General features: G+C 39.8%; 11 protein-coding genes and 5 long non-coding RNA genes across 20 annotated transcripts in view; 6 read left to right on the plus strand and 10 right to left on the minus strand.

Moving 5' to 3' along the window:
* LOC106092072 (uncharacterized) overlaps positions 1-114,735 on the plus strand; it is a 147,629-nt gene extending 32,894 nt beyond the window's left edge. The window contains exons 2-4 of the mRNA XM_059364166.1: positions 23,529-23,731; positions 114,169-114,430; positions 114,482-114,735. Coding sequence (XP_059220149.1) covers positions 23,529-23,731; positions 114,169-114,430; positions 114,482-114,666 — 650 coding nt within the window. The 3' untranslated portion in view covers positions 114,667-114,735. The remainder of the gene's footprint in view (positions 1-23,528; positions 23,732-114,168; positions 114,431-114,481) is intronic.
* Positions 114,736-121,553: 6,818 nt separating this feature from the next.
* LOC131996978 (uncharacterized) lies at positions 121,554-126,887 on the minus strand. The gene has a single exon (XM_059367190.1). It carries the CDS (start codon positions 126,885-126,887, stop codon positions 121,554-121,556), a length of 5,334 nt encoding a protein of 1,777 aa, XP_059223173.1.
* Positions 126,888-148,521: 21,634 nt separating this feature from the next.
* Positions 148,522-152,389, plus strand: LOC106095285 (uncharacterized). The gene is made up of 8 exons (XR_009397468.1): positions 148,522-148,665; positions 148,757-148,870; positions 148,928-149,020; positions 149,085-149,209; positions 149,282-149,367; positions 149,505-149,763; positions 151,241-151,339; positions 151,394-152,389. It is a non-coding gene; the product is annotated as an uncharacterized LOC106095285 (long non-coding RNA).
* A 32,898-nt stretch (positions 152,390-185,287) lies between these two features.
* LOC106092073 (uncharacterized) lies at positions 185,288-186,330 on the plus strand. Of its 2 annotated transcripts, none has more exons than XR_001222090.2 (2): positions 185,288-185,541; positions 185,616-186,330. It is a non-coding gene; the product is annotated as an uncharacterized LOC106092073 (long non-coding RNA). The 2 variants fall into 2 exon arrangements; XR_001222091.2 differs by having other exon boundaries at positions 185,890-186,330.
* A 19,674-nt stretch (positions 186,331-206,004) lies between these two features.
* LOC106094757 (intermembrane lipid transfer protein Vps13D) lies at positions 206,005-708,287 on the minus strand. Its single transcript, XM_059360895.1, has 19 exons — positions 708,114-708,287; positions 707,283-708,061; positions 677,818-678,924; positions 676,831-677,753; positions 676,522-676,658; positions 625,856-625,981; positions 625,177-625,798; positions 587,919-588,023; positions 537,343-537,730; positions 514,929-515,727; positions 470,832-471,084; positions 429,767-429,923; positions 426,238-429,702; positions 425,669-425,881; positions 359,553-360,425; positions 302,885-303,199; positions 296,378-296,875; positions 260,530-261,639; positions 206,005-206,261 (listed from the first exon to the last, which is right to left on the minus strand). Exons 1-19 carry the CDS (start codon positions 708,208-708,210, stop codon positions 206,205-206,207), a joined length of 12,024 nt encoding a protein of 4,007 aa, XP_059216878.1. The 5' UTR covers positions 708,211-708,287; the 3' UTR covers positions 206,005-206,204.
* LOC131994252 (uncharacterized) lies at positions 329,524-330,592 on the minus strand. Its single transcript, XM_059360896.1, has 2 exons — positions 329,921-330,592; positions 329,524-329,840 (listed from the first exon to the last, which is right to left on the minus strand). Exons 1-2 carry the CDS (start codon positions 330,521-330,523, stop codon positions 329,832-329,834), a joined length of 612 nt encoding a protein of 203 aa, XP_059216879.1. The 5' UTR covers positions 330,524-330,592; the 3' UTR covers positions 329,524-329,831.
* On the plus strand, positions 671,705-672,040 carry LOC106094755 (uncharacterized). The gene is made up of 2 exons (XR_001222629.2): positions 671,705-671,748; positions 671,808-672,040. It is a non-coding gene; the product is annotated as an uncharacterized LOC106094755 (long non-coding RNA).
* Positions 708,288-727,656: 19,369 nt separating the features above from the next.
* Positions 727,657-731,273, minus strand: LOC131998577 (uncharacterized). Its single transcript, XR_009398811.1, has 3 exons — positions 731,124-731,273; positions 728,662-728,796; positions 727,657-728,582 (listed from the first exon to the last, which is right to left on the minus strand). It is a non-coding gene; the product is annotated as an uncharacterized LOC131998577 (long non-coding RNA).
* Positions 731,274-733,807: 2,534 nt separating this feature from the next.
* On the minus strand, positions 733,808-734,500 carry LOC131996980 (uncharacterized). Its single transcript, XM_059367195.1, has one exon. It carries the CDS (start codon positions 734,498-734,500, stop codon positions 733,808-733,810), a length of 693 nt encoding a protein of 230 aa, XP_059223178.1.
* A 210-nt stretch (positions 734,501-734,710) lies between these two features.
* Positions 734,711-739,819, minus strand: LOC131995356 (uncharacterized). Of its 2 annotated transcripts, none has more exons than XM_059364007.1 (2): positions 734,951-739,819; positions 734,711-734,894 (listed from the first exon to the last, which is right to left on the minus strand). In XM_059364007.1, exons 1-2 carry the CDS (start codon positions 739,058-739,060, stop codon positions 734,838-734,840), a joined length of 4,167 nt encoding a protein of 1,388 aa, XP_059219990.1. In that variant the 5' UTR covers positions 739,061-739,819; the 3' UTR covers positions 734,711-734,837. The 2 variants fall into 2 exon arrangements, with proteins under 2 accessions (XP_059219990.1, XP_059219994.1); XM_059364011.1 differs by lacking the exon at positions 734,711-734,894 and having other exon boundaries at positions 735,152-735,255; positions 735,431-739,819.
* Positions 739,820-748,264: 8,445 nt separating this feature from the next.
* Positions 748,265-753,856, minus strand: LOC131998525 (uncharacterized). 2 transcript variants are annotated; one of them, XM_059370859.1, is made up of 3 exons: positions 753,767-753,856; positions 752,945-753,570; positions 748,265-750,538 (listed from the first exon to the last, which is right to left on the minus strand). In XM_059370859.1, exons 2-3 carry the CDS (start codon positions 753,555-753,557, stop codon positions 748,461-748,463), a joined length of 2,691 nt encoding a protein of 896 aa, XP_059226842.1. In that variant the 5' UTR covers positions 753,558-753,570; positions 753,767-753,856; the 3' UTR covers positions 748,265-748,460. The 2 variants fall into 2 exon arrangements, with proteins under 2 accessions (XP_059226842.1, XP_059226843.1); XM_059370860.1 differs by lacking the exon at positions 753,767-753,856 and having other exon boundaries at positions 752,945-753,572.
* A 54,276-nt stretch (positions 753,857-808,132) lies between these two features.
* On the minus strand, positions 808,133-855,454 carry LOC106085979 (flightin). Its single transcript, XM_013250468.2, has 4 exons — positions 855,365-855,454; positions 839,839-840,067; positions 839,615-839,770; positions 808,133-808,401 (listed from the first exon to the last, which is right to left on the minus strand). Exons 2-4 carry the CDS (start codon positions 840,063-840,065, stop codon positions 808,269-808,271), a joined length of 516 nt encoding a protein of 171 aa, XP_013105922.1. The 5' UTR covers positions 840,066-840,067; positions 855,365-855,454; the 3' UTR covers positions 808,133-808,268.
* Positions 855,455-865,926: 10,472 nt separating this feature from the next.
* Positions 865,927-872,051, minus strand: LOC131994162 (uncharacterized). Of its 2 annotated transcripts, none has more exons than XM_059360579.1 (2): positions 871,815-872,051; positions 865,927-868,260 (listed from the first exon to the last, which is right to left on the minus strand). In XM_059360579.1, exon 2 carries the CDS (start codon positions 868,024-868,026, stop codon positions 867,520-867,522), a length of 507 nt encoding a protein of 168 aa, XP_059216562.1. In that variant the 5' UTR covers positions 868,027-868,260; positions 871,815-872,051; the 3' UTR covers positions 865,927-867,519. The 2 variants fall into 2 exon arrangements, with proteins under 2 accessions (XP_059216562.1, XP_059216561.1); XM_059360578.1 differs by having other exon boundaries at positions 871,787-872,051.
* An 85,151-nt stretch (positions 872,052-957,202) lies between these two features.
* On the plus strand, positions 957,203-958,308 carry LOC131994131 (uncharacterized). The gene is made up of 3 exons (XM_059360468.1): positions 957,203-957,406; positions 957,897-958,031; positions 958,115-958,308. The coding sequence occupies exons 1-3, from the start codon at positions 957,261-957,263 to the stop codon at positions 958,164-958,166; spliced, it is 333 nt and encodes a 110-aa protein (XP_059216451.1). The 5' UTR covers positions 957,203-957,260; the 3' UTR covers positions 958,167-958,308.
* A 20,411-nt stretch (positions 958,309-978,719) lies between these two features.
* LOC131996984 (uncharacterized) lies at positions 978,720-984,771 on the plus strand. Its single transcript, XM_059367204.1, has 2 exons — positions 978,720-982,006; positions 984,306-984,771. The coding sequence occupies exons 1-2, from the start codon at positions 978,720-978,722 to the stop codon at positions 984,769-984,771; spliced, it is 3,753 nt and encodes a 1,250-aa protein (XP_059223187.1).
* A 6,972-nt stretch (positions 984,772-991,743) lies between these two features.
* On the minus strand, positions 991,744-993,699 carry LOC131994156 (uncharacterized). The gene is made up of 3 exons (XR_009396493.1): positions 992,931-993,699; positions 992,689-992,838; positions 991,744-992,624 (listed from the first exon to the last, which is right to left on the minus strand). It is a non-coding gene; the product is annotated as an uncharacterized LOC131994156 (long non-coding RNA).
* Positions 993,700-1,027,500: the final 33,801 nt, after the last annotated feature.

Genomic DNA, 1,027,500 nt, shown 5'->3' on the forward strand with positions numbered 1-1,027,500 from the left:
ACTATTTTGCACTTTTTGGTACCAAAATGTACGAATTTTGAATGGATCATTTAGTCACCCATTACATATATTTTTCTTGTATCTACATGCCAAATTTCATCTGTAAAAAAATGTACCAAAATGTACGAGTTGCGAATAGATTATTTAGTCACCCATTATATTTTTCCTAGTTGAACCTTCATGCCAAATTTCAGACTCCTAGCTCCATCTGTAAAGAAAGTACCAAATAGTATCATTTTCAGTACCAAAATATATGAATTTTTAATAGATCATTTAGTCACCAATTATTTATTTCTTATTTGTACAATACCTATGTATATGCTAGCTTTCCGACGTCTAGCTCTATCTATGAAGAAAGATCCAAATGGTACCATTTTGGGATCAAAATGTGCGAATGGTGAAGACGAGTTGTGAATAGATTATTTAGTCACCCATCTTTTTTTCCTAGTTGAACCTGCATGCCAAATTTTAGACCCCTAGCTCCATCTGAACAGAAAGTAAGAAATGGTACCAATTTTGGTACTAAAATGTACGAATTTTGAATAGATCATTTAGTCACCCATCATATTTTTCCTAGTTGTACCTGCCAGTGTTATTTCGTACCAAAATTTAAGAAAACCCCACTAAACCCTACCAAATGTTCTACAAACCAAAAATGCAGTACATGTTTCTATACCGAAGAGTTGTCTATTTTGCTTTTCCATTTTCAAATACCAAATACGGAATACATATTTTTTTAAGCCGAAGTTTCTAAAGTACTTATTACTTTAGAAAATTCTTTTATAGAAAAAATAACAAAAATATGTTTGACCGACCAGGGGATTCGAAGCTGGGCTTACAATGGCTTACATAATGGCATGGGAGTCTTGGGTGCTACATGGTAGTAGGCGTATTTTAGTTGTTAAAATGCTCAACAAAAGAATTGGTTGAAAATGCACAAAATTTCAATTATTTTGTCTGTCAAGTCTTTACAAACCTACTTCAACAAATATAGTCTTAAATTCAATGCTAAAATTTGTTGAGAATTTAAAGTTTCACATACAAATTCTTTAGTTGGTTTTTTCTCTGAGTTATTTTTTCTGTGCAAAATCGACAAGAAGTGCAATAATTTTGAGTTATCCGCGGCAATTTTTTCAGTAATTAACTTGGTATTTATATGTTAGAAAACCCTACCAAAAATTGAGTCCAGCCTGCCAACCTACCAAGAGAATAAAAAACTAAAAATTTTGGTAGAAACCTAGCAAAACCGGCAACATTGGTACCTGCGGGCCAAATTTCAGACCCCTAGCTCTATCTGTAAAGAAAGTACCAAAGGGTCCTATTTTTATACCCTCCACCATAGGATGAGTGGGAGTATACTAATTTCGTCATTCCGTTTGTAAAACCTCGAAATATACTTCTAAGACTCCTTAAAGTATATATATTCTTGATCGTCATGACATTTTAAGTCGATCCAGCCATGTCCGTCCTACCGTGTGTCGAAAGCACGCTAACTTTCGAAAGAGTTAAGCTAGACGCTTGAATTTTTGCAAAAATATATCTTATTAGCGTAGGTCGATTGGGATTGTAAATGGGCCAAATCGGTCCATGTTTTGATATAGCTGCCATATAAACCGATCTTGGGTATTGACTTCTTGAGCATCTAGAGGGCGCAATTCTTATCCGGCTGAAAATTGGCACATGGTGTTTTGGTATCACTTCCAACAACTATGCTAAAAATGGTTCAAATCGGTTCATACCCTGATATTTCTTCAAGAGGGTGCAATTCTTATTCGATTTGGCTGAAATTTAGCATGAAGTTGTCTGTTATGACTTCCAACAAATGTGGTTAGTATGGTTCAAATCGGTACATATCCTGATATTGCTGTAATATAAACGGATCTTGGACCTTGATTTCTTGAGCCACTAGAGGGCGCAATTCTCATCCGATTTGACTGAAATTGTGCATGAAGTATTTTGTTATGACTTCCAACAACTGTGCTAAATATGGTTCAAATCGGCCAAATTTCAGACCTCTAGCTCTATCTGTGAAGAAAGTACCAAAGGGTCCTATTTTTATACCCTCCACCATAGGATGAGTGGGAGTATACTAATTTCGTCATTCCGTTTGTAAAACCTCGAAATATACTTCTAAGACTCCTTAAAGTATATATATTCTTGATCGTCATGACATTTTAAGTCGATTTTTGCAAAAATACATCTTATTAGCGTAGGTCGATTGGGATTGTAAATGGGCCAAATCGGTCCATGTTTTGATATAGCTGCCATATAAACCGATCCGGGATCTTGATTTCATAAGCTTCTGAGGGCCCAATTCTTATCCGATTTTGATGAAATTTTGTACAACGGCTTCTCCCATGACCTTCAACATGCATGACCAATATGGTCTTAATCGATCTATATCATGATACAGCTCCCATATAAACCGATCTCTTGATTATGCTTTTTGAGCCCCTACAAGGCGCAATTCTTATCCGAATGGACTGAAATATTACCCAATGACTTCTACTAGGCCTTCAACATTCAATTTACTTATGGTCCGAATCGGACTATAACTTTATATAGCTCCAATAGCATAGCCATTCTTATCCATTATTCTTTTTTGCCTAAAAAGAGATACCGCGCAAAGAACTCGACAAATGCGACCCATGGTGGAGGGTATATAAGATTTGGCGCGGCCGAACTTAGCACGCTCCTACTTATTTGTATTAAAATGAACGAATTTTAAATAGGTCATTTAGTTACCCATCATACAATATATTTCCCAGTTTTACCTACATGCAAAATTTCATACCTCTAGCTCCATCTGCTCAGAAAGTACGTTACTAAACTTATGTTTTTCCCGTTAGCAGCACTATTTTCCCATTTTTTTCTTTTCACCCTCATCCTTTTGCATCAGATTTCTTTTAAGGAAAAATTTCAAAACTCTGCCGCTATCCATCGGCCTGTACAAAGTTCATCAATTTCGTACCTTTTTAATACCTAAATGTAAAAATTACCAAAAACTTTTATAGTCGGCCAATTAGAGTTGACATAGTGTACCTAAGTTCCAAAATTCAGAACTCTAGTTCAATTTGAAAACATAGTACCAAATAGTAGAAATTGCGATACTAAACGTACTATTTCTTCCACTTCCTGTACGATTTTCCAAATATTTTTTACCAAACCCTATATTTTCGAGATCTCTTTAATTTGAGCCCAAAAACATATATATACGTACTATTTCTCCCACCTCCTGTACGATTTTCCACAATTTTTTTTTACCAAAACTTATATTTTCGAGATCTCTTTAATTTGAGCCCAAATACACAATTCTTATAAAAATTTGTTTGTATATATATATATATATATATATATATATATATATATATATATATATATATATATATATATATATATATATATATATATATATATATATATATATATATATATATATATACATATATATATATATATATATATATATATATATATATATATATATATACATATATATATATATATATATATATATATATATATATATATATATATACATATATATATATATATACATGTTCTCTTTAAGGGAGGCACTTAACTTCTAAATACCTACGAAGAGTACCAGTGTATTAAAACAAAAAACAACACAAACAAACAAAACAAGTAAAAGCACGCTAAGTTCGGCCGGGCCGAATCTTATATACCCTCCACCATGGATCGCATTTGTCGAGTTCTTTTCCGGGCATCTCTTCTTTGGGAAAAAGGATAAGAAAAGATTTGCTCTGCTATTAGAGCGATATCAAGATATGGTCCGGTTTGGACCACAATTAAATTATATGTTGGAGACCTGTGTAAAATGTCAGCCAATTCCAATAAGAATTGCGCCCTTTGTGGGCTCAAGAAGTAAAATAGAGAGATCGATTTATATCGGAGCTGTATCGGCCTATAGACCGATTCAGACCTTAATAAACACGTATGTTAATGGTCATGAGAGAATCCGTCGTACAACTCGGATAATACTTGCGACCTCTAGAGGCTCAAGAAGTCAAGATCCCAAATCGGTTTATATGTCAGCTTTATCAGGTTATGAACCGACTAGTACTTTATTTGACATAGTTGTTGAAAGTAACAATAAAAAACCGTCTTGCGAAATTTCAGCCAAATCGGATAGAAATTGAGCCCTCTAGAAGCTCAAGAAGTCAAGTCCCCAGATCTGTTTATATGACAGCTATATCAGGTTATGAACCGATCATAACAAAATACTACGTGCCAAAATTCATTCAAATCGGAAAATTAATAAATCCCATAAAATCGTCAATCATAGAAGAAAATTTTTTTTATTATTAAATTCTTAATCGAAAATGTCTGCTCCAAAAAGAACAAGACTCCAAGCCCAAAACTCATTGACTGAAAATCTGGCTAATTCCCCCCAGAATTTCGGATTCCTCTTTTCGCCTCTTGCAAATCCTGGACAATCGACTCGAAAAACAATCCGAAAGTATATCTAGTGAAATAAAAGCAATGATTAATGAAAGTGAGGACAGAATAATAACAGAAATTAATAAGAAAATAACCGAAATGAGAGTGGACTTAAACAATGTAATTGAAAGAGTATCATATTTAGAGACAGCTATGTGCGAAATTTCCAACCTCAAAACCGAGATAAAAGACTTAAAAATAAAAGCACTAAAACAAGCTAATTCTCTGGTTGCATGTGATATTAGACTTAACGGAATTCCGTACACTGAAGGCGAAAATCTTCCACTCTATTTTGAAAAAAAAATGTCAAACTATAAACATTGCTACACCAGTTTTTAAATCCATATACCGACTGCAAAACAAAAACAATAAGAACCAGAATTATTCCCCAGATGCTGTATTTATTGTCAAACTACACTCTCCATACGACAAAAACTTTTTCTTGAAAACCTTAAGCGAATTCAGAAGGAATACCAAATCAAACCTATCCTTATCAATATTAGGGTTTCAAACGGGAACCAATTTTTATATTAAAGAAAACCTAACACATTCCAATTATCAGATCCTTCTAGCTGCAGTTCGATTGAGGAAACAAAATCAAGTACATTCGGCGTACACTTATCGCGGATAGGTCTATATCAAACACTTTGTTAATGATAACCCTATTTGCATTGAACACATCAATATGCTGGATACTCTTTTTCGCTCTGCTGAAACTAGCAGAGAACAACATAACGCAGATACTTGCTATAACAATAATGATGAGAATCTTTTTAATTTAATTTTTCATGAAATTAAACCCTTTTAAACCATATTTTATTTATTTGTACTTATCCTTCAAACAAAATAACTTTGCCTTTCCATATATAAATTTAAAATCAAAGATTTGTACTGTCTACAATTACTTCAATGTTTCTCAATATGTTGTTTCCTCGTAATGAAAGAGAAAATTCTACAGACAACCGGTGTTGACGTTATTGCGGTCTCTGAGACATGAAACCATATTATGGGAATAAACTGGTATCCGTAAATAGTTACAAGTTTTTAAGATCCAATCGGGATGGCAGAGCCGACCACCTCTGCTGTCTATATAAGACATGACGTAGATTTCAGACCCATTGCTACGTCTGGTTCAACAGACAAAGTTGAATATATATTTGCCGAATTGCACTGTTTGCGTAGAAAAGTTCTGGTTGGGGTTGTATACCGTCCTAATAAAAGAGTGCAATATAATGACTTTGTGAAGAGACTTGAGGATATAAACTGTCATTATAATGATATTATAGTCACTGGTGACTTGAATAGTAATGTGCTTGAAGGGACACATTTGACGGGGAGCATGCAATCAATAGGGTTGCATGTTGTTAATTCCAATACTGCCACACACTATACAACGACAACAGAAACTCTTATTGACTTGTTCTTCGTAAGTTCCAAGACTGATGTGAAGTTATATGATCAATTATCGGCACCCCTTTTTTCAAAACATGATTTATGTTTTTTGACTTACGGCGTTCCAATGGAATATACAAGTAAAATATATACGTACAGAGACTAGAAACATTGATTACAACTAACTACTTTGTGAAATTGGCACCGTTGAGTGGCAGAAGCTTTACGGTATGTCTTGTGTGGATGAACAGACTGCATTTCTTCAACGTAATGTGAGTCAGATTTTCGACAAATGTATTCCGATGAAGACCCGAACTGTTTTTTCGAATGGGAATCAGTGGTTTGATAATGATATTAAAGTATTGATACGTAAAAGAGATTGTGCGTACTCTCGATGGAAGCGTTTTAGAACACCTGAACTCTTTAATGATAACAAGCGTGAGAGGAATCAGACCACTTCTTGTATAAAGACGAAGAAAATAGCTTATTTTACTCGTAAATTTCAAGAGGCATTGAACACGAAAAATACTTGGAGACATATAAAGTCAATTGGAATACGAAGTGATAATGCATCAATTGATAGACATGTTGATTTAGATGAGATTAATAGAAGTTTCTTGAACATATCTTTTCCTGAGCCAAACGTACATTTCTACGACAGTGAATTTAGTAACGTAAACCTCACCAGACCTACGTTTTGATCTTGAGCGTTTTGAACAAAGCGATATCGTTAGCGCTGTAGAATCGATTAAGTCTAATGCCATTGGTTCTGATGGTATTGACCCAAGATTTTTTAGGATAATTCTACCCTTTATTCTTCCGTATATGTGCCATCTTTTTAACAATATTATTTTAAGGAGTTGCTATCCACAGTCTTGGAAACGGGCAAGGATAGTCCCAATACCAAAGAATAACCAGGAATTTAGGCCAATAGCAATACTTCCATACGTCTCTAAGATATTTGAGACTCTAGTCAACCGGAAAATATCTGAATATATTGCGAATAATTCGCTGCTAACGGATTTTCAATCTGGTTTCCGGCCAAAGCACAGTTGCGCTACTGCACTTTTGAAAGTAGTTGAAGATGTAATGAGTGATATTGACAGCGATAAAGTTACCTTTCTTGTTCTTTTAGATCATTCGAAAGCATTTGATTCCGTTGATCCCAATATACTTTGCCTTAAACTGAAACATTTATTGAAATTTATTGAAAGAACAACGGATCTTATATATTCCTATCTTACGAATAGAAGCCAATCGGTATGTGTTGATAGCCGCTGTTCTAGTTATCTTCCAGTCTCAAGAGGTGTTCCACAGGGGTCTGTATTGGGCCCACTCCTTTTTTCCTTATATAGCAATGACCTTCCTGGACAGTTGCGCAACTGTGGTATTCATATGTATGCCGACGACGTACAGCTGTATATGAGCTCTTCGCCGGAGAGGCTGATCGATGGCGTACTTCGACTAAATAATGACTTGGATAGGATAAACACATGGGCAAACGCCAACGGACTACTTTTAAATCCAACAAAGTCAAAGTGCCTTGTAATTGGTAGGAATCGGGTGACAATGCAGCATAATCTTGATGTGGCAATTGCTGGAACCCCAATTGAGATTGTTTCATCTGCAAGAAACCTTGGTTTGGAGTTTGATGATAGACTTTCATGGAAGAATCATGTCAGTATGACAGTGGGCAGGACCTACGGCGTTTTACGAAACTTATATATGAGTCGACAGTATACCCCTTTGTCAATAAGAATGCTTTTGGCTAGGACATTTATTCTGCCGAAACTATTATATTCTTTCGAGGTTTTTTACGGTTGTGATGTAACTCATAGGAATAAATTGCATGTGGCCTTTAACGATGTCGTTAGATACATTTTTGGTTTGCGTAGAAGAGACCGGGTATCTGACTTTGCCAGACAAGTATATGGTGTCTCTTTTAACTCGTTCCTTAAGATACGGTCGTTGCAAATGATCCTCAAGATTATATATACCAATGAACCGTCATATCTGGCTTCTGTATTGCGTTTTGCCAACTCTACAAGAGGTAAACAAGTAATACAAATACGTCATCAATATCGTGTATCTGAACAACAGTTCTTTGTTAATGCTATACGTCTCTGGAATAATCTTCCCAATAGTATTCAAATTATAAGTAATGAACGACAGTTCAAATCTTTGATTTATAATTATTTAATTAATTATTTGTTTTGTTTTTTTATTAGTAACTTTGATTAAATTGTTAAATTTTCTTTAAAGTTTCTTTTTCTTCTTTTTTTATTTTGTTTTAACCTTTTTTTTACTTAAATATTGTATCAGTAATTTGCTTAAATTGTTAAATATTTTGTACCAATTATTGTTCTATTTAATTGAAAACTTGTTGAACTCATTGTATTTATCAATTTACTAACCCATGCTTTATATAAGACACTGTCTTTTGTATGGGTTTTATCATAATAAAATACAAATACAATACAAATACAATACAAATACAATACAAATACAATACAAATACAATACAAATACAATACAAATACAATACAAATACAATACAATACAAATACAATACAAATACAATACAAATACAATACAAATACAATACAAATACAATACAAATACAATACAAATACAATACAAATACAATACAAATACAATACAAATACAATACAAATACAATACAAATACAATACAAATACAATACAAATACAATACAAATACAATACAAATACAATACAAATACAATACAAATACAATACAAATACAATACAAATACAATACAAATACAATACAAATACAATACAAATACAATACAAATACAATACAAATACAATACAAATACAATACAAATACAATACAAATACAATACAAATACAATACAAATACAATACAAATACAATACAAATACAATACAAATACAATACAAATACAATACAAATACAATACAAATACAATACAAATACAATACAAATACAATACAAATACAATACAAATACAATACAAATACAATACAAATACAATACAAATACAATACAAATACAATACAAATACAATACAATACAATAGAAATAATGGATTCAAATAAAAGATATTTGTGGAGGAGATCACGTATCTGATATCAACATTTGTGACCAACTGTCTAAAAGTCGTCCCACCCCCATAACAACCCCCAAATATGACGTATTTCCTTACCATGACAATTTGGGGCTCAAGGAGAGTGAAGAACGATGTTAAGGACCCAACCCCAAACCACACATATTCGGTGACTATTGCAAAAAGGGGCTCAAATGAAAGGTATTTTTTATTAGAAAACGAATTTGATATCCAATTTTGGAGCCAAGTGTTTGGTCCCATTTAACCAATGGCAATATGGGGTTAAAATAAATGATATTTGAAACTGGAGCACGATGCAGATATTTTTTCATGGTTAAGTGGGAGACCACCCCATTCCCTAAATCGGTATCGGTAAGGTATTGGGGAGTAGAGCACGAAATTGATACCCATTTTGTGGACCAAGTTTCTGGGGGTCAACCCCTTCCGAAAAACACCCCCCATGGACCCTTTCCGCTTCCAAAATCCCCATGGTAATATCGGGCTCAAATACCACTTTCGTAGCATGTTTTTCACTAAAAGCTCTTTAATTGTGCCTTCTTTTACAATGTATGCAATAAAATTATCCTTTGAACGACGAAAAGTTTAAGGAATAAAATTGACGAATTCAGGGTAGGCCAAATCCAAACCTCTGATTGGCTCTGCGTATTGACCTTATCGATCATCCCTTATGGCTTCTTTATTGACTCGATTATGAACACATAAGTCCATTACGATGACCAAACAAACTTTCGTTCTATTGGGTTGCCCAAAAAGTAATTGCGGATTTTTTAAAAGAAAGTAAATGCATTTTTAATAAAACTTAGAATGAACTTTAATCAAATATACTTTTTTTACACTTTTTTTCTAAAGCAAGCTAAAAGTAACAGCTGATAACTGACAGAAGAAAGAATGCAATTACAGAGTCACAAGCTGTGAAAAAATTTGTCAACCGACTGTATGAAAAATCCGCAATTACTTTTTGGGCAACCGTAATATTCATTCCCATGGTCAACAGCCCTATCTTTCCCCTTTGGGAGATTAATAAAAACGTATACGAAATCAATGAATTAGCCATAAAAGGCACCCATAACAAAACTATTACATATTTTAAATTGTACTGTGCCTCTTGTGTTACATAAACTCAAAAATTGTTTGTTTAACAAGACAATTCGAGATTATATAAACCAAAGACATATGACATTCTGTCGTTGGAAGAGATGAATGAATTTCGAGCTTTGTGGAAGGTAGTACACAAAAGTATACAAAGCGCTTAATACAATTATTTTGCTGTCATATTCCGAAAGGCAACTAAATCGAAAACCAAATGGAAAACTTTACGTAAAATTTGTGTTGTAAGGGACTGCTGATGGGGTAAACTAATTTTGTTAAATATTTCATTTAAAGCACAAACTGAAAATACTCATGCATACCGCCTTATCGTCACATCTGCTGCTCCAAACTTTCGTCAGTATACTAATTTTGAATTGTCTTGCGTCCAGCCGGTAGATGCATACCAAAGCTGCATGAATATAAAATTTACACTACATTCTACAAAACATCACACATCTCTTAAACTCAATAATAACGACCTGTAAATTTCCGTCTGCATGGAAACAATCCAAAGTGATACCAGTTCCCAAATCTAAAACTGGAAACGGTTACCGTCCAATATCGATCCCACCTTTTCTGTCAAAAGGCCTTTGAGAAAATAATGAATCACCAAATCTGCAAAATGATTTCCACCTCCTATTGAGTAAACAATCTGGGTTTAGATCAAAACATAGCTGCATTACAGCCTTAATTGGTGTTGCGGAAGACATACGGTCAAGTATGAATGCTGGATTGATTACAGGTTTAGTTTTTTGGATCACTCTAAGGCTTTCGACTGTGCTGTGCATGAAATTAAATCAACTTTTCAATTTTTCCACTTTTGCAGTTACACTAATTCAGCTATCTCCGTAAGCGCATACAAACGATTGTTTAAGAAAACATAATGTCAAACCCATTACAACTAAAACGAGGTATACCACAAGGTTCAATACTGGGCCCTCTGTCATTTAACAATTAATTAACGACTTGCTTAAACATTGCAACACTTAAACATTCCAACATTGATGTGTATGCAGATAATGTGCATCTTTATTATAGCTGTCCTAAATCTCAAGCGTCTCGAGGATTCTCTGAGATTAATGAAGATTTAGAAGCCATTCATATTTGGGCACTGAAAAATAGGCTTCACATGCATCCACAAAAATCTAAATTTTTACTGATTTCCCATTGTACCCAAATTTTGAGGAAAGACTATTAATTGGTAACCAACAAATCCAGCTTGTAAAGAAATCAAAAAACCTTGGCGTATTAATGAATAAATCTCTTGCTTGGAATGATCATACAGTCGGTGCAACAGGAAAACATTTTGGCATACTCCGTTTACTTCATCAAACGCAATCATATAGTCCATAGCATATACGTCTCATCTTGGGAAAATCATACTTGCTGCCAGTGCTACATAATTTACTTCTTTAGTCACTTCAATTCCAGGATTAAATGAAGGCTGGAGACTGCGCACAATGCAATTTCTTGAGAATCCTCTTTGATGTGAAGTTTGAAGACTTTCTTAATATAAAAGAACTTACTACTTCATAATATAATATATGAAAGATGCCCTGAAAATCTATATCAAAAACTTCAACTCGGACGAACAAACCGTAGAATGTTAATAATAAAATCAAGTCATGAGAAAAAGCGGACATGTACTTTTTGGGGTTGCTAGAGCAAAATCGACCCCCACTTATCCCGGGTTTTAATCGCAAAATCTTTCTTCACTGCGAACATTTCAAGTAAATCGGCGCGCACAGTATACTGAGTTCAAAGTAAAGTTGGCATCATCGTAGATGGATGAAACTTGGCACATTTATTTTTTGTTTTTATAGAAGACTTAGAACCAAAAATGGATCAAATAGGTTCATGTGTTGGAATAGGAGCTATAAAGACCGTTCTTGTGATTTTACCTCCCGAGCCCACAAAATGCTCACTTCCTATCCGATTTCCCTGAAATTTGAAACAAAGACTTGTTTTGGGCCTCTTCCCTACCATGCTAAGAATGGGCCAAATCGTATAGTTTTCCTATATAGTTGCGATATAGACCGATCTCCCGATTAATGGTTTTGGTTTATAAAACCTATTTTTCATACGATTGTGCTGAAATTCCGATCACTGAGTTTTTTTACACCTCTCAAAGCCCGTACCGAATATAATCCAAATCGGTCCATATTTGGATATAGCTGCCACAAGACCAATCTTTAAAATTTGGGTATCGGGACCATATTTGTCATCCGATTTCGCTGTAATTTGGGACACAATTTATTACGGACCTTTATCCAAGCAATCTATGAATCCAATCGGGCCATTCTACACTGAACTAGTAGAAAATGCTTATTTCGGGTGGGTCGAATCTTGGAGACCCACCACCATGGATTTCCACACATAATTTAGTTGAAGGACATATGTGTACTTTACATACCAACTTTCTGCCAAATCAGGCAAAAATTTAAGTTTCCATGGACGATAGAAGACTATTCGGGCGATAGGTTTATATGAGAACTGCGTCAGGTTACAGACCAATTTCGACAGTACATGCCATGTGTATGGAAAGTCAAAATAACCTACTGCGTGGAAAATTTCAGCCCAATCGTGGGAGATTGGTTTATATGAGAGGTTATATAAGATTGGTTTATATAAGATTATAGCCGGATTTGAACCGTTCTTGGAACGGTTATTGTAAGTCATGCCAAAACATCCGTGTAAAATTTCTGCTTTGTTTCTTTTTAGAAACAAATTTTTGTTCATTTAAATGCTTAATTTGCCAGCAAATACTGTTTCGTTCAAGTTAGAAGTAAAATCGAAATACCACTTTATATGGGAGTTATCCAATCCCATCCAATGGTTGACGGGTTTAAAAAGATTAATAACTTTTGTTGTTGCAGGCAGATGCAGCTGATAATTTTACGGGTTGAAGAACATACTTTTTAAGACTTAAAAAACAATAAACTATGGCTAACGTTTTTGAACAAATTTTTTCCTGATCTTCTTATGTTTGAATTCACTTCCACGAGTTTGACTTACTTAGTACTTTAGTTTTGGGTAACTGTAAACTCCATGTGATCAATATTTATATTCAAAAAAGATACTGTCATATTATTTACATCCCAAACTAACTGATTCACTTTTATACCGACCGTTACTCGAAATAATTTAATTTATGAGAACAGATGCAGTTTTAAGTTTTCGTCATTGAACAAAGCAAAAAACCATAACCAAAGCAAAAAACCATAACCCTATATATACAAAAATACTTGACATATTTAAACCAAATAGCAGATTTACAGTAATTGGAATGATCTTTATCATATTGCATCGAAAAATTTGCATTCCGAGTATCTTAACTTTTGCCATTTTTAGCCACGGCCGTGACACAGCACGTCGTTGGTGAGTCTATATGGGTAAACAAATGTAAAGAATTTTTTTTTTTTTAAATAAATTTATGATCCCACCACGTAATGCAAAATACTTACTTTTAAAACTATCCACCAATTATTGCGTTTAATGAGTGCCACGCAATGGTTAATGACTCGGCAGAATAGTTCATTATTGGCTATTTTTTAATTTTCACTTCTATGTTTTAACACAATCAGTGACACTCACCCACCCCCTAAATTTTGCATATGACCTGTACTGTAGTTATAAGATTTTATGTCTTGTTGTGCAGACTCGCAATATGTATACAAACAACACCAAAAATGTAAATGCCACACACGCGAAAGTAGAGCTTTAAGCAATTGGATGGCGCCCTACATGGCAAGTAGGGCAGGGGTGCACAAAACTAAAATTTCTTTGCGCTAACGTATATGCTCCCCGGCCGATACAGGATAACTATGAGCACCACACAGGCTGGAGCTTTGAGCCCCGACTTGTGTGGTTTCCATCGTTATCACGGAAATCTTAGCTTAAAGCTACCGGGCGCGTCCAATGGTTGCGGGTGGTGGAAAGCTCCGTTTTTATGCGGAGTAGCTGCAAATGCGGCCGCGGGCAGTCAGCGATCTTCGAGAGGAGAGTCTCAGTGAGGAGTCAGGTGGCATTGGCTCTTAATTAAATACTGAGTGTCAATGATACTCGAGACGACAAAGCGAGTTATTGGCGCCTTCAAATAACCAATGGCCAACATCAGCGCCTGTTCCCAGATTAGGGGCGGCTGGAGGCGAGCGTCATATCTTGGAACAAGCGGCTCGCCACAACGAGGGATACGTGTGCACTTCCACAAAACCCACCCGGTTGGGGGGCTGGGCCAGTAACCCGCCCCCGGAAAACTATGAGGACTATTATGAGAAACAAGGGAATAGTGAAAATAGACCCCCCCAACGTTGAGGACCCACGCAAACGAAAAAAGGACCATGATTTGCGGATCTGCACCTGGAATGTCCGCACTCTTTATAGAGAAGTTGCAGTATACGCGTTGGCGGATGTATTGGGTTGCCCAAAAAGTAATTGCGGATTTTCATATAGTCGGCGTTGACAAATTTTTTCACAGCTTGTGACTCAAAACCCACTCGGTTGGGGGGCTGGGCCAGTAACCCGCCCCCGGAAAACTATGAGGACTATTATGAGAAACAAAGGAATAGTGAAAATAGACCCCCCTAACGTTGACGACCCACGCAAACGAAAAAAGGACCATGATTTGCGGATCTGCACCTGGAATGTCCGCACTCTTTATAGAGAAGTTGCAGTATACGCGTTGGCGGATGTATTGGGTTGCCCAAAAAGTAATTGCGGATTTTCATATAGTCTGCGTTGACAAATTTTTTCACAGCTTGTGACTCTGTAATTGCATTCTTTCTTCTGTCAGTTATCAGCTGTTACTTTTAGCTTGCGTTAGAAAAAAAGTGTAAAAAAGTATATTTGATTAAAGTTCATTCAAGTTTTATTAAAAATGCATTTACTTTCTTTTAAAAAATCCGCAATTACTTTTTGGGCAACCCAATATTTGAGACGTACAAGGCAGATATTACCGCCTTACGGGAAGTGCGATGGACTGGGAATGGCGTCACTACAACATCAAACGGTGACGAACTATACTTTAGCTGCCATAACACGAAGCATGAATTTGGCTGTGGATTTGTGGTTAGTCGGAGACTGAAACACCTTATCTCCAGCTTTACTCTGGTGGATGAGAGGCTAGCCACAATCCGCATAAAAGCCAAATTCTTCAACATCAGCCTTATTTGTGCCCATGCACCGACGGAAGACAAAGACGAGTAGACCAAGTATATTTTCTACGAGCGCCTAGAGCGAGAATATGATCGCTGATATTAAAATCGATCTGGGAGATTTTAAGCAAAATTAGGGAAGTAAGACATTTTTGGTCCAACAGTCGGAAAGTTTATCCTCCACGAGATAACGTCCAGTAATGGGTTGAGGCTGATAGATTTCGCCGCTGCCAAAAACATGGTAGTTAGTACTAACAACATAAAAATATTCACAAAGCCGTTGTGATAGATGGAAGGCATTCATCCAGCATGTTAGATGTACGATCGATCCGTGGAGTGAATATAGATTCGGATCATTTCCTTGTTGCAGCAAAGGTTCGCACCCGTTTGAACTTGGCGAGGGAAATAGGATCTGACACTGCACGGAAGCTGGTGGACATTGAAAAGCTGCAAACACAACAAATGGCAGCGGCATACTCCACTCGACTGACGCAACTGCTTGATGAAAGCACTCCTTGTTTCGATGATATTGCGCAGTGGCAAACTATTGCCCACTCCATCGAAAATGCCGCGAAATCCCTATCATTGCAGCTTTAGACCTGGAAAATCCACTCTGGACCAGATATTCACACTGCGCCAAATCCTGAAAAAGACCCGAGAAGGACAAATCAACACCTACCATCTCTTTGTTGACTACAAAGTCGCCTTCGATACTTCTTTGCGTTCAAAGGTATTTCAAGCCATGTCTGAGTTTGGTATCCCTGCAAAATTAATAAGACTCTGCACGATGACACTTGCTGATACGCGTTACTCAGTGAGAATAGGAAAGAATCTCTCCGAACCATTTAAAACCAAACGAGGTTTCAGACAAGGAGACAGCCTATCTTATGATCTCTTTAATATCCTGTTGGAGAATATTATACGAGATGCAGATGTGAATAGATATGGCACACTAATCACAAGAGAACACATGCTACTCGCCTATGCCGACGACATCGATATCATAGGTCGGTCACCGGAAGTAGTAACTGCAGCCTTTGGAAGAATCGAAAGAGAGTCAGTGAAAATGGGTCTGACAGTAAATGGAGACAAGACGAAATGGATGGTTTCAACTCCCAAAAAGCCTTGCACAACCGAGCAGATAAAGAAAATGGAGTAAGTTGGGAACCACAACTTTGAAACAGTCAGTAACTTTATCTACCTCGGCACCGCCGTAACCGAAACGATTGACACCATTTTTGAGATTAAGCGAAGAATAATACTGGCAAACAGATGCTACTTTGGACTAAGTAAGCAGTTTAGAAACAAGGCCACCTCTCGACAGACAAAGATTACACTATATGCGTTGGCTAGGTCATGTTGTCAGAATGGATGAAGAAGCTCCAGCAAAGAAGTCTTTTGAAGGCAAACACGGTGGTACCGCAAACCGAAAAGACCAAAAGCCCGATGGAAAGATCAAGCGATGAGAGTCACCTCGAAATTTGTGTGTTTAGAAATTTTAGAATGAGTGTAGAAGATCGAGACGCTTGGAACGCTATTCTATGTTCGGCTAGTGGAACAAATATTCTGTCATATCCAATTAAAGTAAGTAACATATATGCTCAATTCAAATAATAGTGAACTATTGAAAAATCAATTTGTTTCTTTTTAGAAACCAATGTTTGTTTATTTAAATGCTTAATTTGACAGCAAATACTGCTTCGTTCAAGTTAGAATGATTTTAAATGAAACGTTTGCTTACCAAAACTTAGTCAAACAAATGTTATATACAAAAGTTTTAAATCAGTTAAACCATAAGTAAAAGCCCAAACTTGAAATAAGATTCCATAGAATAGTTTTTTTTTTCGAGCCATTTTGGCATCGGCCCTATTGCTATTTTATAAATAATGTTACTCACATTCACGAATGAACATACACATACACAATCCCATGGCAGCCGGTTGTACGTAACGGATTGACCCGATGGAATCCTTCATTGGCAAGGCCTGCCGCCTCGGTGTACCCGACACTGCTTCAACAACAGCATACACATGAGTGTACGGATCATTTTTCCATTTTTATTCCAAAAACAATGTTTTTTCTAGCCAAGAAAGCAAAAGTTATTGAATTTTCTTATTACTATGTTTACTTCTGAAAAACTTCATTCGTTCTGTCGAATAATTTAATTTTTAATCACGGATTACAACATTTTAAAGAGAGTTAAACGCACATACAGTAGGTCTGTTCGCGTACTTTTCCAGTAAAAATTTGCCAGTAAGAATTTGCAGAAAAGAGGTAATAGCCTTTACTCTCTTTAGCTTTTTATTTGAATTAAACAGCTGGTTTTCATAAAACAGCTGTTGAAAAAAAGAATTCCAGTAGCAATTTGCAGCTCTCAATTAGCAAACTCTCAAAATGAAGCTTGCCCTCTCACACTGCCGCTCTCTTTTGCTGGCAAATACAGCACGCGAATGACTTCCAGTAACAGTTTCTGGAAATTTGCACAAGTTTTTGATTACACGAACACATTTTTAATTTCTTTTTTATTTTGTGCACCCCCGAAGTAGAGCCACTCAAATCACACCTACAACACCCTCATTTAAATAGTGATACTCTTTGTGTCGCACAATTACAAGTTGCTTCTCATACTCTCACTATATCATGCTCTAACATTATGGCATTGCATTCACTCAAATAACGGATGCTTTTTCTTCTTTTATTGACAATTAATTTCACATTTTTAGATGGTTTTCCGGACGTATTGTTATTTCACTCCACAAGAATTTTCCTGTAACTCGTTATAGGTCATTATTTTAGGAAGAAAAATTTAAGTCATTCAAGGATAGCTGCGATAGAGGTATCCATTAGGCGGTTGATGATCTGCGTCTGTTTCCAGTGAAGCGGCAGATCTAGAGCCCGGTAGTAGGCTTGGAATGGACTCCAAAGACCCAACAGCTGAGGAGGTGGTCAGGCCGGAGCATTTTGTCTGCTACTGAAACCTCGACTGTTCGAGCGGCTGCTTCAGCTTTTAACGAAGTCACCTGGTTCGAGTCTTAAGGACACGGCCGAACCTATTCTTTCTTCGCATGCCTATAATTTGCCTAGGCCATCGGCCTTCCCCGGCAAACCAACACGCTCTTTAAGAGGTTGGAATAATAGAAGACGCATCGCTCTCAGGTTTGAGAGAATGATCCTAAGACTCTCACTAATAGGGAGAAAGACTCCCTTAATTAGGCTCAGGAATTCGTTGCCCAGGCTACTTAAAAGACTAAACGTCTAGATTCGGAAACTGCACCGCAGTCAGCCAAAAGGCTGCGTTCACCTGAGAGCATCCCATGCCTAAAAGAACTAGGGCGAACAATAGTAAGATGGGTCCAAGAACCTTTGCTAATGGCACTAGGGACAGTTTGGTGATGAAGTTGTCGACAAGCGAGAAGAACAGGGCTGCATACCTAGGAATAATTAGAGTCGGATAGTCAATGCACAGTCATCTGTATACTCCGATGTCATTGAGGAATTTCATAGGTCTCCTCCAGTTTGTGACGATGCAGGCTGGTATCGGGTCCGATACAGACTAATTGCCTTCGGGGATCAACGCTCAATTGAAATGTATCGTTGTGCGATAAAAAAGATTGGTGAGGTCTGGCTAGGCGCAGCACTAGATTTAGTCAAGACGGAAGATATTCCTTCTCGACCAATGGCACATGCTTTGTCACCAAGGATTTTCTCAGATCCTAAATCGATACTTGGAAGACTAAGGGAAAGTAATCCCAATCTTTCAACCACCGACCCGAAGATTGGTAGATTGGATGAGGTTGATGGTGATCGGAGGCAGACCTCAACAAGTCTGAAGGGGTTGTATCCTACGGATTCTACAAGTTGAAACTGAAGTTCTTTAGAAGCGGTGGGGTTGGGGAATCAGGAGACGACTCAGCAGTTGTTACCGAACACTTGCTTGAGGAACTATCGACCACATCGCTAAAGTCTGGCGGATTGCAGGAGACTGCGAATCCCACTGCCACAATCGAGACAGGAGGGGATGGCATCAAAACGGGATCGGACAAGCCCTGTGCGGGTGGGTCTTCCGGTTGGACTGGGCTCAAGGTGTGCGCCAGCGGGGAAGTACGGAACTCGAAAGTACTTCGAAAGCAGTAGCTAGTGAAGCATCTAAGGAAGAATCGTCCAAACCACAAGTGCCCAGTGTCCTGAGGCTACGAAGTCTGACCGGAGACTTTAATCTGGTACCACGGGTGTCAGGAGCCCCTGGAACTTTGGTTCCAGCCTGACAATGGTGAGGCCCCAGTGGGGAGCAACGTGGTGGCTGTGGTTTGTACCGAAATCGCGGGTGGAGCACAAGCTCGGCGTGGAGTTGCGTTTTCAACCGGGTGCCGTGACCCATAGATCGGAAGGAGTTTTAGGTAGTGCTCCGCTCCTAACCAAGGAGGTGAACACGTCTAAATACGTGGGATCAAATTGGTACTCATGTGTGGGTTACCACATGTGGGGGCGTTGGTAGACGCATTGTATTCACCCTTGGGCCTCGCAGGTTTGGGCCGAGATGGCAGGTATCTGCGTAAAACTCGACATTCGTGTCCTGAGGAAGAGTGGTTGCTCAGCTTTTTCATCTGCCCTTGGATGCGTACGGAAGCTCGTCATGACGAATCTTGTGAGGATGAACTCCTGGTGGAATCAGAAGACGAGGCTAACTCAACAGTGGTGGAAGTTATGAATCCTGACTATGGTCCGTTTCTGCAAATCTCTACCATTGTAAGACCGCTTCGGCGACACTAAAGGTCCTCATGATAGCTGGGGGATTTGACGTGGTTCTTATCCAGGAGCCATGGGTGTGTGGAGGAATAGTTCGTGGACTAAGAATTTTGGGATTTAATATATTCAAGGGTACAGGGAATGGAAGACACAGAGCCTGTATTCTTGCAGAGAGTAGTCCAAATGTTTTTCTTCTCCCGTCGCTATACACTGAAGATTTAGTTGTAGCCAGCCTTGAAATAAACATGTCTCATTACTGGCTGGCGTCCCTATATATGTCACACGATTCAGAGATGCCGCCTTCAAACCTTAAGTCGCTGGTTGAAGCTGCTTCTGTATGGAAGAAGAGCCTCATTGTAGCAAGTGATGCTTATGCACATCACCAGATATGAGGAAGTTTGGATGTCAACGTAAAGGGTGAGCTGCTTATTGAATATATTATGAGTAGCAATCTGGCGATTTGTAATAAAGGGGATAAACCGAGCTCTGTTACCAGGAACAGGCAGGAGGAATTAGATATTACCTTTGTATCGGAATATATAAGCGCAAGAATACGCGACTGGGAAGTGTTGAATGACCACAACTCCTCTAATCATCGTTATATTACTTTCGGGTTTGGAGGAAATACTTCAGAGGTGGTCCCTCGGCTAAACAGAAGAAAGGCGGACTGGGATAAATTTCGGCACAAATTCTGCAATTCTATCCGTTCTAGGCCAGAAAAGAAATTGGAAACTACGGAGGATATAGACATAGTTGTCAAGCGGATCACGAAGGCCCTGGATGACTTGCTTGTGTCAGCATGTCCTGGTGCCAAGACAAGGAGCAAACAGCGACCGCCATGGAGGACCCCACAGCTGGTTGGTCTAATGAAAGACTGCAGAAAACTCTTCAACAGAGCAAAATCCGCAAGAGCACCACACGATTGGGACATCTATAAGTCTGAGCTAAGAAAATATAAGGGCGAGCTGAAAAGGACTCAGAACAAATCCTGGGTAGATTACTGCAGCTCCGTGGAGGATACATCTGAGGCCTCTAGGCTAAGGAAGATTCTGTCCTCGAGACCTATTACGGTGGGTGATATTGAGAATTCAGAGAATGTATGGACAAAGTCTAGTGAAGAAACAATAGAACTGCTTGTTGATACACATTTCTCGGGAAATTCTCCAACGGACAACATGGCGCCAGAAGAGGTTGTCACTGGTATGCATTCGTCAGAGGCTATTAGGGACATTGTGTCTGAGCCGAAAATGCTTTGGGCGATAAGAAGTTTCGACCCCGTTAACTCGCCAGGCTGTGATTGTGTATCACCGGTTGAATTACAAGTTGTGTCTGATATACAGGCTCCCTGGCTTAGGGAGATATACTCTGCTTGTATCAGAATGTCATATATACCTGTGGGAGGGAGGGACACGAAGGTAATTTTCATTCCGAAGGCAGATAAACCCTACCTCTCGAAGGCGAAAGTCTATCATCCTTTAGGGCGAAGACTCTTGAAAGGTTGATAGAAACATATCTTAGGGCAAAGATCCCTGAAGATTGCCAATCGCGGCACCAGCATGCATACAGTTAAGGCAAATCCACTGAAACAGCCTTCACGACTAAGTCGGCTACTTAGAGAGTTCTCTCGCTGTCAATGAATATAAAATGGTAGCATTTCTTGACATTGAAGGTGCTTTCAATAATGTAGAACCGACGTCAATCATGAAGGAGTTGGAATAGCTTACTTACTAAAAGATGCATTACGGCAGGCTTGGGATCTAAAAAGATGCGTCAGCAGAGGAACACCTACAGGAGATGTACTGTCTCCTCTACTTTGAAATATAGCCATTAACAATGTATTATTTTCTCTGGAAGAGAAAATATGCTGATGACGTGGCAATTGCGGTTAGGGGAAAGTTTCCCAGGACTCTAAGATATATATTTCAGGAAGCTCTACGTGCAACAGCAAAGTGGGCTATCGAAAATGGTCTAGGTACAAATCTGTGCAAGACAGAAGTAGTTTTTTTCAGCAGGAGATACAAGTTTTCTACAGAGGAAGCAGTCTCTTTGGAGAGAAGGAGGAGAGAATGTTCCATTTACAGAAAGCGCAAAATACCTGGGTGTTTTGCTGGACAGAAAATTAAACTGTAAATCCAACATTTTAGAAACGGCAAGAAAGACAACTCTTGCCTTATACACATGCTAGAGAGCCATTGCCAAAAGACGGGGATTTAGACGGCATGTCATGCATTGGGTATATACTGCATACGTCAGACCTATAATGCTATATGGCGTTGTGATCTGGTGAACAGCGCTTCAAAAGTCCACCTTCTGCCCAAAACTTATCCGGATCCAAAGGATGGCTTGTTTGTTTATCACATCCGCGCTGAGGACGACACCATCTGTTGCACTGAATTTAATGCTACATCTTATGCCTGTGGAAATTGTGGCTAGACAAATTGCAGCGACCACTGCCGTGAGGTTAAGGGAGCTTTCTCATTGGTCATGTGCCGGCTACGGACACTGTGTTATCTTTGATACAAAATCCGATCCAGACAGTGTGGATTACACCCTACCTGAGTCGCTTTTTAATAAAAGTACTGTACCACTATTCCAGATAGAACCGATTGGAACTACTATATCCCGACAATAGAAGTTACATAAACTTTTATACGGATGGTTCCAAACTAAAAGACCGGGTGGGCTTTGGGGTGTACTCTAAAGTTCTAGAACTGGTCATATCGAAAAATTTACCCTACCACTGCAGTGTGTATCAAGCGGAGATCCTTGCGATTAAGGAAGTGGTGGAATGGCTAAGATCTCTCTCAACGAGATGGGTGAACAGTTTATAATTCACCTGTTCTGGATGCCGTGTCAAAGAGGTATCCCAGGGAATTGTAAGGCGGACGAGCTTCCAAGACTTGGAATTACCCTACATTTTTTAGGACCAGGCCGAAGGACAAAGAGGGGGCTGTGAGCATTCCAAAACTATGTGGCTTAATCTAGACTTGAAAAGGTCTACTGCTTTGCTGTCATTGGCTAGAACAGACGTCTCAGTCATTGTGTTCGTCATGACAGGTCACTGTCTAATCGGAAAACATGCTGACAGACTGAAGGTTGCCAGCAACGACTTTTGCAGAAGCTGTGAGGACATTGAAGATGAAGAGACCATAGAACAGCTTCTGTGTATGTGTCCCGCACTAGCAGTTAGAAGTAGTTCCACTTTAGGTTCTCATTTCTTTGAGAACATGTCTGTTTTTGCGAATGTGAACATTTGCAAGTTATTAGGCTTTTTAAAGCTATCCGGATAGTTCAACGGTAGGAACTAGACATCTTCCTTCTTCTGTTCCTGTGGTATCACAATGGACGAAAACGTCTAAGTGAGTGTGACTGCCACTTCAACCTAACCTAAACTTCGTAATGAACACTGTTTTAAATAATACATTCTGCACATATCTAGAAAAATATCTTTCGGTTGACGCCAATTTCATTAAAATAAATCCAGCCGTATGGTTCTACCACAAACTCGTCTTTAAAAAAACCTTGGCCGCTTAACAATATATATAATATTTATCCCCTTTATTCTTTCAGAAATTTTGAAATCTAATGGAGACGAGTTTGATGTGACAGTACAGAAGTTTAAAGAACAGGAAATCGAAACGTACAAATTAAACATCATAACGAAATACTTCAAAACACAGATTTCACTTTTTGTATGTGAAGACTTCAACAAAATTCGTCCTGATTTGCTACCTCTTGTTGAAGGATGCATATTTTATTTTGATCCGGATAATGTAAGTGTTTAACGTATATAAATTCTTTTTTTTTTGTTATGATAATAAGAAAGTTGTTGTTCGTTGAACGTTACAAAAGGAAATAAAAAAGGTTTTATTAAATTCTCTTACGCACTAATACTGATACTAACATATAAAACATTAATTCACAATATGGGTAGTCATAAATGGTGTATGCAGTTCAAAGTTTGTAAAACAAAAATGGCTTTATAATATTGGCTTTTATAATATACATATATTTTGGTAGATTGTCGTTAAGTTAGGTTGGGTTAAAAAGATGGTGCGGACATTAATCCGCCTCATGTCACTATGGACATACACCAAAGCAAGTAGTCGGCTTGTTGTGCTCTCTAAATACTAAAAAAGTGACCTCGAAAAAGAAAATATAAGTTTGGAATTCCGTGCTACTTACAAAATCCTTAATTGTTTTCCATGCCAACCCCCTATTTTGATTCATGTCTGGTATTTTGTCGCCACCTAAGTGCCGGGGTATGTTAGAAGCGAAAGCCGGGCAATGGCGTAAGAAATGCTCCAACGTTTCATCATCTTCCCTGCCCTATACATGCTATCACTTGCCGCACCGATTTTACATAAGTGAGTTCGTAGTCCTACATGTTTCGCTATGATTTCTCTTTCTTAATGACCTCCTTCTTACTTCTTTTCAATAATATTCCCACTTACTCCACTATGGCTCGACACCCAAACCATGCGGATCGTGCCATCCTCAGAGAAGGCGTTAATCTCCTTCTTACACAGCAAGACTGTTCGTGACCTTACCGTCCTGATTGTCCTGTTTACTGTCCGTAAATATGTTCATACACGACGTGCTCGCGTTAACACCACACCACTTCACGCACTCCGTGATCGCCCGGATCTCCGCCCGCAGGACCGTATTATGGTCAGGAATCTAAAACAGATCTCAGTCCTTGGGTTCTCATTGTAGACAGCAGACCCACTCTGTCCTCTAGCTTTGATCCATCTGTTTAACATGATCTTCCAGATGGCAGTACTAGGGTTCCATCAATCGAAGACTGTGCCGCCGGCAGCAGTGCTTCGCACTCGACCTTAAGTGCCGTCTCAGGTATCCGATCGAAAATCTCTTCCATTCCTCCCAGGTTTCCTATCGTCGCCTCGATTATACCGCAATGGTATGACTTGATCCTATCCTCTATCCATTCTCCCATCGCCTTAAGACTCATAGCCGCAATGGCGGCCTCACATTTAATCTGTATGTCTATGGGTCGGATATCTAGAATGATCTCCATTGCCCTAGTAGGAGTAGTCTCATCGCTCCGTCTTTTCCAAGACATCATGCTGTGGTTTTAGCAGTTTTACCCTGAGGCGGCAGCCCTTGCCGAAAAAAGGCTCCATCGGATAAAACCGGCTGCCATACAAGGATCTTTATCTATCTTAGTATTTCAAATCATAATTAAATGGGATTCTTAGGATTAGGTGATGGTACCATCGTCGGCTCCCTATTCGTTAGGCTGCATTGAGACTCCTGTCGCTGCTCTGCCTAATGTTTCAATATTAGGATCTTTACTTATTCTAGTTTTCCGAGTCTTGAAGTCGGTGATAGGTCCGTCGTTGGGTTCCTGTTTGATAGGCTGTGTTGGGTCTCTCGCCACTGCACTGCCTGATATTTAAGTATTAAGATCTTTGCTTATCCTAGTCTCTCTAATATTGAGAGTTCGTTGGGTGGTATTAAGTCACTTGTCACTGCACTGCTTGATTTCTCAATATGAGGATTTCTACCTATCCCAGTCTTCCTAATCTTGAAAAAGACATCTTTGGTTCCGTAGTGCGCTATTCCTTTAGTCTTAGCCAAACTCGTCACGGAGATTTGATCAATGCCCACCACACGGAGAGTTCCTTCCTCCTCCTCCTCTCTCCCACTTCTCTGCGACCAAACCTTGGTTTTGCTTGCCCAAGAATCCCAACATTCGTTATGTCGTAAATTTACTGCCCCATCCCTTGATGAAGACCGTACCCTTTGTGAGCTGGGGGATGTCCATCTTTCTCACCAGGTCGAGCATTGCGCCCTCCCAGGGAGCGTGGATAACTCTGGCGAGCTGTTGGACGGTATCAATACATTCCGCCGACGCAAAACGCAGCGTAAAGATGTCCGCTCTATACTTGCAGCTCATCATTGGTATGGGTGGACCCTCTACAGAGTTTCACACATGTTCGAAAATTCGATCGTAAACCAGATCCTCTACTTGGTACCGATGATCTGGTGGAATCCTACCGGATGCACTGCCGATATTGTTCGAAAATTCGATCGTAAACCAGATCCTCTACTTGGTACCGATGATTTGGTGGAATCCTACCGGATGCACTGCCGATATTGATGGCTGCATAAGTCAGCTCATCTCTGTTGTGCTTCCTTGCCACTCTGTCGTAAGAGGGCGGGTCCTTACCATTCTCAGCGACCATATTCCCTTCCGTGATGGCTGTGGCCTCCTTTTGGAAGTCACAGTCCTTCATGAAGACTCAGGGGCCGTGCGCGCTTCCTTCGTTTCTGTTCCAACTTTGTCTACCTCCGCGGGACACTGTCTGGAGTCTCCATTGCGGGCTGGCTGGCTTGGCTTTCCCAGAGTACTTGGGCAAATTTTCTTCAGTATTTTAGCAGTGTTGTGCTCTTCGGGAGATCAGATTATTTTTCCAGTTTCCGTAGAAGTTCTTGGAATGTCAGTTCTATACCTTTCATCATCCTTCACTTTCGTCCGATTACGATGCCGGTACCTACTCCTCTATCTCCTTCGTCGTGCACCGGATCGCTTTCTCGGTCTGCTTGGGAGCTTAGGAAAACCATCGCTTACTTCCCGATGCATTCAACTCTCGATTCGGCTGCGATGACTGTTTCATCGACACAGTCGCTGTCTGAATCCGATTCAGAAACACCACCTTTACTTAAAGGCTGGGGATGAACTGTGCATCCCTCTGGTTTATCCGTCAGATGTTGAGTCCATTTCTAGCCTACTCCAAAAGGGTTAACATTTTTTTCTTAATATGTAATACCAAGTCCGAGACACGAATATATATTCATTTTTCTTTGAGGAGCGAAATAAAAACACGTCCGCTTCACTCAACGGCTAAAATTTTTTACATAAGTGAGCTCGTAGTCCTATCTGTACCGTTATGATACCAATAGCTATACTGACCTGCTTCTTACTTCCTTTCAATAATAACCTCGTCTTCTCACGATCTGGATCCTTCCACATGGATTTTAGGCATCAACTCTACCGTAAAAAAAGTTTATTAATAAGTTACTTACTAAAATATGCATTAGGGCAGGCTTGGGATCTGTGGATCTAAAAATATGGGTCAGCAAAGAAACTCAACAAGGAGGTGTACTTTCTCCTCTACTTTGGAATATAGCCAATAATAATTTATTATTGTCTCTGGAAGAAAAAGGCGTAAAAGTGATCGCGTATGCTGGTGACGTGGCAATTGCGCTTAGGGGAAGTTTCCCAGTACTCTAAGAGATATCTCTCTGCGTGCAACAGCAATGTGGGCTACCGAAAGTGGTCTGGGTATAAATCCGTTCAAGACAGAAGTAGTTCTTTTCAGCAGGAGATACAAGTTTTCTACAGAGGAACCTGTCTCTTTGGAGAGAAGGAGGAGATAATGTTCCATTTACAGAAAGCGCAAAATACCTGGGTGTTTTGCTGTACAGGAAATTGAACTTCAAATCCAATATTTTGAATATTTTTGGTTTATACCGCAGACGTCAGACCTATAATGCTCTATGGTGTTGTGATCTGGTGAACGGCGCTTCAAAAGGAAGTGGTCGAATGGCTGAGATATAATGTCATCACGACGATTGGCGAAATATCTTCTCAAACAGCCACGCAGCCATTCCCTGGAGAACGTATTTCTGAACACAAAAACCGCCCTCGGCTTTCGCAGATCTCTCAAAGAGATGGCTGAACAGTTCAAAATTTGCCTGTTCTGGTTTTCGGGCCACAGAGTTATCCCAGGGAATTGGAAAGCGGATGAGCTTGCGAGACTAGGAACTACCCTAGACATTCCAGGGATACTAGAATCTGTGGGTATGCCTCTAGCGACACGTAAGCTTAGTTTTCAGGACCGGGCCCGAAGAACAACGAATTATAGATGGTCACAAAGAGGCGGCTGTAAGCATTCCGACATTATGTGGTCTTATATAGGCTTGAAGATGTCTACCGCTTTGCTGTCACTGGCTAGAACAGACGTTTCAGTCATTGTGTACTCCATGACAGGGCACTGTCTGAACGGAGAACATGCTGACAGACTGAAAATTGCCAGTAACGACTTTTGCCGAAGCTATGAGGACGTCGAGTAAGAAGAAACTATAGAACACATTCTGTGTATGTTTGCGCACTAGCAGTCAAAAGTAGTTCCACTTTAGGTTCTTATTTCTTTGAGAACCTGTCTGTTTTAGCGAATGTGAACATTCGCATGTTATTGGACTTTTTAAAGCGATCTGGATAGTTCAACGATAGGAACTAGAAGGCATCTTCCTTCTTCTGTTCCTGTGGTATCACAATGGACGAAAATGTCTAAGAAAGTCTGATGGCAGACTGCCACTTAAACTTAACCTATTCCGTTATGGCCCGGCACCCAAACGATGCGGAGTTGACCATTTTCAGAGAAGGCGTTAATCTCCTTCTTACACTGCAAGACTGTTCGTGCGCTTACCCTCCTGGTTGTTGTTGCCCATATGGCCTGTTTACTGTCCGTAAAGTTGTTCACACTCGACGTCCTCGCGTTAACACCACACCACCTCACGCATTGCGTGATCGCGCGGATCTCCGCCTGTAGGGCCGTATTATGGTCAGACAGTCTAAAACAGATCTAGGAGGGCGCAAAGCTCGACCTGGTGAAAAAGATGGATATCGCCCACCTCACAAAGGCTACGGTCTTCATCAAGGGATGGCGCAGAAAATTTGCGACGAAACGCATGTTGGGATTCTTAGGCAAGCAAAACCAAGTTTGGTCGCAGAGAAGTGGGAGATCTTTCACAGGGAGGAGAAGGAGGAAGGAACTCTCTTTGTGGTTGGCATTGATCAAGTCTCCGTGACGAGTTTGGCTAAGACTAAAGGCATGGCGGTGTCGGAGAGGTCCGCACTACGGAACCAAAGCTGTCTTTTTCAAGATTGGGAAGTCTAGGATAGGCAGAAATTTTCATTCTGCGACACCAGGCCGTGCAGTGGCAAGTGACTCAACACCGCCCAACAAACAGGGGGCCGACAACGGGACAATTGCGGCATCTCTCAATATTGGAAAGACTAGGGTAAGTAAAGATCCTAATACTAAAATATCGGGCAGTGCAGTGGCGAGAGACCCAACACAGCCTAACAAACAGGAACCCGACGACGGACCCATCACCGACTTTAAGATTCGGAATACTGGGATAGGCAACGATCCTAATATTGAAACATTAGGCAGCGCAGCGACAGGAGTCTTAATGCAACCCAACGAACAGGCAGCCGATGATGGTACCATCACCTACTCCCAAGAAACCCATTTAATTAAGATTTGGAAGACTAAGATAGGCAAAGATCCTAGTATTGAAACACCAGGCAGAACAGGGAATGGAAACCCAGTAAAGCTTAACGAACAGGGACCAGACGATGGAACCATTACCGATTTTATAAAAAGTCGGATGACAGGAAAGTCAATGCAGTCTAAAGAACAGGGAGCAGACCAGACCATCATCACCTACTCCCAAGATACCCATTTACTGGAGGACCAATGATTGAAGTAATCCAGATAAACCTCCACCGGAGCGAGACTGCTTCACACGCTCTGATGGAGAAAAACAGCAAGGGCAAGATTCATATAGCCTTAATTCAGGAGCCATGGACGATCCGGAACAAACATACGTGATAGTGTCTTGTGAGAGACAGTTCTGTTTTCATTTTGCTCCAATAATTTTCTGGTTATTTACAATAAAATATAACAAAAGTTCATCACTGTTTGTCTATTTCCACGTGAAATTGTATCTGACACAATATCTGTTTGTTTTGAGAAAAACTGTCCTGTATATTATCAAATAAAAGCAAACATTTTATTTTGGTTTTGAATCAATTGAAATAAACAAAATCAGTGCAGTGCGGTACACACATACATACATAAAAAAGAAAAATACTTTCTGTGCTCAAAAGTTTTTTTTTTTCTTGCTTTTTTCTCAAACGCCAACGCCAACAACAAAAATATTATGTCTCAGCTAAGTGAATCGTTTCAAGAGAAACTGATGGCTGACATTACACACGCCAACAATCAGCTTGAAGAAGAGCTGGTGGCTAAGTTAACGGGATCGTCAAAGAGGGAGAGAGATGATTCGTCAAATCCAGAGAGCAAAGCGAAAACACCTAAGCTGGCTCGATATGAAAGAGATATAATGCATGAAATGGAAGTGTGTTTTGAGAGGCAGTGGACGATGTTCAAAGAAGCTCTTAAAGAAACTGAAGAGAGATTGAACACGTCCATGAATAAGAGATTTGAAGAAGTGGAACTGAAGCTGTTAAATTATGTAGATACACACATATAACGAATTGAGGCAAAGTCAAACGAAATAAATGAACGACTACTGAAAGCTGAAACTGAATGTGCAGAAATAGTTAGCATGAGAGAAGATATTAAAAACCTTCGAGCCCATCTGGCAAAACAAGAAAACTTGGCGGTATCATGCGATCTTCGTGTTAATGGCATTCCTTGTTACCCGTCGGAGAACTTAGATCATATTTTTGACTGTATATGTAAGGCACTGAATGTAGCAACACCTCCATATAAGTCAATATATCGATTGAAAGGTAAAAGAGGAAACAATAGCCCTGATACTACTATAATTGTTCAACTTTTAACGCCATTCGTGAAAAACTATATCTTAAAGATGCTGGCACAGTTCAGGAAAAAATTTAATGGTCAATTATGTTTACATCACATTGGTTTTGATTCCAATCAATGTGTATACATCAATGAAAATCTTACTTCGACGAATTTTAAAATCTTGCAAACGGGTATTAAATTGAAAAGACAGAAAAAAATCTCCTCGATCTACTCTTTTCGCGGCTTAATATATGCCAAGACTGCCCCCAACACTGAGCCAATTCATATTGCAAACGAGGTAGATTTTGACCAGTTTTTTCGTCATGCTATTGATACTGTTTAATGTCTTTCCAAACTATATTTTTTTTTCAAACCAATCTTTTGCATATTTTTTAATTTTTTTATTAGCGAAAATAGTAATACATATTTTAATGAATTCATTACAAAATTCTCCTTCATTTCAAATTCTCAAATTGAAAGCGTTGCCACTTCTAATAAATGTCTTTAACCAATAGTACTTTGGGTTCCAATAACGGATCATATTACATGATTAAAGTACTCTGTAGACAGAAAACTGGCCTGAATATCTGTCATATTAATGCACAAAGCCTGAAAAGGAAAATAGATGAATTTCGGCACAATTTCGAAATGTCTGGAGTTGACGTAATATGTGTGAGTGAAACCTGGTTTAATTCTTCTATTACTGACAGCATAATAAGTGTTGAGGATATAATGTATATAGAAATGATCGAAGCTCCCTTGGAGGTGGTGTGGCGTTATATGTAAAGAATAACTTACCCTGCAAAGTAATTTTTAAATCTGAACAAAATGAGAAAATTGAATCAATCTTTGTCGAGCTTGTTATTAATACCCGTAAAATTCTATTGGGTTGTGCATATAGACCAAATTGTCATATACCGTATGAATGTATTTTCGACACTATCCTTGATATTTCTGTGCACTACGATGATGTTATAATAGCCGGCGATCTCAATTCTAACCTTTTAAAGGAAAAAACACTTATTGAGTCGTTTAACTCCATGGGATTGTATGGGGTAAATACTACAATACCAACTCACTATACAACAACTTCGAACAGCCTGATTGACATATTTCTTGTTTCAAAATCTGATAATGTTCTACTATACGATCAGCTTAGTATGCCCTGTTTTTCTAAGCATGATCTCATATTTCTGACATATGATGCTGTGCACACACCAGAACAAAAACAGACAAGTTATTTTAACTTTAATAAAATAAATTATGATACACTTGCTTCTGAAATACACAACATTGATTGGAGTAAGATATATGACATTTATTCTACTGATGATCAGTTAACGTTTCTTAGTGAAAATCTATTATATCTTCTTGACTGCACCGTACCTATTTGCACACCACGTCCTCGAAAAGCTCAGAACTGTTGGTTTAGTGAGTCAATTAAAAAATTAATTGACAAGAGAGATTTGGCTTACAGACGATGGAAACGTTTTAAATGCCCAATGCTCCATGAAGAATACCGAACACTCAGAACTGATGTAAATAAAACAATTAATCGCGCAAAAGCTGGCTATTACGCCAACAAATTCCGCCTGGCTACCGATTCCAAAAAAAAGTGGAAAACAATACGAGAAATTGGTGTCGGGTCCACTCCTATAGTTGAAATTGATGCAAATCCTGATGAACTGAACGCATCTTTCCTAAACAGCACAACATATCTTGAAGATAATAATATAGAAACAAACCCAATAAATGTCATATCAAACACACCAGCATTTCCTGACTTTACAACTTTTGAATTTGCATGTATTCGGCCTATTGATGTTTATGAGGGTTGCATGAGTATAAAATCAAATGCAGTTGGTTTGGATAACCTAGACCCAAAATTCATAAAATCCACCTTACCATACACACTGTCGTATATCACATACTTCTTCAACACAATTCTAACAACTGGCAAATATCCGACCACATGGAAACATTCAAAAGTTATACCTGTGCCAAAATCGAAAAATGGAAATGAATATCGTCCCATATCAATTCTGCCTTTCTTCTCAAAAGCTTTTGAAAAGATAATTCACAAGCAAATAAGCGCATACTTAAACGAGCATCGCCTCTTATCCAGCAAACAGTCTGGCTTTAGGCCAAGACACAGCTGTGTTACTGCTTTAATCGATGTTACCGAAGATATTAGGTCAAATATTGATGATGGACTGGCTACTTGCCTAGTACTGTTGGATCACTCAAAAGCTTTTGACTGTGTTAACCATGAGCTGTTGTGCTTGAAACTGAAGCACTATTTTAATTTTTCTGCATCTGCTGTGTTGTTAGTTAAAAACTATCTCTGCCAAAGAACTCAGTCGGTTGTAATCAAGGATATAATGTCCAAATCTCTTCAATTTTGAATTGAATAAGGGTGTACCGCAGGTTTCGATTTTGGGACCACTGCTTTTCTCGATGTACATAAATGACCTACCACCACGGCTCAGATACTCCTCTATACATATATACGCTGATGATGTCCAGCTCTATCTGAGTTTTGCTAAACCTGAAATACGTCAAGGTTTTTTAAAAATAAATGAAGATTTGGGCATTATTTCCAACTGGGCTCATGCCAACTATCTGAACATAAACCCTAAAAAATCAAACTGCATCTTAATTTCAAATCGCAACCATAATATTATTACTGAAGAACATATATTAATTGGTGAGCAACACATACAGCTAGTCGAAAAGGCTAAAAATCTTGGTATAACTTTCAATAACTCACTGACATGGACCGATCACATAGTTGCGACTACTGGAAAAATATTTGGTATGCTAAGAACACTGTACCAAACACAATCGTTTACGCCAAAACACATTCGCCTCCTTTTGGCTAAAACGTACTTACTGCCTGTGCTCTGCAATGGATGTGAACTGTTTAGTAAATGTGACTCTAGGAGCACTATACGACTGGAGACAGCTCACAATGCAATAATAAGATATGTTCATGGCCTAAATCGATACGAGAGCTGTTCACCCTATGAAAAAAGCATATGCAATATGAAATTTGGCGATTTTCTAGATATAAAAAATCTGTTACTATTGCATAAAATCATTTATGAAAAATGTCCAGAATACCTGTACCAAAAGCTGCAGTTTGGGAGAACAAACAGAAGGATACTATTGGTGATGCCTCGATATCGCCTTTTGATATCACAATGGCAATATCTAACAAATGCGATCCGCCTATGGAACTCACTACCCTTGTCAATACAATCTATTTGCAACGCAAATTCATTTAAAAAAGCTTTACAGAAAAATCTTTAAATAATCTTAATATTGATAATGTCTTAATTAAATAATGTTTATATTGTCAAAATTATTTGTTAATTAATTATATATTACAAATGTTACTTTATATACTACTAATCTCTGTTGAACTGTGTTAAATGTCATTGATATCTCACATACAGTAATTATAAGATCATTGTTATCTTGTTGTATGTGAAAACGAACAAATAAATCTAAATCTAAATCTAAGTTTCTGGACTGAACCATACCAACTACCAATTTTTCTATGCTAACACTGGTACCCGGTCGAGGACCTGTGTTATTTGTCATAAAAATTTGAATTATATATTTTCCCCAGAGTTGTCAACGCCGGATACAACAGTGGGGAGACAGGAAGACGGTGGAGCATACCTGGGATCACTTTATCTGCCTTTCGACTCTCCGACACCGCCACCCACGTCGGAGCTGTAATGGCTGGTGAGGAAAGCAAAACAGACAGGAAATGAGGTACTAATAGGTGCGATGCGAACTCTCACCACATTTCGTGGGGTAGTACCAACACTAATAAGCGGGGCCAAGCTCTGGCAGAGTTCTTGAATGGTAACGACCTAATAACACTTAATATTGGTAACACCGCTACCTTTGTTAATAGGATTAGGGAGGAGGTATTAGATGTGACGATATGTTCAGAAAATCTGATCGATGAGGTTCACGATTGGAGGGTCTCCATGGAACACTCTTTCTCTGACCATCGTTACATTAGGTTTAGAATAGCAGATAGACCTGGCAGAGTTCTTGAATACTAACAACCTAATAACACTTAATATTGGTAACACCGCTACCTTTGTTAATAGGATTAGGGAGGAGGTATTAGATGTGAGATATGTTCAGAAAATCTGATCGATGAGGTTCAGGGTCTCCATAGAACACTCTTTTTCTGACCATCGCTTCATTAGGATTAGAATTGCACGGTCAGCACCGAATCTGATAAGCTTCCGGAATAAGTTGAAAACCAACTGGACAAAATTCGGAAGGCTACTCAGAAGAAGACTTGGGCAAGATAATTTATATTGTCCAAGCATAGAAGAGTTTGACGAAAATGTCAACAGGATAACGACTGCACTGGTGGGATCCCTGTGTCTCTCTCTTAAAAATCCCATGTCCAAACTTAAACTTTAGTAGACGACATGGGAGTGAGAGCAGAGACAACGGAGGACATGTTAAGGCTTTTGATAAAAACCCATTTTCCACAGGATACGACGGGACTCACGGAGACACCGGAATCTTGGAATAATGACGTTGATCGAAAGTTTATAATAACGGAATTCATGGTGAAGGAATCCTTGAAGAGCTTCAAACCATTTAAGTCACCCGGACCTGATGAAAATTTCCGGCGTTACTGCAGAAAGAGGCAGATTATCTGGCGCCTCGTCTGGCCAAAATTTTCACAGCGTGCCTATGTCTTTCATATACTGAACACCTGGCAGGAGGCAAGGGTGGTGTTTATACCCAAGCCCGGCAAGACAAGTTATGCGACACCAAAGGCCTACAGACCCATAAGCCTTACGTCCTTTCTACTCAAAAACATGGAACGTATTGTGGACATCATGATAAGGAGTATGACATCCAGCGAACTGCTCAAGTACAAACAGCATGCCTATGTCAAGGGTTGTGCAAGGTTGTGCATAAAATAGAAGAATCCGTCGATGCCAAAACGTACACACAATGTGCGGAGCGACACACTGAACCAATCCTTAGACCAGTACCAGGTGATCCCGGTCCTTAGAGACTGGATACACCTTATGCTATGGAACAGGTGGATAAATTGTGTGTCCCATGACATAAATATAAGGGAGAAAGTCTCACAGGGCACGCCACAGGGGGCAATTTATCGTCACTACTATGGGTGACCACCATAAATGATCTATTACGGATGCTGACTGAGGAGGGATTTGAACCCGACGATGTTATAATACTTCTAAGGGGTAAGGATCCGAACGAGCTATGCAGAAGGGCCGAAAGGATTTTGCATATGGCATATGACTGGGCTAGACCCAGAGGTTTCAATGTTAACACAGAGAAGACTGAAATATGACTGTTCACGAGGAAGACGAAGGTGGGCCAATTTAACGCACCACGTTTCCTCAATAAGACGATTTCGATATCCGACAAGGTCAAATACTTAGGTGTGATCTTGGACAGGAAACTGAATTGGAAGTGTCACATTCAGGAGCGTACTGAGAAGAGATGTTGGGTACTATGCAGACGGGCCGTAGGCTCGAAATGGAGCCTGAATCCTAGGATAGTCCACTAGCTCTACAGGAGTGTGATTAGACCAATACTTACTTACACCTTAGTAGTTTGGTGGACTGCTATGGAGAAAAATGCAACAAAAGGACCATATAACAGGTTCAGAGAACATGTTGTCTTGACATAGGCGGAGCGACGAGAACCACGCCCGGGCACTGGAGACTATTCTAGATATCCGAGCCAATGACATACAGATTAAGTGTGAGGCAGCCACTGCGGCTATAAGACTTTAGGCGATGGGAGAATGGATTGAGGATGGGAGCAGCTCATACCATCGCGGTGATTGTCGCGGTCGGTAGGACGGCGAAATTCCTATGGGGGGATCCAGATCGTGAGAAGACGAGGCTACTGCTAAAAGGAAGCAAGAAGGAGGTCAGTATAGCTTTTGGTGTCATAACGGGACACATAGGACTACGAGCTGACTTATGTAAAATCGGTGCGGCAAGTGATAGCATGTGTAGGGCATAAGTGGAAGATGATTAGACGTTGGAGCATTTACTTTGTCATTGCCCGGCTTTCGCGTACAACAGATACCGGTACTTAGGTGGAGACACAATATCAGACTTGAACCAACTTAGGGGAGTGGTATTGAAAACAATTAAAGACTTTGTAAGTAGCACGGAATTCCTTACTTAAAATTTTCTTTTTAGAGGTTACTTTATAGTTTTCAGAGCGCACAACAAGCCGATTGCTGGCTTAGGTGTATGTCCATAGTGGCATTGGGCGGATTAATATCTGCATTCCCTTTTCAACATAACCTAACCTAACCTATATAAAATCGGTGCGGCAAGTAATAGCATGTGTAGGGCATCCGTGGAAGATAATGAGACGTTGGAGAATTTCATTTGTCATTGCATGGTTTTGGCGTCTAACAGATACCGGCACTTAGGTGGAGACACAATATCAGACATGAACCAACTTAGGGATGTGGTATTGAAAACAATTAAAGACTTTGTAAGTAGCACGGAATTCTTAACTTAAAATTTTCTTTTTAGAAGTAACTTTATAGTTTTTAGAGCGCACAACAAGCCGATTACTGGCTTAGGTGTATGTCCATAGTGTCATGGGGCAGATAAATATCTACACACTCTTTTCAACCTAACCTAAGTGCGTTTAATTGACCCACCTTCGTCTTCCTCGTGAACAGGCAGATTTCTGGGTCTAGCCCAGTCATATGCCATACGCAAGACCCTATCGGCCCTTCTGCATAACTGGTTCGGGTCCTTAACCTTAGAAATATTAAAACATCGTCTGCGTAGCAGACGGGTTCAAATCTCTCCTCAGTCAGCATCTGTAATAGATCTGTTTCGTGCTTTGTTTCACTTTCTCCCTTATATTTATCCCATGCGACACACAATTTATCCACCTGTTGCTTAGCATATGATTTATTCAGTCTTTAAGGACCGGGTCCACCCGGTGCTGATCTAAAGATTGAATCAGTGTGACGGTTTGCAGGATTCTTCTATTTTATGCACAACCTCGTGTAGGGCAGTCTCCACCGACCATCCCTTGACATGTTTTTGTTTTAGCAGTTAACTGGATGTTCTACTCTTTTTCATGGTGTCCAAAATACGTTCCATGGTTTTAAGTAAAAAGGTCGTTAGGCTTATAGGTCTGTAGGCCTTTCGGGTCACATAACTTGCCTTGCCGGGCTTTGGCATAAATAACCCCCTTGCCTCCTGCAAAGCTTTCGGAGTATATGCAAGTCCTAGGTACCCTGTTTTAGTCTCCTCAACAGCCGTTGCAGCTCCGACGTGGGTGGTGGTGTCGGAGAGTCGAAAGGCAGATACAGTGATGCCAGGTATACTGCATCGTCTCCCTGTCTCACCACTGTTGCATTCGACTTTGACAGCTCTGTGGAGCTGTACCAGTGTTTGCAAAGAATAATTTGTTGTTGATATGGTTCAGTCCAGAGACATTGTTTCGGGTCGTCCATGACTCCTGAATTAAGGCAATATGAATCTTCCTGATTTTCTCCATCAGAGCGTGTGTAGCAGTCTCGCTCCGGTAGAGGTTTATCTGAATTACCTCAATCATTGGTTCTCCAGTAAATGGGCTTCTTGGGAGTAGGTGATGGTCTCATTGTCCGCTCCCGGTTCTTTAGACAGTATTGACTTTCCTGTCACTGCACCAACTTTATTTAAAGTCCGGCGACGAACCGTGCATCCCTCTGGTTTATCCGTCTCTTCCTCATGCGTTTGAAGCATTACTCTCGACTACAGGTGCCAAGACAACCATACCTATAGAAGGGGTCTTACGCCACCACCGCAGCTCTTGGGTCTCTGGAGTCCATTCCTAGCCTACTTTAAAATTTCTTCATAATCGGAAGTACCTATTACGAGATACGGATCAATCCCATGGCAGCCGGTTGTACGTACCGGATTGACCCGATGAAGTCCTTTATCGGCAAGGGCTGCCGCCTCAGTGTACAACACACTGCTACAACAACAACAACGAGATACGGATATTTTTTTTTTTGATGAGCGAAATAAAACACGTCCGCTCCATTCAACGGCTACAAGAAGTTGTGTAAGTCTTGCAAAACTTTGATCGCACGTCAGTATCCCAATTTTGAGAGCTTTTGCCGAAACCGTAAAGAATGTACCATTTTGCACGTTTTAGTACCTAAAGGTACTAATATCAAGAAATTTCCTAGTCGCCCCATATGTACTGCCCAGGTGTGCCTGCTTCCCAAATTTCAGAGCTCCATCTCAATCCGTTTAGAAAGTACCATTTTATACCTTAATGTTCGAATTGCAAAAACAACTACTTGTTCAACAACATATACTGTCAAGGTGTAACTGTGTCCTAATGTCCTAAAATGCTACCTTTATTAACCGTGCATCACTCACCACTGGGATTCCCCTTTTTATTTTGAGTTAAAGTAGAGTATCGAATTACATTTAGCCTGTAATCGAAAGTTAATCGGTCAAGGTGTTTGTTCGAAAAAGGCTCCAACCACAAAAGAAAGAGAACGCAATGTTCTTCAATACAGGAAAAATTAGAACTGAATAAAGATCACAGTAAATACACATCTCAGAAAAAATATGGTTTAGGCAAACAAACGCTACGGGATTGAATACAAAAGAAAAGAAAGAAAACAATTTTCAAATATCTAGAAATTCTATAAAACGTTTGCTTTGATAAGGAGTGTAAAGTGCTTTTGCTTCTAGATATGTAAGCAGGGATATCTGGAAAAGTTATAGTAACATTTCTTCCACATGCTTAATTCAGCCTATTGTTCAAGGGGTAATCCGAAACTTCAACCACCGCAAATGAATCATTAAAAAATTTTTGGTTTCAGACAGCAAACATAATTTTGCCAAATCTTTTAATATCAAGACAGCTCCTTTATCTTGGAGCAATGTAAGACCTCAATTAATGACCTCTCAAAGTAGATGGAGGTTGATGGTGATGGCTCATCAAGTGCTATTGTATCTGATGGCATAATACATATGGAGATTCCGAAGAATCAGAAGAAGGAAACTCAAAAAAAACAGAAATCCCCCATTAGCCTTAGCAAAAAAGGCATATTGTGTTCTATTGGAATTTATTGAAAACAATAGTAGTCCATTAATTTCTTAGAAAGGTGCAATGCAGGTACATCGCATACAAACTAACCAAAAAAATTAGTAATACACACGCAAAAAGAGAAGTTTTTACATGGCATAGTACCTCAGAAATGTTGCCAGCATTAGGAGGGGAAATCCACCGCTGAAAATTTTTCTGATGGTTTCGCCAGAATTCGAAACAAACGTTCAGCGTCATAGGCGAACATGGTAACCTCTGCGCTACGGTGGTTAGTAAATATTATTACTTTGTTAGCAAATATTATATACCTTTTTTCTATTTTGTGTGCATTAGTGTTTTATTTATATATTTACTGTACATTTTTGTTTTCTTTAGATATTTGTTTAATATTTTATAGCCATTAAGCGAATAATGGAGGCCACCGTAGCGCCGAACCCCTGAGTGCAAATCCCGGCGCGAACACCAGAAAAATGTTCAGCGATGGTTATCCCCTTACTAAAGCTGGCTACATTTGTGAGTTATCGTGCCATTTTAAAAATTCTCTACCAAGTTGTATAGCTATGCGGGATGCCGTTGGGGATCGGTATAGAAAGGAGGCCCCTTATCATTGCGCTTAAACATTTATCGGACTGCACTAATTGATATGGGAGAAGTATCCCCTGTTCCATAGTGGAATGTTCATGGGAAAATTGAGTAAGCGAAGAAAGGTGGATTTAATTACATTGACAAAAAAGCACCTGTTGGCTAATCGTCATAATTTTTTATTATATAAACCATCAAATGCAACAAGACACTAAAATGGTTTCCGGAAATCTCACTCCTAAGAATTTTGAGAAAAATGTTAGTTGGATATTTTTGGATGTAAAAAATTGCCGAGTTTCGTCAAGCCAATTTCCCCCAAAACATGACCTTATATCACGGGAAATTTTTTTTTTACTAGTTGTAATCGTCCACTTTACGCCAATCCAAATTTCATTTGGATACCCCTATCCTAGCTCGAGCTGGAATTTTTCTAAGGTAGCTCCATTCTTGGGTATTTTCTACCCATTCGTATTTAATGGGTTAATGACATTTTCTTTTAAGACCGAATCACCCAGATTAATTTACATTTTAAAATAATTAGTTCAAATGAAATCATTTAGTTTTTTCCTTGGAATTCCATAATTCTCAATACTGTATTTAAGTCAATTGATACTGAGCTCATAGTAGAAATTTATTAGTTCTGCATGCTTTTCGTTTTTATCTCCAATAAATTAGGAAAACATAAGGATATATAAAGACATGATGTAAGTTATAGTCATATACAGCAATAGTTGGATGCAATTTTTACCGGTCATCTTTTCCACCAAAACGTATTTTCGATCGATGTTATTAAAGTTCGGATGAGAAATTAGCAGTAAAAATTGGTACAAATTAATTTTTTTGAAATATTTGTGTATAGTTGTTTAATTTTTTCAATTTGTTTGTGTACAATTTTATGGAAATAAAAGTCATGCAAAACCAATTGACCGACACGAACGATAACCTATTGAATTCATAAAACTAGTTTGAGAGCAAATGTACATGAGCGCAAAAGAAAAAAAATTACCAAAATTCTGAAGCTAATTCGCCAAAACTATCACTATAAAACTTAGTTAATCGCAAAGACAACAACATTTTGAAGGTTTTGATAGATTAGGATTGGTCTATGAATAGTGTGTTGGCAAGCAGTAAAAAATTCAGCTCTGACTTTAAATGTCACCGCCAATGGGCCAGTTCCTGCACCCAGTAACGACCCAAATTTTCAAAAAAAAGTTTGAAGTACGCAAGGTTAGGTTAGGTTGAAAAGAGGGTGCAGATATTTATCCGCCACATGCCACTATGGACATACACCTAAGCCAGTAATCGGCTTGTTGTGTGCTCTAAAAACTATGAAGTTACTTCTAAAAAGAAAATTTTAAGTTAGGAATTCCGTGCTACTTACAAAGTCTTTAATTGTTTTCAATACCACATCCTAAGTTGGTTCATGTCTGATATTGTGTCTCCACCTAAGTGCCGGTATCTGTTAGACGCGTAGGCCGTCTGCCCTTTCATTCCCCTTACTCCGGACGCAGATTTTGCCATCCCCAGAGAAGGCGTTATTCTCCTTCTTACACCATACCGTCATGGTTGTTTTTGCCCTTATGGCAATTTTATTGTCGGTATTGTCACACTCGACGTCCTCGCGTTAGCACCACACCACTTCACGAATTCCGTGATCGCCCGGATCTCTACCTGCAGGACTGTATTATGGTCAGGAAGTCTAAAACTGATCTCAGTCCCTGGATTCTCAATGTAGACCGCCAGGCCCACTCTGTACTCTAGATTTGATCCATCCGTGTAAGATGATCTTCCAGATGGCAATACTAGGGTTCCGTCAATACAAGACTGTGCCGATGACAGCAGTGCCTCGCACTCGACTTCAAGGTTCATCTCAGGTATGCGATCGGAAACCTCTTCCCTTCATTCCTGATATCGTCGCCTCGATTATACCGAGATGGTATGAGTTGCTCCCATCCTCAATCAATTCTCTCATAGCCGCAGTGGCTGCCTCACATTTAATCTGTATGACAATGGGTCCTTATGTTGCTCTTTTTTCCATAGCAGTCCACCTAACTACCACCTGTAGAGCCAGTGGACTATCCTCGGATTCAGGCCCCATTTCGAGCCTACAGCCCGTCTACATAGTGCCAACATCTCTTCTCAGTACGCTACTGAATGTGACACTTATGTGACCTATTTAGTTTTCTGTCCAAGATCACACCTAAGTATTTGACCTTGTCAGATATCGAAATCGTCTTATTGAGGAAACGTGGTGCGTTAAATTGGCCCACCTTCGTCTTCCTCGTGAACAGTCATATTTCAGTCTTCTCTGTGTTAACATTGAAACCTCTGGGTCTAGCCCAGTGATATGCTATATGCGAGACCCTTTTGACCCTTCTTCGCTTATCCTAGTCTTTCCAATATTGAGAGAGGCGGTGACTGTCACGACTTCAGCCGCCTGTTTGTTGGTCGGTATTGAGTCACCTGCCACTGCTCCCGTAGTGCGCCATGCCTTTAGTCTTACCCAAACTTGGCACGGAGACTTGATCAATGCCAAATACAAGGAGAGCTCCTTCCTCCTCCCGGTGGAAGACCCTCAACTTCTTTGCGACCAAACCTTGATTTTGCTTGCCCAAGAACCCCAACATTCGTTCTGTCGTAAATTTACTGCCCCACCCCTTGATGAAGCCCTTCACCTTTTTGAGCTGGAGGATGTCCATCTTTCTCACAAGGTCGAGCTATGCGCCCTCCCAGGGAGCGTGGATACCTCTGGCGAGCTGTTGGACGGTATCAATACATTCCGCCGACGCAAAACGCAGCGTAAAGATGTCCCCATTCTCGCAGCTCATCATTTGTATGGGTGGACCCTCTACAGAGTTCCACACATGTTCGAAAATCCGATCCGATCCACGCTCCCAGGAGGCGTGGATACCTCGGACGAGCTGTTTGACGATATCAATACATTCCGCTGACGCAAAACGCAGCTTAAAGATGTCTCCTCTATACTCGCAGCTCATCATTTGTATGTGTTGACCCTCTATAGAGTTCCACACATATTCGAAAATTCGCTCGTAAACCAGATCCTCCACTTGGGACCGATGATCTGGTGGAATCCTAGCAGATGCACTGCCGATATTGATGACATAAGTCAGCTCATCTCTGTTGTGTTTCTTGCCACTATGGCGTGAGACAGCGGCTCCTTACCTTTCTCAGCGACCATCTTCCCCTTCCGTGATGGCTGTGGCCTCCTTTCAGTCGCAGTCTTCCATGTAGACTCAGGAGCCGTGCGCGCTTCTTTCAATCCAGTTCCGACTTTGTCTACCTCCGCAGGACACTGTCTGGAGTTTCCATTGTGGGATGGCTGGCTTGGTTTTCCCAGAGTAATAGAAAGCGGGAGCCCTTTTTCTTCTTCAACATTTTAGCAGTTTTATGCTCTCTGGGAGATCTGATATCACTTTCAGCATTCTGTACTTTCGGCCGATTGCGCTGCCGGTACATGAGTATGTACTCTGTCTCCTTCATTGTGCCCCGGATCGCTTTTTCGTTCTGCTAGTGAGCTAAGCAAAGCCATCGCTCACTTCTGTCGTCATCCCGCTGCCCTCATCTCTCGAGGTCGCTATCTGATTCCGAGTCAAAAACGCCACCATTACTTAAAGACTGGGGACGAACTGTGCATCCCTCTGATTTAATTAGTCTGCGGTCTGACGCTACCACCGCAGCTGTTGGGTCTTTAGTGTTCATTTCTAGTACTCCAAAACGGCTTTAAAATTTTTTGTAATAGGTGTACCTATTCCTAGATACGGATATTTTTTCTTTGAGGAGTGAAATAAAAACACGTCCGCTCCACTCAACGGCTACTATAATCAGTAGATTGTCGTAAACAATTACCTTTTTGATGTTTGTAAAACAGTAGGGATGTTAGATGGACTAAATCCTATAACAAAGTCTTGTCGATTGAACCAAAGTAACGAGTAAGCGAAGTAAAGTCTGGATGCATAAGAGCGGCATTAAGCAAGAATGGAGCTCGGCAAAAGTTGTAACTACCTTTTGTCCGAAGCCACGAGGTCGTATAGAGAAAGTAGTTGCAACTGCATAAGAAGGCGTAACACTAAGGCATTTAAAATTGGTTGTTGATTAAGACACCGTAAAAATGAAACATTAAACATTGTTCGTAATTGAACATTGCAGCTATGTTGTTTTGTCCGGTCGTAAGACGACGCGACCAATAACTGATTTAAGGTCTTCTGGTCCATTATCGCATGTCTCAGCTTCAAGCTTTAAGCTAGGGTCCGACAGACCATGATGTGACCTGCGCAAGGTCACCATGTAACAGTTGGATTACCATGGTCGCAGCAATTGTCATCATGGATTGAAGAGCGAGTTGGGGCCAGAAATAGGGGGCTGGAAGATATCATTTAGCTGACTGGCCGCGGGCACATCGTGCTTAGCAGACGTTCTAACCCGTTGGGCTGTCTTGTAAGGACCTGGGGCAATTTCAGATGGAAAAGGGTACAGCATAGAGTGATGATCACCCTCATTGCTGTTGCAATTACTCAACTTGTGTGCCGGACTCAAATAGTTTGAGCAACACCGATGATGAGGATGCAACACAACTGTGTGCAACCTCTTCTCCAACGTCATTCTCATGAATTTGATGTCAATTTATCCGGATTATATACCGGATGGTGAGGCAAATAACATATCGGAGAGTTCGATGACGTATTCGATGTAACAGGCCTCATATGGACTAAATCTAAATATTCATTTACCACCCTGTCGTATATGGTTTTAATTTCAGGCCTCCGAAGAAGTGACGCTTCTTTATGAAGGAGTTGTCTTAAACAATTCATCCGTGATAGTCCGAGACCCAAATACCCCACAAATTCGGGCTTATTAGGTGGAGTGAAAACATATCTACCATCTGGGTCTCTACGTACAGCTCGTTTATAATTCCTTTCACAATATTTGTCTGAAGGTGACAGATAGACGGACTTGGAGATTCCTCATGTTCCTGTTAGAAGTATTCTCGGATAAAAGATCCACACCATAGACCGGACTACAACCGGCAAATTGCCAAAGATCTTCGATACAGTCAAAGCAGTCGTATATAGTAACAAAGACCTTTCGAGAAAAGAACCTATGCACAAGGAACACACTTTCTTCTCCGCTAACTGCTGATACAGCACCGACTCTGTAACGCGCCGTAACAAATGAAGCTTCCGACGCTGGGCCTATCAGAGCCCGAGCTGGGTATGAAACACCCTGATGAACGATATTCACCGTTGCGGTTCCTAACCATACATTGCGATTTTGCGAGGTATGAAATATCTATTCGTTGATCCTGATACATACCAGTTGAAGTGGATGACTAGGAACATGTGGCGTAGCCAAAGAATTTTTTCCTCCCTTATGAGTATCACGATGCAACAGCGTGTGATGCCTATTGTTACAAGTCCCACAATTCCTAACATCATATCGGCGTGACAAACAACTGATGGAACAATCGTATTTTTTAACTGTCGAAAATCTATCAGAAGCAGACACTCCAAGATGATGTGCATGTTTAGAACAGATCACAAACAATTTATCACAAGAATCACGAGTAGACCGAGAAGTGTTCTTAGCCGCGCGAGGAGAGGTCGAATTCGTAAAATGAACTTTTACCCTTAAGTCCCAGAGACATTTCAATGTCTGAAACCTTTCCGAAAGAAAAAGATCTAAATCCTTCCAAGTGGACAACGCAGATTTATCTTTTACACCTTGCTTCCATAACGTAACGGTCACTTTCGGAAGTCGCTAAATACACAAAAAGACTAATATATGATCCCAATTCCGAGTAGAGACATCATAAGCAGCCAAAGCAGATATGTAAGTATTACTGCCACGTTGCAAATTCTTCAACCCAGAACTTGTCTCACCATCGATTGCAGGAAGATTGAAAAGTTGCTTGAGTTGTTCGTTCACCAGAATTCGAGAATTATTGTATGTGTCTCCCAAGGCTTTCCAAGCGACGTCGAAACTTCGATCCTTAAGAGGAAATTTCAACACAATTCCGCGGGCGTCACCGCTCGTCTCTCGATTCAGGTGGCATAAGCGCTCAATATCGCTCAAACGGAAATTCCTAATATAAATCGCCGTGAACAGATCCCTAAATATCGGCTACGACTGAAAGTCCCCATAAAAAACATCTATATCACAAGGAGGCTATGCAATCGGATGATCCGCTTCATGGCCTAGATCCGTTATCAGAAAATAATCCAAATTAGACTTATGCGAAGCACTGAATACAGACTGTCTATCTTAAGTACGTGGAGTACTCGTCATCGCATTTCCCATGGAATTGGGTATTGATGTTTTCGAATTACCCTTAAACTCATCTAACTTCCTATAATTGCACAAAAGAATACGAGCAAACGCATTATATGCCACTTCGCACTTGTTGTCAGCAGAGGTCGATATCCTCTCTATTGGCATCCTCCTTCGTCTGAAGATAAATAAGGCAAACCACATACCATAAGCCTTTGCTCCGAACCCTGTATTTCAAGACAATAGATGTCGAAGCCCTCTTTCCGTAAGGTATTGAAATTGTAAACAAATTGAATTAACCAAAGGGTGTTTACATTGAAAAACCATGGACGGACATCTTTTTTTAGACTGCCTGACCATAATACGGACCTGCAGGCGGAGATCCGGGCGATCACGGAATGCGTGAAGTGGTGTGGTGCTAACGTGAGGACGTCGAGTGTGAACATCTTTCCCGAAAGTAAAATTGCCTTAGGGCAATAACAACCAGGACGGTAAGGTCACGAACAGTCTTGCAGTGTAAGAAGAAGATTACCGCCTTCTCTGAGAATGGAAAAATCCGCATCGTTTGGGTGCCGGGCGATAACGGAGTAAGGGGAAATGAAAGGGCAGACGATATGGCGGTGAAGACCAGAGGACTGCCGTCAATAAACTTGGTTAACCTGAAGCCTTGCGGGTCGACGCAGTCCGAGTCAAGGGAGTGGGCGATGAGTTCGCATGCAACAGCGAAACGGTCGGTAGGACGGCGAAAATCCTATGGGGGGATCCAGATTGTGAGAAGACGAGGCTGTTACTGAAAGATAGCAAGAAGGAGGTCAGCATAGCTTTTGGTATCATAACGGTACACATAAGACTACGAGCTCATTTATGTAAAATCGGTGCGGAAAGTGATAGCATGTGTAGGGCATGTGGGAAGACGATGAGACGTTGGAGCATTTCCTTTGTCATTGCCCGGCTTTCGCGTCCAACAGTTACACATAAACAGAGACACAATATCAGACATGAACCAAGGAGTGGCATTGAAAACAATTAAGGATTTTATAAGTAGCACGGAATTCCTAACGTAAAATTTTCTTTTTAGGTTACTTTATAGTTTTTAGAGCGCACAACAAGCCGATTACTGGCTTAGGTGAATGTTCATAGTGGCATGGGGCGGATTAATATCTGCACCCTCTTTTCAACCTAACCCAACCTAACCAAAGCGTAGTTGCTCTGATGAAGAAATCTTGGGGTGTAAGCGGCATTATGATAGATAAATCAACGAAAATTTGTAGAAAATATGAAAACAATAGCACATAAATGCACAAAAGTTAAAGAAAATTAACGAATCGCCAGAAATAGCGAAGAAAACAGAGCAGAATCAATTCCTTTTCCCAACAAATCACAATTTTCTTTCAGTGTATGTAAATATACCGATATTTTCTGTCTGTGTATAAATGGCACAAATATTTTCCACGATGTATCGCAAATACAAACTTTCCGCAGAGTGTTTATTAAAATCTCTATGAGTGTTTGTTAAAACCTTAAACAATTTTCTCTAAGTGTATCCCCAATTGGACGAAGTAGTAGAAGAATAGCCTAAGTACGTCACTAACGACGGCCAAATATAATTTTTTCAGTGTAACAAAGAAAATCCAATCTTATTTTTCACAGTGTATCGGAAATCCAAAATCTTTCTCACTGTGTATAATAAAATGTTCGAAAGGCGTTGATAAATTTTTTCAGTGTATACATGTATACATAAATTCGTTAATGTGTCCAATGATGTCCACAATTTCTTCCAGTTTACACGAAATCTGTTACTCAAATTGTGTGCCTTTAGCAAAAACAACCAAAACCCATGCCAAAAATCCAAAGATATAAAATAAGATCGTATACAGGTAACCTGACCGAGTGTAGGGTGCACGGACTGTAAAATGCACACGCATCTAAGCAGACGAGTATGAACCCAAGAACAATTTCAACAACAACAATATAAAATGTATCGACAATAATAATATACGTAATATTTTATAATTTCAAAATAATCGTACATGACTTAATATGGGGTGCACAATTCCAAATTACAAACAAATTACTTAATACGCGTAGCGCCAAACAATAGTAATAGTAATAAAAACCATCGAAAAATACCGATCAATGATATATGTACATTTCCAAGTCGTTATTCAGACCTCACCACCACGCGAGGGTTAATAAATAAAAGGCAAAGTGTACAAAACGTATAGCAACATTTGTATGTGCGTACAGTTTTATACGTACGTACGTAGGTACGCACCATATAAATTCAAACGTTGACCGCAGTGGACGCTCAGAGACGTTGTTATTGTTATTGTAAAGACGTCCACAGAATGTTGGCAGCCTGTGTGTTGTTATTGTTCTCAGTTGAAGAAATAGAATATTTCTTTTAGAACACCTTTTCACTGTTTTTTTTCACTACTTTCCAAGCAAATAAACCAGTGGTTACCGTTTAGATCTCAGCACTGTGTGTACAAATATATCACAGTATTTTTAATGATAATTACGTGGTAATTACAATATAAAGTTTTGATTCCTTTGTTTTCGCGCGTATGTATATTTTTGCAAATTGCCGTCGGCAAACAAGCAAGACTACGGCGGTTATTTTTGAAATAAAAACTCGCGAGTAGCTCAATTTTATTAGAAAACAACCGACATACACACCTTTTGTAAAAAAAAATATAAAAATTTTATTGGCAATATTTCCAAGATGTCTGCTTTAAGTTTTGTTGTTGCCTTGACGTAGTCAGCAGGAACCTTTTGGGGAGAAGAAGGTCGAAGTTAATATTTGATGCTGGAAACAGTATTATTTGGCTCGAATGGGCAGAAATAAAATCACAAATGGCTTTAAATCAAATATAATATTTATTTTGGTAGATTTCCTTTTTGATGTTTGTTAGTCTATAAAAAATCTTATCCGCCCCATGGCGGATATCGACATACAGTAATCGCCTTGTAAAAGTAACCTCGAAAAAGAAAATCTAAGTTAGGAGTTTCGTGCTACTTACAAAATTCCTAATTACAGGGGAAGAATGTCAAATTACAATATATTACAATATCGGAGCAAAAAATATGATTTTGAAAAAAAAACCTTTTTTTACCACTAAAAAAAAATTAATATAAAAAACAAAATTTTGCAAAAATTCTAGATTAATTAGAGAACAAAAGAATATCAAAATTTAAATTATTTAACTTAGTGTATAAGGACGTAAAATTCTAATGTTTTGTAAAGTTTTATTGAACAAATTTGGGAAATTTTCAAGTTGAACTTTGGACAGACAAAAACCAAACTTACCGTCAATATATATCGTTCATATTTTAGAATAAAGGAAATCAATATGTGCTTAATGAAATTTCATGAGCTAAATTTTGATATATGAAACATCCGCCGATAATGCGTCGCCTCGATTATACCGCGATGGTATGAGCTGCTCCCATTCTCCCACCGCCTTAAGTCTAATAGCCGCAGTGGCTGCCTCACATTTAATATATTTGTCAATGAGTCGGATATCTAGAATAGTTTGCACTTTTCTCAATAGCAGTCCACCAAACTACTGAGGCGTAAGTAAGTATTGGTCTAATAACGCTTCTGTAGAGGCCCCATTCAGGCCTCCTGCCAAGCTTTCGGAGTATATGCAGCACCGAGGCACGCTGATAAAATATTGCCCAGGTGGGGCGCCAAATAGTCTGCCTCTTTCTGTAGTGACGCCGAAAATATTACATCGGGTCCGGGTGACTTAAATGGTTTTAAGCTCCTCAAGGATTCCTTCACCATAAATTCCGTAATTATAAGATTCCGGTGTCTCCGTCGGTCCCGGCGTATCCTGTGGAAAATGGCCTCATCAAAAGCCTGAAGATGTCCTCCGTTGTCTCTACTCTCACTCCCATGTCGTCTACTAAAGTTTCAGTTTAGATACGGGTTTTTGAGAGAAACTTTTTTATCTTGGCGGCGTCATGAAGGCTACCGACCTGTTCGCAGAAAAGCTTCTAGGAGGCACGTTTTGCCGCTCTGGTTATTTTATTGTATTCTTCAGCCGTGTGCAATACACATCCCAATATACTTCTGCTTTTTACGGCGTGCTCTGTCTGCGGACCTCTTTCCCAATGTTGTGAATCTCCCAGGTCGACCAGGGCTTTTCTTGGGCTGATTTCCTTTCCCGAAGAGGACAACTATCTTCGAAGAACCCCACCAGTGCAGTCGTAATCCTGTTGACATTTTCGTCAATATCTTCTATGCTTGGACAATCTAAATTATCTTGCCCAAGTCTTCTTTTGAGTAGTCGTCCGAATTTAGTCCAGTTGGTTTTCAACTTATTCCGGAAGATTATCGGATTCGGCGTTGGCCGTGTTATTCTAAACCTAATGTAGCGATGGTCGGAGAAAGAGTGTTCCATGGAGACCCTCCAATCCTGAACCTCATCGATTAGATTTTCCAACATATCGTCACATCTAATACCTACTCCCTAATCCTATTAACAAATGTTTCGGTGTTATTAATAATAAGTGTAATTAGGTTCTTAGTATTCAAGAACTCTGCCAGGGCTTGGCCCCGCTTGTTAGTGTTGGTACAACCCCACGAAATGTGAGAGTTCGCATCGCACCCTATTAGTACCTCGTTTCCTGTCTGTTTTGCTTTCCTCACCAGCCGTTGCAGCTCCGACGTGTGTGGCGGTGTCGGAGAGTCGAAAGGAAGATAAAGTGATGCCAGGTATGCTCCACCGTCTCCCTGTCTCACCACTGTTGCATCCGACGTTGACAAGTCTGGGGAAAATATATAATTAAAATTTTTATGGCAAATAACGCAGGTCCTCGACCGAGTACCAGTGTTAGCATAGAATAATTGGTAGTTGGTATGGTTCAGTCCAGAAACTTTGTTCCGGGTCGTCCATGGCTCCTGAATTAAGGCAATATGAATCTTGCCCTTGTTATTTTCTTCATCAGAGCGTGTGCAGCAGTCTCATTCCGGTGGAGGTTTATCTGGATTACCTCAATCATTGGTTCTCCAGTAAATGGGCATCTTGGGAGTTGGTAATGGTCTCATCGTCTGCACCCTTTTCGTTAGACTGCATTAAATTTCCTGTTACTGCACTACCTGGTGTTATTAGTTTCTATGCCTATCTTAGTCTTCCGAATCTTGAGTAAATCGGAAATGGTTCCATCGTTGGGTCCCTATTGGTTAGGCTGTTTCAATACTGGGATCTTTGCCTATCTTAGTCTTTCCAATCTAAGGTAAATGGGCTTCTTGGAGAGGAGAGTTCCTTCGTCCTTTTCCTTTTGAAGGACCACCCACTTTTCTGCGACCAAACCTTGTTTTTGCTTGCCCTAGAATCCCAACATTCGCTCCGTCACAAATTTACTGCCTCGTCCCTAAATGAAGACCGTCGCCTTTGTGAGCTGGGGGATGTCCATCTTTCTCACCAGGTCGAGCTTTGCGGCCTCTCGGGAAGCGTGGATACCTCTGACGAGATGTTTGACGGTATCAATACATTCCGCCGAAGCAACACGCAGCTTTAAGATGTTCCCTCTATACTCGCAGCTCATAATTTGGACCCTCTACAGTGTTCCACATAAGTTAGAAAACCCCATCGTTAACCAGATCATCCACTTGGGAACCATGATCTGGTGGAATCCTAGCGGATGCTCTGCCGATATTGATGACATAAGTCAGCTCATCTCTGTTGTGCTTCCTTTTCATTCTGACGTGAGAGGGCGGCTCCTTACCATTCTCAGCAACCATCTTCCCCTTCCGTGATGGCTCTGGTCTCAGTCTGGAAGTCGCAGAGCTCCATGAAAACTCAGAGGCCGTGCAAGCTTCCTTTGTCCGACTTTATCTATCGTCTGGAGTACTTGAAAGCGGGAGCTCTATATTTTCTACAGTATTTTAGCAGTGTTATGCTCTTCGGGAGATCTGATTCTTTTTCCAGCTTCCTTAAAAGTGCTTGGAATGTCAGTTCTATCCCTTTCAGCATCCTGCACTTTCGCCCGATTGTGTTGCTTAGCAAAGCCATCGCTCACTTCTGCTGTCGTCCCGCTGTCCTCATCTCTCGATTCGGCTGCGATGACTGTTTCATTGACACCGTCGTTGTCTGAATCCGAGGAAACACCACCTTAACTTAAATGCTGAAGACGAACTGGTTTGTCCGTCTCTCCCTCTTTAATTAGTTTGACAAATAGTTGTGCGCTTGAAGCATTACTCCCGACTACAGGTGTGAAGCCACCCACACCCATAGGAGGGGAGAACAACACGTTACGATCTGACGCTACGATCTATATCAGGTTGTGGACCGATTTGAACCATACTTGGCTCAGTTGTTGGATATCATAACAAAACACGTCGTGCAAAATTTCATTCCAATCCGATAAGATTTGCGCACTCCAGAGGCTCAAGAAGTCAAAACCCAAAATCGGTTTATAAGGCAGCTATATCAAAACATGGACCGATATGGCCCATTTACAATACCAACCGACCTACACTAATAAGAAGTATTTGTACAAAATTTCAAGCGGCTAGCTTTACTCCTTCGGAAGTTAGCGTGCTTTCGACAGACAGACGGACGGAAGGACGGACGGAAGGATGGACGGAAGGACGGACGGACATGGCTAGATCGACATAAAATGTCACGAGGATCAAGAATATATATACTTTATGGGGTCTCAGACGAATATTTCGAGTAGTTACAAACAGAATGACGAAATTAGTATACCCCCCGTTCTATGGTGGAGGGTATAAAAATGGAATATTAAACATTGTTCTTAATTGAACAAATGGTTATTCGATATTCATTCACAACATTTTCCCTGAATAAACATTATGGTAAAAGCTTAACAAAATTTAATTTTATAGTTGCTTGAATATAAATATTCGCATATACATATTTCTTTCTTAAAATAGACCAAAATTTTCAATAAAGTATTTGTATTTCTCAGTAGAGACGGCGTTAGTAAGGATGTCTGCCAGCATCTTATACATTTCCAAGTACATCAGTTGAACTTCGTGTTCAGTTCTTGAATACGAGTGTTTCGAGCGATTTGGGTAAGATTCTTGTTGTCGCAGTATGTTATTATCGATCTATTTGGCTGCTCCATCAACTCCTGTTCTAGTCGCTATAGCCACATTGATTCCTGTAGAGTTGAAACCATGGCCATGAATTCCGCCTCAGTAGACAAAAGGGCCACTGTTCGTTGTCTTGTTGTTCCCCAAGATACTGCACCACCTTACATTGTAAATACAAAGCCGGTTGTTAAACGTCTGTCGTCTGAACTACCTGTCCAATCCGCATCACATTACATCTTGAGTTCTCCTTCTGTACACTAGACCTTTGTGTACCGTTCCCCTAAGGTATCGCATTACAAGTTAAACTGCAGTCCAGTGAGCTTTGCCAAGATTGTTGTTGAAGCGCCTTAAAACATTAACAATATACGAAATTTCAGGTCTTGTATTCCGAACCGCGTATAGCAGACTTCCAACAGCTTCCACATATGGGATTTTCTTCATATCATCTCTGCTTTATCAGGTGATGGGCACATTTCCAACAATAGCTTTTGATTTATGTGAACTGGTGAGGATACTGGATTGCCATCGTCCATTGAAGAACGCTTTGGAACAATTTGAATGTAATAAGATTGATCAATCCTTATTGAATCGTCTAAGTTTTGATTTCCCATTCCCAAAACCGAATATGCTTCTCCCATATCGTTCATCTGAAACATCTCAAAGAGCAATTTCTTTAATTTGCCAGTGGTGCTCGTGTTTTTTTTTTAAACACCAACACGTCATCAACATATATTGCCACAAACAATTTTTCCATTTTCTATGTTGTATTCTATACACTGATCCACCTCGCTTCTTTTCAGGCCAAATTTGAAGAGAACGTTTTTTTCACACACGACTTGACTGCTTTAAGCCGTAAAGAGCATTATGCAATACGCAAACACGACCACTTCTATTATTGTAACCGTCAGGTTGTTCCATTACAATCTCTTTTTCTAGTTCACCATTAAGGAATGCGGTGACGTCATCAAGCTGATGAATATGCAATCCATACCTTGTAGACAAAGCAATAAGAAAACGTATAAGCGTATATCGGTGCAGTCAATGCCCTGCTGTTGGCTGCACCCCTTAGCAAGACGAACTTTATGATAAACTTTGCCACCATTTGCGTCATATTTGTTTTAAATACCCACTTCCATTTTATCGCACGCTTTCTACTGCTGTTCTTTTCCAAAATCCACATATTGTTCAGAGCTAAAGATCTCATCTCACTGTCCATTGCGGAGTGCCACATCAATGCATCCGGAGATCGCAATGGTTCTTCGACAGTTAGCGGGTCATTCACAACATAACTAGTAGCCCAAAGTTGTAATCGACTGGAGGTTTCAATGCCAGTCGTTCTGACCGACGGACGTCATTAGTATCTTCTTTGTCATAATGGACTTCGATCTTTTCTTCTTCTTGAATGGCATCCTCAAAACTTAAATTTTCCTCTGAATTTACGTCATATTCAAACCAATCATATTGGCTGCCGGTTGCTATACAACTTCGCTTGGTGATTTTAGAGAATCACCAGAATTGCAACGTTGTCTTGAATATTCACTAGAATATTGCGAGATCTGTTAGTAACAGTTTTATACTCTGTACATACCACGTTTCCATAAAAAAGGCATCTCTGCTCGTATTGATCTTTCTACTCACTAGCTTGAATAAACGACACGCCTTGCTCTCATTGCTGTATCCAACAAAAATAACAACATGTGGATTTCGCATCTAGCTTATAACGCCTAAACTTTGGGTATATGTACAAACGCCTTGCACCCAATGACCCGAATGTGATTTAGACCAAAGTCTCTTTCCTGACCAAAATTCCTCTGGACCAATGAAATTTTTTTCTGCACGGAGTCCTGTTCATGAAATAAGCGGCTGTTACTGCTGTCTCAGCCCAAAATTTTTCGTCCAGACCAGAATCAACCATGATGCAACAAATGCGATCCATTATAGTAGGATTAAGTCCTTCCGAAACGCCATTTTGTTCCTACGTGTATGGAGCAGTTTCGACACAATTCCAAATGTTTCTTGAACGGGCCGTTCAAATACTCAGTGCCGTTGTCGGGACTGATTTTCCACCACATTGTGAAATTTTTTAAATTCGTCAAAAACTTATTTTTAAAGGGGAGAGAAAAATAATCGATCAATGTAACTATTAATCGACATCAAGGGAATGATTTTGTTCTGAATGGACCCATTACATTAGAGTGAACAATTTCAAAAATTTCAGATGCTTGACTTCCATGTTCTTTGAAAGAATTTCTCACTTATTTCCCCATAACACAGGTTTTACATTTGTCCATCTTCTTGGCAAGGTTACGGTCGTTCATTTCGCTGATTTTAATCAAAATTTAATCAAATGTGACCAAAGTACCGATGCCACAAATCTGGGTCATTATTAACTGCAATTGCCTTCTATATGTGATTTTTTTCACAGTTCAGTCTGTACAAGTTGGACTCTATACTTGGCCAAAACATTGAATTATATTCAAACATTGAATTAATTGAAGCTACATTTATATTGACGTAGCGACATGTCGCTGCTATTTTACTCATAAAACTTAGTACCACTTCTACGAAATGTGTTCGCATTTTCTTCGTCACCGTTTTTTTATAATGCGTTTTGGCAGTTGCTCGGGCGAAAAGTTGAAGTCAGTACTAGGCTTTAGCGTGAATCAAAGGCCCATAACCTGTTGTCATGATAATAAGAAACGAGTTATTATCTTAACGTTGCACTTTTTCTCCATCTTATTATTGGTCTAATCCCGTTTCTGAAGAGCCAATATACTTTCCTCGGATTCAGGCCCCATTTCGAGCCTACGGCCCACGTGAGCCTCAGTACGCTCCTCTGATACTTCAAGTTCAGTTTCCTGTCCAAGGCTAACCCTAAGCATTTGACGTTGTGAGATATCAAAATCTTATTGAGGAAACGTGGCGCGTTAAATTGGTCCACCTTCAACTTTTTCGTAAACAGGTATATTTCTGTCTTCTCTGGGTTAACATTGAGACCTTTTCGTCTAGCCCAGTCGTATGTCATCTGCAAGACCCTTTTGGTCTTTCTGCATAGCTGATTCGGATCATAACCTGTTAGATGTATTTTAGCATCGTCGGGGGTTCAAATCCCTCCTCAGTCAGCATCTGTAATTGGTTTTTTTATGGTGGTCACCCGTGGCTATAAAATACACCCCTTTAACGTGTCATGTGCCACTTTCTTCCTTATATTTATGTCATGGAACTCACAATTTATCTACCTCTTCCTTGGTATATGATTTATTCAGTCTCTAAGGACACGGTGCACCGGGTACTGGTCTAAAAAATGGATCCGTGTGTCGGTCCGCACATTGTTTAAAGCCTCTGGATGTCAATGCATACCGCCAATGTGTACGCCTTGGCATAGAAGGATTCTTCTACTTTATGCAAACCTCGTGCAGGGCAGTCTCCACCGACCTTCCTTTGACAAAGGCATGCTATTTGTATTTAAGCAGTTCGCTGGATGTCCTACTCTTTATCATGGTTGTTGTTGTTGTTGTTGTAGCAGTTTATTGTGTACTATCTTTCGTCTGCTTGATTCTGTTGAGTGTCAAGACCCAGGAACTCCGCGACTAAGATGGGGTGCGTCCACAGGGATCTGGGTCTGAGTCGAGTGGGTCTGGCCGGGCAGTTAAACAGGTGACGTGTATCGTGCGGTCCCTGGTTACAGTCGGGACATACATCTTGCACGTCGGCATCAATCCTAGCTCTGTGGGAATTGAGGCGGCTGCATCTGCCGGAACGTAATTGAGCCAGAATCACTCTGGTTTGCCGGGGGAGGTCAATTTCTTCGGGTGCAATGGGTGGCGGTCGTACTCCAAGGACTACATTCACCCGGTAGCCAGTTAACGCGTCTGCTACCGTGTCTGCATGAATGTTGTTCAGACCCGCTTGATATGCCGCTTGATCTAGAGGTTCTCTCTTGTAGCGCTGGACCTCACGCTCTAGATCATGTAGATCTACCTTAAGGCTTCTGGGCGGTGGGTATCTATCCACAAGATGATGATTTGGATGATTTCTGCGATAACAGCCCAAAAGGTATTGCTTAGACAGCATGTAGTTATGTCTTCGCACTGGTAGGATCTTTGTCTCCTGGTGGAGGTGGTCCACATGAGAACTAAGGAGGCAGCCCGTCGCAGTTCGGAGGGCGGCATTCTGACAGATCTGAATATTATTCCACTGCGTGTCACAAAGCTGACGTGACCACACTGGCGCTGCATAACTTACCACAGACCGGCCAATTGCTTTGTACGTGGTCAACAAGGTTTCTTTGTCTGCACCCCAAGTGCTGCCAGCGAGTGACTTGAGGACCTTGTTTCTACTTTTGACTTTATTGCAGATTGCTGTGGCATGTGGGGAGAAAGTGTAGGAGCTGTCAAGTGTGACGCCAAGTATTTTGGGACACTTGATGGTCGGAATCAATTCTCCATCGACCATCACAGTCAGCTCAGAATTCACCTCACGCGTATTTGTAGTGAACAGTGTGGCTGAAGATTTGGTGGCGGATATCTTCAGATTTCTTGCAGCGAAATATGAGGCAAGCTCGTTGAGGTAGACGTTCAACCTATCGCAGATGTCATCAATGGGTGGGGGGCCTGATGCCAAGATCGTACAGTCGTCCGCATATGATACGATCTCTATGCCGTCTGGAGGAGGTGGGATGGAGGACAGGTAGAGGTTAAACAGAGCCGGAGATATCACCCCTCCTTGGGGAACTCCCTGTTTCACTCTACGGTGTTTTGACTTCTTATCCCTAAATTCCACAAATGACTGGCGGCCACACAGATAATTCGCGACCCAACGTTTAAGGCCTGGCTGGAGGGACGTGTTGGCGATGTCCTCAAATAATTTGGCATGGCTGACCATGTCGAATGCCTTCGATAGGTCCAATGCCACGAGGACCGTCCTATCACATGGCCTGGGTTGATTGAAGCCACGGCAAATGTGTGTGGTGATGGCATGCAAAGCTGTTGTTGTGCTGTGCAGTCTCCGAAATCCGTGTTGATGCTCGGCGAATGGAAATTTTCCTACGAGGCTCGGGAGGAGTAATGCCTCAAGCGTCTTAGCCACTGGTGAGAGAAGGGAGATCGGTCTGTACGACTCCCCCAAACTCGGGTCTTTACCAGGCTTCAGTAGCGGGATCACTCTGCCCATTTTCCAGACATCGGGAACTATAAGAGTGTTCAATGACAGGTTAAGGACAGTGGTAAGGTACTCAACTCCAGGTAAATCCAGATTCTTCAGCATCAATGTAGAGATTCCGTCGGGGCCCAACGCCTTGGAAGATTTGGTGCCACGGATGACATTCGTAACTTCGCCCACGGTAAATTGTGATGGCTGTTCATCGGCTCGGAGACCACGAATACGGCGAATGGCTCTCCTCCTTGCCCTGTCTCTCTCGGGATGCACGATAAATTGACGGTTGAACAACCTGGCGCATCTCTTCGGATCAGTCACGGTTAACTCGCCAAAAGTGACTGAGGTCCTGTCGTCCCGTCTACCGGGGTTCGAGAGAGACTTAACAGTGGCCCACAATTTGCCTGCACCGGTGCCTAAGTTACATTGCTCCAAGTGTTCCAGCCACAAATTCCGCTTATGTTCGTTGACTACCCTGTTTATTTCCAGATTCAGCTCGCTGATTCTGGGGTTTGCGGGGTCCATAGCACGAATCTCATCACGCTCGTCTGCGAGTACCACTGCTTGCGCCGGGAAATTGGGTCGCACTTGCGGTATTCGACCGGCTGGTATAAAGCGAGCGGCTGCTGCGTTGATGATGTCTCGGAATTTCCTCTCGGCCACAAGCACATCAGAGGGGGGTGGCAGTTCATTGAAGCGGCGATTGGTATACTCTCTGAAGCCAGTCCAATTGGCCTTCTTATAGTTGATGAACGTTCGGCGCTCAGAGGTTATGAAGTCGGGTGGTCGGTCGATGGTGAGGATTATGGGGAGGTGGTCTGACCCCAAAGAGATGACGGCTTGCCAGGATACGTCACTCAGGAGATCAGGGGATGCGATTGAGATGTCTGGCGAGCTGCTGCACCTCCTCGTAATCCTAGTGGGGGCATCCTCATTCACCGTGCAAAACGTGGAGCTATCTATCTGCTCAGCCAAAGCTATGCCACGCTGGTCGTTGCCTAGGGGAGAATGCCATGACGAGTGATGTGCATTGAAATCCCCCAGAACCAGACGACTATGGCCAGATAGCAACCCACTTATGTCGGGGCTGTAGGCCTGGCCATTAATCGGGACACAGCTGCCAACCGGCGGTATATACACGTTGTATATCTCTATCTCGGCAGTACCAGACTTGACTGCTACCCCCATACATTCCATGTATGGGTCACTAGCGTCAAGCGCAGGCGAGATAGGTCTATACTGCACGGAATGGTGTATAACGAAGGCCAATCCCCCACCTCCATTCCTTGAGCGATCCTTACGTAGCACATTGTAGCCGTGACAACTGTGCAAGCTGCAGGTGTTAGTCAGCTTTGTCTCCTGGATCGCTGCGACCGATATGCTCTTCCGACTCATAAAATCCACAATCTCATCAATCTTGCCTCGCAGTCCATTGCAGTTTAACTGCAGGAACGATACATTTCCCGACACTGGCCTGGCAATAGTAGGGCTAGGGTGCTGTCTTTGCATAAATTGCCGTACGGGAGAGGTCGGGGGGGTCACATAGTCCGACGACGAGGACGCCGAAGGCGACGACGGCGACGCTTGTGACCCACTGCTGGCTGTGTTCGCACAGCACCTAGCGACATAGCCAGTATGACTATACTCCCGTAGCGAAGTTAGGCCAGAGCAAGAACGGAAATGTACCCACTCCAAGCACCTGTTACACCTCACCGACACTGACCGATGATGAAGGCGGTTCTGGCAAACGGAACAGAACCAGGGTCCGGGGTTCTTTTCAATCCCGGCACGGACCAAAAGCATACGGAGAAGGCACTCCGGGATGTGCCTCTCCCATGACGAAAAAAGACGAACACGTACACTGAGGCGGCAGCCCTTGCCGATGAAGATTCCATCGGGTCAATCCGGTACGTACAACCGGCTGCCATGGGATTGTCTTTATCATGGTATCCACATTACGTTCCATGATTTTGAGTAGAAAGGACGTAAGTTGGGTCTGTAGGCCTTTGGTGTTGCCTAGCCGGGCTTCTGTATAAATACTTCCTTTGCCTCCTGTCAGGGTTTCGGTGTATATGCAAATCTTAAGGCAGACTTTGAAAATACAGGCCAGATGAGGCACCAGATAGTCGGCCTCCTTCTGTAGTAACGATGGAAATATTCTATCTGGTCCGGATACAATAGTTGGCAGCTCCTCAATGCTTCCTTCACTGTAAATTTCGTAATGATAAGCCTTCGATCAACCTTATTATTCCAAGATTCCGGCGCCTCCTTGATTCCCGTCCTATCCTGTAGAAACAGCGTTTTCATCAAAAGCCTCAGCTGTCTCTCCCATGTCGTCTACTAACGTTTCAGTTTGGACATCGGTTTTTAGAGAAACTTTTCCATCTTGCCGGCGTAATAAGCGCTACCTGCGACCTGCTCGCAGAAGAGCTTCCGAGAGGACGTTTTCTCGCTCTGATAATATTGTATTCTGTACGACTGTATTTCTTCCTAGCGGTGGAAAGTTGTGTGCAGCTTTCCAAAGACTTTATTGGAGCTATATCAGATTATAGACCGATTCAGACCATTTTTGGCACGCATATTGAAGGTAATAGGAAAAGTCGTTGTACAAAATTTCAGACAAATCGGATGAGAAGTGCCCCATTTATAGGCCCAAGAAGAAAAAGAATACTCCACTTCATATATTTCAAATGAAGAATCCAACTTTACTTTAATTGGCTATGACAGCCGAACACAGAATAGCCTTCTATGCGCCTCGTTCTCGCGCTCCTTCTATAATCTCTGACACCAAGTTTCGAAGTGTTTACCACCACCTGATCTTTCCATCGGTTTTTTGGTCGTCCCGGTTTGCGTGTACCACCGTGTTTACCTTCAAAAGACTTATTTGCTAGAGCTTCTTCATCCATTTTGACAACATGACCTAGCCAACGCAGCCATTGTATTTTGATACGTGTAACTATATTATCGTCGTCATACTGCTCGTGGTTCATACGACGCCTTTATTCTCCATTAACGCAAACTGGTCCGTATATTTTACGAAGAATCTTTCTCTCAAACACTCTAGAACTTCCGTGACTGCTTTCACAAATACCCATGCCTCAGAACCATATAACAACACGGGTAATATAAGTGTTGCATAGTGTAATTTTTAGAATCGGATGGTTTAAAATGCATGGGAATACATTCAATAGTTAACAGTAGTTAATACTAACAACAATTCTGGGGGTGCTACAATTTCGCTGGGTGTGCTTAGCAATTCCAACACCCCTCTAGCTACGCCAATGACATTCGTACACCAATACATATAAAGCAGGACACAAAAGTTACAAATGTATATGAATCTTAACGCTAGGGATGGTTAATTGCTATTTACTGCACAGAAAAAATTAAAATTTATTTAATTTATTTATTGTATATTCAATTAAAAATATTGCTGGAATCGGTTTTTATAAACAAATGTGTATTATTAATAAACGATTTTGCAATTTACATTTTTGACAAGCTGAATGAAGCGGAAACCGGATAAGTGAAATGCTAAAAAATTATTAATTTGATTCCACTTATGCGCTATTTTCAGTTAAGCGAAGTTCTGATAGGAGGCCACCGTGGCGCAAAGGTTAGCATGTCCGCCCATGACGCCGAACGCCTGGTTTCAAATCGCGGCGAGAACACCAACAAAATTTTCAGCGGTGGTTATACCTGCTACATTTGTTAGGTATCCTGCCTTGTTAAAACTCCCTTGCCAAGTGGTGTCGCTATGCGGCACACCGTTCGGACTCGGCATAAAAAAGCATGCCTCTTATCATTGAGCTTAAACCTTAATCGGACTGCACTCATTGATATGAGAAGAATCCCCTGTTCCTTTATGAAACGTTGTAGTTAGTAGTTCTGAAGTGAATTTCATTTCCAGTTAAGCGATTAAATCATAAGTGAGATCGAATTTTCCAGCAAAGTGCTAATTATTATAATTTTGAGAGCTTGGTTGAAAAAGAGCCATTCTCAGTTGAACTATTTAAAAGTCATAAACAATCATTAGCAATGTGTTAAAAAATGTTTATGCGAATTGTATTGATGATGCGATTTTTTCAAATTTCACATAGACTTGCTTTTCACTTATGCGATTTCAGTTTCATACAAAAAACTGAATTTTGGGCTTTAAAACTTTTTCAACTTAGCGATGTTTTCAGTTAAGTAATTTGTCACAAAGCGAATTCAATTGCATTAAATAACACCAAAAATGAATAGTTCTTTTCATCATGTTTTACTGAAGCGCGATTTTTCACTAAAGCGTATAGCAGTTATGCGGTTTCGATTGTAATTCAATTGAGCGGTTATCAACTCAATAAGCCATTTTATTGGAAAATTTTTTATTCTTTCAAAAACACGTTTAACTGACCTAATTAAAATAAATAATTGGTATATTACCCATAAATAAAACATGTTTTACTACAGTCGATTGATTGCGGAAACAAAATTAAATTGGAAATAAAAACTAATTAGTATTACAAGCGGAGAGGGCCTTAATGGTACAAATATATAGTTTTAAAAAATCTGCTGTCAATGAGGCTTCAACCCAAAGACATTAAAAAAGCAATATACGCAGGTAGATGGAATATTAGCAACGGGATTGTACTGTACGTCGTTCACTAGGGCTTTTACTATACATCTCATAGAATTTTCATCGCCATTGCCATCTCTGTAAAGAGTCTAAAGATGATATTATTTCTATATTCAAACAATTCGTAATGTATACCAACCTTAGCATTTCGTGTATAATATCTCGAAGTATTGATCCACATGTTTGTCAATATTAAGATGTCCAATTTATATATGTCAATATATTGTTTGTCGATATTAAGATGTCTAATTTATTTTTAGATAATTAAATATTCCAATACAACAGGGCGACAATAATGTACAAAAAAATTTTATTGCATTAAATTGCTGATCGAACATGTAATATATTGCTTAAAATATTTATTTATTTTTTTAAAATTACATTTTCTAAAAGAAAGAAGAAAAAATTGCCTTTCCTTTATGAGCCTCTCTTCATTGTGGTGGATACCGTCTGTTAATCGTATAATGAACAATATAATTTATGTACATATTAATGTGAATCGTAAAAAACAGCAATCTTGGCATTTGCGTACAATACCACGAAAGTCGATATAATCTCCATATAGTACCAAGTCGATATAATCTCCATATAGATAATAAACTATTTAAAGAAAATAATATTTGTAAATACCACGTTTACTTTCTACAATGTCCCCCAATTTGTTGCGTTTGGAATTTGTCCATTCTATTTGTTCGCATGCTTTTTTTTTTTTCTTTTCACTATTTCAGCGTAACATTTTTCACACTTCTTTTGTTTTTACTTTGAAGTTATAATTAAATAAATTATATTTTATGGAGAGATAAAAAACACACGTCACCTTGTGCTTGTTGTTGTAGCAGTGTGTTGTACACTGAGGCGGCAGCCCTTGCCGATGAAGGACTACATCGGGTCAATCCGGTACATACAACCGGCTGCCTTAGTGTGTATATGATAGAAGCGAGACATATACTTGACTCATTCTCACTTCTTTTCGCATTACAAATGTGTGAAAGGGAACACAATTTAATCTTGATCAATATAACGATTTAATTCGTACAATTAAAAATTTGTTCAACGTATGCCCTGTTTACCAATCCCTTGCAATGATACAAAAAAAAACGGATGTCAATGCCAAAAATAATTAAAGCAATTAACACCTTGTTTGAAAAGTTGTTTATAAGTCAATACCATGTTTAATCGGTCAAATTTTGGTTATATTTTTTCTGCGTAAGTTTTATGATGGGTAAAAATATTTTTCACATTCTAGATGTTTTGTTTTTTGCCAAATTTATTTTCGTCAAACCACGCTAATAATCTTCTCTTGAATTACATCAGAAATGCACAAAATGAAAATATGATTATGTGGGAGAGAAGCAAGAAATATATATTTGGCCAATTTGTACTTCTATTCGCGTTACCTGTGTGTGAAAGAGAGAGAAAGTTCGACGCACTTTGCGAGATAAGTCGTATAACATAACCAGCAAGATACCATAGGTTCTTATTACAGTTTGGTGATGGCAGTTGTCGACAAGGGAGAACAGAACAGGACTGCATACCTAGGAATAATTGGAGTGGGATAGTCAATGGACTGCCATTATGCCTTCGGGGATCAACGCTAAATTGAAATGCATCGTTGTGCTCTAAAAAAGATTGGTGAGATCTGGCCAGGTACAGCACTAGATTTAGTCAAGAAGGAAGATATTCTTTCTCGGCCAATGGCGCATGCTTGGGTACCAAGGATTTCTTCAGATCCTGAAGCGATACTTGAAAGATTAAGGGAATGTGATCCCAATCTTTCAACCACCGATTGGAAGATTGGATGAGGCTGATGGTGACCGGAGACATGCAGTATTCGTACTTAACTTCGGCTGTCTCGCAGACCTCAACAAGTCTGAAGGAGTTAAATCCTACGGATTCAACAAGTTGAAACTGAAGGTCTATAGAAGCGGTGGGGTTGGGGAATCAGGAGAAAACTCAGCAGTTGTTGCAGAACACTCGCCTGAGGAACTATCGACCACATCGCTAAAGTCTGGCGGATTGCACGAAACTGAAAATCCCCTTGCCACAATCGAGACAGGAGGGGATCGCATCGAAACGGGACCCGACAAACCCTGTGTAAGTGGGTCACAAAGTTGGACTGGGCGCCAGCGGGGAATCACGGACCTCAGAAAGTACTTCGATAGCAGCAGCATCTAAGGAGAAATCGTCCAGATCTCCCGAAGAGAGTGTTATGCTAAAATGATGAAGAAGAAAAAGAGCTTCCCGCTTTCAAGTAAGCCAGCGACCCCGCAATGGAGACTCTCTTTCTTGGCATGCAAAACCAAGGGAGAAGGAAGGAACTCTCCTTGTGGTTGGCATTGTTCAAGTCTTCGTGACTAAGACTAAAGGCATTGCGCACTATGGGAGCAAAGCTTTCCGCTCAACAAACAGGGGCTGACGAGACAATCACCGTCTCTCTCAAAATTGGAAAGACTAGAATAAGCATAGATCCTAATACTAAAAGAACAGGAAGTGCAGATCCTAGTATGGCAGCCCGTTGTACGTACCGGATTAGCCCGATGGAGTCTTTCATCGGCAAGGGACGCCGCCTCAGTGTAGAACACACTGCTACAACAACAACAACATGTTGTCTTGGCATAGGCGGAGCGACTAGGACTACTCCTACTAGGGCAATAGAGATCATTTTAGTTATCCGACCCATAGATATACAGATTAAGTGTGAGGCAGCCATTGCGGCTATGAGACTTAATGGGATGGGAAAGTGAATAGATGATAGGAGCAGGTCACAGCATCGCGGTATAATCGAGGCGTCAATAGGAAACCTGGGGAAATAGAGGTTTCCGATCGTATACCTGAGACGACACTTGAGGTTGAGTGCGAGGCACTGCTGCCGGCGGCACAGTCTTGGGTTGAAGGAACCCTAGTATTGCCATCTGGAAGATCATTTTACACATATGGATCATAGATAGAGAACAGAGTGGACCTGGGGGTCTACAAAGAGAAGCCAGGGACTGAGATCTGTTTTAGACTCCCTGAGCAGGCGGAGATCCTGGCGATCACGGAATGCGTGAGGTGGTGTTGTGTTAACGCGAGGACGTCGAGTAAGAACATCTTTACGGACAGGAAATAGGTCATAAGGGCAATAACAACCAGGATGGTAAGATCCCGAAAAGTCTTCGAATATAAGAAGAAGATTAACGCCTTCTCTGAGGATGGCACGATCCGCATTGTTTGGATGCCGGGCTATAGTGGAGTAACTGGGAATGAGAAAGCAGTCGATTTGGCATTGCAGGCCAGAGAACTGCCGTCAATAAACTTGGTTAACCCGTAGCCTTTCTAGTCGACGGAGTCCGAGTTAAGGGCGTGTGGAACAGCGAAACGGTCGGTAGGACGGCGAAAGTCGTTTGGGTTGATCCAGATCGTGAGAAAACGAGGCTATTACTGAAAGGAAGTAATCATAACGGGACACGTAGGACTACGAGCTCACTTATATAAATCGGTGTGGTAAGTGATAGCATATGTAGGACATGCGGGGAAGATGATGAGACGTTGGAGCTTTTCTTTCAAAAACACGTTTAACTGACCTAATTAAAATAAATAAATAATTGGTATATTACTCATAAATAAAACATGTTTTACTACAGTCGATTAATTGCGAAAACAAAATTAAATTGGAAATAAAAACTAATTAGTATTACAAGCGGAGAGGGCCAAATATATAGTTTTAAAAAATCTGCTGTCAATGAGGCTTCAACCGAAAGACATTAAAAAAGCAATATACGCAGGTAGATGGAATATTAGCAACGGGATTGTACTGTACGTCGTTCACTAGGGCTTTTACTATACATCTCATAGAATTTTCATCGCCATTGCCATCTCTGTAAAGAGTCTAAAGATGATATTATTTCTATATTAAAACAATTCGTAATGTATACCGACCTTAGCATTTCGTGTATAATATCTCGAAGTATTGATCCACATGTTTGTCAATATTAAGATGTCCAATTTATATACGTCAATATATTGTTTGTCGATATTAAGATGTCTAATTTATTTTTGGATAATTAAATATTCCAATGCAATAGGGCGACAATAATGTACAAAAAAAATTTATTGCATTAAATTGCTGATCGAACATGTAATATATTGCTTAAAATATTTATTTATTTTTGTAAAATTACATTTTCTAAAAGAAAGAAGAAAAATGGCCTTTCCTTTATGAGCCTCTCTTCATTGTGGTGGATACCGTCTGTTAATCGTATAATGAACAATATAATTTATGTACATATTAATGTGAATCGTAAAAAACAGCAATCTTGGCATTTGCGTACAATACCACGAAAGTCGACATAATCTCCATATAGTACCAAGTCGATATAATCTCCATATAGATAATAAACTATTTAAAGAAAATAATTTTGGTAAATATCACGTTTACTTTCTACAATATCCCCCAATTTGTTGCGTTTGGAATTTGTCCATTCTATTTGTTCACATGCTTTTTTTTTTTCTTTTCACTATTTCATTTTTCACACTTCTTTTGTTTTTACTTTGAAGTTATAATTAAATAAATTATATTTTATGGAGAGATAAAAAACACACGTCACCTTGTGCTTGTTGTTGTAGCAGTGTGTTGTACACTGAGGCGGCAGCCCTTGCCGATGATGGACTACATCGGGTCACTCCGGTACATACAACCGGCTGCCTTAGTGTGTATATGATAGAAGCGAGACATATACTTGACTCATTCTCACTTCTTTTCGCATTACAAATGTGTGAAAAGGAACACATCAATATAATCAATATAACGATTTAATTCGTACAATTAAAAATTAATTAATTAAACGTATGCCCTGTTTACCAATCCCTTGCAATGATACAAAAAAAACGGATGTCAATGCCAAAAATAATTAAAGCAATTAACACCTTGTTTGAAAAGTTGTTTATAAGTCAATACCATGTTTAATCGGTCAAATTTTGGTTATATTTTTTCTGCGTAAGTTTTATGATGGGTAAAAATATTTTTCACATTCTAGATGTTTTGTTTTTTGCCAAATTTATTTTCGTCAAACCACGCTAATAATCTTCTCTTGAATTACATCAGAAATGCACAAAATGAAAATATGATTATGTGGGAGAGAAGCAAGAAATATATATTTGGCCAATTTGTACTTCTATTCGCGTTACCTGTGTGTGAAAGAGAGAGAAAGTTCGACGCACTTTGCGAGATAAGTCGTATAACATAACCAGCAAGATACCATAGGTTCTTATTACAGTTTGGTGATGGCAGTTGTCGACAAGGGAGAACAGAACAGGACTGCATACCTAGGAATAATTGGAGTGGGATAGTCAATGGACTGCCATTATGCCTTCGGGGATCAACGCTAAATTGAAATGCATCGTTGTGCTCTAAAAAAGATTGGTGAGATCTGGCCAGGTACAGCACTAGATTTAGTCAAGAAGGAAGATATTCTTTCTCGGCCAATGGCGCATGCTTGGGTACCAAGGATTTCTTCAGATCCTGAAGCGATACTTGAAAGATTAAGGGAATGTGATCCCAATCTTTCAACCACCGATTGGAAGATTGGATGAGGCTGATGGTGACCGGAGACATGCAGTATTCGTACTTAACTTCGGCTGTCTCGCAGACCTCAACAAGTCTGAAGGAGTTAAATCCTACGGATTCAACAAGTTGAAACTGAAGGTCTATAGAAGCGGTGGGGTTGGGGAATCAGGAGAAAACTCAGCAGTTGTTGCAGAACACTCGCCTGAGGAACTATCGACCACATCGCTAAAGTCTGGCGGATTGCACGAAACTGAAAATCCCCTTGCCACAATCGAGACAGGAGGGGATCGCATCGAAACGGGACCCGACAAACCCTGTGTAAGTGGGTCACAAAGTTGGACTGGGCGCCAGCGGGGAATCACGGACCTCAGAAAGTACTTCGATAGTAGCAGCATCTAAGGAGAAATCGTCCAGATCTCCCGAAGAGAGTGTTATGCTAAAATGATGAAGAAGAAAAAGAGCTTCCCGCTTTCAAGTAAGCCAGCGACCCCGCAATGGAGACTCTCTTTCTTGGCATGCAAAACCAAGGGAGAAGGAAGGAACTCTCCTTGTGGTTGGCATTGTTCAAGTCTTCGTGACTAAGACTAAAGGCATTGCGCACTATGGGAGCAAAGCTTTCCGCTCAACAAACAGGGGCTGACGAGACAATCACCGTCTCTCTCAAAATTGGAAAGACTAGAATAAGCATAGATCCTAATACTAAAAGAACAGGAAGTGCAGATCCTAGTATGGCAGCCCGTTGTACGTACCGGATTAGCCCGATGGAGTCTTTCATCGGCAAGGGACGCCGCCTCAGTGTAGAACACACTGCTACAACAACAACAACATGTTGTCTTGGCATAGGCGGAGCGACTAGGACTACTCCTACTAGGGCAATAGAGATCATTTTAGTTATCCGACCCATAGATATACAGATTAAGTGTGAGGCAGCCATTGCGGCTATGAGACTTAATGGGATGGGAAAGTGAATAGATGATAGGAGCAGGTCACAGCATCGCGGTATAATCGAGGCGTCAATAGGAAACCTGGGGAAATAGAGGTTTCCGATCGTATACCTGAGACGACACTTGAGGTTGAGTGCGAGGCACTGCTGCCGGCGGCACAGTCTTGGGTTGAAGGAACCCTAGTATTGCCATCTGGAAGATCATTTTACACATATGGATCATAGATAGAGAACAGAGTGGACCTGGGGGTCTACAAAGAGAAGCCAGGGACTGAGATCTGTTTTAGACTCCCTGAGCAGGCGGAGATCCTGGCGATCACGGAATGCGTGAGGTGGTGTTGTGTTAACGCGAGGACGTCGAGTAAGAACATCTTTACGGACAGGAAATAGGTCATAAGGGCAATAACAACCAGGATGGTAAGATCCCGAAAAGTCTTCGAATGTAAGAAGAAGATTAACGCCTTCTCTGAGGATGGCACGATCCGCATTGTTTGGATGCCGGGCTATAGTGGAGTAACTGGGAATGAGAAAGCAGTCGATTTGGCATTGCAGGCCAGAGAACTGCCGTCAATAAACTTGGTTAACCCGTAGCCTTTCTAGTCGACGCAGTCCGAGTTAAGGGCGTGTGGAACAGCGAAACGGTCGGTAGGACGGCGAAAGTCGTTTGGGTTGATCCAGATCGTGAGAAAACGAGGCTATTACTGAAAGGAAGTAATCATAACGGGACACGTAGGACTACGAGCTCACTTATATAAATCGGTGTGGTAAGTGATAGCATATGTAGGACATGCGGGGAAGATGATGAGACGTTGGAGCTTTTCTTTCAAAAACACGTTTAACTGACCTAATTAAAATAAATAAATAATTGGTATATTACTCATAAATAAAACATGTTTTACTACAGTCGATTAATTGCGGAAACAAAATTAAATTGGAAATAAAAACTAATTAGTATTACAAGCGGAGAGGGCCAAATATATAGTTTTAAAAAATCTGCTGTCAATGAGGCTTCAACCCAAAGACATTAAAAAAGCAATATACGCAGGTAGATGGAATATTAGCAACGGGATTGTACTGTACGTCGTTCACTAGGGCTTTTACTATACATCTCATAGAATTTTCATCGCCATTGCCATCTCTGTAAAGAGTCTAAAGATGATATTATTTCTATATTAAAACAATTCGTAATGTATACCGACCTTAGCATTTCGTGTATAATATCTCGAAGTATTGATCCACATGTTTGTCAATATTAAGATGTCCAATTTATATACGTCAATATATTGTTTGTCGATATTAAGATGTCTAATTTATTTTTGGATAATTAAATATTCCAATGCAATAGGGCGACAATAATGTACAAAAAAAATTTATTGCATTAAATTGCTGATCGAACATGTAATATATTGCTTAAAATATTTATTTATTTTTTTAAAATTACATTTTCTAAAAGAAAGAAGAAAAATGGCCTTTCCTTTATGAGCCTCTCTTCATTGTGGTGGATACCGTCTGTTAATCGTATAATGAACAATATAATTTATGTACATATTAATGTGAATCGTAAAAAACAGCAATCTTGGCATTTGCGTACAATACCACGAAAGTCGACATAATCTCCATATAGTACCAAGTCGATATAATCTCCATATAGATAATAAACTATTTAAAGAAAATAATTTTGGTAAATATCACGTTTACTTTCTACAATATCCCCCAATTTGTTGCGTTTGGAATTTGTCCATTCTATTTGTTCACATGCTTTTTTTTTTTCTTTTCACTATTTCATTTTTCACACTTCTTTTGTTTTTACTTTGAAGTTATAATTAAATAAATTATATTTTATGGAGAGATAAAAAACACACGTCACCTTGTGCTTGTTGTTGTAGCAGTGTGTTGTACACTGAGGCGGCAGCCCTTGCCGATGATGGACTACATCGGGTCACTCCGGTACATACAACCGGCTGCCTTAGTGTGTATATGATAGAAGCGAGACATATACTTGACTCATTCTCACTTCTTTTCGCATTACAAATGTGTGAAAAGGAACACATCAATATAATCAATATAACGATTTAATTCGTACAATTAAAAATTAATTAATTAAACGTATGCCCTGTTTACCAATCCCTTGCAATGATACAAAAAAAACGGATGTCAATGCCAAAAATAATTAAAGCAATTAACACCTTGTTTGAAAAGTTGTTTATAAGTCAATACCATGTTTAATCGGTCAAATTTTGGTTATATTTTTTCTGCGTAAGTTTTATGATGGGTAAAAATATTTTTCACATTCTAGATGTTTTGTTTTTTGCCAAATTTATTTTCGTCAAACCACGCTAATAATCTTCTCTTGAATTACATCAGAAATGCACAAAATGAAAATATGATTATGTGGGAGAGAAGCAAGAAATATATATTTGGCCAATTTGTACTTCTATTCGCGTTACCTGTGTGTGAAAGAGTACACAATACCATCTTGCTTTTGGGAGAAACAGATACAAACCGTTTATGTTATTTCATAACATTTACCAATCACATGTCATGATTCAATGGCAAATGGAATTTCAATGTCAACAATTATCAAAGAAATTAATAGCTTTGTAAAATATATTTTTGTACATCAATACAATAATTGGTCAAAATAAGGTCAATATTTTTTCTGTGTGCCAAACTATCGATATTCGCTCCATTTGATGTTTGCGATTTGGATATTTTTCTTCTTGACTATCGATAGTATCGACAAAATTGTTAAATATATTATCATAAAATGTGCATATTTTCTATAAAAACAGGTTTTTTTTTTGTATTTAAGTCTATAGATAATAAATACCCTTACAGACTAATAACATTATATTAACAACTGTATAAACCTAAGAATTTAAAAATTATATAATTTTCCGTCTTAAACTTTCTCGATTCTCAGATAGATCTATAATATCTTTCAGTTGATTAAATTGATAACATAGGTGCCGAGAAGGATCATTATTGGCATAGTTGGTTTTATAATAAGATAGCATGGTTCTACGACGTTTTAATGTAGGAAGATTTTTAAGATTAAATCGGTACTCACACGAAGGTAATTAACTTCTGTCCCACCCATTTCGACGGAGACAAAATAGTAGAAATTGTTTTTGAACTGATTCTATCAAATCAGAATGAATATTGTAGTACGAATCCCATATTAATGAACCGTACTCTAGATTACTTCTAACTAGCGACGTATATAAGTTTTTCGTCACAGAGAAATAGTTAAGTTCTTTACTCCAGCGTTTTATGAAGCCAGGAGCACTACGTGCTTTGTTTACAACCATTGAGATGTGTTGACGGAAGTTAAAGCGTTGATCTAGAAGAAATCCAAGGTCTTTAAAGCTATAGAGTACTTCAAGTTGATTGGAACCCAAAAAGTAGCTAGTTTTAAGAGAGGTTATTCTTGAAAATGATATGTGTTTGCATTTGGAAATATTAAGTTCCATAAAGTTCTGGTTGCACCATTCGTAAAGAGTATCAAGGTCATACTGAAGATAACACTGTTCATCAGAGTCTCTCGATGATCTGAAGATCTTTACATCATCTGCATACATCAAAATATTCGAGTGCTTTAAAGCAAAAGGGAGATCGTTTATGTACAAACAAAACAGCACAGGGCCAAGGTGACTACCCTGTGGAACACCTGAAGAGACAACAATTGGTTTGGAAACTGCAGTACCAAATTTAACTCTTTGAGTACGTCCAGTCAGATATGATCTGATCCACTTTAGTAAAGATGGACTGAAACCAATAAGGTCTATTTTTCTTAACAGAAGGTTGTGGTTGACTTTATCAAATGCTTTACTAAAATCGGTATATATTGTATCCGTCTGGTAGCGTTCCCTAAAGCCATCGTTGACTAAACAAGTAAATTCTAAAATATTTATTATCGTTGATTTCGATTTCCGGAACCCATGTTGGTAGGGAGACAATATAGAAGAGACTTGATGTGAAATAGTGTCAGTCAGAATTTTCTCTAATATCTTCGGAATAGCATTCAAAATTTAAATTAGATACCTCATTGCGATTTCCGGCTTTAAATAACGGTCTTATATAAGATTGCTTCCACAATTCCGGCAGATATCCATGCTTTAATGAAATGTTGAAAAGTGTACAAAGGGGATACGAAAGTTCGAGAGTGCAATGCTTTAAAATGTTCGACGGAATTCCATCTGGACCGGGATTAAAAGTTATCTTCAGTGATCTGAAATTTTCAAGTACTACGTTTTCGCCAATCTCAGACACGTCTATAAAAGCTGAATTGTTGATCGTGTATGGATATGTTCCACATAAATCATAATAATTATCTGAGTAAGTAGTGCTAAAGAAGTCAGCAAAGATGTCGGAAATGCCTGAATCGTTATCAGCTACTTTAGCTTTATATCTAAGAAAATACGGTAAACTATTACAACGGCGCTTTGAATTCACAAATGTGTAGAAGGATTTAGGATTTAATTTCAATTGATTTCTAATTTTATTCAAATAACTACCATGCGCCAGTTTGTTTTCTTTATTATATTCGCATCTTGTTAATGAATACATCGAAAAGTCAGACGTTGACCCTGAGCGTTTAAACCTTTTATATAATTTATTCTTCTTCAGCCTAGAAAGATTGGTTGTATTCCATGGAGGACCAGATGCGTAGCAAAAAGTAGTTTTAGAAACAGATTGAAAAATAAAGTCAAGTAGCACAGTATAAAAAGTTGAAATCATTTCATTGATATCTTTAGATCTGAAAACTTCATTCCAATGAACAGATGAGAGTAAGGAGTTCAATTGCTACATCTCTTTTAACTTTAGAAGTGGGATAGGGTATAAGTAATTTGAGTGTCGCATGATATCTATCCTCAGGACTTACAACCGGATCATTAGAACTTAAACATAGCTCAGATGGTTGATTAACGAAAACAAGATCGAGTAATTTAGAAAATGATTTGTTTATGTAATTAATTTGAAAAAGACCAAAATTTAACAATATGCCGATGCATTCATTAGAAATGCCATTTGGTATCACGGGTGTTAACTCATTTGACTCGGACGAATGAATCCAGTTAATTTGAGGAAGATTAAAATCACCCAGGGCAACCATGAGACACTCATGGTTGAGACGACTGAAATGCTAATTGCATTGCAGATACGTGTTTTCAATAAATATCCTCACATGAAGAGGGTGGGACGTAAGAACATGAAATAAATATTGAAACATTTTTCAAAAATATTTTTCGGCTACAAATTCAATATTCAAGGAAAATTCCACTATTATTTCTTCATAAGGAAATGCTGTGGAGACCGCTATTAGCACACCACCGCCAGATTTTTTCATTTTATCGTTCCGATCACGCCTATATATTTGATATTTGGAATGTAATATTTCAGAATCGTATACCTTATTCTGAAGCCAAGTTTCAGTAAAAGCGATGATATGATAATCGAAAATAAAGCTATCTGAGTAAAGAGACAACAGTTTTGTATTTAACCCTCTAACATTTTGATATACTAGAGAAATGTAATCAGCAGCAAATGATAAATTCAGTTTTTTGCAATAACTTCAGAGTCAGAATTAGTTGGGAGGTAAACAACATCAGATCGAGGCGTATCCTTAAAGATATATTCTCGGATAAATGCCTAAGGGGGCCAAAATTCAGATTTTATAACGACTTCAAAAATGTCTTCTGGAACAATGATTCGGAAAGAAGCTTTGCTACGCCTTTCATGGTACTTAAATTTGTAAACACTCAACTCGACATTAATGTCAATCTTTGATTTTATATAAATTAACATGTCATCAGTGGAAATTTCTGCAGCGAGTTTCGCTGCAAAAATCGCTTTCTTCTTCGGGGCAACTCTTAGTGGGTTAGGAGTCGTAGTTGGTAGAAGCCTGTGGAGTGTAAAATGTTGTTGTTCCAGACGGTAAGGCAGAGGCACTAGGAGTACTTGATGAAGCAGCTGTGCTGTCAATAGGCCAGAAGGCGGCAGAGTATTAAGTCTCGTGTAGTCGGCGACTAAACTGGTTGATGATTGTTGATCTGTTGGAATTTCAATATTAGATGGAACTGCGTTTATATTAGGATTCTATGGTTTTTTTCTTTTACGCATTGAATCGATGGGTGATTGCAGAAAATTCTCCAAGCATGATGCATTTTCCAAAACTGTTTTTATCTTGCAAATTTTTCCATTAAGGCGACGAGTTTATTATGTATTGTTTCGAATTCACTGAGAGTATTCTTAAAAAATGCATAAAACTCAACATCGAATACTTTACACTTTGCACAACACCAACGAAGTCCTTTGTCTTCTCTTATGTTATCGGCAGTTCTTGCAGAAAGTTCGACGCACTTTGCGTGATAAGTCGTATAACATAACCAGCAAGATACCATAGGTTCTTATTACAGTTTGGTGATGGCAGTTGTCGACAAGGGAGAACAGAACAGGACTGCATACCTACATAGGAATAATTGGAGTGGGATAGTCAATGGACTGCCATCATGCCTTCGGGGATCAACGCTAAATTGAAATGCATCGTTGTGCTCTAAAAAAGATTGGTGAGATCTGGCCAGGTACAGCACTAGATTTAGTCAAGAAGGAAGATATTCTTTCTCGACCAATGGCGCATGCTTGGGTACAAGGATTCCTTTAGATCCTGAAGCGATACTTGAAAGATTAAGGGAATGTGATCCCAATCTTTCAACCACCGACTGGAAGATTGGATGAGGCTGATGGTGACCGGAGACATGCAGTATTCGTACTTAATTTCGGCTGTCTCGCAGACCTCAACAAGTCTGAAGGAGTTGAATCCTACGGATTCAACAAGTTGAAACTGAAGGTCTATGGAAGCGGTGGGGTTGGGGAATCAGGAGAAAACTCAGCAGTTGTTGCTGAACACCCTGCCACAATCGAGACAGGAGGGGATCGCATCGAAACGGGACCCGACAAACCCTGTGTAAGTGGGTCACAAAGTTGGACTGGGCGCCAGCGGGGAATCACGGACCTCAGAAAGTACTTCGATAGCAGCAGCATCTAAGGAGAAATCGTCCAGATCTCCCGAAGAGAGTGTTATGCTAAAATGATGAAGAAGAAAAAGAGCTTTCCGCTTTCAAGTAAGCCAGCCACCCCGCAATGGAGACTCTCTTTATTGGCATGCAAAACCAAGGGAGAAGGAAGGAACTCTCCTTGTGGTTGGCATTGTTCAAGTCTTCGTGACTAAGACTAAAGGCATTGCGCACTATAGGAGCAAAACTGTCCGCTCAACAAATAGGGGGCTGACGAGACAATCACCGTCTCTCTCAAAATTGGAAAGACTAGAATAAGCATAGATCCTAATACTAAAAGAACAGGAAGTGCAGATCCTAGTATGGCAGCCCATTGTACGTACCGGATTAGCCCGATGGAGTCTTTCATCGGCAAGGGACGCCGCCTCAGTGTAGAACACACTGCTACAACAACAACAACATGTTGTCTTGGCATAGGCGGAGCGACTAGGACTACTCCTACTAGGGCAATAGAGATCATTTTAGTTATCCGACCCATAGATATACAGATTAAGTGTGAGGCAGCCATTGCGGCTATGAGACTTAAGGGAATGGTAAAGTGAATAGATGATAGGAGCAGGTCACAGCATCGCGGTATAATCGAGGCGTCAATAGGAAACCTGGGGAAATGGAGTTTTCCGATCGTATACCTGAGACGACACTTGAGGTTGAGTGCGAGGCACTGCTGCCGGCGGCACAGTCTTGGGTTGACGGAACCCTAGTATTGCCATCTGGAAGATCATTTTACACAGATGGATCATAGATAGAGAACAGAGTGGACCTGGGGGTCTACAAAGAGAAGCCAGGGACTGAGATCTGTTTTAGACTACCTGAGCAGGCGGAGATCCTGGCGATCACGGAATGCGTGAGGTGGTGTTGTGTTAACGCGAGGACGTCGAGTAAGAACATCTTTACGGACAGGAAATAGGTCATAAGGGCAATAACAACCAGGATGGTAAGATCCCGAAAAGTCTTCGAATGTAAGAAGAAGATTAACGCCTTCTCTGAGGATGGCACGATCCTCATTGTTTGGATGCCGGGCCATAGTGGAGTAACTGGGAATGAGAAAGCAGTCGATTTGGCATTGCAGGCCAAAGAACTGCCGTCAATAAACTTGGTTAACCCGTAGCCTTTCTAGTCGGCGCAGTCCGAGTTAAGGGCGTGTGGAACAGCGAAACGGTCGGTAGGACGGCGAAAGTCGTTTGGGTTGATCCAGATCGTGAGAAAACGAGGCTATTACTGAAAGGAAGTAATCATTACGGGACACGTAGGACTACGAGCTCACTTATATAAATCGGTGTGGTAAGTGATAGCATATGTAGGACATGCGGGGAAGATGATGAGACGTTGGAGCTTTTCCTACGCCATTGCCCGGCTTTCGCTGTGGGGATACGATGCCAGCGAATCCCGGAGTCCAGTTTAGGGAGTAAGATTCTTAAGATCATTCGCACCAAGTCTCTAAATAAACCTGAGAGCGATGCGGCTTCTATTATTCCAACCTCTTAAAGAGCGTGTTAATTTGCCGGCGAAGGCAGATAGCCTAGGCAAATTATAGGCATGCGAAGATAGAATAGGTTCGGCCTTGCCCTTTAGACTCGAACCAGGTGTCTTCGTCAAAAGCCCCTGCTGACCAGTTGTCTGTCGGCTTGACAGACAACATGCTACTTCCTGATACCACCACTGCAGCTGGTCTTTGGAGTCCATTCTAAGCCTACTCCCGGGCTTTGGATCTGTCGCTACAGGCGCAGATAATCAACCGCCTAATGAACTATCGAATCTATCCTTGAATGACTTAAATGTTTCTTCCAAAAATAATGACCTATTACGAGTAATACGAAATTCTTGCGAAAACGAAATAACAAAACGTTCGCTCCACTCAACGGCTCAAACAAGAAGCGCCAAAGTTCAAAAACTCAGAAATCAGAAACTACAAATTTCAGCACTAAAGACTACTATTTCTCCCACTTCCGGTACGATTTTCCATTTTCTTTTTCAAACCTTATTTTTTTCGAGACAATCTTTAATTTGAGCCAAAGAATATAATTCTAACCCTTTCCGTTAGAGCTGGGCAAATATGTGCCATTTCGTACTTTTTAGTACCTAATCGTACGAATATCACCAAATCCAGCGTAGTACCAACATTCGTGCAAAATTTCATGTTTCTAGCTTTAGCCGTTTGGGCTGGGCGATGATCAGTCAGTCAGTCACTCAACTCTTTTATATATATACTAGCATCCCGGTGGTCCGCTTCACTTGCCCCATTTACGATACCCCCTTTTTAGTGTAGGACTTCCCAAGACCTAGGTATTCTGCCCAAAGAGAGGTGTTTATGAAAAAAGGCCCTTATCATTGATAAACTCAACTTGAATCGGAAAGCACTCATTGATGTGTGAGAAGTTTGCCCTGCTCAGTTCCTGTGCAAATGTTTACTCTTCTCTCAAATGCCTTTCTTTTGAGTTCTATATTACTATATTGGTTAATATTCCGGTTTAGGGGCAATTTGGGGGTTGTCACTTGGCCATTAAAGTAAATTTGAAAAACATTTCGTACGAGCCCCATAATGATATGATCGGTAAATAAGTTGTGTTTGAGAGTGGATGGACGCCAGGGTCTTTGTTTCGAAAATTAATATCAATTTCCCGAAAATCAATCAATTTCCACCCATGGCTCTATATTGTCGTCATTGGTTTATATATACATTTGTTGAGTTTTGGACGGCCCCCGCTGCACTCGATCTCAACAATAGAAACCATGTTTTGTTTTTGGTGACTGTGAAAGTGAAAAAAAAATTTCCAACGAATCACATTACCAATCTCCGAGATCTGGTATTTTTTAAAATTAGGGTAATGATAAGTAATTTTTAGGAGAGACATTTCGACTCAAATATGGATATCAAATTCGTGCTTAACTCCCAAATCCCTTTTATTTGAGCCCCATATTGCCATAGTCGGTAAGTGTGAACCGTTTGGGGCTGGGGCGGCCACCGGCACTTTAGTGGGTTAGGAGTCGTAGTTGGTAGAAGCCTGTGGAGTGTAAAATGTTGTTGTTCCAGACGGTAAGGCAGAGGCACTAGGAGTACTTGATGAAGCAGCTGTGCTGTCAATAGGCCAGAAGGCGGCAGAGTATTAAGTCTCGTGTAGTCGGCGACTAAACTGGTTGATGATTGTTGATCTGTTGGAATTTCAATATTAGATGGAACTGCGTTTATATTAGGATTCTATGGTTTTTTTCTTTTACGCATTGAATCGATGGGTGATTGCAGAAAATTCTCCAAGCATGATGCATTTTCCAAAACTGTTTTTATCTTGCAAATTTTTCCATTAAGGCGACGAGTTTATTATGTATTGTTTCGAATTCACTGAGAGTATTCTTAAAAAATGCATAAAACTCAACATCGAATACTTTACACTTTGCACAACACCAACGAAGTCCTTTGTCTTCTCTTATGTTATCGGCAGTTCTTGCAGAAAGTTCGACGCACTTTGCGTGATAAGTCGTATAACATAACCAGCAAGATACCATAGGTTCTTATTACAGTTTGGTGATGGCAGTTGTCGACAAGGGAGAACAGAACAGGACTGCATACCTACATAGGAATAATTGGAGTGGGATAGTCAATGGACTGCCATCATGCCTTCGGGGATCAACGCTAAATTGAAATGCATCGTTGTGCTCTAAAAAAGATTGGTGAGATCTGGCCAGGTACAGCACTAGATTTAGTCAAGAAGGAAGATATTCTTTCTCGACCAATGGCGCATGCTTGGGTACAAGGATTCCTTTAGATCCTGAAGCGATACTTGAAAGATTAAGGGAATGTGATCCCAATCTTTCAACCACCGACTGGAAGATTGGATGAGGCTGATGGTGACCGGAGACATGCAGTATTCGTACTTAATTTCGGCTGTCTCGCAGACCTCAACAAGTCTGAAGGAGTTGAATCCTACGGATTCAACAAGTTGAAACTGAAGGTCTATGGAAGCGGTGGGGTTGGGGAATCAGGAGAAAACTCAGCAGTTGTTGCTGAACACCCTGCCACAATCGAGACAGGAGGGGATCGCATCGAAACGGGACCCGACAAACCCTGTGTAAGTGGGTCACAAAGTTGGACTGGGCGCCAGCGGGGAATCACGGACCTCAGAAAGTACTTCGATAGCAGCAGCATCTAAGGAGAAATCGTCCAGATCTCCCGAAGAGAGTGTTATGCTAAAATGATGAAGAAGAAAAAAAGCTTTCCGCTTTCAAGTAAGCCAGCCACCCCGCAATGGAGACTCTCTTTATTGGCATGCAAAACCAAGGGAGAAGGAAGGAACTCTCCTTGTGGTTGGCATTGTTCAAGTCTTCGTGACTAAGACTAAAGGCATTGCGCACTATAGGAGCAAAACTGTCCGCTCAACAAATAGGGGGCTGACGAGACAATCACCGTCTCTCTCAAAATTGGAAAGACTAGAATAAGCATAGATCCTAATACTAAAAGAACAGGAAGTGCAGATCCTAGTATGGCAGCCCATTGTACGTACCGGATTAGCCCGATGGAGTCTTTCATCGGCAAGGGACGCCGCCTCAGTGTAGAACACACTGCTACAACAACAACAACATGTTGTCTTGGCATAGGCGGAGCGACTAGGACTACTCCTACTAGGGCAATAGAGATCATTTTAGTTATCCGACCCATAGATATACAGATTAAGTGTGAGGCAGCCATTGCGGCTATGAGACTTAAGGGAATGGTAAAGTGAATAGATGATAGGAGCAGGTCACAGCATCGCGGTATAATCGAGGCGTCAATAGGAAACCTGGGGAAATGGAGTTTTCCGATCGTATACCTGAGACGACACTTGAGGTTGAGTGCGAGGCACTGCTGCCGGCGGCACAGTCTTGGGTTGACGGAACCCTAGTATTGCCATCTGGAAGATCATTTTACACAGATGGATCATAGATAGAGAACAGAGTGGACCTGGGGGTCTACAAAGAGAAGCCAGGGACTGAGATCTGTTTTAGACTACCTGAGCAGGCGGAGATCCTGGCGATCACGGAATGCGTGAGGTGGTGTTGTGTTAACGCGAGGACGTCGAGTAAGAACATCTTTACGGACAGGAAATAGGTCATAAGGGCAATAACAACCAGGATGGTAAGATCCCGAAAAGTCTTCGAATGTAAGAAGAAGATTAACGCCTTCTCTGAGGATGGCACGATCCTCATTGTTTGGATGCCGGGCCATAGTGGAGTAACTGGGAATGAGAAAGCAGTCGATTTGGCATTGCAGGCCAAAGAACTGCCGTCAATAAACTTGGTTAACCCGTAGCCTTTCTAGTCGGCGCAGTCCGAGTTAAGGGCGTGTGGAACAGCGAAACGGTCGGTAGGACGGCGAAAGTCGTTTGGGTTGATCCAGATCGTGAGAAAACGAGGCTATTACTGAAAGGAAGTAATCATTACGGGACACGTAGGACTACGAGCTCACTTATATAAATCGGTGTGGTAAGTGATAGCATATGTAGGACATGCGGGGAAGATGATGAGACGTTGGAGCTTTTCCTACGCCATTGCCCGGCTTTCGCTGTGGGGATACGATGCCAGCGAATCCCGGAGTCCAGTTTAGGGAGTAAGATTCTTAAGATCATTCGCACCAAGTCTCTAAATAAACCTGAGAGCGATGCGGCTTCTATTATTCCAACCTCTTAAAGAGCGTGTTAATTTGCCGGCGAAGGCAGATAGCCTAGGCAAATTATAGGCATGCGAAGATAGAATAGGTTCGGCCTTGCCCTTTAGACTCGAACCAGGTGTCTTCGTCAAAAGCCCCTGCTGACCAGTTGTCTGTCGGCTTGACAGACAACATGCTACTTCCTGATACCACCACTGCAGCTGGTCTTTGGAGTCCATTCTAAGCCTACTCCCGGGCTTTGGATCTGTCGCTACAGGCGCAGATAATCAACCGCCTAATGAACTATCGAATCTATCCTTGAATGACTTAAATGTTTCTTCCAAAAATAATGACCTATTACGAGTAATACGAAATTCTTGCGAAAACGAAATAACAAAACGTTCGCTCCACTCAACGGCTCAAACAAGAAGCGCCAAAGTTCAAAAACTCAGAAATCAGAAACTACAAATTTCAGCACTAAAGACTACTATTTCTCCCACTTCCGGTACGATTTTCCATTTTCTTTTTCAAACCTTATTTTTTTCGAGACAATCTTTAATTTGAGCCAAAGAATATAATTCTAACCCTTTCCGTTAGAGCTGGGCAAATATGTGCCATTTCGTACTTTTTAGTACCTAATCGTACGAATATCACCAAATCCAGCGTAGTACCAACATTCGTGCAAAATTTCATGTTTCTAGCTTTAGCCGTTTGGGCTGGGCGATGATCAGTCAGTCAGTCACTCAACTCTTTTATATATATACTAGCATCCCGGTGGTCCGCTTCACTTGCCCCATTTACGATACCCCCTTTTTAGTGTAGGACTTCCCAAGACCTAGGTATTCTGCCCAAAGAGAGGTGTTTATGAAAAAAGGCCCTTATCATTGATAAACTCAACTTGAATCGGAAAGCACTCATTGATGTGTGAGAAGTTTGCCCTGCTCAGTTCCTGTGCAAATGTTTACTCTTCTCTCAAATGCCTTTCTTTTGAGTTCTATATTACTATATTGGTTAATATTCCGGTTTAGGGGCAATTTGGGGGTTGTCACTTGGCCATTAAAGTAAATTTGAAAAACATTTCGTACGAGCCCCATAATGATATGATCGGTAAATAAGTTGTGTTTGAGAGTGGATGGACGCCAGGGTCTTTGTTTCGAAAATTAATATCAATTTCCCGAAAATCAATCAATTTCCACCCATGGCTCTATATTGTCGTCATTGGTTTATATATACATTTGTTGAGTTTTGGACGGCCCCCGCTGCACTCGATCTCAACAATAGAAACCATGTTTTGTTTTTGGTGACTGTGAAAGTGAAAAAAAAATTTCCAACGAATCACATTACCAATCTCCGAGATCTGGTATTTTTTAAAATTAGGGTAATGATAAGTAATTTTTAGGAGAGACATTTCGACTCAAATATGGATATCAAATTCGTGCTTAACTCCCAAATCCCTTTTATTTGAGCCCCATATTGCCATAGTCGGTAAGTGTGAACCGTTTGGGGCTGGGGCGGCCACCGGCACTTTAGTGGGTTAGGAGTCGTAGTTGGTAGAAGCCTGTGGAGTGTAAAATGTTGTTGTTCCAGACGGTAAGGCAGAGGCACTAGGAGTACTTGATGAAGCAGCTGTGCTGTCAATAGGCCAGAAGGCGGCAGAGTATTAAGTCTCGTGTAGTCGGCGACTAAACTGGTTGATGATTGTTGATCTGTTGGAATTTCAATATTAGATGGAACTGCGTTTATATTAGGATTCTATGGTTTTTTTCTTTTACGCATTGAATCGATGGGTGATTGCAGAAAATTCTCCAAGCATGATGCATTTTCCAAAACTGTTTTTATCTTGCAAATTTTTCCATTAAGGCGACGAGTTTATTATGTATTGTTTCGAATTCACTGAGAGTATTCTTAAAAAATGCATAAAACTCAACATCGAATACTTTACACTTTGCACAACACCAACGAAGTCCTTTGTCTTCTCTTATGTTATCGGCAGTTCTTGCAGAAAGTTCGACGCACTTTGCGTGATAAGTCGTATAACATAACCAGCAAGATACCATAGGTTCTTATTACAGTTTGGTGATGGCAGTTGTCGACAAGGGAGAACAGAACAGGACTGCATACCTACATAGGAATAATTGGAGTGGGATAGTCAATGGACTGCCATCATGCCTTCGGGGATCAACGCTAAATTGAAATGCATCGTTGTGCTCTAAAAAAGATTGGTGAGATCTGGCCAGGTACAGCACTAGATTTAGTCAAGAAGGAAGATATTCTTTCTCGACCAATGGCGCATGCTTGGGTACAAGGATTCCTTTAGATCCTGAAGCGATACTTGAAAGATTAAGGGAATGTGATCCCAATCTTTCAACCACCGACTGGAAGATTGGATGAGGCTGATGGTGACCGGAGACATGCAGTATTCGTACTTAATTTCGGCTGTCTCGCAGACCTCAACAAGTCTGAAGGAGTTGAATCCTACGGATTCAACAAGTTGAAACTGAAGGTCTATGGAAGCGGTGGGGTTGGGGAATCAGGAGAAAACTCAGCAGTTGTTGCTGAACACCCTGCCACAATCGAGACAGGAGGGGATCGCATCGAAACGGGACCCGACAAACCCTGTGTAAGTGGGTCACAAAGTTGGACTGGGCGCCAGCGGGGAATCACGGACCTCAGAAAGTACTTCGATAGCAGCAGCATCTAAGGAGAAATCGTCCAGATCTCCCGAAGAGAGTGTTATGCTAAAATGATGAAGAAGAAAAAGAGCTTTCCGCTTTCAAGTAAGCCAGCCACCCCGCAATGGAGACTCTCTTTATTGGCATGCAAAACCAAGGGAGAAGGAAGGAACTCTCCTTGTTGTTGGCATTGTTCAAGTCTTCGTGACTAAGACTAAAGGCATTGCGCACTATAGGAGCAAAACTGTCCGCTCAACAAACAGGGGGCTGACGAGACAATCACCGTCTCTCTCAAAATTGGAAAGACTAGAATAAGCATAGATCCTAATACTAAAAGAACAGGAAGTGCAGATCCTAGTATGGCAGCCCATTGTACGTACCGGATTAGCCCGATGGAGTCTTTCATCGGCAAGGGACGCCGCCTCAGTGTAGAACACACTGCTACAACAACAACAACATGTTGTCTTGGCATAGGCGGAGCGACTAGGACTACTCCTACTAGGGCAATAGAGATCATTTTAGTTATCCGACCCATAGATATACAGATTAAGTGTGAGGCAGCCATTGCGGCTATGAGACTTAAGGGAATGGTAAAGTGAATAGATGATAGGAGCAGGTCACAGCATCGCGGTATAATCGAGGCGTCAATAGGAAACCTGGGGAAATGGAGTTTTCCGATCGTATACCTGAGACGACACTTGAGGTTGAGTGCGAGGCACTGCTGCCGGCGGCACAGTCTTGGGTTGACGGAACCCTAGTATTGCCATCTGGAAGATCATTTTACACAGATGGATCATAGATAGAGAACAGAGTGGACCTGGGGGTCTACAAAGAGAAGCCAGGGACTGAGATCTGTTTTAGACTACCTGAGCAGGCGGAGATCCTGGCGATCACGGAATGCGTGAGGTGGTGTTGTGTTAACGCGAGGACGTCGAGTAAGAACATCTTTACGGACAGGAAATAGGTCATAAGGGCAATAACAACCAGGATGGTAAGATCCCGAAAAGTCTTCGAATGTAAGAAGAAGATTAACGCCTTCTCTGAGGATGGCACGATCCTCATTGTTTGGATGCCGGGCCATAGTGGAGTAACTGGGAATGAGAAAGCAGTCGATTTGGCATTGCAGGCCAAAGAACTGCCGTCAATAAACTTGGTTAACCCGTAGCCTTTCTAGTCGGCGCAGTCCGAGTTAAGGGCGTGTGGAACAGCGAAACGGTCGGTAGGACGGCGAAAGTCGTTTGGGTTGATCCAGATCGTGAGAAAACGAGGCTATTACTGAAAGGAAGTAATCATTACGGGACACGTAGGACTACGAGCTCACTTATTTAAATCGGTGTGGTAAGTGATAGCATATGTAGGACATGCGGGGAAGATGATGAGACGTTGGAGCTTTTCCTACGCCATTGCCCGGCTTTCGCTGTGGGGATACGATGCCAGCGAATCCCGGAGTCCAGTTTAGGGAGTAAGATTCTTAAGATCATTCGCACCAAGTCTCTAAATAAACCTGAGAGCGATGCGGCTTCTATTATTCCAACCTCTTAAAGAGCGTGTTAATTTGCCGGCGAAGGCAGATAGCGTAGGCAAATTATAGGCATGCGAAGATAGAATAGGTTCGGCCTTGCCCTTTAGACTCGAACCAGGTGTCTTCGTCAAAAGCCCCTGCTGACCAGTTGTCTGTCGGCTTGACAGACAACATGCTACTTCCTGATACCACCACTGCAGCTGGTCTTTGGAGTCCATTCTAAGCCTACTCCCGGGCTTTGGATCTGTCGCTACAGGCGCAGATAATCAACCGCCTAATGAACTATCGAATCTATCCTTGAATGACTTAAATGTTTCTTCCAAAAATAATGACCTATTACGAGTAATACGAAATTCTTGCGAAAACGAAATAACAAAACGTTCGCTCCACTCAACGGCTCAAACAAGAAGCGCCAAAGTTCAAAAACTCAGAAATCAGAAACTACAAATTTCAGCACTAAAGACTACTATTTCTCCCACTTCCGGTACGATTTTCCATTTTCTTTTTCAAACCTTATATTTTTCGAGACAAACTTTAATTTGAGCCAAAGAATATAATTCTAACCCTTTCCGTTAGAGCTGGGCAAATATGTGCCATTTCGTACTTTTTAGTACCTAATCGTACGAATATCACCAAATCCAGCGTAGTACCAACATTCGTGCAAAATTTCATGTTTCTAGCTTTAGCCGTTTGGGCTGGGCGATGATCAGTCAGTCAGTCACTCAACTCTTTTATATATATACTAGCATCCCGGTGGTCCGCTTCACTTGCCCCATTTACGATACCCCCTTTTTAGTGTAGGACTTCCCAAGACCTAGGTATTCTGCCCAAAGAGAGGTGTTTATGAAAAAAGGCCCTTATCATTGATAAACTCAACTTGAATCGGAAAGCACTCATTGATGTGTGAGAAGTTTGCCCTGCTCAGTTCCTGTGCAAATGTTTACTCTTCTCTCAAATGCCTTTCTTTTGAGTTCTATATTACTATATTGGTTAATATTCCGGTTTAGGGGCAATTTGGGGGTTGTCACTTGGCCATTAAAGTAAATTTGAAAAACATTTCGTACGAGCCCCATAATGATATGATCGGTAAATAAGTTGTGTTTGAGAGTGGATGGACGCCAGGGTCTTTGTTTCGAAAATTAATATCAATTTCCCGAAAATCAATCAATTTCCACCCATGGCTCTATATTGTCGTCATTGGTTTATATATACATTTGTTGAGTTTTGGACGGCCCCCGCTGCACTCGATCTCAACAATAGAAACCATGTTTTGTTTTTGGTGACTGTGAAAGTGCAAAAAAATTTCCAACGAATCACATTACCAATCTCCGAGATCTGGTATTTTTTAAAATTAGGGTAATGATAAGTAATTTTTAGGAGAGACATTTCGACTCAAATATGGATATCAAATTCGTGCTTAACTCCCAAATCCCTTTTATTTGAGCCCCATATTGCCATAGTCGGTAAGTGTGAACCGTTTGGGGCTGGGGCGGCCACCGGCACTTTAGTGGGTTAGGAGTCGTAGTTGGTAGAAGCCTGTGGAGTGTAAAATGTTGTTGTTCCAGACGGTAAGGCAGAGGCACTAGGAGTACTTGATGAAGCAGCTGTGCTGTCAATAGGCCAGAAGGCGGCAGAGTATTAAGTCTCGTGTAGTCGGCGACTAAACTGGTTGATGATTGTTGATCTGTTGGAATTTCAATATTAGATGGAACTGCGTTTATATTAGGATTCTATGGTTTTTTTCTTTTACGCATTGAATCGATGGGTGATTGCAGAAAATTCTCCAAGCATGATGCATTTTCCAAAACTGTTTTTATCTTGCAAATTTTTCCATTAAGGCGACGAGTTTATTATGTATTGTTTCGAATTCACTGAGAGTATTCTTAAAAAATGCATAAAACTCAACATCGAATACTTTACACTTAACACCAACGAAGTCCTTTGTCTTCTCTTATGTTATCGGCAGTTCTTGCAGAAAGTTCGACGCACTTTGCGTGATAAGTCGTATAACATAACCAGCAAGATACCATAGGTTCTTATTACAGTTTGGTGATGGCAGTTGTCGACAAGGGAGAACAGAACAGGACTGCATACCTACATAGGAATAATTGGAGTGGGATAGTCAATGGACTGCCATCATGCCTTCGGGGATCAACGCTAAATTGAAATGCATCGTTGTGCTCTAAAAAAGATTGGTGAGATCTGGCCAGGTACAGCACTAGATTTAGTCAAGAAGGAAGATATTCTTTCTCGACCAATGGCGCATGCTTGGGTACAAGGATTCCTTTAGATCCTGAAGCGATACTTGAAAGATTAAGGGAATGTGATCCCAATCTTTCAACCACCGACTGGAAGATTGGATGAGGCTGATGGTGACCGGAGACATGCAGTATTCGTACTTAATTTCGGCTGTCTCGCAGACCTCAACAAGTCTGAAGGAGTTGAATCCTACGGATTCAACAAGTTGAAACTGAAGGTCTATGGAAGCGGTGGGGTTGGGGAATCAGGAGAAAACTCAGCAGTTGTTGCTGAACACCCTGCCACAATCGAGACAGGAGGGGATCGCATCGAAACGGGACCCGACAAACCCTGTGTAAGTGGGTCACAAAGTTGGACTGGGCGCCAGCGGGGAATCACGGACCTCAGAAAGTACTTCGATAGCAGCAGCATCTAAGGAGAAATCGTCCAGATCTCCCGAAGAGAGTGTTATGCTAAAATGATGAAGAAGAAAAAGAGCTTCCCGCTTTCAAGTAAGCCAGCCACCCCGCAATGGAGACTCTCTTTATTGGCATGCAAAACCAAGGGAGAAGGAAGGAACTCTCCTTGTGGTTGGCATTGTTCAAGTCTTCGTGACTAAGACTAAAGGCATTGCGCACTATAGGAGCAAAACTGTCCGCTCAACAAACAGGGGGCTGACGAGACAATCACCGTCTCTCTCAAAATTGGAAAGACTAGAATAAGCATAGATCCTAATACTAAAAGAACAGGAAGTGCAGATCCTAGTATGGCAGCCCATTGTACGTACCGGATTAGCCCGATGGAGTCTTTCATCGGCAAGGGACGCCGCCTCAGTGTAGAACACACTGCTACAACAACAACAACATGTTGTCTTGGCATAGGCGGAGCGACTAGGACTACTCCTACTAGGGCAATAGAGATCATTTTAGTTATCCGACCCATAGATATACAGATTAAGTGTGAGGCAGCCATTGCGGCTATGAGACTTAAGGGAATGGTAAAGTGAATAGATGATAGGAGCAGGTCACAGCATCGCGGTATAATCGAGGTGTCAATAGGATACCTGGGGAAATGGAGTTTTCCGATCGTATACCTGGGACGACACTTGAGGTTGAGTGCGAGGCACTGCTGCCGGCGGCACAGTCTTGGGTTGACGGAACCCTAGTATTGCCATCTGGAAGATCATTTTACACAGATGGATCATAGATAGAGAACAGAGTGGACCTGGGGGTCTACAAAGAGAAGCCAGGGACTGAGATCTGTTTTAGACTACCTGAGCAGGCGGAGATCCTGGCGATCACGGAATGCGTGAGGTGGTGTTGTGTTAACGCGAGGACGTCGAGTAAGAACATCTTTACGGACAGGAAATAGGTCATAAGGGCAATAACAACCAGTATGGTAAGATCCCGAAAAGTCTTCGAATGTAAGAAGAAGATTAACGCCTTCTCTGAGGATGGCACGATCCTCATTGTTTGGATGCCGGGCCATAGTGGAGTAACTGGGAATGAGAAAGCAGTCGATTTGGCATTGCAGGCCAAAGAACTGCCGTCAATAAACTTGGTTAACCCGTAGCCTTTCTAGTCGGCGCAGTCCGAGTTAAGGGCGTGTGGAACAGCGAAACGGTCGGTAGGACGGCGAAAGTCGTTTGGGTTGATCCAGATCGTGAGAAAACGAGGCTATTACTGAAAGGAAGTAATCATTACGGGACACGTAGGACTACGAGCTCACTTATATAAATCGGTGTGGTAAGTGATAGCATATGTAGGACATGCGGGGAAGATGATGAGACGTTGGAGCTTTTCCTACGCCATTGCCCGGCTTTCGCTGTGGGGATACGATGCCAGCGAATCCCGGAGTCCAGTTTAGGGAGTAAGATTCTTAAAATCATTCGCACCAAGTCTCTAAATAAACCTGAGAGCGATGCGGCTTCTATTATTCCAACCTCTTAAAGAGCGTGTTAATTTGCCGGCGAAGGCAGATGGCCTAGGCAAATTATAGGCATGCGAAGATAGAATAGGTTCGGCCTTGCCCTTTAGACTCGAACCAGGTGTCTTCGTCAAAAGCCCCTGCTGACCAGTTGTCTGTCGGCTTGACAGACAACATGCTACTTCCTGATACCACCACTGCAGCTGGTCTTTGGAGTCCATTCTAAGCCTACTCCCGGGCTTTGGATCTGTCGCTACAGGCGCAGATAATCAACCGCCTAATGAACTATCGAGTCTATCCTTGAATGACTTAAATGTTTCTTCCAAAAATAATGACCTATTACGAGTAATACGAAATTCTTGCGAAAACGAAATAACAAAACGTTCGCTCCACTCAACGGCTCAAACAAGAAGCGCCAAAGTTCGGCCTTGCCCTTTAGACTCGAACCAGGTGTCTTCGTCAAAAGCCCCTGCTGACCAGTTGTCTGTCGGCTAGTGGAGCCTGGAGCAACCGCTCCACCAGTCGAGGTTTTAGTAGCAGACAACATGCTACTTCCTGATACCACCACTGCAGCAGGTCTTTGGAGTCCATTCTAAGCCTACTCCCGGGCTTTGGATCTGTCGCTACAGGCGCAGATAATCAACCGCCTAATGAACTATCGAATCTATCCTTGAATGACTTAAATGTTTCTTCCAAAAATAATGACCTATTACGAGTAATACGAAATTCTTGCGAAGCGAAATAACAAAACGTTCGCTCCACTCAACGGCTCAAACAAGAAGCGCCAAAGTTCGGCCTTGCCCTTTAGACTCGAACCAGGTGTCTTCGTCAAAAGCCCCTGCTGACCAGTTGTCTGTCGGCTAGTGGAGCCTGGGGCAACCGCTCCACCAGTCGAGGTTTTAGTAGCAGACAACATGCTACTGCCTGATACCACCACTGCAGCAGGTCTTTGGAGTCCATTCTAAGCCTACTCCCGGGCTTTGGATCTGTCGCTACAGGCGCAGATAATCAACCGCCTAATGAACTATCGAAGCTATCCTTGAATGACTTAAATGTTTCTTCCAAAAATAATGACCTATTACGGGTAATACGAAATTCTTGCGAAGCGAAATAACAAAACGTTCGCTCCACTCAACGGCTCAAACAAGAAGCGCCAAAGTTCAAAAACTCAGAAATCAGAAACTACAAATTTCAGCACTAAAGACTACTATTTCTCCCACTTCAGGTACGATTTTCCATTTTCTTTTTCAAACCTTATTTTTTTCGAGACAATCTTTAATTTGAGCCAAAGAATATAATTCTAACCCTTTCCGTTAGAGCTGGGCAAATATGTGCCATTTCGTACTTTTTAGTACCTAATCGTACGAATATCACCAAATCCAGCGTAGTACCAACATTCGTGCAAAATTTCATGTTTCTAGCTTTAGCCGTTTGGGCTGGGCGATGATCAGTCAGTCAGTCACTCAACTCTTTTATATATATACTAGCATCCCGGTGGTCCGCTTCACTTGCCCCATTTACGATACCCCCTTTTTAGTGTAGGACTTCCCAAGACCTAGGTATTCTGCCCAAAGAGAGGTGTTTATGAAAAAAGGCCCTTATCATTGATAAACTCAACTTGAATCGGAAAGCACTCATTGATGTGTGAGAAGTTTGCCCTGCTCAGTTCCTGTGCAAATGTTTACTCTTCTCTCAAATGCCTTTCTTTTGAGTTCTATATTACTATATTGGTTAATATTCCGGTTTAGGGGCAATTTGGGGGTTGTCACTTGGCCATTAAAGTAAATTTGAAAAACATTTCGTACGAGCCCCATAATGATATGATCGGTAAATAAGTTGTGTTTGAGAGTGGATGGACGCCAGGGTCTTTGTTTCGAAAATTAATATCAATTTCCCGAAAATCAATCAATTTCCACCCATGGCTCTATATTGTCGTCATTGGTTTATATATACATTTGTTGAGTTTTGGACGGCCCCCGCTGCACTCGATCTCAACAATAGAAACCATGTTTTGTTTTTGGTGACTGTGAAAGTGCAAAAAAATTTCCAACGAATCACATTACCAATCTCCGAGATCTGGTATTTTTTAAAATTAGGGTAATGATAAGTAATTTTTAGGAGAGACATTTCGACTCAAATATGGATATCAAATTCGTGCTTAACTCCCAAATCCCTTTTATTTGAGCCCCATATTGCCATAGTCGGTAAGTGTGAACCGTTTGGGGCTGGGGCGGCCACCGGCACTTTACCCTGAAAATAGATATCAAATTCGCTCGTTACTCACAAATACCGTTGATTTGCGCTCCATAATGCGTGGGATCAAATTGGTACTCATGTGTGGGTTACCACATGTGGGAGCGTTGGAAGACGCATTGTATTCACCATTGGGCTTTGGGCCGCGCAGGTTTGGGCTGTAATGGCAGGCATCTGCGTTAAACATGCCATTCGTGAGTCAGAAATGAGGTGCAATTAAGGGGGTGATTTAGGGCGTACCCCAAACACTTGGCTCCAAAATTTGATATCAAATTCGTTTTCTACTCTCAAATACCTTTCATTTGAGTCCCATATTGCCGTAATCTCCTCCAACATAACTTTCATTTGAATCCCCTTGAGTCATGGTCGGCTATGCTCATTTGGAGCGGCCCTCAGTTACTTGGACCCAATTTTAATATGAAATTCGTACTCTACTCCTGAATAACTTTCATTTGAGTCCCATATTGTCCTGATCGGTACACTTTTATTTTTGGGTAGTAATTTTGAGGTAAGGGTCCGCCACCTTTCGATATAAAAAAAATTTATAGTCTTTGTTTCCTTCTAGACCAACCTATATAATCTGTAATATTTTCATGGTAATCGGTTCAGCCGTTTTGAGTCTATATGGAAAAAACAATGAAACCGACAAACAAACACAAATTAATTTTTATATATAAGAAGATATATAAGATTTAGTTAATGTCTTGAGCTTGTGTATGTGGTTGAATTAAAGAAAATCTTGACATAGTTGTACCATTGTACATACAAAAAGCATCATATAGCAATTCCAAATTCATAACCACTTGAAAGTGAAAAATTGGCTTACGTATGTGCAGGGGAAAATTGAATTCCACATACATACAAATTTTATTTCGTTCGAATGTCCTTTGTTCGTCTCGACGTCGTAGTCCGCAAACAGGCTATTAAAGATTTCAACGACTATTCTTAAAGCAGAGCAGAATACTAATTCTTATGTCGAAATTATATTGTGACTAAGCCAAGACTTCCGATTTGTGTTAAAGTTCCCGTAGCAGGTGGCCAAGAAAATTCGGAATTTTGACAAATGTGGTAATAAAGTCAAAAATACTCTTGCAAGTTGGATTGGAATACGCCAATTCCAGAAAATATTTTTGAAAAATGGTACTTCAGCCTACATTATGTACAACATTAAATTACCCGGATGTAACAATTTTGGATCGAATTATATATTTTATTGACGCAAGCGAGATGGCGTACGCAGCTGTGGCTTTTTGAAGAATGTCGAACAGCACTAGAGGTAAATAGCATTTTGTTGCGGCTGATGGACATGTTTGCTTGGCGTGAAAATTTTAAATTTCATTATTGCAACCAATGAATTTGGATATTTTGTATACTTGTTTATGTGGCCCTTTGTGTACATGCCATTCTATTGACGTTTTTGAATATAACTCTGTGGTTCACACGAACATTCCGTTTGGTCATTGTCGTTCGAGCCGAAGTCGTGAATGCACATAGCACAGAGTAGAATAAGCATAATTCTAATTATATAGAATTATTATTTATAAGTTACTAGCTGACCCGGTGTACTTTGCTACACCCTATATAAAATTGAATCTTTTCTTAAATGTTATGAATCTGGTGCCCAGAGCCATAGTTCCTTCTCGGATCTACATTACTTTATTTGATTATCGTATGTGTTGTTTAAATACGTACTATATCCGATGCAAAAGTTTACTGCATCAATTATTCTAAATTTGAGAGTGCAATTCGTACGCCACTATCAAAGAAAAAGATGTTACACTTTTACGGAACAACATTTTGCAAATGTCGCCCCAATCCTTTCAAAGTATTGCACTTTTAATATGTTCAATCGAACATCATGCGGAACTTAAAAAGCCAAAAAAAAATTAATTTTTATTGAATGTGTTTTAAAATTCGAAATAACTTTTTATTTCATTTATAGAATTGTCAAATAAACCTATTTTTTTGCATATAAAACAGAACCCAGACAAAATACACACTTCCAAACATTAAAAAAAATTGCATTTGATTTATAACTGAATCAGCTGTTTTATGAGTGAAGTTACGCACAGTTTAGTTGGCGTTCACGTATATGCTTAAAATTCGCTGTACGCCGCTATTTTGGTGTAGATACCCATGAAATGATGACAGCTGCTTTAAATTGATTTATTAAATACCGTATACTTGGCACGATGTAGGAAATGAACTATCTGCACACTTTTCAGGCAACGTCAGTAAAAACTATTACATAACTACCAGGTTAGGTTGAAAAAAAGGTGCAGATATTAATCCGCCCCCTGCCACTATGGACATACACCTAAGCCAGTAATCGGCTTGTAGTGCGCTCTAAAAACTATAAAGGAACCTATAAAAAGAAAATTTTAAGTTAGGAATTCCGTGCTACTTACAAAATCCTTTGTTGTTTTCAATACCACTCCCCTAAGTTGGTTCATGTCTGGTAGTGTGTCTCCACCTAAGTACCGGTATCTGTTGGACGCGAAAACCGGGCAACGACAAAGGAAATGCTCCAACGTCTCATCATCTTCCCCGCATGCCCTACACATGCTATCACTTGCCGCACCGATTTTGCATAAGTCAGCTCGTAGTCCTGTGTCCCGTTATGATACCAATAGGTATACTGACCTCCTTCTCACTTCCTTTCAGTAATAGCCTCGTGTTCTCACGATCTGGATCCCCCCCATAGGACTTTCGCCGTCCTACCGGCCGTTTCGCTGTTCCACAATGTTGCATGCGCATTCGTCGCCCACTTATACTACTTATAATGTGAATACTATTGGGAAGATTATTCCAGAGACGAATAGCATTAACAAAGAACTGTTGGTCAGATACACGATATTGATGACGTATTTGTATTACTTGTTTACCTCTTGTAGAGTTGGGAAAACGCAATACAGAATATCTGGCTTCTGACGGTTCATTGGTATAAATAATCTTGTGGATCATTTGCAACGAGCGTATCTTAAGGAACGAGTTAAATGAGACACCATATACTTGTCTGGGAAAGTCAGATGCCCGACATCGTTAAAGGCCACGTACAATTCCAGACTTCCCATTTCAGGTGGCTGTGGAACTGCTCGTCGATTTTTAAATTTTTGACACCGTTTAGCAATTTGGCGTACCAAAGCCCGTAGTCCAGGTATAAAAAACATCTGTCTCATCTCATTCACAACAATTTCATTATGGTGGTGATGAAATTTCCTATGATAAAAATTCGTTATAAGTTGAGTGAAGTTATGAATTCGAGGTATTACAATGGGTCTCTTCATATCTGATTCGTATGACACCAAATTCATCTACATGTGGGGAAAGCTTATAAATTTGACTTTTCCGACTCACCACCATATTCCCCGATTGAAGTTGGCACATCTCTCCAAAATGTACATCAAGTTGGCAATTTTTTATAAGCAACAATTCAGCACCTTTCATAGGAGACGCTATGAAAATTTTGTCTAACTCTGTGTCTTTAAACGGACGTTTAATTAGAAGTTTCACAAAACGCAACACCTGCGGTTGGGCCCATCGTATTTTTTCCCACTTACTAAACCTTTCAGGTGCTGGCGAAGAAACCCGATTTATTTCTTGTTTTGGTAATGCCAGCTCAACTGAAGATTCGCTCAGGTGATGCACAAAGGCGTCAATATTGCTGGTTGGCCACTCCTCTTCGGGGAGGGTAAGATATTTTGGACCGTAAAACCATCTTAAATCGCTATGAAGGTCGTTATTGGCGTTTATCTTAGTCCTATCATCTGCCACGTTTAAGGATGACGACACCCAATGCCATTCACTTACATTTGAGTCTTGCAAAATCTGTCCAATTCTGACCGCCACAAACTGATGGAACTCTCTGGCATCAGAGTTAATCCAAAAAAGTACGTCTTTGGAATCTGTCCAAAATACTCTTCGCTGTAGTTTTATAGAAACTTCGCTTTGTATAAATTTGGCAATTCGTTATCCCAAAACAGCAGCCACTAACTCCATCCGGGGCACTGAAATTGGTTTTAGTGGCGCCACCCTTGTTTTTGACAAAACTATTCTGCTGGTAATTCTATTTCCAATAGTAGACTTGAAGTACGCCACTGTCGCATAAGCTTTTATACTGGCGTCGACGAACACATGTAATTCAGCGCCATTGTCTTGCTCAAAAACAAGAGCTCGTCTGGGAATTTTTATGCAGCCAATGTTTTTCAATTTTCTCATCCAGCGAAACCACTCACCCTTTTAATTTTCGCAGATTGGTTCATTCCACGTAATATGAGACCTCCACACGTCTTGCATTATTATTTTAGCCTCTACAACAAACTATCCGATTAGCCCTAACGGGTCAAAAATCATCATTATAGTACGAAGAAGTTGCCGTTTCGTGGGGGTCGATCTTTCATCGAAGTCCATTTCAGTGAATTTGTGGAGAAATGTAAACTCATCAGTGTCTGGGAGCCACCAAACGCCTAATATCTTTTCGTGCTGAGATTCTCGGTCGCTTATAAATTTCTTATCATTGGATGGACTCTCGTTGAGTAAATTTAAAACAGGTTTTGAGTTACAGATCCAATTCCTCATCTCAAATCCCCCTTCACTGTGTATCATTTTTACAGTCTTAGCGAGCGCTCTCATTTCCGTTTCGCTGTCAACACTTTGGAGCCAGTCATCAACAAAGGTGTTTCGCGACCGCGAATCGAATCAAAATGCTCACAAGCGACTGCATCATATCAGGGCCTTTCAATAAAACTGAGTTTAAAGAAATGTCTTTTACCTTCGATGCCGCATCCAATACAATTCGCATTTTGTTTTTGTTTATGTTGGTGACAACAAAAATGGGTAGATACCAAGACTTACCGAGAGCACTCGTGTGGTTCTTCTTTGCCTTTTCAATGTATCCTTTCTCTAGGTATTCCTTAATTTTGTTGGTAAAAAAGGCTTTCAGGTCGGAGTCTTTTGCCATTTTCCTTTCTAGGCATTCCAGTCTCTTGCGTGCCATAGAAAGAGAATCGGGCCGTGTGATATTGTCGTAGCGCCATAAGAGACCAATTTCCCAACGTTTTTCAGCTTCCAAGTATTGCGAGGTTTATTCCATTATTTGCAGCGCCTTTTCGTCATCTTTGGAAATCAGGGGTTTAATGTTTAGATGAATACCAACCGATTGACCGTAAACAAACCATCCAGTTCGACATCGCATTGCTATAAGACCGTCACCGGCACTCTCCCTGACTTCTAGGGGCGCTATAAGTTTTATGTTGTCGAGACCTATTGGTACCCTCGGTTTCATTGCGTCGTAGTGCTGTATAGGCAATGATATTAAATGTGGGTGAGAATTTATTATTGACGTGTCCAATGATTGTTCAGGTAGATCCATGTTTGTTATGGTACAAACATTAACCATTTTGTATATTTTAGTGTTATTTAACTGGGATGATATACCAACACATACGGACTTAGAATTCTCTTCGGTTTTGGTTATATCACCAGTCCATTACATACACAATTCTTTACGAGGTCCATCTAAACGAAGTTTATCAGCCAATTTAGAATCCATTAGAGAAATAGAAGAACCTTCGTCGACCAGGGCTAATGTATTTATCACGACATCATTGTAATGTAATGTATTTGGAACACATTTGAAAATTATATTGCGTTTGGAGGAGTGCAATAATATAAATAGTATTGTTTTTGTTATTGCTGTCAATAGAGCCATAACTATTATTAGTTTTAACATTGCTGTCTCTGTTAATAACATTGTCATTATTGCTGCTTAGGCTAACGCCAGCACTGCCTTCATTTCCATTGTTGGTTGTTGTGTATGAAGAAGAATGAAGAAGGGGGTTATGTGCCATGGTGCAGCCGTCTACCCCGCACTGCCTCTTTGAGTGACAACGTTTAACCAAATGATTTTTAAAGCAACGAATACAAAGACATCACTCTTTTATATATTTCCAACGGTTCTGTCGACTCATTGAAATGAATGACGGGCAGTCTTGTAGTTGGTGTCGATCACTGCAAATTATACAAGTATCGTTTTTTGTTGTATTTGCTGAGGAGTCATGTACAAAAACTCTTTCCCTTTGGTTTTTGCGAATTCCCTTTTCTTCGGATTGCATTAAGGTACTTACGTCAGTGGGGGTGACCAAACTCGCACATGTCGCTATGTTGAAGAGCCAATCGTCAAAAACACCAATGTCTACACGCACTGATTCCATTCTACGACGACCAAAATCCAATTTCATATCTCCTGGTAGTTTGTTCAGGAAGCGTTGAGTAACATGGGATCGTTGAGGTAGTCTGCTAGTCTAATAGCAACCATTGTGGCTCTGTAATTTTGAACGGCCAAAGAGAAGGTTATCAACGTTTGAAGTTTTTCGTTGCCAGGTGGCGTTTGCCGAAGTTTTCTTTGCAATGCGTCGTGAATAACATCTGAGCGGCCGAATAGTATTCGAAGTGTTTCGATGGCTAAATGAACTGTTGATGGCATCATTAACTTACCACGTACAGCTTCTAAAGCAGCGCCCTTGAGAAGTCTTATAAGGTTTTCTTGATTGGAAACCCCGCAACGTTCCGTGGATTGTTCAAGTTCAAAGTTTGTAATAAATAACGGCCAATCCTCTGGACTGCCAGAAAATGTTGGCAAGTCTTTGGTTATAACTTGTCTCGATGATATTTGCGACTGGGAAAGTGTAGTATCGGCTGGATGTCTGCCTGATGACTTGGTGGTGAGAATCGACACGTGCCGTGGATGGTCGAAGAAGGAGCTGTTGAAAATGGATTGTAAAAAATTTGATAAGAGTAATCGTGTCGGCTAGCAGCGACTGGGAAAGTGTAGTATCGGCTGGATGTTCTGCCTGATGACTTGGTGGTGAGAATCGACACGTGCCGTGGATGGTCGAAGAAGGAGCTGTTGAAAATGGATTGTAAAAAATTTGATAAGAGTAATCGTGTCGGCTAGCAGTTGGTTGGTAGTTCGGACACCATCTGCTAAAACTAGATGGAAAGCTGGGTGAGTTGTACTGGAAGCCTATATGTGTACTAGCCATGTTGGGTCTCATTGTGACTGGAATTTGGTCTCCATAACCAAAGTCAGTCATCGCTGAAGTGTAGTAAGGCTGACCAAAGATCGACTGCGTAAAGGAGGGAGTGGTCGGTATGCTTTGAGTGGGCCGGGTTTGTGCCGGCCTTACAGTTGCAAATAAATTTGTTGAGTTTTGGAGTGTGTGCCATTCAGCTCCAGGAAGCCGGCTTGCTGTTACATCTGCTGATGCTGTGTTAACGTTATGTGGTGTTGCATCGTCATTGGCTTGTGATATAATTTCATGGGCTAGAGTCATAGATGCTGGTTCACAAGTCGTTGTTGTACCGGTTGGGTGCACTGAATTCTCCACGATTAGAATGTTCTTTTGTGTTATGCTGATTGGCGCATAACATACACGATGAGCGTCTATGCAGTTTTTACCTCCGTGGCCGTAAATGAGGTAATTCCAGCAGTTCGTTGGTCTTTTGTTGCTTTGTGGTTTTTGATTCCACAATGTAATGATTACGTTTAGAATGGTCTGTTTTTGCGTACAAACTGTGCTTCATAGATTGTATCGTTGGCGTTGCTAAATTTGGTATTTATTTCTTCCACTGAATGTGGGGTGAGATTGTGGCTGTTAAGTTCAGCAATAATGTCTGTCTTATTTATCTTTGGTAAAACATGTAGAAAAACAGTAAATATTCGGTTTGCTTTCGAATTGTAAGAATGAAACTCGATGGTGTTGTCTGATAGAGTTTTTTGCAAAACTCATTTCATCTATCATGTTTGGGAATACCTTTGTCCCGACTGATGTTTTCATCTAAATGCAATCGTTTCCGAATAAACGTTTACCTTTTCATAAGGGAATGCTGATTCAACGACTATTGGAAGTGATCCACGTTTTTTTGGACCCACAGCCCATGCTGGGATGTTATAATACATTTCCTATTAAGGCCATTTAGTCATCCATCATTTATTTCTTAGTTGTACCTGCATGCCAAATTTCAGACCTCAAGATCCATCTGAACAGAAAGTACAAAATAGTACCATTTTGGTACCAAAATGTTAGAATAGTGAAAAAATCTTTTAGTCTGACATCAATATTTCTAAGTTTTACCTAAATCTCATATTTCAGTCCTCTAGCTCCATTTGCACAGATAGTACCAAATGGAAAAAATATTGGTACCATTATTATTATGATATTATGTACAAATTGTTAGAAGATCATAGTCACCCGTCATATTTTTCTTCCAGCTCCATCCGTAAAGAAAGTACCAAATGGTATCAATTTTGGTACCAAAATGTACGAATTTTTAGCAGATCATTTAGTCACCCATCATATATTTGCATCTTGTACCTTCATGCCAAATTTAAGACCTTAAGCTCCATCTGTTAAGAAAGTACCAAATGGTACCAATTGTGGTGCAAAATGTACGTTTTTTCCCATTACCAGAACTATTTTTTCTTTTCACCCTCATCTTTTTTAAGTCAAATTTCAAAATTCTATCTCTATCCGCACTGTACAAAGTTCATCCAATTTGTACCTTTTTGGTACTTTTTTTACTACCTAAATGTACTAATTTCAAAAAACTCTTCTAGTCACCCACTTAAGGTTGTCATAGTGTACCCAAGATCCAAAATTCAGAGCTTGAGGTCGATTTACATAGAAAGTACCAAATAGTACCAAAAGCGGTACTAAACGTGCTATTTCTCCCACTCTAATCGAAGTCACTCGTTTTTTATAGGATTATGAAGTTTTGAAATAATTGCGCATAAAATTTCTGATATCTGTAAAAGTACCAAAGTACCAAATAGTACCAAGAATAACAATACATCGGAAATATCATTAAATCGCCCAACATATATTGTCAAAGTATAAATGATTCCGACTTTTGGGCGCTTGTTTTTGTACCTAAATAAACGATTTTGAAAAAAAAAAAATCTTCTGGTCGTCCAAAATTTATAGTCAAGGTGTAGCTATATCCCAATTTTGAGAGCTTAAGATCACTCAGTAAAGAATATATCATTTTGTATGTTTTAATACCTAATCCCACGAAGTAGGTAATGTTAGGTTGAAAAGAGGATTAAGATATTAATCTGCTTCATGCCACTATAGACATACAATCCCATGCCAGCCGGTTGTACGTTACGGACTGACTTGATGGAGTTCAGTGTATAACACACTGCTAAAACACCAAAAACATAAGATTGTCGCTGTAGCCCACGCCCATAAATCGGACTGCGTCGACCCGAAAAGCTTCGGGTTAACCAAGTTTATTAACGGCAGGTCTCTGGACTTCACTGCCTCCGTTATGGCCGGGACCCAAACGATGCGGATTGTGCCATCCTCAGAGAAGGCGTTCTCCTTACACTCCAAGACTGTCGTACCGTCCTGGTTGTTATTGCTCTTACGGCCATTTAACTGTCGGTAAATATGTTCACACTCGACGTCCTCGCGTTAGTACCACACTACCTCACGCATTCCGTGATCGCCCGGATCTCGGCCTGCAGAACCGTAATATGGTCAGGCAGTTTAAAACAGATTTCAGTCCCTGGGTTCTCAATGTAGACCGCCAGGCCCACTCTGTCCCCTAGCATTAATCCATCCGTATAACATGATTTTCCAGACGGCAATACTAGGGTTCAAATACTGTGCCGCTGGCAGCAGTGCCTCGCACTCGACCTCAAGTGTCGTCTCAGGTATCCGGTCGGAAACCTCATTCCTTCTTTCCAGGTTTCCTATCGTCGCCTCGATTATACCGCGATGGTATGAGTTGCTCCCATTCTCAATCCATTCTCACATCGCCTTAAGTCTCATAGCCAATGGGTTGGATATCTAGAATAGTCTCCAGTGCCCTAGTCCTCATCGCTCTATGCGACACCATGCCAAGACAACATGTTCTATGAAGTTCACCTAACTACTGAGGCGTAAGTAAGTATTAGTCTAATCACGCTTCTGTAGAGCCAGTGGACTATCCTTAGATGTGAGCCTTCTCAGTACGCTCCTGAATCTGACACTTCCAATTAAGTTTCCTTTTCAAGATCATCCCTAAATATTTTACCTTGTCAGATATAGAAATTGTTTTATTGAGGAAACGTGGCGCGTCAAATTGACCCACCTTCAACTTCTTCGTGAACAGGCATATTTCTGTCTTCTCTGGGTTAGCTATATGCAAGACAATTTCGGCCCTTCTGCATAGCTGGTTCAGATCTTTACTCCTAAGAAGTATTATAACAACGTCTGCATAGCAGACGGGTTCAAATCCCTCCTCCGTCAGTATCCGTAATAGATTATTTATGGTGGTCACCCAAAGGAGTGGCGATAAAATGCCCCTCCTGTGGCGTGCCCTGTGCCACTTTCTCCCTTGTATTTATGTCATACGACACACAATTTATCCACCTGTTCCTTAGCTTAAGGTTTATCCAGTCTCTAAGTACCCGGCCCACCCGGTACTGATCTAAGGATTGGATCAATGTGTCAGTCTGCACAATATTAAACGCCACCTCGATGTAAATGCAAACCGCTAATGTGTACGTCTTGGCATCGAAGGATTCTTCTATTTTATACACAACCTCGTGCAGGGCAGTCTCCACCGATCTTCCCTTGAAATAGGCATGCTGTTTGTATTTGAGCAGTTCGCCGGATGTCCTCTCTTTATCATGGTATCCACAATGCGTTCCATGGTTTTGAGTAGAAAGGACGTAAGGCTTATTGGCCTTTGCTGTCGCATAACTTGCTTTGCCGGGATTGGGTATAAACACCACCTCCTGCCAGGCTTTCGGAGTATATGCAAGTCCTAGGCACGCTGTTACAAAATTTGCCAGTTGAGACACCAGATAGTCGGCCTCCTTTTGTAGTAACGCCGGAAATATTCCATCGGGTCCGGGTGACTTAAATGGTTTGAAGCTCTTCAAGGCTTCCTTGATCACCATAAATTCCGTTATGATAAACTTTCGAGCAACGTCATTATTCCAAAATTCTGGTGTCTCCGTGAGTCCCGTCGTATCCTGTGAAAAATTGGTTTTCATCAAAAGCCTCAACATGTCCTCTGTTGGTTCTGCTCTCACTCCCACGAAGTCTACTAACGTTTCAGTTTGGACATGAGTTTTTGAGAGAAACTTTTTCATCTTGGCGACGCCATTAACGCTATCGACCTGGTCACAGAAAAGCTGCCATGATGCACGTTTTGCCGCTCTGGTAATGTTAGTATATTCCTTGAGTCGTGTGTAATACACATATCAATATACTTTCGATTTTTTGCGACGTGCTCTGTTAAAAAGTCTGCGGGTCTCTTTCCCAAAGTTGCGAATCTCCTCGGTCATCCAGGGCTTTTCTTGAGCTGATTTCCTTCCTCGAAGAGGGCAACTATCTTCGATAGGCTCCACTAGTTTTGTCGTAATCCTGTTGACATTGTCGTCAATGGCTTGTATGCTTAGACAATCTAAATTATCTTGCATAAGTCTTCTTCTGAGTAGACTTCCACGAATGCACGTATTAAAAACGATTCTTCTGGTCGTCCAATATTTTTTGTAAAGGTGTAGCCGTAACCAAATTTTTAGGGATTTAGCTCAAATCTTGCAGAATGTACCATTTTATATGTTTTAGTACCTAAATATACGAATAAAAAATATCTTCTAATTGCCCAATATATTCTTTCAAGGTACCAATTATACCTTATTTGGTACGTTTTCTTCCACATGTCATATTTTTGTCAAGACTGCAATAATCTTTGTCAAATTGCTTGATTTTAGCTGTCCCCGTTGGCTGTAGACGAAGATATGCTATTTCGTACAATTTCGCACTTTTTGGTACCAAAATGTACGTATTTTGAATGGTTTATTTAGTCACCCGTCATATGTTGCCTTCTTGTACCTTCTTGTACAAATTTCAGACCTCTAGCTCCGTCTGTAAAGAAAGTACCAAATGGCAGCAATTGCGGTACTAAACGTACGTTTCCTTCCTTTACCAGTACTATTTTTCCATTTTTTTATTTTCACCCTCATCTTTTTGTACTAAATGTCTTTTAAGTCAATTTTCAAAATTCTGCCGCTATCCGCCCTGTACAAAGTTCTCCCATTTAGTACCTTTTCGGTACTTTTTTTTTAGTACCTAAACTTACAAAAATCTTAAAGTCACCTTATTATGGTTGCCAAAGTGTACCAAAATTTCAAAATTCAGATCTCTATGTCAGTTTACAAAGAAAGTACCAAATAGTACCATTAGCTGTACTAAACGTACTATTGCTCCCACTTCCAGTACGATTTTCCAAAATTCATTTCACCATACCTTTTTTCGAGATGCTCTTTAATTTGAGCCCAAGAACATAATTCTAGCCCTTTCCGTTCGCGCTGATCTAATATGTACAATTTTGTATTTTTTGGTACTTTTTAGTACCTAACCGTACGAATGTCACCAAATCCAGCTTTATTCCGTGCCAATGACCCAAGACCAACATTCGTGCAAAATTTCATAATTCTAGCTTTAGCCTTTTGGGCTGGGCGATGATCTGTCAGTCACGCTACTCTTCTATCATCCCGGTGGTCCGTTTCGCTAGCCCGTTTTTGTTGCCCCCTTTTTAGTGTGGGACTTCCAGAAACCTAGGAAGTCCCCCGTTTTTTATAAGGTTATGAAGTTTTGTAATAATTGCGTATAAAACTTCTTCAAAAAAGTACCAAATAGTATCAACAATAACAATACATCGGAAATATCATTACGTCGCCCAAAATAGATTGTCAAGGTACAAATGAATCCCACTTTTATACGCTTTGCTCAATTTGTAAAGAAAGTGCAATTTTGTATGTTTTAGCACTTAAATGTACAAGTTGAAAAAAAAATCTTGTGGTCGCCCAAATTTATAGCCATGGTGTAGTTGTATCCCAATTTAGATAGCTTTAGATCAAAATGTAGCATTTTGTTTGTTTTAGTACCTAAATGCATGAATTAAAAACAAATGTAAAGTGTTCGATGTTAAGTTTTACGCATTTTTTAAGAACACTCGCAGTGAATTCGAAACAATTAATAATGGAACAATTGCCTTAATGGAAAATTTTGCAAGATATAAAACGGGTTTTGAAAATGCATCATGCCTGGAGAGTTTTCTACAATCACCCATCAGTACAAAGCGTAAAAGAAGAAAACATTGAATCCTAATATAAACGCAGTTCCGTCCTATATTGAAATTCCAATGGATCAGCAACCATCAACCAGTTTAGTCGCCGATTGCACGAGACTTAATACTCTGCTCCTAGTGCCTCCGCCTTACCGTCTGGCACAAAAACATTATACACTCCATAATCCCGTGGCTGTCGGTTGTACGTACCGGATTGAACCGATAGAGTTCTTCATCGACAAGGGTTCCGCCTCAGTGTATAACACACTGCTACAACAACAACGCTCCACAAACTACACCCAAACTATGAGCTACGACTACTAAACCACTTAAAGTTTTCCCGAATAAGAAACCGATTTTTGCATCCAAATTCGGTGCTGAAATTACCATCGATGGCATGTTATCTTATGTGTTTTTTTGTTTGTGTGTTCCTTATAGACCCAGAAACGGCTGAACCGATTTTCTTGAAATTTTCACAGATGGTGCACAATGATCCCGTGATGAAAATATTGTTCTAAATTTTTTGATGTCTGAAGGGGGGCGGACCCTCCCCCTTACCCTAATTTTCAGAAACGCCAGATCTCGGAGATGGGTGGTGCGATTTAAGCGAAATTTTGTATGCTCTCATATAGTACCCTAAAAATAAAAATTTGGTATCCAAATTTCGGATGGGGTACCTAGGGGGGCCGCCCCACCTAAAACCTACCAAACATATATTAAGACCAATAACGATAATATGGGACTCAAATGAAAGGTATTAAGGATAAAAAACCGTATCTGATATCCAATTGTAGGACCAAGTGTTTGGGGGAACAACCCAATCCCCAAAACACAAACAAAATCGGACATATTTGCCGATCATGGCAATATGAAACTCAAACGAAAGGTATTGGGGTGTAAAGCTAGAATTGATACAAACTTTCTGGACCAACTTTCGGAGGTCTACCCCCTTCCCAAAATACCCCACAAAGAGGAATTTTTTACTGACCATCACAATACGGGACTGAAATAAAGGTATTTGGGAGTAGAATGCGAATTTTAATACGACATGTAGGACCATGTATTTAGGGCAACACCCCTTTCCCAAAACACCGCCCAAAGGGTAAAAATTGTTCGATCATGCCAATATGTGGCTCAAATGAAAGGTATTTGAGACTAGAAAACGAATTTGATAATCAATTTTGGGGACATGTGTTTGGCGGGTAAACCCCCCTTAACCCAATGGCTATTTGGGGTTTAAATAAATGGTATTTGAGAGAAGAGCACGATGCTGATATTTTTCAGGGCCAAGTGTCTGGGGACTCTCATGAGAATATCGGGCTGAAATAAAGTATTTAAAGAATAGAGTACATCTTACATCAAAACATAAATTCGTAGACCAATATGATCATATGTGATTCAGATAATGGCACATGTATTGTTAAACTGTTAGTCAAGCGATATACTATTTTCGTTGCATGGTATTTCACCAAAAGCTCTTAAATTGTCGAAAATAAATATTCAAAGGAAAATTTTGCTCCATCTAAAGTAAAAGAAGGCGCAGCGGAGCGGGCCCGGTTCAGCTAGTTTTATATAAAATGAAAGATTGACTTTGATGTCGAATTGAGTATTTATAAATTTAAGTACCATGCATGGCGTAGCAAAGCTTCTTTCCGAATCATTGTTCCTGAAGACATTTTTGAAGTCGTTATAATGCCTGATTTTTGGCCCCCTTAGGCATTTATTCGAGAGTATATCTTCAAGGAGACGTCTGATGTTGTTTACCTCCCAACTAATTCTAACTCTGAAATTATTCCAAAAACTGAATTTTTCATTTTCTGCTTATAACATATCTCTAGTATATCAAAATGTTAGAGGGTTAAATACAAAACTTTCGTCTCTTTACTCAGATAGCTTTAATTTCGATTGTCATTTTATCGGTTCTACTGAAACTTGGCTTCTAAATAAGGTATACGTTTCTGAAATATTTCATTCCAAATATCAAATGTATAGGCGTGATCGGAACGATAAAATAAAAAAAAATCTGGCAGTGGTGTGCTAATAGCGGTCTCCACAGCATTTCCTTCTGAAGAAATAGTAGTGGAATCTTTCTTGGATATTGAATTTGTAGCCGTGAAGATATTTTTGTAAAATGTTTCAATATTTATTTCATGTTCTAGCATGATCCGGTTGTAGGTCCTGAGGACAGACATCATCCGACACTCAGATTACTTATATCCTATCCCACTCTTAAAGTTAAAAGAGGTGTAGCAATTGAAAAAGTTTACTGCTTTGCTAAAACACCAAACTGAACTCACTACTCTCATCTGTTCATTGGAATGAAGTTTTCAGATCTAAAGATATCGATGAAATGATTTTCAACTTTTTACTGTGCTACTTGACTTTATTTTTCGATCTGTCTCCACAATTCCTTTTTGCAACGCATCTGGTCCTCCATGGAATACAACCAATCTTTCTAGGCTGAAGAAGAATAAATTATATAAAAGGTTTAAACGCTCAGGTTCAACGTCTGACTTTTCGAAGTATTCTTTAGCAAGATGTTTATATAAGGAAGAAAACAAATTGGCAAATAGTAGCTATTTGAATAAAATTGGAAATCAATTAAAATCAAATCCTAAGTCCTTCTACAAATTTGTGATATCAAAGCGCCGTTGTAATGGTTAGGTAGGTTAGGTTTAAGTGGCAGTCTGCCATCGGACTCACTTAGACATTTTCGTACATTGTGATACCACAGGAACAAAAGAAGGAAGATGCCTTCTAGTTCCTACCGTTGAACCATCCATATCGCTTTAAAACGCCCAGTAACTTGTGAATGCTCACATCCGCTAAATCATGCATGTTCTCAAAGATATGAGTACGTAAAGTGGAACTCCTTCTAACAAACACAGAAGGTATTCAATAGTATCTTCTTCTTCGATGCCCTCACAGCTTCTGCAAAAGTCGTTGCTAGCAACATTCAGTCTGTCAGCATGTTTACCGATTAGACAGTGGCCTGTCAAGAAGGACACAATGACTGAGACGTCTGTTCTAGCCAATGACAGCAAAGCTGTAGACTGCTTCAAGTCTAGATTAGGCCACATAGTTTTGGATTGCTCACAGCCGCCTCTTTGTGACCATCCATCATTCGTTGTCCTTCAGGCCTGGTCCTGAAAACTTAGCTAACATGTTGCTTGAGACATACCCACTGATTACAGAAGCCCTGGAAGTGTGGTTCCTAGTCTCGCAAGCTCATTCGCTTTACAATTCCCTGGGATATCTCTGTGGCCCGGCACCCAGAACAGGCAAATTTTGAACTGTTCAGCCATCTTGTTGAGAGATCTGCGAAAGTCGACGTCGGTTTTTGTATTTTGAAATGCGTTCTCCAGGGATTTAATGGCTGTCTGAGAAGATATTTATGCCAATCGTCGTAATGACATTATATCTAAGCCATTCCACCACTTCCTTAATTGCAAGGATCTCTGCTTGATACACACTGCAGTGGTCGGGTAACCTTTTCGATATGACCAGCTCTAGATCTTTAGATTACACCCCAAAGCCCACCTGGTCGTTTAACTTGGAACCATCCGCATAGAAGTCTGTGTAACTTCTGTTACCAGGGATATCGTAATTCCAATCGGTTCTATCAGGAGTGGGTGTAATCCACACTGCCTGGAACATCGGATATTGTATCAGGGATAGCACAGAGTTGGTAGCCGCCACATGATCTATGAGAAAGCTCCCTTAACCTCACGGCAGTGGTCGCTGCAATTTGTCTAGCCACAATGTGTAGAGGCATTAGATGTAGCATTAAATTCAGTATGTCGTCCTCAGTGCGGCTGTGATGATGAAAACAAGCCATCCTTTGCATCCAGTTAAGTATTGAGCAGTAGGTGGATTTTTGAAGCGCCGTCTACCAGACCACAACACTTTATAGGCCTGACAACTGCAGTATATACCCAATGCATGACACGCGCTCTAAACCCACAACTTTTGCCAAGGACTTTCTTGCATGTGTATAGGGCAAGACTGGCCTCTCACACACAGGCATTTTGCGCTTTCTGTACATGGAACATTCTCTCCACCCAAGAAGACAGGTTCCACTGTAGGCAACTTGTATCTCCTGCTGAAAAGAACAACTTCTGTCTTGCACGGATTTATACCAAGACCACTTTGCTGTTGCACGCAGAGCTTCCTGAAGTATGTCTCCTAGAGTGCTGGGAAACTTCCCCTAACCGCAATTGCCACGTCATCAGCATACGCGAGCTCTTTTACGCCTTTTCTTCCAGAGACAATAATAAATTGTTATTGGCTATATTCCAAAGTAGAGGAGACAGTACACCTCCTTGAGGAGTTTTTCTGCTAACCCATCTTTTTGGATCCACAGATCCCAAGGCTGCCGTCATGCATCTTTTAGTAAGTAAGTTATTAATAAACTTCCTTACGGTATATAATTATCCATTATTCATCGTCTGCTGCCGCGACATGCGATCTCCAGGGATTTTTGTCCTAAGATATGTTTCTATCAACTTCTCAAGAGCCTTCAGCATAAAGGATGACAGACTTATATTACGAAAATCCTTCGCCTTCGTGTGGTAGGGTTTTCCTGTTTTCGGAATGAAAATTACCTTCGTGTCTCTTCATCCCACGGGTATATATGACATTCTGATACAAGCAGGTTGCCTAAGCCAGGGAACCAGTCTATCAAACACAGCTTGTAATTCAACCGGTGATACATCATCACGGCCTGGCGACTTAAAGGAGTCGAAACTTCGTATCGCCCATAGGATTTTCGGCTCAGACACAATTTCCCTAATAGCCTCTGACGAATGCATATCAGTGACAACCTCTTCTGGCGCCACGTTGTCCATTGAAGAGTTTCCCGGGAAATATGTACCAACGAGTAGTTCCAGTATTTCCTCACTAGACATTGTCCAAACATTCTCTGACTTCTGAATATACACCACCGTAATAGGACTCGAGGACAAAATCTTCCTTAGCCTAGAGGCCTCAGATGTATCCTCCACGGAGCTGCAGATTTCTACCCAGGATTTGTGCTGAGCTCGCCCTTATATTTTCTTAGCTCAGCTTTATTGATGTCCCAATCGTGTGTTGCTTTTGTGGTTTTTGCTCTATTGAAGAGTTTTCTGCAGTCCTTCCTTACACCAACCATCTCTGGGGTCCACCATGGCGGTCGCTATTTACCCCTTAGCTTGGCACTAGGGAATGGTGACACAAGCACGTCATTCTGGACCATCGTGTTCCGCTTGAGCACTATGTCTATACCTCCGTAGTTTCCACTTCCTTTTCTCGTCTAGAAGGGACAGTGGTGCAAAATTTGTGCCAAAATTTATCCCAATCCGCCTTTCTTCTTTTAAGCCGAGGGACCATTACTTCAGTATTTTCTCCAAGGCTTATACTAATATAACGATGATCAGAGAAGCTGTGGTTATCCAACACTTCCCAGTCGCATATTTTTCCACTTATATCTTCCGATACAATAGTAATATCTAGTACCTCCTGGCTGTTCCTGGTAATAAAGGTCGGTTTATCCCCTTTATTACAAATCGCCAGATTGCAACATACAATATTCGATAAGCAGCTCATCCCTTACGTTGATATCCGATCTTCCCCATATCTTGTGATGTGGATTAGCATCACTTCCTACAATGAGGCTCTTCTTTCCTACAGAAGCGGATTCAATCAGCGAGGTTTGAAGGCGGCATCTCTGTATCGTGTGTCATATATAGGGACACCAGCCAGTAATGAGACTTGTTTATTTCAAGGCTGTCTACAACTAAATCTTCAGTGTTTAGCGGGAGAAAAAAAAATTTAGACTACTCTTTGCAAGAATACAGGCTCTGTCTTCCATTCCCTGTACCCTTGAGTAGATTAAATCCCGAAATTCTTAGTTCACGAACCATTCCTATACACACCCATGGTTCTGGATAAGAACCACGTCAAATCTCCCTGATTTCCGACCACGCCGCTTCTATAGACCTTCAGTTTCAGACTCTCACTAATAGGGAGGGAGACTTCCTAAATTCGGGAATTCGCTTCACAGACTACCCCAAGGACTACACGTCTAGATTCGGAAACTGGACCGCAGTCAGCCAAAAAGCTGCGGCCACCTGGAGGGCATCCCATGCCTAAAAGAACTACGGCGAACAACAGTAAGATTGGTCCAAGAACCTTTGCTAATGTCGCTAGGGACAGTTTGTTGATGGCAGTTGTCGACAAGGGAGAAAAACAGGCCTGCATGCCTCGGAATAATTGGAGTGGGATAGTCAATAGAATGTCATCAGTACACTCCGATGTCTTTGCGGAATTTCCTGGATCTCCTCCAGTTTGTGACGATGCACGCTGGTATCGGGGCCGATACAGATTAATTGCCTTCGGGGATCAACGCTCAATTGAAATGTATCTTGGTGCGCTAAAAAAGATTGGTAAGATCTGGCCAGGTGCAGCACTAGATTTAGTCAAGAAGGAAGATATTCCTTCTCGACCAACGGCGCATGCTTGGATACCAAGGATTCCCTTAGATCCTGAGTCGATACTTGGAAGACCAAGGGGATGTAATCCCAATCTTTCAACCACCGACTGGAAGATTAGTAGATTGGATGAGGCTGGTAGTGACCGGAGACTTGTAGTATTCGTATTAAACTCCGGCTGTCTCGCAGATCAACAAGTCTGAAGGGGTTGTATCCTACAGATTCAAGTAAGAAGGCCTTGAAATAAACAAGTCTCGTTACTGGCTGGCTTCCTTATTTATGGCACAAGATTCAGAGATGTCGCTGGTTGAAGCTGCTTCTGTAGGGAAGGAAATCCTCATTGTAGGAAGTGATGCTAATGCACATCACCAGATATGGGGAAGTTCGGATATCAACGTAAGGGATGAGCTGCTTATCGAATATTATATATGTTGCAATCTGGCGATTTGTAATAAAGGCGATAAACCGACCTTTATTACCAGGAGCAGGCAGGAGGTACTAGATATTAGCTTTGTATCGTTCTTCCACTTATAGCTTATAAGTGGAAGAACATGCGACTAGGAAGTGTTGGACGTCCACAGCTTCTCTGATCATCTTCATATTAATTTCAGCCTTGGAGAAAATACTGAAGTAGTGGTCCCTCGGCTAAAAAGAAGAAAGGCGGATTGGGATAAATTTTGACACAAATTTTGCACCACTATCCCTTTTAGACTAGAAAAGGAAGTCGAAACTACGGAGGATATAGACATAGTGGTCAAGTGGACATGAAGGCCCTGAATAACTCGTTTGTGTCAGCATTCCCTAGTGTCAAGCCAAGGGGCAAACAGCGACCGCCATGGTGGACCCCAGAGATGGTTGGTTTAAGGGAGGACTGCAGAAAACTTTTCAACAGAACAAAAGCCACAAGAGCACCACAAGATTGGGACATCAATAAAGCTGAGCTAAGAAAATATAAGGGCGAGCTCAGAACAAATCCTGGATAGAATTCTGCAGCTCCGTGGAGGATATATTTGAGGCCTCTAGGCTAAGGAAGATTCTGTTCTCGAGTCCTGTTACGGTGGTGTATATTCAGAAGTAGAGAATGTATGGACAAGGTCTAGTGAGAAAACACCAGAACTACTCGTTGATACACCTTTTTCGGGAAATTCTCCAACGGACAACGTGGCGCCAGAAGCGGTTGTCACTGATATATATATGTATATATATATATATATATATATATATATATATATATATATATATATATAGATATATATATATATATATATATAGATATATATATATATAGATAAATTTTTTTTTTTGTTTTTTATTTATTTATTTATATATGTATAAATCTATTTTTTCCCTCACAAAATATATGTAACTAAAACTTACAAGATATTAAAACCAATTAATTTTTGTTTTAGGAATCGTTTTGTGCTGATGTAGCTCCCTTAAACAAGTTCATGGCGGACAATAACATCGACACATCATGTTTCATTACAAACAATGTGTCCGAGAACTTGCTTATCTATAATTTAACAAAACAATTTAAATTATCTATAATTGACCTAAACGAACAATGGGATGATGAACATTGTGGATATCAAGAAGTGCTTCAAATTTTAAGAAACAAAGTTTGGTCTAGTGTCGATCTTTCTGACATACGTTGTGAAAAAGAAACTAACAGTAAGTTAAAAAGGCTTATTTGAAATTTTATCTTATATTTTTTTATTACAGACGCTCTAGATAACGACTTGAAGGAAGAATATTGTAATGTTGAGCAACAATTAAATGAATTTGAAGATTTAGTTAATAGCATTCAAACTTTTAAAACGTTGTCACAAAATCTAAGTCGGGATGATGTCTTAAATAATGCTGAAATATTAGCTGAACAGTTTGTAAAAATGTTGAGTGAAGATTAAGCTAATGTATTTTTATTTCTACAAAAGAAATAAAAACGAGCATATTGCTTTATGCATTTTATAAATCTATATTATTTGTAGTGCTCTTACTGTTTAAACCAATTTACTTTAGAGTAACCTCTAAAAAAAAATTTTTAAGATAGGAAATCCCTGCTACTTACAAAATCCTTAATTGTTTGCAATACCACTCCCCTAAGTTGGTTTATGTGTGGTATTGTGTCTTCACCTAGGTGCCGGTATCTGTTAGACGCAAAAGCCAGACAATGTGAAAGGAAATGCTTCACCGTCCCATCACCTTCCCCGCATGCCCTACACATACTATCACTTGCCGCACCGATTTTACGTAAGTGAGCTCGTAGTCCTATGTGTCCCGTTATGATACCAACAGCTATACTGACCTCCTTCTTACTTCTTTTCAGTAATAGCCTCGTCTTCTCACAATATGGATTCACCCATAGGGTTTATTCCGTTTTGGCCCTGCACCCAAACGATGCGGATTTTGTCATCCTCAGAGAAGGCGTTAATCTCCTTCTTACACAGCCAGATTGTTTGTGACCTTAACTTCCTGGTTGTTATTGCCCTTATGGCAATTTTAATGTCAGTAAAGATGTTCACACTCGACATCCTCGCGTTAGCACCACACCACTTCACGCAATCCGTGATCCTACAGGCGGAGATCCGGGCCTCCACCTACTGGTCAGGCAGCCTAAAACAGAAGTCAATCCCTGGGTTCTCAATGTAGTCCCCCAGGCCCACTCTGTGCTCTAGCTTTGATCCATCCGTGTAACATGTTCTTCCAGATGGTAGTACTAGGGATCCGTCAATCCAATACTGTGCCGATGGCAGCAGTGCTTCGGACTCGACTTCAAGGTTCATCTCAGGTATCCGATCGGAAACCTCTTCCCTTCCTTCCAGGTTTCCTATCGTCGCCTCGATTATACCGCGATGGTATGAGCTGCTCCCATCCTCAATCCATTCTCCCATCGCCTTAAGTCTCATAGCCGCAATGGCTCACACTTAATCTGCATGTCAATGGGTCGGATATCTAGAATAGTCTCTAGTGCTCTAGTGGGCGTGGTCCTCATCGCTCCGCCTATGCCAAGACAACATGTTCCCTAAACCTGTTGTATGGTCCTTATGTTGCACTTTTTCTCCATAGCAGTCCACCAAATTACTGAGGCGTAAGTAAGTATTGGTCTAACCACGCTCCTGTAGAGCCAGTGGACTCCCCGGATTCAGGCCCCATTTCGAGCATACGGCCCGTCTACATAGTGCCCAACATGTGTGATTTTTCTCAGTACGCTCCTGAATGTGACACTTCCAATTCAGTTTCCTGTCCAAGATCACATCTAAGTATTTGATCTTGTCAGATATCGAAATCGTCTTATAGAGGAAACAGGCGTATTTCAGTCTTCTCTGTGTTAACATAGAGACCTCTGGGTCTAGCCCAGCATATGCAATATGCAACTGCATAGCTCGTTCGCATCCTTACCCCTTAGTTGTAATATAACATCACCTGCGTATCAGACGGGTTCAAATCCCTCCTCAGTCAGCATCCGTAATAGGTTATTTATGGTGGTCACCCATAGGACTGGCGATAAAATGCCCCCCTGTGGCGTGCCCTGTGCCACTTTCTCCCTTGTATTTATGTCATGCGACACACAATTTATCCACCTGTTCCTTATCATATGGTTTATCCAGTCTCTAAGGACCGGGTCCACCTGGTCTAAGGATTGGATCAATGTGTCGGTGCCTTGATGTCAATGCATACCGCCAGTGTGTACGTTTTGGCATCGAAGGATTCTTCTATTTTATGCACAACCTCGTGCAGGGCAGTCTCCACCGATCTTCCCTTGACATCCTGTTTGTATCTGAGGCAAGCTGTTTGTATCTGAGCACATCGTTGGATGTCCTATCATGGTGTCCACAATACGTTCCATGTGAGTAGAAAGGACGTTAGGCTTATGGGTCTGTTTGGCTTTGGTGCCGCGTAACTTGCCTTGCCGGGCTTGGATATAAACACCGCCCTTGCCAGGCTCTAGAAGTACAATATATGCAAGTCCTAGGCACGCTGTGAAAATATTGGCCAGACGAGGCGCCAAATAGTCTGCCTCTTTCTGTAGTAACGCCGGAGATATTCCATCAGGTCTGGGGGACTTAAATGGTTTGAAGCTCTTCAAGGATTCCTTCACCATAAATTCCGTAATTATAAACCTTCGATCAACGTCATTATTCCATGATTCCGGTGTCTCCGTGAGTCCCGTCGTATCCTGTGAAAATGGGTTTTCATCAAAAGCCTCAACATGTCCTCCATTGTCTCTGCTCTCATTCCCATGTCGTCTACTACAGTTTCAGTTGGGAAATAGGTTTTTGAGAGAAACGTTTTCATCTTGGCGGCATTATTAACGCTATTGCCGCTCTGGTAATCTTATTGTAATCCTTGAGCAGTGTGTATTAAACATCCCAATAAACTTCCTCTTTTTTACGACGTGACCTGTTAAAAAGTCTGCGTACCTCTTTCCCAATATTGCGAATCTCCCCGGTCATCCACCCACGAAATCTGGTGAGAGTTCCCATCGCACCCTATTAGTAACTCGTTTCTCGTACTCCACCAGCAGTTGCAGATCCGACGTGGGTGGCGGTGTCGGCGAGTCGAAAGGCAGATAAAGTGGTACCAGGTATGCCCTACCGTCTCCCTATCTCACCACTGTTGCAACCGACGTTGACAACTCTGGGAAAATATATAATTAAAATGTTTATGACAAATAACGCAGGTCCTCGGCCTAGTACCAGTGTTAGCATAGAATAATTGGTAGTTGATATGGTTCAGTCCAGAAACTTTGTACCGGGTCGTCCATGTTAAGGCAATATGAATCTTGCCCTTGCTGATTTTCTCCATCAGAGCGGGAGTAACAGTCTCTCTCCGGTAGAGGTTTATCTGGATTACCACAATCATTGGTTCTCCAGTAAATGGGCATCTTGGGAGTAGGTGATGATCTGTTATTTAGACTGCATTGACTTTATTGTCACTGCACTGCCTGATGTCATCGTATTAGGTTCTTTGTCTAGTCTAGTCATTCGACTCTTTATAAAGTCGGTAATGGTTCCATCGTCGCTGTATTGGGTTTCCATTCCCTGTACTGCCTGATGTTTCAATACAAGGATCTATGCCTATCTTAAGTAAAAGGACTTCTTGGGAGTAGGTGGTGGTACCATCATCGGCTTCCTGTTCGTTGGGTTGCATTGAGACTCCTGTCGCTGCGCTGCCTAATGTTTCAATATTAGATTCTTTACCTATCCCAGTATTCCGAATCTTTAAATCGGTGATGGGTCCGCCGTCGGGTCCCTTTTTGTAAGGCTGTGTTTGAGTCTGTAATACAGCAAACTTTTCAAAAAAAATTAAAGTTCCAAATTGAACAACTTTATTGACTTGCTTGTTGCTAACGAAAAAACGAATGTTCTCATTAAAGCGAAAAATGTAACTTCAACCAAAAATACAACTGCACTTATGTATAAAAAAGACTTCATGTACAAAAAAGGTTTATGTACATACACTCACACATACATAAAAGTGCATCCCCAATCGATTAGCACAGACAGCGACCAGACAGAAATGCGCTGGCGTATGTGTGAAAGTGCATGCATGCACTTAGATTGGTAGGCAGGTAATAGATTTGAGATGTTGCACAAAAGCAGTAACAATAACTTGAATAAAATTTTTGGGTAACAGCAGCAGCCAAACCAAACAGGGCCGGGCTTGCGGTTAACATTCTACCCCCATTATAGGACTTGGGGCTTCAACCGATTCATCAATTGCTAGTTTAGTTACAGCTCTCCTAAATATTCCGCTGCTTGTTCGGACGTTCACCACTCGCACTATTCCCTCTACGCCCTTTATAGTTTCAACTACTCGTCCCATTTGCCATTTTAGTGGTGGTAAATTTTCATCTTTTATTATCACTATGGTGCCAACACTTTGAAACTGCGATTTTGACTGCTCTTGTAGAAGAGTTAAATAGGAATTGCTCCACTTTCTCCAAAAAAATCTGTTGCAATTCCGAAACCTTTTGCCAATTGTTAAGACGACCGAAATTTATCCATGACATATATGGTTCGGATATTGAAATAAGTGGGCCACCCACTAAAAAATGTCCGGACGTTAATATATCCAGGTCCTCGGGGTCTTCGGAGAGCGAGCACAATGGGCTAGAATTCAAAATCGCAGAAGTTTGGAAGACTAGTGTGCATAGTTCGTCGAATGTAAGTGTATTGAGGTCAGTTGCTCGATGGAAATGGAATTTAGCAGGCTTTACAGCCGCTTCCCGGAGACCACCAAAATTTGGCGATCTGGGTGGAATAAATTTCCAATCAATGCCATCATCAACGCATTGATCATGAATGGCATTTAGATGTGATCGCCTTGAAAATATTTGCTTCAATTCATCCAACTCATTTTTTGCTGCCACAAAATTTGTCGCATTGTCGGATCAAATCGTTTTGGGTTTGCCTCTAGTGGCAGCGAAGCGTCGTAGTGTGCACAAAAATGACGGCGTTGACAAGTCTTGGACAACCTCGAGATGAGTTGCCTTTGTTGAAAAACAAACGAATAGACAAATATAGCATTTCACAGGAGGGCGACTTCACCTCAGACTTGTAAAAGAATGGCCTACAAAAATCGATAGCAGTTGTATGAAAAGCTCTATTTGGTCTTACTCGGTCTGATGGCAAATTTCCCATCACGTGTTGCAGAAATTTCGGCTTCATTCGAAAGCAAACACTGCGCTTCAGCATGCAGCAGCTTATGATGAAAATGCATCCCCATTGACGCGGTAAAGGGATGTTTTTTGGGCAGAATAATGGAGTGACGAGCATCAAAGTCTAGCGTTGAGTTGTGGAGACGACCACCAAGTCGATTTAGACCAAAATCATCAATAATTGGCGCCAACGAATACAATTTGCTCTAGGATGCGATTCCCTTTTTTGATTTCAACGCCTTATATTCTTCAGGAAAATGGACAAGCTGGGTATTTTCACTATCAGGGGTTAATACTTCAGTTTGGCCGCTCAATTTGGAATTTAAAAATTTAGAAACACACAAAAAATCGTTGCATTTTCGAAAAAGAATTGCGATACTTACACTATATCGTCAAATCAGTGAGGGTAAGTCATCCACTGATATGAAGTATCAGGTCAGTTTGAAGTTTTATTTAGCAGGAAGCTTGGACCATCTTTCCATAGTGATGAATGGATTAGCTCCCCAGGAAATTTCGACATATACTCAATCCACGATGAATATAACGATTGAGGCAATCCCATTGAAGATTGAGTTTCCACAAATGCTGCATAAACATTTTTGCCTTTGTAATGAAACCCAATGGATCGTAAAGACGGGCAATCGAAGACAATATGGACCGCTTTGCCACCATCTTGCAGTTATCAATGGGGATAAACGAAAAAATTAAATTGTCACTCTGAGGATCCCAAGTGAGGCCAAGAGTTTTGGTGACATCGCTTCCGTCGGGAAATTTCAACAATGTTTCGTAGTCTTCTGTAGGAACATCTCGTAGAGCATTTGGATCGTTGGAGCACCATTTGCGAATCGAGAATTAGCCCTTTTTAAGTAAAGCAGTCACTTGATGACTTATGTCTTCGACATCTGCTATGGAATTGCCACCGGAAAGCATGTCATCTACGTAGAAGTCACGCAGAACCACTTTGGAACCCACTAGAAAATTCTCCTGTTCATTCCCTTGAGGAGTTAACGCTGCTGAATGGATGGGGCTCGGTTAGGCGGGAAGAAATGTCACCAATATCCAAGGAGGGAAGTGGACTGTATGTTGGTTTTAAAATTGAAATGGACTGGAGCTTCGAACAACAGATGAGGGCGAACAGATATGTGGTTTTTGGTAACCACAGATTCTCCAAGTAGTGGCAGATACGAATAATGAGAGTTGGTTAAATAAAACAAAATCGTGGGGTTAGATTTGTAGGTGTATTTATTCAAGAAGGGTTGAGATGCTCACCAGTTGATCGATTATGCAAAAGTGAACGAGTTCTTAAGCCTAACTTGCCAAGATAGTTACTTTTTGTGGAATTTCTTTGTTTTTTAAATACTCGTTTAAACTAAAGTAGTCATTCACAATAATTCATTCAGTTTAATTCATAACAATGACTTTAAGACTAAGGCAAGTATACATAACTAGAGTAAAGGAAATTCAGTGGCGCTAAAAAACTAAGTCCAAGCTCGAAGTTTGGACATGCCGCCGGGCCAGAAGAAGATCAATTTGTGTTAGAACATAGCACTGAGGCTAAAGCTCGAATAGCTTCAGATAAAATCTGTTGATTAGCCTTTGCTGGGCTATTGGTGTTAGCTGTGTCGTCGGTTTGGATTTTGTTGTTGCTGTTGTTGTTGTTAGGCTTGATATTAATATTACGGCGATGGCAGCGTTGTCGATGAATGTTTTCTCTCACGTCGGATTTATTGCGGTGATTGTTGCTATTGGAACCTTTTGGACTTACTGGTTGTCGCTTGTGATCCATATTGGGTGCTTTCACATAATTAGGATGCAGCAGTGTATGGTGGGGTCTTCCACATTTCCGGCACATATTTCCCGATCGACAATCCCGAAATCGATGACTTCTTGCTAGACAGTTGACGCAATATATTTTCTTTAGAACGAGGATGTTACGTTCTTTCGGGGTCATCGCTATGAATTTAGGGCAAATTTTTAAAGCATGGAATCGGTTGCACAACGTGCATTTATACACATTAGGCTTAGAAATTTGCGCTCTTATGGGTGATCTGGAATGTAAATTTTGTTGATAAGTTATGAGAGTGATGAAATTAGATGAGAGGAAATTAGTTTCGGTTAGTATGAATGAGTTTATTAATTTGAGTTTGATTCCGTCGTATTCTCGAATGGAAGAAAACATAATTTGACAATTGGCCGATTTAGAATTCCAGTTGCAGTACGTACGTCTGCAATTCTAACATTATTGTCCGAACCTAGATAAGTCTTCTCTATTCTTCCTAATCGCCATTCACTAGGGGGTAACAAATCATCCATTATTGCTACCAAATCCCCTACTCTCAAATTGGGTTTTTTTGTCTTCCATTTATAACGCTTGTGCAGAGTCTTGAGATATTCCTCCTTCCATCTCAAGGCGAATTGATGGTGAATAGCCTTTAATTTCAACCAACGGTTTATCAGAGAAATATTGGGAGAAAGTGGTTCAGGAAAGGCTAATATGGGTGAACCCTTAAGAAAATGGCCTGGGGTCAATGCGGTTAAGTCGGCTGGATCGTCCGACATTGCAGAAATGGGGCGGGAGTTTAAAACGCCTTCAATCCTTGCCAGGATTGTTTGAAACTGTTCAAAAGTAAATTTATGAGCTCCTGCAATCTTCTTGAAATGTATTTTAAAACTTTTAACTGCGGCCTCCCAGAGGCCGCCCATGTGAGGTGCGTGTGGGGGAATGAATCCCCATTCAAACCCATGAGCTGCGTATTTCTTAGAAATGTCGCTAGAAGCAGATTTAATGAACTGGGAAAACTCACGAATTAGTGCTCTGCTAGCTCCTAAAAAGTTTCTGCCATTATCCGATACGATCCTACGAGGGAGCCCTCGCCTCCCAACGAAGCGGTAAAACGCAGCCTCAAATGCGGCAGATGATAAATCAGAGCATGTCTCCAGGTGTATTGCCCTTGTAGCAAAACATGCAAATACGCAGACATATCCCTTTATAGTAGGTGCCCTGCGAAGGGATGAGCTTTTTAGCTCAAATGGCCCTGCGAAGTCTATACCTGTCGTATGGAAAGGTGGCGATAGAGTACAACGCTCCAGAGGTAAAGGTGCCATAATTTGAGTGTTTTGCTTCTGTTTGTACAAAACGCATACTTTGCAGTTATATATAATGCTCTTTACCCTTGGTTTCAACCTGGAGACATAAAATTCGGTCTGCACAAATCTACACATCTGGTTGCATTCCGCATGAACTAAAAATGAGTGCAAGTGAAGCAAATAGAGATGGCAAAGTCTAGAATTACCGGGTAGAATGATTGGATGGCGTTCCCTGTATGGAAGAAATGAATCAGACAGGCGTCCATTCACCCTAAGGACCTGATTGGAATCCAGAAAAGGGTTCAAAGTTGATAAAACGCTTTTATTTGGTAGTGGCTTTGAGTTCAAAAGCAGCTCATATTCTAATGAAAAATATTGTCGTTGAGCAAGTGATATAAGACGAAATTTCACGAATTGCATTTCTTGCATGCTCAAATCATACGATTCGTACTTGCGGGTATTTCCAGGCATTGAGTTATGGAAGAAGCGAAATATATATGAGATTACTCTCAATGCCCTTGTATAGGATGAGAATCTTAGAAGAATATCGTTATTTTCTGCTGCCACATGATGCATTTGAACCACATCATGTTCCTTTAGAGGGACTAGCGGATTCTTTTTTGGCCAAGTACCCTCTGGATTCGTAAGCCAAGGCGGACCATTCCACCACAATGTACTGATCTTCAAGTCCTGAGGTCTACAACCGCGAGTGCCTATATCAGCCGGGTTATCATGAGTGGAAACATAATTCCACTTGGCGTCGGGAACTAGTTCATGAATTTGGGATGCCCTATTTGCGACGTAGGTTTCCCATAACATTGGGGGTTTTGAAAGCCACCCCAAAACAATAGACGAATCCGTCCACAATGATACAGAACCAAAATTCATCTCAAAAGTGTTCAAAATGTAGCGAACTAGTTTGGCTAGAAGCACAGCGCCGTTTAATTCTAACTTTGGCAATGACACTGTCTTAATGGGAGCAACTTTGCTTTTGGCCATAAGAAGGTTGGAAATAACTACAGATGTCGTTGTCTGGCATCGTACGTACACGGTAGCGCAGTATGCCATTTTTGAGGCATCACAAAAACCGTGTATTTGTATGAGATCTGTAGGCAAATATTTAATCCATCTAGGTATAATGACATCCTCTACGTGTGCTAAATCATCGATTAAGTTGTTCCAAGTATCAAGAGAATCAGGACTTATCGTTTCGTCCCAATTGGAACCTTCCAACCAGAGCTGCTGCATTAAAATTTTTGACCTTATAATAACAGGAGTAATCCAACCGGCGGGGTCGAAAAGTTTCGCGACTGTGGAAAGAACTTGACGTTTAGTCGCCTGGGATTTTTTCTCTATGGGTATGGATGCATAAGAAAAGCAGTCTGTTAATGCATTCCATTTTATACCAAGAGTTTTAGTGGAGCTTGATTCATACAATTTTAATAAGTCCATATCGTATAAATCCTCAGGAGGCAAATGTGATAATAACTCCGGTGCATTGGCAGTAATTTTCTTTAATGGAAAACCCGCAGATTTGAGGACAGCGATCAAATCATTTCGTGCTTCGATGGTTTCTTCGATGGTGAATCCACCAGATAAAATATCATCCACATATGTTTCTTTTCTCAAAATGGATGCGACTTTGGGGAATTCTGTTTCTGAATCAGATGCAAGTTGAAGTAGAGTGCGTATTGCCAAAAAGGGAGCGCAATTTATGCCAAAAGTGACCGTGTTCAAATGGTAATCTCTTATAGGCTCTGCGCTTTGATTTTGAAACAGAATTCTTTGATACGCTCTATCTTGGGGATGTACCAGGATTTGGCGGTACATTTTTTGGATATCTCCACAAAATACGTACTTATATTTTCTCCAGTTGAGAATTATGGAAATTAAGTCGTTTTGTAGTGTGGGACCGGTATGAAGTACATCATTGAGGGAGTAATCGGATTTTGTCTTGCGTGAAGCGTTAAAAACAACCCTGACCTTGGTTGATTTGTGATCCGGTCGCACTACGGCATGATGAGGGAGGTAAAAGGAGTTAAATTTACCTTCGGAGCCTAGTTCGAGAGAAGAAGTCTCTTCCATATGACCTAATGAAATATACTCCTTAAGGACAGACCTGTATTCCCCTCGAAGCTCGGCATCCTTGATCAGTGTCTTCTCCATTCTTGTATACTGTCCAAGAGCGAGAAATCTTGAAGAGCCAAGAAAAATGGAGTTTGGAAATTCCTCTTTAAAGGGGAGTCTAACGACATATCGACCATTGGGAAGACGCGTAGTCGTCTTTAGGTAGAACTCTTCACAAATTATTTCGGATTCTGTACGAGGAGAAATGGATGGGATTTCTTCGATTTCCCAAAATTTTCGAAGAATTTCGCTAAGATTCTCATCTTCGGTGGGAATTACGTTCGTTGTGAACGCTTGAATCTTCTCACCCTGCATTGGGCCACTTAGTACCCAACCGAATATTGTGTTGTACGCCGAAGCCAGACCACAAATATTCTTCTTAACACCCTCGAGATTAATGAATCGCTCAGCGTCATTTCCGAGAACTAAATCGATATTCGACGATTTATTGAAGTTGGGATCTGCTAAATCAAGGTCTCGCAGTTCTGGTGAATTTGGAATTTCAAAAGAAACAGCAGGAAGCTTCTGTGTAACCTTTGGCAAGACAATGGCATTAACTCTACATCGTGTGTTATATCTTCGAGAAAAAAGTACAAGTTCACATTCTTTGTGAGCCTTTTGTGTCTTGCAGCCTATACCAAATATCTCGAACGAAGATTTTCGATATGAAACTTGGAGCATATTTCGTACTCTCTCAGAGAGAAATGTTCTTTGGGATCCTGGGTCTATTAAAGCCCTAATTGTGAAAAGTTCACCATTGTGTTCGACTTGAACAAGCGCTGTTCTAAGCAAGATTGTTTCACTGTTAGAAGAAAAATTGGCCTGTACCTGGGAGTATGACTCTGCCGATGACGATTGTGAGATATCCTCGTGTCGTTCTGAAGAGATACTATTTGCCGAGATTTGTTGCTTCGGTGAAAAAGTCTGAGAACCAGATTCAGACTTTCGAATCGGTGGTTGGTCTAAGTGCAAGAGTGTATGGTGATGTTTCCTGCACGAGAGACAAGTGTTCTTACTCCTGCACTTTTGTTTCATGTGAGCCTCTGATAAGCAATTATTACAGATTTTATTTTTAAAAACGAAATCTATTCTCTCCTGGGGCTTAAATTTACGAAAATCTGGGCGTGTTCGTATGCTATGATTCTCTTTGCATAAAGTACAGGAGGTTGTAAGTTTTTCCTGGGATGTGTACATCTGTATTTTTTCGTTGGATTTGGAGTACGAAACCGATGGGAGACTATGTCTATCCTTCGTTGATTTAATGCTGGATATTCTTTCCACGACCTCAAATCTATTAAGAAGGAACTCGTCCATTTGAGACCAACTTGGCAGTTCACGATGGGACTTGAGGGATTGTTCCCATAACGAAATAGTCTCATTTGGAAGCTTTGTAGACACCAAATAAATTAATATTGGGTCCCAGCATTCTACCTGTACCTGTAAGGACTTCAGTGTACATAGGCAGTCACTAACTGTAGAGTGAATCCTTTGAAGAGATTCGCTATTTTCATCTGTGGCAACGGGAATTTCAAATAATATCCTGAGCTGGTGGTCTACCAGCACGCGCTTATTCTCATATCGGGTTCTCAAAGCTCCCCATGCGAGATCAAAATTATCATCGCAGAGAGTATATCTTTTCACGATAGCGCCAGCACTACCTTTAGTCTTATTTCTAAGATGGTAAAGTTTCTGAGCACGGGTGAGTTTAGGGTGGTTCACGTAAACGGCCGTGAACATATCACGAAAGGAGGGCCATTCCTCGTAACTGCCCTTAAATACCTCCGTGTCACATGGCGGGACTTTTATGCACGAGCTGTAAGTATCAGAAACATGCGCACTGGAACTGGTCTGGAAAAGGTGCTGAGGGGCTAGACTATTCCTAGTTGACATAGTTCTGGAATCAGCCCCTCCTGATATCTTCAGAATGTCGACAATCTGGGAACGAGTCTCATAATATGCCTCTGAGGTCACATTAAAATTCACTTTAGCATTCTCCTTGAAGTCTTTTGTATTGGTTGTTTCGGGAGACAACATTAGACTTTCATAGTCTATTTGCAATTTTTTCCACCTTACTTCCAAATCGTCCAACTTGACTTCAAGAAGTGAATCAGTCTGGTCCGTAACGTCAACTTTTTCAAAAGCTGTGCAAAAGCTGATCAGATGATCACAGTCAAACAAAAATTTCTCGTGGATAGGGGAAGGTTTCACAGCAGAGCTGCCAGTAGCCGAATTCGCCTGGTTAGAGGGTTCCATTATTGTCGTCGAAGTTACTTATACGAAGAAAAAAAAATAATATATCTAACAAATTTCTCAAGAAAGATTCGTTCGAGAGATATATCGAATATCCCTTTTAAGTTCTAAAAAATCGAACCTAAATATCCGGCTGTCAAACTTCAAGTCTGGAGCAATCTGCGCTGAAGAAGCAGTACCAGCTGAAATCAAAAAGGCAAGATAGTCCAAGCTGTGGAGTTGACAAAGGTTAATTGTAAACCTTTAAAAAAACGGAATTGATCATAGATAGAGAGGGCAAAGTTTTGATAGGGATAAGTTCATCCACAATATCAGAGATATGGAAACAATGCTGTCCGACACGAATAACTTTAGTATTATTCTGTTATCTCGGGGGTGTACAATCAGTACATTAAGTATCTTCCAAAAAAAAGCGAAAAATTCATCTTCACTGGGGAAATAATCATTATATGTAGGATATGCCTTCTTTTACGTGTGGAAAATATGTTTGTTTTATTCAGAATTTGTAGATGTCTATAATTGTTTGTTAGTTGGCAACAAATTTAATAGAATCATGGAGTGCAATGTTGTTACTACATATGAGTATAGTTTTTTAATTTTTTATTTATTTCAAAAGGTAAATTTTTTCTTTTTTATTTATTTTTTTTTTTTTTTTTTTTTTTTTTCGTTGGTGTAATTTTGCAATATGTACAAATACAAGAACTAGAATTATTTGGGAAAAAAATAATATTACGGGCCACCCTAATATTTCAATGTGGATTTCAATTTCTTGGAACGATCACATATGGGAGTGTTTACATATGAATTTCGTTTTGTTTTGTTCGTTTTTATTCTTTATAGGAATTTTATTCATAAAATAAGGTATCTTTATGTAGATAATTTGAAATTGAAAATCAATTGTTACCTTAATGTGATGTTGCGTAAATTCTGTGGCATATGTTGCAAATTATTCACTATCACAAATCATTAATACCGTTCGCGAAATGTCTTCTATTTTAATGCGTATAAATTTCAGCTTATCTTCTTATTATTTCTAAACACTAATTGTATGTTTCTCACATTGTCATTTCTTCTTCATTCTTACTTATCACTCTGGAAATATCATCCACAGAACTGGAAACATATTGGAAACAAGTTATGTTAAATGAGCTTTCATGTATGTTGAGTATCAGTACGTCAATGTTAAAGAGAGGGGTTATGTTAGCTTTGAGTGATAGAGGCAATGGCAATTAAATTAAAAACAATGGCAATGGGAGAAATTGAAAAAGAATCAAATGGAACTTGAAATAACCAAACTTTTGAAACAGGTGAGGGGAATTGTAAGGGGAACTATGAAAAGAACGGCGAAAGAGAAATAACAAAATTTGACATTGAAATGTATGCCCTTGAATTTTACAATTCCACTGTTTCTTCAATTCGTAACGGATTTTTCTTATGCGGTTAAACCAAAGATTTTGCATTCATGACGTAACACATTTCTTGTTAGATGACGAAGTATAGAATTTCCAATATTTTACACGTGGATTTCTAATAAACATGTATATATGTATTCATCTTTCCGATTAGAATTTTTACCTCGTTTTTATTTTTTTTTTTTTTTTTTTTTTTAGAACCAATTTTACTTTCGAAATTTATTTAAATTTACGTTTCGCACGCTTTTTGTTTTTTTTTTTTTTTTTTTTTTTTTAATAATTTTCGTCCGCACTACTTTTGGAGTTGTTTGTTCTTAGACATCCCGATTCAACTAGTTTTCTTATTTTCTAATTTATTAAGCTTTACCTTCTGCTCTCTCTTTTGTCACGAGGCTGCGATCTTCTTTGACTGGAACTCTCTCTTCTCGAATGGACCATGTTCATTCCCTTGAGGAGTTAACGCTGCTGAATGGATGGGGCTCGGTTAGGCGGGAAGAAATGTCACCAATATCCAAGGAGGGAAGTGGACTGTATGTTGGTTTTAAAATTGAAATGGACTGGAGCTTCGAACAACAGATGAGGGCGAACAGATATGTGGTTTTTGGTAACCACAGATTCTCCAAGTAGTGGCAGATACGAATAATGAGAGTTGGTTAAATAAAACAAAATCGTGGGGTTAGATTTGTAGGTGTATTTATTCAAGAAGGGTTGAGATGCTCACCAGTTGATCGATTATGCAAAAGTGAACGAGTTCTTAAGCCTAACTTGCCAAGATAGTTACTTTTTGTGGAATTTCTTTGTTTTTTAAATACTCGTTTAAACTAAAGTAGTCATTCACAATAATTCATTCAGTTTAATTCATAACAATGACTTTAAGACTAAGGCAAGTATACATAACTAGAGTAAAGGAAATTCAGTGGCGCTAAAAAACTAAGTCCAAGCTCGAAGTTTGGACATCTCCTCTTCATCGATTACAAGTTGATGCATTGCACGGATAGCCAGGAACGCAGCGGGCTTTGTGTCATAGATGACTGTGTTCAATTTCTACGTTTTTACTTCATCCGTCTCGTTCTCTCGCCACAGAATGAGTTGGAGGTAATAGTCAGTGTGAGACACTCGTATACGTCTGTACATTTTACAAACTTTGAAAAATCTATACCTAAGTGCCACTTTGAAAAATCTATATCTGAGGAATGCAAAAGATCGTTTAACGACAGTCCGGTTGTAGTTTTTGACGAACCATCAAAAACCACTCTAAGTTTGGTCGATGTGCTGTTCAGCTTTTGAACACAGTGGTGTGGCAAATAGTACTTCAAATCTGGTACCTTTGGCGAAATTAACGACATTTGGCTTTTCAAGGACTTCAGCTTTTGCAATGCACGCTTGTATAAACCACTAAGTGATGAAACTCCTCTGCTTTCGATTTGCTGCAGTCGAACTGAATATGCCCCAGAAGGCAAACCAACGAAGTGGCTAAGAAAATGATTTTCGCAGTATAGTTCATTTTAAGATCTGGATTCATCATGCAAAAAGTTGGTTTCGATTTCCCAAAAAGAGTTGACGATTGGTAAAAGCTTCTCTTCTTCCTTAACCTCGGCAAACGCTACAGCAAGTGACCAGGATTGACATGGATGAAAACTACCACCTGCTACGACCCAGCCGAATAACATTTTTTTCTAGTACAGGAAGGTTGACACCAATCTTTATTTGCCCGACTGACATCTAATTGAAAAACAATTCGGCACCAATTAACTTGTCGATACGATCCGGCTTGTTGAATACTGGGTCTGCCAATTGTATGTTTTTTTGGTATATTCCAGTTGGAAGTATCAAGATTTATGTTTGGCTTGTAATCTGTGATGTTTGGTACCACCTTTGCAGCGAACGAAGTGGTGGCAAGATTTCTCAACAAAATCAACAGATTTCTCAACTATCATACTTCCGTCACCTATCCCGTAAACTGTGGCTGAAACCCGATTGCAATTTAAGCTAAGAATCTTTGCAAAACGATTTGCAATCAAGTTCAACTGGGATGCAAAAAATTGCACGACATGGCACGAAATTCCCAAATTTATTTTTGGCGAGGACAATGACTGGCCACCAGGACGGTTCCATCTGTGGTTGCTGATTTCCCAGATGAATCAGCTGATGAAATAAGCACTGATTGGGATGTTGATGGTTCCACTGCATCACATGGCTGGGTTGCTGGCGTTTGGTCCATATGCATTGTATGGTGTTTTGAAGAGCACTGTCTGCAAGCACTCGAATTCCATTTTTTCAACACATGGCCCTTCCGAAGACAATTAAGGCAAAATTTCAAACGCTTTGCCTTCTTGAAACGAAGAGATGGACAGAGGTTGCTGAAAGACGAACAATTGACAATGTAATGGTCCATCGAATCACAAAAGCCACACGGAGATGAACTTCCAGAGGCTACATGCACATGACGATTTTTAATTATTTGCCTTTTGTTGTTTTGTCGAAAAGAGCTGGCACAAACGAAGAGTTGTCCAAAATTTCCAACATTCGACATTTTTGCTTCAAAAAACTTGACATGTACGACCAGGATGGCAGCTCATTTACAGCCAGACTCTCCTCCCATTTTATTTGGGAAACTGTCCATTTTAGAGGCAGCTAAATAAATTAAGAGGCCATCCGCAATTTGATCCCTAGTGGCACTGATTGGGATGTTGATGGTTCCACTGCATCACATGACTGGGTTTCTGGCGTTTGGTCCATATGCAACATTGTATGGTGTTTTGAAAAGCATTGTCTGCAAGCACTCGAATTGCATTTTTTCAACACATGGCCCTTCCGAAGACATTTAGAGCACAATTTCAAACGCTTTGCCTTCTTGAAACGGAGAAATGGACAGAGGTTGCTGAAAGATGAACAATTGACAATGTAATGGTCCATCGAATTACAAAAGCCGCACGGAGATAAACTTCCAGAGGCTACATGCACATGACGATTTTTAATTATTTGCCTTTTGTTGTTTTGTCGAAAAGAGCTGGCACAAACAAGGAGTTGTCCAAAATGTCCAACATTCGACATTTTTGATTCAAAAAACTTGACATGGACGACCAGGATGGCAGCTCATTTACAGCCAGACTCTCCTCCCACTTTATTTGGGAATCTCTGTCCATTTTAGTGGCAGCTAAATAAATTACGAGGCCATCTGCAATTTGATCCCTACTGGCTATCGTCTGCATAGCCCGCAGGTAAGAATTAAATTTATCACTAAGGTGACGTAATCCAATGCATGGGGAACCTTCAATAGCTTTCAGCAAAAAATGGCTTTTATGTGGGTCTGAAAATTGAACAATTTATTATCGAAACGATTTTTCAAAAATGTTGCCGCTTCCATGTAGTTTGTCTCGTTTAGCTCCAACGATGAAATTGTGCCCAAAGCGGCACCAGCTAAACTTGAGCGCAGATGATGGAATTTCTTCAGCTCACTTAAATCCGTGCTGCTGTCGACAATTGTTTAGAACCAATCGGCATAAGCTCCACTAAGTTTCGGCAACTGTATCTCTGGTTTTGCGTGTCGAAGATGAAGTTTCGGAAAATGGACTGCCATAAACAGAAAAATGGCGCACCGTCGATGAACGTGGATTTTTCTCCAAGCTCCGGATGGAATTCATCTGTCGAGTTAATTTGGCCTTGACCTCCAGATACAAGGCGGTAAACTTTAACTGTTCTTCACTTTCCATTTCGGCCGTTACCATCTCCTCCAACGCTGACTGAACCTCTTCGAATGAGGCGCTTATCTGCTCCACATAGTCGAGACGGACGGGCAGCGTCATCATATGCATCAAGCTGCGTCGGCGTAAGTGATTTTTTCAACATCTCTAACTACATCAGCATTGATGCAATCTTTGTCATGAAGGGCAATACATTTTTTGAATTTCCGTCATCACTTGCGTAAGTAAGTATGCGCTGCGTCTGACATATTTCCTTTTTTTTATTTTACAAATTCGCGTTTATATCACAAAAAACTTAAAAAAATTAAAGAAATGTTATCTGACGTGACAATATTTTTCTAGTGATCTAGTGATTTTTCTAGTGAATAGATAACGTCGGGGTTACCAATGTTCGAGTCTGTAATATTTTCTACAGGCTGATCGAACCGAAAATGAAACACGAAAAACTTTTCGAAAAAAATTAAAGTTCTGAATTGAACAACTATATTGACTTGCTTGTTGCTAACGAAAAAACTAATGTTATAATCAAAGCAAAAATGTAACTTCAACCAAAAATGCAACTGCATTCATGTGTAAAAAATTTTATTCATACAATTTTTGGGTAACAGCAGCAGCCAAACCAAACAGGACCGGACTTGCGGTTAACAGGCTGTGTGGGTCTCTCGCCACTGCCCTGCCTGATATTTTAGTATTAAGATCTTTGCTTATCCTAGTCTTTGAAATATTGAGAGAGGCCGTGATTGTATCGTTGTCAACCCCCTGTTCGTTGGGCGGTGTTGAGTCACCCACCTGAAAAACCCAGCTTTGCTTGCGCCATGCCCTTAGTCTTAGCCAAACTCGTCACGGAGACTTGGTCAATGCCAACTACAAGGAGAGTTCCTTCCTCCTTCTCCTTCCTGTCGAAGACCTCCCACTTTTCTGTAACCGAACCTTGGTTTTTCTGGCCCAAGAGTCCCAACATGCGTTCCGTCGCAAATTTACTGCCCCTTCCCTTGATGAAGATCGTCGCCCTTGTGAGCTGGGGGATATCCATATTTCTCACCAGGTCGAGCTTTGCGCCCTCCCAGGGAGCATGGATAACTCTGACGAGCTGTTTGACGGTATCAATACATTTCGCCGACGCAAAACGCAGCTTAAAGATGTCCCCTCTATACTCGCAGCTCATCATTTGTATGGGTGGACCCTCTACAGATTCAACACATGTTCGAAAATCCGATCGTTAACCAGATCCTCCACTTGGGACCGATGATCTGGTGGAATCCTTTCGGATGCACAGCCGATATTGATGACACAAGTCAGCTCACCTCTATTGTGCTTCCTTGCCACTCTGGCGTAAGAGGGCGGCTACTTCCCATTCTCAGCGACCATCTTCCCCTTCCATGATGGCTGTGTACTCACAGTCCTCCATGAAGACTTAGGGGCCGTGCTTCCTTCGTTGCTTTGCTTCCTTCGTTCCTGTTCCGACTTTGTCTACCTCCTCAGGACACCGCCTGAAGTCTCCATTGCGGGATGACTGGCTTGTTTTTCCCAGAGTACTTGAAAGCGGGGAGCTCTTTTTCTTCTTTTCTTTTTCTTCGCTGTCTGAATCCGAGCCAGAAACACCACCTTTAAAGGCTGGGTTTATCCCTCTCGTCCTCATTAATTAGTCTGACGACTAGTTGTGCGCTGAAGCATTACTCTCGGCTACATGTGCCAAGGCACCCACACCTATAGGAGGAGAGGACAATACGCTACGGTCTGACGCCACCAACGCAGATGTTGAGTCTTTGGAATCCATTTCTAGCCTACTCTAAAAGTCTTTAAAATTTTTTCGTAATAGATGTACCTTTTCCGAGATACGGATATATATTTTATTTTCTTTGAGGAGCGAAATGAAAACACGTCCGCTCCACTCAACGGCTACAATTATAATTCCGAATTGTTTTAGTATTTCATAAAATACATTGTTATCATACCCATCGCCATATGATATAGGGGTATTCTAATCTACTCATTCCGTTTGTAACACCTCACTAAATCCTCAGAGACTGGACAAACTACATGCTAAAGAATAGGTGGATGAATTATTGGTTCCATGATATAAGTACAAGGGACAAAATGACAGCCGGTTGTACGTACCGGATCGACCAGATGAAGTCCTTTGAGGCTGCCGCCTCAGTGTACAAGACTATGTTACAACAACAAAGTGAAACAGGAAGGCATATTATAGCCACTTCTTAAACACGTCTGTTAAAGGATCTGTCTGTTTACGACGAAGCCCAGGTCGACCAATTTAAGGCGCTATGCTTTCTCAACAGAACTATTTTCATATCCAAAAGGGTCAAATACTTGGTCTGATCATGGATAGGAAATTGAACAGAAAGTGTCACATTAAGGAGCGTACTGAGAAGGCTCACAAATGTTGGGCACTATAAAACGGGCTAAAAACTCGAAATGGGGATTAGATATATGGCTAAGTAAGTTACGAAGTAAGTCCATGCTTAAACGACTTCCGTCTATTATCCACGAATCAATCTGGCTTCTGACCAAGACATAGCTGCATCGGTGCTTTAATTGATGTCAGCGAAGTCTAGCGCTGTTGGATCACTCAAAAACTATGATGTTCCGAACTTAAACTGATGCACTACTTTATATTTCCGAATCTACTGTGTTATTATTGATTATGTTATGTTCTTACGAGACGGTCGATTAATTTAAAGTCGACGTTTAAAACAATACAATCAATTCATTTATTTAAATGATGCTTTTATTAATATTAATGAAAAATTAAAAAGTAATTCAGTAAGAATGATTAAATTGTTATTGTTGTAGCCAAATTTCTGTAGATGAGCAAGCTCGTTCGGGTTCAAAGGTCTGATCGCCGCTGGAACAAGGTGGCCATTGGTTATGTAAAGTCGCCAAAAACTCGCTTGTCATATTGATGTCATGGTGAATTTGTCTTTAAGAGATGTGTATTAGTGACAGTTATATCTTGACTCAGCGCGTGTGCAGAAAAGCAAAAACTGTTGAGCCTAGCTGCGCTGCTATGAAGTTGCCAGATTATTATAATAAAAAAAGACTGTTATGGTAACGGTCACATCTCCCCTTTTAAGTTTGAACCGGGCTTCTGCAGATTGGTTCTGCAAGTTGTCTTCTTTGAGTGATTCTTTTTGGTTGGTTCTTGATTGATGAAGTTGGCGGAGTAATAAAGTCATCCGTTGGCTACGGTGATGATGTTGAAATATTAGAAGGTAATGCAAGAGGTAAGTTGTCTTCTGATGTTGGTCGAACTTCGAAATCTTGAAGTTGCATGTCCAGAGATAATGTGTTGTCTGGTGATGGCGGCACATCTGTTATCCTCATTCGAATCCGATCTGTGCTCTAATTGTACTCTTGCAACTTCCTATCCATATTAATGTTTTGTAGGTGACGTTCCCCATTCTGCTTAGAATTTCCCCAGATACCCAACATTTGACAGAACATTTGGTCCACTAGCCGAACGTAGAAAAGCTTTCTAAGCGTCTCGATCTTCTGCACTCATTCTAAAATCTCTGACACCAAGTTTCGAGGTGTCTCCCACCACTTGATCTTTCCATCGGGCTTTCGGTCTTCCCGGTTTGCGTGTACCACCGTGTTTGCCTTCAAAAGACTTCTTTGCTGGAGCTTCTTCATCCATTCTAACAATATAACCAGGCCAACGCAGCCTTTGTATTTTAATACGTGTAACTATGCTATCGTCGTCATACAGCTTATACAGCTCGTGGTTCATGCGTCGCCATATTCTCCATTAACGCAAACTAGTCCATATATTTTACGAAGAATCTTTCTCTCAAATACTCCAAGCACGGCCTCATCTGCTTTCACAAGTACCCACGCTTCAGAACCATAAAACAGCACGGGTAGTATCAGTGTCTTGTATAGTGTAATCTTCGTCTGTCGAGAGGTGGCCTTGTTCTAAACTGCTTACTAAGTCCAAAGTAGCATCTGTTTGCCAGTATTATTCTTTGCTTAATCTCAAAACTGGTGTCATTTGTTTCGGTTACGGAGGTGCCGAGTTAGATAAAGTTACTGACTGTCTCAAAGTTGTGGTTCCCAACTTTCTCCATTTTCTTTATCTGCTCGGTTGTACAGGGTGTTTTGGGAGTTGAAACCATCCATTTCGTCTTATCTTTATTTACTGCCAGACCCATTTTCACTGACTCTCTTTCGATTCTTTCAAAGGAAGCAGTTACTACCTCCGGTGACCGACCTATGATGTCCATAGGCGAGTAGCATGTGTTCTCTTGTGATTAGTGTGCCATATCTATTCACATCTGCATCTCGTATAATCTTCTCCAACAGAATATTAAAGAGATCACATGATAGGTTGCGCCCTTGTCTGAAACCTCGTTTGGTATTAAATGGTTCGGAGAGATTCTTTCCTATTCTTACTGAGGAACGCGTATCAGCAAGTGTCATCCTGCAGAGTCTTATTAATTTTTTAGGAATACCAAACTCAGAACGTCTTATCTTTATTTACTGCAAAGCGGCTTTGTAGTCAACAAAGAGATGGTAGGTGTTGATTTGTCCTTCACGGGTCTTTTCCAGGATTTGGCGCAGTGTGAATATCTGGTCCAGGGTGGATTTATCAAGTCTAAAACCGCATTGATGGGGCCCAATTATCTCATTGACTTTAGGTTTTAATCTTTCACACAGTACGCTCGAGAGAATCTTGTATGTGATGGGGAGGAGACTTATTCCACTGTAGCTGGCACATTCAGTCTTGTCTGCTTTTTGTGTACGGGACATGGTATGCTGAGGTTCCAATCATCGGGTATGCGTTCTTCCAGCCAGATAGTCAGATAAGCTGATGCATAGGCTTATCAGCGTGTCGCCTCCGGTCTTAAATAGTTCAGCGGTAACCCATCGGCTCTTGCTGCATTGTTGTTCTTCAGTCGGGTCACTGCTACTTGGACATCATTTGATTGGTTCTGCGGTATCCTCTTCCCCGCCAACATCGGACACTAGCATTTGGGTAAAATGTTCTTTCCATATTCTCAGCATGCTATCTGTGTCAGTTACCAGATTCCTTTGCAGGAGGATGTGCCTGAACCAAAGCCATCGGTTTGATGTTTAAATCTTTGGTAGAATTTCATCTGTACATCTCAATTCGCTCGCACTCACGTCTTTCCATTTCCTTTTTCTTTCTGCGGAATAGACGTTTCTCCTCTCTCCGTTGCTACTGATTGCAGGGTTGCTCTATATGCCGCATTCTTGGCTGCAGTAGCATCTCGACACTCTTGGTCATACCAATGGTTTCTTGGAGGAAGCTTCCGGAACCCAAGTACGGACTTCGCGGCATTTCCATGAGGTGGGCAATAGTTTGCCACTGCGCTAATATATCATCGGAACAAGGAGTGCTTTCATCAAGCAGTTGGGTCAGTCGAGTGGAGTATGTCGCTGCCATCTGTTGTGTTTGCAGCTTTTCAATGTCCAGCTTCAATGCAGTGTCGGGTGCAAACCTTTGCTGCAACAAGGTAATGATCCGAATCTATATTCGCTCCACGGATCGATCGTATATCTAACACGCTGAATGAATACCTTCCTTCTATCACAACGTGATCAATTTGGTTCCTCGTGCTTTGATCGGGTGACAGCCGTGTGACTTTGTGAATATTTTTATGTTGAAATCTGGTGCTACTAACTACCATGTTTTTTGCCGCAGCGAAATCTATCCGCCTCAACCCATTGCTGGACGTTATCTCGTGGAGGTTAAACTTTCCAACTGTTGGACCAAAAATGTCTTCCTTCTCTATCTTCGCTTAAAATCTCCCAGATCGATTTTAATATCATGGGCCGGGCAGCGGTCATAATCTCTCTAGGCGCTCGTAGAAAATATCTTTGGTCTGCTCGTCCATGTCTTCCGTCTTTCATGCGGATTTTTTTTTATTTGGCTTTTATGCGGATTGTGGCTAGCCTCTTATCTACCGGAGTAAAGCTGGAGACCATGTGTTTCAGTCTCCGACTAACCACAAATCCACAGCCAAATGCATGTCTCGTATTATGGCGGCTATAGTATAATTCGTCACCTTTTGGTGTTGTAGTGCCGCCATTTCCAGTCCATCGCATTTCCTGTAAGGCGGTAATATCTGCCTTGTACTTCTCTAATCGCTGACATCGCGCTGGCGGATGTCAGGGCGTATACTGCACCTTCTCTCCGCAAATCATGGTCCTTTTTTCGTTTGCGTGGGTCGTCAACATTGAGGGGTCCGGTTTTTGTATACCTTTGTTTCTCATAGTTTTCCGGGGGCGGGTTACTGGCCCAGCGCCCCAACCGCACGGGTTTTGTGGGATTGCACATGTATCCCTCGTTGTGGCGAGCCGCTTGCTCCAAGATCCGACGCCTGCCCCCAGCCGCCCCTAACCTGGGAACAGAAGCTGATGTTGGCCATTGGTTATTTGAAGGCGCCATTAACTCGCCTTGTCATCTCGAGTATTATTGGCACTCAGTATTTAATAAAGAGCCAGTGCCACCTAACTTTTCACTGAGACTCTCCTCTCGAAAATCGCTGACTGCCCGCGGCCGCATTTGCAGCTACTCCACATAATTACGGAGCTTTCCACCATCGGCAACCTGTGGCCCGATAATTTTTAGCTTAGCTTCCCGTGGCATCGATGGACACCACACAAGTCGTAGGTCAAAGTTCCAGCCTGTGTGGTGCTCATAGTTGCGCATTGTCGGCCGGGACGCAAAATGACTTATTTCCTTTAAAATCCTTTACACTAAGAAGATCTCCATGCTTGAATGATTTTGACTTATTTCCATGTTTGGGGTTGTACTGATTCTCCATTTTCAGGTTCTTTTCTTGAAGTGATGGTGAAGGTTTCGTCTTTCCTAGATTTTGAATAACTAGCTGACAATTTTGACATCTTTTAATAGTTCTCAATATCTTTATCTATGTTAGCCCCAGACTTAACTCCTTGCGAGTGTTTTGCATTTTTCAATTGCGAAATGTCTACGATGGAGTTGTTTCAAAAAATGTTTTCTGTAGATTCGTGGAAAAACTACTCTAGCGTTGAAAAGCAATCATTCGTCCACGTATGATAGTGAATCCTTCCTTTTAAAGTATGGTAGAACCTGAAGTTCAACCTCTTCTTGCTTTTCTGGCCATCCATTTGCTATATATGATGAAATTAGCTTAAAAGGGATATCTGATTTTGTCGCCTATGAAATCATGTTGTGCGTAACAGGAAGTGATGAAAATCATTCATTTAAATCATTCTGAATATCTTTCTGAAAACTTTTGGATACAATTATGAAATCATCTGCGGGCTTCTCATGCAAACTTATTAATCTTTAAAGCGCGTCGGAATGACCGAAATACTTGATATGAAAATAATATCCAAGTAGAACTCTTCTCTGCGAGAGCCCATGACCTCGAAATATGAGATATCGCTATCATACTTATGTTCGGAAGTGTATGATATATAATTGAGCCAATGCCACGACTTGAGGCATCAGCCGATATATGAATGGGTAAACTCGGATCATAATGTGTAAGAAGTAGTTCTGATGAAAGAATGCTTTGAATTTGTCTAAAACTGGTTTATATTCGGTTGTCCACTTGAAATCAGCTTTCTTCTTTAAAAGGTCATCTAAAGGTTTTCTTAAGTACAACGGATGTCCCCTATATATGCAGTGCATTGCGTTAGCAGTTAGGAAAGTTAAGGGTTGGGGGGGTGGGGGGGGGGGGGGGGGCGAAAGAGGGAGTAGTGTTTATTGATATTAGTCTTAAATTTCTGAACTCATTGTCGGTGGGAAAGACATTAGCTGGAAGTTGATTCCACATACGAATGTTTCGGGCGAAAAAATAAATTTCTCGGTAATGCATGGTCTGGTCGACTGGCCAATCGATTACAAACGGGTGTGAGTTCCTGGCAAGTCTTGTATTCCTGGTGAACACCCTAACGTCAGGGATAAGAAGACGAATATCCCTGGAACACACGCCATGAAAATAACGATAGAGCAATACATCGCTACCCACATTCCGACGATATTCAAGGGAAGCAATAGGGTTGGATGCCCTTCTGTCCCCAATCAACAAAATCGCTCTCCGTTGAACCCGGTCAAGTAGCTCCAAGGATGATTTTGGAGCTGCTGCCCATATATGACAGTTATATTCCTTTCTCGGCCTGATGTAGGTAGTATAGATATTGAGAAGATCAGAAGAGGTGAAATATTTTTTGCACCGCTTAAGAAATCCCAAACACTTGAATGCTTCTTTCGACACTTCGAATACGTGTTTTCACCAACGGACATCACATTGTATCTTCATGCCCAGAACATCAAGAGCACCTGAGTGCTCAATATCTATACCGTCGATAGATATCGACGATTGAAGTGGGTCAGTGAATCGCTTGTAAGACAAGAAACAGCACTGCGTCTTCTGTTCGTTAAAGTCTACTCTGTTCATTCTACCCCACTCGGAAATGGCCAACAAATCCTGGAAGAGCGTCTCATCCTTAATGCGCCTCCTGTCCACAATTTCTTGAGGACTGGGCCTATGGTCGAATTAATATGAATGACACAAACTATTGTCATCGGCAAATGAGTAGACTGGATTCGAAGTCTGACCCAAAAAGAACAAGTAAAAGCTTGCTAAGTTCGGCCGGGCTGAATCTTATATGCCCTCCACCATTGATCGCATTTGTCGAGTTCTTTCCCGGTATCTCTTTTTAGACAAACAAAGGGTAAAAGAAATCAAGAAGTAAAATAGAGAGATCGATTTATATGGGAGCTGTACCGGGCTATAGACCGATTCAGACCATAATAAACACGTATGTTGGTGGTCATGAGAGAATCCGTCCTACAAAATTTCAGGCAAATCGGATAATAATTGCGACTTCTAGAGGCTCAAGTAGTCAAGATCCCAGATCGGTTTATATGGCAGCTATATCAGATTATGAACCGATTTGAACACTCATGGCCCAGTTGTTGGATATCATAACAAAATACCACGTGCAAAATTTCATTTCAATCGGATAAGAATTGCGCCTCCAATGCATTCCAATCGGATAAGAATTGCGCACTCTAGAGGCTCAAGAAGTCAAGACCCAAGATCGGTTTATATAACAGCAATATCAGGTTATGGACCGATTTAAACCATACTTGGCACAGTTGTTGGATATCATAACAAAACGCGTCGTGCAAAATTCCAAGAAGTCAAGACCAAGATCGGTTTATATGGCAGCTATATCACAACATGGACCGATATGGCCCATTTACAATACCAACCGACCTACACTAATAAGAAGTATTTGTGCAAAATTTCAAGCGACTAGCTTTACTTCTTCGGAAGTTAGCGTGCTTTCGACAGACAGACGGACGGACGGACATGGTTAGATCGACATAAAATGTCGCGACGATCGAGAATATATATACTTTATGGGGTCTCAGACGAATATTTCGAGTAGTTACAAACATAATGACGAAATTAATATACCCCCCGTCCTATAGTGGAGGGTATAAAAAGGGAAGGGGAAAGGACAGAGCCTTGTGGCACACCTGCGGTCAATGTATACTCATCTGATGAGAACCCATCCACAACAACTTCTATAGTGCGATATCTGAGAAAGCTCGATATAAATCGAACGAAGTTATTACCGACACCAAAAGCGACAAGCTTTGATTTGACTGGTGGATAGAGCGAGACTCCATCGTTCCGACAAAAATTCCATTAGGTTTCCCGTAGAGCGATTTCTGCGGAACCCTTATTGTCTGTCGCTAAAAAGGCCATTTGACTCTAAGTATCTGACAAGATGATGGTTAACCATACTCTCCATAACCTTGGAGAGCGCGGAGCATATCGCAATTGGCCGGTAATTCGCAGGGTTGTTTGCCCCACCTTTCTTGGAGATGAGCTTAACATTCGCAACCTTCCAACGCGCTGGGAAAACACCCGCACAATAAGCAAGGTTGAAAAGGTTGCGTAGTGGACGAGCAAGTATCGAAGAACACTTAGAAAGGACAAGTGTTGATATACCGTCCGGGCCCGGAGATTTATTAAGGTCGAGATCCGCAAGGACCCTTTTAACTTCACGTGTTCGAAAGAATATCTGAGGTATCGAACTAGGTACACTATCAATCACGGGGAGTAGTTGATTGCTAAACAGCAAAGAAGAATTTCCTGCAAACATTTAAGCCAATAGATTAGCCTTATCAACCGGGTCAGTGAATAGCTGATCATACTTAACAAGAGTTGGGATTGCCGATGCGTTGCCCTTTAGTCGTTTTACGAATGACCAAAAGCTTTTGCTTCCTCTCGAAGAAGCAATAACTTTGGCACGAAGACGCTGGCTCTGGCACACGAAGTTCTTGCCTTTTTAAGCAGCTTTTCGGTATTGGCATTTTTGTTCAGACGCCAAGTCCTAAATGCATCCTCTTTTGATCTGACAGCATCTCTGCATTCCCGGTTAAACCAAATTTTATCTCTTGATTTAACCGATAGATTCTAAGTCGGAATGAACGATATCATTCCTATTAATATTACCTCCTGCACCATTTCGGCTGCAGCATTTACGTCACCGTTTAGAAAAAAAGTTTCCAATTAAAATGCTGGAAAAATTCGTTGAGCTCAGCCGAACGTGTTCTTTCATATACAAAAATTGGCCGGTTCGGAGCTAGGGTAGAGGCGGCCCGAAGAGCAGAATATGAAAAGAACACTGAAATGGTACAGTTCTCGGAATTACCAAGAGGTGCAGGGACATTAACTTTATAATTCTCAGGGTGCGAAGTTAAGAATAGGTCCTGCATAGCACTATGCTGGAGTCCTTCGACACATGTAATTAATGTCGGTTCTTTCACTAGTTGCTCTAAATCCGAAGTAAAGTACGTGTGTTCCAATCCCAAATTTACCCCAAATGGAATTAAATTCCGGATCTTGTGAGCCCAAGTGTTGCTGCCTATGGAACACTATATCATACGTACATATAGCACAAGGCCTATGTGAGGGATAAAAAGAGATAGAGTGTGATACCCGGAATGTGGAAATCCTGTGGATCAGAATCTTCACCCACCTCGGTTTCACATTTAGCGAGGACTTCAGGTCGATGATAATGAACATGGGAATATACCACGAAAAAGTTCGAACGTATCCCTCCCTCGAATATCCTCTAAACTTACCAAACAATATGCCAATCAGAAATATTTAACGTTATCAGTGTGTACAGTGTATTCAAAACTGATCTTTTATCGCTGTGAATATCCCTACTGTTTTGTGTTATGCCTTAAACAGCGGGGTGACAGGACAGCGACAAGAGAACAAGCGCGTCAGCCACTGCACACGAAGCGGGAAAGGAAAGACATGGAAGCCCTTTGTGTGGTGAAAAAAAAAACAAGCGATTCACGAGTGCTGCCGGTCTGCCCCGGCGCAGGTAGCGATGGATGGTTTATTGTTGTTATTGTCGTAGTTTCGGCTGCATTTTAAAGGCCTCTGGGGACGATCAACTAATTTCATCAACGCTTTGATTGTGTGAGTGCGTTGTTTTCGTGTCTTGCCCGTAAACGTCAAACTGAAGAACGTCAATTGTCTTTTGTTTTTTGCTTTTGTCAAGCTCGGTTACACTATGTCGTGTACCCGAAGATGATTTACTTGAAATCATCGGAAGATGATTTACTTTTGTAAGCGTGTGCGGCAATCATACGTTTCGATGAAACGTAATAAAAATTTTTGCTCATCCGCAGACTTTTCCATCCTTTCTCTTTGAATTCACAACGCAAATGACATCAACGTTGACAAACATTGCGGGGACGATAAACTAAAAAACGTCAACTTAAAATATCAAAAATGTATGTATGTATGTATGTATTTTTATTTGAATCTTCTTCTATTTCGATTACATGGCAGTGTGATTATCGATTACTTAATATAATATTTGAAACTATTATTGTCGCGTTCCAATATACGGTACTTATAGATACTGTTAGCATTAGAGTATAGAGTCTACGTTTGCGAATAACAAACCAAAATGAAAACAAGAAAAGGCTTGCTCTCGGCCTTTACTGTAACTTACAGAGCAAAGAGAGTCTGTTAATAATAAATAAGTTATAACTAGACAACAACGATACAACGATATAACGATAAATAGTGAACAGAGCCTATACTGTGTGGACGTGTTTTTTATTCGCTCCTTAAAAACAATAAATTGTTCGTATTAAACGATAAATTTACACTACAAAAACAGATTAAGTTAATCCTGCAAGTGTTTCTACATTAAAGTGACTATAAACATATCTGTTATTTGGTGCTTTTAAGTTGTTTTCGACAAAACAAATAAACTAAAGAACATTGTGTTTCATTGGCCATTTACCTTTTGTGCTTTGTTCGTAACAAATCACGAAAAGCTTTGATCCACACTTGTCAACCAACATTACCTTAAACATCTCTTCGCATATTTTGCTGATATTGTTAACATAGCAGCTGTTCCTTCCTAAATAAAAGCTATATTTTCTACAGTGTGTTAAAGTTTGGTTGTTGAACGTGATAAAGCTTTTTATAACACATTTCACTAAGTGGTTTCCGAACGTGTTAAAGCTTTTATAACAATTACATTCAAGTTCCCTGCAGGCAAGGTAACTAACTTGTTAAAATGGGCTGTTCAAAAGTTAACTGCAAAAGTTCGACGTCTGGGGATTCGATGGTATCATGTTGGCTCTGTCTGGACTCTTATCACGACAAATGTGTAGAATTATCCGTCCGAACTGCTGATAATCTAAGAGAAAATAAAGGTCTACGTTGGTGCTGTATTAAATGTCGTGCGTACGATGCTGAATTTTATTCCTTTTTCAAAACTACACGTATAGAGTTTAATAAAATATCCCTGGAACTCAACTCTGTCTTGGAAAAGTTCAATAAATACAAACAAGTATTTGATAACTCATCCCGTTTGGATCAGTTCCTTCAATCTCCTTCTGATTCTTTACGCAAAAGAAAGAAGCCATCCGATATTACTGTCCGTACTGCAGCAAACGATGAAACAAATGTCATATCTGTTCCGAAAATCAATCTTCCGGATACTTTCTCTACAAGTGTATCCTCGTCAAAACCTACCGATGCAAACAAATTAACAGCGGAAGTTATTCCATCCGGAACTAATCAATTTTATTCCCCTCTAACTTCGCCGAAATCTCCAAATGCTCCGAATACTCCGGCTAGTCCCAATTTACGTGTTGTCGTACCGAAGAAAACTATATTTGCTGCCCGTTTTGCGGCTGAAACTTCTGAGAACGATATAATTTCATATATTAATAGTAAAATTGGCTCTAATCATGAGATAAAGGTCTTTAAATTTAAATATGCAGAAAAAAGAAGTAAAATTTCATTTAAAATAATTGTTCCTGATGATATTTTTGAAACAATTGTAAACCCATCTTTTTGGCCTCCTAAAGCTGTAATTCACGAATATGTTTATAGGGATATTCCAAGAACTGATGTAGTTTATTTGCCAAACAGTGATTCAAAAAACTAATTGCAACACCCTCCGTTAAAGACATTAGTCTTGTATATCAAAATGTTAGAGGCTTAAATTCTAAGTTATCTTCCTTATTTATTAATAGTTTTGAATTTAATTACGATATAATTGCTTTCACCGAAACATGGCTTCAAGATAATGTATATGATAGGGAAATTTTATGTCAACAGTATCAAATTTTTAGACGTGATCGCAATGAGACTTCCAAAACTAGAGGTGGCGGGGTTCTTATAGCTGTAGCTTCTCGATTTACGGCAGAAGAAATTCCTCTTTCATTGTCTACTGGTACTGAAATAGTCGCTGTTAAAGTGTTTCTTAAGAACTTAACACTTTTTGTAACATGTTCGTATGTACCACCTAGTTCGAGCGTTGATATTTATACCAACCACACGTCGTCTATTTTAAGTGCATTTGAGTCAGCAAAACCAAACGATATTTTAATTGTTCTCGGAGACTTTAATTTACCAAGTATTAATTGGACTTTTAGTCAAGATAGTAATGATCTTTTGCCTACTGCAATCAGTGAGAGTACTAACCAATGTATTGGTCCATTATTTGGTTCCGGCTTGTCACAAATTAATAATATTCACAACGTTTTTGGTAAACTTCTTGACCTTGTATTCGTAAGTCAACCTCACGACATTTTTGTTTGTCCATGGGATCCTTTAGTCCACCCTGAGGATAGATATCATCCCACCATAAAAATTCAAGTTCCCTTATTGTTATGCTCTAGTGACTCTGCTAATTCTTATTTAGAGGAGACAAGATATTGTTTCTCCAAAACAAACTATAATCAGATGAATTCATTTTTAAGATCGATTGATTGGTCTGTACTTAAATCACTAAACTCACTGGATGAGATGATTGAAATGTTTTATTCTATTTTGAAAGATGGATTGTCTATAGCTGTTCCGAAGATGATTAAATGTGGGAATACTGGTCCTCCGTGGAATTCGGCTGCTTTATCAGGATTAAAGAATAGAAAGAATAAGCATTATAAAAAGTTTAAAAAAAGTGGTTCTTCTTTGGACTTTGTAAATTATTCAGCCACAAGATCGGAATACACCATCTTAAATAGAAGACTGTATCAGGGCTATATATCGAGAATGAAGAATGAATTGGTATCCAACCCGAAATCTTTTTATGGATTCATAAAGTCTAAGCGTCGATCTAATGATTGTCCAAAGAGCTTACATTTTGGATCTGATGTTGCAGATGATGATACTGGAATTTCCAATATATTTGCATCATTTTTTAAAACTACCTACTCTGATAATGTATATGATTCCACTTTCCAATATCCCTACTATATTGAGGAATTCTCAACCGTTACTATTCCATTATTGGATATTACAACGGTGTTGGCCAATTTAAAGAGTCTAAAGGACACAACGGTCCCAGGTCCCGATGGAATCCCTTCATGCATTCTTAAATACTGTGCAGAGAATTTTGCTCTTCCTCTCTCTATAATGTTCAATAAGTCCCTGGATACTGGCTATTTACCACCAATATGGAAAGAATCGTTTATTGTACCTTTATTTAAATCGGGTAGTAGAATTGATGCATCGAACTATAGAGGAATCGCTAAACTGAATACAATTCCTAAATTATTTGAAAAAATTGTGACTGAGATATTATCCTTTCAGGTCTCATCTGTTTTTTGTAAATTTCAACATGGCTTCCGGAAGCATCGGTCTACAGTGACGAATCTTTTAGAGTTAACTACGATTGTAAATGAAGGATTTAGAAGACGATATCAAACTGACTGTATTTATACAGACTTTAGTAAGGCTTTTGATAAGGTCAATCACGAATTACTGTTGTTGAAGTTGCATCTTATGGGTTTCTCCAATGCGTTATTGAAGTGGATAAGATCATATCTAATGGGCAGAGCTCAGATGGTGAAAGTAGGAAATGCTATTTCTGACAAGATAATTGTGACATCCGGTGTTCCTCAAGGAAGTCATCTTGGACCGGTCTTATTTACATTGTTTATAAATGACCTGCCCAGCGTGATACATCGATCAAAGGTTCTAATGTATGCAGATGATGTTAAAATTTTCTACTCTTTTAATGAGGAAGCAAACCAGTGTATACTGCAATCCGATCTTAATGAGTTTTATAAATGGTGCAATGCTAACTTGCTAGAACTAAACACTTTAAAATGTAAACATATGTCTTTCTTTCGGCTGAGAAGAATTGATACGAGTTACTATTTGAATGATTGTATGGTGGAGTATGTGGACTCTATTCATGATTTGGGGATTCTGTTGGACCACAGGTTGGATTTTAGAAAACATATTTCCTTAATTACGAACAAAGCTTATAGAAGTTTGGGATTTATCAAGCGTTGGAGTAAAGAATTTTCAGATCCCTTAGTAACGAAACAATTATATATTTCTTTTGTACGTTCTACTTTGGAATATGGGTCCATTATATGGGATCCAGCCTATTCCATTCATTCGAATGCGATTGAGTCAGTTCAGAAACAATTTCTTTTATTTTGCCTTAAGGGGCGTGGCTGGGACCCTCGGGCTCTACCATCGTACGAATACAGATTAAACTTAATAAAATTACCAACATTAAAAAGCCGACGAATAATGCTGAATGTTACTTTCCTTATCAATATAATGCAAGGCAAAATAATCTCCGATTTTATTTTGAATAGAATTTACATAAATGTTCCCTTAAGGCCATCCCGAAACTATCAGCTATTTCAAATAAATTATTTCACATCAAACTATGCAAACAACGACCCTTTACGCCGCCTCTTTGTTGAATTTAATAAATTTTATAGCCTCATCGATCTCTCTGAAAAACGTGATTCTGTTAAAAGAAAATTAATACTTCACTTAAACACATAGTTTTATTTATTTTGAATCTAAAATATGTATATATTCGTAAATATTTAGCATATAATTTAGTCTGTAAGGATTATAATCTATAGACTTAAGAATAATAAAAAAAAAAAAAAAAAAAAAAAAAAAAAAAAAATAACAAATTAGTCTGTTAATAAGAGTAGCTAACAGATCGAATTGGAATAACCACTTATGAATGAGAATGTAAATATCACAGTTTACGGGATTGTATATGTAGTTAAAAGCTTATATACATATAACATATGTTTTGTTTCTATCAGTTAGAAGAATATGTAAAACGAATTGAGCAATGCTCGTGGTAAGTATTTTAAGATAAATTACATAAAATAATCGTGTTTATGTTTTTTTTTAAGGTAATATATTAAAATTAAAAGGTAATATATCAACAGTTTCTTCTATCATCCAAGATGAGATCCAGGCGATGTCTTGTTAAAAAATGCTGGCAAAGTGGACGGGGCTGATTCGTTGTCGATGGTTTTATTGATAACGGCAACTGGAGAAAGGTAAGCTGAATCAGCCCATGATGAATTTTCCTCTAACTCATAAATTTCTCTTGTCAGATCGTTTTCATGTGTGGCCATTTTTTGTACAAATATATTCAGGTGCTTGAACCCATATGCACATAATGGTTCAATGCTTAAAATATTGTAGATGTAAGTGTTTGAGTATTTTTTTTTTTGTGCGAGTTTGGTAATGTTTGTTTGTGCATTTTCTCAGGAATTTTCCCTCCAGGATTTCCAACTCTTTGGCCACTATCGGAGATACAGTGAACCAGATAGGAAAGCCGTATATCAACATGGGTCTAATGGCCACTTTATAAGGCAACATTTTAGTGGACTGTGGTAAGTATTTACTATTGAGTAAATGTGAAAATTAACCTAAAATTCTGTTAGCCCTTTTTATTGAACATCTAGCATGCGGATTGAATTTCAGCATCTTATCAAATGTGATGCCCAGATATTTAACTTTGGATTCCACCGGAATATTGACACCATTAAGGGTTAGTTTCAATTTTTTGTTCTGCGGTACGACATGTTTGGGGCATTTACCAGATACATTCCTTATGCAAATTGCTTTTGATTTGGCGGCATTTATATTAATACCCCAAGTATTATAATAGTCATCAATTTGTTTCAGGTTTGCTGTTACTTTCGCCATTGCTATTTCCGGGGACTTATCATGGGCATAAATAAGGCAGTCATCTGCGTAAAGGATAGCCTGCGAATCTTGAGACATATGTATGAGGGAAATCGTGTAAAAATATATTGAAGAGATGAGGCGCCAAAACACTGCCTTGGGGTACTCCGCTACAAACAGATCCAAAGTCTGACACTGTGTTTTGGACATCTACGCAAAATTTTCTATTTGTGAAATAACTGTGAAGAATTTTTACCAGGTACGGATCCGATTCTAACCCAATTAATTTGTACAATATGCCTGTATGACTGACGGAGTCGAACGCCTTCTCTATATCAAGTGATATTGCTACCGTACAGGATTGTCTTCGAAGATTGATAGTTATTTGGTTGCCCAAAAAGTAATTGCGGATTTTTCATATAGTCGGCGTTGACAAATTTTTTCACGGCTTGTGACTCTGTAATTGCATTCTTTCTTCTGTCAGTTATCAGCTGTTGGTTTGCTTTAGAAAAAAAGTGTAAAAAGGTATATTTGATTAAAGTTCATTCTAAGTTTTATTAAAAATGCATTTACTTTCTTTTAAAAATCCGCAATTACCTTTTTGGGCAACCCAATATGTCATTATGAAATTTCAATAATGCATGTTGAGTGGAGTGCGCCTTTCTAAAGCCAAACTGGAAGTTTGATACAGGTTCAATAATATAACCATTTTCAATTTTCTCCTTCAGGATGTTTTTTGTTATTCATACGATGAATAATATCCTTGACTTTTTCAGTGTTTGTAAAATGAAAATTATCTGGATTCTGTGATGCATTGAAATGATCGTCAAAAGTATAAATATGGTGGGGAATGGTATTTACACAATTTACTACTCTTTGTTGCAAGTCTTCAACTGGACAACGAGGCAGTTTCTGACGGAATGTTTCTGTACAAAATTCATGGAACTCGTTTGCAATATCTGTGCTATTGGTAATTATGTTACTGTTGCGGACTATATGCTGACAAAATGGGAACTTAGACTTCCCCGTAATTTGATAAATTCTTTTAAACGCGGATGGACCAGGTTTAATTTTTTGTGGTCTTTTATTAAAGTAATCAGCTTGTTCTATGTTAACCGATTCTTTAATTATAGTCTTTAGCAATTGTATTTGTTTAGATAGGACCACATATTCACTGTTAATGCGGTTCCCGGTGCGATGAATGATTTTCTTCAGCTCCTTCTGCCACGCATATTTGATTTTATATAACTTTTTGGTTCTTTCCGATAATGGAGATTTATTGCCTTGTATTAAAATTTGCCATGTATGTGTGTTGTGAATGATATTGAAAGACGCTTTAAATTCGTCTATTAGGTCATCAATTTCATCATTCTCAAGATTTACAGTGGAAAGAGGCATCATTCGACATGCAGCGATATCCATATCCAATCTGTTTCTTTATAAGAGGTATATGTCCTCGGAGTTCTCATTATGAATTCTGGATGTTTTATTTGGAGAGATAACTTTATTGCGAAGTGATCCTGAGAAAGAGGGCAGTGTCATGAGTTCAAAGTTTGGTGAAATCCTGTTTAAAAGGTGAGGGCTAATTAAAAAATGATCCAAAAAAGAAGGGCCTGTTAAATTAAGAAAATCCTGTTAAATTGTATTTTATTTCTTATAACAATAGCAACACCAATAGAAGAATTGTCATAAATAAAGTTATATCCATCTAATTTCACTTTCTTATTCCTTTTCAGATGGCATTCCTGTATGAAGCCGATGTCTATTTATTACTGTGCAGTGTGTCCTTTAGACCAATTTGGCGACTAACATCATTAAGGGATCTTACGTTGTATGTGAGTAATTTTAAGATCTTATGGACCATAATTAATTCTAACTTTATTTAACAGGCGCAAAAACTCAGCTTTGGCCTCGGATTTTGACATTCTCGCATACTCAGAGAGAAAGATGTTGACTTCCTGTTCCAAAGTCAAATCCTCAGGTTCCAGAAAAAGGGATGCTAATTTTAAAAATTGATCTATGATGGCAGGTTTTTGTTGCACTGTATTTTGCTCAGAGGGACGAGTATGAAACAAATTGGAAAACGTATGTCCTGGAGTAACCATCGACATGTTTACAGCTTTGTGAACATTTGCCTTGGCAAGCGCCCTTTCTTCTTTGGCCTTCACTATCTTTTGCTGACGCGCAGCAACATATTTCTTATAAGTAGGACATCCCCGCAAATTCGCTGGATGACCCTCCTCACCGCAATTATTACAAAAGGGATTTGATGAATCCTCCTTTGTACGTTGGCATTCAACCGGGCCATGTTTTTGGTTGCATTTGACACAATTGTATGACGAACTACAATTTTTTGCAATGTGGCCCCAACGCTGACACCTCCTACATTGAATTTCATTGTCCTTCCTTATTGGTTTTTCCCAGGATACGATTTGACTTTGCAAAGCTCTTATGTTCGAAATGTCTGAGAGTTTTTTTCCTGGCAACTATGACACAAAAAGAGGCTAGTCTCATTGTTTTTTGGTGTTTTATATTTTGCAACATTTGCAACTGTATTTGGAATGACCTCCTCTAATTCAGATTTAATATCCTCTATTTCAGTGTTCGCCGTAAGCCCTCGTAAAACAAAGGACGGCTGCTTTAATTCTTTCGGTGTAAAATAATATGAATGTACACCCTTCTCACGCAAAAGGGCCATCATTGACGAGTGGACAGACGGATCGGAAAAAACAATTTACTTTTGTTTTTGTTCACATTCTTTACCTTGAAAGAAAACTTTGGTATTGTCTCCCTTAAGGAGTCAAAAAGCGCCTTAATGTTGACATTGTAAATAAAACTTGGTGGACACCATTTTTGCCTTGTCGCACCATTGTTGTTGTTGATGATGTTATTATTGTTTTTATTTTTATTATCAGTACCTGGCTGGGTGGCTTGCGTGGCCCCGGAAGCAAAATCCACTTGAGTGAGTACATTGAGGATACCAAATGGTTTGTCATCTGTCTGCTTGTGCCTCTTCAGTCTTTCCCTGAGCTGTTGTAGTTATTGTTTTTTTTTAGTTTTTCTTTTCACAAATTCTCGAAAAAAACGTAATGAAATAATACGTAAACGCGGACCACAGACAAACAAACACGTATGCATCGGACGACGGACAATATTGACAATATATTTATCGTATTGGGAACATATTTTCTTAGTGAATTATTTAACCTAATAAGGACCTTACCTCAGAAATATTTTCCGGAGCTTTGATTTGCTGGACTGCTCTGATCATATCTGGATCTGGACGTATACCTGTTTTATCGATTATTTGTTCCAAGTTCTTGATCTGGTTCTTGAAAAACTGTCATATCTGAAATTTTAGACAAAAACAACTCTTTGAATTGTCCCATTAATGTGTGTGGAATTTGTTGGGCAATATTTGAACTGGTAATCATTATATAATCGATATATGCCTTAACTCCATCTATGCCTCAACAGGGGCCTAATTCCGCATATGAATACGAATGAGTATTTGTTCGAAAATTAATTCCGTGACGTAAATATCAGTTGGATGGTGGCATAGGAACGTAATTATTCATGGGTTACCGATTTTTTTGAGAAACAATCGATTATTCGCACCATATACTTTCCATCCCACAGAAAACAAAACTAATTTTCATTGGCTTAAAAATACTGCTTTACACTATAAACAATGAAAACAACAAACAAATACAAGAAATAAACTTAGAAATCCATACATAACAATATGGACACGTCGTTTTTGTTGTTTACATCTTCCTCGGAGGACGAGGATGATAAAAAAATTACCAAAATATGAAAGCAAATCCGTGGATTTAGATCATTGCCTGAATCTGCGTAAGTAATCTTAGTTCCATAAATCTCTGACTTCAATTTCAATATTTATTACAGATTTAGACAGCGCTTTCCAATATGTTCTTTTTGAGTTGGAGTTGGCTATCAGGAGGACCTTTAGTGCTACCGAAGCGGCCCTACAATGGCAGAGATTTATCTGTGGAACAACTGCTCAGTCGTCTCCTGATTCCATAACCCCACCGCTTTTATGACCTTCAGTTTCAGCTACGGATTCAAAAAGGTCTGAGTTCTGCGAGACGGCCGGAGTTAAGAACGAATACTCCATGTCTCCGGTTACCATCAGCTTCATCCAATCTACCAGTCTTCCAGTCAGTGGTTGAAAAATTGGGATTCAGGATCTGAGGGAATCCGTGGTATCCAAGCATGCGCCATTAGTCGAGAAGGAATATTTTCCTTCTTGATAAAGTCTAGTACTGCAATTGGCCAGAGCTCACCAATCTTTTTTAGTGCACAACGTTACATTTCAATTGAGCGTTGATCGCCGAAAGCAATTAGTTTGTATCAGCCCCGATTCCATCCTGCATCGTCACAAACTGGAGGATAATCAGAAAATTCCGAAAGGATATCGAAGTATACTTACGACAGTCCATTGACTATCCAACAGCAATTATTCATGGGTATGCAGCCCTGTTCATTCCCCTTGTCGATAACTGCCTTCACCAAACTGTCCCTAGCGACATTAGCAAAGGTTCTTGGACCCATCTTACTGTTGTTCGCCTTAGTTCTTTTAGGCATAGGATGCCCTCAAGATGACCGCAGCCTTTGGGCTGACTGTGGTGCAGTTTCCGAATCAAGTCTTTGGGGTAGTTGTGAAGCGAATTCCCGAGCCAAGTTTAGGGAGTCTCTCTCCCTATTAATGGGAGCCTTAGGATCATTCGCACCAAGCCTCTCAATAAAACTGAGAGCGATGCATCTTCTATTATTCCAATCCATAAAGAGCGTGTTGGTTTACCGGGAAAGGCCGGTGGCTTAGGCAAATTGTAGGCATGCGAAGAAAGAATCGGTTCGGCCTTGTCATTAAGACTCAAACCATGTGTCTTTGCAGCAGCTTTTGGGTTTTTGGAGTCCATTCTAAGCCTACTCCCGTTCTCTAGATTTGCCGCTCCGCTTGAAACAGACGCAGATCATCGACCGCCTAACGGATACCTGTATCGCAGCTATCCTTGATTGACTTTTCTTCCAAAAATAATGACCTATCACGAGTTACAGGAAAATTCTTGCAGAGTGAAATAACAAAACTTCCGCTCCACTCAACGGTTTAAGCAAGTTCTGTAATAAGACTAGAACCAAACAGTGATAATCATTCTATGTTTAATTTATACCATCCGGTATTGTTTTTGTACCATGCGGTGTTGCTTTACTATCAATACCGTGTGGTACTGGTATTGGTATACCTTTTTTTTTGGGTATAGGTCGATACTACCTCACTGTTGCAGTTTTTGGAAGAGTTTTGGGGTTGTGGATCAAAAAGACATATTTCTTGTTGAAGCTCTTCTTCATGTGTTTCAAATGATTCAGTTTGTTTGTTCAGTTTGGACTTTAAAGATTCGACTTTTTGTTTGGAGTCTCATATCTTTCAGTTAGTTCGTCATTTTCTTTTCGAACTCTTGTAATTTGTATGGCAAGGACAAACACCATTTATACTACATAATCCATCCGATATATATCTCGACAAATACTTTCAGATGCAACCCTGTCAAATAAGGTGTTGGGCAAATGCAACTCGTAGAAAAGAACAGCTGATACCGTCAAATTTGTTGACAAAGTATTCAGCCGGCGGACTTTGATATTTGTCTCTGTTGTTCCTTTTAGTGATTTAATATTATTTATAATATTGAAAGCGATGCGGCTTCTATTATTCCAACCTCTTCAAGAACGTATTGTTTTGCCAGAGATGGCCAATGACGTAGACAAATTATATGCATGCGAAGATAAAACAGGTTCGGCCTTGTTCTTAAGACTCGACTCAGGTGTCTTCGAAACCCCCTGCTGACCAAACATCTGTCGGCTAGTGGAGTCTGGCGCCACCGCTCCACCAGTCGAGGTTTCAGTAGCAGACAACAGCTACGGCCTGATACCACCACCGCAGCTGTTGGGTCTTTGGAGTCCATTCCAAGCCTACTCCGGGGCTCTAGATTTGCCGCCCCACTAGAAACAGACGCAGATCATCAACCGCCTACCTCTATCTAGCTATCCTTGAGTGACTTAAATTTTTCATCCAAAAATAATGACCTATTACGAGTTACAGGAAAATTCTTGCGAAGCGAAATAACAAAACGTCCGCTCCACTCAAAGGTTCATTGGAGTAATTATACCAGCATTTTCCGGATGTTGTAGTTCCGTTTCAATTCCACATCGTGCCGTATATGAAACTGGACGTTTGGGTATAAAAACTTCTTCTGCATTTATAAGTAACTTCATGTGTACTTTTGTATTGGTGCAAGGCCTAAAGAGCTGATGTCAAACACTTCCTTGATTGTTGTCTTCAAATTTGAAATTTCATCACCGAAATTTATGTGATGACATGCTGAAATGATGACATGCACAAATGAAATCTGATCTACGCCAAGGATATACCGGTTTTCTATATTTGAAATATAGCAATCCACAATCTTGGGTGTTTCACCTATTGTTACTTCTGTTAAAAAATTTGCTAACAGTTTGATTTTATTAGCATTTGAATCAGTTGCTGTGTCTGTCATAGTAAATGCTTCTGGCTCTCTAGTACGTTTACACGGTGAGAAATAGTCGTTATGGCAAAGGCCGTGTACACTTTTAAATTCCATTGTTATGTATTTATATCACTGTGACATATTTTCGTAATTCCATGAAATGAACTTGATTTACAGCAAACACTGATCTCGCACTGTGTTTTGCTCTGTTTATGTTGGAATTTTGATGCTTTGTTTATGTTTGTTTGTTTTGATTTGCTCTGCTGACTTTGTTAGCGCTGTTGCTTTGTGTCCAGCCAGTTGATATGTTGGACATTTCTTATTGGAGTGTGGACAATGTTTAGCGTTTTTCCACAATACCAACAAGAAGTTTTTGGTACTTTCTGTTTCTGTTTGTGCTATAATCCTGTTACACTGTTTCGGCTTCTCTTCAATTAATCTTAAATTTTCAAATCGAATATAGTTTTTGGCTTATCGGCCTGTTTTTCCAATTTGACTACATCACTGCTCTTATTGAGGCGTCTCAACAAAAGGATTCTGATTGCTTCTCTTTCAAAGGTGTGTCTGTAATGATTGTACCAAGAGTCGAATAATAAACAACTATTAGGCTCATAGTAAAAATCCAGCATGGAGTTTACTGAAGACCCCATAAGGTGAGCTTTTTCCACTGGTGATTATCCAATTGGAATAAATGACGTGACTGGGTTAACATCTCTACTTTGGTTTGCAATGAGTTGTGTGAGTTTGATTAATAAATCTTGTTGACTTGAAAGTATTTGCACAATTTTTGCTTCTTCCGACATTTCTAGACTGTTCTTGTTCATTGCTCACTAGTTATATGTGAATCCCATAGTGAACCCCATATACCAAATCCAACTCACCAATGAACTGTTAGCATGCATTGCATCATAATTATGAAATAAACGATTCATGGGTCGATTACGCACACTGTGATACAAAACTTGAGAAAAAATATGCAGGGGTTCTAGTGCACCAAATTTGTTTTGTTGGAGTCCATAAAAAACGAAAATATCTTTAATTTTTCTGTATCACTTCGCTAAAAGTAGAGAAAAGCACGTTTTCGTAGATTTTAAGTTAAAAACAGGCATAACATTTGTTTCACAACGGATTTCTATGAATCTTACCTTCTACTGAAGGCTACATAGTATCTTTCATATAAGGTTTATTTATTTTTAATTGGCCAATAAATCGCAATCTTACAGTGAAAAAACGCACTAAAAACACAGAACAACATTTTTCTCGGTCTCTATTCTGCTTAAAAGGTACCAAACAATGAATATATTTACTATTGTGAAAAAGGAAATAAGAAATAAATAAGCTTTCCAAAATCGTTAATAACAATAAAATCGGTTGCAAAATAAATGACTTATGCAATTTTTTATGTTTTAACTTCTATTCTTTACTTCGAAATTTCTTGAAATGAATGACTTATGCATGAATGAAAACATGCATGGTAAAACATTTTTTAACACCCACCAACAACAAACAAGATCAACCCTAAAAAATCGACATAACCCAATAATGACCATTGTACCTGCTTGAGTACAGTAGAGGGAACGGTTCAAAAAAGTGTTTCATTCAGAAAAAAAACAGGATGATCCTTATGTAAGAATTAAACAGTTTTTTGTGGCTTGGTTTACTTATGGGTCAAATAGGTAAATGTTAATGGGTTAAATATGTAGAGGCTAAAAAGGTGTAAAAGGACTGTCATTTTAAGCCCTTCACCTGTTTGTTTTTAATAATCCATACAAATGAAGTTAAAAATTTCTCATTTTTTATGGCCTTGGTTGTTGTGGGTTAAACAGGTAAACGCTAATGGGTTAAATAGATAACTTGTGCTTGCGAAACTGATACATTATAATTTCTGTAAGTGAACAATAAACATCGGAGTGATTTTGGTGCAAAAAGTGAAGTAATAGAGTGTCGTATTATTAAATTTTAAAAAAGATCGAAGATATTATCAAATTACCTTAAAAATGTATAGTAAAAGAAACACCTTTTGTTGTATTGGGTTGCTCAAAACGTAATTGCGGATTTTTTAAAAGAAAGTAAATGCATTTTTAGTAAAACATAGAATGAACTTTAATCAAATATACTTTTTTACACTTTTTTCTAAAGCAAGCTAAAAGTAACAGCTGATAACTGACAGAAGAAAGAATGCAATTACAGAGTCACAAGCTGTGAAAAAAATTGTCAACGCCGACTAAATGAAAAATCCGCAATTACGTTTTGAGCAACCCAATATATGTGGATTGAATGCAGATAAACGACATAAAATAGATGTGTCGGTAATGAAGCATATCATTTCTTTTTCTAAAGAATATTTTAAACGACCCTTAGTCTATGCAAAATATTATATACCATCGGCTTGTTGTCCCTCTTGGTATTGAACGCTTAGATCCTGGAAAAAATGTTCACGTTGTTCTTTTGAATTGCCGTTTCATGAACCGGTTAATGGCCTTCCACTACGTGGGCATAGAAAAAATAGTTGCTATTTCTGTTTAACTGAAGCAAGACGATATCATTTCAAAATTAGGCAACATTTTAAATATGCAAATGTTGATAGTGCATTGAAGACTGTATCGCGTAAGGAAAATGAGGCTGTTCCGAAAGTCATTAACGGAGTATCACCAGATTTAACTGACATTGAACCATCTCCAAGCAATATTATAACCTCCGAATCAAAATATACCCTTTTGAAGGAGAATTTATAATACAACATTTTGTATCCCAAGGGGAATTTCATGATTTATTTTCGACAATTAAAGAGCTTTTAGTGAAATACCATGCTACGAAGATAGTATATCGCTTGACAAACAGTTTAACAATATAAATGCCTTTATCTGAATCCCAAATGATCTTTATTGGTCTGCGAATTTAAGTTTGGATGTAAGAGGTACTCCATTCTTAAAATACTTTATTTCAGCCCGATATTCTCATGCTGTTTGATTTAGGGATGTTTTCGGGGGTGAGGTGGTCCCCCAGACACTTGACCCTGATCAAATATCAGCATCGTGCTATTCTCTCAAATACCATTTATTTAAAACCCATATTGCCATTGGTTTAAGGGGAGTTTACACGATGAGGCGTCCCCCAAATACATGGCCCCAAAATTGGTTAGCAAATTCGTTTTCTAATCTCAAATACCTTTCATTAAAGCCACATATTGACATGGTCGAAAAATTTTACCCTTTGGGCGGTGTTTTGGGAATGGTCCTAAATAAATGGTCCTACATTTGGATATCAAATTCGTATTCTACTCCCAAATACCTTTACATATTTCAGTCCCATATTGCGGTGGTCAGTAAAAAATTGCTGTTAGTGGGGTATTTTGGGAAAGGGGTAGACCCCCGGAAAATTGGCCTCAAAATTCGATATCAAATTTGTTTTCTAATCTCATTTAAACTCCTTATTGCAAAAGTCAGCAATAAGGAGTCCGGTTTGGGTATTGACCCTAAAAACTATAAATGTTTAGTTCCACTCTCCTTAAGACCCAAATTGCAAAATTATGTATAATTATGCCAGAGTACTTATTGTTAGAATGTAATACTTAATTATGTCTATGGAAAAATACCTCTAGTAAATAATGAAGCTTCTCAATTCGTCACACTGTCATTGCTTTACATATAAGGTACGCGAACGACTTTCGTAAACAAATAAAGTTTTCCTCAACGAATTATTTTTAGAATCGGAAGGTTTAAAAGACAATTGAATACAAATAAAAGAATTACAGAAAATTTTTTAGCGGTGGTTATCCCCTTAAAAATGCTGGCTACATTTGTGAGGTATTCCGCTATGTTAAATCTTCTCTACCAAGTGGTTTCGCTACACAGAAAAAAATAAAAAAACATGGTTCAATTAAGAAAATTGTATATTCAATTAATAAATTCGCTGAAATCGGACCTATAAATGAATTTGTTAATTGATAAACAATTTTGTATTTTAGATTTGTGATAAGCTCAAAAATCCAATTAATGCGGTTATTAACTCAATAAACCAATTTATTTGAAAGTTGCCCTTCCCTCAAATAACATTTTTAACACTTTAAAAAAGGAAATAGTTGATATGTTTTGCATTAATAAAAAATAAATTATTCCATTGGATAAAATTGAGGATAAAACATGTAATACATTGCTTCAAAATTTTTATTTTTTAATTCATATTTTTTTTTTAAAGAAAACAAGCGTGTAAAAATTATAATGACCAAAATAATTTATATACATATTAAAGTGAATCGTAATAAAAACCAATCTCAGCATTTTGTGCACAATACCACGAAATCTTGAACCAAAAATTGCAAATTTTGCCCACGAACATTCCTCTAAGGAACAGGGGCAAACTCACATATCAATGAGTGCAGTCCGATTCAAGTTTTAAGCTCAATAATAAGGGCCTCCTTTTTATAGCCGGGTCCGAACGGCGTGCCGCAGTGTGACACCACTTTGGAGAAAAGTTTTACATGGCATAGTACCTCACAAAAGTTGCCAGCATTAGAAGGGGAAAACCACCGTTGACATTTTTTTCTGATGGTCTCGCCAGGATTCGAACCCTTTCGTTCAGCGTCATATGCGGACATGCTAACCTCTGCGCTACGGTGGCCTCTTGATCCACATGAAGGAATACTCTATTTGTTATTAGCCGTCACCATCGTCGTTTACAAGCTAATATAGTCTCTATAGGGATAACAACACATTAAAATAAAATAATAGTTATTAATACCAAGTATATCTTCTTCCATGTCCTCAAATAAGTTTTGAATTTTCTATTTCATTTGTTCACATCTAATTTTTTCTTCTTTACATTATTTCAGCAAAACACTTTTTAAAATATGTTGCTTTTACTTAACAATTATTTTTTAACAAATTATTTTATTTTGTTAAGAGATACATAAAACCACAATTTAAATTTTTCTTGAAATTGAAATTACAATTGCCCACGCCACTATGTGTCTGTATATGATAGAAACATATGTGTGAAAGAGAACTCAAAAAAAGATACTCGCAATATGTATTATTAAATAACAATTCAATTCGTACAATTAAAAATATGTTCAACTTATACCTGCTTTACCAATCACTTGCTATCATCCAAAATAAATCGGATTTCAATGTCAAAAATAATTAAAGTAATTAACATCTTGTTTGAAAAGTTAGTCATAAATCAATTCCAATATAGATCTATATTTTTTCTGTGTATGCGGCACGCCATTCGGACTCGTTATAAAAGGGGAGGCCCATTAAGTTTTAAACTTTAATCGGACTGCACTAATTGATATGAGAGAAGTATTTAGTTACTAGTTAATAGTCAACGGTGGTAAATACTAACGAAAGTTCTTCAGATTCGGATGCTAAACACCCACAGCACCCATCCAATAATCTATATGTTTACTAGTCCTTATTTCGCCCATATAAAATAAATTCGAAATAGAGCTATATGAAATTGACCTGGTGTGGGGTTCCCAAGGCCTGCCTCACCAAAGGAAATTTTTGGTTTTTTCTAGAGCCTAAATGCTTTCGACAAATGCATATTTGATCTCTTCACTAAACCTTATTAGCCCATAAAAAAACTTATTCGAAATAAAGGTCTTATATCAAGCGAATTTGCCTGTTGTCGGCTCCCGAAGGCCTACCTCACCAAGGGCCTAAATGCTTCCAACCAATACATGTTTGGTCCCCTCACTAGATCTTATTTCACCCATATTGTATAAATTCAAATTTCAGAGCTCATATGTGTTTTAATTAGTTGTTGCACATTACCCCGTTTCGGATGTAGAAAAATAAATGTTTGTTATTATTGTATATTTTTACTATTGTATTTTAATTTAATTTAACTTTTTTATACCCTCCACCATAAGATGGGGGTATACTAATTTCGTCATTCTGATTGTAACTACTCGAAATATTTGTCTGAGACCCCATAAAGTATATATATTCTTGATTGTCGTGAAATTTTATGTCGATCTAGCCATGTCCGTTCGTCTGTCCGTCCGTCTGTCTGTCGAAAGCACGCTATCTTCCGAAGGAGTAAAGCTAGCCGCTTGAAATTTTGTACAAACACTTTTTATTAGTGTAGGTCGGTTGGTATTGTAAATGGGCCATATCGGTCCATGTTTTGATATAGCTGCCATATAAACCGATCTTGGGCCTTGACTTCTTGAGCCTCTAGAGTGCGCAATTCTTATCCGATTGGAATGAAATTTTGCACGACGGGTTTTGTTATGACATACAACAACTGTCCCAAGTATGGTTCAAATCGGTCCATAACCTGATATAGCTGCCATATAAACCGATCATGGGTCTTGACTTCTTGAGCCTCTAGAGTGCGCAATTCTTATCCGATTGGAATGAAATTTTGCACCACGTGTTTTGTTATAATATCCAACAACTGTGCCAAGTATGGTTCAAATCGGTCCATAACCTGATATAGCTGCCATATACACCGATCTGGGGTTTTGACTTCGTGAGCCTCTAGAGTGCGCAATTCTTATCCGATTGGAATGAAATTTTGCACGACGTGTTTTGTTACGATATCCAATAACTGTGCCAAGTACGGTACGTAGTATTTTGTTATGATATCCAACAACTGTGTCAAATATGGCTCAAATCGGTTCATAACCTGATATAGCTGCCATATAAACCAATCTGGGATCTTGACTTCTTGAGCCTCTAGAGGTCGTAATTATTATCCTATTTGCCTGAAATTTTGTACGACGGATTCTCTCATGACCATTAACATACGTGTTTATTATGGTCTGAATCGGTATATAGCCCGATACAGCTCCCATATAAATGGATCTCTCTATTGGACTTCTTGAGCCCATAAAGGGCGCAATTCTTATTCGAATTGACTGACATTTTACACAGGTCTCCAACATATAATTTAATTGTGGTCCAAACCGGACCATATCTTGATATCGCTCTAATAGCAGAGCAAATCTTTTCTTATATCCTTTTTTTGCCTAAGAAGAGATGCCGGGAAAAGAACTCGACAAATGCGATCCATGGTGGAGGGTATATAAGATTCGGCCCGGCCGAACTTAGCGCGCTTTTACTTGTTATTTATTGGCTTTTTCCGAACAATCATCGTAAACATTAATTTTGATGACAGTTTCAAACCGCCCATTGCCAAAAAGCCCGTGTACAAATTTCTTTTTATAACAGTTTTCAACAAGACTTAATGAGAGGACTCTATCTACACAGTTAGCCTTTTTTGTATAACAGTTATACGAGACTTTAAATTTCTGTACAAGTCGTTTAGCCAAGACAACCCTGCTCCACCAAATAATAATGTTTTTTTATTCGTCGGTCTACAGTATGTGCTCCATTTTTCAATCGGCCAATCAAGATGTCCTTTAGCGAAATTAGCTGTATACTTCTTGGTCAGCAATGATACTATTCATAGACTTTTTGCTAATAAGTTCATTTCCAACAAAAGTTTGGGAATGATGGGACCAATTACAGTCAGATTTAATCCCTTTGGATTCTTTTTTAAAGACGCTATATCACAAAGTCGACGGTCATCAATAGCTGATCTTCTATGTTTGAGTCTGCATTTTTCGGGTTTATGCACTATGCACTATTTCTTTAATATATATTCCTGTGGTATCACAATGGACGAAAACGTATAAGTGAGTCTTAAACCTAACCATCTATATATTGGGTTGCACAAAAAGTAATTGCGGATTTTTCATATAGTCGGCGTTGACAAATTTTTTCACAGCTTGTGACTCTGTAATTGCATTCTTTCTTCTGTCAGTTATCAGCTGTAACTTTTAGCTTGCTTTAGAAAAAAAGTGTAAAAAAAGTATATTTGATTAAAGTTCATTCTAAGTTTTATTAAAAATGCATTTATTTTCTTTTAAAAAATCCGCAATTACTTTTTGGGGAACCCAATATTTGTTGTTGAGGATAGCTCGTTTGCATTCTAAGTTTTATTAAAAATGCATTTACTTTATTTTAAAAAATCCGCAATTACTTTTTGGGCAACCCAATATTTGTTGTTTTTAATTAAATACAGTTAGAGTTGATTGTTTGTACTACGATTCTTTATTAAAAATCTGTCCCTATTTGTACTAAAATATACAAAAAAGAAATTGCAATGCAAAGACATTTTAACGAATACAAAAAGAACCAAAAGAAAAAAGGGGAAATTGCAGACTAAGATATTGTGCCGAAGTTGCTTATGCAGACATTCTCACCGGCAACCAACAAAAGCATCGAATTCCTTGCTGTGCCTTTAATTTGTGTGTGCCATCCATAGAAAAGCTGACATATCGATTCTTATGATTGGCTGAATTTTGAGGAAAAACAATATTCAATTCTATTTACGATTTGTTTTATTTTGCTGCCAAATGAAAAAATCATAAAGAATTAACATATTGCGGCCCCCAGGGGGAACTGTGAGGATTAGTGAGACATCACATTAGCAACTACGGCAACTCAATCCAAATGTGCTATCAAGCTGGAGATTCTACTGGGATGTCCCATGTTGATCTTGTAGCAGGCTGCGGGACTGAACAGGGAGCGTTAACCATTTTGCTTAGTATGTAGTGTCTGAGTATTATCATAACTAAAATTAGAAAGAGAGCCAATGCAAAATAACTGCTAAACTTTGTACTTCATGACGAGTGGTGGGATATCGCGTAGCTGTCACCTCACTTCTTCCTGCAGGCGATCAATTGCCTCAATACTCGACCTGTATATCGAGGATTCTGTCAGATTCGCCACATCGTGCAGAGAATTGAAAAATGACATCCAATTGGTTGAGCTGGATTGATGGAGGGTTGATGCCATAGTTTTATGGCTGCTTATCGTGATCATCTCGTTTTTCATAGTACACCCTGCAGTCAGTGTGAGTAATCCAGTATCCTGTAGAAGCTGATAACTGCTCTTTCCGTTGCAAACAGTACTTAATTTGAATTGTTTATAGGTTGCGACCAGCCACTGATTCTTTTTAATTAGTCGATACCAAACGTTGTTGTTGGCTATTACCTCGATGTTGCAGTTTGAATCAGATTCATTATTATATAAATGTATCTCGCAGCTGCATATTGGTGCACCCTTGTGGTAAGTGGTCTAAACATTTGGGCTTAAGAAGGTATTGTGCTCAAGTGTGTTGCAATCGAGAAGAATAGGAACTGGAGTAAGGTAAAACAGGTCGTATTCATTTTGATTTGACAGCGGAATGAACAATTTGCAAATGATGTGCTCATTTGAGATAAAAGCGTGAGCTGTCGCGAGGCCATAGACTTGAATTATATCGACCACCAGTAGAGTCAAATCTGTTGGAAGATTAGCCCTTATGTTGTCTACTTCAATAGAAAATTGTTGTGGATTTAGTAGAATAGGGCCGATCCGACCATGATAAGTGTCAGCCAACAAGTTAATCATGGAGGTGTGCATTTTTTGTAAGTTGTCTGCAATTACAATTAACTGGATCCTAATAGATAAAATTAGCTGGTTATCTTCATTATTTGTGAGGCTAAGTCTGTTAAGTTTAAAGTTGATTTCTTCGAAACTGTTCCGAGTTCGAGCTTGAGTTTGCTTCATAAGGTTAAGGGTGGAGTCTAGGAACGATGTTTGATTTCGCAGTAGTCCTTGCAGTCGGGCTTCATCGTTTTTGATGGTGTTGATGGTGTCAGTCATTTGTTCAGCATATTTTGAATCCAGAACGTCGAAAAGGAATTTGCTAAGTTGCCAACTATATCTATTGCACCTCGTTTTTTTCGTTTAACAAGATTCTTACACCAGCCTGCATTTCATCCTGAATATTGCGGAAATGGGACATCTGACCGGTACATTGAGTGTTGAAAAGGGAATGATTGCAGGCTTTTTCCAAAGCATAAGCTCCGTTGCATAGAAGCTGCAGTTCATTATGGAATGGTGCCAGCTCAAAATATATCAGTAAGTTGTCTGCAATTACAATTAACTGGATCCTAATAGATAAAATTAGCTGGTTATCTTCATTATTTGTGAGGCTAAGTCTGTTAAGTTTAAAGTTGATTTCTTCGAAACTGTTCCGAGTTCGAGCTTGAGTTTGCTTCATAAGGTTAAGGGTGGAGTCTAGGAACGATGTTTGATTTCGCAGTAGTCCTTGCAGTCGGGCTTCATCGTTTTTGATGGTGTTGATGGTGTCAGTCATTTGCTCAGCATATTTTGAATCCAGAACGTCGAAAAGGAATTTGCTAAGTTGCCAACTATATCTATTGCACCTCGTTTTTTTCGTTTAACAAGATTCTTACACCAGCCTGCATTTCATCCTGAATATTGCGGAAATGGGACATCAGACCGGTACATTGAGTGTTGAAAAGGGAATGATTCCAGGCTTTTTCCAAAGCATAAGCTCCGTTGCATAGAAGCTGCAGTTCATTATGGAATGGTGCCAGCTCAAAATATATCAGAAGTTTCCACTTTGATAGAATTGGTTTGATTTTACCGTATACCAGAGTTTCCTTTAATTTGAGTATAAGTGACATGTTGGCACGTCAATAGGGGAAGCAGCAATGCTAAGATCAGTAGTATGCTGGTTTTGCTCAAATTGACGCGTTTTGGTGGTGAAGAACCTTCGTTCTTGTCGCTGGACGCTCCGCTTCGTTTGAGGTGTACTGGATCATCTTCTTTTTCATTGTCAGGAGGTTCCAAAGGGAGAGGAGCGAGTAAGTGAATGGCTCGCTTGATGACACCAGTTGATGTTTTTACCTCAGCTGCCCTGACAAAACCATCGGGCCCAGGAAACGTTTCGATGACCCTTCCAAGACGCCAGCTCATGACAGGTAAATTGTCCCTAATTACAACCATAGTGCCGGGTTGTAGGTTTTGGGACTTAGTTTGCCACTTGTTGCGTTGCTGAAGTTCATTGAGATACTCCTGCGACCATCTTCTCCAAAATGTATGTTTTATTCGCGATACTAATTCCCAACGTTTTGCCAAGGAGGATGATGTCGATTGTGCAGTCGCGTCAACCTGAGCCATGAGAGGCTCTCCAATCAAAAAAAAAATGACAAGAAGTTAATGCGGCGTTATCACTCGGGTTGTTACGAATTGGTGCAATTGGTCTTGAGTTCAGAATAGCTTCAACTTCTATGACAATAGTTTCCATTTCTTCATAGGTCAAGGATGCGCTTGATATTTCTTTGATCAAAAGACCTTTAGCGGATTTAACTGCAGCTTCACATAGTCCACCGTAATGCGGGGATCGCGGAGGTATGAAATGGAAATTAATGTTTTTAATTGCACATTCTCGTTGGATAGCTTCTTGAGTTGTTGTAGAAAATAAGGCACTTGATAGTTCTGCAAGTTGACTCCGAGCTCTCACGAAGTTGGTAGCGTTATCACAATAAAGATTTTGACAATGTCCTCTTCGACTTGTAAACCTCTTAAGTGTTCCAATAAATGCATCGATTGAGAGATCCGTTACTAGCTCTAAATGGACTGCCTTTGTAGCGAAACAACAAAAAACAGCTATATACGCTTTCTGGGGTCAGTTTCCTCTGGTTATAAAATGTACCCAAATTGGACCACAATAGTCAACTCCTGCATTGATAAAGGGCCTTGCAGGTGTCACCTTCGTTTCTGGCAAATTTCCCATAATTTGTTGAAGTAGTCTTGGCTTGGCCCTTGCGCATTGTATACACTTTTGGACAGTGTTTCGGGCCAAGTGCCTTCCCTTAATGGGCCAAAAGCGTTGTCTTACTGTTGCAAGAAGTGCAGTAGGGCCATAGTGTTTATTTTCTTTGTGTATGGACTCAAAGATTAGTCGACTTATTATGTCATTGAAGGGTAATAGCATAGGGTGTTTTGCATTGAAACTTAAGGCAGATTTTTCTAGTCTTCCTCCGACTCTTATGACATTATGTTCATCTAGAAATTATGATATGTATTTGATCTGACTTGATGTTCTAAGCTCTTGTTGCATTTCCAATTGTTGGAGGTCTTTTTTGAAAGATGAATGTTGTGTCGTTCGGACGATGATGACCACGGCATCGTGAAGCTCAATAGGAGTGAGAGTTGACCTTGTTTGCCGATCTTTCTTTCCAGTTTTAGCGTTTTTGATAAATCCTAAAACATATCCGACAATTCTTTGAAGCGTCTTCAATGAGTTTCTGTGGTTTACTCGGTGCAACAGATTTTCATACTCACCTGATACCAGCAAGCTGTGAGAGTTTTGTTTTCTTTCAATAATAGCTGCGTCAGGAGTTGAACGAAAAGAAGAAGGCCAATGTTTCTCGTCCCCGTGCAAGAAAAATGGGCCGTATATCCAGTGAGGTGTGTTTTGTAAGTGTTGTGGATTCAATCCTCTAGATACTATGTCTGCTGGGTTGTCTTTTGAACTTACGTGTCTCCATTGCTCAGGTTTCGTGTTCTCTTGAATTGAAGCTATTCGATTTGCAACGAATGTGTGAAAGGAGGATAGCCTTGAGTTTATCTAGTTTAACATTATTGTTGAGTCAGTCCAGTAGAAAGTTGGTACTGTGGTCATATCCAGTTCGTGTTTAACCTTTACCAACAGGTTAGCTCCTAACTGGGCAGCACATAATTCTAATCTTGGAAGTGTTTGTTGCTTCAGAGGCGCTAAACGGGATTTTGCGCATAATAGGTACACAATTATCGTTTTATTTGGTAAAAGCATTCTTATATAGATTGCAGCCCCATATGCTCTTTCTGATGCATCCGTAAAGACGAGAAGGTGTGTGTTGTGAGAAATATAACCCTTATATTGTAGATATGTCGATTTACTTGAAAGGTTTCGAGTTCTTTGAGATTGTCTCGAAAGTTTCGTCATAGTGATTCAAATTCCAAAGGCACAGCTTCATCCCATGCAAGATTCAAACTCCATAACACTTGGACGAACATTTTTGCCCTGACGACTACCTCTGTAGAGGTGGTCCTGTATGGAGAATATCGTTCAATGATATCCCTGATGATGTTTTTAATGAAGCGTCGAATACAACTCTCAGCTTGGTGGTGCTACTTTCGGGTCGTAGCACGCAGTGGTGAGGAATAAAGTATTTTGGTCCTTTCACCTTGTCCATATCTACTTTGGTCATGTGGCCCAACGCTTCATATTCCTCCTTCAAAGCGGTGTTTTTTGCTAATCTCTGTTCCAAAGACAGAAAGCGATTGAAGGCGATAATATAAGATTCTCCCAGTGAGTTCAGTTCAGCACAGAATGGAAGTCTCACTACGAATCTTCCTTCTTTGTTATGTGCACAGTGTTGATTAAAGTGCGTTTCACACTGTGTATCTTCGGTCGAAAATTGTTGTTGAGTGCCTTCGACTTCTTCGAGTTGCCAGAATCGCTCTATCGACCGGCTCATGCGGTCTTCTTCAGTCACGACTCCACATATTGCTGTTGGTAGTTGCCGTTCAGATATCCTGCCGGATACCCAGCCAAGTATTGTATTCTGCAAGACAGGAAGGTTATCAGAGAGTTTAATTTGTCCAATAGCGAGTAACTGGTGATAATATTCTGCTCCTAACAGAATATCTTTTTTATCACAAGTCAACCTTTCTGTGATAAGGTTGACTTGTGACTCGCCTTGCATTCGGTTTCCAAACCATTGGCCTTAACCTTCACCAATGCTGTTCCAAGTAAAACGTACGACCTGTGAGCAGTGGTATTTGCAGCCACGCTTTGTACTACAGTTGCTGGTGTAGTGACGAGGGAAGCTGCTTGTTCTGGTGACTGATGCTTGGTATTTGTTTTGGTTGCGGTTGGTCCTGTGGAAGGTTCCCCTTGATTTGTGTATGTGCCACTACCTTGTAGAGAATGTTCGAGATGAACAAGCGTTTGGTGCTTTTCCCCACTTTTTTGGCAGCGGCCTAAAATCGTGAACTACTTAGAGGAGTGACTATTGTTGAAGCAGTTTACACATAACCATTGTTTTTGTACAAAGTTCAGCCGGTTTTTCGGGTTAAGCAAATGCAACTCCTTGCATTTAGATAACGGGTGATGGTCTTTCTTGCAATTAATGCATTGTCGGCCTTCGAGTTGGGGTTGAGTGGTAAGTGTGCAAGTTTTGTTGAAAGCTTCTCTTTATGAGCCATTGCTTCGAGAGCATTGAAATAAGTTTCCAGGTAGGTTAGAAAATCGCTAAGGGTTTGTAGCTCCTTAGGATTAGGACGTAGTCTGGATGCCCATGTTTGAGAGGGTTGCTAAGCATTGCCTTTTGTATCATGCAACCTCTTGAGCGCGTTCAACGAGCCGACACCAGATGGCTGTTCGAGTAGTTTGTTAATTACGGTGGCTACCATAATTCTCCTATTATTATAGCGATTTTCCAGTAATTGCCATGCCGCTTGGTAGTTTTCTCCAGTAACATTTGCTGCTTCACCAAACACGTTATTCTTCAGATACTCCATCCTGTGATGCTCATGGATGATTCTATTTAATAAATCTGCAAATGAAGTCCACTTCATGTAATCGCCATTGAATTTCGTAATGGCGATTGCAGGTAAGGGAATTGATGTTGGCCTCGTTATTACTTCGTCAGTGGTGGTTTGGACAGGTTTGTTAACAGTGGTGAGTTTGATGATTGCTGTTTGAACATTTTCTTCGAGGTGGAGATACTTTGATGAGTCGTAGCCGGATAGGTCTGGTTAGGGATATTTGTCCAGTACCTCATCGTTAAGGGTTTCCAACTGTTGCCACAGGTGGCCCTTTTCACCTCGTAGTTGGATTCCTCCTGGTCCTTCAGCTTCAGGCCTTCTAGCTGACGGGTTAAAGCTGCCATTTTACCTAGTGACCGGTTGATGAGGCCATCATGGCCTCCCGTGGCGCCATCCTGGGATGGGTTTGGTGACTGATGCTCGCCTTAGCCTTTCAAGGTCATCTTCCATCAATGTGACGTACTTTGTTGTCAAGGACTGAACCTTGTTGTAATAGTCTGACACAAAGTACTCGTCCGAGGTGTCCACCTCATCCGAACTTCTCAGGTTGGTGTCCGCCATCTCGAACTCATTCCGAGCTGCCTGGAGCATGTTGAGTCGCTCCTCGTAGTAGGGAATAGTCTTCCGGCTACTGAAGTCCTAACCTATATTTCTGGTTATGGTGGCGATACCATCGCCGATTTCCTTGAGTTTCTGGAGTAATTGAGCTGGGGTTTCCATGATGATTGCATTCTGGAAATCAAGGATGTGGTGAGCTGTTGGTGCCAACGGATATGATGAGGTAATACAAAGTGTCCTGTCACGGTCGCCAAATGTTGAGGATAGTTCGTTTGCTATGGCCCTTTTTAATTAAATACAGTTAAAGTTGATTGTTTGTACTACGATTCTTTATTAAAAATCTGTCCCTATTTATACTAAAACATACAAAAAAAGAAATTGCAATGCAAAGACATTTAAACGAATGCAAAAAGAACCAAAAGAAAAGTTGCTAATGCAAACATTCTCACCGGCAACCAACATAAGCATCGAATTTTATGCTGTGTCTTTAATTTGGGTAGCACATGAAAAACAAGGTGTTGAGTTTCATACTGAAAAACATTACTTAATGTCTTGCATGTGCCATCCAAACAAAGGCTGACATATCGATTCTTATGAATGGCTGAATTTTGAGGAAAAACAATATTCAATTCTATATACGATTTGTTTTATTTTGTTGCCAAATAAAAAAATCGTAAAGAATTAACAGTTGTCATGATAATTTTAGCAGTTTTCGTAGGTTTGAGTTAATTCTCGCCTTTCTTTGGAAAATTGTTGTTACAAATTTATTAATTACAATTGAAAAAGGGTTATTGCCACTTTTCTATACTTAGTTTTCACTTAACAAATTAACTTTTATAACATTCATTCATACTCCTACTTTTTGAACAAGGCGATTCAAAGACCAAAAAAATATCAATTACATCAAAAATATAATAGCACGTTTACATTGAATTTCTATGATCTGGATTTAACTAAATCCAAAAGCAAATCCTGTCTGTTTACACGGTTTTTTGTGACATTTAAGTGACATACACAAGCGAGCGTACATGCGTATAGATGAATGTGCATATCACACACAAACGTACACAATTCTTAAAAACAGTGGTATATTTTGGTACTTTTATCGATTATTAAGCCATGAAATCGACTTCAAAAACACAACAGCTGCGGTAGTGGCATAAGACCGTAGCATGTTGTCATTACCTGATATAGCTCCCATATATGCGCCAAGTAGTTTGTTTTAATTTCCAACAGCTGTGCCTAGTATGGTCTTAACCGGTTAATAACTTGATATAGCTCCCATATAGACCGATCTCGGATCTTGACTACGTTAGCCGATAGAGGGCGCAATTATTACCCGATTTGGCAGAAATTTTGCGTGAAGTGATTTGTATTAATTGTTAACAACTCTGCTAGGTAAGGCTCAAATCGGTTCATAACCTGATACAGGTTACATATAAACCGATCTCCGGTTATACTTCTTGAGTCTAAAGAGGGCGAATGGAATGGACTCCATAGCTACGGTGGTGGTATCAGGCCGTAGCGTATTGTCTGCTACTGAGACCTCAACAGGTGGAGCGGCTGCGGTATGTTGCACTAGCCGAAAAACGACTAGTCTACACGGGGTTTTAGCGAAGACACACGGCTGGAGTCTTGAGGACGAGGCTGAACCTTTTTAACCTTCGCACGCCTATAATTTACCTAGGCCATCGGTATTCTCTTGCAAAATTTTGTTATATAAAATAAGTTATGGCAAATTCTTTTTAATGATTAATTTGAAAGATTCCTACCTTCAAATGGAATTGGATGAAGAATCCAAGAGCATTATGGTAATCATGCAACCCAGCGAACAGGGAGCCGATGATGGCACCATCACCTACTCTCAAGAAGCCCATTTACTTTAGATTTGGAAGGCTAAGATAGGCAAAGATTCTAGTATTGAAACACCAGGCAGAGCAGGGGATGGAAATCCAATAAAGCTTAACGAACAGGGACACGACGATGGAACCATTACCGACTTTATAAAAAGCCGGAAGACTAGACTAGGCAATGAGCCTAAAACGATGGCATGAGGCAATGCAGTGACAGGAAAGTCAATACAGTCTAAAGAACAGGGAGCAGACGATGAGATCATCTCCTACTCCCAAGATGCCCATTTACTGGAGGACCAATGATTGAGGTAATCCAGATAAACCTCCACCGGAGCGAGACTGCAACACCCGCTCTGATGGAGAAAATCAGCAAGGGCAAGATATTGCCTTAATTCAGGAGCCATAGACGACCCGGAACAAAGTCTCTGGAATAAACCATATTAACTACCAATTATTCTATGCTATCACCGATACTCGGCCGAGGACCTGCGTTACTTGTCACAGAAATTTGAATTATATATTTTCCCCAGGGTTGTTAACGTCGGATGCAACAATGGTGAGACAGGGAGTCGGTGGAGCATACCTGGCATCACTTTATCTGCCTTTCGACTCTCCGACACCACCACCCACGTCGGAGCTGCAACGGCTGTTGAGGAGACTATAACAAACAGGAAACGAGGTACTAATAGGGTGCGATGCGAACTCTCACCACATTTCGTTAGTAAGCCCTGGCAGAGTTCTTGAATACTAACGACCCATTAACACTTAATTTTGGTAACACCGCTACCTTTGTTAATAGGATTAGGGAGGAGGTATTAGATGTGAGATATGTTCAGAAAATGTGATCGATGAGGTTCAGGATTGCAGGGTCTCCATGGAACACTCTTTCTCTTACCATCGCTACATTAGGTTTAAAATCGCACGGCCAGAGCCGAATTCGATAAGCTTCCGGAATAAGTTGAAAACCAACTGGACAAAATTTGGAAGGTTACTCAGAAGAAGACTTGGGCAAGATAATTTAGATTGTCCAAGGATAGAAGACATTGACGAAAATGTCAACAGGATTACGACTGAACTGATTAGATCCTTCGAAGATAGTTGTCCTCTTCGGGAAAGGAAATCAGCCAAAGAAAAACCCTGGATGACCGGGGAGATTCGCAATATTGGGAAAGAGGTCCGCAGACTTTTTAACAGAGCAAGTCGTAAAAAAGCGGAAGTTTATTGGGATGTGTATTACACACGGCTCAAGGAATACAATAACATTACCAGAGCGGCAAAACGTGCCTCCTGGAAGTTTTTCTGCGAACAGGTCGATATCGTTAATGGCGCCGCCAAGATAAAAAAGATTCTCTCAAAAACCCATGTCCAAACTGAAACTTTAGAAGACGATATGGGAGTGAGAGCAGAGACAACGGAGGCTTTTGATGGAAACCCATTTTCCACAGGATACGAAGGGACTCACGGACACACCGGAATCTTGGAATAATGATCGAAGGTTTATAATAACGGAATTTTTGGTGAAGGAATCTTTGAAGAGCTCCAAACTATTTAAGTCACCCCGACCTGATTGAATATTACCGGCGTTACTACTGAAAGAGACTTTGTCTAGGACTTTCATATACTCCGAAAGCCTGGCAGGAGGCAAGGGTGGCGTTTATACATAAGCCCGGCAAGGCAAGTTATGCGACACCAAAGGCCTACAGACCCATAAGCCTTACGTCCTTTCTACTCAAAGCCATGGAACGTATTGTGGACACCATGATAAAGAGTATGACATCCATCGAACTGCTCATAAAATAGAAGAATCCTTCGATGCCAAAACGTACACACTGGCGGTATGCATTGACATGGGGGGAGCTTTTAACAATGTGCGGAGTGACATTCTGATCCAATCCTTAGACCAGTACCGGGTGGACCCGGTCCTTAGAGACAGGGTAAACCATATGCTAAGGAACAGGTGGAAAAATTGTGTGTCCCATGGCATAAATATAAGGGCGAAAGTGGCACAGGGCACGCCACTGGGGGGTATTTTATCACCACTCCTTTGGGTGACCACCATAAATGACCTATTACGGATCAAAAACGGGGTAAGGATCCGAACGAGCTGTGCAAAAGGGCCGAAAGGGTCTTGCATAGGGCATATGACTGGGCTGGACTCAGAGGTATCAATGCTAACCCAGAGAAGACTGAAATATGCCTGTTCACGAAGAAGACGAAGGTGGGCCAATTTAACGCACCACGTTTCCTCAATAAGACGATTTCGATATCTGACAAGGTCAAATACTTAGGTGTGATCTTGGACAGGAAACTGAATTGGAAGCGTCACATTCAGGAGCGTACTGAAAAGGATCACACATGTTTGGCACTATGTAGACGGGCCGTAGGCTCGAAATGGGACCTGAATCCGGGGATGGTCCACTGGCCCTACAGGAGCGTGATTAGACCAATACTTAGACTGCTATGGAGAAATATTGCATTATAAGGACCTATAACAGGTTCAGAGAACATGTTGTCTTGGCATAGGCGGAGCGATGAGGACCACGCCCACTAGGGCACTGGAAACTATTCTAGATATCCGACCCATTGGCATACAGATTAAGTGTGAGGCAGCCACTGCGGATATTAGACTTAAGGCGATTGGAGAATGGATTGAGGATGGGAGCAGCTTATACCATCGCGGCATAATCGAGGCGACGATTGGAAACCTGGAAGGGAAGAGGTTTCCGATCGGATACCTGAGATGAACCTTGAAGTCGAGTGCGAAGCACTGCTGCCATCGACACTGTCTTGGATTGACGGAGCCCTAGTATTGCCATCTGGAAGATCATGTTACACGGATGGATCAAAGCTGGAGGACAGAGTGGGCCTGGGGTTTACATTGAAAACCGAGGGACTGACATCTGTTTTAGACTGCCTGACCATAATACGGTCCTGCAGGCGGAGATCTGGGCGATCGCGGAATTCGTGAAGTGGTGTGGTGTGAACATCTTTACCGGCAGTAAAATTGCCATAAGGGCAAAAACAAGCAGAACGGTGAAGTCACGAACAGTGCAGTGTAAGAAGGAGATTAACGCCTTCCCTGAGGACGGGAGAATCAGCATCGTTTGGGTGCCGGGCCATAACGGAGTAAGGGGAAATAAAAGGGCAGACGATTTGGCGGTGAAGGCCAGAGGACTGCCGTCAATAAACTTGGTTAACCCGGGTCCACGCAGTCCGAGTTAAGAAAGTGGCTTTCGCGTCCAACAGATACCGGTACATAGGTGAGAGACACAATATAAGACATGAACCAACTTAGGGGAGTGGCATTGAAAACAATTAAGGATTTTGTAAGTAGCATGGAATTCCTAACTTAAATTTTTTTTTTTAGAGGTTACTTTATAGTTTTTAGAGCGCACAAAAAGCCGATTACTGGCTTAGGTGTATGTCCATAGTGGCATGGGGCAGATTAATATCTGCACCCTCTTTTCAACCTAATCTAACCTATGGCAATCAACACACCGCTTATACCTTTCGAATATCAGAGATACATATATTGAACAACTTCTCATAATATCGATCGAAGTGCTAATTATATTGACGATATAATTATATAAGCTCCAATTTTAGTTGAACATTTTGAAACACATGCTGCAAAGGGTAGGACTGACATTGAACTCCACATTTTCATGTGGAGGTGGCGGTCTCCGTTATGCTCCTGATGTGAGCAAGTTCGTTCCGGTCCGATCGCCGCGGGTATATTGGTTATTTAAAGGCGCCAATAACTCGCCTTGTCATAGGCACTCAGTATTAGTGCAAGGGCCCCGGCCTCTCACTAAGACTCACCACTCGATACCGCTGATTGTCCGCCAAATACACCCACTCCGTATGGAGCTTTTCACTATCCGCAACCTGTGGACGCGCCCGGTAGCTCGATGCTAAGCTTCTCGTGACAGCAATGAACACCACAGAGATCGGACCTCAATGTTCCAGCGTATGTGGTGCTCGCAGCTATCCCACGCCGGGCGACAGTCTTCTTCAAGGATGAGAGTGGCAAACTTGCGACGGAACGCATGATGGAAGTCTTAAACAAGCAAAATCAAGAGTTGGCCGTGGAGAAATGGGAGGTCTTCCACATTGAGGAGAAGGAGGAAGCAACTCTCCCTGTGGTGTGCATTGATCAAGTCTCTGTGACAAGTTTGTCTTTTTCAAGATTGGGAAGACCAGGATAGCCAAATATCTTTATATTGAGCCATCCGGACGTGGAGACAATCACCGTCTCTCTCAATATTGGGAAGACTAGGACAAGTAAAGATCCTAATACTAAAACATCAGGCAGTACAGGGACGGGAAACTCAATACAGCCTAACGAACAGGGACCCGACAATGAAACCATTGCCGACTTTATAAAGAGTCGAAAGACTAGGATAGGCAAAGAACCTTATATGATGAGATCAGGCAGTGCAGTGAGAGGAAAGCCAATGCAGCCTAATGAGCAGAGAGCAGACGATGAGATTATCACCTACTCCCAAGAAGCCCTTTTACTGGAGGACCAATGATTGAGGTAGTCCAGATAAACCTTCACCGGAGCGAGAATGCTACACATGCTTTGATGAAGAAAATCAGCAAAGGGCAAGATTCATATAACCATAATTCAGGAGCCATGGACGACTCGGAACAAAGTCTCTGGACTGAATCATATTAACAACCAATTATTCTATGCTAACACTGGTTTTTCCAAGCATTGAAGACACTGACGACAATGTCAACAGGATTACCACTGCACTAGTGGAGTCTTTCGAAGATAGTTGTCCTCTTCGAGAAAGAAGATCAGCCAAAGAAAACCTCTGGATGATCGGGGAGATTCGCATCATTGGGGAAGTGGTCCACAGACTTTTTAACAGAGCACGTCGTAAATAATCGGAAGTATACTGGGATGTGTATTACACACGGCTGAAGAATGCAATAAAATTACAAGAGCGGCAAAACGTGCCTTCTGGAAGAGTTTCTGCGAACAGTTCGACTGCGTTAACGACGTCGCCAAGATGAAAAAGTTCTCTCTCATGTCCAAACGAAAACGTTAGTAGACGACATGGGAATGAGAGCAGAGACAATAGAGGACATGTTTCACATGATACGACGAGGCTCACGGAGACATCGAAATCTTGGAATAATGATATTGATCAAAGGCTTGTCATTACAGAATTTATGGCAAAAGAACCCTTGAGGAGTTTCAAACCATTTAAGTCACCCGGACCTGATGGAATATTTCAGGTGTTACTTCAGAAAGACGCCGACTATCTGGCCACTATTATCACAGCGTGCCTAGGACTTGCATATACTTCGAAAGCCTAGCAGGAGGCAAGTGTCGCATGTATACCCAAGCCCGGCAATTCAAGTTATGCGACAACAAAGGCTTACAGGCCTACAGGCCTATTACTGCCTTTTTTCTCAATATAAGGGATAAAGTGCCACAAGGTACGCCACAGGAGCATTTTATCGCCTCTCCTTTGAGTGACCACCATTAATAACCTATTACGGTTGCTGACTGAGAAGGGATATGAACCCGTCTGTTACGCAGGCTATTTTATAATACTTTTAAGGGGTAAACCGAACCGAACCAGCTATGCAGAAGTGCCGAAAAGGTCCTGCAGATGGCATACGACTGGGCTAAACCCAGGGGTCTAAATGTTAACCCAGAAAAGACCAAAATCTGCTTGTTCACGAGGAAGACGAAAGTAGGCAAATTTAACTCACCACGTTTCCTCAACAAAACTATTTCGATATCTGTCAAAAACTTAGGAGCGATCTTAGACAAGATGAATTAGAAGTGTCATATTCAGAAGCGTACTGAGAAGGCTCACAGATATCGGTCATTATGTAGACGGGCCGTAGGCCCGAAATGGGGCAGGAATCCGAGGATAGTACACTGGTTCTACATGAGCATGATCACACCAATACTTACTTATGTTAGATTAGGTTAGGTTAAGTGGCAGTCTGCCATCAGATTCACTAAGGCGTTTTCGTCCATCTTGATTTCAACCTAATCTAACCTATGGCAATCAACACACCGCTTATACCTTTCGAATATCAGAGATACATATATTGAACAACTTCTCATAATATCGATCGAAGTGCTAATTATATTGACGATATAATTATATAAGCTCCAATTTTAGTTGAACATTTTGAAACACATGCTGCAAAGGGTAGGACTGACATTGAACTCCACATTTTCATGTGGAGGTGGCGGTCTCCGTTATGCTCCTGATGTGAGCAAGTTCGTTCCGGTCCGATCGCCGCGGGTATATTGGTTATTTAAAGGTGCCAATAACTCGCCTTGTCATAGGCACTCAGTATTAGTGCAAGGGCCCCGGCCTCTCACTAAGACTCACCACTCGATACCGCTGATTGTCCGCCAAATACACCCACTCCGTATGGAGCTTTTCACTATCCGCAACCTGTGGACGCGCCCGGTAGCTCGATGCTAAGCTTCTCGTTAGGTTAGGTTAAGTGGCAGTCTGCCATCAGATTCACTAAGGCGTTTTCGTCCATCTTGATACCACAGGAACAGAAGAAGGAAAAAAATAGGACTGCTAGTGCGGGACACACACATAGAAGGTGTTTTATAGTCTCTTCTTCTTCGCTGTCCTCACAGCTTCTGCAAAAGTCGTTGCTGGCAACTTTCAGTCTGTCAGACTGTTTCCGATTAGACAGTGACCTGTCATGACTGACACAATGACTGAGACGTCTGTTCTAGCCAATGACAGCAAAGCTGTAGACCTCTTCAAGTCTGGATTAGACCACATAGTTTTGAAATTATCACAGCCCTTTCTTTGTGACTATCTATCATTCGTTGTTCTTCGGGCCTGGTCCTGAAAACTTAGCTTACATGTCGCTAGAGGCATACCCACAGATTCCAGTAACCCTGGTGTAGGGTAGTTCCTAGTATCGCAAGCTCATCCGCTTTACAATTCCTTGGGACATCTCTGTGGCCCGGCACCCAGAATAGGGAAATTTTGAACTATTCAGAGATCTGAACTGTCGAGAGATCTGCGACGGTCGAGGGCGGTTTTTATATTCAGAAATACGTTCTCCAGGGCTGCCTGGCTGTCTGAGAAGATATTTATGCTAACCGCCGTAATGACATTATATCTTAGAGTACACCCCAAAGTCCACCTGGTTGCTTAGTTTGGAACCATCCGCATAGAATACTATGTAACTTCTGTTACCAGGGATATCGTAATTCCAATCGCTTCTATCAGGAATAGTGGTACAGTCATTTTTATCAAAAAGCGGCTCAGGCAGGGGACAGGACATTGTATCAAGGATAACACAGTGTCCGTAGCCGCAATATGACCAAAGAGAAAGCTCCCTTAGCCTCACGGCAGTGGTCGCAACAATTTGTCTAGCCACAATGTCCAGAGGCACTAGATGTAGCATTAAATTCAGTGCATCAGATGGTGTCGTCCTCAGTGCGGCTGTGATGCACAAACAAGCCATCTTTTACATCCGGTTAACTATTGAACAGTAGGTGGATTTTTGAAGCGCCGTCCACCATCAATATAGCATTATAGGTCTCACAACTGCAGTATGTACCCATTATAGGTCTCACAACTGCAGTATGTCTCACAACTGCAGTATGTACGCGGTCTAAACCCCAACTTTTGCCAATGGCTCTCTTGCAGGTGTATAGGACAAGAGATGCCTTTCTTGTCTTTACCAAAATGTTGGATTTGATGTTCATTTGCCTGGTATTTTGCGCTTTCTGTAAATGTAAATGGCAACTTGTATCTCCTGCTGAAAAGAACTACTCCTGTGTTGCACGGATTTATACCCAGACCACTTTCGGTGCCCCACTTTTCTGTTGTAGTATATCTCTTAGAGCGATGGGAAACTTTCCCCTAACCGCAATTGCCACGTCATCAGCGACCACTTTTACATCGTTTTTTTTTCCAGAGACAATAATATATTATTAATTGCTATATTCCAAAGTAGTGGAGACAGTACCCCTCCTTGAGGTGTTCATCTGCTGTCCCATCTTTTTAGATCCACCGATCCCAAGCCTGCCATAATGCATCTTTTTGTAAGTAAGTTGTAAATAAACTTTCTTACGGTAGAGTTGATGCCTAGAAACTCCAACTCCTTCATGATTGAAGTCGGTTTAACATTATTGCTACCATTGTATATTTCTTAACAGCGAGAGAACCCTCTATGTAGCAGACTAGCTCGTGAAGGGCGGTTGCAGTGGATTTGCTGTTACTATGTGCATGCTGCTGCCGCGACAGGCGATCTCAACGAATCTTTGCGTAAGATATGTTTCTATCAACCTCCTAAGAGTCTTCAGCATAAAGGATGACCGACTAATAGGACGAAAATCTTTCGCCTTTGTGTGGGTTTTCCTGCTTTCGGAATGAAAATTACCTTCGTGTCCCTCCATCTCACAGGTATATATGACATTCTAATGCAAGCAGAGCATATCTCCCTAAACTTGGAAACCAGTCTATCAGACACAGCTTGTAATTCCACAAGTGATACATCATCAGGGCCTGGCGACTTAAAGGAGTCGAAACTTCTTATCGCCCAAAAAATTTTCGGCTCAGACACAATTTCCCTAATAGTCTCCGATGAATGTATACCAGTGACAACCTCTTCTGGTTCCACGTTGTCAGTTGGATAATTTCCCGGGAAATGTGTATCAACGAGTAGTTCTAGTGTTTCCTCACTAGACATTGTCCATACATTCTCTGACTTCTGAATATACCCCACCGGAATAGGTCCTCCGCGGAGCTGCAGAATTCTGCAGTCCTTTTTTGGACCAAGCAGCTTGGGGTCCACCATGGCGGTCGCTGTTTGTCCCTTGGCTTGGCACTAGGACATGCTGACACAACCGAGTCATTCAGGGCCTTCGTGATTCGCTTAACCATTATGTCTATATCCTCCGTAGTTGCCACTTCGTTTTCTGGTATACAAGGTATAGAAGTGCAGAATTTGTGCTGAAATTTATCCCAATCCGCCATTCTTCTGTTTAGCCGTGGTACCATTTCTGCAGTATTTTTTCCAAGGCTGACACTAATATAACGATGATCAGAGAAACTGTGGCTATCCAACACATCCCAGTCGCATATTCTTCTTCTTATATCTTCCGATACAAAGGTAATATCTTGTACCTCCTGCCTGTTCCTGGCGGGCAGGAGATTTCTGTTCTATAGAAGTGGCTTCAACCAGCGACTTCAGGTTTGAAGGCTGCACCTCTAAATCGTGTGCCATATATTGGGAATCCTAAGCTAACCTAACCTGGCAAGAATACAGGCTCTGTGTCTCCCATTCCTCGTGCCCTTGAGTAATTTATATACCGGAATTCTTAGTCCACGAACCCTGGATAAGAACCATATCAAATCCCCCTGCCATCAGGAGGACCTTTAGTGCCGCCGGAATGGCCTTACAATGGTGGAGATTTATCTGCAGAAAGCGGACCATATTCAGAACTCAGAACTTCCACCACTCAGAACTTACTAATTCCACCAGGAGTTCATCCTCACAAGATTCGTTAGATCTTGTCATGATGAGTTTCCGTACGCATCCATCGGCAGGTGAGAAAGCTGTGGAACCACTCTTCCTCAGGACACTGGTCATAGAGCGAGTTAAGAGCGTGGGCTACGAACGCGCATGTTACACTGTGGAACAGCGAAACAGTCGGTAGGACGGCGAAAATCCAATGGGATGATCCAAAGCGTGAGAGGGCGAGGCTATTTCTGAAAGAGCGAGGCCAGTATAGGTTTTGGTTTCATAACGGGACACATAGGAATACGACCTCACTTATGCAAAATCGGTGCGGCAAGTTATAACATGTGTAGGGGGAAGATGACGAGACGTTGGAGCATTTCCTTTGTCATAGACACCGGTACTTAGGTGGGGACACGATACCAGACATGAACCAACTTAGGGGAGTGGTATGGAAAACCATTAAGGATTTTGAAAGTAGCACTGAATTCCTTACTAAAAATTTTCTTTTTCGAGGTTAGTTTTTAGAGCGCACAAGATGCCAAGTACTAGTTTGGGTGTATGTCCATAGAGGTATCCTTTGTACAGCCGAGTCCGAACGGCGTGCCGCAGTGCGACACCTCTTTGGAAAGAAGTTTTACATGACATAGTACCTCACAAATGTTGCCAGCATTAGGAGGGGAAAATCACCTCTGAAAATTTTTATACCCTCCACCATAGGATGGGGGGTATACTAATTTCGTCATTCTGTTTGTAACTACTCGAAATATTCGTCTGAGACTCCATAAAGTATATATATTCTTGATTGTCGTGAAATTTTATGTCGATCTAGCCATGTCCGTCCGTCTGTCCGTCCGTCCGTCCGTCCGTCCGTCCGTCCGTCTGTCTGTCGAAAGCACGCTTACTTCCGAAGGAGTAAAGCTAGCCGCTTGAAATTTTGCACAAATACTTCTTATTAGTGTAGGTCGGTTGGTATTGTAAATGGGCCATATCGGTCCATTTTTTGATATAGCTGCCATATAAACCGATCTTGGGTCTTGACTTCTTGAGCCTCAAGAGGACGAAATTCTTATCCGATTGGAATGAAATTTTGCACGACGTGTTTTGTTATGATATCCAACAACTGTGTCAAGTATGGTTCAAATCGATTCATAACCTAATATAGCTGCCATATAAACCGATCTTGGGTCTTGACTTCTTGAGCTTCTAGAGTGCGTAATTCTTATCCGATTGGAATGAAATTTTGCACGACGTGTTTTGTTATGATATCCAACAACTGCGCCTAGTATGGTTCAAATCGGTTCATGACCTGATATAGCTGCCATATAAACCGATCTTGGGTCTTGACTTCTTGAGCATCTAGATGACCCAATTCTTATCGGATTTGAATGAATTTTTGCACGAAGTATTTTGTTATGATATCCAACAACTGTGCAAGTATGGTTCAAATCGGTTCATAACCTGATATAGCTGTTATATAAACAGATCTGGGGACTTGACTTCTTGAGCTTCTAGAGGGCGCAATTCCTCTTCGATTTGGCTGAAATTTTGCATGACGTATTTAATTTTTACTTTCAACAACTGTGTCAAATAAGGTTCAAATCGGGTTATAACCTGATATAGCTGCCATATAAACCGATCTTGGGTCTTGACTTCTTGAGCCTCTAGAGGACGAAATTCTTATCCGATTAGAATGAAATTTTGCACGACGTGTTTTGTTATGATATCCAACAACTGTGTCAAGTATGGTTCAAATCGGTTCATAACCTAATATAGCTGCCATATAAACCGATCTTGGGTCTTGACTTCTTGAGCCTCTAGAGTGCGTAATTCTTATCCGATTGGAATGAAATTTTGCACGACGTGTTTTGTTATGATATCCAACAACTGCGCCTAGTATGGTTCAAATTGGTTCATAACCTGATATAGCTGCCATATAAACCGATCTTGGGTCTTGACTTCTTGAGCCTCTAGATGACCCAATTCTTATCGGATTTGAATGAATTTTTGCACGAAGTATTTTGTTATGATATACAACAACTGTGCCAAGTATGGTTCAAATCGGTTCATAACCTGATATAGCTGCCATATAAACCGATCTTGGGTCTTGACTTCTTGAGCCTCTAGATGACCCAATTCTTATCGGATTTGAATGAATTTTTGCACGAAGTATTTTGTTATGATATCCAACAACTGTGCCAAGTATGGTTCAAATCGGTTCAACTGTCCTACAACTGTGCCAAGTATGGTTCAAATCGGTTCATAACCTGATATAGCTGTTATATAAACAGATCTGGGGACTTGACTTCTTGAGCCTCTAGAGTGCGCAATTCTTATCCGATTGAAATGAAATTTTGCACGTGGTATTTTGTTATGATATCCAACAACTGGGCCATGAGTGTTCAAATCGGTTCATAATCTGATATAGCTGCCATATAAACCGATCTGGGATCTTGACTTCTTGAGCCTCTAGAGGTCGCAATTATTATCCGATTTGCCTGAAATTTTGTACGACGGATCCTCTCATGACCTTCAACATACGTGTTTATTATGGTCTAAATCGGTCTATAGCCTGATACAGCTCCCATATAAATCGATCTCTCTATTTTATTTCTTGAGCCCCCAAAGGGCGCAATTCTTATTCGAATTGGCTGAAATTTTACAAAGGTTTACAACATATAATTTAATTGTGGTCCAAACCGGACCATATCTTCATATCGTTATAATAGCAGAGCAAATCTTTTCTTATATCCTTTTTGCCTAAGGAGAGATGCCGGGAAAAGAACTCGAAAAATGCGATCCATGGTGGACGGTATATAAGATTCGGCCCGGCCGAACTTTGCACGCTTTTACTTGTTTCTTGGTAAATTCGTTTAGTCATATCATAGTGCGCAAGTTGTGATAAGCATAGACACATCCATGTCTTTTGTTGTAAAAAAATTAATTTAGAATTTGTAAAGTCACGGAAAATTAAATATACACAAGGAATTGTTTTGGAGCAGATCCTAAGAAATATGAAAAAAGAAGTCGCTTAAAAAAATCAAGTCGCCAACCACAGAAGAAGGCGTAAATAAAAATTCAGTCCAAGATTGCCGAAGACAAGACCTAAGGAAAAGTATTGCAGAGATTGGAAAACAAATGTGGAAATTTTTTAAAGACATGGTTGATAGTCGCAAATATATATGAATTTGAGGTGAGTTTTTCAACTATTCATGGAAGATAATCTCGTGGTGGTAAACACGAACAACACGTTCGTTGCCTTTGCAGAGCTGTTGATGTCAGCGGCGACGCACTCAAGTTGGAGCGTAATCTACGCTACTCTCCTAGTCTATCGGCAATTCTCTCGATTGAGTGACATTGGATTTTAATTCGTACCACGCTCATCACTCATTACATTCTTTCACTCAATCGACTTTGGTTGGAACTGCTGCACTTACGCTTGGAGACATTTGCTTTACGAGATCTCTTTCGCATTCGAGGCTCCCTTTCTTGTTGTTGTCAGCAGCAGAAGACTTATTTAGCTCTTGCCTTTTCTTTTTAGGTGGGGAGTTTGTCAATCCACTGCTCACACACTTCTTTCAAGCTCCACCTCTTGATACAGCTATACTCGTGGGAATCTGTTTTGCTTTGTTTTACAATTCCATTCTGTTCTGTTGCGCGGACTCCAAGTGAAGGAAAAAGGTGATAACAGACACAAGTTCAACGAACTCTAGGCCTGCTGTCTTGCTCAGAATTCCATATTGTTCCTCAGTGAAGGGGTAATAGACAAAAAAAAGCTGTTGTACGATATCTACATTATTTAAAATACTATCCCAACATATTGCTTTTTGATCCTGATCGCAGTATCTATTGTGTTTGCTTTGAAACCCAGCGAACATACTCAGTGGCGTAGAGAGTTTTTTATTGATTGATACGAAATTTGTATTTATGTACTGTAAATTCTTTTTCCTTAAATAGTTTTCTACCATTTTACAAACTTTTATTTGACTTTATATATATCTTTATTTTGAACTACGGTCATTTAGGGACTCGGATACTTGTTTTTTTTTTGTATAATTTTCTAAAGATTCGCCAACACTTTTATTTCTGAAGTGAAAATTTTCTCAACCTTTCTTGTTTCATAGATTTTGGCAACACTCTATTCTACAGAATTTTTTTATTTCTATAGAATACTTTTTTCCCTACATTTAATTTCTATCTAATTATTTGTCCTACATTATTTTTTATTTCTGTAGAACATTTCTTGTGCAATGCTATTTCTATTGGACAATTCTCAATATATTTGGAAACTTTGCTTCTATGAAAAGTTTCCTGAGGCTCGACTATTTTTAACAGAAATTTAGTGAGAAGTCTGATTCTGAAGACTACGAAGACTTCACTTTACAAGACACTGATACTACCCGTGCTGTTATATGGTTCTGAAGCATGGGTACTTGTGAAAGCAGATGAGGCAGTGCTTGGAGTATTTGAGAGAAAGATTCTTCGTAAAATATATGGACCAGTTTGCATTAACGGAGAATATAGGCGACGTATGAACCACGAGCTGTATGACGACGATAGCATAGTTACACGCATCAAAATACAAAGGCTGCGTTGGCTAGGTCATGTTGTCAGAATGGATGAAGAAGCTCCAAGAAAGAAGTCTTTTGAAGGCAAACACGGTGGTACACGCAAGCCGGGAAGACCAAAAGCCCGATGGAAAGATCAAGTTGTGGGAGACACCTCGAAATTTGGTGTCAGAGATTTTAGAATGAGCGCAGAAGATCGAGACGCTTGGAACGTTATTCTACGCTCGGCTAGTGGAAGAAATATTCTGTCATAGCCAATTAAAGTAAAGTAAGTCTAATTCTGAACGAAGCTTCAATTATATTTAATGCGGAAAGATATTAAATCTCTTTGGTTGACTTAATTTCACTTACTTGGGAAATAAAATAGCGTTGGACCCATTTATTAAAGAAGAGGGATCCATTTTTTCGACTATTTCCTTAAGGAAAAAGATCCATTTCTTTCCCCCTTTTCGAAATACTCCAACGGGGACCCTAGTCCTGTCATTACTGATACAGATTTTTTTTGAGTTCTAGGTTCGTGGCGCTATCGGATATTGGACTCAATTCTTTTGACTTCACCTTGGGATAACCATCCTTATTTACTTTCAATATTCACTTTCTACTGATTATTATAATCACTCTTGACCCTTCTTTATTTCCTTTTGTTCGCTGTGTCTCTGGAGAAGTTTATCCGTCATGCCGACAATTTGGTCGTGTTTGAAGCTGGTTTTTCCGGTATTCAGAATCCGATTTGTGGTTCGCTGATGGCTCAGGAAACAGTATTTGGTTGGATCCTTAAGGGCCCTGTTCCCATTCAGCTCTCGAAATCGTATTCTACAGTTGTTTCTTATTTCTGTGAAGTTGCGTTGGACAAACAGATGTCACATTTTTGGGAGGTGGAAGAGCCTCCCCGAAGACATTTTTTGTCGCCCGTTCTACGAGACGGGTTACTTATGGGAGATATGTGGTATCCCTCCCATTCAGACAAGAGTTTCCCGAAGAATCTTGTCTGGGCGATTCAAGGAAAGGCGCAATGGCCCAGTTTCTTAGAAACGAAACGAGGTACGTCTTTTACGAACTCCTATATTCAAGCGCGAATATGACAGTGTTCTTGAGGAGTACATTGGTCTGGGGCACATGAGTATGGCCTCTCCTTCCGATTCTGAGAAATCGTATGATGTCTACTATCTGCCACACCAAGCTGTTATAAAACCGGACAGCACGACTACGAGAGTAAGGGTCGTGTTTACCGTTTGATCACTCACGTCCAATGGGACTAGCCTTAACAATATCTTGCACGTCGGGCCGATTTTACAGAATGATCTGACGATTCTGATATTGAGATGGCGGTTGTTCAAATATGTTTTCAACGGCGACATTACGAAGATGTATCGCCAAATTCTCGTAGATCCGAAAAATACTCCATTCCAACGTATCCTTTTTCGAAGTAGTCCTAGTTGTCCGATCCGGGATTATGAACTCAAAACTGTCACTTTCGGGGTGAACTGCGCAATTAGAACTGTTTTGCAGCTGGCACAGAGTGTGGAGGATGAATATCCCTTGGCAAGTGACATTCTGCGCAACTCCATGTATGTGGATGATGCTCTAGTTGGGGCCCATACTGTTTCTGCTGCCAAAGAGGCTAGGAGTCAATTAGTCAGTGCTTTGGAGTCTGCGGGGTTCACCATGAAATGGACTGCAAATTATGACGAAATTCTATCCGATATTTCCAAAGACGATCTTCTTTGTGACGATTTTCTTAAACTGGAGGACAACAGCACGGCGAAGATATTGGGCATTCGCTGGAAGTCAATGGCTGATTCTTTTTACTTCTCCATTCAATCATTTTCCGAATCCACTTCCTATTCGAAAAGGAAGGTACTTTCGAAGCTATTTGATCCTGCGGGATGGCTCTCACCTTGCATAATTGTTGCGAAAATAATAATGCAAGATATCTGGACGGAAAAGATTGATTGGGACGAAAGTTTTTCTCCTCGGATTCTGTCTCGATAGAAATCCTTTTAAACTAATTATCCAATTATAAATTCCATTCCATTAAAACTCAACGTTGGGTCTACTATGCTCCTGATGGTGGGGTTCAATTCCATGGGTTCTGTGATGCATCCGAGAAAGCATATGCAGCAATCCTATATATTCGAGTAAGGGCATCTGATTACATTCATGCGGCGCCGCTTTATAAGCGGAGATGATAGACAATATTATTCCGCAATTGAATATTCCTAATTATACTGTGCATTGTTGGACGGATTCCACTATTGTGTTGTCCTGGTTATCGAAACCTCCGTGCTATTGGACTACATTTGTAGCAAATAGAGTCTCAAAGATTACTGAGATTACTTGCCCGTCCAATTGGACCCATGTGGCATCTAAATCCAATCCTGCCGATATGGCGAGCCGGGGGATATTTCCACAAGAGATTGTGGATAATGAGTTGTGGTGGCACGGACCACCTTGGCTTAAATGTGAGTCATTTGAGTGGCCTAAATTCAAAGCTATCACCATTGAAAACATGGAAATCGAAAGAAAAACTATAAATGTCAATTTCAGCTATTTCGAGAACTTCGGTTTTACTTCAGGACAAATTCCAAATTTGGTTCGAATTTACATTCACCGTTGAAGGTGGTGTCGACTTCCGAATTTATTCGGACTCAAAATCGATTGATAGTATTAAGTCAGAAGGTGTATTATCAGAATGAATACTCATCCTTATCCTCGAAGAGAATCATTTCTAAATCCAATACGATCGGGATCCTGGCATTTGTGGAAGGCTTGCGTCCTCTCCATCCTTGACGTACAATGAGAAAATCCCATCATACTACCATAAACTGCTAGTTTTCCCGGCTACTAATTCCATTTATCGACGTGATATCCCTGCATGGAGGAAACCAGTTAGTCCTTAATTTACTCTGGATGAAGTTTTGTATTCCAAAGGTTAAAACGTTGATAAAATACACTATCAATAAATGCAAGCCATGTATTTTATGGCTTATGGCAGCGTTACCCCCAGAGTGAGCGGAAATCTCTCGCCCATTCGTCCATACAGGTATAGGTTTCGCTGGACGTTTCGATGTGAAGAATTGTACGGGTAGAGTTTGCTTGATTACAAAAGGCTACGTATGTGTATTTGTGTGCTTTTCCACCAAAGCAATACACCTCGAAGCTACATCTGACATTCTACTTCCACTTTTTTGGCGGCGTTCAGTAGGTTTATCTCTCGCCGAGGCTGTCCCTTGCATATCCATTCGGACAACGGAACCATATTTGTGAATGCTTCCAAAACTATTGCCAAGGAATTCATCCAAACTTCGCATCAGGCCATTCTATCAAATTATTTCCATCAAAGCATATCCTGGCATTTCATCCCACCTGGTGCAACGCACATGGGAGGTCTCTGGAAAGCGGGTGTAAAAAGCTTTAAAGTAAAGTAGCTGGTAGCTCTAAATATACTTTTAAGGAGTTGCAAACATTGTTGTCCCGAATTGAATCCTGTCTAAATATGCGTCCAATTTCTTCAATGTCCCAAAATCCATCTGATCTCGATGCCCTTGCTCCTGGGGACTTCCTGATCGGTTCTCCAATCCTAGCCCCAATTGATCCAGATATCCGAAAAGCTCCTATATCTATTGTTAATCGTTGGCAAAGGCTTAAGGCAATCCACCAACACTGTACTCGCTGGAAAGATGAGTACCTGAAGGAGTTACACAAACGCCACAAGTGGCGAAGACCTACAGAAAATTTAAGGCAAGATATGTTGGTAGTGATCCGTGAAGAAAACATTCCACCCAATTCTTGGCGCCTTGGTCGCATTTCAAAGGTCTATTCCGGAAGTGATGGCAGAGTTAGAGTTGCTGATAACATTATTGAAAAAGGAAAAAATACTACAAATTATAACAAAGTTGGTCATTCTACCGACAAAAAACTAATAAACCACTCCATCAACGAAAACCTCCAACAAAACCATGATTTGAAAGTTATTTCGTTTTGGATTTTATAGTATTCACCATGTATTCACATTGTATTCACCATGCGCCACAACAGAAAAAGTACTAAAAATTGCAAAAGGAGACCAACAATTCGTTTGCAGAATATGCCGATACCCCCATGCACTAAGGAAGTGTAGCCGTTTTTTGGAAATGAATATAACGCAGCGGGAAAACATTGTGAAAACCTATGGGAACTGTGTAAACTGTCTGACTCACAATCACTCAGACGGCACATGCTTCACAAAAACCGGGTATAAGTTTGTAACCAGAAGCATCACACCCTGCTTCATTTACACCCGAGGTGCCGATCCAGGAAATCCCCTCCACGGCAAAAATCTGGTGATTGATCTACAAAACTGGTGGAAAGCACTACAAACGAAAAACCATCTACAACCAGATCACATTCCGGTGTTGGCCAAACCTCGCTCTCTGGACTCCTAAAGCAGAATTCAATAATGCTGCTTCCTACCATCTCCAGTAGTCAAGATTTGCTGCAAATCCGAGGATAGTGTGGTGAGATGCTTTCTTGACTCAGGTTGCCGTACGAGCTGCATAACCTCGAACATTGCAGACAAATTAGATCTATCCACCTTAGCGCTAAAAGACGAAACAACATGTCCACTTACCATGATCTCTATACATGATCACAACGTTCAGTTAAAAACTATCCTAAAAGTTAAAAATCGAATATCCATGCTAACTCCTGACTAATCTATCCCAGAAACATTCCGAAAAAATTTCCAAAATATTCCGTTAGCGGACACAGAATTTTTCAAATCCCGTCCCGTTGATATCATCTTAGGAGTCGATATTTACGCTAAGGTGATCCGAGAAGGGATCCTAAACAAATATCGGCTTCCTACTGCCTAGAATACGATCTTTGGGTGGCCACTTTACGGGCTTTGTTCAAAGTAGCTCGCCATAAGACATCAAATCTAGAGTTTCAAACTGGTAACACACCAAAACCGCACTAGCACTATGAACTGAATTTCAAAGAATTACATATAAACTAGCTACCATTTTTTATTACATATTGAAAAGATTTTTTATATGTTCGTATATATATATAGAATAATAATACAAAAAATTTGAATAAATATAACATGAATTGTAATCCTTTTAATTTTAACCATAAAAAATAATTCAAATATGTATTTTCCTACTTCTTTCTATTCGAATTTTGCAACACCGAAATGATTCTTACTTTTATTGCAGCCGTACTGCAAGGCGGGCGGCGATGTTTACGTCGAAACACGTTATTTTCTTTTAAAAATAGAAATCCAAGGTGATTTTAAGCTAACACCGCGAACCCTACACTTTTTAAAGAAAATTCCCAATTACTTTCGCTTTCTAACGTCATCCTATCAATGAGGATAGCATGTATTTGTGACGAATCATTTTTTAAGTTGCAACTTCCGATACAATTGGCGTGGCGGGTTCATTTTCAAACATTCAACTGCAAAGATCGCCTTTCCGTCCATCTAATAAAATTCAAAATTGTTGCACCAAACCTAACTCAGTGTTGTATTCTTTTTATACCCACCACCGTAGTTATTCCTTTTGCAACACATCGAAATATCAATTTCCGATCTTAAAAAGTATATATATTTCGGATCGCCGTAAAATTTTAAGACGTTTTAACGATGTCCGTGTGTCTGTCCGTCCGTCTGTTGTAATCACTCTAGAGCCTTCAAAAATTGAGATATTGAGCTGAAACTTGGTATAGATACGTCTTTTTGATGCACGCTGGTTAAGGGTTTGAACGGGCCAAATCGGACCATATTTGGATATAGCTGCTATATAGACCGATTTTCCGATAAAGGGTCTAATGCTAATAAAAACTTAATTTTTCATCCGATTTCGCTGAAATTTGAAACAGTGAGTAGTTTAAGGCTTCCCGACAACTGGCCCAAATATGGTTCAGATCGCTGAAATTTACAACAGTGGGTTATTTTAAGTCTTCCGATATCTGGCCGTAAAAGCTTTATTTTTTGTCCGATTTCGGTGAAATTTTAAACAGTGGGTTATTTTAACCTTTAAACTTAATTTTTCATCCGATTTCGCTGAAATCTGAAACAGTGAGTAGTTCAGATCGGACTTTATTTAGATATAGCTGCCATATAGACGAATCTCCCGATAAAAGGTCTGAAGCCCATAAAAGCTTTATTTATTTCCCGATTTCCCTGAAATTTGAAACAGTAAGTAGGTTAAGACCTCCCAACATCTGACCTAAATATGGTTCAGATCGGACTATATATTTATATAGACCGATCTGCCGATAAGAGTTCGCCCCGGCCGAACTTAATACCTTTTTACTTGTTTTTCAATCCCTTTACTTCTTCGAGGTTTTGCAAATATAAACCCAACTGGAGGAACAAAACAAACAAATTCTCCATAGTTTGTGTCTTTGTTCCTGGCTCATCGGTGTTTTTTTTTATAGATTTTGCTCCCATCCCACATATTCACTAACTTAACGACACACAGATGATACAATTTATGTTTTGTGCATAAAATCTAGTTTTTCCTCACGGGAATTGTTGCTGGTTTATTTGGTACAAGTCCACTCATGCACGCTACTCTGTGCCCTCTTTAACAATACTCAGAATAAATATTTCCTTATATTTGTACTCTTATCTTTTAGGTTTTGTGGTTGTAACTTGGCTTTAAAGGTTTGAGAACAATATTGCAAAAAATTCCACTCAGAGAAATTTGTTAGTAAAATTAATGAAACTATTTTGGTGTTACAATATAAAGTCTGCAGCAAATGAGAAAACAGTAATGTTTTGCAAAAACCGTAACCATTTTCTTGTGTTTTCAGATGGTTAACAATTGGCTGTACTCCAAAAATGTCAATAATATTTCCAGATCTTATCTTTTCTTTAAATTTTATTTATTTATTAGCATCCCAGTAGTTCGCTTCGCCACACCCGTTTGATAAGATTATGCATTTTTGTGCTGAGTTGTGATGGTTGACCTTTTTATTTAATACTTTTCTGGCTCGTTCGACTCGAGGTCATGAAAACAATTATTAAAAAACTGATGCTATTGTTTTTGAAAACCACCGGTTTTCTTCCTTAGGGAATTTCACTGAAATGTTTGTACATTTAAACATAATTATACTAACCAAAGAAACAACAATTTTTTTCTTTTTTTCAATAATTACATTATTCTTCAATTTCAAACGACTTTCTTCTAACAATGTAAATCTTATACTAAAGCTCTCTCTCTCTCGTTTGTCAGAAGGAGTGTTAATTATATGTAACATTTCTAACATGTATCTACGTTTATAATTGTTTTCCTGTTTCAAAATTTCTACGTCCTTAAGGTTTGGGATGTATCCTGTCAAGCTGCAATGGGTGGTAAGTGCCGTCTTTTGTTGTATGGGTTTTGGTCCGATTTGTGGGCCGAAATTCGAGTTTTAATGTTTGTACTTGTGGTGCCTGCATATTCCATTGGGCATGAGTTACCTTCATTTCCACTGCATTGTATCTTATAAACTACATTAGACTTATCTTCTTTATCTAGTTTAGTCTTTGTCCTGAATTAAATATTGCCTACGGTGTTGTTGCTTCTAAATGCTAGTTTATAGTTATTTTCGTCATACATATCCGAGTTTTTTAGGCGTACCGAACAACCGGGGATGTAAGTTGTAGATTTGAATAGCTTTGGTGTTTTCTTTTCTTTTGGTGTTGGAAGACTTTTCCCTTACGTGTTTGATAAGGCTGCTTATAGTGTTGTTTGGAAAACCATTTAATCCGAGGATTTGTCGTAATTTCTTCTCGTTCTCGCTGTAAAAAATGGTTTCACTGATTTTAAAAGCCCTCTCTATCCGTCGAGGATGTTTCGAGTGGAATTTAATTAATCTGCCTGACGCCGTACCGTTTTTGTACCAGTTTAGTTTTAACTTGTTTTCCTGTCTTTAAACCATGGTGTCCAGGTATGGTAATTTGTTCTCGCTCTCGTGTTCCATTGTAAACTGGATTTGTTTGTCAAATGAATTCAATTCTTGGAGTGTATTTTCCATTACCATTTTCTTATTCACTCAGAAAATGCCGTCTACATATTTCGTCAATAGTTTGGTTTTTTTTCGTTAAGTTCTTCATTGCCACATTTAGCAATTCCTCCATTATGATGTCAGCAATAATCAGTGACACTGGGGATCCCATTGGCATGCCTTTTCTTTGCTCATATATCTTTGCAATGTATGTAAAATACCTGAAGTCGTTTATGAACAATGTAAGCATACATCTTGGTATACTTTTCCATGGTAGTCCACTTCTCTTTTATCACCCTAATAGCCAAATTTACTGGTAAGCTTGGAAATAGGGAGATAACATCAAATGAAATGAGTACCACCGTATTGTCGATAGTGTGATCGTTGACCCTGTTTCTAAACTGGATTCCATCCTTAATGTTATACTGGAAAGCTAAGTTATTTAATATGTTAGTTAAATATTTAGAATTTACGGACAACCAGAACGGTAAAGTCACGAACAGTCTTAGAGTGTAAGGAGATTAACGCCTTCTCCGAGAATGGTACGATTCTCAACGTTTGGGTGCCGGGCTATAGCGGAGTAAGAGGGAATGAACGGACGACGAAAATCCTATGGAGAGATCCGGGCTGTGATAAGACGACGAAGGGATATGGAGAAGATGATGAGACGTTGGAGGATGGTGGACGTCATTAAATAACGTCATTAAATAATCGGACCATATTTGGATATAGCTGCTATATAGACCGATTTTCCGATAAAGGGTCTAATGCTAATAAAAACTTAATTTTTCATCCGATTTCGCTGAAATTTGAAACAGTGAGTAGTTTAAGGCTTCCCGACAACTGGCCCAAATATGGTTCAGATCGCTGAAATTTACAACAGTGGGTTATTTTAAGTCTTCCGATATCTGGCCGTAAAAGCTTTATTTTTTGTCCGATTTCGGTGAAATTTTAAACAGTGGGTTATTTTAACCTTTAAACTTAATTTTTCATCCGATTTCGCTGAAATCTGAAACAGTGAGTAGTTCAGATCGGACTTTATTTAGATATAGCTGCCATATAGACGAATCTCCCGATAAAAGGTCTGAAGCCCATAAAAGCTTTATTTATTTCCCGATTTCCCTGAAATTTGAAACAGTAAGTAGGTTAAGACCTCCCAACATCTGACCTAAATATGGTTCAGATCGGACTATATATTTATATAGACCGATCTGCCGATAAGAGTTCGCCCCGGCCGAACTTAATACCTTTTTACTTGTTTTTCAATCCCTTTACTTCTTCGAGGTTTTGCAAATATAAACCCAACTGGAGGAACAAAACAAACAAACTCTCCATAGTTTGTGTCTTTGTTCCTGGCTCATCGGTGTTTTTTTTATAGATTTTGCTCCCATCCCACATATTCACTAACTTAACGACACACAGATGATACAATTTATGTTTTGTGCATAAAATCTAGTTTTTCCTCACGGGAATTGTTGCTGGTTTATTTGGTACAAGTCCACTCATGCACGCTACTCTGTGCCCTCTTTAACAATACTCAGAATAAATATTTCCTTATATTTGTACTCTTATCTTTTAGGTTTTGTGGTTGTAACTTGGCTTTAAAGGTTTGAGAACAATATTGCAAAAAATTCCACTCAGAGAAATTTGTTAGTAAAATTAATGAAACTATTTTGGTGTTACAATATAAAGTCTGCAGCAAATGAGAAAACAGTAATGTTTTGCAAAAACCGTAACCATTTTCTTGTGTTTTCAGATGGTTAACAATTGGCTGTACTCCAAAAATGTCAATAATATTTCCAGATCTTATCTTTTCTTTAAATTTTATTTATTTATTAGCATCCCAGTAGTTCGCTTCGCCACACCCGTTTGATAAGATTATGCATTTTTGTGCTGAGTTGTGATGGTTGACCTTTTTATTTAATACTTTTCTGGCTCGTTCGACTCGAGGTCATGAAAACAATTATTAAAAAACTGATGCTATTGTTTTTGAAAACCACCGGTTTTCTTCCTTAGGGAATTTCACTGAAATGTTTGTACATTTAAACATAATTATACTAACCAAAGAAACAACAATTTTTTTCTTTTTTTCAATAATTACATTATTCTTCAATTTCAAACGACTTTCTTCTAACAATGTAAATCTTATACTAAAGCTCTCTCTCTCTCGTTTGTCAGAAGGAGTGTTAATTATATGTAACATTTCTAACATGTATCTACGTTTATAATTGTTTTCCTGTTTCAAAATTTCTACGTCCTTAAGGTTTGGGATGTATCCTGTCAAGCTGCAATGGGTGGTAAGTGCCGTCTTTTGTTGTATGGGTTTTGGTCCGATTTGTGGGCCGAAATTCGAGTTTTAATGTTTGTACTTGTGGTGCCTGCATATTCCATTGGGCATGAGTTACCTTCATTTCCACTGCATTGTATCTTATAAACTACATTAGACTTATCTTCTTTATCTAGTTTAGTCTTTGTCCTGAATTAAATATTGCCTACGGTGTTGTTGCTTCTAAATGCTAGTTTATAGTTATTTTCGTCATACATATCCGAGTTTTTTAGGCGTACCGAACAACCGGGGATGTAAGTTGTAGATTTGAATAGCTTTGGTGTTTTCTTTTCTTTTGGTGTTGGAAGACTTTTCCCTTACGTGTTTGATAAGGCTGCTTATAGTGTTGTTTGGAAAACCATTTAATCCGAGGATTTGTCGTAATTTCTTCTCGTTCTCGCTGTAAAAAATGGTTTCACTGATTTTAAAAGCCCTCTCTATCCGTCGAGGATGTTTCGAGTGGAATTTAATTAATCTGCCTGACGCCGTACCGTTTTTGTACCAGTTTAGTTTTAACTTGTTTTCCTGTCTTTAAACCATGGTGTCCAGGTATGGTAATTTGTTCTCGCTCTCGTGTTCCATTGTAAACTGGATTTGTTTGTCAAATGAATTCAATTCTTGGAGTGTATTTTCCATTACCATTTTCTTATTCACTCAGAAAATGCCGTCTACATATTTCGTCAATAGTTTGGTTTTTTTTCGTTAAGTTCTTCATTGCCACATTTAGCAATTCCTCCATTATGATGTCAGCAATAATCTGTGACACTGGGGATCCCATTGGCATGCCTTTTCTTTGCTCATATATCTTTGCAATGTATGTAAAATACCTGAAGTCGTTTATGAACAATGTAAGCATACATCTTGGTATACTTTTCCATGGTAGTCCACTTCTCTTTTATCACCCTAATAGCCAAATTTACTGGTAAGCTTGGAAATAGGGAGATAACATCAAATGAAATGAGTACCACCGTATTGTCGATAGTGTGATCGTTGACCCTGTTTCTAAACTGGATTCCATCCTTAATGTTATACTGGAAAGCTAAGTTATTTAATATGTTAGTTAAATATTTAGAATTTACGGACAACCAGAACGGTAAAGTCACGAACAGTCTTAGAGTGTAAGGAGATTAACGCCTTCTCCGAGAATGGTACGATTCTCAACGTTTGGGTGCCGGGCTATAGCGGAGTAAGAGGGAATGAACGGACGACGAAAATCCTATGGAGAGATCCGGGCTGTGATAAGACGACGAAGGGATATGGAGAAGATGATGAGACGTTGGAGGATGGTGGACGTCATTGCCTGGCTTTCGTGGCTAACATACATCGGCACTTAGGTGGGGACACAATACCAGACATAAACCAACTAAGGGGCGTGGCATAGAAAACAAATTTCATTTTCGAGGTAACTTTTTTGTATTTAGAGCGCACAACAAACCTATTACTTGCTTAGGTGTATTTTAATAGTGATATGGGGCGAATTAATATCCGCATCCTCATTTCAATCTAACCTAACCTACCGTCAATGCAGCACAGCTGACACATTTTCAAGATGATTTGCAGTTACATCTTGCAACAGACGCTCACCCTATGGTGTTGGTGCTGTGATTTCTCCCTTATATCAAAATTTACCGAAAGACCTATTGCTTTTTCTTCCAAATAGAAAAGAAAGGACTTGCGGCTTGGAGTGAAACATTTTCATTAATATCTCTATGGGAAAAAAGTTTGTTTTGATAACTGACCACAAGCTTTTGGTGACACACAGATTGCAACACCGATGCGCTATCGTGCCTACCATCAGGAGTTGATTATAAATTTGTCCAAGAAGAGTCATGTTACAATATTATTTTTGATAATTTTCCAATTAGTCCAAATCAAATTCGTAAGTTTGCTAAACAAGACAAACTATTAAGCCTAGTACGCAGCTATGTAGAGAAGGGTTGCCCAAAATCTCAACTTATTAACAATTCAAAAGCAGTTTCGACTCCTTTAAGTCGCCAGGTCTTGATGATGTATCACCGGTAGAATTACAAGCTGTGTCTGATGGACTGGTTCCCTGGCTTAGAAAGATATACTCTGCTTGTATCAGAATGTCATATATACCTGTAGAATGGAGGGACACGAAGGTCATTTTCATTCCGAAAGCAGGAAAATCCTACAACACGAAGGCGAACGATTTTCGTCCTAATAGTCTATCATCGTTTATGCTGAAGACTCTTGAAAGGTTGATTGAAACATATCTTAGGGCAAAGATCCCTGGAGATCGCCTGTCGCGGCAGCAGCATGCATATATTAAAGGCACATCCACTGAAACAACCCTCTCTCGCTGTCAAGAAATATACAATGGTAGCATTTCTTGACATTGAAGGTGCTTTCAATAATTTTTAACCGACTTCAATCATGAAGGATTTGGAGTTTCTAGGCATCAACTCTACCGTAAGTACGTCTATTAATAACTTACTTACTAAAAGATGCATTACGACAGGCTTACAATTAAAGAAGTGGTGGAATGGCTAAGATATAATTTCATTACGACGATTGGCTGAACAGTTCAAAATTTGCCTGTTCTGGGTGCCGGGCACAGAGATATCCCAGGGAATTCTCAAGCGGACGAGCTTGCGAGACTAGGAACTACTATACACATTCCAGGGATACTGGAATTTGTGGGTATGCCTCTAGCAACATGTTAGCTAAGTTTTCAGGAATGAATGTCCTTCGGGTCTGGTCCGCGAAAGATGGTCACAAAGAGGCGGCTGTGAGCATTCCAAAACTATGTGGCCTAATCTAGACTTGAAGAGGTCTACAGCTTTGCTGCCATTGGCTAGAACAGACTCTCAGTCATTGTGTCCGTCATGACAGGTCACTGTCTAATCGGAAAACATGCTGACAGAATGAAGGTTGCCAGCAACGACTTTTGCAGAAGCTGTAGGGACATCGAGGAAGAAGAGACTATAGAACACCTTCTGTTTGTGTGTCCTGCACTAGCAGTTAGAAGGCGTTCCACTTTAGGTTCTTATTTCTTTGAGAACCTGTCTGATTTAGCGGATGTGAACATTCGAAAGTTGTTGGGCTTTTTAAAGCGATCTGGATGGTTCAACGGTAGGAACTAGAAGGCATCTTCCTTCTTCTGTTCCTCTGGTATCACAATGGACGAAAACGTCTAAGTGAGTCTTATGGCAGGCTGCCACTTAAACCTATGTCATCATGCTGATTTGTTCTCTAAAAAAGCAAGCGCTACTGCTATTACACCATGGACATTGGGGTGTAGACAAAATGAAGCAGTTTACTAGATAAAACATCTGGAGGGAAAACATAGACAAAGACATCGAAACAAACGCTTTAAAATGTGATACATGTAAGATGAAAAACTAATCCCGGCATTAGATTTATCAAAGTTGGCCAGATGCATATAAACCTTGGCAAAGGTTACACATCGTCTTCACTGGGCCGATATTCAACTCCATGTGGCTCTAATGTGAATGCATTTTCACAATTCCCCTACGTTTTGTCGATGTCAGGTGCATCAACAAAGGATACTATATGAGCCTATCTATTTTTGCAATTGAGTGGTATACCCTCGTCGTGTCGTCAGCGACTACGGTCATCAATTCTTATCTGATGAAAACAAAAAGTTTAGTGAAATTATTGGAACTCAACATATTACAATAGCGCCATTTCATTCGGCTTCCAATGGGTTGGCAAAAAGGTTCGTGAGAAGTTTCTATACATCTGTTCGGAAAAACATGGAAGACAACATGGCAGCAAAACACGCAGTATTTAAATACTTTTCAACCCATCGTTTTTTGCCTAACGATCAGGAAAAGTCTCCTGCAGAATTAATGCATGGTAGAGCTGTTAAGACAAATTGGTAACAATTACTAGAATCGATGAAGTTTTCGCGAAAGGAATCATCGAATCCAAAATACGAGAGAAATCCACCAGTATTTATTCATTATTACGGAAGGGGAAAATAGTGTATTCGAGGAATTCTTAAGCAAAAACTTTGTAAAATGTTGGTCGTTACGGGCACTGGATTTTGCTAATGTAGATGTCACGTAAATCAAATGAAGCCAAGAAATTTTGATAATCATCAGTCGACATAGACTAGCAACAATCCTGATTATTTGTCGCCGTTGGCTATCTCCTGTTCAACATCCTATTGCAATTCAACCGGATATATGTAAATCTGTACCGATTCTTATGAAATTGACAAGCAGTATAAAGAGTCATAAGAAAATCTTTCCTGCAAAATTTTGAGGGAACCGGTTAACAAATGAGCACTTTATTGCAATATTTCTCAAAATCGGACGAACATATATATGGGAGCTATATCTAAATCTTAACTGATTTCGAGCAAACTTCTTAAACCACGTTTATACTAAAAATCCACTAGATTATCAGATAATCTCCAAACCCCGTTTACACTACGTTTTAAGTGATTTACATTTGTCAACAGGGATGTTATTGAAAGCGTTTTTATTGTGATCTACACTTTTATTGTGTTAAGCATATATATTGTGGTCAGCAATTGTTGCTGTCGTTGTTGTAGCAGCGTGTAATACACTGAGGTGGCAGCCCTTGCCGATGAAGAACTCCATCGGGTCAATCCGGTACGTACAACCGGCTGCCATGGGATTGGATCAGGAATTAAATTGTTAAAGCGATCTTATTAAATTACAAAATTTTATTATTTCAATAGGAAATTGTCAGCTGTTGAGAAAAAGTGCTGCCCAAAACTGCCGATAGTAGCCGGTATTCAATACAAACGCAGTGTTATAAAGGGTGATTTTTTTGAGGTTAGGATTTTCATGCATTAGTATTTGACAGATCACGTGGGATTTCAGACATGGTGTCAAAGAGAAAGATGCTCAGTTTGCTTTGACATTTCATCATGAATAGACTTACTAACGAGCAACGCTTGCAAATCATTGAATTTTATTACCAAAATCGTTACAAAACACAAGACTTCCAAATCTCGTCGCAAATTTAGATTTGCTCCAATTGTAAACATGGTTTTAGATATGGTTGTAGTCGTCGTTGTACAAAATTTCGGGAAGCTTGGTCAATAAATGCGCTTGCAGTGGCTCTAGGAGCGAAAATCGGGCGATATATATATACGAGCTATATCTATTATCTGAACCGATAATTTGAACCGATTTCTATTAAATTCACCAGTAATGTCGGGTCAAGAGGAAATTCTTTCTGCCAATTTTCGAAACAATGCCAATATTAGTCCAAATCGGACGAAAAATCTGAACTGATTTTTTCTATAGTTTGTACACAAATGAACATAGACAGACAGGCGGACATAGCTAAATCGAATCAGAAAGTTATTCTGAGTCGATCGGCATTCTTATCAATGGGTCTGTCTTTCTTCCTTCTGGGTGTTACAAACAAATGCACAAAGTTATAATACCCTATTATAGAGTGGTGGTGTAATGTATAAAAACTAAAGACAGTATTTAAATAGTTTGGTCCATCCATGTTAATTTTACGTAATGTACGACCACGTAAAAAATGTCACGTAACTATTGTGGGACCTAAGATAGGGTAGAATTTGGATCTGATTTCTATACTAAATATCTACTTTTATATTGTTTTAATCAAAAAATCATTTGGAGTTATTAGATTTTTTTTAACAGGGGCCTAATTTTCGCATCCGTTGTCGAATGAGTTTTTATTCTAAGTTTAATTCCGTTCCGTAAGTACAAATTTGAACATGGCTTACGATCGTAATTCATCAAAAAGTTACAGATTTTGAGGAAGAAAAAGTCAATCCGCTGGAAATATTTTTGCCATTTCAAAGGTAAATAAAGCAAGTGAAGGCTGTTTAAAAAGTTAATACTGTTCAAAAAAAACACAATTGAAAAAATATTCCATCGTTTCTTTTTAAAGATATGTTACTGTTTTTTTAAGGTGCTTTAAAACATTTGACTTACGTTGCCTCTAGCAAAGCCAACGGTGCTTCTTTAATGTTTTTTTTTTCGGGCAGGCGCAGGGAGAACAACAGCCAAAGTCCAATGTACAATCAATCCTATGGCAGCCGGTTGTACGTACTAGATTGACCCGATGGACATACAGTGAGCGTCATAATAAAGTATTCGAAAACCATACTTTTACAGGTTTTTTTCTACAAAAACTTCAAACTTACTTCCATCCAGTGTTGCCACTCAATAAACTTATATCCTATCAAAATCTCAGAAAAATCCTACCAAACCGGACCAAAACCTACCAAATGTTCTGCAAGCCAAAAATGCGGTATATGTTTCTACACACGCCACAGTATATTCATTTCGCATTCATTTTGCAACATCAAAATATCCATTTCCGACCCTATAAAGTATATATATTTTTCATCGTCGTAAAAATTTAAGACGATCTAGCCATGTCCGTCCGTCTGTCTGTGGAAATCCCGCTATAGTCTTTAAAAATAGAGATATTGAGCTAAAACTTTGCACAAATTCTTTTTCTTATCCATAAGGAGGTTAAGTTCGAAGATGGGCTATATCGGACTATAGCTTGATATAGCCCCCATATAGACCGATCCGCCGATTTAAGGTCTTAGGCCCATAAAACCCACATTTATTATCCGATTTTAATGAAATTTGGGACAGTGAGTTGTCTTAGGCCAGTCAAAATCCTTCTTCAATTTGGCCCCGATCGGTCCAGATTTGGATATATTTGCCATATAGACCGATCTCTCGATGCAAGGTTTTGGGACCATAAAAGGCTCATTTATTTCCCGATTTCGCCGAAATTTGAGACAGTGAGTTGTGTTAAGACCTTCGAAATCTTTCAATTTGGCACAAATCCGTTCAGATTTGGATATAGCTGCCATATAGACCGATCTCTCAATTTAAAGTCTTGCCCCATAAAAGCGCTTTAATAATCCGATTTCGATGAAATATGATACAGTGAGTTATGTTACGTTTTTCGACATCCATGTCGACAATGGTTCAGGTCGGCCTATATTTGGATATAGCTACAAAAAAGACCATTATTTTGGTCTACAAAATTCAGCAATGACTTGCCCTTATAAGACCATTAAATGTCCGTGCCGAATTTGGTCAAAGTCGGACCATACTTCGATAATGCATAATCAAAGTTATGCATTTTTCACCGGACTATGACGAAAGTTGGTTTTCATATATACCCGAGATGGTGAGTATCCAAGGTTCAGCCCGGCCGAACTTAACGCCTTTTTACTTATTCTATTCCATTTGCAACACATCAAATTATACATTTTCAAACATATAAAGAATAAACACTAGCTCGTCGTTTCATGAAATCACTCTATTGCCTAAAGTTCAAAGATGTCCCATAGCTTCATATAGCACCGTTTATAACGAGTTTTATATTCTTTTGTCGCGATTTCAATGAACAATTGTGCTGAGTTTAGATAAACCGATCTCCCTATTTAAGGGTTTGTTCCCCTTAATATCTGAGTATGTGTCGGACCTGAACATATTTATACGCAGCTGCCATATAGCCCTATATTTCGATTTTGCGATTGAAGGCATCAAACAGTTGAATCTTGGAAGAGATCCCTTAACACTTATTCCAGTTACTGTCAATATCAGAACTTACGCCCTATTTTCTAAAATTTAAAGCAGTGAGACACCATGTATCAGTATTTAGCCCTTCAAAATCCATGGTTTTATTCTGCACTCTTAACGAATACACACACAGATAAAAATGATTTGAAAACAACAACTGTCGAAAAAATAACAACGAAATTTGTTAATTTTCCTGCAACGACCCAAAGTACAATATGTCTATAAGCAAGAAAAAACCTGCTTTGCTCACAGGTTTTTTCTCTGTCACACCTCTCTCTCTCTCTCTAATATTACCATAAAATCCAATTTTATTAATTTTGCCGCCGCGTGATTCGAACTCATCATTTTATGCTCAGTAGTCTTGCACGCATCCTCTAGCCTACCGACATCACATTATTCATTTTGAAATAACTCAATAAGCATTATTCGATTTAAAAAAAAAAAAAGTTAAAAACTACTTTAAACAATTTTTTTGATTAATGCGGGTAGTATGCGTATTTTATATACACAAACTCAACAAAAAAATATGTTGAAAATGCACAAAATTTCAACTCTTTTGTTGTCAAGTCTCTACAAAACTACTTTAACATATAGAAGACTATTCAATGCTAAAATTCGTTGAGAATTTAAAGTTTCACATACAAATTCGGTCATTGGTTTTTTAGAGCCATTTTTTCTGTGCAGAATCGACAAAAAGTGAAATAATTTTGAGTTATACCCGGCAATTTTTTCAATTATTGGCAATCTTAACAGAGCCAGAGATATGATTTATTTTGAATTCTGAGCAATTTTCGAAGACACTATTCAACCGAAATATTAACCTTTGAGGACGAATGAGACATATGTGTCCCATGATTATTTTTGTAGAAGCAGCAACATTTCTAACATTTCGGCGACACCTTACTTGTGCTATATACTAATAGCACAAGTCTACAATAAAATCAAAACTTTATCTAGCGGTTAATTATTCGTACTCAAAGGGTTAGACTTAGTTAGTGAATCACACCTGGGCTCACAAAACTTTCATCACACTCAAATGTCACATTTTCACCAATCCTTTCAACTTTATAACCATTTGTCTCACGCCTAAAATGTGTAAAAATTTAAATTGTTGTTCGGCAAAAATTCTTAACAACAATACGATTGTGAATAAAAAAATATACTTACTGCGTACCATTGGTGGAAAAGATTTCATATGTAGGGGGCGCCTTAAGTCTACAAAAGTCTCACAATATTACAGAGTTGTTTTCAACCAATTTTTATTAATTTTATTTTTTTTCTTCTATAAAATAGTAGTTATAAACAAAACAATATCATTACGTTTGTCCATAATACAAATATTTGTATATATTATTTCATTTCCATTTGTATATTATTCTATTCCATATTACATATACATTTCATCCATATGGACATAATTAATATCGAAGATTCAGATATTGGCCAAACAATGTTCACGCTCATCGAATATTGATTTCGCGTAATTTATCTGAAATTAGTTAAAAGATTATCTATTAGCGCTATAAATAAGATGTTAAACATTTAAATGCACGATACGCTAAAATTCAACATTAAATATAACGAAAATGCGTGTTTTCAAGTTTGTGCAAGCGAACTGGCTTTTGTTGTGTGTCGATGTATGATTATTTTGTGTGTTTTCGTCCAACGCTGCAAATTTCGCAATCAATTAATAGAACGAACTTAGTACTAGACTTAGGTCGGTACGAAGCTCTAGGAAATTCGGTAGCAAATACATGGAACCAATCAAAGACACATTACTTTGGATATTCTGCCAAACTTTTAAACTGATGAAACGCTGCAGACCAATTAACTAAAATTCCTTAAAGGCCCAAATAGTTTCCGATTTTGTAAAATTTGCCGAAGAAGCTGCGGAGTATATTAAGATTTTGCTGCTACACTCATAGAAAAAAGCCTGAACTGTTTGTTGACTGTTGGTAGTTAATTTTACTGCTGTAGCAGCAGTAGTTCTGCTGTCATATCTAAATATTTGCAATTTCAGAACAGCAGTCAGACAGCTTGTTGTTTGCTGAAAATTACTGCTGCTTTATGGTAGGGTTGTGGAAAGATATTTAACTAAAATAAAATGAAAAAACCGGTTTAAATTTTTTGAAAGAAATGAAATTGCCTAATCGCAGCCAGAAACCAGTAAGAAAAGGCAAAAGTCGGGCGGTGCCGATTTTATAATACCCTACACCTACCCTATAAATACAAAAGTGGGGCTATAGCTGATTCTGAACCAATTTTGATGGGCCTCGGTGGATGTATTCAGATAGGTTATTAAAATTACTGTATCAAATTTCGAACAAAGCAAATATGTTCAAAATGTAATAACTACGGTCGACGAACATTTAGGTGGGAGCTATATCTAAATCTGAATCGATTTCCATCAAAGTTTATGGATATTGTGGAAGTCGTCGAGGAAAGCGTTGTACGAAATTTTGGGAAGATTGGTCAATAAATGCGCTTGCAGTGGGTCTAGGAGTGAAAATCGGGCGATATATATATATAAGAGCTATATCTTAATCTGAACCGATTTCTATGAAATTCAACAGTAATATCGAGAATTATAAGAAAATCCTTCCTGCGAAAGTTCGAGAGAATCGGTAAACAAATCACTATTTTATTGCTTTATTATTGCAAATCGGACGAACGTATATATGGGAGCTATATCCAAATTTGAACCGATTTCTATAAAATTCTCCAGTAATATCGAGAGTCATAAAAAAAATCCTTCCTGTCAAATTTCGAGACAAACGGTTAACCAATTTCAATAGGCTTCGTCTCTAGGCCGAAAAACATTCCCATACCAAATTTGAAGACGATCGGATGAAAACTGCGACCTGTACTTTGTACACAAAATAACATGGACAGGCGGACAGACAGACGGGCATAGCTAAATCGAATCAGAACGTGATTCAAAGTCGATCGGTATACTTATCAATGGGTCTATCTCTCTTCCTTTTGGGAAGTTATAATACCCTGTACCACAGTAGTGGTGTAGGGTAAAAAACATCTGAAACAATCAAAACACATGATCGGTCGTAACAAGCAAACATAAATAAAAGCATATTCGAAAGATCGCGTGTCGTCTGCGAAACAAACCAAAGTTCAAGGGTTAATATTCTGTTCCTCTTTTCATGCGGAAATCTGTCAAACTCCATATAAAAATGTATAAGCCAATAACATGTGAAATAAATAATAGACTTTTTTATACTAATGGCTTAAAAGGAACACATAAAAGCAATTAATCCTAGATAAGGTAAAGTGGCGTTGCTAAACAAAATTTCATGTAATTATGTTAAAAGGAATTATGATATTTTGTAACAATTTTTCGCAACTATTCCGAAAGCTGAGCAGAATACTTTGTTGAAGTGATGAAAAATAGCAAGCAAAAAGGAGGAGAAATATCAAATCGACAACAAGCGAAATAATAAGCTCTTAGAAAAAAAAAACGAACAAAAATACTAATTAATTCACTCAACGGTGTCAAACGAACAATTAAAAACTGAAGTTCTTGGAAAATCACTAATATTGGGTTGCCTAAAAAGTAATTGCGAATTTTTTAAAAGAAAGTAAATGCATTTTTAATAGAACTTAGAATGAACTTTAATCAAATATATAATTGCCATTTTGTTCGATAACCTTTTGCCATCTTCCTGGCAAATTGAGTATTCCACGCTCATAGAACTTCGGCCTTTATCTGCAAAAAACTGAGCCAAGTGCGATTTTATAGCCTCATCATTGCCGAAAGTTTTACCATTTAAGGAGTTCTGCAAAGATCGAAATAAACACAGGGCTATATGGTGGATGCACCAAAAGTTCCCAGCCAAGCTCACTCAGTTTTTGGCGAGTGGCCAAAGATGTGTGCGGTCTAGCATTGTCCTGGTGGAATATGACACCTTTACGATTGACCAATTCTGGTCGCTTCTCCTTGATGGCTGTATTCAATTTGTCCAATTGTTGACAGTAAACATCTGAGTTAATCGTTTGGTTCCTTGGAAGCAGCTCAAAATATACCACACCCTTCCAATCCCACCAAACAGATAGCATAACCTTCTTTTGGTGGATATCAGCCTTTGAAGTGGTTTGAACTGGTTCACCATGCTTGGACCATGATCGTTTTCGACTAACGTTGTTGTAAACAATCCATTTTTCATCTCCAGTTATGATTCGTTTTAAAAACGGATCGAATTCATTGCGTTTAAGGTGCATATCACAAACGTTGATTCGGTTTGTTAAATGAATTTCTTTCAATACATGTGGTACCCATATTAAAATTGACGCCAAACAAACAAATGTAAACAAAATTTCGCGCCCTTTTTTCTAAAGCAAGCTAAAAGTAACAGCTGATAACTGACAGAAGAAAGAATGCAATTACAGAGTCACAAGCCGTTGAAAAAATTTGTCAACGCCGACTATATTACTACTATATTACCGACAATTACTTTTTGGGCAACCCAATAGCTTTCATTAAAAATGATAATAAAGACACCGGTCAACTATGGCTGAGTGCTATAAGTGCAAAGGCGTGATTCGCGGCGAAACGGGAATTCACGCGATAATTATTATTTCGCAGCTATGTTGGAGGCGGGCAACTTTGTGCATGTGTAATAATTGTGTACAATACATACACAATGTAGATTCCGTGTTGCGGGATATTTAAGATGGAGTAAACAAAAACAAACAATAGCTGAGCGAATATAAAAATGAATTCGAACTGTGCTTGAAACAAAATGAACATGAAATCAAACAACTACTGGAAGCTATTGAACATCGATGTGAGGAGAGACTGCAAATAATTGTCAACACACAACAAACATGGCAGAAAAACGTAGATGAAATAAGAAAGCTTTACGGTGCAAAACAAAAAAATAAGATCGAATAATACAATTATGAAGGCAATAGAAGAGAGTAACAAGAATGTGTGTGTGAAGTAATGGAGGAAAGAAATTGCAAACAAAGCAAAGAGTCATTTGTAGAGGCCTTATAGGCAAAGACGGCATTGCCAGAAGTAAAAAAACAAGTTCTATTGATTGCAAACCTAAGAAGAAGCAAGGTATAGTAAAAACTAACGAAGACTTGAACGGGAGCATCCCGCCAATTTTAAAATAATTATGTGGAGAATAGAACAAATGGAGCTTTGATAATTCAAAATGATAATACTGAGGAACGTGAAAAATAAAAAAGCTATTGAAAATGAAATGGGTGAGAATTATGAAATAAAAGTTCCGATTTAAATTGTTATGAGAATAAATACAATGGATATGAGTTTTAAATATTCAGCAGAGGAATTAATAAAAAGAATAAAAGGACAGAATTTTTTATTGAATGAAGCCAATATAAAAGTGGAGAGTTTATATCAATATAAGAGAAATAATGAAGTGATTAATAATGCAAGAATAAGAGTTGAGTGTGAAACATAAAATAAAATTACGAAAAAGAAAAAAATTAATGTGGGATGCGAAAGATGTAGAATTTATGATGGAACTGGTATACTAAAATGTTTTAAATGCAAGAGATACAACCATAAGTCGGCTGAATGCAAAAATGACGAAACGTGTTACAAATGTCACGGAACTCTAAGGAGTACAACATGAAACCCATTAAAAAGTTTATAAATTGCGTGAAAATTAATCAAAGGTTAAACTGGACGAGAACCACATAACTTCGGACAAGGCGTGTCCGGTACATAAAACTAAACTGAATGCGAGGAAGAGAAGAACCAGTTTGAGGCCGTAAAAGCTAACGAGTATAAAGGGAATAATAAACAATATAAATCCAGCGAAGTATTGTTGACGGAACACAATCCAGATTTCATGATACTATCTGAAACACAATAACAGAGGACATTGACAGTCACGAAATTAATTTCAAAGACTATCAAAGTTAGATAATATATTCCAGTTCAAATAGAACAGTGGCAGTAATGTTATACGTTAACAAAATATGGAGTATAGAAAATTTATTTGAAAATGTATTGGATAGCGGAATTTGCGGAACAAACAGAAACAATCAACAATTGCGCTCAAATGTAGTATACAGGTCAAAAAGGTGCCGAAGCAGAACTCATTCAAACTTTTGAAAATTTGATAGAGAATTTATATGAGCTGCAGAATGAAATAGTCATATCAGGCGATTTTATTGATTGGAAAAAGGAATCATATTACAAACAAAAGATTCAACGGACTATAAATGATAACAGGGGCAACAGGGCAATTATACGAGGGCAACACAAAATTTAGAATAATCTTAATGTAGAGTAATAAAATATCTTAAGCATACTTTTCTTATCAAAATAGTTCACTTCAATAGGATCATTTATCTCTATTTTTTCAATAGAAATCAGTTATCTATTTACAGTTTATGGTTTCCTAAATGCATATCTAATGTAGCCATAAAGTAATTGTGTTTACAAACGATAATTGTTTTAGGTCTTCCTGCCGCACATATGGAAGATGCACAGGTAGTTTATGTCCCACTTATCACTTGAAGGGGTCTCTGTATTTAGGTACTGTTTACTATTCGACAGATAGACACATTCCTTATAAAATTCAAAATAAAATCTTCAAGGAAATCATTGACGTTTTATGAAAAACTAAAGAAGGAGAAGTTCAGAAAGGCTACATTGGAAAGTACGTCCAAGTCGCTAGAGAATAAAATGGAGGAAGCAAAGCTAAATAATTATAAATTATTGCAACTTGGGCCAAATAACGATGCCTACCTCAAGGAAAACATCTGGGAAAGAATTGAGAGTTCCTATGAAAAATGTAAGGAACACATGCAAAAAATAAGAGAGGAGCCCGAAAATGATGAATCCGGAAGCGAAAAAGTGGAACTTGCGCTACTGACAAATCCTACAACGACAACTGAGCACGAAAAGGGTACAAAGAAGAAAGAGAACCAAAGAGCAGTAATGGAGCAATTTCGGGCATTACAGCAGAACATGCTATTGCAATTTCAAACACACTAGAAGCAACTGAAGAGACAGAAGGAGGTATTTCAAAAAACGAACAAAATGGAGCAGATACTATAAGAGCAATTTTATGAAAAGAAGAGAGAAATCACTCAGCAGGTAGAAGAGCGAGCAGCGTTGAAGGAATTGACAATAGCCACCCCACATGCCAATAGTGACAGGAAAAATGCAGTACTGTCTCGATTCCGCAGAAAGATCTTGAAGCTTTCCGATGCCATTGAAGCAGATATTTCTGGGGTCTCTATATATGCTCCAGAAAATATGAAGTCTATGTGGGAAAAACAATTCGACGACATCAAACAGCTTCATTTGGAATTAACCACGGAACATGGTATGGAAGAAGTGGATGAAGAACTAGAAGACATAGAAGAAGAAATGAACACAAAAAATACTAAATATAATTGGGAGGATGAGTGCCTCGAAAGAAGAAACACGGGCTGTCGAATTAAAAAGAATAGAGATTCCATGCTTCCATGGAAATGTGGAGAAATGGAATTCCTTCCATGACCTGTTTAAGAAAATGGTAGATGGAAACTCACAATTATCGAAGTTCAATAACTGTACTACCTAAAAACGAATTTGAAAAGGAGAGGCCTTCAGTTTAATTCAGCATCTGCAAGTCACAGACGCAAACTATAAAGCAGCATGGGAATTGCTGGAGTAGAGATATAATAATAAAAGAATTTTGTTCACGAAACTAGTGGACAAGATTCTGGACCACCCAAATATAAACAGCCAAGTGGCGGTGTGTCTAAGAAAATTGCTAGACAGCGTGAATAAAAGTATTCATGCATTGAAGGCAATAGATGTTCCTTTAGAACATGCGGATCCGGAATTTTGGCCCGAATTATCATACGTTAACTAGATAAGGAAGGGCTCGTCAAGTATGAGCAAAATGTAAGAAAAAAAAAATCTAAAAAAATAAAAAGACTGGCAGATGTGTTGGACTTTCTGGAACAGCAGTATCAAGCACTGGAGGCTTCAACAAGCAGAAAACAATTCGTGCCAGGACTATTTAAGACACAGTATAGACCTGGAATGACCGACATTGTTGCTTGTAGGAGATTTGCGTCACAGTCATCGAACGATCGATATAGTTGGGTAAAGACAGCCCAGTTGTGCCTCAAATGTCTGAAGTACGGGAAAGATGAGCGGTGTTTTGAGCGATGGCAAATATCAGAAGTGCGGATTGAGCCATAACACACTAATCCATTTGGAGAGAATCAACAAAACGAAGGCAATGACAACCAACTCCTCAGGAAATGTTCTTCTGGCTACCGCCCAAGTTCGTGTAAAGTCCTTACATGGAGAATACGTAACATTATGAGCTTTAATCGACCAAGGATCGCAAATAACATCGGTATCGGAAGACGCAGCGCAGCTACTACAACTACCAAAGATGACGACTGAGGTGAAACTACGAGGTCTCGGAGAAACCATGTGGGAATGGCAAAATCTAAAGTACTATTGGAAATAAGACCTAGATTTGTCAGCAACAATAAAATCAAAATGGAAGCACTAGTCCTGCCGAAACTAGCATCAGCTCATCCAAATAATAGCTTCCAATACAATGTTGGAAGATGGAGGAACATAAACCTGGCCGATTGAAACTTCAACAAATCTGAAAGGTTGGGGCCGACCTTTTCCCACAAATATTGGAGGAAGGAGTTCGTCATGATGAAGCGATAGTGGCACAGAACACGAAGTTTGGCTGAATCCTGTCTGGAACAATACTAATGAAGTCTGGAAAAGACAGCGGGAGGTATGTTGCTACAACAACTATTGAACGATTTTGGGAAATTGAGTAGATTGAAGACGAAGAAACGATTATGGAAGATGATTATTGCTTACAACTTTATGAAGAAACAAAACGAGTAGACCAATCAGGAAGATTTGTTGTCAGGTTACCGTTTGCTGAAGACAAGGAATTGGGAGAATCACATAAAAGAGCAATGGAAAGATTTTTAAATTTGGAGAAAAGACTGAAAGAATGTGCGGAGTTGAGAGGAGAATATGTAAGAACGATAGATGAGCTAATATAAGTGGGGCACATGGTGAAAGTAGAGACGAAGAAACCAGCGAAGTATTATATGCCACATCAAGCGGTTGTACGAGAAACAAGTCGTACCACAAAAGTAAGGGTTGTGTTCGATGCATTATCAAAAACATCGAATGGAAAGTCACTGAACAATATCCTTCATACGGGTCCACAACTACAAAAGGAAATATTCGACATCATTACTAAGTGGAGATCTTTATATCAGCCGATGTGGAATAAATGTTCCGTGCCGTAAGCAGAGGAGAGGAAAATGAATTGTTACAAATACGAGAAGATAAGTGTCTGAAAACATTAGGGTTACAGTGAAACCTAACCATGGATTGCTTCACATTCAACATGCAAATAGGCGATGAAGATAGAGTAACTAAGAGATTGGCGTTGTCCAGTCTGGCAAAAAATTTCGGTCCATTGGGTTGGCTGACCCCAGTCACGGTAACAGCCAAGCTATTCATTCAATATTTATGGAAGCAACAAATAGAATGGGACGTACTATTGGAGGAAAAATTGAGCGCTGAGTGGAAGAGATTTGCGCAAAGTCTTCACTCACTGAAAAGTTTGCAGATACCAAGATGGTTTCAAATAACACCACCTAGTGGAGTATAGCTGCATGGATTTGCTGATGCGCCTGAAAAGGCATACGCAGCAGTAGTGTATCTGAAGGTTGAGTCTAAAATAACAATAGTGGCCGCAAAAAGTAAAGTAAATCCCATTAAAAATGCGAAGACTCTCTCAAAATTGGAATTATGTGCAGCACACCTCTTGGCGAAGCTACTTCAAAAGATAAAAAATGTCTTGACATCAACGGCAAAAATGTGTGCATGGAGTGATTCCATGATCACGTTATCATGGATAAACAACTCAAAAAATAAAGACAAATTTATAAGAAATAGAGTTGGGGATATTTTGAAACGAATCCCTGAAGCGAAATGGGGATATGTTAAATCAAAAGAAAACCCAGCAGATTTAGGATCAAGAGGCGTTTCCTCTGAGACATTAATAACCAACAGGATATGGTGGAATGGGCCTGAATGGCTAGTAAAAGGTGATGGCCCAAAATAAACGCGAAATCAGCAGTGTCAGCAGCCACAAAAATTTCAGCGAAAGAGAATGGCGTGTATGAAAAAATTATGCAATTTTCGTCATTCAAGAAACAACAAAGGGTCATAGCATACATACTGCTGTTCATTAAAGAATTGAGAGAAACGAAAGCAGAAATAGAGCATTTAACAGCGATCGAGCTAGAAGAGGCTGAAATGAGAATAATTAAACTGCACCAGGAACTAGAATGGCCAGCGGAAATGAAACAATTAAAAGTATCAGGAGCCGTTGATTACACGAAGCAAATTAGCCTTATTACACCCTCAGTTAGACAGTCTTGGAGTGATGAGAGTCGGAGGAAGACTTCATTATTCAACATTACCGTATAATCAAAAACATCCGATTATTATTCAAAAGTCGAGTTTGGCAGGAAACATCATCCGCCATATCCATTTCGAAACACTGCATGGAGGAAATAGGGTAATGGAAAATATGATACGAAGGAAGTACTGGATAGGGGCAAAGAGGAGAATAAAGCTATGTGTAAGATGCTGCCCAAAATGTATACGTTATAGAGGAAAAGAAAGAAATCAAGTGATGGGTGACCTTCCAGCATACAGAGTCAATATAAGCCAGCCATTTCAACATTGTGGAATTGATTATGCGGGTCCGATTCAACTAAGATGCTCCAAAATTAGGGGAACGAAATCCATGAAAGTTTACGTAGCTGTTTTTGTCTGTATGGTAATTAAAGCTATTCATTTTGAAGCAGTGAGCGAGCTTACTACGGATGCATTTCTAGTAGCTCTTAGACGATTCTTTGCAAGGAGGGGTAAATCAAGCGATCTTGGAAAATGAACAAATAAAATGGCATTTTAATGTCAATTAAACACGACTACGCTCTTACCAAGAATACTGGGGAATCCCACAATGATGATGATTATGTTGGTAAACATTTGTATGTTGATGCCAACTAAAGCTTCGTTTGTACACGAGCTGAACAGTTCACAGATACATATGTCCTCATCTTCATGGAACATGGTCATATATTTTGAAATGCAACCTTATTTGGATACGTTGGAGCTTGCAGCAAGATTACTGGACAAAGCAAAAGAAATATGTCCAAGACTCCAAACATTTGAAGATCAGTGCTGGTCAGTTATAAGGAACATGGAGTACAAAATAAGTAAAATAAAGGCGAATAATCGTTTATTTATGAAAGGAGATAGATGCCAGAAAAGAGGGGCTCCATTGAAGTTCGTAGTCTCTTTTCAGCATTGGGCTTTCGGAGTGATGGACGACGAAAATCGCGTGGCAATGGAAAACAACATGAGAAATCTATTAGCCAACCAACATGATCTTAAAGAACTAGTAAGGAAGCAGACATCTGTAGTTGATGCTGTGGCCAATCTGCTAAAGAAAACGACGGATGAAGTCAATTCGCACTTTAAGGTAATGAAGTGCAAAATTGAGAACATAAGCGCCACAATGAACGAGAACTATTACGTGTATAGAGAATCAATTCGGTTCTTTATGATCACCAAAGAAATACACGAAAGTATCGCATAATGTGATGAGGCGCAGAAAGAGGTCATCGGCGTATTGTTCGAAGTGAACAATGGTCACTTTCACCCCGTGATCATGAGCCCCAGTCAACTGCAGCCTGAGATAATAAGAATACGTAATGCTCTGCAAGAGAAGTATGTTTTACCCGGTAAAAGCACTGGTACAGAACTGAAGGAGGTGTTGCATTTAATGAGAGGTCATGGAATGTTTGTAGGCACTCAGTTTGTAATCGACTTGAAAATACCTCTTCAACAGGCAGTCATCGCAACTATACATGGTTATTCCGATCCCTTTTGAACGAAATAATGCCGTCATGATAGCGAGGATAAAGGCGCCGTATATAGTGTACAGAGATGCGTCTACAAATGATTGCGAGTTAGCTCCACTGAGGCCACACATAAACTTAAAGTGCACTTACGATGAAGTACAAAACAGTCCATACTTTATACAGCTCAAACGCAAGGCAGACTGGTTATTCAAAATATTTGCCAACACAAAAGCCCACGTGAAATGTTCGGATAAACAGCAAACTCTAATGGAGCTTCCACAACAAGGTATTTTAGTCCTAGCGCCAGACTGTACGGCAACGATAGACAAATTCACATTGGTGGCGGTCCATCAGCAAAGGGATGAGATAGCTTCCCAATTTCCCTCAATTCTTTTAAAGGATGTGAGTCCGGCTGAAAGAGAAATAATAAAACCGCTTGGAAATGTACTGGTCAATCATCATGAAGAGATCAACCAACTGAAGAAGGTCGTGGACTATTTAAAGAAGGAAAAAAATAAAATTAAGAAGTTTAGAGTTCCATTATTGGTCCGGTCACTTAGCACTTATTTTAGTTATAATAATATCTATAATGCTCATAATTCTATGCATAAGAGGAAAGATAAGAAAGAGACGCATATTCTGCAATTCAGTTCCCAGGGGTGCCGACGGTCTAGGCAGTTCATTTGCCGGCCGGGAGAATGTTCATAAAAATATGAACATAATCTATACATTAGAATAATCTTAATGTAGAGTAATAAAATATCTTAAGCATATTTTTTATCAAAGTAGTTCAGTTCAATAGGATCATTTATCTCTATTTTTTCAATAGAAATCAGTTATCTATTTACAGTTTATGGTTTCCTTAATGCATATCTAATATAGCCATAAAGTAATTGTGTTTGCAAACGACAATTGTTTTAGGTCTTCGTGACGCACATATTGAAGATGCTCAGGTAGTTTATGACCCACTTATCACTTGAAGGGTACTGTTTACTATTCGTCTAATGAGGAAGATAAGAATTGTCGCTTAGGGTAGTTTAAGAATTAGTTGGTAAGATTGTATATAAGCAGGATAAAGTGGAATAATAAAAAATATTTGAAAATATCACCAAACCGTACGGATGTTTTCATTTGTCCTACTTCAACATTCATTAAATTAATATATAAAATTGAGAAATTTAGTTATGAAAAAATGCCTTCAAAACAAATACACGTAACATAAGTTATCGCATACTTGAAAACGGATGTGAACGCCGAGGTACAAAATAGAATAGAAGAATGCTTAGAAAATACAATTTACAAATTCACAGTCGCATATTATAATTATAGTCATAGGATTCGATAGCCCAAAAATAAATAAACGATTTAACAATGCAAGCAAGAAAAAAGACAAAATCATTAATTGCAAAAAGGCAATATTAGAAAAGACAACTTCAGCTTGGGATAGCTATATATCGATAAGAAATGAATTGCAAATTGCAAATTGCAAATTTTGCCCATGAACATTCCATTAAGGAACACGGGCAAATTTCTCAATGATAAGAGGCCTCCTTTTTATAGCCGATTCCGAACGGCGTGCCGCAGTGCGACACCTCTTTGGAGAGAAGTTTCACAAATGTTGCCAGCATTAGGAGGGGAAAACCACCACTGAAAATTTTTTCTGATGGTCTCGCCAGGAACCCAGGCGTTCAGCGTCATAGGCGGACATGCTAACCTCTGCACTACGGTGGCTTCCATAAGAAATAAATATAAAGTGAGAATCCAAAATGAAAAGAATATATTTATAACATATATAATAAATAATGCACAAATCAAAAACAGGTGTGGAAGGAAATTAAAAACCTTGTCTAAAAAACCCCCAAACTGAGATAAAAACTGTGATATTCAAAAATCAAGAGTGCCAAGGTAACTGCAGTAAAGCGAATAAATTTCATACTTTTTTGTAAATAGCATCAAGTCAATTCAAAAATTTATAGACAGTGTGCTATATAGCAACAACATTATAGTATTAAATTCAAGATTAAGATTTCGGTTAATAACCATTGAGAACTTAAAAACAATTTTCCAACATATAAAGAAATCGCCTGATTATCCGAAAATGTCTAAATAATAATGAATAATTGGGAAACAATAGGAAAACTTTTGTTGCACATAATTTATAAATCGATAGAAACAGGTATATTCCTAGAAAATTGGACAGAATCTATGATAACTCCAATAGCAAAAAAAAATCAAAAACAAAAAATTTAAAAAATTCAGGCCGATAAACTCGATGCAAATATGCGAAAAGATTATCGAGACGTGATCAAAGATATCTGGAGAATAATAATAATATTTTTAAACATCAATCTGGATTCCGAAAACGTACTCTTGCGAGACATCAGCGAATTACGCAGTTGACAGATGGAAAAGTGTAGAAAAAAGAACAAAAACATTTGACAGAGGCACTTAATACAAAAGCTACACAAATATGGAAGGAAACGAAAATCATTAATGTGGTTCGAGTTGTATTTGAAACATAGGAGACAAATGACAAGAGTAAACAACGAAATATCAGATAACATGTATAACGACTTCGGTGTTCCTCAAGGATCTATCTTAGGTCCGTTACTTTTTATTTTGTACATCAATGATCTCCCGGATAATAAACAAAAATGTGTAGTAGTCCTACACGCAGATGATAAGTAAATATATACGGAAACAGAATCCGATTATCAATGCTATTCAAAGTTAAATCAAAATAAATAAAAAATATGGTTAAACATGAACAAACTAAAACTTAATGAGAAAAACACTAAAGAAAAAGATAAAAACGGCACAAATATAGCGATCGCTTTTTTTTATAGAGGATTACAGTTATATAACTTGTTACCATATAAAATGAAATTACAAAAAATTTGAATATATTCAATAGAGAGATTGTGCCTTTTGTTAGAAACATAAGAAATTAATCATAAGGAAACTGTATTTTCCAAAGAATTAAATAAGTATTTATATTCTAATAAAAAAATAACAAGTAAGAGCGTGCTAAGTTCGGCCGGGCCGAATCTTATGTACCCTCCACCATGAATCGCATTTGTCGATTTCTTTGCGCGGTTTCTCTTTTTAGGCAAATTGGAGATATCAAGTTATGGTCCGGGCCATAAGTGAAGTGAATTGAATATTGAAGACCCTAGTAGAAGTCATTGGGAAATATTTCAGCCCATTCGCATAAGAATTGCGCCTTGTAGGGGCTCAAGAAGCATAATCCGCAGATCGGTTTATATGGGAGCTGTATCATGCTAAAGATAGGAGAAGCCGTTGTACAAAATTTCAGCATAATCGGATAAGAGTTGCACTCTCTAGATGATTAAGAAGTCAAGATCCCAGAACGGTTTATATGGCAGCCATATCAGGTTATTCACCGCAGTTGTAGGGGCTCAAGAAGCATAATCCGCAGATCGGTTTATATGGGAGCTGTATCATGCTAAAGATAGGAGAAGCCGTTGTACAAAATTTCAGCATAATCGGATAAGAGTTGCACTCTCTAGATGATTAAGAAGTTTATATGGCGGTTTATATGGCAGCCATATCAGGTTATTCACCGCAGTTGTACGAAATCATAACAAACAACTTCATGCTAAATCTCAGCCAAATCGAATAAGAATTGCGCCCTGTATTGGCTCTTGAAGTCAAGATCCAACATCGGTATATATGGCAGCTATATCAGGTTATGGATCGATTTAAACCATACTTAGCACAGTTGTTGGAAGCATAACAAAACACTTCATGCTAAATTTCAGCCAATCGGATGAGAAGTGCGCCCTCTAAATGCTCAAGAAGTCAGGACCCAAAATCAGTTTATATGGCAGCTATATACAATACAATACAATACAATATACAATCCCAACTTATAACACTAATAAGATATATTTGTGCCAAACTTCAAGCGTCTAGCTTTACTCCTTCGAAAGTTAGCGTTAAGTCGACGAATAGATCGACTCAGAATATAATGACGATCAAGAATAAATATACTTTAAGGGGTCTTAGAAGCAAATTTCAAGGTGTTACAAACGGAATGGCGCAATTAATATACCCCCATCCTATGGTGGAGGGTATAAAATTAAAAAAAAAGTAGCATCGAGTAGCAGAGCAATAAAATTGGCTAGCGAGTTTAGCTACGTTTCGAAATATTTCAACAGAATTTTGTGTTTAAAACGGAAGATTTTGGTAGTTGACAAAAACTGTTGTTTTAGCAAACATTTCTGCTGTATTTAATAACAAATTTCATTGAGTGTATATGGGCTGGCCTTCAAAAGAACTTCTTGCAATTTTTAAATAAAAACAATAGCTGTTTAAAATTTAAAATACCAATTTTCCATAATCTAGTCTACACTCAACGAAATTTGTTTTCAAAATAGGAAATTTTTTTCGCTAAAACAAAAATTTTTTTCTGTTGAAAATGGCAAAGCAAACATTACCCAGCAAAAAATTTTTCCTGGAAGCAATACGAAAATATTCTAGCATACTAATGCGCATTTTGAATGCTCAATAAGGATGCATGAAACTATAATATTGGATTGCCCAAAAAGAAATTGCGGATTTTTCATATAGTCGGCGTTGACAAATTTTTTCATAGCTTGTGACTCTGTAATTGCATTCTTTCTTCTGTCAGTTATCAGCTGTTACTTTTAGCTTGCTTTAGAAAAAAAGTGTAAAAAAGTATATTTGATTAAAGTTCATTCTAAGTTTTATTAAAAATGCATTTACTTTTTTTTAAAAAATCCGCAATTACTTTTTGGCGAACTCGGACAAAAAGGTTATCGCGCGTGTTGTATTTTTTCTTTTGTTGTTGTTTTATTCTTTTTAGCGCAGTATTCTTAAAAGATTTTGGACTGAATTCAAATTTAAATACTTTTATTTTATTTCATTTATTTTTTTAATTAATTACTATAAAACGCCATCTGAGTCTGAGCTTTGTACGTTAATGACAATTTTTTTAAATTACACACAGCAAATAAAAACAAAATAATAAAAAATAATAATTTTTCGGGAATTAGTCGCAGAAGACTGTGTTTTCATTGAAAACATTCTTTGCATGAAAACGGCAAATTAAATTTGTGCTGCTAATGTTCCATTTTTGATGTTAAACAAGAAGCGCATTTTGGATCTTTAAACAATCGCATTTAAGTGGGACATCGCCCACAAAAATCATACATGCCGGAGGCAACTGTGTATGCTAATGTCACGATAGTTTTAACTCACACTATTGCATTCAGGTTGATTAAATTGATAACATAGGTGCCGAAAAGGATGATTATTGGCATAGTTGGTTTTATAATAAGAAATTTTCAAAAGATCAAAATATCTGGTAGGTCTGATAGGAACGTTAAAGAAAATTCGACTCTAAACAAAGCTGGAATCTATTTGACCATGAATTAATTTAGTCAAAAACTTAATGTTTAGCATGGTTCTACGACTTTTTAATATAGGAAGCTTCATAAGATTTAATCGGTACTCATGCGAAGATAATGAACTTCTGTCCCACCCATTTCGACGAAGACAAAATAACAGAAATTGTTTTTGAACCGATTCTATTAAATCAGAATCAATATTGTAATACGGATCCCATTCCACTGAACCGTACTCAAGATTACTTGTGGCTAGCGAAGTATATACGTTTTTCGTCACAGAGAAATCATTAAGTTCTTAACTCAAGCGTTTTATGAAGCCAAGAGCACTACATGCTGTGTTTACAACCATTAAGATGTGTTGACGGACGTTTAAGCGTTGGTCTAGAAGCAATCCAAGGTCTTTAAAGCTATAGAACCCAAAAAAGTAGCTAGTTTTAAGAGAGGTTATTCTTGAAAATTATATGTGTTTGCATTTGGAAATATTAAGTTCCAAAAAGTTTTGGTTGCACCATTCGTAAAAAGAATCAAGGTCATACTGAAGATAACACTGTTCATCAGAATCTCTCGTTGATCTAAAAATATTAACATCATCTGCATACATCAAAATATTCGAGTGCTTTAATGTAAAAGGGAGATCGTTTTTGAACAAACAAAACAGCACAGGGAATTAGAAACCTCATTGCGATTTCCGGCTTAAAATAACGGTGTTATATACGATTACTTCCACAATATCCATAGATATCCGGCAGATATCCATGCTTTAATGAGCTGTTGAAAAGTGTACAAAGGGGATATGAAAGTTCGAGAGCGCAGTGCTTTAAAATGTTCGATGGAATTCCATCTGCACCAGGATTTAAAGTTATCTTCAGTGACCTTAAATTGTCAAGTACTACGTTTTCGCCAATCCCAGACACGTCTACAATGTAATAAAGGCACACTTACCAGTGGCGCGCGTTCTACCGATGGGAGAAGAAAACTGATTTCAGCTATACAAATGAAGGAGTTACTGACACTAAGATAATATTCGGGATAACAATACAGCTCGTGGTTCTGAAGGTGTATGGCATACCCGTCAGAGGAAACAATTCCCTCTACGCGATAAGCCCTGAAGCTCCCTATGTAGCGGTCAATTCTCTAAAGAGAAGACTACATCCCAGTGACAAACAACGAATTGTTTCCGGCTTAAGGAAGTTTACATTTGCAGCGGTCAATTCTCTTAGAGATGAATACATCCCAGTGACAAACAACGAATTGTTTCCGGCTTAAGGAAGTATACATTTCCAGTAAAACGCGTTAAACGTGTATTAATCATGTCCTGCGTCAAATGACCAGGAACTTAAGAAGGCGACATCTCTGAATCGTGTGCCATATATAGGAAAGCCCGCCAGTTATGAGACATATTTATTTCAAGGCTACTACTGAATCTTCAGTGCTTAGCGACGGAAGAAGAAAAGCATTTAGACTACTCGTTGGAAAAATACAGGCTCTGTGTCTCCCATTTACACACAGGGCTTGTCGGGTCCCGTTTCGATGCCATCCCCTACTGTTTCGATTGTGGCAGGGGATTTTCAGACTCCTACAATCCGCCAGACTTTAGCGATGTGATCGACAGTTCATCAGGCAAGTGTTCAGCAACAACTGCTGAGTCGTCTCCTGATTCCCCAACCCCACCACTTCTATAGATTTTCAGTTTCAACTTGTTGAATCCGTAGGATACAACCCCTTCAGATTTGTTGAGATCTACGAGACAGCCGGCTTTTAGTACGAATACTGCAAGTATCCGGTCACCATCAGCCTCATCCAATCTACCAACCTTTCAGTCGGTGGTTGAAAGATTGGAACTACATTCCCTTAGTCTTCCAAGTATGGATTAAAGATCTGAGGGAATTCTTGGTATCCTAGCGTGCGCTATCGGTCGAGAAGGAAAATTTTCCTTCTTGACTAGATCCAGTGCTGCGTCTGGACATTTCTCACCATTTGTTTAGAGCGCAATGACACATTTCAATAGAGCGTTGATTTCCGAAGACAATTAGTATGTATAGCCCCCGATACCAGCCTGATCGTCTCAAACTGAAGGAAACCAGGAAATTCCGCAAGAACATCGGGGTATACTGATGACATTCCATTGACTATCCCACAGCAATTATTCCTAGGTATGCAGCCCTGTTCTTTCCCTTGTCTACAACTGTCATCACCAAACTGTCCCTATCGATATTAGCAAAGGTTCTTGGACCCATCTTACTGTTGTTCACCCTAGTTTTTTAGGCATGGGGTGCCCTCCAGGTGAACGCAGCCTTTTGGCAGACTGCGGTGCAGATTCCGAATCTAGTCGTGTAATTTTTGGGGTAGCTTGTGCAGCGAATCTCCGAGCCCAATTTTGGGGGTCTCTCTCTCGCTATTAGTCAAAGTCTTAGGATCATTCGCACCAAACCCCTCAATAAACCTGAGAGCGATGTGCCTTCTATTATTCCAACCACTTAAAGAGCGTGTTGGTTTGTCGGGAAAGGCCGATGTCATTGGCAAATTATAGGCATGCGAAGATAAAAAGTTCGGCCTCGTCCTTAAGACTCGGACCAGGTGTCAAAAGCCCCTGCTGACCAGTCGTCCGTCGGCTAGTAGAGCCTGGAGCTGCCGCTTCACCAGTCGCGGTTTTAGTAGCAGACAACATGCTACGGCCTTATACCACCACCGAAGCTGTTGGGTCTTCGGAGTCCATTCTAAACCTACTCCCGGACTCCAGATCTGCCGCTCTACTGCAAACAGACGTAGATCATCAACCGCCTAATGGATACTACGATTGCAGCTATGCTTGATTGACTAAAATTTTTTCTTCAAAAATAATGACCTATTACGAGTTGAAGAAAGATTCTTGCGGATCGAATAACAAAAAATTGGCTCCACTCAACGGTTCAAACAAGAAACCTAAAGGCTCTATTACACGGCATATAATTGTCTTATGACATGTTAAATTTACCACATGTTGAGTTGTGCATGTCGTGTGATACAATAGAAACTAACATATGAAAATACTTTTAAAAATAGCACATGTAATTTTTTTTTTTTTTTTGATTAGAGCGTGCTCTATTCCTTCTGACAAAAACTTAAAGAAGTCAGTTGTTTTTGTTGTCAGACGAATGAAACCAACCCCAAATGCACAAATTTATTTTTTATCCAGCTTCCTCACAACTTTAAATCATATTTTGCTCAAATTTTTAGGTTATGTCATACGAAAATAACATACAGGTGTGATAGCAAAAATGATGAATCAAATGTAAATTGACAGTTTTGACAAACATTTTCAATTATATGTGAAAAATGGAGAAGGAAATAAATACAAGACATACATGAGAGCCTGTTTTAAGTTCCAGGGAAAATAGAAATCTTTGAATTTGTATTGGGAACAGGGAACAATATTTACTTCCTTGATGTTGGATTAAGCATCGACTTCCGGCCATCACATTTGTTTTGCAAGACAGAAAAATAACCCGCTCTACACAGAAAAAAAAAAATAACTCGTAGAAAAAACTAACTACCAAATTTGTATCTGAAATTTTAAATTCTCAACGAATTTTAGCATTGAATCGAAGACATTCTTTGTTGAAGTACGTAAGTAAGTCTCTACAAGAGACTTGGCAGACAAAATTGTTGAAATTTTGTTGGCTTTCAACAAATTCTTTAGTTGAGGTAGTTGCAAACAAAGGTCCGAGTCCCCCGGTCGGCCAAAAACATTTTGATTTTTTTTGCGTTAAACTTATTTTAGAAAACTTGGCAGAAAAAAATAAGAAGTTCGTATTCATAATTTTTTTTTTTGTGGATTTTACCTTTTTTAATAAATTTAATTTAGATACTTATTACTGTGCAGCAGTATTTATTGATTCATTTTATCATAAAGAAGATGATGTTGGTAGGCTAGAGGATACGTGCAAGGCTACCGAAAATGAGATCATGAGTTCAATACCAAATTTATTAAAATTTGTTTTTAAGGGTAATAGTATAGAGTGACAGAGGAAAACCCGAGAGCAGCAGTAAAACGAACAAAGCAGCACGAGCCGAACATAGCAAAGCACATGCGTTGGCTGGTTATATGGTTTTTTTGCCTTGCTTATGGATATATTATTGTTGTTGTTATATGTTGGCTTACAAAGAGTGCCTTTCAACAACAAGTTTGTACTTTGGGTCGTTAAGATTCAAAATAAATTGTTGCAGGAAAATTAACAACTTTCGTAGTTGTTTTTTTGAGCAAAGTTGTTCTTTTTCAAAATTATTTTTATCTTAAAGGTAGGTGCTTGTTTGCTATTCTTTCATCCACTTGACATGACATTTGAATTCTAAGATTCTGGCTCACTATCCGCACCTTATATACAGACCAAAGAGAATTGAAAAAACAAAGAAATTTTCGAGCTCTCAAAAATTGGCAGCAAATGTCAAGCTTATAGGTGTCGGTAATTATTTTATTTTTCTTCAAAGCAAACAGCTCTCTCGAAAAAAATAAAAAAAAAATTATTTACAGCAAAAATAAGACAAATAGACATACACATATTGGAAGCTAAGACTACCGAAACCCTATATGCGTGCATTACGCCACAGTTTCCTTCACGAGAAAGGAAATACTGCATATTTAGGAAATGCAAACGACGCAAAGTGAATGCCACTGGCAACGAAATTCTGCTTGCAGCATGTTCTTAGATAATTCTCATTTATTCATTTTCACAAGCGCCACCAACCAGTCTATGTGCGGAGTTCAAATTCTTTATCCATGATACAGGCCAATGCATATATATGATAGTTTGGCTAAATTGTCTGTTTTGTTCTGGGAAGACTTTTTGTCACGGACAGGAGTTAATTCGAAATGGATGACAGAATTTGATACCAAATCGTTTTTATTTTTTGAAATTGTGTGCATTAATGCATTTTGCCTACCATATGTGTAGAATACCAATTGATTTTTTTTTAAACGATTTGTTTTTCGTTGTATTAAATTATTTTAAAAAATATCGATTTGGATTTAGCAGGTAAGACAATACGTCAATGTTTGGGGCTTATAGAGTCTGTAATCGTGAGGCTTGATCACAATAACTAGGAAATGTTAAATGTTATTGGTTCTATCAAGCTAATCTGAACGAATAAATCTTCCAACGCTAAAGGTGATACCTTCAACGGAGATCATATCGGCCTGTTGATACCATAACTTTACATATACATGGCATAAATACGGAATTGGTTTATCTTGGAACACGAATTAAAATTGGGACATCAGTAAAATGAATGGAAGATTGGTATTGCATTGAGAGTGTTAAAAATCTATATAGTGAGTAAGTGGAGGCCAACGAGTGTTTTTTTAAATATATAAATATATATATATATATATATATATATATATATATATATATATATATATATTCATGTCTGGTATTCTGTCCCCACCTACTAACCACACAACTAACGTCTGCTGTTTTATATTGAGGACAGTCACACAAACTGGATGGAGCAAGTCTACGCCCTAAAAATGTATAACTAGCAAAATGGGTCGCGCTGATGTTTGTTTTTCACAAATACCATTTACACTGAATTATCTATAAGACTAGCTGAACCGGGCCCGCTCCGCTGCGCCTTCTTTTACTTTATATGGAACACTATTTTTCTTGGCATATTTATTTTCGACAATTTAAGAGCTTTTAGTGAAATACCATTCTACGAAAATAGTATATAGCTTATGATCTTTATTGGTCTACAAATTTAAGTTTGGATGTAAGATGTACTTCATTCTTTAAATACTTTATTTCAGCCCGATTAAGGGGTGTTTTCGGGTGTGAAACACTTGGCCCTGAAAAAATATCAGCATCGTGCTCTTCTCTCAAATAACATTTATTTAAACCCCATATTGCCATTGGGTTAAGGGGAGTTTACACGATGTGGCATCCCCCAAACACATGGCCCCAAATTTGGGTAGCAAATTCGTTTTCTAATCTCAAATATCTTTCATTTGAGCCACATATTGGCATGGTCGAAAAATTTTTACCCTTTGGGGGGTGTTTTGGGAAAGAGGTGATGCCCTAATTAAATGGTCCTACATTTGGATATCAAATTCGTACTCTTCTCCCAAATATCTCTATTTCAGTCCCATACTGCGATGGTCAGTAAAAAATTGCTGTTTGTGGGGTATTTTGGGAAAAGGGTAGACCGCCAGAAAATTAGTCCCGAAAGTGGGTATCAATACTTGCTCTACCCCCCAATACCTTTCATTTAAGCTCCATATCGACATGGTCGGTAAATATGCCTTATTTAGGGGTATTTCGGGGATTGGGGTGGTCCATCAAACACTAAACCCGGAAAATATATCAGCAACGTGCTCTATTCTCATATATCTATATATCATTTATTTTAACCCCATTTGTGTTCTAATCTCATTTAAACTCCTCCTAAAGTCAGTAAATATGTCCAGTTTGGGGTATTGGCCCTAAAAACTATAAATGTTTAGTTCCACTCTCTTTAAGACCCAAATTGTCTTGGTGAGCAAATACGTCCTATTTGGGGGTTGTTATGGTGGTGGGACGTCCCCTAGACATTTGGTCCCTAATGTTGATATCAGATACGTGGTCTACTCCCAAATACCATATGAGCCCCATATTTCCATAGTCGGCAAACCTAACCGGCGTGGGAGGTGTTTTGGGGGATGGGCGGCCACTCAGTGAGTTGGCCTTGAATATATATATCGGATTCGTGTTCTACTCTAAAAACCCTCTTATTAGAGCCACATATTGCAAAAGTCAGCAAATACTTCCTATTTGGGTGGAATTGATGGGGTGGGGTGGCCTCATAGACACTTTCCCCGTATATTGATATCAGATTCGTGCTTTACTCCCAAAGACCTTTCATTTGAGCCCCATATTGATATGGTCGTAAACTTGTCCCCTTTGGGGGATGTTTTAGGGGAGAGGCGGCCCCTAAACACTTGGTCCCATATTTTGATATCAAATTCGTATTCTACACTCAAATACCTTTTATTTATGTCCCATATTCCCATGGTCAGTAAATAAGTCCTATTTAGAGGGTGTTTTGAGGAAGGGGTTGACTCCCAGAAACGTGGTCCCACATTTGGATATTAGAAACGTATTCTACTCGCAAATACCTTTCATTTGAGTCCCATATTGCCATGGTCGGTAAATATGTCCGATTTAGGGGTGTTTTGGAGGTTAGGGTGGTCCCCCTAACACTTGGTCCGACAATTGGATATCAGATAAGTTTTCTTATGCTAAATGTCTTTCATTTGAGCCCCATATTGTCGTGATTTGTCTGAAAATATGTTTGGTAAGTTTTAGGGTGGGGAGGTCTTCTAGGTACCCATCCGAAATTTGGATACCAAATTTTTATTTTTAGGGTACTATAAGAGAGCACATAAAAATTTCGCTTAAATCGCACCACCCATCTCCTAGATCTGGCGTTTCTGAAAATTAGGGTAAGGGGGAGGCTCCGCCCCATTTAGATAAAGTAGTACCCTATTTTCACCATGGGATCATTATGCACCATCTGTGAAAATTTCAAGAAAATCAGTTCAGCCGTTTCTGAGTCTCTAAGGAACACGCAAACAAACAAACAAACCTACAAACAGACACAAGTTGATTTTTATATATAAGATAAGATTATCTGGAGAACAATTAATTAACTCATGTTATTAGTTCAATACCTTTATTTGTTTATGGTGTCATTTTTTAAGAATACTCACAGTGAATTCGAGACAATTAATAATGAACTCGTCGCCATAAAGGAAAAATTTACAAGATACAAAACAGTTTTTGAAAATGCATCATGCCTGGAGAATTTTCTGCAATCAACCATCGATTCAATGCGTAAAAGAAAAAAACCATTGAATCCTAATATAAACGAAGCTCCATCTAATATTGAAATTCCAATGGATCAGCAACCATCAACCAGTTTAGTCGCCGATTACACGAGACTTAATAATCTGCAGCATTCTGGCCTATTGACTCCATCGAACACAGCTGCTTCATCAAGTGCTCTTAGTGCCTCTTGCCTAGTGACGGTAACAACTATCAGCTACGACTCCTAAACCACTAAAAGTTGCCCCGAATAAGGAAGCGATTTTTGCAACCAAATTCGCTGCTCAAACTACCACTGATGACATGTTATTTTATATAAAATCAAAGATTGACATTGATGTCGAATTGAGTGTTTACAAATTTAAGTACCATGAAAGGCGTTCCGAATCATTGTTCTAGAAGGCATTTATCCGAGAGTATATCTTCAAGGATACGCCTCGATCTGATGTTGTTTACCTCCCAACCACTGAATTTATCATTTTCTGCTTATCACATATCTCTAGTATATCGAAATGTTAGAGGGTTAAATACAAAACTTTCGTCTCTTTACTCAGATAGCTTTATTTTCGATTATCACATTATCGCTTTTACTGAAACTTGGCTTCAGAATTAGGTATACGATTCTGAAATATTACATTCCAAATATCAAATATATAGGCGAGATCGGAACGATAAAATGAAGAAACTGGCGGTGGTGTGCTAATAGCGGTCTCCACTGAATTTCCTTCTGAAGAAATAATAGTGGAATCTTCCTTGGATATTGAATTTGTAGCCGTAAAGATATTTTTGAAAAATGTTTTCAATATTTATTACAATATCTGTTCTTGCGTCATACCCTCTTCATGTGAGGATATTTATTTAAAACACGTATCTTCAATCCAATCAGCATTTCAGTCATCCCAACCAAGAGACACATTGATCGCTCTTGGTGATTCGAATCTTCCTCAAATTAACTGGATTCATTCGTCCGAGTTAAATGATTTAACACCCGTGAATGGGTGTTAAGTGAACACATTAGCATTTTGTTATATGTTGGTATTTTTCAAATTAATAACATAAACAATTCATTTCATTCATTTCATTAGTCCGAGTCAAATAATTTAACACCCGTGATACCAAATGGCATTTCTAATGGATGCATTAGCATTTTGTTAAATGTTGGTCTTTTTCAAATTAATAACATAAACAGGTAATTTTCAAAGTTACTCGATCATGTTTTCGTTAATCAACCATCTGAGTTATGTTTAAGTTCTAATGATCCGGTTGTAGGTCCTGAGGACAGACATCATCCGACACTCAGATTACTTATACCCTATCCCACTCTTCAAGTTAAAAGTGCTAAAACTTATTACACCAAACTCACTACTCTCATCTGATCATTGGAATAAAATTTTCAGATCTAAAGATATCGATGAAATGATTTCAACTTTTTATACTGTGCTACTTGACTTTATTTCTCAATCTGTCCCTAAAACTACCTTTTGCAATGCATCTGGTCCTTCATGGAATACAACCAATCTTTCTAGGCTGAAGAATAAACGTCGTACTTTTCGATGTATTCTTTAGCTAGATGCGAATATAATAAAGAAAACAAATTGGCATATAGTTGTTATTTGAATAAAATTAGAAATTAATTGAAATCAAATCCTAAATCCTTTTACAAATTTGTGAATTCAAAGTGCCGTTGTAATAGTTTACCGAATTTTGTTAAATATTGTATAAAGCTAAAGTAGCTGATAACGATTCAGGTATTGCCGACATCTTTGCTGACTTTTTTAGCACTACTTACTCAGATAATTATTATGATTTATGTGGAACATATCCATTCGCAGTCAACAATTCAGCTTTTATAGACGTGTCTGGGATTGGCGAAAACGTAGTACTTGACAATTTAAGGTCACTGAAGATAACTTTTAATCCTGGTGCAGATGGAATTCCATCCACTTTTCAACAGCTCATTAAATTTACATTTATTTCAAATCAAGTCTCTTCTATATTGTCCAAATCAATTGTTGTCTCTTCAGCATCGACTTCCGGCCATCACATTTGTTTTGCAAGACAGAAAAATAACCCGCTCTACACAGAAAAAAAAAATAACTCGTAGAAAAAACTAACTACCAAATTTGTATCTGAAATTTTAAATTCTCAACGAATTTTAGCATTGAATCGAAGACATTCTTTGTTGAAGTACGTAAGTAAGTCTCTACAAGAGACTTGGCAGACAAAATTGTTGAAATTTTGTTGGCTTTCAACAAATTCTTTAGTTGAGGTAGTTGCAAACAAAGGTCCGAGTCCCCCGGTCGGCCAAAAACATTTTGATTTTTTTTGCGTTAAACTTATTTTAGAAAACTTGGCAGAAAAAAATAAGAAGTTCGTATTCATAATTTTTTTTTTTGTGGATTTTACCTTTTTTAATAAATTTAATTTAGATACTTATTACTGTGCAGCAGTATTTATTGATTCATTTTATCATAAAGAAGATGATGTTGGTAGGCTAGAGGATACGTGCAAGGCTACCGAAAATGAGATCATGATTTCAATACCAAATTTATTAAAATTTGTTTTTAAGGGTAATAGTATAGAGTGACAGAGGAAAACCCGAGAGCAGCAGTAAAACGAACAAAGCAGCACGAGCCGAACATAGCAAAGCACATGCGTTGGCTGGTTATATGGTTTTTTTGCCTTGCTTATGGATATATTATTGTTGTTGTTATATGTTGGCTTACAAAGAGTGCCTTTCAACAACAAGTTTGTACTTTGGGTCGTTAAGATTCAAAATAAATTGTTGCAGGAAAATTAACAACTTTCGTAGTTGTTTTTTTGAGCAAAGTTGTTCTTTTTCAAAATTATTTTTATCTTAAAGGTAGGTGCTTGTTTGCTATTCTTTCATCCACTTGACATGACATTTGAATTCTAAGATTCTGGCTCACTATCCGCACCTTATATACAGACCAAAGAGAATTGAAAAAACAAAGAAATTTTCGAGCTCTCAAAAATTGGCAGCAAATGTCAAGCTTATAGGTGTCGGTAATTATTTTATTTTTCTTCAAAGCAAACAGCTCTCTCGAAAAAAATAAAAAAAAAATTATTTACAGCAAAAATAAGACAAATAGACATACACATATTGGAAGCTAAGACTACCGAAACCCTATATGCGTGCATTACGCCACAGTTTCCTTCACGAGAAAGGAAATACTGCATATTTAGGAAATGCAAACGACGCAAAGTGAATGCCACTGGCAACGAAATTCTGCTTGCAGCATGTTCTTAGATAATTCTCATTTATTCATTTTCACAAGCGCCACCAACCAGTCTATGTGCGGAGTTCAAATTCTTTATCCATGATACAGGCCAATGCATATATATGATAGTTTGGCTAAATTGTCTGTTTTGTTCTGGGAAGACTTTTTGTCACGGACAGGAGTTAATTCGAAATGGATGACAGAATTTGATACCAAATCGTTTTTATTTTTTGAAATTGTGTGCATTAATGCATTTTGCCTACCATATGTGTAGAATACCAATTGATTTTTTTTTAAACGATTTGTTTTTCGTTGTATTAAATTATTTTAAAAAATATCGATTTGGATTTAGCAGGTAAGACAATACGTCAATGTTTGGGGCTTATAGAGTCTGTAATCGTGAGGCTTGATCACAATAACTAGGAAATGTTAAATGTTATTGGTTCTATCAAGCTAATCTGAACGAATAAATCTTCCAACGCTAAAGGTGATACCTTCAACGGAGATCATATCGGCCTGTTGATACCATAACTTTACATATACATGGCATAAATACGGAATTGGTTTATCTTGGAACACGAATTAAAATTGGGACATCAGTAAAATGAATGGAAGATTGGTATTGCATTGAGAGTGTTAAAAATCTATATAGTGAGTAAGTGGAGGCCAACGAGTGTTTTTTTAAATATATAAATATATATATATATATATATATATATATATATATATATATATATATATATATATATTCATGTCTGGTATTCTGTCCCCACCTACTAACCACACAACTAACGTCTGCTGTTTTATATTGAGGACAGTCACACAAACTGGATGGAGCAAGTCTACGCCCTAAAAATGTATAACTAGCAAAATGGGTCGCGCTGATGTTTGTTTTTCACAAATACCATTTACACTGAATTATCTATAAGACTAGCTGAACCGGGCCCGCTCCGCTGCGCCTTCTTTTACTTTATATGGAACACTATTTTTCTTGGCATATTTATTTTCGACAATTTAAGAGCTTTTAGTGAAATACCATTCTACGAAAATAGTATATAGCTTATGATCTTTATTGGTCTACAAATTTAAGTTTGGATGTAAGATGTACTTCATTCTTTAAATACTTTATTTCAGCCCGATTAAGGGGTGTTTTCGGGTGTGAAACACTTGGCCCTGAAAAAATATCAGCATCGTGCTCTTCTCTCAAATAACATTTATTTAAACCCCATATTGCCATTGGGTTAAGGGGAGTTTACACGATGTGGCATCCCCCAAACACATGGCCCCAAATTTGGGTAGCAAATTCGTTTTCTAATCTCAAATATCTTTCATTTGAGCCACATATTGGCATGGTCGAAAAATTTTTACCCTTTGGGGGGTGTTTTGGGAAAGAGGTGATGCCCTAATTAAATGGTCCTACATTTGGATATCAAATTCGTACTCTTCTCCCAAATATCTCTATTTCAGTCCCATACTGCGATGGTCAGTAAAAAATTGCTGTTTGTGGGGTATTTTGGGAAAAGGGTAGACCGCCAGAAAATTAGTCCCGAAAGTGGGTATCAATACTTGCTCTACCCCCCAATACCTTTCATTTAAGCTCCATATCGACATGGTCGGTAAATATGCCTTATTTAGGGGTATTTCGGGGATTGGGGTGGTCCATCAAACACTAAACCCGGAAAATATATCAGCAACGTGCTCTATTCTCATATATCTATATATCATTTATTTTAACCCCATTTGTGTTCTAATCTCATTTAAACTCCTCCTAAAGTCAGTAAATATGTCCAGTTTGGGGTATTGGCCCTAAAAACTATAAATGTTTAGTTCCACTCTCTTTAAGACCCAAATTGTCTTGGTGAGCAAATACGTCCTATTTGGGGGTTGTTATGGTGGTGGGACGTCCCCTAGACATTTGGTCCCTAATGTTGATATCAGATACGTGGTCTACTCCCAAATACCATATGAGCCCCATATTTCCATAGTCGGCAAACCTAACCGGCGTGGGAGGTGTTTTGGGGGATGGGCGGCCACTCAGTGAGTTGGCCTTGAATATATATATCGGATTCGTGTTCTACTCTAAAAACCCTCTTATTAGAGCCACATATTGCAAAAGTCAGCAAATACTTCCTATTTGGGTGGAATTGATGGGGTGGGGTGGCCTCATAGACACTTTCCCCGTATATTGATATCAGATTCGTGCTTTACTCCCAAAGACCTTTCATTTGAGCCCCATATTGATATGGTCGTAAACTTGTCCCCTTTGGGGGATGTTTTAGGGGAGAGGCGGCCCCTAAACACTTGGTCCCATATTTTGATATCAAATTCGTATTCTACACTCAAATACCTTTTATTTATGTCCCATATTCCCATGGTCAGTAAATAAGTCCTATTTAGAGGGTGTTTTGAGGAAGGGGTTGACTCCCAGAAACGTGGTCCCACATTTGGATATTAGAAACGTATTCTACTCGCAAATACCTTTCATTTGAGTCCCATATTGCCATGGTCGGTAAATATGTCCGATTTAGGGGTGTTTTGGAGGTTAGGGTGGTCCCCCTAACACTTGGTCCGACAATTGGATATCAGATAAGTTTTCTTATGCTAAATGTCTTTCATTTGAGCCCCATATTGTCGTGATTTGTCTGAAAATATGTTTGGTAAGTTTTAGGGTGGGGAGGTCTTCTAGGTACCCATCCGAAATTTGGATACCAAATTTTTATTTTTAGGGTACTATAAGAGAGCACATAAAAATTTCGCTTAAATCGCACCACCCATCTCCTAGATCTGGCGTTTCTGAAAATTAGGGTAAGGGGGAGGCTCCGCCCCATTTAGATAAAGTAGTACCCTATTTTCACCATGGGATCATTATGCACCATCTGTGAAAATTTCAAGAAAATCAGTTCAGCCGTTTCTGAGTCTCTAAGGAACACGCAAACAAACAAACAAACCTACAAACAGACACAAGTTGATTTTTATATATAAGATAAGATTATCTGGAGAACAATTAATTAACTCATGTTATTAGTTCAATACCTTTATTTGTTTATGGTGTCATTTTTTAAGAATACTCACAGTGAATTCGAGACAATTAATAATGAACTCGTCGCCATAAAGGAAAAATTTACAAGATACAAAACAGTTTTTGAAAATGCATCATGCCTGGAGAATTTTCTGCAATCAACCATCGATTCAATGCGTAAAAGAAAAAAACCATTGAATCCTAATATAAACGAAGCTCCATCTAATATTGAAATTCCAATGGATCAGCAACCATCAACCAGTTTAGTCGCCGATTACACGAGACTTAATAATCTGCAGCATTCTGGCCTATTGACTCCATCGAACACAGCTGCTTCATCAAGTGCTCTTAGTGCCTCTTGCCTAGTGACGGTAACAACTATCAGCTACGACTCCTAAACCACTAAAAGTTGCCCCGAATAAGGAAGCGATTTTTGCAACCAAATTCGCTGCTCAAACTACCACTGATGACATGTTATTTTATATAAAATCAAAGATTGACATTGATGTCGAATTGAGTGTTTACAAATTTAAGTACCATGAAAGGCGTTCCGAATCATTGTTCTAGAAGGCATTTATCCGAGAGTATATCTTCAAGGATACGCCTCGATCTGATGTTGTTTACCTCCCAACCACTGAATTTATCATTTTCTGCTTATCACATATCTCTAGTATATCGAAATGTTAGAGGGTTAAATACAAAACTTTCGTCTCTTTACTCAGATAGCTTTATTTTCGATTATCACATTATCGCTTTTACTGAAACTTGGCTTCAGAATTAGGTATACGATTCTGAAATATTACATTCCAAATATCAAATATATAGGCGAGATCGGAACGATAAAATGAAGAAACTGGCGGTGGTGTGCTAATAGCGGTCTCCACTGAATTTCCTTCTGAAGAAATAATAGTGGAATCTTCCTTGGATATTGAATTTGTAGCCGTAAAGATATTTTTGAAAAATGTTTTCAATATTTATTACAATATCTGTTCTTGCGTCATACCCTCTTCATGTGAGGATATTTATTTAAAACACGTATCTTCAATCCAATCAGCATTTCAGTCATCCCAACCAAGAGACACATTGATCGCTCTTGGTGATTCGAATCTTCCTCAAATTAACTGGATTCATTCGTCCGAGTTAAATGATTTAACACCCGTGAATGGGTGTTAAGTGAACACATTAGCATTTTGTTATATGTTGGTATTTTTCAAATTAATAACATAAACAATTCATTTCATTCATTTCATTAGTCCGAGTCAAATAATTTAACACCCGTGATACCAAATGGCATTTCTAATGGATGCATTAGCATTTTGTTAAATGTTGGTCTTTTTCAAATTAATAACATAAACAGGTAATTTTCAAAGTTACTCGATCATGTTTTCGTTAATCAACCATCTGAGTTATGTTTAAGTTCTAATGATCCGGTTGTAGGTCCTGAGGACAGACATCATCCGACACTCAGATTACTTATACCCTATCCCACTCTTCAAGTTAAAAGTGCTAAAACTTATTACACCAAACTCACTACTCTCATCTGATCATTGGAATAAAATTTTCAGATCTAAAGATATCGATGAAATGATTTCAACTTTTTATACTGTGCTACTTGACTTTATTTCTCAATCTGTCCCTAAAACTACCTTTTGCAATGCATCTGGTCCTTCATGGAATACAACCAATCTTTCTAGGCTGAAGAATAAACGTCGTACTTTTCGATGTATTCTTTAGCTAGATGCGAATATAATAAAGAAAACAAATTGGCATATAGTTGTTATTTGAATAAAATTAGAAATTAATTGAAATCAAATCCTAAATCCTTTTACAAATTTGTGAATTCAAAGTGCCGTTGTAATAGTTTACCGAATTTTGTTAAATATTGTATAAAGCTAAAGTAGCTGATAACGATTCAGGTATTGCCGACATCTTTGCTGACTTTTTTAGCACTACTTACTCAGATAATTATTATGATTTATGTGGAACATATCCATTCGCAGTCAACAATTCAGCTTTTATAGACGTGTCTGGGATTGGCGAAAACGTAGTACTTGACAATTTAAGGTCACTGAAGATAACTTTTAATCCTGGTGCAGATGGAATTCCATCCACTTTTCAACAGCTCATTAAATTTACATTTATTTCAAATCAAGTCTCTTCTATATTGTCCAAATCAATTGTTGTCTCTTCAGGTGTTCCAAAGGGTAGTCATCTTGGCCCTGTGTTGTTTTGTTCGTTCATAAACGATCTCCCTTTTACTTTAGAGCACTCGAGTATTTTGATGTGTGCAGATGATGTAAAGATCTTCAGATCTACGAGAGACTCTGATGAACAGTGTTATCTTCAGTATGACCTTGATACTCTTTACGAATGATGCAACCACAACTTTATGTTTCCAAATGCAAACACATATTATTTTCATGAATAACCTCTCTTAAAACCAGCTACTTTTTGGGTTCCAATCAACTTGAAGTAGTATATAGCTTTAAAGACCATGGACTTCTTCTAGACCATCTGGTTGTAAACAACGTACGTGGTGCTCTAGGCTTTATGAAGCGCTGGAGTAAAGAACTTAATGGTTTCTCTATGGCGAAAAACTTATATACGTCGCTAGTCAGAAGTAATCTCGAGTATGGTTCAGTTGTATGGGATCCGTACTACAAAATTCATTCTGATTTGATAGAATCGGTTCGAAAACAATTTCTATTATTTTGTCTCCGTCGAAAAGGGTGGGACAGAAGTTAATTACCTTCGTATGAGTAGCGATTAAATATTATAAAGCTTCCTTCATTAAAAAGCCGTAGAACCATGCTCAACGTTACGTTTCATGGTCAAATAGATTCCTGCTTTCTTTTGAGTCGAATTTTCTGTAACGCTCCTATCAGACCTACCGGATGTTTTGATCTTTCGAAAATTTCTTATTATAAAACAAACTATGCCAATAATGATCCTTTTTGACACCTATGTTATCAATTTAATCAACTAAAAGATATAATAGATCTATCTGAGAATCGAGAAAGTTTAAAAAGGAAAATTATATTGATGTGCTTGAAGAGACACATTTAACGGGGAGCATGCAATCAATAGGGTTGCATGTTGTTAATTATAATATTGGAAATACTGCCACACACTATACAACGACAACAGAGACTCTTATTGACTTGTTCTTCGTAAGTTCCAAGACTGATGTGAAGTAATATGATCAATTATCGGCACCCCTATTTTCAAAACATGATTTATGTTTTTTGACTTACGGCGTTCCAATGGAATATACAAGTAAAATATATACGTACAGAGACTATAGAAGCATTGATTACAACTAACTACTTTGTGAAATTGGCACCGTTGAGTGGCAGGAGCTTTACGGTATGTCTTGTGTGGATGAACAGACTGCATTTCTTCAACGTAATGTGAGTCACATTTTCGACAAATGTATTCCGATGAATACCCGAACTGTTTTTTCGAATGGGAATCAGTGGTTTGATAATGATATTAAAGCATTGATACATAAAACAGATTGTGCGTACTCTCGATGGAAGTGTATTAGAACACCTAAACTCTTTAATGATTACAAGCGTGCGAGGAATCAGACCACTTCTTGTATAAAGACGAAGAAATTTTTAAGGAGTTGCTATCCACAGTCTGTATATGAGCTATTCGCCGGAGAGACTGATCGATTGCGAACTTCGCCTTAATAATTACTTGGATAGGATAAACACATGGGCAAACGCCAACGGACTACTTTTAAATCCAACAAAGTCAAAGTGCCTTGTAATTGGTAGGAATCAGGTGACAATGGCGCCCAATCTTGATGTGGCAATTGCTGGAGCCCCAATTGAGATTGTTTCATCTGCAAGAAACCTTGGGTTGGAGATTGATGATAGAATTTCATGGTAGAATCATGTCAGTATGACATGATGTAACTCATAGGAATAAATTGCGCGTGGCCTTTAACGATGTCGTTCGATACATTTTTGGTTTGCGTAGAAGAGACCGGGAATCTGATTTTGCCAGACAATTATATGGTGTCTCATTTAACTCGTTCCTAAAGATACGCTCGTTGCAAATGATCCAGAAGATAATTTATAGCAATGAACCATCATATCTGGCTTCTGTATTGCGTTTTGCCAACTCTAAGTATCGTGTATCTGAACAACAGTTCTTTGTTAATGCTATACGTCTCTGGAATAATCTTCCCAATAGTATTCAAATTATAAGTAATGAACGACAGTTAAAATCTTTCATTTATAATCATTTTAATTAATTATTGATTTTGTTTTTTAACTATTTATTAATTTATCTTATCATCTTTATTATTATTTGATTAATTTTTCTTCTTTAAAAAAAATATACTTTTTTTACTTAAATATTGTATCAGTAACTTTGCTTAAATTGTTAAATATTTTGTACCAATTATTGTTCTATTTAAATGAAAACTTGTTGAACTCATTGTATTTATCAATCTACCAACCCATGCTTTATATAAGACACTCTCTTTCGTATGAGGTTTATCATAATAAAATACAAAAACAAATATTATTTTTAAATTCTTAGGGTAATACATTCGTAAATATATTTTTATTAGTCTGTAAGGGTATTTATAGACTTATATAAAAAAAAAAAGAAGAAGGCGAAGGTGGATCATAAAATCGATGAATAAGGAATTTGTGACAGGATACTTGATTGATGCAAATCGCCTGATTTAAAGGAAGATTTATACCACAACATTTTTGCAAAATTGTGCTTGACAGAACCAGGTTTTTGATCGGATTCCATATTTACGTCTATACTCAATTGATAATTGTCCCGAAGGCGGTATTACTTACGAGACATATTTGGATCACTTTATAGCTCATGCGCTCACGATTTTCTATCGACTTCCAGGAATATTAGATTGATGAGAGTTATTGTCATACTTTATCCATATTCTACACGACCTAAAGAGGATTTGACATACTTGAACTATTTCATCTGAGGAGTGTTTTCTTTATATACCAGTACAGCGTATATTATTTTAAATTGGGATCGATCGGATTATGTTGAATTTTCTTACAATATCATATCAGCGACACGACATTGGAAGGATTAAATAGATTTGGTTTATCTCGGGATATAAGTATGAACTCTCAAAGGTTCATATTTTTTTTCTTACTAGGTGGTCACCTTTTGCGCTAACTTTTTGGACATTCCTATTGAGGATCACACAGGCCCTAGTTTACAAGTTGAGCTGGAGGATTTGGAGCGAAGATGGCGACAGCTCGTGCAGGCGCATGAGGACGTGATGACCGTAGAAAACGAGAAATGTACTCAGGCCTCCGTTCATGCGAAATTTTCTGAATCGTGCAGGATAACAGTTGCAAAGCTGCACTTTCAGACTTGACACAAATTGAGAGGCAAAAGCTCGAATTGTCGCAGGCTAGTAGATCAGGCGTAGAGACATCGGAGGACACTGGTTCTTCATTGAAAGTTCCCCCTTGCGATACGGAACTTTTTAGTGGTGGCTATGATAAGTGGTCAAGTTTCTGGGATATGTTCTTGGCGATATATGCCAAACACCAAAGATTATCACCGTAAGATACGGGTGAAGCAAATCAAGTCGTCAAGCAATTCGCGTTGACTGATGATAACTTCCATCTACGTGGGAGGCGTTGAAACAACAATATGAGAACAAAAGGATTCTTAAAAACTATCAGTTACGAAAAATTTTCGAAATTGACAGCGTTACCACGGAAAAGGGAAATACATTGAGAAACCTCTAGTATACAATCAATAGTTATTTGTCGGTCCTAAGAACCTACAATATTTCTGACTTCCTGGGATCCATTTCTGGTATACTGGTTTTCATCCTCATCAATCCCATAACTACCATGCTAAGACTGTGCTCATCTATCGTAAAGTAAAGTATGTCAACAAAATAATGCTTTACCCAACTGTTTGAAGTTTAAATCCTGGCCACTAAAAAAAAGAAAGTTCTTGAAAGACAAAAAAATATGCGAAAATTATCTTTCGTATTCCCATGTCATTCGATTTGCCCAAGTGAAAGGTTATGTTAGAAGTGCAGAAACCACAACACATACTTCTGCATCCTGGATCGGGTCACCCTGAAGAACGGGACACCGATCATGGAGACTTGAACCTTAATGCAAAATCATTTCATCTTGAAACACAAGAGGTAGAACAACCATCTACATCGACTGCCACCACATCAATAGTGCAGACTCATTTCTCACAGTCAGGGGAGACAATTATTCTTTCAACTGCTTTGGTAGATATATAGGATAATGACAAAACTCTCAGGAATCATTAATTTCCACAAGAGTAGTAAAGAGCTTTTCACTTTCTACAAAGAGATCATTTACAACAGAAGTGATTTTAGAAAATTCACCAAAAATATGCCACCTCACTCTAAAATCACGCATGTCTAACTGAATGGAAAATAATATATCCGGAAATCTTCTGGCGCAAGAAACGGAGTTCAGCTGGATCAAAAGTGGCAAACCCAATAGAAGGTCAGTGCAAACATTTGCTTCCTGAATAAGGTCTTCTGATACATTGGAAGAAGAACTAAAACGATTTTGGGAACTTGAAGATATATTTTCTCAGTCAGAGGAGGATCAATGGTGCGAAGAATTTTTAAAAAACAACTTCAGTCTTCGTGCTTATGGCAAATATATTGTCAGAATACAATTTAAACTAGAATTGCCCTCGAACATATATCTGGGCTCATCTAAACGCGATGCATTAGGCCAATTTCTCATGATGGAGAAAACAATTAGGAAGTCACCTGATTTGAAGCGTGAATACAATTAAGTGTTTTCAGAATATGTTAAATTCTGCCATATGAGATCTATTGATAATACAGAAATAAACCTAAAAGAACATCTTCTAAAGTAGGTGTGGTGTTCCACCCATCAAAGAAAACTTCAAGTGGATACTCTTTAAATAATGTTCTACACACGGGACCAGCACAACAAAACGACATTTTGTTGAAGTGGAGAATTTTTAAGTACGTTTTTAATGGGGATATCCGAAAAATGTATGGTTCACGGCGAAGATCAACGGTTTCAGAGAATTATTTTCAGCTTCTTCCCATCTGATGCAGTTCAAGATTTTTGCTTAAAACTGTCACGTTTGGAGTTAATTGTGCTCCATATCTGGCAACGGAAAATCTCCCCATCCAACAGCATCTGCAATCTTGCAACATCAGACATGTACAGATGATATCTTATCTGGCGGTCATACTATTACAGAAACCAAATCGTATTTTTCAGAGCTGATTGATTTAAGAACCTCAGCTGGATTTCCACTCAAGACGATAACTGCAAACCATTTTCAAATTCTTCAAAATTCAGCCCCGGAAGATCTTCTAGACGAAGATTTTTTGAAATTTTAAGATGCTAGTGAGACCAAAACTTTGGGCATTGGATGGAATGCCATGTTCCATTATTTCTTTTATAAGGTCACTAGTATTGCTCCCATTACAAAACGCTAGATTTTATCTATTGTGGCAAAACTGCTCGATTCCGCAGGGTGGCGCCCATTATTATAATAGCAAAAGTCTTGATGCAACAACTTTGGATTGATGGCACTGATTGGGACTAGGAGATAACACAAGATTCCCATGAGAAATGGTTTTGTTTGTTTCGAAGCTGCATTGCTGTCCCGTTCACTTAAGTCGATTTTGTAAAATCTGAAGTTATCTGTTGCTGAGATATATCTCTGGTCCGACTCTACAATTGCATTTGCTTGGCTTAGTAAACCACCAATTCATTGGAACACCTTTGTAGACCTTTGTAGGAGACATGTCCCGACAGCTGAAACTCTGTTGATATTCGAACCCGAGGAAACACCAAATCTTAATTGGAGAACAACGCGCTCTGGTTGCATGCACTAAAATAGTTAACAAAATCAGCCGAACTATGGCCTGTTTTCAGTTAGAGCCAAAAGATTCTATACTTGAAAAAAAGACCACCACTCATCAGATTTTTATGTTTCAGATTTATAAGATTGTCCCGATATCAGTAAGGACTATATAACTGCTTCGGAGATGGAACACGTTATACTCCTGTTAATAATAACTGCTCAGATAACGCATTATTAAACCGAATACTAATTAGTTTGGAAAGTCGTCTCTTGACCTTGAATCCTTTCATGGACAGAAATAAAGTGATGCGAGTGAACGGATGACTCGCTAACTCGGATCTCTGCAATAATTAAAAACATCCTTTCATTTTACCAGCCCAATCTCGTTTTGTAAACTCTTAGTTGCCTTCATACATAAAATCTTATTGCATGATAAATATCAGAGCATGTTACGAGCTATTCGGCAGGAATTTTATGTGATCCGTCTCAAAAATGCAATCATTTACATACACCGTGTAAAGGACCAAATAATGTCTGCCCTTCCTGCTGAGAGGTGCATATTTTCTCTGCCTTTCATTAACACAAGACTTGATATCACCGGACCCTTGAGTTGAAAACATCACGACTCGGAAATGAGAAGATTAAAAAGAGATATGCTGCAATATTTGAATGTCTGTCCACTAGAGCAATTCACTTGGAAATCTGCGATACAAATTTTGTTGGGCCAGTAGATCTATTAATCATGAGTACAAGAATTTTCCTTAAACTGCCGAGGAGTCTTTAGTCAATAAGTACAATATCCATGGCTTCACTTGGCATTTCATCCCGCCTCATGATCCGCATATGGGGGGCGTGTGGGAAGCTTAAGTGAAAAGTATGAAAACTCATCTCAGAAGCTGGGAATTATAAAAATATCTTTGAAGGGTTTTCAAAGTTACAGGTCAGAATAGAAAGTATTCTAAATTTTCGACCACTTTCACCGATGAGTGAAGATCCATCTGAATTGGTTCCATTGACCTTGGACCACTTAATAATAGGAGCTTTGCCAGCTATACCGGAAGAGCTATCTGACAATCTTTCTTTTATAAATCGTTGGAAGAGACTTAATCTTATTCAAGTACAACTTACCATGCGAAGGAAGAATGAGTATATTTGTGAGCTTCAACATAGGTATAAATGGAAGTCATCCCAGGCAAATCTTAGAGAAGATGACTTTGTCATTATTAAAGTGGATAACATACCGTCTACTGAATGGCGTCTTGGACGTGTAATACGAGTTTTTAAAGGCAATGATTCACAAGTTCGAGTAGCAGAAATACGAACGCAGAATGATATTCTCGTTCGTCCGATCGTTCAACTTTGTATAGAGCCTTTTCACTATCAGTTTATCCTATGGTATGCCAACCGTTTACACCTTAAATAAAATAAACGTTTCAGCACTTCTAGTATTCCAAAATGCAGGGTATTTCTAGAGAGACACTTTCTGAAAGATTGTATTCAGTTGAGGTTTTTGTTTTAATTGCTTCCCACACACGAGAGTGGTGCCCATCTCGTGGAACTTGTATTGTTTGTAACCGAAACCATCACACTATGCTTCACACGGATCACGATAAATCACAGTCTAAGAAATAAAGCACTGTCTACCTTCAACACGAAAAATTTGCCGAAGCCAATCACCATTTACTAGCCATCTAGAACAAAGCGCGTCATCAAATCCACTTCAATTACAAACGAAATCATGAAGAGGAATCGGGGAAATTGCAAGGAACAGAAAAAAACATCTAAATCGAATTCAAAGCCATATTTCACGTGACAGATTTCATTAATTTTTGCCTACGGCAATGGCCAAGGTTTTAACTACCAACGGAACAATGAAAACTCGAGTAATTATGAATTCGGGAGCAACCCAAATGGTTATACTTGCGAAACTGGTTGAAAGATATAAATTACCCACCACCACAAAGGAAATAAATATTTTTGTACATTGAACTTATTATCATACCATGGGAAATCCGTACACATTTAAATCATGGGAGAGGTGAGAAGCTAGCTCGATACCACATTTGCAAAAACAACGAACGACAAAAAACTCCTGGCCATATACAACCATTTGACAGCTCTTGCCGACCCAACTTTTCTAACCCGGTTGGCAATGAGATGATGATCGCAAACGACTACACGCCTCGAGTTCTGCGCACAGGTCTCATTTAAACTTCGTCTTCCATGCCGATTGCACAAGTTAAAGTTGCAATGGTGCAAGAGAGCCGGCATGTTGAAGCGTCTTCAACAAAAATAAAATCTACAGTTTAAGAAAATGAATTCCACAAATAATTGAATTAAAAATTAAAACTTGAAGCCCAAGGGTATTTACTTGTGCAGCCAATTTCATAGCGGTAAGACCAACGACCTCTACACATACTCGTACCACTCCCAATAACCATACCAACTAAAATAAACTGAAACAATTAAAACTGATTAATTTGCCTTTTCACTTCTATTGGTTTGTGGGAAACTTCTTACTATACAAAAACGAATACAGTCCGCTTTTCAGATTTGTCCCACACATGAACAAGATCCGAAACACAATCCTCTTCTAATTCTCAAGGAAGGCGTGGTAAAGGTCCTTCTTGAAGAAGTGAAACGCAATGACCCAATTTCATTTATAGCCTATGTGATTATGACTTCTCTTTGACAACAACAGCTAACTGAGTGATGTAGGCCAGAGGTTAGGTTTTTTTCACCTGTTTTGCGCTCCTATTTATTTTGGTTGTTTCATTTTGTTGTTGGATGTCTTTACCCAGCTGAAAACAAAAGGTTTTTTTAGTTTTTATTTAGAATAGAAAGCAAACTAAAAACCTTTTTTAAAAAGTTGTAGGGAAAATGTGGTTGCTACTAATGCATTGGGCAGGCTACGGAGATCGCGATTTCGAAGCAAACCAATGCTTTATCTTCAGTCCACTTTGCACTGCGTTTGCACGGCGTTGATAAGGTGACCACTTTGTCAACGCCATGCTTGGTTTTTATGGGTGTACTGTACATTAATCGTCTATTTGAAAACTCAAGTCCAATGATTAACCGAACGAGACGGAAAGAGGTTGACGATAAACGATTAATCGTTTAATATGTCTAATAAAACAAAACTGGATAATTTTTAAGACCTAATCCTTCAAATATTTTTCATATATATGCTCAAATATTTCTCATATATATGCTAGGGTAATGACTTTTTACAACTTCATACCCCTATATCATATTTTGATGAGTTTCTATTCAAGATTAGATAAAATCTTACATTTAAGGTGATTCGATAAAAAAAAACCTCACGCACAAAATGGGCAATTTCTTGAAGTCAGCAGTTGTATAATTAAACACAAGCATTAGACCAACATATATGTGACATCATCAAACACTTAAGGAAGTTCAATATTCACGTTCTCATTAAAGAAGACAAATCTTAGTGCGATGTTGTCCTTGTTACGGCAGGAGTTATATAGGTTAGGCAAGGTAAGGTTAAAAAGAGTGTTCAGATATTAATATACCTAAGCCAGTAATCGGTTTGTTGTGCGCCCAAAAAAAACTAAAAAGTAATCTCGGAAAAGAAAATTTTCAGTTAGGAATGCTACTACAAAATGCTTGATTGTTTTCCATACCACTCCCCTTAGTTGGTTCATGACTGGTATCGTGTCCCCACTTAAGCCGGGCAATGACATAGGGAATGATCCAACGTCTACACATGCTATCACTTTCCGCACCGATTTTACATAAGTGGGCTCGTAGTCCTGTGTCCCGTAATGATACCAATAGCTATACTGACCTCCTTTTTACTTCCTTTCAGTAATAGCCTCGTCCTCTCACGATTCGGATCACCCCACACGATTTTCGCTGTTCCACAGTGTTACATGTCACACATTGTTTGTCGCCTACGCCCTTAAATCGGACTGCGTCGACCTGAAAAGCTTCGGGTTAACCAAGTTTATCGACGGCAGTTCTCTGGCCTTCACCACCAAATCGTCTGCGCTTTCATTCCCCCTTACTCCGTTATGGACCGCCATCCAAACGATGCCATCCTCAGAGAAGGCACTCGATGTCCTCGCGTTAGTACCATTCCGTGATCGCTCGGATCTCTACTTGCAGGACCGTATTTATGTCAGGCAGTCTAAAACAGAGCAGTCCCTGGGTAGCCAATGTAGACCCCTAGGCCCACTCTGTCCTCTAGCTTTGATCCATCCAGACGGCAATATTAGGGTTCCGTCAGTCCAAGACTGGGCAGCTGGCAGCAATGCCTCGCACTCGACCTCAAGTGTTGCCTTACGTGTCGCCTCGATTATACCGTCGTTGTTTCGATTTTGTCTCTCTTCACGGGATACTGTCTGGTATTTCCATTACGGAGGGGAGGCTGGCTTGGTCTTCCCAGAGTACTTGAAAGAGGGGAGCTCTTTTTCTTTTCAGCATTTTAGCAATGTTATGCTTTTCGGGAGATCTGAGTCGCTTTTCAGCTTCCGTAGAAGTGCCTAGAATGTAAGTTCTATCCCTTCCAGTATCCTGTGCTTTCGCTCAATTGCGCTGCCGGTACATACTCCTCTGTCTCCTTCGTCGTGCCCCGGATGGCTTTTCCGTTCTGCTTGTAAGCTTAGCAAAGCCATCTCTTACCTCTGCCGTCATCCCACTATCCTCATATCCCGATTAGGCTGCGATGACTGTTTCATTGACACTGTCGCTTTCTGAATCCGATTCGGAAACGCCACCTTTACTTAAAGGCTTGGGACGAACTGTGCATCCCTCTGGTTTATCCGTCTCTTCCTCATTAATTAGTCTGACGATAAGATGTGCGCTTGAAGCATTACTATCGACTACAGGTACCAAGGTACCTATAAGAGGGGAGGACAACATGCTTCGGACACCGCAGCTGTTGGGTCTTTGGAGTTCATTTTGAGCCTCGTCCAAAAAGGCTTTAAATTTTTTTTTTTGTAATAGGTGGTACTTATTCTGAGATACGAATAATTTTCTTTGAAAAACGAAATGAAAACACGACCGCTCCACTCAACGGCTACTTTGACAGGAGTTATATAAGTCTTGCATAACTTTGATCGCATACGCACAGCACTGGTTGATTGGAGGTCAATCCTTTTTCCAGTTTGCATTTGAGAAAATTTTGGTAGTCATTCAGAGTTCTTCAAAATCTTCAGCGCGAAACAATTGACTACTGAACCAATGATCAGCCAATGAGTAAGAAATTAATGAACAGATTTTACGCAAGCTAAAGCAAGAATGGCACGAGAGTTCCAGCGTGCGTTGTAGATGTTTGGGATGTGGTTAAACCTTTCACTCATCTCAGTGAAGTGACGGAAGACACGAGTGAGGTGAAAAGGAAATCTCTCCAGCCGCCTGTTTCCTTAATCTGAGTTTTACCATTTCTGTGGGCTGCTTTCAAGTCATCATAATTGCTCATCAATTTCTGCACAAAGAAGTGCTCGATGTTTGGTGATCTAGTCGATAGATAGAGCTCATCGTCCATACAACGGGAAGAACGCATCCAGCACATGGTGCTGGCAACTGATGAACTTTGGTGTGGTGTGACCTTTCTCTTCAAACATTTGCTGCAGTTGAACTAAAACACCTGTCTTTTTGTCGCTTGTTGAACTCATCTAATATATTCTGGAGTCCTTCTGCGACTGCTTGAGCTTTCCCATCTTTTAATTTCAGTGCAGTCAACTTAATTTCTTTGAATACAGTCTTGTTGACCACGGCCTGACATTCAACTATCTTCTCCGTGTGAGCAACCAAGTACTCCTTCGCACGAAGAACTTCCTTGTACGTAATCTTTTGAAAAATCGAAAAGCTGCTAGCAAACCGTTGCTGCTTTTTGGGACAACAGCTTTGAGCTCGTAACAAGGCGTTTTGCAATGCCTGTTGGGTTATGCTTCCTTTTTCACGTTGATGCTGCATTGTAATCCTTCCAAGGACTACCTATACTGTTGTCGAATGACTGTGTGCTACTTTTGGAACATTCAAGTATCGCTGAGTTGGTAAATGTGGAAACAGTTACTTCCATTGCTCTCTTTTGCTCGGATAGGTGGATGGAGGCTGGAATAGCCAACACGGCCTTTGCTCTCAGCTTGTATATGTACAAATTCTCATCTTCTTTGCACATTCATTCACCCTTTACCCTGGTTATTATTTTAAGCTTTTTTAGCATCTAAACGATTGATCGATTAATAATCCTAAATTATTGGATTAATTACTTATTTCAAAATGTATAATTTTCAATTATTTAAAAGGTCATGAATAATCGATTGATCGAGTATACACCCTAATGTTTTTCAAGAAGATTGTTTATATTAAGCCTAAATTTATTCGATTTCTTATGTAAAGTGGAAATATACTAAAATACTCCAGTTTTAAGAAAACTCTAAAAAAAACCTCGTTGAAGCAAAATTCATATCCAATTTTGTACCTTGAGATTGTTCTTTTCATCTTTCTGTCATAAGTCTCCTTTAATTGATATTACTGTGACTCCTAACCCTTACATGTTTTTAAGGACGGGAAGTTTAAGCTTAAGACGGAAGTTTATTGAGATGTGTATAACACACGGCTCAAGAAATACAAAAAGATTACCAGAACGGCATAACGTGCCTTCTGGAAGCTTTTTTGGGAACAGGTCGATAGCGTTAATGACGCCGCCAAGATAAAAAAGTTTCTCTCGTAAAACCATGTCCAAACTGAAACTTTAGTAGACGACAAGGGAGTGAGAGCAGAGACAACGGAGAACATGTTGAGGCTATTGATGAAAACCCATTTTCCACAGGATACGACGGGACTCACGGAGACACCGGAATCTTGGAATAATGACGTTGAACACCATGATAAAAAGTAGGACATCCAGCGAACTGCTCAAATACAAACAGCATGTCTATGTCATGGGAAGATCGGTGGAAACTGCCCTGCACGAGGTTGTGCATAAATAAGAAGATTCCATCGATGCAAAACGTACACCCTGACGGTATGCATTGACATCGAGGGGGCTTCTAACAATGTGCGGACCGACACACTGATCCAATCCTTAGACCAGTGCCGGGTGGACCCGGTCCTTAAAGACTGAATAAACCATATGCTAAGGAACAGGGGGATAAATTGTGTGTCCCATGGCATAAAGATAAGGGGGCACAGGGCGTGCCACAGGGGGTCATTTCATCGCCAATCCTATGGGTGACCACCATAAGTGACCTGACAAAGGAGAGGTTTGAACCCGCCTGCTATACAGACGATGTTATAATACATCTAAGGGGTAAAGATCCCAACGAGCAATGCAGAAGTGCTGAGAGGGTATTGCATATGGCACATGACTGGCCTAGATACAGAGGTCAATGTTAACCCAGAAAAGACTGAAATATGCCTGTTCACGAGGAAGACGAAGGTGGGCCAATTTAACGCCCCACGATTCCTCAGTAAGACGATTTTGATATCTGAGAAGGTCGATGAGGACCACGCCCACCAGGGCAGCCACTGCGGCTATGAGACTTTAGACGATGGGAGAATGGATTGAGGATGGGAGCAGCTCATACGATTGCGGTATAATCGAGGCGACGATAGGAAACCTGGAAGGAAGGGAAGAAGTTTCCGATCGGATACCTAAGATGAACCTTGAATTCGAGTGCGAGGCACTGCTGCCATCGGCACAGTCTTGGATTGACGGAACCCTAGTATTGCCATCTGGAAGATCATGTTACACGGATGGATCAAAGCTAGAGGACAGAGTGGGCCTGGGGGTCTACATTGAGAACCCATGGACTGAGATCTGTTTTAGACTGCCTGACCATAATACGGTCCTGCAGGCGGAGATCCGGGCGATCACGGATTGCGTGAAGTGGTGTGGTGCTAACGCGACTACGTCGAGTGTGAACATCTTTACCGACAGTAAAATTGCCATAAGGCAATAAAAATCAGAACAGAAAGGTCACGGACAGTCTTGCAGTGTAAGAAGGAGGTTAACGCCTTCTCTGAGGATGGCAAAATCCGCATCGTTTGGGTGCCGGGCCATAATAGAATAAGGGGAAATGGAAGGGCAAACGATTTGGTAGGTAAAGGCCCGGAGCCTCTCGGGTCGACGCAGACCGAGTTAAGGGAGTGGGCGACGAATGCACATGTAACATTGTGGAACAGCGAAACGGTCGGTAGGACGGGGAAATGCTATGGGGGGATCCAGACCGTGAGAAGGCGAGGCTGTTACTGAAAGGAAGCAAGAAGGAGGTCAGTATAGCTATTGGCATGATACCACGGGACACATAGGACTACGAGCACACTTATGTAAAATCGATGCGGCGAGTGATAGCATGTGTAGGGCATGCGAGGAAGACGATGAGACGTTCGAGCATTTTCTTTGGCATTGCACGGCTTTCGCATCTTACAGATACCGGCACTTAGGTGGAGACACAACACCATAGATCAAAAAACTTAGGGGAGTGGTATTGAAAACAATTAAGGATTTTGTAAGTAGCACGGAATTGTTATCTTAACATTTTCTTTTTAGAGGTTACTTTATAGTTTTTAGAGCGCACAACAAGCCGATTGCTGGCTTAGGTGTATGTCCATAGTGGTATGGGGCGTATTAATATCTGCACCCTCTTTTCAACCTAACTTGACCCTTACGTGTTTTAAGGACATTTAAACGGCATTCTCCTTGGCAAACTCTACAATGACAGTTTGACTGTTGGCTTGCCAGTAAATAGTCCAAAATGATATATTGTAATACCTGGGTTGGTAGTTAGTTTTTCAGTGCATATTTTTGGAGAATTTTTAATGCAGATTTTTCGTTCGGTTTATTTGTGAATATTATTTTGGCACTTTGGATTTGACGTTCCACCCAAACTATATTTCTATTACTGTCTTCAAATTTATGTCTAAGCAGTTCTACTTCCTACTTTATCTGGACATTTTCTGTTTTAAGGTTAGATATTTATATTATTGCCAAAGATATGCCAGCAAATTTTGTATTTGTATTTTCTTCAATGAAGTTGTCGTTACCTACTCATTTCTTTTCATCATATTGGTATTTTCAGGTTAGTTAGTTCACGGTTTCCTTTTATTGGTTGGGTTGTTTATTTGTTTCGTGTTCTATTCATCATATTTGCTCTTTCTTCTCAAATAGCTTCGCAAAAGCGATCATTAAAGCCTAATTTCGGAGTTCTAGCTCTATCCTTGTATTCTATTGGAGACGCTCTTCTTTTCGTCCCCGATATCATAACTTAAGTCCCTAGTCTTATCACTTGCCTATGACCCAAGACCAACAATCGTACTAAATTGCATAACTATAGCTTTTGCCATTTGAGCTGGGCGCAAAACTTGTATATATATGGTTAAGTTAGGATAGGGAGTAACCTCTTAAAAGAAAATTGTAAGTTAGGAATTCCGTGCTATTTACAAAATCCTTAATTGTTTTCAATACCACTCCCCTAAGTTGGTTCATGTCTGATATTGTGTCTCCACCTAAGTACTTGTATTTGCTGGACGCGAAAGCCGGGCAATGACAAAGGCAATGCTCCAACGCCTCATCATCTTCCCCGCATACCCTACACATGCTATCACTAGCCTCACCGATTTCACATAAGTGAGCTCGTAGTCCTATGTGTCCCGTTATGATACCAATAGCTTTACTGACCTCCTTCTTACTTCCTTTCAGTAAAAGCCTTGTCTTTTTACGATCTGGATCCCCCCATAGGATTTTCGCCGTCCTACCGACCGTTTCGCTGTTCCACAATATTGCATGTGCATTCGTCGCCCACTCCCTTAACTCGGTCTGCGTCGACCCGAAAGGCTTCGGGATAACTAAGTTTATTGACGGCAGTCCTCTGTCCTTCACCGCCAAATCGTCAGCCCTTTCAATACCCCTTACTCCGTTATGGCCCGGCACCCAAACGACGAGGATTTTCCCATCCTCAGAGAAGGCGTTAACTTCCTTCTTACACTGCAAGACTGTTCGTGACCTTACCGTCCTGGTTGTTATTGCCCTTATGGCAATTTTACTGTCGGTAAAGATGTTCACACTCGACGTCCTCGTGTTAGCACCACACCACTTCACGCATTCCGTTATCGCCCGCAGTCTAAAACAGATCTCAGTCCATGGGTTCTCAATGTAGACCCCAAAGCCCACTCTGTCCTCTAGCTTTGATCCATCCGTGTAACATGATACACCAGATGGCAATACCAGGGTTCAATCAAAGACTGTGCTGATGGCAGCAGTGCCTCGCACTCGACTTCAAGGTTCATCTCAGGTATCCGATCGGAAACTTCTTCCCTTCCTTCCAGGTTTCCTATTGTCGCCTCGATTATGCCGCGATGGTATGAGCTGCTCCCCTCCTTAATCCGTTCACTCATCGCCTAAGTCTCATAGCCGCAGTGGCTGCCTCACACTTAATCTGAATGTCAATGTGTCGGATATCTAGAATAGTCTCCAGTGCCCTAGTGGGCGTGGTCCTCGCCGCTCCGCCAATGCAAGGCAACATGTTCTCTGAACTTGTTGTATGGTCCTTCTGTTGCACTTTTTCTCCATAGCAGTCCACCAAACTACTAAGGAGTAAGTAAGTATTGGTCTTATCATGCACCTGTAGAGTTAGTGGACTATCCCCGGATTCAGGCCCCATTTAGAGCCTACGGCCCGTCTACATAGTGCCCAACATGTGTGATCCTTTTCAGTACGCTCCTGAATGTGACACTTCCAATTCAGTTTCCTGTCCAAGATCACACCTAAGTATTTGACCTTGTCAGATACCGAAATCGTCTTATTGAGGAAACGTGGTGCGTTAAATTGGCCCACCTTCGTCTTCCTCGTGAACAGGCACATTTCAGTCTTCTCTGGGTTAACATTGAGACCTCTGGGTCTAGCCTAGTCATATGCCATATGCAAGACCCTTTCGGCCCTTCTGCACAGCTCGTTCGGATCCTCACTCCTTAGAAGTAATATAACATCGTCGGGGTCAAATCCCTCCTCAGTCAGCATCCGTAATAGGTCATTTATGGTGGTCACCCATAGGATTGGCGATAAAATGCCCCCCTGAGGGGTGCCCTGTGCCACTTTCTCCCTTAATGCCAATGTTTATCCAGTCTCTAAGGACCGGGTCCACCCGGTACTGTTCTAAGGATTGGATCAGTGTGTCGGTCCGCACATTGTTAAAAGCCCCCTCGATGTCGATGAATACCGCCAGTGTGTACGCTTTGGCAATGAAAGATTCTTCTATTTTATGCACAACCTCGTGCAGGGCAGTCTCCACCGACCTTCCCTTGACATAGGCATGCTGTTTGTATTTAAGCAGTTCGCATGATGCCATACTCTTTACCATGGTGTCCACAATACGTTCCATGGTTTTGAGTTGAAAGAATGTAAGGCTTATGGGTCTGTAGGCCTTTGGTGTCGCATAACTTGCCTTGCCGGGCTTAGGTATAAACACCAATCTTGCCTCCTGCCAGGCTTTCGGAGTATATGCAAGTCCTAGGCGCGCTGTGAAAATATTGGCCAGACGAGGCGCCAGATTGTCTGCCTCTTTCTGTAGTAACGCCGGAAATTTTCATCAGGTCCGGGTGACTTAAATGGTTTGAAGCTCCTCAAGGATTCCTTCACCATATATTCCGTTATTATAAACCTTCGATCAACGTCATGTGTGTCGGCTGAGTCGATTTAAAAATTGAAAATGGCGGCTGTATAAATTTGCATTTTTGATGATTTGTCGCTCAACTTCGCTCGAAGAAAAACATTCATAGAGAAGAAAAATGGGAGAAACATTTCATGATTTTAGTATTATTATATCGGCTATCGCACGATCTAATGACAATGGCGGCGGCGCGGTTGCAGCAAAATAAGTTAACGGCGGCCAAACTCGGCTCGGCTTCATTCTCTGTTTTAAATTCTTGAAAACTTGGTTCATGTAACAAGATATATTCATTTACAGGTAGTGGCAGTTGCCCAACAACAAAATATTGAGTGCACTATCTGTCAAAATCATTTATTAGTGCAACTCTGATTTTGTGTATGTTATAAGTTCGCGCCATTTTTCATTGTTTGTGTGTTATATGGTTCGTAACTATAATACACATACACTACGAAAACTCGATGACAGATAGTGCACTTCGCGAGAAAAAATTGTACTCAGCTGTTAATTATGTCATGTCATGTAGAATGCTTTAACGACAATAGGCCTTAACATATCATCAATCAGAACTTCCACTTTAAGTTTTTATTTCCTTTGAAAACTTGCTTGAATTAGTGGATGGCACCAATTGCAATTTCATAGGTGTTTCAAAGCCATCTGATAGTTTTAATATTTAAATTTGGGGCATCTACCTTCTCTTGTTTCTGAGGTTGCACAAAGGACTGACATATTAACCTATGTACAGCAAACATCTGGGTAAATTTTTTTTCTTGGGAAATCCACTATCTGTCAATTAGTTTTGGTTGTGTGTGCGCATTATTGTTAAGAACAATAACACACATGCAACGAAAATGGCGCGAACTAGTAACATAGCCAAAATCAGAGTTGCACTAATCACTGATTTTGACAGATAGTGAACTCTATATTTTGTTTTTGGGCACCTGCTCCTACCTATAAATGAATATACCTTGCTGATATGTCTAAGTAAGTCTGATTGCACACCTTCACTTAAACCTTACCAAATTAAACCTTAAGTAATCAAAACGAGTAATGATTGATGTTTCTAGAAGTAATATGACTAGGGGCTCAGCAGTAATATTGGAGTTTCGATTAAATCTCAACAAGCTGTCATAGAGAGTGGACGTGTTCTTTTAAAGCTCGCATTAAAAATGCTATTTTTCATAGTTTCAGTTGTGATTACTACGAATAACAATAAAAACACGATTTTGAGTCGATCTGGTGACACATTTCTTGCGTTGAATATATTGAAAAGTGCATTAAAAGACATAACAAATCAAAAACAAAAGTGCATATAAAGTATTTGCAAAGTTAGAAAAAGAAGACTACAAACAAAACAATAACACCAATAAAAGAGTGTCTAGTGAAACTGCAGTAATTCTCTCACAAATAAAGAGTTTCCTTGTTGTAATTTTAATGAGTAGAGCTTTTCAGTAATCATTTATTGCGACCCGAAACAATTGCGACTAAATTTACCATCTATCCCTAAAACTATACTTCACTTTTTAAAATTAATTGAAATAAAAGTGTATTCCAATAGGATTATTTGTCTACTATTTATCTCAACATGATCTGTGCGAAATCGTAATGTCCAATTAAAAAAATCGAGGAACCTATGGAATCTTGCTGGTTATGTTATACGACATATAACACAAAGCACGTCGAACTTTCTGCAAGAACTGCCAATAATATAAGAGAAGATAAAGGACTTCGTTGGTATTGTGCAAAGTGTAAAGTATTCGATGTTGAGTTTTATGCATTTTTTAAGAATACTCGCCGTGAATTCGAAACAATTAATAAAGAATTTTTCGCCTTAATGGAAAAATTTGCAAGATACAAAACAGTTTTTGAAAATGCATCATGCCTGAAGAATTTTCTGCAATCAGAGAAAGTAAGAGTAAGAGAAAAAAACCATTGAATCCTAATGAAAACGCAGCTCCATCTAATATTGAAATTCCAATGGATCAGCAACCATCAACCTGTTTAGTAGCGGATTACACGAGACTTAATAGCCTGCCGCCTTCTGGCCTATTGACTCCATCGAACACAGCTGCTTCATCAAGTGCTCTTAGTGCCTCTTCCTTACTGTCTGGCACAATAGCGGTCTCCACATCATTTCATTCTGAGGAAATAATAGTGAAATCTTCCTTGGATATGGAATTTATAGCGGTAAAGATATTTTTGAAAAATGTTTTCAATATTTATTTCATGTTCTTGCGTCCCACCTTCTTCATGTGAGGATATTTATTTAAAACACGTATCTGCAATCCAATCAGCATTTTAGTCATCTCAACCAAGAGACACATTAATCGCTCTTGGTGATTTGAATCTACCTCAAATTAACTGGATTAATTCGTCCGAGTCAAATAATTTAACACCCGTGATACCAAATTGCATTTCTGGTATGCATTCATTCATCGGCATATTGTTCAATTTTGGTCTTTTTCAAATTAATTACATATATAATTCATTTTCAAAATTACTCGATCTTGTTTTCGTTAATCAACCATCTGATTTATGTTTAAGTTCTAATGATCCGGTTGTAAGTCCTGAGGATAGACATGATCCGACGCTCAAATTACTTATACCCTATCCCACTCTTAAAGCTAAAAGAGATGTATCAACTGAAAAGTGTACTGTTTTGTTAAAACTGATTACACCAAACTGAACTCACTACTCTCATCTGTTCATTGGAATGACATTTTTAAAACTACTTTTTGCAATGCATCTGGTCCTCCATGGAATACAACTAATCTTTCTAGGCTGAAGAATAAACGTCTGACTTTTCGATGTATTCTTTAGCAAGATGCGAATATAAAAAAGAAAACAAATTGGCATATAGTAGTTATTTGAATAAAATTAGAAATTCATTGAAATCAAATCCTAAATTCATTTACAGATTTGTGAATTCAAAGCGCCGTTGTAATAGTTTACCGAATTTTGTTAAATATTGTATAAAGCTAAAGTAGCTGATAACGATTCAGGCATTGCCGACATCTTTGCTGACTTTTTTAGCACTACTTACTCAGATAATTATTATGATTTATGTGGAACATATCCATAAGCAGTCAACAATTCAGCTTTTATAGACGTGTCTGGAATTGGCGAAAACGTAGTATTTGAAAATTTAAGGTCACTGAAGATAACTTTTAATCCTGGTGCAGATGGAATCCCATCGAATATTTTAAAGCATTGCGCTCCTTTCCCCTTTGTACACTTTTCAACAGTTTATTAAAGGATGGATATCTGCCGGATATCTATGGATATTGTAGAAACCATCGTATATAAGACCCTTATTTTAAGTCGGAAGTCGCAATCAGGTTTTTAATTACAGGAGCATTTCAATTTTGAATGCTATTCCGAAGCTATTATGGAAAATTCTGACTGACACTATTTCACATCAAGTCTCTTCTATATTGTCTCTCTACCAACATGGGTTCCGGAAATTAAAATCGACGATAATAAATATTTTAGAATTTACTTGTTTGGTCAGCGATGGCTTTAGGGAACCTTCTGTTAAGAAAAATATACCTTATTGGTTTCAGTCCATCTTTACTAAAGTGGATACGATCATATCTGACTGGACGTACTCAAAGAGTTAAATTTGGTAGTGCAGTCTCCAAATCCATTGTTGTCTCTTTAGGTGTTCCACAGGGAAGTCATCTTGGCCCTGTGCTGTTTTGTTCGTTCATAAACGATCTCCCTTTTACTTTTAAGCACTCGACGAGAGACTCTGATGAACAGTGTTATCTTCAGTGTGACCTTGATACTCTTTACGAATGGTGCAACCAGAACTTTATGGAACTTAATATTTCCAAATGCAAACACATATTATTTTCAAGAATAACCTCTCTAAAACTAGCTACTTTTTGGGTTCCAATCAACTTGAAGTAGTATATAGCTTCAAAGACATTCGATTTCTTCTAGACCAACGCTTAAACTTCCGTCAACACATCTCAATGGTTATAAACAACGCACGTGGTGCTCTTGGCTTCATGAAACGCTGTAGTAAAGAACTTAATGGTTTCTCTGTGACGAAAAACTTATACATATACGTCGCTAGTCAGAAGTAATCTCGAGTATGGTTCAGTGGTGTAAGATCCGTACTACAATATTCATTCTGATTTAATAGAATCGGTTCAAAAACAATTTCTATTATTTTGTCTCCGTCGAAATGGGTGGGACAGAAGTTCATTACCTTCGTATGAGTAGCGATTAAATATTATAAAGCTTCCTACATTAAAAAGTCGTAGAACCATGCTAAACATTACGTTTTTGACTAAATTAATTCATGGTCAAATAGATTCCAGCTTTCAATATCTAGTAGATTCCAGCTTTCTATATCTATCAGACCTACCAGATGTTTTGATCTTTTGAAAATTTCTTATTATAAAACCAACTATGCCAATAATGATCCTTTTCGGCACCTATGTTATCAAATTAATCAACTGAAAGATATAATAGATCTATCTGAGAATCGAGAGAGTTTAAAAAGGGAAATTATATTATTCTTAAATTCTAAATTCTTAGGTTAATACATTTGTAAATATATTGTTATTAGTCTGTAAGGTAAAAAATATGGGAGCTTTACTTAAATTTGAACCTATAACATAAAGGATTGTGTGTTGTTATATAAAGCTTCTATTTTTAGTCCTGCATGGTGTGCAAACAAACGCCATATTAGGGAGCTCTGATAAAAACTTAAAACGACTTTAAACGTTTACCAATGGTATAATTTATTTTTTTTTTTTTTGCTATGAGCTGTCAATGTGTAGCGAAAACAAGCACACATTTAAAATTAAATTGCAAAAGATACTTACACATCTCGACGCCCTTTCTGCGACTTCTTCATTTTGACATCGAACTCTTGGTCTGGTTACTTTCGGCAAATTGGTTGATATTTCAATGTAGTAGCTTGAAGTACTCTTTGAAGAATGGCTTGTATTTATGTTTGTTGTAAGGGGGTGACATGAGAGAACTTCACTTAAGTGGCATTCAATTATAATTGCTGGATCTTCTTCACATCGTGAAAAAATTCGTACAAAATCAGTAGAGACTAAAAGCCGTAATTTTGCTTCCCTGTCATTACATAAATTTGGTTCATAATATATTAGTTTTTCGGAAAAATTTCTTCTGTTGATTATATATAAATATTGTTGACCTTTACTGTGTCTGTATGAGTAGCTGGGTAATAGCCCACCAAGAGCTCCAGTTACGCATCGTGGCAACCGCTTTCGATTTGGCAAGCAATGGTGAGATCCCCTGCTTGTTTCCCTTACAGCACTAGCAGTTTCAGAAGCTAAATCGAGAACACCGATTAATGGTTTAGTCACAGTTCCCACAAGCCCTTTGCCCAAGCCGCTCAAAAATCCGGGAAAGCCGTCGGATTGCGCACCTACATAAGTATGTCGCACTATACTAGTTACACCACCAAGAAGTCCAAAACCAAGTCCCTTCAATCCAGCTGCTAAGTGTCCCCCAGTTGTAGGGTAACTGACTTCAAGAATTCGGTGTCGGGTTTCATTATCGTGTTCATCCAAAACAACTCTTCCGAGACTATCTGATATAGTTTCTGTTAACTTTGCGGTTGAGTTTGAAATACCATGTGTTACATTTCGCACCAAACTTTTTACAGACCCCTCAAATATTAAACCAGACACACCTTCGGACAAGTCATTTGCAAAACCAAGAGGATTACCCAAAAAATCAACACTTCCTAGTATAGAAGCGGCATGCCATTTAAGTTGATTAACATAATGTACTTTTAAAGCCTTAATATAAATGTCTAGTGTTTCAAAGTGATGTCTATCGGAGAACTTGTCGAATTCTATCAATGCATCCTCAAATTTTATCAGTGTAAGACCCAATGACTTTTTTAATTCGAAAAGTTCTGGACTCAGTTTCGGAGCAGTCAGCACTGTCAAACGAACCTGAAATGAGAAAAAAGAAAATTTTGGTGATTAAATTCTATAACATATTGTTGCATTTTTTTTATAAAAAGCACACACAAAAGATTGTTTAGTAATAACGGTATTTTGTACTGAAACCAAAAAACTGCCAATTTCGTTAATCACCACAGATACAATTTTACACTATTAACGCAGTTTATATTTCATATGATTTGTAGAAATCAAATCTGGTAATGATTGAAGCTTCTTGAGGCCCAAGACAATACCTCAACCACACACATGCTTAAAAAGCTCAAAAATCATTTCGGGTGTTCTGACCCGCCCCAAACGGCCTAAAGATTTCGTCAAATTGCCTTACAATTGGAATTTTTTATTTTATCTATAGTCTATAGATTAAAAAATCCTTGCAGACTCATTTATTTATGTCTTTCTGATATGTGGCTTAGTTTGTAAAATTTTTTGAATTCAAAGAAGAGGTAATTCGCATTGCTGGCAGCATACTAATTTACTTTTACAAAAAAAAAACCCGAGCAGCAGTAAAATGAACAAGACAAAGCAGCGCGAGCAGAACAAAGATGATAAAACCACCACCACCCGAAGCAAAAATGGTTTTTGTCTTGCTTATGGATATATTGTTGCTGTTGTTGTATGTTGGCTTGCAAACAAATTTGTACTTTGGATCCTTGAGATTCAAAATAATTTGTTGCAGGAAAATTTGCAACTTGCGTAGTTGTTTTTTCAGTCAAAGCTGTTGTTTTTCAGAATTATTTTTATCCGTGTAATTACAGAATTATGTTCCCGGAAATCGAGTCGGAGATCGAAAAGGGTCCTAGAGGATTCATAGAAGTGACGACTTCAATTATTCATCCATTAAAATAGTATTATTTCTGCACCAGTCAAACAAATTGCTTAGATGATTTTGCAGTTATTTCTGATACGCATCTAGATTAAAGAGAGGGATGTTTTTATAGCCTTCGTCCACTATAAATTTTAGAATAGTGTCCTACATTCGGCAAATAATTTATGAATAAGTAAAAAGTACAGAACCAAGGTGGATACCTTTAATTTTATTAGAAACTGCAGTTGACTGATTTGAAGTCTCCGCTGTCTGGACACAAATTCTTGTCGCAGTGCATTATCAATGCTCGGACAATGGAAGGTCATATGATCTATCGTCTGCATCTCGCCGCAAGCACAGTGTCCCAGGAAAGATTTCGCCGTGTTTTGTGATGCCAAAATCTCTGCCTGCTGATCATTGTTACTATCCCTCGGGGGATATGTCGATTCTTGAACCATGGTTCCGTGTTTACAGTAGGAGACCACTATCGCTTGTATCCCATCTTTCTTGACAGGTTACTGCTGCCTTTCTTTTATCACTGATTCCGATATTAGTGTATGGTACTGCCGAGTAGTGGGAGGAATCTGGATGGTCTACCGCCACCCTGTCGACACTCTCGTTGCCGTTCAGAATTGCTTGGTGCCCATAGAAGCCAGATGTATTTGCCATTACACTTCAAGTCCAATAACTCTTCTTTTATGTTAAATATGTACGGATGTGCAATTATAGGTCGCAGTACTCCAGTATGTTCTCGTACTGAAAGCCTTTTGTCTTGATATTTTACATATGCTGGGAATATTTAATATTCGACTCGAATATAAATCTGAGGAAACTAAAATTGTTAACATTTTTTCTTGTTGGAACCGTTGAGTGGAGCGGACGTTTTGTTAATTTGCTCCGCAAGAATTTTTCTCGTAATAGGTCATTATTTGTGGAGGATAAATTTGAGTCACTCAAGGATAGCTACGATAGTGGTATCTATTAGGCGGTTGATGATCTGCATCTGTTTCCAGTGGAGCGGCAGATCTAGAGACCGGGAGTAGGCTCAGAATGGACTCTAAAGACCCAATAGCTGCGGTGGTGGTATCAGGCCGTAGCATGATGTCTGCTACTGAATCCTTGACTGGTGAAGCAGCAGCTCCAGGCTCCACTAGCCGACAGACGACTGGGGGGCTTTTGACGAGGACACCTGGTTCGAGTATTAAGGATAAGGCTGAACTTATTCTATCTTCGCATGCCTATAATTTGGCTAGGTCGTCGGCCTTCCACGGCAAACCAACACAATCTTTAAGAGGTTGGAATAATAGAAGGCACATCGCTCTGAGGTTTGTTGAGAGGCTTAGTACGAATGATCCTAAGACTCTCACTAATTGAGAGAGAGACTCCCTAAATTGGGCTCGGGGATTCGCTGCACAGGCTACCCCAAAGACTACACTTCTAGATTCGGAAACCGCACCGCAGTCAGCAAAAAGACCCCGGTCACATGGAGGGCATCCCAAGCCTAAAAGAACTAGGGCGAACAATTGTAAGATGGGTCCAAGAACCATTGCTAATGTCGCTAGGGACAGTTTGGTGATGACAGTTGTCGACAAGGTAGTAGGACAGGGCTGCATACCTAGGAATAATTGAAGTGGGATAGTCAATGGACTGTCATCAGTATACTCCGATGTCCTTACGGAATTTCCTGGTCTCCTCCAGTTTGTGAAGATGCAGGCTAGTATCGGGGCCGATACAGACTAATTGCCTTCGGGTATCAACGCTAAATTGAAATGTATCGTTGTGCTCTAAAAAGGATTGGTGAGATCTGCCCAGGTGCAGCACTAGATTGAGACAAGAAGGAAGATATTCCTTCCCGACCAATGGCGCATGCTTGAATATCAAGGATTCCCTCAGATCCTCAATCCATACTTGGAAGACTAAGGAAATGTAATACCAATCTTTCAACCACCGAATAAAGGATTGGCAGATTGGATGAGGCTGATGGTGACCGGAGACAAGCGGTATTCGTACTAAACTCCAGCTGCCGATCTCAACAACTCTGAGGGACTTCTATCCTACGGATTCAACAAGTTGAAACTGAAGGTCTATAGAAGTGGTAGGCTTGGGGAATCAGAAGACGACTCAGCAGTTGTTGCTGAACGCTTGCCTGATGAACTATCGACCACATCGGTATAGTCTGGCAGATGGCAGAATACTCAAAATCCCCTGCCATGATCGAAACAGGAGGGGAAGGCATCGAAACGGGACCCGTCAGGCCCTGTGTGGGTGGGTCATCCGGTTGTACTGGGCTCAATGTGTGCTCCAGCGGGTAAGTACGGAACTCAAAAGGTATTTCGACAGCAGCAGCAAGTGAAGCATCTAAGGATGAATAGTCCACCCCCCCAAGTGTCCGGTGTCCTGAAGAAAAGTGGTTCCACAGCTTTGTCAAGTGGATACGTAAGGCAACTCATCATCATCGAACGAATATTGTGAGGATAAACTAGTAACAGTGAGGGAAATTATGAATCCTGTTTATGGTCCGGTTTCTGCAGATAAATCTCCACCATTGTAAGGTCCTTCTAATGGCAGGAGGATTTGACGTGGTTCTTATTCAGGAACCATGGGGGTGTGGAGGAATGGTGCGTAGAGTAAGAATTTCTGGAATTGAACTACTCAAGGGAACAGGGAATCGGAGACACAGAGCCTGTATTCTTGCAAAGAGTAGTCTAAATGTATTTCTTTTTTCCGTTGCTAAGCACTGAAGATTCAGTAGTAGTTGAAATAAATAAGTCTCTAACTGGCTTCCCTTTATATGGTACACGATTACAGATGCCGCCTTCAAACCTTAAGTTGCTGGTTGAAGCTGCTCTACGGAGAAGGGTCTTATTGTAGGAAGTGATGCTGATGAACATCACCAGATATGGGGAAGTTCGGATGTCAACGAAATTAGGTGAGCTGCACATCGAACATATCAAAAGCTGCAACCTGGCGATTTGTTACAATGGGGATAAACCGACCTTTATTACCAGGAACATGGAGGAGGTACTAGATATTATTACCTTTGTATCGGAGGATATAAGTGAAAGAATATGCGACTGGGAAGTGTTGGCTGAACAGCTCGGCTAAACAGAAGAAAGGCGGATTGGGATAAACTTCGGCACAAATGTCCTAGTGCCAAGCCAAGGGGCAAACAGCGACGGCCATGATGGACCCCAGAGCTGGTTGGTCTAAGGAAGGACTGCAAAAAACGCTTAAAAAAGCAAGGGCAAGCTGAGAAAGGCTAAGAACAAATCATATGTAGAATTCTGCAGATTCGTGGAGGATACATCTGAGGCCTTTTGGCTAAAGAAGATTCTGTCCTCGAGACCTATTATGGTGGTGTATATTTAGAAGTCAAAAAATGCATGGACAATGTTTAGTGAGGAAGAACTCGAACTACTCGTTGGGAAATTCTCCAACGGACAACGTGGCGCCAGAAGAGGTTGTCACTGATATGCATTCGTCGGAGATTTTTAGGGAAATTGTGTCTGAGCCGAAAATCCTTTAAGTCGCCAGGCCCTGATGATGTATCACCGGTTGAATTACAAGCTGTGTCTGACAGACTGGTTCTTTGGCTTAGGGAAATGTACTCTGCTTGTATCACCATGTCATATATACCTGTGGGATGGAGGGACACGAAGGTCGTCCTATTAGACTGTCATCCTTTGTGCTGAAGACTCTTGAGAGGATGATAGAAATATATCTTAGGGAAAAGATTCCTGGAGATCGCCTGTCGCGGCAGCAGCATGCATATAGTAAAGGCAAATCCACTGAAACAGCCCTTCAGGACCTAAAGAGTTCTCTCGCTGTCAAGAAATACATAGAGAGTTCTCTCGCTGTCAAGGAATATACAATGGTAGCATTTCTTGACATTGAAGGTGCTTTCAATAATGTTAAACCGGCGTCAATCATGAACGAGTTGGAGTTTGTAGGCATCAACTCTACCGTAAGAAAGTTTATTAATAACTAACTTACTAAAATATGCATTATAGCAGGCTTGGGATCTGTGGATCTAGAAAGATGGGTCAGTAGAGGAGACAGTACACCTCCTTGAGATGGACTGTAGCCATTAACAATATATTATTGTCTTAGGAAGAAAAAGGTGTAAAAGTGGTCGCGTATGCTAATGACGTGGCAATTGCGGTTAGGGGAAAGTTTCCCAGCACTCTAAGAGATAAACTTCAGGAAACTCTACCTGCAACAGCGAAGTAGGCTACCGAAAGTGATTTAGATGAAAATCCGTGCAAGGCAGAAGTAGTTCTCTTCAGCAGGAGATACAAGTTGCCTTCAGTGGCACCTGTCTGCTTGGGTGGAGGAAATGTTCCATTTACAGGAAGCGCAAAATACCTGGTTGTTTTGCTGGAAAGGAAATTGAACTTCAAATCTAACATTTTGGAACGGGAAAGAATGGTAACTCTTGCCTTATACACTTGCAAGAGAACCATTGGCAAAAGTTGGAGATTTAGACCGCGTGTTATGCATTGGATAAACTGCAGTTGTCAAACCTATAATGCTATATTGTGTTGTGATCTGGTGGATGGCGCCTTAAAAGTCCACCTAATGTTCAATACTCAACCGGATCCAAAGGATGGCTTGTATGTGCACCACAGCCGCACTGAGGACGACACCATCTGATGCACTGAATTTAATGCTGCATCTAATGCCTCTAAACATTGTGGCTATACAAATTGCTGCGACCATTGCGGTGAGACTAAGGGAGCTTTTTCTTTGGTCATGTGATGGCTATGGACACTATTTTATCCTTGATACAATATCCGATGTTTCAGGCAGGTTGGATTACACCCTACCTGAGTAGACTTCTATACAAATTGTTTCAAACTATACGACCAGAGGGGCTTTGGGGTGTACTCTAAGAGATGGATGAACAGTTCAAAATTCACCTGTTCTGGGTGCTGGGCCACAGAGATGTCCCAGGGAATTGTACGCATTCCAGGGAAACTGGAATCTGTGGGTGTCTCTAGCAATATGTAAGTTTAGTTTTCAGGACCAGGCCTGAAGGACAATGAACGATAGATGGTCGCAAAGAGGGGGCTGTGAGCATTCCAAAATTATGTGGCCCAATCTAGACTTGAAGAGGTTTACCGCCTTGTTGTAACTAGCTAGAACAGACATCTCAGTCTTTGTTTCCGTCATGGTCAGGTCACTGTCTAACCGGAAAACATGCTGACAGTCGGAAGTTTGCCAGTAACGACTTCTGCAGAAGCTGTGAGGACATCGAAGAAGAGAGACTATAGAACACCTTCTGTGTGTGTTTCGCACTGGGAGTCAGAAGGAATTCCACTTTACGTTCTAATTTCTTTGAGAAGTTGTTGGGCTTTTTAAAGCGATCTGGATGGTTCAACGGTAGGAACTAGATGGTATCTTCCTTCTTCTGTTCCTTTGGTATCACAATGGACGAAAACATCTACGTAAATCTGATGGCAGACCTAAGCCTAACCTGAAATGGTTAACATATTCTAAGCCTCCAATCGTATTTCATATCTTTATTGATTTCAAATCTTTCTGTGACTGTATTACTAATTTTGTCTTCATTTCATGAATAGAGTTGGCCCTGCACTAAAGTTTCTTTGTGTGAATTCGTTTGAAAACATACGGTTTTTACAATAAATTTATGCGATAAGAAAGATATGCTCTGAGTTATAGACATAGCCTTATAGTTATAGTTATCATTTCCGCTTCAGGGCAATCCAACAAGAACGGTGACATTTTTTCAATTATTGGTTGTAGTACGCCATTATGTAATCCCGCAAAGGGATAGCAGTATGTTCTCGCACTGAAAGCATTTTGTCTTGATATTTTACATATGCTGGGTATATTTCATATTCAACTCGAATGCCAATCCGAGGAAATTAGAATGGTCAACATACTCTATGGCATTACCGTCATTGTTTATGGTAGATGTTGATATTTTCCGATAGGGTAAAAATATTATGGTCATTGATTGCGTGCAGACAATGGGAGTTGTATATCCTTGAGTTTGCCGTTCAATCTATTGACAGCCATCTGTATACGATCGATTGCACAATACACCGACATGTCGGAGCAAAAGACGACGATGTCTTTAGCATTGTCTAGAACAACGATGCACAAATGTAAACTATGACTCTGTGTGTGAAATACTCTCTTCGATTATTTTTAATTCTCTGAATATGAAAAAAAAAAATTTTATGGACTAAGTGATTGGTGGTGATCCTGACGAGAGAATAAATTATAAGAAAGACGTTCAGAGTTGTGCAAGAGCATATCGACACGTAGTCAGTAAACATAGAAAGAGAAAATAGTTAACAACTGACAGTGAGACGAAGAGCAGCACTTCGAATGTAACTCATCAATCAAAATGTAAAATTTTTTTTTTTAATTTCATTGTGATATATTTTACTTAATTGTTTATTGTTTTGTATCTTGTTAAAAAACAGCCTGGGAAAACGGTTAGACGAAGTCAACCGAAATATCGGAAATAAATTGAAACAACACCCTAATTTTGTTTTAAATGACCTGCAGCCGAAACCATTAAGTAAGTCATAAAAATACCAAAAGGTCAACTATACGCCAAGAAATCTAAATTTAAATACTTTGATATACCTTCCAGTAAAACCATGTTGTTTAAGTTCAGTTCAACAACTGGCTTTTTTTTCAAATCCATTTTCTAAAACTACAATAATTGCTTACTAATGTATGCCTACCCAGCGTGTTCCCATGCTGTTGGGTTTCTCTCCTGCGTGAATATGCCACGCATGCATATTTACACGGTTTCGCGGATGTGCGAATTAGATTACTTAAGCCAGGCAGTTGTCAAGTATAAGGCCAAGCAATTGTCTCAGACATACGCATAATGCACCTCCCTTTTCTAAAATCTAAATCAAAAGGTATTGTTTTTATTAGTTATATTGTTAAAGACAAAGTTTACTTTTTATAACATTGTTAATCTTTTTAATAGCAGCCTTTATTCTTCTAGTTTTATTAATATTTAATGGGAAATAATAGAAAAAATTAAGTGTCAATAAATTTAGTATTATGGTTTGTCCATTTTTTAAATATTCTATTCTATTTGCAACACATCAAATTATATATTTTGAACTTTCAAAGCAGTATACATACTAGATCGCCGTTATATTCATAGCCAATCTACACATGCCCGTATGTCTGTTTGTTGGAATCACTCGACAGCCTTAAGTTCAAAGATGGCCTATATATTGATATAGCAGTGATCTTCCGATAAGAAATCTTCACTTTATAAACGTCGTGATTTTGCCCCGATTTCAACGAACAACCGTTCCGAGTTTGGATAAGGCGATGTCGCGATTTTAGGGGTTGAGCCCGAAAATACGCTTTACTACTCACTTTCGACGTTTTAGTGAATTACATGGACCGTGCGTACCAAATTGACCCGATGAAGTCCTTCATCGCAAGGGTTGCCGCTTCAGTGTACAACACACTGCTACTACAACAACAAACAATTTCAGAGAAACTGTGAGCCCCCTTGCAACAGTAATTGGCCCTTCGCATCCATGGTTTTATTCTGCACTTTTAATTAAAACAAAAAAACCTACCAGAAATTGAGGTTAGCCTACCAACTTACAAAGAGAATAAAAACCCACCAATTTTGGTAGGAACGATTGAAATGGTGTAAATAATGCAGTGACTACTTACTAATGTCTTATTCAGAGTTATCCAGAAGGATATGAGAGCGATGGTGATACTACATATCGTCGAAAAAGTCATGGGGCGCACCAAAGCCACAACACAAAACAAACTGAGAACTTGATGGAACTTCCGAAATGATCTATGTCTCCTATGTCGGCATTAATCTTGTCAGTTGTAAATTAAAATTAAAATACGTGTTGTAGAATTTTACTTCAAAACGTTTATTTTAAATCTAAGCGGCTATATACAAAGGAGTAACAAAATCGACCGACGTGAAAGTTATGTCGAACAAACCAAAATATTGAAAATAGCTTTCTTAGCTCTAAAAATGATAAGTTTTATATCAATATGGAAAAATATGCTAAGTAGCTGTTGAGTGGAGCGGACCCGTTTTCATTTCGCCTCTCAAAGAAAAATATCCGTATCCAGGAATAGGTACTACTAATAAATGAGGAAGAGACGGATAAACCACCTTAACTTAAAGGCTGAGTATGAACTGTGCATCCCGTTTGTACCCAGCCTTTAAGTTAAAGTGGTGTTTCCGACTCGGATTCACACAGCGACAGTGTCAATGAAACAGTCATCGCAGCCGAATCGAGAGATGAGGGCAGCGGGATGACGGCAGAAGGGAGCGATAATTTTGCTAAGCTTACAAGCAGGCCGAGACACGACGTCGGAGACAGAGAAGTATGTGCCGGCAGTGCAATCGGGTATAACACTGCTAATGAAGAAAAAGAGCTCTCCTCTGTCAAGTACTCTTGGGAAACCAAGCCAGCTCTCTCGCAATGGAGACTCCAGACAGTGTCCTACGGAGCGAGACAAAGTCGGAACAGCGACGAAGTAGAGCGCATGGCCCCTGAGTCTTCATGGAGGACTTTGACTTCCAAATGCATGCCACAGCCATCACGGAAGGGGAAGATGGTCGATGAGAATGGTAAAGAGCCGCCCTCTTACGCCAGAGTGGCAAGGAAGCACAACAGAGATGAGCTGACTTATGCAGTCATCAATATTGACAGTGCATCCGGCAGGATTCCACCAGATCATCGGTCCCAAGTGGAGGATCTGGTTAAGGAGCGAATTTTCAAACATGTGTGGAACTTTATAGAGGGTCCAACCATGCAAATAATGAGCTGCGACTATAGAGGGAACATCTTTAGGCTGCGTTTTGCGTCGGCTGAATGTATTGATACCCTCAAACAGCTCGTCGGAGATATCCACGCAAATTTACTGCCCCTTTAGGGGATGGGGCAGTACATTTGCGACGGAATGCATGTTGGGATTCTTGGGCAAGCAAAACCAAGGTTTGGTCGCAAAGAAGTAGAAGGTCTTCCGCAGGGTGAAGAAGGAGGAATGAATTCTCCCATTGGTTGGCATTGATCAAGTTTCCATAACAAGTTTGGTTAAGACTTAAGGCATGTCGCACTACGGAAGTAAGGCTGTTTATTTTAAGATTGGGATATGCAAAAATTCTCATATTGAAACATCAGGCCGTGCAGTGGCAGGGGACTCAATTCCGTCCAACGAACAGGGGGCTGTCGACGAGACAGTCATTATCTCTCTCAATATTTGGAAGACTAGGATTAGCAAAGATCCTAATACTAAAACAACAGGCAGTGCCGGGGCGACGGACGACGGACCCATCAACGACTTTTAGATTCGGATTCGAAATTTAAGAACAGAGTTTCATCATTTCGTCGCTCATTGTGTTTTCTTATTTCCTGTTTGTTCTTTGTTATCAATAGTGAGAGCTTATTTGTTCCTTAATTTGTTATTGTACTCTCTTGAACAAACTATCGAAGCATTGTCTTACTCCGGTGTTGTTGTAATTGCCGTCATCATCGTTGCGGTGTCTATCCTACATTTGTTAACTCCACTCTACTCACCACACCAAAGGTTGTTGAACACGCAAAACTTTTTTGTTATTTGTTTGCTGTCTCGAAAAGCCACTTGTCGAATCTAATAATAATGAGTTGCTCTAAGTCGAACTGCAAAATTGATAAAGAAACCGAATCCATGGTCTCATGTTGGCTTTGTTTATCTTTATATCATTCGAAGTGCGTGGGGTTACCCGCCCGCACTGTAGACAACTTACTTGAGGATAAAGGACTTCGTTGGTGCTGTTCCCCCAATGTAAAATTTATGATGCTGAATTTTTCACATTTTTTAAGAATACAAAGCAAGAATTTGAAGTCATAAGTAATGAACTTTACCCTTAGTGGAATGTTCATGGGCAAAATTTGCAAGTAATTAACTTAATCTGGTTGTTGAAAAGTTTGCGAAATATAAAGAAATGTTCACTAATGCCGCTTGTCTAGAGAAATATCTACATTCACCTTCAGACTCTTTAAGGAAAAGAAAAAAAAACCCATTGATGTCATGGACAGGAAACTTAATTGGAAGTGTCACATTCAAGAGCGTACTGAGAAGGCTCACAGATGTTGGGCACCATGTAGACGGGTCGTAGGCTCGAAATGTGGGCGGAATCCGAGGATAGTTCACTGGCTCTACGGGAGCGTGATTAGATCAACACTTACTTACGCCTCAGTAGTTTGGTGGACTGCGATGGAGAAAAAAAGCAACATAAGGTCCATACAACATGTTCAGAGAACATGTTGTCTTGGCTTAGGCGGAGCAATGAAGACCACGCCCACTAGGGCACTGGAGACTGTTATAGAAAACCGACCCATTGACATACAGATTAAGTGTGAGGCAGCCACTGGGGCTATGAGACTTAAGGCAATGGGAGAATGGATTGAGGATGGAAGCAGCTCATACCATCGTGGTATAATCGAGGCGACGATAGGAAACCAGGAAGGAAGGGAAGAGGTTTCCGATCGTATACCTGAGATCGGCCTGAGGTCGTGTGCGAGGCACTGCTGCCAGCGGCATAGTCTTGGATTCACGGAACCCTAGTATTGCCATCTGGAAGACTATGTTACACGGATGAATCAAAGCTAGAGGAAAGAGTGGGCCTGGTGGTCTACGTTGAGATATGCCTGACCATAATATGCTCCTGCAGGCGGAGATCCGGTCGATTACGGAATGCGTGTGGTGGTGTGGTTCTAACGCGAGGACGTCGAGTGTGAACATCTTTACGGACAGTAAAATTGCCATAAGGGCAATAACAACCAAGACGGTAAGGTCACGAACAGTCTTGCAGAGTAAGAAGGACATTAAAGCCTTCTCTGAGGATGGGAAAATCCGCATCGATTGGGTGCCGGGACAAAACGGAGTAAGGAGGAATAGAAGGGCAGACGGTTTGGCGGCGAAGGCCAAAGGACTGCCGTCAATAAACTTGGTTATCCCGAAGACTTTCGGGTAGACACAGTTCGAGTTAAGGGCGTTGGCGACACTGTTGAACAGCGAAAATCCTATGGGATGATCTGGATCGTAAGAGAACGACGCTATTACTGAAAGGAAGCAAGAAGAAGGTCAGTATAGCTTTTGGTATCATAATGGGGCACATAGGACTAAGAGCTCACTTATGCAAAATCGGTGCGGCAAGGGATAGGTTGTAAGGGCATGTGGGGAAGATGATAACACGTTAAAGCATATCCTATGTCATTGCCCGGCTTTCGCGGCTAAGAGACACCGGTTCTTAGGTGGGGACACAATAGCAGAAATGAACTAAGTTAGAGACGTGGCATGGAAACCAATTAGAGTTTTTAAGTAGCACGGAATTCCTAACTTAAATTTTCTTTTTCCAGGTTACTTTTTTTTTGTTGTATGTATGTAGAGCGCACAACAAGCCGATTACTGGCTTAGGTGTTTATCCATAGCGGCATGGGGCGGATTAATATCTGCACCCTCTTTTCAACCTAACATAGCCTAAACTATCGTGAGATGACATCCAACTTTTTTTGGCCAAAATGCATGTGGTTTCAACAAGACGGTGTCACATGCCACATAGTACGGGTAACAATGAACTTATTGAGAGGCGAATTCAGTGAACATTTTATTTCATTTTGGGGTACATATTACGGTCAAACGGCTGAATGAATTTTTATGAAATTGGCATCAATCGAAAGATATTTTTCCGGAGAAGCGACGAATATATATGATGATTAATTTTTCTTAAAGCAAAGCCATGAAAATTAGGAATTGATTTTCAATAAAAGAAGAAGAAGCATAAACACAGCAATTTGTTGTTGGTTTTCATCTAAAGCATTTGTTGTGGTGTGAATGCAAAACCTTAGTTGGGAGTATTAGTGGAGAGAATAAGAGAAACAATTGGTACGAGAGAAGGAGTATCACTATTTAGGTGAGTGTCTTGTGGGGGTGGGATGTGTGTGGCTCCACTTGACATGTAGGTCAGTCAATTCCTTAAGGTTCGGCTTTTGGCGTGCGAGGTATTTGCATTTTTGTTGTCGTTGTTTGTATATGTTTTGCGAGCCAACGCAACAAGACAAACAATTTTGTAACTACAGGACATATGCACTGGTTGGGTTTTCTAAAAGCAGGTTTGTGGTACATATTACAGTCAAGTCGTTAAATGAATTTTAATGAAATTGGTATGAATCGAAAGAGTTTCTTCCGGAGATGTGCAGAATATAAATGAACATTAATTTTCCGAATAGAAAATCCATGAAAATGAGGAATTAATTTTCAGTAAAAGAACAAGAAGCAGAAACACGGCAAACTGTTGTTGCATTTTACTTAAGCATCCGTTATTAGTGTGAATGGAAAGCCACAGGTGGGAGTATTATTAGTAAGAGTGGGAGTGGTGACAGGTATAGAAAGAGTATACTAAAAGAGGTCACTATTGGAGTGTGGGTATATGGTGGTGTGAAACGTGGCTCTACTTGGTGTTCATTGGCATGAACTTGGATTTAGCTGCAATATTCAGATAGTTAAAAATGTCCATGTGATAAAAATGGTGCACTTTATAATTTTCTTCGACATGTAGTATGATCTGGTAATATGGGGTCTCGAATGGGAGGCAGAACAAATTTGACATAAAATGACGTCAAGTGTTTAGGGATCATCCTTTTTCTTAAACCACCTATCATGACAAAGAGGGTTTTACAGAGTAGAGTACTACTCTGACCTTACTTTAAAATATGGATTCAACTTTCAGAGAGTTTTACACCATAAGGGAACAACGGACAGGTATCCCTACTATGACAATATGGGGCTCAAATTCATGTTATTTGGGAATAGAGTAGGCCTCCAAACCTGCTCGAAAGGACATGTTGCCGGAGTAACAAAGGCGATTTTGTGGTACATATTACGGCCAAACGGCTGAATGAATTTTAATGAATTTGGCATCAATCGAAAGATATTTTCCAGAGAAGCGACGCATATGTATGCAAATTAATTTTAATTAATTTTTCTTAAAGAAGAGCCATGAAAATGAGGAATTAATTTTCAATAAAGAGGAAAAAGTATAAACACAGCAAATTGTTGTTGTTTTTTCTAAAGCATTCGTTATGGGTCTGAATGCAAAGCCATGGTTCGCAGTATTACTGTTGAGAGTAAAAGAAGCAACTGTTAGATGTGCGAGAGAGTGAGTATCACTTTTTATAATAGGTGAGGGTGTGATTGCCGGGGCCCTACTCGGCATGTCGGTAAGCCAATTTTTAAAGGCTCGGCTTTGTGTGGGATTTGCAATTTTGTTGCTGGGGAGCCTACACAACAAGACTAAACAGTTTTTAACTACAGTACATGTTTTATGCAGTAGGTGGATGGGTGTCATTTATTGTTTTCAAACATAAAAGTGAAAACTGTGAATGATCCTGGTCAGTCAAAGTAACTAATTGTGTGCCTATACTATGCACTCAATGAACGAAATAGTTGGTGGGCTCAATACTCTATATCGAGAGATCGGTTTATATGGCAGCTTTATCCAAATATGGTTCGATGTGCACCACATTTGAAAGATATGGGTAGGGGTCTTTCAGAACTCACTGTGCCAAAATTCATCGAAATTGGGTATTAAATAGATATTTTATGCCCTTAAAACATTATATCGGGAAATCGGTCTATGTGGAACCTATCCAAATATGGTCCGATATGGACCACATTCAACAAAAAGGTGTAGGGGTCTAACAAAACTCATTATGCCAAATTCTATCGAAATTGGATGAAAAATGCTTCTTTTATAGGCTCAACACTCTATATCGGGAATCGGTCTATATGGTAGCTATATCCAAATATGGTTCGATGTGCACCACATTTGAAAGATATGGGAAGGGATCTTTCAGAACTCCTGTGCCAAATTTCATTAAAATCGGGTAATAAATAGATCTTTTATGGCCTCAATACACTATATCGGTCGGTATATATGGCAGCTATATTTAAATATGGTCCAATCTGGGCGTCATCTCACGGGAATGGGTAGGAGTATTTCAGAACTCACTGCGCCCAATTTAATCAAAATAGGATGAAAAACTAACTGTTTATTGCCTTAAGACAATTAGTCGGGAGATCTGTCCATATAGCGGCTATATATAACTATAGTCCGATTTTATGAGATCAGAAGGTCAGGTTTATATACAAGGAATACGAAATCATCAAAAATTGTGTGCAAAATGGTTTTATACCCAAGATATCTGCAAAACTATAAATACCCAGCTTTTGGGTATATATGGGTAAATACCCGGATATTTACCCAATTTACCGGGTAAATCCATTTAGTATTTATCAAATCGACATAATTGCGACTTAGGCGAAGAAGTCAACATGCTACAACCGTTTTTTGATAATAACGCAGTTCAGGTGTGTAAATTAAAGAAATCATTATATAGCTTAAGACTAGCAGATCATGAATGGAACAAAAAGGTCAATGACATTTTGTTGAAAATTTACTTCAATAGCTGCAAGTCCAATATCTGTGGCTATGTCAAAAGGGAAGGAAAGAAGCTTAGCTAAATCAGCGTATGTGTCGATAATATGTTAATTACATGCGTAACAGAAATGGAAATAAAACTAAATGTGCGAAATTTGATTATTTGCGTTGATCGTTAGACCATGATCCTGTAAAATTCTACTTAGGCATGGAAATTGAGTGCGACATAACATAACGGTGACATAACAATTCAATGTTTTTTTAAGAGCTAGTTTATAAAAAAAGCACATAAAATTCAGAAATATGCATGAAATCTTTATTTGAATCGATAGTACGGTCCATATAATTTAATGTTTGAAAATTATTTCATGAAAATGTTGACCGTGGCTGCGCCTCAAATGGTCCATCAGTTTAGTCCAATTTTGGCATACTCTTTTCAACATTTTGGGCGGTATCTCACGAATAAATGCTTCAATATTGTCTTCCAATGCGCCAATTTAAGCGAGCTTGTCTATATAGACATGAGCTTTTACATAGCCCCACAAACAAAGTCTAAAGTCGTTAAATCGCACGATCTAGGCGGCCAATTGACCGGTCCGGAAAGGGAAATAAAATGTTCACTGAACTCGCTCCTCAATAAGTCCATTGTTACGCGTGTTGTGTGGCATGTGGCATCATCCTGTTAAAACCACATGTCATGCAAGTTAAGCTTTTGCATTTTCGGCAAAAAATTGGATGTCGCATCATCTTTGAAGAAGTACGGTCCAATGATGCCACCAGCCCATAAAACGCGCCAAACTGTGACTTTTTCTGAATGCATTGGTAGCTCTTGCAATGCTTCTGGCTGATCTTCACTCCAAAATCGGCATTTCTGTTTATTTATATTAATCCAAAAACAAGCTTTGTCGCTGAACACAATTTTTCAATATAAAAGTGGATCTTCGGCCAACTTTCCAAGAGCCCATTCACCAAAAATTCTGCATTGCGGTAGGTCGTTCGGCTTTAGTTCTTGCACCAGCTGAATTTTGAAAGGCTTTACATCTTAATCCTTCCGCAAAATTTTCCATTTGTTGAGTGACAGAGGCCCAAATGCTGCGAACGGCGACGAAACGATAATTGATGGTCATCAATAACATTAGCGAATACAGCTGCGATATTTTAATCAATTCGCACTCTACGTTGGTTTAATGTCCAACAATGTAAATTTGATGCGAAATTTAATCACAATAGCCCGAATAACCACTTCAGTGGGTCGATTTAACTGACTATAAGATGGGAGAAGTACGCGATGAACGTTCTTAACAGAGCACGCATTTTGATAATAAAATTCAATAATTTGTAAGACTTGTTCGTTTGTGAGATGTTTCATGGTTAAATTATAGACCAAACTGAAGATATTTGACTGTGAAACAAAACACGAAACGTGATTCCAAACAGATAATAGCTAAAAAATCACCCATTATTTTGAAGAAGTGTTGAAGCCATGAGAAATGGAAAACTGTAAGCCTGCAAGTACACCTTGGCCCAGCTGTGCAGTTTTGATTAAATGTGACAACCAATTTGAAGATTTGGACACTCATTCGTATCAAAGTTAGACTGGTGTCATGATTAGAACTGGCAAACTGTCGATAATCGCTACGTTCGATATTTGCGTTATTTCTAACAATGTATATCGACACTATCGTTAATTACCTATAACCTATGTTTCAAACGAAAATGAAAATTGCGCCCCCTAAACACGCAATGTATCTTATAGGATACATTCAGTGTCAGATCGCTTGATTTTGTTCGATTTTGCATAAAAATTAACTTTAGCGATAGTATCGGTAAGAAAAATATCATTCGATATTCAGTCAAAAACCAAATTATCGATAGTTTCGATAATGCTTTCTATATTTTGCCAGCTCTAGTCATGATGTATTTGGCTGTAATTTGAAGACTAGTTTTGGTAAATGTTGTTTCAAGCCAGTATAATTAAACTCTAACCCGCACAACATAAATGTTCAAGTAGCAAAATATGTATTGAAACACCTAAAGAATATACCAGACTTTTAAGCAAATACTGGGAATTATATTTTTTTTTGCAAATGTTGACTGGGGATGCGGTTTGAATGATCGCAGGTCCTATTTAGGGTTGACAAGGCATCGGGAAAGCAATGTCTTTATCAAAATTGTAAACTTGTAAATATTGATAGGTTAGGTTCAGTTGAAGAGAGGTTGTGGATATTAATCCGCGCAATGCCACTGTGGACATACACCTAAGCCAGTAATCGGCTTGTTGCGCGCTCTAAAAATTAAAAAAGTAGCCTCGAAAAAATCTAAGTTGGGAATTTCGTGCTATTCACAAAATCCTTAATTGTTTTCCATGCCAAAAAAAAATCCAAATTGTTTTCCATGCCAAAAAAATCCAAAAAGTCTAAGTTAGAAATTCTGTGCTATTCACAAAATCCTTAATTGTTTTCCATGCCACGCCCCTAAATTGGTTTATGTCTGGTATTGTGTCCCCACCTAAGTGCCGGTATCAGTTATTACATAGGAAATGCTCCAACATCTCATCATCTTCCCCGCATGCCCTGCACATGATATCACTTGCCGCACAGATTTTACATAAGTGAGCTCGTAGTCCTATGTGTCCCGTTATGATACCGAAAGCTATACTAACCACCTTCTTACTTCCTTCCATCAATAGCCTCGTCCTCTCTCGATCCGGATCACCCCATAGGATTTTCGCCGTCCTACTGATTGATTCACTGTTCCATAGTGTTACATGCGCTTTTGTCGCCCTCGCACTTAAATCGGACTGCATCGACCCGAAAGGCTTCGGGTTAACCAAGTTTATCGACGGCAGTTCTCTGGCCTTCACTGCCTAATCGTCTGCCCTTTCATTCCCCCTTACTCCGCTATCGACCGGCACCCAAACGATGCGGATCGTGCCATCCTCAGGAAGGCGTTAATTTCCTTGTTACATTCGAAGAGTGTTCGTGATCTCAATGTCCTGGTTGGTATTGCCCTTATGGTCTGTTTACTATCCATAAAGATATTCTTACTCGACGTCCTCGCGTTAACAACACACCACCTTACGCATTCCATGATCGCCCGGATTTCCCCCTGTAGGACTGTATTATGGTCAGACAAACTTAAACATATCCCAATCCCTGGGTTCTAAATGTAGACCACCAGGCCCACTCTGTCCTCTAGCTTTGATCCATCCGTGAAACATGATCTTCCAGATGGCAATACTAGCGTTCCGTGAATCCAAAACTGTGCCGATGTCGGCAGTGCCTCGCAGTCGACCTCAAGTTTCCTCTCAGGTATCCGATCGGGAACCTCTTTCGTTCCTACCAGGTTTCCTATCGTTACCTCGATTATACCGCGATGGTATGAGCTTGTGAACTTGTTGTATTATCCATACGTTGCACTTTTTCTTCATAGCAATCCATTAAAACTACTAAAACTACTACGTAAGTAAGTATTGGTCTTATCACTCTCCTGTAGACCCAGTGGACTATCCTCGGATTCAGGTCCTATTTCTAGACTACGGCCCTTTTACATAGTGCCCAATATCTGTGACCCTTTTCAGTATGCTCCTGAATGTGACAATTCCAATTCAGTTTCCTGTCCAAGATCTCTCCTAAGTATTTGACCATGTCAGATATCGAAATTGTTCTATTGAGGAAACGTGGTGCGTCAACTGAGTGGATTTCATTCTTTTCTGGGTTAACATTGAGACCCCTAGGTCTAGCCCAGTCGTGTGCTATCTGCAAGACCATTCGGTCCCTCTGCATAGTTAGTTTGAATCCTTACCCCTTAGAAGTATTATAACAACGTCTGCATAGCAGACGGGTTCAAATCCCTCCTCAGTTAGCATCAAAATAGGTCATTTATGGTGGTCACTTAAGGGATTGTCGATAAAATGCCCCCCTGTGGCGTGCCTTGTGCCACTTTCTCCCTTATATTTATGTCATGGGACGCACAATTTACCCACCAGTTCCTTAGCATATGGTTAACCTAGTCTCTAAGGACCGGTTTCGACCGACACAGGTCTTAAGATTGGATTAGTGTGTCGGTCCGCACATTGCTGAAAGCTCCCTCGATGTTAATGCATACCGCCAGTGTGTACGTTTTGGCATCGAAGGATTGTTCTAATTTATGCACAACCTCGTGCAGAGCAGTCTCCACCGACCTTCCCTTGACATAGCACTGCTGTTTGTGCTCAAATAAAAACAGCGTCGCTGGATGTAGATCCGCAGACCTTTGGTGTCGCATAACTTGTCTTGCCGGCTCGGGTATAAATACCACCCTGCCTCCTGCCAGGCTTTTGGAGTATACGAAGTCCCAGGCATGCTGTGAAAATATTGGCCAAGTGGGGCGCCGGATAGTCCACCTCCTTCTGTAGTAAGGACGGAAATATTCTACAGGTCCGGGTGACTAAAATAGTTTGAAGCTCCTCAAGGATTCCTTCACCATAAATTCCGTAATTATAAACCTTCGATCAACGTCATTATTCCAAGATTCCAGTGTCAGATACTAGACGCACGTATAAGCATGCTAGAGGAGAACTTCTTTATGTGGCTAAATGAACAATAGCTTAAAAATTATGCAATGGAGTGCAAATGGTTTGCTCCGATGAACTCTGCAAACTAAGATGAACTCTGATTTGTTTAGGAAGAAGAAAGGATCGATATATGTCTTTTTAGCGAAACACTTTTTGTTAAACAGTCATATATGCAATTAAAAAATTATGATTTATACCACACTATCGACTCCAGTAGTAACGCTCGTGGGGGTAGTACCGTGATCGTAAGAAAAACGATTGAACATTAGAAGGAAAATGAAATCAGTTTGGAAGAGTTTCAAGCAACCACACTTACCATTATTGAAATTCCATTCCGTTACATCAGGGTACAGTCCACCGCGTCATAAAATAACATGTAAACAATACAATGACCTTATCAGCTCCCACAGCATTAGATTTATCATGGCAGATGACTATAATGCAAAACATATTCAGTGTGGCTCTGGATTGACCACGACTAAAGGAAGGGAATCATATAAAGCAATAAATATTACGGGATGCTGAGTACCTTAACGGGAACGTCAAAGTATTGGCCTTCAGACACAGCGAAAACACCGGATCTTATAGATTTTTTGCAAAGTCGATATGAATAAGATCACAATACAGGACGGATATGGGCTTAGTTCTGATCACTCTCCTATTTACTTTATATAAGAACCAAGCGCCATGTAATTATCCCCAAACTAAACTAACCAATGAAAAACTGATTGGGATAACTTTCAATACTTAATGAATGGATCAACAACATACACATCTATAAAGACCACAGATGATATTGACAAAGAAGTTCTAGAACTTACGAACAATTTTCAGCAAGCTGCATGGAAAAGCACGCCTCTATTAAAACTTTCACCAACAACGCCAAAATATCCGAGTCACATTAGGGAGTTGGTAAAATATAAACAGAAAATACGAGAAAAATGGCAACATTCCCGTTCTCCAGAAGACAGAAGTCTTCTAAACAACACCATACAAAAATTGAGCAGAAAAATCAGCCTCTCAAATCTCACATATGATAATAAAACCAACTACTCTTTTAGAAAGCAATCGAATATAAGAACAAACAAATTCTTGAAAAAAAACCACCCATCTTGAAAGAAAGCCACCAATGGGCAAATAGTAATGCAGAGAAGGCTAATGCATTCGCTGAACACTTAGCTAACATATTTTCTAACACGAATATTAATTCAATGGATGGTACAGGAAACTGGCTACGTATACAACGTTCGATTTTGAGATGATTACGTTCAAGAAAATGTGGAAGGCAGTAAAGGACCTCGATTGTAATAAATCCCTTGGATTCGATTTAATGTGCTTAACCAACACTCTGTTTTAATTGCTTAAATAAAGAGAAAAAAACCAAAGAGATGCCAAGTATGCTCACCGTCTCCCTGTCTCACCACTGTTGAGTCCGACGTTGACAACTCTGGGTAAAATATATAATTCAAATTTTTATGACAAATAACGCAGGTCCTCGGCCGTATACCAGTGTTAGCATAGAATAATAGGTTGTTGATAGGGATCAGTCCAAAATCTTCGTTCATTAGACTGCATTGAGAATCGTGCCGCTACGCTGCCTAATGTTTCAACATTAGGATCTTTACCTTACATAGTCTTCGGAATCTAAAAGTCGGTGATGGGTCCGTCGTCGGGTCCCTGTTTGTGAAGCTGTGTTGGGTCTCTCGCCACTGCACTGCCTGATACTTTAGTATTAAGATCTTTGCTTATTCTAGTCTTACCAATAATGAGAGAGGCGGCGATTGTCTCGTCGTCAGTCCCCTGTTCGTTGGGCGGGGTTGAGTCACCTGCCACTGCAAGGCTTAATGTCTCAATATGAGGATTTCTGCCTATCGTAGTTTTCCCAATCTTGAAAAAGACAGCCTTACTTCCGTAGTGCGCCATGGCTTTAGCCTTAGCCAAACTCGTCACGGAGACTTGATCAATTCCAACCACAAGGAGGGTTCCTTCCTATTTCTCCTCCCAGTGGAAGACCTCCCAATTCTCTGCAACTCGCAAATGTATTGCCCCGTCCCTTAATGAAGACCATCGCCTTTGTGAGCTGGGGGATATCCATCTTTCTCACCAGGTCGAGCTTTGCGCCCTCCAAGGGAGCGTGGATACCCCTGACGAGCTGTTTGACGATATCAATACATTCCGCCGACGCAACGTAAAAATGTCCCCTTTATACTCGCAGCTCATCATTTGTATGGGTGGACCCTCTACAGAATTCCACACATGTTTGCAAATCCGATCGATAATCAGATCCTCCACTTGGGACCAATGATCTGGTGGAATCCTACCGACTCATCCCTGTTGTGCTTCCTTGCTACTCTGCCGTAAGAGGGCGGTGCTTACCATTCTCAGCGATCATCTTCCCCTTCTGTGATGGCTGTGGCCTTCTTTTGGAAGTCACAGTCCTCCATGAAAACTCAGGGGTCGTGCGCGCTTCCTTAGTTCTTGTTCCGACTTTGTCTCGCTCCGTAGGACACTGTCTGGAGTCTCCATTGCGGGAGAGCTGGCTTGGTTTCCCAAGAGTAATTGAAAGCGGGGAGCTCTTTTACTTCTTCAGCGTTTTAGCAGTGTTATGCTAAAATGCTGAAGAAATGCAGATCGAGAGATCTGATTCTTTAACCAGCTTCCGTAGAAGTGACATTTCTATCCCTTCCTTCCAATGATGCCACCAGCCCATTAACCGAATTTTTTCTCGATGTAGCATTGGTAGCTCTTGCAATGTTTCGGGCTGATTAGCACCAAAATCGACAATTCTGCTCATTTACGTTCCCATTGAGCCAAAAATGAGCTTCGTCGCTCAGTGGAAGACGCGCGCGATGATTTTTTTTTAACAGAGCACGCATTTTGATAATTAAATCAATAATTTGCAAGCGGTAATCGATTGTAAGGCGATTCATGGTAAAATTATAGACCAAACTGAAGATGTTTGACAGTGAAACATAACACGTAATGGGCGTGAGATGTTTAAACCAGTGTTTCCCAAGAGATAATAGCTAAAAAATCACCATTTATATATTAGTTGTAAGGTTAGGTTTAAGTGGCAATCTACCATCAGACTCACTTAGACGTTAAGACAGGAATAGAAGAAGGAAAATGCCTTCTAGTTCCAACCGTTGAACCATCCAGATCGCTTTAAACAGCCCAATAACTTGCGAAGGTTCACATCCGCCAAATCAGGCAAGTTTTCGGAGAAATGTAAACCTAAAGTGGAACTTCTTTTCACTGCTAGAGCGGAACACATACACAGAAAATGTTCTATAGTTTCTTCTTACTCGACGTTCTCATAGCTTCAGCAAAAGTCGTTACTGGCAAATTTCAGTCTGTCAGCTTGTTTTCCGGTCAGACAGTGACCTGTCATAAAGGACACAATGATTGTGACGTCTGTTTTAGCCAGTGACAGCAAAGCAGTAGACATCTTCAAGTCAAGATAAGGCCATATAATGTCGGAATGCTCACAGCCCCCTCTTTGTGACCATCTATCATTCGTTGCCCTTCGGGCCTGATCCTGAAGACATAGCTTACATGTCGCTAGAGGCCACCCACAGATTTCAGTTCCCCTGGAATGTGTAAGGTAGTTCCTATTCTTGCAAGCTTGTTGACTTTACAATTCCTTGGGATATCTCTGTAGCCCGGCACCCAGGACAGGTGAATATTGAACTATTCAGCCATCTCTTTGAGAGATCTGCGATAGTCGAGGGCGGGTTTTGAATTCAGAAATACCTTTTTTAGGTATTTAATGGCTGTCTGAGGTGATATTTATGACAATCGTCGTTACGCCATTATAAGCCATCCTCCAAAGCTCTAATTGCAAGGATCTCCGCTTGATACACACTGTAATGGTCGGGTAACCTTTTCGATATGACCACTTCAAGTTCCTCAGAGTACACCCCAAAGTACAGCACTGTTAATCAAAAAACGGCTCTGGCAATGAGTACTCCACATTGCCTCGAACATAATATCAAGGATAACATTGCATCTGTGGGTGCCGCATGACCAAAGAGAAAGCTGCGTTAGCCTCACAGCATTTGTCGCAGAAATTTTGCTAGCCACAATGTCTAAACGCATTAGGTGTAGCAATAAATTTAGTGAATCAGATTGTGTCATCCTCAGTGAGGCTATAATGCACAAACAGGATATCTCTTGGATCCCGCTGACTGTTGATCATTAGATGACCTTTTGAAACGGCGTCCACAAGACCACAACACCCTATATCATTATAGGGCTGACAACTGCAGTATATATATCCAATGCATCACACGTTGTTTAACCCCCATCTTTTCCCAATAGCTGTCATGCAGGTATACGGGGCCAAATTTGCATTTCTAAAACGGTGGAAATGAAGTTCAATTTCCTGCCCATATATACACACAGATATTTTGCGCTTTCAGTAAATATAATATTCTCTCCTCTAAAAGAGACTGGTGCTTGTAGGCAACTCGCATCTCCTGCTGAAGAGAATTACTTCTGTCATGCAGGGATTTACGCCTCCCATGCTGTCGCACTTAGAGCTACCAGAGGTATGGTAGAGTTTGGAAATTTTCCCCCTATCGCAATATCCATGTCATCAGAATATGCGACCATTTACAGCTATTGGGTTGCCTAAAAAGTAATTGCGGATTTTTTAAAAGAAAGTAAATACATTTTTAATAAAACTTAGAATGAACTTTAATCACATATACTTTTTTACAGTTTTTTCTAAAGCAAGCTAAAAGTAGCAGCTGATAACTGGCAGAAGAAAGAATGCAGTGAAAAATTTTGTCAACGCCGACTATATGAAAAATCCGCAATTACTTTTTGGGCAACCCAATATTTTTTCCAGGGACAATAATATATTGTTAATGGTTATGTTCCAAAGTAAAGGAGACAGTTCACCTTCTTGAGTTGTTCCTCTGCTGACCCACCTTTTTCTATGTACAGATCCCAAGCCTGCCGCAATGCATCTTTTAAGATTGTAAGTTATTTATAATCTTTCTTATACTATGTACACTCTAAAGCTGTTTTGAGCAAACGACTCGATTTATCTTTATACCGCTTTGAAAACGACTCGCTTTCCTTTACAATAAATGAGGGCAAAACGACTCGTTTGGCCAAAAACGAGTCACTCAAAGCAATTGAGCCCAAATTAGTGCCTAAATTGTGTAAAATAAGCAAAGCCCTGAATAATGTCAAAACAATATTTTGCAGTTAGGTTAGGTTTGGTTTAAGTGGCAGTCTGCCATCAGACTCACTTGGACGTATTCGTCCATTGTGATACCACAGCAACAGAAGAGGGAAGATCCCTTCTAGTTCCTACCATTAAACCATCCAGAACACTTTAAAAAGCCTGGTCCTGAAAACTTAGGATATCTGCTTGATACACACTGCAGTGGTCAGGTAACCTTTTCGATATGACTAGTTCTAGATCATTAGAGTACACCACAAAGCCCACCTGGTCATTTAGTTTGGAACTATCCATATAGAAGTCTATGTAACTTCTGTTACTAGGGATATCGTAGTTGAAATCGGTTCTATCAGGAATAGTGGTACAGTAATTTTTATCAAAAAGCGGCTAAGGAAGGGTGTAATCCACATTGCCTGGAACATCGGATATTGTATCAAGTATAACACAGTGTCCGTGGCCGCCACATGACCAATGAGAAAGTTCCCTTAACCTCACGGCAGTGGTCGCTGCAATTTGGGTATCCACAATGTCCAGAGGCATAAAATGTAGCAGTATTGTATTGAGCAGTAGGTGGATTTTTGAAGCGCCGTCCACCAGACCGCAACACCATATAGCATAATAGGTCTGACAACTGCTGTATATACCTAATGCATGACACGCGGTCTAAAACCCCAACTTCTGCCAATGGCTCTCTTGCAGGTGTATAGGACAAGAGTGGCCTTTCTTGCCCTGTACAAAATATTGGATTTGAAGCTCAGTTTCCTGTCCAGCAAAACACACTGGTATTTTGCGCTTTCTGTAAATGGAACATTCTCTCCACCCAAGAATACAGGTTCCACTGTAGGCAACTTGTATCTCCTACTGAAAAGAACTCTGGGGTCCACCATGGCGGACGCTGTTTGCCCCTTGGCTTGGCACTAGGACATGCTGATACAAGCCAATCATTCAGGGCCTTCGTGATTCGCTTAGCCATTATGTCTATATCCTCCGCAGTTACCACTTCCTTTTCTAGTCTAGAAGGGATAGTGGTGCAGAATTTGTGCCGAAATTTATCCCAATCCGCCTTTCTTCTGTTTAGCCAAGCGACCAATTCTGCAGTATTTTCTCCAAGGTTGAAACTAATATAACGATGATCAGAGAAGCTGTGGTCATCCAACACTTCCCAGTCGCAAATCTTCCACTTATATCTTCCGATACAAAGGTAATATTTAGTACCTCCTGCCTGTTCCTGGTAATAAAGGTCGGTTTATCCCCTATATTACAAATCGCAAGATTGAAACTTATAATATATTCAATAAGCAGCTCACCCCTTTCGTTCACATCCGAACTTCCCCATATCAGGTGATGTGCATTAACATCACTACCTACAATGAGTCTTTTCTTCCCTACGAAAGCAGCTTCAACCATAGTCAGGAGTCAGAAATTCCACCTTACAAGATTCGTTAGAACTTGTCATGATGAGCTTCCGTACGTATCCAGGGACAGATGAGAGAGCTTTGGAACCACTCTTCCTCAGGACACTGGGCACTTGCGGTGTGGACGATTTCTCCTTAGATTCTTCACTAATGCTGCTGTCGAAGTACTATCTGATTTCCGTGCTTCCCCGCTGACGCGCACTTTGAGCCCAGTCCAACCTTGTGACCCACCCTCACAGGGCTTGTCGGGTCCCGTTTCGATGCGATCCCCTCCAGTCTCGATCGTGGACTTTAGCCATGTGGTCGATAGTTCCTCAGCCAAGTGTTCAGCAACAACTGCTGAGTCGTCTCCTGATTCCCCAACCCCATAGCTTCTATATACCTTCGGTTTCAACTTGTTGAATCTGTAGGATACAACCCCTTCAGACTTGTTGATCTGCGAGACAGCCGGAGTTTAATACGAATACTGCCGGTCATTGGGATTACATTCCCTTAGTCTTCCAAGTATCGATTCAGGATCTGAGGGAATCCTTCGTATCCAAGCATGCGCCATTGGTCGAGAAGGAATATCTTTCTTCTTGACAAAATCTAGTGCTGCACCTGGCCAGCGCTCACCAATCTTTTTTATCGCATAATGATACATTTGATTACGGCCTGATACCACCACCGCAGCTGTTGGGTCTCTGGAGTCCATTCTAAGCCTACTCCCGGACTCTAGATCTGCCGCTCCACTGGAAACAGACGCAGATCATCAACCGCCTAATGGATACCTCTATTGCAGCTATCCTTGGGTGACTTAAATTTTTCTTCCAAAAATAATGACCTATTACGAGTTACAGGAAAATTCCTGCGGAGTGAAACAACAATAAATGACATAAGCAAAACGAGTCAATGTAGACATGGCATTATGGAAGTTTGTATACCTAGAAGATCCAATTCTTTCATGATTGACGTCGATTTTACATTGTGGAAAGCATCTTCAATATCAAGAGATGCTCCCATTGTATATTTCTTGACAGCGAGGAAGAGCCGTGAACACTCCCTTTTATATGCATGCTGTTGCTGAGACAAGCGATCTGCTGATACAAGCAGAGTATATCTCCTTAAGTCAAGGAGCCAGTCTATCAGACACAGTTGGTACAGTGATACACCATCAAGGCCTGACGACTTTAAGGAGTCGAAACTTCTAATCGCCCAAAGGATTTTCGGCTCAGACAGTAACCTCCGACGAATGCATGCATACCAGTGACAGCCTCTTCTGGCGCCACGTTGTCCGTTGGAGAATTTCCCGGGAAATGTGTAACAACGTATAGTACTAGTGTTTTCTCATTTTCTCTTGTGGCTTTCGCTCTGTTGAAGAGTTTTCTGCAGTCATTCCTTAGACCAACCATGGCGGTCACTGTTTGCCCCTTGGCATGGCACTAGAACATGCTGACACAAGCGAGTCCTTCAGGGCCTTCGTGATCCGCTTTGCCACTATGTGTATATTATCCGCAGTTTTGACTTCCTTTTCTGGTCTAGAATGGATAGACGTGCAGAATTTGTGCCGAAATTTATCCCAATCCGCCTTTCTTCTGTTGTCAGCAGTATTTTCTCTAAGGTTGAAAATAATATAACGACGATAATAGAGGCTGTGGTCAGCCAACACATCCCAGTCGCATAATCTTCCACTTATGTCTTCCGCTACAAAGGTAATATATGGTACCTCCTGCCGGCTCCTGGTAATAAAGATCGGTATACACAATTTATTACAAATCGCCAAATTGCAACTTATAATATATTCGATAAGCAGCTCACCCCATGCGTTTACGTCGGAACTTCCCCATATCTGGTGATGTGCATAAGCATCACTTCCTACAATAAAGCTTTTCTTCTCTAGAGAAGCGGCTTTAACCAGTGACATAAGGAGGAAGGAGGCATCGTCACTTCCTACAATAAGGCTCTTTTCTTCTTCTTCTATAGATTTTTAGGTTTCAACTTGTTGAATACAACCCCTTCAGACTTGTTGAATTTGCGAGACAGCCGAAGTTTAGTACGAATACTGCATGTCTCCGATCACCTCATCTAAGCTACCAATCTTCCAGTCGGTGGTTGAAAGGTTGGGATTACATTCCCTTAGTCTTCCAAGTATGGACTCAGATCTGAGGGAATCCTTGGTGCCCAAGCATGCGCCATTGGTCGAGAAGGAATATCTTCCTTCTTGACTAAATCTAGTGCTGCACCTGGCCAGATCTCACCAATCTTTTTTTAGCGCACAACTATACATTTCAATTGAGCATTGATCGCCAAAGGCAATTAGTTTGTATCGGCCACGACACCCGCCTACATCGTCACAAACTGGAGGAGACCTCGGAAATTCTGCAAGGACATCGGAGTATACTGATGACAGTCCATTGACTATCCCACTTCAATTATTCCTAGGTATGCAGCCCTGTCCTACTACCTTGTCGACAACTGTCATCACCAAACTGTCCCTAGCGACATTAACAAAGGTTCTTGGACCCATCTTACAATTGTTCGCCCTAGTTTTTTTTTAAGGCATGAGATGCCCTCCAGGTGACCGCAGCCTTTTGGCTGACTGTGATACAGTTTCCGGATCTAGACGTGTAGTCTTTGGGGTAGCCTGTGCAGCGAATTCCCGACCTCAATTTAGGGAGTCTCTCTCCCAAACAGTGAAAGTCTTAGGATAGCACCAAGCCTCTCATTAAACCTGAGACCGATGCGTTTTCTGTTGTTCCAATCTCTTAAAGAGCGTGTTTGTTTGCCGGGGAAGGCCGATGGCCTAGGCAATTTATAGGCACGCGAAGAAAGAATGGGTTCGGCCTTGTCCTTTAGACTCGCACCAGGTGTCTTCGTCAAAAGCCCCTGCTGACCAGTTGTCTGTCGGCTAGTGGTGCCTGCAACAGCCGCTCCACCAGTCGAGGTGTCAGTAGCAGACAACATGCTTCGGCCTGTTACCACCACCGCAGCTGCTGGGTCTTTGGAGGTCATTCTAAGCCTACTCCCGGGCTCTAGATCTGCCGCTCCACTGGAAACAGACGCAGATCATCATTACGTACAACATCATGCAATATTCAACTCCGATTATATGTATCTGGATCGCCGTCTTTATCATGTTATATCCTTATAAAAACCCCCGTATAAATCGACCTCCTGAATTGATTTCTGGACCCTAGTGTGAACAATTCCTATCCAAATTGGCTGAAACTTTGCAAACCGGTTTCTTTAATAACCTCCAACATTTTGTAAAGTTTAGTGTCAATCGGTCCATAACCGTTTATAGCCCTATATAAACCAATCTCGCCCCTAGAGGGCATAATTCTTATCCGATTTGGGCGTTGTGAGCATCCCAAAACTATTTGGCATAATCCAGACTTGATTAGCCCACAATAACATGTCACTGTTTAATCGAAAAACACACTGACAAGCTGAAGGTTGCCAGCAACGACTTTTGCAGAAACTGTGAGGACATCGAAGAAAAAGAGAACACCTTCTATGTGTATGTCCCGCACTAGCAGTCAGAGGGAGTTCCACTTTAGGTTCTCATTTCTTTGAGACCCTGTCTGATTAAGCCGATGTGAACATTCCAAATTATTGGGCTTTTTAAAGCGATCTGGATGGTTCAACGGTAGGATCTAGAAGGTATCTTCCTTCTTCTGTTCCTGTGGTATCACTGGCAAACTGCCAGTTAAACCTAACCTATGTCGCATCTGGACCATAGGTTAGGTTAGGACAACAGGAAATCTAGTTCAACCTCACTGCTCTCTTTCAGCGAAATATGCAAATACGGGTTTTTATGGGCTTCAGACTCTAAACCGGTAGATCGGTCTATATCGCAACTATATCTAAAATTGGTCCGATGGGGACTATGTTCAGTTCGGACAATGAGTGGCCCAGTCCAACTCACTGTTTCCAATTTCAGCGCAATCGGGTTGATTGGCAGATCGGTCTACATGGCAGCTACATATTAATATAGTTTAACAAGATCTCACTGTTCTAAGTTTCAATAAAATCGGACGATAAATGCTTCTTTAAATAGGTGGGTAGGTCCATATGGTAGCTATATCTAATTATGGCTCGATTTGGACCATTCTCGGTTCGGATATCGGATGCCTTAGTACAACTCATGGTTTATAATTTCAACAAAATCGCATAATAAATGTGGCTTTTATGGGCTTAAGATTCTAAACCAGGAGATCGGTCTATATGGCGCCTATATCTAAATATGATCCGATTTTACTCGTTCAAAAACTTAATCTGCGTATAGAAAAAGCTCAATATCTAAATTTTTGACGGCTGTAGTGTGATTACAACAGAGGGACACACAGACATCGTTAAATCATCTTAGAATTTTACAACGATCCAAAAATATATATAATTTGTAGGGTCGGAAACGGGTGTCTCGATGTGTTGCAAACAGAATGACTAAATAAATATATCTCCTTTCCCATGATGATGGATAAAGAAAATCCATTGATAATTTGATCCTTTTTAGTGCCTATAAAAAGAACTTGACAAACCCGATCTATGGTGGGTTATATAATAGATTCGGCCCTTCCGCACTTAGCTCGTTTTCACTTGTTTTGATTTTAAGACAAATCTGTTCGTCGATATGTTTTCGATTTAACGAAAGTAAACTGAAAAGTTATCTCATTTTAATCTAATAATGTAAATTTTGTTTAATTCGCCAAAATAGCAAGTTGGCAAACAAATTTTTGGTGTATTTTAAAGAAATCCGGAGCGGATTTTGGGATAGGAAACCGCTCCACTTCGGGATAAAAAAAAATTTCGCTCCCTCTCCGGCAAAATAGGCCTGCTCTGTTTCACTATGCTTTGCTCCGAAACCTGTTTTCAGCACTCCAACTTAAAAACATCGCAACATATGTTTAAACAATGAAATGCATAGTTTTATTATAAAAAAATAGAAGCGCCTTAATCACAACTTAATTCTTATGACCACATACGGCGGGGAGGTTTAATACAACTCAACCATTCAAATTTTGTCTAAGTCCAGTGAAATCAAATGACAGCTGTCAAAAGGCAAACTCCAAAAGATTTACTATATTGGAAACTACACGACTAAAAACCACTTTACTTTCGATTTGATCTGTAATTTGCACGATTGCCTAATACATCCAAATGTTACAACTTTCAGCGAAATCGGGTCAGAAGTAAACCTTAAATGGGCTGAGGATGGCTGTACCTGTACATCAGAATATATAACAGTTACATTCTTCTATCAGCCTGCCAAATATTAGCGAATTCCGGTAAAAAAAGTGCTCCTTTTATGAGGTTACAAAGCTACATGGGGAGACCGGTTATTATGGGAACAATATAAAAACAATTATCTGTGTCAAATTTCAGCTCAATGGCTTTGTTTAAGAGACTGTGGCGCAATTATCACTGCCAAAGAATTTCACGACGATCAATGTACTTTGAGGGATCGATATGGATACTTCGATGTGATGCAAACTGAATGCAAATGGAAGTTTGCCCATGAGCATTCCATTGAGAAACAGGGGCAAACTTCTCACATATCAATCAATGAGTGCTGAATGGCAAAATAAAAAATTACTCACACTTCTTTAGTTGGTAAAAAATTACCAAAGAAACATGCACTTTTCAAAATTTTGAAAAACCTGCACTTTTGTAGTAAAAATCGGGAATAGGCTCTTCGCAACTTTTGAAGCAAAATCGGAATATGCCAAAACTGGGCAAATATGGCAACTCTGAGCTCATCTACCAGTTGCTTCTCTTAATCTCACTTATCTCATTCTCTCACAATATGGCATTCTAAACACACAAATAACGAATGCTTAGGAGTTGGTATTCTATTTTGCTTTCGGAATAGTCGCTGAAATGTTTAATTGTATTCCGAGCGAAATTTTACAGTAATCATTTGTTGTTATTTTCATACCAAAAGACGTTTCTTATCTGCACTTATGGTTTTATATTTTTTTCGCAAATAAATAAAAAACAAAGCGAACCATTGAAACCAATAAAACAAACAAACATTAAGCCGACATTGTTTTCAAGCGGTGCCACTAAAATTTGTTTTTGGTTTTGACGAAAACACCTGTTTCGAGTCTAAAGGACAAGCCGAACCTATTCTTTCTTCGCATGACTATAACTTGCCTAGGTCATCGGCCTTCTCTAGCAAACCAATACGCTCTTTAAGAAGTTGGAATAATAAAAAGCGCTTCGTTCTCGGGTTTATTGAGAGGCTTGGTGCTAATGATCCTAAAACTTTCACCGATAAGGAGAGAGACTCCCTTAGTTGGGTTCGGAGATTCGCTGCACAGGCTACCCCAAAGGCGACACGTCTAGATTCGGCAACGCTACAACAGTAAGCCAAAAGGCTGCGGTCTCCTGGAAGTCATCCCATGCCCAATAGAACTAAGGCGAACAATAGTAAGATGGGTTCAAAAATCTTTACTAATGTCGATAGGGACAGTTTCGTGATGGTAGTTGTCGACAGGGCTGCATACATGAAATAAGAAAAATCTTAGAGATAGCCAGGCGCGGCACTGGATTCAGTCAAGAAGGAAGATATTCCTTCTCGACCAGTGGCACACGCTTGGATACCTAGGATTTTCTAAGATCCAAAATCCACTCTAGGGAAACTATTTCAACCACCGAATGAAAGATTGGTAAATTAGATGAAGCTGATGGCGACCGGAGGCATGCCGTAATCGTTCTAAACTACGAATGTCTCGCAAACCACAACAAGTCAGAGGAGTTGTATCCTACGGATTAAAAAATTTTAAACTTCTATAGAAGTGGTGGGGTTGGGGAATCAGGAGACGATCAGCGGTTGTTGCTGAACACTTGTCTGTGGAACTACCGACCACATCGCTAAAGTCCGGTGGATTGTATGAGACTGAAAATCACCCTGCCACGATCGAAACAGAAGAGGAAGGCGTCGAGATTGAACCCGACAAGCCCTTTGTGGGTGGGTCATCCGGCTGGTTGAGCTCAAAGTGTGCGCCAGCTGAGAAGGACGGTTATGCAGGGAAAAAAGCCTCATTATACGAAGTGATCTTAATGCACAACACCAGATATGTAGGAGTTTGGATATCAACGAAAGGGGTAAGCTTCTTATCGAATAGATTGTCAGTAGCGATCTATCGATTTGTAATAAAGGGAATATACCTTTATTGCCAGCAACAAGCAGGAGAAACTAGACCATTCCTTTCTATGGGAGGATCTCAGAGGAAGGATATGCCTACAACTTTTCTGATCATCGTTATATTAATTTCACCCTTGGCGAAAATACTGCAGAATAGAAAAAGACGGATTGGGACAAATTTCGGCACACACGACGACTATCCTATCTAGACAAGAAAATTAAGTGGAAACTGCGGAGAAGATAGACATAATGGTCAAGCGGATCACGAAGGCCTTGATTGATTCGCTTGTGTCAGCATGCCCTAGTGTCAATCCAAGGGGAAAACGGAGACCGCCATGGTGGACCCCAGAACTGGTTGGTCTAAGGAAAGCCTGCAGAAAACTTTTCAACTGGACGAAAGTCGCAAGGGCAGTACACGATTGGGACATCTATAAGGCTGAGCTAAGAAAAAAGAAGGGTGAGCTGAGAAAGGCTTAGAACAAATCCTGGGTAGAATTTTTCTTATAATGATTTTTACTAACGCAATTTTATTTATTTACCAAAATATGATATATTTATTCATTAAAACAACTTTTTAACAATTTATTTTTACCAATAAAATAACACATGCTATAATTTGTTTGTTTAATTTGTTTGTGAAACTAAAAACAAATAAACAAACAATAATCATATTCTGAGGCAGATATAATCGGCATTCTTTGAAAGTTTAACTGATATTTTATGACGAAATGTCACCGCGAATAGACAACAATTTTGCATAAAAAATTTTAAGTATCCTTATCCATTTCACAGTTGCAGAAGGATTTTGAGATCTTTCCGATTTGGAAAAAAGTGGGCGATTTTAATTTAGATTTAACCCGGCCGAATTTGTTTGTATTTATTCATACTATGGTTTTTTTGTTAATGGGCGGAAGGTTGCTCAAACAAAATTTCCGTTGCCTTAAGAAATGCATTGACATATCCTACTACGTTTTTCGGCTTCATGGAAAGAAAACTAGTGCTTTAATAATTTTTTGCACCTCGTAATGGATTTATTTGTACATAATGATGCTTAATTTGGATAAATGCGTACTTTGTCAGCTGAAAAATGAGGCAGTTTGGCGAAAACTTTGCTTGATATGCATACCGGGCCTTGAGATAAAAAAATGGAATACATACCTGGGTAGCTCCTATTGTAAGATTTTCGAAGTAATACCGCTTCGCATTCTTTGAAAATGGATAATCATCTATGCGATATGTGTGGGATTCCGTACGCTGGTCCAATTTATTTGAAACATGTCCGTATCCCAGAAACAGAGCAGTTTTCAGCACAACTCGTTCTTCCAAAAGAACAGCACATGGGTTTAAATTAATTGATAGATGCTCCAATATTACCGCGTTTTCATTTGGACTTTGCAAAATTTTAGCTTTAACCATTATAGCATCTTTGGCAACGCCTTCTGTATTCGTTTTAGTCATGTAAAATATAATTGGGCATGCAGTTTCTAATAGTTGGTTGTCAACTTGAAAATTGCCGATTTTTAAATCCAGGGATTTTGTAAACGGCAAAAGAATAATGTCGAGTGCGATGTCTTCAAAAGTGAGGTATGCAATCTCCTCACACGGTGATCGTGACACCATCGATAAGCCAACACCTTTAGCAAGAGCCAATTTTATCTAGAAAATAAAATTGAAAATTATTTAAAAAATACATTTAAACGAGTTTACGAACAATTCATCAGTGACTGATATTTCTTTAGACATCAAAAAATCAACCAGGTCAGGTATGGACAAAAATGGCGCAACGTATTGTGGACTGATAAAACATAAAGGTAAATTTGATTGGAATTGATCGAAAACTGTGAGTTGGACGTCTAAAACGTGGAGATTTTTATTTTTAAGTCTTTAGATCCACATATCTTTACAGACTTAAATAAATATACATATATACAAACAACATTGATATTTAACTAGAATTTAAGTATAGAATAATTTTACTTTTTAATGAGTATCTATCTCATCAAAAAGATGATAATGTTTATTAAAATCTAAACAAATACGACAAAGATGATCACTACTTGCAAAATCGCTTTGATGATATTGAATATTAAGCAGTAAAAAATGTCTCGTTGGTCATGAAGGAGCGTTAATATTAAGCCGGCCTAACCAAAATTCGGGCTTCAAATTCCCGTGTAAAACATTTGAGATGAAAGTGATAATCAACATTTTCCTGCGGCTACTGAGAGTAGGGAGCTTTATTAAAGTTAATCTAAAGGAAGTGTTTGATAATTCCAACCACGACTATGAAGGTAAAATAGTAGAAATTGTTTCTGTACTGACTCAATTTTTTTTCTGTGAATAGTGTAAACCGGATCCCAAATAACGCATCCATATTCAAATTTACTTCGGACAAGAGAAATATATAGTACTTAGTAACTGAGGGATCATCAAATTATTTACTCCATCTTTTCATAAATCCAAGAGAACTAAAAGATTTATTCACCATCATAGAAATATGTTGTCGAAAATTAAATATACGAACTTAGAGGATGCCAAGATCTAGAAACGTTTATTCCATGTCAATTTCACGAGCGTTAAGAAGATAACTTTTTGACAAGTGTTGCATTCTATAGAAAGACATTAATTTACATTTCGAGATATTTAGTTCCATTAAATTTACATTACACCACAAACAAAAATGATTAACATCGAGTTGTAACAAATCCCGATCAGAAGGAACACATAGCAAATGGAAAATTTTGACGGCAACAATATACATTAAGATTGAAGAATTTTTAATAAGACAAGGTAAATCATAAACAGATTAAGTGAATACTGCCCTGTGGAACACCGGATTTCACAATAATTGACTTAGAAAGAGAAATTTTCGTCAAACTACACCAGAAAAACCTTCAAGCACGGTGGCGAAAATATAATGCTATGGGATGTTTGTCTCGTGTACGGCGTTGGATCTATTTTTTGGACAAAAGAAAATATGCACAAAAATCTTTATGTACACATCCTAAATGATGATGTAAGTTTTGAGACCTATATTTTCGTCTGTAAAGAAAGCACCATTTTGTACCTAAATATGCTCATATATCTTTTAGTTGCCGATATACACTGTCAAGGTTTCCTCTTTTTAGTATCTAAATGTACGACTCTCAAAAATTTCCTAATCGCCCAATAGACACTGTCAAGGTGAAAATCTATTTAAATTTTGAGAGCTTTAGCTCAATCTGTTTGAACCGTTGGGTGGAGCGTACGTTTTGTTATATCGCTCCGCAAGAATTTTCCTGTAACTCGTAATAGGTTATTATTTTTTGAAGAAAAATTTAAGTTATTCAAGGATAGTTACGATGGGAGCGGCAGATCTAGAGCCCCAGAGTAGGCTTAGAATGGACTCCAAAGACCCAACAGTTGCGGTGGTAGTATCAGGCCGTAGCATGTTGTCTGCTACTGAAACCTTGACTAGGCTCCACTAGCTGACAGACGATTGGTCAGCAGGGGCTTTTGACGAAAACACCTGGTTCGAGTTTTAAGGACAAGGCCGAACCTATTCTTTTTTCGCACGCCTATAATTTGCCATCGCCTTCCCCGGCAAACCAACACGCTCTTTATAATAGAAGACGCATCGCTTTCAGGTTTATTGAGAGGGTAGGTGCGAATTATCCGAAGACTCTCACTATTTGGGAGAGAGACTCCCTGAACTGGACTCGGGGATTCGCTACACAAACCCCAAAGACTACACATCTAGATTCGGAAACTGCACCGCAGTCAGTCAAAAGTCTGCGGTCACCTGGAAGACATCCTATTACGGATTCAACAAATTGAAACTAAAGGTCTATAGAGGCGGTGGGGTTGGGGAATGAGGAGACGACTTAGCAGTTGTTGCTGAACACTTGTCTGAGGAACTATCGACTACATCGCTAAAGTCTGGCGGATTGCAGGAGATACAATCGAGTAAGGAGGGGATGGCATCGAAACGGGACCTGACAAGCCCTGAATGGGTGGGTCATCCAGTTGGACTGGGTTCAAGGTTTGCGCCAGTGGGGAAACAAGGAACTCAAAAAGTACTTCGGAAGCAGCAGCTAGTAAAGCATCTAAGGAGGAATCGTCCACACCGCAATTGTCCAGTGTCCCGAGGAAGGGTGGTTCCACAGCTTTCTCACCTGCCCCTGTTTGCGTACGGATGCTCATAATGAAAAAATCTAACGAAACTTGTGAGGTTGAACTCCTGGTGGAATCAGAGGACGAGACTAACACAACAGTGGTGGAAGTTCTGAATCCTGACTATGGTCCAAGGGATTTGAAGTGTTTCTTATCCAGGAACCATGGGTGTGTGGAGGAATGGTTCGTGGAATAAAAATTCCGGGATTTAAACTTCTCAAGGGTACGGGGAATGGGAGACACAGAGCCTGTATTCTTGCAAAGAGTAGTCTTAATGTTATTCTTCTTCCGTCTAAGTACTGAAGATTTAGTAGTAGCCAGCCTTGAAATAAACAAGTCTCATTACTGGCTGGCTTTCCTATATATGGCACACGATTCTGAGATGCCGCCTTCAAACCTTAAGTCGTTGGTTGAAACTGCTTCTGTAGGGAAGAAAAGCCACATTGTAGGAAGTGATGCTAATGCACATCACCAGATATTTGGCAATCCCATGGCAGCCGGTTGTACGTACCGGATTGACCCGATGGAGTTATCCATCGGCAAGGGCTGCCGCCTCAGTGTACAACACACTGCTACAACAACAACAACAACAACCAGATATTTGGGAAGTTCGGATGTCAACGAAAGGGGTGAGCTGCTTATGGAATATATTTTAAGTTGCAATCTGGCGATTTGAAATAAAGTGGATAAACCGACCTTTATTACCAGGAACGGGCAGGAGGTACTAGATATTACTATTGTATCGGAAGATATAAGTGGGAGATTATGCGACTGGGAAGTGTTGGATGACCACAGCTTCTCTGATCATCGTTATATTAGTTTCAGCCTTGGAGAAAATACTGAAGTAGTGGTTCCTCGGCAAAACAGAAGAAGGGCGGATTGGAATAAATTTCGGCACAAATTCTGCACAACTATCCATTCTAGACCAGAAAAGGAAGTGGAAACTACGGAGGATATAGACATAGTGGTCAAGCGGATCACGAATGCCTTGAATGACTCGCTTGTGTCAGCATGCCCTAGTGCCAAGCCAAGGAGCAAACAGCGACCGCCATGGTGGACCCCCGAGATGGTTGGTCTAAGAAAAGACTGCAGAAAACTCTTCAACAGAGCAAAAGAGCATCATACGATTAGGACACCTATAAGGCAGAGCTAAGAAGATATAAGGGCGAATTGAGAAAGGCTCAGAACGAATCCTGGGTAGAATTCTGCAGCTCCGTGGAGGATACACCTAAGGCCTCTAGACTAATGAAGATTCTGCCCTCAAGACCCATTTCGGTGGGGTATATTCAGAAGTTAGAGAATGTATGGACAATGTCAAGTGAGACAACACTAGAACTACTCGTTGTTACACATTTCCCGTGAAATTCTCCAATGGGCAACGTGGCGCTAGAAGAGGTTGTCACTGATATGCATTCGTCGGAGGCTGTGAGGGAAATTGTGTCTGAGCCGAAAATCTTTTGGAAGATGATGTATCACCGGTTGAATCATAAGCTGTGTCTGTGCTCTGCTTGTATCAGAGTGCCATATATACATTTCCTTACGAAAGCAGGAAAACCCTACCACACGAAAGCGAAAGATTTTCGTCCTATTACTCTGTCAACCCATATTCTGAAGATTCTTGAGAGGTTGATAGAAATATATCTTAGGGCAAAGATCCCTGGAGATCGCCTGTCGCGGCAGCAGCATGTATATAGTAAAGGCAAATCTACTGAAACAGCCCTTCACGACCTATTTGGCTACATAGAGAGTTCTGTCGCTGTGAAGGAATATACAATGGTAGCATTTCTTGACATTGAAGGAGCTTTCAATAATGCAAAGCCGACGTCAATCATGAAGGAGTTGGAGTTTGTAGGCATCAACGCCACCATAAGAAAGTTTTTTAATAACTTACTTAGGTGTAAAAGTGGTCGCATATGCTGATGAAGTGGCAAGGTTAGGGGAAAGTTTCCCAGCATTCTAAGAGAAATACCTCAGGAAGCTCTACGTGCAACAGCGAAGTAGGCTACCGAAAGTGATCTAGGTATAAATCCGTGCAAGACAGAAGTAGTTCTTTTCAGCAGGAGATACAAGTTGCCTACAGTGGCACCTGGCTCCTTGGGTGGAGAGAATGTTCCATTTACAAAGCGCAAAATACATGTGTGTTTTGTTGGACAGGAAATTGAACTTCAAATCCAACATTTTGGAAAGGGCAAGAAAGACAACTCTTGCCCTATACACCTGTAAGGGAGCCATTGTCAAAAGTTGGGGATTTAGACCGCGTGTCGTGCATTGGGTATATACTGCAGTTGTCAGACCTTTAATGCTGTATGGTGTTGTGGTCGGGTGGACGGCGCTTCAAAAGTTCACCTACTGCTCAATACTTAACCGGATCCATAGGATGGCTTGATTGTGCATCACAGCCGCACTTAGGATGACACCATCTGATGAACTGAATTTGGCTAGACAAATTGCTGCGACCACTGCCGTGAGGTTAAGGGAGCTTTCTCATTGGTCGTGTGGCGGCTACGGACACTGTGTTAACCTTGATACAATATCCGGTGGTCCAGGCAGTGTGGATTACACCCTACTTGAGCCGCTTTTTGATAAAACTTGCTATACCACTAATCCTGATAAACCCGATATGAACTACGATATCCCTGGTAACAGAAGGGTTACGAAAAGGTTACCCGACCACTGCAGTGTGTATCAAGCGGAGATCCTTGCAATTAAGGAAGTGGTGGAATGGCTAAGATATAATGTCATTACGACGATTGGCATAAATACCTGGTGAACGTATTTCTGAACACAAAAACCGCCTTCGACTGTTGCAGATCTCTCAACAAGTTAGCTGAACAGTTCAAAATTCACCTGTTCTGGATGCCTCTAGCGACAACGAATGTTAGATGACCATAAATCACTCCAAAGCTATGTGGCCGGCCTAATCTAGACGTAGAGAAGTCTGCCACTTTGTTGCCATTGCCTAGAACAAGGTTTTATTACTCAAACATATTGAGAACAAACTAATGGTAGGCTCTCGAAATATGAAGCAATCTGAGGATACTATGATATTAACTGTAGACAATGAACCCAGTTTCCACAATCATCGAGGAAAGTCGGTCTATAAGAGAGTAATACAATCTGCTAAACAGTTTAGCAGTTATGATCAGAATTCGACTGCACATTCCGTTATTAAAAAGCGATTGAGGGATGTCTATGAAATATAAAGGACGAGGATGTTCCGAAGAACTAAACACACGACAAAGAAAGAAGAAGTTAGTCAGAATTCGACTGCACATTCCGTTATTAAAAAACGATTGAGGGATGTCTATGAAATATAAAAGAACGAGGATGTTTCGAAGAACTAAACACACGACAAAGAAAGAAGAAGTTATGAGTTTCCACAAGAGAAATAGATATTCTCTTTTTTGGCATTTCAACCGGATGAACAAAGTAAAAACAAAATATCACTGTAGTATAAGAGCAGAGAAATATTACTTTGTATTGTGCATTAAAACTTTAAAATTTATAAATACTCACCAATACTTCGCTTAATGCAGGATTCGCTTGTTTCTTTATTTGTACTTTATTAAAAACTGATGCATGGTTCCAAAGTGGATCCGCCATTAAAACTATTTCGTCTGGATTAGATTTGACATCACGAATTTGTATAGATTTTATAGGTCCATCCATTTTACTGAGAACCTCTAAATGTCCAGACCCTGGGCGAAATTTTTGAATTTCAATACTTTGTTCAAAAGGCACGCTGTCATCTTTAATAGCTCTGTCTTCGGACTCAATTTTCCCCAAAACAGCATGACGTCCGGGCTTCAACCCATATATTCCATTAGCGGCCTAAAAGAAAGAACGAACGCACAAAAGGAAACGTACTAATATGTAAAGAAGGTTTAAAATTTGGTTGCTGATGATATATATGTATATAGCCTAGGTAGGCACTCAGTATATATATATATATATATATATATATATATATATATATATATATATATATATATATATATATATATATATATATATATATATATATACATAGTCCATAAAGTCTGCGTTCATGTGACAATTTTTTTAATGATTAAAAAACAACATAAAAAAAAAATAAAGTTAAGTTTTGTTGTATATGTTGTTTCTTTATATTTCTTAAGTTAGAAAACAAAAACAAAAATATAAGTTTGCTTTTGCTTTTTTGTTCTAACGGTACTGTACTTTTGTCTCATAAGAAGAAATTATGACAACCAAAAAGTCTGCGTTCACTTTGTTTACTTCGAAAGTACCGTTACTTTTTATGATGCTTGTTCTTATTTTTGATCAGTTTCAGTTAATTATCATAACAAGTGATAGTTACACGTGTTTTTTTTTTAAATTAATAAATTTGGAAACATAAAAACCTAAGGAAAGGAAATGTGCATATCTGAAAGAAAAATAATTATTAAATTGTGAAAAGAAGGGCAAAGCCTTAGAAATATTGGTGGAACAGTTGGAAGAACGTATCTTCTGTCCAGCGCGTAATTAATAATTACAAAGAAACCGGCATTATAACTTCAAAGCCTCGGCCTGGGCGTCCAAAAAAAGTATCCGTTAGAGAAAAGCGCAAAGTGATTAATATGGCGAGCAACAACCCTCGTATAACATCAACCAAAATTGTTGAAAATATTAAAACAATGTTTAAAAAAAGCATCTGTGCCGAAGCTGGATTTCATAGAAGAGTTGCTCGACGAAAGCCGTATATTTCAGTCATAAACAGACAAAAGCAGATTGCATTCGCTAATACTTTCATCAATAAGCCTCCTGAATTCTGGAAACAAATTATTTTCTCCGACGAGAGCAAATTCTGTATTGGTACCGAGTTTCGGGACCAATTTTCTGGGAGTCTATCTCTCTCCCAAAATACCCCACAAACTGCAAAATTTTAGTGATCATCGCAATATGGGGCTCAAATAAAGGTATTGTAGGTAAGGAGTAGAATACGAATTTGATATCCAAATGTAGGACCACGTATTTAGGGCATCACCCCTTCTCCAAAGGATTAACATTTTTCGATCATGCCAATATGTGGCTCAAACGAAAGGTATTTGAGATTAGAAAACGAATTTGATAATCTATTTTGGGGCCATGTGTTTGGGGGACGCCTCATGCTGTAAACTCCTCTTAATCCAATGGCAATATGGGGTTTCAATAAATAGTGTTTGAAAGAAGAGCACGATGCTGATGTTTTTTCAGAGCCAAGTGTCTGGGGGACCACCTCACCGCCGAAAGCACCCCTAAATCAGATATCATGAGAATATCGGGCCGAAATAAAGTATAGTTAGCATGGTATTTCACTAAGGAAACTTTTGTTCCATATAAAGTAAAAGAAGGCGCAGCGGTATAAATAAGCGCTTTAGCTCGATTTGTAAAGAATGTACCATTTTGTATGTTTTAGTACATATTTTGCACTTTTTGGTTCCAAAATGTACGAATTTTGAATGGATAATTTAGTCACCCATTTTATATGTACCTACATGCTACATGTAAGACCTCTAGCTCCACCTCAGAAAAAAAGGTACCAGTTTTTGTACGCAAATTTAAGAATTTTTAAAAGACCATTTAGTCAGAATTTTTAATGATCATTTAGTCACTTAGTTGTACTATATGCTAAATTTCAGAATTCTAGCTTCATGTACAAAGAAGAACCGAATCGTGACTTCAAGATCCATCTGAACAGAAAGTACAAAATGATACCTATTTTTGTACTAAAATGTACGAAATTTGAAAAGATTCTGGCCACCCATCATTTATTTCTAACTTGTACCTACATCCCAAATTTCGAACCTCTAGCTTAAATCATTTAGTCGGACATAATATATTTCCCGTAAGATTTTCCAAAAATTTTTCACAGTACCTTATTTTTTCCAGACGCTCTTTAATTTGGGCCCAAGAACATAAATCTAGCCTTTTCCGTTCGCACTAGGCAAATATGTACCATATTGTACTTTATGGTACTGTTTAGTACCCAGGACCAACATTGTCTAAAATTTAGCCGTTTGGGCTGGGCAATGATCAATCAGCAATCACTTTGTCACGCAACTCTTATTGTGATTTTTTAAGAGCTATAGGAAAGTTTACAAAAAAAAACACAGAAAAATGCATGAAAACTTAATTTGAAGCGATAGTACGGTCCATAAAATAGTTCATCCGTTTAGTCCAATTTTGGCATACTCTTTTGGCCGGTATCTCACGAATAAATACTTCAGTGTTGTATTTCAATGCGTCAATTGAAGCGGGCTTGTCTGTATAAACATGAACTTTAACATAGCCTCACAAAAAATAGTCTAAAGGCATTAAATCGCACGATCTAGGCGGCCAATTAACCGGTCCCGAAAGTGAAATGAAATGTTCACCGAACTAGCATCTCAATAAGTCCATTGTTACGCGTGCTGTGTGGTATGTGGCACCGTCTTGTTGAAACCACATGTCATGCAAGTCAAGCTCTTGCATTTTGGCCAAAAAAAAATGGATATCATATCACTGTTGCGCTCACCATTCACAGTTCCGTTACAATTCGCATCATCTTTGAAGAAGTACGGTCGAGTGATGCCAACAGCCCATAAACTGCATTGGTAGCTCTTGCAATGCTTTTGGCTGAACTTCACTTCAAAATCGACAATTCTTCTTATTTACGTACCAAATTGAGCTAAAAAAGAGCTTCGCCGCTAAATGGAGGAAACGCGCGATGAACTTAACAGAGCAGGCATATTGATAATTAAATTCAATAATTTTCAAGCTTTGTTCGATTGTAAGACGATTCATGGTTAAATTATTGACCAAACTGAAGATGTTTAATAATGAAAATAAAGCACGAAACGTGCGTTAGCTGTTTAAACCAGCGTTGGCCAAAAGATAATAGCTAACACAAGTAAAAGCGTGCTAAGTTCGGCCGGGCCGAATCTTATATACCCTCCACCATGGATCGCATTTGTCGAGTTCTTTTCCCGGCATCTCTTCTTAGGCAAAAAAGGATATGAGAAAAGAGTTGCTCTGCTATTAAAACGATATCAAGGTATGGTCCGGTTCGGACCACAATTAAATTATATGTTGGAGACCTGTGTAAAATTTCAGCCAATTCGTATAAGAATTGCGCCCATTGGGGCTCACGAAGTAAAATAGAGAGAATGATTTATATGGGATCTGTATCGGGCTATAGACCGATTCAGACCATAATAAACACGTTTGTTGATGGTCATGAGAGGATCCGTCGTACAAAATTTCAGGCAAATCGGATAATAATTGCGACCTCTAGAGGCTCAAGAAGTCAAGATCCCAGATCGGTTTATATGGCAGCTATATCAGATTATGAACCGATTTGAACACTCATGGCCCAGTTGTTGGATATCATAACAAAATACCACGTGCAAAATTTCATTTCAATCGGATAAGAATTGCGCACTCTAGAGGCTCAAGAAGTCAAGTCCCCAGATCTGTTTATATAACAGCTATATCAGGTTATGAACCGATTTGAACCATACTTGGCACAGTTGTAGGACAGTTGAACCGATTTGAACCATACTTGGCACAGTTGTTGGATATCATAACAAAATACTTCGTGCAAAAATTCATTCAAATCCGATAAGAATTGGGTCATCTAGAGGCTCAAGAAGTCAAGACCCAAGATCGGTTTATATGGCAGCTATATCAGGTTATGAACCGATTTGAACCATACTTGGCACAGTTGTTGTATATCATAACAAAATACTTCGTGCAAAAATTCATTCAAATCCGATAAGAATTGGGTCATCTAGAGGCTCAAGAAGTCAAGACCCAAGATCGGTTTATATGGCAGCTATATCAGGTTATGAACCAATTTGAACCATACTAGGCGCAGTTGTTGGATATCATAACAAAACACGTCGTGCAAAATTTCATTCCAATCGGATAAGAATTACGCACTCTAGAGGCTCAAGAAGTCAAGACCCAAGATCGGTTTATATGGCAGCTATATTAGGTTATGAACCGATTTGAACCATACTTGACACAGTTGTTGGATATCATAACAAAACACGTCGTGCAAAATTTCATTCTAATCGGATAAGAATTTCGTCCTCTAGAGGCTCAAGAAGTCAAGACCCAAGATCGGTTTATATGGCAGCTATATCAGGTTATAAACCGATTTGAACCATACTTGGCACAGTTGTTGTATATCATAACAAAATACTTCGTGCAAAAATTCATTCAAATCCGATAAGAATTGGGTCATCTAGAGGCTCAAGAAGTCAAGACCCAAGATCGGTTTATATGGCAGCTATATCAGGTTATGAACCAATTTGAACCATACTAGGCGCAGTTGTTGGATATCATAACAAAACACGTCGTGCAAAATTTCATTCCAATCGGATAAGAATTACGCACTCTAGAGGCTCAAGAAGTCAAGACCCAAGATCGGTTTATATGGCAGCTATATTAGGTTATGAACCGATTTGAACCATACTTGACACAGTTGTTGGATATCATAACAAAACACGTCGTGCAAAATTTCATTCTAATCGGATAAGAATTTCGTCCTCTAGAGGCTCAAGAAGTCAAGACCCAAGATCGGTTTATATGGCAGCTATATCAGGTTATAACCCGATTTGAACCTTATTTGACACAGTTGTTGAAAGTAAAAATTAAATACGTCATGCAAAATTTCAGCCAAATCGAAGAGGAATTGCGCCCTCTAGAAGCTCAAGAAGTCAAGTCCCCAGATCTGTTTATATAACAGCTATATCAGGTTATGAACCGATTTGAACCATACTTGCACAGTTGTTGGATATCATAACAAAATACTTCGTGCAAAAATTCATTCAAATCCGATAAGAATTGGGTCATCTAGAGGCTCAAGAAGTCAAGACCCAAGATCGGTTTATATGGCAGCTATATCAGGTCATGAACCGATTTGAACCATACTAGGCGCAGTTGTTGGATATCATAACAAAACACGTCGTGCAAAATTTCATTCCAATCGGATAAGAATTACGCACTCTAGAAGCTCAAGAAGTCAAGACCCAAGATCGGTTTATATGGCAGCTATATTAGGTTATGAATCGATTTGAACCATACTTGACACAGTTGTTGGATATCATAACAAAACACGTCGTGCAAAATTTCATTCCAATCGGATAAGAATTTCGTCCTCTTGAGGCTCAAGAAGTCAAGACCCGAGATCGGTTTATATGGCAGCTATATCAGGTTATAAACCGATTTGAACCTTATTTGACACAGTTGTTGAAAGTAAAAATTAAATACGTCATGCAAAATTTTAGCCAAATCGGATAGGAATTGCGCTCTCTAGAAGCTCAAGAAGTCAAATCCCCAGATCTGTTTATATGACAGCTATATTAGTTTATGGACCGATTTCAACCATACTTGGCACAGTTGTTGGATATCATAACGAAATACTTCGTGCAAAAATTCATTCAAATCGGATAAGAATTGTGCCCTCAAGAGGATCAAGAAGTCAAGACCCAAGATCGGTTTATATGGCAGCTATATCAGGTTATGAACCAATTTGAACCATACTAGGCGCAGTTGTTGGATATCATAACAAAACACGTCGTGCAAAATTTCATTCCAATCGGATAAGAATTACGCACTCTAGAGGCTCAAGAAGTCAAGACCCAAGATCGGTTTATATGGCAGCTATATTAGGTTATGAACCGATTTGAACCATACTTGACACAGTTGTTGGATATCATAACAAAACACGTCGTGCAAAATTTCATTCTAATCGGATAAGAATTTCGTCCTCTAGAGGCTCAAGAAGTCAAGACCCAAGATCGGTTTATATGGCAGCTATATCAGGTTATAACCCGATTTGAACCTTATTTGACACAGTTGTTGAAAGTAAAAATTAAATACGTCATGCAAAATTTCAGCCAAATCGAAGAGGAATTGCGCCCTCTAGAAGCTCAAGAAGTCAAGTCCCCAGATCTGTTTATATAACAGCTATATCAGGTTATGAACCGATTTGAACCATACTTGCACAGTTGTTGGATATCATAACAAAATACTTCGTGCAAAAATTCATTCAAATCCGATAAGAATTGGGTCATCTAGAGGCTCAAGAAGTCAAGACCCAAGATCGGTTTATATGGCAGCTATATCAGGTCATGAACCGATTTGAACCATACTAGGCGCAGTTGTTGGATATCATAACAAAACACGTCGTGCAAAATTTCATTCCAATCGGATAAGAATTACGCACTCTAGAAGCTCAAGAAGTCAAGACCCAAGATCGGTTTATATGGCAGCTATATTAGGTTATGAATCGATTTGAACCATACTTGACACAGTTGTTGGATATCATAACAAAACACGTCGTGCAAAATTTCATTCCAATCGGATAAGAATTTCGTCCTCTTGAGGCTCAAGAAGTCAAGACCCGAGATCGGTTTATATGGCAGCTATATCAGGTTATAAACCGATTTGAACCTTATTTGACACAGTTGTTGAAAGTAAAAATTAAATACGTCATGCAAAATTTTAGCCAAATCGGATAGGAATTGCGCTCTCTAGAAGCTCAAGAAGTCAAATCCCCAGATCTGTTTATATGACAGCTATATTAGTTTATGGACCGATTTCAACCATACTTGGCACAGTTGTTGGATATCATAACGAAATACTTCGTGCAAAAATTCATTCAAATCGGATAAGAATTGTGCCCTCAAGAGGATCAAGAAGTCAAGACCCAAGATCGGTTTATATGGCAGCTATATCAGGTTATGGACCGATTTGAACCATACTTGGCACAGTTGTTGGATATCATAACAAAATACGTCGTGCCAAAATTCATTCTAATCGGGTAAGAATTGCGCCCTCTAGAGGCTCAAGAAGTCAAAACCCAAGATCGGTTTATATGACAGTTATATCAAAACATGGACCGATATGGCCCATTTACAATACCAACCGACCTACACTAATAAGAAGTATTTGTGCAAAATTTCAAGCGGCTAGCTTTACTCCTTCGGAAGTTAGCGTGCTTTCGACAGACAGACGGACGGACGGACATGGCTAGATCGACATAAAATGTCACGACGATCAAGAATATATATACTTTATGGGGTTTCAGACGAATATTTCTAGTAGTTACAAATAGAATGACGAAATTAGTATACCCCCCATCTTATGGTGGAGGGTATAAAAATATATAGATGGGATGGAAGGACACAAAGGTCACTTTCATTCCGAAACCCTTACCACACGAAGGCGAAGGACTTTCGTCCTATTAGTCTGTCATTCTTCACGCTGAAGACTCTTGAGAGGTTGATGGAAATATATCTGGCTGTCTCGGCAGTAGCATGCATAAAGGCAAGTCCACTGAAACAGCCCTTCGCAACCTTGTTGGCTGCATAGAGGTAGCATTTCTTGACATTGAAAGTGCTTCCAATAATGTAAAACCAACGTCAATCATGAAGGAGTTGGAGTTTTTAGGCATCAACTCTACCGTAAGAAAGTTTATTAATAACTTACTTACTAAAAGATGCATTACGGCAAGCTTGGGATCTGTGGATCTAAAGAGGTGGGTTAGCAGAGGAACAGCTCAAGGAGGTGAACTTTCTCCTCTATTTTCGAATATAGCCATTAACAATATATTATTGTCTCTAAAAGAAAAAGATGTAAAAGTGTTTGCGTATGCTGATGACGTGTCAATTGCGGTTAGGGGAAAGTTTCCCAGCACCCTCAGAGGTATACTTCAGGAAGCTCTACGTGCAACAGCAAAGTAGACTACCGAAAGTGGTCTAGGTATAAATCCATGCAAGACAGAAATACTTCTTTTCAGCAGGAGATTCAAGGTGCCTACAGTGGCACCTGTCTGATTGGGAGGAGAGAGTGTTCCATTTACAGAAAGCGCAAAATACCTGGATGTTTTGCTGGACAGGAAACTGAACTTCAAATCCAACATTTTGGAAATGACAAGAAAGGCCACTCTTGCCCTATACACCTGCAAGAGAGCCATTGGCAAACGTTGGGGATTAAGACCACGTCATGCATTGGGTATATACTGCAGTTGTCAAATCTATAATGCTATATGGTGTTAACATTCCAAAACTATGTGGCCTAATCTAGACTTGAAGAGGTCTACCGCTTTGCTGTCGCTGGCTTGAATAGACGTCTATGTCATTGTGTCCGTTGTGAAAGGTCACTGTCTAATCGGAAAACATGCTGACAGACCGAAGGTTGCCAGTAACGACTATAGAACACCTTCTGTGTATGTGTCGCGCACTGGCAGGCAGAAGTAGTTCCACTTTGGGTTCACATTTCTTTGAGAACCTGTCTGATTTAGCGGATGTGACCACTCGCAAGATGTTGGGCTTGTTAAAGCGATCTTGATTATTTAACGGTAGGAACTAGAAGGCATCTTCCTTTTTATGTTCCCTGTTGTATCACAACGGACGAAAACGTCTTAGTGAGTCTGATGGCAGACTGCCACTTAAACCTAAAAAGAAAATATTTGTCTAACAATTGTCAATTTTGGGACGGCCTTAAAATTTAAAATTTGCAAAACGCTTGTAGAATTTGGTAACCTTTATAGCGATGTCAAAAAATTCCTAATCGGTTTTCAAACGGCCTTACAATTGTAGATATACCGAAGATACCTTGACAAAAATTTTCGAACAACCGTTGTAGGTACAATAACTTATAAACCATTGCTGGACATTTCCGCATGTTTTTTGTAGAGTTTTACGAGCTATTGTAAAAAAAGAAACTAGCCGATCGTTCCGTGTATGACTGTTTGACAAGCAATACAAATACATCGATCAGCCTCGGGACTCACTGGGGTCCCCAAATTTTTTATACTTATTGGAAATCACCTCATAACCACGCCAATGTAATTGTAGGAACTAAATACAAATAAATATGGCACTCTTTAAATTTAAAATTCTAGCAAGTAGACTTTATTAGCCTTGCTAACAAAACAGCAAAGCAAAAACCGTGTAGAACCCATCTAGTAATTTTGATATCGGCGATATCACAAGAATTCTGAACGAATGATGCCCATTTCTTCAAAGAATGTGTCCCTACTTTTCGTCCCAGCTGGTGCCATCAATTGCTGACAACCATCCAGCTGGATCAAATAATTCGACCACCAAAGATAAAATTGCTATTTTTGTAATATTCCGCGAAGGCGGATCAATCGCACAAGCACTAAAGAAAAAGTCGTCAGTCATATCCTTCCATCGAATTCCCAACATCTTCGTCTCATTACAATCCTCAAACATCAAAAAATCTTCGTCAAAAATACTGTCCGTCGGATTTTTTTGTTATCTTCTTGAACGGAAATCCCGCTGACTCCAGTAGATAGTTCAGCTAATTGAGAGCCCTTCTTGCTTCTACTAAACTATGCCCAACCGACAGTATGTCATCGACATATGTCTGATCTTTTAGGATAGCTGCGGCTAAAGGAAAACTTTGGATGTTGTCCTCACTTAGCTGCAGCAGTGTCCGAATCGCCAAATATGGAGCGCAATTAACTCCAAATGTGACCATACTTTTTGACTGTATCGCAAACTGAGTCCCGGAATAAAATTTTCCGATATTGATGGTCCCTTTCATCGATAAGTATCTGCCGATACATCATTTGAATATCTCCTCCAAACGTTCATTAGATCATTCCGTAGTGCCGTGGGCGAAGTGACGAATGTCATCAGTGGCGCCTAATCATCTAAGGCATTGGGCGCCGACGGATATTCTACATTGATGTTGATGAATCTGGATTTACCTGGAGTTGAGTACCCTACTACTGTCCTCAACCTATCTTTGAACACACTTATAGTTCCCGATGTCTGCAAATGGGCAGAGTGATCCCGCTACTGAAGCCTAGAAAGGACCCGAGTTTCGAGGAGTCGTACAGACCGATCTCCTTTCTCTCACTAGTAGCAAAGACGCTTGAGGCATTACTCCTCTCGAGCCTCGTAGGAGAATTTCCATTCGCCGAGCATCAACATGGATTTCGATGACCGCATAGCACAACAACTGCTTTGCATGCCATCACCGCACACATTTGCTGTGGCTTCAATCAGCCCAAGCCATGTGATAGGACGGTACTCGTGGCACTGGACCTATCGAAGGCATTCGACACGGTCAGCCATGCCAAACTATTTGAGGACATCGTAAACACGTCACTCCAGGCTGCCTGAAACGCTGTGTCGCGAGTCATCTGTGTGGTCGCCAGTCATTTGTGGATTTAGGGATAAGAAGTCGAAGCACCGTAGAGTGAAACAGGGAGTTCCCCAACGTGGGGTGATATCTCCGGCGCTGTTTAACCTCTACCTATACTCCATTCCAACCCCTCCAGACGGCATAGAGATCGTATGATATGCGGACGATTGTACGATCATGGCATCAGGCCCCCACCCAGTGCTGACATCTGCGACAGGTTGAACGACTACCTCAACGAACTTGCCTCATATTTTTTTTTTACAATGTACGATTTATTTTATTTGTGATACCAACACAACAAAATATGCTTTTATATATGACAGTGCTGATTTCATAGAAGTGTAGACAATAATTAAGTCTAGTTTACAAAAAAAATTATAAAAATTAAAGCATTATATATTGTCATTAAAAATATAAAAATTAAAAAAAATAGATTTAAATATTAAATAAAACAATTTAATTTTTAAAAATAAAAAAAAATTAATTATTAATGTTATTGGAAAAATGAGAAAAGCTCTTTTCTGAAAGTTGTAAAATTGCTTATGCGTTGACTGCTCGAAGTAAGGTTGTTCCATAGACGTATTGTATTGCAAATTTTAGATGAACGAAGAGATACCCAGGTTATTTTGTTTGTAAAATTTTATGAAGCAGAATTAGACTTCTAATATTTCGATAATTTTTAAAGGATACATTAAAAACTTGTAGCGCAAATTGTGAAATACTTTCATGACGATGTATCTGGTAATGCCATTGAAGGCAACAGTAAGTCTGCGATTATCTTCAAAATCAGAGTTGTAGGAAACTTCGCAGCCATATAGGAGATATGCCCACAGATTACGCAGCATTCCATACACTTTGCCAAGAGTTTTACTGATGTGATTAGTCTAGGTTAAATTGCAGCTAAAAGTTAAACCCAAGTTACAAGCAGTTTCAACTCGTAGTAGTGAAGCGTTATTTAGGTATACAATTAAATTATTAAATTATAGTTAGTTTACGCGTATGAATTACGAGTAGTTTCGACTTTGGTAGGTTTATGCAAAGTTTATTATTTTTTGCTCAGTTATAAAGTTGATTCAAATCATAGTTTATATCAGATATTCATTATTGAACAACGCTTATTTTTGTACCAATGTATAGCTGCAGCACACATTTGTGTTCTACAGTTAGCTAGAATATCCGGAAGATCATTTATATAAATGGAGAACAGTACAGGACCAAGAATGGATCCTTGGGGAACGCCTTTGGATAGTTCAAGTAGACTGGAGCAACGACTTTTAGTTACTAACGCTTGTGCTCTTTGTGACATATATGATAGCATAAGTTAACATGCGGTATGAGAAAAATTAAACAGTTTTGCAGTTTTAATATCAGAATATGATCATCAACGGTATCAAAAGCTTTACTGTGGTCCAAAAGAAGTAAGAACGACACCATTATGTCATCCATGTTTTGGCGAAGGTTTTCACTGACATCTAACAGAGCGGTGCAGCAGCTTCTTTTCTTCCGGTATCCAGATTGTTTGTCATATAGTAAATCATTCACAGTTAGACAATTACTAATTTGATCCGACATAATGCGTTCTAAAGCTTTAGGCAAGAAAGGTAGCTTTGGGCGGTACTCTCAAATTTCTTTAGGAATAGGTAAAATCTTTGCGATTACACATTCAGCTCTTACACATTCTCCCCTCATGCAACAGCAATTTGCGATAAAGTCAAAAGTAGAAACAAGGTCCTCAAGTCACTTACTGGCAGCATTTGCGGTGCAGACAAATTAAACCTTCTTGACCACGTACAAAGCAATTGGCTGGTCTGTGGTAAGTTATGCAGCACCACTGCGGTCTCGTCAGCTTTGTGATACGCAGTGGAATAATATTCAGATCTGTCAGAATGTCGCTTTCCGAACTGCGATGGGCTGTCTCCTCAGTTCTCATTTGAACCACCTTTATCAGAAGACAAAGATCCTACCAGTGCGAAGACATAACTACATGCTGTCTAAGCAATACCTTTTGGGCTGTTATCGCAAAGACCATCCAAGTCATCATCTTGTGGATAGATATCCACCGCCCAGAAGCCTTAAGGTAGACCTACATAATCTAGAGCGTCAGATTCAGAACTTTTAGATCAAGCGGCATATCAAGCAGGTCTAGACAACATTCATGCTGGCACGGTAGCAGATGCGGTAAATGGCTACCGGGTGAATGTTGTCCTTGGAGACAGAGCGGTTCTGGCTCAACTACGTTTCGGCAAATGCAGCCACCTTAACTCTAACAGAGCAAGGATTGATGCCGAAGTGCAAGATGTATGTCCCGATGGAAACCAGGGAACGACCACACGATACACGTCACCTGTTTAACTGATCAGCCAGACCCACTCGACACAGACCCAGATCCCTGTAAACGCACCCATTCTTAGTCGCAAAGTTCCTGGGTCTTGACACTCAACACCATCAAGCAGACGAACGATACACACAATAAACTGCTACACAATAAACGGTTGTAGCAGTTCAACAATGAAGTTCGGATGTCAACAAAATGGGTGAGCTGCTTCTCGAATATAAGTTGCAATCTAGCGATTTGTAATAAAGGATCGGGCAGAAGGTACAGGAACAAGCGCAATAATATGCGACTGGGAAGTGTTGGGTGACCACAGCTTCTCTAATCATCGTTATAATAGTTTCAGACTTGGAGAAAATTATGCGGAAGTGGTCCCTTGGCTAAACAAAGGAAAGGCGGATTGGAAGACATTTCGGCACAAATTCTGCACATCTATTCCTTCTAGACCAGAAAAGTAAGTGGCAACAGTGCAGGATATAGGCATAATGGTCAAACGGATCACGAAGGCCCTAAATGACTTGCTTGTGGCAGCATTTCCTAGTGCAAAGCCAAGGGGCAAACAGCGCCGCCATAGTGGACCCCCGATGGTTGGTCTAAGGAAGGACTGCAGAAAACTCTTCAACAGAGCAAAAGCCACAAGAGCACCACACGATTGGGACATCTATAAGACTGAGCTAAAAAAATATAAGGGAGAGCTTAGAAAGGCTCGGAATAAATCCTGGGTAGAGTTCTGCAGCTCCGTGGATGATACATCTGAGGCCTCTAGGTCAAGGAAGATTCTGTCCTCAAGACCTATTACGGTGGGGTATATTTAGAAGACAGATTGTATGGACAATGTCTAGTGAGGAAACACCAAAACTACTCGTTAATACACATTTCCCGGGAAATTCTCCAGTGGACAATGTCGCGCCAGAAGGGCTTGTCACTGGTATGCATTCGACGGAGGTTATTGGGGAAATTGTGTCTCAACCGAAAATCTTTTGGACGATATGAAGTTTCGACTCCTTTAAGTCGCCAGGCCCTGATGATGCATCACCGGTTGAGTTACAAGCTGTGTCTAATAGACTGGTTCCTTGGCTTAGGGAGATATATTCTGCTTGTATCAGAATGTCATATATACCTGTGGGATCGAGGGACACGAAGGTAATTTTCATTCCGAAGGCAGGAAAACCCCTCCACACGAAGGCGAACGATTTTCGTCCTATAAGTCTGTCATCCTTTATGCTGAAGACTCTTGAGAGTGTGATAGAAACATATCTAAGGGCAAAGATCCCTGGATATCTCCTGTCGTCAAGGGATATACAATGGTAGCATTTCTTCACATTGAAGGTGCTTTCAATAATGTGAAACCGACGTCAATCATGAAGGAGTTGGAGTTTCGAGGCATCAACTCTACCATAAAAAAGTTTATTAATAACTTACTTACTAAAAGTTGCATTTCGATAGGCTTGGGATCTGTGGATCTAAAAAGATGGGTCAGCAGAGGAACTCCTCAAGGAGGTGTTCTGTATCCTCTACTTTGGAATATAACCATTAACAATATATTATTGTCTCTGGAAGAAAAAGGTGTAAAAGTGGTTGCGTATGCTGATGAAGTGGCAATTATGGTTAGGGGAAAGTTTCCCAGCACTCTAAGAAATATACTTCAGGAAGCTCTACGTGCAACAGCAAAGTGGGCTACCGAATGATGTCTAGGTATAAATCCGTGCAAGAGAGAAGTAGTTCTTTTCAGCAGGAGACACAAGTTGCCTACAGTGGCACCTGTCTCCTTGGGAGGAGAGAATGTTCCATTTACAGAAAGCTCCAAGTACCTGGTTGTTTTGCTGGACAGGAAATTGGACTTCAAATCCAACATTTTGGAAAGGGGAAGAAGGGCCACTTCCCTATACACCTGCAAGAGAGCCATTGGCAAACGTTGGGTGTTTAGACCACGTCATGCATTGGGAATATACTGCAATTGTCAGACCTATAATGCTATATGGTGTTGTGATCTGATGGACGGCGCTTCAAAGGTCCACCTACTGTTCAACACTTAACCGGACGCACTGCAGGACTGAGGACGACACCTTCTAATGTACTGAATTTAATGCTAGATCTAATGCCTCTGGACATTACGGCTACACAAAATACTGTGATCACTGCCGTGAGGCAAAGGGAGCTTTTTCATTGGCCATGTGGCGGCTACGGACACTGTGTTATCCTTAATGCAATGTCCGATGTTCCAGGCAGTGTGAACTAACCCTACCTGAGCCACTTTTTGATAAAAAGTACTGTACCACTATTCCTAATGAACCGACTGGGACTACGATATCCCGATAATAGAAGTTACATAGACTTCTATACGGATGGTTCCAAACTAAACGAACAGGTCTTTGGTGTGTATTCTAAAGATCTAGAACTGGTCATATCGAAAAGAATACCCGAACACTGCAGTGTGTATCAAGTGGAGATCCTTGCAATTCAGAAAGTGGTTGAATGGCTAAGAAATAATCTCATAACGATGATTGGCATAAATATCTTCTCAGATAGCCAGGGAACCATTAAAACCCTAGAGAAAGTATTTCTGAACACAAGAACCGCCATCGAATGCCTCAGATCTGTCAAAGAGCTGAATCAACAGTTCAAAATTCACCTGTTCTGGGTGCCTGGCCACAGAGATATCACAGGGAATTGTAAAGCTGATGAACTTACGACACTATGAAATACCCTACACATTCCAGGGAAACTGGAATCTGTGGGTATGCCTCTAGCGACATGTAAGCTTAGTTTTCAGGACCAGGCCCAAAGGACACCGAATGATAGATGATCACTAAGAGGGGCTGTAAGCATTCCAAAACTATGTGGCCCAATCTAGACTTGAAGAGCTCTACAGCTTTGCTGTCATTGGCTAGAACAGACGTCTCAGTCATTGTGTCCGTCATGATAGGTCACTGTCTAATCGGAAAACATGCTGACAGACTAAAGGTTGCCAGCAACGACTTTAGCAGAATCTGTGAGTATATTGGAAAAGAAGAGACTATAAAACACCTTATGTGTGCGTGCCCTGCACTAGCAGTCAGAAGGAGTTCCACTTTAGGTTCTCATTTTTTTTCAGAACCTGTCTGATTTAGCTGAAGGGAACATTCGCATGTTGTTGGGCTTTTTAAAGCGATCTGGATGGTCCAACGGTAGGAACTAGAAGGCATATTCCTTCTTCTGTTCCTGTGGTATCACAATGGACGAAAACGTCTAAGTGAGTCTGATGGCTGCCACTTTTATCTAACTTAACCTCACCTAACGCCAGCGACGCTTCAATTCATCCAACTCCACCTCCAAACTAGAGATCGTATGATCTTGGATTTGTATGTCAGCGAATGCTGCGCAAAATGTAGCAACTTGGTGCGAAAAGGAATATCAACCGTATAATTGATTAAATCAAAATAAGGGAATCTATTTAACAATAATGCGTAGACAGTATTTGCTTAAGGCCAGTATCTCATTTATTAGTCAATATGATATCCACCTTAAATTAGCTATACCCGTTTTAAAATTATGTCGCCTACTAAAATTAACGTCGAATGGCTAAAAAAACATCCAAGCGTAGAGCTGTTTCATCAAAATTCCACTCGAGTTAGGAGAGGGGTATCCAATGCGTAATGTGGAGGAATGCCAATAGTCAAAAAACCTTTCTCCTATCATATAAGGTCACAAAAATCAAACAAAATTTCTACAAAAGTAATTAGTTTACAGCGACAGGCCTACTACTTCGACATCAAGACCGATCTTATGTCAATGTATCTACTTTCCAAACATGTCAGTTTTCTCCCTCAATTTACTTGACATTCTCAGGGAATAACTCTAATAAAATAGACACGTTTTGACAAGTTTCGATTTTACACAGCAGGTGTAAACTTCGCAGGTCTACGTTCCTGAAAGCAGTTTCTTCTCGTTGGACTAATAGCCGCCAACTTCTTATAGAAATGAATTAAGCAAAAGTATCCTCATCAGTTGAGTAAAAAAATTCTAATAAAGATATTAACTTCTAAATAGTTTTATTGGTTTATTAAAACAAAAAAAAAAAAACAATCTAATCAAGCATTCTGCTAATTATATATTGTAGCTCATTCAACATTGCAAGAACATAGCTGTCACTGTTTCTTTTCTCCGGTAGTATGCACCGAATGTATTTGCAAATCCAATAATCCGATGGCAATACCAAATAGGAAAACCATTCCGATTATTAAATTCGTATAAAAGAGGGAATACCAATATATATTTTTGAGAAAAGTCACGTATAAAATAACTTTCATACATAAATTAAAAAATCCAAATAACAAAAACTAGGACTTTTCTCTCCCTAATTTTTGGAAAAAGTTTAATATTTCAAAGTTCTGACCCACCTTATGTTACGGAACTAAATCTTATTCGCTGGCTTGGTATGCCCACTTTTCGTGAACAGAAAATTGCTCACGCCCCTTATGAATCCGATGGGCAAAGCAAACTCTCGATCTTCCATTTACATGCACCACTTCATTCAATCAACCGCTAGTTGCACTCATTAGTTCAGTCTTTACTATGCTCTTACTTTCAATTAATTTTAACATTTGCTTCGCCCCAAAGGTCTTTGGTCAACTACGAAAGAATAGAGGTGGAATTAACAGATAAAAAGCAGACACTAACTTGAATTCAAGCACAGATGGATTAACAACCCAAACCACCAACCAAAGTCGAGAAAATAAGAGACGGCAATAAAATTAATCAAATCAAATTTGATTAAGAATTTTTCTTAAACAGTAAAAGAGATAGATATGCACTTATTGTCAAGAAAAAACGTGAGAGCTTTCGCAGTGGGTATTAAAACATGTTGCTAAACATTCGAATGTGATATCGTTAATTCTATATTACGCTGATAATGCTCTTTAAGTTCGTATCTCTTTCCTTAGCAAGGCTATGGTGTAACATTCGTAGAAATTCACATTAATATTCAATCCAGAATTTCTTACTTTCGTTTCGTAAAAAGCAATTAAATAAGCTTACATGGGTTTACCATAACACTTCAATTTTGCGGAGATTGCAAAACCGTACTTGTCTTTCACCTTCAATCTTAACGCACGTGTTTCTTGGCTCATCTTCGCATATCAGCAACTTCTATTAATTAGCTGTCGATCCAAGCTGGTTTCTTTTTAAGTGAGTCGATAAGGCGAAAGGGGGCAATTCAGCGCAAGGTGAATTTGAATGTTATTGGTTGCCCAAAAAGTAATTGCGCAATGAATTCGATCCGTTTTTAAAACGAAGCATAACTGGAGATGAAAAATGGATTGTTTACAACGTTAGCCGAAAACGATCATGGTCCAAGCATGGTGAACCAGCTCAAACCACTTCAAAGGCTGATATCCACCAAAAGAAGGTTATGCTGTCTGTTTGATGGGATTGGAAGGGTGTGGTATATTTTGAGCTGCTTCCAAGGAACCAAACGATTAATTCGGATGTTTACTGTCAGCCATCAAGGAGAAGCGACCAGAATTGGTCAATCGTAAAGGTGTCATATTCCACCAGGACAACGCTAGACCGCACACATCTTTGGTCACTCGCCAAAAACTGAGTGAGCTTGGCTGGGAACTTTTGATGCATCCACCATATAGCCCTGACCTTGCACCAACAGACTACCATTTATTTACTCCCATGGCAGCCGGTTGTACGTACCGGATTGACCCGATGGAATCTTCATCGGCAAGGGCTGCCGCCTCAGTGTACGTGTTCGTCTTTTTTCGTCATGGGAGAGGCACATCCCGGAGTGCCTTCTCCGTATGCTTTTGGTCCGTGCCGGGATTGAAAAGAACCCCGGACCCTGGTTCTGTTCCGTTTGCCAGAACCGCCTTCATCATCGGTCAGTGTCGGTGAGGTGTAACAGGTGCTTGGAGTGGGTACATTTCCGTTCTTGCTCTGGCCTAACTTCGCTACGGGAGTATAGTCATACTGGCTATGTCGCTAGGTGCTGTGCGAACACAGCCAGCAGTGGGTCACAAGCGTCGCCGTCGTCGCCTTCGGCGTCCTCGTCGTCGGACTATGTGACCCCCCCGACCTCTCCCGTACGGCAATTTATGCAAAGACAGCACCCTAGCCCTACTATTGCCAGGCCAGTGTCGGGAAATGTATAGTTCCTGCAGTTAAACTGCAATGGACTGCGAGGCAAGATTGATGAGATTGTGGATTTTATGAGTCGGAAGAGCATATCGGTCGCAGCGATCCAGGAGACAAAGCTGACTAACACCTGCAGCTTGCACAGTTGTCACGGCTACAATGTGCTACGTAAGGATCGCTCAAGGAATGGAGGTGGGGGATTGGCCTTCGTTATACACCATTCCGTGCAGTATAGACCTATCTCGCCTGCGCTTGACGCTAGTGACCCATACATGGAATGTATGGGGGTAGCAGTCAAGTCTGGTACTGCCGAGATAGAGATATACAACGTGTATATACCGCCGGTTGGCAGCTGTGTCCCGATTAATGGCCAGGCCTACAGCCCCGACATAAGTGGGTTGCTATCTGGCCATAGTCGTCTGGTTCTGGGGGATTTCAATACACATCACTCGTCATGGCATTCTCCCCTAGGCAACGACCAGCGTGGCATAGCTTTGGCAGAGCAGATAGATAGCTCCACGTTTTGCACGGTGAATGAGGATGCCCCCACTAGGATTACGAGGAGGTGCAGCAGCTCGCCAGACATCTCAATCGCATCCCCTGATCTCCTGAGTGACGTATCCTGGCAAGCCGTCATCTCTTTGGGGTCAGACCACCTCCCCATAATCCTCACCATCGACCGACCACCCGACTTCATAACCTCTGAGCGCCGAACGTTCATCAACTATAAGAAGGCCAATTGGACTGGCTTCAGAGAGTATACCAATCGCCGCTTCAACGAACTGCCACCCCCCTCTGATGTGCTTGTGGCCGAGAGGAAATTCCGAGACATCATCAACGCAGCAGCCGCTCGCTTTATACCAGCCGGTCGAATACCGCAAGTGCGACCCAATTTCCCGGCGCAAGCAGTGGTACTCGCAGACGAGCGTGATGGGATTCGTGCTATGGACCCCGCTAACCCCAGAATCAGCGAGCTGAATCTGGAAATAAACAGGGTAGTCAACGAACATAAGCGGAATTTGTGGCTGGAACACTTGGAGCAATGTAACTTAGGCACCGGTGCAGGCAAATTGTGGGCCACTGTTAAGTCTCTCTCGAACCCCGGTAGACGGGACGACAGGACCTCAGTCACTTTTGGCGAGTTAACCGTGACTGATCCGAAGAGATGCGCCAGGTTGTTCAACCGTCAATTTATCGTGCATCCCGAGAGAGACAGGGCAAGGAGGAGAGCCATTCGCCGTATTCGTGGTCTCCGAGCCGATGAACAGCCATCACAATTTACCGTGGGCGAAGTTACGAATGTCATCCGTGGCGCCAAATCTTCCAAGGCGTTGGGCCCCGACGGAATCTCTACATTGATGCTGAAGAATCTGGATTTACCTGGAGTTGAGTACCTTACCACAGTCCTTAACCTGTCATTGAACACTCTTATAGTTCCCGATGTCTGGAAAATGGGCAGAGTGATCCCGCTACTGAAGCCTGGTAAAGACCCGAGTTTGGGGGAGTCGTACAGACCGATCTCCCTTCTCTCACCAGTGGCTAAGACGCTTGAGGCATTACTCCTCCCGAGCCTCGTAGGAGAATTTCCATTCGCCGAGCATCAACACGGATTTCGGAGACTGCACAGCACAACAACAGCTTTGCATGCCATCACCACACACATTTGCCGTGGCTTCAATCAACCCAGGCCATGTGATAGGACGGTCCTCGTGGCATTGGACCTATCGAAGGCATTCGACACGGTCAGCCATGCCAAATTATTTGAGGACATCGCCAACACGTCCCTCCAGCCAGGCCTTAAACGTTGGGTCGCGAATTATCTGTGTGGCCGCCAGTCATTTGTGGAATTTAGGGATAAGAAGTCAAAACACCGTAGAGTGAAACAGGGAGTTCCCCAAGGCGGGGTGATATCTCCGGCTCTGTTTAACCTCTACCTTTCCTCCATCCCACCTCCTCCAGACGGCATAGAGATCGTATCATATGCGGACGACTGTACGATCCTGGCATCAGGCCCCCCACCCATTGATGACATCTGCGACAGGTTGAACGTCTACCTCAACGAGCTTGCCTCATATTTCGCTGCAAGAAATCTGAAGATATCCGCCACCAAATCTTCAGCCACACTGTTCACTACAAATACGCGTGAGGTGAATTCTGAGCTGACTGTGATGGTCGATGGAGAATTGATTCCGACCATCAAGTGTCCCAAAATACTTGGCGTCACATTTGACAGCTCCTACACTTTCTCCCCACATGCCACAGCAATCTGCAATAAAGTCAAAAGTAGAAACAAGGTCCTCAAGTCACTCGCTGGCAGCACTTGGGGTGCAGACAAAGAAACCTTGTTGACCACGTACAAAGCAATTGGCCGGTCTGTGGTAAGTTATGCAGCGCCAGTGTGGTCACGTCAGCTTTGTGACACGCAGTGGAATAATATTCAGATCTGTCAGAATGCCGCCCTCCGAACTGCGACGGGCTGCCTCCTTAGTTCTCATGTGGACCACCTCCACCAGGAGACAAAGATCCTACCAGTGCGAAGACATAACTACATGCAATACCTTTTGGGCTGTTATCGCAGAAATCATCCAAATCATCATCTTGTGGATAGATACCCACCGCCCAGAAGCCTTAAGGTAGATCTACATGATCTAGAGCGTGAGGTCCAGCGCTATAAGAGAGAACCTCTAGATCAAGCGGGTCTGAACAACATTCATGCAGACACGGTAGCAGACGCGTTAACTGGCTACCGGGTGTATGTAGTCCTTGGAGTACGACCGCCACCCATTGCACCCGAAGAAATCGACCTCCCCCGGCAAACCAGAGTGATTCTGGCTCAATTACGTTCCGGCAGATGCAGCCGCCTCAATTCCCACAGAGCTAGGATTGATGCCGACGTGCAAGATGTATGTCCCGACTGTAACCAGGGACCGCACGATACACGTCACCTGTTTAACTGCCCGGCCAGACCCACTCGACTCAGACCCAGATCCCTGTGGACGCACCCCATCTTAGTCGCGGAGTTCCTGGGTCTTGACACTCAACAGAATCAAGCAGACGAAAGATAGTACACAATAAACTGCTACAACAACAACAACAACAACCATTTATTTCGATCTTTGCAGAACTCCTTAAATAGTAAAACTTTCGGCAATGATGAGGCTATAAAATCGCACTTGGTTCAGTTTTTTGCAGATAAAGGCCAGAAGTTCTATGAGCGTGGAATACTAAATTTGCCAGGAAGATGGCAAAAGGTTATCGAACAAAATGGCAATTATATATTTGATTAAAGTTCATTCTAAGTTTTATTATACCCTCCACCATAGGATGGGGGTGTACTAATTTCGTCATTCTGTTTGTAACTACTCGACATATTCGTCTGAGACCCCATAAAGTATATATATTCTTGATCGTCGCGAGATTTTATGTCGATCTAGCCATGTCCGTCCGTCTGTCCGTCCGTCTGTCTGTCGAAAGCACGCTAACTTCCGAAGGAGAAAAGCTAGCCACCTGAAATTTTGCACAAATACTTCTTATTAGTGTAGGTCGATTGGTATTGTAAATGGGCCATATCGGTCCGTGTTTTGATATAGCTGCAATATAAACCGATCTTGGGTCTTGACTTCTTGAGCCTCTAGAGTGCGCAATTCTTATCCGATTGGAATGAAATTTTGCACGACGTGTTTTGTTTTGATATGCAATAACTGTGGTAAGTATGGTTCAAATCGGTTCATAACCTGATATAGCTGCCATATAAACCGATCTTGGGTCTTGACTTCTTGAGCTTCTAGAGGGCGCAATTCTTATCCGATTGGAATCAAATTTTGCACGACGTGTTTTGGTATCACTTCCAACAACTACACTGAGTATGGTTTAAATCGGTCCATGTTTTGAAATAGCTGTCATATAAACCGATCTGGGGTCTTGACTTCTTTAGCCTCTAGAGGGCGCAATTCTCATCCGATTCTTATTCAATGTTCTATTTTTGTTTAAAAAGAGATACCGCGCATAGAACTCGACAAATGCCATCTGTGGTGGAGGGTATATAAGGATCGGCCCGGCCGAACTTAGCACCCTCTTACTTGTTAAAAATGCATTTACTTTCTTTTAAAAAATCCGCAATTACTTTTTGGGCAACCCGAAACCGAATCCATGGTCTCATGTTGGCTTTGTTTATCGTCATATCATTCGAAATGCGTGGGGTTAGCCGCAATGTAGACAACTTACTTGAGGATAAAGGACTTCGTTGGTCCCGTCCATGTAAATGTAAAATGATGCTGAATTTATCACATTTTTTAAGAATACAAAGCAAGAATTTAAAGTCATATGTAATGAACTTAATCCGGTTGTTGAAAAGTTTGCGAAATATAAAGAAATGTTCACTAATGCCGCTTGTCTTGAGAAATATCTACATTCACCTTCCGACTCTTTAAGGAAAAGAAAAAAAAACATTGATGTCAATAATATCGTCTCAACTAAATCTACAACTTCAGTTCCTTCTATCAAAGTGGTTGAAGCAACTGGAGCCGCCGTAAATAGCGCTTCTACACATTTTCAGTTTCCAACTGCAAACCTCATCCCAAATAGTAAGGATGCAGTGAACACAGTACCTACTGCATGCAATATATTCTATTCTCCTGCTACGTCACCTGGTACCATCTACAACTCCCGGAACATTTAACTTTAATGGACAGCTAATAATTCTTGTACCAAAAAATACTATTTTTGCTGAGCGATTCGCTGGTGAAACACCATCTGATGAAATCATATCGTATGTCAAATGGAAACTGAACAAAAATGTTGATGGTGAAGTTATAAAATTTTAATTTACTGAGAAGCGTAGAATGGCTTCATTTAAAATATTGGTACCTGTAAAGCTTCTGTCAACAAACTGACTCTTTTTATTATATTTTTCAAACAAACAACATTAAAGGAACAAGCTAGTCTACTTAGTTTCATCAAAAGTTTCTTATAAATACGAGTATAACAAGTTATCATATTACAGTTCGGCCAACCTGACAATATGATTGCCCACAATCATGATATAAAAATTGTGTATATTATATAAGTGTGACCAATAACATAAATCTATAACCTAGGTGTCAACCATTTCCGAAGTCGCTTTGCTTCAATTATACCCTTATATGGGATCTGTATCAGTTGACAATTGTCAACATCTCTCACAACGTAGCGATCATTATCTAATACTTTTTCAATAATGTAGGGACCACGATATTTTTCACAAAATTTCTTATTCTTCCCAAATGTATTGTCAATATTCATAATAACAACATAATCACCCTCATCGTAACGTTTTGCCGGTTCATGATGTTTGGAAAAGTATAATTCGTTGTAGTTCTGAGATCGCTGTATAGAATTCAATGCCTTAACCCTCATATCCCTCAAATTTAGTTTCTCCTCATTACTCATTTTCTTATCTATATATTCCGACAGCTTATCTACCACCACCCCTCGTTGATTCGTACCAAAGAGTAACTTCGCTGGGGTTTCCTTTGTAGAACTGTGAACACAGTTATTGATAGCATATTCCACCTGGGACAATTTCAATGACCAATCGGAATGATCTATTGGGTCACTCAATTTGCTCAACATGGACTTAATAATACGATTTACACGCTCAACCTGCCCATTTGCTTGTGGAGAGGCAACCTGTTGGTTTATTCTAGCTGGAGCAGCATAAATGATACATTTTATACAATTCTTAATGAAGCTATCTATCTTATTGCGCATGTCACCAACCAAAAATTCTCTCGAATCTTATAATAACATTTATCTGTCCCCAGGTGTCCAAGCTTCTCATGTATCATTCTTATCACATTATCTTCCATTTCCTTTGGGACATATAAACAAACGGTTGCACCCACTTTCTTAAATAAGAGACCGTCTATTAGGTCAAAATCACATATCTCTTCCTTTTCCAAACGTTTACATAAGTCCTTAATAACAGGATCTCTAGCTTGGGTCAGTTGAATTTGGACATCGAGTTGATTCGAATCTACAGAGCAAATCATGTTACATCCCACATGAGGGGATATTTCCTTTTCTATACATCTGCTTAACATATCCACATGACCCATAGAAGAACCCTTCCTGTGTTTGATAGAATAGTCATAGTTCTCTAGTTCCAACGCCCAGCGGGATATCCTAGGATTAACTTGTCTCTTGTTCAAGGTCATTGTAAGTGAATTGCAATCTGTGACTATGGTAAAATGTAATCCTTCTAAATACACACGAAACCGGCGCAACGCGTAAATAATTGCGAGTGTTTCCAGTTCGAAGCTATGATATCTCGATTCTGCATTGGTTGTAGCCTTTGAAAAAAATGCTACGGGGTGGAACTTTTTATCATCCTGACGCTGCATCAATATTGCTCCGAATCCATGAGAACTTGCATCACAATGTAACTCCGTATCGCTTTTAGGTTTATAGATAGCTAATACTGGGGCCCGAAGTAAACGAGACTTTAATTCACTAAAGGCCTTTACACATTCTTCAGAGAAAACGAATTTTTTCTCTTTACGAAGCAAATCTAACAATGGCCTTGCAATATTTGAGAATGACGGAACGAATTTCCTAAAGTAGGAAAACAACCCAAGACAAGTTTGTAATTCCCTATGATTCCTTGGCATTGGTATTTGTTTCACAGCTCGCAAGTGATTTTCTGTCGGCCGTAAACCTTTTGGGCTGATTAAGTATCCTAAATACTCTAAACTCTGATAACCAAATTTACATTTAGTTAACTTGATACGTAATCCGTACTCAAAAGCACGTCCAAGTACAACCGCCAATGTCTGAACATGAGAATCGAAATCAGAGGATGCAATCAATATGTCATCCATATATATAACCACTCTATGGTCCTCTATTAAGTCGCGAAATATACCATTTATAAAGCGTTGAAAGTTTGCTGGAGCATTCTTTAAACCAAATGGCATCTTCAAATACTCGTACTGTCCAAATGGGGTTACAAATGAAGTGTATGGAATTGAATCATTATGCATTTCTATGTTGAAAAATCCATCCTTCAAATCCATGAGGCTAAACCATTTTTTGCCTGATATGCTCTCAATACAGTCCTCGATGAGGGGTAAAGGAAAGTTATCCCTAATAGTCTTTTTGTTTAACGCTCGATAATCGACACACATCCGCGTTTCCCCTGTCTTTTTCTTTACCAACACAATTGCTGACGTGTATGGAGAATTGCTGTAACGTATTATTTTCCTTTCTAACAAATCACTAACAATCTTCTGCGTTTCCTCACGATCACGAACCGACAATCTACGGGGAGAGCAGTGTATTGGAATATCATCAGATAATTTAATCTGCATCCTATAATCAGATGACTTTTTATCAATTCCCTTTGGAGTTATATAACGATTATGAATAAGATCTTCTAAAGTCTTCTTCTGGAATGAATTTAACAAAGGATTTAGATCAATATCGTCCGTACGTATCACTTGGGAATTCACAGGACTATCATAAGAATTGCTTATCGTAGATGGTGTAGACACCGAGGTTATATTATTATTGTCATTTATTTTTCTTGTGGATTCAAATACTTCTATATCATTCGTAGTTTCCTTGACTTGAAGTAATTTTACATTAAATGCATGCATAAAGTTCCGTCCAAGAATCATTGGAACATGAATGCTCTCGTTCGGAACAACAAGTAATTCTATTTGTTTAGACGATTTTTTAAATTTTATTAAACAAGAAATATTTCCATATATTTTCAAAGGGGAATTGCCAACTCCAACATACGAAGTTGGTATTAAATTCTTCGAACGTATCACACCAGTCGGTAATAAAGACATCTTAACCAAACTAATTGGGCTACCGGAATCGATCAAGCACAAAATATTCGCAGAATTAGTATATTTGGATCCACAAGAATATTTAAAGGCCACACTTACCATTTGTGTTGTGTCTACAATATCATTACTACAAAATATGGGAGCAGTAACATTCATCCTTTTAGGACAATCCTTGTAAAAATGTCCCATTTGGAAACAATGGAAACAAGATCCCGGTGGACGTCGAGGCTTATTGCAGGTGTTCTTCATATGTCCAAATTGAGAGCAATTGAAACATCGTATGCCTTTAGTATTGTCGCGGCCTTCTTTATGAGTACTGACTGTTTTTGACCTGCGTTTCTCGTATCTATCTATTCCATGCATCAATTCTTGTAATGAGTTTGATCCGTATAGAATGGATATGTTGTTGGTTTTATCTTCCATTCCGTCTATTATAATGTCAACCAGTTCTTGCTCGTTGATTTCGCCTTCTGCTGCAATAGTTTGCATTGCTACTATATAGGCAATACACGGCTCTGTTGGCTTCAACTTGCGCAAACGCAATTTTTGATAAACTTCTTCTTGCGTTACCGTTCTCTTGAAAATGTCTAAGAGCGATCTCTTCAACTCCTTATATTCTTTGTAATTTGAATTTTCCATGAACTCTCGCGCAGTTCCAACCAGCAAATATCTTAAGCACATATATTTTTCTTGGTCAGTCATATTTATAGTGTAGCTTTCAAAAGAGTTTATCCATTTTTCAATATTTCGTCCATCATTCCCAGAAAATTTCGGAACCTTCATAGAGAGCTCGTCATAATTGATATTTGTAGAAACCTTTTTTCCATCGTTTTCAAAAGATTCAATTTGGTTTCGAAGAGCCAACATTTCTTTCTTCAATCTCAAAACTCTAATTTCACTCTCTAGTTCATCAGCTTCACGGGATAAAACGCTTGAACGAATGAAAGGGTCTGTTACCTGTGATGGAACAGAAGGTCTAGAAAATTGTCCTCGAAGTAAGTTTGCAGGAACGGAAACTGAGGAATAATTGACGGAGGGTACGGAAGAAACAACACAAGAAGATACGGAAGGAGGTACGGAAGTTTGTGTTTGCGGAAGAACATCACAGGACACGCCAATTGCTCTATTGTTAAAAGCGACACCCAATGTATTTGTATTCATTAAATCGGAAATAACTGATGAAGTCCGGGCGGCAGAAACAGAAGCAGCAGTCCCTGAAGTACCAGGAAATTGTCTTTGAACTGTATTTACAGGAACGGAAGCAGAAGAATTATAGACGGAAGGTACGGAAGAAATTACGGAAGGAGGCACTGAAGTCTGTGTTTGCCGAAGATTTGCACAGGATACGCCAATTTCGCTGTTATTAAAAGCGACACTCAATGTATTTCTAGATATTAAATCGGTTGAAGTCCGTGCGGCAGAAAAACAAGCGGCAGTTCCAAGAACCAATTCAGTTTGATTTGTGGACTCACCATTACATTGAAATGACTGAAGCAAATTTTCAGGATCGGCAGTTGCGGAATTAATAACGGGAGTTTCATTCAAAGTATTGGATGACATTGTAGTGACAGATGAATTCCCAGCAGAATCAGAAGAAACCACATTTCCAGAAGGCAATTCAGTCTGCTTTGATGGACCACCGTTAACTTGCAAAGAATCATATAATGTTCTCAATTGTGCAATTGACGCTGTTTCTGGAAATTCCACATTTGAAGCTTTCAAAGCTGAAAGAATTCTTTCTCGAGTAGGGCGTGAATCCATATTTAAAAAAAAAATTTTTTTTTTTTTTTTTTAGTCTTCTTTTTTTTTATTTATTTTTTTTTTTTTGGGGAACCCCACACCTGAATTGTAAAGCTTCTGTCAACAAACTGACTCTTTTTATTATATTTTTCAAACAAACAACATTAAAGGAACAAGCTAGAACAAGCTAGCTACTTAGTTTCATCAAAAGTTTCTTATAAATACGAGTATAACAAGTTATCATATTACAGTACCGGAAGACGTTTTTGAGTACGTGGTGAATCCAAATTTTTGGCCACCTAGAACCGTTGTTCACGAATTTATTTATAAAGTCATCCCAAGATCTGACTTCGTAGTTTTACCTTCATCTTTAATTGAAGCTCCAAAAAACTAATTACTCCACCTAAAGATTTTTTATCTGTACTTTACCAGAAAGTTAGGGCTTAACACCAAATTATCTTTCTTGTACACTAATAGTTTTTGTTTTTGTTATGATATTATAATTTTTACTGATTTATATATTATAATTTTTAATTAAATGTAATATTAACAACTCTGAAATTTTATGTTCAAAATACCAAATTTTTCGATGAGACCGTAATAGCAAGCCAAAAAGCTGAAGGAGGAGTTTTGATTGCAATTTCTTTAAAATTTACTTCTGAAATAATTCACTTACCTAATACTGAATTTTAGCAGTGAAAATACGTATAAAGAATTCCTTTTTATTTGTTAAATGCTCCTACATCCCACCAAATTCTTATTAACGTATTTATGATAGTCATTTATCTGCTATGATATCTGTTTTTAAGTTATCAAAACCTTCTGATTTCATACATGCATTTGGCGACTTCAATTTACCATCAATTTCGTAAAATCAACTAATTGACAGCAATGTTCTCATACCTGTTTTTGCTAATGTTGTTAGTAGTGATAAAATTGAACATTTGCTTAATTATGGTACGTTTTAAGTGAATCGGATATTCAATACTCAGAACAAATTATTAGATTTCATATTCGTTAATCAGTCTCATGATGTTTGCATAAATTCTTGTAATCCTCTAGTCTTCCCAGACGACAAGTTTCACCCAACTATTTATACAAAAATATTTATTTCATCTCTTCATAAACCTAGGCAAGTGGTCAAGACCGATAGAGCCTACATTTTTCCTAAAACAGATTATGAAAAATTTTATAGGCTTTTATCCCATATCGTTTGGGATGATGTATTAAAATCTAATAATCTTTATTAGGGTATGGCGTAATTTTTATGATACACTATTTACATGTTTTTCTAATTCTGTTTCCAAAATCTCAAAACGGACATTGACTGGACGTCCTTGGAATACTCCAAAACTTGCGAAACTTAAGAATAGAAAAAACAAGTTATTTAAGAAATATAAAATGACGGGTTCTTCTACGGATTTTTCCATGTATTCAATTTCTAGGTCGGAATATAATATTGCCTACCGTAATTACTTATGCTCCATAAAGCAACGAGTAAAATCAGATCCAAAAAGTTTATAAATTTGTTAATTCGAAGCGAAGATGTTGCACTCTTCCTAACACCCTTAGATATGGTTCACCAATCGCCTAAAGAAATAAAGAAATTTGTAACATGTTTGCAAACTGTTTTGCCTCGAAATATTCTGATAAAATGAATAATATCAACCCCGAATGTCCCTACGAGGTTCTTCAATCCTCTTTAATAAGTATGCATCAATTGATACCGTTTCTAAGAACTTGAAATCTCTAAAGTGCTCTCTTAAACCAGGCCCTGATGGGGTACCCGCTGGTGTACTTAAATTTTGCTCTGATCACCTTTAATTTCCTTTAACCGTCTATAAAATTAGGCCTTGTACCTGAACTATGGAAGAAAAGCTATTAGGTAAGGTTGAAAAGAGGGTGCAGATATTGATCCGCCCCATACCACTATGGACATACACCTAAGCCAGTTATCGGCTTGTTGTGCGCTGAAGTAACCTCTAAAAAGAAAATTTAAATCTAGGAATTCCGTTCTACTTACAAAATCCTTAATTGTTTTCAATACCACTCCCCTAAGTTGGTTCATGTCTGCTATTGTGTTTCCACCTAAGTGCTGGTATCTGTTAGGCCCATGCCACTATGGACATACACCTAAGCCAGTTATCGGCTTGTTGTGCGCTGAAGTAACCTCTAAAAAGAAAATTTGAAGCTAGGAATTCCGTTCTACTTACAAAATCCTTAATTGTTTTCAATACCACTCCCCTAAGTTGGTTCATGTCTGCTATTGTGTTTCCACCTAAGTGCCGGTATCTGTTAGGCGCGAAAGCCGGGCAATGACAAAGGAAATGCTCCAACATCCCGTCATCTTCCCGCATGCCCTACACATGCTATCACTTGCCGCACCGATTTTATATAAGTGAACTCGTAGTAATATGTGCCCCGTTATGATACCAATAGCTGTACCAATCTCCTCCTCGCTTCCTTTCAGTAATAGCCTCGTTTTCTCACGATCTGGATCCCCCATAGGGCTCAACCTAATTACACCCCGAGGCAGACAACTCTACAGCACTATAAAGTCTTCCAAGCTGGACACTATTTCAAGTTGGCAACCAATCTGGCCCACGGACCTTAACAAAACTCCAGACCTAATTGACTTCGCGGTCGTAGGAAATATAAAACGCGAAAACATGATAGTTTGTCCATCGTTAGAGCTTTCATCTGATCACTCCCCAACGATCTTCACTCTGCTGGACTTTAGAAGTGAAAATAAACACTATAATTCGATCACATTTGCACTAATTTAGCTGGAGAAATTCCACTGCAATCACAAGAGGATATAGAGAAATCAGTCAAATTATACACCGACGTTTTAATTAACGCGACTACGGTAGTTTCCATTAAAGCCCTTTTACATCAAAGCTCCTCACCAATGCAATCGATTAGTTTCGACAGCCTTATCAGAGAGAAAATGAATCTCAGAAAAGAATGGCAATCTCCGAAAAAGTTAGAAGAAACTAAACGTCACATTTAAAGAAGCTGAAGAACTCGCCCTCTAGAACTACTTACGTAGCTTCTAATGCTACTAATGCGAAAATGATAAAAGAACTCCCGCAATCAGCTATCAGAGTATTATTATTCACCTTCAACGGCATATTATGTCTTGGATCTTTCCCAATCTTGGAATCGATCAGAAATAGTTATGATGCAGAAACCCGGCAAGAACCCTACACAAATAAAGTCGTATAGACCCATAAGTCTCCTATCAATTAATTTGTAATTTATTTATTTATACCCGCACAACAAGGATATAAAATTCTTAGAATTAGAGTACGGGTAATTTCTCTAACAATTGTACATAGTAAAGACTTAAAACTAGGAATCTATAGCTATACAATACATCACAGATTTTGAATGAAAAATTCATTAGATAGAAATAAATTGATACAAATGTTCAACCTCTACCTATCCTCCATTTCACCCCCTCCAGACTGCATACAGATCGTATCATACGCGGACGATTGTACGATCATGGCATTAGGCCCCCACCCATTGTTGACATCTGCGATAGGTTGAACATCTTCCCCAACGAACTTGCCTCATATTTCGCTGCAAAAAATTTGAAGATATCTGCTATCAAATCATCAGCCACATTGTTCACTACAAATACGCGTGAGGTGAATACTGAGCTGACTGTGATGGTCGATGGAGAAATGATTCCGACCATCAAGTGTCCCAAAATAATTGGTGTCAAATTTGACAGCTCTTACACATTCTCCCCACATGCAACAGCAATTTGCGATAAAGTCAAAAATAGAAACAAGGTCCTCAAGTCACTTACTGGCAGCATTTGCGGTGCAGACAAAGAAACCTTGTTGACCACGTACAAAGCAATTTGCTAGTCTGTGGTAAGTTATGCAGCGCCAGTGTGGCCTCGTCAACTTTGTGACACGCAGTGGAATAATATTCAGATATGTCAGAATGTCGCCCCCCCAAACTGCGACGCCCAACGAACACCTCAGTTCTCATGTGGACCACGTCCATCAGGAGACAAAGATCCTACCAGTGCGATGACATAACTACATGCTGTCTCAGCAATACCCTTTGGGCTGTTATCGCAGAGACCATCCAAATCATCATCTTGTGGATAGATATCCACCGCCCAGAAGCCTTAAGGTAGATCTACATGATCTAGAGCGCGAGGTTCCCACCTTCTAGATCAAACGGCATATTAAGCAGGTCTAGACAACATTCATGCTGGCACGGTAGCAGATGCGGTAAATGGCTACCGGGTGAATGTTGTCCTTGGAGCCAGAGTGGTTCTGGCTCAACTACGTTCCACCTCAACTCTAACAGAACAAGGATTGATGCCGATGTGCAAGATGTATGTCCCGATTGAAACCAGAGAGCGACCACACGATACACGCCACCTGTTTAACTGACCAGCCAGACCCAGATCCCCGTGAACGCACCCATTCTTAGTCGCAAAGTTCCTGGGTCTTGACACTCAACAGCATCAAGCAGACGAACGATACACACAATAAACTGCTAGAACAACAATGAAGTTCGGATGTCAACGAAATAGGTGAGCTGCTTATCGAATATATTATAAGTTGCAATCTGGCGATTTGTAATAAAGGGGATAAACCGACCTTTCCTACCAGGAACAGGCAGGAGGTACAGCAACAAGCGCAAGAATATGCGACTGGGAAGTGTTGGATGACCACAGCTTCTCTGATCGTCGTTATAATAGTTTCAGACTTGGAGAAAATTATGCAGAAGTGGTCCTTCGGATAAACAAAGGAAAGGCCACTCGACTCAGACCCAGATCTCTGTGGACCCACCCCATCTTAGTCGCAGAGTTTCTGAGTCTTCAAACTCAACATAATCAAGCAGACGAAAGATAGAATACAATTAGCTGCTAAAACAACAACAACTGATTCAGCGACGTCTCCGACACACACACTATGTTAATGTCAGAGTTCTCAAAAATCATCTTGAATTCGTCAAGCTTGTTATTCAGGCTTTGGGCATTAATATAGCAGATATTTAGTCCATTATGTTTCTTAGACAATATCCTGATCATATTCGCTGTTGCATCTCTAGTATTAGTTTTAGTGAGAGGGCATCTTGAAAGATTCTATAGTTTGAATTCGAAATGTTATCATTTATATAGAACTGACAAGTTGAGTCAAATACAATCATGTTGAGAGATAAGGTGGTATTGTTTCTCTTCCGAAATTCAGATAGTGCTTTCAAAAGGAAATTTTTGTCATACGGAGACATCAATGTAGCGATAATTACTGCATCCGGTGAATTTCTTTCTTTAGTGTTGTTTCTGTTTCTTAACCGTTGTATAGATTTTAGTTTTGGAGGCGGAATATTACAGCTTCAGCAGATTTTTGTGAAAATATTGTTTAGGTTTTCATTTTCATTGAAAGGGATTCCAATTGTACGAAGATCTGCAGCAACTGGAGAATTTTCTTGACGTAAGACTAAGAGTTTGATCTCTTTTAATTCCAGTTTGAGAACATCGATTTCACATACTGCAGTTTCTAGTTTCGTGACTCTATAAATGATCAACGTAACATGCACGTAACTCGCATAATCTTTTGTCCAGTTCATTAAAGATTCGGTTTTCAGATTCTTTTAACTATAATTTCATACGATCTTAGCTTCACAAAGCGGTTTTCCAAAATCTGCATCAAGCGAAGTGGAGAGTCAAAGAGACTTGGTGTCTTTGTGATGTTACCAACCAATGTGTGGTGTAAAACGCTATCACGGTTCCTCTTGACTGCCTTGGAATCCATGCTGATGCTTTTATTAAGGTCGTGCAAAATCGGCTGGATTCGAAGATTGGGATGGCATTGTTGGAGTATTCATCTTTTTTTTTTTTTTGTGTATGTAATGAATACAATGAAGAAAATTGTCCTCATTGGTGTTGAGCAATTCCGTGATAGATGCTACCAGGTCTGAGTTTTAATTATAAAGACCCGACAACGATACAAGGTAAACAATACTTTCGCTTTGAGCCACTGTAGAATTCAAATTTACCGGTCAAATTAACTATTGTGAATTGTGTTTATTTTGTGGATCAAAACGGCAAATGTGGACACAATCAGCTGTTTATGTTGTTTTGTTTTATTTACATTTATTATACTGACGAAGCAGACAGCTATAATGATGGTTGTTGTTGTTATAGTTGTAACAGCGTATTGACGATGGTTTATCGTCAATACCGGTTAACATTTAGTGGTTTTCTTTTATTTGCTTTACTTTTTCCTTCCAGCAAAATTTATTGGAAAATTAAAAATTTAGCTTTTAAATAATTGCTGTTTTTTCGGAAAATAGCCAAGTGCGTGACACCACAACAGTTAGACGTATAACCAGCTTTGTTTTAATTAAATTCCGTTGTATAAGCAGACCGCTGTATAAGCAAACCGGCAAGACAAGGTAATGGAGCACTTAAAAAACACGTCTACTTGTGTGTAACATCAAACCCGTATTTGAAAAAAATATACTGACAAAAATAAAATCTTATATATTGAACAACAGCGTAATACACGACTACCGCAGAACAAGTATACCGCATAACAACTTCAATACGAAAAGTATATGAGAACAAACAGTACTGCTCAGCGTTGTTCATAGACATGAAGTACTAATCTACAAAGTACGTACCAGCCAATACCCATAAGTTGTTAGCGAGTTATCTTTCAAATAGGTCATTTAAAGTGAAATCCAGAGGCAATGTTTCATGCATCAAAAATATCAACGCCGGCGTTCCATAAGGAAGCATATTGGATCCTATTTTATATACTGCAGACATGCCTACTTCCGACACATGCCTCATGTCGACTTTTGGAGATGATACTGACTTATGAGCATTCATCGTAATCCGATAAATGCGTTTAAAGAGTTTCAAATACACTTTCGAGAGCTAGAACAATGGCTCCAAAAATAGAGAATCGCAGTGAATGCTAGTAAGTGCACCCATGTAACTTTTACTCTTAATAGAGAATCTTCCCCCCTTATGGTAATATTTTTGGACTGATCATATAAATGCAAAGTCAATCCAAATAAAGCTTAAAACAAGCAAACTGCATTGGCTCATCGCCATGGTCACCATTAAAATCAAAACTTGAATAAAAATGTTTACTATATAGAAGCATAATTAAAACAATATGGACTTATGGCAGATCTGGGGTACAGCATGTGCCACAAATATTAACAAACTACAAGGGAGACAGCCTGCCATTTTACGAAGCATCGTCGGAGCCCCTTGTTACGTCAGGAACGCTAATTTTCATAAAGATTTAAACATCAAACGGGTAAAGGATAAAATCACCATTTACACTCAATGCTAGATAAATAAATTGAGATCTCACCCCAACGCCTGTGCTCGAGATCTTATGAACTTTGATGGACACGTGCACCTCAGAAGGACCAACACGTTGAATCTCGTATAAAATTTGCTGCAGAAAATGTTAAAAATATAATAATATTTTCAATAATTGTAAATCCAAAACTTTTATAAGTAAATGTAAACACAAAGAGGTTATTTACATTGGTAAAACTCTACAATTAAATTAGATTATGATTTGTAAACTTATTGTTATTTTTATTTATGATAGATTCAATAAAAGAAATATAAAAAAAGGAAATTATATATACATTATATTAATCATCGAAGATCGCCTCATTATTTTTCAAAATATTCTCCATTAAGATCTATACACTTTTGCATGCGTTTGAACCAATTGTCGAAGCACTTTTGCTATTCGGATTGAGGTATCTCCAAAACATGTATTCTGAACGCATCAACTGCTTCTTCAGGTGTCGAAATGGGTCGACCTCGATCCATCTTAACAATATTAAAATTTAAGATAGAAAAGGAAAACAACAAATAGTCCAAAAGAGGAAGAAGGGTTAATATTATTCAATAAATAAATATAAACCTGACGTCAGACTATGTAAATAACTTATTAATTATTAATGTAATGAGTCAAATTTACTTAGTTTTAAATCTATTAAATCTAAATCTAATTTATAAATGTAATAAGTCAAATTTATCAAATCTGTGTAATAAATTATAAATATATCAAAAAAAAAAAAGAACAAATATTAAGCAATAATTTAAAATCTTAGTGAATTAGAACACAATATGTAAAAGAATGATAATACAATTTCATTTTGTATCATCATTCATTTCCAAAAGGGAAAGGGGTAGTGTACGTATGATATGAATCACCCAAAATGCACTGAATGAACAACACAACACATTTATGGTAAACAAAGCGTCTTCCATTCATGTTGACTGTAGTTAGTAACTTCAAAACACTTGTATAGTGGTATCAAATTGCTTTTAAAGTTTCCATACCGTACCAAATCATCAATATAAAACACTGGAAGTACTCCTTAACGTTACGGCATGAGAAACAGGCTACGAAAAATTAGACATATTCGTCGATAGACTTAATGAAAAAATATTCCAACAAACTTCAATATTCGACTTATAAACTGATAATGATGTTCCAATATAATAATCTTTGTATATACTAGGATATAGCTTTCAAAATCGAGAGAGTCGGTGATATGTATTCCGTTCCTCCTTTGCCAATATTAGGAAAAACCTATCCTCGTGATGGGAAAAACCGTCGGTGATGGTCCCGTCGTTAGTCACGGTCTAATGTCTCACTATGAGGATCCTCGCCTATTCTTGTCTTCCCAATCTTGAAAAAGGTCCCGTAGTTCGCCGTGTTTTTAGTTTTAGCCAAACCATGGTTTTGTTTGCCCAAGAACCCCAACATGCATTCCGTCGCGTATTTGCTGCTCCATTCCTTGATGAAGACCGTTGCCCTTGTATGCTGGGGGACGCCCATCATTCTCACAAGGTCGAGCTTTGTGGTCCCATGGGAAGTGTGTATACTTCCAAAGACCTTTTTGACGGTGCCAATACATTCTGCTAACTCAAAACGCAGCATCAAGATGTCCCCTCTATACACGCAGCTCTAATCCCTATGAGTGGACCCCCTTCAGAGTTCGACAGGTGATCAAAAACCCATTCGTTTACCTGATGCTTCACTTGGGATCGCTTCCTTGCCACTCTGGCGTAAAGGGGCGGTTCCAAACCTTTTTCAACGACCCTTCCGTGATGGCTGTGGCCTCCTTTTGCAAGTCACAGTCCTGGATGAAGACTCAGGGGCCATGTGCGCTTCCTTCGTTGTTGTTCCGACTTCATCTCCCTCCGCGGGACACTGTCTGGAGTCTCCATTGCGGGCTGGCTTGGCATTCCTTTTTCTTCTTCAAAGTTAAAGCAGTGTTATGCTTTTCGAGAGATCTGAATCTTTTCCCAGTTACCGTACATGTGCCTGGAATATCAGTTCTATCCCTTTTAGCATCTTGCAATTTCGCCTGGTTGCGCTGGCGATGTCTACCCTCTAGTCTCCTTCGTCGTGCCCGGATTTGTTTCTCGGTCTTCTTCTTCCGTCATCCCTGTCCTAATCTCTCGATTCGGCTGCGATGACACCGTCTTTACTTAAAGGCTGGGGACTAACCGCGTATCCTTCTGGTTTATTCGTCTCTTCCTCATTTGTAAGTCTGAGGCACCCACACCTATAGGAGGGGCGAACAGCATGCTTTGGAGTCCATTTTGAGCCTACTGCCTAAAGGCTTTACAATTTTTGCGTAATAGGTAGTACCTATTCCGAGACGCTGATATTTTTCTTTGAGGAGCGGAATGACAACACGCCTGCTCTGTTTAACGGTCAGTATTTTATCCATTATAAGCCTACTCCAAGGATTTAGATCTGGCGCTCCACTGGAAACTGATGCAGACCACCGACCTCTTAATGCATAATACAACAACAACAATGCTGCTGTAAAATGCAAATTTGCCCATGAACATTGCATTAAGATGCAGCGGGGATATTTCTCTCATATCATTGAGTGTTGTCCATAACAATTTTTAGCTCAATGATACGTTCCTTATTATTGGGGGCAACCTTCAGTCTGTCAGCATGCAAAACAGGTGTATTTGGATCTGTTCAGCCATCTCGTTGAGAGATGTGCGACAGTCGAGGGCGGTTTTTGTGTTCAAAAAAACGTTCTCCGGGGCTTTAATGGCTGAGGGGCTGTGTGAGAAGATATTTATGCAAATCATCGTTATGACGTTATATCGTAGCCTCCACTTGATACACACTGCAGTGGTCGGGTAAACTTTTTGAAATGACAAATTCTAAATCTATAGAGTACACCCCAAAGCCCACAAGTTTGGAATCATCCTTATAGAATTCTATGTAACTTATTACCAGGGATACCAGGGAGAGTTCCAATCAGTTCTATCAGGAATAGTGGCAGGTACTTTTTTTTTTATCAAAAAACGGCTCAGGTAGGGTGTAATTCACACTGCCTGGAACATCGGATTTTGTATCAATAGCAGTGTCCTTGGCCGCCACATGACCAAACACAAAGCTCCCTTAACATTACGGCAGTGGTCGCTACAATTTGTCTAGCCAAAATGTTTAGAGGCGTAAGATATAGCATTAAATTCAGTGCATCAGATGCTCAATGCTCAGTGCGTCTGACATGCTTTGGATCCGGTTGAGTATTGAACAGTGGGTGGACTTTTGAAGCGCCCTCCACCAGACCACAATACCATATAGCATTATAGGTCTGACAACTGCAGTATGAAACCAATAGCTCTCTTGCAGGTATATAGGGCAAGAGTTGCCTTTCTTGTCCCTTCCAAAATGTTGGATTTGAAGATCAATTTTCTGTCCAGCAATACACCCAGATATTTTGCGCTTTCTGTAATGAAATATACAATGCTAGGTATATTCCTTGACAGCGAGAGGAATGTAGCTGACTAGGTCGTGAAGGGTTGTTTCAGTGGATTTGCCTTTACCATATGCATGCTGCTGCCGCGACGGGCAATCTCCAGGGATCTTTGCCCTAAGATATGTTTCTATCAAACTCTCAAGAGTCTTCAGCATAAAGGATGACAGACTAATAAAACTAAAATCTTTCGAATTTGTGTGGTAGGGTTTTCCTGCTTTCGGAATGAAAATGACCTTCGTGTGCCTCCATCCCACAGGTATATATGACATGCTGATATAAGCAAAGCATATCTCTCTAAGCCAAGGGACCAGTCTATCAGACACACCTTGTAATTCAACAGTTGATACATCATCAGGGCCTCGCGACTTAAAGGAGTCGAAACTTCTAATCGGCCATAGGATTTTCGGCTCAGATACATTTTCCCTAGTAACCTCCGACGAATGCAAACCAGTGACAGCCTCTTCTGGCGCCACGTTGTCCGTCGGAGAATTTCCCGGGAAATGTGTAACAACGGCTAGTTATAGTGTTTTCTCATTTTCTCTTGTGGCTTTCGCTCTGTTGAAGAGTTTTCTGCAGTCATTCCTTAGACCAACCATGGCGGTCACTGTTTGCCCTTTGGCTTGGCATTAGAACATGCTGACACAAGCGAGTCATTCAGGGCCTTCGTGATCCGCTTTGCCACTATGTATATATCCTCTGCAGTTTTCACTTCCTTTTCTGGTCTAGAATGGATAGACGTGCAGAATTTGTGCCGAAATTTATCCCAATCCGCCTTTCTTCTGTTGTCTGCAGTATTTTCTGTAAGGCTGAAACTAATATGACGGTGATCATAGAAGCTGTGGTCATCCAACACATCCCAGTCGCATGTTCTTCCACTTATGTCATTCGCTATAAAGGTAATATATAGTACCTCCTGCCGGCTCCTGTTAATAGAGATCGGTATATACCATTTATTACAAATCGCCAAATTGCAACTTATAATATATTCGATAAGCAGCTCACCCCTTGCACTAACGTGCGAACTTCCCCACATCTGGTGATGTGCATAGACATCACTTCCTACAATAAAGCTTTTCTTCCCTAGAGAAGCGGCTTTAACCAGTGACTTGAGTAGAAAGGAGGCATCGTCACTTCCTACAATGAGGCTCTTTTCCCCTGCAGCAGTGGCTTCAATCAGCAACTTAAGGCTTGAAGACGGCATCTCAGAATGGTGTGACACATATAAGGAAGCCAGCTAGTAACGAGACTTGTTTATTTCAAGGCTGGGTACTATTAAATCTTCAGTGCTTAGCGCCGGAAGAAGAAAAACATTTACACTACTCTTTGCAAGAATACAGGCTCTGTGTCTTCCATTCCCGTACTCTCGAGTGGTTAAAATCGCGGAATTCTAAGCCCACGAACCACACACCCACGGTACCTGGATAAGAACCACGTCAAATCCTCCCGCCATCAGGAGGACCTATAGTGCCACCGTAGGGGCGTTACAATGGTGGAGATTTATCGGTAGAAACAGGACCATAGTCAGGATTCTGAAATTCCACCACTGTAGTGTAGGCCTCGTCTTCTGACTCCACCAGGGGTTCATCCACAAAAGATTCGTTAGATCTTGTCATGATGAGCTTCCGTACGCATTAAGGGCAGATGAGAAAGCTGTGGAACCACTCTTCCTCAGGACACTGGACACATGCGGTGTGGACGATTTCTCCTTAGATTTTTCACTAACTGCTGCTGTCCAAGTACTTCTTGAGTTCCGGGCTTTCCCGCTGACGCACACTTTGAGCCCAGTCAAACTTTGTGACCCACCTAAACAGGGCTTGTCGGGTCTCGTTTCTATGCCTTACCCTCCTGCTCCGATTGTGGCAGGGGGATTTTCAGTCTCCTGCAATCCGCCAGCGATGTGGACGAAGTTCCTCAGGCAAGTGTTCAGCAACAACTGCAGAGTCGTCTCCTGATTCCCCAACCCCACCGCTTTTATAGATTTTTAGGTTTCAACTTGTTGGATACAACCCCTTCAGACTTGTTGAATTTTGCGAGACAGCCGAAGTTTAGTACGAATACTGCTTGTCTCCGATCACTATCAGGCTCATCCAATCTTCCAGTCGGTGGTTGAAAGATTCGGAATGCATTCCCATAGTCTTCCAAGTATTGATTCAGATTCTAAAGGAATCCTTGGTTACCAATCATTCGCCATTGGTCGAGAAGAAATATCTTCCTTCTTGACTAAATTTAGTGCTGCAGATGTCCAAATCTCACCAATCTTTTTTAGCGCACAACGATACATTTCAATTGAGCGTTGATCCACAAAGGCAATTAGTCTGTATAGCCCCCAATACCAGCCTGCATCGTTTTTAGCGCACAACGATACATTTCACTTGAGCGTTGATCCTCGAAGGCAATTGGTCTGTATAGCCGCCGATACCAGCCTGCATCGTCACAAAGTGGAGGAGACCAAGAAAATTCTGCAAGGACATCGAAGTATACTGATGACAGTCCATTGACTATTCCACTTCAATTATTCCTAGGTATGCAGCCCTGTTCTTCCCCCTTGTCGACAACTGTCATCACCAAACTGTCCCTAGCGACATTAGCAATGGTTCTTGGACCCATCTTACAATTGTTCGCCTTAGTTCTTTTAGGCATGGGTTCTTTTAGCATGCCCTCCATGTGACCGCGGTCTTTTTGCTGACTGCGGTGCGGTTTCCGAATCTAGAAATGTAGTCTTTGGGGTAGCCTGTGCAGCGAATCCCTGAGCCCAATTTAGGGAGTCTCTCTCCCTATTAGTGAGAGATTTAGGATCATTCGCACCAAGCCTCTCAATAAACCTCAGAGCGATGTGCCTCCTATTATTCCAACCACTTAAAAGTTGTGTTGGTTTGCCGTGGAAGGCCGATGACCTAGGCAAATTATAGGCATGCGAAGATAGAATAAGTTCGGCCTTATCCTTAAGACTCGAACCAGGTGTCCTCGTCAAAAGCCCCTGCTGACCAGTCGTCTGTCGACTAGTGGAGCCTGAAGCTGCCACTTCACCAGTCAAGGATTCAGTAGCAGACATCATGCTACGGCCTGATACCACCACCGCAGCTGTTGAGTCTTTGGAGTCCATTCTAAGCCTACATCCGGGCTCTAGATCAACCGCCCGACTGGAAATGGTAACAGACGCAGATCATCAACCTCCTAATGGATACCACTATCCTTGAGTGACTTAAATTGTTCTTCCAAAAATAATAATCTATTACGAGTTACAAAAAAAATCTTGCGGAGCGAAATAACAAAACGTCCGTTTCGCCAGCATCAGGAAGGCTAACCACCGCTGAAAACTTTTTGCTCTTAGGTATAACAAGTAAAAGCGTGGTAAGCCGGGCCGAATCTTATATACCGTCCACCATAGATCGCATTTGTCGAGCTCTTCCCACAGTATATCTTTTTAGGCAAACAAAAGATAAACGAAAAGATTTGCTATGTTATTGGAACAATATTAAGCTATGGTTCATTTCGGACCATAATTGAATTGAATATTGGAGACCATAGTAGAAGTCATTGAGTAAAATTTCAGCCAAATCTAGTAGAATTGCGTACTTAAGGGGCTGAAGAAGCAAAATAGGGAGATCGGTTTATAGGGGAGCTGTATTAGGCTATAAACCGATTCATACCATATTCGACACGTATGTTAAAGGTCATGAGAGAAGCCATTGTGCAAAATTTCAGGCTCAAGAAGTCAAGACAGCAGAGCGGTTTATATGGCAGCTATACCCGGATATGGAACGATTTGAACCATACTTAGCACATCAGCTGAAAGTCATAACAAAACAACTCATGCAAAATTTCAGCTAAATGGGATAATAATTGTGCCCTCTAGTGGCTTAAGAAGTCATAACCCCAGATCGGTTTATATTGCAGCAATCAGGTTATGGACCGATTTGAACCATCCTCAGCACAGTTGTTGGAAGTCATAAAAAAATACCTCATAAAAACTTTCAGCCAAATCGGATAAGAATTGTGCCCTTTAGCGACTCAAGAAGTCAAGATTCTAGATTGGTTTATATGGCAGCTATATCAAAACGTGGACCGATATAACCCAGTGCACGACAAAAATATAAGGGAGAAAGTGGCACAGGGCAGGCCACAGGGGGCATTTTATCGCTACTCCTGTGGGTGACCACCATAAATAAACTATTACGGAAGCTAACTGAGGAGGGATTTGAACCCATCTGCTATGCAGACGATAGTATTATACTTCAACTACTAAGGAGTGATCTTGGATACGAAACTTAATTGGAAGTGTTACATTCAGGAGCGTACCGAGAAGGCTCATAGATGTTGGGCATTATGTAGACGGGCCGTATGTTCGAAATGGGGCCTAAATCAGATTATAGTTGTCTTAGCATAGGCGGAGCAATGAGGACCACGCCCACTAGCGCACTGGAGACTATTCTAGATATCCGACCCATTGACATACAGATTAAATGTGAGAAAGCCACTGCGGCTATGAGATTGAAGGCGATGGGAGAGTGGATTGAGGATGGAAGCAGCTCATACCATTGCAGTATAATCGAGGAGACGATAGGAAACCTGGAAGAAAAGGAAGAGGTTTCCGATCGGATACCTAAGACGACATTTGAGGCCGAGTGCAATGCACTAGTGCCAGCATTACAATATTGGACTGACGGAACCCTAGTATTGCTGTCTGGAAGATTATGTTACACGGATTGTTAAAAGCTAGAGGACAGAGTGGGCTTGGGGGTCTACATTGAGAACCTGACTGAGATCTGTTTTACTCTGCCTGATCATAACACAGTCCTGCAGGCAGAGATCCGAGGGATCACGGAATGAACATCTTCACAATCCGCATCGTTTGGATGCCGGGCCATAATGGAGTCAATAGGACGGCGAAAATCCTATGGGATGATCCGGACCGTGAGAGGACGAGGCTATTACTGAAAAGAAGTAAGAAAGAGGAAAGTATAGCTTTTGGTGTCATAACGGGAAACATAAGACTACGGGGAATGGTATGGAAAGCCATTAAGGATTTCTCAAGTAGCACGGAATTCATAACTTGAAATTTTCTTTTTCGAGGTTACTTTTCAGTTTTTAGAGCCCACAACAAGCCGATTACTGGCTTAGGTGTATGTCCATAGTGACATGGGGCGGATAAATATCTGCACCCTCTTTTCAACCTAACCTTTAAAAAAGAGGTACCATATCATTGACCTTAAACTTGAATCGTGAGAAGTTTTCCCCCTGTCCCCTAATTGGGAAAATTTGCATTTCACTAAGCGGTTCAAATGGATGGTAATAATTGATGCAACAGTATAACTGTTAAGAGCATAGAAACAAAATTTATGCCATCAATTGAAACAAACATTTTAATAAATGCGCCAATATAGGTCAATGAACAAATCGAGTCATTGACTATTTACGGCAACTCAGCAGTTATGCAAATGCATTTGCATACCATATGCGTAGAGTCAATCAACTTAATTTAAATCTGTATGCGTCTGCATAACTGCATTTAGTTCTTGAATTCGCTTTTACTTGGTTTGATATAACTTTCGTATTAATAAGCATTTATCGTTAAGCCGATTGTTAACTGTAAGAGTATATAAGCTCAAACAAAAAAAGCGATTTGGCAATCTATTAAAACAACCCCATGTGTTATTGCTTGCCCATTTTTTCTACTAGTTGCAAGTGCTAGGAGAAAAGATTCAGAAACTCAAGAATGGAAATTGTGATAGTTTTGACGCATCGGTTAAACTAACAACCACTACTCCTTCTTGAATTGACATTTTGGTGGTGATTGTTAGTTTAAACGATGCGTTAAAACATTTCATCACAATTTCCATTCTTGAGTTTCTGAATCTTTTCTCCTAGCACTTGTAGCTAGTAGAAAAATGGGCAAGCAATAACACATGGGGTTGTTTTAATAGATTGCCAAATCGCCTTTATTTTGTTTGAGCTCATATACTCTTACAGTTAACAATCGGCTTAAAGATAAATGCTTATTAATACGAAAGCTATATCAAACCAAGTAAAAGCGAATTCAAGAACTAAATGCAGTTATGCAGACGCATGCAGATTTAAATTGAGTTGATTGACTCTACGCATGTGGTATGCAAATGCATTTGCATAACTGCTGGGTTGTCGAAAATGGTCAATGACTCGATTTGTTCATTGACCTATATTGGCGCATTTATTATAATGTTTGTTTCAATTGATGGCATAAATTTTGTTTCTATGTTGTTAACATTCTCCCCCGCGTTGAACAGCGTTCAACAAATGTATGTCAATCACAGGAGATATATATGGTGTATATAATGATAAATTACATTTATTAGAATTTATAGTTCTTAGTTAACAGTTTAGTTGAAGCAATTTTAATTTCTTTCTAATGTAAAAAATTAAAGCTTTTACTTGAAATGATATGGTGATAAGATAATTATGTAATGCTAAATATTAATAATGTGGGTTCATTTCCATATAAATTTTATTGAATGTTTCAAAAAATTAGAGTAAGTTTACAAACTCTAGTCTAATTGAATTCTGGAGAGTTTTACCAATGTGTACCTTTAAGTTTTCATTTACAAGAATTTAGTATCTATAACTATTCATTCAATTATTTTTCTCTTTATGAATAAGAAATGGGTGCAATTTTAAAGTACAAGGAAATCAGGATAGTAAAGATTTAGTTGATAGAATAATGAACTAGCTTAAACGACAAAGTTGTGCCTTGGTGTTGGTGTTGGTCCATCGTTGCTTGGTTGAATCTGGCGTTTTCCAGGTAATCTGATTCTTTTCCGTTGAGGTTCGTTGTTATCAATTTCATCGTAGGCAGATGTAGAGATCTGTTTCTGCTCAGCGTTAGCGGCACAATCATTTTCAGATTCAGTGATATTCTCTATCGGCAACAGTGCAAGTCGATGAATTGGTCGTTTGAACACTCCAGTAGCAGTTTTTACTTCAGCAACTCTAACTGTTCCATCATCACTAGAGTGGACATGACAAATTCTCCCCAATAGCCATTTCATTACAGGTAGATTATCGTCTTTAATGATGACCATATCTCCAACTTTCACATTGGGAGCCCTTGTTCTCCATTTGTGGCGTTGTTGAAGTTCATTTAAATATTCTGAGGACCATCTTTTCCAAAATTGTTGTTTTAAGTGGGACACCAGCTTCCAATGGGTTAATGCTGATGTTTTCATTGTTTCCGCACGGCTGTCGACTTGAGATGTCAGTGCTTCGCCAATGAGGAAATGACCAGGGTTAATGCTTCGAGGTCATTTGGATCATTCGAAATGGGTGTCAACGGGCGTGAATTCAGTATAGCTTCTATTTCCGCAATTACTGTCTGAATTCTTCGTGGGTTAAAGATTCAGTGGAAACGCTGCGTACCAACAAATATTTGGCGGACTTTACGGCGGCTTCCCATAATCCCCCAAAGTGAGGGGCTCTGGGTGGAATAAAATGAAAATATATTCCTTTTGAACTGGACGCGGAACTAATGGTTTCTCTTGCCTTGTCTGAATATATGCTCTCGGCTAGTTCCGCCAATTGGTTCTTGGCTCCCACGAAGTTAGTTGCATTATCTGAATATATATTTTGGCAGTGACCTCGGCGAGCAATGAATCTTTTAAGTGCCCCAATGAATGACTCTGTGGACAGATCAGATACCAACTCTAGATACACAGCCTTTGTTGTAAAACAGCAAAACACTGCGATGTAAGCTCTTGTGGGTTTTTTACCTCTGACCTTGTGATGAATTCAAAAGGGTACGCAATAGTCTACTCCTGAATTGATGAATGGTCGAGCAGGAACTATTCGGGACTGTGGAAGGTTGCCCACGACACAGTTTTGGTTGCGCTCTTGTGCATTGGACGCATTTTTGCACAACTGATCGTGCTGTTATCTTTCCTCTGATAAGCCAAAATCGTTGCCTAATTGCATTCAGCAACGCTTGAGGTCCACAGTGCTTGTTCCCTTCAAGAATTTTAATAAAAAGTAATTTGACAATTGGGTCATTATAAGGCAGTATCATTGGATGCTTGGCATCTGTCTGCAAATATGACTTTTCCACGGAACCTCCAACTCGCATGATTCCATTATTATCTAAATATGGCGTGAGCCCGATCACTGTGCTGCTTTTATCGACTTCACCATTTTCTTGAAGTTGTTTGACATCGGTGGGGAAGTCTGATCCTTGTAGTTTGCGAACTATAACAGTCAAGGCATCATCCAATTCCTCCGGGGTAAGTGAGGTTTGTGTGGGTCTTAAATGTTTTCCAATCCTTGAGTTTTTCCCAAATCTGATGGCATATCCAAGAATTCTTTGTAGGGTCATGAATGACTCTTTATGCTGAATTCTGTAAATCAGGTTATCATCTTCAACTGCAGCTGCCGTAACTGTCGGCACCTTCTTCCTCTCAATGTCACTTGTAATGGCCAACCTTCTGTGGCCATAATGATGCATCCCCATGAAGGCCACGAAAGTCTTGTAGGACGAAGACTGTGCATTGATCCAGTGTAGGAAAATCTCGGAGTCGGTCCAAATGTATATTGGGTTCTTCAGCATATTGTTTGCGAGTTGAGCTGCTTTCAAAGCGGCACATAGCTCAAGTCGAGGTAGTGTTTCTTGCTTTAAAGGAGCCACCCTTGATTTTGCACACAGCAATCGTATAATGTCTCGTCCATCCTTCAGAATGGCACGAATATATGCAGCTGCACCGTAGGCCTTTTCAGATGCTTCAGCAAATACGTGTAGCTGGGATTTTGTTGGGATATCGCCTTGAAAGATGTGTCGCGGTACCTTTAACTCGTTTAAACTCTCCGAATCTTGTCTGAAAGTTAGCCAGACAGCATGAAGATTTGCAGGTAGTGGCTCATCCCAAGAAAGTTCATGCATCCATAATTCCTCAATAAATATCTTTGCCTTAACAATGACAGGAACGATGAGTCCAAGTGGATCAAATAGTTTTGCCAACTCAGATGTAACTGTTCGTTTTGAGACTGTTCGAACTTCGTTCAGTTTCACCGTGATGCGGAAGTGGTCACTTTGAGGTAATCAAAACAGTCCTAATGTTTTGACAGTATCGGAGTTATTCAAATCATCTACATTAAGGCTCATTTGTTGGTCACCCTTTGGTATGTCTTTCAATAGGCTGGGATGGTTTGCGCACCACTTTTTCAAATTGAACCCATGTTTTTTCAAGATCTGCACCAGCTGTTTCTGAATCTCGATTGCGGTGTTCATGTTGTCTGATCCGCCGAGACCATCATCAACATAAAAACTATTCTTTAGCATCGTTGAACCAAGCGGATAATTAATGATGTTCTCATCTACAATTTTCTGCAAACATTTTGTAGCGAGGTATGGAGCTGCCCTTGTGCCATATGTCACTGTAATGAGCACGTAGTAATTAATCGGCATGGCTGGATCTTCCCTCCAAATTATCAGTTGATATTGGTGATTGGTGGAATCTAGTAGTATCTGCCTATACATTTTTTCAATGTCAGTCGTGAAGACGAATCTCGGCAATCGGAACCTGAGTAAGATTGAGAATAGATCGCTTTGCACGACTGGTCCAGTGTACATAATGTCGTTCAAGGATAATCCAGTTGATATTTTAGCTGATGCGTCGAACACTACTCTAAGTTTTGTTGTAGTTGAATCGGGTTTCAGCACGCAATGATGTGGAATGAAATACTTTGGGTCCATCACGTTGTCTAGTTCAACTTTCCGCATATGGCCCAATTCTTCATATTCGCGCATAAAACGTACGTATTGTGTGCGTATCTCCGGATTCTTTTGCAATCGTCTCTCAAGGCTGATGAATCGATTGTAGGCTTAATTTTGCGACTGACCCAATGCCTGAGGGTTTTCGCGAAATGGAAGGCTGACGATGAATCGGTTGTCTACGCTAGTCTGCACATGATGCACGAAATGAGATTCACATTGATCTTTTGCTGGAGATAATACCTTTTCATTAGATCCGACCTCATCCATTTTCCAAAGTTGTTCAATCGCAGTTTCTAGTGATGTTTCACTATCAAATATTGCATACGTTGGTGCTGTTGACTGACAGGCAATGTTGTGTTGTCGGATTTGTCCACCGACGATCCAGCCAAGTGAAGTGTTTTGAAGTGTTGGAAGATCGTCAGCAAGTCTTGTAGTTCCAGGTTGCGTGAGACTAAAGTAAAATTCAGCACCAAGTAGAATATCTATTTTTTCTTGTTTATAGAAATTGGGGTCTGCTAGATGAATGTTCCTTGGAATGTTCCATGTGGAACCGTCAACGTTCTGGTTTGGTTGTGATGGAATGATAGTTGGTAAGACGAAGGCTTCCAAGTTTGTAGAGAAACAATGATCTCTTGATGTCATTTCAACATTTATACGATGAGTTGCTCTTTTCTGGACCTTTCCAACCCCATCAATGCATAGCGATGCTTCCGCTGGTGAGAGAGATAACTTTCGAATGAGCCTTTCCGTTACAATATTCACTTGAGAACCTGAGTCCAGCACTGCCCGGAATTCATATGAAGCACCATTTGGAGATTTGATGACTACCTTTGCTGTGGCTAATATTACATAATTATTGTTACCGATTAAAGATAAGGCGGATGCAGATGAGACTGACACTGCGTTGTTTGGGGCTGCGCTGTTTTGTGTGTTTGAATGTTGTTTTTGAGTTGAGTTTTGATTTTTAGGTGAATTTTGGTTCCCCTTTTGCAGATGCAGCAACGTGTTGTGTTTGTTGCTGCACTTTCTACAACTGCTTGCAGACCAGGCCTTTGCTGAATGGTCAATCTTGAAGCAATTGACACAAAGTTTGTGTTGTTGTACCCACTTGAGTTTTTCAGGTTCTGCCATGGTCAAAAATTTTTTGCAGTGATAGAGCGGATGGGGTCCATTACTGCATAATTTGCAAATTTTGTTTCCAGATGCTGTCACAGAAGAGACTACCCGGCTTGTGTTTTGTTGAAACTTTGAAACTGGAATTCTAGGAAACTGGAATTGATTGAAACTGGAATTCTAGGAAAGATAGTAATTCATCAATTGTTGGTACCTCCTTTGGTTTACCGAGTGCTTGCATAAACCTAATGTGAAGGCTACGATTCATCTTTTTAACCATTAATGGCAGAAGTATGGCGTCCCAAGAGGAAGTATCAATCCCCAGATTATTCAGTGCCAACAGACATTCTCTTGTGGTGTCATGCAAATCTTTGATTTTAGCTTCAGAGGATGTCCCCGTTGGTTGATTTAGGATCTTCTCAATTAATGTTGCCACTAAAACCCTTTTGTTGTTGTAACGCTCCTGCAGGAGCAACCAAGCGGTTTTGTAATTTTCATCTGTTAATGTCAGGTGGCTTATAAGGTTGCTTGCTTCTCCAGAAATGTTTGTTTTCAGGTACCATATTTTCTGTACGTTGGGCAGAATAGTTCATAAAATTCACTCCACTTCAAATAGTCGCCGTTGAACTGCGGGATTGTTACCTTTGGAAGTGGTAATGCATGTAGTGGCACTGAATTGATTGCCCGTGACTGTCTATATGTAACTGGTTCTTTATATTTGTCTACCATTACAGAAAGCCTTATAATTTGATGTTGAACGGAATCTTCCAACGCATTATATTCCTCTTGGTAAAGACCTGATTCCGATGGGTCCTCCAGATGCTGCCATACTTCATCGTAAAGGTTCTGTATTTGAAGCCACAGACCTTTGACTGTCTCGATCTTGATGGAGTAGCATTGCATTAGTTCGCCGTCCTCCACCGATGTCAAACCCTGCAGGAATAGGTTTAAGGCCGTCATCCGAACTAGAGTCCGGATTTTTATGCAAATTGCATTTTGAATCCGATTGAACTCAAATTTCGTATCTAGGATCATTTTGACGCAACAAATTTTTTTTAAGGAATATTAAAGATATTCAAAATTTTAAGTTCTCTATACATTATATAGTAGAGCGTTGTAGTGAATGAACAATTAGCGCCCAGCACAAAAGGGCTTAAACGAAAATCATTACTTAGATACTACTGTAGCGCAGGGGTTTGCATGTCCGAATATGACGCTGAACGCTTGGGTTCGAATCCTGGCGAGAACATCAAAAACATTGTTCTGTGGTTCCCTCCTTATACTGGCGGCATTTGTGAGGTACTAGCTATTTAAAAAAAATGCAGCTTTATCTAAAGCGAACGGAGAGTGCTAACATATTATTACGAAATTTGGTATAAATGATAGAAGTCCAAAGTAATTAACAAATAGTGCTACGTTTGCACGAAAACGTATATTTTGCAATGGATGTGGTACAAACTGGTACTTGCTTTATGAAATGAGTTGGTGAAAATAAATTCACTTTGCCGAAAGTTAAAAATGGTGATGGGAACATAAAATTTTTCACAAATGCCCTGCTTTGTTAAGCGTTAATTTTATCTGTTTGCAACACATCGAAATATCAATTTCCGACCCTGAAAAGAGTTTTTATTCTTAATCCTCGTAAAATTCGTAGATGATTTAAAGATGTCCCTATGTCCGCCTCAGTTGTAATCACTGTTTTGTATAGATTCGTATTTTGTCCATACGCAGGATAAATTCTTGAACGAGCCAAATCGGAGGATATTTGTGTACAGCTGCCATATAGATCGGACCATATTCAGATGTACCTGTCATATGCACTGATCTACCGATTTGTAAGGCGCATTTATTTGTTTATTTTGGTGAGTTTTGATACAGTTGATATATTAGTTTTGTATACAGCTGCTGTTGATATATTAGTTTTGTATACTGCTGAGGTCTAAATCCGTAAATAAAGTACGATTTCATACTATTTTGTACGTTTTTGTACCTAAATGAACAAATTTCAAAAACAAATCCTCTTCTCACTGAAAAGGTGTACCTGTTTCCCAAATGTAAGCGCTGTGGCTTAAATCGTTAAGAAATTACAAATTTTTTTAAGCTGTACTATAGCAAGTTATTTTTACTACTGGCATGATTTATTTCCGCATATATTACGATAGTTGTGACATGCTATTCATGCTGTGCATTGCTTATTCTGCTGCTTATGTTGAAATGTAGAAGTCTTTAATGTTGAGTACCTATTGCAATATATCGGACCAAAATGTTGGCTACTACAGCCATATAGAATGAAATATATAAAGGGCGACTTTTTAGCTATTATCTGTTTGGCGGTACTGGTTTAAACAGCTCACGCACGTTTCCTGTATTGTTTTACTGCCAAACATCTTCAATGTGGTCTATTATTTAACCAAGAATCGTCTTACAAACGAACAACGCTTGCAAATTATTAAATTTTATTGTCAAAATGTGTGCTCTGTTAACAAAGTTAAGAAAGAAAGAAAAAAGACGAAGCTCATTTTTGGCTCAATAGGTACGTACTAAAGCAAAATTGTCGATTTTGTAGTAAAGGTCAGCCAAAAGCATGAGATGATATCCAATATTTTTTGCCCAAAATGGAAAAGCTTGACTTGCATAACATGTGGTTTTAACAAGACGGTGCCACATACCACAAAGCACGCACGTCAATGGACGTATTGAAAGGCGAGTTCGGTGAACATTTGATTTCACGTTCGAGACCGGTCAATTTGCCGCCTAGATCGTGCGATTTAACGCCTTTAGACTAATTTTTGTGGTGCTATGTTAAAGTTCATGTTTATACAGACAAGCCCGCTTCAATTGACGCATTGAAATACAACATTGAAGTATTTATTCGTGAGATACAGGGCGAAATGTTGGAAAGAGTATGCCAAATTTGGACTAAGCGGATGGACCATTTGAGGCGCAGTCACTGCCAACATTTGTGTGAAATAATCTTCAAACATTAAATTATGTGGACCGTACTGTCGATTAAAATAAAGATTTCATGCATTTTCCTGAATTTTATGTTTTTTTTTAAGCTGTACTATAGCAAGTTATAAAAAAACCCTTTATATGGATATATATCGGAGCTATGTCTTAACCTGGCCCGACTTTGATTACATTTTGCACACGTAAATAAATAAAATAAAACATATCGTACTAAATTTTGTAAAGATCGAGCCAAAATTAAGGCTACCACAACCTTGTTGTTGTTGTTGTTGTAGCAGTTTATTGTGTTCTATCTTTCGTCTGCTTGATTCTGTTGAGTTTCAAGACCCAGGAACTCTGCGACTAAGTTGGGGTGCGTCCACGGGGGTATGGGTCTGAGTAGAGTGGGTCTGGTTGGGCAGTTAAACAGGTGACGTGTATCGTGAAGTCCCTGGTTACAATCGGGACATACATCTTGCACGTCGGCATCAATCCTTGCTCAGCAGGAGTTGAGGCGGCTACATCTGCCGGAACTTAATTGAGCCAGAACTTCTCTGGTTTGCGGTCGTTCTCCAAGCACCACATTCACCCGGTAGCTATTCACCGCATTTGTTACCGTGTCTGCATGAATATTGTTCAGAACTGCTTGATATGCAGCTTGATCTAGAGGTTCTCTCTTGTAGCGCTGAACCTCAACCCGTCGCAGTTCGGAGGTCGGCATTCTAAATCTGAATATTATTCCACTGCGTGTCATAAAGCTGACGAGACCACACTGGCGCTGCATTACTTATCACAGACCAGCCAATTGCTTTGTACGTGGTCAACAAGGTTTCTTTGTCTGCACCCCAAGTGCTGCCAGCTAGTGACTTGAGGGCCATGTTTCTACTTTTGGTGGTGCTTCGACTTCTTATCCCTAAGTTCCACAAATGACTGGCGACCATACAAATAATTCGCGACCCAGCGTTTCAGGCCTGGCTGGAGGAACGTGTTGGCGATGTCCTCAAATAGTATGGCATGGCTGACTGTGTTGAATGCCTTCGATAGGTCCAGTGCCACGAGTACCGTCCTATCACATGGCCTGGGCTAATTGAAGCCACGGCAAATGTGTGCGGTGATGGCATGCAAAGCAGTTGTTTTGCTATACAGTCTTTGAAAACGATGTTGATGCTCGGCGAATGGAAATTCTCCTACGAGGCTCAGGAGGAGTAACGCCTCAAGTCTCTTTGCTTGTCTTTGGTGAGAGGAGGGAAATTGGTATGTACGATTCTCCCAAACTCGGGTCCTTTCCAGGCTTCAGTAGCGGGATCACTCTGCCCATTTTCCAGACATCGGGAGCTATATGAGTGTTCAAAGACAGATTGAGGACAGAAGTAAGGTACTCAACTCCAGGTACATCGTCAACATCAATGTAGAGATTAAGTCGGGGCCGAACGTCTTGGATTATCGGTAAATTGTGATTGTGGTCCATCGGCTCGGAGACCACGGATACGGCGAATGGTTCTCCTCCTTGCCCTGCCACTCCCGGAATTCACAATAAATTGATGGTTGAACAACCTGGCGCATCTCTTCGGATCAGTCACGGTTACTTCGCCAAAAGTGACTAAGGTCCTGTCATCCCGTCTACCGGGGTTCTAGAGTGACTTTACAGTAGACCACAGCTTGCCTAAACCGGTGCCTAAATTACATTGTTCCAAGTGTTTCAGCCACAATTCCGTTTATGTTCGTTGACTGCCCTGTTTATTTCCAGATTCAGCTCGCTGATTCTGGGGTCCATACAACGAAGCGCCGGGAAATTGGGCCGCACTTGGGGTATTCGGCCGGTTGTTATAAAGCGAGCGGCTGCTGCGTTAATGATGTCTCGGAATTTCCTCTCGGCCACTAGCACATCCGAGAGGGGTGGCAGTTCACTAAAGCGGCGATTGGTATACTTTCTGAAGCCAGCCCAATCGGCCTTCTTATAATTGATAAACGTCCGGCGCTCAGAGGTTATGAAGTCGGGTGGTCGGTCGATGGTCAGAATTATGGGGAGGTGGTCTGACCCCAAAGAGATGACGGCTTGCCAGAATACGTCATTCAATAGATCAGGGGATGCAAAGGAAATGTCTGGCGAGCTACTGCACCTTCTCGTAGTCCTAGTGGGGGCATCCTTATTCACTGTGCAAAACGTGAAGCCTTCAATCTGCTCTGCCAGCTCTGTCTGCTCTGCTCAGCTATGCCACGCTGGTCGTTACCTAGGGGAAATGCCATGAAGTGTGATGAGCATTAAAGTTTTCTAGTACTAGACGATTGGTCATTAATTGGGACACAGCCACCAACCGGCGGTATGTACACGTTGTATAGCTCTATCTCGGCAGTACCGGGCCTGACTGATATAACCATGTAGGGGTCATTAGCGCCAGGCGCAGGCGAGATGGGTCTATATAGCACGGAATAGTGTATCACGTAGGCCAATCCCCCACCCCCATTCCTTGAGCGATCCTTACGTAGCACATTGTATCCGTGACAACTGTGCAAGCTGCAGGTGTTGGTCAGCTTTGTCCGACTCACAAAATAAACAATCTCATCGATTTTGCCACAGAGACTGTTGCGTTTATTTGTAAGAATGATACACTTCCCAGCACTTGCCACGATCTCTCCCGCACGGGAGAGGTCGGGGGGTCACATATTCCGACGACGAGGACGCAGAAGGCGACGACGAAGACACTTGTGAACCACTGCTGGCTATGTTCGCACAGCATCTTGCAACATCCCGTAGTGAAGTGAGGCCAGAGCAAGATCGGAAATGTACCCACCCACCCATGCACCGGTTACACCTCATCGACACCGACCGGTGATGTAGGCGGTTCTGGAAAATCAAACAGAACCAGGCTACAGGGTTCTTTTCAATCCCGGCACGGACCAGAAGTGTGTGGTGATGGCAAAATAGCTTAAAACGCCTTATTCTAGGTTAAAAATTATTTGTGTGAAATCGGGACTTCAATACGTTCATTCGTTCAAAATATGCTTTTGCCAAAATCCGGTCTCTAGTGATAACTAAGCAACAGATACATAGACTGGCGAACATTCGATCGGGGAAGATAAAATAACAATATGTGATTACTGAGTTGAAATGAACTGTTTCAACGAGAAGGACCGATTAATTGCCTTTAGCTGGTTTAACTAATAGACCCGTTGAATGGATCTAGTTCGTTGACAAGCTACACAAGTCTACTAATATGGTGTTTCCAAAGAAATACATGTTACGCTTTTAACACGCTTTGGAAAACATAGATACATTAAACTATTTTTAAGTTGGTTAATTAATTATAACAAATGGGTCAATTAAATATGTAAATATATACGCTTCGTGGATGTAAAAGACATAAATGGAATTTACATTACCTGAACGCACATATTTGCATGGCACATCAGCCTTCCCTTCTCAAAACGCCAAGTTTGAGTAGTAGCTCGTTGGTTGTTTTGTGGTCGAACCACAAGTTTCGTGTATTCACTAGGATTAGGAGGTTTCTCTAGATCCAAAACCAGTCGAGGAGATGATTGCGCTGATTTAAGGTATTCACTGGGTGGAGAAGATCCTTCGTGTTCTAGCTGGCCATAGGAATTCATCAGCCAAAGTTGAGAGCGATCTCCAGTGCACTTCCTTGTAATAATTACTCTTTTGTCTTTTACACCAAGAACCAGCTGCTGCGTTTCTATGCTTACATTGTCATCACATTGAGATATGGCAGAACGAAACGTTTCCTTGAAAGCAATATATATAAAGTTTGCATATGTTATATTTTTTGCTATTCCTGATTTTTGAAGTGGATATTCTATGGAATTTCCGCCAGGTGCTTCGATGCGCAGAACATGCAACCCCAAAGAATCGTCCAAAACATAAGCAAGCGACGAAAAAGGTTTCACGTTCGTCCGCCAATAGGGTTCAACACCCATCTGCGAAAAATGTATGGATACTTCCGAAAAATTGTCAAAACGAATGGGAGGGGGCAGGGTGTGTGCATCTGTGAAATGTAAAATATAGGTACCGCCATGAAGAATGACTTCCAGTCGTAGGAATATCATTTCTCCCACTTCAGTTCTCAGATTTATATACAAGCTTTTGGATTCATTAACGGGTAGGCCATGAGACCAACGACAGTATTCTTCCTCAGCTACACGAACACACAGTAGAGGTTCCTGATCGCAGTTAGACCAATGAAAAGGGAAATTGCTACCGGGTAGAGCAGATATAAGATTTTCTGGAGCAGTTTCCATCTGAAAGAAAGAATCAAAGTATACGAGCTTAATTTGTGAACGTTCGGTGTACTAGGTAACATTTAACCAATTTATAAAAAACGAGTAAATAGTTCGGCAAGTAAGCCCGACCTTGCAAAATTTGATAACTCTCCACCATGAACGCATTTGTGAAGTTTAGTGCACGGTTTCTCTCCGAGTGGATAACAAATTCGCGCTCTACTCCAAAATATCTTTATTTGAACCCCATATTGGTGTGGTCGATAAATATGTGCTGTTTGGGGTGGGGCCTTCTTTACACTTGACCCCCAAGTTTGGATACATAATATTTGTTTTCGGTTACTACAAGAATCTAAAAAAAGAACAATTTTGCTTAAATCGCACCATCATATCCGAGATCTGACATTTTAAAATTAAGGGTAAAGGAGAGATCCTCTACCCTCTACCCTGTATGAAAACTACTTATTCGTAAAGTATGTGAAACTCAAGGAACAATGTCAATCAAATAATTCAATAAAACACACTTCAAATGGTATTATTGATGAAAAGCTAAAAAAATACTATGTGCGCCAGGTCCGAATATTGGGAATCCACCACCATGGATTCTACTAAAAATGTACACAAATGTCCTTAGTGGAAGGGCACAGGTGTACTTTCGTTTTTGTACTTTACGTACAAAATTTCTGCCAAATCAGCCAAATATTTAATTTTATTTTGGACGCAGAAGAATACTCGGGAAAACGGTTTATATGGGAGCTATATCATACCAGTTTGGACCATACCTACCACGGATGTTGAACTTTCTAATAGAACACTACATACAATATTTCGGCTAAATCGGATAATAATTGGGGTTTCTAGGGGCTCAAGCTGTCATATCGGGAGATCGGTTTCTATGGGACCTATACCAGGTTATAAATCGATTTAGATCGTTCTTGGATCAGTTGTTGGAAGTCGTAACCAGACGTACAATATTTCAACCAAATCGAATAAAATTGCGACATATAGGGGCCACGAAGTCAAGTCAAAGGATTCTTTAAAGACATTAATTTTAATGCAATTTTTTCTAAAGAAAATATTGTTACTTTAGCATTTTATTTGTAATTGTAAAGCCTTTATAACTTTGAAACTAGAAGGTTTCTAGTGGCGGATATAAGCTTTCAGAAAATGTTTAAATTGGCCACCATGTTAATATATGGGGTGTGCTATGCTGGGTTATAGTTGACTTCTAGCGATTTCTTTAATACTTAAATGCTAATAACATTCGATTTACCGCACTGATTTTTTTTAACGAAAAAGCTTTTACATGTGGACAAAACGTTCAACCGCCAAAATATAGGAACGATTACAATCTTATATATAAAAATCAATTTGTGTTTGTTTGTCTGTTCCGTATAGACTCAAAAACGGCTTACCCTAATTTTCAGAAACACCAGATCTCGGAGATGGGTGATTCGATTTAAGCGAAATTTTGTGTGATCTCTTATAGTAAACTAAAAACAAAAATTTGATATCCAAATTCCGGATGGGGTACCTAGGGGGGACACCCCACCCCAAAATCTACCAAATATATATATATACAGACCAATCACAACAATATGGGACTTAAATGAAAGGTATTTAAGATTAGAAAACATATCTGATATCCAATTTTCGGACCAATTGTTTGGGTGAACACCCCAACCCCCAAATAATCCCCAAATCGGACATATTTACCAACCATGGCAGTATGGAACTGAAATAAAAGGTATTTGCGATTACAACACGAATTTGACATCTAAATGTGGGACCAAGTTTCTGGGGTCCGCCCTTTCCCCTCAATATTGCAATGGACCATGGCAATATTGGGCTCAAATAAAAGGTATTTGAGTGTAGAATACGAATGTGATATTTAAATGTGGGGGGACGCCCGTCTCCATATACACCACCAAAGAGGACAAATTTACGACTATAGCAATATGGGGCTCAAATGAAAAGTCTTTGAGAATAAAGCACGAATCTGATATCAATATTCGGGAAAAATGACTATGGCGCCACCCCACCCCCATAACACCAATCAAAGAGGGCGTATTTGCTGACCTTTGCAATATGGTGAGGAAGAGATATTTTAGAGTGGAACACGAAGCTGATATATATTTTCAGGGCCAAGTGACTGAGTGGAGGCCCCAATTTGGGCCTCCACTTATTTGATTTTGATAGTTTTTAGGACCCATACCCCGAACAAGCGATATATATATCATTTTTCGTAGCATGGTAATTTACTAAAAGCTCTTAAATTGTCGAAAATAAATTTTCAAAAATAGTTTAAAACCCGAATTTCATCAAAATCACTATTTTATGGAACAAAAACTAAAATGTTGCCATTTTTAAGGTATTAGAAATCTTTTAAAACATTTGTAAAAAAGTGAAAGCACACATGCTGGAATAAAAGCCGTATATAAAATCTATTTGTTCTGTTTTCTGTATTTTTTAGTTTTACTCCATTTTTATTCGCATTTTCCAAAAATTTAAATAAAAATAGTTATTTAAATAAACCGAACATTTCTCTCAAACGGCGTCAAGGTGGCAACTTCAGTTATGTTTCTGAAAGCTCTTGTGAGTACCATTAATTTCGGGTATCACTTTGTTATGTAACTAATTTTGAAGTATGTAATTTATCAAACCGAACTGTAACAAATAATTCGGCATGTGAAAGGCAAAGCATTAGTAAACAACTCTTCAAATTCGATACACCCCTAACCGATAATTTGTTTTCCTTTTCAATAAAACCTGTTGTTTGTCTCCATTTGAAAGTGTTTTCTATCAGAACAAATCAAAAGTATGTCAAAACTTCATTTTGCTTGTGGCAAAAAAAAGTGGGTCATTGGAAGATTCGACATTGTCTGGTAAAGTACGTAAATGGTAAAAAATCATGTTCTACACTTAATTTGGTCCACAATTCCTGTCCAATTCGCCATATGCCAATCCGATGGACTTTTCTATTTGGGCCACTTTTGAGAGCAAGGTGAGGACTAAAATATATGGCCGTATGAATGCGCTGAAGAAATCTATTTTACAGGAATGGGCCAAAATACCGGCAGATTACGTTCGTGCAGCTTGCAATTCATTTCTTTAAAGACTCAGAACAAAACTTAGGGCAAGATGTGGTCATATCGAGCAAAATTTAATGGATTCAAATATTGAAATCATACAAGGAATTTTGTCGTTTGAATCGGAAACACTTCCTGTAGGCTACCCGGTAAATTTTATGGAAGATATAAATGTGTTTATTTGGGTTATTTATGAACGCATATTCCCCCAATGACATTGGATTACTTTAATCTATCATTTTTCTGCGAATACGAACAAAGTTATTGTCCTCTTCAGATTCAGAGGACGACAAGAACAACGAGTCGATTTTTTTTTCTTTTTTTAACGCATAGGTTAGGTTTCTGTGGCAGTCAGCCAACAGATTCAAAAGTTTTCTTCCATTGGAAGAAGATGCCTTCTAGTTCCTACCGTTGAACCATCCAGATCGCTTTAAAAAGCCCTAGACATGTTCTCAAAGAAATGATAAGTGATAAGTGAAACTCCTTCTAACTGCTAGTGCGGGACACACACACAGAAGGTGTTCTATCGTTTCTTCTTCTTCGATGTGCTCACAGCTTCTGCAAAAGTCGTTGTTGTCAGCATGTATTCCGATTACACAGTGACCTGTTATGACGGATACACTAACTGAGACGTCTGTTCTAGCCAATGACAGCAAAGCGGTAGACATCTACAGGTATAGATTAGACCATGTAGATTTGGAATTCTCACAGCCCCCTCTTTGTGACCATCTATCATTCGTCGTCTTTCGGGCCTGGTCCTGAAGACTTAGCTTATATGTCGCTAGAGGCATACCCACAGATACCAGTATCCCTGGAATGTGTAGGGCAGTTCCTAGTCTCGCAAGCTCATCCGCTTTACAATTCCCTGGGATATCTCTGTGGCCCGGCACCCAGAACAGTTGAATTTTGAACTGTTCCGCTATCTTGTTGAGAGATCTACGAAAGTCCAGGGCGGTGTTTGTGTTCAGAAATACATTCTCCAGGAATTTAATGACTGCCTAGCCCTCTGAGCAGATATTTATGCCAATCGTCGTATTGACATTTAGCCATTTCATCACTTCCTTAATTCTAAGGATCTCCGTTTGATACACACTGTACTGGTCGGGCAACCTTTTCGATATAACCAGATCTTGATATTTAGAGTACACCCCAAAGCCCACCTGGTCGTTTAGTTTGGAACCATCCGCATAAAAGTCTATGGAACTTCTTTTTATCAAAAAGCTGCTCAGATAGGGTGTATTCCACACTGCCTGGAACATAGGATATTGTAACACAGTGTCCATAGCCGCCACGCGACCAATGAGAAAGATACCAATAGTTGGCTTCCTTGCCCTTTCCAAAATGTTGGATTTGAAGTTCGATTTCCTGTCTAGCAAAATTTCCAGGTATTTTGCGCTTTCTGTAAATGGAACATTCTCTCTCTCCAAAGAGACAGGCTCCACTGTAGCCAACTTGTATCTCCTGCTAAAAATAACTACTTCTGTTTTGCACGGATGTATACCTAGACCACATTCCGTAGCCCACTTCGCTGTTGCACGTAGAACTTCCTGAAGTATATCTCTTAGGGTGCTGGGAAACTTTCCCCTAACCACAATTGCCACGTCATCAGGGTACGCGTCCACTTTTACCCCTTTTTCTTCCAGAGACAATAATATATTGTTAATGGCTATATTCATCGTAGAGGAGACAGTACACCTCCTTGAGTTGTTCCTCTGCTGACACATCTTTTTAGATCCACAGATCCCAAACCCGCCGTAATGCATCTTTTAGTAAGTAAGTTATTAATAAACTTTCTTACGGTAGAGTTGATGCCTAGAAACTCCAACTCCTTCACGATTGACGTTGGTTTTACATTATTGAAAGCATCTTCAATGTCAAGAAACGCTACCATTGTATATTTCTTGACAGCGAGAGGAACCCTCTACGTAGCCGTTTAGGTCGTGAAGGGCTGTTGCAGTGAATTTGCTTTTACTATATGCATCCTGCTGCCGCGACAGGCAATCGCCAGGGATCTTTGCCCTAAGATATGTTTCTATCAACCTTTCAAGAGTCTTCAGCATACAGGATGACAGACAAATAGAACGAAAATCGGAATGAAAATGACATTCGTGTCCCTTCATTCCACAGGTGTATGTGACATTTTGATTCAAGCAGAGTATACCTGCCTAAGCCAGGGAACCAGTCTATCGGACACAGCTTGTAATTCAACCGGTGATACATCATCAGGGCCTGACGACTTAAAGGAGTTGAAACCTCTTGTCGCACAAAAGATTTTTTGCTCAGACACAACTTCCCTAATAGTCTCTACCGAATCCATACCAGTGACAATCTCTTCCGGGCAAAGTTGTCCGTTGGAGAATTTCCCGGGAAATGAGTATCAACGAGTTGTGCTAGTGTTTGCTCACTAGACATTGTCCATACACTCTTTTACTTCTGAATATACCCCGTATCCTCCACGGAGCTGCAGAATTCTACCCAAGTTTCGTTCTGAGCCTTTCTCAGCTCGCCCTTTTATTTTTTTAGCTCAGCCTTATAGATGTCCCAATCGTGTGATGCTCTTGTGGCTTTAGCTTTTTGAAGGGTTTTCTGCAGCCCTTCCTTAGAACAACCAGCTCTGGGGTCCACCATGGCGGTCGCTGTTTGCCCCTTGGCCACTAGGACATGCTGAAACAAGCGAGTCATTCAGGGCCTTCGTGATCCTTTTGACCACTATGCCTATATCCTTCGTAGTTTCCACTTCCTTTTCTGGTGCAGAAATTTATCCCAATCCGCCTTTCTTCTGTTTAGCCGAGGGACCACTTCTGCAGTATTTTCTCCAAGGTTGAAACCAATATAACGATGATCCGTTTATCGCATAAGAAAAACGCTAAACTTGTCAAAAGGAGCCATATATCTACAATAAAATCCTAATCCGCGCCTCTCGACTTGAAAAGGTATATGCCCGCCTTTGACAAACAAATTAATGCTAGAAATAAAAGCTATTTCCAAGTCGAGAGGTGCAGATTAGGTTTTAGATCCATGGTTTTTTGGAGCAATTTATGTAGATTATGATTATGCGTGCTCTGTTAAGAAAGTTCATGGCGCCATTTTCCATTTTACGACGAAGCTCATTTTTGGCTCAATGAGTACGTAAATAAAAAAATTGTCGATTTTGGAGTGGAGATCAGGCAGAAGCATTGCGAGAGCTACTAATGCATCCAGAAAATGTCACAGTTTGGTGCGGTTTATGGGTTGGTGGCACCATTGGACAGTACTTTTTAAAAGATGATGCGAATCGTAACATTACTGTGAATGGTGAGCGCTACCGTGAGATGATATCCTACTTTTTTTTGCTCAAAATGCATGAGCTTGACTTGCATGACATGTGATGCCACACAGCACGGGAGTTAATTATGCAATCAACTACCAACTTGATAAATTCCAAGAATTCTTAAATTAAATTAATAAAGCCAGACAGAAAATAACCCAAATACCATTTCCGTACGTAAATAAAAAAATTGTCGATTTTGGAGTGGAGATCAGGCAGAAGCATTGCGAGAGCTACTAATGCATCCAGAAAATGTCACAGTTTGGTGCGGTTTATGGGTTGGTGGCACCATTGGACAGTACTTTTTAAAAGATGATGCGAATCGTAACATTACTGTGAATGGTGAGCGCTACCGTGAGATGATATCCTACTTTTTTTTGCTCAAAATGCATGAGCTTGACTTGCATGACATGTGATGCCACACAGCACGGGAGTTAATTATGCAATCAACTACCAACTTGATAAATTCCAAGAATTCTTAAATTAAATTAATAAAGCCAGACAGAAAATAACCCAAATACCATTTCCGGTTCAAAACATTTCCAAATAATTTCAATCAGCCCATAAACAATTCCTACTAATTTAAATTAGCTCATAATATTTTCCAACTGACTTTAGCTACATAATCAAAATTGTAAGTTAATTCAATTTAGCTTAGGAAGCATTATTATAAGAACGTAAAGCTATTTTTTAAAACTAAATAAAAAGAAAGAGCAGTCTTGATTTGGCACTGATTTCGAGCAATACATTTGTCAAGTTCTTTTTTAAAGCTGCTTTGGCGACGGGGGCATATTTTAGTGGCGCAGTCGGTAGGATCCTCAAGAAAGGATTCAGTAATACGTACCTCGTAGTTGTAAACATTTTGTACAATGAAAGCTTAAAACAAAATTAAAGTGGAAACTACAAACAGTGAAATTAAAGCTAAAGAAATAAAATACAATTCTTTGAGCCGACACCACTAAAGTGCAGTGAACACTTATAACTAAATGCGGATATTGCAAAAATAAAGAAAGGAAAGTGAACACTTTACCGAAACCACAGATAAATATAATAACATTTTGTGTGCAGTGTGAAAAAAGTGAAAATAACAAAAGTGAATCGCTACTTAAAGCTTTACAATTGCCAGACAAAGAAGGCAACAAGTGTTTGATCAACGAAGGATGACAGAAGGACAGGCTCAACTACCACCAGTGGAATTGGTAGAAGAACTCGCTTGACGATAACAACAATTGGAAGCGATGAGACAGGCATACTTTGAATTAAGGAGTAGTATAGATGGCTACGGTCTTTATCAAGGGATGGGGCAGTAAATTTGCGACGGAACGCATGTTGGGATTCTTGGGCAAGCAAAACCAAGGTTTGGTCGTAGAGAAGTGGGAGGTCTTCCACAGGGAGGAGAAGGAGGAGGGAACTCTCTTTGTGGTTGGCATTGATCAAGTCTCCATGACAAGTTTGGCTAAGACTAAAGGCATGGCGCACTACGGGAGCAAAGCTGTCTTTTTCAAGATTGGGAAGACTAGGATAGGCAGAAATTTTCATTCTGCGACACCAGGCCGTGCAGTGGCAGGTGACTCAACACCGCCCAACAAACAGGGGGTCGACAACGAGACAATCACGGCATCTCTCAATATTGGAAAGACTAGGAGAAGCGACGATCCTAATACTAAAATATCAGGCAGTGCAGTGGCGAGAGACCCAACATAGTCTAACAAACAGGAACCCGACGACGGACCCATCACCGACTTAAAGATTCGAAATATTGGGATAGGTAAAGATCCTAATATTGAAACATTAGGCAGCGCAACTACAGGAGACTCAAGGCAACCCAACGAACAGGGATCCAATGATGGTATCATCACCTACTCCCAAAAAGCCCATTTACTTAAGATTTGGAAGGCTAAGATAGGCAAAGATCCTAGTATTGAAACACCAGGCAGAACAGAGAATGGAAACCCAATAAAGCTTAGCGAACAGGGACCCGACGATGGAACCATTACCGATTTTATAAAAAGTCGGAAAACAGGAAAGTCAATGCAGTCTAAAGAACTGGGAGCAGACCATGAGATCATCACCTACTCCCAAGATGCCCATTTACTGGAAGATCAATGATTGAAGTAATCCAGATAAACCTCCACCGGAGCGAGACTGCTACACACGCTCTGATGGAGAAAAACAGCAAGGGCAAGATTCATATTGCCCGGAACCAAGTTTCTGGACTAAACCATATCAACTACCGATTATTCTATGCTATCACTGGTACCCGGCCGAAGACCTGTGTTATTAGTCATACAAATTTTAATTATATATTTTGTCCAGAGTTGACAATGTCGGATGCAACAGTGGTGACACAGGGAGACGGTGGAGCATACCTGGCATCACTTTATCTGTCATTCAACTCTCCGACACCGCCACTCATGTCGGAGCTGCAACGGCTGGTGAGGAAAGCAAAAAAGACAGGAAACGAGGTACTAATAGGGTGCGATGCCAACTCTAACCACATTTCGTGGGGTAGTACCAACACTAATAAGCGGGGCTAAGCCCTGGCAAAGTTCTTGAACACTAACGACCGAATAACACTTAACTTAACATTTGGTAACACAATACCAATACCAAAACACAATACAATACCTTTGTTAATAGGATTAGGGAGGAGGTATTGATGTGACGATATGTTCAGAAAATCTAATCGATGAGGTTCAGGATTGGAGGGTCTCCATGGAACACTCTTTCTCCGACCATCGCTACATTAGGTTTAGAATATCACGGCCAGCGCCGAATCCAATAAGATTCCGGAATAAGTTGAAAACCAACTGAAAGGACAAAATTCGGAAGGCTACTCAAAAGAAGACTTGAGCAAGATAATTTAGATTGTCCAAGCATAGAAGTTATTGACGAAAATGTCAACAGGATTAGGACTGCACTGGTGGGATCCTTTGAAAATAGTTGTCCTCTTCGGGAAAGGAAATCAACCCAAGTAAAACCCTGGGTGACCGGAGAGATTCGCAATATTGGTAAAGAGGTCCGCAGACTCTTTAACAGAGCAAGTCGTAAAAAAGCAGAGTTTATTGGGATGTGTATTACACACGGCTCAAGGAACACAATAAAATTACCAGAGTGGCAAAACGTGCCTCCTGAAAGGAAGCCTTACTGCGAACAGGTCGATAGCGTTAATGACGCCGCCAAGATAAAAAAGTTTCTCTCAAAACCCCATGTCCAAACTAGACGACATGGGATTGAGAGCAGAGACAACCGAGGACATGTTGAGGCTTTTGATGAAAACCCAATTTCCACAGGATACGAAGGAACTCACAGAGACCCCGGAATCTTGGAATAATGGCGATGATCGAAGGTTTATAATTACGAAATTTATGGTGAAGGTATCCTTGAGGAGCTTTAAACCATTTAAGTCACCCGGACCTGATGGAATATTTCCGGCGTTACTGCAGAAAGAGGCAGACTTCCTGGCGCCTTGTCTGGCCAATATTTTCACAGCGCGCTAAGGACTTTCATATACTCCCAAAGCCTGGCAGGAAGCAAGGCAAGTTATGCGACACCAAAGGCCCACAGACTCATAAGCCTTACGTCCTTTCTACTCAAAACCATGGAGCGTATTGTGGACACCATGATAAAGAGTATGACATCCAGCAAACTGCTCAAATACAAACAGCATGTCTATGTCAAGGAAAGGTCGGTGGAGACTACCTTGCACGAGGTTGTGCATAAAATAGAAGAATCCTTCGTTGTCAAAATGTACACACTGGCGGTATGCATCGACATCGAGGGGGCCTTTGCAATGTGCGGACCGACACACTGATCCAATCCTTAGACCAGCACCAGTACAAGGCCTAAATATAAGGGAGAAAGTGGCACAGGGCACGCCACAGGGGGGCATTTTATCGCCACTCCCATGGGTGACCACCATAAATGACCTATTGCGGATGCTGACTGAGGAGGGATTTGAACCTGTCTGCTACGCAGACGATGTTATAATACCGCTAAAGGATAAGGATCCGAAAGAGATATGCAGAAGGGCCGAAAGGGTCTTGCATATGGCATATGACTGGGCTAGGGCCAGAGGTCTCAATGTTGTGGAGAAAAAGTGCAACATAAGAACCATACAACAGGTTCAGAAAACATGTTGTTTTGGCATGGGTGGAGCGATGAGGACAACGCCTACTAGGGCACTGGAGACTATTCTAGATATCCGACACATTGACATACATATTAAGTGTAAGGCAGCCATTGCGGCTATGAGACTTTAGGCGATGGGAGAATGGATTGAGGATGGGAGCAGCTCATACCATCGCGATATAATCGAGGCGACGATAGAAAACCTGGTAGGAAGGGAAGAGGTTTCCGATCCGATACCTGAGATGAACCTTGAAGTCGAGTGCGAGGCACTGCTGCCATCGGCACAGTCTTGGATTGACGGAACCCTAGTATTGCCATCTGGAAGATCATGTTACACGGATGGATCAAAGCTGGAGGACACAGTGGGCCTGAGGGTTTACATTGAGAACCCAGAGACTGAGATCTGTTTAAACTGCCTGACCATAATACGGTCCTGCAGGCGGAGATCCGGGCGAAAACAGAATGCGTGTAGTGGTGTGGTGCTAACGACAGGACGTCGAGTCTGAACATCTTTACGGACAGTAAAATTCCCATAAGGGCAATAACAGCCAGAACAGTAAGGTTACGAACAGTCTTACAGTGTAAGAAGGAGATGAACGCCTTCTCTGAGGATGGCATAATCCGCATCGTTTGGATACCATAACGGAGTAAGGAGTAAGGGGAAATGAAAGGGGAAGGACTGCCGTCAATTAGCTTGGTTAAACCGAAGCCTTTCGGATCGACGCAGTCCGAGTTAAGGGAGTGGGCGACGAATGCGCATGCAACATTGTGGAACAGCGAAACGGTCGGTAGGACGGCGAAAATCCTATGGGGGATCCAGATCGTGAGAAAACGAGGCTATTACTGAAAGGAAGCAAGAAGGAGGTCAGTGTAGCTAATGGTATCATAACGGGACACATAGGACTACGAGTTCAGTTATGTAAAATCGGTGCGTTGGAGCATTTCCTTTGTCATTGCCCGACTTTCGCGTACAACAGATACCGGCACTTAGGTGGAGAAACAATATCAGACGTCAACCAACTTAGGGGAGTGGTATTGAAAACAATTAAGGATTTTGTAAGTAACACGGAATTCCTAACTTAAAATTTTCTTTCAAGAGGTTACTTTATATTTTTTAGAGCACATAACAAGCCGATTACTGGGTTAGGTGTATATCCGTAGTGGCATGGGGCGTATTTATATCAGCACCCTCTTTTCAACCTAACCTTACCATAGATGGCTATAAAATTAACAAAAACGAAGAAAGAATATGTAGCCTTGATAGATACAGGAGCATGTATGAGCACAATTGATGAAGACATAAATGATTTAAAAAAATTTGCAGCACGTAATTCAATTTAGCACCATTCATGGAATAGGAAAAATAACATATGAGGTATTTACAGACATACCAGAGCAATTTCCTATTAAAGGGACAAATTAGATGGAAGGCGACACCACTTACAGGATGGAGATACGGATTTAATCAATTCCTTTAACACAATAATTGATGTGATCGACAGTTAAATTTCGTTCAACACTGGAACAACAAATTTTATTATAAGTCCATATAAGAATCTTCAGATTTGTACATTAGAGTGTCAGAGTTTGACTGGAATGGAATAGTATTAGGCAATTTAAATACAGAAGAATTGGAATTTAAAAAAATTACTCTTTAAAGAAGGAGATAAATAAACAGCACCATGGACATAAAACATGAAATTAGAACAAGAACACAAGGACAAATTAAAGCTAAATTGTAGAGATATTCATTACAACACGAAGAGGAAGTTAGAGGACAAATTAAGGAAATAAAAGATAGAAGAACGCATACCCGATGATGGGAACCTCAGCATACTATGTCCCGTGCACAAGAAAGGAGACAAGACGAAATGTGCCAACTACAGAGGAATAAGTCTTCTCCCCATCACATACAAGATACTCTCGAGCGTACTGTGTGAATGATGAAAACTTAAAGTCAATGAGATAATTGGGCCCAATCAATGCGGCTTTAGACCAGGTAAATCCACCCTGGACCAGATATTCACACTGCGCCAAGTCCTGGAAAAGACCCGAGAAGGGAAAATCAACACCTACCATCTCTTTCTTGACTACAAAGTCGCCTTCGATACTACTTTACGTTCAAATGTATTTCAAGTCATGTCTGAGTTTGTATCCCTGCAAAATTAATAAGACTCTGCAGGCTGGCACTTGTTGATACGCGTTCCTCAGCAAGAATAGGAACGAATCTTTCCGAACCATTTAATACCAAGCGAGGTTTCAGACAAGGACAGCCTATCGTGTAATCTCTTTAATACCCTGATGGAGAAGATTATACGAGATGGAGATGTGAAAAAATACGGCACACTAATCACAAGAGAACACATTGTAATGGATGGTTTCAACCCCCAAAAAACACAACCGAGCAGATAATGAAAATGGAGAAAGTTGGGAATAAAAACTTTGAGACAGTCAGTAACTTTATCTACCTCGGCACCGCCGTAACCGAAATGAATGACACAAGTTTTGAGATTAAGCGAAGAATAATACTGGCAAACAGATGCTACTTTGGACTAAGTAAGCAGTTTAGAAACAAGGCCACCTCTCGACAGACGAAGATTACACTATACAAGACACTGATACTACCCGTGCTGTTATATGGATCTGAAGCATGGGTACTTGTGAAAGCAGATGAGGCCGTGCTTGGAGTATTTGCGAGAAAGATTCTTCGTAAAATATATGGACCAGTTTGCGTTAATGGAGAATATAGGCGACGTATGAACCACGAGTATGACGACGATAGCGTCATACTCGTGGCTAGGTCATGTTGTCAGAATGGATGAAGAAGCTCCAGCAAAGAAGTCTTTTGAAGGCAAACACGGTGGTACACGCAAACCGGGAAGACCGAAAGCCCGATGGAAAGGTCAAGTGGTGGGAGACACCTCGAAACTTGGTGTCAGAGATTTTAGAATGAGCTCAGAAGATCGAGGTGATTGGAACGCTTTTCTACGTTCGGCTAGTGGAACAAATATTCTGTCATAGCCAATTAAAGTAAAACGATTTTCTTGGTAGAAAATCAAAAATTCAAAAAGTATATTTTTTCTAAATTACGGAATTACAAGACAAAAACGAAATGGTTTTATTTGATATAATTATTTTATTTGAAATGTAAATTAATCTGGTTGATCATTTCGGGGTTTTAAAATTGTGCTTAATTTCATTGCTGATGAATTTCAAATAATTTGTAATTAAATATTATTATTTTTTGCCTGTTAAGCCTAGTACTGACTTCGGCTTTTCGGCCAAACAACTGTCAAAATGCATTATAAAAAAATGGTGACGAAGAAAATGCGAACACATTCCGTAGAAGTGGTACTGAGTTCTATGAGCAAAATAGTAGCTACATGTCGCTGCGCCAATACAAATTTCGCTTCAATTAATTGCCAATGTAAATATACTCACGAAATGGGCACCAATCAACTCTGTTTCAATGATGTTGTCTTTTTTGTGTGTTGTTGTCTGACTTTTGTTTGTGTTCTGACAAAGAGTCCATCGGACTCTAGGCATTTTCGCTGCGAATGAAGTCAGTACAAGGCTTTAAGGGAAAGATCGTTTCACAATTTTTCGTTTTGTTTCTCTTTCGAAACTAGCTCAATGATCGGAGATTCGAATGTACGGGATTCAAACCTGGGCAAAAGGAGAAGCAGCGGGAGCCGTTGCAGTTGTCTAGCGTTCGGAGTCATAAAAACAGCTTCCAAAAGATGCTCACAAATGGCATGTGTATACCATGGAAGCTAAGTAGGCGTAAAGAGAAAACGTCTATGAATATAAAGAAAATACATGCGATAGAAAAAAAACAGCTAGTATGAAAGGTGTCAGACTTGTGTTAGTGTCTTGCTTACATAGTAGACACGTTTTCGCGGTAAATTCGATTTAAGTACGGCCAATGTTTGGCCCTTGAAGCCTCCACACCTGATATGACCAATGAGTTATTCTAACAAAATGACGAAACGCTTCCCATAGTGGATGGTGTGTGTAGTGATCTCTGGTTTTCCTTTTTCATTGCAAAAATCTTCGTTCATTGAGCTCGTCTCGAAGGAGAAACAAAACGAAAAATTACTAATTATTTTTTGGAAAAGTTTTTCATTTAAATACATTTTTAAATAATATTTTTTCTACAGATAAAACTTTAATTAATATAATAAAACGAGAATTAAGAGAAAATGTATATAGAACTATGTCTTAGAAAAGTGTTTGTTAAATGTTTGCCTTTCGGAACAATTTTTTTACAAAAATTTAGCAAGAAAATTCCTGAAGATTTTGGGCTTAAAGAAACTATTAATAACTTTTCATATAAAACAATCACAAAAACTATATCTTTTAAAAATACTATATTGCGATTCTGCTTTAAAAAAATTCTGTCTTTAAAAAATAACGCCGAAAAATATCCAAGAACAGAGCTTAGAGCCTTAGAAAAATTCTAGCTCGAGTTAGGAAAGAGGTATCGTAATGAAATTTGGATTGGCGTCAAATGGACGACTGTACCAGTTACAACAATTTTTCCCATCATGTTTTGAGGGAAAATTGGCTTGTCGAAAGTCAGCCATTTTTATACATCACAAAAATCGAATGTAAGAAATACTCAAAATTCTTAGAAGTGAGATTTCTGGAATCCGTTTTAATGTCTTGTTACATTTGATGGTTTCTATATAAATTTATGACAATAATCCTACTTCTTGTGGCAGCAGGTACTATATTAAAAACATAAAATATTTGTTGTAGTGGCTTAGGAAGTAAAACAAAAATTAAAATTAAAATTCAAAATATTTACAAAAATTGCTACGTCTATATAAATTCTCTAAGTTATGAATATATAAAATTTCATCAAAATCAGTTAATGGAATCAAGGCTCAGGCGTACTGGGTTAAAATGTTGTCTTCAAATATATTTATTGAAATTTGTCTATAGAAAAAATTTAGAAAAACATTCTTTGGGACAGATAAGCATTATAAAAAGACTTTGAAAATGTTTATGCAAAACGTATTGGGTTGCCCATAAAGTAATTGCGGATTTTTTAAAAGAAAGTAAATGCATTTTTAATAAAACTTAGAATGAACTTTAATCAAATATACTTTTTTTACACTTTTTTTCTAAAGCAAGCTAAAAGTAACAGCTGATAACTGATAGAAGAAAGAATGCAATTACAGAGTCACAAGCTGTGAAAAAATTTCTCAACGCCGACTATATAAAAAATCCGCAATTACTTTTTGGGCAACCCAATAGTATCGCAAAATGCAAAATTTATTGCAATTTTGGCTTTGAGAAATAATCTCTAGGCTAGGTTGTCTTTAGAGTGTTTTCGCTGAAATGTAATTCTTATTGATTTTTTTTGATTTTTTTATAAATATTGTCTTTTGAAAAAAATTAATTAAAATGTTATCTTTAAAATTTTTTTTAAAGAATTTTTCCGTTTAAAAATTAATTTCAAAGAGAACGCTACGCTGAAATTTTTCTTTAGAAAAATTTCACTAAATTTGTTTAGAAAATTTTTTATTAAAATTTAGCTTTTACTAAGAATCTCATTGCAATTTTGCCCTCAAGGAAAATAATTTTCAGACGGACCAGGCCTCAGAAAAATGTTGTCTTTGTAGATATGAAGTTTGTATAAATATGAAATTTTATCATTTTAAAAAATGTTGCTGAAATTTTTAAATTTAATTTAAATTTGTATGCCCTCCACAATAGGGGGTAGGAATGACTAATTTCGTCATTCTGTTTGTAACTCCTCGAAATATTCGACTAAGACCCCATAAAGTATATATATTCTTGATCGTCATGACATTTTAAGTCGAACTAGCCATGTCCGTCCGTCTGTCTGTCGAAAGCACGATAACTTTCGAAGGAGTAAGGCTAGCCGCTTGAAATTTTGCACAAATAATTCTTATTAGTGTAGGTCGGTTGGGATTGTAAATGGGCTTTATCAGTCCAAGTTTTTATATAGCTGCCATATAAACCGACCTGGGGTCTTGACTTCTTGAGCCGCTAGAGGGCACAAATCTTATCCGAGTTGGCTTAAATTTTGCATTAGGTGTTTTTTTATGACTTCCAACAACTGTGCTAGGAATAGTTTAAATCGGTCCATAATCTGATTTAGTTACCATATAAACCGATCTGGGGTCTTGACTTCTTGAGCCTCTACAGGGAGCGATTCCTATCCGATTTGGCTGAAATGTTGTATGACGTGTTTTGTTATGACTTCCAAAAACTGTATTAAGAATGGTTCAAATCGGTCCATAACCTGATATAGCTGCCATATAAACCGATATGGGGTCTTGACTTCTTGATCCACTAGAGGGCGGAATTATTATCCGATTTTGTACAACGGCTTCCCTCATGACCTTTAACATACGTGTTGAATATGGCATGAATCGGTTTTTAGCTTAATACAGCTCCCCTTTAAACCGATCTCCCTGTTTTAATTCTTCAGCCCCTAAAGTGCGCAATTCTTACTAGATTTGGCTGACATTTTACACAATGACTTCTACTATGGTCTCCAATATTCAGTTCAATTATGGTCCGAAAGGAACCATAACTTGATATTGTTCCAATACCATAGCAATTATTTTTTTTATCCTTTGTTTGCCTAGAAAGAGATACCGTGGCAAGAGCTTGACAAATGCGATCCATGGTGGAGGGTATATAAGATTCGGCCCGGCCGAACTTAGCACGCTTTTGCTTGTTTCTTTGAACAAAATCATTTTGTGGGGAGTTCCGGCCGCCCCCCTGGCTATGTCCCTGATATACATATATATATATATATACCAAACTCATAACACAGATGTAACCAATCAATTTCAGTGTCCGGCTCATTAAATCCAAGTATATCCGAAACCAGAACATATGTCTCTTTTAGTTTTTTTAGTGGTGCGCATGTTGGTATAGAGTAACTTTAGTAGAAATCAGCAATTTGTTTCCTCAATATATTATTCCAGCAAATAAATGATGTTACAAATATCCCATTTCGATTTATAGTCCTCCAGGCTTCACTATCAATTTTAATTTTGTTTTTGCCTTGAATTAAAACGAGATATGATCTACCATTTTTGCTGACAAAGTCCTTCAATGAAATCCAATGACCGCAAGTCAAACGTTTGCAAGCGTTCATCTTCACGATGAAATCACTTACGTAGGTTTAAAGGTGTAATTTCGGGAAAAAGCAAGTCTAGACGCAGATCTACTTTTATTATTATTATTCGAAAATTTTGCTTATAACTAAAGTAATTATAAGCTAGTTATTAAAGCTAAATGGCTTTGACAGCGAAGGTCCTAAGCCAAATGGAACATTACTAGGTTTTAAGTAATTCAAAGCAGATTAATTATATTTGTATCTTTAAGATATTTGATCATACCAGTGATATATCTATCTTGAAGAAAGTTAAGAGTAGATGTAGGTGTATTATTTCCACAAAAAGATTTTCTCATAGTATTCAAATTGGGACAATGTATCGAAACACAAGCAAAACAATAAAATGTACATGTTTGAGGAATAGTCTTGTCAATATTATTTCCATAAGTAATACTCGTATGGCCCAGTAAAATTCGAATCAATTTAGTAACGTCATGTCTCTCAACTGTATGAAAAATATTATTCCTTACGTAATTGAAAATTGTCGTTTTCCTATCATTCATCTTCCTATACCATGATGACGTGCTCGTAAATCCGTTGCATATATTAGTATTTCATTCGGCCATAAAAATCTTTTTGACATATCTAAAATTAAAATTATTCACCATATATAATGGGGCCCTTAGAGCCTCTTTGGCCGTGAAATTGTCAAAATCATTTCCCCTAATACCCGTAAGACCAGGAATCCACATTATTCTAATTATAGGAAAGCAATTAATAAGGGTAGTCCTGATATATCTCGGATAGTAATCATTATTGTTGGAGGCCTTCGTAGCGCTGAGGTTAGCATGTCCGCCTATGACGCTGATCGCCTGGATTCGAATCCTGGCGAGACAATCAGAAAAAAATTTCATCGGTGGTTTTCCCCTCCTAATGCTGGCAACATTTGTGAGATACTATGCCATGTAAAACTTCTCTCCAGAGAGGTGTCGCACTGCGACACGCCGTTCGGACTCGGCTATAAAAAGAAGGCCCGTTATCATTGAGCTCAAAACTTGAAACGGACTGCACTCATTGATATGTGAGAAGTTGAAGCTGATTTTAATCTATCAACTCTTTTCGCTTTAATTCTCTTCTTGTATAAACACATATAAGTTATATTATCCCTTATTACCTCTATCGTAGGTGATCTATGGCTATGGCTTCAATATCTCCCCCTCTCTCGATGACGATTCTGGTTTTGGCTTCAGCTGTATTGGTCCCGCCGATGTCCTTGAGTGTGTCGCGACTGTAAAGTCTAACGCTGTCGGATCTGATGGAATTGATCCTAGATTTGTAAGACTCTTGCTCCCCTTATTATTCCTCATGTAACCTATGTTTTCAATAGGATTTTGACCACGAGTTACTTTCCGTTAGCGTGGAAACATGCCAAAAAATTCCAGGGAATATAAACCAATTGCGATTATTTGTTACTTGTCAAAGGTCTTTGAGAAATTGTTGTATTTGCAAATGTCGTCTTTTGTCAACGAGAACTCTTTGTTATATGTGAGACAGTCCGGGTTTCGACTTAACCACAGCTGCATAACTGCCTTGGCAGAGATCACTGAGAGGATCAGGGTCAAGTTGGAGAATGAAAAGATAAATTTACTTGTTCTTCTTGACCATTCTAAGGCATTTGACACTGTGGATCATTCCTTGTTATGTGATAAGATGATACATCTTTACAATTTTTCTTCTACGTCCGTTCGTCTTATTTTGTCGTACCTGTCACACCGTACTCAGTCCGTCAGTTATAAGTCTTCTGTATCGTCGCCTCTGCTTGTTTTAAAAGGTAACAATTCTGGGTCCTCTTCTCTTTCCATTTGTACAGTAACGACTTGGCGAGTCAATTGTCTTATTGTGGGGTACATACATATGTACGCTGACGATGTACAAACGTCTGCTTAATCATGATCTGTCAAGAGTCAGCACGTGGGCGAAAGTCAATGGCCTGTGTCTCAACCCTGTAAAGTCCAAGTGTGTTGTTATCAGAAACAGGCTGTCTCGTTTTCCATGTGATGTCGGTATATTCATTAACGACTCTAGATTGAAAATCGCTCCTCATGCAAAGAACTTGGTCGTGGTTATTAACAGCACTCTGACTTGGAGTAATCATATCGACTCTATCGTTAGTAAGGGATATTCAAAATTGCGTGATCTCTGGGCCATTCAGTCGGTTACTCCGCTGTGCGTTAGGTCTCTCATGGCAAAGACTTATCTTGTTCCTGGCATTCTCTACGGCTGTGAGTTGATTGCTAATTGCGACTCGGTAAGTAGACGTAAGCTAAACACTTTTAAATAGCGTTACTCGTTATGTATTTGGCTTGAGGCGGCGTGATTCCATCTCTGAATACTCTTTATCCCTGTATGACGTCTCCTTACAGCACTTATTGTTCCTGAGATCGCTTACTTTCCTGCATAAACTGATCTACACGCAGGCACCACAATATCTGTATGGATTTATTGATTTCGCCAGATCTATTAGAGGTAAAAAAATCATTCCCAAAATTTATCGGAGGCTTGTTTCTGAATGGCATATGTTCATATTCGCTGTACGTCTCTGGAAGTCACTTCCTAACGATCTGCCATTATTCAGTAACTCGGCAACATTTAAAACCAGACTTTGGAAACGCTTTACTGCATTAAGTTTGTGAATGTTAAGACTCATTTATTTACTTATTTTTATTCTTATATACTTACCTTAATTTCTCTTTTTCGGATCAACTAAGTCTATTAATTCCTCTTTAATTAATAAATTAATTTTCGTTTCTTTTTTCTTTTAAATTCAAATCTACAAAGCCACAAATGTTAGTTTTTTTCAGTTAGTAAGTTATTCATTCAAAACCTGTGATGTATCGTATAGCTATAGATTCTTAGTTTTAAGTGTTTACTATGTACAATTGTTGGAGATATTACCCGCACTTTAATTATAAGAATTTTATATTCTTGTTGTGCGGGTGTAAATAAATAAATTACAAATTACAAATCTGATCTCAAAAAGCATGTTATTTCTCGGGGTAGTACGAAAAGCATTCAATGCCATTCGTATAGCGCTTTTATATATCGTTTTTGTTCTATTCAAAAACTGTTTGGAAGAAAATCCGTAAAGAAATATCCCATACTCAATTTTACTGGTTATTAATGTTCTAATTAAAGAAAGGATTGTGACAACATTTGCCTTAAACTTGGCACAGCTGAGACATTTAATGACATCAAGTCTCTTCGATAATGAGGTGAAAAGATAGTCTGAGTGAGAGGTCCAACTGCTATAGTTGGACCTCTCACATAGACTCTCAAATGGTGTTTATTTAAATTCAAGATATTGAGTTTAAATAGGCGACCGGTATTTTCATCGATTTCTCTGTTGAAATTGAAAACTGATAAATATTAATGGATAGCGTGTAATTCTTTAAACGGCATTTAGTTACAGATAAAACTGGCACCAAGCCCTTTTGTTAGAGATAACCGGGCTAAGATCAAAATTATGAACATTGTTATCAAATAGCCTTACAATAATAAAATCATCTGCATTGGCACAGAACTGCATCTCCTTACATTTTTCCAAAGCATTACAAAGTTTGTTATATGCCATCAGGAATGGAATAACTGATATCGGGGTTGCCTGTGTAATTCCTTTAGAAAGAGGATATAATCCAGACACACTACTATTAGCCCTCACTTGTATCTGCCTGTTTCTCATAAAGTTATAAACATATGAAATTATATACTTTCCAAGCTTCCACGACTCCATTTGATCTATAATAGCGTGTAGTCCTATCTTATCGCATGCCTTTGTAAAGTCTAGGGATATCAAATAACCATGTTTACCTTTTACTAATGAATCTGACAGTAGATTATCTACAACAGATCTTCCCTGCATAAAACCAATTTGTCGACTGCTAAGTAATTTATTTCAATCAACAAACCACCAAAGTCTGTGCGCAATAATTTTATCTAAAATCTTAGAAAAACACCACTTCCACTTTCCATTTCGTTCCTCTTTCAATGTCTCCATTGTTCCACCAAGTAACACTCTTTGGAATTTCATTATGGGAATAGACTCATTCGCAGCTTGATAGACTATCTTTCCAACATTTGCTGATTCTTTATCAACATTTAAACTAATAGGCCGAATTGAACTATAAAAATCGAACGTTCTTGGAATTTCTTTCAATCAGCCCTCTTCGTATCAAATTTTGTCGGAATTTTACCGGCTTCCGACGTATTTTTGGGAAGTATAGAACTAAAGATTGGAAAGTGATCACTTCCATGGAGGTCTGTTGAAACCTTCCAACTAGAACCAGTGGTGAGCTCCGGAGACGCAAATGAGAGACCAATATGTGGGAAGGAATTGTGGGTCGAAAAGTGGGTGGGTCATCCATAGTGCAAAAGGATAAATCTGAACTGATTAATAAATTTAAATAGATAAAGTCACCTGAAAATAACGTTGGTGTCGTCAAATTTCCAAATGTGCCTACCAATTGGCCTAAACTAAAAAAAAAAACTAAATAAACGTTTGCGGGGAAATATATATTGATGCTATGGAAATGTTCGATTTTGATGATAGTGTCAAATGTCATGTTACAACTCTCAACATTATGTTGAATTTTCGCTGTGAATCAGTAGGACAGCACCTTCATAAGCATTGCCAGAACTTTTGACATTGTACATATTGCAATTAACTTGAATTGGTATGTTTTGAATTGAACATGCATAGGTGAGTCTCTTACAGCGCTATTAAATGCGGACTATGGTCTTTAATTAATAAGAGCGATTCATTGTTATTATTGAAGTGCCCCCTAATGTTCTATTGAATTACTTTAAGAGACATGGATAACATTTCAAGAGAAAAAATGATTATAGGGTGTAGTTACAAAATATTGGAAAAATTAAGAGATAAATGTGTTTAAAATGTTTGGGATTCGTCATCTGTTTCATATTTTTCTTTTAAAGAGGCTTTCTTTATGGAATTGTTTACATTTGTGAGTTGACTGGTTTTAAACGATTAGAAACTTTTCGTGGTAAGATTTTAAAATTTTTCTTGGATTTAGCACTAAGAGAATTGACTGATTTATTTGGGACGTCTTCTATTAAAGATGAGCAGACTGTATCTCCAACTCTTTCTGGCAGCATGGAAACAGAGTTTGATAACAAATAAGAGTTACTCTCATCTCCAGAACGCTCTTTGCTTTTGTTTTGATTGTACTGCTCAAAACCGGTTTCCAGTGGAGACATTCGTTGTGTTATGGTTGGAGGCAAGTTATGTTCTATTTCTGTTCTTAACTGCGGTGTTTGTTGCACATCAGGTTCGCTATGGGAGGATGGCGGCTGTTGTTAAGGGATAGCTTGTTTGGTTGGTTGTTGTTAAGGGATAGCAAACTTAATGTTGGTGTTTAATAAATTATAGTTTGTTGTTGTTCTTGGCGTTGAGAACAATGACGCATGATTAAATCTTTTGTTCAAAATTTAACGGGCTGTTTTAAGATTCTCCTTCTGAATGGTTTTAATTGCCTGAATTTCTTTCTCTTTCAGGAAAATGGGATACTTTTTATCAAGTGAATTATATAGGTTATCGTCCAATTTATTTTTATCACAATTAATGCAAATACAATAGTTGCTAAAGTAAATTTTTCGTTTTTATCAATGTCAATATGATGGGAATATGTACAATTTACACCTTTTCTGGTGTCTTTACAATATTTTGTTGGATGACCAAATTTGAAACAATTGAAGCATGGGAAAGCATTAGGAATAATGGACCGAACTTGAAGGTGTTTATAGCCAACAAAAATGTCTTCAGGCGTAGCACTCGTTGAGAATGTCATAATTACCAATCCAGTTTGTACCATTTCTTCCTTCGACTTTATATGTATTTTCTCAACCTCTATGACATTAAACATTTAAGTTCTCTTAATATTCTTTTTCTGGAACATCAAACAACTCTTTAGAATCAATTACTCCTCTACAGTTATTTAAAAAATTGGGCTCAGTAACATCCACGAACATAGTCGGCGATATTTCAATCAATTAAACAAGTTTATTTGCTTGGGTTGATTAGAAAAATTTCACTTCTTCTCTGCAAGTCTCCACCAAATTTTCTTTGCATGACTTCGAACCTGGCGTCTTGTTTTTCAGATCTCTTTTCTTGTCATACATTATTGAAAAGTCTGCTTCACATGCTTCACACTCCATCTAACGTAACTGTTTTTAACTTATTCGAGAAATATTACATTTTTAATTAAAATTAAATCGTTTTAGTTTTCCAGAATACATGTTGAATGAAGTTTTAAAGCACAAAAACTACTACACTCTTATATGTATTGACCTATGTTCTTAAGAAATTGGAAGGGAACAATTTAGATCATTCTTGCCGTTACAGCTTTGAACTCTTCCGAAATACGATCGAACACTTCAAGCTCTCGAACAACACTGAGCAAATCTATATCATGAATGACTAAAGAAAAGTTCGAAAAGAACAAATCGCAAAGTTTTAGTAATGCAAAATGTTATTCAGTTTTGAAATATGATTTTTTTTAGTATGTAGAATGAATTGCATTGTAGCCGTTGAGTGAAGCGGACGTTTTTATTTTGCTCCTCAAAGAAAACATAAATATATGTTCGTATCTCGGAATAGGTACTACATATTACGAAAACAATTTAAAGCCTTTGGAGTATGCTAGAAATGAACACCAAAGACTCAACATCTGCGGTGGTGGCGTCAGACCGCAGCATGTTGTCCTCCCCTCCTATAGGTGTGGGTGCCTTGGCACCTGTAGTCGAGAATTATGCTTTAAGCACACAACTAGTCGTCAGACCAATAAATGAGGAAGAGACGGATAAACCAGAGGGATGCACAGTTCGTCCCCAGCCTTTAAGTAAAGGTGTAGTTTCTGACTCGGATTCAGACAGGACTGTGCCAATGAAACAGTCATCGCAGCCGAAGCGAGAGATGAGGGCATCGGGATGACAGCAGAAGTAAGCAATGGCTTTGTTAAGCTCACAAGCAGACCGAGAAAGCGATCCGATGCAGGACGAAGGAGACAGAGGAGTATGTATCGGCACCGCAATCGGGCAAAAGTGCCGGATGCTAGAAGGGAAAGAACTGACATTCCAGGCACTTCTACGGAAGCTGGAAAAAGAATCAGATCTCCCGAAGAGTATAATACTGTTAAATACTGAAGATGAAAAAGAGCTCCCCGCTTTCAAGTACTCTGGGAAAACCAAGCCAGCCATCCCGCAATGGAGACTCCAGACTGTATCCTGCGAAGGTGGACACAGTTGGAACAGGAACGAAGGAAGCACTCACGGCCCCTGAGTCTTCGTGGAGGACTGTGATTTCCACAAGGAGGCCACAGCTATCACGGGAGGGAAAGATGGTCGCTGAGAATGGTAAGAAGCCGCCCTCTTACGCTAGAGTGGCAAGAAAGGACAACAGAGATGAGCTGACTTATGCAGTCATCAATATTGGCTGTGCATCCGGTAGGATTCCACCAGATCATCGGTCCCAAGTGCAGGATTTGGTTAACGATCGGATTTTTTAACGTGTGTGGAACTCTGTAGAGGGTCCACCCATACAAATGATGAGCTGCGACTTTAGAGGGGACATCTTTACGCTGTGTTTTCCGTCGGCAGAATGTATTGATACCATCAAACAGCTCGTCAGAGGTATTCACGCTCCCTGGGAGGGCGCAAAGCTCGACCCTGTGAGAAAGGTGGATATCCCCCAGCTCACAAACGCTACGGTCTTCATCAAGGGATGGGGCAGTAAATTTGCGACGGAACGCATGTTGGGATTCTTGGGCAAGCAAAACCAAGGTTTGGTCGTAGAGAAGTGGGAGGTCTTCCACAGGGAGGAGAAGGAGGAGGGAACTCTCTTTGTGGTTGGCATTGATCAAGTCTCCGTGACAAGTTTGGCTAAGACTAAAGGCATGGCGCACTACGGGGGCAAAGCTGTCTTTTTCAAGATTGGGAAGACTAGGATAGTCAGAAATTTTCATTCTGCGACACCAGGCCGTGCAGTGGCAGGTGACTCAACACCGCCCAACAAACAGGGGGCCGACAACGAGACAATCACGGCATCTCTCAATATTGGAAAGACTAGGAGAAGCAATGATCCTAATACTAAAATATCAGGCAGTGCAGTGGCGAGAGACCCAACATAGTCTAACAAACAGGAACCCGACGACGGACCCATCAACGACTTAAAGATTCGGAATACTGGGATAGGTAAAGATCCTAATATTGAAACATTAGGCAGCGCAGCTACAGGAGACTCAAGGCAACCCAACGAACAGGGAGCCGATGATAATATCATCACCTACTCCCAAGAAGCCCATTTACTTAAGATTTGGAAGGCTAAGATAGGCAAAGATCCTAGTATTGAAACACCAGGCAGAACAGGGAATGGAAACCCAATAAAGCTTAACGAACAGGGACCCGACGATGGAACCATTACCGACTTTATAAAAAATCGGAAGATAGGAAAGTCTATGCAGTCTAAAGAACAGGGACCAGACGATGAGATCATCACCTATTCCCAAGATGCCCATTTGCTGGAGGACCAATGATTGAGGTGATCCAGATAAACATCCACCGGACCGAGACTGCTACACACGCTCTGATGGAGAAATCAGCAAGGGCATGATTCATATAGCCATGGACGACCCGGAAAAAAATTTTGGGGACTAAACCATATCAACTACCAATTATTCCATGCTATCACTGGTACTCGGACGAGGACCTGTGTTATTTGTCATAGAAATTTGAATTATATATTTTCCCCAGAGTTGTCAAGGTCGGATGCAACATTGTTGAAACAGGGAGACGGTGGAGCATACCTGGTATCACTTTATCTGCCTTTCGACTCTCCGACACCGCCACCAACGTTGAAGCTGCAACGGCTGGCGAGGAAAGCAAAACAGACAGGAAACGAGGTGCTTATAGGGTGCGATGCGAACTCTCACCACATTTCGTGGGGTAGCACCAACACTAATAAGCGGGGCCAAGCCCTGGTAGAGTTCTTGAACACTAACGACCGAATAACACTTAATATTGGTAACACCATTTCCTTTGTAAATAGGATTAGGGAGGAGGTATTAGATGTGACGATATGTTCAGAAAATCTCATCGATGAGTTTCTGGATTGGAGGGTCTCCATGGAACACTCTTTCTCTGACCATCGCTACAATAGGTTTAGAATAGCATGGCCAGCCCCGAATCCGATAAGCTTCCTACGTAAATTGAAGACCAACTGAACAAAATTTGGAAGGCTACTCAAAAGAAGACATGGGCAAGATAATTTAGATTGTCCACGAGAATTTCAACAGGATTACGACTGCACTGGTGGAATCCTTCAAAGATAGTTGTCATCTTCGGGAAAGGAAATCAGCCCAAGAAAAACCCTAGATGACCGGGGAAATTCGCAACATTGGGAAAAGCGGAAGTTTATTGGGATGTGTATTACACACGGCTCAAGGAATACAATAACATTACCAGAGCGGCAAAACGTGCCTCCTGGAAGCTTCTCTGCGAACAGGTCGATATCGTTAATGACGCCGCCAAGATAAAAAAGTTTCTCTCAAAAATCCACGCCCAAACTGAAACTTTAGTAGACGCTTTGGGAGTGAGAGCAGAGACAACGGAGGACATGTTGAGGCTTTTGATGAAAAACCTTTTTCCACAAGATACGACGGGACTGACGGATACACCGGAATCCTGGAATAATGACGTTGATCGAAGGTTTATAATAACGGAATTTATGGTGAAGGAATCCTTGAGGAGCTTCAAACTATTTAAGTCACCCGGACCTGATGGAATATTTCCGGCGTTACTACAGAAAGAGGTAGACTATCTGGCGCCTCGTCGTCCCAGCGTGCCTAGGACTTTCATATACTCCGAAAGCCTGACAGTAGGCAAGGGTGGTGTTTATACCTAAGCCCGGCAAGGCAAGTTATGCGACACCAAAGGCCTACAGACCCATAAGCATTACGTCCTTTCTACTCAAAACCATGGAGCGTATTGTGGACACCATGATAAAGAGTATGACATCCAGCAAACTGCTCAAGTACAAACAGCATGTCTATGTCAAGGGAAGGTCGGTGGAGACTGCCCTGCAAGAGGTTGTGCATAAAATAGAACAATCCTTCGATGCCAAAACGTACACACTAGCGGTATGCATTGACATCGAGGAGGCTTTTAACAATGTGCGGACCGACACACTGATCCAATCCTTAGACCAGTACCGGGTGGACCCGGTCCTTAGAGACCGCATAAACCATATTCTAAGGAACAGGTGGATAAATTGTGTGTCCCAAGGCCTAAATATAAGGGAGAACGTGGCACAGGGCACGCCACAGGGGGGCATTTTATCGCCACTCCTATGCGTGACCACCATAAATGACCTAGTACGGATGCTGACTGAGGAGGGATTTAAACCTGTCTGCTACGCAGACGATATTATAATTCCGCTAAGGGATAAGGATGCGAACGAGATATGCAGAAGGGCCGAAAGGGTCTTGCATATGGCATATGACTGGGCTAGACCCAGAGGTCTCAAGGTTAACCCAGAGAAGACTGAAATATGCCTGTTCACGAGGAAGACGAAGGTGGGCGAATTTAACGCACCACGTTACCTCAATAAGACTATTTCGATATCTGACATGGTCAAATACTTAGGTGTGATCTTGGACAGGAAACTGAATTGGAAGTTTCACATTCAGGAGCGTACTGAGAAGGACGGCTCACAGGTTTTGGGTACTATGTAGACGGGCCGTAGGCTCGAAATGGGGCCTGAATCCTAGGATGGTCCACTGGCTCTACAGGTGCGTGATTAGACCAATAATTACTTTCTCCTCTGTAGTTTGGTGGACTGCTATGGAGAAAAAGTGCAACATAAGGACCATACAACAAGTTCAGAGAACATGTTGCCTTGGCATAGGCGGAGCAATGAGGCCCACGCCCACTAGGGCACTGGAGACTATTCTAGATATCCGACCCATTGAAATACAGATTAAGTGTAAGGCAGGCACTACGGCTATGAGACTTAAGGCGATGGGAGAATGGATAGAGGATGGGAGCAGCTCATACCATCGCGGTATAATCTAGGCGACGATAGGAAACCTGGAAGGAAGTGGAGAGGTTTCCGATCGGATACCTGAGATGAACTTTGAAATCGAGTGCGAGGCACTGCTGCCGTCGGCACGGTCTTGGATTGACGGAACCCTAGTATTGCCATCTGGAAGATCATGTTACACGGATGGATCAAAACTAGAGGACAGAGTGGGCCTGGGGGTTTACATTGAAAACCGAGGAACTGAGATCTGTTTTAGATCAGTCGGAGATCCGGGCGATCACGGAATGCGTGAAGTGGTGTGGTGGTAACGCGAGGACGTCGAGTGTGAACATCTTTAGCAGTAGCAACAAGGACGGTAAGGTCACGAACAGTCTTGCAGCGTATGAAGGAGATTAACGCCTTTCGGAGGATGGGAAAATCCACATCATTTGGGTGCTGGGTCATAACGGAGTAAGGGGAAACGAAAGGGCAGACGATTTGGCGGTGAAGGCCAGAGGACTGCCATCAATAAACTTGGTTAAACCGAAGCCACTCGGGTCGACGCAGTCCGAGTTAAGGGAGTGGGCGACAAAAGCGCATGCAACATTTTGGAACAGCGAAACGGTCAGTAGAACGGCGAAAATCCCATGGGGGATCCAGATCGTGAGAAGACGAGGCTATTACTGAAAGGAAGCAAGAAGGAGGTCAGTATAGCTATTGGTATCATAACGGGACACATAGGATTACGAGCTCACTTATGTAAAATCGGTGCGGCAAGTGATAGCATGTGTTGGGCATGTGGGGAAGATGATGAGACGTTGGAGCATTTCCTATGTCATTGCCCGGCTTTCGCGTCCAACAGATACCGGTATTTAGTTGGAGACACAATATCAGACATGAACCAACTTAGGGGAGTAGCATTGAAAACAATTAAGGATTTTGTAAGTAGCACGGAATTCCTAACTCAAAATTTTCTTTTTAGAGGTTACTTTATATTGGTTGCCAAAAAGTAATTGCGGACTTTTCATATAGTCGGCGTTGACAAATTTTTTCAACGGCTTGTGACTCTGTAATTGCATTCTTTCTTCTGTCAGTTATCAGCTGTTACTTTTAGCTTGCTTTAGAAAAAAAGTGCGCGAAATTTTGTTTACATTTGTTTGTTTGGCGTCAATTTTAATATGGAGCCCACAAAGGAGTATTTTCGTCATATTTTATTTTATTATTTCCGTAAAGGAAAAAACGCGGAGCAGGTTGCTAAAAAGATACGAGATGTGTATGGTGATAAAGCCTTAAAAGGAAGACAGTGTCAAAATTAGTTTCGCAAATTCCGTTCTGGAGATTTTTCACTTAAAGTTGAGCCACGTTCAGGTCGGCCAAATGAAGTTGATGATGACCAAATCAAAGCATTAATCGAATTGGATCGTCATGTAACTGAGCGTGAGATAGAAGAGAAGTCTTGGACTGGTGAAAAAGCTTGATATTTGGGTACCACATGTATTGAAAGAAATTCATTTAACAAACCGAATCAACGCTTGTGATATGCACCTTAAACGCAATGAATTCGATCCGTTTTTAAAACGAATCATAACTGGAGATGAAAAATGGATTGTTTACAACAACGTTAGTCGAAAACGATCATGGTCCAAGCATGGTGAACCAGCTCAAACCACTTCAAAGGCTGATATCCACCAAAAGAAGGTTATGCTGTCTGTTTGGTGGGATTGGAAGGGTGTGGTATATTTTGAGCTGCTTCCAAGGAACCATAATTGTTTGGTTCCTTGGAAGCAGCGGATGTTTACTGTCAACAATTGGACAAATTGAATACAGCTATCAAGGAGAAGCGACCAGAATTGGTCAATCGTAAAGGTGTCATATTCCACCAGGACAACGCTAGACCGCACACATCTTTGGTCACTCGCCAAAAACTGAGTGAGCTTGGCTGGGAACTTTTGATGGATCCACCATATAGCCCTGACCTTGCATCATCAGACTACCATTTATTTCGATCTTTGCAGAACTCCTTAAATGGTAAAACTTTCGGCAATGACGAGGCTATAAAATCGCACTTGGTTCAGTTTTTTGCAAATAAATGAGCGTGGAATACTAAATTTGCCAGGAAGATGGCAAAAGGTTATCGAACAAAATGGCAATTATATATTTGATTAAAGTTCATTCTAAGTTTTATTAAAAATGCATTTACTTTCTTTTAAAAAATCCGCAGTTACTTATTGGGCAACCAACAGTTTGTAGAGCGCACAGCAAGCCGATTACTGGCTTAGGTGTATGTCCATAGTGGCATAGGGCGGATTAATGGCTGCACCCTTTTTTCAACCTAACCTAACCTAGTATGTAGAATAAAATACATAAATTTTTGAATATCCATTTATTCTAATTTAGACATATTCAGTTTAGTGAAGACATAAACATTTTCAAGAAATTTTACAATTTGAGAAATTAATAAAGTAAAAAAAATACTTCTGGGCACGCAAACGCGCTTGAACGATCGATCGGAATGAGCGTTCTGCGCTCATGGCATAGGATGTACTCTTAAGGCATCAACCAAGCCTTTCCCTATACCCCGCATCAAACCATTCATTGTTGGTTCGCCTGATTGATGCACAAATCAGGATCACCAAATTGTAGCTCTTAAAAGTGTAAACAAGTTCCTTAAGGCCATTGTAACACACGAACATACATACGTTAGTTGCAGACTTGAAAATGCAAATCCATCCACACTAAACCATGGTATCAATGACACCCACCAAAAAGCCTGGAACCCACTTAAACTGGCAGCGGACCACTTACCACGGCGCAAATTTCCCAGACATAATATTGAAAACTGAATCCCTCGTAGCGTACCGAACGCCAGGATTGGCGAAAGTGTCATATCAATGAGGATCAACGCTACATATCAGTTAAACACAAATTCCTAATCTTAACACAAATTCTTAATCTTAACGCCATTTTACACAAGTTAGGAATGTACGACACCAATGAGGACCAATGAGACTAACATCTTATGATTAAGTAAGAAGATCTTCAAGTGGAAAAAAAACCAAAAAGCAACCCCCAACCAAATAACCATGAAAACGCAAAATTTCGGTTTCACATACACTCATTTCAACCTAAATTACGTTTCTGTTGTTGTTCATTTGAATGAAGTGCAAACCCAAATTGGCTTTCTTTGAACCCAACGCAAACCCAATTGGAATTCAAGTAAACAGCCAATCAAACTTATTTGCGTACACTTCATAAATTCAACAAAAAACCAGCTAAAAATGCTCATGATGTAAATTTTTTAATATGACTCTTTCTACTTTGACGAATCAAACGTTTTTCCAGCCAATACGTATGACTAAAGTTTAGACATCACTCCTATTTGCGCCCTTATATCTATGAAGAAGTTAAAAGCTAGGAAAATAGACCAAAATAGTTTACGTAAACAACACACATCCCTATGCGTTTTTGCTACTTGGCGGGACTTTAAGAAATTATATGGCACTTAACATTCTCCGTAAAAAGTATAGTAGATGTTTGGACCCTTCCCAAACGCTTTCTTCACAAATACAATTTATGATACCAAGGTATGGCTCAAAATATGTGAAGGTGCAGAAATGTCTTTTTAAATGCGAAAATTAATTATTATACTATATTCGTAAAATATACCCTCACGTGAAATTGAAAAAAATTGTCGGAAAACGACATCCATGAGGACAGAGAGTCAAAGATTATTATATAAACAGTAACACTTTGGTCATAAAGCTGAGATCTGGAAGACCTGTTCTCGTCCGAAGAAGAACGCTCCATTTTGGTTCCTAGGTCCCGAATTCCACAAATTTCGGTAGTTAAGTTGACGATACATGTGCACGAAAGTAGCAATAGACAAATGCAATCCGTATAAAGTTCAAAATATTCTGTATAGGGTTCCAAACTAAACGACCAGGTGGGCTTTGGGGTGTACTCTAAAGATCTAGAACTGGTCACATCGAAGAGGTTTGCAATTAAGGAAGTAGTGGAATTGGCATAAATATCTTCTCAGACAGCCAGGCAGTCATTAAATCCCTGGAGAACATATTTTTGAACACTAAAACCGCCCTCGACTGTCTCTCAACGAGGTGGCTGAACAGTTCAAAATTCACCTGTTCTGGGTGCCGGGCCACAGAGATATCCCAGGGAATTATAAAGTGGACGAGCTTGCGAGACTAGGAACTACCCTACACATTCCGGGGATACTGGAATTTGTGGGTATGCGTCTTGCTCCATGTTATGTAAGTTTTCAGGACCAGACCCGAAGAACAACGAATGAGAGATGGTCACAAAGAGGGTGCTGTGAGCATTCCACAATTATGTGGCCTAATCTAGACTTGAAGAGGTCCGGCATGACAGGTCACTGTCTAATCGGAAAACATGCTGACTGACTGAACTGAGACTGAAGGTTGCAAGCAACGACTTTAGCAGAATCTGTGAGGACATCGAAAAAGAAGAGACTATAGAACACCTTCTGTGTGTGTGTTCCGCACTGGCAGTCAGAAGGAGTTCCACTTTAAGTTCTCATTTCTTTGAGAACCTGTCTGCTTTAGCGGATGTGAACATTCGCAAGCTTTTGGGCTTTTTTAAGCGATCTGGATGGTTCAAAGGTACGAACTAGAAGGCATTTTGCTTCTTCTGTTCCTGTGGTATCACAATGGACGAAAACGTCTGAGTCTGATTGCAGACTGCCACTTAAACCTAACCTAACCTAACTAAACCCAGGGTACCCCCAAATCATGTGATTTGGGGGTATAGAAGTTTATGTAACTTCTGTTACCAGGGATATCGTAACCTAACCTAACCTAACTAAACCCAGGGTACCCCCAAATCATGTGATTTGGGGGTATAGAAGTTTATGTAACTTCTGTTACCAGGGATATCGTAGTTCCAATCGGTTCCATCAGAAATAGTGGTACAGTACTTTTTATCAAAAAGTGGCTCAGGTAGGATGTAATCCACACTGCCTGGAATATCGGATATAATATCAAGGATAACACAGTGTCCGTAGCCGCCACATGACCAATGAGAAAGCTCCCTTAACCTAACGGCAGTGGTCGCTTGTAGGCAACTTGTATCTCCTGCAGAAAAGAACTACTTCTGTCTTGACGGATTTATACCTAGACCACTTTTGGTAGCCCACATTGTTATTGCACGTAGAGCTTCCTGATGTATATATGGGAAGCTTTCTCCAACCTCAATTGCCACGTCATCACCATACGCGACCACTTTTACGCTGTTTTCCTCCAAAGGCAATAATATATTGTTGATGGCTATATTCCAAAGTAGAGGAGACAGTACACCTCCTTGTTCCTCTGATGACCCACCTTTTACTATGTACAGATCCCAAGCCAACCGTAATGCATCTTCTGGTAAGTAAACTTTCTTACGGTAGAGTTGTTGCCTAGAAACTCCAACTCTTTCATGGTTGATGGCGGTTTTACATTATTGAAAGCACCTTCAATGTCAAGAAATGCTACCATTGTATATTCCTTGATAGCGAGAGAACCCCCTATGCAGCCGACTAGGTCGCAAAGGGCTGTTTCAGTGGACTTGTCTGTACGATATATGCTGCTGCAGCGACAGGCGATCTCCAGGGATATTTGCCCTCTCAAGAGTCTTCAGCATAAAGACTAATAAAACTAAAATCTTTCGCATTCGTGTGGTAGGGTTTTCCTTCTTTCGGAATGAAAATGACCTTCGTGTTCCTCCATTCCACAGGTATATATGACATTCTGCTACCAGCAGAGTATATCTCACTAAGCCAGGGAACCAGTCTATTAGACAAAGCTTGTTATTAAACCGGTGATACATCATCAGGGCCTGGCGACTTAAAGGCGTCGAAACTTCTTATCGCCCAAAGGATTTTCGGCTTAGACACAATTTCCCTAATAAATTTCCCCCATACTGACACAAGCGAGTCATTCAGGGCCTTCGTGATCCGCTTGACCACTATGTCTATATCCTCAGTAGTTTCCACTTCTTTTTCTGGTCTAGAAGGGATAGAAGTGCAGAAATTTATCTCAATCTGCCTTTTTTCTGTTTAGCCAAGAGATCACTTCTGCAGTATTTTCTCCAAGGCTGAAATTAATGTAACACTAAAACCGCCCTCGACTGTCTCTCAACGAGATGGCTGAACAGTTCAAAATTCACCTGCTCTGGGTGCCGGGCCACAGAGATATCCCAGGGAATTATAAAGCGGTCGAGCTTGCGAGACTAGGAACTACCCTGCACATTCCAGGGATACTGGAATTTGTGGGTATGCGTCTTGCTACATGCTATTTAAGTTTTCAGGACCAGGCCCGAAGAACAACGAATGAGAGATGGTCACCAAGAGGGTGCTGTGAGCATTCCACAATTATGTGGCCTAATCTAGACTTGAAGAGGTCCGGCATGACTGGTCACTGTCTAATTGAAAAACGTGCTGACAGACTGAAGGTTGTTCTGAACGATGTTCTAAGAAGCTGTGATCGTCAAACTCTTCCCAGTCGCATATTCTTCCACTTATATCTTCCGATATAAAGGTAATATCTAGTACCTCCTGCCTGTTCCTGGTAGTAAAGGTCGATTTATAATCTTTTTTACAAATCGTCAGATTGTAACTTATAATATATTAAATAAGCAATTCAACCCTTTCGTTGACATCCGAACTTCCCCATATCTGGCAATGAGGCTTTTCTTTCCGCAATGAGACTTCCTGCAATGAGGCTTTTCTTCCCTACAGAAGCGGCAACTCTGAATCGTGTGCCATATATAGGGAAGCCAGCCAGTAATGAGACTTGTTTGTTTCAAGCCTGGCTACCACTATATCTTCAGTGTTTAGCGACGGAAGAAGAAAAACATTTAGACTATTTTTTGCAAGAATACAGGCTCCGTGTCTCCCATTCCACGTACCCTTGAGAAGTTTAAATTAATTCTTAGTCGTAAACACGCACGTAAACTTTTTTGGTATGAATTTCCGATAATTTTTAGGTTTTTGGCTATATTTGTACAATATCATGAATTTAAGGTCGTGGAAACCGTTTACACATGTAATGATCTATATTCCATTGAAGTTTCGTCCAAAACTTGGGGTTTGCATTACGTTTAAATGAACCCAACGCAAACCCAATTTGGGAAGATGTAGTCTTAAAGTATCAATCTAAGTATTTCTCCCTTCCCGCAGCATAAAGCTTATCAAACCACATGAACAGGCTGCGGATCATCATACAAGTTACAAATCTTAGTCATAAAACTACATTTGAAAGTTGATTGGATTTTATATGTTGCGAGAAAACCGTGGATGGACAAAATAAAAACTTGCAGAATATAAACCTATTCCCTTCCCCCTGTTCAATTGTTCACTTGATCGATGCCAAACAACCACCAATACACGAATATATAGTTTTTCCCCCTTTCCTCCAATGGGCAATTGCTAGTTCACCAGTATCATCTTAATGCCTATTCAAAGTTTCAGTTCTGTTAAGACATAAGCATTTATAAAGTCTTTCCCACTCTCAGTGGCTAGTTTGCTGGATGCCAAACAACATTCTAAGGGGGACAACCTGTCGTATTCTTATGGTTTGGTTAAAAGGAAAGCACATCCAAAATCCAAAATTCAAAATTAAATGTAAACAAACTGTGACAAGAAAGATTCTTCGGCTATAGACTTAAAAATCAGCATTGCCCTCGTGTTGAACTTGTTGTTGTTGAAGTTGAACTTTTTGTTGTTGATGATGATGATGATGTTTTTGTTGATAATAATCGTGTTGATCATGTTGTTGATTTTGATGCTGATTCTGATCAGCAACAAGCTCTTGGGTTTGCGAATGGCACATATAATGCCAAACAACATTAAATGTTAACCATACAAATGCCAAACTTCTGATCTCCCTACCCCCAACATAAACACATAATAACTCATAAGCAAGTATGACATCTTAAAGCCAATCGATGCATGATGGCATGTTGACCAAGTTTCGTTGCGAAATCACAAAACCCAAGCATTGATCCTTCTACGCCTCCAAACACCTATCTTCTCCAAAAATCTCCCTCAAAATCAAAGACGTGGGCATACATTAAAAAATAGGGATAGGGATACATTAAAGATAGGGATAGCACACAAGTTAGTCTTAGCATCTTCTCCATCAACTCAAAAATGAAAGCTTTTCTTCCTTCCTTTCCACCACGGAAATAACTAAGGATAACTCGAATGCCAGTTATTAGTTTAACACAAATTCCTATGTAAACACAAATTCCTAATCTTAACGCCAGTTTACGCAAATGTCGAAAGAAATGCGCAAGTGTCACAGCCTTCATAACACACTCTACATCAACATCTGCCCCTAGTAAAGGGACCAATGAGAGGGTCGCACTCTAAGTGAAAAATGTTATGTAATAAGGAATATCAAGTCCAATGCTGGCATGGTGACCCAGTTTCGTTGCCAAATCTCATGAGGAATGGTGCCCAAGCAATGAGAAAAGTCATTTTAAATGTATAAAAATTTCGAAGAGTAATTAACGTCATTGATTTATCACTATTTCTACTTAAGAATGATTAATGTGAATTTCAACATACCGAATATTACTACTGGTTTCTTTAGACTATATATTCCAAAATTCCACCCACGATTTGTTCTGAGCCTTTCTCAGCTCATCTTGTGTTTCCTTAGCTCAGACTCATAGACGTACCAATCATGCGGCGCCCTTGTAGCTTTTATCCTGTTGAAGAATTTTCTGCAGCCTCTTCTTAGACCAACCAGTTCTGTGGTCCACCTCTTGGCTTGGGACTGGGACAAACGAGTTAATTAGGGCCTGCTTGACCATAACGTCTATATCCTTCGCAGTTTGCAAGCCCTTTTGGGGTCTTGAAGGGATAGTCATGCAGAATGTGTGACAAAATTTATCCCAATCCGCTTTTCTTCTGTTTAGTCAAGGGGCCACTTCTGCAATATTTTCGCCAAGGATGAAACTAATAAAACGATGATCTGAGATGATGAAGTCATCCTACACTTCCTAGCGGCACATCCTATATCTGCCGGTACAAAGTTAATATCTAGCATCTCCTGTCTGTTTTCTGGTAACAACGGTCGGTTTATTCCCTTTATTACAAATCTCCGAAGCGACTACAACCAGCAACTTAAGGCTTGAATACGGCATCTATGAATCGTGTGGCGTCCCTTGATATGCCAGTAATAAGACTTATAAAATTCAAGGCTGGCTACTAAAGAATCTTCAGTGCTTAGCGACAGAAGAAAAAAAATGTTGACTACTCTTTGTAAGAATACAGACTCTGTGTCGTCTATTCCCCTGTACCCTAGAGAAGTTTAAATCCAGGAATTCTTAGTCCACGAACCATCCCTCCACACACCCATAGTTCATGGATAAGAACCACGTCAAATCCTCTTTCCATCAGAAGGACCTTTAGTACCACCGACGCGGCCTTACAATTGTGGAGATTGATCTGCAGAAACCGGACTATAGTCAGGATTCAGAATTTCCACTATTGTTGCTTCAGCCTCGTCTTCTGAGTCCGCCAGGAGTTCTCACAAGATTCGTTCGATCTTTTTATGATGCGTTTCTTTATGCATTCAGGAGCGGTTGAGAAAGCTGTGGAAACCCATTTCCTCAGGACACTGAACACTTGCGGTGTGGAGGATACCTGTTGCTGTCGAAGTAGCTTTTGAGTTCGGCACTTTCCCGCTGGCGTACGTCTTGAGCCCAATCGACTCACCCGCACAGGTCTTGTCGGTCCCCGTTTCGACGCCTTACCCTTCCGTTTTAACAGTCTCCTGCAATCCACCAGACTTTAGAGATGTGATGTTTAGGTCTGCCTGACCGTCGAAGTTTAGTACTATTACTTCATGTCTCTGATCGCCATCAGTCGATTAATCTTGCAGTCGGTGGTTGAAAGATTATGATTGCATTCCTCTAGTCTGCTAAGTATGGATTCAGGATCTGAGGGAATCTTTGGTATCCAAACATGTGCCATAGGTCTGGAAGGAATATCTTTTTCTGGACTAGATCCAGATCCGATACCAGACTGCATCGTCACAAACTGGAGGAGGCCCTGACAATTCTACAAGGACATCGGAGTATACCGATGGCAGTCCCACTCCAACTGTTACTAGATAGGCAGCCCTGTTCTTTTCCCATCTACAACTACCATCTCCAAACTGTCCCCAACGACATAAGCAAAGGTTCTTGGACCCATCTTACTATTGTTCGCTTTAGTGCTTTTGGCCATGGGATGCCCTCCAGGTGACCGCAGCCTTTTGGCTGACTACGATGCCGTTTCCGAATCTAGACGTGTAGTCTTTGGGGAGCCTCTCTTCATATCGGAGAGTCTTAGGATCATTTGCAACAAGCCTCTCAACAAATCTGAAAGCGGTGCACCTTTTACTATTCCAACTTTTTGAAGAGCGTATTGGTATGCCAGAAAGGCCGATGGCCTAGGCAAATTATAGGCATGCGAAGATAAAATAGGTTTGGGCTTGTAGTTAAAATTCGAACCAAGTGCCTTCGTTAAAAGCACCAGTTGATCAGTCGTCTGTCGGCTAAAGGAACCAGTACCAAACAACATGCTACGGCCTGATACAACCACCGCAGCTGTTGGGTCTTTGGAGTATATTCTAAGCCTACACCCGGACTCTAGTTCTTCCGTTCCACTGAAATCAGACGCAGATCATCAGTCGCCTAATGGATAACACTATCGTAGCTATTCTTGAGTGACTTAAATCTTTTTCAAACAAATGACAAATGGTAATTTTATATTTAAAACTCAAATTTAAAATGCCATTTGAACAAAGGTTTTGTCTATTAACACAACACAAAGGTGTTGTGTTAATAGACAAACAATTTTAAACACAAAGGTTTTGTGTTTAAAATTTTTTTTTTATCTAAAAAAAGGGCGAATTTCCCAAAAATAAGAAATTAAAATGCAGACTAGCAGTTCTAGCTCAATGAAAGGCACCGCCTTTGATATAGCCAGGCCAACCCAATCGTATAATGTCTTATAAAACCATGCTCACTTTTGCGCCACCTTCTAATTTGATTTAACTTCAAAGAGCCCAGGTGGCTGCAATTGGTATTCCTCTCTTGCAAAGAATTTGACAAATGTAAACCATTGTGCAAGGTCTTAACAGGCCACCAAGACCCCAAATATATGCGTTGGGTGAGATTTAGATCGAATTATACCTTAAGGAAGGGGTGCGAAGAATGGAAGGGGTGATTATCGGATTCCTTAATCGACACTTTAGGTCGAGTTCGAGGCACTGCTGCCAGTGACACATGATATTGAGGTTACATCGAGTTATAGATCGAATCGGACCATACTTGGTTTAGATGTTGGCGGCCATAGTAGAAGTCAATATGCAAAATTTCGTCCTATAGGGGCTCAAGATATAAAATCTTGAGGTCGGTTTATATGGGAGCTATACTAGAATCAACAAAATCGGAAAGGAATTACGCCTTTTAGAGGCTCAAAAAGTATAATCTGGAGATCGGTTTATATGGGAGCTATATCAGGTTGCTCACCGATTCGGACCATACTTCGCACAGGTGTTGAGAGCCACAGCAAAAAACCTTGTACAAGATTTTAACCAAATCGGATAAGAAATGCGCCCGATAGAGGCTCAATGATAAGGGGCCTCCTTTCTAAAGCTGAGCCTGAACGGCGTGCACATCTTTGGAGAGAAGTTTTACATGGTATAGTACCTCACAAATGTTGCCAGCATTAGGAGGGGAAAACGAACGCTGACAATTTTTTCTGATGGTCTCGCCAGGATTCGAACCCAGACGTTCAGCGTCATAGGCGGACATGCTAACCTCTGCGCTACGGTGTCCTCCTAGGGTTTATATGACAGTTATATAAAAACATGGACCGATATGGCCCATTTACAATTCCAACTGGCCTACACTAATAAGACTACACTAACGGACAGACCGACAGACTGATGGACATGGCTAAATCGATCAGAATGTTAAAACTATCGAGAATATATAAACTTTACGGGGTCTCATATCAATATTTCGATGTGTTACAAACTGAATGACGAAATTAGTACACCCCATCCTATGGTGAAGGAAAGAAAGAATCTGAATTGAACAGCAAAATTAAAAAAAAAACATTCCAAATTAAAGTGAAATTTTTCTTATCGAAATATTGTTTTTAAAGGAAACTTTATTGATTGTTTTCTTAAAACCTACTAGTAATTTTGTTTTCACAAAAATGTCATTGAAATTTAAGAAAAAAAGTTTTAAAATATGTTGTCTTAAGAAAAAATTTTATTAAAATTTTGTCTTAAGGAAATATTGCATAGAAAAAAACCCGTTCGAATTTTGTCTTTAGGAAAAATTGCATTGAAACTTTTTCTTTAGAAAAATTTCAGAATAATGCCGACAAAATTTTGTAGTTAAGAACTTTTTTAAAAGTATTGTCTTAAAAATGCCCTCAAATTTTGTGTTTCGACATTTTTTTTTAAAAATTATGTCCCTGTTCCTTAGTGGAATGTTCATGGGCAAAATTTGCATTTGCATGTCTTTAAAAAAGATTTCATTACAAAATTCTTTAGAGAAAACTGCATTAAAATTTTGTTTAAAAATACCTTCATTGGATTTTTGTTTGGAAAAAATTTCATTTAAATTTAGTGTTTAGAAAACATTTTATTAAAATTGTATATAAAAAAAAATTGCATTGATTTTGCTTTGGAAAAATTTTATTAAAATCATGTCCCAATGTAGAATTTTCACAATACAAAAAAAATTTTGAGTAGTATTTAATTCCTGAATTATTTTTAAGAAAACTTTAATGAATTGTTAATTTTGTAGTGTTTTAGTCATATATGGTCTAACGACTTGACTAATAAATGAGCAAATTAAATTAAAAAAAAAACTCCGTACATATTTTAGGATTCATAGCGGAAATAGTTGAGCAAAAATTTGCGAATATCGATTGATAAATGCTTTAGAAGTGAAAATTGGAATCTGAATCGATTTCCACAAAATTCTTTGAAAAAGCAGTATTAGTTTGAATCGGACGAAAATGTACATATATGGGAGCTATATCCAAATCTGAACCGATTTCTTCCAATTTCAAAACAAAAAGACAGACAGATGGACATAGCTAATTCGAATCAGTAGTGATGAAGGTAATGAATATATAAAAAGCTTGAAACCTTTTTTTGAATAAGCTCAATTTCCGAACAGTTTGGAAGTCCATACTCCGAAACGAACACAGAAAAAATATAGACCAAAATTTGACAGATTAAACATGGTATCGACTTATAAAAATCTTTTCCAATAAGGTGTTAATTGCTTTAATTAATTTTGAAGAGAAATTCGATATTTTTTTGTATCACGGCAAGTGATTGGTAAATAAGGCATACGTTGAACATATTTTGAATTGTACGAATTATATTGTTATTTAATAGTATAAATTGTGTATTGATCAAGATTATATTGTGTTCCCTTTCACACATACGTAATGCAAGAAAAAAGTGCGAATGAGTTAATTATATGTCTAGACACAAAGTGACGTGGCTAGACAAAAACATATATATATACCTTTGAATTTTTTCTTTTTGTTTTTTAAAGAGGACATTTTGTAAATGCGTTTTAAGTGAAATTTTAAAAATATACATATATGCCAATTTAAACGGTAACAATATATATATGTAAACAGACAGTTGTTTATCAAAAAAAAAAAAAAAAATGGAAAAACCTTTGAGTTCTCCAATCGCAAAGCATTTAGAGGACCTATCCATGTCCGCTGAAATTTGGGACAGCGAGTTGTGTTAGGCCACTCGACTCGATTTAATGTCTTGGGCCCGTAAAAGGCGCAATTATTTTTCGATTTCGCTGAAATTTTACAGTGATTTATGTTAGGCTTTTCGACATCTGCCAAAAGCTGCCAAAAAGACCAATACTTTGATCTGCAAACTTAAACAGTGACTTGTATTAATTAGACCATTCAATTTCCGTGCTGAATTTGGTCCAAATCGGACCATATTTGGATATAGCTGCTATAGGTGCATAGATTATGCACTTTCCACCGGATTGTGACGAAAGGTTGTTTACATATATACCCGAGGTGGTGGGTATCTTAAGTTCGGCCCGGGCGAACCTAATGCCTGTTTACTTGTTTTAACATTCAGCCAATTTACTAAAATATGCCCATTGGGAAACAACTTTGGCCCAAAATGTGTATATTTGTAAAAAAAATTGCAGTTTTTATTTTTTATGGACACTTTTTTCTACAAAATTCAGAAACAATTTTTACTTATAATTTTCAATTTCAAAATATTTACTTTGGCACAGGAACTAAATAGAACTAAGGAACGATAAACTGGAACTAGTTCCTCTATCGGAACGGACCGAAAAGGATCGATCCGTTCAATGAACGATTTTGCCCAAGACTACTTTCGATCATTGTTTAATGCTTCCTATCCAAAGAATAGCATAGCAAAAAACATTCGAAAGTCAGCAAAAGTGTGGTGTTAGTAGAAGCATTTGACTGGCTATCCGTATCACGATTTTAATTTCGACCAATAAATATAATCGGCGGACGATATCAAATGGATCATGATGCTTTACATACCATCCCATCCAGAGTAGGTTGTAAAGCAGGGCTCTTAAAGACGACTTGATTCACAAGCGTAATAGAAATCAAATCCAACTTACCCAACAATGCCAATAGCAACAAACACAAAAATCGTTGGCAAAACTCTTTTGCTCTTCGCACGGCGATTACCCAACGGTTGCTGCTGACAGCGCTATTTTGTGTATAGGAAGTGTTACCTACACCACATGCGACGTGCCTTTCGTTTGGTTTGTCTGTTTGTGCTTTCTTTTTTCGATCTTAAAATCCTATTGAGAAGATTCAATTGCAGAATATTATTCGGCTTTAGACCATTGTTTAAGACCATTAAACAATGGTCTAAAGCCGAACAATATCCTGCAATGGAATCTCAAAATATTATTAATATATATTATCAAACATATTACGGCCAAACGGCAGAATGGACTTTAATGAAATTGACAACAATCGAACGATATTTTTCCAGAGAAGCGACGGCTCGCTCGGGACCGATCTTAGCGCGGAAAATCGAAAAACACGGTTAATACTTACTTTACTTTAATTGGCTATAACAGAATATTTGTTCCACTAGTCGGTTAATAGAGGTTTTTTTATGTCATTAATTGTGTATTTATATTGATTTCTTTCAATACCATACAGAGTTCTATGATGTTATAACATACATCGGTATATAGATAGCGTTTTAAAATAAATATACTATATGTTATATATTGGGTTGCCCAAAAAGTAATTGCGGATTTTTTAAAAGAAAGTAAATGCATTTTTAATAAAACTTAGAATGAACTTTAATGAAATATACTTTTTTTACACTTTTTTTCTAAAGCAAGCTAAAAGTAGCAGCTGATAACTGACAGAAGAAAGAATGCAATTACAGAGTCAAAAGCTGTGAAAAAATTTGTCAACGCCGACTATATGAAAAATCCGCAATTAATTTTTGGGCAACCCAATATAATAATTTAAAGTACTTATGACCCCTTGATCCATTGGCTGAAGTAATTCGGTGGAAGAAATTTTACTGCAACGTTTACAGATTTCAGAGCATTTACATCTGGGTGTGCTGGACAATTATCTAGAAGCAAATGCACTTTGCAGTTCCTATCGAAGCCAATGTTTTTTTTAGATGTTTTCTTACATCTACCACAAAATAGTTGTTGAACTACTCAAGGAAAAATTCTTGGATAACCCAGTCTCTCTTTTTTTGACACTTTTTCCTATTACCATCAGTTTGCATCTGTGTGTCCCAGCTGCATTACAACAAAGCGAAGCTGTTATTCTCTCCTTGGATGCTTGGTACCCATCGATGGGTAATTCTTTACCAGTGACCAGCGAAGTCTGAGGCAAACACTTCCAAAAAGAATTGTTTTGTCGGCGTTATAAATTTTGTTCAGTTGACAGATTTTTACTTTCAATATATTCGCGTAAGTCTTCTACAAACAGAGTGCCTGGTTCATAATCAGTGCATTCTTTTTCCCTGTCACTTTGAGCCTGCGAATTCCACGCCGTTTTTTTAATTTTTCTAGCCAATCAGCTAAGTACTTGCATTCCAAATTTATGTTTAGTTTTTCATTAAAATATTTCGCTTTTTAATTATTTTTTCACAACCAAATTTTATGTCAGGCAATACAATTGTTAAATTTTGGTCAACTCATCTGAAATTGGGGTTCCCTTGACGAAATCATTCTGATGTTGCGAAATCAACTTTTTGATTTTCAGATTGTTTTGGTCTATGTCTTTTTTTCAAACCATCTATAGATTCACTTCTAGAGGCAAATTTTAAAATTTTTGCCAACACCGTATATTTCTGATAACAAACCAATAGACATATTTTTACTGTGATCTAAAGATCAACAACAAAGAAGAAAAAAGTTCTTTCAATTCAGGAAACATTAGAATTAATTTTAATCATTTTCGAACAAACACCTGGGCCGGTCAATTTTCAATTAGCGACTGAATGTGATGTGCGTGGCCCTACTCGACATGTTGGTCAGCAAATTTCTAAAAACTAGGTTTGTGCGGTATTTGCAATTTTGTTGTTGTTTCTATGTAAATCAATTGGAGTCTTCACAACAAGACAAAACACTTTGCAACTGCAGTACAGGTCGAATGCAGTAGATGGGTGGGTGTCACTTATTGTATTTAAACAGGTGGTGAATATTAAAAAGATAGCCGGTTATGAATGATTCTGCTCAGTCAAAGTAACTAATTGTGCGGCTATACTACGCATTCAATGAACGAAATAGTTGGTGGGCAGTTTAAGGAAGTCGGGGAGAGAATGAAGTATTTTGCAATATGTAATGGGTTCATATCTTTATTATGTAGAAGAACAAAAATAATTTATTTCTGTTTGTGTGTCCATATAGACGACGCAATCTATTTTCTTGAAGTGTTCGCAGTGAATAACGATTCCCGTAGCCTTTCCACGACCATACCCAAAAAGTACATTTCGGGTTTGGGGTTTTTACAGGTAGTGCGACAAAAGGCGTGTTCGAAGCAATATGGAGTCTCAAATGGAAGATAAAACGAATGTGACATAGAAATATGGCGTCATTGATCATGGTAAGGTAGCACTTGATTGCGAACGTTTTAGAAGTATGATACCAACCAAACATTAAAATATGGATTCAACTTCAACAGAGAGCCTTAACACAAAATGGCTCAATGGACATGTAACCTTATTATGACAATATGGGGTTCAAATTTGAGAGCAGTGTACGAATTTGATATCAAATAAATAAAAGGGTAGAGTACGAACTAACATGGCCATATAAAGTCAAGTATCTGAGCCCACTCCTTAAACCCATTGGGATGTGTTTTTTTTCTTTTTGAGCCGTACTGATTCTTGAATCAAAATATTTATGTCCTGAATTCTCAATGACATTTATTTAAGACCAATATTGTTATGATCGGGTTATGGGTCCAATTAGTGATACTCAAGCAGAAATTCTTGACATTATATGGCCATTTCAGGTGTGAAGTAAGAATCTGTTTGTGGTTTTTACTGCTGGACGGAACCGCCACTCATGATCTTGTTTCATGTTCAAGGCCAGATCGTACTCCACTCCTAAAACCCTCTTATTTAAGCATAAGATTGGCATAAACATGCTACATATCCCATTGAGAAGGTTTGGAAACTATTGGCGTAAAGTTTGAATATTAACTTTCTACTCAACTCTCACATATCTTGAATTTGATACCCATATTGTCATAATTTGGTAACATATCCGTTAAGGCGTTTTTTTCGTTAAGGCCTTCTGAAATTGGAGTCCATTTTTTAATGTTAGGTTCGTACTCTTGTAAAACCCTCGTAACTGAGAGCCACCATGTCATGATAGGGGGTTTTGATGTTGCGTTAACCCCAGGTACTTGACAACTTATTTCTGTGTCAGATTCGCTATACCTTCCTTTTGAAAAGGGGCCTTTAGTCGCATTATCTCTCACAATCCCAAAACAGACATGTACTGTTTGCGGTTGTTTGGAATGGCGACCTCCCCAATTTCCAGTTTTTAAACATAAAATCATTCTTTACTACGAATATTTCAAGAAAATCGGGTCCGTCGTTGTTTAGTCTGTATGAACATAATTTAGGTAAGGCTTAAGAGGCAGTCTGCCATCAGACTCACATAGACGTTTTCATCCATTGTGATACCACAGGAACAGAAGAAAAAGATGCCTTATAGTTCCTACCGTTGAACCATTCAGATCGCTTTAATAAGCCAAATAAGCCGAAATGTTCACATCCGCTAAATCAGACAGGTTCGTAAAGAAATGAGAACCTAGTTTGAAACTCCTTCTGACTGCTAGTGCGGGAACACACACAGAAGGTGTTCTATAGTCTCTTCTTCCCCGATGTCCTGTGGTGTACATATTTTACTTTGATATTTCCAGCCTATTAGTGAACTATCATATACTTAGTATCAGAACTTTACGCGTATTGTTTGCTGGGTAAGAACTGTTCCCAGTTTGTTTTGCCTTTGGTTGCCATTCTCATTGGAGATGTTGATTATCATTGATCTGCTGTTACAGTGTAACAACCAGCGTATATAATTAACAATTTAGACGACCTATGTTATCGACGTGGCATGGCCTAGACCGAGGGCGCTAGCTTTGGATGCCAGCGACCCGAGTTCGATTCACGACTCGGGCAGTGTGTTTTTTTTATTTTTTTTTTTTTTTGAATTTTTGTATATTCTGGGTACTGTTAGTCTTTTTTTCTTTTGCATGAGAAGATGACAATGACCTTGAATCGTTTGGATCCATTCCAAGAGAGGAAGTACCGTTTGATTAGTTAGCCATGTAAATTAATAGCTGAATTGCTATCAACCAATTCGGTTCGAATCCTTTCCAATCAATTATGCTCTCGCAAATATATTTTTCTTGTTTGATTTTTTACTCAATCCAATGATTTGGCTTATGCTTGAGAGTTTGCCTGGGAACCAACATGATTTGATCTTTCTTTCTTGAACTCATAAGGAACGCATCCAAGTGAATGCTAAGTGAAAGTGTTTAGTGTGCTTTATTTTTATTGGAGTCTGATTTTAATCAGACATCTGGTTTCATTTTGATAAATTACAAATTTATCACAACATAAAAAGGCACGTTTTCTTGACAAGACAGGTTCTTGGAATTCTTGTGCTAATGAAGGCTTTAATTTAGCACCAGAATACCGTCCGTACAGTATTGGCCAGATCTCGCAAATTTGAGAATTTTGCCTTGTGCACTTATTTTGGTAAGAATTCCCTTGAGATTTGGATCACTTAGGTTTTTATTGTGGCATTCTTTTTTTTAGAAATATCCAAAAGGCGAACATAGGGTTTGAAAGCGGGAATTCCTCATTTGCGGGGACCTAAAGTTACCTGTAAATGAGGAATTTTTTTTTCTTTTTGCTGAACCCTTTTTTTGGATATATATTACATGGTCGTACAGCAACCCTGCTTTTAACCCCCATTTCCCGGATATAGAAACACCAGCCTAAAAAAAACATCATTACCGACATTCGATATACACCCATGTCCACCTAATGGATTGCTGGGTGTTCCCCTTTATGTTGGCTGTCCACCAATCAGAGCCAAGCATCGAATGTTAATCCAGACTACAGTGCTTTGTTAAATTGTCTATATATATAAGTCTGCTGTACGGCACTCATATCGACTCTAGTGCCAATTAAGCTGAAGCAGTTTCAATAACCACAGTGGCTCAGTGGGCAGAGCGGCAGTGGTAACAACGAGCGTTTATAACTAAGGAAGGCCGGTGCGATTCCTACCATCGGCATATGTGGAAACTTTTTAATTATGATTTTAGATAGGATTTCAGCATGAGCAACTAACGAGAAATACTGAACTTGTATCAGATAATAAAAAGCGTTTAGTATAAAATCTTTGAAATTTGTATCCATAGTTAAATATGCAAAATTTTAACAAAAAACATTTCAGTCCTAGCAAAACAAAGAAAGCTCCAACACATCAATACAGACCACATCATCACACATAAGAATTTACTTCCCAAATATTGAATTTAATGATGTTCGTCAACACCAGAGGATATGCTCCTGAGGCCTTGGCGAACATCATCATCGGTGGACAAAAAGGATAAAATCGTTGTGTAAGGATTTGCAAATTGTAAGTCAAAAATTATTTAGATTTTAGTTCAAATGCAGCCACTAAAACCATGGTTGGGTTAAGGGTTAAGAGGCAATGGATTCCGAAACATCCTGGAATCCTCCAATTGAGATGATGCTATAATTCTTCTCCATAGTTTTCTTTCCTAGACTATTCATAGGGGTCATGTTGTCGTTATTAGTTGCAGTCCATTCGAGCTCAGTTAATTTTCAATTATTTGTGTTTAAAACTTAGGGAGTCTGGAATAATTTTTTGTTTATATCCGGATGTAAGGACTGAGCGATCAAAGTAGAACCGAACCCCCCTCCCGACTGAAGCTAGTGGTTAAACGGCTCCCTCTCTACTTTGTTCTCCACAATTTCAACACCAGTACTACCATCTTGTCCTTCCATCTGTGTTCAAAAGTGTTAGGGGTAATGAAGAACCCGAATACAGGGAAATCCGTCAGGGAACCCTGAATGCATGAAACCTTTGAAAGATAGTAAACATTTGAACATTACATAAATAAAATGGCGCCCAACGTGGGGCCAAACTAAGACCCATTTTCAGATTAATAATTTGTTGATCTAGTATAATCTGTGACAATATCATCTAGTCCAGTCCAATGTTTGCTCCAAAATTCTTTTTATTAGCCTTAAGTAGATTTCAATTACCAAAAGAAGTTACGACATGGCTTCTGGAAGAAAGACAGTTGCGTTAAATACTTAGCGACCTTCTCTGGATTTTCATTTATCTGATATTTCGGATATTATGACCGAGAACAAGTCGCTAATACTTTTAATGTGATCTGATTTCTTTTAGAAACCATTTGTTAATTTCGGGAAATGTTGAAGATTTTTTTCCGGATATAGTGTGCTAGTCACAAGCGTCCCGTGGTTTATAGGATTAACTTTAACATTGCTCTCTGGCATCTTAAAGTCCATAAGTCATGGTACAGGGGATTGTAGAAGAACACTGGTTTGCTAACTTGTCTTTGAAGAGTATCGGATGCATTTCTCCATAGCCCTGTTTGTTTTTATAGGAATATAGCTCATCATTTCTCACCACTTATTTCTTTAGTCACCAGAAACGTAAAAAGATATTATTATATTTGAGACTTGAATATTTTCATCTAATTTCACATTTAGCTACACAGAAATTTGGAATAGAAATTGAAAGATATTTATGGCTGTCGCATGTAGCCCTATTGATTCAACCCTTATGGGGGCGGCATCCTTAGATTTACATAATACGTGTCACATTTGTGACGAACAGATGGTTTTCGAGTCCCAGAACTGTTATAGAATTGTAACGTGTTTGCACATTTTTCATGGTAAATGCATTGAGAAGCATCTGTCTTCGGCTTCTAGTTGTCCCTTTTGTAGGCGGTCGTGTGAACTTGCAGATCTCAAGGAGTATCCTTCGGATCAGCAAATAGCTCAGGAAGGATCCTATCCCTCAGGATCTGATAGGCCTACCGGGTATACTGGTCGTGGAAAAGGAAGAGGAGCTCTGGCTCATCGTCCTCAAACTCGTAGTATAAGAAAGAATCTTTTTCAGGACATGAACGCGAGTTTGGATTTGGATTATCGACGAAATGCTGACCGTGTTGATTTATTGAAGTCACCTCCTCCAAATCCTGATAGGGGAACAGGGAAGGAGGATGGACAGGTACGGCAAGACAGACAAGGGAATTCGAATAAAAAAGATCCACGAGATATGCGAAGAACTTTGGACAACCAAATATATCGAAATAGGCAAGAGTTTCATTTACTTGATCTATCCAGGAATAGTATTCAGGCTGAGTTTGATTATGGTCGTTTAGAGCGAATTATTGAAGAAAGTATATCGAAAAGATTGCAGAATGTGAACTTTCCTCGAAATCGGGGTGATCGACCCCAATTGCCAGATTTGGACAGACCATCACCCAATCCAAATTATTTTTCGGGAAATATTGGTCGAGTACCTTTTTATGATAATAGACAAGACCCTTGACAGTTTCCTAGATCTCTAGAGGCACCGAACCTAGAGAAAGTAACCTCCGTAATCCAAAGTTGGAATGTGAAATTCGATGGATCTAGCAATGGTTTGACTGTAGATAAATTTTTGTATAGAATCAAATCACTTACTGCTGAGCATTTTAATAGTAATTTTGATCTTGTTTGCAAGAATTTGAATATTCTCCTTACCAATAAGGCGCATGAAAGGTATTGGAGATATCATAAACAGGTTCAATTTGTTGAATGGGATTCATTTTGTGCTGCTCTCAAGTCGCAGTATGGGGACATGAGATCTGTTTTTGATAGAAAAGAGGAAATTCGCAACAGAAAGATGAAGGCAGGGGAGTCTTTTCAATCTTTTTATGATTCTATATGTACTTTGATGGATCGGATTGATCAGCCCATTGAGGAATCAGAGCTAGTTGAGATGCTAGTTAGGAATTTGCACCCAGATATACGCCACGAACTTGTGTATGTGCCAATTTACTCCGTAGCTCATTTGCGAAGATTAGTCCGGATGCGGGAAAACTTACTTTCCGAGGATTCACGAAGAAACAGTTATTTTGGTAAGCAATATGCTTCCACTCAGTTACTGCTCCGTCGTAATATTTCTGAGGTAGAATGTGAGGAGGAGGATCTTCAGAATACTTCCATTTCTGAGCGAATAGATGCAACCATATGTTTGCTGGAACTGTGATAGCACCGGTCATTTCTGGGAAGACTGCCTACAGGAACGTAAAATTTTCTGTTATGGGTGTGGGGCTAAAGGTATTTATAAGCCTAACTGTCCGAAATGTGCTGCAAGGAGACTTTCAAAAAACTCCACGCGCCAGAACCCGCCACCAAATCATTCATAGGTAACGATACCATTTCAATTGATACCACATTAGACGAACCAATTAGCCTTGACTTACCATACCATACTATACTATCCCGCCAAGCTGCTGTTGAAGGGCATTACAAAAGAACTCTTTTTCCCATTCGTCCATATCACGAGAGATATCTCGCATATATGCGAAAACGGAATCAGTTTTTTATACCCTCTGCCATAGGATAGGGGGTATACTAATTTCGTCATTCTGTTTGTAACTACTCGAAATATTCGTCTGAGACCCCATAAAGTATATATATTCTTGATCGTCGCGACATTTTATGTCGATCTAGCCATGTCCGTCCGTCCGTCTGTCTGTCGAAAGCACGCTAACTTCCGAAGGAGTAAAGCTAGCCGCTTGAAATTTTACACAAATACTTCTTATTAGTGTAGGTCGGTTGGTATTGTAAATGGGCCATATCGGTCCATGTTTTGATATAGCTGCCATAGAGGGCGCAATTCCTATCTGATTTGGCTGAAATTTTGCATGACGTATTTTTTTCCTACTTTCAACAACTGTGTCAAATAAGGTTCGAATCGGTTCATAACCTGATATAGCTGCCATATAAACCGATCTGGGATCTTGACTTCTTGAGCCTCTAGAGGTCGTAATTATTATCCGCTTTGCCTGAATTTCGTACGACGGATCCTCTCATGACGATCAACATACGTGTTTATTATGGTCTGAATCGGTCTATAGCCCGATACAGCTCCCATATAAATCGATCTCTCTATTTTACTTCTTGAGCCCCCAAAGGGCGCAATTCTTATTCGAATTGGCAGACATTTTACACAGGTGTCCAACATATAATTTAATTGTGGTCCAAACCGGACCATATCTTGATATCGCTCTATTAGCAGAGCAAATCTTTTCTTATTTCCTTTTTTGCCTAAGAAGAGATGCCGGGAAAAGAACTCGACAAATGCGATCCATGGTGGAGGGTATATAAGATGCGGCCCGGCCGAACTTAGCACGCTTTTACTTGTTATTGATGAAATTTCCTCTGCGATTAAACGTCCAAGACGTTCCACTATTCGAATGAGAGCATATTATAAGAGACGTAGGGCAATGGCTAGATATGTCGTTTCCTCTGTTATTAGTAACCCAGTGGATCGTAGATATTACGCCCAGGTGAATTTTTTAATTTTTCCGTATGCTATCTTTGGGTGTGATAGAGCAGTCCACATTTCCCTGGAGTTCGCCTATGTGATTGGTAGTCAAACCAAACAAGGTTAGATTATGCTTAGACGCTCGCAAGTTAAATAATGTCACCAAAAAAAGATGCATACCCCTTGCCAAGCATCGAAGGGATATTCGCCAGATTGCCCAAGGCGAATATAATTTCTAAGCTTGATTTAAAGGATGCGTACTTGTCTTTGAAGAGTATCGGATGCATTTCTCCATAGCCCTGTTTGTTTTTATAGGAATATAGCTCATCATTTCTCACCACTTGTTTCTTTAGTCACCAGAAACGTAAAAAGATATTATTATATTTGAGACTTGAATATTTTCATCTAATTTCACATTTAGCTACACAGAAATTTGGAATAGAAATTGAAAGATATTTATGGCTGTCGCATGTAGCCCTATTGATTCAACCCTTATGGGGGCGGCATCCTTAGATTTACATAATACGTGTCACATTTGTGACGAACAGATGGTTTTCGAGTCCCAGAACTGTTATAGAATTGTAACGTGTTTGCACATTTTTCATGGTAAATGCATTGAGAAGCATCTGTCTTCGGCTTCTAGTTGTCCCTTTTGTAGGCGGTCGTGTGAACTTGCAGATCTCAAGAAGTATCCTTCGGATCAGCAAATAGCTCAGGAAGGATCCTATCCCTCAGGATCTGATAGGCCTACCGGGTATACTGGTCGTGGAAAAGGAAGAGGAGCTCTGGCTCATCGTCCTCAAACTCGTAGTATAAGAAAGAATCTTTTTCAGGACATGAACGCGAGTTTGGATTTGGATTATCGACGAAATGCTGACCGTGTTGATTTATTGAAGTCACCTCCTCCAAATCCTGATAGGGGAACAGGGAAGGAGGATGGACAGGTACGGCAAGACAGACAAGGGAATTCGAATAAAAAAGATCCACGAGATATGCGAAGAACTTTGGACAACCAAATATATCGAAATAGGCAAGAGTTTCATTTACTTGATCTATCCAGGAATAGTATTCAGGCTGAGTTTGATTATGGTCGTTTAGAGCGAATTATTGAAGAAAGTATATCGAAAAGATTGCAGAATGTGAACTTTCCTCGAAATCGGGGTGATCGACCCCAATGGTTTGACTGTAGATAAATTTTTGTATAGAATCAAATCACTTACTGCTGAGCATTTTAATAGTAATTTTGATCTTGTTTGCAAGAATTTGAATATTCTCCTTACCAATAAGGCGCATGAAAGGTATTGGAGATATCATAAACAGGTTCGATTTGTTGAATGGGATTCATTTTGTGCTGCTCTCAAGTCGCAGTATGGGGACATGAGATCTGTTTTTGATAGAAAAGAGGAAATTCGCAACAGAAAGATGAAGGCAGGGGAGTCTTTTCAATCTTTTTATGATTCTATATGTACTTTGATGGATCGGATTGATCAGCCCATTGAGGAATCAGAGCTAGTTGAGATGCTAGTTAGGAATTTGCACCCAGATATACGCCACGAACTTGTGTATGTGCCAATTTACTCCGTAGCTCATTTGCGAAGATTAGTCCGGATGCGGGAAAACTTACTTTCCGAGGATTCACGAAGAAACAGTTATTTTGGTAAGCAATATGCTTCCAATCAGTTACTGCTCCGTCGTAATATTTCTGAGGTAGAATGTGAGGAGGAGGATCTTCAGAATACTTCCATTTCTGAGCGAATAGATGCAACCATATGTTTGCTGGAACTGTGATAGCACCGGTCATTTCTGGGAAGACTGCCTACAGGAACGTAAAATTTTCTGTTATGGGTGTGGGGCTAAAGGTATTTATAAGCCTAACTGTCCGAAATGTGCTGCAAGGAGACTTTCAAAAAACTCCACGCGCCAGAACCCGCCACCAAATCATTCATAGGTAACGATACCATTTCAATTGATACCACATTAGACGAACCAATTAGCCTTGACTTACCATGCCATACTATACTATCCCGCCAAGCTGCTGTTGAAGGGCATTACAAAAGAACTCTTTTTCCCATTCGTCCATATCACGAGAGATATCTCGCATATATGCGAAAACGGAATCAGTTTTTTATACCCTCTGCCATAGGATAGGGGGTATACTAATTTCGTCATTCTATTTGTAACTACTCGAAATATTCGTCTGAGACCCCATAAAGTATATATATTCTTGATCGTCGCGACATTTTATGTCGATCTAGCCATGTCCGTCCGTCCGTCTGTCTGTCGAAAGCACGCTAACTTCCGAAGGAGTAAAGCTAGCCGCTTGAAATTTTACACAAATACTTCTTATTAGTGTAGGTCGGTTGGTATTGTAAATGGGCCATATCGGTCCATGTTTTGATATAGCTGCCATAGAGGGCGCAATTCCTATCTGATTTGGCTGAAATTTTGCATGACGTATTTTTTTCCTACTTTTAACAACTGTGTCAAATAAGGTTCGAATCGGTTCATAACCTGATATAGCTGCCATATAAACCGATCTGGGATCTTGACTTCTTGAGCCTCTAGAGGTCGTAATTATTATCCGCTTTGCCTGAATTTCGTACGACGGATCCTCTCATGACGATCAACATACGTGTTTATTATGGTCTGAATCGGTCTATAGCCCGATACAGCTCCCATATAAATCGATCTCTCTATTTTACTTCTTGAGCCCCCAAAGGGCGCAATTCTTATTCGAATTGGCAGACATTTTACACAGGTGTCCAACATATAATTTAATTGTGGTCCAAACCGGACCATATCTTGATATCGCTCTATTAGCAGAGCAAATCTTTTCTTATTTCCTTTTTTGCCTAAGAAGAGATGCCGGGAAAAGAACTCGACAAATGCGATCCATGGTGGAGGGTATATAAGATGCGGCCCGGCCGAACTTAGCACGCTTTTACTTGTTATTGATGAAATTTCCTCTGCGATTAAACGTCCAAGACGTTCCACTATTCGAATGAGAGCATATTATAAGAGACGTAGGGCAATGGCTAGATATGTCGTTTCCTCTGTTATTAGTAACCCAGTGGATCGTAGATATTACGCCCAGGTGAATTTTTTAATTTTTCCGTATGCTATCTTTGGGTGTAATAGAGCAGTCCACATTTCCCTGGAGTTCGCCTATGTGATTGGTAGTCAAACAAAACAAGGTTAGATTATGCTTAGACGCTCGCAAGTTAAATAATGTCACCAAAAAAAGATGCATACCCCTTGCCAAGCATCGAAGGGATATTCGCCAGATTGCCCAAGGCGAATATAATTTCTAAGCTTGATTTAAAGGATGCGTACTGGCAAGTAGCTTTAAGCGAGGAGGAAAAACCTTTAACCGCTTTTACTGTGCCAGGTCGTCCGTTATATCAATTTGTTGTCATGCCATTTGGTCTGTGCAACGCGCCCCAGACCATGTGCAGACTAATGGACAGCTTAATCCCACCTGACCTTCGACATTCGGTATTCGGATATTTGGATGACTTGATCATTGTATCTGAGAACTTCCCAGACCACCTGACTGTGTTAGTCCGCATAGCGGAAGAGTTCAAGAAGGCTAACTTAACGCTCAATATCGAAAAAAGTCACTTCTGTGTTACCCAAGTGAAATATCTTGGATACATCATTGACAATGGTGGCATAAGGACGGACTCAGAAAAGATAGAAGCAATTTCGGCTTGACCTGTTCCAAAGCCGGTTAAGCAAGTTCATGGTTTTCTAGGACTGGCAGACTGGTATAGGCGTTTCATTGATAATTTTTCATCCCTTACATTTCCTATAACGGAAACGTTGTCCTCCAAACGGAGGTTCAAATGGACTTCGGAAGCCAATGAAGCTTTCGAACTTGTGAAGAATCGTCTTACCACTTCCCCAGTATTGGCCAACCCGGACTTTGCGAAGAAGTTCTACCTTCACTGCAATGCCTCCGACTAAAGTGTTGGTGCAGTGTTAGTTCAGCTTGATGAAGACGGAAATGAGCGACCTATAGCCTATATGTCCCGTAAGCTGAACACTGCCCAACGCAATTATAGTGTTACGGAGAGGGAGTGTTTGGCTGCAGTGAAGCGTTTCAGGTGTTACCTGGAGATGCAGGATTTTGAGATTGCTACGAACCATGCCTCATTACTTTGGTTAATGAAACAACCAGATCTGTCCGGTCTTCTGGCCAGATGGGTCTTGAAATTACAGGCGTTTAAGTTCGATATCAGTCATCGCAAAAGAAAGGACCACGTAGTCCCTGATGCCCTATCGAGGATCAGTTCTGATGAAGTTTCGGGCATTGAACTTACTGAGCCGAAAATTGATTTGGACTCTACCTGTTTTGACGACAATGACTATCTCGAATTAAGGATTAGAATAAGACAGAATCAGGACAAGTATCCTGATCTTAGAATTGTTGACAGGTATGTGTATATCCGCACAGAATGTTACCGCGGTGATGAGGAACAGTAGAATAGGACTTGGAAGTTGTGGATTCCACAGTCCTCACAGATTCTGCAAACGTCGTTACTGACAACCTTCTATCTGTCAGCATGTTTTCCGATTAGACAGTGACCTGTCATGACTGCCTGGCTATCTGAGAAGATCTTTATGCCAATCGTCGTAATGACATTATATCTTTGCCATTCCACCACTTCCTTAATTGCAAGGATCTCCGCTTGATACACACTGCAGTGGTCGGGTAACCTTTTCGATATGACCAGAGCACACCCCAAAGCCCACCTGGTCGTTTAGTTTGGAACCATCCGTATAGAAGTTTATGTAACTTTTGTTACCAGGGATACCAATCGGTTCCATCAGAAATAGTGGTACAGTACTTTTAATCAAAAAGGTTGTAATCCACACTGCATGGAACATCGGATATTGTATCAAGGATAAAACAGTGTCCGTAGCAGCCACATGACCAATGAGAAAGCTCCCTTAACCTTACGGCAGTGGTCGCAGCAATTTATTTAACCACAATGTAGAGAGGCATAAGATGTAGCATTAAATTCAGGGCATCAGATGGTGTTGTTCTCAGTGCGGCTTTGATGCACAAACAAGCTATCCTTTGGATCTGGTTAAGTATTGAACAGTAGGTGGACTTGAAGCGCCGTCCACCAGACCACAACACCATAAAGCATTATAGGTCTGACAACGGCAGTATATACCCAATGCATGACATGCGGTTTAAACCACAAACTTTTGCCCATGGCTCTCTTGCAGGTGCATAGGGCATGAGTTGCCTTTTTTGCCCTTCCCAAAATGTTGGATTTGAACTGGTATGTACCGAATGCATACCAGTGACAATATCTTCCGGCACAACATTGTCCGTTGGAGAATTTCCCACCTAAGTGCTGGTATCTGTTAGACGCGAAAGCCGGGCAATGACAAAGGAAATGCTCCAACGTCTTATCATCTTCCCCACATGCCCTACACATGCTATCACTTGTCTCACCGATTTTACATAAGTGAGCTCGCAGTCCTATGTGTCCCGTTATGATACCAATAGCTATACTTACCTTCTTCTTACTTCCTTTCAGTAACAGTCTCGTCTTCTTACGATCTGGACCCCCCATAGGATTTTTGTCGTTTTCGCTGTTCCACAGGGTTGCATGCGCATTCATCGCCCACGCCCTTAACTCGGAATGCGTCGACCCGAAAGGCAGTCCTCTGGCCTTCACCGCCAAATCGTCTACCTATTCATTCCCCCATAATTTGTATATTTGGGCTTACATGCTTAAGTTGTAAAGGAAAAAGGAGCCGTTTTCAGAGCATTACAAAGAGAAAACGAGTCGTTTGCTCAAAACAGCTTTGGTCTGAACATAGAGCTTAATTTGTAGGGTCGGTTAAGGAAGGTAGGTTAATTAATATGGGTCTACCAACCAAGATGCGATGTCTTTGGATGCGTATTGGTAAACTGGAAGGGAGGGCATACTGTGCAGCTTACACCTTAGGACAGCTAATCAAATGGTGTCGGGAAAAGATCCTCTTGTGTTGTAGTTTCCTTCTACTTTGTGTTTTAGTCCATTCTATCTGATTTTCTGTTGTTGTTATCATTTATGCACACATTAACATTAAAGCTGGTAGTGGTTAGAGTTTAAAGATGAGTTTGACGTTTTATTCTGTGTGCTCGTAAATATCAGTATAAAATATTAATTTTACTATTGCTTCAACGGGTTTCATTGAATTTGTTGTGCTTCATTGGAAAGAGTGGGTTAATTAGTGCTGCACTTGTTTCGTTGCTTGATCGTTGGTGTGTTTTCTTTAATTTGTTTTGACTTGGAAATAACCTGGCCCGGTTCTTTTGATCGCTTTGTTTTTTTATCGTTTCCAATATTGTTGTTGTTATTATATTTGCGGTAGAGAGAACTCAACTCATGTATTACCTATTGAATTCGGGCATGCCCACCTCCAATGTGCGGGGCTGAATGGTAGGTATTTTGATAATATTAGGGGTCGTTCGAATGGTTTGCGCTTGTCTTGTTTGAAATGCAGGTCCCTGGATGTTGATTTTGATTATAAATTGCATTCTGAGGCGAAGATAGGGGTTTCAATATGAATTAGCATTTTATGTCGATCATTTAAATTGCCTGAGAACATGTCTTCTAGGAGGAAGACGTCTGCGCCACTAGTTTTGATTATGCATCGGTTAATACAGCGACCACTCCGGATGTTCGGGATATTCTTGCCAACACCGGCGATTCGACGTCGGACCGGCCTGTTTTGGGTAACGCGTCTACGACAGCTACGTCGGTTCCGGATAAGTTGGTAAATCCTGTTATTTGTGTGGTAGCCGTCGACGTTGATACACAATCGGGTTCTCTAGATGACGTCCTTTCTCAGGACGTTCCTGCTCCTCAATGCATCTCCCCCGTTGACCACGCACATAGGGTCTACCAGTCATCACGACCTGATGTCTCTCCTTATGATCCCGCACGTACGGAACAACGGTTACCTAAGACGAATGTGCCCATACCTGCGGTGACGAGCACTGACCGGTCTTTGCGGCCCAGTGTCGACCAGTCTTCACTGCTTGATGTAAGCAGACCCTCGCTGCCGGTTTTGTTTCACGACACAAGATTATATTTGTTTCCCATTTATCTGGCTGTACGTCTATTGATAAGTTGGTGTCTTATATCAGATGAAGATGTGAGGTCGATTGTGATGGGCATAGATTTAATTTTAGACAGCCTCGTAATATAGCTTCTTTCAAGATACTCATCCCGTTTGTTTGATTCTGTTGTTATTTGTTTTGGCCTTTAGACCTGCTTGTACGGGAGTTTGTCCTTCGCGTGAGGCAGGAACGATTTAGGGCTGCTGATTTAGCTACAAAATGTACGTAGCCTAAATACTAAATAGTTACGGGAAGTATATATGAATAGTTAAGATTGCGAATATGACGTGATAGCTTTTCTAAGACTTGGCTTCAACCTGACATCTTCGATACTGAGATTTTCATACCCTCCACCATAGGATGGGCCTATACTATTTTCGTCATTCTGTTTGTAACACCAGGAAATATGCGTCTAAGACCCCATAAAGCATATATATTCTTGATCGTCATGTCATTCTAAGTCGATCTAGCCATGTCCATCCGTCCGTCTGTCCGTCGAAAGCACGCTATTTTTCGAAGGAGTAAAGCTAGGCGCTTGAAATTTTGCACAAATACTTTTCATTAGTGTAGGTCGGTTGGGATTGTGAATGGGCCAAATCGGTCCATGTTTTGATAAAGCTGCCATATAAACCAATTTTGGGTCTTGACTTCTTGGGCCGATGGAGGGTGCAATTCTCATCCTATTTGCATGAGGTGTTTTGTTGTGACTTCCAAAAACTGCACTAAGTATGGCACAAATCGGTACATAACCTGGTATAGCTGCCATATAAACCGATCTGTCATCTCGATTTCGTGAGACTCTAGAGGGCGCAATTCTCATCCGATTTGGCAGAAATTTTGTACAACGGCTTCCCTCATGACCTTCAACATACGTGTTTAATATGGTCTGAATTGATCTATAGCTCGATACAGCTCCCATATAAACCGATCTCCCGATTTTGCTTCTTGAGCCCCTAAAGGCGCAATTCTCATCCCAATGGACTGAAATATTACACAATTACATCTACAATGTTCAGCATTCAATCAATTTATGGTCCGAATTAATTAATCTATGTCATTTACATCTTATTAGATCCATATGCAATTTGGCGTCAGTAAATTATATTATCTTGGTTCTTGGTGATTTCAATATGCCTGGTAGTTTTTGAAATATAAGTACTGAGTCTGGTAGACTATTTCCAACTTCTGTGGGTATTTTCGGCAGTTTTGGAACTAAGTTTTGTATCAATAAAACCAGGTTCGTAACACTACATGTAATTTATTTGATCTGTTATTGTGTAATTCTTCTAAACTCAATGCTATCTGCTATCATCTAACTGTAAATGTCTCCCATAGGCTATTTGTGTTTAATTCTAATGATCACGCTTCCGGTCGTAGCTTTTGCTCCAAAGAAACAAATTTTAATTCACTTTGTAGAAACTTATCACGTATTATTTGGCAAAGTTTTTGCGGAGATATTTTGGACCATTTGTCAGTTTTCTGTGGCCTTCTTAAATCACAATTTTTTTTCTTTTTACAATCCCATTGCAACCGGTTGTACGCACCGGATTGAGCCGATGGAATCCTCATTGGCAAGGGCTGCCGCCTCAGTGTATGTGTTAGTCTTTTTTCAAACGGCAGCATCCTAGCCCTTATATTGCCAGGCCAGTGTCGGGAAGTGTATCGTTCCTGCAGTTAAACTGCAACGGACTGCGTGGCAAAATCGATGAGATCGTGGATTTCAAGAGTCGGAAGAGCATATTGGTCGCTGATCCAGGAAACAAAGCTGACCAACACCTTCAGCTTGCACAGTTGTCACGATTACAATGTGCTACGTAAGGATCGCTCAAGGAATGGAGGTGGGGGATTGGCCTTCGTTATACACCATTCCGTGCAGTATAGACCTATCTCGCCTGCGCTTGACGCTAGTGACCCCTGCATGGAATGTATGGGGATAGCAGTCAGGTCTGGCACTGCCGAGATAGAGATATACAACGTGTATATACCGCCGGTTGGTAGCTGTGTCCCGATTAATGGCCAGGCTTACAACCCCGACATAAGTGCGTTACTATCTGGCCATAATCGTCTGGTTCTAGGGGACTTTAATGCGCATCACACTTCATGGCATTCTCTCCTAGGTAACGACCAGCGTGGCATAGCTTTGGCAGAGCAGATAGATAGCTCCACGTTTTGCACGGTGAATGAGGATGCCCCCACTAGGATTACGAGGAGGTGCAGCAGCTCGCCCGACATCTCAATTGCATCCCCTGATCTCCTGAGTGACGTATCCTGGCAAGCCGTCATCTCTTTGGGGTCAGACCACCTCCCCATAATTCTGACCATCGACCGACCACCCGACTTCATAACCTCTGAGCGCCGGACGTTTATCAATTATAAGAAGGCCGATTGGACTGGCTTCAGAGACCAATCGCCGCTTCAGTGAACTGCCACCCCCTCTGATGTGCTTGTGGCCGAGAGGAAATTCCGAGACATCATTAACGCAGCAGCCGCTCGCTTTATACCAGCCGGTCGAATACCCCAAGTGCGACCCAATTGCCCGGCGCAGGCAGTGGTACACGCAGACGAGCGTGATGGGATTCGTGCTATGGACCCCGCTAACCCCAGAATCAGCGAGCTAAATCTGAAAATAAGCAGGGCAGTCAACGAACATAAGCGGAATTTGTGGCTGGAACACTTGGAGCAATGTAACTTAGGCACCGGTGTAGGCAAACTGTGGGCCACTGTTAAGTCACTCTCGAACCCCGGTAGACGGGATGACAGGACCTCAGTCACTTTTGGCGAGATAACCGTGAGTGATCCGAAGAGATGCGCCAGTTTGTTCAACCGTCAATTTATTGTGCGTCCCGCGAGAGACTGGGCAAGGAGGAGAGCCATTCGCCGTATTCGTGGTCTCCGAACCGATGAACAGCCATCACAATTTACCGTGGGCGAAGTTACGAATGTCATCCCTGGCGCCAAATCTTCTAAGGCGTTGGACCCCGACGGAATCTCTACATTGATGTTGAAGAATCAGGATTCACCTGCAGTTGAGTACCTTACCACTGTCCTCAACCTGTCATTGAACACTCTTATAGTTCCCGATGTCTGGAAAATGGGCAGAGTGATCCCGCTACTGAAGCCTGGAAAAGACCCGAGTTTGGGGGAGTCGTACAGACCGATCTCTCTTCTCTCATCAGTGGCAAAGACGCTTGAGGCATTACTCCTCCCGAGCCTCGTAGGAGAATTTCCATTCGCCAAGCATCAACATGGATTTCGGAGACTGCACAGCACAACAACAGCTTTGCATGCCATCACCACACTCATTTGCCGTGGCTTCAATCAGCCCAGGCCATGTGATAGGACGGTCCTCGTGGCGCTAGACCTGTCGAAGGCATTCGACACGGTCAGCCATGCCAAATTATTTGAGGACATCGCCAAAACGTCCCTCCAGCCAGGCCTGAAACGATGGGTCGCGAATTATATGTGTGGTCGCAGTCATTTGTGAAATTTAGGGATAAGAAGTCGAAATACCGTAGAGTGAAACAAGGAGTTCCCCAAGGTGGGGTGATATCTCCGGCACTGTTTAACCTCTACCTATCCCCCATTCCACCCCCTCCAGACGTCATAGAGATGGTATCATATGCGGACGATTGTACGATCATGGCATTAGGCCCCCACCCATTGATGACATCTGCGATAGGTTGAACGTCTACCTCAACGAGCTTGCCCCATATTTCGCTGCAAGAAATCTGAAGATATCCGCCACCAAATCTTCAGCCACACTGTTCACTACAAATACGCGTGAGGTGAATACTGAGCTGACTGTGATGGTCGATGGAGAAATGATTCCGACCATCAGATGTCCCAAAATACTTGGCGTCACATTTGACAGCTCTTACACATTCTCCTCACATGCCACAGCAATGTGCAATAAAGTCAAAATTAGAAACAAGGTCCTCAAGTCACTTGCTGGCAGCACTTGGGGTGCAGACAAAGAAACCTTCTTGACAACGTACAAAGCAATTGGCGGGTCTGTGGTAAGTTATGCAGCGCCAGTGTGATCTCGTCAACTCTGTGACACGCAGTGGAATAATATTCAGATCTGTCAGAATGCCTCCCTCCGAACTTCGATAGGCTGTCTCCTCATTTCTCATGTGGACCACCTCCATCAGGAGACAAAGATCCTACCAGTGCGAAGACATAACTACATGCTGTCTAAGCAATACCTTTTGTGCTGTTATCACAGAAACCATCCAAATCATCATCTTGTGGATAGATACCCACCGCCCAGAAGCCTTAAGAGAGAACCTCTAGATCAAGCGGCATATCAAGCGGGTCTAAACAATATTTATGCAGATACGGTAGCAGATGCGGTAATTGGCTACCGGGTGAATGTAGTCCTTGGAGAACGACCGCCACCCATTGCACACGAAGAAATCGACCTCCCCCGGCAAACCAGAGTGGTTCTGGCTCAATTACGTTCCGGCAGATCCAGCCGCCTCAATTCCGACAGAGCTAGGATTGATGCCGACGTGCAAGATGTATGTCCAGATTGTAACCAGGGACCGCACGATACACGTCACCTGTTTAACTGCCCGGCCAGACCCACTAGACTCAGACCCAGATCCCTGTGGACGCACCCCATCTTAGTCGCAGAGTTCCTGGGTCTTGACACTCAACAGAAACAATGGAAACATGGAAAACAATTAAGGATTTTGTAAGTAGCACGGAATTCCTAACTTAGATTCTCCTTTTCGAGGATACTTTGTTCGTATTTGGGGCGCACAACAAGCCGATTACTGGCTTAGGTGTATGTCCATAGTGGCATGGGACGCACCCTATTTTCAACCTAGAGCCTAGTACTGACTTCGACTTTTCGGCCGAACAACTGCCAAAACGCATTATAAAAAAATTGTGACGAAGAAAATACGAACACATTCCGTAGCAGTGGTGATTTATTCTATGAGCAAAATAATAGCGACATGTCGCTACGCCAATACAAATTTCGCTCCAATTATTTGCCAATGTAATTAAATGCTCACGAAATGGACACCAATCAACACTGCTTCAATGTTGTCTTTGTCGTTGTTTGACTTTTTTTGTGTTTTGGCCAAGAAAAGAGTCCGTCGGATTTCGCAATAATTTAACAGGCATTTTCGGTGCGCATGAAGTTAGAAACAACAACCTCCCAATTTTCCCTTCTAGCCAATGTATCAAAATTATCAAAAGTTATTAAAAAGGGGTTTTTGTTTACTTACAGAATTTTTAACATCGCACTTCTGCATGAAATGCAGCTTCTTAGTAGTTCTGTTGTACAACTGGAAACGTGGAGTGAGAGTTACAAAAGTTGTACTGAAATAAAGACCTTTTCCTCGATGTATGTTGACGCCTATTACATAATTAATTTTCGAGTTTTCAGCTTTTAGTTCCCGAAATGTGGTTTCCCTGTTTATGCCGAAACTTTTACACCACTGAAATAAAAATGGTTACATCACTTAATTTCATGACACTTATTCGAAAATATAATTATACAATTTATCACTTCTTCAAAAAATATCACTGTGTAAGTCACAAACATTTTATTCAAATTTATAAATCGAAAATAGAATTAAAATGTCTTCTCTTTTTGCCTCCCCCATTTTAATTCGTTTTTTTCCTGTTAATTTTGAAAAAGTTTAATTTTGTTCCACATTTTTAATGGAACTAATCACCTTGTTTGAAAGTCATGTTTAGTCGTTCAAATTTAAGTCTATATTTTTTCTGTGCATGTGGTTTTTAGTGTACTTCAACATCTAAATAAAAAAGATATAATTGCAGATTTACTCACCGGGTTATTGTTTCCATAACTTTTACCGAGTCTAAATTCGAGTAACGGAGCTCCTTCTTGGTCAGAAAAGGAAAATATTAGAGGAGATACTTCGCGTGCATATTCATGATCGTCGAACTGACCAGATGAGGGTTGATTCGTCCCCTCCTGCCGAAATATTAAAGGCAATCCTGTTTTATTTATAATCCAAATGGGTGCTCCAATAAAAATGTCCATGCCTTTTCCTTGAAACGATTGAATAGAGACTCTCAGGAACAGTTCCCTGTTCAAGATGTCAATTAACTTAAATTTCGTCTCTACTATTCCTGTATGGCCCAAAGGAATTTTGATTTGACCCGAAAGTCTGTAATTGTCTAAAGACAAACTCAATGAAAAGGAATCTGTTATGTCGATGGAATAAATTTCAATTTGTTTAGTGGCATCAATTCTTCCTTCAATATGGCCAGATATTTTATACAGTACGTCACAACATAATAAATTTTTTAATTTTAGTGGTGGTAGTATGTTTATTGTGTGACCTGGCAGAGCCCCCACATCTCTCATTGGGTATTTGTCCTTTCTTATATCTGATATAACGTGAAATGGTACTTTATTTGGCAAAAAACAAGAGTGCACGTCTTGGATTGATTCCTGCAAGACACAATTTAACCACGATATCGAGTGTGTACAAAACGCAGTTTCATCAACTTGTTCCGACAGATATTTTCTGAATGATCCGTTGTCATCGTTTCTAACCAACTCGTAGACTTTATTTTGAAGGTCACTCTCTAAATAGGGCTTTATGAATAAAGTTGAGTCCAAATAACGCAAGGGAATTGTTATCTTCTGCAGTGGATCTAGGGCCATAACAGCGTTTTCGTAATCGCCTTTTAGTTTCATATGTAATAAAAATGGCTTTTCAGTATTGTTGACAACATTTAGAGCTGAGCGTACAGTTATTAACTTTTGCGCGGAGCCACAGAGAGATATTTCAAACACTATCCTTGTTTTTTTGTTGTATTGCATATCCAGATTAGCATATCGAAAAAATGTTCCAACTTTATCGATGGATATAGGCCCAATCAGTGTCCAGCCGTGAATTTGAACTAAAATCTGATGCATATTCAATTTATGTGAATCCAAATGTCTCCATTTGCTTTGTGGCCCGAAATCAAACGGAACGATCTCGTTGTGTTGTGCAGATATCCAATTACATAATAAATCCTGTTTATTATTAATCTCAGTGCGTGTTATTCCGCCAACATGCGAATAAAATATTTTAAATAAAAGAGGTTCTCCCGTCAAGTTTTTCAGAGCAAACGGTACAAATGGATGTCTTTGCTTAGAATTAACATTTAGACTATCGGACGTACTCGATCGAACAAAGTCTTCTGTCCAATTCTTTCGAACAATTTCACACAATTCTATAAGTGTTGATGTTACATTAAATTTAAGTGTTTGTTTGCTAAAAACATTGACATGTAGAGTTTTTAAATTTTCGAACTTTGACCTTAAAAATTTCCAGTTTCCACAGCACTCCCAGGCCTCAATTATTGGTTCCCAACCGCTGAGCCGCCTATTATAGTAGTTACTCGATATTATACTTTCAACTTTCCCATCATAGCAAACAGCCTGATTTGCTTCTGTGGATAAATTAAAATTTTGATCAATATTCAGTTGGCAAAGGGAAAATTCTAGGAGGGGAACATCTGCATCCAGACAGTCGTCGATAATGCAAATTGAAACACTGCTTGCATTGAAGGAAATATTAGATATATTCACTCTAGAAGTTGTAGATTTTTGTTTATGTTGCGACATCCATATAGCTGCTTCGTTCAAGTTGTTATTATTAATATGCATAGCTGACCAGCACTCATCAGGCTTGAAGCCCATGGCAACGAGCGGAGCAATTTTTTCAAAATCATCAATAACTGATGATTGCGGTGGTGCCGAATGCTGCGTTTGCTTTGGTATGGATTGCATCATGCGCGAGAAAAGCATCACATCGTTGTATGATACTCTCAAAAATACTTGGTTTGGAATAAAAATGTGAAAACAATTATTGCGAAGTTCCATATTAAGCGTAAATGGATCAATAATTGAGAGCGAACTTTCGTTTTCAGATCCCAATATACATGAAAAAATTTCTAAATGATTTATATCCACCGATACGGGAACAACACTGCTATTGGGCTTGTACGAAAATACAGTTGTACTTTTCAGTATGATTGCGTTCGAGTCGGACTGTGCGCTGTTCTCTACAAAAACTATTTCCGAGTTTGTAATATTTAGCACAAATTCATTTTTTACATCTGTATCTTCAGTGAATGTTGTGGCAAACGGTTGTTGTGATTGTGTTGCTCCATGTCGTGATGCAGACTTTTTTTCAATTACTAATGACGACATTAGTGGTTCTTCATTCAAGAAATTCTTCAGACTCTCCAAGTAGTCCAAAAGCGCCATTATTCTCATGTTGTTTAACAGAATTGTATATTTAGACACATCTCCCCTACTCCGGCTGTGAATTTCAGCTTGCACCGTACTCTTTGTACTGCCTCCACCCGTTGAAGGCTTCAAAATATGTTTGAAACAGTTATTTGGAGTCGACTTCCTTGAGCTTTCTCTAGCATCCATCAATAATATTTCAGATGATATTAAATCAATATCTTGTGAACCATCACTGTACAAGTCAATTTTAAGATTAGATTTTATAAATTTTATGCAGGCGAGATTTGCACCTGAACTTCCATAGCCTCCATAGCCTTGCAGCTCACATGGCTCAGCTAAGTAAATTGTAACATTGTCAAGAATGAAATTAATAGACAATGTATTCCAAACATCTACCGCTTGTGGCACATTGACTTTTGTTATCGACGACAATATCTCTAGCGACTCGTTTAAATTCATTTGGTAATTAAAGTACACATCGTCAATGGTTTCGCCCAAGTTATATTTTAGAAAACCTCGAATTAGTTTGTATTGTTGGACGTTGATAAGGCCATTTAGTTCGGAAAGAGTGCCTTTAATTTTTATATCAGGGATATTATGGCTGACGTCTGGCTCGGTATTTCGTATTACATGAATTTTCAAATGACATTTTTCCTTGAAAATTGTTTTACCCAAATTGACAATGCAAAAATTTCCCACGTGTAGAATGCCAGAATCCTCGCCAGGCGTACAAGCCAAATTATTTATCTCCCTTTTACCAGTTAGAAGGTTAATGTTTAAAAGGTCTATATTCATCACATCAATGATTTCATGGAATGATGTATCCGTCGATTGCCGTTCTTCACTTAAGGTATGATTGTAATATGCAAAAATATTTTTTAACGAAAACTTTCCGAGGTCGGCAATTAGCAAATGATTGCTGTTGTGTGATACTGGAAAAAGAATAATCGGTGAGTCGGCGTGAACTTCCAGCCCAATTTTTTGAAAGTTACTATTTCGATTTTTTTCATCTGCACTCTTTATATGATTCATCACTGGCTACATTCAAAAACGGAAATATGGTTTTAATTTCAAGAATTTATAAGATACTCTTAGATCTTACCGATTGTAACTGTAATAGCTCCTTCACGAAAAGTTGTAGTTCAATAACAAATCTTTTCGTGTGTACATATTTTACGGATGACATATCAATTGCCAAAAGCGCATCTTTCTCTAATGATCTGCTTTGTTTCTTAGATTGCATAGAATTGTCATTTTTCCTGAAATTAAAAAAAAAAAAAACAAAAAATCACAAATCAAAATGTTTTCGCTATATTGCAATTGCAAATCATTTGTACAAATCTTTGTTATAGCATTTTTTCGTGGAAGGGTGTTGCACAATGTTAAAAATTTGTTTAAAGATCCTTCGAAGTAGCTTGCTTAAATAAATTCCCGCTGCCATATATTGAATAGATGAGGGCAAAGCTTTCCATAAAAGGATTGCGTTTGTAAAATATTGCCATTTTGATATCAGCAGGCGTTTTAGAGGCGTCAGCACTAGTATGCTGCGGGTTGTTCTCAAAAATTGCGGCATTTGGTACGGATATTTCATGGGTGTTTCAGGCACAAGTAAACGATTTTTTATAACAAGAAAACACCAAATTCCACATTCCATATGCTTTCCTCACAGGCGAATAGCTCTCGTATCGATATATGTTTCAGCCGTTGAGTGGAGCGCACGTTTTGTTGGTTCGCTCCTCAAAAATTTCCCACTGGGCGGTTGATGATCTGCGTCTGTTTCCAGTGGAGCGGCAGATCTAGAGGACGGGACAAAAACCCAACAGCAGCGGTGGTGGTATCAGGCCGTAGCATGCTGTCTGCTACTGGCACCTTGACTGGTGGAGCGGCTGCTCCAGGCTCCACTAGCCGACAGACGACTGGTCAAAGACAAAGACACCTGATTCGAGACTTAAGGACAAGGCCGAACCTATTCTATCTTCGCTTTCCTTACGGAATTTCTTGGGTTTCCTCTAGTTTGTGACGATGTAGGCTGGTATCGGACCCGATACAGACTAATTGTCTTCGGGGATCAACGATCAATTGAAATGTATCGTTGTGCCCTAAAAAACGATTGGTGAGATGTGGCCAGGTGCAGCACTAGATTTAGTCAAGAAGAAAGATATTCCTTCTCGACCGATGGCGCATGCTTGGATACCAAGGATTCCCTCAGATCCTTAATCCATACATGAAAGATTAAGGGAATGTAATCCCAATCTTTCAACCACCGACTAGAAGATTGGATGAGGCTGATGGTGACCGGAGACATGCAGTATTCGTACTTAACTTCGGCTGTCTCGCAGACCTCAACAAGTCTGAAGGAGTTGAATCCTACGAATTCAACAAGTTGAAACTAACGGTCTATGGGAGCGGTGGGGTTGGGGTATCAGGAGACGACTCATCAGTCGTTGCTGAACACTTGCCTGAGGAACTATCGACCACATCGCTAAAGTCTGGCGAATTGCAGGAGACTGAAAATCACGCTGCCACAATCGAGACAGGAGGGGAAGGCATCGAAATGGGACCCGACAAGCCCTGTGTGGATGGGTAATCCGGTTGGACTGGGCTCAAGGTGTGCGCCAGCGGGGAAGCACGGAACTCGAATAGTACTTCGACAACAGCAGCTAGTAAAGCATCTAAGGAGGAATCATCCACACCGCAAGTGTCCAGTATCCTGAGGAAGAGTGGTTCCACAGCTGTCTCACTTGCCCCTTGCCCTTACGTACGAAAGCTCATCATGACGAGATCTAACGAATCTTGTGAGAATGAACTCCTGGTGGAATCAGAAGTTTTGAGTGGTGGAAGTTCTGAGTTCTGAATATAGTCCGGTTTCTACGGATAAATCTTAACCATTGTAAAGCCGTTCCGGCGGCACTAAAGGTCCTCCTGATGGCAGGGGATTTGCTTGGTTCGCATCCATGAACCATGGGTGTGTGGAAGAATGGATCGTGGACTACGGATTCCGGGATTTAAACTACTCAAGGGTACGGGGAATGGGAGACACAGAGCCTGTATTCTTGCAAAGAGTAGCCTAAATGCTTTTCTTCTTCCGCCGCTAAGCCTCTATTACCGGAAACCGACAGGAGTTACTTTATATTACCTTTGTATCGGAAGATATAAGTGGAAGAATATGCAACTGGAATGTGTTGGGTGACCACAGCTTCTCTGATCATCGTTATATTTGCTTCGGCCTTGGAGAAAATACTGCAAAAGTGGTCCCTCGGCTAAACAGAAGAAAGGCGGATTGGAATACATTTTCAACGTTTGCCTAAATAACCCAGACTTTCTGGGAACAGAGCGTGAGGGATAAGGCTGCCCTGTCGTCGTAGGCAGAATTGGACGCCTTTCTATCGGAACGGATTCGAATTTTGTTGTGTCTTCACGACCTTAGAGCGAACGGTACTTCGAAACGCGTTAATGACAAGAAGGTTAAGACTCATCTTACGAATGCGTTTTCTTCTAAATCGCCTCGATCTTCATGTGCGCTTTGTAAAGGGTGATTTTTTTGAGGTTAGGATTTTCATGCATTAGTATTTGACAGATCACGTGGGATTTCAGACATGGTGTCAAAGAGAAAGATGCTCAGTATGCTTTGACATTTCATCATGAATAGACTTACTAACGAGCAACGCTTGCAAATCATTGAATTTTATTACCAAAATCAGTGTTCGGTTCGAAATGTGTTCATTCACCGTTCAGCGATTAGGCTCATTTCTGGTTGAATGGCTACGTAAATAAGCAAAATTGCCGCATTTGGAGTGAAGAGCAACCAGAAGCCGTTCAAGAACTGCCCATGCATCCCGAAAAATGCACTGTTTGGTGTGGTTTGTACGCTGGTGGAATCATTGGACCGTATTTTTTCAAAGATGCTGTTGGACGCAACGTTACGGTATTTAGGTTGCGGACAGTGGATTGCTGCGTAGAAATATGGGGTAACTGTAATTGCAGTCAAGGGTAATATGCGGTATCGATTGGAGAGACTCAGTGAGAAGCCGGGTGGCACCGGCGTAAATACCGAGTACCTATAATAATCGATATAACAAGGTGAGTTATTGGTATTTTCAAATAACCAACGGTCATAACGTTCCTCCCATGGACCGGAACAAGCTGCTTACCTATGAAGCTTGACGAGGATTGTTACCAGAAAAAATGTGTCATAACTTTAAAGATTCAAGCTTAAGGTCCGAACATAATTTAAAGATGCTTCATTTTTAACATTTTTAAAGAAACAGAGAAATTTATTCCACAATGTGGTATCTTAATATTAAAGGCAAAAATCTTCACGTCAAAATATCGTCGAAAGTAAGGAAATTGACTTTGGAACAACGACAACAGTGTAAGTTTGATAAAGATACAGATAGGAAATTGAGCGTCATGTGTAAGGAAAACTAGAAACAATTAGCGATCGAAACCCGAAATGAAAAGTTGTGTCTTTAGTATAAAGCTATTTATATATAAAGATAGCATGGCGTACGACGATGTTGGCTTCGCATATGCCACAACAACAAACCTTTTGCAGTCTCTCCACAAATAGTGGAACTGTATGAGAATCAAAAATATTTTCAAAGTTCTTACTGACAGCTTTCTTGGAATTTATGAGCAACAGTGTTTTTGTCATTTAGACTATTTTTGTCTAAGCTCATAACATTGATGATTGACTGGGTAATTCGTCGAAGAATGCCGCTAAAGAAGGGATGATATCCCAGAAACTGCAGTCCTGTTAACTTTTCGACCAAAGTTTTGAAAATATTTTTGATTTATTGGGTTGCCCAAAAAGTATAGACGGCGTTGACAAATTTTTTCACAGCTTGTGACTCTGTAATTGCATTCTTTCTTCTGTCAGTTATCATCTGTCTTTTAGCTTGCTTTATAAAAAAAGTGTAAAAAAAATATATTTGATTAAAGTTCATTCTAAGTTTTATGAAAAATGCATTTACTTTCTTTTAAAAAATCCGCAACCAATAAAACCAAATGGGGATTTTATTAATAAATAAATCACCCAAGTTTGTCAAGTAATGAATAAGTTGGATAACCACTGATTTGTTAGTTACCCCTGTGGTAAATGATCTTGAACGCATAGACTAAAAAAGAATTATAAAGATATTGATTTTTAAAGATCGCTTCTTTGGCTCGCATTTATTACCCAAATCGCTAGATCAAGGACAAAATCTTTAATTTTGGGACAATTATTTTTCAGTGTAGGTGGCTGAGTGCCCTTCGCTACACCTGTAAAAGGCATTTTAGGCAAAACAAATATTTCTTTAAGTATTTAAAACATATGGCGGTGCACGGACGGGAAAGTCAATGTAGCCTAACGAATAAGACCCGACAATGGAACCATCACCGACTTTCTCAAGATTCAGAAGACGGATAGGCAAAGATCCTAATATTAAAACATTATGCAGTGCAGTGATAGGAATTTCAATGGAGGCTTTCGACGATAAGACCATCACACACTCCCAAGAAGCCCATTTAAAGGTCCTAATATTGAGACATCAGGCATTGTAGTAATAGGAAACTCAACTCATTAGGGAGCAGACGATGAGTGACTGAAATGCCAAAAAGCCCATTTTCCGCAGAACCAGTGATTGAGGTCGTCCCGGTAAAAAGGCAGTGAAGATAAAGTCCCCGAGTTAAAGTCTCGTATAACTGTTATAAAAAAAGACTTTAATGTGAAGAGAAAGCCCTCGCCTAAAGTCTTGTCGAAAAGTGTTATAAAAAATAATTTTTTAAGCGGTCATAAAACTGAAAAAAAGCTGATTTATTGGAAAAGGGCAATAAATAAAAAAGGTAATTAAAAAAAAAGAAACATATGAAATAAAAAGTAATAAAATAAAATAATGATAAAAAATACCAATACATTTTTTCAGCTTTATTTTCTATATCCGAAATGAGGTAATGTGAAACAAGTAATTAAATATTTTAAGAACGTAGGAGCCAAATGGCTGCTACAAAAAAACAAAACATATCAATTTGGTCAGTTGGGTCTTAGAGAACATGGCCAATTTCGTGGATATAAGACTTCTATTTCGAATTTATTTTAAATGGGTAAAATAAGGTCTTGTGAAAAGACCTTATATTCATTTTTAGTAAGTATATGGAGGCAGGAAAATACCAAAAATATTAATTCTTTCTTTATAAAAAAATAAATTCGACATAAAGCTCTTGCACTGAGCTCTTATATGCCGGAAATTGGCCTGTTGTGGGGCCCCTACGGCCTAGCGGAAAGAATTAGTGTTTTTGGGTTTTTTAGGACTCAAATGATGTTTAATTATTTATTTCACATTACCTCATTTCGGATACAGAAAATAAATCCGAAAAAATTGATTGAAATTCTTTTTATTATTATTTAACTTTTTATTGCTTTTGATTTCAAGTTTTCTTTTTAATAATATTTTTTATTTATTGCCTTTTTCCAATTAATCAGCTTTAACAATATAATAATAAATCAGCTTCATGACAATTTCTGACCAAACAGCCCGCGTACAAAATTATTTTTATAACACTTTTCAACAAGACTTTAGGCGAGGACGTAATCTTCACAGTTAAAGTCTTTGTTTTTTTTTTATAAAGTTATACGAGACTTTAACTTTCTGTATAAGTCGTTTAGCCAAGACAAGAACGAGACTTTAACTCGGGGACTTAATCTTCACTCCCTTTTGGCTTGGATGTTTAAGACAATAGTAGATCCCATTGTGCAAAATTTCAACCAAATCGGATAAGAATTGCGCTCTAGAGGGACTTAAGAAGTAAAATGGGGAGATCGGTATGTAGGTTATGGACCGATTCAGACCATATTTGGCACGTATATTAGAGGGTATTGAAGAAATCACTGTGCAAAATTTCAGCTAAATCGTCCTCTAGAGGCTCAAGAAGTAATATCGGGAGATCGGTTTATATGGGAGGTACATATATCAGGTTTAAGACCGATTCGAACCATACTTTATACATCTATTGAATGCCATAGTGCAAAATTTCCGCCAAATCCGATAAGAATTGCAGCCTCTAGTGGCTCAAGAAATCAAGATCTGAGATCGGTTTATATGGGATCTATATCAGGTTTTAGGGCGATTTGAACCATATTTGACACGTAACTTACGTGGCCATTGGAGAAGTCATTGTTCAAAATTTTCAAATCGAATAAGAATGGCGCCCTCTAGATGCTCAAGAAATCGAGATCCGATATCGGTTTATATGGCAACTATACCAATACATGGACCGATTTGGCTCATTTACAAACTCAACCGACTTGCACTGATAAAAAGTTCGTATTTATGCAAAATTTCGAGTACCTAGCCTTACTCCTTCGAAAGTTTCGACACAGAGACGGACGGACCGACGGACAGATAAACAGATTGCCGGACATGGCTAGATCGACTTAAAATGTAATTACGATCAAGAATATATATACTTTATGGGGTCTTAGGCGAATATTTCGAGGTGTTACAAACGGAATGACGAAATTAGTGTACCTCCATCCTATGGTGGAGGGTATAAAAAGATTACTCAGCTGTTTGCATGACCTCACTTTAGTATGACATCCTGGGAGGTAGGTATAAAAATGGTAAAAATATACAATATTTATTAAATATTGCAATAGATAAATCACAACTAGAATGCATTATAAAATATTGTTGGTGGTTTGAAGAATAACGTTTGCAAACAACAAAACATAACTACATTGACTCGTTTTTCTTATGTTGTTTTGAAGAACATCTCAAGCATTCACACTAGTTGAGATGTTTTGAAAATACAATATCTCTTTTTCACACTGCAACAGAAATGTTTTGATGCACTATTGTTCAGATTTATTTCTTGATTTTATAATTTTTTTTGGAAAAAAAATTGATTTTTATTTTTAGACATTATCTAGGCAATATTTTGCACAATTTAGGCATTTATTTGATCTCACGTGCGTCGAATCACTGGTTCTTATGGCAAACGTGTCGTTTTGCCATTATAAATGGTAAAAGAAAAACGAGTCGTAATTAGAGCATTATAAAGCGAAAACGAGTCGTTTGCCCAAAACAGCTTTGGTCTGAACATAGCATAATATTTGGTGATTTTTTTGAGGTTAGGATTTTCATGCATTAGTATTTGACAGATCACGTGGGATTTCAGACATGGTGTCAAAGAGAAAGATGCTCAGTATGCTTTGACATTTCATCATGAATAGACTTACTAACGAGCAACGCTTGCAAATCATTGAATTTTATTACCAAAATCAGTGTTCGGTTCGAAATGTGTTCATTCACCGTAACGTTGCGTCCAACAGCATCTTTGAAAAAATACGGTCCAATGATTCCACCAGCGTACAAACCACACCAAACAGTGCATTTTTCGGGATGCATGGGCAGTTCTTGAACGGCTTCTGGTTGCTCTTCACTCCAAATGCGGCAATTTTGCTTATTTACGTAGCCATTCAACCAGAAATGAGCCTCATCGCTGAACAAAATTTGTCAAAATTTGAACACATTTCGAACCGAACACTGATTTTGGTAATAAAATTCAATGATTTGCAAGCGTTGCTTGTTAGTAAGTCTATTCATGATCAAATGTCAAAGCATACTGAGCATCTTCCTCTTTGACACCATGTCTGAAATCCCACGTGATCTGTCAAATACTAATGCATGAAAATCCTAACCTCAAAAAATCACCCTTTACAATACATTAACTAATACCGGTTTTCCCGACTTTATCGATTAAAAATAATTTTGCGACGAAAACGAAGCACGAAATCAAATAAACAAATAATTGAGGGCGGTGCGGTACGGCTTTTTTGGACGGACGACCACGACACATTTGTTGTTTGTAAGCGCGAACTCACTTTTTCTATAAAAAAAAACTGCACTACTCCTACCTTAGTAAATATATTAAACTTATGCTTCCGAATGAGGGTTGATGTAGGGATAATGGTGTAATGTTGTCGATGTACGGTGGGCTGAAGAAACCACAAAAAAAATGATTGGTAGATAACTTTTTTCTTCGATATCCGGTACGAAGTGACCAAAACGATCGCCGTAAGCGTAAATAAAGAGAAAACATTAGAAATAAAAAAAAAAACAGTTGGGTCAATTTTAATTGGCAATAAAATGATGGCACTTTGCCAATCCGCCTGGTATTATTTTGTTCGCGTCATTGTAAAGATTTTTAATACCATTTGGTATCAATTCAATGCCAGACAAAGAAGACTATTAAGATTTGATGGCATCACATTTGTATTTTTGTCATCACGCCAGAAGTGTTGTTGAGCTTTGTACTTAAAATTATATAATAATTTTAAGTACATTATAAAATATTTTTTAAACAATTAAATAAAATGTTTGAATACAATTGTAGTGCGTAAAAGCATGTTCAAATACCCGAAAGCGGTGACAATGGAAACAGTACAAATGCTAAGGACATTGAAAATCAAAAACATGGTCTCTTGTGTGGAAAACGATGCTGTGTTGGTGCATTCGTAGGAAAACCAATTGTGGGAATCAATGGATATGGAATCAATTGCTGAACACACAGAATTGAGGTTGGTCACCGTGTAACATTACTTATTGTAATTATTAACATAAATAATCAAATAAATTCGGAAGACTAGGATAGGTAAAGATCCTAATATTGAAACATCAGGCAGCGCAGCGACAGGAGTCTCAATGCAGTCTAACAAACAGGGAACAGATGATGGTACGATCACCTACTCCCAAGAAGCCCATTTACTTTAGATTTCGAAGGCTTAGATAGGTAACGATCCTAGTATTGAAACACCAGGCAGAACAGGGAATGGAAACCCAATAAAACTTAACGAACAGGGACCCGACGATGGAACCATTACCGACTTTATAAAAAGTCGGAAGACAAGAAAGTCAATGCAGTCTATAGAACATGGAGCACACGGTGAGATCATCACGTACTCAAGATGCCCATTTACTGGAGGACCAATGATTGAGGTAATCCAGATAAACCTCCACCCGAGCGAGACTGCTACACACGCTCTGATGGAGAAAATCATCAAGGCCAAGATTCAGGGACCCGACGATGGAACCATTACCGACTTTATAAAAAGTCGGAAGACAAGAAAGTCAATGCAGTCTATAGAACAGGGAGCACACGATAAGATCATCATAATAATTGAGGTAATCCAGATAAACCTCCACCCGAGCGAGACTGCTACACACGCTCTGATGGAGAAAATCAGCAAGGGCAAGATTCATATTGCCTTAATTCAGGAGCCATGGACGACCCGGAACAAAGTTTCTTGACTAAACCATATCAACTACCAATTATTCCATGCTATCACTGGTAATCGGCCGAGGACCTGTGTTATTTGTCATAGAAATTTGAATTATATATTTTCCCCAGAGTTGTCAAGGTCGGATGCAACATTGGTGAAACCGGGAGACGGTGGAGCATACCTAAAATTGCAAATTTTGCCCATGAACATTCCACTAAGAAACAGGGGCAAACTTCTCACATATCAATGAGTGCAGTCCGATTTTAAGCTCAATGATAAGGGGCCTCCTTTTTATAGCCGAGTCCGAACGGCGTGCCGCAGTGCGACACCTCTATGGAGAGAAGTTTTACATGACATAGTACCTCACAAATGTTGCCAGCATTAGGAGGGGAAAACCACCTCTGAAAATTTTTATACCCTCCACCATAGGATGGGGGGTATACTAATTTCGTCATTCTGTTTGTAACTACTCGAAATATTCGTCGGAGACCCCATAAAGTATATATATTCTTGATCGTCGCGACATTTTATGTCGATCTAGCTATGTCCGTCCGTCTGTCTGTCGAAAGCACGCTAACTTCCGAAGGAGTAAAGCTAGCCGCTTGAAATTTTGCACAAATACTTCTTATTAGTGTAGGTCGGTTGGTATTGTAAATGGGCCATATCGGTCCATGTTTTGATATAGCTGCCATATAAACCGATCTTGGGTCTTGACTTCTTGAGCCTCTAGAGTGCGCAATTCTTATCCGATTGGAATGAAATTTTGTACGACGTGTTTTGTTATGATATCGAACAACTGTGCCAAGTATGGTTCAAATCGGTCCTTAACCTGATATAGCTGTCATATAAACCGATCTTGGGTCTTGACTTCTTGAGCCTCTAGAGGGCGCAATTCTTATCCGATTTGAAAGAATTTTTGCACGAAGTATTTTGTTATGATATCCAACAACTGTGCCAAGTATGGTTCAAATCGGTCCTTAACCTGATATAGCTATCATATAAACCGATCTTGGGTCTTGACTTCTTGAGCCTCTAGAGGGCGCAATTCCTATCTGATTTGGCTGAAATTTTGCATGACGTATTTTATTCCTACTTTAAACAACTATGCCAAGTATGGTTTAAATCGGTTCATAACCTGATATAGCTGCCAAATAAACCGATCTGGGATCTTGACTTCTTGAGCCTCTAGAGGTCGTAATAATTATCCGATTTGCCAGAATTTTGTACGACGGATCCTCTCATGACCATCAACATACGTGTTTATTATGGTCTGAATCGGTCTATAGCCCGATACAGCTCCCATATAAATCGATCTCTCTATTTTACTTCTTGAGCCCCCAAAGGGCGCAATTCTTATTCGAATTGGCTGACATTTTACACAGGCCTCCAACATATAATTTAATTGTGGTCCAAACCGGACCATATCTTGATATCGCTCTATTAGCAGAGCAAATCTTTTCTTATTTCCTTTTGCCTAAGAAGAGATGCCGGGAAAAGAACTCGACAAATGCGATCCATGGTGGAGGGTATATAAGATGCGGCCCGGCCGAACTTAGCACACTTTTACTTGTTTTTTTCTGATGGTTTCGCCAGGATTTGAACCCAGGCGTTCAGCGTCATAAGCGGACATGCTAACCTCTGCGCTACGGTGGCCTGGAGCATCACTTTATCTGCCTTTCGACTCTCCGACACCGCCACCAACGTTGGAGCTGCAACGGCTGGTGAGAAAAGCAAAACACGAGGTGCTAATAGGGCGCGATGCGAACTCTCACCACATTTCGTGGGGTAGCACCAACACTAATAAGCGGGGCCAAGCCCTGGCAGAGTTCTTGAATACTAACGACCGAATAACACTTAAGATTGGTAACACCGCTACCTGTGTTAACAGGATTAGGAAGGAGGTATTAGATGTGACGATATGTTCCGAAAATTTTCTACAGAATACGACGGGACTCACGGTGACACCGGAATCTTGGAATAATGATGTCGATCAAAGGTTTTTAATTACGGAATTTATGGTGAAGGAATCCGTGAGGAGCTTCAAACTGATGGAATATTTCCGGCGTTACTACAGAAAGGGGCAGACTATCTGGTAACTATTTTCACAGCGAACCTGGAACTTGCATATACTCCGAAAGCCTGGCAGGAGTCAAGGGTGGTATTTATACCCAAGCCCGGCAAGTTATGCGACACCAAAGGCCTACAGACCTATAAGCCTTACGTCCTTTCTATTCAAAACCATGAAACGTATTGTGTACACCATGATAAAGAGTAGGACATCCAGCGAAGTGCTCAAATATATACAGCATGCCTATGTCGAGGGAAGATCGGTGGAGACTACCCTGCACGAGGTTGTGCATAAAATAGAAGAATCCTTCGATGACAAATCGTACACTCTGGCGGTGCGCATTGGCATTAAAGGACGGACCGACACATTGATCCAATCTTTAGACCAGTACCGGGTGGACCCGGTCCTTAGAGACTGCACAAACCATAAGCTAAGGAACAGGGGGCATTTTATGGCCACTCCTGTGGGTAACCACCATATATTACCTATTACGGATGCTGACTGAGAGGGGATTTGAACACGTCTGCTACGCAGACGATGTTATGATACTTCTAAGGGGTAAGGATCCCAACGAGCTATGCAGAGGGGACGAAAGAAGTGTCACACTCAGAAGAGTACTGAGAAGGCTCACAGTTGTTGGACACTATGCAGACGGGCCGTAGGCTCGAAATGGGGCCTTAATTCGAGGATAGTCCACTGGCTCTACAGGAGCGTGATTAGACCAATACTTACTTACGTCTCGGTAATTTGGTGGACTACTATGAAGAAAAAGTGCAATATAAGGACCATGTAACAGGTTCTGAGAAAATGTCTTGGTAAAGGCGGAGCGATGAGGACCACGCCCACTAGATCACTGGAGACTATTCTAGATATCTCAAAGCAGCCACTGCGGTTTTGAGACTTAAGACGATGGGAGAATGGATTGAGGATGGGAGCATACCATCGCGGTATAATCGAGGCGATGATAGGAAACCTGGAAGGAAAGGAAGATGTTTCCGATTGGATACCTGAGATGAACCTTGAGTCAAGTGCGAGGCACTGCTGCCATCGGCACAGTCTGGGATTGACGGTACCCTAGTATTGACATTTGGAAGATCATTTTACACGGATGGATCAAAGCTAGAGGGCAGAGTGGGCCTGAGGTTCTACATTGAGAACCCTAGGACTGAGATCTGTTTTAGACTGTCTGATCATAATACGGTCCTGCAGGCGGAGATCCGGGATGCTGCATGCCGCTATGTTGGTAAGGTATCCTGACTTCTTTCTACTCCATTTCAGTAATGGCCTCGTCTTTTCACAACCCGAAACACTTTATAGGATTTTCGCCGTCCTACCGCCGGTTCGTTGTTTCACTGTATTACATACGAGTTCGTCGCCCACTCAACTCGGACTGCGTTCACCCGATTTCGGGTTAACCAAGTTTATTGACGAAAGTCCTCTGGCCTTCACTGCCAAATCATCTGCTCTTTCATTACCTCTTACTGCGTTATGGCCCGGCATCTCAACAATGCGAATCGTGGCATCTCAGAGAAGGTGTTAATCTCCTCCTTGCACTCCAAGACTGTTCGTGATCTTACTGTCATGGGCCTGACGTAAAGATTTTCATACTCGACATCCCCGCGTTAATACCATACCACCTCTCCCATTCCGTGATCACCCGGATTCCCGCAGGCGGTCGAAAACGGGCCAACTCTGGCCTCTAGGTTTGATCCATCTGTGTAGCATAAACCTCTATATAACAATATCAGACTTCCATCAATCAAAGGCTGTAGCGCTGTGTCTTGCACTCGACTGCAAGCATCGTTTCAGGTTTCCCATCGGCAACCCCTTCCTTTTCTTCTAGTTTTCCTATCGTTGCACTATGGCGCAGATTGCGGAAACAGGTGGCAAAAATCAACATTTTCATGTGCGCCTACGAAATTTTGGGTGGCATTCAAAAATGCCACCCACAAAAATGTCAGATTTTTTTTAGGAGATACGGCCGTTCAAATATGACCTTTTCTTACATTTCAAAAAAAAACACGCAATTTTTAGGTATTTTAGTTCGATTTCAAGTGTTATATCTCGAAAACTAGTAAAGGGATTGGCATTTTTATTAACTGTATGGAAATACTTGATAAGTGTGAAGTTATAAAAAAAAATAATATTGATTGAGCTTCTCCAGGTAGGTTAGGTTAGGTTGAAAAGAGGGTGCAGATATTAATCCGCCCCATGCCACTATGGACATACACCTAAGCCAGTAATCGGCTTGTTGTGCGCTCTAAATACAAAGAAGTAACCTCAAAAAAGAATATATATCTTGGGAATTCCGTGCTACTTACAAAATCCCTTATTGTTTTCCATGCCACCCCCTCAAGTTGGTCCATGTCTGGTATAGTGTTTCCATCTAAGTGCTGGTATCTGTTAGACGCGAAAACCGTGCAAAGGAAATGTTCAAACATCTCATCATCTTCCCCGTATGCCCTACACATGCTATCACTTGCCGTACCGATTTTACAACACACTAAATAGTATATTCAGCAGGACTAAATCAAGGATGAAAATGGAGGACAAATCGAATGTAGTTTATAAGATTAAATGTAACGGGATGAAGGTAATTTATGTCATAAATTAAAACAAGATTATCATCTCACAAATCTGACCAGAAAATGAAAGACAAACCTTTAGAACAAAAAACTGCACTTGCAGCACATTGCACTTTAACAGGACACACACCACAATTTAAAGACGTGGACATACAATACTAGCACAAGAATCCAATCAGAAAAGGCGATTTACATTAGAAATGTTACATATTATTGACACCCCTACATACAAACGTATGAACTTTAAGAAAGACACAGACAATTGTGCTCAAATTTACAGGAATTTGGTACAAAAATACAGACAAAAATAAGAGAGCTTTAGTCGAACTTGTGCGCTGTTAAGGAAAAGTCGATTGTTTTGTTTCAAAATGTAATTATTTTCAAATGTATAAATGTTTTTAATTTTTGTAAAATTACTTGTTTGTTAAATTTATAGTTAAATATAGTCGAAATATTTGTAAAAAATTACAATAAAACAATTGTTCGATGACTTCGAGCCAAACCAAGAAGACAAAGTTATAAAATTCCAAAGGTTAACAATAAAATCACAGAATTATCCATTCCTTCTTAAATTATGAATCATTATGGTCCCCCGGTACATTGGAGAAGGAGTTTGTTCAACGCGAAAGAGCTCAGTTTTTTTCTTCATCCCAACATGTCTTCATAAGGGGAAGATCGTCTTCGTCCAACCTCCTGGAATGTCGATGCAATATATGCGGATTGCAGTCAGATTAGCCATGACCTTCTCCTTAAACTTAACAAAATCAACTTTCCACCCTCTCTTCTGCACTGGATATCGCCCTACTTATTATGTAGAACTCGTCTTGTTTATAGGCTGTTTTTCACGTCCCATGAATTGGACTTATCTGTTGGCCCGCAGGGTACGCACCTAGAACCAATTATTTTCGACCCATATCTTAACGATATCTTAGTGTATGCTGACAATGTAAAGCTTTTTCCCCTGTTTTTCGAATGCAGATTGCGCTAAGGGGATTTTAATGAATTGGCTAAGTGTTGTGAAGTAAAGTACATGTTTCTTAACCTCGATAAATGCAAGAAAATTACCTTTTGCGGAAACACCTAACTTAACCACTTCGTATTTCATTAATGGGTATTAGCTGGATGAGATACCTCAATTTAACGATTTAGGGGTTATATTTGATAGTAAGATGAGGTTGATGCTCATATTGATTCTTGTGTGGGTAGATCCATGCCTGCTCTAGGTTTTAGCAAGAGATGGTCGAAGGCGTTTAATGACCCTTACTTGTGTAAACGTCTCTATATATCTCTTGGCAGGACGACAATATGATTACGCATAGACGCGATCGAATCTGTTCAGAAACAATTCCAGATTTTTCCTCTTAGGGGACCGGGATGGAATGATCCGTTGAATCATCCCCCGCCCTCCGCCCCCATCCCAACCTTTGAAGCTCATAGATTTGCCATCACTTGAACATAGTCGTATCATGCTAGATGTCGTCTTCAAGCAAAAGCTCATCAATGGGGAAATCACTCTCATTACTTGACAGACAGAATTATCTTTAATAGCGGTTGAGTGTAGCGGACGCGTTTTTATTTCGTTCCTCAAAGAAAAAAATATATACGTATCCCGGAATAGGTACTACCTAGTATGAAAACATTTTCAAGCCTTTTTATAGTAATCGAAAGACCCAACAGCTGCTGTGAACTGCACCACCGCGGTGGTGGCGTCAAACCGTTGCATGTTGTTTTCCCCTCCTACTGGTGTGGTGCCTTGGCACCTGTAGTCGAGAGTAATGCTTCAAGTGCTCAACTAGTCGTCATATTAATTAATGAGAAAGAAACGGATAAACCAGATGGATGCACAGTTCGTCCCCAGCCTTTAAGTATAGGTGTTGTTTCCGACTCGGATTCAGGCAGCGACAGTGTCAATGAAACAGTCATCGTAGCCGAATCGAGAGATGAGGGCAGCGGGATCACGGCAGATTGCCTTGCTTAGCTCACAAGCAGGCTGAGAAAGCGATTTGGGGCACGACGAAGGAGACAGAGGACTATGTACTGGCAGCGCAATCGGGCGAAAATGCAGGATGCTGGAAGGGATAGAACTGACTTTCCTGGCACTTCTACGGAAGCCGAAAAAAGTATCAGATCTCCCGAAGAGCATAAAACTGCTAAATTGCTGAGGAAGTAAAAGAGCTCCCCGCTTTCAAGCCAGCCATACCGCAATGGAGACTCCAGACAGTGTACTGCGGAGGTAGACAAAGTCGGAACAGGAACGAAAGAAGCGCGCACGGCCCCTGAGTCTTCATGGAAGACCGTGACTTCCAAAGGGAGGGCACAGACATAACGGAAGGGAAAGATGGTCGCTGAGAATTCCTTGCCACTACTCTTACGCCAGAGTGGCAAGGAAGCACAACAGAGTTGAGCTGACTTATGCAGTCATCAATATCATATAGTTCTTATTAAAGTTTAGGAGATAAATTGTTTAATGATATGCCCAGCAGCATTTAGTCTAAAATAGCCTAGTCTTATGAATTCCCACAAGTGGCGTTGATGATGTTTGGCCGCATGGTGTGTATACAATAAGTATATTTACATTATAAGTTAAGACAGTATTTTTAAGTGCATTTTGGAACGCAGCTGCACTAAATTAGGGTGGTCTTAAGTGTGAGACTGTATATGTTATGCTATTTGTACATATTGATTTAGGTTTAGAGTTAAGAAATTGATTTTAATAAAGTTAGTTCCCTATAAGATCTAAAATGGAAAAGACCGTGTTTTTTTCTCGTCAGTGCCACTAATAATCATCTTGGTGACCCCAAGTTTTGAGAACGCGCGTAAAAAAAGTGAAATTATAAAAAAAGTGCTTAAAAGAAAAAAAGTGAAGGAAATTTAAGAAAGTGATTAAATGTAAATTTAAGAAATTAAATAAAAAATATATGTGACATTCACATATATTTTGTATTTAATTTCTTAAATAATTAATTATTTAATTTCTAAAATAAAAAGAACATAAATAAAAACGAAAAGAAATAAATCAATAAAATTTTAACAAAACTTGGAAATCCCCGCTGCGAAAAGTAAATAACCTACATAATACAAAACAAAAGGCGCAGTGTTTCTTTTTTTTAATTAATAAGATTTCTTTTTTTTTGTGTTTACCAGAAAGTCGGTAAGTGAGTTTTTAACTTTTTCTAATTTTTTATTAAAAAAATCCTAAGTAATAACGGTTCTACGGTCAGTGAACTGATTTCTCGTCAGAAAGAAATGGGAGACATTATTACTAAGTCGTATAATAAGTTAGTGGAAATTACCATGTGTAGTGTATTAGCGGAAAATATCATGGGGGAATTAATTAAATATGTATCTCTTTCACTGCCCATGGAGATGAATTTGAGGCAAATGATAGGGAGCTCCAATTATCATCACATACGCTTAATAAGAACCCCTAATACAAGGGTTCTTTCGTAAGCGAGGTGAGGGATGTCATGAATAATTTCCAGAAGCGCTATTCCGATATTGTGTATAGGGTAAGTGTAGCCAAGAAGACTTCTACCCTTACACTAAACGAATTTCTCCTTCCTGGGAATTTTGGGATTTCGGAGATGAATTCGGCGTCATCAGAGAGGCAGAGAAGTCGTAATTCACCACATTGGTTGGAAGCACATTTCAAGTACTTTCTGAGCGATTTGGAAGTTATTATAAATGAGGCCATGGAGAAAGATATTGCTCTCGAAGAGGTGCGAGAAGTATTTAACACGGCACAAAGGAATTATTTTGAATATTCGAAAGAATTTGGTGAAGGCGAGCCAACTGAACTTTTCTTCACATTGAAAGACAGATAGCAAATAATTCCTAGGAAGGAGATCAGCCCATGACTCTTCCATTTTCTCCTCTATTAGTGGAAATTCCAGTATTCAATGGAAAGATGGAGGTATGAGAGACATTTAGGGAGCTTTTTTAGCAATTAGTGATCGAATAGCTTAAAACAAAGACACAAGATGTGTATTTTGAAGGCAAAGGTAAGTGGTGAGCCACGTAGAAAAATTTCCAAGCTGCCGGCAACTGAAGAATATTTTGAGACTGCGTGGAACATTTTGATGGACCATTACTTGAATAAAAGAGCTACGACATCAATATATTTTAGATCGATTTTAGATGTCCCCTATGTGTCATACAATTTACAAAGCGTAAAGAGGTTTATGGATGTCAAACGAGAAAGCTTGCAGGCATTGGAGACAACACGAATTAATGCACAAGAATTTTATCAATCATTCGTGTGTTATGTACTGCAAAGGAAACTAGATAAAAATTTGAGAATCCAGTTTGAGCAGTCTATGGGAGCACAAAGACAGCTTCCAAAAGTTGACAATCTAATGAATTTTTTGCGAAAGATTCAATTTTCATTAGAGACAAGTCAACAATTTTCAGGCTACTCTGGTAAGCAAAAGTCCGACGACACGAGTTCAAAATGGTGGGATTCGCCTAGAACGCAGTCACAAAATGTGAAAGAAGAGCGTTCTAATGGAAATGCGAAGGGGCAATATGAGCCAAGGGAAAAATGTCCTCTTGGTTCCTCTATTGGACATTTCTTGAATAGATGTTCAAAGTATCGCGTTTTACCCATTGAAAAAAAATTGAATATTGTTTTAGAAAAAGATAGATGTTCCAGATGCTTAGCTTGTGGGCATTTTAGAAGCAAATTCACTAGCAATATTGATTGTAAAACTTGGCAAGGTAATCACAACTCCTTGTTAAACAAGCAGAAAGTAAAAGACAAAGAAGATAAATGGTTTGAATGCCGAGCATTGTTGTACAGTGGCTTTCAAAGAACAAGTCTTTGTGCCAAGGGAAGGTGGATGTAATGATGAAGTCCAAAGCGCAAAAATATAAGACGAACTTGGATGAAATGGTCATAACAACAATATTGTCGAATGTTCCGATAATGGTGGTAGCAGATCGGATTCCACAGGAATTGTCACTGGCAGACCCAAAGTATAATATTCCAAATGGTATAGATTTGCTCGTGGGGGCTGAAATATTTTACGACATATTGGTAAATGGGAAGATTAAATCGGGGGCCAGTATCCTACAGAAGGCAAAGCTGGGTTAGATAGTAAGTGGTCCTGCGATAATTGATAAATCTCTCAAAGGTCGTGGCAACAATACTGACACAATACGATGAGTTGTTGAAAAAGTTCTGGGAGATAAAAGAGACCCCGCAAGCGGTAAAACTCACATCGGAAGAGAAGAGGTGTGAGAAGTTGTTCGAGGAGAATGTAAGTAGAGCAGAAGATGATAAGTTCGAGGTGCGATTTCTATTCGAGGGGGGTCATCCAAACTAGAATGGGTTCGGATGATAGACGTAAGGAGTAAATAATGAAGGGTCGGATTAATCGACCTAATAAGAAGCGAAAAGAAAATGAACAAGGCGGAGAAATCGGCTGTAATAATGAAAAAGAAATCAAAAAAAAAAAAACGTTAAGGATAAGAATACATTTGTAATGCTATTATTTATGTTAGCTATTTTTAAGAAAATTAGAGGTAAAGTAGAAGTAGTTAATTTTGCAGATAGAGCCGGGGTCTTTCTGTTGGGCTGACAAAAACGTCGTGGAATATTGTAGCACATGTGAATATCGCGGAATATATGGTGAGCATAAAGGTGTGAGATAAAGCAGTCGAAAGTCTTAATGTCGAATGCAGAATCTACCGAATATGAAACAAGTGAGGGTAGTTCAGCAGTTGTTGGAGGCCCACGATCACATAATAAATCAGCACGAGCTCATAATGTCATCAGCGCCGGTTCGATGAAACAAAAGACCGACGATGCCATTTGTTGGGCCTAAAGGATGAGGAGCATGCTGATGAGCTGGTGAAGAGGATTACTTTGGGTGAAGCAACCCAAAATGTAATGCGGAAGCTGATAAATAACCAGACGTCTCTTCAAGACAACACCACGAGAATTAGAAAGGAGCAGAACCAGGCCGTTGTTAAAAATATTAAGAAGCTAAGTTGATTCTCCGAGTTGCTGCAAAAGGAGATCAAAATTCTCGAGAATAGACAAGTTATAATTCTGTGGGTAACCTAGCAATTCGGTTACCCACAGAATTATACAACACTACAAGAGGTGGAGTCTATTCAGAGAGATTTGATCGATGTCATGGTTAACGTTCGGGTAGTTTCCTACGTCAAATTCTTCCGCTAAAGACTTTCAAGCAGCAGATACGTATAATCAATTCATCGGTTGGTAAGAAGCTCCATTTACCAACAGAATCACCAATAAAGTTAGCAGAGATAGCTTATGTAACGACCAGGACTACACAAGAGTATATGTTGTTTAATATTCGGGTCCCTCTGATCAATATCGATCAATTTTTGGCGTATGCAGTTCAAACTTACCCTATCATCCCTGATAGAATGTCAGTCCAGTTGAATACGCACAGCAGCTACTTAATGATCGACGAAGAAAAGGCGTTATTTTACATCTACAATGCTAGAGAGCCATCCAAATGGGAAGTAAAGCTATTTATTCATCCAAAAATACTTCCAACTCAAGAACGACATCGATATCTACTAGTTGTCAGATATACCGAAGGTGAATACATTTCTGGGTTTCCCTGTACACCTGGATACACATCATTAACGCACTTCAGTCTAAATTTTGCAACGTGCATTTTCATCACTGGTATCCTTGTTACATAATTCTTCGTCGTCAAAAAGCTATGCCATTTGCCCAGCCGGTACCTGCCTGTATCTATCGCCCTTCCTCAACTTAGATAGAGTATTATTGTATTACATCATGAATAGTATGAAAATTAATGGAGTAAATAATGTGTTATGTCAATTAAAAATTATAATTTAGGTAATTCGCAAAATAATTAACATTCAAATTTAAGAATTTGGGATTTTATTGTTACAAGATTGGAATCTTTTGAGGCTGGTGGAGTGAACAGTTTTGTAAGAACTGTATTCTTAGGTCACACATATGCAGTTTAGTTCTTATTAATGCTTAGGAGGTAAGGAGCAGCATTTGGCCATATCATTAAGTAATAGCCTAGTCTTAAGAGTTCCCACACGTGGCGTTTGATGATGTTTGGCCGTATGGTGTGTATGCATTATAAATATTTACTTCTGAAGATAAGACTGTATCTTTAAGTTTATTTTGGAATGCAGCTGCACCAACACTTAAGTGCATCTTTAAATGGTCTTAAGTGCATCTTTAAATGGGCATATTGTGTTACCGTACATGTTATGCTATTTGTATTTATAGATTTAGGTTTGGAGTTAAAAAATTGATTTTAATAAAATTAGTTCCCAGCTCACAAAGGCGACGGAATTCACCAAGGGATGGGGCAGTAAATTTGCGACGAAGCGCATGTTGGGATTCTTGGGCAAGCAAAACCAAGGTTTGGTCGCAGAGAAGTGGGAGGTCTTCCACAGGGAGGAGCAGAAGGAGGGAACTGTCCTTGTGGTTGGCATTAATCAAGTCTCCGTGACGAAATTTGGCTAAGAATAAATGTATAGCGCACTATGGGAGCAGTGCTGTCTTTTTTAAGATTGGGAAGACTAGGATAGCCAAATATCCTCATATGGAGCCACCAGGCCGTGCAGTGGCAGGTAACTCAAACCGCCCAATTAACAGGCGGCCCAAGAGAGGAGACAATCACTATCTCTCTTAATATTAAACAAAACTAGGACAAGCAAAAATCTTAATACTAAAATATCAGGCAGTGCAGTGGCGAGAAACCCAACACAGCCTAACAAACAGGGACCCGACGCCGAACCCATCACCGACTTCAAAATTTGGAAGACTAGGATAAGTAAAGATCCTAATTTTGAAACATTAGGCAGCGCAGCACCAGGAGTCTCAATGCAGGCTAACGACGATGGAACCATCTCCCACCTCATGAAGCCCATTTACTTAAGATGTGGAAGACTAAGATAGGCAAAGATCCTAGTATTAAAACATCAGGCAGTACAGGAAATGGAAACTCAATACAGCCAAAGAACCGGGACCCGACGATGGAACCATTACCGACTATATAAAAAGTCGGATGACTAGACTAGGCAGTGGACCTAATACGATAACATCAGACAGTGCAGTGTTAGGAAAGTCAATGCAGTTTAAAGAACAGGAAGCAGGGAGCATACTGGAGAACTAATTATTGAGGCAATCCAGCTGATACCATCGCGGTATAATCGAGGCGACGACAGGAAACTTGGAAGGAAGGGAAGAGGTTTCCGATCGGATACCTGAAATGAACCTTGAGGTCGAGTACGAGGCACTGCTGCCAGCAGCACATTCTTGGATTGACTTAAATCTAGTACTGCCATCTGGAAGATCGTGTTACACGTATGGACCAAAGTTAGAGGACAGAGGGGGCCTGTGGTCAACATTGAGAACCCAGGGACTGAAATCTGTTTTAGATTGCCTGACCATAATACGGTCCTGCAAGCGGGAGATCACGGAGTGCGCGAGATGGTGTGGTGCTAGCGCGAGGATGTCAAGTGTAAATATCTTTACGGAGAGTAAAATGGCCATAAGGGCAATAACAACAAGGACGGTAAGGTCACGAACAGTTTTGCAGTGTAAGAAGGAGATTAACGCCGTCTCTGACGATGCCAAAATCCTCATCGTTTGGGTGCCGGGCCATAACGGAGTAAGGGGAAATGAAAGGGCAGAAAATTTGGTGGTGAGGGCCAGAGGACTGCCATCCATAAACTTGGTTAACCCGAAATCTTTCGGGTCGACGGAGTCCGAGTTAAGGGCGTGGGAGACGAAAGCGCAGCGGCATGCGGGGAAGATGATGAGACGTTGGAGCACTTACTTTGTCATTGTCCGGCTTTCGCATGTAGCAGATACCGGCACTTAGGTGGGGATATAATACTAGACATGAACCAACTTAGGTGAGTAGCATGGAAAACAATTAAGGATTTTGTAAGTAGTACGGAATTTCTAACTTAGATTTTCTTTTTCAAGTTTACTTTTTGTTAGTATTTAGAGCGCACAACAAGCCGATAACTGGCTTACGTGTATGTCAATAGTGGCCATTTCAACCTAACCACCTAACCTACCGCTTTTATAAATATATCAACTAAATAATCCAGTTAGTAGCCTTTACAAAAAAGAATCCATCTATTCTTCGCATGTAATTAAAATAACTATCGTACTAAACTTGGAAATCGATCCCAATATAAGGATTGCCAATTAACTAAACACCTAATCTCCGGAATTCCAACTTTACTTTACCATAATCTTCAATAAGTCTCAATCGTTACCTGCCGTTTAAATTTTTATTGAGTCGATGTGCTGCTGCATTTGCTACACTTCTTCACGTTATTCCTCTTGATCCTTTCGCTTATATTGCCGAAAGCACCCAATCTCCGGATTTCCAACTTTACAATCATCTTTAATAATTGTTAATCGTTACCTGCCAGTTCAATTTTACTGAGTCGACGTGCTGCTGCATCCTGCTACACTAATTTTGTTTTTTCATACGTGTTGCACCTGCTCCTTAACTATACAAATGCCTACTCGTTCCTGCCGGCTACAGCTATTTGTGACTTAAGCAGGTCAATGATAGAATTCGTTACTGCGAATTCGATGGCGTTGCTAACTTATGTGCGACGATTGAGGCCTCCATGTGTATGTAGAACCCGTAACTGCGGCTTTACCGATACCTTATGTGGCTTCGGATTACAGAAATAGTCCATCCGAATCCACTAGCCGAACGTAGAATCGCGTTCCAAGCGCCTCGATCTTCTGCGCTCATTCTAAAATCTCTGACACCAAGTTTCGAGGTGTCTCCCACCACTTGATCTTTCCATCGGGCTTTCGGTCTTCCCGGTTTGCGTGTACCACCGTGTTTGCCTTCAAAAGACTTCTTTGCTGGAGCTTCTTCATCCATTCTAACAATATAACCAGGCCAACGCAGCCGTTGTATTTTGATACGTGTAACTATGCTATCGTCGTCATACAGCTTATACAGCTCGTGGTTCATGCGTCGCCATATTCTCCATTAACGCAAACTAGTCCATATATTTTACGAAGAATCTTTCTCTCAAATACTCCAAGCACGGCCTCATCTGCTTTCACAAGTACCCACGCTTCAGAACCATAAAACAGCACGGGTAGTATCAGTGTCTTGTATAGTGTAATCTTCGTCTGTCGAGAGGTGGCCTTGTTTCTAAACTGCTTATATAGTCCAAAGTAGCATCTGTTTGCCAGTATTATTCTTTGCTTAATCTCAAAACTGGTGTCATTTGTTTCGGTTACGGAGGTGCCGAGGTAGATAAAGTTACTGACTGTCTCAACGTTGTGGTTCCCAACTTTCTCCATATTCTTTATCTGCTCGGTTGTGCAAGGCTTTTTGGGAGTTGAAACCATCCATTTCGTCTTATCTCCATTTACTGCCAAACCCATTTTCACTGACTCTCTTTCGATTCTTTCAAAAGCTGCGGTTACTACTTCCGGCGACCGACCTATGATATCGATGTCGTCGGCATAGGCGAATAGCATGTGTTCTCTTGTGATTAGTGTGTCATATCTATTCGCATCTGCATCTCGTATAATCTTCTCCAGCAGGATATTAAAGAGATCACACGATAGGCATACGCCTTATCAGCGTGTCCGCCTTATTGTTCTTTAGTCGGGTCACTGCTACTTGGACCTCATTCTGACTAGGAGGTAAACATTCTATACCATCACATGGATTGGTTCTGCGAGGATACTGCCAACATCGGACACTAGCAGTTTGGTAAAATGTTCTTTCCATATCCTCAGCATGTTGTGTCAGTTACCAGATTTCCTTCTTTGTCTCTGCAGGAGGATGTGCCTGCACCAAAGCCATCGGTTTGAAGTTTAATTCTTTGGTAGAATTTCCGGATTTCATTCTGACTCCTGTACATCTCAATTCGCTCGCACTCACGTCTTTCCACTTCCTTTTTCTTTCTGCGGAATAGACGTTTCTCCTCTCTCCTTTTCTCCCGACACCTCTCCTTCATCTGAGAGACTACTGTTTGCAGGATTGCTCTTTATGCCGCATTCTTGGCTTCAGTAGCATCTCGACACACTTGGTCGTGCGTGGTTGCATGGGTTTCTTGGAGGAGGCTTTCGGTACCCAGGTACGGATTTCGCGGCATTTTCCATGGAGTGGGTAATCGTGTGCCACTGCGGCATTATATCATCGGAACCAGGAGTGCTTTCATCAAGCAGTTGGGTCAGTCGAGTGGAGTATGCCGCTGCCATTTGTTGTGTTTGCAGCTTTTTAGCTTCCAGCTTCCGTGCAGTGTCAGATCGCACTTTCCTCGCTCTGTTCAAACGGGTACGAACCTTTTTTTATGTTGAAATCTGGTGCATATTATCAAAGTTCCAGCCTGTGTGGTGCTCATAGTAATCCCGTGTCGGCCGTTTATTGACATTTGTCTTGAATCTCTGGATGCCAAAGTTATAGTTAGTTATATACAAATAGTTATCCATAGTTATATCCAAACATGAGATGATCTGGATCACATTTGATGCAGGTCCCGAGAACTCCTATACAAAGCACAAATTCAGTGAAATCGGCCAATTACTCCTCTTTTTATTAAAGTTTAACCCCAAATTGAAAGATCGGTGTATGCCGCAGCTAATATAAATATGTTCCGATCTGGACAGTTTTGGGACGGATGTCAGGAATCTTAAAACAACTCGTTGTTTCACATTCCAGCAAAACTCTTCTTTTGCGGGCATAAGACCCTATGCTGGAAAGTCGATCTATATATCTTGTTTGAGCCGTTGAGTAGAGCGGACGTATTGTTATTTCAATCCGCGAGAATTTTCCTGTAACTCGTAATAGGTCATTTTTTTTGGAGGACAACTTAAGTCACTCAAGAATAGCTGCGATAGAGGTATCCATTAAGCGGTTGATGATCTGCGTCTGTTTCCAGTGTAACGGCAGATCTAGAGCCCGGGAGTAGGCTTAGAATGGACTCCTAAGACCAAACAGCTGCGGTGGTGGTATCAGGCCGCAGCATGTTGTCTGCTACTGAAACCTCGACTGGTGGAACGGCTGCTGCAGAATCCACTAGCCGAGAGACGACTGGTCAGCAGGGGCTTTTGACGAAGACACCTGGTTCGAGTGTAAAGGACGAACCTATTCTTTCTTCGCATGCCTATAATTTGTCTAGGCCTTCGGCCTTCCACGGAAAACCAACACGCTCTTTAAGAGGTTGGAATAATAGAAGACGCATTGCTCTCAGGTTTATTGAGAGGCTTGGTGCGAATGATCCTAAGACTCTCACTGATAGGAAGAGAAATTCCCTAAATTGGAATACACGCCTATATTCGGAAACTGCACCGCAGTCAGCCAAAAGGCTGCGGTCACGTGGGCATTTCATGCCTAAAAGTACTAGGGCGAACACCAGTAAGATGGGCCCAAGAACATTTGCTAATGTCGCTAGCGACAGTTTGGTGATGACAGTTATCGACAAGGGAAAAGAACAGGGCTGCATACCTAGGAATAACTGGAGTGGGATAGTCAATAGATTGTCATCAGTATACTCCGATGTCATTGCGGAATTTCCTGGGTCTCCTCCAGTTTGTGAGGCTGGTATCGGAGCCGATACAGACTAATTGACTTCGGGGATCAACGCTCAATTGAAATGTATCGTTGTGCGATAAAAAAGATTCATAAGATCTGGCCAGGCGCAGCACTAGATTTAGTCAAGAAGGAAGATATTCTTTCTCGACCAATGGCGCATGCTTGGACACCAAGGATTCCCTCAGATCCCAATCTTTCAACCACAGACTGGAAGATTGGATGAGGCTGATGGTGACCGGAGACATGCAGTATTCCTACTAAAACTCGGCTGCCTCGCAGACTTCAACAAGTCTGAAGGAGTTGTATCCTACGGATTCTACAAGTTGAAACTGAAGTTCTTTAGAAGCGGAATGGTTGGGGAATCAGGTGGCGACTCAGCATGGAGAATCAGGAGGCGACTCGACCACATCGCTTTAGTCTGGCGGATTGCAGGAGACTGGATATCCCCCTGCCACAATCAAGACAGGAGGGGAAGGCATCGATACGGACCCGACAAGCCCTGTGTGGGTGGGTCACGAAGTTGGACTGGGCTCAAAGTCCGCGCCAGCGGGGAAGCACGGAACTCGGACATGGACAGCAGCAGTTACTAAAGAATCTAAGGAGAAATCGTCCACATCGCAAGCGCCCAGTGTCCTGAGAACGAGTGGTTCTACAGCCATCTCACCTGTCCCTGGATGCGTACGGAAGCTCATCATGGCAAGATCTAACGAATTATGTGAGGATAAACTCCTGGTGGAATCAGAAGTTCTGATTGGTGGAAGTTCTGAGTTTTGAATATGGTCCGGTTTCTACAGATAAACCTTCACCATTGTAAGGCCGCTTCGGCGGCACTAAAGGTCCTCCTGATGGCTGGGGGATTCGACACGGTTCTTATCCAGGAACCATGGGTGTGTGGAGGAATGGAACGTGGACTAAGAATTCCGGAATTTAAATTTCTCATGGGTACGGGGAATGGGAGACACAGAGCCTGTATTCCTGCAAAGGGAAGTCTAAATGTTTTTCTTCTTTCGTCGCTAAGCACTGAAGATTTAGTAGTACCCAGCCTTGAAATAAACAAGTCTCATTACTGGCTGGCTTCCCTATATATGGCATACGATTCAGAGATGCCGCCTTCAAAGCTTAAGTCGTTGGTTGAAGCTGCTTCTGTAGGGAAGAAAAGCCCCATTGTAGGAAGTGAAGCTAATGCACATCACCAGATCTGGGGAAGATCGGATGTCAACGAAAGGGGTGAGCTGCTTATTAAATATATTATAAGTTGCAATCTGGCAATTTGTAATAAAGGGGATAAACCGGACTTCATTACCAGGAACAGGCAGGAGGTACTAGATATTAACTTTGTATCGGAAGATATAAGTGGAAGAATATGCGACTGGGAAGTATTGGATAACCACAGCTTTTTTGATCATCGTTATATAAGTTTTAGCCTTGGAGAAAATACTGGAGTAGTGGTTCCTCGGCCAAACAGAAGAAAGGCGGATTGGAATAAATTTCGGAACAAATTCTGCACTACTATCCCTTCCAGACTAGAAAAGGAAGTGGAAACTACGGAGGATATAGACATAGTGGTCAAGCGGATCACGAAGGCCCTGAATGTCTCGCATGTGTCAGCATGCCCTAGTGCCAAGCCAAGGGGCAAACAGCGACTGCCATGGGGGACGCCAGAGCTGGTTGGTCTAAGGAAGGACTGCAGAAAACTCTTCAACAGAGCAAAAGCCACAAGAGCACCACACGATTGGGACATCTATAGGGCTGAGCTAAGAAAATATAAGGGGGAGCTCAGAAAGGCTCAGAACAAATCCTGGGTAGAATTCTGCTGATCCGTAGAGGATACATCTGAGGCCTCTAGGCTAAGGCAGATTCTGTTCCCGAGACCTATTATGGTGGTGTATATTCAGAAGTCAGAGAATGTATGGACAATGTGTAGTGAGGAAACACTAGAACTACTCGGTGATACACATTTCCCGGGAAATTATCCAACGGACAACGTGGCACCAGAAGAGGTTGTCACTGATATGCATTCTTCGGAGGCCATTAGGGAAATTGTGTCTGAGCCTAAAATCCTTTGGGTGATAAGAAGTTTTGACTCCTTTAAGTCGCCAGGCCCTGATGATGTATCACCGGTTTCATTGCGAGCTGTGTCTGATAGACTGGTTCCTTGGCTCAGGGAGATATACTCTGCTTGTATCAGAATGTCATATATACTTGTGGGATGAAGGGACACGAAGGTCATTTTCATTCCGAAAGCAGAAAAACCCTAACACACGAAGGCGAAAGATTTTGGTCCTATTAGTCTGTCATCCTTTATGCTGAAGGTTGATAGAAACATACCTTAGGGAAAAGATACCTGGGGATCGCCTGTCAAGGCAGCAGCATGTATATAGTAAAGGCAAATTCACTGAAACAGGCCTTCACGACCTAGTCGGCTACATAGAAGGTTCTCTCGCTGTCAAGGAATATGCAATGGTAGCATTTCTTGACATTGAAGGTGCTTTCAATAATGTAAAATCGACGTCAGTCATGAAGGAGTTGGAGTTTGTAGGCATCAACTCTACCGTAAGAAAGTTTATTAATAACTTACTTACTAAAAGATGCATAACGGCAGGCATGGGATCCGTGAATCTAAGAAGATGGGTCAGCAGAGGAACACCTCAAGCAGGTGTACTGTATCCTCTATTTTACAATATAGCCATTAACAATATTTTATTGTCTCTGAAAGAAAAAGGCGTAAAAGTGTTCGCGTATGCTGATGACGTGGAACTTGTGGTTAGTGGAAAGTTTCCCAGCACTCTAAGAGATATACTTCAGGAAGCTCTACGTGCAACAGCAAAATGGGCTATCGAAAGTGGTACAGGTATAAATCTGTGCAAGACTATTGAGACAGAATATGTACGCAATGGAATTTAAATGTGTATGCTTTATTTAAATTCAGTATACAGAGTGATATGGAAAATGAAAATTATTTTTTCAATACACAACAATTAATACTAAGGTAACTTAATCAAATTAATTATGTTGAACTAAAGTAGAATAACATAAAGTATTTTCAACATGCCTCCTCAACATTATTAATTTAACAATTAAGTTTAATGCCCATATTATTAGAACAATAAATATGTTTTGGTTTCGGTACTGGTTTTGTTAGAACATCCGCCAACATATCTTGTGTAGGCAAGTACCGCAGCTCAACAACTCCATTTTGTATTGTGTCCTTAATATAATGATACTTGTAGTGGATATGTTTTGTTCGAGAATGATGAGAACCGAACTCTGCCATTTTTTGCGCACTTTGAGAATCAGTATGTATTTTTATTGGTTTGCCATTGAATAATCCAAGTTCTTCAAGTATGTAACTTAAATATGAGGCTTCTTTAGCTGATTCAGTCAAAGCTATATATTCCGCTTCAGCACTAGAATGTGCAACCACCTTTTGTTTTTTGGATTCCCAGGTGACCGCTCCACCTGCTAGGAGAAAACAGAACCCAGTTTGAGATTTCCTATCATTGATATCTTGAGCCCAATTGGCGTCACAGAATCCCATGAGAGGTGCCGAATTCTTTTTATATATTATTGCTGCATTCCTTGTTGTACTCAAGTACCTTATTACTTGCAAAGCAGCATTATAATGTTGTTTCCGGGGGTCTTTTGAAAATTGCGATAACATGTTAACTGCACATGCAATATCTGGTCTACTATGCAATGCTACGTACAATAAATAACCAATTAATTCTTGATAGACTTTTTCATCCACTTTTTCCCTTTCTTCTTCATTGTTTGGGTCCTTTTCTAGTTTCACATTTGCAGACATAGGAATTTTCACAGGTTTGCAGTTTTCTAGCCCGTATTTCTTTACTAACAGCTTTATATATCCTGACTGCGAAATCGATACTTCATTTGGCTTTACATTTACTTCAAGACCAATACAATGTTGTGGTACGCCTAAGTCTTGAATATCAAATTTAGATTGCAGTGCCTTCACAAATTTTTTGGTCATCATTTGGTTATTACTTGCGATTACTATATCGTCTACATATAGTGCAACAATCATAAGTGTATCTTCACTTTGGACATAATAAATGCACTGGTCATAGTTTGATCGATGTAATCCAAACTCTAAAATTATAGCATCAATGCATTTAAACCATTGTCGTCCTGATTGTTTGAGTCCATAGATGGCTTTTTGCAATTTACACACTTTATGTTTTGTTGCCTCCTGAACAAACATCTCTGGTTGTTCCATGTATATTTCTTCGTCCAGTGTGCCATTTAGAAAAGCAGTTGATACATCCAATTGTCTTAATTGAAGATTATGCTCCACTGACAAAGCATAAATCAATCGCAATGAAGTTTGCCTTACAACTGGGGCAAATGTATCAACGTAGTCTAAGCCCATGACTTGAGTATAGCCTTTTGCTACAAGTCTCGCTTTTCGTTTTTCAACTGTCCCGTCAGGTTTTATTTTCGACTTGAAAACCCATTTGCAACCGACAGCTTTTCTTCCTTCAGGCAAGTTTGTCAAAGTCCAGGTATTATTCTTCATCAATGACGCGTATTCTGATTCAATTGCTTTACGCCATTCATCTGCATGATTTGATGATAAAGCCTCATTTATTGATCTTGGGTCCATACATTTTTCATCAACCATATTAGACGACTCATCTTTTTTTTTAAACGTCCACGATCTAAGCCTCTGCTTTATGGATTCAAACTGGTCTTGGTTATTACTTCCAGCATCTCTGACATTCTCGTTTGGAATTTCATTGGAACTCTCACCACTTTGACAGTCTTCATTTGAAAATTCCGAGTTGTCACACTCAGAAAACTCGTCATCCGTCTCATGGTCAACATCATCGGATGACCGATCATCATCGAATCGTTGATTCACTTTATCAATTTTTGGAGATTTGATTTCAAATTCATAAAATAATTCTTTGTTTGTTTTGTTCACATTCTTGTACAATTCATTCTCAATGAATCTTACGTCACGACTTTTTACAACTTGTTTAGTGCCTGGTCTCCATAATCGATATGCCTTTGATTCAACGGAATAGCCCACTAATATATGTTCATCACTCCTGGCTTCCCATTTGAATTTGGACTTCTTGTTTAAAACGAAAGCCTTACATCCTATTTGGCGTAAATGTTTCACGCAAGGTTTCTTACCAGTCCATATTTCTTCAGGAGTTTTTTCATTGTTTAGATTTGTCGGACATCTGTTTCTTATATACACTGACGTGTTAATCAATTCCGCCCACAAGGAAGTTGGTAAATCAGCATCTAACATACAGGAACGACCCATTTCCACCAAAGTACGATTCATACGTTCGGAAACGCCGTTCTGTTGAGGGGTGTACTCCACTGTTAGCTGACGTTTAATTCCATTTTTCTTCAAAAAATTCGAAAAATCTGCCCCAACCAACTCTTTTGCATTGTCACTTCGAAGTATTTTTATCCTTTTTCCAGTTTCATTTTCAACAGCCTGTTTAAATTCTTTAAATTTCTCTAAATATTCGTTCTTTTGTCTCAGAAAATAGACATACACTTTACGAGAGAAATCGTCAATGAAAGTTGCAAAATAAATACTTCGTCCAATAGACTCACACTTCATAGGACCACATAAGTCTGTGTGAATAAGTTGCAATATTTCCGTGGAAGATTTTTCATTTTTATGTGGGAAGGATAATCTAGTCTGCTTTCCACAAATACAAGCATCGCAATCAATTTGCATCGCATTCAAATTTGGCAATCCATTTACCATAGAAAAAGACGAAAGTCGGCTTAAGTCCTTACAATTTAAGTGCCCATATCGCCGATGCCACAAATTAAAATTCTTTTCGTTGCTTTGATGCACTGTATTTGCAGCCTTTTTATCTTCAAACAAATTGACGAAATATACATTGTTTCTCTTGTGGCCTTCAATCAAAATTTCATTTTTTCTCAAAATTAAAGCCTTTTTGCCCTCCATGATTACTTTACAACCGGAGTCTGTAGCTTTACTGGTCGACACAAGATTACATTTCAAATGTGGTACATATAGTGCGTTATCAAAGTGTATGGTCTTCTTTTTTCCTTGTACATTTACAAAAATCGAAACTTTACCAATACCTTTGATACATACCTCTTTGTCGTCTGCCAGTTTTACTTTACCATTATAGCCTTTGTTGAGTTGGATAAATAGAGATTCCTCATTACACATATGGGAAGTCGCTCCACTATCTATTATCCATTCGCGATTAGATTTCACGATCATAGCAGTTTCTGTTGCACCCATGCAATTTGCTTTTTCCTCAACACCGCGAGAGTTTTCCTCAAATGACAATTTTGCTCTACATTCGCTGGCTTTATGTCCTTTCTTTTTACAACGAAAACATTTAAATTTCTTTTTGAACATACCTTCAGCTTGAGTTTTGTTGTAATTTGAACCATATTGATGTTGCTTTCTTGCGTAATGTTTAGCTTTCATTGCAGAATCTTGATCTAACGCATTTTTATCACCAATTTCCAACAAACGCGCCTTCAACACCTCAACTTTCGGAAATTCGTTTGCAGTATCCACGGCAGCCTTAATAGCTGAAAATTTCTCTGGCAATGCATCTACAATTATAACCGCAAGAAGGTCTTCATCCAATTCAACACCCATTTCACGAATCGAAGCAGCACAAACGTCGAATTCAATTAAAAATTCCGACACGCTCTGGTTTTCAGACATTTTGAAGTTTAGCAGCTTCCTGTAGCACTCTATCTTCTTTCTGATAGTCTTTCGATCAAAAGTATCTTCCAGATGTTTCCACATTTCACTTGATGACTTGATATGTCTCACCATACTCACTATGTTTGCTTCCAAGGATATCAAAATTTCGGCTCTTGCATCCATATCCTTTTCCTTGATTTTTTTCAGGGTCTCCATCTTGGTTTCAAATTGAGTTCTCTGCTCACTCGTTGCATTTTGAGGTAAAATTGGAACTTCCGGACATTTTTCTTCACCCTTCACAATATTCAGCAATCTATTTTTATGCAAAATAGCCTCCATTTGCGTTTTCCACGTCAAAAAATTGTTGCCGTTGAACAACGGAATGCGTCCATTAAACGTAGACATTTTTCAACAGATCAGGATACACAGCTTACCAATTCCAAAAAATTTTTCTGACCTACAGAAAATTTCAGCCTTTGAATCGCTCTTCCAGGTATACACAGCTTCCCAATTTAACAATTTTTCTGTCCAACAGAAAATTTCACCTTTTGAATTTCTGTTCCCGGTACACAAAGCTCACCAATTCAATATTTTTCTGACCAACAGAAACAACGGCCTTTGAATTGCTAGTCCAGATTATGTAGTTTGAATTATTCTTATTTGCTCAAAATTCGCGTTATGAGTTCTGGGCCCATAACCTATTGAGACAGAATATGTACGCAATGGAATTTAAATGTGTATGCTTTATTTAAATTCAGTATACAGAGTGATATGGAAAATGAAAATTATTTTTTCAATACACAACAATTAATACTAAGGTAACTTAATCAAATTAATTATGTTGAACTAAAGTAGAATAACATAAAGTATTTTCAACAAAGACAGAAGTGGTTTTTCAGCAGGAGATACAAGTTGCCTACAGTGGAAACTGTCTGTTTGGGTGGAAAGAATGTTCCATTTACAGAAAGCGCAAAATACCTGGGTGTTTTGTTGAACAGGAAACTGAACTTTAAATCCAACATTTTGGAAAGGGCAAGAAAGGCTACTCTTGCCCTATACATCTGCAAGAGAGCCATTGGCAAAAGTTGGGGATTTAGACCGCGTGTATCAAATGCAGTTGTCAGACCTATTATGCTATATAGTGTTGTGGTCTGGTGGACGACGCTTCAAAAATCCACCTTCTGCTCAATACTTAACCGGATCCAAAGGATGGCGTGTTTGTGCATCACAGCCGCACTGAGGACAACACCATCTAATGCGCTGAATTTAATGATACATCTTATGCCTCTGGACATTGTGGCTACCCAAATTGCAGCGATCACTGCCGTGAGGTTAGGGAGCTTTTTAATTGGTCATGTGGCGGCCACGGATATTGTGTAATACTTGATACAATATCCGATGTTCCAGGCAGTGTGGATTACACCCTACCTGAGCCGGTTTTTGATAAAAATTACTGTACCATTATTCCTCATAGAACCGATTGGAACTACGATATCCCTGGTAACAGAAGTTACATAGACTTCCAAACTAAACGACCAGGTGGACTTTGGGGTGTAATCCAAAGATCTAGAAATGGTCATATCGAAGAGGTTACCCGACCACTGCAGTGTGTATCAATCAGAGATCCTTGCAATTAAGGAAGTGGTGGAATGGCTAAGACATAATGTCATTACGACGATTGGCAATAATATCTTTTTAGACAGTCCGGCAGCCATTAAATCCCTGGAGAACGTATTTCTGAACACAAAAACCGCCCTCGACTGTCGGAGATCTCTCAACAAGATGGCTGAACAGTTCAAAATTCACCTGTTCTGGTTGCCGAGCCACAGAGAAATCCCAGTGAATTCTAAAGCAGACGAGCTCATAAGACTAGGAACTACCTAACACACTCCAGGGACACTGGAATCTGTGGGTTTGTCTCTAGCGACATGAAAGCTAAGTTTTCAGGACCAGGCCAACGAATGATAGATGGTCTCAAAGAGGGGGCTGCGACCATTCCAAAACTAGATGGTCTCATCTAGACATAAAGAGGTCTACTGCTTTGCTGTCATTGGCTAGAACAGACGTCTCAATCCGTCTGTCCGCCATGGCAGGTCAACGAATTTTGCAGAAGCTGTAGAGACATCGAGGAAGAAGAGACTATAGAACAACTTCTGTGTGTGTGTCCCGCACTAGCATTTAAAAGGAGTTCCACTTTAGGTTCTCATTTCTTTGAGAACCTGTCTGATATAGCGGATGTGTACGTTCGCAAGATACTGGGCTCTTTAAAGCGATCTGGATGGTTCAACGGTAGGAACTAGAAGGCATCTTCCTTCTTCTGTTCCTGTGGTATCACAATGGACGAAAACGTCTAAGTGAGTCTGATGGCAGACTGCCACTTAAACCTAACCTTACACTTCAAAACATATTTTTCTAAAGAAAACATTTTAATAATGTTCTAAGACTAAATTTCAATGAAATTTTCAAAATTTTAATAAGTTTTCTCTAAAGACAATTTTTAATGAAATATATCCTGAAGACAAAATGTTGCTTAAACATAGGCCCTCACGAAATCATTTTTTTTCTAAACGAAATATTTCAATAACGTCTTTTCAAACGGTAATCATTTTTTTTTTAAATATATTTATTTTTAAAGACAATGTTTAACCTCATATTGTACATTGTTTCGTTTAATTTCCTACTGAAGCAATTTATTTTTATATTTATCTATTTTTTGTTATTCTCTTTTGCCTTCTTGTTAATTTATTATTTTTAACGCTGTTGTTTTTGAACTTAAATGCAACACTGTATTTGAATTTGAATTTAACGGTCGAGACAATGAAATATTTTTGTACTACTTTTAACATCAACCATTAATACTACTTTTCATACACTACCATATTTAGCAAATACGCTCACGAATAGTATATAAGTCGAGCTACACAGAGGCAATCATCTCACTTTGATGACAACCTCCGTAGGCTTAATTAGTCCGACTAGTCTTACTTTAAAGTTCTGGCAGCGAATTAAGCAACAAGAGACAGTTAACAAAATATTCAATAAACAATTATTTTAAAACAAATTCAGTGTTTCGGTTATTTGTTTGTATGAATAAATACAATCTAAGGAATAGGAACGCAATACTACTATTTTGTATTCCCAAGTGGCAATCCCGTCTTCGTTAGAATTTGTCACTACTTTATTCTTACTACTTGGTGTTATTCCTATGAAAGTAGTAAAAAATTCTAACAAGTAGATATTCCACTCTCCGCCGCCTTCATGTGTCCAAGCTTTTTTAATCAAATTTACAAATTGAAATCGTTTAAAAGAACATTCAATTGTTGAATTGTTAAAAACAAAAGAAAATCAATCATGATTTGTTCAAAACCTAATTGTTCAGTACAAAAACTGGAGGAACCAATGGTTGCTTGCTGATTGAATTAGCCACTTTCACTGCAGACAACTTACGCATTACACAAAAAATGCAGAACGTTTGATATGGTATTTTGCGCATTTTTTTAAATACCCACACGGAATTCGAGTTCATCAACAAAAATCTCATACCCACACGGAATTCGAGTTCATCAACAAAGATCTCATTGCCTTGACGGAAAAATCCGGTAGATACAAATAAAGCTTTTGAAAATGCCTCCTGTTTGGAAAAATTTGGAGTAGCCAGTTAAATCATTGCGGAAACGTAAAAAAACCTTCGGATATTGTAGTTACTAACGATTCTTCTTCTACTAATATAAATACAAATTTTAGCAATGCACCAAACAACACGTCGAACTTTTCTTCATTAAGTTCATCAAATGCAACGTTAGCAATTCCATCAAGCAATGTTAATGTATCACATTCATCCGATCCATCTAATTCAACTACTTGATACCCGCTTACAACTATTCCTTCTCTTGCTCCAGCTACGACCAATACAACACCTTCCGGTAGCAACAGATACCATACTCCGTTAACCTGACCTGTAACGACTGTACACCGGAAGTTTATTGGGATGTGTATTACACACGGCCCACAATAAGATTATCAAAACGTGCCTCCTAGAAGCTTTCCTGCGAACAGGTCAATAGCGTTAATGATGCTGCTAAAATAAAAAAGTTTCTCTCAAAACCCCATGTCCAAACTCAAACTTTAGTAGACGAAATGGGAGTGAGAGCAGAAACAACGGAGTACATGTTGAGGTTATCGATATTCCACAGGATAGGACGGGACTCACGGAGACACCGGAATCTTGGAATAATGACGATGACCGAAGGTTCATACTTACGGAATTTATGGTTATGGAATCCTTGAAGACTTTCAAACCATTTAGGTCAACCGGACCTGATGAAATATTTCCGACGTTACTACAGAAAGAGGCAGACTATCTGGCGCCTCATCTAGCCAAGTCTATCGTCCCTAGGACTTGCATATACTCCGAAAGCCTAGCAGGAGTCAAAGTTTGTATTTATACCCAAGCCCGGCAAGCCAAGTATGCGACACCAAAGGCCTACAGACCTATAAGCCTTATGTCCTTTCTACTCAAAACCATGGAACGTATTGTGGAAACCATGATAAAGAGTAGGACATCCAGCGAACTGCTCAAATACAAACAGCATGCCTATCCAATCCTTAGACCTGTACCAGTGGACCTGGTCCTTAGAGACTGGATAAACCATATGCCAAGGAACAGGTGGATAAATTGTAATTGCATTTTATCGCCACTCCTATGGGTGACCACCATAAATGACCTTTTACGGATGCTGACCGTACAGGTGTGATCTTGGACGTAAGCTCGAAATGGGGCCCGAATCCGAGGACAGTCCACTGGCTCTACAGGAGTGTGATCAGCCCAATACTTGCTAACACCTCAATAGTTTGGTGGACTGCTATGGCGAAAAAGTGCAACGTAAGGACCATTCAACAGGTTCAGAGAACATGTGGTGTTGGCATAAGCGGAACGTGAGGACAAGGGCCACTAAGGCCGTGGAGACTATTCTAGATATCCAACCCATTGACATGCAGATTGAGTGTGATGATGGGAGCAGCTCATACCATCGCGGTATAACGGAGGTAACGGTAGGAAACGTGGAAGGAAGGGAAGAGATTTTCGATGGGATACTTGAGATGAACCTTGAAGTCGAGTGCGAGGCACTACTGCCATCGGCACAGTCTTGGATTGACGGAACCCTAGTATTGCCATGTGGAAGATCATGTTACACGGATGGATCAAAGCTAGAGGACAGAGTGGGCCTGGGGGTTTACATTGAGAACCCAGGGATTGAGATCTGTTTTAGACTGCCTGACCATAATACTGTCCTGCAGGCGGCTATCCGGGCCATCAAGGAATTCGTGAAGTGGTATGGTGCTAACGCGCGGACATCGAGTGTGAACATCTTTACCGAAAGTAAAATTGCCATGAGGGCAATAATAACCAGGACCACGAACAGTCTTGCAGTGTAAGAAGGAAATTATCGCCTTCTCTGAAGATGGCAAAATCCGGATCGTTTGGGTGCCGGGCCATAACGGAGTTAGGGGAAATGAAAATGCAGATGATTTGGCGGTGAAGGCCAGAGGACTGCCGTCAATAAACTTGGTTAACCCGAAGCCTTTCGGGTACTTTATAGTTTTTAGACGGACAACAAGCCGATTACTGGCTTAGGTGTATGTCAACCTAACCTAACGACTATACCTCCTGTAGCTGGGTTATTTGAATCAAAAGGACTGTGTTTGCAGCAAGGTTCGGTGCTGAAACAACCGTCGAAGATGTCTCTTTCTGTATAAAATCGAAAATAAATGCGGAAGTCGATTTAAATGTCTTCAAATTTAAATACCGGGACAGACAAAGCAAAACATCATATCAAAGAAATTTTTGTTACTGTAGTAAATCTTAATTTTGACCGCTTAAAGCACTTATTAAAGAAAACATCTATAATGATATTCCCCGTAATGGTATTGCCTTTTTTTTTGCCTTGAATAATGTTCCAAAAAACAAGAAAGTTCTTTCGAAAATACTTTTTGAGTTTCGTTCCGTTCCCCGCTGGGGCACACTGTGAGCCCAATCCAACCCGATGATCCGCCCTGTTCTACTCCCTTGTCGACAACTGCCATCACCAAACTGTCCCTAGCGACATTAGCAAAGGTTCTTGGACCCATCTTACTATTGTTCGCCCTAGTTCTTCAAGGCATTGGATGCCCTCCAGGAGACCGCAGCATTTTGGCTGACTGCGGTGCAATTTCCGAATCTACACGTGTATTCTTTGGGGTCCTGTGCAGCGAATTCAAGAGCCCAATTTAGGGAGTCTCTCTCCCCAACAGTGAGAGTCTTAGAATCATTCGCACCAAGCCTCTCAATTAGCCTGAAAGCGATGCGGCCTTCTATTTGCCGGAGAAGGTCGATAGTCTAAGCAAATTAAAGGCATGCGAAGATAGAATAGCCTCGTCCTTAAGGCTGTATATATAATTTGAATAACAAAATAAAATCTAAGAAAAAACTTGTGGGCCCCATGACATAAATATAAGGGAGAAAGTGGCACAAGGCACGAGGCTGGTGGGCATTTTATCTTCACTCCTATGGGTGAACACCATGAATAACCAACTACGGATTATGACTGAGGAAGGATTTTAACCCGTATGGTACGCAGACGGAGTTATAATACTTCTTAGAGGTAAGGATCCTATTCAGCTATGCATAAGGGCCCAAAAGGGTCTGGCAGATGGCAAACGTCTGTCTTGGAGTGAAAGACAGAGATTAGCGCCTTCTCTGACAATGGCACAATTCGCATCGTTGGGTGCCAGGTCGTAGCGGAATAAGAATAGTGAAAGAGCAGACTATTTGGCGGTGAAGACCAGAACACTGCCGTCAATAAAATTGGTTAACCCAAACCCTTTCGTGTCGACGATCGCGTATGTAAAACTGTGGAAAAGTGAAACGATCGGTAGAACGGCGAAAATCCTATGGGAAGATCCGAATCGAAAGAAGACGAGGCTATTACTGTAGGAAAGTGAGAAGGAGGTCAGTATAGCTTTCGGTATCTAACGGGACGCATAAGACAACGAGCTCACTTGTGCAAAATCTATGCAGTAACTGATAGCATGTGTAGAGCATATGGGGAAGATGATGAGATGTTGGAGTATTTCATATGTCGTTGCCTAGCTTTCACGGCAAACAGGCACCGGTAATTATGTGGGGACACAATACCAGACACGAACAAACTTAGGAGTGTGGTATGGAAAACAATTAAGGATTTTGTAAGTAGCACGGAATTTCTAGCTTAGATTTTCCTAGATGATTTTTAAAGGTAACTTTTTAGTATTAAGAGCCCGCAACAAGCCGATTACTGGCTTAGGTTTACGTATGTCCAAAGTGGCATGGGGCGGATTAATATTCTCTTTTCAATCTATACTAAGCCAAGTAAAAAGTCCATCCATATTCTAATCGAAGGGTCAATCTCTTCTCCTCTTGAGCGATACAGGTACTTAGCTTACCTCAAGAACAAAATTTGCGACGCCATTGGCAACATACCGATTGATATGCTTCAGAGTGGATACGAATTTCAAAAATCGACTTAATCAGAGTGTGTACAGTAGGGGTCGCCAAAAAACAAAAATGTTGTTTTCATTGACCTTTCAAAAAGTAAGTTTCTCTGGCGCACCAAGTACAAACATATTCACTAAGCTATAACACTCTGTATCACAATAGTGGATAGATTGGATACGGTGAAAATACAGCTTTGGGACTTCGTAGCTTCATAGCTAGGTGACCCTATCGACAAAAAGGGTTAAATCGATAAAAAAAAAAACATTATATATGCATCATGTGTACTTTCATGAAGTAAACTTCCCATGTAACCATTTTGGTTAAGAAGAACCTTCAGGGACAATTTTTATCCGAATACTCGTATTAAAAAATGTTTTTGAACTTAAAATGCCGATACGGACAAAAATTCGCGTTTACTTATGTACGAAAACGTCAAAGATTCTGCAGGCAATTATGTCTTTGGTACATTATTAAAAGAAATTAAACACTTACCGTGAATATTTAAAACTTAGAGCTTCCATTCCTGATGTTGAGAATTTTTCTTGATATAGGTGTCCGTACGAAGTCAAATCATATATTGAAATAGATCCCAAACTCCCACGTACGGTCTGAAGGAAATCATCTCTGCTAATATGTACTTGCACGTTCGAAACATTTGCTTTGGCAAGCTCAAAATCGTTCCTCACCAATATTAAATCCAGGGATCTAATTGTTACATGTAATTCATGAGACAATTCACATATCTCTGCAAATAAAACAATAAAATTCTTAAAACTGTGAATTCAATAATATTTATTGCTGAAAGCATTAGTTACAAACATGTTTTAAAACAAGTTTTATACTAAACTCTTTGAACCAGGTCCGCTCCGCTGCGCCTTTTTTTTGTAAAAGGAACAAAATTAAGCTTTGAATATTTACATTCGACTATTTAAAAAATAGTGACATACCTCACTGCAAAAATGTTTACACTGAAAAAAATCTTTATTTGTATGATTTTAGCAATGAAAACGTGCCAAAGCACCAAAGCTTTAATAGCAGTGAAGTGGTGTAGCAGTGCGTTTTGTTCTCTCTTTGGTCTGCTTGATTCTGTTGAGTGTCCAGATCCAGGAACTTTGCGACTAAGATGGGGTGGGTCCAGAGCGATCTGGGTCTGAGACGAGTGGGTCTGACTGGGAAGTTAAACAAATGACTGTGTCGTGTGGTCGCTGGTCATAATTGGGACAAACATCCTGCACGTCGGCATCAATCTTTTCTCTGTAGGAATTGAGGCGGCTGCATCTCCCGGATCACAATTGAGCCAGAACTACTTTGGTTTGCCGAGGAGATCAATTTCAGCAGGTGAAATGGGAGGCGGTCATTCTCCAAGCATCACATTCACCCGGTAGCTATTCACCGCATTTGCTACCGTGTCTGCATGAATGTTGTCTGGTCCCGCTTGATCTAGAGGTTCTCTCTTGTAGCGCTGGACATCACGCTCTAGATCATGTAGATCTAATTTAAGGCTTCTGTACGATGAATGCCTATCTACAAGATGATGATTTGGATGATCTTTGCGATAAGAACCTAGAAGGTATTGCTTAGTCAGCATGTAGTTATGTCTTCGCACGGCTAGGATAGAAAACAGTTGTTATGTTTTGCAGTCTTCCATATCCATGCTGATGCTCGGCAAATGGAAATTCTCCAACGAGGCTCGGGAGTAGTCACTCAAGCGTCTTGGCTACTAGTGACAGTAGGTCGATCGGTCTGTACGACACCCCCTTACTCGGGTCCTTTGCAGGCTTTAGTAGCAGGATCACTTTGCACATTTCCCAGACATCGGGTTCTATAAGAGTGTTCAAAGACAGGTTGAGGACAGTAGTAAGCTACTCGACTTCAGATTGATCCAGATTCTTCAGCATCAGTGTAGAGATTCCGTCGGGGCCCAACGATGACTTGGCGCCACGGATGACATTCGTAACTTCGTCCACGGTAAATTGTGCTAGCTGTCCATCGGCTCGGTGACCACGGATACGACGAATGGATTTCCTCCTTGCCAAGCTCGGGATGCACAATAAATTGACAGCGCACCTCTTTGGATCAGTCATGGCAACGTCGCCAAAAGTGGCTGAGGTTCTGTCGTCGTCTACCGGGGTTCGAGAGTGAGTTAACAGTAGACCACAGATTCCCTAAATCGGTACCTAAGTTACATGGATCAAAGTGCTAGAGCCACAAATGCCGCATATGTTCGACTACCCTGTTAACTTCTAAATTCAGCTCGATGATTCTGAGGTTAGTTGGGTCTATGCAACAAATCCCATCATGCTCGTCTGCGAGTACCACCGTCTGCGCCGGGAAATTGGGCCGAACTTGGGGTATTCGATCAACTGGTATAAAACGAGCGGATGCTGCCTTAATGATGTCTCGAAATTTCCTCTCGGCAAATAGCATATTTGAGGGGGGTGTCAGTTCACTGAAGCGGCTATTGGTGTACACTCTGAAGCCGACCCAATCGGTATTTTTTTGATTGATAAACATCCGGCGCTCAGAGATTATGGCCAGATAGTAGCCCAATTACGTCGGGCTTGTAAGCTTGGCCATTAACTGGATCACAACTACCAACCGACGGTATGTACACGTTGTACAGCTCTATCTCAGCAGTACCGGACCTGACTGCTATCCCCATATACTCCATGTTGGGATCACTAGCGCCAGGCGCAGGTGAGATGGGTCTATACTGCACGGAATGGAGTATCACAAAGGCCCAACCCCCAACTCCATTCCTTAAGCGATTCTTACGTAGCACATTGTATACGTGACAACTGTGCAGGCTGGAGGTGTTCGTGAGCTTTGTCTCCAGGATTGCTGCAACCAATATTTTCCTCCGATTCATAAAATCCGCTTTCTCGTCGATCTTGCCTCTCAGGCCATTACAATTCAATTGCAAGAAAGGTACACTTCCCGGCACTGGTCCAGCGATATTGGGGCTGGGATGCTGTTGTTGCGAATATTGTCGCACGGTCGTGATTGTCACATAGTCGACGAGGACACAGAAGGCAACAACGACGACGTTTGCTGTCTATGTTCGAACAGCACTTTCCAACATACTCAGTGTGACTATACTCCCGGAGTGACGTAAGGCCAGAGCAAGATAGGAAATGTACCCACTCCAGTTACACCTCACCGATACCGACCAATGATGAAAGCGGTACGGGCAAACTGAACAGAACCAGGGCCTTTTCAATCTCAACACGAACGTGCGGAGAAGACACGCCGGGATGTGCCTCTCCCATGTCGAAAAAGAACGAACACGTGCACTGAGGCAGCAGCCCTTGCCGATGAGGATTCCATCGGGTAAATCCAGTGCGTACAACCGGCTGCCATGGATTGTAAAAAATTTCTTTTTAGTTTTGTCTTTAGAAAAAATTGCATTGAAATTTTGTCTTACGAAAAAAATGCATTGAAAGTTTGCCTTCAGAATAAATTTATTACAATTTTGTTTTTAGAAAAAATTCAATAAAATATTTTCTAACGGCAAAATTCAAATGACAATTTTTCTTAAGGCAAAATTTCGATATATTCTTTTTTAAAATTCTAAAATTCTTTTTTAAATACAAAATTTCAATGAAAGTTTTTATAAAGACAAAAGACAGTTTTATAAAGACAAAATTTCAAATTTTCAATTGCAGTGAAATATTTCCTTAGGACAAATTTATTTTTATGACAAAATTTCAATAAAAAAATTTTTAAGACAAAATATCAATTAAATATTTAAAGAAAAAATATTTTTTCTTAAGGAAAAATTTCAATAAACTTTCTAGTATACCAAAATTAAGTGAGTTTCTTTAAAGACCAACGTGGAATGAAATTTCTTCTAATGATAAAATTTTTGAAAATTAATAAAAATTGCATATGTCAAAAAAAATTTATATAAAAGTTGAAATAGAATGTTTTACTTGCAAATCCGGAAAATTTTTATATATATAAATATCGTTGATGAAGCATTATCATTATTAGCAATAAAAAAATTATTGACATAACGCAAAATTAAAGATTTAAGGTTAGGTTAAAGTGGCATTTTGCCATCAGACTCACTTAGACCTTTTTCGCCCATGTGATACCACAAGAACAGGAGAAGGAAAATGCCTTCTAGTTCCTACCTTTGAACCATCCAGATCGCTTTACAAAGCCCAACAATTTTCGAATGTCCACATCCGCTAAATCAGACAAGTTCTCAAAGAAATGAGAACCTAAAGTGGAACTCCTTCTGAGTCCCAGTGCGGGATACACACACAGAAGGTGTTCTATTGTCTTTTCTTCTTCGATGTCCTCACAGTTTCGGCAAAAGCCGCAACCTTCAGTCTCTCAGCATTTTCTCCGATCGGACAGTGACCTGTCATGACCGACGCAATGCATGAGACGTCTATTCTAACCGGTTACAGCATAGCGGTAGACTTCTTCAAGTCTAGACTAGGCCATATAGTTTTGGAATGCTTACAGCCAGACTATCTATCATTCTTTGCCCTTCGGGCCTTTTCCTGAAAACTTAACTTAAGTGTCTTTAGAGGCATACCTACAGATTCCAGTTTCCCGGCAATGTGTAAGGTAGTTCCTAGTCTCGCAAGCTCGCCCGCTTTACAATTCCCAGGGATATCTATGTGGCCCGGCACCCAGAACAGCTGAATTTTTAACTGTTCAGCTATCTTGTTGAGAGATCTGCGACAGTCGAGGGCGGTTTTTGAATTCAGAAATACGATCTCCTGGGATTTAATGGATGCCTGGTTGTCTGAGACGATATAAATGTCAGTTGTCATTATGACATTAAATCTAAGCCGTTCCATTACTTCTTTAATTGCAAGGAACTCCTCTTGGTACATACTGCAGTGGAATAGGTAACCCTTTTCGATATGACCAGTTCTAGCTCTTTAAAGTACACCCCAAAGCTCACCTGGTCGTTTAGTTTGGAACCTCTATGTAACTGCAATAGCCAGGGATATCGTTGTTTCAGTCGGTTCTATCAGGCATAGTGGTACAGTACTTTTTATCAAAATTCGGCGCAGGCGGGGTGTTATCTACGCTGCCTGAAACTTTGGACATTGTGTCAAGGTTAAGAAAGTGTCGCTGTCGCTCATTGTCGTTGTCTCGCCGCAATGCCCAGAGGTATTTGGTGTACCACAAAATTCAGTGCATCAAATGGTGTCGTCCTCATTGCGGCTGTGATGCAAGCCATCAACAAACAAGCCATCCTCTGGATCCGGTTGAGTATTGAACAGTAGGTGGTCTTTTGAAGCGCCGTCAACCAGAGCACAACACCATATAGCGTTATAGATCTGACAAAAGTTTAAACCCACAATTTGTGCCAATGACTCTCTTGCAGATGTACAGGGCAAGAGTTAGCTTTCTTGCCCTTTCCAAAATGTTGGATTTGAAGTTCAATTTCCTATTCAGCAAAACACATAGGTAATTTGCGATTTCAGTAAATAGAACATTCTCTGTTTTCAAGGAGATCGATGTGCAGATCGATTTTGTTTTAAGAGTGATGTAAATGAGTGTGCAGTTATTACCAAGGGGAAGGTCAACCGACTTGGTTGAAATTCACACGTTTGTAGATGCTTTAGATAAAGCGTATGGTGCAGGGATTTATCTTAGAGCTACCTTGCAAGACGGGAGGCAGATATTTAGGTTCCTATATTCAAAATCAAGAATCGGACCCATTAAGTAGATCACGTTGCCAAGGCTAGAACTGTGTGCAGCTGAATTGGGAGCAAAACTGACGACAAAGGTCAGAGCAGAATTAGGCTACGAAGAAGCAAGGACTGTTTTCTGGTCAGATTCGGAGATTACACTGTACTGGATAAACTTGAAACCATCAACATTGAAAATGTTCGTTGCCAACAAGGTGAAGCAAATCCAAGACAAATCGCTTGGCACTCATTTGCGACATGTTGGAACAAAGGCAATCCGGCAAACTTCATATCCAGAGGGGTGTCTCCAGATCGACTATCAGGATGTATGATGTATGATGAATTGTGCAAATGTTCCATCGAAGAACACTATTCAAGTCCAAAAACAGCTAGAAGCTGGGACAACGAAAATATTTCCCACGCGCAGTAGACGAGGGGCTTTTAATGTAGTGGAAATCTCGCGCGCTCGTTATTTGGTGTCTTGGACTCTGAATATACTGGCCAAATGGCTACAAATATAGAAAGAGCAAATGAAGACAAACACGTGTTGGAGCTACTAAAAGAACAGACAACCATCAAAGAATCTACAGTCAACATAATCAGAAAAGATGAAAGTATGAATCAGTTAAGTTTTAACAATATGCGAGCTGATATGCAACATTTAGGAAACAAGGTGAAAAAGGAGGAAGATACTGCAAAAACAACTCAGTCAATCGTTTTTCAACTTCTCAACTTATAATGTTATAGTCAAGCTTACAACGGATAGAAGACAGCACCATCGACGTCTTAACAGATGCACATCCCGACCACAAAAGCTACAAACGATCAAAACACACACTCCGCCATCTCGTGCTCCACCCATTTCTGAAGAGAAGTTAGCGGACACTTCAAATTGACGAAAAGTAAGGGGAGTGCTATAGCATCATATTCGAGATTTGCCTTCCATTCTTCCACAGAAGACAGCATTTTTGGCAGCTGAAATCCATTGACATTGGACATATGCCACAATTATTGAAATCGACAGTGATTCATCATCACACTGTTAGTTATTGGCTCTTTGCATTGGAATAGCATTATTCGTCTACGTCTATATTAAATTTGTAAGCAATTATGACTGTCCCAATTGTCACCTATATTCAGTCGTTATATATGCAAGTCAGTAACCCCAATAAAGAAATACCACAATTGATTGGCCTTGGCTCACTGACTGATGTAAATTTGTAAACTAAAGTTTAAAATTTTTAGCCGTAATTACACTATATAAGACGTTAAATTTTAATAAGCAAATGACATTTTATGAGAATTCGCAAATCTCATTCTTAATTACTTTATTTATGTATTGAGTCTATCAGTTATAAAATTATAATAAATCAAATGTAGTATATAATATTAATCGGTCAAGGGTTTAATAAAAGCAATTTTGTGATATATGTTACGGCTAAACGGCTAGATAGATTTTAATGAAATTTACATCAATCGAATGATAATTTTCCAGAGAAACGACGAATATATATGAAAAGTAATTTTTCGATAAGAAAAACCACGAAAATTAGGAATTAAATTTCAATAAAAGAAAAAGAAGAATATTCACAGCAAATTGTTGCTGGGTTTCTCTAAAGCATTCGTTATGGGTGTGTGAATGCAAAGCCATAGGTGGGAGTATTAGTGATGAGAATAAGAAAAACGAATGATGGGAGAGGAAGAGTATCACTATTTAGCTAAGGGTATTGTGGGGGTATGATGTGCAAGGCCCTATTTGGCATGTAGGTCAGCCAATTCCTTAAAGCTCGGCTTTGGCGTGCGAGGCATTCGCATTTTTGTTGTTTGTATAAGTTTTGCGAGGCTGCACAACAATACAAAACATTTTATCAATACATGTCATATGCGAATAAACACTGAATAAATTGTATTAAAATTGGCATGAATCGAAAGATATTTTTCCAGAGATATATTTATAATAAAGGGTGATTTTTTTGAGGTTAAGATTTTCATGCATTAGTATTTGACAGATCACGTGGGATTTCAGACATGGTGTCAAAGAGAGAGATGCTCAGTATGCTTTGACATTTCATCATGAATAGACTTACTAACGAGCAACGCTTGCAAATCATTGAATTTTATTACCAAAATCAGTGTTCGGTTCGAAATGTGTTCATTCACCGTAACGTTGCGTCCAACAGCATCTTTGAAAAAATACGGTCCAATGATTCCACCAGCGTACAAACTACACCAAACAGTGCATTTTTCGGGATGCATGGGCAGTTCTTGAACGGCTTCTGGTTGCTCTTCACTCCAAATGCGGCAATTTTGCTTATTTACGTAGCCATTCAACCAGAAATGAGCCTCATCGCTGAACAAAATTTGTCAAAATTTGAACACATTTCGAACCGAACACTGATTTTGGTAATAAAATTCAATGATTTGCAAGCATTGCTCGTTAGTAAGTCTATTCATGATGAAATGTCAAAGCATACTGAGCATCTTTCTCTTTGACACCATGTCTGAAATCCCACGTGATCTGTCAAATACTAATGCATGAAAATCCTAACCTCAAAAAAATCACCCTTTATTAAAAGGCCAAGGTGTTGCGAAGGCGAGTTTGTGGTACATATTACGGTCAAACGGGTGAATGGATTTTAATGAAATTGGCATCAATCAAACGATATTTGCTCTGATTTGTGTAGAATACATATGAAAATTAATTTTCCGAAAAGAAAATCCATGAAAAAAATGTAACGGAGACAAATCCAACTTATGCCAGAAGGTTTAAGTTTGTATTACCAAACAAAATTAAAAACAAGAAATTCGGGATATAAATCCGATCCGAAATCCAGCAATAACCCGATCGAGCAAGAGTAAATCTCACAAACCGTTTCTATTTAAATTTAGATCCGTGCACCGTATATATTCAATGACGAAGAAGGCAAAGTAACACATTCGGTGGTTAAGCAGCAATTTCACAATAATTTAATTCAACAATTAACAAAATATATTAGAAAACCATTGGAAATACTTCATCACAACTAAAAGTACAATAAACATTCTACAAACATCAGCTGCGCTCTTTCCTCAAACCTGCTGTTCGTATGACTATTATATCGTCATCGGTTACTTTGTAATTGAGGAAATATGCCAACAGTTTGCGCAAGTAATTTCAGCTGTAACTGGCCCATTGCGATCATTCGAATTTATCGTATAAACTGTCATCGAAACGGATGGATAACCATAGTCATACACCCAAGAGGCAATTATCTGAAACTACGCCGAAAAAAAACAAACTAATAAAAAAAATTATTATTGAAACAACACACCTTATTTCCATTATCAAAAGCAATATTAACTCCAACCTTGATGAAAAACTAAAAAATCTTCCAACAAAGGATGATATCAAAGAGATTACTTCGGTTAGTACACAGATAAATTCACTGCAAAATGAAAACCTCGAAAAAAAGACAAATAAATGGGTTGAAATCTCAAATCAAACGCACTAAATTGTTTATAAGGCGTCTTCCCACAAATAAATCAGTTTATAAAGCAGTACAAAATTTACTACAAAATGACATGGGAATCAAGCTTAAAATAATAAATGTGAGAAAGATCTATGAAAGGTTTAATATGATGGCTGCTTTAGTCGAATTAGAAAATCAAGAAGCGGTAAATAAGGTGCTGAGGAGTATTAGCTACTTCAAAAATTACTATTGAGAGATACATGGCTCCAATAAAACAGCAAAAGAAGAAAAAGCTTTTGAATATAAAACGGAAACTTCTCACAATAAACAAAGACCATAAAATTGTTGTAAGGGAAGACAGAATGAGAGTAAATGATAAATGGTTTATGATGAATTATAATTTAAAAGTGGTTGCAGGCAAATACGACGGAATTGAAGAACTGAAAAACAAACGAACAAATTAAGGAATTATCAATTCGTCTTAGCGGGAATCAAATAGAATGAAAAAACTAAAAATAAAAAATTCATTATCACTAAACAGCAACAAAAATCAACTAACTACTCGTATATCTATCATTTCATATAACGTAAAACTCAAAAACTATACTAATCGAAAATCATATAATTGAAGACAAATACGAGTCAGCAAAAAAATAGTTTCAAGGATTTACAAAGCGTTTCAGCAGATATGGAAGAGCAACAGAGGGTCTTATACCAGGAGTAAGCAACCGAATGAAGTGCATGGGAATATATTCATATGTATCTAGGATAGAAGAAGGAAACCTGCTTAAACTTGCAACTAGCGAGGTTTGTTTTTCATTGGTACCAACCTATTTCAGAACCGTGTTTTGGGACATGAAGTTCGAAAGTCTCTCAAACCTGTGCTTAAATAATGATGTTGTAAACCCAATCGTAATGGGAAACTCAAATGCCAGAATTGGAGAGTTTAAACAGTAGATTGATGATTAATTTATTTTAATCGGGTTTAAAAAGTAGATGTTCAGAAGACAAAATAATCAACCGCTAAGGAAGGCAAGTAATAGAATTCATGACTGATAATAACCTATTATTTCTGGACGGAAGAACTTTACTTTTATAAGTACAACTTTTATTTTTATAAGTACAACTTTACTTTTATAAGTACAACACAATTGGTGAGTCGGTTATAGATATATGCGGAGTATGTCATGAGCTTTTAAAAAATGTGGAACTTTTTAACTTTGATAATAAGGCTTGTTCGGATCATATGCCTATAATAATAAATTTAAAAAGTCAAAGGGGTTACCCCCAAAACAAAAACCATGAATCTTTTATCAAAAATTCGATGGATGGATAATCGAAAAAGGGAATATCATAATAGATTGTCGATCAAGATAAATAAAATTGAAAACATGGAAAGTTTAAAATTAAGCGACCTTACGGAAGTGATAAATTCGTCAGCAGCGAAAGCTAATTTTGTCTCTAAACAACAGTGGTATGATTCAAAATGCAACAAAGTACGAGAAAAGTGCTGTAGACTGTTCAAAACATACAGAAAAACTGGTGAGACTGAAGAAAAAAACAAATATTTATTATAAATATTTATTTATTTATTTGTAAAAATAGCCAAGAAAATTATCTTCATAATATGATTGGAAAGATTCATACTGTAAATAATTCTAAAGAATGGTGGCGTTGTATAAAGGAAGTCAGAAATTAAAAATTTCAAATTGGCAGTAACGTAACGACAGATGAGCTTAGACTTCTTTATGCACCTATTGGATCCCATACAAGTTGTTAACCCTATTCAATATGCACCTCCCTTTAGATTCAATCAATATTTAGATGAACCAATATCAATAATTGAGTTAAGAGCAACACTCCGTAAGATGAAAGCCAATAAAGCTCCAGGCGAGGACAGAGTGCAATATGAGTTCTTCGTTAATGCAACGGAAGATTTTCATAACATATTGTTAAGAAAGTATAATAAGATACTGGAAGGTGAAAACGTTGACGAGTCATTTGTTAAAGCTATTATATACCCAATATATAAAAAAACAGATTGTGATCAACCCAATAATTACAGAGGAATTGCTTTATCAGGCTATATTGCAAAGATAATGATGGGGATTCTTAACAAGCGATTACGGATGTGGGTAGAATCTGAGAATGTTTTGAATGAATTTTAATCAGAATTTAGGCGAAGCTATTCCACATACGATAATATATACAACTTGTCTGCAATGGTAAGTCTTAAACCAGACGAGAAGAAAAAAGACTAAGCTTATTTTGTAGACTTTTCAGCTGCTTTTGACAATGTGTCCAGACGAGCCTTAATTTCTAAATTATTTGAACTGGGAGTCTCTTATAAATTTGCTAAGCTTGTTTAGAACATATACGATAATACACAGTAAGCTGTATGGACGGGGAAACGTCCGGATATTTTCAAACTAAAGTTGGCGTAAAACAGGGATGTTTGCTATCACTCCTGTAATTCGCTTTATACATCAACGATTTGCATGATATCCAGGAGGACGGACTGAAGTGCAATGGTATCAATTTGAGAATTTTACACGCAGATGATATTGTTATTATCACTGATGATATAGAAATAATGCAACGAATGATTGACAAATTGCAAACCGGATGGAACAAACAGATGAAACCGTTCAGTCAATATGTCAAAATTTCAGATGGAAGATTAAGCTCACGAGAAAAGTGGTATTATAAAGAGGAAGAAGTCAAAATTACCTCTGAATTTAATTATTTAAGAGTTTTACTCCAAAGCTGAGTTTTCAAAAGCATTTAGAAAAGGGAAACTAGCAAGCTAAGAATGCTCTTAATACGACTTGGAACCACACAATGAAGGAGAACCGCATCAGTCTACGTATGAAATGAAAGGTTTACTTAGCAGCTCGTAGAGCAACACAGAGCTACGCATCTCAAGTATGGGGTTTCAGACATTCTTATGAAGTAGACAAATTTCAACGCTTGTTTATGAAAAAAATTTTACGGTTGCCGAAAAATACGCCAAATAATGTGCTGATGTTGGAAACTAATGCTGAAGAAAGCCATATATATACGATGGGTCTACATTTGAAATATATTAATAATGTTTTGCTGCATTATCATTATAATTGGTTGCCAAAAAAGCTAACGAGAACACTAATTGAAAGGAATTTGTTTTGGGTGAAAGATTTGAGAAATATAGCAAGAGATCGAAACGTCGATTGGCCGGGATTACTGACTTTTTCGACCAGTTTCAACATACAGGCTATCGAAAATATCAAACATTTTGTAGGAGTTTGTCCAGTGCTAAAAGAGTTTCGATTACTGTACTTTGGGAAAAAAAGCTAGATGAACATGAAATGATCAATATATTGAACGGCCAATGAGAGGATGATTGGAGAAATTTGATTAAATATATAAAATGTGCTTTAACAGGCATTATTTGATACAAGACTTAAACTAAACATAAATGAGACAGGCGTTTGATACAAAAACATTGAGTTATTTAAGCTAACCAAGAATATAATACTTATATAGTTGAATTTTTATTAATAAAGATATAGATAGATTATCTATCTATGCCGATCGAGCAGAAAATGGTATTTGCGTAAGAAGACACGGCTATTGGATGGTCTTATAAGTACAAGTCATTGTTCAATTTTGTAGAACAAACTATTGATCCTTTTGGTAGCTATATCCGAATCTCAACCGATCTGTGCCAAATTGAAGAAAGATGTCGAAGGGCTAATCACAACTCACTGTCCCAAATTTCGGCGACATCGGACAATAAATGCGTCTTTTATGGGCCCAAACCTTAAATCCAGACATCGGTCCATATGGCAGCTATATCCAAATCTGGACCGATCTGTTCCATATTGCAGATGTATGTAGAGGGGCTTAACTTAACACACTGTCCCAAATTTCGGCGACATCGGACAATAAATGCGCCTTTTATGGGCCCAAAGCTTTAAATCGAGAGATCGGGTTATATGGCAGCTGTATCCAAATCTGGACCGATTTGAGGCAAATTGAGGAAGGATGTCGAAGGACTCATCACAACTCACTGTCCCAAATTTCGGCGAAATCGGACAATAAATACGTGTTTTATGGGCCCAAAACCTTAAATCCAGAGATCGGTCCATATGGCAGCTATATTCAAATCTGGACCGATCTGGTCCAAATTAAACAAGAATGTCGAAGACCCTTACATAGCTCAGTGTCTCAAAATTCGGAGACATCGGAGAATAAATGCTCCTTAAATGGGCCCAAAACCTTAAATCGAGAGATCGCTCTATATGGCAGGTATATCCAAATCTGGACCAATCGGGGCCAAATTGAAGAAGGATATCGAGTAGCCTTACCCAACTCACTGCCCCAAATTTCAGCAAAATCGGATAATAAATGTGGCTTTTATGGGCCTAAGACCCTAAACCGGCGGAACGGTCTATATGAGGGCTATTACAAGATATAGTCCGATATAGCCCATCTTCGAACTTAACATGCTTATGGACAAAACATAGTTTCAGCTCAATATCTCTATTTTTAAAGACTGTAGCGTGATCGCAACAGACGGACGAATATGGCTAGATCGTCTCAGATCGGGTCGGAAATGGATATTTCGATTCAATATACCCCCATCCTTCGGTGGTGGATAGAAAAATATGTTAATTATTTATTTTTTTTTTTTTTTTGTAAAAATCTTTCCAAGAAGATGAGAATCGAGATTTCTTGAAATATTGGCAGAAATAAAGATAATTAAACCAGCAAAAAATAACGTCATCTTTTTTTTTTTTTCTCATAACCCCGAGCCAGATTAAAATCCACAATATGGAATTAATTTTCAATAAAAGAAGAAGAAACAGAAACAAAGCAAATTGATGTTGCTTCCCAGTGGCGAAATCACATATTGCTTCCAACATGCAGGCATATAAATATACCTCTTTCAGGAGTGAATCCACCATCCGTCACAACTTCTTAAATTGTGCATGCTATAACACATATTTTCGACTTTTTTTTCTTGAGCGAAAATGCTCTTACACCTACCCACACAACTTCTCAAAATTGTTATTTTAATATGCATGCCTATCGGAGGTCACCGTTCGGACTCGGCTTATCTTTGGCTTATAGGAGGTCCCTTATCATTGAACTTAACTTAAATGGGACTGCTTCTCATTGATATGTGAGAAGTTTGCCCCTGTTCCTTAGCGGAATGTTCATGGGCAAAATTTTCATTTGCCTATCGGCTCCAAAAGATGTGATACTCACTGCTCCTCTATTTCTAAAAATAGCTCAGTAAACATCCTCAATTTGAGCTAAAAATGATCCAATGCACATTCATTTTCATATTCTCTGCTTCTCTATATTTAGAAGCCACGCGTGATTTACTGACTGACTGACTGATCACTGCCCAGCCAGAAAGGCTGAAGCTAGAATTATGAAATTTCGCACGAATGTTGGTCTTAGGTCGTAGACGCGGAATAAGATTGGGTTTGGCGATATTCGTTCGTTAAGGTACTAAATAGTACGAAATGGTGCATGTTTGTCCAAAATAATTCCGGAAGTGGGAGAAATAGTACGTTTAGTGCTGCAATTAATACTATTTGTACTTTCTTTGTAAATTGAGATAGAGCTCTGAATTTAGAAACTTAAGTACACCATGGCAAACATAATTGGATGATTAGAAAATTTTTTGGAAATGTTTACATTTTTCTTAATAGACACAAATTGCAAAATTGTGAGAATGAAAAAAGCAATGGAAAAATTGATCTGGAAATGGGCGAAAACGTACGTTTAGTACCGTAATTGGTACCATTTGGTACTTTCTTTACAGATGGAGTTAAAGTTCTAAAATTTGGGATGTAGGCACAACTAGGAAATAAAGGGTGATTTTTTTGAGGTTAGGATTTTCATACATTAGTATTTGACAGATCACGTGGGATTTCAGACATGGTGTCAAAGAGAAAGATGCTCAGTATGCTTTGACATTTCATCATGAATAGACTTACTAACGAGCAACGCTTGCAAATCATTGAATTTTATTACCAAAATCAGTGTTCGGTTCGAAATGTGTTCATTCACCGTAACGTTGCGTCCAACAGCATCTTTGAAAAAATACGGTCCAATGATTCCACCAGCGTACAAACCACACCAAACAGTGCATTTTTCGGGATGCATGGGCAATTCTTGAACGGCTTCTGGTTGCTCTTCACTCCAAATGCGGCAATTTTGCTTATTTACGTAGCCATTCAACCAGAAATGAGCCTCATCGCTGAACAAAATTTGTCAAAATTTTAACACATTTCGAACTGAACACTGATTTTGGTAATAAAATTCAATGATTTGCAAGCGTTGCTCGTTAGTAAGTCTATTCATGATGAAATGTCAAAGCATACTGAGCATCTTTCTCTTTGACACCATGTCTGAAATCCCACGTGATCTGTCAAATACTAATGCATGAAAATCCTAACCTCAAAAAAATCACCCTTTATATGATGGGTGACTAAATGATCTGTTCACAACTCGAAAATGTTGGTTCCAAAATTGGAACCATTTGGTACTTTCTTTACAGATTGAGCTAGAGGTCTGAAACTTGGTATGTAGGAAAATTTGGCATATAGGCAACTAGGAAAAATATGATGGATGACTGGTTAGGTTAAAAAGAGGATGCGGATATTCATCCGTCCCATGCCACTATGGACATACACCTAAGCCAGTTATTGGGTTTTTGTGCGTTCTAAATACTAAAAAGTAACCTCGAAAAAGAAAATTTTAAGTCAGGAGTTCCGTGCTACTTACCACATGCCTCACACATGCTATCACTTGCCGCACCGATTTTGCATAAGTGAGCTCGTAGTCCTATGTGTCCTGCTACGACACATGTGTCGTAACAAATCGTACCAGAAGTGAAAGAAAACTTACTAATTCTGGAGTAATTGGTACCTTAAAAGCATATATTGGGCGACTAAAAGACTTTTTTGAAAATCGTACATAAAGGTTTCTTAACGTTCAAAATAGAAGATTTTTGGAAATGAGTTCATTTAATTTCTAAAACGTAGAAAATGGTACTCTTTTGCACAGTAGGCTAAAGCTCTAATAATTGAGATGCAGTTACACATTGACAGTATATTGTGGGAAACTAGAAGATATTTATTTTTAATTTTTACATTTAGGTACTTAAAAGTTCAAAATGGCACTTTCCTTATTTATTGAGCTGGTGCTCTGAAATTCGGGATACAGTTACACTTTGACAGTATGTATTGAGTGACTAGAAGATATATCTGATATTCGTATATTTGTGTACTACAACGAACAACATTGAATTTTTATGTAGCTAGACTTTGCAGTTACACTGTAGACTTAGACAATAAAACAAACAAATATTATTATTATTTTCATAAATGTATTTAATTACAAATAGTACCCCGGCGGTCCGCTTCGTTAAGGTATAGCCGTTTCCTAATTTTGAAAGCTTAAGATCACTCTGTAATGAAAGTACCATTTGGTATGTTTTATTACCAAAATGCACGAATTAAAAACAAATCTTCTAGCCGCCCTATATTTAATGTCAAGGTGAACCCGATTCCAAATTTTGAGTACTCTAGCTCAATTCGTAGAGAAAGTACCATTTTGTATGTCTTAGTACCCAAATGTACGACTTTGAAATAAAACTTTTGATCGCCCAAAACTTCTCGTCAAGGTATAGATTTGTCCCTATTTTAAGAACTTTATCTTATTCCGTAATTAATGTACCATTTCGTACGTTTGAGTAAATAAATGCACGAATAAAAAATATCTTCCAGTCGCCCAATACATACTTTCAAGATACAAACTTCACCACAATTAGTAAGTTTTCTTCCACATGTCGTATTTTGGTCAAGACTGCGTTAATGTTTGTCACGTTGCTTAATTCTAGCTGTTCCCGTTCGCTGTAGGCAGAGATGAGCTCTTGTGTATTATTTTACACTTTCTGCTAAAACAATGTACCAATTTTAAATAGATCATTTAGTCACCCATCATATTTTTCCTCGTTGTACCTACATGCCATATTTCAGACCTCTAGCTCCATCTGTAAAGAAATTATCAAATGGTACCAAGTTTGGTACCAAAATGTTCGAATTTTAATTAGATCATTTAGTCACCCTTCATATTTGTCCTCGTTGTATCTACACGCTTAATTTGAGACATGTAGCTACGTCTATAAAGAAAGTACCAAATAGTGCCAACATTTACGAATTTTGAATAGATCATTTTGTCACCCATCATATTTTTCCTAATTGTACCCACATGCCAAATTTCAGACCTGTAGCTCCATCAAAAAAGAAAATACCAAAATGGTACCAATTTTGGTACCAAAATATTCGAATTTTAAATAGATCATTTAGTCAGCCACAATATTTTTCCTCGTTGTATCTACATGCCAAATTTCGGACCTGCAGATACATCTGTAAAGAAAGTACTAAATGGTACCAATTGCGGTACTAAACGTACGTTTTCTCCCGCTACCAGTATTATTTTTCCAATTTTTCCCTTTCATCCGATATCTTTCAAGTTAAATTTCTAAATTCTAGCTCTATCCGTCCGCCCTGTACAAAGCTCACCTACTTCGTACATTTTTGGTACTGTTTTTAGTACCTAAATGCACAAATTTTCAAAAATTCTTCTAGACGTCCAATTAAGTTTGCCATGGTGTACCTAAGTTCCAAAATTCAGAGCTCTAGATTAATTTACAAAGAAAGTACCAAAAAGTTCCAATTGCGCCACTATTCTATTTCTCCCACTTCCGGTACTATTTTGGAAAAATTTTTGCCACCAAATCTTATTTTTCGAGACGCTCTTTAATTTGAGCCCAAAATAATTCTAGACCTATCCGTTCGTGCTGGGTAGAAGCACACAATTTCGTGCTTTATGTTCTTTTTAGTACCTAAACGTATGAATATCACAAAATCTCGTTTTATTCGGGGTCTATGATCCAATACAAACATTTGTGCAAGATTTCATGATTCTACTTTTAACCGTTTGGGCTGGGCGACGATCAGTCCGTGACAATGCCTTAGTAAATAAAAATGAGTAAAAAAAAAAACAAACAAATAATAAATAAAAAAAGTGTAGAAATCTCTTTTAAAAAAATTGTTCAAAATTGTTTGTTTCTAAAAAAATAAAGCAGAAAAAAATTGCAGGCCGCGGGAGTTGAACCTGAGTTTGCGGTAGAAATGGCGTCGAATGTACATGAGCATTTTTACTCTTTCCGTATTGCATGCACCTACGTCTGCCTGCAAACTGCAATGAAGGGGTATGTTGTCTACTACAATTTTGTTGTTAAGTTAAAGTAAACCTTTTGCCGTTTATTACATTAATTGTGTGGTGGCTGAGTTGGTAGAGTATGCGCTTTGCATTTGAAGGGACCTGTGTTCAAATCACGCAGCAAAAAGTCAACTTCAAACAAATGTTGAAGCGATATGAAAATAATAGTTAACACGCGAAAAGGGGCAAAATGTCTCAAATATACTTCTCTGAAAATAAAAAGATTGGTTCTTTCTATTTTTGCTTTATTAAGTCATAAAAATATCCAATTTTTCACAGTGCTACAAAAACAACATTAAGAGTAGGCCTTATTTAATTGGTGCTGTTGCAGGCCAGTCCAAAACACTGTTTTTGTAGGACTCGTAAATGGACATATTTTGCTGGCTCTTGAGCGGGCGTATATATGGAGCAACGGGAGGTGCATGGCATCGTGCCAATGACACACAAAGTTATTTTGAAATGGTGTTTACATTTGTGTGGAAGTACTGGTAACTACTTTTGCAGGCACATGCGAATGCATGTATTTCGCCTTTTTCCGCTACGGGGTTTTTACTTATACACCCGTTATTTGTGTGACTGCAAAGCTACAAAAGGTGGGAATATTAGTGGTGAGAGTGCGAGAAGTCACTGGTGTGTACGGGACGAAGAGTATGCTACATGAGGTTAGTATTGGCGTGCGGTGTGTGGTGGTGTGATGCATGTGACCCTACTTGGTGTTCAGGATGCACTTATAGGGTGAGGACATGCGAACAGCTGTGAAAAATTTTTTATTTCGATTTTGCAGTAAATCTAAATGTCAAAGGCTTGATATCACAGCTGTGATATGTTTCTAACATCTTAAAAAGATGTTCTATTTGGACCGATATTCCACACATGATGACGAAAATCTATATATATATATATATATATATATATATATATATATATATATATAAATGAATTTGTGTTTGTTTGTGTGTTCCTTATAGACTATTGCAATATGAGGCTCAAATAAGAGGGTTTTTAAAGTGGAACACGAATTCGATATATATTTTCAAAGCCAACTCACTGAGTGGTCGCCCATCCCACAAAACACCTCTCAAGCCCGTCATGTTTGCCGACTTTGGAAATATGGGGCTCAAATTAAAGGTATGTGGGAGAAGACCACGTGATATGAACATTAAGGGCCAACTGTCTAGCGGACGTCCCACCACCATAACAACCCCCAAATAGTACGTATTTGCTCGCCAAGACAATTTGGGTCTTAAAGAGAGTGGATCTAAATATTCATAGTTCAAGAGTGGAAATAAATATTCATAGCCCAAACCGGACGTATTTGCTGACTTTTGCAATAAGGAGTTTAAATGGGATAAGAAAAAGAATTTGATATCCAATTTTGAGGGCAATGGCAATATGGGGTTCAAATAAATTATATATAGATACATGAGAACAGAGCACGTTGCTGATATATTTTCCGGGCTTTGTGTTGGGGGCCCCCAAATCCCCAAAACACCCCTAAATCGGACATATTTACCGACCATGTCAATGTGGAGCTTAAATGAAAGGTATTGGGGGTAGAGCAAGAATTGATACCCATTTTTGGGACCAATTTTCTGGGGGTTTACCACTTTCCCAAAATACCCCACAAGCAGCAATTTTTTAGTGACCATCGCAATATGGGGCTCAAATAAAGGTATTTGGGAGTAGAATACGAATTTGATATCCAAATGTAGGACCATGTATTTAGGGCATCACACCTTTCCCAAAACACCACCAAAGAAAAAAATTTTAGACCATGCCAATATGTGGCTCAAATGAAAGGTATTTGAGATTAGAAAACGAATTTGATAACCTATTTTGAGACCATGTGTTTGGGGAACGCCTCATCTTGTAAACTCCTCTTAAGCCAATGGCAATATGGGGTTTAAATAAATGGTATTTAAGAGAAGAGCACGATGCTGATATTTTTTCAAAGCCAAGTATCTGGGGAACCACATCTCCCCCGAAGACACCACTTAATCAGACATCATGAGAATATCGGACTGAAATGAAGTATTTTAAGAATGGAGTACACCTTACATCCAAACTTAAATTCGTAGACCAATAAAGATCATGTGGGATTCAGATAAAGGCACTTACATTGTTAAACTGTTAGACAAGTTTGCATGGTATTTCACTAAAAGATCTTTAATTGTCGAAAATAAATATTCCAAGGAAACTTTTGCTCCATATAAAGTAAAAGAAGGCTCAGCTCATAAAACACATATGTTGTAAAACAAAGTTTATTTCTAAAACCACTTTGACATTTCAATTTACGTCATTTTCCACTTAAGGTAGTTTCGTTGGGGGTAGATTTTTGTTGTTGTGCTAATGATGCTACCTCTTAATTGTACTATGCTTGGTGTTCTTTGGCATGAAGGTCAGTCAGAAGCTTAAGCTGAGGCTATGGAAAGTGATGTGTGCGGTATAATATGTGGGCAACGAACTTATTTAAAAATGGGCGAGATCATTAAATTTTACAATTTTAGGGCGAGATCATTAAATTTTACAATTTTTGTTTGTTTCTCTATCGAGACGAGCTGAATGATCGAAGATGCAAATGGAAAAAGAAAGCTAAAGCAACACACACCAACCACTATGGGACGCGTTTCGTCTTTGGTTAGAAGACTTTTCAACCATATTAGGTGTGATGGCTTCAAGGGCCGTGCGTTGGTATGTTGTATTAAAATCATATTTAATTGCGAAAACGCATCTATGATACAATTACCGTATTAACCAAGCTCGACAACCCTCCTTTTTAGCTGTACCTTTTCCAATGCATTTATTTTTGGGTAATGACAGACATTCTGTCTGTGGTAAATTACACTTTCTTCCGTACCACACATGATTTTGTGCATCTGTTGGAAGTTGTATTGATGGCTTCGAATGCTAAGACAACGGCAATGGCTCTCGCCGTTGCTCCATGGTCCAGGTTCGAATCCTTGCCGGGCTCTGCCGAATTTTTAATTTTTTTCCAAGTTCTTTTTTTGCCTGTTAGGGCGAGATCATTAAATTTTACAAATTTTGTTTGTTTCTCTTTCGAGATGAGCTGAATGATCGAAGATGCAAATGGAAAAGGCAAGCCAAAGGTAGCAACACACACCAACCACTATGGGACGCGTTTCGTCCCAGGTTCGCCAGGATTCAAACCTGGGACCACGGAGCAACGGCGAGACCCATTGTCGTTGTCTTAGCGTTCGAAGCCATCAATACAACTTCCAACAGATGCACAAAATCATGTGTGGTGCGGAAGAAAGTGTAATTTACCACAGACAGAATGTCTGCCATTACACAAAAATAGATGCATTGGAAAAGGTACAGCTAATAAGGAGGGTTGTCGAGCTTGGTTAATGCGGTAATTGTATCATAGATGAGTTTTCGCAATTAAATACGATTTAAATACAACATACCAACGCACGGCCCTTGAACCCATCACACCTAATATGATTGAAAAGTCTTCTAACAAAAGACGAAACGCGTCCCATAGTGGTTGGTGTGTGTTGCTACCTTTGGCTTTCCTTTTCCATTTGCATCTTCGATCATTCATCTCGTCTGGAAAGAGAAACAAACAAAAATTGATAAATGAGTCAAATTTACTAATGTTGTGTGTATATAAAAAGTAGAATGTACTTAAGAAATATATTGGGTTGCCCAAAAAGTAATTGTCGGTAATATAGTAGTAATATAGTCGGCGTTGACAAATTTTTTCAACGGCTTGTGACTCTGTAATTGCATTCTTTCTTCTGTCAGTTATCAGCTGTTACTTTTAGCTTGCTTTAGAAAAAAAGTACGCGAGATTTTGTTTTCATTTGTTTGTTTGGCGTCAATTTTAATATGGGTACCACATGCATTGAAAGAAATTCATTTAACAAACCGAATCAACGCTTGTGATATGCACCTTAAACGCAATGAATTCGATACGTTTTTAAAACGAATCATAACTGGAGATGAAAAATGGATTGTTTACAACAACGTTAGTCGAAAACGCTCATGGTCCCAGCATGGTGAACCAGCTCAAACCACTTCAAAGGCTTGGTATATTTTGAGCTGCTTCCAAGGAACCAAACAATTAATTCGGATGTTTCCTGTCAACAATTGGACAAATTGAATACAGCCATCAAGGAGAAGCGGCCAGAATTGTTCAATCGTAAAGGTGTCATATTCCACCAGGACAACGCTAGACCGCACACATCTTTAGTCACTCGCCAAAAACTGAGTGAGCTTGGCTGGGAACTTTTGATGCATCCACCATATAGCCCTGACCTTGCACCATCAGACTACCGTTTATTTCGATCTTTGCAAAACTCCTTAAATGGTAAAACTTTCAGCAATGATGAGACTATAAAATCGCACTTGGTTCAGTTTTTTGCAGATAAAGGCCAGAAGTTCTATGAGCGTGGAATACTAAATTTGCCAGGAAGATGGCAAAAGGTTATCGATCAAATTGGCAATTATATATTTGATTAAAGTTCATTCTAAGTTTTATTAAAAATGCATTTACTTTCTTAAAAAAAAAACGACGAGGGAGACAGAGGTGTATGTACTGGCAGCGCAATCGGGCGAAAATCCAAGATGCTGGAAGAGATAGAACTGACAGATCTCCCGAAAAGCATAACACTGCTAAGACGCTGAAGAAGAAAAAGAGATCCCCGCTTTCAAGCACTTTGGGAAAAACAAGCCAGCTTTTCCGTAATGGAGACTCGAGGCAGTGTCTTGCGGAGGTAGATAAAGTCGGAACATGAACTGTGCAGTTTTGTACTTTAGTTTTAGGATAGGCCAACAATTCTTAAATATTTGTAAGTTCTATGTACTGAGATAAAGGATTTCCATAATTAGATCATAAAATGAGCACATGTAGGAACATTAATGTAGAAGCAAATATTGATATGTATTGTTTATCTTATCTTAAGAGTGCATGTGTTTCATCTAATGCAGGTAGTTAGTTGACTACGTGAAAATACTCAGCGTGTGGAAATAGGATACATTTGTTTTGTATTTGTTCTCCCTAGCTATTAAGCATTGTATAGATTTAGGACGTTTAAGCATGTATTAGGTATTAAGGTTTGTTTGTAAGTAAAATAAATTGAGTTCTTTTTTAAACATCAAAGGAGACACCCTGTTTTTTTTTTTGTTTTCCCTGCACACTATTCGATGCGCAGCAAACAAGCGGCCCCCGAGTTTTCATGGAGAGCTGTGAATTCCAAAAGAACGCCATAGTCATAACAGAAGGGAAAGATGGGCGCTGAAAAGATATCGAGCCGCCCTCTTATGCCATCGTGGTAAGGAAGCACAACAGAGATGAGCTTACTTATGCAGTCACCGATATCGGCAGTGCATCCTGTAGGACCCAGATCATCAGTCTCTAGTGGAGGATCTGGTTAACGAGCGAATTTTCGAACATGTATGGAACTCTGTAAAGGGTCCACCCATACAAATGATGAGCTGCGGGTATAGAGGGGACATCTTTGCGCTGAGTTTTGCGTCGGCGGAATGTATGGATACCGTCAAACAGCCTATCGGAGGCATCCATGGTCCCTTGGATGATGCAAAGCTCGACCTGGTGAGACGGATTCTTGGGCAAGCAAAACCAAAGTTTGGTCGTGGAGAAGTGGGAGGTCTTCCACAGGGAGGAAAAAGAGGAAGGAACTTTCCTTGTGGTTGGAATTGATCAGGTCTCCATGACAAGATTGGCTAAGACTAAAGGCATGGTGCACTACGGGAGCAAGGGTGTCTTTTTAAAGATTGGGAGGATTAGGATAGCCAAAAATCCTCACATTGAGATATAAGCCCGTGAAGTGGCAGGTGACTCAATACCGCTAAACAAACAGGGGGCTGACGACGAGACAGTCACTGTCTCTCTCAATATTGGAAAGTCTACGATAAGCAAAGACCTCAATACTGAAACAACAGGCAGTGCAGGGCGAGAGATGCAACACAGAATAACAAACAGGGACCTGACGACGGACCCATCACCGACTTCAAGATTCGGAAGACTAGGATAGGCAAAGAACCTAACATCAGGAGTGAAGTGACAGGAAAGTCAATGCAGTCTAAAGAACAGGGAGCAGACGATGAGACCATCACACACTCCCAAGAAGCCCACTTAACGGAGAACCAATGATTGTCCTCCAGATAAACTTCCACCGGGGAGAGAACGCTACACACGATCTGATGGAGAAAATCAGCAAGGGCAAGATTCATATTGCCTTAATTCAGGAGCCATGGATGACCCGCAACAAAGTTTCTGGACTGAACCATATCAACTACCAATTATTCTATGCTAACACTGGTACTTACCTCAGGACCTGCGTTATTTGTCACAAAAATTTAAAATATATATTTTCCCCAGAGTTGTCAATGTCGGATTCAACAGTGCTGAGACAGTGGAACATACCTGCCTTTCTCTTTATCTGCCCTTCGACACTCCGACACCGAGCGCCTTTGCGCTCATTCTAAAATCTTTGACACCAAGTTTCAAGGTGTCTTCCACAACTTGATCTTTCCATCGAGCTTTTGGTCGTCCGGTTTGCGTGTCCCATCCTGTTTGCCTTGAAAAGCCTTCTTTACTGGAGCTTTTTTCATCCATTCTAACATCATAACCTAGCCAACGCAGCAACCTAGTAACTATGCTATCTACGTCATACAGCTCGTGGTTCATTCGACACCTATATCTCCATTAACGCAAACAAGTCGAAAAATTTTACGAAGTTTACGAAATTTTACGAAAAATTCTCTCATCACTCTAAGCACTGCCTTGTCTACTTTCACAATACCCTTGCTTCAGAACCTTATAACAACACGGGTTGTATAAGTGTATTGTATAGTGCGGTCTTCGTAAACTGCTAACTTTATCCAAAGTAGCATCTGTTTGCCAGTATTATTCTTCGCTTAATTTCAAAACAGGTGTCATTCGTTTCGGTTACGGCGGTGCCGAGCTAGATAAAGTTACTATCTCAAATTGTGGTTCCCAATATTCTCCATCCACTGACTCTTTCGTTTCTTTCAAAGGCTGCAGTTGCTACTACCGGTGACAGATATGATATCGATGATATAGATGTCGTCGGCATAGGCGAGTAGCATGTGCTCTCTAGTAAGTAGTGTGCCACATCTATTCACATCTGCATCTCCAGCAGGATATTAAAAGATCACACTATAAGCTGTCTCCTTGTCTGAAAGTTTGTTTGGCTTTAAATGGTTCGGAGAGATTCATTCCTATTCTTACTGAGGAATGTGTATCAGCAAGTGTTATCCTGTGTGTTTATTTTGCAGGGTATAGGGCTATCGAATGCAGCTTTGTAGTCAACAAAGACATGGTAGGTGTTGATTTGTCCTTCTGGTGTCTTTTCCAGGATTTGGCGCATTGTGAATATCTGGTCTATGGTGAATTTGCCACGTCTAAAGCCACATTGATAGTGCCCAATTATCTCACTGACTTTAAGTTTTAATCTTCCACACAGTACACTCGAGAGTATCTTGTATGCGTTGGGGAGGAGACTTATTCCTCTGTAGTTGGCACATTCCGTCTTGTCTTCTTTCCTGTGTACGAGACATAGAATGATGAGGTTCCCACCATCAGGTATGCATTCTTCTACCAAGATCACGCAGACAAGCTGATGCTTACGCCTTATCACCGTCTCCGGTTCAGCAGGTAACCCGTCGGCTCCTGCTACCTTGTTGTTCTTCAGTCGGATCACAGCTGCTTGGACCTCATTATGACTAGGAGGTAAACATTATATACCATCATCAGGGATTGGTTCTGCGGTATCCTCTTTGCCGCCAACGTCGGATACTAGCAGCTGGGTAAATTGATTTTCCATATCCTCAGCACACTATCTGTATCAGTTACCATATTTCCTTCTTTGCCCCTGCAGGAGGATGTGCCGTACCAAAGCCATCGGTTTGATGTTTGATTCTTTGGTAGAATTTCCAGGCATCGGTCTGACACTCACGTCTTTCTATTTCCTTTTTCTTTCTGCGGAATAGACGTTCCTCCTCTCCCGATAAATCTCCTTCATCTGGCTCTGTATGCCACACTATTGGCTTTAGTAGCTTCCCGACACTCTTTGTTGTACCGTGGGTTTTTTTGGGGGAGACTTCCGGTATCCAAGTGCAAATTTCCCGGCAATTTCCATGGAGTACGCAATGGATTGGCACTGCGTGCACCGTTACAGCGTTTGTCAAATTTCCAAGAAATTTGTTGGTATTCTTGTCTTTCTAAAACCCATTTTGTTTTTTTTTTGTACGATGCAGACTATTAATAGTGTTAAATCTTAGGCTTCTGGATTTAGATAACATACACTCACGGTTTTTGAAATCACTTATTCCAAACATCATTCCTTTTATTACACACCTCTTTAATCAATTTCTGATGACATGTACTTTCCCGACAAGCTGGAAACGCGCGGGAATCGTACCTTTACCGAAAAAAAGAGATTCATATAGGCCGATTGCGATACTTTCTGTTTTGTCTAAGGCGTTCGAGACGATCCTTCAAAGGCAAATAAGTGAATTTATCTTTGAAAACTATTTTCTCACTGAAAGGCAGAGTGGTTTTCGGGCTAAAAGGAGCTGGGCGACTGTCTTACTAGATGTTGTGGATACCATTGATAATAATAATATTTCATTCCTGGTTCTCCTCGATCATTCAAAAGCTTTTGACACAATATGCCATGATATTTTAATTTGAAGGCTTAGGAATTATTTCGGTTTCGGACATTATGCGGCGAAACTTATGGAATCACATCTGTCCGAAAGGATACAATCTATTTCCGTAAATGGCTGCTCTTCTGGTTACTTGACATGTGATGTCCCCCAGGGGTCGGTGTTGGGACTATTGCTTTTTTCACTGTATGTCAACGATATTGTCAATATGCCAAAAGGTTGTAATATACAGATTTATACATATGAGGTCCAACTTTGCTTTTCGAGCACGTTAGCTGGCTTCAAAGACAAAATGCCTCGTGATATTAAGACGGGCTATGGGGCTGGGTGATTTCCCAAGGATTTGCATCGGTGATTGCGCTGTTGAATACGTGAAGCTAGAAATCTTGGTGTCATGTTTGACAGCAGGCTATCGTGGAATAAACACATTAAAGCCACTATTGGCGCAGTATATGGTATGCTTCGCGTCATGTGAAAGATTCAATACTTCATCCCTGTGAATATACGGCATGGAATCGCTCATTCTTATCTCCTCTCAAAATTGCTATATTGTTGTGAGATTTATGCTAACTAAGACGCTGTCCATCGGAATAATCTACGCTTTGTAAATGGAGTGAGAAGACGTGAAAGTGTGACTCATTTGGCTACGGCGTTTTACGGCATGGACTTTACAACTCTTCTTGGACTTCACTCAATTCTAGTATTACATAGAATTAATTACTCTGCTGAGTCTAAATATCTACATGATAGATTGGTTTTCTCAAGGTCTGATAGGTTGAACATTGTAACGCCAATAAGATTTCGATATCTCATTTCTGAACGACAATTTTTCATAAGTATCATTCGTCTTTACGATATTACGATTAATATCAAATTACAATGTTTTCAAAATTAACCTTACCAGACACTTACTTCATTACAATAATTTCGATAATTTTGAATTAAATGTTGATATAATACCTTTTTTCATACCGCTTAATATATATTTATATATTTTTGTTTAATGTAATCCTTCGTTTTTCTTGATTAATAATTAATGGATTTTAATGAAATTGGCATCAATCGAAGAATATTTTCCAGAGATGTTCAGTCTATGCATTCAAGATCAGTTATTTTTGGCTGGCATTTACCACTGGGGTAACTACCAAACCAATGGTTTCCAACTTATTTATAAGTTGACAACCGTGGGTGATTTTCTTTGTTTATAAAATCCCCATTTGGTTTTCAATCAAACATATATTTAAAAATTTGGTCAAAAGTTTAACTGGTCTGCAGTTTCTGGAATTCCATCCTTTTATCACGGACCTTCTTCCACGAATTTCCCAGTCAATCAGCAATGTTATGAGTTTAGATAAAAATATTCTAAATGAGAAAAACACTATTGCTCATAACTTCGAAGAAGGCTGTCAGTATCAATATTGAAAACATTTTTAATTTTCATACAGCTCCATTATTTGTGTAGAAATTGCATAAGGATTGTTGTTGTCGCGTATGGGAAGCCAACATCGTTGTACGTGGACTAAGAATGACTGGATTTTAACTCCTTATCCATTTTAACTACTCATCCGTTGAGTGACGCGGACGTGTTTTTATTTCGCTCCTCAAAGAAAAAATAAATATATATTCGTATCTCGGAATAGGTACTACCTAATACGAAAAAAATTTTAAAGCCTTTTGGAGTAGACAAGGAATGGACTCCTATGACTCAACATCTGCGGTGGTGGCGTCAGACCGCAGCATGTTGTCCTCTCCTCCTATAGGTATGGGTGCCTGGCACCTGTAGTCGAGAGTAATGCTTCAAGCGTACAACAAGTCGTCAGACTAATCAATGAGGAAGAGACGGATAAACCAGAGGGATGCACAGTTTGTCCCCAGCCTTTAAGTAAAGGTGGAGTTTCTGACTCCGATTCAGACAGTGACTGTGCCAATGAAACAGTCATCGCAGCCGAATCGAGAGATGAGGGCATCGGGATGACAGCAGAAGTGAGCGATGGCTTTGCTAAGCTTACAAGCAGACCGAGAAAGCGATCCGGTGCAAGACAAATGAAACAGAGAAGTATGTTCCGGCAGCGTAATCGGGCAAAAGTGCAGGATGCCGGAAGGGATAGAACTGACATTCCAGGCACTTCTACGGAAGCTGGAAAAAGAATCAGATCTCCCGAAGAGCATAACACTGCTAAAATACTGAAGAAGAAAAAGAGCTCCCTGCTTTCAAGTACTCTGGGAAAACCAAGCCAGCCATCCCGCAATGGAGACTCCAGACTGTGTCCTGCGGAGGTGGACAAAGTTGGAACAGGAACGAAGGAAGCATGCACGGCCCCTGAGTCTTCATGGAGGACTGTGACTTTCAAAAGGCCACAGCCATCACGCGAGGGGAAGATGGTCGCTGAGAATGGTAAGCAGCCGCCCTCTTACAGAGTGGCAAGGAAGCACAACAGAGATGAGCTGACTTATGCAGCCATCATTATCGGCTGTGCATCCGGTAGGATTCAACCAGATCATCAGTCCCAAGTGGAGGATCTGGGCTAACGATCGAATTTTTGAATATGTGTGGAACTCTGTAGAGGGTCCACCTATAAAAATGATGAGCTGCGAGTTTAGAGGGGACATCTTTACGCTGCGTTTTGCGTCGGCAGAATGTATTGATACCGTCAAACAGCTCGTCAGAGGTATTCGCGCTTCCTGGGAGGGCGCAAAGCTCGACCTTGTGAGAAAGGTGGATATCCCCCAGCTCACAAACCCTACGGTCTTCATCAAGGGATGGGGCAGTAAATGTGCTACAAAACGCATGTTGGGATTCTTGAACAAGCAAAACCAAGGTTTGGTCGTAGAGAAGTGGGAGGTCTTCTACAGGGAGGAGAAGGAGGAAAGAACTCTCTTTGTGTTTGGCATTGATCAAGTCTCCGTGACAAGTTTGGCTAAGACTAAAGGCATAGCGCGCTACGTGAACAAAGCTGTCTTTTTCGAAATTGGGAAGACTAGGATAGGCAGACATTTTTATTCTGCGACATCAGGCCGTGCATTGGCAGACAACGAGACAATCACGGCATCTCTCAATATTGGAAAGACTAGGAGAAGCAATGATCCTAATACTAAAATATCAGGCAGTGCAGTGGCGAGAGACCCAACACAGCCTAACAAACAGGAACCCGACGACAAACCCATCACCGACTTAAAGATTCGGAATACTGGGATAGGTAAGGATCCTAATATTAAAACATTAGGCAGCGCAGCTACAGGAAACTCAATGCAATCCATCGAACAGGGAGCCGATGATGGTACCATAACCTACTACCAAGAAGCCCATTTTCTTAAGATTTGGAAGTCTGAGATAGGCAAATATTCTAGTATTGAAACACCAAGCAGAACTGGGAATGGAAACCCAGTAAAGCTTAGCGAACAGGGACCCGACGATGGAATCATTACCGACATTATAAAAAGTCGGAAGACTAGACTAGGAAAAGAACATAAAACGATGACATCAGGCAGTGCAGTGACAGGAAAGTCCATGTAGTCTAAAGAACAGGGAGCAGACGATGAGATCATCACCTACTCCCAAGATGCCCATTTACTGGAGGACCAATGATTGAGGTAATCCAGATGAACCTCCACCGGAGAGAGACTGCTACACACGCTCTAATGGAGAAAATCAGCAAGCGCAAGATTCATATTGACTGAATTCAGGAGCCATGGACGACCCGGAACAAAGTCTCTGGACTAATCCATATCAACTACCAATTATTCTATGGTATTACTGGTACACTGCGGAGAACCTGCGTTATTTGTCATAGAAATTTTAATTATATATTTTCCCCAGAGTTGTCAACATCGGATGCAACAGTGGTGAGACAGGGAGACGGTGGAGCATACCTGGTATCACTTTATCTGCCTTTCGATTCTCCGACACCGTCACCAACGTCGGAGCTGCAACGGCTGGTGAGGAAAGCAAAACAGACAGGAAACGAGGTGCTCATAGGGCGCGATGCGAACTCTCACCACATTTCGTGCAGTAGTACCAAGACTAATAAGCGGGGCCAAGCCCTGGCAGAGTTCTTGAATACTAACGACCTAATAACACTTAATATTGGTAACACCGCTACCAGTGTTAAAAGGATTAGGGAGGAGGTATTAGATGTGACGATATGTTCAGAAAATCTAATCGATGAGGTTCAGGATTGGAGGGTCTCCATGGAACACTCTTTCTCTGACCATCGCTACATTAGGTTTAGAATATCACGGCCAGCGCCGAATCCAATAAGCTTCCGGAATAAAATGAAGAACAACTGGACAAAATTCGGAAGGCTTCTCGGAAGAAGACTTGGGCAAGATAATTTAGATTGTCCAAGCATAGAAGAGATAGACGAGAATGTCAACAGGATTACGACTGAACTGGTGGGATCCTTCGAAGATAGTTGTCCTCTTCGGGAAAGGAAATCAGCCCAAGAAAACCTCTGGATGACTGGAGATTCCCAATATTGGGAAAAAGGTCCGCAGACTTATTAACAGAGCACGTTGTAAAAACGCGGAAGTTTATTGGGATGTGTATTACACAAGGTTCAAGGAATACATTACCAGAGCGGCAAAACGTGCCTCCTGGAAGCTTCTCTGCGAACAGGTCGATATCGTTAATGACGCCGCCAAGATAAAAAAGTTTCTCTCAAAAATCAACGTCCAAACTGAAACTTTAGTAGACGATATGGGAGTGAGAGCAGAGACAACGGAGGACATGTTGAGGCTTTTGAAGAAAACACATTTTCTAAGGAATACGACGGGACTCACGGTGACACCGGAATCTTGGAATAATGATGTCGATCGAAGGTTTTTAATTACGGAATTTATGGTGAAGGAATCCTTGAGGAGCTTCAAACCATTTAAGTCACCCGGACCTGATGGAATATTTCCGGCGTTACTACAGAAAGAGATAGACTATCTGGCGCCTCGTCATCACAGCGTGCCTAGGACTTTCATATACTCCGAAAGCCTGGCTTACCTACTGCCAGGGGGTGTTTATACCTAAGCCCGGCATGGCAAGTTATGCGGCCTACAGACCCATAAGCCTTACATCCTTTCTACTCAAAACCATGGAACGTATTGTGGACACCATGATAAAAAGTATGACATCCAGCAAACTGCTCAAATACAAACAGCGTGCCGATGTCAAGGGAAGGTCAGTAGAGTCTGCCCTGCACGAGGTTGTGCATAAAATAGAATAATCCTTCGATGCCAAAACGTACACAATAGCGGTATGCATTGACATCGAGGGGCCTGTTGTGCGGAGCGACACACTGATCCAAGAGACCGCATAAACCATATGCTAAGGAACAGGTGGATAAATTGTGTGTCCCAAGGCCTAAATATAACAGTTCGCTGGATGTCCTCGTTATCATGGTGTCCACAAAAAGTTAAATGGGATTGAGTAGAATGAACGTAAGGTTTATAAGTCTGTAGGCCTTTGATGTCGCATAACTTGTCTTGCCAGGCTTGGGTATCTATTTCACCCTTGCCTCCTACCAGGCTTTCGGAGTATATGCAAGTCCCAGGCACACTGTGCAAATATTGGCCAGGTGGGGCGCGAGATAGTCTACCTCTTTCTGTAGTAACGCCGGAAATATTCCATCAGGTACGTGTGACTTAAATGGTTTGAAGCTCTTCAAGGATTCTTTCATCCTAAATTCCAAGTTTCTGGTGGCACCATGAGTCCCGTCGTATTCTGTGGAAAATGCGTTTTCATCAAAAGCCGCAACATGTCCTCCGTTGTCTCTGCTCTCAATCCCATGTCGTCTACTAAAGTTTCAGTTTGAACATAGGTTTTTGAGAGAAACTTTTTTTCTTGGCTGTGTCATTAGCGCTATCGGCCTGTTCGCTGAAAAGCTTTCAGGAGGCACGTTTTGCATCTCTGTTAATTTTGTTAAATGCCTTGAGCCGTGTGTAATTCGCATCCCAATATAATTCCGCTTTTTTTAGACATATTCTGTTAAAAAATCTGCGGACCTCTTTCCCAATATTGCGAATCTCCCCGGTCATTTAGAGTTTTTTTGGGCTGATTTCCTTTCCCGGAGAGGACAACCATCTTCGAAGGATCCCACTATTGCAGTCTTAATCCTGTTGACATTTTCGTCAATGCCTGAATCTTATCGATTAGATTATCCGAACATATCGTCACATCTAATACCTCCTTCCTAATCCTATTAACAACGTTAGCGGTGTTACCAATATTAAGTGTTATTAGGTCGTTAGTATTCAAGAACTCAGCCAGGGCTTGGCCCGCTTATTAGTGTTAGTACTACCCCGCGAAATGTGGTGAAAATTCGCATCGCACATTCGCGGGGTCGCAATATAATTCAAATTTTTATGACAAATAAAGCAGGGCCTCGGCCGAGTACCAGTCTTAGCATAGAATAATTGGCAGTTGATATGGATTAGTCCATAGACTTTGTTCCGGGTCGTCCATGGCTCCTGAATTAAGGCAATATAAATCTTGCCCTTGCTGATTTTTTCCATCAGAGCGTATGTAGTAGTCTCACTCCGTTAGAGGTTTATCTGGATTACCTCAATCATTTGTCCTCCAGTAGATGGGCACCTTGGGAGTAGGTGATGATCACACTGTTCTTTGAGTCTTCCGAATATTTGTAAAATCGGTAATGTTCTGTCGTTGGATCTGTTTTCGTTAGGCTGTATTGTGTTTCCATTCCCTGTACTGCCCGATGTGTCAACGCTAAGATCTTTGCTTATCTTATTCTTCCAAATCTCAAGTAAATGGACTTCTTGGGAATAGAAGTCGGATTTCTGTCCTCTAGGCTGCATTGAGACTCCTGTCGCTGCGCTGCCTAATGTTTCAAAATTACAATCTTTACCTATCCTAGTCTTCCGAATCTTGAAGTCGGTGATGAGACTGTCGTCGGTTGCCTGATATTTTAGTATTAGGATTTTTGTTTATCCTAGTCTTTCCAATATTGAAAGAGGCGGTGATTGTTTCGTCGTCAGCTCCCTGTTTGTAGAGCGGTATTGAGTCACCTGCCACTGCACGGCCTGATGTCTAATATGAGGTATTCCCAATATTGAAAAAGACAGTCTTGTTCCCGTAGTGTGCCATGCATTTAGTCTTAACCAAACTCGTCACGGAGACTTGATCAACGCCAACCACAAGGAGAGTTCCGTCGAAAATATACTGCCCGATCCCTTGATGAAGACCGTCGCTTTTGTGAGCTGGGGAATGTCCATCTTTCTCACCAGGTCAAGCTTTGCGCCCTCCCAGGAAGCGTGAATACCTCTGACGAGTTGTTTGACGGTATCAATACATTCTGCCGACGCAAAACGCAGCGTTAAGATGTTCCCTCTAACTCGCAGCTCATCATGCATATGGGTGGTCACTCTACAGAGTTATTGTACATACATGTTCAAAAATCCGTAAATCCAATTATCTGGTGGAATCCTACCGGATCCACTGCCGATATTCATGACTGCATAAGTCAGCTCATATCTGTTGTGCTTCCTTGACACAATGGCGTAAGAAGGCGGCGCCTTACCATTCTAAGCGACCATCTTCCCCTTCCGTGATGGCTGTGGCCTCCTTTTGGAAGTCACAGTCTTCAATGAACATTTAGAGGCCGTGAGCACTTCCTTCGTTCCTGTTCCGACTTTGTCCGCAGGACACTGTCTGTAGTCTCCATTGCGGGATGGCTGGCTTGGTTTTCCCAGAGTACTTGAAAGCGGGGAGCTCTTTTTCTTCTTCTTTTCCAGCATTTTAGCAGTATTATGCTCTTCGGGAGATCTGATTCGTTTTCCAGCTTCCGTAGAAGGGTTTGCAATGTCAGTGCTATCTTTTCCAGCATCCTGCACTTTCACCCGATTGCGCTGCCGTTTCATACTCCTCTGTCTCCTTCGCCGTACCCGGGTCGCTTTTTGGGTCTGCTTGTGAGCTTCTGCCGTCATCCCGTTGCCCTCATCTCTCGATTCGGCTGCAATAACTGAATCCCAGTCGGAAACACCACCTTTACTTAAAGGCTGGGGACGAACTGTGCATCGCTCTGGTTTATCCGTCTCCTCCCCATTAATTACTCTGACGACTAGTTGTGAACTTGAAGCATTACTCCCGACTACAGGTGCCTAGGCACCCCCACACCTATAGGTGAGAACATCATGCTACGCTTTTGACGCCACCACCGCAGCTGTTGGGTCCTTGGGGTCCATTTCTAGCCTACTACGAAAAGGCTGTAAAATAGTTCGTAATATTATATATATTCAAAATACGAATATTTTTTTTTCTTCGAGGAGCGAATTAAATACACTTGTGTTCCACTCAACGGCAGCAATTTATCGTCCTATATTTCGTCTGTCATATTTCATGCTGAAGACTAGAGAGTTTGATGGGAACATATCTTAGGACAAGGAGCCCTGGAGATCGCCTGTCTCGGCCACTGAAAACAGCCCTTCATGACCAACTCGGCTACATGGAGGTGTCTCTCGCTGTCAAGGAATACACAACGGTAGCATTACTTTACATTGATGATGCTTTCAATAATACCGACGTCAATCATGAACGAGCTGGAGTTTCTAGGCATCAACACTACCGTAAAAAAGTTCAATAATAACTCACTAAAAGATGCATTATGGCAGGCTTGGGACCTGTAAATTGACAAATGGCTCAGCAGAGGAATTCATCAAGGAGTAGTAATGTCTACTCTACTTTGGAATATAGAAATTAGAAATAGCGTGACTATTTCTACTTCCAGAAGCTCTATTCGTCACAGCAAAGTGGGCTACCGAAAGTAATCAAGGCGAAAATCCGTGCAAGACAGATGTGGTTCTTTTCAGCAGGAGATACAAGTCACCTACATTGGCACCTGCCTTCTTGGGGGGAGAGAATGTTCCATTTACAGAAAGCGCAAAATACCTGGTTGTTTTGCTGGAAAAGAAATTTAACTTCAAATCTAACATTTTGAAAAGGGAAAGAAAGGCAACTCTTGCCCTATACACCTGCAAGAGAGCCATTGACAAAAGTTGCGGGTTTATACCGTCAGACCTATTAAGCTATATAGTGTTGTGGTCTGGTGGACGGCACTTCAAAAGTCCATTTTCAAAGATTGGTTTGCTTGTGCATCGCAGTCACTATGAGGACGACATCATCTGATGCATCGAATTTAATGCTACACCTAATGACTATGGACATTCGAAACTCGCCCTCGACTGTCGCGAATCTCTCAACGAGATATTCACCTTTTCTGGGTGCCGGGCCACAGAGATATCCCAGGGAATTGTAAAACGCACGAGCTTGCGAGACTAGGAACTATCTAACACATTCTAGGGACACTGAAATCTGTGGGTATTCCATGTAACCTAAGTCCTGTGAGGCTGTGAGTATTCCAAAATTATGTGACCTAATCAAGACTTGAAGATAGATAAAAAAACAAACACAAACAAAAACATTCTCTCCACCACAGTTCAGTTTAAAGTGTTCTCTTTAAGGCAGACACTTAACTTCTAAATACATACGAAACAAAAATAAAAACAAAAAAAATAAAACAAAATAAAACAAAACAAAACAAAACAAACCAGTTGTACTCATTACCACAAAAAACAGAATCATGAACATAAAGCATAAATACGAAACAATACCAGCCTTGTGAACATAACAAGAGAATGAAGGACAACAACAGTCATTGAATGTCAAATGATTATAACTCGGCATTGCCGATCATTGGTTCGTGGCTGAAAAGACACTGGCAATACCTCAAACGAGTTGCCAGATTGTCAAATAAAATTACAAAAACGGAAAACAAATAAATCCCATAAAATCGTCAATTATTGAAAAACATTTTTTTTATTATTCAATTCTTAATCAAAAATGTCTGCTCCAAAAAGAACAAGACTCCAAGCCCAATACTCATTGACGGAAAATCTGGCTAATTCTCCCAGAATTACGGATTCTCTTTTCGCCTCTTGCAAATCCTGGACAATCGACACGAAAAACAATCCGAAAATATAGCTAATGAAATAAAAGCATTAATTAAGGAAAGTGAGGACAGAATATTAATATAAAAAAGAAGAAGAAAATAACCGAAATGAGAGTGGACTTAAACAATGTAATTGAAATATTGTAGTATCATATTTACAGACAGCTACGTGTGAAATTTCCGACCTCAAATCCGAGATAAAAGACTTAAAAATAAAAGCATTAAAACAAGCTTATACTCTAGTTGCATAAGATCTGAGACTTAACGGAATTCCGTACACTAAAGGCAAAAATCGTCCACTCTATTTTGAAAATATATGTCAAACTATAAATATTCCTACACCAGTTGTTAAATCCATCTACCGACTGCAAAACAGAAACAATAAGAACCAGAATTATTCCCCAAATGCTGTAATTATTGTCAAACTACTCTCACCATACGATGACAACTATTTCTTAAAAACCATAAGCGAATTCAGAAGAAACACCAAATCAAACCTATCCTTGTCAATATTAGGGTTTCAAACGGCCAGCAATTTTAATATAAAAGAAAACCTAACACATTCCAACCATAAGATCCTTCAAGCTGCAGTTTGAATCAAGTACATTCGGCGTACACTTATCACGGATACGTCTATATCAAACACTTTGTTAATGAGAACCCAATTTGCATTGAACACATCAATATTTCGCTCTGCTGAAACTAGCAGAGAACAACATAACGCAGACATGTTGATTTAGATGAGATTAATAGGAGTTTTTTGAACATATCTTTTCCTGAGCCAAACGTATATTTCTACGACAGTGAATTTAGTAACGTAAACCATAGTTGTAACAACACTTCATCAGACCTACGTTTTCATCTTGAGCGTTTTGAAAAATGCAATATCGTTAGCGCTCTGGAATCGTTTAATTCTAATGCCATTGGTTCTGATGGTATTGACCCGAGATTTTTTAGAATAATTCCACCCTTTATTCTTCCGTATATGTGCCATCTTTTTAACAATATTATTTTAAGGAGTGGCTATCCACAATCTTGGAAACGGGCAAGAATAGTCCCAAAACCAAAGAGTAACCAGGAATTTTGGCCAATAGCAATACTTCCATACATCTCTAAGATATTTGAGACTCTAGTCAACCGGAAAATACCGGGATATATTGCGATTTATTCGCTGTTAACAGATTTTCAATCTGGTTTCAGTTGCACTACTGCACTTTTGAAATTAGTTGAAGATGTAAGGAGTGATATTGACAGCAATAATGTTACCTTTCTTGTTCTTTTAGATCATTCGAAGGCATTTGATTCCGTTGATCCCAATATACTTTGCCTTAAACTGAAACATTTATTTAAATTTTCTGAAAGAACAATGGATTTATATTTTCGTATCTTTCGAATAGAAGCCAATCGGTATGTGTTGATAGCCGGTGTTCTAGTTATCTTCCAGTCTCAAGAGGTGCTCCACAGGGGTCTATATTGGGCCCACTCCTTTTTTCCTTATATAGCAATGACCTTCCTGGACAGTTGCGCAACTGTGGTATTCATATGTATGCCGACGACGTACAGTTGTATATGAGCTCCTCGCCAGAGAGGCTGATGAATGGCGTACTTCGCCTTAATAGTGACTTGAATAGGATAAACACATGGGCAAACGCCAACGGATTACTTTTAAATCCAACAAAGTCAAAGTGCTTTGTAATTGGTACGGACCCGGTGACAATGGCGCCCAATCTTGATGTGGCAATTGCTGGAGCCCCAATCGAGACTGTTTAATCTGCAAGAAACCTTCGGTTGGAGTTTGATGATAGACTTTCATGGAAGAATCATCTCAGTACGACAGTGGGCAGAACCTACGGCGTTTTACGAAACTTATATATGAGTCGACAGTATACCTCTTTGTCAATAAGAATGCTTTTGGCTAGGACATTTATTCTGCCGAAACTATTATACTCTTGCGAGGTTTTTTACGGTTGTGATGTAACTCATAGGAATAAATCGCACGTGGCCTTTAACGATGTCGTTACATACATTTTTGGTTTGCGTAAAAAAGACCGGGTATCTAACTTTGCCAGACAAGTATATGGTGTCTCATTTAACTCGTTCCTTAAGATACGCTCATTGCAAATAATCCACAAGATAATTTATACCAATGAACCGTCATATCTGGCTTCTGTATTGCGTTTTGCCAACTGGACAGGAGGTAAACAAGTAATACCAATACGTCAACAATATCGTGTATCTGAACAACAGTTCTTTGTTAATGCTATGCGTCTCTGGAATAATCTTCCCAATAGTATTCAAATTATAAGTAATGAACGACAATCGAAGATTTGAACCTTCGTTCGTTGTTTTAAAATTAATGTAACATACTTACATAATTCAATTTCAAAAACAACTTTTTGTTCGATTTTAAGGCTAAAATTAAGGTCATGGCCATCAACGAAGATGAGAAAATGGTTTCCTTTGACGTTGTTTCGAAGAGGAATAATAGATCTGGCTGATGATGATCTATTGCACAGTGAGTGACAAGAGCTGTTCTGTGAACGTAGTCTAATATCTGACTTATGTCCCGATAATCTCATTTTTATTTTGTTTTTGGTTGTTCCGAAATAAAGTTTGTTGCATTTTCGCTTTCGTTCTGTGTATTTTCTTTTCTTTTTCTTTTTTTTTTTCTTTGCTTTTGTGTTGTCCGTTTTTGAAGCAATGGAAAATATTGGTTTGTCGACGGGCTTAGAGTTTTGGTTAAAATGCAGATAACCGATTTCTTGTTGTTAGTGTCAAATTTGCAATTGAGAAAGAAGACAACGGCTGTATACCACATTTGGACACACTATTCATACGGAAAAAAGGAAGCCGAAAATTAGACTGGTACCAAAAGCAGACGGCCAACAGGACGACTTATTAATTGTCATTCGAAAAATCCAAAAAGAGTTATATTCAATACATTCAAAAACTTCATCTGCCAACTGACAGCTCTAGCGTAAAGCTTTATATTTTTGATGTTATATGTACTCAGAACGCTTTGACATACGAGCACTATTTGTGTTGCCTAGAGTAACTTAAAAGATTAGTCTCGCCCAAAAAAATGGAATTAGATCGTGTTCATTTCTCTGCGATTATTTTTTGCAACTTTCGACGTGGATTAACTCAACAACAGTGCATCGATGAATTTAATACAATTTTTGGCGACGATGCTCCATCAAGGACCAGCGTTTATCGATGGTATGGTGAATTCAACCGAGGTCGTAGTTCACTCCAAGACAAATTTCGTGAAAGTCGACCAAAATCAATTGTTCTTCCAAAAAGCATTGATGCTGTGCGCCAACTGATATTGCAAGATCGTGACCTAACGTGAGATTGAGACAACTTTAGGCATTAGTGGGACCAGTATAATTCAATATTGCATGAATCGCCAAAAAAATTGTTTTCCCGTTGGATCCCACACAATTTGTCAATCCCTCGAAAAAAAAAGACTCGTGTCGATTGGTCGAAAGAAATGCTCCAAAAATACGATCGTGGTGCTTCGAAACACGTTATGACATCGTGACAGGTAATGAATCGTGGATTTACGCGTATGACCGCGAAACTTAATGGCAGTCGACTGTATGGTTGTTTCAAGGTGAGCCAAATCCAACAAAAGTCGCCTGTTTTTTCGGAAAAAACTGGACATGTCGCAATCGTACCACTAGAACCACGCAGAACTGTCAATTCTTAGCGGTACGCAAGCGTTTGTTTGCCAATTGTCTTCCAAGAAATTAGGAAAACCAACCGTCGAAGACGGATCACTCTTCACCACGACAATGCGAGCTCTCACACATCGGTTCAAACAAACATCCACCGTATAGTCCTGACTTGGCACCAAATGACTTTTTTTATTTCCGTACGTAAAAGATAAAATGTAAAGTCAACATTTTTCGACACCTGAAGAGGCGGTTTATGCGTTCAGAATGCATGTTTTGGAGATACCTCAATCAGAGTGGGAAAAGTGCTTCGACAATTGGTTCAAACGCATTCAAAAGTATATAAATCTTAATGGAAAAATATATTGAAAAACAATAAAACGATTTTCGATGATAAATATTTGTCTTGTTCTCTAATCCCGAAATATTAAAGGCAACCCTCGTAAACGTGTCCTTTTTATCAGCGATACAGAATACCAACCAGAAAACACGAAGAAAATAAAAAATATTTTGCCCAAAACGGTTTCCCCAACGACACAATTAATCTCTTAGTCAAGCAAAATCAATAAGGATAAGACTAAAAACAAGGAAAAAGAAACAACATGCTACAAATCGGTTATCTACATACCAAACCTTGCTAAAAGATTTTAAAACTCTAAATGCATCGACAAAATAATATTTTCCATTGCTTCAAAAACAAACAACATTCTACAACATCTTTTCACGCAATTAAAGTCTAATACAGAAAAATCCAACTTAGTTTACAAAATCAAAAGCAACGGAAACGAAAAATGCAACAAACTTTATATCAGTACAGCCAAAAACAAATTAAAAACGTGATAATCGCGACATACGTCATATTAAACTACGTTCACAGAACAGTACACATAAAACAACTCTAGCCACTCACTGTGCAATAGAACATCATCAGCCAGATCTAGAGAGATTATGTGTTACGATGTGAGAACAACTACGACAAGAGACTCGAACTCCGTTTACCCTGTTCTTTAAATTTAATGGTTCGATAATATGTTTTCCCTTCTAAGGAGTAAGGGTCCGAACGAGCTGAGTTGGAAGTGTCACATTCAGGGGCGTACTGAGAAAGCTCACATAGTACACCAATATTTACTTACGATCAGAAAACATATTGTCTTGGCATAGGAGGAGCGATGGAACCTCGCCCACTAGGGCAGTGGATTAAGTGTGAGGAAGCCACTGCGTCTATGAGACTTAAGGCGATGGGAGAATGGATTGAGGATGGGAGCAGCTCATACCATCGCGGTATAACCGAGGCGACAACAGGAAACCTCGATGGAAGAGGTTTCCGAGCGGATACCTGAGGCGAACCTTGAAGTTGAGTACGAGCCACTGCAGCCATCGGCACATTCTTGGATTGACGGAACCCCAGTATTGCCATCTGGAAGATCATGTTACACGGATGGATCAAAGCTAGAGGACAAAGTGGGCATAGGGGTCTACATTGAGATCTGTTTTAGACTGCCTGACCATAATACGGTCCTGCAGGCGGAGATCCGGGCGATCACGGAATGCGTGAAGTGATGTGGTGCTAATGCGAGGACGTCGAGTGTGAACATCTTTACCGACAGTAAAATTGCCATAAGGGCAATAACAACCAGGACGCTAAGGTCACGAAGCGTCTTGCAGTGTAAGAAGGGTTTGAGTGCCGGGCCATAACGGAGTAAGGGAGAATGAAAATGCAGACGATTTGACGGTGAAGGCCAGAGGACTGCTGTCAATGACCCCGAAGCCTTTGGGGTCGTCGCAGTCCGAGTTAAGGCAGTAGGCGACGAATGCGCATGCAACATTGTGGAACAGCGAAACAGTCGGTAGGACGGCGAAAATCCTATGGGGGATCGAGATCGTGAGAAGACGAGTCAATTACTGAAAGGAAGTAAGAAGGAGGTCAGTATAGCTATTGGCATCATAACGGGACACATAGGACTACGAGCTCACTTATCTAAAATCGGTGCGGCAAAGGATGGCATGTGTAGGGCTTTCGCGTCTAACAGATAGCGGCACTTTGGTGGGGACACAATTCCAGACATGAACCAACTTAGGGGAGTGGTATTGAAAACAATTAAGGATTTTGTAAGTAACACGGAATTCCTAACTTAAAATTTTCTTTCAAGAGGTTACTTTATAGTTTTAGAGCGCACAACAAGCTGATGCGTATGCTTAGGCGTATGTCCATTGTGGCATGGGGCGGATTAATATCTGCACACTCTTTTCAACCTAACCACCTGTTTTCAGCTGACAGAAGCTTTAAATTCGGTTTTAATGAGCAGTGTAAACGGGGTTTCACGCTTGAAATGCTACATTACTTGATACACCAACAGGCATAAACTACAAAGCAGACACTAAATCTAATAAGAAGGAGAAGGAACGCCAGATCAAACCGCACTTTGTTTGTTTCTCTTTATTATGTTGTAGTTATTTATTCCTTAGTGCAGCATCATAGCCCTTTGTTTTGATATTTATATTATAACTTTATAACAGAAATCCCGATGATGTCTTCCGGCGGAAGACGAAATATCGAATAAAGAATTAAATATAAATACCACATAGAAAGACCTCGAGCTCAAATTTTCAATAAGAAACAACAAATATACGAAAATGGGTCGAATATTAAAAAAAAAAAAAACAATTTGAACACACAAATAAAAATAATAAAAAAAAACTGCACTCACGGATGGCGGAAAAAATGCACAGGTGAACACATATCACGAATGAAGTCTGCTTTTGCCATAATCAAGCAAATTTCAGCAAAGGTAATCGGTCGCTTTTATGCGATATGAACTTTTCCAATAATTTCTAACAACAGCAACAACTATCCAATGACAACCCCCCGACAATCAGTGGCGGCAACAACCTACATTAAGCATAGTCTATATTAAATTAGTGAAGCCACCGTAGTGCTGACGTTAACATGTCCGCCTATGACGCTGAACGTCCGGGTTCGAATCCTGGCGAGAACATCCGACAAAATTTGTCAGCAGTGGTTTTCCCTCCTAATGCTGGCGACATTTGTGAGGTACTATACCATGTAAAAACTTCTCCCCAAAGAAGTGTCGCACTGTGGAACACCGTTCGTTGTCATTGAGAAGTTTGCCCCTCTTACTTAATGGAGAGTTCATGGGAAAACTTGCATTTACATTCGCATATTTAATTAGTAAGCAGTTATTACTACTCCAATAACCTATTTATTATTTTTGTTGTCAATTATCTTTAGCCCTAATTTATGCAAGTCAGTCCCCACAATAAAGGAATCCTACAATTGATTCACCTTGGGTTACTGCATGAAGTAAATTTGTATACTAAGCATAATTAGTTTGATCATTCTAGCCGTAATAAAACTATAAAATAAGCTTTCAGTCAGCAAAGATTTCGCAGTTTACAAGAAATTATAGATCTGACGCTTGATTACACAATTCAAGTTATTCAGACATTTAGGGGAGAATTCACGATATGAATAAATTGAACAAAAACAATTTTTTTCGATGTTTCGAATACAAGTAGATGGTGCGTTTTTTTGCAACTTTCTTCATACAACACTGTTTAACGCCCTTTGTTAGAACCAAATGCACATTAAAAAACCACTGTAAACAGATTGAGGGCCTTTGGCATCATTGGACGGTAATGTGGATCCAGCGTATAAAACATTTGAGGCACAGTTACGATCAACTTTAAAATGAAATTGTTTTCAAACATTTAATTAAATAGATCACTTAATCAAGTTTTATTACGAAAGCTCTTAGAAAATCAACCTTCATTATAGACAAAGGAACGTAAACGTTAAAAAAATTAAGATATGGGAAAAGTCATATTCTGATCTAATTTTTAAACAACTATGATTCATACTCACTATTATCTGGTGATTGCTTTGAGGTTTCGGTTTCTCTATCGGATTGGTTTGAAATGAGTCCAAAAAAGTCAAAAACCATAAACCATTTTTCAATGGAGATGATCAAATTCAGGCAATTAAAATCAATTGAACTATGCTTTTTTTCCCTTATAAGTGATCGGTAGATAACCAAATTGCCAGTAGTTCGATTTCGGAGAAAGTGCAGTCCTTCAATATCTTTTAAATCGTGAATGTCATTTGCTTTGGTAGTTGACCTATTTTTTAGCAGTGTATCCAAATTTGAAGGCGTAGATCCGTGTATATTACTGTTGCCTTGATTATAGCTCCTAGAGAGGTCGGGGCAAGAACTAGATATATGATTTTTGAAAGAATTGCTTGGAGCAAGTATATCGCTGGAAGAATTAACCATGTTGCGAAATTTTGATGTCAATGGACACTTTAGGTCTTCCATTAGAACGGAGCGAAGCAAGATTTGTGTTTCTTTCTGTTTGTTGTGAAGGATTTTGTTTTTAAAGCTGAACTCTTTAAGTGTAAGACAAATCAGTGACATGTTATGTTCGTTCCTTAGATCGAGCCTTAAAATCGGAACGGAAAATTGAGTATCAATCATTTCAAAATAGAAAGGCTTTGGAGAGTCATTCACGTTTTTATTTCCTGGAAGCGTATCGTCGACTTTTGTAGTTGGGCAAGCTTCTTTTGTCAATGAGACATTTGTAGCGTAGTTTAAACATTCCATTAATTGCTCGTATTGACGTCTCGACAACGACACCTGCAAATTCTGCGTAACACTTCCATCAACCTGCAATTTAGAAATTGTGTAAATATATATTAGTTTCCCAAGAACAAAGTTTATTTTTTTGAAACGCATACTCTCCTCATATTTCTTTAGATCCCAGTAAGCAAAATGCGAAATATAATGGCGATTAGTTAACGTTAAGCCGTAGCGACATGACGTCCAATATTGGTTGTAGTAAAGGGTGATTTTTTTGAGGTTAGGATTTTCATGCATTAGTATTTGACAGATCACGTGGGATTTCAGACATGGTGTCAAAGAGAAAGATGCTCAGTATGCTTTGACATTTCATCATGAATAGACTTACTAACGAGCAACGCTTGCAAATCATTGAATTTTATTACCAAAATCAGTGTTCGGTTCGAAATGTGTTCATTCACCGTAACGTTGCGTCCAACAGCATCTTTGAAAAAATACGGTCCAATGATTCCACCAGCGTACAAACCACACCAAACAGTGCATTTTTCGGGATGCATGGGCAGTTCTTGAACGGCTTCTGGTTGCTCTTCACTCCAAATGCGGCAATTTTGCTTATTTACGTAGCCATTCAACCAGAAATGAGCCTCATCGCTGAACAAAATTTGTCAAAATTTTAACACATTTCGAACCGAACACTGATTTTGGTAATAAAATTCAATGATTTGCAAGCGTTGCTCGTTAGTAAGTCTATTCATGATGAAATGTCAAAGCATACTGAGCATCTTTCTCTTTGACACCATGTCTGAAATCCCACGTGATCTGTCAAATACTAATGCATGAAAATCCTAACCTCAAAAAAATCACCCTTTACTTTCTAAGGAATTTAGTTGAGTATTTTAGGCCCTAGCATGAAAATCGTAAACTAAGATCACGAAGATCACGTTCAAATGACGCTAGCTGGTCATCGGCACGGCATAATTTTTGAACACCACACAGGTTGGAACTTTCACCTCCGACCTTTGTGGTGTTCATCGTTGTCATAAGAAGCTCAGCTGAGGTATTTAGGTTGCGGACAGTGGATTGCTGCGTAGAAATATGGGGTAACTGTAATTGCAGTCAAGGGTAATATGCGGTATCGATTGGAGAGACTCAGTGAGAAGCCGGGTGGCACCGGCGTAAATACCGAGTGCCTATAATAATCGATATAACAAGGTGAGTTATTGGTATTTTCAAATAACCAACGGTCATAACGTTCCTCCCATGGACCGGAACAAGCTGCTTACCTATGAAGCTTGACGAGGATTGTTACCAGAAAAAATGTGTCATAACTTTAAAGATTCAAGCTTAAGGTCCGAACATAATTTAAAGATGCTTCATTTTTAACATTTTTAAAGAAACAGAGAAATTTATTCCACAATGTGGTATCTTAATATTAAAGGCAAAAATCTTCACGTCAAAATATCGTCGAAAGTAAGGAAATTGACTTTGGAACAACGACAACAGTGTAAGTTTGATAAAGATACAGATAGGAAATTGAGCGTCATGTGTAAGGAAAACTAGAAACAATTAGCGATCGAAACCCGAAATGAAAAGTTGTGTCTTTAGTATAAAGCTATTTATATATAAAGATAGCATGGCGTACGACGATGTTGGCTTCGCATATGCCACAACAACAAACCTTTTGCAGTCTCTCCACAAATAGTGGAACTGTATGATAATCAAAAATATTTTCAAAGTTCTTACTGACAGCTTTCTTGGAATTTATGAGCAACAGTGTTTTTGTCATTTAGACTATTTTTGTCTAAGCTCATAACATTGATGATTGACTGGGTAATTCGTCGAAGAATGCCGCTAAAGAAGGGATGATATCCCAGAAACTGCAGTCCTGTTAACTTTTCGACCAAAGTTTTGAAAATATTTTTGATTTATTGGGTTGCCCAAAAAGTATAGACGGCGTTGACAAATTTTTTCACAGCTTGTGACTCTGTAATTGCATTCTTTCTTCTGTCAGTTATCATCTGTCTTTTAGCTTGCTTTATAAAAAAAGTGTAAAAAAAATATATTTGATTAAAGTTCATTCTAAGTTTTATGAAAAATGCATTTACTTTCTTTTAAAAAATCCGCAACCAATAAAACCAAATGGGGATTTTATTAATAAATAAATCACCCAAGTTTGTCAAGTAATGAATAAGTTGGATAACCACTGATTTGTTAGTTACCCCTGTGGTAAATGATCTTGAACGCATAGACTAAAAAAGAATTATAAAGATATTGATTTTTAAAGATCGCTTCTTTGGCTCGCATTTATTACCCAAATCGCTAGATCAAGGACAAAATCTTTAATTTTGGGACAATTATTTTTCAGTGTAGGTGGCTGAGTGCCCTTCGCTACACCTGTAAAAGGCATTTTAGGCAAAACAAATATTTCTTTAAGTATTTAAAACATATGGCGGTGCACGGACGGGAAAGTCAATGTAGCCTAACGAATAAGACCCGACAATGGAACCATCACCGACTTTCTCAAGATTCAGAAGACGGATAGGCAAAGATCCTAATATTAAAACATTATGCAGTGCAGTGATAGGAATTTCAATGGAGGCTTTCGACGATAAGACCATCACACACTCCCAAGAAGCCCATTTAAAGGTCCTAATATTGAGACATCAGGCATTGTAGTAATAGGAAACTCAACTCATTAGGGAGCAGACGATGAGTGACTGAAATGCCAAAAAGCCCATTTTCCGCAGAACCAGTGATTGAGGTCGTCCCGGTAAAAAGGCAGTGAAGATAAAGTCCCCGAGTTAAAGTCTCGTATAACTGTTATAAAAAAAGACTTTAATGTGAAGAGAAAGCCCTCGCCTAAAGTCTTGTCGAAAAGTGTTATAAAAAATAATTTTTTAAGCGGTCATAAAACTGAAAAAAAGCTGATTTATTGGAAAAGGGCAATAAATAAAAAAGGTAATTAAAAAAAAAGAAACATATGAAATAAAAAGTAATAAAATAAAATAATGATAAAAAATACCAATACATTTTTTCAGCTTTATTTTCTATATCCGAAATGAGGTAATGTGAAACAAGTAATTAAATATTTTAAGAACGTAGGAGCCAAATGGCTGCTACAAAAAAACAAAACATATCAATTTGGTCAGTTGGGTCTTAGAGAACATGGCCAATTTCGTGGATATAAGACTTCTATTTCGAATTTATTTTAAATGGGTAAAATAAGGTCTTGTGAAAAGACCTTATATTCATTTTTAGTAAGTATATGGAGGCAGGAAAATACCAAAAATATTAATTCTTTCTTTATAAAAAAATAAATTCGACATAAAGCTCTTGCACTGAGCTCTTATATGCCGGAAATTGGCCTGTTGTGGGGCCCCTACGGCCTAGCGGAAAGAATTAGTGTTTTTGGGTTTTTTAGGACTCAAATGATGTTTAATTATTTATTTCACATTACCTCATTTCGGATACAGAAAATAAATCCGAAAAAATTGATTGAAATTCTTTTTATTATTATTTAACTTTTTATTGCTTTTGATTTCAAGTTTTCTTTTTAATAATATTTTTTATTTATTGCCTTTTTCCAATTAATCAGCTTTAACAATATAATAATAAATCAGCTTCATGACAATTTCTGACCAAACAGCCCGCGTACAAAATTATTTTTATAACACTTTTCAACAAGACTTTAGGCGAGGACGTAATCTTCACAGTTAAAGTCTTTGTTTTTTTTTATAAAGTTATACGAGACTTTAACTTTCTGTATAAGTCGTTTAGCCAAGACAAGAACGAGACTTTAACTCGGGGACTTAATCTTCACTCCCTTTTGGCTTGGATGTTTAAGACAATAGTAGATCCCATTGTGCAAAATTTCAACCAAATCGGATAAGAATTGCGCTCTAGAGGGACTTAAGAAGTAAAATGGGGAGATCGGTATGTAGGTTATGGACCGATTCAGACCATATTTGGCACGTATATTAGAGGGTATTGAAGAAATCACTGTGCAAAATTTCAGCTAAATCGTCCTCTAGAGGCTCAAGAAGTAATATCGGGAGATCGGTTTATATGGGAGGTACATATATCAGGTTTAAGACCGATTCGAACCATACTTTATACATCTATTGAATGCCATAGTGCAAAATTTCCGCCAAATCCGATAAGAATTGCAGCCTCTAGTGGCTCAAGAAATCAAGATCTGAGATCGGTTTATATGGGATCTATATCAGGTTTTAGGGCGATTTGAACCATATTTGACACGTAACTTACTTGGCCATTGGAGAAGTCATTGTTCAAAATTTTCAAATCGAATAAGAATGGCGCCCTCTAGATGCTCAAGAAATCGAGATCCGATATCGGTTTATATGGCAACTATACCAATACATGGACCGATTTGGCTCATTTACAAACTCAACCGACTTGCACTGATAAAAAGTTCGTATTTATGCAAAATTTCGAGTACCTAGCCTTACTCCTTCGAAAGTTTCGACACAGAGACGGACGGACCGACGGACAGATAAACAGATTGCCGGACATGGCTAGATCGACTTAAAATGTAATTACGATCAAGAATATATATACTTTATGGGGTCTTAGGCGAATATTTCGAGGTGTTACAAACGGAATGACGAAATTAGTGTACCTCCATCCTATGGTGGAGGGTATAAAAAGATTACTCTGCTGTTTGCATGACCTCACTTTAGTATGACATCCTGGGAGGTAGGTATAAAAATGGTAAAAATATACAATATTTATTAAATATTGCAATAGATAAATCACAACTAGAATGCATTATAAAATATTGTTGGTGGTTTGAAGAATAACGTTTGCAAACAACAAAACATAACTACATTGACTCGTTTTTCTTATGTTGTTTTGAAGAACATCTCAAGCATTCACACTAGTTGAGATGTTTTGAAAATACAATATCTCTTTTTCACACTGCAACAGAAATGTTTTGATGCACTATTGTTCAGATTTATTTCTTGATTTTATAATTTTTTTTGGAAAAAAAATTGATTTTTATTTTTAGACATTATCTAGGCAATATTTTGCACAATTTAGGCATTTATTTGATCTCACGTGCGTCGAATCACTGGTTCTTATGGCAAACGTGTCGTTTTGCCATTATAAATGGTAAAAGAAAAACGAGTCGTAATTAGAGCATTATAAAGCGAAAACGAGTCGTTTGCCCAAAACAGCTTTGGTCTGAACATAGCATAATACATATAGCCATTAAACTAAAACATATTTAATGGCCAATCAGTGCAAAACTAGTACTAATATGTGACTTTGATATAATGATGACATTTCATGCATTGGAATTTTATTTGCCTTAAGTGATGTTTCAAATTTTTTTATACCTTAAAATGAGATTTGTTTGATCGCATTAACTTTTAATTATGGTAAATGTTGTCTTTATAAGTAAATACCTATGTGCGCTTCATTAGTATATCGCTGTTTTCGCCACGTGTTGCTGGCTACAATTGCGTAGCGTCCAATAAGAATAATTTGTAACTCTGGATTATTCTATATTTAGAATCTGATTTATTTTCTTTTTATACCCTCCACCATAAGATGGGGGGTATACTAATTTCGTCATTCTGTTTGTAACTACTCGAAATATTCGTCTGAGACCCCATAAAGTATATATATTCTTGATCGTCGCGACATTTTATGTCGATCTAGCCATGTCCGTCCGTCTGTCCGTCCGTCCGTCCGTCCGTCTGTCCGTCCGTCCGTCCGTCTGTCTGTCGAAAGCACGCTAACTTCCGAAGGAGTAAAGCTAGCTGCTTGAAATTTTGCACACATACTTCTTATTATTGTAGGTCGGTTGGTATTGTAAATGGGCCATATCGGTCCATGTTTTGATATAGCTGCCATATAAACCGATCTAGGGTCTTGACTTCTTGAGCCTCTAGAGTGCGCAATTCTTATCCGATTGGGATGAAATTTTGCACAACGTATTTTCTTATGATATTCAACAACTATGCCAAGTATGGTTGAAATCGGTTCATAACCTGATATAGCTGCCATATAAACCGATCTTGGGTCTTGACTTCTTGAGCCTTTAGCGTGCGCAATTCTTATCCTATCAGAATGAAATTTTGCACGACGTGTTTTGTTATGATATCCAACAACCGTGCCAAGTATGGTTGAAATCGGTTCATAACCTGATATAGCTGCCATATAAACCGATCTTGGGTCTTGACTTCTTGAGCCTCTAGAGTGCGCAATTCTTATCCGATTGAAATGAAATTTTGTACTATGTGTTTTGTTATTATATCCAATAACTGTGCCAAGTATGGTTGAAATCGGTCCATAACCTGATATAGCTGCCATATGAACCGATCTTGGGTCTTGACTTCTTGAGCCTCTAGAGGGCGCAATTCTTATCCGATTGGAATGGAATTTCGCACGACGTGTTTTGTTATGATACCCAACAACTGTGCCAAGTATGGTTTAAATCGGTTCATAACCTGATATAGCTGCCATATAAACCGATCTTGGGTCTTGATTTCTTGCGCCTCTAGAGGGCACAATCCTTATCCGATTTGAATGAGTTTTTGCACGAGGTATTTCGTCATGATATTCAACAACTGCGCCAAGTATGGTTGAAATCGGTCCATAACCTGATATAGCTGTCATATAAACAGATCTGGGGATTTGACTTCTTGAGCTTCTAGAAGCCGCAATTCCTATCCGATTTGGCTGAAATTTTGCATGACGTATTTTATTTTTTCAACAACTGTGTCAAATAAGGTTCAAATCGGTTCATAACCTGATATAGCTGCCATATAAACCGATCTGGAATCTTGACTTTTTGACCCCTAGAGGTCGCAATTATTATCCGATATGCCTGAAATTTTGTACGACGGATCCTCTCATGACCATCAACAAACGTGTTTATTATGTTCTGAATCGGTCTATAGCCCGATACAGATCCCATATAAATCGTTCTCTCTATTTTACTTCGTGAGCCCCAATGGGCGCAATTCTTATACGAATTGGCTGAAATTTTACACAGGTCTCCAACATTTAACTTAATTGTGGTACGAACCGGACCATATCTTGATATCGTTTTAATAGCAGAGCAACTCTTTTCTTATATCCTCTTTAGCCTAAGAAGAGATGCCGGGAAAACAACTCGACAAATGCGATCCATGGTGGAGGGTATATAAGATTCGGCCCGGCCGAACTTAGCACGCTTTTACTTGTTTTCTCTCATTTAGGTGTGCTTTTTACTTTGATGCTGCCATATTACACAAACAACCACACAAAGAGTGAATGGCGTTTGTTCTTTTATAAGTACCCCGTACAACATTTCTATTTTTAGAAGTCTGCTTCCAAGTTTTGTCACTTCATTGGCTGACGTTCCAAGCAATAATAGAATATATTTCGCGTTTTAAAGGTGGACAACCCGCACGCGGTAGATTTTGGTGTTTAGGTTCTATCCCCAGTTATCAACAATTTAATAAATTTTAATTTTTGAGATGATCCATTATATGGAGCATTGTGCTTCCTTTAGCTATCCAAAATTATAAGATTTTTCGGAAAATTCCACCCAGAGATGCTCAAACGGTAGCTCCCCTTTCTTTTGAAAGCCACATTTCTGATTTAATTTTTTCTAAAAATACCCGAAAAAAGCCTTTCAATATTTTTGACAAAACTGTATGTGCTGTAAATTGCTGTACAAATGTAGGTATAGCAGTGAGACCAACTTTAAGATCTCTTTTGATGTCAAATTTTCCAAAATCCGCCCAAAATTCCCTGAGATATATTAATTTTAATTTTGTGTTTCAATCTCGCCTGACTTCTGGCTGGAACAGGTCTAAAATTTGTTAAAAGTTATGATACGCTTTATATGTTCTCGTTACAACTACAGAATAGATGATTATATAGGAGCATGGTACTCCCCTTTAGCTTTCCAAACATAAAAACTTTTTTGGAAAATTCCTTCCAGAAATGTCCAACTGAGGTTCCCATTCCCATTTAGAAAAATTTAAATACCTCGATTTCTACAGCGAGTTCAGTCAACATCAATACATTGGCGGATTATGCTCCCTTGGGGCTTTGATTGGAAGGCCACTTTTCTGTATTAATTATCTCCAGATATGTGGCCCGCAAAGTTTATAAAAATGTAGGAATCTTTTCTATTGGAGTGTGTTCCAGCTGCCGAGACGCTGATCATATGGTGGAATAAAAATCTCCTTCTGCTTTCCAAACATAAACACTTTTATGGAAAATTCTTTCCTGAGATGTCAAAACTGAGGTTCGCATGCTCTTTGGAAAAAATATAAATATCTCGATTTCTATAACGAGTTCACTCAACATCAACGCATTGGCGGATTGATTGAGACCACTTTTCTGTGTTAATCTCTTCCAGAATGTGGCCAGCAAAGTTTATACAAATGTAGGCCTCCATTTTGTAGGCGTATGTTTCAGCTACCGCTGATTACATGGTAAAATAGTACTCTCCCTTACCTTTCCATACATGCCAAAATGTTGAACACATTCCTTCCAGATATTACCAAACTGCGGTTCGTTGACCAAACTTAAAAACAAAATATCTTGATTTCCAAAGCGATTTCAAAAAAAGGGGAATTGTGTCTGAGCCGAAATCCTTTGGGCGATAAGAAGTACCTACTCCTTTAAGTCGCCAGTCCCTGATGGTGTATCACTGGCTAAATTACAAGCTGTGTATGATAGACTGGTTCCTTGGTTTAGGCAGATATACTCTGTTTGTATCAGCATATCATATATACCTGTGGGATGGAGGGTCACGAAGGTAATTTTCATTCCGAAAGCAGGAAACCCTTACCACACAAAAGCGAAATATTTCCGTTCTATTAGTCTATCATCCTTTATGCTGAAGACTCTTAAGAGGTTGATAGAAACATATCTTAGGGCAAAGATCCCTGGAGATCGCCTGTCGCAGCAGCAGCAGCAGCATGCGTATAGTAAAGGCAAATCGATTGAAACAGCTACCACGGCGCACTATGTAGCTGACTAGCTACATAGAAGGCTCTCTCGCTGTCAAGGAATATACAATGGTGTGGAGGTCTGATGGACCTACTGTTAAATACTCATCCGGATCCATCTGTGCATCACAGCCCTGCTGAGGGCGACACCTTTTACGCTACATCCAATGCCTCTGGACATCATGGCTAGACAAATAGCTGCAACCACTGACTTTCTTATTGGTCATGGGGCGGCTACGGACACTGTCTTATCCGTGATACAATGACCGATGTTCAACGCAGTGTGAATTACAACCTGCCTGATGCGCTTTTTGACAAAAAGTGCAGTCCCACTATTCCTGATAGAACCAATTGGAAGTATAATATCCCTGGTAATAGAAGTTACATAGAAATCTATACGGATGGTTCCAAACTAGACGACCAGGTGGTCTTTGGGGTGTACTCTAAAGATCTAGAACTGGTCATATCAAAAAGGTTACCCGACCACTGCAGTGTGTATCAAGCGGAGATCCTTGCAATTAAGGAAGTGGTGGAATGGCTAAGATATAATATCATAACAACGATTAATAAATATCTTCTCAGACAGCCAGGCAGCCATTAAATCCCTGAGGAACGTAGTTCTGAACATAAAAACCGTCCTCGGCTGTCGCAGATCTCTCAGTGAGATGGCTGAACAGTTCAAAATTCATCTGTTCTGAACGAGCTTGTCAGACCAGGAACTACCTTACACGTTTCATGGAACCTGTGGGTTTGCCTATAGCGACATGTAAGCTTAATTTTCAGGACCAAGCCCGAAGGGCAACGAATGACATATGGTCACAAGGAGGGGAATGTGAGCATTCCAAAACTATGTGCCCTAATCTAGACTTGAAGAGGTCTACCGCTTTGCTGTCACTGGCTAGAACTAACGTCTCAATCATTGCGTCCGTCATGACAGGTTACTCCCTAATCGGAAAACATGTTGACAGACTGAGGGCTGCCAGTAACGACTTTTGCAGAAGCTGTGAGGACATCGAAGAGGAAACGACAATAGAACACCTTCTGTGTGTTTTTGACCCGCACTAGCAGTCAGAAGGAGTTTCACTTTAGTTTCTCATTTCCTTGAGAACCCGTCTGATTTAGCGAATGTGAAAATTCGCAAGTTGTTGGGCTTTTTAAAACGATATGGATGGTTCAACGATCGGAACTAGAAGGCATATTCCTTTTTCTAAGTGGACATTTGAGAATATGGACGATAATGATGGACAGAATATACAAAACCATTTATTACAAACTGCCGAAACATTAAATGGACAAATACATATAAACAATCATTTTAATATAATAATAGAACAAACAAAAACATATTATACAAAGCAATAGAAAAGAAATTGAAAAAAATTTTAAATGCTATAACAGAACTGGAAAATCAAGCATACCAACAACATATGCACTTACAACAAAAGAAAAAACTTCAATTGTTAAAACGCAAAATAGAACAAATAAAATACAAAATAGCTGTAGTTTCAGTTAAATACGGAATAGTTAACCAAAATATTCGGAGGCCACCGTAGGGCAAAGGTTAGCATGTCCGCCTATGACGCTGAACGCCTGGGTTCGAATCCTGGCGAGACCATCAGAAACATTTTCAGCGGTGGTTTTCCCCTTCTAATGCTGGCGACATTTGTGAGGTACTATGCCATGTAGAACTTCTCTTCAAAGAGGTGTCGCACTGCGGCACACCGTTCGGATTCGGCTATAAAAAGGAGGCCCCTTATCATTGAGCTTAAAACTTGAATCGGACTGCACTCATTGATATGTGAGAAGTTTGCCCCTGTTCCTTAGTGGAAAGTCCATGGGCAAAATTTGCATTTGTATTTAACCAAAATATTCTATCAAATAATGAAATCTACAAATACAATAATGATTTTAATAAACTAAAATCTTTACAACAAGGAATAACAGCTTTAATTAATACTAATTTAGTATAAGAAATAAAAATTCCAGAAGCGTTTACACATGTTTAAATAAGAACAATTGTATCATTACCAAATAATGAATAAAAAGCCATCACTCACTGTATACTAACAAAAAACTGCAAACTAATAACTATGATATCTTTAGACGAAAAAATAATATTAATTAAAAATTCAGTAAATTTTTTTGTAAACCATGCATGTAATACAAATTACATATATTATTTTGAATGGACATAACACACTTCAATTTTACAATTGTTTAATAAAAATTATTATTACTTTATAATTGAAAATATCGAAGAAATCACTATGAGCTTATGATATGATGATATACACAATTTTACAGAGAAGCTAGGTTAGGTTAGGTTCGGTTTAAGTCGCAGCCTTCCATCAGCCTCACTTTGACGTTTTCGTCCATTGTGATACCACAGAAACAGAAGAAGGAAAATGCCTTCTAGTTCCTACCGTTGAACCATCGGGATCGCTTTAAAAAGCTGAATAACTTGCGAATGTCCACATCCACTAAATTAGACAGGTTCTCAAAGAAATGAGAACCTTAAGGGGAACTCCTTCTGACTGCTAGTCCGATTAGACAGTGACCTGTCATGACGGACACAATGACTCAGACGTCTGTTCTAGCCAATGACAGCAAAGCAGTAGACCTCTTCAAGTCTAGTTAAGTCCACTTAGTTTTGGAATGCTCACAGCCCCCTCTTTGAAACCATCTATCATTCGTTGCCCTTCGGACCAGGTCCTGAAAACTTAGCTTACATGTCGCTAGAGGCATACCCATAGATTTCAGTTTCCAGCGAATGGGTAAGGTAGTTCCTAGTCTCGCAAGCTTGTCCGATTTACAATTCCCTGGGGCCGGCACCCAGAACAGGTGAGTCTTGAACTGTTCAGCCATCTCGTTAAGAGATCTGTGACAATCGAGGGCGATTTTTGTGTTCAGAAATACGTTCTCCAGGAATTTAACGGCTGTCTGAGAAGATATTTATGCCAATCGTCGTAATTGCATTATATCTAAGCCATTCCACTACTTCTTTAACTGAAAGGATCTCTGCTTGATACACACTGCAGTGGTCGGGGAACCTTTTCAATACGACCAGTTCTTTACAGTACACCACAAAGCCCAACTGGTAGTTTAGTAACAACCATCCGATATGTAACTTCTGTTTCCAGGGATATCGTAGTTCCAATTGGTTCTGTCAGGAATAGTGGTACAGTACTTTTGATTTAAACGCTGCTGAGGTAGAGTGAAATCCACACTGCCTGAAACATCGGATATTGTAACAAGGATAACACAGTGTCCGTAGCCGCCACATGACCAATGAGAAAGCTCCCTTAACCTCACGGCAGTGGTCGGTGCAATTTGGGTAGCCACAATATCCAGAGGCATTAGATGTAGCATTAAATTCAGTGCATTAGATGGTGTCGTCCTCAGCAGGGCTGTGATGCACAAACAAGCCATCCTTTGGATCCGGTTAATTATTTAGCAGTAGGTGGACTTTTGAAGCGCCATCCACCAGACCACAACACCATATATCATTATTGGTCTGACAACTGCAGTACATGCCCAATAAACCCATAAACCCCCAACTTTTGCCAATGGCCCTCTTGCAGGTTTATAGGCAAGAGAAGCTTTTCTTCCTCTTTCCAAAATGTTAGATTTGAAGTTCAATTTTCTGTCCAGAAAAACACGCATATTGTTAATGGCTGTATTCCAAAGTAGTAGACAGTACACCTCATTGAGGTGTTCCTCTGCTAACACATCTTCGCACATCCACAAATCCCAAGCCTGCCGTTGTGCATCTTTTACTAAGTAAGTTATTAATAAACTTTCTTACGGTAGAGTTGATGTCTAGAGACTCCAACTCCTTCATGAGTGACGTCGGTTTTACATTATTGAAAGCACCTTCAATATCAAGAAATAGGAAGACTAATAGGAAGAAAATTTTTAATAATATTTTCTGGTAAATAATATTTTCTTTATGCTAAGCCGTGATAGGGTTTATTAATAAGATTAGAATTAAATTATGCATTTATTAATTTATTTTTTATGAGTAGTTGTTATACATGCAGAATATTGTGATTGTTAATCGGCCACTTGTGTCTTATAATTCCATAATAATCAAATAAATAAATAGAAAAAATCTTTCATCTTCGTGTGGTAGCGTTTTTCTGCTTTCGAAATGAAAATGATCTTTGTGTCCCTCCATCCTACAAGTATATAAAACATTCTGATACAATCCCTGACTTCTAATCGATCAGACATAGCTTGCAATTCAACCGGTGTTAAGATTTCTAAACATAAAATGTTGGGTAATGTGTTTGGTTCTGAGAAAAGGGAATCTTAATGATATTTTAATGGCGTGGTAAAATTGATAATGTAGACAGTGCGCATGTGTGAACCTGATAGGCATGCGTTATCCAGATGAAGAGTATAGGTAATAAAATACTTCGGGATTACCAAGCGCACACAAGGACTTGAACGATAAGCATTTGGTTAGCATATGTGTCCATGTTGTTAGGGTTTGTTTAGGATACTTGTCGCCTGAGTTGTGGTGTGTTCTGGGAAATGTTCTTAAAAGGGTTTTTATCTATGACTGTCTACACCTACAATAAGATCTTTAGTTTGTAATTAATTTTTAGTACAATAGTATATAAGGATGATGTTTTTCATTAATAAAGTCAGTGTCTTACAAACATTCAAAGGTAATGGAAGTTTTATTATTTACTTTATTTACATTGGTCCTTCGAGCCGTCCGGTTTAGTTAATTGTCAAAACTGTTCAATCGATCACTCGTCAACGATTGAAAAGTTAAGAGAAGAAATTCGCATGATAAAGGCGAATCCAGTCCATCTCAAGGAATGTCTACATCGGTTAAAATAATAGTACTGTTAAGTTATGTGGTTACAAATATTTAACAAGAAGGGATGAAGTAGTTGTCGTTCGCCGCCCGCTTAATGTTTAGATTTATATATATTTTAACTTAGAGTCCATTTTACAGTTTATTAGGATAAGTAGCAATATTTTATATTTCTCTTTGGCCGCCCGCAGAATGTTTAGATTTCTAAACATAAAATTTTGGGTAATGTGTTTGGTTCTGAGAAAAGTGAATCTTAATGATATTTTAATGGCGTGGTAAAATTGATAATGTAGACAGCGCGCATGTGTGAGACTGATAAGCATGTGTTATTCAGATGAAGGGTAAACGTAATAAAATACTTCGGGATTACCAAGCGCACACAAGGACTTGAGCGATAAGCATTTGATTAGCATATGTGTTCATGTTATTAGGGTTTGTTTAGGATACTAGTCGCCTGAATTGTGATGTGTTCTGGGAAATGTTCTTAAGAGGGTTTTTATCTATGACTGTCTACACCCAGAATCAGATCTTTAGTTTGTAATTAAATTTGAGTAGTATATAAGGATGATGTTTTTCATTAATAAAGTCAGTGTCTTACAACCATTCACATGTAATGGAAGTTTTATTATTTACTTTATTTACAACCGTTTATACATCATCAGGGCTTGGCGATTAAAAGAGTCGAAACTTCTTATCGCCCAAAGCATTTTCCGATCAGACACAATTTCTCTAATAACAACCGACGAATACATACCATTGATAACCTCTTCTAGCGCCACAATGTCCGTTGGAGAATTTCCCGGGAAATGTGTATCAACGAGTTGTTCTAGTGGTTCCTCACTAGACATTGCCCATACATTCTCTGACTTCTGCATATACCCCACCGTAATAGGACTCGAGGACAGAATCTTCCTTAGCCTAGAGGCCTCAGATGTATCCTCCACGGAGCTGCAGAATTCTACATGGGATTTGTTCTGAGCCTTTCTCAGCTCGCCCTTATATTTTCTTAGCTCAGCCTTATAGATGTCCCAACCGTGTGGTGCTCTTGTGGCTTTTGCTCTGTTGAAGAGTTTTCTGCAGTCCTTCCTTAGACCAACCAGCTCTGGGGTCCACCATGGCGGTCGCTGTTTGCCCCTTGGCTTTGAACTAGGGCATGCTGACGTACTATGTCTATATCATCCGTAGTTTTCACTTCCTTTTCTGGTCTAGAAGGGATAGACGTGCTGAATTTATGCCGAAATTTATCCCAATCTGCCTTTCGCTCGTTCACTCCTCACCTTTGAATATCCCCTCTGCTGAGTATTATGCCTTAAGCAGTGGGAGCATAGCAACGAGAGAACTTTTTCAAGATTGGGAAGACTAGGATAGACAAATATCTTCATATTGAGCTATCAGGCGGTGCAGTCAATACCGCGACACTCAATACCGCCTAACGGACAGGAGGCCGACGACGACACAATCACCGCCTCTCTTAATATTGGAAAGACTATCATAGGCAATGCAGTCTAAAGAACTGGGAGCAGACGATGAGACCATCACCCACTCCCAAGAAGCCCATCCAATGGAGGATCAATGATTGAGGTCATCCAGATAAAACTACCTTAATACAGGAGCCATGGACGACCAGGAACAAAGTTAAGATAGTTGTCCTCTTCGTGAAAGGAAAACACACCAAGAAAAACCCTAGATGACAGGGGAGATTCGCAACATTGCTAAAGAGTCCGCAGAATTTATAACATAGTACGTCATACAAAAGCGGAAGTATATTGGGATGTGTATTTTACACTGCTCAAGGAATAGAATAAGATTGCCAGAGCGATAAAACGTGCCTCCTGGAAGCTTTTCTGCGACCCATGTACAAATTGAAACGTTAGTAGACGATATGGGAGTGAGAGCAGAGACAACAGAGGACATGTTGAAGCTTTTGATGAAAACCCATTTTCCACGGGACTCACGGAGACACCGGAATCTCGCAATAACGAAATTTATGGTCAAGGAAGCCTTGAGGAGCTTCATACCATTTAAGTCACCCGGGCCTGATGGAATATTTCCGACGTTACCACAAAAGCAGTACGACTATCTGGCACCTCATCTGGCCCTTATTTTCAAAGCGTGCCTAAGACTTGCATATACTCCGGAAGCCTGGCAGGATGCAAATATGGTATTTATACCCAAGCCCGGCAAGGCAAGTTATGCGACACCAAAGGTCTACATACCTAAAGACCTTACGTCCTTTCGACTCAAGAACATGGAACGTATTGTAGATACATGCCTATGTCAAGGGAAGGTCGGTGGAGACTGCCCTGCATGAGGTTGTGCATAAAATAGAAGAATCCTTCGATGCCAAGACGTGCACACTGGCGGTTTGCATTGACATTGAGGAGGCGTTTAACAATTTGCGGACCGACACATTAATCAAACCCTTAGACCAGTACTGGGTGGACCGGATCTTTAGAGACTGGATAAACCATTTGCTATGGAACAGGTGGTTAATTGCGGGTCTCATAACATAAATATAAGTGAGAAAGTGGCACAGGGTACGCCGCAGGGGGCATTTTAATGCCTCTCCTTTGTGTGACCACCATAAATAACCTATTATGGATGCTAACTGAGGAGGGATTTGAACCGTTCTGCTATGAAGACGACGTTATAATACTTCGCAGGGTAAAGGATTCGAACCAGCTATGCAGAAGGGTCGAAAGGGTCGAAGGTTGACTGGGCTAAACACAGAGGTCTCAATGTTAATCCAGAGAAGACGGAAATATGCCTGTTCACGAGGAAGACGAAGATGGGTTAATTTGATGCACCACGCTTCCTTAATAAAACGATTTTAATATCTTAATTGGAAGTGTCACATTCAAGAGCGTACTGAGAAGACTCACAGATGTTGGGTTCTATTTAGACGGCCCGTAGGCTCAAAATGGGGCCTGAATTGGAGGATAGTCCACTGGCCTTACATGAGTGTGATTTGAACAATACTTACTTACGCCTCAGAAGTTTGGTGGACTGCTATGGGGAAAAAGGGCAACATAAGGACCATGCAACAGGTTCAGAGAACATGTTGTCTTGGCATAGGTGGATCGATGACGACCACGCCCACTTGGGCACTGGAGACTGTTCTAGATATTCGAATCATTGACATACAGATTAAGTATGAGGCAGCCACTGCGACTATGAGACTAAGGCGATGGGAGAATGGATTGAGGATGGGAGCAGACAATAACAAACCTGGAAGGAAGGGAAGAGGTTTCCGATCGAACACCTGAGATGAACCTTGAGGTCGATTCCGAGGCGCTACTGCCAGCGACACAGTCATGGACTGACGGAACCTTAATATTGCCATCTGGAAGATCATTTGAAAAGTAAATATATGTCAACTTATACGGTTGCTATATGTACTTCAAAATTGTCAGCTTGTTATTAAAAAAATTGAAAAAACCCAATTGGGCACATGCTTTTTTTTTACTCCATATGTTCCCTCAACCCGTGCAAAAAAATTGTATCACCTAACAATACTTGTAGGTAAGGTTAGGTTAGGATTCACAGCAAATTTACAAAAAAATGCCGATCTTGAAACCCTCTTTGTCCGAAAGGGGTATTTTGTGGATTTTTGTAAGCAATTTATATTTGGTTTTTTAAGGACATTTATATCAGATACCTGTTTTTACACTAATTCTTTTTCCACATTCATGACTCTGACATTCATCAAAAAAATAGCGGAAAAATTGAATTTTTCTGAAAACAAAAATTCAAATTGAAGGTCATATGGAGTAAAAACGTGCCCACTTGGGGAATCTGGGCTTTGGAGTTTTGGAACTCGAGGGGTTTTTCTAATTTTTTAAACAACGAAAAAATTAAGGTATTTAAGAAAGTTTTTTCAATAAACACTAATCGATGAAAATACTTTTTTTACGAAAAATGCGAAAAAAAAACAATTTTTCACATTTTTTTGATTTTCAATCTGTACAACTTTTGCGGCACAGTCGTTCTAAATTTTGTCGAATTCAAATCATGCATGAAAATCGAACCACAAATACCTTCGCAAATTACAAAATACGAAGACAATCTAGGCTAAAATTTCAACAAATAAAAATTAGTACTCGTTTATCCCCGAAACCAGCGGAGATATTGTATAACTCCAGCAAAAAAAAAAAAAAAGAATTTTTGAAAATCGGACCACAAATGAAGATTTTTTTCAAAATGTCGAGGTGACAGACTTGACAAACTTTTTACTTTACTTTAATTGGCTATGAAAGAATATTTCTTCCACTAGCCGTAATGTAGAATAGCGTTCCAAGCGCCTCGATCTTCTGCGCTCATTCTAAAATCTCTGACACGAAGTTCGAGGTGTCTCCCACAACTTGATCTTTCCATCGGGCTTTTGGTCTTCCCGATTTGCGTGTACCACCGTGTTTGCCTTCAAAAGACTTCTTTGCTGGAGCTTCTTCATCCATTCTGACAACATGAACTAGCCAACGCAGCCGTTGTATTTTGATGCGTGTAACTATGCTATCGTCGTCATACAGCTCATACAGCTCGTGGTCGTGGTTCATACGTCGCCCATATTCTCCGTTAACGCAAACTAGTCCATATATTTTACGAAGAATCTTTTTCTCAAATACTCCAAGCACTGCCTCATCTGCTTTCACAAGTACCCATGCTTCAGAACCATATAACAGCACGGGTAGTATCAGTGTCTTGTAAAGTGTAGTCTTCGTCTGTCGAGAGATGGCCTTGTTTTTAAACTGCTTACTTAGTCCAAAGTAGCATCTGTTTGCCAGTATTATTCTTCGTTTTATCTCAAAACTGGTGTCATTCGTTTCGGTTACGGCGGTGCCGAGGTAGATAAAGTTTCTGACTATCTCAAAGTTGTGGTTCCCAACTTTCTCCATGTTCTTTATCTGTTCGGTTGTACAAGGCTTTTTGGGAGTGGAGACCATCCATTTCGTCTTATCTCCATTTACTGCCAGACCCATTTTCACTGACTCTTTCGATTCTTTCAAAAGCTGCAGTTACTACTTCCGGTGACCGACCTATGATATCGATATCGTCGGTTTAGGCAAGTAGCATGTGCTCTTTTGTGATTAGTGTGCCATATCTATTCACTTCTGCATCTCGTATATAATTCTTTCCTATTCTTACTGAGGATCGCGTATCAGCAAGCGTCATCCTGCAGAGTCTTATTAATTTTCCAGGGATACCAAACTCAGACATGGCTTGAAATACCTTTGAACGTAAAGGAGTATCGAAGGCAGCTTTGTAGTCAACGAAGAGGTAGTAGGTGTTGATTTGTCCTTCTCGGGTCTTTTCCAGGATTTGACGCAGTGTGAATATCTGGTCTAGGGTGGATTTAACTGGTTTAAAGCCGCATTGATAGGGCCCAATTATCTCACTGACTTTAGGTTTCAATCTTTCACACAGTACGCTCGAGAGTACCTGGTATGCGATGGGGAGGAGACTAATTCCTGTGTAGTTGGCACATTCCGTTTTGTCTCCTTTCTTGTGTACGGAACATAGTAAGCTGAGGTTCCAATCATCGGGTATGCGTTCTTCTAGCCAGATTACGCAGATAAGCTGATGCATACGCCTTAACAGCGTGTCGCCTCCGGTCTTAAATAGTTCAGCGGGTAACCCGTCGGCTCCTGCTGCCTTGTTGTTCTTTGGTCGGATTACTGCTACTTGGACCTCATTCTGACTCGGAGGTAAACATTCTATACCATCATCAGGGATTGGTTCTGCGGTATCCTCTTCGCCGCCAACATCGGACACTAGCAGTTGGGTAAAATGTTCTTTCCATATCCTCAGCATGTTGTCTGTGTCAGTTACCAGATTTCCTTCTTTGTCTCTGCAGGAGGATGTGCCTGCACCAAAGCCATCGGTTTGGTGTTTAATTCTTTGGTAGAATTTCCGGACTTCATTCTGACTCCTGTACGTCTCAATTCGCGGAATAGACGTTTCTCCTCTCTCCTTTTCTCCCGATACCTCCTCTTCATCTGGCGCGTTGCTACTGATTGCAGGGTTGCTCTATATGCCGCATTCTTGGCTTCAGTAGCTTCTCGACACTCTTGGTCGTACCATGGATTTTTTGGAGGAGGCTTTCGGTACCCAAGTACGGATTTCGCGGCATTTTCCATGGAATGGGCAATAGTTTGCCACTGCGCCATTATATCATCAGTTTATTGTGCTCTATCTTTCGTTTGCTTGATTCTGTTGAGTGTCAAGACCCAGGAACTCTGCGACTAAGATGGGGTGCGTCCACAGGGATCTGGGTCTGAGTCGAGTGGGTCTGGCCGGCAGTTAAACAGGTGACGTGTATCGTGCGGTCCCTGGTTACAATCGGGACATACATCTTGCACGTCGGCATCAATCCTAGCTCTGTTGGAGCCAGAACCACTCTGGTTTGCCGGGGGAGGTCGATTTCTTTGGGTGCGATGGGTGGCGGTCGTTCTTCAAGGACTACATTCACCCGGTAGCCAATTACCGCGTCTGCTACCGTGTCTGCATGAATGTTGCTCATACCCGCTTGGTATGCCGCTTGATCTAGAGGTTCTCTCTTGTAGCGCTGAACCTCACGTTCTAGATCGTGTAGATCTACCTTAAGGCTTCTGGGCGGTGGGTATCTATCCACAAGATGATGATTTGGATGGTTTCTGCGATAACAGCCCAAAAGGTACTGCTTAGACAGCATGTAGTTATGTCTTCGCACTGGTAGGATCTTTGTCTCCTGATGGAGGTGGTCCACATGAAAACTGATGAGACAGCCCGTCGCAGTTCGGAGGGAGGCATTCTGACAGATCTGAATATTATACCACTACGTGTCACAAAGTTGACGAGACCACACTGGCGCAGCATAACTTACCACAGACCGGCCAATTGCTTTGTACGTGGTCAACAAGGTTTCTTTGTCTGCACCCCAAGTGATGCCAGCGAGTGACTTGAGGACCTTGTTTCTACTTTTGACTTTATTGCAGATTGCTGTGGCATGTGGGGAGAATATGTAAGGGCTGTCAAATGTGACGCCAAGTATTTTAGGACACTTGATGGTCGGAATCATTTCTCCATCGACCATCACAGTCAGCTCAGTATTCACCTCACGCGTATTTGTAGTGAACAGTGTGGCTGAAGATTTGGTGGCGGATTTCTTCAGATTTCTTGCAGCGAAATATGAGGCAAGCTCGTTGAGATAGACGTTCAACCTATCGCAGATGTCATCAATGGGTGGGGGGCCTGATGCCATGATCGTACAATCGTCCGCATATGATACGATCTCTATGCCATCTGGAGGGGGTGGAATGTAGGATAGGTAGAGGTTAAACAGAGCCGGAGATATCACCCCACCTTGGGGAACTGCTGATCAAGCAGTTGGGTCAATCGAGTGGATTATGCCGCTGCCATTTGTTGTGTCTGCAGCTTTTCAATGTCCAGCTTCCGTGCAGTGCCAGATCGTACTTTCCTCGCCATGTTCAAACGGGGACTTGACAAACTAGCGCCTTGAAATTTTGCACACGATTCCGCTAACAGCTCTAATTATTCAAAATTTAAAGGAGATGTCTCTACATGTTCTCAAAAACTGCTGGACCTGCTGGAGGTATTATTTGTCAAAAAGAAATCGAATCAGGTTTCTTAGTTAAACCGTACAGTAGTGACGTAGGGTACAGTGTCATAGTGCCGAGGTATCCAATGCAATTTATCTTTTAATTAGTTTTATATGTATTAAAAGATTGAATATAAATAAACGTTAACCGATCGCCACGACATAATATTTTGCGTATTGATATGTAAAAGGGAATAAATGAAGGATATGTGTTTTTTTATATATATATAAATAAAGCAGGCATAGATAACACCACAGATGAAAATGTTGATATCGATGACTGTCCTACTTATACCACTTACCACAAGAGCATTCCCGATTTCCCCGCTACCTTTTGTGCTATCATTGAACTCGTAAACACATTGGAACAATAATGCTGTATCATGTAGAATAGGTATAGCATCTTTTTGACAAGAATACATCTCATTGGCTCTCTGGCAAAATTTTGAGTCACCTACTTTCCTCTTTGGCGCATGCAAGGAAAACAAATTTATGTTTCTGACATCGATGAAATATGTTATTCGCTCGTTCCACATACATTCATTTTCCTTACGTATGTTTGCTGCATCGCTGCTTGATTTTTCTTGTTTGTTACGCACAGTAATTTTACCCAAATTTGCAACCAAAACTTCAGTGCTCTCACAAGATTTTGGAAGTACTAGAACCGGACTGCTAAACACAACGTCGAGCCTGTAATTACAATCACACATCCCAATTATCATTTAGGCTATAAGGACAATTTTGTTGTAATGCTACTGCCAGTTAAATTACAAGTTATGATGCGTTAACATCGGCCGATAAAATGCGTTTCATGGTTCATTCATTATTTATTTATAAATACTGAGTTTTTAGTAAATATTATTTAGTACATAATAAAATAGAAGCTATGGCTACTAAGACCATTAGCTTACAATTATTACATTGTGGAAATTTAGTTTTTTTTTTTCGAAAATCACGGGAAAAACTGCACTGATTATGAATGAAAAGGCAAAATGATAAAATGTGTATATCGACGTTTTGAAAGTAAATCTGACCTTAAATTATTTAATTAATGTGATGAGTACATCAGCTAAAATTTTAAATAAACATTTGGTGACCCCGCCTTGTTTTGTTACACGCATCAACCGACAGGACCATTTCGCAGCAATCGGTAGAATCCCAATCAGCAACCATTCCCGTATAAATTTCACCCCACCAGTGGTAAGGAAACCGAAACATTTATTTGAGAAATAAGAACAATAGTTCCTTGACATCAAGCGGTGTGAGTCCGGAAATCTCTAGACGGCAACATATCCAAAAAAAATAAGTTGACATCAGTTCCACACATCAAGGGTTTTGAGTTACACAGGTCCAATCAGGCCAAGAAGGATATTGCGTGTCATTTTTAGTACATCAGGAAGCAGTAGTTACCGAACTGAGAAAGGTAATTATGAACCTGGGCGGAGATTGATCGAAATAAGAATAGAATACGATTATAAGTCACATCCTCATGTGGCAGCAGACGTTTACAAGGCAATAGGAGAAGAGTACCGTGCGGCAGTCGATGGAATGGCAGCTGCTATGGCGGCGGCATTCAAAGATGATAAAGAAGCTCAGAGACCACTCCCGGAAGCAGCAGTGTAGCGGCTTTATAGAGACGTCAGAGAGCGCTCATACGGTCAGTATAGATGTTGGTAAAGGGCAGTTCAGGCCAAGCTGCGGCCTGTCAAAGAGTGGCCAAAATAGACAGGTTGTGGGCAAATGTGGAATAGATCCACCATGTTCGAGAGATACGATGACCCAGCATTGGTTGGGTACGACGCGGAGGCTTACTTTGTGTTGGATGCGAAAACAGGTTGATCAGGAATCATCTTCACAACCAATTATCAAATTAAGTGAATATGCCAAAGATTACTGAGTCCAACTATGACATCGCGTGGAAAACGCTTAAAGAAAGATTTGATAACAAGAGTTCAAGTATCGACGATACTGGAAAGATTCTGGAACCAACCCAACATGTCGGGCGATTGCAGGTCAGTCAAGGACTTTCATGATAGCCTATATGAATTGTCGTTGGCATTAGAAGGCCTTGGTGTGAATCCGAAAGAGTGGGATCCACTCTTAGTCCATTTCCTAACAAAGAAGATGGACAAGGCTACTCATGTATTGTATGAGCAGTCAATAGTAAACTCAAAGGAACTCCAAATGGAATATTTCATGAGAAGTCTGAAGTGCCGGTTTGAGTCGTTGGAGGCAGTCAACGGGATTCATAAGAGTAGGCCCACAGTGACAACCGCCTCAACAACAACACGGAAATGCCAAATGTGTAAGGCAGACCATCCCTTATATTGTTGCAACCAAAGATAAAACTGTGTCATAAGGAGTAAGTTGTGCCTGAATTGCTCTGAGGAGGACCATCAGTCGAGGACATGTACAAGTAGAACGCGCCAGAAGTGTCAGCAAAAGCATTATACACTATTACATTTCACCACAAAAAGAACCAGGTAGAGAGAAGACAACAGTGGTGCAAACTCAGCAGACGAAGATGTTGCGAAGTAAAGACGATTCCGGCTCACAGATTAATATTGTGTCAGAACGACTAAGGCAGAGATTGGGCATTGAGCAAATAGAAGCATCTCTTTGCATCGAAGGCGTTGGCGGAAGATTAAGAACAACAAATCACCGAGACAACGTAGAACTTCAGTCACTAACAACTCGCCTACAACCGTTTGTGTTGCAATCCATCATTCCACCTCAAACAAGTAGAAGTATTGACATCTCGTCATGGCCGATCCCAGAGGATATGCCGCAACACTGGCAAAATGGACGGTTTACTTGGAGCTGAGTTTTACTTCGACCTGATCTTAACATAAGAAATTAGAATGTCTAAGAAGCTTTCTGTACTAACTAGGATGGAAGAGCCCAGATGGATTCATGAATCATAACGTGTGCAATTCTTGGAGAGAGAGCGGGCCTTTGAGGGCTTGTTAAAAAAGTTTTGGGAGTGGGGGCCAGGAGTTGACGCTACCAGATGAAAGGTGTGAAAATGAGTTCAACCAGCACACAACGTTCAATGAAGAAGGCCGATTTGTAGTACGATTGCCATTTGCCGATGATTCAGAGAAAATATCCGAGTCACTCAATATCGCTGCATCCAGGTTATTTTCATTAGAGCGTCAACTTGCGAAGGATGCTGGTCTCCGAGATCAATGTGCTAAATTCATGAAGGAATATGAAAACTGGGACACATGACAAAAATACAATCAAGAGAGGTGCGCGACGCCATTACTTCATTCCGTACTATTGTGTCTTATGACCAGATAGCAGTACAATGAAACTCAGGATTGTGTTTGACGTTTCCTATAAATCGTCGTCAGGATGGTCACTTAACGATATTCTACATTCAGGTCCGAAGGTTCAAGGAGATTTGTTTGAAATGTTTCTGCGGTTCAGATTACCAAGATTTGTGTTTACGATAGACACTGAAAAGATGTACATGCAAGTACTGGTCGAAAAGATGGATCGCAAGTATCAACTGATAGTATGGAGAAATTCCCCAGACCAGGAGCTCGAGCATTATATGTTGAATACATTGCCCATTGGGTGCACTAGCACTTCCGAAGAATTTTAAGGTGGACGATTGGTTGGAAATTCAATAGACAGGTCGGAAACTCCATTGAAGTTTTGACCCCGGCAGAGTTGGACAGCTCCATGCAGCTGATAATCAAGACTGTTCAGGTGTCGGAGTTTGCTAAAGAAGTCCAGCAGTAACGAAAGCACGGAGAACAAACAAATCTAGTTCAATACACAGTCTAACCCCGTTTTTAGATGATAGAGGAATATTAGGAGTCGGTGGTAGGTTGGAAGAGGCATTTTGCATACGACGCAAGACATTTAAGCTGTTACCATACACAGATCCTATGCTGAAACTGATCCTGGATACGATTGAATGGGAAGACAAACACAATGGCTCTCAGTTGCTATTGGCCATATCAAGGCAGGCAGAAATTTTGGATAATCAAAGGAAAGGCGATGGTACGAAATGTTGTACAAGGCTGTGTAAAGTGTACACGAGCAAAACCTAAGTACGATGAAATCATGGGAAATCTCCCATCTAGCAGAATCACGCCAGCGTTCCTTGTATCATTACAAAATTAGGGGCAAAAGACCACACAAGGTGTATAACGCGGTATTCTGTTGCTTCGCGACAAAGACTGTGCATCGCGAAGTAGTAACGGATCTCACAACAGAGGCGTTTATTGGTGCGTTGAAAAGATTCATAGCTCGTAGAGAAAAATGTCAAACTTTATATTCAGACAATGCCACAATCTTTGTGGGAGCCAAGAACTAACTTAATGAGCTCAATCATAACGTATTTGGAGAGAAAGGAAAGAAACTGATAGCAGTAATATGTTCAAGGGAAGGTATCGAGTTCCAATTCATTCCCCCAAGAGCTCCGCACTTCGGTGGTCTCTCGGAGGCCGCAGGGAAGTCAGCTTAACACCTGCTACTGCGGTGTACAGACAGTGCATCGTTAACATATAAAGAATTGGAGACTGCCCCCATTGAGATAGAGGGAATCCTAAATTCCAGACCCCTTATTCCCATGCCCAATGTCCCGAATGATCTGTCAGCATTAACGCCGTCATTTTATTGGCGGCGAACCTCTGACTGCACACGTTGATCCAACAGCTAAGAAATCTTCTTCATCTTTGTCAAGTAGGTGGAAGGTAGTAGGACAGACAAGGCATGAATTTTGGAAATGTTGGTCAACGGAATATCTATGCACTCTGCAAGAGAGAAGGAAATTGAGTACACCATCTCTAAATGTTCAGCCTAGTCAACTGGTCATCATTAAGGAAGACAACATGTCTGTAATACAATAGCCACTAGGCAGAATAATCCGAACCTATAAGGGCACCGATAGAATCGTTCGGGTAGTAGGCGTTAAAATCCAGAACGGTGAAATAAAGCGATCTATCAACAGGTTAGCTCCACTTATTGAAAGTGAAGAGGACTCGCCACCGCCTATAGAGAAGGAAGACGAGGTTGAAGGAAAATATCATCGAAGCGAGTCAGACTATCAACGAGCATGCTGTTATCAACAATGCTCATGGCACTACCACCCTTTAATATACGCAAGTTTGAAAACAACTCCTGAATTTACTTCGAAGGTATTAAAGTCCCGAAGGTCATCCCATCCGAATGAAACTAACTCACTTATTATTACCTTTCTCCGTTTTGGGCAGATATGGACGACTTGTCCACCGGGATACAAAATCTTCAAGAATTATGTAAAGGATCCATCGAAAATAGATGCTGTGAAGTGGTCACAGGAAACCTTATCCAAGTCCAAAAACAGCTAAAAGCTGGTACAACAAAAATATTTCCCAGGCGCAGCAGACGAGGGGCTTTCAGTAAGTGGGAACCTCGCACACTCGTTATTTGGTGTCTTGGACTCTGAATATCCTGACAAAATGGCTACAACTATAGATAGAGCAAATGAAGACAAACAACACGTATTGGAGCTACTAAAAAACCAGACATCCATCATCGATTCTACAGCGTACATAATCAAAAAGGATGAGTCAAATAGATTTTAACAACATGCGATCTGCGATGCAACATTTAGGAAACAAGGTGAAGAAGGCGGAAGATACTGCAAAAACAACTCAGTCATTCGTTTTCCTAACTTCCCAACTTATGATGGTATCGTCAAGGTTACAGCATCATCGACATATTAACATTTGTACATCACGACCGCAAAAGCCCACTATTACGGACTCCCCAGCAGCTATTGATCGAGCTACAAACGATCAAGGCACACACTCCGCCATCTCTTCTCTACCCGTTTCTGAAGAGAACGTAGCGAACTACTTGAAATTGACGAAAATTAAGGGGAGTGTTATGAAAAATAGCATCATATTCGAGATTTGCCATCCATTAGTGGATCTTCAGCAATATGATTTATTTAACATGATTCCCATACCTATGTTGCGATACTGTCATTACATGTCAAGGCTCATCAGGATGAATTTATATTACTGACGGCGGAAGAAATTCGCAAGTGCATACATACTAAAAGCTATTATCTTCACCTACGTTTAGTCATTATGTATGCAATTATTTTCACCGACATTGTATCGTTATTGTACCACCATTATAGGCCACCGTAGCGCAGAGGTTAGCATGTCCGCCTATGACGCTGAATGCCTGGGTTCCAATCCTGGCGAGACCATCAACAAAAATTTTCAGCGGTGGTTGTCCACTCCTAATGCTGGCATCATTTGCGAGGTACTTTACCATGTAAAACTTCTCTCCAAAGAGGTGTCGCACTGCAGCATGCCGTTTGGATTCGGCTTAAACTTGAATCGGACTGTACTCATTGATATGTGAGAAGTTTGCCCCTGTTCCTTAGTGGAATGTTCATGGGCAAAAATTATCATTATTTTTTGTTTCTTGACACGTTTTAGAGTATTTTGCAACTTCTATAAATTCTGCTATAAAATTAACAAATAAAAACTTAGTCATATCCTTTGTAACACCTCCAAATAATGATTTAAGTCCTTATTAGGTATATATGTATATTCATGGTCATAATAAAATTCCAAGAAAGTGTTAGCCATATACATACTTATGTTGAAAGCAAGGATTCACCCGAATGAGTGAAGCCTGCTGCTTAAAATTTTGCAAAAATCATTTTTATTCATGTATGAGAACAGTTGATATTTCTAATGAGACGAATCGACCTTTGCGAGATCTTGATCAATGTCCGAGTCCACAAGTATGAGGTTATGGAATCCGATTCGTACCATACTGAGCTTGTTAGGTGAAAGTTATAATGGGAAGCAAAGCTTCAACGATATAGTCAAATTTGGAGTTCGTTTTATATGGGAGGCATAACTGACCACGGCCGATTTGCCTCACTAACAATACAAGCTGACATTCATTAATAAACATAATTAGTGCAAAATTGAATTATATTCATAATAGGGACTGAGGGCTTTAGGTTAGGTTAGGTTGAGAAGAGGGTGCAGATATTAATCCGTCCCATGCCACTATGGACATACACCTAAGCCAGTAATCGGCTTAGACAGCAATTCCGTGCTACTTACAAAATCCTTAATTGTTTTCAATGCCACTCCCCTAAGTTGGTTCATGTCTGATATTATGTCTCCACCTAAGTACCGGTATCTGTTGTACGCGAATGCCGGGCAATGACAAAGGATATGCTCCAACGTCTCATCATCTTCCCCGCATACCCTACACATGCTATCACTTGCCGCACCGATTTTACATAAGTGAGCTCGTAGTCCTATGTGTTTCGTTATGATCCCAATAGCTATACTGATCTCCTTCTTACTTCCTTTCAGTAACAGCCTCGTCTTCTCACGATCTGGGTCCCCCGTGTGTACGGTCGCCAGTGTGTACGTTTTGGCATCGAAGGATTCTTCGCATAACTTGCTTTGCCGGGCTTGGGTGTAAACACCACCCTTGCCTCCTGCCAGGCTTTCGGAGTATATGCAAGTCCTCGGCACGCTGTGAAAATTTTGGCCAGACGAGGCGCCAGATAGTCTGTCTCTTTCTGTTGTAACGCCGGAAATATTGCATCAGGTCCGGGTGACTTAAATGGTTTGAAGCTCCTCAAGGATTCCTTCACCATAAATTCCGTTTTTATAAACCTGTGACCAACGTCATTATTCCAAGATTCCGGTGTCTCCGTGAGTCCCGTCGTATCCTGTGGAAAATGGGTTTTCATCAAAAGCCTCAACATGTCCTCTGTTGTCTCTGCTCTCACTCCCATATCGTCTACTAAAGTTTATGAGAGAAACTCTTTTCTCTTGGCGGCGTCATTAACGCTACCAGGGCTTGGCCCGCTTACCAGCCGTTGCAGCTCCGACGTGGGTGGCGGTGTCAGAGAGTCGAAAGGCAGATAAAGTGATGCCAGGTATGCTCCACCGTCTCTCGTCTCACCACTGGGAAAAATATATAATTCAAATTTCTATGACAAATAACACAGGTTCTCCGCAGAGTACCAGTGATAGCATAGAAAATTGGTAGTTGATATGGTTTAGTCCCGAGACTTTGTTCCGGGTCGTCCATGGCTCCCGCATTAAGGCAATATGAATCTTGCCCTTGCTGATTTTCTTCATCAGAGCGTGTATAGCAGTCTCGCTACGGCGGTGGTTTATCTGGATTACCTCAATCAGTGGTTCTCCAGTAAATGGACATCTTGGAAGTTGGTGATGGTCTCATCGTCTGCTCCCTGTTCTTTAGACTGCATTAAATTTCCTGTTACCGCACTACCTGGTGTTATTAGGTTCTATGCCTTTCGAAGTCTTCCGAATCTTGAGAAAATCGGTAATGGTTTTATCGTCGGGTCCCTGTTGGTTAGGCTGTATTGATTCCCTGTAATGTCTGATGTTTCAATACTAGGATTTTTACCTATATTAGTCTTCCAAATCTTATGTAAATGGGCTGCTTGGGAGTAGGTGACGGTACCATCATCGGCTCCCTGTTCGTTGGGTTGCATTAAGTCTCCTGTAGCTACGCTGCCTAATATTTCAATATTAGGATCATTACCTATCCCAGTATTCCAAATCTTTAAGTTGGTGATTGGTCCGCCATCGGCTCCCTGTTTGTTAGGCTGTGTTGGGTCTCTCGACACTTCACTGCCTGATAGTTTAGTATTAGGATCATTGCTTCTCCTAATCTTTCCGATATTGAGAGATGCCGTGGTTGTCTCGATGTCGACCCCCTGTTTGTTGGGCGGTGTTGAGTCACCTGCCAGTACGGCCTGATGTCGCAGAATAAAAATTTCTACCTATCCTAGTCTTCCCAATCTTGAAAAAGACAGTTAGTGCATCATGCCTTTAGTCTTACCCAAACTTGTCACGGAGACTTGATCAATGCCAACCACAAGGAGAGTTCCTTCCTAAGGGCTTTAAGTTGCAAAATACTGTAAAAAGTGTCAAAAAACTAAAATACCATCAAACTTTCTTTCATTTTACTAATAAATGTAACAACTACAGACTTCTTTTCTTCGCGAAATTGGTTTTGAAACATTTATTTCACTGGCATCATCCTCTTACAGTAAAGATTTTTTGGGATACTATGCACTGAATTCAGAAAAATAAATACCAATTTTCCAAAATTTATGGTCCTTGTTTTTTATACATTTATTGTTGGCGGTACTCATGTCAATTATATTGCATTGATAGTTATATTGTTTTGACTCATAATTAAATTTGATTTGGAATTTTTTTTGACACTATGCTCCTAAAGTGGAGTATTGTGGGAGATTTTGGCTAAATTCGAAAACATGCTATTATCGCATGATTCGCATGAAATGTCCAAATTTATATTTTCATTTCCTTAAAATTTTTTACATCAAAATGTATAATCTACTTTGAAACTTTTAGCGAAATTTGATGGAAAATATATCTTCTGTTGAGACCATTTGTCTAAAATAGAGTTTCATGTTACTTTCGTGCACAAACTCGAAAAAGTGCAACAGAGAGTAAAGCAAAAAAAGTTGAAAATAAATGTGTTTTTTGGCAAAGTTGATATCGGAGTTTTCAAGACATGTATCTATATACGCATTTTTGTTGGTCAGTGACTTACAGTCAAATTTGGCAAGGAATATATTTATCGTTGATATCGTCGTCCTTAAATTAAGTTTTATGGGCAAATCTGGCATCAACTTAGAAAATATAATACTTTAACAATAAAATGTATTTAAAAATTTTACTGATTTCGGGCATTCGGGTTAAGTTTTGAGGTTTGGTGTATTCAGCGAGAGTTAGAATACAATAATATTGCTCACGGTCTTTTCAGTAATGTTGTCGAATACACTATACACCTAAAATAAAAGGATTACAAATTATCAAAAGCCGAATATTTAGGAAAAGAAGGGGGGAACTAATGTTTTCTCCTTTTTCCTCGTCTTTCATAAACTGTGCTGTTTTTCCTGTTATTTTTTGTTTTCTTTCAAAGTGCAATTAGACGCAAAGTCAAAAATATATTAAACTTCACTTTAAGTTAAAAACTCGTTTATACAAAGCAAAAATCTTCCACTAAAGGAAATTATAAATCCTAAATTAAGTTCGTCATCTTTGGCTCAGTTACAGCTAGGACAAATATAGACAAAAAAAACTTGCAGTGCCGCGAAAGTCGGGATAATCCCGACGGACTCGATCGTCTGGCAACACTAGTAATTATCCACGGCAAGCAGGACTTTTTAGCAAATCCCGAGGACAGGACTCAATGATATGTGAGAATTTTGCCCCCGATCTGATTTTAATTTCCGAGACCTAAAAGTCCTCATTATCTATCCGATTTCTCTCAAATTTTAAACGAAGACTTCTTTGGGCCTCTCCCCATCCATGACACATATGGACCAAATCGGATAATTTTTTTATATAGCTGCCTCTAGATTAGTGGTTTTGGCCTATAAAAGACGTATTTTTCAGTCGATTGTGTTGAAATTTGGATCAGTGAATTATAACACCTCTCAAAGCCAGTACCGAATATGATCCTAATCAACCATATTTGGATATAGGTACCATATGGATCGATCTTTCGATTTTAGGTCTCGGGACCATAAAATACATATTTTTATTTCGCTTCTGCCCATTTCCCCTTTTAGACAATGCCTACCATGGATGTTGGAATTAAAAATATCCCACTGGAATTAAAAATAACCAAACACTGCGTATAAAATTTTAGCCAAATCAGACAAAAACTGAGGCTTCTAATGGCTCAAGAAGTCAAACAGAAGTACTACTACTTTATATGGGAGTTATCTAAACCCATCCTATGGATGTGGGTTAAAAAAAAATAACTTTTGCTAAGGCCGGCAAAAGGAGCTAATACTTTTACACGTTTAAGAATATAGTTTTTAAGACATAATAAACAAAAAACTAGGTCGAACGTTTTCAAATAGTTTTTTCCTGATTCACTTAAGTTGGGATTCACTTTGACGAAATCGTCTTAGGTTAGATTAGTTTGAAAAAAGTGTGCGGATATTAATCTGCTATATGACAATATGGACATACACTCAAGCCAGTAATCGGCCTGTTGTGCGCTCTAAAAACTAAAAAAACAAATAAAATTTTAGGTTAGGAATTCCGCCCCCAAATAAGTAACGGTGTCCCCAACTAGGTACTAGTGTCTTCTAGCCGCGAGAGCCGGGCAATGACATAGGAAATGCTCCAACGTCTCATCATCTTCCCCCAATGACCTACACATGCTATCATTTGTCGCATCGATTTTTAATAAGTGAGCTCGAAGCCCTACGTATCCCGTTATGGTACCAAAAGCTATACTGACCTCTTTTTTACTTCCTTTCAGTAATAGACTCGCCTACTCTCTTAAATATGACTGCGTCGACCCGAAAGGCTTCGGGTTAACCAAGTTTATTGACGGCAGTCCTCTGGCCTGCACTGCCAAATCGTATGCCCTTTTATTCCCACTTACTCCGTTATGGCCCGGCACCCAAACGATGCGGATTGTGCCATCCTCTGAGAAGTCTTTAATCTTCTTCTTGCACTGCAAGGCTGTTCGTGACCTTACCATCCTGGTTGTTATTGCCCTTATGGCCATTTTACTGTCCGTTCAGATGTTCACACTCGACGTCCTCGCGTTAGCACCACACCACCTCACGCATTTCGTGATCACCCGAATCTCCGCCTGCAGGACCGTATTATGGTCGGGCAGTCTAAAACATCTCAGTCCCTGGGTTCTCAATGTAGAACCCCAGACTCACTCTGTCCTCTAGCTTTGACCCATCCGTGTAACATGATCTTCCGGTGGCTATACTAGGGTTCCGTCAGACCAAGACTGTGCCGCTGGCAGCAGTGTTTCGCACTCGATCTCAAGTGTCGTCGCAGGTATCCGATCGGAAACTTCTTCCCTTCCTTCCAGTATTCCTATCGTCGCCTCGATTATACCGCGATGGTATGAGCTGCTTTCTGTTGGATGCCACAGTGGCGGAGAGGTTAGCATGTCCGCCTATGACGCCGAACGCCTGGGTTTAAATCCAGGTGTGTATATCAACAAAATTTTCAGCGCCACGTTAAAAATTCTCTCAAGTAGTGTCGCTATGCGGCACGCCGTTCGGACTCGGCATATAAAAGGAGGTCCCTTATCATTGAGCTTAAACTTTAATCGGATTCCACTGATTGATATGAGAGAAGTATCCCCTGTTCCTTAATCCAATGTTCATGCAAATTAAGGTATGAGCTGCTACCATTCTCAGTTCATTCTCTAATCGTCTTTAGTGTCATAGCCGCAGTGGCTGCCTCACACTTGACCTGTATGTCAATGGGTCGGATATCTAGAATAGTCTCCAGCGCCCTAGTGGGTGTGGTCCTCATCGCTCCGCATATGCCAAGACAACATGTTCTCTGAACCTGTTGTATGATCCTCAAGTTGCACTTCTTCTACATAGCTGTCCACTAAAGTACTGAGGCGTAAGTAAGTATTGGTCTTATCACGCTCCTGTACAGATAGTCCCCGGATTCAAATCCATCCTCAGTCAGCATCCGTTTATGGTTATTTATGGTGGTCATCCAAATTGGTTATTTATGGTGGTCACCCAAAGAACTGGCGATAAAATGCCTATTGTGGTGTGTCCTGTGCCCGTATTGTTTATCCAGTCTCTAAGAATCCGTTCCACCAGGTACTGGTGTAAGGATTGGATCAATGTGTCGGTCCGCACATTGTTAAACGTCCCCTCGATGTCAATGCAAACCTTGCGGTTGTGTACAACTTGGCATCGAAGGATTATTCTATTTTATGCACAACCTCGTGCAGGGCAATTTCCACCGACACTTCCTTTTTGTAGGCATGCTGTTTGTATTTAAGGAGTTCACTGGATGTCCTACTTTTTATCATGCTATCCACCCTCCATGGTTTTGAGTAAAAAGGACGTAAATCTTATAGGTCTGTAGTCCTTTGATGTCGCATTGCTAGCCTTGTCAGGCTTGGGTATAAATATCACCCTTGCCTCCTGCCAGGCTTTCGGAATACGTGCAAGTCCTCGGCACGCTATGAAAATAGTGGCCAGATAAGGCGCCAGATAGTCTGCTTCTTTCTGTAGTAACGCTGGAAATATTCCATCAGGTCTGGGTGACTTAAATGGTTTGAAGCTCCTCAAGGCTTCCTTCACCATAAATTCCGCCTTCGACCAACTTCATTATTCCAAGATTCCGATGTCTACGTGAATCCAACATGTCCTCCGTTGTTTCTGCTCTCATTCCTATATCGTCTACTAAAGTTTCAGTTTGGACATGGGTTTTTCAGAGAAACTTTTTCATGTTGGTGGCGTCATTAACGCTATCGACTTGTTCGCAGAAAAGCTTCCAGGAGGCACGTTTTGCCGCTCTGGTAATCTTATTGTATTCCTTGAGCCGTGTACAATACACATCCGAATTTACTTCGGCCTTTTAACGATGTGCTCCGGTATAAAGTCTACGGACCTCTTTCACAATGTTGGCTAAAGGCAGATAAAGTGATGCCAGCTATGCTTCATCACCTCCCTGTCTCATCGCTGTGGCATCCGACGTTGACAACTCTGGGGAAAATACAAAGTTTAAACGTTTATGACAAATAACGCAGGTCGTCGGCTGAGTACCAATGTTAACATAGAATGGTATTTGATATGGTTCAGTCCAGAAACTTTGTTCCGGTTTGTCCATGGCTCCTGAATTAAGCCAATATGAATCTTGCCCTTGCTGATTTTCTCCATCAGAGCGTAAGAGGCTGTATGGGTCCGGTGGAGGTTTATCTGGATGACCTCAATCATTGGTTCTCCATTAGATGGGTTTCTTGGCAGTGGGTGGTGGTCTCGTCGTCTGCTTCCAGTTCTTCCAATGTAAATAACCTCATTGTGCTTATATTTACTAAGAATAATTTTTGGATTTACAATTATTCAAAATATTATTATAAGTAAGGCTAGGTTAGGTTTAAATGGCAGCCTGCCATCAGACTCACTTTTCGTTTTCGTCCATTGTGATACCACAGGAACAGAAGAAGGAATATGCCTTCTAGTTCCTACCGTTGAACCATCCAGATCGTTTCAAAAAACCCAATAACTTGCGAATGTTCACATCCGATCTTTGTGACAATCTATTATTCGTTTTCTTGGTCCTGAAAACCTAGCTTACATGTCGCTAGAGGCATACCCACAGATTCCAGTTTCGCTGAAATGGGTAAAGTAGTTCCAAGTCTCGCAAGATTGTCCGCTTTATAATTACCTGGGATATCTCTGTGGCTCGGCACACAGGACAGGTGAATTTTGGACTGTTCAGCGTTGAGAGATTTGCTACAGTCGAGGGCGGTTTTTGTGTTCAGAAATAAGTTCTCCAGGGATTTAATGGCTGCGTGGTGGTCTGAAAAGATATTTGTGCCTATAGTCGTTATGACATTAAATATTAGCCATTCCACAACTTCTAGGATCTCCGCTTGATATACACTGCAGTGGTCGCGTAACCTTTTCGATATGACCAGTTCTAGATCTTAAGAGTACACCCCAAAGCTCACCTGGTCGTTTAGTTCGGAATCATCCGTATAAACGTCTATGTAACTTATTTTACCAGGGATATTGTAGTTCCAATCGGTTCTATCAGGAATAGTGGTACAGTACTTTTTATCAACAAGCGGCTCAGGTAGGATGTAATCCACACTGCCTGGAACATCGGATATTGTATCAAAGATAACACAGTATCCGTAGCCAACACATGGCCAAAGAGAGAGCTCCTTTAACCTCACGGCTGTGGCCCCGCAAATTGTTAAGCCATGTCCAGAGGCATAAGGCACGTAGAGCTTCCTGAAGTGCTGGGAAACTCTCCCCTTACATCAATTGCCACGTCATCGGCATACGCGACCACTTTTACACATTTTTCTTCCAGAGACAATAATATATTGTTAATGGCTATATTCCAAAGTAGAGGAGACAGTACTTCTCCTCGAGTGTTCCTCTGCTGACCCATCTTTTTAGATCCACAGATCCCAAGCCCGCCGTAATGTACTTTTAGTAAATAAGTTATTAACAAACTTTCTTACGGTAGAGTTGGTGCTTAGAAACTCCAACTCCTTCATGATTGACGTCGGTTTTACATTATTGAAAGCTGGATACAGACAAATGGGACGAAAATCTTTCGCTTTCGTGTTGTACGGTTTCCCTGCTTTCGGAATGGAAATCACCTTCGTGTCCCTTCATCCCACAAATATATATGACATTCTGATACAAGCAGGGTATATCTCCCTAAGCCAAGAATCCAGCCCATCAGACACAGCTTGTAATTCAACCGGTGATACATCATCAGGGCCTGGCGACTTAAAGGAGTCGAAACTTGTTATCGCCCAAAGAATTTTCGGCTCAGACACAATTTCCCTAATAGCCTCTGATGAATGCATGCCAGTGACAAGGAAAGCTGGGGTCATCCAACATTTCCCAGTCGCTCATTCTTGCGCTACATCTTCCGACACAAAGGAAATGTCTAGTACCTCCAGCTTGTTCCTGGTAATAAAGGTCGGTTTATCCCCTTTATCACAAATCGCCAGACTGCAACTTATAATATATTCGATAAGCAGCTCACCCCTATCATTGACATCTGAACTTCCTATCTAATGATGTGCATACCATCACTTCCTACAATGTGGGTCTTCTTTCCAACAGAAGCGGCTACAACCAGCAACTTAAGGTTTGAAGACGGCATCTCTGAATCGTGTGCTATATAAAGGGACGCCAGCCAGTAATGAGACTTATTTATTTCAAGGCTGGCTACTACTATATCTTCAGTGCTTAGTCTACGAACCATTCCGCCACACACCCATGGTTCCTGGATAAGAACCACTTTAAATGCCCCAGCCATCAGGAGGACCCTCAGTGCCGCCAAAGCGGGCTTACAATGGTGGAGATTTATCTGTAGGAACCGGATTTAGAAGTTCCACCACTGTTGTGTTAGCCTTGACTTCTGATTCCGCCAGGAGATCACCCCCAAAAGATTCGTTAGATCTTGTCATGATGAGCTTCCGTTCGCATCCAGGGGCAGGTGAGAAATCAGTGGAACCACTCTTTCTTAGGACACTGGACACTTGCGGTGTGGACGATTGCTCCTAAGATGCTTCACTAGCTGCAGCTGTCAAAGTACTTTTTGCGTTTTGCCCTACCCCGCTGGTGCACACTTTGAGCCCTGTCCAATATTCCCATAGTCTTTCAAGTATGGACTCAGGATCTGAGGGAATCCTTAGTATTCATGCATGCGCTATTGACACATTTCAATTGTGCGTTGATCTCCGAAGGCAATTAGTTTGTATTAGCTCCGATACCAGCCTGCACAAACTGGAGGGGACCCAGGAAATTCCGCAAGAACTTCGCAGTATATTGATAACAGTCCATTGTCTATCCCATTCCAGTTATTCCTAAGTATGCAGTCCTATTCTTCTCCCTTGTCGACAACTGTCCTCACCAAACTGTCCCTAGCGACATTTGCAAAGGTTTTTGGACCCATCTTACTATTTTTCGCCCAAGTTCTTTTAAGCATGGGATGCCCTTCAGGTGACAGCAGACTTTTGGCTGACTGCGGTGCAGTTTCCGAATATATGCGTCTTCTTTTATTACAACCTCTGAAAGAGCGTGTTGGTTTGCCGGGGAAGGTCGATGGCCTAGGCAAATTATAGGCATGCGAAGATATAATAGGTTCGGCCTTGTCCTTAAGACTCGAAACAGGTGTCTTTTTCAAAAGCCCCTGATGACCAATTGTCTGTCGGCTAGTGGAAACTGGAGCAGCCACTCCACCAGTCAAGGTTCAATAGCAGACAACATGCTACGGCCTGATGCCACCACCGCAGCTGTTGGCTCTTTGGAGTCCATTCTAAGCCTACTCCCAGGCTCTAGGCCTGCCGCTCCACTTGAAACAGACGCAGATCATCAACCGCCTAATGGATACCACTATCGTAGCTATCCTTGAGTGACTTAAATTTTTCTTCCAAAAATAATAACCTATTACGAGTTACAGAAAAATTCTTGCTGAGTGAAATAACAAAAAGACCGCTCCACTCAACGTTTAAAACAAGAATTACAGTTTTAACATTTTTTGCAGCACAAATTTTTTACAATTTTGGTCCTTCTGAGGCTCACAAGTTCATCAAAGTTCAGAAGATCTCGAGCAAGGGCTTTGGGTTGAGAGCTCAATTTATTTATTTTCATTGAGTATAAATGGTGATTTCCTCCTTCACCGTTTTGCCTTCTAAATCTCTATGAATATTAGCATTGCTGACATAACAAGGGCTCCGACGATGCTTCGTACAATGGCAGATTGTCTTCTTTGTGGTATGTTGATATTTGTGGCACATGTTATACCCCAGAGCTGTATGCCATGAGCCCATATTGGTTTAATTATGCTTTTATATAGCAAAACTTTGTATTTAAGTCTATGATTTGAATGGTGGATAATAAGCCAATGTATTTGCCTAGTTTTAAGCTTTATTTGGATTCCCTTTACATTCATATGATCAGTTGAAGTTAGACGTCTATCTAAACGCATTCCCAGACAATTTACTTTATCTTTTTTAGTGTGTCGTAGAGTTCAATATTTCTATTGGGGGCAGGATTCTCTATTAAGAGTAAGAGTTCACCACAATTCTCCATTTCTGGAGCCATTGTTCTAGCTCTAGGACGTGTATTTGTAACTCTTTAGACGCATTAATCAAATTACGATGAATGCTCATAAAAGCAGTATAATCTGCAAGTCGACGTGACCGTTGTGTCGGTAGTGGGCGTAGAATATAGGCGTCGTATGAACCACGAGCTGTATGACGATGATAGCATAGTTACACGTATCAAAATACAACGGCAACGTTGGCTAGGCCATGTTATCAGAATGAATGCAGAAGCTCCAGCAAATAATTCTTTTGAAGGCATTCACGGTGGTACACGCAAACCGGGACGACCTAAAGCCCGATGGAAAGATCAAGTGGTGGGAGACACCTCGAAACTTGGTATTGGAGATTTTAGAATGAGCGCAGAAGATCGAGGCGCTTCGAGCGCCATTCTACGTTCGGCTAATGGAACAAATGTTGTGTCATAGCCAATTAAAGAAAGTAAGAGATAGTGCCTGTGGATTTCACCTTAAATTAAATCTTTTAAATGGGTATTGGCTGGTAACAATCTACGTACTTTGTAGATTAGTCCTTCAGGATACACCTTGTCGAATGCTTGGGATATGTCTATTAAGAACGCTGAACAGCTATGGCTCTCTCGAAAACAAAACTGGTGATCGGGTATTACGTTGTTGTTCAATATACAACGCATTATTTTTGTCAGTAAATTTTTTTCAAATAATTTTGATCGAATTGATAGGAGACTTATGGGTCTATAGGACTTTATTTGTGTAGGGTCCTTGCTAAGTTTCTGAATCATAATTATGGGGAAAATATTCCAGACGTAATATGCCGTTGAAGATGAGTAATGATATTCTAACAGCTGATAGCAGGAGTTCTTTTATCATTTTTGCGTTAATACCTTGCGATTTCTTGGACTTCAAATCTTTTATAGATAATTCTATTTCATGAGGCGCCAAACGCAATGGATTGTTAACTGTATTTACTGTAGAGGATTCAAAAGCTGTAGTTTGAAGGTTTGGAAGAACGACGCTATTAGGAGTATCATTAAGTGTGAAAACAATTTCAAGGTAATTTGCAAAAGCGTTAACTTTGCCTTCTTCACTCTTTGCCCAGGAGCTAGATTCCAGACGTACTGGAATTTGTGATGGACAATCTATCATGTTTTCGCGTTTTATATTTTCTACTATCCCGAAGTCAAATGGGTCTGGAGTTTTGTTAAGGTCTGTGGGCCAATAGGTAGGTTGTCCACTTGAAATAGGGTCTAGCTTGGAAGATGTTATTGTGCTGAAGAGTTGTCCGCCTCTTGGTGTAATTAGATGTGAGCCCCAAAATGTGTTTAACATTATAGTCTCCAGCTGATATAAATTTCGGTCCCAGGGTCGGGAAGTATTCTAAACATTTATCTTTATCAACGTTGTATCTAGGGGCACAGTAGATCACCGATATGACAGTTTTATTATAAGTGATTTTGATCGAAGTTGCTTGAATGTGGTTGGTCTTGTATTCGGGCAATGGTTGAGTTACGTATAATGATTTCTGAACCGCCACAGGCTATATGTAGAATATCCATTTCGTTGGGGAGATTCGTTTCTTCGTATGGGTATTGAGCATGGGTGGTTAATTTGGCCTTTTTGATTCATTTTTTACACAAATAGGGGGATGCTTACAATATGCCCATGTATGGCCAAAATCTTGGCAGTTAGTCCACTAGGGTGGACCATTGCGCTTTAAGGGTTCCTCCATAGGAATTCCTCGATTGCACAAGTATCTTTGGTCGTAAATTAGGTGAGTATACCCTTTCTGGTTTTATCCCTGAGGACTTGTATATCGACTCAACTTTAAACATCGGTTGAGGAATTTTGTTTTTATTTATAATGTTTATGATGAATTTAATTTCCTAACCTTCTATTATGAGTTCTTCTTTGATTTCCTCGGAGGGGGGACAGAACTGTCAATACGATTCAAAACGACAACAAGGCTTTTCGAACTTATTAGTTGGTAAGTGTAGTAGTTTTTCCTTTCTTTGTCTAAATGAACTACTAGCATCCTATAGATGATTTCAGTATACGTTTGTACCTTAGATTCAATAACGGTACCACTACATAAAGATACGATATGGATATTATTCTTACATCGTGTCTACGACAATTTGTTCACAAGGGTGTTCGACGTTTGTTCTCGCAAGTATATACGAGGAGGTATTGCTAGCATGGTCACAGTATTGTTCTCGTCCTCTTTATCGTCTGTATTCAACAAGGCGTACCGTTCTACATTTAGCGTTTCGGCACCTTTCGCTAATTTTGGATTTAGTTCCTTCGGTGGAGATCTCGAGTTTGATTTGCGCTTAGTGACCAATATGTATCGATCAATTCCGGCTTGTACTTTATTTTATTATTATTGTAATTTGAGGCATACTTTTAGTATCTTCAGTGTTAAAACCAGAATTTTACTGATGTCATTGAAATGTAAGCATTTCTTCCATTGAGATTCACACGCCTCTCATTGGGGTGAGTCAATGACATTCACTCTATTTTCTGTTTGCTCTTTTCTTTCTTTGGCTTGGTCTTCCCAGAGTACTTGAAAGTGGGGTGCTCTTTTTCTTCTTCAGCGTCTTGGCAGTGTTATGCTTTTCAGGAGACCTGATTCTCTTTCCACCTTCCGTAGAAGTGCCTGGAATGCCAATTCTATCCATTCGTCGTGCACCGGATCGCTATCTCTGCTTGTGAACTTAGCAAAACCATCGCTCACTTCTGCCATCAGGAAACTTGTTGGATACTCCGCACTCAAGCTAACAATGGCGATAGATTTCATCAAAGATTAGGACAACGAGTTCGTGACGGAGTACATGCTGGAAGTCTAAGGAAAACAAACTGAAGGATTTGTCTTAAAAACATGGGAGGTTTAATGCAAGGATGAAGAAAGAATTATGGAACACTGCTTGTGGCAGGCCGTCTCCATGGCAAATTTGGCTAAGACTAAAGGTATGGCGTTCTATGTGCCCAAGCCTGATTTGGGAGGTCCGGGGAGGATTACGGGTTTACATTTCTCGGCTTTAACATTCCCGAGAAAACGGTAATAAAAACAATTTCATTTCATGGGTTCACTTCCAATATTTTCGTAAATAAATAACCCAACAAAATTCGTTGTTGTATTCAAAATAGCAAAAATATTTGGTAAAACAGCAACCTTTGACGGCTGAAAATAGGAAAGCAGACATAACTTCTGTTTCAGAAAAGTGGCTATCGAAAGTGCTCCTGGCGCCAATCCGTCTAATACGGAAGTTGTTTTGTCTAGTTTATGTTATGCTACCAAAAACAAAAATTGCTTTAAGCGTGAGTCGTCTTTCGGGTGCGCTGCACTCTCGACTCATTACGCTTTAAAATTAATTCTATTTGTTTTGTCGGAGGTCGAGGTGAGATTTGAACTCAAGATGTTATGTTTGGTAATCTTTCACGCATCCTCTAGCATACTGACATCGTTTTTCTAATGATGATACAGCGTGTTGTCCTCCCCTCCTATAGGTGTGGGTGCCTTGGCACCTGTAATCAAAAGTAATGCTTCAAGTGCACAACTAGTCGTCAGACTAATTTATGGGGAAGAGGCGGATAAACCAGAGGGATGCACAGTTCGTCCCCAGCCTTTAAGTAAAGGTGATGTCTCTGACTCGGATTCAGACAGCGACGGTGTTAATGAAACAGTCATTGCAGTCGAATTGAGAGAAGAGGGCATCAGGATGACGGCAGAAGTGACCAATGGCTTTGCTAAGCTTACAAACAGACCGAGAAAGCGATCCGGTGCACAACAAAGGCGACAGAGGAGTATGTACCGGCAGCAGCATCACGCGAAAAAGGCAGAATGCTGGAAGGGATAGAACTGATGAAGCACTTATACGGAAGATGGAAAAAGAATCAGATATCTCGAAGAGCATAACACTGCTAAAATGCTGAAGAAGAAAAAGAGCTCTTCGCTTTCACGTACTCTGGGGAAACCAAGCCAGTCATCCCACAATGGAGACTCCAGACATTGTCCTGCGGAGGTAGACAAAGTCGGAACAGGAATGAAGGAAGCACGCACGCCCACTGAGTGCTCATGGAGGACTGTGACTTCCAAAAGGCCACAGTCATCACGGGAAGGAAAGATGGTCGCTGAGAATAGTAAGAAGACGACCTCTTACGCTAGAGTGGCAAGGAAGCACAACAGAGATGAGCTGACTTATGCAGTCATCAATGTCGGCTGTGCATCCTAATACTAAAATATCAGGCAGTGCAGTGGAGAGAGACCCAACACAGCCTAACAAACAGGAACCCATCACCGACTTCAAGATTCGGAATACTGGCATAGGTAAAGATCCTAATATTAAAACATTAGGCAGCGCAGCGACAGGGGTCTCAATGCAACCTAACGAACAGGGAGCCGATGATGGTACCATCACCTACTCTCAAGAAGTCCATATACTTAAGATTTGGAAGGCTAAGATAGGCAAAGATCCTAGTATTAAAACATCAGGTAGTACAAGGAATGGAAACCCAATAAAGCTTAACAAACAGGGACCCGACGATGGAACCATTACCGACATTATAAAAAGTCGGAAGACTAGACTAGGAAAAGAACATAAAACGATGACATTAGGCAGTGCAGTGAAAGGAAAGTCAATGCAGTCTAAAGAACAGGGAGCAGACGATGAGATCATCACCTACTCCCAAGATGCCCATTTACTGGAGGGCCAATGATTGAGCTAATCCAGATAAACTTTCACCGAAGCGAGACTGCTACACACGCTCTGATGGAGAAAATCAGCAAGGGCGAAATTCATATTGCCTTAATTTGGGAGCCATGGACTGACCTTAACCATATCAACTACCAATTATTCTATGCTAACACTGGTACTCGGACGAGGACCGACTTCAAGATTCGGAATACTGGCATAGGTAAAGATCCTAATATTAAAACATTAGGCAGCGCAGCGACAGGGGTCTCAATGCAACCTAACGAACAGGGAGCCGATGATGGTACCATCACCTATTCTCAAGAAGTCCATATACTTAAGATTTGGAAGGCTAAGATAGGCAAAGATCCTAGTATTAAAACATCAGGTAGTACAAGGAATGGAAACCCAATAAAGCTTAACAAACAGGGACCCGACGATGGAACCATTACCGACATTATAAAAAGTCGGAAGACTAGACTAGGAAAAGAACATAAAACGATGACATTAGGCAGTGCAGTGAAAGGAAAGTCAATGCAGTCTAAAGAACAGGGAGCAGACGATGAGATCATCACCTACTCCCAAGATGCCCATTTACTGGAGGGCCAATGATTGAGCTAATCCAGATAAACTTTCACCGAAGCGAGACTGCTACACACGCTCTAATGGAGAAAATCAGCAAGGGCGAAATTCATATTGCCTTAATTTGGGAGCCATGGACTGACCTTAACCATATCAACTACCAATTATTCTATGCTAACACTGGTACTCGGACGAGGACCTGAGTTATGTGCCATAAAAATTTGAATTATATATTTTCCCCAGAGTTGTCAATGTCGGATGCAACAGTGGTGAGACAGGGAGACGGTGGAGCATACCTGGCATCACTTTATCTGCCTTTCGACTCTCCGACACCGCCACCCACGTCGGAGCTGCAACGGCTGGTGAGGAAAACAGACAGGAAACGAGGTACTAATAGGGTGCGATGCGAACTATCACCACATTTCGTGGGGTAGTACCAACGCTTATAAGCGAGCCCAAGCCCTGGCAGAGTTCTTGAATACTAACGACCGAATAACACTTAATATTGGTAACACCGTTAACTTTGTTAATAGGATTAGGGAGGAGGTATTAGTTGTGACGATATGTTCAGAAAATCTAATCGATGAGGTTCTGGATTGGAGGGTCTCCATGGAACACTCATTCTCTGACCATCGCTACATTAGGTTTAGAATAGCGCGGCCAGCGCCGAATCCGATAAGCTTCCGGAATAAGATGATAACCAACTGAACAAAATTCGGACGGCTACTCAGAAGAAGACTTGGGCAAGATCATTTAGATTGTCCAAGCATAGAAGACATTGACGAAAATGTCAACAGGATTACTACTGCACTAATGGGGTTCTTCGAAGATAGTTGTCCTATTCAAAAAGGAAATCAGCCCAAGAAAAACCCTAGATGCCCGGGGAGATTCGCAATATTGGGAAAGAGGTGCGCAGACTATTTAACAGAGCACGTCGTAAAAAAGCGGAAATTTATTGGGATGTTTATTACACACGGAAAGTTTAGCCTCCACGAGATAACGACCAGTAATGGGTTGAGGCTGATAGATTTCGCCGCGGCAAAAACATGGTAGTTAGTAGCACCAGATTTCAACATAAAAATATCCACAAAGCCACATGGCTGTCACCCGATCAAAACACGAGAAACCAAATTGATCACGTTGTGATAGATGGAAGGCATTCATCCAGCGTGTTAGATGTACGATCGATCCGTGGAGCGAATATAGATTCGGATCATTACCTTGTTGCAGCGAAGGTTTGCACCCGTTTGAACATGGCGAGGAAAGTACGATCTGACACTGCACAGAAGCTGGACATTGAAAAGCTGCAAACACAACAAATGGCAGCGGCATACTCCACTCGACTGACCCAACTGCTTGATGAAAGCACTCCTTATTCCGATGATATAATGGCACAGTGGCAAACTATTGCCCACTCCATGGAAAATGCCGCGAAATCCGTACTTGGGTACCGAAAGCCTCCTCCAAAAAACCCATGGTACGACCAAGAGTGTCGAGATGCTACTGAAGCCAAGAATGCGGCATATAGAGCAACCCTGCAATCAGTAGCAACGCGCCAGATGAAGGAGAGGCATCGGGAGAAAAAGAGAGAGGAGAAACGTCTATTTTGCAGAAAGAAAAAGGAAATGGAAAGACGTGAGTGCGAGCGAATTGAGATGTACAGGAGTCGGAATGAAGTCCGGAAATTCTACCAAAGAATTAAACACCGAACCGATGGCTTTGGTGCAGGCACATCCTCCTGCAGAGACAAAGAAGGAAATCTGGTAACTGACACAGACAACATGCTGAGGATTTGGAAAGAACATTTTACCCAACTGCTAGTGTCCGATGTTGGCGGCGAAGAGGATACCGCAGAACCAATCCCTGATGATGGTATAGAATGTTTACCTCCTAGTCAGAATGAGGTCCAAGTAGCAGTAACCCGACTAAAGAACAACAAGGCAGCAGGAGCCGACGGGTTACCCGCTGAACTATTTAAGACCGGAGGCGACACGCTGATAAGGCGTATGCATCAGCTTATCTGCGCAACCTGGCTAGAAGAACGCATACCCGATGATTGGAACCTCAGCTTACTATGTCCCGTACACAAGAAAGGAGACAAGACGAAATGTGCCAACTACAGAGGAATAAGTCTCCTCCCCATCGCATACAAGATACTCTCGAGCGTACTGTGTAAAAGATTAAAACCTAAAGTCAATGAGATAATTGGGCCCTATCAATGCGGCTTTAGACCTGGTAAATCCACCCTAGACCAGATATTCACACTGCGTCAAATCCTGGAAAAGACCCGAGAAGGACAAATTAACACCTACCACCTCTTCGTTGACTACAAAGCCGCTTTCGATACTCCTTTGCGTTCAAAGGTATTTCAAGCCATGTCTGAGTTTGGTATCCCTGGAAAATTAATAAGACTCTGCAGGATGACACTTGCTGATACGCGATCCCCAGTAAGAATAGGAAAGAATCTCTCCGAACCATTTAATACCAAACGAGGTTTCAGACAAGGAGACAGCCTCTCGTGTCATCTCTTTAATATGCTGCTGGAGGAGATTATACGAGATGCAGAAGTGAATAGATATGGCACACTAATCACAAAAGAGCACATGCTACTTGCCTAAGCCGACGATATCGATATCATAGGTCGGTCACCGGAAGTAGTAACTGCAGCTTTTGAAAGAATCGAAAGAGAGTCAGTGAAAATGGGTCATGGGAACATGGAGAAAGTTGGGAACCACAACTTTGAGATAGTCAGTAACTTTATCTACCTCGGCACCGCCGTAACCGAAACGAATGACACCAGTTTTGAGATAAAGCGAAGAATAATACTGGCAAACAGATGCTACTTTGGACTAAGTAAGCAGTTTAGAAACAAGGCCATCTCTCGACAGACGAAGACTACACTTTACAAGACACTGATACTACCCGTGCTGTTATATGGTTCTGAAGCATGGATACTTGTGAAAGCAGATGAGGCAGTGCTTGGAGTATTTGAGAAAAAGATTCTTCGTAAAATATATGGACCAGTTTGCGTTAACGGAGAATATAGGCGACATATGAACCACGAGCTGTATGACGACGATAGCATAGTTACACGCATCAAAATACAACGGCTGCGTTGGCTAGGTCATGTTGTCAGAATGGATGAAGAAGCTCCAGCAAAGAAGTCTTTTGAAGGCAAACACGGTGGTACACGCAAACCAAAAGCCCGATGGAAAGATCAAGTTGTGGGAGACACCTTGAAACTTGGTGTCAGAGATTTTAGAATGAGCGCAGAAGATCGAGGCGCTTGGAACGCTATTCTACGTTCGGCTAGTGGAAGAAATATTCTGTCAAAGCCAATTAAACGTAAACGTTTATTACACACGGCTCAAGGAATACAATACAATTACCAGAGCGGCAAATCGTGCCTCCTGTAAGCATTTCTGCGAACAGGTCGAAAGCGTTAATGACACCGCCTACAACTTGCATATACTCCGAAAGCCTGGCAGGAGGCAAGGGTGGTGTTTATACCCAAGCCCGGCAAAGCAAGTTATGCGACACCAAAGGCCTACATACCCATAAGCCTTACATTCTTTTATACTCAAAACCATGAAACGTATTGTAGACACCATCATAAAGAGTACGACGAACTGCTCAAATACAAACAGCATACCTATGTCAAGGGAAGGTCTTTAGAGACTGCCCTGCATGAGGTTGTCCATAAAATAGAAGAATCCTTCTATGCCAAAACGTACACCCTGATCAACGAGAAAGCTCCCTTAGCTTCATGGCATTGGTCGCAGCAATTCGTCTAGCCGCAATGTACAGAGGCATTAGTTGTAGCATTAAATTCAGTGCAGCAGATACTGTCGTCCTCAGTGCGGCTGTGATGGATCCGGTTAAGTAATGAGCAGTAGGTGGATTTTTGAAGCGCCGTCCGCCAGACCACAACACCATATAGCATTATAGGTCTGACAACTGCAGTATATACCTAAAACATGACACGCGGCCTAAGCCCCCAACTTATGCCAATGGCTCTCTTGCAGGTGTATAGCGCAAGAGTTGGTTTTCTTGCCCTTTCCAAACTGTTGGATTTAAAGTTAAATTTCCTGTGCAGCCAAACACCCAGTTTTTTTGCGCTTGCTGTAAATGGAACATTCTCTCTTTCCAAGGAAGACTTGTATCTCCTGCTGAAAAGAACTACTTCTGTCTTGCACGGATTTATACTTAGACCACTTTCGGTAGCCCACATTGCTGTTTCACGTAAAACTTCCCGAAGTATATCTCTTAGAGTGCTGGGAAACTTTCCCCTAGCCGCAATTGCCATGTCATCAGCATACACTTTTACACCTCTTCCTTCCTCTGCTTACCCATCTTTTTAGATCCACGGATCCCAAGCCTGCCGTAATGCATCTTTTAGTAAGTAAGTTATTAATAAACTCTCTTACGGTAGAGTTGATGCCTAGAAACTCCAAAACCGTCATGATTGGCGTCGGTTTTACATTATTGAAAGCATCTTCAATGTCAAGAAATGCTACCATTGTATATTCCTTGACAGCGAGAGAACCCTCTATGTAGCCGACTAGGTCGTGAACGGCGGTTTCAGTGGTCTTGCCTTTACTATATCCATACTGCTGCCGCGACAGTTTATATCCATGGATCTTTGCCCTAAGATATGTTTCTACCAACCTATCAAGAGTCTTCGGCATAAAAGATGACATACAAATAGGACGAAAACCTTTCGCCTTTCCTGCTTTCGGAATGAAGATGACCTTCATGTTCCTCCATCTCACAGGATGACATTCTGATACAAGCAGAGTATATTTCCCTAAGCCAGGGAACCAGTCTATCAGACACAGCTTGTAATTCAACCGGTGATACATCATCAGGCCCTGGCGATTTAATGGAGTCGAAACTTCTTATCGCCCAATGGATTTTCAGCTCAGACACAATTTCCCTAATAGCCTCCGACGAATGCATACCATTAACAACCTCTTCTGGCGCCACGTTGTCCTTTGGAAAATTTCCCAGGAAATGGATGTATCAACGAAAAGTTCTAGTGTTACCTCACTATACATTGTCCATAAACTCTCTGACTTCTGATTATGCCCCACCGCAAAAGGGTCTCGAGGATAGGATCTTCCTTAGTCTAGAGGCCTCAGATGTATCCTCCACGGAGCTGGATGATAGCTGAGGGACCACTTCTGCAGTATTTTCTCAAAGGCTAAAACTAATATAAAAATGATCAGAGAAGCTGTTGTTATCCAACACATCCCATTCGCATATTCTTCCACTTATATCTACCGATACAAAGGTAATATCTAGTACCTCTTGCCTGTTCCTGGTAATAAAGGTCGGTTTATCCCCTTTTTACAAATCGCCAGATTGCAACTTATAATATATTCAATAAACTGCTCAACCCCTTTCGTTGGCATCCAAACTTCCCCTTAATTGGTAATGTGTATTAGCATCACTTCCTACAATGTGGTTCTTCTTTCTAACAGAAGCGGCTACAACCAGCAACTTAAGGTTTGAAGGCGGCATCGTGTGTCATATATAGGGACGCCAGTCAGTAATGAGACTTATTTATTTCAAGGCTGGCTACTACTGAATCCTCAGTGCTTAGTATATGAACCATTCCCCCACACACCCATGGTTCCTGGATAAGAACAACGTCAAAACCCCCTGCCATCAGGAGGACCTTTAGTGCGGCCTTATAATGGTGGAGATCTATCTGCAGAAACCGGACCACATACAGGATTCTAAATTTCCACCCTTGATGAGTTAGCCTCGTCTTCTGAGTCCGCCAGGATTTAATCCTCACAAGATTCGTTCGATCTTGTCATGATGAGTTTTCTTACGCATCCAGGAGAAGCACTCTTCCTCAGGACACTGGATACACGTGCGGTGTGGACGATTCCTCCTTAGATGCTTCACTAGCTGCTGCTGTCGAAGTACTATTTGAGTTTCGTCCTTCTAGCTGGCGCACCCCTTAAGCCCAGTCCAACCCTTTCGATGCCTTCCCCTCCTGTTTCGATTTTGGCAGGGAGATTTTCAGTCTCCTGCAATCAGCCAGACCTAAGCGATTTGCGGATAGTTCCTCAGACAAGTGTTCAACAACTGCTGAGTCGTCTCTTGATTCCCCTACCCCACCGCTTTTATAGGCTTGCAGCTTCGTAGGATACATCCCCTTCAGACTTGTTGAGGTCTGAGAGACAGCCGTAGTTTAGTACGAATATTGCATGTCACTATCAGCCTCATCCACTCCACCAATCTTCCAGTCGGTGGTTCAAAGATTGGGATTACATTCCCTTAGTCTTCCAAGCATGCGCCAATGGTCGAGAAGGAATATCTTCCTACAATACTTGACTAAATCTGGTGCTGCACCTGGCCAGATCTCACCAATCTTTTTTAGCGCACAAGGATACATTGTAATTGAGCGTTGATCCCGAAGACAATTAATCTTTATCGGCACCGATACCAGCCTGCAACGCCATAAACCGGAGGAGACCCAGGAAATTCCGCAAGGACATCGGAGTATACTGGTGATAATCCATTGACTATTCCACCCCAATTACTCCTAGGTATGCAGCCCTGTTCTTCTCCCTTGTCGACAACTGCCATCACAAAACTGTCCGTAGCGACATTAGGAAAGGTTCTTTGACGCATTTTACTGTTGTTCATTCACACCAAGCTTCTCAATAAATCTGAGAGCGATGCGTCTTCTATTATTTCAACCACTTAAAGAGCGTGTTGGTTTGCCGGGGAAGGCTGACCTAGGCAAATTATAGGCATGCGAAGAAAGAATAGGTTCGGCGTTGTCCTTAAGACTCGAACCAGGGGTCTTCGTCAAAAGCCCCTGATGACCAGTCGTCTGTCGGCTAGTGGAGCCTGGAGCAACCGCTCCACCAGTCGACAACATGCTACGGCCTGATATCACCGCCGCAGCTGTTGGGTCTTTGGTTCCCATTCTAAGCCTACTCCCGGGATCTATATCTGTCTGCTATCCTTGAGTGACTTAAATTTTTCTTCCAAAAATAATGGCCTATTACGAGTTACAGGAAAGTTCTTGCGGAGTGAAATAACAAAACGCCCGCTCCACTCAGCGGTTCGTGAGCTGTATCATGCTGGAGGATATTTTGGAAAACAATAAAACCATATTTGATGATAAAAATTGACATTTTCATTATTAGGCTGGCCGTGTCTATGTTCCTAGAAAACTTTTCCTTCCAAAGATGAAAAAGAAATTTATTTTTGAGGATCTGGGTGTACCCCAAAACTGCACCGAATGTTGTGATTTTAACATAGGTTTGACGCCAAAAAAATCCACCAATTTTATTACATCCTTTTCAGTGAATTTTATTCACTTTTTACTGTGTAATTTTAATATTCTCAATGTATTTTAAATAGGTTTACAAAATTGAATTTAATTAAGATCTTGGGATCTCATACGAAAAAGGAGATTTTAATTGGGACTAGAAAAAAATTAAGATAGAAACTATAACAGAAAAACCGTCAGAAAATTCTGCAGGAGTATGGCGAAAACCCTTTTAAAGCATCCAACTCAAATATTCAAAAATTGAGTATAAAATATACAACAATTAATCAAGTATGCGTCGATCTAAAACTAAAAAAATTAAATTCGTTCACAGCTTCCCCAATTTAAATGCCATGGAAACGTTTAAACTTAGCATATTCTATATTTCTTTCCAATATGAAGGAATAGAACAAACTGCGTCATTTTAAAAGTACATAAAATAGGGTTGTTTTAGAATAACTTCTAACATAAATATATTCTAGTTTATTGCAAGTTATTTATATTTCATGAAAATTCGAAATTAATGTAATGTTTAACTAAATCGACGTATCCCCTAAAGATGTCAACAAAAATTAATGAGACGTAGAGACTAAACCGTTTAAAATTAATAAACTGCCAATTAAGTTAAACTTTTACAAAAGGCCACAAGATTGAGAAATTGGCACATGAAAAGATGTTGGACAGAAGGCTGCAGTTGTTAGTTTGTTGTGGTAAACTCAGATTCTATAGGAAATCCCCCTATGCACTCAGAGAAATTTGTTGGTAAAAGCAGCAGAAAAGTTTGATGTAATAGCAGAAAGTTGCTGAAAATTGGACAGCTCTAATTTTTCGCTAAAACAGCAAATATGTTCTGCTATTTACAAAGGTTAAAAAGAAAAAAAAGCTCAAAAATGTCATAAGTATTTCAAACATTTTATCTTTCAATTTTACAAGCATATAACATATATAATGTGTTTTTTCCAGTTTTCTTCAATTTGCTCATTTTTTAACGAAACTATATATCAGCAGGCAAAGTAACTTCATACTACTATTAAATTTAGACTTTAAACAAAAAATAACGCCCACAATTGCTAATTTTTGTTATTGTATAAATATATAGCAAATGCCTCAATTGTTGTATAGAAGTTCAAAAATATTGTATAGATTCATTCTAAAGTTTAAAAACAATTTAAATTAGTAGCAGATAGTGATTGCTTACATTAGTAGACTAATTTCTTTGGGTGTATTTGCCAGAGACAAACAAGCAATGAACCATAGGCCGGCAGGCGGAAGGCCTAGAGAATATGAAAGCACTGAAAAGGGGGCCTAACCAGCCACCGAAACGTCCGCTAATGGGGTGCTTGTCTATTTTCGATCCGCCTGTATGTCTGGCAATTTTTTTCAGCAACCAATAATAAGCTTACATCCTAGTAAATTTCATTATAATGCTCAAACAGAGCGTATATCTCTGCTTTGGAAGAGTGCAAATGCAAATTTTGCCCATGAACATTCCAAATGTGTGCTGTCTGATTCAAGTTTAAGCTCAATGATAAGGGGCCTCTTTTTTATCAACGAGTCCGAACGGCGCGCAGCAGTGCGACACCTCTTTGTTGAGAAGTTTTACATGGCTCCCATATAAATGGTACGGCACCTTGCAAATGTCGCCAGCATTGGGAGGGGATAGCCAATGCTGAACATTTTTTCTGATGTTCGCGCCAGGATTCGAACCCAGGCTTCAGCGTCTGCGCTACGGTAGGAGATTAATGAAAAATATATGAAATCAGTGACCAGCCAAGACAGGTAACCATAATGAATAGTCAATGGTATTGACAAGATTTGTAGAGAATCTGGAGAGTGCGATTTTTATCTAATTGGTGATACCTTTCAACCTTAGAGAACATTGCCTTTTTTATAGAATTTGATATATCAGCGAACATTCATTGAATCAGCAAAAAATTTAGTTTTAAGAGACAAAAAGTTCAGCCAACAAAAATAGTTCTAATTTTTTTGTAAATTTTACTGGAAGGTGTACTTAAACACTTATAAAAAATAAGCTGACATCAACATTAGGGTGGGTCAAGTTATAAGAGCCAAAAAAATACACACACGCTGTTTTTAAAATCGTAGTCCACAGCAAATTGTACAATGTTTTGATTGCCATCAATCAAATGATATTTTTCTAGAGATGTAAGACACACATATATTGTATCTGAAAATTAATTTTCCGAAAGGAAAGGCATGAAAATGATAAGTTAATTTTCAATACAAAAAGAATCAGAAACACATCAATTTGTTGTTGCTTTTTTACTTACACGCCCGTTATTTGTGCGAATACAAAGGCATAACTGAGAGTAAGAGAAGCAACTGGTATATGTGAGAGAGAAAGAGTATGTATATTAAGGTGAGATAGAAATGTGCGTGGGTATACTTGGCATTGGCAAATTTCTAAACGCTCGGCTTAGGCGTGTGAGGCATTCGGCAGGGCCGAACTTAAGATATCCACCACCTCGGCTGTGTATGTAAACCACCTTTCGTCATATTCCGGTGAAAATGCATTATTTATACACCCATAGCAGCTATATCGAAATATTGTGCGATTTGGCCCAAATTCGGCACGTACATTGGCTGGTCTACAAAATAAAGTTAAATTTTGGTTCAATATTGGTCTTTTTGACGGCTATATGCAAAAATAGACCGATCTGAGCCATATAGGACACGGATGTCGAAAAACCTGACATAAGTCACTGTGTACAATTTCAGCGAAATCGTATAATAAATACACCTTTTATGGGGCCAAGACCTTTAATCGAGAGATCGGGCTCTATATCCAAATCTGAACCGATCTGTGCCGTCTTGAAGAAGAATATCGAGGGGCCAAACACAACTCACTGTCCTAAATTTCAGCGAAAATAGGGCAAAATATATCCCAAATTTCAGCGAAATCGGACAATAAATGCGCCAAGACCTTAAATCGAGAGATAGGGCTATATGTCAGCTATATTCAAATCTCGACCGATCTGAGCAAAATTGAAGGAGGTGCCGAGTGCCCTAACTAAAATTAACTGTCTCAAATTTCAGCAAAATCGTATAATAAATGTGGCTTTAATTGGCCTGAGATCTTAAATAGGCAAATCGGTCTATATGGGGTCTATATCAAGATATAATCCGATATAGCCCATCTTTGAACCTAACCTGCCTATGAACAAAGAAAGAACATATGCAAAGTTTTAGCTCAATATCATCATTTTAAAGAGTGTAGCATGATTTCAATAGACAGACGGGCGGACACGGCTACATCGTTTTAGATTTTAACGACGATCAAGAATATATATACTTTATAGGATCGGAAATGGATATTTTGATGTCTTGCAAACGAAATGACAAAATTAATATGCCCCCTTCCTTCGGTGGTGAGTATACAAAATCAATTTCTTTTTGTTAATATGTCCCTATAGGCTCAACAACGACGTCTCCGATTTTCTTGAAATGTTCGCAGTGTATGATGTAATGAAAAACGAGATATGTGTGAAGTCGCCTTCCCCCTAATAACCCCAAAGAGTACTTGTCCGCTTTGAGGTTGTTAGTGGTAATGCGTGGAAAGGCGCGATCATTCTTTGGTGTTACAAATCTAACATAGAAATATAGCGTCAAGTGTATAGTGGCTGGGATCATCCCAACATTCAATATTCTCAATTGCGAGGGTTTTACAAAAAAGAGAACGAACTGAACATTAAAATATAAATTCAAGTTAGGACGGCCTTAACCCCAAAACACCTTAACGGCCATGTAGTAACCTATTGGGTTAAAATTCAAGATATTTGAGAGTTGGGAGAGAGTACTAATTTGACATCCCAATCTTGGGCCGAGTATGCTGAACCTCGTCAAAGCGACATACAATCTGTTTATGACAATCTGGGTCTCAAATAAAAAGCTTTTAGGAGTGGAATGCGAGCTGATATAGAAGTTAGGGATCCCAATGTCGACTTTCGACAATTCGATTAGTCGACTTTCAACTAATCGATTTGTCGACTGTGTGTAAAAAAGTCGAAAAGTCGAAATCAACTTTCAATGATTAAAATGTCGAATAATCGATTTTGAAGTCGAATGGTTGAAAGGAAAGCTGAACAGAGAAAAAAATTTGCATAGAGAAAAACAGCTGCACAGAGAAAAAAAGCTGCATAGAAAAAAAAAAAAACTGCACAGAGATACAAGTTTTGTTTTACTTACGTTACTGCTAGGTAAGAGTTGTTTCCAATTTTTCTGAGGTGCATTTTGTTACCTTATTCACAAGGTGCTGCGATTCATTGCTTTTTGGTTTATTCTTGTTGCCATTAGTATATTTTGTAAATTGAATAGTTATTTAAACGGAAGGCAAAGTAAGGTTATATCTGATAATGATATTACATTAATATCGATTTAATGAATTTAAGTAGCGGTATTCAGATAGGTTATATTAACTAGTGCCAACGTTTGTGATCCAAGCCAAATTTTAGGGATTACGTCCTTATAAGTGTAAGATTCATCTTAATAGTTTTATGTTTATGAAAGCTGAATTTTGACACAAATGTAGTTTTATCCATTAAGCGTTTATGTTAGAGTATGGGCTGTAAGGACTATATCTTTTCATTGCCCCACATAGACTGAACTGATTTAAAATCTTCAGCTCCTAAAAGGCGTATTTAATGTCCGGTTTTGCCAAATTTTGGAAAAATTTATTATAATATACTCATTTCAGTTCATATTTTGATATAGCTACCATATAAATCGATCTTCAGATTAAACATTTTAAGCCTATAAAATAGGAATATATCGAATATTGTCCAACTTTAGGTGTAGGTCCCTTTCAATCGTACTTCCAACGGTCGGTAATTTTGCTCTGAAACCCACATTTTTGTTTCAATTTGTCCAAAATTTTTCTATATAAGGGCACATTTCACCTATAGATATTTTTAAACCAATTGAGGCAGTCCTTGGAGTATTTGAGATAAAGACTCTTCGTAAAATGTATGGACTAGTTTGCGTTAATGGAGAATATAGGTGTCGTATGAACCACGAGCTGTATGACGACGATAGCATAGTTACACGTATCAAAATACAACGGCTGCGTTGGCTAGGTCATGTTGTCAGAATGGATGCAGAAGTTCCAGCAAAGAAGTCTTTTGAAGGCAAACATGGTGGTACACGCAAACCGGGACGACATAAAGTCTAATAGAAAGAACAAGTGGTGGGAGACACCTCGAAACTTGGTGTCAGAGATTTTAGAATGAGCGCAGAAGATCGAGGCGCTTGGAACGCTATTCTACGTTCGGCTAGTGGAACAAATGTTCTGTCATAGGCAATTAAAGGAAAGAAAAGGACTCGTATGTTGAATAAAATGTGATGTTCTACTGGGTTTTAGCATTCAGAAAAATACTAGTTGAAAGTCGGCTAGGATATATAGAGCATTTCTATTGTAGCTAAAATTTAAATACAAAAAAGGGGAAAAATAAGCGGGAATATGGAATCTTTTGAAATTTAGTAAACAAAAATTCCTCATATTGGCTTTCAGATAGCGGAGTAGTTTGAAATAAAAATGCGCCAATTTTGCATTTAAAACTTTTCTTAATACCTACCCTTTATGAAAAAACGAAGAAATAATAATAAGAAGAATCTTATTTAGAAAAAAAGTCGACTTTTTGCAAAATATTGTCTAAAAGACGACTTCTGCCATTTTTTGAAAAAGTCGACTTTTCGTCATAACTTGGGATCCCTATGAGAGCCCGTTCTGTCTACCAGAAAAAGTACCAAACAGGTCCTTACTTCACACCTGAGAAGGCCATATAAAGTGAAGTCTCTGAAAAACGGACAAATAACTACAACCAGACCGTAATAATATTCGGCTTAAATGAACGTTATTTAGAAATGAGGACATAAACATTTTGAGTCAAGGCTCCAAAAAAGAAAGAAAGAGAACCTGTAGCCTGAGACTGAGAATACAAAGCCGACATTGGAACTTAAGTAAGGTTGTTAGGTTGAAAAGAGGGTGCGGATATTAATCCACCCGTGCTACTATGGGATTATACCTAAGCCAGTATTCGGTTTGTGTGCGCTCTTAGCAGCAAATCCGTGCTACTTACAAAATCCTTAATTGTTTTCCAAACTACTGAGGCGTAAGTAAGTATTGGTCTTATCCAGCACCTTTACAGTCAGTGGACTATCCTCGTATTGAAGCCCCATTTCGAGGCTACGGCCCGTCTACATAGTGCTCAATATCTGTGAGCCTTCAGAAGCGTACCGAGATCCTGAATGTGAATCCAGTCTCTAAGGACCGGGTCCACCAGGTACTGGTCTAACGATTTGATCAGTGTTTTTAACAATGTGACATTGTTAAAAGCCCCCTCGTTGTCAATGCCTACCGCCAATGTGTAAGTCTTGACATTGAAGGATTCTTCTACAATATTTGATGCGCAAACTCGTACATGGGCAGTCTCCACCAACCGTCCCTTGACATAGACATGCTGTTTGTATTTGAGCAGTTCGCTGGAATATAAAGTTAAGCCCCGTGTGTCCCCCAAAAAACTTTAAGTGAATATGAAGCCTGATAATAGGAATATGGAACACAAATAAAATGTATATGAGGCTAGAGTACGAATTCGATGATAGATTTACGATTAGCAATAAAACAGTATAAGAAAGTAGACCCAGAAGTACCTAATAAGTCTTCAACACATTTATTTTATTTAAAAAAATAAGTATTCTGATATCAGCAAACACTCTTTGGTTATTTTATACTAAAAGTTTTTAGGTTGCCAAGATTTTGTTTCAACTGTGAGGGGAGCGGACATTTCTGTTATTTCACTTCACAGGAATAATCGTATTCTTAACTCTTTATAGGTAGTTATTTACGGGAAAAGTCAAGGATAGGTACGACAGTGTTATCCAGTCGGCGGTTGATGATATGCGTCTGTTTCGAATGGGGCTGCAGATCTAGAGCCCGGGAGTAGGCTTAGAAAGACGACTGGTCAGCAGATGATATGCGTCTGTTTCGAGTAGAGCAGCAGATCTAGAGCCCAGTAGAAGGCTTAGACAGACGACTTGTCAGCAGGGGCTTTTAACGAAGACACCTGGTTTTAGTCTTATAGTGATTTCGATTGTGCAAAAAAGTGTAGCATTTCTTCGACATGTCGCATTGAAATCGAATTTTTGTGTTCGTTTGTCCAAAAAAATGTAACCCCACCACCAGGTGTAGCGTTCCTTTGTAATGGTGTTGCCTACAGGGAGAGGAAAATGTTGCATTTCTTACACCGTGCCAAGTCTACGGTGGAGAATGACGCTCTTAAAATTAGGCTATCATTGAAGTAAATTTTGTTTGAACAGAAAAGAGAATAAGACAAAATTTGTTGAATGTTTAGACAAAACGGGAAAATAATAAAAATAAATATATAAAAATGGAAAAGTGAATGCGTTTTATTTAGCTACCGGCATATTAGATGCATTCCCAGAAAGCTTTTCATCCGAAGATGAGGATACGAGTTTTACCGTATTATTTGGTCGAAGTGACTACATATGGACATATGAACATGTTCGATTGAAAATGGCGTCCGAATGGCGTGCCGCAGTGCGACACCTCTTTGGAGAGATCTTGGGTCTAGAGGGCGCAATTCATTTCCGATTTGGCTGAAATTTAGCATGACGTATTTTATTATGACATTCAACAACTGTGCCAAATAAGGTTCAAATCGGTTCATAACCTGATATAGCTGCCATATAAACCGATCTATGGTCTTGACTTCTTGAGCCTCTAGAGGTCGCAATTATTATCCGATATGCCTGAAATTTTGTACGACGGATCCTCTCATGACCATCAATATATGTGTGTTTATTATGGTCTGAAACGGTCCATAGCCTGATACAGCTCGCATATCACGCAAGAAGCATACTTATCTGTAGTAAGTTATGCACCGCCAGTGTGGCCTCGTCAGCTCTGCGACTTGCAGTGGAATAATAATTAGTTCCGTGAGAATTCCGCTCTTCGAACTGCGACGGGCTGTCTCCTCCTCAGTTCTCATGCGGTCTACACCTCCATCAGGACATTTGCAAAATGTTGTCCTGTATAACTGCAACATTAGTGTAACATTGTTTTCAGAATCGAATTTACCATTAAGGACAAGGCCGAACCTATTTTATCTTCGCATGTCTATAATTTGCCTAGGTCATCGGCCTTCCTTAGCTATTGGTTTGCGGCGGTCACCTGGAGAGCATCCCATGCCCAAAAGAACTAAGGTGAAAAATAGTAATATGGGTCTAAGTACATTTGCTAACCCATTAGTGCATAAAGCTCCCTAGCACAGTTTATGATGACCAATAAACAATTAAAAATAAAATATATATAAAAGAAGAAATGTAATTCTTAGAGTGTCCTTTATAAAGGACGATATGCCACGAGTGTGTCTAATATAGATCACTCTGTTTCATTCTCATCATAATTTGAACTAGCATTTTGTTAGGCTTTGTCTCCACTATTTGTAAAAGTAAAAATATTGGTCTCGTTAATGCTCCACTAATTTTAAGTACGTTTTTCTTGTTTTTATTTACCTGCCGCTCTGCCTTTATTGGATTTTTGCAATTTTTATTAGTAAGCACTAACTTTAACGTTAAAACTTGATCAACATCACAAACGAACTGTGAAATGTGATATGTTTCAACCATTTTATATGGGTTATCGAAACATTCATTTAAATGAACACGTTGCGTAATAGGCTGATGTCGCTAGAACAATTTGGTGATGGTAGTTGCCAACAAGGAAGAAGAACAGGGATGCATACACTTGGAGCGGGATCGTCAATGGACTATCATATGTTTACTCCTATGTCCTTGGAGAATTGCTTGGGCCTCCATCAGTCTGTGACGATGCAAGCTGGTATCGGGGCCAATACAAACGAATTGCTTTCGGGGATCAACGCGAGGTTTGGCCAGGCGCGGCACTGGATTTAGCCAAGAAGGAAATATTCCTTCTCGGTTAATGGCAAATGCTTGGATACCAAGGATTCCCTCAGATCCTGAATCCATATTTGGAAGACTAAGGGAATGTTATACTAATTTCAACCACCGACTGGAAGATTTATTGTTGTTGTTGTAGCAGTTTATTGTGTTCTATCTTTCGTCTGCTTGATTCTGTTGAGTGTCAAGACCCAGGAACTCCGCGACTAAGATGGGGTGCGTCCACAGGGATCTGGGTCTGAGTCGAGTGGGTCTGGCCGGGCAGTTAAACAGGTGACGTGTATCGTGCGGTCCCTGGTTACAATCGGGACATACATCTTGCACGTCGGCATCAATCCTAGCTCTGTGGGAATTGAGGCGGCTGCATCTGCCGGAACGTAATTGAGCCAGAACTACTCTGGTTTGCCGGGGGAGGTCCATTTCTTCGGGTGCAATGGGTGGCGGTCGTTCTCCAAGGACTACATTCACCCGGTAGCCAATTAACGCGTCTGCTACCGTGTCTGCATGAATGTTGTTCAGACCCGCTTGATATGCCGCTTGATCTAGAGGTTCTCTCTTGTAGCGCAGAACCTCACGCTCTAGATCGTGTAGATCTACCTTAAGGCTTAAGACAGCATGTAGTTATGTCTTCGCACTGGTAGGATCTTTGTCTCCTGATGGAGGTGGTCCACATGAGATCTGAGGAGACAGCCCGTCGCAGTTCGGAGGGCGGCATTCTGACAGATCTGAATATTATTCCACTGCGTGTCACAAAGTTGAAATTGGGTGGCACTTGCGGTATTCGACCGGCTGGTATAGAGCGAACGGCTTCTGCGTTAATGATGTCTCGGAATTTCCTCTCGGCCACAAGCACATCAGAGGGGGGTGGCAGTTCATTGAAGAGGCGATTGGTATACTCTCTGAAGCCAGTCCAATTGGCCTTCTTATAATTGATAAACGTCCGGCGCTCAGAGGTTATGAAGTCGGGTGGTCGATCGATGGTGAGGATTATGGGGAGGTGGTCTGACCCCAAAGAGATGACGGCTTGCCAGGATACGTCACTCAGGAGATCAGGGAATGCAATTGAGATGTCTGGCGAGCTGCTGCACCTCCTCGTAATCCTAGTGGGGGCATCCTCATTCACCGTGCAAAACGTGGAGCTATCTATCTGCTCTGCCAAAGCTATGCCACGCTGGTCGTTACCTAGGGGAGAATGTCATGACGTGTGATGTGCATTAAAATCCCCCAGAACCAGACGACTATGGCCAGATAGCAACCCACTTATGTCGGGGTTGTAGGCCTGGCCATTAATCGGGACACAGCTACCAACCGGCGGTATGTACACGTTGTATATCTCTGTCTCGGCAGTACCAGACCTGACTGCTACCCCCATACATTCCATGTAGGGGTCACTAGCGTCAAGCGTAGGCGAGATAGGTCTATACTGCACAGAATAGTGTATAACGAAGGCCAATCCCCCACCTCCATTCCTTGAGCGATCCTTACGTAGCAACTGTGCAAGCTGAAGGTGTTGGTCAGCTTCGTCTCCTGGATCGCTGCGACCAATATGCTCTTCCGACTCATAAATCCACGATCTCATCGATCTTGCCACGAAGTCCGTTGCAGTTTAACTGCAAGAACGATACACTTCCCGGCACTGGCCTGGGAATATTAGGGCTAGGATGCTGCCGTTGCGTTAATTGCCGTACGGGAGAGGTCGGGGGGGTCACACAGTCCGATGACGAGGACGCCAAAGGCGACGACGACGACGCTTGTGACCCACTGCTGGCTATGTTCGCACACCACCTTGCGACATAGCCAGTATGACTATACTCCCGTAGTGAAGTTAGGCCAGAGCAAGATCGGAAATGTACCCACTCCATGCACCGGTTACACCTCACCGACACCGACCGATGATGAAGGCGGTTCTGGCAAACCGAACAGAACCAGGGTCCGGGGTTCTTTTCAATCCCGGCACGGACCAGAAGCGTACGGAGAAGGCACTCCGGGATGTGCCTCTCCCATGACGAAAAAAGGCGAACACGTACACTGAGGCGGCAGCCCTTGCCGATGAGGATTCCATCGGGTCAATCCGGTGCGTACAACCGGCTGCCATGGGATTGGGAAGATTGGTAGGTTGATAAGGCTGATGGTGACCGGAAACATGCAGTATTCGTACTAAACTCAATAAGTCTGAAGGAGTTGTATCCTACGGATTCAACAAGGTGAAACTGAAGGTCTAAAGAAGCGGTGGGTTTGGGGAATCAGGAGACTACTCAGCAGTTGTTGCTGCCTGAGGAACTATCGACCACATCGCTGAAGACAGTCGGATTCCAGGAGATCGAAAATCCCCCAGTCACGATCAAAAGAGGAGGCGAAAACGTCGAAACGAGGCTCAACAAGTCCTGTGTGGCGGGCTCATCCGGTTGGATCGGGCTTAAGGTGTGTGCCGGCGGGAAGGACGGAATTCAACAGGTTCTTCGACAGCAGCAGCTAGTGAAGTATCTAAGGAGGAATGGTCCACACTGTAAGAGTCCAGTGTCCCGAGGGAGAGTGGTTCCACTGCTTTCTCAACTGCCACTGGATGCGTAAAGAAACTCATAAGGCCAAGATCGAACGAATTTTGTAAGGCTGTTGGAAATTCTGAATGCTGACTATGGTCCACTGGAAGAATTGGGAGCTATCTCGTACACGCATAACCTACAAGCCACATAGTTCCCAATTCCTCCACATGGCGATTCTGTCCAACAGAACCTACTGATACCTGCCCAACTGAACCTGTAGATCCTGTCCATCTAAACCTGCCAATCCTAGAAAACTTCAAAAAAATACGTAAACGAACGAACGAAGAAACAAATGCAAACAAATTTTCACCGTTTCGGCGATACTAAAGATCTTTCTGATGGTAGGAGGATTTGACGTGGTTCTTATCCAGGAGCTGTTGCTGGTTGAAGCCGCTTCTGAAGGGAAAAGAGCCTTATTGTACGAAGATATGGGGAAGTTCGGATGTCAACGAAAGGGGCGATTTGTATAAAAGATAATAAATCGGCCTTTATTACCAGGAACAGGCAGGAGGTAAAAGATTTTACCTTTGTATCGGAAGATCTAAGCGGAAGGATATGCGACTGTGTTGGATTACCACAGCTTCTTTGATCACTGGTATATTAAATTCAGAAAATACTGCAGAAGTGTACCCACGGCCAAATAGAAGAAAGGCGGATTTCGGCAAAAAATCTGGACGTCTATCCCTTCTAGATCAGAAAAGGAAGGAACTGCGGAGGATGTAGACATAATGGTCAAGCGGATCACGAAGGCCCTGAATGACTCGCTTGTGTCAGCATGTTCTAGTGCCTAGACAAGGGGCAAACATCGACCGCCATATTGGAGCTGGTTGGTCCAAGGCAGGACAGCAGAAAACTCTTCAACAGCGCGAAAGCCACAAGAGCACCACACGATTGGACGTCTATTAGGCTGAGCTAAGAACATATAATGCGAGCTGAGAAAGGCTCAGTACAATTTCTGGATGGAATTCTGCTGCTCCGTCGAGAATACATCTGTGACCTCCAGGCTAAGGACGATTCTATCCTGGACCTATTACGGTGTGGTATATTAGAAGACAGAGAATGTATGGACAGTATCTAGTGAGGAAACACTAGAGCTACTCGTTGATACACATTTCCCGGGAATTTCTCCAAGGAAAACGTGGCGCCAGAAGAGGTTGTCATTGTCGGAGGTTATCAGGGATCATGATCCCCTGATGATGTATCACCGGTTGAATTACAAGCTGTGTCTGATAGACTGGTTTCCTGGCTTAGGGAGATATAATCTGTTTGTATCGCCATGTTGTATATTCATGTGGGATGGAAATACACGAAGGTCATCTTCATTCCGAAAGCAGGAAAACATTACCACACCACAGTCTGTCATCCTTTATGTTGAAGACTTTTGAGAGGTTGATATAAACATTTATTAGGGCAAAGATCCTTGGAGATCGCCTGTCGCGGCAGCAGCATGCATATAGTAAAGGCAAATCCACTGAAATAGCCCTTCACGACCTAGTCGGCTAACATAAAGGGTTCTCTCGCTGTCAAGGAATATACAATGGTAGCATTTCCTGACATTAAAGGTGCTTTCAATAATGTTAAACGGACGCCAATCATGAAGGAGTTGGAGTTTCTAGGCATCAAATCAACCGTACGAAAGTTTATTAATAACTTACATACTAAATGATGCATTACGACAGCCTTGGGAACTGTGGATCTAAAAAGTTGGGTCTGTAGAAGAATATAGCTATTTACAATATATTATTGTCTCTGGAAGAAACCGGTGTAAAAGTGGTCGCGTATGTTTATAATGTGACAATTGCGGTTAGGGGAAAGTTTCGCAGCACTCTAAGAGATATATTTTTTGATGCTCTACTTGCAACAGCGATGTGGGTTTCCGAAAGTGGTCTAGGTGTAAATCCGTGGAAGACAGAAGTTGTTTTTTTCAGCAGGAGATACAAGTTGCCTACAGAAAGCGCAAAATACCTGGGCGTTTTGCTGGACAGGAGAAAGGAAAGTGCAAGAAAGGCCACTCTTTCCCTATACATCTGCAAGAGAGCCATTGGCAAAAGTTGGGGATTTAGACCGCGCGTCTGGCATTGGGTATATACGTGGGTATATACAGTTGTCAGACCTATTATGCAATATATTGTTGTGGTCTGGTGGACGGAGCTTCACTGAATTTAATGTCATATCTTATGCTTTTGGACAGTGTGGCTAACCAAATTGCAGCAACCACTGCCTTGAGGTTAAGGAAGCTTTCTCATTGGTCATGTGGCGTCTACGGACACTGTGTTAAACTTCATAAAATATCCGATGTTCCAGGGAGTGTGGATTACACGCTACCTTAGCCGCTTTTCGATAAAAATTACTGTACCACTATTCCTGATAGAACCGATTGGAACTACGATATCCCTGGTAACAGAAGTTGTATAGATTCTATACAGATGGTTTCAAACTAAACGACCTGGTGGGCTTTGGGGTGTACTCTAAAGATCTAGAACTGGTCATATCGAAGAGGTTACCCGACGAATGATAGATCGTCACAAAGACGGTACTGTGAGCATTTGAAAAGTTCTACCACTTTGAAGTCACTGGCTAGAACAAACGTCTAATTCACTATGTCCATCAAAACATGTCACTGTCTGATCGGTAAACATGCAGACAGACTGAATGTTGCAAGTAAAGACTATTTATGAAGCTGTGAGTACTTCGAGGAAGAAGAGACTATACAACGTCTTCTGTGTGTGTGTCCCGCACTGGCAGTCAGAAGGAGTTCCACATTCGCAAGTTGTTGGGCTTTTAAATGCGATCTGGATGGTTCAACGGAATAAACAAAAAGGCATATTTCTTTTTCTGTTCCTAAGGTTTCACAATATACAAATACGTCTAAGTGAGTCTGATGGCAGACGTCCACTTAAACCTAACCTAACCTACGTTGCCAAACACGGTGTCAACTTTTTGAACTTCAAACGAATAGTAAACGCATTTCTTACATATTTATGTACATTTGTGGCAATTTTAGACACGCATTTTTTGTTTACAAATACTAATATCATTTTACTTGATATTTTATTTCAGAAAATTTAAAGGAATTGAGTTCTGAACTCAAATAAAAAAAATTAAAATAAGAGATAAGATGTAATATACAACTTCTAAAATTATTTTCGACATTTTTAGGAAGCAGCCAACTTTATGGAAAACAGCAGAACATGTTCGCCGTTTTTCCACAAAATTACTGCCGTCCCATTTATAGTAGACTTTCTGTTGTTGCAACATTGATTTTACTTTCAAATTTCTCTGAGAGTTGCTTTTTTGCAAATTGTACACAAGCCTTTGAATTGAAGGTGCAACCATAAAATCTAGATGTTTGTTAGATTACAAAGTTAAGGACATTTTTAGTCTGTGTATTGTAAAAGAGGGCACAGCGGAGCATACCTGGTTGGGCTTGTATTTATTATAAGTGACTGGCATGATAAGAAGCATTATTTTTTTCAATTATTATGCGTACTGGAGATAGCCGGAAGAAACAACAAGCATGTGCATATATCTAATTATTATTATTGTAGCCGTTGAGTGGAGCGGACATGTTTTTATTTCGCTCCTCAAAGAAAAAACATGCGGATATCGGGGTAGGTACTACCTATTATGAAAAAATTTAAAGTCTATTTGGAGTAGGCTAGAAATGGACTCCAAAGGCCAAACAGATGCGTTGGTAGCGTCAGACCGTAGCATGTTGTTCTCCCCTCCTATAGGTGTGGGTGCCTTGGCACCTGTTGTCGAGAGTAATGCTTCAAACGCACCACTAGTTGTGAGACTAATTAATGAGGACGAGACGGATTAATCAGAGGGATGCGCAGTTCGACCCCAGCCTTTAAGTAAGGTGGTGTTTTCGACTCGGATCGGAACTCCACTTTTACTGGAAAAAGAATCAGATCTCCCGAAGAGCATAACAGAGAGGAGCTGACTTATGCAGTCATCAATATCGGCAGTGCATCCGGTAGGATTCACCCAGATTATTGGTCCCAAGTGGAGGATCTGGTTAACGATCGGAACGATTCGAACATGTGTGTAACTCTGTAGAGGGTCCACCCATACAAATGATGAGCTGCGATTATAGAGGGGACATCTTTACGCTGCGTTTTACGTCGGCACAATGTATTGATACCGTCAGAGGTTTCCACACTCCGTGGGAAGGCGCAACGCTCGACCTGGTGAGAAATATGGATATCCCCCAGCTTACAAAGGCGACGGTCTTCATCAAGAGACGGGGCAGTAAATTTGCGACGGGACGCATGTTGGGATTCTTGGGCAAGCAAAACCAAGGTTTGGTCGCAGAGAAGTGGGACGTCTTCCAAAGGGAGGAGAAGGAGGAAATAACTCTCCTTGTGGATGGCATTGGCATGGCGCACTACGGGTGCAAGACTGTCTTTTTCAAGGTTGAGAAGACTAGGATAGGCAGAAATGCAGTGGCAGGCGACTCAATACCACCTAACGAACTGGGGGCTAACGACGAGACAATCACCGCCTCTCTCAATATTTAGAAGACTAGGATAAGCAAAGATTCTAATACTAAAATATTGGGCAGTGCAGTGGGGAGACCCAACTCAGCCTAGCAAACAGGGACCCATCACCTACTTTAAGATTCAGAAGACAAGGATAGGTAAAGATCCTAATAATGAAACATTAGGCAGCGCAGCGACAGGAGTCTAAATGCAGCCTAGCGAACAGGGAGCCGACGATGGTTCCATCACCTACTCCCAGGAAGCCCATTTACTTAAGACTTGGAAGACTAAAATAGGCAAAGATTCTTGTATTGCGTCATCAGGCAGTACAGGGAATGGAAACTCAATACGCCCTAACGAACAGAGACCCGACGATGGAACCATTATTAACTTTCTTAAGATTCGGAAGACTAAGATAGGCAAAGAACCTAATACGACATCAGGCAGTGCGGTGACAGGAAAGTCAACACTTACTTCCAAGATGCTCATTTACTGGATGACCAATAATTGAGGTAATCCAGATAAACCTCCACCGGAGGTCCTTTCGAATCTCCGACAACGCCACATACGTCAGAGCTGGTGAGATCAGCAAAAAAGACAGGAAACGAGGTACTAATAGGGTGCGATGTAAACTCTCACCACATTTCGTGGCGTAGCACCAACACTATTAAGCGGGGGCAAACCCTGGCAGATTTCTTCAATACTAACGACCTAATAACACTCAATATTGGTAACACCGCTACCTTTGTTAATAGGATTTAGGAGGAGGTTTAAGATGTGGCGATATGTTCGATGTGATATGTTTTTAATATTCCAATCGATGAGATCCAGGATTGGACGGTCTCCATAGTCTCTTTCTCCGACCATCGCTACTTTAGGTTTAGAACAGCACGGCCAGCGCTGAAACCGATAAGCTTCCGGAAAAAGTTGAAAGTGGACAGAAGAGGACTTGGGCAAGATAATTTAGATTGTCCAAGCATAGAAGACATTGACGAAAATGTCAACAGAATTACGGCTGCACTTGTGGGGGCTTTCGAAGATAGTTTTACTCCGCGGGAAAGGAAATCGAACCAAGAGAAACCCTGGATGACCGGGGAGATTCGCAACATTGGGAAAGAGGTCCACAGACTTTTTAACAGAGCACATCGTAAAAAAGCGGAAGTTTATTGGGATGAGTATTACACATGGCTCAAGGAAGACAACAAGATTCCCAGAACGGCAAAACGTGCCTCCTGGAAGCTTTTCTGCGAACAGGTCGAAAGCGCTAATGGCTCCGCCAAGATAAAAAGGTTTGTCTCAAAGACCCATGTCCAAACTGAATCTTTAGTAGAGAGGACATGTTAAGACTTTTGACGAAAACTCATTTTCCAGAGGATACGACGGGACTCACGGAGAGGATACGACGGGACTCCAGAGGATACGACGGGACTCACGGAGACAACGGAATCATGGAATAATGATGTTGACCGAAGGTTTATGATTACGGAATTTATGGTGAAGGAATCCTTGAGGAGCTTCAAACCATTTAAGTCACCCGGACCTGATGGAATGTTTTCGGCGTTACTACCGAAGGAGACAGACTATTTGGCGTCCCACCTGGTCAATATTTTCACAGTGTGCCTGGGACTTGCATATATTTGCGAAAGCCTTGCAGCAGGCATGGGTGATATTTATACCCAAGCCGAGTAAGTCAAGTTAAGCGACACCAAAGTCTACAAACCTATAAGCCTTACGTCCTTTCTACTAAAAACCATGGAACGTAGTATGGACACCATGAAGAGGAAAGGTAGGTGGAGACTGCCCTACACGAGGTTGTGCGTAAAATAGAAGAATCCTTCGATGCCAAAACGTACACACTAGCGATATGCATTGACATTGAGGGGGCTTTTAACAATGTTCGGACCGACACATTGATCCAATACTTAGACCAGTACCGGGTGGACCGGGTCCTAAGCGACTGGATAAACCATATGCTAAGGAACAAGAGGATGAATTGTGCGTCTCATAACATAAATATAAGGGAGAAAGTGGCATAAGGCATGCCGCAGGGGGGCATTTTATCGCCACTCCTATGGGTGACCACCATAAATGACCTACTACGGATGCTGACTGAGGAAGGCTTTGAACCGTTCTGCTATGCAGATGATATTATAATACTTCTAAAGGGTAAGGATCCGAACCAGATATGCAGAAGGGCCGAAAGGATCTTGCATATGACATATGACTGGGCAAGACCCAAAGGTCTCAGATATCCGACCCATTGACATACAGATTAAGAGTGAGACAGCCACTGCGGCTACGAGACGTAAGGGAGAATGGGTTAAGGACGGGAGCAGCTCATACCATCGCGGTATAATCGAGGCGACGATAGGAAACCTGGAAGGAAGGGAAGAGGTTTCCGATCGGATACCTGAGATGGAGCATGAAGTCGAGTGCGAGGCACTGCTGCCATCGGCACAGTCTTGCATTGGGGGAACCCTAGCATTGCCATCTGGAAGATCATGTTACGCGGATGGATCAAAGCTAGAGGACAGAGTGGGCCTGGGGGTCTACATTGAGATCTCAGGGACTGAAATCTGTTTTAGACTGCCTGCCCACAATACGGTCTTACAGGCGGAGATCCGGGCGATCGCGGAATGCGTGAAGTGGTGTGGTGCTAACGCGAGGACGTCGAGTATGATCATCTTCGCCGACAGTAAAATTGTCATAAAGGCAGTAACAACCAGGACGCTAAGGTCACGAACAGTCTTGCAGTGTAAGAAGAAGATTAACGCCATCTTTGATGATGGCAAAATCCGCATCGTTTGGGTGCCCGGCCATAACGGAGTAAGGGAAAATGAAAGGGCAGACGATTTGGCGGTGAAGGTTAGAGAACTGCCGTCTATAAATTTAGTTAACCCGAAGCCTTTCGGGTCGACGGAGTCCGAGTTAAGGGAGTGGGCGTAGAATGCGCATGTAACATTGTGGAACAGCGAAACGGTCGATAGGACGGGGAAATGCTATGGGGGGATACAGACCGTGAGAAGACGAGGTTATTACTGAAAGGAAGAGCGCACAACAAGCCGACTACTCGCTTAGGTGTACGTCCAGTGGCATGGGGCGTATTAATTTCTGCACCCTAACCTAACTTATCTAATTACCGAGTAAGAAGGAAAATAAGCAATTTTTTGCCTTTGTAATATTAAACGTAACAAGCGCATTTGGTAGGTATGTTAAGTTCCGCTGTAATTTATGTACTCTAACGTTAATGTATTAAAACTGTGACTCGATTTTTTGAAATTGGGGTGTCGAAATTGCAACATCGGCACACATTTCTTCAAAACTGCAGATTTTCCTCCAAATTTATCTGGTGGTGGATGTAAACGTTCGCAACTTATTGGGCGATCTGGATGGTTAAACGAAAGAACCTAGAGGAGTTTTTCCTGTTTCCGGGGTATCACAATGAATGAAAATGTCTAAGTTAGTCGGGTGCAGACTGTCACTATAACCTAACCATAGCACAACACCATTTTTAAACTACAATTTTTTCATACACGCAAAAAAAATAAGATTGTTGGTTTTAGCAAACATCTGCTGCTTATATTGCTTATTATATTACACAATTTTAACCTTTGAAGGATACACTTTCATATTTTGAACATTTAGACGATATTTTACTAAATTCCTGAGGAATTGGTAAAATAAGATGCAATATACAAGTTTTAAAAGTATTTTTGACATTTTGAGGCTGCAATCAATATTTTACCATCTGAAAACTGCAGAAAATGTTTGCTGGATTAGCAAAAAAATTACCGCTGTTACCATTACCATTTTCAACAGACTTTTGTTCTTACTTTCAAGAAATTTCTTTGAGTGCTTTTCATGCCCAAGAACCTCATATATTTCGCTCTGAGAATTTTTCTCAAATGTTTTATAATTTTTACTATGTATCGCTTCCTCCAAACGTTTCTTTGCTGAGCTATCCGCAAATGAAATTCTCCAAATACCTCAAATCAAATTAGACATGATGCTTTCATATGCCCACATCCTGTTCTCCTGCATTGAAGGGGATCAATATGCACTATTTCTACTTATTTTTTATCTAAATGCCAACATAGCTACAGAGCGGGACCAATTTTATAGAAATATAATCTCCCATTGGTGCAGCAGTCTTTTAGTAGCTCTTAGTATTATTATTAAATACATGTTAGGCAACGTTTTTAACATTTAAAACAAAAGATATTAAAAACGTTGCTTTTGTTTTGAACGACACTGTATATCACCTGCACAAATCTGAACTGATTTGCTTCAAACGTACGCATACAAGTCATATTTTGTCTGGGCCGATGTAAACGTTATATTAACTTTTAGGATTAATAGTGCGGATCAAACCATCCATACTATGAATTCGGAAAATACTCTATTACAATGATACAAAAACCAAAAAATTCTTAAAAAATCAATTTAGAAAAATTATTTGATAGAAGTAGTTATTCAGGTCTGTTCCAGGTTTTGCCCTTCATTCTTTCAAACCTTGCCACATAAAAGCTTATATGTACACTTTATCAAATTTCTATTCAGTAAGAGGGACCTCAAGTGAATTCAACCCTTAATTTTTTTGAGTTTTACGCAAAGCAATTTTTTGGGTTTTACGAATTCGAAAACCAGAACAGCCCTGATAGAATATGATTATAAAATTCAAGAAAAACGATATACTTACGAAAGTTCGGCGAATCTGCTAACAGTTTCTTTGTGTCCACTTATGTGATGAACAAGACCTTTTGCCATATGGGAAGCTTTACTTCGTAAAGATTTTACAAAATTCCTTAAAGTAAAGAAGAAACAACAAATAACTGTAAATTAATATTTCAAAAATAATCTTATCTTTAAGTGGCAAAGTTTTTCAGAGTACAATTTTACCAAACTTTGCATAATTTAATAATTTTTAATGATTTCAAATATCACAGACTTTTGGGCCGACGTTATATTAGCTATTAGGATAAAGATTAAAATATACATACTATGAATTCGGACAATATCAAATCGCAATTATGATTTTAAACAAAAAATTAACTTCTCAAATAGCCAAAAGTGTACATTAATATATAGGACACTAGCTGACCCGGGCCCGCTCCGCTGCGCCTTCTTTTACTTTATATGGAACAAAACTTTCCTTGGAATATTTATTTTCGACAATTAAATATCTTTTAGTGAAATATCATGCAAACTTGACTAACAGTTTACCAATATAAATGCCTTTATCTGAATCATACATGATCTTTATTAGTGTATGAATTTAAGTATGGATGTAAGGTGTACTCCATTCTTAAAATACTTCATTTCAGCCCGATATTCTCATGATGTCTGATTTAGTGGTGTTTTCGGGGGAGAAGTGGTCCCCCAGATACTTGGCCCAGAAAAAATATCCGCATCGTTCTCTTCTCTTAAACGCCATTTATTTAAACTCCATATAGCCATTGGCCTAAGAGGAGTTTACAGCATGAGGCGTCCCCAAACACATGGCCCCAAAATACGTTATCAATTCGTTTGCTAATCTCAAATACCTTTCATTTGAGCCACATATTGGCATGGTCGAAAATTTTTTTTCCTTTGGGGGTGTTTTGGGAAAGATGTGATGCCCTAAATACATGGTCCTACATTTGGGTATCAAATTCGTATTCTACTCCCAAATACCTTTATTTGAACCCCATATTGCTGTATGTGGGATATTTTAGGAAAGGGGCAGACCCCCAGAAAATTGGTCCCAAAAATGGATATCAATTCTTGCTCTACCCCCCAATACCTTTCATTTAAGCTCCACATTGACATGGTCGGTAAATATGCCCGATTTAGGTGTGTTTTGCGGTGGGCCCCTAAACACTAAGCCCGGAAAAAATATCATTGCATTCAAAATTGGATATCATATTCGTTTTCTAATCTCATTTAAACTCCTTATTGCAAAAGTCAGCAAATGTGTCCGGTTTGGGGTATTGGCCCTAAAAACTATGAATATTAAGTTCCACTCTCTTTAAGACCCAAATTGTCTTGGCGAGCAAATATTGGGTTACCCAAAAAGTAATTGCGGATTTTTCATATAGTCGGCATTGACAAATTTTTTCACAGCTTGTGACTCTGTAATTGCATTCTTTCTTCTGTCAGTTATCAGCTGTTACTTTTAGCTTGCTTTAGAAAAACAGTGTAGAAAAAGTATATTTGAATAAAGTTCATTCTAAGTTTTATTAAAAATGCATTTACTTTCTTTTAAAAAATCCGCAATTACTTTTTGGGCAACCCAATATGTCCTATTTGGGGGTTATTATGGTGGTGGGACGTCCGCTAGACAGTTGGCCCCTAATGTTGATATCAGATACGTGGTCTACTCCCACATATCTTTAATTTGAGCCCCATATTTCCATAGTCGGCAAACATGACCGGCTTGGGGGGTGTCTTGTGGGATGGGCGGCCACTCAGTGAGTTGGCCTTGAAAATATATATCGGATTCGTGTTTCACTTTAAAAACCCTCTTATTTGAGCCTCATATTGCAATAGTCAGAAAGTACTTACTATTTGGGTGGAGTTGCGGGGGTGGGGTGGCCCCATAGACACTCTTTCCGAATATTGATATCAAATTTGTGCTTTACTCCCAAAAACCTTTCATTTGAGCTCCATATTGCTATGGTCGTAAATTTGTCCCCTTTGGGGGATGTTTTTGGTGATAGGCGTTGGTGATAGACAGTTGGTCCCACATTTGGATATCAGATTCGTATTCTACATTCAAATACTTTTTATTGAAGCCCATATTCCCATGGTCAGTAAATAAGTCCTGTTTGGGGGGTGTTTTGGGAAAGGGGTGGACCCCCAGAAACATGGTCCCACATTTGGATATCAGATTCGTATTCTACTCGCAAATACCTTTCATTTGAGTCCCATATTGCCATTATGGGTAAATATGTCCGATTTGGGGTGTTTTGGGGGTTGGGTGGTGTTGTGGGGTGGCTCCATAGACACTTTTCTCGAATATTGATATCAGATTTGTGCTTTACTCCCAAAGACATTTCATTTGAGCCCCATATTGCTATGGTCGTAAATTTGTCCCCTTTGGGGGAGGTTTTTGGGGAGAAGCGGCCCCCAAACACTTGGTCTCATAGTTGGATATCAGATTCTAATTATACACTCAAATACCTTTTATTTAAGCCCCATATTGCCATGGTCAGTAAATAAGTCCTGTTTGGGGGTGTTTTGGGGAAGGGGTGGACCCCCAGAAACGTGGTCCCACATTTGGATATCAGATTCGTATTCTACTTACAAATGCCTTTCATTTGAGTCCCATATTGCCATGGTCGGTAAATATGTCCGATTTAGGGGTGTTTTGGGGGTTGGGGTGGTCTCCTAGCACTTGGTTCGACAAATGGATATCAGATACGGTTTCTTATCCTAAATACCTTTCATTTGAGTGCCATATTGTCGTGATTGCTCTAAATATATGTTTGATAGGTTTTAGGGTGGGGCGGCCCCCTTAGGTACCCCATCCGAAATTTGGATACCAAATTTTTATTTTTAGGGTACTATATGAGAGCACACAAAATTTCGCTTAAATCGCACCACCCATCTCCGAGATCTGGCGTTTTTGAAAATTAGGGTAAGGGGGAGGGTCCGCCCCCCTTCAGATATCAAAAATGTATTACCCACAAAATTTCGCTTAAATCGCACCACCAATCTCCGAGATCTGGCGTTTTTGAAAATTAGGGTAAGGGGGAGGGTCCGCCCCCCTTCAGATATCAAAAAATGTATTACCCTATTTTCACCACGGTATCATTATGCACCATCTGTGAAAATTTCAAGAAAATCGGTTCAGCCGTTTCTGAGTCTATAAGGAACACACAAACATACAAACAAACGAACAAACAAACCTACAAAATACACAAATTGATTTTTATATATAAGATGCCTTAGCGATCGGTTAGGTGTTCAAAAATTGAAAAAGTGTTCACTTTGCAGGTAAACAATCCTATAGTATACAACCAGCTGACAGTGTTTACTGATATCAGCTAAATTATTTTTTCTGAGTGTATTTGATAAATTTGCACCTATTTTAGCAATAGTTCCAACTGGTATAGCAAAGTATTTGCAATCTTTCAACAGCAAGCCGACTGCCGAAATGTCTGTTGTTTACTGGTGTTTTGTAACTTTCCTCTTATTCCGGTTGTATGAACAAATATTTAGGGATTTTCAATATAAAGTTATTTCTTGCTTTTTTAACACTTTTGGGTTTTTAATTTGAAATGGGGAATGTGCAAGATAGACTTAATTTGTGTTTTATGTTCTGTATGTTTCTAATGGCACCACACAGGTAGGTTAGGTTAGGTTGAAAAGAGGGCGTGGATATTAATCCGCCCATCCCACTATGGACATACACCTAAGCCAATAATCGGCTTGTTGTGCGCTCTGATTATTAAAAAGTAACCTCGAAAAAGAAACACTATGTTACGAATTCCGTGCTACTTACAAAATTCTAAATTGTTTTCCGTACCAAGGCCCCAAGTTGGTCCATGTCTGGTACTGGGTCGCTACCTAATTTCCGGTGTCTGTTAGCCGCGAGAGTCTTTCTTTCAAGTTTTCATACCCTCTACCATAGGATGAGGGTATACTAATTTCATCATTCCGTTTGAAACACCTGGAACTGTTAAAACTTCACTCGCTATAAAGGGCATAAAAAATAAAAAAAAACACTTGTTGATATATTTGCCGTTTATTACGGTTCAATACTGGTTGAAGACAAAAAAATAACAAAAAACAAAAATTCATATGCAACAAAGTGATTGATATTTGAATACCGATGTTAACGCTTGATTTAGTCAAATTCGCTTAAACGCATTGAAAAAGTCATTCAAAGAACTTGACAAATGTGATCCATGGTGGAGGTTATATAAGATTCGATCCGGCCGAAATTAGCACGCTTTTACTTGTTGTACTTAAATTAATTGACAGTTTTGCAAAGTAGTAATTCAGAAGAAGATAGAGAAGGAAGTCATCTTTGGTCCAATAGTTGGAAAGTTTAGCCTCCACGAGATAAAGTCCGATAATGGGTTGCGGCAAGTAGATTTCGCAGCGGCAAGATACATGGTAGTTAGAAGCACCAGATTTCAACATAAAAATATTCACAAAGCCACATCGCTGTCACCCAATCAAAACACGAGGAACCAAATTGATCACGTTGTGGTAGATGGAATGCATTCATCCAGCGTCTTAGATGTACGATCGATCCGTGGAACGAATACAAATTCGGATCATTTCCTTGTTGCAGCAAAGGCTGGCACCCGTTTGGCGAGGAAAGTACGATCCGACACTACACGGAACATTGGACACTGAAAAACTGCAAACACATCAGATGGCAACGGCATACTCCACTCGACTGACCCAACTGCTTTCATGCCCTCCTTGTTCCGATGAAACGGAAAGACGAGAGTGTGAGCGAATTGATGTACAGTAGTTAGAATGAAGTCCGGAAAATTTACCTTTGGTGCAGGCACAAAGACAAAGAAGGAAATCTGGTAACTGACACAGACAGCGTGTTGAGGATATGGAAAGAACATTTTACCACACTGCTAGTGTGTGACCCGACCGTAGAACAACAAGGCAGCAGGAGCCGACGGGTTGCCCGCTGATCTATTTAAAACCAGATATTCACACTACGCCAAATTCTGGAAAAGACCCGAGAAAGACAAATCAAAACCTACCATCTCTTTGGTGACTACAAAGCCGCTTTTGATACCCCTATACGTTCAAAGATATTTCAAGCCATGTCTGAGTTTGGTATCCCTGCAAAATTAATAAGACTCTGCAGGGTAACACTTGCTGATACACGTTCCTCAGTAAGAATAGGAAAGAATCTCTCCGAACCATTTAATGCCAAACGAGGTTTTAGACAAGGCGACAGTTTTGAAATAAAGCGAAGAATAATACTGGCAAACAGATGCTACTTTGGACTAAGTAAGCAGTTTAGGAACAAGGCCACCTCTCCACAGACGAAGATCATATACAAGACACGATACTACCCGTGTTGTTATATGGTTCAGAGGCATGGTTACTTGTGAAAGCAGACGAGGCAGTGCTTGGAGTGTTTAAGAGAAAGATTCTTCGTAAAATGTATGGACCAGTTTTCGTAAATGGAGAATATAGGGGTCGTATGAACCACGAGCGATATGAGCTGTATGACGACGATAGCATAGTTACAGGTATCAAAATACAATGGCTGTGTTGGCTAGGTCATATTGTCTCAATGGATGCTCCAGCAAAGAAGTCTTTTGAAGGCAAATACGGTGGTACACGCAAACCGAGACGACCAAAAGCCTGATGGGAGACACCTTGAAACTTGGTGTAAGATATTTTAGAATGAGCGCAGAAGATCGAGTCGCTTGGAACGCTGTTCTACGTTCGGCTAGTGGAACAAATTTTCTGTCATCACCAATTAAAGTAAGTAAAGTATTCAGACTTTTTTTTAAAGTAGGTTAGGTTGAAAATAGGGTGCAGATATTAATCCGCCCTATGCCACTATGGACATACACCTAAGCCAGTAATCGGCTTGTTGTGCGCTCTAAAAACTATAAAGTAACATCTAAAAAAAATTAAGTTAGGAATTCCGTGTCTAGCAGATACCTAAGTGCCGGTATCTGTTAGACGCGAAAGCCGGGCAATGAAAAGGAAATGCTCCAAAAGTAAGTTTTTAGGATTATTTTACTTTTCTTCCAATTTAAAATGATTATTTCAAAACTTTTTTACTTTTTCATTTACAATTCTTTTTTTCACTTGTTTCACAAATTATAATTTCTTTCTTTTGTAGCGTACTCATGCATTCATGCATTCCAAGAGTCAATGTTACTCGTAGCGTACTTATACTATAGAGTTAATGCCAGAACCAACAATTATGGTATAAATAAAGAGTGTGTCAAATTACACTAAACAACAGCAAACACGAGCCAATGCCCAAGCCATAGCTAAGCATAAGCAGCAATGTAAAGCCGCACCACTACGGTGGCCAGTGAACGCTTTTAACTGTCATGGCCGCTGAACTCTTTGTGCTGATGCCGCTATACTCTTGGGAAGAATGCAATGAACCATAAATAGCATTATGAGTTCACACGTGTTTTCTTGTATGCAGTAAGTAGAATTTTGTAGATGTAAGAGTATGTATGCATATATAAGTCTTAGAAATGCATTGATTTTTGGAAATCATCGATTTATGCTGACCGAGCCAATTCTAGCTATAAATTCGATGGTTCTCCACAATGCAAGTCATTCAATAAAGAATCACCAAACTAACCATGGGCTTAAAAAAACTCTAAGAGTGTTTCTATTCAAGGGCTCAGATGGCCCAATTATTCCTGCCTTATATTTGCATATTATATGGCGATTTTGTCACCTATGCGTAACTAAGATGCAAGCGATCCTGACTAGCGTATCCAAGCCGTAATCCAGCTCAAGCGTTTTATCAGCTGATATTCCAAAGGAAACACTGTCATACGGTCCGGGCAGTTCTATCCACGCCAAAGATCGTGGAGAAAAGAATGAGCAAACCAGGACCCAGACCATTGACGATTGAAGAATATTTAAAAGGACGTAAAAGAGGCCCATATCCAACCAAGAACCACCACCAATACCAAAAGTGAAAACACCCAAAATGAGGGGTTAAAAACACCTGGAAAATGATACGGAACAAATTTATCAATCTCCGAATGATAAACACCAACCCGCCACCCAAATGGGAAGCAGCAATACATAACCGTAAGAAAGATCAAAATATGAACTCGAAAGAAGTGGTAGATATGCACTCTTAGTGTTAGAAAGCTATAATTCGCTCTTGATAGTAAAAAAAACACATAACATAAAAAAAGAAAATTTGTAGCTATGTCGAAGTTCTATATATGCACTCTTAGGATAGGGAATCGGTTAGGTGCTCTAGAAAAAAGGCTTTCAACCATATAAGGTGTGATGGCTTCAAGGGCCGTGCGTTCGTATGTTGTATTTAAATCGTATTAATTGCGAAAACGCATCTATGATACAATTACCATATTAACCAAGCTCGACAACCCTGCTTATTAGCTTTACTTTTTTCCAAAGCATTTATTTTTGTGTAATAGCAGACATTCTGTCTGTGGTAAATTACACTTTCTTCCGTACCACACATGATTCTGTGCATCTGTTGGAAGTTGTATTGATGAGTGGGACCACGGAGCAACGGCGAGAGCCAATGCCGTTGTCTTAGCGTTCGAAGCCATCAATACAACTTCCAACAGATGCACAAAATCATGAATCTATGAACGAAGTTGCTGTTAAGTTCGTTAGCAGTTGCACAGAGACAACAGGACAATATAACTCTGTACTGTACTTAAGAAATAACTTCCTAGGGAGTTATGGAGGTAATAGTAGGAAGTTAAAAGCGAACTACCGTAATAAAAATAGCAAAAACAACAATAATTAAAACAACAGCAATTACAGAAACAACAGACAGAATAACAGTGGACAACCTACTCCGTCCATATATGGCAATCTTGATAATGAAAGTTCGGGAAACTCAGACACCCTACTAAGATTAGAACAGTAAATAAAAAAATGTATAATATCCGCCTTAATTTTAGCCTATTTGTATCTCTAAAAGTTAAACAGACACTGGAGCAGATGTTTCCCTAATAAAATCAAACAGCTCACCATTTCATGACATAAATAGAGAGCATATTTCAAATCTCAGCGGACTAGGAGAAGGTAAAATAGAAACCATCGGAATTACAGATTTTGATTTGAAGTTTAGAAACTATGAAATAGTTGGTATTTGGTATGGTAATTTTTCAAGTAGTCAATAATGATTGCCCAATACCATATCATTGAATCATTGGTATGGATTTCATGAAAAAATATAGGTAAGATGAGGTTAGGCCTAAGTGGCAGTCTTTCATCAGACTCACTTTGACGTTTTGGTCCATTGCAATAATTCTCTTATTCTTGCGCTACACCTTCCGACACAAAGGAAATGTCTAGTACCTCCAGCTTGTTCCTGGTAATAAAGGTCGGTTTATCCCCTTTATTACAAATCGCCAGATTGCAACTCATAATATATTCGATTAGCAGCTCACCCCTTTCGTTGACATCCGAACTTCCCCATATCTGGGGATGTGCGTTGGCATCACTTCCTATAATGAATTCCCTGCAGAAGCGGCTTCAACCAGCAACTTAAAGGCTGGCTACTACTGAATCTTCAGTGCTTAGCGACGGAAGAAGAAAAACATTTAGATTACTCTTTGCAAGAATACAGGCTCTGTGTCTCTCATTCCCCGGACCCTTAAGTTGTTGAAATCCCGGAATTCTTAGTTCACGAACCATTCCTCCACACACATAGGGTTCCTGGATAAGAACCACGTCAAACCCTCCTTTTGTGCCGCCGAAGTGGTCTTACAGTGATGGAGATTTATCTGCAGAAACCGGACCATAGCCAGGATTCAGAACTTCCACCACTGTTTCGTTAGCCTTAACTTCTGATTCCGCCAGGAGTTAATCCTCACAAGATTCGTTAGATCTTGTCATGATGAACTACCGTACGCAGCCAGGGGCAAGTGAGAAAGGTGTGGAACCACTCCTCCTCAGGACGCTAGACACTTGCGGAGTAGACGGTTCCTCCTCAGATACTTCAGTAGCTGCTGCTGTCAAAGAACTTTTTGAATCCCGCCCTTAACCGCTGGCGCACACCTTAACCCACACAGGATTGTCGGGTCCGTTTCGCTGCTTTCTCCTCTTTTTTCGATCGTTCAGTCTCCTGCAATCCGCCAGACTCTAGCGATGTAATCGATAGTTCCGCAGGCAAGTGTTCCGCAACAACTGCTGGGTAGTATGGATTCAGGATCTGAGGGAATCCTTAGTATCGAAGCATGCGCCATTGGTCGACAAAGAATATCTTCCTTCTTGACTAAATCTATTGCTGCGCCCGGCCAGATCTCACCAATCTTTTTCAGGGCGCAACGAAAGGCAATTAGTCTATATCGGTCCCGATACCAGCCTGTATCGTCATTATCTGGAGGAGACCCAGGAAATTCCGCAAGGACATCGGAGTATACTGAAGATAGTGTATTGACTATCCCACTTCAATTATTCTTAGGTATGCAACCCTGTTCTATTCCCTTGTCGACAACTGTCATCGCCAAACTATCCCTAGCGACATTAACTAGGTTCTTGAACCCATCTTACTATTGTTCGACCTAGTTCTTTAAGGCATGTGATGCCCTCCAAGTGACCACAGCCTGTTGGCTGACGGCAGTGCAGTTGTCGATTCTAGACGTGTGGTCTTTAGGGTAGCCTGGGCAGTGAATCCCCGAGCCCAATTTAGGGAGTCTTTCTACCTATTAATGAGAGTCTAAGGATCATTTGCACCAAGCCTCTCAATAAACCTGAGAGCGATGCGCTGTTTATTATTCCAACCTCTTAAAGAGGATGTTGATTTACCGGGGAAGGCCGATGGCCTACGCAAATCGAAGGCATGGGAAGATAGATTAGAATCAGCCTTGTCCTTAGGTTAGTTTGAAAAGAGGGTGCAGATATTAATCCGCCCCATTCCACTATGGACATACACCTATGCCAGTAATCGACTTGTTGTGCGCTCTAAATACAAAAAATGTATCCCCGAAAAAGGAAATTTAAGTTAGGAATTCCGTGCTACTTACAAAATCCTTAATTGTTTTCAATACCACTCCCCTAAGTTGCTTCATGTCTTGTATCATGTCCCCACGTAAGTACCGCTGTCTGTTAGCCGCGAAAGCCGCACAATGACATAGGAAATACTCCAACGTCTCATCATCTTTCCCACGTACCCTACACATGCATCACTTGCCGCACCGATTTTTCATATGTGAGCTCGTAGTTCTATGTGTTCCGTTATGGCACCAGAAGCTATAATGACCTATTTCTTACATCCATTCAGTAATAGCCTCCTCCTCTTACGGTCCGGATCACCCCATAGGATTTTCGCCGTCCCACCCACCGTTTCGCTGTCTCGTTTGTCGCCCACGCAATTAAATCGGACGGCGTCGACCCGAAAGGCTTGGACAGCAGTTTTCTGGACTTCACTGCCAAATCATTTGCCAGTTCAATACCCTCTTACTTCGTTATGGCACGGCACCCAATCGATGTAGACCCCCAGAACCATCTGGATCAAAGATCATGTTATATGGATGGATCCTAGCTTTGATCCATCCATATAACATGATCTTCCAAATGGCAATACTAGGGTTCCGTCAGCCCAAGACTGTGACGCTGGCAGCAGTGCCACGCACTCGACCTCAAGTGTCATCTCAGGTATTCGATCGGAAACCTCTTCCCTTACTTCCAGGTTTCCTATCGTCGCCTCTATTATACGATGGGTTGAGCTGCTCCCATCCTCAATCCATTCTCCCATTGTCTTAAGTCTTATAGCCGAAGTGGCTACCTCACATTTAATCTGTCAATGGGTCGGATATCTAGAATAGTCTCCAGTGACCCAGTGGACGTGGTCCTCATCGCTCCGCCTATGCCAAGACAACATGTTTTCTGAACCTGTTGTATGGTTCTTATGTTGTACTTTTTCTCCATAGCAGCCCACCAAACTTCTGAGGCGTATGTATGTATTGGTCTAATCACGCTTTTGTAGAGCAAGTGGGCTATCCTCGGATTCAGGGCCCATTTCGAGCCCACGGTCCGTCTACATAGTGCCCAACATCTCAGTACGCTCCTGAATGTGACACCTCCAATTAAATTTTCTATCCAAGATCACTCCTAAGTATTTGACCTTGTCAGATATCGAAATCGATTTATTGAGGAAACTAGGATTGGCCAGTCTTCGTCTTCCGGTCCACCCGGTACCGGTCTAACGATTGGATTAATATTTCGGTCCGTACATTATTAGACGCCCCCTCGATATAAATGCAAACCGCCAATGAGTACGTTTTGGCATCGAAGGATTCTTCTATTTTATGCACAACCTCGTGCAGGGCAGTCTACACCGAACTTTTCTGACATAGGCATGCTGTTTATATTTGAGCAGTTTCGCTGGATGTCATACTCTTTACAATGATAACCACAATGCGTTCCATGGTTTTGAGTAGCAAGGACGTAAGGCTTATAGGTCTATAGGCCTTTGGTGTCGCACAACTTGCCTTGCCGGGCTAGGGTATAAACACCACCTTTGCCTCCTACTAGGCTCCCAGATTATATGCAAGTCCTAGGCACGCTGTGAAAATAGTGGCGCCAGATAGTCGGCCTCCTTTTGTAGTAACGCCGGAAATATTCCATCAGTTCCGGGTGACTTGAAGCTCCTCAAGGCTTCCTTCACCATAAATTCCGTTACGATAAGCCTTCGGCCAACTTCATTTTTCGAGATTCCGATGTCTCAGTGTGTCCAACATGTCCTCCGTTGTTTCTGCTCTCACTCCCATATTGTCTACTTACGTTTCAGTTGGGACATGGGTTTTTGAAAAAGACTTTTTTCATCTTAGCGGTGTCGTTAACGCTATCGACCTGTTCGCAGAAAAGCTTCCAGGAGGCACGTTTTACCGCTCTGGTAATCGCGTTGTATTCATTGAGCCGTGTGTAATACACATCCTAATTAAATTCCGCTTTTTTACGACGTACTCTGTTAAAAAGCCTGTCAACCCCTTTCTCAATATTGCGAATCCTCCGGCCATCCAGGGTTTTTCTTGGGCTGATTCCTTTTCCCGATGAGGACAACTATCTTCAAAAGACCCCACCAGTGCAGTCGTATTCCTGTTAACATTTTCGTCATTGTCTTCTGTGCTTGGACTATTTAAATTATCTTACCCAAGTCTTCTTCCGAGTAGTCTTCGGAATTTTGTCCAGTTGGCTCCGGTGGAGGTTTATCTGGATGACCTCAATCATTAGTCCTCCATTAGATGGGCTTCTTGGGAGTGGGTGATGGTCTCATCGCCTGCTTCTTTCTTTAGGCTTCATTGACTTTCCCGTTACTGTACTGCGTGATGTTCTTATATAAGTTTCTTTGCCTATCATAGTCTACCGAATCTTGAGAAAGTCGGTAATGGTTCCATCATCGGGTCCCTGTTCGTTAGGTTGTACTGAGTATACCGTTTCAGCACTGATGTTCCAATATTAGGCTCTTTGCCAATACTAGTCTTCCAAATCTTGGGTAAATGGGTTTATTGGGAGTAGGTTATGGTCTCATCGTCTGGAGCAGCAGCTACACCAGTCGAGGTTTCACTGGCAGACAACATGCTACGGCCTGATACCACCACCGCAGCTGTTGGGTCTTTGGAGTCCATTCTAAGCCTACTCCCGGGCTCTAGATCTGCCGATTCACTGTTAACAGACGCAGATCATCAACCGCCTAATGGATAACACTGTCGTAGCTACACTTGAGTGACTTAATTTTTTTCCAAAAGTAATGACGAAGCGAAATAACTAAACATTCGCTCCATTCAACGGTTCAAATAAGAACTCATGAAAAAAAATGTTATAGTTTAGTAGATTTTTGTGATTGTTAAGAACATAGAAAACAAAACTTATGCCGTCAATTGAAATAAACATATTAATAAATGCGTCAATATAGGTCAATGAACAAATCGAGTCATTGACCATTTTCGGAAACTCTGCAGTTATGCAAATGCATTTGCATAGCAAATACGTAGAGTCAATCAACTCAATTTAAATCTGCATGCGTCTGCACAACTGCATTTAGTTCTTCAGTTTGCTTTTACTTGTTTTGATATAACTTTTGTATTAATAAGCATTTGTCTTTAATCCCATTGTTAACTGTAAGAGTATATAAGCTCAAACAAAATAAAGCCCATTTGGCAATCTATTAAAACAACCCCATGTGTTATTGCTTGCCCATTTTTCTACTAGTTACAAGTGCTAGGAGAAAAGATTCAGAAATTCAAGAAAGGAAATAGTGATAGTTTTGACGCATCGTTTAAGCTAACAACCACTACCCCCCTTGAATTGACATTTTGGTGACCCCCCGACAATACGTTATAGACATTTATGTTTTCCCCCCACCAGAGGTAAGGGACTTTAAATGCTATAATACGGAACACGCACCGACACTCCAACCAATAGGCACCAATAGCATTTGGTGACCCCCAAACCAAAGGAATAGGCATTTTTGAGTTTTCCCCCACCAGTGGTAAGGAACTCCTAAATGCTTTAAACTTCATCAAAGGTCTCTGGCTTCAAATACAGAACCTTTACGATGAAGTATGGCAGCATCTGAAGGATCCATCGGAATCAGGTCTTGACCAAGAGGAATATAATGCGTTGGAAGATTCCGTTTAACACCAAATTGTAAGGCTGTCTGTAATGGCAAACAAATATAAAGAACCAGTTACATATAGACAGTCACGGGCAATCAATTCAGTGCCACTACATGCATTACCACTTCCAAAGGTAACAATCCCGCAGTTCAACGGCGACTATTTGAAGTGGAGCGAATTTTATGAACTATTCTCGGAGATGGTAAATAGGCAACTGCGGCCTAACGCACAGAAAATGTGGTACCTGAAAACAAACATTTCTGAAGAGGCAAGCAACCTTATAAGCCACCTGACATTAACAGATGAAAATTACAAAACCACTTGGTTGCTCCTGCAGGAGCGTTACAACAACAAAAGGGTTTTAGTGGCAACTTTAGTTGAGAAGATCCTAAATCAACCAACGGGGACATCCTCTGCAGCTATAATCAAAGATTTGCACGACACCACAAGAGAATGTCTGTTGGCACTGAATAATCTGGGGATTAATACTTCCTCTTGGGACGCCATACTGCTGCCATTAATGGTTAAAAAGATGGATCGTAACCTTCACATTAGGTTTATGCAAGCACTCGGTAAACCAAAGGAGGTACCAACAATTGATGAATTACTATCTTTCCTAGAATTCCAGTTTCAATCAATTCCAGTTTCCTAGAATTCCAGTTTCAAAGTTTCAACAAAACACAAGCCGGGTAGTCTCTTCTGTGACAGCATCTGGAAACAAAATTTGCAAATTATGCAGTAATGGACCCCATCCGCTCTATCACTGCAAAAAATTTTTGACCATGGCAGAACCTGAAAAACTCAAGTGGGTACAACAACACAAACTTTGTGTCAATTGCTTCAAGATTGACCATTCAGCAAAGGCCTGGTCTGCAAGCAGTTGTAGAAAGTGCAGCAACAAACACAACACGTTGCTGCATCTGCAAAAGGGGAACCAAAATTCACCTAAAAATCAAAACTCAACTCAAAAACAACAACATTCAAACACACAAACCAGCGCAGCCCCAAACAACGCAGTGGCAGTCTCATCTGCATCCGCCTTATCTTTAATCGGTAACAATAATTATGTAATATTAGCCACAGCAAAGGTAGTCATCAAATCTCCAAATGGTGCTTCATATGAATTCCGGGCAGTGCTGGACTCAGGTTCTCAAGTGAATATTGTAACGGAAAGGCTCATTCGAAAGTTATCTCTCTCACCAGCGGAAGCATCGCTATGCATTGATGGGGTTGGAAAGGTCCAGAAAAGAGCAACTCATCGTATAAATGTTGAAATGACATCAAGAGATCATTGTTTCTCTACAAACTTGGAAGCCTTCGTCTTACCAACTATCATTCCATCACAACCAAACCAGAACGTTGACGCTTCCACATGGAACATTCCAAGGAACATTCATCTAGCAGACCCCAATTTCTATAAACAAGAAAAAATAGATATTCTACTTGGTGCTGAATTTTACTTTAGTCTCATGCAACCTGGAACTACAAGACTTGCTGACGATCTTCCAACACTTCAAAACACTTCACTTGGCTGGATCGTCGGTGGACAAATCCGACAACACAACATTGCCTGTCAGTCAACAGCACCAACGTATGCAATATTTGATAGTGAAACATCACTAGAAACTGCGATTGAACAACTTTGGAAAATGGATGAGGTCGGATCTAATGAAAAGGTATTATCTCCAGCAAAAGATCAATGTGAATCTCATTTCGTGCATCATGTGCAGACTAGCGTAGACAACCGATTCATCGTCAGCCTTCCATTTCGCGAAAACCCTCAGGCATTGGGTCAGTCGCAAAATTAAGCCTACAATCGATTCATCAGCCTTGAGAGACGATTGCAAAAGAATCCGGAGATACGCACACAATACGTACGTTTTATGCGCGAATATGAAGAATTGGGCCATATGCGGAAAGTTGAACTAGACAACGTGATGGACCCAAAGTATTTCATTCCACATCATTGCGTGCTGAAACCCGACTCAACTACAACAAAACTTAGAGTAGTGTTCGACGCATCAGCTAAAATATCAACTGGATTATCCTTGAACGACATTATGTACACTGGACCAGTCGTGCAAAGCGATCTATTCTCAATCTTACTCAGGTTCCGATTGCCGAGATTCGTCTTCACGACTGACATCGAAAAAATGTATAGGCAGATACTACTAGATTCCACCAATCACCAATATCAACTGATAATTTGGAGGGAAGATCCAGCCATGCCGATTAATTACTACGTGCTCATTACAGTGACATATGGCACAAGGGCAGCTCCATACCTCGCTACAAAATGTTTGCAGAAAATTGTAGATGAGAACATCATTAATTATCCGCTTGGTTCAACGATGCTAAAGAATAATTTTTATGTTGATGATGGTCTCGGCGGATCAGACAACATGAACACCGCAATCGAGATTCAGAAACAGCTGGTGCAGATCTTGAAAAAACATGGGTTCAATTTGAAAAAGTGGTGCGCAAACCATCCCAGCCTATTGAAAGACATACCAAAGGGTGACCAACAAATGAGCCTTAATGTAGATGATTTGAATAACTCCGATACTGTCAAAACATTAGGACTGTTTTGATTACCTCAAAGTGACCACTTCCGCATCACGGTGAAACTGAACGAAGTTCGAACAGTCTCAAAACGAACAGTTACATCTGAGTTGGCAAAACTATTTGATCCACTTGGACTCATCGCTCCTGTCATTGTTAAGGCAAAGATATTTATTGAGGAATTATGGATGCATGAACTTTCTTGGGATGAGCCACTACCTGCAAATCTTCATGCTGTCTGGCTAACTTTCAGACAAGATTTGGAGAGTTTAAACGAGTTAAAGGTACCGCGACACATCTTTCAAGGCGATTTCCCAACAAAATCCCAGCTACACGTATTTGCTGAAGCATCTGAAAAGGCCTACGGTGCAGCTGCATATATTCGTGCCATTCTGAAGGATGGACGAGACATTATACGATTGCTGTGTGCAAAATCAAGGGTGGCTCCTTTAAAGCAACAAACACTACCTCGACTTGAGCTATGTGCCGCTTTGAAAGCAGCTCAACTCGCAAACAATATGCTGAAGAACCCAATATACATTTGGACCGACTCCGAGATTTTCCTACACTGGATCAATGCACAGTCTTCGTCCTACAAGACTTTCGTGGCCTTCATGGGGATGCATCATTATGGCCACAGAAGGTTGGCCATTACAAGTGACATTGAGAGGAAGAAGGTGCCGACAGTTACGGCAGCTGCAGTTGAAGATGATAACCTGATTTACAGAATTCAGCATAAAGGGTCATTCATGACCCTACAAAGAATTCTTGGATATGCCATCAGATTTGGGAAAAACTCAAGGATTGGAAAACATTTAAGACCCACACAAACCTCACTTACCCCGGAGGAATTGGATGATGCCTTGACTGTTATAGTTCGCAAACTACAAGGATCAGACTTCCCCACCGATGTCAAACAACTTCAAGAAAATGGTGAAGTCGATAAAAGCAGCACAGTGATCGGGCTCACGCTATATTTGGATAATAATGGAATAATGCGAGTTGGAGGTTCCGTGGAAAAGTCATATTTGCAGACAGATGCCAAGCATCCAATGATACTGCCTTATAATGACCCAATTGTCAAATTACTTTTTATTAAAATTCTTGAAGGGAACAAGCACTGTGGACCTCAAGCGTTGCTGAATGCAATTAGGCAACAATTTGGCTAATCAGAGGAAAGATAACAGCACGATCAGTTGTGCAAAAATGAGTCCGATGCACAAGAGCGCAACCAAAACTGTGTCAACAAGTCGTGGGCAACCTTCCACAGTCCCGAATAGTTCCTGCTCGACCATTCATCAATTCAGGAGTAGACTACTGCGGACCCTTTTGGATTCATCACAAGGTCAGGGGTAAAAAACCCACAAAAGCTTACATCGCAGTGTTTTGCTGTTTTACAACAAAGGCATATATTTTCATTTTATTCCATCCAGAGCCCCTCACTTTGGGGGATTATGGGAAGCCGCCGTAAAGTCCGCCAAATATTTGTTTGTACGCAGCGTTTCCACTGAATCTTTAACCCACGAAGAATTAGAGGCAGTAATTGCGGAAATAGAAGCTATACTGAATTCACGCCCGTTGACACCCATTTCGAATGATCCAAATGACCTCGAAGCATTAACCCCCGGTCATTTCCTCATTGGCGAAGCACTGACATCTCAAGTGGACAGCCGTGCGGAAACAATGAAAACATCAGCATTAACCCATTGGAAGCTGGTGTCCCACTTAAAACAACAATTTTGGAAAAGATGGTCCTCAGAATATTTAAATGAACTCCAACAACGCCACAAATGGAGAACAAGGGCTCCCAATGTGAAAGTTGGAGATATGGTCATCATTAAAGACGATAATCTACCTGTAATGAAGTGGCCATTGGGGAGAAATGTCCACTCTGGTGATGATGGAGCCGTTAGAGTTGCTGAAGTAAAAACTGCTACTGGAGTGTTCCAACGACCAACTCATCGACTTGCACTGTTGCCGATTGAGAATATCACTGAATCCGAAAATGATTGTGCCGCTAACGCTGAGCAGAAACAGATCTCTACATCTGACTATGATTGTGCGATGAAATTGATAACAACGAACCTCAACGGAAAGAATCAGATCACCTGGAAAACACCTATTCACAACCCTTTTAGCCCTATTGTTAATTCTTCCCATCATTTCTGCAAATCAAATAGATATTACAAAATTCGGAAACAAGATAGGAGTTCACTTCGAAGAAATTGGAACCACGAGAAATGCGACAAGTCAATGGAATCTTGTTGTATACTATGACCTATCAATGTACTGGGCAGATACAAGGTTTTTATCTGACGGAATCAACACGCTACAACACATGTGCAGCATGGTGGAAATGAATAAGTCTTGTCTCCACATTATAGAAGACCTGCAACATACAAAAGAAGATCTGGTTTAAGAAAATAGATTACTGCAGAAATCACGAAAAAGGAGAGGTGCCATAAACGTAATTGGAAATATTGCGAACTCACTTTTTGGTATTTTAGACTCAGAATACGCCGAACGGATGTCATCTACAATAAAAACCTTGAAAGACGACGACTCCTTTCTATTGAACCTCCTTAAAGATCAAACTTCTGTCATTAATTCCACTATAAACGTTGTGAAACACAGTACAACTTTGACCAAACACAGTTTTAAAGAAATTCAGAAGAGTATTGACGAAATAAGCAAGGAAGAAAATTCGCTAAGTGCCAAATTAGACAAACTTAAACTACTTCAAGCCATCAATCTCAACATGATTCAGCTCTCAGTAGTCACTGACAAAATTGAACGGATGCAAAGATGTATTTTAAATGCTTTTACAGATGTCAATCATGGGAAGATCAATCCGCTTCTACTAAGTCCAACACAACTTCAGGCCGAGATAAAACAGATTAAGACTCACATGCCAAAGTCATTAAGGTTGCTCGTTTCTGATGACGATTTATTAGATATATACAAGTTGATGAAAATAAAGGGTGGACTTTACCAATGATCATGTAGTGTTTACTATAACGCTACCCTTGGTTGACACTGATGACTTTAAGCTACTTCACCTTATTCCAGTACCCAACCAGATAGGTGACTCATTAGCAGTAATAAATATTTGTAATCCAATGTTGGCGGTAAACATCGAACAAGGACATTATTTTCAAGTTGCGCAAGCACAATTACAAAAATGTGATGTGATCAATCAGGATTTGTTCATATGTTTATAGTGTGTACTTACTATTCACCTTTGGAGCCGAAATGTGCGCATGTGAAATCAATTTGTTGCAGAACAGAACATACGCGAATTGCCCGTTGACGACACTCCATACAAATGTGTCATGGACACCTTTAAAGGGCCAAAATCAATGGATGTATGCAACTCTTCCAGATGCACAAGTTACAGTGGTATGCGAAAAGAATATCATACCTCTTAGCTTAGAAGGGTCTGGAATTTTGACATTAAAGCTAGAGTGCATCCTTAAGCATGGTTTTATCCATCTAACAGGCCAACAGAATATATCATCCGTTCTAAAATCATTGTACACCAGTCTTGGACACGTCGTAGAGTTAATGAGGCCTTACCATTCCCTTGATGACACTATCAACAAAACAAATCAGTCCTCTGTATTAGACCGGTTCGCTTCACAGTTCGCCGAACTTTCATCCATCCAACTCAGGATACGGTCTATAGAAGAGGCTAACAATGGGCACCACTACCATCACAAACATAACACATCGGTAGCATATGCAGCATTAATCATCGGCATGATCATAATTGCTATATTTATATCTAGATGGCTATTATCCAAGAGGTCTAAAGTAAACATACACCAGATTCAACCAACCAACACCAAGGCACAACTTTGTCGTTCATATCAACTAAATCTTTACTATCCTTATTTTCTTGTACTTTAAAATTGCACCCATTTCTTATTCATAAATAGAAAAATAATTGAATGAATAGTTGTAGATACTAAATTCTTGTAAACGAAAACTTAAAGGAAATTAGACACATTTGTAAAACTCTCCTGAATTCACGTAGACTAAAATTTGTAAACTTACTCTAATTTTTGGAACATTCAATAAAATTAATATGGAAATGAACTTACATTATTAATATTTAGCATTAAATAATTATCATATCATATCAAGCAAAAGCTTTAATTTTTTAGAAAGAAATTAAAATTTCTTCAACTAAACTGTTAACTAAGAACTTTAAATTCTAATAAATGTAATATATATCTCCTGTGATTGACATACATTTGTTGAACGCTGTTCAACGCGTGGGAGAATGTTAAGAACATAGAAAACAAAACTTATGCCGTCAATTGAAATAAACATATTAATAAATGCGTCAATATTGGTCAATGAACAAATCGAGTCATTGACCATTTTCGGAAACTCTGCAGTTATGCAAATGCATTTGCATAGCAAATACGTAGAGTCAATCAACTCAATTTAAATCTGCATGCGTCTGCACAACTGCATTTAGTTCTTGAGTTTGCTTTTACTCGTTTTGATATAACTTTTGTATTAATAAGCATTTGTCTTTAAGCCCATTGTTAACTGTAAGAGTATATAAGCTCAAACAAAATAAAGGCCTTTTGGCAATCTATTAAAACAACCCCATGTGTTATTGCTTGCCCATTTTTCTACTAGTTACAAGTGCTAGGAGAAAAGATTCAGAAATTCAAGAAAGGAAATAGTGATAGTTTTGACGCATCGTTTAAACTAACAACCACTACCCCTCTTGAATTGACAGTGATGATTCCGGATACCTTATGCTACGCCAACACAGCTTACAAAATCAGATAGAAATACCCATGTCGAATACATGCTATGAAGATTTGGTTCTACAAGCAAGGTCTGAAGTTATACGACCAGTAAAACTTATGACTGAATATAAAGAGATTGTGATACCAAATCATGAACCACAGCCAGGTGAATTTATAGCAAACACCCTAGTACGATCTGATAAAGCAAATATTCGATTTTTTTCCTTGAATTCAACAAATTTTATAATCTAATTGATCTATCAGAAAGTCATGAGTCGATAAAAAGGAAGCTAATTTTTTATACTTTAATTATATTTCAACCTCTATATTCTTTAAAGCTCAAAAAATATGCATATACATATATTTTTGTGTACATATATATTTAGCAGTTAATTTAGTCTGTAAGGATTTTGTAATTTATAGACTTAAAAAAAATAAACGAAAACAAAAAAAACTTTAACTTAGAACTTCACAGTTAAGTTATAAAAGGGAAACAACTAGCAAACATGTTGTTGTAGAGGGTTGCCATCTATTTTCATCACTCCTCCTCAATATGAATGTTGTTGTGCAAAAACAAATTATTTGATGTTCACCTAGCCAATAAAATTATTATGTTTAATCTTGGAGAGATTCTTTCTCGAAACATCAGAGATCACATGGGCGGAGCACCCTGATTGTCTTTGTTGAGAACGACAAGTTCTTCATTTCAGACATTCAATTCCACCAACAGGCACTTCAAGGATATTGCCTCTTTGGATGCATCTGAAGAAACCATATATTCGGCTTCCCTACTGCTGAGATCGACTGATTCCTATTTTCTAGATTCCCAAGAAATTGGGCAGCCACCAATGGAAAATACACCGGTGTAGGACTTTCGGTCCGATGAGTATCCTCCCCAATCGGCATAAACAAAACCTTGAAGACCATTTTCATTAGGATAATAATTTGAGTATGTGTTTTAGCTTCACCATGTGTTCTTTGCGTGGATCAGCGTTCCGTTGGGCCATCTTAGAAACTTAGTGTAAAATATCAGGCCATGTTGATTTCGCCAGATACATTGGGGAACCGAAAAGTGATTGATATTGCTGTTGATCGACCTTTTCATTATCTTCACTAGAACTGACCCGCTTCCAACGGAACTGCCAATGCATGTAAACACATGCTTCCATAACATATATCTTCAAACGTCACGGATGTACTGCAATGGCGCAATTAACCCTTGTCGGCGACCTTGAATTCATTCGAAATCTACTTTTGATGTCTAACACCACTGATTAATCGCTGCAACCGATAATTATATCGTCGACGTAGACTGAAGTTTGAAAAAAATTATCCTTCTTTGTACCTTTACAGATAGGTACAAAGGTACGTTTCCACAGGGTACAAAATCCATTTTACGTAATGTAGCATCTAGTTTTGTATTCCACTCCTTTCGGCTTTGTTTTAATCGTGCGCTCCCTGGTTACAATAGAGACATACATCTTGCACGTCGGTATCAATCCTTGCTATGGTTTAGCGAGGGAGGTCAGTTTCTTCAGGTGCAATGGGAGCCGGTCGGTCTCCAAGGACTACATTCATCCGGTAGCCATTTACCGCATCTACTACCGTGTCTCCATGAATGTTGTCTAGACCCGCTTGATATGCCGCTTGACACTTGGCAGTTGACACTTAATGGTCGAAATCATTTCTCCACGACCATCAGAGTCAGATCAGTATTTTCACCTCACGCGTATTTGTAGTGAAAAATATGGCTGAAGATTTGGTGGCAGATATCTCCAGATTTCTTGTAGTGAAATATGAGGCAAGTTCGTTGAGATAGACGTTCAACCTATCGCAGATGTCAACACTGGGTGGGGGGCCTGATGCCATAATCGTACAATCGTCCGCATATGATACGATCTCTATGACGTCTGGAGGGGGTGGAATGGAGGATAGGTAGAGGTTAAATAGTACCAGATATCACCCCACCTTGGGGAACTCCCTGTTTCACTCTACGGTGTTTCGACTTCTTATCCCAAATAACAGGCGACCACACAGATAATTCGCGACCAAGCGTTTCAAGCCTGGCTGGAGGGACGTGTTGGCGATGTCCTTAAATAATCTGGCATGGCTGACCGTGTCGAATGCCTTCGATAGGTCCAGTGCCACGAGGACCGTCCTATCACATGGCCTTGGTTGATTGAAGCCACGGCAAATGTGTGCGGTGATGGCATGCAAAGCTGTTGTTGTGCTGTGCAGTCTCCGAAATCCATGTTGATGCTTGGCGAATGGAAATTCTCCTACGAGGCTCGGGAGGAGTAATGCCTCAAGCGTCTTTGCCACTGGTGAGAGAAGGGAGATCGGTCTGTACGACTCCCCCAAACTCGGGTCTTTTCCAGGCTTCAGTAGCGGGATCACTCTGCTCATTTTTCAGACATCGGGAACTATAAGAGTGTTCAATGACAGGTTGAGGACAATAGTAAGGTACTCAACTCCAGGTGAATCCAGATTCTTCAGCATCAATGTAGAGATTCCGTCGGGGCCCAACGCCTTGGAAGATTTGGCGCCGCGGATGACATTCGTAACTTCTCCCACGGTAAATTGTGATGGCTGTTCATCGGCTCGGAGACCACGAATACGGCGAATTGCTCTCCTCCTTGCCCTGTCTCTCTCGGGATGCACAATAAATTGACGGTTGAACAACCTGGCGCATCTCTTCGGATCACTCACGGTTATTTCGCCAAAAGTGACTAAGGTCCTGTCATCCCGTCTACCGGGGTTCGAGAGTGACTTGACAGTAGACCACAGCTTACCTAAACCGGTGCCTAAGCTCCATTGCTCCAAGTGTTCCAGCCACAAATCCCGCTTATGTTCGTTGACTACCCTATTTATTTCCAGATTCAGCTCGCCGATTCTGGGGTTAGTGGGGTCCATACAACGAATCCCATCACGCTCGTCTGCGAGTACCACTACCCGGGAAATTGGGCCACACTTGGGTATACTCTCTGAAGCCAGTCCAATCGGCCTTCTTATGATTGATAAACGTCCAGCGCTCAGAGTTTATGAAGTCGGGGGGTCACATAGTCCGACGACGAGGACGCGGAAGGCGACGACGACGACGTTTGTGACCAACTGCTGGCTATGTTCGCACAGCACCTTGCGACCAGAGGCCAATATGACTATACTCCCGTAGTGAAGTTAGGCCAGAGCAAGATCGGAAATGTACCCACTCCATGCACCGGTTACACATCCGAACGGAACCAGGGTCCGGGGTTCTTTTCAATCCCGGCACGGACCAGAAGCATGCGTAGAAGGCACTCCGGGATGTGCCACTCCCATGATGAAAAAAGACGAACAGGTACACTGAGGCGGCAGCCCTTACCGATGAGGGTTCCATAGGGTCAATCCGGTGCGTACAATCGGCTGCCATGGGATTGTTATACTTCCAGTGAGCCAGCAATGCGTCATTCATAGCTTTTAAAAATTTGTCATTGCTTTTGCTATGAGCAATCCCTCTTCTAGGTTGTTGTCAAACGCAAATATGTTGCTCTCCTTCAATGCATACAACACAATATCGCCACAAACTCTCTTTACTGATGCTCTTTTCTTATCAAAATGCACGGCCAAACCTCGGTCCACAACCTAACTGAGATCTCAAAGTCGTCTGTAAAAAAGTCATCTTTCAATGATTAAAAAGTCAAATAATCGAGTTAAAAAGCTGCACAGAGAAAAATAGCTGCCAGCGATACAAATTTGGCTTTGCTTGTGATGTTGCTAGGTAAGAATTGTTTCCAATTTTACGATTCATTGCTCTTTGGTTTAAGTTTGTGCATGTCTAAGCCAAATTTTAGGGATTACCTCCTTATAAGTGTAAGAAGCATCTAAATAGTTTTATGTTTATGGAAGCTGAATTTAGGCACAAATGCATTTTTTTATCGATTATGTTCGAGAATGAGCTGTATAGGACTACATCTTTTCATTGATTTGAAATATTCAACTCCTTAAAGGCGTATTTAATGTACGATTATGCTTAAGTTTAGAAAAATTTGCCATCCATATTTTGATATAGCCACCATATAGACCGATCTCAAATTAAATATCTTTAGTCTATAAAATGCGAATAGTATGTATGTCCCATACTAATGTAACCCCAATCTTCGGTATTTTGGATCTGAAACACTAATTTTTCTTCCAATTTGTCTAAAATTTTGCAGCGACTTTTCTCGGCCTGGCCAAAGTATATTCCAATCAAGGACGTCGCCAGGATTTTATTTTGGGAGGGGCCCACCCCACATTTTTTCAAAATCGAAAATTGCCAAAATTTTTCTGTTACTGTGAAATTGATAAAATACCTCAAACTTTTTTTTTAGAAAATTGTCGTCGCTACTGATGGCAGGAATTGGCCTATTGGCGGTGACGTGTGGCTAAAAATACACTATTTTCAGGCCGATCCTAATCTTTCAAGGCCTTCAAAGCATTAAAAAAAAATAAATTTTGACCAATTTTTAAGACGAGTCGTCTACGTTCTGCTTAAATTATCCTCCCATGGAGGAACAATTAAAAGTGGTCCCATCTCAACAACAAGATGTCATTTCAAGATTGGCATTGTTCTCAACACAAACAAAGAAACTTGCCCCCGTTTGCGTACGTGTGCCAGTTAAATGAGAGAAAGAGAAACTCAAACGAAGAGAACGTGCAAAAAATGGGGTAGTTTGCTGAGAATGTAAAACATTGAACTGACATTTTAATACCGTCAAACTGGCCGGCTGTTTTCAGTGGCTCGCGTGAGATAAACCTCATTAATCCACCTTGTTCGAATCGATCAAAACCTTGATTTTGGAGGGAAAGGTGTCCGGTAAAAATTGCATCCAACTATTGCCATATATGGCTTTAATTGACATCATGTCTTTAAAGTCCTAAAATTTTCCTAATTTATTGGACATAAAAAAAAGAAAAGGGGATAGAACAAGAAATCAGTAATACGAAGAGTATTCCACGTTGTTGCAGTTGTAAACTTTTTTCATTCATAATTGATGTCAAATGACCTAGCAACAAGCGTAAGTGTAATATAAAACTTATTCTCATAGATAAAAGTCCGCCGACTAATACTATTTTAACACATTTCCTTAATTAAGGTGGGTATTAAGATCTTTTCATTGTAGAATGTTTTTTTGAAGAAAATCAATAATTCAGAAAGTAAATTTTTTAAAAAAAATATTTCAGTGTCCGTCTCTACGGTCAAGCCTACAGAACTAATAAATTTCTACTAGAATCAATGTTGCTTGATATTGACTGATAGGTTTCGATCCTAACACACTATGAGCTCAGTATCAATTGCCTTAAATACTGTATTGTGAATTATGAAATTCCTAGTTAAAAACGAAATGATTTAATTTCAAATAATTTTTTTAAAAAGTAAATTACCCAGATGATTCGGTCTTTAAAATAAATGTAATTAACCCATTAAATACGAAGGAGTAAAAAATACCCAAGAATGAAACTGTCTTAAAATATTTCCAGCTCGAGCTAGGAAAGAGATATCGTAATGAAATTGGGATTGGCGTACAGTAGAAGACTAAAACTAGTTAAAAACAATTTATCCCGTGATATAAGGTCATGTTTTGTGGGAAATTCGCTTGTCGAAATTCGGCAATTTTTTATACATTCAAAAATTTCCAACAAAAATTGTTCTCAAACTTATTTGGAGCGAGATTTCTGGAGTCCTTTTTAGTGTCTTGGTGCATTTGATGTTTTCTATAATAAAAAAATAAATTTATGGCGATAAATCAGCAGGTACTATTTTATCTCAATGTAATTAAATTCACCATTCTTCCCTAAATGCTTATAAAATATCAAAAGCATTAGTTTTGTTCCTGTTGTAAATACATTGTGGTCGAGGAAATAAAAAGTTTTTTATTATTTATTCAAAAATAATAAGAAATTTTTTTAAAAATTTTCTTTAAAAAAAATGTTGTTAAAGAAATTAAAAAAAAAAATCTATGGCAATATAAACGCTCTAAATTATGAAAATATGAAATTTCATCATAGGTTAAAATGTTGTCTTTAAAAATATTTATTGAAAATTGTCTATAGAAAAATTAAAAAAAAAATGTTTTCGTCTGTTTGCGCCTTCTTCTTTTGTTGGTCTTAAACTCTTTTTGAAATCTCAATATGATTTTAAGTCCAAAAAAAGAAAGCGCAAACAGAGGAACCAAACGAAAGGTACGTCGCATTTACACAAAAACAGCACTGGCAGAATCAATCGTTGGGCGATCGCCGTGCGAAGAACAAAAGAGTTTTGCAAAAGATGTTTGTGTTTGTTGCTATTAGCATCGCTGGATAAGATGGATTTGAATAAGGGAAGTAAGATTTGATATGTTTTTCATTGCGCTTATGACTCAAGTCGTCTTAAAGAGCCCTGTTCGAATTCAGATCTGTGCTCTACAACTTACTCTGGTTTGAATGGTTGTACAGCACCATTATCCATTTGACATCTCCTGCTGATGATTTTTCTTGGTCGAAAATTAAATCGCGATACGGGAAACCAGTCAAAAGCTTCTAGCAACAACACACTTTTTGCTGACTTTTAAATGTTTTTTGCTGTACTATTATTTTAATACAAAGCATTTAACAATGATCTAAACCCGGACAATACCCTGGAATGGGATCTCAAAAAAATTGTTTTCGTTTGAAAAGTTGTTACTGAACTTTATCGAAATCTTTCATTTAGAAAAATAGTTTCGAGGCCGGTGCCTGAGCAACAATTTGCCTTTAGATATATTTCATTGAAATTTTGCCTTTAGAAAAAATGTATTTTGAGTTTCATCTTTACATATTAAACATTTCATTTTGTTTCTATTTGGGACAGAAAAATAAATAAAACAACGTAAAAATGTGTCGCAAAATGCATTGAGCATGCGCAAAAGGTTTTATTGACATTTTGGCTTTATAAAACAATTTCGAGGTTAGGGGGTGGGGGGGGCAAAAGTTTGTCTTGTGAAAATTTATCACAGAAATATAGTCTTAAAAAATCATAAAAATGTAATTTTTAGAAAAATTTTTAGAAAAATTTTTATTGAATTTTTGTCTTTAGAATTTTTGTTTGTTTCTCTTTCGAGACGAGCTGAATGATCAAAGATGCAAATGGAAAAGAAAAACCAAAGGTAGCAACACACACCAACCACTATGGGACGCGTTTCGTCTTTGGTTAGAAGACTTTTCAACCATATTAGGTGTGATGGCTTCAAGGGCCGTGCGTTGGTATGTTGTATTTAAATCGTATTTAATTGCGAAAACGCATCTATGATACAATTACCACATTAACCAAGCTCGACAACCCTGCTTATTAGCTGTACCTTTTCCAATGCATTTATTTTTGTGTAATGGCAGACATTCTGTCTGTGCTAAATTACACTTTCTTCCGTACCACACATGATTTAGTTCATCTGTTGGAAGTTGTATTGACGGCTTCGAACGCTAAGACAACGATAATGGGTCTCGCCGTTGCTCCGTGGTCCCAGGTTCGAATCCTGGCCGGGCTCTGCCGAATTTTTAATATTTCAAGTTTTTTTTGCCTGTTAGGGTGAGATCATTAAGTTTTACAATTTTTGTTTGTTTCTCTTTCAAGACGAGCTGAATGATCGAAAAACAAAACAAAACAAAAATTTTACAATTTAATGATCTCTCCATAACAGGCAAAAAAAAACTTGAAAAATTTTGTCTTTAGGAAAAATTGAAGTGAAATTTTGGGACCCGGGCTGAAGAGTGTTACGCTGAGTTATAACAATTTTGTCATTAGAAAAAACTATGACAAAGTTTTGTCTTTAAAAATAGTAAGCTGACGTCTTTAGAAAAAATTTCATTAAAATTTTGAATTTAAGAAAAATCATTTTGAGATGGTCCCGGTCTGATCAAAATTTTCTCTCTGTAAAATAATATAAATATCAAATTTTGTCATTTTAATAAGTTTTACTAAAATTTTGTGTTTGGAATAAATTTAATTTTTTTTCTATAAACAAAATCATGTTGGGGGGGCCTGGCTACGTCCCAGATTCCAATGCATGGATAAATCGACCAACATTTTATGGTAGCTCCCATATAAGAGTACATTTTACAAATAGACATTTTTGCACCAAATTTAGCGAAGTCAAGACGGAATTTAGAACGGATAGTCTCCGATTTGGGGTAGTTGAAAGTCGGCTAGGATACTCGTATAAGGACCATTTCCAGGTTTAATTCAAATACAAAAAAGAGGAAAAATAAGCGGGAATGTGGAACCTTTTGACATTTAGTAAACAAAAATTAGTACTATTGGCTTTAAGATATTGGGTGTTTTGATATAAAAATGTGCCAATTTTGCATTTAAAACTTTTCTTAATACCTCTCTTTTATGAAAATACAAAGAAATTATTATATCTTGATGGCAAAACTCAATGTAACCTTAAGGAAATATAAGTACCTTATTTAGAAAATTTTTCAATCTTTTTTCAAAAAATCGAAACGTCTACTTTTTGCAAAAGTCTACTCTTTGATTGAGTCTAAAAGTCAACTTTTGCACTTTTGAAAAAAGTCTAAAAGTCGATTTTTCGTCGCCACTTGGGATCTATAAGCCTAACTGACAGATATGACATTGGCCTGCAACTCCAGACAGAACAATTAATTTTCTAGTGCATTCTTATGGTCAATGTGGTATAAGATTACATCACCTTTTTTCCTACAGCATCGATATGTTTATTACCAGCAGAATGATTTTTTCGTTGTGTGTGTGGAAACTAATAAACTGTCGCGACTGTTGCACATGCGCGATGTGGCTCCGCTATCAATGTACTATCTCTCCGTATCCAACACCACAGCCTCTATTACCGCCAACATCGTCACTGCCTGCGTTTCGATGTTACCATTGCTTTTCGCTCACATTTGTTTTGCGAAGTTAAAGCATTTACCTTTCTTTTTCTTGTTGTTGTTAGACCTTGTGTCGTTTTTGCCTGTTGAGTTGATGCTTCATATACTTTCTCTCTCCGTCTCTTTTCCTCCTTGATCAGCTTTTGTTTAAGGGATGAAATTGTAGGCAATTCGTCACGCTTCTCCATGGCTACCACAAAATTGTCATATTCCTTCGGAATACTAGTCATCAACATAATGGTTAGAGGAACTTCTAATCTCAATGCCGGCCACTAAGATTCTCGCACACTTCCGAGAATTCGTTTATATGTTCAACGATGTCACCATCCTCTTGCATTTTCAGATTAACAAGTCTATTGTTAAGTGGAACTTTGTGCAAAGGGCCTCTGGGCATATATTACTCTGCCAGCATCTTCCATGCTTCGTACGAACTTGTACAATTCCTTTCCTGTGTTGGTTTCACCCTTAAATATATGGACGCCAAAGCCTTTTCGCCGTCTGTCTCCCATTTAGCAACTTCGGCTTCCGAACCTACCTTCTTTGTGGTACCATTCACAATCATCCAAGATCCACAGTGGATAAGAATGTTCCGCATTTTGATAGACCAACTATCGTAATTATTCGCGTCCAATTTCTCTATTTGAACAACTGGAGTATCCATTTTCTTTCTTGTAATTATTTCTACAAACAATTATTATTTAACAACTCCGCAGTATGGATCCTGGGCGAATAAACTTATAAAATTTGTCGTTTCGTTGCGTTTACTTAGAACTTCACAGTTAAACGTTTACAGAGAAAATGAGAAAGTTAAGGTAAAAAAGGAAAAAACCAAAAACAATACATGTTTTTATAGAGGGTTGTCATCTACTTTTACCACGAAAGAGTTCAATGATCCGTACTTGTCTAAAGGTTTGTTAACTTCCATTGTTGGGTCAAGGCTCGGGTATGTTTCCATCGTATGGTCTCCTAGTTATCAGCGATGTATAGATAGAGTTGAATTCGTCCAGAAACAATTCCTTTTTTCGCATTAAGAGGATTAGGTTGGTGGGGCCCTTTGGATATTCCGCTCTATGGGGACCGTTTAAAATTAATTGACATGCCATCACTTGAACATAGAGGTTGTATCCTTGGTATTGTTATCAGGCAGAATTTTATAAACGGGGAAAACAACTCTCACTTCTTAACAAAGAGAATATGCTTTTATTACTATTAATAATCTTTGCAAAATACTTAATGAAAAAGTCATTTATTTTCCGCATCGGATTTTATTTTCATTATTAAACAATCTATTTTACGAAAACGTTAAAACCGAGCCCTATAAAAAAGGGGTGCTAACTGATCATCCTATTGCTCCTGGTGCTATAATATTGAGTCCCAGAATTATTCACGCTATCGTCTGTTATTCATCCAACCTGTTTCTGAATCCTGTTCGCTCCATTATCCTGACCCCAGTCTACAGTCCTATACAGATTGTTCATGTGGGGGTTCGTTTCAACAGTTTTTTTCCTCGTTTATCATGTTGTTTTCTGTATTGTACCTACATTGCTCCTGTTTCTACTCTATACTGATAATGCTCCTACTTCCTGTCTCATTTAAATTAATATTTTAATCTTTCTAAATATTTGTATAATTATTTACGTATACTTCAACTAGCAGATTTAATTTATTATAAATAATATCGGCTGCCCGCTATGCTGAGAAATAAATAAACAACCTATATGTGAAAAGCCAATCTTTAGGTCAAAGTGTTTGTTATGTCAGGGCAAGTAGCATGTCAGGACTTGTAGCTTATAACAAGAAAATTACACAGCAAAAATATAGACCTAAAAAAACTTCTCAAACAAAGTGTTAATTGCTTAAATAATTTTTGATATAGAAATTCGATTTTTTTTTTTGTATCGCGGCATGTGATTGGTAAACAAGTCATACGTTGAACATATTTTTAATTGAACGAATTAAATTATTATTTAATAGCATGAATTGTGCAAGATTATATTGTGTTCCCTTTCACACATATGTAATGCGAAAAGAAGTGAGAATGAGTCATATAAATGTCTCGCTCCTTTACAGACACAAAGTAGCGTGGCTAGACAAAAAAAAAATATCAAGAAAACAGATATATATAATTTTAAAGTAAAAAAGTTATTGTGAAAAACGTTACGCCTAAATAGTGAAAAGCGGAAAAAATAGAATGGATAAATTCCGTTCGCAACATATTGGAAGAATTGTCGAATGCAAACGTGGTAATTGTAAAATATAAATATTATTAATATTACCTTATTTTAATAGTTTAGATTTTATATGACATATGTGGATTTAGATTTCATGGTATTGTGCGCAAAATGCAAAGATCAGTAACTAATACGAGTCTTTTTAAATACGTTTATAAATTAATTTGCTTATAATACTCTTTACAGACCATGTCCAATGAAGGGAGGCTCACATTGGAAACGATTTTTTTTTCTTTTTTTCGAATAATAATTAGAATATATGTATATTTTTAAGCAATATGTTTCATGTTTTATTCGCAATTTAATCCTATAAAATAGCAAGTTTTTTTTTATTCATGCGAAAAATTTAAATTATTAAACGACCAAGGTTTTATAAAGGCGATTTTATGGTACATGCAACGGCTTAATGGATTTCAATAAATTGGGCATCAACCGAAAGATAATTAAATTTTCTTAAAGAAAAGCCACGAAAATGAGGAATTAATTGTCAATAAAGGAAGAAGAAACATGAACACAGCAAATTGTTGTTGCTTTTTTTTCGAAAGCATTCGTTATGGGTGTGAGTGTTAGTGGTGAGGTGCGAGAGAAGGATGTTGTGGGGGTGTGTTGTACGTGGCCCTGCTCGGCATGTTGGTCAGCCCATTTCTAAAGACTCGACTTTGTGTGGCAATTTTAATGTTATTTGTGTATATATCTATCGGGAGCCTGCACGACAAGACAAAAAATTTTTTAACTACAGTTCAGGTCGTATGTAGTAGGTGGGTGGGTCTCACATATTGTATTCATAGAAATGAAAATTAAAAAGATAGCCGGTTATGCATTATTCTGATCAGTCAAAGTAACTAATTCTTTGGCTATACTATGCACTTAATGAACGAAACGAACAATAGTTGGTGGACAATTTAAAGAAGTAGGGAAGTGGATGCAGTATTTTGCAATAGGTGATTATCTTGAAATGTTCGCCGTGAATAATGATTCTGTGATGAAAAAACTTGATATGTGGTAGGTCGCCTTTCCACGAACATACCCAAAAATACATGTTCGCTGGCGGTTGCTGTTTTAGTAGCAGTTTGTTGTGTTCTATCTTTCGTCTGCTTGATTCTGCTGAGTGTCAAGACACAGGAACCCTGCGATTGAGATGGGGTGCGCCCACAGAGACCTGGGTCTGAGTCGAGTGAGTCTAGCTGGGCAGTTAAACAAGTGACGTGTATCGTGCGGTCCCTGGTTACAATAGGGACATACATCTTGCTCGTCGGCATCAATCCATGCTCTGCAGGAGTTGAGGCGGCTGCATCTGCCGGAACGTAATTGAGCCAGAACCACTCTAGTTTGCCGAGGGAGGTCAATTTGCTTGATATGCCGCTTGATCTAGAGGTTCTCTCTTGTAGGACTGAACCTCACGTTCTAGATCATGTAGATATACCTTTAGGCTTCTCGGCGGTGGATATCTATCCACAAGATGATGATTTGGTTGGTCTCTGCGATAACAGCCCAAAAGGTATTGATTAGACAGCATTGATTAGACAGCATAGTCCATGTTCTCATGTGGACTACCTCCACCAGGAGGTGGACGAGACAGCCCGTCGCAGTTCGGAGGGCGGCATTCTGGCAGATCTGCATATTTTTCCACTGCGTGTCACAAAGTTGACGAGACCACACTGGCGCTGCATAACTTACCACAGACCGGCCAATTGCTTTGTACGTGGTCAACAAGGTTTCTTTCTCTGCACCCCAAGTGCTGCCAGGAAGTGACTTGAGGACCCGGTTTCTACTTTTGACTTTGTCGCAAATTGCTGTGGCATGTGGGGAGAATATGTAAGGGCTGTCAAATGTGACGCCAAGTATTTTAGGACACTTGATGGTCGGAATCATTTCTCCATTGATCATCACAGTCAGCTCAGTATTCACCTCACGCGTATTTGTAGTGAACAGTGTGGCTGAAGATTTGGTGGCAGATATCTTCAGATTTCTTGTAGCGAAATATGAGGCAAGCTCGTTGAGGTAGACGTTCAACCTATCGCAGATGTCATCAATGGGTGGGGGGCCTGATGCCATGATCGAACAATCGTCCTCAAATAATTTGGCATGGCTGACCGTGTCGAATGCCTTCGATAGGTCCAGTGCCACGAGGACCGTCCTATCACATGGCCTTGGTTGATTGAAGCCACGGCAAATGTGTGCGGTGATGGCATGCAAAGCTGTTGTTGTGCTGTGCAGTCTCCGAAATCCATGTTGATGCTTGGCGAATGGAAATTCTCCTACGAGGCTCGGGAGGAGTAATGCCTCAAGCGTCTTTGCCACTGGTGAGAGAAGGGAGATCGGTCTGTACGACTCCCCCAAACTCGGGTCTTTTCCAGGCTTCAGTAGCGGGATCACTCTGCTCATTTTTCAGACATCGGGAACTATAAGAGTGTTCAATGACAGGTTGAGGACAATAGTAAGGTACTCAACTCCAGGTGAATCCAGATTCTTCAGCATCAATGTAGAGATTCCGTCGGGGCCCAACGCCTTGGAAGATTTGGCGCCGCGGATGACATTCGTAACTTCTCCCACGGTAAATTGTGATGGCTGTTCATCGGCTCGGAGACCACGAATACGGCGAATTGCTCTCCTCCTTGCCCTGTCTCTCTCGGGATGCACAATAAATTGACGGTTGAACAACCTGGCGCATCTCTTCGGATCAGTCACGGTTATCTCGCCAAAAGTGACTCAGGTCCTGTCGTCCCGTCTACCGGGGTTCGAGAGAGACTTAACAGTGGCCCACAGTTTGCCTGCACCGGTGCCTAAGTTACATTGCTCCAAGTGTTCCAGCCACAAATTCCGCTTATGTTCGTTGACTACCCTGTTTATTTCCAGATTCAGCTCGCTGATTCTGGGGTTAGCGGGGTCCATAGCACGAATCCCATTACGCTCGTCTGCGAGTACCACTGCTTGCGCCGGGAAATTGGGTGGCACTTGCGGTATTCGACCGGCTGGTATAAAGCGAACGGCTGCTGCGTTGATGATGTCTCGGAATTTCCTCTCGGCCACAAGCACATCAGAGGGGGGTGGCAGTTCATTGAAGCGGCGATTGGTATACTCTCTGAAGCCAGTCCAATTGGCCTTCTTAAAATTGATGAACGTCCGGCGCTCAGAGGTTATGAAGTCGGGTGGCCGGTCGATGGTGAGGATTATGGGGAGGTGGTCTGACCCCAAAGAGATGACGGCTTGCCAGGATACGTCACTCAGGAGATCAAGGGATGCAATTGAGATGTCTGGCGAGCTGCTGCACCTCCTCGTAATCCTAGTGGGGGCATCCTCATTCACCGTGCAAAACGTGGAGCTATCTATCTGTTCTGCCAAAGCTATGCCACGCTGGTCGTTACCTAGGGGAGAATGCCATGACGTGTGATGTGCATTAAAATCCCCCAGAACCAGACGACTATGGCCAGATAGCAACCCACTTATGTCGGGGTTGTAGGCCTGGCCATTAATCGGGACACAGCTACCAACCGGCGGTATGTGCACGTTGTATATCTCTATCTCGGCAGTACCAGACCTGACTGCTACCCCCATACATTCCATGTATGGGTCACTAGCGTCAAGCGCAGGCGAGATAGGTCTATACTGCACGGAATGGTGTATAACGAAGGCCAATCCCCCACCTCCATTCCTTGAGCGATCCTTACGTAGCACATTGTATCCACGACAACTGTGCAAGCTGCAGGTGTTGTTCAGTTTTGTCTCCTGGATCGCTGCGAGCAATATATCTTTCCGACTCTTGAAATCCACAATCTCATCAATTTTTCCATGGAGACCGTTTGCAGTTTAGTTTTAAAAATGATACATTTCCCGGCACTGGCCTGGCAATATTTGGGCTAGGATGCTGCCGTTGCGTATATTGCCGTACGGGAGAAGTCGGGGGGATGACAGGGACGCAGAAGGCGGCGACAACGACGCTTGTGACCCACTGCTGGCTATGTTCGCACAGCACCTTACGACCAGAGGCCAGAGCAAGATCGGAAATGTACCCACTCCATGCACCGGTTACACCTCACCGACACCGACCGATAATGGAGGCGGTTCTGGCAAACCGAACAGAACCAGGGTCCGGGGTTCTTTTCAATCCCGGCACGGACCAAAAGCGTGCGGAGAAGGCACACCGGTATATGCCTTTTCCATGACGAAAAAAAGACGATACACAGAGATATCCCAGGGAATTGTGAAGCGGACGAGCTTGCGAGACTAGGAACTACCTTACACATCCAGGGAGACTGGAATCAGTGGGTATGCCTCTAGAGACATGTAAGACCATCTGTTGTTACTCCAAAAGTTTTTGTTGATTTAACTAATGAATGTAATTTTTTTTTGCAATGTTGTACACAAACCTTTGAGGTCAAGATGCAAGAACGAACCCTACACTCATAGATAAAAGTTTGCAGAAAATAGCAAACTGTCTGCTGAATATTAGTATTTAATTTTGCTGCTTTTGCAGCAGTGGTTCTACATTTCCAGGGCAGCAGGCTGTTGTTTGCTAAAAATGACTGCCGCTTAATTATAAAGGGGATGTTGGAAGAAAAAATGAAATACAAATGTAAATGCGTGTCTCCGTGGATGTTTATAGCCACCACTAAATGTATACTTTCCATAATCTTTTTTCTTTAATATTAGATACAAAAGGCCATGCAAGTCATGGTCACACTAGTAGAGCAATTAAAAAAAATGCCAGCGAGCTCAGACACATTTCGAAATGTATACCAATAGATGGATCAGGTAGCAAATTTTTGTACTTAAAAAGTAGACTTTGTTTGCTGAATCAGCTAAACGATATGTCTGCTTTTCCATTTTGAGCAGACAAAAACTGCTAGTTTTTGAATAACAAATTTGGTTGAGTAAAGAGGTTTGGATTACATATTTAAGGAAATTTTGTTTTATGTATTTTAAAAGAGGGCACAGCGGTTGCTTAGAAGAAAGGGCAACTTTCAAATAAATGGTTTATGGAGTGAATAACCACTTAAATTATAGTTTTGAGCTTATCATAAATCCAAATTGCAAAATTGTTAATCCGATTAGACAGTGACCTGTCATGACATTATATAACATTATATTCATTTTTAATAGTGTGGTTTCAGACCTACTTATTGACATGCACCTTGCATGCAGTGTTATGTTCAAAATATTATATTAAGAATAATTAATAAAAAAATAGACTTCAAATGTTTTATTTTAATATGCCTATTACGAAAATTCGTACTTACTTGAAATACTGTCTAAACTCTTTGACACATAAGTAAATTTCCTCTATGAACCTTGGACAGTGTGTGTACCAAACCGATGCCATTCGAATCTTAACTTCAACTTCTGAAGATTCGGCTTTGTTTATTTTGAAAGTCAGGGCATTCATGTGAAAGCAATCACGCTGTTCAAAATCGTTTCCATACATCTCATTTGCAAGTGAATGTAAAACACATTTTGCTTGCAAAGACGGTTGATCTGTCAGAGGATCCTTTCCGACGGAAAATATACGTTGATGGTTGAAACCTTCTGGCGTTATATCAATAATTTGTATTCCTCCCAGAACACCGGAAACGCTAACATCTTTACCAAGTGTTGCATGTATTTTAGCTTCACTCATTGTGAGTGTTCCAACTTTTCTTCCTGTATTATTTTTCTCAATGCGAATACTTCGTAGTACCAAAATATTCAGCCGATGGAAATCGAAACTGATCTCATATTTTTTTTGACGAATTTCCACTTGTTCGGTGTTACTAAAATAATCAAATGCTTGATTGTTCGTTTTTGTAACACTCTTCAAGTGTTTAAAGTTATCTACAATACGCTTTCCAAATCCAAGAAGCTCAACAACTGTTTCCTGGTTTGCTATAATGTAAACAATTGTTAATGATACACATTTTTACATATCTTTCAACTTCTCACCTATGACGTCTAAATTGTTGAATGTGATATTCGCTATTTGCGTTGCTTCCAAATCACCAGGATCATGAATGACATGGAAATCGATCGTTATTAACGCATCTCCCACTTTGCTGTCTGACTCCATTCCTGTAACATTTTTTTAAGTAATTTAAACATATAAGTGAGTTAATATTAATCTCGATTATTGGAACATATATTTGTTAGATCTGGTGAATTGAAAGTGTTTCTTCGTAATAAGTATAACCTTTTGAAATAGCTCATATAAATGTAATTATAATTTATTCAAGAATTCAACACTAGTTTTTAATTTTTACTAGCGAGTGTTCGTTTAACTTTTGAGTAAAGTGGATGTATTTTTATTTAGTAGTAGTGTAGCCGGTAGCCGAGTTGGGAGCGTGCTTGGATTACCAGTGCAAGGGTCGTGGGTTCGATTCCCGCCAGAAGCCTTGGTCTATCGCTACTGTGGTATCACAATGGACTTAAAATTGTCTACGTGAGTCTGTAAAGGACTGCCACTCTTACCTAACCTAACCTAATAGTGTAGATTAAGGTGAAGACTTTTTTACAACCTCTGTGTCATATTATGATAAACTTCACACACAAAACGATTTAAAAAATTTAATTTCAAAGTGTTTTGTGCATGACCTTTTTAAAATTTTTTAATGAAATAAGTGTTTTTTTAATGTTTAATTTACAAAAATTCATTCATTTGTGCAACGGAAAATAGTTTTTGAGAAAAAAATTAAAAGGTCATCGCCCTTATCATCAAGGTCCTATATTGACTTGACAGGTAGAAATGTAGTGTAGGCAAAGAAACCTTGTTGAATACTTATTAAGGTAATCACTTTTATACAAATTAGTTTCCCTGTATCATATTTTGATGAGTTTTTATTTAAGATTAGGCAAAATCTTCTTATATTTAAAATTGAATTTGTGTTTGTTTGTTTGTTCTGTATAGACTCAAAAACGGCTGAACCGATTACCTTGAAATTTTAACAGATTGTTTAGGTTGGTCTGGAAGGAAACATAGGCTATATAATTTTTTGATATCGGAAGGGAGCGGACCCTCCCCCTTACCCCAAATATACCACCCAAAAATAAAAGTGGATCGATCGGGACAATATGGGACTCAAATGAAAGGTGTTCAGGAGTAGAGTACGAATTTCGTATTAAAAATTGGGTCCAAGTAACTGGGGGGCTGCCCCAACCCCAAACCCCCCAAAAATAGGTTTTTTTGCACGATCATGACAATACGAAAGATATTCGGGAGTACATTGCGAATATGGTCAGGACGGAGAAATAGGTTCTATAATTTGTTGATTTCGGAAGGGGGCGCATCCTCCAATTTTCCCAAAAACACAACCCAAATTCAAAAGTGAACCGATCGGGACAATACGGGTATCAAATGAAAGGTATTGGAAAGCCACCGTAGCGCAGAGGTTAGCATGTCCGCCTATGACGCGTAACGCCTTGGTTCAAATCCTGGCGAAACCATCAGAAAAATTTTTCAGCGGTGGTTTTCCCCTCCTAATGCTGGCAACATTTGTGAGGTACTATGCCATGTAAAACTTCTCTCCAAAGAGTTGTCGCACTGCGGCACGCCGTTCGGACTCGGCTATAATATATATATATAAGGAGGCCCCTTATCATTGAGCTTAAACTTGAATCGGACTGCCCTCATTGATAAATGAGATGTTTGCACCTGTTCCTTAGTGGAATGTTCATGGGTAAAATTTTCAATTTTCAATGAAAGGTATTGGAAAATAGAATACGAATATGGTATTAATTTAATTCATTTGGGTTTAAGTACCCATCGGGCCGCCCCAACCCCAAAATTTCCCCAAACAGACATATTGGACGTTCATGTCACTATGGGCCACAAATGAAATGTATTCTGGACTAGATTACGAATCTGGCATACAAAATCAGGTCGAAGTATAGGGGGTCAACGTACCCCCCAAAAACGCCTTAAATGGGCATAAGACCCATCGTGACTCGGATTTTTCGTTTGTTCCGTAGAATCAAAAACGGCTGAACCAAATGAAAGGTATTGGAGACTAGAAAACGAATATTCAATTTTGGAGTCAAGTGTTTGGGGGTACGCCCCAAAGCACCCCCTAAACTGAACTTTATTTCCGATTATGGCAAAATGGAGCTCATATCACCAGTATTTGGGAGTAAAGAACGAATTTGATATCTATTTTCAGGGCAAAGTGCCGGTGGCCGCCCCAGCACCAAAACACCATCCAAACAGTTCATATTTACCGACAACGGCAATATGGGGCTTAGGTTAGTTTAGGTAAGAATGTCAGTCCTTTACAGACTCACTTAGACAATTTTAGGTCCATTGTGATACCACAGTAGCGACAGACCAAGGCTTCTGGCGGGAATCGAACCCACGACCCCTGCACTGGTAATCCAAGCACGCTACCAACTCCGACGCCCGACGCACAAAAAATGCAAAAACAAATTTATTTCAAAGTTTGTGCGTGACCTTTTTTAATATTTAAATGGATTAAGTTTTTTTTTAGTTTAATAGGCAAAGTTCATTCATTCGTGCAACCGGAAATAATTTTAAAGAGAAAAAAATTAAAAAGTCATCACCCTACTGTAAATAGCTGAAGTAGGTTGGGTATAAGCACCCACATCCAACAGCAATGGATGGAGAACAAGGGAAAGAACGTTATATTTGCATTGCACATATGATTTTCAAATAAGAAATAACAACATCCAACTGTGTGCGTGGCACACAAGTGGTAAAATGATGTTGTTGTTGTTATGCTTACTATCATAAGCATGGGACGAAAGATGTTGTGGAATTCAATGTATTACAGATACGTAGGTAGACCAAAAATGGAATAAATGTCGGCACAAGCAGATTTAAGGATGTTTTATGAATGAAATAATTATAAGTAGGCAAACGTAAATGTATCACTGTGGACGTTGCGGTTAACGCAGCATAGAGAAGAATAAATTCGGGCCGAGGTAGATTTAAGAAATTTTCATGACAGATATTGACCAGTAGGCAAATGGAATTGTGTGTCCTAGTGGATGTTTACATTTCATAAAATGTTTTTATTAAAATTTAGAAACAAATAACCACAACGGTCATGTACACATTAGCAGAGCAATAGAGTTTTAAGCGAGTTGGGTCACCTTTCGAAATGTATACCAATGGATGCCATGTCATGTGTACAAGCAAATTGTTGATTAGGTAATTTTTTTGCAGTAATATTCCCTTTGGAAAACTATGCCTAAAGTAATTAACACATGTAACTGGCCACCGTAGCACAGAGGCGAGAACATCAGAAACAAAAATTCAACGGTGAGGTACTTTGCCTGGTACCCGGCCCTCTCATCATTGAGCTTTATCTTTGAATCGGACAGCACACGGTGATATGTGAGGATTATGCCCCTGCTGCTTAATAGAATGCTCATAGGCAAATTTCACTTTCCAACTGCACTCAAAGAAATTGGTCATTCAAAACAGCAAATATTGATGCTGCTTCAACAAGCATAGTGCTGCTGATTTGCAAACATTTCGTACTGCAATTTCAACAAACAAAATCTGATTTTAAATACAAAAGTCTCCTAAAATAATGAAGACATATTATTTTTTTGAACCGACAAAAAATGTGTGATTTTGTTCTATTTTATACTATTATTTATGTTTGCCTATTAGGCCGGTCATGTGTTTTGATTATTTTTGACATTTTTTTCAAATGTAGTTCAGCTAATGGCCATGAAGAAGATTTTATTTTGTGGAATATTTCTGAAAACGAACAACCTGATCAACAGATTCCTTGGTGGGTGACTATTTATTTGTTCGTCAATATTGCTCTCTTAATGTACTTATAACTGTCGATGGTATTTATGGCTATTTCATACGCAAAAGAATATGGAATGTAAATTGCCCCTGTTCCTTGGAAAAATTGCATTTGCAAACATGCAACATTTCCATTGCCCTACTTGCCAGCATCTCAGTCATGAAACTTTCTTTATCTCCATTTTCCCACATTTATTATTTTATTGTACTATGCTGCAATGCTGACACATACATATCTCCGTTTGGGTACTGGTAAATATCTCATTCATAAAACTTCCTTAAATTTAAATCTCCATGTGCCAACATTTTGTTTTCTTTTTTGGCTACCTACCACAACATCATTTGTTCCGTGCTGTCCCTTGATCATAAGTAAAACAGCAACACTTGTACGCCAACATCCATTGAGGCACACATTTCCATTGGCCTGCTTGTCAGCATCTCAGTAATCAAACTTCCCTTTTCTCATATTTATTATTTTATTGACTATGCTGCAATGCTACTGACACATATAATTCTTCGTTTGCGTACTGGTAAATCTCCATGAGCAACACTCATATAAAAAGTCTTGCTGAAAGCAGCAAAAACTGTGTGCTGGCTGTTAGTAGGTAATTTTACTGCTATTACAGCAGTACATTCTCCCCTATATTTATGTCATGGGAACCCCAATTTATCCTCCTGTTCCTTAGTATATGGTTTATCCAGTCTTTAAGGACCCGGTCCACACGGTACTGGTCTAAGGATTGGATCAATGTGTCAGTCCGCACATTGTTAAACGCCTCCTCAATGCAAATGCAAACCGCCAATGTGCACGTGTTGGCATCGAAGGATTCTTCTATTTTATGCACAACCTCATGCAGGGCAGTCTCCACCGACCTACCCTTGACGTAGGCATGTATCTGCAATACGTTCCATGGTTTTGAGTAGAAAGGACTTAAGGCTTGTAGATCTGTAGGCCTTTGTTGTCACATAACTTGCCTTGCCGGGCTTAGGTATAAATGCCACCCTTGCTTCCTGCCATGCTTTCGGAGTATATGCATGTCCTAGGCAAGCTGTGAAAATAGTGACCAGATGAGATGCCTGATAGTCAGCTTACATTTGTAGTGTAGTGGTTTGAAGCTCCTCAAGGCTTCCTTGACTATAAATTCCGTTATGAAAAACCTTCAATCAACCTCATTGTTCCAAGATTCCGGTATATTCGTGAGTCCCTTCGTATCTTGTGGAAAATGCGTTTTCATCAAAAGCCTCAACATGTCCTCCGTTGTCTCTGCTCTCACTCCCATATCGTCTACTTGGGTTTTTGAGAAAAGGTTTGTCATCTTGGCGGCGTCATTAACGCTTTCGATCTGGTCGCAGAAAAGCTTTCATGAGGAAGCTCTGAAAATTCTATTGTATTCCTTGAGTCGGGTGTAAAACATATCCCAATATACTTCCGCTTCCAATATTCCGAATCTCCCCGGTCATCCAGGGTTTTTCTTGGGCTGATTTCCTTTCTCGAAAAGGAAACTTTTTTCGAAGGACTCCACTAGTGCTTATGGAAGCTTATCCGATTTGGCGCTGACCGTGCTATTCTTAACCTAATGTAGTGATGGTCTGAGAAGGAATGCTCCATGCAGACCCTCCAATCTTAAACCTCATCGATTTACCGAACATATTGTCACATCTAAAACCTCCTTCGGCGGCACTAAAGGTCCTCCTGATGGCTTGGGGATTTGATATGGTTCTTATCTAGGAACCATGGGTGTGTGGAGGAATGGAACGTGGACTAAGAATTCCGGGATTTAAATTTCTCACGAGTACGGGGAATGGGAGACACAGAGCCTGTATTCCTGCAAAGGGAAGTCTAAATGTTTTTCTTCTTTCGTCGCTAAGCACTGAAGATTTAGTAGTACCCAGCCTTGAAAAAAACAAGTCTCATTACTCGCTGGCTTCCCTATATATGGCAGACGATTCAGAGATGCCGCCTTCAAAGCTTAAGTCGTTGGTTGAAGCTGCTTCTGTAGGGAAGAAAAGCCTCATTGTAGGAAGTGATGCTAATGCACATCACAAGATATGGGGAAGATCGGATGTCAACGAAAGGGGTGATCTGCTTGTCGAATATATTATAAGTTGCAATCTGGCGATTTGTAATAAAGGGGATAAACCGACCTTTACTACTAGGAACAGGCAGGAGCTACTAGATCTTACTTTTGTATCGGAAGATATATGTAAGTAGAAGAATATGCGACTGGAAAGTGTTGGATGACCACAGCTTCTCTGATCATCGTTGCATTAGTTTTAGCCTTGGAGAAAATACTGAAGTAGTGGTCCCGCGGCAAAATAGTAGAAAGGCGGATTGGGATACATTTCGGCACAAATTCTGCACCGCTATCCCTTCTAGACTAGAATAGGATGTGGAAACTACGGAGGATATAGACATAGTGGTCAAGTGGATCACGAAGGCCCTCAATGACTCGCTTGTGTCAGCATGCCCTATATCCAGTATATCCAGAAGTCAGAGAATGTATTAACAATGTCTAGTGAGGAAACACTAGAACTACTAGCTGATACACATTTCCCGGAAAATTCTTCAACGGACAACGTGGCGCCAGAAAAGGTTGTCACTGATATGCATTCGTCGTTTGGGAAATTGTGTCTGAGACGAAAATCCTTTGGACGATAAGAAGTTTCGACTCCTTTAAGTCGCCAGGCCCTGATGATTTATCAACGGTTGAATTACAAGCTGTGTCTGATGGACTGGTTCCTTGGTTTCGGAAGACATACTCTGCTTGTATCAGAATGTCATATATACCTGTGGGATGGAGGGACACGAAGGTCATTTTCATTCCGAAAGCAGAAAAACCCTACCACACGAAGGCGAAAGATTTTTGTCCTATTAGTCTGTCATCCTTTATGATGAAGACTCTTGAAAGGTTTATAGAAACATATCTTAAGGCAAAAATCCCTGAAGATCGCCTGTCGCGGCAGCAGCATGCCTATAGTAAAAGGCAAATCCACTGAAACAGCTCTTCACGACCTAGTCGGCTACATAGAGGGTTCTCTCGCTGTCAAGGAATAAGGAGTGGTAGCATTTCTTGACATTGAAGGTGCTTTCAATAATGTAAAATCGACGTCAATCATGAAGGAGTTGGAGTTTGTAGGCATCAACTCTACCGTAAGAAAGTTTTTTAATAACTTACTTACTAAAAGATGCATTACGGCGGGCTTGGGATCTGTGGATCTAAAAAGATGGGTCAGCAGAGGAACACCGTCGCGTATGCTAAGGACGTGGCAATTGCTGTTAGGGGAAAGTTTCCCAGCACTCTAAGAGATATACTTCAGGTAGCTCTACGTGTAACAGCAAAGTGGGCTACCGAAAGTGGTCTGAGTATAAATCCGTGCAAGACAGAAGTAATTCGTTTCAGCAGGAGATACAAGTTGCCTACCGTGGAACCGGTCTCCTTGTGTGGAAGGAATGTTCCATTTACAGAAAGCGCAAAATACCTGGGTGTTTTGCAGGACAGGAAATTGAACTTCAAGTCAAACATTTTGGAACGGGCAAGAAAGGCCACTCTTGCCCTATAAACCTGCAAGAGAGCCATTGGAAAAATTTGGGGATTTAGACCGCGTGTGATGCACTGGGTATATACTGCAGTTGTCAGACCTATTATGCTATATGGTGTTGTGGTCTGGTGGACGGCGCTTCAAAAATCCACCTACTGCTCAATACTTAACCGGATCCAAAGGATGGCTTGTTTCTGCATCACTGCCGCACTGAGGACAACACCATCTGATGCATTGAATTTAATGTTGCATCTTATGCCTCTGGACATTGTGGCTACCCAAATTGCAGCAACAACTGCCGTGAGGTTAAGGGAGCTTTTTAATTGGTCATGTGGGGGCCACGGACACTGTGTTATACTTGATACAATATCCGATGTTCCAGGCAGTGTGGATTACACCCTACCTGAACCGCTTTTTGATAAAAATTACTGTACCACTATTCCTGATAGAACCGATTGGAACTACGATATCGCTGGTAACAGAAGTTACATAGACTTCCAAACTAAGCGATCAGGTGGGGTTTGGGGTGTACTCTAAAAATCTAGAACTGGTCATATCGAAAAGGTTACCCGACCACTGCAGTGTGCCTCAAGAAGAGATCCTTGCAATTAAGGAAGTTGTGGAATGGCTAAGATATAATGTCATTACGACGAATGGCATAAATATCTTCCCAGACAGCCAGGCAGCCATTAAATCCCTGGAGAACGTATTTCTGAACACAAAAACCACTCTCGACTGTCGCAGATCTCTCAACGAGATGGCTGAACAGTTCAAAATTCACCTGTTCTGGGTGCCGGGCCACAGAGATATCCCAGGGTGTTCTAAAGCAGGCGAGCTTGCGAGACTAGGAACTACCTTACACACTCCAGCGACACTGGAATCTGTGGGTATGCCTCTAGCGACATGTAAACTAAATTTTCAGGACCAGGCCCGAAGGGCAACGAATGATAGATGGTCACAAAGAGGGGGCTGTGAGCATTCCAAAACTATGTGGTCTCCTCTAGACTTGAAGAGGTCTACTGCTGTCATTGGCTAGAACAGACGTCTCAATCATTGTATCCGTCATGACAGGTCACTAATCGGAAAACATGCTGACATCTGTAGGGACATCGAGGAAGGAAAGATTATAGAACACCTTCTGTGTGTGTGTCCCGTACTAGCAGTAAGAAGGAGTTCCACTTTAGGTTCTCATTTCTTTGAGAACCTGTCTGATTTAGCAGATACCAATATTCGTATGTTACTAGGCTTTTTAAAGCGATCTGGATGGTTCAACGGTAAGAACTAGAAGGCATCTTCCTTCTTCTGCCCCTGTGGTTTCCCAATGGACGAAAACGTCTAAGTGAGTCTGATGGCAGACTGCCACTTAAACCTAAACTCCTCCTTAATCCTATTACCAAAGGTAGCGGTGTTACCAATATTTGGTGTTATTAGGTAATAAATATTCACGAATTCTGCCAGGGCTTGGCCCCGCTTAATTATGTTGGTACTAACCCCCGAAATGTGGTGACAGTTCGCATCGCACCCTATTAGAACCTTGAGAAAATCGGCAATGGTTCCATCAAAGGGTCCCTGCTTACTAAGCTGTATTGAGTCTACCGGTCTCGCACTGCCTTTTTTCCAACATTAGCATATTTGCCTATACTTGTCTTCCAAAACTTGAGTAAGTGGGCTTCATGGGAGAAGGTTATGGTCTCATCGTCGGTACCGTGTGCGTTAGGCGGCATTGATTTCTCTGTCACTGCACTTCTTGATGTTGCGGCATTGGGATCTTTATCCATCCTAGTCTTCCTAATCTCGAAAAAATCGTTGATGGTTCGGTCGTCTGGTCCCTGTTCCATAGGCTGTTATTTTAGTATTAGCATCTTTGCTTATCCTAATCTTCCTAATATTGAGTGTCCCGATACTGCACCGTCTGATGGCTCAATATGAGAATATTTGCCTATCCTTGTGTTCCCAATCATGAGAACGACTGTCTTGGTCCCGCAGTACGCCATGCTTTTAGTCTTAGCCAATGTTGTCACGGAAAATTGATCAATGCCAACCACAAGGCGAGTTCCTTCCTCCTTCTCTTCCCTGTGGAAAACCTACCATTTCTCCAAGACCAAATCATGGTTTTGCTTGTTTAAGACTTCCATCATGCGTTCCGTCGCGATGTCGCCGCTCACATCCTTGATGAAGAACGTCGCCTTTGTGAGCTGTGGGATGTCCACCTTTCTCACAAGGTCGAGCTTTGCGCCCCAGTGTGTGTGGATACTTCCAACGAGCTTTTGACGGTATATATACATTCAGGTGACGCAAAGCCCAAAGTAAAGGTGCACCCTCTATACTTGCAGATCATAATACGTATGGGTGGACCCTCTTCAGAGTTCAACATATGTACGATAATCCGTTCTTTTACAAAATGCCTCACCTGGGAACGAGGCATTTGGTAAACGAACGAACGAAGGTTGGTTAGGTTTAAGTGGCAGTCGGCCATCAGACACACTTAGACATTTTCGTCCATTGTGATACCACAGGAACAGAAGAAGAAAGATGCCTTCAGGTTCCTACCGTTGAACCATCCAGATCACTTTAAAAAGCCCAACAACTTGCGAATGTTCGGTCATCCGCTAAATTAAACCAAATGCCTCACCTGGGAACGAGGCATTTGGTAAACAAACGAACGAACGAAGGTTGGTTAGGTTTAAGTGGCAGTCTGGCATCAGAATCACTTAGACATTTTCTTCCATTGTGATACCACAGGAACAGAAGAAGAAAGATGCCCTCAGGTTCCTCCCGTTGAACCATCCAGATCACTTTAAAAAGCCCAACAACTTGCGAATGCTCACATCCGCTAAATTAGACAGGTTATCAAAGAAATAACAACATAAAGTGGAATTCTTTCTGACTGCTAGTGCGGGTCACACAATCAGAAGGTGTTCTATAATCTGTTCTTCTTCGATAATCTCTTCTGGCTTCTGCAAAAGTCGTTGCTGGCAACCTTCAGTCTGCCATCATGTTTTCCGATTAGACAGTGACCTGTCATGACGGACACAATGACTGAGACGTCTGTTCAAGCCGTTGACAGTAAAGCGGTAGAACTCTTAAAATGTAGATTAGTCCACATGTGTGTGTATGTCTCTGTAGCAGTGTGTTTACACACTGCTCACAGCCCTCTCTTTGTGGCCATCTATCGTTTGTTGTCCTTCGGGCCTGCTCCGAAAAACTTAGCTTGCATGTTGCTTGAGGCATACCCACAGATTCCAGTTTCCCTGTATTGTGTAAGGTAGTTCCTAGTCTCGTAAGCTCGTCTGCTTTAGAATTCCCTGGGATATCTCTGTGACCCGGTACCCAGAACAGGTGAATTTTGAACTTTTCAGCCATCTCGTTGAGAGATCTGTGACAGTCGAGGGCGGTTTTTTTTATTCAGATATACGTTCTCCAGCGATTTAATGGCCTGTCTGAGAAGATATTTATGCCAACCGTCGTTGTAAAATTTAATCTTAGCCATTCCACCACTTTCTTAATTGCAAGGATCTCTGCTTGATACACACTGCAGGGGTCGGGTAACTTTTTCGATTATAGTTCTAGATCTTTATAGTACACCCCAACGCCCACCTGGTCGTTTAGTTTGGAACCATCCGTATATTAGTCTATGTAACTTCTGTTACACGGGATATCGTAGTTCCAATCAGTTCTGTCAGTACTTTTTATCAAATATCGCCTCAGGCAAGGTGTAATCCACACTGTCTGGAACACAGGACATTGTATCAAGTATAACACAGTGCGTCGTCCTCAGTGCGGCTGTGATGCACAAATAAGCCATCCTATGGATCCGCTTGAATATGGAACAGTAGGTAGACTTTTGAAGCACCGTCCACCAGACCACACCACCATATAGCATGGGTCGGACAACTGCAGTATATACCCAATGCATGACGCGCTGTCTAAACCCCCAACTTTTGCCTTTTCCAAAATGTTCCATTAAAAGTTCAATTTCCTGTCCATCAAAATACACAGTTATTTAGCGCTTTCGATGAATAGAGCATTCTCACCTCTCAAGGAGGCAGGTGCCACTGTGGGTAGCTTTTATTTCCTGCTGAAAACAACAACTTCTTAGACGGATTTAAGTCAAGACCACTGTCGGCAGCCCACTTTGCTGTTTCACGTAGAGCTTCCTGAAGTATATCCCTAAGAGTGCTGTGAAACTTTCCCCTAGCCGCAATAGGCACGTCATCAGCATACGCAAACACTTTTACACTATTTCCTTTCAAAGCCAATAATATATTGTTAATCGCTATATTCCAAAGTAGAGGAGACAGTACACCTCCTTGAGGAGTTCCGCTGCTGAACCATCTTTTTAGATCTACAAATCGCAAGCCTGCCGTAACGAATCTTTTAGTAAGTTATTAAAAACCTTTCTTACGGCAGCGTTGAGAGCTAGAAACTCCAGCTCCTTCATTATTGACATCGGTTTTTCACCTTCAATGTCAGGAAATGCTACCATTGTATATTCCTCGACAGCGAGAGAACCCTCTATGTAGCTGAATAGGTCGTAATGGACTGCTTCAGTGGACTTGACTCTACTATATGCATGGGGTTGCCGAGACAGGCCATCTCCTGGGATCTTTGCCTTAGATGTGATTCTATCAACCTCTCAAGAGTCTTCAACATAAATGATGCCAGACTAATAGGATGAAAATCTTGCGCATTCGTGTGGTAAGGTTTTCATGCTTTTAAAATGAAAATTACCTTTGTGTTCCTCCATCCCACAGGTATATAGGACATGTTGATACAAACAGAGTATGTCGGACACAGCTTGAAATTCAACCGGTGATACATCATCAGGACCTGGAGACTTAAAGCAGTCGAAACTTTTTATTGCCCAAAGGATTTTCGTCTCAGATACAATTTTCCAAATCAACCCGACGATTAATACCAGAGACAAACTCTTCTGACTCCACGTTGTCCGTGGAAAAGTTTCCTGGACAATGTGTATCGACGAGTAGTTCTAGTGTTTCCTCACTAGACATTGTCCATACATTACCTCAGCTAGCCCTTGTTTGTTCTTAGCTCAGCCTTATAGACGTCCCAATCGCGTGGTGTCTTTCGCCCTGTTTAAGAGTTTTCTCCAGAACTTTACAGAAAACAGCACTGGGGTCCACAACGACGATCGCCGTTTGCTTTATGGCTTGGAACTAGGACATGCTGACACAAGTTCAGCGTCGCATATTCTTGCGCTTATATCTTCCGATACAAAGGTAATATCTAGTACCTCCCGCCTGTTCTTGCCAATAAAGGTCGGTTAATTGCCTTTATTACAAATCGTCAGATTGCAACTTATAATAAATTCGATAAGGAGCTTAAACTATTCATTGATATTCGAAGTTCCCCATATCTGGGGATGGGGAACTTCTCCACCACCGCCGATGTGGTGGAGATTTATTTGCAGAAACCGGATCATAGTCAGGATTCAGAATTTTCATCACTGTGTATGGTCTTCTAAATCCGCCAGGAGTTCATCCTTACAAGATTAGTTAGAACTTGTCATGGTAAGCATCATTACGCATCCAGGCGCAGTTATGAAAGCATTGGAACCACTGTCCCTCAGGAGACTATTCGGAGTACCTGTTAAGTTCCGCCCTTTCCGTTCACCAGACAACAACACCATATAGCATAAATGGTCTGACCACTGCAGTATATACCCAATACAAGACGAGCAGTCTAAACCAACATAAGCGACCACTTATACACCGTTTTCTTCCAGAGACAATAAGTCCAAAGTAGAGGAGACAGTACACCTCCTTGAGGTGTTCCTCCGACAACCCATCTTTTTAGATCCACAGGTCCCAAGCCTGCCGAAATGCATCTTTAAGTAGGTAAGTTATTAATAAACTTTCTTACGGTAGAGTTGATGCCTAGAAACTCCAACTCCTTCATGATTGATGTCGGTTTTACATTATTGAAAGCACCTTTAATATCAAGAAATGCTACCATTGTATATTTCTTTACAGCGAGAGAACGCTCTATGTTAGCCGACAGGTCGTGATGGGCTATTTCAGTGGATTTGTCTTTACTATATGCATGCTGCTGCCGCGAATGGCGATCTCCAGGGATCTTTACCCTAAGATATGTTTATATCAACCTCTCAAGAGTCTTCAGCATAAAGGATGGCAAACTAATAGGACGAAAATCTTTCGCCTTCTTGAGGTAGTGTTTTCCTGCTTTAAGAATGAAAATGACCTTCGTGGTAAGGTATATATGATATGCTGATACAAACAGAGTATATCTCCCTAAGGAACCAGTATAACAGACACAGCTTGTATTTCAACTGGTGATACATCATCAGGGCACCATCATCCCTAATAACCTGTGTTATTTGTAGGGCTGTTTAAGCATTTTCCTGCAAAAAAAAATGTGAAAATCGGACCATAATTGTGCTTTTAACAGCCCGGCCGAGGTGACCAACTTTGAAGGGCCACCAAAGAGCTCCTGGGACTTCTAGGGTCCTGAGAGATGCATATAAATTGGATAACACCTCAGCTATAACCATGTAAAGTTTCATGAAGTTATCTCTATACGTTGCAAAATGGCAGACTTATTTCCACTTATTTTTTTTTTTTTTCCAACTAATGTTTGGCATATCGCTAATGATTGTATTTGACTTTTAAATGGTTTTACTGAGCATTGCTCTTTTCTAACTAAAGTTATTTCATACATATTTGTACCTTAACATGAAAATTCGCTTGAACTTATGCTTTTATCGCATAGCTGGAAACTTATTTCACCTATCCGAACAACGCTAAACTGAAAATTTCGGATAAGTGTATTTATAACGTTGCACTTATCCGTTGCACTTATTGCACTTACATTTTATTGGGTCTAAGATAATATTTAAAAAAAAATCCGATTCAATTAAAAAAGTTATTGAAAGAACCAATTATTTAATTTAAAATGATAAAATTTTCAATCACATTTTCATTGAATACATTTTTTAATTGAAAATGGCAAAAATTTCAATCGCGATCGTAATTGAAAAAAGTTCAGATTCAATTGAAATAATGATTGAATCCATTATTTAATTGAAAATTGACTAAATTTCAATAATGACCAGAACAGGAAAAGTTCTGGATTCATTTAAAAAATTATTGATTCAATTAATTTTTTAATTGAAAGCGTTTTTATTTCACATTACATTTTGAATAGAGAAAATCTTGTGATATTTTTTCTATGTAACTGTCACATGACAAAAGAGAAAGTTCCCTTAGCCTCGCAGTCGAGGTCGCAGCAACTTGTCTGGCCACAATGTCGTTTGAACCGTTGAATGGGGCGGTCGTTATTGTTATTTCGTTCCGAAAAAATATTCCTAACTCGTAACGTAACGTAGTATTTTTGGGCAAATATTTAAAGTTACTCAAGGATTGCTACGATAGTTTTATCCAGTAGGAGGTTATTAACTAATGACAAGTGATATTAATTAATGACAATAACTTTAAATAGTCGTCTGATGATCTGCGTCTGTTTCCAGTGGAGCGGCAGATCTAGAGCCCGGGAGTCGGCTCAGAATGGACTCCAAAGACGCAACAGCTGCGGTGGTGATATCAGGCCGTAGCATGTTGTCTGCTACTGAAACCTCGACTGGTGAAGAGGTTGCTTCAGCCTTCACTGGCCGACAGACGACTGGTCACCAGGGGCTTTTGACGAAGACCCGTGGTTCGAGTCTTAAGGACAAGGCCGAACCTTTTTTAACTTCGCATGCCTATAATTTGCCTCGGCCATCGGCTTTCCCCGGAAACAGGCTCTTTAAGAGGTTCGAATAATAGAAGGTGCATCGCTCTCAGGTTTGTTGAGAGGCTTGGTGTGAATGATCCTAAGACTCTCACTAATAGGGATTCGGGGATTCGCTGCACAGGCTACCCCAAAGACTACACGTCTATATTCGGAAACTGTACCGCAGTCAGCCAAAAGGCTGCGGTCACCCGGAGATCATCCTAAAAGAACTAGGGCGAACAACAGTAAGATGGGTCTAAGAACCTTTGTTAATGTCGCTAGTGACAGTTAAGTGATGGCAGTTATCGACAAGGGAGAAGAACAGGGCTGCATACCTAGAAATAATGAGTGGGATAGTTAATGGACTGTCATCAGTATACTCCGATGTTCTTGCGGAATTTCCTGGGTCTCCTCCAGTTTGCGACAATGCAGGCTGGTATCGGGACCGATACATACTAATTGCCTTTGGGGATCAAAGCTCAATTGAAATGTATCGTTGTGCGATAAAAAAGATTGGCTTGGTCTGGCCAGGTGCAGCACTAGATTCAGTCAAGAAGGAAAATTATTCTTCTCGATTAATTGCGCATGATTGGATACCAAGGATTCCCTCAGAACCTGAATTCATACTTGGAAGACTAAGGAAATCCCCTCCTAATGCTGACAACATTTGTGAGGTACTATGCCATGAAAAACTTCTCTCCAAAGAGGTGTCGCACTGCGGCACGCCGTTCGAACTCGGAGGAGGCCCCTTATCATTGAGCTTAAGCTTGAATCTTGAATTGACTGCACACATTGATATATGAGAAATTTGACTCTGTTCCTCCGTGGAATCTTCATGGGCAAAACTTGCATTTGCATTATCCAGGAACCATGGATGTGGAGGAATGGTTCGTAGACTGCGAATTCCGGGATTTAAACTACTCAAGGGTACGGATAAGAGTCTGTATTCTTGCAAAGAGTAGTCTAATGTTTTTCTTCTTCCATAGCTAAGCGCATGATATAAGCGCAAGAATATGCGACTGGGAAGTGTTGCATGACCACAGCTTTTCTGATCATCGATGTATTAGTTTCAGCCTTGGAGAAAATACTGCAGGAGTCGTCCCGCGGCTAAACAGAAGAAAGGTGGATTGGGATAAATTTTGGCACAAATTCTGCACGTCTAACCCTTGTAGACCAGAAAAGGAAGTGGAAATTACGGAGTATTAACATATAATGGTATGAGCGTGGAATACTAAATTTGCCAGGAAGATGGCAAAAGGTTATCGAACAATATGGCAATTATATATTTGATTAAAGTTCATTCTAAGTTTTATTAAAAATGCATTTACTTTCTTTTAAAAAATCCGCAATTACTTTTTGGGCAACCCAATATAACTGTGGACCAAGGGATGCAGTTTGTTCAATACTTATATGTTTGCAATATAAAATTTTTGACCTACGCCATATTTGGTTGAAGTATGTCACAAAATATGACCTGCTTGACCTTAATTCACTATTTTTGATTTCATTAATATATTGGGTTGCCCAAAAAGTAATTGCGGATTTTTTAAAAGAAAGTAAATGCATTTTTAATAAAACTTAGAATGAACTTTAATCAAATATCCTTTTTTACACTTTTTTTCTAAAGCAAGCTAAAAGTAACAGCCGATAACTGACAGAAGAAAGAATGCAATTACAGAGTCACAAGCTGTGAAAAAATTTGTCAACACCGACTATATGAAAAATCCGCAATTACTTTTTGGGCAACCCAATAGTATGTAGTCGAAATATGTCATAAAACATGAAGTGTTTTTATCCCTGCCAAAAATAACCCAACCCTTCGTAACAGGTAAGAACACAACTAGAGATGTATGTATATTTAAATTATTTGATTTCAATAAAGTAATCGTCTGTGTTGGAATGTACTAAAAAGTACATTAAATCCTTTAAATTTTTTGGGTTATCAGAGGTTAAAGACCAGTAACAAATCCCTCGGTCCCTACACGCGGATAATACAGGGTCCGAAGATAACAAAAGATGTTTAAAAATATCCTCATTCTGGGATTCTCTGGAACATTTACGAGAATGGAACTATTGGAAGCATCGAAAATCATGATTCCTTGCCTCTTGGGGTTCTTCTCTGAGTTCTCCTAATGTAAGAATAAGAATATTATTTTGGAATATGATTTGACCATGATGCAATACCTTGTTAAGTGTAGGTGTCATTTGTTTTCAAGGATGTAAATTTGTAAACAGGTTTGAAACTTCCGAACAATATATGCCAAATTTCTCTGCATTAATTTTGTGTTTGCTAACAATTGCCATTAAAATTATGTTACTTTTTTAATCAATATTTCGTCAATACGAGTTATTTCCGTTGAAGTTTTAGAGTCCATGAAAAAACGCCTCGCAGTTTTACCACCTTATGCGAGCGTGTAAGGGAGATATTCCAAATTCCAGTGATTCTTGATTGATTGTAAGATCCTTTGACGAACCCGTAAAGTCTGATTTCTTTTCCCCACAAAAGCCACATCTCCACGTTGAGGATATTCCAGTCAATACGTTGCTTACTTTTTCGTCTATCATCGTAAGTTTTATATTGAATCCCATTTGAAATGTGTATTCCATTATCTGAATTGTAACAGGTTCAAAGTTTTTGAAATCCGTCTCAGTACGCTGAACCAAATCTTCGGTATTAGTTGTCGATGCCTTAGTGTACTCGAAGCAAAGCGGCCTACAAAATTTTTTTGATCCAGGTGTTGAATTTATCCAAATATCATTAAAACTCGTTGAGGCATAATCCGAATCAGCATGTTTTCGAATACTTAATGGAACCACGGCATTTCTCAGTATTGGAAAGACTAACACTAAAATATCAGGCAGTGCAGTGGAGAGAGACCCAACACAGCATAACAAACAGGAACCCGACGGACCCATCACCGACTTAAAGATTCGGAATACTCGGATAGGTAAAGATCCTAATATTGAAACATTAGGCAGCGCAGCGACAGGAGTCTCATTGAAACCCAACGAACAGGGAGCCGATGATGGTACCATCACCTACTCCCAAGAAATCCATTTACTTAAGATTTGGAAGGCTAAGATAGGCAAAGATCCTAGTATTGAAACATCAGGCAGTACAGGGAATGGAAACTCAGGAGCCATGGACGACCCGGAACAAAGTTTATGGATTGAACCATATCAATTACCAATTATTCTATGCTAAAATTGGTACTCGGCTGAGGACCTGCGTTATTTGTCATAAAAATTTGAATTATATATTTTTGGAGCGTACCTTTATCTGCCTTTCTACTCTCCGACACCGCCACCCACGTCGGAGCTGCAACGGCTGGTGAGGAAAGCAAAACAGACAGGAAACGAGATACTACAAGGGTGCGATGTGAACTCTCACCACATTTCGTGGGGTAGTATCAACACTAATATGCGGGGCCAAGCCCTGGTAGAGTTCTTGAATACTAACGACCGAATAACACTTAATATTGATAACACCGTTACCTTTTTTAATAGGATTAGGGAGAAGGTATTAGATGTGACGATATGTTCAGAAAATCTGATCGATGAGGTTCAGGATTAGAGGGTCTCCATGGAACACTCTTTCTCTGACCATCGCTACATTAGTTTTACAATAGCACGGCCAGCGCCGAATCCGATAAATTTCCGGAATAAGTTAAAAACCAACTGGACAAAATTCGGAAGGCTACTCAGAGGAAGACTTGGGCAATATAATTTAGATTATCCAAGCATAGAAGACATTGAAGAAAATGTCAACAGGATAATGACTGCACTAGTGGGGTCCTTCGAAGATAGTTGTCCTCTAGGGAAAGGAAATAAGCTCAAAAAAATCCGTGGATGACCGCGGAGATTCGCAATATTGGGAAAGAGGTCCGCACACTTTTTAACAGAGCACGTCGTAAAAAGCGGAAGTTTATTGGGAAGTGTAGTACTGGCACCTCTGGCACCTCGTCTGGCCAAAACTTTCACAGCGTGCCTAGGACTTTCATATACTTCCAAAGCCAGACAGGAGACAAGGGTGGTGTTTATACCCAAGCCAGGCAAGGCAAGTTTAGCGGAAAAACCATATGCTAAGGATAAATTGTGTGTCTTATGACATAAATATAAGGGAGAAAGTGGTACAGGGCACGCCACTGGGGGTATTTTATCGCCATTCCTACGGGTGACCACCATAAATGACCTATTACGGAAGCTGACTGAGGAGGGATTTGAACCCGTCTGCTACGCAGGCTAAGGGATAAGGATCCGAATGAGCTATGCAGAAGGGCCGAAAGGGTCTTGCATATGGCATATGACTGGGCTAGACCCAGAGATCTCGTTAACCCAGAGAAGACTGAAATGTGCCTGTCCACGAGGAAGACGAAGGTGGGCCAATTTATCGCACCGCATTTCCTCAATAAGACGATTTCGATATCTGATAAGGTCAAATACTTAGGTGTGGACAGGAAACCGAATTGGAGGTGTCACATTCAGAAGCGTACTGAGAAGGCTCACAGATGTTGGCCACTATGTAGACGAGCCGTAGGCTCGAAATGAGGCCTGAATCCTAGGATAGTCCACTGGCTCTACAGGAGCGTGATTAGATCAATACTTACTTACTCCTCAGAAGTTTGGTGGACTACTATGGAGAAAAAGTGCAACATAAGGACCATACAACAAGTTCAGAGAACATGTTGTCTTGGCATAAGCGGAGCGTTTAGGACCACGCCTACTAGGACACTGGAGACTATTCTAGATATCCGACCCATTGACTTACAGATTAAGAGTGAGGCAGCCACTGCAGCTATGAGACTTAAGGCGATGGGAGAATGGATAGAGGATGAGAGCAGCTCATACCATCGCGGTATAATCGAGGCGACGATAGGAAACCTGGAAGGAAGGGAAGAGGTTTCCGATCGGATACCTGAGATGAACCTTGAAGTCGAGTGCACTGCTGCCATCGATACAATGTTGGATTGACGGAACCCTAGTATTGCCATCTAGAAGATCATGTTACACGGATGGATCAAAACCAGAGGACAGAGTGGGCTGTTTGGGTGCCGGGCCATATTGGAGTAAGGGGGAATGAAAGGGCAGATGATTTGGCTGTGAAGGCCAGAGGACTGCCGTCAATGAACTTGGATAACCCGTCGACGCACCCGGTTTCGGGTCGACGAAGTCCGAGTTAAGGCCGTGAGCGACGAATGCACATGCAACCCTGTGGAACCCAAAAACGGTCTGTAGGACGGCGAAAATCCTATGGGGGGATCCAGATCGTGAGAAGACGAGGCTATTACTGAAACTTAAAATTTTCTTTTTAGAGGTTACTTTATAGTTTTTAGAGCGCACAATAAGCCGATAACTGGCTTAGGTTGTTGTTGTTGTTGTAGCAGTTTATTGTGTACTATCTTTCGTCTGCTTGATTCTGTTGAGTGTCAAGACCCAGAAACTCCGCGACTAAGATGGGGTGCGTCCACAGGGATCTGGGTCTAAGTCGAGTGGGTCTGGCCGGGCAGTTAAACAGGTGACGTGTATCGTGCGGTCCCTGGTTACAATCGGGACATACATCTTGCACGTCGGCACCAATCCTAGCTGGCTTAGGTGTATGTCCTTAATGGCATAGGCGGATTAATATCTGCACTCTCTTTTCAACATAACCTAACCTAATGGAACCAAAGATGCCATAAAAACGCTTCTATAGTCCGTAGTCGAGGCTTGCTTGTATTCGGGAAGTGGTAATAAGTCATCACATCGCTATTTGCATATACGCTGTACGTTGCACTGGTTTACTTCTTTCAGTGTTTGAGCAGAAAATGTTGAAACTATCCTTTAGATTTCTGGGTAAGTTGATCATAAGCTTTTGGCAGAGGCCCTATAAAATTTGTTTTGTTTTCAAAGTCAAGAAAGCAATGATCCCATAAAACGTTGAACATGGTTTCATTTTTTACTATAATCGCCATTTAATGAAGTGAAATCTTAAATTTGAATGAAGTCTGATATACATCACACCTGTTATATATAAACTACAGTTTAACCAGTTACCTGCTTTCCGCTTTTAACATAGATACTAATTAGAAATTACTCGAAGGTACAATATTTTTCACAAAAAGACCTTTTTAAACCTTAAAGTTTGGTACTATATTCGGTTTTCGCGGTGAAACTCCACATAAAATGTAAGCGGAAAATATTGATGAAAAGTGTTCGTTTCGCTATAATTTGTTTTTTCATCAAGTGAAAGTTTACATTTCACGACGTTCAAGAAGAGCACAATCACAGTTGCTGCTCAACAAGTCGTTTTCTTATGTAAAATAAACGCGATCGCCAAACTTCTAATTGTAACTAAGTGTTTGTTAGTGGTAGTGATCTTGCTCACATGTACTTACTCAGGGTGGAAAAAAATATTGTTTGTGGATGCATAAATAAGAAACTATTTGTATATAAATATAAAAATATAAATAAATATACATGGCAACTTGGCGAAACAATTAGACCATAACTGCAATACAAGAAGGAGATCGGTAGGAAAATACATTGTGCCGACCTATAAAAACGATTATGGAAAAAACTCACTATATGTCACCCGGCTCACTATACCTAATAAATTGCCGAAGGAACTGATCGAAGATAATAATAACAAATAAGAGCGTGCTAAGTTCGCCGGGCCGAATCTTATATACCCTCCACCATGGAACGCATTTGTCGAGTTCTATGCGCGGTATCTCTTGTTAGGCAAACAAAGAATATTAAATTAGAACTGTTATGCTATTGGAGCTATATCAAATTAAAGTCCGATTCGGACCATAAATGAATTTAATGCTAAACATCGTAGAAGTCACTGTGTAATATTTCAGTCCATTCGGATGAGAGTTGCGCCTTGTAGTGGCTCAAGCAGCAAAATCGGAAGATAGGTTTATATGGGAACTGTATCAAGCTATAGATCGTTGCAGACCATACTAGACACGTATGTTGAAGGTCATGAGAGAAGCCATTGTACAAAATTTCTTTCAAATCGGATGAGAATTGCGCCCTCTAGAGGCTCAAGAAGTCAATATCCCAGATCGATTTATATGGCAACTATATCAGGCTATATACCGATTTGCGCCATACTTAGTTAGCACAGTTGTTGGAATTGATACCAAAACACCAAGTGCAAAATTTCAGTCGTATCGGACGAGAATTGCGCCCTCTAGAGGCTTAAGAAGTCAAGACACAAGATCCGTTTATATGGCAGCTATATCAAAACATTGACGGATTTAAACCATACTTAGCGAAGTTGTTGGAAGTGATACCAAAATACCACATGCGAAATTTCAGCTAAATCAAATGAGAATTGCACGATCTATTGGCTCAAGAAGTCAAGATCCACGATCGGTTTATATAACAGCTATACCAGATTATGAACCGATCGTACTTAACACAGTTATTGGAAGTGATACCAAAACACTACGTGCAAAATCTCAGTTAAATCGTTGCCGTTGTCTTAGCGTTCGAAGCCATCAATTCAACTTCCATGGATGAAAGTGTAATTTACCACAAACAGAATGTCTGCCATTAAACAAAAATAAATGCATTAGAAAAAGTACAGCTAATAAGCAGGGTTGTCGAGCTTGGTTAATGTGGTAATTGTATCATAGATGCGTTTTCGCAATTAATACGATTTAGATACAACACACCAACGAGCGGCCCCTGAAGCCATCACACCTAATATGGTTGAAAAGTCTTCTAACCAAAGACGAAACGCGTCCCATAGTGGTTGGTGTGTGTTGTTAACTTTGGCTTTCCTTTTGCATTTGTATCTTCGATCATTCAGCTCGTCTTGAAAGAGATACAAACAAACATTTTTTCAAAATGTCAATAAAAGTATAGACAAAATTCCAATGAAATACTGGGTAAATGCAAAATGTTGCTCAGGCCCCCCGAAATTATTTTTTCGTAAAGAATGATTTCAATAAATACTTTCAGAAACAAAATTTTAATGAAATTTTCTTTACAGACCGAATTGCAATGTAATTTTTTAAAAACATAAAATTTTTGAGAATGTTTTAACAAAAAAAACTAGTAAAAATTTCTTTAAACCAAATCCTTCATGGAATTTGTTCCAACAAATTTTCAATAAAAATTGTATCGAAAGACAAACATTTAACAAACATCTCTCTAAGACGTTATTCCATATGAAATTTCCCTTAATTTCTTAAAGTTTTATAATTTTATAACTTTGTCTTCTTGGTTTGGCCCGAGGTCATCGAACAATTTACAAAAACAGGTGTTGCTGTTTTATTTGTAATTTTTTACCAATATTTCGACCACCGCCGGTGTTCTTCATCAGGGTTTTAACTATAAATTTAAAAAACAAGTAATTTTACAAAAAAATTTTAAAATAATTACATTTTGAAACAAAACAATCGACTTTTCCTTTACAGCGCACAAGTTCGACTAAAACTCTCCCATTTTTGTCTGCATTTTTGTACCAAATTCCTGTAAATTTGAGCACAATTGTCTGTGTCTTTCTTAAAGTTCATACGTTTGTTTGTAGTTGTGTCAATAATATATGTTACATATTCTAATGTAAATCGTCTTTTCTGATTGGATTCTTGTGCTAACTTTTCGGCCGGTATCTCACCAATAAATTCTTCAATGTTGTCTTCCAATGCGGCAATTGAAGCGGGCTTGTCTGTATAGACATGAGCTTTAACATAGCTCCTCAAAAAATAGTCTAAAGGCGTTAAATCGCGCGATCTAGGCAGCCAATTGACCGATCCCGAACGTGAAATAAAATGTTCACCGAACTTGCCTCTCAATAATACATTGTTACGAGTGCCGTGTGGCATGTGGCACCATCTTGTTGAAACCACGTGCCATGCAAGTTAAGCTCTTCTATTTTGAGCAAAAAAAGTGGGATATCATCTCGTGCTCTTAACAAAGCACGCATTTTGATAATAAAATTTAATAATTTGCGAGTGTTATTCGTTTGTAAGACGATTCATGGTTAAATTATAAACCAAAGTGAAGATGTTTGCCAAAAATATAATAGCTAAAAAATCACCCTTTAGTTGTTTTAGTCAATGATGTTAACAATAACAGTGGGATGTAATGTCGGCAGCCCTCATAACAGCTGTTGGCGACGTTTCAGCTATCAGGGCCATGGCCTACAGGTAGTGCTTGTGCTTGGGGCTCTGCAGGCCCAGGTTCGAGTACTACCCCGGACTCTTTTTCTTTTCCGTATTTGGGACCAGAAAAGTCGTTTTCTTTGCCTTTTTTCGTTGTTAGTGAGAGTCACATGCCCACGCTCTGCTTATGGAAGTTTTTTTTCTTGGACACAACAAGTCTCGGACTTTGAACGGACCTTGACTCTCCGAGGTTTCATTAATTTGTTTTATTCCTTTTCAATTGGAATGATTGGATGGGCTTGCCATGATTACGAAAGAGGTAATCGACACGACAAGAACGGCCACGACAAACAGTGATACTAGTATTAAAATATTTAGGAGCACTTATATAAGTGCTCTTTGGAAACGATAGTGAAATTTTAGTGATCCCGTGATCAGTGAATCTCGTTATACTAATTACAATAACACGCTCAAGGTAATTTGTGAAGTTACTTAAACGAGAGGTTCAAGTAAATTAAATGAGAAAATGACATGTAACTTCTAGGCTGGTTGGACTATATCTAATCGCAAGGGGATTGTGAGAAGAGTCATCCTTTTTGAGTCATAGGAGGAAATCGGAATTTAATATTCCTTCCTGTCTTAATTTGGAGCTATTATCTCCCCTTCCAGAGGGACACTAGAATTATTTCAAGTATAAAATACAGGCCCTATTTCGTGGGAGGTAAGTCAAGAATATTATGGTCATATTCAGATAGCATGATGCTAATTGGGAAATATATTGTACTTTTCAGGCATTGCCATTCTTGGTGCTGAAATTAAGATTTTAGCTTCTCCTGCGCGGGTAACGCGTGGATAAGAAGTTATCTTTTAATTGCCTGCGTGACTTAAGAAGCCACACATCGTGAAGATAAATTGCGATTTCTAAGCCCATATCATGAAAATCCACCTGGCTTTGTGAAAATGTATAGATAAGGCCGTCAAAAGGAAAATTTTTTATACAGTGCGTTTGGGCTTGATGAAAACGGTCGCTACTGGTTATCATCCCCCGGCGACAGTTAGGTGTTGTACATACCGTACTGCTTTGGCTCTACCGTAGACAAGCAAGGCGATAGCCTAGAGCGCTAGACAGCACATGTAGTACCAATCATCATAAAGTAGCCTGAGTTCGAGCCACATCTCAGCATAAGTTTATGTTTTAAGAACTCAAACTTAATTAAGTAGTTTACGCATATGGAAGAATTACTAATGCTTTGGATGTGTGTCGAATAGTAGCAAAGTTGTGGGCACAGTAAAAATATGACGTTAGGTGTGGTGAAAAGTTTTTGAGTAGCCCAGGGGCTAGTAAGATTTTTGACAGCGCAGCAAATTTTGACGTTTCATTGAGCAAAGTCCAATTTTAGTAATTGTAAATTCATTTGCGTTTTAGTAATCAACTTGAGCGCGGCTTAACTTAGCCGCTTACATTGTGGGCAGACATCACTAAATTTAAACGATTTATTTGGCATAAAATAAGTAAAATTATTGTTTATTATCATTGGCAACGGGATTTTAAAATATTGTTATTTAACAATAATGGAAAAAATAAGAGTTTTGTGTTTGTAGTTTATTCAAATGAAGGCGCCGCCGTTTAGTGATATTTCTATAACGGCGTCAAAAGTTTGTTTACCTGGCACGGACTCTTGTTTGAAACGTTAAGTGGAGCGGACGTATTGTTATTTTACCCCGCAAGAATTTTCCTGTAACTCGTAATAGGTCATTATTTTTTAAAGGAAAAGTTAAGTGACTCAAGGATAGCTGCGTAAGAGATATCCATTAGGCGGTTGATGATCTGCGTCTGTTTCCAGTGGAGCGGCAGATCTAAAGCCCGGCCGTAGCATGTTGTCTGCTACTGAAACCTCGACTCGCAGCCGCTCCACCGACTGCTCCAGGCTCCACTAGCCCACAGACGACTGGTCAGCAGGGGCTTTTGACGAAGACACCTGGTTCAAGTCTAAAGGATATGCCGAACCTATTCTTTCTCCGCATGCCAATAATTTGCCTAGGCCATCGGCCTTCCCCGGCAAACTAACACGCTCTTTAAAAGGTTCGAACAATAGAAGACGCATCGCTCTCAGGTTTATTTAAAGGCTTGGTGTGAATGATCCTTAGATTCTCACTGATAGGTAGAGAGACTTTATAAATTGGACTCGGGTATTCGCTGTATAGGAAGAACCTTTGCTGATGTCGCTAGAGACAGTTTGGTGATGGCAGTTGTCGAGAAAAACTGGACTGCAAACCTAAGAATAATTGTAGTGGGATAGTCAATGCACTGTCATCAGTATACTTCGATGTCCTTGCGGAATTTCCTGGCTCTCCTCCAGTTTGTGATTATGCAGGCTGCTATCGAGGCCGATACAGATTAACTGACTTCGGTGATCAACGCTCGATTGAAATGTATCGTTATGCGATAAAAAAAGATTGGTGAGATCTGGTCCGATGCAGCACTAGATGTAGTCAAGAAGGAAGGTATTCCTTCTGAACCAATGGCGCACGCTTGGATACCAAGGATTCCCTCAGATCCTGAAGCGATACTTGGAAGACTAAGGTAATGTAATCCCAATCTTTCAACCACCGACTGGAGGATTGGATGAGGCTGATGGTGACCGGAGACATCCAGTATTCGTACTAAACTCCGGCTGTTAAGTTAGAAGTTGTTCTATCCTACGGATTCAACAAGTTAAAACCTAAAGATCTATAGAAGCGGTGGGGTTGGGGAATCAGGAAAAAATCCCCCTGCCATAATCGAGACAGGAAGGGATGGTATTGAAACGGGACCTGACAAGCCCTGTGTGAAAGGGTCACAAAGCAGGACTGGGCTCAAAGTGCGCGCCAGCGGGGAAGCACGGAACTCAGAAAGTTCTTCGACAGCAGCAGTTAGTGAAAAATCTAAGGACAAATCGTCCACACCGCAAGTGTCGAGTGTCCTGAGGAAGAGTGGTTCCACAGCTTTCTGATCTGCCCTTTGATGCGTACGGAAGCTAACCATGACAAGATCTAACGAATCTTGTGAGGATGAACTGCTGGTGAAATCAGAAGACGAGGCTTACACTACACAAAAGGTCCTTCTGATGACAGGGGGATTTCACGTGGTTCTTATTCAGGAACCATGAGTGTGTGGCAGAATGGTTCGTGGACAAAGAATTCCTGGATATAAACTACACAAGGGTAGGGCGAAAGGGAGACACAGAGACTGTATTCTTGCAAACAGCAGTCTAAATGGTTTTCTCCTACCGTCGCTTAGCATTAAAGATTCAGTAGCAGCCAGCCTTAAAATAAATAAGTCTCATTACTGATTCGCTTCCCTATATATGGCACACGATTCAAAGATGCTGCCTTCAAACCTTAAGTTGCTGGTTAAAGCCTCCTCTGTAGGGAAGTCTCATTGTAGGAAGTGATGCTAATGCACATCACCAGATATGTGGAAGTTCAGATGTCAACGGAAGGGGTGAGCTGCTTGTCGAATATATTATAAATTGCAGTCTGGCGATTTGTAATAAAGGGAATAAACAGACCTTTATTACCACGAACAGACAGGAGGTACTAGATATTACCTTTGTATCGGAAGATCGGGGATAGGGACTTGGCTTACAGTAGATGGATGCGTTTCAAGTCTTCAGAGCTGAAAGAAGAATTCCGTGAAGCCAGGAGGAAAGTTAACAGTTTTATTAATGCGGCTAAAATGGAGTATTATTCTTCAAGATATGATTGCACAGTGGGCTCGAAGGGTAAGTGAAAGGTGATACATGACATCGGAGTGGGTAAACCCAAGTCAAACACTCGATACCATGGGGATCTAGATGAACTCAACAGGACCTTCGTAAGCATACCCGATATACAAACGGACACGCAATTTTACAGTGATGATGATGGGTCGGCTTTCGTTTTTGATCCCCGTAGTCCTTTTGAGTTTAGATGTGTTAGCCATGAGGAAGTTTATGAGAGTTTTGTCCGTGTTAAGTCAAATGCAATTGGCTTGGACGGAGTTGATCCAAGATTCGTACGAATGTTACGTCCATATCTCCTACCGTACTTTACGTACCTGTTTAATTCAATTTTGAGCTCCAGTATGTATCCTATTTCGTGGAAGCATGCAAAGATTATCCCCATTCCCAAATCCAACGTTGATTATCGGCCGATATCAATCTTATGCTATCTCTCTAAGGTTTTCGAGAAAATTCTTCATGGACAGATGTCGGTATATATTCACCAAGAGTCCCTGTTGTCAGAAAGACAGTCCGGCTTCCGTTCTGATTATAGTTGCATAACTGCATTGGTTGAAATGGCTGAATCGATCTGTTTATGCCACATGAATTTTGTTCATGTTGCATAAAATATGTAATTTTAATATTTTTGAATTTTAACGGCTCATCTATGAGCACTCCTAAATTGGATTTAAAAATGCCCAAAGAACTTAACGATACATTCTGACAGACGTGTGTTCTATCAGATATAACATACATATTCACCTCAAACCAAAACCAAGTGGAAAGAGCTATTTCCGCATAAAAAAGAAATACCTCCTTCTTGTTTGGTTATCATCGTTCGACTGGTAAGATCGCTATCCAGTGACAAATAAAACCCTAATTCTCCAAACCATCCCTAAACAAACCTTGTGTTTTTATTTCTATTTCTTTTGGTTTCGGGATCTATTTGTTCACTACATTCTTGTGGAGTGCAAAGTAATCGATTCTGTAGAGCATCTTTGACTTTGCTTTGGCTTATGAGACGAGTTCCATTTCCAACAGGTGGATTTCACTCCCGCATACGCACATTTTGGTCCTTCGAACCGGATTATATCTGTGGATTCCATTGCTACATAAGGGAACATCGCTCAGAGAATTCAACTCCAAATCATCATTACCACTCAAACATCATAAATACAAAACAGGTTAGTTTACGTTTTTCCTTCATCTTCGTTTTCATTTCCAAACAAGTGCTGTGAGTGTGCGACATTACAAGTGTGTTTCTCAAATTTTATGGGAATTCTAAGAAAATAAAATAATTAACTATTAAAGTAGAGAATTCCGCATATTTTTTTTTTTTAAGAGAAAAATTATGAAAGTTTCATCACAATTTCAAATCGGCTGAACGAAAATTTCGATTTGGTTATCTTGTGTCCCGTCATCATGAAATTCCTTTAAAGAATAATATTTATTGGATCATCTCTAAAAAAGGAGGAACTGCCTGGAGAGAGTGGAGGCCAAACAGATAGAACACATAATTTAAAGTTTTGCAATTCGGTGAGTTTTTGTCTGGATTTTTTATCGATTTCCGAACAAACAGCAGGTTTTTGCAACATTTATTGTTTGTCTTTTTCATACATGATTGACAACCTAATCATTTTTAAAACATTTCCTGCTCCCCATCTCCATCCCCCCATATCAGGCCTCCTGTCTCCATTTCCACCTATTTCTAATGCCATCGGTTTAATATAAGAAGATCTCTTTTAGTATTCTTGGCATTTCCTCTTAAGCCTCCTCTCCAGTTTCATATCTCTTTCTACTCGAGTGCGTTTTTCTCTTAAGAAACCTCTTAAGTTTTTATATCACTCAAAAAATTTTTTTCGAGTTTCACTCAAAAGCATTCTTTCAGTCTTTGCTCTCTGTTTTTTATCTCTTTGTCTCACTATCATCCACATTAAGGAAGCAATGTGGAGCCTAACAATTCACACGGCATAGACCACAGAGATAAAAAGAGCATAAGTGAAACCCTCCGCTACTGTGTTTGGCTATCCCACAGCCACAACAAAGCCCATATCATTACTTATTATTTTCATTTTTGTTTTTCTTTTGTCTCCACTTATGTGGCGCACTTTGTCACTGTAGGCCCTCGCCGAACGTGATATAAAAAGATACTAAGGTATATATTCCATAGCTACAGTTCGCGAAATCGCAGAACAAAGGATATTATTTACGGCATTTCGTGTGAACTTTGCTTTGTACCTAATCTGGAAGAATTGATTTATGATACTGGTGGACCTGTTTATGTTCTGGTTTCAAGTCGAATTTAGAGATAATATGATAATGATAAAAGTTATTATACAGTATAACCCATATAGAATTTATTTTCTTTTCTTTACTAGTGATTAGCTGATATTTTTAATTTTAGATTTAAATTTTTTAATTTCAAAATTTTTGAAAACTTTGATTCCTCCAAACTCAAATTGTCGTAATTAAAAAAAAAAAAATATTTTTTTTAATTTATTGAATCGAAAACCATCGTTTTCTATTATCTTTATTATTGCATTATCATTGTACGGAATTTTCGGTTATTAGAGGGTGCCCTGTAGTTGATTTGTGCAATCATTTTGGGTTTGCATACAGACTCTCATTGCAGCGGAGGTGATCTGCTGTATCTTCAATTCCCATACTCTCTGCTTCTCTTCCTTCGTATCAGCATCCACACACCTGGGAATTACTCTCAGCAGACAACTCTAATATTGGAAATTCCAAACATAAAAGGGTCATTGACCTACCTTCCAATATTGTGTCTTTATGTTGGCAAACAGCTGACTGGGCAATGGTGTTACATACATATAAGAAGTGATTTGGTGGATTCTTGAGATAGTTTGAATATATATATGTAGATGCCTGTAAGGGCTACCCATCAAACCTTTTTGAAATTTTGTTGTTCATATTGAAATTTCGTTTTTAAGGAAACTTATTGATTTATTGGGAAATTCCATTCCTTTTTCACCCACATTTTCTTTGTCATCCATATTTTCATCTATATTCATTGCGGAGTTTTCGTTTCCGATTTCCTTTTGGCCGATTGTGATACGGATAGTTGCCCGTACACTGGACAATATGTCCCTGAATAGATTTATCCGGTTGTCCGACAGGCTAGTAGAGTTTGAGGCGAACCTCAACGATAAGCAGACGCCTCTATCGTCCCTTTTCCTGATAGAGACTCACCAGGACGAATTACGCTCTATTTGGCATGACACTAAGCTTGCCTTTGAGCAATGCCTTCTTGATCTTGAGGAAGAAGACGAGGAGGATGACGATGGACAGGAGGATGTGGCCTCTGATAGGACAACAGTGAAGGGAAAGTTCAATAGTGCGTACTCTTCTTTTTGTCGATGTAGTGCTAGACTACGAGAGCTGATTCAGGATTTATCCCCTCCTGTAGTCAACCACAGTCCTGTTCCGGTGGAAAGACATGCCCAGGTTTCGAGTACAGACCTTCCGAATGGAATTCGACTTCCACCTTGCGACATTCCTGTTTTTGACGGGGATTATTCTGCGTGGCCGACCTTTAGGGACATCTTTACAGCAGTATGCTTGAAGAACCCTCGTCTAAGCTCTGTTGAGAAACTTTTCCATCTCAACCAAAGGACTAAGGGAGAGCCGCACGATATCGTTAGCAAGGTACCCTTGACTAACGATAACTTGTCTGTCGCATGGAACAACCTTAATTCTCGTTACGAGAACAGAAGAGTCCTGATCAACATCCAACTGAAACAGTTGTTTAATATCCCTGTTTTGTCATCCGAGACTGGGCCGGCTTTGAAAAAGCTCCAAAGGGATATTAATTCTTGTATCTCGCTTCTTCGTTTGTATGACATAAAGATCGAGACTTGGGACCCAATCTTTATATTCCTTTGTTCGAATTGTCTTCCCGATTCTACCCTAACTCTGTGGGAACAGACCCTTTCCGACAAAACGACAGTTCCTAAGTGGTCAGAGTTAGATTCCTTTTTGACAAATCGGCATAGGACCCTAGAATCCGTTTCCGAGCTCAAGAGACGTGAGGTGAACAATTCTACCTCCAAGATAAAGCAGACAGGAAACATTCGGCATAACACCTCCAATGTTAGGGCTTTCCAGAATACTGTTTCAGAGCATAAATGTCGATTGTGTCCCAAAGAGGCCCATATCATTAGGAAATGTCCCAAATTCCTTAGAATGGATACAAATCAAAGATTTGCTGAGATCAAGAACAGCAATCTTTGCATTAATTGTTTTTCAAAGGTCCATACAGTGAAAAATTGCACAAGCAAATTTTCCTGCCAAAAGTGCAACAAACGGCACAACACTTTACTTCATAAAGATCAGTCCACGCAGCCTAATAACACCATTTCCGGTCAAAGTTCACCACCGCTTCCATCCACTTCCCATAACATACAGTCCACTATTTCTGCAGGGAGTGGGGTCGTTCAGTCCTATTTTTCCTCTACTTCTCGGGGTGTATTGTTAGGCACTGCTATGGTTACGATAGGTCACAATGGGCTCGTTCATAGCGCAAGGGCGTTATTAGATTCGGGGTCGGAGGCGACTCTCATTTCGCAGAGGTTGTTCAAATTACTTGGACTGCCATGCAAAAGGATCAGTGCAAATATTTCTGGCCTAAATAACACCGTTTCCGCCGCAGTGCAACGGGAATGTTGTTTCAATTTGGGTTCAAATACAGATGAAGGCGTTTCTGTATTTGTTGCTGCGCTGGTAGTGCCACATCTGGCGGCAAATCTCCCTTCCAGAACTTTTGACCCTCAGAAACTCTCAGATTTCCCTGAAATTCCACTGGCAGATCCTAAATTTTTTGAATCCTCCCAACTTGATCTCCTTTTGGGGGCCGATATCCTTCCATCCATCATGCTTTCGGGTGTAAAACACCAGCTTTGTGGATCCCTGATGGCCCAGGAAACTGTCTTCGGATGGGTTCTTACTGGCCCAGTTCCAGTTGAGTCGAACTGCTTCACATCTACCGTTTTGTCCTATTTCTGTGAAATCTCTCTTGACAAGGAGATTTCACGGTTTTGGGAGTTGGAGGATCTTCCAAGGAAGAAGTTTTTGTCTCCGTCCGATCAGTTTTGTGAGGATCTTTATGTCCGAACAACTAAAAGGAACAAGGAGGGCAGATACATAGTATCCTTGCCTTTTAAGGAGGGATATCCAGAAGACGTCAATATTGGTCGGTCACGAAATTCTTCTATGGCACAGTTTTTCAGAAATGAAGCCCGTCTTTTGCGTACGCCAACGTTCAAGAAAGAGTACGATGATGTCCTGGCAGAGTATATATCTCTGAACCATATGTCTAAAGTGCCTTTTTCTGGCATTTGTGGTGAAGCTGACCAGTATTACCTTCCGCACCATGCAGTCATCAGGCCAGAGAGCACCACTACCAGAGTCCGTGTGGTATTTAATGGTTCGGCTCCTACATCGAATGGCGTAAGCCTGAATGATATTTTGCATACCGGCCAAGTTCTACAGAATGAACTTATAGTACTCATTTTGAAATGGAGGTTATTTAGATTTGTTTTCAACGGTGACATAACCAAAATGTATCGCCAAATTTTGGTTAATCCGAAACAAACCTCATTTCAACGAATTCTCTTCAGGCAGGATACACATAGTCCTATTTCGGACTACGAACTTGGGACCGTTACATTTGGAGTGAATTGCGCCCCCTACTTAGCAATTCGAACTCTGCTACAGTTGGCTGATGATGTTCAGGCCACACATCCTTTTGCTAGCGAAATTCTACGCAATTCCATGTATGTTGATGACGCGCTAGCTGGGGCCCATTCCATTTCCCATGCCATTGAAGCACGAAATCAATTGATTTCGGCATTGGGGTCAGCTGGATTTGTTATGAGGAAATGGACGTCCAATTCCAAGGACATTCTTGTCGATTTGCCATTAGGCGATTTACTTCATGAGGATTTCCTTCATTTTGACGATTCCAGCAAGGCAAAGACACTCGGTATCCGTTGGAATGCCTTGACAGATGTCTTTTATTTTGTCGTTCAGGAATTTCCATCTGCGGTCGCTTACACGAAGAGACAAATATTATCCGAAATTTCAAAGCTCTTCGATCCTGCAGGATGGCTGGCACCCTGTATTATAGTTGCGAAGATAATAATGCAAGAATTATGGATTGAGCGCACGGATTGGGATGAAGCAATAAGTCCAGAGTCCTTAAAGAAATGGACGACATTTCGGTCTAATTATCCCTCCATTAATTCCATAGAAATACCTCGCTGGTTCGAATACTCTCCGCAAAGTGATGTACAATTCCATGGGTTCTGCGATGCCTCGGAAAAGGCATACGCTGCAACTCTATATATCCGTGTAAAGACACAACAATGTATATCCACGAAACTTGTTTGTTGCAAGACAAAAGTGGCACCAATAAAAACTTTGTCGATTCCAAGACTAGAGTTATGTGGTGCCCTGTTACTAGCTGAAATGGTGGACCATTTGATTCCTCAGCTGAACATTGATGACTATTCTCTTGAGTGTTGGACCGATTCTACTATAGTCCTATCATGGCTCGCAAAACCCCCTTGTTTTTGGACAACCTTCGTTGCCAATAGGGTTTCAAAGATCATTGAGGTCGTCCATCCGACTAAGTGGCACCATATCGAATCAGAATCTAACCCGGCTGATTTAGCAAGCCGAGGTCTTCCTCCCCAAGATTTGATTCAAAACGACCTCTGGTGGCAAGGACCATCATTCCTGAAAGATCCATGTGATGATTGGCCTAAATTTGAACCCACTTCAGATGAGTTATTTAATTTAGAACGAAAAGCAATTAAAATAAATTTCTCTTACTTCGCTAAGTTTGAAGATGTTCTAGAACGGTTTTCTTCTTTTTCTCGGGCGATACGTATGCTTGCGTATATATACCTATTCTTCTTTAATACTCATCCGAAACATCGATCCAATTTTCATCGGGAGAACGATATGATCTTACCAAGTGAAATTTTATACGTTCAGAAATGTCTCCAAATTATGTGTCAGAAGGCGTATTTTCCGAATGAGTACGAGGCCTTATCCAATAAAAAACAAATCGCATCTTCTAGTCATCTGCTGAGCTTAAATCCTTTCATTGACCAGGAGGGTATAATGCGAGTTTGTGGAAGGCTTGAGGCCTCGCCAGTTCTTACGTACAACGAGAGACATCCTATACTCCTCCCATATGACTGTCAATATTCCAGATTGTTAGTACGATTCATTCATGAAATATCTCTTCATGGAGGGAATCAATTGGTCTTAAAGTTAGTAAGAAGCCAGTATTGGGTACCAAGAATCAAGAATCTGATCAAAGCCACGATCAACAAGTGCAAAATTTGTGCGTTGTACAAACATAAATGTCAGACACAATTAATGTCCGCTTTGCCTCCATCTCGCTGTGACATTTCCCGTCCATTTGCGCACTCTGGCCTCGATTTCGCGGGACTTTTTGATGTAAAGACATATTCAGGGCGAGGTTGTCGGATCACAAAGGGGTACGTGTGCGTATTCGTATGCTTTTCAACGAAAGCTATACACTTGGAGGCAACTTCCGATCTCTCCACTTCTACATTCCTGGCAGCGTTAACAGGTTTGTGTCCCGACGAGGCTGTCCATTGCACTTATATTCCGACAATGGCACCAACTTTGTGGGAGCATCCAAGGTCTTAGCGAGAGAATTTCTTGAAACTTCCCGGCAAAAATCTTTTCGAATTATGCACATCAAAACATCACATGGCATTTCATTCCGCCTGGCGCACCCCATATGGGAGGACTGTGGGAGGCAGGCGTCAAAAGCTTTAAGTCCCATTTCAAGAAAGTAGCAGGAAACTTTAGACATACGTTCGAGGAGTTTCAAACGTTACTTTCAAGAATTGAAGCTTGTTTAAATTCCCGCCCATTGTCGCCTTGCTCGCAAGAGCCTTCTGATCTTTCCGCTCTTACTCCTGGACATTTTTTAGTCGGGGCTCCTATCTTATGCCCTATTGATCCGACCATTTCAGAAGCTCCAATGTCAATTATGAATCGGTGGCAAAGGCTAAAGGCTCTCCACCATCATTTCTGTGCACGCTGGAAGGAAGAATACCTTAAGGAACTTCACAAGCGCCACAAATGGAAACGACCAACGGAAAATTTGAAGGAGGACATGCTAGTCGTCGTCCGTGAGGAGAATTTACCACCAAACTGCTGGCGATTAGGCAGAATTTCGAAGGTGCGTCCAGGATCTGACAATAGGGTACGAGTTGCTGAGGTCTTTACTGCAAAGGGTACCATAACCCGACCAGTCACCAAGCTGGTTGTTCTTCCTTTCGAAACCACATCTCCATAATTGCACTTGCTTGGCATATCAACGGTCCATAAAAAACAATAATCCAAGTCAATTTCGTTTTGTTTTAGAATAATATGGGAGCTAATAAAAAATCTAAAAAACGCAACAACACCGTCAATAAAAACCCATATCTATGTCGCATATGTAGACATCCCCATGCTTTGCGTAAATGCAAGAAATTTTTAAGTATAAATACCGTCAAACGTCAAGAGATTGTGAAGAAATACGGCTACTGTACAAACTGCCTGGCTCATGAGCATTCTGAAAAATCGTGCTTTACAACAACTGGATGCCGTTATTGCCAAAAAGCCCATCATTCATTACTGCACGTCAATTCGAGGCTAAATTCCACTTCGAGATCTTCATCGAAATCTGATTTGCCTACTAATCCAAAGCACAAAATCAAATCACCTGCGAAGTCAAAAGTCTCGCCCACACCAACGCCAACGTTCACATCACCAAATGCAACCCTCTCAGCCATTTTAAGGCAAAATTGTACAACATTGCTTCCAACGGTTTTAGTGAAGGTTTTCCAAAAATGGATTTGAGACGTTGCGATGTCTTTTGGACTCTGGATCCAGATCCAGTTGCATCTCTTCTAAAATGATCGACAAATTTGGGCTGACAACGTTGACACTAGAGGAGGAAACTATATGTCCTCTCACTTTAGTCTCTACTCACGATGCAAATATTACCTTGGATGTCATCTTAAAAGTCAACAACAGAATCTCCATCCACACACCAAACAAATCAATTTCTGCATCTGTCAAACCACACTTCTCCAACATGATTTTGGCCGACAAAAATTTTTATAAATCAGCTCCAATCGACGTTATTCTAGGCGTTGATGTTTACTCTCGTATCATAGCCGAGGGTTTTATAAACCGAACTGGTTTGCCGACCGCTCAAAATACCATTTTCGGCTGGTCTTTATATGGGACCTACCCAAATTAATGGGAACTTTCCCTTTTATTTCTTTGGCTCTATTCAATTAAGCCAATCCTTTTACTCACATGAAAAACACACTTATATGGAAACGAAGAAAAACGTAAACTATTCTACACATTAAGAACTTAGAAATTTTATATACTTAAGAATTAAAAAGTGAATTACCCTAACGAATTGTTGAATTTTTTACTTTAAGTTTAGCATTTAATACTTTTACCACTTGGTTCTGTGACATTTTGCAGATATACTGCAAGGCGGGCGCTAATGTTTATGCCACATGAATTTTGTTCATGCTGCATAAAATATGTAATTTTAATATTTTTGAATTTTAACGGCTCATCTATGAGCACTCCTAAATTGGATTTAAAAATGCCCAAAGAACTTAACGATACATTCTGACAGACGTGTGTTCTATCAGATATGACATACATATTCACCTCAAACCAAAACCAAGTGGAAAGAGCTATTTCCGCATAAAAAAGAAATACCTCCTTCTTGTTTGGTTATCATCGTTCGACTGGTAAGATCGCTATCCAGTGACAAATAAAACCCTAATTCTCCAAACCATCCCTAAACAAACCTTGTGTTTTTATTTCTATTTCTTTTGGTTTCGGGATCTATTTGTTCACTACATTCTTGTGGAGTGCAAAGTCATCGATTCTGTAGAGCATCTTTGACTTTGCTTTGGCTTATGAGACGAGTTCCATTTCCAACAGGTGGATTTCACTCCCGCATCCGCACAGATCAGAAATGACATTGATGAGAACAAAATTGGCTTTCTGGTTCTTTTGGATCACTCCAAAGCTTTCGACTCGGTTGATCACCTGAATTTGTGCATGAAACTACGGAATTTTTTTAACTTCACATCAACGGCAACGAGTCTGATTATGTCGTATATGAGCGATAGACGGCAGTCTGTATGCGCAGGGAATATATTATCTAACTCCTTGTTCGTACGTAAGGGGGTTCCCCAAGGCTCGATTATAGGTCCACTTCTTTTTTCATTATATGCGAACGACTTGCCTCGCCAACTAGCACACGGTCAGATTATGATGTATGCTGAAGACGTGCATATTTCCCAAAGCGGCTTTGTGGACAATGTAGACGACTGCATAAGTAAACTTAACGCGGACCTCGATCGCGTTTATGACTGGGCGATTGCAAATGGTTTGTTGTTAAATCCAAGTAAGTCTAAATGTTTGGTTGTTCACAAAAACAAGAATTTCAAAATGCCACAACCGGATATTAACGTTAATTGCCAGGGGATTGATATTGTATCTAGTGCGAAGATCATGCTTACATTGCAGCCGGGCAGACTTATGAAAGCTTCGTGCTTTATGGATCACACTCTCTTTTACACCCATAAAAATCCAAATTTTTCTGGCGAAAACATTCCTAGTTCCAGGTTTGATATATGGTTGTGAACTTTTTCGAATTGTGATTCTTCGAGCCTCCGAAAATTGAATGTAGCTTTTAACAGCATAGTCCGTTATGTGTATGGTTTAAACAAGAATCAGCATGTTTAACAATATGTAGATTCTCTATTTGGACTTAGTTTCAACAATCTTCTAAATACCAAATCATTAATATTTTTACATAAGATTATTGTGGAAAATAAACCCAGATATTTGTTTGAGAGACTGAGGTTTGCCCAATCTGATAGAGGAAGAAAGTTAATACCTTTTAGAAGACGGAGTCTTATGTCTGAACGACAACTTTATATTTGCAACATACGTCTTTGGAATAATCTACCACACGATATTCAATGCATCAGCAACACGATTACATTTAAAAAACGGCTTATTCATTTCTTCTCATAGTTAAATGATATTTAATGTCTTTAAATTTTGCTTTGAAATTTTTTTAAATTATTTTGTTTTTGTAATTTTTTTTTAGTTGTGCTTTTTGTTAAATTCCCAATTATATACGGCTGTTTTTTTTAACACTTTTTATTTGTAAACACTGTTTTGTTCCACTTTTTATTTATTGTAATCGAGTGTATTTTTTGAGAACCTACTTTAGTCGGTTAGAGGCCACCGTAGCGCAGAGGTTAGCATGTCCGCCTATGACGCTGAACGCCTGGGTTCGAATCCTGGCGAGACGATTAGAAAAAACAAAAAATTTCAGCGGTGGTTTTCCCCTCCTAATGCTGGCAACATTTGTGAGGTACTATGCCATGTAAAACTTCTCTCCAAAGAGGTGTCGCACTGCGGCACGCCGTTCGGACTCGGCTATAAAAAGGAGGCCCCTTATCATTGAGCTTAAACTTGAATCGGACTGCACTCATTGATATGTGAGAAGTTTGCCCCTGTTCCTAGTGGAATGTTCATGTGCAAAATTTGCAAATTTACTTTAGTCGGATGGATTATAAGATTATTATCTTGTTGTGTAGACAATAAATCTGTAAATAAATAAATATCTCGACTGGGAAGTGTTGGATGACCACAGTTTCTTTGATAATCGTTATATTAGTTTCAGCCTTGGAGAAAATACTGAAGTAGTTGTCCCTCGGCTAAACAGAAGAAAGGCGGATTGGGATAAATTTCGGCATAAATTCTGCACCACTATCCCTTCTAGACTAGAAAAGGAAGTGGAAACTACGGAGGATATAGACATAGTGGTCAAGCGGATCACGAAGGCCCTGAATGACTCGCTTGTGTCAGCATGCCCTAGTGCCAAGCCAAGGGGCAAACAGCGACCGCCATGGTGGACCCCAGAGCTGGTTGGTCTAAGGAAAGACTGCAGAAAACTATTCAGCAGAGCAAAAGCCACAAAAGCACCACACGATTGGGACATCTATAAGGCTGAGCTAAAAAAAATTTAAGGGCGAGCTTAGAAAGGCTCAGAACATATCCTGGGTAGAATTCTGCAGCTCCGTGGAGGATACATCTGAGGGCTCTAGGCTAAAGAAAATCCTATCCTCGAGACCCATTACGGTGGGGTATATCTAGAAGTCAGAGAATGTATGGACAATGTCTAGTGAGGAAACACTAGAACTGCTAGCTGATACACATTTCCCGGCAAATTCTCCAACGGACAACGTGGCACCAGAAGAGGTTGTCACTGATATGCATTCGTCGGAGGCCATTAGGGAAATTGTTTCTGAGACGAAAATCCTTTGGGTGATAACAAGTTTCGACTCCTTTAAGTCGCCAGGCCCTGATGATGTATCAACGGTTGAATTACAAGCTGTGTCCGATAGACTGGTTCCCTGGCTTAGGCAGATATACTCTGCTTGCATCAAAATGTCATATACACCTGTGGAATGAAGGGACACGAATGTCATTTTCATTCCGATTTTCGTTCTATTTGTCTGTCATCCTGTATGCTGAAGACTCTTGAAAGGTTGATAGAAACATATCTTAGGGCAAAGATCCCTGGAGATTGCCTGTCGCGGCAGCAGCATGCATAAAGTAAAAGCAAATTCACTGCAACAGCCCTTCACGACCTAAACGGCTAGGTAGAGGGTTCCTCTCGCTGCCAAGAAATATACAAAGGTAGCATTTCTTGACATTGAAAGTGCTTTCAATAATGTCAAATCGACGTCAATCATAAAAGAGTTGGAATATCTACGCATCAATTTTACCGTAAGAAAGTTTATTAATAACTTACTTACTAAAAGATGCATTACGGCAGGCCTGGGATCTGTGGATCTAAAAAGATAGGTCAGCAGAGGAACTCTACAAGGAGGTGTACTGTCTCCTCTACTTTGGAATATAGCCATTAACAATATATTATTGTATCTGGAAGAAAAATGCGTAAAAGTTGTGGCGTATGCTAATGACGTGGCAATTGCGGTTAGGGGAAAGTTCCCCAGCTCTATCAGAGATAAACTTCGGGAAGCTCTACGTGCAACAGCAAAGTGGGCTACCGAAAGTGGTCTGGGTATAAATCCGTGCAATACAGAAGTAATTCTTTTCAGCAGGAGATACAAGTTGCCTACAGTGGAACCGGTCTCCTTGGGTGGAAAGAATGTTCCATTTACAGAAAGCGCAAAATACCGGGGTGTTTTGCTGGACAGGAAATTGAACTTCAAATCAAACATTTTGGAACGGGCAAGAAAGGCCACTCTTGCCCTATACACCTGCAAGAGAGCCATTGGCAAGAGTTGAGGATTTAGACCGAGTGCCATGCATTGGGTATATACTGCAGTTGTCAGACCTATTATGCTATATAGTGTTGTGGTCTGGTGGACGGCGCTTCAAAAATCCACCTACTGCTCAATACTTAACCGGATCCAAAGGATGGCTTGTTTGTGCATCACAGCCGCACTGAGGACGACACCATATGCTGCACTGAACTTAATGCTACATCTTATACCTCTGGACATTGTGGCTACCCAAATTGCAGCGACCACTGCCGTGTCGTTAAGGGAGCTTTCTCATTGGTCATGTGGCGTCTATGGACACTCTGTTATCCATGATACAATATCCGATGTTCCAAGCAGTGTGAATTACACCCTACCTGAGCCGCTTTTTGATAAAAATTACTGTGCCACTATTCCTCATAGAATCGATTGGAACTACGATATCCCTGGTAACAGAAATTACATAGACTACCAAACTAAACGACCAGCTGAGCTTTGGGGTATATTCTAAAGATCTAGAACTGGTCATGCCGAAGAGGTTACCCGACCACTGCAGTATGTATCAAGCAGAGCTCTTTGCAATTAAGGAAGTGGTGGAATGGCTACGATATAATGTCATTACGACGATTGGCATAAATATCTTATCAGACAGCCATTAAATCCCTGGAGAAAGTATTTCTGAACACAAAAACCACTAACGATTGACGCAGATCTCTCAACGAGATGGCTGAACAGTTCAAAATTCAACTGTTCGGGTGCCGGGCCACAGAGATGTCCCAGGGAATTCTAAAGCGGACCAGCTTGCGAGACTAGGAACTACCTTACACACTCCAAGGACACTGGAATCTGTGGGTATGCCTCTAGCGACATGTAAGCTAAGTTTTCAGGACCAGGCCCGAAGGACAACGAATGATAGATGGCCACAAAGAGGGGGCTGTGAGCATTCCAAAACCATGTGGAATGCTAATTTAGACTTGAAGAGGTCTTCTGCTTTCTGTCATCGGCTGGAACAGACTTCTTAGTCATTGTGTCCGTCATGACAGGTCACTGTCTAATCGGAAAACATGCTGACAGACTGAAGGTTGCCAGAAACGACTTTTGCAGAAGCTGTAAGGACATCGAGGAAGAAGAGACTATAGAACACCTTCTGTGTGTGTGTCCCGCACTAGCAATTAGAAGGAGTTCCACTTTAAGTTCTCATTTCTTAACATTCACAAGTTATTGGGCTTTTTAGAGCGATCTGGGTGGTTCAACGGTAGGAACAAGAAGGCATCTTCCTACTTCTGTTCCTGTGATATCACAATGGACGAAAACGTCTAAGTGAGTCTGATGGCAGACTGACACTTAAACCTAACCTAACCTTACCTGGCATGAGTTTTGTTCATCATTTGCACGTAAACATCTCAATATCCATATCTTCATATTGCACCGTTCGCATTTGCAATATAACTGCTAGAAGTAATGGAAAATATTTTCGAAAAATATTCATTACGCAAATAATTATTTTCTGTCTTTTTCTTGTATTATTATGTGGCGCGCACATCTTGTTTACTTTAGATTTTTGACAAACGTCAAAATTTGTCAGTGTTAGAAAAAATGGTCGATAATTTTTTTCTCACCAGTATAAAAAAAGTTGTTTTTTACGTCATGTTTACATCCCACCATAGAATATTGCTATCATTCGACACACGCTCTTTATTCAAATCTAGGTCCCATTCCCTCGACCACGGCAACAACGCCCATCGGGGCTTGGCGAACGTCCTTAATGTGGCGAAACGAAATGGCAATAAAAAGCGTTAACTACCAAAGTATGTGTTTGACGCACAACTAGGTCTATTTGACAGTTCTATAAATGGATTCTGCCAAATAAACTTATTTCAAATATACATTAGTTTTGTGAATAAGGCCGTATAAGTTTAACTAATTGCATTGACAAATTTCTAAAATGGGTCATAATGACTCAAATAATTTCGAATTGAATTGTTTCTCTAAATTTTCGAAGAAACTCGGATAGTTTAGTCTTACTTAATATTTGTACTATTAAAATTTGTAAAATGAATTGTTGTTGTTTCTAAAGCAACGCTAACTTTAGTTATTGCTCTTAAAAATTAAAGTAAAATTTAACTATCCTTGTTGGCTATAATTATTATTAAGTTAAATCAACTAGGTTTAAGCACCCTAAACATCACTTTGTACTAACCACCATTTATGAGTGTACATATGTATATTCTTTTTCTTATTCTGCTTTAAAATAATGGGCATTTTTGATTAAAGACTTTTGAAGGTGGCGATTTAGAGGGGCGTAGGTGTATTATGAACATAGGGCGATAATACTATGGTTGAGTAGGGTAAAGAAGCCAGGATTCCAATGACAGCTTGGAATCCTCGGATAATAATGGTTAATTAACATTTGGACAATTTTATTTCAAACTACAGAATTTTACTATACTGGGGCAATTAGATTTTTTGTATGGTAGGACCAGTCCATTTTTTACTTTTTTTTGCGGAGTCTAAACATTATTTTTGTTTGTGTTCGGAGCTGTAGAATTTGGAGAACGGAAGGAGTTATTTTGATATTCAAAGAAAAATGAATTTTTTCAGATAAATGTCGTTAATAATTAATAAAAAGAACATCAGCCAAATGGCCCCCACCACGTGATAAACTCTTCCAGGGTAAAAGAGAAATGGTTTCGTTGCTTGTGTGGACGTATCGCCGCCTTCTTGTTGAAAATAATCGTTTTCCAGATCAATATCATCCAACTTCGACCAAAAAAATCATTAATCACCTCTCGATAGCGCAATCCATTTACCGTAACTGTTGGCCCAACCTCATTTTGGAAAAAGTACGGTCCAATGACGCCGGCAGACCATAAACTGCACCAAGCCGTCGTAGGTTGAGGATGGAAGATAGCTTCTCAACAATAACTCTTGGATTATTATTTGCTGTTGCGACCCGACTAGGTGTTTCATGACCACAAGACAATGATTTAGTTTACAACTGCAACTGCAAGTTTTCCCACCACTTTTGTAGTGAATTTTAATAATTTCAATGCGTTGTTGAATCGTTTATCGTTCCACTTTCAATCATGGCATTGTTTCTACTTGTTAAATGCCAAAGCTTCAATTAAAAACTTCAAAAGTAACCGATATACCGGGTAATTTAAAACAACATCTCTTGTTGGAAAACAATTTATTTTAGATTTTTAGTTCTACTAGCTTTTAATATTTTATCTCCAATAAATTATTCTCCATGTATATAAATGACCTGCCTGATGTGCCTGTAACATGTAGAATCCAAATGTACACTGACGATGTCCAACTATACACATGCTGCAAACTGAAAGATATCCAAACCTGCGTGTCTAATATAAATATTGATTTAAACTTAATACATTCTTGGGCTGTTAATAATGCATTGTGTTAAAATCCATCTAAAACTAAACTGATTATAATTGGAAATTCTGTAGTAACTCATGTTTAAGTAGCCACAAACCCAGTATTGACTTTCAATTCTACACAAACGTGGGCAAGTCATTTAAACGGAACAGTTCGCAAAATTCGTGGAATGCTGCGAAATTTATTGACTGTTCGCTTATCAACACCTTTCCAAATACGAATGCTACTTGTTTAAACTTATTTGATTTCAGCACTGTTATACGGATGCGAAATATTTGAAAATTGTGATTCAGATACTAGTAAGAAACTTAGAATGGCTTAGAACACATATCACAATTTGCATATCAAATATTTAGTTAGGTTAAAGTTAAATGTATACTCCTGCTGGACAAGGTAAATTACACCAAGGAACCTGAAACCCTTTACCAACATCTGAAATTCGCCAGATCGAACCGTAGCCTAAAACTGTTTCAACCACAATTTGACACTCACATTTCTGAATAGCAATACTTCGTGCATAGGTTAGGTTTAAGTGGCAGTCACTTAGACGTTTTCGTCCATTGCGATACCATAGGAACAGAAGAAAGAAGATGCCTTCTGGTTCTTACCGTTGACCACATCCAGATCGCTTTTAAAAGCACTCTTTCGCACTATTTCGCACTATTTTACGTACCAAGATATACCAATTTTGAAAAAAATCATGTAGTCATCCAACATATATACCCAGGATGTACCTACATGCCAGATTTCAGAGATCTAGCTTAATAAAGAAAGTACCAAATGGTACTTATTTATTTACTTAATCCATTGGGCTGAGCCCTTATGAATCTATAATGTATTAGTACTTAAATCTAAAATCATATTTTCTAAAAGATTTCTCTTAAAGATAGTACGACTTAAAGAAAAATCGAAATGATTGCAAACTCTGTTGCTAAGGGATAAACTCCCGGTTAATCTATGAAAATGTTGCTCAAACATACTACGGCCTCTTAGTTGCCGGGGTGGAATATGGAAGGGTGTTTTATATAATATTTCAGGCGAATCAATTTTACCATCAGCGATATCTTAAACAAAGTCAACACTATGCACAATTCTACGTTGCTCTAACGTATTTATGCTAAACAACGCACAACGAATCGCATAAGTAGGCATATTTTCAAAGTTATATAAATGTCTCAATGTAAATTTACAAAATCTTTTTAGAACACCTTCAATTCGACCCTTATTTATCTTATAGATCGGGTCCCATATAATGACACAATACTCCCGTTGTGATCTTACGAAAGCAAAATATAAAGCTTTAAGAGTGATCGCGTCCTTCAAACGCTTGGTATATCTTTTTAGAAACCCTAGTTGAGAATTAGCCCTACTGATTATGTAATCCAAATGAGGAATAAATGAATATTTTCTGTCTAAATATACTCCCAGATCCTTTACGACCGTTGTAGTCATTAATCAGTGGAAACTTTTTGTGTGCTATTGTTAAAATTGTACACTTTACATTTTGTAATGAGGTCCATATTATTCTGCAGACACCATCAAAGAAGTCGGTCAATGTCTTTTTGAAAAATAATGTAATCATTTAGATTTCGAACAGTAGAAAATAGCTCATCAGCATATAATAAAATACTAGAAAACGAAAAAATGACAGGTATATATATAAAAGTGGTCCCAAATGGCTACCCTGTGGTACACCATAAAGGGATCAGATACACAATTACCTATTTTTACATCGTTCTGTCTTTTAAATATGAACAAAGCCAAAGCAACATTTTTGAATACGTACACTGAGTATTCATTCAAAAAAAAAAAACCCCCCGGTGACGGGATGACAGGACCTCAGTCACTTTTGGCGAGATAGCCGTGACTGATCCGAAGAGATGCGCCAGGTTGTTCAACCGTCAATTTATTGTGCATCCCGAGAGAGACAGGGCAAGGAGGAGAGCCATTCTCCGTATTGGTGGTCTCCGAACCGATGAACAGCCATCACAATTTACCGTGGGCGAAGTTACGACAAATCTTCCAAGGCGTTGGGCCCCGACGGAATCTCTACATTGATGTTGAAGAATCTGGATTCACCTGGAGTTGAGTACCTTACCACTGTCCTCAACCTGTCATTGAACACTCTTATAGTTCCCGATGTCTGGAAAATGGGCAGAGTGATCTCGCTACTGAAGCCTGGAAAAGACCCGAGTTTGGGGGAGTCGTACAGACCGATCTCCCTTCTCTCACCAGTGGCAAAGACGCTTGAGGCATTACTCCTCCCGAGCCTCGTAGGAGAATTTCCATTCGCCGAGCATCAACATGGATTTCGGAGACTGCACAGCACAACAACAGCTTTGCATGCCATCACCACACACATTTGCCGTGGCTTCAATCAACCCAGGCTATGTGATAGGACGGTCCTCGTGGCACTGGACCTATCGAAGGCATTCGACACGGTCAGCCATGCCAAATTATTTGAGGACATCGCCAACACGTCCCTCCAGCCAGGCCTGAAACGAATGGTCGCGAATTATCTGTGTGGTCGCCAGTCAGTTGTGGAATTAAGGGATAAGAAGTCGAAACACCGTAGAGTGAAACAGGGAGTTCCCCAAGGTGGGGTGATATCTCCGGCTCTGTTTAACCTCTACCTATCCTCCATTCCACCCCCTCCAGACGGCATAGAGATCGTATCATATGCGGACGATTGTACGATCATGGAATCAGGCCCCCCACCCATTGATGACATCTGCGATAGGTTGAACATCTTCCCCAACGAACTTGCCTCATATTTCGCTGCAAAAAATCTGAAGATATCTGCTACCAAATCTTCAGCCACACTGTTCACTACAAATACGCGTGAGGTGAATACTGAGCTGTCTGTGATGGTCGATGGAGAAATAATTCCGACCATCAAGTGTCCCAAAATACTTGGCGTCACATTTGACAGCTCCTACACTTTCTCCCCACATGCCACAGCAATCTGCAATAAAGTCAAAAGTAGAAACAAGGTCCTCAAGTCACTCGCTGGCAGCACTTGGGGTGCAGACAAAGAAACCTTGTTGACCACGTACAAAGCAATTGGCCGGTCTGTGGTAAGTTATGCAGCGCCAGTGTGGTCACGTCAACTTTGTGACACGCAGTGGAATAATATTCAGATCTGTCAAAATGCCACCCTCCGGACTGCGACGGGCTGTCTCCTCAGTTCTCATGTGGACCACTTCCATCAGGAGGCAAAGATCCTACCAGTGCGAAGACATAACTACATGCTGTCTAAGCAATACCTTTTGGGCTGTTATCGCAGAAACCATCCAAATCATCATCTTGTGGATAGATACCCACCGCCCAGAAGCCTTAAGGTAGATCTACACGATCTAGAACGTGAGGTTCAGCGCTACAAGAGAGAACCTCTAGATCAAGCGGGTCTGAACAACATTCATGCAGACACGGTAGCAGACGCGGTAATTGGCTACCGGGTGAATGTAGTCCTTGGAGACCGTCCGCCACCCATCGGAAATCGACCTCCCCCGGCAAACCAGAGTGGTTCTGGCTCAATTACGTTCCGGCAGATGCAACCGCCTCAATTTCCACAGAGCCAGGATTGATGCCGACGTGCAAGATGTATGTCCCGATTGTAACCAGGGACCGCACGATACACGTCACCTGTTTAACTGCCCGGCCAGACCCACTCGACTCAGACCCAGATCCCTGTGGACGCACCCCATCTTAGTCGCAGAGTTCCTTGGTCTTGACACTCAACAGAATTAAGCAGACGAAAGATAGAACACAATAAACTGCTACAACAACAACAACAACGAAATACGGACGCAAAATAAAAATGAGAATCACTCCGAAGCAAATGGTCGCCTGTTTCTTCGTAAGAACAGGTGGCGACTGCTCCGCTTGATTGACGTAGGACGGCCAATTCGGAGTGGTACACCATAATTTGTTTAGGTAAAGTCTTCGGAGAAATCGGAAAAACGAACAGGAGAAGACGAATTATTGTTGTTCATCATGACAATGCGAGCTCTCATACAGCGGCTCAAACCAGCGTGTTTTTGACCGGACAAAACATCGAACTATAGGTCAACCGCCGTACAAAACTGACTTGGCACCCGAACATTAAGAAAAAAATGCACGGTCGCCGATTTTCGTCGCCAGAAGATGCTGTTGAAACGTTCAATAGCTATATTGTTGATTTGCCTCAATCGGAGTACAAAAAGTGTTTCGACACTTGGTTTCGTATGCAAAAATAATAAGTAATCCAATCCCATGGCAGCCGGTTGTACGTACTGAATTGACCTGATGGAGTTCTCCATCGGCAAGGGCTGCCGCCTAAGTGTATAATCAAAGATTTTAGGAATTTTACAAGATATACAAACTGCTTGGTCTTCTTAATTTCGTAAAAGTGGCGCAGTTTAAATTCGTGCAAGTTGGCATGTCGAATGCAGCATTTTTATTAATTCCTCTTTGTAGTAGAAAATTATTTTACAAATTATTACGAAATTACGCTCAATTGTGGTGAAAAAGTTTGTATATATATAACCAAATTTATTTATCTTTTGGCACCATTTATAGCAAGTTTAAAGGCCTATTTTTTATTTAATGGAAAAATTGCAAAATGTAAACATCATACCGCAAGTAAAAATGGCAGTTCCACACATGTTTGAACCTAAATTGTGGGTTAATTAGGACCAAAAAGACCAGGCGGTTTGTATATCTTGTAAAATTCCAATATCGTTGGTGTATAATACACTGCTACAGCAACAAATAAAGAAATCATGTTGGAGAATACTTTGAAAAACGATAAATACCATTTCTTATAAGTGGGCCTTGTACTAACTTTTTAAACTAAACTATATTTAACGAAACAAGTTATAGTCCTATTCGGACCATAAATGAATGCTGAACATTGTAGAAGTGATTGTATAATATTTCAGTTCATTCGGATGAGAATTGCGCCTTGTAGGGGCTCAAGAAGCAAAATTGGGAGATAGGGAGCTGTATCAAGCTATTAATCGATTCAGACCATATAAGACACGTATTTTGAAAGTCATGAGAAAAGCCGTTGTACAAAATTTCTGCCAAATCGGATGAGAATTGCGCCCTCTAGGGGCTCAGGAAGTCAAAATCCCAGATCGGTTTATATGGCAGCTATATCAGGTTATGTACCGATTTCCGCCATACTTATCACAGTTATTGGAAGCCATAACAAAATACCTCATGCAAAATTTCAGCCAAATCGGATGAGAATTGCGCGCTCTATTGGCTCAAGAAGTCAAGATCCAAGATCGGTTAATATGACAGCTATATCAAATTATGAACCGATTTGAATCATACTTAGCTCAGTTGTTGGAAGTAATACCAAAACAATAAGTGCAAAATTTCAGTCAAATCGGATGAGAATTGGGCCCTCCAGAGGCTCAAGAAGTCAAGACCCAAGATCGGTTTAAATGGCAGCTATATCAAAACATGGATCGCTTAGAACCATAGCAAGCGCAGTTGTTGGTAGTGATACCAAAACACCATGTGCAAAATTTCAGTCAAATCGGACGAGAATTGCGCCCTCTAGAGGCTCAAGAAGTCAAGACCCAAGATCGGTTTATATGGCAGCTATATCAAAACATGGACCGATTTGGCACATTTACAATCCCAGCCGACCTACACTAATAAGAAGTATTTATGCAAAATTTCAAGCGGCTAGCTTTACTCCTTCGAAAGTTAGCGTGCTTTCGATAGACAGACGGACATGGCTAGATCGACTTAAAATGACATGACGATCAAGAATATATATACTTTATGGGGTCTCAGACGCATATTTTGAGGTGTTACAAACAGAATAACGAAATCAGTACACCCCTATCCTATATTAATGGTAGTAAGGGGGTATAAGAAATATGATATATAGTAGTATCGGTGTATATGTTACTTTTACCTGCTTGTAACTCATTCAGCGCCTTATTGATAATCTGTGGGCTTGCACAACGTTGATAGGCATTGGGATCAGGTGAGCCGGGAGAAGTGGGAGAACATGGTTCGCTTTGTTTTAAACTTCCGGATATACTATCCATCCTTTTTAAGACAAAACATGGAAATAAATAATTAAAGTTTAATAAGGAGACATTAACTTCGGAATTAACCTTGAAATAATGAAAGTGAATGAGTGGTTTTTATACACATTAGTTACCGAACCTGGTAGCTTGCCAAATTAAAAATGTTTTAAATATAATGCATAATGACTTACTCAACATGGCGATGACTGGCTACAAGTAGTTCGAAGTCTGGCCCAAATGATTGAATTGCATCTACAAGAAGAAATCCATGCACACTCATATTGATATTGACATCACCAGTTTTCTTTGTTATGCCGGTCTTTGCGCCTATAACTTGCATCTCAGCGATACTCTTTTGCCTTGACTGAATTTCCAATATAATTTGTCCAATAACAAATTGAAATATTGTTGTGTCAGAATCCTCAAAGCGATCATTGTTGTCTTCATAATTTCTCTCGTCTATTTTTGAATATTTTGTAGTGCCAGACAATTCAAGAGTTAGGGGATTCAAAATGCGTATGCAATCCGATATTTTTTGTTCGTTAATGTGGGCGACAATCCTATTTAAATTGCCAAACAGCGTAAAAGCTGGATAATCCGGATCAGATGTACTAATTATTCTCCTTTCAAGGTGGAGGTTAATATTGAACTTGTCCAATAAATGGTAGTTTGAGGAACTTTTTGCGCAAGCATATCCAATTTCTTTATTTTTACATACTAGCACTTGCATATCAGTAAGATTAATAATATATTTGTCATATATTTCACTATGCAACTCATTCTCCAAACCAGTATCGCTGTTTATTACAAATCTTGAAAGGAATGTGTCATTGCCCGCTGTAGAGTTCGCAATGTTTGTGTCTGGAGAAACTGATTTACTTGTGTGTGATCCTGGAGGTGTAGAACATGGTGTCATAAATAACTCTTCATCACTATCATTTTCATTGGCTTCGACATCCATACGCATTTCTTCAGTGGATCTCTCATTCTTAAATAACTGAAAACGTCCAAAGTCTATTAAAACTATTGAAGTATTTTTTTCTTTAAAATTGTCAACACATATGATTCTTGGTGCGGATATATCTATTTCGAATGACCATTTTTTCCGACTTTCCTACGAAATAAAAATCACAATCAACATGGAATATACTTATATGAGTATCTTTACACGACCATACCTTCTTTTGACCAACCAAAACGCTTTTCCAGTTTTTAAAAAACTTTAATCGGGATTTTCTTTCGACTAGTTGGTTTCTTACTGTTTTTAAGTCGGTTAAGGGTTGAATAAAAAATGATGCTAACCATTTAAATGCGGTTTCATTGTAAACAATATCTAGACTCTTGGATTTAATAATTAGACGATAATCTGACTTATGTTCTGGTGGATTCCGCTCGTATTGTAACTGAAACCATGGCTCGTCGCTTTCGTTATCAGAAATCTTTTTGGAAAAAAAGTTTAAAAATTCATTATATAGCGACTTGTGATTTGTATTTTCCTTTTTTTGGGGTTTTACTAAAAAGGGGAATTCTGTGGACTCTGTCATTTTATCATTTAAATGAATAGATCCTAATGATATGCCAACACGATACGATGTCAATTTTGGCTTTATTTCAACAAAGCAAAATAGATTTTTCAAGTTCATATCCAGCATGGTTGCATCAATGCCCGATTTAGATGATACCAAGGAAATTTTAACATCAGATAAGGCAAATCTAAAATTACCAAAAACAGCGTCACGCTTGGAAAACGTTTCATTTTCAATAGATTCCTTTAAGGCACTTAGTATGTCATCCTCAATGTGCTTATATGTTTCATTATTATCCATTCCAGTTTCTGAAGCTACATTCTCTGAAATCCCATACCACCCTAACCAGTTTGGGAACCAATGGTATAAGATGTTTTTGCCTTGCAATACAGAGCGAGTTGTGGAATTTATTCCTCTGTGACTAATATAGTTAAAGCATATATCACGCAAAAACTTTAAATCGTCAAGACTGCGATTTTTTTCAAAGTTGATTTTAAACTGCTTGTCCTCTTTAGACATATTTTCCGATGGGTTTATCAACAAACGTTTATAAATATAAATGTATCTAATATTTTCTCTTGCCATTGCCCATTTTTCTTCAACAGTGTGGTAGGTGAATCCATAACACTGCGCTGCATACTTCCACCATTGTTTAGCATCACTTAAAACTGACATCGTAGGTCTTGATACTTTAAAAGAACGAATTTCGCTAATTCTTTGCAGACTGGATATACATTGCATTATCTCAATGTACTGAACCTAAAAATATACAACATTAATATTAATTGCATTTGGTGAATAAAATCTTATATATAAAAATCAATTTGTGTTTGTTTGTTTGTTTGTATGTTTGTGTGTTCCTTATAGACTCAGAAACGGCTGAACCGATTTTCTTGAAATTTTCACAGAATGATACCGTGGTGAAAATAGGGTACTACATTTTTTGATATCTGAAGGGGGGCGGACCCTCCCCCCTACCTTAATTTTCAAAAACGCCAGATCTCAGAGATGGGTGGTGCGATTTAAGCGAAATTTTGTGTGCTCTCATATAGTACCCTAAAAATAAAAATTTGGTATCCAAATTTCGGATGGGGTACCTAGGGGGGCCGCCCCACCCTAAAACCTACCAAACATATATTTAGAGCAATCACGACAATATGGGACTCAAATGAAAGGTATTTAGGATAAGAAAACGTATCTGATATCCATTTGTCGAACCAAGTGCTAGGGGACCACCCCAACCCCCAAAACACCCCAAATCGAACATATTTACCGACCATGGCAATATGGGACTCAAATGAAAGGTATTTGCAAGTAGAATACGAATCCGATATCCAAATGTGGGACCACGTTTCTGGGGGTCCACCCCTTCCCCAAAACACCCCCCAAACAGGACTTATTTACTGACCATGGCAATATAGGGCTTAAATAAAAGGTATTTGAGTGTATAATTAGAATCTGATATCCAAATATGAGACCAAGTGTTTGGGGGGCCGCCTCTCCCCAAAAACCTCCCCCAAAGGGGACAAATTTACGACCATAACAATATGGGGCTCAAATGAAATGTCTTTGGGAGTAAAGCACAAATCTGATATCAATATTCGAGAAAAGTGTCTATGGGGCCACCCCACAACACCACCCTAAATCGGACATATTTACCGATCATGGCAATATGGGACACAAATGAAAGGTATTTGCGAGTAGAATACGAATCTGATATCCAAATGTGGGACCAACTGTTTGGGGGCCGCCTATCACCAAAAACATCCCCCAAAGGGGACAAATTTACGACCATAGCAAAGGTTTTTGGGAGTAAAGCACGAATTTGATATCAATTCGGAAAGAGTGTCTGTGGGGCCACCCCACCCCCGCAACTCCACCCAAATAGTAAGTACTTTCTGACTATTGCAATATGAGCCTCAAATAAGAGGGTTTTTAAAGTGAAACACGAATCCGATATATATTTTCAAGGCCAACTCACTGAGTGGCCGCCCATCCCACAAAACACCCCCCAAGTCGGTCATGTTTGCCGACTATGGAAATATGGGGCTCAAATTAAAGATATGTGGGAGTAGACCACGTATCTGATATCAACATTAGGGCCAACTGTCTAGCGGACGTCCAACCACCATAATAACCCCCAAATAGGACATATTTGCTCGCCAAGACAATTTGGGTCTTAAAGAGAGTGGAACTAAATATTCATAGTTTTTAGGGCCAATATCCCAAACCGGACACATTTGCTGACTTTTGCAATAAGGAGTTTAAATCAAATTAGAAAACGAATATGATATCCAATTTTGAGTGCAATGATATTTTTTCCGGGCTTAGTGTTTAGGGGCCCACCGCAAAACACACCTAAATCGGGCATAATTACCGACCATGTCAATGTGGAGCTTAAATGAAAGGTATTGGGGGGTAGAGCAAGAATTGATATCCATTTTTGGGACCAATTTTCTGGGGGTTTACCCCTTTCCTAAAATATCCCACAAACAGCAATATGGGGTTCAAATAAAGGTATTTGAGAGTAGAATACGAATTTGATACCCAAATGTAGGACCATGTATTTAGGGCATCACCTCTTTCCCAAAACACCCCCAAAGGAAAAAAAATTTTAGACCATGCCAATATGTGGCTCAAATGAAAGGTATTTGAGATTAGCAAACGAATTGATAACGTATTTTGGGGCCATGTGTTTGGGGACGCCTCATCCTGTAAACTCCTCTTAAGCCAATGGCAATATGGGGTTTAAATAAATGCTATTTAAGAGAAGAGCACGATGCTGATATTTTTTCTGGGCCAAGTATCTGGGGGACCACTTCTCCCCCGAAAACACCACTAAATCAGACATCATGAGAATATCGGGCTGAAATGAAGTATTTTAAGAATGGAGTACACCTTAAATTCATACACCAATAAAGATCATGTGGGATTCAGATAAAGGCACTTATATTGGTAAACTGTTAGTCAAGTTTGCATGATATTTCACTAAAAGATATTTAATTGTCGAAAATAAATATTCCAAGGAAAGTTTTGTTCCATATAAAGTAAAAGAAGGCGCAGCGGAGCGGGCCCGGGTCAGCTAGTTATTGATATATAATAAAGGGTGATTTTTTTGAGGTTAGGATTTTCATGCATTAGTATTTGACAGATCACGTGGGATTTCAGACATGGTGTCAAAGAGAAAGATGCTCAGTATGCTTTGACATTTCATCATGAATAGACTTACTAACGAGCAACGCTTGCAAATCATTGAATTTTATTACCAAAATCAGTGTTCGGTTCGAAATGTGTTCAAATTTTGACAAATTTTGTTCAGCGATGAGGCTCATTTCTGGTTGAATGGCTACGTAAATAAGCAAAATTGCCGCATTTGGAGTGAAGAGCAACCAGAAGCCGTTCAAGAACTGCCCATGCATCCCGAAAAATGCACTGTTTGGTGTGGTTTGTACGCTGGTGGAATCATTGGACCGTATTTTTTCAAAGATGCTGTTGGACGCAACGTTACGGTGAATGAACACATTTCGAACCGAACTATGATTTTGGTAATAAAATTCAATGATTTGCAAGCGTTGCTCGTTAGTAAGTCTATTCATGATGAAATGTCAAAGCATACTGAGCATCTTTCTCTTTGACACCATGTCTGAAATCCCACGTGATCTGTCAAATACTAATGCATGAAAATCCTAACCTCAAAAAAATCACCCTTTAATATAACACAACAACAAATATAAACCGCTTTAAGCCACGATATGCACTACTGTGCTTACAAAAGATAACAACCTAACTTAATACGAATTCCATAAATAAATTCATCGAAAGTTCCACAAAAAACGAACTATTGAAATTAAATTTTTCCATTATATTGGGTTGCCCAAAAAGTAATTGCGGATTTTTCATATAGTCGGCGTTGACAAATTTTTTCACAGCTTGTGACTCTGTAATTGCATTCTTTCTTCTGTCAGTTATCGGCTGTAACTTTTAGCTTGCTTTGGAAAAAAAGTGTAAAAAAAGTATATTTGATTCAAGTTCATTCTAAGTTTTATTAAAAATGCATTTACGTTCTTTTAAAAATAAAAAATCCGCAATTACTTTTTGGGCAACCCAATATTACATTTTTCCATTGAATTTTTCCAATATGAGGTATTATTATAGTACTAGGTGGCTGCTGAAATGGAATGTTTCTTTAAATATTATGAAGCTGGTGTCTAGAACCACAGGTCTCTATCGGATGCATATTACTTTATTGGTTTATCGTATGTGTTGTTCAAATACATGCTATATTCGTTACAAAAGTTTGAAGGTGCCGCAGAACCTTACTGGATCAAAGTCATTCTGAAGTTAGGAGTGCGATTTGTACTCTACTATCCAAGTCCTTTAGCGTAATTTCGATTCTAGAAAAAATTTGCACGTTTCTTTTACATTTTCAATCGAACATGTGGATTCCTATCGATCACATGGATTCCAATAATACTTCACTACAGTGAATGGTTTTTACTTAAGATTAGATTAATAAAACTAAAAGACAGTCTGACCTCGATTATCTGGAAACCTCCATTATCCGGGATTGACAAGATATTTTTGAATTTTTGTCATTGCTTCGATTATCCGTAATTGCCTCCATTATCCGGGAGTATAAGCGCACTTTGCCGTTATATTTTAATAACAAAATGAAAATAATTCGAAGATGGGAAATGTCTCTGTTTGTGAGTATTACAATTTAAAAGCATTGGAAAACGCAGAAGATCTAAAAGTGGACGTAGAAATTTAAAAAAGCTAAAGCATTCCACCCAAAGTTAAAAACAAGTTCGAAATATGAATATTATAACGGCTGGTTGCAAAAGTTTAAAAAGCGAAATGAAATTAACAAGCATAAGCTGAAGGAGAAAAATCCTCAGCTGACTTTGTAGTTGCTGTGAACATACAGCAAGCAAAAAGAAAAATTTATAATGGAAATGAAACTATTTTAAAAGTGTTTAGAATAATAGGAGTAGGTTAACTGCATTATTATGTACTAATGCTGCTGATAATTTCAAATGCAAGGCGTTAGTTATTGGAAAAATTGCTTGACAAAGATTTTAATAAGATTTAACAAAACTTGCCGTTATTTATAAAGCCATTAAAAAAGCTTACTAGTAAATTTCCCATGAACATTCCATTAAGGAACAAGAGATACTTCTCTCATATGAATGAGTGCAGTCTGATTAAAGATTAAGCTTCATGATAAGGGGCCTCCTTTTTTATGCCGAGTCCTAACGGCGTACCGCATAGCGACACCACTTGGTAGAGAAGTTGTAAGAAGGCAGGATATCTTAGAAATAAATCAAGCACAAAAATTTTGTTTATGTTCACGCCGGGATTTGAACCCAGTCGTTCGGCGTCATAGGCGGACATGCTAACCTCTGTGCCAAGTTGGCCTCCTAAAAAAGTTTAGGTAACTCAACAAATATTTTTCAGAATGGTTTCACAAACATTTTGTTCCCAACTTATAAGAGATAATTTTGAGAAAATTAGTAGAATCAGTTCGCAAATATTGTTAAGTACGATTTAGGTAATATTGCGTTGCACACACGCAATATTACCTAAATCGTACTTAACAGCTGTTTTTTGAGTGGAGTTACGCAGTTTCCCTAAAAATTGGAGTTCACGAATATGCTTAATATTCAGTGTACGCCGTTTTTTGGTGTAGTTACATATGAAATGATAACTGCTGCTTTAAATTGCTGCATTCTAAATCGTAAACTTGGCACAGTGCAGGAATTAATGCAACTTCATCTGGTAGTATTTGTTGGTCGGGTCACATTCTTTACATTCTCGACTCTCTACGCGGGACCCTCTTCTTCTCGGCGGTTGGTTTATATTATGGCAGCATAGCGTTGCACAAACGAAGTGTTCCCTAAACGTACTTGAGAGCTCGGCCAATCCTGACTTAAAGCTGTCCTCAGCTTCCTCATCGTCAAGAAGTCTGTTTCGGGGGCGTTCTGACACCAACCATCTTAAATTAAATACAGAACAAACCTTCCGAGAACTTATCCGCAGACCTTAATTGTAGCCAAAGAAGAAAATATCCGTATCTCGGATTAGGTACGAAAAATTTTTAAAGCCTTTTTGGAGTATGCTAGAAATGGACTCCAAAGACTAAACAGCTGCGGTGGTGGCGTCAGACCGTAGCGTGTTGTTCTCTCCTACTATAGGTGTGGGTGCTTTAACATCTGTAGTCGGGAGTAATGCTTCATGCGCACAACTAGTCGTCAGACTTATTAATGAGATCAGAAGCAGACCGAGAAAGCGATCTAGGGCACGACGAAGGAGACAGAGGTGAAGGTATCGGCAGCGCAAACGGGCGAAAGTTTAGGATTCTATAAGGGATAAAACTGACATTCCACGCACTTCTACGGAAGCCGGAAAAAGAATCAGAACTCCCGAAGACCATTACACCGGTCAGATAACCATAACACTCCAGATAGTTTCCTGCGGAGGTAGACAAAGTCGGAACAGGAACGAAGGAAGCGCGCACGGCCCCTGAGTCTTCATGGAAGACTGTGACTTCCAAAAGGAGGACACAGCCACAATGGTAAGGAGCCGCCCTCTTACACCAGAGTGGCAAGGAAGCACAACAAAGATGAGCTGACTTATGCAGTCATCAATATCGGCAGTACATCCGGCAGGATTCCACCAGATCATCGGTCCGAAGTACACGATCTGGTTAACGATCGGATTTTCGAATGCGATTATAGATGGGACATTTTTACGCTGAGTTTTGCGAGGGCGGAATGTATTTATACCGTCAAACACCTCGTCAGACGTATCTACGCTACCAGGGAGGTTTAGTCGCAGAGAAGTTGGAGGTCTTCCACAGGGAGGAGAAGGAGGAAGGAACTCTCCTTGTAGTTGGCATTGGTCAAATCTCCGTGACGAGTTTGGTTAAGACTAAAGGCATGGCGCACTACGGGAGCAAGGCTGTCTTTTTCAAGTTTAGGAAGACTAGGATAGGAAATAATCCTCATATTGAGACATAAGGCCGTGCAGTGGCAGGTGACTCAATAGCGCCCAACGAACAGGGGACTGACGACAAGACAATCATCGTCTCTCTCAATATTGGAAAGACTAGGATAACCAAAGATCCTAATACTAAAATATCAGGCAGTGCAGTGGCGAGAGACCCAACACAGCCTAACAAACAGGGAGCCGACGACAGACCGATCACCCACTTCAAAATTCGGAAGACTAGTTTAGGTTAAGATCCTAATATTGAACATCAGGCAGCGCACCGACAGGAGTCTCAATGCAACCTAACGAACAGGGAGCCGATTATGGTACCATCACCTACTCCCAAGAAGCCCATTTACTTAAGATTTGGAAGACTAAGATAGCCAAAGATTCTAGTATTGAAACATCAGACAGTACAGGGAATGGAAACTCAATACAGCCTAATGAACAGGGACCCGACGATGGAACCATTATCGACTTTATAAAGAGTCAGAAGACCAAGATAGGCAAAGAACATAATACGTTGACATTAGGCAGTGCAGTGACAGTAAAGTCAATGCAGTCTTAAGAACAGGGAGTAGACGATGAGATCATCACTTACTCCCAAGATGCCCATCTACTGGAGAAGCAATGATTGATGTAATCCAGATAAACTAAATAAGCAAGGGCAAGATTAATATTGCCTTATTTCAGGAGCCATGGACGACCCGGAACAAACTTTCTTGACTGAACCATATAAACTACCAATTACCGTCTGATGCAACAGTGGTGAGACAGGGAGGCGGTGGAGCATATTTGGCATAACTTTATCTGCCTTTCGACTCTCCGACACCGCCACTCACGTCGGAGCTGCAATGACTGGTGAACAAAGCAAAACAGACAGGGAACGAGGTACTAATAGGGTGCGATGCGAACTCTCACCACATTTCGTGGGGTAGTACCAACACTAATAAGCGGGGTTAAGCCCTGACACTTAATAATGGTAACACCGTTACCTTTGTTAATACGATTTGGGAGGAGGTATTAGATGTGACGATATGTTCACAAAATCTAATCGATGAGGTTCAGGATTGGAGGTCGCCGTGGAATACACTTTCTCTGACCATCGCTACGTTAGGTTAAAAATAGCCAGCGCCGCATCCGATAAGCTTTCGGAGAAAGTTAAAAACCAACGGGACAGAATTCGGAAGGCTACTCAGAAAAAGACTTGGGGAAGATAATTTAAATTGTCCAAGCATAGAAGACATTGACGAAAATGTCAACAGGATTACGACTGCATTGGTGGGGTCCTTCGAAGATGTTTGTCCTCTTCGGGAAAGGAAATCAGCCCAAGAAAACCTCTAGATCTAATTGATCCTACATTTTTAAAAATAATATTTCCCCGTATTCTGCCGTATACAATATTTGTTATTTCTTTAAGAAAATTATATTAAGGAGCTGCTATCCACAATCCTGGAAACAGGCAAGAGTAGTCCCGGTACCGAAAAAAATCAAGAATTTAGACCTATAGCCATGCTTCCATATATTTCGAAGATATTTGAACACCTTTTGAACAAACAAATTTCGCAAAATATCGCGGATAACTCACTTTTAACCAACCTCCAATCAGGATTCCGGCCGAAGCACAGTTGCACTACTGCACTTTTGAAAGTTGTTGAAGATATAAGAAGTAATATTGATCGCAACAAAATCACTTTTCTTGTTCTTTTAGATCATTCTTAGGCGTTTGACTCTGTTGACCCCAAAATTCTCTGTCTTAAACTTAAACATTTTTTAAATTTTCCGAATCTTCAACAAATCTGATTCATTCCTATCTTTTCAATCGTAGCCAATCTGTATCAATTGGAAATCGTAATTCTAGATGCCTTCGAATTTCACTAGGTGTCCCACAAGGCTCGATATTAGGCCCTCTCCTTTTTTCTTTATACAGCAATGACCTTCCCAAACAGTTGCAGAGTTGTAGTATACATATGAATGCCGATGATGTTCAACTGTATATAAGCTCGTCGGCTGAGAAAATAAATGATACCATAGATTGTTTGAATAACGATCTTAACAATATTAATGCGTCAAAATGCATAGCCATTTCCAGAAATCGCACAATATTGCCGCTAAATATTAATATTGTAATAAATGGTTCTACAATCGAAATGGTGACCTCAGCGAGTTTTGCGTAGTTTTTGATTATAAATTATCATGGGCGAATCATATTAAGGACATAGGACCTTATATATGAGTCGCTCGTATACTCCATTAGATATCCTGCCAAAACTTTTATATTCTTGTGAAATTTTTTCAAATTGTGATGCTGTTCTTGAAAATAAATTACATGTTTCCTTTAATGATGTTTTTGGTTTGCGTAGGAGAGATCGGATATCGAACTTTGCCAAACAGTTATATGGTGTCACTTTCGATTCATATCTTAAAATAAGTTCGCTGCTGGCACTGCACAAAATAATATACACAAATAAGCCGTCTTATTTGTCTGCTTTACTTCGTACTTCGGCAAACAAGTAATTCAAATACGACACCAATATCCCATATCGGATCAACAGTTTTTTACCAGTGCAATACGCCTCTGGAATACTTTCCCAATAATATCCAGACTTTAAGTAACGAAAAACAGTTTAGATCTTCGATTTTTAATCTTTTTTAACATATTCAATCTTTTTCTAAACAATTTATGAACAATTATGTTGTTGTTGTTGTTGTAGCAGTTTATTGTGTACTATCTTTCGTCTGCTTGATTCTGTTGAGTGTCAAGACCCAGGAACTCCGCGACTAAGATGGGGTGCGTCCACAGGGATCTGGGTCTGAGTCGAGTGGGTCTGGCCGGGCAGTTAAACAGGTGACGTGTATCGTGCGGTCCCTGGTTACAGTCGGGACATACAGCGGTCAAAAAAAGTATTCATCATTCAATGTTTTTTTTTTAATAAGTCTACAAAAGACAATTGGAATAAAAACATATTAAACTAATGATGCAGTAGTGCTTGTGTGATATATATGTACACAATTTCATTGTTTTTAAAGAAAAAAATAGTATTTATTGGAACAAAAAGGGCCATTTTACAGCTGAACACAAAAAATTAAACAAAAAAAGTATTCATCATTGCAAAAAAAACAAAAAAATAAATAACATAATTTAAAAAAATTAATACTTTGTTATTCGACCACCGCGTCTTATAACTTCTTTTAAACGGTTTGACATCGATTGGACTAATTTAGCGGTTATATTTTGGTCTATATTAGTCCATTCCTCCATTATCACCTGTTGCATTTGACTCTTGCTCGAAAAATTGCGCGTTCTCAATTTGCGTTCGAGATGTTCCCAAAGATGTTCAATTGGGTTCAAGTCGGGACTTTGAGGAGGAGTTTTAATGACTTTGGGGCAGTTATACAGCATCCACATCTTGGTATTTAAAGCAGAATGTTTGGGGTCATTATCTTGATAATATTGAAAGTTATTACCAAGCCCAAGTTTTACAGCACTATCTTTTAAATTCCTCTTTAAAATGTCAATGTAATACTTATGATCCATTACTCCATTAATAATTTCAAGATTTCCCGCTCCTGAATCCGCCATACACCCCCAAACCATTAAACCACCTCCACCATGTTTTACAGTAGCAACTGTGTTTCGTTCTTCAAGCTCTGTATTTGGTTTTCTGTACACTATGACCTTTCCATCGCACCCAAAAAGATTAAACTTGCTCTCGTCTGCAAAAATGACTGTTTTCCAAAATGATTCGGGCTGTTTTACATACATTTTTGCGAAGTTTAGCCTTTTCACTCGGTTTATTTTATTTATAAAGGGCTTCTTACGTGCAGTTCTTCTTCTGTAACTATGCCTTTTGAGTGTATTTCGAATTGTTTGTGTTGTAACTTCCTTCCCTAAATATTCCATAGTGTTTTGACGAAGAATGGTCGCATTTGTCTTCGGAGTTTTCTGAACTTGCCGCACTAGCCAACGCACATCTCCAACTGAAAGTGCTTTTGGTCGACCAGATCTTGGTTTATTGTCAACAGTTTTCGTTTCTGTCCACTTTCTGATGATGGATTGTATAGTAGATCGTGGTCTATTTAATATTTCACTGATAGTTTTTTGAGTTAAACCATTCCTGTGGTGTTTTATTATCAAAACTTTTACCTCATCAGAAACCTCGTTTTGCTTACAACCCATTTTGACAAAAACTATATTTTCAATGAAATTAAATATTTGCTGTCAAGGGCAAAGCCTCCTTTACTAAATAAAACAGAAAAGGGGGATTCCCAAATAATATTTGAATTTGACTTTGATGATAGCACATCAATGATGAATACTTTTTTTGTTCTGTTTTTGGTGTTATTATATAAAATTGCATTTTTTGCGCTAATTAAATTTATTTTTTGAATTTATTTTAAAACATATTACGAAAAATAAACTATTGCATAAAACTGCATTATTTGTTTACTTAAAATTTTCTTCAATTACCCAAAATAAGTGAATTTATTATCAATTTTGCTAATGATGAATACTTTTTTTGACCGCTGTACATCTTGCACGTCGGCCTCAATCCTAGCTCGGTGGGAATTGAGGCGGCTGCATCTGCCGGAACGTAATTGAGCCAGAATCACTCTGGTTTGCCGGGGGAGGTCGATTTCTTCGGGTGCAATGGGTGGCGGTCGTTCTCCAAGAACTACATTCACTCGGTAGCCAATTAACGCGTCTGCTACCGTGTCTGCATGAATGTTGTTCAGACCCGCTTGATATGCCGCTTGATCTAGAGGTTCTCTCTTGTAGCGCTGGACCTCACGCTCTAGATCATGTAGATCTACCTTAAGGCTTCTGGGCGGTGGGTATCTATCCACAAGATGATGATTTGGATGATTTCTGCGATAACAGCCCAAAAGGTATTGCTTAGACAGCATGTAGTTATGTCTTCGCACTGGTAGGATCTTTGTCTCCTGGTGGAGGTGGTCCACATGAGAACTAAGGAGGCAGCCCGTCGCAGTTCGGAGGGCGGCATTCTGACAGATCTGAATATTATTCCACTGCGTGTCACAAAGCTGACGTGACCACACTGGCGCTGCATAATTTACCACAGACCGGCCAATTGCTTTGTACGTGGTCAACAAGGTTTCTTTGTCTGCACCCCAAGTGCTGCCAGCGAGTGACTTGAGGACCTTGTTTCTACTTTTGACTTTATTGCAGATTGCTGTGGCATGTGGGGAGAAAGTGTAGGAGCTGTCAAATGTGACGCCAAGTATTTTGGGACACTTGATGGTCGGAATCAATTCTCCATCGACCATCACAGTCAGCTCAGAATTCACCTCACGCGTATTTGTAGTGAACAGTGTGGCTGAAGATTTGGTGGCGGATATCTTCAGATTTCTTGCAGCGAAATATGAGGCAAGCTCGTTGAGGTAGACGTTCAACCTATCGCAGATGTCATCAATGGGTGGGGGGCCTGATGCCAAGATCGTACAGTCGTCCGCATATGATACGATCTCTATGCCGTCTGGAGGAGGTGGGATGGAGGATAGGTAGAGGTTAAACAGAGCCGGAGATATCACCCCGCCTTGGGGAACTCCCTGTTTCACTCTACGGTGTTTTGACTTCTTATCCCTAAATTCCACAAATGACTGGCGGCCACACAGATAATTCGCGACCCAACGTTTAAGGCCTGGCTGGAGGGACGTGTTGGCGATGTCCTCAAATAATTTGGCATGGCTGACCGTGTCGAATGCCTTCGATAGGTCCAATGCCACGAGGACCGTCCTATCACATGGCCTGGGTTGATTGAAGCCACGGCAAATGTGTGTGGTGATGGCATGCAAAGCTGTTGTTGTGCTGTGCAGTCTCCGAAATCCGTGTTGATGCTCGGCGAATGGAAATTCTCCTACGAGGATCGGGAGGAGTAATGCCTCAAGCGTCTTAGCCACTGGTGAGAGAAGGGAGATCGGTCTGTACGACTCCCCCAAACTCGGGTCTTTACCAGGCTTCAGTAGCGGGATCACTCTGCCCATTTTCCAGACATCGGGAACTATAAGAGTGTTCAATGACAGGTTAAGGACAGTGGTAAGGTACTCAACTCCAGGTAAATCCAGATTCTTCAGCATCAATGTAGAGATTCCGTCGGGGCCCAACGCCTTGGAAGATTTGGCGCCACGGATGACATTCGTAACTTCGCCCACGGTAAATTGTGATGGCTGTTCATCGGCTCGGAGACCACGAATACGGCGAATGGCTCTCCTCCTTGCCCTGTCTCTCTCGGGATGCCCGATAAATTGACGGTTGAACAACCTGGCGCATCTCTTCGGATCAGTCACGGTTAACTCGCCAAAAGTGACTGAGGTCCTGTCGTCCCGTGTACCGGGGTTCGAGAGAGACTTAACAGTGGCCCACAATTTGCCTGCACCGGTGCCTAAGTTACATTGCTCCAAGTGTTCCAGCCACAAATTCCGCTTATGTTCGTTGACTACCCTGTTTATTTCCAGATTCAGCTCGCTGATTCTGGGGTTAGCGGGGTCCATAGCACGAATCCCATCACGCTCGTCTGCGAGTACCACTGCTTGCGCCGGGAAATTGGGTCGCACTTGCGGTATTCGACCGGCTGGTATAAAGCGAGCGGCTGCTGCGTTGATGATGTCTCGGAATTTCCTCTCGGCCACAAGCACATCAGAGGGGGGTGGCAGTTCATTGAAGCGGCGATTGGTATACTCTCTGAAGCCAGTCCAATTGGCCTTCTTGTAGTTGATGAACGTTCGGCGCTCAGAGGTTATGAAGTCGGGTGGTCGGTCGATGGTGAGGATTATGGGGAGGTGGTCTGACCCCAAAGAGATGACGGCTTGCCAGGATACGTCACTCAGGAGATCAGGGGATGCGATTGAGATGTCTGGCGAGCTGCTGCACCTCCTCGTAATCCTAGTGGGGGCATCCTCATTCACCGTGCAAAACGTGGAGCTATCTATCTGCTCTGCCAAAGCTATGCCACGCTGGTCGTTGCCTAGGGGAGAATGCCATGACGAGTGATGTGCATTGAAATCCCCCAGAACCAGACGACCATGGCCAGATAGCAACCCACTTATGTCGGGGCTGTAGGCCTGGCCATTAATCGGGGCACAGCTGCCAACCGGCGGTATATACACGTTGTATATCTCTATCTCGGCAGTACCAGACCTGACTGCTACCCCCATACATTCCATGTATGGGTCACTAGCGTCAAGCGCAGGCGAGATAGGTCTATACTGCACGGAATGGTGTATAACGAAGGCCAATCCCCCACCTCCATTCCTTGAGCGATCCTTACGTAGCACATTGTAGACGTGACAACTGTGCAAGCTGCAGGTGTTAGTCAGCTTTGTCTCCTGGATCGCTGCGACCGATATGCTCTTCCGACTCATAAAATCTACAATCTCATCAATCTTGCCTCGCAGTCCATTGCAGTTTAACTGCAGGAACGATACATTTCCCGACACTGGCCTGGCAATAGTAGGGCTAGGGTGCTGTCTTTGCATAAATTGCCGTACGGGAGAGGTCGGGGGGGTCACATAGTCCGACGACGAGGACGCCGAAGGCGACGACGGCGACGCTTGTGACCCACTGCTAGCTATGTTCGCACAGCACCTAGCGACATAGCCAGTATGACTATACTCCCGTAGCGAAGTTAGGCCAGAGCAAGAACGGAAATGTACCCACTCCAAGCACCTGTTACACCTCACCGACACTGACCGATGATGAAGGCGGTTCTGGCAAACGGAACAGAACCAGGGTCCGGGGTTCTTTTCAATCCCGGCACGGACCAAAAGCATACGGAGAAGGCACTCCGGGATGTGCCTCTCCCATGACGAAAAAAGACGAACACGTACACTGAGGAACAATTATAATCAGTTTAACCATTTGTTATATAAGTTAAACAAAAATTAAGGCAAATTTATTTATTTAATTTAACCCCTTTGTTGATACACATTGTTAAAATGCGAAAATGTATATGTATTTAACATTTACTATATAGTTATTTTATACAATTTATAAACCTTTTTTTTCTCTTTTATTAATTTGATCTCTGAAATTTTATTGTTGCCTTCAATTTGTTAAAATTAAAATATATTCCTTAATTTTTACTTTATAACTAAGTTGCAAACCAAAACTGTACGATTACCTAACCCATACTTTAAATAAAACCTAGTCTTTTGTATGGGTATTATCACAATAAAAATAAATACAAAATACGATGACCTGGGAGATTCGCAATATTGGAAAAGAGGTCCGCAGACTTTTTAACAGAGCACGTCGTAAAAACGCGGAAGTTTATTGGGATGTGTACTACACATGGCTCAAGGAATACAATACGATTACTAGAGAGGCAAAACGTGCCTCCTGGAAGATTTTCTGCGAACAGGCCCATAGTGATAATGACACCGCCAATATAAAAGAGTTTCATGTCTAAACTGAAACATTTGTAGACGACATGGGAGTGATAGCAGAAACAACGGAGGACAAGTTGAGGCTTTTGATGAAAACTCATTTTCCAGAGGATATGATGGAACTCACGGAGACACTGGAATCTTGGAATAATGATGTTGATCGAAGGTTTATAATTAGGGAATTTATGGTGAAGGGAACCTTGAGGAGCTTCAAACAATTTAAGTCACCCGGTCCTGATGGAATATTTCCGGCGTTACTACATAAAGAGGCAGACTATCTGGCGCCCAACCTGGCCAATATTTTCACTCCGAAAGCTTGGTAGTAGGCAAGGGTGGTATTTATACCCAAGCCCGGCAAGACAAGTTATACGATACCAAAGTCTAAAGACCTATAAACCTTACGTCCTTTCTACTCATGTATGGAACGTATTGTGGACACCATGATAAAGAGTAGGACATCCAGCAAACTGCTCGAATACAAATAGCATACATATGTCAAGGGAAGGTCGATGGAGACTGACCTGCACGAGGTTGTGCACAAATTAGAAGAATCGTTCGATTCCAAAACGTACACACTGGCCGTATGCATTGACATCGAGGGGGCTTTTATCAATGTGCGGACTGACACATTGATCCAATCCTTAGACCAGTACCGGGTCCAAAGCGACTGGATAAACCCTATGCTAAGGAACAGGTGGATAAATTGCGGGTTCCATGACAAAAATATAGGGGATAAAGTGGCACAGGGCACGCCACATGGGGGCATTTCTAAGGGGTAAGGATCCGAAAGAGCTATGCAGAAGGGCCGAAAGGGTCTTGTATATGGCAGAGACCCAGGGGTCTCAATTTTAACGCAGAGGAGACAGAAATATACCTACCCACGAGGAAGACGAAAGTGGGCCAATAAATAAAACGATATCCATATCTGACAAGGTTAAATACTTAGGTGCGATCTGGGTTACGAAAATGAATTGGAAGTGTCGCATTCAGGAGCGTACTGAGAAGGCTTACAGATGTTGGGCACTATTTAGACGGCCCGTAGGCTCGAAACGGGGCCTTAATCCGAGGATAGTCCACTGGCTCCACAGGAGCTTGATTAGACCAATACGCCTCAGTAGTTTGGTGGACTGCTATGGAGAAAAAGTGCAACGTAAGGACCATACAACAGGTTCGGAGAACATACTGTCTTGGCATAGGCGGAGTGTTTAGGACCACGCACACTAGGGCACTGGAGACTATTCTAGATATTCGACCCATTGATATACATGATACATGATTAAGTGTGAGGCAGCCACTGCGGCTATGAGATTTAAGGCGATGGGAGAGTGGATTGAGGATGGGAGCAGCGATCCTCGGTATTATCGAGGCGACGATAGAAAACCTGGAAGGAAGGGAAGAGGTTTCTGAATGCGAGACACTGCTGCAAGCGGCACAGTCTAGGATTGACGGGACCCTAGTATTGCCATCTGGAAGATCATTTTACACGGATGGATCAAAGCTAGAGGACAGAGTGGACCTGGAGGGTCTACATTGAGAACACAGGGACTGAGTACTGTTTTAGACTGCCTGACCATAACACGGTCCTGCAGGCGGAGATCCGGGCGATCACGGAATGCGTGAGGTGGTGTGGTTCTCACGGGAGGACGTCGAGTGTGAACATCTTTACGGACAGTAAAATTGCCATAAGGGCAATAACAACGAGGACGGTAAGGTCACGAACAATCTTGCAGTGTAAGAAGGAGATTAACGCCTTCTCTGAGAATACCAAAATCTGCATCATTGGATGGATCCAGATCGTGAGAAGACGAGGCTATTACTGAACGGAAATAAGAAGAAGGTCAGTATAGCTATTGGTATCATGATGGGACACATAGGACTACGAGCTCACTTATGCAAAATCGGCAAGTGATAGTTGGAGCACTTCGTTGGAGCATTTCCTATGTAAATACTTTTTAGTATTTAGAACGTCCCACGGGAAAGGTGTAGTCAATTGCACCAAATATAATGGTCCTAAACTGGAGAATAAGTTACCTCTCACAGGAAGTATCCTACAGGGAATGAAAAGTTTCAATTGTCATCACTCACTATTCTTAATTATTTTTTAAAAAGTCGCTTAATTATAGTTAAAAATTGCTTATCCGTTAACTATATTTGCTTACTAAATTACCTGTCCCTATCACCAGAAGACCTATCCCGTGACAGGTTTGGGACCTGTCCCTTTTCCCGTAGGGGCACAACAAGCCAAAAACTGGCTTAGGTGTATGTAGATAGTGGATGAATATCCGCATCCTCTTTTCAGCCTAAACTAGTCACCTACTACTACTACTTGTACCTACATGTCAAATTTCAGACCTCTAGCTCAATCTGTAAAGAAAATACCAAATTTGGTACCAAAAGTTTCGAGTTGTGAATTGATCATTTAGTCACTCATCATATATTTCCTTGTTATACCTACATGTCAAATTTAAGATCTCAAACTCCATCTGTAAAGAATGTACCAAATAGTTCTAATTGCGTACTAAAAGTACGTTTTCTACCATTACCAGTATTTTTTCCATTGATTTTTTTCATCCTCATAATTTTGTAGCAGAGGTCTTTTAAGACAAATTTATAAATTGTTGAAACTTTTTTTAGTTCCCAAATGTAAAAAAAATTTCAAAAACTCTTCTAATCATCCAATTAAGTTTGCCATGGTGTTCTTAAGTTTCTAAATTCAGAGCTTTATCTCAATTTACAAAGAAAGTACCAAATAGAATTGCAGCACTAAACGATACTAATTTAGAAGCTCTTTTTTGACTAACTCTTATTTTTTCAAGAGCTTTTTAATTTGAGCCCAAAATCATTCTCCCAGCACTTTATGTTCATACTGCACAAACATGCACCATTTCGTACTATATTGGTACTATTTAGTTCCTTAACGAACGAATATCGGCAAACCCAATCTTATTCCGCGTCTACCACCTAAGACCAACATTCGTGCAAAATGTTATAATTCTTGCTTTAGTCGTTTAGGCTGGGCAGTGACCAGTCAGTTGTTGTTGTTGTTGTAGCAGTTTATTGTGTTCTATCTTTCGTCCGCTTGATCCTGTTGAGTGTCAAGACCCAGGAACGCTGCGACTAAGATGGGGTGCGTCCACAGGGATCTGGGTCTGAGTCGAGTGGGTCTGGCCGGGCAGTTAAACAGGTGACGTGTATCGTGCGGTCCCTGGTTACAATCGGGACATACATCTTGCACGTTGGCATCAATCCTAGCTCTGTGGGAATTGAGGCGGCTGCATCTGCCGGAACGTAATTGAGCCAGAACCACTCCGGTTTGCTGGGGGAGGTCGATTTCTTCGGGTGCAATGGGTGGCGGTCGTTCTCCAAGGACTACATTCACCCGGTAGCCAATTACCGCATCTGCTACCGTGTCTGCATGAATGTTGTTCAGACCCGCTTGATATGCCGATTGATCTAGAGGTTCTCTCTAGGTTTCTGCGAAAACAGCCCAAAAAGGTATTGCTTAGACAGCATGTAGTTATGTCTTCGCACTGGTAGGATCTTTGTCTCCTGATGGAGGTGGTCCACATGAGAACTAAGGAGACAGCCCGTCGCATTTCGGAGGGAGGCATTCTGACAGATCTGAATATTATTCCACTGCGTGTCACAAAGTTGACGAGACCACACTGGCGCTGCATAACTTACCACAGACCGGCCAATTACTTTGTACGTGGTCAACAAGGTTTCTTTGTCTGCACCCCAAGTGCTGCCAGCAAGTGACTTGAGGACCTTGTTTCTACTTTTGACTTTATTGCAGATTGCTGTGGCATGTGAGGAGAATGTGTAAGAGCTGTCAAATGTGACGCCAAGTATTTTGGGACACTTGATGGTCGGAATCATTTCTCCATCGACCATCACAGTCAGCTCAGTATTCACCTCACGCGTATTTGTAGTGAACAGTGTGGCTGAAGATTTGGTGGCGGATATCTTCAGATTTCTTGCAGCGAAATATGAGGCAAGCTCGTTGAGGTAGACGTTCAACCTATCGCAGATGTCATCAATGGGTGGGGGGCCTGATGCCATGATCGTACAATCGTCCGCATATGATACGATCTCTATGCCGTCTGGAGGGGGTGGAATGGAGGATAGGTAGAGGTTAAACAGAGCCGGAGATATGACCCCACCTTGGGGAACTCCTTATTTTACTCTACGGTGTTTCGACTTCTTATCCCTTAATTCCACATATGACTGGCGACCACACAGATAATTCGCGACCCATCGTTTCAGGCCTGGCTGGAGGGACGTGTTGGCGATGTCCTCAAATAATTTGGCATGGCGAATGCCTTCGATAGGCCCAGTGCCACGAGGACCGTCCTATCACATGGCCTGGGCTGATTGAAGCCACCGCATATGTGTGTGGTGATGGCATGCAAAGCTGTTGTTGTGCTGTGCAGTCTCCGAAATCCATGTTGATGCTCGGCGAATGGAAATTCTCCTACGAGGCTCGGAAGGAGTAATGCCGCAAGCGTCTTTGCCACTGGTGAGAGAAGGGAGATCGGTATAGTGTACGACTCCCCCAAACTCGGGCCTTTTCCAGGCTTCAGTAGCGGGATCACTCTGCCCACTTTCCAGACATCAGGAACTAAAAGAGTGTTCAATGACAGGTTGAGGACAGTGGTAAGGTACTCAACTCCAGGTGAATCCAGATTCTTCAACATCAATTTAGAGATTCCGTCGGGGCCCGACGCCTTAGAAAATTTGGCGCCACGGATGACATTTGTAACTTCGCTGATACCCGCACAATAAATTGACGGTTGAACAACCTGGCGCATCTCTTCGGATCAGTCACGGTTATCTCGCCAAAAGTGACTGAGGTCCTGTCATCCCGTCTACCGGGGTTCGAGAGTGACTTAACAGTGGCCCACAGTTTGCCTACACCGGTGCCTAAGTTATTTATATAGCTCCAAGTGTTCCAGCCACAAATTCCGCTTATGTTCGTTGACTACCCTGTTTATTTCCAGATTCAGCTCGCTGATTCTGGGTTTAGCGGGGTCCATAGCACGAATCCCATCACGCTCGTCTGTGAGTACCACTGCTTGCGCCGGGAAATCGGGCCGCACTTGGGGTATTCGACCGGCTGGTATAAAGCGAGCGGCTTCTGCGTTAATGATGTCTCGGAATTTCCTCTCGGCCACAAGCACATCAGAGGGGGGTGGCAGTTCACTGAAGCGGCGATTGGTATACTCTCTGAAGCCAGTCCAATCGGCCTTGTTATAATTGATAAACGTCCGGCGATCAGAGGTTAAGAAGTCGGGTGGTCGGTCGATGGTGAGAATTATGGGGAGGTGGTCTGACCCCAAAGAAATGACGGCTTGCCAGGATACGTCACTCAGGAGATCAGGGGATGCAATTGAGATGTCTGGCGAGCTGCTGCACCTCCTCGTAATCCTAGTGGGGGCATCCTCATTCACCGTGCAAAACGTGGAGCTATATATCTGCTCTGCCAAAGCTATGCCACGCTGGTCGTTACCTAGGGGAGAATGCCATGACGAGTGATGCGCATTAAAATCCCCTAGAACCAGACGAGTATGGCCAGATAGCAACCCACTTATGTCGGGGTTGTAGGCCTGGCCATTAATCGGGACACAGCTACCAATCGGCGGTATATACACGTTGTATATCTCTATCTCGGCAGTACCAGACCTGACTGCTACCCCCATACATTCCATGTAGGGGTCACTAGCGTCAAGCGCAGGCGAGATAGGTCTATACTGCACGGAATGGTGTATAACGAAGGCCAATCCCCCACCTCCATTCCTTGAGCGATCCTTACGTAGCAACTGTGCAAGCTGAAGGTGTTGGTCAGCTTCGTCTCCTGGATCGCTGCGACCAATATGCTCTTCCGACTTGCCACGAAGTCCGTTGCAGTTTAACTGCAAGAACGATACACTTCCCGGCACTGGCCTGGCAATATTAGGGCTAGGATGCTGCCGTTGCGTTAATTGCCGTACGGGAGAGGTCGGGGGGGTCACACAGTCCGACGACGAGGACGCCAAAGGCGACGACGACGACGTTTGGATGTTCCCGCACCACCTTGCGACATAGCCAGTATGACTATACTCTCGTAGTGAAGTTAGGCCAGAGCAAGATCGGAAATGTACCCACTCCATGCACCGGTTACACCTCACCGACACCGACCGACGATGAAGGCGGTTCTGACAAACCGCCTCTCCCATGACGAAAAAAGACGAACACGTACACTGGGGCGGCAGCCCTTGCCGATGAGGATTTCATCGGGTCAATCCGGTGCGTACAAACGGCTGCCATGGGATTGGACGCTCTGGTAATTTTATTGTATTCCTTGAGCCGTGCGTATTACACACCCCAATAAACGTTCGCTTTTTTACGACATGCTCTGTTAAAAAGTCTGCGGACCTCTTTCCCAATGTTGCGAATCGCCCAGGTCATCCAGAGGTTTTCTTGGGGTGATTTCCTTTCCCGAAGAGGACAAATATTTTCGAAGGACCCCACCATTGTCTTCTATGTTTGGACAATCTAATGTGTTGCCGTCTTCTTCTAAGTAATCTTAAGAATTTTGTCCAGTTGGTTTTCAACTTATTCCGGAAGGTTATCGGATTCGGCGCTGGCCGTGCTATTCTTAGCCTAATGTAGCGATGGTCAGAGAAAGAGTGTTCCATGGAGACCCTTCAATCCTGAACCATATTATATTGTATATAACATATTGTCACATCTAATACCTCCTGTCTAATCCTATTAACAAAGGTCACGGTGTTATCTATATTAAGTGTTATTAGATCGATAGTATTCAAGAACTCTGCCAGAAACTTTGTTCCGGGTAGTCTATGGCTCCTGAATTAAGGCAATATGAATCTTGTCATTGCTGATTTTCTCCATCAGAGCGTGTGAAAAATGAGAAAAGTAATTTTTATTTGTCAATGATATAGCAAATTACCTTATAGCCCAATTAGACAAAGACTTAAACGGAAACATTAAAATATTCACGAAATTTTGCAGATCCTTTTCTTTAGCATTCACCGCTATTGGTGTAGAATTTGGACGAAATCGGTTCAGATTTGGATATAACTGCCACCCAAATTTCACTTATGGATTCATAACACGGAAGTTTATAAAACTATTTTCACGGATTTGCTACGTAGAAGATTTTGTATTTCTAACAACACATATGAAATTGCGTTGCAATTGGTACAGATCTAGGTTTATCTGTCTCATACACGGCAAGGGGATTTGTGCCGGCCCCAGATACTTGTTCCCAAATCGTTCCACATGAGCTGAACTTGTTCACTAATTTTCGAACTCTATTTTAATGGCCTTTCACTTAAGTCTCATATTGTCCCGTTCGACCTTCATTTCAACTTTGTTTTGTCTGTGTCGGGCAGCTGAGCAAACACTAGGTGTCCAAAATTAATATCAGATTCACACTCCACTTTCAATGACCTTTTATAAAAGTCCCATAGTGTCTCGATCGGCCCACATGTTCTTTTGAGGTTTATTTACCAGCCTGTTAGGCTTGCTGCTTGCTGCACATGAATACCATTGAGTTCACCCGGCACGGCATAGCTGTGACCACCAAACAGGTTGGAATATTGAGGTCCAATTTGTGTGGTGTTCATTGCTATCACGAGAAGCTTAGCTGCAAGGTACTGGGCGCGTTCACAGTTTGCGGAAAGTGAAATGCTCCATACGGAGTAGATGCAATGGCAGTTGCGTCCAATCAGCGGTATCGAGCGAAGAGTCTCAGTAAGAGACCGGGTGGCACCGGCTCTTGCACAAATACTAAGTGCATATGATGCTCGATATGACACGGCGAGTTATTGGTGTCTTTAAATAATCAATGACCGCCGTTTCCGCGTCGATCGGTCCTTTGGACCGGAAACGACCTCCCCGAATCGGGCACCCTGTTATTCGGTGCCAAATGTTGATATCAAATTCATATTCTGTGCCCAAATATGCTTAATTTGAGTTCCATATTGTTCCGATCGGTCCCCAGACACTTTAGGTCAATTTATTATTGTATCAGATTTGTATTCTACTTACCATATCGCCCCAATTAGTATGCATGTCTTGTTGGGGGTTGTTGGAGGATGATGCGGCACATACTCATTTTTTATTTATTTTAATCTGAAATTTGTGCAGCCAACTACGAGATAAAAAGTATTTAAAAATTAGGGTAAGAGGAGGGTCCGCCTCCTTTGGATATCGAACAGTGAAGTACACTATTACGGTTTTGGCAAGCATTCTATGACAATTTCATGGAAATCTATCTACAAAAACAAACATCGTTTTTTAGAGAAGAAAAAAAGGCATGCCCCACCCCTAGCAAACAAAAATACTGCACTGAGTGAATGAGCATTGTTCACAACTCTCTTTTTTAATTTCCACTTCAATCACACAAAAAGTTTTCGCTGCCATAGTTGTTGTTGTTGTTGTTGTAGCAGTTTATTGTGTACTATCTTTCGTCTGCTTGATTCTGTTGAGTGTCAAGACCCAGGAACTCCGCGACTAAGATGGGGTGCGTCCACAGGGATCTGGGTCTGAGTCGAGTGGGTCTGGCCGGGCAGTTAAACAGGTGACGTGTATCGTGCGGTCCCTGGTAACAATCGGGACATACATCTTGCACGTCGGCATCAATCCTAGCTCTGTGGGAATTGAGGCGGCTGCATCTGCCGGAACGTAATTGAGCCAGAACCACTCTGGTTTGCCGGGGGAGGTCGATTTCTTCGGGTGCAATGGGTGGTGGTCGTTCTCCAAGGACTACATTCACCCGGTAGCCAATTAACGCGTCTGCTACCGTGTCTGCATGAATGTTGTTCAGACCCGCTTGATATGCTGCTTGATCTAGAGGTTCTCTCTTGTAGCGCTGGACCTCACGCTCTAGATCGTGTAGATCAACCTTAAGGCTTCTGGGCGGCGGGTATCTATCCACAAGATGATGATTTGGATGATTTCTGCGATAACAGCCCAGAAGGTATTGCTTAGACAGCATGTAGTTATGTCTTCGCACTGGTAGGATCTTTGTCTCCTGATGGAGGTGGTCCACATGAGAACTAAGGAGACAGCCCGTCGCAGTTCGGAGGGCGGCATTCTGACAGATCTGAATATTATTCCACTGCGTGTCACAAAGTTGACGTGACCACACTGGCGCTGCATAACTTACCACAGACCGGCCAATTGCTTTGTACGTGGTCAACAAGGTTTCTTTGTCTGCACCCCAAGTGCTGCCAGCGAGTGACTTGAGGACCTTGTTTCTACTTTTGACTTTATTGCAGATTGCTGTGGCATGTGGGGAGAAAGTGTAGGAGCTGTCAAATGTGACGCCAAGTATTTTGGGACACTTGATGGTCGGAATTATTTCTCCATCGACCATCACAGTCAGCTCAGTATTCACCTCACGCGTATTTGTAGTGAACAGTGTGGCTGAAGATTTGGTAGCAGATATCTTCAGATTTTTTGCAGCGAAATATGAGGCAAGCTCGTTGAGGTAGACGTTCAACCTATCGCAGATGTCATCAATGGGTGGGGGGCCTGATGCCAAGATCGTACAGTCGTCCGCATATGATACGATCTCTATGCCGTCTGGAGGAGGTGGGATGGAGGATAGGTAGAGGTTAAACAGAGCCGGAGATATCACCCCACCTTGGGGAACTCCCTGTTTCTAAATTCCACAAATGACTGGCGGCCACACAGATAATTCGCGACCCAACGTTTCAGGCCTGGCTGGAGGAACGTGTTGGCGATGTCCTCAAATAATTTGGCATGGCTGACCGTGTCGAATGCCTTCGATAGGTCCAGTGCCACGAGGACCGTCCTATCACATGGCCTGGGTTGATTGAAGCCACGGCAAATGTGTGTGGTGATGGCATGCAAAGACGTTGTTGTGCTGTGCAGTCTCCGAAATCCGTGTTGATGCTCGGCGAATGGAAATTCTCCTACGAGGATCGGGAGGAGTAATGCCTCAAGCGTCGTTGCCACTGGTGAGAGAAGGGAGATCGGTCTGTACGACTCCCCCAAACTCGGGTCTTTACCAGGCTTCAGTAGCGGGATCACTCTGCCCATTTTCCAGACATCGGGGACTATAAGAGTGTTCAATGACAGGTTAAGGACAGTGGTAAGGTACTCAACTCCAGGTAAATCCAGATTCTTCAGCATCAATGTAGAGATTCCGTCGGGGTCCAACGCCTTGGAAGATTTGGCGCCACGGATGACATTCGTAACATCGCCCAGTGGCCCACAGTTTGCCTACACCGGTGCCTAAGTTACATTGCTCCAAGTGTTCCAGCCACAAATTCCGCTTATGTTCGTTGACTACCCCGTTTATTTCCAGATTCAGCTCGCTGATTCTGGGGTTAGGGGGTCCACAGCACGAATTCCATCACGCTCGTCTGCGAGTACCACTGCTTGCGCCGGGAAATTGGGTCGCACTTGGGGTATTCGACCGGCTGGTATAAAGCGAACGGCTGCTGCGGTGATGATGTCTCGAAGTTAGGCCAGAGCAAGAACGGAAATGTACCCACTCCAAGTACTGGTTACACCTCACCGACACTGACCGATGATGAAGGCGGTTCTGGCAAACGGAACAGAACCAGGGTCCGGGGTTCTTTTCAATCCCGGTACGGACCAGAAGCATACGGAGAAGGCACTCCGGGATGTGCCTCTCCCATGACGAAAAAAGACGAACATGTACACGGAGGCGGCAGCCCTTGCCGATGAAGATTCCATCGGGTCAATCCGGTGCGTACAATCGGCTGCCATGGGATTGAAACGGTAAATTGTGATGGCTGTTCATCGGCTCGGAGACCACGAATACGGCGAATGGCTCTCCTCCTTGCCGTCTCTCTCGGGATGCACAATAAATTGACGGTTGAACAACCTGGCGCATCTCTTCGGATCAGTCACGGTTATCTCGCCAAATGTGACTGAGGTCCTGTCATCCCGTCTACCGGTGTTCGAGAGAGACTGAACAGTGGCCCACAGTTTGCCTACACCGGTGCCTAAGTTACATTGCTCCAAGTGTTCCAGCCACAAATTCCGCTTATGTTCGTTGACTACCCCGTTTATTTCCAGATTCAGCTCGCTGATTCTGGGGTTAGGGGGTCCACAGCACGAATCTCATCACGCTCGTCTGCGAGTACCACTGCTTGCGCCGGGAAATTGGGTCGCACTTGGGGTATTCGACCGGCTGGTATAAAGCGAACGGCTGCTGCGTTGATGATGTCTCGGAATTTCCTCTCGGCCACAAGCACATCAGAGGGGGGTGGCAGTTCACTGAAGCGGCGATTGCTATACTCTCTGAAGCCAGTCCAATCGGCCTTCTTATAATTGATGAACGTCCGGCGCGAGCTGCTGCACCTCCTCGTAATCCTAGTGGGGGCATCCTCATTCACCGTGCAAAACGTGGAGCTATCTATCTACTCTGCCACGCTGGTCGTTACCTAGGGGAGAATGCCATGACGTGTGATGCGCATTAAAATCCCCCAAAACCAGACGATTATGGCCAGATAGCAACCCACTTATGTCGGAGTTGTAAGCCTGGCCATTAATCGGGACACAGCTACCAACCGGCGGTATATACACGTTGTATATCTCTATCTCGGCAGTACCAGACCTGACTGCTACCCCCATACATTCCATGTAGGGGTCACTAACGTCAAGCGCAGGCGAGATAGGTCTATACTGCACGGAATGGTGTATAACGAAGGCCAATCCCCCACCTCCATTCCTTGAGCGATCCTTACGTAGCACATTGTAACCGTGACAACTGTGCAAGCTGCAGGTGTTGGTCAGCTTTGTCTCCTGGATCACTGCGACCGATATGCTCTTCCGACTCATAAAGTCTACGATCTCATCGATCTTGCCACGCAGTCCGTTGCAGTTTAACTGCAAGAACGATACACTTCCCGGCACTGGCCTGGCTAGTAGGGCTAGGGTGCTGTCGTTGCATAAATTGCCGTACGGAAGAGGTCGGGGGGGTCACATAGTCCGACGACGAGGACGCCGAAGGCGACGACGGCGACGCTTGTGACCCACTGCTGGCTATGTTCGCACAGCACCTTGCGACATAGCCAGTATGACTATACTCCCGTAGTGAAGTTAAGCCAGAGCAAGAACGGAAATGTACCCACTCCATGCACCGGTTACACCTCACCGACACCGACCGATGATGAAGGCGGTTCTGGCAAAATGAACAGAACCAGGGTCCGGGGTTCTTTTCAATCGCGGCACGGACCAGAAGCGTGCGGAGAAGGCACTCCGGGATGTGCCTCCCCCATGACGAAAAAAGACGAACACGTACACTGAGGCGGCAGCCCTTGCCGATGAAGATTCCATCGAGTCAATCCGGTGCGTACAACCGGCTGCCATGGGATTGAAAAAAAAAATTTGAGAGTTGCTTTTAATAGTTCTTTGAGATGGATAAACCACGTCAATGCTGTCATTGGGTAGACTTTTGCGAAGATCAGGACTTTGTGGCTATCTCATTCTTTTACACCGTTTAACATTCGTTGCTTATTGGCCAAGACTTATCTGGCAAAATTTTTTAAAAAATTCTGTTCAATCGTGATCGTAATCTTCAAATATCATGATAGTTTATGAAGGCTAATTGTATCTTTTTTATTAGTTATGTAAATTTTTGCATTATACAATATTAAATCCCCTAGATAAACACGGATGTATTACTACGATTTCAAACCAGTACTATAATTTATAAGTCTTTGTCTACTTATGCAGGTATAAATAAATATCAAATCAAAATCCTTTAAATATCCCCCAAACGCTCATGCGGACCGGGTCAATGTAGGACTTAAATAAAAAAGACTAATATACGAATCTGATATTTAGAATTTGGGGACGAGTATCTGGGGCCACCACAAATCCCCTGGATCGGACATGAAGGCCAATCGAGACGATATGGGACTCAGTTTAATGGTTATTTCAATTGTCGAAGAAAGTAAAGCATTTTTTCTAGGTGTGTTCATTTGTTCAAAAAACAAATGTAATCCACAATCGGGTATATTTTTCGTTTGTAAATGTTGCATTTCTTGCACCGCGCCAAGTCTAGGAAGTAGAATGCACAAATTCAAAGCAGCTGTTATCATTTCAAATGTACCTACAACAACATAGCGTAGAGTAATAAACATATTCGTGAACGCTAATCTTTAGGGCAACTGTGCGTAACTTCACTCATGAATCAACGGACTGCCGTCATAAAAACGAATTTTGTTTGGATGTTTGGAAATGTGTATATGGTTCGCATCCTCTGTTTTATATGCAAAAAATTAACAACGGTATTGCAAAAACCTAACGCAACTGTAAAACAGGTCTTCATAGTTCTTTGAATTAAATAAAAAGTAAATTTGAATTTTTGGTTTTTTTTTTGCTTGCTTAGTTTGAATATTATCGATCCAAAATATATAAGTATGCGGGACTCTACTATCAAGAGTACGAATCATATTCCCAAATTTAGAATAACGTTGATTCTGTACGGTCCTGGGAAACTCTAACACTTTTGTATCGGATATAAAATGTATTTAACAACACATACGATAAACAAATTAAGCAATTAAATCTGAGAAAAACCCATGGCTCTGCGCATCACAACATTTAAATAAAATTCAATTTTAAATACCCACTTTAGGATGTAGCGAACCGGACCAGCAAGTAAGTTATAAAAGTACATACCTATTATTTAGAATTTTCTTACTTACATCATTTAGAACTAGTTTAACTTGGTCCAACGAAACTTCGCAAGAAATTCTTGGTCGATGTTTACTTCGGAGAGATTGCTTACAACGTTCTCTTTTAAATTTTACGGAAGCGTTGATAGAATTTGTAAGAAACTTATGATCCTCAATCTTGCAGATGTCGTTCATTTTTACAAGTAAATCTTTTGAGGATAGCTCTTTGCACGTGTTATTTGTATCAAGGTTATCCCAGTAGAAATAGAAATCCTTTAGCTCCAAAAGTTTATATGAAACCCTGTGTAAGTCCGGATTTTTTGCACCTGGTGTCCACTTTGCATCACAGCTTTGTGCAGATATGGAACTAACTCTAATACCAGCCACGTGCATGTTCACAGTATCTTCATAGCGGAGGTGAATATCCTTAATTTTGAGCTCCAAATTTTCTATTATATTTGTTGCCAAAGAAGCCCCATAATTTATCCAATTTGAATAAGACAGAGAGTAATAACTTTCCGAGTGGCGACCATTATCCACTCTCCAGTTTGCTTCTTTCGCATCAAGGACACTAGTTTTATAAGCAAATTCAGCATCCTTTTCCTTTTCACTGTCCCAGCTGCTTAGATCTTTTGGTCCAAATACGCCATAAACTTTTTCAATAGCAATAATCCATGGAGATGTGCGAAATTGCCGTACAGGAATTTGCAATTTTATTTTTCCTATGCTTCCAGCCAGCGCCTCCACTGGTATTCCAAACGATCTTAAGGCATCTCGGCGAATAGGAACGTTTTCTAATTCCACTTCACCTGAATGAAATCATTTTAAGGACACACATAGATACCATAGTCAATTTCTTACCAGAAACTAAAGCAATTGATAGCTGAGCAGGATTAAAGTCCTCTAAATACTTTCCAAGGTAAGTGTTTAACACCCAAGTTATTAATTCGTTTAACATGCCTTCTCTAGCTTTCTTTGTTTACTAAATTAAAACTCATCAGGATTGCACTTTGGACAGAGATGTGTGCGTGAATGATAAATTTAAACCACTCATGTAAGACCCACTTTATTGGGCTATTCACAGTAGACGATTCTGACATGTCAAATATAAAGGCGAAACAGAATGAGCGCGTTGCGGTTTGCTTTGCGGCCAAAACAGAATGAGCGCGTTGAGCTTTGTTCAGTATTCACTAAAGCTGCCCTTAGACGATAAGACATGTCATATGTAATTTCAAATATAGCAACTCAAAAAGTGTGATACGTACGAAATATGACAATTTAATATTTATTTAAAATGACAAACGGACTTTAGAATATATATGCAACTATATCCTCGAACATACATGAAGACACACAAAATATTGAGTGCACTATCTGTCAAAATCAGTCATTAGTGCAACTCTGATTTTGTGTATGTTATTAGTTCGCGCCATTTTTCGTTGTTTGTTGTATTATGGTTTTTAACTATAATACGCACACAACCAAAAACTCGTTGACAGATAGTGTATTCAGCGAAAAAAATTGTACTCAGCTGTTTACGGTACACAACCTGGTAATTATGTCATGAAAACACGTGTCTATTAAAAAAATGTACAATACATATGAAAACACATGTCCATTACAGCGCGCTCTATTCAACGTACATTAGACAAGTCTTATCGTCTAATGGCAGCTTAAAGAAGGTTTAGTCACTTACCTAACTGATATATTGGGTTGCCCAAAAAGTAATTGCGGATTTTTCATAAGTCGGCGTTGATAAATTTTTTCACAACTTGTGACTCTGTAATTGCATTCTATCTTCTGTCAGTTATCAGCTGTTACTTTTAGCTTGCTTTAGAAAAAAAAGTGTAAAAAAAGTATATTTGATTAAAGTTAATTCTAAGCTTTATTAAAAATGCATTTACTTTCTTTTAAAAAATTCGCAATTACTTTTTGGGCAACCCAATAATACTGAAATTTCAGAGTTGTATCCAAATACCCTCTTATGTCAAATGGTTTGTTGAGATTTAAAACTTTTTGCAACATTTTGTTAATCTTTTCACATTTTTAATGTTTTAATTTATACGTTTGTAATCACAAATCTTTTAATTTTTTGGCTGCTGCTCGAGGCAATGCAAATAAAAGCTAGAATGTCAATTTGACAGATTACAGAAGTTTGACGGATGAGTGGGAATTTCTACCGCCATCCCCACAGAGTTGTATCGTTTATTTGGTTGTTGATGGGCAAGTAACACTACCTTCTATAATTGTTTTGTTTTTGAGCATTGCGTTGGTAAATGCAACCCTGAAAACAAATCCCACATAAACGACATGCAAAAGTTAAAGGTTTTTCAACTTTGACGACTCAAATCGAGAGGCATTCTGTTTTGCCATACATGAAGCAATTTTTTAGGAGTCAAAGTTGAAAATTGTTGAACGAGGCTGTGCATAAAATAGAAGAATCCTTCGATGTCAAAACGTACACACTGGCGGTATGCATTAAAATCGAAGGGGCTTTTAACAATGTGCGGACCGACACAGTGATCTAATCCTTAGATCAGCAACGGGTGGACCGTGTTCTTAGATACTGGATAAACCATATGTTAAGGAACAGGTGGATAAATTGTTTGTCCCAGGACATAAACGTAGGGAAGAAAATGGCACAAGGCACGCCAGAGAGGGCGATTTTATCGCCACTCCTATGGGTGGCCACCATAAAGGCCCATTCGGATGCTGACTGAGGAGGGATTTGAACCCGTCTGTTACGCAGATTATAATACTTCTAAGGGGTAAGGATTCGAACCAGCTTTGCAGAAGGGCCGAAAGGGTCTTGCATATGGCATTTGACTAGACTAGACCCAGGGGTCTCAATAACCAAGAAAAGAAGACGAAGTTGGACCAATTTAACGCAACACATTTCCTCAACGAAACAATTTCGATATCTGACAAGGTCAAATCTTGGACAGGAAATTGAAGTGGAAGTGTCACATTCAGGAGCGTACAGTGATGGCTCACGGATGTTGGGGCCTGAATCCGAGGATAGTGCACTGGCTCAACAGAAGCGTAATAAGACCAATACTTACTTACGCCTCAGTAGTTTGGGGGACTGCTATGGGGAAAAGTGCAACATAAGGACTATTAAACAGGTTCAGAAAACATGTTGTCTTGGCAAAGGCGTAGCGATGAAGACCACGCCCACTACGGCACTGGAGACTATTCTAGATATCCGACCCATTGACATACAGATTAAGTGTGAGGCAGGCACTACGGCTATGAGACTTAGGGCAATGGGAGAATGGATTGAGGATGGGAGCAGCTTATACCATCGCGGTTTAATCGGGGCGACGATAGGAAACCTGGGAGGAGGGAAAGAGGTTTCCGATCGTATACGTGAGATGAATCTTGAGGTCGAGTACGAGGCTCTTGGATTGACGGAACCCTAGGATTGCCATCTGGAAGATCATGTTACACGGATAGATCAAAGCTAGAGGACAGAGTGGGCCTGTGGGTCTACATTGAGAACACAGGAACTGAGATCTGTTTTAGACTGCCTGATCATAATACGGGCCCGCAGGCTGAGATCCGGGTTGTTGTTGTTGTTGTAGCAGTGTGTTGTACACTGAGGCGGCAGCCCTTGCCGATGGATAACTCCATCGGGTCAATCCGGTACGTACAACCGGCTGCCATGGGATTGCCGGATCCGGGTGATCACGGAATGCGTGAGGTGGTGTGGTGCTAACGCGAGGACGTCGAGTGTGAACATCTTTACCGACAGTAAAATTACCGTAAGGGCAATAACAACCAGGACGGTAAGATCACGAACAGTCTTGCAGTGTAAGACGGAGACTAACGCGTTCTTTGAGGACGTCAAAATCCGCATTGTTTGGGTGCCTGGCCATAACGGAGTAAGAGGGAATAAAAGGATAGACGATTTGGAGGTGAAGGCCAGAGGACTGACGTCAATAAATTTGGCTAATTCGAAACCTTTCGGGTCGACGCAGTTCGAGTCACGGGCGTGGGCGACGAATACTCATGCAATCCTGTGGAATGGCGTTTCGCCGGTCGGTAGGACGGCGAAAATCCTATGCGGGGATTCAAATCGTGAGAAGACGAGACTATTACTGAAAGGAAGTAAGAAGGAGGTCTTCATCACTATAAGATTCGTCAGCAAAAACGTATTTCTTCCACTTTTCGATTCCATCTACACCAACTAAATAGTTTTCGTTAATTTCATTCAATAGGTTTTGGTTAATTTCAAGACCTTCATCATAATCTGTGGATATATTTGTAATTTGTGGACATAATTGTGGTGGCAAATCAACCTTGCTGTCATAATTACTTGAATCCCAATTAAATAATTTGGACCAAGCATTTTATAACACTGTTTCTGGTACCTCATTCCAAGCTTGATTCAGCAACATTACTGCACTTCGAATTGAATGGTTTTTTTTTACTACTTAGCAATGTTTTCACCTTCTGCAATTAATTTAATTCGCAACTTATTTCTGTAAAAAAGTTTGTTCAGTTTGATGGGGTTTTGGTCCATTGGTTGCATATCTGTCGTAACGTGTTAGGTGGTAAAAGATATGCTACTATTCTACATTTCCATCCTCACTTCGCAGTTTTTCTATTTATGCATGGGCGGCAAAGTTGTCCAAAAGCAAAAGATCTTTTGGGGGTAAGTTGTTGTCTTCCGAAAACTGAATAACCTATAAAAAATAAAAAAGTTATTTAAAATATACGAAAACAAAATAATCGTCGCTTTAACATATTTCCTTTACAAATTTGTTGTGAAACCAATCGTTAAAGATCCGGGAAGTCATTCAGCATTTTTTGAGTAGTCATAAGGAAATGGGCGTCATCAGCGTCTGTTCCCAGGTTAGGGGCGGTTGGCGGCGAGCGTCGGATCTTGGAGCAAGCGGTTCGCCGCAACGAGGGATACGTGTGCAATCCCACAAAACCCATGCGGTTGGGGCGCTGGGCCAGTAACCCGCCCCCGGAAAACTGAGAACTACTATGAGAAACGGACCCCCAAATATTGTCTCCAGCTTTACTCCGGTGGATGAGAGGCTAGCCACAATCCACATAAAAGCCAAATTCTTCAACATCAGCCTTATTTGTGGCCATGCCCCGACGGAAGACAAAGACGAGCAGACCAAGGATATTTTCTACGAGCGCCTAGAGAGAGAATATGACCGCTGCCCCGCCCATGATATTAAAATCGTTCTGGGAGATTTTAATGCGAAAATATGGAAGGAAGTCATCCTTGGTCCAACAGTCGGAAAGTTTAGCCTCCACGAGATAACGTCCAGTAATGGGTTGAGGCTGATAGATTTCGCCGCGGCAAAAAACATGGTAGTTAATAGCACCAGATTTCAACATAAAAATATTCACAAAGCCACATGGCTGTCACCTGATCAAAACATGAGAAACCAAATTGATCACGTTGTGATAGATGGAAGGCATTCATCCAGCGTGTTAGATGTACGATCGATCATTACCTCGTTGCAGCAAAGGTTCGCACCCGTTTGAACATGGCGAGGAAAGTACGATCTGACACTGCACGGAAGCTTGACATTGAAAAGCTGCAAACACAACAAATTGCAGCGGCATACTCCACTCGACTGACCCAACTGCTTGATGAAAGCCCTCCTTTTTCTGATGATATAATGGCGCAGTGGCAAACTATTGCCCACTCCATGGAAAATGCCGCGAAATCCGTACTTGGGTACTGGAAGCCTCCTCCAAGAAACCCATGGTACGACCAAGAGTCTCGAGATGCTACTGAAGCCAAGAATGCGGCATATAGAGCGACCCTGTGATCAGTAGCAACGCGCCACATTAAGGAGAGTTATCGGGAGAAAATGAGAGAGGAGAAACGTTTATTCCGCAGAAAGAAGAAGGAAATGAAAAGACGTGAGTGTGAGCGAATTGAGATGTACAGGAGTCAGAATGAAGTCCGGAAATTCTACCAAAGAATTAAACATCAAACCGATGGCTTTGGTGCAGGCACACCCTCCTGCAGAGACAAAGAAGGAAATCTGGTATTTGACACAACATGCTGAGGATATAGAATGAACATTTTACCCAACCGCAGAACCAATCAATGAAGATGGTATAGAATGTTTACCTCCTACCCAGAATTAGGTCCAAGTAGCAGTGACCCGACAAAAGAACAACAAGGCAGCAGTAGCCGACGGGTTAGCCGCTGAACTATTTAAGACCGGAGGCGACACGCTGATAAGGCGTATGCATCAGCTTATCTGCGCAATGTGGCTAGAAGAACGCATACCCGATGATTGGAACCTCAGCATACTATGGCCCGTACACAAGAAAGGAGACAAGACGGAATGTTCTAACTACACAGGAATAAGTCTCCTTCCCATCGCATACAAGATACTCTCGAGCGTACTGTGTGAAAGATTTAAACCTAAAGTCAGTGAGATAATTGGGCCCTACCAATGCGGCTTTAGACCAGGTAAATCCACCCTAGACCAGACATTCACACTGCGGCAAATCCTGGAAAAGACCCGAGAAGGACAAATCAACACCTACCATCTATTCGTTGACTACAAAGCCGCCTTTGATACTCCTTTACGTTTAAAGGTATTTCAAGCCATGTCTGAGTTTGGTATCCCTGCAAAATTAATAAGACTCTGCAGGATGACGCTTGCTGATACGCGAACCTCAGTAAGAATAGGAAAGAATCTCTCCGAACCATTTAATACCAAAAGAGGTTTCAGACAAGGATACAGCCTATCTTGTGATCTCTTTAACATCCTGCTGGAGAAGATTATACGAGATGCAGATGTGAATAGATATGGCACACTAATCACAAGAGAACACATGCTACTCGCCTATGCCGACGATATCGATATCAAAGCTCGGTCACCGGAAGTGCAGCCTTTGAAAGAATCGAAAGAGAGTCAGTGAAAATGGGTCTGGCTGTAAATGGAGATAAGACGAAATGGATTGTTTCAGCTCCCAAAAAGCCTTGCACAACCGAGCAGATAAAGAACATGGAGAAAGTTGGGAACCACAACTTTGAGACAGTCAGTAACTTTATCTACCTCGGCACCGCCGTAACCGAAACGAATGACACCAGTTTTGAGATTAGCGAAGAATAATACTGGCGAACAGATGGTACTTTGGACTAAGTAAGCAGTTTAGAAACAGGGCCACAGACCTCTCGACAGACGAAGATTACACTATGCAAGACACTGATACTACCCGTGCTGTTATATGGTTCTGAAGCATGGGTACTTGTGAAAGCAGATGAGGCAATGCTTGGAGTATTTGAGAGAAATATTCTTCGTAAAATATATGGACCAGTTTGCGTTAACGGAAAATATAGGCGACGTATGAACCACGAGCTGTATGACGACGATAGCATAGTTACACGCATCAAAATAAAAGTACTGCGTTGGCTAGGTCATGTTGTCAGAATGGATGAAGAAGTTCCAGCAAAGAAATCTTTTGAAGGCGAACACGGTGGTACACGCAAACCGGGAAGACCAAAAGCCCGATTGAAAGATCAAGTTGTGGGAGACACCTCGAAACTTGGTGTCAGAGATTTTAGAATGAGCGCAGAAGATCGAGGCGCTTGGAACGCTATTCTACGTTCGGCTAGTGGAACAAATATTCTGTCGTAGCCAATTAAAGTAAAGTAAGTATAAGGAAATGGGTTGTCAAAACCTTTGAAGCATCTAGGTTTCTTTGTCTTTTCTGATTCAAAAACCAAGCCTAATGTGGGTTTTCCATTTTTCTTTGCTACTTGATAAGATTTGCCCAATGCATTAATTACTTCATTCAAATTTCAGCTTTTGTTTCTAAAGACAAGGTGTTTTTACGTTTATTTAACATTTAAAAAATCACACGGAGAGATGGATGCTTTGAACTTTGACAATAAACCGACTCAAATTTGCAATTCCTTATTCAAACGATTTAATTGTAAACAAATACAAAAATTATACGTTAAAATCCCATTACTTTCTAACATGTAGAGATAAGAGAATAAGGTAGTGCAAAACTTTCTCAAAAGCTACATATCTAAAAAGATAGCAAAAAATACATAACTTTCTTTTATTGGTGGATAATTTAGCAAAGCTTCAATGAAACATAACTCATTCAAAGAAAGAAAAAACTTGTTATTTAAAAAACGTTGCTGTGTAAACTGTAAAAAAAGCTTCCAGAAATTAGAACCCCACGTTCGAATTTTAGAGTGGTAGATCGTTTAAATTTGTTTTTTAAACTGATTTTTGTCACACAAAAAACGAAAAAATCCCTGCATAATAAAATATTCATAAGAAAAAATGTCTAGAAATTAGAAACCAAGAGTTCTAATTTTAGAATAATTCAGATATATTAATATTTTTTTCGTAGTACTTTATATTATAATCGATATGTTTCGTATTTTTATACCCTCCACCATATGATGGGGGTATACTAATTTCATCAATCTGTTTGTAACACCTCGAAATATGCGTCTAAGACCTCATAAAGTATATATATTCTTGATCGTCGTGACATTTTAAGTCGAACTAGCCATGTCCGTCTGTCTGTCGAAAGCACGCTAACTTTCGAAGGAGTAGAGCAAGCCGCTTGAAATTTTGCACAAATACTTCTTATTAGTGTAGGGATTGTTGGGATTGTAAATGGGCCAAATCGGTTCTTGTTTTGATATAGCTGCCATATAAACCGATCCTGGGTCTTGACTTCTTGAGCTTTAGAAGGCGGAACTCTTATCCGATTTGAATGAAATTTTGCACATAGTGTTTTGAAATCACTTCCAACAACTGTGCGAAGTATGGTCCAAATCGGTCCATAACCTGATATAGCTGCCATATAAACCGATCTTGGGTCTTGACTTCTTGAGCTTTTAGAAGGCGCAATTCTTATCCGATTTGAATGAAATTTTGCACATAGTGTTTTGATATCACTTCTAATAACTCTGCTAAGTATGGTTCAAATCGGTCCATAACCTGGTATAGCTGCCATATAAACCGATCCTGGGTCTTGACGTCTTGAGCTTTTAGAAGGCGGAATTCTTATCCGATTTCGCTGTAATTTTGCACGTCGTGCTTTGGTATCACTTCCAACATTTATGTGAAGTACGTTCCAAATAGGTCCAAAACCTGATATAGCTGCCATTTAAACCGATCTGGGATCTTGAGTTCTTGAGCATCTAGAGAGCGCAATTCTCATCCGATTTGGCACAGATTTTATACAACGGCTTCTCCCATGGCCTTCAATATACGTGTGCAATATGGTCTGAATCGATCTATAGCTTGTTTTGATATATTTTCGTATTGAAAAGTGGAAATAGGAGTTATTTTTTTCGACATTTTTATATAAATTTGTATACAAACATATATATTGCTCGTACTTTTTGACAAAATTAGAAATATTTTATAAAATTTTCGCAACTTTTTTCGGAAATTAAAGTTGTTTTTTGGAAAGTTTTAAAGCATTTTGGTTATTTTCTGGAAATTTTTGCTATTTTCATTCAACTTTCGTGCCAATTTCTTGAGTTTTTCAAATTTTCGGTGTGATTTTTGGCTATTTTGGACACTTTCGCTCGAAATTTGTCCCTTTTGAGTATTTTTCATTTTTTGATTGTGTTTATATCATTTTCGAAACTTTTTGGGCTTCATGTTGGAGAGAACAGTTGTATTTTCCGAGAAATTTTACCGATTTTGTTTTTATTTGGTGTCTGTTATTTGAACGAAATCTTGAAATATGCCACTTACTCTTTTGGATAGCTTTATCAGAGTTTCTAATTTGCTCGTTAAATTCATTGAGCACATTCTGGGAATAAAAGAGGAGGATCTTTCTCTGTTTGTGTTGGAAATTTGTAGTTCGGTATTAGGAATGGCGTGGAAAGAAACGCAGGATAGTTTCAAAGTTTGTGTGGTCGAAGCCGCTGATCATATATATGAGGTAGTATATCAGAGATATATGGAATGCTTAACTAACATATACTCTCAGAATTTCGGTGTGTGAGGAAATCTTCTTTGAACTCCTCTCGTTGTAATTTAGTAGCTTCGCGATTACAGCATCCCCGTGATACTTCTAGGGAATTACGGCGTTCGGATGTAGCTTTAGAAAGAATCGGCCCTTCTGCTCATGCCGCTGAGGACATGGGTAACCCGGCTACTAGCTCTTTAATATCAAGTATTGGGAATTCTAGTGTTCATAAGAGTTTTGCTGACCCACCAATGATTGACAGAATCCATTATCTACCATTGGCGCCATGTAATACTGAAGTTTTCGGGGGCGACTACCAAACTTGGCCTACGTGTAGAGATCTTTTCAGTGCATATAAACAACTTACGTTTGAGCGATATAGAGCGCCTTTATCATCTAGTGCGCAAAACCAACGGTGAGGCTCGAGAAATTGTCCCGAAATTCCCTTTTACCCATCGTAGTTTCGGTCTGGCGTGGAATTCTTTAAAGGAAACTTTTAATAATCCACTGTCACTTGTCCACAATCAACCTGAGACACTTTTCTTTCTTTCGGTGCTTCAAAATGAGTCTAGTTCTGGGCTTAAAACTTTGGAACATGGTATTAATGGCTGTTTGTCCACAATGTCTGTGTATGTCATCCCATGGAAAACTGGGATCCGTTTTTGGTTTTTTGTTTTTTCAACGGTTACCTAAAATAATGCAAACGTCATGGAAATAAAGCGTTAGGGACAAATCAGCTAATTCACTTCGCAAAGATTTAGATTGCTTCATAATCGGGAGTATTCGGACATTAATCGGACATCCAAACCGAAGTTGAAAAGGGCCCAAACCCATATGACTAAAGCGAATTCGTCTCAAATCTATAAGCCACCTCAAAAAAACGATTGCATTCTTTGCCCACAGGACAATCATCAACTTTTTGAATGTCCTCCGTTCAAGAATATGTCAATTTCGGCCCGATTCTCTATTGCCAAACGTAATCGCCTATGTGTCAATTGTTTACGTAAAAGGCTCGTTTAAGCAAACATCGATGTTCGAAATGTTGGCAGGCACATCATTCTTCGTTGCACCGTAATGATTCTTCACATAGCACATCGTCTTCTAATACAGATTCCACTTATAGAAACGCATGCAACGAGGCCTTCTCCTCCCACTGTCGATTCAACTCTCCCTTCTACTTCAGCTGCTGGTAATCCTCGACAAGTCTTCTATGCAGCTCAAAACAAATCTGTGCTTTTAGCACACGATTGTGAATTTAATTCATTGTGGAGTATCGTATCCCGCATAGCATTAATAGACCCGCTTCTGAATCGTCCTTTTTGTCTGAGCTTAGTAGAGCAAACTTCCAATTTGCTGTACTAATGTTAGTATTTCTGGCGTTAATTGTGAAATTTTAGCGAATTCTCACAAAATTTGTTCAATAAAGATTAGAATACTCGGTCTTGTTATGGACTAATGCCTTAGTATTGCCGCTTATTTCGGTAGATTTTCCATCTTTAACCGTTTCATCGGATCAATTACCAAATCTTCGTCAGGCTGACATCAATTTGTTATATTCTCCAGTTGATCTATTGGGTGAGGATTTATATCGTAGGATAGTGTTGGAATGTTATATCCTAGGATAGGAAACAGACGACGAAACTACGGTTTGCCTTTAACGCATCCAATAAAACTTTTAACATGAATAGTCTGAACGACTTTTTACATGTCGGACCAACTTTACAACTCGATCTAGTACTTTTGATACTTCTTTAGCGAGAGTTTAAATTCGACATTAAGTTCGGATGTTTTGATAGATCCGCGTGGACCGCAAGCACGCCCCTCTTCAAAGAATTCTCTTTCGGGACTCGCCAACAGAACCTATTCAAGCTTATGAATTGCAAACTTTTACCTTCGGTTTGAATTGTGCGCCTTATCTCGTGATTCAGACGTTATTGCATTTGGCTCACGAGACTGAAACGAATTTCCTCTAGCGGCGCACATCCTGCGAAAATAAACGTATGTGGATGATGTTTTGGCAAGCTCACGACCTAGCGTTAAAAGCTAGGGACCAACTTATTGCGACGCTTTCTTCGGGAAAGTTCGAGCCGCGGAAATGGACGGCCAATGACAAGGCCATCTTGAATTGTTTCCCACCACAGCATATGGTTGGTGCGCAATCGTTGTCCTTCGTAGATGCCAGCGATTCCAGTCCTTTTGGTATAAGGTGGAACGGAAGGTTAGATTCCTTCTTTTTCGAGGTCACCCCTATTGAGACCATGCCAACCTACTCTAAATGAAAAGTGCTTTCGGCCATAGCGAAGTTGTTTTATCCTGTTGGCTGATTAAGCCCAGTTATTATCACTGCAAAGATAATCATGCAGAAGGTCTGGCTAGACCAAATCGATTGGGATGATCCCCTCTTGAATGCTACTTATTCGGAGTGCCGTAAGTTTGAATCTTATACGAGTGCCTCGTTGGTTTCAGTATACCCTAGGATGTTCGGCTGAACTGCATGCGCTTTCGGATGCCTCTATTAAGGCATACACTGCGGTAGTATATTTGTAATTTATTTATTTACACCCGCACCAGAAGAATATAAAACACGCGTCTGCTACCGTGTGCGCATGAATGTTGTTCAGACCCGCTTGATATGCCGCTTGATCTAGAGGTTCTCTCTTGTAGCGCTGGACCTCACGCTCTAGATCGTGTAGATCTACCTTAAGGCTTCTGGGCGGTGGGTATCTATCCACAAGATGATGATTTGGATGATTTCTGCGATAACAGCCCAAAAGGTATTGCTTAGACAGCATGTAGTTATGTCTTCGCACTGGTAGGATCTTTGTCTCCTGATGGAGGTGGTCCACATGAGAACCAAGGAGACAGCCCGTCGCAGTTCGGAGGGCGGCTTACCACAGACCGGCCAATTGCTTTGTACGTGGTCAACAAGGTTTCTTTGTCTGCACCCCAAGTGCTGCCAGCGAGTGACTTGAGGACCTTGTTTCTACTTTTGACTTTATTGCAGATTGCTGTGGCATGTGGGGAGAAAGTGTAGGAGCTGTCAAATGTGACGCCAAGTATTTTGGGACACTTGATGGTCGGAATCATTTCTCCATCAACCATCACAGTCAGCTCAGAATTCACCTCACGCGTATTTGTAGTGAACAGTGTGGCTGAAGATTTGGTGGCGGATATCTTCAGATTTCTTTCAGCGAAATATGGGGCAAGCTCGTTGAGGTAGACGTTCAACCTATCGCAGATGTCATCAATGGGTGGGGGGCCTGATGCCATGATCGTACAGTCGTCCGCATATGATACGATCTCTATGCCGTCTGGAGGAGGTGGGATGGAGGATAGGTAGAGGTTAAACAGAGCTGGAGATATCACCCCACCTTGGGGAACTCCCTGTTTCACTCTACGGTGTTTTGACTTCTTATCCCTAAATTCCACAAATGACTGGCGGCCACACAGATAATTCGCGACCCAACGTATTGGCGATGTCCTCAAATAATTTGGCATGGCTGACCGTGTCGAATGCCTTCGATAGGTCCAGTGCCACGAGGACCGTCCTATCACATGGCCTGGGTTGATTGAAGCCACGGCAAATGTGTGTGGTGATGGCATGCAAAGCTGTTGTTGTGCTGTGCAGTCTCCGAAATCCGTGTTGATGCTCGGCGAATGGAAATTCTCCTACGAGGCTCGGGAGGAGTAATGCCTTAAGCGTCTTAGCCACTGGTAAGAGAAGGGAGATCGGTCTGTACGACTCCCCCAAACTCGGGTCTTTACCAGGCTTCAGTAGCGGGATCACTCTACCCATTTTCCAGACATCGGGAACTATAAGAGTGTTCAATGACAGGTTAAGGACAGTGGTAAGGTACTCAACTCCAGGTAAATCCAGATTCTTCAGCATCAATGTAGAGATTCCGTCGGGGCCCAACGCCTTGGAAGATTTGGCGCCACGGATGACATTCGTAACTTCGCCCACGGTAAATTGTGGTGGCTGTTCATCGGCTCGGAGACCACGAATACGGCGAATGGCTCTCCTCCTTGCCCTGTCTCTCTCGGGATGCACAATAAATTGACGGTTGAACAACCTGGCGCATCTCTTCGGATCAGTCACGGTTATCTCGCCAAAAGTGACTGAGGTCCTGTCGTCCCGTCTACCGGGGTTCGAGAGAGACTTAACAGTGGCCCACAGTTTGCCTGCACCGGTGCCTAAGTTACATTGCTCCAAGTGTTCCAGCCACAAATTCCGCTTATGTTCGTTGACTACCCTGTTTATTTCCAGATTCAGCTCGCTGATTCTGGGGTCCATAGCACGAATCCCATCACGTTCGTCTGCTAGTACCACTGCTTGCGCCGGGAAATTGGGTCGCACTTGCAGTATTCGACCGGCTGGTATAAAGCGAGCGGCTGCTGCGTTGATGATGTCTCGGAATTTCCTCTCGGCCACAAGCACATCAGAGGGGGGTGGCAGTTCACTGAAGCGGCGATTGGTATACTCTCTGAAGCCAGTCCAATTGGCCTTCTTGTAATTGATGAACGTCCGGCGCTCAGAGGTTATGAAGTCGGGTGGACGGTCGATGGTGAGGATTATGGGGAGGTGGTCTGACCCCAAAGAGATGACGGCTTGCCAGGATAGGTCACTCAGGAGATCAGGGGATGTGATTGAGATGTCTGGCGAGCTGCTGCACCTCCTCGTAATCCTAGTGGGGGCATCCTCATTCACCGTGCAAAACGTGGAGCTATCTATCTGCTCTGCCAAAGCTATGCCACGCTGGTCGTTACCTAGGGGAGAATGCCATGACGAGTGATGTGCATTAAAATCCCCCAGAACCAGACGACTATGGCCAGATAGCAACCCACTTATGTCGGGGCTGTAGGCCTGGCCATTAATCGGGACACAGCTACCAACCGGCGGTATATACACGTTGTATATCTCTATCTCGGCAGTACCAGACCTGACTGCTACCCCCATACATTCCATGTATGGGTCACTAGCGTCAAGCGCCGGCGAGATAGGTCTATACTGCACGGAATGGTGTATAACGAAGGCCAATCCCCCACCTCCATTCCTTGAGCGATCCTTACGCAGCACATTGTACCCGTGACAACTGTGCAAGCTGCAGATGTTAGTCAGCTTTGTCTCCTGGATCGCTGCGACCGATATGCTCTTCCGACTCATAAAATCTACGATCTCATCAATCTTGCCTCGCTTCCCGGCACTGGCCTGGCAATAGTAGGGCTAGGGTGCTGTCGTTGCATAAATTGCCGTACGGGAGAGGTCGGGGGGGTCACATAGTCCGACGACGAGGACGCCGAAGGCGACGACGGCGACGCTTGTGACCCACTGCTGGCTATGTTCGCACAGCACCTAGCGACATAGCCAGTATGACTATACTCCCGTAGCGAAGAACGGAAATGTACCCACTCCAAGCACCGGTTACACCTCACCGACACTGACCGATGATGAAGGCGGTTCTGGCAAACGGAACAGAACCAGGGTCCGGGGTTCTTTTCAATCCCGGTACGGACCAGAAGCATACGGAGAAGGCACTCCGGGATGTGCCTCTCCCATGACGAAAAAAGACGAACACGTACACTGAGGCGGTAGCCCTTGCCGATGAAGATTCCATCGGGTCAATCCGGTGCGTACAACCGGCTGCCATGGGATTGAAACAAAAACATTTGTGGCTTTGTAGATTTGAATTTTAAAGAAAAAACAAAAATTAATTTATCAATTTAAGAGGAATTAATGGACTTAGTTGACGATCCACGCAAACGAAAAAAGGACCATGATTTGCGGATCTGCACCTGGAATGTCCGCACTCTTTATAGAGAAGGTGCAGTGTACGCGCTGGCGGGTGTATTAGAGAACTACAAGGCAGATATTACCGCCTTACAGGAAGTGCGATGGACTGGGAATGGTGTCACTACAACACCAAACGGTGACGAACTATACTATAGCTGCCATATGATATTAAAATCGTTCTTGGAGATTTTAATGCGAAAATAGGGAAGGAAGACATCCTTGGTCCAACAGTCGGAAAGTTTAGCCTCCACGAGATAACGTCCAGTAATGGGTTGAGGCTGATAGATTTCGCCGCGGCAAAAACATGGTAGTTAATAGCACCAGATTTCAACATAAAAATATTCACAAAGCCACATGGCTGTCACCCGATCAAAACACGAGAAACCAAATTTAACACGTTGTGATAGATGGAAGGCATTCATCCAGCATGTTAGATGTACGATCGATCATTACCTCGTTGCAGCAAAGGTTCGCACCCGTTTGAACATGGCGAGGAAAGTACGATCTGACACTGTACGGAAGCTTGACATTGAAAAGCTGCAAACACAACAAATTGCAGCGGCATACTCCACTCGACTGACCCAACTGCTTGATGAAAGCACTCCTTATTCCGATGATATAATGGCGCAGTGGCAAACTATTGCCCACTCCATGGAAAATGCCGCGAAATCCGTACTTGGGTACCGGAAGCCTCCTCCAAGAAACCCATGGTACGACCAAGAGTGTCGAGATGCTACTGAAGCCAAGAATGCGGCATATAGAGCAACCCTGTAATCAGTAGCAACGCGCCACATGAAGGAGAGTTATCGGGAGAAAAGGAGAGAGGAGAAACGTCTATTCCGCAGAAAAAAAAGGAAATGGAAAGACGTGAGTGTGAGCGAATTGAGATGTACAGGAGTCAGAATGAAGTCCGGAAATTCTACCAAATTATTAAACATCAAACCGATGGCTTTGGTGCAGGCACATCCTGCAGAGAGCAGGAGCCGACGGGCTACCCTCTGAACTATTTAAGACCGGAGGCGACACGCTGATAAGGCGTATGCATCAGCTTATCTGCGCAATCTGGCTAGAAGAACGCATACCCGATGATTGGAACCTCAGCTTACTATGTTCTGTACACAAGAAAGGAGACAAAACGGAATGTGCCAACTACACAGGAATAAGTCTCCTCCCCATCGCATACCAGGTACTCTCGAGCGTACTGTGTGAAAGATTTAAACCTAAAGTCAGTGAGATAATTGGGCCCTATCAATGCGGCTTTAGACCAGGTAAATCCACCCTAGACCAGATATTCACACTGCGTCAAATCCTGGAAAAGACCCGAGAAGGACAAATCAACACCTACCACCTCTTCGTTGACTACAAAGCTGCCTTCGATACTCCTTTACGTTCAAAGGTATTTCAAGCCATGTCTGAGTTTGGTATCCCTGGAACATTAATAAGACTCTGCAGGATGACGCTTGCTGATACGCGATCCTCAGTAAGAATAGGAAAGAATTTCTCCGAACCATTTAATACCAAGAGAGGTTTCAGACAAGGAGACAGCCTATCGTGTGATCTCTTTAACATCCTGCTGGAGAAGATTATACGAGATGCAGATGTGAATAGATATGGCACACTAATCACAAGAGAACACATGCTACTCGCCTATGCCGACGACATTGATATCATAGGTCGGTCACCGGAAGTAGTAACTGCAGCCTTTCAAAGAATCGAAAGAGAGTCAGTAAATGGAGATAAGACGAAATGGATTGTTTCAGCTCCCAAAAAGCCTTGCACAACCGAGCAGATAAAGAAAATGGAGAAAGTTGGGAACCACAGCTTTGAGACAGTCAGTAACTTTATCTACCTCGGCACCGCCGTAACCGAAACGAATGACACCAGTTTTGAGATTAAGTGAAGAATAATACTGGCAAACAGATGGTACTTTGGACTAAGTAAGCAGTTTAGAAACAAGGCCACCTCTCGACAGACGAAGATTACACTATACAAAACACTGATACTACCCGTGCTGTTATATGGTTCTGAAGCATGGGTACTTGTGAAAACAGATGAGGCACTTAGAGTATTTGAGAGAAAGATTCTTCGTAAAATATATGGACCAGTTTGCGTTAACGGAAAATAAAGGCGACGTATGAACCACGAGCTGTATGACGACGATAGCATAGTTACACGCATCAAAATAAAACTACTGCGTTGGCTAGGTCATGTTGTTAGAATAGATGAAGAAGCTCCAGCAAAGAAGTCTTTTGAAGGCAAACATGGTGGTACACGCAAACCGGGAAGACCAAATGCCCGATGGAAAGATCAAGTTGTGGGAGACACCCCGAAACTTGGTGTCAGAGATTTTAGAATGAGCGCAGAAGATCGAGGCGCTTGGAACGCTATTCTACGTTCGGCTAGTGGAACAAATATTCTGTCGTAGCCAATTAAAGTAAGTAAAGTAATGGACTTTGTTGATCCGAAAAAATAAGGTAAATATATAAGAATAAAAATAAATGTTTACAAAGTCTGGTTTTAAATGTTTCCGAGTTACTGAGTAATTGCAGATTGTTAGGAAGTGAGTTCCAGAGACGCAAAGCGAATATGAACATATGAACATATGTCATTCAGGACCAAAACAGCTGAAGCCAAAACCAGAGTCGTCATCGAGAGAGGGGGAGATATTGAAGCCATAGAAGTTGGGATCAACTGGAATCTGTGGGACATTAACAAAGGCATTATTAAGCCCATTGATTTCCAAGTTTGTTGAACATCTATTGGAATCTTTCCCGATTCCTATGTCTCGAATAACCTTCCAAGTTCTCTTGGAAGCCTATTGCAGAAGTAAAGTAGTCTTTCTTGGGTATCTTAATCAACTTATTGACGTGGTCTCTTGCTAAGCGAAAGGTATCATGTAACTCAGGCGTCCTGAAAGGTCTCCTCCTGTGATGCGAAATATTCCTCTCGTGAATAGCCGAACGAATATCCCGGGAGAACCACGGTTTCGATCTGGAGGATACTTCTCTAGTCTTGAGTGGAACCGTAAGTTCCTGTAGGTCACGGATATTCCTCTGTAGAAAGTCAGTTTGTCCATCGATAGTTTCCATACGAAATATCAGACCTCAGTCGATAAGCAAAGCACTCGAAAGCAAAAAGTCATGGTCGAGACTGGCAAAATCTCTAAATGAATAAGTTTCCCTATTCTTGGTGAGCTTAAATTCATAACATAAAAATATCAAGTCATGGTTCGAAAAACATGAGGCTGACAGTTGGTCATATAGGAGGACTTTAGAAGTGTCACTTACAAAGAACAGATCGAGAAGCGTGCTGGAGGATGCGGACAAATGCGTGGGAATTGTTGAATTAATAGGCAAAAGGCCCAAGGAAGACATTTCAAACGTCAAGACCGTGTCCTGTAAAACGTTAGAGTTGAAGTCCCCAGCAACCACAATGTCTAAGTAATTAAGAGAGAGAGGTTCAAGGACAGAGAAAAAATCTCCCGTATCCGTACGATTTTTCGATCTATAAACGCACCCCACTAGGAGCTTGTTATCGGCAGCAGACACCTCAACAAAACCATACTCAATTGGGCCACATGGGTTAGACTTTATACATAACTGAGTATTCAGGTAGTTTCTCACATACAGAGCGTGGGGGCACTGCTCGTAATCTATCAGCTCTGTGCACACAATATCCTGAAAGATCAATAAACGCATCAGGTGTTGACTGATTCAGCCACGTCTCCGACACACACACTACATATATCAATGTCAGAGTTCTCAAAAATCATCTTGAATTCGTCAAGTTTGTTATTCAGGCTTTTGGCATTAATCTGACAGATATTTAATCCATTATGTTGATCTAGACATATATCATATTCGCTGTTGCATTTCGAGTAGTAGTTGTAGCAGTCATATTTAAAAAAGTAAAAAGATTTAATTAAATCCTCAGAAACTCGGAAGATGATAAATGTTATGAATGAAGATAAATTATTTTGATGAATTATTAGGTACTATAATAAAAATGTAAGAAACGCATGACAAAAGAATTAAATAAATAAAGGACATGAGATTAGTTGTAGTTTATGAGATTATGTTAGTAGTAGGATTTTGCGTTTGGTTAGTATGACGAAACCCATTTAAAGCATCAGTATTTTCAATGCATACCGGAACGTCGCTGGGATCACGCTTCACATACACTAGTCCTTCGAAAGTATAGGCTGAATGTAAAAGTTTCTTTCTTTTTAGGGAAAGGGCATCTTGTAAGATTCTATAGTTTGAATTCGAAATGTTTTCATTTATATAGTGTTTATATACTTTAGTGTTGTTTCTGTTTCTTCGCCGGTGTATAGATTTGAGTTTTGGAGTCGGAATATTACAGCTTGTGCAGATTTTTGTGAAAATGTTGTTTAGGTTTTCATATTTATTGAAAGGGATTCCATTTACACGAAGATCTGCAGCAACCGGAACATTTTCTTGACGTAAGGCTTGGAGTTTGATATCTTTTAATTCCAGTTTGAGAACATCGATTTCACATACTGCAGTCTCTAGTATTCACCTTTTTTTCTCGTTGTGAGTAATCAATAGAATGAAGAAAGTTGTTCTTATTGGGGTTGAGCAATTCCGTGATAGGTGTTACCAGGCCTGAGTTTTAATTATAAAGGTCCAACAATACAACCTGTAGCGTGTCACCCTATGTCTGATTGGAGTAGAGCGACATCTGGTTTTGAACAGTCACGTTTTTATGGCAACTAGGGAATACAACCCTGCGCTACCACCATATGTTACCTCCACATACAAATGTGACCACTACAACGACACTTCAAAGAAACATATGTTTTTTGTTTTTGCTATTTTGGAAAAGCAAATTTCATGATGGTTCCTCGGTGGACATGATGGCTTGGGGGAACCATGATGGTCAGTATGTGGAGGATGACAAGTTCTTTTTCGATTGGATCTTGGCAGCAAACGGAGGTGGAGCCATCAGTAAATATAAAAAAAAATTAAACACAAGTGAATTAACAAAAGAAAAATTTAATGTGTTTATTGAGCGGTGTCACAGAATAAACAAAGTGGTGAAAACTAAAGAAATAATTTAAAACAAATGTAAAGTTTTAGTGAACATCTTAAAGCTATAGAAAAAGTTACAAATATAAGGCGAAATTCTGAAAAGAAATAGAAAAGAAATCAAATCATATAATGTAAAATTTAAAGCTAAAAACTTAAGTCTAAAAATAAAAGCGAAAGTCAAGACTCCTCCATCTCCACTGCCACACGTATAAAAGACTTCAGCTGCTGCAATTGGCATTGGCAACTCCTGTCGCTACTCCACCGAGGGACCTAGACGCTGTCGCATACCCCAGTGTCCATAAGGTAGTCCAAAAAGTTTCTCTGACCATAAACAGACAGGCATACAGACGGTTGACTCTCGACGGATTTATTTTTGTTAAAAAAAGGTTTTTCTGTAAAAAAAAGAGAAAAAAAGGAAATTAGGTAGGGTAACCTAAGCATGAGCTCATAGTTAGGTTAGGTAATGGATAGTAGAGGATATTTCCTTGCCCATCAGCCAATGTTGACCTTACGATGCTGAGAAAGCAGCACATCAGAAAACCCCTAGAAAATAATAAAAGAAAAAAACTTTTTTAGACAAGAACTGACTGCGACATATACACTTAAACACGACAATACTTACCAAAGACTAGACGGAGGGACGGACAAATGAGAACCTAAAAGGGACCCTATTGGCCGCAGAGGTTGCCACCAGGATCACAATAACCGGGGACTCCATTGACATTTATCCGGAACAGTCGCCATTAGAACCAGGAACCTGAAAAACACGAGATTGAGAAATTAAATTTGAAAGCCTTAAATTTAGCTTGAAAAATAATTTTGCTAATTTTGATCCAAACTTCTGTTTTTGCTTAAAGTAAATGTTTTACGAAGAATTTGTTAGTTTTGACAACTTGCATTTTAATTTCTGAACTACCTTTTCTTTGGTCATTACAAGTTTAGTTATAAATGTCAAAATTGAGAGTATCAGGGAGGTTGTGACCTCCAAATAAAGCAGTGCCGAATTTTGTACGAATGTTAGAATGAAATATTTTTGGTTTTTTTTTCTTTCCCATGAAGGGATAGAAGACTAAAGAAAGGGGAAGGAATGGTGTAATGAACAGGTGAGTAAGCTTTTGGGGTACTCCGATTTAGTGGGCCACGGGAGTACCATGGTTTGGGGAGGGTTAGGCCGAGGCATGCCATGGAAGACCGACATGCCAGCGAACCGATAAAGACATTTTCCTGTGCGTTTAATTTCAAGTGTTTACGTACCCGCTGTATTTTTAGATTAGATTAGATTAGATCTTTATTAAACAAAATTCAACTATATAAGTATAATATTCATTGCTTGTATTTTTTTTTTTTTTTTTTTTTTTTGATTAACTTTAATAAAGATAGTTAAACTTAGACAATGTTTTCTTTTTGCATTAAACGTCTGTCACATTTGTGTTTAGTTTAATTCTTGTATCAAATAGTGCCTATAATTCATTGCACATTTTATGTATTTAATCAAATTGCTCCAATCATCCTGTCGTTGTCCATTCAATATATTGATCATTTCATGATCAGCTAGTACTATTTTGCCAAGATGCAACAAAGCACGAGAAAAGTGCTTTAGGTTGTTAAACGCATATAGAAAAACTGGTGAGATTGAAGAAAAAAACAAATATTTAGAGGCTCAAAAACATTATAAGATTATTTGTAAAAATAGCCAAGAAAACTATTTTCATAATGTGATTGAAAAGATTCACACGGCAAATAACTCGAAAGAATGGTGGCGTTGGATAAGGGAAGTCCGAAATCAAAAATTTCAAATTGGCAGTAACGTAACGGCAGATGAATTTAAAAACTACTTTATGCACCTATTAAATCCAATTCAAGTTGTTGCCCCTATTCAATATGCACCTCCCTTTAGATTAAACCAATATTTAGATGAACCTATATCAATAGCTGAGTTAAGAGAAACACTGCGTAAGATGAAAAACAACAAAGCTCCAGGCGAGGATAGAGTGCCATATGAGTTCTTTGTGAATGCAACGGATGAATTCCAGAATATATTGTTAACAAAGTATAATAAGATACTAGATGGTGAAAGCGTTGATGAGTCATTTAGTAAATCTATTATATTTCCAATATATAAAAAAGGGAATTGTGAACAACCCAATAATTACAGAGGAATTGCTTTCTCAAACTGTATTGCAAAGATAATGATGGGGATTCTTAACGAGCGTTTATGGAAATGGGTAGATTCTGAGAATGTTTTGAATGAATTTCAAGCAGGATTTAGACGAGGCTACTCCTCATACGATAATATATACAACTTGTCTGCAATAGTAAGTCTTAAACTAGACGAAAAGAAGAAAGTCTATGCATATTTTGTAGACTTTTCCGCTGCTTTTGACAATGTGTCCAGACAAGCCCTAATTTATAAATTATTTGAACTGGGTGTCTCGTATAAATTTGCTAAGCTTGTAGAGAACTTATACGCTAATACACAGTACGCTGTATGGACGGGGGAGGAAATGTCCGCATATTTTCAAACTAAGGCTGGCGTAAAACAGGGATGTTTGCTCTCACCCTTATTATTTGCTTTATACATCAACGATTTGCATGATAGCCTGGAGGGAGGACTGCAGTGTAATGGTATTAATCTGAGGATTTTACTATACGCAGATGATATTGTGATTATCTCTGATGATATAGAAACAATGCAAAGCATGATTTACAACTTAGAAATCTATTGCAAAAAATGGAACCTTTCAGTCAATATGGCAAAATCGCAGATGCTAATTTTTAGAAGAGGTGGAAGATTAAGCTCTCTCGAAAAGTGGTGGTATAAAGGGGAAGAAATTAAAATTACCTCTGAATTTAATTATTTGGGAGTAATTTTTACTCCAAAGCTGAGTTTTCAAAAACATGTAGAAAAGAGAAATTTGCAAGCAAAGATTGCTCTTAATACGACCTGGAATCACATAATGAAGGAGAACCGAATCAGTCTACGTATGAAATGGAAGGTGTACTTAGCCGTTTGTAGAGCAATACAGAGCTATGCATCTCAAATATGGGGCTTTAGACATTTTGATGAAGTAGACAAACTGCAACCCGCTGTATTTGTCCATCCACAAGCTGGTTGATTTTAGTTTTTTTTGTCCCTCCTTTTTGGCAATAGGTGTTGGCAAAGAACCGCGCCCCATCCACTGAGCCACAGCCGGAGCTCAACCGCCAGCAGCCAGCGCCCGCCAGCATCAATTGCCACTCAAGAGAAAAGGTGGAGCGACCTCCTATGGGGGTACGTGACAAACCGAACGATACAAGGTAAACAATACTTTCGCTTCGAGCCACTGTAGAATTTAAATTTAGCGGTCAAATTTACTATTGTGAATTATGTTTATATTACTCAGTTGTGTAGTCGTGTAAACGTGGCCGAACACTATCAGCTGTTTATGTTGTTTTGTTTTATTTACATTTATCTTTTTTTGACTATCACCCACAGAGCGTAAGAAAGAAGAAGAACTGGCATTAGAGCCCAATTCGGGATGACGAGAGACAAAGTTTAAAGACACAACATGTTTGAATTGCTTACGATATTTCGTTTTTTCTTTATTCCAACTTTCGGTTGCAAAGAAACAAAGTAAAATACGAAAAAAATTTCGAACGAATGCCCGAATCAAAACAGAATAACCCGAAAATGTTGCAACCCTCAATGTAAATCCAATTGGAATACATGGAAAAGGTTGTGTCTTTAAGGCGAGTTATTTTACGGTATGGGGAAGACAAAGCAGAAACCCTCTCTTCTTCTTTCTTATGCTCTTTGCTATCACCTTCACTACCAAAGCAGCACTATGTTGACCTCGGTCTTTTGCAAAATTTTGTTTTTGCCACCAAATTAACTACTTCGACGGGAGCTCGCACAAAAGCGTACGTACTGTTTAACAGCAGAATGTTTATTTGTATATATTCGAATCGATTCCCCAGATAGCAATCTTTTCGTGCATTTACTGTCGACTAAAACGAAGGTGGCTACCTATAAATCGATTTCTCTTCCTCGTTTGGAACTTTGTGGATCAGTTTTGGCATCGGAACTTTTGAAAGTGATCATGAACGTGATAGATTATGAATTTCGCCAGGTTTATTGGACGGATTCGACTATCTTTTTGTGGTGGCTTCGAAAGGCCTCTTCTACTTGGACTACATTTGTTGCCAAAAGTCTTTGGACTTAGATTCCGTCGCCAAACTCATGCTCACATCATTACCCTCAAAAAGGAATAACTGCTTCGGAATTTAACGAGGTTTGCACACTTTTGATAATCATCACTCAAAAGTCCATTTTGCAAATGAGTATAAACATTTGTTGGACAAGAAGCTCTTACCTACGTGTGCATTGGTTCCACTAAATCCTTTTCTTGACGATAGTGGAGTTGTACGTATGAATGGTCGTTTGGCGCAGCCACCCAATCTCTCCTACTCGGAACGGTATCCTATAATGTTGTTGTTGTAGCAGTTTATTGTGTTCTATCTTTCGTCTGCTTGATTCTGTTGAGTGTCAAGACCCAGGAAGTCTGCGATTAAGATGGGGTGCGTGCACAGGGATCTGGGTCTGGACAGGTGACGTGTATCGTGCGGTCCCTGGTTACAATCGGGACATACATCTTGCACGTCGGCATCAATCCTAGCTCTGTGGGAATTGAGGCGGCTGCATCTGCCGGAACGTAATTGAGCCAGAACCACTCTGGTTTGCCGGGGGAGGTCGATTTCTTCGGTTGCAATGGATGGCGGTCGTTCTCCAAGGACTACATTCACCCGGTAGCCAATTAACGCGTCTGCTACCGTGTGTGCATGAATGTTGTTCAGACCCGCTTTGTTGCTTTTCTTTTCTTCGTGAACCGATGAATAAACATCTCACACCAGCTGGCCTTCCAAAATAACAAAACTGAAGTATGGCTTTATGTTTGAAATGATGAAACTGCTGGATATATTTATGTTGCTTGATATGTATTTTTTGTATTTTAAATGTAAGGGTTGTAGATTTGATGTGTGTGTGTGTGTTTAAGGTGTGAGATTACGTTAATGTGTTGTTTATTCACTATTAATAAATAAAGATTCAAGTTAAAATTTACATTTAACACTTTAAAACTTTAACAAGTTCAATAAAAATTACAACAAAAAATGCAAAGCACGACTTACATGTTTTTTTGGTATCACGAATGGAAAAGAACAAGTATTTGCCAGAAGGGCCTATTTATACAAAAAATTGGCTTAAAAATAAACAAAATGAAGATATGTCGCAAATTGGCTTGGGATATTTCAGCCATTGTACTTCATTGCTGACAGTTGCACCAGCATTTTGCAACAACAGGGTTACCGTCGAGCAGGGTTGCCCTCAAACGACATCCCCACCCCCGTGAACTGACCCAGAGGGGGAGGCTTCACCTTCACCAGCAGAGTCTTCAACGTCTAGTATGGCCAACTTGGAAACAGGACGGCGGTAGACACCCACATCTGTGCGCACTTCGGCTGAACGTGCTACACCATCTTTGCCGCGATGGAGCTCGATGACACGCCCTCTTTTCCATTGGCTTCTTGGAAGATCTGGGTCACAAATAAAAACAAGGCAGCCCACGTCCAACGGTTGTGATGGCAAACACCATTTCGTCCTTCTCGTCAGCTCAGGAAGATATTCACGCAGCCATTGATGCCACATGCCGTTCTTTAAGTTCTGCACCACACGCCACTGCTTTCGAAGACACATCAATCTGGGCTCATATGGTGCCGGAGTTTGGGTTGAATTAGTGCACCCAAGCAGAAAATGATTCGGGGTCAATGGTTCCGGGTCTTCGGGAGTCACATGTAGATGAGTCAAGGGTCTCGAATTGATGATGTTCTCTGCTTCGATTAGAAACGATTTTTGGAGCCTGCTCCTTCAACATGATGTACAATGCCTTCTTCACGGACTGCACAAGCCGTTCCCATACGCCGCCTTCACTTGGATTCAACGGAGTGTTGAATATCCATTTGATGCCCAGTGCCGTCAAACCTGAAGAGAGACTATTAGTATCCAAAAACATATCAATACCTTGTAATTCCTTTGCTATGCCAACAAAATTGGTCCCGTTGTCGCTTCTTATGGATACAGGGACACCTCTTCTATTAATGAAGTTGCGGATACACATCAGGCAAGCATCGCTGGATAGGTCTGTGGCAATCTCCAGGTGGATGGCACGGGTTGTAAAGCAGGTAAAAAGAGCAACCCACCTTTTCTCACGTTGACGGCGGATTCCAACACTTACTGGGCCAAAATAATCAAGTCCTGTGTATGTGAAGGCTCGAACGTATGGGGTCACCCTCTCCATCGGTAAGGCAGACATCTGGGGTTGACGTGGCCTGGCTCGACGAAGTTTGCAGGCGGAACAGTGGCTCTGGATGCTGTTTAATAGTTGACGCAGTGATGGCACCCAGTACTTTTGACGTATTTCGCTCATAGCAGTGGCAGTGTTGATGTGCAGGAACTTTCTGTGGTAGAATTCCACCAATAACCTGGTGAACCGATGATTTTTCGGCAAAATTATGGGCTGCCTGGCTTCCAGATTCAAAAAGGCAGCATTTTGGATTCTCCCAGACGCACGAATTAAGCCATCTTGGCCAACAAAGGGATTCAGCGACAATAATTGGCTGCTTTGGCTCACTGAGTGTTGTTTTTTCAGGTCCTCAAGTTCGTCTTCGTATTGTTGACGTTGCACATGACGGCACAGATAAGACACGGCATTCTCTTCTTCTTCCAGCGACAGATCACACAAGAACAACGCCTCACCTTTGATTTTACGCCTCATGTTTTGCACATACCGGAACACCCATGCCATAGCCCGTTTCAGCCTTCTGTAATTGGAAAAATTATCAATATTTGGAATGCACCAACATACCTTCTGAGCCACCAGAACTCTGTGCTTGGATCGCAGTTCTGAGCCACTTTCATCCTTTTTCATTTGATTGTGCACCTCACTCGGCCAATACGATTCCGCCTTCCGCAAAAACGTTGGTCCATTTTTCCAACGTCCTTCGGGTTCATATGGCTTGAACAGTTTTGAGCGAGTTCCTTCGTCTGCAGTGTTCTCGTTACCAGGGCACCACCTCCATTGTTCAATGCTGCTGCCGTCCAATATCTCAGCCACACGATTTGCCACATATTGCTTGTATTTTCGGTGATCTGACCGAATCCACTGTATCACCGTAAAAGAATCTGACCAAAAGAAAACATTATTAACACAGCACAAATGGTTTTTTAATATGGCCTCTTTCATTCGAACGCCCATTACAGCAGCTTGCAATTCCAGTTTTGGTATTGTGTGATACCGTGTCGGGGCACAGCTTTTTTTGCCCATTACAAACATCACTTTAACACCACTGACACTTACCACTCTCCAATATGCCACAACTGCCATAGCCTCTTCGCTTGCATCCACAAAGACATGTAGATCAACATTGCTGCTGCTAAAACCACCGGCGTAACATCTTGGAATCTTAAATTCCACCAATCTCGATAACTGCTCCAACCAGTACTTCCACTGGCTATAAATTTCTGACGGCAATTGCTCGTCCCAACTTACCCCACATTTCCAGACCTTCTGCATTAGCACCTTTGACGTCACCATAAAGTCGCACAGGAATCCGTATGGGTCGTATACGGACATATTTAGGCCGAGCATCTCCCTTCTTGTTGGCACCTTTATAAAATTTAATATATTTTTGTCCACTTTGGCCAAACGCAAATGAAAACAAAAATCATCTGTCTTTGGTGCCCAATGAATACCGAGTACCCGTTCTATGCTGTCACCAAAAAGAAAGTTGCCACTGTTCTCGCCATTGCCAGGATTATTACCACATAGTATTGCCACTCGTTCACTGTTGGATATTATGTTGCGAAGATGGAAACCACCGGATTTATGGATCCTTACCACTTCGCGAACAACATTAAGGGCTTCATCTTCAGTTTCGAAACAATCGACATAATCATCCACATAATGACGTTCGATGATACCATTTACGGCTCTTGGTGACTTTTCGATGTATTTTGTCGCATTTTTATTCTTGACATATTGGGCAATGGTTGGTGAACAGGTGGCTCCAAAAATAAGCCTTTCCATAACATAAGTGTCCACAGGCTGATCAGGATTGCCATCTCTCCACAGAAATCTTTGGCTATCTTGGTCTTTCCTGGCAATGGCGATCTGGTGAAACATCTCTTGTATGTCACCACATACAGCAATGGGGGATTCTCTAAATTTAAAAAGAATTGAAATTAATGAGTTATTAATGTCAGGACCAGGAAGTAAGGCTTTGTTTAATGAGAAGTTCATAACCTCGGCCGCCGCATCAAAAACCAGCCGAATTCCTTTTTTATTTGGATTTAGTACACCAAAATGGGGCAAATAAAAGGTCCGTTCGCGCATTATAGATTTTTCTTCATCCGATAATTTACGGCAATATCCTTTTTTAACATAATCTGCTATTTTATCGCAATATTCCATTTTATACTCACTGTCTTTTGCCATCTTACGTTCCACAGAGTACAAACGATTCAAAGCCATGTTGTATGAGTCAGGGATCGGTCTCACATCTTCTCTCCACAACAACGAACATTCATATCGGCCATTTACTTGCTTTGTGTTTGTTTCCAATATGCCCATTGCTCTCTCATCTTCTTTGGATTTTATAGGTTTCACGGGTATTTTGGTTCCAAGGGTCTCCACATCAAAATAACCACGCATCATATCGCTCAACTCCTTCAAAACATCATTTTGGTACACACACTTCCTTACGTGTAAAGCCCTCTTTATGTTTGTTGGTTCTTCACCAGGAATTGGTCCATATATAACAGCGCCTAATCTGGTGGTTGACACAATGGGTCCAAATTCGGATAAAAGTGTAGGCGTCTCAATGGGAACTGTTAGGAAGGAATGGGTTAAGCTTAAAATCATTTTTGGTTGAATATTAGAATAATCCCGCATATTTAAATTGGCGATTTTGTCACTTTTTTGGGATTTCATAAAATGAGCTATGTGGCAACTCTGTACTGGCAATGACATATCCGATGAAACGTAAACATTGGAAAGTAAGTATTTTCTGTTAAATTGGCCAACTCCACTGATGGTCACGCGAATTTTTTCCGTTTTCTGTGTTACGCGGTGAGTATTAAGCCATTGCAGCTCCAAGTGCTCAGGTTCTCCATGGAGTTCAAGTTCTCGTGCTATTTCCAGATCCAGCATAGAAACGTTGGCGCCGTCGTCAATAAAGGCGTAAGTGCTTATTGTTTTGTGCTGCCCATACAAAGTTATGGGTAAAATCTGGAAAAGCACATTATCGGGAGAATGAGCTGCATGGCAATTTCGTCTTTCGGTTTGTGGTCGTTGTGCTTCGGACGTGACCGTGCGGTTATTTTGTGTCCCACCCGTCGTGGACAAATGAGTTGGCTCGGTCGCTGGCTCCGGTTGTGATTGTGAAAGTGTACTGTGCAATAAATTGTTGTGTGGCTTTGGGCAATCATTAACGCCACAACGGCGTTTTGTGTGGCAAAATTTAACTTGATGTCCACGTTTTAAACAACAAAAACAAATCTTGAGCCCTTTTATAGTGTTCCATCTTTTGTCGATGGACATGTTTAAAAATTCTGTACAGTGTTTTATGTTAGTGCACTCACCCTTACATACTGGACATTGGCTGACAGTGACGTTGAAGTATTTTCGGTTTGGTGGCGGTGCAGTAGCAGCAAAATGGCGGCGGTTTGATGCGGCATTGGTCGAAGTTGACGGCAAGGTGTCATGGACGATATTGGCCAGGCGACGCAGTACTGATAGCCATTCTGCAAAGTCAACTATGGTGGCTGGTTGTTGTAATTGGAGGCATTTTTCGTCCCACTGCATTTGGCGGCTTGTGGAAAGTTTAGCGACCAGTTCGCTCAACAATGAAGGGTTGGAAAGATGGTGATCTCCCTTCACGTTCTTGACAAATGTGGCCATGTTCGAGATTTTGTTGGCGAAGTTAACCAGGGCTTCCAGGTTGTCATTGGCTAAAGGTGGAATGGCACGAACCTTTTCAATTTGGCTTCTAATCAGCTGTTCCGGACGACCAAAGGTTTCAAGCAGCGTTCGTATAATGGTGTCGACGTTGGCAGAATTACCTAGCAGCGATTCGACGGTTTCTCTGGCTCGACCCTTGATAGCATCTCTGAGGCGCATAATGTTGTGGAGGCTGTTATATCCAAATTCGGCTGTGGTGCTTTCGTACGCTTCATAAAAGGTTTGCCATTCTTCTGGAAGACCTGAAAATGTGGGGAGAGGATAAATTTTCTTGTGTGGAACAGATATAAAACTTTGTGGATACGAATTGTGGACAGACATATCCGAATTTATAGACCGTGATGGCGGCGGATATTGTGGCGTTGGCTGATAAACTTGCTGTTGTAGAGGCGACAGTTGTGGCGGCTGTTGTAGAAGATTCTGTGGCGGCTGATATTGTGACTGATTTGGTGGTGGCAGTGATGGCTGAGATGTTGGCAGTATTGGTTCTGGCATATTTGATGGCGGCTGTGGCAGCGTCGATGTAGGTAATGCGGACGTCAACGTCATTTGATTGGCTAACTGCGTTTCCACTTGTTTGGCAGTATTAACAAGTTGTGCTTGCATCTTCTTCGTTGATGCAATGTACTCACTTTGCATTACCTGCATTTGACGCTGCATCTGCTCCATTTGCACTCTCATTTGCTTCATGAACTCACCGACTTCATTTACAGGTTTTGATGTCCCGGCTGGTGAATTGGCTGCAGTTTTCTGGTGCTGTAATTGAGAAGGCGGATTAATCGTATTGACATGAGTAGTACCGTCCATTGGCTGTAGCTGTGGCTGTCTTTGTTGGCTTTTTGCTGGCGTATCTGACTTTGGTGAGTGGTTGACAGACATTTCGCTGACGTATTGCTGATATCGGGCTGGCGGGGTTCCTTTTGTGCTTCTGCTGCTTGTTCTTCTTGGCTGATCTTGACAATTGGACATAAACTTGGCTGAATCTCGATCACAAAGGTAAGTAACACAATTCACACAAAGGCTGGCTTGATTTTAATGCAAAATTTGGCAAAAATTTGAGGGCTGGCTTCTTCAAAATAAATTTTGCATTAAAAATAACACAAAATGTCCGTCCGTCCACGGCTTTTTTTAACGTTGTTTACTTGCCGCCAAACATATAACACAAAATGACTTTAAACATTGAATAAAATTGTTGCTTTTCTTTTCTTCGTGAACCGATGAATAAACGTCTCACACCAGCTGGCCTTCCAAAATAACAAAACTGAAGTATGGCTTTATGTTTGAAATGATGAAACTGCTGGATATATTTATGTTGCTTGATATGTATTTTTTGTATTTTAAATGTAAGGGTTGTAGATTTGATGTGTGTGTGTGTGTTTAAGGTGTGAGATTACGTTAATGTGTTGTTTATTCACTATTAATAAATAAAGATTCAAGTTAAAATTTACATTTAACACTTTAAAACTTTAACAAGTTCAATAAAAATTACAACAAAAAATGCAAAGCACGACTTACATGTTTTTTTGGTATCACGAATGGAAAAGAACAAGTATTTGCCAGAAGGGCCTATTTATACAAAAAATTGGCTTAAAAATAAACAAAAACAATAAACAAAATGAAGATATGTCGCAAATTGGCTTGGGATATTTCAGCCATTGTACTTCATTGCTGACAGTTGCACCAGCATTTTGCAACAACAGGGTTACCGTCGAGCAGGGTTGCCCTCAAACGACACGCTTGATATGCCGCTTGATCTAGAGGTTCTCTCTTGTAGCGCTGGACCTCACGCTCTAGATCATGTGGATCTACCTTAAGGCTTCTGGGCGGTGGGTATCTATCCACAAGATGATGATTTGGATGATTTCTGCGATAACAGCCCAAAAGGTATTGCTTAGACAGCATGTAGTTATGTCTTCGCACTGGTAGGATCTTTGTCTCCTGATGGAGGTGGTCCACATGAGAACTAAGGAGACAGCCCGTCGCAGTTCGACGGGCGGCATTCTGACAGATCTGAATATTATTCCACTGCGTGTCACAAAGTTGACGTGACCACACTGGCGCTGCATAACTTACCATAGACCGGCCAATTGCTTTGTACGTGGTCAGCAAGGTTTCTTTGTCTGCACCCCAAGTGCTGCAGGCGAGTGACTTGAGGACCTTGTTTCTACTTTTGACTTTATTGCAGATTGCTGTGGCATGTGGGGAGAAAGTGTAGGAGCTGTCAAATGTGACGCCAAGTATTTTGGGACACTTGATGGTCGGAATCATTTCTCCATCGACCATCACAGTTAGCTCAGTATTCACCTCACGCGTATTTGTAGTGAACAGTGTGGCTGAAGATTTGGTGGCGGATATCTTCAGATTTCTTGCAGCGAAATACGTACGTACGTGTTCGTAGACGTGTAGTCTTTGTGGTAGGCTATGCAGCGAATCCAAGAGCCCAATTAAGGGAGTCCCTCTCTCCATTAGTAAGAGTCATAAGATCATTCGCACTAAGCCTCTCAATAAACCTGAGAGCGATGCGTCTTCTATTATTCCAACCTCTTTAAGAGCGTGTTGGTTTGTCGGGGAATGTCGATGGCCTAGGCAAATTATAGACATGCGAAAATAGAAAATGTACTTTTTTTGCTTCTCCTGGATGATTACTCCAATAATTTTTTTACATACATATTGCAAAGGAAATCAGAAGTTCCAGCAAAATTTAAGATATTTATGGAAATGGTTGAAAACCAGACGAAAATAAGGATATGAGTATTGCGTTCTGATAATGGTTTAGAATTTTGTAATAGGGAGATGAGAAATATGTATATGGGAAAGCAATGACATTTTACACCAAACATCAGCCCCGTACACCCGCAACAAAATGGTAAAGCGGAGAGGATGAACCCTACCATTGTTGAAAAGGCCAGAACAATGATGATAGATGCCAACTTAAGAAAATGTTTTTGGGCAGAGAGCATAAATACTGCAACTTATTTATTAAACAGAACACCTCGCAAGAAGCATGAAGGAAAATCTTCTGAAGAAGTATGGTGCAACCAAGAGATTTCTTTATTGCATCTTCGAGTGTTCGTTGCGCAGCAATAGTGATGACTCCAAAATGACTCCAAAATGGCAATCCCATGGCAGCCGGTTGTACGCACCGGATTGACCCGATGGAATCTTCATCGGCAAGGGCTGCCGCCTCAGTGTACGTGTTCGTCTTTTTTCGTCATGGGAAAGGCACATCCCGGAGTGCCTTCTCCGTATGCTTCTGGTCCGTGCCGGGATTGAAAAGAACCCCGGACCCTGGTTCTGTTCCGTTTGCCAGAACCGCCTTCATCATAGGTCAGTGTCGGTGAGGTGTAACCGGTGCTTGGAGTGGGTACATTTCCGTTCTTCGCTACGGGAGTATAGTCATACTGGCTATGTCGCTAGGTGCTGTGCGAACATAGCCAGCAGTGGGTCACAAGCGTCGCCGTCGTCGCCTTCGGCGTCCTCGTCGTCGGACTATGTGACCCCCCCGACCTCTCCCGTACAGCAATTTATGCAACGACAGCACCCTAGCCCTACTATTGCCAGGCCAGTGTCGGGAAATGTATCGTTCTTGCAGTTAAACTGCAATGGACTGCGAGGCAAGATTGATGAGATTGTAGATTTTATGAGTCGGAAGAGCATATCGGTCGCAGCGATCCAGGAGACAAAGCTGACTAACACCTGCAGCTTGCACAGTTGTCACGGCTACAATGTGCTACGTAAGGATCGCTCAATGGAATGGAGGTGGGGGATTGGACTTCGTTATACACCATTCCGTGCAGTATAGACCTATCTCGCCTGCGCTTGACGCTAGTGACCCATACATGGAATGTATGGGGGTAGCAGTCAGGTCTGGTACTGCCGAGATAGAGATATACAACGTGTATATACCGCCGGTTGGTAGCTGTGTCCCGATTAATGGCCAGGCCTACAGCCCCGACATAAGTGGGTTGCTATCTGGCCATAGTCGTCTGGTTCTGGGGGATTTTAATGCACATCACTCGTCATGGCATTCTCCCCTAGGTAACGACCAGCGTGGCATAGCTTTGGCAGATCAGATAGATAGCTCCACGTTTTGCACGGTGAATGAGGATGCCCCCACTAGGATTACGAGGAGGTGCAGCAGCTCGCCAGACATCTCAATCGCATCCCCTGATCTCCTGAGTGACGTATCCTGGCAAGCCGTCATCTCTTTGGGGTCAGACCACCTCCCCATAATCCTCACCATCAACCGACTTCAATGAACTGCCACCCCCCTCTGATGTGCTTGTGGCCGAGAGGAAATTCCGAGACATCATCAACGCAGCAGCCGCTCGCTTTATACCAGCCGGTCGAATACCGCAAGTGCGACCCAATTTCCCGGCAAGCAGTGGTACTCGCATACGAGCGTGATGGGATTCGTGCTATGGACCCCGCTAACCCCAGAATCAGCGAGCTGAATCTGGAAATAAACAGGGTAGTCAACGAACATAAGCGGAATTTGTGGCTGGAACACTTGGAGCAATGTAAGTTAGACACCGGTGCAGGCAAACTGTGGGCCACTGTTAAGTCTCTCTCGAACCCCGGTAGACGGGACGACAGGACCTCAGTCACTTTTGGCGAGTTAACCGCAACTGATCCGAAGAGATGCGCCAGGTTGTTCAACCGTCAATTTATTGTGCATCCCGAGAGAGACAGGGCAAGGAGGAGAGCCATTCGCCGTATTCGTGGTCTCCGAGCCGATAAACAGCCATCACAATTTACCGTGGGCGAAGTTACGAATGTCATCCGTGGCGCCAAATCTTCCAAGGCGTTGGGCCCCGACGGAACCTCTACATTGATGCTGAAGAATCTGGATTTACTTGGAGTTGAGTACCTAACCACTGCCCTTAACCTGTCATTGAACACTCTTATAGTTCCCGATGTCTGGAAAATGGGCAGAGTGATCCCGCTACTGAAGCCTGGTAAAGACCCGAGTTTGGGGGAGTCGTACAGACCGATCTCCCTTCTCTCACCAGTGGCTAAGACGCTTGAGGCATTACTCCTCCCGAGCCTCGTAGGAGAATTTCCATTCGCCGAGCATCAACACGGATTTCGGAGACTGCACAGCACAACAACAGCTTTGCATGCCATCACCACACACATTTGCCGTGGCTTCAATCAGCCCAGGCCATGTGATAGGACGGTCCTCGTGGCACTGGACCTATCGAAGGTATACGACACGGTCAGCCATGCCAAATTATTTGAGGACATCGCCAACACGTCCCTCCAGCCAGGCCTGAAACGTTGGGTCGCGAATTATCTGTGTGGCCGCCAGTCATTTGTGGAATTTAGGGATAAGAAGTCAAAACACCGTAGAGTGAAACAGGGAGTTCCCCAAGGTGGGATGATATCTCCGACTCTTTTTAACCTCTACCTATCCTCCAGACGGCATAGAGATCGTATCATATGCGGACGACAGTACGATCATGGCACCCATTGATGACATCTGCGATAGGTTGAACGTCTACCTCAACGAGCTTGCCTCATATTTCGTTGCAAGAAATCTGAAGATATCCGCCACCAAATCTTCAGCCACACTGTTCACTACAAATACGCGTGAGGTGAATACTGAGCTGACTGTGATGGTCGATGGAGAAATGATTCCGACCATCAAGTGTCCCAAAATACTTGGCGTTACATTTGACAGCTCCTACACTTTCTCCCCACATGCCACAGCAATCTGCAATAAAGTCAAAAGTAAAAACAAGGTCCTCAAGTCACTCGCTGGCAGCACTTGGGGTGCAGACAAAGAAACCTTGTTGACCACGTACAAAGCAATTGGCCGGTCTGTGGTAAGTTATGCAGCGCCAGTATTCAGATCTTGCAGAATGCCGCCCTCCGAACTGCGACGGGCTGTCTCCTTAGTTCTCATGTGGACCACCTCCATCAGGAGACAAAGATCCTACCAGTGCGAAGACATAACTACATGCTGTCTAAGCAATACCTTTTGGGCTGTTATCGCAGAAATCATCCAAATCATCATCTTGTGGATAGATACCCACCGCCCAGAAGCCTTAAGGTAGATCTACACGATCTAGAGCGTGAGGTCCAGCGCTACAAGAGAGAACCTCTAGATCAAGCGGCATATCAAGCGGGTCTGAACAACATTCATGCACACACGGTAGCAGACGCGTTAATTGGCTACCGGGTGAATGTAGTTCTTGGAGAACGACCGCCACCCATTGCACCCGAAAAAATCGACCTCCCCCGGCAAACCAGAGTGGTTCTGGCTCAATTACGTTCAGGCAGATGCAGCCGCCTCAATTCCCACAGAGCTAGGATTGATGTTTGTCCCGATTGTAACCAGGGACCGCACGATACACGTCACCTGTTTAACTGCCCGGCCAGACCCACTCGACTCAGACCCAGATCCCTGTGAACGCACCCCATCTTAGTCGCGGAGTTCCTGGGTCTTGACACTCAACAGAATCAAGCAGACGAAAGAGAGTACACAATAAACTGCTACAACAACAACTCCAAAATGGGATCCGAGATCCAAGAAGTGTGCCATGCTTACCTACTGTGACACATCTAAAGCTTATAGATTACTAGCTGACCCGGGCCCGCTCTGCTGCGCCTTCTTTTACTTTATATGGAACAAAAGTTTCCTTGGAATATTTATTTTCGACAATTAAATATCTTTTAGTGAAATACCATGCAAACTTGACTAACAGTTTACCAATATAAGTGCCTTTATCTGAATCCCACATGATCTTTATTGGTGTATGAATTTAAGTATGGATGTAAGGTGTACTCCATTCTTAAAATACTTCATTTCAGCCCGATATTCTCATGATGTCTGATTTAGTGGTGTTTTCGGGGGAGAAGTGATCCCCCAGATACTTGGCCCAGAAAAAATATCAGCATCGTTCTCTTCTCTTAAACACCATTTATTTAAACCCCATATTGCCATTGGCTTAAGAGGAGTTTACAGGATGAGGCGTCCCCAAACACATGGCCCCAAAATACGTTATCAATTCGTTTGCTAATCTCTAATACCTTTCATTTGAGCCACATATTGGCATGGTCGAAAATTTTTTTCCTTTGGGGGTGTTTTGGGAAAGAGGTGATGCCCTAAATATATGGTCCTACATTTGGGTATCAAATTCGTATTCTACTCCCAAATACCTTTATTTGAGCCCCATATTGCTGTTTGTGGGATATTTTGGGAAAGGGGTAGACCCCCAGAAAATTGGTCCCAAAAATGGGTATCAATTCTTGCTCTACCCCCCAATACCTTTCATTTAAGCTTCACATTGACATGGTCGGTAAATATGCCCGATTTAGGGGTGTTTTGCGGTGGGCCCCTAAACACTTAGCCCGGAAAAAATATCATTGCACTCAAAATCGGATATCATATTCGTTTTCTAATCTCATTTAAACACCTTATTGCAAAAGTCAGCAAATGTGTCCGGTTTGGGGTATAGGCCCTAAAAACTATGAATATTTAGTTCCACTCTCTTTAAGACCCAAATTGTCTTGGCGAGCAAATATGTCCTATTTGTGGGTTGTCATGGTGGTGGGACGTCCGCTCGACTGTTGGCCCCTAATGTTGATATCAGATACGTGGTCTACTCCCACATACCTTTAATTTGAGCCCCATATTTCCATAGTCGGCAAACATGACCGGCTTGGGGGGTGTTTTGTGGGATAGGCGGCCACTCAGTGAGTTGGCTTTTCACTTTAAAAACCCTCTTATTTGAGTCTCATATTGCAATAGTCAGAAAGTACTTACTATTTGGGTGGAGTTGCGGGGGTGGGGTGGCCTCATAGACACTCCTCCCGAATATTGATATCAAATTCGTGCTTTACTCCCAAAGACCTTTCATTTGAGCCCCATATGCTATGGTCGTAAATTTGTCCCCTTTGGGGGATGTTTTTGGTGATAGGCGTTGGTGATAGACAGTTGGTCCCACATTTGGATATCAGATTCGTATTCTACATTCAAATACCTTTTATTGAAGCCCCATATTCCCATGGTCAGTAAATAAGTCCTGTTTGGGGGGTGTTTTGGTAAAGGGGTGGACCCCCAGAAACGTGGTCCCACATTTGGATATCAAATTCGTATTCTACTCGCAAATACCTTTCATTTGAGTCCCATATTGCCATGATCGGTAAATATGTCCGATTTGGGGGTGTTTTGGGGGTTGGTTGGTGTTGTGGGGTGGCCCCATAGACACTTTTCTCGAATATTGATATCAGATTTGTGCTTTACTCCCAAAGACATTTCATTTGAGCCCCATATTGCTATGGTCGTAAATTTGTACCCTTTGGGGGAGGTTTTTGGGGAGAGGCGGCCCCCAAACACTTGGTCTCATATTTGGATATCAGATTCTAATTATACACTCAAATACCTTTTATTGCCATGGTCAGTAAATAAGTCCTGTTTGGGGGGTGTTTTGGGGAAGGGGTGGACCCCAGAAACGTGGTCCCACATTTGGATATCAGATTCGTATTCTACTTGCAAATATCTTTCATTTGAGTCCCATATTGGCATGGTCGGTAAATATGTCCGATTTAGGGGTGTTTTGGGGGTTGGGGTGGTCCCCCTAGCACTTGGTTCGACAAATGAATATCAGATACGTTTTCTTATCCTAAATACCTTTCATTTGAGTCACATATTGTCGTGATTGCTCTAAATATATGTTTGGTAGGTTTTAGGGTGGGGCGGCCCCCCTAGGTACCCCATCCGAAATTTGGATACCAAATTTTTATTTTTAGGGCTATATGAGAGCACACAAAATTTCGCTTAAATCGCACCACCCATCTCCGAGATCTGGCGTTTTTGAAAATTAGGGTAAGGGGGAGGGTCCGCCCCCCTTCAGATATCAAAAAATGTAGTACCCTATTTTCACCACGGTATCATTATGCACCATCTGTGAAAATTTCAAGAAAATCGGTTCAGCCGTTTCTGAGTCTATAAGGAACACACAAACATACAAACAGACACAAATTGATTTTTATATATAAGATATGATACTAAGTTAAATAAAATGTATATAAGACCGTATGTATTTTGGAAGACGTTATGAATTTCACACTGAATCAGGTGCAAATGTCATTGAAGATTTGAAAGCACAGGATGATGAGAATTTAGTGAGGATTATTCTGGATTAAAATTCACATCAATCTGAAGATAATTAATTTCAACGTGAGACAAACGTGTTCAAGAAAATGAAGAACAAGAAGATAGTGCTTTGGAAACGATGAGGATTTTAAGGAAACTCGAGTAAAAACCGACGAAGGGCAAATTATTAGAAAATCCACAATAATATCACGTCAAACTGATATGAGTGACAACATAATATTTGTCACTTTTGGAATCACAGACAAACCAGGTTATTATTCAGAAGCGGTTACATGTAAAGAGAACATTTTTTGGAAACGAGCTATTGTTTAATAGTTTGAAAGAAAATAATACCTGGGAAGTTGTTGGTCCGGATAAAGTAAAATGGGGTACCACAAATGGATTTTAAGATTCAAAGAGATGATAACGGTAACATAGCTCGGCATAATGATTGCCTGAAGTTCTGTTGACTATAATGAAACATATTCTCCTGTTGTGCGACAAAGATCACTCCGGTATTTATTCTCCATAGCAGTTGAGTTTAATCCTCCGATGAATCACGTAGATGTCGAACTTCTCTATAACGAATACTTCTCTGTAACGAATTAGGCGCAAGTTGAAATTTTCATTCACACAAATTAATCATTCTATATCGAATTTTTTGGTTAACATTTTTTTTATTAAAGTTAACTGTTTGCCCTTTCTTTTTTGGTCTTAGAATCTTATTGAGATTCCATTGCAGGATATTGTCCGGCTTTAGACCATTGTTTAATTTCGTGGGGTAGTATCAACACTAATAAGCGGGGCCAAGCCCTGGCAGAGTTCTTGAATACTAACGACCTAATAACACTTATTATTGGTAACACCGCTACCTTTGTTAAAAGGATTAGGGAGGAGGTATTAGATGTGTCGAAATATTCGGAAAATCTTATCGCTGAGGTTCATGATTGGAGGATGTCCATGGAACACTTTTTCGCTGACCGTCGCCACATTAGGTGTTCCTTTTTCACCGATTCAGAATAAACTTCACCCACAACCGGCAGATTCCAAATAAAAACACAAGGCTTAAATTCCGTTTGGCAAATTAAAGATTTTATTTGATGGTTAATGAGTGATCGTTGTTGTTAACAATGCCGTTGATGTTCACGTTGTTGATGTTGTTAACATAGGGGTTGTTTATTCTCTTTAAGCAAATATTAAATTGAAAGGAAAACAGGTAATAATAAACATTTTAAAATGAATTTAACACAATAAAATTATGAAAATTTAAACTTTATACAAAGCACTTGACTCACTTATTTTTTTTACTATGGCGACAAAAGAGGCTAATAAAGGGCTAACAGGCTTATTTATACCAATGAGATGATTATAAATTACAACAAAAAATAAATAAACAAAATGACGTTGTTGGCTGGGGAAATTTCTCCATTTCTCCGAATTGTTGACAGTTGATTCAAATATTGGTAACACCAGGGTTACCCTCACCAACATCCCCACCCCCGTGAACTGACCCAGAGGGGAGGCTTCACCATCATGCGCTTCAACGTCAAGGACAGCTAATCTCGAAACAGGACGACGATATACACCAGCACTAGTACGGACCTCAGCTGATCTTGCCACACCATCTTTGCCATGGAACAATTGGATGACTCGACCTCTCTTCCATTGACTTCTCGACAGCTCACCATCACACAAGAAGACTAGGCATCCCACTTTCATTGGCTGAGAAGGCAGACACCATTTTGTGCGTCGGGTCAAATCTGGCAGATACTCATGCACCCACTGATTCCACAAGCCATTTTTCATGTTCTGAAACACTCGCCATTGTTTTTTTAAGCACATTAGCCTTGGCTCAAAAGGTGCTGGTGTATGAGTTGAGTTGGGACATCCAAGAATGAAATGATTGGGTGTCAATGGCTCGGAATAATCAGGAGAAACAGGAATATGAGTTAAAGGCCTCGCATTCACCATATTCTCCGCCTCTATGAGCAGAGCTTGAAGGGTTTCCAATTTGGGCGCATGTTCCTTCAACATCGCATACAAGGCCTTCTTCACCGACTGGACTAAGCGTTCCCAAACGCCGCCTTCACTAGGGTTGTTTGGTGTATTGTAGACCCATTTAATGCCAAGAGCCGTCATACTTGAACGAAACGAATCATTAATATCGAGAAAATTAGACGTACCTTGGAGCTCTTTGGCGATGCCAACAAAATTTGTCCCATTGTCGCTTCGAATCATCACTGGAACGCCCCTTCGGTTGATGAAATTCCGTATACAAAGCAGACAGGCATCGCTAGACAGATCGGTGGAGATTTCAAGATGGACGGCTCGGATGGTTAAACAGGTAAATAGGGCTACCCATCTCTTTTCTTTACGACGGCGAATGGTAACATTGACAGGGCCAAAATAGTTAAGGCCGGTATATGAAAAAGGTCGCACATATGGGGTAATACGATCCACAGGTAATGGAGCCATTTGCGGTTGTGTAGGCTTAGCTCGACTAACATTGCACATAGGACATCTGAGCTTGATTTTATTCAAAAGCTGACGAAGAGATGGCACCCAAAACCTTTGTCGAACTTCGCTCATAACTGTGGCAACATTGATGTGGCAAAAACGAACGTGGTAGGATTCCACTAAAAGGCTGGTAAACAGGTGATTTTTAGGTAGAATTATCGGCCTTCTGGCATCGAGAGACAAGAAAGTGGCATTATCAATTCTTCCGGAAACACCTAACAGACCATCGGTGTCCATGAACGGATTTAATGATTTGAGTTCGCTCTTTTCTGACAACCTTTGTCTTGTAGCAAGATCGGCTAAATCGTCTCCAAACATCTCTTGTTGTACTTGCTTACAGAGATACTTCTCTGCTTCTTCTTCCTCATCAACTGACAGCTCTCCAGATCTACCAGCACTTTGTTTTAATTTGCACCTCAAATTATGCATGTACCGAAGCACCCACGCCATAGTCCTTTTTAATGTGCTATATTTCGAAAAACGATTAATATCAGGTACAACTGAATGTACTTGCCTTGCCACCAGCACTCTATACTTTGAACGAAGTTCCACTTTACTTCGATCAGCACCTGAATTTGTTTTTGTTTCATTCGGCCCCTCCACCTCATTTTTCATTAAAAAATTTGGGCCATTTTTCCATCTTCCGTTCGGGTCATATTCTTTGGTTAGATTTGCCCTTGTTGCCTCATCTGCGGGATTATTTGGACCTGGACACCACCTCCATTGTTCCACCTGACTGCTTTCTAAAATTTCCGCCACTCGATTTGCCACGTATTGTTTGTACATCCTGTGGTCGGACCTGATCCACTGCAGCACCGTTGTAGAATCTGTCCAAAAAACAATATTTTTAATCGATTTTTTATGGTTTTTCATAATTAATTCTTTAAGCCGTATTCCCATGACGGCGGCCTGTAATTCCAACTTGGGTGTTGTGTGGAATCTAGTTGGGGCACAACTTGTCTTGCCCATCACAAAAATTACTTTGATATCACTACTTACCACACGCCAATAACCCACCGCAGCCATTGCATCCTCACTAGCGTCAGTAAATATGTGAAGTTCGACATCATTATTATGGTATGTTGGATTATAATACCTTGGCACATTGAATTTTACAATATTTGGCAATTGGGCTAACCAAAACTTCCAGCGGCCATATATTTCTTTAGGGAGCTCTTCATCCCATTGTATACCAGACTTCCACACACTTTGCATTATAATTTTCGACGTCACCATAAAGTCACTCACAAAACCAAACGGGTCGTAGATCGACATATTTAAACACAACATCTCTCGTTTGGTTGGAATTTTTTTACCACTTAATATTCGTCCGTCCACTTTATTTAGTTTTAAATCAAAACAAAAGACATCTGTTGCGGGTACCCATCGAATACCGAGTATTCGTTCTACTCCATCATAACAAAAGGTGTTGCACTACTACCTTTATCGCCATCGGGGTTACCACACTCATCAAGCACTTTTTTCGAGTTGGATTTTATGCCATGTAAGTGGAATCCCGCAACTTTGTGAATTTTGATGACTTCTTTTAATATTTTGACTGCATCTTCTTCGGACTGAAAACAGTCGACATAGTCATCCACATAATGACGATCTGTGATACCACGAACGGCTCTAGGGAGTGTATCCAAAAATTTTTTGGCATTTAAATTTTTCACAAATTGGGCAATTGTGGGGGAACAAGTGGCACCGAATATCAGACGCTCCATGACATATATGTCCACTGGCGAATTCACATCTCCATTCCTCCATAAAAATCTTTGGCAGTTTTGGTCTATTTTCGTTACACCAATTTGATGAAACATTTCCTTTATATCTCCGCATACTGCAATTGGGCCTTCTCTAAATTTAAAAAGAGTGGTAATTAGTGGATTATTTATGTCTGGGCCTGATATTAGGGCCTTGTTCAAAGAAAATTCTTTAATTTAAGCGGCGGCATCAAATACAAGACGAATACCTTTTTTGTTGGGATTTTTCACACCAAAATGTGGAATATAAAAAACACGATCATATTTGGCTTCTTTTTCTTCAGTTGTAAGTTTCCGACAGTATCCTTTCTTAATATAATCATCGATTTTTGCTTTGTATTCGATTCCATACTCACGATTTTTAGCCATTTTTTGCTCGATGCTATATAAACGTCTTAGTGCCATGTCGTATGACTCCGCTATTAGTGGTACATTCTCCTTCCATAAAAGAGGACATTCGTATCTGCCATTTACCCACTTTGTAGCCTTGTTCAATAACTGCATCGCCCTTTCGTTCTCCTTTGAAATCTCCTACATCAAAATAACCACGCATCATGTTGTTCATATCTTCGAGTAGATTATTTTCAGTTTTTGAACACCTACGAAAATGCAAAACATGTTTATTAGTGTTATTTTTATCACCTGGTATCGGTCCATATAAAATAGCTCCCAATCTTGTTATTGTAACGATAGGCCCAAATTCACTTATAAGACGTGGAACTTCTAAGGGAACGGTCAAAAATGAGTGTTGCAGGCTCAAGATCATCATTGGTCGCACGTTAGAATAATCATGCACGGGAAATTTTGAGATTTTTTCACATTCCTGGGATTTTAAAAAATGAGCCATGTGGCAACTCTGCACTGGCAATGACAGATCAGCTGATAAATAAATATTGGAAATTGTATATTTATCTTTGTAGTGGCCAATTCCACTAATCGTAATATTAATTTTTTCGGTGTTTTGTGAAGTGCGGTGATTATTTAGCCACTGAAGTTCCGAAAAATCTCTTTCGCCATGTATATTTAGCTCGTTTGCAATGTCTGTATGCAGCATTGATACATTTGCTCCGTCGTCAACAAACGCGTAGATCGTGAGTTGTTTTTGCCTACCGTATATTGTTATGGGCAGAATTTGGAACAATACGTTTTCGGTGTGGCATGTTGCATGGCAATTTCTTCTTGCGTCTAATTGCGATTCGGTTTGTTGTGTTATTGCGTCGGTATTCATGTTGGGTTGTGACAAAACGGCTGATGAAGACTCCAATGCCGGAAAAGTTTTGTGCAATAGTGAGTGATGTGGTTTTTGGCAGCCATTTACCCCACAACGTCCTTTTTGGTGGCAGTTTTTTACTTGATGTCCTCTCTTTAAGCAACTGAAGCATGTTTTAATTTGCTTCACTTTGCTCCAACGGTCATCCAGTGACATCTGTAAAAAAGTTGGACAATTTTTAATGTCTTTGCACTCACCATTACAAACTGGACATTGATAACCAGAAGAAACTCCAACGCAGGCAAATTTTCGGGTGGATGTTTGTGAAGTAGTTGTTGGTACATGGCGGCGATTAGCAGATGTGCTTGCAATTGGCAATGTGTCGTTGACCATATTGGCTAGGCGGCGTAGTGTAGAAAGCCAATTTGCAAAATCAACGATAGTGGCTGGTTCCTGAAGCTGCAGACATTTTTCTGCCCACTGCATTTGGCGATTGGTTGACAGCTTGGACACTAATTCACTTAGAAGCGAAGGATTTGTTAAATGGTGCTCACCTTTGGCGTTCTTTAGAAATGTGGCCATGTTGCATTTTTTGTTGGCGTAATTGACGAGTGCCTCAAGATTGTCATTGGCTATTGGTGACACCGACCTTACTTTCTCAATTTGGCTCCTGATCAACTGTTCCGGTCGGCCAAATGTTTCTTGCAGCAGTTCCAAAATGGCGGCGACGTTGCTTGAATTACCTAAGAGGGATTCTACAGATTCCTTTGCTCGGCCCTTTAACGAATCTCTCAGGCGCATTATGTTGTGTAAGTTGGAGTATCCAAATTCAGTGGTTGTGCTTTCAAATGATTCGTAAAATGTCTGCATTCTTCGGGAAGGCCTGTAAAAATAGGTAATGGATAAATTTTCTTCTGAGGCAAATGTAATGAATTTTGTGAGTGTGAACTGTGGACAGACATATGTGAGGTTATGGATGATCCTGGTGGCGGTTGGTGATACGATGTGCGGTCTGGTGAATTTAATGGCTCTTGCGTCTCACTTGTTGGCAAATGTGAAGATGGTGGGTTATGACTTACGTGCAGCTGCGGTGTTTGGCTTTGTGTTTGCTGTAATAGTGATATCAAAGAAGGCATTGCAGACAGTGATTGTAAATTGGTGAATTGTTCTTGCATTTGTTTGGCGGTATTTTGCATTTGTTGTGTCGAAGCAAGAATCTCTGTCTGCATTGCCTGCATTTGACGTTGCATTTGCTGCATTTGTGCATTGACGTGTTTCTTCAACTCAATAATTTCATTTGCAGGTTTTGGAACTGAGGCTTGCGAATTGACTGGTGTCTTTTGATGCTGTGAAGAAGAAGAAGAATTAACATTATTGAGGTTGGCTGGAGGTGTACTGGTCGAAGCGGCATTTAAGGGTTCGTTTTGAGGGTTGTGAGACGGCGTTTTTGCTTTCGGCGAATGGGTAAGCGACATATCGTATATCTCAGAATCAAAACGGGCTGGAGGAATTCCTTGGGTGTTTCGGCCACTGGTTCTTTTCTTCGTCTGATTGTCGGACATAAAAACAGCAAAGACGTAACACTTTCGACGATTTCACAAACAAATGAAAAAATAAAGAATAAAGATGTTCCTTTGTCACCGATCCAGAATAAACTTCACCCACAACCGGCAGATTCCAAATAAAAACACAAGGCTTAAATTCCGTTTGGCAAATTAAAAGATTTTATGTGATGGTTAATGAGTGATCGTTGTTGTTAACAATGCCGTTGATGTTCACGTTGTTGATGTTGTTAACATAGGGGTTGTTTATTCTCTTTAAGCAAATATTAAATTGAAAGGAAAACAGGTAATAATAAACATTTTAAAATGAATTTAACACAATAAAATCATGAAAATTTAAACTTTATACAAAGCACTTGACTCACTTATTTTTTTTACTATGGCGACAAAAGAGGCTAATAAAGGGCTAACAGGCTTATTTATACCAATGAGATGATTATAAATTACAACAAAAAATAAATAAACAAAATGACGTTGTTGGCTGGGGAAATTTCTCCATTTCTCCGAATTGTTGACAGTTGATTCAAATATTGGTAACACCAGGGTTACCCTCACCAACATTAGGTTTAGAATAGCACGACCAGCGCCGAATCCGATAAGCTTCCCTAATAAGTTGAAACCATCTGGCCAAAATTCGGAAGACTACTCAGAAGAGAACTAGGGCAAGATAATTTGGATTGTCCAAGAATAGAAAACATTGACAACAATGTCAACAGAATTACGACTGCACTGGTGGAGTCTTTCGAAGATATGTGTCCTCTTCGGGAAAGGAAATCCGCCCAAGAAAAACCCTGGACGACCAAAGAAATTCAAAATATTGGGAAAGAGGTCCGCAAACTTTTTAAAAGAGCACGTCGTAAAAAAACAGAAGTTTATTGGGATGTATATTACACACTACTCAAGGAATACAATAAGTTTACCAAAGCGGCAAAACGTGCCTCCTGGAAGCATTTCTGCGAAAAGGTCAATAGCGTTAATGACGCCACCAAGATGAAAAAGTTTATCTCAAAAACCCATGTCCAAACTGAAACTTTAGAAGACGACATGGGAGTGAGAGCAGAGTCAACGGTGGACATGTTGAGGCTTTTGATGAAAACCCATTTTCCAAAGGAAAACGCATTTTCCATAGAATACGACGGAACTCACGGAGACACCGTAATATTGGAATAATGATGTTGATCGAAGGTTTATCATAATGGAATTTATGGTCAAGGAAGCCCTGAGGAGCTCCAAACCATTTAAGACACCCGGACCTAATATAATATTTCCGGCGTTACTAGAAAAGGAGGCCGACTATCTGGCGCCTCATCCGGCCACTATTTTTGCAGCGTACCTAGCAGAGATGGCCTGTCAGAAACAGTGACGTATATGACATACATTTCCGACGTATATTACATACGTCGAAAACGTCGTAAACCTAGCCCAAAAACTAGGTTTCTGACAGAAAAAAAAATTCGAACGAAAATATGTCGAATTTTTGATCTGATTAACTAAAAATTTTGTCACTTGACACTTCCTCAGATGTCATGTATTTTTAACATATGTCGTTTACAACAGCTTTCAAAAAGCGAATTAAAACGGGAGAAGCAAATAATTTTGCAAAAGGATGCAAAATAATTGCAATTTCTAAATATAATTGATGAAAACTAATAATTTATTGATTTTTTGCTTCACAAAAAAATCCTTAAACGTTACTTTATAAATTGACTTGAAATTTGCGTATATTTCCAATTTATTGTGTGAAAAATGTAAATGCAAAAATTAAAAAAAAAAAAATTAATATTTCTTTTATTGCGAAATTTTTTTACAAATAAACTCTTCTATATACAGCAAATAAGTGACAATAATATTTGCTAAAAATCAAACTTTTACACTGAGTTATTAAGGTTTATGACGTTTGCGACTTTTTCTACGTTTTATACAAGTATACGACGTTTTCGACTTTTACAACTTTTTGACAGTCGGAAACCTAAAAAATCGTCTTACGGACCATCTCTGGTACCTAGTACTTGCTTGAAAGCCTGGGAGTAGGCCAGAGTGGTATTTATACCCAAGCCCCACAAGTCAAGTTCTGTGAAACGAAAGGCCTGTATACCTATAACCCTTACGTCCCTTCTACTCAAAACCATGGAACATATTGTGGATAACATGCTAAAGAGTAGGACATCTAGCGAACTGCTCAAATACAAACAACATGCTTATGTCAAGGGAAGGTTGGTGAAGATTGTCCTGCACGAAGTCGTGCATAAAATAGAAGAATCCTTCGATGCCAAAACGTACACACTGGTGGATTGACATCGAGGGGGCTTTTCACAATGTGCGGATCGACACACTGATCCAATTCTTAGACCAGTACCGGGTGGACCCGTTCCTTAGAGGCTGGATAAACCATGTGCTAAGGAACAGGTGGATAAATTGTGTGTCCCATGACATAAATATAAGGGAGAAAGTGGGACAAGGCACGCCACATGGGAGGATTTTATTGCCACTCCTATGGGTGACCACTATAAATTGACCTATAACGGGTGCTGATTGCGGAAGAATTTGAACCCGTCTTCTGCGCAGACGATTTTATAATAATTCTTAGGGGTAACGATCCGAACCAGCTATGCAGAAGAGTCGAAAGTGTTTGCTTATGGCATGTGACTGGGAGGTCTCAGTGTTAACCCAGAGATGACTGCAATATGCCTGTTCACATGGAAGACGAAGGTGCGCCAATTTGACGCGCCACGTTAGCTCAATAAAATGATGTCCTAAGGTGTGATCTTGGACAGGAAACTGAATTGGAAGTGTCGCATTCAGGAGCATACTGAGAAGGCTCCCAGGAACGTGATTAGACCAATACTTACTTACTCCTCAGTACTTTGGTGGACGGCTATGGAGAAAAAGTGCAACATAAGGACCATACAACAGTTCAGAGAACAAGTTGTCTTGGCATAGGCGGAGCGATGAGGACCACGCCCACTAGGGCACTGGAAACTATTCAAGATATCCGACCTATTGACATACAGATCAAATGTGGGGCAGCCACTGCGGATTGAGGATGGGAGCAGCTCACACCATCGCGGTATAATCGAGACAGCAATAGGAAACCTGGAAGGAAGAGGTTTCCGATCGGATACCTGAGATGAACCTTGAAGTCGAGTGCGAGGCACTGCTGCCATCGGCACAGTCTTGGATTGACGGAACCCTGGTATTGCCATCTGGAAGATCAAGTTACACGGATGGATCAAAGGTAGAGGACAAAGTGGGCCTGGGGGTTTACATTGAGAACCCTGGAACTGAGATTTGTTTTAGACTACCTAACCATAATTCGGTCCCATGGCAGCCGGTTGTACGCACCGGATTGACCCGATGGAGCTTTTGTCGGCAAGGGCTGCCACCTCAGTGCACGTGTTCGTCGTTTTTTCGTCATGGAAGAGGCACATCCCCGAGCGTCTTCTCCGCACGCTTCTGGTCCGTGCCGGCATTGAAAAGTACCCGGACCCTGGTTCTGTTCGGTTTGCCAGAAACGCCTCCATCATCGGTCGGTGTCGGTGAGGTGTAGCCGGTGCATGGAGTGGGTACATTCCCGATCTTGCTCTGGCCTCATTTCACTACGGGAGTATAGTCATACTGGATATGTTGCAAGGTGCTGTGAGAACAGAGCCAGCAGTTCGTCACAAGCGTCATCGTCGCCTTCTGCGTCCTCGTCGTCGGGCTATGTGAACCCCCCGAGTTCTCCCATGCGGCAATATATGCAACAGCAGCATCCCAGCCCCAATATTGCAAGGCCAGTGCCGGGAAAAGTATAATTTTTGCAACTAAACTGCAACGACTTCCGTGGCAAGTTCGGTCTAATTTCCCGGCGCAGGCAGTGGTACTCGCAGACGAGCGTGATGGGATTCGTTGTATTGACCCCACTTACCCCAGAATCAATGAGCTGAATCTGGAAATAAACAGGTTAGCCAACGAACATAAGCGGAATTTGTGGCTGGAACACTTATAACAATATAACTTAGGCACCTGTTTAGGCAAGCTGTGGTCTACTGTTAAGTCATTTTCGAATCCCGGTAGACGGGATGTAAGGACCTCAGTCACTTTTGGCGAAGTAACCATGACTGATCCGAAGAAATGCTCCAGGTTGTTCAACCGTCAATTTATTGTGCATCCTGAGAGTGACAGGGCAAGGAGAAGAGCCATTCGCTGTATCCGTGGTCTCCGAGCCGGTGGACAGCCATCACCAAATCATCCAAGGCGTTGGGCCCCGAAGGATGCTCTACATTGATGATTCACCTGGAGTTGAGTACCTTACTACTGTCCTCAACCTGTCTTTGAACACTCTGATAGTTCCCGATGTCTGGAAAATGGGCAGAGTGATCCCGCTACTGAATCCTCGTAAGGACCAGAGTTTGGGGGAGTCGCTCAGACCGATCTCCCTCCTCTCACCAGTAGCAAAGACGCTTGAGGCATTACTCCTCCAGAGCCTCGTAGGAGAATTTCCATTCGCCGAGCATCAACATGAATTTCGAAGACTACATAGCACAACAACTGTTTTGCATGCCATCACCGCACACATTTGCCGTGGCTTCAATCAGCCCAGGCCATGTGATAGGACGGTACTCGTAGCCCAGGACCTATCGAAGGCATTCGACACGATTAGCCCTATCAAACTATTTGAGGACATCGCCAACACGTGCCTCCAGCCAAGCCGGAAACGCTCTCTACCTATCCTCCATTCCACTCACTCAGACGGCATAGAGATCGTATGATATGCGGACGATTGTACGATCATGGCATCAGGCCCCACATCCATTGCGTCATTTGCGATAGGTTGAACGTCTACCTCAACGAACTTGCCTCATATTTCGCTGCAAGAAATCTGAAGATATCTGCCACCAAATCTTCAGTCACATTGTTCACTACAAATACGCGTGAGGTGAATACTGAGCTGACTGTGATGGTCGATGAAGAAATGATGCCGACCATCAAGTGTCCTAAAATACTTGGCGTCACATTTGACAGCTCTTACATATTCTCCCCACTTGCCACAGCAATTTGCGATAAAGTCAAAAGTAGAAACAAAGTCCTCAAGTCACTTGCTGGCAGCACCTGGGGTGCAGACATAGAAACCTTTTTGATCACGTACAAAGCGATTGGCCGGTCTGTGGTAAATTATGCAGCACCAGTGTGGTCTAGTCAGCTTTGTGACACGAACTGCGACGGGCTGTCTCCTCAGTTGTCATGTGGACCACATCCATCAGGGGACAAAGATCTTACCAGTGCGAAGATATATTTACGTGCTGTCCAAGCAATACCTTTTGGGCTGTTATCGCAGAGACCATCCAAATTATCATCTTGTGGATAGATATCCACCGAGAACCTTTAGAACAAGCGGCATGCGGGCGTAGATAACATTCATGCAGACACTGTAGCAGATGCGTTAAATAGCTACCGGATGAATGTCGTCCTTGGAGAACGACCACCTCCAGTTGCACCATAAGAAATTGACCTCCCCCGGCAAACCAGAGTAGTTCCGGCTCCATTACGTTCCGGCAGATCAGCCGCCTCAACTCCTACAGAGCAATGATTGAGTCCTGGTTACAATCGGGACATACATCTTGCACGTGTATGTATGTCCCGATTGTAACCACGGACCCCACGATACACGTTACCTGTTTAACTGCCCAGCCAGACCCACTCGACTCAGACCCAGATCACTGCGGACGCACCCCATCTTAGTCGCAGAGCTCCTGGGTCTTGGAACACAGCAGAATCAAGCAGACGAAAGTTAGAACACAACAACAACAACGATCCTACAGGCGTAGATCTGGGCGATCACGGAATGCGTGGGGTGGTGTGGTGCTAACACGAGGATGTCGAGTGTGAACATCTTTACAGACAGTAAAATTGCCATAATGGCAATAACAACTTGGACGGTAAGCTCACGAACAGTCTTGCAGTGTAAGAAGGAGATTAACGCCTTTTCTGAGAATGGAAAAAATCCGCATCGTTTGGGTGCCGGGTCATAGCCTAGTAAGGGGGAATGAAAGAGCAGACGATTTGGCAGTAAAGGCTAGAGGACTGCCGTCAATAAAGTTGGTTGATCTGAGGCCTTTCGGGTCGACGTAGTCCGAGTTAAGAGCGTGGGCGATGAAAGCGCATGCAACCCTGTGGAACATCGAAACGTTCGGTAGGACGTCGAAAATCCTATGGGGAGGGTCCAGATAGAGAGAAGACGAGGAACTGGCCAAAATTCGGAAGACTATTCAGAAAAGGACTTGAGCAAGATAATTTAAATTGCCAAAGAATACCAAAAATATAGAAGAACACCACCAGTAAGGCCACTTTTGTGTGTTCTGCGATCACACTAACTTAGACAATTTATTTCTTTGTGTTGCAATGGTAGGAAGTATGCCTTCTGGTTTCTGTCGTTGAACCAGCCATTTTCCTTTAAAGCCTGATGACTTGATATCGTCCATTGCAACACGACTTTAAAGAAAGAGGAGCGTAAAGTGGAACTACAGATTTTCGGACTCACAAGCAAAATATTCAAGTTTGTTTACCTCACAGCTTCTACATAAATAGTACCTGGAACTTCTGGTATTTCAGCATGTTTTCCAGTCATCCAATAACCCCTAACGATGGACGCAATAAGTGAAATTTTAGTTCTAGCCAGTAAAAGCTGGCCACTAACACCCTTGTGACCATCTCTCAACAAAGAAGGTGCACACATGTTTTCAAATCCATAATTTTAGCCTCCCTCTTTATTTTTCAATCTGGCAGCCTTTGAAATGCACAGCGATTCCCGTTTACTTGTTGACGGTTTGGGTGGGTACTTTTCCGAGTTCGTTTGCACCTTAATTTTTTGGAAACTTCTGCGGACTGACGCATAAAATGGGTTACTTTAATCAAAAACCTTCTAAGGGGGCGGCAATTGGATGCTACATTTTCCTCTGATTTGTGACGCAAATAATCTGCAAAGATAAAAAGAATATTAATATCATATAACAAAAACACTATCGAAGGCATTCGACACGATTAGCCCTATCAAACTATTTGAGGACATCGCCAACACGTGCCTCCAGCCAAGCCGGAAACGCTCTCTACCTATCCTCCATTCCACTCACTCAGACGGCATAGAGATCGTATGATATGCGGACGATTGTACGATCATGGCATCAGGCCCCACATCCATTGCGTCATTTGCGATAGGTTGAACGTCTACCTCAACGAACTTGCCTCATATTTCGCTGCAAGAAATCTGAAGATATCTGCCACCAAATCTTCAGTCACATTGTTCACTACAAATACGCGTGAGGTGAATACTGAGCTGACTGTGATGGTCGATGAAGAAATGATGCCGACCATCAAGTGTCCTAAAATACTTGGCGTCACATTTGACAGCTCTTACATATTCTCCCCACTTGCCACAGCAATTTGCGATAAAGTCAAAAGTAGAAACAAAGTCCTCAAGTCACTTGCTGGCAGCACCTGGGGTGCAGACATAGAAACCTTTTTGATCACGTACAAAGCGATTGGCCGGTCTGTGGTAAATTATGCAGCACCAGTGTGGTCTAGTCAGCTTTGTGACACGAACTGCGACGGGCTGTCTCCTCAGTTGTCATGTGGACCACATCCATCAGGGGACAAAGATCTTACCAGTGCGAAGATATATTTACGTGCTGTCCAAGCAATACCTTTTGGGCTGTTATCGCAGAGACCATCCAAATTATCATCTTGTGGATAGATATCCACCGAGAACCTTTAGAACAAGCGGCATGCGGGCGTAGATAACATTCATGCAGACACTGTAGCAGATGCGTTAAATAGCTACCGGATGAATGTCGTCCTTGGAGAACGACCACCTCCAGTTGCACCATAAGAAATTGACCTCCCCCGGCAAACCAGAGTAGTTCCGGCTCCATTACGTTCCGGCAGATCAGCCGCCTCAACTCCTACAGAGCAATGATTGAGTCCTGGTTACAATCGGGACATACATCTTGCACGTGTATGTATGTCCCGATTGTAACCACGGACCCCACGATACACGTTACCTGTTTAACTGCCCAGCCAGACCCACTCGACTCAGACCCAGATCACTGCGGACGCACCCCATCTTAGTCGCAGAGCTCCTGGGTCTTGGAACACAGCAGAATCAAGCAGACGAAAGTTAGAACACAACAACAACAACGATCCTACAGGCGTAGATCTGGGCGATCACGGAATGCGTGGGGTGGTGTGGTGCTAACACGAGGATGTCGAGTGTGAACATCTTTACAGACAGTAAAATTGCCATAATGGCAATAACCACTTGGACGGTAAGCTCACGAACAGTCTTGCAGTGTAAGAAGGAGATTAACGCCTTTTCTGAGAATGGAAAAAATCCGCATCGTTTGGGTGCCGGGTCATAGCCTAGTAAGGGGGAATGAAAGAGCAGACGATTTGGCAGTAAAGGCTAGAGGACTGCCGTCAATAAAGTTGGTTGATCTGAGGCCTTTCGGGTCGACGTAGTCCGAGTTAAGAGCGTGGGCGATGAAAGCGCATGCAACCCTGTGGAACATCGAAACGTTCGGTAGGACGTCGAAAATCCTATGGGGAGGGTCCAGATAGAGAGAAGACGAGGAACTGGCCAAAATTCGGAAGACTATTCAGAAAAGGACTTGAGCAAGATAATTTAAATTGCCAAAGAATACCAAAAATATAGAAGAACACCACCAGTAAGGCCACTTTTGTGTGTTCTGCGATCACACTAACTTAGACAATTTATTTCTTTGTGTTGCAATGGTAGGAAGTATGCCTTCTGGTTTCTGTCGTTGAACCAGCCATTTTCCTTTAAAGCCTGATGACTTGATATCGTCCATTGCAACACGACTTTAAAGAAAGAGGAGCGTAAAGTGGAACTACAGATTTTCGGACTCACAAGCAAAATATTCAAGTTTGTTTACCTCACAGCTTCTACATAAATAGTACCTGGAACTTCTGGTATTTCAGCATGTTTTCCAGTCATCCAATAACCCCTAACGATGGACGCAATAAGTGAAATTTTAGTTCTAGCCAGTAAAAGCTGGCCACTAACACCCTTGTGACCATCTCTCAACAAAGAAGGTGCACACATGTTTTCAAATCCATAATTTTAGCCTCCCTCTTTATTTTTCAATCTGGCAGCCTTTGAAATGCACAGCGATTCCCGTTTACTTGTTGACGGTTTGGGTGGGTACTTTTCCGAGTTCGTTTGCACCTTAATTTTTTGGAAACTTCTGCGGACTGACGCATAAAATGGGTTACTTTAATCAAAAACCTTCTAAGGGGGCGGCAATTGGATGCTACATTTTCCTCTGATTTGTGACGCAAATAATCTGCAAAGATAAAAAGAATATTAATATCATATAACAAAAACACTATCGAAGGCATTCGACACGATTAGCCCTATCAAACTATTTGAGGACATCGCCAACACGTGCCTCCAGCCAAGCCGGAAACGCTCTCTACCTATCCTCCATTCCACTCACTCAGACGGCATAGAGATCGTATGATATGCGGACGATTGTACGATCATGGCATCAGGCCCCACATCCATTGCGTCATTTGCGATAGGTTGAACGTCTACCTCAACGAACTTGCCTCATATTTCGCTGCAAGAAATCTGAAGATATCTGCCACCAAATCTTCAGTCACATTGTTCACTACAAATACGCGTGAGGTGAATACTGAGCTGACTGTGATGGTCGATGAAGAAATGATGCCGACCATCAAGTGTCCTAAAATACTTGGCGTCACATTTGACAGCTCTTACATATTCTCCCCACTTGCCACAGCAATTTGCGATAAAGTCAAAAGTAGAAACAAAGTCCTCAAGTCACTTGCTGGCAGCACCTGGGGTGCAGACATAGAAACCTTTTTGATCACGTACAAAGCGATTGGCCGGTCTGTGGTAAATTATGCAGCACCAGTGTGGTCTAGTCAGCTTTGTGACACGAACTGCGACGGGCTGTCTCCTCAGTTGTCATGTGGACCACATCCATCAGGGGACAAAGATCTTACCAGTGCGAAGATATATTTACGTGCTGTCCAAGCAATACCTTTTGGGCTGTTATCGCAGAGACCATCCAAATTATCATCTTGTGGATAGATATCCACCGAGAACCTTTAGAACAAGCGGCATGCGGGCGTAGATAACATTCATGCAGACACTGTAGCAGATGCGTTAAATAGCTACCGGATGAATGTCGTCCTTGGAGAACGACCACCTCCAGTTGCACCATAAGAAATTGACCTCCCCCGGCAAACCAGAGTAGTTCCGGCTCCATTACGTTCCGGCAGATCAGCCGCCTCAACTCCTACAGAGCAATGATTGAGTCCTGGTTACAATCGGGACATACATCTTGCACGTGTATGTATGTCCCGATTGTAACCACGGACCCCACGATACACGTTACCTGTTTAACTGCCCAGCCAGACCCACTCGACTCAGACCCAGATCACTGCGGACGCACCCCATCTTAGTCGCAGAGCTCCTGGGTCTTGGAACACAGCAGAATCAAGCAGACGAAAGTTAGAACACAACAACAACAACGATCCTACAGGCGTAGATCTGGGCGATCACGGAATGCGTGGGGTGGTGTGGTGCTAACACGAGGATGTCGAGTGTGAACATCTTTACAGACAGTAAAATTGCCATAATGGCAATAACAACTTGGACGGTAAGCTCACGAACAGTCTTGCAGTGTAAGAAGGAGATTAACGCCTTTTCTGAGAATGGAAAAAATCCGCATCGTTTGGGTGCCGGGTCATAGCCTAGTAAGGGGGAATGAAAGAGCAGACGATTTGGCAGTAAAGGCTAGAGGACTGCCGTCAATAAAGTTGGTTGATCTGAGGCCTTTCGGGTCGACGTAGTCCGAGTTAAGAGCGTGGGCGATGAAAGCGCATGCAACCCTGTGGAACATCGAAACGTTCGGTAGGACGTCGAAAATCCTATGGGGAGGGTCCAGATAGAGAGAAGACGAGGAACTGGCCAAAATTCGGAAGACTATTCAGAAAAGGACTTGAGCAAGATAATTTAAATTGCCAAAGAATACCAAAAATATAGAAGAACACCACCAGTAAGGCCACTTTTGTGTGTTCTGCGATCACACTAACTTAGACAATTTATTTCTTTGTGTTGCAATGGTAGGAAGTATGCCTTCTGGTTTCTGTCGTTGAACCAGCCATTTTCCTTTAAAGCCTGATGACTTGATATCGTCCATTGCAACACGACTTTAAAGAAAGAGGAGCGTAAAGTGGAACTACAGATTTTCGGACTCACAAGCAAAATATTCAAGTTTGTTTACCTCACAGCTTCTACATAAATAGTACCTGGAACTTCTGGTATTTCAGCATGTTTTCCAGTCATCCAATAACCCCTAACGATGGACGCAATAAGTGAAATTTTAGTTCTAGCCAGTAAAAGCTGGCCACTAACACCCTTGTGACCATCTCTCAACAAAGAAGGTGCACACATGTTTTCAAATCCATAATTTTAGCCTCCCTCTTTATTTTTCAATCTGGCAGCCTTTGAAATGCACAGCGATTCCCGTTTACTTGTTGACGGTTTGGGTGGGTACTTTTCCGAGTTCGTTTGCACCTTAATTTTTTGGAAACTTCTGCGGACTGACGCATAAAATGGGTTACTTTAATCAAAAACCTTCTAAGGGGGCGGCAATTGGATGCTACATTTTCCTCTGATTTGTGACGCAAATAATCTGCAAAGATAAAAAGAATATTAATATCATATAACAAAAACACTTTTCTTAAACTCATTTGCCTTTAATACTTAAATAATATTGTTTTTTCCTTTAAATAAAATGCACGCAACACAACCAGTTGTTAACATAACACGTGTTGAGGGAAAAACATGCAAATGTAAACATACAACATTTTTTCAATTTGAAAGATAGTGTTTTCAACGAGAAAAAAATTGTACCCAGCTGTTCGCGTTACACCGACTGGAAAAATATATCTTGGTACATTTAAGAGGCACAATAAACATCTAACAATGACATAATTAAGGGTAGTGTGCCGTAAACAGCTGAGTACATTTTTTTTCTCGCGAGTGCACTATCTGTCAACAAGTTTTGGTTGTGTATGAAAGTTAAGAACTATAACACACACACACAAACAGAGAAAAATGGCTCGAACAAGTAACATTCACAAAATCAGGGTTGCACTAATCACTGAGTTTGACTGATAGTGCGCTCAATATTGTTGTTGTTGTAAATGAATATATCTTGCATCTAACCCGAACGAAATTACCATGATACAAGAACTTGAAGGTACGGTCATGCGAACAGCTGAGTAAAATTATTGCAAATTTAAACGTTTCGAGAAATTTAAAAAAAGGAAAAAATACATGGTCGTTTTATGGTTCTTTGTGATTGTTTTCGTGGCAATAACAAATTATCTGCTTGGAAGATTTTATATTTTCACCATCACAATTTTCACATGCGTATTTTATTGTTTCCATAGTTGATTCGGCTTCTATTTCTTGATGTGGTTTTATCGGATCAAGTACAACATCATTATGCGACTTTAGAAAAAAATCAATTAAAAAATTAAAGGTAGTCTTATTTGTACAACAACTACAAATCATATGGGTCAATCCGCCATCTTGCCATCAAGCTGAGCTATGTTTAGCCAACACACAAAGAAATTTGTGTGCGTGTTTGTATACGTGTGCGTACATGAGTAGAGATTATACGAGAAAGAAGATGACAACATACAGAAAGCATAAAAAAATATGAAATCTTAATACCGTCAAACCTGGCCGGCGGTTAACAGCTGTTCCCGTGAGACCAACTTTTTAAATCCGCCTTGACTTTATAAGTGCATCCTGAAGTGGAGTAAGCACCTCATAACAAGACATATTAACCCAGGTAATATACAGCAAACAGCTGATTACCAATTTTTCTCATGAAGTGCACTATCTGTCATCGAGTTTTGGTTGTGTGTGTCGATTATAGTTAAGAAACATGACACACACTGTTGAACGAACTGTTCAACTAGATTAAGTATAATTTCATATTTTCTAACATTTATTTATTATTTAACCTTTATTCATTTAAAAACATGTCAACGAATACGCCTAATATAAACTCATTTTGTTAATTGTTTAAATCAAAGCTTTTACTATCACACTTTGCTCCCATTTGCTATCTTTCGTTAAGTTTGATCCCTCTGCAAGAACCAGACCCTTTTTGTTACATTAGCTTTAAGTTACGTTTAAGACTTCAATAAATGCTCCCAATTCATTTGGAATTCGATTTTTTGTTCTCCTTTGGAATTGGAGTCTGCAAATTGCTAATTTTGCCCATGAACATTCCACAAAGGAACAGGGCACACTTCTTCGCAGCATGTTGTCCTCCCCTCCTATAGGTGTGGGTGCCTTGGCACCTGTAGTCGAGAGTAATGATTCAAGCGCACAACTAGTCGTCAGACTAATAAATGAAGAAGAGACGGATAAACCAGAGGAATGCACAGTTCGTGCCCAGCCTTTAGATAAAGGTGGAGTTTTCGACTCGGATTCAGACAGCAACTGTGTCAATGAAACAGTCATCGCAGCCTAATCGAGAGATGGGGCATCGGGATAACAACAGAAGTTAGCGATGGCTTTGCTAAGCTCACAAGCAGACCGAGAAAGCGATCCGGTGCACGACGAAGGAGACAGAGGAGTATGTACCGGCAGCGTAATCGGGCGAAAGTGCAGGATGCTGGAAGGGATAGAACTGACATTCCAAGCACTTCTAGGGAAGCTGGAAAAAGAATCATATCTCCCGAAGAGCATAACACTGCTAAAATACTGAAGAAGAAAAAGAGCTCCCCGCTTTCAAGTACTCTGGTAAAATCAAGCCAGTCATCCCACAATGGAGACTCCAGACTGTGTCCAGCGGAGGTGGACAAAGTTGGAAAAGGTATAAAAGAAGCGCGAACGTCTCCTGAGTTTTCGTGAGGACTGTGACTTCCACAGCCATCGCGGAAGGGGAAGATGGTCGCTGAGAATGGTGAGGAGCCTCTCTCTTACGCCAGACTGGCAAGGAAGTGCAACAAAGATGAGCTGACTTATGCAGTCATCAATATCGGCTGTGCATCCGGTAGGATTCCACCAGATCATTGGTCCCAAGTGGAGGATCTGGTTAACTATCGGATTTTTGAACATGTGGGGAACTTTGTAGAGGGTCCACCCATACAAATGATGAGCTGCGAGTTTAGAGGAGATATCTTTATGCTGCGTTTTGCGTCGGCGGAATGTACTGATACCGTCAAACAGCTCGTCAGAGGTATTCACGATCCCTGAGAGGGCGCAAAGCTCGACCTTGTGAGAAAGGTGGATATCCCCCAGCTCACAAAGGCTACGGTCGATATCAAGGGATGGGGCAGCAAATTTGCGACAAAACGCATGTTGGGATTCTTGGGCAAGCAAAACCAAGGTTTGGTCGCAAAGAAGTGGGAGGTCTGCCACATGGAGGAGAAGGAGGAAGGAACTCTATTTGTGGTTGGCATTGATCAAGTCTCCGTGACAAGTTTGGCTAAGACTAAAGGCATGGCGCACTACGAGAGCAAATCTTTTTTTCAAGATTGGGAAGACTAGGATAGGCAGAAATTTTCATTCTGCGACTCAACTCAACACCGCCCAACAAACAGGGGGCCAACAACGAGACAATCACGGCATCTCTCAATAATGGAAAGACTAGGAGAAGCAATGATCCAAATACTAAAATATCAGGCAGTGCAGGGGCGGGTGACCCAACACAGCCTAACAAACAGGAACTCGACGACGGTGATGGGCCACCGACTTAATACTGGGATAGGTAAGGATCCTAATATTGAAACATTAGGTAGCGCAGCGACAGCAGTCTCAATGCAACGCAATGAACAGGTAGCCGATGATGGTACCAACCTACTCCCAAGACGCCCATTTACGTAAGATTTGGAAGACTAAGATAAGCAAAGATCCTAGTGTTGAAACAACAGGCAGTACAGGGAATGGAAACCCAATAAGCTTAACGAAAAGTGACCCGACGATGAAACCATTACCGACTTTATAAAGAGTCAGAAGACCAGGATAGGCAAAGAACATAATACGTTGATATTAGGCAGTACAGTGACAGGAAAGACAATGCAGTCTTAAGAACAGGGAAACAGACGATGAGATCATCACCTACTCCCAAGATGCCCATTTACGGGAGGACCAATGATTGAGGTCATTGCTATATTTTCCCAGAGTTGTCAACGTCGGATGCAACAGTGGTGAGACAGGGAGACGGTGGAGCATACCTGGCATCACTTTATCTGCCTTTCGACTCTCCGACACCGCCACCCACGTCGGAGCTGCAACGGCTGGTGATGAAAGCAAAGCAGACAGGAAACAAGGTACTAATAGCGTGCGATGTGAACTCTTACCACATTTCGTGGGGCAGCACCAACACTAATAAGCGGGGCCAAGCCCTGGCAGAGTTCTTGAGTATTAACGACCTAATAACACTTAATATTGGTAACACCGCCACCTGTGTTAATAGGATTAGGGAGGAGGTATTAGATGTGACGATATGTTCCGAAAATCTGATCGATGAGGCTCAGGATTGGAGGGTCTCCATGGAACACTCTTTCTCTGACCATCGCTACATTAGGTTTAGAATAGCACAGCCAGCGCTGAATCTAATAAGCTTCCGGAGAAAGTTGAAAACCAACTGGACAAAATTCGGAAGGCTACTCAGAAGAAGACTTGGGCAAGATAATTTAGATTGTCCAAGCATAGAAAACATTGACGAAAATGTCAACAGGATTACGACTGCACTGGTGGAGTCTTTCGAAGACAGTTGTCCTCTACGGGAAAGGAAATCAGCCCAAGAAAAAGCCTGGATGGCCTAGGAGATTCGCAATATTGGGAAAGAGGTCCGCAGACTTTTTAAAAGAGCACGTCGTAAAAAAGCGGAAGTTTATAGGGATGTGTATTACAAACGGCTCTAGGAATACAATAAGATTACCAGAGCGGCAAAACGTGCCTCCTGGAAGCTTTCCTGCGAACAGGTCGATAGCGTTAATGACGCCGCCAAGATTAAAAAGTTTTTCTCAAAAACCCATGTCCAAACTGAAACTTAAGTAGACGATATGGGAGTGAGAGCAGAGACAACGGAGGACATGTTGAGGCTTTTGATGAAACCCTATTTTCCACAGGATACGACGGGACTCACGGAGATACCGGAATCTAGGAATAATGACGTTGATCGAAGGTTTATAATAACGGAATTTATGGTGAAGAAATCCTTGAGGAGCTTCAAACCATTAAAGTCTCCGGACCTGATGGAATATTTCCGGCGTTACTACAGAAAAAGGCAGACTTTCTGGCGCCTCGTCTGGCCAAAATTTTCACAGCGTGCCTAAGACTTTCATATACTACGAAAGCCTGGCAGGAGGCAAGGTTGGTGTTTATACCCAAGCCCTGCAAGGCAAGTTATGCGACACCAAAGGCCTACATACCCATAAGCCTTACGTCCTTTCTACTCAAAACCATGGAACATATTGTGGACACCATGATAAAGAGTATGACATCCAGCGAACTGCTCAAATACGAACAGCATGCCTATGTCAAGGGAAGGTCGATGGAGACTGCCCTGCACGAGGTTGTGCATAAAATAGAAGAATCCTTCGATGCCAAAACGTACACACTGGCGGTATGCATTGACATCGAGGGGGCTTTTAACAATGTGCGGAGCGACACACTGATCCAATCCTTAGACCAGTACCGGGTGGACCCGGTCCTTAGAGACTGGGTAAACCATATGCTAAGGAACAGGTGGATAAATTGTGTCCAATGGCAGAAATATTGGGGAGAAAGTGGCACGGGGCACGCCACAGGGGGGCATTTTATTGCCACTCCTATGGGTGACCACCATAAATGACCTATTACGGATGCTGTCTGCAGGGATTTGAGCCCGTCCGCACGCAGACGATGTTATAATACGTCTAAGATGTAAGGATCCGAACGAGCTATACAGAAGGGCCGAAAGGTTCTTGCATAAGGCCTATGACTGGGCTATACCCAGAAGTCTAAATGTTAACACAGAGTAGAGTGAAATATGCCTGTTTACGAGGAAGACGAGGGTGGGCCAATTTAACGCACCACGTTTCCCCAATAAGACGATTTCGATATCTGACAAGGTCAAATACTTAGATATGATCTTGGACAGGAAACTGAATTGGAAGTGTCACATTCAGGAGCGTACTGAGAAGGCTCACAGATGTTGGGCACTATGTAGACGGGCCGTAGGCTCGAAATGGGGCCTGAATCCTATGACAGTCCACTGGATCTACAGGAGCGTGATTAGACCAATACTTACTTACGCCTCAGTAGTTTGGAGGACTATGGAGAAAAAGTGCAACACAAGGACCATACAACAGGTTCAGAGAACATGTTGTCTTGGCATAGGCGGAGCGATGAGGACCACTCCCACTACGGCACTGGAGACTATTCTAGATATCCGACCCATTGACATACAGATTAAGTATGAGGCAGCCACTACGGCTATGAGACTTAAGGCGATGGGAGAATGGATTGAGGATGGGAGCAGCTCATACCATCGCGGTATAATCGAGGCGACGATAGGAAACCTGGAAGGAAGAGGAGAGGTTTCCGATCGGATATATGAGATGAACCTTGAAGTCAAGTGCGACGCACTGCTGCCATCGGCACAATCTTGGATTGACGGAACCCTAGTATTGCCATCTGGAAGATAATGTTACATGGATGGATTAAAGCTAGAGGACACAGTGGGCCTGGGGGTTTACATTGAGAACCCAGGGATTGACATCTGTGCTTGACCATAATATGGTCCTGCAGGCGGAGATCCGGGCGATCAAGGAATGGGTGAAGTGGTGTGGTGCTTACGCAGTAAAATTGCCATAAGGGCAATAACAACCAGGACGGTAAGGTCACGAACAGTCTTGCAGTGTAAGAAAGAGATTAACGCCATCTTTGAGGATGGCAAAATCCGCATCGTTTGGTTGCCAGGCCATAACGGAGTGAGGGGAAATGAAAGAGCAGACGATTTGGCGATGAAGGCCAGAGGACTGCCGTCAATAAACTTGGTTAACCCGAAGCCTTTCGGATCGACGCGGTCCGAATTAAGGGAGTGGGCGACGAATGCGCATGCAACATTGTGGAACAGCGAAACGGTCGGTAGAACGGCGAAAATCCTGTGGGGGATCCAGATCGTGAGAAGACGAGGTTATTACTGAAAGGAAGCAAGAAGGAGTTCAGTATAGCTATTGGTATCATAACGGGACACATAGGACTACGAGCTCACTTATGTAAAATCGGTGCGGCAATTGATAGCATGTGCAGGGTATGCGGGGTAGATGATGAGACGCTGCAGCGTTTCCTTTGTTATTGCCCGACTTTCGTTTCCAACAGTACATAGGGGGAGACACAATATCAGACATGAACCAACTTAGGAGAGTGGCATTGAAAGCAATTAAGGATTTTGTAAGTAGCACGGAATTCCTAACTTAAAATTTTCTTTTTATAGCTTACTTAATAGTTTTTAGAGCGCACAACAAGCCGTTACTGGCTAAGGTGTATGTCCATAGTGGCATGGGGTGGATTATATCTGCACCCTCTTTTCAACCTAACCAAGCCTAACCTAGTTGATTTGGCTTCTATTTCTTGATTTGGCGTCTCGTTTATAAAAGGAAGTGCTGGTATACGTTTTTCACTCAACATTGAATTTGGAAATCATCGGTAAATGAACAAAACAATAACGAATTTCTCTGGGCCAGGAAAGTTACTAAACTTTTTTCTTATTCTAACCTCGGTAGGTATACTGCTGCCCAGCCGGCATTTGACATTACGAGTTGTAAACAATCCTCCAATCCTTGCAAAGAAAATTGTTGTTGTTGGGCAAATGATCCTACCTTCTAAGTTCTTGCACCATGCATCAACCACTTACATGTACACACATACGTACATATGTACAACATTAAAAAAAAAAGAAGAAGAGCCCAAGATATTCATTCACAGGTAACGGCAGTTGCCCAAAAAATATTGAGTGCACTATATGCAAAAATCAGTGATTAGTGTAGCTCTGATTTTGCGTATGTTACTAATTTGCGCCATTTTTCGTTGTTTGCGTGTGTTTAGTTCTTATTTATAATACAAACAAACAACCAAAACTGGTTGACAGATAGTGCACTTCGCGAAAAAATGTGTACCCAGCTGTTTACGGTACATAACCTGGTAATTATGTAACGGAAGAGCCCAACAAATTTAAAGTAAGCAATTTGAAGCGGACGGACGTGTTTTTTTTTTAAAGAAAAGTAGTGAAACAGTTGTTAATTAAAAAAAAAAACATTTGTAGAAGGAGTGTTAGTAAATTTAAAATTTGAAAAAGTATAAAAGGCATTGTGAAAAATTAAAAGAATTTGAATGGTCAACGACTAATTTCTTCCCACCTAGATATTAAAAAGCCCAACAAAGCAACATAAATAAAAAAATTATAGATTAAAATAAAATACAAATGTGAGTGGAAATCCTTACTATTGTTATATACATATGTCACAAATATTCACAAATATATCAGAAAAATTTGCAATAGAACACATATGTACATGTTTTGAAAATAAAACATAATCAGTGCCGGTACAAACAAGTTCTAAAAACATGTAATAAATATAGTGGAAATGGTGGTAACAAATAACAAAAACAATTGTAAAAATATATCACAAACATTAAATTCAAAAATTAGAATTTTTTCGCTAATTTCAACAGGAATTCTAACGGTTTAAATTTCAATGGCACAACAGTAATGGTCTATGTGATCAGCGATCAACAACAACAACATAGGAAACCGCTGCAAGTGCGTACAACAAAAACAACATTGTTTGAAGTCAGCTTGACTAAAGAGATTTGTTTTTTGTATTTGCCCTACGTTCGTGTGTACAATTGGGGTGGAATAAATTTTGGTGTTGCCACTTGACGATAAACGGTTGGTGAGTGGGATTGTTTAAAAATACCCACAGAATACCCCGAATTTGTTAAAAAAAACATAAAATCATGTGGATTTTAATGAAATATGTTGTAAATAATAGTTCAATGTAAATTAAAGGAAAATAACCAACATAAAACATTCGCTTAAACCACAAAAAACCTCAAACAAATTATTAAAGTAAGCATTGCAATTTCTATGCGCATACCATTAATTAAGAAAAATATGGAAAATATTATAAGATAATACAGACATTTTTAACCAAAAACATTGCCATTTCTACAAAACAATATACTCATAAACCAAAACTTCTCGAGAGTTTAATATTGCAAACAATTTGAAAATCGTACCACAATAAAATTTGCATTCTGTCATCAACCTAATAGCATAGACAAATTCTATTTGCAAACAGGGAAATTGTTCCACAAATATGAATTGGGGTAAGCTTACGGTTAGTTTTGAGGAGCAAATGACGGCTGATAATGAAACCCATCAACCTGATTTTGTAAAAATGGTTCCTAATAAATATGAGGAGGCCAGTAATTTATACCAAAAATATAAGACAAAATTGATGGAGATGAAAGAAAGGCCAAAGAAAATTTCCCGGGTTTTCTTCGTTGAAGCTGCTACCCTGTGACACCCAGCTATTTGAAGGAGGGTACGCGTGATGGTTAGAGTTAACTGCAGTTTTTTGTCAATCATCTAAAGTTGTCATCAGCACAAAACTCCAAAATCGATTAGGCAGATACAAAGCGGTATCAACGACAGCCTGTCCATTTTTAAAAAGCATATAAAATTGACACAGATAATTGGGACCCCATCCTGGGTTATTTACTAAGCTTCCCGAATAAACTTTGCGCATGGGAAGTTTCTCTCAGACAGTTGCTAACATGGTTACAAATGAATACCTTCTTATCAAAACGGAATTGAAATAATTGAACTATATTGGATTTCCGTAAATCTACTCCAAAAGAAAGCCACGGAAAACAGCAGCGCTCTAAAGCTTTCTTACCCTATTTGGAACCAAAGAAACAGAAATTCTCTTATTCAAAATATCGCCAACATCAACCACAACGAAATTGTCATTATTTCAAATCTCTTGCTGTAGGCGAGCGAATAAAATTTGTTTATGCAAACAAGTATTGTGCTGATTGTCTTTCGAAAACTGAATTTAGGCTCAATTGTACGAGTGAGAAATCATGTTCCAAGTGCAATCGAAAGCATCACCAATGCTTCATCTTGAACCAAATGAGAAAAACTCTTCTCAAAGACAGCGATACTCTAGCAAACCAGCGGAAACTTCAACTTCACGAGCTGATCCCCCTGTTTCCAACGACCTACGGTCAACTCAACCATTAAACCACGTTCAAGCTCATTTCTCTCAGAATATTTTGCCAACGGCACTTATAAATATTGATCATGAAGGAGAATTATTTTCCATCAGAGCCCTTTTGATTTCGTATCTGAAAGGTCATTTATCACTTGGCAAGTCCAACAAATTCTAAGACTTCCTGTCGGAAACAGAAATGTCCAGACTTCAGGGTTCGGCGGTACAGTAGTCGGAAGCTCCAACTATCATTATTCTGTTAACCTAAAATCCAGGAAATCCAACTTCATAATACGAATTAACGCCATTGTTGTATCAAAACTTTCTCATTTATTGCCCTTGAGATAAGTCAAAGTTGATAATCTTCAAGCCCGCACCTATTGATATGATGATAGGCAGCGATTATTTTCCAAGCATAAATCTAAAAGGCGGTAGCTCGCACATAGGAAAAGGTCTAGAAGCTCGCGAATCTCATTTTGACTGGTACTTGTCCGGTCACCTGCTATCGACAGATGTTAATACGTTTTCTAGTCTTGTGTCAGAACCCGATGATATTGCTCTTCATGAACAAATTAAGAAATTTTGGGAAATCGAAGAAACTGACAGGTTAGTTCAGATTTCTGAGATTTCCTTTTGAGTCCGAATTCCCTGAAACATGGCTCTCGTCCAATTCCATAGAATGAAAAACATTAAGCAAAAATCCTGATCAGAGTCTACACTACGAGACCCCAGACGGAAAACAATCTACATTTTTTCGACCCCACCATTCTGTTGTATGACCGGATAGTAAGAAAACAAAAGTTCGTGTTGTTTTTAATGGGTCGAAGAAATCCAGCATCGGATTCTACTAGAATGATGTCTTGTATTCAGGCCCAATTCTACAAACAGATCTTATGCAGTTCGTCCTCGGTTGGCGGTATTATAAATACGTTTTTACAGCTGCTATACAAAAAATGTATCGCCAAATTTTTGTTCATTTTGAGGAAAGACAACATTAACAGATAATTTTTCGTCCTGGCTCAAATCTCAATATTGCACAGTTTCGGCTGGAGTGCAATGCAGGGTAAGATTTATTATGTTGTGTAACCAAGCAAAAAACTGGAAGCAACGAAGCGGGAGATTCTTTGCGTGATTGCTCGACTTTTCGATCCACTTAGTTGGTTATGACCAATAGTTATTGTGGCTATAGTACTTATGCAAAATCTTTGGGAAGAAAAGTCAGAATGAGACGAAAGCATCCCATTGCATTTGGGTATAAAATGGAACTCATTTGTTCAAAGTTTGCCCAGTATCGAATGTATTGAAATCCCCATATGGGTGAAATATTCTCCAGGTGTATTAATGCAGATACATGGATTCTGCGACGCCTCGGAGAAAACTTATAGTGGTGCAGTTTATATTCGAACCGTTAGTGAAAACGTCGATATTTCCAGTCAACTGGAAAGACAACTACAATTCCAAAGCTGGTACTATGTGGAGCGGAGCTGCGCACAATATTGGTAAAACAACACTCAAATTCATCTCATTGTTCGTATGAATTGTTTATGTGGACTGACTCATCCATCGTGCATGGATAGTTACAGAAGTCGCCACAATTTTTGTAGCAAACCATGCTACAAAAATATTGGACGCATCAAGGTACACCCAATGGAAACATATAAAGACGGAAGACAACCCCGCTGATTTGGGTACCCGCGGTTCTCTCTTCAGAACTTATTGGGTTGCCCAAAAAGTTGACAAATTTTTTCAACGGCTTGTGACTCTGTTACTTTTAGCTTGCTTTAGAAAAAAAGTGCGCGAAATTTTGTTTACATTTGTTTGTTTGACGTCAATTTTAATATGGGTACCACATGTATTGAAAGAAATTCATTTAACAAACCGAATCAACGCTTGTGATATGCACCTTAAACGCAATGAATTCGATCCGTCTTTAAAACGAATCATAACTGGAGATGAAAAATGGATTGTTAACAACAACGTTAGTCGAAAACGATCATGGTCCAAGCATGGTGAACCAGCTCCAACCACTTCAAAGGCTGATATCCACCAAAAGAAGATTATGCTGTCTGTTTGGTGGGATTGGAAGGGTGTGGTGTATTTTGAGCTGCTTCCAAGGAACCAAACGATTAATTCGGATGTTTACTGTCAACAATTGGACAAATTGAATACAGCCATCAAGGAGAAGCGACCAGAATTAGTCAATCGTAAAGCTGTCATATTCCACCAGGACAACGCTAGACCGCACACATCTTTGGTCACTCGCCAAAAACTGAGTGAGCTTGGCTGGGAACTTTTGATGCATCCACCATATAGCCCTGACCTTGCACCATCAGACTACCATTTATTTGGATCTTTGCAGAACTCCTTAAATGGTAAAACTTTCGGCAATGATGAGGCTATAAAATCGCACTTGGTTCAGTTTTTTGCAGATAAAGGCCAGAAGTTCTATGAGCGTGGAATACTAAATTTGCCAGAAACATGTAAAAAGGTTATCGAACAAAATGGCAATTATATATTTGATTAAAGTTCATTCTAAGTTTTATTAAAAATGCATTTATTTACTTTTAAAAAATCCGCAATTACTTTTTAGGCAACCCAATAATATACAACACACTCTGGTGGCATGGTCCATCAACAACCAACAGATAATTAGTCGCAGCCCAGGACATTTGATCCTACTGACTTGGAAACCAAGAAAGTTTCAACATTTCATCTTGAAATTCAAGAAAACATTACAGAAAGATTTTTGTCATTAAATAGGGCACTACATGTCATCAGTTACATATTTCGTCTTGCGGCAAGAGAACTAAAACTTGATACTCAATCCTTAACCACAGAAGAAATTACTTTTGCGAAAAATCGATTAAAAAATGCTATAATTATCAAGGGCTATGCCTCTATTTTTGTTTGCTTCTCAACATGGTGCATCTCGAAGTTTGCTCTGATCTCTCAGCTGATGCCTTCTTTGCAACCAAAAACGATGTCCTCCGACAACGGTAGAAATTTCCTCGAAGCGAGCTATAAACTTCTGCAGAGCACAACCAATTTTTAAAAACCGCTGAGTAAAGTCTTCACGAAAAGTATGGTCTCCATGGATTCTCTTGGTCCTTCATCCCACCTTGTGCTCCACACATGGGCAGCTTATGGCAAGCCGCAGTGAAAAGCATGAAGACCCATTTAAAATGGTTACAAACATGTTTCATTCACATTTGAAGAATTTGTGACTTTGCTGATTAAAATAGAAGCAGTGTTGAATTCTAGACCGATATCTCCTATATTAGAGAATCTAGAGGAACTTCTATCCGGAATCTCTAATAGATTCTAATAGATTCGTTCCGCCGAAATCTCTAATAGAACCTCCAACTACAGAACTGTCACACTTGCATCGATGGAAACGATTGACGATGGAAATCTGAACACGTTACTGAACTCCAACGTCGTTTTAGGTGGAAAACGACTAAAAATGACATCAAAGAAAAAGACCTCGCCATCATTAAGGACGGCAACTTGAAGTTGTACGCGGACAAGACAACAACGTTCGAGTGCTGAAATTAAAACTAATAATGGCATAATAGTTCGACCTGTTTTTTAACCCATAAATAACGATCAAAATCAAACACACACTCCTAAAAATGTTTATTTACTGAAATTATTGTAATATGTGTTTAATAAAAGAAATTAGAAAAATGGTATTGCTGAGCTCGTTTGAGATGCTTCTCCGTTAATGACCAAAACAAGACTCCCTGCTGTTTTCACCTTCATCGCATTTGACAGCTGTTCAGAGTTATGTGTAATTCATAAGAGTTGCCATCATACAAAAAAAAAAAACTGATGACTACTCGGCCATCGTGATGATAACTCGTTTTCTAGTTCCAAGAGCTTTTCGGAATGGTCCTCATGATGACTATCATCTTGTTACACTTCGTCAACCTCTAGAAACAAGACACACCATGGCTTCATCTTGACACTGCTGGCCACAGCGCTGAATTTATGTTGATTTCGCGGAACTCACTCGATGTTTTCAATGACGTATTTGTCGAATCGCAAAACTTCCTTGGGCCATAGCCGCTGTACTTTGCATCAAGATTTCTAGATTCCCCAGTTCTTGGCATTGCTCTCTCAATCAAAACTAGATCGTCTTTGTTGTATTGGAAATGTAAATATTTATATTCCGCTTCAAATCTTGCTTTCCACACCTCTCTCGCTGCTAAGATGTTATTGATCGCATCCTCTCGGCGTTCACTTGGAGTCATTTTTCATTGGCAACCGCAGACCAAAGTGTGTTACAACTGATGTCTCACAGTTGGAAATCGAAAATAAGATCAAAAGGTGAATACTTAGACGTAGCATTGACCGACGTATTGATCTTCCATTGGACTTTTCTGAGTTCGTTGTCGCAGTCCTTGGAATACGTTGAAGTCCCCAGGAAAGACAAAATATTTAGATTCACCAGTTTGGCCAACCCATTCGCTCGGGGCGTCCGTATTGCAACTTTTATGTGTTGATTATCGTTTTCTTTACAATAAACATTGACGATGTAGAAGCAGTTCCTTCGGAAAACCAACAGATCATTGTCCTCATTGGTTCATCTTTTCTTGTACAGTCTGTGTATTTAAATCAGAAACTTTTTGCAGTAATGCGTCCGCTGAGATGACTCAGCTTCATCCCTCATTATGGCCAATATCTGCACAAGCTTAGGATTCTGTTTCTGCATCGTGTAAATCCAGTCATCTGTCGTGATGTCTATCTGCATCAGCTTCGCTGCTACATCTTCTTGGTCTGATTCTACTTCCACGGGCTCTACTCATTGCGTCGACATGAGTCATGAGCTTTCCCAGACGATGGCAAAATTTAAAATCATATTCGAGCATCTTTAACAACCAACGCGACACACGTGGAACCATCGGTGTCACAGTTTTCATACTCGAAATTGCGGAGCAATCAGTGTAAACAGTAAAATGTTTTCCAAATACATAGATATATTCTGAATCGATAACAAGTTTCAAGTTTCTTACCTGGGTGAGAATTGCGGCAAGTCCTATGCTAATCGCATCTGTGTGCAGTTCTTAGTCTTTGTTGATATCGCAAATACCCAGAACTGGTTCACTAATTATTGCTTGAATCAGAACTGTAAAAGACTTTTTACATTCGTCTGACCAATCGAATGAGATATCCTTCTTAGTCAACCTGGTCAATGGGGCAGCATTGTGGGCGTAACTCTCGACAAACTTACGAAAATACCTAGATAGGCTCAAGAATATTCTTACCTCGGTCACATTCATCGGTGTTTAAAATTCATCAATCGCAATATTCTTCAATCGACTTGGTGATATACCATTTATGTCCACTTCATGTTAAGAATGTTATGAATAAACATTTCGATAGCGTTTACCCCTCTCGTCGAATCATTTCCAAAAATTGTTCCAAATTCCTTCTTGAAAACTATCGGACGCAACAATAACATCGCTTACAACTTTACCTCTCTCATCGGCTCGATAAGCTTCATCACCATCTTCTGTATATCCTCTACGTATCCTCCATTCCATCCCAGACGGCATATTGATCGTATCATATACAGACGATTGTACGATCATGGCATCAGCCCCCGGTCCATTGAAGACATTTGCGATAGGTTCAACGTCTAACTCAACGAACTTGCCTCATATTTCGCTGCAAGAGATCTGAAGATATCTGCCACCAAATCTTCAGCCACGTTTTTTACAGATACGCGTGAGGTGAATACTGAGCTGAATGTGATGTTCGATGGAGAAATGATTCCGATCATCAGGTGTACGGTCTGTGGTAAGTTATGCAGAGCCGTTGTAGTATCGTCATCTCTGTGACACGCAGTGGAATAAGATTCAGATCTGTCAGAATGTAGTCCTTCGAACTGCGACGGGCTGTCTCCTCAGTTCTCATGTGGACCACCACCATCAGGAAACAAAGATCATGTGAACACACAACCACATGCTATCTAAGCAATACCTTTTGGACTGCTATTGCAGAGACCATTCAAATCCTCCACTGCCCAGAAGCCTTACATACTATGCGCGCGCATTAAAAATGCAACTCTACAAACAAATCCCACAAAAGCGATGCGCAAAAGTTTAAGATTTTTTAACTTTGACGCCTAAAAACACTATAAGGTAGATCTACATGATCTAGAATGTGAGGTTCAGCGCTATAAGAGTAAACCTCAGAATCAACCGGGTCTAGACAACATTAATGCTGACATGATAGCAGATGCGTAAATAGCTACCGGGTGGATGAAGTCCTTGGAGAGCGACCGCCCCCCCAACTTCTGTTGTTCTGACTCAATTACGATCCGGCAGAAGCAGCCGCCTCAACCCTACAGAGCAAGGATTGATGCCGACGTGCAGGATGTATGTCCCGATTGTGACCAAGGACCACGCACCACATTTCACCTGTTTAACTGCCCAGCCAGACCCACTCGACTCAGACCCAGATCCCTCTGGACGCACCCCATCTTAGTAAACGATCAGACGAAAGATGGAAAACAGCAACAAAGACATGACGGAGCTCGTTCACTATTCGGTCGACCACTTTTGCTTTGGAATCGGTATCGCATTGGGTTTTCTTACGACCGGTTACCGATATCTCCATCTTTATTGCATTGCATTTTCCAAGTCTATTCGAATTCTCACCGTAATAATTCGAACAATTTTCTAATAAACAACACTTTCTTTCTTTTCATTGTCTTTCAAATGTTCACCACACCGAATATTATTGTCTTTTAAAGAACACACCTTAGATTAGGTTAGGTTTAAGTGACAGTCTACCATCAGACTCATTTAGACGTTTTCTTTGTGATACCACAGGAATAGGAGAAGGAAGATGCCTTCTAGTTCCTACCGTTTAATCATCCAGAGTGTTTTAAAAAGCCCAATAACTAGCGAATGTTCCAATAACTCCGCGAAATCAGACAGGTTCTCAAAGAAATGAGAACCTAAAGTGACAGTGTTGTAAAAAAAACAATCATACAAGCCTTTGAATTTTGTCTACTTTGTTAAATCAATCATAGTAGCTATGCTTGTATTTTAAGTAAATGAATTTTACTGAATATTTTGTCATTCTCCTGTGAGCTGTTCTGTGAACAATTTGTCAATTAGTTTTTCTTAAAAATAAAATCTTTTTCCTTTCTAAACCAACTAAATCTATGGGTTGCCCAAAAAGTAATTGCGGATTTTTTAAAAGAAAGTAAATGCATTTTTAATAAAACTTAGAATGAACTTTAATCAAATATACTTTTTTTACACTTTTTTTCTGAAGCAAGCTAAAAGTAACAGCTGATAACTGACAGAAGAAAGAATGCAATTACAGAGTCACAAGCTGTGAAAAAATTTGTCAACGCCGACTATATGAAAAATCCGCAATTACTTTTTGGGCAACCCAATATAAAAGGTTATGGGCGAGCAAAAAGATAACGTTAGTATTCCGAAATTTAATAAAAGTAGGTATGATGAATGGCAGTTTCGTGTTCATCCATCCATTTTGAGAATTTGAATTTGGAGGATGTTTTGATGGCTGCAAAAGAAGTTTTTTTTTAAAGAAGGACTACAAAGCAAGAGACAAATCTCAGTTGTCTTACAACATGGTAAAGGAAAGGTTTCTCTTTGAGGAAACAGAAATGGAGCATCGTTCAGAAGGGGTTAAAATTCCAGTTAAAACAGCATTTGAAGGTAAAACGAATTTGAAAAGAAAATTTCAAGGACGGTGTTACATATGTCATTAATTTGGACATGAAGAAGCTGATTGCCGTCAAAATGAAGCCAGAAGTACATTAAAGGAGCCTAAATATACACATAGCCCATAAAGTCTGCGCTCACCTGACAAACTTTTGTGATTGGTTAAAGAACACAAAATAAAATTATAAATCAAATCAACTCTTTTACATATATTTTTTCTTCATATTCCTGACATTAAAACACAAAAACAAAATTCTAAGTTTCGGTTAAGCACTTTCACTTTAGAACAATTTAAATATGATAACAATTAAATATAAGCACCACAAAGTCTGCGTTCAGTAATTAAAAATAAACAAAAGAGTTATTTAAACACAAAATAAAAACATATTAACACATTCCTAATATTTGGTAGGATAGCCACGTTGTTTTAAGACTGCACTTAGTCTATTTGGCATGGAGTTTACCAACTTCTGTTATTTTTGCCCATTCTGCCTGCATGACACTTCGTAACATCTCCTTGGTGGTTATAACGTGCTGACGAATTTTTTTCTCCAATAGATCCCAAAGATGCTCAATGGGGTTGAGATCTGGTGATTGGGGTGGTGTTTTAAGCTGCTTTGGAGTGTTATATAGAAGCCAAAGCGTAACAATTCTCCGATGTATGCTTTGGATCGTTATCTTGTTGGAACCAAAATGTCGTTGCTAACCCTAGTTTAGCAGCGCTTGGTTTCAAATTTTTTTTCAAAATATTGAGATAACCCCATTTATCCATTTTGGACTCAATAAATTCTAATTGACTCACTCCACTAGCAGCCATATACCCCACACTATAACTCCACCACCACCGTGCTTCACCGTTCCAACTAAATTTTGTTTTTCCAGCTCAGTCCCGGACTTGTGCCACACTATTTGCCGACCTTTAATGCCAAAAACACAGAATTTGCTCTCGTAGGAGAAAATAATTTGTTTCCAGAATTCAGGAGGCTTATTGATGATAGTATTAGCGAATGCAATCCGCTTTTGTCTGTTTATGACTGAAATATACGGCTTTCTTCGAGCAACTCTTCTATGAAATCCAGCTCTATGTAACATTTTTCTGGCAGTTTCGGCACAGATGCTTTTGTTAAACATTGTTTTAATATTTTCAACAATTTTGGTTGATGTTATACGAGGGTTGTTGCTTGCCATATTAATCACTTTGCGCTCTTCTCTAACGGATAATTTTTTTGGGCGCCCAGGCCGAGGCTTTAAAGTTATAATGCCGGTTTCTTTGTAATAATTAATTACGCGCTGGACAAAAGAATACGTTCTTCCAACTGTTCCACCAATATTTCTAAGGCTTTGTCCTTCTTTCCACAATTTAATAATTATTTTTCTTTCAGATATGCATATTTCCTTTCCTTTAATTTCCATGCTTCCAAATTTATTAATTAAAAAAAAAACACGTGTAACTATCACTTGTTATGATAATGAACTGAAACTGATCAAAAATAAGAACAAGCATCATAAAAAGTAACGGTACTTTTGAAGTAAACAAAGTGAACGCAGACTTTTTGGTTTTCATAATTTCTTCTTATGAGACAAAATTACCGTTAGAACAAAAAAGCAAAAGCAAACTTGTATTTTTGTTTTCTAATTTAAGAAATATAAAGAAGCAACATATACAACAAAACTTAACTTTATTTATTTTTTTATGTTGTTTTTTAATCATTAACAAAGAACGCAGACTTTATGGGCTATGTGTATACAAAAAGACAATTGCAAATCAGTTTGTTTTATGGCAGACGCAGATTATTCAATTACTGGTAAGTCTGCCGAAAAATTCAAGCAAGATTCTTGTGCAAGTGACCATTTGGTTAATGAGAAATGGTATTTCGAATCGTTGACAAAGCTTGTGACTCCCGTGGTGATAAGAAAAGCTAAAGAGAATCGATTTCTGATTGCAAATTATAAAAGCATAATTAAATGTATTAACAACAGGGATTTTCATGTCATATTGAAAGATGTACTATACGTACCAGATCTAAGGGACAATTTATTGTCGGTGAAAAAGATGACATCAGCTGGCATTGAAGTAGCAACAGCATTGAAGTAGCGTGGTAGTCTATACGAGGACAGTTTTAATAATAGCAAACATGTCGCAAAACCAGAATAGGTCAATTTTTGTGACGTTTGCATCGAAGGAAAACAATGTCGTGACCCTTTTAATAAAGCACGTGAGAAGTCTACTCGTCAACTTGAGAGTATTCACTCAGATGTCTGCGGTCCAATCGATCCTGTAGCTTTAGATGGTTCAAAGTACATTGTATCTTTCATTGCTGACTACATCCATTTAACTGTGATATATACAATCAATGAAAAGTCCGAATAGTTTGAAAAATTCGTGGAGTATGAAGCAATGGCTTGTAACAGTGGATCAGGGTAGAGAATATGGGTCAAATGCACAAAGGAACTGGTATAGGTTAGGTTAGGTTAGGTTGAAAAGAGGGTGCAGATATTAATCCGCCCCATGCCACTATGGACATACACCTAAGCCGGTAACCGAGCTACTTACAACGGCCTAACCCTGCTACTTACAAAATCCTTAATTGTTTTCAATACCACACCGCTAAGTTGGTTCATGTCTGATATTGTGTCTCCACTTAAGTACCGGTATCTGTTGGACGCGAAAGCCAGGCAATGACAAAGGAAATGCTCCAACGTCTCATCATCTTCCCCGTATGCCCTACACATGCTATCACTTGCCGCACCGATTTTACATAAGTGAGCTCGTAGTCCTATGTGTCCCGCAATGATATCAATAGCTATACTGAACTCCTTCTTGCTTCCTTTCAGTAATAGCCTCGTCTTTCCACGATCTGGATCCCCCCATAGGATTTTCGCCGTCATACCGACTGTTTCGCTGTACCACAATGTTGCATTCGCATTTGTCGCCCACTCACTTAACTCGGACTGCGTCGACCCGAAAGGCTTCAGGTTAACCAATTTTATTGACGGCAGTCCTCTGGCCTTCACCGCCAAATCGTCTGCCCTTTCATTTCCCCTTACTCTGTTATGGCCCGGCACCCAAACGATGCTGATTTTGCCATCCTCAGAGAAGGATGGCAAAAATAGCGTAGCAGAAAGGTTCTACAGATCACTGATAGAAAAAAATAAGAACCATGCTGCTCGAATCTGGAATGAAGTTGCCCTGACAGCTGTTTACCTAATCAACCGAAGTTCGACCAAATCAATATCAGCAGATATAACACCAGCAGAAATGTGGTACGGAAGCAAACCAGATGTTGGTAAGTTTTGAGTTGTTGGATATAGAGCTTACGCTTGGGTGCCGAAACAAAAGCGCAAGAAACTTGATTGGAAAAGTCAACAATTGGTAATGTTGGGATATGTTCCAAGTGGTTACACATTATGGAACATGCAAAGCAGGAAGATAATCACTTCAAGATATATTAAATTCAACGAGTCATGTTATGCCTATAAAGAAAAGTCTAACTTCGAAACCCCTGCACGAATTGTAAGAAGTAGTATGCAAGAAGAGTGTGATGTCGAATAATTACGAGTAACATGCAAAAAGAGGGTGAAAATAGCGTGCTTGTTACCGAAGCATCCAAAAGTACTATAGAAAATGGTGCACATGATATAGGAAATAATGATGAAAAATCGAACAATGAAAACAAAGAGCATGTCACTCATAATGAAAATAGTAGTGATGGCGACACACTAGATGACGAATGAGAGGATACTCCAAGAGAGCTCAATAAATAAAGAGGCTTCCAAATAGGTTTTTGGGTTTTAAGTTAGGATTTTCTGCTTACATTAAAGAGGAATTCATCTGGCAGAGCAGATGAAAAGATGTGGATTCAAGCCATTAATGATATTGAAATCAATGGAAGTAAATAAAGTTATGAAATATGAAAGACCCCTAACACGACAAAATTGCTAAAAGCTAAGTGGATATTCAAAATCAACGAATATAAAGAATATGAAAAACAACTAAGACACAAAGCGCGCTTAGTTGCAAAAGGATTCCTACAAAGAAAAAAAAAATGGACTATAACGAAGTGTACGCGCCTGTTGTAAACTTTCACCAGTTCGTCTAGTATTGCGGTTGCAGTGAAGTGGTTAAGTTCGTTATTAAATGGATGTGCAAACAGCCTTTTTGCATGGTACGTTAGAAGAAGAAATTTTTATGCAAATTCCAGAGGGAGTCTCTGAAAGAAAAAACATGGCTTGTCGTCTTTTAAAGTCTGTGTATGGTTTAAAACAAGATCACAAGTGTTGGAATAATTATCTAATAGCTCTTAGATACGTAAAATCAAATCATGATTACTGTTTATACACAAAATTTATGAAAGACTAGGTAATCTATGCCATACTTCATGTGGATGACCTACTTGTTGCGGTTAGTAATATATAATTTATTATGGAGTTGGAAACTCGATTAAAAAACAAGTTTAAATCATCGCATATTGGAATTCTTAAATGTTTTTTGGGAGTAAAGTTTGAAAACACAACGTCAAAAATAATGTTATCACAAAAAGCTAATATTTCCCGAGTATTGGAAAGGTTTTCCATGCAAGATTGCAATATCGTAAAAACGCCAATGGATAAGGGTTTGAAGTTACACGTAAACTTAAATAGTGATAAATGCGATAAACCATACAGAGAGTTTCTTGACAGTTAGACCATGCGTTAGACCAGATATATATATATATATATGTTAGCATTTGGATTATCTGGGACGTTTTCAACAAAATCCCTCGGAGAAACACTGGCAATCGGCTAAAAGGATTTTAAGATATCTTTAAGGGACAATGAAGACCAAATTACATTTCGAAAAGAAAAATGATGAAGCCCCTTTGGTAGGGTTTGCTGATGCAGATTGGGCCAGTGATAGTGGATAGAAAAATCAGTAAGTGGTTACGTATTTAAAGTATTCGGATGTATGGTATCCTGCGAAGTAGAAAACAGCAGACTGTGGCTATATCATCGAGTGAATCTGAATATGTGGCATTAAGCTCTGCAGTTTCAGAAGCAATTTGGTTAGGTGGCTTACTTCAAGATTTAAACATTGTTAAAAATTATCCCGTAACAATTTATGAAGACAATCATGGATATATTCATATATTGATGGCTTCAAATGTCGAAACTAAGTATTTAGACATCAAACATCACTTCATTAAAGATTACATCGAAATAGGAATTATCAATTTCCAACCTATCGCAACATCTGATTAGTTAGCAGACATTTTTACAAAATCTCCGGATAATATGTAAATGTATTCGATTGTATGGTTGAGAAGGGATGTTGTAGATAAGGAAAACAATAATACAAGCCTTTGAATTTTGTCTACTTTATTAAATCATAGTAGCTATGCTTGTATGTTATGTAAATGAATTTTGCTGAATATTTTGTCTTTTTCCTGTGAAATATTCTGTAAACAATTTGTCAAATAGTTTTTCTTTAAAATAACTTACTAAATCTTTCTAAACTTACTAAATCTATAAAAGACTGTTAGTGCTGATTACTGTTCAGCCATCTCGTTCAGAGATCTGCGACAGTCCAGGGCGGTTTTTGTGTTCAGAAATACGTTCTTCAGAAATTTAATGGCTGCCCGGCTGTCTGAGAAGATATTTATGAAATCGGATCTCCGCTTGAAACACACTGCAGTGGTCGTGTAACCTACTCGACATGACCAGTTCTAGATCTTTAGAGTACAAACCAAAGACCACCTGGTCGTGGAACCATCCATATGGAAGTCTATGTAACTTCTGTTACCAGGGATATCGTAGTTCCAATCGGTTCTATCAGGAATAGTGGTACAGTATTTTTTATTAAAACGCGGTTCAAGTAGGGTGTAATCCATAGGTCCCAAGCCTACCGTAGTGCATCTTTTAGTAAGTAAGTTATTAATAAATTTTCTTACGGTAGAGTTGATGCCTAAAAACTTCAACTCCTTCATGATGGACGTCGGTTTTACACTATTGAAAGCATCTTCAATGTCAAGAAATGCTACCATTGTATTGCTTGACAGCGAGAGAACCCTCTATGTAGCCGACTAGGTCGTGGAGGGCTGTTTCAGTTGATTTGCCTTTACTATATGCATGCTGCTGTCGCGACAGGCGATCTCCAGAGATCTTTGCCCTAAGATATGTTTCTATCAACTTCTCAAGAGTCTTCAGCATAAAGGATGACGGACTAATAGGACGAATATCGTTCGCCTTCGTGTGGTAAGGTCTTTCTGCTTTCGGAATGAAAATGATCTTCGTGCCCCTCCATCCCACAGGTATATATGACATGCGTCATGGCTTGGCACTAGGACATGCTGCCACAAACAAGTCATTCAGGGCCTTGGTGATCCGGTTGACCATTATGTCTATATCCTGCGCAGTTGCCACTTTCTTTTTTGGTCAAGAAGGGATAGACGTGCAGAATTTGTGCCGAAATCTAACCCAATCCGCCTTTCTTCTGTTTAGCCGAGGGACCACTTTTGCAGTATTTTCTCCAAGGCTGAAACTAATATAACGATGATCAGAGAAGCTGTGGTCATCCAACACACTATCTTCCGATATTTAGTACCTCCTTCCTGTTCCTAGTAATAAAGGTAGGATTAACTCTTATTTTTTGCAACTTATAATATATTCGATAAGCAGCTTACCCCTTTCGTTGAATGTCGAACTTCCCCGTATCTGGTGATGTGCATGTCATGATAGCATCACTTCCTACAATGAGGCTCTTCTTCCCTACAGATGTGGCATCAACCAGTAACTTAAGTTTTGAAAGAGGCATCTTAGGGAAGCCAGCAAGTAATAAGATATATTTCTTACAAGGCTGGCTACTACTAAATCTTCAGTGCTTAGCAATGGAAGAAGATAAACATTTAGACTACTATTTGCAAGAATGTAGGCTCTGTGCCTCCCATTCCCCTTAACCATGAGTAGTTTAAATCGCGGAATTCTTAGTCTACGAACCATTCCTCTATACACCCATTGTTCTTGGATAAGAACCACGTCAAATCCCCCTGCCATCAGGAGGACCTTTAGTGCCGCCGAAGCGGCCTTGCAATGGTGGAGATTTATCTGTCGAACAATCTTGTCACGATGCGGGGACTTAAAGGTTGAATCTAGGGTCGGTGCATTCACCTGGGAATGGAAACCAAGCCCAAGGGCGCCATGGTTCCCGCCATGGTGAATGCGGTGAATTCGGATTCAACCTGAACTCAAAGTTATTCCAAAAATACAAACTCTGCAGGTGGTCAGCGGTCCAGCACCGTGAATCTACCCGAAACAACAGGTTCGGCCGGGACGCAATATCTGCAGGTCTCAACTTCATGCTACACACAACATAAATTTTACCCAAACTCTACACACAGTATACTAACCCGACAAGACAACATTGACTTGCCCCCTTGCGAGGATTCCTGCGATGGATTCTCGGGAGTTGGAACGATCCATATTTATGAAATGGTTGAAGAGGACGTCCAGATGATCTCCTCTGAGCCGACAGCAGCCGGAACCTCAACTCCTGGTGGAGTGGCGGGAACCACGCAGGGGGTCAGACGGAAAGTACAGAAGACGGATGAGCAGAAACGGGAAGAAGGCTATAAACGGAGGACGGGACTTACACTGAGAGTGGGGAGGAGACGGTGGAACTCCTGATGGAGGCTCATTTCCCAGGTGACCAGGAAGAAGTCTGTGATCAGGACATCGCAATACCTACTTGTGGCCTTAACGGATGACCTCATCAGGGACATCGTGGACGAGGAGAAGATAGCGTGGACGGTCCGCACTTTCCGGCCCTTTTATGTCGGCTGGTCCTGAGGGAATTATCCCGGCACTGCTGCAGGAGTGCCTTGGAGTCACCCTGTCATGGCTTGAGCAAATCTTCAGGGCGAGCCTGGTCCTACATCAAGGCCATGGAGGGAAGTCAAGGTGGTTTTTATCCCCAAGGCGGGAGGAATAAACCACAGTACGACGAAGTATTATAGGCCTATTAGTATGTCTACACTTTGGCTGCCTTCTTGGATATTGAGGGGGCTTTCAATAATGTGGAGATTGGAGCGATAGTCGCCGCATTTGACCGCACGGGGATTCACCCCTTATTCTCCCAATGGACAAATAATATGCTTTATAGCAGGATTATTAATGCAAAACTGAGAGATAGCGAGGTCAGAAGGCGGGCGTTCTCACCGATATTGTGAAACATTGTGATTAATGAAATCCTGATGGATCTCATTGGGGACAGCACGAGAATTATCGCTTATGCGGGCGACATTGTGCTGCTGGTCCGAGGGAAGTTTCTGCCGACGATCAGATAAAAGATACCGGAGTTCAGACTCCCGTCCTTGGACGGGGTCACCCTGCGGCTGTCGAAGGAGGTGAAGTACCTAGGCATAGTCCTCGATTCGTAACTGCCCTGGAAGAGGACCACCGAGGAAAGAAGCCGTAAAGCACTGCGCACATTTTACTCCTGCAGGAGGATTTTCGGCAACCGTGAGACTGGTACTGACCTATGGAGCACTAGTATGGTGGGACGCCGTAGGGAAGAGGAGGCGTGTGAAGAAGTTCGAGAGGATCCAGAGACTGGCCTGCATCGGGATCACAGGGGCGCTGAGTTCCGCACCGCAGGAAGGCCTGGAGGCGATGCTGGATATGCACCCCATTGAAGCCAATTTTTGGAACTGCGCCGCCAGGGTCGCGCTTAGGCTGAGGGAGCTCGGCATGCTGAAGGAAGATGGTTGCGGTCACAGTTCGATTCTGGGTGTTATGGGCAGGGAGGCTAGACTGAGGAGGATCTTCGACTACCTGGCACCAGCGCCGACTGGAATGAGGGCATTCGCAATTCGTTTTCCTGAGAGGGTCGAATGGAGGGCGAATGGTGTACTTGAGGAGGAAGAGACCTCGATCTATACAGTTGGCTCCAAGATGGGGTCAGGGACTGGATTGGGGGTCTACTCTGATGCACTCAATATCAGAATGTCTCTGAGACTTCCGAACGAGTGTACAGTCTTTCAGGCAGAGGTCTGTGCCATTGCAGTGGCCGCAAAAGAAATTCTGGCAAGGAGCTTACCGCCCTCGAAACTCAGTATTTATGTGGACAGTATAGCGGTGCTCAAGGCCTTGGGGTCGAGGATAGTGAGGTCGAGATGCGTGGCGGACTGTTTAGAATCCCTGGATAGGCTCCGGGCCCACGATGTGATGCTGACATGGCTTCCTGGGCATGAGGGGATTCCAGGAAATGAGAGGGCGGACGAGTGCGCCAGAAGGGGTTCGTCTGCGCCGGGCGGACCAGTCCTCGGTCTTGTCTACGTGGCATTTGTCGGGCTTGTGAACACAGTAGATGGGATGGCCAGGGCGGCGTAGGTGGCGTGGTGGGACTCGGTAGGCGGTTGCCGGACTGCGAAGGCGCTATGGCTGGTCATCTACCGTAGGAGGACGCACAATGACTTCTATATTAGTTGTTTCAATGAGGATGAGGAGGAGATTATTGAGCACTTGCTGTGTTCCTGTGCGCGTCTGCAGAGACGTAGGCTCACCTTTCTGGAGAGCCGTTTCTTCTGTAATCTAGGTGAACTTGCGAACGTATATCTGGAGAGATACCCTGTGGTTTGTTGAGGGAACAGGATGGTTCCGACGGGGGGTGCCACAGGCTCTGGTGTAGGTAGATTCGTGCTTGGGTGGGGATGGGTGCTTCTTCATCCCCCGCTCGGGTTTCTCCATTCCTCCTGTCTTTTTCTTTTATTCGTGTATAATCTCTAATACGAGGTGCCACATTTCTTTTTTTACTTCCCTTTCTCTCTCTAGGATACCACATTGGGCCAAACTGGCCTCCGAGTGAACTCACCTTTGGTGGGCGACGCATTCGACCTAACCTATGTGTCGAAACTGGAACATTGTCAGGATTCAGAAATTCCACCACTGTTTCGCCGGTCACTTTCAGCCTCATCCAATCCATCAATCTTCCAGTCGTTGGTTGAAAGATTGGGATTACATTCCTTTAGTCTTCAAAGTATCGATTCAGGATCTGAGGGAATCCTTGGTATCCAAGCATGCGCCATTGGTCGAGAAAGAATATCCTCCTTCTTGACTAAATCTAGTGCTGCACCTGACCAGATCCCCACTACCAACCTGCACCGACACAAACTGGAGGAGACCAAGGAAATTCCGCAAGGTCATCCCACTCCAATTATTTTTAGGTATGCAGCCCTGTTCATCTCCCTTATCGACAAATGCCATCACCAAACTGTCCCTAGCGACATTAGCAAAGGTTCTTGGCCCCATCTTACTATTGTTCGCCCTAGTTCTTTTAGGCATGGGATGCCCTCCAGGTGACCACAGCCTTTTGGCTGACTGCAATGCAGAGTCCGATTCTAGACGAGTAGCCTGTGCAGCGAAGGCCGATGGCCTAGGCATGCGAAGAAAGAATAGGTTCGGCCTTGTCCTTAAGACTCGAACCAGGTGTATTCGCCAAAAGGCCCTGATGACCAGTCGTCTATCGGCTAGTGGAGCTTGGAGCAGCCGCTCCACCAGTCGAAGTTTCAGTAGCAGACAACATGCTACGGCCTGATTCTACCCCCTTAGCTATTGGGTATTTGGAGTCCATTCTAAGCTTACTCCCGGAAACTGACGCAGATCATCAACCGCCTAATGAATACCACTATCTTAGCTATCCTTGAGTGACTTAAATTTTTCTAAAAAAATTACCTATTACGAGTTACAGGAAAATTCTTGCAGAGCGAAATAACAAAACGTCCGCTTCACTCAACGGTTCAAAGAATATAGGAAGCTATCTTTCAATAAAGAATTTGCAGTTTATGAGAAATCGTAAATCTTACCTTTGATTATTTAATTTATGTGTTGAGTATATCAGTTATAAAATTTGAAATAAATAATGTTGAATAAATGAATTACCTATTAAGAGAAAAAATTATGCTACAACTTCAAACAAAATTTATTTCAGTTTTGTTAGCGGAAGTGAATGGACGCAGTACATTCAAGTTTAAATACAAGCGATAAATAAAAAATATTATTAAAATCGTTTTTAAGCATTTATAACTTTCAACTGTAACATATACTACTTATAAATATTCTATGCTTAGTTTAAAGCATTAAAAAGTCGAAACAATTTCCTTTTGGGGTAGAATAAATCTTAACAGTTCTTAACTCAAATGAAATTTAGTTACAGTTTAGTATCGTTTATCCGTGAATTTAATACCCGGAATTAATAACGAAACTAAATTATTTGTATTTCAATTACTTAACCGCGTTTACATCAAATATCGGGGATTGCAAAACATTACATTAAAGGGAAATACATATTTAACTGGTAAAGATGAAAAAACGCAAAAGACATTGTGTTAACTAATTCGTAAATAATGGTTAAAAAATTTATAGGCATTACAACTTTTTATTTTATGTCTGTAAAAAAGTACAGAAATTATTTCCAAATGAAACTAAAAAACTTACAATGATAAAAGTCCATGAAATAAATGAAACAAAAGAAAAAAATGTACGAAATGTGCTGTAAATACGAGTAAAACATTTTACCTTACTTTACTTTTATTGGCTATGACAGAATATTTGTTCCACTAGCCGAACGTAGAATAGCGTTCCAAGCGCCTCGATCTTCAGCGCTCATTCTAAAATTTCTGACACCAAGTTTCGAGGTGTCTCCCACCTTTTGATCTTTCCATCGGGCTTTTGGTCTTCCCGGTTTGTGTGTACCACCTTCAAAAGACTTCTTTGCTGGAGCTTTTTCATCCTTTCTGACAACATGACCTAGCCAACGCAGCCATTGTATTTTGATATGCTATCGTCGTCATACAGCTCGCGGTTCATACGTCGCCTATATTCTCCATTATCGCAAACTGGTCCATATATTTAACGAAGAATCTTTCTCTCAAATACTTCAAGCACTGACTTATCTGCTTTCACAAATACCCATGCATCAGAACCATATAACAGCACGGGTAGTATCAGTGTCTTGTATAGTGTAATCTTCGTCTGTCGAGAGGTGGCCTTGTTTCTAAACTGCTTACTTAGTCCAAAGTAACATCTGTTTGCCAGTATTATTCTTCGCTTAATCTCAAAACTGGTGTCATTCGTTTCGGTTACGGCGGTGCCGAGGTAGATAAAGTTGACTGACTATCTCAAAGTTGTGGTTCCCAACTTCCCCCATTTTCTTTATCTGCTCGGTTGTGCAAGGCTTTTTGGGAGTTGAAACCATCGATTTCGTCTTATCTCCATTTACTGCCAGACCCATTTTCACTGACTCTCTTTCGATTCTTTCAAAGGCTGCAGTTAGTACTTCCGGTGACCGACCTATGATATCGATATCGTCGGCATAGGCGAGTAGCATGTGCTCTCTTGTGATTAATGTGCCATATCTATTCATATCTGCATCTCGTATAATTTTCTTCAACAGGACATTGAAGAGATCACACGATAGGCTGTCTCCTTGTCTGAAACCTCGTTTGGTGTTAAATGGTTCGGAAAGATTCTTTCAATTCTTACTGAGGAACGCGTATCAGCAAGTGTCATCCTGCAAAGTCTTATTAATTTTGCAGGAATACCAAACTCAGACATGGCTTGAAATACCTTTGAACGTAAAGGAGTATCAAAGGCGGCTTTGTAGTCAACAAAGAGATGGTGGGTGTTGATTTGTCCTTCTCGGGTCTTTTCCAGGATTTGACGTAGTGTGAATGTCTGGTCCAGGGTGGATTTACTAGGTCTAAGGCCGCATTGATAGGACCCAATTATCTCATTGACTTTAGGTTTTCATCTTTCACACAGTACGCTCGAGCGTATCTTGTATGCGATGGGGAGGAGACTTATTCCTCTAGAGTTGGCACATTTCGTCCTGCCTCCTTTCTTGTGTACGGGGCATAGTATGCTGAGGTTCCAATCATCAGGTCTGCGTTCTTCTAGCCAGATTGCGCAGATAAGCTGATGCATACGCCTTATCAGCGTGTCACCTCCGGTCTTAAATAGTTCAGCGGGTAACCCATCGGCTCCTGCTGCCTTGTTGTTCTTTAGTCGGGTTACTGCTACTTGGACATCATTCTGACTAGGAGGTAAACATTTTATACCATCATCAGGGATTGGTTCTGCGGTATCCTCTTCGCCGCCAACGTCGGACACTGGTAGTTGGGTAAAATGTTCTTCCATATCCTCAGCAAGTTATATGTGTCAGTTACCAGATTTCCTTCTTTGTCTCTGCAGGAGAATGTGCTGCACCAAAGCCATCGGTTTGATGTTTAATTCTTTGGTAGAATTTCCGGACTTCATTCCGACTCCTGTACATCTCAATTCGCTCGCACTCACGTCTTTCCATTTCATTTTTCTTTCTGCGGAATAGACTTTTCTCCTCTCTCCTTTTCTCCCGATAACTCTCCTTCACCTGTCGCGTTGCTACTGATTGCAGGGTTTGTCTATATGCCGCATTCTTGGCTTCAGTAGCATCTCGACACTCTTGGTCGTACTGTGGGTTTCTTGGAGGAAGCTTCCGGTACCCAAGTACGGATTTCGCAGCATTTTCCCAAGGAGTGGGCAATAGTTTGCCACTGTTCCTGTTCATCAAGCAGTCACAACGTGATCAATTTGGTTTCTCGTGTTTTGATCGGGTGACAGTCATGTGGCTTTGTGAATATTTTTATGTTGAAATCTGGTGCTACTAACTACCATGTTTTTTGCCGCGGCGAAATCTATCAGCCTCAACCCATACTGGACGTTATCTCGTGGTGGCTAAACTTTCCGACTGTTGGAACAAAAATGTCTTACTTCCCTATTTTCGCATTAAAATCTCTCAAAACGATTTTAATATCATGGACAGGGTAGCGATCAAATTCTCTCTCTGGGCGCTCGTAGAAAATATCCTTGGTCTGCTCGTCCTTGTCTTCCGTCGGGGCAATGGCACAAATAAGGCTGATGTTGAAGAATTTGGCTTTTATGCGGATTGTGGCTAGCCTCTCATCCACCGGAGTAAAGCTGGAGACAGGGTGTTTCAGTCTCCGACTAACCACAAATCCACAACCAAATTCATGCCTCGTGTTATGGTAGCTATAGTATAGTTCGTCACCGTTTGGTGTTGTAGTGACACCATTCCCAGTCCATCGCACTTCCTGTAAGGCGGTAATATCTGCCTTGTACTTCTCTAATACATCCGCCAGCGCGTATACTGCACCTTCTCTATAAAGAGTGCGAACATTCCAGGTGCAGATCCGCAAATCATGGTCCTTTTTTCGATTGCGTGGGTCGTCAATATTGGGGGGTCCGTTTTTACTATTCCTTTGTTTCTCATAGTTTTCCGGGGGCGGAATGCTGGTCCAGCGCCCCAAACGTATGGGTTTTGTGGGATTGCACATGTATCCCTCTTTGTAGCGAGGGGCTTGCTCCAAAATCAGACGCTCGCCTCCAGCCGCCCCTTGTGTTATGCCTCAAACAGCGGGATGACATCGACAAGAGCGTTAACCACTGCACACGAAGCGGAAAAGGAAAGGGGGCAACGCATACACCACAAGTAGAAAGACATAAAAGCCCTTTGTGTGGTGAAAAAAAAAAACAGTACGCGAGTGCTGCCGGTCTGCCTAGGCACAGGTGGCTATGGGTGGTTTGTTGTTGTTATTGTTGTAGTTTCGGCTGCGTTATTAAAAAGGTGACATTAATGAGGCTGAGGCGCGGTATTGTTGTTATTGTTTCTTGTCTTTGATTTGTTATCACGAAAAAATAGACGAACGGATAATTGTTTTGTGCACTTTAGATGGAGTTATTGGAGTAATAAACACGGACGGAAGACAAACACGTAAACATCGGACGACGGATAAACTATTCAATATGAAGCTGCGATGAATTCTGTAGACTGCTTCTGAAGACCAGCAAACTGCATTTAAACCCAATAGCAAAAACCACTGGTTGACTTACAGTCTTTATGATCGCTAGCCGTCTGCAGATGCAGTCTGCATCCGTGTAACATTTTAAATTAAGATACGACTCAGATTTCTATATTAATTTTTAATATGGGCTTGATTTTAAATATTTTACAATTCGCTTGGCAATTCCCCAATCGGTTTTACGTGGCTTATCAACTCGATAACAAAAATTACATAACATGAAGTAGCATGCCTAAAACAAATCTATATTTCTCTTTATTAAAAAACATTCATTATGGTTTATCTTTCCAATTTCTGAATCCATTGGTGTTAAACATGGCTTTCCATTGTTTAATTTGGTGAATGAATTAAAAAATCACCGTTTGGATTTCGTTTTAGTTGAATTCTCAAATACGATTTGACATTTTCGAAGTCCTTAACATCAAAATGTTAACTTAACTGTCGGCGAATACTGCACACAATTTCTTCATTTCTGGCGCAAGTTAATATATCGTCTACATAAACCTGTAGATAAACGGTACAGGCATGTATTTGCTTTGCCGTTTAAAAACCCAACGCCTAGGACAACGCGGATTTGACTTCAAAAAATTTTATCACTAATTTTTTCACAGCTCTTACCGCTAATAGGATTCTTAGGGTCATATGTTTTCCCACGGGTGAAAATATTTCTTTGTAATCTTCAGCAAAAGTTTGTGTGTAGCATTTTGTAACCAAACATGCGTTGTCTTTATTTAACTGAGATTGTCACGTTTTACTTGAAACACCCATTTCTTACCACTGGGAAGTTTTGTCAAGAGCCATGTTTCGTTAATCCAAAAATTTCTTCCTGCATCTGGCAAATTCACCATTTCTTCAACAACTTGGGTGGTTCTTCTCGCCCGTTTGTTATATTTTTGGCTATATGTTTATAATTTAAAGCTGGTAAAACTTTCCTTACAAGGTTCTTCTTTAACTTGGTTTAAAAAATTTTCATCAAATTGTCTGTCTTTTCGTCTATCATTAGTTCCATTTTTTCAAAATTCTGAATTTTGAAGTATTTTCGCAATAAACAACAAATTTCCTTCGAATGCGATATTATCCAGCTTTTTTCATTTACATTTTGGTACTTATATTATATATATTTATATTTTTGGCTATATGTTTATAATTTAAAGCTGGTAAAACTTTCCTTACAAGGTTCTTCCTTAACTTGGTTTAAAAAATTTTCATCAAACCGTCTGTCTTTTCATCTATCATTAGTTCCATTTTTTTCAAAATTCTGAATTTTGAAGTATTTTCGCAATAAACAACAAATTTCCTTCGAATGCGATATTATCCAGCTTTTTTCATTTACATTTTGGTACTTATATTATATATTTATATTTTTGGCTATATGTTTATAATTTAAAGCTGGTAAAACTTTCCTTACAAGGTTCTTCCTTAACTTGGTTTAAAAAATTTTCATCAAACCGTCTGTCTTTTCGTCTATCATTAGTTCCATTTTTTCAAAATTCTGAATTTTGAAATATTTTCGCAATAAACAACAAATTTCCTTCGAATGCGATATTATCCAGCTTCTTTCATTTACATTTCGGTACTTGAACAAACGCTCTTGATCCATATACTTTGAATTTACTTAAATCAGGCTTACTACCGATCCATTTCTCATGGCAAAACGCATTCTGCCCATAAATTCTTTGAAAGCTTGGATTCATCTATCAAACTCTAACCATTTCCACAAGAGTACGATTTTTGCGTTTCGCCATTTCGTTCTGTTTCGGACAATAGGTAACCGTTGTTTGCAAAATTTCCAAGTTTGCCAAAATTTCTTAAAATTTTACCTTTCCTTGATAATACATAAACTTTTGTATATCGAGTGAAATCATCTATAAAAGTAAGAAAATACCTCTTTCCAGATTGAGACCAAATTTTCTTTAAATTAATGTATAACTTCACTTTTCTTCGATAATACGTTAACTTTTACATATCAAATGAAATCAACTATAAAAGTATGAAAATATCTCTTCCCAGATTGAGAACTTACTTTTACTTGAACAGGGCCTCGAAGGATATCGAAGGAATTATTCTTGTTTTTTTTGTATTATATGTCTTCTTTGTGTTTCTTGTCTTGACAGTCATGTAAAGAGATTCCATCCACTAAATTGGTCAACTTCTCGAAATTGAATAAGCTTTTGCGTCCAAGAAGACGATGCCAGAGATGGATGCATTCCCTAGCCCGCTGTGCTGCTAGCCCGTTAGCTTTATTTCTCTCAGATAGAATGGAGAGGTTTTTGCACAAAAAGGTGTCGCACTGCGTCACGCCGTTCGGACTCGGCTATAAAAAGGAAGCCCCTTATCATTGAGCTTAAAAAAGCTTGAATTGGACTGCACTCATTGATATGTTGATATGTGAGAAGTTTGCCCCTGTTCCTTAATGGAATGTTCAAGGGCAAATTTGCATTTGCAAATGTTACAACACAACGTTTAGATGACATGGAGATTTGGCACACATAGCACGTGTTGGAGAACATTTTTATGATGACTGCTTCGATTATATCCTTTCCAGCTCTTACGGCGTTAAATGCTTTACCATCTGCTTTATAAACACTAATCGCGTTTATCTCAATTTTATTCAAAAGCATCGAAATTGCTTGCCTTGTGAACAGACATTCCAGAATCAATAACACATCTATGTAATTGTACCATCGCAAACATTTAAACAAACCTGATCAAACAACATATTTACTTCTTCTTGCCTTTCATTTTTCAATTTGTATCAATCTTCCTTTTTATGAACCAATTTGTTGCAACAAAAACAATTAAGTGGCATACGTTTCTTGAAATTTTTTCTTCAGAGCTGTTGGGATTTCCATTTTTACATCTACACTCCGATCCATCCAAATGCTTTTCTGAAATATATTCTTACAAGGCCTCCAAACGATTTTGCTAAGCTGTCTTACCTAATTGCCTTTAGTCTCTTCACCCATATCCAACAATAGGGCTCATAAAACATTCAAACTAATTACACGGTCTTGCTTATTTTCACTATCCACCATCATACAATTTTCTCAGTAAATGTAGCTATGAAGACGTCGTATTACCTCCATACGTCTTTTGAAGCGTATTCCACATTGAATTTGATAAATTTGACATTCTGATTACATGAATATGCGTATTTTCAGCATACATTGCAATCGTCGTTCTACCCTATTTATTTATCCTGCTTAATTGATTCTGCTGTTCCTGCATTCGCCATTCCGTTTTCCACAATGTCCCATAAATCCATTTGAATTAATTGTATTTGCATTTTCAGTTTCCATGTAAAATAATTTATCAGAAACATGCACCTTTGTTTATTAAATATGACATTATTAGTACAACAAGACAAAAAGGCTCAAAATTGGCTGAACTAGAATTACAAGAGAAAAACGCACTAATTGTTTACAACATAAAGGTTTGCAAATTATTAGTAATTTTAAAACATTTGAATAAATTAAAATGAATGAGAAAAAAATAATAATATGTTATAAATAATTAACAAAAAGTGAAAAAAATCTTTGAACAAATCAGGCATATTTAAATATTGGTTAACAATTGCAAATTATTAGGAAGAGAGTTCCAAAGGGTTAATGTGTGGATTCAAAATTGGCGTTCGGAAGAGAGTTTTTTAGATCTCGGTAGAATTAATTTTTTCCTCTGCTGGATCTTGCGAACTGTACACGATTATGGAGATGCGGAGGTTCTTTTATTATTATTATATATATTATGTAACTATATTAAGCATCTGATAGTTAGGTAATTGTGAATCTGAACGTTAAAAATTTTGGTACGTGAACTCAGATATTCTGTCTCTCCTGCGATGTTGTTAAATGCAACATTTAGTGTCCTGGAGTCATTGTAGTCACAACATGCAAATACTTCACAACCGTAAAGAAGTGTTGGAATTAGATATGTCTTAGCAAGCAACATCCGAATATTTAGGGGAGTACATGTCCGCACATTCCATAAATTTCTTAGGATACCATGTACTTTAGAACCAAATTTCAGGGTGATTCTACTCGTTCTAATGCATTGCCCGAAATTGATAATTCGATGTTGACTTGAAGAATTTGTGATTTTTCATTAACTATGAATTTAGATTTTGATGGGTTGAGATCCAGTTATTACTTGCCCATTTATAGATAGATTCCAAATCATTGTTAATAATTGAAATACAAGTATTCATATTGACAGTTTTAGTACTTGCATATTATGTACATCATCGGCATATATGCTGTGGTCAAAAGAACATGAAAAAATGTCATGTTATTCCTGGCTTTGACGGAGATCTTCGACGACATCGATGACAGTTGTGGTGCAGCTTCTTTTCTTCTGGAATCTAGATTGGCTTTTAGTTAACAATTTTTCGTTTTCAAAAAACGTGGAAATCTGGGAATTTAGTAAACGTTCCAGAACTTTAGATAAAAAAGGCAATATTGCTACAGGCCGCAAATCATTATTTGAATTAGGTATTGGGATAATTTTTGCCAGTTTTCAATGTCTAGGAAAAATAGATTGTGTAATTATGCTGTTAAGTAAATATATGTTATGTACGTTAATAATTTAGTCAGCACAAGTTTTATAAAAATTGAACACAATTCATCGGTACCAATTACATTCGATTTAATTGCGAAAGTGCTCTCCAGGACTTTATTACTGTTGATGCATCGGAATGAGAAATCTTTTTAAACGGGACCTGTACGGAGACAGGAGTATAAATGAAAGATTTAAGTCAATATTTGCTGCGGTAGTTTGTCTACCACCAATACCAATTTCACGAGTGGCCTCCCATTTTTACTTGCTGTCCACTGCAGATTTACATTTTTTGCCAAAACATTAAATACGAATGTTGCAGTAATACCTTTTACAACGGCTCGCCTAGCAGACTTAAACACATTGTAAAGTTCAGGTTTTTAAAGTGTTACCATCTCTGAAAAGCCAAATCGTGTTTTTCAATAAAAAGCTTGATTGTGTTGTTGAGCCACGGCCGATGCTTATGATTGACCACCTTGGTTTTGAGAGGGATACAGTAGTTATAAATCATGTAAATGTTTTTTTTTTAGGATCTTGAATAAATGGAATCCCAAAAAAGTTTGCAATGCTTTTGAGGCCGTAGGATTTATGATAACAAGTAAGGAACTTAAGACCAATAAGTTTAGAATAATGTCATATGAGTTGTGATTAAAAAACTTTGATTTAAAATACACTTTACGTATAAATGCAATCAGTTTCCAGAAAGACAAAGATAATACAAAAAGTGCTATGCATCAGTAATGGGCAAAGTATAGCTAGATTTTTCTCCTCATTGTTCAGGGGATTCTCGAAAAAAAGTAGATAGCCGTTCGACGTCTTCTATTAGGTTGGGTGGATCAGATATTCGTTCTTTGACGTAGATGAGCCCACGGAAGTAAGATTCCGCGATTTTCTGTCTTTTGAGTTTGAGTGCGTACTGAAGGATGTTGTGGTTTCTTGCCGTCAAGTTTTCATTTATGTATATGACGTTGGGGGAATCGAAACCAATATGATTTAGTGACAAACGCGTTTTATTGTTTCGTTTAAAAAAAGAGAGCGATTTAAGTAAGAAATGTTTATCGTAGGGTGACATTAAATTCACAATTATTGTTGTGTCATAATTTCGTTGAATTGGGTTGTCCAAAAAGTAATTGCTGATTTTTTAAAAAAAATTAAATGCATTTTTAATAAAACTTAGAATGAACTTTAATCAAATATATGATTGCCATTTTGTTCGATAACCTTTTGCCATTTTCCTGGCAAATTTAGTATTCCACGCTCATAGAACTTCTGGCCTTTATCTGCAAAAAACTGAACCAAGTGCGATTTTATAGCCTCATCATTGCCGAAAGTTTTACCATTTAAGGAGTTCTGCAAAGATCCAAATAAATGGTAGTCTGATGGTGCAAGGTCAACGCTATATGGTGGATGCATCAAAAGTTCCCAGCCAAGCTCACTCAGTTTTTGGCGAGTGACCAAAGATGTGTGCGGCCTAGCGTTGTCCTGGTGGAATATGACACCTTTACGATTGACCAATTCTGGTCGCTTCTCTTTGATGGCTGTATTCAATTTGTCCAATTGTTGACAGTAAACATCCGAATTAATCGTTTGGTTCCTTGGAAGCAGCTCAAAATATACCACACCCTTCCAATCCCACCAAACAGACAGCATAACCTTCTTTTGGTGGATATCAGCCTTTGAAGTGGTTGGAGCTGGTTCACCATGCTTGGACCATGATCGTTTTCGACTAACGTTGTTGTAAACAATCCATTTTTCATCTCCAGTTATGATTCGTTTTAAAAACGGATCGAATTCATTGCGTTTAAGGTGCATATCGCAAGCGTTGATTCGGTTTGTTAAATGAATTTCTTTCAATACATGTGGTACCCATATTAAAATTAACGCCAAACAAACAAATGTAAACAAAATTTCGCGCAATTTTTTTCTAAAGCAAGCTAAAAGTAACAGCTGATAACTGATAGAAGACAGAATGCAATTATAGAGTCACAAGCCGTTGAAAAAATTTGTCAACGCCGACTTTATTACTACTATATTACCGACAATTACTTTTTGGGCAACCCAATACTTTAGGTTTAATTCGATATATAGATTTTATAATAGGTGTATGTATATTCAAACTATTACATATTAATGGCAATACCATTAATTATTATTTCAGATGCTACTTGTAGATTTTCCTGCTTCAATAACTGTGCCTTAATTATTTTTATTTCATTTTGAATTTCATTATTTTGGGGATTTAAATTTTTTTGTGCTTTAGTTTCTAAGACATCTTGTTCAATCATATCAATTTTGTCAGCGACTGTTTCCATTCTGACAAAACGATCTGTAAGAGAAATAATTTCTTTTCGGAAGTCACTTATTCTCTTATCAAGTTCATTTAGCAAACGCGTTTCACTCTCTTTGATTAATGGTTTGATGAGTTCGTTTTACTTCTCAAATCTTTTTTCAATAATCATTATAATGTGTTGAGGTGCTCCGTAGTTGGACAAGCAAGGTGTTTTGAAAACACTCTCAGAGTATGACGTTTGAATTATCTCTCTCACGCGCTTTGGTGTTTGCGGGTGGATAGAACTCTCGCTGCAATTCGTCATTGAGCTGTCAAAACTGTTATCGGTCGTTTGATATCGTGAGCGAAAATATAAAGTGCTTGTTCTTAATGTTTTGTTTAGTTTGGTTTCTTTTGTTATTTTCAATTTTTGTTTTCGTTTTCTTTTATTCACCGGTGGTAGTTATGTTGGATTGTTAGATTGATGTTTTATATATTTAATGGTTTAATTCAGATAAGCATTAAACTGAAATTATGTGGTGTTATAGCGTCAAATTCGTCAACTTTGTTTAAAATTTTTTTTCAATTTTTAAATTATTTATTAAAGAGCCTAAAAAACACAACCGATCTCTTCGTAAAATACTTTTATATTTTGAGCCATTTTAATTATGACGATTTGTCAGAATTCCAATAGTTTCTAGTTATTCTTATGTACTGCTGGGTACATAACCTATTAGAAAATTCCAAGTACAACAATATTGCTTCCAACAGAAACGTCTAAACTTATCTAACCACTTAAGCCTAAACTTATCTAACGGCCTGTTCAGAAGTTTTTAAAACAGAAGTGGAACCCAATATTTAATACACTGTTTACTCAATGGATTTTCTACTTGTTGTAAAATTAAAACATACACCTATTTTGCAGGTAAGGAAATATAAAACTGAAAATAAATAACAAAAACAAAATTTTGCAAGTTGAATATAGTGTGGAAAACACCTGGAAAAAATAGATCGAATTAATACCATGAGAAGCAGAGTATACATACATCGGCAACGTTTAAAATCCTTACGATTAATTAACAATTGGTTTGTCTAAATATAATGAGAATTGCTTTGCAAACTACACATTATAAAGGGTATTTTTTCGCTTATTATCTTTTTGGCAACACGGGTTTAAACAGCTCAAGCACGTTTCGCGTTTTGTTACACTGTAAAACATCCTTAGTTTGGTCTATAATTCAACCATGACTCGTCTTACAAACTAACAAAGCTTGAAAATTATTGAACTTTATTATCAATATATGTGCTCTGTTAAGAAAGTTCATTTCGCGCTTCTTCTATTGAGTGACGAAGCAAATTTTTGGCTCAGTGGGTACGTAAATAAGCAGAATTTTCCATTTTGGAGTGAAGATCGGCCAGAAGCATTGCAAGAGCTACCAATGCATCCTGAAAAAAAGTGCATGAGCTTAACTTGCATGACATGTGGTTTCACAAGATACCCATTCACTGGAGGACCAATGATTGAGGTAATCCAGATAAACCTCCACCGGAGCGAGACTGCTATACACGCTCTGATGGGGAAAACCAGCAAGGGCAAGATTCATGTTGCCTTAATTCAGGAGCCGTGGACAACCCGGAACAAAGTTTCTGGACTGAACCATATGAACTACCAATTATTCTATGCTAACACTGGTACTCGGCCGAGGACCTGCGTTATTTGTCATAAAATTTGGAATTATATATTTTCCCCAGAGTTGTCAACGTCGGATGCAACAGTGGTGAGACAGGGAGACGGTGGAGCATACATCACTTTATCTGCCTTTCGACTCTCTGACTCTGAATAAATAACCCGGAACAAAGTTTCTGGACTGAACCATATGAACTACCAATTATTCTATGCTAACACTGGTACTCGGCCGAGGACCTGCGTTATTTGTCATAAAATTTGGAATTATATATTTTCCCCAGAGTTGTCAACGTCGGATGCAACAGTGGTGAGACAGGGAGACGGTGGAGCATACATCACTTTATCTGCCTTTCGACTCTCTGACACCGCAACCCACGTCGGAGCTGCAACGACTGGTGAGGAAAGCTAAAGACAGGAAACGAGGTACTAATAGGGTGCGATGCGAACTCTCACCACATTTCGTGGGGTAGTACTAACGACCTAATAACACTTAATATTGGTAACTCCGCTACCTTTGTTAACAGGATTAGGGAGGAGGTATTAGATGTGACGATATGTTTGGAAAATCTGATCGATGAGGTTCAGAATTGGAGGGTCTCCATGGAACACTCTTTCTCTGACCATAGCAATATTAGGTTTAGAATAAACACTATATTATTTATGCATTTATTTATGTGGTCTTCTGAAAATGAAAAATCCGTCAACATTAAAAAGCAATAATAAACCCTTTCAGCCAGCCTTAAGCCAATTTCATCCTTCTTAATACCCGGTTTCACCTCATTCTGGCCATATGAATCCGCCTTCTCTTGCACTTGTACACACTTTATGGTTGCCTGTCGTTCTAGTTGTGGACCTTTGTGGTGCCGTTTCGGGGCACAGTTTGTCTTGCCCATTGAAAAAATATTTTAACACCAATCACATTCTCCACTCTCCGATATGGTACCATTGCCATAGTCTCCTGGCTTGTATCCACAATAAATGAATGAATGTCCTCAACTTTAAATTATCCATGTATTCATCTATGGTTGGCAAAATATTGGTTCCAAATTTTCTCGTCTTTCTTACGCTCGTACTGAAAGACGGAATAGAGGTTCCATTCTTCCACAGAATTTTTCGGGCAACTAGGTCCTTCTTGGAAATAAATCTTTCTCTAAATTTAGAAAGAAGCCTCTTCATTTGGTAGAAACATATGAAGTGGAGTATTATTCTTTCTTGCTGCGCTACAAATGAAAATACTCTTAAAAGCATACTTTCAACCGACGAGTTTGGGTGGTTCCAAACGAAATCGCGATCTAGGAAACCAGTAAAATGCTATTACAAAGCAAAAAACACATTTTTCTGCCTAACTTAAAAAAAGGGTTTTTTTGTGTTCTATTTATAATATGTGTTTCTTTTCACCTGTGTTTCTTTTCGCTAGAAAAATTTCGACTAAGTCGAGTATCGAGTAAAACCATGAATAAATGCTATTTTCTTACAACTTTATTCACTGCAAAGATGCTTTAAATTAACAGGCTTTAGTAAAATAAAAACATACAATAAGCTGTATTAACATATATTTACATCATTCGAAATGTTGACAACTGGATTTAAGACGGACTTAGAGGACCTTAGCATATTTCTGGTTTATATATGCTTTGGTGTGGTAATTATGGGGCCGAATCGATGCTGCTAGTGTCTGAATTAACTGGTGATCTCTTTTAATAGACGACTCAAAATCCAAACCTCGGGAACTGTAACGAAATTACAAAAGTAATAATTTATCTATTTTTGTTCAACATATTCATAAACTTTTTACAATTAAGATGCTATAACTAACAAAACGCGATGCAACGTTTTCTGTTATTATGGTATGTATATATGTGTCATAAACTGCATCGCCCCTTTTTGGAAAATTAATTAAAATTGTTCTGTTACTGTGAAATTGTTTTTTTGTCGCTACTGATTGCAGGAACTGACCCATTGGCGGAGACATTTGATATACAATACACCATTTATAGGCCGGTCCTATGAATATATAAGCCTGCAAAATGTGTTTGGCTTTGCGAATATATTAGTTTTAAAGTAATAGTTTGTGAGTCAGCTTCAATATTTTCATGAAATTTTTTTCCATTGTAATTTGCTCTCAGCTAGTTTCATGGTTTAGTCAGTCAATACGTTTTAAATGACTTTTATTTCTATTGTAATTAAAATTTAACGCAAACAAACTGGAATAATTAAACAACTATAATTGTTAATTATTCCAAAAATTTAATTTTAACCAATTTTTATGACGAGCTATGATTCTTGTTTGAACCGATGAGAGGAGCGGACTTATTGCTATTTCACTCCGCCAGAATTTTCCTGTAACTCGTAATAGATCATTATTTTTGGAGGAAACATTTAAGTCACTCAAGGATAGCTGCGATAGAGGTATCCATTAAGCGGTTGATGAACTGCGTCTGTTTCCAGCAGAGTAGGCTTAGAATGGACTCCAAAGACCCAACAGCTGCGGTGGTGGTATCAGGCCGTAGCATGTTGTCTGCTACTGAAACCTTGACTGGTGGAGCGGCTGCTCCAGGCTCCACTAGCCGACAGACGACTGGTCAGCAGGGGCTTTTGACGAAGACACCTGGGTCGAGTCTCAAGGACAAGGCCGAACCTATTCTTTCGCATGCCTATAATTTTCCTAGGCCATCGGCCTTGCCCGGCAAACCAACACGCTCTTTAAGAGATCGGAATAATAGAAGACGCATTGTTCTTAGGTTTACTGAGAGGTTTGGTGAGTATGATTCTAAGACTCTCACTAATAAGGAGAGAGACTCCCTAAATTGGGCTCGGGAATTCGTTGCACAGGCTACCCTAAAGACTACACGTCTGGATTCGAAAACTGAACCGCAGTCAGCCAAAAGGCTGCAGTCAACTAGAGGGCGTTCCATGCCTAAAAGAACTAGGGCAAACAACGGTAAAATGGGTCCAAGAACCTTTGCTAATGTCGCTAGGGACTGTTTGGTGATGGCAGTTGTCGACAAGGGAGTAGAACAGGGCTGCATACCTAGGAATAACTGGAGTGGCATAGTCAATGGACTGTCCTCCAGTTTGTGACGATACAGGCTGGTATCAAGGCCTGTACAAACTAATTGCTTTCGGGCATCAACGCTCAATTGAAATGTTTCGTTGTGCACTTTATTTAGTCAAGAAGGAAGTTATTCCTTCTCGACCAATGGCGCATGCTTGGATACCAAGGTTCCCCCAGATCGTGAATCGATACTTGGAAGACTAAGGAGATGTAAGCCCAATCTTTCAATCACCGACTGGAAGATTGATTGATTGGATGAGGCTGATGGTGATCGGAGACATGCAATATTCGTACTTAACTCCGGCTGTCTCGCAGACCTTAACAAGTCTGAAGGGATTGTATCCTATGGATTCAACAAGTTGACTCTAAAGGTCTATAGAAGTGGTGGGGTCGGGGAATCAGGAGACGAGTCAGCAGTTGTTGCTGAACACTTGCCTGAGGAACTATCGATCACATCGCTAAAGTCTGACGGATTGCAGGAGACTGAAAATCCCCCTGCTACGATCGATACAGGAGGGGATGGCATCGAAACGGGACCCGACAAGCCCTGTGCGGGTGGGTCACAAAGTTGGACTGGGCTCAAAGTGTGCGCCAGCGGGGAAGCACGGAACTCAGAAAGTACTTCGACAGCAGCAGTTAGTGAAGCATCTAAGGAGAAATCGTCCACACCGCAAGTGTCCAGTGTCCTGAGGAAGAGTGGTTCCACAGCTTTCTCACCTGCCTCTGGATGGGTACGGCAGCTCATCATGACAAGTTCTAAGGAATCTTGTGAGAATGAACTCCTGGTGGGATCAGAAGACGAGGCTAACACAACAGTGGTGGAAGTTCTGAATCCTGACTGTGGTCCGGTTTCTACAGATAAATCTCCACCATTGTAAAGCTGCTTTGGTGGCACTAAAGGTCCTCCTGATGGCAGGGGGATTTGACGTGGTTCTTATTCAGGAACCATGGGTGTGTGGAGGAATGGTTTGAGGACTAAGAATTCCGGGGTTTGAACTACTCAAGGGTACTGGGAATGGGAGACACAGAGCCTGTATTCTTGCAACCAGAGGTCTAAATGTGTTTCTTCTTCCGTCGCTAAGCACTGAAGATTTAGTAGTAGCCAGCCTTGAAAAAAACAAGTCTCATTACTGGCTGGCTTCCCTATATATGGTACAAGATTCAGAGATGCCGCCTTCAGACCTTAAGTCGCTTCTGCAGGGAAGAGACGCCTCATTGTAGGAAGTGATGCTAATGCACATAACCACATATGGGGAAGTTCTGATGTGAACGAAAGGGGTGAGCTGCTTATTAAATGTATAATAAGTTGCAATCTGGTGATTTGTAATAAAGGGGATAAACCGACCTTTATTACCAGGGACAAGCAGGAGGTACTAGATATTACCTTTGTATCGGAAGATATAAGTGGAAGAATATGCGACTGAGAAGTTTTGGATAACCACAGCTTCTCTGATCATCGTTATATTAGTTTCAGCCTTGGAGAAAATACGGAAAAAGTGGTCACTAGGCTAAACAGAAGAAAGGCGGATTCGGAAAAATTTCGGCAGAAATTCTGCACGTTTAACCCTTCTAGACCAGAAAAGAATGTGGAAACTACGGAGGATATAGACATAGTGGTCAAGCGGATCACGAAGGCCCTGAATGACTCGCTTGTGTCAGCATGCCCTAGTGCCAAGGCAAGGGGCAAACAGCGACCGCCAAAGTGGACCCCAGAGCTGGTTGGTCTAAGGAAGGACTGCAGAAAACTATTCAGCAGAGCAAAAGCCACAAGAGCACCACACGATTGGGACATCTATAAGGCTGAGCTAAGAAAATATAAGGGCGAGCTTAGAAAGGCTCAGAACAAATCAAATGGGTACAATTCTGCAGCTCCGTGGAGGATACATCTGAGGCCTATAGGCTAAGGAAGATTCTGCCTTCGAGACCTATTACGATGGGGTCTATTCAAAAGTCGGAGAATGTGTGGACAATGTCTAGTAAGGAAGCACTAGAACTACTCGTTGATACACATTTCCCGGGAAATTCTCCAACGGAAAACGTGGAGCCAGAAGAGGTTATCACTGGTATGTATTCGTCGGTTATTGTTAGGAAAATTGTGTCTGAGCCGAAAATCCTTTGGGCGATAAGAAGTTTCGGCTACTTTAAGTCGCCAGGCCCTGATGATGTATCACCGGTTGAATTACAAGCTGTGTCTGATAGACTCTGCTTGTATCAGTATGCCATATATACCTGTGCGATGGAGGGACACGAAGGTCATTTTCATTCCGAAAGCAGAAAAAGCTTACCACACGAAGGGGAAAGATTTTCGTCCTATAAGTCTGTCATCCGTTATGCTGAAGACTCTTGAGAGGTTTATAGAAACATATCTTAGAGCAAAGATCCTTGGAGAACGCCCGTCGCGGCAGCAGCATGCATATAGTAAAGGCAAATCCACTGAAACAGCCATTCACGACTTAATCGGCTACACAGAGGATTCTCTCGCTGTAATGGAATATACTATGCAGCATTTCTTGACATTGAAGGTGCTTTCAATAGTGTAAAACCGACGTCAATCATATAGGAGTTGGAGTTTCTAGGCATCAACTCTACCGTAAGAAAGTTAATTAAAAACTTACTTACTAAAAGATGCATTACAGCAGGTTTGGGATGTTTGGATCTAAAAAGATGGGTCAACAGAGGAATACCTCAGGGAGGTGTACTGTCTCCGCTACTTTGGAATATAGCCATTAAAAATATATTATTGTCTCTGGAAGAAAAAGTTGTAAAAGTGGTCGTGTATGGTGATGACGTGGCAATTGCGGTTAGGGGAAAGTTTCCCAGCACTATAAGAGATAAACTTCGGGAAGCTCTACGAGCAACAGCAAAGTGGGCTACCGAAAGTGGTCTGGGGATAAATCCATGCAAGACAGAAGTAGTTCTTTTCAGCAGAAGAAACAAGTTGCCTACAGTGGAACCTGTCTCCTTGGGAGGAGAGAATGTTCCATTTACAGAAAGCGCAAAATACCTGGGTGTTTTGCTGGACAGGAAATTGAACTTCAAATCCAATATTTTGGAAAGGGCAAGAAAGGCCACTCTTGCCCTATACACCTGCAAGAGAGCCATTGGGAAAAGTTGGGAGTTTAGACCTCGTGTCATGCATTGGGTATATACTGCAGTTGTCCGACCAATAATGGTATATGGTATTGTGGTCTGGTGGTAGGCGCTTCAAAAGTCCACCTACTGCTCAATACTTAACCGGATCCAAAGGATGGCTTGTTTGTGCATCACAGCCGCACTGAGAACGCTACATCTTATGCCTCTGAACATTGTGGCTAGACAAATTGCAGCGACCACTGCCGTGAGGTTAAAGGAGCTCTCTCATTGGTCATGTGGCGGCTTCGAACACTGTGTTATCCTCGATACAATATCCGATGTTCCAGGCAGCGTGGATTACACCCAAACTGAGCCGCTTTTTGATAAAAATTACTGTACCACTATTCGTGATAGAACCAATTGGTAACAGAAGTTACATAGACATCTATACGGATGGTTCCACACTAAACGACAAGGTGGGCTTTGGGGTGTACTCTAAAGATCTAGAACTGGTCATATCGAAAATGTTACCCGACCACTGCATTGTGTATCAAGAAGAGATCATTGCAATTAAGGAAGTTGTGGAATGGCTAAGATATAATGTCATTAAGACGATTGGCATAAATATCTTCGCAGACAAAGAAGATAAATCTCTGGAGAACGTATTGTTGAACACAAAAACTGCAAATCTCTCAAGGAGATTTCTGAATAGTTCAAAATTCACCTGTTCTGTGAGCATTCCAAAACTATGTAGCCTAATCTAGACTTGAATAGGTCTACTGCTTTGCTGTCATTGGCTAGAACAGACGTCTCAATCATTATGTCCGTCATGACAAGTCACTGTCTAATCGGAAAACATGCTGACAGACTGAAGGTTGCCAGCAACTACTTTTGCAGAAGCTGTGGGGACATCGAATTAGAACAGACTATAGAACACTTTCTGTGTGTGTATCCCGCACTAGCAGTCAGAAATAGTTCCACTTTACGTTCTTATTTCTTTGAGAACCCGTCTGATTTAGCGAATGTGAACATTCGCAAGTTATTGGGCTTTGAAAAGCGACGGTAGGAACTAAAAGGCATCTTCCTTCTTCTGTTTCTGTGGTATCATAATGGACAAAAACGTTTAACTGAGTCGGACGACAGACTGCCACTTGAACCTAATCTAACCTAACCTTAAATATGACGATGTCGCGAAATTCTCCTTCATTTTCCTTTATTAAAATGTTCTATTTTCCAATAAATAGAGATACAATATAAAAAGTGGGTAGAACTAACAAGTAAAAGCGTGCTAAGTTCGGCCGGGCCGAATCTTATATACCCTCCACCATGGATCGCATTTGTCGAGTTCTTTTCCCGGCATCTCTTCTTAGGCAAAACAGGATATAAGAAAAGATTTGCTCTGCTATTAGAGCGATATCAAGATATGGTCCGGTTTGGACCACAATTAAATTATATGTTGGAGACCTGTGTAAAATGTCAGCCAATTCGAATAAGAATTGCGCCCATTGGGGCTCACGAAGTAAAATAGGGAGATCGATTTATATGGGAGATGCATCGGGCTATGGACCGATTCAGACCATAATAAACACGTATGTTGATGGTCATGAAAGAATCCGTCGTACAAAATTTCAGGCAAATCGGATAATAATTGCGACCTCTAGAGGCTCAAGAAGTCAAGATCCCAGATCGGTTTATATGGCACCTATATCAGGTTATGAACCGACTTGTACTTTATTTAACATAGTTGTTGAAAGTAACAATAAAAAACGTCTTGCTAAATTTCAGCCAAATCGGATAGGAACTGCGCCCTCAAGAAGCTCAAGAAGTCAAGTCCCCACATTTGTTTATATGACAGCTATATCAGGTTATGGACCGATTTGAACCATACTTGGCACAGTTGTTGGATATCATAACAAAATACTACGTGCCAAAATTCATTCAAATCGGATAGGAATTGCGCCCTCTAGAGGCTCAAGAAGTCAAGACCCAAGATCGGTTTATATGACACCTATATAAGGTTATGGACCGATTTGAACCATACTTGGCACAGTTGTTGGATATCACAACAAAACACGTCGTGCGAAATTTCATTCCAATCGGATAAGAATTGCGCACTCTACAGGCTCAAGAAGTCAAGACCCAAGATCGGTTTATATGGCAGCTATATCTGTTTATAAACCGATTTGAACCATACTTGGCACAGTTGTTGGATATCATAACAAAACACGTCGTGCAAAATTTCATCCCAATCGGATAAGAAATGCGCACTCTAGAGGCTCAAGAAGTCAAGACCCAAGATCGGTTTATATGGCAGCTATATCAAAACATGGACCGATATGGCCCATTTACAATACCAACCGACCTACACTAATAAGAAGTATTTGTGCAAAATATCAAGCGGCTAGCTTTACTCCTTCGGAAGTTAGCGTGCTTTCGACAGACAGACGGACGGACGGACGGACATGGCTAGATCGACATAAAATTTCACGACGATCAAGAATATATATACTTTATGGGGTCTCAGGCGAATATTTCGAGTAGTTACAATCAGAATGACGAAATTAGTATACCCCCCATCTTATGGTGGAGGGTATAAAAATCAGGAATACGAAGAGATTTCTATGTTATTGCAATTGTAAAATTTTTTCTTACTTTGCGCATTAATTGATGTCAAATGTCCCAGCGGCAAACGTAAATATAATATAGAACATGCTCTCATAGGTAATAGTCTGCTGTTAAATGTCGTTTTTACACATTTCCTTACTAAAGGTTTTTATTAAGTTAATTTTTCACAGTGAAAATTAATTTTTTTTTTTACGATTACTTTTTGTAGACAAAACATTTGGTTCATTAGGGCATTCTCAATGATAAACTTTTAATAAAATCATTATGTTATCCGTGATATTTGTGTAGTTTTTCAAAAACATGAGCATTTCACTGTGAAGCACGAACTTAATACCCACCTTTAGGGTGTTTGGAATTTTTGCAAAATCTCTTAAAAGAAAATCAAAAACCAGAAAATAAATTTTGAAATTTTTTGAAAGAACAAAAAAAATTCTGCTAGAATCAACGCTGCGTACTATTGACTGGTACATTTCGATCCTAAATCATTCTGAGCTCCGTATCAATTGCCTTAAATACTGTGTTGTGTATAAAAGAATTCTAAGAAAACACAAAATGTATTTAAATTATACTAATTATTCTTTGGAAAAGTTTTTCGATTAATAAACAAAATATTTCTTTGAAAGGTATTTAAAGGTAAGGAAATTTAAAATTTTAGCTCAAGTTAGGAAAGAAGTATCCTTATGAAATTTAGATTGGCGTAAAGTGAACGACTGAAACTAGGTAAAAACTATTTTCCCGATCATATAAGGTCTTGTTTTGAGGGAAATTGGCTTGTCGTAAGTCCGCAATTTTTTATATCCACAAAAATCAAACAAAAATGTTCTCAAAATTCTTAGGAGTGAGATTTGTGAAAACCTTATAAGTACATTGCTGCACTAGTTGGTTTCTTTATAAAAAAATTTATGGCGATAAGCCTACTATTTTCGACAGCATGTGCAATTTTATGCCAAAGTCAATTGATCTATCTTTCTTCTTAAAATATTAAGAAAATGTTTATTTTTTGTTGTAGATACATAGTAGATTAGGAAATAAAAAGATTTTTTGTTCAAAAATTTTCACAAATTCATTCCTAAACTTTTTCTAACAAAATTTTGTTAAAAATTAAAAAAATAAATTAATACATTATATGAATGCTCTAAATTATGAAGATACGAAATTTCATCAAAATCGGACAAGGGAATAGAGGGTCTGGCGTAATGGGTTAAAATGTTGTCTTAAAAAATATTCATTGAAATTTCTCTTGAAAACATTTTTGGGAAATGCTGTCGTTTTGAAAAGATTTAATTGAAATTGATTGAATTCTTTCTTCTAGAAACAATATTTTCGGGGAGACCCAGGCCTGAGCAACATTTTATCTTGAGGCAATATTTCATTGAAATTTCATTTTTAGAAAAAATGTCTTTGAAGTTTTATCTTCATATAGAACAAAATTCATTTTGTTTCTGTTTGGGACAGAAAAGCATATGAAAAGACTTTAAAAAAGTGTAGGCAAAATGCATTTAGGAGGCACAAAAAACTTTATTGACATTTTGGCAAAAAAAAATGTATTCCCAAAATTTAATTTAGTCCCAAGACTGGGCAATAGTTTGTCTTCAGATATTTTTTTACTGAAATTAAGTCTTTAGAAAAAAAAATCATTCAACTTAAAAAAAATTTTATTGAAATTTAATCTTTAGAAAATTTTTTATAAAAATGTTGTCTTTAGAAAAAATTGTAATGAGATTTTGTATTTTAAAAATAATTTCGAGAGGTTCCGGACCGGGCTATGTTTTGTCCTTAGAGAATGTAACGCTGAAATTTTATCTTAAAAAAAAATTGTTCTTAGTAAGAATTTCATTACAATTTTGTAATTTAGAAAAATAATTTTAAAGCAACCCTGGCCTGAGCAAAAATTTGTCTTTGTAGAATATAATAAATATAAAGTGTTTTCAAAAATTTGTCTTTGTAGAATATAATAATTATAAAATGTTTTCTTATTTTTATAATAATTCTAAGGAGTAAGGATCCAAACCAGCTATGCAGAAGGACCGAAAGGGTCTCCCAGATGGCACACGACTGGGCTAGACTAAGGAGTCTCAATGTTAACCCGGAGAAAACTGAAATCTGCCTGTTAACGAGGAAGGCGAAGGTGCACCAAATCGACGCACCACGTTTCCTCAAAAGAACAATTTTGATATCTGACAAGGTTAAATAATTGGGTTAGCTGAGGGTGCAAAGAGGGTGCAGATTTTAATCCGCCCCATGCCACTATGGACATACACCTAAGCTGTGCGATGTAAAAACTAAAAAGTAACATCGAAAAAGAAATTTTTAAGCTAGGAATTCCGTGCTACTTAAAAAATCCTTAGTTGTTTTCCATTCCACTCCCCTAAGTTGGTTCATGTCTGGTATCGTGTCCGCACCTAAGTCCGGTGTCTTTTAGCAACGAAAGACGGGCAATGAAAAAGGAAATGCTCCAACGTCTCATCATTTTCCCTACATGCCCTACACATGCTATCACTTGCCGTAGCGATTTGGCATAAGTGACCTCGTAATGCTATGTGTCCCGTTATGACAACAAAAGTTATACTAACCTCTTTCTTAGTTCCTTTCAGTAAAAGCCTTGTCCTCTTTACGATCCGGTTCATTCCCCCATACTCCGTTATGGCCCGGCATCCAAACGATGGGGATTGTGCCATCCTTAGAGAAGGCGTTAATCTCCTTCTTACACAGCAAGACTGTTCGTGACCTTACACCGTCCTGGCCTGTTTACTGTCCGTAAATATGTTCACACTCGACGTCCTCATGTTAGTACCACACCACCTCACTCATTCCGTGATCGCCTGGATCTCCGCCTACAGGCCCATATTATAGTCAGGCAGTCTAAAACAGATCTCAGTCCCTGGGTTCTCAATTTGGACCGCCAGACCCACTCTGTCCCCTAACATTGATCCATCCGTGTAATATGATCTTCCAGGTGGCAATACTAGGGTTCCGCAAGTCCAAGACAGTGCCGCACTCGACCTCAAGTGTCGTCTCAGGTAACTAATCGGAAACCTCTTCCCTTCCTTCCAGGTTTCCTATCGAAGCCTCGATTATACCGCGATGGTATGAGCTGCTCCAATCCTCAATCATTCGCCGTATAGTCCTGACTTGGCACCGAATGACTTCTTTTTATTCTCTTACGTGAAGATGTGCTTCTTTATGACAACTCTCGGCAAGTAATTTCTCAAACCATGGCCTTATTTTTTTATCGTATAATTTTTCATAACACATTTCGGATAAGACTATTTCATATAGAGATTACAAAAATATTAAATCTTATGAATTACTGAGTGAGCTTCCGTTTAGTGGAACAATATATATTTTTTGATTGATATTGATGAGAAGGTTACATTTAACTAAGACGATATCACATGGTTCAATGAGACCATAAGATGATTAATTTTGGTAAGAGATCGGTCATATTGTAGATGGAAGATATTCAAGACAAGCGGGCTTCGTGAACAATATAAGTAATGTGGGCGAAAAGTTGTCAAGGCAATAAACGCAGCAAAGGCTACATTCTTTGCTGACAAATACAGATTAGCCATAACAACTTGACAGATGTGGTGTGAAATTAAGAAAATGGGGTTCAAAGCCGCCAAAGTTGATCATTCAAATCCTTTCCGAGCTGATGAGTTGAATAGACTGAACGAGACTTTTTTGAATATTGAAACACCTTTTGCTAAATTAGATGAAAGCTACAGCGAGATGGTTTCTAGTCAAGTAGGCCCTAATATATCTTTCAGTTTCCATAGTGCTTATCAATGTAATGTTTTTCAAACTTTTTCCAGACTCAAGTCTGCTGCTACTGGTCTCGACGATATTAGTCCTTCATTCGAAGGCATTTGAATCGGTCGATCACAAGATGTTAATTTTTAAGCTCAGACGATTCTTTAATTTTGGAGAATCAGCAGTGCCATTGATTGACTCTTACCGCGCGGAATCGGTCAGATTTCTTACACCGGAATAAATCTATTCTAGATCCGCTTTTGTTTATTTTATACATAAATAACATTATGAATATAAGAAATCCTCCTAATGTGCATATGAATGCCGATGGCGTGCAAGTCTGTTATTCATGCAGTGGCGATAACGTTTTTAGTTATGTAGATCAAATTAATGTCAGTCTGGCGGCAATTTACAGCTGGGCTTCTAAGAATGGCTTAGCACTCAACCCATCCAAAACAAAATGCATAGTTATATCAAGAAATAACCTGGATACTTCATCTCTCCAAGCCTTATTTTGAATGACACAGATGTTGAATAGTTGAACTCCGGCAGGAATTTAGGTGTTATATTTGACAAATTTTTGTCTTGGAATAAACATGTTAATAGCGTTGTAGGTCAAGTTTACGGTATGTTGAGTAGTCTATGGCATATACAATACTTTTTACCAGGGCTGCGGAGTCGAGTTTTTGAGGCCGCAGTCGAAGTCGGACTATTGAGTAGGAGTCGAACTTTGCTCGGAGTTGAGCACGCTTGCCCCCACTCCGAACCGCTTCCGACTCCGGCTTAATACGACCCGACTCCGGCTCCGGCTTAATACGACAGTGCTAGACTACGCTTCCCTGATTTATACCACAGGCAGATAGATACATTATTACCAAATCTTACCTCATGCCAAAAATATTGTACTGCAGTGAATTATATGCTAACTGTGATAATGCCCAAAAGAATAAATTAAAAGTACTTGCAAACGACAATGTCAGATTTGTGTACAACGTAAAACGTTCCAGCAGCGTTATCAATTTTACAAGCTGGCTTTTGCAAGGATATTGAATCTGCGTAGTTTGGTTACCTTACATAAGATAATGTTTACACGTAAACCTGAATATCTCTCTGATAGATAGATATTTGCACGTTCCTTGAGAACAAACTGCATGATACAGTTCAGAAGTCGCTACCTAGTCTCACATACAAAATTTGGTCAACGTAATTCATCTCAGGAACTCCCAATATACTTGAGAAATATTCCAAATGCCACAACTTTTAGGTATAAGTTGTGGCTTATTAGTTTTGGCAGTACCAACAGCGGGGCCAAGCCCTTGCAGAGTTCTTGAATACTAACGACCTAATAACACTTAATATTGATGATACCGCTAATTTAGTTAATAGGATTAGGGAGGAGGTATAAGATGTGACGATATGTTCGGAAAATCTAATCGATGAGGTTCAGGATTGGATGGTCTCCATGAAACACTCTTTCTCTGACCATCGCTACAATAGGGTTTGGAATAGCACTGTCAACACCGAATCCGATAAACTTCCGGAATAAGTTGAAAACCACATGGACAAAATTCGGAAGGCTACTCAGAAGGAGATTTGGGCAAGATAATTTAGATTGTCAAAGTATAGAAGACATTGACGAAAATGTCAACAGGATTACGACTGCACTGGTGGGGTTCTCCGAAGACAGTTGTCCTCTTCGGGAAAGGAAATCAGCCCAAGAAAAAGCCTGGATGACCGAGGAGATCCGATAAGGAAAGAGATCCGCAGACTTTTTAACAGAGCACGTCGTAAAAAGGCTGAAGTTTATTGGGATGTGTATTACACACGGCCCAAGGAATACAATAATATTGCCAGAGCGGCAAAACGTTCCTCCTAGAAGCTTTTCTGCAAACAGGTCGATAGCGGTAATGACGCCGCTAAGAAAAAAAAGTTTCTCTCAAAAACCCATGTCCAAACTGAAACTTTAGTAGACGACATGGGAGTGAGAGCAGAGACAACGGAGGACATGTTAAGGCTTTTGATGAAAATCCATTTTCCATAGCATTTGATGGGACTCACGGAGACACCGGAATCATGGAATACAACGTTGATCGAAAGTTTATATGTAATAACAGAATTTATGGTGAAGAAATCCTTGAGGAGTTTCAAACCATTTAAGTCACCCGGACCTGATGGAATATTTCCGGCGTTACTACAGAAAGAGGCAGACTATCTTGCGCCTCGCCTGGCCAAAATTTTAACATCGTGCCTAGGAATTGCATATACTCCGAAAACCTGGCAGGAGGCGGTGTTTATACCCATGCCCGGTAAAGCAAGTTATGCGACACCAAAGGCTTACAGACCCATAAGCCTTACGTCCTTTCTACTCAAAAACAATGTAAGGTATTGTGGACACCATGATAAAGAGTAGGACATCCAGCAAACTTCTCAAATAGAAATAGCATGCCTATGTCAAGGAAAGAAGAATCCTTCGATGCCAAAACGTACACATTGGCGGTATGAATTGACATCGAAGGGGCTTTTAACAATGTGCGGACTGACACTCTGATCCAATCCTTAGACCATTACCGGGTGGGCCCGGTCCTTAGAGACTGGATAAACCATATGCTAAGGAACAGGTCGATAAATTGTGTGTCCCATGCCATAAATATAAGGGAGAAAGTGGCACAGGGTACGCCACAGTGGGGCATTTTATCGCCACTCTTATGGGTGACCACCATAAATGACCTATTACGGATGCTAACTGAGGAGGGATTTGAACCCGTTTGCTTCGCAATCGATGTTATAATACTTCTAAGAGGTAAGGATCCGAACGAGCTATGCAGAGGGGCCGAAAGGGTCTTACATATGGCATATGACTGGGCTGGACCCAGAGGTCTCAATGTTAACGCAGAGAAGACTGAAATATGCCTGTTCACGAGGATGACGAAGGTCGGCCAATTTAACGCCCCACGTTTCTTCAATAAGACTTTTTCGATATCTGATAAAGTCAAATACTTTGGTGTGATCTTGGACAGGAAACTGAATTGGAAGTGTCACATTCAGGGCGTACTGAGAAGGCTCACAGATGTTGGGCACTATGTAGACGGGCCGTAGGCTCGAAATGGGGCCTAAATCCTAGGATAGTCCACTAGCTCAACAGGAGCGTGATTAGACCAATACTTACTTACTTACTTACTTACTTACTTACTCAGTAGTTTGGTGGACTGCTATGGAGAAAAGTGCAACATAAGGGCCAGGTTCGGAGAACATGTTGTTTTGGCATAGGCGGAACCATGAGGACCACGCCCACTAGGGCACTGGAGACTATTCTAGATATCCTACCCATTGACATACAGATTAAAAGTGAGGTAGCCACTGCGGCTATGAGACTTAATGCGATGGGAGAATGCATTGATGATGGGAGCAGCTCATACCATCGCGGTGTAATCGAGGCGACGATAGGAAACATGGAAGGAAGGGAAGAGGTTCCCGATCGGATACCTGAGATGAACCTTGAAGTCGAGTGCGAGGCACTGCTGTCATCGGCACAGTCTTGGATTGACGGAATCCTAGTATTGCCATCTGGAAGATCATGTTACATGGATGGATCAAAGCTAGAGGACACAGTGGACCTGGGGGTTTTCATTTAGAACCCAGGGACTGACATCTGTTTTAGGCTGCCTGACCATAATACGATCCTGCAGGCAGAGATCTGGGCGATCACGGAATGGGTGAAGTGGTGTGGTGCTTACGCGAGGACGTCGAGTGTGAACATCTTTACCGACAGTAAAATTACCATAAGGGCAATAACAAGGAGAAGGAGATGAACGCCTTCTCTGAGGAAGGAAAAATCCGCATCATTTGGGTGCCGGGCCATAACGGAGTAAGGGGAAATGAAAGGGCAGACGATTTGGCGGTGAAGGCCAGAGGACTGCCGTCAATAAACTTGGTTAACCCGAAGCCTTTCGGGACGACGCAGTCCGAGTTAAGGGAGTGGGAGACGAATGCGCATGAAACATTGTGGAACAGAGAAACGGTCGGTAGGACGGCGAAATTCCTATGGGGGATCCAGATCGTGAGAAGACGAGGCTATTACTGAAAGGAAGAAAGAAGGAGGAGTATAGCTATTGGTATCATAACGGGGCACATAGGACTACGAGCTCACTTATGTAAAATCGGTGCGGCAAGTGGTAGCATGTGTAGGACATTCGGGAAAGATGTCATTGCCCGGCTTTCGCGTCCCACAGATACCGACACTAAGGTGGAGACACAATACCAGACATGAACCAACATAGGGGAGTGGTATTGAAAACAATAAAGGATTTTGTAAGTATTACGGAATTCCAAACATAAAATTTTCTTTTTAGAGGTTACTTTATAGTTTTTAGAGCGCACAACAAGCCGATTACTGGCTTAGGGTTATGTCCATAGTGGCATGGGGCGGCCTAATATTGGGTTGCCCAAAAAGTAATAGCGGATTTTTCATATAGTCTCCGTTGATAAATTTTTTCACAGCTTGTGACTCTGTAATTGCATTCTTTCTTCTGTCAGTTATCAGCTGTTACTTTGAGCTTGCTTTAGAAATAAAGTGTAAAAAAGTATATTTGATTTAAGTTCATTCTAAGTTTTATTAAAAATGCATTTACTTTCTTTTAAAAAATCCGCAATTACTTTTTGGGCAACCCAATATTTGCACCCTCTTTTCAACCTAACCTATCCTAAGTTTAAGCATCAAAACTTCTTCACGTTGCTGAACTAATGTAAAAAATATTAAATGACCTTGCAAATTACTTTTTTTCAATTACTTTTTTAATTTTTTTCAATTTTTTATTAGTTCAATTTATTTTTCAGATTGTACTAATTTTTTTTTTTTTAATTTCATTTAAGTAAATATATAATATATTGTAAAATGCATTTAATTAGGTTTAATTAATATTTACATATCTTTGTCTTTATTTATACGTTGCAGTTAGTTTGCCTTAAGCGCAATTTATAGGAAATGACCTTTAATATTTTAAATTACACATTATAGGTTGTACTGTAAATATGAGTTGTAAAACTTGTTGTACAATACTTCAAATAATACTTGTTATTGTGTTTTGCTCATGTATGTTATAGTAATATTTTATTGCTTTAAATATTTGCAACTGCATAATTGCAAGCAGAAAAAAAGCAGGCGAAGAAAAAATGCAAATTGATTCAATGATACTTACAGAAGTGGGAGAGTGTGTAAGCGTAGCCGCGAAATTTATTGTACGAGAAAACTAGCGAAAAACCCTTTTTTACTTTTAGTATGATTGTTATGTCCCCTATTAAAATTTGCCAATTTTAGGTTATGACGAAGAGAACGTATTCATAAATATCCGTATACGGAGGTTAATTTTGTCCTTCCCACACCTCAACGCCAACAGATATTCGATGCCTTTCAGTACCATCCACCAATCAACAACGGGAGTGCTCTGATAAGTACGTTCTTAATAGGCGTCTCAACGTTTTCAGCCTACTCGAACACGAAAATTCAACACTAACCCGAGGTTTTAAGACCGAAGAACCAAATAGGAGTAGCGACAAAGAAGAAATTCCATCCTACAAAAGTGTTTTTAATTTATTATATTCCAGGTACTCTGACTGCAGAAAAAGTTGATGTCAACAGAACTAAAAAAACTTTTGAAATAAACTTGCCTTTGGACAGAAGCCATCAACGCAACGTTATCCTCGGGCCACACAAACCCCACAGTATTGGTAGGCAGCTCCCTCTACTAAGAGCGTTGTGTACGTTCTATTCACCATTCCTTAACTAAAAGACGGTTCTGTGGATTCCCGCCAATAGCCGTGTATTCATATTCAGGGGCGTGTTTTATCTCTGAGGCTGAAATTAAATTTTAACCAAAACCGTCATCTACCGTCTGCTTCAACTAATGAACACCTCAGCAATCCAATAACAGTCTGAAGCTAGCGACAACCAAAGCTTCTGCCAACATTCCCTCATATGGAGCCCCATTTACCGTGAAGCTGACACCTGCGTCCACAAACGCGTCTGTGGAGAGAAGTCACCATCTCGACAGGTAAACCTGTTGTCATTGCATAGTCTGCCACTATTTTATCTACATCTATTAGTGCCTAGCAGATATCGTAAACCAACTCGAATCACTTTAGCTATTGAGAGCTATTGTGTCATCATTCCCCTACCACGGCAACTATTTCTTTTCTGAGAATTTCACCTCACGAGACCGGGTAACTCAACCGAAGGGAATGATGTAAGTCTCATTTTTTATTCTATGCATTTTTTTTCTACATATACCCACACGGTGGTCGATATGAGCCACAATTGATGTCACATTTTTTGGTCAGGCGCCGTAAGCTATGCTACGAATTTGAAGCCTTCACTGTGAAATACGTATACCGCCAGGTCCAGGCGCCAAGTACCGCCTTATATATATGTCACCACTGGTGAGACAATTTGAAATATGATCTTTTGGCTGACTATAGATTACATTTCAATTAGCGAAACCCGCTTTAGCGAAATTATTGAATCTTATTATCAAAATGCGTGCTCTGTTAAAAAAGTTCATTGCGCGCTTCTTCCATTGGGTACGTTAATTAGGAGTAATAATTTGGGTACGTGCCTTTGGCGAGAAGCCACCATCTCAACCAATTTAATAACATGGTGTGCCGCATCATTAGCTTCCAGAAATAAATTATCCACCAGCGACATCGATTTGTGCCATAGTCATTCCCTTGCATGAAACCACCACCACCAGTGTTTCACTACTTTGAATCAATCTTACAGCACATCTGCCACTCATAGCGAAGCTGACGCTATCGTCCACTAGTGCCATCATAAACGTGTCTGCGGTGAGAAGCCACCACCCCAAGATTTAAGCCTACTTTCATCACAAAGTCCGGCACATCTTTATCTATTGTACAAGGCATAACTCGTCCACCAGCGACATCTACTATTGCCTAGCAGAGATCGTAAACGAACTCGAATCACTTTAGCTACTACTGTTCACCGTCAAGTTGACACCAGAGCTATTGTGTCTCAAAATCGATGTGACGAGAAGCAACCATATCAACCGATTTGCAGCGCATGATTTTCCCGCATCATTACCTACAAGAAATAACTCATCAACCAGCGACATCGACTAGTCCCCAGCAGAGATCGTGAACACGACCAACTCCACAATCCCTCGTCTAATTTGGTTCCCCAACGACAGCAACTACTTCTTTTCTGAGAATTTCACCTCACGAGACCGGGTAACTCACAAAGGGAATGATGTAAGTCTCATTTTTTATTCTATGCATTTTCTTTCTACATATACCCACACGGTGGTCGATATGAGCCGCAATTGATGTCACATTTTTTGGTCAGGCGCCGTAAGCTATGCTACGAATTTGAAGCCATCAATGTGAAATACGTATACCGCCAGGTCCAGGCGCCAAGTACCGCCTTATATATGTCATCACTGGTGAGACAATTTGAAGTATGATCTATTGGCTGACTATAGATTACATTTCAATTAGCGAAACCCGTTTTAGCGAAATTATTGAATCTTATTAACAAAATGCGTGCTCTGTTAAAAAAGTTCATCGCGCGCTTCTTCCATTAGGTACGTTAATTAGGAGAATTGTCGATTTTGAAGTGAAGATCGGCCAGAAGCATTGCAAGAGCTACCAATGCGTACTTCTTCAAATATGATGCGAATCGTTACGCAACTGTGAATGGTGAGCGCTATCGTGAGATGATATCCAACTTTGTTTGCCCAAAATGCAAGAGCTTGACTTGAATGACATGTGGTTTCAACAAGACAGTGCCACATGTCACACAGTACGCATAACAATTATCTTATTGAGGGTCGAGTTCGGTGAACATTTAATTTCCCGTTCGGGACCGTGTGATTTAACGCCTTTGATCGTGTGATTTAACGCTTTGAGACTATTTTTTTGTGGGGATATGTTAAAGCTCATGTCTATACAGAGAAGTCCGCTTCAATTGACGCATTCAAAGACAAAATTGAAGCATTTATTCGTGAGATACCGGTCGGAAAGAGTATGCCAAAATTGGACTAAGCGGATGGACCATTTGAGGCGCAGTCACGGTCAATATATGCATGAAATAATCTTCATTCATTAAATTATTTGGACCGTACTACCGATTCAAATGATTTTTGTTTTTTTTTTTTTTTTTTGAAAAACTTTTCTGTCCACAATTGATTTCCGACAGGCTAGTGTTGGAATTGCGCTTTCTACGAACTTCTGACTTAGACATATCAGGGTTATAACATCGTGATATTTTCCAGATTGGAGATCATATCCTCCGGATCTGAATCGTTTTCATCTGCTCAATGCAGAACATTATTGGAGTGATAGTAGGCTCCCTACATACTACGATTCAGGTGATTTGCTAAGGATAGTTTTTTTATAACGTGCAACTTTATTTCCCAATCCTTTTGCACTTTTGCCTACTCGTCTGGCTGGCAGCACCCAGGACACCGAATTTGAGTTTTTTATCTTTTCCAAACGCAAATAGCAATCTGACACGAAAACGGGGGAGGCTGATGTTCAGCCATCAGGTTCCAACTTTACAACGGCTTCGACTGACACCGGTCCCATTGAAACGCTTATTTCACAGGTCTCTCACGATGCTGGCACGTCTCCTGTGGTGCAAACATATGAACACTTTTCTTCTCCCAATAATCGCAATCGCTACCACGAAGCATCGAAGTGATACCTTTAAGTCTCGGGCGCTTTTAGATCAAGGTTCTGTAAGGCCATTCATCTCTCGGAGGCTTCAGGAATGAATTTTACTTCCCACGGAAAATAAGAACTTCGAAATCCGCGGCGTTAGCGGTCTATTTGTGGCAAATTCTAATCATGTTTGCTCGATTTCCCTTTTCACAGATTCCCTCGATGCTCAAGACTTGGAGGAGTCCTATCCTAGGTCACTCAGATTGTTAGAAAGGAGATGTACATTGACGATGTGCTCTCTCGAGCCCACGACCCCAATGCGGCTATCGAATCATTGAGACAACTAATTGAGTTGTTAGGCTCGGCGGGTTTTCACCTCAGGATGATTACTTCAAATTGCTCGAAGTTGGATGTTGGGTGTACAGTGGAACGCTCTTGAGGATGGGTTCTTGTACAAAATCGACCTTTCCGAACAGTCACTCTCGTATAAAATCGACCCTCCCGAACATTCACTCTCGATTACAAAGCGAGAGATTTTGTCTGTGGTCGCTAAGTAATTTGATCCAACGGTGGATATCCCCCATTATCATCCAGGCAAAAATACTATTGCAACAGTTGTGGTTAGACTGAAATGGAATCAGTTAGTAGAATCCCTACATTATACTTCTCAGATCAAAATTCCTCTCTGGGTAATTTTTGCTCCATTGCATAAAACTCAACTTCATTGATTCTGTCACGCCTCCGAGAAGGCATATTGCGCTGTAGTCTACATACGAATAGATTCTGGCGATTCCGTTCAGATCCATCTCTTGATGTCCAAAACGAAAGTAGTCCCAATTGGTCCCCTAAGTTTACCCCGCTTAGAACTTTGTGGCGCGGTGTTGCTTTTCCAATTAATCAAACATGTTATCAATGATCTCCCTCTTCCAAATTTTGAACTTTTTCTTTGGTGCGACTCATCCATAACGTTAGGTTGGCTAGGAAAAATGAAAATCCTGCCGATCTAGGATCTCGTGGTTACTCACCGCCAGATCTCAGGGATAATTGCCTTTGGTGGCATGGACCTGGAAGAGGAAATTGCCTATTCCTGTAGAAAATTCACCGGATGCGAGAAAGTATGACTGCTTTCACATTGTTGATGATGCCGAGGATCTATTGAAAAGCTTTCCCCGTTATGACAAAGCTATTAGAATAATCGCATATGTTTTACGGTTCTTCTAGATATGCAGAACAGGAGAACGTTTCGCATCTGTTGAGTTCTCTTGCAAGGAATTAAGAGATGTGAAGACCCGTCTAGTTCGAGGAATTCAGAGATGTTCTCATGCAAGGAATTCACAGATGTGAAGACACGTCTAGTTCAAATAACACAGCAGAATCACTGCTCTCGTGAATACAAAATGTTGAATGAGTCACAGAAAGTTCATCGGAAGAGCTCCCTATATCCTCTTAATCTCTATATTGATAATAAGGGTATAATTCGCGTAAACGGAAGAAAAGCTAATTCCAACCTCTCGTTTAGCGAACGCCACCTTATCATTCTTCCGGTTGACTCTGATTATTTCAGACTGTATGTATCCTATCTTCAAATCGTTTTGCTGCATGCGGAGAATAATCTTATGATGAGAACAATTCGTGAAGAGTATTATGTCTCTAGTTTGGATCTTCGATTGGGAAATGTATTCGTCATTACAAGACGTGAGTTATTTATAAACGAAATATTCAATCACAGTTAATGGCCGTTCTTCCCTTGGAGCGTAGTTCATTTTCTCTTTCATTTTCCATTATCGGCTTAGACTTCGCCCTTTTCTGTTAAAAATTCCAATTTGAGACAGGCTATTTATCAGAAAGTCTCAATGAGCGTCTTTATATGTTTTAGCACGAAGCAATTCACTTGGAATTGTGCTCAAATCTCTCCTCCAAATCTTTTTTGGCGGTATTCACCCGCTTTGTTAGACGAAGAGGTCTTGCGACGAAAATAATGTCCGAATTTCGTCGGGGAAAAAGAAAATTACTATATGAGTTCCATCAGTATTTGGACACTATTCCCAAAGATATAGTTGAGGAACACGCAGCTCACGGATGGTCTTTCATTCTCGACGCTTCATGTAATAATTGAAGCGGTACAAACCTCCAGACCTTTATCACCAATAACGGATGACCCTCTTGAAGTCTTGGTCTTGACTCCGGGTCATTTTCTGCGAGGTTCACCTTTAGATGCCGCGCCGGAGAGTGTTTCAGACGACATTATCAACAACATGAGTTTGCCCGACGCTGGAAGAACGAGTACAGCGCCTAAATAAATGGCAATCTACTCAAGATAACCTTCAACCTTAACAACATGTTGTAAAAAGGAAGATCAATTACCCCCATGTGAATAAAGACTTGGCCGGATAAAGGCCAAGAGTGACGTAAGAGTGATGGGCTTGTTCGAGTTGTAGATATTCGTACCGCTAACGGTACCTTCACAAGATATATTACTAAAATATGTCCTTCATTTTCCGAAGCACAAACCGGGACACACAAAACCTCTGTCTCTCGACTAAGTTTGATATTTTCCACTATAGTTTCCCCTTCGAAGTCCAAACAATATAATAAGTATTAAGTGACAAAAAACGATATTTCAGCCAATTTATTTATATTCCCAGAGCTCCCAGAAATCCCGAACTCCACAAATGTTTAATTTGCGACCATTTTCACCCATTACGCTTTTGCCGTCAGTTTCACGACATGGACATAGGGGCTCGTCGACGGGCAGTGCGTAATATGGGTATTGTTTTAATTGTCTCGCCAGATCTCAGACATGAACACCATTCCCTCCAGCTTCTTTATCATATGGTGCGAATCAGCCGAGAAGGGTTGGAACGGTCCCGAGAAGGGTGGAACGATGCTCATGCTAATGATCGTCAGAGACGCCGAGATGAAGACCCCAATCGACTGGAAGCAAGACAACAATTTGTTGAAGAGAGAAGGAGAGCAAGAAGACTTATCATCCGAGCACCGATGGACCTTAAGCCGAGTGACCAAGGCTCTGGATAACTGAATAATTGGCCTTTCCGGCCATGCCGGGGAGCATGTTGAATGGACTTGATCTCTCAGTCACATCTTATGAATTTGTTGAATTCCCCAATAGACTTAATCTTTCAAGTATTTTAAAGAATTTGACTTTTGCTTAATTGTAGAAACTGTCAATAAGTAATAGAGTAGCATATTATAATTCAATGGATTAAAAGATAAAATGGAATTGATTGAAAACAAAAACCAGTATTAGTAATGCTGAGTGGCAACACTGTTTGACATATTGAAGTAGCCTGCGAGTTACGAGTTCTGTTTCCTCCTCTTTCTGTTAGCAGCTGTCAACGACTAAACATCTGATCCTAAGAAATAAAACTCCCCTGTGAATATGAACTCTGTGTTTCTTTTGTTACTCCAGTGGCTATGTAAGTACACCTGAGCTGGAATATTTTTGAAAAGTGAACCTCAGTTCACTATATCCACCTCACATCAAGGAAGCCTGAGTTCTCAATTATTGTTTGCAAACACTTTCTAAGAACCTATGTTCAAGATCTTGTAGGTTATTCAGCACGTGTAGTATCAGTGTTTTGTATAACATAATTTTCGTCTGTCGGGAGGTGGCTTTGCTCCCCAGCTGCTTGCTCAATCCAAAGTAGCATCTGTTAGCCAGTATTACCCTTTGTTGTAATGCAAAACTGGTGTCATTTCTTTCGCAAGTTTCTGACTACCTCAAAGTTGTAGTTCCACTCTTTTTCCATTTTCTTTATCTGATCGGGTTTACAGGGCTTTGTGGAAGTTTATATCATCCACTGCCACACCCATTTTCATTGATTCCCTCTTGATAATTTCAAAGACTGATATTGTCTGTTTGAAACCTCGTTTGGTATTGAACGGTTCGGAGAGGTTCTTTTTTAACTGAAGAGTGTGTATCAGCAAGCATCATCCTGCAAAGTCGTATCAGTTTTGCAGGGATACTAAACCAAACTAACTATCTGGTCCATGGTGGATTCAGTAGGTCAAAAGTCACACTAATAGGGCCCAATTATTTCGTTGACTTTAGATTTTAATCTTTCACACAATACGCTCGATAGTATCTTGTATACGATGGGGAGGAGACGTTTAACCCTGTAGTTAGCACATACCATCTTGTACCCTTTCTTGTGTACGGGACTTAGTATGCCTTTGCCTTATCAGCCTGTTGGCTCCCGCCTTAACACCTTGACTGCCAAGCGGTTTTGACGAAAACCTTCCCATGAGGTAATTTTGCACTTAATAAAACGATAAACAATCATCCTAGACCCATGCATGCTTTTGCAAAAATATTAAGTAAAGGTTATTTGTCATCATTGTCGGACTTGCTTGGGTATCCACATTCGGGGCGAAATATCCCGATATTAAAACTCTTCTAAAACAAAACTTATATATCGACCATTGCAATATAGGGCTCAAATAAAAAGTATAGGAGCGTTAAAGAAGGCGCTGCGGAGCCCGATTCGGTAAGTATATATATATACATATTGGCAAGGTTAGGTTGAAAAGAGGGTGCGGATATTGATCCGCCCCCATGCCACTATGGACATACATCTAAGCCAGTAATCGGGTTGTTATGCGCTCTAAAAACTAAAAAGTAACCTCGAAAAAGAAAATTTTAGGATAGGAATTCCCTGCTACCCCTAAGTTGGTTCATGTCTGGTATTGTGTCCCCACGCAAATGCCGGTGTCCTTTAGCCGCGAAAGGAAGACAATGACATAGGAAATGCTTCAACGTCTCATCATCGTCATCATCTTGTACCCTTTCTTGTGTACGGGACTTAGTATGCCTTTGCCTTATCAGCCTGTTGGCTCCCGCCTTAACACCTTGACTGCCAAGCGGTTTTGACGAAAACCTTCCCATGAGGTAATTTTGCACTTAATAAAACGATAAACAATCATCCTAGACCCATGCATGCTTTTGCAAAAATATTAAGAAAAGGTTATTTGTCATCATTGTCGGACTTGCTTACTTGCTTGGGTATCCACATTCGGGGCGAAATGTCCCGATATTAAAACTCTTCTAAAACAAGACTTATATATCGATCATTGCAATATAGGGCTCAAATAAAAAGTATAGGAGCGTTAAAGAAGGCGCTGCGGAGCCCGATTCGGTAAGTATATATATATACATATTGGCAAGGTTAGGTTGAAAAGAGGGTGCGGATATTGATCCGCCCCCATGCCACTATGGACATACATCTAGGCCAGTAATCGGGTTGTTATGCACTCTAAAAACTAAAAAGTAACTTCGAAAAAGAAAATTTTAGGATAGGAATTCCCTGATACCCCTAAGTTGGTTCATGTCTGATATTGTGTCCCCACGCAAATGCCGGTGTCCTTTAGCCGCGAAAGGAAGACAATGACATAGGAAATGCTTCAACGTCTCACTATCGTCCCTAAATGCCCCACACATGCTGTCACTTGCAGCACCGATTTTGCATAAGTAAGTTCGTAGTCCTATGTGTTCCGTTATGATAGCAACATTTATACTGACCTCCTTTTTACTTCCTTTCAGTAATAGCTTAGTCCTCTTCTCCCTTCCTTCCTCGCCACGATTATACCGCCATGGTATGAGCTGCCCCCACCCTCAATCCATTCTTCCTTTGCCTTAAGTCTCATTGCCTCAGTGGCTGCCTCTCTTAATCTGTATGTCAAAGGGTCGGATATCTAGAATAGTGTCCAGTGCACTAGTGGGCGTGGTCCTCATCGCTCCGTCTATGCCAAGACAACATGTTTTTTGAACCTGTTGTATGGTCCTTATGTTGCACTTTTTCTCCATTGCAATCCACCAATCGTACAATATGGCGCCTTCTTACGGATTGAGCTATAGCTCTGAAATTTGGAATATAGTTACATCTAGGCACTATATACCGAGCGACTAGGACATTTTTTAGATATTCATTAATTTTGGTACTAAAACGTACAAAGTGGTACTTCATTTACAGACTGCGCTACATCTGTGACATTAGAGATACAAGTACATATTGGTAGTATGTAACGGATGACTAGAAAATTGTGTTGAAATTTTTACATTTAGGCACCAAAACGTACAAAATGGAACTTTATTTACAGATTGAGCTAAAGGTCTCAAAATTGCGATACAGTTACACCTTGACAGTATTTATCGGACGACTAGAGGTTTTGTTTTTTAATTCGCACATTTAGGCACTAAAATTTCAACATGTTCTTTCTTTACGGATATGACCCAAGCTACTAAAATTGCGATACAGTTACATCTTGATATTGGGTGTACCATCGGGGCAGCGAAGCGAACGGGCATATGCTAATATATTCATAATTTAGAGAATTTATATTGACGTAGCAATTTTTTTCAAATATTTTGATTTTTAAAATTTTTTGAAAAAAAATCTTTTATTTCCTCGATTTAATGAGGAAATAAAAAGAAGTAGGATTATTGCCTTAAATTAATTTTTTTTATAGAAATTATCAAATACAACAAGACATTAAAACGAATTCCAGAAATCTCATTCCTTAGAATTTTAAGGATTTTTTTCGTTTTTTTGGGATATAAAAAATTACTGACTTTTGACAAGCGAATTTTCCCCAAAACATGACGGGAAAAATTGTTGTAACTGGTTTCAGTCGTCTACTTTACGCCAATCCAAATTTCATTATGATAACTCTTTCCTAACTCGAGCTAGAATTTTTCTAAGGCAACTCTATTCATAGGTATTTTTCGTTGTTAAGCCTAGTACTGACTTCAACTTTTCACAAGAAAAACTGTCACAATAAAAATATTGGTGACGAAGATAATGCGAATACATTCCGTACAAATGACACCGAGTTCTATGAGCAAAATAGTAGCGACGTGTCGCTGCATCAGGATAAATTTCGCACAATTTTGATTGCAAATGTAATATGCTCACGAAATGGGCGGAATCGACTCTGCTTCAATACTATTGCCTTTGTTGTTTTGACTTTTGTTTGTGTTCTGACAAAGAAAAAGAGTCCTTCAGATTTGAAAATAATTTTGAAGGCATTTTCGTTGTGAATGAAGTCAGTACGAGGCTTTAATGCGAACCTGGGCACACGGAGCAGCAGCAAGTGTCGTTGGCGTTGTATATCGTTCGAAGCCATTAATACAACTTCCAAAAGATATTTGTGCTCGCCAACTGTCACCGTGTAAGTTCCTGCACCCAATTCTACCACAATTTTCAAAACAACAAAAAAAGGATATATATATATATATATATATATATATATATATATATATATATATATATATATATATATATATATATATATATATATATATATACATATATATATATATATGTATATATATATATATATATATATATATATATATATATATATATATATATATATATATCTTTTGGAAGTTGTATTAATGGCTTCGAACGATATACAACGTTGTATATCGTTCGAAGCCATTAATACAACTTCCAAAAGATATTTGTGCTCGCCAACTGTCACCGTGTAAGTTCCTGCACCCAATGCTACCACAATTTTCAAAACAACAAAAAAAGGATATATATATATATATACATATATATATATATGTATATCGTTCGAAGCCATTAATACAACTTCCAAAAGATATTTGTGCTCGCCAACTGTCACCGTGTAAGTTCCTGCACCCAATGCTACCACAATTTTCAAAACAACAAAAAAAGGATATATATATATATATATATATATATATATATATATATATATACTGTCACCGTGTAAGTTCCTGCACCCAATGCAACCACAATTTTCAAAACAACAAAAAAAGGATATATATATATATATATATATATATATATATATATATATATATATATATATATATATATATATATATATATATATATATATATATATATATATATATATATATATATATATATATATATATATATATATATATATATATATATATATATATATATATATATATATATATATATATATATATATCCTTTTTTTGTTGTTTTGAAAATTGTGGTTGCATTGGGTGCAGGAACTTACACGGTGACAGTATATATATATATATATATATATATATATATATCTTTTGGAAGTTGTATTAATGGCTTCGAACGATATACAACGTTGTATATCGTTCGAAGCCATTAATACAACTTCCAAAAGATATTTGTGTTCGCCAACTGTCACCGTGTAAGTTCCTGCACCCAATGCTACCACAATTTTCAAAACAACAAAAAAAGGATATATATATATATATATATATATATATATACATATATATATATATATACATATATATATATATATATATATATATATATATATATATATATATATATATATATATATATATATATATATATATATATATATATATATATATATATATATATATATATATATATATATATATATATATATATATATATATATATATATATATATATATATATATATATATGTATATATATATATATATATCCTTTTTTTGTTGTTTTGAAAATTGTGGTAGCATTGGGTGCAGGAACTTACACGGTGACAGTTGGCGAGCACAAATATCTTTTGGAAGTTGTATTAATGGCTTCGAACGATATACAACGCCAACGACACTTGCTGCTGCTCCGTGTGCCCAGGTTCGCATTAAAGCCTCGTACTGATTTTCACAGATGGTGCATAATGACGCTGTGGTGAAAATAGTGTGCTACATTTTTCGATATCTGAAGGGGGGGAGGGGGGCCGGACCCTCCCCCTTACTCTAATTTTCAGAAACGCCAGATCTCGGAGATGTGTGTTGCGATTTGTGCTCTCATATAGTGCCCTACAAATAAAAATTTGGTTTCCAAATTTCGGATGGGGTACCTAGGGGGACTGCCCCACCCTAAAACCTACCAAACATATATTTAGATCAATCACGACACTATGGGACTCAAATGAAAGGTATTTAGGATAAGAAAACGTATTTGATATTTAATTGCCAGACCAAGTGCTAGGGCGACCAACCCAAGCCCCAAGACACCTCTAAATCGGACATATTTCCGACCATGGCAATATGGCACTCAAATGAAAGGTATTTGCATGTAGAATACGAATCTGATATTCAAATGTGGGACCACGTTTCTGGGGGTCCACCCCTTCCCCAAAATACCCCCCAACCTGGACTTATTTACTGACCATGGGAATATGGGGCTTAAATAAAAGGTATTTGAATGTAGAATACGAATCTGATATCCAAATATGGGACCAAGTTTTTAGGGGGCCGCCTCTCACCAAAAACATCCCCCAAAGGGGGAAAATTTACGGCAATAGCAATATGGGGCTCAAATGAAAAGTTTTTGGGAGTAAAGCACGAATCTGATATCAATATTCGGGAAAAGTGTCTATGGGGCCACCCCACCCCCACAACACCACCCAAAAAGTAGTTATTTTCTGACTATTGCAATATGAGGCTCAAGTAAGAGGGTTTTTAAAGTGGAACACGAATCCGATATATATTTTCAAGGCCAACTCACTGAGTGGCCATCTCCCAAAACACCCCCAAGCCTGTCATGTTTGCTGACTATGGAAATATGGGGCTCAAAGGTATGTGGGAGAAGACCACGTATCTGATATCAACATTAGGGGCCAACTGTCTAGCGGACGTCCCACCACCATAACAACCCCCAAATAGGACGTATTTGCTCACCAAGACAATTTGGGTCCTAAAGAGAGGGGAACTAAATATTTACAGTTTTTAGGGCCAATACCCCAAGCCGGACATATTTGCTGACTTTTGCAATAAGGAGTTTAAATGAGATTAGAAATCGAATTTGCTAACCTATTTTGGGGCCATGTGTTTGGGGAACGCCTCATCCTGTAAACTCCTCTTAAGCCAATGGTAATATGGGGTTTAAATAAATGGTATTTGAGAGAAGAGCACGATGCAGATATTTTTTCAGGGCCAAGTATCTGTTGGACCACCTCTCCCCCGAAAACACCACTAAATCAGAAATCATGAGAATATCGGGCTGAAATGAAGTATTTCAAGAATGTAGTACACTTACATCCAAACTTAAATTCGTAGACCAATAAAGATCATATGGGATTCAGATAAAGGCACTTATATTGTTAAACTCTTAGTCAAGTTAGCATTGTATTTCACTAAACGATCTTCGAAAATAAATATTCCAAGGAAACTTTTGTTCCATATAAAGTAAAAGAAGGCGCAGCGGAGCGGGCCCGGGTTAGCTAGTATATATATATATGTATATATATATATATATATATATATATATATATATATATAGATATATATAAAAATCTTAATCAAAATTCAAAATTTCATGATGATTGGATAACAAGACAGGCGAATTGCGACCAGACGAACATGGTTAGATCGAGCAAGGAAGTCATTTGAAGTCGATTAGTACCAGAGATGGTCCGTAAGACGATTTTTTAGGTTTCCGACTGTCAAAAAGTTGTAAAAGTCGAAAACGTCGTATACTTGTATAAAACGTAGAAAAAGTCGCAAACGTCATAAACCTTAATAACTCAGTGTAAAAGTTTGATTTTTAACAAATATTATTGTCACTTATTTGTTGTATATAGAAGAGTTTATATGTAAAAAAATTTCGCAATAAAAGAAATATTAAGTTTTTTTTTAATTTTTGCATTTACATTTTTCACACAATAAATTGGAAATATACGCAAATTTCAAGTCAATTTATAAAGTAACGTTTAAGGATTTTTTTGTGAAGTAAAAAATCAATAAATTATTAGTTTTCATCAATTATATTTAGAAATTGCAATTATTTTGTATCCTTTTGCAAAATTATTTGCTTCTCCCGTTTTAATTTGCTTTTTGAAAGCTGTTGTAAACGACATATGTTAAAAATGCATGACATCTGAGGAAGTGTCAAGTGAAATGGTACATGTAGTGTTAATTATGTTATTCAATAACAATACTTAAAAATAACATTACTTATTCAATAAAATACTTAACCATCTTCCATTTCACTTGACATAACCTCACATTAGCATACTTAACACGCCATCTACCATTTCACTTGACACTACCTCAGATGTCATTCATTTTATAACAATATTGGTAAAAATCGTGTAAACCTACGGTAGCTTTTTCTAATTCTGAACCGATTTTTTCCAATTTCAATATTGTTCGTCTCCAGGAGGAAAAAATTACTTATGGCAAAATTTTTAGTTAATCAGATCAAAAATTCGACATATTTTCGTTCGAATTTTTTTTCTGTCAGAAACCTAGTTTTTTGGCTAGGTTTACGACGTTTTCGACGTATGTAATATACGTCGGAAATGTATGTCATATACGTCACTGTTTCTGACAGGCCATCTCTGATTAGTACACCATTATCTTGTGGTCGGTTATAGGTGTAACTTGTATTTAATTAACAAAGCCTACTTTGTGCTCTAATTGAATTTCTTTTCCTATATTGGACGCCGTTGCGGCACGTGTTATCGTTAACCGATCGTCATAATATTTCGTACTTCGTTTGGTGGGATCGAAAGGGGACAAAATGTGGGGCATGCGTTTCACAAAAAAAAAAACACTTCTTGTTTTTGGAACACCCTAATGTTCGAAAAACTTGACCACAGTCAACTCTGTTTCATTGGTGAAGCCTTTGTTGTGTGTAGTTGTTTGACCTTTTCTATTTGTTAATGGGGCCAAGTAGAGGCTGTCGGTTTTCCTAACCAATAATACAATTTGGATGCTAACAAACTAAGTTCTAGGCTTATGCTGTAGTTTGTATACTTACTTGGAATAATTACTTCTTAAGATTCGTTCTGCCCACGTCTGAGGCCTGGGAATTTCTCGTGACACCCCTATTTGCCTCTTATCTAAGTAATCAATAACATCATCGTAGTAGTTCGTTCTATAGTTATACATGTATTTGTATTGCAGGAATTTAGGCCTATGAAATATAAAGTAAACTTTGAATGCCTCTCAAAATTATATCTTTAATTTATTGCTATCGCCTACCTAACCCAATGTCTGTATAACTGAACAGGTTTTCTGTAGCCATCATCTTCCACTGGAGGGGGAGGGGGAGCCACTTCTGCCTCTGTTGAACCCTTTTCTTCTGAAGTAGGCGGTGCTTCTGTCGTTGCCTTAGTATCAGGAGCTACTGGTTGTTGAGCCACTACTGGCGTGGGCTCTGGTTGTTGTTCTGAATCATCTGCTCCCCATGGATCCTCTTCATCTCCCATTGCTAGAATTGTAATCAAACATAAAATCAAATTATATCCTGTACAATTAAAAGTTTTTAATAATAAAATCGTTTGTGTATACTTCATTTTGGTGCATAGAAAAAATATAGACCATTATTTGATGGATTAAACATGGTATTGACTCATAAAAAAAACTTTTTGAACAAGGTGCTTTAATAGTATAAATTGTGCATTGGTCAAGATTATATTGAGTTCCCTTTCACTCATATCCTCTACGAAAAGAAGTGAGAATGAGTAAAACACATGCCTCACAGCGAAAAAATTGAATAGGAGTTGCGTGATTGCTCACTGACTGACTGACTGATTATCGCCCAGTCCAAACGACTAAAGCTAGAATCATGAAATTTTGCATGAATGTTGGACTTGGGTTGTAGGAAAGGGATAAAATTATGTTCTTGTGCTTAAATTAAAGATCGGCTCGAATATATAAGGTTTTTGGAAAATTGTACCGGAAGTAGGAAAAACAGTACGTTTGGAACAGCAATTGGTACTCTTTGGTACTTTCTTGGTAAATTGAACTAGAGCTCTGAATTTTGGTTCACTTTGGCGACCTAAAGGAGTTTTTGGAAGTTTGTACATTTAGTTACAAAAAAAGTACCAAAAAGGTACGAAATGGGTAAACTTTGTAAAGGACGGATGGCTTCAAAGACCTCTGGAAAAATAGTACTGGTAAGAAAACTTACGTTTAGTATCGCAATTGGTACCAAATTTGGCATGAAGATTTTATTTAATTCGTGTTTTTCTTTACAGAAGGGGACAGATTTCTGAAATTTTATACGCAATTAGCTGACCCGGGCCCGCTCCGCTGCGCCTTCTTTTACTTTATATGGAACAAAAGTTTCCTTGGGATATTTATTTTTGAAGATCTTTTAGTAAAATACCATGCTAACTGGACTAAGAGTTAAACAAGATAAGTGCCTTTATCTGAATCCCATATGATCTTTATTGGTCTACGAATTTAAGTGTGGATGTAAGGTGTAATCCATTCTTGAAATACTTCATTTCAGCCCGATATTCTTATGATTTCTGATTTAGTGGTTTTTTCGGGGGAGATGTGGTCCAACAGATACTTGGCCCTGAAAAAATATCAGCATCGTGCTCTTCTCTCAAATACCATTTATTTAAACCCCATATTGCCATTGGCTTAAGAGGAGTTTATAGGATGAGGCTTTCCCCAAACACATGGCCCAAAATAGGTTAGCAAATTCGATTTCTAATCTCATTTAAACTCCTTATTGCAAAAGTCAGCAAATATGTCCGGCTTGGGGTATTGGCCCTAAAAACTGTAAATATTTAGTTCCCCTCTCTTTAGGACCCAAATTGTCTTGGTGAGCAAATACGTCCTATTTGGGGGTTGTTATGGTGGTGGGACGTCCGCTAGACAGTTGGCCCCTAATGTTGATATCAGATACGTGGTCTTCTCCCACATACCTTTAATTTGAGCCCCATATTTCTATAGTCGGCAAACATGGCCGGCTTGGGGGGTGTTTTGGGGGATGGGCGTCCACTCAGTGAGTTGGCCTTGAAAAAATTTATATCGGATTCGTGTTCCACTTTAAAAACCCTCTTATTTTAGCCTCGTATTGCAATAGTCAGAAAATGCTTACTTTTTGGGTGGTGTTGTGGGGGTTGGGTAGCCCCATAGACACTTTTCCCGAATATTGATATCAGATTCGTGCTTTACTCCCAAAGACTTTTCATTTGAGCCCCATATTGCTATGGCCGTAAATTTTCCCCCTTTGGGGGATGTTTTTGGTGAGAGGCGGCCCCCCAAAAACTTGGTCCCATATTTGGATATCAGATTCGTATTCTACATTCAAATACCTTTTATTTAAGCCCCATATTCCCATGGTCAGTAAATAAGTCCAGGTTGGGGGGTATTTTGGGGAAGGGGTGGACCCCCAGAAACGTGGTCCCACATTTGAATATCAGATTCGTATTCTACATGTAAATACCTTTCATTTGAGTGCCATATTGCCATGGTCGGAAATATGTCCGATTTAGAGGTGTCTTGGGGCTTGGGGACCAACCCAAGACCTAGCACTTGGTCTGGCAATTAAATATCAAATACGTTTTCTTATCCTAAATACCTTTCATTTGAGTCCCATAGTGTCGTGATTGGTCTAAATATATGTTTGGTAGGTTTTAGGGTGGGGCAGTCCCCCTAGGTACCCCATCCGAAATTTGGAAACCAAATTTTTATTTGTAGGGCACTATATGAGAGCACAAATCGCACCACACATCTCCGAGATCTGGCGTTTCTGAAAATTAGAGTAAGGGGGAGGGCCCGCCCCCCTTCAGATATCAAACAATGTAGTACCCTATTTTCACCACGGCGTCATTATGCACCATCTGTGAACATTTCAAGAAAATCGGTTCAGCCGTTTCTGAGTCTATAAGGAACACACAAACATACAAACAAACAAATCTACAAACAAACACAAATTGATTTTTATATATAAGATTATTAATAAACTTCATTATCTTATAAACTGGGCGACTACCTACTCTTTTGGAAGTCCTACACTGAAAGGGGGTATCAATATCAGGGGTAGCTAAGCGGACCATCGATATGCTAGCGTTATAAAAAGTAGTAGTAATAATTATTCCCTTATTATAAATAGCAGTATACATGTTTTTATATTACAACTTTTGGATTAAGTTTACAAGTTACTCAAATGAAAGAATAAATACGGCTAAGACAATTTTGTCGTCTGCCGATTCAAAAATAATTAAAATATATTTGTTTGTTTGTTTTTGAATTTGTTACAAATGTACATACAAAATTATTGGTATTCATTTATGATATATGATCTTTACTTCATTGCTGTTCTCAGATACATATCGTATTATACTTCATTGCTGTTCTCAGATATCCTATTAGATTCTCCCAGTCATCACTTCGACGGCCATTTAGTATGTCAATAATTTCATATGGTGGTAGGTAGTCTATTCCAAAGACTTGCCGGCTGATCAGGTGCCAAGGCACCCACACCTATAGGAGGGGAGGACAACACACTACGGTCTGACGCCACCACAGCAGATGTTAAGTCTTTGGAGTCCATTTCTAGCCTACTCCAAAAGGCTTTCAAATTTTTTTCGTAATAGGTAGTACCTATTCCAAGATACGGATATATATTTTTCGCTTCGAATATGTTAAGTAAAATTAAAAAAGTTAGTGCCAATCAAGGCGCAATAATATTTTTTTTTTAAATGGCAAAATTTCTTTTTATGTTAGAGAAAATCATATATAATTATATTACAATTCTCTAATTTTTTTTTAGTATTTAGAAAATTCTGTGATTGTTGAAAAAGTTTTAGCCACCAATTTGCAAGGAAATATGGTCCGATCTGTACCGAACTCGCCACAATTCACTGTTCAAAATTTTAGCCCAATCGGGTGACAAATGGGCCATATATGATTTCAAGACCTTAAATAAGGAGATCGATATATATGGCAGGTATATTCAAATCCGATCTGCACAATATTCGGGGAGGATGTATAGGATTTTAATTTATATAGATCACCGTACTCAATTGAAGCAAAATCGGGTACTCTAATATGTAGATCGTAGTTTGCACCAATATCTGGGGTCCTAGCGCAACTCAATGTGCCCAATTTCAGCGAAATCGGGTAATTACTACGACATTTAAAGGCCTTAAATCGGGAGATCGGACCATATGGAGATTATATTAGGATATAGACCGCTTTGGACCATATTCGGCACTAAGATCGAAGCTCACTGTGTTACATTTTAGTGAAATCGGGCAATAAATGCGGCTATTATCGGCATAAGATTCAAAATCGGGAGATTGGTTTATATTGAGGATATATTATGATATATACAGATTTGGACCACATTTGGCGCTGATGTTTCATGATCTTAGTTTCAGCAAAATCGGGTAATAAATGAGGATTTTATGGGCCTAAGACCTTAAATAGTGAGATCGGTCATTGTCAAGATAGGGTCCATCTTCGAACTTAACCTGCCAATAGGTAAAAAAAGGTTCTGTCTTAATGTCTTAATTTTAAAACACTGTAGCGGATGGACGGACATTGCTTGTTCAGTCTGAGATTTTACGATGAACAAGAATATACCCCATACATCTATCCATCCATCTAAATGAAACCAGTAATTTAGAAACAACTCAAGGAGAAAATTTTCGCAACCTTGAATATTCACATTCCATAACCAATTCTGTGTTTAACCTCATCAAAAGAGGGTCTTGAAACAAAAAAACAGATTTGTCCAAGATAGTACTGGAAGTGGTAGAAAAGTACGTTTAGTGCCGCAATTGGTACTGTTTGGTACTTTCTTTGTAAATTGAGCTAGAGCTCTAAATTTTGGAACTTGTGTACACCATGGCAAACTTAATTGAATGACAAGAAGAGTTTGAGGAAATTTATACTTTAATATACTAAAAAAAGTTCAAAAAAAAAAATTAGAAATTTTCTAAAATACACCTGCTGAAAATTAAAAAATTGAAAAATTTTACTGGTAATGGGAGAAAACGTACCCACGTTTTGTACCGCAATTGGTACCATTTGGTACTTTCTTTTCAGATGGAGTTAGAGGTCTGAAATTCTGCATGTAAGGAGATCTAGGAAATATATGATGGTTGGCTAAATGATCTGTTCAAAATTCGTACATTTTGGTAACTAAATTGGTACTATTTGGAACTTTCTTTATATATGTAGCTGCAGGTCCGAAATTTGGCATATAGATACAACGAGAAAAAATATGATGGATGACTAAATGATGTATTTAAAATTCGAATATTTTGGTACCAAAATTGGTACCATTTGGTAGTTTCTTTATAGATGGAGCTAGAGGTCTGCAATTTGGCATGTAGGTACAACTAGGAAAAATATGAAGGGTGACGAAATGATCTATTCAAAATTTGTAAATGTTGGTACCAAAATTGGTACTTTCTTTATAGATGTAGCTACAGGTCTCAAATTTGGCATGTAGATACAAGGAGAAAAAATAAGATGGGTGACTAAATGATCTATTGATTTAAAAATCGAATATTTTAGTATCAAAATTGGTACCATTTGGTATTTTCTTTACGGATAGAGTTACAGGTCTGAAATTTGGCATATAGGTACAACTAGGAAGAATATGATGGATGACAAAATGATCTATTCAAAATTCGTAAATTTTGGTATCAAAATTGGTATTATTTGGTACTTTCTTTATAGATGTAGCTACAGGTCTAAAATTTAGCATTTAGATACAACGAAAAAAATATAAAGGGTGACTAAATGATCTATTTAAATTCGAACATTTTGGTACCAAAATTGGTACCATTTGCTTAATTCTTTACAGGTGGAGCTAGGGGTCTGAAATTTGGCATGTAGGTACAACGAGGAAAAATATCATACATTGTTGTAGCTGAAAGTGTAAAATAATACACAAGAGCTCAACTCTGCCTAAAGCGAACGGGAGCAGCTAGAATTAAGCAATTTGACAAACATTATAGCAGTTTTGACCAAAATACAGCATGTGGAAGATTGTGGTGAAATTTGTACCTTGAATGTATATGTTGCGCGACTAGAAGAATTTTTTTTATTCGTGCATTTAAGACTCAAATATACGATATGGTACATTCTTTACGGAATAAGACAAAGCTCTCAAAATTGAAATACATCTAAACCTTGACAACAAGTTTTGGGCGATTAGAAGATTTTTTTAAAATCGTACATAATTTTCTCTACGAATTGAGTTAGAACACTCAAAAATTGTAATCGGGTTCACCTTGACATTAAATAGAGGGCGGCTAGAAGATTTAATTCACTCATTTAGGAACTAAAATATACAAAATGATACTTTCTTTACAGAGTGATCTTAAGCTCTCAAAATTGGGATATAGCCATACCTTGACGAAGCGGACCGCCGGGATCCTAGTGGTAAATAAGCACATCAATGAAAATAGCAATTATAGTGTTAGTTTGTTTATTTGTTTCTTCATCTAAGTCTACAGAGTCTAGCTCCGTAAAAATTCAATATTTGGATTTTTAAAAAAGTCTTCTAGTCGCCCAATATATGCTTTCAAGGTACCAATTACACCACAATTAGTAAGTTTTCTTCCACTTCTGGTACGATTTGTTACATATCGTATTATTGTCAAGACTGATAATTCGTATCAAGTTGCTTAATTTTAGCTGTCACCGCTCGCTGTAGGCGAAAATAAACTATTTCGTACTATTTAGCACTTTTTGATACCAATATGTACGAATAGATCATTTTATCACCCATCGCGGTCCGCTTCGTTTGGGTGCCGGGTCCTAGCAGAGTAAGGGGGAATTAATTTGCAGACGATTTGGCAGTGAACGGCAAGTGATAGCATGTGGGGCAGATGATGAAACGTTAGAGCATTTCCCATGTCATTGCCCGGCTTTCGCTGCTTACAGACACCGGCATTTGAGTGAGGACACAATACCAGACATAAAACAATTAAGGGGCGTGGTATGGAAAACAATTAGGGATTTTGTAAGAAGCACAGAATTCCTGACTTAAGTTTTCTTTTTCGAGGTTACGAGGTTGTTTAGTATTTAGATCGCCACTACGGGAATGTGTAGTCAATTGCCCCACAGTTACATGTCACAGTACATATCCTACAGGGAATGAAAAGTTTCAATTATCATAATTTATGATTTTTTATTATTTTTTAAAAAGTCGCTCAATTATTGCTAAAAATTGCTTATCCGTTAAATATATTTGCTTATTAATGTTATATTCCTTAAAAATATTTGCAAAGTATACTCATCCTTTTCGAACTGTCGCAGGACCTATCCTTCGGTGTTAGGACGATGGAACTTCGTCACCCGAGCGACAAAAGTGATAGGTTTTTTCCATGTAAGAAGACGAGAACTGGGACCGGTCCCTATTACCAAAGGAACTATCCCGTGACAGGTTTGGGACCTATCCCATTTCCCTTACAGGCAGAACAAGCCAATAACTAGCTTGGGTGTATGTCCATAGTGGCATGGGGTAGATGAATATCCGCATCCTCTTTTCAACCTAACCTAGTCACCCATCATACATAGCTACAAATGGTAGCAATTTTGGTACCAAAATATTCAAATTTTAAAGAGGTCATTTGGACATCTAACATATTTTGCCTACTTGTACCTACATACAAAATTTCAGACCTCCAGCTCAATCTGGAAAGAAAGTAACAAATGGTACCAACATTTTCGAATTGTGTCATTTTGTCGCCCATTATATATTTCCTAGGTGTGCCTACATGCCAAATTTTAGACCTCTAACTCCATCTGTAAAGAAAGTACCAAATGGTACCAACTGCGGTACTAAACGTACGTTCACCAGTACTATTTTTCCATTACTTTTGTTCATCCTCATAATTTTGTAGCGGAGGTCTTTTAAGACAAATTTCTAAATTAGTAAATTGTTGGTACTTTTTTTTAGTACCTAAATGTAAAAATTTCCAAAAACTCTTCTAATCGTCTAATTAAGTTTGCCATGGTCTACTTAAGTTTCAAAATTCAGAGCTCTAACTCAATTTACAAAGAAAGTACTAATTAGTACCCAATGCAGCACTAAAAGTACTATTTCTCCCACTACCGGTACTATTTTGGAAGATTTTTTTCACTAATCCAATTTTTCAAGAGCTTTTTAATTTTAAATATGTATTGTATTGTAAGTACTGGATAATTTTGAGCTAAAATTGAGGCATGTTTACTGCCCTATTTTAAGAAATGAAGCAGTAGGCATATTAAAACAAAAATTTTGAGTTGTTTTTGCTCAAGGGAAAAAAAGTCGAAAATATGTGTTATAGCATGCATATTTTGAGAAGTTGTGACTGATGGTGGATTGATTCCTAAAAGAGGTATATTTATATGCCTACATGTTGGGAGCGATATGTGATTCCGCCGCTGGGTACTGTTATTCTTCATTTCTGTGAAAGATTAAAATTTCCATAGAAAATATTTATATGTGCATTATTGAAAATTTAAGTTTCGCGAGCTAAAAAGCCAACAATTTCCAATCTTTTCGGTAATAACTGTGAAATATAGAGCAATTGGTGAGAATCAAATTACTTTTTAAAAGATTGGAAAAAGATTTATAATTATACCCTACTGGTGTAGGTATTATAAATTTGTTCATTTGTTTGCAACGCAAAGAAGGAGAAGAGCTAACCCGTTGATAAGTATACCGATCGGCTTATCACTTCATGATTCGATTTAGCTATGTCCGTCTGTCTGTCCTTGTATGCTTGTGATCAAGGTACAAGTTGCATTTATTGTCCGATTGCCATTTACACATGTCACTTCTTTGGCACAAGGAGTAACGCTATTGATTTTGAAAAAATCGATTCAGATTTTGATATAAGATTCCCCCAAAAAAGTGCTCATGTTTTTTATTTATATATGTTTTAGTACATGTAAAAACAAAAAGAAAGTGTATGAATTTAGATAATTGCGATGCAGGGTTGCCACCCTATCAGCATTCAAACTTTTTAGCAAAAAAATGTTCAAACCGCTATAACTTAAAAGCAATTGAATGGATTTAAAACGCCGAAAGTTTTTTTGCAGTATTTTCTAAAATGTAAAACTATGTATCACAACATTAAAAAAAAATTTTAAAATCAAATCACAAGTTAAAAGGCATTAAGTTGGCCAGGCCAAATTTCGACAAGAACGGAAAATAAATGCGCCTTTTATGGGTCCAAAACATTAAATCGAGAGATCGGTCTATGTGGCAGCTATATCCAAATCTGAACCGATCTAGGCCAAACTGAAGAAGGATGTAGACAGGCCTAACACAACTCACTGTTTCAAATTTTGGCAAAATCGGCTTTTATGAGCCAAAGACCCTAAATCGGCGGATCGGTCTATATGGGGGCTATATCAAGATATAGTCCGATATGGCCCTTCTTCGGACTGTAGCGTGATTTCAACAGACAGACGGACATGGCTAGATCATTTTAGATTTTTACGCTGATCAAGAATATATATACTTTATAGGGTTGGAAATGGATATTTCGATGTGTTGCATACGGAATATGAGCTCTTTTTTTAAAGTGGCCTCTTTGGGGAGAATGCTAATATGGTGCCCATATACATATATCTTTTATCCGATATGGCCTTTTAAGGCTGTAGAAGCCACACAGGATAACGTTGAGCACCACACGAGCTGGAACTTTGACCTCAGACTTGTGTGGTGTTCATCTCTATCTCGGGAAGCTTAGCTGAAAGCGGCAACAATATAAGACAAACGGCAATAATAACATTGTGATACAAAACTTGAAGAAAAATATGCAACGATTCGGTCTCGTCGGTCGGTCTCTATTCTGCTTAAAAGGTATCAGACAATATATATTTACTATTGTGAGAAAGGAAATTAAATAAGCCAAAATGGGTAATAACAATAAAATTGATTAAAAAAATAGATGGCTTATGCAATTTCTGGTGTTTTAACTTTTCTCATTATTTAGAAGTTTCTTAAAATAAAAGATTTATGCATGAATGAAACATGCATATTTTTGAACTCTGTTAATGGCCAACATGCTTTGGCCTGAAAATTTCAAACTAACCCATTAATGACCATTGTACCTGTTTAAGTACAGCAAGCGGTCAAAACTCCTCATTAAAGAATTACAAAATTTGTTATGACTTCGGTTTTTTAGGTAAATATTAATGGGTTAAATATGAAAAGGCTACAAAGGTACCAAATATTCAGTGTAAAAGGACTGTAATGTTAAGCCTTTTTTCTGTTTGCTTTTAATGGTCCTTATAAATGAAGTCAAAAATATCTCATTTTTTATGGCCTTGGTTGTTATAGGTTAAACAGGTAAAGGCTAATGGATTAAATAGATGAAGGATGTAATGGAACCAAACTTATGGTTGCGAAACTGGTACATTATAATTACTGTAAGTGAACAAAAACATCGGAGTTAGTTACATGTGTGGTAAACGAAACAACTTTTGTTGGAGACCACCGTAGTGCAGAGGTTAGCATGTTCGCCCATGACGCTGAACGCCTGGATTCGAATCCTGTCGAGACCATCAGAAAAAATTTTGGTTTTTCCCTCCTAATGCTGGCAACATTTGTGAGGCAACATGAGGAGGTGTCGCACTGCGGCACGCCGTTTGGACTTGGCTATAAAAAGGAGGTTCTTATCATTGAGCTTAAACTTTAATTGGACTGCACTCATTGATATGTGAGAAGTTTGCCCCTGTGGAATGTTCATTGGCAAAATTTGCATTTTTTTTTGCTTTTGTTGTACATGTGGATTGTATGTAGATAAAGGACATAAATAGATGTGTCGGTAAAGTAACATATTATTTCTCTTTATGAAAAATATTTTAATCATCCCTTAGTATATGGAAAATGGTATATACCAACGGTTTGCTGTTCATCTTGTTATTCAACGTTAAGATCCTGAAAAAAATGTCACGTTGTTCTTTTGAATTGCCGTTTCTTGAACCGGTTAATTGGCTTCCACTACGTGTGCATAGAAAAAATAATTGCTATTTCTGTTTAACTGAAACAAGATGATATTTATTATTTCAAAATTAGGCAATATATTAAATACGCAAATGTTTATAGTGTAATAAAGACTGTATCGCTTAAGGAAAACGACGCTGCTCCGAAAGTCATTAACGGAGGATCGCCAGATTTAACTGAATTTGAACCATCACCTTATAATGTTATAATCTCCGAATCAGAATATGCCCCTTCTGAAGAAGAATTTATAAAACAACATTTTTTATCCCAAGGGGAATTTCATGATCTCGTTCGGAATCTAGAATTGTCGAAAAGACAAACCGAACTTCTAGGTTCTAGACTTTAGCAATGGAACTATTTGCAAGAAAATGTAAACATTTCATTTCGCAGGACCGAGGAAACTAGTTTGTTTGGATCACTTTCCAACGAAAGCACTGAAAATACTAATTTCGCCTTCTGCAACGATGTGAACGTACTTGGATATAGCCATGTTTCAGGAGATTGGCGATTATTTATTGACGCTTCAACAAAAAGTAATATAAAAATTTTTATATAGTTTCCTATATTTTATTTATATATGTATATCTCCTATTTGCAGGCGTGACAGCTGTGCTTTTGCATACTGGTGGAACGCTTCCTTCAGCACCGTTGGCTAACGCTACAAACACCAAAGAATAAAATGACAGTTTGTCTCTAATACTAAATGCTATAGGATACACTACACATAAGTGGCTAATTGTGGCTGATTTGAAGGTACTAACAATTTTGAATGGTTTGCAAGGTGGTAACACAAAGTATTCTTGCTATTTTTGTGAATGTCGGGACTCTTCTGAACATTACATACAAATATACTTGAAACTGCTTTCAACAGCTATAATTGGTGAAAATAAGTCAATCCAAAAACATCATTTTACCTCCATTACACATAAAATTGGGCTTAATAAAACAATTCATGAAAGCACTTGATAAAAATGGAGCAAACAGGTTTAAAAGAAGGTAAACCATATATTATATTATATTATTAAAACATTAACAAAAACTAATTTAATTTTAAATCAACGGGTATCTTTATTGGTCCCCATAAAGGGAGATTGGTAAAAGATGACAAATTCATACAACAAATAACTTGAAGAAAAAAAGGTATGGAATGGTTTTGTTTTAGTGTGCAAAAATTTCCTTGGAAACACAAAAAGTGAAAATTATGAGCAGATTGTAAACAACATGCTGCCGGCTTACCATGCAATGGGTTGCAAAATATCAATAAAATAACACTATCTGCATGCTCATTTGGAAAGATTTCCATTAAGTTTAGGACAGCTGAGTGATGAGCAAGGTGAAAGATATCACCAGGAAATATTTAAAATTGAACAACGTTATATAAGAAAAAAATCAAATCAGTATGCTTTCTAACTACTACTGGTCCTTATAGCGCAATACTTACAGCGAAGTTCATAAAAAAACACAGAAATACAAAATATTTTTAAATAAAAAATCAAAAAGTTAAAACACAAAAAACTGCATAAGTCATCCATTTTTTAACCGATTTTATTGTTATTACCCATTTTGAAAAGCTTTAAATTCATTTTTCACGGTAGCAGGTACATATATTGTTTGGTACCATTTAAGCAGAATAAAAACCAAGGAAAATGTTGTTTTGTGTTTTTAGTGCGTTTTTTCATATTTCAGCCACTGTAAGTTAGCGATTTTTTGTCTGATTTAGAGGAAATATACCTTATTTGAAAGATACTGTGATAGAAATCCATTGTAAATCAAAAGATTTGTTTCGTTTTAAGGTTGGTACTATATTCGGTTTCCGCGGTGAAACTCCATATAAAAAAATAAGCGGAAAATATTGACGAAAAGTGTTTGTTTCGCTATTACTTGTTTTTTCATTTAGTGAAAATTTACATTTCACAACGCCCAATCAATCACAATCACAGTTTCTGCGCAACAAATCGTTTTCTTATGTAAAATAAATGCGATCGCCAAACTTCTTATTGTAACTAAGTGTTTGTTAGTATCAGTGATCTTGCTCACGTGTACTTTCTCGGGCTGGAAAAAAATATTGTTTGTGGATGCATAAATAAGAAACTATTTATATATAAATAAAAAAAATATGTAAATAAATATACTTCTAAAATAAAAAAAAAATGTTTCTTTCATAACAAACTATTGTACGAAGGAATAAAGATTGTGAAAGTGTTGTGCTTTTGGTCTTGCTATTACAACATTATTTTTATACAAGTGGAAGATGCTGGCAAAGGCTTTTTACAAATAAAGCAGAATTCGTTTCCTTTTTAATATTGGGTTGCCCAAAAAATAAATGCGGATTTTTTAAAAGAAAGTAAATGCGTTTTTAATAAAGCTTAGAATGAACTTTGATCAAATATACTTTTTTTACACTTTTTTTCAAAAGCAAGCTAAAAGTAACAGCTGATAACTGACAGAAGAAAGAATGCAATTACAGAGTCACAAGCTGTGAAAAAATTTGTCAACGCCGACTATATGAAAAATCCGCAATTACTTTTTGGGCAACCCAATAGCTTTGTGTTTCATAATTTACTAATTTCGAAGGGGTGGGTTTTGGTTGAAATTGCAACAACATATATGAATTTGAGTGCAATCCACACACTCACATTTGTATGTAAACATGTACGTAGCAGCTGATAAATTGGTTGGTGCCATATGAATTTTTATATGTAAATGGCAACATTTTGGCCAAAGAAACCAAAACAAATTTAATGTGGTAACCTTGTCAAACCACCGAAAGAACGATTTAGGGAAAATTTTCCCAAAGAAGAACGTAGACCAGCCTTTACACCGAAAATCTACGAAAACGTGTTTTTTTCTACATTTAGCGTCAGAAAATCACATTACGAAGTGACCAAGAAAAATTTAAGGTATTTTCATATTCCATGGGCTCCTACAAAACAGAATTGGTACATTAGAACCCCTGCATATTTTTGGTGTAGCACAGTGTAATAAAAGATAAAAACCTATGGAAATTAACTATCTCCGAAAAGCAATTAGAGGGAGTGAGATGTCACTTTCTATATTCGTAAGACTTGTCTTATGTACGCCAAGTTCGAATAGACCTCGCTCTAATCGCCATTTATTTTCTTATAAACATGTATTTACATGTATATTCGATGAAATAAAAGCTCGACTTAATCGGAAAAGTTGCATATTTATTTCAAAATCCATTTGTCCTATTAAATTTTTCGTACGTATCACACAATGTGTACAATTTCAGAGTTGCTATTTTTGAAATTACATATGACAAGCCTTATCAATACGCTTTTTAAAAGGTTGGAATAATAAAAGGCGCATAACTCTCAGGTCTGTTTACAGGCTTGGTGCGAATGATCCTCAAACTCTCACTGATAAGGAGAGAGCTCCTTTAATTGGGCTCGGAGATTCGCTACATAGGCCACCCCAGGCTACATGTCTGGATTTGGAAGCGACACCGCAGTCAGCCAAAAGGTTGCTGTCACTTGGGGGGCATCCCATGCCCCAGAACTAAGGCGAACAATGGTAATAAGGGTCCAAGAACCTAGAATGTCGCTAGAGACAGTCAATGAACTGTCATCTGTATACTCCGATGTTCTTGCGGAAATACCTGGGCCTGCTCCAGGTTGTGGGGATGTAGGCTGGTGTCGGGGTCTGTACAAACTAGTTGCTTTCGGGGATCAACGCTTAATTGAAATGTATCGTTGCGCCCTAAACTCAAAAGGTACTTCGTCAGCAGCAGCTGGTGAAGCATCTATCGAGGAATCGTCCACACAGCAATTATCCGGTGTCCTGAGGAAGAGTGATCCACTCCTTTCTTAACCGCCGCTGGATGCGTAAGGAAACTCATCATGACGAGATCGAACGAATCTTGTGAAGATGAACTCCAGGCGAACTCAGGAGGCTAATGCAACAGTGGACGAGGCTAACACAACAGTGGAAATTCTGAATCCTGACTATGCTCCGATTTCTGCAGATAAATCTCCAGCATTGTAAGGCAGATTCGGCGGCACTAAAGGTCCTTCTGTATTCTTGCAAAGAGTAGTCTAAATGTTTTTCTTCTTCAATCGCTAGTTACTGGAGATTCAGAAGTAGCCAGCCTACTAAGGAAGATCCTCGAGACCTATTACGGTGGGACATATTCAGAAGCCAGTAGTAAGTAGTAAGGAAACACTAGAATTACTCGTTAATGAACATTTCCCAAAAACTCTCCAACTGACAACGTTTAGCCAGAAGAGGTTGCCAGTGGAATGCATTCGTCGGAGATTATTGGGTGTCTGAGTCGAAAATCCTTTGGGCGATAAAAAGTCTCGACGCTTTTAAGTCGCCAGGCTCTGATTACCTAGTCTCGCAAGCTCATCCGCTCTACTATCCACTAAGATATCTCTGTGGCCCGGCACTTAGAACAAATGAATTTTAAACTGTTCATTCATCTTGTTGAGGGATCTGTGACCGTCAATGGCGATTTTTGAATTCAGAAATACGTTCTCAAGGGATTTAGTGGCTGCCTGACTGTCTGAAATGATTTTTATGACAATCGTCGTTATGACATTACATCTTAGGCATTCCACCACTCCTTTAATTGAAAGGATCTTCTCTTGATAGACACATAAGTGGTCGGGTAACCTTCTCTTTATGTCCAGTTCTAGTTCTTTAGAGTATACCCCAAACTCTTTATAACTTAAAATAACGAATATGTTTTAAGGACTGAAATGTGTCCAATGTATGCCTTGTGTCTTTGGAAGCTCCGTTTTCAAAAAGGAAAATATCATTGATATATAAAAGCAAGCTTACCTATAAGTTTCACTGAAAAACGACTTATTTGAAGAGTAGTATAAAAAAGACTAGAATCTTTTTTGCACAAAATATTTAACGTCCACCCGTTTTTTTTTATTATTTTGTTAGGGGGACTTGTTAACACCTATGCGGAAAATAGAGACACTGTGGAACACAACAAAAAAAAAAAAAAATAACAGGAAAACCGGACCATGTTATGAAAGGAAAGGCAAAAACAGAAGACATATGTATCGGCTCTTTGAAAGTTGACATCGGGAAATAACCTAACTAAGTCTCATTGTTGGCTGGCTTCCCTATATATTGCAAATGATTCAGAAATGCCGCCTTCAAGCCTTAAGCCTTAACAGCCTCATTATAGGAAGTGACGCTAATACACATCACCAGATATGGGGAAGTTCGGATATCAACGAATGGGGTGAGCGGCTTATCTAATATGTTTTAAGCTGCAATCCGACCTTCCGACCTTCATTACCTGTAACAGGCAGCCGGTTGTATGTACCGGATTGACCCGATGAATTCCTTCATCGGCAAGGGCTGGCGCCTCAGTGTACCACACACTGCTACTACAACAACCAGTCAATCCCATGGCAGCCGGTTGTACGTACCGGATTGACCCGATGGAATCTTCATCGGCAAGGGCTGCCGCCTCAGTGTACGTGTTCGTCTTTTTTCGTCATGGGAGAGGCACATCCCGGAGTGCCTTCTCCGTATGCTTTTGGTCCGTGCCGGGATTGAAAAGAACCCCGGACCCTGGTTCTGTTCCGTTTGCCAGAACCGCCTTCATCATCGGTCAGTGTCGGTGAGGTGTAACAGGTGCTTGGAGTGGGTACATTTCCGTTCTTGCTCTGGCCTAACTTCGCTACGGGAGTATAGTCATACTGGCTATGTCGCTAGGTGCTGTGCGAACTCAGCCAGCAGTGGGTCACAAGCGTCGCCGTCGTCGCCTTCGGCGTCCTCGTCGTCGGACTATGTGACCCCCCCGACCTCTCCCGTACGGCAATTTATGCAAAGACAGCACCCTAGCCCTACTATTGCCAGGCCAGTGTCGGGAAATGTATCGTTCCTGCAGTTAAACTGCAATGGACTGCGAGGCAAGATTGATGAGATTGTGGATTTTATGAGTCGGAAGAGCATATCGGTCGCAGCGATCCAGGAGACAAAGCTGACTAACACCTGCAGCTTGCACAGTTGTCACGGCTACAATGTGCTACGTAAGGATCGCTCAAGGAATGGAGGTGGGGGATTGGCCTTCGTTATACACCATTCCGTGCAGTATAGACCTATCTCGCCTGCGCTTGACGCTAGTGACCCATACATGGAATGTATGGGGGTAGCAGTCAAGTCTGGTACTGCCGAGATAGAGATATACAACGTGTATATACCGCCGGTTGGCAGCTGTGTCCCGATTAATGGCCAGGCCTACAGCCCCGACATAAGTGGGTTGCTATCTGGCCATAGTCGTCTGGTTCTGGGGGATTTCAATGCACATCACTCGTCATGGCATTCTCCCCTAGGCAACGACCAGCGTGGCATAGCTTTGGCAGAGCAGATAGATAGCTCCACGTTTTGCACGGTGAATGAGGATGCCCCCACTAGGATTACGAGGAGGTGCAGCAGCTCGCCAGACATCTCAATCGCATCCCCTGATCTCCTGAGTGACGTATCCTGGCAAGCCGTCATCTCTTTGGGGTCAGACCACCTCCCCATAATCCTCACCATCGACCGACCACCCGACTTCATAACCTCTGAGCGCCGAACGTTCATCAACTATAAGAAGGCCAATTGGACTGGCTTCAGAGAGTATACCAATCGCCGCTTCAATGAACTGCCACCCCCCTCTGATGTGCTTGTGGCCGAGAGGAAATTCCGAGACATCATCAACGCAGCAGCCGCTCGCTTTATTCCAGCCGGTCGAATACCGCAAGTGCGACCCAATTTCCCGGCGCAAGCAGTGGTACTCGCAGACGAGCGTGATGGGATTCGTGCTATGGACCCCGCTAACCCCAGAATCAGCGAGCTGAATCTGGAAATAAACAGGGTAGTCAACGAACATAAGCGGAATTTGTGGCTGGAACACTTGGAGCAATGTAACTTAGGCACCGGTGCAGGCAAATTGTGGGCCACTGTTAAGTCTCTCTCGAACCCCGGTAGACGGGACGACAGGACCTCAGTCACTTTTGGCGAGTTAACCGTGACTGATCCGAAGAGATGCGCCAGGTTGTTCAACCGTCAATTTATCGTGCATCCCGAGAGAGACAGGGCAAGGAGAAGAGCCATTCGCCGTATTCGTGGTCTCCGAGCCGATGAACAGCCATCACAATTTACCGTGGGCGAAGTTACGAATGTCATCAGTGGCGCCAAATCTTCCAAGGCGTTGGGCCCCGACGGAATCTCTACATTGATGCTGAAGAATCTGGATTTACCTGGAGTTGAGTACCTTACCACTGTCCTTAACCTGTCATTGAACACTCTTATAGTTCCCGATGTCTGGAAAATGGGCAGAGTGATCCCGCTACTGAAGCCTGGTAAAGACCCGAGTTTGGGGGAGTCGTACAGACCGATCTCCCTTCTCTCACCGGTGGCTAAGACGCTTGAGGCATTACTCCTCCCGAGCCTCGTAGGAGAATTTCCATTCGCCGAGCATCAACACGGATTTCGGAGACTGCACAGCACAACAACAGCTTTGCATGCCATCACCACACACATTTGCCGTGGCTTCAATCAACCCAGGCCATGTGATAGGACGGTCCTCGTGGCATTGGACCTATCGAAGGCATTTGACACGGTCAGCCATGCCAAATTATTTGAGGACATCGCCAACACGTCCCTCCAGCCAGGCCTTAAACGTTGGGTCGCGAATTATCTGTGTGGCCGCCAGTCATTTGTGGAATTTAGGGATAAGAAGTCAAAACACCGTAGAGTGAAACAGGGAGTTCCCCAAGGCGGGGTGATATCTCCGGCTCTGTTTAACCTCTACCTTTCCTCCATTCCACCTCCTCCAGACGGCATAGAGATCGTATCATATGCGGACGACTGTACGATCTTGGCATCAGGCCCCCCACCCATTGATGACATCTGCGATAGGTTGAACGTCTACCTCAACGAGCTTGCCTCATATTTCGCTGCAAGAAATCTGAAGATATCCGCCACCAAATCTTCAGCCACACTGTTCACTACAAATACGCGTGAGGTGAATTCTGAGCTGACTGTGATGGTCGATGGAGAATTGATTCCGACCATCAAGTGTCCCAAAATACTTGGCGTCACATTTGACAGCTCCTACACTTTCTCCCCACATGCCACAGCAATCTGCAATAAAGTCAAAAGTAGAAACAAGGTCCTCAAGTCACTCGCTGGCAGCACTTGGGGTGCAGACAAAGAAACCTTGTTGACCACGTACAAAGCAATTGGCCGGTCTGTGGTAAGTTATGCAGCGCCAGTGTGGTCACGTCAGCTTTGTGACACGCAGTGGAATAATATTCAGATCTGTCAGAATGCCGCCCTCCGAACTGCGACGGGCTGCCTCCTTAGTTCTCATGTGGACCACCTCCACCAGGAGACAAAGATCCTACCAGTGCGAAGACATAACTACATGCTGTCTAAGCAATACCTTTTGGGCTGTTATCGCAGAAATCATCCAAATCATCATCTTGTGGATAGATACCCACCGCCCAGAAGCCTTAAGGTAGATCTACATGATCTAGAGCGTGAGGTCCAGCGCTACAAGAGAGAACCTCTAGATCAAGCGGCATATCAAGCGGGTCTGAACAACATTCATGCAGACACGGTAGCAGACGCGTTAACTGGCTACCGGGTGAATGTAGTCCTTGGAGTACGACCGCCACCCATTGCACCCGAAGAAATCGACCTCCCCCGGCAAACCAGAGTGATTCTGGCTCAATTACGTTCCGGCAGATGCAGCCGCCTCAATTCCCACAGAGCTAGGATTGATGCCGACGTGCAAGATGTATGTCCCGACTGTAACCAGGGACCGCACGATACACGTCACCTGTTTAACTGCCCGGCCAGACCCACTCGACTCAGACCCAGATCCCTGTGGACGCACCCCATCTTAGTCGCGGAGTTCCTGGGTCTTGACACTCAACAGAATCAAGCAGACGAAAGATAGTACACAATAAACTGCTACAACAACAACAACAACAACAACCAGTAACAGACAGGAGGTACTAGATATCACCTTTGTATCGCAAAAAAGAGGAAGGATATGCAACTGGGATTAACTTCTCTGAACATTGTTGTATTAGTTTCAGCCTTGGCGAAATACTGCAGAAGTGGAACATCGTCTAAACAGAAGAAATGCGGATTGGCACAAATTCTGCACGACTAACGCTTCTAGGCCAGAAAAGGAAGAGAAAACTACGGAGGATATAGACATAATGGTGAAACGTATCACGAAGGCCCTGAATGACTCGCTTGTGGCAACATGTCCTAGTGCAAAGCCAAGGGGCAAACAGCAACTGCCATAGTGGACTCCAGAACTTTTGGTCTAACGCATGGCTGAAGGGTGCCCTTGTGGGGAAAGACATAAGGGCACCACACGATTGGGACGTCTACAAGGCGGAGCTATGAAAATACAATCCCATGGCAGCCGGTTGTATGCACCGGATTGACCCGATGGAATCCACATCGGCAAGGGCTGCCGCCTCAGTGTACGTGTTCGTCTTTTTTCGTCATGGGAGAGGCACATCCCGGAGTGCCTTCTTCGCACGCTTCTGGTCCGTGCCGGGATTGAAAAGAACACCGGACCCTGGTTCTGTTCGGTTTGCCAGAACCGCCTTCATCATCGGTCGGTGTCGGTGAGGTGTAACCGGTGCATGGAGTGGGTACATTTCCGTTCTTGCTCTGGTCTAACTTCACTACGGGAGTATAGTTATACTGGCTATGTCGAAGGTGCTGTGCGAACATAGCCAGCAGTGGGTCACAAGCGTCGCCGTCGTCGCCTTCGGCGTCCTCGTCGTCGGACTATGTGACCCATCCGACCTTTCCCGTACGGCAATTTATGCAACGACAGCACCTTAGCCCTACTATTGCCAGGCCGGTGCCGGGAAGTGTCTCGTTCATGCAGTTAAACTGCAACGGACTGCGTAGCAAGATCGATGAGATCGTAGATTTTATGAGTCGGAAGAGCATATCGGTCGCAGCGATCCAGGAGACAAAGCTGACCAACACCTGCGGCTTGCACAGTTGTCACGGTTACAATGTGCTACGTAAGGATCGCTCAAGGAATGGTGGTGGGGGATTGGCCTTCGTTATACACCATTCCGTGCAGTATAGACCTATCTCGCCTGCGCTTGACGCTAGTGACCCATACATGGAATGTATGGGGGTAGCAGTCAGAGATAGAGATATACAACGTGTATATACCGCCGGTTGGTAGCTGTGTCCCGATTAATGGCCAGGTTTACAACCCCGACATAAGTGGGTTGCTATCTGGCCATAATCGTCTGGTTCTGGGGGATTTTAATGCACATCACACGTCATGGCATTCTCCCCTAGGTAACGACCAGCGTGGCATAGCTTTGGCAGAGCAGATAGATTGCTTCACGTTTTGCACGGTGAATGAGGATGCCCCCACTAGGATTACGAGGAGGTGCAGCAGCTCGCCAGACATCTCAATTGCATCCCCTGATCTCCTGAGTGACGTCTTCTGGCAAGCCGTCATCTCTTTGGGGTCAGACCACCTCCCCATAATTCTCACCATCGACCGTCCTCCCGACTTCATAACCTCTGAGCGCCGGACGTTCATCAATTATAAGAAAGCCGATTGGACTGGCTTTAGAGAGTGTACCAATCGCCGCTTCAGTGAACTGCCACCCCCCTCTGATGTGCTTGTGACCGAGAAGAAATTCCGAGACATCATCAACGCAGCAGCCGCTCTCTTTATACCAGCCGGTCGAATACCACAAGTGCGACCCAATTTCCCGGCGCAAGCAGTGGTACTCACAGACGAGCGTGATGGGATTCGTGCTATGGACCCCGCTAACCCCAGAATCAGCGAGCTGAATCTGGAAATAAACAGGGTAGTCAACGAACATAAGCGGAATTTGTGGCTGGAACACTTGGAGCAATGTAACTTAGGCACCGGTGCAGGCAAACTGTGGGCCACTGTTAAGTCTCTCTCGAACCCCGGTAGACGGGACGACAGGACCTCAGTCACTTTTGGCGAGATAACCGTGACTGATCCGAAGAGATGCGCCAGGTTGTTCAACCGTCAATTTATTGTGCATCCCGAGAGAGACAGGGCAAGGAGGAGAGCCATTCGCCGTATTCGTGGTCTCCGAGCCGATGAACAGCCATCACAATTTACCGTGAGCGAAGTTACGAATGTCATCCATGGCGCCAAATCTTCAAAGGCGTTGAGCCCCGACGGAATCTCTACATTGATGCTGAAGAATCTGGATTCACCTGGAGTTGAGTACCTTACCACTGTCCTTAACCTGTCATTGAACACTGGAATGTCTGGAAAATGAGCAGAGTGATCCCGCTACTGAAGCCTGGAAAAGACCCGAGTTTGGGGGAGTCGTACAGACCGATCTCCCTTCTCTCACCAGTGGCAAAGGCTCTTGAGGCATTACTCCTCCCCAGCCTCGTAGGAGAATTTCCATTCGCCGAGCATCAACATGAATTTCGGAGACTGCACAGCACAACAACAGCTTTGCATGCCATCACCACACACATTTGCCGTGGCTTCAATCAACCCGGGCCATGTGATAGGACGGTCCTCGTGGCACTGGACCTATCGAAGGCATTCGACACGGTCTGCCATACCAAATTATTTGAGGACATCGCCAACACGTCCCTCCAGCCAGGCCTGAAACGATGGGTCGCGAATTATCTGTGTGGCCGCCAGTCATTTGTGGAACTTAGGGATAAGAAGTCAAAACACCGTAGAGTGAAACAGGGAGTTCCCCAATGTGGGGTGATATCTCCGGCTCTGTTTAACCTCTACCTATCCTCCATCCCACCCCCTCCAGACGGCATAGAGATCGTATCATATGCGGACGATTGTACGATCATGGCATCAGGCCCCCCACCCATTGATGACATCTGCGATAGGTTGAACGTCTACCTCAACGAGCTTGCCTCATATTTCGCTGAAAGAAATCTGAAGATATCCGCCACCAAATCTTCAGCCACACTGTTCACTACAAATACGCGTGAGGTGAATACTGAGCTGACTGTGATGGTCGATGGAGAAATGATTCCGACCATCAAGTGTCCCAAAATACTTGGCGTCATATTTGACAGCTCTTACATATTCTCCTCTCATGCCACATATTCTCCTCTCATGCCAATCTGCAATAAAGTCAAAAGTAGAAACAGGGTCCTCAAGTCACTTGCTGGCAGCACTTGGGGTGCAGACAAAGAAACCTTGTTGACCACGTACAAAGCAATTGGCCGGTCTGTGGTAAGTTATGCAGCGCCAGTGTGGTCTCGTCAACTTTGTGACACGCAGTGGAATAATATTCAGATCTGTCGGAATGCCGCCCTCCGAACTGCGACGGGCTGTCTCCTCAGTTCTCATGTGGACCACCTCCATCAGGAGACAAAGATCCTACCAGTGCGAAGACATAACTACATGCTGTCTAAGCAATACCTTTTGGGCTGTTATCGCAGAAACCATCCAAATCATCATCTTGTGGATAGATACCCACCGCCCAGAAGCCTTAAGGTAGATCTACACGATCTAGAGTGTGAGGTTCAGCGCTACAAGAGAGAACCTCTGGATCAAGCGGCATATCAAGCGGGTCTGAACAACATTCATGCAGACACGGTAGCAGAAGCGGTAATTGGCTACCGGGTGAATGTAGTCCTTGGAGAACGACCGCCAACCATTGCACCCAAAGAAATCAACCTCCGCCGGCAAACCAGAGTGGTTCTGGCTCAATTACGTTCCGGCAGATGCAGCCGCCTCAATTCCCACAGAGCTAGGATTGATGCCGACGTGCAAGATGTATGTCCCGATTGTAACCAGGGACCGCACGATACACGTCACCTGTTTAACTGCCCGGCCAGACCCACTCGACTCAGACCCAGATCCCTGTGGACGCACCCCATCTTAGTCGCGGAGTTCCTGGGTCTCGGCACTCAACAGAATCAAGCAGACGAAAGATAGAATACAATAAACTGCTACAACAACAAGAACATGAAAATACAAGAGCGGGCTGAGAGGGGCTCGGAACAAATGCTCGGTAGAATTCTCCAGCTCCGTAGAGGATACATCTGAGGCCTCTAAGCTAGTGAAGATCCTATCCTCGAGACCTATTACGGTGGGATATATTCAGAAGTCAGACAATGTATGGACAATGTCTAGTGAGGAAACACTAGAACTACTCGTTGATACACATTTCCCGAGAAACTCTCCAACGGATAACGTGGCGCCAGAAGAGGTTGTCACTGCTATGTATTTGTCGGAGGTTATTGGGAAAGCCGCGTCGAAAATCATTTGGGCGACAAAAAGCTTCGACTACTTTAAGACTCCAGGACCTGATGATGTATCACCAGTTAAATTCCAAGCCCAGTCCGACAGACTGGCTCCTTGGCTTAGGAAGATATACTCTGCTTGTATCAGCATGTCGTATATACCTGTGGCAGCCTGTTGTACGTACCGGATTGACCCGATGAAGTTCTTCATCGGCAAGGGCTGCCGCTTCGGTGTATAGCACTGCTACAACAACAACCTGTCGTATGGAGGGCCACGAAGGTCATTTTCATTCCAAAAGCAGGAAAACCGTTCCCTCAAAGAGCGAAAGATTGTCGTCCCATTAGCCTGCATGCATATTGTTAAGGCCAGTAACCTGAAACAGCCATTCACGACCTAGTAGGTTTCATAGAGGGTTCATTTCTTCATATTGAAGGAGCTTTCAATAATGTAAAACCAACGTCAATTATCAAGAAACTACAGTTTCTGGGCTTTAACATCACTGTAAGAACGTTTTTTAATAACTTACTAAAAAATGCATTGAAAAAATGCGGCAGGCTTGGGATCTATAAATCTAAAAAGATGGGCATCAGAAGAACACCTCAAGGAGATGTACTGTCTCCTCTATTTTGGAATATAGCTATTAAAAATTTTTTAATGGTCTCTGGATGAGAAAGGTGTAAAAGTGATCGCGTATGCTGATGACGTGGCATTTGTTAGGGGAAAGTTTCCCACCACTCTAAGAGATATCCTTCAGAAAGCCCTACGTGCAAGTGCGAAGTGGGCTACCGAAAGTGGTCTGCGCATAAATCCATGAAAGAAAGAAGTAGTTCTTTTCAGCAAGAGATACAAGTTACCGAAAGTGGCACCGGCCTCCTTGGGAGGAGAGAATGCTCCATTTATTAAAAGCGCAAAATACCTCGGTATTTTGTTAGACAGGAAATTTAACTTCAAATACAAAAATTTGGCATATCTTGCCCTATACACCTTCAAGAGAGCTATTGGCCATAGTTGTGTGTTTAAACCGCGTGTCTTGCACTGGGTATATACTGCAGTTGTCAGATCTATAATGCTATATGGTGTTGTGGTCTCAGCCGGATCCAAAAGAAGGCTTGATTGTGAATAACAGCCGCACTGAGGACCACACCATCTGATGCACTGAATTTGATGCTACACCTAATGCTCTGAACATCGTGGCTAGACAAATTGTCGTGCGGCGCCTACGGACACTGCGCTATCCTTGATACAAAGCCTGACGTTCCAGACAGTGTGAATTACACATTGCGCTTTTGATAAAAGGTACTGTATCACTATTTCTGATAGAACCCATTGTAACTGTAATATCCCTGGTAAAATAAGTTACATAGACTTCTATAGGGATGGTTCCAAACTAGACGACCAGGTGTTTTTTCCATTCTCTTGTTAAGTAACAAAAAAATTTAGTTAAGTTTTTTTTTTAGTTTAGTAAGCCATTCATATAGTAAATAGAGAATCATAACTTAAAAAAAACACTACCAAATATGTATGCGAAACATTTGGATTAGGTTAGATCAAAGGGGCAGTCTGCCATTAGACTCACATAGACGTTTTCGTCCATTGTGATACCACAGAAACAGGAGAAGGGAGATGCCTTCTAGTTCCTACCTTTGATCCATCCAGATAGCTTTAAAACAGAGCAACAACTTCTGAATATACGCATCCGCAAAAATAAACAAGTTCACAATGAAATGGAGTGGAATTCGACGTCCCTACAGCTTCGGCAATAGTCGTTACTGGCAACATTCCGTCTGTCAGCATTTTTTTCTATCAGACAGTGACCTATCATGACGGACACGATGACTGAGACGTCTGTTCTAGCCAAGTCTAGATTAAAGTATTTTTACGTTAGCCACTAAATTCGGATTTATGTCCTTTTCGAGATTTAAGTGTTAAAACCTGTGCTTTTTTTAGGATTTACCATACAAAAATAAATCCCATTTTTGCAGGATTTATTTTTAAATTTCAAATAAATCCAATTTCATGGCTGGAATAATCGATAAAAGTACCAAAAAATGCAACTGTCGCTATTAATATTTATTTATGTAATGCTGATTGTCAAGAATTAAAAACGGTTAAATGAACAAAAAAAGGTAAGTATTTAGTTTTTATTTAAAAGTAACATTGGATTAAAAGTAATATTTTATTTTTATTTTAGTGCAGCAAAAGCAAAAAGAAAGCGTTGGTCGACCGATAGCCAGGACCTCAAATTTTCGCTTTGGGAATAACACACTGAGGAGTTCGGAGACCTCGAAAAAATTCCAACATATATTCAAGGATGGTAGCAGAGATGTCCGCAAGTGGATTCTTATGTACGGGTACAGCAACAACATCAGGCGGCGCAACAACACAACCCATCTCACCAACAACAAATGCTGCAGAATGTAATGCATCACCAGATCCAAGTACAAAACAATCAGCTACCTAAGCACCCATTCAACAGAATTCTGGTTGTTGTAGTAGTGTGTTACACAATGAGCCGGCAGCCCTTGCCGATGAAGGACTCCATCGGGTCAATCCAGTACGTACAACCGGCTGTCGTGGGATTGACTGACAATTACGTCATCATAACACACAGAGAAAAGTTGATACATAACGTGCCCATTTCAGTACCATGCGGTATTGATAGTAAAATCAAAAACAAATCCGGATGGTATGGATGAAACATAAAATGATTAGTACCGTTTGGTACTAGCCTTTTTACCGAACTGGTATTGGTTTCAATGCCAATTGGTTTTAGCACCAGACCTTTATTGGTTCTAGTACCAAACCGTAATGCCTGGCGAGGTAAAATTTAGTTCTTGCGGCAACTCAGATAAATTGTTTGGTCACCAAAAATGGTGGACCATTCTATTAATTCTAACTTTAACTTTAAATGCCAATTATCTCAAATACTGGCGGCTTTTTGCATATTTTGCTTTTTGATTTAGTTCCTAGGCATCAAGAGCTTCCTTCACTATAAGTGGGTACCCGGCACCCCTCTTAGTTTTTCTACTTTTCGTTTTGGACTTTTTGGTGTTGAAGATTTGATCCTTATGCATTTATTACTTTGTCAGATAGTTTTTTACAAAATTCGCAATGTTTGTGGTCCTTTTAGTGCTCTTGTTGTCGTTTCTTATGAATTTTTTCATTATTTTTCTTGATTTTATTTCTAGATCTTTTCTGTTAAATTGTTAGCATAGCTCTGCTAAGCTCGTAACAGTGTGCTGCTAATTGAATGGGTTTGTGTCTCTGCTAGTTAAAGTTAACTTTATCTTCAGGAACTTTTAAAATTACGGGTTCAACTTCCGCTGCTCTGCGCGTACGACTTCCCCGACCTCTACCACCCTGAGAGCCACCACGTCCTCTAGTCGGCGGGCCATTAGGATTGTAGGCAACTGACGATTTGCCCCTTTGCGAACCACCGACAGCAGCAGAATTATAACCATGATGTCGCTTCTTCTCCATGGGCATTGCGTTGGGGCTGGGAGATTCCAAAGGTGCAGATGCACTCAAATTACTAAAGTTGCCTGTAGATGTGGCTGTCGTAATTGCCTATTTGATTGGTATCTTTTTGGGTGGTTCGTCAAATACACGCTTGCGTCGTTCGTATTTCGAATGATCGTAACCGCCAAAGCCGCAATGGGTAAGATTACGCTGTGCGCCTTCTTCGATGAATTGGAAGCTGTTGCTATCATTGTATTTGCGACCATTGATTGTTGGGCCGCCGTTTGATCCTTAGTAGAGCTTTCCGATGGGGCGGGGCTTGATGATGCCGATCCAGATATGGAAACAACCCCAGTTGGAGTAGCTGCTGCTGCTGGTGCGGGTACTTCAGCGCCATGCTGCGCTGCACTTTGTGCAGCTGTTGTACTTTCCGAGCCACGTGAATTGGCCTGAGAAGAATTCTGCTGCAAACTTTCCTGTTGTCGAATAATCTGAAGGTTCTGCTCGGCTCGGCTCGAGATATCAACTCACTAGCAGATTCCTGTACCGGAAAACCAACCGTCACCACAAAGTTTATGCTTGTACCAGGATTTTCTACACACTGTATTGTTGTGTTATCATCAAATGAAGCACCCACTTGCTCGAGCAGGTCCTGTACAGTACGCGATTCTCTCGGTAGTATGAACGTCAAGGGCTGCTCTCTCGACACCAATATAACTAACATTTTGGCACTGTTACGATCTTTTTCAGCCATTTGTTGGTCAGCTCTATTCCGTCATCCATGTTGTTTTTGTATCTCGTAGTTATTGGGCGATGTTTGGTGGACTGATGAAACTGCCGGCGGCCTGTTAGGCACAGGGCTCGCATTAGTTACAGGAACAACCGCTTAGTCTTTTGCCGCAATATGCTACTGCGGTGCCACATGAGCCACCGGGACAGAGTGCAAGGGGGACTGACCAGCAGCCGGTAAAGAGATTTTTTACTGTTGCTGCGGGTGCATTAAACACGTAGTATACGAAATTTGTGCTTTTGGCCATCTTTCTTAACAAATCAGGCTATAATTGCTATCCTCTAAGTCTAAATCAAAATTTCCTCCAGTCGCACTTGAGTTTAAGGCGGAAGATTGTAGTGGCGACGATTGTGGAGTAGCTTGCTGCTGTTGATGCGGCTGCTGCGATGTTGTTGCACTCTCTAAAACGGCCTACAACACCTGGATTCCGTGTATTTGCTGTTGAACACTGTCATCGGCTAGTTGAGTTCCGTATACTTAGCACATTCCTTGGCCTGAAGTAATTAGCGGTTGAGGGTAGCTGAAAATCCGACTACCGGTCCCAGTATCATTAACATCTGACCTCGTAACTCCAGCAGTCTTGCCTGGCATGCGAGCGATCAGTGTACCCCTCACTGCAAAACGTCCAATTTTTCGTCTCTTTCATCAGTAGTTCGAATTATTGTAGCTCCGTTTGGATTTGTTAATTGACCTACCATTTGGGTTGGTTGCTGCTGTTGTTGCTGCTGCTGGTCAGCACTAGAATTCTGCAATCCCATGGCACCTGCAGATGTTTAGGTCTCTGTAAAATATGCTGTTGTTGGGGAAGATGTGGTAGCGGCTGTTGGTGAATAATTTGCTGCTGAGTTTGTCGTGTTCCCGAAGGAATCCTACTTTGCTTGGAGGGAGGAAAGGAGCCGACGGGCGATGGCTGCTGGCGTTTGAGCACTGGCTATGGCTCAGTCGAAACGGGCGCAGTTCTTGGCAGCTCACGTCCTCCAAAGCAGGTGACAAAAAACAAAAATCAACCAGCTGATGGAGGGACCTTTATACCTACGAAAATCACCACAAACAAAGCGCAAAAGATTTGGCTTTAGGCCAGTCAATATGTTTCAACCTAGCACCAAACGATGGGAAGGCACCAAGTTTCTTTGTTTTGTTTCATATCTAGTTTGTGCTTTGTACCTTTTCTTTTTCAAAATTTGATGTGTTTTTTATGCGCAATAACTATTTTCATACATTTTCTCAGTGTACAACACACTGCTACAACAACATCAACAGCATACATTTTCTCATTTTATTGTTTTGGTTTACTCCAAATGCAAGTTCGCGATTTCAGACATTTTTTCGTTCGTGATTTCAGACATTTTTTGAAAAATTGAAGTGACAGTTTCGTTGGTTTTTTTCGAAATATTTTACTTTTTTTTAAGCTGCCGGAGGTGGAGTGAAACCCCAAGAGAAAGATAAAAAAGAAACAAATACAATCCACGGTAAAAGAAAAATTGTTTATCTGACAAACAAGACGTCTTTTGAGATTTTAAAGCTTAATAAAATGTCAATGTTTTAAAACTAATGGGAGGAAGTGAAGTCTGCAAAGAAAAGTATTAAATGACTGTGTGAAGTAGCAACAAAAAGAAAAGGAAGAAATATTAATTTAGTCAAATACTTAAAAATTCCTGAAACCTTAAGAGAAGTTAAAAGAACATTAAGAAGAAAGAAGATAGAACATTAAACTGAAAAAAAAATAAGAAAATAAAGTTACCTGAAAGTAAAGTAAAATAAAGAAATTTAATACTCATCCAAACCTAACTCCACCTCCACTGTCCCAACGTTGGAATATCAGCCAGCCAGGCGATAACAACACGGCGTTGGTCAGCCAACAATGCCTAAGGCTCCCTCTGTCAGATCCCTTTTCCCATACTTGAAACAAGACCATACGTTTGACTTACACTGACGAACAGATAGATGCTGGACCACATACTCTGCAAATAAAGGTTTAAAGTTTAAGAGTATAAAGGAAACAATTATTAGGAAGTTGTTAAAGCATAGCTGACATCATATCTTTCGTTTCGTTAGGCACCTGAAATTGGGAAGCGGACTTTCAGCTTTAGGTTGAGCTCATCCTTAGGCCAAGAAGTCTTAGTAAAGGTACTTGAGAGTCCTTACTCCAGCATAGATGTCTGCCTTGTGGAGGCGTTGACTAACAACGTTCTATAAAAAATGGAAAACACAACTTTTAGTTAAATAACACATACGTAAGACTATAGATACATGATACTTACCATTATCAGACGGACGGATTGGATGTAGGGTATACGACAAACAGGGTTGATGACACTCCAAGGCTGGTACTAAGACAAGACGACACCAGCTCCAACATCAAGTTCTTCACTGGGCGAGGTCTCAAAGAAGAGCCAATGACCCGTATTTCTGGAAATAGAAGAAGGAGAGATTAATTAGTTAATCTGAGAATACGATGCAAGTTTATACAAATCTTAAGCTATTTTATTTTTCAATTTAATTTGCAGTTGTTTTGTTGTTGTTCTGCTTGTTTTTTTTTTGCTTTTATTTATTTGGCTATCTTCGAATTGAAGAATTTGTTAGATTCTAGTTACTGCAAGAATGCAATAAAACCAGAAATCCTTGAATTATTATAACGTCGGATTCGAAATATTTCAGTTTTATTCTTTAAGGAATATGCAAGGCTAAGAAGGTAAAAAAATGTAGCTCGAACTTACCGTTCCAGGACAGACAGTTTTGCTTGGGCGCCATATCTAGCGCAGGAGGGCACCATGGTGGGGCGTGTACGTGCAGACATCAGTTAAGTGCAAAGTGGTGTCGACATGGTGGTGTGTGTTTGTTCGTTATTGTTTGTGGTGATTTTAGTAGGTATATAGGTCCCTCCATCAGCTGGTTGATTTTTGTTTTTTGTCACCTGCTTTGGAGGACGTGAGCTGCCAAGAACTGCGCCCGTTTCGACTGAGCCATAGCCAGTGCTCAAACGCCAGCAGCCATCGCCCGTCAGCTCCTTTCCTCCCTCCAAGCAAAGTAGGATTCCTTCGGGAACACGACAAACTCAGCAGCAAATTATTCACCAACAGCCGCTACCACATCTTCCCCAACAACAGCATATTTTACAGAGACCTAAACATCTGCAGGTGCCATGGGATTGCAGAATTCTAGTGCTGACCAGCAGCAGCAACAACAGCAGCAACCAACCCAAATGGTAGGTCAATTAACAAATCCAAACGGAGCTACAGTAATTCGAACTACTGATGAAAGAGACGAAAAATTGGACGTTTTGCAGTGAGGGGTACACTGATCGCTCGCATGCCAGGCAAGACTGCTGGAGTTACGAGGTCAGATGTTAATGATACTGGGACCGGTAGTCGGATTTTCAGCTACCCTCAACCGCTAATTACTACAGGCCAAGGAATGTGCTAAGTATACGGAACTCAACTAGCCGATGACAGTGTTCAACAGCAAATACACGGAATCCAGGTGTTGTAGGCCGTTTTAGAGAGTGCAACAACATCACAGCAGCCGCATCAACAACAGCAAGCTACTCCACAATCGTCGCCACTACAATCTTCCGCCTTAAACTCAAGTGGGACTGGAGGAAATTTTGATTTAGACTTAGAGGATAGCAATTATAGCCTGATTTGTTAAGAAAGATGGTCAAAAGCAACAAGTGCCCGTGGGCGTAGCGAGCAAAAATACAATACTACCAATGCTGCGGTCACACCTGTTATTATTGCAGGTACTACTCTCACCACTTATTATGCGACCAAGGATGATGTTGAAAATCGTCAAATAAAAACACAACGTGGGTCGCACATGACTTTAACCGACGATAAGAAACGCAATGCTGCCTCTTAACAATTTCACGCCGATTGTACAAAATTCGTATACTACGTGTTTAATGCACCCGCAGCAACAGTAAAAAATCTCTTTACCGGCTGCTGGTCAGTCCCCCTTGCACTCTGTCCCGGTGGCTTATGTGGCACCGCAGTAGCCCGCATTTCTTTGTTTGATTTAATATATATAAATATATATATATATATATATATATATAAATATATATATATATATATATATATATATATATATATATATAAATATATATATATATATATATATATATATATATATATATATATATATATATATATATATATATATATATATATATATATATATATATATATATATATGTATATATCATTTATTATTGCTCCTTCCTCACAATGAAATTTAAAATGTTTAATTGAATTTACCTAAACCATTGCAAACCTGATAAAATACTGTTTTTTTAAATAAGTAAAAAACAAAGTCTCAAAAAATTTTATTAATTTTTTGTCAAAAAATATATAAATCACATTTTAAAACCCAGTGACCCAATATTCAGTGATTTCCAATAACAATTGTGCAGTGATCCACCAGTTCAAAGCAAAAGAAATAAGAGAAAAGTGCAAAAAAGAGGGTTGGTTACATATTACACATAAAGAATCATTTTTTTTTTTTCATTAAAAAAATATGTTCTTCCGTATGAACCACGAGCTGTATGACGACGATAGCATAATTACACGCATCAAAATACAACGGCTGCGTTGACTAGGTCATGTTGTCAGAATGGATGAAGAAGCTCCAGCAAAGAAGGCAATCACGGTGGTACACGCAAACCGGGAAGACCAAAGGCCCGATGGAAAGATCAAGTGGTGGGAGACACCTCGAAACTTGGTCTCAGAGATTTTAGAATGAGCGCAGAAGATCGAGGCGCTTGGAACGCTATTCTACGTTCGGCTAGTGGAACAAATATTCTGTCATAGCGAATTAAAGTAAGTAAGTGTTCTTCCTTTGGTTGTGAAATTAATTTTATTAAGTTTTTTAAAAATATTCCAACCAATTGAAGTATAAGTATTTTCTTTATTGAGACTTTTTTTCCATTTCCAATACAGTAAGTACATGCATAACGAATGGTTAACATTTTACCCTTAGAACTATACTTGTCTTGTTCTAATATTCTATGTCGTTGAACTTAAGCTACATACATGCTACGTGAAAGGTTGATATACGGGGCAACCAATGAGTTCGAGTGAGACAAGGCTTGCTCTCGGCCTTAACATATGTCTACAGAGCTAAATTGTCTGTCCAAATAAATAACTACTACAACTACATAACACTTAAAATTAAAAAACTAAATCGAATCTGCATAAACAGTGACAGTGGCTTATATATGTATATATATGAGTATAAAAACAGAGCATATTATTTAATGAATGAACGTGCTGAGCACGATATCACATAAGATAAGTAAAAGAAAATGTGTATAAATAAATATTGATTTGTCTGAAAAGAAATCTTAAAGTCATAAGCTATTGTCTTTCCCTTTTCTTTTCAGGTACATATGTCAGATCTTATTGCACTATTGAGGTATGTTGTACTTATAAGATAAAATAAATAATGTAACAACATATGCTTTCTTTTAGCCCCTATGGGCGCCAGACGTCGTTTTAGTGTAGAATTGAGGCAAGATGTTTTGATCAGAATCGTTGTCGGTAATTTCGCTGAGGATGGAAAGAGGAGAAAGGTATGCTAATTCAGACCAGCGCGAATTTTGCTCAGCGTTATAAATATCAATCAGCAGTGAATAACATAAGAATAACTTCTGGTGGTGCATAGCATATCTACACAGAGGCTGGATTTTTGCGGCGTCATGTATGGTGACATTGGAGAATCTTTTTGTTAGAGATGCAAAGTTTTTGTTAACGCATTTTCTAAGGATTTTGCGCTCAAAGATTTCAAGTTCCATGGCCACCACAGGAGAGATTGAAAACCAAATGGCAAACCCATATAGCAGTACAGACCTGATTGCTACCTTAAAAACCAATAATTTGGTGTTTTGTGGTAAATGTTTGTTATTAAATAGATACGCGAACAAGGCTGTAATTTTTTAGCTTTTTGTAGGGTGGCCCTTGCATGTGAATTAAATTTCATCAGGTTGGTGATATTAATGCCCAGGTATTTAATAGTAGTTTTAAATGGAATGTTAACGCCATTCAATCAAAGCTGCAACAGTTTGCTTTCAGGAACCACATTCCTTGGACATTTTCCTGAGGCATTTCTGATACAGATGGCTTCCGATTTTATAGCATTAATTTTAATTCCCCATTTTTTATAGCAGTCAGGTGAGCGGATGCATTGGAAAGGGCCAGTCTAGGTGAGGAATTATGCGCATATATTATACAGTCATCGGCGTACAGGATTGCTTGCGAATCTCGACTGGTATGAGGGAAGTCATAGAATAACAGGTTGAATAAAAAAGGCACTCCCCTGAGTGACTCCACTTCCAACGCTGCCGGAAACGATATTGTATCTTGGACCTTCACGGTGAAGAAACGGTTTGTAAAGAAACTATTCAATATCTTTATCAAGTAAGGGTCAACTGCAATTTTTATCAGTTTGTACTGGATTCCTTTATGGCAGGCAGAGTCAAAGACTTTTTCTATGACTAGCGCAATGGCAACAGTACTGGATTGGTTTCTAAGATTTCGGGTAATATCCGTATGAAATTTCAACAGAGCATGTTGGGTTGAGAGGACGGTATTCAGCCACCGTTTTGCTGCTTGGCTTCTTCTTTGTTGGTATAATAATGGCATCTTTCCACTGCAACGGAAAGTACCTCAGATTAATTCAAGAAATTGTAGTGAAGATTGTGACAATTGTTTTAAAATAAAGTTCGAAATCGCATCAGCTCCACTTGATTTCTTATTATTTATGTTACAGATGATGCTTTTGATCTTGTCGGTGGAAGTGAAATCAAATGTATCCGTGTTATGTATGGCCGGGAAATTTTCGCTGAAGTTATACATTTTTGGCGATAGAGGTGAGAGGACATCTGCCACCCTTGTACAAAAGTCACTGACAGGGTTTTTCGGAGTTGTCTGGCTGAAGGTTCTTTCATACGTCACTTGAAATTGTTCGGCAATCTCTGATTTATTCAGCAGAACGGAGTTATTGTGAGTAATGCTATAACAAAGAGAGGACTTGCTTTTTCTCACTATATTATAGACATGTTTTAAAGCCGAGGGTCCCGGTTTGATGTCTTGTAATCTTCTGTTGAAATGCTGAGCATTCTCAATATTTATAGTTTCTTTAATTATAATTTTTAGAAGCTGGATCTGCTTCGAGAGAATAAAATATTCCTGGCTTTGCCTGTTGCCTGTCCTATGAAAGATCTTTTTGAGGTCTTTCTGCCAAGCGTGTCTTGTTTTAAAAAATCTTTTTACCTTCTCTGAGAGTGGAAGTTTGTCCTGATGGATTAGTATTTTGCGGGAATGGGCATCATGTACAGAAGTGACTACGTCGTTGAATTCGCTAATAAAGTCGTCAATTTCATTAGTCTCCAGATTCCTATCTGAAGGGGGAATAATATTCAAGGATGCAGAATCCAAATCATTTCGGAAGTCATTCCAATTGGTATCCTTATAAGATGTACACATTCGGGTGCTTTAGCAACTACCTCGGAGGAGATTAGATTCAGTTCGAGTTTTATTGGAAAATGATCCGAGAAGGCTGGAAGGCTTGAAATCCTAAAGTTTGAGTTTATAGGATTTATAAGATTCGGACTGACGAGAAAATAGCCAGGATTGCAATGTTTTTCCATTTGTGATCTCAGAACTGTCGCCCCAAGAAGTACTTTTGGAATTTAAGTCGCCACCAACTATAAAGCCGTCAAATCTAGTGAGAAATTCTAACAGCTTGACAAGATCAACTTGCAGTCTCTGCACTGGATAATTGCTTGGGATGTTGATAGAGCCAATTAGGATTCTTTTATGTGTATTGTTGGATGATGTATTTATCTGAATAAAAGTCGAGTTCAGCCCAATGTCTCTGAATACAATTCTGTTGTAATCAATGTTATTTCTGATTGAAATAGCTACCCCTAGGGGCGAGCCATCAAAAACAAAGTTGTAGCCGTTAATTTTTATGTTTCGTCTCTTTCTTAGGTGGCATTCTTGAATCAAACCAACATCAATATCATTGTTCAAAAGAGTGTTACGTAGGTCTATTTGACGACTTATTTCAACAAGTGACCTTACGTTGAAAGTCAAAGAATCTATGGATCATTAGACTTTGCCTTTTTCAAAAGACGCAAAAACTCTGCTTTTGCTTCATCCTTTGACATTGTTTGGTATTCCATTAGGAATATGCTGATTTCCTGTTCTATTGGCAGCTCCTCAGGCTTCAAAAAGAAGTGGGCAAGGTTTAGAAATTGCTCAATGATAGGAGATTTTTTTTGAGTGTTTTGATGGAAGAGGTTTGCAAATGATTTTGAAGGTAATTTAGGTGATATATTAATGGCTTTACTCACATTATTTTTGACAATAGCATTGTTCTGGGCGGCTTTGTTTATCCTTTCCTTACGGGCAGCAATATAGTTTTTATAAATGGGGCAACCTTTCCAATTTCCTGGATGGCCAGATTCCTTACAGTTAGCGCAAAATGGATCGGAGGTATCTGTCTTTACACGGGCACACTCTCCCGGTTCATGTTGCTGGTCACATTTAACGCAAGTGTACGCCGAATTACAATTGCGAGAAATATGACCCCATCTTTGGCATCGATGGTATTGAATGTCGTTCTTCCTTTTAGGTTTCTCCCAGGGTACAATTTGACTCAGAATCCCCCGAATGGTTGATACGTCACCAATTGTCTTGCCAGGTTTTAGGGATTTAACAAACAGGCCAGTGTCAATATTTTTCTTAATTGATGCAGGTGTTTTGAATTTAATAGTGGAAACTACAGTGTCTGGAACCAGGTCGTCCAATTCGGCTTGAATCTGCTCGACATCAGTGTTGGAATGGAGGCCACGTATAGCCACGGAATCTTGCCTCAGTTCTTTAGGTGTAAAGAAGTGAGATTGGATGTTCTTTTTTCAGAAAATCGCCATCATAGCTGTATGAACATTCACATCGGCAAAGTATACTTTGCTTTTATTTCTGTTAATATTTTTGACTTTGAAAGAGCTATCTGGAATCTTTGAGCGTAAATCATCAACCAACTCTTTTATGTTTACATTATAAAGAAAATTTGGCGGGCACCAACTTTTCTTCTTTTGGTTCAGTAGTCGTCTTGGCATCAGGTGTTTGCTGTTGTGTGGCTTGTACTTGCCTGCTTGACGGATTTTACTTCCAAATCGCTTAACACACCAAGTACTGCAAATTTGTTTTGATCGTCCTTGAATTTAGTTGAAACGGCTTTATCTAGTTGGGATATGTCGACGTCCTGCGGCAAAATGGAGTTATCACATCTTTGCCTTTAGCGTTCGTTTTGCGGGCTTTTATGTTTGTTGTTGTTTCATAATATATATGCATCGCTTTCTGTGCATTAGATGATGAGGCCACTACTTCCACGGCATCATAATCCATGTCAGGGGGTAAGGATCCTGGTATCGCCGTTGCAAAATGTGCAATTGGATGCCTGGAGAGATATATTTTATTTTTAATTCGCTGATAATAAAAAATTGTAAAAATCTTGCATTGAAAAAATACGTCCGCCCAGTACGAAGTCCAGGGTTGTTTTTTCCCCAATTGAAGATCAAAACGAAATAACCAATCAAAATAATAACAAAGTTGCAATTTGACAATTAAAATACAAGAAGACTCAAGTAGCAATAAAAGCAAAAAAAAACAACAGGGTGACCCGTGAAAAAATTAAAATAATTAATTAAAATTTTAAATGTGCAAAAATTTACCCAAATTAATTAAAAGTTGTGGCAAATCAAAAAAGAATTGTGTTAAAGACCCGAAAAACTTTTTAGTGACCCACACAGTGAACAAAAGTGCAAAAAAGTAGAAACTTAAAAAATTTTACCACAAAGGATATACCAATCTTTCAAAAGGTCTTTCGAAATTGTTTCGTAAATCTTGGTGCATCAAAACAAAAAACATAAATTTTGTTGACCCTGCTTTGTGAATGAAAAAACAAAACTTTAAATTATTGCACAATTTTAAGCGGATAAAGATCGAAAAAGGATTGTAGGTGTTTGTGCAATTGATGTTGTTTTTTGAGTATTAATTGCAAAGACCCAACAAATTTCTAAATTGTATTGCACAAATTTGAGCGGATAATGACCCAAAAGGTTGTAGTCGTTTGTGCAATCGCTTTGTATGCCATTTAGGAAAATATTGGATTTTTTTAATACAAACAGCGTTTAAAAGCAACTTTGATTTGAGCAGAACTAGCTGGTTCTTTAAAGTGTGAAAAAATAAAACATTTTTTGACCCGTTTTTAGCTGCTGTTGGATATAATCGATATCATTAAAAATTTTGGATCCGTTTTCAATTATAGTGACCCAGACAAAACATTTATCATAATTTTGGTAAAGTTCTCAGGTTGACCCATCATCAACATACACAATTTTTTTTTTCTTTCCCACCACGTTTTTTAGATATAACTTTGATTTCTACAAATAACCAAATTTTTTTAGGACATTTTGTTGGAGATTTTGTTCGAGGTTATATAGTTTTTTTTTAACCAATTTAGAAAGCATATATATAAGCCCATTACAAAATGGATAAAATTTTGCGCGAAAGATTTGTAAACAGTGTAAATAATTTATTAGATTTTGAGGGTGTTTACTCTGCGGCAAAGTCGGATGACAATTTACATTCGTTAGAAATTACGAGGGTAAAACTCAATTATACTTGGGATCAAATTAAGAAAGCATATTTAAATTGCAGGGATCGTTTTCCAGAAAAGAATGAGACCCCTATAGACAAAAATATACTTCGAAATATATACAAACAGGCACTAGAAGCTTATAAACTGTGTTTAAGCGCCTTAAATGGAGAAATATTAGCACTCATCGAGCAACAAAGCCAAGATAAAGAAGAAAGATTATCAATGACCCAGCAACGAGACGCAAATGAATTTTCACCAGCTTTTAGCTTACCGCTCTGTGACACAGATGTTTTTAAAGGGGGATATCGTGAATGGCCCACCTTTAGAGATTTATTTACCGCGATTTACATAAACAATTCAAGATTAATTAAAGTTGAAAGATTATTCCACTTGACCAAGAAATCTTCAAGAGAGGCGAAATAATAAGCAATGTCCCATTACCCAATGAAGGTTTTGATATAGCATGGAAAAACTTAGAATATATATGAAAGTAAGCGTATGCAAGTAAATGAGCAAATCAAGACCCTTTTTAATTTACCTGCAGTTTCTGTTGAATCCGCCGCATAAGTACAAAGGCTACAACGCACAATTATTAGTTGCACCCAAACTTTGGAGACACTTTATATTAAAACGGGGGAGTGGGATCCAATTTTAGTTTGCATAGTTTCAACAAAATTACCTAGGACATTTCTGGAAGAATTTGAGAGTAGTTCAGAGGTTTGCTCAACTATTCTATCGTGGAAGCAATTGAATGAATTTTTAACACACAAATTTAAAACATTACAATCGGTAGGAAATATTAAGCCTCCGTTTTCAAAACCCAGTCAGCCTAGATCTGATTTCGATTGAAGGGATAGGAGATTAATAGTTTCCAAACTAACACATCACAGAAATTTAAGGGATCAGACAATATATCGAATTTCAAATCAAAAAATTCAGCACCTGGCCGCAGGAACATTAAAATAGTTTGCCAACTTTGCCAGGCCTTTTTGCGAGAATGTACACAATTCATAGAAAAATCACCCAATGATAGAATACACATAGTCAAACCAATCACCTTTGTTGTAATTGCCTTTCTTCAGATCACGGAGTTAGGGAATGCAAGAGTCGTTACAGTTGTAGGGAGTGTAATTTACGTCATCACAGTTATTACATAAAGGCAACGAGACGCAATACCCTACAGCCCACACACATCAACGAGACGGAGAACGACCTAGTATATGTGCTGCCGCTTTCAACACATTCGTTCATCCCGGTAGACAGGAAGCACGCCCTAGTACCAGTGCAACTGATCCTACCACGAGTTCAACAGGTTAATGAGTATGCGCAACCTAGTACCAGTGCTGCTGCTTTAACCACCCTAGTACAATCATCATCATCAAACATACAGTCCAAACTTAGTTTAGAAGCATCTTGTGTAACGACTCTGACACTGCAAGATAGTAGACCCGCTTCAAAACTTAGAGAAACTGTTTTGTTCACAGCTATCGTACAAATCAAGATGCCAAAATTTGATGCCAGGGCAATCATAGACCCTGGATCTCAATCAACATTCATACCCGAGAAAATAAGGAATAAATTACAATTAAATACTGTCAGAAACTTAGTTCATGTAATCGGTTTAAGCGAGACTGTAGCAGAGACATCTATTAAAGCTTGAGATTTTACAATTTGCTCTCGCGTTGACCCATATTTCGATTTAGAAGTATGGGCACCACTTTTGAAAACGCTTCCATCAAGATTACCAACGCGCAATTTACCACCACAACAAATTGAAGAAGTTAGACACTTAGATTTGGCGGACCCTCGATTTTACGGAAGTCGACCCGTCGATATGTTAATAGTATTAGATATAGGACCATTCATATATGCCTGGAGTTCCTATGGATTCCATTGGTTCGTAACTAAAACAAAGTACGGTCTTTGGTTGGATAGTAGGCGGGCCCATACTACAAGAAACACAAACGAAAAACCAATCACACTTTACAGTGCAGCATCAATTGAGAAAATAATTTCACGTTTTTGGGAGGTGGAGGAAACCCCAAAAAAGATTTTGAGGTCCAGTAAGGATCAATTTTGTGAAACAAATTTCAAGAACACCACTCGCCAGAATAGCGGCGGAAGATATATCGTGACAATACCCTTCAGGACTTTTATTGAACTAGGCAATTCAAGGAACATAGCCATGGTGCAATACCATCGTATGGAAAGGAAACTTTCGAAAGACCCTAACTTAAAATAGTAAATAATATGATTTAACCATTCTAAAATACTTAGAGTTTGGGCATATGAGGACAGTTGAGACCCATGAGATAGGAAAGACACCACATTACTACTTGCCACACCACGCGGTTATTAAACCTGATAGAATAACTCCAAAACTTAGAGTAATTTTTAATGCTTTGAGTCCAACATTCAATAAGAAAAGCTTAAATGATATTCTACACATAGGTCCATTACTACAACAACATTTAGTTCTACAGGTATTAAAGTGGAGGTTTTTTAGATACGTTTTCAACGCGGACGTTACGAGAATGTACCACCAAATCATGATCGACCCTAGTCAAGCCCCTTTTCAGCGTATATTCTTTAGGAAATCTCCGTCGGACCCAGTAGAGGATTTTGAACTCCTCACAGTTACCTTCGGTGTCAACTGCGCCCCGTTTCTAGCCCTTTGTACATTACTTTAAGTAGCTGAAAAAAAAATAAATATCCCCTCGGTTCGAAAATAATCAGAGAAAATTTGTAAGTCGACGACGTGCTAGCAGGAGGCCATAGCTTAGAGGAAGCTTTAGTTTACAGAAACCAATTATCAGCCGCTTTGAACTCCGCCGGTTTTGAACTTAGCAAATGGACATCGCATGACCCTTGACCTTAATCCAGATATTATGTTACCCGTCAACTGGTTAGACATTTCTGATGATTCTTCCACTAAAACCCTAGGCATTCGATGGAATGTAACCGCGGATAACCTTACATTTAGGGCTCCAATAGTCAATGAAAAGCAATTGAGCACCAAACGCGAAGTATTATCGACAATAGCAAAGTCTTTTGACCCATGCGGATGGCTCGCGCTAGTCATCGTGGTGTTAATAATGCAACAGGTTTGGCTAGATAGAGTAGAATGAGATGACGCCTTAAAGCCAGTTACTCAAGTGAATTGAAACAATTTTGTGAGAAATAGTCACTCAATAGACAATGTATCGGTACCCAGATGGGTTAAGTATACGCCTTCCAGTATTGTGGAAATACGTGGATTCTGCCATGACATAACTACCAAGTAGTGTACTGTAAACAGCTGAGTACAATTTTTTCTCGCGAAGTGCACTATCCGTCAACGAGTATTGGTTGTGTGTGTGTATTGTGTGTACATAAAATCAGAGTTGCACTAATCACTGATTTTGACAGATAGTGCACTCAATATTTTGTTGTTGGGCAACTGTCTCTACCTGTAAATGAATATATCTTGGTTCCAATCAAACAACTCACATGCTTGTTTTGGTAAGGAGCCTTCAAATGATTCTGCTGAACGAATTATTGGGATTTATGGGCCGCACTTTTTCTTAACATCTGACAATGTCTTATTGAAATTATAAAATTTGGTAGTAATTTAATAAAATCGTTTCGCAAACTTAATTGCTTACCGCTGTGTATATGCTGAACACAATAAAAATGCTAATCACAATAAAGACGCTGTCAAAAACATCACGGTTGACACATAAAAGCAGCATAAATCGTAGTGGAAACGGGTTTTGGAGATTATCTCAAATCAAGTGGATTTGGGCTCTAGTGGAAACATGGTTTAAAGAATGCATTGTTGGATCAGTTGGATTTGAATAAAGGAAATACGGTTTTCACCCGCGTAAACATTCTAAAGAAGGCATTGTTGGATAAGTTGGATTTGAATAAGGGAGGTAAGATTTTACTTGTTTTCTATTGCGCTTGTGAATCAAGTCGACTTAAAGAGCCCTATTCAAATCCAGGTGTGTGCTTTGCAACCTACTCTAGTTGGGTTGGTATGCAAAGCACCGTGATACATTTGACAAATTTTTGCCAATGAAGATTCTGGCGAATCAGAAATCGCGATACAGAAAGCCGGTCAAATGCTTTTGAGCAATATCACATATTTTGCCTTACTTTTGAAAGTTCTTTGCTGTGCTATTCGTTGAATAGAAAGCACTGAACAAAATGGTCTATAGTCGAACCGTATCCTACAATGGAATCTTAATATTCTTAAAATTTTAAGACCGAAAAAGAAAGCGCAAACAGACATTCTAAAGAAGCTTATATGCATTAAATGAAATTAAATTTTTAATGTTAGAATTACGAAATAAAACCAAATGAAATTAAGGTTTTTTTTTTGTTCTTTAAATATATGTTGACTTATTGGAGCGAAGGACAATTTATGTAGCTTGGTTCTAATGTTATTATTATTGTAGTGGCATTCAATAGAATGTTGGGAGCCTATGTGTTGTTATTGTTATCAATTGAAGATAGAAAATTTCCTTTAGAACAAATTTTTCTAGGGTGATCAATAAACAGGATTTTTTCTAAAATCCTCCAACTATTAGAAAAATTAACCTTTATCAGAAACCGGTTTGAGTTTTTGGAATTTTTAAATAGCCGGTTTAAGCGGTTATTGTTTCAAAAAACTTGTTTAAAATTTTATGAATAAAATTTTAGATGAAGTCTAAAGTGGACCAGCGTATCTTTTTTTCTGTTTCTGAGGCAAGTTTGATTAAGCGCGAAAAACATTTCGCTAAGATTTAGATGAATAAAACATTTTTATGAAATTTTCTGGGTAGACAAAAAATGATATGTTCTCTGAAGACTTAATTTCATTGACATTTTCTATAGGGTGATTTTTTAAGAGCTATAGGAAAATTTTTCAAGAACTGCATAAAATTCAGAAATAAGCATCAAATCATTACTTGATTCCAGAGTAAGGTACTCGACGGAAAAAGGGGCTGGTCCCAAACGGGATAGATCCTCTGGTGATAGGAACTGGTCCCAGTTCTCGTCCCTTTATATGCAAAAAAAATCTATCAATTATATGGGGGTTTGGGGCTCGAGGTGACGAATTGCCACAATTCTCACACCGTAGGTCTTCTGGGGCAGTTCGAAAAGGATGAGTATACTTTGAAAGTATTTTTAATGGCATAGTTTATTAGTTAGCATATATATTTAATGGATAAGAATAACAAAGCGATTTTTTTAAAAAATTTAACCATCACAAGTTATGACAATAGAAACTTTTCATTCCCTGTAGGATATGTACTGGTTTACAACTTATCTTCTTCAAATGTGTTTTATATATGTATTTTCATCATTATATCACTGTTTTTTTGCTTATTTATGTTAGATTTACGGCAAAATCAAAACAAAAATAAAAAAATTTTACATGAGAACAGCTGCATGACCTCAGCTTATAAGTGCATCTTTTTTAGGACCGGTATATTTGGGACAATTGACTACACATTTCCTGTAGGGTACATACAATTTAATGTTTGAAGATTGTTAATGCATATGCTGGCCGTGACTGGTCCTCAAATGGTCCATCCTCTTAGATACCAACATTCGGCCGGTATCTCACGAATAAATGCTTCAAAGTTGTCATCCAATGCGTCAATTGAAGCCGCCTTTTCTGTATAGACACAAGCTTTAACATAGCCCCACCAAAGATAGTCTAAAGGCAGGACTGGTCAATTGGCTGCGTAGATCGAGCGATTATCTACGCAGCCAATTGACCAGTCCCGAACGTGAAATAAAATACTCTCCGAACTCGCTCCTCAACCGGCACCGTCTTATTGAAACCACATGTCATGCAAGTCAAGCTCTTGCATTTTGGGCAAAAAAGTTGGATATCATCTCACGATAGCGCTCACCATTCACAAATACGTTACGATTCGTATCATCTTTGAAGAAGTATGCTCCAGTGATGCCACCAGCCCATAAACCGCACCAAACTGTGACTTTTTGTGGATGCGTTGGTAGCTCTTGCAATGCGTTTGGCTGATCATCACTCCAAAATCGGCAATTCTGCTTATTTACTTACCCATTGAGCCAAAAATTAGCTTCGTCGCTCAATGGATGAAGCGCGCAATGAACTTTCTTAACAGAGCACGTAGATGAAGATGTTTGACAATGAAATTAAACACGAAACGTGCGTGAGCATTTTAAACTAGTGTTGCCAAAAAGATAATAGCTAAAAATCACCTTTTATAAAGACAAAATTTTAATGAAATTTTCTTTCAAGTCAAATTTTCAATTCAATGCACTGACATATCCTAAACTAAATTTTCGTTACCGAAATTTGCAAATATAAATTTTTTTCTTGCAACTACGAATGAAAATGTTTTTTTTAGCAGCTCCATGCAACATGAGCTTAGCCATTCAAATTCGGGCAAAATTATAAATTGATGTTTGGCTGCAGCCGAAAATTTCGCTTAAGGTGCATACTCAGCTTTAAGGCTGGTACTATATTCGCTTTGCGCTCTATTCTTCGCCCCTTACTTTTTTAGATAATAGATTTTAAACAAAAATCTTGATAATTTTATTTAGTTATGTTAAAATTTTAGCAAGATTGTTATCTTATCATTGTTATTTGTGAAATGTTTCAAAAGTGGAAACACGGTTTTAGAATGTTTACGCTGGTGGACCACTCGAAATCCATTGATTTCATGCCTAAAGGCTGGTACTATATTCGTTTTTCATGGTTGAAAACGCGTATTTTTCACAGTTACTTTTTTGAAACACTACAGAAATCTCAATGAAAACATAATATTTTTAAGAAAATGTTTTCTTAGGTAATGAGAGATTGTCCTACTAAATGAAATCACCAAGTTATTTTGCTTCAAATTTTATTATCTAAAAAAAGTAATAACGAAAAAATTTTGCAAAACACGAATATAGTACCACCCATAACACCAAATTAATTATCTTATGGTATTTTTGATAATGGAATGTCAAGCCTAAGAAAGATCGCTTAACATAACAGTCCGTCCACATGTCGATGGTGGCTGATGCACTATCTGGACAACCAGATTTAATAATGTCGGCCACTTTCAAAAATTTTCAGCTATTTCAAACAAAACAGAAAAACTATCAAGTGTTTGTTGTTATTTTTAGTGCACGTGCGCCGAGTTGGATGAATGTGCATAGAACAACCAATTGTCCCGAACCAACTCGAATGGAAACAAAAAGTTCATTCAATTCAAGATAGCTCCTTTCCTTTCCTCGTTGATGAATGAAACGAGCGAGTACGAACATTCTTGTTTGATTACTAATTAAGTGATTCGAACTGAAAGTTCGGTTTGAGCAAATACAAAAGCAACACTCTCCGTTCATCCACCCAAACAAAAGCATCAACATAAATCGAGTCACAGAACAAGTGTGCTTCAAAATTTTTATACCCCCTGCACAAGGCTGATTTAAGAAGCGAACAGCTGTTAACACCGGCCAGGGTTGACAGTATTAAGATGTCCGATTTTTGTTGGCATTCTCTTTGTTGTTATCTTCTTTCTTGCATATATTCTGCTTATGTACGCACACGTATACACACACGCACACAAATTTGTTTCCGAGTGTTGACAAAACGTAGATCAGCTTATTGGCAAGATGACGGATTGCACCATATGATATGTGGTTGTTGTACAAATGAGACAACCTTTAATTTTTTCGCTTTGCTCGCTGAAGTTCTCTGGGGCCTACCCATGACATAATTACCAATTTTTTTCCCCCGAAGTGCACTATCTGTCAACGAGTTTTGGTTGTGTGTGTGTGTAATATTTACAAACCACGTAAACACAAACAACGAAAAATGGCAACTGCCACTACCTGCAAATGAATATATCTTGGTCCTACCTATGTACGCATGGTACAATTGAGAGGTATCGTCATCAGCACAACAACAAAACTCTACCCTCAACGAAACTACCTTGAGTGGCAAATGTCGTAAATTGAAATGTGAAAGTGGTTTTAGAAATAAACTTTGTTTTAAAACTTATCTTCTTTAAATGTGTTTTTAAGTCTTATTTTCATCATTATACCCCTATTTTGTTGCTTATGTCCGGAATATGTTCATATTTAAGATTTTACCAAATAGCCGCAGCTGTGTTATCAAGCCTTTGATATTTAGATTTACTGCAGCTGTTCGCATGACCCGATCTTATAAATGCACCCTGCTACGTACGTAAAGGGTGATTTTTTTGAGGTTAGGATTTTCATGCATTAGTATTTGACAGATCACGTGGGATTTCAGACATGGTGTCAAAGAGAAAGATGCTCAGTATGCTTTGACATTTCATCATGAATAGACTTACTAACGAGCAACGCTTGCAAATCATTGAATTTTATTACCAAAATCAGTGTTCGGTTCGAAATGTGTTCATTCACCGTAACGTTGCGTCCAACAGCATCTTTGAAAAAATACGGTCCAATGATTCCACCAGCGTACAAACCACACCAAACAGTGCATTTTTCGGGATGCATGGGCAGTTCTTGAACGGCTTCTGGTTGCTCTTCACTCCAAATGCGGCAATTTTGCTTATTTACGTAGCCATTCAACCAGAAATGAGCCTCATCGCTGAACAAAATTTGTCAAAATTTGAATACATTTCGAACCGAACACTGATTTTGGTAATAAAATTCAATGATTTGCAAGCGTTGCTCGTTAGTAAGTCTATTCATGATGAAATGTCAAAGCATACTGAGCATCTTTCTCTTTGACACCATGTCTGAAATCCCACGTGATCTGTCAAATACTAATGCATGAAAATCCTAACCTCAAAAAAATCACCCTTTATAATATTGTACGGACCACTATTGTTATACGGTTTGTACATTTTGGCTTCTAGCTATTAATCCTCATATGGTCGTGAGGACAAAAAAACATATATTTTTGATTGGTATTTTTCGGCGGTATTTATTACTTTTGTTTGTTTAATTTGGTCGTAATTTGGAATCGTTCACCCTATATTCGGTCATACATGATGTTTTTAAATTGTAATATATTACATAGATTATTATTGTCAATACATTTTTGTTATTGGAATTGTTCTTGGGTTCATTCTCGTCAGCTTTAGTATGTGTGCTATACTATATACGATATTTTGTTAAATCTTTGGATTGTTGGCATAGTTTTTGGTTGTTTTCGATAACGGCGCACAATTTGGGTACACTTTGCTACAAATTTGCGAATTTCGTGTATACTAGGAGAACATTTTGATAACTTTTTAATAAATACGTATACAATTTTATACACTGAAAATTATCAACGCTTTTAGAGCATTTTACTATACACAGTGGGGAAAATTATTCATTTTTAATACACTGTGAACAATAAATTGGTTTTTTTCTTTGTTGCACTGGGAAAAATTTTTATTTGGTCGATTTTGGTGACGTATTTAGGCAATTCTTCTGCTTCTTTCTCCGATTGTGGAAACATTTAAAGAAAATTGTTTAAGATTTTAAAATACACGATACACCGTGGAAAATATTTGTGCCATTGATACACAGACAGAAATTATCGGTATATTTACATACACCGAAAACATTTTATTTGTTGGGAATAGGCATTGATTCTGTTCCGTTTTTTCGCTATTTCTTGCGATTTGTTAATTTTTAATAAATTTTTACCAGATTGTAGATACGTTTACACTCTACCTATTAAATCGGAATTTACGAGGCATTTGGGTCTCGACTATCTCGGATGAATTGTTTACCACAATTCCATCGTAAATAAGCGTAACTTCTACGGAAACCTGATATTAAAACCAAATACGACGTGGTGGTAAATGAATATTTGGATTTATACCACATGAGGCCTGCATCTTTGACGACGTCGACGAACTCTCCGGTTTGTTAAATGCCTCATCATCCGGTAATTAATCTGGATAAATCGACATCAAAACTTCGCGTTGTGTTTAATGCCTCTAATAAAACTTCCATTTGAAATAGTCTTAATGACATATTACATGTCCCGGCCGACACGGGATGACTATGAGCACCACACAGGCTGGAACTTTGAGCTCCGACTTGTGTAGTGTCCATCGTTATCACGGGAAACTTAGCTGAAAGCTACCGGGCGCGTCCGCAGGTTGCGGATGGTGTAAAGCTCCGTTTTTATGCGGAGTAGCTGCAAATGCGGCTGCGGGCAGTCAGCGATTTTCGAGAGGAGAGTCTCAGTGAGGAGTCAGGTGGCACTGGCTCTTAATTGAATACTGAGTGCCAATGATACTTGATATGACAAGGCGAGTTATTGGCGCCTTCAAATAACAAATTCTACCAAAGAATTAAACATCAAACCGATGGCTTTGGTGCAGCACATCCTCCTGCAGAGACAAAGAAGGAAATCTGGTAACTGACACAGATAAAATGCTGAGGATATGGAAAGAACATTTTACCCAACTGCTAGTGTCCGACGTTGGCGGCGAAGAGGATACCGCAGAACCAATCCCTGATGATGGTATAGAATGCTTACCTCCTAGTCAGAATGAGGTATAAGTAGCAGTGACCCGCCTAAAGAACAACAAGGCAACAGGAGCCGACGGGTTACCCGCTGAACTATTTAAGACCGGTGGCGACACGCTTATAAGGCGTATGCATCAGCTTATCTGCGCAATATGGCTAGAAGAACGCATACCCGATGATTGGCATACTATGTCCCGTACACAAGAAAGGAGACAAGACGGAATGTGCCAACTACAGAAGAATAAGTCTCCTCCCCATCGCATACAAGATACGCTCGAGCGTACTGTGTGAAAGATGAAAACCTAAAGTCAATGAGATAATTGGGTCCTATCAATGCGGCCTTAGACCTAGTAAATCCACCCTGGACCAGACATTCACACTACGTCAAATCCTGGAAAAGACCCGAGAAGGACAAATCAACACCCACCATCTCTTTGTTGACTACAAAGCCGCCTTTGATACTCCTTTACGTTCAAAGGTATTTCAAGCCATGTCTGAGTTTGGTATCCCTGCAAAATTAATAAGACTCTGCAGGATGACACTTGCTGATACGCGTTCCTCAGTAAGAATAGGAAAAAATCTCTCCGAACCATTTAATACCAAACGAGGTTTCAGACAAGGAGACAGCATATCGTGTGATCTCTTTAATATCCTGTTGGAGAAGATTATACGAGATGCAGATGTGAATAGATATGGCACACTAATCACAAGAGAACACATGCTACTCGCGTATGCCGACGACATCGATATCATAGGTCGGTCACCGGAAGTAGTAACTGCAGCCTTTGAAAAAATAGAAAAAGAGTCAGTGAAAATGGGTCTGGCAGTAAATGGAGATAAGACGAAATGGGTGGTTTCAACTCCCAAAAAGCTTTGCACACCCGAGCAGTTGAAGAAAATGGAGAAAGTTGGGAACCACAACTTCGAGACAGTCTGTAACTTTAACTACCTCGGCACCGCCGTAACGGAAACGAATGACACCAGTTTTGAGATTAAGCGAAGAATATTACTGGCAAAAAGATGCTACTTTGGACTAAGTAGGTTAGGTTAGGTTTGAAAGAGGGTGCAGATATTAATCCGCCCCATGCCACTATGGACATACACCTAAGCCAGTAATCGGCTTGTTGTGCGTTCTAAACCCTATAAAGTAACCTCTAAAAAGAAAATGCAAAGTTAGGAATTCCGTGCTACTTTCAAAATCCTTAACTGTTTTCAATACCACGCCCCTATGTTGGTTCATGTCTGATATTAAATCACCACCTAAGTGCCGGTATCTGTTGGACGCGGAAACCGGGCAATGACAAAGGAAATGCTCCTACGTCTCATCACTTGCCTCACCGATTTTACATAAGTGAGCTCGTAGTCCTATGTGTCCTGTTATGATACCAATAGCTATACTGACCTCCTTCTTGCTTCCTTTCAGTAATAGCCTCGTCTTTTCACGATCTGGATTTCCCCATAGGATTTTCGCCGTCCTACCGACCGTTTCGCTGTTCCATAATATTGCATGCGCATTCGTCGCCCACTCCCTTGTATGTCACTGTGTCGGATATCTAGAATAGTCTCCAGTGCCCTAGTGGGCGTGGTCTCCATCGCCCGCCTATGCCAAGACAACATGTTCTCTGAACCTGTTGTATGGTCCTTATGTTGCACTTTTTCTCCATAGCAGTCCACCAAAGTACTGAGACGTAAGTAATATTGGTCGAATCACGTTCCTGTTGAGCCAGTGGACTATCCTAGGATTCAGGCCCCATTTCGAGCCTACGGCCCGTCTACATAGTGCCCAACGTCTGTGAGCCTTCTCAGTATGCATAGTTCGTTCGAATCCTTACCCCTTAGAAGTATTATATCATCGTCTACGTAGCAGACGGGTTCAAATCCCTCCTCAGTCAGCATCCGTAATAGGTCATTTATGGTGGTCACCCATAGGAGTGGCGATAAAAAGCGTGGCGTGCACTTTATCCACCTGTTCCTAAACATCTGGTTTATCCAGTCTCTATGGACCGGGTCCACCCGGTATTGATATAAGGATTGGATCAATGTGTCGGTCCGCACTTTCTTAAAAGCCCCCTCGATGTCATTGCATACCGCCAGGGTGACCTGTTCGCAGCAAAGCTTCCAGGAGGCACGTTTTGCCGCTCTGGTAATCTTATTGTATTTCTTCGGCTGTGTGTAATACGCATCCCAATAAGCTTCCGCCTTTTTACGACGTGCTCTGTTAAAAAGTCTGCGGACCTCTTTCCTAATATTGCGAATCTCCCCAGTCATCCAGGCTTTTTCTTGGGCGGATTTTCTTATCCGAAGAGGACAACTGTCTTCGGAGAACCCCACCAGTGCAGTCGTGATCCTGTTGACATTTTCGTCAATGTCTTCTATACTTGGACAATCTAAATTGTCTTGCCCCAGTCATCTTCTGAGTAGCCTTTCGAATTTTGTCCAGCTGGTTTTCAACTTATTCCGGAAGCTTATCGGATTCGATGTTGGCCGTGCTATTTTAAACCTAATGTAGCGATGATCAGAGAAAGAGTGTTCCATGGAGACCCTCCAATTCTGAACCTCATCGATCAGATTTTCCAAACATATCGTCAAATCTAATACTTCCTCCCTAATCTTATTAACAAAGGTAGCGGTGTTACCAATATTAAGTGTTATTAGGTCGTTAGTATTCAAGAACTCTGCCAGAGTTTGGGCCCGGTTATTAGTGTTGGTACTACCCCACGAAATGTGGTGAGAGTTCGCATCGCACCCTATTAGTACCTCTTTTCTGTCTGTCTTGCTTTCCTCACCAGCCGTTGCAGTTTCGACGTGGGTGGTGGTGTCGGAGAGTCGAAAGCAGATAAAGTGATGCCAGGTATGCTCCACCGTCTCCCTGTCTCACCACTGTTGCATCCGACGTTGACAACTCTGGGGAAAATATATAATTAATTTTTTTATGGCAAATAACGCAGGTCCTCGGATGTGTACCAGTGTTAGCATAGAATAATTGGTAGTTCATATGGTTCAGTCCATAAACTTTGTTTCGGGTCGTCCATGGATCCTGAATTAAGGCAATATGAATCTTGCCCTTGCTGGTTTTCTCCATCAGAGCGTATGTAGCAGTCTCGCTCCGGCGGAGGTTTATCTGGATTACCTCAATCATTGGTCCTCCAGTAAATGGGCATCCTGGGAGTCGGTGATGATCTCATCGTCTGCTCCCTGTTCTTTACACTGCATTGACTTTCCTGTCTCTGCACTGCCTGATGTCATCGTTTTAGGTTCTTTGCCTAGCCTAGTCTTCCGACCTTTTATAAAGTCGGTAATGGTTCCATCGTCGGGTCCCTGTTCGTTAAGCTTTATTGGGTTTCCATACACTGTACTGCCTGATGTTTTAATACTAGGATCTTTGCCTATCTTAGCCTTCCAAATCTTAAATAAATGGGATTCTTGGGAGTAGGTGATGGTTCCATCATCGGCTCCCTGTTCGTTGGATTGCATTGAAACTCCTGTCGCTGCGCATCCTAATATTTCAATATTAAGATCTTTACCTATCCCAGTATTCCGAATCTTTAAGTCGGTGATGGATCCGTCATCGGATTCCTGTTTGTTAGGACGTGTTGGGTCTCTCGCCACTGCACTGCTTGATATTTTAGTATTAGGATCATTGCTTCCCCTAGTCTTTCCAATATTGAGAGATGCCGTGATTGTCTCGTTGCCGGCCCCCTGTTTTTTGGGCGTTGTTGAGTCACCTGCCACCACACGGCCTGATGTCGCAGAACGAAAATGTCTGCCTATCCTAGTCTTCCCAATCTTGAAAAAGACAGCTTTGCACCCGTAGTGCGTCATGCCTTTGGTCTCAGCCAAACTTGTCACGGAGACTTGATCAATGCCAACCACAAAGAGAGTTTCTTCCTCCTTCTTCTCCCTGTGGAAGACCTCCCACTTCTATGCGCCCAAACCTTCGTTTTGCTTGCCCAAGAATCCCAACATGTGTTCCGTCGCAAATTTACTGTCCCATCCCTTGATGAAGACCGTAGCCTTTGTGGGGCCTTGCGTCCTCCCAGGGAGCGCGAATACCTCTGACGAGCTGTTTGACGGAATCAACTTATTCCGCCGACGCAAAACGCGGCGTAAAGATCTCCCCTCTAAACTCGCAGCTCATCATTTGTATGGGTGGACCCTCTACGGAGTTCCACACATGTTCACAAATCCGATCGTTAACCAGATCCTCCACTTGGGACCGATGATCTGGTGGAATCCTATCGGATTCACAGCTGACATTAATGGCTGCATAAGTCTGCGCATCTCTGTTGTGCTTCCTTCCCACTCTGGCGTAAGAGGGCGGCTCCTTACCATTCTCAGAGACCATCTTCCCCTTCCGTGATGGCTGTGGCATCCTATTGGAACTCACAGTCCTCCATAAAGACTCAGGGGCTGTGCGCGCTTCCTTCGTTTCTGTTCCACCTTTGTCTACCTCAGCAGGACGCTTGAAGCATTACTCTTGACTACAGGTACCAAGGCACCCACACCTATAGGAGGGTTTGGACTAAGTAAGCAGCTAAGAAACAAGGCCACCTCTCGACAGACGAAGATTACACTATACAAGACATTGAGTCTACCCGTGCTGGTATATGGTTCTGAAGCATGGGTACTTGTGAAAGCAGATGAGGCAGTGCTTGGAGTATTTGAGAGAAAGAATATAGGTGACGTATGAACCACGAGGTGTATGAGCTGTATGACGACGATAGCATAGTTACACGCATCAAAATACAACGGCTGCGTTGGCTAGGTCATGTTGTCAGAATGGATGAAGAAGCTCCAGCAAAGAAGTCTTTTGAAGGCAAACAAGGTGGTACACGCAAACCGGGAAGACAAAAAGCCCGATGGAAAGATCAAGTGAAGGAAGACACCTCGAAACTTGGTGTCAGAGATTTTAGAATGAGCGCCGAAGATCGAGGCTCTTGGAACGCTATTCTACGTTCGGCTTGTGGAACAAATATTCTGTCATAGCCAATTAAAGTAAAGACATATTACATGTGGGTATTCGTTGGAATGCTCAACTGGATATGTTTTATATTAGTATAGAAGGATTGCTAAGTTGTTTCACCCTGTTGGGTAGTTAGGTCCTGACTTAATTACAGCTTAATTGATAATGCTGCGAGTTTGGTTGGATAGTATCGGCTGGGATGATTTCGTTCCGTCTACGATGGAGTGTGGTTGGCAGATATTTGTTAACACTTACCAGGAAGTAAACTACATATGGATACCTCATTGTATTCATTATTCTCCCAGGTGTGCGGTTGAACATCATGTTTTTTCTGAAGCTTCGAAAAAAGCACACGCGGACAATATACATTCGTGTTGTTGATGAGAATGGTAATATTTCTACGAGTTTACTTTTTTGCAAGACGAAGGTAGCTCCACTGAAATCGATAAGTTTGCCACGATTTTTTTGACGTAACCAACACGCAGGTTTTCACGTAACCCCTATATATGCAGTGCATTGCTTTGGCAATTTGAAAAGTTAAGGGTTGGAGGGGGGAAGAGGAAGTGGTGTTTATTGATATTAGTCTCAAGTTTTTGACCGTCAATGTCGGTGAAAAAGACATTAGCCGGAACTCGATTCCACATACGAATGGCTCGGGCGAAAAATACATTTTCTCGGTAATGCATGGTTCGGTCGACTTGCCAATGGATTCCCAAAAGTCCATCTACATGGACACCATTCGTTGCTAATCGTGTTAACACCGTACAGGAGAATATTGGGGACTGAGGATAATCCTGCGGATTTGGGTAATCGAGAGGTTCCACCCGTTGAACTTGCTTAGTCAAAGATCTAGTGGCACGGACCACACTGGCTCTGTTTAGACAGTTTTGAGTTGAATTCTCCGGACCTGTCCAAATTTGATACCAATTTGGAAATGTTGTTAGAAGCCACGCTTCATTTTTTACGGAATACGTTGATGTTCCCCAGAGATTTTCGTCCTTTGATAGAGCTTTACGGTTTTTATCGTACGTTTCTCGTTTTTATGTGATGATTTGTTTGTCATTCGCCATGATAAAGTTCCATGTCCCCTTTCGTGGAAATAAGATCAGGTAGTCGAAGTTTTCCGGTTACCGAAGAGAGCGTACGTGTCGCTGATATTCGAACCGAGAACATTATTGTAAGACAACCCGTGGTTAAGTTGGTCGTATTGATCTCTTAAGTTAGATGAAACTGTATTGCCTAGATACTTCATTGCGCTGTTAAAAAACGGATAAAATGGTAAAACGGAACAAGCATCTGATAAGCAAGATGTGCCCGTGACCAACCAGCTAAATGATAGCTTTCAGCCCCCTATTTCTAGGCACCAACTCGCCCTTCAATCTACGATGACCCTAGATCTGACCATGGTAATCCAACTTTTGCATGCTGACAGTTCGATTCCTGTCAACGTCTGAAGCTTAGACATGCGGTAATGGACCAGGAATCCTTCTGTCGGTCGCGTCGTCTTTCGACCGGACAAAACAAATTAGTATGTCGGCACGGGTTTCTGACTTGACCAAAGTGATCTGGCCAAGTCAGAAGCCAGCTGGTCGAGACATTGGGGATTACTTCGATGGCCTAAAATTAGCTGATCCTCATTTGATCAAGCCATCTCATATCGCCTTAATTATCGGACCTGAGCTCTATTCAATTCATAAACCCCTGGCCTGACGGTTGTAGTATTCTGGAACCTGAGTAATTTGGAGTGAAATCTAGTGGAAATGGCTTCTGCGCCGATGCTGCAACTGGTCCCGTCCTATTAAAACTTGGGAAGTCTTGGAGAACGCTCTCAGTTTCTTCGCAATTATGTTGGTGGTGTAGGTTCAGTTGACTTTGTTCTGATTAAAACGGGTCTGGCTCTGAACACAAAATCTCACAAAGATTCTTGACAACCCTAGCGTGGCCTCCCTGCTTGCATAGATAACCATGGGACCACAAATACGTAACTGCACATCGAAGGTAGCTAACGGTTCTAAGATGGGATCCAGTGATGCATGGACAAGGCTTATAATAAAATAAACGGAGGAAGTGAGGAGAATATATCTGTGCGTAACTATTTTGGACCGAGTTGAGCAGTGAAGGGAACTCCTCCCAAAGCACCGGCTATTCCATCGCCACTGCTTTTCGGAAGCACAAGGACTCTCGAGATAATGAGAGTCACTTGATCCGCCATAAAATGGAGAAAGAATATGCTTTCGTTGAACTTGAAAATAGGCGCAATGAATTCTATTGTTAGCAAAGTTAAAAATAAAAAAAACAAGCTATAGATCGATTTAGACCATATTGCACACGTATGTTGAAGGTCATGCACACGGATGAGAATTGCGCTCTCTAGAGGCTCAAGAACTCAAGATCCGAGATCGGTTTATATGGCAGCTATATCAGGGTATGGACGGATTTGGACCATACTACGCATAAATGTAAGAAGTGATACCAAAACACCACGTACAAAATTACAGCCAAATCGAATAGGAATTGCGAATTCTAAAAGCTCAAGATATCAAGACCCAAGATCGGTTTATATGGCAGCTATATCAGGTTATAGACCGATTTGAACCATACTTCGCATAGTTGTTGGAAGTGATATCAAAACACTATGTGCAAAATTTTAATCAAATCGGGTAAGAATTCCGCCTTCTAAAAGCTCAAGAAGTCAAGATCCAAGATTGGTTTATATGGTAGCTATACCAGGTTATGGACCGATTTGAACCATACTTAGCACAGTTGTTAGAAGTGATATCAAAACACTATGTGCAAAATTTGTGTCAATTCGGATGAGAATTGCGCCCTCTAGAGGCTCAAGAAGTCATGATCCAAGATCGGTTTATATGGCAGCTATATCAAAACATGGGCCGATTTGGCCCATTACTATCCCAACCGACCTACACCAATAAGAAGTATTTTTGCAAAATTTCAACCGGCTAGCTCTACTCCTTCAAAAGTTAGCGTGCTTTCGATAGACAGACGGACGGACATGGCTAGCTCGACTTAAAATGTCACGACGATCAAGAATATATATACTTTATGGGGTCTTAGACGCATATTTCGAGGTGTGCCAAACAGAATGACGAAACTAGTATACCCCCATCCAATGGTGGAGGGTATAAAAATTCATAAGAGACAATCTTATGCAAGCGTTATGTCAGCGGCTAAGAGACAATTGGTAGGCAAGAGCTCTGAGCCTTGTTGTAGTCGAAAAACAGGGAAATGGAGAAGCAGGACAAAGAAGTCCAAACTGATTATGAGAATATATCGAAGATTATCCAAAAAAGGAAGCTTTCCATGTCAGCTGAAAAGGGCAAGGTTAACAAGAAGGCACGCACTTATGAGTATAAGAAAAATCAGAAAAATTAAAGATGGAAATGTTCGCATTGAATTCGGGAAGGAAGACGGATACACCAAAAAACTTCACGATATCATCTAGTCATCTCTACGAAATGATATTGAAATAGGTACAGAAACTGAAAAGTGTTTTGTAGGTATAAGATATTTGGAAGAGGCTACAGAAGAAAAGGAAATAGTCACCAGCATCATTGAAGCAGCAAATGACATAAAAGGTGACATAAATGGAGACCATGTCAAAGTTTGCAACATACGGAATTACTATGGAGTGACCAAACAAAAGATTCACCAAACGCTGGTACAGATGTATGGAAATTGGATTCCTTGGTAGAGCGCGCAAGGGAAAAGATTGAAGCCAGATGCGTCTGCACATCTGCGGTATCTGCTTTATGTCAAAACCAACATAGAAGTTGTATATGTCTAGAAGCTGGCCAGGAGGAGACAAGGCACTACATAGACAGAGATACCTTCTGTAAAAATTACAATTAAGGTTCTTCAAATTAATTTGGGAAGAGTACGCCAAGCGCAAGACCTGATGATGGGAAAAGTGACTGATAAGGATAAAGATATTGTACTGATAGGCGAACAATATGCTTCGGTCTACCAGAGAAAGCTCTCGTTAATCTTTGATAAAGTAGAGGAAAGAAAATGTTGTTGTGGTACATATAAATTGTATACGAAGTTGCTATTACTCGCCCAACATGGAGCTGACAACATTCTTATAAATTATAGGAAGACTGGAACGTCTTATTAAAACGTATAATACGCCAGTAATAATGGGGGAGATTTTAACAGCAAATCAACATAATGGTGCTCAAGAAAACCCGATAAAAAAAGGTATAGCGTTGAGCGAACTCAGGAAACCCTAAGCGATCATCAGTATATCACGCTCGACGTAGGATGTAGCAAACCCTACTAAACCCGGATGGAATATTTAGAAAATTTACCTTGAAAGTTGCAAAGAAAAAGTAAGCAAATTAAAGAGAAGACTCGATATCCGTATAGAGGTAAATACTGCAGCTGATTTTCACACGAAAACTTTAGTTCAGATATGCAAAGCTGGGATCCCAAAAACAAAAACATATTGCAAGGCAAAAAAAGTCTACTTATTGGTGGAACGACGAAATTGCAGATCTAAGGGAAAAGTCTCATAAGGCAAAAAGAATTGCAACGAGGAGGAAAAGCGATATAGTTACTATAAATTCCTACGGAATGGCGAGAAGTAGCCTCCGTCTCGCTATAAAAAGTGCAAAAAAGAATTCCAAAAACAGAATGATCCTTGTGGACTTTCTTATAAGACAATAATAAAGATAGGTGGGCACTTACTATTGTAACTACACTTTTTCCTAAAAGCAAGACGAGCAGAGCAATTCTATCCACACAAAGTGATGGGCATGAGCCTTTCTCAACCACAGAAATTGCAAAAGTATTTGGGAGACTAAAAAGCGGAAAGCACCACCTGGAATACTTAACGAAGTAATTTCAATAGTTGAATGTTTATCGCCACAACTACTAGTATCGGTTATGAATCAATGTTTGGAAAAGGGCGAGTTTCCCTCCGTATGGAAAGTCCAACAGCTGGTTCTATCAAGAAAAGGTGACAAGCCTTAAGACAATTCATCGACTTACACTTTGTCCCACTTTGTCTGCCAGACACATGTGGTAAATTTTTAGTGAACCTGATACTAAATAGGCTAGTACATGAAATTAACATAAACGGATGTTTTTCGAGGATGCAGTTTGGATTCATCAAAGGAAAATTTACGGTTAGCGCAATATGGGAATTCGTGGATACGGTGAAACACGCTTAAAGGCAAAACATTTCTGTGCAATTATTACACTAGATATCCAAAACGCTTTCAACTCTGCTTACTGGAATGAAATGAGGCAAGTCATAAGGCGTCGAAATATCTCGAGAACAGAATCATATTGTACGTCACGCTACAGGAATACGAAGTCACTTCAGGCGTCCCACAAGGGTCAATTTCGGGTCCCTTCCTTGGAACCTGATGTATGACGATCTACTAACACATGACACCCAATTAGTCGGACATGCAGACGACGTCGCTCTCGTCGTCGACCAACCTTCAACACAACTAATTAAGATTATCGCAAATGATAGTTTGGCAAGGATCTCAAGATGGCTTGCTACAAGGAAATTGGCGCTGGCTGCTACTTAGACAGAAGCAACGCTCGTGATGGGAGGGAGAAAATATTTACACCCAAAACTTACACCCAGGAGTAAATACCTGGGAGTAATCATTAATAGCAAATTATCATTTAAGCCGTATGTCAAATCGGTTACCAACAAATCGCTAGGTACCGCCAAACATGCAAAGTCCGAAACAGACAACACGGAAGTTCATAGCTTCAGTAGCACAAACGATGTACGCAGCTCCTATTATTAGCGATACTACAACAAAGAGCAAGAAACTTTGCGGCCTTCTGGAAATAGTACACAGATTATGTACAATAAGAGTAATATGTACTTGTAGAACTATATCTATAGCGGCACTATCTATGCTTTCAGGAATACCACCAATCAATCTAATTCTGGATGAACAAAAATACAAATATGAACAGCGGAAAACTGTACCAAATGGGTACTCTAAAAAAGAAATAAGTAATATTAGTGGAATGTTCATGGGCAAAATTTGCAATTTGCAATATTAAAGAGCAAGGAAGAAGGAGACTCCTACAACAATGGCGGAATGTATGAGTTAGCTGTGCATAGGGTAGGTGGACGTACAGAATTATTCCATACAAAGAACCCTGGATTAAAAGAACCCATGAGAACTTGAACTTTCGCTTAAGCCAAGTTTTTAGTGGCCATGGCAATTTTGGCAGATTTCATATAAGAGAAAACTCAATATGCGAAATATGCCACGAAAACGAGTATAATGTGCCTTTGCTTTGCTGAAATTGGTCAGGCATTGGAGAAAGATATCAGATATCACACCAGACATCTCTCGAAATTTTTTTCAAAGAGATGAGCAACAGCAATTATAGATGGTCAACCTACAATCATTACAGTCGAACCTCCAATCACAAATGGAAAGGATGAATGAGGAAGTAGATTAAAATATGAAAGCAGCAAGACGCAGTAAATGGGCGTCAGCCCGAAGTAATGCCAGCGCTCTCGCATTACTTCCCAGGGTGGTGGTACCTGTAAATAAATGCTATTGCCGCTATAGGCGATGTTCCGGGATCTTTATCCTAAGATGTGTTTTTATCAACCTCTTAAGAGTCTTCAGCATGAAGGATGACATATTAATAGGACGAAAATCTTTCTGCTTTTGAAATGAAAATAACATATTGAATGTTTAAGACAGATTTTTGGATTTAATCTCCTAATCTTCATTGAATATTTCGCTTGTAGATGCCCTTCGTTAATATCTTGAATTGGGGCATTCCTCGCCCAATACTAGTTCCGCTAAGACTTCGATTGGTAAACGTAACTATGCGAAGACCAAATTGACTCGGCTACGTTCTCTTTTGTCCTGTTCTAAGTGGTGTCTTGGTAATGACATCGATACCTCTGTCTTGGGATTTTACCAACAACTGTATTCTGCTTTGGCTGACTCTGTACCTATCGAGAATCAGGTTGCTGACCAGAATATTAGATGAAAACTGTTCAGGAATTTTAAGAGATCGAATACTGCGGAAAATTACACGTAATACTCATGGCGAGCAGCAGTTTTAATACTGAGAACTCCAGATGTTATTCTCAACATTATTCTCAGGACCTTTTGCATAATCCCAAGGGCTTTTTCAAGTTTGTTGTTACTAAAAGAAGGGTATGGGATTTTGTGGCTGTATGAAACTTGGGAGCAGGGACGTGAAATGCCTCTGGAATTGCGAATTTGTTTACCGACTTTTTCAGTCCTCGTATACTCAGAACACTTTTAATGGCCATTATGATTTTAAGTTGAGGAAATGGAGCCATTTTCCTCGCATTATCTTGACGGAAGAAGTGTTTTTAGCAGGGCTAAGAACATTACGCTCCACATTCGCCCCTAGACCTAATGGTGTGCCAACCTTAATCCTGAAATCTTGTGTTTGTGATGCCTAAGGCATATTTCCAACGCTATTGGAGATTGATTTTTGTTATCCGCGTTCATATGTCTGCTAATAGATGTTTTGTAGACACTTATAGGTGTATTGCATAAAAGAGTGTCATTACTAAGCTTTTCGAGCTTCTTGTTTCTCGAAGATTATAAAATTTTTTAAGGTTGTTATTTCACCTTTTCAGCACGGTTTTGTAAAGGGTAGATCCACATCTTCAAACCTCATGGAATTTGTATGCCACGTTCATAAGGGGTTTGTGAATTGGAAACAGACAGAAGTTATTTATATTGATTTAAGCAAGAATTTTGATACTGTGATACACAGGCTTCTGCTTCTTAAACTTGATGATATGGGTTTTCCGATGGCTCTTCTAGATTGCATATCATCTTACTTAGAGGGCCGTACCCAGAGAGTACTGTTTAATGGATCTTTTCCGAATGATATCATTGTTTCTTCTGGTGGAGCACAGTGAAGTCACTTGGATCCATTACTTTTTATTCTTTATCTTAATGATCTTTCTGATGTTATTCGTTTTCTAAAATACTAATGTATGGTGATGATGTGAAGCTTTTTATTCATACGAACAAACTTGTGGATTCACTACACTCTCTTGTCAATTGGTGCAGTGTAAATTGCATATGAAAGATTGTAAGAGTAACAGCCTTGTTTTTTTTGGTAATTTGTTTACTTTATAATTGGGATTCTTTATCCTAATTATAACTCACCTTGTAGTTAATTTCTTATTAGTTTCACCTTTCTAGGCTTAAGGCTTTTACAGCCTCATATTCTGCAAATGCCTACGCGGAATAGTAAAGACAGTCCCTCTTCATTACTCATGTGACTTTTGTTATATATTTTTGTTTGAGTGTATTGCCGGCACTGTTCGTAAATTTACATATCAATGGCGGAAAGCAAAACACGCGTTAAGGCGGTTTAATTTCAATTTTGTGTGACGCCGTCGGCTGAAAATGACATTTCCGTTTTTTCTTAAATTGAATTTTAGTAGTTGTGGTGATCCCCCGCTAATATATTGTTGCAATTGGGGTTTATTAGTTTTAAGGTTCCTTTAGTTTAGTTTCCGTTATTTTAAATTTCAAATTATAACAGTTTTATTATTACGTCATCACATATTGTTTCTAGAATTCCCTGGCATATCTTTATTATTCTTTGTTGTTAATCTCTTACTCGTAATAATGTCTGATGTGTTTCTTTTGTTTGGTTGCACCCTTAACTTAAATGTTTAATAGATGTAAGTGTGTGTGTTTGTCTGTCAAGCATCATGTTATGTATGTGTGTTTGGCTTTGTCAATGCTGGTTAGCTTTAGCAGAGATCAAGAGAGGACCTATCGCGATTGAGTGCGTATTATCGAAACATCGATGTGGCCAGCAGGAGGTATATAACGCAGTGGCGTAACGCAACACCAGTCAGTCTTATCTGAAAGCGCGTATTGAAAACGTATCATCAAGCAGCAGTTAGCAAGTTGTAAAGCAAATAAGTAGATCAATAATTCATTGTGAAGTAAAGTAATTGTAAACGAACTATATTTTAATTGGAAGTAAAACTTCTAGAGTAAACAATATGTTTAAACATATTTTAAGCTTAAGTAGTGTAGTGTATACCGAAAAAACCACGTCCTTTGTAATGGACATCGATAGCCAACGGTTGTAAAATCATTAATTTTGCTTAACTAGATTATTTTACCGTTATTAACCGACTAAGACCAAATTTGGCATATATGTTGAAAGCCATTCCAGAAATTATAGTGGAAATTATTTAAGCCAAATTTGATAAAAATTGCGCATTATAGGGGGTCAAGAAGTAAAATCCTGAGATCGGTTTATATGGGAGCTATATCAGGTTATAGACCGATTCAGACCATATTTGACACGTAAGTTAAAGGTCTGGTACATATGGGAGATATATCCAAATATGAACCGATATGGCCCATTTCAATCCCCAAAGACCCTAACCAAAAAGAAGCGGCTGTGCAAAGTTTGAAGCCAAATGCTTTATTGTCTTAAAGTTCATTGATTGGTAATATTTCGTTAGATTGACTCCACTGATTACCAATGTCCTCTCAGGAGGACATTTTGCTACAGAAAATCCAACAAACATATATTCTCGAAGTAAGCATTCTTGTTCCTCCAATTAACTAGTTGCGAAGGGGAAATAACGTTATCATTGCTAATTTTAATTTGGTAGTGAAAGGGTTAATATACGATTCCCTCTGCGGTCCAGTAGAACGTTGCCTATTGCAAGGACGATTGAACATCTGGCACCTATTCCAAAACTCCCTCTGCAGACCAGTAGAACGAACGGCTATCTTGTATTTATGTTTACTTCACTGTTGTGTGTTGTTTTTGGAAATCACTATTTATATGTGGTTTGTATTAATCACAGGTGCTATCTGTAGCCGGTGCTATAGAACCACGACTAACCCGCAACAATCTGGAATTTGGTGTGTACGCGCAAGGGGAGGCCCTGGTCGGCAGGGGCGGGGGAGAGGCTTGGGAAGGAACGATATCTTCCTAAGCCAAGGACCCAGTTTGTCGAACGCAGCTTGTAATTCAAACTGTGATATATCATCAGGGCCTGGCGACTTTAAGGAATCGAAACTTTTTATCACCCAAAGGATTTTTAACTCAGAAATAATTTTCCCAATAACCTCCGACGAATGCATTCTGGCGCCACGATATCCGTTGGAGAGTTTCCCAGGAAATGTGTATCAACGAGTAGTTCTAGTGTTTCCTCACTAGACATCGTCCAAACATTGTCTGACTTCTGCATGGCTCCCACTGTAATAGGTCTCGATGATAGGATATTTCTTAGCCTAGAGACCTCAGATGTATCGTCCATGGAGCTGCAGCATTTGTTCTCAGCCTTTCTCAGTTCGTACTTGTATTTTATTAGCTCCGCCTTGTGTACGTCCCAATCATGTTGTGCCCTTGTGGCTTTCGCCCTGTTGAAGAGTTTTCTGCAGTCCTTCCTAGGGTTGTCGCTGTATGACACTAGGACATGCTGACACAATAGAGTCATTCAGGGCCTTCGTGATCCACTTGACCATTATGTCTATATCCCCCGCAGTTTCCACTTCCTTTTCTGGCCTAGAAGGGATAGTCGTGCAGAATGTGTGCCGAAATCTATCCCAATCCGCCTTTCGTCTGTTTAGCTAAGTGACCACTTCTGCAGTATTTTCGGCAAGGCTGAAACTAATTAAAATTCGTCAAGAATAGAACAGAAAACAACGAAATGGAACCAACAACAAAAATCTTCAAATCACCACTTCTGCAGTATTTTCGGCAAGGCTGAAACTAATTAAAATTCGTCAAGAATAGAACAGAAAACAACGAAATGGAACCAACAACAAAAATCTTCAAGAAAACGACGTATATTCCAGAGTTTTCGGAAAGGCTCACCAGTTGCAATATATACAACAGGGAAAAATTCCAGCTTGCCTTAAAAAGCCACAACACATTAAATAGTCTATTCAGCAGGACTAAATCAAGGATGAAAAAGGAGGACAAATCAAATGTAGTTTATAAGACTAAACAAAACGGGGATGAAGCAATTAATGTCCAATAACATATGTAGGAACAACCAAAACGAAATTAAAAACAAGATTATCATCTCACAAATCTGATCAGAAAAAGATAGGAAGCTTTTAGAACAAAAAAAATGTACTTGCAGCACATTGCACTTTAACAGGGCATACATCTTTAAATACGTAGACATACTAGCACAAAAATCCAATCAGAAAAACGATTTACTTTAGAAATGTTACATATTACTGACAGACCTACAAACAAACGCATGAACTTTAAGAAAGACACAGACAATTGTGCATGAATTTACAGGAATTTGGTACAAAAATACACACAAAAATTAGAGAGCTTTAGTTGAACTTGTGCGCTGTAAAGGAAAAGTCGATTGTTTTGTTTCAAAATGAAACAAGAAGTCAAATCGTGAGATCGGTTTATATTGGAGTTATCTAAATCTGAAACGATATTGCCCATTTGCAATCCCCAACGACCTACATCAATACTAAGTATCTGTGCAAAATTTCAAGCGGCGAGCTTTACGCGTTCGACCGCTGTCGTGATTTCGACAGACGGAGGGACGACCATAGCAAGATCGATTCAGAATGTCGAGACGATATATATACTTTATGGGGCCTTAGACGAATTTTTCGAGGTGTTACAACCGGAATGACTAGATTACTATGACCTCAACCTATGGTGGTGGGTATGAAAATGCAGGCTCCTGCAACTTAAATCTCTTGAGAGTAGACGAGTTGAGTTGTCCCAAGTTTTTCTTTTCAAAATTGTTAATGGTATAATTGATTTACTGAATTACTCAATCTTCTGCCGTTCAATGTGCAATTGTTCGTTACGCCGTTTTAACTTTTTCCATATACCTTTTTTTTTTGTTTTTACCAGGGCTTTAAAAGAGTATAATAGAATAAGTTGTTTTGGCGTGGATTTTTCTATTAATATTAATGAATTTTCTAACATCTTAGATTTTTTTTAGTTTAAAAATTTCATTTTAAGTTTCTGGTCTGTAAGAATTAAATTGTTCCATAAACTTAATAAATGAAATTAAATTTTTTATCCGATTTTGCTGAAATGTGACAGTGAGTTGTGTTAGGCCACTCGAAATCCTTCTTCGGTTTGGCCCAGATCGATTCAGATTTGAATATAGCTTCTCTATAGTCTCTCGGTTTAAGGTCTTGGGCTCATAAAAGGCGCACTTTTTGTCCAATTTCGCTCCGTGTCCTATATGGTTCAGAGCGGTCTATATTTGGATTCAGCTGCTAAAAAGGCCAAAATTGAACAGTGACTTGTATTTGTAGACCACTCAATGTCCGTGCCGAATTTGGTCCAAATCTGACCATATTTGGATAAAGCTGTTGAGGGTGCATAAATAATGCATTTTTCACGGGATTATGACATAAGGTGGATTAAATTTAATTTTAGGATTGTGGTAATGATTTCGAGCCAAAGATATGCAACTTATAAATAAGGAAAACACCCTAGCATAAAAGATGTAGTATTCGCATACGCCAAGTGCACAAAATGCACGAATCCTTAATACAAACAAGTGTATACAAAAATTATGTATAAAAATGTGGATACCATGGTAAAGAATAGAACATCCAGCGCACTGCTCAAATATAAACAGCATACCTGTCTCAAGGGAAGGTCGGTGGAGACTGCCCTGAACGAAGTTGTGCATAGAATAGAAGAATCCTCCGATGCCAAGACGAACACGCTGACGGCATGCATTTACATCGAGGGGACTTTTAACAATATGCGTACCGTCACACTGATTCGACCAATACTTAGTTATGCCTTAGTTGTTTGGTGGACTGCGATGGAGAAAAAGTTGAACGTGAGTATAATACACAAGTTCAGAGAACATATTGTCTTGGCATAGGCTGAGCGATAAGGACCACGGCCACTAGGGCATTGGAGACTGTTTTAGATATTCGACCCATTGACATACAGTGCGAGGCACTGCTGCCAGTGGCACAGTCTTGGACTGACGGAACCCAAGTATTGCCATCTGTAAGATCATGTTACACGGATGGATCAAAGCTAGAGGACAGAGTAGACCAGAGGGGTCTACATTGAGAACCCAGGGACTGACATCTGTTTCAGACTTCCTGACCATAATACGGTCCTGCAGGCGGAAATCCGGGCGATCACGGAATGCGTGAGGTGGTGTGGTGCTAACACGAGGACGTAGAGTATTAACATCTTTACGACGCGATCAGCATCGTTTGGGTAGCGGGCCGTAGCAGAGTAACGGGAAATGGAAAAAGCCGACGATTGGCAGTGAAGGCCAGGAAATTTCCGTCAATAAACTTGATTAATACGAAGACTTTCGGGACGACTCAGTCCCAGTTAAGAGTGTGGGGTACGAACGCGCATGTAACACTGTGGAACAGCGAAATGGTGGGCAGGATGACGAAAATCCTATGAGAAGATACGGATTGTAAGAAGGAGAGGCTATTACTGAAGGGAAGCAAGCAGGAAGTCAGTATAACTTTTGGTATCTTACCAGAACACATAAGACTACCAGCTCATTTATGCAAAATCGGTGCGGCAGGTGATTGCATGTGTAGGTCATGCGGGGGAGATGATGAGACGTTGAAGCATTACCTGTCATTGCGGAATTCCTAACTTAAAATTTTCTTTTTCAAGGTTACTTTTTAATATTTTGAGCGCACAACAAACCGATTACTGGCTTAGGCGGATAAATATTCGCACCCTCTTTTCAACTTAAGAAAAGGATGCTTCATTTTAAATGAAAAAATCCTTATCCTTTAAAGAAAACCACTCGGTTTGAAAATAAGTTTGTAGCGATTGCAATATAAAGTTCCCCAACGTCAACATTTAAAATGATTATTCCATTAATGATGATTCAATTTTTTTTTATTTGATTGGACAAATATTAATAATCAATCTACTCTGTTAACTCATACAAGAAAGAAGCGTTTGTCGATTGCTCCTGTGGTTTGGTGATAATTCGTGGTTTCTAAGATATTTTCTTGGGCCTTTCGGAAGCATTCTGTTGTTCGGCGGAAGGGGGATAGTAGACGTTGTGGAGAGGGCTGATTTCTGTGTGCAACAAGCCAATTTACGGATTAAAAAATTGCAAGTTTCACAAAGAAAAACTGGTCGAAATTACAAAATATAAGAATATTTGGCACGGAGAGAATTCAGCAGACTGTAAACAAATATATCACCTGTTCGAACTGACAATCTCCCAGCAAACAACTAAAAGTCTGAATGAAACTTCGCCTGAGGATAGGAACATTGCTAAAAAAAATATTTGGAAACATGGAAGTTGGTGATTTAATAGAAATGATGACACTTACCATGTGTGGGTAGGAGACGGTGAAACTCTTGAGGAGGCCCATTTCCCAGTTGGCCAGGAAGAAGTCGGCGATCTAACAATCGCAATAGGAGTCCCTTGGAGTCACCCTGCTCGGGCTTGAGCGGATCTTCCAAGCGAGCCTGGCATGGTCCTACATATCGAGGGCATCGAGGGAAGTCAAGGTGGTCTTTATCCCGGGTGGTCTTTATGACGGGAAGAATAAACCACAGTACGATAAAGGATTATAGGCCTATTAGTCTGTCATAGTTTTTGCTGAAAACACTGATTGACCTGAAGGTGAGAGGGGGACCGACGTCGGAAAACTTCAGTGGGGCACAACACGCATACTTCAAATACAGGTCGGTGGAGACGGCCCTTCACGAGGTGGTATAGGAGGTCGAGAGATCTCTCCGACAGAAGGAGTACACTTTGACGGCCTTCTTGGATAATGAGGGGGCCTTCAATAATGTGGAGATAGGGGAGATAGTCGCCGCACGGGGATTCACACCTCACATTCACATTCTCCTAGTGGACCAATAATTTGCTTTACGGCAGGATAATTAATGCGAACCTTGGAGATAGCGTGGTCAGAAGGCGGGTGACCTGAGGAACGCCCCAAAGTGGGGCGGCACGAGAATTATCGCTTATGTGGACGACGTCGTGCTGCTGGTCCGAGGCAGGTTTCCGTCGACGATCAGCGACATCATGAAAGGGTCACTGAGAAGGTTGTCGCGATGGGCTACCAGGAATAGGTTGATGACCAACCCAGGGAAGACGAAGGTGATGCTCTTCACGCGTAGATATAAGATACCGTGGTTCAGACTCGCGTCCTTGCACGGGGTCATGCTGCGGCTGTCGAAGGAGGCGAAGTACCTAGGCATAGTCCTCTATTCGAAACTGTCCTGGAAGTGGAACACCGAGGAAAGAAGCCGTAAGGCACTGTGTACTTTTTACTCCTGCAGGAGGATGTTCGGTAGGAAGTGGGGGTAAATCCCAAGATGATTTATTGGATGTATACAGCAATCGTAAAACCAGTACTGGCCTATGGAGCATTGGTATGGTGGAATGCCGAAGGGAAGAGGAGTTCGAGAAGGTCCAGAGACTGGGATCCGCACCGCAGGCGGGCCTGGAGGCGATGCTGGATATGCAGACCGTTCGGAACTGCACTCAAAAAAAACTAAGCAGGCTGAAAAGTATTTTCCTAATTTCACAATTTATTGGGAATACGCTGAAAGGGACAGCAATTAAGGTAGAGCAAAATGTGGAATAATATATGCTGAAAATCCAAAAGTGCAAGAAAAAGGACTTAAGTATGAATTTGCTTGCGGCGGTTTTATAAAAATTTTAAAGATATCAATGCAAAATTTGAGGTTTAACATTACACCGGTATACATAAGAGGGCCAAATTGGATTTCTGAGCTTCAATGTTTACATCTTTTGTAGCAGATAATGGAATATTTAAATAACCCTGTTTTTATCGAAGACTGGAATGTAAGAATCGGAGAAAATCAGCAAGATATTACGGCAATAAACAGATCCAATATTTTATCAGGCTTATTTTGGCGTAAATAGCGAGATGAAGAAGTTAACTCGAAAGACGGTAAAATGTTAGAATTGTGCGATGACTATGTTCAGTATTCGCAAACTTGTCGTATGTAAATAAATTTTCTATAGACGAAAAATATGGTCGGATCATCCTCCTATTGTGCTTAAAATGGGATTCAACACCGAAGGAATGCTCACTAAAAACCTAGCCTTACTCCAGAAGTTAAAATGGAAGCATTCTCAAAAGCAACAATACCAACGAAGCCTATACACTAATCTACAAGCAAATGCCGAAAATGTCCCAAATATTACTGAATCAACGAAGATAATAGCACTGTCATCATCCTCATCTGTTTCTACTTACGCTTTTATTCAAAAAAAAAAAAAAAAGTGTTACAATGAACGATGCCTTTGGGCCAGGAAAAAGGCTTTTAAGCCTCTAAATAACTCTCGGAAATCATAATTATGTTCTGATAACACCAAATATTTGAAAACCTAAGCAGAAAACAATAATTTTTCCTATTTACAAAAAGGGGTCTGCAAATGAAGTGAATAAGTACGATGTAATATTATTTATGGACTCATCGGCTAAGATTTTTATGGGCATACTAAATGATATGTTACAGGAGTGGGTCTAAGCTAAGGAAATAATTGTCGAGTATCATGCTGGATTCTGGAGGAGATACTCCACTACAGCCATCATCTATAATTTGTCAGCCATAGTCAATTTAATTTTAAATAAGCTGATCGAAGAAAAGTGTACTCTTTCTTCGTTGATTTTAAGCAGCTTTTGATGCGGTCCCAAGAAAATCGCTATTATAGCAGCATAACAGCAGCAGTATGAACTAGTGAAGAACTGCCAGAACATGTTGACACAAAATCTGGAGTGAAACAGGGATGTTTCCTTTCACCTCTTTTGTTTTCACTTAATATTAACTCCTCGAATGACCTTTACAAGGCACATCCAAAAAAGAAATAATAAAGAAAAATGCGCCATAAATATGACATGGCAAAATTTTCTTAGCTCAAAAATGTGACTCTGGAAAACAAATGAAAGCTTCTTTAGGCGGTCTGCACATCAATTCAAGCATATGAATATTTTTATCAAGTAGGTAGGCTTCAGCGATATTTTCTTAAGAAAACAAATAATCTGCCGGATTTAACTCCAAACTATGCGTTGGAAATTGAATTTGGAATTATAAACGGCCACCTATACACGCTTGAAATGCATTTAAATTATACTACAAAAACCTTGTTTATATATGGAACCAACCGCTTTCCCCTCGTTTTGTCAAAAATTAATTTATCTAGAAATCTATACTGGACCAAAGGTTTAAAACATATGGCAGTTAGGTTAGGTTAGGTTGGAAAGAGAGTGCAGATATTAATCCGCCCATGCCACTTTGGACATACTGTTAAGCTAGTAATCGGCTTGTTGTGCGTTCTATTGGGTTGCCCAAAAAGTAATTGCGGATTTTTTAAAAGAAAGTAAATGCATTTTTAATAAAACTTAGAATGAACTTTAATCAAATATACTTTTTTTACACTTTTTTCAAGCTAAAAGTAACAGCTGATGCAATTACAGAGTCACAAGCTGTGAAAAAATTTGTCAACGCCGACTATATGAAAAATCCGCAATTACTTTTTGGGCAACCCAATAAAACCTATAAAGTAACCTCTTAAAAGAAAAAAAAATTGGAATTCCGTGCTACTTACAAAATCCTTAACTGTTTTCAATACCACCCCCCAAGTTGGTTCATGTCTGGTATTGTGTCTCCACCTAAGTGCCGGTATCTGTTAGACGCGAAAGCCAGACAATGACAAAGGAAATGCTCCCACGTTTCATCACCTTCCTCTCATGCCCTACACATGCTATCAGTTGCCGCACCGATTTTACATAAGTGAGCTCGTAGTCCTTTGTGTCCCGTTATGATACCAATAGCTATACTGACCTCCTTCTTGCTTCCTTTCAGTAATAGCCTCGTTTTCTCACGATCTGGATCCCCCCACAGGATTTTCGCCGTCCTACCAACTGTTTCGGTGTTCCACAATGTTGCATGCGCATTCGTCGCCCACTCCCTTAACTCGGACTACGTCGACCCCAAAGTCTTCGGGTTAACCAAGTTTATTGGCGGTAGTCCTCTGGCTTTCACCGCCAAATCGTCTGCCTTTTAATTTCCCCTTACTCCGTTATGGTCCGGCACCCAAACGATACCGAGAGGGCGGTTCGTGACCTTACCGTCCTGGTTGTTATTGCACTTATGGCAATTTTACTGTTGGTAAAGATGTTCACACTCGACGTCCTCACGTTAGCACCACACCACTTCACGCATTCCGTGATCGCCCGGATCTCCGCCTGTAGGACCATATTATGGTCAGGCAGTCTATAACAGTTCTCAGTCCCTGGGTCCCACTCTGTCCTCTAGCTTTGATCCATCCGTGTAACATGATCTTCCAGATGGCAATACTACGGTTCCGTCAATCCAAGACTGAGCCGATGGGAGCAGGGTCTTGCACTTGACTTCAAGGTTCATCTCTGGTATCCAATCGGAAACCTCTTCCCATCTTTCCAGGTTTCCTATCGTCGCCTCGATTATACCGCGATGGTACAAAATGCTTCCGTCCTCAATCTATTCTCCCATCGCCTTAAGTCTCATTGCCGCAGTGGCTGCCCCACACTTAATCTGTATGTCAATGGGTCGGATATCTATAGTCTCCAGTGCCCTAATGGGCGTGGTCCTCATCGCTCCGCCTATGCCAACGCAACATGTTCTCTGAACCTGTGGTATGGTCCTTACGTTGCACTTTTTCTCCATAGCCATCCACCAAACTACTGAGGAGTATGTAAGTAATGGTTTAATCACGCTCCTGTAGAGCCAGTGGACTATCCTGGGATTCAGGCCCCATTTCGAGCCTACGGCCCGTCTCCTGTTCGTTAAGCTGTATTGGTTTTCCATTCCCATACTAGGATCTTTGCCTATCTTAGCCTTCCACATCTTAAGTAAATGGGTTTCTTGGGAGTAGGTGATGGTACAATCATCGGTTCCCTGTTCGTTTTGTTGCTTTTGACTGTCGCTGCGCTGCCTAATGGTCCAATATGAGGATCTTTGCCTATCCCAGTATTCCGAATCTTTAAGTCGGTGATGGGTCCGTCGTCGGGATACTGTTTGTTAGGCTGTGTTGGGTCTCTCGCCACTGCACTGTCTGATATTTTAGTATTAGGATCTTTGCTTCTCCTAGTATTTGCAATATTGAGAGATGCCGTGATTGTCTCGTTGTTGGCCCCCTGGTTGTTGGGCGGGGTTGAGTCAACTGCCACTGCACGGCCTGATGTCGCAGAAGGAAAATGTCTGCCTATCCTTGTCTTCCCAATCTTGGAAAAGACAGATTTGCTCCCGTAGTGCGCCATGCCTTTAGTCTTAGCCAAACCTGTCACGGAGACTTGATCAATGCCAATCACAAAGAGAGTTCCTTCCTCCTTCTCCTCCATGTGGATAACCTCCCACTTCTCTGCGACCAAACCTTGGTTTTGCTTGCCCAAGAATCCCAACATGCGTTCCGTCGCAAATTTACTGCCCCATCCCTTGATGAAGACCGTAGCCTTTGTGAGGGGATATCCATCTTTCTCACCAGGTCGAGCTTTGCGCCCTCCCAGAAAGCGTGAATACCTCTGAATATCAATTCATTCCGCAGCGTAAAGATGTCTCTTCTAAACTCGCAACTCATCATTTGTATGGGTGGACTCTCTGCAGAGTTCCACACATGTCAAAAAATCCGATCGTTAACCAGATCCTTCACTTGGGACCGATGATCTGGTGGAATCCTACCAGATGCATAGCCGATATTGATGACTGCATAAGTCAGCTCAGCTCTGTTGTGCTTCCTTGCCACTCTGACGCAAAAGGGCGGCTTCTTACAATTCTCAGAGACCATCTTCCCCTTCCGTGATGGCTGTGGCCTCCTATTGGAACTCACAGTCCTCCATGAAGTCTCAGGGGCCGTGCGCGCTTCCTTCATTCCTGTTCCAACTTTGTCTACCTCCACAGGACACTGTCTGGAGTCTCCATTGCGGGATGGCTGGCATGGTTTTTCCAGAGTACTTGAAAGCGGAGAGCTCTTTTTCTTCTTAGCATGTTAGCAGTGTTATGCTCTTCGGGAGATCTGATTCTTTTTCCAGCTTCCGTAGAAGTGCTTGAAATGTCAGTTCTATCCCTTCCAGCATCCTGCACTTTCGCTCGATTACGCTGCCGGTACATACTCCTCTGTCTCTTTCGTCGTGTACCCGATCGCTTTCCCAGTCTGCTTGTGAGCATAGCAGAGCCATCGCTCACTTCTGCCGTCATCCCGATGCCCTCATCTCTCGATTCGGCTGCGATGACTGTTTTATTGACACCGTCGCTGTCTGAATCCGAGTCGGAAACACCACCTTTACTTAAAGGCTGGGGACGAACTGTGCATCCCTCTCGTTTATCCGTATCTTCCTCATTAATTAGTCTGACGACTAGTTGTGCACTTGAATGAATAACTTACTAACGACAAAAAAACTAACATTTGTGGCTTTGTAGATTTGAATTTAAAAGAAAAAAAAAAAACAAAAGTGAATTTATCAATTAAAGAGGAATTAATAGACTTACTTGATCCGAAAAAAAAAGAAATTAAGGTAAGTATAAAAGAATAAAAATAAATATATAAATGAGTCTTAACATTCATCAACTTAATGCAGTAAAATGTTTCCAAAGTCTGGTTTTAAATGTTGCCGAGTTACTGAGCAATTGCAGATCGTTAGGAAGTGAATTCCAGAGACGTACAGCGAATATGAACATATGCCATTCAGAAACAAGCCTCCGATACATTTTGGGAATGATTTTTTTACCTCTAGTAGATCTGGCGAAATCAATAAATCCATACAGATATTGTGGTGCCTGCGTCTAGATCAGTTATGCAGGAAAGTAAGCGATCTTAGGAACAACAAGTGCTGTAAGGAGACGCCAAACAGAGATAAAGAATATTCAGAGATGGAATCGCGCCGTCTCAAGCCAAATACATAACGAGTAACGCTATTAAAAAAGGTGTTTAGCTTACGTCTACTTACCGAGTCGCAATTAGTAAACAACTCACAGCCGTAGAGATTGCCAGGAACATGATAAGTCTTTGCCAAGAGAGACCTAACCCGCAGCGGAGTAACCGACTGAGTGGCCCAGAGAGCACGCAATTTTGAATATCCCTGACCAACGACAGAGTCGATATGATTACTTCAAGTCAGAGTGCTGTTAATAACAACGCCCAAGTTCTTTGCGTGAGTAACGATTTCCAATCTAGAGTCGTTAATGAATATACCGACATTAATGAGACACAGGCCATTGGCTTTCGCCCACGTGCTGACTCTTGAGAGATCATGATTAAGCAGACGTATGTTTTCAGCAATCTCATCCCTCGGACTGCCGATATATATTAGTACATCGTCAGCGTACATATGTACCTCACAATAAGACAATTGACCCGCCAAGTCGTTACTGTACAATGAAAAGAGAAGAGGACCCAGAATTGATCCCTGAGGAACACCTTTTAAAACAAGCAGAGGTGCCGATAGAGAAGACTTTTAACTGACAGACTGAGTGCGGTGTGACAGGTACGACAAAATAAGACGAACGGACGAAAAATTGTAAAGATGTCTCATCTTATCACATAACAAGGAATCATCCACAGTGTCAAATGCCTTAGAATGGTCAAGAAGAACAAGGAAATTTATCTTGTCATTCTCCAAATTGACCCTGATCCTCTCAGTGACCTCTGCCAAGGCAGTTACGCAGCTGTGGTTAGGTCGAAACCCGGACTGTCTCACATATAACAAAGAGTTCTCGTAGACAAAAGACGACATTTGCAAATACAACAATTTCTCAAAGACCATTGACAAGTAACAAAGAATCGCAATTGGTCTATATTCCTTGGAATTTTTAGACAGTGGGATGACTTTGGCATGTTTCCACGCTAATGGAAAGTAACTCGTGGTCAAAATCCTATTGAAAACATAGGTTACATGAGGAATAATAAGGGGGAACAAGAGTCTTACAAATCTAGGATCAATGCTATCAGATCCGACAGCGTTAGACTTTACAGTCGCGACGCACTCAAGGACATCGGTGGGACCAATACAGCTGAAGCCAAACCCAGAGTCGTCATCGAGGGAGGGGGAGATATTGAAGCCATAGAAATTGGGATCAACTGGGATCTGTGGGACATTAACAAAGGCATCGTTAAGCCCATTAATGTCCAAGTTTGTTGAACATCTATTAGTATCTTTCCCAATTCCTATGTCTCGAATAAACTTCCACGTTCTCTTGGAGCCTATTGCAGAAGTAAAGCGTCTGTAATAGTAGTCTTTCTTCGCTATCTTAATCAACTTATTGACATGGTCTCTTGCTGAGCGAAAGGCATCATGTAACTCAGGCGTCCTGAAATGTCTCCACCTGCGATGCGACATATTCCTCACGTGAATAGCCGAACGAATATCCTGGGACAACCACGGTTTCGATCTGAAGGACACTTCTCTAGTCTTGGGTGGAACCGTAAGTTCCTGTAGGTCACGGATATTCCTCTGTAGAAAGTCAGTTTGTTCATCGCAGCACTCGAAAGCAAAAAATCATGGTCGAGACAGGCAAAATCTCTATATGAATAAGTTTTCCTAGTCCTGGTGAGCTCAAATTAATAACAAAATAAGATCAAGTCATGGTTCGAAAAACATGAGGCTGACAGTTGGTCGTATAGGAGGTCTTTAAAAGTATCACTAACGAAGTACAGATCGAGAAGTGTGCTGGAGGATGCGAAAAAATGCGTGGGAATTGTTGAATTGAAGGCAGAAGCCCCAAGGAAGACATTTCAAACGTCAAGCCCGTGTCCTGTAAAACGTTAGAGTTGAAGTCCCCAGCAACCACAATATCTGAGTAAGCAAGAGAGAGAGGTTCAAGGACAGAGAAAAAATCTCGCGTATCCATACGGTTGTTCGGTCTATAAACGCACCCCACTAGGAGCTTAGTATCGGTAGCAGACACCTCAACAAAAACATACTCAATTGGGCCACCTGGGTTAGACTTTGTACATAACTGAGTATTCAGGTAGTTTCTCACATATAGAGCGGTGCCGCCTCCACGACGTAATCTATCAGCTCTATGCACGCTATATCCTGAAAGATCAATAAACGCAGTAGGTGTTGATTGATTCAGCCACGTCTCCGATACACACACTATATCAATATCAGAGTTCTCAAAAATCAACTTGAACTCGCTTGTTATTCAGGTTTTGGGCATTAATATGCAGATATTTAATCCCTTATGTTGCCTAGACAATATCCTGATCATATTCGCCGTTGTATCTCTAGTATTAGTTGTAGCAGTCATATTTAAAGAAGTAAAACGATTTAATTAAATCCTTAGCAACTCGGAAGATAATAAATATTTATATAGAACTGACAAGTTGAGTCAAATCCAATCAGGTTGAGAGATAAGGTGGTCTCCGAAATTCAGATAGTCCTTTCAAAGGAAATTTTTGTCATATGGAGACATCAATGTAGCAATAATTACTCTATCCGGTGAATTTCTTTCTTCAGTGTTGTTTCTGTTTCTTAGCCGGTGTATAGATTTGGAATATTACAGCTTGTGCAGATTTTTGTGAAAATGTTGTTTAGGTTTTCATTTTCATTGAAGATCTGCAGCAACCGGAGCATTTTCTTGACGTAAGACTTGCAGTTTGATCTCTTTTAATTCCAGTTTGAGCACATCGATTTCACATACTGCAGTCTCTAGTTTCGTGACTCTATCACTGATATCAGCAATGTCTGCACGTAACTCGCATAATCTTTTGTCCAGTTCATTAAAGATTCGGTTTTCAGATTCTTTTAACAATGACTTCATACGATCTTCGATTCTCTCGCTTAGCTTCTCAAAACGGTCATTCAATATCTGCATCAAGCGAAGTGGGGAGTCAGAGAGCCTTGGTGTCTTTGTGATGTTACCAACCAATGTGCGGTGTAACACGCTATCACGGTTCCTCTTGACTGCCTTGGAATCCATGCTGATGCTTTCATTAGGGTTGAGGGGCCGTGCAAAATCGGCTGGGTTCGAAGATTGGGATGGCATTGTTAGGGTATTCATCTTTTTTTTTTTTTTTTTTTTTTTTTGGTGTAGGTATTAAATACAATGAAGAAAGGTGTTCTTATCGGGGTTGAGCAATTCCGTGATGGGTGTTACCAGGTTTGAGTTTTAATTATAAAGACCCAACAACACAACCGAACGATACAAGGTAAACAATACTTTCGCTTTGAGCCACTGTAGAATTTAAATTTAACGGTCAAATTTACTATTGTGAATTATGTGTAAGCGACTTCGCAATTTATATTTGACGTTTCGCTTGACACTTCTCTTTTACTCTCACTAATGTGTTTTAGCTTCTCACTCGTTGTTCTTGTAATGTTACTTGCTATGTAATCTACAAGATAAAGAAACACTACAACATCTTCTAGGCAAGTGCCTAATTCTCAGAGCATACAGAGCAAAATCTACAAGATAAAGAAACACTACAACATCTTCTAGGCAAGTGCCTAATTCTCAGAGCATACTGGTTATGTTTCTTCAATAAACCTTTACCAGTACCTGGAAAATTATAGAAATAATATTTAGTGGCACGAAAATACAGTTAAACATCTATAATCCAGATAGTTCAGGACAAGAAGCATTTCGGATAATCTATTTGCTCGGATAATTGAGGCAAAAGAATCACTTGTGATCAGTGTTGCCGCTCAAGAAAATTATTTTCTATCAAAATTTAAGAAAAATCCTATCAAACCCGACCAAAACCTACCAAATGTTCTAAAAGCCAAATATGCGACCCACTACCATAGCGTTGGTCATTTTGTCATTGCAATTGCTTTACTTTAATTGGCTATGACATAACGTTTGTCCCATAAGCCGAACTCAGAATAGCCTTCCAAGCTCTTCGATCTTCTACGCTCCTTCTTTGATCTATGAACCAAGTTTCGAGGTGTCTCCCACTACTTGATCTTTCTATCGGGCTTTTGGCCGTCCCGGTCTGTGTGTACCACCGTGTTTGCCATCAATTTGCAACACATTAAATTTTCCATTTTCAACCCGACAAAGTATACATACTATATCGTCATAATATTCATAGATGATCTAGCCGCGTCCGCCTCTCCGTCTGTCTGTGAAAATCACCCTACAGTCGATAATTCAAAGATGACCAATATCTGGATATAACACTCTTAATACCGATCTCCTGAATTTTTGAGTTCAAAAAAATATATTTTTGCTCCGATTTCAATTAAAAACCGTGCCTGATTCGGATCGACCATACTGAGCCCAAACATGTGCATTTATTCACTACCCATTTCTGCCGTAATAGTATGAATTTTCCGCATTTCTTACCCAGAAATTAAAAAAATTTGAAGAGATCCCTTAATACTTGTACCAGAACTTACGAATTACGTATTTATATGTTTAAAAAACCTAAATTGAAGTTAGCCTACCAACCTACAGAGATAGTAAAAACCTACAAATTTTGGTAGAAACCTACCAAAAGCGGCAACACTGCTCGTTATTGCAATACATTATTTTTTGCTTTATTTATTTCGTTAACTTTCTGCATTGCAGTTTTTTTAATTCGGATATATATTTTTTTCAGTTTTTTTTGAATATACCTATAAAGCAGACATTAATAAATTTAATGAATAATAAAGCCTTTAAATTTTTAATGTGTATTTCTTCTAAACATGAACAATATGTATTTTTTGACAAACTATTGTTTTGCAATCCCGGATAGTTAATGTATTCGTGGTTATTTAGTTCAAATAAATATGTTATATTTGCGTTATCAATTCACGGATTATCGATACTAAATATTCATTAAATTTCATTTGAGTTAACTTACCACCTAGATATTGCAGAAGACTGTTGTTGTCGTTGAAGCAGTTTATTGTGTTTTATCATTCGTCGGCTTGATTTTGTTTTGTGTCCAGATCCAGGAACTCTGCGACTAAGATGGGATCTGGGTCTAAGTTGAGTGGGTCTGGCTGGGAAGTTAAGCAGATGACGTGTAGTCCCTGGTCAAAATCAGGACGTACATCTTGCACGTCGGCATCAATCCTTGCTCTGTAGACGTTGAAGCGGCTTCATCTGCCGGATCGTAACTGAGCCTGAACTACTCTGGTTTGGCGGGGGAGGTCAATTTCTTCAGGTGCAATGGGAGGCGGTCGTTCTCCAAGGACTACATTCTCCGGTAGCTACCTACTGCATTCTGCATGAATGTTGTCTAGACCCGCTTGATCTAGAGCTTCTCTCTTGTAGTGCTGAACCCCTGGGATAACAGCCTAAAAGTTATTGCTTAGACAGCATGTAGGTGTGTCTTCGCACTGGTATGATCTTTGTCTGCTGATGGAATGAGAACTCAGGAGACAGCCGTCGCAGTTCGGAGGGCGGCATTTTGAAAGATCTGAATATTATTCCACTGCGTGTCACAAAGCTAACGAGACCACACTGGCGCTGCACTTACCACTTAACACAGACGGGCCAATTCCGTTGTACGTGTTTAACAAGGTTTATTTGTTTGCACACCAAGTGCTGCCGGACGTTCAACTTATCGCAGATGTCATCAATGGGTCGGGGGCCTGATGCCATGATCGTACAATCGTCCGCATATGATACGATATCTATGCCGTCTGAAATGGAGGTTAAACAGCAAAGTAGATATCACCCCACCTTGAGCAACTCCCTGTTTCACTCTACGGTTTTTCGACTTCTTGCCACTAAATTCCACAAATGATTGGCAACCACAAAGATAATTCGCGACCCTGCGTTTCAAGCCTGGCTGGAGGGACATGTTGGTGATGTACTCAAATAGTTTAGCATGGCTGAACGTGTTAAATGCCTTCGATAGGTCCAGTGCCACGAGGACCGTCCTATCACATGACCTGGGCTAACTGAAGGCACGGCAAATGTGTCCGGTGATGGGGTGCTGATGCCCGGCGAATGGAAATTCTCTTACGAGGCTCTGGAGGAGTATTCCCTCATGCGTCGATGGCTGTCCATCGGCTCGGAGACCACGGATACGACGAATGGCTCTCCTCGCAGCCCTGTCATTCTCGGGATGCACAATAAATTGATTTCGTAAAGAATTATTAATTTTTTCCAACAAAAAATTAAAATAGTTCCACTTCAAACAAATTTCTTTTTCGATTTTTAAATGTTGTCTCGAAGTTTTTCATTTATCACTTGTATCTGCACTAGAATGAACTGGGTCTGTTCACTTCCGCGGCCAAACCTGAAATAAAATTTGTTCGGAGTTGCAGCGTTATTGGCATCAAAAACATTTTTTCGTAGTACGTAGTTCATTCATTCAACATGTTATTGTTCTTTATATTATTTATTATATTTCATTATACAAATAGGAATTAAACTATTCGGTTCTATTGTTTTATCATCATGGTTTATATTATTTCACTAAAAATTAATAATACACCTTTATGCAGAAGTTTTTCAAGTTTCAGTAATTTTAACGATTAATGAGCAATTTTTGAGAAACTGCAAAACCATTTTTTAAGAAAAATTAATAAAAAGTCAATGGTGGTTTAATTTACTTTCCGTTGATAAAATATTTTGAAAAAGTTTTTGTTAAATTCGTCCATTTGTTAGCCAAAACGATTACTTTTCTCGCTGGACGCTTAGGTTCAATAATAAGAAGTAGATCCCTAATAATTGATCTTAAACTTGTATCAGACAGTACTATTTGATGTGAGAGATATTATCGCTGTTCCCTAATGGAATGTACATGGGTACATTTAATTTTCTTTTTATATTCATTTTTTATTTAATTATTTGCGTATAAAAATTACATAGTAATCACTTCGCTCCACGAAGAAAAATATCAGTATCTCGGAATAGGTACCTAAGGGTTGGTACTCTATTCTGCTTTTGCAATAGCCGTTGAAATTTTTAATTGTTTCGCGAGCAGATTTCGCCTGTAATCATTTGTTTTTATTTTTATATCAAAATTAATTTTTTTCCGCGCTTTTGGTTATATATATATATTATATATATTGCTGATGATATACAGCTGATAACTGACAGAAGAAAGAATGCAATTACAGAGTCACAAGCCGTTGAAAAAAATGGTCAACGCCGACTATATTACCGACAATTACTTTTTGGGCAACCCAATATATATATATATATATATATATATATATATATATATATATATATATATATATATATATATATATAATCAACTTGAAGTAGTCTACAGCTTTAAAGACCTTGGATTTCTTCTTGATCAACGCTTAAACTTCCGTCAACACATCTCAATGGTTGTGAACAAAGCACGTAGTGATCTTGGCTTCATCAAACGCTGGAGTAAAGAACTTAATGATTTCTCTGTGGCGAAAAACTTATATACGTCGCTAGTTAGAAGTAATCTCGAGTACGGTTCAGAGGTACGGGATCCGTACTACAATTTTCATTCAGATTTAATAGAATCGTTTCAAAAACAATTTCTACTATTGGGTTGCCCAAAAAGTAATTGCGGATTTTTCAAATTTTTTTTTGACAAATTTTTTCACAGCTTGTGACTCTGTTATTGCATTCTTTCTTCTGTCAGTTATCAGCTGTTACTTTTAGCTTGCTTTAGAAAAAAAGTGTAAAAAAAGTATATTTGATTAAAGTTCATTCTAAGTTTTATTAAAAATGCATTTATTTTCTTTTTGAAAAATCCGCAATTACTTTTTGGGCAACCCAATATTTTGTCTCCGTCGAAATGGGTGGGACAGAAGTTCATTACCTTCGTATGAGTACATACTTACTTACTTTTATTGGCTATTAGAGAACAATTGTTCCACCAGCCGAACGTAGAATAGCGTTCCAAGCGCCTTGATCTTCTGCGCTCATTCTAAAATCATTGACACCAAGTTTCGAGGTGAATGATCAAGAAGTTATACTTTACGGAATACACCACGATGTAATAGGAGTAACTCGACTTACAACGATAGAATCATGTCCGTCGTTGAATTTGCCTTATGTAGGTCGTTTGGGAATTTAAATGAGGCAATATCAACTCATATTTAGATAAAGAACCCTTATGCACGAGTCGCCTTATTGAGCCTCTAGAATGCTTTGCGCGAGGGGAGGGCCCCTAACACTTGCACGGAGCGATGAGGACCACGCCCACTAGGGCACTGGAGACTATTCTAGATATCCGACCAATTGACATACAGATTAAGTGTGAGGCAGCCACTGCAGCAATGAGACTTAAGGCGATGGGAGAATGGATTGAGGATGGGAGCATTTTGTACCATCGCGGTATAATCGAGACGACGATAGGAAATCTGGAAGGAAGGGAAGAAGTTTCCGATCGGATACCAGAGATGAACCTTGAAGTCGAGTGCAAGGCATTGCTGCCATCGGCACAGTCTTGGATTGACGGATGGATCAAATTATGTCTCACCATAATACGGTCCTGCAGGCGGAGATCCGGGCGATCACGGAATGCGTGAGGAAGTGTCGTGCTAACGCGAGGACGTCGATTGTGAACATCTTTACCGACAGTAAAATTGCCATAAGTGCAATAACAACCAGGACGGTAAGATCTCGAACATTTTTGCAGTGTAAGAAGGAGATTAACTCCTTCTCCGAGGATGGCAAAATCAGAATCGTTTGGGTGCCGGGCCATAACGGAGTAAGGGGAAATGAAAGGGCAGACGATTTGGCGGTGAAGGCCAGAGAACTGCTGTCAATAAACTTGGTAAACCCGAAGCCTTGCGGGTCGACGCAGTATGAGTTAAGGGAGTGGGCGACGAATGCGCATGCAACATTGTGGAACAGCGAACTGGTCGGTAGGACGGCGACATTCCTATGGGGGATCCAGATCGTGAGAAGACGAGGCTATTACTGAAAGGAAGAAAGAAGGATAATTGAGGCAAAAGAATCACTTGTGATCAGTGTTGCCGCTCAAGAAAATTATTTTCTATCAAAATTTAAGAAAAATCCTATCAAACCCGACCAAAACCTACCAAATGTTCTAAAAGCCAAATATGCGACCCACTACCATAGCGTTGGTCATTTTGTCATTGCAATTGCTTTACTTTAATTGGCTATGACATAACGTTTGTCCCATAAGCCGAACTCAGAATAGCCTTCCAAGCTCTTCGATCTTCTACGCTCCTTCTTTGATCTATGAACCAAGTTTCGAGGTGTCTCCCACTACTTGATCTTTCTATCGGGCTTTTGGCCGTCCCGGTCTGTGTGTACCACCGTGTTTGCCATCAATTTGCAACACATTAAATTTTCCATTTTCAACCCGACAAAGTATACATACTATATCGTCATAATATTCATAGATGATCTAGCCGCGTCCGCCTCTCCGTCTGTCTGTGAAAATCACCCTACAGTCGATAATTCAAAGATGACCAATATCTGGATATAACACTCTTAATACCGATTTCCTGAATTTTTGAGTTCAAAAAAATATATTTTTGCTCCGATTTCAATTAAAAACCGTGCCTGATTCGGATCGACCATACTGAGCCCAAACATGTGCATTTATTCACTACCCATTTCTGCCGTAATAGTATGAATTTTCCGCATTTCTTACCCAGAAATTAAAAAAATTTGAAGAGATCCCTTAATACTTGTACCAGAACTTACGAATTACGTATTTATATGTTTAAAAAACCTAAATTGAAGTTAGCCTACCAACCTACAGAGATAGTAAAAACCTACAAATTTTGGTAGAAACCTACCAAAAGCGGCAACACTGCTCGTTATTGCAATACATTATTTTTTGCTTTATTTATTTCGTTAACTTTCTGCATTGCAGTTTTTTTAATTCGGATATATATTTTTTTCAGTTTTTTTTTGAATATACCTATAAAGCAGACATTAATAAATTTAATGAATAATAAAGCCTTTAAATTTTTAATGTGTATTTCTTCTAAACATGAACAATATGTATTTTTTGACAAACTATTGTTTTGCAATCCCGGATAGTTAATGTATTCGTGGTTATTTAGTTCAAATAAATATGTTATATTTGCGTTATCAATTCACGGATTATCGATACTAAATATTCATTAAATTTCATTTGAGTTAACTTACCACCTAGATATTGCAGAAGACTGTTGTTGTCGTTGAAGCAGTTTATTGTGTTTTATCATTCGTCGGCTTGATTTTGTTTTGTGTCCAGATCCAGGAACTCTGCGACTAAGATGGGATCTGGGTCTAAGTTGAGTGGGTCTGGCTGGGAAGTTAAGCAGATGACGTGTAGTCCCTGGTCAAAATCAGGACGTACATCTTGCACGTCGGCATCAATCCTTGCTCTGTAGACGTTGAAGCGGCTTCATCTGCCGGATCGTAACTGAGCCTGAACTACTCTGGTTTGGCGGGGGAGGTCAATTTCTTCAGGTGCAATGGGAGGCGGTCGTTCTCCAAGGACTACATTCTCCGGTAGCTACCTACTGCATTCTGCATGAATGTTGTCTAGACCCGCTTGATCTAGAGCTTCTCTCTTGTAGTGCTGAACCCCTGGGATAACAGCCTAAAAGTTATTGCTTAGACAGCATGTAGGTGTGTCTTCGCACTGGTATGATCTTTGTCTGCTGATGGAATGAGAACTCAGGAGACAGCCGTCGCAGTTCGGAGGGCGGCATTTTGAAAGATCTGAATATTATTCCACTGCGTGTCACAAAGCTAACGAGACCACACTGGCGCTGCACTTACCACTTAACACAGACGGGCCAATTCCGTTGTACGTGTTTAACAAGGTTTATTTGTTTGCACACCAAGTGCTGCCGGACGTTCAACTTATCGCAGATGTCATCAATGGGTCGGGGGCCTGATGCCATGATCGTACAATCGTCCGCATATGATACGATATCTATGCCGTCTGAAATGGAGGTTAAACAGCAAAGTAGATATCACCCCACCTTGAGCAACTCCCTGTTTCACTCTACGGTTTTTCGACTTCTTGCCACTAAATTCCACAAATGATTGGCAACCACAAAGATAATTCGCGACCCTGCGTTTCAAGCCTGGCTGGAGGGACATGTTGGTGATGTACTCAAATAGTTTAGCATGGCTGAACGTGTTGAATGCCTTCGATAGGTCCAGTGCCACGAGGACCGTCCTATCACATGACCTGGGCTAACTGAAGGCACGGCAAATGTGTCCGGTGATGGGGTGCTGATGCCCGGCGAATGGAAATTCTCTTACGAGGCTCTGGAGGAGTATTCCCTCATGCGTCGATGGCTGTCCATCGGCTCGGAGACCACGGATACGACAAATGGCTCTCCTCGCAGCCCTGTCATTCTCGGGATGCACAATAAATTGATTTCGTAAAGAATTATTAATTTTTTCCAACAAAAAATTAAAATAGTTCCACTTCAAACAAATTTCTTTTTCGATTTTTAAATGTTGTCTCGAAGTTTTTCATTTATCACTTGTATCTGCACTAGAATGAACTGGGTCTGTTCACTTCCGCGGCCAAACCTGAAATAAAATTTGTTCGGAGTTGCAGCGTTATTGGCATCAAAAACATTTTTTCGTAGTACGTAGTTCATTCATTCAACATGTTATTGTTCTTTATATTATTTATTATATTTCATTATACAAATAGGAATTAAACTATTCGGTTCTATTGTTTTATCATCATGGTTTATATTATTTCACTAAAAATTAATAATACACCTTTATGCAGAAGTTTTTCAAGTTTCAGTAATTTTAACGATTAATGAGCAATTTTTGAGAAACTGCAAAACCATTTTTTAAGAAAAATTAATAAAAACTCAATGGTGGTTTAATTTACTTTCCGTTGATAAAATATTTTGAAAAAGTTTTTGTTAAATTCGTCCATTTGTTAGCCAAAACGATTACTTTTCTCGCTGGACGCTTAGGTTCAATAATAAGAAGTAGATCCCTAATAATTGATCTTAAACTTGTATCAGACAGTACTATTTGATGTGAGAGATATTATCGCTGTTCCCTAATGGAATGTACATGGGTACATTTAATTTTCTTTTTATATTCATTTTTTATTTAATTATTTGCGTATAAAAATTACATAGTAATCACTTCGCTCCACGAAGAAAAATATCAGTATCTCGGAATAGGTACCTAAGGGTTGGTACTCTATTCTGCTTTTGCAATAGCCGTTGAAATTTTTAATTGTTTCGCGAGCAGATTTCGCCTGTAATCATTTGTTTTTATTTTTATATCAAAATTAATTTTTTTCCGCGCTTTTGGTTATATATATATATATTATATATATTGCTGATGATATACAGCTGATAACTGACAGAAGAAAGAATGCAATTACAGAGTCACAAGCCGTTGAAAAAAATGGTCAACGCCGACTATATTACCGACAATTACTTTTTGGGCAACCCAATATATATATATATATATATATAATATATATATATATATATATATATATATATATATATATATATATATATATATATATATATATATATATATATATATATATATATATAATCAACTTGAAGTAGTCTACAGCTTTAAAGACCTTGGATTTCTTCTTGATCAACGCTTAAACTTCCGTCAACACATCTCAATGGTTGTGAACAAAGCACGTAGTGATCTTGGCTTCATCAAACGCTGGAGTAAAGAACTTAATGATTTCTCTGTGGCGAAAAACTTATATACGTCGCTAGTTAGAAGTAATCTCGAGTACGGTTCAGTGGTACGGGATCCGTACTACAATTTTCATTCAGATTTAATAGAATCGTTTCAAAAACAATTTCTACTATTGGGTTGCCCAAAAAGTAATTGCGGATTTTTCAAATTTTTTTTTGACAAATTTTTTCACAGCTTGTGACTCTGTTATTGCATTCTTTCTTCTGTCAGTTATCAGCTGTTACTTTTAGCTTGCTTTAGAAAAAAAGTGTAAAAAAAGTATATTTGATTAAAGTTCATTCTAAGTTTTATTAAAAATGCATTTATTTTCTTTTTGAAAAATCCGCAATTACTTTTTGGGCAACCCAATATTTTGTCTCCGTCGAAATGGGTGGGACAGAAGTTCATTACCTTCGTATGAGTACATACTTACTTACTTTTATTGGCTATTAGAGAACAATTGTTCCACCAGCCGAACGTAGAATAGCGTTCCAAGCGCCTTGATCTTCTGCGCTCATTCTAAAATCATTGACACCAAGTTTCGAGGTGAATGATCAAGAAGTTATACTTTACGGAATACACCACGATGTAATAGGAGTAACTCGACTTACAACGATAGAATCATGTCCGTCGTTGAATTTGCCTTATGTAGGTCGTTTGGGAATTTAAATGAGGCAATATCAACTCATATTTAGATAAAGAACCCTTATGCACGAGTCGCCTTATTGAGCCTCTAGAATGCTTTGCGCGAGGGGAGGGCCCCTAACACTTGCACGGAGCGATGAGGACCACGCCCACTAGGGCACTGGAGACTATTCTAGATATCCGACCAATTGACATACAGATTAAGTGTGAGGCAGCCACTGCAGCAATGAGACTTAAGGCGATGGGAGAATGGATTGAGGATGGGAGCATTTTGTACCATCGCGGTATAATCGAGACGACGATAGGAAATCTGGAAGGAAGGGAAGAAGTTTCCGATCGGATACCAGAGATGAACCTTGAAGTCGAGTGCGAGGCATTGCTGCCATCGGCACAGTCTTGGATTGACGGATGGATCAAATTATGTCTCACCATAATACGGTCCTGCAGGCGGAGATCCGGGCGATCACGGAATGCGTGAGGAAGTGTCGTGCTAACGCGAGGACGTCGATTGTGAACATCTTTACCGACAGTAAAATTGCCATAAGTGCAATAACAACCAGGACGGTAAGATCACGAACATTTTTGCAGTGTAAGAAGGAGATTAACTCCTTCTCCGAGGATGGCAAAATCAGAATCGTTTGGGTGCCGGGCCATAACGGAGTAAGGGGAAATGAAAGGGCAGACGATTTGGCGGTGAAGGCCAGAGAACTGCTGTCAATAAACTTGGTAAACCCGAAGCCTTGCGGGTCGACGCAGTATGAGTTAAGGGAGTGGGCGACGAATGCGCATGCAACATTGTGGAACAGCGAACTGGTCGGTAGGACGGCGACATTCCTATGGGGGATCCAGATCGTGAGAAGACGAGGCTATTACTGAAAGGAAGAAAGAAGGAGGAGTATAGCTATTGGTATCATAACGGGGCACATAGGACTACGAGCTTACTTATGTAAAATCAGTGCGGCAAGTAATAGCATGTGTAGGGCATGCGGGAAAGATGATAGCATTTCCTTTGTCTTTGCCCGGCTTTCGCGTCTAACAGATACCGGTACTTAAGTGGAGACACAATACCAGACATGAATCAACTTGGGGGATTGGTATTGAAAATAATTAAGGATTTTGTAAGTAGCATAAAATTCCTAACTTAATAATTTCTTTTTCAAGGTTACTTTTTAGTTTTTACAGCGCACAGCTTAGGTGTATGCCCATAGTAGCATGCGGCTGATTAATATCTGCACCCTCTTTTCAACCTATCCTAACCTAACCTAACCCAATGATTTGACATTGTCATCTATCGAAATTATGCCTTTAAGGTGCGTCGAATTGGTGCACCTTCGCCTTCCTCGTTAACAGGCAGATTTCATTCTTCGTATGTCAAATCAATTTGTTCAAGAGTAGTCACATTTTTGATTTCTTTATATTTATAATGTTTAGAATTTATATTTTCATTCTTGGTGCAAGCTGATATGCTACCAATAAATCCAGCAAGTCTTCTAAAGGACTGGTTTATATGGGTGTGATCGTATTTGTGTTTTCTATTTGGGAAATGCTTTCAGCAGTTCAGTGGTCTACGTAAGATAGAGCATCAGTTGTCGAGTTCCCTTTCACAAATCCATATTGTTCGCTCTTGAGAAGTTTATTTCTTCGAACAAATCACCAAAGCCTTCAACTTATCGAAAATGATTTTTATTACGAGGATGGTTGGATAGAAGCTTGTACCTTTACAGCTATTAGTGTAGTTATCTTTAATCTTTAGTAATATAATGGGAAAAGAATTTTTTAATATTTTGCAAAAATTATTTGTCTGCTTTGGAGTAGTAACATACATTTTTATGGTTAATTGGTTAATTGGAATCAAGTAAATAACTGCGTACTAGAATTTTTAAGAGTATTTTAGTAAATATTGCTTTATTCCGTTTTAATATTACCATTTGTAAATTAAGTTTTACCTTTATCTCTATCGTTGCAAAATATGATGTTTTGTGTATATTTAATATAATATCTTAATAATAAATGCAATGCATGCTACCAGTAAATTTGGGAAAAAAAGATGTTCAACTCAAAATCAGTTCGAACATACATATATGATTTATTAAAAATATAAGGTGGAAAGAAGTGAGTGCTAGCATTGGTCTTTGAAGTACTGCTGTTGTTTACCGAATAGTGCCCAGCTTCGATCATGACATAGTTACCAGGTAGTGTACCGTAAACGGATGAGAACAATTTATTCTCGCGAAGTCGACGAGTTTTGTTTGTCAAACAACGAAAAACGGCGCGAACAAATAATATACACAAAATCAGAGCTGCACTAATCACTGAATTTGACAGATAGTGCACTTAACGTTGTTGGGCAACTGATTCTATCTGTAAATCAATATATCTTGGTTTCGATGTTGAGTGGAGACTTTTGCTGCTGAGAGTAGGGTAAGATGGTCAGTTTAAATTCACATTAATTATGCATTGAGAGTTAATTACTTCTTAATTGGGGTCAAATCATGTTGTTGTAAAACTGTCATTGATATGGAAATTATATAGACCTTTTTTGTTGGGGGATCCTCATTGTACATTGATCTCTATGCTATGTCACCCTTTTTTGTTGTGGGATCCTCACTATGTTGTTATAAAACTGACATTGATATGGAAACTATGTAGACCTTTTTATACCCTCCACCATAAGATGGGGGGTATACTAATTTCGTCATTCTGATTGTAACTACTCGAAATATTCGCCTGAGACCCCATAAAGTATATATATTCTTGATCGTCGTGAAATTTTATGTCGATCTATCCATGTCCGTCCGTCCGTCCGTCTGTCTGTCGAAAGCACGCTAACTTCCGAAGGAGTAAAGCTAGCCGCTTGATATTTTGCACAAATACTTCTTATTAGTGTAGGTCGGTTGGTATTGTAAATGGGCCATATCGGTCCATGTTTTGATATAGCTGCCATATAAACCGATCTTGGGTCTTGACTTCTTGAGCCTCTAGAGTGCGCATTTCTTATCCGATTGGGATGAAATTTTGCACGACGTGTTTTGTTATGATATCCAACAACTGTGCCAAGTATGGTTCAAATCGGTCCATAAACAGATATAGCTGCCATATAAACCGATCTTGGGTCTTGACTTCTTGAGCCTGTAGAGTGCGCAATTCTTATCCGATTGGAATGAAATTTCGCACGACGTGTTTTGTTGTGATATCCAACAACTGTGCCAAGTATGGTTCAAATCGGTCCATAACCTTATATATGTGTCATATAAACCGATCTTGGGTCTTGACTTCTTGAGCCTCTAGAGGGCGCAATTCCTATCCGATTCGAATGAATTTTGGCACGTAGTATTTTGTTATGATATCCAACAACTGTGCCAAATATGGTTCAAATCGGTCCATAACCTGATATAGCTGTCATATAAACAAATGTGGGGACTTGACTTCTTGAGCTTCTTGAGGGCGCAGTTCCTATCCGATTTGGCTGAAATTTAGCAAGACGTTTTTTATTGTTACTTTCAACAACTATGTTAAATAAAGTACAAGTCGGTTCATAACCTGATATAGTTGCCATATAAACCGATCTGGGATCTTGACTTATTGAGCCTCTAGAGGTCGCAATTATTATCCGATTTGCCTGAAATTTTGTACGACGGATTCTTTCATGACCATCAACATACGTGTTTATTATGGTCTGAATCGGTCCATAGCCCGATGCATCTCCCATATAAATCGATCTCCCTATTTTACTTCGTGAGCCCCAATGGGCGCAATTCTTATTCGAATTGGCTGACATTTTACACAGGTCTCCAACATATAATTTAATTGTGGTCCAAACCGGACCATATCTTGATATCGCTCTAATAGCAGAGCAAATCTTTTCTTATATCCTGTTTTGCCTAAGAAGAGATGCCGGGAAAAGAACTCGACAAATGCGATCAATGGTGGAGGGTATATAAGATTCGGCCCGGCCGAACTTAGCACGCTTTTACTTGTTTTTGTATGGGATCCTTATTGTATATTGATTCTCTATATGTGCTAGGGAGGATTCGGCATTAGCCCTTTTTTGTTGTGGGATCCTCATTATGTTGTTATAAAACTCTCATTGATATGGAAATTATATAGACCTTTTTTTGTTATGGGACCCTTATTGTATATTGATTCTCTATGTGTACTAGGGAGGATTCGGCACTAGCCCTTTTTTGTTGTGGGATCCTCATAATGTTGTTATAAAACTGTCATTTATATGGAAATTATGTAGACCCTTTTTGTTGGGGGATCCCCATTGTACATTGATATCTGTGCTATGTCACCCTTACTTGTTGTGGGATCCTCATTATGTTGTTATAAAACTCTCATTGATATGGAAATTATGTACCCCTTTTTTTGGGGGACCCTTATTGTATATTGATTCTCTATGTGTGCTAGGGAAGATTCGGCACTATCCCTTTTTTGTTGTGGGATCCTCATAATATTGTTATAAAACTGTCATTTATATGGAAATTATGTAAACCCTTTTTGTTGGGGGATCCCCATTGTACATTGATATCTGTGCTATGTCACCCTTACTTGTTGTGGGATCCTCATTATGTTGTTATAAAACTGTCATTGATATGGAAATTATGTACCCCTTTTTTTATGGGACCCTTATTGTATATTGATTCTCTATGTGCGCTAGGGAAGTTTTGATACTATTTGTTTCGTCAATTATGGCGTTATAAAAATTCATTGATATGGAAGCTATATAACCCCTTGTTTATTGTGGGATTCATCATCATTATACATTGGTTTTCATTGTGCTTGTATAAAAGTGTGAGAAGAAAGCCACAATTTGAATAGTGTTGAAAGTGCAAACTTAGCGTCATGTCTGATAATTTGGAATTGATAAGTAAATTTAATAACAAAAATCTAAAACCAATTTTAAATGTGAAGGATATGGTACTCCACCGTGAATACGTTATTGATGGTTTTTATCGGACCGGAGATACAGTCCAATGGATCAGGAAAGTAAAAAGGAAAACTCACATTTCCATACTCGTGAAGTTGTTTTCGAGATGGAATATTTCGTCAACCTGAATTTGAATTTTCTATCATGCTTTTCAAACCTATAATATGGTTACAGAAAAGGAAAAACTATATTGGACTGACACGGGAATTGTGGCTACATCTAATAACGTACAGAGCCTACATTCAAGCTTGTTTGGATCAATACAATTTTTTCCTTGACTAATTTAAATTGTTGGATGACCAAAGAAATGAACACATTCAATTGGATTTTGTGAATAAAAGTGGCAGATCATATCTTTTTTTAATTCAAGGCAAAAACAAAATAAAACTGGATAGCGAAGCCTGGAGGGCTATATGCCGGAATTACATATTTCTAACATCTTTCATTTGCTGGAACAATATATTGAGGAAACAAAATGCTCATTTCTACTACAATTACTATATACCAACATGCGCAGCATCAAAAAAGACAAATGTTCTGGTTTCAGAAATACCTGTGTTCAATGAGCCGGACATTGAAATTGATTTGTTACGTCTGTGTTATGAGTTTAGTAAAAAAATGACTCATATTATAAAACAAGATATTAAAATTTACAATCTAATACAAAGAATGGAAAATAAATAATATATGCATTATATTTAAATAAAAAATAAAAAAAAACAAGATGTCTTTTCTTTTTAATATTATTTGGGATTTTATTATTTATATTGGAGTAAAAACTTTAAACATAAGTGACCACAATTAAAAGAATCAAAATTTTGTTTTCTATAATAATTGTATATTATATCGCTACCTAAATATTTTATTATTTCTATGGGTGGTTGAAGATTTCCAAAACTATCAAAGTATTCCACTTGGTCTCCATTTTTATAATAAGCAACCCAATGAGTTCCAGATCCTTTATATGAATCAAGGTTTACTATTCCACATTCGTTATGGTGAACATTTTTTGGAAGTTTATCTTTCATAAAAACTCCTCTAAATTTTGGAATATGTTTTCGTGCAAATAATTTTATATCCAAATCAGTTAGAGGTCGATTAGGTAGCTGCTTCAAAAGTCTTTTGAAATGTTACTCTTATTACATATGATTCCCATTCCATTTTTAAATGGTTTAAGGTATAATCCCTTTCCCATTGCTATGGACTCCATACTTTTGTTGTGTCTGATGTTTTATTCCAATTGCTTTTTAGCATTATTCGCTGAGCTAACTAACTTGGCTATTGAAGATACACCTGAAGTTAGTCCACCTAAAGCGCCAAGTGCTGTTATAATTGGTATTAATGGCAAAAGCCCACCAATTTTGGGTACTCTTATAACTCTTGGGATAATTACATCTCCTTTAATCTTTTTTAAGCATTTTATGAATAGCTTTCCTTGCTATTTTAATGGCGGAGCTAATGTCTTGGGGTTTTTCTTTCCATAAAATTGTTGTCGTTTTCTTTATTGCGTTCGAAAAAGTTTTTTGTCCTGCCGCTTTACTATATGTTGTCTTCTCCACACCCATACCAAATTTGACTTTAGCCTTCATTGCGTTGGTGACCAAATACGAGTTTCTCCTAAAGTACTGTCGTTCGCTTTAAACCGTTTCCATACCCTTTCAGCTAGCTCTCGATCAGCTTTATTTTGTTCTTCTATATCACTGGTTTTCGAATACGCTATATCATGAGTATTACATGCGGCGTCAAGAGCATTTATGCCTTTGTCTCCTCGTTTCAAACGTTTCTCGAGCTTAGTACCAGGTCCGCAGAATTGATATCCGGGTAAATGAAGTTCGAAAGGTAGGGAATTAATAAATCTGTTTAATAGTCCTCTTCCTTGAATGTATCTTTTGCGACTAACTTTATTTTGATTGAATATGAGCATTTTATACTTGTCGGATTTTTTTTCTACAATAAATAAATTGGTTTAGCAAAAAATTTAGTTAACAAAATGCGATTAGTTAAGCAAGATACAAAAATTGATGTGCGAAATTTAGACTTCGTTCATAATCATCCAAAAACTATAAAGCACAGCTGTCTACTACCGAATTCCATAAGGGCTTTAATAGTGGGACCATCAAATTGTGGAAAGACTAACGTTATGATTAGTTTAATTGAAAGCTCTAACGGATTAAAATTTGAGAATATTTATTTATACTCAAAATCTTTATATCAACCCAAGTACGAGTATCTAAGACAACTTATAACACCTATAAAGGGGATGGGATATTTTACATTTAATAATAATGAGGAGGTTATTTCATCAGACATGGCGAAACCTAACTCAATTATGATATTTGATGATGTTGCGTGTGAAAAACAGAATAACATAAGAGACTATTTTACTATGGGGCGACATAAAAATATTGATTCATTTTATTTATGTCAAACATATACGCATATACCTAAACATTTGGTTCGTGACAATGCAAATTTTATAATTATGTTCAAGCAGGATGGAATGAATATGAAACACATAATGATCATGTGAGAGGTGATATGACGTTCCAAGAATTTGAGAGGATTTGTCAGGAATGTTGGCAAGATAAATATGGATTTTTAATAATAAATAAGGATAATGAAATCACATGTGGCCGATATAGAAAGGGTTTGATACATGCATTTACATTTAGTAATAAGTATATTTACGATTGATGAAGACGTACGCTTGTAAAATTATCTCCAAAACCACAAATATAGCTAGACAGAGAGCAAAGCTATACAAAAAAATCATGGTGAATACCAATTTTTTAAAGGAATTTGTTAAAACTAGAAAAATTTTGAAAAGAAAATTTCAAAGCATAAAATTGGGTGAAGAGGAGACTTTGCAGGATTTGCGTCGCACATTCGATCCAGTCACACAACCAATTAATAAAATATTGAAACTATCTAAAGACAAAATTAAACAATCAAATGCAAACGTTGAAAATGGAAAATACCGATTTTAATGAAGAACATAAGAAGTTAAAAACTAAACTTGATAATGTAAAGGAAGGTATTGATGATGTCATAGAGGACGGTAATGATGGCGAAGAGGAAGAGGAATTCTTTTCCCAGTCAGAAGACGAAGATGGTGTGGACTTATCAAAATTACATAGAGATAAAAAACTAGACACAGTTTTTGGACCACATAAAGATTCGAATGGAGTTTGGAAATTTGGAGATTCCATAATAGATATTAACGAAGATAAAATCATTGTTGGAAATCATTCATGGGCGTATACGCCGGGATTATTTCAGTTGCTTTTTCATAAAAAGCCACTATTATGCATTGGAATTGGATATATATAAAAAATATTAATAGATACAAACGCACATAAGAGGAATTATAATCCGAACGAGGGGATTAAAGGGAATAAGGAATATAAGGAAGGAAGGAATATAAAAACATTATTCAAAAGCTGTTTGACACTATTTATATAGGCAAAGGATTAATGACTACAATTTCAGAAAAATCCAACTATATATACTGGGACGATCCCAATGAGCGAGTAGATCGTCTTAAGCTCCTAATAGCATCAATAGTAAACCTCAATTAATCATAAAATGAGTGTCGATAATTTCGGTCATTTTTCAAATTCAACACATTATAAAAAAATGTTCCAAAAATATTTGCAATTTTTATTGATAGGCATAATAACATCGACATCCAATATAAATATATTAAAAATTTGGATCCTCAGGCGGAGGATACAGACGCAGTCAACAAAGCATATCTTCAAAAACAAATCTACCACTCTAGAGACATTTTAAAAAGAGATTTAAATATTGAAGTTAACAACATTCGACAGGAAATAACACAAATGAAGATAAGTCTATTTCAATTAATATCTACTATGCCTGAAACCCCTACCATTATCTACAATAATCACAACTAAGCTATCGAAAAAAGAGATGTTGTTAACGAAATTCACACGCAAGCTCGCAAAAACTTTCCACGTCGCAGAGTTATTATGAGGGGTATTGATGACCTCTGGCAAGCTGATTTAGTCGAAATGGGAAACTATTCCACAATAAACAAAGGTTATAAATATCTATTGACTGTAATAGACACATTTTCCAAATATGCTTGGGCAGAAGCAACTAAATCAAAAAAGGCTTGTGATGTTTTAAAAGCGTTTCAAAAAATTCTTAGTATGGGGAGGATACCAAAAAATTTACAAACAGATGATGGAAAAGAAGTTTTTAATTCAGACTTTAAAAAACTTATGGAAAAGTATTCAATTAATCACTGCTCAACCTATAGCGTAATTAAGGCGTCGATTGTGGAACGTTTTAAACGAACATTAAAATCGAAAATGTTTCGAGAATTTTCTTTTAATGGCACGTACCATTGGATCGATATGTATAAAGCTTTAATAGATAAATACAATCGACAAAAACATAGAACAATAAAAATGGCTTTAGTCGAAGTAAATTCCAAAAATGAACAAAATCTATTAAAAACCGTATATAGTCACTTGAAAATACATAAAATCTCCCAATATCATTTGGAAGACCACATCCGCATAAGTAAATATAAGAGCATATTTGGGGAGTTAATTACTTCTTATTTGGGGTCAAATCATGTTTTTATAAAACTGTCATTGATATGAAAATTATGTAGAATTTTTTTTGTTGGGGGATCCTCATTGTACATTGATCTCTATGCCATGTCACCCTTTTTTGTTGTGGGATCCTCACTATGTTGTTATAAAACTGACATTGATATGAAAATTATGTAGACCTTTTTTTGTTATGGGACCCTTATTGTATATTGATTCTCTTTGTGTGCTAGGGAGGATTCGGCACTAGCCCTTTTTTGTTGTGGGATCCTCATAATGTTGTTATAAAACTGTCATTTATATGGAAATTATGTAGACCCTTTTTGTTGGGGGATCCCCATTGTACATTGATATCTGTGCTATGTCACCCTTACTTGTTGTGGGATCCTCATTATGTTGTTATAAAACTCTCATTGATATGGAAATTATGTACCCCTTTTTTTTGGGGGACCCTTATTGTATATTGATTCTCTATGTGTGCTAGGGAGGATTCGGCACTATCCCTTTTTTGTTGTGGGATCCTCATAATGTTGTTATAAAACTGTCATTTATATGGAAATTATGTAAACCCTTTTTGTTGGGGGATTCCCATTGTACATTGATATCTGTGCTATGTCACCCTTACTTGTTGTGGGATCCTCATTATGTTGTTATAAAACTGTCATTGATATGGAAATTATGTACCCCTTTTTTTTGGGGGACCCTTATTGTATATTGATTCTCTATGTGTGCTAGGGAGGATTCGGCACTATCCCTTTTTTGTTGTGGGATCCTCATAATGTTGTTATAAAACTGTCATTTATATGGAAATTATGTAAACCCTTTTTGTTGGGGGATTCCCATTGTACATTGATATCTGTGCTATGTCACCCTTACTTGTTGTGGGATCCTCATTATGTTGTTATAAAACTGTCATTGATATGGAAATTATGTACCCCTTTTTTATGGGACCCTTATTGTATATTGATTCTCTATGTGTGCTAGGGAAGTTTTGATACTATTTGTTTCGTCAATTATGGCGTTATAAAAATTCATTGATATGGAAGCTATGTAACCCCTTGTTTATTGTGGGATTCATCATCATTATACATTGGTTTTCATTGTGCTTGTATAAAAGTGTGAGAAGAAAGCCACATTTTGAATAGTGTTGAAAGTGCAAACTTAGCGTCATGTCTGATAATTTGGAATTGATAAGTAAATTTAATAACAAAAATCTAAAACCAATTTTAAATGTGAAGGATATGGTACTCAACCGTGAATACGTTATTGATGGTTGTTATCGGACCGGAGATGCAGTAGTGCTGAGCTTGGAGGGACATACGTTATATTTGCCTAAACGTTTTAATTCTTTGGATGATATTGATTACGATGCATCAACGAAGGATCCTTTTCTATTTCATAACAGCCTTTATTAGATGATGAGGATAAATCCCTGAGCAGATTGGAACTGAAGCAGCAAATAACTGCAAGCGCCTTTTACAGTCCATATTTAAATGTTTAAAATCCCTTTTACAAATATCGAGAATAATTTTAAATATATTTGAAATATATTATTTCATCAAAAGAATTGATTGCATTACTTTCAATAAATACAAACATTTTATATATATTATTAACAGCACACTTAAACTTTTGATCCTTATGAATTGGGCAATTAGTGAAATAATTTCTCATTTTTCTGAAACTTGTTTTATATTCTATGTTTACAATATTTGTACTTAGATATTTTTCTAAAAATTCTTTTCTAATTTGTCCAATCACCAAAACGTAATTGTAACTGTTCAATGGAGATAAAATATCCCCCACGCAGTTGTAATTTATGCTTCCATCAGTCCAGTCCAAGCCGTGTACATACTTCTTGCAGTATGCGTTTTTTCTTCTTCCCTCCTTCAATAGTTCGTTTTCTTTATTGCGTTCGAAAAAGTTTTTTGTCCTGCCGCTTTATTATATGTTGTCTTCTCCACACCCATACCAAATTTGACTTTAGCCTTCATTGCGTTGGTGACCAAATACGAGTTTCTCCTAAAGTACTGTCGTTCGCTTTAAACCGTTTCCATGCCCTTTCAGCTAGCTCTCGATCAGCTTTATTTTGTTCTTCTATATCACCATTTATGCCTTTGTCTCCTCGTTTCAAAAGTTTCTCGAGCTTAGTAGCAGGTCCGCAGAATTGATATCCGGATAAATGAAGTTCGAAAGGTAGGGAATTAATAAATCTGTTTAATAGTCCTCTTCCTTGAATGAATCTTTTGCGACTAACTTTATTTTGATTGAATATGAGCATTTTATACTTGTCGGATTTTTTTTTCTACAATAAATAAATTGGTTTAGCAAAAAATTTAGTTAACAAAATGCGATTAGTTAAGCAAGATACAAAAATTGATGTGCGAAATTTAGACTTCGTTCATAATCATCCAAAAACTATAAAGCACAGCTGTCTACTACCGAATTCCATAAGGGCTTTAATAGTGGGACCATCGAATTGTGGAAAGACTAACGTTATGGTTAGTTTAATTGAAAGCCCTAACGGATTAAAATTTGAGAATATTTATTTATACTCAAAATCTTTATATCAACCCAAGTACGAGTATCTAAGACAACTTATAACACCTATAAAGGGAATGGGATATTTTACATTTAATAATAATGAGGAGGTTATTTCATCAGACATGGCGAAACCTAACTCAATTATGATATTTGATGATGTTGCGTGTGAAAAGCAGAATAACATAAGAGACTACTTTACTATGGGACGACATAAAAATATTGATTCATTTTATTTATGTCAAACATATACGCATATACCTAAACATTTGGTTCGTCACAATGCAAATTTTATAATTATGTTCAAGCAGGATGGAATGAATATGAAACACATTTATAATGATCATGTGAGAGGTGATATGACGTTCCAAGAATTTGAGAGGATTTGTCAGGAATGTTGGCAAGATAAATATGGATTTTTAATAATGAAATCACATGTGGCCGATATAGAAAAGATGCCCAGCTAGTAAAACTTTAAATGGGAGCTACACAAGTAGAACAGTGCAAAATTTCATGACAATCGGACAATAAAAGCGACTTCTACCTTGATCACAAGAATACATTGACAGACAGACGGACATAGCTAAATCGAATCAGGAAGTGATTTTAATAGCTTTTAACTCATCTTCATTCGAAACAGAAATATTTGGCAATTTAATTGCAGATACAGAATTTAGGATTGCCTTATTATTTGTTACAGAAGAATCAAAATTAGATTTAAAAAAGAATAAAAACCCGCACAAATTTTTCATGCACAGCTATTTAATGTTACAGAAGGTGGAATATCCTTTTAGAATTACCATAAGACCAAAAGCTTTTAGGATTGGTTTTAATTTCATTCTCTTTAACCATGTATTGCTTATAGAGAAATTTATCCAAAAAATTAATTTTGATAATACTTAAAATTGGACCTCCTCCCCTGAATCACCATGCTTGGCGCTTTTAGAATTTATTTCGTATATATTTTAGTTTAATTTTTCATTTTTTAGTTTATTTTTTTCTTTAACCTTTTGAGGACGAATGGGATACATGTGTATTTTTGCTCTAAAACCCACATTTAATAATGTATTTTTGAATATTTGCATTTAATCGATAGAGAACCAATTATTAACCCTTAATTAAAAATTTATTTATTTCGAAGACTAGGGAGCTAAATTTTTAGTATTATTGGTGTCAATGCCTCCTCTAACAGTAACTTTTTACATAAATTGGTTTGGTGATATACTTTTACCGTTACACTTCCTACTAATGGGTCATATATGTCCCATTCGCCTTCCTTATTTGGACAGCACTTGGCACAAAAAATTTTATAAATATTCTTCAATGTTTACACATTCTTAGTCGATATATGTGTACCCCGTCTGTCGAAATCACGAGCGTGCGAGCTCATAAAGCATTGAGCCTTAAATTTTGCACAGATGCTTTTTTTAATATAGGTCATTGGTTATTGCAAATGTACAAACGCCATACTTTAAGTTTTTTTTTTGCCTAATTACCAGGTAGTGTACCGCAAACAACTGAGTACAATTTTTTCTCGAAGTGCACTATCTGTGAAACGGTTTTGGCAGTGTGTATATATTATAGTTAAGAACCATAACACACACAAACAACGATAAATGGCTCGAACTAGTAACATACACAAATTTAAAGTTGCACTAATCACTGCCACTATCTGTAAATGAATATATCTTGCCTCAAACCTACTTTCATCACTAAATAAAATGCTATTTCAGAAAGGAGAGTTCATTATTTTCGTATTTCGAATTACTAGTAAATTTAGAGATAAAATAACCTTTTTTAATCATTTTCACGCTCACTGTATACCCTAAGCAATATTCGAAAACATTTTTCTATCCAAATATTTACCTTTGAGGACACAATGGACTTGTTTGTCCCATAATGTTTTTCATAGAATGAGCAACATTTTTACCATGTGGGCAACACTTTACACAGTAAATAGGACTTTTCTAAGAACGAATATGCAAACAAATCAAAAATTCATAGAGCGGTTGATTCTTCGTCCTCAAAGCGTTAATGGAACATTCGCTTTAAGTATATCAGAGACTTTTTCTATAAAAAAAACAAACCGGCGATGTTTTATCATTAAAGAATGTTATCCATTCAATGAAGCCACTTATTGAATTCAACACATTAAAATCGCAAATGCTATAATTTAGAGCTACATTTTGAGACGATGATTATTTAAGAAAATTAAAATAACCTCCTTCAACAACAAGGCATATGATGTAGATAAGATGAGGAAATTGGAGCCAAACATTCATAAACAGCATTTCATATACCATTGCCTGGCTTTCGCGGCTAACAGACACCGGTACTTAGGTGGGGCAAGATAGGGGATTGGTATGAAAAACAATTAAGATTATGTAATTCCTAACTTAAAATTTTCTTTTTCGCGGTTGCTGGCTGAGGTGTATGTCCATACTGACATAGGGCGGATTAATATCCGCACCCTCACTTAACCTAACCTAAACCATTAATGCACACGGCAATTTGATCTAATAATCCATTGTCATGGATTGGAACATCCAGTCCTTGAAACAGTTCTATGTTTACGGTAAACAGCAAATAAATTTAGATCGAAGAACTCAGCATCACAAAAGTCATCGTTCAACCAAGTTCCAACAATGGCAATAACATCAAAGTTCAATTGATTGGAGAAATCAAAAACATCCTTGGATTTCGTACGCTTACCAGACAGATTATGGTAGTACATTTTTAAACCACGCACCTCATTGAGGGATTCCACTGGCTTTCTTTGAAAACTTATAAATGTGCGAGTTCTAATATTTGTAGGCCATAACTTTGGGTTAATAATGTCATCGTAATGATTAGAAGTACACTAAGCTTGAAGTTGACCCGTTTTAAATTATTGAAGCCAACATCTTTTTTCACAAGCACATAGCACTCCATATTAGTCTTTGCAATGTTAGCATTCCATTGAATAAAGTCAGAAATTTGTTCACTCTTAATTGATGGCTTAAAAGATGAAATATGAACCTATTTCTTAGACACATCCTTTTCAACAACATCCGTTTGTTGTATCATTTCACCATAAATGACATTATCCTTTCTTTTTCTACGCCCATAGACAGGCACCCAATTAGAATTAATTTGAATTTTCAATTAGAATTATATAAAGCGATGATATAGATGAAGCAGGAGCGACATGAGCATTTGTACTTTTTACTATACCAGCAACATACTTTTATTTGCGGAAAAACTTTGGCTAAAAAAAAGACGTTTGGTGTGGTTTGGAATTATAACTTGCTTTTTTTATTTTTCACTAGGCTTATATACTAAAATTTTGTTTATTGCTGCATTTTCGTTGTTGGAAATGCAGCTGAAAAGAAAATACAGTTTAAAGCTAATATTAATATTTATGTAAACAATTCTTTGGAAATTTGTCTGGAATAAAATGTAGAACAATTCTTATTGTTGCAATTTTGTTTATTGCTGCATTTGGAAATGCAGCTGGAAAGAAAATACAGTTTAAAGCTAATATTAATATTTAAGTAAACAATTCTTTGGAAATTTGTTTGAAATAATAAAATGTGGAACGATTCTTATCAAGGGAATAATGGGAGACACTATCGTTGAGGGGAACTAGTAGGTGATACTATAACACCCCCACCGCTAGTTTGAGGCTCCGACGAAACTATATTATTCTTATTCCATTGTTTATAATATTTTCATCTTTTAATTGTACTCTTGTTACGTATGTGTTCTTATTCTTAATGATGTATATAAAAATAACTAAGATACAAATTGATACAATAATAGAGACATCGATGCCAAAACTTATAATTTTTGTGTTCTTATCTTTATACAATGCTTGTTTCAATGTTTCTTCATATTCTATTTGTTTTAAATATAATGATTCAATTTTTATGTCGGCTAGAGTTGTGTTACTATTTTCTTTAATTTTTGTTATAAGGTTTGGTAGGATAAATTTATCGTGTATTTTTATTTTAATATTCGTAAAAGTTTTATTTAATGTGTTTATTTCACAATTTTCGAATTTGATCAAAAAGTTGCCGGTAATTCTCACTTTGGCTTTGTTACAGTTATGAGTTATTTTATTGTTATAGTTTTTAAGAATTAAAATTCCCGGAATGATTTCGGTTACTTTTTGTTTATTTGATGGTTGCATTTTACAATTAGCTTCCTCGAATTTTAGTATGTTGTTCAAGCAATTGTCTTCGATTTTAATTAGGTTTCTTTTCAGGTTATCTTTAATGTAAGTACTATAAACGTTACTATCTAGATCTATGAGTACGTCAGACTAATTAAGCTGTATGGATCTGTTATTCTTATCAGGGATTGGTACGAATGTTACCGTGGATAGAGGATCTTTTGAAAAATGTGGAATGGAAAGAATTATGATAACGTTGTTATCGTGGAGTGCTATGGTTACTTTAATGTTGGTGTAACTGTCAAAGTCTGTAATTAGGTTAAGTTCGGTTTGAGTAAGAATATCTGTAGGAGTTATTCCTAGTTTGCTGGAAAAGATAATTTGTCCGATGTCATCCACATGTTGCCGTAAAAGTGAGATATCGTTGTTGATCTGGTATATGTGTTCTATAAAGGTTATTTCTTCTTCCATGGTTGAGATTTTATTCCCTATAATATTTTTGAGTTTCGTTAAGTAGTTTCCAATAATGTTCTGCTGGTAGTTTATATGATTGGTTATATTCTGGATTTGAGAGTTCATTATATTGCTTATATACGTTAAGTTATTAATTTTGTCTGTTAAATTGTTATCGTTCGCTCGCAGCAGCTGAAGGGTCTCATTAATTTGTTTTTCGTCGTCGCTGTCCATTGTGCCAGCAATAATTTTTAAGCCTTTGCCTAGGATATTTAAGAGAGCCCGTTTCTTTCGAAAATGTGGGTTGAGGTTTTCTATTTTTGCCTTTAATAGCATAAAATTTTTGTTTACTGTATCTAGTAACCTTTTTGATTCGGTATTTGATGTTTTTAAAATGCCAATACTAGTTTTGATTATTTCTAATGTTCGTTCGTATTCTGTGGTGTTTATTATATGTAATATCTTGGTATAGTGTTCAATGGTTTTGGTTTCTCCTGTCTTGATTGGTATGTATCCGTTATTGGTTGATAGGTCTTGTATGTCGAGGGTTTGGGCCTTGGTTGCTGTAGTAAATGCAACCATTAATTTGATCCAGTTAATCATATGAAAGGGGATGGTAATTATCTAGATTTTGCTTTAATTTTAGGGTTATTCTTGTCTTGGTATTTTTTTTTGAGGTCTTATATGTGCTTTGTAATATTTATGCCCTGTTTTTGTGTTTTCAATATGATCTTCATCGACTTTCTTAGATTCTATCTTTCTGTATCTCCTATGATTTTTACCCCCTCGGATTTCTCTTATATAGTTAGTACCTTCCTCTATCACTATATCGGTTCTATTTTTGTTAAGTTTATTAATATAGTTGTTTCTTCTTTAACATTAGATCATGTATTTCGGGATATTTATCCTCATGTACTTTGCCATTTATAAAGTCTATTGGTTTGATTTGTGTGGTGCTATGAATCGTATTATTATAAAATCCAATGATACGTGATATTTTTCCTCTGTCGTTTCGTCTTTGAATTGCTCGTCATGTCGTAGTAATCTTAAGTGTTCGTTCAATGCATTGTGAAGTCGTTCGATATCTGCGTTGGATGTATGGTTACTGTTTGATGTGTAGTGTATATTAATGTTCTCTTTCCTTAAATATTCTTGAATCGGAATAGCTTTAAATCCTAACTCATTGTCAACAACAATTTTTTCTATTCTTCCAAATGTGCTGGTATATTGCATTAATTTTGATTTAAACTCTATCCATGATCTTCCATTAATTTTGTATGCTGTGGCGTGTTTTGAAAATTTGTCGATTATAGTTAAGTAAAGTTGTTTCTCTAGTGTATAGAAAACGTCTAAGTGTAATATTTCCCTGGGTTTTGTGGGTGTTTCCGTTAGTTTGTAAGGTAGTCTAGGTGGTCTTCTGTCATACTTTTCCAATGTGCATATTTCGCAATTGTTAATAAACTGGGTTATCCTTAATTTATGTTTGGGGTAATAAATTTTTGTTTTTAGTTCCTCGAACACTACCTGAATGCCTCTGTGATTTTTGCTTAGATGTTCTTCCTCAATTATGTTTGTTAGTTGGAGTTCGTCTTCTATATCGTCTAGTTTTTTAAAAGTCCTGATTAATTTGAATCCGTTATTATTTGAAAAGAATTCCCTACAAGTGTCTCTGAAAGTGTCGTAAAATTCATTGTCTATCAGAACTGCATTTATTTGTGTTGGGTGACAGTGGGTTTTTAAAATCATAATTGCATATTCTTTATCTAGTTCTTTTATTGTTACGGTTTTTCTAATATTCTGAAAAATGTTTTCGGTTTTTATCCGTGCTGATCCGGAATGAATTTTTTTTACGATGAGTTGGTTTTTAAATAAATTTATAGGTGAATCGCTCTCTTTATAAATGGGTTGGATTTTTTCTAAAGAATTGATCTCGACAATTTCCTTTTCGATCCTTGATAATGCATCTGCATTACTGTTTTTTGTTCCCTTTTTGTATTTAATCTCATAATCGAATTCTGACAGCTTGAGCCTCCATCTGACTAGTTTTGAGTTGGGTTATTTAATTGACAAGAGCCATGTTAGCGGTTTGTGATCTGTCTCGATTATGAATTTGCGTTCGAAAAGGTATGGGCGAAAGTATTTTGTGGCCCAAATAATTGCTAGAAATTCTTTTTCTATCGTACTGTAATTGATCTCGTGTTCATTTAGGGTACGACTAGCATAGCAAATCGGGTGGTTTTCTTGAGATAGTATCGCTCCAAGGGCAAAGTTACTAGCGTCCGTTGTTAGGGTGAATTTCTTAGTAAAGTCGGGGTAAGCGAGGATTGGATCGTGTATTAGTAAGTTTCTTAGCATATTAAAGCTTTCCTGATATTCTGGATTGGATGTGTTTATTTTGGCATCCTTTTTAAGACACTTTGTCATGGGTTTAGCTATTAGCGAATAATCTTTTATAAATTTACGATAATAACCAGTCAAACCTAGGAATTGTCTAATTTGTTTAGGTGATTTGGGGATGGGGAAGTTAACTACGCACTCGATTTTTTTTTGGGTTAGGTTTTATACCTTCTAATGTCACGACATGGCCAAGGAATTCAGTTTCCCTTTTTAAAAATTCCGACTTGTCCAATTGGACCTTGAGGTTGGCTTCTTGCAAACGGTTAAAAACAAGTTTTATTGAATTTATGTGTTCCTGCAGTGAGGTAGAAAATATTATCACATCGTCTAGATAAACCAGACAGATTTTGTTGATATAGTCTCTAAGGACGTAGTTCATCAACCTTTGGAATGTCGCTGGGGCTGTCTTTAGCCCAAACGGCATTCGTAAAAACTCGTAATGGCCTCCTTCCACACTGAAGGCAGTTTTATGGATGTCCTCCTCTTCGATTTCAATCTGATGAAATCCTTTTGCGAGGTCAAGTGTTGTAAAATACTGGCATCTTCCCAGTTTGTCGAGTATTTCGTCAATGTTAGGTATGGGGTACTTATCATCGATTGTGTCCTCATTTAATTTACGGTAATCAATGACAAGTCTCCATTTGTTCTTCCCACTTGCATCGGCTTTTTTTGGCACAATCCAAATACGGGCAGAATAAGGCAAATTGCTATGCCTTATTATATTATTTTGCAACATTTCTTGTATCTGTCCTTCGACTTCTTCTTTATGTATGTAAGGATATCTATAGGATTTACTAATTATTGGAACATTGTTTCTTGTCCGAATTTTATGCTTTATAACGTTGGTAAAACTCAATCGAGTATTTTCTTGGAAAAAGATTGAAGAGTATTTTTTTATTAGCTGTAAGAGACATCTTTTCTCTTCAAAAGCATGGCATGATTTTACTTAAATTTTTGTTATATTGTTCTTCAAAAAATATTGGTTTGTCATTTGTTTCTTCTCTATTTTCGCTATTCTTATTGTCAAAAAGTATTGGTATGTCCTGTCCGTTTATTTGTATGGAATTGTTTTTATAATTTATGCAAGTATTGTATGTTTTAAGTATATCGTTGCCTAGTAACCCATCATAGTGATTGTGAAATTTTAAAACATAAAACTCTAACGCATTACTAGTTATATTAAATTCTTAAAATGCTGGAATTACTGCCTTTTCTGTTATGGTCACTTGGTGTTGGAGAGTTTTAATAACAAGAGGTTTTATTTGGTGTATCCATTTCGGATGACAAATTCCTGGATTAATAATTGAATTAGTGGCTCCAGTATCCACTATCAGTCTCAAGTGACCTAACTTGGTTTTTACCATTATATATGGTAAAAACCAGAGCCTGTCGAGGCTCTGTCCTGAAAATTTTCGGCTGTGCCTATTTTCATGGGTTCAGGCTGATTTCTAGTGTTTTGCCTGTTTGCATGGAAAGGGTTTTGAAAATTTCGTTCGTGGTTTGGGAATGGTCGTTGGTAATTTCTTCCTTGGTTTGCGAATGGTCGTTGGTAATTTCCTCCTTGGTTTACGAATGGTGGTTGGTAATCTCTTCCTTGATTTGGGGATGGTTGTTGATGGTTTCTTCCGTGATTTGGGAATGGTTGTTGATGGTTTCTTCCGTGATTTGGGAATGGTTGTTGGTAGTTTTTTCGTTTACTAGATTGTGCGTTGGGCTGTGCTCTATTTTCATTGTTTCCGGTGTATGCGTAGCCGGCTTGAAATAATATGTCCATGGCCTGTTCCAAGTCTCCTGGGTTCCTACAGAACAGGATGGATTTCATAGGCTCTGGAATTTTGCTTTTAAAAATGTTTAAAGCGGTGTGTTTATTATTAATCGCACTTTGCCTAGTTGCTTCACCTTCTCCTAGTATAACTACCAGTTTGTTGTTTAGTCTGTGCAATTTGTCCTTTACGTCATTATAGAAGTCTAGTGTGTTCGTCCTGAAAGTCACACTCCTTAATTCGTCGAAAAGTTCTTCACTAGAACGTCTGTCCCCAAAATTGTTTTGCAACATGTATTATGTCAGTCCATGAAATCGCGTGGCAGTTTATCTCAATTGCCTGCCTAGCTTTTCCTTTGAGTTTGGACTTTATAATGTCGGAGAAAAGTAATTGGGACAATTCGTCGTATGTGCGTAAGTGTGGGTAAATTCGGTCAACGAGGGTAGTAAAAGTCTGTAAGTTTTTTGAATCCCCATAGAACTCCGGTAAGTTGTTTAAGTATTTTAGTGGGTCTATGGTTAGTCTGTTAATCTGATTTTCGGCCTGTTCTGCCATTTTAGTTATTGATTTTCCTTTATATTTTGGGCTATAGTCCTGTTTTGTTTTTTTTTGTTTAATTACGTCTAAAATATTGTCTGAGTTTCTTTCTCAAAATGCGTCTGTTTCTGTTACTTCCTATGTTACGAATGTAATGTTCTGTTCTTTCGTCAGTCAGGTATCCATCATTCGATTCAATCCCTGAGTCAAGTTCTAATGCTGTCGACCCGTTATTAGGGCTTCTTAGTATGTATTCAAAGTCTGATGGGTACTCTGATAGTGAGTCACTATCGCTCATAGAAGAGGGAAAAAAAATTTCGACAATTGCTTGTGGGGAATTATTTTCCTACACGATTTTTTCACAAAGGTATGTTAAATATTTTCTTATAAAATATACAAATTATTCTTAATTAAAGATTTCTAGAGATAGTCTTACTTTGAAATTTGGTTGTTGGTGCTAAGGATTGCGGGTTCACTTTCTTCTTAGTAGTAGGGTCTTCCACGGTGCAGTTCTCGGCATGAACTGTTCTTTAACTTATTAGCTTGTTGGTAATGTTATTTCTCAGTTTTTTATTTTGTTCCGTTTGGTTTTTAGTTATGTTTAAGGATATTTTTTATAGTTTTTTTATTTTTGATTTTAACTTTGTTAAATTTTGAGTCCGTAAAATTGTAAATTATGTTGTACGGATATTTATATCGTTTCTTTGAAGTTTATAATTCACTATAGTGTTCGAAAGAATATCATTTTTTTTCACTAGGTTTTCTTCTGACACAAGGATGTTCACCAAAAGGATAGATCTTTATATCCTTTCTGGTTCCACTAATTTGTACGTCGCAAGTGTTTGAGAGAATAAATCTTTTTATCCTCTCTCCTTTCACTAATATTTTTTAGTCACAGGGATATTTCTTAATATTCTTTATACTTTTTCCTTCATGAAAATTTGTGTATCCTTTAATCTTATAAAGGATATTTTGAATACCGCACTAAGGATTAAAATCCTAGTTCTATCACGCACAATAAAATCTGTTTTATTATTTTTTACGTTGGATAGGACTTTGCGGAATCCTACCGACTGCGCCACTTTTATTTGCGGAAAAACTTTGGCTAAAAAAAAAGACGTTTGGTGTGGTTTGGAATTATAACTTGCTTTCTTTATTTTTCACTAGGCTTATATACTAAAATTTTGTTTATTGCTGCATTTTCGTTGTTGGAAATGCAGCTGAAAAGAAAATACAGTTTAAAGCTAATATTAATATTTAAGTAAACAATTCTTTGGAAATTTGTCTGGAATAAAATGTAGAACAATTCTTATTGTTGCAATTTTGTTTATTGCTGCATTTGGAAATGCAGCTGGAAAGAAAATACAGTTTAAAGCTAATATTAATATTTAAGTAAATAATTCTTTGGAAATTTGTTTGAAATAATAAAATGTGGAACGATTCTTATCAAGGGAATAATGGGAGACACTATCGTTGAGGGGAACTAGTAGGTGATACTATAACACAACATCACGACTACCCACTGCCGCAGAATTAAGATTGGAGTTATGTTGGTTTTGTTCAGTTCGCTTGTTGTTTTCGAGTATTTACTTCAACCCATGCACTTCTGCTCTCAATGAAGACAATTAACTGCCTAGACCACTAATTTCATATTTTTTTTTTTTTTTTGTCATTCATTCGTAGTTTATTCGAAAGAAATCGATTAAACGTTTGCTGAATGCGTTGGAATGAAGAAACGAATGAATGAAGCAAAAAAAAAATTAAGCTGTTTGATTTATAATTGCGGACCAACAACTTAAATTTTTGTCATGCATGGGTATGAAAATGATAACAACGCTCACTGGTAATTTACTTGTCGAATAAAATGGTACATTTATTTGTTTGGAATTTTGGTGGGTTTTTTGGCTCGGTTAGAGTAGGTGGAAAAGAGGGTGCAGAATATGAGCGAACAAGTAAAGTAGGGCAAAATATGGGAAATGTCGGCTATGTAATACCTTATACCTACGTTACAAGTGTGAATTGGGTCACTATTATGTGAACGCAATATTTAAATCCCAAGCGAATTTTGTAAGCTTCGATAGATGCATAAAAGAATGCGTATGAAATTTCGTCCAAACCTGTACAAAAGTTTGTTTACTACGAACTTTAAAAAGTAAATCGGGCGACGTATATATATAGGAGCTATATAAAAATCTGAATTGATTTTCACCAAAACGTAATCCGTTCATGTTTGACCTAAAAAACGATAATTAATAAATTTCGTGGTGATTGGATAACAAATGGGACCTGCACACTGATTAGCAAAAAACGGGCGGAAGGACAAGCAGTATGGTAAGAAAACACGGACAGACAGACATTCCAATATCAAATTAGCAAGAGTTTTTGAGTCGATCCTTACACTGTATCATTTCTATGGTAGTGGTGCGGGAAGTGTACCCTTAGGAAGCAAAATGCGATCTGTACTTGGCACACAAATCATCATGGATTCAGAAAATGAACCTATGTCGATCGGTTTGCTATTTCACGAACTTATTTGCGAAAAATTAGAACAAAAAGACCAAAAAAATTGCAAATTTAGAGCAGTTCTTAGATCAACCTTTTGGGGTAAAAAACACAAAAATTAGCTTTGAAAAAAACTTCAAATTGCTTTTCAATAAAAATAAAGGTTTACCCCAAATATAGAGCATGAACTCCCAAAAATCTTTTGCTTGTTTTTGGACAAAGCATTTCGGATGAAATTGTGTTTCTATATATTTCTCTAATGCTGGTCCTATATTCGATTTTCGCGATATTTTCGCCGATTGCGTATTTTAGATAATAGAGTTAAAAGCACAAAAACTCGCTGATTTTATTCAGTATAACATTCCCCCATTACACTGTAAAATTTTAATAAAATTGTAATCTTATCATTGATATTTTTATTTCAAAAAGTAATCGCGACAAAAATGGATTTTTCTACGGTGAAAAACGAATATAGTGCCAGCTTTTATTTGTTAAAAGTTGGTATATGGTTATTTATGTGTTTGTATACCTATACCAATAAAAGTTTAATACATATTTAGGGTTTCCATATGATTTTACGAAATTATTTGAAACTGTTGGGTTTTTTTGGAAATGTTGAGCTTTTTCTCACTCCCAGCTATAAAGGCTATGCGAATTAATATTTTAAACTTAGTGGTCGCCATTTGGGTGAATGAGTCATTCATTCGTTTAGGTTTCATGAAATTAACTGGTCTTGACGGTAAATTTTGCGTACCTTGTCTCTCACCATTGTTTTTGTTGTATGGAAATTTGGGTGCTGCATTGTTTTTGTCGCTGTCTTTTTTTCTGTGTTTTTGACGAGTTCCGTACATTTTGCTGTTCTTATTTCTCACCGTTGTTGTTGTTCGGCATTTCAGTTTTTGTATTTTTTGTCCCCGTCTTTTTTTCTATGCCTTTAATGAGTTCAGTAAAAAATGGAAGTCTTCTGTGTCTAACGGTGTCGTTATGACGTCACACGTATAACTGAAGCAATTCATTGAAATCACTAATTTGATCTTCTTTCTCCACCAATTGGATTGTTTCTTCATGTTCGTCTGCTGGTATGCTTTTCAGCCGTTGAATAAGATTTCGTTTAGTTCGATCATAAGTCAGGCTTAATTTTTTACACACACATTGCAAAGATGTAATAGAAAGATAGTCGGTTTTCTCCATGTTTCACAAGAGAGAAAATTTGTTTTAAATTGTCTTGTTTTTATCAAGGATCCGGAGCGGGTACCTATTTTCTGCTCCGCTCCCGCTTTACTATTAATCGACTATTTTTCAGAGCTTCATAGGGCAAAAGATATACGTATTTTTTTGCTCTATGTTTTTAAACTTGCATTGGAATGCACTCATTGATATGTGAGAAGTTTCCTCCTGTTCCTTAGTGGAATGTTCATGGGCAAAAATTTGCAAAATAATCCGACCTCCCGATTTGACTTCCTAGGACTGTAGAGGGCACAATTCTTATTTGATTTGGCTCAAATTTTGCGTAATGATTTCTCCTTTAACATCCAATATACATGTCAAGCATGGTCGGAATCCGTCTCCAACCTTATATTGCTCCCATATAAAAACGAATTATACGGTTCTACTTTTTAAGCACAAACTGGAAGCAATTCCTAACCAAATTGAAAAAAAAAATGTTGTTGCTTGATCCTTTTAAGTTTCCATGCAAAGTTCTTTAAAACGTTTTCGATAACGATTTAATGAAAGTTAACTCTAAAATTATAATTTAATTATTCTATTATCTTTTCTTATCTCCACTATATCCAAGACAAATTAACCCAGGTAGTGTACAGTAAACAGCTGAGTGCAACTTTTTCTCGCGAAGTGCACGATCTGTCAACGAGTTTTGGTTGTGTGTGTGCATTATAGTTAAAAAACATAAACACGCAAACAAAAAGAAATGGCATGAACTAGTAACATGCTCAAAATCAGCGTTGCATTAATCATTGATTTTGACAGATAGTGCACTCAATATTTTGTTGTTGGGCAACTCCTGTAAATGAATATACCCGTAAATGAATATGTCTTGACTATATCCAAATATGTACCGATTTGGATCATGTTCGGTTTAGATGCTAAGAAGCTTTATACAAGTCCCAGTCTCAAAGTTCAGTGAAATCGAGTGTCAAAAGCTTAAGACCCTAAATTGGCAGAATGGTCTAAATGGCAGCTACCATGTTCGGTTTGGATGTCGGAAGGCTTTGTACAACTCTCTGTTTCCAATATCAAAGAAATGCGCCTGTTATGGCTACAATACCCAATATCGGGACCATATTAGGCATGGATGCCAAAGACCTCTAGGTTCCAAGCTTAAGACCCTAAATCGGCGGATCTGCCTATATGGCAGCTGTGTCTAACTAAAGTCGTACTCGGTCCGTATATCGAAAGACCTTTTACCTAAATATAATCCGATCGGGAATATGTTTGGTCAGAAAAACACATCGTTAGAAATTTCAACAAATTCGAATAAAAAATACACCTTTTCTAGGTCAAGACCCTAATTTTGTATCTACGGCGGCTATTTACAAATATAGTCCCATTTATACTCATTAAGAACATAGCCTACGTACGGGTGAAATACGAATCTGTGACAAATTTCAAGCCAATATCAAAATTGTTCAAGGCTCTTCACTCCAAATGCGGCAATTTTGCTTATTTACGTAGCCATTCAACCAGAAATGAGCCTCATCGCTGAACAAAATTTGTCAAAATTTGAACACATTTCGAACCGAACACTGATTTTGGTAATAAAATTCAATGATTTGCAAGCGTTGCTCGTTAGTAAGTCTATTCATGATGAAATGTCAAAGCATACTGAGCATCTTTCTCTTTGACACGATGTCTGAAATCCCACGTGATCTGTCAAATACTAATGCATGAAAATCCTAACCTCAAAAAAATCACCCTTTATTTGCCCAAACGTTTTAATTCTTTGGATGATATTGCTATACGATGCATCAACGAAGGATCCTTTTCTATTTCATAACAGCCTTTATTAGATGATGAGGATAAATCCCTGAGCAGATTGGAACTGAAGCAGCAAATAACTGCAAGCGCCTTTTACAGTCCATATTGAAATGTTTCAAATCCCTTTTATAAATATCGAGAATAATTTTAAATATATTTGAAATATATTATTTCATCAAAAGAATTGATTGCATTACTTTCAATAAATACAAACATTTTATATATATTATTAACAGCACACTTAAACTTTTGATCCTTATGAATTGGGCAATTAGTGAAATAATTTCTCATTTTTCTGAAACTTGTTTTATATTCTATGTTTACAATATTTGTACTCAGATATTTTTCTAAAAATTCCTTTCTAATTTGTCCAGTCACCAAAGCGTAATTGTAACTGTTCAGTGGAGATAAAATATACCCCACGCAGTTGTAATTTATTCTTCCATCAGTCCAGTCCAAGCCGTGTACATACTTCTTGCAGTATGCGTTTTTTCTTCTTCCCTCCTTCAATAGTTCTCTGCTGTCGAAAGGAAACCTAAACAAACAATAGTTTGGTACTATTGAAAACCCACTCATATAGGCAAATTTTTTAATATATATACTATTATCATTTCTATGACAATATTGAAAATCAACCAGTACAAAATTGGGTAGATTAAAATTTGACATTTCTGTGGAAAGTTTGAAAATGACTAAATTTCAAGAATCTCAACATGCCTTTATATTCGAAAAATTATTGGGAGAAGGCGTTAGTATATTTTAAAACATCACTAAGAATGGATCAGGAAAGTAAAAAGGAAAACTCACATTTCCATACTCGTGAAGTTGTTTTCGAGATGGAATATTTCGTCGACCTGAATTTGAATTTTCTATCATGCTTTTCAAACCTATAATATGGTTACAGAAAAGGAAAAACTATATTGGACTGACACGGGAATTGTGGCTAGATCTAATAACGTACAGAGCCTACATTCAAGCTTGTTTTGATCAATACGATTTTTTCCTTGACTAATTTAAATTGTTGGATGACCAAAGAAATGAACACATCTAATTGGATTTTGTTAATAAAAATGGCAGATCATATCTTGTTTTGATTCAAGGCAAAAACAAAATAAAACTGGATAGCGAAGCCTGGAGGGCTATATGCCGGAATTACATATTTCTAACATCTTTCATTTGCTGGAACAATATATTGAGGAAACAAAATGCTCATTTCTACTACAATTACTATATACCAACATGCGCAGCATCAAAAAAGACAAATGTTCTGGTTTCAGAAATACCTGGGTTCAATGAGCCGGACATTGAAATTGATTTGTTACGTCTGTGTTATGAGTTTAGTAAAAAAATGACTCATATTATAAAACAAGATATTAAAATTTACAATCTAATACAAAGTATGGAAAATAAATAATATATGCATTATATTTAAATAAAAAATAAAAAAAAAACAAGATGTCTTTTCATTTTAATATTATTTGGGATTTTATTATTTATATTGGAGTAAAAACTTTAAACATAAGTGACCACAATTAAAAGAATCAAAATTTTGTTTTCTATTATAATTGTATTTTATATCGATACCTAAATATTTTATTATTTCTATGGGTGGTTGAAGATTTCCAAAACTATCAGAGTATTCCACTTGGTCTTCATTTTTGTAATAAGCAACCCAATGAGTTCTAGATCCTTTATATGAATCAAGGTTCACTATTCCACATTCGTTATGGTGAACATTTTTTGGAAGTTTATCTTTCATAAAAACTCCTCTAAAATTAGGAATGTGTTTTCGTGCAAATAATTTTATATCCAAATCAGTTAGAGGTCGATTAGGTAGCTGCTTCAAAAGTTTTTTGAAATGTTACTCTTATTACATATGATTCCCATTCCATTTTTAAATGGTTTAAGGTTTGTTGTGTCTGATGTTTTCTCCCAGTTGCTTTTTAGCATTATTCGCTGAGCTAACTAATTTGGCTATTGAAGATTGTCACGTGCCCCCATAGGAGGTCGCTCCATCTTTTCTCTGGAGTGGCAATTGATGCTGGCGGGAGCTGGCTGCTGGCGGTTGAGCTCCGGCTGTGGCTCAGTGGATGGGGCGCGGTTCTTTGCCAACACCTATTGCCAAAAAGGAGGGACAAAAAAAAAACTAAAAGCAACCAGCTTGTGGATGGACAAATACAGCGGGTGCGTAAACACTTGGAAATTAAACACACAGGACAATGTCTTTATAGGTTCGCTGGCATGCCTCGGCCTAACCCTCCCCAAACCAAGGTACTCCCGTGGCCCACTAAATCGGAGTACCCCAAGAGCTTACTCACCAGTTCATTACACCATTCCTTCCCCTTTCTTTAGTCTCCTTGTTTAGTCTCATATCCCTTCATGGGAAAGAAAAAAAACCAAAAATATTTCATTCTAACATTCGTACAAAATGCGGCACTGCTTTATTTGGAGGTCACAACCTCCCTGATACTCTCAATTTTGACATTTATAACAAAGCTTGTAATGACCAAAAAAGGTAGTTAAGAAATTAAAATGCAATTTATCAAAACTAACAAATTTTTCGTGAAATATTTACTTTAGCGCAAAATCAAAAATTTGGATCAAACTTAGCCAAATAATTTTCAAACGAAATTTAAGGCTTTCAAATTTAATTTCTCAATCTTGTGTTTTTCAGGTTCCTGGTTCTAATGGCGATTATTCCGGATAAATACCAATGGAGTCCCGGGGTATTGTGGTCCTGGTGGAAGCCTCTGCGGCCAATAGAGTCCCTTTTAAGTTCTCGTTTGTCCGTCCATCCGTCTAGTCTTTGGTAAGTATTGTCTTGTGTAAGTGTATCTGTCGCAGTCGTTCTTGTCTAGAAAAGTTTTTTTTTTTTCTTTTATTATTTTCCAGTGGTTTTTCTGATGTGCTGCTTTCTCAGCACCGTAAGGTCAACATTGGCTGAGGGGCAAGGAAATATCCTTTACTATCCACTACCTAACCTAACTATGAGCTCATGCTTAGGTTACTGTATAGAACCCTGTATAGAAAGGGTAAGTAATAAAAAAAAGCTCGATGTTGTCCCTACCTCATTTTCTTTTTTCTCTTTTTTTTACAGAAAAACTTTTTTAACAAAATAAATCTGTCGAGAGTCAACCGTCTGTATGCCTGTCGGTTTAAAGTCGGAGAAACTTTTTGGACTACCTTATGGACACTGGGGTATGCGACAGCGTCTAGGTCCCTCGGTGGAGTAGCGACAGGGGTTGTGGATATGCCAATTGCAGCAGCTGAAGTCTTTTATATGTGTGGCAATGGAGGTGGAGGAGTCTTGGCTTTAGCTTTTTTTTTTGACTTAAGTTTTTTTAGCTTTTAAATTTTACATTATTTAATTTGATTTTTTTCTATTTCTTTTCAGTGTTTTCTTCTTTAATAAATGTTTCTTTTTCTTTTACAGGTTTTTTCAACTTTACTTTCTTTAAGATTTTTGATTTCTTTTATTCTTTTAAATCATTGTAAAACTTTCATAAATAAATATATATATATACATATATATATATATATTTATATTTATATATATATATATATATATATATATATATATATATATATATATATATATATATATATATATATATATATATATATATAATATATATATATATATATATATATATAATATATATATATATATACATATATAATGTTTTTAGAACTTTGCCTTATATTTGTAACTTTTTCTATAGCTTTAAAATGTTCACCAAAACTTTACATTTGTTGTTTTAAATTATTTCTTTAGTTTAACAACTTTGTTTATTTTGTGACACCGCTCAATAAACACATTAAATTTTTCTTTTGTTAATTCACTTGAGTTTCTTTTTTATATTTACTGCTGGCTCCAACTCCGTTTGCTGCCAAAACCCAATCGAAAAAGAACTTGTCATCCTCCACATACTGACCATCATGGTTCCTCCAAGCCATCATGTCCACCGAGGAACCATCATGCAATTTGCTTTTCCAAAATAGCAAAAACAACAACATATGTTTCTCTGAAGTGTCGTTGTAGTGGTCACATTTGTATGTAGAGGTAACATATGGTGGTAGCGCAGGGTTGTTTTCCCTAGTTGCCATAAAATACGTGACTGTTCAAAACCAGATATCGCTCTACTCCTATCAGGCATAGGGTGACACGCTACAAACCTAACCATCCTTTAGACATCACTGTCATAGGATGGGAGGGAAAACCAAAATAACAAAAACAAACAACGTGAACGTACCTTTAGTCAAACCTATCTCAGCGGGTGCAGCCCCCTTAAGAAAATGTAATTCTTCCTCAATAAATATACCTTGAGCACAAGTATACCTTGAGTCGAGTGGTACCTACCCGGTACTCGATTAACCAGTTATTATTAGACATACCTTGATTAAATTAACTTGATATCAATAAAGCGGACGGACGAAAAAAAAAATGCTGAATAAAGGTAAGTAAAAGTGGTAAAAGTAAATATTGTGAAACAAAATAAAAAATAAAATAAGCATATAAAAATGCTTTGAATAAAAAAAAATTACAAGGTCCGTCAAAAAAAAACCAAAAAAGTGCAGTAAACTTTACGTATGTGTGCATAGAAATGAATGAACGTATTACTAAACAAAAAAAAACTTAATATAAAATTGTTTTTGTTTAACAAAACGTGGTAAAAATGAAATGCAAAAATAAAAAATAAAAATACATAGCAAAATTATATGCCGGCCGTGGAGGAATTACCATGAGAAAGTGAATTATAAGATAAAAATTGTTATACGGTGCTGTGTGTGTGAATGGAATCAAACGGCGGTAAACTAAAATAACAGACACCGGCCAGTAAATAATGCCGGACAAAGAATTAATAGAAAAAAGTAGAAAAAACCTGAATTTTCAAAACAAACAGTGAAAATCGGCAGAAAAATAAATTTACATGGTTAAGTGCAGATCAGATGTGGTTTTGCAAAACGTAACCTACAAAAAAAACTCAAACAAAAAATTTCAACCAAAAAAAAAACGGTTTGTTTTGATGTGCAAGAGTGTGTGACTTTAAGTGCGTATGAGATCGTATGACTTCACGGTATCCCTACCATCATCTGTAAACCACTCAAGTCATGAATGGAGGTGGGGGTGCTATAACCAAACTGAGTGCCAAGACAAATTACTCCGCAAAAAGTGAAGTGGGAGAAACCAACATAAAAAAAATGTGTGTGTGTCATGCGACTAATGTAATGCAAACATAGAACAGGTGTAAAAACTCTCTTCTTCTTGTGGTTCAAACAGATCGAAAGAAACAAAATGAAAATGAAATGCTGTGAATCATTTATAAGTTCAATGAACGCAAAGTGAAAGTGAAAAAAAATAAAAAAATTTATAAAAAATTGTGCAAACACTAAAATTAAAGGAACTGAAGAACGAAAATTAGAAATTCATGAAAAAAAAAACAAAACAAAAATAAAAAAAAGGAAATTCTCGAAACCAAAGCTAAAATATTTAAATGAAATTAATGTGAAATAAGAGAATTATTTCAGTGAAAATACAAACACCAAAGGTACAAATGTTAAAAAAACAACATAAATAAATAAATTAAAGTCTATTTTCATTTAGTCAAATAGGTGAAAATAGCAAGCCGGTAATTTAACTTAGAAAAAATTTTAAATAAAAAAAAAAAGAATCTAAAAAAAACTACGAAGCTTCCATAGATAAAAATAAAATGAAATTCAAAAGCAAAAATTCCTCAAGATTCCAAATTTCAAAAATAAAAACAAAAATTCCTCAATAAATTTAAAAACATCAAACCAAAAGAAAATTTTAAAATAATAAAAAAAATGTTACCAAAAAAAAAAACACTGTGCATTCTGACTAAACAACCTTTCTTCTTGGTTCTCTTTCCAAATACTGCACCGATATCAAACTCGCATCGGCCGCTTCGGTTGAGAGTACGGACCATACCAGACGTGGACCAGCGACATATTGTGCCCAGGGCAGATGAACTGGTAAGTGTCAAATAAATAATACGCCACGCCGTATTCTTTATTACTCCTCTCAGCCACCTACTTGCACTCACCACGGCATCCCTCGCTCCATGTCCAAGATGCCATAGTGATAGAAAGACGGGTCACCCATTGCGAGGTTGATATGAGGCTCTACCGTGGTTGAGTGATCTCCTGGGGCCGGCATCGAGAGATGACAATCTCTCGTCCGGACAAAATGCCTTCCTTCCCTGTGCACATTACACCACTGGAACACTCCTGGCGGCCTCGCACTCGCGACTGCGTAAGACCACGAGTTTCGTCGCTCTCAGTCCCCGACGGATAATTCACGTAAGTCGAACGGTAAGTATAAAGTCCCAATCCTCTAGGTCAATTTCATCCTACACACACACATGCTTCACCGCTTGCTGACTATGGGATATTAATTGCAAGACGACTCTTATGGAAGCAATTTGAAACAGCTGCAAATAAACGGCTTCGCCTACATTGCAGCTCAAGGCAACAAAAAAAACTTCAAGGCTGAATCCAAAAATTATGTGCCTCCTAAAACTAAAGCTAAGTATCCTTAACTATCAATTCAAAAGAAAATCCAAATCCTAATTCATTTTTCTCTTATCCTATAGCTTCCTACACTACTAGCTTATACCTATGGACCTTGGACCCATGTGCTGGAATCCAACTTATAACTAAAACGGTAAGTCACTGATCTCAATTTTTATTAACACGGACTACACTCACTGATATGTGAGAAGTCTGCCCCCGTTCCTTAGTGGAATGTCCATGGGTAAAATTTGCAATTTGCTCTATCGGACACATTGGTAGCTAGAAGATATTTACTGCTTTAGGTCCTTAGCATGGTAAACGCCCAATGATTTCCCTTTTAGATCTTCAATCTCATTTAAGCACTTTCCGACTGCTTTAACTATTCGACACATTATGTATTTCTTGTTGAGTTTTGCGTTGATATTTCTACCGAAGTCGCTCAATTGATGGTTACGTCGATAAACCTCTTGACCTGGGGAAAACCTGACTCTTCGGGCACGAATGTTGTATTTGCTAGCCCTATCGCGGTAACTCTTATGTAACCTTTTCCTGACCTCTTCCCTCACTAATTCCAAATGGTTCGATTTTGGTAAAGCACTAAACTCTGGGTCTTTCAACGGGTCTTAGCCAGTCTATAAACGCTGCCGTGCGTAATCATACTGGTTCCAAAAAGAGCAAAATAAGGTGTCATGCCTATTGAAGAATGCCGATGACCGCAATGCGCACTCGATTGCAGACAAGTTTTGGTCCCAATCTCTTTGATCCTCCTGCAAGTATGAACGAATGGCCGCCAATATAGATTGATTAACGCGTTCTGATGCGTTAGCTTGAGGTGAATAGAGTCCCGTTTTCATATGGCCTACACCGTAAGCCTCTATAAACGCCGCGAAATCTTTCCCAGTAAATTGTTTCCCATTGTCGGATAAAATCGTTTCCGGCACACCAAATTTGTGGAAAACTTCTTGCTCAAGATATCTAATAACATTTCGAGCGGTTGCCTTTCCCATTGGTTTCAATAAAACATATTTGGTCAGTTGGTCTAAGACAATAAAAATGTAGCAGTTTCCTGCCTTAGAGCGTACATAAGGGCCCAAAAGACACCCCGAAAATCGGGGTGTCTTAAGACTGGACTACGGGTTAATGCTTCCTTTAGCCGTTTGAACCCTATTTTGGCTTCATCACCAAACTCAAAACCACGCCCTTTCTTTAATGTGGGGAAAATTGGTGCTGCAATGGTCGCATAATCGGCAATAAAACGGCGATACCAGCCTGTCATACCTGTGAAACGCCTAACTTGTTTGACATTCTTTGGGTATTCATACCCCACTATCGCAGAAACCTTGTCAGGATCAGGCATTACTCTTCCCTCACCAACTATATACCCGAGGTATCGTAGCTCTTTAAAACAGAAATTTGACTTTGCCACGTTAATTGTTAGACCAGCCGCGTTTAAGGCCTTTGCCACTTGTCTCAAAAGGTCGAGATGTGTTTCAAAATCTGGGGCCACTATGAGCAGGTCATCCAAATAAACAAACACTCTTTCACGGAGATGCGCAGGAATCACCTTATCCATTAACCGGCATATCCTTTGGGCTGCGTTACACAACCCAAAGGGCATTACGGTGAACTGGTATAGGGGTCTTCCTCGTAGAGTAAAGGCCGTTTTCTCCCTGCTCTTCATCTCGAGTGGTATCTGCCAGAAAGCATCTATCAGATCCACACTCGATATGAAATGCGTATCCCCTAGCCGGCTGAGAAGGCCCTCAATGTTCGGGAGCGGATAGGCTCTTTGACAGTAATGGAATTGAGCTTTCGAGCATTCAGGCATAATCTATTTTTTGTGCCTTTCCGGACTAATGTCACTGGGTTTTTCCAGGGGCTCTCACTGGGCTCAATGACCCTCATGTCAAGCATCCTATCCAGCTCTGCATACATTAGGCTTTGTACTGCTGGAGATACAGGGTAATGACGTTGCTTTACTGGTATTGCATCTGCCGTGTCAATAGTGTGTGTCTCTAGGGATGTGCTGCCCAATCCCCTTATCTCGAAAGACGGAAACTGAGATATGACCTCGTCTAATCTCCCCCTCTGATCACTGTTCAATTGATGCTTAGATGGGTCAATAGGGTCATCTTCTGCCTCCTCCTCCAACGACAAACTTTCAACACTGGCTAGCAATTAATATCGTTTCATGAAATCGACCCCATGGTATAGTGAATACTTAAAGTGGGGACTAAGAAAAAGGTTACCTCACTTTCCATTTTACCAAGTTTCACTGGGGCCCGAATACGTCCTACAACCTTGTGCGGTGTCCCGTCTGCTGTGCCGACTTGCGCTGAAAACTTAAAAATTGGTATTTGCGCCCTCTCAACTAACTCTAGACAGCCTTTACCTAAGACGGTGACTGTTGCGCCACTATCTAGCAACCCCTCTACCTCTTCATTTCCAATTTTCACTCGCAAATAAAGACGAGTGTCTTCTCCTTCATATAAGGTAGATGAGGCTATCTCCTGCCTGAGTTTCCTTCTAGACCTATACCGCTCTCTAGCTCTTTTGATTCGCAGATGTCTCTTCCGATAGTTTAGGATCTGTTTCGACTCAGTACAGATAAGCTGACTTACCTTACCTATATCTAAAACCTTATATAATACACTATTATCATACAATTCATTCTTCTCATTATATTTGTTTACTTCATTAACTTCACTTACTTCACTAAATATCCTAGCTCTAACTTGATTATACTCCTGCATTCTTACGTGCCAAGGCCTTATCTCTTTAAGTTTAAATTCATTCCGTTTACTACTACTATTGACCCTATTTTTCTCTAAAACTACTTCAGGTTCCATCTGTTCATTTGCAACTATTCTTATTTGGGGTTTGTTTGTGCCGGACGCGTTGTCCCCTTCACCGAGCCCGTCTGGATATTTCCCTTACACTTGGGACAATTTGGCTTGACAACTTTCTCCAAACCGCAACCATAACAGAACAGCTTTCGTGTTGTCGAAGGGCAGTCCATGAATCCGTGTCCTCTTTCTTTGCAATTCCAGCACACATAGTTTGCTTGTCTTGAAATTGCCTCCACTTCAAATTTTTGTGGCTCATCCGCCTCGATGGCATGGACTCGTGGAGCAAACTGCTGCCTATGTCCCTGGTTTGCTTGCCTTTGATTTGCCAACATTGTTTCGGCCTTTCTGCATTCTTCACGAAAGTGTTGGAGGCCATACATGCGAATTGGGAACACCAAAGCTGCCATCAGCTTTCATCATCTCCACCAGCATGTTTTCGCCCATTGGCTCTCGTTGCTGGTGTCGCAAACGCAGCATCGCATTATAGAAATCTTCGAAAGGCTTCTGTAGACCTTGTCTTCTATCCATCATACGCCGCTGCACGTCGAAATCACTCTCAAATTTCCTGAACTGAGACAGGAATGCCTCTTTTAGCGCCTCAAAGCTATGAACTCGCCCCAATCGTCGTTGCATCCAGTACCAGTCCTCTGCTGGTCCCTCTAGAAGTTGCGGCAACTTTACTAGCACCTCGTTTTTATCGCATTCATGGTCTGCTATCAATTGCTCCAATCTAAATATGAAATCTTCAGCTGTAATTGATTTGGATGTGCCATCAAATTTCAGCTTCCATTTTTCCATGTCCACTTTTCGAATATGGCTTCTTGACGCAGTAGAAAGATGTGGGTATGGTACTGGTGCAGCATCTGATTGTGGTGGCAGTCGCCATGTCTGCTCATTCCCGTTGTGGTACTGTCTGGGCTGTCGTTGACTCGCCATTTGCTGCGGTAACAAGTTATAATTTTGTGGCTGGTAGCTATGGTTGCTCTGTGGCATTATTATTTCCAGCGGTACTTGTCGTGCTCGCTCTGTGTATGGAAACACGCGTGCATTTGACATGGATGTGGGATCTTGTGGTGGTTGATTGGACACCGGCGGATTTTGATGCGATGATTGTACAGCGCCATTCGTCAAACTTTCCTGGACTAGTTGTGGCACCAATCTTCCGAGCCTCTCGTCCAGTATCCGTATAAGCTTTATTTGACCTAAGCCAATAACCGAGTCAATTACATCCTCTAAATGGTTGTCGGTACCTTGGGCCAATCTGTCGGTGGCTACATTATTCGCTTGCGGTCCATTTAGCCGGATGTCTCTGTATATATTTTGCGCTGTTATACTGCCAAAATTTGGGGTCTCTGGAGATGTCTCGTTTATTGCTGAGATTGACGCACCAACGTCTGACTGTGCTGGGCTTGAAACTGCCGATGGCACTATATTAGCGGGCACTATCATTGTTGCGGTTGTGCTAGCTCCTGCTGTGGTCGTTGTGGTTGTTAGCATCGTTGTTGTTGTGCTCGTTGTTGCTGTTGCTGCCATGTTAGAACAGATGGGACCTAATCCCCCCTCTTCGTAGCTATTTGCTCTAGTTCTTACCATTTAGTTTATTAATTAATAATGACTGAAAACAAAATAATATATCTTTTATATTTTCAGAAAAAAAACACGCACATAAATCCTACAGTTTAAACTGATATGCTATGCCTAAATACAAGGAAAGGAATGTGAATGGCGTAATTTACAAACAGGTGAGTACAAAGCAAACCAATAAAGACAAATAAAGTAGAAATTGAATGTCCTCCAAAATAACTTAATTTCTTTTTTTTTCTTTCTAAGGTAACGTTCCGCTGACATTAATAAAACAAAAGGTAATAATGGGATTGAATTTGCCCCCTTAACGAGAAACCAAAGGTCACTGAAGGACATCAATAACGATACCATGCAGGACTCTCTTGGTTTGGCATTTGTTTAAATAAGAAGAAGGAAAACGGACGGACAGGTAGGCAAATACAATTTGGGCTATTGAATCTAAAACTATTTGATATTAATGCATTCTTCTCTCCCTAGAAACGTCGCAAACGACCATCGGAACTTGGATCCCGTTAAGCCATGACTTACGCCTCCTTCATGGATTAGAAAAATACACTGCTACAATCGTATCCATCTAAGTTTCATGAAGCCTGATCTCTCAGGCCCATGTTGCGGGCGTCATTGTTTAGTCACGTGCCCCCATAGGAGGTCGCTCCACATTTTCTCTGGAGTGGCAATTGATGCTGGCTGCTGGCGGTTGAGCTCCGGCTGTGGCTCAGTGGATGGGGCACGGATCTTTGCCAACCCTATTGCCAAAAAGGAGGGACAAAAAAAAAACTAAAATCAACCAGCTTGTGGATGGACAAATACAGCGGGTACGTAAACACTTGGAAATTGAACACACAGGACAATGTCTTTATCGGTTCGCTGGCATGCCTCGGCCTAACCCTCCCCAAACCATGGTACTCCCGTGGCCCTCTAAATCGGAGTACCCCAAGAGCTTACTCACCTGTTCATTACACCATTCCTTCCCCTTTCTTTAGCCTCCTATCCCTTCATGGGAAAGAAAAAAACCAAAAATATTTCATTCTAACATTCGTACAAAATGCGGCACTGCTTTATTTGGAGGTCACAACCTCCCTGATACTCTCAATTTTGACATTTATAACAAAGCTTGTAATTAACAAAAAAGGTAGTTAAATAATTTAAATGAAAGTTATCAAAACTAACAATTTTTTCGTGAAATATTTACTTTAGCGCAAAATCAAAAATTTGAATCAAACTTAGCAAAATAATTTTCAAACAAAATTTAATGCTTTCAAATTTAATTTCTCAATCTTGTGTTTTTCAGGTTTCTGGTTCTAATGGCGACTATTCCGGATAAATGCCAATGGAGTCCCTGGGTATTGTGGTCCTGGTGGCAGCCTCTGCGGCCATTAGGGTCCCTTTTAGGTTCTCGTTTGTCCGTCCGTCCGTCTAGTCTTTGGTAAATATTGTCTTGTTTAAGTGTATCTGTCGCAGTCAGTTCTTGTCTATTTTTTTCCTTTATTATTTTCCAGTGGTTTTTCTGATGTGCTGCTTTCTCAGCACCGTAAGGTCAACATTGGCTGAGGGGCAAGGAAATATGCTCTACTATCCACTACCTAACCTAAGTATGAGCTCATGCTTAGGTTACTCTAAAAAACCCAACCAAAGGGTAAGTAATAAAAAAAACTCGATGTTGTCCCTACCTAATTTTCTTTATTTTTACAGAAAAAACTTTTTTAACAAAATAAATCTGTCGAGAGTCAACCGTCTGTATGCCTGTCGGTTTAAAGTCGGAGAAACTTTTTGGACTACCTTATGGACACTGGGGTATGCGACAGCGTCTAGGTCCATCGGTGGAGTAGCGGCAGGGGTTGTGGATATGCCAATTGCAGCAGCTGAAGTCTTTTATATATGTGGCAGTGGAGGTGGAGGAGTCTTGGCTTTAGCTTTTTACTTTTAGACTTAAGTTTTTTTAGCTTTTAAATTTTACATTATTTGATTTGATTTTTTTCTATTTCTTTTCAGTGTTTTCTTCTTTAATAAATGTTTCTTTTTCTTTTACAGGTTTTTTCAACTTTACTTTCTGTAAGCCTATATATATATATATATATAAATATATATATATATTCTTTTCTTTTATATATTCTTTTACATATTCTTTTGTTAATTCACTTGTGTTTCTTTTTTTATATTTACTGCTGGCTCCATTTCCGTTTGCTGCCAAAACCCAATCGAAAAAGAACTTGTCATCCTCCACATACTGACCATCATGGTTCCCCCAAGCCATCATTTCCACCGAGGAACCATCATGAAATTTGCTTTTCCAAAATAGCAAAAACAAAAAACATATGTTTCTCTGAAGTGTCGTTGTAGTGGTCACATTTGTATGTGGAGGTAACATATGGTGGTAGCGCAGGGTTGTATTCCCTAGTTGCCATAAAAAACGTGACTATTCAAAACCAGATGTCGCTCTACTCCAATCAGACATAGGGTGACACGCTACAAGATACACATGAAGTTAGTCCACCTAAAGCGCCGAGTGCTGTTATAATTGGTACTAATGACAAAATCCCACCAATTTTGGGTACTCTTATAACTCTTGGGATAATTACATCTCCTTTATTCTTTTAAAGCATTTTATGAATAGCTTTCCTTGTTATTTTAATGGCGGAGCTAATGTCTTGGGGTTTTTTTTTTCCATAAAATTGTTGTCGTTTTCTTTATTGCGTTCGAAAAAGTTTTTTGTCCTGCCGCTTTATTATATGTTGTCTTCTCCACACCCATACCAAATTTGACTTTAGCCTTCATTGCGTTGGTGACCAAATACGAGTTTCTCCTAAAGTACTGTCGTTCGCTTTAAACCGTTTCCATGCCCTTTCAGCTAGCTCTCGATCAGCTTTATTTTGTTCTTCTATATCATTGGTTTTCGAATACGCTATATCATGAGTATTACATGCGGCGTCAAGACCATTTATGCCTTTGTCTCCTCGTTTCAAAAGTTTCTCGAGCTTAGTAGCAGGTCCGCAGAATTGATATCCGGATAAATGAAGTTCGAAAGGTAGGGAATTAATAAATGTGTTTAATAGTCCTCTTCCTTGAATGAATCTTTTGCGACTAACTTTATTTTGATTGAATATGAGCATTTTATACTTGTCGGATTTTTTTTTTCTACAATAAATAAATTGGTTTAGCAAAAAATTTAGTTAACAAAATGCGATTAGTTAAGCAAGATACAAAAATTTATGTGCGAAATTTAGACTTCGTTCATAATCATCCAAAAACTATAAAGCACAGCTCTCTACTACCGAATTCCATAAGGGCTTTAATGGTGGGACCATCGAATTGTGGAAAGACTAACGTTATGGTTAGTTTAATTGAAAGCCCTAACGGATTAAAATTTGAGAATATTTATTTATACTCAAAATCTTTATATCAACCCAAGTACGAGTATCTAAGACAACTTATAACACCTATAAAGGGAATGGGATATTTTACATTTAATAATAATGAGGAGGTTATTTCATCAGACATGGCGAAACCTAACTCAATTATGATATTTGATGATGTTGCGTGTGAAAAGCAGAATAACATAAGAGACTACTTTACTATGGGACGACATAAAAATATTGATTCATTTTATTTATGTCAAACATATACGCATATACCTAAACATTTGGTTCGTGACAGTGCAAATTTTATAATTATGTTCAAGCAGGATGGAATGAATATAAAATACATTTATAATGATCATGTGAGAGGTGATATGACGTTCCAAGAATTTGAGAGGATTTGTCAGGAATGTTGGCAAGATAAATATGGATTTTTAATTATGAAATCACATGTGGCCGATATAGAAAAGATGCCCAGCTAGTAAAACTTTAAATGGGAGCTACACAAGAAGAACAGTACAAAATTTCATGACAATCGGACAATAAAAGCGACTTCTACCTTGATCACAAGAATATATTGAAAGAAAGACGGACATAGCTTAATCGAATCAGGAAGTGATTTTAATAGCTTTTAACTCATCTTCATTCGAAACAGAAATATTTGGCAATTTAATTGCAGATACAGAATTTAGGATTGCCTTATTATTTGTTACAGAAGAATCAAAATTAGATTTAAAAAGAATAAAAACATATTCCTTTTAAAATTACCATAAGACCAAAAGCTTTTAGGATTGGCTTTTATTTCATTCTCTTTAACCATGTATTGCTTAAAGAGAAATTTATCCAAAAAATTAATTTTGATAATGCTTAAAATTGGACCTCCTCCCCTGAATCACCATGCTTGGCGCTTTAGAATTTATTTCGTATATATTTTAGTTTAATTTTTCATTTTTTAGTTTATTTTTTTCTTTAACCTTTTGAGGACGAATGGGACACATGTGTATTTTTGGTCTAAAATCCACATTTAATAATGTATTTTTGAATATTTGCATTTAATCGATAGAGTAACAGTAACTTTTTACATAAATTGGTTTGGTGATATACTTTTACCGTTACACTTCCTACTAATGGGTCATATATGTCCCATTCGCCCTCCTTATTTGGACAGCACTTGGCACAAAAAATTTTATAAATATTCTTCAATGTTTACACATTCTTAGTCGATATATTTGTACCCTGTCTGTCGAAATCACGAGCGTGCGAGCTCATAAGGCATTGAGCCTTAAATTTTGCACAGATGCTTTTTTAATATAGGTCATTGGTTATTGCAAATGACCAACTAACTAACTAATTTTTATCGGATTTGACCAATTTTTTTTATAAAAGTGTACAAACGCCATACTTTAAGTTTTTTTTTTGCCTAATTACCAGGTAGTGTACCGCAAACAACTGAGTACAATTTTTTCTCGAAGTGCACTATCTGTGAATCGGTTTTGGCAGTGTGTATATATTATAGTTAAGAACCATAACACACACAAACAACGATAAATGGCTCGAACTAGTAACATACACAAATTTAAAGTTGCACTAATCACTGCCACTATCTGTAAATGAATATATCTTGCCTCAAACCTACTTTCATCACTAAATAAAATGCTATTTCAGAAAGGAGAGTTCATTATTTTCGTATTTCGAATTACTAGTAAATTTAGAGATAAAATAACCTTTTTTAATCATTTTCACGCTCACTGTATACCCTAAGCAATATTCGAAAACATTTTTCTATCCAAATATTTACCTTTGAGGACACAATGGACTTGTTTGTCCCATGATGTTTTTCATAGAATGAGCAACATTTTTACCATGTGGGCAACACTTTACTCAGTAAATAGGACTTTTCTAAGAACGAATATGCAAACAAATCAAAAATTCATAGAGCGGTTGATTCTTCGTCCTCAAAGCGTTAATGGAACATTCGCTTTAAGTATATCAGAGACTTTTTTTTATAAAAAAAACAAACCGGCGATGTTTTATCATTAAAGAATGTTATCCATTCAATGAAGCCACTTGTTGAATTCAACACATTAAAATCGCAAATGCTATAATTTAGAGCTACATTTTGAGACGATGATTATTTAAGAAAATTAAAATAACCTCCTTCAACAACAAGGCATATGATGTAGATAAGATGAGGAAATTGGAGCCAAACATTCATAAACAGCATTTCATATACCATTGCCTGGCTTTCGCGGCTAACAGACACCGGTACTTAGGTGGGGCAAGATAGGGGATTGGTATGAAAAACAATTAAGATTATGTAATTCCTAACTTAAAATTTTCTTTTTCGCGGTTGCTGGCTGAGGTGTATGTCCATACTGACATAGGGCGGATTAATATCCGCACCCTCACTTAACCTAACCTAAACCATTAATACACACGGCAATTTGATCTAATAATCCATTGTCATGGATTGGAACATCCAGTCCTTGAAACAGTTCTATGTTTACGGTAAACAGCAAATAAATTTAGATCGAAGAACTCAGCATCACAAAAGTCATCGTTCAACCAAGTTCCAACAATGGCAATAACATCAAAGTTCAATTGATTGGAGAAATCAAAAACATCCTTGGATTTCGTACGCTTACCAGACAGATTATGGTAGTACATTTTTAAACCACGCACCTCATTGAGGGATTCCACTGGCTTTCTTTGAAAACTTATAAATGTGCGAGTTCTAATATTTGTAGGCCATAAATTTGGGTTAATAATGTCATCGTAATGATTAGAAGTACACTAAGCTTGAAGTTGACCCGTTTTAAATTATTGAAGCCAACATCTTTTTTCACAAGCACATAGCACTCCATATTAGTCTTTGCAATGTTAGCATTCCATTGAAGAAAGTCAGAAATTTGTTCACTCATAATTGATGGCTTAAAAGATGAAATATGAACCTATTTCTTAGAAACATCCGTTTCAACAACATCCGTTTGTTGTATCATTTCACCATAAATGACATTATCCTTTCTTTTTCTACGCCCATAGACACGCACCCAATTAGAATTAATTTGAATTTTCAATTAGAATTATATAAAGCGATGATATAGATGACGCAGCAACGACATGAGCATTTGTACTTTTTACTATACCAGCAACATCACGACTACTCACTGCCGCAGAATTAAGATTGGAGTTATGTTGGTTTTCTTCAGTTCGCTTGTTGTTTTCGAGTATTTACTTCAACCCATGCACTTCTGCTCTCAATGAAGACAATTAACTGCCTAGACCACTAATTTCATTTTTTTTTTTTTTTTGTCATTCATTCGTAGTTTATTCGAAAGAAATCGATTAAACGTTGGCTAAATGAGTTGGAATGAAGAAACGAATGAATGAAGCAAAAAAAAATTAAGCTGTTTGATTTATAATTGCTGACCAACAACTTAAATTTTTGTCATGCATGGGTATGAAAATGATAAAAACGCTCACTGGTAATTTACTTGTCGAGTAAAATGGTACATTTATTTGTTTGGAATTTTGGTGGGTTTTTTGGCTCGGATTTTGGGTTAGTGGTTAAAGGTTTAATAGGTTAGGTTAGAGTAGGTTGAAAAGAGGGTGCAGAATATGAGCGAACAATGTAATACCTTATACCTACGTTACAAGTGTGAATTGGGTCACTATTATGTGAACGCCATATTTAAATCCCAAGCGAATTTTGTAAGCTTCGATAGGTGCATAAAAGAATACGTATGAAATTTCGTCCCAATCTGTACAAAAGTTTGTTTACTACGAACTTTAAAAAGTAAATCGGGCGACGTATATATATGGCAGCTATATAAAAATCTGAATTGATTTTCACCAAAATGTAATCCGTTCATCTTTGACCTAAAAAACGATAATTAATAAATTTCGTGGTGATTGGATAACAAATGGGACCTGCATACTGATTAGCAAAAAACGGGTGGACGGATAAGCAGTATGGTAAGAAAACACGGACAGACAGACATTCCAATATCAAATTAGCAAGAGTTTTTGAGTCGATCCTTACACTGTATCATTTCTACGGTAGTGGTGCGGGAAGTGTACCCTTAGGAAGCAAAATGCGATCTGTACTTGGCACACAAATCATCATGGATTCAAAAAATGAACCTATGTCGATCGGTTTGCTATTTCACGAACTTATTTGCGAAAAATTAGAACAATAAGACCAAAAAAATTGCAAATTTAGAGCAGTTCTTAGATCAACCTTTTGGGGTAAAAAACACAAAAAATAGCTTTGAAAAAAACTTCAAATTGCTTTTCAATTAAAATAAAGGTTTACCCCAAATATAGTGCATGAATTCCCAAAAATTTTTTGCTTGTTTTTGGACAAAGCATTTCGGATGAAATTGTGTTTCTATATATTTCTCTAATGCTGGTCCTATATTCGATCGCGACAAAAATGGATTTTTCTACGGTGAAAAACGAATATAGTGCCAGCTTTTATTTGTTAAAAGTTGGTATATGGTTATTTATGTGTTTGTATACCTATACCAATAAAAGTTTAATACATATTTAGGGTTTCCATATGATTTTACGAAATTATTTGAAACTGTTGGGTTTTTTGGAAATGTTGAGCTTTTTCTCACTCCCAGCTATAAAGGCTATGCGAATTAATATTTTAAACTTAGTGGTCGCCATTTGAGTGAATGAGTCATTCATTCGTTTAGGTTTCATGAAATTAACTGGTCTTGACGGTAAATTTTGCGTACCTTGTCTCTCACCATTGTTTTTGTTGTATGGAAATTTGGGTGCTGCATTGTTTTTGTCGCTGTCTTTTTTTCTGTGTTTTTGACGAGTTCCGTACATTTTGCTGTTCTTATTTCTCACCGTTGTTGTTGTTCGGCATTTCAGTTTTTGTATTTTTTGTCCCCGTCTTTTTTCTATGCCTTTGATGAGTTCAGTAAAAATTGGAAGTCTTCTGTGTCTAACGGTGTCGTTATGACGTCACACGTATAACTGAAGCAATTCATTGAAATCACTAATTTGATCATCTTTCTCCACCAATTGGATTGTTTCTTCATGTTCGTCTGCTGGTATGCTTTTCAGCCGTTGAATAAGATTTCGTTTAGTTCGATCATAAGTCAGGCTTAATTTTTTACACACACATTGCAAAGATGTAATAGAAAGATCGTCGGTTTTCTCCATGTTTCACAAGAGAGAAAATTTGTTTTAAATTGTCTTGTTTTTATCAAGGATCCGGAGCGGGTACCTATTTTCTGCTCCGCTCCCGCTTTACTATTAATCGACTATTTTTCAGAGCTTCATAGGGCAAAAGATATACATACGTATTTTTTTGCTCTATGGTTTTAAACTTGCATTGGACTGCACTCATTGATATGTGAGAAGTTTCCTCCTGTTCCTTAGTGGAATGTTCATGAGCAAAAATTTGCAAAATAATCCGACCTCCCGATTTGACTTCCTAGGACTGTAGAGGGCACAATTCTTATTTGATTTGGCTCAAATTTTGCGTAATGATTTCTCCTTTAACATCCAATATACAAGTCAAGCATGGTCGGAATCCGTCTCCAACCTTATATTGCTCCCATATAAAAACGAATTATACGGTTCTACTTTTTAAGCACAAACTGGAAGCAATTCCTAACCAAATTGAAAAAAAAATGTTGTTGCTTGATCCTTTTAAGTTTCCATGCAAAGTTCTTTAAAACGTTTTCGATAACGATTTAATGAAAGTTAACTCTTAAATAATAATTTAATTATTCTATTATCTTTTCTTATCTCCACTATATCCAAGACATATTAACCCAGGTAGTGTACAGTAAACAGCTGAGTGCAACTTTTTCTCGCGAAGTGCACGATCTGTCAACGAGTTTTGGTTGTGTGTGTGCATTATAGTTAAAAAACATAAACACGCAAACAACAAGAAATGGCGTGAATTAGTAATATGCTCAAAATCAGCGTTGCATTAATCATTGATTTTGACAGATAGTGCACTCAATATTTTGTTGTTGGGCAACTCCTGTAAATGAATATACCCGTAAATGAATATGTTTGACTATATCCAAATATGTATCGATTTGGATCATGTTCGATTTAGATGCTAAGAAGCTTTATACATGTCCCAGTCTCAAAGTTCAGTGAAATCGGGTATCAAAAGCTTAAGACCCTAAATTGGCAGAATGGTCTAAATGGCAGCTACCATGTTCGGTTTGGATGTCGGAAGGCTTTGTACAACTCTCTGTTTCCAATATCAAAGAAATGCGCCTGTTATGGCTACAACACTCAATATCGGGACCATATTAGGCATGGATGCCAAAGACCTCTAGGTTCCAAGCTTAAGACCCTTAATCGGCGGATCTGCCTATATGGCAGCTGTGTCTAACTAAAGTCGTACTCGGTCCGTATATCGAAAGACCTTTTACACTGTTCAGCGAAATCGGGTAGTAAATACGTCTGTTATGGTCTATGACCCTACAACTGGAAATCGTTCTATGTGGCAGTTATACTTAAATATAGTCCAATTGAGACCATATTTGGTACGGATGTCAAGGGGTCTAGCAGAACTCACTGTTCCGAATTTCAATGAAACCGGGTAATAAATATGGCTTTTGTTGGCTTAATACCCAAAATCGCCATATCAGTCTATTTGGCGACTATATCCAAATATAGTACGATCTGAACCACAACTCACCGTTCCAAATTTTTGCGAAATTCGGTTATAATTGCCCATGTTATGGCCTTGAGACCCTATACAGGGAGACGGTCTTGTTTGCAGATATACACTAAATATAATCCGATCGGGAACATGTTTGGACAGAGAAACACACCGTTAGAAATTTCAACAAATTCGAATAAGAAATACACCTTTTCTAGGTCAAGACCCTAATTTTGAATCTACAGCGGCTATTTCCAAATATAGTCCCATTTATCCTCATTAAGAACATAGCCAATGTAAGGGTGAAAAACGAATCTGTGCCAAATTCTAGGCCAATATCAAAATTTTTGAAGGCTGTAGTATGATTACAATGGGCGGACAGACGGATAGACATACGGGCATCGTGAAATCGCTTTATAACTTTTGAATGATAAAGAATATAAAAACTTTGTATGTTCGGAAATTTATACGACTAGTCAGCAGGGGCTTTAGACGAACACTCCTGGTTCGAGTCTCAAGGACAAGGCCGAACCTATTCTTTTTCGCATGCCTATAGTTTGCCTAGACCATCGGTCTTCCCCGGCAAACCAACACGCTCTTTAAGAGGTTGAAATAATAGACACATCGCTCTCAGGTTTATTGAGAGGCTTGGTGCGAATGATCCTAAGACTCGCACTAATAGGGAGAGAGACTCCCTAAATTGGGCTCCGAAATTCGATGCACTGGCTTTAGTAACTTTTAAGCATCGCCATTTAACTACCAAGACCTCAAAAATAAATAAAAAAATTTTTAAACATAACTACGATAACTTTTTGTACTTACTGAATCTAACATTCATATTACATTAGGATAAAGTGTTTTTAATTACTCTTTTTAAGTCATTAGCGTAAAAATATGATTTTGGCTTAAGCTGAGTATGCACTTATAGCGAAATTTTCGGTTGCAGCCAAGACATTTATATCCCCACTGAAAAACAGTTGTGTAGAATAGAAGATGGCGACAAATCTCGGTTCATAATTTTCGCCGAATTTTTTATCATTTTTGGCTAATAAAGTACATATGTGCTAATCGTTAATCGTTAATCGTTTTTATTAGCAAATAACTTTTTTCATATTGCATGGAGCTATTAAAACATAAATTTTTATTTATAGTTGCAAGAAAAAATTTATCAATGATTGTTATGTCACCCTGTCACGCCAAGAAAATTTCATTTGAACTGCGTATCTGCAAGCGAAATTTTCAGTAACGGTACCGAAAATTTCGTTTAGGATATATCAATGAGTTTCTTATGGTAACGAAATTTTCCCCAGAGGCATACTGCGCTTTTTATGTTTTTTATATGGAGTTTGACAGTTCGAAGGCCGAATAGAGTACCAACCCTTACCAACTTTTTCAAATGCCGAATCTTTGAATATTGTAGCTGTGTTTTATTTTAGTACTATATAGTACAGTGCAATGAAATTTGTATGATAATGACATCTATGTAGGACAACGAAATCGTGAATAGACGTTCATCTTATTCTAATAAACGCTGAATGTATATTCAACATGAGAAAAAATGAGATGGTGACACTGAAGAAAACAGTGTATATTAGTATGTGTCAAACAATGCTTGCTCACGCCATTTACATTGTTATACAGAGTGGACAATCCTGTCCTTAACATTTGATTTTATATTTTGTTTTTTGTTTTGAATACTTGAATTTAATTGTACCATTGAATTATAATTGAATTAAATTGTTAAATTGTACTTCCCAACTCTGATTGTAATAGAATGCTAAAAGGCATGTCAGTTTGTACTAAAGGAATGATATGGAATTAGAACATTCCTGACTACATGCCCTTTTTAGAAACTTACCATCAAACACTTGGTCATCAGCGTTCGATCGGTAAGGTTTGAAGATTCTAACTCCTCTTTTCATCTCTTTCCCTAGCGTAACATCTACCTAACCCACTAACCCTATTTAAATAAACTTACATATTATAACGTTTTACTGAAACCAAACTTGTGTTTTGCTTTTTACTCCTTTGCGGTGTTGCTGTGGGTATTCTATTTCTTTGCTTGTTATTCCCCAACCCTGAGGAATAACAAGCTGCTACATACAGTCCACTCATCTACGACCTTCGCTTTACATCATATATTTGGAATCCCCCCCCCCCAAAGCTATTCATGGTCCTTCGAGCCGGATCACATTTTATCACAGATTTTTCAAATTTATGGAATTTTTGAAATTTTGAGCACTTTTTATGATAATTAGTTCGATTTTCCTGTTTTCTGTACGATTTTTTTCGCGGTTGTTTGCAAATGTTTTTTCTTCAAGAGAACAAAAAATGGTTTTGCACTTACCGGTGCTTCACACAACTAACATGGGAACTTTGGGATTTTGGTTTGGTTTTACCTTCTGTTGTGTGTGTGAGTTTTTCTTGCAGTTTCCAGTGAACGGCTGCGGAGGACCATGAATAGCTGACTCCATCCATATCATATTTGTCATTGTCGTACAGTTCTGTTCTTCCCTTTTTTCGAGATGAGTCTGACGACTAAAGGTGCTAAGACCGGCACAGGGGACACTGGATGTATGGATACCAATCCGACATCGGGGTCTACTGACCACAGTAATTCCACCGGAATTACAGGTGGTGCATCTATGGAGACTTCCCTCAACAACGATAAATTTTTGTTCGATTGTGATCACTTGATCTCATTTTGTACACAATTTGAACAAAGTGACATTTCTGACCAAACCGACTCGGTTTTGGAGGTGAAACTAGAGGACTTGGAGAGCCGTTGGCAAAGGCTACAGGCAACTTATGAAGGTGTTATGCTGTCTCCAAGGTCTTCGAACACCAGGGACTTCAGGGAAAATGCGAAGATAAATTTCAACGCCAGTTCTGAGGCGTATTACACAGCCAGATCTCAAATTCTGGATATTCTCAGAATAGCTAGCGGGAATACTAGACAGTCTACGAGACACAGTCTTATCCCCAGTTATATACCACAACAGCAATATATTCCTCAAAACACGTCTCTGGAAGTCTCAAACAGCTGCATTAAGGTACCGCCTTGTGACACTGAGATTTTCAAAGGAGGCTACGAGGAATGGCCGTCATTCCGTGATATGTTCACGGCAGTCTATGTTAACCACCCCAAGTTAACGAAAGCTCAGAAACTTTACCATTTGCGGAATAAAACCAGAGGTGCCGCTGGTGCAATCGTCAAAAGGTACACCTTATGTGACGAGAATTTCGACATAGCATGGAGTGCTCTGAAATCCCGCTACGAAAACAAGCGTGTGCTTGTTGACAATCAGCTGAAGATGCTTTTTAATATTCCTACAGCAACAGTAGAGAATAGTGATTCCATTCAGAGAATCCAATCGGCAGTAAATGATTGTCTGTGTACTCTCAAGACACTTGACGTTGACGTCGAAAGTTGGGATCCGATTTTGATATATCTGGTATCGACGAAATTACCAGATGAAACTCTTTCTCTTTGGGAACAATCTTTGAAATCCCACCGAGATTTACCGACATGGAACCAACTTGACGAGTTCCTCATAAACAGATTCGAGGTTGTAGAACGCATCACCAGCATTAAGTCTACGAAACAACAGAATAACATCCCGTCTCAAAATTCTGCCAAGACTCAGTCACCAAATAACTCATCTGCCAAAATTCAAACGTATCACTCCCAAGAGAAACTAAATTCGTCATGTCCTGTTTGTGTTTCCAAACATTCAATTAGGACTTGCCCAGATTTTCGCAAATTTACAGCACAACAGCGTATAGACTTTGTCTACAAGAATAAAATTTGCAATAATTGTTTGGCTTCAAACCATCTAAAAGCAAGTTGTAAAAGCAAAAATACATGCATTATTTGTCACAAAGCACATCACAGTCTTCTCCATCTTAGGAAAACCACTGATAACAACAATAATGTCTCTCAACCACAAACTTCCGAGACGAAGTCAAGTGACGCAGAACCAAATTATCAGTCACAAGACGATATTCCTTCTACATCAAGACAAAATCGTCCTTCCGGTGTTCAAGCAAATTTTGCCTCAAACAACGATATGATTCTTCTAAGGACAGCTTTAGTCCAAATTGAACATCAGGGAGAATTATTCACTGTTAGAGCCCTAATAGACCCGGGTTCTCAACGAACATTTATCTCAAAACGAATTCAGAATTTATTACAAATTCCCACTACTAAAGCCCAATTCGAAATTTTCGGTATTGGAGAACAAACTCAGATCTCTGACAAAGAATGTCAATTAGTGGTGGTATCCGAAAAACACGATGTACGTTTCACTATTTCAGCAATTGTGCTGCCAAAATTAACCAGACGTTTACCGTCTTACTCATTCAAAATACCACATCCTTCAGATTTAGAAGATCTCGATCTGGCGGATCCCCATTTTAATAAATCAGCCCAAATTGATTTAGTTCTTGGCAATGATTCCGAACGTTTCATCAATATTGAAGGAATCAAGAAGAATATTTGTGGTGACACTTCAGCATACAATACTATATTCGGTTGGGTGCTCAGTGGCCCAATGCGAGCTGAAACTGTATTCTCTTTCTCTGTGAACGTTCTCAAACCAGAAGAACCCGCAATAAGCGATCTTCTCAGGAAGTTTTGGGAACAGGAAGAAATACCCTCGTCTCCTCTCGTCTCAGATTCTGATGCGTTCTGTGAAGAATTCTACAGGAAAACTACAACTCGAATATCGGACGGTCGTTATATGGTGAGGTTACCGTTCAAAGACGAATTCTCATACTCTTTGTATTTAGGATCGTCTAGATTCTTGGCTCTTGCTCAGTATAATCGTATGGAGCAAAATCTTTCGAAAGAACCCGAATTAGAATCTCAATACAACGCTGTTTTAGGCGAATATCTGACTCTTAATCACATGGAAGAAACGTCTTCTCGTGAGATATCCATGGAGGGTAAATTTAACTCTTTTTATTTACCCCATCACGCCGTTGTACGCCCTGAGCACAAGTCGACGAAAGTCCGAGTTGTTTTCAACGCTTCTCGAAGGACAAAGTCTGGCTACTCATTGAATGATGTACTTCACGTAGGACCCACATTGCAGTCTGATTTGACTTCTGTGCTTCTCAATTGGAGGAAGTACCGATACGTTTTCTGTGGAGACATCCAGAAAATGTACAGACAAATTCTTGTTCATCCCCACGACAGACCATACCAGCGGATATTGTTTAAACCCGAAGCGAATGGTCCGGTTAAGGACTATCAACTTAGGACCGTCACTTTTGGCGTAAATTGCGCTCCGTTTCTCGCTATACGTACACTGTTACAACTGGCGTCAGATTCAGAACACGATTATCCTCATGTCGCAGGTATTCTCAGACGAGAAACCTATGTCGACGATATATTGTCCGGAGGCTTCTCTGTGGACGAAGCGGTCCAAGCCCAGAAGGACCTGCTTGTGGTTTTGAAACAAGCAGGATTTCCCCTTAGGAAGTTTATTGCCAACGATAATCAGCTACTGGCTCATCTCTCACCTGAGGATCTTTACGATTCTGAATTTTTACGCTTCCAGGAGTCAAGTTCAGCTAAGACGCTGGGAATCAAATGGAACGCTTTAACTGACACTTTTGGTTATTCCGTCAAACCCGTTGAGTCAAGTCATGAAATGACGAAACGCAAAATTCTCTCTGCAATTGCCCAGCTATTTGATCCCGCTGGTTGGATCACACCTATTATTATTAGGGCCAAGATTCTTATGCAACAACTGTGGTTAGAAGGACTTGAATGGGACGACTTTCTCGGCAGGGATTCTCAGCTTGCGTGGGATGCAATTGTCTCCGATCTATATCACGTGGAGAGCCTTTCTATACCCAGATGGATTAGATTTGTCCCTGACGACGTCATAGAAATCCATGGATTTTCAGACGCTTCACAAGCTGCATACTGCGCTTGCGTTTATATGCGATGTCAGAACGAGAAGTCTGTGGTTTTCTCTAATCTTCTGGTCGCCAAAAGCAAGGTTGCGCCTCTTAAGCCTGTTTGTCTCCCACGGCTGGAGCTGAATGGTGCATACCTCCTTGCCAAGTTGGTCGATTATGTTTTATCTACATGCGACTACGAGATCAGCAGCATAACTCTATGGACGGACTCTTCGATAGTACTCGGCTGGCTTTCAAAGCCGCCTTGGTCTTGGGAGACATATGTTGCTAATCGAACCTCAAAGATTCACGATCTTGTCCCTAATGGTGTTTGGCGTCACGTCCCGACGCATGATAATCCTGCCGATCTTGGCACGAGGGGATGTACACCTCAGTATTTGAATATGAACCCTCTATGGTTCAATGGCCCATGTTGGCTGACTCAACCAAGTTCGTCATGGCCAAGGAACAATCCCTTGGAGTCGCCGGAGTTGGGAAGGCGTTCGAAGGTACAGACATTTCACGAGACGAATGAAGAATCCGACATATTGCAGAGGTTTTCTTCTTATACTCGGTCTCTAAGGGTGGTCTCTTATATTTTTCGATTCTACGGCAACTGTCTTAGTAGATATCGCTCTACCGAGAAGAATACTTCTTTATATCTTTCGCATAAGGAAGTGAAATTTGCTAAGATTCGCCTAATTTCACTGTCTCAAAGGAAATTTTATCATGATGAATACGACCTGTTAGGCAAGTCCGAGGCAATAAGCGAGAGAAGTTCACTAAAGGTGTTGAATCCATTTCTGGATCGCGAAGGGGTCATGCGAGTTGATGGACGACTGGCTGATTCTTCTCTTCCATATAATGAGAGACATCCCGTGATCTTACCCGGAAATTCCCGATTATGCCACTTGTACCTACTCCATTTACATCATTTCCTGGCTCATGCCGATTGCACACTTATGTGCAGAATGGTCCAAACGGAGTTTTATATTTCTAGACTCAAGCCTAGGGTAAAGGGCGTCATACACAGATGCAGGACGTGCATCATTTTTAAGCATAGACCATGTGCTCAGATCATGGCTCCACTACCTCCTTCGAGATGCGCTCTGACTCCTCCTTTTCACATTACTGGAGTCGATTTTGCAGGGCCTTTCGAGCTTAAAAGCTCTACTTTACGCCGCTCCCCCATGGTAAAGGGATATGCTTCCGTTTTCGTCTGTTTCGCGACGAAAGCAATACACTTAGAGCCATGTTCCGAGCTCTCTTCTGCAGCATTTGAGGCTGCATTCACACGATTCGTCGGAAGGCGGGGGCTACCCCAGAGGGTAGTTTCCGATAATGGTAGAAATTTCGTCGGCGCCAGCCGAAAAATGCTAAGAGAATTCATGACTTTCGTGAAGACTTCAGCAGACGATATAGCCGAGAAGTACTCCAGTCATGGCTTCGAATGGCAGTTTATTCCTCCCTACGCACCGCATATGGGCGGATTGTGGGAATCCGCAGTGAAGAGCTTTAAGCACCATTTTAAGAGAATTACTGGGGCTCACCGATTCACTTTCGAGCAGTTTGCTACTCTTCTTGCCCGTATTGAGGGAATTCTCAACTCCAGACCCATATCAGCGATTTCTGCTGATCCGAGTGATTTGACGGCTTTGACACCCGGCCACTTTATTAAGGGGTCCCCTATCATGGCATTTCCTGAGCAGGATTCACAGAGGTTGTCCCTGGTCAACAGATGGACAAAACTCAAAGCCCTTCATCACCAATTCGCTATAAGGTGGAGGGAAGATTATCTTAAGGCACTCCATAAGAGATATAAGTGGAAGGGTTCGGATCGGAACTTGAAGATAGGCGATTTGGTCGTGGTCATGGATGACCTGCTACCTCCTAACGACTGGCGTTTAGGGAGAATAATCCGGACTCATCCAGGATCCGACGACAATACTCGAGTCGCGGATATACGGATATCGTCTGGTACAATAACTCGTCCCATAGTCAAACTTTGTTATTTACCTCTCTTGGACCAAGATCCATTAGACTCATCACTATCATAAACTTCCTCCCATTCATACTCGCCTTAAATAACACTAACATCACCGCTTAAATCCACATCTAACCCTCATCTAACCCCACATTTCACCTCATTTCATTGGCTTCTTCTAATCCGTAAAAACCTTACTTACCTTCTTCATTTCCAGAAAAAAAATGGGCTCAAAGCAAATGAATCTCAACAAGATTTATGAGTGCGCCATCTGTTTGGAGAGGCACTCGCTCCGCTACTGCCGAATCTTCTGCGGCATGACGGTGGCAGATAGGAGGGTGACCGTCCGTAACCACAAATATTGTATGAACTGCCTGGCCCGGAGTCACGAGGTGGAGGACTGCCACTCAGCCGCCACCTGTCGAAAATGCGGCTACCAGCACCATACGATGCTGCACCCACAAATTCCGGTGCCTCCTACCGCCCTCACACCAGCATATGTAAGCCCCAAAGTTGCCAACCGCTACACGAAGAAAGCGACGACTGAAGCCACCCCCAGACGCAAGAAGTTGAGGACAAGAAGCCAACGACCAGAAATCAAGCCGTCTGAGCTGCTGCAGAAACAGCTGCTCGCTGAGGCGCTGAAATGTGTGGCAACAGTTATCTGCGAAGATGTTGCGTAGATGCAAGGCCGGCGGCATGGACAATCCTGTCCTTAACATTTGATTTTATATTTTGTTTTTTGTTTTGAATACTTGAATTTAATTGTACCATTGAATTATAATTGAATTAAATTGTTAAATTGTACTTCCCAACTCTGATTGTAATAGAATGCTAAAAGGCATGTCAGTTTGTACTAAAGGAATGATATGGAATTAGAACATTCCTGACTACATGCCCTTTTTAGAAACTTACCATCAAACACTTGGTCATCAGCGTTCGATCGGTAAGGTTTGAAGATTCTAACTCCTCTTTTCATCTCTTTCCCTAGCGTAACATCTACCTAACCCACTAACCCTATTTAAATAAACTTACATATTATAACGTTTTACTGAAACCAAACTTGTGTTTTGCTTTTTACTCCTTTGCGGTGTTGCTGTGGGTATTCTATTTCTTTGCTTGTTATTCCCCAACCCTGAGGAATAACAAGCTGCTACATACAGTCCACTCATCTACGACCTTCGCTTTACATCATATATTTGGAATCCCCCCCCCCCCCAAAGCTATTCACAGAGCATATGTTTGTTTTATACTTAAAACTAAATAACACTTAAAAAACAAATCGATATATCGGAGACTTCGATACGTTATCACGTTGTCAAACAGAATAATGAGCAACATTTTTGTTTGTAAAAAAAGTTTACCGTTGAGAACAGAGTACTTAAATACATTGTTAGACAAGATATGATTTTTACGACTCGGATTTCGTATGGTACATTCAAGGATCTCTTCTTTTTCTTCCTCATAGTTATAAATTAAAAATAAGTATTACAACATTATGTTATGGATTACTTAACACTAGTGTTTTTTTAATCATTAAAATAAGGTCTTGTATAAATAAGATCTAGAATCACAATAATAGGAAAGTAAAATTATCCCCTGCGAGTTTAACTATGATATCGCCGTCATACAGCACATAAGACGCCCATGTAATCCATTAACGCAAACTGGTCCATATATTTTGCGAAAGCTGTTTCTCTCAAACACTCCAAGTACTAACTCATCTGCTTTCGCTGGTACCTATGCTTCGGACCCATAAAACAGCACGGGTAGCAGTATTATCCTTCGTTTTATTTCAAAACTGGTATTATTTGTTTCGGTTACGGCGGTGCCGAAATAGATGTTGTTGACTATATGAAAGTTGTAGTTTTAATTTTTCTCCATTTTCTTTATCTGCTCGGGTTTACATGGCACTGTGGAAGTTGATATCATCCACTTTGTTCTATCTCTATTTACTGCCAAAGTTAATTTCGTTGATTCTCTTTCGATATTATGATAGGTTGCAATTGCTTCTTCCGGTGACCGACCCATAATATCGATGTCGTCGGCATAGGCGAGTAGTATCTGTTCTTCTGTGAGTAGTGTGCAATGCCTATTCACACCTGCATCTCATATAATCTTCTCCAGCAGGATATTTAAGAGATCACTTGATAGGCTGTCTTCCTGTCTGAAACCTCATTTGGAATTGAACGGTTCGGATAGGTTCTTTTCTATTTTAACTGAGGAGCGTGTATGGGCAATCGTCATCCTGCAAAGTTGTATCAGTTTTGCATGGATTTATGATGGATTTAACAGGCCTAAAGTCAAACTGATTGGGCCCAATTATTTCGTAGTCTTTGGATTTTAATCTCTTACACAGTACGTTCGAGAGTATCTTGTATGGGATGGGGAGTTAGTTAGTTAGCACATACCGCCTTGTCCTCTTTCTTGTGTATGGGACATAGTATGCTGAGTTTCCAATCATCGGTTATGCGTTCATCTAGCTAAATTGCGCAGACAAGCTAATACATACGCATTATCAGCGTGTCACCTCTGGTCTTTAACAGTCCGGGTTACTGCTTCGTGGACCTCGTATTTACTAGGTGGTATACATTCTATACCATCATCAGTGATAGGTTCTGCAGTATACTCATGGCCACCAGCAGCTGGGAAACGTGTTATTTCCATATTCTCAGCACACTATCTGTATCAATAAGATTTCATTTTATTTCTTTGGACGAGGATTTGACGTTCCAAAATCATCGGTTTGATATTTAATTATTTGGTACAATTTTCGGACTTTATTCTGGCTCCCTAGCATCTCGATTCGCTCACACTCAAGTCTTTCCATTTCTTTCTTTTCCTGCGGAAAAGACGTTTCTCTTCTCTCATTTTCTCCATATACCTTCGCCTGACGCGTTTCTACTCACTGTAAAGGAGTAGTAGCCATCTAAGGATAATCGCGTTTTCCCTTTCAGATGGCATTCTTGAATGAATCCGATGTTGATTTTATAATAAAGGCAGTGTGCACTACTGGTGAAATTCTCGTTGCCATAGAAAATGCATGCATCATTATCGAAAATTTCGCGGGCAGATACGCAGCTCAAATGATTTTTTTTTTGCGTAACAGAGTCAGGCAATAGGAATTGGTGAATTTTTCTTGCAATTACGAATGAAATTTATGTTTTGATAGGCCCATGCAGTATGAAATTAAATTATTTGCAAATAAAAAGATTAATTTTAGTACATACAGGGTGGCTGATGAATATTGCTACAATGATGAATATTGCTACATTTTTTTTTCGGTGTATGGAATACATTTTTCTTTTATTCATGTTAAATTAAATTATTAAATTAATTATTAAATTATTATTAATTAAATTAATTAATTAATTAATTAAATTAATTATTAAATTATTATTATTAAATAGAAAAAAAGTTATTACATTTTTTTTTGGTAGCGGCTTTCATCAGCCACCCTGTATGTACTTTGTTAGCCAAAAATGATGAAAATTCAGCCAAGATTATAAATTGATGTTTGTCGCCACCTTGTATTCTACACAACTGTTTTTCAATGGCGACATAAATGGCTGCAACGATGACATAATTACCAGGTAGAGTACCATAAAAAGCTGAGTACAATTTTTTCTCGCGAAGTGCACTATCTGTCAACGAGTTTTAGATGTGTGTGTGTGTATTATAGTTAAGAACCATTACACACACAAACAACGAAAAATGGTGCGAACTAGTTACATACACAAAATCAGAGTTGCACTAATCACTGATTTTGACAGATAGTGCACTGACTAATTTGTTGTTGGGCAACTGCCACTACCTGTAAATGAATATATCTTGGCTGCAACCGGAAATTTCGCTAGAGGCGCATACCCAGCGTAAAAAAGGAAATTCATTAAAATGGGCGAGATTTTTATGAACATTCCATTAAGGAACAGCGAAAACTTCTCTTAGATCAATGAGTGTGATACAATTTTAAGGTCACTTCTTTCCTAAAGGACTTCCTTTTTATTTCTGCGTCTGAACGGCTTGCAGCAGAGCGACTCCTCACAAGTGTCGACAGCACTAGGAGGGAATAACCACCGCACCAAATTTGTTCTGCTGTTCTCGACGGGATTTCAACAAAGCGTTTAACATCAAAAGTGTGCAAGGTTTTCTCTATGAAAGTAATATGTGTATTACTTTAACGTTTGGTAAACTAAAACATTGTTTAGTGGGGATATAGGGCTAGAATGAGATTTCTGCTGGGTTAAAAAAAAAAATGTTTTCGCACCACTTCGCGAAGGGCCGTCTTAGGTCATGCCCGAAGTTCTCCGACGTATGACCCTCCCTCATCTTCAAGTCTATTTTGGTAATAAAATTGTTTTGTTTGAAATGTCAAATGCTACTATTTTGTAATAAGTATAATTGCTTGTTTCCATTTACGATACATTTATTCTACATTAACAGTACATAAACGAGAGCATAACCAGGCCTTAAGACAAAAATTTTAGCCAAGACAATATTTAATAACCCAGCTGGCTGTGCCGTCAAAACGTTGAAAACGTATACCCGACAACCCATACAAATCGATGACATTTTCATATAGTTGTTGCGAAAATCATGCATAACATTTTAAACCACATTGTAAACGAACAAGTCATACATGACAGTGTCTCTCAAATATTCATTATTGACAATGTTAAAAAATTTCTGCAAGTTTGTCTTCGATGACAAAAAAGAGCAAAGGATCCTCAAAATTGTTATTGACGAATTTGTTAATTATTAGAATTATATTTACACAGAAAAAATAATTATATTTTTTTAGATATTATTTATTTTTGGTTCTCCCATTGCTTCCGGGAGTTTCTTCAACGTCTCATCTTTTACGTCTTCCTATAAAATATATAACAATTTATGATCATTTATTTATTTATTTTATTTTAGATTTCATTAATGTATAAAACGATTTTTTTGCCAGATGACAGTTTATACGATACGATCTGCTAAGATGTCCTCTACAGAGTAAAATGTTTAAATTTTTAATAAGAAAGAGAGAACGAAAAAATGCGTTGTTGACTTTTTTGTGGTCACGGCCAGTAAATTTGTCGATAATAAAACTTTTTAACAGATAGTATACAAGTCATGTCAGCAAATATGCCATATCGATGACAAAATTCAAATTACCTTAAAGACATCTTTGAAGCCAATGCCTCGATAGACGGTTGGACTACTACTCTCTAAAACATCACAAAAGCATTGGAACACTCTTCAGACAGTTTTGGCCTTGTGAGAGTGCAAATTTTTCATGAACATTTTGATAAATTACAATTTGCAACTGTTCATATCGCATATGGTTCTCTTCGCATTGTAGCGTGATTAACTTCATTATTTTTCTCCCAAGTTAATGAATAATTTTAGCGACTATCAAACGAAACAGCGATCAACGATTCACGATAGTGATTTGCTCGTAAAATATCTTGTTTAGGTCTTTCACGCTCTCGGCTCACTTTTCTTTTATCTATAATAAAGGTTTCACCTCGCTCATCCTTAAACTGCATGCCAACGATTAAAATTGAAGCCGAAACAGATGCTATTCGATCGGATACCCCGAAGCGATCGCACATTATTGCAAACCGTGGTGTACTATATCGTGGAGTACATATTTTTTGCACGGATTATGTATGGATTTGCGAACCAGGAGGTTCATAGTTTTCCAATTCATGCATATCTGGTGCGGTTGTTGAAATATTGGATCTGATGATGCGCCTGAATATAAATATTGTACGCAGTCCATATTTCTGTTTCGACTAGTAAATATTCACGTATTGTAAGTCTGCATTCGTTATGCTGATCCAAAATGAATTCATGGAGCCCGTCAGGAATTTTGCCACTGTAACATGAAGTTGTTTTGAGCTGGCATTTACATTTTCCGATGTAAAATATTTTCATTGTGTTGTCAACAAATTCTCTGAATTTCCTAGTTCCTACCGTTGAAATATCCAGATCGCTTTAAAAAGCCCTACAACTTGCAAGCATTCAGATCCTCTAAATCGAACAGGTTCTCAAAGAAATGAGAACCTAAAGTGGAATTCCTTCTGACTGCCAGTGCGGGACACACGCAAAATGTGTTCTATACTTTCTTCTTCTTCGTTGTCCTCACAGCTTCTGCAAAAATCGTTATAAGCAACATTCAGTCTGTCAGCATGTTTTCCGATTAGACAGTGACCTGTCATGACGGACACAATGACTTAGTCTAGCAAGCTCGTCCACTTGAAAATTCTGTGGGATATCTCTGTGGCCCGGCACCCAGAATAAGTGAATATTTAACTGCTCAGCCATCTCATTGAGAGTCGAGGGGAGTTTGTGAATTCAGAAATACGTTCTCCAGGGAATTTGTGGCTGCCCGGCTGTCTGACAAAATATTTATGTCAGACAAAATATTTATGTTATGACAATATATCTTGGCCATTCCACCACATCGGTTAAAAATTCAACCCTTCAGTAACGTTTTTGTGTAGGTTTATAGTGCATAATCACAGAAATTGACAAAATTTTGGCGACCTGTGTTGAATTCCACTTGTTCATTTTTCAAACAATACACAGGGCGGACTTTAAAAAATAACATGTTTGATATGAAAACTTCTCTATTTTGTCGCTTTTTTTAAATTTTATGATTCCTTGGCGTTCAAAATAATGCAAAATACTTTTATATTGTATTAAATTTTCTGGAAAGCATATTAGTTTCCATCTTAAAGTGGGTACTATATCAATTTTTCACCGTTGAAAACCCAGGTTTGTAGCAATAACTTTTTTGAAACCTGATATGATTTAATAACAATTTTATTAAAATAGTACCACAAATGATGAGGATATATGAATAAAATCAGTGAGGTTTTTTGCTCAAAAAAAGAAACTCCATAAAAAAATTAAGCGGAAAATATTGATGAAAAGTTTTCGTTTCGCTATAACTTGTTGTTTCATCTAGGGATAATTTACATTTAACGACGCCCAAGAAGAGCACAATCACAGTCGATGCGCAATAAGTCGTTTCCTTACGTTAAATAAACATAATCGCCAAATTTCTCACATGTACTTACTCGGGCAAGGTGGATTTAAAAAGGTGGTCTCACGCGAACAGCCGGCCAGATTTGACGGTAAGATGTCAAATTTTTGTTTACATTCTCTTTAATGTAATCTTCTTTCTCGTATATTCTCTGCCCATGTGCGCACATGTATTCACACACGCACACAAATTTCTTTGTGTAAGTTGGCAAATGTCATCAAGCTGACAAGATTGCGGATTGCACCATATGATTTGTGGTTGTTGTACAAATGAGACCACCTTCATTGCCTGTTTGTTTATCTCGAAACGAAACGAAAAAAATTGTTTCGCCATGACCGGTACCGTTACCGAAAATTTCATTTGCAGATACGCAGCCCAAATGAAACTTTCTTTGCGTAACAGGGCGACATAATAGGAATTAGTGAATTTTTTCTTGCAACTTGTAGCGTGTCACCCTATGTCTGATTAGAGAAGAGCGACATCTGGGTTTGAACAGTCTGTTTTTTTATGGCAGCTGGTGAATGCAACCCTGCGATACCAGCATATGTTACCTCCACATACAAAGGTAACTACTACAATGAAAATCGAGGAAACCATATGTTGTTTGTTTTTGCTATTTTGGAAAACAAAATTTTATGATGGTTCCTCGGTGGACATGATGGCTTGGGGGAACCATGATGGACAGTAAAGGGAAGATGACGAGTTCTTTTTTGGATGGAGCCGTGCAAGCAGTAAGAGGTGGTGTCATCAGGAGTGTAGAAAGTGGTGTTTTCAAAAAGAGAGAAGGTTTTTTTTTGGTTTTGGATTCGGCAGAGAAAAGGAGGCGGAACTGGCTTTTACCCAACAACAAAGAAAAAGACCAAATTCAAAGTTTTAAAGTGATTTATTGAACTTTCAGCACATTTGCTGAAAGAGGAAAAAAATTAACTATAAATTATTGAGAAGTTTTAAAAGCTGTAACAAAATAAATGAAAATAAATACAAATTAAAAAACTAAAGAGCTGAAAAAGAAGATTATGAAAAAAAAAGGTGATTAAAATAAATCGAACTGAAAGTTATTAAAAGCTGAAAAAGAAAATCTATGAAAACTCTGGGAAAAAAAAAGAAATGTTATCAAATTAAATAAAAAGGAACCTGAAAAGGGAAAAGTTTCGAAACAAAGCCAAAGAACCTGAAAAAAAAGGAAAATACCAATGTAATAATAAAAGACCTGAAAAGAAAAAAAAAAACTAAAAACCAAATCAAAGTCAATAGTTAAAAATCCTAAACTTGAAAATCAAAGACAATAGACACCACTAAAGTTGATCACAAAATAACAAAAAGCCAAACGCGAAAACATAAAGCTACACCTCCACCTCCTCTGTCCATCGTGGGAAGCTCTATATCAAAAGCACTGGTCAGCCGACAGTGCTGCAGGTACCCTTTTCCTCACAAACACTATTGCGGGACGTATACGTGAACTTAGACGGACGGACAGGACCTTGACACACATATTTCCTACGAATAAAAAGAAGGTTATTTGTTAATAAAGCGGCTAGGCAGGCAAACACCAGACACTTACCTTTCTATAAGTAACACAGCGCTAGAATAAATAGGCGCTGTCCTCAGCTGTTAGGTCGAGCTCAACCTAGGGCCAGGGGGTAAAGATTCTAGACCTTTGGGGCGGAAAGGAGCCCTTACTGCTGTTGGTGTTCGCTTTGCGAACTTAGGCCTTTAAAAAGGAATAAACATGTAAGACATAAAAGAAAAAGCCAAAGCTTTTATTTACGGGAAATACAATACAGCCGGAATACACATACTTACCACAACCAGACGGACGGACAGACAAGAGGAAAGCGTGGGCACTGCTCAGCCGCCCCAGCACTGACTCCAGTTAGGAGAGACGACCCTGAAGGAAGGCCAGACACCAAGAGAAGACCTAATACACCTGTGGAGGAAGGAGAATTTTATTACTATTTTTCTCTTTGAAGGAGAGGAGTCTATATAATTGAAGTTTTTTTAATTGCCACTATGCAATTCCTTGTTTTGTTTTCTTTGCTTTTTCGTTTGATTGAACTTTGTCTGGCAATGAATTTTTGATTTGGCTTAATAAATACATACCGTTTATAACGTTTGAAATGAAATTCGCCTTTGCCTAGTTTTCATTTCACAATGGAGGAGTAGTTATTTAAGGTAAGAAGGGGGTAGTGCACCAAGCTGTAAGGGGGGATAAGGGAGACCGATTCTGGGGTATCCAAAACTGTTGGACAACGGATACCATGGTTGGGGTGGGCCGTCCAGGGCACTGTAGGATGTCTCAGTGCCCCCTGAAGAGCGAATCCATAGCGGAAGGTGCGAGTAAGAAGGCGAAAGACATGCCTGCCTTAACATAAGTGGGACCCTGTGTTTTTCATTTCCATCCAGAGCTGGTTTGAAATTTGAATTTTTGGTCACCTGTCTCTGGACATGGTGTGTTGGCAAGAACCGCGCCCCAGACTGAGCCACAGCCGGAGCTCTAACGCCAACAGCCAGCGCTCGCCAGCACACTATGTCCCCTTTCTCCGCTGAGACAGTTCGGACCCTCCGGGGTCCACGACAAACTATGAATGAAAACATATGTTTAAATAGCTTCATGCAACATGAAATAAAGTTATTTGCAAATAAGATCGATTAATTACTGCACATATGTACTTTATTACCCAAAAATGATTAAAACATTCGGCCATAATTATAAATCTATGTTTGTCGCCATCTTGAATTCTACACAACAATTTTTCAGTGGCGACATAAAAGGCTGTAACCGATAATTTCGCAAGAGGTTCATACCCGCTGAAATGTAATTTGATTATTGTCGCCATCTTGTAGTCTAAACAGCTATTTTCTAGCGAAATTTTCGGCAGCTGCCAAGATATTTATGTATCCACTGGAAAATAGCTGTGTAGACGACAAGATGGCGACAAACATCGATTCATTATTTATTATACACATTTGCTGATATTAACCGTTTTTATTTGCAACTAACTTTATTTTATGTAGCATGAAAAATTATCCAATGCCTCTCATGTCACCCTGTTACGAAAATAAAATTTAATTTGAGCTGCGTACCTGCAAGCGAAATTTTCGGTACTGTATCGGAACTGAAAATTTCACTTAGGACATGTCAAAGCATTTGTTTGTATTAATGGAATGTTCATTGGCACATTTGTGTATGAATTTGTAACAGGGTGATATAATAGGCATTGGAGAATTTTTGCTTGCAAATGAGAATGTGTATTTTGAACGTTTCATCCAACAACAAAGTTAATTAATTTTTTAGTAGATATGTACTTTATTAGCCAAAAATGATTAAAAATTTAGTAAAATTATAATTTTTGTTTGCCATCTTGTAGTCTAGACAACTATTTCCGGTGGAGATATAAATGCCTGTTCGCTTTCCACATTTTCAGACCATTATCCACTAAAGGCTGGTATTATCATTATTTACTAAAGGCTATCCCACACGGGATAGGCCCTGTGAGCACAACACAGGAACTTTGAGGTCCGATCTGTGTGGTTTTCATTTCTGTCACGAGAAGCTTAGCTGCGAGCTACCGGGCTCGTCCACAGGTTGCGGGTAGTGGAATGCTCCATACGGAGTAGCTGCAACGTCGCGGACCATTAGAGGTATCGAGCAGAGAGTCTCAGTGAGAGGTCGGGTGGCACCGGGTTTTGCACAAATACTGAGTGCCTATGATACTCGATATGACAAGGCGACTTATTAGCACCTTTAAATAACCAATGGTCACCTTGTTCATGCGGCAATCGGCCTTTTAGACCGGAACGAACAACAACAAAAATATTGTGTTCGCTTATTCGCAATACTTTTCACGATTGCTTTTTTTAGGTAATAGGTAATTTTTTTAGGGGAAAAAACTTGCTAATTTCACCAAGTTCCAATTCCTCATTAAGCTGGGTAAGCACCTCTAGAGAAATTTTGCAGCCATGATATTTATGGCTTCATTGGAAAATAGCTGTGTAGACTACAAGACGGCTACAAACACCTATTTGCCCGATTTTTAACATATATATTTAAAAAAGAACTTGTCGCCAAATATATACTGCAACTTCTAAAATATGACTATTGAAAGTAGTGATTATCTAACATATGCCAATGAAAATGCTACAAATTTTAATAATATTTACAAATAAAAGTTGCATTCGTTGCTTTTTAAATAGTTTTTGGTTTCATATTTATAAATTTTGAAGGGATGGGTTTTGGGTTTGAGAGCGGTTCACACACCCACATTTGTGTGTACACATGCACGTAAAAAGCTGATAAATTGATTGGTGCCTTATTGGCAATATTTTGGCAAAAGAAACCCAAAAAAATCAAATGTGGTAACCTTGTCAAACCACTGAAAGAAAGATATCGGGAAATTTTTCCCAAAAAAAAAATTGTGCCAGTCAGGGCAGTATGGAAATTTTCGTTATCATAAAAAATACATTGACATATCCTAAACGAAATCTTCGTTATCGGTACCCAAGGCGGATTCAAAAAGGTGGTCTTACGCGAACCGGTCAGGTTTGACGGTATTAAGATGTCATATTTTTGTTTGCATTCTCATTGTTGTAATCTTCTTTCTCGCATATTCTCTGCTCATATACGCACATGTATAGACACACGCACAAAAAATTTCTTTGTGTGTGTTGGCAAAAAGTGGATCAGCTTGATGACAAGATGGTGGATTGCATCATATGATTTGTGGTTGTTGTACAAATGAAACCACCTTTAATTGTTTCGCAATGACCTGTACCGTTACCGAAAATTTCGTTTGCAGATTCGCAGCCTGAATGAAACTTTCTTTGCGTAGCAGAACGATATAATAGGGATTGGTGAATTTTTTCTTGCAACTACGTACGAAAATGTTTGTTTTAATGGTTCCACGCAACATGAAATAAAGTTATTTGCAAATAAAAACGATTAATTACAGCACATATATCCTTTATTAGCCAAAAATGGTTAAAATACGGCCAAAATTATAAAACGATGTTTATCGCCATCTTGTATTTTACACAACTACTTTTTAGTAGAGGCATGAAAATGAAAACTTCGCTAGAGTTTCGTATTCTGCTTAAAATGAATTTCTAAAGGGTGATTTTTTTGAGGTTAGGATTTTCATGCATTAGTATTTGACAGATCACGTGGGATTTCAGACATGGTGTCAAAGAGAAAGATGCTCAGTATGCTTTGACATTTCATCATGAATAGACTTACTAACGAGCAACGCTTGTAAATCATTGAATTTTATTACCAAAATCAGTGTTCGGTTCGAAATGTGTTCATTCATGTGTTCAGCGATGAGGCTCATTTCTGGTTGAATGGCTACGTAAATAAGCAAAATTGCCGCATTTGGAGTGAAGAGCAACCAGAAGCCGTTCAAGAACTGCCCATGCATCCCGAAAAATGCACTGTTTGGTGTGGTTTGTACGCTGGTGGAATCATTGGACCGTATTTTTTCAAAGATGCTGTTGGACGCAACGTTACGGTGAATGAACACATTTCGAACCGAACACTGATTTTGGTAATAAAATTCAATGATTTGCAAGCGTCGCTCGTTAGTAAGTCTATTCATGATGAAATGTCAAAGCATACTGATCATCTTGTCTGAAATCCCACGTGATCTGTCAAATACTAATGCATGAAAATCCTAACCTCAAAAAAATCACCCTTTATCAGCGTAACAGGGTGACATTGGAGGATTTTGTCTTGCCATTACGAATGAAAATGTATAGATTGGTAGGTCCATGGCACATGAAATCACAGCGTGAATAGATGATAAAGGGTGATTAATTAAGAGTTATAGGAAAGTTAAAAAAAAATTCGCTTAATTCATTTTTGGCATACTTGTTTCAACATTTCGGCCTGTATCTCACGAATAATCAGAATCAGGCTTGTCTGTTTAGACATGAGCTTTAACAAAGCCCAACAAAAAATAGTCGTAAGGCGTTAAATAGCACGATCTAGGCGGCCAATTGACCGGCCCCGAACTAGCCTCTCAATAAGTCCATTGTTACGAGGCTGTGCGGCATGTGGCACCGTCTTGTTGAAACTGAATATCATGCAAGTCAAGTTCTTGCATTTAGGGCAAAAAAAGTTGGATTTCATGATTTCACGATAGTTACATTAGTTACATTGCGATTCGCATCATCTTTAAAGAAACAAACTGCACCAAACTGTAACTTTTTGTGGATGCATTGGTAGCACTTGCAATGCTTCTGGCTGATCTTCACTTCAAAATCGAAAATTTTGCTTATTTATGTACACATTGAGCCAAAAACGAGCTTCGTGTATGCCAAAAACATAATAGCTAAACAATCAGCCTTTGGGGGTATACTAATTCATTCCGATTGTAATACCTCGAAACATCGGTCTAAGACCCATAAAATACATATATTTTTGATATTCCGTCCTCCTGTCGAAACCACTCTGACTTCCAAACGACTAAAGCTACCCGCTCCAAATGTTTCACATATACTTTTTATTTCAGTAAGTCTGTTGGGATTATAAACGAGCCAAATCGGTCCATGTTTAGATATATTTCCCACTTAAGCCGATGTCCTGGTCTGACGTCTTGAGCTTTAGAGAGCGCAAGTATCATCCAATTGGGCTAAAATTTTATTATGATTTCTAACAGTCATGACAAATACGGCTCATATCGGTTCATAACTTGAAATGGCTTAATAGAACAGGTCTTCTTATTTGGAAAGGTCATAATGAGACCTGTAGTGGCCTTTATAACATTCGGTCCATCCTTACTTAAGTCCATATGTTCTGGTAAACCCAAGTTGAAATTCTTTATTATTCAGACCCAACGATATAAACATGTATTTCATATTGTTTCAATCATTGATTTTTTCGTGTTACACATTGTTTTTTAAATATTTATATTGGTGGAAAAGAGCATTGAAATCTCATCAGCACTTCACTCTACGTTCTCTCACATCTGCGCTTTTTTCCATAAAATCCGTTTGAATTTTGAAGTTTAACAAAACAAAATTATTATGTACCGGTAACATATTATTCTATTTGAATTGTTTCCATCTCATTCTTAATTGATTTCCATTGTATTGCATATTCCACAACAAAATCGTATTTAAAAATCAGCCTTAAGTCCCAAATTACATTCGCGTGTCCCCTTTAAGCAAATTGAACAAATTTTTTGAAAACAATTAAATTAAAATTTTAAACTAGTGAACAATATCGAAACCACGTTATTGTTTTTCACAAAAAAAGAAAACCCAACATTTCACCAAAATCGGTCGCAAAATAAGAATTTTAATCAACAGAAACAAAAAATTTGCCATTTTTAAGGTATTAAAAATCTTTAAAAAATTGTTGTTATGGCAGATCTTGGCATACATACATGGCTAATAGCCATACATAAAATCTTTTTGTTCTTTTTGTACTTTTCTTAATGGTGAAAGGTGAATAAGTAGCTTTTATTTCCGGTATCTCTTTGTTGTATAAATAGTAAATAGTATTAAAGTATGTAATTTATCAGAGCAAATATTGATTTTTAATAAAAACTGTTGTTTCTCTCCTTTTGGAAGTGTTTTCTATTGGAATAAACTAAAAATATGTCAAGACTCCATTTTTACTTTTGACAAAAAAATGGATCTTTGGAACCATAGTGCGCAGTTCTGATATAACATGTCTTTAGAAACTGTGTCTATGAGATGCCAGATGTTCCTAGTAAATTTTGGCTTCATTTTTCAAATACCAAAGACAAAGCCTTGAATAAATATATTTGTAAATCAAATCCGCGCATGTACTTTTGTAGAATATAATACAATGCCATCTATACGTTCAAAATGAGCCTTAATCGACTTTTGCAAATGCTGAATCATTACTTATTGTTACTTACTTCATAGGATGGGAGGATTTGGCTGAAATGACATGACGTACGTATATAACATGGTCCCATATAGGTTAGGTTGAAAAGAGGGTGCATATATTAATCCGCCCCATGTCACTATGGACATACAGCTTAGCCCCCAGAATCGATGTCTGTCGCAATCTTGTAGTCTACATGGCTATTTTCATACTGCTGAAATGTAAATTGATTATTGTCGCTATTTTGTAGTCTAATTGCTATTTTCTAGCGAAATTTTCAACTGCAGCCACTACAAATGAAAATATATGTTTGAATAGCTTCATGCAACATGATGTAATGTTATTTGCAAATAAGAACGATTAATTACTATACATATGTACTTTATTAGCCAAAAATTATTAAAATTCGGCCATAATTATAAATCTATGTTTGTCGCCATATACAACAACAAATTCCACACAACAAATTTTCAGTGGCGACATAAATGTCTTGGGTACGACCGAAAATTCCGCCAGAAGTGCATACCAAGCTTTAAAATGAAATTTTATCTGCGTAACAGGGTGACATAATAGGGTTTGGTGATTTTTTCTTGCAACTACGTATGTATGTTTTAATGGCTCCATGCAACAAGAAATAAAGTTATTTGCAAATAAAAAACGATTATTCCAGCACATATGCCCTTTATTAACCAAAACTGATTAAAATACGGCCAAAATTAAAAGTACACTATTTTTTTCAGTAACGGCATAAATATTTTACATGCAACCGAAAACTTAGCTATGAAATTAAATTTTATCTGCATAACAGGGTGACATAATAGGCATAGGACGATTTTTTCTTGCAATTAAATGAAAATGTGTTGTTATTTGCAAATAAAAGAGGTTAATTTTAGCAATTTTGCTAAAAGGTGTAAGAAATCGTTGAAAACAATGAATCGATGTCTGTCGCCATCTTATAGTCTACACGGCTATTTTTCAGTGCCGACATAAGTGTCTTGGCCTCAACCGAAAATTTCGCTAGTGTTTCATATCCGCTGAAATGTAAATAGATTGTTGTCGCCATCTTGTAGTTTAAACAGCTATTTTGCAGCGAAATTTTTGGCTGCAGCGAAGACATTTATGTCTCCACTGGAAAATAGCCGTGTAGACGACAAACATCGATTCACTATTTTGCCCAATTTTTACAAATTTTTGCTGTTATTAATTGTTTTTATTTGCAAATAACTTTATTTTATGTAGCGTGGAGCTATAAAATCACACATTTTCATTCGTAGTTGCCAAAGAATTCATATCACTCACTGATATATGTGAAGTTTGGCCCAGTTACTTAATGGAATGTCCATTGGCACATTTTTATATGTATTTGTAACAGGGTGACAAAATAGGCATTAAAGAACTTTTGCTTGCAAATGAGAACGTGCATTTTGAACGTTTCATGCAACATGAAAAAGAGTCAATTAACTTTTAGTAGATATATGCTTCATTATTACGGAACGCTCCGTATGGACCATTCCACTATCCACAGGTTGCGGATAGTGGAATGCTCTGGCTCTTGCACAAATACTGAGTGCTCGGTCCGTTGGACAGGAACGAGCAATTATGTTCGTTTATCGCAATATTTTTCATATTAAAAAAAAACTTGTAGTCGCCCAATATATACTGCAAAGTGTACCCGTTTCCGAATTTTTTGGGTAATTAATTCTTAAAGAAAGTGCTTTTTTCGGTTTTATCATCTAAATATACGATTGTGGTACGTTTTGGTACCTAAAGGCCGGTACTATATTCGGTTTTCGCGTTGAAACTCCATATAAAAAAAAAACGGAAAAATTCGCCAAAATGTGTTCCTTTCGTCATTACTTGTTTTTCCATCTAGGGAAAATTTCCATATCGGGACGCCCATTGAGAGCATAATCAAAAAAGCTGTACAACAAGCCATTTTCTAACGCAAAAAAAACGCGATCGCCAAACTTTAAAATTTTAACTGAGTGTTTGTTAGTGTTAGTGATGTTGCTCATATGTATTTATTCTGGTGGGAAAAATAAAGTGTCTGCGGATGCATAAGTAAGAAAGTATTTTTTAAATATAGATAAATATACTCGAAAGAAAAATATATATTTACAAATATTTCTTTCACAACAAGCAACTCAATCAATCTGTGCAAAATAAAAAGGTTTGTGAATGAATGTGTCGTGCTTCTGTGGAAGATACTGACAAAGGCTTTTGGAAAGTTGCGCTTATTTATTACTGTGAATATACTATTGGGTTGCCCAAAATGTAATTGCGGATTTTTCATATAATCGGCGTTGACAAATTTTTTCACAGCTTGTGACTCTTTAATTGCATTCTTTCTTCTGTCAGTTACCAGCTGTTACTTTTAGCTTGCTTTAGAAAAAAAGTGTAAAAAAAGTATATTTGATTAAAGTTCATTCTAAGTTTTATTAAAAATGCATTTACTTTCCTTTAAAAAATCCGCAATTACTTTTTGGGCAACCCAATACAAAATCTAAGTACTGTTTTAAATAAATGCCTCTTTTGAAATTATTTTGTGCTTTAATATATATTTATTACGAAGAGGTGGGATTTGGTTTAAATTACAACAACATACATGAAATTCAGTACGACCCAAACACTCACATTTGTGTGTACGCATGCACGTAAGCAACTGATACATTGTTTGATGCCATATTAATTTTTATATGTAAATGTAAACATTTTGGCCAAAGAAACCCAGAAAGAATCAAATGTGGTAACCTTGTCAAACCTCCGAAAGGACGATATTCGGAAAATTTTCCACAAAAAAGAACGTAACACCAGCCTTAAATATAAAATTATCAAAAAAATCTTTTATTTGCTGCCAAGTTTTAACGCTATAGCTCGATTCGTAGGTTAGGTTTAAGTGGCAGTCTGCCATCAGACTCTCTTAGACGTTTTCGTTAATTGTGATACAACAGGAACAGAAGAAGGAAGATGCCTTCTTGTTCCTACCGTTGAACCATGCAGATCGCTTTAAAAAGCCCAATAACTTGTGTATGTTCGCATCCGCTAAATCAGACAGGTTCTCAAAGAAATGAGAACCTAAAGTGGAACTACTTCTTACTGCTAGTGCGGGACACACACAGAAGGTGTTCTATAGTCTGTTCTTCCCCGATGTCCCTACAGCTTCTGCAAAATTCGTTACTGGCAACCTTCAGTCTGTAAGCATGTTTTCGGGATAGACAGTGACCTGTCATGACAGGCACAATGACTGAGACGTCTGTTCTAGCCAATGACAGCAAAGCAGTAGACCTCTTCAAATCTAGACAAGGACACATAGTTTTGGAAAGCTCATAGCCCCCTCTTTGCGACCATCTATCATTCGTTGCCCTTCGGGCCTGGTCCTGAAAACTTAGCTTACGTGTCGCTAGAGGCATACCCACAGATACCAGTGTTTAAGGTAGTTCCTAGTCTCGCAAGCTTGTTTGCTTCAGAATTCCCTGGATATCTCTGTGGCCCGGCATCCAGAACAGGCGAATTTTGAACTGTTCGGCCATCTTGTTGAGAGATCTACGACAGTCGAGGGCAGTTTTCGTTCAATGGCTGCCTGGCTGTCTGAGAAGATATTTATGCCAATCGTCGTAATGACATTATATCTTAGCCATTCCACCACTTCGTTAATTGCAAAGATCTCTGCTTGATACACAATGCAGTGGTCGGGTAACCTTTTCAATATTCCCAGTTCTTGATCTTTTGAGTACACCCCAAAGCCCACCTGGTCGTTTAGTTTGGAACCATCCGTATAGAAGCCTATGTATCTCTGTTTCCAGGGATATCGTAGTTGCAATCGGTTCTATCAGGAATAGTGGTACAGTAATTTTTATCAAAAAGCGGCTCAGGTAAGGTGTATTCCGCACTACCTGGAACATCGGATTGTATAAAGTATAACACAATGTCCAGAGGCATTATATGAAGCATTAAATTCAGAGCATCAGATGGTGTCGTCCTCAGTGCGGCTGTGATGCACAACCAAGCAATCCTTTGGATCCGGTTAATCTTGAGCAGCAGGTGGATTTATGAAACGCCGTCCACCAGACCACAACACCATATAGCATTATAGGTCTGACAACTGCAGTATATACCAATGAATGACACGCAGTCTAATCCCCCAAATTTTGCCAATAGCTCTCTTGCAGGTGTATAGGGAAAGAGTGGCCTTTCTTGCCCTTTCCAAAATGTTAGATTTGAAGATCAATTTCCTGTAACCAAAACACCCAGGTATTTTGCGCTTTCTGTAAATAGAACATTATCTAGACCCAAGGAGACAGATTCCACTGTAGACAACTTGTATCTCCTGCTGAAAAGAACTACTTCTTTCGGTAGCCCACTTTGCTGTTGCACGTAGAGCTTCCTGAAGTATATCTCCTAGTGTACTGGAAAACTTTCCCCTAACCGCAATTGCCACGTCATCAGCATACGCGACCACTTTTAGAGGAGACAGTACACCTTCTTGAGGTGTTCCTCTACTAACCCATCTTTTTAGATCCACAGATCGCAAGCCAGCCGTAATGCAACTTTTGAAAGTAAGTTATTAATAAACTTTCTTACAGTAGAGTTGATGCCTAGAAACTCCAACACCTTCATGATTGACGACGGTTGTACATTATTGTAAGCACCTTCAATGCCAAGAAATGCTACCATTGTATATTCCTTGACAGTGAGAGAACCCTCTATGTAGCCGACCAGGTCGTGAAGGGCAGTTTCAGTGAATTTGCCTTTACTATATGTATGCTGCTGCCGCGACAGGCGATCTCCAGGAATCTTTGCCGTAAGATATGTTTCTATCAACCTTTCAAGAGTCTTCAGGATGACAGACTAATAGGACGAAAATAATTCGTTTTCGTGTGGTAAGGTTTTCCTGCTTTCGGAATGAAAATGACATTCGTGTCCCTCCATCCCACAGGTATATATGACATGCTGATACAAGCAAAGTATATCTCCCTTAGCCAAGTAACCATTCAATCAGTCACAGCTTGTAATTCAACCGATGATACGTCATCAGGGCGTAACTATTTTCGGCCCAGACACAATTTCGCTAATAGCCTCCGACGAATACTTACCAGCGACAACCTCTTCTGGCGCCACCTTTTCCGTGGGAGAATATCCCGGGAAATGTGTATCACGAGTAGCTCTAGTGTTTCCTCACTAGACACTAAATATACCCCACCGTAATAGATCTAGCCTGGACACTAGTGGTGTGAACGATTCCTGCCTAGCTGCTGCTGTCGAAGTACTTTTTGAGATTCAGCTGGCGCGTACTTTGAGCCCAGTCCAACCGGATGATCTTCTTGACTAAATCAGGTGCTGCACCTGGCCAGATCACTCCGAGTACACTGATGACAGTCCATTGACTATCCCACTCCAATTATTCCTTGGTATACAGTCCTGTTTTTCTGCCTTGTCGACAACTGCCATAACAAAACTGTCCCTAGCGATATTAGCAAAGGTTCTCTGACCCATATTACTATTATTCGCCCTAGTTCTTTTAGGCATGGGATGCCTTCCAGGTGACCGCAGCCTTTTGGCTGACTGCGGTGCAGTTTCCGACATGTAGTTTTTGAGGTAGCCTGTGCAGCGAATCAACGAGCCCAATTTAGGAAGTCTCTCTCCCTATTAGTGAGAGTCTTAGGAACACTCTCACCAAGTGTCTCAATGGGGAAGTGGAAGTGTCAAGTGTGTAAATCGCGAGTAAGGTCACCATACAATATCAGGCATTCGTATACAAGGAAAACCGCATAACACTCAAAGAAAACAATAACCAACAAAAACAACAGAGAGAAGAAGACGATGTTGAAAATGACAACGTCAAACGTTTCAAAGAAGCTTCGCCGTTCAACAACATTTCAAGAAACTCAACACCAATAGCAAGCAAATGCAGAGAATCTGAAATCGCTGAACTTAAGTCGAGCATGTTCGACTTGAAAGACTCCATGCAAAAGTCACTTGAAACTTTTTGCAACAATTTGATGGAGCAAATGTCCAAAAATACAAAAGCATTAACCGCATCAAATAATGAGGTAAAGCTGCAATTATCAGAAGCCAATCAAAATCAATGACACGCTTTCTCAACTTGCAGGTCAAGTAATTGAAAATTGCAAGAAAAAGATTAAGAAAAATCAAAAATGATTGAAAGTTTGGAAGTCCGTGTGCATCAATTAGTGCAACGAAACCTCAACAAAAACATTGAAATAAGTAATGTTGTTGACACGAATATAGAGCCAACAATCGTTGTGAAGAAAATAGCTGCAGCGGTCGGAGTAGAGTTGAGAGAGGATCAAATTGCCAGCGCTCGCCGCATTAGAAGAAACAACAAAATTCTTGTGGAGTTTTATTCTCTTAAAACAAAACAAGAAATAATGCAAAAGTTGAACGGTCACAGGATTGATGCCAATTTGCTGTGCGAAAACAAGATTGTAACAGACACCTACATCTATTGTACATAAACGAAGAGCTGACTTCATTTAATAGGCGACTTTTATGGATGGCCAAAACTAAAGCAATGGAATGTGGATGGAAATTTGTCTGGATCAATACCGGTGCAATCATTGCACGTAAATCGGAAACACTTTCACCAATTTTAATTAAAAATAATGCCGATATTGAATCCATCACAAATTAAAATAAAAGCAAAATCTCTTTCAAAATTTTACTTTAAAAATTATCAATAAAAAAACCTTACAAACTAATTAACATTTTACAAAATTTTTACTCTTTTTTTGTATAAAAATGAACTCTACAAATAAAACTATTAATAATTTTGATGAAATCGAGCAAACTCTCTTAAATGACTATATCACAATGTTACATATGAATATACGTTCATTGAGAAAAAAAAAAACGCGCCAACTAGAGAAGATGCTTGCAATAATACAAGCACATGTATTGATCACCTGTTTGTGCGTTCGATGTCAAACACACATGTTGTTGTTGTCGCAACAACGGCTGCATCGAGGGTGATGACAACGGCTGCATAAATAAAAAACGCGAAAACAATGATAATGTGGAAATTTCAAAAATTAATAACATAAAAATTAACCAAATAATAAGAGCAGTGAATTGGAACATTCGATAAAATATGTGATATTTTTAACAAGGCTTACAAAATAGCTAAAACCACTGATAAAATAATGGGAAAAAAGAGAAAACAATATCAATGGTTAAATGAAGTAATAATAAATTGCTGTGAAATACGTGAAAAACTCTATAAAAAATGGAGAAAAAACAAAAATAATGAAGTAAATGAAAATATTTTAATAATAAATTGAATAAAAAAATTATAAATGCAAAAAATCGTTATGATTACATTAAATTTCTACAAAATAAAAATAATATGAGAGAATCTTGGAAACTGATAAAATTCATTTATCAGTTTCCAGGCAAACAAACAAACAATATCGATGAAACTATACGCAAAAACTTTCCTGGTGAAAATATGAAAGATGTCACGCAGAAATTCGCTGAAAGCTTCAATAAAAACGTCAATAAAATAACACACACATGCGATACGAACTTGATAGAAAGGCCTAGTTCGTTAGTGCTAAACACAATGTATATTGAAAACGCACACGAGTTGGAGATATTTAATATTTTAAAAACTCTGAATATTCGGTAAAGCGAAGGCGCAGATTACATAAGGGCCATTGATATAAAAAATAACGCCACTGAGTTGACCCCGATAATAACAACACTTATCAACAGCAGCATACATAACGCGGATGTACCTTCAATGCTAAAAGTATCGCTAATACGACCTATCTACAAAACGGGGAAAAAGACTGATATCAATAATTATAGGCCAATCGCAATATTGCCAATACTAGAAAAGGTCTTAGAAGAAATAGTGGTAAGAAGAATTAAAGACTTCTTAATCAAATATAACATAATACATAAATCACAATTCGGCTTCCAGAAAGGAAAAAATATAAATCAGCTGTTGGGATATTTTTCAAACCATGTACAACAGAATCTCATTAAGAATATGAACTGTCTTGCATTGTTCATAGACTTCAGCAAAGCGTTTGATACTCTGTCGCATACCAAACTCCTTGATACTTTGGAACGAAATGGCATAAAAGGTTACAGTCTAAACTGGTTTAAAAGCTACTTAACCTGTAGAAAATACAAAGTAAAGATAGAAAATGAACCGACAAATTATGGGGTTCCACAAGGTTCCAAACTTGGTCCCGTCTTATACATAATATATGCTAATGATCTGATGAAAATTATTCAGAAAGGAAAGGCCTTCGCGTATGCAGATGATACTGCTGTAATAGTATCAACTAAATGTATTGAACAGCAACGGAGATAATGCAAAGCGAACTGCATACCATTAAAAATTGAAGCCATGATAATTAACTAATTATAAATGCATCAAAAACAAAATTAATGCATTTAAGAGCTCGTTATAAAGCTCCAGCCGAAACTAAAATAGTATTTCACGACACCGAATGTCTGTACAAAAGATATTTACAAAACCAAAATATCAATATAACTTGTACTACCATAATTGAAAAAGTAGACACTTATAAGTATCTAGGAATTCATCTAGATAGCCTTTTTAAATGGAAAAATCACACTGATATTGTTCAAAAGAAGATCAGAAAATCATCGTATGCTCTTTATCATCTTAGCCTCTGTTCACCCTTTTACGTACTCAAGCAGGCATACTTGTCTCTTACCGAATCGTACATACGGCACTGCATAACGGAATGGGGAAATGGAGTAGGCAGCAGGAATGTTCAATCAGCTCAGGATAGAGTAGTTAAATTACTATGTATATAAAAAGTGCCAAAGCGAAAAACATTACATGAACCAAAATAGTAATATTCTTTCTAATTCAAACCACCAAAACAACGCAAATAATACAAACAACCCTAGAGTCACACTCGATACAAAAAAAAAAAAAAACCAAAGAACATAAATGATCTATACAAAACTACTATAATAAATGAATTTTCCAAAAACACAACTTCTACAACATATAAGCCATCGACATCAAACCAGAAGCGGAACTAAGGGACGGTATACTGTGCCAACTTTCCGAAATAACTACGGCAAATACTCCCTGCCGATGGCCTGGGCAAATTATGGGCATGCGAAGATAGAAAGAATAGGTTCGTCCTTGTTCTTAAGACCCGAACCAGGTGTCTTCGTCAAATGCCCCTGCTGACCAATGTCTGTCGGCAAGTGGAGCCTGGAGCTGCCGATCTACCAGTCAAGGTTCGAGTAGCAGATAACATGCTACGGCCTGATACCATTTTTCGAGTCCATTCTAAGCCTACTCCCGGGATTTAGATCTGCTGCTCCACTGGAAACCGATGCAGATCATCAATCGTAGCTATCCTTATGTGACTTAAATTTTTCTTTCAAAATAATGACCTATTACGAGTTACAGAAAAATTCTTGCGGAGTGGAATAACAAAACGTCCGCTCCACTCAACGATTCATACAAAAATCTAAAAAAATACCAAAAACATTCGAAATGGGTGAACTTTGAATAGGGCGGAAAGATAAAGCTGGAATTTTGAAGTTTGACTTATAAGACATCTTCTGCAACATAATGAAAGTAAAGCAAAAAATAGAAACAAGAGCTGGTAACAGGAGAAAACGTCCGATTAGTACCGCAATGGGTACAATTTGGTAGTCTTTTGTAAATTGAGCTACAGCTCTGGATTTGGTACTTACGTACTTTATGGTAACCTAAATTGGATGACTATATGAGTTGTTGTAACCTTTGAGTGGAGTGGACGTGTTTTCATTTCGCTCCTTGAAGAAAAACAAGTAAAAAGGCATTAAGTTTGGCCGGACCGAACTTTGGATACCCACCACCTCGGGTATATATGTAAACCATCTTTTGTCACAATCCGGTGAAAATTGGATAACTTATGCACCCAACTTCGGCACGGACATTGACTGGTCTAATAAATAAAAGTCACTGTTGGATTTTGTATTTACAATTTCAGCAAAATCGGGTAATAAATAAAGTTTTTTTGAGCTTCAGACCCTTAGCCGGTGTTCAGGGCAAATCGCTGAACAGGAAGGTAGCTCAGGAGTAAGCTGGAGCACAAAATATCTGCATGAAACGAACCTCTCTTGAGCCGAAACAAACCAATAGAATTCATAATTCAATTGGTTTGTAACTCAAAGGTATCAAAACGAAAACCAAGAAAATAAAACACAAATGAATTAGAATTAAGTATAGGAACCAATTCTTGGATTTTTTATTTTCTTTTGGATTAGATCTGTTTGTTTGACCAGTTTGATGTGGACTATCGAAGAGGTACAAGGGAACAGAAGGTTTTTGCGGAAATTGCAATTCCAATATGGCTGTTTTTGTGCGGCAGCTAAGTAAAAGGAGAAGCAAGAAAGTAATCAGATACTTTCTTACAACTAAATGGCGGAATTACACAATTGTATTTATAAACGAAAAGTGGGGATTTTATAACCCCAGTTCGGAAACTATTTACGTTTTTTTTGACGTAAACATTCTGCCCGCCTTGCAGTATCATTGCAATAGCACAAAGAAATCCATATTGAAAATGTGTAGTTTATATAAAACAAACAAATTTCAAAAAGAACTAGTTTCATAACAAGAATTCACAATATTTCATTGCAATTCACTTCGGTTAGTGTAAGTTCTCTAAAAGTTTCTATATAATTCAATTTAATTCGGAGTTGAAAATTCGTATTAAAAGTTAAGTTGTAAAAGTGCCATACAAAATGATTCCAAATGTTGTGGTTTGAGCCATAGGGAGTCCGGCTTTCGTAAAAATGCCATCGACTATGATACGGGAATATGTAGATATCGACTCCTACTACAATGTCTATAGAGGAGGATATATAAAATTTGCTGTCCGCAAGAATGAAGTTCTGGAAGTGTGATTTAATAGATTCAGGAAGAGATTTTTTGGAGTTGTTCTACTGATACGGTTGTTAACTTTCAAAGTAGCTTCAATTTTGTAACTTGAGTCGACACATGACCACAGCACAAACGGACATATAATTTCAGCATCCAATTCTAGTGTGGTAAGATTTAATTAGTGCACAAATGATTTTGATATCCAACTCAGGCGGGATGCCGAGTCCAACAAGCATCGAGCCAAGCGCTTCCCTCCCTTAGTCTGAATTTTAACAAGTGCTGTAGGAAGCAAAGTTGAAGCATTTTGATGGAGAATAGCACAAAGTGACATTGAAGCTGGATTATCCTTTGATGTGGGACGAGCCTGTTTATTGTTTACGCCAGTTGTTCCGGATGGCATGTCCCTTTTTTATTGATTCCTAACAGATGATTGTTTATGTAATTTACTTTGCCCCTTCTTGGTAGCCGAAGACAGAAGACGAGGATTTACATGGAGAAGGGTGTGGTGCTTTGCCTGGCAATGTATACAGCCGGTCCTGATGAAGCAGGATCCTTGAGAATGGGAGTGGGCGAGGCAATTTTGCCAGCATCCGTATTTCTTTACGACTATCAGTCTTTCAGAAATGTCCGTATTTCGAAATCGCTGGCAGCTTCTAAGCCCATGCGGGTTTCGGCATAATCTGCAAACAAATTTTGTTTGCTTGGCCTTTTCGATGGAGTTCATAGTGCTGTAAGAGAAAAGTTATTTAAATTTTGGATTTGATAGGAATTAATACAAAATATGGATCAAAAGAATGGATATTAGAAAGGATGCGAAATTAGGTGAAAAGGTATTTTAGGAATTTTCATTTGAAGTTACGATTAGCTTCGTATTAGGCCTTGTTATTGTACCCCTTTGGGTAAGTACATCAGCAACTCTAACGTGTTTATCATCACCGTGATAGACTTTGGTGATTCTGCCCAATCGCCAACTATTTGGAGGGAGGTTTTCGTCCTTGATCACAACGAGCATTTCTTCCTTTAGATCTTCTTCAGGTTTCTTCCATTTATGGCGCGTTTGCAACTCTTTCAGGTACTCGTTTTTCCATCTCAAACAGAATATTTGATGGATTGTCTTTAGCCTTTGCCAACGGTTCTGGATTGAAATGGGTGTCTGTCTAATATCAGGTTCCAACGGAGCCAATATTGGGGATCCGATTAAGAAATGACCCGGCGTTAATGCTGCTAAATCTGTTGGATTTTGAGAACTTGGAGAGATCGGCCTAGAGTAAAGGCATGCTTCTATTTTGGACAGCAATGTCTGAAATTCTTCGAATGTAAATTTTTGTAGGCCTAGGGTCTTCTTAAAATGCTGCTTGAAGCTTTTGATTCCAGCTTTCCATAGTCCCCCCATGTGGGGGGCTCCGGGGGGAATAAAGTGCCAAGTTAAATTTTGATGTGAATAGTTTGTTGTTATTGCCTTATATGATGCTTGGATAAATTCTCTTGCCATTATTTTGGATGCTCGAACAAACGTTGTTCCATTATCGGAAAGTAAATGGAGAGGACAACACCGTCGGGAAATAACCGACTGAAGGCTGCGAGGAAAGAGGACGTGGACAAATCTGATGTCGTCTCTAGATGTATCGCCTTAGTTGAAAAGCAGACGAATATACAAACGTAGGCTTTGGATATACGACAGCGTCTCCCGGCATAGCTCTTCATGTCAAAGGGGCCGGCAAAATCAAGACCAGTATGGGCAAATGGACGAGAAATTTCACAGCGTTCAGGAGGCAACGCAGCCATTATTTGTTGTTGGCATTTTTTCTTGTTAATAATACAAATCTTGCACCGGTGAATGGTCTTTATAAGATTTTGAACCTTAGGAATCCAGTACTGAGTACGTACAAGACGGAGCACAAGTTGATTCCCACCATGTAGGGTGATCTTATGAATGAATAGGATTAGCAGTCGGGATGTCTCTCGTTTTAAGATAACATTGGAGACAGTTCCAATCTGCCGCATACACGCATAACTCCCTCGGCATCAATAAATGGGTTTAGCGATAAAAGTGGGCTCGTTGATGGAAGGGGCTTTTTGGAACTAAGCACCATGTACTCGTTCGGATAATATGCCCTTTGGCATATGGAAACGAGTTGTTTTCGGACAAATAGAATTTCGGAGCTAGTAATTATTTTGTCGGATCGATGGTAGTTGGGACGAAATTTTGGATGTGTATTGAAATAAAAACGATATACGTAGGCGACAACTCGAAGTGCTTTTGAGAACGAAGAGAATCGGTCAAGAATATCGTCGAAATCTTGAAAATACGTGAACAGAACCTTTACTGGCTCTTTCTCCAGATCGGTCTTTTTATTTATCGAACTTTTAGGCCCATAATTCCATGATTCTGATAACCATTGAGGTCCGTGCCACCAAAGTTTATTCCTTATTAAATCAGTTGGAGAAGTACCCCGGCTCGCCATATCTGCAGGATTGTTTCCAGAATCAACATGAGACCATTTGGAAGGGTCTACTACTTGGGTTATTTTCGATACCCTATTTGCCACAAACGTATTCCAACAACAAAGGGGGTTTTGCTAACCACGATAATACAATTGTGGAATCCGTCCAACAAAACAAGGAATAGTTTTGTATATCGAACTGTGGAATCAAATTATCCACCATTTCCGCTAAGAGTGTGGCTCCACAAAGCTCTAATCGTGGAATAGATAAGGTTTTAAGTGGAGCTACTTTAGTTTTGGACGTTATTAAGTGGGTAGACACGCCATTTTCATAAATGACTCGGATATAAATAGCTGCAGTATAGGCCTTTTCTGAGGCATCGGAAAACCCATGAAATTCGACTGTGCTTCTCGGAGAATAATTAATCCATCTTGGAATTTTGATATCGTCTATTTTGGCAAAGTTCGACTGGAAGGACCTCCACATGGACAGTGGTTCCGATGAAATGACCTCATCCCATTCAATGTGATCCATCCATATTCTCTGCATAATAATTTTTGCCACTATGATAATGGAAGACAGCCATCCAGCTGGATCGAATAACTTGGATATTTGAGAAAGGACCTCTCTTTTAGTATAGGAACAATCGGCCGGAAATCGTGTTGTTAAAAAGAAAAACTCATCTGAATGAGCGTTCCGATGGACTCCTAGGGTCTTAGTCGAAATGTCGTTTTCAAAATCCAATAAATCTGTGCTTAAAAGATGATTTTCAGGAAGTCCTTTGAGAATGATTTTTGAGTTGGAAATCCACTTTCTCATTTCGAAGCCTGCTGAGTTGAGGACTTGAATTAGTTCATCTCTAGCTTTTATCGCCATTTGGATAGAATGAGCACCTACCAATGCGTCATCCACATATATACAATGTTTCAGTATCTCACTAGCCAATGGATACGTTTCCTGAACGTCGTTTGCCAATTGAATCATGGTTCGAATGGCTAAGTAACTCAAATTCCTGGATTGGATCATTTTTGCATGTACGGAAGAGAATGCGTTGGAAAGGTGTATGAGAAGGATTGACAAGGATTTTTCTATACATTTTTTGTATATCTCCGTTAAGAACAAACTTGTAAAAACGCCATTTAAGAATTAAAACAGTCAGGTCGTTTTGTAAGACAGGACCTGTGTAGAGGATATCATTCAAACTAACTCCGTTGAATGATGGAGAAGATGCGTTGAAAACTACCCGGACGTTTGTAGTTTTCCTTTCAGGTTTTACTACCGCATGATGGGGCAAGAAATAAGACGACTTTTGGAATGAAGTATAAGGATCTCTGACTAAGGACATATGATTCAGGGAGAGGTATTCCAATATTGAATTATCATATTCCTCCTTTAATTTCAGATTCCTAAGGAGTGTCCTAGGCTAATAGAGTGTCCAAGGCTTATATCATTCGGATATGTTACCTTAAATGGTAACGATACTACATATCTCCCTTCGTCATTCCTAGTATTTGTCTTCCGAAACAACTCTTCGCAAAACTTATCAGCTTGGGATGGGAAACGTTTCTGTGGAATATTCTCCACCTCCCAAAACCGGGAAATTTCCTTACCTAATGAGATTTCACAATAAAAGGATACTCGTGTCGAATAGGATGAAAGAGTTTTAGGGGAAATGGGGCCGGTAAGAATCCATCCGAAGACGGTCTCTTGTGCCATTAGAGAACCACAAATATCATTCCGGTTTCTGGATAACATTATCGAAGGGAAAACATCCGCGCCCAGTAGAATGTCAACTTTAGCACATTCATAAAATCTCGGATCAGAAAGTCGAAGGGGTGGTAGATCGGACAGAGATTGAACATCAATTGTTCTAGATGGAAGGTTGCTGGAAAGATGTGGGACTACTAGAGCCGTTACCACCAGCTCAAAGTTCACATCTATATCCGAAAGCAACACAAACCGACATTCCTTTTGAACTGACGCAGAAATGGAATTGTTTAACCCGGAAACAACAGCAGAGGCGCGTTTTACCGGAAGCTTAAGTAAATTAAAGAGTCTCTCGGAAATGTGCCTTCCGATCCAGAATCAAGAAGGGCACGAGCTCTATAAAGCACACCAGAATGCAGAATTCTCACTAAAGCCCCCCAGTAAAACGCCTTTCGAATTGGAGGCAAAACATGTCTGTACTATGTTGCCTGAAGGACTAGTGGACTGTATGTAGGATGTAGAAGGCTGTGGAACAAAAGTAGAAGGAAGTACATCTCCTGTTGGTGATTGCTGTGTGTTCGCGGCGGATGAACCAGAACCTTTCTGTTGTTCTGATTCCTTATGGAGTAGTGTTATGCCATTTACCATATTTATAGCAGGAGTGCTTACTTTTGCAGTCCTTGACAGTATGAGCACCCGAAAAACAATTCAAGCACAATCTATGCTTTTTAATTTCCTCCAACCTTTGGCTGTAATTCATGTCCAGAAATTTCGGGCATTTTCTAATCACATAAACCTTTTTTGGACAAAGTTTGCAGGTGGCCTGGTTGAATTGCGCCTGAAAGGCTCGTACTTTACCAGAATTTGACTTAAAGATGAACTGGTGGAAGTCTTGTCTTTAGAACTTCGGATTTCGGACACCGATTCCAGAGTTATATGTCGAATTGTGAGGAAATCATTGAAATCCGACCACCTCGGAATGCTGGTTTTATCACCCAATGTCTGCTCCCAAAGAGTCAGAGTGGAGTCGGGTAGACAATTTGAGCACAGCAATACAAAAATGGGATTCCAACTCTCCACATCGACTTGGTGCAGTTTCAAAGCGGAGATACAGGAGTTGATATCTCTCTGTAACTTCTTTAGAGATGTCGCCGCCTCGGAATTCATGGGCGTAAGGCTGAACAATGTTTTCAATTGCTCATTGATCAATATCCGCTTGTTATCGTAACGAGCGCATAAATTAGCCCAAGCGGTGTGGAAACCCTCATTGGTAAGTGGACTCCTAGATACAATCTCATGTGCTTCCTCTTTCGTCTCCTGGGATAAATGGAACAATTTCTCCACCGGACTTAACTTGGAATTCCCAACGCAAACAGCTGCGAATATGTCTCGGAAAGTCGGCCAAGACTTAAAATCACCGTGGAAAACATTCAATTCTATAGGAGGCAAATTGAAACTCTGATTAGAGTTTGGACTAAGAGACGAAGCCTGAGAGGAGACTGACTGAATAGTTTCGGCCAGTTTGGACACACACCGACAGTACACACAATAAGAACGTCTGTACTTTTTCTTGATTGACTCAATGAATGACTGAACTCCCCCGCTGTCATCTGACTTCTCGGTGGACCTTTCGATGAGGCATTTCTCATACGTCAGTTTCAGGCGAGTCCAGATGGATTTAGCCTCCTCCCTATGGGTTTCAAGAAGGCAAATTGAGGTGGAAGGAAGTTCATTTGCATTTAATGCAGCCTCGAAATCGACCAGGTCGTCGGCCAGACGAATGAACTTCTCCAACGACATGTTTAGGACACGAAGAAAAAGAAACCAACAAACCAAAAAATATCTAAAGTAAAAACTTTAATCCGATGAAAAATGATCCCTTGACGTCTCTTAAATAAAGTGAAGGTCTATAATTGTCGGCATATACGTATCAAAAAAATGCAAATGCAAATGTGTTAGGTAAAACTTGGAAACCACCACAAATGGTCCGAAAAACACACCAATATTTATATATTCGTACAACTCCAGGATAATTTGGTAAACTAATAAACTTATGGCTTTAAAAAACAAATGTAATCAGAAAATGTTACAATTTGAGAAAAGAAAAAAAGTTTCACTCTGCCGGGAAATCAGAGATGTCTACCAATGCGAAAGTAGATTTGATAGGAAAGAGGACAAAGCCTATGCATATGTATGATGCCTATTATTTCTCCGCCAATCGCATATATCTTATATGGGAATATCCTGAAGGCAATATGAAACTTGGTAACTCTTTTAAAGTATCTCACTAAAGTGTGTGATAAAAGCACAAATATATGTAAAAAGTTCGTCGTAAATATATATGTACGTATGCTACAAGTGCACATACGACTGGAACTTCACCAACATATGATTTGCACTGCAAGTACAAAGAGGTCAATGAACTTCAAAAAAGTGGAAGAAATTGGAAGTGTTGGAAGTTTGTTTACTTCGCTCTTTTCTATACACTATCACTCAGGGAGTAGTTGAAAACAATGATAATAGAAGAACAAAAAAAAACAAAACAAAGGTAGGAAAGTAATGAATGTTGACAAATCCTCCCACTGCGACACGACACACACGAACGTTCGATCTCCGCTCAAACTAGTTTGAGTTAAAGAGTGTTTGCTTTGATGAAATTAATGGAATCGATCTCTAGGAGCGGACATGCGCATTAACTGATCACAATAAGAGGAAGAGATGTTTGAGTGATAAGGAGAAATAGAATAGAAGATCGGGTGACTTTGTAAATTAAGTCTCTGAGAGTGGACCTGCGCATTAACGTCTACAGAGCAAAGAACTATTCCGTGTTGGAAATTTTAAAATTGATATTCATATGTACACACATGCTATATATATGTAAGAAAAAAATCTCCAAAGTGCGGATAAATCTTAAAACCACGTTGCTTTCATGCAGATGCACACTGCGGCACAATAGTATATGTCCCACAAATTCACAAAATATTCCAAACCTGGTTTCCCAACACAGAATATAAACTAAATTTGGGCCTTCTTCCTGCTAAGTACATCTCACAAAGTATCAAAAAAATTTCACAGAATTATGTCAAACTTTCTCTTTGGACCTTTCTTCTTTTTTTAATAAACAAATAAGGTTACCAATTTTCCAATTTCAATTAAAGCAATGTATATTCGCAAAAGCCTTACACTTGTTTTTAAGCAACTCACGATTTTCTACTCTTTAGTTAAGTATCCTCGATGATGTAGGAAATCCTAAATAGGGGCAGCTTTGCTTTGACATTTTCTTCTTTGGTCGGTGGATTTCGTCATGTGCACTTTGTTAAATATTCCACTTCCACAGCAAATATAGTTGGTAATTTCCTCTTTTTTGTTCCGTCAAAGACGAATTTTACAGCCAAGGTTCCTCTGTATTTAATTTCATAGATAATTTGTGATGTAAAATAATTCGGACAAATGTGATTTTTAATAATCTTAGTGTCATCGAATTTTCTTAACTTTCTTAAAGATTTTTAAATTTTTCTAATGCACAACCATAAAAACACGAAACAGAAGACCACACACTTGTCATGCGCGAGTCCAAAAATTAAGTAGTCAAGTGCGTGTTGTACGTACCTTTTTACACGTAGGAATATGTGGGAGTTGAAATATCAAAGAGTGGGCTGGATAATCTGGCTCGAATTGGACCAAATGACCAATCCGGTTCGAAGGACCAAATGTTCAGGACAAATCGCTGAATAGGAAGGTAGCTCAGGAGTAAGCTGGAGCACAAAATATCTGCATGAAACGAGCCTCTCTTGAGCCGAAACAAACCAATAGAATTCACAATTCAACTTTTTTGTTACTCAAAGGTATCAAAACGAAAACCAGGAAAATAAAACACAAATGAATTAGAATTAAGTATAGGAACCAATTCTTGGATTTTATATTTTCTTTTGGATTGGATCTTACCAGTTTGATGTGGACTATCGAAGAGGCACAAGGGAACAGAAGGTTTTTGCGGAAATTGCAATTCCAATATGGTTTTTTTTGTGCGGCAGCTAAGTAAAAGGAGAAGCAAGAAAGTAATCAGATACTTTCTTACAACTAAATGGCAGAATTACACAATTGTATTTATAAACGAAAAGTGGGGATTTTATAACCCCAGTTCGGAAACTATTTAGGATTTTTTTTTGACGTAAACAGCCGGCATATTAGTCAAAATGACAGCTAATGTCTAGCTGAACCATATTTGAGTCGGATGTTTTGAAGCGTAAAAATACTCACTGTTTCAAATTTCAGCGAAATCGGTTAAAAAATAAAAATATAGCGGTCTTTATGGCAGCTATATCTAAATATAATCCGATCCGAACCATATTTGGGACGGATGTCGGGAGACCTAAAACTACCCACTGTTTCAAATTTCAGCGAAATCGGATAAATAAAGCTTTTATGTGCTTCAGACCCTTTATCGGCTGATCGGTATTTATGGCAGCTATATATAAATATTGTACGATCTGAACCATATTTGTGTCAAATGTCGGGAAGCCTTAAACTAATCACTGTTTGAAATTTCAGCGAAATCATAAAAAATAAAGCATTTATGGGCATTAGACCCTTTGTCGGCAGATCGGTCTATATAGCAGCTATATCCAAATATGATCCGATTTGGCCCGTTCAGGAACTTAACCAGCGAGCATCAAAAAGACGTATCTGTGCCAAATTTCAGCTCAATATCTCAATTTTTGAAGGATGTAGAGTGGTTGCAACAGACGGACGGACAGACACACGGACATCGTTAAATCGTCTTAGAATTTTACGACGATCGGAAATATATGTACTTTGAAGGGTCGGAAATTGATATTTCGATGTGTTGCAAACGCAATGACTAAATGAATATACCCCCTATCCTACGGTGGTGGGTATAAAAATATCCGTATCTCGGAATAAGTACCTATTAGGAAAAATGTTAAAGCCTTTTAGTATTTAGGTGAGTATGAAGGATAGTAGTGGTGAAAAAAACTTTAGTGTGTTCAACAACCAATGGTGTGTTTAAAAACGGGATCGTGATGATAGCTGATAGAAAATCGATGAAAGCTGAAACAATGATGACAAGTTGTTTTTCTCACACAATAAGAGAGAGTAAAGGAAAAAAAGAAGCAATTATGGACTCTGTTGATGGCCAGCACAAAATCAACTACGAATATTTTTTTGTCGGCACATATTTAGAATTATTGATTTTCCAAAGAACAGCTCGAAGAAAGCACAATCCAAAGCACAAAAACATCAATTCGATGCAAAAGCATTTTGAGTACAACATGGAATGACTTTCGCACAGGAACAAACAGTTTATTTACAGAAACAAAACTATTTCAATGAGCAATGTTGTAACAACCTCATGAACCACAAACTTGGTTGACAATAAAATGCCAATTTCTGTCTGTGCAAAGCTGATCCGGTACTATGATGTCCGCTGCGGCTTAGCTCGCCGGATGGGGCGGTTCATTTCCGCTGACTGTTGAATATTTAAATATTACTACCTTTTTTTTTTTAATTATAACAATAAAATGAAGGTACACTGTAAAAAATGCAACTGATTTATATAGCACAGCTTGGGCTTTAATTGTCTAAATTTGGTATTCTACATCGATTTGTATGAGAGATTAGATAACGTTTTTTTCTCCCTGGCAGCACACCCCATATGACTTAAATGTCGTCCGTGGTATTTTCTGTGCCATTTCAGTATTCGAAAATACCTGCCACATATACATTTATATGTCCACTACTTGATCAGCCGTTTTTAATAGATCAACACATTTCTAAATTAATTTATAAAGGAATTCACATAATTTATTATTTTTGCCTATATACTTATATATATGTAAATATAGATCTTATGCTATTTACTATCTTTTATAAGGCATTATGTAAAAAAATTAATTTTTTGAAATTTTTGTTCTTTTTTTAATTAAAAAAAAGTATGTCAGATTTTAAGCAAAAGTGGTATAAGCGTTTCAAAAAAAAAAAACTTTTTTAAATAAATATATATTAGGTCTTTAGTATTTTAACACGTAGATTAAGACTTCAAAAAATTTAACAGCTAGATTAAGTGTCTAAATTTTTTACAGGTAGATTAAGTCTTTTAATATAAAATAATAGGTTTTAATTTTTTAATCTTTTTGTACTCTTTTTTTATCAAATTTACAATCGTTTATCTTTTTTTGTCTTTTTCTGATATTAAATATTTAAATTATTTTTAGCTCATTGCGTGGGTTTTCATTTTTATAATTGAATATTGAGAAGGGACTACAGAAAATGTATGATACAAAAGTGTGTAATATTTTTAACACATAATTTTTTTATTATATTTTCTTTTTAAAGCTGTTAAACTTTTTGTGTGTTGACACGCGTTATGATAACTGACATAGAGAAGGGGGTGACGAACACAGGTTTTAAGTTAGGATCATATATATTATTTACTTTTTTTTAACAAAGTGGTTAATTATCGTTCCTTTTAGACTTTTCTCTGAGTGCATCAAACAAAACACCAGCAGCAGCTCACACATCCTGTCATGCAACAATGGGAAATTCATCACGTGGAGCCGTTTTCTAACCTCGTCGAGTACTTTCTTCTGGCTACCACAGATGGCTCTGTTGCACGTTTCACCCCAATGGACAGTTCTAATATTAATGCGCGTTGCACACATATGTGTTATTAATTTTCAATACAAAACTGACATTAAAATATATTTAAATAGCGATTATAAAATATTGGACAACGTTGAAGGGGTCTTTAGCTTCCAATTTCCATCTTTCAATTTCCTATTTTCATTAGCAAAAATTCTCACCTATTTTGGCATTCTTTTTTTTTAATTTTATTAGGTTTCTTTTCTATTTATGTATATTTTTTATGTCATTTTGTCCAAATTAAAAACAATTCACAGAAATTTTTCCTTATCCTAGGTAGTTCACAAATACTTGTCTAGTTACTTGTTTCTTTCTGTTGGGATACAATGATCTGTTTACGCTGCAGTCAAGACACGAAAAGAACTCCTACTTCCCTTAGGATCACTTAGAAACGTCGCATTGACATATCTGTCGTCAAGTCCAGGGTAGCCATATACAAATATAATATATGTTCAATAGGAATGTCCACATGTCCAGATCTCACTGCCCATCATCTGACGATCATCCTTATATGAAACCACAACTGAGCTGTGTGACCAAAGAACAATTTATCGTCCAACACACCCGTCCTGCCATGATGGCCTTCTAGATTAATAGAAATCATCTGCCAATATAATGAAATATATTGAATGTCACCACAAATGTTGCATTCCACTATGCAAAATATAAATCTGCCCTAAGCAAAACCTATGGCAACATTGCCGTGTGAATGACAATTTCCTTAAAAAGTGGAAACATAAAAGAAAACACTGGCGCAAAATAATAAATTATAGCTTGCGTCCGTCACAAAGCCAGCTATTTTTACGCAATCCGTGCAGTAAAAATAGTTGGGAATTTTATATGTATATGTATATTAAAAAAGATTAAAATTAATAGTTCATGACAGTGTGTATCGAATAAAATGTATTGTTTTGTTTGTCTGCCACAAAACAAAGGGGTAAGTAAATACCATAGAAATGTACTGAAAGTTGTTGAATAATTTGAATATCAATCGCTTTTCAGGTTTTGCGAATAACACAAAAGTTGGTATACACAAAAACGTCATTAAATTATACGTGAGTCGACGCAGAATAGTGGCACCAAAAAAACCATGTCTGTTGTCATTGTTGTCGCAGTAGTGTGTCGTGGTATAAAAGGACAAAATTGTCTACTGTCCTCAAAGGTCATTACAAGTTTCTGTACTTTCCCAATGGTACTACAGTCGAATGAGGGTGAAAAATGGTCATAAAAGGCACGACAAGAAGACCGGAGAGCCATGCAAAAGAATTAAAGATTCTGGTGATAATTGATGCCTCTTTTCCCTTCATGAAACAAATCCGCCATGGCGTGTGTATGAGCCTGACGTCAATATCTAATAAGCACACCAATGAATGTGGGTAAATAAACCAAATTTCAAATTGGAAAAATTAAGCACGTAACGGACCAACTGCAAGTAAAATGTTTCCGACAGACTATGCAGATAAGTACTAATTTTAGATAAATCATATTTGTGGCATACTAATTCCTTCTTTTCCTTATGGCAGGTGCTCATGTCTATCATATTAATAATGCAATTTTCTCCTTTCTTTTTCAGGTAAAAATTTTACACATATATATATATATATATATATATATATATATATATATATATATATATTATATATATGGCTATGATTTGACCAATGTCTGTGACTGGATATAATTTAACAACAACACAAAAAAAGGAAATGGTGAACTAAATGTAAGCTTAAGTAGTGTCTGATAGCTCGGGAAATCAGCATCATTGCTTTAGGTGTTGGGCTAACTTTCCGTTTAGGTTTTCAACCTCATATTGACAATTGCCTACAGGTTTCCTAATTCGGCACTTGAGCCATTGTTTGGAATCCCTTTCGAAAAGTAGCTCTGAATGAAGTTGAGTCTATAAACCTCCTGACCCGCTTTAAATTGTACAAATCGGCTTCGTCTGTTATACGTTCATACATTTCGTTCATATGCCGTGAGCAGTTGGTCTCTTATATTATCCGTGATCATTTGCATCTGCGTCGTTTTGGGCAATACAAGCGTCTCGCCATCACATAGGGCATTCATTTTCCTTAGAATCTCATAAGCATCCGCATGGATGATCATTTGTTAGCCTGTCAACGCGAAATAAGGGGTAACACCTGTTGATGCATGTGTCGCTGAACGCAATGAACATTCTATCCTAGACAAATTTTCGTTACAAATTTCACAGTAGCCTTTGACATATGTAGCTCGCAATATGACAAATTTCGTCTTATGGTCAAGGACAATAAAAATGTACGTTTTACCTGATCTCGTACGTGGATATGGGCCAAGAAAATCGATGTATATTTTCTGCAATGGTCTAGTCGTGACAGTCTCTTTTCCAATTTGAGTCTTATTACCTGTTTTGGATGTTGAATCTCTTTACATTTCTGACATTGGGCTATAAAATTATTGATTTACTTTACCATTGAACACCAATAAATGTACTGACGTTCATTGTATAATGTCTTTGCTTCCCCTCCATGTGAAGTGTTATACTCATGTGACTTACGTATAACATCTTCCGCCAACTTCTTAGGTAACCAAGTATGCCAACAGTCTTCCCCATACTCAATTTCTTCGCGGTTGAACTTGACCCTCTTATACACAATTCCTTCCATCACTTTCAAGTCAGGTAGTCTACTTCTATTTTGCTCAATCGTAGCAATAAGGGACAAATACTCCTCGCCTAGAAACTCATCAGAATGAAAATCTTTTATGCCTGTTTGTTGATATTCAATTTCGTCCATGTCGAGTCTCGATAACATAACAGATACGATATTCTTTGCGCCTTTTCTGTGCTCGATAGAAAATTTATAACCCTGCAGCTTGAAAATCCAGCGTGGCAAGAGTTACTACACCGACTTGACTGTCTCCACCAAAACCACCAAGAACGCTGACCAGTTGATATAGTTACGACACCACCAAAACCACCAAGAAAGCTGACCATTTGATCTAGTTACGATACCCATCTTACTGTCTTCACCAAAACCACCAAGAACGCTGACCAGTTAATAATTGTATAATCGAAGTTGTCTCACTAACTTCCGCTGTAACCTAAAAGACATAACAATTCTAAAGAATCTTTCCGCTTACACCCATATCACTGTTACCATCGAAACCACAAACCAATCAATAAGACCTTAATATCGCAGACTAGTTAAAAAGAAGAAATTGCCTTGGTAACTTTTACTGCGACCCATAAAGTATAATTCTTAGAAATCTTGCTTTTCCCATAATCATCAATTATTACATTGTAAATTAGTTTTCTTTAAGATTAATATCAAAAATAAAAAAAATAAAATCCAAAAAATCAAATCATTTGTCAGACTTCAAACCAAAACGACTTGTGCTTTTTTTTTAACGGAGTTCTTAACAACCATTATCTGGCGCAGTCGGCCGTTCAGTGGACAATCTCGTTGCCCCTTGGAGAAAACAACAAACACCCGTCAAGTCAAGAACGAGATCGTGGGTATCAACCCCTTTATCCACTGGAACCTCAAAATACAGCAACAAAGTACAACGAATAAACCACAACATGATACAATCAACGTCCAGCGTGAACATCATGTACGTGTTTTGTGGTGTTAAAGGAAAAAATAAATAAATACATATATAAGTATATATATGTATATTTATATATATATATATATATATATATATATATATATATATATATATATATATATATATATATATATATATATATATATATATATATATATATATATATATATATATATATATATATATATATATATATATATATATATATATATATATATATATATATATATATATATATATATATATATATATATATATATATATATATAAATTAAGGAAATTAGCTAGCTTGACTTCTATCACTGAAATCAATAATCAGACCCTCACAGAAGATCCGGACAAAAGTATTGACGATAATAATCAAACCTTTGACGATTATCACAGGGGACTTGGATAATAGTATTGACGGTAGTGACTTGACCTCTTTCGATCTCAGCTCTTGTTTCATTTTGGCCACGATGAATCAATCGACACAACCTGTTCAAAACCCGGCTACCAATCAAATCGAAATCTTCAAATTTCAAATTTGATGGAAATCAGAAACTCCTTACGAATTCCTCAATTGCGAGAGGAATTCCTTTTGTACTTACGCGGGACAGATAATACTCCTTACGGTTAAATTTTACTTATGGCCATACGCAACAAAATCGAAGGACAGGCCAATGAGGTCCTTAACTTGTATGGCTCCCCACTCGTTTCGGACGGCATAAAAAATAATCTCATTCTCCACTACTCAGACAAACGGACTGAAACATCTCTAATAAGAGACTTACACAATATCCGGCAATACAATAAAGATATTGAGCCATTCTACGGGGAAATCATAGAAATTCAATAATCTCTTTGTAATAACATACTTATTCATGAAAAAGATACTGGTTTAATAAACGCTAAAAAGTCCCTCTATTCCGAGATGTGTTTGAACTCCTTCCTTAGTGGCCTAAACGAACCACTAGGATCCTGGGTGAGAGCTATGCAACCGCATTCACTGGCAGAAGCATTATCTTGCTGCATCAAGAAACAGAATATTTCATACCAAAGGGCACCACAGACAAATAAGGTCGGATACTATTCCCAATACAAACTGTATGAGATCCGCTTTCAGCAGAGCAGGAATCACAACCAAAATTGGCAATGACACCAGGATTACGGAAATACTAGATTCTCGTCTCCAGAGGACAAGCAACCCCAATCACACCAGTTCGACCGAAATTTTACCCCTCAGGTCCCTTTTAATAGAAACAGGAACCAGTATCTTCCAAACAACTTCAGGCACTAACCTTATGAGCCCAGGCATATGAACCATGACATTCCAAGAATAAAAGCGAGTCCTAGCCAACAGACTAGATTGAATCCAAATCTGAATTTCCATGAGGCAACCACATCCGAAAATTATCGACAGCTAGATAAATACCTGGACAACGATCCAAACAATTTCGCAGAAAGTCAAGACTTACACCGTTGGCAGAAATTTGCCAACAACGGGCACAACGATGATGAGCCAACCAATATTGAGGATACTGGAAATTTTTTCAGATCAGCCTCGAACAGCCAATTGGCTACATAAATCCGGTTAAACACCCGTCGACCTTACCGTACGTTTCCATCTTTCTACCTTGCGGTGAACCTTTGAAATTTCTCCTAGACACGGAGCATCCTCTGCTTTTATAAACCCCGAATATGTCTCGCCAAAGGAGCAAATTTAGTGCGACCCCGTAACCATTACCACTGTCCTTAAGAGCTACCAAATAGATAAACAATTAGTCCTGTCAATCTTTCCAGAGTTCAACCAAATAGGATCCCTTAAATTCCTCATTTTTAGATTTCATAATTTTTTCGACGTACTTTTGGGTATGGATGCACTTCTCTTGCTCAAAGCCACTATTGACCTTGCAAATAAAACCTTGACTACCGGAAAAGCTGTCATTGATATCAATTTCATGACAAATCAATCTACCAAAATTCTGAAAATCCAAGCTAAATCTAAAACCCTGATAAAACTGCCTATCAATGAGCAGAATGGCACTGTCTATATTCATTCCAACGAATTAGCACCGCAGCTTTTCGTTAGCCCTGGTTTGTACAGTGTCAAGAACGGGTACAGCTCTATTGAAATAACCAACTTATCTGACCGGATATTTATGCCCCATTAGTTGCGAGACAATATGATGAGACGTATTTTATAGAACTGAATAACTTTGACTTGGCAAATAGTAATGATGGTGAAGACGAACTCGATCATCCTTCCGGACCTCACCTCAACGACTTATTTAGAACAAGTCACCTTAATAGCGAAGAGAGCAAGAAACTCTTTAAAGTATGTACAGATTACAGTGACCTTATTTATAGGGGGCTCCCCTATTTTGTGCCTTTCGTTTACAAGTAAAATAAGGCACAAAATAATCACTAGTGACAATATCCCCATATACACGAAGTCGTACAGATACCCATACGTGCACAAGCAAGAGATTCAGACTCAGATAAATAAAATGTTAGAACAAGGGATTATTCAACATAGCTACTCACCTTGGAGCTTTCCAGTCTGGATAGTTCCTAAGAAGACGGACATCCATGGTAATAGGAAATGGAGATTAGTGATAGACTATAGAAAGGTCAACGACAAGACTATGTCTGACAGATACCCAATACCAAATATAAATGAGATATTGGATAAACTGGGCAGATGCATGTATTTCACCACCCTTGATCTGGCTAGCGGTTTCCATCAGATTGAAATGGACCCCAAGCATATCCAGAAAACGACATTTACTGTAGAAAATGGTCACTATGAGTTTACTATGATGCTTTTTGGGGCTGAAAAATGCCCCAAGCACTTTCCAACGGGCAATGGATACTATTTTAAAAGACCTTATAGAGAAGGTATGCCTTGTATACCTAGACGATATAATCATATATTCCACTTCACTACAAGAACATCTGGAGGGTATAACACAGGTATTCAAAAGACTTAGGGAAGCCAATTTTAAGATCCAAATGGATAAGTGTGAGTTTCTTAGAAAGGGGATCTTCTTCCTAGAGCACATTATAAATTCTGAAGGCATAAAACCCAACCCGGCGAAAAACGACGCCATAAAAAAATTTCCATTACCTAAGACACGAACAGAAATTAAAGCATTTCTTGGACTCGTGGGTTACTATCGCAAATTTATCAGGGATTTGGCCAAACTCACTAAACCACTCACCCAATGCCTGAAAAAGGGAGCAAC

Source organism: Stomoxys calcitrans, chromosome 1, assembly GCF_963082655.1.
Source record: "Stomoxys calcitrans chromosome 1, idStoCalc2.1, whole genome shotgun sequence".
NCBI lineage: Eukaryota > Metazoa > Arthropoda > Insecta > Diptera > Muscidae > Stomoxys > Stomoxys calcitrans.

Bases quoted from the DNA above. Each gene is read 5' to 3' on its own strand.
- LOC131996978 (XM_059367190.1), bottom strand. From the start codon at position 126,887: ATGGAACCCTCTAACCAGGCGAATTCGGCTACTGGCAGCTCTGCTGTG.
- LOC131994252 (XM_059360896.1), bottom strand. From the start codon at position 330,523: ATGACTGACCAAGAAAAATATATGTGCTTAAGATATTTGCTGGTTGGA.
- LOC106094757 (XM_059360895.1), bottom strand. From the start codon at position 708,210: ATGTTAAACGAATTAATAACTTGGGTGTTAAACACTTACCTTGGAAAG. The intron at 296,876-302,884 runs GTGAGTATTTAT...TTTATTTTCTAG, and splicing joins CTGCATTAAGCGAAGTATTG to ATAAAATTGGCTCTTGCTAA. The intron at 206,262-260,529 runs GTAAGTATCTTT...AACTAATTTCAG, and splicing joins CAGAAAGGGCGTCGAGATGT to ATAAATTACGCGAAATCAAT.
- LOC131996980 (XM_059367195.1), bottom strand. From the start codon at position 734,500: ATGAGCGAAATACGTCAAAAGTACTGGGTGCCATCACTGCGTCAACTA.
- LOC131995356 (XM_059364007.1), bottom strand. From the start codon at position 739,060: ATGTCCAATTGTCAAGATCAGCCAAGAAGAACAAGCAGCAGAAGCACA. The intron at 734,895-734,950 runs GTGGCTCAGAAG...TTCCAATTACAG, and splicing joins GATCCAAGCACAGAGTTCTG to AAGGCTGAAACGGGCTATGG.
- LOC131998525 (XM_059370859.1), bottom strand. From the start codon at position 753,557: ATGCAGACATTTTACGAATCATTTGAAAGCACAACCACTGAATTTGGA. The intron at 750,539-752,944 runs GTGAGTGCAAAG...TTTTTTGGACAG, and splicing joins TCAATGTCCAGTTTGTAATG to ATTCTACAACGGTGCTGCAG.
- LOC106085979 (XM_013250468.2), bottom strand. From the start codon at position 840,065: ATGGGAGATGAAGAGGATCCATGGGGAGCAGATGATTCAGAACAACAA. The intron at 839,771-839,838 runs GTAGGCGATAGC...TATATTTCATAG, and splicing joins TTATACAGACATTGGGTTAG to GCCTAAATTCCTGCAATACA. The intron at 808,402-839,614 runs GTAAGTATACAA...ATTTCGTTACAG, and splicing joins TTAAGAAGTAATTATTCCAA to TTCCCGAGGTTTGGATTTTG.
- LOC131994162 (XM_059360579.1), bottom strand. From the start codon at position 868,026: ATGGCTGAAAAAGATCGTAACAGTGCCAAAATGTTAGTTATATTGGTG.
- LOC131994131 (XM_059360468.1), top strand. From the start codon at position 957,261: ATGCTGGCGGGAGCTGGCTGCTGGCGGTTGAGCTCCGGCTGTGGCTCA. The intron at 957,407-957,896 runs GTGCGTAAACAC...TGTGTTTTTCAG, and splicing joins TGGATGGACAAATACAGCGG to GTTCCTGGTTCTAATGGCGA. The intron at 958,032-958,114 runs GTAAGTATTGTC...ATTATTTTCCAG, and splicing joins GTCCATCCGTCTAGTCTTTG to TGGTTTTTCTGATGTGCTGC.
- LOC131996984 (XM_059367204.1), top strand. From the start codon at position 978,720: ATGAGTCTGACGACTAAAGGTGCTAAGACCGGCACAGGGGACACTGGA. The intron at 982,007-984,305 runs GTGGGATGCAAT...CTTCATTTCCAG, and splicing joins GGCAGGGATTCTCAGCTTGC to AAAAAAAATGGGCTCAAAGC.